The 1,100,375-nt window shown below is 41.1% G+C and overlaps 117 protein-coding genes, 10 long non-coding RNA genes and 1 pseudogene across 282 annotated transcripts; 57 read left to right on the plus strand and 71 right to left on the minus strand.

Annotated features, from left to right (window-relative positions):
• The first annotated feature begins 2,834 nt into the window (after nucleotides 1–2,834).
• On the plus strand, nucleotides 2,835–36,238 carry CAP (Cbl-associated protein). 21 transcript variants are annotated; one of them, XM_070212292.1, is made up of 19 exons: nucleotides 13,810–13,964; nucleotides 14,138–14,209; nucleotides 18,538–18,909; nucleotides 19,541–19,639; nucleotides 19,827–19,966; nucleotides 20,045–20,117; nucleotides 20,327–20,359; nucleotides 20,770–20,923; nucleotides 20,988–21,108; nucleotides 21,436–21,468; nucleotides 21,894–21,946; nucleotides 22,008–22,186; nucleotides 22,566–26,396; nucleotides 26,614–26,712; nucleotides 33,677–34,010; nucleotides 34,066–34,180; nucleotides 34,635–34,841; nucleotides 34,898–35,130; nucleotides 35,355–36,238. In XM_070212292.1, exons 1-19 carry the CDS (start codon nucleotides 13,955–13,957, stop codon nucleotides 35,521–35,523), a joined length of 6,327 nt encoding a protein of 2,108 aa, XP_070068393.1. In that variant the 5' UTR covers nucleotides 13,810–13,954; the 3' UTR covers nucleotides 35,524–36,238. The 21 variants fall into 21 exon arrangements, with proteins under 21 accessions (XP_017000197.2, XP_070068383.1, XP_070068384.1 ...); XM_070212295.1 differs by lacking the exon at nucleotides 22,566–26,396 and having other exon boundaries at nucleotides 13,821–13,964; nucleotides 33,704–34,010; XM_070212282.1 differs by lacking the exons at nucleotides 13,810–13,964; nucleotides 14,138–14,209; nucleotides 18,538–18,909; nucleotides 19,541–19,639 and adding exons at nucleotides 4,205–10,779; nucleotides 13,044–13,247.
• RNaseZ (ribonuclease Z) lies at nucleotides 36,164–39,009 on the minus strand. Its single transcript, XM_017144692.3, has 2 exons — nucleotides 37,652–39,009; nucleotides 36,164–37,588 (listed from the first exon to the last, which is right to left on the minus strand). Exons 1-2 carry the CDS (start codon nucleotides 38,874–38,876, stop codon nucleotides 36,513–36,515), a joined length of 2,301 nt encoding a protein of 766 aa, XP_017000181.2. The 5' UTR covers nucleotides 38,877–39,009; the 3' UTR covers nucleotides 36,164–36,512.
• A 723-nt stretch (nucleotides 39,010–39,732) lies between these two features.
• Nucleotides 39,733–40,759, plus strand: LOC108063468 (uncharacterized protein C16C10.8). The gene has a single exon (XM_017150582.3). The coding sequence runs from the start codon at nucleotides 39,862–39,864 to the stop codon at nucleotides 40,705–40,707; it is 846 nt and encodes a 281-aa protein (XP_017006071.2). The 5' UTR covers nucleotides 39,733–39,861; the 3' UTR covers nucleotides 40,708–40,759.
• Nucleotides 40,760–40,796: 37 nt separating this feature from the next.
• Nucleotides 40,797–42,027, minus strand: Obp46a (Odorant-binding protein 46a). 2 transcript variants are annotated; one of them, XM_070212299.1, is made up of 5 exons: nucleotides 41,716–42,027; nucleotides 41,480–41,599; nucleotides 41,279–41,392; nucleotides 41,071–41,227; nucleotides 40,797–41,008 (listed from the first exon to the last, which is right to left on the minus strand). In XM_070212299.1, the coding sequence occupies exons 2-5, from the start codon at nucleotides 41,594–41,596 to the stop codon at nucleotides 40,797–40,799; spliced, it is 600 nt and encodes a 199-aa protein (XP_070068400.1). In that variant the 5' UTR covers nucleotides 41,597–41,599; nucleotides 41,716–42,027. The 2 variants fall into 2 exon arrangements, with proteins under 2 accessions (XP_070068400.1, XP_017006072.2); XM_017150583.3 differs by having other exon boundaries at nucleotides 41,480–41,623; nucleotides 41,716–42,026.
• Nucleotides 42,028–44,125: 2,098 nt separating this feature from the next.
• On the plus strand, nucleotides 44,126–54,867 carry Ndg (Nidogen). The gene is made up of 12 exons (XM_017150552.3): nucleotides 44,126–44,735; nucleotides 48,276–48,755; nucleotides 48,840–49,601; nucleotides 50,013–50,678; nucleotides 51,226–51,496; nucleotides 51,562–51,707; nucleotides 51,779–52,188; nucleotides 52,795–52,952; nucleotides 53,507–53,761; nucleotides 53,818–53,992; nucleotides 54,061–54,345; nucleotides 54,406–54,867. The coding sequence occupies exons 1-12, from the start codon at nucleotides 44,505–44,507 to the stop codon at nucleotides 54,659–54,661; spliced, it is 4,095 nt and encodes a 1,364-aa protein (XP_017006041.2). The 5' UTR covers nucleotides 44,126–44,504; the 3' UTR covers nucleotides 54,662–54,867.
• On the minus strand, nucleotides 52,714–53,473 carry LOC108063452 (uncharacterized). The gene is made up of 2 exons (XM_017150559.3): nucleotides 53,365–53,473; nucleotides 52,714–53,305 (listed from the first exon to the last, which is right to left on the minus strand). The coding sequence occupies exon 2, from the start codon at nucleotides 53,301–53,303 to the stop codon at nucleotides 52,998–53,000; it is 306 nt and encodes a 101-aa protein (XP_017006048.2). The 5' UTR covers nucleotides 53,304–53,305; nucleotides 53,365–53,473; the 3' UTR covers nucleotides 52,714–52,997.
• Nucleotides 54,868–55,136: 269 nt separating the features above from the next.
• On the minus strand, nucleotides 55,137–173,669 carry SLO2 (slowpoke 2). Of its 19 annotated transcripts, none has more exons than XM_070213221.1 (28): nucleotides 173,162–173,669; nucleotides 167,734–168,422; nucleotides 73,083–73,162; nucleotides 72,595–72,694; nucleotides 72,340–72,538; nucleotides 72,188–72,262; nucleotides 72,048–72,131; nucleotides 71,895–71,989; nucleotides 71,647–71,830; nucleotides 69,965–70,228; nucleotides 69,712–69,890; nucleotides 69,420–69,560; nucleotides 68,285–68,434; nucleotides 67,955–68,220; nucleotides 66,647–66,985; nucleotides 65,000–65,314; nucleotides 64,643–64,793; nucleotides 62,865–62,970; nucleotides 62,581–62,796; nucleotides 62,360–62,523; nucleotides 62,182–62,293; nucleotides 61,926–62,111; nucleotides 61,665–61,871; nucleotides 59,289–59,465; nucleotides 58,619–58,824; nucleotides 58,092–58,455; nucleotides 57,034–57,222; nucleotides 55,137–56,980 (listed from the first exon to the last, which is right to left on the minus strand). In XM_070213221.1, exons 2-28 carry the CDS (start codon nucleotides 167,811–167,813, stop codon nucleotides 56,693–56,695), a joined length of 4,917 nt encoding a protein of 1,638 aa, XP_070069322.1. In that variant the 5' UTR covers nucleotides 167,814–168,422; nucleotides 173,162–173,669; the 3' UTR covers nucleotides 55,137–56,692. The 19 variants fall into 19 exon arrangements, with proteins under 19 accessions (XP_070069322.1, XP_017006039.3, XP_017006031.3 ...); XM_017150550.3 differs by lacking the exons at nucleotides 167,734–168,422; nucleotides 173,162–173,669 and adding exons at nucleotides 63,665–64,240; nucleotides 126,975–127,327; XM_017150542.3 differs by lacking the exons at nucleotides 167,734–168,422; nucleotides 173,162–173,669 and adding an exon at nucleotides 126,975–127,320 and having other exon boundaries at nucleotides 58,092–58,137; nucleotides 58,213–58,455.
• On the minus strand, nucleotides 86,759–88,955 carry LOC108063458 (uncharacterized). The gene is made up of 4 exons (XR_001770204.3): nucleotides 88,795–88,955; nucleotides 88,025–88,716; nucleotides 86,986–87,134; nucleotides 86,759–86,929 (listed from the first exon to the last, which is right to left on the minus strand). It is a non-coding gene; the product is annotated as an uncharacterized lncRNA (long non-coding RNA).
• On the plus strand, nucleotides 90,170–91,057 carry LOC108063451 (merozoite surface protein 9). Of its 2 annotated transcripts, none has more exons than XM_017150557.3 (2): nucleotides 90,170–90,735; nucleotides 90,801–91,057. In XM_017150557.3, the coding sequence occupies exon 1, from the start codon at nucleotides 90,316–90,318 to the stop codon at nucleotides 90,673–90,675; it is 360 nt and encodes a 119-aa protein (XP_017006046.1). In that variant the 5' UTR covers nucleotides 90,170–90,315; the 3' UTR covers nucleotides 90,676–90,735; nucleotides 90,801–91,057. The 2 variants fall into 2 exon arrangements, with proteins under 2 accessions (XP_017006046.1, XP_017006045.1); XM_017150556.3 differs by having other exon boundaries at nucleotides 90,173–90,755; nucleotides 90,822–91,057.
• Nucleotides 91,863–92,372, minus strand: LOC108063453 (uncharacterized). The gene has a single exon (XM_017150560.3). It carries the CDS (start codon nucleotides 92,370–92,372, stop codon nucleotides 92,178–92,180), a length of 195 nt encoding a protein of 64 aa, XP_017006049.1. The 3' UTR covers nucleotides 91,863–92,177.
• Nucleotides 92,483–92,964, minus strand: LOC108063454 (uncharacterized). 3 transcript variants are annotated; one of them, XM_070213277.1, is made up of 2 exons: nucleotides 92,641–92,964; nucleotides 92,483–92,597 (listed from the first exon to the last, which is right to left on the minus strand). In XM_070213277.1, exon 1 carries the CDS (start codon nucleotides 92,831–92,833, stop codon nucleotides 92,714–92,716), a length of 120 nt encoding a protein of 39 aa, XP_070069378.1. In that variant the 5' UTR covers nucleotides 92,834–92,964; the 3' UTR covers nucleotides 92,483–92,597; nucleotides 92,641–92,713. The 3 variants fall into 3 exon arrangements, with proteins under 3 accessions (XP_070069378.1, XP_017006051.1, XP_017006050.1); XM_017150562.3 differs by having other exon boundaries at nucleotides 92,483–92,577; nucleotides 92,641–92,961; XM_017150561.3 differs by having other exon boundaries at nucleotides 92,483–92,580; nucleotides 92,641–92,961.
• LOC108063457 (uncharacterized) lies at nucleotides 93,374–94,007 on the minus strand. Its single transcript, XM_070213276.1, has 2 exons — nucleotides 93,740–94,007; nucleotides 93,374–93,630 (listed from the first exon to the last, which is right to left on the minus strand). Exons 1-2 carry the CDS (start codon nucleotides 93,888–93,890, stop codon nucleotides 93,545–93,547), a joined length of 237 nt encoding a protein of 78 aa, XP_070069377.1. The 5' UTR covers nucleotides 93,891–94,007; the 3' UTR covers nucleotides 93,374–93,544.
• On the plus strand, nucleotides 97,118–97,743 carry LOC108063438 (uncharacterized). Its single transcript, XM_017150510.3, has 2 exons — nucleotides 97,118–97,239; nucleotides 97,291–97,743. Exons 1-2 carry the CDS (start codon nucleotides 97,167–97,169, stop codon nucleotides 97,653–97,655), a joined length of 438 nt encoding a protein of 145 aa, XP_017005999.1. The 5' UTR covers nucleotides 97,118–97,166; the 3' UTR covers nucleotides 97,656–97,743.
• On the plus strand, nucleotides 97,894–100,743 carry Gr47a (Gustatory receptor 47a). The gene is given in 2 exon segments (XM_017150509.3): nucleotides 97,894–100,028; nucleotides 100,223–100,743. Coding segments are annotated over 2 exon segments (1,080 nt in total). The 5' UTR covers nucleotides 97,894–99,107; the 3' UTR covers nucleotides 100,382–100,743.
• On the minus strand, nucleotides 114,720–116,513 carry Ir47a (Ionotropic receptor 47a). Its single transcript, XM_017150508.2, has one exon. It carries the CDS (start codon nucleotides 116,511–116,513, stop codon nucleotides 114,720–114,722), a length of 1,794 nt encoding a protein of 597 aa, XP_017005997.2.
• Nucleotides 143,315–143,992, minus strand: LOC138912670 (uncharacterized). Its single transcript, XR_011418231.1, has 3 exons — nucleotides 143,936–143,992; nucleotides 143,483–143,673; nucleotides 143,315–143,418 (listed from the first exon to the last, which is right to left on the minus strand). It is a non-coding gene; the product is annotated as an uncharacterized lncRNA (long non-coding RNA).
• LOC138912630 (uncharacterized) lies at nucleotides 148,870–150,073 on the plus strand. The gene is made up of 3 exons (XR_011418192.1): nucleotides 148,870–149,190; nucleotides 149,398–149,473; nucleotides 149,909–150,073. It is a non-coding gene; the product is annotated as an uncharacterized lncRNA (long non-coding RNA).
• Nucleotides 157,583–158,050, minus strand: LOC108063456 (uncharacterized). The gene has a single exon (XM_017150563.2). The coding sequence runs from the start codon at nucleotides 158,048–158,050 to the stop codon at nucleotides 157,583–157,585; it is 468 nt and encodes a 155-aa protein (XP_017006052.1).
• Nucleotides 158,356–158,959, minus strand: LOC108063434 (uncharacterized). Its single transcript, XM_070213517.1, has 2 exons — nucleotides 158,888–158,959; nucleotides 158,356–158,829 (listed from the first exon to the last, which is right to left on the minus strand). Exons 1-2 carry the CDS (start codon nucleotides 158,957–158,959, stop codon nucleotides 158,356–158,358), a joined length of 546 nt encoding a protein of 181 aa, XP_070069618.1.
• On the minus strand, nucleotides 159,175–159,778 carry LOC108063433 (uncharacterized). The gene is made up of 2 exons (XM_070213518.1): nucleotides 159,707–159,778; nucleotides 159,175–159,651 (listed from the first exon to the last, which is right to left on the minus strand). Exons 1-2 carry the CDS (start codon nucleotides 159,776–159,778, stop codon nucleotides 159,175–159,177), a joined length of 549 nt encoding a protein of 182 aa, XP_070069619.1.
• On the minus strand, nucleotides 160,203–160,806 carry LOC108063432 (uncharacterized; annotated as a pseudogene).
• On the minus strand, nucleotides 165,537–166,141 carry LOC108063431 (uncharacterized). Its single transcript, XM_017150503.1, has 2 exons — nucleotides 166,067–166,141; nucleotides 165,537–166,013 (listed from the first exon to the last, which is right to left on the minus strand). Exons 1-2 carry the CDS (start codon nucleotides 166,139–166,141, stop codon nucleotides 165,537–165,539), a joined length of 552 nt encoding a protein of 183 aa, XP_017005992.1.
• On the minus strand, nucleotides 166,367–166,935 carry LOC108063430 (uncharacterized). Its single transcript, XM_070213545.1, has 2 exons — nucleotides 166,871–166,935; nucleotides 166,367–166,819 (listed from the first exon to the last, which is right to left on the minus strand). The coding sequence occupies exons 1-2, from the start codon at nucleotides 166,892–166,894 to the stop codon at nucleotides 166,367–166,369; spliced, it is 477 nt and encodes a 158-aa protein (XP_070069646.1). The 5' UTR covers nucleotides 166,895–166,935.
• A 3,866-nt stretch (nucleotides 173,670–177,535) lies between the features above and the next one.
• LOC123002498 (peroxiredoxin-6-like) lies at nucleotides 177,536–178,606 on the plus strand. The gene is made up of 4 exons (XM_044392726.2): nucleotides 177,536–177,720; nucleotides 177,758–178,132; nucleotides 178,196–178,271; nucleotides 178,331–178,606. The coding sequence occupies exons 1-4, from the start codon at nucleotides 177,638–177,640 to the stop codon at nucleotides 178,457–178,459; spliced, it is 663 nt and encodes a 220-aa protein (XP_044248661.1). The 5' UTR covers nucleotides 177,536–177,637; the 3' UTR covers nucleotides 178,460–178,606.
• A 678-nt stretch (nucleotides 178,607–179,284) lies between these two features.
• LOC108063472 (HIG1 domain family member 1A, mitochondrial) lies at nucleotides 179,285–180,440 on the minus strand. Its single transcript, XM_017150585.3, has 2 exons — nucleotides 179,572–180,440; nucleotides 179,285–179,511 (listed from the first exon to the last, which is right to left on the minus strand). Exon 1 carries the CDS (start codon nucleotides 179,918–179,920, stop codon nucleotides 179,618–179,620), a length of 303 nt encoding a protein of 100 aa, XP_017006074.1. The 5' UTR covers nucleotides 179,921–180,440; the 3' UTR covers nucleotides 179,285–179,511; nucleotides 179,572–179,617.
• A 196-nt stretch (nucleotides 180,441–180,636) lies between these two features.
• LOC108063471 (peroxisomal membrane protein 11C) lies at nucleotides 180,637–182,095 on the plus strand. Its single transcript, XM_017150584.3, has one exon. The coding sequence runs from the start codon at nucleotides 181,284–181,286 to the stop codon at nucleotides 181,926–181,928; it is 645 nt and encodes a 214-aa protein (XP_017006073.1). The 5' UTR covers nucleotides 180,637–181,283; the 3' UTR covers nucleotides 181,929–182,095.
• A 1,625-nt stretch (nucleotides 182,096–183,720) lies between these two features.
• On the plus strand, nucleotides 183,721–184,774 carry LOC123002502 (peroxiredoxin-6). Its single transcript, XM_044392760.2, has 4 exons — nucleotides 183,721–183,905; nucleotides 183,979–184,353; nucleotides 184,417–184,492; nucleotides 184,552–184,774. The coding sequence occupies exons 1-4, from the start codon at nucleotides 183,823–183,825 to the stop codon at nucleotides 184,678–184,680; spliced, it is 663 nt and encodes a 220-aa protein (XP_044248695.1). The 5' UTR covers nucleotides 183,721–183,822; the 3' UTR covers nucleotides 184,681–184,774.
• A 2,905-nt stretch (nucleotides 184,775–187,679) lies between these two features.
• LOC108063450 (peroxiredoxin-6) lies at nucleotides 187,680–188,730 on the minus strand. The gene is made up of 4 exons (XM_017150555.3): nucleotides 188,549–188,730; nucleotides 188,101–188,475; nucleotides 187,962–188,037; nucleotides 187,680–187,902 (listed from the first exon to the last, which is right to left on the minus strand). Exons 1-4 carry the CDS (start codon nucleotides 188,629–188,631, stop codon nucleotides 187,774–187,776), a joined length of 663 nt encoding a protein of 220 aa, XP_017006044.1. The 5' UTR covers nucleotides 188,632–188,730; the 3' UTR covers nucleotides 187,680–187,773.
• A 3,225-nt stretch (nucleotides 188,731–191,955) lies between these two features.
• On the plus strand, nucleotides 191,956–198,214 carry RanBPM (Ran-binding protein M). Of its 5 annotated transcripts, none has more exons than XM_070212550.1 (11): nucleotides 192,783–194,094; nucleotides 195,502–195,666; nucleotides 195,734–195,927; nucleotides 195,992–196,173; nucleotides 196,238–196,350; nucleotides 196,413–196,564; nucleotides 196,624–196,829; nucleotides 196,890–197,053; nucleotides 197,115–197,248; nucleotides 197,766–197,877; nucleotides 197,941–198,214. In XM_070212550.1, the coding sequence occupies exons 1-11, from the start codon at nucleotides 192,798–192,800 to the stop codon at nucleotides 198,075–198,077; spliced, it is 2,856 nt and encodes a 951-aa protein (XP_070068651.1). In that variant the 5' UTR covers nucleotides 192,783–192,797; the 3' UTR covers nucleotides 198,078–198,214. The 5 variants fall into 5 exon arrangements, with proteins under 5 accessions (XP_070068652.1, XP_070068651.1, XP_070068650.1 ...); XM_070212549.1 differs by having other exon boundaries at nucleotides 197,109–197,248; nucleotides 197,941–198,213; XM_017150577.3 differs by having other exon boundaries at nucleotides 195,737–195,927; nucleotides 197,109–197,248; nucleotides 197,941–198,213.
• LOC108063465 (uncharacterized) lies at nucleotides 198,102–199,302 on the plus strand. The gene has a single exon (XM_017150579.2). It carries the CDS (start codon nucleotides 198,102–198,104, stop codon nucleotides 198,579–198,581), a length of 480 nt encoding a protein of 159 aa, XP_017006068.2. The 3' UTR covers nucleotides 198,582–199,302.
• A 183-nt stretch (nucleotides 199,303–199,485) lies between these two features.
• Nucleotides 199,486–200,330, minus strand: LOC108063466 (succinate dehydrogenase assembly factor 2-B, mitochondrial). The gene is made up of 3 exons (XM_017150580.3): nucleotides 200,221–200,330; nucleotides 199,984–200,165; nucleotides 199,486–199,918 (listed from the first exon to the last, which is right to left on the minus strand). Exons 1-3 carry the CDS (start codon nucleotides 200,236–200,238, stop codon nucleotides 199,648–199,650), a joined length of 471 nt encoding a protein of 156 aa, XP_017006069.1. The 5' UTR covers nucleotides 200,239–200,330; the 3' UTR covers nucleotides 199,486–199,647.
• A 1,506-nt stretch (nucleotides 200,331–201,836) lies between these two features.
• Nucleotides 201,837–234,764, plus strand: Galphao (G protein alpha o subunit). 4 transcript variants are annotated; one of them, XM_017150570.3, is made up of 8 exons: nucleotides 201,837–201,961; nucleotides 203,340–203,606; nucleotides 214,311–214,495; nucleotides 214,591–214,751; nucleotides 229,992–230,120; nucleotides 230,187–230,316; nucleotides 230,669–230,822; nucleotides 230,887–234,764. In XM_017150570.3, the coding sequence occupies exons 2-8, from the start codon at nucleotides 203,489–203,491 to the stop codon at nucleotides 231,072–231,074; spliced, it is 1,065 nt and encodes a 354-aa protein (XP_017006059.1). In that variant the 5' UTR covers nucleotides 201,837–201,961; nucleotides 203,340–203,488; the 3' UTR covers nucleotides 231,075–234,764. The 4 variants fall into 4 exon arrangements, with proteins under 4 accessions (XP_017006059.1, XP_017006057.1, XP_017006058.1 ...); XM_017150568.3 differs by having other exon boundaries at nucleotides 201,847–202,145; XM_017150569.3 differs by having other exon boundaries at nucleotides 201,847–202,115.
• On the minus strand, nucleotides 215,668–227,564 carry Cyp49a1 (Cytochrome P450 49a1). The gene is made up of 14 exons (XM_017150566.3): nucleotides 227,128–227,564; nucleotides 224,493–224,712; nucleotides 223,764–223,927; nucleotides 223,532–223,697; nucleotides 218,501–218,581; nucleotides 218,295–218,411; nucleotides 218,135–218,211; nucleotides 217,451–217,646; nucleotides 217,213–217,387; nucleotides 216,981–217,150; nucleotides 216,833–216,911; nucleotides 216,656–216,764; nucleotides 216,203–216,324; nucleotides 215,668–216,122 (listed from the first exon to the last, which is right to left on the minus strand). The coding sequence occupies exons 2-14, from the start codon at nucleotides 224,690–224,692 to the stop codon at nucleotides 216,009–216,011; spliced, it is 1,770 nt and encodes a 589-aa protein (XP_017006055.2). The 5' UTR covers nucleotides 224,693–224,712; nucleotides 227,128–227,564; the 3' UTR covers nucleotides 215,668–216,008.
• Nucleotides 234,765–235,236: 472 nt separating the features above from the next.
• On the minus strand, nucleotides 235,237–237,965 carry Caf1-105 (chromatin assembly factor 1, p105 subunit). The gene is made up of 2 exons (XM_017150587.3): nucleotides 237,123–237,965; nucleotides 235,237–237,061 (listed from the first exon to the last, which is right to left on the minus strand). The coding sequence occupies exons 1-2, from the start codon at nucleotides 237,710–237,712 to the stop codon at nucleotides 235,408–235,410; spliced, it is 2,244 nt and encodes a 747-aa protein (XP_017006076.2). The 5' UTR covers nucleotides 237,713–237,965; the 3' UTR covers nucleotides 235,237–235,407.
• On the plus strand, nucleotides 237,815–239,396 carry LOC108063463 (peptidyl-prolyl cis-trans isomerase-like 3). The gene is made up of 3 exons (XM_017150576.3): nucleotides 237,815–237,899; nucleotides 237,964–238,200; nucleotides 238,961–239,396. Exons 1-3 carry the CDS (start codon nucleotides 237,846–237,848, stop codon nucleotides 239,204–239,206), a joined length of 537 nt encoding a protein of 178 aa, XP_017006065.2. The 5' UTR covers nucleotides 237,815–237,845; the 3' UTR covers nucleotides 239,207–239,396.
• whd (carnitine O-palmitoyltransferase whd) lies at nucleotides 239,230–251,074 on the minus strand. 4 transcript variants are annotated; one of them, XM_017150573.3, is made up of 9 exons: nucleotides 250,874–251,074; nucleotides 242,942–243,122; nucleotides 242,138–242,875; nucleotides 241,727–241,926; nucleotides 241,326–241,664; nucleotides 241,162–241,227; nucleotides 240,119–240,500; nucleotides 239,694–240,053; nucleotides 239,230–239,639 (listed from the first exon to the last, which is right to left on the minus strand). In XM_017150573.3, exons 2-9 carry the CDS (start codon nucleotides 243,080–243,082, stop codon nucleotides 239,517–239,519), a joined length of 2,349 nt encoding a protein of 782 aa, XP_017006062.1. In that variant the 5' UTR covers nucleotides 243,083–243,122; nucleotides 250,874–251,074; the 3' UTR covers nucleotides 239,230–239,516. The 4 variants fall into 4 exon arrangements, with proteins under 4 accessions (XP_017006062.1, XP_017006061.1, XP_017006063.1 ...); XM_017150572.3 differs by lacking the exon at nucleotides 250,874–251,074 and adding an exon at nucleotides 244,973–245,196; XM_017150574.3 differs by lacking the exons at nucleotides 241,162–241,227; nucleotides 250,874–251,074 and adding exons at nucleotides 240,930–240,989; nucleotides 244,973–245,195.
• A 2,653-nt stretch (nucleotides 251,075–253,727) lies between these two features.
• Nucleotides 253,728–254,894, minus strand: trsn (translin). Its single transcript, XM_017150534.3, has 5 exons — nucleotides 254,737–254,894; nucleotides 254,594–254,681; nucleotides 254,430–254,526; nucleotides 254,249–254,364; nucleotides 253,728–254,187 (listed from the first exon to the last, which is right to left on the minus strand). The coding sequence occupies exons 1-5, from the start codon at nucleotides 254,809–254,811 to the stop codon at nucleotides 253,856–253,858; spliced, it is 708 nt and encodes a 235-aa protein (XP_017006023.2). The 5' UTR covers nucleotides 254,812–254,894; the 3' UTR covers nucleotides 253,728–253,855.
• Nucleotides 254,895–254,904: 10 nt separating this feature from the next.
• Pef (penta-EF-hand domain containing protein peflin) lies at nucleotides 254,905–256,813 on the plus strand. Its single transcript, XM_017150535.3, has 5 exons — nucleotides 254,905–255,040; nucleotides 255,099–255,318; nucleotides 255,614–255,693; nucleotides 255,755–255,818; nucleotides 256,292–256,813. The coding sequence occupies exons 1-5, from the start codon at nucleotides 255,032–255,034 to the stop codon at nucleotides 256,516–256,518; spliced, it is 600 nt and encodes a 199-aa protein (XP_017006024.1). The 5' UTR covers nucleotides 254,905–255,031; the 3' UTR covers nucleotides 256,519–256,813.
• On the minus strand, nucleotides 256,800–318,630 carry lola (longitudinals lacking). 23 transcript variants are annotated; one of them, XM_017150515.3, is made up of 7 exons: nucleotides 316,613–316,936; nucleotides 308,061–308,472; nucleotides 307,601–307,997; nucleotides 306,675–307,382; nucleotides 306,529–306,609; nucleotides 277,187–277,291; nucleotides 274,416–276,890 (listed from the first exon to the last, which is right to left on the minus strand). In XM_017150515.3, exons 2-7 carry the CDS (start codon nucleotides 308,232–308,234, stop codon nucleotides 275,476–275,478), a joined length of 2,880 nt encoding a protein of 959 aa, XP_017006004.2. In that variant the 5' UTR covers nucleotides 308,235–308,472; nucleotides 316,613–316,936; the 3' UTR covers nucleotides 274,416–275,475. The 23 variants fall into 23 exon arrangements, with proteins under 23 accessions (XP_017006005.2, XP_017006014.2, XP_017006017.1 ...); XM_017150533.3 differs by having other exon boundaries at nucleotides 276,787–277,064; nucleotides 316,613–316,930; XM_017150513.3 differs by lacking the exons at nucleotides 274,416–276,890; nucleotides 277,187–277,291; nucleotides 316,613–316,936 and adding exons at nucleotides 281,905–284,252; nucleotides 284,476–284,817; nucleotides 318,279–318,630.
• A 3,517-nt stretch (nucleotides 318,631–322,147) lies between these two features.
• On the plus strand, nucleotides 322,148–328,262 carry LOC138912522 (uncharacterized). Its single transcript, XR_011418072.1, has 3 exons — nucleotides 322,148–322,238; nucleotides 322,305–322,853; nucleotides 328,156–328,262. It is a non-coding gene; the product is annotated as an uncharacterized lncRNA (long non-coding RNA).
• Nucleotides 328,263–336,241: 7,979 nt separating this feature from the next.
• LOC108068342 (angiopoietin-related protein 1-like) lies at nucleotides 336,242–337,383 on the minus strand. Its single transcript, XM_017157841.3, has 3 exons — nucleotides 337,129–337,383; nucleotides 336,536–336,972; nucleotides 336,242–336,480 (listed from the first exon to the last, which is right to left on the minus strand). The coding sequence occupies exons 1-3, from the start codon at nucleotides 337,381–337,383 to the stop codon at nucleotides 336,324–336,326; spliced, it is 849 nt and encodes a 282-aa protein (XP_017013330.2). The 3' UTR covers nucleotides 336,242–336,323.
• Nucleotides 337,384–342,111: 4,728 nt separating this feature from the next.
• LOC108068349 (broad-complex core protein isoforms 1/2/3/4/5) lies at nucleotides 342,112–397,873 on the plus strand. 3 transcript variants are annotated; one of them, XM_044392784.2, is made up of 11 exons: nucleotides 342,112–342,740; nucleotides 347,352–347,617; nucleotides 347,685–347,849; nucleotides 390,878–391,846; nucleotides 391,998–392,136; nucleotides 392,230–392,778; nucleotides 393,213–393,407; nucleotides 393,462–393,851; nucleotides 394,943–395,045; nucleotides 395,118–395,301; nucleotides 397,583–397,873. In XM_044392784.2, the coding sequence occupies exons 2-11, from the start codon at nucleotides 347,468–347,470 to the stop codon at nucleotides 397,871–397,873; spliced, it is 3,135 nt and encodes a 1,044-aa protein (XP_044248719.1). In that variant the 5' UTR covers nucleotides 342,112–342,740; nucleotides 347,352–347,467. The 3 variants fall into 3 exon arrangements, with proteins under 3 accessions (XP_044248719.1, XP_017013335.2, XP_070069621.1); XM_017157846.3 differs by having other exon boundaries at nucleotides 393,213–393,851; XM_070213520.1 differs by having other exon boundaries at nucleotides 393,213–393,851; nucleotides 397,598–397,873.
• A 24-nt stretch (nucleotides 397,874–397,897) lies between these two features.
• LOC138912521 (dachshund homolog 1-like) lies at nucleotides 397,898–400,276 on the plus strand. Its single transcript, XM_070213526.1, has one exon. It carries the CDS (start codon nucleotides 397,898–397,900, stop codon nucleotides 398,114–398,116), a length of 219 nt encoding a protein of 72 aa, XP_070069627.1. The 3' UTR covers nucleotides 398,117–400,276.
• A 487-nt stretch (nucleotides 400,277–400,763) lies between these two features.
• On the plus strand, nucleotides 400,764–415,089 carry LOC108068357 (mannosylglucosyl-3-phosphoglycerate phosphatase). 5 transcript variants are annotated; one of them, XM_017157863.3, is made up of 11 exons: nucleotides 400,764–400,955; nucleotides 402,997–403,105; nucleotides 407,622–407,829; nucleotides 408,041–408,647; nucleotides 410,409–410,495; nucleotides 410,565–411,128; nucleotides 412,631–413,145; nucleotides 413,253–413,492; nucleotides 413,555–413,650; nucleotides 413,713–413,783; nucleotides 413,862–415,089. In XM_017157863.3, the coding sequence occupies exons 3-11, from the start codon at nucleotides 407,635–407,637 to the stop codon at nucleotides 413,920–413,922; spliced, it is 2,436 nt and encodes an 811-aa protein (XP_017013352.2). In that variant the 5' UTR covers nucleotides 400,764–400,955; nucleotides 402,997–403,105; nucleotides 407,622–407,634; the 3' UTR covers nucleotides 413,923–415,089. The 5 variants fall into 5 exon arrangements, with proteins under 5 accessions (XP_017013352.2, XP_070069625.1, XP_044248633.1 ...); XM_070213524.1 differs by having other exon boundaries at nucleotides 407,625–407,829; XM_044392698.2 differs by lacking the exon at nucleotides 407,622–407,829 and having other exon boundaries at nucleotides 400,766–400,955.
• Nucleotides 415,044–418,872, minus strand: Git (ARF GTPase-activating protein GIT1). Of its 2 annotated transcripts, none has more exons than XM_017157868.3 (8): nucleotides 418,734–418,872; nucleotides 417,601–418,503; nucleotides 416,997–417,153; nucleotides 416,848–416,933; nucleotides 416,514–416,786; nucleotides 415,960–416,150; nucleotides 415,493–415,889; nucleotides 415,044–415,410 (listed from the first exon to the last, which is right to left on the minus strand). In XM_017157868.3, the coding sequence occupies exons 2-8, from the start codon at nucleotides 418,474–418,476 to the stop codon at nucleotides 415,207–415,209; spliced, it is 2,184 nt and encodes a 727-aa protein (XP_017013357.2). In that variant the 5' UTR covers nucleotides 418,477–418,503; nucleotides 418,734–418,872; the 3' UTR covers nucleotides 415,044–415,206. The 2 variants fall into 2 exon arrangements, with proteins under 2 accessions (XP_017013357.2, XP_017013356.2); XM_017157867.3 differs by having other exon boundaries at nucleotides 418,681–418,796.
• A 210-nt stretch (nucleotides 418,873–419,082) lies between these two features.
• Elp2 (elongator complex protein 2) lies at nucleotides 419,083–421,981 on the plus strand. Its single transcript, XM_017157875.3, has 6 exons — nucleotides 419,083–419,329; nucleotides 419,394–420,177; nucleotides 420,234–420,791; nucleotides 420,850–421,153; nucleotides 421,290–421,787; nucleotides 421,846–421,981. The coding sequence occupies exons 1-6, from the start codon at nucleotides 419,207–419,209 to the stop codon at nucleotides 421,958–421,960; spliced, it is 2,382 nt and encodes a 793-aa protein (XP_017013364.2). The 5' UTR covers nucleotides 419,083–419,206; the 3' UTR covers nucleotides 421,961–421,981.
• A 280-nt stretch (nucleotides 421,982–422,261) lies between these two features.
• Nucleotides 422,262–423,091, plus strand: LOC108068361 (ataxin-2 homolog). The gene has a single exon (XM_017157876.3). The coding sequence runs from the start codon at nucleotides 422,267–422,269 to the stop codon at nucleotides 422,945–422,947; it is 681 nt and encodes a 226-aa protein (XP_017013365.2). The 5' UTR covers nucleotides 422,262–422,266; the 3' UTR covers nucleotides 422,948–423,091.
• Nucleotides 423,092–444,016: 20,925 nt separating this feature from the next.
• Nucleotides 444,017–478,140, plus strand: LOC138912268 (uncharacterized). The gene is made up of 3 exons (XR_011417786.1): nucleotides 444,017–444,601; nucleotides 462,768–462,796; nucleotides 478,033–478,140. It is a non-coding gene; the product is annotated as an uncharacterized lncRNA (long non-coding RNA).
• A 45-nt stretch (nucleotides 478,141–478,185) lies between these two features.
• On the plus strand, nucleotides 478,186–493,587 carry stan (Protocadherin-like wing polarity protein stan). 3 transcript variants are annotated; one of them, XR_011417785.1, is made up of 5 exons: nucleotides 478,186–479,710; nucleotides 480,527–487,844; nucleotides 488,005–489,870; nucleotides 490,494–490,807; nucleotides 492,230–493,587. XR_011417785.1 is itself a non-coding variant. In XM_070212373.1 (5 exons), exons 1-5 carry the CDS (start codon nucleotides 478,186–478,188, stop codon nucleotides 491,390–491,392), a joined length of 10,794 nt encoding a protein of 3,597 aa, XP_070068474.1. In that variant the 3' UTR covers nucleotides 491,393–492,212. The 3 variants fall into 3 exon arrangements, 2 of the variants coding, with proteins under 2 accessions (XP_070068474.1, XP_070068473.1); XM_070212373.1 differs by lacking the exon at nucleotides 492,230–493,587 and adding an exon at nucleotides 491,315–492,212 and having other exon boundaries at nucleotides 490,801–490,807; XM_070212372.1 differs by lacking the exon at nucleotides 490,494–490,807.
• Nucleotides 493,588–496,354: 2,767 nt separating this feature from the next.
• Nucleotides 496,355–505,384, minus strand: Rab3 (RAS oncogene family member Rab3). Its single transcript, XM_017157855.3, has 5 exons — nucleotides 504,754–505,384; nucleotides 499,860–500,104; nucleotides 499,168–499,286; nucleotides 498,931–499,102; nucleotides 496,355–498,867 (listed from the first exon to the last, which is right to left on the minus strand). The coding sequence occupies exons 2-5, from the start codon at nucleotides 500,082–500,084 to the stop codon at nucleotides 498,721–498,723; spliced, it is 663 nt and encodes a 220-aa protein (XP_017013344.1). The 5' UTR covers nucleotides 500,085–500,104; nucleotides 504,754–505,384; the 3' UTR covers nucleotides 496,355–498,720.
• Nucleotides 501,508–503,494, plus strand: CAH13 (Carbonic anhydrase 13). 2 transcript variants are annotated; one of them, XM_070213256.1, is made up of 2 exons: nucleotides 501,508–503,254; nucleotides 503,315–503,494. In XM_070213256.1, exons 1-2 carry the CDS (start codon nucleotides 501,713–501,715, stop codon nucleotides 503,450–503,452), a joined length of 1,680 nt encoding a protein of 559 aa, XP_070069357.1. In that variant the 5' UTR covers nucleotides 501,508–501,712; the 3' UTR covers nucleotides 503,453–503,494. The 2 variants fall into 2 exon arrangements, with proteins under 2 accessions (XP_070069357.1, XP_017013342.2); XM_017157853.3 differs by having other exon boundaries at nucleotides 501,508–503,494.
• Nucleotides 505,385–508,478: 3,094 nt separating the features above from the next.
• Daao1 (D-amino acid oxidase 1) lies at nucleotides 508,479–510,028 on the minus strand. Its single transcript, XM_017157854.3, has 4 exons — nucleotides 509,572–510,028; nucleotides 509,384–509,507; nucleotides 509,149–509,294; nucleotides 508,479–509,078 (listed from the first exon to the last, which is right to left on the minus strand). Exons 1-4 carry the CDS (start codon nucleotides 509,757–509,759, stop codon nucleotides 508,529–508,531), a joined length of 1,008 nt encoding a protein of 335 aa, XP_017013343.2. The 5' UTR covers nucleotides 509,760–510,028; the 3' UTR covers nucleotides 508,479–508,528.
• A 374-nt stretch (nucleotides 510,029–510,402) lies between these two features.
• On the plus strand, nucleotides 510,403–517,640 carry LOC108068355 (ubiquitin-conjugating enzyme E2 W). Of its 2 annotated transcripts, XM_017157857.3 has the most exons (6): nucleotides 510,403–510,566; nucleotides 510,655–510,824; nucleotides 515,974–516,065; nucleotides 516,236–516,338; nucleotides 516,402–516,633; nucleotides 516,699–517,640. In XM_017157857.3, exons 2-6 carry the CDS (start codon nucleotides 510,801–510,803, stop codon nucleotides 516,710–516,712), a joined length of 465 nt encoding a protein of 154 aa, XP_017013346.1. In that variant the 5' UTR covers nucleotides 510,403–510,566; nucleotides 510,655–510,800; the 3' UTR covers nucleotides 516,713–517,640. The 2 variants fall into 2 exon arrangements, with proteins under 2 accessions (XP_017013346.1, XP_017013345.1); XM_017157856.3 differs by lacking the exons at nucleotides 510,403–510,566; nucleotides 510,655–510,824 and adding an exon at nucleotides 515,160–515,392.
• Nucleotides 517,641–519,712: 2,072 nt separating this feature from the next.
• Mat1 (CDK-activating kinase assembly factor) lies at nucleotides 519,713–520,953 on the minus strand. Its single transcript, XM_017157843.3, has one exon. The coding sequence runs from the start codon at nucleotides 520,826–520,828 to the stop codon at nucleotides 519,866–519,868; it is 963 nt and encodes a 320-aa protein (XP_017013332.1). The 5' UTR covers nucleotides 520,829–520,953; the 3' UTR covers nucleotides 519,713–519,865.
• A 249-nt stretch (nucleotides 520,954–521,202) lies between these two features.
• LOC108068350 (uncharacterized) lies at nucleotides 521,203–588,887 on the minus strand. 4 transcript variants are annotated; one of them, XM_070213699.1, is made up of 9 exons: nucleotides 588,711–588,887; nucleotides 583,349–583,721; nucleotides 546,364–546,416; nucleotides 542,280–543,297; nucleotides 540,277–541,800; nucleotides 523,280–523,442; nucleotides 522,939–523,213; nucleotides 522,427–522,630; nucleotides 521,203–522,360 (listed from the first exon to the last, which is right to left on the minus strand). In XM_070213699.1, the coding sequence occupies exons 4-9, from the start codon at nucleotides 543,201–543,203 to the stop codon at nucleotides 522,103–522,105; spliced, it is 3,348 nt and encodes a 1,115-aa protein (XP_070069800.1). In that variant the 5' UTR covers nucleotides 543,204–543,297; nucleotides 546,364–546,416; nucleotides 583,349–583,721; nucleotides 588,711–588,887; the 3' UTR covers nucleotides 521,203–522,102. The 4 variants fall into 4 exon arrangements, with proteins under 4 accessions (XP_070069800.1, XP_070069801.1, XP_070069799.1 ...); XM_070213700.1 differs by lacking the exons at nucleotides 583,349–583,721; nucleotides 588,711–588,887 and adding an exon at nucleotides 569,998–570,685 and having other exon boundaries at nucleotides 542,280–542,813; nucleotides 542,886–543,297; XM_070213698.1 differs by lacking the exons at nucleotides 583,349–583,721; nucleotides 588,711–588,887 and adding an exon at nucleotides 569,998–570,679.
• A 4,452-nt stretch (nucleotides 588,888–593,339) lies between these two features.
• On the minus strand, nucleotides 593,340–602,421 carry wde (Fibronectin-III type domain-containing protein windei). 5 transcript variants are annotated; one of them, XM_017157874.3, is made up of 5 exons: nucleotides 602,238–602,421; nucleotides 598,848–599,002; nucleotides 595,492–598,786; nucleotides 594,217–594,665; nucleotides 593,340–594,153 (listed from the first exon to the last, which is right to left on the minus strand). In XM_017157874.3, exons 2-5 carry the CDS (start codon nucleotides 598,957–598,959, stop codon nucleotides 593,705–593,707), a joined length of 4,305 nt encoding a protein of 1,434 aa, XP_017013363.2. In that variant the 5' UTR covers nucleotides 598,960–599,002; nucleotides 602,238–602,421; the 3' UTR covers nucleotides 593,340–593,704. The 5 variants fall into 5 exon arrangements, with proteins under 5 accessions (XP_017013363.2, XP_017013361.2, XP_017013362.2 ...); XM_017157872.3 differs by having other exon boundaries at nucleotides 598,848–599,005; XM_017157873.3 differs by lacking the exon at nucleotides 602,238–602,421 and adding an exon at nucleotides 599,931–600,045.
• Nucleotides 602,422–603,187: 766 nt separating this feature from the next.
• On the plus strand, nucleotides 603,188–604,110 carry LOC108068345 (transmembrane protein 223). The gene is made up of 2 exons (XM_017157844.3): nucleotides 603,188–603,690; nucleotides 603,752–604,110. Exons 1-2 carry the CDS (start codon nucleotides 603,288–603,290, stop codon nucleotides 604,042–604,044), a joined length of 696 nt encoding a protein of 231 aa, XP_017013333.2. The 5' UTR covers nucleotides 603,188–603,287; the 3' UTR covers nucleotides 604,045–604,110.
• Nucleotides 604,053–711,904, minus strand: Nop10 (Nop10 ribonucleoprotein). 2 transcript variants are annotated; one of them, XM_070213702.1, is made up of 3 exons: nucleotides 711,895–711,904; nucleotides 604,319–604,389; nucleotides 604,053–604,258 (listed from the first exon to the last, which is right to left on the minus strand). In XM_070213702.1, the coding sequence occupies exons 2-3, from the start codon at nucleotides 604,370–604,372 to the stop codon at nucleotides 604,118–604,120; spliced, it is 195 nt and encodes a 64-aa protein (XP_070069803.1). In that variant the 5' UTR covers nucleotides 604,373–604,389; nucleotides 711,895–711,904; the 3' UTR covers nucleotides 604,053–604,117. The 2 variants fall into 2 exon arrangements, with proteins under 2 accessions (XP_070069803.1, XP_017013334.1); XM_017157845.3 differs by lacking the exon at nucleotides 711,895–711,904 and having other exon boundaries at nucleotides 604,319–604,456.
• On the plus strand, nucleotides 604,556–605,696 carry mms4 (Methyl methanesulfonate sensitivity 4). The gene has a single exon (XM_017157877.3). It carries the CDS (start codon nucleotides 604,620–604,622, stop codon nucleotides 605,538–605,540), a length of 921 nt encoding a protein of 306 aa, XP_017013366.2. The 5' UTR covers nucleotides 604,556–604,619; the 3' UTR covers nucleotides 605,541–605,696.
• LOC108068365 (transmembrane protein 170B) lies at nucleotides 605,619–606,767 on the minus strand. Its single transcript, XM_017157878.3, has 2 exons — nucleotides 606,386–606,767; nucleotides 605,619–606,328 (listed from the first exon to the last, which is right to left on the minus strand). The coding sequence occupies exon 2, from the start codon at nucleotides 606,194–606,196 to the stop codon at nucleotides 605,804–605,806; it is 393 nt and encodes a 130-aa protein (XP_017013367.1). The 5' UTR covers nucleotides 606,197–606,328; nucleotides 606,386–606,767; the 3' UTR covers nucleotides 605,619–605,803.
• LOC108068343 (deubiquitinase DESI2) lies at nucleotides 606,995–609,352 on the plus strand. The gene is made up of 5 exons (XM_017157842.3): nucleotides 606,995–607,173; nucleotides 607,449–607,632; nucleotides 607,690–607,998; nucleotides 608,377–608,465; nucleotides 608,532–609,352. The coding sequence occupies exons 2-5, from the start codon at nucleotides 607,495–607,497 to the stop codon at nucleotides 608,611–608,613; spliced, it is 618 nt and encodes a 205-aa protein (XP_017013331.1). The 5' UTR covers nucleotides 606,995–607,173; nucleotides 607,449–607,494; the 3' UTR covers nucleotides 608,614–609,352.
• dgo (ankyrin repeat domain containing protein 6 diego) lies at nucleotides 614,613–618,782 on the minus strand. Of its 2 annotated transcripts, none has more exons than XM_017150119.3 (4): nucleotides 618,511–618,782; nucleotides 617,610–617,672; nucleotides 617,113–617,550; nucleotides 614,613–617,057 (listed from the first exon to the last, which is right to left on the minus strand). In XM_017150119.3, exons 2-4 carry the CDS (start codon nucleotides 617,667–617,669, stop codon nucleotides 614,748–614,750), a joined length of 2,808 nt encoding a protein of 935 aa, XP_017005608.2. In that variant the 5' UTR covers nucleotides 617,670–617,672; nucleotides 618,511–618,782; the 3' UTR covers nucleotides 614,613–614,747. The 2 variants fall into 2 exon arrangements, with proteins under 2 accessions (XP_017005608.2, XP_070070242.1); XM_070214141.1 differs by lacking the exon at nucleotides 618,511–618,782 and adding an exon at nucleotides 618,349–618,473.
• Prosbeta5 (Proteasome beta5 subunit) lies at nucleotides 618,796–619,869 on the plus strand. Its single transcript, XM_017150120.3, has 2 exons — nucleotides 618,796–619,032; nucleotides 619,095–619,869. Exons 1-2 carry the CDS (start codon nucleotides 618,886–618,888, stop codon nucleotides 619,788–619,790), a joined length of 843 nt encoding a protein of 280 aa, XP_017005609.1. The 5' UTR covers nucleotides 618,796–618,885; the 3' UTR covers nucleotides 619,791–619,869.
• On the minus strand, nucleotides 619,866–620,458 carry Lsm10 (U7 small nuclear RNA associated Lsm10). Its single transcript, XM_017150121.3, has one exon. The coding sequence runs from the start codon at nucleotides 620,395–620,397 to the stop codon at nucleotides 619,969–619,971; it is 429 nt and encodes a 142-aa protein (XP_017005610.2). The 5' UTR covers nucleotides 620,398–620,458; the 3' UTR covers nucleotides 619,866–619,968.
• Nucleotides 620,685–621,629, minus strand: LOC108063100 (pre-mRNA-splicing factor Syf2). Its single transcript, XM_017150063.3, has one exon. It carries the CDS (start codon nucleotides 621,503–621,505, stop codon nucleotides 620,825–620,827), a length of 681 nt encoding a protein of 226 aa, XP_017005552.2. The 5' UTR covers nucleotides 621,506–621,629; the 3' UTR covers nucleotides 620,685–620,824.
• On the plus strand, nucleotides 621,946–625,814 carry LOC108063122 (periodic tryptophan protein 2 homolog). Its single transcript, XM_017150100.3, has 10 exons — nucleotides 621,946–622,080; nucleotides 622,134–622,246; nucleotides 622,303–623,568; nucleotides 623,627–623,966; nucleotides 624,029–624,174; nucleotides 624,232–624,379; nucleotides 624,441–624,675; nucleotides 624,737–624,898; nucleotides 625,251–625,467; nucleotides 625,526–625,814. Exons 1-10 carry the CDS (start codon nucleotides 622,063–622,065, stop codon nucleotides 625,725–625,727), a joined length of 2,847 nt encoding a protein of 948 aa, XP_017005589.2. The 5' UTR covers nucleotides 621,946–622,062; the 3' UTR covers nucleotides 625,728–625,814.
• alka (glycine receptor subunit alpha alkaliphile) lies at nucleotides 625,913–632,975 on the minus strand. Of its 4 annotated transcripts, XM_070214142.1 has the most exons (10): nucleotides 632,868–632,975; nucleotides 632,611–632,763; nucleotides 632,032–632,108; nucleotides 630,544–630,643; nucleotides 630,302–630,456; nucleotides 628,658–628,813; nucleotides 628,227–628,591; nucleotides 627,477–627,605; nucleotides 627,272–627,376; nucleotides 625,913–627,139 (listed from the first exon to the last, which is right to left on the minus strand). In XM_070214142.1, the coding sequence occupies exons 2-10, from the start codon at nucleotides 632,670–632,672 to the stop codon at nucleotides 626,939–626,941; spliced, it is 1,350 nt and encodes a 449-aa protein (XP_070070243.1). In that variant the 5' UTR covers nucleotides 632,673–632,763; nucleotides 632,868–632,975; the 3' UTR covers nucleotides 625,913–626,938. The 4 variants fall into 4 exon arrangements, with proteins under 4 accessions (XP_070070243.1, XP_070070244.1, XP_044248640.1 ...); XM_070214143.1 differs by lacking the exon at nucleotides 632,868–632,975 and having other exon boundaries at nucleotides 627,489–627,605; nucleotides 632,611–632,843; XM_044392705.2 differs by lacking the exon at nucleotides 632,868–632,975 and having other exon boundaries at nucleotides 632,611–632,843.
• On the minus strand, nucleotides 636,210–637,936 carry LTV1 (LTV1 ribosome biogenesis factor). The gene is made up of 2 exons (XM_017150115.3): nucleotides 637,864–637,936; nucleotides 636,210–637,804 (listed from the first exon to the last, which is right to left on the minus strand). Exons 1-2 carry the CDS (start codon nucleotides 637,864–637,866, stop codon nucleotides 636,311–636,313), a joined length of 1,497 nt encoding a protein of 498 aa, XP_017005604.2. The 5' UTR covers nucleotides 637,867–637,936; the 3' UTR covers nucleotides 636,210–636,310.
• LOC108063111 (serine-rich adhesin for platelets) lies at nucleotides 639,241–685,733 on the minus strand. Its single transcript, XM_044392894.2, has 8 exons — nucleotides 684,970–685,733; nucleotides 671,748–671,878; nucleotides 662,703–662,881; nucleotides 649,684–650,326; nucleotides 649,543–649,630; nucleotides 643,679–644,119; nucleotides 643,031–643,094; nucleotides 639,241–642,971 (listed from the first exon to the last, which is right to left on the minus strand). The coding sequence occupies exons 3-8, from the start codon at nucleotides 662,878–662,880 to the stop codon at nucleotides 640,021–640,023; spliced, it is 4,365 nt and encodes a 1,454-aa protein (XP_044248829.1). The 5' UTR covers nucleotide 662,881; nucleotides 671,748–671,878; nucleotides 684,970–685,733; the 3' UTR covers nucleotides 639,241–640,020.
• Nucleotides 686,740–687,323, minus strand: LOC108067383 (5-hydroxyisourate hydrolase). The gene is made up of 2 exons (XM_017156390.3): nucleotides 687,165–687,323; nucleotides 686,740–687,099 (listed from the first exon to the last, which is right to left on the minus strand). The coding sequence occupies exons 1-2, from the start codon at nucleotides 687,195–687,197 to the stop codon at nucleotides 686,791–686,793; spliced, it is 342 nt and encodes a 113-aa protein (XP_017011879.2). The 5' UTR covers nucleotides 687,198–687,323; the 3' UTR covers nucleotides 686,740–686,790.
• On the plus strand, nucleotides 687,462–688,980 carry nclb (no child left behind). The gene has a single exon (XM_017156429.3). It carries the CDS (start codon nucleotides 687,551–687,553, stop codon nucleotides 688,919–688,921), a length of 1,371 nt encoding a protein of 456 aa, XP_017011918.2. The 5' UTR covers nucleotides 687,462–687,550; the 3' UTR covers nucleotides 688,922–688,980.
• Nucleotides 689,374–691,770, minus strand: Taf5 (TATA-box binding protein associated factor 5). Its single transcript, XM_017156424.3, has one exon. It carries the CDS (start codon nucleotides 691,663–691,665, stop codon nucleotides 689,548–689,550), a length of 2,118 nt encoding a protein of 705 aa, XP_017011913.1. The 5' UTR covers nucleotides 691,666–691,770; the 3' UTR covers nucleotides 689,374–689,547.
• On the plus strand, nucleotides 692,460–696,575 carry Pex6 (peroxin 6). 3 transcript variants are annotated; one of them, XM_070212259.1, is made up of 5 exons: nucleotides 692,460–692,549; nucleotides 692,653–692,786; nucleotides 692,845–693,357; nucleotides 694,044–694,799; nucleotides 694,857–696,334. In XM_070212259.1, the coding sequence occupies exons 2-5, from the start codon at nucleotides 692,766–692,768 to the stop codon at nucleotides 696,258–696,260; spliced, it is 2,694 nt and encodes an 897-aa protein (XP_070068360.1). In that variant the 5' UTR covers nucleotides 692,460–692,549; nucleotides 692,653–692,765; the 3' UTR covers nucleotides 696,261–696,334. The 3 variants fall into 3 exon arrangements, with proteins under 3 accessions (XP_070068360.1, XP_070068359.1, XP_017011892.2); XM_070212258.1 differs by lacking the exon at nucleotides 692,653–692,786 and adding an exon at nucleotides 696,344–696,575 and having other exon boundaries at nucleotides 692,508–692,549; nucleotides 694,857–696,291; XM_017156403.3 differs by lacking the exon at nucleotides 692,653–692,786 and having other exon boundaries at nucleotides 692,508–692,549.
• Hao (Hydroxyacid oxidase) lies at nucleotides 696,704–701,650 on the plus strand. Its single transcript, XM_017157168.3, has 2 exons — nucleotides 696,704–697,189; nucleotides 700,633–701,650. Exons 1-2 carry the CDS (start codon nucleotides 696,786–696,788, stop codon nucleotides 701,327–701,329), a joined length of 1,101 nt encoding a protein of 366 aa, XP_017012657.2. The 5' UTR covers nucleotides 696,704–696,785; the 3' UTR covers nucleotides 701,330–701,650.
• Nucleotides 701,862–703,008, plus strand: LOC108067792 (uncharacterized). The gene is made up of 3 exons (XM_017156994.3): nucleotides 701,862–702,182; nucleotides 702,240–702,799; nucleotides 702,856–703,008. Exons 1-3 carry the CDS (start codon nucleotides 701,943–701,945, stop codon nucleotides 702,950–702,952), a joined length of 897 nt encoding a protein of 298 aa, XP_017012483.2. The 5' UTR covers nucleotides 701,862–701,942; the 3' UTR covers nucleotides 702,953–703,008.
• On the plus strand, nucleotides 703,757–710,888 carry LOC108067856 (zinc finger protein 236). 2 transcript variants are annotated; one of them, XM_070213697.1, is made up of 13 exons: nucleotides 703,757–704,338; nucleotides 704,394–704,502; nucleotides 704,566–704,982; nucleotides 705,044–705,199; nucleotides 705,260–705,373; nucleotides 705,439–705,807; nucleotides 706,526–707,224; nucleotides 707,297–707,476; nucleotides 707,538–707,633; nucleotides 708,592–708,627; nucleotides 708,920–709,195; nucleotides 709,347–710,268; nucleotides 710,325–710,888. In XM_070213697.1, exons 1-13 carry the CDS (start codon nucleotides 703,943–703,945, stop codon nucleotides 710,509–710,511), a joined length of 3,957 nt encoding a protein of 1,318 aa, XP_070069798.1. In that variant the 5' UTR covers nucleotides 703,757–703,942; the 3' UTR covers nucleotides 710,512–710,888. The 2 variants fall into 2 exon arrangements, with proteins under 2 accessions (XP_070069798.1, XP_017012600.2); XM_017157111.3 differs by having other exon boundaries at nucleotides 703,758–704,338; nucleotides 709,344–710,268.
• Nucleotides 711,002–712,002, minus strand: cag. Its single transcript, XM_017157113.3, has 2 exons — nucleotides 711,748–712,002; nucleotides 711,002–711,694 (listed from the first exon to the last, which is right to left on the minus strand). Exons 1-2 carry the CDS (start codon nucleotides 711,864–711,866, stop codon nucleotides 711,130–711,132), a joined length of 684 nt encoding a protein of 227 aa, XP_017012602.1. The 5' UTR covers nucleotides 711,867–712,002; the 3' UTR covers nucleotides 711,002–711,129.
• A 182-nt stretch (nucleotides 712,003–712,184) lies between these two features.
• LOC108067879 (zinc finger and BTB domain-containing protein 41) lies at nucleotides 712,185–715,027 on the plus strand. Its single transcript, XM_017157148.3, has 5 exons — nucleotides 712,185–713,317; nucleotides 713,371–713,562; nucleotides 713,622–713,723; nucleotides 713,778–714,456; nucleotides 714,511–715,027. Exons 1-5 carry the CDS (start codon nucleotides 712,486–712,488, stop codon nucleotides 714,764–714,766), a joined length of 2,061 nt encoding a protein of 686 aa, XP_017012637.2. The 5' UTR covers nucleotides 712,185–712,485; the 3' UTR covers nucleotides 714,767–715,027.
• Nucleotides 715,028–715,037: 10 nt separating this feature from the next.
• Nucleotides 715,038–715,663, minus strand: ND-B14 (NADH dehydrogenase (ubiquinone) B14 subunit). The gene is made up of 3 exons (XM_017157149.3): nucleotides 715,460–715,663; nucleotides 715,275–715,390; nucleotides 715,038–715,218 (listed from the first exon to the last, which is right to left on the minus strand). The coding sequence occupies exons 1-3, from the start codon at nucleotides 715,587–715,589 to the stop codon at nucleotides 715,090–715,092; spliced, it is 375 nt and encodes a 124-aa protein (XP_017012638.2). The 5' UTR covers nucleotides 715,590–715,663; the 3' UTR covers nucleotides 715,038–715,089.
• Nucleotides 715,664–716,237: 574 nt separating this feature from the next.
• On the plus strand, nucleotides 716,238–718,416 carry Kdm4A (Lysine demethylase 4A). Its single transcript, XM_017157025.3, has 4 exons — nucleotides 716,238–716,468; nucleotides 716,532–716,623; nucleotides 716,683–717,546; nucleotides 717,606–718,416. The coding sequence occupies exons 1-4, from the start codon at nucleotides 716,313–716,315 to the stop codon at nucleotides 717,979–717,981; spliced, it is 1,488 nt and encodes a 495-aa protein (XP_017012514.1). The 5' UTR covers nucleotides 716,238–716,312; the 3' UTR covers nucleotides 717,982–718,416.
• A 59-nt stretch (nucleotides 718,417–718,475) lies between these two features.
• On the plus strand, nucleotides 718,476–720,277 carry Or43b (Odorant receptor 43b). Its single transcript, XM_017157026.3, has 3 exons — nucleotides 718,476–719,252; nucleotides 719,606–719,963; nucleotides 720,016–720,277. The coding sequence occupies exons 1-3, from the start codon at nucleotides 718,477–718,479 to the stop codon at nucleotides 720,097–720,099; spliced, it is 1,218 nt and encodes a 405-aa protein (XP_017012515.2). The 5' UTR covers nucleotide 718,476; the 3' UTR covers nucleotides 720,100–720,277.
• Cul1 (cullin 1) lies at nucleotides 720,117–724,022 on the minus strand. 2 transcript variants are annotated; one of them, XM_017157024.3, is made up of 4 exons: nucleotides 723,867–724,022; nucleotides 722,145–723,249; nucleotides 721,033–722,079; nucleotides 720,117–720,976 (listed from the first exon to the last, which is right to left on the minus strand). In XM_017157024.3, the coding sequence occupies exons 2-4, from the start codon at nucleotides 723,018–723,020 to the stop codon at nucleotides 720,575–720,577; spliced, it is 2,325 nt and encodes a 774-aa protein (XP_017012513.1). In that variant the 5' UTR covers nucleotides 723,021–723,249; nucleotides 723,867–724,022; the 3' UTR covers nucleotides 720,117–720,574. The 2 variants fall into 2 exon arrangements, with proteins under 2 accessions (XP_017012513.1, XP_070070248.1); XM_070214147.1 differs by lacking the exon at nucleotides 723,867–724,022 and adding an exon at nucleotides 723,638–723,654.
• A 309-nt stretch (nucleotides 724,023–724,331) lies between these two features.
• On the plus strand, nucleotides 724,332–725,731 carry LOC108067815 (uncharacterized). 2 transcript variants are annotated; one of them, XM_070212864.1, is made up of 3 exons: nucleotides 724,332–724,472; nucleotides 724,530–724,978; nucleotides 725,203–725,731. In XM_070212864.1, the coding sequence occupies exons 2-3, from the start codon at nucleotides 724,536–724,538 to the stop codon at nucleotides 725,357–725,359; spliced, it is 600 nt and encodes a 199-aa protein (XP_070068965.1). In that variant the 5' UTR covers nucleotides 724,332–724,472; nucleotides 724,530–724,535; the 3' UTR covers nucleotides 725,360–725,731. The 2 variants fall into 2 exon arrangements, with proteins under 2 accessions (XP_070068965.1, XP_017012518.2); XM_017157029.3 differs by having other exon boundaries at nucleotides 724,376–724,978; nucleotides 725,203–725,329; nucleotides 725,542–725,731.
• LOC108067810 (uncharacterized) lies at nucleotides 725,718–757,856 on the minus strand. 2 transcript variants are annotated; one of them, XM_070212862.1, is made up of 4 exons: nucleotides 757,068–757,856; nucleotides 740,795–741,282; nucleotides 734,578–736,573; nucleotides 725,718–726,353 (listed from the first exon to the last, which is right to left on the minus strand). In XM_070212862.1, the coding sequence occupies exons 2-4, from the start codon at nucleotides 741,274–741,276 to the stop codon at nucleotides 726,150–726,152; spliced, it is 2,682 nt and encodes an 893-aa protein (XP_070068963.1). In that variant the 5' UTR covers nucleotides 741,277–741,282; nucleotides 757,068–757,856; the 3' UTR covers nucleotides 725,718–726,149. The 2 variants fall into 2 exon arrangements, with proteins under 2 accessions (XP_070068963.1, XP_070068964.1); XM_070212863.1 differs by lacking the exon at nucleotides 757,068–757,856 and adding an exon at nucleotides 742,197–742,216.
• A 5,661-nt stretch (nucleotides 757,857–763,517) lies between these two features.
• On the plus strand, nucleotides 763,518–812,111 carry Dgk (diacyl glycerol kinase 1). 7 transcript variants are annotated; one of them, XM_070212694.1, is made up of 21 exons: nucleotides 763,518–764,006; nucleotides 767,662–767,768; nucleotides 781,071–781,154; nucleotides 783,018–783,100; nucleotides 788,403–788,601; nucleotides 788,762–788,965; nucleotides 789,544–789,729; nucleotides 792,668–792,793; nucleotides 792,858–792,982; nucleotides 794,727–794,835; nucleotides 795,438–795,569; nucleotides 796,095–796,306; nucleotides 798,037–798,168; nucleotides 798,742–798,931; nucleotides 798,991–799,077; nucleotides 799,615–799,826; nucleotides 800,614–801,477; nucleotides 809,800–809,955; nucleotides 810,081–810,309; nucleotides 810,855–811,036; nucleotides 811,097–812,111. In XM_070212694.1, the coding sequence occupies exons 3-21, from the start codon at nucleotides 781,076–781,078 to the stop codon at nucleotides 811,184–811,186; spliced, it is 3,597 nt and encodes a 1,198-aa protein (XP_070068795.1). In that variant the 5' UTR covers nucleotides 763,518–764,006; nucleotides 767,662–767,768; nucleotides 781,071–781,075; the 3' UTR covers nucleotides 811,187–812,111. The 7 variants fall into 7 exon arrangements, with proteins under 7 accessions (XP_070068795.1, XP_017012531.2, XP_070068797.1 ...); XM_017157042.3 differs by having other exon boundaries at nucleotides 763,518–763,996; XM_070212696.1 differs by having other exon boundaries at nucleotides 763,518–763,996; nucleotides 798,766–798,931.
• On the minus strand, nucleotides 771,251–773,717 carry LOC138912315 (uncharacterized). 2 transcript variants are annotated; one of them, XR_011417839.1, is made up of 4 exons: nucleotides 773,630–773,717; nucleotides 772,929–773,574; nucleotides 771,603–771,781; nucleotides 771,251–771,530 (listed from the first exon to the last, which is right to left on the minus strand). It is a non-coding gene; the product is annotated as an uncharacterized lncRNA (long non-coding RNA). The 2 variants fall into 2 exon arrangements; XR_011417838.1 differs by having other exon boundaries at nucleotides 772,929–773,661.
• A 737-nt stretch (nucleotides 812,112–812,848) lies between the features above and the next one.
• On the minus strand, nucleotides 812,849–815,888 carry Atg10 (Autophagy-related 10). Its single transcript, XM_017157053.3, has 4 exons — nucleotides 815,823–815,888; nucleotides 814,032–814,131; nucleotides 813,811–813,967; nucleotides 812,849–813,756 (listed from the first exon to the last, which is right to left on the minus strand). The coding sequence occupies exons 2-4, from the start codon at nucleotides 814,125–814,127 to the stop codon at nucleotides 813,491–813,493; spliced, it is 519 nt and encodes a 172-aa protein (XP_017012542.2). The 5' UTR covers nucleotides 814,128–814,131; nucleotides 815,823–815,888; the 3' UTR covers nucleotides 812,849–813,490.
• On the minus strand, nucleotides 814,208–815,881 carry LOC108067822 (tRNA (adenine(37)-N6)-methyltransferase-like). Of its 2 annotated transcripts, XM_017157052.3 has the most exons (4): nucleotides 815,681–815,879; nucleotides 815,403–815,589; nucleotides 814,872–815,346; nucleotides 814,208–814,817 (listed from the first exon to the last, which is right to left on the minus strand). In XM_017157052.3, the coding sequence occupies exons 1-4, from the start codon at nucleotides 815,740–815,742 to the stop codon at nucleotides 814,357–814,359; spliced, it is 1,185 nt and encodes a 394-aa protein (XP_017012541.2). In that variant the 5' UTR covers nucleotides 815,743–815,879; the 3' UTR covers nucleotides 814,208–814,356. The 2 variants fall into 2 exon arrangements, with proteins under 2 accessions (XP_017012541.2, XP_070068800.1); XM_070212699.1 differs by having other exon boundaries at nucleotides 814,208–815,346; nucleotides 815,681–815,881.
• Nucleotides 815,889–816,249: 361 nt separating the features above from the next.
• Prosalpha1R (Proteasome alpha1 subunit-related) lies at nucleotides 816,250–818,107 on the plus strand. The gene is made up of 4 exons (XM_017157147.3): nucleotides 816,250–816,385; nucleotides 816,444–816,543; nucleotides 816,604–816,780; nucleotides 817,528–818,107. Exons 2-4 carry the CDS (start codon nucleotides 816,468–816,470, stop codon nucleotides 818,007–818,009), a joined length of 735 nt encoding a protein of 244 aa, XP_017012636.1. The 5' UTR covers nucleotides 816,250–816,385; nucleotides 816,444–816,467; the 3' UTR covers nucleotides 818,010–818,107.
• Nucleotides 818,092–821,726, minus strand: LOC108067876 (deoxyribodipyrimidine photo-lyase). Of its 3 annotated transcripts, none has more exons than XM_070212904.1 (4): nucleotides 821,708–821,726; nucleotides 819,874–819,945; nucleotides 818,542–819,819; nucleotides 818,092–818,480 (listed from the first exon to the last, which is right to left on the minus strand). In XM_070212904.1, exons 1-4 carry the CDS (start codon nucleotides 821,717–821,719, stop codon nucleotides 818,127–818,129), a joined length of 1,716 nt encoding a protein of 571 aa, XP_070069005.1. In that variant the 5' UTR covers nucleotides 821,720–821,726; the 3' UTR covers nucleotides 818,092–818,126. The 3 variants fall into 3 exon arrangements, with proteins under 3 accessions (XP_070069005.1, XP_070069006.1, XP_017012635.3); XM_070212905.1 differs by lacking the exon at nucleotides 821,708–821,726 and adding an exon at nucleotides 821,173–821,308; XM_017157146.3 differs by lacking the exon at nucleotides 821,708–821,726 and adding an exon at nucleotides 820,727–820,862.
• Nucleotides 820,430–821,607, plus strand: LOC108067782 (uncharacterized). Its single transcript, XM_017156983.3, has 2 exons — nucleotides 820,430–820,894; nucleotides 821,257–821,607. The coding sequence occupies exons 1-2, from the start codon at nucleotides 820,469–820,471 to the stop codon at nucleotides 821,605–821,607; spliced, it is 777 nt and encodes a 258-aa protein (XP_017012472.3). The 5' UTR covers nucleotides 820,430–820,468.
• Nucleotides 821,727–823,467: 1,741 nt separating the features above from the next.
• Nucleotides 823,468–824,910, plus strand: cathD (cathepsin D). Its single transcript, XM_017157110.3, has 2 exons — nucleotides 823,468–824,493; nucleotides 824,557–824,910. The coding sequence occupies exons 1-2, from the start codon at nucleotides 823,576–823,578 to the stop codon at nucleotides 824,815–824,817; spliced, it is 1,179 nt and encodes a 392-aa protein (XP_017012599.2). The 5' UTR covers nucleotides 823,468–823,575; the 3' UTR covers nucleotides 824,818–824,910.
• Nucleotides 824,911–826,419: 1,509 nt separating this feature from the next.
• puml (pummelig) lies at nucleotides 826,420–828,536 on the minus strand. Of its 3 annotated transcripts, none has more exons than XM_017157107.3 (2): nucleotides 828,088–828,536; nucleotides 826,420–827,831 (listed from the first exon to the last, which is right to left on the minus strand). In XM_017157107.3, exons 1-2 carry the CDS (start codon nucleotides 828,220–828,222, stop codon nucleotides 826,611–826,613), a joined length of 1,356 nt encoding a protein of 451 aa, XP_017012596.2. In that variant the 5' UTR covers nucleotides 828,223–828,536; the 3' UTR covers nucleotides 826,420–826,610. The 3 variants fall into 3 exon arrangements, with proteins under 3 accessions (XP_017012596.2, XP_017012597.2, XP_017012598.2); XM_017157108.3 differs by having other exon boundaries at nucleotides 828,409–828,532; XM_017157109.3 differs by lacking the exon at nucleotides 828,088–828,536 and adding an exon at nucleotides 827,901–828,052.
• Nucleotides 828,537–829,229: 693 nt separating this feature from the next.
• Nucleotides 829,230–831,265, plus strand: TTLL12 (Tubulin tyrosine ligase-like 12). Its single transcript, XM_017157020.3, has one exon. The coding sequence runs from the start codon at nucleotides 829,355–829,357 to the stop codon at nucleotides 831,236–831,238; it is 1,884 nt and encodes a 627-aa protein (XP_017012509.2). The 5' UTR covers nucleotides 829,230–829,354; the 3' UTR covers nucleotides 831,239–831,265.
• On the minus strand, nucleotides 830,925–836,098 carry sax (type I BMP receptor saxophone). Of its 3 annotated transcripts, none has more exons than XM_070212508.1 (8): nucleotides 835,966–836,098; nucleotides 835,397–835,520; nucleotides 833,973–834,048; nucleotides 833,255–833,910; nucleotides 832,363–832,773; nucleotides 832,077–832,302; nucleotides 831,845–832,016; nucleotides 830,925–831,234 (listed from the first exon to the last, which is right to left on the minus strand). In XM_070212508.1, the coding sequence occupies exons 1-7, from the start codon at nucleotides 836,024–836,026 to the stop codon at nucleotides 831,867–831,869; spliced, it is 1,704 nt and encodes a 567-aa protein (XP_070068609.1). In that variant the 5' UTR covers nucleotides 836,027–836,098; the 3' UTR covers nucleotides 830,925–831,234; nucleotides 831,845–831,866. The 3 variants fall into 3 exon arrangements, with proteins under 3 accessions (XP_070068609.1, XP_017012510.2, XP_017012511.2); XM_017157021.3 differs by lacking the exon at nucleotides 830,925–831,234 and adding an exon at nucleotides 835,243–835,278 and having other exon boundaries at nucleotides 831,251–832,016; XM_017157022.3 differs by lacking the exon at nucleotides 830,925–831,234 and having other exon boundaries at nucleotides 831,251–832,016.
• A 63-nt stretch (nucleotides 836,099–836,161) lies between these two features.
• Nucleotides 836,162–841,964, plus strand: Nop17l (Nop17 like). 3 transcript variants are annotated; one of them, XM_017157017.3, is made up of 5 exons: nucleotides 836,162–836,321; nucleotides 837,705–839,124; nucleotides 839,709–840,741; nucleotides 840,809–840,941; nucleotides 841,765–841,964. In XM_017157017.3, the coding sequence occupies exons 2-5, from the start codon at nucleotides 837,894–837,896 to the stop codon at nucleotides 841,915–841,917; spliced, it is 2,550 nt and encodes an 849-aa protein (XP_017012506.2). In that variant the 5' UTR covers nucleotides 836,162–836,321; nucleotides 837,705–837,893; the 3' UTR covers nucleotides 841,918–841,964. The 3 variants fall into 3 exon arrangements, with proteins under 3 accessions (XP_017012506.2, XP_070068607.1, XP_070068608.1); XM_070212506.1 differs by lacking the exon at nucleotides 836,162–836,321 and adding an exon at nucleotides 836,932–837,074; XM_070212507.1 differs by lacking the exon at nucleotides 836,162–836,321 and adding an exon at nucleotides 837,253–837,398.
• Nucleotides 841,965–842,427: 463 nt separating this feature from the next.
• PolZ1 (DNA polymerase zeta catalytic subunit) lies at nucleotides 842,428–853,211 on the minus strand. Of its 2 annotated transcripts, XM_017157015.3 has the most exons (12): nucleotides 853,036–853,211; nucleotides 852,736–852,965; nucleotides 852,433–852,677; nucleotides 852,128–852,375; nucleotides 851,626–852,070; nucleotides 851,442–851,558; nucleotides 850,480–850,902; nucleotides 850,338–850,425; nucleotides 850,183–850,275; nucleotides 847,415–850,123; nucleotides 845,857–846,951; nucleotides 842,428–843,190 (listed from the first exon to the last, which is right to left on the minus strand). In XM_017157015.3, exons 1-12 carry the CDS (start codon nucleotides 853,165–853,167, stop codon nucleotides 842,575–842,577), a joined length of 6,441 nt encoding a protein of 2,146 aa, XP_017012504.2. In that variant the 5' UTR covers nucleotides 853,168–853,211; the 3' UTR covers nucleotides 842,428–842,574. The 2 variants fall into 2 exon arrangements, with proteins under 2 accessions (XP_017012504.2, XP_070068606.1); XM_070212505.1 differs by lacking the exons at nucleotides 852,128–852,375; nucleotides 852,433–852,677; nucleotides 852,736–852,965; nucleotides 853,036–853,211 and having other exon boundaries at nucleotides 851,622–851,794.
• A 788-nt stretch (nucleotides 853,212–853,999) lies between these two features.
• On the plus strand, nucleotides 854,000–855,328 carry Gapdh1 (Glyceraldehyde 3 phosphate dehydrogenase 1). Its single transcript, XM_017157127.3, has one exon. It carries the CDS (start codon nucleotides 854,083–854,085, stop codon nucleotides 855,079–855,081), a length of 999 nt encoding a protein of 332 aa, XP_017012616.1. The 5' UTR covers nucleotides 854,000–854,082; the 3' UTR covers nucleotides 855,082–855,328.
• Nucleotides 855,329–856,338: 1,010 nt separating this feature from the next.
• On the minus strand, nucleotides 856,339–856,830 carry LOC108067866 (uncharacterized). Its single transcript, XM_017157128.3, has 3 exons — nucleotides 856,683–856,830; nucleotides 856,545–856,624; nucleotides 856,339–856,476 (listed from the first exon to the last, which is right to left on the minus strand). Exons 1-3 carry the CDS (start codon nucleotides 856,810–856,812, stop codon nucleotides 856,339–856,341), a joined length of 348 nt encoding a protein of 115 aa, XP_017012617.2. The 5' UTR covers nucleotides 856,813–856,830.
• A 1,086-nt stretch (nucleotides 856,831–857,916) lies between these two features.
• LOC108067799 (uncharacterized) lies at nucleotides 857,917–858,700 on the minus strand. The gene is made up of 4 exons (XM_017157001.3): nucleotides 858,541–858,700; nucleotides 858,396–858,475; nucleotides 858,194–858,329; nucleotides 857,917–858,133 (listed from the first exon to the last, which is right to left on the minus strand). The coding sequence occupies exons 1-4, from the start codon at nucleotides 858,641–858,643 to the stop codon at nucleotides 858,018–858,020; spliced, it is 435 nt and encodes a 144-aa protein (XP_017012490.2). The 5' UTR covers nucleotides 858,644–858,700; the 3' UTR covers nucleotides 857,917–858,017.
• A 929-nt stretch (nucleotides 858,701–859,629) lies between these two features.
• Nucleotides 859,630–862,033, minus strand: CanB2 (Calcineurin B2). The gene is made up of 4 exons (XM_017157157.3): nucleotides 861,780–862,033; nucleotides 861,516–861,555; nucleotides 860,293–860,591; nucleotides 859,630–860,236 (listed from the first exon to the last, which is right to left on the minus strand). The coding sequence occupies exons 1-4, from the start codon at nucleotides 861,780–861,782 to the stop codon at nucleotides 860,066–860,068; spliced, it is 513 nt and encodes a 170-aa protein (XP_017012646.1). The 5' UTR covers nucleotides 861,783–862,033; the 3' UTR covers nucleotides 859,630–860,065.
• Nucleotides 862,034–862,951: 918 nt separating this feature from the next.
• On the plus strand, nucleotides 862,952–864,918 carry cn (Kynurenine 3-monooxygenase cn). The gene is made up of 3 exons (XM_017156988.3): nucleotides 862,952–863,079; nucleotides 863,442–864,485; nucleotides 864,551–864,918. Exons 1-3 carry the CDS (start codon nucleotides 862,972–862,974, stop codon nucleotides 864,788–864,790), a joined length of 1,392 nt encoding a protein of 463 aa, XP_017012477.2. The 5' UTR covers nucleotides 862,952–862,971; the 3' UTR covers nucleotides 864,791–864,918.
• Nucleotides 864,919–867,021: 2,103 nt separating this feature from the next.
• LOC108067801 (terminal nucleotidyltransferase 5C) lies at nucleotides 867,022–920,070 on the plus strand. Of its 3 annotated transcripts, XM_017157003.3 has the most exons (3): nucleotides 867,022–867,870; nucleotides 869,750–871,223; nucleotides 917,143–920,070. In XM_017157003.3, exons 2-3 carry the CDS (start codon nucleotides 870,210–870,212, stop codon nucleotides 918,796–918,798), a joined length of 2,670 nt encoding a protein of 889 aa, XP_017012492.2. In that variant the 5' UTR covers nucleotides 867,022–867,870; nucleotides 869,750–870,209; the 3' UTR covers nucleotides 918,799–920,070. The 3 variants fall into 3 exon arrangements, with proteins under 3 accessions (XP_017012492.2, XP_017012495.2, XP_070069105.1); XM_017157006.3 differs by lacking the exons at nucleotides 867,022–867,870; nucleotides 869,750–871,223 and adding an exon at nucleotides 913,613–914,012; XM_070213004.1 differs by lacking the exons at nucleotides 867,022–867,870; nucleotides 869,750–871,223 and adding an exon at nucleotides 916,883–917,073.
• Nucleotides 920,071–923,247: 3,177 nt separating this feature from the next.
• Gdap2 (ganglioside induced differentiation associated protein 2) lies at nucleotides 923,248–959,033 on the plus strand. Of its 6 annotated transcripts, none has more exons than XM_017157007.3 (13): nucleotides 923,248–923,477; nucleotides 946,780–946,846; nucleotides 946,905–947,056; nucleotides 947,461–947,603; nucleotides 947,670–947,802; nucleotides 948,399–948,508; nucleotides 948,576–948,830; nucleotides 950,838–950,965; nucleotides 951,038–951,138; nucleotides 957,356–957,509; nucleotides 957,567–957,706; nucleotides 957,773–957,971; nucleotides 958,037–959,033. In XM_017157007.3, exons 2-13 carry the CDS (start codon nucleotides 946,784–946,786, stop codon nucleotides 958,079–958,081), a joined length of 1,623 nt encoding a protein of 540 aa, XP_017012496.3. In that variant the 5' UTR covers nucleotides 923,248–923,477; nucleotides 946,780–946,783; the 3' UTR covers nucleotides 958,082–959,033. The 6 variants fall into 6 exon arrangements, with proteins under 6 accessions (XP_017012496.3, XP_017012497.3, XP_070068974.1 ...); XM_017157008.3 differs by having other exon boundaries at nucleotides 923,248–923,423; XM_070212873.1 differs by lacking the exon at nucleotides 923,248–923,477 and adding an exon at nucleotides 923,702–923,719.
• On the minus strand, nucleotides 925,175–927,316 carry LOC138912366 (uncharacterized). Of its 2 annotated transcripts, XR_011417898.1 has the most exons (4): nucleotides 926,761–927,316; nucleotides 926,307–926,696; nucleotides 925,899–925,966; nucleotides 925,175–925,343 (listed from the first exon to the last, which is right to left on the minus strand). It is a non-coding gene; the product is annotated as an uncharacterized lncRNA (long non-coding RNA). The 2 variants fall into 2 exon arrangements; XR_011417897.1 differs by lacking the exon at nucleotides 925,175–925,343 and having other exon boundaries at nucleotides 925,771–925,966; nucleotides 926,761–927,314.
• Nucleotides 932,031–934,592, minus strand: LOC138912365 (uncharacterized). The gene is made up of 4 exons (XR_011417896.1): nucleotides 934,041–934,592; nucleotides 933,587–933,976; nucleotides 933,179–933,246; nucleotides 932,031–932,622 (listed from the first exon to the last, which is right to left on the minus strand). It is a non-coding gene; the product is annotated as an uncharacterized lncRNA (long non-coding RNA).
• Nucleotides 939,364–941,570, minus strand: LOC138912367 (uncharacterized). The gene is made up of 4 exons (XR_011417899.1): nucleotides 941,321–941,570; nucleotides 940,867–941,256; nucleotides 940,459–940,526; nucleotides 939,364–939,903 (listed from the first exon to the last, which is right to left on the minus strand). It is a non-coding gene; the product is annotated as an uncharacterized lncRNA (long non-coding RNA).
• A 1,321-nt stretch (nucleotides 959,034–960,354) lies between the features above and the next one.
• LOC108067804 (2-acylglycerol O-acyltransferase 2-A) lies at nucleotides 960,355–962,056 on the minus strand. Its single transcript, XM_017157012.3, has 6 exons — nucleotides 961,886–962,056; nucleotides 961,599–961,696; nucleotides 961,413–961,535; nucleotides 961,010–961,351; nucleotides 960,766–960,965; nucleotides 960,355–960,700 (listed from the first exon to the last, which is right to left on the minus strand). Exons 1-6 carry the CDS (start codon nucleotides 962,012–962,014, stop codon nucleotides 960,543–960,545), a joined length of 1,050 nt encoding a protein of 349 aa, XP_017012501.2. The 5' UTR covers nucleotides 962,015–962,056; the 3' UTR covers nucleotides 960,355–960,542.
• An 891-nt stretch (nucleotides 962,057–962,947) lies between these two features.
• Nucleotides 962,948–965,171, minus strand: Dgat2 (Diacylglycerol O-acyltransferase 2). Of its 2 annotated transcripts, none has more exons than XM_017157151.3 (6): nucleotides 964,632–965,171; nucleotides 964,089–964,186; nucleotides 963,895–964,026; nucleotides 963,487–963,828; nucleotides 963,229–963,428; nucleotides 962,948–963,158 (listed from the first exon to the last, which is right to left on the minus strand). In XM_017157151.3, the coding sequence occupies exons 2-6, from the start codon at nucleotides 964,154–964,156 to the stop codon at nucleotides 963,001–963,003; spliced, it is 900 nt and encodes a 299-aa protein (XP_017012640.2). In that variant the 5' UTR covers nucleotides 964,157–964,186; nucleotides 964,632–965,171; the 3' UTR covers nucleotides 962,948–963,000. The 2 variants fall into 2 exon arrangements, with proteins under 2 accessions (XP_017012640.2, XP_017012639.2); XM_017157150.3 differs by lacking the exon at nucleotides 964,632–965,171 and adding an exon at nucleotides 964,248–964,557.
• A 99-nt stretch (nucleotides 965,172–965,270) lies between these two features.
• On the minus strand, nucleotides 965,271–969,073 carry LOC108067882 (2-acylglycerol O-acyltransferase 2-A). Of its 2 annotated transcripts, none has more exons than XM_017157155.3 (7): nucleotides 968,981–969,073; nucleotides 966,613–966,820; nucleotides 966,464–966,561; nucleotides 966,268–966,399; nucleotides 965,831–966,172; nucleotides 965,571–965,770; nucleotides 965,271–965,503 (listed from the first exon to the last, which is right to left on the minus strand). In XM_017157155.3, exons 2-7 carry the CDS (start codon nucleotides 966,739–966,741, stop codon nucleotides 965,346–965,348), a joined length of 1,059 nt encoding a protein of 352 aa, XP_017012644.2. In that variant the 5' UTR covers nucleotides 966,742–966,820; nucleotides 968,981–969,073; the 3' UTR covers nucleotides 965,271–965,345. The 2 variants fall into 2 exon arrangements, with proteins under 2 accessions (XP_017012644.2, XP_070068976.1); XM_070212875.1 differs by having other exon boundaries at nucleotides 968,947–969,071.
• A 481-nt stretch (nucleotides 969,074–969,554) lies between these two features.
• On the plus strand, nucleotides 969,555–974,189 carry tor (tyrosine protein kinase receptor torso). Its single transcript, XM_017157088.3, has 14 exons — nucleotides 969,555–970,224; nucleotides 970,344–970,580; nucleotides 970,648–970,885; nucleotides 970,947–971,029; nucleotides 971,086–971,254; nucleotides 971,317–971,622; nucleotides 972,070–972,405; nucleotides 972,464–972,635; nucleotides 972,687–973,164; nucleotides 973,226–973,320; nucleotides 973,376–973,498; nucleotides 973,560–973,697; nucleotides 973,758–973,931; nucleotides 973,988–974,189. Exons 1-14 carry the CDS (start codon nucleotides 970,072–970,074, stop codon nucleotides 974,040–974,042), a joined length of 2,757 nt encoding a protein of 918 aa, XP_017012577.3. The 5' UTR covers nucleotides 969,555–970,071; the 3' UTR covers nucleotides 974,043–974,189.
• Nucleotides 974,190–974,274: 85 nt separating this feature from the next.
• Nucleotides 974,275–976,052, plus strand: LOC108067843 (uncharacterized). Its single transcript, XM_070212874.1, has one exon. It carries the CDS (start codon nucleotides 974,448–974,450, stop codon nucleotides 975,735–975,737), a length of 1,290 nt encoding a protein of 429 aa, XP_070068975.1. The 5' UTR covers nucleotides 974,275–974,447; the 3' UTR covers nucleotides 975,738–976,052.
• Coq9 (ubiquinone biosynthesis protein COQ9, mitochondrial) lies at nucleotides 976,047–981,287 on the minus strand. Of its 2 annotated transcripts, none has more exons than XM_017157091.3 (4): nucleotides 981,147–981,287; nucleotides 977,382–978,037; nucleotides 976,465–976,674; nucleotides 976,047–976,406 (listed from the first exon to the last, which is right to left on the minus strand). In XM_017157091.3, exons 1-4 carry the CDS (start codon nucleotides 981,205–981,207, stop codon nucleotides 976,368–976,370), a joined length of 966 nt encoding a protein of 321 aa, XP_017012580.2. In that variant the 5' UTR covers nucleotides 981,208–981,287; the 3' UTR covers nucleotides 976,047–976,367. The 2 variants fall into 2 exon arrangements, with proteins under 2 accessions (XP_017012580.2, XP_070068977.1); XM_070212876.1 differs by lacking the exon at nucleotides 981,147–981,287 and adding an exon at nucleotides 978,094–978,243.
• Nucleotides 978,901–981,151, minus strand: LOC108067841 (glomulin). Its single transcript, XM_017157089.3, has one exon. It carries the CDS (start codon nucleotides 980,888–980,890, stop codon nucleotides 978,983–978,985), a length of 1,908 nt encoding a protein of 635 aa, XP_017012578.2. The 5' UTR covers nucleotides 980,891–981,151; the 3' UTR covers nucleotides 978,901–978,982.
• Nucleotides 981,288–981,731: 444 nt separating the features above from the next.
• On the plus strand, nucleotides 981,732–1,005,828 carry LRR (Leucine-rich repeat). 9 transcript variants are annotated; one of them, XM_017157070.3, is made up of 21 exons: nucleotides 981,732–982,524; nucleotides 992,206–992,303; nucleotides 996,116–996,166; nucleotides 996,229–996,357; nucleotides 996,439–996,522; nucleotides 997,608–997,834; nucleotides 997,899–998,060; nucleotides 998,118–998,215; nucleotides 998,829–999,016; nucleotides 999,073–999,150; nucleotides 999,205–999,538; nucleotides 999,596–1,000,583; nucleotides 1,001,596–1,001,758; nucleotides 1,002,002–1,002,076; nucleotides 1,002,624–1,002,644; nucleotides 1,002,993–1,003,584; nucleotides 1,003,651–1,004,049; nucleotides 1,004,114–1,004,227; nucleotides 1,004,282–1,004,338; nucleotides 1,004,503–1,004,915; nucleotides 1,005,180–1,005,828. In XM_017157070.3, exons 1-21 carry the CDS (start codon nucleotides 982,488–982,490, stop codon nucleotides 1,005,270–1,005,272), a joined length of 4,401 nt encoding a protein of 1,466 aa, XP_017012559.2. In that variant the 5' UTR covers nucleotides 981,732–982,487; the 3' UTR covers nucleotides 1,005,273–1,005,828. The 9 variants fall into 9 exon arrangements, 7 of the variants coding, with proteins under 7 accessions (XP_017012559.2, XP_044248883.1, XP_017012555.2 ...); XR_011417736.1 differs by lacking the exon at nucleotides 981,732–982,524 and adding an exon at nucleotides 985,712–985,832 and having other exon boundaries at nucleotides 1,004,503–1,005,075; XR_011417737.1 differs by lacking the exon at nucleotides 981,732–982,524 and adding an exon at nucleotides 985,712–985,832 and having other exon boundaries at nucleotides 1,004,503–1,005,014.
• A 1,289-nt stretch (nucleotides 1,005,829–1,007,117) lies between these two features.
• On the plus strand, nucleotides 1,007,118–1,022,867 carry oys (lysophospholipid acyltransferase 6). 2 transcript variants are annotated; one of them, XM_070212361.1, is made up of 8 exons: nucleotides 1,007,118–1,007,499; nucleotides 1,018,576–1,018,799; nucleotides 1,018,853–1,019,021; nucleotides 1,019,081–1,019,251; nucleotides 1,019,446–1,019,793; nucleotides 1,019,877–1,020,209; nucleotides 1,020,600–1,020,846; nucleotides 1,020,957–1,021,164. In XM_070212361.1, exons 1-8 carry the CDS (start codon nucleotides 1,007,404–1,007,406, stop codon nucleotides 1,021,013–1,021,015), a joined length of 1,647 nt encoding a protein of 548 aa, XP_070068462.1. In that variant the 5' UTR covers nucleotides 1,007,118–1,007,403; the 3' UTR covers nucleotides 1,021,016–1,021,164. The 2 variants fall into 2 exon arrangements, with proteins under 2 accessions (XP_070068462.1, XP_017012563.2); XM_017157074.3 differs by having other exon boundaries at nucleotides 1,007,119–1,007,499; nucleotides 1,020,600–1,022,867.
• LOC138912265 (proteoglycan 4) lies at nucleotides 1,013,845–1,016,961 on the plus strand. Of its 2 annotated transcripts, none has more exons than XM_070212364.1 (3): nucleotides 1,013,845–1,014,368; nucleotides 1,014,426–1,014,964; nucleotides 1,015,754–1,016,961. In XM_070212364.1, the coding sequence occupies exons 1-3, from the start codon at nucleotides 1,014,359–1,014,361 to the stop codon at nucleotides 1,016,846–1,016,848; spliced, it is 1,644 nt and encodes a 547-aa protein (XP_070068465.1). In that variant the 5' UTR covers nucleotides 1,013,845–1,014,358; the 3' UTR covers nucleotides 1,016,849–1,016,961. The 2 variants fall into 2 exon arrangements, with proteins under 2 accessions (XP_070068465.1, XP_070068463.1); XM_070212362.1 differs by having other exon boundaries at nucleotides 1,013,847–1,014,368; nucleotides 1,014,426–1,015,024.
• A 1,336-nt stretch (nucleotides 1,022,868–1,024,203) lies between the features above and the next one.
• LOC108067800 (activating signal cointegrator 1 complex subunit 1-like) lies at nucleotides 1,024,204–1,025,669 on the minus strand. The gene is made up of 4 exons (XM_017157002.3): nucleotides 1,025,415–1,025,669; nucleotides 1,025,266–1,025,362; nucleotides 1,024,949–1,025,213; nucleotides 1,024,204–1,024,892 (listed from the first exon to the last, which is right to left on the minus strand). Exons 1-4 carry the CDS (start codon nucleotides 1,025,452–1,025,454, stop codon nucleotides 1,024,350–1,024,352), a joined length of 945 nt encoding a protein of 314 aa, XP_017012491.2. The 5' UTR covers nucleotides 1,025,455–1,025,669; the 3' UTR covers nucleotides 1,024,204–1,024,349.
• Nucleotides 1,025,670–1,025,870: 201 nt separating this feature from the next.
• On the minus strand, nucleotides 1,025,871–1,027,249 carry LOC108067796 (activating signal cointegrator 1 complex subunit 1). The gene is made up of 4 exons (XM_017156997.3): nucleotides 1,027,020–1,027,249; nucleotides 1,026,873–1,026,969; nucleotides 1,026,550–1,026,814; nucleotides 1,025,871–1,026,493 (listed from the first exon to the last, which is right to left on the minus strand). Exons 1-4 carry the CDS (start codon nucleotides 1,027,168–1,027,170, stop codon nucleotides 1,025,951–1,025,953), a joined length of 1,056 nt encoding a protein of 351 aa, XP_017012486.3. The 5' UTR covers nucleotides 1,027,171–1,027,249; the 3' UTR covers nucleotides 1,025,871–1,025,950.
• A 297-nt stretch (nucleotides 1,027,250–1,027,546) lies between these two features.
• Nucleotides 1,027,547–1,032,430, plus strand: LOC108067861 (palmitoyltransferase ZDHHC20-B). 8 transcript variants are annotated; one of them, XM_070212665.1, is made up of 8 exons: nucleotides 1,027,549–1,028,050; nucleotides 1,028,122–1,028,243; nucleotides 1,028,330–1,028,436; nucleotides 1,029,004–1,029,250; nucleotides 1,029,384–1,029,546; nucleotides 1,029,616–1,029,745; nucleotides 1,030,604–1,030,708; nucleotides 1,030,795–1,031,062. In XM_070212665.1, exons 1-8 carry the CDS (start codon nucleotides 1,027,915–1,027,917, stop codon nucleotides 1,030,931–1,030,933), a joined length of 1,149 nt encoding a protein of 382 aa, XP_070068766.1. In that variant the 5' UTR covers nucleotides 1,027,549–1,027,914; the 3' UTR covers nucleotides 1,030,934–1,031,062. The 8 variants fall into 8 exon arrangements, with proteins under 8 accessions (XP_017012610.2, XP_017012611.2, XP_070068768.1 ...); XM_017157121.3 differs by lacking the exons at nucleotides 1,030,604–1,030,708; nucleotides 1,030,795–1,031,062 and adding an exon at nucleotides 1,031,833–1,032,430 and having other exon boundaries at nucleotides 1,027,547–1,028,050; XM_017157122.3 differs by lacking the exons at nucleotides 1,030,604–1,030,708; nucleotides 1,030,795–1,031,062 and adding an exon at nucleotides 1,031,833–1,032,430 and having other exon boundaries at nucleotides 1,027,547–1,028,050; nucleotides 1,029,411–1,029,546.
• On the minus strand, nucleotides 1,029,172–1,030,338 carry LOC138912312 (uncharacterized). Its single transcript, XR_011417835.1, has 3 exons — nucleotides 1,030,171–1,030,338; nucleotides 1,029,375–1,029,979; nucleotides 1,029,172–1,029,311 (listed from the first exon to the last, which is right to left on the minus strand). It is a non-coding gene; the product is annotated as an uncharacterized lncRNA (long non-coding RNA).
• On the minus strand, nucleotides 1,032,372–1,034,015 carry LOC108067860 (putative methyltransferase C9orf114). Its single transcript, XM_017157115.3, has 2 exons — nucleotides 1,033,220–1,034,015; nucleotides 1,032,372–1,033,163 (listed from the first exon to the last, which is right to left on the minus strand). The coding sequence occupies exons 1-2, from the start codon at nucleotides 1,033,998–1,034,000 to the stop codon at nucleotides 1,032,427–1,032,429; spliced, it is 1,518 nt and encodes a 505-aa protein (XP_017012604.2). The 5' UTR covers nucleotides 1,034,001–1,034,015; the 3' UTR covers nucleotides 1,032,372–1,032,426.
• Nucleotides 1,034,016–1,034,225: 210 nt separating this feature from the next.
• Nucleotides 1,034,226–1,066,943, plus strand: Pka-R2 (cAMP-dependent protein kinase type II regulatory subunit). Of its 6 annotated transcripts, none has more exons than XM_070214196.1 (10): nucleotides 1,034,226–1,034,423; nucleotides 1,036,203–1,036,355; nucleotides 1,054,422–1,054,642; nucleotides 1,060,371–1,060,552; nucleotides 1,060,756–1,060,856; nucleotides 1,061,549–1,061,644; nucleotides 1,061,782–1,061,929; nucleotides 1,061,995–1,062,070; nucleotides 1,062,676–1,062,861; nucleotides 1,064,381–1,066,943. In XM_070214196.1, exons 3-10 carry the CDS (start codon nucleotides 1,054,429–1,054,431, stop codon nucleotides 1,064,509–1,064,511), a joined length of 1,134 nt encoding a protein of 377 aa, XP_070070297.1. In that variant the 5' UTR covers nucleotides 1,034,226–1,034,423; nucleotides 1,036,203–1,036,355; nucleotides 1,054,422–1,054,428; the 3' UTR covers nucleotides 1,064,512–1,066,943. The 6 variants fall into 6 exon arrangements, with proteins under 6 accessions (XP_070070297.1, XP_070070298.1, XP_070070296.1 ...); XM_070214197.1 differs by having other exon boundaries at nucleotides 1,034,226–1,034,402; XM_070214195.1 differs by lacking the exon at nucleotides 1,034,226–1,034,423 and adding an exon at nucleotides 1,035,984–1,036,118.
• Nucleotides 1,066,944–1,069,019: 2,076 nt separating this feature from the next.
• Nucleotides 1,069,020–1,071,246, plus strand: LOC108067783 (neprilysin-2-like). The gene is made up of 3 exons (XM_044392917.2): nucleotides 1,069,020–1,069,039; nucleotides 1,069,275–1,070,271; nucleotides 1,070,333–1,071,246. Exons 1-3 carry the CDS (start codon nucleotides 1,069,020–1,069,022, stop codon nucleotides 1,071,242–1,071,244), a joined length of 1,929 nt encoding a protein of 642 aa, XP_044248852.1. The 3' UTR covers nucleotides 1,071,245–1,071,246.
• Nucleotides 1,071,247–1,073,999: 2,753 nt separating this feature from the next.
• TER94 (Transitional endoplasmic reticulum ATPase TER94) lies at nucleotides 1,074,000–1,078,533 on the minus strand. 3 transcript variants are annotated; one of them, XM_017157131.3, is made up of 5 exons: nucleotides 1,078,373–1,078,533; nucleotides 1,077,004–1,077,106; nucleotides 1,074,878–1,076,914; nucleotides 1,074,661–1,074,815; nucleotides 1,074,000–1,074,594 (listed from the first exon to the last, which is right to left on the minus strand). In XM_017157131.3, exons 1-5 carry the CDS (start codon nucleotides 1,078,387–1,078,389, stop codon nucleotides 1,074,501–1,074,503), a joined length of 2,406 nt encoding a protein of 801 aa, XP_017012620.1. In that variant the 5' UTR covers nucleotides 1,078,390–1,078,533; the 3' UTR covers nucleotides 1,074,000–1,074,500. The 3 variants fall into 3 exon arrangements, with proteins under 3 accessions (XP_017012620.1, XP_070068379.1, XP_017012618.2); XM_070212278.1 differs by lacking the exon at nucleotides 1,078,373–1,078,533 and adding an exon at nucleotides 1,077,178–1,077,402 and having other exon boundaries at nucleotides 1,074,661–1,074,811; nucleotides 1,074,877–1,076,914; XM_017157129.3 differs by lacking the exon at nucleotides 1,078,373–1,078,533 and adding an exon at nucleotides 1,077,178–1,077,401.
• Nucleotides 1,078,534–1,086,842: 8,309 nt separating this feature from the next.
• On the minus strand, nucleotides 1,086,843–1,088,151 carry eve (even skipped). The gene is made up of 2 exons (XM_017156998.3): nucleotides 1,088,013–1,088,151; nucleotides 1,086,843–1,087,942 (listed from the first exon to the last, which is right to left on the minus strand). Exons 1-2 carry the CDS (start codon nucleotides 1,088,149–1,088,151, stop codon nucleotides 1,086,960–1,086,962), a joined length of 1,122 nt encoding a protein of 373 aa, XP_017012487.3. The 3' UTR covers nucleotides 1,086,843–1,086,959.
• A 7,156-nt stretch (nucleotides 1,088,152–1,095,307) lies between these two features.
• LOC108067788 (WD repeat-containing protein 89) lies at nucleotides 1,095,308–1,096,763 on the minus strand. The gene is made up of 3 exons (XM_017156990.3): nucleotides 1,096,681–1,096,763; nucleotides 1,095,658–1,096,624; nucleotides 1,095,308–1,095,601 (listed from the first exon to the last, which is right to left on the minus strand). Exons 1-3 carry the CDS (start codon nucleotides 1,096,706–1,096,708, stop codon nucleotides 1,095,361–1,095,363), a joined length of 1,236 nt encoding a protein of 411 aa, XP_017012479.2. The 5' UTR covers nucleotides 1,096,709–1,096,763; the 3' UTR covers nucleotides 1,095,308–1,095,360.
• A 1,294-nt stretch (nucleotides 1,096,764–1,098,057) lies between these two features.
• eIF3j (eukaryotic translation initiation factor 3 subunit j) lies at nucleotides 1,098,058–1,099,832 on the minus strand. The gene is made up of 6 exons (XM_017156991.3): nucleotides 1,099,673–1,099,832; nucleotides 1,099,381–1,099,472; nucleotides 1,099,091–1,099,204; nucleotides 1,098,748–1,099,036; nucleotides 1,098,547–1,098,683; nucleotides 1,098,058–1,098,477 (listed from the first exon to the last, which is right to left on the minus strand). Exons 1-6 carry the CDS (start codon nucleotides 1,099,686–1,099,688, stop codon nucleotides 1,098,415–1,098,417), a joined length of 711 nt encoding a protein of 236 aa, XP_017012480.2. The 5' UTR covers nucleotides 1,099,689–1,099,832; the 3' UTR covers nucleotides 1,098,058–1,098,414.
• Nucleotides 1,099,833–1,100,375: the final 543 nt, after the last annotated feature.

Here is a 1,100,375-nt window from a genome sequence, read left to right on the forward strand (position 1 = left end):
AGCAAAAATAAAAAGCAAAATAAATTTTCTTTGTATAAACCGCTCAAAAAAAAAAACAAAAAAAACTTTTTGTATAAAAAAAACTTTCTGTAGGAATCGAACTCGTGCTTACAGCTCGGTGGACCAACACACTAACACCCAGCCCACATGTCGGGTTGGATAATTTTTTTTTGGGTGTGGATATGCAACCATAAAGCTACTAAAAACCGCCTCTTCTGTTCCCATTTTCGGCTAATTTAGTCCAATGTTTACCTCCAAATGCTGGACTTAAAGCGGCCTGCTAATGGCGTCAGGTTTACTTTATTGGTAGCGCCCCCGCAGTTCGACCCCCACCGAACCTTTCCAAAATCGTTGACCATTGTGTCGCTTGGCCATTATTTCATTATGATAATTTTGCCAGCCAGTTTGTGGCTATCTATAAAGTCGTTTTGCCGCCGCTCAGCTGACGCAGCTGACTGGCTTTTTGGCAAAAAATTTGTGTGCAAATGGCAAAGCCAACAGAATTTCAGTATTGAATTGTGATTCAGTATCTGAGAAAGCAACACAAACGAAACTTTTGACAATGCAATCAGCGTGAATTGGTTGTTTTGCCAAGAGATGACTTCAGAATTTTGGTTTGCAAACGTTTCGGTTATATAATTCGTTGGTTGCTCTGCGGTTCAGGTTCTCAAATAAATCATAAAGCAAATGCTTGAATAAATATTGATAAACATTTTCGAGTTTACTGTGCAAAATTTCGTTCTTATCTTTCTTTGATTTGTGTCGGTCTATGTTGTACGATAAGTTAACATCGTGCCAAAACAAAGGCATTTCAGTGATTACAGCACAGTGGAAAATGTGATAATAATGACCGAATAAATCTTAAAAATTAGTGATTACAGACTAGTAAAAACAAATAATGAATAAATAGTGAAAATATTGGAAGAATGGATTTATTGAAAATCAGTGAAAATCACCAAAAAGTATGCCATATATTTCTAAAGTTAGACGTTTTCTTTATAAGTTTAAAATGTTTTACAAATCACTTTAAGTTTCCTACTTGCTTGTGTTTCTTTTTGTTTATATGACTTTGAAATTCCAAATATTTGTATTTAATAGTTGAACTGTGTTAAAAGAATTCCAGCACCGCAACACAATCAAGACATGTAAACAAATGTAAAAATTAAAGAACTGGCCGGAAACCTAGCACAAACAAAGAACCCCTTAGGTATTTAACAATTAACATTTAAGAATTTGCATTGCCTCGAAAGTGGCGGGTACCAAAAAGCGAGAGAACCCGTTTAACCTTAACTTTCCCATCTGATCAAGTTTATATTTGCTTATGATTTCACGGCAGCCAAGCAGAATAGCACTCCTAAGTGCTCCGCAAGTCGAGACCCCGCGACTCCTCGCTCCGCTCGGCTGTTTATTCCAGAAATCGAAAGCTGCTTCCAGCTGTCAGCAGATTGGCGCAGTGCCAAAACATTTCTAATGCCCGGTACCAAGCGCTCAGCGAATTAGGAGCTGTCGGAAACCGATTTGCAATCGATTCCAGTGCGAAAACGAGAGGGCTTGAGGAACGGAACCGAGAGCGAGATGGCCGACAATCAGCAAAAGTTGAAGGCTTCGTCAGAAAATTATCTGCCACCTTTTGTCGTGTTTCCAGGTGTTCGGGGGGAGCTTTCGGAGCTTCGGCTTCAGTTGTACACTAGAACTTCGACTTTGACGTTGTGTCGATCGAGCGACAGCTATATAGGCATAGCTATCGGAAATTACACTGCACTACACACTCGGTTCCGGAATTGTAGTGATTTTCACCCCAGTTGTGGTTTTCGAGTCGCCGATTGATTGCGCCCCTTAAAAATAGCCCAGTGCTTGTGTGTTTTGTTTTGTTTTTCCCTTCACTCTCTCTGTGTGTGCTAGCATCGGCCAAGGAAAACTCGGTAGGGGAAAAGCGGCTGGGAAAACCTGCGAAATCTGACGCAATAGGGCAGAAGTTAGTGTGTTTGTTTAATACAACTACTGTTATTGGCGAAAACGTTGGCAATTACGCGCCAACTTTGGCACTTGGATGCGAGGCACTGAGATCACTGTTCGATTTTAGAATGTGCCGCAAAGATAACAGAACGGGCCCACTGTGCGGAGGAGACAGTGGGGTCGGCCTTTTGGCGGCGGTCTCTTTGCCGCACTTGCAATTCAGTTGGCTCACGAACGCGGCCTTTGATGCAACGCCTTTTCGCCGATGCCGACGATTTGCAATTAATTGGGAATTAAATTGTAAGAACGTGACGTCAGAGCGGGTTCGATGTTCTTGTGGGGCGACTCATAAATTAATTTACTAAGCACATTGTTTGTGTTTATACTCTGTGTGTGTGCGTTGTGTAAAAGGCAAACAAACCATAAGTAGGGAGAGAGAGAAGCAGACATGTGCTCAGCTCGTTATGGGAGAACAGAACGCTCGGCGCTGCCCAAATAAATAAGCAAAGCACCAAGACTCTCAAAAATCTATGCTAATTAGCAGCCATCACAACAAAGGCGACGAGTGTATCTGTATCCGAGAGAGTGAGTGTATCTCGAACAGATACCCATACCCATGCCCGCACCCGTAAATACCCCAAACAACATAAGTGCAAAGCCAACAAATCGCCAGGCAGCCAAACACTCGGAATACCCTAGAAAACACATATGACAAATAGTGAATGTTGAGTGAATGAAGAGTGTGGCTAAAATCAAACATTGGTGAAAGGAAAATTTAGAGAGGAAAAACTTGTAGCTTCAACCATAATTGCTAATCGAAATGTAATTATTTATTCATTTATTTTATTTAGTAAGCACTTACTTATCGTCTGTTATTTAAAGAAATTCTAAAATATAAAATTTTTAGAAATCTTAAACTGTTATGACACGGTCTCTTTTAATTAAAAAAGTTGGGTCTGCTTCTTATTAAAATATTTTTATTACCGAAGTAAAAATAATAATCTTAAAGTAACTATTCCGTTATATATAAATCTTTACAATCAAACAAAATGATCATAGTATGCTTTATTCATCCCAAAGAATCTCCCAAGCGAAAATCATATCGTAGATCTTGTTCAATTAAATCGCAATGAAAGGCTTCTTTTGATGACCCCCTCTATGCTTTTTTTTAGCAATAAAAGCTCCCTCTATAATAAATTTCCAAGAAGCCAACCTCACCTCACTCATTGAGCTCCCCAACCTCGATTCCATTGAAAGCAAAAATATTCTTTATCAAAAATGCAAAATTTATCAGCGATAGCCCAGAAAAGATAACTAAAATGTGCGATGTTCAACAGCAAATAGAACGAGGCGGAGAAATCAATTTCGAATTTGTTGATATTACGGGGCAAGAAATACAGAAAATAGAAGCTACTACAATGGTTCCATAGATATAGATAGCGGCTACTTGGCTTCTTGGGTGTACGTCAGTGATTCGGACAACCCAACGAGGCCTAAACGAAATTCAAGCGAAAACCGAAACCAATTGAGAATACATAAGTTGTAAGTGTGGGTTCCGTCTGGGGGAAGTGATCGTTTAGTAGTTCCTAATTGGGATCCCACTCTCTGTCGCACAGTGCAGAAATTGCATAATCCCCGGGCTAAAACCTCGACATCACGTGTACCGATCGTCTGGCACCTGACAGACCCACTGAAATCACTTTAGTTCAGATCGGCTCTGGGCGGAGGAAGTTGATGGAGACGGAGATGGGCTGCAGGCCAGACAGAACAAGAGAAATTGAAAGCCATTAAGTACCTTTAAAAATAAAAGCAGAATACTACTAACCGCATGGCCCACTGGGATGATATATGCAAGAGCTATATATATACCTACAAACGCGTGGATATGTGCTTCTTCAATTATTCAAGAGTACACCGAAAGCAGAGACTTGTGACCACAGAAATCAAAGAAATTACGCACGAAAAATATCTTGAAAATGCCATAAGTTGTATATAGATACACCAGCCGGCGCAGACTCATCAGATACACTTACACACACACGTTAGCGGGAAGATATAGACAAACTCGAACTGTGGCAAACTATTTCCGTATTGAGTTCTCTTCTTCAATGCCCTGCATTAGATCTTTTTGGGCATATTGCACGGCAGCTTTTCCTCTAGTCAAACATCTAAAATATGAAATAATTAAAATTAAGATTCCCGAACTGCCAGATAATAGTTTTTCTGCATTTAGGCGACCTCTAAATAATTTATTTTCCCTTAATGTCTTACATCTTTCAATCTTGAGCATTTATCAAACGAAATTCTAGACAAAAATGTGTTTGTGACATTTTTAAAATTTTATTTTCGAAAGCATATATTCTTCAGCTGAAATTCCACAAACAAATTGCGTACGTGTTCCAAAAGAATATTCTAATATTTATGGATGCGCCAAATATATTTTCGAAACGTACGATTCGTTTCTCTTGATTTGAGTTTATGAGTTTGTTTGGCTTGTGGAAATTGCATTGACCTAGAAGTTATATTGTTGTTTTTTCGGTCTCTTGGGTATTTTTCGGTGTCTTTGGAATACCCTGCATTCTGTTTTGGTTTTGCACATTATTCCCGAAAGACTCTCTCTCTCTCTCTCTATCTTTCTGTTTGTATGCGTTGTATGTATTTTGTATTTTGAAAATGAAAATGAGCATCATTATGAATTCCCCGACTTGCTTTTCTGTGTGTATTTTTCAAATACTTGCCACTGTGCATCCGAATTGGGTTGTGTGTGCAGATGTGTGTGAGTGGGAGACTGGGGAGCTGGCTCCCGGCTGAGATCGTGGAAGGCCCATGGGCCATTCCTTGTCCGTCGGTCGCCAGCGCCACGAGGAGCGGGAAGCGCGATCTTTAACCGAATACGAAAAATGTTTCTAAAATCACCCCATATTCGCGGCTAAGAATCGAATATACCCCGAAACGAGAGCGAAAGTTCGGTGTTCAAAACGCAATTTAATTTGGCCAAAACAATTCGAGGCAATCGGAGACAAAGGCGCGATCTCGGCAGCGAAAAATAAACCTGAAAACATAACGACTTCGGACGCGTGCCAGGCGGTGGGCGGTGGTGTGCGGTGGGCGGGGCGGCAGAGACGCCGGCAGCGACTGCGACGTCGCTGTTTTATATGATTTTCCGCTCGTAGTGCTCTTTTTTATTCGTTCCTTCCTTTTTTTGTTGTTGTATTTTTGCCGGCTGTCGTCGTGAGCAGAAATGCCGCCGGTTGTCGGTTCTCCGTTCAGTTCTGGTTGAGTTTCTGGCGACGAGTGACACACACAGAGGGAACTAGAAATAAACGACATCGAGAAACGAAACAGAAACTTAGTTGTACTGTAGATTCTGGCCGATTAAGAGACACACACGAAACACGAAGCATTCACACATAAAGCCCACATATACCCACATAGGAAACTGCATTAGTTCAGATCGAGCGAAAGTTCCGTAGACGATGCCCAATAACCGCAATCGTAATCGCAATCGCAATCGCAACAAACGCAATCGAAACCAAAGCCAAAATCAAAATCAAAACCCAAACCAAAGCAATCAGCAGCAGGCAGAGGGGGCGGAGGAGCAGCGGGAGGAGCAGGAGCAGCAGGAGGATCAGGAACGTCAAGACTCACAGATCGCAGTAGCAACCTCTTCTTCCTCCGTAGATGATAATGGAAATTCTGGCAGCGTTTCAAATGGGCCAACGGAAAACAGCAAAAAGGTGACGAGCACTCTTGAGAAAAGCGAAGAGGAAAAAAAAGAAGAACTATCCGAGAAACCAGCAACAGTCATCCGAAAAGAAGAAGATTCGGACGCAGAAATGGGTGCCAAAAACTCAAAACACCGCAAGGAAAAGTCCGATAAGCAGGCGGCGACTAATGGAAAAGCCGAAGAGCAGGTGCGCCCACCACCCACTATTATAAGAAGGCCGCCGGGCAGTCCGCGTCAAGCCAAGGTCATAGTTCATCGGATAGTGAGGGAGGAGGACAAGGCAAACGGTGAAGATAAATCGCAGCAGCAACACAAGGTTGTGGAATCCAAGGAGGTTGTATCTACGGAGATTAAGGAATCAAAGAATCTGGAACAGCTACTTCCTGAAACTAGTCAGCTTATAGAAAACGTACAGCAGCAACAGGTTGAAAATCTACAAGTTCATGAAAGTAACGAAGCTCAAAAGCCAGATGAAGTGGATTATTCAAAGGAACCAGCACAGCCTGAGCCAAAAGAACCAGAGCAATATGTGTTGCAACTTCAAAAAGCCATGGAATTTGTGGAGAATGCACACCAGCAACATATTGCTGCGGTAGAAAGTCATAAAAAAGACGTGGAACTAAGTCCACAGGAGCAAGAGAAACTCGAAGCACAAGAAGAAGCACGGCAGCAACATGTTGCCGTTGCCCCAGAGCAGCAACAGGAGAAGGACCAACAGCAACATGTTGAAACTGCCCCAAAGTCAGTGAAGAAAATCGAGAAAAAAGACGACGTCCAAGTGAAAGTTTCTCCTCCCCAGCAATTGCCTCCCAAACAGACCCCCTCCAAGGTGATTATACACCAGATACACCTGGAAGCCCAAGATGAACCCACCATCGAGGAGATCAGCAGTACTTCCGGTGGCTCTCTGGCCGGAACCCTGTCTCCACCACCCCGCTATTTGGTGGAGTCCCCGAAAAACGTGTCAAGCAACGCTCAATTTTCCCGCTTCTCCCGCGATGTTCAAATCCAGGAACTGGAACTGAACAGCGACTGCAGCTCTGGGGAATTCAACTCCACCCTGCCGTCGCCTCTCGTCTGCGAAGCGGACTCGGAATCAGAGGGATCAATTGGCGTCCTGGGAGCTGAGCGATCTCCGTCGGATCCACAGGTGCCGTCCAGCAGTCGAGTGGAAATGCAGCAGCAGCAGGAGCAACTGCGCCAGAAGCGCGCACAGAAACGGAACGCTCTGGAGTCGCACTTCCTGCCGCAGTTGCTCAATCCCCGCTATCTGGACAGCATCCTGGAGGAGAACGGCGAGGCAACCAGCTTCCGCAACTCCTCTGGTTCCGCTGCAGGCAATCAGGCGGAGATCCGCACGCCCAAGCTAAACGAGACCTTCCCGAGGAGTCAGTTGGACTTTAGTCGCCGGCACAAACGCAGGGAGGAGGCACCGTCGCCGCTGAAACTGGAAACGAAGCTGTTGGAGGAATCATCCGACTTGGAGAGCTGTACCCGTCTCCAGAGCGCCCTGTCGCCCCAATCAGAGGATGCTGAGCTGGTTTACCTGAGTTCCTCCGCCTCGAGTAGTGTGTCCGACCTCATGGAACTGGAACTCGAGCAGGCGGCCGCCTTGGCGGAACGGGCCCTGGTGGATTTGGATACGGATGCCAGCCGTCTGATCCTCCGGCCGGACGATGAGATGAGCAGCACGAGCACCACCACGGCGGACAGGAGTGTGACGGAAGCGGAAACGGAAACGGAAATGGAACTAGAGACGGGCAGAGAGTCCGAGGTCGATGAGAGTCGCGAGAGCACACCTGTTAACAATGCCAATTCCTCGCTGTCTTCGCTGCTGAGCGCCGCAACGCCGACGCCGACGCCAACGCCAACGCCCACGGCAGCCGATGGCGAGCAATTAGCAAAAGATACAAAAGTATCTGGCGAATCGGCGGTCAGTTTCGGGGCAGCATCGCCGCTAGCGGCCACGCGCGAGGAGTTCGTTCGCAACATGGACAAAGTGCGCGAGTTGATCGAGATGACGCGGCGCGAAGAGGAGCAAAGAGGAGGTGAAGTGCCGCCGTGTTCGCCGTCGCCGCCGCCCGTTCCCCCACCCCCGGCCTCCAGCGACCTACCGCTTTACAGTCCCACCACCTCGTCCTCCCCCCCGTTCCACCTCACCACCCTGCAGCTGAAGCGGCAGGAGTCGAACGACTCCCACTGCTCCGACAGCACCACCCACAGCCAATGCACGGCCATCAACCTGGCCAGTCCCCCACTGGCGCCCCAGCCACCCACACCGCCACTCAGACAAAAGCCCGCACCACCACCAGCACCACTAGTACCACCCACTCCACCCCAATCAGAGCCAGAGCTTTCAGTTGCAGATTCGGATCCCGATACGGATGCCATCAAGAACCTGCGCCTGCTGTGCACCGAGCAGTTGGCCTCCATGCCCTATGGCGAACAGGTGCTCGAGGAGCTAGCCAGCGTGGCCCAGAACATAGCGGATCAGAACGAGAATAAGATGCCCTATCCCCTGCCCCAGTTGCCGCACATCAAGGAGCTGCAGTTGAACGCCAGCGAGGCCAAGTCCTCCTCCTTCTCCTCCTCCTCCGCCTGGCTGGGCCTGCCCACCCAGTCCGATCCCCAGCTGCTGGTGTGCCTCTCGCCAGGTCAGAGGGAGCTGCTGGACGCCCAGACCCAGCCGGACGACCTCCTGGACGCCCACCAGAAGTTCGTGGAGCGTCGGGGCTACCATGAGTTGTCCAAGGCGCAGGTGCGCGAGCAGGATCACCAGCAGCAGCAACTGGAGCAGCAGAGCGAGATGCTCAAGACGGCGGCCAAGATGCGCGAATTGCGCAAGAGCCTCTCGCCAGAGGCTCCCCCCCTGCCCCCGCCGCCTGTGCCGCTGAAGAGCGCCGAAACGGCGGCCAAGGCGACTGCTCATGAAAACGCCAAGAGAGATGACGCAAGCGAACAAAAGCAGAAGATCGCGGCCAGCGAATCGTCATCGCTTGAAAATAAACCAAGGCGAGCAGCTGATCTCCTCGAGCAGCAGTCGGCAGAGCAACGCCAGAGCAGCAGCACCACCAAGCACACCACCACCACCAAGAGCACAGAGACCATGTCCAAGTTTCCCACGCTGGACGGCATGGAGAGCGAGCTGGCCAGGATGTTCCCGCAGCACAAGGGCGACATTTTCGAAGAGCAGCGCAAGCGGTTCTCCAACATTGAGTTCCCCACATCCGGCCATCCTGCCCAGACTTCCACTCAAACGAAGCGTTACTCCAACATCGAGACGAGTAGCTACGAGTCCAAGAAGCGACTGGAGAACGGTCAGGTGATCTACGACGTCAGCAGCTCCAGTCACGAGAAGAAGGAGCAGGAAGAGCCTCCCGTGCCGCCCATCCCCCCACCGCCAATTATGTCAGCACCGAAATTAAACGGCAGCACTTTCATTGATGGAGACGTGGCGCCCAAAAATAGCCAGCCACCGAAAGAGAGCGGCGGCAACGGTACGTATGAGGAATTTCGGCAGCGTGCCAAGGCCGCTGCGGATGCTTTTGGAGATCAGAGGGATGGGGACCGGCTGGACCAAGACCGCGTGTTCAAGGACTTTGACAGGCTGTCCCAGCAAATGCACGCCGAGCTGCAGACGACCCGTGAGCGACGGGAGAAGTCTGCCTCGCTGTACGATCTCAGTGGCTTCACCCGATCATCTGCGACGGCGAAGGAGGAGCTGCAGCAGCGGCGGCATGCTCACATGCAGGAGCTGGAGAAGGAGATCGAACGGTCGGCAAGGTCGCGACAGGAGCGCATGTCCTCGGTGCCGCGACAAATGGAGGCCACTCCGCCGCAAACCCACGAGATTCCCATCGAGCTGGAGCCGCGTTCCCGACGTGCCGAGTCCATGTGCAATCTCAACGAACCCCCACCACGTCCGCACACCACAGTGGGTCACTACACTGGCCACCAGGACGACTGGTCGCGGTATGCCAACGATTTGGGTTACTCGGAGAACATAGCTCGACCCTTTGCCAGGGAGGTGGAGATCTGCTATCAGCGACAGAACCAGAATCAGAATCCTAATCCGAATCAGAGGATGCCAATCAGGGCTCCACGGCTTTCAGCCAGCACCAATGACCTGAGCAGCTCCAGCCAGTACAGCTATGATACCTTCAATGCCTACGGGGGGCGGAGAACCCATGCCCCTATGCTTAATCAGGCGCAACAGCAGCAGCGTCCCCATTACGGCAGCTGCTACTCCATGATCGAGCGGGATCCCAATCCGCGGTACATTAGCACCACCTCAAGAAGGGGCGTCAGTCCGGCACCAACACCAACATCACCACAAGCTGCTCCACAGGTGCCTCCACCGGCCTACGACCGTCAGCAGAGGAGGTCCTCGCTGCCCAGGGAGCTGCACGAGCAGCAGCTGAAGTACATACTCTCCAAGGAGGAGGAGCTCAAGTTCGAGGTGGAGCGACTGCAGCAGGAACGACGTCGCCTGATGGAGGAGATGCAGAGGGCGCCAGTGCTGCCGGCCCCCCAGAGGAGGGAGAGCTACAGGCCAGCCGCCAAGCTGCCCACGCTGAGCGAGGACGAGGTGTTCCGCCAGCAGATGGCCGAGGAGTGGATGAACAAGGTGGCCGAGCGAGAGGAGCGGCGGCAGCACAAGATCATACGCATATCCAAGATCGAGGACGAGCAGGATCACTCCACGGTGGACAGGGCGACCATCAGCGATGAGTTCCTTGACCGCGTGAAGGAGCGGCGCCACAAGTTGGCCATGCCGGCGGACAGTGACTGGGAGAGTGGGGCGGAATCGCAGCCCCAGCCAGCCGTTCAGTCGCAACCGGAATCGGATGTGGAGGCGCCACCCATCCGCATACTCGAGGGGCAGGCCGAGGCCAATCTCCGCCAGTTGCCACGTCACCTGCGGGAGTTCGCCAAGTTCTCCACCAGCGAACAGCTGCCGAATGGCGGCCAGATGGAGCGGCACGAGGAGCAGGAACGCCGGGAGGAGGCCACCGACAACTCGCACAGCAGTGCCACCAAGAAGACGAGCATCGTGAAGACGTACAAGGTTTCCCGGCTGCCGCCTTCCGTCCAGGGTGAGTTTCCCGGCCACTTTTCCGGGGGCAAGCGTGGCCGTCCTTACCGCGAACGCTCGCAAACGGCGCGGCTCGTGAGTCATAACATCCCCCTGGAACTAACCAGTAACCACAGCTCATCGCCTGACTCCGACTCCAATCCCAAAAGCCATCCCCACCCCAATCTCAATACCGGTTGTGGTTCCTCCACCCCATCCTCTATCCCATCCGTAGTACAATTCTCTGCACCACCACCACCCGTTGAACCATTGAATCCCTCATCCAGCACCGCAGGCGGCATCTTGGGCACCGCTTTGTTGGTGGGCTTATCCCTGCTGACCGCCTGGAACAAGTTCAGTTAGTTTTCCCTCATTTCCCTCACACACATACTCTATACAGTCACCTTTCCAACTTGATCTTAAAAGGTAACCGTATTAAGTCCCGCAGAATGTCATACCAAAATTCCATCTGTTAATATCAAGTTGAAAGTATCCTCTATCTGGTTTCTGGCCATCTCGCTCACACTCACCTGCATACAGTAGCTACTTGGTGTTGTCCCATCTCTCTCTTTTGTATATCTCTATCTCTCTCTCTTCTGATTGTTCATTGTGCGCGAATTCCTCCTACTTCCTCCACACAGACGAGGCCACAGAATCCGAATCCGAATCCAGGAGCACCATTAACCACCAGATAAATCGCTCCAGCGATCCCCAGCCGGGAAAAATCGGTGCTAATTTGAACGAGTTTTTCGCCGGCTCGCCCTTCCGATCGAAAATCTTTGAAGAGTTCGACAAGTACTGGCGAAACTTCGAGCACTCCGCCTCCAACACATTCTGAACCACAAACCGAATGCTTTGACCCCTGACCCCAGCAAAAGTCCCATTATCCCCCAATTTGTCCCCCGCAGCTGCATGCAGCATCCCCCACTCAGCTCATGTTGAATAATAAACTATATACTAGTTACAGATTTGTCCAAATTGCGTTTGTGAAACTTTGTTAAATGTTCAAAACATTGAAAATAATCTTAATACTATAGCAATAAAACGAAGCCGAAAATTATATTTAGTGTTGTTTGTTTACTGTTTAATAAAACGAAATTATTTGATTAACCAACAATTGTTTACTTGATTTGAGTATTTTCGTTGCATTCATTCGATATTTGTATATATTCCGCATGCGTTTCCTTCTAGTTGTGTGATGTGTCCCGAAAAAAAGAGAGAGTCGGTGTGCTTAAAAACAAAACTAATCCATATTCGTGTGTAGTGTACAGAGATTTGCAGACGGTGCGGTTGGGAAATAACAGACAGGCGTAAACAAAATGTTTGGGAAATATATGCAAGATCTATAAACGATCGACTCATCATTTCGGGGAATGTTTCGAATTTGTATACGCCAAACAAGCTTTTAATCGAGAATACCTTTACTTCTGTAGTGTTCCACTAATTAAATTATAATATTCATGAATACTTAATAATGAAGTAATCAATGCTTACCCATTAAAAATATTAACATTTAAAAGCTTTTCCTTAAATTAAACTGTCTGATGTTTCTCCAACTCACCAAATACTATTGTCTAGTCTTAAGCTTAAGTTAAGATAATAAATCATTTGGCTTTGTAATCCGCAAGCTTTCGCTTAAGACTCTCTGCTCAAATGCCCGAGGGCTAAAATCGGCTTAACCCTTTCGCGGCAACGCAAAACCACCCATTCCACCCCCTCCCTCACGACCAACTTATCTGGCCCCCAAGAATTGCAATCAAGCTCAAGAAACGAGAACAAAGTAAGGAAAAGACAAGCGAAATTGCGATTAAGCGGAAATTTTAAATTAATTCCATTCAATTGCATGGACACAAAGTGCAGTCCGACAGACGATCCGTTTGTTTAAAAAGAAGAATTACGGAATCGGGGGCAATTGAGCTAGAGCGTCTACACAGAGAAAAATGGGAATATGAAATTGGGTAATTCTAAATGATTCACCGCTTTTATAATTTATACATACTCTTGAATATCTTAAATAACGAGCTAATTGGATGAAATTTGGAAAGAGTTTCTAATAATTTCTTTTAAAACTGACACTTTTTAAAATTTCTACTGCATTAAACTATTTGTGCATTGACAGTCGATAACAGCAATAGAAGAGGGAAAAGTGTAGGCAAAATTGTGTGGCCAGGCCAACTACTTTTTCTCTGTGTACAAGCGAATATGCATGCTGAAATGGGAACAGGGACGGGGGCGTCGAACGCACTCCGCTAGATGGCGAAGATCTAACCGAATGCTATCGTTCAGACAGAGCCACCGCAACCGAGGAGGCGAACTCGACAGCGGGAATGGGTGTCCGGCTGCGACCACGCCCACCCAAGCAGACGCGCTTCCTCCTCAACGCCCAGCAGCTGCAGCAGCAGAGGCAGCGGCGCAGCTGGTCGGAAAGCGATCTTCTCAAGGAGATCGACAGCGAACTGCAGCTGGCCAAGGGCTTCCTCTACGCGAATGGTGTGTCAGAAAAACCCCCAGAACGCCCCCTTCCGATCCCCGCCCCTGCTGTCTAATTGTCTAACCCCTTCTCGCTGTATTTGTGTTAATTATGTTAAGTTTATTTTTAGCCAAATCCACTTTACACATGGTGAGTATCTATGGACTGCCCAAAAGTAGGCAGCACAGATCGCCTGTTTTGTTTCAGCACATTGCGTATACGACACGAAGGCTTCTCCTTGGTCACTTGCCACACTCGGCCATATATTTACACATGTCTATACATATATATCATTATCTCTGCACTGTGTCCATAATTTATGACCCACTTGAGTCGAAGATCTCTCGTTTTCACTCCCCGAAGATCGCTCTTTTCTTTTTTTGGGCCTCCTCTCCTGTCTCTGTTTACGAAAGCATAAAAAAACTGTTGTTTATACTGGGCGAAACAGAAAAAAAATACGAATTTTTCATCTGAGAACGAGAACGTTCAACAAATTTGTTGTCTTGCGCTCGCACACAAATTGAGATTTTTCGGCTGGGGTCTGGCGAACGGAAAGTCCAAGCAACCTGCCCGAAAATTCAACCGTTTCGTAGTCGTCGTCGTGTTAAAGTCGTGTGAGCAACGCGAAGACGCGTCAGAAAATAGAAAATATAGAAAAGTCCGAAGTCGGAAATCGAAAATTGATAATCGAGAAAGAAGTCGCTTCTATATTTCCACCGCAGCAGAAATGGGGCAGGGTTAGTTGAGTGTTTTGTAGTCGAGTTTGTTTGTGCCTGTTGCCACTTCCGCGGTGAAAGTCTCGAAAAGACTCCAGAGATGCAGCCGAGCTGCACCCGAAGTGAAGTGTATTCAGTGAATAGTATTCCCGACTAAATCGCCGTTTTGGCCATTTGCAATTTGATTTTTGCAGAGCACACACAAAGCACGGCGGGCACCGCGATGTTTGCACCCAAATTCAAGGCGCGCGCGCCACCAGGCTCAGGTAAATTTTATCTGGCGGATGCATATTGCATCCCGCGGATGCATCCACGACAAGTGTGACAAATGGCCAACATGACGTTTTCAGCGGGCTGTCTTTGATGATTCCGGTGGCGAGTCGAGACGAGTTGAGTGGCTCTTTCGCCGCGATTTCCCAGTCAACTTTCCACCTTTCGACTTATTCATTTCCAAATTTATTGCTCGTATTTATAGATCATTTTTTGTGTTAGCTCTTTCATTTCATTTTGTTTTCCTTTTTTCGCCGATGGACTGAACTTGATTTTGCCTTTGGCAGTTGCGATTGTTTATTTTAAATATTTCACATTAGTTCATGTTAATTGTGCACAGACCGAAAGTTTCCACATGATTTAGGCAAGCGTTTTGGAAAACCCAAACTGGAAACGAGGTGCGCCATTGCTAAATATACGAAATGACGTAAAATCCGAGGGAGAAAATGTGGAATATTTATTACAATATTTGCAATGTTCTCAATTGTTGTACGCTATTCGTGTTGGACGCCCACGCGGATGCCGCCTTTTACAGTCTCCAATAAAAATGCCTGCTAAATAAGATCAACACGGAGAGCAGAGTACTCGGCCATGTCGCCATGCCGACCCATTTGATGTTGTTTTAGCCAAGTCCGTTGGATTTTCCGTTTTCCATTCAGCACAATCCGCCGTGGGCCGTAAAACCCCTTTGAGGATTTACGGGGGCGTTCGGAAATCCATCAAAACTTTTATTCCTTGATTGGCGTCATCTGATGGCATTATCTATGCTTTGGAAATTTCGATCTCCTACACATTTATTTAAAGCATTAATTTGTATGTTGTTATTTTTAACATTTTCCCCTTTCGCATTTTTTTCGGCTCGGTCTGTTTTCTCTGGTCTGTTTTGCCCATGCCAAAGAATGGAAAATATAAATTTTAAGACTTTTAGTGAGTGAAAATAATTTATAGTTCGGTATAAATTCAGTTGAACTTGAACGAAACGATTCCTTTGCCTTAGCTTCTGGTCGGTAAATAGCGATTTAATTCTGTTTGATGACGTTGCCTTCGTTGGGATTATCAATCTGTTGAAAAGAGATCTTAATAATATGGAATGGAAAAGAATTCGTGAGTCAATAGGTGGGCAGATAAATAAACGGATTTTAATTAAGTGGTTGGGGTAAGGCTATCATTTTTATGAATATAATTATTTTTGTAATTATTTAAAGGGATACTTTCGAAAAGACAATTTGACCTTCTTATATAAACGAGATCCCACCATTAAATATGATCTCTGTTCTTTGCTAATGGCCCATTATTCGGTTTCCAACTAGAGCTTTTCCAATCAGTTCCGGCTGAACCGCAAATATGCACTCCATAAATAACCCTAAATGGAGGAGTTCCCGCCCTCTCCACAAGCCACACGCAGACGCACTCCCCCTGAATTCCACATAAATCAACTCAGGAAATGCTCTTAATTTGCCAGAGGCAGCCGCACCCATTTCCATTCTCATTCCCATTTCCAATTGACAGGTCGCACTCTGACTCGGAACTCCCGATCCCAACTCCCGTTTTCCAATCTGTGACAGGTTGGCCGGATCCCCCGGCCACTCCGCCCGAACTATTTTCTCCATCACCTTTTGTGTGACTTTTACAAGGCCGCAGCGAGCATATGGGTTCCGCTATTGGAAAAACATTTTACAAACTATCCAGAGTTAAAATTAAATGGTTCCCTCATTGCAGGTGCACTGTGGGAAAAGTTTGTGACTTCATTCAAGAAATCGTTTGTGTTCGTTTGGGCCTTGAAATTTTCTTCTGGTTGGGAATAATAGGATTTGTGTTATAAGCATTTGAATTAAATCCAAATTCGGAATTCTAAGGGTTTGAGTAAGTGAAAATGCCGAACTATTAGTCTGTTATTTGTAAGTGTCTTCTAATCGGCTAGCTAACAAAAATTAGCTAATTTTGAATCATTTAAAAAACTGTAGTTCTTAAATGTTTGAATATTTGATAAAATAGTTTAGCCGATTTTCTCTCTGTGGAGTCCCCATTTTAGTTGATATTCCAATTTTTTCTTGTTCGCAAATCGATAAATTTGAAATGAATTGCCTCGAACAACGAAAGCCAGCGAAATGCGGCTTCTGCTCGACTGCGGGCGCTCCTTGGCGGGTGTGTCGCGCTCTCAAGTGCCACTATTAACATTTTTCCAAGCGAATTTTCGAATTTTCCGTCTGATTTGTTCTAAAGCAGCGTTCGGCAGTAGCGTCAGTGGCCACCGGAAGTGCCAAGCCAAGTCAAGCCAAACCAATCGAGTTGGCTTTGTGTTTGGCTTTGTTTTCCTTATTGTTTTGAGTTTGCTTTTTGTCTGGCTTTGCCGAAGAGTTGTTTTGATGTTTTCCAGTTTTTGTTGCCAGTGACTTTTATACCTATAAACATAGCTGCTTCACTGTACTCCGCCGCACACACTTCCGTTCCATTTCGCATTGCACGCATAATTGGCGTTCGCCCCTCGAGGTTCCCCTGTCTCCGGTTGATCGAGCACCGAGCAGCGAGAATCGTAATTGATCTGCTATTTGGGGATTGTGTGACGATGGGGCGGAGGAGCAGCCGTCGCAGCCGAACTGGGTGTGTTTGGCTTTTGTTTTTCCCTGCCCATAGCCACAGCCATAGCCATTCCCAGTCCCATTCCGAATCTGAATCCGATTCCGAATCCGAATCCATCCCCATTCCCGGGCTTTTAGCTCTGCTCGACGCTGGCGAGTCACGCAAAATTCAGTTCGCCTCGAGCCGTGCGCGGAGTCAGCAACTCAATCAGCAAATCGCTCCCGAATACCCGTATCGTACCGGTGAATCTCCTTAGGTAAATCCCTCAGTAGTGCGAAATGCGACTAAGACTAATCCGCATCCGAGTGACTCAGAGGATCGCGGTGTGTGCGAGTTTGATTGACATTTGCAAGGAGAAATTTCCTTTTGATTCGATTGTATAATTCAATTAAGTGCTGATTGAATAAAGACGTCAGCGCGCCCACATACGAAACACCAGCATCAGCACCACCTTCACCACCGCCCCCTAACAGTCTTCACCCCACCGCCCCCGTGAAACCCACGAAAAGACCGCTAACGAATTTAGAGGCAGCACCACTGCTCCTCGGCCAAATACGTGTCAATGTCTCGAAGGCAATGCGCCTAGGGCATCTCTATCTCTAACTGTATCTGTATCTGAATCGGTAAATGTATCTGTGATCTCCTGGTGTTTGTTCGTGCTTTTTGTTTTTTTACAGGTGGCAAATAAATCTGTAGAATGAAAGATTTTGGCTAGACCCAATGCAAAGCTGCACAGACATCGCGGGGGTTATGCGACAAGTTATAAGATTGTGCTGGCAGAAGAGAGTCGCAATTGAGGGCAATTTATTCTCATTATGCAAAAGATTAGCAAACGTTTTTCTCCGATTTAAATTGGTTAAGCGCTGATCAAAATGGATGATTAGGTTCTAATTTTATCACCCATTAAAGGCTGTATAAATTGAATAAATTACCATATATCACATTTGTGATTGGAGAAAAAAGATATGTTGATGAAAAGGGTATTTATTCTAAAGGATTTGGTGTTTTAGTAAATATTTAAGCTTATTAAACTTTCTTATCTTTTTTGTTAATTAAAAAACAATAGACGTATTTTCTGGAATCAAGAGTTCTTAGCTTAAAGACAAATTCAATTTTCTTAAGTGGGTATTTTTGAAATAATTATCCTAAATTCTCGATAATAATTTTTTGGTCACAAAGATGGGAATTTATTTTACTCAGTATACTTTAAAGCCGGTTCCAAGCGTTAGGATACCTTCACTAAAAGGGAACCCTTGTAGCACACCTCGCCCAGTTCTTTAACGGTACGGGAATATAAATTTATACTATCTCTCTGCATGTGTGTGCTTTTTGTGAATGCTAAACATGCGCCAAATGCGATGACTCATCCCATCCGTGTGAGAGGAGCGTCAGTGTGCGTCCCTGTGTGTGTGTGCCTATGTGTGTTGGCCAAATTTTGAATGGCTGCCAAATGGCGGCTTCCTCGGTCGCCGTCGTATTAATTATGGCTGTTCCACGTCGCTGTGTTTGTTTGTCAATTTGTCTTCGCTCGGTTTGTTGACTGCCCAAGAAGCTATTTTCGAGGAGATCTGCGGTTTAAGCATAGCCAGCGAGCATAAATTTGTTGACAAGTGTAAATGTCGGGGCGGGAAACTCAATCTCTGAACTCGCCGGCGCCCCTGAAAATGTCATCAGGCACATGAAAGACCCAAAGTCCCCCAGTCCACCGCCCACACTCGCTCACCCTCTGAAAAACTTTCGACAGGCGTGTGGACACCTTACGGTTCCACTGGTGAACTAAATCAATCGGGCGCCACCTCGGCCACGCCCCCGCCCCCGCCGCCACCCTCGCTGCCCGTTTGGACGCCCCAACCGTCACCGGTGTTGAGCGGCCGCAAGGAGTTTCGCCCAGTGCGGTTCGAGTCGCCCACTCTGCCGCGGCGCTATACGGCCCCACAACAACAGAAGACGGCGACTACGATCCCGCCGTGGACACACGTGGATAACGGAGAGGAGAACGCCCACCTGCCAACCAACCCATCCCTCAACTCCGTGAACTCGGACTACACCGAAACCGACTGCTCGGGACACTTTGGTCCCGTGGCGCCCAGTGCCAGTGTCTTCGACAAGATCAGAAGTATTACATCCACACAAAGCTGACCTTGCCTCTTAGTCCTTCGCCGGGTTCCTCTGTATTTAATCCAATACTCAAAGATATCAAATCTTTGTTTTCTTTAAAGTAATTAGACAACATTGTTACAACACCATTTGCATTCAATTTAAAATCTTCTGAGAAAACTTTTACTACTTTTCATTATTATGGCACAACCCATTAATAGGTTTAAAAGGAAACGAAACGTTCTCAATTTATGGTTTTCTATTTTGGCATAACCAAATATCAATTACCTGCTGATATTTTGGTACACAATTTTGTTATGAACACTATATACTTATAGCTGACTTCACCGAGGCTAGCAAAAGTTGGGAACTATATCGTTTTTTTTTGTGGTTGAAAGCAAATTTCCAGTAGGTATAAACTCTCATTTATTAGAATATAGAAAATTAAATATTTTTTTTATTATGATTTAATTATTATAATTAAGTGTAGGCAAATTAATTATCTAATTATCTTTGAGTGTTGGATATTAAAAAGTCGGGTTGCCCGGCTACGTTTTACTGGTCCCCCTCCACTTTTGGCCCCTATTTTCTGTCCCAAATTTCTCATTGGATTTCGCTAACGATTAACTGTCGTCTATCGTCCCGAAAAGCATTCGAGCGCTCCTCTTCCAACTCGGAGTTGCGGAGGCCGTTTGTCCGGCGCCAACTGTCCGACGCCAGTCGTCCAGCCTACAGGCCCAATGAAGTCAGTAAGTATATCCCGCGTGGGTAGGGCAAGTGACCAGGCGAAGCGAGCTCATGTCGACGCACAACACTGAATGTAGCTGTGATGTTTGTGTCCTCCGTTCAACCCTAACTACCTAACTACCTAAACCCATGCCCCAAAGCCCCCAGAGAACCCCCAATAACTAACCAAACTCCATCTGCGGTTTCCAGTCTACAAAGTGAAGCACGAGTATATGAGCGAACCGGAGACGGGCAGCGATCGTCCGAGGAAAATGGCACAGTTAGGGCGAAGGCAGTACGACGGCATCGGTCCGGTGACCAACGATGGAATGCCCATCATCCTCAGATCGGTAAAGGAACCGGGGTTGTGGGTTCGAAGTGAGACGATTTGATACGAGTATTGTTCTGTTATCCCTATCCACATGCAGGAGGTCCAGGAGCCGCATCAGCATGAGTGGTACAAGCGTCTGTATCAGACGATTCACAAGCAGAAGAACGGCGGTAAATGTCTCTCTCATTCTCCCTTTGGTCTGAAGCATTACGAACCTCCCGAGAACACCATCTCCATTCCCATCCCAGCTCATTCCCAGACCCCAAAAATTTCCATTTCCCCATCCTCCTAATGCTTCAGTCTGATCTGATCTCCGACTTATCGTTTCTGTCTCTTCAACAACTGTCGTTTCTCATTTCCCATTCGCTTTCGCCTCAAGATGAATTCGTGATTCGCTACAAGTGTCCCAGAGGTGATTCTTTGATCTATAAACTATGCTATCCCCCAGTAGCCTCTCCCTTTAGTTACCCGCTTTTGCCTGTACATATGGAAGGGGTTTAAGACCCTCCAACCTCTAAACAATAGAGAGCTTCATTATATTTTGGTTTTTTTTGGTTTGCATGCATGCTGTATTATTTGGTTTACCTACATATGATTTTTCTCATACTCCCGTGTCTAGCTTATTGACAATTTGGCTTCACTAAACCCCAAGACTAACCTAATCTAAGGCCCAACTCACCCAACTCAAAACCTAACATCATGTCCGCCAGTACACCACCAAGACAAAGTAATGATTATTATGTAGTAGAGCTTGAGAAACCGCTTTATGCTTAGCCGTCTCGGTACTCACACCGACTAATAAGGTTTTTTACATCCCAATAGCCCGTCCGTCGTACAAGAGCAACGGCTACGTCTCAGAGCCAGAACCCAACTACGATTCCGATTACTCAACGGTGAGGTATCGCACCCAGAATCCGCACCGCGTGCAGTCCGTCTCCTCGGCTGTCAATGTGCGCAACCTCAACCAGGACGAAAAGTGAGTCGCCACTTGGATATACAATTAGGACCCTCTTACCTAGCCATTATCATTTAATCCGCAGGTTGTATGGTACTATGCCAAATCCCATAAAGTCAGCGCAGAATTCGTATAAAAATCAGCCAGGTCGCATCGAGAACTATACGACAGGTCATTCGTCTGTTTCCGAAAAGGAAAAGAAGGAGGTAAGTGCTGCCCTTACTCCGAAAACATTTGCATAATAGATTCATCAGTGTGTAACCGAAATGCACATCATTTTGGAACAATCCAACCATTCACAACCATCACTTTAAACGCAAGCGAATAAACCATTCGTTTGTTGAAACCACTTCACTGGCCTAACCCTCAGCACCGTCCAAGATAAGCTTATTGCCCCTGCTCCTTCACAACGCCATATTAAATACCCGACAAGGGTTCATTAGCATTCACATTCACTTTCACCACCCATAATCAGTCATTCAGATCGCCTCGAATATTCTAACTCACAGCAATTATTCTATTCACAATTCTAGTGGTGGGACGAAGTGATGGACATCTTTAACGGGGTATGATCTCTACTATATAATCTAGATTTAGTTTTAGTTTATTTACCTTCCGATTTGAGTTACTCGAGACCGTTATCCGTTTTCTAACGTGAACTAATCCGTTCCGAACTATCTGCTTACTATTATATCCTCCTTGCCTACCATTTACCGCCTGCCAAAATGCCAAAATGCCTGATTCATATCGTTCGCAAAGTGGCTTAGGGAGCATACACGCATCCCTCGAATTATCATAGAGTTCGTCGATGATTTCGACGGCATCGGAGTAAGTTTCCTTGGACAGAACATCCATCGGTCTGTCAGAATGAGAAAGCGAGGCAGGAATCATTGCAAAAGGCACCAGAACTACTAATAGCAGCCACTCGATCAAATGCAGTGCCTTATCCAAACGAATGCTAATCTCCGTATTTTCTCTTTTCCTTCGATAGAACCTAGAACAATCGAAACTATCACCGTTGTACACTGAAGGTAATTTGTCCAGGTAAGCAGAAACTAACAAACGTTAAGTTGTATAAAAATAACCACCATTCCTGTCTCCCCAGAGCTTTGGCCAAGGAATCCGGTTATACCAGCGACTCGAACCTGGTCTTCCGAAAGAAGGAGGTACCCGTGAGCAGTCCCCTCAGTCCCGTCGAGCAAAAGCAGGCCTACAAGAGTCTCCAGGCAGGCGGAGAACCTCCACTGCTAGGCTTCCGCAAACCAGCGCCCGAGAAGCCCCGTGGTGAGTGATACCTCTCGTTACCCTTGGGCTAGTTCTCCCCGTAAATCCAGTCTAACATCTAACTTAGTTGTAAGTCGCTGGGCTATTCTACTCACTAATTCTGCAAACGGTGTTGGTTCCAAGGTCTATCTATCGTACACCCAAACTATGTAAGACTGTAAACTCTTTGCCACCTGTTGCCCTGGTTCTATCCCTCTCACCCACTCTCACTGCTCACCTGAAGTTGTATTTGTCTGCCTGGAGAAGGGCGGGCACCACCGAAAAGAAACAAAATAAGCACCACCGTTTATGGCACCACCGTCACAGGCACCACCAAACAAAAAAACAATCATCAGAAGCCGCTGGCTAATTTCCAAACCGATTTATTGCCTTCCTCAAGAAATTGTGGAGGAGTTCGAATTCATACAGATCACTCCCACGCTCACAAAGATTCGTGTGAGCACCAAGGAGCTGGAAGAGGAAGAGCCCTTGAAAGTACCTCCCCCTCCGCCGCCACCACCGCCACCACCACCGCCCCCTCAATCTTTGAGCAAGGGAAGGGAAAAGAAGTCGGTGAAGATGTTCTCGCAGCTGTCGAAGACTCTGCCCTCGTTCATTCCCTTGAGCAAGAAGCAGCAAGTGTCGCAACCGGATGACCCACCTCCGAGGCCTCCCCACCGCAAGTCCAGCTGCACGAAGAGCACTGTGCGGGTCCTCAGTTCCGCCTCCAAGTCCCGGCACGAGCAGTGCTTTCAGCCGCCGAATGGAAATGCCCCGGGGGTGTCTACCATCACCCTAAGGAAGGTGGCCACCTCGAGCTGCTCCCGTCGTGAGCCCATTTGTCGATCGAAGTCCGCGGGAGCGGTGTCAACGCTCCTGCAAACCCTTACGGCCACCAAGGAGACCCGACTCACCCGTCGCGTTCAGCAACAGCAGCAGCAGTCCCGTTTGAGGTCCTCCAGTCCCAATAGACGTCCTGCCCGTCTCCTAGCACTTCGCCACTCCAGCCGCAGTCCCGTGGCCTTCGGCAGGAGCATCTCCAAGGAGCGGAGCTTCGCCGAGGAGAAGAAGCGACTGGAGAACACCCTACCAGCTAATCGCACCAACTTTGAGGCCAGTACCAATATACTGAGGGATCCCTCCCTCAAATCACCTCAGGAGGTGAGGGAGGCCGTGCGTTCCTATGCCACTTTGCGTAGCAAGTCCTTGCCGCGACTTCGTCAGACTACAGTGAGCACCACGACAAGGCAGACCATGTGCTTTCCGCAGGTGCGACCCCAGACGCTTTTGGACTGTGGTACTCGGTCGTTGAGAAAGTCGAAGGCTGGCAAGGGTCAGGCCAAGAACGGATCGAACGACAGCTTGCCCAGGAGTAACTCCACCTTCTCCATTGACTCGCTGGTGCGCCAGGAGTTTGTGCCCATTGCACCGCCCAAGACGTATGTGGGCAAGTCCAGGGGATCACTATCCAAGGCACTGGTTCCACTCCAGAACAGCCGTAGCGAAGGTCATGTTCCAAGGAAACGACAGACTGGCAAGGCGAACAGCAAACCGCCACCAGCACCTCCAATTACCGTCCACTCCTACAGCGAATCTGTGAGGGAGAAGACCAACTTCTGGAACGAGTACAATGCCAAGCAGGCCATGTCCTTGCCGCAGGAGTACAAGTTCGGCCCGGAGGATGTCTGCGACTATGCCAGTCAAACGGTGCAGCAGCCGTGCATCGAGGACCTCGTGTGGAAGTACGAGGGCAAGGAGCAGCGTCCCCCGAAACCGGTGACCGTGACGGACATTGCTCGTCCTCAGTCGCCTCAGCTGAGCCAGGAACGTCGCTTCTCGCCCACACGGGAGGTTAGGGTGCCCCAAATCAGCCGCGAAGTGCGCTCCCCCTCACGTCGTCGCATCGATAGCCTGCGCTCCAAGGACAAGGAGCAGTCATTGGCCAGGGCCAGCAGTCTGAGCAGCGCCGATGAACGGAAGCGGGCCACTCCTGTTCCCTCAAATGGACTCTACCAGTGCGGGGAACTGGCCCACAGTGCCACCTCTTTGACCCACCTGGAGCGGCACAGTCCCAGCTGTCGGTATCGCAACAACTGCGAGCGTTTCACCGAGCTGAATCGCTTTTACAGCACCTTGGAGCGAGTGGGTCAGCTGGAGAGGGCCACCTCCTCTAGCAGTTTCCATCCCTTGCGGAAGGATGCAGAGCTCCTGGACTTTGATGAGTGGCGCCGCGTACGACTCCATGAACGGGCTGAGAAGGAGCTGCACTACTTGGTGGGCAAGTTGCAGGACGACCAGAAGCAGAGAGATCTGCACTTCCGTTCCAAGGACGTTGACTCCATCAAGTGGCGTCATGAGGCGGACCAATCGCTGATTGCCAAGAAGAAGTCCGTGGAGGATCTGCGCGACAATTTCGAGCAGCTTAATCTCCTCAGGCAGCAGCAGCAGCTCCAAGCGGAGCCAGTCCATCGCCATTGGAGACGCAACACGGTGGCCGACTTGGCCAGCAGCCTGGAACAGCACCACGCAACCTCCACCGAACCCGAAATGGAGCGCCACCTGGACAACGATCTGGTAAGCACTCTGTCCAAGGATCAGATCAAGAAAATCACCCAGCAGTTGAACGAGATCTACTCGGGAAATCGTCAGGTTCCCGCCGTCGAGGAGCAGTATGTGGTCACCGTGGAGAAGGGTTCTCGTCCCAATGGCCTGAAGGTGCGCTGCAACTCGACCATCTCCAAGGATCAGTTACTGGGTCCAGTGCAGCGTAAGAAAGACGAACAGCAGGCCAATCAGACCTTGCCTCGTGCCACTCGTAGCCAATCACCGGTGGTGGTGGCCAGAGAAACACGTGGCGCCATCGCAGCCAAGAATGCGGAGTTGACCCTGTCGAAGCCACCACCAGATGTGCCACCCAGACCCAAGCCCACCCAGGGTCAGGAGGTCAAGAGCAAGGCAGAACCCAAGGTGGAGACTCGTGAACCGGCCGAGGACATCAGCCAGAAGATTCAGTACTTCGAGGATAGGCAGTTCGATGAGCCACCCAAGACCATTTACCACGCTCGCGAAGACTCCTCGCCGGACGAGGCGGAGGTGATGCGACTGATCAATCAGAACATGCAGGAACGTCAGCGGGCTAGACAACAGCATCAGCACCACCACCAGGAGCTCAGCAATTCGCTGACCGATTTGAGCGGCGTTTTTGGCGAACGACCTGCGGCCCGGGTAAATTTTCACTTGCACAGCCCACCCGACCGTCCGCCCGACGATACCGAGCTTATCAGCTTTGGGAACGGGTCACCGGATCACGGCGAAGGCAGTCTTGAGCTGTACTCCGACTCCTACTACCGTTCGCGCAGCCTGTCGCCCCAGAGCCAGGCCTCCGCCTGCTCCAGCTCCTATCTGCAGAGGGTCTACACCGGCGAGGTGCGCAAGATGCGTCAGCACTTTGAGAGCATCCAGCAGGACCCGGCAGGATCACGGGAGCCATCCAACGAGCGGCGTGATTTTTTTGGGCTTAGCTCGCTGCGGAGGGCGCGCAGCGATCCCGAGATGAATGCGGGATCCAAAGACGCCCCGGACACCGCTACGGAGGCGGTGTCGAAGGAGGAGGATGTGCCGCGTTTGACCCACAAGTTCGAGTCGAGGGCAGCCACGCCTTCGCCGGAGCGCGGAAGAAGGCGTCTGAGGAGCGCCCAGGACAGGCTAATGCCGCACATCGATATAATTAGCAAGACGGCGGCTTTGAAAAAGGAGTTAGCCACGCCCATTCGGACCAGGAGTCCCACGAGGAGTGTGAGCAGCAACAGCCACTGTTTCGAGCGACTGAGGATGCGCTACGAGTCACCGGAGCCACAGACCCAGAGCTATTTGTCCACATCGCATCCGGATATGCGGGATGTCCATGACATATCGCCGCACCTGAGTGCGGACTGGGTGGCTCACAGGCACCCGGAGCCCTCGAAGCCCAAGGAGCTGCCCAGGAAACCACAACGAGTCGGGCGGGCCAGTTCCACATCGCCACCGCGACCGGCCAGATCGCAGAAGCACCAGCAGAGCTCCCGGCTAACCAGCTGCATGAAGGACATATTCGCCGACCAGAAGTTCGATCCCAACAAGCATCGCCCCAAGGCTCGATATGTACCCGATGGAGCGGAGAATGGCAGCCAGAAGCCCAAGGAGAACGGCACCTTGGAGCGCCTCAAGAAGACGGCCATGGTGACTTTCAAAGGTGATTAATAGTAAACACTTTCGGGGGGCAGTGATTGGGGGACTAACCAGGAGCCAGGGCAACCCTGGTCATCATCCCTATAGACTATGCTTCGTTGGTCGCCTGATCTTGTAGATCTCGTAGAGCTAGCTGCTGTTGCTTTTGGGTACTTCCCCATTGGTCTTAACTTTTCGAAATTATCCCTTTACTCGTCTCTTATCTGTAATCGTTGGCGCAGATCTCGACCCGAACGCGCCCCCCATTCCCCCCCAGCCGCCGGTCAAGGGTCACACCCTCTACGATTTCCCGTACAACACCGACACCGTCGACGGATCAGGTGAGTGACGATGATGCAGGTGTTTCCTGGTCAATTCCCAGTGGCGCCAAAGTAACCGCTGCTTAAGAGCGAAACTAAAACAAGAAGGAAATCTAACTTTGGCAATCCGAAGTTTGTATACCCTGGCCGCCAAACCAATATCATGCAATCAAACCATCATAAGTTCATAATAGTTCCTATGACAACTATTTTATTTGTCATATTTTATTTAATTAAAAAATGTTTGTATAGCTAAATGAATATTTTTAAAAGAATGGGAAGCTCCATCTTTTTACCTCTTAACTTTCCGAGCATTCGTATGGCAGCTGGCTAATTTGTTTCTAGTAATGGTAATGGCATTAAGGACGCACGCGCAAAGGTCCAGCTTGCTCCTTGTCGGTTGTGTGGGGTGGTGATCTTGTCCTTTAATCTTCAGCCTTCATTTATTTCCACAAAAAATATATAGGCAGAATATAGGGAAAATAAATAGAGGGAGAATAATCCCATACAGACACGCAGACAGACAGAATAGATAGAAACTCCTAAAAGATCCCTAATAATCGCGCGATTTTTTAAAAAATATTTTTGCGACCATGGATGACCAACATATACATTTTTTAAATGAATCTTAAGAATTAACTATGAAGGTAAAGTAATAATAATTTTATAAGACACGCATATGTTGAATATAAGGAATCACTGTCATCCAGTGGCGGATCCAGGATTTTTTTGTGGGGGGTGATATCAGAACAATTTTTTTGTTGCATACTTTTTGAATACCAACATTTCATTCATTTTTCACCCGAGTGGGGGTGATATATCACCCATATCACTCCCCGTGGATCCGCGCATGCTGTCCACCGAGGATAGTTAATTGTTAAGATTCATTATAAAATGTATATGTTGGTCATCCATGGTCGCTAAAGCTCTTAAGAAATCACGGTCCATCGAGGATATTTAATTCACGGATGTGCGGTCTGGCTTGCTATAAAAACAATTTCACATTTTTGTCGAGTTTTTTTGAACGCCTATTATTTTGACAACAAACGGAAAGCCCATATATTTTTTATAGCAAAATGTCACAAAACAACAAAAAATCCAAGAAAATGCTACTTTGTTTTTATAGCAAAACACGCCACTTTGAAATGCAATCACAAGAGAACCATGCATTTCCGCCGATAATCTTCTGCACGTAAATTCCTTAGAAATCGCGGTCCATCGAGGGTAATTTTTTCGCGATTTTTGGGGCGCAGGCCTCTCTTCTATACTATAACAAATTCGACTGTGGATCGCCATGGGTACGCGCTGGCCAAAAAAAACTGCTCGCTCAGAATTCCACTCAAGTCCACCACACTCGAAGCTTGGTGAGTTGGGGGAGAGAGAGGAAATGGGATTGAGCGATTTTCCCGGCGAATTCAATCTCTGGTCGGAGTTGATTGAAGTTGCATCGAACTACTTTTTTGGAGACTTGGCGGCTCGATTCCCTCACAAAATGCACTTGATTTGCCTATGCCCCTGAGATAGAAGTTTAAAAAAATGCCTTTCTTTTGGTATCAAATAAAGTAGTTAAAATCCTCAATGTTCCCTTTTGCCAGGATGGGGGGTCGTCGTTTCGCTTTCAGCGGCTCGCTCCAGAGTGTTTAGCTTCGATTATGGGTCTTTAATAATTCTCCATAAGGCGCCAAACCTAAATAATTACAAGAATTATAGATGGCTGCTGCCAAAAATGGAAAGAACAATTGTGGCGCGCGGATCTAGGTTGGAGCTACCACCGCTCTCCCTGACTATGACTTCTTTGTCTCCGAAAACCTTTCCCCTCCAGAATTCTTCCTCTAGCCTAATGTTAGTACCACAGCCAAAAAGTAGATGGCGGCACCATCACCGTTTGACCCCTAGGTGGCTCTGCAAATCCCTTTATCTGCCACAAGCGTTACAGAACGAACTCTTAAAAAGTGGTAAACTTCAGAAAAGCATATTCTCTGTTATGTTACTTTTTCGATCATCCGCATAAGAAGTGAAGGATATTATTCTGCGATCTGGCTAGTTCCGACTTAGATACAACCTGCAATAAAAAGTAGACTTTAAGAAAGTTTCATACCGATAGCTTTAGAACTGGTGACAAGTTTGCGTGCAAACGTACAGACAGACGGACGGACAAAAAGGACTAGGTTAGGTTCTGAAAGGGTATAATAAACGATAAAAAGCGTATTACTAAAAAATGTAGGACGAAAGGATAAGCTTCTATTTTATGAAAGTGTTCCCATTTTAATAGGAAAAAAGACTACGATTTGTAATTTAAATAGTTTTTATACCCGTTACTCGTAGAGTAAAAGGGTATACCAGATTCGTGCAAAAGTATGTAACAGCTAGAAGGAAGCGTTTCCGACCCCATAAAGTATATATATTCTTGATCAGGGTCACTAGCCGAGTCGATCTAGCCATGTCCGTCTGTCCGTCTGTCCGTCTGTATGAACGCTGAGATCTCAGAAACTACAAAAGCTAGAAGGTTGAGATTTCCCACACATATTCTTTGGCTTTATTTTAGCCGAGCGCCACGCCCCCTCTAACGCCCACAATCGCCCACTAACGATTTTAAAATGGGTCCTGCGCCCACATCTTTAAAGATTTCCGAGAAGTATAAATGCAATTTTGTTGTGTATATTTATACCTATCGAAATGTAGAAGACATTTTTCAAATCGGACCATTCATTAAAAAGTTATACGCAATCAAAAATTATATATCTATCTCCCTCGCACTCCCTTTAGCTGAGTTACGATTATTAGTCGGGACACCAACCCGACACAGCGTTCGCACTCCCTTTAGCTGAGTGACGGGTATTAGATAGTCGGGACAACAACCCGACTATAGCGTTCTCTCTTGTTACACCATGAATTTCCCCGTTTTAGTTTTATCTTGTAAGTTTTATTAGGAAGTTTTATTGGTTTAATACTAAAACATGAACCACTGTGGTTTTTTTAAAGAATTTAACGAATTTTTTATGAAATGGTATCCTTATTCTCTTAACAAGTACTTATTCAACTCCTAAACCAATTTATTAGTCGAGTATTCGGATAACTTAAAATAAATATAATTAGGCCCATGTTACAGCTCAATGAAGCTAGTTAAAGGAGCAATTATAGTTGTCCTTCTATATATAAGCCAGGACCTTTGTGCCTCCTTTGTGCCCTGCTCCGAGCCACTGTCATTCGTTGACCTTTGTTAAAAGCATTTTTACTACCGCAACGACGGGCAATTTCCGCAATTGGTGCAATTTCGCTTTGAAGGCGCGCCGTGCCTCGGTTGACCAAATTAATCGATATCTCCAATGAGAATGCCGGCCACGCGGACGGGCCTGACCTGCTTAGCTCACCACCTGGGCCACCTGAACCACCCGAACCACCCACCTGTCCGTGGGTGGTGGCACTGCTGCTTTTTGTTGCTGCCTGGCTGGGGGTGGCTCACCTTGCCGGCCTGCAGTTCGTTCGCGTTGCCATGGCCAAGACGATGCCGTCAACAAAACAAACTCGGGAATACACATGGGTACCTGTCGCGGCCGTTAGTCAGTTTCACTTTTCCGTGCCAAAAAAACGTGTCTTTCGGGTTGCGCTCGGTGAAAATCGCAATTAAATGTCTTATGCAACTGCGGCAGTATGATCCATCAAACGCTGGCGCCGCACCGCAGCCAATCCTCCAGTTATTCCAAGAGCAAGGCGGTCCACTGGCGGCAGAAGCTGCATCGCAGCTGCAATGACCTGGAACTGGAGGATGAAAGATTTCCGGTGGCGGATCAAAGCTTGTGGCGCGGCCCGGAGATTAACGAAAATCCCTGGCAAAGGCCTCAGAGCAGTGGAGGTGACAGCAATATCCGTAATGCCAGCAACATCACCACCATGAGCAGCAGCAACAACAATGCTTGCGATATACCGAACTGCGGAAAAATCCTGTGGATACACCGTCGGGGATATGACTACGAGGGAACTCCGGCTCCCCTGAGACCGCCGTCCCCCTTAAACTATCAGGGTGTCCCGGGTGCTGGTGGCTACCACGTGGTGGGACTGCCCCACACGCCGCAGCCCCACCAAAGGCAGGCCTATCTTGCCAACCAACGGGCCATTGGGGCTTCCATGCCGCTGCTTCTCTGGCAGCAGCAACAGCAATTGCTGCAGCAGCAGCACCAGCATCAGCAGCATTTGCAACAGCGACAGCAGTTAAACTACCAAAAGCTGCAACATCAGTGGCCCAGCAGTTAGTATTTAGCTCGTAGTCGTCTAAAAATCATATTAAGATAGGATCTACGGACTTTGTGGCGGATCCATAATTTGGTTTAAAACAAATTTTTGTTTTTTGTTGCATGATTTTTGAATACTCAATTTCCTTTTATTTTCATTCGAGTGGTGGCATAATAGGTACTATATTTTACCAGGGGAATTTTAAGCAAATCTGTAAAGATAACATTTTTTTTATGTTGAGAAAAACTTATTTTTCAAAAATTGTATTAAAATGTTTGTATGTTGAGGGTGAGCTGCGATTTTTTTTCTTTCATCTGTTTTTAACTGTTACCCCAACCGCAGATAGGCCCCAGCGAGATAAAAGAAAGTCAAGCGATCGATTGAACCCCTTTCCAGCTCCCACCGCCTCGTTCGCTTTGCACTTTCTCATTTGACTAAGCGACCTTCCTGTTTTGCACTTTCTCACGGTTTTTCTTTTGCAAAAAAGGCAAAAACTCGTTATCACCTGGGCCGCCTGAGTTTGCTGAAGAGAGGTGGCTAAAAGAGAGTTCAGCTTTTGGCCACGCTCCTCACGTTCGAATCCCAAAGACTTTGATAAAAGCTTGAGGCTGTATCAGTAGATGCAAGGAAAAGCTTTTATTTTACTATGATCAACATGAAGCAGCAACAGTGGGAAGTATATTTCTGTATATTGGGTTTAATCTGAGAATATTGTACTGCATACCAGATCTATTTTTCTATTAAAAGAGCATTAACGATTTTGGTTGTTGGTCCTGGAAAATATTTAAGTTAATAACCATTTTATTTCTGACATCTGATAACAATTTATTTTTTAAATGGAAAAAAATTATTTTCAGGTACATAAAAGTTTTGTTTATTCCCAAGTTATTTCCTACAAAAAATAATTATTATCTGCACTTCTTTGGGTCGTGATAAATTGAGGTATTTGTAACCGTTTTGAGCCACTGTGCCGCCAACAAGCAATTCACACACCCCACAGCACCAACAACAACAGAGACAAAAACAACAATTAAACGTGAGGCGGCGCCGCCAGAAAACGGAACTTGTAGTAATACGAACGCCGCTATCTCTGGGAATTACTCACCCGGCAGAGAGTCGAAAAGTCTTTGACGTAGACGCGAAGCTTCGTCTTCTGGTCTTCCCTCTCTTTCTTCTCTGCTCTTTCTCCTTCCCCATCTGTCTCTATCTCTCCGTATAGCTTAGCTGCCTTGGGGCCCCCATTCAATTTCGATTTCGGTTTCAGTTGAGCGCTACGCGTGCTACGGTAAAGTCGGTTACTGGTCCCTCTCTCTCTTTCTGCACCCTTTCTCCCCGTCTCTTTCTCCGGCTCAAGTGAAGCGCGAAGCTTTGTTGTTGTCGCCGATTCTCCTCCGCATTATCAGAAAATTGGCTCAGCCTTCGATTCGGATTCTGATTCTGATTGATTGTTGTGACTAATGAGTGCTCACCCCAGAAAACAGTAAAGAAAATCGTTTAAAAACTTAATTGAGCGTGAAATGCTAGAAGAGCCTTGAAAGGCTTACGTGTGTCTGTGTTTATGTCTTATAGGGGAAATATTACCTCTATTATTCAAAGTGTTCTATCTAGATTTGAATCTTACTGATCAGAGTCATAAGTTTTCAGAAAACAGTTTCCGCGAATTACAATGAAGCCCTTATCAAATTTTAAATAAACATTTAACTCATAAGAATGTGCTACAAGTAGAATTACCTTGATAGTTAAAAATAAGGCTAAAACTCTTCATAAGAGCAGATAGCACTATCAAATTGATAGCACCACGATTTTTCTCTGTGCAAGCACTTTCAAACGCTGGCAAAAATATGCCGCAGCGAATCAGTGAAAGTGAAAATCCCAATCCCCCGAGTGTCAATTAAACCTCTCTTTTCATTTCTTCACTTGGCGTAAACAGCACGTACAAAGCTGTTGTTAATTGTTGTTGTTCGAAGACAAAGCTTTGCGGCTCATGGCTTATTTGCCGTAGAAATATTTGTGCAGCTGCCACACCACTACCCCTTCCACTTCCACCTACCCCCATTCCTCGTCCGAGGTTTTCCCCTTGAGATTTTCTCGAATCGGGTCAATAGATTCTGAAGTTATATTCCATCTTAATCAGTTGGCCGCCTGCTGCGCAATTCCATTATAGGCATCAATTGAACGGCATGGAATCGGGGCATTTAAGGCGATGAGTAACTCCGAGTGATTCGCATGCAAATAAGAAACAGTCTTATCGCGAGGTCAGCTGGCTTAGCGGAACTCTACTGCTGCCTTTATTTACTTCAGACCCCAATTATCAGATTGTTAGGCTAACGAGCATTAACTTCAATTGCAGCTCATTCTCCATTTGAGAGAGCTGCCTAATTCAATTTGAGATTGTGGAATGGGGGGTATCAGGTGGGTGGGGGCCATGTGGTGGCTGTTTATTTGCCTACCAATTGGCAGACAGATATGTGCGCCGCACCCGACTCCCAGATAAGCCAGTGTTTCGTAACAGAAGCGACTATTTGCGGTTAGATCGTCTTACGACTGGGAAAACTACGATGGCGACAGAAGTTAGCTATTTGTGGGGTAAACACCGAGTACACTCGACGAAAATGGATTCTTAATTCAAACTTATTATGGGGTTACTGTAGATTATAAGTCCAATTAGGGGGAACCAACACAGCCAAAGACTCATCGCATTGCTTGAGCCGCCTGAAAACCCCATCTTGCCGCCTTGTGCCTCTCATCTGAACAGAGTCTCCCAATCGTTACTATGCCACAGACGTGAACATCCACTTCAAGACCCCGATCAGGCATGAGCAGCGCCAGAACGTGCCGGAGGAGGAACTAGCCATTCGCCAAGCGGAGCACATGCAGAAGCTCTACCACGAGGAGCGCCGTCGCAAGTATCTACAGGAGCTGCAGGACATGAACTCGCGCCGCCACACGGACAACTTCACGCCGTCGCAGAAGTCGCCCATCGCCCTCAATCGCTACGATGACTTCCCCACGGACGTGACCCTCAAGTCGCTGGTGGGTCCCAAGACGGTGGCCCGGGCACTCTTCAACTTCCAGGGACAGAGCTCCAAGTGGGTACCCCCGAAATAAGTCCCTTGAGCAATATTAAATTCAGTGTCTTTCCAGGGAGCTTTCGTTCCGAAAGGGCGACACCATCTACATCAGGCGGCAGATCGATGCCAATTGGTACGAGGGCGAGCACAATGCCATGATTGGACTGCTCCCAGCCAGTTATGTTGAGGTGAGTGATCAGCTGGAGATGGTGATTGGAGGGTAAACTCTTCACTTGTATGTTGGTGAAATGTTAAATGTTTCATATTTAAACTTGTTTGTTCATATTTGCTTGCATTTTACGGAAATTTAGTTAATAAACTTACGAATTCCCGATCTCAAAGCTGAATACCATTTAAACATGATTGCTAGGGTTACAAAAGTACTAGATTTTACAATAATTAAGAGCATTCCCTAAAATAGAACATTCTAAAGATAAAACATGAGGTGTTCAAATTAGTGTACATAATGAAAAAGTCAGATGAATAAACATTGTTTTTTAGTTATGTTCAGCAATTTCAAAATAAAGTGACGCATAGGAAATAGGTTTTGTTCTAGAAACAAAATTAGTAATATAGCTATTAATCATTATAATTGTTAGCTTGAAGTATGCGTCAATTAATCCATCTATTTCTCAATTCCAGATTGTCAGTCGAGATGGCGCCCGTACCCCATCCAAGCGGCCATCGGAAGGCCAGGCCCGTGCCAAATACAACTTCCAGGCCCAATCGGGCATCGAACTCTCTTTGAACAAGGGCGAATTGGTAACATTGACACGCCGAGTGGACGGAAACTGGTTCGAGGGCAAGATTGCCAACAGGAAGGGCATCTTCCCGTGCTCCTATGTGGAAGTAAGTTTATTTACAAACATTTTCCATTAAATTGCTAATTGTGTTTAAAACGACAGGTACTCACGGATATTGGTGCTGAGGACATAGCGGCCCGGACTACGACCGTGATCACCACCCAAAGCACGACAAATCTGCGGCCCAATCTCGACGTGCTGCGCACAAACATCAACAATGAGTTCAACACGCTCACGCAAAATGGAGCCCAGCCACCGAATGGAATCCTCAAGGAAACGCGGACGCTCCACAAGACGGACGCCCTCCACGTGGACACCAGTTCCGAGCCATTGGCGTAAGTTATCCAGGGAATATTATATTATATGAGAAGATAAATTAAATTTATCTGTGAAATAACAATTAGCTTGAAATTCCTATAAATGTATCTAAAGGTTTAATATTTTACTGCTTATTTAGCTTTTAGACACCATTTTAAAGGAATTTAAAAACACAGATTCTTTTCAAAAATATCACTTATTTAGTGAGTTGCAGAAAAATCATTAATTTTGTACCTTTTAGGTATCGAGCCCTGTACAAGTACCGGCCCCAGAACTCCGACGAACTGGAACTGCTCGAGGGAGATGTGGTCCATGTGCTAGAGAAGTGCGACGACGGATGGTTCGTGGGCACCTCACAGAGGACCGGCTGCTTCGGCACATTCCCCGGCAACTACGTGGAACGGGCCTAGAGGAGATCGAAGTAAGATCCTGCCCCCGGATCGGCGTTCGTCTCTAATCTTAATGAATTTGTAGTCTAATATGAGGAGGAATCAGCGTGGCCGGGGCGAAGGCAGTTCTATCATTAATTCTGACTTGGTTTTACTGGATTATTTTATGTTGTTGTTGAATAATTCTTATCCCGCTAATTCTGCTGCTTTCGTTTTGCCGTAATTTAAAGCTATTTATTTATTTTTAAACAGAGCATTAATTATATCAATGTTGGAATTACGTTTATTTATGAGATGCAAATATTAACCAGAAGTTGTCCCCTCCACCTCCCCACTCCGACACCCCGTTCACCCAAACACACACACACCAAATATCGAAGGACCTAAATTAAGATCATACATATATATACTTTGTCGTTTACCTACTAATTTTAACTAGTCACAGCTAATTTCCAAAAAGAAAATCAATTACAAAAAAAGAAGTGAAGACCGTTGAACTAAAGTGCCTTAAAGTTGAAATTTAAATGACTAAAAGCAAAAAAAAATGCTAGGATTCAAGTGCCCCTTGTTGAGTCGGCAAAGTGGATAATTACTATTGATAATTATTAATATTATTTATGATGATATTGTCGAGTCCGAACCAACAGAAACCATTTTAAAATCATTACAAAAAGCGTTTATTACACAGACACTGTTGCAAGCGTATTTAGTAAATAAAGAAGAAACTAAAAAACAATTTGGATTGCATTATTTATTATTGGATTTCAGGGGGAACTGAAAATATAACTCGTAACACCAAAATCAATATACCGCTTAGATGCACGGCTGTATATAAATATTGTTTATATGAAGAGTTTTGTACTGTACTAAAACATATATAAAACCTATATATTCCAGGCGTTTGGGTACATTTCATGAGTTTAAGGCCTAGCTTCATAACTTAACATTTACAACTCGTCCCTAATATTAGTATAACAGTAGCTGATTGAATAAATTAACCTGCTCCTCGATCACGTTTCTGCCAACTTGCGCTTTCGCTCCTGTTTTAGCTCGCGCTTAACCGCCCGCTGCTCCAGTTCTTCCGTATATTCGGCGTACATGGCCAACAGGGCGGGGTAGAGCTTATGGTAATGCTGCAAATCCTCAAGGGTCACTTCCATATTGTCGAAGGCAATGGCCACTCGTTGCATATCTTCGTCACTCGGTAACCGCGGGCACTTCGCGTAACGCTGCGAAAAGTGGGTGAGAATCGTGTGGCGAGCGTCCATATTACGACCCTGCTGAATAGCCTGCGACACGGTGCTATGCGTCTTCAATCTCGCCTCCTCCTCCAGGTCGTCCTCCATGGTTGCCTCGTGGATGAGCACCGTGGAGTCGCGGCCCAGATCGATCAGATCCTGGCAGGGCATGGTGTCGCCGCTGTACGTAATCTTCACGGGTTCGTCTTTGTACTTAGCTGCCAGTGTGAGGCTTATTCCGAATGAGTTGGGGCAGTGCCTTACCAGGCAGGTGGATATGGATGAGATGCCCAGAGGATCAACTTTCTCCCCGATGAGGGGAGTAGCCAGGAGTTCGCCGTTGGCCACCAGCGTGTAGGCATCCTCTATCGTTTCAATCTGCCGGTTGTAAAATTCCAGCCAAGGATCGATTTGGCGAGGGGCCAGCAATATTAGCGGGCTAGCCTTCGGTTCCAGTTGCCTCCTTTCTCTTAGCAAACCAATTAGTCCGATGTGGTGATCGGCATGCAAATGCGAAACGTAAATCGCCTGCAGTTGACGGAGAATCTTCTGCCCCTGGTCGCGGCCGTAAAGACGCACAATCTGGCCGTAGGTGCCTTCTCCACAGTCCAACAGTACGTAGGCATCGATCGCAGTCTTTATCAGAATAGAGCTAACGTTGCGCGTCTTATTGGGAATGCAGGAGCCGGTGCCCAGGAAAATAATCTTTGGGTAGCTGTTGGCAGAGTTGTGGGGGAAACTATAGTCTTCTTTGTATTTGGCCAAGAGTTCGATGAAGCCGGGCACGGCGTGGGTCTCCTTGACGTACTCCTCGGGCGTCAGCTTGGACTCCAGGGTGCGATCCAGACCTTCGTGGAAGTAAACAAATATATAGAAGGATATATTGAGTGGTATTTTAAGTTAGTACCCACCCTTTCTCGGCCGCAGGTGAAAGCTGGTCATGGCCACCACGCCCTGTTCCTCTTGCTCGGCACCCTTAGCATTCGCCGCTTCGTCGGCATCGGCCTCATCCAGCTTAGTTTTCTTCAAGTTCAGGCTGAGGCACTGACTCTGGCACGGAAGCTGCTCGCCCAGCAGCGGGAATACCTGCGGGGCCAGCTGGTGCAACTGGTGTTGGATGCGATGGGCAGCCGCATAGCCAGAGAATTGGTTTAAGGGGGAACTTAAGTGGATGTGCTGGGTGCCGGGTGAGAAGTTATCCTCTAGGAAATCCCTATACTCCTGCCGAGAAGCCATTTGATAAGGCGTGAAGTGCACCACCAGGGCCACTTCGGTGAGCTTCTCTTCGCCCAACTTCTTGAGCCGTTTGCCGTGTGTCAGGAGTGCACGTAGATAATCCTCGGAAGGAACATCCAGAAACACGAAGGAGAGAGCAGTTTCACTGGCCTCGGTGACGTCGGCAGATCGCACGACAGTTCCGTCGGGCAGGGTGATATCCTTTCCGTTCTTGAGCTGTCCCAGCAGAGGTCCTGGCGGCACACCCTTCTCCACACACTTGACCAAATTCAGAGCGCCAGCACGGGGTTTCAGCTGGCAGACGTAGTTGATCACACTTTTCGCTGCATCTTCTGAGCTAATCAGCGGCAGGGAGTCCACCTTAAGGATCGAGTCCTCGAAGCAGGCGCCCTCGGAGCAATCGATGGGCCGCACCTGGAGGTTCTTCAGGACCACAAAGCGTCGCATTGACTGCAGCATAGAGCCGAGATGGGGTGGTCCATGGAGCCCCAGGTCGCGCACTCCGGCATCCTGGATGGTCAGTGTCAGACCGGGTAAGCCACCGGCGGATGCCCACGTGTTTTGGGTGAGGAAGATCTGTTCCAAGCGGGAGAGTCGGGTCTTGTGCTCGTGGGCCAATCGCTGGGTTCCCTCGCCGCAATTGAATAAGTACCGCGCCTGATCCGTAAACAAATAAACTGCGGCCGGCGCTCCATTGGCGCCGGAGCCCAGGACTTGGAGATTCACGGTTCCTGGCACCACGGAGGCCAGCTTCTTCTTCAGGACATTCGGCTCCCGCTCATAGCGAGGTCCTGTTAGCGGATCCTTGGCGGAGGCAATTGTGGCCGCCATCGATGTACTCGTCGTGAGTGTTCGCAGAGTTCTATAGATTGGCGACCCGGTGGACCTCGCTAAATACATGCGTACTTCGTCGGCGTCGTTGAACTTCCAGTAAACAGGGAGTAACCCGGGGATTTCACCAAAACTATTCGCATGGATTTCGTCAGCCGCGGCAACGTGTGTCTGCGAACAGCTGTTGCAATTAGTGATGACAGTACAGTTGCGATATATCGAACAAACTATGGCAAAGGTTCCAAATCATAAAAAAAACTTTTAATTAATTTTTAAGTTTATAACAATTTGTATTTAAATTGTATAAAGCATATTACTTTTTAAGAAATGGATAGGTCAATAACATGTTTGTTATTAAATTTCACAATTAAATATGCATGAAACTGCTGATTTCACCAAATTTTGAAACCAAAAATATGTATGTTTTACATGTGCAATATGTTTAATGGCAATTCCCTCAACTGTTGAGTTGGCCAACTGTGGAAAGTTCAACAGAACATATTAGCCAGAAGGGAAACGACCCTAATTGGTTTCTGTTGAACTTTAAAATTTAATAAATTTGTATTTTTTAGTGCTCGTTTTTGTCTAAAATTATACATAACTACTAATATGCACTTTAATTTAGTTTTTTAAAAGTATAATACTTGTTGTTGATATTTTTTTGAGGTAACAACTTTGGTTTTCTGCGATTTAAATTTCTAAAAATTAAAATTTTATAGAACAGCAACACGTTACTAAAAAACTATCTGTCGAATTTTTTAAAAATTCAGCTTTTTAACAGTTTCAGGAAAAGTAATATTAATTTTTTAATTAAAGAATTAATTATAACAATTAATTTAACTCAATTAATTAATTAATTTTTTTATTTTATAGTGTGCATCCCTGGTAGCGATGCTGACCAACACTAAATTTAAGGCGTTTCTGCCTTTTGGTGCACGGTCACATTTAGGTCCACGTGCGTTTTGTTTGGCCTCCGCCGGCTCCGATTTCAACCGAAATTCCCCTATAACTCCCAGGATTCCACATAAACCAAGAGATCTGCGACTAGGGAACCATGGTCTTCTTTACGTGCAACATCTGCGGCGAGTCGGTGAAGAAGCCGGCGGTGGAGAAGCACTACCAGATGCGCTGTCGCGGGAATAACAAAAACGTGTCTTGCATGGACTGCCTGAAGGACTTCTACGGCGAGGACTACGTGGCCCACACCAAGTGCATCTCCGAGGCCCAGAAGTACGCCAGCCAAAGTGGCGGATTCGCCGCCAAGGAGCCGCGCAACAAGAATGCTCAAAAGCAGGAGAGCTGGATGGACATCATCCGTGCGATCCTCGACAGCAGCGAGTACAACCTAACCCCGCCTGTGAGATCAGCCTTCCAGAAGCTGCAGAGCGTCGACAATGTGCCGCGCAAGAGGGCCAAGTTCGAGAACTTCGTGGCCAACTGCATCAGGATTCCCCGCCAGCAGGCCACCCAGGTGTGGGACATCCTCGAGAAGGAGATGAACAAAATGAAGGAGGCAAAGCAGGCGGAGCTGGCCATGGAGAAGGCGGAAAAGGCGGCGGCACTGCAGCAAAAGCAGAAGGAGAATGCCGAGGATGAGGCGCCACCCAAGAAGAAGTCCAAGCTGGAGCCCACCGAGGATGCGGCTGCCGGGGAGAACGCCAATGGCATCTCCAGCGACTTTGACTGGCCTGCCCAGCTGACCAAACTCGTCTCCAAGCAGGCTGATGGCATTTTTGTGGAAAAACTGCGCAAGAAGCTGCTCAAGAAGTACGCAAAGCATCTGTCCGTCGAGGATTTGACCGAAAAGCAGGCCAAGAAGTTCCAGAAACGCTTCGACAAGCAACTCAGGCTCGCCGACTCCCTGCAAGTAGATGGCGATTTGGTCAAGATCGCTAGCTAGCCAAGCATCCCGCCTTAGTCATAGTTAAGTTATATCGAAGGACAATAAACCTGTAAGCTGCTAGTGCTGTTTGTGTCTTTAATCCAACTTTAGGATTTGTACTTTAGATACTGCATACATTGCTTCAGATGATTGCGGGTCTCTTCGCACTGGGCTGTTCTACGGAATCGCTTCGTCGGGCAGTGGAGGATCATCTCGTTGGCCACGCACTCGAGGACCAAACCGGGATACGGGTGACAGCCGTGGCGGGCGAGGCGTCTGGCCAGCTGCTTAACTCCCTTGTGCGGCAAAAGCGAGAGCGCTGAAAGAGGCAGTCAGCTTAAGTTCATTGAGGCATTAATACCTCGTGCAACTCAAACGCACCATGCTTGTCGCACTTGACGTAGGTGTCATAGAGAAGCTCCACGTCCGCATCGTTGACCAGGTCGCTCTCCAAATGCTCCTTTACCTCGACCAGATTTAGCGATCGACGATCCGTGCCCAGGAACTCGGTATTGTTGAAACTACACTCTGCGGTGCACTGATTACACAATTAGTGGAATATTTGTTTATCCTCCTGCACTGAACTCACAAACATGTACGTCTGCTCCTCCTCGTCCGTCTCGTAGCGGATCTTGTCGTGCCATTTCGTCTGGCAGTCGCTAAACTGCGGACTTTCGTCGTGCAGGTCGCAGCAAAAGTCATGCTGCAATAAAAATTGTATTAAACCTTAAAGTTGTAAGATGATTTTCCTCTCTGTATAATATTTGCCTCTTGCGATGATTCCACTTACCATTGTATCGACAGCATTCAGCTCGCAATCCTCGTCCAAGTCCGGAGTAGTAGTTCTGCCGCCGACCCAAACGGTCAGGAGGAGGAGCAAAAATCCGGGCAGCTGGTGGGACCTCATTTTCTGCAATGCCAGGGTTAATTTAATCTGGAAGTCAGTGGCTTTTATAACTGAGCAGTCACTTTGGCAGTGTAATTTTGCGTAACATTTAATGGCTTTTAATTTGGGGCCCAATTTACCTTTTTAATTACTCCACCCGAAATTGGCCGAGCAGTCTGTCCGGGTGCAGCGTCATCATGACCATCGTCGTCATCGTTCCGCTCCAGTTCCTGGAACCCATTGCAGTTCCATTAGCCCGCTGCACTCGAAGATAAATGATGAAAAGGCCCAGGCATCCATCACCGATCAAGCGGAGCAATATCCAAATATAGCAAATATTATCCGGGCCCTAGCCACGCACTTTCTTTTGGTCTTCTGGTCGGCTGAAGATGACTGGGCTGATGTCTAGCAAATGCATGCGGAAGCATCCCCGATCCCAATTCCATTCCCACACCCATTCCGCTGCGTTCAGCTGCAACTAATTAACCGAGAAATACATCATAAATAGTCCAACTGCCGTCCCCCATCCTCCGTCATCGGTTCCAGTTGCGTCTTGGGTTCCAGCACCCGATCATCATCAGTCAAGGCGCAGACGTTGCGTCGCTGCCTCAGAAGTTTAACATTTGTTTATTTTCGACTCGCACACCCCTCCGAAAAAACGGGGAGTGGAGTGGAGCAGTGATGGTTGAAAAAGTACAAAATCAGCTCCCTATTCTGGGCGTAGATTTACAATTTTTTAATACAATTTAATTTAAATTTAATCTAAGATTCTAGAAATAATTATGAATTCTATAAATATAAATAGTAACATTTATTTATTTTAATTGCTTAATTGCCTTTCTGAAAAAACCATCATTATTTTCGATGGGAATCGATCCCCGGACTTCTGCGCGAGAGTCCAATAGGCTAGCCTCTGATCTATGGAACTATTTAAGATCTCTGCGGCTAAATCAAAGGCTGCTTCTAGGGGCACAAGCGAATTCTATTTTTAGAATAGTTCACTATTACTTTAAAAGTAGGAAAATAGTCCACGTTGCTATTGATTTTATATATTGAAACTTTTTCATCACTAGCTTTAAGCTAAGTCTAACAAGAGAGAACGCTATAGTCGGGTTGGTGTCCCGACTATCTAATAATCGTAATCAGCTAAAGGAAGTGCGAGAAAGATAGATATATAAACAATTTTGATTGCGTATAACTTTTTAATGAATGGTCCGATTAGACGTCCGATTAGATTGTACGGGTAGTGACGGGTATTAGATAGTCGGGGCACGAACCCGACTATAGTGTTCTCTCTTGTTTTGGTCATACGTTACCCAAAAAATAGTCCCACATTTCTCTGGGTGTAGATGTCACATTCTTACATAAAATCAGAAATCCAGAAAAATCCAACTAGGCACCACTGTTTAAAAAGTTTTGGAGTGGGGACCAGACTTGAGGAATGGGTGTGGATATGCGTGTGGACTCGGATGCGTCTGTATAGAAGGTATACGCTCCTCCCTTCGTTCACGGCGCTTCACGGTGGCAAGCGATGGGGAATTTTGGGGGGCAAGAGCAATAGAGCGGCACGTGCCGCCTCAAGTTTAGTTCTCTAGAATTGGAACGTCTGAAAGTAACTAGTTCCATCAATGTTTAAGGGAAGCCCAGACCACAAGCCCGCGTTTTGAAAACGGATTCTGACATCTAAAGGGACCATGTGGTCAGGAGAATCTATTCATTTGAACAATCAATGAAATATTACATTAATCACAGTTGTCATTGCAATTTATGGAGACTTCAACTTGAGAATCTCCCAAAAAATCAGGAGTGATTATACATAAATAAATTTTCTGAATATCTCGCTACAAAATGTATGGACATATGTAGGACTATTAACAAAATGTATTGTTGGTTCCAATTGATATATGGTTTGGGCATTATACATGTGTAGTATTTCTGCTTTAATTTATGTCTGTTTAGAGCCATAACTTAAGAATACAGAAAATACAATTTTAAATAGAACTTATTAAATGAAGGACAGGACGTTTTAAGTCAAACATTTAATTTTTAAAAATACGTAGGTAGAAATACAAACATTTTTCATGATTTCCACGAATTTCCTGCTTTTAAGAAAAATAATATTAGAGAAATGGCAATATAAATATTCAGAACGATTCCCACGAATTTTTGAGAAGAACTATATACAAAATAGATAAGCATGATTCTGAATAATACCAGTATGGTCGATAATTCTTCCGGATTAATCTGAACTATTGATAACTGATTATTTTATTTGGCTATAATTAGGCACTCCCTCCAAAAGCCACCGATGCTTTCGTTGTTAATGGTAAACATCAATAAAGAACTGTCATAATCGAACAGCATCTGGCTGGGACTGCAGATTGTGGATCCTATTCGGGGCATAGATGAGTGGTATCTGGGGCCTCCAGAGAAACTCTCGCTTTCCGCCGCTCACCAACACACACTGCCTCGCACTCCGGCCAGCAGCTCACACAGATACTCGAGTGTGACGGACGGATGAGCACCGAGTCGAGGAGAATCCACTGCGGAGGCGACGGCCAATCAGTCGAGAATCTGTTGGCAAGGCGTTTGGTTCGTTCGGTTTTCCTTGCTCGCGTGCTAAGGAAGCAAAAGAAAAGCAAAAGCAGAGGAGCTGGGCCGCCACTTGGAGCGACAGTTCCAAAAATCTGTCAAACTATACTCACGGTATTCACCTCTATATATGCTCGTCGAATAGATAGTGCCACATTTTATTTATAAACCGCCTATATTTTTGGATCAAACTTGAGGCGAAAGCAAAAGTGTTTCAGGAATTCGGTTTGTGTCTAGTGTGAAAATGCCTCTGGCGGAATTGTGAAATCCTCGCGTGTCAAAGTTAAAGAAGCATAAGATATATAAGCCAAAAAGGAACCACCTGTATCCCGCCATAATGCCGAGCTTCGGCAGTAAATTCCTGGCCTGCCTGCTGCTCAGCTCGGTGATCCTGGTCAGCGGCCAGTTCGAGCACTATCTGGACAGCCTGCGATCCTCGGAGCTGTACGAGTTCGAGGAGGGATCGCTGGGCAGCATCCAGTATTTGCCCAAGGGCGACAGCGAGACGATCGAGTTGCAACTGGAGCAGCCCATTCACTTCTACGGGGAGCAGTACGAGCAGCTGCATGTGAGTAGTGGTATACCCCCTTTTAATAAGACTTCAGGGTTCAGCGCTGCTACAAAGTAACGCGAAGATTGTGCACTGAATGAATTTGCAGCCTGCTCGAGTCGATAAGGGGCAATCAATATGCAAATATTTACAACGCGGTTTAATGGTTTCTAGACTACTATTTTTCTATTTCCGAGGGGGCAGCCTGCTTTGTTGTGGCCCGCGTATTTTTAGGCGACATTAATTTTCGGCAAAAACATGACATGACAGGTCGCACATCGATTTCCACACACCCCACTCGCATGGGTGTCCCAATCCCAATCCGCATGGCACACACTCGTGTCCGCAGCTACAATCCGCAGCCTCTTGAGGGTGGTCCAAGACCAAAAACCGAACCCATTGATGTCGCTTTGCCGCGTTGGCCAAGTGCCAGATGCCAGAGTTCTGAGCATCCGAGTGTCTGAGTGGTTTCGGCACTTGGCAGCCAAAGTTATGAGTTCTCCGAGTGGAGAGTGTCTTCTGCTAGTGTCGCCTATTTTTGAACGCCTTTTTATCTGCTCTGCATTTTGTTAGTTAATTAACTGAATTTATGTGTCTGACGTAGAGAAATAGCACGCGGCAAAGAATCGGAACGAGCCGGAACGGGCACAATGGCCATAGAAATCCATAAATTTCATTGAAATTCCTTGACGGAATGGTCGAAGAGATCACAGGAACCTATTGCTGTTCCAAAGCTCTTGGGTCAAATTGGTGTCGAAACCATAACGCCCGCGTATAAATAGACTCGGCACATATAATCTACTATAGCGTGTGAATAACCCCTAGATTTCTTCTGGGGTCCAGTCAAAAAACCTAAAATTTGTATACCTCTTCGATAAGGAAACATTGCTTATAATCATTAATAACAAATATGTTATTGGAAAATATCAAATTAACAAAATGTTAAAAAATTGAAAATAGTGTAGTTCTTTAATTTGTTTATTAATATGTTGTGAGAGGAGATGAAAACAAGAGAGAACGCTGTAGTCGGGTGGGTGTCCCGACTATCTAATACCCGTCAACTCACCTAAAGGGAGTGCGAGGGAGATGGATATATAACATTTTGTTTGCGCATAAATTTTTAATGAATGATCTGATTTAAAAAATGTCTTCTACATTTCGATTGCATATATGTAAGTATATTTTTTGGTGTGGGCGCCAAACACATTTTAAAACGTTAGTGGGCGATTTTGGGCTTTAGAGGGGCCGTGGCTCTCGGCTGAAATAAACATGCGCTGCATAGGAAGCCCAAGAACATGTGTTTGTAAACCCAACTTTCTAGCTTTTGTAGTTTTCGAGATCTCAGCGTTCATCCGGACGGACAGACAGACGGACAGACGGACATGGCAAGATCGACTCGTCTAGTGACCCTGATCAAGAATATATCATGGGTTCGGAAACGCCTCCTTCTAGGTGCTACATACTTTTGCACGAATATAATATACTCTTTTACTCTACGAGTAACGGGTATAATTATTCTAATGTGCAAAAATATCACTGTGAAAAAAGTCCACGTAGTGACGAATCACACACCAGAATGGAAAATCTGCTACACGTGAAATACCAATTGAATAGTTTTATTGACTTCTTCAAATGGTACTAAGACCATTTTGACCCTATAAAGTATATATATTCTACCCGAGTCGATCTAGCCATGTCCGACTGTCTGTCTGCATGAACGCTGATATCTCGGAAACTACAAATACTAGAAAGTTGTGATTAACCACACATATTCTTGGCCTTCCTGAGACTTCCATTTTGCTTTTAGTTTGCAATAACTTACCAAACAAGAAAGAAAGCTAGCTTGGGCCAGCCGAAGCTTATATACCCTTGCAGATCTTTTCTATTAATTTAGAAATCAAAAAAATGTTAAATTTCCAATTATTTTAACATTATTTTTTCTGTCCTTCCTAAGGCAGCTATATAACAAAGTCGTCCGATTTTTCTGAAATGTATTTCGAAATTCGGATATATTCAAAAAAAGTCATATCCTAGAGTAGAAGATAATACAATAATAACCAACGGAGCTATAATTTGTTTCCTATTATTTTCCCATTAATTTTCCGATCGTTCCTATGGCAGCTATATAATATAGACGTCCGATTTTTTTTAAATTTAATCGAAAATTCAGAAACATATAGAACAAGAAAGGAAGCTAGCTTCGGCCAGCCGAAGCTTATATACCCTTGCAGATAAAGCAAACACCTATAGTTTAATGATCACTCGGTGCAGTTCCAGGGATTCCAGATTCAGCGTGCCTGTTATTTAAATTTTGTTTTAAAGTTGTCAAAAATCAAAACGCCTACTTCCTACAAAGTTACAGTGAATTTTCTTATATTTGTTTGAATATTCCTATGGGAGCTCCGACATATGTACTACGTGCAATAGAAAGACGACTTTCGGGAACGATTCATCGCGATAGCTTTAAAACTGAGAGACTAGTTCGCATAGAAACGGACAGACGGACATGGCTAGATAGACTCGGCTATTGGTGCTGATCAAGAATATATATACTTTATGTGGTCGGAAACGTCTCCTTCACTGCGTTGCAAACATCTGACTGAAATTATAATACCCTCTGCAAGGGTATAAACATTATTCCTTCAAAACTGAGAGACTATTTTGCGTAGAAACGGACAGACGGACAAGGCTAGATCGACTCGTCTAGTGATGCTGATCCATAATATATATACATTGTAGGGTCGGAAACGTCTCCTTCACTGCGTTGCAAACTTCTGACTGAAATCCAAAGCTAGTCCAAATCTGGAGTATTTCAAGTGTGTAAAATAGGCCAAGCAAGAATGCAGCATTTGATGTTTGCTTTCCCAACCTCAATTTGGCATCTATTGCGGCCTGTCTATTATCCATGTGGAGTTCGAAGTCAGTACAAATCACCTGCCAATGTGCCGGAATTTCCAGACATGGCGCGTTCCCCTGCCGAGATGAATGGAACCCGTGGTGCCAGAGAAGAGACATGATTTATGCTGCAGCCCGTCGGCAGCCACAAGAAAGGCATTTCTCGAACACCTGTGCTCCATTTCCGGGCTTGTTTATTCAGATTGCCTGTTGCATCGCTGGAGATGCCGCTATTTTTAGACAAACTGTTAGGCGGATGTCGGCCGAGGACTCAATTAGGAGGCCCAGTAGCAGATCGCCTAAAATGTATCTCGAGAACACATCCCTTCGTCAGATCATTTGCCGCCTTGTTAATGGTTTGTTGTTGTTTTGTTTCCGCCAGGAGAAGGCCCATTAGGAGTTAAGTGGCCCGTTAGCACTTCACGGCACTCACTAATTGCCACGCCATATGGAGGCCAAGTATTTCCACTTCAAACGATCCCGAGTGAAACTTCCTTATTCCCATACACCAAAAGAAAATTGCCCAGCTATCTTGTTTCTTTATAATAAATTGACCACATTGATAGCTTACTTTTAAAACTCTTAATATGAAGAAACTAATTCATTAATTTGATAGATACCTGATTTGATTTTAGAATGACTGTTTATTTCTCAATCCCCCAGATCAACACCAATGGCATCCTCACTTTCAATTCAGAGTTCCCCGAGTACCTGAACCAGCCCTTCCCGCTGGAATACGCCTCGATAGCGGCCTTCTACTCGAACGTGGACACTTCGTTTAGCGACGAGGGAACTTCGATCTCTTTGCTGGAGACCAAGGACCAAGGAATCCTCGACAAAGCCACCAGTTTGGTGCGTTACGCCTTTACCAGCCAGCCCGATTTCGAGGCCCGCCAGGTTATCGTTGCCACGTGGCGCAATGTGGGTTACTTCGACTCCAAGACGGACCGTCTGAACACCTTCCAGGTGGCCCTCATCGCCGATGAGCAGAAGACCTTTGTGCAGTTCATCTATCCGGACGGCGGTCTTAACTGGCTGCAGGGCGAGACCGCTGGATTGGGTCTGCCCGATATTCGTGCCCAGGCAGGATTCGTGGCTGAGGATGGACGCTACTACTCCCTGAACGGTTCGGGATCGGAGAATGTAAGTTCATAATATTAAAGTAAAAATTAATTAGTAATTTTCTGCTAAATTTGAATAAACCTGATTGATTTCCCCCGTTCTTAGGCCCGTTTCTTGAGCGAGAGCACCAACCTGGGCGTTCCCGGAGTCTGGCTGTTCGATGTGGCCCCCATTGCGCCCGAGCTGAATGTGCGGACCCCCGACAACGCCGAGTCCCGCACGGAGTCACCCGCCTTGGCCCAGAGCTGCCAGGCCCACGGCCACCAGTGCCACGAGAGGGCGGAGTGCCACGACAAGGCCGAGGGATACTGCTGCGTCTGCGAATCGGGATTCTATGGCAACGGCAAGTCCTGCCTGGCCAACGACAAGCCCATCCGAGTGGCAGGAACTCTGACCGGAGAGCTGAACAAGCAGCCCGTCAGCGAGGAGGCCAAGCTGCAGTCGTATGTGGTGACCAGCGAGGGTCGCACCTACACCACCATCAATCCGCTAACCCCCGATCAGGGCGCCCAGCTCCGACTGGCCCTCCCACTGCTGACCACCGTGCCCTGGTTGTTCGCCAAGTCGGTGGGCGGGGTGCCCAATGGCTACCAGCTGACCGGCGGTGTCTACACACATGTTTCTCGATTGCAATTCGATTCTGGGGAGAGTCTCCATGTGAACCAGACATTCGAGGGCCTCAACTACTGGGACCAGCTGTCCGTGAAGATCGAGATTTACGGCGAAGTTCCTGCGGTGGCGGCGGATGAGATCCTAATTCTGCCTGACTACGTGGAAGAGTACACATTCGAGAGACCTGGAGAACTGAAATCTGTGCAGGTGCTCAGTCTGAATCTTACGGGAGAACAGCGCGTGCTGGGACTTCAGGTGAGACCAAGTCTTTACTGTATAGATTAAAACTTAGAACTATTTCGGAGGCCGAAAATTATATTTGGTATCTTTTTTAAGAGGGAATCAATTAGGCAGTCTCGATTCTTATCAAAAAGAGGATACTTTAACTTTTTGTCTGTATTAAAGTAAATAATAATAATTACTAAAGCAGTTTATTTATTATACGTTTTTAATATTGTTAGAGGACAAACAGGACAAATGAATTGTTGAGTTGTTTGTTTTGAAAAATGGAGAAATAGACAATGAAACTTATTGGTTGATTAAACAGCTAAAAAATAAATAATTCAACAACAATTTTTATTTATTTGTAAATCAGTTCTAGCCCTAAATAAATCCGAATAAAATTTTTAAACAGTTCCCAAATGATAATATATTAATGTACCACAGGTGGAGCAAAGGATTTTGTACCGCAGCTGCTTGCGGGATGACGAGGCTGACCCCAGTGCCACCAAGGTGCTGCAGAAGATCTCCAAGGTGGCTCTGGACTATGTGGACCGTGACCAGGCGCTGCGCATTGGCGCCATGAGCAAGGTGGGCGTGACCGCCGAGTCGAATGCCTGCAACGATGGCACCGCCGATTGCGTGGATAACTCGGTGTGCGTTCCCTATGAGGACACCTACCGGTGCGACTGCCACCATGGCTTCGCCGCCCAGCTGGACGAGGGCGGCTTGGAGGTTTGCCTGGACATCGACGAGTGCGCATCGGGTTCCCATGTCTGCGACGAGAACGCCATCTGCGACAACACGGAGGGCGGATTCAACTGCTACTGTACCGAGGGCTTCGAGGGCAACGGCTACCGTTGTCTGTCCAACAGCACCGCTGACAATATCGAGTATCCGCCAGCCACTGAGGATCAGAACCCCAATCCCAGCCCATATCCCCAAGAGACGGAGGACCGCAATCGGGAGCGTGAGCAGCGGATAAGGGAACACGAACAGGAACAAGAACGGGAACGCGAACGGCAAAGGGAAGAGGAGCGGGAGCAGTATCCCCAGCCGGATCCATATCCATACCCCGAGGAACAGGTGCCCCAACACCAAGACGAGTGCTACGTAAGTGGACCAAAAAAAAGACATACCAATTTAAAGGTTATTTCAAAGGCCTAGAAAAATCTTAGAGGCTCTTCCGATTCTCAATGTATATATCTTAGAGATATCAGTATTACTATATGATAGGGCTGCAAGACATAAGAACAAATCCTTAAAAATGTATAAATGTAAATGTTATTTTTTAAATGAATATCAGCACAGAACTATTTAAATATAGTGTAATTGGTTCGACACTTCGCAGTTGGTACATGATTGGAAAAAGTCGATAGAAGTACTATCGACTTCTGTTGACTTTTTGGCAGCTCAACTGAATAGCCATGACCCTCATTCTTTTTCTCCGTATAAAAATCTTTGTTTACTAAACGAATGGAAATCTGATAATTTTAACGTCCTTATAAGATAAATTTGAGGTTCATAATGAAGCAAATAAATGAATAGATTTAAGATCAATTTTTTAGGCAGTTGCAGTATGCTTTAAATACAATTTTCGCTTGGAAGTAGGCAACATATTAGGTTGCACTGCATTACTTATCTTTTTATCCTTACACAGCGCTGCGCGAAGGACGCCGACTGCTACGAAGGACGCTGCGCATGCCGCGAAGGATTTGAAGGCGATGGCTACTCCTGCACCAACATTTGTGGACACGAGGAAGTTTTTGAGAATGGCCGTTGCGAGCCCTTGCTGCTCGAAAGGATCGACGTGGACCCGTCTTGCGATGCCTTCGGCGCCTGCCAATGTCCCTATGGATACGAACTGACCCAGGATAGCCAGCGCTGCACCTACGCCCACGACGTTGATAGTGAAAGGAACTCCGATCTGAGTGAGATTCTAAAAATTTCAAGTAAAGACTTTAAGCTTACTAACCCCCTTCTACGCGACTTGCAGTCCCCTGCGACGTGGATGACAACTGCCACATCAATGCCACCTGCAATTGGTTTGGCCAAGAGCTTCGACACATTTGCACCTGCCAGCCGGGATTCAGAGGCGACGGATACACCTGCGAGTCAATCAGCGACGACTCTTGTGATATTGTTAGTTGGCTAAGTTCGCCGAAACCCGTATAAGAAACCGCTATGAAGCTATTTTTTTAACCCCGTTTTAGAGACCCGAGATCTGTGACGTTCATGCCAGCTGCGTTGCGAACGAGGAGCTGGGCAAGTCGGAGTGCCAGTGCCAGGCGGGCTACGAAGGCGACGGCTTCCGCTGCCAGTTGGCCCCCGAGTGCCAGTCCGCCGAGCATTGTGGCGAAAATGCCCTCTGCGACGACGGCGTCTGCCGCTGCCAAAAGGACTACGAGCGGGACGTCAGCGATCGCTGTGTGCCGGCCGGACGATGTGGCATCGTCTTCTGCGGTTCGAATTCCATCTGCAAGTGGGACCCGGAGCAGGGTGTCCAGTACTGCGACTGCCTCGAGGGCTATGAAGGCGACCCGCTCACAGGGTGCACCAGCAAGCCCCTGTCCTGCCACGTCGTGAACAACTGCGGCATCCACGCCACCTGCGAGCCCACCGAGTGAGTGTCCTGGGGCTTTTAGAATAGAATCTATACTAGTTTGATTTCACTTCATTCCACACTTTAATTCAATTCGTTTTGAACTTTTATTGAATTCGAATACCAACCAATTAATGTTGGTTTTTATGAAGGGATATGTTGCATTTTTACCCATTTCGTTAATATACGATTGATAAAAAGTGCAACACACTCTCCTTTTGTGTCAGCATGTAAAGCTTTTTTATACCCTTGCTGAGGGTATTATGTGCATTTTTCATAGGCATCCGTTTCAGAATTTTGAATTAAATATAACAATAATCGGACGACAATATTTTATAGCCGCATAAGAAGGAAAGAAAAGTTAATGTTTTGTAATTTAATAGTAATGATCTGCAAGGGTATTGCGGCTTTTTCTTTTGTCAAAAATATATTTAAATATTATCGCCAGAATATACAGAGAAATTAAACAGTACTTAAAGGTTTCCCGTAAAATGTTTACTGCAATAAATTTATAGGTCGTCATTGCAAAATTTAATAAATATTAAATTCCCCATAATATTTTGTATATTGACTCAACTCTTATGCAAAATAGAATTACATTTCATAATTCCGCTGCTTTATTCCCAGGGATCCGGCCAATTACGAGTGCCAGTGCATTGCAGGCTTCAACGGCGATGGATACGTGTGCATTGAGGAGCAGAACTGCCTGAATAACCCGACGTTGTGCGATATGAACGCGAAGTGCCACTCGACCAATTCCGGCCTGGTCTGTGTTTGCAATCAAGGTGAGTTCCAGCCAATTTTCACGCAACAGGGGCTTATCCTCGGATTCACTGTGGGCGGGTTGTGCGCTCCTCGAGGCCGCTCCTTTGCTGCTCGCACGGGGCGCACGAGTTGAAGAAGCAGAAGCCAAAAATGGACAGGGCCAGCACCACATTGAAGTAGCCGTTGTTGCGATCCCAGGTCAGCGGATGCATAAAGAATTCGCGCATGGACTGAAAGTGCGTTGGGCGCTTACCCGCCTCGTCGGGAATCTTTGGGCTGAAGTTTTGTTGGTTGAAGGAGCGGCCTTTCATTTTAAGTCCCCCGTCCAATGGACGCCACATCTTAGTCAGCAGCTTCTGGGTATGCCTCATCCCTTATTGGAATAAAGAGTTAGATTGAGTGGGTGTATGTTAGCCGTAGAGATAAACTTACTGACTGATTCAGCTGGAAAATAAAAATTTAGAAGAGAAATAGTGATGAGTCAAAACGAAAGGCCTAGAAAAGACTGAAAGAGCTGCGAGTACTGCGATTGCTATCAAAAATAAAGCACGTTTAACATACTTCACCATTTTAGGCTTCTACGGCAATGGATCTGTGTGCCAGGAGCGCCAGCAACAGGACTCCGACTTCCTGATCGTCAGCCAGGGCGTGATGATCGCTCGCGTTCCCCTAAATGGACGTAATGTGAGGCCTATTTCTGTGGCCCAAATGGCCATTGGTCTGGACAAGGACTGTGTGGAGGGACGAGTCTACTGGGGCGATATTTCAACTAAGAAGATCGTTAGCGCGAAATACGACGGCACAGATTCTCGTCCGTTTATCACCACAGGTAGGAGGAAGCTATAGCAGCCAGAGAGAAGCAGCCTAACCCTTTGTTATTCGCAGACATTGAATCTCCCGAGGGTATTGCCATCGATGTGATCTCGCGCCGCCTTTACTGGGCGGACTCAGCGAAGGACACAATTGAGGTGGCCAGCCTGGAGGATCCTTCGTTGCGGGCAGTGATCATCAATAAGCAGCTGGTGAACCCGCGTGGCATTGCCGTGGATGCCTACAGGGCGTAAGTGTCCTTCTTCCGCTTGTAATTAAGTTAAAATTCAAATTTAAAGTTTTACTTATTCCGATTAGAAAACTGTACTGGTCGGACTGGAACCGCGATTCGCCCAAGATCGAAATGTCCAACCTGGATGGCACTGGTCGCGAGCTTCTCCTGGGCAAGGATGCTGTTACCCTGCCCAACTCACTGGTGGTGCTCGAGAATTCCGGTGAGGTGTGCTACGCCGATGCGGGCACCAAGAAGGTGGAGTGCATCGATCCGCAGAACCGCCAGATTCGCACCGTCTCCAACGAGCTGTCCTATCCCTTCGGCATCACCTACACGAACGATCAGTTCTACTGGACGGACTGGACCACGTGAGTTTTTCAATTCTATCCGCCCAAGAGCCTCTGCTAATGGATGCATTTGTTGTTTAGCAAAAAAGTGGAGATCGTGGACAGTCTGGGAACGCGGCAGAAGCCCATCCAGCCGCCCTTCTTCGGCAGCCACAAGATGTACGGCATGACGGTCGTGGAGCAGCACTGTCCGCAGTACCAGAGTGCCTGCCAGATCAACAACGGCGGATGCACGGACTCCCGGATCTGCCTGGTGAACCGACAGGCTCCGTCCGGAAAGAGCTGCAAGTGCACCGGCGCCTCCACAGGCTGCTCCGTGCCTGCGCCCGGATTCTAAGTCTATCTTTAATGCAAACTGAAATTATTTTTCGATACGTATACAATCACCAAAGCAAAGCAAGTTAACCAAAGCGCGGAATGGTATCGAATTAAATTAAACTAAACTACATTTAATTAACTAACTAGGAGTGCCTGGGTGCCATTTCAAAGAAGAATAATTAATAACGAAGAATAATTAATAAAGAGAAACAAGCCTTGACAGAATTTATTTTCTGATGCTGGGGCTACAGAGTGTTGACAAAAAATTTTAAAACCTTCATAATTTCAATAGCTTAATTTATTAAGTAACTTAAAAAATCATTTAGAACCCAACTTTCGGAAATAAAACAAAACATTATGAAAAATCTCATTAAGCCCTTAATTTAAGGGCAATCTTAACTGCTTGCAGAACCAAAAAAGCATAAGTCAGTAAAAGCACGCCATGTGTTAGTAACCAACCTTTAATATTTACTATTTTATAATCAAAAATCCAATTTTTTTATTTCCAACTATAGTTTGAGTTTATTGTGAGTTCTGTTCGGCATGCCTTAAAGAGCATGGCGCCGATAAATATTACAGCGAGTTTATACCCTAGTCCGCACTAAATTTATCTCTAATGCTGCAGCCAATGCCTTATGCGGTTTAGTTAACTACTTTTGTACATTGAGACATTGATTTGATCTATGTGGTGTATGTGGTTGCAGACATGCGGATACAGAAGTATACAGATCTATATAAATAGGTTTCTGGGGTGCTAGGCATAAGCTTAACTAGGTATTCTCTCGAGACACTAGAATGCATTTCATCGTCGTCGTTGAATAAAATTTCCTTATAAAACTGCCGTAAGTGCTTTAACTAACATTATTAAGTGAGTGTGGATGTTTGTGGTATGTGGTTGTGTAGGTACTTTGTTTGCTTTAGCTACTTCCCGAAGAGCCTAAGCTGGGATCGAATTGAGTTAGAGGGACGTGGGTTGCGTTGCCTGACACTATGCTACAGGGTAGTGTTAGCTGCGAACGCCGTTTCATATAGCTCATAGAATTTGGTACAGTTGCCGATACTCGGTACTCGATCCTCGGTCCAAACTAGCCTTAAGTAGTTAACTCTAGCTCTATTTCTAGATTCTGTTGTTTTTCGAATTAAGTATTTTCATTAGGTCCTAATAGTTTGTTTTCATTTGGTTTTTCTTGAATGCAATTTTGGTTCTTACACTTATAGTTTATATACAAATTCTTTGATTTATTTTTATATATGTATACATATTTCTGTTGGTTTTTGTAAAGCATTAGAGTATACCAAAGCCCGTTCCAATTTATGTTATGAAAACCGTTTCACTTTCTTGGTTTGTTTTTCTCATTCTCCCTTCCTATAATTGTGTGTATAGTACAAGACATTGATAGCACCTTCATATATGTATCTATATGGGGTTTACGTGGGTCGGAGGAAGTTCCTCCCGAAGGAAGGGGAAGCTAAACCGAGCTGAAGCCCAACTAAATGCTCATACCTAAGGTATATACATGGATATAAGCGTTTAAGCCCGATCTATTTGATAGTTTGCTACGTCCGGCTTCTCGGATATGCTTACAACTAGGCATCAGATATATACAGTTATACAGGTTGCTAAATCATCGTCCCGCCTATCCAATAGTTTAACTACATTTGTTGTTCCCAAAACACAATTTGACGCTGCTTCCTTTGTGCAAAGCCGACATATTCTTAGCTTAAAACTAATTGCAAAACATGCAATATTCAATATATATAACTATACGTAATCCCTAGGAATGAACTGATAAGCACGCGCCACTCTCTAGTGATCTATTGAACATACGATACTAACTTAATGGGGCTCGAAATGGATTCGCCGGGAACACACACCACAGACAGCTTTTTTGGGGTGGGTGGGTTTATTTGGTTGGGTTCCTAATACTTTCGCTCTGAACTTCGCCTAGAACTTATCTCTACGGGTGTGTCTGTGTGTGCTGGCCGTGTTCTATATCCATTTGTTTTTCGACATGGAGGAGCGGAGTCGGCGCCCCCACATCAGGTTGTATCATACAATCGTTCCCTGCAAGTGCTGAGGCGACGATACTTGAGACGACTGCTGCCCCAGCGAGTCCTGTGGCTGCAGTGAACCACTGGCGCCCGAAGAGGTACTGGGTCCGGGTCCCAGGTCAGCGGTATTGATGGCCAGTGAGGAGCCGCCGCCCAGCATGCCGCCCGTGGAGGAGCCTGCTCCGGATGGGTTAATGCCGCCTCCACCGCCACCTCCCACCACACATGGCACACCCAACATGGGCGTGGGCTCCTCGGGCGGCGTCACCTGCAAGGAGATTTGATTCTGTGGGAAAGGTTAGTAAGCTGGTGGATTGAGGAGGGTATCATGTCACCCACCTCCATGCCGATGCTGCCGTTTAGGGATATCTTGATGGGATTACTGTGGTTCGTTGCCTGCATGAGGGTGGTGAAGTGACTTATGCCGATCTCCTCCAGCGACGACTTTCTCCGGCCGTGGCTGACGCCCACGCTGGGAAGGCCCTGTCGCAGGGACGAGGATCGACGGAGCAGGATATCGTTGTCGATCTGCAAGAGGAGCAAGCATGGGGAATATCCACCAAGGGTGGCGGTCATTAGTGGGGTTACTGGGCCCAAAACCGAGATATTATGATACCAACAAAACTCAATTACGTTTACACATACAAATTGGCTATTGTTGCAATTGCGGTTACAGTTACAGTTACTTAAAGAAACAAACAAACACATTAAGAAGAAACTTATGAACTTCAACTCGAAATGCGGCTCGATGATTTTTGTCTTTTGATTCGGACACTGGGATGAAACGTGTCTATTATTTCATGAGTTCCTTGCTTTAGTGATTATCCTCTGGGTGCGAGTTATGACTATGATTTATTGTAGTTGCTGATTGTTGCAGTTGTTCTTGCTGTTGCTGCTGTTGATTGATGCAGTTGCAGTGGCTGCCGTGCTGTTTGGTGGAGTGTTCTGCGGCTTTATTTTGAATCGTGTACCCAGAATTTTGATGCTTAGTGTGAGAGTGCAAGTGCTTGGTCCCACAACGGGAAAAAGCAACGGGGTGAACACATTCGTTTGTTCTAGCCAATTTGTTAAGAAATCAACAATAAAATCAAGCTAAGACTAGAGTGTGAAAGAAGTAGTAGTGTTTTCTAAAGCTCTGTGAGGAGCTTACGTAAGAGATCCGAAGATTGAGTTTATACTGCGATCGTGTAATTTAAAAATCGTGACAAATCTAAGACATAATTAATCGCAGCATAAATCTCCATTAAAGTGATTTCATTATGTGTTATCGGTGTATCTCAACAAAAATGGAACAAACCAACGTGGAAACGTGAATCGAATCAAATCAAACAAACATAGAGAAGGAAATCGGTGGTGTGTGTCTGGGTTGTGTGGGTGTAATAGGAATAATAGCCAACCCGCAATGAGTTACTCCGTCCTCGCTGATTGCCAACCACCGTCGGACTGTCGGGTAGAGAAAGAGAATTCGATTTAATTTGCTGCATCGGGGGGCTACAGCGCTGCGAGGATGATCCATACCCGGCCAAGGTCTGAACGCTCTGCATTTGCATGGGGTTCAAGCCAGCGATGCCGGATCCTCGACGCGATCCAGCCCCGACGGCGGTGTTGGCCATGTTCATGTTCATGTTCATCTGCGGCATCTGGGGGCCGCAGGTGGCGCCCAGGTTTATGTTCGAGCAGAACGAGATGTTCGACTTGCGGCGTGAGTTGTGTCGCTCGAAGGTCTTTTGGGCCGAGAACGGCGACGGCCTCACCAAGTATCTAAGGAAGGAAGGTACAAAAAATAGCAAAAGCATTTTCATTACAAAATTTCGATAAGTTGACCTAACACTTGGCGCCCGAGCAGGGACCTTAACTAGCTGTTAAGAGTACTACGTGCTCGCTTTGAAATAGAGAATTGGAATCGAAATGGCTCAAAACTCACATGAGGTCGCCCTCCTCCAGCTTGAGATCACAGCTCGGGTTGATTATCACATAGGACAGGTGGTTGCGCTTCTCGCTCACATCATCATAATCGATTGTGGGCAGGTTCAGGGACTCCATACGACTTCTGACCAGATTTGCAATCTCGGCACGCTCGATCTGCTGAGCGTGGTTGTCCCTCGCCTCGTCGGCCAGGTTGATGGAATACTAAAAGAGTGGGGTTCTTTGCTTACACAATATCTAAGGCTATATCGTACACATAAAGTTACGGGCCTGTTGGAGTTATTACTAGCTTTAATAAATGCTTAAATCAAAGTGTGTTATCAAACCTAAACCAATAAAAGCGTATGCAACACCCTAACAGGCCCGTGTTATACATCTATATGCTAGCTGATTCTGAGTGAGTGTTATTGTTGTGCTGAAATGCAGACGGATGGAGCTTTGGCTGACCGATGATAGGCTTCATCGTCGCTTGCCGGTTTAGTCGTTTTAGTTGCAGTGAATCATGCTACCATACAAAGAACATCATGCTGCAAAAGCCGGAATGGAATCAAGGCGGACCTACCTGAACACGAACTTATCTCCCTTAACCCTGAACCCCAACCCTAGACCCACGGAACCCTCAGTCGATTGGTGGCAAATGGGGAATGTTGTCGAGGGGCGTTACTTACGGATGATCCCTTGCGCTCCGAGCAACCGCCGAGGCAGTTTACCGACCGCTGGCGCTGCGGCTGAGGCCGGAAGCTGCTGGCGCCACCTGTTGCCGACCCCGGCGGACGGTAGGTGACCCCGCGCAGCATTTCCGTAGAGTCCTTCGTCGAGTCGGGCGTGCCGGTCTCCTCGTCGTACTGAGGCATGCCCATGATTTGTTTGGTGTATGCAAATTCGAGTTCGATGAATTCGGTTAAACACAAAATGATTTACATATTTAATTGGTTTTTAATTGAAATGGCAAATTGCTTTCAGTGTTCGAGTATGTGAGAGAGTATCTGTGTGTGTGTATGGTATGGTGATTGAGTTGTGGCCTTAGCAAAATTGTTAACATTTAGGTTGTTTAGGCATGCCGTGGAAAGGAAACACGCAAAGGTTCGTCTCCCCTTTCCGCTAACGGTTAAATTATAGAATTTAAAGGAAATTAAAACACGCGATTTATTGATTTAAGAAGCCAGAAAGCAAAAGTTTCTCAACCAAAAACGATAAGAACTCTAGAAAAGAAGGTGCTGGGCAAGCGTTAGGCGGTTGTTGTTCCAACTGGGAAATGGGAAAAACAAAGTTTCGACTGTTGGGGATACTTTTCGTCTACTTTCTGAGGTTGTTCTAGTCTAATTAAATTATTTTTTTTTCTTTTGCCAATTAACCCAAAAACGTTTGGCCCTGGTTCACGCGGCTGACTCCTATTGATTTTTAATTCAAGCAAGCATTTTTAATGAGCAATCAGCGTGCGCGTCCTGGCAGGGACAAAAACTTTGGGTAATTGAAAGAGCCCTCCAAAGCCAGAGAATGGGTTAGGGAAAGTCACAACTGCAAGGCCTGGCACGATAAGCAAATGCAATCAGCTAATTAAAAGGCGGCATGCAAACAGCAACGGAAACGGAAACAAAAACAAAACCGAAATGAAAGCCGGAAAAGCCAAACATGCAGCAGCCAACAGGTCACGCAAAAAGGACCAAAGGATAAAGGATTGGAGCTAACAATACCCACTCCCGAGGACAACTACAGCTACAACAACTACGACTAGACTACACACAGTTACACACACAACGAATTGGAGGCCAGGCTAATGGGGCAGGCATATGAGATTGTATGAAGTGTGTCTGGTATTTCGGTTTAGGTATTTCATGGGTATTTTGCTTTCGTTTTTTGTTTTTCATTTTGATTTTCGCTTCTTTTCGCTTCGGGGAACTCACTGCGTGCGTGTGCGTCAGGTCCAATACAAACGCAAATCAATTGTTCAATTGGTACAACGGGGCGTATGTGTAGTTTGTATGAGTAATTTCATTGACCTGATCTAATATGCTCACAGAATGCTGGCTAATGGTTAGTTTGTCTGATCTGATCTGTTTTCCTCTCGGATGATGAATGCTGTGGCGGCAAAAATGAATCCAAAAACGAAACGGGCGACTGGGGATTTGGGTGGTAATCTTGCAATCCGATTGCAGCAAGGTCAGAGCTACTGAAAAAGTAAACAAAAAGGGGAGGCCGAAACTGCAATGGGAGTGGGAGTCGTAATCGGAATCGGAATCAGCACGCTATGCTTTGTTTACATGTGTGGGTATATATTCTGGTATGTAGGACTTTACTTTAAAGGGAGCAAGTCTCTGCTAATGGCGTCAATCAAGCTTATGCATATGATGAATCTATATCTTTACCATTTCTGCCATTTTAGGATAAAAATTGAAAAGGATTATATATACTTGGATATATATATATGGAGAGAGAGAGAGCGAGAGAGGGATACAGGTAAACGTATGCACTTAACAATATTCGAGGTAAATATGCAAAACTTCGTATGATGAACAGACTCGAGACTCAATGCAGTTAGTAGTAAAGCGTAAGCGTGTGATTGAGAAAACAAAAGTCAACAGAATAGCACGAACTGAGGGATAGTCAAAACCAAAAGCCGAACAAAACCAAAAGAACTTCGATTAGGCCTCGTCTTCATCTGGGGAACTCAATTAGTTAATTGGCAACAGAAGTTAAAAAGTTATCGTTTTCGTTTTCTGGGTATTTTCGCTTTTCGCTGTGTTTCGGTGTGTGTACCTAATCGCAGCTCGAGATACGAGAATAAGTGAGCAAGAGACAAGTAAAAGGCTATAGTTAGAGTAGAGCTAGGAAGATAGAGTTAGACATAGAGAAACAGAGAGAGATATAGTCAGGCTAGGTGTGGGCGAGTGAGTGAGTGAGCGTGTTAGTTGGGTTAGAAATAGATGTCTCTTGAGTGTCCTGCAGAGCCGGCCCCATTTTGAGTTTGGGATCGGGTGCGCGATCTCGAAGCTCGATCCGAGGATCTCTGGATTTGCAACTGTTTGTTCTGCCTTTGGACTCACCGATGGACGCAAGCGCACACAATGTCTGCTGAAGGCCGAGAAGGGTCCCCATCTCTCGACCGGCGAGTTACTCACATGAGACGTGTCCGCATTCGAGGTGTCCTGCGTGCGGTAAATGCCAATGGGTATTTCGCAGGTGGTTGAGCACAGCTTCTGATACAGTCGCCCATAGGTGCGTATCCACATGTCGTCCTTGGTGATGCGCATCTGTAGAGTCACAAGGTTGAGACTAGCTTTCTTGATCTCCCGATGGGCACTCACCGAGGTCAGGAATCCACTGCCCGGTGCTTGGTCAATGCCCAGCAGCAGGCGCACAAAGGTGATCACGTAGTCCTTCACGAAGGCCTGGTACAACAGGGTGTCCAACATGGAGGCACTGAACACGGCTCCCGCGGCGAAGGGCAGACGGAACATGTAGGAGATGTGCGACCCGCGCTCCTTCTCGCGCTGCAATTAAGTGAGCGGCAAATTAACCAAATGTCAGCTGTAAGAATGGGGCGTGGCCACCGCTACCGACCTTCTCCATTTTGCTCAGGTGAAGGGCGTACTTGTCGTGGGCCCGGAACTGCATGAACCGCATATTGGAGCTCTGCGACAGCTCGGTGATGCTCTTGATGCTGGGAAAGAATCTGCAGAGGTGGGGGGATTGAGTAAAAGAGTCTACCCCAGTGTTTCTGGCAATCGTTTCAACTCACTTGAACATGTTCTGCACGGCCACAATGGTGTTGCAGTCCGAGAGCGAGTCCTCCTCGGCGGAATTGGACAGCTCCTTGTTGACCACCACCACGCTTTCGGCCAAAGTGATACCAGCCCTCAGCAGATCGTCCAGGCAGTCGATCGAGCCCAGCATCCAGTAGACCTAGAGTCCCAGGGAAATCAGCCACCTCTTACCAACCAACTAACTAAGTAAACCTACCAACGGAAAGTAGGAGAGGGCATCTAGGAAGGCCACATCTGGCCGTCTCTCCAGGAGCAGGATGATGGGGTTCAACGAGGTCTTCGATCGGAAGTGAGCTCGCAGCGGAATGATGAAGTTGTATATGCCATTGGAGGCATAGTCAGCTGCCAGGATGATCGTCTTGTTCTGCCACTGGTACTCCTTGGCATTTCGATAGCTGCAGTGTTCGCAGACCTGCGAAAGAGAGATGGGTTTCCTCCTAATAAAATGGCCCGGCCGTCAGGGCTGTCAAAGTGCCTCACCTGGGCCAGCTGCAGACAGCAGAGGGGCTTCTTCTCTTTGAGCAGGTAGCAGAGCGTGGGACTCACGCCGATGAAGGGTGACACGGGTGGGAAACCCTTGACGATGCTGGAATGGCAGACGATTCTGGGTTAGACGTGTACTCCCCGTGGACAAGCGGCGATGGGCTGCAGGTTATCAGGTGGGTGGCGGTTGGTGGTTGGGTGCTGATGGTGTGCGAGTGGGGAAACAAGCAGATTGTGCTGGGACTCAAACGATTTAGCTACGAGATACGAGGTGGGAAATTGTGTCGGGGTTATGGGAGCGGGGGAGTTGCAAACTACGAGCAGATCCAAAGCATTCACTACGAATTAACAAAATGGTAAAACTTAAAGTGTGATTTCCCGAGACCCTGCAGCTCTGCTTCTCCTACAATCACTGCGGATGGAGGCGAAACTTTGTCGCGCCCGGGGAGTCCTTTGGAAATGAATAGACAATTGAAGCTGGAAAAAACCAAACAAAACAAAGCCAAGGAACAAGCAGAAGCAAATGCAGATGCACCAGATGCACCGAGATCCAAGTGCCTCGACACACAGCCAAGCCAGAAGGCAGCGTCAGGGAATCTCGAGTTTTCAACTCAGCTCTTAGTTGGTCCAAGGTAAACGGCGGCGTCATTAAAAGATGTCCTGCGGCAGGCAAACAAAAGCAACAACAACGAACGAACAGCAACAACGAGACAAGAACTCTTCAACAAATGGCGTGTGTCCGCAGAATGTCCTTCCCCCAAAAACACCCACGCCCAATCAGTATCAGTCAGACTTACCAGGAGTAGTCGTAGACCCAAACCGGACGCACCGGTCGACGTGTCTCTACGGAACTGCTCGACGTGAATGCCGTTGCCCCACTTCCGGCCGCCATTGCCGTTGCTGCCGCCATCGCTGCCACCGGTGCGTTTGTTGTTGTTGTGGTGGCTGTGGTGGAGCAACTGCAGGAGCAGCATCTCTGCAACTGGCGCCTGCGAGCCGCCAGCCTGGCCAAGGCTCCTCCGCCCAGACCCAAACCCATGCCCATGCCCGTTCCCGTTCCCATTCCGGGCACCGAACGGCACTCACTGTCGCAGCTGTAGCTCTTTTTCATCACGCGCCTGCGCAACTGCGGCAGATACTCCTCGGATGGCAGGGCAGTGGCGAAATCAACCGAGTCAGCATTAGTAACGGATTCACCTGGAGAGTCGCCAGGATAACCTGGAGCAGCAGGAGCAGCAGGAGCAGCAGCAGCAGCGGCAACGGAAGCGGAAGCAGTGGCATTGCAGCAGCTGCAACCTCGCTGGTACGAATCCTCCGAGGAGCTCATGATGAGCGAATAGGTGCGCGATTGTGGAAAGTGCCCGCCCAAGCAGCTGAGGCGAAGTTTTCGATTCTCGTTAAGTTGGATGTGTTCAAAAGGATTGGGGTTACAAGTAGGGAAGGGTGGGTGTCTAGTGCTTAAATACAACATATAAAATTAACATTCAGTTGTCTCGCACAATCCTCAGCGATCGAGTTCGGTTGTGTGCAATAGCTAACTTCGATCGTTTCGGATTGCAGAGATTAGACTAGCATGGTCTATGTACACAGATTCAAGGTTAGTTTCTCATTGAAAGTAAGTAATTTGGAAGCTAAGAAGTATAGTTAGTGATACACATACGTGGTACAATCTGGTTGGGGGTTGAACTCTATGTAGATAGAGACACTACACTGGGAGGGGTGGATACGGTGCCTCGGAATAGTGACAAAAGTGGACTTCCAGGGGCGATACTTACGCAATCTTCTCGGAGGGCGAGCGCCAGGGCATCTCGTCGTCGATCTCATCATCACTCTCGTCACCCTCCTCGCCATCGTCATTGCCCGCGATGCTAAACGAGGAGGAGGTGAACATATCGGGCACGGGCAGGATCGAGGGACGTCTACTACCTAAAGAGGGAAACGATTATGAGATAGTTTAACTTATATTGGGATACTATTTAAGTGGAAATGGAGAAAAATATATACAAAATATACATTTGGTCATTAGTTACGATTGTTGCTTCGATTGAAGCTTGAAATTCCCCCCTTTGGGGTTTCTCTAGCTTATTTCAAAGCTTAGATTATTCCGGATAATCAGTTTAGATCCAACTTACCCCTCCGCTGGTTGAGCACATCCGGACTGAGCAGGTTCGGATTGTTGGCAAAGGGAACGTCCAGGTGATTGCCCGTGGTGGTCAGGGTGGCTGGGGTGATACTTAGCGAGGTGCCCATGCTGTGGGCACTGCCCAAACCCAGGCCTCCGCCCCCTCCACCGCCACCCGATCCACCGGCCATGCTCGGGGATCCCATTGTTTGGTGAGGAGGTGGCAGGGTCGTTGTGGTTATCGTTGCCGCCGTCTGGGTCACCGTCGTGTCCTTGAGGTTCTGCCTGGAGTCCGAGATTATCACAGCCGTCGGATTATCGCTGGCTGGATGGGGGAGAGCGTTAGGTGCAATTAGTACGGGCCAACTTGCCGATCAATATCCATTCTAATTACAGCTACTTTGGCGCTTGCTATACAGGATAAAATGTCCACTAATTTCAGCTGAGCGACAAAAATGTGACAGAGTAAACGGCAAAAAGAAGGCAAAGTGGCGGCATTGGGGGTAAATCTACAAGACAAACCTGGGGAAAACAACTCGTTAAAAGTCCTCGACAAGCTTGCACTGGCCGGAAAACTTTCGGCAAAGTGATTAAGGTGCAACTTTGCCAAAATGTTGTCTTTCCCTTTCTGCCAATAGTTTTTGGTTACTTAATTACAGGGCCGGCTTAAAAGGGAAAAGGGGTGAGCTACAGGAAGGGGGTCTTAATTCGAACGCATAACAAGCTAGACTAGTTCTATGCAGCTAATTTACACGAATTGTTGCGTGCGGTGGATAGATTATTTACAGGCATTTGTAGTCATCCAAAACTCATGCTCACACACACAGATACCAACACAAATACAAAGACAAAGACAAATAGAACGAAATGCAAAGACAAGCGGAAGAAGAAAATGATGGACGGAAGTTGAAAAAGTGATGTTTGAGCAAAGACAACTACGAAACGTGAAGAAGAAGCCAAGTAAAAAATGAAGCAAACAACAAAAATAGTTTTGCATAGTGGCAGAAGAAGAAAATTGGAGAAAAGGCAAGGCTAGGGTAGGTGTGGTCATTAGGGTGGACCTTGGTTAAACAAATGTCTTTGATATTTTTCTTAAAAAATTACAAATTACACAAATAGCTTTTGCGTAAGTTTTAATAGGTCCAAAAAATATTAGATAACTTATTTGGACAACAAAATCTAAATATGTTACGTTATTAGAACTAAGTTTATTTTGTGTCCCTTGAAAGTTAATTATAAAAAAGAAAAAAATGTTGTAAGACGTTTTATGTTTCAGGGTCCACCCTAGAGTTTATGTAGGGGTTTTTATTTTACTCGTGTATGTGAGAAAAAGGAATGCAGAAACGGGTTTTAATGGCGACGGAAATGTGTTTTGACATGGGTAGCGGAGAATGTGAGTTATACGGGTGGGGGTTGTAAAGGCAGCTATAGCTCCAAAATCGCGACAGCAAGAGAGAAACTGCAAAAGATATAGCTTGGATGGGGGGAAGCTGAATCGGATTTTGGTGAGTGATAGAGTTAGGCAAAGAACGTGAACGAAATATTTGTGATATTCATTTTTGTATGTTTTATTCCAAAGATGCGGGCTTTCTTGACTTGCGGGGATTGTTTCTTAAATTCTCAGTTGGGGTTTCGGTATTTCTGGTGTCACACTCACGCACAAATAGTGATGCAAACTCGCCACTGTCTGGTGTTTGCATTGATTGCGGATGCGATTGCGGATACGATTGCGGATACGTTTGCGGATACGGATACGGTTGCAAGTGGGTGGTGCCGGTATTAGTGGTGCCACCACCACTATCGTAACTGGGACTGTGGGGCACACGCACACAAACAGACGGCACTGGTGGTGGTGCGGCTGCGGCGGTTGAGGTTGCATTTATTGTTGCTGTTGTTGTTGATGCTGATAGTAATGTTGATGATGTGAAGGTTGTGCTAATTGTTGTTGTTGTTGTTGCTTGTACTGTTGTTGTTGTTATTGTTGTTGTTGGATTGGCTGTTGTCATAGTTGATTATGTATTTTTTTTTAAACATTATTGTTGTACTTAGGCGACATTCATACATAACATTAAAGGAACAAGCTAGTCTATGTTTATGGGGATTGTTTCTGGGGAGACTCTGTAGAGTTTCCTTCTAATTCTCTCTTATTTCCCATTTCGATCAAATTACGGTTTAGAAAATTTATGATATTGTAATTAAAAGTTCTGAATTAAACATCTAATTCTCTCATTGATCGAAAGCGGAACCGGAAACTGGGGCTATATTCTTTCTACTAACGGTACAGGAGTTCGAATACTGTGTATTGTATGTTTGTGTGTGTGTGTGGTGGAAGACATAATCTAACCTAATATTATCCAGTCCTAAGTGAGCTCTAGATAAAACTGAAACTAAATTTCATCTAAAGGACATTGCCTCTAGGACCTTAAAGCGTGTTTGGTTTGAACTCTCAAATGTTGTATTAGTTTTCATATGTTGTAAGGATAATAAAGCTGCTAAGTTACTCCCTCGTAGGAATATATTAATTAACAAAGTGGAACCCAAACAAAATGATTAAGGTAGAAAGTTTCACAATCACAAAAAAGAAAACAAAATCGGGCCAGGCGAATATAAAGATTAACGTTAATTCGAGGCAGACTCGCTCACAGAACACACACTTAAAGCGTTTTCGTTTCATTCAGACAAACCAAACGAACTGAAGAGTTGGGGGAAAACGACAAAAGAAAACTTTCAACTCAGCCTCAAAAATAAGGAGTATCGGATAAATGTCATAAGAAAGATAGAGAGAGAGACAGAGCAAGAACTTGTTGCTAAATAAGGAAAGCTTATAATTTATATATATCATATTTATGTTCGCATGTAAATGGATATATATAGTAGTTTGTTCATTCATTCGCTTGAATTTTAAATGGTTGGACCTCACACACACACACACACTTATGGAGGCTTATGGAGAGGGTCTACCCACCAGTTGCAGACGCGGGGTGCGGGGAGGCGGACGAGGAGGGACCGCCCCCGCCCCCGGCCACGCCCCCCTCCTTGCCAGCTGCCGTTGGGTCCGATGTTTGATTTTGATTAACGACAAATGCGGAATTCTCCTCCTTGGTGATGCTCATGTAATAGCACGTGTCATCCTTTTTCATAATGTGCCTGGGCCCGGGATTCAGCAGAATGGTTTCCTCGTAGAATTCCGGCAGCTCCGCCGGACGCACGCCCACCAGGGCCACTCCATATCTGGAAAGGGTGGGTTTACTGAATGCGGGGCCTTCGATTCCAAATCCACTGGGGGGACACTTACTTGCGATGCGAATGGAAGCTGGCGTAGGTGAAGCTCTTGCCCTCGTACTCGCCAAAGAATCGACTGTCGCCGAGCACAATGTGGTAGATCTCGTTTCCGGAGCACTTGCCGTACAGGCGGTGCCACTCCTCCGGACTCTGCTGGCCCTCCCTGCAGATAATTTGGAAATATATAAATATGTGTGTTTATAGAGAAGTGCCTTTGGTTAGGCTCGTGCGAAATGCATGAGTCACGGCTCAGTTGGTGCCCCAATTAGCATTCGCTGACATCTGATTAACCCGGCTCTTCATGCCACGCGACCACATGGCGCAGGGAACTACAAGTGAAAAGCCGCATTTAATTGAAGCTTTCCGCAAAACCACCTTAACCCGAACTCGACCCCCACGTTCTGCTAATTTTCACACTTGCCCACGGCATGTAAAGTTTTTCGTTTTCCTTGGCATGTCACAAAACGCTTTTAATTAAAACTGGAATTTTAAATTGAATTCCTGTCATGTAAGTGCAAGGATAAGAGAAGGCAAACTAATCCCTTTGTTTGCGCTGAACTCATTAAAATTAAATGAACTTTCTCTCTATTGAGAAGATGGTGATACTATGGTTATTTTGTCTAAATATTCATGGTTGATTTTTTGCCAACAATATTTAAAATCCATGATTTTGTTTTGTATGTATGATTTTCCCAGTAATATAAAAATGTACTTTACCATTAAAGTAATATTTATTAGAACTACAAATCTAAGCCCCTATGTCAGATTGTTGTATTAAAGTTACCTCGGAATTTTCTTAAATCATTTCCTGTATAGTTTCGTGGTTGATACAATTAACCTTCCCCTTTTAACCTCTTACCACTTTTACGATTTGTTTCAATAAGCAAAGGCTAAACTCAGAATCATGGCTTTTCCATCCAGCTAAGGGCGCCTTAGCCGCCCACCCCGACTTTAACTAAATTAGCTGCCCACAAAATAAAAAAATACACAAAAAGCCCGAGGAAAAACGTCTGAATGAGCAATCAAGCGGCTGTGACCAGACCACCGACTCCGCCGGTGACGTGACGCATCCAAGCGAGCCGATGACGCACGGCGGATAGAGAATTTTTTGCATGTCCTGCCACCGGGACCTCCATGCGTATACGTACTGTCCGCGGGATGTGTGGAGCAGCAGGGTGACCAGTGTGCTGGCGCCGGGGCAGGTGCAGTTGTTGGCCAAAAGGGCGTACTTGAACTCGTCCTCGCAGACCACGTGCTCCGCGAACTTCACATGCAGCTTGTGCTCAGGCCTGCGGAAAGCGGAAATGCGAGAAGCGAAATGGAATTTCCGCAGGATGTGCGATTGGTTGGCATTTGGAAATGAAAATGGAAATGTCAGCAGAGAAAGCGAAAAACGAATTATTCGGGAACGCCGAACAGGACACCCATCAGATGACTCACCTGAAAATCTGCACATACTGCGGTACATTCGGGGCGAAGTCCTTGACGGCCCAGGAGCGTAGGATGGTGTGTTCGTCGGCGGCCGTCTTGTCCGCATAGTTTCTGGCCGCCAGGATGAAGCACGCCTCCGCCTCGTTCATCCTAGCGCGTGCCAGGTCGCCATCCTTCAGGCAGGATCCCTGCAATTGCGTGGGTTTCCCCGCCCAGTCAGTTACTTGTGTTGGGACTAAGCCGGATTAAGGACGCCCCCTACCTGAATGTAGATGACGCGCTGCGCCCAAATGGGCACCTGCAGGATCATCCGCATCGTCGTGTCCAGCTCCATGGGGCTGAGCAGCACCACGTAGAAATCCTGCAGCAGCGGATGGGCGTAGAACTCGTTGAGGAAGTCCATGATGGTGTCCGCATGCAGGGTGGTGGAGCACACCACCACGTGCTTTTCGCTTTGGGCGCGATGTGAACTATAGCTGCCGCCCAACTTTTGGCGCTCCATCCACGTAAAGGCTAGTTGTTCGAACTGTGTATAGCATAGAAAGCGAGTAATTTATTAGCTAAATGAGTCATCAATCACATCGAGAATGCACCATCTTCAAAACGCTTAATGTTTCCCCTTTCCATTCTGCGTACTTAAGTTCGCTTTAAAGGCAAATTGCTATATCAACATTTCTCAAACATGTATTATCTTCCACCTTGCTTAAGTTTAATAACCCTCATACAACACTTGCATGTTTAACAGCCCCCTAAAAACTGAACTGGAGTGAACAAAAATATTTTTATGTGCAGTTCCTTTAAAGTTATGGCTGTGACCTTGCTTCTTGCGAGTTTAATGTTCTCATAAAACAGAAACATAGGTTGAAAGGTTAAAAGATTAAAATAAAACTGCACCTCTAACCTTTGACACCTTAAACCGGTAAACCCTTAAAAACTATGATCGTTTAAATGATTCTCTCCTATGGTAAAAATACATTGTTGCTTTCAGTAGAGTTTATTGAAAGCCTCTCTCGGGGAAATTCGATTCGCTCGAATTGAATAAGTTCAATTAAATTTAAGTGCTAGCACTTTCTCTCTGGATTTTTGCAACATTTTGTACAAAAACGCATTCAACTTGTTGTTTTTATTGGGGAGTGGGTCGCAGAAAGTCATAAATTCTGCAGCATATTGACATGCACTTGGAACTTTTAGTATTGGGAGAAACAAAAACCCATTCCACAAGAAAACTATGCCAGAAAAAAGGTAGAAAAACTGTTTTGATGGATGCTCTTGTTTTTTGCTGTTTGGCCAAGTGACCAATGGTCAGTCTTATTCTAATACCCTTTCTTGTTAAGATCTTCTTAAGTACTCGCACTTTATGTTTAAATTATTGGTATTGTTGATAGTTGCAAGCCCTATGCCTCATTTGTCCCCATTTTATTTTCTACAAAAAATACTTAGTAACTGATAACATTATTTTTAGTTATTTTACCATCCTCAATCAATCCTCAAAGGGTATGTAGGATTTGTTATTTCGAGTTTCAGATGCCATCCCAGCTCGTATTTCTCCCTCGAATCTCTACTCCTGCTGCTGCTGCTTGTTCAGCGTTTGTTTTTGTTGATAAAACAATTGTTTGCAAATTGTTGAACATGGCAGTCAGTCAGTCAGTCAGACAGTCGCCTTTGGGATGGGATGGGGTCAGGGACAGACAGCCAGCCGGGCAAATGGTGAACGATTTCCATCGACAGCATCCCCTCTATTTATTAATATCGATTGATTGGCCAAGTCGACTCCCCCCTCTTTGGATGCAGATGATGAATGGGGATAAGGTTCGTCCCGGCTTATGAAGCATAAATATTTGATGTGGCTTTTTTGCCCGGCCATAAGATAGCTTCTAAACGGAACTATTTGGCTTTGGGAAGGCGAGGCCCCACCCCCAGCCATTGGATACCCGATGAACTCACCTGCGTGGGCAGCACAATGAGGGCGACACAAATCATGATGACCATATAGAGCTGCGAGGGCCAAATGTCCGGCACAAAGTCACCGTACCCCACTGTGGAGAAGGTCACAACCACATAGTAGGTGCTCTGAAAGAGATTCAAATGTCGATGACCAGCGCGCTGAAAGTGCTGGATGCCACAAACGCTGCGAGTAGATAAAAGTTGCATAGATTAGGGGATAAGTTCATAAAGAGCGGGGATCCCAATACCTCGTGAAGACTAAGCACAGCAATGTTGCTGATAGAATGGTCAACTGCTGGGAGAGCGCCGACTGAGACTTTTGCATGGCACGATGGAGGTCATTCTGTGGGGTCCAGGATTAGATAAATCTGAAATCGGTTAGTAAAAACACCTCCACTCACAAACATATTCTCCAGCGATCGCTTGGCCAGCCAGCAGTTGAGGAAAATGGGAATGAAAAGGTTCCGCAGCGGAGGATGAACAATCTGAAAGGATAAACGCAGCTGATAAGTTTGCTTCGGGAACCTAGACTCAAACGTACCGTAAGTGCAAAGGGTATTGTCGTTACTAATTCTAGAATAAAGTGAAATGAGAGTATCTGTTGCCAGATGTTGCCCTGAAATTAGCAGACAGAAATTAGAGTCCCGTTAGGATCAGGTTTGAAGCCTCATATGTGGGGCAGGATAGGGCTACCTTATAGCCTAGATATGTGAGAACCAAGGATTGCGTTAGCGACACCATGGCTAGAAGTAGCTGCAGGACCCAGAGCACAGTTGGCCGGTTCACCCAGAGTATGGCGTCCCAGTTTATGATGGGGCTCTCCTGGAACTCCTCCTCCGTCAGTTTGGCCGAGATGATGAACTCCGTTTTGTTGCCCACTTCGCAGCCATAGCTATTTGGATGGATGTCGGTTATTTAATCATAAATCAACGGGCTCGGGGCACTCACCATGTTATAAATGTTGGATTTTTATCCAATATCACACGTATTATGTAGAGAACACACGACAGTAACTTAAGGAATAAATCGGCGATTCGTATGCGCAGGCCTTTTTTGGGTAGAAGGAAATAGCAAATGCGTTAGAATTTGGGTCAGTTGAGTGAATTACACTGTCTACGAATGTTTGTCCAGTGGGTTTTCCCTTTGCCCCCAGAGGAAAACCACCCCCTCGCCTCAATCGAGACCTGTTTACCTGTTCAATTATTTCCTTCCCAAATCAATATTTACCCAAGATTATCGAATTCGCCTTTGTAATGTCATTCGTTGGTCCGTCTGTCTGTGTGCGCTTGTCTGTGTGTTAGTGCTTGTATCCTGCCAGGATACACCGGTACATCCCGCCACTAATCAAATTCAATTAAATACTACCTTGATGATTGTTGTAATTAAGTCGAACATTTTGGTTAACTCAAAGACAACACTTGGCGGTGGGTACTTACTTGAACGCTGATTCTTAATGAAATAGAGTTGCAGTCTTTCTTTAAATGTGTTTTCGTTCACATAGTACTCCACACGAACTCTGCAAAGAAAGGCGAAGAGGGGGCACTGATGATTGAGTTTCTAAATTGAGTTGTCGAACAAAGCCTTTGCAAGGACCCCTGTTCTTCATCACGCCTTTATCCCCGACAATCGAATTCCCCCGTTTCCGTGGCACCACTCGCTGCACTTGACAATTGATGCGCTTACTTATCACATTAAGCGACGCAGCTGGCTGCACACTTTCCTGTACCTTATTACTTTACACTCAGAAAAGGGTGAAGCATTTACTCAAAGGGTAAATTTATAATTGCTGTAGTTATCGTTATAGCTATATAACTTACATCGGCCAGCCGAAGTTTATATACCCTTGCAGCACAAGTTACAACAAAGAAAGTTATAGTTGTTTATTATTTATTTATTGTATTATTTGGACAGATATTTTTCTGTCCTTTCTACTTCTTTAATCTATATAATATAGTCTTTCGACGTTTGTTAAATTAAATTCGAAATTCTTACATATTTAAAAATCAAATAAAAACACCTCTTAACGAGGTAAAAAACTAGTGACGACCGCACCTTCAACATACAAAAGTTCTGATATCAACATTTGTGACGAAAAATTATTACACTCGTCATTAAATAGACTTTCTAATATTTTCTCATTCGGCCCGCCCTAGCAAACTATTCCAGCCTTTTTCCCTTAACAGGCATTTTCTATTGCAGCGTGACGAAAAGTGGTAGAACAAAAGTTTTTCATATCGATGTGATGAACGTCATATCAAATTTTCAAAACTTAAAAAACATGTTTTGGACAAACTGACAAACAGAATTAAATTTTCATTTTGGGAAGAAGAAGAAAATCTTATTTTGGCTATAACTTTTGAACGGAGCGTCGGCTTTTGACAATTTCGACGGGTATTTTCAAAAGGAATACAACTAAAACATTTCGAGGGGGCATTTATCCCCACCGGCCCCAACAGCTCCAAATTTCAAATTTTCACTTTTTCACTTTCACCGCTCTCTCTCCCAAGCCAATTAATTTTCTTAGAGTCTTGGTATGCAATCCTGTTAGTTTTCGCAATACCTTTCGATAGGTGTATCATTCATTATTATTATTACCATCACAGTAGATTTTCATTTCTTCGTGTATATATAGTAGTCGCCTTCGCACACTCTCCTGGTGCGCTTCGTCACTACATGGACTGCCGTCCATAGTGATAAATTTATTTTAGAGTTGAACAGAATACAATCAAAATCAATGAAGATATAATTTTGTTCCTATTAATTTCCCTTTAATTTTCCGATCGTTCCAATGGCAACTATATGATAAATCGTCAGATTTTTTAATAAATTAATTCGAAATTTAGAAATATATCAAAAATGCTATTCCCAAGAGTAAAAAACGCATTAAAAACCAAAGAATGACGAGTATGAATATTTTTATGATAAGCTTAGATCTTATATTTACTTTTCCATTTTACAGAAATAATTAAATCAGTTATTTAGTTTTTCATTTTTCTAAGAAGTTTTTTGTTTTACTGTAAGTCTATACTAGTGCGTGCAGCTAAGTATCTGGGAACTACCGAAGGAATGGGGATGGAGGAATGGGGATACCAGGAAAGGCTGGAGCTGGGCACATGGCAGCCCTGCACACACGTGACTGTCTTGTCCGCCCTTTGCCCTCCTACTCGCTCAAGGACGAAAGGCGTCTGCGAAGGGCTTTTGCCTGGGAAGGTGCGCCTTGAATGGGCTTCCATCAATTACTATCTGTCTGTGCCTGGGGCCTATCCATTGAAGTTTATCTGAATTAGATCAAAGGAGAATCTCTTTCTGTGCACACAAAGGTACATTCTCAAAGCTAGTTATAGGGCATGCCCTATTCGATTCGCTGAGCTGCCTTTTGACAGTCCCTATATTCTTCATATTTGATAACCCTTGACTGCAGCTGCAACACTGCTGCCTTAAGTGCATAACGAGTTCTAACCACTCGGGCACACATGGCGTATGAGCAAGAAAATATGGGGCTTAAGCTTTTTTGCGCAATTGTGGGTGGCGCCATGTATACTTTTATGCGCTGCTCGAGTTTTGCATTTGGCGTCTCAGAGTCTGAATATTCAAGCCAGCCGCACCATAAGTGTTGGGCAAACATTTTTGCGGGATCTTTTCGCACTTGACTGCCCAGAGACATTGGCCATACAGTGGAAAATCCGCTTTGGGTTCAAGTAATTAAAGGAGTAGCCAGCTTCAAAATGGTGTACAAAGGAAACCTAGGCGAGATTCAATTAACTGGTTGGCCTTTGTTTCTGCAGCTCATTTGCGAAGATTTCGGTGAATATTCAGGGTTCAGGGTTAATGCACCGGAGCTAGGAGTTGCGAGCTGCGAGCTGGAAGAAACTGTGAGAATAGTTCAGGCCAAGTGGCTCCCGGCAGCAGTGTTGACTCAGAAATGGCACCTTGGGGGCCATTCGAGGACCAAGGACGATGACTGCAAGTGCGTGGCGAAATTAACGAGCATGGCCCACACCATTTAAGCCATCTCACACACAAGCAAGTGACCAATCAGTTATGACCCGGCCAGAAGCTCCAACGTGCCACTGCATACAATCAACTCTGACCTGCCCCCGAAGAATGTTTCGCACTTCTGTGCGGTTTGTGGCGGCGGGTTCATTCCTCCCTTGCCTCTTTCCGGCCATTGAACGCGGCACAATCGTTGGCCAGATGGCCATAAGTTCTGGCCAAGAAGAGGTCACCAATCACTTGTCACTTGTTAGCCATTCTCCATCGCTTTAAGTCTTTAGTGGCGTTCATATGTAGAGTTGCGCATTCTTCATATAAATTCCCGTTTTCATTTATGAAAGCTGAACTTTAATCAAAACTACAAAATATTTGCATTTCGTTTGATTGCCAACATTTCCATAAACAAAATAATTGTGAAAATTTAACTGTGAGCTGCAGGTGGCCAAAAAGGACTGTGGAAATTCCACTTTGCAAGTGAAAGCCACTGAATAGGAAAAATGCCAAGCTTTTGAGGTCGGAAAATAACGGATTATTTATATTGTTGTCCCGGATAAAATCCACGTTATTGCTACGAGCTTTATTTATCGTGTTGTTTATTTTTTGGCATTTAAATATAATGGTTTAAACTGAATAATTGTATGCTCTTTTCAAAATCGCATTTAATTGCTTTTTATGGTGACAAGTTAAAATAATGATATAGCAAACTATTTATTTAGATGGGAATTTTTTTTTTTTTTAATATTTTGTATTCAATTAGTACATGAACAAATTGACTAAGATGGGAGAGTGTTTTAATTATTTTTGTTTGGCTTGGCTAAAAACTAAAATCGTGTTTTTCTGTAAACTTCGTTTTCTAGCATTTTAACAGAAACGTTTTCCCCTGTACTAAAAACTTGGCAAGTTTTAATAAGACCATTTATTTGTTTGCATATCTTTCGGGTGAACTTTTTGGCCTCGAATAATAGGTTTTATACCCCCAGGATCTCACATTTTTCCTACGTGAAGTTTGTGTCTGAACCCGCAAAGTTCTGAACTTTAAAAGTATACCCCAAGTTTGGTTTAAATTGATTCCATTCTTCTGCTCATCCAGGATTTCATGGTCCTGGCTGGGAAGACCACCTTGGCCAAGAGGAGCTGGGGACAAATTGCACGTTAATGTGTTTTTGTTGTGCCATCATTTGATTATCCGCAGATATTGAGTTTAAAGCTGGCTGAAATGGGCAAATGGGTAAATGGGCAGCCCGCGGCGGAATGTGCTTAGATTGTTTTACCTTTATTGATTTTTGATTTGGCTTTCGCTTTTTAAAGAAAATTTGATTTAATTTCGTGTGCGTGGTGGGCTCGGGTTTCTGTGTTCGTGTCGAGATTTGATTACAACTCCTTGATGAAATTGCGCCGGGAAGAATGGAGGTCGAAGGCGAAACGGCGAAGCCAAGCAAATCAAAGGCCACAAAGAGGAGCTACGAGAATGCCTAACACAACAGCGACTTTATTCGGGCCTGTCCAACACAAAGGACTGGAGGACAAAGGACACCATTCAAGCCCCATGCGTGGTTTCAGGTAGCTACAAATTGCATCCTTGGGCGGGATCAAAAAAAGGAGAGTGCCCAGTTTTTGTTTGTTCTCGGCTCCTGCATGTTTATTGCTGCCCTGATGAGGTATCTCTATATTTCTGCTGAAGTGTCCATTAAGGAAGCGCTGCATTGATTGCTTCTCGTAAAAAGCTAAGAGCTTTTAGCCAGGGATATATATTTATTTATGTGCGTGAAGATGACAGCTCGGAGGCAAAAAGGGGGGTTGGAATTCAAGAAATTACTCAAGATGAGAATGCATTTTGTTTGACAAGCTTCCGGAACTTATTTGCCATTTGCAATGTTGTCATTTGTTTCTTAAAATATTTATAAGAAAATACTTCTGAGAATATGCCCAGAGAATTTCCGGCTTTGTTATGCGGGTACACTGACAGAAATAAAGTAACTGTATAAATTAAATGTACCTAACATCATTTGCTGAAATATAAACCAACTACTATATAACTATAGACCAGCGGTCGGCACACACATACGATGACATTTTGTTTTATATATGTGTGAGTAATTTGCACTGGGCAGCTCATAGATGTGTGTGTGCAGACTGCTGTTCTACAGTGTCCGTGAGAGGCAGCGGATGAGCAGAGCAATTCCCTATGCTCACTTAATAGGACGCTGCCGACCGCTGCTATAGACTTAAAGTGAGTCCTTACAAAATTATTAAAGTTAGCTTGATTCGTATCTAAAATATTTATGTGCTGAGTTTCAGGAGTTTTTATTCAATACTAAGTATTTCTGTGAGTGTAAGCTTTTAGTTGAGAACTGATTTGATTATAAATCGACGCCCTGCTACTGCTTTGACCTGCTAATGGCTCGAATCGAATTTCGAATTGAGTTACAACGCCGCGGCGTATACGCAATGTTGGCTTACCTGGGTATTCGATCATAGGAGTCCCACGAGGAGAGACAATTGTAGGACGAATTGCGACTGTTGCCCGCCATGTTGCATAATAGATGATCCATTGGCTCGAATGACCGCGGCTCAAAGCACTTTATTTAATTTCACGTTCCGATCACTCTGTGAAATTGCATTGCATTTTCGAACTCTGGATGGTTATACTGATATGTATGGGTGGTGGATTTGCGCCTGGACCCTTTAGGAATATCGCTCTTTAAGTCCAGCACTTCTGCAGAACTCCAACTTTAATCAAAATTGATTGCCCCGGCTCGGCAATTAATTTTGTTTGTTTGAACACGCAATTGAGGACAGAACGCATGTACACACACGCTGGCACACACTTATTTATAGCTTGTTTAACATGATTTTTTGTTGCTGCCCATGTGGGTGCTGTTGCGTCCTCCCATTGTGTGTTCTCTGGCCATTTAATAAATTTATTGCCCTAACGGCCGTAGCCTTGAAAAGCAATGGCACCGGCGGAAATGGATGCGGACGATAGAGCGAACATTGTGCCCTCATTTTGTCATTAAGCCCGCTTTTTACACTTTTTATTATTTGACATGGCATTACTACTTTCGCAACAGCCCCTCCCAAAGTCTCTGCTTACATTATTTTCAGCTTCCCCTTTCAATTTGCGCAATTAATTAAAATGCATGAATTGACTGGAATATTCCGCACCCAAAACCACAGCCCCCCGTTGTTAATCCCGGAATTCAATTGTAAATTCATACATTATTTAAGGTGCTCGGCTCAATTCAGCGCTTTTATTCATTTTGATTGCTTTTTAATTGCAAATTCATGTTCGCTGCGGCATAGGAAATCCGTTAAAGTGTCGTTACGGAAGTTACAGACTGTTGAATTCGCTGTACGTGAGCGATTTTGGAATCCCATAGACCAAAAGAGTCAATAAAATGGATCGCCTTTGACTTTCGCTGACAGACACAAAGCCAAATCATTAGACGTGACCTGAGGAGTGTCGCTAAGTGACACATTGACAAATGACAAGGCCAAGTACCAAGTCTGTCCTGAATCCAAAGGACATTTTCGCCTGACAAATCTCTCTTCCTTAAAGCGGGTTTCTCCCTTTCGCTATTTGTAATTTAAATTACCCGAGGTCTGGCCTTAAGCCATCTGTCGCCCTGCTTTATGGCCTTCGGTATGCCGGGACTTCAATTAAAAAATCTCAGAAAAATGTTAAGGGAAAAATCTCAGAGAAATCCTTATCCCGTTCCTTGACGTTTTCCATTGAACTTTGAACTTTCACCGCTTGCATTTTTTTCCCAGCATGGCGCTGATTGATTCACTGCTCCTGCTCCCGAATGCATTTATTCTTTTATTCATTCTGTCTCCAAATGCAATTTGCATGGCAATGGCTTGCTGTGAATTATTTAGGCGTTCGAAGTGATTAATCGAAGTGCTTTCTTTGGAAATCTTGTGCGTGCCGTGCCGACTGTCTGTCGCACATCAAGTATACGCCCTGTTCAGGCTAAGTATCTGCTGGTAATGCCTGTGTGATGTGGCGCTTTTTCGTGGTCGCCGCAATTACAGTAATTGGCCTGTCCCGCGGCTAACACCTTTTTAGGGGCTTCAGTTCAAGGCCCGAACGGAGTGGGTCTCAAGGGGACAAGTAACCCAATTTCTCGGCTAAAGGGTGCGAAACGTGGTACAACAACTATATAATTTGAAGTAACCCAAAAATAGTTTTCAGTTAAAAAACTTTGGGGTTGGAAAAACTAGGCTGTCCAGAACGAGTCATAGAAGTTTACTTTTCTTTCAAAATTATCCTACCTCTATTTTAACATGATTTATGGGGGTGTCCAAAAGTATGCAACAATATATTGTAAATCCGGAATCCCATATTTTTTTCACTGCCTTCTTTTAGACACCTTTTTTTTAAAGATCTCAAAGCCCAAGGGATTTCGGTTGCCCCATCCATATTAGAAAAATGCAAAAATCGAACAGGAGGAAATAATTTATTCATTTATGAGCCTTTATTTCGTTGTTCGACTGATTTTCTCCCCATCAAGGAAGTACTTTGAGTGTTCCTTCTCCGAGTTTATTTTTGGTTCCCGCATGAGGGTTAATTTTAAAACAAAGCCCGCGACGACGACACTCCGTCTGCCTGTCTGTCTCACAGCTCATTAGGTTTATCGATTGCTCAGAACGGAGCAGTCTGTCGTGCCCCAATATCCTTGACGGCAGACAGGAGGAGCAAAAAGTTTCTTTGGCAGTCGGAATCGTGTGTGTTGCCTAAATGTATGCAAACATTTGCATTAACACTCGGCACATGAATGGGATGCTAGTCCTTCGAGGAGCTAGCCAAAACCAGGAGCGTTGAACTGGCAGGCAGCTCACAAACAAATCAATTTGACTGCATAAAATTTAAATATTTTCGCAGAGCCACGCTTTTGTTTCATTGTCCAGACAGTTTGGCTTTGTTTCGCCGGAGCTGCTGGCATTTGCATACCGAAAATATCTTTATTCATTTTGGTGAGCCAAGCGAATAGAAATTGGTAATCCGGTGACCTTTGCTGGCTGCTGGCCCGCTGTTCCTACGGAAGTCCAAAGACGTCACAGTTCATGAACTCTTTTGGAGCTCCTTTAACCTCCCTTTCCCTTTTCCCCTTTCCATTCCCCTTTCCCCGCTCGTTGCTTTTTATGATTTCTGCTGGCAGTTTATGTCCTGGCTTTATGTGCAGCATAATAAACTTGATGTCTGAATCGCTTAAATTGAGTGAAGGTCGCCATTTAATGGGCTTGTATCTTGATTGCACACAAAACCCCCAAAAATATGATGGGATCAAATGGATCCCGCTCGCTTCTAATGCTGCACATTCCATCGGCTTGGAAATGGAAATAGCTTTGATGTGTTCTGAGCAGCTGCTCACCGGAGCAAACCTAAGTTGCACTCGCATTTGGCCAAATTAGCCTTACAAATGTTCTAAGGCATCCGCAACATATTGCCGTTTCCCACGCGATCGAGCCATTCAGGTGTTTACTCATCCCTTTGCAAGGGTTTATTCATGGGATATTCGCATATTAATAGTTATCTCATTTTAGAAATTTTGATGGTATAAAGGGATGGGTAAATAAGGTCTTGAAGGAAGAATACTGTGTACATTTGCATGCTTTTATCCGCAAAGAATTTTATACGGCTACGGAGTGCTTTTTGCTGAACTTAACATAAGGTATTACCATTAATAATACATTTTAGAAAGCAATATCAGCATAGCCAGTATTGTAATTAATGTTTCAATAAAATTTCGAACAGGCCAAGTATTTCTGTATGAGTACACGGTAACCCTGTTCGATATACGACATTATTTTCCGCTATATTTTCCACAACTTGTTGATCAATACTTTAGTTTTCGCCTTTGTTGTTCTCCCCATTGCGTGTGCTTTCCCGATTCGCGTGAAAGTTGGCACGCGCCATAAAAACACAGGAAAAGTGAAAGCGGGGGAAAGTGAAAGAGACATTGTGGCACAAAGAGGGGGACGGGAAGGACTTTGAGCAGCAGACAGCGGCACGCCTTGGCTGTTGGCCAACAAAAGTGCGCAACAGTTTAAAAAGTAGGCGTCAACCAGAAGGGCACGACATGTCGGAACAGAAAGGACAACAAATAGAAAAATAACACGGGGTGAGAGGAGGAAGTGGAGCTGTGAAGACGTGTAGACAAACTGTTGCTTCTTCCCCCTTTTGGCTTAGCATATTTAATCGTGCGGAAGCAATCGATTGCCGCTAAATGGGGGCAATTTGTTCCTAATGACGTCATTACATGCAACAAGCAAACAACCCCACGGCCGCAGGACATTCCTGGCCAAGAAGAAAGGCTAATGTCCGCACCAGCAGCCCGTTCATAAATCAATGCTCTAAACTTGGCAAAAACCGCACGCGACCTTTTCTCGAGCAGACCAGACCAGCAGCACTACACAGAGAGAAACCTTCGCTCGAACATTTTCATAAAGGCAAAACTTTACTGACATATAATTGCAATAAGTATAAATTTTATGTCATGAACTGCCCTATCCGATCCCTTACATATTTTTCGATTTGGCGAAATTTAGCTTAATTTGGCCTTTTATCTTCGTAATATCACTGTGGACGACAGTTCACGTAGTGACGAGGCACACCACACACTCTGTCTTTGTAATATCGAAGTTACAGATTGTTTAATGCTAAATATATTTCTTTAGCTCAAGCAAATATATGGAAAGCTATTTGTACGAGTAAAGAATCCAAAATCTAATGTTTTACATATTACTGCATAATAAGAAGTAGATGTATAAATTAAAAGGAATATTTTATACCAAGACGTTTAAAAATGAATACATTTTTTAGTTTCATTTCCATTTTAGTAAATTAAAAGTTAGGTGGGGACATTGAACCCAAATGCCAACGTTGTTTCTTTCTGTGCATCAGCAGCAGCGCAAAAAACTTGAGTAGGCAGAACGAATTTATCACTTGGCCAGCTTAATGGCTCTTGGGCCAAACAAAAGCGTATTACAAAGCGTTTACCATGTTGTTTTTTCCCTCCTCCATCTAACATTTCACTTGATCCGTCTTTTGTGGTCTCTGCGTGTGCTTGTGGGTGTGAGTGTGTTGATGGCCAGGTCAAAAGGGAAAAGAAAAGCGCATTAAAAGAAACGTTGGCCGAAGGTGAAGTCCTGCGGCTTAAGTGAGTCCAGATGAACTGCTGCGAAAATGAAGTCATAAGTGAGTGAGTAAGGGAGTGAATCAGTGAAGGAGACTAATTTGGCCATCAGTCAGACAGAAGTTAGGAAGAAAAATAGTATGTTATTTTAATGTTAAGCTACATATAAACTTTAATTTTGTTTTTACATTTATTATGTCACTTGGTATTAATTACAAGTAAAAAATTTGAATTACGCACAAAAAAAAAAAACACTACGCAATCAAATCGATATGATCATGTTTAATTTCTGTTATTGCATATCGTTTTTACCAAAACAACTCTCTCCGAGAGAAAGGTAGAAGCAATGTGGCGATTTAAATTACGTGAGTGTGAGCGAGAAGAACATAATCTAGCCTGTTCTGCTTAAATTTCGAGCTTATCGAATTGTCAAAATTGATACCACCAAATAACATCAAATCGATTATCGTTTCATATTAAGTTTTTTTTTTGGGAAGCTAATTGAATCATTTATTAAGATTGAAATACGTTTTCAATTAGTCGCCTTTTATTATGGAAAGCGACCTTTACCTTTGGCCTAAAGTGACTTTTGTTTACCAGCTTCGCCTCCCCCCGCTGCCTGTGTTTTCCTTCGCCATTCCTCCCGACCTTCCCCCAATTTCTTGGCCAAATGTATGCAAATAGAAATGTCGCACATATTTCATAATTTTCATATTCTTCGTGCCGAAAAGCAATTTGCATTTGCGTTTTTTGTTGTTCTTGCTGTTCGGAAACAAATTGGCTGCCATTGCTGTTTATCATACATGGAAATTCACAGAACGCGAAGAGCGAGCGTACGAAATGGGAATTATGGGCCAAATTAGCTTATTTGACATTTGAATGTGCAAATATTTGGAAAAGTGCGAGGCGGAAAGTCGCTACGCATTTTTCATGCCCGACTGCAATTGTTTTGGAATCGATGGAGCTTTAAGATTGTGCGGTTCGCGTTGGGTGGGTGTTTCGTTTATCTGCAGCTGTCAGTTAATTTCCGTTCAAGTGGCCATTAAAACAATCATGACGCCGCTTAGGCTTACATCCACCCACTCACAGATACACATCCACTCACACTCACACTCGCAGGGAAAGGGACAGACAGAAACGCCATTTTATGGACTGCCATTAACAGCCTGTTGTCGCAGCAGCCATTTAATAATAATAAAATGGCTAAAATGGCAGAAATCCATGCGAATAACTCAATTACACGGCCCTGCTGCAGGGGACCAGTCAACACTACGAAGTCGCTAATTAAAATCCTCTTCTCGGGCTTCTTGGCCCATTGACTGATGTGGCAGCCACAGCCTCACGCCTTGATTACTAATATCGAATCCAATTAATCTTCCCCATTTGACTAAGTCAAGCTCACAACATGTGGCGCGTGTCAAGTTATCATAAATGATTTCGACTTGTGGAAAATTTGTCAAAAACTTTCTCTTGCCAAGTCGATTTGTTGGAGAGACTGCTGGCTGAATTGCCGCAAATTTTCAGTGACACCCAAATAGCAGACTGCCAGGAGCAGGACCATAATCCATAATCCCCATCAGCCAGCGCCTGATTAGGTGGAGCATTAACTTGGCTAATTACAGAAGTGTCTGGCTTAAAGCTGCGTAATTTGCTTTGACTTTATGGAATTTTGAATTTATTTGAGCTAGTGTTTTTATTTTGTTTGATACATTTTTATTGTTTGTCTTCAATTTGTTTTGTTTTTATGTAATTTTTAATTATAGCTGGTATGTTTTTTTAATTATTTGATCTATTTTAGTAACAATATCAACAATTTGCACTTAACGGATTTAAAATTTAACAGCTTTTTGTTTGATTTTTTTGTATATTTTTTTACTTTTTAACGTTGTTTACCTTATTGTTTTTAAAATTTGATTTATTTTATGTTTTAATTTTTATTAATGCTCACTTATATTATTGCTTATATTATGAATTGTAATTTTAGATATTATAAGTTGGCCATCACTTATTTATGGTATTAAATGATATCACTAATTTAATTTCATTCAATCACTTAATTTTTTTAAGAGTATTTTGGTTTGGTTTTCTTTTCAAACTTTTTTTAAATTATATTAAAAAAAGTACCCTATTCAAAGAATGTGAAAAATGACACTGCGATTTTAGATCCACTTGCAGTTTTACTTTCTAATTCACATGTGTTTTGTAGCGAACAACTTCACAATAATTCTTCACATTGGATTCCTAAGTTTGAAATTCGATTTGAAATGCATTTTCGAGCGGTAGGTTTCGAAAGTATCTCGCGGTTGAAGCGTGAGGCGTTTGTCTTAGATACGCTCGCCTCGGCACTGGGATAAGGACTGAAGTCCTGCCGAGGACCTCGCTCGGCGAAAGGAAGTGGCGCAGGCTCGGAAAGCGAAACGGAAATGCGGGATCTCACCACAGTGGTGGGTTTTTGGGGGCGCCAAACAGCTGAGATGCCGGCAGCCGTTATTGTTTACGTTTACCCAAAAGAGACGCACCTTTAATCCGAGGAAAGAGAAAGGAAAAGCTTGGGGAGAACAGGAAAAGCGTTCGAGGGGCAGAATGTTAAACGAAAGCTCTCTATTAACAGCAGCTTTTGCAGTGTTCAATCGAATTTCTAATTTTCGCTGTTAGCCAGGAAACTGCATAAATTAACTGCCAACATGTGAACCAAAAATTCAATTAAAACTTTTTATTGACAAATTAGCATGAAGAATGCTGGAAAAACTCCTTGGGAAAGGGCATCAAATAGAGGGGCCAAGCAATCAGCCAAAGTGGAGAAGGGTGTCTCCGACCTTAAGGCCAGGTGAGTGGTAAGCCTGCCCCCACCTGTTGGGCTGGCTTATAAATCCAAGTCCCCGAACCGCACGGCCAAGCAATTTAACCTTTGGGCGGCGGGGGGAGTTCGAGCCCGTGCCTGAACCCACATCCTGGCAGGGGCATCAATCATTCTGGAAGGAAACCGTTTCATTTGGTAGGCGAGTCAATCTTGTGAGCGCCACCTTAACCAATTACCTAACCGCAGATGAAAACAGGGGGAAACGTGGGCTGTGGGGGCTCAACCTTTGTTTGCTCCGCAGATAAGACTTGCCACAAACACTCCGACCCTAAGTTATGCAGAGCGACGCACTCGAGCCTAACCCAACTGGAAATGGATCCGGAGAGCTGGTGCCGAGTTCATAAAATATTTATTTATGCGGATGCTGCGGCTCGATCTGGGGGCCCAAAGACTGATTGAAATGGCGAACGAGTTCATTTGTGTGTCAGGAGGTCGTCTGTCTTCTCATTTGTTAAACGTTTTGTGCGGCTGACGACGTCGAACACATATAAGGACGTGCATACATATATCCCTGGATTTCCGCAATAATCAATCATAATGAATGGCCAGGTGGAGGCGGTCAAAAGGGTACCGAAACTTTAACACATGAAACGGCAAATTGGTTGCCCTTAAAGTTTGACTTAACTCCCACACCTTCGAGGCCCCAATAGATAGGGGAAGTGAAAAGTTTTCGTAGTTCCTTAAGTTTGCCAACCTTTACCCAACTCAGGTCCTGACGTATGTATTTATTGCGGCTGCCTTTGTTTTTCCAACCATTAAAGAAATGGCGGCAAAAGTTTCGCCAAAGTCATAAATGCATTAAACTTGACTTTAATCCCTGGCGAAAAGTCATCGTGAAAACTGTTAAAAGTATTTTTCTACGAAAAAATATTTCTAATACAACTCTATAAGAGCTAGTCAATTTAAAAAAAAAAACCACATTTATTTGATATTATAAATATTTACCGTTTATGTCTGATGATTTCAAATTTAAATTCGTTAGCTTTTAAACAAAATGTATTATTTTTTGTTGGCGTTTACTTACAATTTACAATTCAATTTATACTGACAAATGTGCGATAAATTACCTGCAAAAAAGAAAGATTACGTAAATTAGATTTGAGAAATAACACAGAATGAATTTTGTTAAGAGTTGTTTATTCTAAATTCATTTTAGACAAGAATGAGATCTTGAATTTGGGCAGGTCTTTCAGTCGGTAAAGTCTTTTTAATCAGGGCTCGCAACGTCGGCATACGAACATTCCGAAAACCATGCCCATTCCGAAGCAGATAACATAGGCCATATTTCTTACTGCAGAAGGAATTTTTAATAGAACTAATAAAAAGGACAAATTTAGGTCAACTTACGCGGGTGTTCTTGGCAATGAGAAAACCCACAATTCCTCCAACAATGAAAGTAATAAATCGCTGCATATTTTCTATTAAAACTCCGATCTCTTTGGTTTTAAATGGAAATTTTGCTTTTTGTGCACGTAAGTGTACACACTACGAGTAGACTGCCGAATGAGAAATTTGTATTTGAGGTTGGGGTAAATGTTTAGAAAAGCAAATCAATGCCTACTACTTTTATATATTTTCAAAACACTTTACATATTTTTATACCCTTGCAGGTGGTATAATAATTTCAGTCAGAAGCTTGCAACGCAGTGAAGGAAACGTTTCCGACCCCATAAAGTATATATAATCTTGATCAGCATCACTAGACGAGTCGATCTAACCATGTCCGTCTGTCTGTCTGTCCTCTGTCCATCCGACTGTCCGTTCAACGCAAACTAGTCTCTCAGTTTCCAAACTTTTTGGATGAAACTTACCCAAAAGTCTTCTTTCTATTGCAGGGAGTATATAAGTCGGAACAGGCCGGATCGGATAATTATATCTTATAGCTCCCATAGGATAATCGGAAAAAAACGTAAAAAATTCTAGCTTAGGTGTTTTTTGGAATATTAGCTTCTATTCTTGGGAATATTAGTTTTTAATTGTTTCCGAATTTCGAATTACATTTTTAGAAATTGTATCACTGTATCATATAGCTGCCATTGGAACGATCGGAAAATTAAATGGAAATTAATAGGAAAAAACTTATTTGGTTATTTATTTTTATTACATTTTCTTCTCTGGAATATAGCATTCGTTTAACATTTTAAAATTTTGAATTAAATTTAACAAAATTCGGGCGGCTATATATAGCTATATAGCTGCAATAGGAAGGATCAAAATATTAACGCCAAAATAATACGAAAGCAGCTAAAATTTAGATTGTTGTAGCATATACGCAAGTAAATCTAAATTTAATTTTTTTGTAAGCTAATAGGAATGACCTGCAAGGGTATATAAGCTACGGCTGGCCGAAGTTAGCTTCGTTTCTTGTTTTTTATTAAAACCGCACCTATGTATTCTTTGATATTAGGAAACCCACAAGACAGCCTATGATAAAGACTAAAAGCCACTCCATATCCGCTTAATAGATAATTTTCAGCCAAATGTTAGACCAAGGTATATGTGAATTTAATTTAAAACGAACAAACTCAAAACCGACTTTCCTAGAAAAGCCAACTAATTGTATTTTAAATTATCTTCAAATTCATTGGTTTCTGTTGGGTGTACAAATTAAAAAATACATTAGTTTACTGCTGATTAGAATAACAGAATCGATTTTATTTATTGTTCAAATTTGTTCAGGCATTTTTCTTGATAAATTTAGATTAATTCCAGTTCAGTTGATAAGGGGGCTAGCACTTCCGGCAGCTCATCATTCCAATAATCACGCCCAAGGCAAATGAGATAACGTGCGTCATTTTGATATAGTGATTTGAATTCGGTGAATTTTCTATACTTGATACCAAAATCGGTGTGTTTTTCCTAGTCTAAATCCAGTCAAGATTTCAAAGTTCATACGGGCAGGAATAGTACATAGACTCCCAAGTGTACTGTGGTTGGTTCATATATAAAGTTAACCTCCTTGAGCACTTCATTTAATAGCCTTCCTAGGTATTCCTGGCCACCATGTATCCTACCAAACAGCCAACTAGAAATGTGATCACCCAATCTACATCCATTTTTAATGTGAAACTTGTAAAGCTGTAGGAGTTGTGAGCCAAAAAAAATACGGTGAAAGGTTTGCAAATGCCTACTAAAATATTTAATTGGAGTTCTTACCTTTTTCAATGGTTCTTGCCTATCAAATAACCCACAATACAGCCTACAATAAAGGTAAGAAACCAAGAGTTATCCATATTTCTTGACCCAGGAGTAACGGAAATATTCGTTAAGCCTATGGACAGGAAAAGTGCTTTGATCGTTTTAGATACAACAATTTTAAAATGACATTATAAGCAAGGAAGTTAGGAGGAGATGATTGCTACTTTTCGGTGAAAACTATTACCTATTAAATTGTATTATTTAATACGCTTTTGTATTATAAAAGGGTCCACCCATTTGTGGGCCGTTTTTTAATGGGTTTTTCAAAAAATTGTTGTGAGGAGCCATTAAAACCTAGAGCTTTAATTCTTTTACCATTTTATTCATATTCAACCAAAATAATTTTAGTAATTATAAACTGTTAAATCAAGTGAAGACTTTTTGTTGTGCACATCTTTAAAGTGACACAAAATAAAAAATGGTACATGCACAGTCTTTCCACAACAACAAAATACACACAATTAGCAAAGACACAAACCCAAAGCAAAAACAAAATACACGTAACTATTTTAATAGTTACGTAACTATCTTTGTTGGTAAATTTTACCAAGCAAAAAAAAATATCCTGCAAAAAAAAATATCGATTTTTTTTTTAATTTTCTTTCTTGTAGATTAACATCTTAAGATCATACAAAAAAAGTTTTAAGTCAATCGGACAAAAACTTTAGAAGTAATGCTAAATCTAGTGCATCTTTAAGTGCGTTTTTCTCGAAACCACGTTTCGAAAGTCTGTGCTCATCGACATTTCTAGACGGCTCAACCGATCGTTTTAAAATTTGTCGCATATTTTTCTGCATAAAAAAAATCCGCCCCCTGGGAAGCGTTTTTTTTTAATTAATCTAATGGAATTCCGATTATTTTTAGGGGAGGTACAGTGAACACCGCAAAACGCCTTTTTTTAATAGTGTTCCAGCAATCGCTTTGCCGCCGATATATTAGGCGATAGTATCGGCTATAAGAATTAGTGGATGTTACTTAAATTACACTTAATAATATACTTTTGTAATTAAATCCATCCAACCAGTTTTTATAGAAAAAATCTATTTTTTAGTGCCAAAGACCCTAAATACATACAGCAATCGCATGATCTTTATTTTTAAAATAAATAAATATTCTAAAATTCTAAAGATCTTTTTTTTTGTACACCACTATTCAATTAAATTATAAATTAAACATGCGAAAAGTTTCAAGTATCCAAAAAAGTTATTCTTCGTTTACCGGCCCATCAACAATGTAAAATGGTAATTTTTAGAATGGGTGAAATTATTTGCTTTGTACAAAGCTTCAAACGTGTTTTTAGAAAGTAGTGTATGAAATTAACGTCAATCACTCAACTCACATGTAAAAGCAGCACGGTCCTCACTGCTCTAAATTCTCGATTCGGCTCACATCATTTTTCTGTTTTTTTTTGGAGTAAAATTAAAACGTTTATAGAAGAACACTCCGGTTACCAGGGCATCTAACCAAAATCCGTTGAAGATGTGCGACAAGCCTGCCTGTCCCCCGCCCCCTCGGTGCTGTCCTCCGCCGCCGCCTCCGTGTCGTCCGCCCCCAACTTTGTGGCAGAAGTTGAACTGCGTGCCCTGCAACCGATTCTTTTTCTTCCTGATCGGGGCGGGAATCGGGTTATACTGGGATCAACTGAAGAAGGAGGCCCAAAAGGCGGCCGAGGAGGCCGCCAAGTCCCCCAAGGAGAAGGAGAAGGAGGCCAAGGAGCGTGAGAAAAAGCAGAAGGAGAAGGAGAAGGCCGACAAAGAGAAGGCGGAAAAGGAGAAGAAAGAGAAGGAGAAAAAGGATAAGGAGAACAAGAGCAAGGAGAAGGGCAAGGAGGGCAAGTAACGCTGAAGAACCCCAAGACAAAGATGTCCAGGAGCAGGATGATATGTCCCAAAATTTCAAGTACTTCAAAATTATTATTGGTCAGTCCCTTGCCACGTTGATGAAAGGCTTCTTTATTTATCTAGTGTTTACCCTCAAACTTCCAGATCAAGAATAAAATCGGAAAAGAATTTGAATTGGGATGAAGTGATGGATCCGGTTTAATAATGTACATAATCAACAAATCTCTTTTGTATTCGGGACCATGCCAACACGTATCATACGTATCAAAAATGAAAGCCGAACTAAACAAGGATACTAATACGTGATAATTGATAATGTTATTACCGATTGAGACTTATTAACATGTTGATTTACCGATTAAAACTGTATTACCATGACAGCTTTGAGACAAGTTCCTTTTGAGGAATGAGAACTTATTGTCTTTTTTTAGGCTGGGCGCACCGTGTTGCAACTTAAAAATGAATTAAAAATATAAAACATCTAAAACGTATATGGCCCCCACAAAATCTATAAAGAAATAAATTTGTCCGCTTACTAGGAGATTTGAGGTGACAATTTACTTCAGAGAGAGAGAGATAAGGTAATAATCTAAAAAAAATACGCTACCTTTTCTTGATACATTATACATGACTTCTGGCATGTATCGATAGTCGAAATATCGAATTTTATTAACAAAATAATTTTAAAAAAACATAAATTCGGTGGAATTCTTTATAATTGTTCGGCCATTTTTGATTTTTATGTATCCACGATCGCTGTGAGCAGTGCTGCAGTTGCGGGGGCGGGAAAAATATATATTTTCAAATTGCGCGCGCAATATTTGTTATATATTTTACTTTTACGTCGTCGAAAGATATCATGAGCGTTCAGCAGAACAAACTTGATTAGTGATTACTGATCCATCAGTGATCATGTTGTTCAGCTGAACGCAGCCAATGGCAAAATATTATTAAACATCGATCTATCGATTTTCACATCCATGTTTTCCCCATAAAAATTTAGTTATTTTAATTACAAAAACAATTTAACGCACTAAACGAGTAAACCATTTTTAATTTATCTCTCCGCTGATTTGTCTTACAAATATAAGTATTGACGCCAAACTATTTAAGCTATTGAAAGTTCGAAAATATCCCATTAAAAACTCTAATAAAACCAAATTGATAATACTAGACGGTGGAACATCCGTTGGAAATGTCTTGTACAGCACCAAATTTATAGTTTATTTTAACAGAGGAATAGAGAATAGATCAACCGAAGAAATCCGTATAAGATATGGTAGGTAGTTGTTCGATTGACAAATTGCTCTATTGATAAATTTATCGACTGAGAAATGTCCAACTCATTAATTCTTCGGCGGGTAAACTTATCGAATGGCATTTTGTCTTCGCTGGTCAACGCCCGACTGTAAGATTCTTCAGTACTTCATGGAGATGGTTCGAGGTGGCTCGATGTCGATTCACTGCTGCCAGGATTGGGGTCGATGGGCAACTCTTGGATCACTTCTTGCCCTTGCCATCGTCCTTCTTCTTCTTGTTGCCCTTGTCGTCCTTGTTACGCACGAAGAGCACGCCCAGTCCAACCCCGATCACAAAGAACAGGACCCGGTTGCACGGCGTACAGTTGAGCCTGGCAAGGAGCGACGGCATCGGCCGGCATACCCTCCGGACCTCGGTACGCTTACAACACGGCATGGCTCCGAAAGCTCGACAGGATTTGCCACAATTTGGACCGAAACTTTTGATTGCTGGTGCGGATGTTGGATGAAAACCAAACACGGTAAAAATTTTGTGCGCGTCGAAAGTCTGATATACTAGTTGAGCTGCCGAATAAATACTGAGCTGTGTCAGGGCGACCGGGTTGACAGGTCGTCGAACTGGCTTGAAGTTTCCGGCTCGACTACTAGATCGATGGAATAACTTAATGGCAATTAACGCCTATCATTTATTGGTTATTACCCACCTAAAGATCTTGAGTTGAATTCTGCAGGGTTTTGCGTATGCAGGGAGGGAAACTACGGTTCTTGGGACTTCACCTACTTCTTCTTTTCTTCTTTTGGCTTGGCCTTGGTGTCCTCGGGGAAGGTCTTGCCGTACCACAAACCCACCAAGACGCCCGCAAATATCGAAGACAATCGCTCGCACATCAAATGCATGGTGTAAGTGTATGTTAAGAAAATATATCCTAAAACCAACTAACGATTTTAAAATTTACACAATTTTGAAATTTTTCAGATTTATGAAAGTATACTGCTGCGGCCAAAACGGATAACTGATAAATTCCAGCCCGGAATTCCAAAGCACATTAACCCAAATCTCAACGCCTGCTTCGAAGAACTTTCTGTATAATTTAAATTATTGGGTTTGGCGCACACTTAATTAACCGAAAGATTACAAAGGCCAATTCAATTAGCTGGGATTACGAGTGTCCCTAGGCTGTGAAAATGCGAAATTAAAGTACCACTTTACCACCTCCGTTGGCAACTCTTATTGAAATTCGCGTGTATTTGAATCGCATGCCGCACAACAAAGGCTCCACGTGCCACAAAGGACATGATTTGGCGAAATGTAAACCAGTTGGAGGGGGAACAACAGGAGTGAGCACGAATACAGAAAAACATACGACTTCTGCACTTGAAATGGTTATTTTTTGGTCTCTTATTTATAAGCCAAATTGAAGAGCGAAAATCGGAGAGTTTTTTTATATAGTACGCATTTTTGCCTCTTTATTAAAATGCCAAAAATGTTAATAGCATCTAAGTACAGTAAGTCAGCTGCGTGGAATCGTAGTAAAGTTCTGAATCATAAGAAGCAAAAATAATTTTCCGGCAGCATTATCAGAGAGTTTTCCCGTATCCAGTCAGGGGTCATTTGGTTAAACTTTCTCTTTTCATGCCGATAGCGTCGTCGACATTCGAATTTTGCCTCTGCCTACTAGAATGTTTACGGGTAACTAGAAGAAAAATGTGGATAAGAGGACTTGCACATACGTATCGTGTCGGTTCGGGTAAGCGGAGCACTAGTTCCACCCAGATTAGCTATCCCTTTTCCCTAGTCCTTGCCTTTCTCCTTGCCCTTGTCCTTGCTTTTGTCCTTGGCCTTGCCGTGGTCTCCGCCACCCTGGGACTTTTCGCACGGGAAATTCTTTGCGTACCAAACACCGACCATGGCCCCGGCGGTCAGGGCGGAAAGTCTGTCGCAAAGCATCCGCATTTTAGGGAATAAAAATCAAGCTAATCCGGTAAAATAAAAAAAATATAGAACAATTTTGAAGACTTAAAATTTTTAACTATAGAAACGTACTGATAGATTGGGATAGATTATGAAGAATGACACAGCCTGCTTTGGGCCATTTGAATATAAATTCTTTTAGATTCAATTGCAAAGACCCATCTTAAATTCTGTATTTCAATTTGGAAATAAATAAATAAATATCATAAGTGGCTCTACAGAGTACGATTTCTCATGAAGTGCAGTTTTTAAGACTTTCTTGACATGACCACATTTTTACAAAGTCACTTGCAAAATCGTATTTGGCTTATTTGCACCGTAGCCAAACCACACAAGCGAAAGAGTCCCCAAGTTTGGAAAGGTGCTTCGATGTCACTCAGCAGCAGACAAAACCGAAAAGGTGAGGTTAGCCATAAAACCCCCATTGTTCTCCTTTTTGAAATACTTGTGTAACATGTAAAAAACCTGCAATAGATTCTTCCACACATATTTACTTCATTAAGTATTGTTTAGAGTGCTTTTTCTTAATATTATGTTATTAGAAGTGTGCAAATGTGCCGAGCGAAAATATGGAGCTGCCCATATCCCGTTATCATAAAAACCATACTTGGTTTAAACAAATATTTTTCGGAATAAGAAGCCAAGTAGTATAAATCGGTGGCTTTAAACAATACGGGTTTAATACCTTAAGTGAGTCGTTGAATGCCCAAAAACTGTTCTTAAATTAAAATCATCATTTTTGACTGACTGCAAAAATAATAAAATGCAAATTCGGGTGTCCTCCTGCCCACTCACCTGGGGATCTGCAGCGCGATCTCGTCCAGACTGTCCGACGGACTCATGGGCGTGCGCTCGAAGAGGCGCGAGGGGGCCAGGGTCAGGTGGCCGGTGGAGTCGCTGACACACTTGAAGACCTTGGCCCCCCTCCGCTGGCGTTGCTGCTGGCGCTGCTGCTCCACGCGCTTCTTGCGCTTATTCTCCTCGGCGCGCTGCAGGTTATGCAATCGAAAGAAGAACATTGACATTCTGCGGTGGGTGTTGTTGGGTTTGGTGGGTGGGTGGCGGATGTTATGACGAGTTGATTGCAGAAATAATTTCAATTGCAGTTCCAATGTTTGTTTTGTTTTTAGCGGGTTGATTTTCCGTTGAATTTCGCCACGTTATTGTGCACAGTTTTTTGATTATTGTTGTTGAGGGAGTTTTAATTGTTTGATTATTTTTTTCACAAACAGTTTTAATAATTTAGGTGAACATTTCATATTGGTTGTTGGTTGAATTCAGTTTTCATTGTCATCCAAGCCAAGAGTTATTATAAAGCATATGGTAAAAGCACAGTGAATTTACAGATAAAATTTATGGATTGTTTTTACTAATGTGTTTTGTGGATGTGTGTGAATTTTAGGGAGCTTTCTGTACTTATAAAGGACACAAACGACAGACAAAAGCATAAATAAACACATTCATGGTAAATTATTTATGGTTAGTTAAAAAATACCACCCAATGGGCTTAATAAATTGGTTTTTCTATCGAAACTTTCAACTTTTTAGTGGACCATCTATTTGCGATAGCCTTGGGAAAGAATAAAAAGAATAATCATAAAAATGACAAAATCAAAAAAAGCCCCAAGATGGCTAAACAAACAACAGAAACAATTAATAATTAAGTTTCACGCCACAGCATTTTAGTCCAACAGCTTAAGGAAAAAACCCACATTTAATCCAAGCAATCCCGAGATTACAAAAGCAAACTAATGGCAAAACTAAATCAAATAGAGAGCCATACGCTCGAGGGCGCAAACCAACTTCCGTGGTATCAATCAAATCTCAAGTGAAATGGAATTTTTGAACAAAAAATGTAGAAAACTTTGCAACTGACCGAAGGCAGCAACAAACTGGCAACTGTCCGCAAACGAAGGACTGAAAGCTAAAAAGCTGAAATGCTCCTTCCATTCCGGAAATTGAAATATGAACCGCATTCTGGGCGAGAATGTCCATTTGAAAACGCCGTACAATGTTGGTGGAAACGGCAGGAAATGGCGGAAGTTCTGTGGGTAAGCCCCGATTTCCAAGAGAGTTTAAAGCTGCAGCTCCCATTATTTTGATACTTCTTATGCCCGAGGCCAAAGGCAAATTCGGATGGCAAATTGATTGATTGATCGGCTGCAATCAGCCGGCTTGCAAATATTTTCACGACGAATCAACCGATTCTCTTGTCATCAGCTAGAGATTTCCGTTCAATTAGCTAGCGAATTCGCTCCTTAATGAGCCTGGCAGGATGGGAGCTGCCGCTTGTGTCAAAAATAAATTAATCGAAATTTGCATAAATTTGTTTTGGTCTGAAGACACTGTCGCGTCGTCTGCCCCAATACTCCAAACACTCTAAATGATTGCGTACCCGAAACTTAATTATAAAAGCCAACGGAAAATAAGATGGCGATGGAGGTTGCGATGAAGTGGAATAAAAAGGAGCACTCATTAGCTAGTCCTGCTAGACCGTTTGCTCTGGCTCATTTTAAAAGTGTGTATTTTAGATTGGGAAAGTATAATTTAATTTTGTTTACTGATTCTGGAACGAATCCTGAATAATTCAGCATTAATATTAAAACCAATAGTTCAAAGTTAAGCTAAATTAAATCAACTTAATATTAAAATAATGAAAATAATATTATAAAAATTGGTAAATTTTGTAACAAAATATCCCTACTATATTAGTCCCAAAACTGTAGGCTATTTGTACCCAATTATATATTCTCTTTAAAGAATCAACTAAAGTATTCAAATATTTCACTGCCAGACCAGCTGCACACGTAATCCTAAACATTTATTATAGCCCAGAATGACGAAGCTTTAAAGCAAATTTCATAAGGAGAGGGCAAAGTAAAAAAAGAAAAGCGAAAGCAAGTTCCCTTTCATTAATGGCTGTTCATAATCAGTGGTTTTTGTTTGAGAATACCCCTATTAGAATTAATGGCGTTTCACACTGCCCATTTACTCATCCACATGGCACTGCAAATTAAAATAAAATCCAACAATTAATAAACCCTTGGCCTTTGGAAAGAACCATGGAACTTCAGCTGCCTAAAACGCAGGAATAACAAAAACTTAGTGTTTCCCATGCCAAATCGCCTTTTATATTGAAGTTTTTAATAACAACATTTGTTCCACTTTAGATAACATGTCATTTAAAAGCTTCGCCAATTGCAATTTCATTGTTATAATAAAAGCAAATATAGTTGTATTCAGCCAGTCAACGTTACTATGGGGAACATTGCAGTGGTTATTTTGCTTTTAAGTTTTCTAGCTATTGTGCAGCCTCTAATAAAACGTCCAGGTAAGGGATACAGTTTGCCGAACCAAAGTCATAAAGCTCTCCTAATTTCAGGAGTAAACTACTGTACTCTGGGTGTGGTGGTTATAAGAAGACGAGTAATGTGCGAGCCATTGCGTTCACTCTGGGTCCTAAGAGACGGTAAATGCAAGGAGGCACTGCACTGCATGGACGGTTACTCAAGAAAGGAATGCCAGGAAAATTGCCTCAAACAGTTCACTACAAAAGCCAAGCCCAAACCTATGCCACAACCGAAACCAAAACCCCTAACAACTTGCGGGACAACAGAGGCTGAAATCAAAACGACAACCGTGCAGTATGAGACAACAGCAAGAGGAGATTTACCTTCGACCAGAGAAACCAGAAGACCCAAAAGAACACGAAGAACAAGGCGGTTTACCGTCAAAGAGCTATGCTAATTAGGGGTGTTGAGAGTCTACATAACTGCTGAAACTAGAAATAAGAGATGTCTAAAATATATTTTAATCTGACTGTGACCATCATAACGTAGCATACATAAGTTGTATCACCTTCTCGCTCACAACGTTTACATTACATACGAAGAGCTTTAGGCCCTCCTAATTAGGATTATTTATGAAGCGGTTTAGTGCGGAACACATAAGCTCTTCCAAATTAGCAAATCATTTAAATAACATAAAATCCCTATCAAGCCGAGGACAGGCTTCGGGTTTTCTCCCCCAAAGAGTATTTTCACGTCCATTGAAAATCGTCGTAAAAAAAAGCGAACGGCAAAGGCGAACAATATGCGATATTTTCGCAAGGGCGAACAATGCCGAGGCAGGAATCGAAAAAAGCGAAGGGAAAGCAATAATCATTAGGCCAACAAAGGACTCGCCCCTGCCGAGGGATTGAGGTGGCCCACGCTCTTCTATCGGGTTGAGTGCGTTGTCAAACGCTGACCAGGCAACAAAAAAAGGAAAAAAGAAAAAGCCCCAGCGAAATGCCAAAATAAACACTTGTCGCTGGTGAAATTTGGAACGGTGGTGGCTTTGGTGGTTTTCCCAACCACAAAAGAGAATATTTTCCAGCTCAGCACGCGTTTAGGCGCTGGTGCGTGCCTGTAGTCCTGCAGACCATTAGCCTGCTGAGTGGGAGATATGGATATATGTGTGTGGGTAAGGAACACCCAAGGAAGAACCAGGACCCACAGACGGATGGCAGACAGGATACAATCTTTTCACGGTCCTCGGCTTGGCCTGACTTGCCCCACCAGAAGATACGTAATAAAAATGTAGACAATTTTTACGACACTGTCCGAACAACACAAGTGGACATTCCGCTTTTATTTCTTCATTAAAAAGCAGTATTGATTGCCCCACCAGGAGCAGCTCGTGGAGGCGAAGCATCCGAGGAGTGCCCCCGAGGACCTTTATATATCCATACTTTTATTATAGTTTGGCACACAAAAGGGCTTTGTCAGTGGCGTTGTTGGGCTTTCGCGACCCCGCTGCCATTCCGTATTTGATTTATCCATATTGAAAATCATATCTGTCGCTGGCTTTTCATCTTGTGAATGCCTTTACGGAAGGCAATTTCATTTCAACTGAAGTTACAAGTATTTTTCTGTCACTTAAATCAAGTGTACACTCCAAAGCAAGTCACTTTTCATTTAAGCGAACAATGGTTTTTGAATAAGCCATGACTTTGATGTCCAGTAATTGATTACCCGTGTCCTGTAAAATGACCGATAATGTGAGAACAATTTTTCAACGCCGACTAACGACTCTCTAATGACCCATTTATCGGTCCCCATGTGATGGATGGCAAAACTATAAATACAGGCCTAATTGGCCTGACCTAGAAGCCTATAAAATGGGCCAGGGGACAAATGCAGTCAGCCAGTTCCCAAGATGGGTCCAACGCACTTGTATAGTTTGCTAACGAAATTTACGGCTATAAACGGACTAAATACCTACTATTTTAACACAAGGAAGAATGGCTTTAAGGGCACCTGGGAGCTGAAGATATACTGCCTTGTCCACCACGCACTCTGTGTTTTGGCCCTGACGTGGATGTTTTATAACACCGCCGGTAATATGCGATTATGTGTGACTGTCCTTACGATTGGTGGAACTGTGGCCTTCTCAATGCAGTTCTGTTGGCAAAGAACTCAAGGCATTCGGAAACTGGCCGATGGTCTAGTCAAAATGGAGCAGAAGTATTTTTGTGGAAGGCCAAGCGGTTCACTTTTGAAGTACCGATTTTGCATGAAAATAGTGTTTGTTTCGATAACCCTACTGCGGATTCACCTATTTTACCCCATTTATCTGAAGAGACTGCTGCCCTCTCAGTTTTATATGAACCTGGGATCTTATTGGCTTGTCTACAACATGCTTTTGGCAGCTGTACTTATGCTCTACTGTTTTCTCTGGCAAATTTGCCGAATTCAAAAGCTGATAAATGACAAGATGATACTGATCTTAACCAGATCTTGACAGAGGAATCGCTTGAAAAAAATGCAGCACTGCTTCAGACTCTATTCAAAGGTTCTGGTGCTGTGTGACCAATTGAACCACGAATTCGGATACATTTCCGTTTGCGTTCTGGCCTGCAAAAGCTGGTTCCAAATAACCTACGGCTACGAGATATACCAGATGGTGGCTGCCCCGAAGTCTATCGACTTGAGCCTGGCGATGAGAGTGTTTGTATTTCTCAGTTACATTTTGGACGCCATTAATCTTTTCGTTGGTACGGACATTGCCGAATTGTTTTACCGATTTAGAGCTGACTCACGGCGTATTTTACGCGAGACAAATCGGATGGATCGATTGGTGAGTAACTGCAATAGCTGAAAGCTATACAAGGATCGGCTAATAAATAATCCCAAAGTTGTTGATGTATTATTGAGCGTTTTTACTATGACGTTTTTTGCATTCTTAGAAATTAAATTTAAAATGTTTGTCCAGTCAAGTTAGCTCATTCTTTTTAGACTATTCTAAACATCCTTTTTGAACTCCGGTTTCAGCTCTCCATGTTCACCTTGAAGCTGGCCCTGTATCCCAAGCGGGTCGTCTTTCTCAACGTGTTTACTTTCGACCGAAAGCTGACTCTGGCGCTTATTGCCAAGTCGACGCTGTACACAATCTGCTGGCTGCAAGGCGACTACAACAAACTGAAGGTGTAGACCGTCGAAAGAACGTCTTTCAAAGCAAATCCCCCTTTTCTGAGGGTTTATTAGTCGAGGCACAAGAGTTTGTCTGGACGCCGAGCACAAAGCAAAAACCTAGGCACATGCACAACTTGAACCAATGCAAACATTTACACATATGTGTATTCAGTAAATATATAATGGAAAAATTCACGACAATGCAGCCAAATCCAAATCCATAGCCACAAACCAAGGAGCTGTGCACAATGACGATTGGTTTGATGATGATGATGACGAGGAAGGATTGCCTAAGCTTGCACAATGGTTTACTAAAAAGTAGAAATGATGAAATGAATTCGAATATAACACCACCCTGTGCATAGTCCATGCTTAAATAATTTTACTTATAAATTTATTTTACATAAAAATTTATTATAAAACACATTTAATTGCATGAATTAATTTGAAAATATTTGAATCAAGGTAGAAAATATCAGATAAAAAGTTAATCATATACAAACATAAATAAATAAATTTTAAATTATTAAGTTTACTATAATTGCTAATTTTATTAATTTCTTAAAGGAGCAATAGGTGAAACACAATTTGGAAAATTGTATTTTCTGGGTTTTTTCGGGAGTGTATGTAATAATTAAACTTTTTGTTATTTTAAGGGAGTTCTAGAAGCCGAATTTTCAACTTTTATTAAAATTAAAATATTTATTTGCCTGCAGCTAACCAAATTAAACTTACCAACAACTTTTTAAAACTCTTATACAAATTTAAAGTTGTTATGGCAAATATTGCATTTAATTAAAATTTGAATGTGGTTTTTAGTCAGCTTCCTGCTATTTAATTTACAATGTTTATACTTCGTGTGTCCTTTGTTTCGCTACCGGAACCTTTTAACTCATTCTAGGGTATTTTCCTCAAACATCCGGCGACAACAATGGACTCAGCTCCTTGCTTTTTGCAGGTGTATTGCTTCCCTGTCATTGTGTGCATGTTGCCAAAGAGTGAACATTTTAATTTGATTTGCCATGAGTGAAAGCCATCTGCAGGTGCGGTGTGAAAATTGTCGAGCAAATAGCAGTGAGAGGGGAGAACCGAGTGGACGGTCAGGTGAGCGAGAAATCAAAGGATAAACAAAACTTACTTGTGGAAACCAATTAGCCAACTTGCAGCCACGAATGCTAGCTAAACGGCTGCAGTTGTGGCTGTTATTATTGCTATCATTGTTGGTGGCGTTGTCGCTGCCACTGGGCTGGGTCAGGTCTAAGACGGCGTGGCTCATCTTGCAGAAGGACTCTCGCAGGATGGCTATATCGTGCTAGGAACTCACGGACACACTGGCAGGGACACAGACACAGACACATAAATGCATGGGAAACACTGAGGGACAGATCTACTACGGCACATCAAGGAAAGCTCCCAGAAAATATTGTTAGTGTGTTGCGGCCTGGCCTATGTAGTTATTAGTTACCTGAAAGCGGTCTTTGTTTTTTGCCCCGTCTAAATGCTTTTTCGGCAAAAGTACGTTATATTGTATACGGTTAGTTTACGTTTATAAATAGGTTGAATATGTTTATAGCACAGTCTACGGTTTACACGTTCAGTTACACTTTACACACGAGAATTGACAGCAAAATTCGAGTTGGTTTTGCCCTCTCCGTTCTTAGATGACTAGTTTAAAGCTTTTACCAAGTTTTTATTCCATTCTGGTCATATGTACACTTAAAAGTTAGGCTAACTATAGTGTTCCTAGATTAGATCCGTATAACCGAAACTGTTTGGTCTCCGTTTTGTTTACAAGCACAAGTCTCACATTGATTTTAGCAGCTTAGATGCGTTTTGGTCCGCTCAGTTGGATTAGGTATTCGTTTTATTATTAGTTATTGGTTAGTTTTTAGGTGTATTTGGTCAGTTGCTGGTTGATAATGTACATGTATATTTAAAGCTGCTTTCCTTGGACTCCTGTTGATATTTATTGTTTTCTCCGTTCGTGCTGGAAACGAGAAGTATAAATGGATGCTGGGGGCAGAAAAGAGCTAGGGAAAAACTATCGACTCAAGTGTGCCGTGCCGGGCAAGTGCCCCTCCCGGGAGCATTGAGACATTTGCTTGTCAAACGAAATTATGGCCATGATATTTTGCAAGTAATAAAAGGAGCAAAGGAGCCACGGAGCCAGAAGAGCAACCGCCAAGAAAGGACACCCGTTGAGAAAAGAAGAGTCCGATGTCGGCCATTTCTCAAGTTCAAATGCGTGCCAGCCAGCAATTTTGCCATCTTTTGTGCCACTTAGCCGGGCCCCTTGCCACTTGCCATTTGCTGCTTCCCATTGGCCACTTGTCTCAGTCCAGGCTGCAGCCGCAATAATTTAATTTAATAATTCTGCAAAACTCTGCGCTGATTAAATTTAACCATTTTATCAGCAAAACTGAGGGCCCAAATATGGAGTGGACGTGTATAATATGCTTAATTAATTCATTTTGACCAGAGTCAAGCGCCTAATCTCCTACAAACGAGCGGCTAAATATAGAAGCCGCCCCCAAACGAAAATCAATAAGGACTACACTGAAAATTGCTCATACGCCAGGTGTGCGCTGACATCGTAGACGTAACGAAATTTCTTCGATTATTAGTTTTGTTGCAGTTGCAAGTGACAAAAAACGCGACATCAAGTCACCTCGCACACACATGCAGCACGAGACTTTGCTTTGTCCCCGTTTTGGAAATTGAATTTATGGCCAAGACACACACGCACACAACAGCAGCTGCTGCCTCGACAGTTTACACATTTGGTATATGGCAAACTTTTCGACTTGGACCACTATCCCCTCCCCATCCCTTTACGACCCAGAAAACCCCACCAGAGCCAAGGAACTTTGCCCATCAGCCCTGAACGTACATACAAGTTTATCTCGGGGCTTCTGCTCCTCGCATCAGCTATCTGGCTACGATTTTTTATGCCAAAAGTTCAAAGCAATTTTTAAAGATCAAAATGCCAAACGGAGACGCAGGCAAAGGACATGGAGTAGGGAACTAAAGGACCAAAGGACCGGTTGAAAGCCGCCAAGGGACCGAGGACCAGCTCCGAAGGCGAAGCCACAGAGAAATCATTTCATTTCAATTTATTTTCCCATTTCCATTGTTTTCCCTGGCAGTTACCACTGTTGTTGCTCGGTCCTCAAATCGGAATTTGTTTTGCCGTGTTGGCATTTTCACACCGCACAGCCACATGGGGGTGGGCAATTTTCCAACAGAACTCAAAAATTACACAACATTATTCTAGCAAATTACTCGTATTTGTCCCTATGGATGTTTGCCTTGCTGTGAGTAATTACAGACTTGGCTTTTACTTTGAATATTTTCTTTTCAAACTCGATAAGAAATAAATACCTACAGTGGAAATGCCAATAAAGTGTGTCTAATTGGATTAAGTGAGTGCCCGAAAAGTTGAGGCTTGAAAGTTATTTAAATTCACAAGGATGCGAGCAATCAAGTCTTAGGAAATCCTGGCTTTGAACCAATTAACTTTGTATTTTATACAAAGACCCTCTGCATTTCAGTTATCATTCTGCCGCAGTTTATTGTTTAATTTTCGTTTACCCCAAGATTATCATGAGTGTTCCGCAAACGAATCCCTGGCTTTACTTAGCTTTTGGCCCACAAATTTTGACACTATTTCAGCGCTGCAAAATAGGTTGAGCTCATTAATCACAAGCCCTGCCGGCCCTTGACACACAAAATATGCCGGAAAAAGCTCACAACGAATTCAGATTTGCTCTTTGCTCGAAGCTATGTAATCGTACTTAAAGAAAGCGGCAATAAAAGGCTTTCGAGAAAAGCTCTTTAAAGTAAATACTTTAAAAAATGGCCTTTTTCTTTACTTTAAAAATATTTAATTAAACAAAAAAATAATTAATCTAAGTCGTTGTGATAATTATACAAGTCCTTGTGATCTTACAAAATTATGCTAAAGAAGCTGCAAAATAAATATGAAAAACTTGGCCTTTGAGCAGAAGGCAATTATGAAAAATCTCACCAAAGTGGAAACTATGCTGAGGGTGTTTGTCAGCGGAAATTAATGCTTGCGGGGAGGGGCGACCCGGCTGGAAAAACCACGAGCACTTCTCGGCCAAAAGAAATGGCCACGGCAGCGTGAAAGGAAAATGGCACCACTTACTTTAATTGCTGCCACGTTGGTCCGGAGTCCAAATACACAAAGGAGCCAGAGCCGGAGCGTCTCGAGTAATTAAAGGACCAAAGCGCACCGCATCCAGTGCAACAATGCGAACAGGTCCTGGCGTTAAGTTGGCCAGAATGCTTCTGCATTGTTGGCTGCCTGGCTGGCTGGCATTTAACGCTTTCGGTTACGAAATTTTCGGCACTCAATTGAGCACATTAACTGACTGAGCACGAAGATGAAGGCTTTATTGATCGCCAGCTGCCATCCATTCAGGCATTCTCCTCGCATTTTCGCCCTTTGACTTGAATTGGCTCATAATTGGCCTGGCACTAGCTAAGTGCCGACTGACCGTCTCGCAACAGGGCCATTTAGCTCCAGTTGCGTTTAGTTTAGTTACTTTTATACGAGTTGCCACCGCACTGGGGCCCAGAACCCATTCTCCCCAGCGGGGTGGGGCAAATGGAAAGCTTATGAATGTTTAAACAACTTTCAATTGCGAGAAAAGTTTTCAATTTTCGTTGTAACTTTTACTCGCTCGCCATGGCAATGCATTAACAAACTTTAATTAATATGTGCGAGGAGGGTGTAGGGATATCGATTCGATTTGAATGTTGCCAGCTTGCCTGAAAGTTTTCACTTAAAAGGCTCCCCCGAGCAACAAGTTTTTCGCTTTTCCCAAAGCAGAGACGTTGTGACGTTGTTAAATACTAAATGAAAAAGATAATAGGCTTTCGGTGTTGTTCATTAAATTCAGAAATGGATATTTTAAATAGGAAACAAATACTGAGTATAAAGCTGGGTAAAGCCCCTTTAAGTTTTCAAGAGCTATCCCAAGAAATCCTTTGTCGGCCACATACTTATAAATAAATAGAAATGTGTTTGAAAAGCTATCCAGCTCAGCATCTCATCTCTCTTACACTTTGGGTTTTTGCTACTTTGTCAAAGTGTACATTTTCCTATGTTTGATGTTTGATTTTCTTATTGACAAACTCCAGCACCCAACGCGATATACGATTACAGCTGAGTGTCTAACCCAAATACTTTGACGGCACTTTGCTGCTACATCTTGCCCACTTTGCATACGTTTGTCAAATCCAATCGAAACCCATTTCGCCCGACATTGCGGAGCTGCTGAAATTCGAGACTCCCCGGGAATTTCTAACGAAGCGAAGCGAAACAGGGCAGGAAACCCAGCTGCAGTTGGGCGATTAGCAAACAAGATGGTGTGAGCAGGAGCAGGGTGCGACTTATCCAGAGGATAAAAATGCAATGCGTTGCCTGGCAACGGTAAAAATGTGTCACCAAGGGATAGAGCAAGGGTCCTTTGCCTGCAAAATGGATGCAGGATAGCAGTACAGCAGTACAGCACAGGACAGGGAGCACTTGCCCGTTCGAACTCGTTCGCTGGGAAAACGCAAAATGACTTTAAATTGAGAAATCGCTTTGTGTGCGCTCTGTTCGGTTCGATTCCGCTGTGTTGTCGGTACGTGCTCCTTGAATGCCACTCGAAAAGGCAGGGGGACAAATGAAGTTATGCAGTATTTTCATTGATTTCCTCTGTACAGGCCAATGAAGACTGTCCTTCGTGGCGCCCAACGTGGGGCATGGACGGAGCTACTTTCTGGCGCCCAACGTGGGGCATTCCAGAGTGTACATACTCAAATTAAACGTGCGAAAAGAGGAAGACAGCAACACCTTTAACTGCAACACACTTAAGCGGCAAAAATGAAGCCAAATCCCTGACTGCCTGCCTGTCTGTCTACTGGAAATGCCTTCTGCACTCCCGTTGAGTGAGTTGATGCCCTCGACATGCAGCGCAAATGAGTTGGCTAATGTGACAGCGAGCGAGGATGGGAGCGCCGAAATTTGGACAAAAGCCAGACGAGAAACGTGGCCATGGCAGGTAAGAGCGGGTTTTATGGCTGATTTGGCCGCTGGCAAGTGCATTCGCCACACATCAGCTGGCAAATGCGTTGCGCACATTACTCATCCGCCCCATAAACAATTTAAAGGCATGCATTAAAGGCCGCACTCCATGCCACTGCCACTAGCACCGCACCGACACCGCTTCCTGTGAGCGCAAAAACATTCAGCTCATTAAATATTGAACACGAATTTATGACCAACTGGAAAATACACAGGAACAGAGATGTAGAGCTTCTGAGCGAGATGGAAAGAGGGACAGAAAGGGAAAGCGAATTGCAATTTGAATTTTGTCCTGCGAATTCGCTGAGTTTTCTACACCCCCAAGAGATGTGGGTCTCATTATTATTACGCAATTTGAATTTTCTGGAATGCATAAAAAATCATCCTCAAGAGCGCAACGCCTGTTTATTAATAAAATATACCCCGGCCGATCCTTTGCTATGTGAATTCCGAGAAAGTGCTAAATTCAATCAGCGGCAAATTAAATTTCCCTCCAGGTTAGAGCCCGACAATCCCTGTCCGTAATAAATTCAATTTGTTTTAGCCTGCCTTTTGTTTTGTCTGGCTGCGCGAAATGGAACACTTACAATTAATATTAATTTGCCCTTGGTCCGCAATATTTAATGCAAAAGTTTTGTGCACGTCAGTTCGCATCAGGCCAGAGCGGCCACATAATTGTCACTTAAAAGCTTTCACATGCTCTCTCTTTTTGACTTATTTATCTTGCTTTTCTGTCTCAATTATCCACCTGTCAGTTAGCATTACCACGTGAGATCTACAGTCAATAAGAGACCAGTAATCGGGGAAAAAGTTGAAAAATTCATTGCCTTTTCGGCACAAAGAGGCTTTTAATCCAAAAAAACATGCCAGTCGAGTGGCTTAGCTATTGATTTCAACGTTTCTCCACTAATAGCCATTTTAATTATATTAAAATGTTCTTTATTTGGCTTTTCTTCTTCTAATATTTATTCTATCCCTGTAATTTATTTTCAATAAATATCAAGTGCACCCAAAAAAAAAGTTTATATGAAACGATGTTCGATGTGGTATCAATTTTTATTTGAAATGCGGACACCTCAATTCGATATTCTCGAAATGTAAGCAACAGGCCAGTTCGAATTTCGAATGTATCTTTCTCCTTCTATTTGAATTCTTCTCGCTCCCAGTCACGTAATTCAAGTCGCCACATTGCATCTTTCACTCTTTTTTGAAGTCAGAGATCTCCGAGAGCGAGATATGAAATTTACCGTGCCCATATCGATTTGACCACCACTTGTTTTTGTTTGTGTGTACTCTGAACTCTGCTGAGGCCAGCTAAAGGTATTAAAATATTATTTAATCAGGATTTGCAGCCTTGATTCCAATTTAATATTCCCAGAATTTCGCGAAGGCATCCAAATTATTACTGGCTAATTAGATGAACCCTTAGCTGGGCCCTCTCTGTACCTGAGGGCAATTAACAAACCTTTCCAATTACAAATTACTACCTCCCCCTACTCTACTAGCAACGCAGCGTATGATTTACCGCCTGGCTGCAGTCTGAAGTGAAAACTCAAAGTTCCGAGGCAAAATTAATAATTAACTATTAGGGGTGTGGGGAAATTTACACTTTGCTCGTCACAGGACCAGCTGTGACCGCAGGAGCTGGCCGCAAAATGCCTTTTGCTTGTAAATTATAATTGTTATTAATTTTTGCCAATTTGCATGATGATGATGATCAATGAATTACATCGCCGGGGCCCCGGCTTGTGTTGATTAAAAACTTTCCGAGCGACAAAATCGATGATGAAATTAAGTAAACAATCAATTTGCGTCGGCCAGGAATGAATGAATGAATTCCGCCTTAGTCGCTAGGCAAACACTAGCCCCCTCCCGCAAAACCCCTCTGAGGGCCACCCCTGGATTTGGTATTTACGGGAATAATGAAAGTTGTTTCTATCCCCCATACAAGCAAAACACATTTGCCTTTGCTCGGGGGAAGGGCGACTGGAGAAAGGTAATTCATTTGGTCGGTTGTGCTGTCCTGCTGTTTCTGCTAATAAAACATGTCCTGCACTGCGAGAAGTATAATTATGGACTTTGCCCTAAGATTTTCCACTTTGGCGGGGCCCTTTCTTAGATCCCCTGGCGATTTCTTCAAGTGTACCTCCCCCGCCCCACTGTTTGGACAGCCTGTTGCTGTTAATACAATAAAACGGCAAACTCATCGCACTTAGCGAGGCCCAAAATATTGTTGGGTCCTTCGAGGTGGGGCCTTGGCCCCCCCCGTCTTCCTTTATTGGCAATTGTCAACAGTCATTATGTGGCCCAAAAGTTTGCCATCCAGTCTAAATATAAAATTTCACCGCTGCACGTGTCAAGCAAATAAAGAGGGAAATTTACAGGAAAAATAGTTGTGCAAAAGTTGGAATAAATTTCCTGCAAACTTTCCTTAAATAAATGATGAGCCAGGGGTAGTTTGTGTGTAAGTCAGGTGTTCACGCGCGCCACTTGTGGAGTATTTGTATTATTGCTTTCTGTTCAAGAACTTGAATTATTGAAGATGTATTTACTATTTACGAAAGATTGTTCAAAGTTCAAAAGCATAAAAGAATGCAAAGAAAAGTATTGGAATTAATTCACCAAACTGCGGGATATAAAATATATCGTTGCCTACTTTTAGACACTTTTTTAACAGATTTCGCCAAGGTTACTGTTTCCCAGAATTAAACCTCAAGTAAAATAACTATACACAGTTAGCTCCTGCGTTTCACTGCATAATGTGAACAAATTGGATTTGTACAACTAAAATCCTACCTTTCGGCTAAAGTCCGTGTGAATCGCAACAGGCTGAGACGGAGTCGCCTAATTATTCATGCATAAATTACAAAAATAAATTGTTGACACGAGCCAAATGCCTCGGGCGCGAACTCTCGGCCTATATCTTGGCTGTCAACATGTGGCTCGAAGCATTTAAGCCAAATTTAGGTGGCGCAAACAGCTAAGGCGGCTCAAGCATGTTTTGGGACTCGTGTAAATAAATTAAGCGGCTTAGGATTGCATGTGTAGAGCTACCATGGCTTCTTGTTAGCCGTTTGTCGCGCTTTTTGTAATTAAAACACTAGACGAGCATTTGAAAGGCGTTTGTGGGCACTTCTACGAAGCCATTTGTTGTGTCAACAAGGACTTTACGGAGAAGAGTTATGAAACTAGTACTGGTAATTATTTTAATGCGAGGTAAATCACTTTGCCTTGCTTTACAACAAGGCAAACATTACTGATGTTCCAGAAAATAAAATAAATCATTTAAAAAACATTTTACATGCCACTTTCCTTTCTGCGGCTTTATCCAAACTCAACAATATATGTGTATTTAAGGGCGTCGCTCTGAAAGATGAACAGAGCCCGGCGGATCCTGTGCATAAATTATGCCGTTGCGCATATCGATGGCATTTTAAATTGAACTACCACGCACCGAAAAAGACCGCAGCCCAATAAAAGGCCAAAGGAAAAAAAAGGAAAGCGGCCACTGAGTAGCTCGAGTTCGTAAAACGGTTGAAATTTAATTAAATCAATGTGTTGATTTAATTGAAATGCGGTGTCAGTGACAGTGGCCATCTTATAGCACGCCTCGCCGTGCAATGCAATTAACTTGCATGATAACGCACCTTGCCAACTGCCACAACTTGACCTGCGATCAATAATTCTCTGTATCCTTAGACGCATGAGCACATTTGTGAGTTTACGGCAGGATTCGCCTTCATATCCTGTCAAATATTTGGAGGGCTTGCCACTCGCCATTTGTCAAAGGGTCAGTACAAATGAGACATGTCCTTATTTCTCGATAGGCTACAAAATATCTATTATTTTAAACAACAGTTTTTCAACAACGCTTGCAGAGATGGACAGTTTTCAACAACATCAATAAAACAAAAAATCCAATTCTAGTTTTCGCTCGTACATTGTCTTTCGGTGTTTGGCGTAAAATCGAATTGTTGTAAACCATTAATCCGAAAGTCAGACTTCTATATGCAATAGTAAAATATGAACCGACTGCGCGTTGACAGGCTGTCCATCAAAATGTCTCTTGTTTCTCCGGCTGCAATATGTCGAACGGTTTGCTGGTCTGTTTGTTTGTTTGTTCGGTTTGTCCTTTGTTGCAACAACAACAACTACGAAACCGGGTCGAAAAAGGACATTTCTCAGTCCCCCCTGCCACCAACTATCTGTGATTGTCATGCACTTAGCCAGGCCTGACATAAGCCGACTCGTTCCCGTTCCTTCGGCTGGAAAAGCTGTCAGCTGTAAATTTACGATTGGCCAGCGGAGCGGGGGAAAATGGTGTTGGAGTATAAAGCATAATAAAAATCTTGATCCGCCCCAGTAGAAAATTTCAATTGCATTCTACGCTTGGATAATTGATGAAGACCGTACTGCTCGGCTTGACTCTTTAAGCTTTCCCTGAAAAGACGGCAAGTCATTCAGCTTTATTCTCCTCCCTCTCCATTTTCACCGATTATAAATTTTTTTATTTTTTATTGCATTTGCTTTGTCCTGTTGCCGTTTCTCGCTTAATATCCCTGGGCGAAGACGAAGCGGGGCGGAGCTGGTTGGCACAGGCCAATATTTGACTTAAACAGAACTTTTCCTAGCTCGGTGCGAAAAACAACGGCAGCCCTGCGGTTCTTTACTTTTCACACCCTTTACAACAAGCCCTTCTCTTCATATCCTTCCGAGTCTGTTGGGCTTTGCATTTTACACTAAACGAAAAAACCTGTTTAAATCTGCTTAAAGTGATTAGTCCTCAGAACTAAATGAATGAATACAATAATTTAAATATGCGGATAACCTCTAATATATACAAAAAAATACTTCTATAAATTAAAATTTTTGTGTTCAAAAATTGTTTCTTAAATTCTTTCCGAACCATTAAGACTTATTTGTTGCAAGCCTCCCGTTTTTCCATATTTACAAACCACTTTTATTGAATTAATTTAATTTTATTGTCATTTTGTATTCAGTCCGTTAAAATCTATCTTGACCATATTTTGTTTAGTGCTGTTAAAGTGCATTCCTACATAAAATGAATTTTTGGCCGACTGGCTGGCTGACGTTTTAATGCGGTTAAGTGACCTGACCCAGCCACTTCTGCTGGTCTGGCATATTTTGACAGCAAATTGACCGACAAACATGAATACTAATGGCATGCGAATGCAATTTGGCGTTGGCTTAATTATTTTTGCATTGCCAGTGAAATTAGCCATGTATTAAATTGAATGCGCTCCCCAGTGGAATTCTGTGTGTAAAAAGTTAATGTAAATATATGGATTTTCGTTCTAATGATTCCATAACCTCTAACTAGTGCCTTTCAACACTTTGTCGAATGAAGATTGACATGCGAGGCGTCCATTTCGCTGGCTTTCCCTCGGGAGAACGTAGTCCAATCAGGAACACACACCTTCACCTGCACACCATGTCAATCAGCAAATAACAATCTGATAAATGCAAATACCAGAAATTCAAATTGTATGCGATATAAATAATTCACATAGGGTGAGGAGGGCAGCAGCGAAAGTTCTTCCCATACGTATACTTATATGCGAGAAGTTTGGCTTCCGCATCCAGCTTTCCCCGATTTTTCCGCTAGCTGTTACAATTTAAATTTTAATTAAATGATAAAACGGCCAAAGAGCACAATCGTAACTTTAGCTGCGGGATTTCGTTTATTTTTCCGCGTTAAGTCGGGCATAAAGGCAGGGCGTAAGTTGAGAACTTAAACCCCTTCCCAGGCTTTCGACAGTTCACGTGACGCATACGCCCTGTGGCCTCATGTTTCCATGTGTGTATCCTTTTTGTGGGATTGTGTCACCTTACACACGGTTTTTCTTCTGCCCAATTTTCGTTCCCTCTGACGTCAATCGATTGATTTTTGAGAATGTTCTCCATTTCGATCCATTCTATCCCTAATTGCAGTTGGTCAACAGTCAGACACGCCCTACTCATCAATACCATCAATCGTATCATACGCATTTATTATGCAGTAATTAATTGTCGCACTCCGGGAATCGGAACAGTCTCCATTGCGGTCAAGGTTGGCTATTGGAACTCCAGTTCCCATATGCCGGCTTTATGCTTTGTTCCCACACTCAATCTGGCCAGCGGACATGTCGGCATTGGCTGTCATAACCTCTTGCCTGGTGGCCCTCTGCCATCATAAATGCCTGGCATATCGTCACATATGTCATTTGTGGCCCCTTTATGACTGAGTTTTTATTGTCATTGATGAGGGCCCAGATAGTCAAAGGCGGCGGAATGATGCAACCTACCTTGAACTCACGTTTAAATCATTTATTCAAGTCATTAGACAGGGCTATTATGAAGTGTACAAATGATGACCCAAGTATTAAGGATACTTCATTTCGTACTTTCAAATCTTTATATATAATAATAATGCAGCATACACATCCGTTTAGATTCTTGTCAACCAAATTTTTGGGCCAATGTTTAATTTTCTTTTGAAGAGTAGGGGAGAGTGGGGGAATTTCGTCAGCATTTTTTCAAAGCTATTTTTTGTCCATCTTGAGACACGTTATCATATTTCTATTTTTATTGTTGAATGCGGTTAGCACAAAGCTTTAAAATGTGACATTCCCCTATTTTTTTATTTAACTTGGTGATTTATAAAAAAATAAAATGTAAAACCAATATACTGGGGCAATCTCACCACACAGGGGGGTAAAATCACCACACAACTGGGGAAATTTCGTCACCTGAAAAATGTAGGGAGTTTAACGCCTGAAAATATGCTACACTGATCAAGCGTACCATTTTCGTTGACGTCCTATATTTGTTGCTGCTGCTGGTAGTCTGTTCGTTAGCCAGCTCGTCAAATATAAAAATATGTATTTAAAATAGGTGCACATTATAGCACTGTGTATTATATAAAAAATCGTGTATCTTATTCCTTTTGAATTGTGGCATACAGAAAAAATTTCGTCGAGAACTAAATGTAGCTTTTGAACTGTTAAAACACATATAATATTATAGCTTAATTATCTTGGCCTTCTGTGCAAAACAAATGCATTGGTTGTGTCTGGCCGTCTTGAAGGACTAAAACAAAAAAATTATATATTTTTACGACTTATGGATTCCGAGATATTGCATGTGACGAAATTGCCCCTGTGACGAAATTCCCCCACTCTCCCCTACTAAAAATAAATTATTGATTTCCGTAACTCAGCTAGCCTAAAAATACTTCTGCGAGAAAAACAAAAAAGCTAAGGAAGAACTCGCGATTTAAAAAGTATATTACAACGTTCCTTGTGCTCCTGGAGATGCAGGTCCTTAATGGCGGTCGCAAATGGCAACCTAAAAAGGGCCGGCATTCCTTTCTTGGAGGATCTAATAACTAGAAAGTCATTAAATCCAGACCCGAAATGAATGACAAAGATAACAACTAATTGGGATACTATTACCAAAAGGTCCTAGGGGAATCAATCATTTAGAATTATGGTCTGGGAAATGGATCAGTAGGAATACATTTTACAAAATTCACCACCCGGATCTCTTTTGTATGATTGACGTTTACAGACAGTGCTGAGAGTAACCAACCAAAAATTCCTTGTTGCAGGTATTAACCAAACTAAAATCTTCGAGCTTTGTCCATACGAATAATACGTCCTTTCTATGAACATCACTCCTTAAGTCTTCAAGCAAATCCTTGACAAAATGAAGATGTTGAGAGATGTTTGAGTGCATTTCTAATTAGTAACCAAAATAAAAATGTTGATGTTAACTTCCTTCATGCCTTGAGAATTTTTGTTACTCAACTGACATTACTGGTAAAAGTTAATTTCACTTTTAAATCCGTATCCCAGGATCACTGAACTAATGTTATTTAAATCTAGTACCCATCTAAAGTGCTCTGCAAGCCTGTAATCAGCTCCAGCACTTTAATCCGCGATATAAGCATTTATATAAAAACTGGTAGAAATAATAAATTGGCAGATATCTGCTGTGAACCTACTTCTAGCAAATTCACATATAAACTGCGATAAAATTGTGGTATATAGAGAACATATTTATTATTTAAGTTTCGTTTCGGGTTAATGATGATTAATACAACTTTGTAAGTATTTTATTGCATTTTAAAAGCTTTTACAGCTCAGTGTGGTAAATAAATACATTTTTTAGAGTGAACCTTTATATAATGTGTCTTGTGAAAATATATTTCAAATTTAACACATTTTTTCAAACCACAAAAGCTTGTATTATTTTTTCCTAGATAACCGTATTCCTCCTTCTCCCTTTTAGCCAAACTGCAAGTACTTCCGCGATGAAAACACAAAAAGCTAGAGTACAACCCAGTAAGAGTACTCGCCAGCTGCTTTTGTAATCCTCGAGCTTCAGAGCTTCGAAACCGATTGCAGTGGGTAGCTTGCCAAATCGGGTATGCCTCACTGAGGATGTAAGTTCCCAAACCGCTTCTTCGATCCAGTAGTTAACAAGCCCGGCGCCCCACACATGAAATAGGTAATCCTGCAAAGCCATTGCGTAAACCGAATTCTTCTGCAGAACCGAAGAGTAGGTGAGTCCGCTGACCAGATCCAGTTTGGGGGACCTACACAAAGCTTTTCGTACGGAGTGTCTTTGAAGCAGCGAAAAAGGATCGTTTTTGTACGAATATGTCTGATAGGCATAGCTGGTATTCAAATCACTGAGCATCTTCATTTGCTCACGGCTGCTCACAACCCAGACATTTGGCAGAAACTCTGACACAAACTCGGGGTCCATCTCCAGTTGGATCGTCTTGTAGTTCAGGTTGTTAAAGACCACTGTTATGTGACTATCGCGTAGCTCGTCAAAGTTCATAATGTGCCGGTACTGGGGATTCATGGTCAGCAGAGTGCTGCAACGAGCGGCATTAATGCAGCACAAAATCAGGCCCACAAAACTGGTCATCACCGTAAGCTGTCCCATGACGGATCGCAGTCGATTTCCCATTGGAATCGACATGGACAGAATGCAACGGATCACCTGCAGGTTAAGCACTACGTTCGCAAATTCAAAACGGCTGGGACCGCGATTGATCGTGAGTCTATCGTTCAGAGTCCGAAAAACAACCTCTATAATGCTCAGGAGAATGTATGATGCCAAAGAGATTACGCTTGGTGTATGTCCGTAGAGGACAAAGTACCGCTCGAACATTGACAGCTCTTTGCCGCAAGGCACTACAATAGTCAGTGATGTTATCCCTATAACAGTGTCAGTCCTGCATCCGTTCGGGTGTCTGAAGTTGGTCAACTGCCCGGTAATTGGCAGATCGATCTCGCCCCTCATTGTCTTCTGTATGATGTCAATTTGGTGCAAACTTTGATTTAAAGGCCTTAGCAATTTCAACGTGATGTTGTAATGGTTGGCAAAGGTCCTTATCAGATTGTAAACATAGCCACTGTGCTTTCTGCCTCCCGTTCGTGGATCTATCGAAAAGAAACTCCTTGGTGGCACCAGGTCGGGCATCGTCAGAGCTACCTTGCCCATAAAGTTGCGCCAAGGTACAGAGAAAATCTCACGAGGTTTCTCGATGACTTGCAATTTCGACTGATGAAATGGAAAAAACCGTTGCATTTTTAATGTATTCTCAATTACTAAGAGATTGAGGAACTTGTGCTTGACTGCCTCTCGTGTGATGTCTTCGAGTAGGACTGTAGAAGAGTTGCGCTGTAGCCAAATCACAATCCTGGTATCTCTGATGTGATTCAAGTCAACAGCCAGTGCTGAGAGTAACAATATATCCTCGGGAGACTCCATGTAGACCAGAGCCAGCAATTCCTTATTGTAATGGTCCACCAACTCGATTCTTTGAGTTTCATCCAAACGAATTATGGGCCAGGGTACGGGATAAAGTCCCCGGAGCAGATCGTTCCTATGAATTCCGCTTTGCATCAGAAGAAGACTTGAAAAGGATCGTTCTTTGTGCACTGCCTCAAGAAATTCCTTTGGGAAATGAAGATGACCCACCGCGGAAACCACTGCACTGACCAGTAGCCAGATTACAATTTTAATTTTTCTCATTTCTTATGGCCTTTTGGAACTCAACTGATGTCGACGGCGGATGTTCGCCTCGCTTTTAAATTCATATGAGCACACCTCAGCACTAATGCCATTTAAATCTAAGCCCCCATCTAAAGTGCTCCGCAAACCCGCAATCAAGCTAAGCATTACGTATACGCACTGTAATCCGCGAACTGCGTTTTCATATTTAAATTAGCATGAATATTAAATTCAAATTACTTTACGCCGCGGCAACCGCCAGGTTTGTACATATTTAATTAAAGGCTGAGCACAATGTGCCCCAACCCCGGAAACTTTCGAACACACATGTTTATGTCCTGCCATACGGTAGTGCTTTTATTCCGGGTTTTGGTTACTTTCCCCATAAAACCCACTCGAGCTGAAGCCGAAGCCCCTCAACGACATAATTTACAAAGCGCTTTGGCAGCTGTCTACCTCTGTCTCCAGTCTCCCGGCTCCTGTCTTCTGGCTCCTGGCTCTCGGCTCCTGGCTCTTCTGTCGCCTTACCGACACTTCCGGCACTCCTTCTCCTCCTCGACCTCTTATCGCTGTCAATGTCAGTTTCGTGTTTGTGGAAGGAAGGAGCAGTCGCAGCTGCCGGAGGAAGTGGAGCATTTCAAGCGCATTTAATGCGCATAATGTCAAATGCAACAAAGCAACAGAAACAACAACCTCAGTACAAAACCGCAAATGGAGGAGAAAGAGCAGGAATTCGAAGGGGTTGGCTCTGGTTTGGCCAAAAGGGCAAACACACAATATTTTTAAGCAAGCTTAACCAGTGGAGTTGAAATGAGTTCCTTTATCTAATTATAGCTTTTTAGTCCACTTTATATCTGGCCAATTAGGGACGATTATGTGCTACGGAAATTTAAAGACCAAAGTTTTTTCAGAAGTCCTTTTTTTGTGCATCTAATTTATGACATTTAAAAAAATACTAAATATATATTTTGTATATTTTTTTCCTTTTAATAAGTAAAAATTAAAGTTTTTCCAGCTAGCCCGATAAATAAGGCTTTAAATTGTGGAATTACTAAGTGCTTATTTTAATGTATTCTTTGCAACAACATGATTTTAAATTTTATTCGATTAGCAAATACCATCGGCACTGTCTAATTGATTTTATCAAATCAAAGGAATCTCACAAATTGTAATCGCAAATGTAGTTTTGTTTAACATTCCATCCCAACCGACTCCACTTCTCCTGACCCTAGCCAAAAACTACTTCACTTTTATTTCAACATTTTAAAAATTCCCCATCACTTTGAAGATTCTTGAGTGGGGGACCAAGCCCAGATAAATACTGGGGCCAAACTACTTTTGTGTGCGGTGAACGTTCAGATAAACTTTTATTGATATAAAAAATTACCCACGTTGAGCAAACAAACGGCAAAACTGGAATTGGTAAGGACAACAATTCCGCTTTATCCGAAGCGAAATGCGGATACGGATGCGGATGTGGATTCACTTTCGATTGCACACTTGAGTCGACAGCGGAAATACTTGAATGTTACACGGTGTTCCAACGTACCTTTGGCATTTTCCGGTCCCGATGAAGTGTGGGTTATACTACGGGTATGTACGGGGTTTATGATTTCGTATTTTGTCTGAGGATTTTTATTAAGGCCCTGCTGCTTTTCGCTGGCCGACAACGAGGCCCAAAGGACAACGGATTGCGCGAGCGCGGCATTGGCAATAAATTCACGGCGAAAACTTTCGGCAACTTGGGGTTGTCCTCAGGTGGATGCCCCGATAAATAACGGCTCACGGGTCAACTGGCTGGTCACAGCCTCATTTATTTATGCACATGGATTTGTAGACAGCGCACAAATTCGCACGGAAATTTTATTGCCACTTATATCATTCGGTGAAATTAAATATTTAACTAGAACTTGGTGATTTATTATATTTGTCCTATTGATTTATGTGGGCCATGTGGAAAATAACACAGCAGACTAGTTTGGCTAAGATTTATGGCAGAGTTTTTGTTTTTCCGATTTAATTAGTACTATTTACTAATCTCTATGACTAAGAATTTAACTGCCGACCAGGGCAGATGCAATTTTAATTAGCACTCCGGCGATTTCCGTTACTAAAAAATCTCGCTTAGGAAAATGTCATCGCCACGACACGACTCGACACGAACATTGAACGAAACTCACGAACGCACTCACGAAGACTCGCTCTCTCGCTCGCACTTGCGGCTGGGCAGCGAGGGGAAAACTCTAAAGAAAACTCTGGCTTCGGCGGCGAGCGTTCGAGGGAAATCACATGTTTCATGTGCAAAGTATAAAAACAAACTGAACGCCGAGCGCGGAAAGCCGACAAAGACGACCGACTAACATATATTTTGCCCAATCCCGATCTGCCTAACATGGCTGTTATTCCGGAGGATTTTCCGAGCGGGAGAAAGCTCAAAGCTTCTCTGTTAACGGGCTAACAGAGCGTCACAATTGGGCCATTTTCTGTTAGCCAGTTGGGTTTTTTTTGGGCCAGATTCCCACATAACTCGCACTTGTCGAGGGAAATGGAAGTAGAAATAAAGATAGACAGTCGTGCAACCTCAAAGTGCAATTAACGCTTGTTTATGACTGGCACAGCTTTAGTTCAGTTCACTGCGATTCGTCACCGAACTCAGTTAGAGATTCGAGTTCCAGCTTTGCGGCCCACCACAAATCACTTATGGAGCTATAATTAAATTTACGCCCAGCAGCAACAGGTGAGTGGCAACCGCAATGAGCTTGCGGCGCTACAAACTGAACATTAAACCACTAAAATGGGAGAAACAAACCGTAGGTTCCATGCTAGAATCAAATCCACAAAAATCAAGCGGATTTGTATTTACTTAATAAGTTAAGATGTTCAGATTACATAGAATATTAATATTTTTCTCGATCAATTATTCCTTATTATAAAGGTCTAATTACACAGGAACACAAAATTAAACTTTGTGAAATTTCCACGAACCATTTCAAGTTTTCCATGATATTTGGATGCTCCTGAATAAAAGTCCTATACAAATTTATTTTCCATCACCTACAGGTTCCGCGGTATAGCTAAGAATACAAAAAACCGATGCTTGCCGACATTTTGAACCTTTATTATTTTCGGTAGGACCTACTCTCAATACATCACGGCATTCCTAAAAAATGTGAACCATTGCCCATGTCTTTGGAATTCGACGCCAAAGTTGAAAATCCCAAAATTGTAGAGATTTTTCTGATGGAAAAACAATTCTGAGAATTAAATCTTGAATGGAACTAATTTTAACTATTCATTGTATCTATTGTTCATTGTATGGTTTAATTTCGGTTTAAAGCGTTTTCATGAGGATATTTTTTATTGGATTTTTATACTAATAAAACCGTTTTTTTATGTGATTATATACTCCTAAATGTTGTCAAATTTTGAAAAGTTCCCACCCATCAAAATGTAGAATAAAATTTTTCTAATCGATAAAAAGTTATGCGCGATCAAAGCTGAGTAACGGGTATCTGATAGTCGGGGCACGCGACTACAGCGTTCTCTCTTGTTTTATTTTACAAATACGCAAATCATATTTCTGATATTAATTTGTAATGTTTTAGAAATTTAATATCATTGGCATTCATCATCTATATCACCCTATCGGCACGGGCACAAAAAAATACGATTTGGAAAGATTCATGTCAATAACATTTACACAGCGCGAAAAATCTCCAGGTTTTATTATATCTGATTGTTTAAATGGGAGCTATAGGATATAGACATCCGATCGGGTCGATTGCCAAGCTTGATCACATGTTTTAGGATGACTGTGAAAGTTTTAAGTCGCTAGCTTTTAAACTGAGCTCGCAAACGGTATTGAAACAGACATACAGACGGACAGACGGACATGGCTATATCGACTGATCCTGATCAAGAATATATAAACTTTATGGGGTCGGAAACGTTTCCTTCACAGCGTTACAAACTTCTGACCAAAACTATAATACCCTCTGCAAGGGTATAAAAATAGCGTAAAATAACATTTTAAATCAATTAATATGTATAAATTTATGTACCTATTGAGTAATATTTGTTGTAGACTATTTTTCTGTGTTGCTTTGCTTAAATTTGAAATGATTTATTTTTCGTAAGCTTTTAGCGATCCTTTGTGATATTTACCTAAACTACTAACACTTATGTCACATCTTCTTTGTCACTAAATCATATTTAGATAAGTGATATTTAGGAATCCGGAAACAGAAAGCAAATAGATGTTTGGCCTTAGCCCACGCTGAGCCAATAAATCAATTCCAACCAAAGTCGGCTGGCACACAAGACGTTTAAGGTTGGCACAGGCATTCGTCCTCTGAATTTCATTACGAATGCCAGACACAGGGGCACGCAGCTGGATGGCCACTCAAGCCAAACAGTTTGCCAGGACGCAAGCATCCAAGGACCGAGGGACAGAAGGACCAAGGGACAGCGGGACCGCACTCAAGTAGCCAGGATGGGACAACAAAACAAGGCAGCTGCCTCCAGTCAAGTCAAGTGGAAAGTGGTTCTGGTGACAGGGGGCCAAAGTGTGTTAACATACTAATATTCACTTTGCATCTTAATCGTAGTTGTCCTGGCCAAAGGATGTTATTGCTTGGGAATGGGACGAATGGCATGGCTAGAGTCCGTACGGCGATTTCAATTGCTGTCTGCAGTTGATATAGTCAACACTAAGCGAACATATTTATGCATGTTTGGCAGATGTGGAAGTAATTTGAATTTGTCGATCATTTTGACAGCTATGAATAATAATAAGAAAGGAAGATAATTCCTCAATTGGTGAGTAGAAATGTAAAGAAAATGTTTAAAGAAAATAAGGTTATAACAGAGGCTTTGAATTTTATTTGTTATGGACTAATAGAGTGACAATTTATTATAATTGTCTTAACTAATTGCTTAATATTTCCTTAATCGTATACTTTAACATTATCACACAGCGCCATCTGTTGCTTTTTTGAAGAAAACAAAAGTCTCCAAAATAAGCTTTGCAGAACTAAATACATGAAAGCTATCAAAGAAGAACTCTGACAATGTCCTTTGAATATTACCCATCTGGCAACGCTGGAAGCTCCCCGTATCTCTCTTTCCCCACAGCTTTCTCTCACTCATTTCTTCTCCCTCTCTCCGCCCCTTTCTATACATTTTCCCTCTCTGTCCGTTGAGCTTGAACTGCGAATAACAAGGTGAATGCATAAGCAGCACGAACACGTGGTTGAATCCAAATTAAGAGCGACTTTGATGATTTGGTTCAAAAGAGAAAGGTGGGCCAGGGAAATTTGAAAGAGAGGAAATCGAAAGGGGGAAGCAGGGAAACAGTAGGAAAGCCCAGAGGAAAACATGTGCGACTCATTGGCAACTTCCAGGAGCGGGCATTCCTTACGCACAAATCGCATTCATGGCAACTGACATTTTCGTTGGCCTTTTCTTCGCTACGCGTAGCTTTTCCCAGCTTTTCCTGGCCAGCATGGCCCCAGTTGACCTCCGATGGCCTTCACTGGTGCTGCATTTGCAACTGCCCTCTTGCCTAATTGGCAATTTCAGTGAAAGCAAATTGTCGTGGCCGTTAATGTTGCCCCATTTCTGCTGGCTTCCTGTTGAATTCAGATTAATGAATTTAACACACGCACGCGCTAAATGTGGTAAATTAATTTAAAAATCTAGGCGATGCTTAAATTTCCCGTTCTTGGGACTTGTTGCATTAATTTTCTAATAAAACCTTATGACGCAACGAGGCGTATACGTAATGCGCGCAATGACGCCCGCCGGAAAGCATGCTGCAAAGCACTTTAACCATTTCTTCTGAATGGTTTTATCCTTGTGGCTATGAATAGCGAATCGCTTAACGGTCGCCGAGAAGGGTTTTCCGACGGAGTGTGCTTGGAAAATGTTATTAAGTTGTTGGGCAAGGCAACGCGCTCTCGATTTATTGAGTTTGCTTGCAGAGCCAACGCAATGCGAACTAGTTTTCTGAATTGCCAAGTCCATAAATCCGAAGCAATGGAATTTGTCTGCTTTATAATCATATGAACTGCGAAATTGGATGCATTATTCATATTTGTCGCAGAATTCATCAGCAATAAAGTCACACAGCTTAGTAAGTTTTACGATCTTTAAAAGTACACATGTAGTTATTCTTCAGGTTATTTCACTTTGTTTCTTGGGCAAAGAAACAACCCACTGACATAATTCAAATTTAGACTGAGTTGGTAAACATGAGTAGAAAATACGGTTTCGTATTGTCTTTCGACTTCCAAATACCTTATGTTATTCATTGTTTATTTATTAATATTTATTTATATTTAAATTAAAATAATCAACCCTTACAAATTGTTTTAAATCACTAGAGCTATCGCTATTATTTTGTGCATAAGGTTGACTGCTCCCAGTGTAATTATCTTTTACTGCGAACGATTAAAAATGTCAGTATCAATATTTTCATTTCTGCGGAAATCCCACACATATGCTGTGGAAAAATGAAATTGCAAAGGGACCGAGAAGATTAAACCCCGCGAACGTATCGTTATACATCAGCCAGGCCACGGATATCAATGCCTGTTACATACATCGGGACTGACACCATATATCCCAGAGCATCACAAGTGCTGGGTATCCAACTGGCAGGTAAAACACAATTAGAAGGCACGCACACGAGGCAAGGCATAAACATTACATAAACAATGCAAAAACATTAAACATAACACAGGACGCATGACAGACATAGCGAAATGCTCGCCAGGATGCCGGGGAATCAGGAGATATACACCTGCAGGACCCAAGGGGGCGGTTCGTCCTTCGACCGCGATGATTTGCGGCATTTTTTATGATTGTCTTATGAGTATGTGCGGGGAAAATGAAATGCGGCCGACAAAAGCAAAGACCACTTCGGAATGCGAGAAGTCATTTGCAAATTTCACAAATTCCTTTGAGGAATTTCCCGTGGAACAACAAACAACAGACAAAGGTGTTCTTTCCCAGATAAAACATTATTAATAGGACGCCTGTCAAGGAGCAACTTCTTGGGCTCCTCGCAGACAAGCAACCGAGTTTACACATGATAAAGTCTATTTTCCACCCACATATCTTATTACTTTTACTTACCGCAGTCAAGGAAAGGAGAAAATCTTACGTTAATTTAGACACTTTCACTCACCTGAAAGAGAGAAGAGAAAAATTTATGAAGGCACAATAAATTTAATACTGCAAGAAATAACAATATTATATCACATAGTTTTGAAATAATAATTCTTTAACATTTGGATTCATAAGGGAAACTGTTATTTAACTACATTTAATATTTGTATTCTTTTATAAAAGTATTTCCCCTTTCCAACCATATATTTTCCAATCATAAATGTTAACGACTTTTAAAGAAAGATGTAAATAACAAAAATAAAATAACTTAATAAAAATATTTTGTTATACATTTACTTCTGATCGAAATATTTTTTTCCGTGCAAACTACCGTTCTGTGGGTGTGGCTAGAAACTAAAGCTCTTAATGTTCTTCAATAGCTCTTGATATATGAGCTTGTGCTGGTGGCGTTTCTGTCTCGACTTTTATGGGCCATTGTTGAAGGATTTTTCTTTTTTGGAAGAGGTAAAGTGGTGTATGCTTATAGCAATAAAATGGCTTAAGCGATACAGAAGAGCCCTGGCTAGACGCTCCGCATAGTTAAGATCACAACCACGAAACACCGTTAAAATGCCGTTAACCTCTATCTAGCGTTCCACTCCCCCAGTTCTCTTTAGCCGGGCGATAATCATTCATTTCAATTACGCGCTCACACATTAAATAGGGTGGAATCCATTGTGAGAACGGTCCTAATTAATGGTTATATCTGGCGACTGGGGTGGCAGCGTGCAGAGGTCTGACAAGCCAATTGCCAGGATGGCTGACACCCATTGCTGTAATCACCAATCAAAGAGGTGTCGATATCCACACACCGACAAGAAGACGGTAGAACCGAGCATAATTGAGTTATTTACACTAATTGGCATACACCGGGGCTGATGACGTACCTCGGCTGAGCTGCAGGCGAAAGGAAAGCCGCAAAAGTTTGCACAGCTAACTCACGGCCACTCCGACTTGTTGACTTGAATGGCGGCTACCACTCCTTTCTCACCCAATCGTGCCACTCATATTTCATTCAAAAATTTCTGAGGCAAATTTCCGGCTGGCAGCTACGTGCCACATCCTGCTTATCAAACTGAAGCACATAAATTACAAATAAAGTCCGACCACAGAATTTAACAATTGTTGCATGGACTTGTAAGAATCATGGTTACTTTTCCCAGCCAATTCACAGTTGGAATTGAACATTACTTACACCCAGAAAAACTTGATATGAAAACTTGATATCAATTTTCACTTGATATGCAACATATCAATTCGACATGCTCGAATTGTAAGCAACATGTTCCAAGTAGGCCTTTTCTAATTATGAATGTGTCTTTCTCCTTCCCACTAATGTAAATTTAAGTGATATCCCGCTCTATTTCAAATTGAGAAAATAAATTCTTCTCGCTCACACTCTCGTCTAAATACCATAAATTTACCATCGTTTTAATCCAGGCGTGTTTTTTTGGTGTGCAGTACAAATCGGATCGGTTTTTGGTTGAGAGAGGAATCTATTTTCATTAGCTTCGAATTAGTATGATAAGTATAGTTAAGTCAGCAGAGTTCCCACACCCATATCTAAATCCCATTATAGCCGTTTTTGGGAAAGGATACAATAATCACAGATAGCACTGTATAACAGGATAATAAAAGTCAAAGTGCTAAAACTAAATTAAACTGACCCCGAGGCGGTCCTCTCAAGCATAAACGAATCTGAGTGGGTGTCAAAGTTGATTCAAGCTTTTCACAGATATTAAAGCGATGAATTTAATGGCAGCGGCACATGGTGCTCGAATTTAATTTGCGCATATTTGCGAGATTTATGGAAAACAATTATGCATAATTGTGTGCTTAGATGAAATGTGCTAATATAGAACAGCGCGATTTAATGAGCTTAAATCTGTGATAATAAAAAAACAATAAGCTCAAATAACTCTCAGGAGACATTAATACATAAATATTTATGATTTTAACAAAATTCTGTGTTTTAGATATATAAGATTTTCTTTAAGGAACATAACATAACATAAAAATAAAGATACAAATACCATTATGAGGGAACAATTTGATAAGCATCTCTTATAAAATCAATGCCTACTTTCAATCGATTTTGCGTCCTTGATGGATTAGCTGTAATCAGATGGGGCTTATAACACTTCTCTGTCACGTATCCACAAAGGAATCGCACAGGGAATATTCTCCTTTGTCAGGTCTTTAGCCGGATAGAAGCAAATATTTATGTAGATTTCAACGCACGCAATCAGCCTAAGAATACAGAAAACACATAAATTCGCCTGAAGGAAGGCCACACAAAAACAACTGGCGACCACACCACATGTCGCAAATTGCTTTGGAACCTCTGGTTCACACAGAGAAAATATTGTAGCAAAATAAGTTTCATTAAAAACGTACAAAACCCATTATATGTTAAAGTACAATTTTTTAATTGAATGGAAATTAGTAGAATAGAAAATACACTGCCAATAAGAATGTATTGGGGTCACAAGACCCACAATATGTCCTAAAGAAAAAAAGTACTAAAAAATAAAAATTGGTCGAAAACAGCTTAAATTGCTTCAATTTAACACTTTTGTAATGAAAACTTTGTAATGACTGAAATTATAATACCCTCTGCAAGGGTATAACAAGAACGGATGCTGTCTTCGGCAAGCCGAGGTTCTCATACCCTTGCAGATTTCTCGAATTTAAATGTGACTAGAAAAATACAATACAATTCAATATAAAAATACAAAACATGAAATAATATGCAACAAAATATATGCAAATATCTTGAAAAAAATAAAATGTTGATCTATTTCTCACTCGTCTAGTGAATCTGTTCAAGAATTCAAATCGGAAAAATCTCCTTCCCTGCAATACTAATACCGTCTTTAAACACCCTTTAATACAATTTAGAACGAGCTAATTTAATTTGTTTCCAAAACTTTTTAAAGCTAACTCAATATTAATACTTTATCAGTATCCACAAGAAAAACCGGTAAAACTCTAGATTAGCGGACTCATCCCCGAAATTCGCGAAAAAATTATCATGGAACGCGATTTCTTAAGAATTTACGTGCATAAAGAACTTAACTGTCGGCCATGATTCTCTTGTAATTGAATTTCAAAGCTCCCGGTTTTGCTATAAAAAACAAGGGTGCTTTTTTCATATTTTCAATCAAGGTAATTACATTTTAATGAGCTCTTATAAAATTAATGAATTGTTTAAGTGAGTTTTCATAAAATTATTTAACTATTGAAATGAGTTCCCGCAGTGTACAAACCCCAATCCCCGATACCCGAAGCCCAATTCGGGCCGTCACTCACCTTTCATCCAGGCGCATACTGCTGCGACTGATGTCACTCCAAACGGACATCGAGCGCGGTCGCTGGAAAATGGACTTGGAAAAGCGACGGACCGCCGGAGCGGGGGGGAGCTGCTGCGGGGGATAGCCGGCCAGGTCGTTGAGGTCCTCGTTGAAGTTGACATTGCGCTGCAGGCGGTGGTTGTGGGTGGGCGACGCCACCGAGGCCATCGAGTAGCTGCAGGTTTGATTATCGTCCGACATGCCCAAAGCGGTGTAGCTCACTTGGAGGTTCTGGCTCATTTCCTTCAACACGAGGGACGATTCGGGATATGTGTACGATACTGACCAGGTCTGCAATTCCGACCAGGCCTACATAATTTTGCTGGTTTTTCACTGGCACACTGGCGCACTGTCACTTTTTACTTTTCCCGAGCATTTCTTGTATCTCACAGATGCATCTGCACCGAACACGCTCTGCTGCGGACTGCGAAGGCTTGTTTATTGTCTGTGCTCATGACATATCCGACACTTCATTAAGCACATTCAGCCCAAACAATTGACTGTCTCTCTCGTTCTCTATCGTTCGATCCCGCTCGCGTCTTTAGCCACATCGCCGTTTTCTGGAACTAAGTGACAGTGATAAATGGATGACCCGCTGACCTCTCCGCTGCCTCACACTCGCTGGCTGCTTAATTGACTGCACCAGACATGCAGCACGCAAAAATTTGCAAAGTTTAAGGTTCAAATACCAAGACAATCAATCAGGCAGCGTTTCAATCAATCAAAATCCTTGAATATCTCTTACAAAAAGCTTGGACATTATGTAAATAACGAGATATTGAACCTTTCAAACAGAAAATGGTATTTTTAATATTTTTAATATGGAGTCCTCCTTATATACAACACTAAAAAATTTTTGTTTGCCTTGTTAGTAATGTTGTATATTTTCATTATTACCAAGTTGCACCCGAAAACACTTGATATGAAACGAACTTCAATTTTGATTTCCAGCTTCTCAATTTGAAATGCTTAAAATGTAAGCAACAAACCAGTTCGAATTTCGAATGTGTCTTTCTTCCTCCCACGCATGTAACTTTAGGGACTATTTCGATCTATTTTTATGAGAGAATTTGTAATTCTCTTTCTACCACTCACGTTAGTTATGTCGTCATTGCTTCTTATTCTCTTTTTCGGAGTCAGAGAATCTCCGAGAGGGAAAGTTCGGCTAAATGATATTATTTAATATCAATTTTATCAGTATGCGTTAAAAAGACCAGAATTTTACTATGCGCATATCGATAATCCCGGCGTGTTTTTTTTTTGTGTGGATTTGTAATATTTGTTTCAATGAAAAACAAAAACATCTAATGAAAGTAAAGAAATGAGCTTAATTTCTTGTTTTTAATAGTTCACTTGCTATCTGTAGTCAGTATAATTAATCACATTCCTTCATTATGTGTCCCGAAAATAAGTCAGTTTTCAGACCCTTTTCGAGCTGAAATGAGTTCGAGGCGTGGCGAACAGCGCTTCTCATCAGCATAATGAAAAATAAATTTCGCAAGGAGACACACCCACGCACACCCCGAAACAAAAAGCTGCAGTTTGGCCAGATGACACGAACGAGAAATGAACAAAATTAAATATTTTTTAGCCTTTTTCGGGGACACTCCCCTTTAAGGGTCCTCAGCTGTTTGCTTTTACTGCAAAATTATGTTTTCGCCCACTTTATGCTATATAAACAACCATTTTATTGTACTCTTTTCGGCTACTTGAGTTTTATGTTTTGTGCCCAACTGAAATTGAAAGAATTTCTTGGCCAAAGTGTGTTGAAAAGCTCCCCAAGGCCATTTGCATGCTACACAATAACTTGGCGAACTAAGTGCCACAATTAACAAATGTAAAGGGTGCTAAACTGGAGCCACGCCCACTTCCTCTTAACCAAAACCTAAGTTGTGCACGCGATTTCCAGCTAAAGTTGCATATAACTAAGACATTAAATGGCCTACAGTCAAGCAATATCGAGGAGACCGGATTTGACGGGGAGACATTTTTGTGCGACACTTGTCAAGGTCACGATAACAAATGTATTTTATATGGCATACTTTTTGGGTGCCAGCCAAGGCAAATAAGAATCTAAAAGTTGTTCACTAAAAAAAGGAAAAAAAGTTATATTCAAACTACCAAAAATAAATGAATCTATCCTGCATATTTTTTTTCTCAATCTTAATGATTTTAAATCGCTTATAATATTGCCACTCAAAATTGTTCTGGGTACATTAGCAAATAATTTTAAGTCACTAAGTCTTCAATATTATACAACAATGTCCAAGTAAAAAACATCACTCTTATTAGGACCCAATTAAACTTAAAGCTATCCTGTAGTAGTGAAAGTTCATATTCCTACGTACCACTATATATGCACATACATAATATATGTCTGAAAATAGGCTTTTGGCCTTTATTAACTGGAACTGACCCCAGAACAATTCCCTGGTCAGATATCCGACGCACATGAGCAAAGTTGCCGCCTTATCAATTAATGAACTTTCTCACCCCGAGTCCGGAAAACGGGAAAAGAGGCGGAAAAAATGAAAAAGTGAAACATGTGACAATAGTTCCTTCCTTTTTATATCACCACAGAGAACATTTATTGTTGGGGCCGAAAAGGAAATGTCTTTCAAAATGGCTGACAAACAGAAGTTCTGTAAACATGCGGGAATTGTTAGCAGGAGGCTGTTTGGGGAGCGGACACAATAAAAAATGTGTTGGCCTAGCATGTGTTGGCCATAAATTAAATGGGGGAAGAACAAAGCAAAGCCCAGACATGAGCCCATAATAAATGCCGACATCTGGGCAACCAGTTAAGGCACTCGTTATAAGAAAATTCCTTTAAAGCGTAGGTGAAACCTCTTTTCAAGAGCGGATTATCCTTGGCTGACATTTTTCTTAAGACTACCAAAAGGAGCGTGTGCGATCTACTCGTTTACATAGCCCCATCCAACCGATTTGCATGTGAAATGAATATTCCCCCTCATAGAGAACTGGCCAAAAGTTGTCAGCAGTATCTTACCCTCATCAGCAGCGCTTTGAACTCAATTTTAGCACAAAGCATGACCTTTTTTGGCATTTAAATGGTTTGGGAAGGAAGGTCAGAGGATGTAAAAAGGATTGCAACGATGTTTAGTAAGTATTTATACAACAATACTTTATTTTGTGAATAATATGGATGTCGGATAACTTCGTTGAGTTTTCAAAACTAAATATGAGGTGCTGGTTATAAACAGCTTATGCTGCAGTCAAGTTAAACACATATCTATAAAATGCTTAAATCCGATTTAAACATTTTTAGTGACTTTATTTAAATAATTACAGGAATAAATTTCACTTTAAATTTTAAAAGAGATAAAACAGATCTCAAAGCTTTTTCTCCAGCTTTTTATTCATTTTCTTTTGATTTCAATTTATTTCGCTTTTTGTCTTCACTATGGTATAACCCTTTTCTCTAATTTTTGGCCCACATCCATAAAAGAGTTTTGTTTTTCCTTTCCCCATTTTTTTTCTTTTTTGTCAGTTTCCTCGGCCAAGTTGAAAATTGATTTGTGGCTGCAGAACAAAGTTGAACTTTTTTGTGGTCGGGAAATTGAATTTTTATTCCGACTTTGCCTTGCCATCTCTTCTGTTTGCCTCTCGATATGAGAGGAAAAGTTATCCAAGAACCACACATTCGCGTCGTTTTCACACCTGTCTAAAAGGAGCTTTAAATTAGCAAGTCAAACAAGTTTGTTCTTCGATTCAAATAGGTATACCAAAGACTTAACGGGGTTTGCATCTACTCGCATATTGTTACTCGATATTCAAGGCAAAACTTTTGGCCAGCATAAGGAAAAAGTTGAGAGACAACTTTCACAACTGGATGAACATTTGAACACTAAAGTTGCTAAACGAAGCTGACTTTTGAGTAGAGATAATTCGATTTCTTTAATCTTAAAGCTGAATCAAATTTCCTAAAGCTGACAAACAAGATGGCGAAAGTCTTGTGACTCAACTGCTAAAAAATGCCGAGAAATGTGAAGTGGAGACTTCGAGAAAATATCTCCGCAATATAACAGACAAATAATGTACAAGCAAACGATGACCCCCGCTGAGTGGGCGTGTGTCCGACAACAAATCAGGAAAAAATACCAGAGAAATACAGTATGGGTTAATACAGCGTGATAAGTAGCCTGTGTAATGCGTTTAGCACAAACAAACAACCAGAAATCGAGTCAGTCTGTGAACTAGAGCCATTTTTTGTCTGCCGCTACCGTCATCACTTATCAGATAAAAATAAGCATTAAGATTTTCGGGGGACCCACAACAAATGTCAACCACAAATGCTTCGGGCAGAAGTTAAGGCGAAAGTTGAAATGTTTTCCCAGGAAGAGATTGGATTATGTGCTCCTTTTTTTTGGAAGCTGCTTGCCCCAGGAATAATAGAATGACCAAGAAAAATAATTTAAATAAGTGGTCTGAATTGGGTTTAATAAAAGGAAAGGAAATGTAAAGAATGTTACATAAAATAAAAATTGATTTGAGTCTCAGGATAAAATAAAAAACCTATTTTATATTTTAATTTATCTTTTACGATTTTAATATTCATCTTTAAAACACTCTGGCTTATCGAAAAGTTTAAACAAAACAATCAAGTTATAATATAAACAAAACTCAATAAAAATTAGGATTATAATTAGCAATAAAAGTACGCTTCAAAATCCTTTGTGACCTTTTTCAAATGTGTAATATGAATGGCAAATAAAATTAGCATGCTTATCGCTTGTGTCTATTTACCACAAACGAGCACAAAGCACAAGTTTTCATTAAATGGCCTAATGTCCACAAATGCCAAAATGTCATCTATAACATCTACTGGACCTTGAACTTTGCCTCATTAGTCAATTATACGAGGGGAGCCTGACGATGTCATCCACTGGGAATTGACAGAGTGCCAAGTGAATGAAAAAGCCATCAATCTGAATGTGGGCAAAGCAAAATCATCATCAGAACAACAAGTGGAAATTGGCCAACTTTAATTAATCTCAGAAGGCGCAAGAACAATAAATTGGTTAAACTGGAGGCGGTTTTTGGGGAGAATAAAGATACTTTGATAATATAAGTTGGGATACACTGTTTCAGTTTCAAAGTTATTCATTTGGAATGCATGACAATGGCTGCATGGAGGCGGTTGAATGATTCAAAGATATATATTTCATGCTAAAAGTATGTAAAAGTTCTATCCCAGATATCCAACCTATCCGGCCTTTTGTTTTTTTTCCTTGTGGGCCACAATTTGCAGTGTGGCATAACCGTAGATTAACTCGACCTTTTGCCAGCCCTTGGCCAAAGTCCCTCCTCTTTCCACTGGTGCTGGGGCGTTAGCCAGGGATTAGCCTAGCCTGTTACATCCCGTTTAAGCCCCGGCCCCTGGGAAGACTGCCAAAGGTCCCAGCCACGTAGCCACAAAAGTTTTCGCCGCATTCCCCCTCGTTGCTGGCCTTTTTGGTGGTTTTTCTCAATTTTGTTAAGCTTTCACTTTTAGCTTTTTAAGGTATTTTCCCAGCTTACCCAGTCACTGAACTGGGTACCCTTCGTCCCTCTATATCTTTCTGTTTTCCTGATCACTGCTGCAGCCCCTGGAAAATGAGTGAGGAATTAAATGCAAAGTATTACTCATACGCAATGTGTGCTGCCAGCCTTAAAGGGCTTTTACGACCCCTCCATTTATGGCCACTCTTGCCTTTGGTAAAGCCAATTTGAGTTTGTTTTTTATGTAATTTTTATGTTTATTATTATTTTAGGTTTTGTGGCTTTTCGATTTTGTTCCACTTTTGCTCTTTCCGTTTGCGTTTTATTTTATTCGCCAAACGAAAATTCCGGATTATTTATGGCTGAGGCTGATTTGGTTGTCAGCAACATAAATAAGTTTGAAAATGTATTATATTATAATTTGATTAAATTCTTTAGGCTGGATGAATTCAAAGGGAACATCTGTGTGCTTGTATTAAGATTGAAGGTTCAATAACTCAGAAAATAAATCCCAATAAATCGTAATTATTCTGATCGAAACCAGATTCCAACTAATGAAAACCACAATTAAGTTTGTTTAATTTAATTTAAGTTTCACCTTAATTTAATAAAATTGAAAATTGGAAAAATACTTTAATGCTTAAAAACCTAGCCGTAAACCAATTGAAAGCAAATAATTTCAATGAGAACAAAAAAAGTAAGTTAAATTATAAAAGTTTTCAAATAGTTTTGTTACTGCTGAGACCTTTGCCAACCTAATTAAACTTTGTTTCTATTTACTCCCATTAACCAAAACAAGCCACAAAAAGTGGGGCTGTGCATCGCCGAGTGGCTTAATGAAAGTTAAAGTAAATATATAATAAACTTAATTGGTATGCAAATTTGCGCTGCTTGGCCAATTTCGACTAAATGGGTGGCCCACGAACTACAAAAAGAGGCTGAGGGGGTTGGGGTGTGACTGCATCGACGAAATGTGTCATAAAACCTAATTGAAAATTTCAGCCACGAACTGACAACAATCTGTGTGTGCGGGTGGGTGTGGCAAGAAATATGGTCGGGGGAGAACAGATAAGCAAAATAAACTGCAGCATCCCATGAGCCGTGGCATGGAGCAATTTGCAATGGCCAAAACGAAATGTGTCAAGGCGAATCCGAGGCAGCAGCAACAAACAACGGAGAAATACCTGCAGGGCCTTTCACATAAGCAAACAAGACAGCGTAGTTCTGCCAGCATGCATGTAAAAATAAAAACGTTCACTTGAAAATAATTCGCTGGGCTTGGTAAACAAAGCCAAGGGACAACGGGGCGGATCGATTTTGGGCGAAAAAAGAAGTTCCTTCAAACGCTGCGCACAAAAGTGTGCTACAAAGTTCTCGTTTGCAGCCACGCACTCAGAAGAATTCCCGATTTCTCGTGCAGTATTTTCCTGCTTTTGTTTCGTTTTCGCACATTTTTAACAGCTTTTCTTGAAATTCATTTCGTTTTTTATTCCTCCATGTACTCATATATTATCATTACTCTCCCTTCGGCCCAAGGACACACAATAACTTTCACTCCTTGCAGCCCCGCTGTTGTTGTTTTATTTTTTATTTTGCTGCCCTGACATTTTTCGCTAATTAACACAACAAATCCGGCCGACACGTGGGCGGTGGCCTTGGTGGGCCCAGCGCAACCGCAAGCACGATAATGCCGTTTAAATACACTTTGATTAATTCGCGAAGGTGACACAGTCAGTCGCGCACACCATACCGCCTATGTATAATCAGCTCGATTCTACGGCTGTGGATATATCGCTCGGTCGTCGAAGCGTTCTGCATCCAACTGGCAGCACAAACGAACTGAGGCACTGCTACCAATCTTTTTGTAACTGGCTCCAGCAGGCGTCCAAAGTCACGCACCACCAGGAGCAGGACGACCCACCGAGTGTGCCTGTGTGCGTGCATCTGTGTCTTGGTCCTTCGAGCACGCTCTTCGGCGGCGCTCTTCTATATGGGGAGCTCTCTTAAGCAGCACCGAATGCTGGACGCAGTTAACTAGAGTTGTCAACCGGTCAAATCTGCATAAAGTTTAATGTTCTATCAAATGAATCACTCGAATCGTGCAACTAAAAGTTGTTCTTTAAATGTCCTTTTAATTACAAATAATACTTTTACTTTCTTACTAGAACAGAAATATTTCTTAGAAAATAATGGATAATAAATAAAATGTTTTATACCGACTCAAAAATCGTTAACATTTTTTAAAATATATACACGAAGAAATAAAAATCGAAAATAAAAAAGATATTGCTAAAACTTAACTGATTGGACTTTACCAACAATTGTTTTGGGAGAAAGTGCGCTGAAAGTGTAGGCGAATAGATTGATTATTTTTCTTAAGCGGGCCGAATGAGAATATTTTAGAAACATTTGATTTCAAAACTTTTGTAAGTTGAGGGTGCAATCGTCACTTTTATTTTTACCTTGCCAGAGGTGTTTTTTGTTTGATTAGAATCACTGTGGACGGCAGTCTACGTAGTGACAAAGTTAGTTATTATAGAAACTTTACAAATATTTACTAAAAAAAATATTTTTTAAGCATATTCCGTAGCCACAAACCCAATGAAGAATTTAATTTCAATATAACTCTTCTGCATAAAAAGTCTAAGTAACAATAAACGATTATTTTTATCAGTGCGTAGGCGGTTCGTTATGGGCCTCAACTGCTGGCCAAAACACGTGTTATATAAGAAATAAAGAATAGGAAGAGCAAACCGCTACTGCTCTCCTGCAAAGAGAGTTACGGGCTTTGTTCCCGTAACCCAGTAGAAGGACAGCAACAAAACAGAATGGCAAACAACAAATTTGGCGCCAAAGACACGTGCGGAAACGGAACACAGACATACTTACATACATATGTTTATGTATGTATTCCATTCCATTGCGTTGCGTGTAAACAATGAAGCTTTTCTGTGACGTCAGTTGCGGCCTTATGACGTAGATGGAAAGGCGAAAGAAAAGTCTACAAAAATTAGAGGAAAAACGCCCTCTGTGGGAAAAGTTGGGAAACATCTCGCGCTGTGCAAGTTCTGTTGAGTTAGGAACTGTTTGGGAATTCTATTCGATATGAATGGAAAACCCCTGAGACATTTTACACTTTTTGTATTTCAGGCACGTTTCAACTAACCACATATAGTGGCTGAGTAAACATAGAAATTGAGATATTTAAACACTTCCAATCATACTAAAAGAACCGAAAGCAAAAATTAGGTGCAGAAGCCACCGACCCCGTCATCAATTCATTTGGGAATTCAAAAACATGAAAATACAATAGGTTCCCACACTTAGGACTGCGTATAATGGAAAGCGTATTGATTTCCATAAGTGATTGATGAACCCGAATTCTATGCGGCCCGTCACTAATATATGTACAAACCAAGGTCTATGGACTAAAACAAAAGTGCAACTGACAGCGGTTGAGTGGATGGATGTGGGTGCTTCGGAATCCTTCATTCTATATGCAAATTCCCAAACTTCAGCTGCAGCCAGTTTAATATCGGAAATGCATTAGAATCCGCTTTAATATTCCATATAATCCAGCTTTAAAATTGAAAAGTTTGTATTGAACAATACAAAGTTTATAAAGGCTTAAATAAGGGTTAAGTTTGGCTTTATTAGATAACCTTTTTATTGAGAATTCATTTATTTTTGGTATTGAAAGGGTTTGGTAAACAGGCTGTAGCTGTAGTAAACATTTATTTAATTATTATTTCTATAATGATAAATAGACAAAACACAATTAACAATTAATTACAGGATTTGCTAATTTTACAAAATTATCCCTGGCCAAATAAAAAGGGATATTAAACTTGAATGCCTTTAAGCAAAAAGTGTAAATTATGCAAAATTTGATGGCTTTAGAGGAAAGCATATAACGGCACGTAAACCTTTTGAAGTAAATTGAATTTAAGCCCAATTCATATTTAAAATAGTTTGCATTATATGCTTCTGGGGGCTAACAAAAAACTTTCAAAGGGTTTAACAAGGTTCAAAGTTGTCCCCGACTCGATTACGCATTCCGGTCAATACTTGGAGCTCTCCCATTGATATGCCAAGGAGCAGGCCAAGAGAAACCTCAACAAACACTGGGCCCAAGAATTAGTAAATGGGCATCTTATGGGCCCATATAAGTGCGTGTGTACGCTGGAAATTTGTTGTCAATTTCCGGCAATTTGTCGTTGGCAGCAAAATCATTGTCATAAGGGCCAGAACGAAGGCAGCAGGAGTGGCAGGGGACAAACACATCCTGTAATGGATCCGCAGCCTGGCAACGCAATCAACACAACATAATATAAAAGTAAATTAGAATGTTAAGATAGGCCGAACGAACGAAAGATGGAACTTCGGTGGGTAACTTGTTTCGGCGCTAAATGAGAGTCAAGTGCGTGAAAGTGGTGGGAGAAAGTGAACCAGGCCATCCAGGCACTAGCTGATGGCCCAAATTGAGTGCTTTAGCTTCAAGCTGCTCCGATGGCAGCTCGCCTGTCGGGCTGCTCCAATTATGCCAAAGTTCAAGCGCTCTCTGATTGCTTAATCTTGCCGGAATGCATTAACGTGTCAGCCACGTTAACACGTACGCACTTACATAGGCCGGCTTTTGGTGCGAGCGTAATTAAAATGTCAAAACGAATTTACATGCCACATTCCCTCGTATTGCAGGATGTTCTAAGCAAAGGAAAAAAAATTAAGCAAAACCTAGGCCTATCATTTAGTTTGCGGTTCCTCCGACTGTCAGCTCCAAGCAATTGGCAAAACAAGAAAAACAGTCTAACAGGAAAATAGCTGACCGGACACACAGGAAGATAGGCAGACAATAATGCAAAAATATTTCAACAGCCTTCTGTGGACTGGAAAGCATTCAGAGATGGCCAGCACAGACAAGACATCGCTCACAAACAGGCCAACAGGAGCAAATGGAAAAAAAGAAAATCGCTCTTGACACGGGCATCCAAAAAATGTATTCAAACAACTAGATGATACCCATTATACATTTTTTGTATCGTTCTAAAAACTGGTACATACATACTTTGTTAAAAATTAATGTTATTATTATTTGTATTCTATAAGTTTGAAGTTAAAAGTAACGGTAATAGATAAGACAAGACTAGCTGCAATCATTTCAAAATAATAATAAGAAAAATAATAAAATTAATATATAGTATCTATATATACTATTTATATATACTATTCTCTAATATATCATTTCACATGCAAATTTCAAGTATCTATTACAGCCCACATTCAATTTGTCTTACCCTGCAAATCGCTTTATCAAAATTGAAAAGGAAAGCCAAAAAACCCACAAACAGATCATATCTTAGGCCAAAGACTGTCCCCCGCTGTGCTTACATCAGATGCGACCCTGTTGATATGGGCAACCGAAATCACTTGGGACATTAATATAAATAAATTGGTACGCAGTGCCAAAAAAATAAATAAAATATAAAAAATACATAAATGTCAACAAATAAATGTGTGCGATATTTATAGCCCCCAAAGAGTCATGTGAGACGAGAAACTGTGGACTGGTTGCAAAAATGAAATATTGGTACATGAAATGCAATAGAAAGGCTTTTACCTCTGGGGACTTCAGACTGAGATTGCATTTCAGGCGGATGACAGGTTGTGCTTCGCTCATACTGTCTATTTAAATTTTACAAAAATGCAGATTGGTATATTCTTGTTAGCAGATACATATTCGTATTCGTGTCTAACACACTATTCAAGGAGGGGCAAACACGCATATATTTGCCAAGGCTTTAGAAAACTACAAAACTTTGAGGGTAGGCAGTATTTTGACGGGGGTGTTTTCCTACTGTTCTTTTATTTATTAGCACGCAAAGTTTGGTGTAAATAAAAAATTAGTCAAACCGGCAACCCAATACAAAACGAAAAACTTATGCAAACAAGTAATACATTCGCTCTTTAATCCTTACAGTTTTCAGCAAAGTATTTAAAGCCAGAAATAAGAATACAGAATTAATAACGGCATACAGTCTCTTCCATTTCCTTGTTTATTTATTTATCTATTGACTAATAGAAATCGTAATTTGTTAAATGTTATACCTTGAATAAAATGTAGTAGGGCTAAAAACAATTTAAGTAATTTGATTTTCGATAAAAGGCCCTTTTTTCTAGTGGATATTAATTACATGAAAAAATTGAGGTATAAATAGCTGAGCAACCATAATCGACGATTAGAAATGTCATGACATTATACGCGAAAATTGGAAACGTATTTACTATACCGAGTAAAGGCCCCACTAATTATTTCACGAATTTTACTACTTTTACTTACTTTTTCTGCTTTTTGAAGCTAACATTTATGTATTTGGTAAGAGGAAAACCAACTACGCTTGGTGTTGAAAGCTTGAATTTTATCTCCAATCGCTTCGAACTCGCAGCACTCGACACGATTTGGCTTTTTTCATTAGTGTCAGGTTGCCAATGAATCGCAGGACGTGAAAATCGTGGAAAAGCGGAAAACGCAGCTGCTGCCGACCTGACTGGCTCATCAAAAGATTGAAAGGCAGCGCGCGGTGAAGGAAATATTCAAATGCCTAAACTAAATTGCATATTTATGCGAGTCCTGCGAGAGGCACTGTCTGCCACTGAAATACTGATACTGGGGATAAAAGAGTAGGGAATGGAGGTCCGCTCGCACTGCTGGCATAAATTATGTAACATTTCACGTATTTTCCTCTTTTATTATACTCGTGCTTTTTCATTTTTGCTTCTTTTTTTATTTTTTCTGACGAGCGATGGCAGTTTCTCGCGAGTCGCGACAATTGCCAAAACGTCAGCCCAAATTTTTTGTTGTTTGCCCGCTGTGACTGTCAATATTTGTTTTCGTTCATGTGTGTGTGCCCACCGACTTTGGGACTTTCAACGGAGGCGTATTTTTGGTTACAAATTTTGATTGACACGTCGAATTTAGTTTGAATTCAGTCCAGACCCACGAACATTGCGCATTTCTTGTCAGATCAATTAACTGAAGCTTCCTGCAATCCTAAGCCCCAGCCACAGGCCCATTCGCCTTCGTGATCTGCGAATCCAAGCCAGTTACAGAAACCGAAGCCAAAATAAAAAGGAATCGCAAAGTAGAGAAATGGGAAGGAGACCCAAGCCAGCTTGTTCAATTATGCAAGGACGAAACGTGCCTGGAACTTGGTTAAAAGATACACCGAGTAACAGCACAGGCCATTTATGGTGGACAGCCCTATATTTATTGTGGGTAAGCTTACGTGCTCCGAAAAAGGTGTTTCCGACATTGAGTGTGGTTTAATTATAGGGATGAAAACTTAGGGCTGGTTACAAAAAATATAATAAATAAACTGTCATTAAAAAATATTTAAATACCTAGTTTAGGATTTTTGATTTTGTTTTTATTAATATAAAACTTAGTTAATATTTATGTAAAGACCAAATAATTTGAATCTCAATAAGAAACCATTGCGCGTCTTCACTGTACCTACACTGAAGCCTGCCTTGTTGAATTTTGAATAAGACTCGACGCTGGGCCCCCAGATCCTTGGGATTGGGTGGGGAGAAAGTGGCAGGCCCGCTTGAGGGCTAATTGAACGCCATTTGGTTGGACAGTAATTGATGTATGAGTCAGCCATGGATATGCCCGGTCAGGCGTCTGGGGATACCTTCTGGGGGCGTGGCGTTTTCAAATGTCAACCAGCCGAGGAGGAGGAGGAGGTCCTTGGACTTGTTTCTTGTTTCCATTTCGAAATGTTTTGGGTTTCGCACTGTTCGACTGACAGTGCATTTTTGTGTCTTGTTGTTGAAACTTAAAACGTTGGGTCCATTAGAAAATTGCACAAGAGATGAGGGGGAAAGAACAAAAAGAGCGAAAAGTCAAGAGGTCACCGAAGGAGTAATGGACCAAAAGGATGTCCAATGCGTTCGTCTACCTGTCTGTATTGGCCCAAAACTGAAGGACAGTCGACAGAAGGTCCTCGAGTGGAAATCGCCCTGTTGTTTCTCCCTGTGTACACCACGGGCCACGCCCACTGCCAACGCCTCCCTCAAGAGGGGCCAAAGTGTAAATAGACCCGTTGTTCCGCAGTGCACTTTGTCACAAGTGTACGACAACAGCGAATATATCAAGGAAAATGAAGGAAAACTCTTTTTTATTTACTTTACTGCTTTTTTCCCTGTTTTTACCTTCTCTCCGATGTCGTCCAACACTTGTGCCGGCTGACCAAATGTTTGCTTTCACTTTCGATGGCTATTTTGGTAGCACTTTTATAGCTCCCGATGGTTGCTACATATTCATGTGGGTAAATGCAAACGAACTTAAAGTAAATGAACCTACATTTTGGACCAAAAACAAAATTATTTAGGCAATTGTTTCTATATTTATGCATACAAAACTATCGAACTTTAAAACGAAATCTTTTAAAAGGTAATTTAAAGTAAATTAATCAAATTAAGTCGGAATTTAAAGAAATCGTTCCCATTTTATTCTTTTTTATTTATTTTGTGCCCACACCCATTACTAAGCACTCGAGTTAAATGCAATTGCGTTCTCAGTTCGTCTTCCCTTCGAAACCCAAAACGATTCACTTAATTTTAATTGCTCAAGTGGAAGAAACTCGAAGACAATTGAAACTCTTTGAGGTTTGAACTGCCCAGCAATGCCTTCAATTTGCCGCAAATGAGCTGCGAACAGAACATTCGTTTTAGTTTTCCCATGTAATTAGAGCCTGATTTTCAAGATGGTGTGGAGGTTGCGACCAAGGAATGCTCCTTAAATGCCAAAAAATTTGATTTAAAAATTCTGGAAATTAAATTTATTACATTTACATTTAATTGGGCCAACAAAGGGCTTTTGAAGTACATTATGAAATATATTATGAAATATATTAATCATATAAATTCATATTGCATGTTTAAGGAAGTTTTTTTGAGTTTAGCTGTAAATAAAGTTTTTAGCTGTTCGGACACGTCCTAAATTTTGCTTGCATTGAGAGCATTTTATGACCTAGCTTAATACAAAGAGACATTTTTATTGTTTTAAGCTATTCCATGAAAAACGGCTAACGACATTCCTAATTGTTGGGCATTTTATCATCTAACAACTATGACAAAAAAAAACCGTTTTATTTTAGAAGATTTTAGTGATATATAAAATGCTCCCGTAAATCAACTTCCAACTGGTGACCGCCTTATATGAACAATTTAGAAATAAATAAATAATAAAACAATAAACTCTCCATTTTCTGCATTTGTATTCCAAATTTAAATCCAATTTATGAAATTAATAACGCTTTGGGTGTGCGAAATAATTAATGTATATCTGCAAATGCATTTATCTATTGTTATTGTTTACTCAATATTTATTATTCATTCCTATAGGAATGAATAATGCACATCCAAAAATTGTGCAATCACATTTCATACTCGTGGTGTCATTCAGTTTGGAAAAAAAAACATTTAACTCGTTGTACGTTTCATTGTTCGCCAAAATCCCATTCCGCAAATCCAGCAAATCGAGAAAATTAATAACGCATCAGGTGCGCTGAATATATATTTTTCCGTTTCGCTGGCGACCTATTGTTTTCCGGAGCCTGCCAGGGCAATTGCCGCAAAATGGCAGAGTTAGCCAGAAATCCCTTTAAAATTTGCATAAATTGGAAGCCTCTGAAATCGGTTTAAGGCCTTCAGGATTGTCCTGTCTGCTGGCCCGAATCCTGATTCAATCCGACAATCAGTCGGAGGATTCAGTCAGCCGGGCCGCAGTATCCTTCACTTCCACTCGGCTTGACTCGATTCGGTCCTGTTTCGTTTCGATTCCATCCAGAAGGGATATCCGCTTTTGCGTGTTTCGGATCGTGGTCTATCTGGTCTGCCCACCTTTGCATTGGTGTCTTTTCCCTTTTTTCATCCCACGTAATTGCTAAATTTAAAAACGTCCCAGTCGTCAGTCATCAGTCGCAGTCATGCATGGGCCGTTCGCTAATTAAATTCAAACAGTAGCAGAGGTCCTGCCGCCGTTCAATGAATATCTATACACACTTTTATTTATATCTCCCCACACAATGAATTATTTTGGCAGGAAATTGAAAAATTCTTTATTGTTCATTGTCACAGGTAAACAGCGTGGAAATCCGAAGAAGCGAGAATTTGCTCAAGCGAACGCTATTAAATGCATCATTGACCAACAGGCAAGCTAAAATATTTATTTCGTCAGGAAGAAAAGCTGAAAAAACTGGACGAGGTCCTGGACAAATCCCAAAAAGTCAAGCGTTGCTCATGTCTTACGCCACATTTGCCGGTACAAAAAAAGTTGTCAACACAACAAAAAACGCACACCTCCCGCTCACACACACACAAGGACCAGACACACCCACCGGGAAAATTCCTATGGAAAATAACATATTTTCAAGAGGTTTCTCCATAGAAGCGGAAGGGACTAAACCTCATTCACCCCTTACATTTCTTCCATCTCTGGTTTCAAAATACACGGGGGTGACACAAAAAGTAAGGGGGAAATGAGGTTTCTATCTGGATCTCTGGCAGAAGAATGCAGGACAAAATCCACTGGTTTTTCGACTTCCCGCATTATAGATTTTCCACACGTACCCAGTTATGGTTTTCCTCCACTTGCAATATCTGCTTTTCTACACCCTCCCAGTTTTGGTTTTTCCAGACCCTCGCAGTTTTGGTTTTGCACTGCTTTGCAGTATCTGATTTTCCACAATAAAAATCATGTTTTTTGTAATATTTGTTTGTGTATTTATTAATAATATTTACAATCGAAGCATTGGAACTACAAATTTTTAATGCCTGAAGCATTCCCGGGTTTTGCTTGGCCGAATGCAGTTCTTAGATATCCATTTCTTGTCTGTTTTCTGAAAATATCAAAAATAATTTAGATATGAATGTAAGACCATGAGTAATAATAAGAGTAATTACCATTATTAGGTCTCCGCACAAAATTAAAGGATCTCTCCAGAAATTATGCCTGGTTTGCCATGGCCGATCATTTACCCTCTGTTCAGTTGTTTTATGTCGGGTATCTATATCAAAAACTATGAGAAGAAAAAATAAAATATGACAAACGCAGGCGCAACACTTCTGGTCCCAAGAAGTCTCAGTCGGCCTGGCTGAAATAAATGTAATATTTTGATTAAGTTAAACAACTAAGTTAGTACTGAAGTACTATTTACACAACCATTTAATGAACACCTCACACCATTTACCACTGGTAAAGATTAAAAACATTTCAAGTGTCACTGAACTGCAGAATTTGTGTTGAAGATAGCATCCGGAGGCGTATATTTATTAATGGCGAAAATATCTGTGATACTAACCTTTGTAACGCTGAAATAAAGGTTATAAAAAAACAAAATTCATTTTATCACTCACCTTTTTATTGTTTTTTAGATTAAAATTAACTATTTTCACTTTTTTTTCACTTTTTCCAACAAATTTAAAAATGATGTGACCCTGCATCATATACTTGATAATACTAAAATGCAGATTTGATATAAATTTCGTTGTAAAGTCCGGTCACACTTTGGCGCCGAATAAGTATTTCGTTTAAAAAATACTTTTCAGGGACCGTAATCATTTAAGGTTACGTATATTATAGGTGTATTAGGCATTTTTCGTGTTATCAATACCACCAACACGAATTTTTATATTTTAACAACACTTAAAAATGGCTTAGGCCACGATCTGACGATCAAATTATTTTATTTCACAGAAAATGTTTAAAAATGTAAAAAACAACAATAGTTTTCTTTGTAATTTAATGTAATTCCTTGATAAATGTGATCAAATATTTTAATCGTCTTACCGTGGCTTTTCTCTATAATTTGGTTGAATCCCACATTCATCCTTATTATTATTTGAAAAATGTTGAGTAAAATAAATTAATATTATCATTATAGACATTATGATAATAATGTTATATAGTTTAATTTTTTTGATTAACAATTATTAATATTTTTTCTACGACTTTTAAAATTACTAAAAATTAAAACTAAATGTGAGAACAAGTCTTTTGGTTTTGGTGTAAATCATAGGATTTTTGAATATTATAAGTTGGTCTTTTTTTTGTTAAAAAATATTATAATCGTGGTGCCACAGAAATCACACAGCGCATAAGTGGCCTGATATTGATGCTTCTCAGAAACCCACCCTCATTTAGCGCTCAGAAATTATCTATCCCTACACCGCCGCCTGCAAAAAGGAACAGGATTTCAAGAACACAAAAACCAACTTCTCACATTCCCGCTGGGCAAGCACACTTACACACACACCAACACATCACACAGGAAGCAGCGAGGTAACTTTACTTTTAATAGAATTTTCAGGCATGACCATACCCTAAAAGACGGCGAGGCCATGTACGTTTTGGCAACTGGTATATTTCTACCCTAGCAGGGGTATTATATTTTCAGTCAGATGTTTGCAACGCAGTGAAGGATACATTTTCGACCACATAAAGTATATATTTTCTTGATCAGAACCGATAGCCGAGTCCTATCTTAAAAGTCTTTTTTCTATTCCTATTCTTCTTCCTATTCCTATATTCCATAAGCCGGAACGAACCTAATCGTACCACTAATTTTGCTTTTTTGAAAATTTAAAAACAACATTTTAAATAGGCAATAATATATTTGGAATTCCTGGGACAGCACCGATCGACTGAGCATTAAACTATAGGTATTTATTTTAACTGCAAGGGTATAATAATTCCTTTCTTGTTATACCCTTGCAGAGGGTATTATGATTTCAGTCAGAAGTTTGCAACGCAGTGAAGGAGTCGTTTCTGACCCCATAAAGTATATATACACTGGTAAAAAAAAAAATGGTAAATGTCACTATTTTACCATTGTTTCAATTATTTTTCCCAGCGAAATAGATCCTAACATGAAAATAGTAAAATCGTATATGGCGCATAGTTAATAATGTTTTAAATATTTTTATAGTAAATTCAAAGATTTTTTTATTTGATTTGACTATTTTTTTAATCCAGAATCTTGTAATAATAATTTACAAATTTGTTTTTTTTTTCGAGTGAGCGCCTAAAGTATTTACTTTAATTTTGAAATGCAGTTATTTATTGTCATTACAATCAAAAATATTACTGTGAACTTAAAAGAGCATTCTGCCTCGATAGGAAATAATATGGGCATGGCTCAGGGGTCAAGGGCTAGGTTCTGATACTATTTTGTGCTCGGGGGAACCAGGTTCAAGTCCCGCTGACACCACAACCAGGGACCGTAAATAACAGTTATTTGTGATTTTTATTTTAAAAGGCCTACTGAGATTTGTACAAGTTTTAATCAACAATTTAACTAGTTTTTATGCACTTTATATACTGTGTTTATACGATGCCGAATTCACGCTATCATTTCACGCTTTCGGCCGATTCGTGCTTGTATAAACGCCATTTCGTGAATTCGACAACACACGAAAGTTGACTATGATTTCAGCCCAAAAGCGTGATTTGGTGATAAGCAATATGGTAACTCTGTAAAAAAAGATCGACGTTGCCAGACCGCTAGAAATTGAAGGCCTTTTATAGGCTATTTCTCTAATCAGTGGTATTAAGAATTAGATATTTTTACCGGTCCGGCATCCCTATCAGCTGAGAGTGAATAAAAGCATGAATTCTCGGCTGTCGTATAAACAGGGGCAATTTCTATATCGCGCTTTCAAGAAATCGTGATTGCTATCGTATAAACATAGTAATAGACATGACCAAATAACAGTTAATTTGCTTTACAGATTTGTTGAAATGCATATACTTTGTGGACAAGAGTAAAAAGAACGTTATTTTTGACGTTTAAAACCAAATATCACAGTAGTCTTTTTAAAATAAAAATCACAAATAACTGTTATTTACGGTCCCTGACCACAACTTATTTTTTTTTTTTTGTAATTAGTAATTCTTACAACTTTTTTTATACAATATTGTTCTTATAAATGTTAAGGAAATGTTAAATACGCTTCTTAAAAACTTTTTACTTACTCTGCCTCAGACGGTTTCGAACCGGGGTCCTCTCGCGTCAGAGGTAGATGCCTTACCCATTGATCCATCGCACCATGTTACGCGCGAGTGGATAAGTTCAACTTAAATGTAAAGTTAACACGATCCATAACACATATAACTTTTTTAAAACTAAAAATGCTACTTTTCACTTATACATTTTATGGAAATTTAATTTAATATTATTTGAATCTTGACTTTCAAAATAATTGTGTCAAATAAACTTTTTATTCAAAATAAATTGCGAAAGTATTTAATCGGATCAGAAAAAACATTGATTATACTATGTATATGACTTACTATTTACAATACTAAAAACTACTATTGCGACTTTGGTTTTCAACATCAGTAATATCATTTCAAATATAATTCCCTTCGATTTTATTATTTTTATATTTGAATGAAGGTTTAAATATGCTTTTTATTAAAATCAATGATTTATTTATTTGATTTAACTATGAAAAGTAGTAAATGAAATCAACTAAAAAAATATTTGATTTTACTATGCGTTTTTTTTACCAGTGTATTCTTGATCAGCATCACTAAACGAGTCGATCAAGCCATGTCCGTCTGTCCGTCCGTCTGTCCGTTTCTACGCAAACTAGTCTCTCAGCTTTGAAGCTATCGGCTTGAAACTTTCCCAAAAGTCTTCTTTCTATTGCAGGTAGTATATAAGTCCCATTGGAAGGATCGGAAAAAAAAACGTTAAAAAATTCTAGCTCCGGTGTTTTTGAAATATTAAATTCAAACACTCTTGGGAATACTATTTTTTAAATATTTCTGAATTTCGAATTAAGTATTTAAAAAGTCGGAAAAATCTCGCCTACCCAAGGATACGACTCTTTTTTAATATTTCCGAATTTTAATTTTGTAAAAATCGGACGACTATATCATATAGCTGCCATAGAAACGATCGAAAAATTAATTGAAAACAAATTATAGCTCCGTTGGTTTTTATTGTATTCTCTTCTACCCTAGGATATGATTATTTTTTAATATTTCCGAATTTTGAATTAAATTTAACAAAACTTGGAAGACTAACATTTTACTGTAACTGAGGCAATTTTAAATACAAAAAAAAACATTTAAAAATATAATTTTTTTCATAAATAATTTATAGGGTATTTAAGAGGTCGCCCTGTTTAAATAAACTCTTTAAACTTGAGCCCCGTTTACTGGCTTCTGATGCTTTGCCTTTCAATGGTAGCCGCAAATTGCCTTTTTCGCACGTTGATTGATTTTGGAACTTTTTCTTTTGGTAGAACTCCTTGAGCCTCCCCCTTAAAACACCCAGACTCTCACAGACATTCGCACGCTCACTCGAGCTCTTTACTTTCAGCACAAAAGTGGTAATAAAACGGCTGCACTTCGGATGCCATCGCAATTGTTCAACTCGGTTTTGCCTTGGCTGACCTCCATCGATCCTGGGCCACCGCCTATAGTTGTGGAACACATAATTATTTATTTACGAGTGTTCATTCATTGATGAACACAAACGCTGTTTATATTGCTCTTTTGCCCTTCGGCCCGATGCGAAAATGTGAGGGTTCAGGTCGGCTCACCTCACCTGAAGTGCGGCCTTTCCCCCATTTTTTTGTTGCCAGGTGTAAAAATAGTCAGTGACGTTGCCAAAGTTGGAAAATAGAAAAGGAAGCATTCAGGATAGCTGCTTTGTATGGTTCTGTACGCTAAAATGGTATTTATAAACCTATTTTTATAGACGAGAATTATTGGGCAAAATGCAAAAAAAATTGCTTCAAAAGTTCCACGATTTTTTAAACGCTAAATAAATATAATTTATTTAAATTGTTCTTTGATACAATTGTTGTCATTTTATTTAAGATTGTACAAAAATAAGATATTAAAAAAAAAGGTTAATAGTTGCTTAAAGCGAAATATGAAACAAAACCTTAGAAGCGGATTAGACAGATCTCATTTAAAAGATAAAAACAAGTAAAAACATTATTCAGTTTAAAATTAATCGTGTTAAACTGTAAGCCCAACCGGTATTCCATATTTGTTGGGTTTTGCAGCGCATCGAAAATCATCAAGCAAGTGCGTATATTTACTCAACGGATTAAATCACAGAAGCCGTCAGGTTGAAACAAACCGCCAGTCTTAATAGCGGAACACCAAGGGACCTAAATATAGAACCGTATGCATACACTCATAAAAATTAATTTCTAAATTTTGGAAATCTCGCCATTGAATCGGCCTACCTTTGAAAATAGAAAAAAAATTTCTTGTTATTAGAAAATTTGCGTTTGAATACAGAAAACCTTTCCTGATGGAAAAAATTCAAGAAAGAATTTTTCTTAAAAATAGAAAAATGAAAATCTCATATGTCTGTTTTGCCGTCGCAGCCAAAACATTTTTGTACGTATTTTAGGACAAAATCACCTTTGAATATATGAATGAAATGACCCTAGAATATAGGAAAGTAGCCATTGACTTCCTTCGGCTGCCGAATGTTAACGACAAGAAAAACGAAGTGGGACGAAGGCCTACCCGGCTACCGACTTCTCTGATCCCCCGAGCGTCAGTTGTGAAAAAAATTCGTGAGTGATGGACGTGATTTTCAAGCGGATAAGAGGTGAAGCCTTTTTCCGAATATTCAAAGGTATGTAAATATGTATATAATTTTTTGTGTAGCGGGCGTACAATTGTATGTATATAAATTTCAAATCTCTTTACCAAGCGTATACCAATTCAGTTGAATTGTTTTTTAGCTAAGAGCTACGTACATACATACATTTGTATATAAATTTGTGGGTGTAGAGTTCTATAATAACTTTATCCTATTACTCGCATTTTATTTATTTTTCAGAGTGAAAATACCTGCAGTTGCATCAGCCAAATAATTTGTTTGTCGAAGCTGTAATTTTGTTTTAAAACCTTCTAAGGTAAGAAAAATATGTTGTATTTGTTTGACATACTTACGGCATACTTGCGGCTCACCCGATCTGAAACCCGATTTTCAACCCTTTCATATTCTGCTCCTCTCTCTCGCTCGCTTGACCTACGCGTCGCGAGTTCTCTCTGCTCCTTCTTAAAAATGACATGATCTGCCCTGCTTACATTCGGTCTCCCTTCGCGCAAAGGACTGTATGTAAATATATATGTATGTATGTACGTGTCTCATCCGTGCCTCTCTCTCTCTCTGAAATTCGATTTTCAACCCTTCATTTTCTACCTGTCTTGCTCCTCTCTCTCGGTCGTCTGACCAACGTGTTTGTATTTTGGCTATTATTAGCATTACATTATTTCAAAAAAGTTGTTTATCTAAAAACAAATCTATCAATGATTAATGATATATCCCAATAACTCTTTTTTTCTAGATGAGGAAAGGCGAAGAAAATGGATCACCTTAGGTCATATGAAGTTCAACAGACCTTGGGTAATAACAATGTTTTCTTGAGTCAAAAATGTGTTATTTAAAAATGTTTAAATGTTAAGTGTTAAATGTTTTAAATGTAAATAAATATAATATGCAAAAGAAAAAACCAAGTTACATTTTATTTTTAGGGTTTCAGTGTTAATATTAAACTTCCTTTCAAGAAATATTATTTCTTAAATCAAGAAATACAATTTCTTGAAAGGAAATTTAAACAAGAAAGAATTTTTCTTGTTTAAAAAGTGGCTTTCTAAAAAACCCTTTCTTGTTTTAAGAAATTTAATTTCTTGAAACAAGAAACAAACCACCTTTGAAACAAGAATCGCCTTTCTTGTTTTAAGAAATATTTTTTCTTGTTTTTATGGTGGCTTTCTAAAAAACCCTTTCTTGTTTTAAGAAATATAATTTCTTAAAACAAGAAATATTTTTTCTGGTTTTAATGGTGCTTTTCAAAAAAACCATTTCTTGAAACAACGGTGAGGTCGCCTTTGGCAAAAATTCAAGAAAGAATTTTCTAGATTTTAAGGAAATTCTTCGATTTTTTTTTATGAGTGTAATGCACACAATTTTGCAAGCATTAATGCGACTCGAGGACCTCGAAGGACCCTCGGCTGCGGCATGTTCCTGTGGCCCCAGACATATCCATTATTGAGAGCGCAATGGCAACAGACTGTGGGTGCGTTGTACACAATGCTATTATAATTATAGTCGTATGGATTAAGGCAGGCAGCTCCACCTCCCTCGCCAGCCCCAGGAGCTACTCGAGGATTAACGCCGGGACGGTTGGGACATGTGAGGAACCAGCACCTGTCCAACTTGTCATAAAGGAAGCCGCAAAATATGAATAAGGAATGTGCATAACTACTTCGACTACAGGTTACCCTTTACTTAAATAAAAATTTTAGCTAAGAAAAAATATAAATGTTTTGTAAAGAATATAAGAAAGATTTTGTATAAAACAATTTCAAAAGCAAAAATAGACAAAGGGTAAAAATAAGGATTTTAATATCTATGAATTCAGCTTCCCTAAAAAAATTAAATATTTGATACCAGATACTCATAGAGTAAAGTTGTATTTTGTTATTAATACCTATTTAAATGTAGAGAATTCGGACCATTCATTAAAAAGTTATAATCAAATAATGAAATTCAAGCAGTCGCTTTACATGCCGTCTCCATCTCTCTCTCTCACTTCCTTTGGCTGAGTAACGGTTATCTGATAATCGAGGTATTCGACTAAAACGTTCTCTTTTTAAACTGAAGACGAGAACTATACCCGTTACTATTAGAGTAAAAAGGTGTCTGGCGCCCACATCTTTAAAGATTTATCAATACCGATGTAGAATAAGTTTTTCAAATCGTATCATTCGTTAAAAAGTTATGCGCGATCAGAGTTTTATATTCCCATCTCCCTCGCACTCCCTTTAGCTGAGTAACGGGTATCTTATAGTCGGGCACCCGACTAATGCTTTCTCAGTTGATTTTAATTTTTGGTCTAATTAAATAATATTTTTATACCCTGCAGATACCTGCAGGTATTATGATTTCAGTCAGAAGTTTGCAACGCAGCGAAGGAGATGTTTCCCCATAAAGTATATATATTCTTGATCAGTATCTCTAGACGAGTCGATTTAGCCAGGTCCGTCGGTCCGTCTGTCCGTCTGTTTCTACGCAAACTAGTCTCTCAGTTATTAAGCTATGGGAATAAAACTTTCCCAAAAGTCTTAATTCTATTGCAGGTATTATATAAGTCGGAAGCAGTCTTACAGCTCCTATAGGAGAGATCGGAAAAAAATCGTTAAAAAAAAATCTAGCTTCAGTTTTTATACCCTTGCAGAGGGTATTATGATTTCAGTCAGAAGTTTGCAACGCAGTGAAGGAGACGTTTCCGACCCCATAACGTATATATATTCTTGATCAGCATCACTAGACGAGTCGATCTAGCCATGTCCGTCTGTCCGTCTGTCCGTCTGTCTGTCCGTCTGTCCGTCCGTTTCTACGCAAACTAGTCTCTCAGTTTTCAAGCTATCGGGATAAAACTTTCCCAAAAGTCTTCTTTCTATTGCAGGTAGTATATAAGTCGGAACGAGCCGGATCGGACAACTATATCATATAGCTCTCATAGGAACAATCGGGAAAAAAAATTAAGAACAAGAAAGGAAGCTAGCTTCGGCCAGCCCTTGCAGATCATTCCTATTAATTAACAAATCGCAAAAATGTTCAATTTTCTAATATTTCTCATTAATTTTCCGATCGTTCCTATGGCAGCTATATGATATAGTCGTCCGATTTTGATCAAATTAAAATTAAAATTCGGAAATATTTAAAAAGAGTCATATCCTAGAGTAGAAGATAATACAATAAAAACCAAAGAAGCTAGAATTTATTTCCTATTACTTTTCCATTTATTTTCCGATCGTTCCTATGGCAGCTATATGATATAGTCGTCCGATTTTTAAAAAAATAATTCGAAATTCAGAAATATTTAAAAAATAACATCCCCAAAAGTAGAAGGTAATATTTCAAAAAACACCGAAGCTAGAATTTTTTAAAGTTTTTTTTTTCCGATTGTTCCTATGGGAGCTATAAGATATAGTTGTCCGATCCGGTCGGCTCCGACATATATACTACCTGCAATAGAAAGAAGACTTTTGCGAAAGTTTTGTCCCGATAGCTCAAAAACTGAGAGACTAGTTTGCGTAGAAACAGACAGACGGACAGACGGACAGACGGACAGACGGACGGACGGACGGACAGACGGACAGACGGACAGACGGACATGGCTAGATCGACTCGTCTTGTGATGCTGATCAAGAATATATGTACTTTATGGGGTCGGAAACGTCTCCTTCACTGCGTTGCAAACTTCTGACTGAAATCATAATACCCTCTGCAAGGGTATAAAAATTGTATCTTCGGTGTTTTTGAACCTATAACATCCTACTTTTGGAAATGTCATTTTTTATCTAATTCTGAATTTCGAATAAAATTTTTTCAAAATCGGACGACTATATCATATAGCTGCCATAGGGGCGATCGGAAAATTAATGGGAATATAATAGGAAATAAATTATTGCTTCGTTGGTTTTTATTGTATTCTCTTCTACTCTAGGATGTAACTCTTTTCAAATATTTTCGTATTTCGATTTTAATTTTATCAAAATCGAACTACTATATCATACAGCTTCCATTGAAACGAACGCAAACTTAATGAGAAATAATAAGAAAATTAACATTTTTGCGTTTTGTAAATTAATAGGAATTATCTGCAAGGGTATATAAGCTTCGGCTGGCCGAAGCTAGCTTCCTTTCTTGTTTTTTTTTAATATTACCTTCTACTTTTGGGAATATTATTTTTATAATATCTCGGAATTTCGAATAAAATTTGTAAAAAATCGGATCACTCATCATATAGTTGCCATAGGAACAGTCGGAAAATTAAATGAAAATTAATTGGAATAAAATTGAATCTTTGTTGATTTTTATTACATTCTCTTCTTCTTAACATTCCTTAGCTTTTCCTTAACATTTAAAAATTTCGAATTAAATTTAACAAAATTCTGGCGTCTATATTATATAGCTCCAATAGAAAAGATCAAATAAATAATGCCAAAGTAATACGAAAGCAGCTAAAATTTCGATTGTTTTAACAATCAATAACAATTTTTAACAATTTTAATGTTTTTTAAAAAACTTTTTTTAAGTTAATAGAAATGATCTGCAAGGGCATATAAGCTTCAGCTGGCCGAAGCTAGCTTCCTTTCTTGTTATTTTTATAATGAGCGTAAAACAATATGCCCCTAAGTTTAAGAAGTACCAGGCAGAATAATAATAATTTGCAGGCAGCGCTGCAGTTGAATGTTAGTGGAAAATGGAAAAACGCCCTGAGAAGGACGCGATTTACATAAGTTATTATGGTAAACCACAAAGTGTGTCGGCTCACGAGAGGTATGTGTCCGAAAGATGTACGAATGTAAATGGAAAAAGTCAGAAATTGTATTTCACAAACAGGCCCTTAATATTTTTTTGTATCTTTTACCTTACATATTCCCGGCTGGTAAGCAGCATAATCAGCACTAATGGATACGCTGAAGTATTTTCACGAAGGCTAAAGCTGCACTTTAGTTTCGGAAAAATCAAATACAGTCAGGGCCCACCTATCAGGTGCATGGATTTTCTCTTTCTGGCGGGAAAATTGTGTTAAACGTGCGAAAACAAGTAATTTGCCATTACTCAACCGGAACAAAAAGCTTCTACCCTAAATTTTTCTCCTTTTTTCTTAGCCAAACGTGTTGAAGGAATTTCTTGTTGTGGCTTTCATGTTTTTGTTTTGGGCATTTCGCCACTTAGATATAATGCGAAAGTCTTCTGGCGGAAACCCTTTTCCAGAAAAGGTAAACAGAGCCCCAGTTGGCCTAATTGAACATTTTACTCGTGTTACGCAGTGAAAAATTGTGTGCGCATTTTCCAAATCATTTCAAGTGCGCACAGCCAAGAATGTTGTTCGGGAATTTGTTTGCTAATGAAGCCAAAGTGGATTGTGTATGGTAACTTCGGGTGGCTCGAACTTTGACCTTTATTAGCAGGTCGGAAATGTTATATTTGTCCCAGAATGCGGACAATTTCATCTGTTAACGAGGACCAACAAATTGCCAACTTGCTGCGCTCGAACGTGCGGCCATTAAAATCACGAATTCCACAGCCATTTGGAGGAGCAATTAAATATTCTTGGGTTGGACCCCGCCTTAAAGGAGGGATCAGGCCATAAAAGTGTTGTATTTAAGGACCCATAAATCATGATCTCGCAATGCTGTCGTCAACGTCCACAAAACAAAAGCGTAATTTCCGCGTACTTATCACTATGGACGGCAGTCCATGTAGTGACGAAGCGCACCAGGAGAGTGTGCGAAGGCGACTACTATATATACACGAAGAAATGAAAATCTGCTGTGATAGTCAGATCGTAATGAGTAATACACCAATCGAAAGGTATTGCAAAAACTTAAAGGATTGCATACCAAGACTTTAAGAAAATCAATTGGATTGGGAGAGAGAGCGGTGAAAGTGAAAAAGTAAAAATTTAGAAATTTGGAGCTGTTGGGGCCGGTGGGGATAAATGCCCCCTCGCAATGATTTACTTGTATTCCTTTTGAAAATACCCGTCGAATGAGGGGTCATTTGTCAAAATCCGACGCTCCGTTCAAAAGTTATAGCCAAAATAAGATTTTCTTCTTCTTCCCAAAATGAAAATTTAATTCTGTTTGTCCACTTGTCCACTTGTCCACTTGTCCAAAACATGTTTTTTAAGTTCTGAAAATTTGATATGACGTTCATCACATCGAAATAAAAAACTTTTGTTCTACCACTTTTGGAAAAACTCGCTAGTTTAGCGGGAAAACAGCTATAAATAGCTAAAATTCGGAAAGCCGTAACTTCTATACTACTAAAGCTACAGACTTGTGCTGCATCTCGTTTGAAAGGTATTTTGAAATGCTATAAACGCCTTCTATATGCAATTTGTGTAAATGTAATAGTTAAAAAAATATGAACAAAAGACAATTTTTTAAAACTTTTTTTTTAGCTTTTTTTTATTTTTTTCAAAAACGGCTCTAACGATTTTCTTTAAAACCTTAAACTGTATAGCCCTTGAGATTCCTTAAATTTTGGTATATAACACATTACTGTAAAAAGTCACGTTTAATAGTTATTTTTATACGAAAATAGCCACTGTTGCCAGCTCGAACAATTAACGCTCCCTGAGTATTGAATTTTGTGGGAGGGTATCCGAACTGTACTTTAGGGTCATGGAATCAGTAAATTTGCACTTAAGAGTTCCATATAGGAATCTTTTGTTCTACGACTTTTGGAAAAAGCCGCTACTTTAGCGGGAAAGAGCTAAAAATAGCTAAATTTCGTTAGTTTGTAAGTTCTACACTACTAAAGGTACAGACATGTGCTATACCTCGTTTAAAAGGTATTTTGAAATACTTCAACGCCTTTTTAACTCAATTTGTTAAAATACAATAGTTTAAAAATTATGATTGACCAATTTAAATTTAAATGTATATATTAGCTCCTATGAGAGCAAAAGTAAACAAACAAAAACTTCTGATATCAAATAAAAACACCTCTTAACGAGGTAAAAAACTAGTGACGACCGCACCTTCAACATACAAAAGTTCTGATATCAACATTTGTGACGAAAAATTATTACACTCGTCATTAAATAGACTTTCTAATATTTTCTCATTCGGCACGCTGCAATAGAAAATGCCTGTGAAGGGAAAAAGGTTGGAATAGTTTGCTAGGGCGGGCCGAATGAGAAAATATTAGAAAGTCTATTTAATGACGAGTGTAATAATTTTTCGTCACAAATGTTGATATCAGAACTTTTGTATGTTGAAGGTGCGGTCGTCACTAGTTTTTTACCTCGTTAAGAGGTGTTTTTATTTGATTAAATATTTCACATAAAAAAAGGGTTTCGGCGAAAAGGTATACACAGTGTGACAAAGCCTTTAAGCCGGGTCCAAAACGGATTCCTTTAAGAGGACTTTATGAATTTGGTATGGTAAAGAGACCAAATAAGAAATGCTCTCACTACATTATAAGTATTAAGATTATTTTATTAAAAGTGCTGAATACTTGATTATGCCAAAATACTTGGTTTATACGATCATTAAGGCTTAAAAAACAATTTAAAAGTATAAAAAAACAAGTGTTCCATACTGATTTATTTTAAAAAGCTATCATCGATTTATCAGTAATTCATAGGGATTTATATTCTTTTTTAAATATTTCAAATTAATAATAACACTAAATCAGTTTTACCTTAATAACTTACAATTAAATAATATTCTCACCTTATAAGTATACCCAAATTTTCTATTAAGTTATTAAAAGTTAATAAAATGCGAAACTGAATACATCATCTAGAACGAGTAAGTAAATTTGCACATATGGCAGCCCATCTGTGGATTTCGTGGCACAGAACCACAAGCTCTTGGGGGGGATCACGTCGTATGTGTGGCATACGCAATAACCCCTAGCATTGGGGAACAATCCAACAACCGCTGGAGCTTGCTAAACCGTTTATAACCGATTTCAGGTAGGGAATCCTGGCCAAGCAGGACGTGCAGGCATCCGTGACACAGTGAAACCCCCCGGCAGACTGGGCCATGGGCCATGTGCTATAGGCCGGGCCAAGTGGTTGGGTCTACGTGGCATTATAAAGGCAACAGCCACGGCCACTTGCGCACGTCGCAGTCAGCTGAGCAGGGAAGAGCCCGGCAAAATTGGCAGTGGAGGCGGCTGGGCTTATAAAAAATTAAAATGTTTACGCTACATTAAATGCAAAGAAGGCATTGCCAGCGAATTATGATTTTGCGAGTGCCAGAGCGCACACAGGCATCTCGCACTTTATGGCACCTTTGGGAGTGAGTGCGAACCACGCTGCGTATGAGCAACGAGTGCGAACTACGCGGCGTATGAGCAACTTACGACGCAATGTCTGTGACCCCTCGTCGTGTGCGGAACTTATGAAGTAATGACTGCTAACTACACGGCGTATGAGCAACTTAAGCAATTTGCACAACCCACGCCCGAAATGCAAATCTTTTTATTAGATGCGTACAATTTTATACTTCCACAACATTTCCATTACGAACGGCCGCCGACTTTCCGCCATTCTCACACGCATCGAAAGCTGAAAGCGCCCAGGTGGGTGAATGCTGGGAATTAGGGACACCGTGCCCTCGTTTTTCAGATAGTAAACCTTCGGCTTGATGGGACACTTAAAGTAACTGCCATTGACCACCAGGTGCTTGTAGGTTTCGCCAAACACTTTGAACAGCATAGGATTGTTCAGAAAGTCACAGCCCTTAATGTTTTCCATCTTGTAAAATATCCTCTGGGTTTTAAGCACTTTTACTGAAATATCGATGGTAAAAGCAGGGGCCAGTTTAACCACTCGAAAGGTGTATAAAAGTTTAGAGTTGGGGACTTTTCGGAAATACTCCACATAATCGTGATCACAACTTGTCTCCAGAGATTCTAAGATAAACTCTATGTTGCCCTTTTGGAAGATCATCGGCTGTCGAAGGTAAATATATTTAATGTATTTATATACGGTATTTTAAGAGAGCGTACCTCTTCTTTTGCTACTACATAAAGTAGGCAACACAGCCAGAAAGAAAGGAGACAACAACCTCTGAATGCCATGGAGCCACAACTGACCACATGATTTCGTTTTTCTCAACAACAATTCACTGATGAACTATTAATTGACCACGAATCCAATTATTGATGAAAGATTACTTTATAAAGCAATTGGGAATAACTAAATGTGTGTAAATTACTTTATATATTTTTACAGAGCAATAAATTAAAATTATTTTATTTAATGCGCATAATTCTATATTTCCACAACATTTCCATGGCAAACGGGTGGGAACTTTGTGCTATTTTCACACGCATCGACAGCTGAAAGCGTCCAGGTGGGTGAAGGGTAGGAATTATCGAAATCGTGGCATCGTTTTTTAGATAATAAATCTTTGGAGTAATGGGGCACTTAAAGTAACTCCCATTTACCACCAGCTTTTTGTAGGTTTCGCCAAACATTTTGAACAGCAGCGGATTCTTCAGAAAGTCGCAGCCTCTAATGTTTTCTGTCTTGTAAAAAACTCTTTGCGTTTTTACCACTTTCACTACGATATCGATGGTAAAAGCAGAGATCGCTTTCACCACTCTAAAAGTATATACCATAGTCGAGTTTGGGACTTTATGAAAGTACTCCACGTAATCTTGATCACAATTCGTCTCCAGGGACTCGAAAACGAAGTCAGTATTGCCCTTTTGAATCACAACTTGCTGCAAAAATGTAAAATTTTCAATTCAAACATATATTTTAATTGGAAATCGGAAATACCTCATCTCTTGCTACTACAGAGAGTATGCAAAACAGCCAGAAAGAAAAAAGAGAACACCCTCTGAACGCCATGGCACCACAACTGACCAAATGGTTAAATTTGTTGCAACCACAATTCGACTGATGAGCGATTAATTGACCACAGTCATTCAGTCGGAAAATTACTTAAAACTTTTACTTAATGGCATTTGCAAATGTCGTATTTCCAATTAAATATTGAATTGAAATATATATTTTAAAATAAAATAATTTTAAAATTGTTTACACATTGAAAATTGCAAATGTTTTTATTTAATGCGTACAATTTTATATTTCCACAACATTTCCATAACGAACGGCTGTCGACTTTCTCCCATTCTGATCCGCACCGATAGTTGAAAGCTTTCTGGTGGATGAATGCTAGGAACCATTGTCATCAAACCGTCATTTTTAATAAGGTAAACCTTCGGCTTGATGGGACACTTAAAGTAACTGCCATTGACCACCAGCCGTTTGTAGGTCTCGCCAAACATTTTAAATAGCACAGGATTATTCAAAAAGTCACAGCCCTTAATATTTTCCACACTGTAGAAAATCCTTTGAGTTTTTACCACTTTCATGGTAATATTAATGGTAAAAGCAGGGGCCAGTTTTACCACACGAAAACTGTATAGAAGTTTCGAGCCGGGCACCTTATGAAAATACTCCACATAGTCGTGATCACAATTCGTTTCCAGGGACTCGAGGACAAACTGAATGTTGCCCTTCTGGAAGACTATTGTATTCTAAAAGTGAAAAAATTATATAAAAATATATCAACTGTCTAACAAGTGAGAATACCTCATCTTTTGCTATCACAGATAGAGCGCAAAACAGCCCGAGAGAAAGCAGAGAACAGCCACTAAAAGCCATGGAAAGCAAACTGACCAGATGATTTTATTTCTCCACACTAAATTACAATGATGATCTCTAAGCATAATCATTTATATCGTATTATTTAAAACCCCAGTGGTCCCAGTGCTCATACGGACAGACAGACAGATGGACATGGCTAGATTAACTCGGTTACACAGAGAAAACACCTCTTAACGAGGTAAAAAAGAAGTGACGATCGCACCATCAACATACAAAAGTTCTGATATCACATTTTGTGACGAAAAATGATTGTCTATTCGACTAAATAAATATACTTTGTAAAATTTCCGCACGCTGCAATATTTCACAGAAGCTGACCGAATGAGAACATTTTACAAAGTATATTTATTTATTTTTAAGCTAGTAGTTAGCGACTACATAGCATAATAGAGGCAAAAAGTCTTTTAACAGTTAACAGCCTTTATTTAATGCGTACAATTTTATATTTCCACACCATTTCCATAACGAACGGCTGTCGACTTTCTGTCATTTTTATCCGCGTCGTTAGTTGAAAGCGTCCAGGTGGATGGATACTAGGTATCATTGACACCGTGCCCTCATTTTTAATATAGTAAACCTTCGGCTTGATGGGACACTTAAAGAAACTGCCATTGACCACCAGATGCTTGTAGGTTTCGCCAAACACTTTGAACAGGACAGGATTGTTCAGAAAGTCACAGCCCCTCACATTTTCCATCTTATACATAATTCTCTGGGTTTTTAGCACTTTAACATTCATATCGATGGTAAACGAAGGGGCCAATTTAACTACCCTAAAAGTATATAGAAGCTTAGTGTTGGGCACCTTATGGAAGTACTCCACATAATCGTGGTCACAATTCGTCTCCAGGGATTCTAGGATAAACTCTATGTTGCCCTTCTGGAAGACTATGGGCTGCGAAAAGTTTCAGTATTTTATTAAAATTTATCAGCTTTTCAATTACAGAGAATACCTCGTCCTTTGCTAGCACAGATAGTATGCAAAGCAGACTGAGAGAAAACAGAAAACAGCCATTGAATGCCATGGAAACAAAACTGACGGGATAACTTTATTTCCTCATCCCGAAATGACAATGATGAGCTATTAATTGATCTAATAAATAATCATTGATAACAGATTATAATCGGTACTAATAATAACACTTTGCAGCATTTTTAGTGCTTTTTAACTTTACCTCGATGGATGCTATATTTTTGGATTCGTTACGAATTCCCAAGTTAAACTGCGTTTTCCAAAAAGTTCCCCGACGCAAGGATTCTTAGCAAAAGGACCTCAAAGTTCGAAAAATGCTGAAATTGGCCAACTTTGCGGAGCTCTCAGAGGCAAATGGATGCATGGTTTGATTCGATGTTGTAGGTTTTTAAAAGATACACCCTTTATCTTTTTTACCCCATACTTAAAAAATTTTTAAGATTTTTTTTAAGGCAGAAACAAATTATAGAAAACATAGTCAAAAAACATAAAAGTATACAGCTGCGGTCAAAATGGTAGTAGTGTTGCCGCCCTGTGTATTTAAAAGTTTGTTGTTGTAATTGATCTTTTCCTGGTAATATTGTATTGATTATAATTTTACTATTAGACTAATTGGATAAGAAAAAATTACAACATGAAACTTTTAAAAACACAAGGCGGCAACACTGCTACTATTTTGACCGCAGCTGTATGTTTTTCAGTTGTTTTTTGGAATTTATTTCTGCCTTAAAAAAAATCCTAAAATTATTTTATGTATGGGGTTTGAAAGATAAAGGGTGTATCTTTTAAAAAACTTTAACTTCGAACCAAGCCATGCATCCATTTGTCTCTGAGAGCTCCGCAAAGTTGGTCAATTTCAGCATTTTTCAAACTTTGAGGTCCTTTTGCTAAGAATCCTTGCGTCGGGGAACTCTTTGGAAAACGCAGTTTAACTTGGGAACTCGTAACGAATCCAAAAATATAGCATTCATCGAGGTTTATTTTTGATCCTGCATAGTGTAATTAAAGGCCAATTGGAAAAAAATTTTGTGCGTTTAAAACAAAATCCCTCTGAGAAAAAGAAAATAAGGATAGATTGGTTATATTTCCGCTAAAAAAATCTTAGAATCCGATCGCCTGTAAAATAAGTTAAAAGTGGACCAAAAACAGAATTTTTCAAATTTTAGGTCCTTTTTCTTACAATCCTTGCTTCGGGGAAGTTTAAATTTGGAATTCGAGAAGAGTATGATTGTATGGCGACCATCGAATAAATAAAGCATTTATTTTGTAACGCAGTGTTTTAAAACAGTTAAAACTTAAAATGTCTTCATTCAATGAGCACATTTGTATATGAAGGGTTTGTAAATTTCTCTCGCTTCTGGCATAGACCCCTGAAATAATATGCCTTTCGAAAGAAATCTGTGTTGCAAATATGCAACAAATTTGCAATATGTAACAGGGAAAAAAAAGTAAGTCAATCGCTGAAAGCCATGGAACCACAAGTGGTTAAATGATTTTATTTTTCCAACCACGATTCGTCTGATGAGCTATTAATTGCCACCAATCCAATCATTCAGGTGAAAGATTACTTAATAACGCTGTCGGAAAAAACCAGTTGCGGCCAGACACACGTTGTTATACCCTTGCAGAGGGTATTATGATTTCAGTCAGAAGTTTGCAACGCAGTGAAGGAGACGTCTCCGACCCCATAAAGTATATATATTCTTGATCAGCATCACAAGACGAGTCGATCTAGCCATGTCCGTCTGTCCGTCTGTCCGTCTGTCTGTCTGTCCGTCTGTCCGTCTGTCCGTCTGTCCGTCTGTCTGTTTCTACGCAAACTAGTCTCTCAGTTTTTGAGCTATCGGGACGAAACTTTCGCAAAAGTCTTCTTTCTATTGCAGGTAGTATATATGTCGGAGCCGACCGGATCGGACAACTATATCTTATAGCTCCCATAGGAAGGATCGGAAAAAAAAACTTTAAAAAATTCTAGCTTCGGTGTTTTTGGAAATATTACCTTCTACTTTTGGGGATGTTATTTTTTAAATATTTCTGAATTTCGAATTAATTATTTTAAAAATCGGACGACTATATCATATAGCTGCCATAGGAACGATCGGAAAATTAATGAGAAATATTAGAAAATTGAACATTTTTGCGATTTGTTAATTAATAGGAATGATCTGCAAGGGTATATAAGCTTCGGCTGGCCGAAGCTAGCTTCCTTTCTTGTTTTACAATAACATATAACAAATGAAATATACATACTTTCGTTGTGTTTAAAATAGATTTATGTATTTAATTATTTTAACAATTCGTTTATTTATTTTGAATAACAACTTGCAGTTTTAATATTAAAATATAATAATATTATATTTATAATGATATTTATTAGCCATTGAAATACAAATAAATTTAAAACAATTTGAATATTAAGTTGAAAATTAAATTAATTTTCTATTTGTTTTTAATGTTTACAACAGGGACCGTAAATAATGATTACACAGGTCAACAAAATGGACTTTATTAAAAGGTGCAGGCTTATTGGCATTAAAACATGTTAATATAGACGTATATAAGCATATCTGCATACTTAGTTTTCGCGATTAACGGGTGGTATTTGGGCAATCGCGGTTTGAAAAAAATAGCAACATTTAATTTTTTGATTTAAGATATCTTCGAGGGTCTGTGCTCAGTTGTAATAATACCTATGCCAAAATCAATCGAAACTTTTTTTTTCGATAGAGGATTGAAATAAAAGGTTCGGTTTTTCGATCGGTCCCACAAAGTTGCATACCAAATATTAAAATAACTCAAACGAGTCTCAAGTGCTGCATAACTGAAAAATCGGAGCTAATTTACAAAAATATTTTTTTAAAATAAACGGTAAGAGTTAAAAAAATAAATAAAAAACGATCCTTATATTTCAATCCTCTAACGAAAAAAAAAGTTTCGATTGATTCTGAGATTTGACCCAAATTGGCCTGTCACGTTTCACGTGGAATGAGCCTTATCCTCTTCTTCTTAAGAATTCGCGGCTTTTGCAGAACTAATTTAAATATCAAACCATGTATAGAAAAGGGTTTTAGGTAAGTAGAAATCGGTTAACAAAGTCTGAAGTATGAGTTGTTCTTAAGAATTCGCGGTTCTTCAAAAGTCGATTTCAACATAGAACCTATTTAAGACATAGGTCTATAGCTTCTATACAACCCAAAGCCTATTGATGTGAGCACTGGCATCATGGAGTATTGGGAGCGCCAAAAGTTTGCTTATCCTTATTTATATAAGCTGGCCAAGTGCACGCGGTTCTAGCCACAGAAGATAGCGTCGAGAGGTCGTTCTCCGCTCTTAAACTTGTGCTAACGGACTTAAGGTGCAATCTAAGCTCAGAGTCCTTACAAAAGATTTTATTTGTAAAACTAAGGGCCGGTTTCTCGAGTCCCTGTCAAAGTCCCTGATAGCTATCTGTTCGAAAAACTTAAATACCAGATAAACTGTTCGTAAAAGCAAATCGGCTTTCTCGACTGCTTTAATTTATCTGAACGAGAAACAATTACAGAGTGCTGTTAACGCACAGAATTGTGCTGTGAAGGGTAAAAAATGGCGTGCTTCGATTATTTCATCAGCTGTTTGGGTATAATTTAAAGGAAAAGTCAGCTGTGATTTCGTTTCATCTTCATAGTTGGCTTTGGGAAATCAGCTGTCATTCTATCGAGTCGAAAACGCTTAACAGGGACTCCGAGTCCCTGTCAAAGTTAGCTCTCACATTTATGCTCGAGAAAGCCAAAATGCCTTAGCAGGGACTTTATCTGTTCGAGAAATGTTAGCCGGCACTCGAGAAACCGGCCCTAAATGAATAAAAGTGATTTTCTAGTTAGCAAAATATGTTACTGTGGGCTTATATTCTTTGTTTGATTTACTTTGTGGATTTACGATGTGGGATTCGAACTCGTGATCTTAGCATGGTGTACCCACCCACTAACACGCAGCCTACATACCGAATTAGATCGTGGTGGAATAGTTAAAAAGTATATCAGTTGCCTAGATATGTAGTACCAATAGTAATACAAATAAAAATTTAACTTTAAATAAAAGGGGAAAAAAATTAGGGTTTGAACTCGTGTTCACCGCACTGTGTACCAACACACTAACACCTAGCCTACTTATCGACTTAATTCTGGGTGGAATAGTTCATACTCTCTTGTTAAGCCATTTTAGTAACACATAAATGACATAAAAGTCTACTGCTGATAGAAAATGGGGTACGCAATTACCTCTTGTAAACTTAAAACCGCTTTTTTAATGGTTTATACAAAGAAAATCCATATTTTTTTTATCTGTATATATGCCCCGTGCTTCCACCTACAAGCACACATTTTAATCTTTGCAAAATTTAGCTTAGAACGGCTACAATCGCACTTTAAGTGATATTTTTAAGCGAAATAATATCGCTCACAAAATAATTTTTTGTGAGCGATATTTTTTTCTCTAAGGCCTAGTACTCACTTCAATCGAAAAGCCTACGAAATGAAAATCTCCATACAAAATTTTGAACACAAAATTTTCCGCCTGTCATTTTTGTATGGAAATTTTCGTTTCGTTGGCTTTTTGATTGAAGTGAGTACTAGGCCTTACATGTAATGATTATTCCTGATACATATTTATAAAACTCAAAAATAATGATTTTTCCTGATACATATTTATAAAACTCATAAATTATGATTATTTCTGAGTTTTTTGAATATCGCTTATAATGATTACGGTCCCTGGTTTAAAATCCATCGACTTATTTTACTGACTTTACTTTATTTTGACTACATTATATATCCATAGCATCTCCATCACAAAGGGTGCTCGACTTTCATGCATCCGAACGCGCATGGTGATCTGATATCTTCCCGGCGGGTGAAAAGAGGGCAACATGGCCACAGAACCCTCGTTCCTGAGGTAATAAACACCCGGCTTTATCGGGCAGCTAAAGAAAGTGCCATTCACGATTAGTCGCTTGTAAACAGACCCAAAAACGCGATTCATCAGGGGATTCATTAGAAATTGACAGCCGTCCAAGTTGTCCACTTTGTACATTACTCTCTTGGTTTTCAGGACCCTCACGGCTATGTCGATGGAAAAGGTTGAAGCCAGTTTCACCACGCGGAAGGTGTATATGTCCACCTTGTCGGGAACTTTTCGGAAATACTCCACAAAGTTGTGATCACAACTGGTCAGAAGAGATTCCATGATGAACTTCGAACCTCCCCTTCTGAACACCGGCGTTTGCTGTGGTATATCTAGCAATTATTATATTTTTGTTTACATAGTAATATATTTACCTCCTGATTAGCAGCTAAAGCAACTGCCCCAAGCCACAGGAAGGTCCACGCACAACCATCAAAACTAAAAATCATTTTCGAACTAATCGAACGAACCCGTTTTTCCCTTTTGCATTGGTCTTCAACCCATTAACGAGCTATTAATTGTGATATTTAATAGGTCAATTAGGGATGATTTTTTTTAGTTTTTCAAACGTTTTAAAAGAAAATTAAAGTGGTATTCTGATGTTTGGACTGCCTCATTTCAAACAAATTAGAAAGGAGATTTTATTGTCATTTGATATTTAGATCAAAACGAGTTTAAGTACGTATGACACGATATCGCCAGGTGATTTCCACAGTAAAAGAACCTTCCGCTTCTGTCTTTAATCGGACAATTAAACGAAACTTGCCAGGTGGATGAAATAGGGGCACAACGATTTCTCTTAGATTATTTCTCAAGTAGTACACACCCGGTTGAATTGGACACTTGAAAACTGTCGAGTTACCCACGAACTCTTCATAGAACACCGAGTAAATCTTAGAGAGCAGGCGATTATTTAAAAAGCTGCAGACGGCGAAGTTTTTGATATTATATACGGTCCTGTTTGTGCCCTCGTTTTCAATGCGATTATCCATGAACAGCTTTTTCACTAATTTGGTTGAATTTATCATCAGCATCTGAGATTCCCCAGGAACCAAACCAAAGTATTCCACAAATGTTTTATTATATTTTAGTTCCATGCCTAAGCCAACTGCTTTCGTTATGTGATCCTAAAAATATTATTATTTGAATAGAAGCTTTAAGGATATATACACAAGCACCTTTTCTTTTGCATTTATTCCCATTGGAGCCAAGCACAGACTCACAAAAATTATAGTAGATATGCTCTGGTCAATCATTGAACTAAAACTAAATTAACTGAGCTTTCGGGCATTGCTGACCGACAAAAACAAATTATTAAAAACTCATAACAATTTTCGCCACCACTTCGTGAAAGCGCTGAATGTGTAAAATAGCAATATGTTTTTGTTTTGCTTTTATGGTTAAAGCAAACAATACCTAAATCAAATTATTCGCGTCCCCTACCACTTTCGGTTTTGTAATTTTCGTGGCACTGAATTGGCACTCAAACAGAACAGCAAGAGCTGCGGATATTGATTGGTTTTAGGGGTTCTCCTTTTTCGACAGGTTTCCATGTGAGGTACTTGATTTTTACAAAACAATTGCTTTGGAGCGAAACGTAAAGGGTTCAAAAAAATACCACTGCTGTGAATACTTAATGGAAAAAAAAATATAAAAATTCCGAGAACTAGGTACCTCCTTAAAAAACCAAAACATTCGTATTCAAAAGTAAATCGATCCTTTTAAATACTTCCTCGTGTTCAGTGACAAGTGCTTGTCCTTTTTTCTTGAGCTTCGATTAGCTTAACGAACTTAAAACCTTCGCTTGAATAATTCAGAAGACAGGACGAACGTCAGTTTACCTCATCCTAAGGGAAAATCGATTAATCGATCGCCAGCTGAAGCACCATAAAGCATGGACAAAATCATTTTGCCAATTGCAGTTGGCGAGTGTAATTAGAAATCTATTTTTGGAGGCAGTCAGCAAAATGGTGACACGGTAACTGCTGCACAATCAATGGGGCGTATGCGCAATGCCAATGTAATGGACAAATTCACTTACCTTTCGCCGTCATCGTTGAATGAGAAATCGCCCAGTAGTAGATCTCGAAAACGATATCGTGGTTGTATAAGGCGCGACATGTTGCTATTGTTGTTGCTGCTGTTGCTATTACTGTTGATGTTGCTGTTGTTGCTGTTGCTGTTGATGTTGCTGCTATTGCTGTTGCTGTTGCTGTTGCTGATGTTTGTGGTCGTTATGGTCGGCACTCTCAACTCGGTGATGGTCTGGGCCACAACTGCCTCGCCAGCCCCGTCACTTATTCGAATATCACTAAAGTCTGTCACATTAATTAAACACTCATCGGCAGCTGCGTATCCCCGCCGTCCCAGCTGCTGCTGCTGCTCCTTATCCTTGCCCTGTTCCTGGAGATGCCTTCGTCCTGCGACGAACTCATCGTCACGCGGCGCACTTGTGCCCGTCAGCAGATAGCCGCCAGTGGCCCGGTTGGGCCGCGGCGAGCGTAGGCGCGTCCACAGATTGGCGAGTGTCCTTCTGGTCGAACAATGCCCTTACCTTTGCCGGCCCACCTCTTTAGCCCGGTCAGCCCAGTCAGCCTGGTCGAGGACCCTCCGCGGAGTCCGGCTCTGACGGTTCTTTAATTAAACCAATGGCACCCGAGAATTTATTAGCATTACAACGGTCCCGCGACAGGTGCGTGCAGGTGTATCGATCTCAGTTCGGACATGGCTCTGGAAATATGCACACAGAATGGAAATAAAGGAAATCAATAAAGACAAGTACAATAAAAATACTGAAGGTACTTGAATGCTTTATGTATATATTTGGGGGAGTCAAGAAGGCGCTCAACGTATGCAACAATATTTTTCAAAGCTGAAAGTACCTACGATTAATAGTTGCTTTATTTTTTTCTCGCATACTTTTATACACCTCCACCTTTTTTTGCTAAAAAATAAATTAATTTGAATAATATTTAGTAATATCGCTTGCTGACACCATTGAACCCCTTAAAAATAGCCAGTAATTTGTATTACACATTTGCGATTTGACCGCATTGATTTGCCATTTTGAAAGCCTTTTCAGCTTGGCCCATAAATCCCGTCTGTCAGCAATCCAATTCACGTCAAAGGGCAACAAATTCAATTCAAACAACACGCGCAAACAAGCGCCAGGGACGAGCAAACAAACAAACAGATAAGCAAACAGACAGTCGGACACATGAGTGAGAAAGGTACGGAGCTAGCCTCTAGCCGAAGTACAGTGCAGGGCATAGTGTATATATAGATGCTGATGCTTCAGAAATATATACGTAGGTACTGGCAGCCGAATCAAATCATCGCTCAGACAGACAAAACACACACAGGACGCAGATTGCCGGCACTTGAAGGCCCTTGAAGTGCCCCACTTTTTGTTGTCTGTTTGTGAAAAATGTACGCAATTATTGCCGCCAGGACGAAACGGAAATGAAGGGGGGACAATCAGGGCCAGGTGTCCTTTGCCTTCCGCAAAAGCGCTAAATAAATTTCCCGCCCGTTTGTTTCGCACTTTAATTAGATTTGCTCCGCCGTGCATCTCGGTCGCTGTGCGCTCTTCACAATTTGGCATATTTATGCGACTGGCAAATATTTCACTTAAAGTGTTTTTTAATTAGTTACAGCAAATTAGCGCTGGCGAAATTAACAAATTTGTCCACACCATCTGTAGCTGGCTCGGAAATTCCAATTCCCCCACCAGTCAGATGCTCGCTGGCAAATTAGTTTTTCAATTAGATTTATAGTGTTCTGCATGGCATTAAAGTTTCAGTCCGCACAAGCGTAAATTAATGGACAACCAGGCATCTTCTTCAGCGATTACTGCAAAGCATATTTTAATCAGGTCTCTCTAGTGCAAAATTAAATTATCTTCTATTCAGCGTATTCATCGAAATATAATGTTATAAAATAATGTTTCATGATTTAATAACTTTTAAATTAACATATTAAATTAAATAGGAATAATTAAATAAATAAGAATACGGAAATAATAAAATTAAATTAAATTATTGTGGTATCATATTTCTTTTGTGCCTTCCTGTCAGCCATTACAAATATTTATTCACTGTTGTGCTAAGCCACTGAACTTGTTAACCCAATGAAACAGAAAATCACATTATTAAATAAACGTATTCTACTGCTGCAAAAACAGCTTTTTTAATCATAAACAACAACAATTTATTTCATTTATTTCTCAAACAATTTCTAATTGAGGCAAACACATATTTTATTTAACTTTCCGGAGCAAATAATACGTACATATGGGCACTTCCAGCAAAAAGTCCACCAAGCCAAAAAACTTGAAACTTGAAAAAAACATATTTCCACATGATTTTTCCGCCATATTAGTTTCTAATAAGTTGGATCCTGAGATAAACTAAAAATTTGGAGTATAGTTTGATTATTTGTATTACAAACCCCAAAAATATACACAAAAGTAAGTTTTTGGCCATTTTTTTGTTATTTTTTGGACTTGTCTTCTGTTATAATATGTGACATTTTTCTGTACTGATTGCTTCATTTACATGTTAAACTATTAATTTAAAAGCAAAACATAAAGCAATTGAGGGATAGAGGTAAAGAAATCCACTTTACAAAACAGTCGGAAAAAATGTCCCGAGCGACATGTCCCGAGCGAATGTGCTTGAAACTGCATTAAAAAACAACGGAAAAAAATTTTTGAGTAAAACCAAAACCATTTCACAGCGACATGTTTGAACAACAATCTAAAAAAATTGGCGTTCATATATTCCTTCAGAATTCGCTCATTTCTGCTGTTGAATGAACTTCCCCGAAATCCACTTCTATTTTTGTCCCGAGCGAATACGGCAGTTTTTTAACGATATCTTAAAAACTAAAAGTGGTACAAAGTCAAGATTTTTACAAAAAATAGAGCTTGGGGAGAGTGAAAGGAAATGCCCATAATTAAAATTAAAATCAATTTTGTTACAATTTTTTTTCAACTTTAAAGGTGTGCAAATGTCCCGAGCGACATTTTGGAAGTGCCCATATATACCTATCTAATATTGATTTCCTCCCATTTGGCTCGTTAGTTTCATAATTTGCTTTGGTGGTAAATGGAGCTGCTTCCTGCGCCATGCAGAACCCATTTAATTTCTAATCATTATTTATGAAATGCCACCACATTAAGCGAGGCCTTCCCATTGTTATATGTGCTTGCCAAGATATGCCATAATGTCTTAATTATCTTTTTGCCGGCACACAAAACGATTTGCTAGCCCACGCATAGATGGATATTTTTTGGTTTTTTGTGATTTATAGACTGCTCTTAGGCCCAAAAGTGAGAGGATCTTTTCAGCGGACAGATAACAAATTATTGTTTCCCATGCACAGGAAGGAGGACGTTTTCCATTATTTTCCAAAAAAGAAAAGCTACACTTTGCGTGCCGAAAGGGGTTGGGGCTGGCAGCCCTATTTTATATTGGTCTGTGTGGGTGTATTCATCAACAATAATTGCCCAGACCTGTGCTCCTAAGCCTTTCGCTCTCGCGTGTCCCGTTCAGTTGGCCCCAACCTTTCTTTCCTGCACTCAAAAAATAGTTTTTTTATATTTCGTGACCAAGTTTTGTTTAAGTACTAACGTTTATTTAAATATATATACATATATAAAATATTTAAACATAGTAAAAAGATTTATTTAATAATTAAAGGTTAGCTAATAATTTAAAAAAAGGAAACACTATTGCAAGCCAATTATCTAAACAATTTATGAGTGTAAATTAAATATTTTAGTTTAATGGTAAAATGGTTAATTCCCAAAGTTTAAAATATACCTACATAATATAAGAGAATATTTGAAATATTGTTTCATCCTTAAGCTAATCCAGATACTAATTTTAGCTAGAAGAACCGATTCTTCTATGTATCCAATACGAATTGTTTGTAACACAATATCCAAAAAAGGTAAAAGTGAACTAAACTTAAAGTTTACAAATACCTATAGTTTCTTGACTATACATATGGATTCTTAAAGTGTACTTTCTGCTTTCTCATCATCAACACTGTAAGCGAAGAGGCTTTCCTTGCCGTCTTTGTTTTTCTAAGTCTTTATTATTCTTTGGCCCATACAATGTCCCGCAAGAAGTCGTCGCCAGTTGTCTTTGTTGTTGCTGTAACTTTTGTTGTTGTTGTTACTTTTATTGTTTTTTTTTTTCCCAAGTATTAACTAAAGGACCCCGGAGCTGCTAAACAAGCCGCATCCGCGGTCTGCCCGACCCCCTTTTTACATCCACTCGTTATTATTATTTTCGCTGGTTTATTTTTTTGTGACACTTGGAATATTTTATAACAAAAACTTGACCCGCTTTTCTCCAGCGAAGGAAATCCGCATTTCCCGCCTCTTACATCGCCACACACCTGCCCATCATCCACTGCTGACTTATTGTTTTATTTTTTGGTTGTGTTTTATCATTGGACCGCCCGTCACCCACACATACTCCTCGATTTTTTTCCGCACTTATCCCCATCGCTTTAATCCCGGTTTTCATTTTCCAACTTCTTTCTCAGCTGCGCAGCGACGCTTAATTAAAATTAACATTTCATGAAGTGCTGGTTCACAAAAACAAAAAAAAAGCAGGAGGGTGCAAATGGCGCTTTTCGAAAACTCAAAATAAAATAAAAAGTTTGCTTAATCGTTTTATAAATATTTAAGGCTTATGGCGGTCTGATCTGTCTAACGGCTTCGGGTCCCGACGCTGACTTTCAATTTAAATGCGATTTGGCTGTTTTTTTGTGTCACCTTTTGTGCCTCTAAATTACCTTGGCTAAGCTGTTAATTATATTTCAATGGCTTGTTTATTTCATACTTACGGGAAGGGGGTTACAACTGAAATCCCTTTAAATTATTATTCATTTATTGTTTGAGCTTTGTAATTTCAGTTTTCTATGTAATTGAATATATTATTCCTTTAATTTCTTTTTGAATTCATGACTATTATTAGATAAGGTTTTAACTAGGAAATTATTCTAAAGTTACGGTAGTTTTACTCCTGATTGTATTTTTTCTACAAATTATAATTTTATTTTAAAACCTTGTAAAGTTTCTGCTAAAAACCTATGTAGTACTTCCAAAAGGCAAAATTAAGTAAAACAAAAAAGTATATTCACGTATGTATATTCTTATAAACAAATTTTTTAATCAACCCTAATTATACTTTTATGGAACGCTCTTACGGTTAATTGCTCGCCTAACAATAAGCATTGCCTACATTTTTAACAACCCTTTAATTACTTTTAGTATTAATTATGAAAGAACCCCTCAAACATTAATTGGCTGTCCGAAGCAAACATCGTGAATGAATATTAACATTTGTACCTACACATACCGTGTGCATAAATTCTTGTTTGTTTTTATTTTTTGGTGACATTCGTAATTGAATGCATTATTCAATGGTCGCCGAGGGAGTATTTTTTCGTACCTTTTTTATAGCACTTTAACACTTTGATGGCCGGCGGGTGCTAGAGGGCTTAAAGCTGTTGGGTCTGGCGATGTAAATAGCTTGGCATATTTTATGAGGACAGTTGTTGGTTCGCAACTTTTCGCCCCCTTCGAAAAATAACTTTATCGTGGCAGCCGTTACTGCATTTACCATTACAACTGGTCAGAGAAAAAACTTTTTCGAAGGCGATCAGATCACTTGAGGGGTGTTTCTGTGGAGTGGGAATATGGTGTTGAAGATGATTTGTTCGCAGCCTCACATGCTGGGGTTAGTTGGCAAACACACACACGAACGAACCGCATGGGCAAACAAGTGGGGAAAGTTTTCGCGGAAAAAGTTTTCCCTCCCAAAAGGTGTGCACTTTGTCAGAATGCGAGAATACGCCGAATTGCGGTCCCTAGACCCAAAACACCGAGGCGATAAGACAAATAAATGGAACCCACGTTTGAAGACCGTTCACCGTTATTCCTTTCTACTGCTGAGCAACCGCACGCGCGCATCGCTAAATTTGAACTGAACCGGAGCGCCAAAAGTAAAGCAAAAGCAAAGCGGTAGAACGAAAGCAAAAGAGGAAAACACGCGGCGTGGGCGAAGGCGGTGCTTATCAAAATCAGCTGTTCGCAAGCTAACTTCAAACGTTAGCTTTCAGGAGCAAAAGCTCTAAAGACAGTCAAGGATGCAAAAATAAGGAAGCTTTCGAAAACAATTAATTATGAAGAGGGATTTAAATATTTTTATAGGAATTATTAACGGAAAAAAGCGATTGCCCCAAAGAATACGTTTGTACCCGCCCTAAAGTATACTCTACAAAAAACTCCTTAATATACACTTGTTTTAGTTCTTATACACGTGTGCTTGCTTGCTGCAGAGCATACTTCAAGGCGAAGCCTACTTATCCTTGTCCCTCTGTATCTGTTCGTTTATTTCATCCCAGCACTTAAAGTTACAAAATTACTTATAATATATGTATAAATCAGGATACAAATTTTCGAAAATATAAAACGTGTATGATACAATAAGTTTTCACTTTTCTATTGTTATTATTGGTGAAAAAACTTTAAAACATTTAAGAATAAATCTTTGAAAGCAAATCGTTAACTTGTCTACGTTTTTCAACAATTTATGCAAAATAACACCAGTTTACAAAAAAAAATTTATGAAATACGCCCTTCATAAACCTTTTTTTGTCTGTTAAGGTACATCTTAATAATTAAAAAAAGGGCACTTACAATTTTTTGTATGGTACCAATTTTTTTGAAAGTGCACACTGGGCCAGCCGATCAGATTTTTGGCCAAAAATACGTTTTTCTTTTTTAAGAAAATGACCAAATTGAGTTTGGGATCCTTTTTATAATACATTAAACTAATTTATGCCAAAGTTTTAAAGAATTCGGGCAAGTAGTTTTCTTTTACCATATTTTCAAAGTGAAAAATTCATAAAATATTGATGGAAATGAAAAAAAATTTAGAAGTCAAAGATGCTGATGTTGCTGTTCGACTTCTTTCCGAAACTTGCAGAAGGGATTATTTTCAACAAGTAAAAAATATAATATAGCTCGTATGTCTTACTTGTTTGCTAAAATAAATGTAATTGTTAATTTTTACGCTTTTTTTCAGCAAATGAGTACTTTGCTTTTCGAGTGCCTTCGAGTGCCATCCCCAAATTAGTTCATTCCTTCAAAAAAAAATTCGTTGATCAATTTACTAAAAGCGTAGCCCACCGACTCGATGCGGTTTTGCCTTAGTTTTCGGTAATTTAAGTTTTAATTGAAGGCTTAACTCGAAGTCGAGCTATTTTGAAGAGCTTAGCTAAGAGAGCCCAAGAGTATGCCATACTTTATTTCTTCAGGTTTTGGTGAACATTTTGGGCTCAAAAATTTGATTTTAGTGTGACTAACATCTAAAATCTACTTTTTACGTACACTAATCGATTATGGTATTTTCCAAACCTATATCTATCTATTTAATCAGGACTATGCAAATAAAAATGTAGCATACTTTTGTGATGACTTCAGAATATGTCAAATTAACATTAAACAAATCAAAAAACAATATTTTTAAACAATTTTTTTTACATAATTTGATTATATAAAACTTAAAAGGTAACAAGAACAAAAAAATAGAAATTTTTTTTAAATCGATTGTTTGATAAACATTGATGTGGGAGCCTCCGAAAGTTGCACTTTTTAACGGTTCATAAATCTTAAATGACATAATATTTTTTAGTGATTTTAATTTTTTTTAGTTTGTTTTATCTCATACTTTATTGTTTTCGAAAATGGAAGAAGTGCGTCTTCTAGTTATTTTTTTAAAAATAAAAAACCGAAAAGCACGTAAAATTTTCCGACTTTGGTCTGGATTATCTATATCATATAAAATTCCAAGAAATTTTACTTTTAGTTCGTTGGAAAGTTCAATCTTTTAAGAAAAAAACGCAAAAAACTGCATCCTTCTAACTGTCCTAGGAAAGAAATTACAGATTTTTGGCCAAAAAATTAACTTTCTGGCCCAGTGTGAAGTGTAAAGAACGATTTTGTCGCTTTTTAAAAAACCGAAACTTATAACTTATACTTAAAGATATTTCATTGAGCCAACTAATAAGACCATCAACTCAAATATCAATCCCCGGTTCGATTTTATATCGATTTTTTACGTTGGGAAAAACGGGCATTACAGCCCTGTTAGAGCCCTGTTGTGTCAGTAACAGCTGTAAAAGGCCAAAAAACGCAGCTTTAGCTGGTGTATTATAATGATCAATAGCTACAAAAAAAAAACTTGGTAAAATCAACTGTAATATTTGTCAAACAAAGTAAATAGTTATTCCACAACAACAAAATACACACAATTAGCAAAGACACAAACCAAAAGCAAAAACAAAATACACGTAACTATTTTAATAGTTACGTAACTAACTTTGTTGGTCCATTTTACCAAGCAAATTTTTTTGTGTGTATATTTTGAGTATTTGGTAATAACATTGCATTATCTTGAAATTCTACCTATTCCTCAAAAATAAGAGCGCCAGTAATTTGAATGATTCGATTACATTGCGATAATAGCAGTCTTTCGATGATCTAGAAGCTCAGGCTAAAACCCGGTTCGCTCTTTAATTTTTACAGTTTCTTTATCATTCTCTCTATCACTCTCCCAGTTCGTCATGGCTGCCATCCACTCCTCTCCACCCCGAATACATTCTATCTGGCGTCCCTTTTTAGCAGAAATCCCATTTTGTGAACAACGAACCTTAAAATGATAACCAACGACAAATGGAAAATTACCACAGAATGTTATTATACACATTACCACAGAATGTTATTATACACATTTTGTGGTAATTTTCCATTTCCCAAACGTTTTTCCGTCTTGAATTTCAACTTGTAACTGATTTTTCAACCAAAAGCAAGAACTGTACTTGTTACACACGAAAAACTAAAAAGAAACAGCCATTGTAACGAACAATAATGACAGGAATTCACTTTCAACCTTCTCATATTATTTATAAGGATCTGATCTTTTATATTATGCTGATCTTATTCCAAGTTGAGTTCCTTTTTTGTGAACTGTCGTTTGGCTTCTGGCTCTGCCTGTGCGACTACCCAAACCCACTTCACCCATTCGTGAAACCCACTGAGAGAATATTTGCACTAGTGTGCGAGTTTCCGTTAGACCCACGCACACAGTCTCATAAATTACCTCGCTCTTTTCTCCCAATTGGAGGCTCGTTTTGTGTACGTGAACGGGAGAGCACGGCGATCCATCGTAGTGTGCGTTTTCCACGGGCACTTACAAATACCAATTCACTGTTCATCGCTCTCTCGATCTCACTGTCCCGCTATCGGTGAACTCGAACTTTCGCTTGTGTTGGTGTTTCGCCACTGAACACCACCACTATTGCATATTCAAATGCTCTCTGACGCTCTGTTTATGTTTGGAGCCGGTAAATCCATCAGCTGGAGCGGATCAGCTGTTTGGGGGCCGATCCTGATGGAATTTGCATTATTTGGACAATTAGAACTGGTTAAAAAGAAGAAACACGAACAAGCCAAACTGTACTTTTGTACAAGTTACTTCTAGAAGCATTTCGTCACAAAGTCCAAAGTTGGGTGAGGCCATAATCAGGTTTGTAGAGGCCCCAGTCCAGTCTCAAACAAATATGGAAACCTTGCACGAGGTCCCCCCATTCCGCCTTCCATCCCCCTCCTCCTTCCCTCTGCTTTGAATTGTTTATTAATCTATACACTACACCACATACTATATATGAACATGCGCGATAAGGCAGCGCCCGTTCTCTGTCTCTATCGCTCCCACAGGTGGAACCGATCCAGCTGGGTATAAAAGGCAGCGGTCTCTCGCAGTCAGTATTCAGTAAGCAACAAGTGAGCGAGCCAGCAACAGCTACCAGCTGAGCAACTAAAGAGTTTTATCCAAGTGCTAAACTAGTAAAATCACATCAAGATGCGTTTGGGACAGACCGTACCTAACTTCCAGGCCGACACCACCAAGGGACCCATCAGCTTCCACGAGTGGCAGGGCAACTCGTAAGTGCCCTCCCTCCCTCCGATCCCCGGTCCTCAGGTGGGTGGTGCTCTTCTCCCACCCCGCCGACTTCACCCCCGTCTGCACCACCGAACTGGGCAGAATTGCGGTGCACCAGCCCGAGTTCGCCAAGCGGAACACCAAGTGCCTGGCGCACTCCGTGGACGCACTCAACTCGCATGTGGACTGGGTGAACGACATCAAGAGCTACTGCCTGGACATTCCCGGGGACTTCCCCTACCCGATCATCGCCGACCCCACTCGGGACCTGGCCGTCAGCCTGGGCATGCTCGACGAGGAGCAGAAGAAGGTCCCCGAGGTGGGCAAGACCATCCGCGCCCTGTTCATTATCAGCCCGGACCACAAGGTGCGCCTCTCCATGTTCTACCCCATGTCTACTGGCCGCAACGTCGAGTGAGTTTATCTTCCAGGAGTTTTTCAGATGGTTTCCTGACTAACGATCCTCCAATTTCGCAGTGAGATCCTGAGGACCATTGACTCTCTTCAGCTGACTGATCGCCTCAAGGTGGTGGCCACTCCAGCCAACTGGACTGTAAGTACTATCCCCGATGGAATTCAATTGAATCCCCACTAATCGTGCTTCTTCAATAGCCTGGCACCAAGGTCATGATCCTGCCCACTGTCACCGATGAGGAGGCCCACAAACTGTTCCCCAAGGGATTCGACAAGGTCTCCATGCCATCTGGAGTGAACTACGTGCGCACCACCGAGAACTACTAGAGCGCTGAAGATAGTAATTAACTTGAATTCCCGATTCCGCTTTGTGCCATAAATTAGTTCATAACAATTTGTATTAAAAATTTATTGTTACAAAATATCCAAATCCATTTTGTCACTGTTAATAAACAGCTTCAAAACACAAACCAACGTCACGGCTTTCGGATATTCGTGTCTATAATAGGGTTTTTTTTGTGGTTGCAATCATATATGCGGGTTGGTGTCCCGACTATCTAATACCCGTCACTTGGCTAAAGGGAGTGCGAGGGAAATGGAACATATACAATTTTTTTGATTGCGTATAACTTTTTAATGAATGGTCCGATTGGAAAAATGTATTCTACATTTCTATAGGTATAAAAATACACAAAAAAATTGCATTTAGACTTCTCGGAAATCTTTAAAGACAAACACATTTTAAAATCGTTAGTGGCTCAGCTGAAATATACTTGCGCTGCGTAGGAAGCCCAAGGATATGTATGGGAAATCTCAACCTTCTAGCTTTTGTATTTTCCGAGATATCAGCGTTAATACAGACAGATAGTCAGACTCGGCTAGTGATCCTGATCAAGAATATATATACTTTATGGGGTCGGAAACGCTTCCTTCTAGCTGTTACATATATTTGCAGGAATACAATATACCCTTTTACTCTACGAGTTACGGGTATAATAAATATTGATTGATGTTTAAAAAAACAGAAAAGGTTTGTAGATTCTGTGTAACTTTAGATAGTTCAGCAATATCATATTTTAAAAGGCTGTATTAAATATTTGTTAATAACTTTGTCTGAAATCTGAAAAACAAAAGTTTAGTAAATCAGTGAGGTAGGATTTTTAGTAAAAACTGTTTTTATTGTATTACTTAAGACTACGATTTTATGCGATTTTATACAAATATGATGAAATATGAAATGGAGGTAGAGTCAGATGGCTAATACTTCTCGGTGGTGCGCTTGTAGTTCACCCCCGAATGCCGAATTTATTATATCTTTAGGGTTTTTTGTTGTGACACTTTTCATCGGAGAGGGTGGGCAGGATCTTTTTTATGCTAGGCTGTTGGATAAACATAATTATTACCGACTCATTCCGAGTTTATTCAAAGGTATTACTCACAGAACAGTTGGTGATCTCGGGGTATCAGATGCTTTCGACTCTATCTTTACTTGACAGACTTTGTGTTGTTCTTGGGCTCTTCGTGGAGTAGATACTCCTTGGCCATGGTGTAGGCCAGTCCGGCGGTCAAACATCCGACTACGGTTCCCTGGGCGGCCACTCGCAACTGCATCAAAAAGACGCTGGTGCTCATGGATCCACGGTTGCGGTATTTGTAGGCTCCAACCAGACCGGCGGCCACGAATCCGGCAATGCCCACTAGCATAAAAGGAGATTCTTTGACCTTTTTGGACAATTTATTGGCCTGGGCGACATCTTCGTCGGTTTCGAACAGAGAATTGGAACTCATTGTGCCTTGTATTTGGATACAGCTTTCCTAACTTTTGCTGCTGATAGTTGGCTCACTTGCTGCTAACTGAATACCGAATGAGAGAGATCGCTGCCTTTTATACCCACATGGTCCGAGGTGATCAGTGAGAGCGATTGAGACAGTAACGCGTGCGGTCTTATCGACATTGTGTATACTCATTGGAACATCCATACATACGTAAGTATGTACAAATGTACATATGTATATATGGTATACCTGATCGGGCAAGGCCTCCGTGTTTTGTACGCCTCTATTTTTGTGTGTTGCTATGTAGCGAGCCTCGTGATATTTTGGACTTTGTCATGAAATTCTAGAAGTTTGTATTCATAAAAGTACAGTTCTACCTTATTTTTCTGACCTAATATATCCCCCTGGACACAAGTAAGAAAGGATTATCGGTTCATTTCCGGAACTGTCCCCCCAACAGCTGATTTAACAGCTGATCACTTTCCAAAGAGCACTAAACCTTTTAATAATAGCGAGAGAGCGGCAAACACTGTTGTGGTATTTGTGAGTGCCTGTAAAAAACGCACACTACGATAGATTGCAACGCTCTCATTTCACGTACACAAAACGAGCCTCCAATTGGGAGAGAAGAGCGAGTAAATTTATGAGACTGTGTGGGTGGGTCTGTCGAAAATTTGCACACAGTTACAGATTTTCTCTCAGTGGGTCACACGGATGGCTCAAATGGGTTTGGGAACTAGCATGGGTAGATCGCTAACTCAGAAGCAAAAAGACAGTCCCCAGAAAAGCAAAGCGACTTGGAATCAGATCAGCATTATTGTGTATAGTTGAAAATATTTAATATAGGGCAGTGATGTGCAATGTACCAGAAATGGGAAGGTCGTTTGAGGGAGTATTTCCTACATATTTCATCATCATTTTCTTCCTGAGTATTTTACAATTCTTAAAAGTACAGTCTAAGCATATGTTAAAATGCTGTGCGCTTATTACAACGCAAAAATATTTAACTTATTATAAACATGATGTGGTAATTTTCCACAGTTCTCTAGATTTGTTTGTCAATAACAATGTAGGTTTTGTCGTCGAGCGGGAAAGAACATTGAGTTGCTGTGAGGGAGAGCGAGATGGAGAGTACACGCGCAACAAGTTTGAAGAGAGAGAGAGAGAGAGAGAAGGGAAAACCAAAAGAGTGGAAGGCCAAGAGCGAACCGGGTTGGATCAGCGATATCGCTCCCAGATTTCAACACAATCGAATTTCAAGTGCCGCCTTCTGTAATCGAAATCGGTCGGAAGTTGGGCTATAAATTCCGATGGCATCGCTGCATTTCAGTTCAAGTTTCCACCTCACATTAGGCATTACAAAAATCAGGCAACTATGCCCACGTTTATGAACGAAGTCTGTGTTCTCATCGATTCCTATGGCGGACGAGATGTCCTGATGGAGGCGTTGTGCCAGAGTGCCAAGTTGGTGGCAGGATACCATGCCAAGCGGAACCCAGAACTGTCCCGCCGATGTGCCACCGTCAGCTCGAAGATTTCGGGGGCCAAGGCCACTCTGCGCCTGATCGACGATCTTCCCGTGTTCCAGTACACTCTGGAGTACGGATTGGGCGACTGTGAGCCGGATCGCATTACGGCCTTACTGGTGGTGATGTCCAACGCAGTGGACCTGCTCTTCTACCCCATCGAAATCATCTGCTGGCTGGCTGAGCACAAGGTTCTGGATGTGAGAAGTAGAGACTATTGGAGCTATGCAAACTCCATGTTCTGTGTGGTCTCCGTGTACCTGAGCCTCGCAAGGACACTAAGGACCTTTTCGCTGAATCGGAACACGCCGAACCGGCAGGATGTGGCTTCCTTTGCTCGCATATCCCTCGATCTGGTCCACGCCATCAGCACTCTGCCCAGCGGTTACCTATGGGGTGGAAAGATGTCAACATTCCAAATTGGAGCTATTGGAACCCTCTCAGCGGGCCTGGGAATCTACGAGATCTTGGTCAGGAGAAGACTGGCCAAGTAGAACTCTACCATTGTACTCGAATTTGTTGAATTAAATTTACTGATAGTCGTTATCGTACGTTTTGGTACGCTGATATGGATGGAGAATTTCTACACCGCCCTATATAGTTTTAGATTCTAAGATCTTAAGTAGTTAAAAGTATGCAAATAAAAACACATTTAATGTTATCCGACATTGTCTTAATATTTTGTTGTGTAAAATAATAATTATTTACAAAATTGAGTGCCTAAAAAATTTGTCAAAGGGGCTACAGGGGAAGTTACAGTCTTGGCCATCAGTTTCAAAAATCGTTGCATACTATGTTGCGACTGACTGTGGAGACATTTAATAGGGCTAATTAAAATCGTTCCTGTGAGGCTACATATTTTTCGGACTAATATTAAATGATAAATTCAGATGCAATTTATCGAAAAATCATTTAGCTATAATTATAAATAGGAGAATTATAAGAATCAGCAATTCGATAGATGGCGCTCGAACGTTAGGTTACGGTTAGGTTCGGTCTATCGATATTATAGCCTATAGATCAGACCCGGTTCGCTCTGTGCATTCTACTCTCTGGTTTCTCTCTCTACTTCTCCTTTCTCTCCCTCCCACTCGATCAACAACGTAGGTCATTTGCACAAGGCGTCTCCTCTCACTCTTTCCCGCACCAATACGATCTTGCATCCCGCTTAACTACATATTTGAATTTGTTGTTCAAAAACATCCGAGAAAACGATAAGCGACGAGGAATGGAAAATTACCACAAATGTGTATAGAATAACAAAATGGTTTTACGTTTAGGATTTCACATTGTAAAAGCATTGAACTGTACTCGTAACACTCAAAAACTACATTGAAATTCATCAAAGAACTATGTACATTTTCCTTCAAACGACCTCCTTACACACTTCACATAGTATTTTTCACATCACGAATATGTATCCATTATTATGATGTAATTTTCCATTATGCTGATCTAATTCCAAGTTGGGTTCCTTTCCTGTATACTGTCTTTTGGCTTCTGAGCTAGCGACCTGCCTATGCGACTACCCAAACCCACTTCACCCATTCGTGAAACCCACTGAGAGAATATCTGCACTAGTGTGCGAGTTTCCGTTGGACCCACGCACACAGTCTCATAAATTACCTCGCTCTTTTCTCCCAATTGGAGGCTCGTTTTGTGTACGTGAACGGGAGAGCACGGCGATCCATCGTAGTGTGCGTTTTCCACGGCCACTTACAAATACCAATTCACTGTTCATCGCTCTCTCGATCTCACTGTCCCGCTATCGGTGAACTCGAACTTTCGCTTGTGTTGGTGTTTCGCCACTGAACACCACCACTATTGCATATTCAAATGCTCTCTGACGCTCTGTTTATGTTTGGAGCCGGTAAATCCATCAGCTGGAGCGGATCAGCTGTTTGGGGGCCGATCCTGATGGAATTTGCATTATTTGGACAATTAGAACTGGTTAAAAAGAAGAAACACGAACAAGCCAAACTGTACTTTTGTACAAGTTACTTCTAGAAGCATTTCGTCACAAAGTCCAAAGTTGGGTGAGGCCATAATCAGGTTTGTAGAGGCCCCAGTCCAGTCTCAAACAAATATGGAAACCTTGCACGAGGTCCCCCCATTCCGCCTTCCATCCCCCTCCTCCTTCCCTCTGCTTTGAATTGTTTATTAATCTATACACTACACCACATACTATATATGAACATGCGCGATAAGGCAGCGCCCGTTCTCTGTCTCTATCGCTCCCACAGGTGGAACCGATCCAGCTGGGTATAAAAGGCAGCGGTCTCTCGCAGTCAGTATTCAGTAAGCAACAAGTGAGCGAGCCAGCAACAGCTACCAGCTGAGCAACTAAAGAGTTTTATCCAAGTGCTAAACTAGTAAAATCACATCAAGATGCGTTTGGGACAGACCGTACCTAACTTCCAGGCCGACACCACCAAGGGACCCATCAGCTTCCACGAGTGGCAGGGCAACTCGTAAGTGCCATCAGACCAGCTTCCCCAGTTTCCCAATGCTCATCCAGTTCTCCCTCCGATCCCCGGTCCTCAGGTGGGTGGTGCTCTTCTCCCACCCCGCCGACTTCACCCCCGTCTGCACCACCGAACTGGGCAGAATTGCGGTGCACCAGCCCGAGTTCGCCAAGCGGAACACCAAGTGCCTAGCGCACTCCGTGGACGCACTCAACTCGCATGTGGACTGGGTGAACGACATCAAGAGCTACTGCCTGGACATTCCCGGGGACTTCCCCTACCCGATCATCGCCGACCCCACTCGGGACCTGGCCGTCAGCCTGGGCATGCTCGATGAGGAGCAGAAGAAGGACCCCGAGGTGGGCAAGACCATCCGCGCCCTGTTCATTATCAGCCCGGACCACAAGGTGCGCCTCTCCATGTTCTACCCCATGTCTACTGGCCGCAACGTCGAGTGAGTTTCTCTTCCAGGAGGTTTTCAGATGGTTTCCTGACTAACGATTCTCCAATTTCGCAGTGAGATCCTGAGGACCATTGACTCTCTGCAGCTGACTGATCGCCTCAAGGTGGTGGCCACTCCAGCCAACTGGACTGTAAGTACTATCCCCGATGGAATTCAATTGAATCCCCACTAATCGTGCTTCTTCAATAGCCTGGCACCAAGGTCATGATCCTGCCCACTGTCACCGATGAGGAGGCCCACAAACTGTTCCCCAAGGGATTCGACAAGGTCTCCATGCCATCTGGAGTGAACTACGTGCGCACCACCGAGAACTACTAGAGCGCTGAAGATATTAATTAACTTGAATTCCCGATTCCGCTTTGTGCCATAAATTAGTTCATAACAATTTGTATTAAAGATTTTTTTTACAAAATATCCAAATCCATTTTGTCACTGTTAATTAACAGGTTCAAAACACAAACCAACGTCACGGCTTTCGGATATTCGTGTCTATAATAGGGGTTTTTTAGTGGTTGCAATTGTATATGCGCAAAAAGAACTAGTTAGTTTAAATGTAATTCTAAATATCATCATCTTCATACAGAATAATCTGTAATACATTATTCACTAAAGTATCCAATTCATATATTGATGACCAGCTCAAGGAAGGATATGTTTAGTACTGTTGGTAATTAGCTTGTCAAGTTCAACTTTTGAAACTATTTTATATCAAACAAAAACATGGTAGTAAACTATGTAGCGCTTGCTCGAAAAAAAGATACTTTTGTAGCTCCATCGGTCGTTCGGAAAGTGAGTACTGCGTTGCCACTAGAGCTAGGATGAGAGTGGGAGGTATAGATGAGATAGCGTGGGAGAGCAACAGGGGCAAGTGTCATCTATCTCCGCTTTCACCCTGACTTCGATCTGGGGTTACCGCCACCTTGGCGGCGTGGGGTTAGGTCTTTCTGTCTTTGGCAACTGCAGAATACAGTCCAAATTTCACCAGTGGCAAGAAATTCGTAAAGTACACGCGAGTGCTAGGATACAGTGCCAGCGAAAAAATATTCAATTTTAATTGGCAGCCAGCCGCAACTAAAAGGGCAACCGCTTGGGTTTGATGGCAACCAAGAAGAGAGAGAGAGGGCGAATTTAGCTAAGAAGACCCAGTGTTTAAGTTTAACGCCAGCGTTTCATCAAAGAGCAGCAGCAGCGCCCAAGGAAGGGCGTAAATGATTGCCTTATTTTTCGTCAGAGATAAGTTTTGCCCTTTATAACCCATGCCCCGATCCAAAGAGAATTGCACCCAGTGAATCTAGTGCAGAGTTTAGGCGACGAACTACCATCGAGCGATCATTTGAGGCGAAAGAAGAACCCAGGTTCAACCGAACCTAGTCGCCAGGTTCGCCGTACGCTAAAGGCTTACACAACGTCGCCGACACGATCTGCGGTTAAAAGTTATTTTCGGGAGTTTAAAAAGATATTCATTTCGGCCGAAAAAACTCGTCGTTCCGGTCAAATCCCGATCTAGGAGTCGTCCGGGAGCAGCCCACGTAAAGGCGGAGAGATTAGTTTTAAGTGTCGGTTTAAGGTTGTGTAACAATTTTTAGTTCGTCGAAAGAAAAAAAAAAATTATTTGGTTCTGTGTTAGTGTCGTTTGGGGATTTACTTCGATTTGAACCCCAATTCAAGTGCTGCGACTCAAAGGATGCTCCCAAAAGTCTCATATTCTCCTGGCCTATAAATCCTATTTCTTTTCTGTGTTGGTGTTCTTTTATTCATCCCTATTTAGCCTTCATCGTTACGACTAAAGCGCTTTCGTCGGAGGATGGAAAAAGTATGGTGAGTGTCTAAAAACATTTATTTATTTATTTATTTAGTCGAAATAAAATAAATCGTAATTAAATTGAATGAGGAAAAAATAAATTTAATAAATATTAAATACAAATTTTCCTAGTCGAACGATAAAAGTCCCCATGCTTCAACTAACCATTTTTATAGCTACAACAAGTTTTTTAAATCTTAATATGCACTTACAATTATTTATCATATTTTAACCTGTTTATATATTTATTGCCCATATTTATTTATTTATTTATTACATAATTCTTATTGTTAATTGTATTAAATGTTAGATATAAGTGCAAAACTCTAATATAAGTAGAGACCTACATATGTATTTGCATAATTCTTAATATTGTCTATGTGACTTGTGCACTAAATTATAAGGAAATCCTTGTAGCACTAGGAAATAAGTAAGAAATAAATTAAATTAAAAAATAAATAATTACATAACTGCTGCTCAAAACTTTCTATCAGTCAGGGGGTGGGATAATATTAGTAAGTGTTAACGTTTAGTCTTTTTCCCAAGATTGCCCCAGCTACTAGAAAAACATATGTTGGTTTTCACTCGGAGGAAAACGGAATAAAAGTTTAAAGAATTCACTCAGAAAAAAAATCGCCTAACCGGCAATTGCGGAAGACATATGCCCAGCATAAACAAAAGAATACCCTAAAAAAAAAAAAATCGACTGAAATCGCCCTTGGTTTTAGAAAATCGCCTATGAATTTGCTTTACTGGCGATTTTGTCTATATTAAAGAATGTAGGTTTTTAAAATCAAAACAACTACGAGTGAAAATGAAATCAAAAAAAAATAGACTGCAATTTAGAAATTTTTTGCTAGAAAGTAAAAAAATATTTCTTAGAATTTAGAAAAAAAAATATAAATACGTTTTTTTTTAAATATAGACAAATATTTTTTAATTCAGAAAATACAAAAATCTATTTTCGGTCTTCGGAATTATACCCGGTTGTTTCTGTGACGCCACGGCTATTATGTTTTTTTTTTCGTTCTTGTTTGTCACATTATTTAAAATTCCTTTAATTGAGCACATGGGTGGTTTCAATTTGGAACTGTAGTAATAACTGAAATGAGTATACAAATTACAAATTATAAATATAAAAACCCAATAACTTACTATTTTGAGAAAAACATCTTGGTCGCCGCACGCGGGAATCGAACCGCTAATCCCATTAAATTCACGATGGGCCCAAAGTGCATGTTTGTGACGAAATTACCCCTCTCTCCCCTACTAATCATATCCTTCCTTGAGCTGGTCATCAATATATGAATTGGATACTTTAGTGAATAATGTATTACAGATTATTCTGTATGAAGATGATGATATTTAGAATTACATTTAAACTAACTAGTTCTTTTTGCGCATATACAATTGCAACCACTAAAAAACCCCTATTATAGACACGAATATCCGAAAGCCGTGACGTTGGTTTGTGTTTTGAACCTGTTAATTAACAGTGACAAAATGGATTTGGATATTTTGTAAAAAAAATCTTTAATACAAATTGTTATGAACTAATTTATGGCACAAAGCGGAATCGGGAATTCAAGTTAATTAATATCTTCAGCGCTCTAGTAGTTCTCGGTGGTGCGCACGTAGTTCACTCCAGATGGCATGGAGACCTTGTCGAATCCCTTGGGGAACAGTTTGTGGGCCTCCTCATCGGTGACAGTGGGCAGGATCATGACCTTGGTGCCAGGCTATTGAAGAAGCACGATTAGTGGGGATTCAATTGAATTCCATCGGGGATAGTACTTACAGTCCAGTTGGCTGGAGTGGCCACCACCTTGAGGCGATCAGTCAGCTGCAGAGAGTCAATGGTCCTCAGGATCTCACTGCGAAATTGGAGAATCGTTAGTCAGGAAACCATCTGAAAACCTCCTGGAAGAGAAACTCACTCGACGTTGCGGCCAGTAGACATGGGGTAGAACATGGAGAGGCGCACCTTGTGGTCCGGGCTGATAATGAACAGGGCGCGGATGGTCTTGCCCACCTCGGGGTCCTTCTTCTGCTCCTCATCGAGCATGCCCAGGCTGACGGCCAGGTCCCGAGTGGGGTCGGCGATGATCGGGTAGGGGAAGTCCCCGGGAATGTCCAGGCAGTAGCTCTTGATGTCGTTCACCCAGTCCACATGCGAGTTGAGTGCGTCCACGGAGTGCGCCAGGCACTTGGTGTTCCGCTTGGCGAACTCGGGCTGGTGCACCGCAATTCTGCCCAGTTCGGTGGTGCAGACGGGGGTGAAGTCGGCGGGGTGGGAGAAGAGCACCACCCACCTGAGGACCGGGGATCGGAGGGAGAACTGGATGAGCATTGGGAAACTGGGGAAGCTGGTCTGATGGCACTTACGAGTTGCCCTGCCACTCGTGGAAGCTGATGGGTCCCTTGGTGGTGTCGGCCTGGAAGTTAGGTACGGTCTGTCCCAAACGCATCTTGATGTGATTTTACTAGTTTAGCACTTGGATAAAACTCTTTAGTTGCTCAGCTGGTAGCTGTTGCTGGCTCGCTCACTTGTTGCTTACTGAATACTGACTGCGAGAGACCGCTGCCTTTTATACCCAGCTGGATCGGTTCCACCTGTGGGAGCGATAGAGACAGAGAACGGGCGCTGCCTTATCGCGCATGTTCATATATAGTATATGGTGTAGTGTATAGATTAATAAACAATTCAAAGCAGAGGGATGGAGGAGGGGGATGGAAGGCGGAATGGGGGGACCTCGTGCAAGGAAACCTTGTTTTGTTTGAGACTTGACTGGGGCCTCTACAAACCTGATTATGGCCTCACCCAACTTTGGACTTTGTGGCGAAATGCTTCTAGAAGTAACTTGTAGAAAAGTACAGTTTGGCTTGTTCGTCTTTCTTCTTTTTAACCAGTTCTAATTGTCCAAATAATGCAAATTCCATCAGGATCGGCCCCCAAACAGCTGATCCGCTCCAGCTGATGGATTTACCGGCTCCAAACATAAACAGAGCGTCAGAGAGCATTTGAATATGCAATAGTGGTGGTGTTCAGTGGCGAAACACCAACACAAGCGAAGGTTCGAGTTCACCGATGGCGGGACAGTGAGATCGAGAGAGCGATGAATAGTGAATTGGTATTTGTAGGTGCCCGTGGAAAAGCACACTACGATGGATCGCCGTGCTCTCACGTACACAAAACGAGCCTCCAATTGGGAGAGAAGAGCGAGGTAATTTATGAGACTGTGTGCGTGGGTCCAACGGAAACTCGCACACTAGTGCAGATATTCTCTCAGTGGGTTACACGAATGGGTGAAGTGGGTTTGGGTAGTCGCACAGGCAGGTCGCTAGCTCAGAAGCCAAAAGACAGTATACAGGACAGGAACCCAACTTGGAATCCATAATGGAAAAGATCAGATCCTAATAGAGGATTAAAATATGCAATATGCAACGTATGAAAAGGTTAAAAGAGGTGTCCAGTTATTATTGTTGCTTACAATGGCAGTTTGTCTAAAGTACAGGCTTTTCTGTCATTTGAAAAATCTTGGTTAGTTTTAAGGTGAAATTTGAGGCGCAAAATCGTTTGGTTATATTATACACATTCTGTGGTTATTTTCCATTTGCGGTTGGTTATCATTTCCAAGGTTGTTTGTTGTTTACAAAACGCAATATCTGGTCAACAGGGAGCGGACGCAAGATTATATTGGTGCGGGGGAGAAAGAGAGAAAGAGTAAGATTAGAAGAGAAAGAGGCAAACTGTGGAGAAAAAGAAAAAAGAAACAGCAGAAATAATAGAGCGAACCGGGTTTCGCAAATGTGCGATAGACTTTCAGAAGAACAAAATGATATCGAGCATTCAAAATGTGGCGCCCTTTTAAAACAGCTTACATAATATAACTTTCATGCTTGAACTATAAAAATGATTGGTTTATTACTATTACATTACACAGGAACACAAAACTGAACTTTGTGAAATTTCCACGAACCATTTCTAGTTTTCCAAGATAATTGGGTGCTCCTGAATAATATATAGCGTTTATTATTTTCGCTGAAATCTACTCTCAATACATCACGGCATTCCTCAAAAATAGTCCCCATTGTCAACCATTGCCAGTTTCTTTGGAATTCGACGCCAAAGTTGAAAATCCAAAAATTTTCAAGTTTTCTCTGATGAAAAAAGAAATCTGAGAATTAAATCTTAAATGGAACTAATTTTAACTATTCTTTGAATCTATTGTTCATTGTGTGCTTTAATTTCGGTTTAAAGCGTTTCCATGAGGACATTTTATTGGATTTATTAATTGAATAAAACCGCTTTTTTGATGTTATTATCTGCTCCTAAATGCTGTCAAATCTTAAATAAGTATTAAAGATTGGCTTGCATCTCCGTTTGAATCCACGTGATTACGTGATTATGGACAGACCCTTACTCAAATCTCGAAAAAAAAACTTTATGTAAACATTTTTCTATGTAAAACTGTTTTTATAAAACACTTTCATTTTGTGAAAACTGATTAGCTTAATACTATGTTAATTAAAGTTTTCGCTATTTTGATTAAAAAAATTTTTTTAACCGCTAAGAGAGTCGGTAACTGAATTTTTAAACCAGTGTGCCTGCCAACAGAATTTGGAATGGAACATCTGAATATAGCGCCATCTGGAGTTACATTTATTTTTAAAATGGTTAACAAAGTATTGATTATTACAGTTGTATTTTTAATTACAGCTACAAAAAAATTTGAATAAAAAGTGGAACCCTCTAAACCCTCTAAACCCTAGTTGGCACCACTATTTCATTATCTTTAGATTCAATTTTCCGAATTGTTTGTAAAAACATAAAGAAATGATATACTAGTGTTTAACGATTAAACTTTACTTTACTTTTTGGTATATGGGCACTTCCAAAAAAAAGTCCACCAAGCCAAAAACCTTGAAACTTGAATTAAACATATTTCCACATGATTTTGCCCCTATATTAGTTTCTAATTAGTTGGATACTGAGCTTAACTACAAATTTGGAGTATAGTTTGATTATTTTTATGACAAACCCGACCAATATACGCAAAAATCAGTTTTTGGCTATTTTTTTGTTATTTTTTGGACTTGTCTTCTGTTGTTAATTTATCCTATAGGAATGCTAATATGTGACATTTTTCTGTACTGAATGCTTCATTCACATGCTAAACTATTAAGTTAAAAGCAAAACATCCAGCAATTGAGAGATAGAGGTAAAGAAATCCGCTTTACAAAACAGTCGGAAAAAATGTCCCGAGCGACATGTCCCGAGCGAATGTGGTTGAAACTGCATAAAAAAAAAAAACGGCAAAAAATTTTTGAGTAAAACCAAAAGCATTTCACAGCGACATGTTTGAACAACGTTCTAAAAAAAATCGCATTAAAATATTCCATCAGAATTCGCTAATTTCTGGTGTTGTATGAACTTCCCCGAAATCCACTTCTATTTTTGTCCCGAGCGAATACGGCAGTTTTTTACCGATATCTTAAAAACTAAAAGTGGTACAAAATCAAGATTTGTACCAAAAATAGAGCTTGGGAAGAGTGAAAAGAAAAGGCCATAATTAAAATTAAAATCCATTGTTTTACAATTTTTTTTCAACTTTAAAGGTGTGCAAATGTCCCGAGCGACATTTTGGAAGTGCCCATATGTAATTGCTTATCAGATTTTAAATTTGGCGCCTAGATGAAAAAATCGATAGGAAATAATCGACGACTACGGAGAACTGTAGTCAATTTTTCAAGCAACCCATCGATAGTATCGAATAAACATCGAACTGTGTTCCAGCACTATAGCATAAAGTCAAAACTCGTAGATTTAACAGCGCATTGCAACTGCTCGAAGGTAAATATAAGTACAAATCAACCGTAGATCCGTTCAACAGCACCGAATGCGAGCCAAATCGAATTCATCAGCTAAACTAAAACCCCAACAAAGATCATTTGCCCCAGCTAAAAAATAATTTTCTTCACTGTGCGTGTGGGGCCTGTAAGTGTGTGTGCCTGCTGCATGCATATGCGTGTGTGCGAGAGAGAGAGTGCTGGTCGAGTGTGAGTGTCGAGTGTGGACAGTGACTCGTTGGTTAGAGGGAAAACAAAGAAAACTTCAGAAAAGAACGACGTAAAAGGCATTTACAAATGTAAAAACTAAAAACTTATTTGCTAGCAATGTTGAAGAGTGCAAAGAGCATTGGCTAATTTCGTTTGGTTATTGATTTTTTGCATTTTCGTGCATGCAGTTTTGTAGCTGTAGTTGTTGTTGTTTTTCTTTGGTGCTGCAGCTGCGCGTCGCAACTGTAAACTGCTGTTGCTGTTGTTGTTGCTTGTATTTTGGGTCAGTGAGCAAACGAGAGTGCACGAACCAGAGGGAGCGAGAGAGAGAGAGGTGGACAGTGTAACGGACAAAGGACATTGCATTTTGGAGGTTGTTGTTTGTGTTTGCTAGTTAACACCGCCCCTCCCCTCCCCACCCTTCTCCATCACCTCATGTATACACACAGCATCTGCATATGCATTTCATCTGCTCTCTCTCGATGCTGCTGGCTCACTCTCTCTAATCCCTAGCTGACTGTCTCTCCTCTCAGCCAGCCTCCTTTGCAACCACAACAACAACAACAACCATAACATGGAGAACGTCGAAGAGGCCCCGCCACTCTCTTCGGAGAGCAACAGCAATAGCAACAACAGCAGCGCCAGCAGCAGCTCTCACCAGCTCTCTCAATCGGGTGCCATGGGAGCAGAGGCCGAGGCCGAGGCCGCCCCCACTTCGTCTCAGTCCCTCTCTCGCTCGCACTCTCACTCACCCACCCCCGCCCCCGGCCCCTCTCACCAGCCCACCCATCCCGATCACCCAACTCCCCCATCCGAATTGGAGGCTCGCGAGAATTCACCGCATGATCACTCACCCACTCCTACTTTCCACCAGACTGCACCGCCACCCACGACTCCATCGACGGCACCGCAGCGGGAAGAGCGGCAGGAGCAGCAGGATCAGCAACAACAAGAGCCAGAGAACCCGGCTTTGCAGGACCAAGAGCCATTGCAGGGACAGCAGCATCCACATCAGGATCAGCAGTTGCCTGATCAAAATCGGGAGTTGCAACATATTGAGGGTCTAATCCGGCATCCCCCACAACAGGCATCGCTGGAAGACCAACCGGGACAAGAAGACAACCGCGAGCCGGATGAGGCACAAGTTCGAGAGGACGAAATCGAACCGGAAGCCGAGCCACCGCCACCGCTGCTCCTCGAAGATCTGGACGATCAGGACTCGGAATCGCAGCAGGATCTTAGCGAACAGCAGCTTCAGCCGGCGGCAGTGATCATAGACGCCAACGCTATAGCCGAAACCATAGACGCCAACGCCGTGGAGCGCATCGACGACTACGAAGAGGACGACGAGGAGGTGGATGAGGAGCAGGAGGAGGTGGTAGAGGACCGGGTCGATAGAGCCGGCGAGGTCGCTTCCGTTTCCGGCGTCCAGCGGCTGCACTCGGTGGCCGTTTTGCCCCGCTACTCCTCAGCTTCACGTGCCCCGCGAGGTAGTGGCAGCAACAACAATAACAACAACAACAATAGCAACCATAATAACAACAACAATAATAACAGCAGCGGTCAATCGCGACGCACTCGCCATTTTTACAGCAACAACGGCAGTCACTTCAGCAACGACATGTTCCCCAGCCACGCCCCCCGCAACAGCGCCCAGTCATCGTCGTCATCGCCGAGAATCGGAGGTCGTCGCCAGCACTCGACCCCGGCAGCCACCTCCAATTCGCCACAGCACCAGGGCGTCGATCCCCTGAGGCTGCTCTATCCCAATGTCAACGAGGCCGAATCGCCGCTGCCCAGGTGCTGGAGTCCCCACGACAAGTGCTTGTCCATCGGATTGTCGCAGAACAACCTAAGGGTCACCTACAAGGGTGAGTCGTAACTGAAGTTTGAATTAACCTATAGTTGCTAACGGGCACCATTTCTACGATCAGACATCTAATACTAAGAAGTAATACAAGGGTGTCACGAAAAGCTAAAATCAGAGAAAATGTACAAACAAAACTCTTACAAATCTCTATGAATTCTGTGAAACCGACGGTTTTGGTTGGTTGCTTTCCAAACCAACCTTCCTCGGTTTCTGTGACACCCCCTAAATATTCCAAAACTTTGTGGAAAAATAGTTTGGCCAAAATTCTATAGCTCATACTCTTCTAAGTGGTATGAATTTTGGTATGTGCTTTAAAATTGGAAAAGTAAATGTTTTACCTTCGGATCAGTGTCCCTAGTATCGAAACTTTTTCAAAAATGAGAAATCGTTTCGTTTAATTTTAAAGAAACGTCAATTCCAATTCCAAAACAGTCTATGATTAAATATCAAAGGTGACATGCTTAATTTTAAAGTTTTTAAAGCTGCCGATATTAAATTAATGAAAGTGTTCATCTTATTAAAGCCTTTTTCACTATTTTCCTTTGCTAAGTATTCTAATTAATGCAGTGTAAAATATTTCCCGTGACCAAATCAATGAGTTTTTGGATTTATTTTGTACCTACATATATAAGCCAAATGTATATATCATCAAAGATGTAACACAAGATACCAGAAAGAAGAAGACGATTTAAAGTGCATCTGCAGTTTTCAAGCTCTCCCGCAGTCGCTCTTTCTCACTCACACAGGAACAGACAGGTGCTCTCAGCTGTGTGCTGGTGGTTTTTGTTTTTCACTATTCACTTCTCCCACGCTGATTCGCGTGGCTGTTAAGCCGTTAACAGCAACAGCTGGGATTAACAGTGTAGAATATCTTGTAAAATTAATGTAAATAGTGTAGAATTTTTAGTAAGGGTTCCATGAGGTTCAATATACAAATCATTTATGAATTTATATATAAAATTTTTATATATTTTAGGTATTTATGGAAAGTTAACTTAAGATTAAAATCTATAAGCAAACTAAGAAGTTAAAAGTGGTCGCTGATAACGAAAAATTCCAACTATCTTACTACTATAAAAAATATATAAAACACTACCTAAAATATTTAAAACATATTTACAATTGTGTAAAGATTAGTTTTACTTTTTCGAAGTAGTAATCTTATAAGTAATCTCAAACCAAATTTTATTCTTTTTTGAGTTAGATCCGAAGATTATTTGATTTAGAAACATTAATTTGAATTCAGTGCACTGATTACAAACTATATAATTTGGTTAAGTAAAAAGTGAGGATTCTATGAAAATGGAAAATGGAAGGTTGTATACCCCCTAGATTGATACAAAAGTACTGTGAATTTTGGGTACAATTAAGGATATATTGACACATATTGACACCTCCTGATTTTTAGGCGTGGGCAAGCAGCACAGCGATGCCGCCTCCGTGCGCACTGCCTACCCGATCCCGTCCTCCTGCGGACTCTACTACTTCGAGGTGCGAATAATCTCCAAGGGCCGCAACGGCTACATGGGCATCGGCCTGACCGCCCAGCAGTTCCGGATGAACCGCCTGCCAGGTTTGTGTTGCGATGCGCTGCTCGGCGAGATGCCCCCATGATTCCTAATGACCGCACCCCCTTCAAGTAGGTTGGGACAAGCAGTCATACGGCTACCACGGCGACGATGGCAACTCGTTCAGCTCATCCGGGAATGGCCAGACCTACGGGCCCACCTTCACCACCGGCGATGTGATCGGATGCTGCGTTAACTTCATAAACAACACGTGCTTCTACACCAAGAACGGAGTGGATCTGGGCATCGCATTTAGGGACTTGCCGGTGGGTTTTGACATGCTCCCTTATCCTCTTATCCTTCTAACTCCTTCTGTTGGCCACTCCCCAGACCAAGCTATATCCGACCGTGGGACTACAAACTCCTGGCGAGGAAGTGGATGCCAACTTTGGCCAGGAGCCATTCAAGTTCGACAAGATCGTCGACATGATGAAGGAGATGCGCTCAAATGTGCTGCGCAAGATCGACAGATATCCGCATCTGCTGGAGACCCCAGAGAACTTGATGAATCGGTGGGTATTGATGGTTAAATGCTGCTATACACATTGTTTAACTAACAAATTTTCTTTTTTCCAGCCTGGTTTCCACCTATTTAGTGCATAATGCCTTCAGCAAGACCGCCGAGGCCTTCAATGGCTATACAAATCAGTCCTTCGACGAGGACTTGGCCTCCATCAAGATACGTCAAAGTTCGTATATCTCTTTGCATCCTTTAAGTATATCTTTCAATCAACTATTCATATACCTTCAGAGATCATCAAGCTCATACTGACAGGCAAGATGAGCCAGGCCATAGAGCACACACTTCGCTCGTTTCCCGGGCTTTTGGAAAATAATAAGAACCTCTGGTTTGCCTTGAAGTGCCGCCAGTTTATCGAAATGATCAATGGAGCTGACATTGAGGTGGGTTGAATGATGAATTTTGAAAGAAGAAGGGAGTAACATCAAGGGTTTTTCAATAGAACGTCAACAACAAAGTCACCGCCACCACACAGACCATGCCCACGAACCAGACGTCCGTGATACAGTCCACGAAGGCGTTCAAGCACAGCAAGAGCGGCAATGGAAACGGCAACGTGAACATCAATCAGACTCAACAGCAACAGAACAACACTGCGATTCCAGCTGTGATAAAGCCACAAGGCGGCGATAAGCCAGATATGAAGAAGTAAGGAAAAAAATCTTAATATTTAGTTTAGATGCTTAACCACTGCACCTCTTTTTCCAGCATGTTGGTCGATGACAACTCCAACAAGTGCGTGGACCACGACAGCAACAGCATGGACGTGGAAATGGAGCCCTGCCAGAGTCACGCGAACGGCGGCGACTCCTGCTCCAATGGCAATGCCGGCGCAGTGCGCAACTCTCTAGATGCCATCGACGAGGAAATGGGTAGGTATCTATTGGTTGCGCTTCCGGGAAGATCCGTAATCCCCAGCACTTGCAGATGTAGACGTTTCCCCCTCATCGCGCAGCTGCGGCCGTGTGATCGAGAAGATCCTTGAGTTCGGCAAGGAGCTGTCCAGCATGGGTCAGCAGCTGGAGAAGGAGAACCTCATGACTGAAGAGCAGCGCCAAATGTTAGAGGTACAGTCTAAAGTAGAGCCTTGCGTGAATCATTCAATTTTTGTTTTATCATGGAATCCAATGAAATTTCTGATTTGTTTAATTCAATTCTAATAATAATATTGAATGTTTTTCCAATTCATTTCGAAGTGAATGAATGAATGAATAATTTTTATGAATTTTTTTAATTTGCCATATATTTTTGAGCTTTCTTTTGAGAACAAAAAGTTAAAAATTTTTAACAAATCCATGTTAACTGCATAGTAAAAAAAATTCAGGCAGATTTAATCACAGAATTATGTCCCTTTCTTCTTCTTCTAAAGAAATTGTCGTTTGAATTATTTCGGAATTCATGTCATTCTTTTGTTTAATTCTATTTAACTCAAAATTCAAATTCATTCAATAATATTAAACTAAAATTTCTAATTAATTTATTCTTATAAAACAAAAAATTCAAAATAATTCATTGAATCCATTCATCCAGGGCTTTAGTCTAAAGTCAAACTGGATTTCAGTATTAATTCAATATTCTTTCCAGGATGCATTTAGTTTGATTGCCTACTCAAATCCCTGGTCCAGTCCGCTGGGCTGGCTGCTGTGTCCCTCGCGACGCGAGATCGTTTCCACCACGCTCAATTCGGCCATATTGGGTGAGTCCCCGGGAAACCCTTCTCCGATTCTAAGAAATTAATTATTTAATTAATGAATTACAGAGTCACTCAACTGCGAGCGCCGTCCGCCGCTGGAGTATCTGGTGGCCCACGCCTCCGAGCTGATCAAGGTGATTGGACAGCACTCGCTGGGCGAGGACGCTTTCATTACCATCGACGACGTGTTCCCGCAAAATTGACCCAGCTCGCCGACGCTGCTGAAGATGTTCGAGACCACGCTGACCCTGCCGCGAACCAGTGTGCTCACGGAACCGCTGGGCAGCGCCGGAACCGGAACAGGGCCCTCCACGTCGACGGCCGCCGTGGCCGTCCAGACGTCCAGCAAACGCCGCCGGCGGCGACGCAACAAGCGTCGTCGCAAGTCCTCGCTGTCCAGCAGCACCGATGCCCCGTCGTCCCGAACCTACGATCCCGTGATGACGGGCAGTACGCTGCGGTCGGCAGCCGTGGCGTCGGTGGGCGGCGGGAGCGTTGGGACGGGACCAGTGCGTCGGGGTCGTCGCAGGAGCGGGGTCAGCTCATCTTCATCGGCGGCAGCGGCAGCGGCTGCAGCAGCGGAGGAGGAGGCGGAAGAAGCAGAGGCGGAGGCGGCTCGCCAGGAGGAGGCAGCGGAAATTTTGAGCGGAAACAGCAGCCCATCGATGTTCGTCGATCCGCAGGACTTTTTCGAGACCCTGGACTAAATCTAGATTATTTACAATTTGCAATAGGTTAAATTTTGTTGTTACTCTTCCGTTCTCTCACCTTTTTTACCAGCGCCCCCGGCTTCTGTGCGCCCATTTAAGAATAATAATTGCCGTTCTTTTAACTGTTCGATTATGCTAAAGATGCGAAGCTTTTGGCGGCCTTTGATTTAGCGTGATTTTTAATAACTTTTAACATATATTTTATGTAGCCTTTGTAAGCATTAAAGTGTGTAATATTATGATGTATAATTAAATTTGCGAACGTGCTGCGACACGACCCTTGAAGCTGATCGGATTCTTTGTTTTTCGCTTCCACCGCCCGAACACAAAACACACAGCACACACCACACCCACATATAATCTAGAACCGATATTGAAGCGGACTAGCCTAGTGCAAAAACTGTTCAATCATCTACTTAGCAAGTTAATAGAGAACCGAATCCCATAGTTAATTGGTGTACACCCACGTAGATTTTCCGCGTTCAAATTCTCCGTGTTTTCTGCGATTTTCGATGGATTCCGCGCCATCATGTGTATTGTGGCAAGACTAAGCAAAAGCAAATGAACATTTTAAGTGTAATATTTCGCTATAGTGGTTAAGCATATTAAAATTTAATCTATATATACAAGATTGGTCATACACACATACGGCAAAGCATGAATACAATTTAACTGGATAATCGTTTAAATATATTGTATGGATGTGTATTTCAGGAAAGGCGGAAATGTGTTTTAAATGGGGGAAAAGTGGGGATATCGTTAAGATGGATAATAAATCTGGAGACAGTGGTGGAATATGAAAATTGAATTATAAAAGCTATGATCAAAGCTACCATTATTTACTCTTTGCAAAGAGATAGTTCAAGAATCAACCAGAAAAACATACGTTGAAGGGAACACATTTTCAATAGCAAGTGATAAATGTCGTATATTTTAAATGCCAAATCGTGAAATCACCAAATTTGTATAATATTAAAACCCTTCGATTATACAATGGTTCAGTAATGCACCAGCTTATACGCTTTCTTATATGCTGGATATATAGTTGATAGGGTTCTGTGATCTACAGATCCGGTTGTCTGATCCTCTGCACCTTCTCGTGGTTTTTGACGTGTTCCTTCAGCAGTCGCATTATCTCAGTATCGAATTGCGGGGGCGTGGGCTTTGTTTCGGTGGCCCAGTAGAATATATCCCAATCGTTGCTCACTCCGTTGATTAACTGATCGTATTCTGCGGTCTGTTCGGCATTGAAATCCCTCAGATGTTTGGCCACAAAGGTGCTCAGCAAGAGATCGTTTTCCAGCATTCCACGTTTTCGGCTCTGGTACAAGAGGCTAGAAATTAAGAATAGATGATAACAAACAACTAAGGTTTAATGATATATTTAGTAATTTTATACCGCTGCTTGCGTGTTTCGAGGGGCTCATCCGGACGGACAGGATATTCCGGAACTGGCAAGTGGGGCGGATCATCGTAGTCCACAATTTCCCCGGGTGTTGTAAACTCCGTTTTGTCCAAATTGCTGGCAGACCGGTTTTGTGCGATCATAGGTAGCGCCAGGCGACGGCCCACTATAGAAGACTACATCAAGAAATATTATCAGTTATTTCTGATTCAATTGGGTCCTTAAACTCACCAGAAATTGGCGCAACATTTTAGGAACCAAACAAAAAACAATGATATAACGATACAATGTCTAGTAGCGATAGGAACTTGCTATAAAAATCGATAGTACTATAAAAAGTGCTGAAAAGTGTGTAGAAATTTAAAAATGCTATAAATAGTGATTGCTGTTAAATACACAGTGCAACATGAAAAATGTAACCGCAATTCTGATTTCATGGGCGGAAAGAACTCATCGAAATAAGCTTAAACCCATTTGGGTTTCGCTGGCTTAGTTCGCGTTTACCTTTTATAGCGAGTTAAAGTTTTACATACAAAATTTATTTGTAACGGCCATATCTTGTGAACCGATTAAAATTTCACTATCAAGTCTTCAGTGATTATGTAGCTAGTTAACCCAAGGAACTAAATTGACAAATGACTCTTGCGCACTTAGCACCTAGTATACCTAGCGCGTTAATAAACAAATTTGCTTAATTTTTCGATTTTTAACGCGCTAGGTGTACGTCTTCGCAAGAGCCATTAGTCAATTTAGTTCCTTGGGTTCATAGCTACATAATCACTGAAGACTTGATAGTGAAATTTTAAACGGTTCACAAGATATGGCCGTTACAAATAAATTTTGTATGTAAAACTTTAACTCGCTATAATAGGTAAACGCGAGCTAAGCCAGAGAAACCCAAATGGGTTTTAGCTTATTTCGATGAGTTCTTTTCGCCCATGAAATCAGAATTGCGGTTACATTTTATAACCCTAAAAATGTTGCACAGTGATATAAAACCCAAAACAGTAAGAGAATATTTGTTATCATTATGCTTATATATAAATAATTTTAATTGTTGTCTATTATTTTTTAAATTATTTAAAGACAAATATACTTTGACATACAGGTACAGACAAATATATATTGTTGCTCGGGACATATGCACACCTTCAAAGTTGAAAAAAAATTTAATATTAATAATGTGCTTTTCTTTTCACTCTTTCCAATCTCTATTTTGTGCAAAAATCTAGATTTTTTACCACTTTTAGTTTTTAAGATATCTTTAAAAAAATGCCGTTCAGTACATAAAATTCTCACATGTTAGCATTCCTATAGAATAAATTAACAGCAGAAAACAGGTCAAAAAAATTACAAAAATAGCCAAAAACTAATTTTTGCGTATAAGGATGGGGTACGTCATAAAATTAATCAAACTATACTCTACCACTCTACTCTATACTCATACCAACTAATTAGAAACTAATATGGCGGCAAAATCATGTGGAAATTTATTTTATTCAAGTTTAAAGGTTTTCGGCTTGGTGGACTTTTTGGTGAAAGTGCCCATATGCATTTTATTGACTTTCGATTTGATACTTGATAAAGTTTTCAAATCGAATTTCTTAACAATGACCATACACATTTTTTAAAATATTTATTTATAATTATGAAATTAAGAAACTTTTGGCAAGGGAAGAAAAAAATGCGGTAAAATAAAATTAAACAACAAATTAAAACAGTTTATTTTTAAGAATATCTAAATCAATATTTTTTAAGCTCCTTTTATAGCAGCTGTTGAGGCCAGTGTTGGTCAGGGCCCACCCCCGCCGCGACCAGTGCTGCGCACCGCCGCCGCCAACAGCTGTTCGCGTTGGTTTCTGAGCAGTTTGAAAGAGCGGACGAAGCGAGAGAGAGCAGCTAAATTTTCGCACACTAGAAAAGTGCAATTTACAATATCACTGCGGCCAAAAATACAAGTGCAAGTGCAACGGTAAACATCACGATCGGTGCATTAACAACCGCGTCGCGAAAAAGGAGCGCAAAACGAACGGAACCAATAAGAAAAGGCAGCGCAAAAGAGAGCCTCCTGCACACACACATTGAGCTGAAACAGAGGCACACTCACACGCACATACTTTTGAGCGGTGTGTATACGACTGGAAAACTAGGCGGTGGTAAATGTGAAGCTGAAAAAAAGAAGAAAAAAGGAAAACTCGGGGGGTGGTGGGTGGCGGCGGCCCAGTGGGCGGGGGGTGTGGCGTGTGCAGCGCGTGAGAGTGCGTAGTGCGTGCGTGTGAGTGAGTGCGCGTGCGAGTGTGTGAGTGGAAAAGCGACAAACTAAATGAAAATTTATTCATCCGAAATGGTTAACAGTTTGCATAAAAACGGCATTATTTTTTGCATAATTTAATATTCCAAGAGAATCGCTCGAAGGAAAACTCCAGAACAGCCCACCGCCTTTTTCCAAATAGCCGGCGCTTTTTTAGCGCCTACGCCCACGCTTAATACATACACACAGCAAATATAACAAAAAAGGAAGAAAAAAACCGAAAAAGCTGAAATAAAAAACGTAAAAAATAAACCCAAAAAGTGATGCCGAAATCAGTTAACTAATTAATTGTGTAAAAACTAAAACAAACAATAAAACCATTCCTAATCCAAAAACTAAGCTTAAGTATATGAATTTTTGGCCTCCAGACTAATTCACTTACATGATAAATTACCGTCCCTTATCGGGATCCAGCATTATCGGATGGATTTATCTTATCAGCACGATTGATGAATTTTGTATAGATATCACAAACATGCTCCATATGCAAATTAGCTGGCTATCAATGCTTTTATTTTTACTTTGCGTCTGCTGATAAAAACCAAAAACAACATAATTGAAACAGTGCGCGCCCTATTGGACATACAGTGGTGGCCACAAAATAAGGCCTAGTCCTTGCTTAACGCGTTACAGGGAAAGAACTTATTGTTATATGCTAGCAAAATCTCAAAAATACTTTTATTATGAACTCAGAATTAAATTATTTTCATATTTATTTGTTATTAATCTACAGCCGTGTACAAAATATTTGAAGTTCTTCGATTTAAACGATTTAAAACTACTTAAAAAAAGATAGCCAGAGATAGCTAACATTTTTTAAAAATGACTACATCATTTAAGCAATAGAGCTTTCCAGGGTTTTCCTTTAACGATATTTGGCTTCTTTTAATTCTATAAAAATCACCACATTTATTTTGAACACGGCTGTATAAAGTAAACAGCCTTGGTTTTCATTGGTTCCCTTTATCGATTGTTCCCTGTGAATCACTCGTTGACCCGTGCATTTGTTATTGTTGATGGGTTCAATATTCCATTTCAGTTGAAACCGTAAAACTGTACATAAGCAAATAAGATAAAAAGAAAAGAAGTCCAGGAAAATTGGAAAAGAAAAACCCATAAACCGCACAGAGCCCCCGTGTAAATCCAAATCCCAATTCGAAACCAAATCAGAATCCAAACCCAAACACAATGGGCTGCACAACATCCGCCGAAGAACGCGCCGCCATACAGCGATCCAAACAGATTGAGAAGAATCTGAAGGAGGACGGCATCCAGGCGGCCAAGGACATCAAGCTCCTGCTGCTAGGTAAGTGCACTTTTCCCCATGGTTTTTCCTCACCGGAAGTGGAAATTCTGCTCCACGTTTACCTTTCCACTCGATTTTATTGTTCTATTTCGGGGGAAATGGCTGGTTTATCGGCGGTCGGTTTCCAAAGCACTTGAGTGAATGCGCTGGAGAATTGTATTTTCGGTTGCGTCGATAGATAGGGAGATATTTATTGGGAAAAACGGCGGAAATACTGGATATGAGTAGTGTTTTCCATCACCTGATCTTTAGGTTTTTAGCAGGCCTAAATTGGTTTTCAATTTAGAGTTAAGATAACTCATCGAAATTTTAACCATATTGCAGGCTAAAAATGAATTTTGCTTTCTTAAAAACAGGTTGGATATGTTACCAATTGGAACTCAACACAACTTGAAATATATATAAAACAAAAAAAAATCGTTTACAAGGTAGATTGTTGTGGTTTTATTAAAAAATATCAAGCTATTAAGGGAGTTATATTAAAAAGCAAGAATTTGCATAATACATGTTATCACAGCTACAGTCCCTATATTATTAGATATACTTAGTCAACTTTACATTATTCCCATTGCTTTCCTTAAAATTTGTTGGTATTCCGAATATTCAATTTAGTTAAACTTTTATCAGTTGTTCTTCAACTTCCTCAACAAATAGTTATTTTTTGATAAGCTTTAAATGCTTTTCCAATGGTAGCTAACATGCTGTTAAAATTTCGCGGTATGACATGTTGGCTTACAAAAAACGCACTCAAGGTTATTCCATTTTATTTAACCAATGATGCATCGATTCCATGACAAAACTATTCTTAGTGTGTCTTTTTGGCCATGGCAACTTTGAAGTAATTTGGGTCAACTTTTCGGGTGTTGCTTATGGAATGGTTATCCCAAAATAAAATGGACTTCTAATCCACTGGGCAGCAAACTCAAGAACAATGGCAGCAGCAACAGTTGCATCTGCCTCCACGGCAGCCGAGTGTGAAAACTAAACACTTTCGAGGAGCCATGTGGTTCGTGAATCCCTCGCCTCAATTCAAGTGGCTCAGTTCCACTCGAAGCGGTAGTGATGGGATAGGTACCATAGGGTTTTGAAAAAAACAACAAATTTACCTGGAAATACACATGTTTTAAATATATACCTTGGTGAGAACAATTTTAAAGTTAATTGGGTCTTGAAATCGAACATTAGACATTTCTTATTGAGTAATCCAAAAAGTCCTATACGCTGGTTATTTCCATTGCTGATAAAAAAATGTGAAGAATTTCCTATTTCGATAATTAGAAAACTTGCGAAAATATTGTTTTGCGCTTATCAACAAAAATTAAAAAAAATCGTATATTTATTCAGATAATTTTAATATTTAGTTTAATTTATGTTGTTTAAAGATTGATAGGTTCTCTTAAGATTTGTTCAATCTTGGTGCACAAAATTTATTTAAAATATCCTAATAACACGGTTGAGAGTGGCGTTAAATACAGTGTCCCAAGATGTCTCTCATCTCTGTTCTCTGATGCAGCGCCAATCTCATTGTCAAGTGCATCTGCGACTGCAGCCGCAGCCTTAGCCTTAGCCTTAGATTTTGGCCAAGTGCGTCTGCATGCGCCAAGGAATGAAGGCAATCGACGCATGCAGACATTGAAACAATTGCACGTGTGTGACAGGCAGTGGGCGACAAGGGTGCTCCATGGTTTTTATGGTTTTGGGCGACAGAGTGTTTGTTAACCTGGTTGCGCCACTGACATTGAAATGTCAGTTAATCCTATTGACTTTTACTCGCCCCCAAAAAAGAGAAAAGGATGCAGGCGGCCAGGCGGGAAAAGGACAAAGCTGCAACATACCCGGGAATTTCTCTTTCACTTTAACATCCCAAACAAACATGGTGCTAAAACACGTACACAAAGAAGAATCTCTTACAGGGTTCGGAAAGCATCTCTGAAAAAGTCACATTTGGTTTGGAACTTTCCTTTACTATTTACAGCAAGAATTGATTAAATACCCTTGTATAGAGCTTCTAACCATGTCTACCATGCTTGATGGTATACAATAAATGTCCGGTTTCTCGTCCGCATGTTAAACTAAAAGTAGAGTTTAAGCCTAGAAAAACGAGTTCAAAGCTTAGTTTCTGTTTACCATGTGGACAAGAAAAAGGGTTATAAAGAATTATTCAAAACTGGAAAAACTTAAGCTTTAATAGGACGATAAAACCCGTCAGAAACAAATGGAAAACTTTATTTGTGGCTAATTTTATTTTAGTTTCTTCCGAATTCTCTTTGGGTGTCTAGCCCATAATCTCTGTGTAGGCGCATTACTTCGCCCACAGTTACTCGCTGTTGTTCTGTGCAATCAGGCAAAACTTTTAAACGCCCTAACAAGCAACAAGGAGCCGAGTCGAGTGGCGAGGAGTGGATTGCAGCCATGTTGCAACAAGGCCCATTGAATGGGGAGGAGGTTGCTGGGCAAAACTGGGTAGCAGGGTGTTCTCCACAGACGAATGGCAGGCGGAAGCATCGAATGGCGGCCAGGAAACACTAACGAAACAATGGACGGCACAGGACGGAAGGGAGTGAAAGGAAACGTGTACATGTCCTGGGTGTGGCTGCATACTTTGCAACAGCACTGTGCCTCTCGTGTGGCGCCCCCTGGCGGAAGTTTGAAGAAACTGCCACTTGAGGCATAATTTTCAAGCCAAAGGTTATTGAGGAAGCGTTCGATGCTCGTTTGTTTGCCACTTTGTGGGCCCTTGTGGTGAGTGATATGGCTACATAAGACAATGAAAAAACAATTGCAGTCTGAACCGAACTAAAGTTCTAAAGATAAAAATGACGATAAAATATATGTATATTTACATATCTTCTTCGCTTTAGGAAAGAACGGAAGCAGTTTCTAAGGTACTGTACTCGTTCTTGGAAAAATAAGAATTAAATTCCAACACTAATTAGGTTTCCTAATGACAGTTAGTTAAACTTAGAGATAAGGATACTGTCACCTTTTCTAAACTTTAACAGGAATTAGTTTTATCTCACCGATGATAAAATATTTTGTATGCTATCAGAAAGCGGGAGCGTCCAGGAATTAGTTATTGATAACAGCGGAGTTTCACTTAAGGGAATGAAAGAGTTGGAAGCATTGTGACCTTGCGAATTTCTTTGGCGCATTAAAAAAGTTATTGACATGAAAAAGTACAATAAATACATTTCAGATTAAAGACCAATGGAAAGACCGATCGGAAATGTTTAACAAAAAGCGGAAGTCATTCGATTTAAAACTTTGGGCAATACCATATGCTTAAATTCCTTAAAAGTATTAAGGCTGACTCATTACAAAAAACGTTTAGTTCAGTTAAACGGGGGCAGAGTATAATGTTCGGGTGCTTACCCTAAAAAAGTTATGGTGAACCATTATGTATTTCATTATTTTTTATTATCTTCTAATCGAATAAAATATACTCTAATATTCGAATGAATATTATTTAATGGCAAATCAACATAAGCTGTCGATGACCCGCGCAATCTGCAGCACCAAGCAAATGTAACAAAGCAATTAAGTTGAGACCCGTTTCTCCAAACTCTCGGAGCCAAACGGGCCACAAAATGCCAGTAAACAGGCTCGTTAAATAAACTATAAAAGACGCCAAATACAACACAAATCGAACCTAATTGAGCCGAGTCAAGTGTCGCCCGAGTGCCAAAAGGCCCCGCGACCTGCAACCCGTAAAAGGCCACAGAAAATGGAAAATGGCAATGGCTGGATGGATGGTTTGTTTGGGGGGTGGTGCAGATTGTTTCAGACAAGTGCACAAGTGCTCCACTTTGCCGCTGTCTGTCATTTATTCCAAAGAGCCGAAGAGTTCGCGTGATATAAAACAAAAAATAAAAAAGTTGTCAATTTGTTTGCCGTTTGTCGTTGGCTGCGGTTTGCGGTTCCTGTCCTCTCGCTGCCCCTCGCCCCATAAAGTATATGTAGTTCACCCTCTGCTGCTCGATCCCAATTCATTCAATAATTTCATTTGCCCATTCATTGTTTTTTTTCTGTACTTCCATCGTTTTGGTCCATATTCGCACAGTGATAATTTAATTAAGCTCGTTAGGGGCATCGAGGTGAAAACAGAGGTTCCCTTTTGAGTTCAAAACATTTTACACGAGGCAATATACATATGTTTTTAGTCGCATCAAAAATTTTGCAGATTCCCTATTAAGTCAAAGTATAAAGTTACAATATAGTTATTAATATTAAAAGATTTTAAGGACTACTCTTTGTGACATGAATATAATTGAGTGTATTGAAATGACAAAAATATATACCTTAAGTTTCACTCACACATTTTTAAAAGTTTTCCTGTTTCCGATTTTATTTCTCCGTGCACTTCGTGCACTTTCAATTTTCCCTTTTTTTGACATTTTGTTTTTGTCACGCCATTTGCTCGTCTAAAGTCACATTGCCCGTTTCCCTGAACTCTTTGACACGGGAACGTGGAGGTAATTATCGCCGCCTTTAACGAACATTGGACGGTCTGAAGGCGGTGGGGTAAGTATTTCTCGGAAAATCAGGCTTTACCCGGAATACATCCGGATGGCCCCTTGTCAATGGTTCAGAATCAGGATGTCAGCACTTAATTGGCTGGTTGATGAGTGTTCAAGGTAAAGTGATATCAGTTGGCCAAGAAACATTGCATATTCCAGAAATTCTCGGTAATTTGAGAGACAAATGCACCATTTCTTGGATAATATGCATTACCTTGTCAATTGATGTTTAAATTAATGGAAATTGGATTAGAGCGATAATTATAATAGCCATGCATTTACAAGATGCATTTTTGGACTGACGAATTCCAAGTAACGAAATTTGTATCAAAGTAGACGGGTTGTAATACGAAACGGAAACTAGTCGATCTAGCCATGTCCGTCTGTCCGTTTCTAACCGAACTAGTCTCTGAGTATTAAAGCTATCGTAACGTACATAAGTCGGAACGAGTCTTAATTTCGGTTTTAATTGAAGAAATATCGGACATCTATATCATGTACATGACGTCGCCACAGTAAAAGTTATGCTATTTTGATAGCTGAATGAAAAAAAAATTGTTTTATAACCTACACTTTCTTGTACACTACTTTTTTGCTTGTGATTTTTATAGTCTTCGGGTAAAACTATGTAACTATATTCTTGATCAGGATCACTAGGCGAATGAATATAGCCATGTCCGTCTGTCCGTCTGTCCGTCTGTCTGTTTGTCCGTCCGTATGAACGCTGAGATCTCGGAAACTACAAAGGCTAAAAAGTTGGGATTACCCACACATATTCTTGGGCTTCCTACGCAGCGCAAGTTTATTTCAGCCGAGCCTCCTCTAACGCACACAATCGCCCACACACGATTTGCAAATGTGTTCAGCGCCCACTTTTTTAAAGATTTCGGAGAAGTATAAATGCAATTTTGTTGCGTTTATTTTATACCTATCGAAATTCGGACCATTCGTGAAAAAGTTATCCCCAATCAAAGTTTTATATCTCCATCTCCCTCGTACTTCCTTTAGCTGAGTAACGGGTATCTGATAGTTGGGGCACCCGACTATAGCGTTCAATCTTGTCTTAAATTACAATAATATGTTACATGCTGATTAGGGCACTAAAAATTGGCTATGTTTCGTACGGAGTTCCCCATCCTAACTAAGCGTACAATCCATTAGCGTTGGCCATAAATTCATGGCAACCGGGCTCTACTGTACAATTAAGCATAAATAATTGCTTGCGTTTCGCCCGTTGATGGCCAAGTCAATTCCTTAATTGAGGCACAATGGCTTTTTTTTATGGGACCGTTAATTGATTTACTCATAATCTCGATTTTCAGATGCAGGTATTCGAACCATTGAACCATTCAATCAAAGTTCGCGTCGACAGAATCCCATCAATCGAATCAATGCGATTGTTTTATCTAATGGTGATTTCCCTCGATTTTCCGCTGTACCGTTGTGTAGGGAAAGGGGCGCAGAGTGAGAGGGCAATAAGGATCCTGCCGTTGGTGCTGGCCAACTGGTTTGTGCTAATGCGCTTTGGCTTGGCCCATAAACGTGGCAAAGTTCTAAAGCCGTCGACTTAATTGTGTGCGAGGAGGGTAGCAATGGCATTCTCCATTTAAACTGCAAAGCTACTTTAAGTTGCTCAAAAAAAAGGAAATTGAAAATGAAAAAAAACGAAAATCGCGTGGGCGCACTCGTTGTTTTGGGGGTTGTCCTTGTCTCGCGGCCACTCGTTGATTTCGTCCTGCGCAGACTCGTTATTTTGACTCTTCGATTTTCCAGTGGCGCAAGCGCCGGCGCTTTCTCTTCCACTCTCGTTCTTTCTCTGAGCTTTCGCGTATACTGAGAAAGCTCGCCTCTTTGGGCGGCACCAAAAAAAACGAAAGAGAGAGCGCACTTCCAGCGCATCCAGGCACACAGTTCCGTTAGTTCAGTTGAATTCGGCCAGCTCTCCAGAAAACTCGCACAAAAGAGAGCTAAAACCTTTAAATTAAAGTTCTTAACGCATTAAAAAAACGCTAAAATAAAGTGTGGAATATGTAAAAAAATATGTAATAATTAAAGTGTTAATTGAAAGTCTTAGCAACAATTCAGTTTGGCGCTTAAATATGGGACTTTGCAAAAGTTCTTTCCCCATTTTCTCCCCCTTTTTTTTTGGATAAACGCATGAATCATTTTGGCCTGCTGGAATACAAAAACAAATAGCTGCCAAGTGTACAAAAGAAAAGTTTTGTTTGTGCTTTTCTTATTTGGCTGAAACAACAAAAAATCGCCTCCTTGCGTCAGCATGTGCCCATTTTCCAGCTCTCTCTCACTCCCTCTCTCTTGTTTATGGCCACTTGTAAGACAGCGCGAAAAAAATAAGATTAAAAAATAAAGTTAGTTTTCAACAATAAAGGAGCTCCTAATTATGTGTATAAAAATCAAAACAAAATATTAAATATTAAAAAAAAAAAATAAGCTAGCCGCAAAAAGAAAAAAAAGTTCAATTTGTTAACGTAAATTATTGATTTTTGGCCATATTTGTACGCATTTCGAGTTTTGGTTAATGAAAAACACGCTCCTTAATTACACATTTTTCCTTGGCTCAGCAAAGCCCTCGCCTAGAGCTTTTCCATTCGCTGCTTTCGCTCTTCCTCTCTTGGTTTCTAGTTTTTCCTAGCCAAAGACAACAAAATTTCCCGCATTCGCCAGAAGCGAGTAACAAATTTCCTTGCTCTTGGACACGCGAATTTTTCAGTTTAGAATTGGACTTTACCGTTAGCGGTCAAATCGCGTATCCTTGAGAATCCTTTGCTGGGGATCAAAACAAAATGCGCAGATGAAAACAAAACTGAATTGTTGGGTGACATAATATTACATTATATTACAGTGTGAGCCAAAAACTTATAGAAAAACCCGGAAAACCGACAAAAGTGAACAGAAAGTGATTGAAAACAGCCAAAGGATAATTGAAAAATCAAACTGAAAGTTCAAGTAAAGTGACAAGGTCGAATACCTCGGATAGCAAAGTTAGTTAGATCTAGATCCCCAGCCTTCGAATACCCCCACGTTGTACACCTGGTTTTCTTCGCTGGCAACGTAGTCGGCCATTGAGTTGGCCGATACCAAACGACCTTCAAAACGTTTTGCGTCGAGGCAATACGCACCATGGGCTGCGCACAGTCTGCCGAGGAGCGAGCCGCAGCCGCCAGGAGTCGCCTCATCGAGCGCAATCTCAAGGAGGATGGCATACAGGCGGCAAAGGACATTAAACTCCTGCTGCTGGGTGAGTTTCTCCGCGTTTTCCGAGTTTTCCCAGGGAGCCAAGAGCACGTGAATATTTAATTCGCGGCCCGGCTAAAATTAGTATAGCATACTTAGCGGCTGCCCTGGCGGCTCATTACAGCCCCTGAAATGTCCTTAGAACGGCGCACGGCATTATGTTTCGTCAGCTGAGCAGCCTTGGCCTTTAACAGATGCTATTTCTGGTACAAACAGGACCCTCTAAGGTCCCCTTTTTCTTGTTCACTTAAAAGTTCTGCCTTTAAGACAAAAAATATAGAATTAGTAAATGAAATTAAGATTCACGGGTAGTCCTATGAAGGAACCTATTTTTACACACTTAATTAGAAAACATTTTAGAAAAAGCCTCGTGTAAATCTCTCCTTATCAAAAATATGAACAATAAACTTTAAATATATTTAAATCTCTAAACTTATCTAAATCTCTACTGATTCAAAGTTAGATCTATGGAGAAAACTATTTTTACTCACTAAAAAAAAAAACATTTTAGAAACAGCCTCATATAAATGTAACCTTAAAAAATATAAACAATAACATAAAAATGTGTAAATCTCTAGCATTTCCGGCTGATTTCTCTCAACCAGAATGAAGTTTGAAGTTTTATTACCCGTTTAATATTTATATTTGTTTTATTATCCGATCTAGGAATTCCGGAAGTAACGGAAAAACACCAAAGTTCCTTTATACATTTGGACTCAGCATGTAACAAACATTTCGATTCATTCTTTATTAAAGCAAGAAAACATAGCATAAACAAACATTCTTAAATGCGAAAGTCATCCTGATTTGTACTTATGCCAATCCATAAATAATTCCCAAGGAACTTGACTCTTTAGTTATTGTATCAATTATTTAACTACTCTATATCGATTGTTGGCATAGGAACTGCAAGTTGTGCTTCCATTTTCTTGGCACAGTTCCCTCTCGACTCTTTACTCTCTACGCTTGGTTGTTGCTTAGAGCGACAGTGAATTGCCATAAATTTAATAATCACAATAATATTTTTATGTATCAATTGGAAAGTTCAAGGTCAGTTGTTTGCGGGCGAATCGAATGCAGGGTGTGTGTGTAAGAGTCGGGGAAAATAGTGTGCGCATATGTGCAATAATATATTGCAGTTGATTGTAATTGCCATTGGATTCCGATTTGTGATAAGCGGGCATAATAAACAAGTCCGCTGGAAGGCATTCAGAGAAATGAAAAATAGACATTGCATCGGCATAAATAACCTCTGCGAATTTTCCTCGTGCCGAGCAAAAATATATAGAGCATTTACCAAATTTGGTCTGTTAATCAAGGCGGAAAATGTAGGAAAATAGCATTTCGCTTCTCGTTCTGCTGGGCAAATGAGTAATTTCCATATTTTCATACGCTTTTCAGTAGCTCTCATCTCCGGCTGCATATTCCACCTACAGCCCCATTTCGCTGTTTACATTTCGTGTATTTCATTTAATTTCCTCTTTTGCTCGGACTCGGCTGAAAATGTTTGGCAGGGGGAGAAGATTTCAATTTCTGACAGTTTTGCGTGTGTTTCAGAATAAAATGTTCACTTTCAGGCAACACCCACTGCGTGTGTGTGGTGCCCCAGAGTACTGGAAATGTTTATTTAAAAAGATTGTTCTGATTCTGCCGTGCGCATCCAAGAATTCATAATAATAATCAGAGCAACACGTACGCGCGATCTATGCCCCTCTCTGTTTCCCGAATCTTTTGTTTTCCTGCAATCCACGGAGGCATTAAATTTAAGCACTTTGCCTTCGATTTCCACACAAACAAAACATTAATCTCAGGTGCCTACTCAGTCCCCCGATTACCTCTATAAACAAAAGAGCGAAATTTCCCTGTTCGCTGCTCTTGAGTTTTCAAAATCTAAACAATTTCTAGCTTTTTTCTGGGTGGAGTTCTTTCCGCAGATTATTTTAAAATTTTTATAAAGATGTGTGAAACGCTTCAAGTGGTGGACAATGAACTCATTACTTCAATTCATGGTTTTAAAGAAAAAACCAAGAAATTAGAAAAACTTATTTATATTAAGCATTCATTGATAGGCAAAATACATAATACTTTCAGATCTTTGTATCATCTTAATAATATTAAATGCGAAAATCCAATAAAATTATTAAATTAATTTGAAGAATTTTACTTATTGGGGAATTTATTCAAATGTTGATAAATTATAATAGCATTATCACAAGATGTAAGAAGAAATGATAGACATAGTAATTTATTATAGCCACAAATGGCGTTTTATTTAAGTCTTAAAGATGATTGAACTTTAGTGGGCAGCAAAAAATAGCCAAATGAAATTACCATTTATCAAATTATGCCATTTGCCCAAGGACAGCTAGCCTAAGCAATTTTCCAGCCGAGCTCTCAGCTATCTCGATTATCTCGTTTATCACAAAACCCCCTTCAGCAGACACTCAATTAACAAATTGCATTCAATTGGATGGAAATTCTGCTAAAATTGCAGCTTGCAAATCCTTCAAAGCGGCCAGAGACGAGAAATAAGGAGTCTATATAGTCGCCAGATGACCAGGGCCAAACAATTAATCCTTTGTTTGCCATTTATAGTTCTGCCCCCATCCCAACCCCCCTTTTGCGTTTTTCTCATTTCTTTTTGCCGACGGCATCTCAAGATGATACATTGACGACGATGATGACGATGATAATGATAATGATAATCACGATGTGGGTGGGTGGCTCAAAGGCCATTAAGCCCTACTTGAGGAATACAAAGCACAGACATTTAGTGCTCGAGAACTAAACGCAGCATAAATATTTGCAACCCTCTAAGATCTTTTGTCGGCGCCGATAACCGCATAACCAGACGCATAAAGACCCCATGTACATTGCACACATATCTGTGTGTATGCTTATCTCTAACTCGATTCTTTTTCTCCATTTCTAGGTGCCGGTGAATCGGGCAAGAGCACAATAGTCAAACAGATGAAAATCATTCACGAGAGCGGCTTCACTGCGGAGGACTTTAAACAATATCGACCGGTTGTCTACAGCAACACAATACAATCATTAGTTGCAATATTGCGCGCGATGCCAAACCTAAGTATTCAGTACAGCAATAACGAGCGGGAGGTAAGTCCCCAATGAGTCTCCATTCAGTCGGTCCAAAGGCACTAACCCCGGTTTTCCATTTTCCGCACATTTCCCGGCCGCGCTCCACCCCGCAGAGCGATGCCAAGATGGTGTTCGACGTGTGCCAGCGGATGCACGACACCGAACCCTTCTCGGAGGAGCTGCTGGCCGCCATGAAACGCCTCTGGCAGGATGCCGGTGTCCAGGAGTGCTTCTCGCGCAGCAACGAATACCAACTGAACGATTCCGCTAAATAGTGAGTACACAGCCATCGTATCATTTGCGCAAATACATTCAGCCGCTTGAATGAATGGGGTGCGAAGTGATACGGGCAGATGGTGGGGCGAATTATTTTAAATGCTGTATTTTTAATCAGTTCGCAAACACGTGGGCGGGCAAAGCAAACGGGTGAATATTATTTTAAATAGTTTAGTTTATTTTAGAGCGGTAAACAAGCGTGCAGAATGAAACATAACACAGCTGCAAAATCAAATTCAAAGTAAAGAGGTTCTATGTTAATTACGAAAAATAGTTAGTGAGATCTAGAAAGTTTATCCAACCAAAATAATATAATATAATATTGAAGTAGAAGAATATCCGACAATATTTCGTAGCCCAAAATCGAATTTATTTGATAAATTAATAATACCTACAAATCAGTTCAAATTCCCTGAAGTCAAGTTTTAATAAATATTTTTATCCATTTGAAACTCAATACGCTTTAGCTTTCCTGGCTAAAATTAACTTTGGCATATCACGATTGGCCTCTTCATCAAATGTATTTTAAGCTACATCATTATGACTACGGAATACGTGATTTTCGCCCATTTAATTTGACTTGTAATTGAATATTTCTGGTTTTCGTTACAGTATTCTAAAAATAGTATTATTTGAGCAGATATGTATTATTTTAGAGTAACTGGCTCTTAAAAGTCAAGCCCAAAATAAAATCACTTTTGGGATTAACCGTACCAAACCATTCAACCAATAGAACTAATGACACACTTAATAAAAAGCAATTAATCATGCGCATAGATTGGCGTTTGCTTGACCTTAGCCATCACAGTTTGTCCTAAGCTGAGCCCACTCGCCTCCTTTTGATTAATGATAATGCCAGACGAGAAAAGCAAACAGAAACAGACATTTTATTGCATACTTTTCGACGCTTTATTAGGTACAATTATTCTTCGAGAAAAAAGACTAAAACTAAATATGGGGGAGTATAATGGTCTCTATATACACATGTATCAACATAACTACACAGCGTTTATTTAGTTACACGCACCCACAGAACTACGCTCGTGGCAATGGGGTGTATCGAAATGGTCGGGAACGTGTGTGTGCTATGTACATTTGCTTAATTAAAAAGAAACATCGCAGCAGCACCAGCAGCAGCTGGGCTTTGACTATAAATATCACACATCCGCCGTGTGTCACTGCAGCTTTGAGGCTGAGCTGAGCTGAGCCCGGTGCAGAGCTCCCAGGGCCTCCAGTTCCCTTCGCTGGAGACGACTCACTCGTCCCTCAGCGTTAGCTTGAAATTTAGAGGCGACTGTGGGATGTACGTCGAGTTCACACGGTACACAAACTCTCCGGAATTGTACGAGACCTTGTATTTGCGGAAGATCTGTTTCGAGAATTAAACATGGCAAATTAAAGGGTTCCCAGCAGCAGGTGCACATAAAAGTATGGTAAAAAGAAACTCACCTTGGCCAGCAGCGTGTGCAACTCGATTTCGGCGAAACGACGACCCACGCACATGCGACGCCCGAAGCCAAAGGGCAGACTCACAAACGGGTGAATTTTCTGGCTGGCATGGGGGCATCCAGCTGAAAAGTAAGGGCACTTTGGTTAGAACACTCGAAATTACATTTTAAAATCACAGGTTTATTAAATTTACCTTGTTAAGACTCGATTAAAAACTTTGTTCTGTTTGACTCTTAAATTCAAAGTTAGAATGAAAGTTAGTTTAATATTTACCAAAAACTACTTGCAAAAACTTAGTTTCTTTTATAAATGAAATTTTAATTTGAATACAATAATAATTCCTAGAAACTGCCAGGCACTTAGTTCGTAATCTTTTCATTTACACGAATAATATAGACCCCAACCGAAAATTGTCTGCATGTCTTAAAATCCTGTTTTTTGTGACCAACTCACCTGCATCTGCCGCCGACTGCTTCAGCCAGCGCTCCGGCAGAAAACGCTTGGGTTCTGGGAAATATGCGGGATCGTTTGAAACAACCAGATGGGGAAAGATAACGTGCGTCTGAAGGCAAAGGAAAATAAAGTGGTGAAGTGGCGCCACAAAAGGTCACTCTCTTTTCAGAAACTTACACCTTTGGGCACGTGGTAGCCATTAATGACAGCATCCGACTGCAGACTTCGGCCATTGGCAATCACCACGGGTCGCATTCTATACGGCGCAAAAAGGGTTATCCATTAAGAAGGAGACTTTAACGCAATCAAAGAGAGTGCCTTTTACCGTAGAGTTTCCTTCACGCAGGCTCGCAGGTAGGGCATCTGCTCCAGGACATTCTGGTTGATCTCCGCCTCGCGCTTGGGAAACACCTTCTGCAGCTCGTCGAAGAGACGCTGCTGTTTGTCTGGGTTTTTGGCCAGCTGATATATTGTGGATGAGGCTGCCACGGAGGTCTAAAAAATTATAAATTCCCCCCTTTTAATAAAATATTATTAAAACTTGTATTTCAACCTACCGTATCTACTCCCACTAAAAACAAATCCAGCGCCAAAATAGCAGCCAGCTTGCGATTGCCTGTCTTTCGCACTATCCTCTCCACAATGGATATATCCGCCTCCGATTTGGGCAATCCTCTAGCCTCATCGGCATCGGCCTTGTCCATCGTCTTGCCAATGTTCTTCATGCAAATTCTGGGGAAATATGATTTCATCAAGTGATTATTGACCAAATATTTGTGCATTTAATGGACTCACGCTGTGAACTGATCCAAAGCCTTCACGAAGCTTCTGTATGCCTTGGTGGGATATATGCGCCACAAGGGCATTCGCAGCTCCAATTCCGGAACAGCCCAGAAAAATGTGTTGATAGCCTCGATAATCTGCTGGGCTTCCTCGCTGCCTTCCGGCGATAAACAGCCCAATCTGGTGTCCAGGGAAACACGGCCCACAGCTGGAATAGGTTTAAATAAATATATTCAAATATTTACGGGGTATGTACATGATAAAATATGATAACTATAAAACCATAATTGCCGTACTGCGAAAACCTAGAAAAACTTGTTCCATGTGGCCAATTAAAAGTTTTGTGATTGGTTAAAATGTAGATTCTGCTACAGTTTGTACATGAAGCAAAGAGACAATTCGGACAACAAAGTTTAGATTTAATTACGAAAAATTTTAATGCGTTTTTGTTTTGCCCAAGGGAACGCACACCACAAAATATTTGCATTTCTATATGCCAAGCTAAAGTTTTCCTTAAAAAAAAACTAAAACTTCAGTGAATTACTCTAATTAGATTATAACTGTCAAAAGTGAGTTCTTGGGCAGACCCGTGATTTCCAAAGTCCTTATAAGCTAACTGCCATTGCCATATTTCAATAAATATTGCCAGCAAAGTGTCATAATCGCATAAGTAAAATGAAATTGGCAACAACTTACATTCCAAGGCCCATTTGTAGAGCTCGTGCAGGAAATTGGCTGGCAGCTCGTCCTTTTCGTCGCGCATCAGCTCAATACTGCAGATGGTATAGAGTGTATGTATGAAGATTGCATAACGGCTTGGCTGCTTGGTTGCCTGGATGCTTAGACTCCGACTTACCGGCCCATAAACTCGCTGGCAATGTCATTTAGCGGCGGAATGTACTTCTTGGCCGTCTGCGGCTGCAGCAGGATGTGCTGCACCTCCTGCCTGAAGGCCTCCCACTTGGGTCCGTGCCTGGAGAACGAACGGAAAGTACAAAAAATGGGGTGGATGTGCACTCCGGTTGCCCGCCATAATATCCGTTATGTAAGCACATTACTTACACGCCAATTAGGCCGGCCACATCGCCAAAGAAATCGCGTCGCAGGTCGCCCTTGTAGTGGCGCAGTGAGGGCATCGACGGTCTGGGTTCACAGCAAATAAAGAGTGGGTTGTTGCAAAAAAAAGAAGAAAAAACATTGCAAGTACACAGAGAAAAATTATTAGTAATTTAAAGTATTGTAGCATTTTTTGTTTAGAATTAAAAACAATCAGTTCCTTTTACTCTTAAAAAAGGAGATATGAAACGATGATTAATTTGATATTATATGGTATAAATTTTAACTTGATATGCGGCATCTCAATTTAATATTCTTGCTCTAGGTCGAATTGACAGGATTGATTATTTTCGTTCCCACTCACGTAATTTAAGTCGTCATGTTGTTTCTTCCTCTCTTTTTTAAAGTTAGAGAATCTCCGAGAGAGAGTAATAAGCAAAATAATCTTATTTAATGTTATTTATAACGGTATGGAAAATTAATTGTTTAGTTTGCATTCTAAAAACTGCATTAAAAAATATTGAATTGTTATTTAATTAGAAATCAAATTTTAAGCTTTATTAACTCAAAAACATAGCAAATCATCTCTTTTTTGATGTACAGTTGCGAAAAAAATAATAGCACCACTTCGTCACAGGTTCTTAATATTAAAGAAATATGTGGAAAACGGGGATTTTTATATAAGAAGTGTTTTTTATTATCTTGATTAGTATTCCACCTATTTGAAAAAATTGATACGGATATCGAAAATATTGTCTACATATAATTTTTTCAGATTTTAAGAAAAAAAGTCAAAAAAAGGCCGAAAAAAATAATAGCACCACTTCCGTTTTCTTTAAATAAAACGTTACGATGCGCTAATATTCTTGTGTATAAAGGATATATTTTATGAGATTTGACTAAAACTAACTTCTCCTGATATCCAGACATCAAATTGATTACCATTTGGCAATACAAGGACATCTGGAAAATTTTCCAAGTCGGAAAAGAAAAATATTCAAAAAAGAAACATATTGGATGGAAAACGGTCATGAAAACCGGTTGGATTGGTTAGGTTTTGGATCATATTCATTAAGAATGGCATAAACTTTGAAGGATAACACAGAAAAACCGAGTCCTGGCCCAGTTTTCCTTCAAAAATGTTATATCACAAAGCACAAAGAATCTTATCAGGGCCGATACTAAACTAAAACACGTGCTTAAAATAATAGAGAATATTTTAATAGTTGGATAATGTTTCAATAAACAAATTTATAAAACATGCACTTAAAAAAAAAATCCTATCCGAAATGCGAAACACATTTACAAGGGCATAGGGCTCGTCAAAAAAACTTACAAATGAATGCCCGCAAACTTATGAGAATGTGTGAAGGCAAAGTTAAATTGGGTAAGAAGAAATCCTTTTTATAAGTCATGTGTCTTCTAAACACCTAAAATGACCAAAAACATGGTACCAAAACATCCATTTATTGAGCATGGACCTAGTATTAACATAGGCTTGTTTTTCCTTCTTGGAGTAAGATCAATACGGATGAATACATCGTTCATGAATCATCCTATGATGTAATTAGTAATACGGTAGTAATTCGTAGCTTAAACTGAATACAAAATACTTCTTAAATGAATCTTTGACCAATAAAATCCGGCCAGGATCACGGTCAGGATAGCAAAGAAAGAGTTCGAAAGTACTCAGTCAGCAATATACAGTGACTTGTGTACTCGCTTGACCATAACACAACCAAAAATCTTCGAGTTTTTTTTTTAAAGACAGTTTATACAGTTAATCTAAAACGTCTTAAATCATTTCCGAACAAAATTTGAAAATATATCATGACTTTTGGGCCCCAATTCCTTTATAGGTAGGGTCCTGACTTGTTTAATCGATAGTAAGTCATTATATCCAAAAATCGCAAAAGATATTTACACTTTAAACTTAGATTTACTTGTTAGCTACCGCCAACTAAAGATTAAGTTACCCATTTGTCATTTTTCTACCTTTTATTCTATTTTTTGGAGAAGTGGTGCTATTTTTTTTTTCGTACGTTTTTCCAGGTTTGCATAGATTTTCTTAAATAAGTCCAGAAACCTTTTATAAAGCTAACATTTTTTTTCATATTCAAATTATGTTTAGTCTTACTATTTAAAACCCGTTTTGAAAAGTTAAAAATGTTAAAAAATGTGAGTAGGGTGACTAGTTAACATTTTTTTTGGGTTAGTGGTGCTATTATTTTTTTCACAGCTGTAGGTCCAGCTAAATATCCCATTTATTTTGGTACAAAAATATCCCGATATAATCCCCAATTTTCCTCTTTTTTCCCTGTATAAGAACTTCAGTCAGTGTATGAGCCACCCAGCCGCCCTCTTTGAGGTCGCTTGCCCTTGCGTGCAGACAGACCGGCGACGACAACATCAAACACAAATTCATACCAAAGCCCACACAAAATGAAGCGATTTCGCTGCTTCTCCTTGTTCCTAGACCCCTTGGTACAAGTGTACATATATACCAAACTCGTATTTGCATTATATTTGTCTACTCGCATGTCACAGAACAAATAAAAGAAGCGTATTTATTGGCTTTTGTTTTATGCACCACCCTGTCCCACAACTTAGCCAACAATTCGAAGCATTTGACTCGGCTTGACTGTTGTTTTTCAATTCCTACTGACATTGGGTTGCCCTAGGCAACAAAATGCTCAATTAAATGCGAGATTTAAGTGTAAATATGTAAAATTGCTGTGTTTTAAAACGTCAAGAAAGCCCAACCCTGAAGTCTCTATGAAATAAGTATATTCCCCCCGTCGCATTATGCAAATTTTGGTACTAGCAGACAGTTGTGAGGAACGTAATAGTTTAAGAATAGGCAAACAAGAATGAAGTCATGGCAGTTACATTCCGGTTTCTACTTTCCAATCTTTCACTCGAGTTCAATTTCAAATTTAAGAAAATTGTAAATGTATTATTCATGTCCCAAAATAAGAATATTAAAATAGGTTGATTATAATTTTAAAACAATTCTTTATTTCACATATGCTTTATAGCTCTTAAGTTTTCTAAAATCGTATGTTTATAGCATTTGTTGAAAAGAAAATAGCCTTTCTCTGTGTATTTAAACGCTAAAGATAAACAAGCTTGTTTGACTGAATATTTGAAGCCAGATCTGAAGTGACGTCTTTTGCATGTTAAACACTTTACCGGGAATCCCAAGAAGCTCTCTGTTTACAAGCTTGTAACCTAAAATTGACCCCAAGATTGTCACGATCCGAACTCTTGGCATAAAGCCCTCAAATACTTTTTTCCGAGTTAGATATTCCCACACACGAAACGGCGTTTCTCTCGGAATTTTATGGACCTCGTAAAAAAGTCAACAAAGCCGACGCCTCTGGTACATATCTTCATCAATCAGCCGGTCAGTCGGTCTGTCAGTCAGTCAGTCAGTCAGTTAGTAAATTCGTGAGTTAGTGAGCAGTAGTTAGGCTTCACACTTCTGCGCCGGCAGATGGTTCATTCATCAATCTGTCTGCCGGCCAACGAGCAAACGAGCCAACATTACGTTAATGTTGTCTCATGTCCAATCTATTAGCGATTCTTTTCAGTCGTTTTAATGATGACTTGCCAAATGTGCTAGCCAAATCCCAACAATGGAGTGTTTGGCTTTTTTGCAGCGTCTGCGATTCGCCATCGATCCGTGTTGTTGTCCATAAACTACACAAACTATTGAAAACATAAACGTAACTTGTTAAATTTGGTTCATGGCCACGGCTATGATCGCAGATATGTCCGAATGATAGGGAAAGGCGGAGAAAAGAAAGCTTATAAAAGTTATGGACACGCCAGCGATCTGTGTGACTTTCGTTTTGTTTGTTTTTTCCTTCATCATTTCGGTCAGTTTTATTTATTTCTATGATGCAAAAAAAAAAATCGCTTGTCGGTCTGTGTGAATAGTTTGGATTGTTTGGTTTGGTTTTATTTCGGTTGGATCTCGCGTTGCTAGGCCTACGGATCGGATAGCCGGTCGAATGAGAAGTGAAAGTCTCAACTAATTTCAATTTAATGGTTTCTTTTTATCACGCGCAAAAACTGTAATCTTGATGACATATTTTCGGGTGGCGAATTAATATTCCAAATTATTGAATTTTAAGTGGCAGTACCTATTATGCCTCCTAAGCATTGTATTTTTTATGGTAATACATATTTTTGGTTACAGAACCATATTTATCGGTAGAGTGAATATTATAAAATTTTTATTTCACCTCATATTTGTACAAAATCCCTGATAGCCTTGAATACAGGCGTTTATAATTTGATTTTTTAAGGTAGTTCTGATACAGGGAAAAGGGCAATACCAAGCAAATGTGTCGCATGGTGTAAAACTCATCACGGCACTATTTTCCGTATCTGTCCTTCCGATTCCAATCTGTCACAATATTTTCACACATACCCGTTTAATCCGCATTCCCAGGCGCAATCGCCATTTTCTGCCTTCGTTAGTTAATAATTTAATTACGGGCTGCATTCATTCAATATGCGCATAAATAAACAGGAATTGCATTTGCATTGGGGAGGCAAAAGGAGGAGGAAAAACATTGGGCCGGTTGGAATCGCCCATGCATGACTGACTTTGCTGTGGATATATGTATGTATGTAATGTACCTACATATATGCTATGCATATGTGCGTGGGCTTTAGCATGTGTAAGGGGGATTACTGGTAATTCAGACCAAGTGCAGCCATGCAGGACATAACCATAATCTTGGGTTAACAACATATTTAATGGACTTGTTTAAACCTTTTAGATGGTTAAAAAACCCCGGGTCATGTAAAGGTTATTTAAACTATATAACAAAAGTTTCGAGAAGCGAGAGAACCAACTCATAGTTTAATGCAAAATCAATAATATAATGTACAGTATGTAACTGGAATTATATAACCCAATCTCAGCCTCTTTCCCACGCCTTATAAACAATCATACTGAACTGACATGTCACACGCGTCGTATACGCAATGCATCATAGAAGCAATGGCTGATTAATCACTCACCGGTGCGGCATTGTCTCCTCCTTCTTGAATATGTTTCGAATCTCATCGCCATCGAAGACGAATAGCAGGTCTGGATGACCAATCAGCCCACCCACCTTGGCCATCTTCCCATAGTTTACGTGCAGTTCATTCATAACCTTGTCCAAGTCGCTGATCTTATACGTTCCTACCAGTGAGAAGCGTTCGTTAGTTTTCCTTGGCGGAATTCCCCGGAAGCCTGCTGAGGACTCACCAATTAGTGGGGCAAAGCGCCAGGAGTTGCCAATCAGCGGTAAGGGATATGGACCCGGCACTTCCGAGTAGGGACGCACTGCAGCCGAGGAGGAGGAAGTGGTGCTCTCTGCTGGTAATGCGGTTGTCGTAGCCTTAGTTGTTGCTGCTGTCAGGGATTGTTGGCTGTCAATTAGTGCAAATTGTATACAGTGAAATAAGTCTTCAAATGTAGGTTTTTATTTGAACTTTCTTTTGACTATTCTTTCTTTCTGAACTCAAATGTTTTAACATTTTTATTATTATTGTATTAAACTAAAAAAACTCACTTATTTTAATTCAAAATGTAGTCAAGTTATCACCATATTAACTGATTTTAAAAGTTCTTAAAAATGCGAAAACAGCTGCTATAAATATTAAATCAAATATTTAATACTTTCAAATTAATAAGTTACTTTTAAAATATATCAAAAGATGTTTAGCAAGCTATCCAATTATTTAATAGGCCCATTTCATGTCTCTTGCCTAAATTTAAAGTAGGCTTTAAAGCTTTTCATAAATTTAACAGGCGGACGAGAAAGTGGACCTTAATTCAATATGATCTTAGTGGAAATCAATTACAAATATAGTAAATAATCCAAATCCATGTAGTCCAACAGTTAAGACGTTAAGGTAAAGAAACGAGTAATGACAAAATCCGTTTTTTTTTCTGTGTAGAGAGTCAAGGAATTGGTGTGAGAAAATCACGAACCTGACATTTAATTTCTTCAGATTTGCCGACTCTCCCGCTCGCAGTCGCTGCATTGCAATTGATTTTTCAATTTCCGTCGCCACGCCCACTCCGCTGCTGGGTGGCGACACCGGCCCACCGCCCCCGGAATGCGGCAATATGGTGGTGCTGGAGGTGGAGCGCCTCATCAGCGCAATGGATGTTTTGCGTAAGCCCGACATCTTGGACGTCCTGTTCTGTTCTGTTGGGAAAAGTATTATGTAAAAAGTTGAGCAACTCTGGGCAATCTGCTGCCGCCGGCAAACTAAATTGCGTATTTATGCTGATTCTCGAAGTGTTTCTTCCCGGCGGCGAAACTTTTGATGCATTTCCAAGTAGACTGCCCGGGAAAATCAATCAATGTAAAATAAAGGCAACTCGCGTCTATTATTCTCATCGAGTTAACCCACAGAACTCGCAGACTGGGGAGCTGAAAGGTGTTTGGTTGGAGTGCAAATATTATGGCCCCACTCGCTTATAGCTTATAGCTTATAGCCATATTCATTTTAACTTTCAGCAATGACAGCACTTAGTTCGAGTTAGTTGCAAAACAAAACCAAGCAAACAATCGACGATTGTCCCTTGTCCTCGGAGCTCGCAACTCGGATCTCGGGGGAGCACTCATGTTAAATGGGGGGTCGGTTGGCAGGGGGACTCCCATTTGTCGGCAGACTTAGACTCGGTGCGTCCCATTTTATGGTCGCTGCCAATAATCAAGTCGGAGTTAGCTAGCGTTAAATTGAGCACAACTACAAGCACTCGTGAAATGTGAATTCAAACAAAGAAACACACAAATTGAAGAGTTATTGAAGTAGCGCTGAAGCAGCTGAGGGCCAAATCAACCCTGGCCAAAGTCTTGTTGGTTGTAAGTTGAGTGAAGCCGAAGCCTCGCATGAGCAAAGAATTGGAAGGGAGGCAATAGAAGTTCAACATTATTTGTTAAAGGTTTGAAAACTTTTCAATATGGGTAAACAGCTATTCTCTGTGCTCAAAAAACTTCTTAAGTTGCTTGCCATTTGTGTTAAATGCAAACTTAAAGTATGTTAGCTTTCATAATTCTAACGAAATCAAGTGTATTTAATTTTGTTAATTAACTAGACTTAGACTTCATAACTCAATGGCTTTGAAGGCTTCTGGTCTTTCTACACACAATAAAAACAAGCCAGTAAAGTTGATATTAGGCAAAGCCAATACCATTTTATTTTTATCAAATTCATGTTAAGGCCTTGCTCGAAAGGGTACTTCCTAAACGGGTCAGTAGTTCAAAAGACTTGTCAGCCATAAAAACATATTTCACAACTTCCAAATGCTCAAAAAGTCAAAGCTCGATGGTGGTAGCCTTTTTAGTTGACTATGGTTTGGCTTTAATTTTCCCCCATTTTTCCGGCTGTATACAAACAGTGTTCTCCACCCAAAAGGCATACACACGCATTTAATATAAAGAGCATTCCTACCCCGCAGGCAGAAAAACTGGCAGCCAGGCAAGATTGCTCATACGCCGCGTAAGCCATCGAACAATGGTGGCAGTGGCACTTTTGCTGCCTGACTTCTTGTGCGCCTGCTCCCCGAAGGCAATATAATTTAAATGCCGAAAATTTGATGGAACAGAAATCTGCTCACCCAAATCCAGAAAGTTAGCCGAGCTGCCACCCGTTTTTCTCATTCTCTTTTTCTTTCTCTTTTTATTTTTTCCTTTATTTCTTGTGTACACTCGTGTGGCACAATGGCAGCGGAGCGGCTTATCCTTGCCCTTGTCGCACAAGCGGCGACCTTGAGCTCTCGAGCGGTAGCAACAACAGGGACAACAACTATCTGGGAATGCCAGCGCGGTTTTATCACCCAGGCGGTTATAATGAACTTGAGTGATAATCCTAGCGCCTGCGAGTAATGTAGGAGAAATGTCAAGCAGCCACTTGTCGTTGACTTTTATGGCCATTGTTCCGAAATAGAGGTGGTGTGGGCAGGGGGAGGCCATCTGCTCTCCGGGCCGCATTTTCCTTACACTCGAATAATTGCGAAATTGAAAGGAATTCTATTAGCATTCAGCTGCTAAATGAGCAAAGGTGGTCGAAAAATCCCGGCCGATTATGTCACACACTGCGACTTGACTGCTTTGCAAATCACTGGCCTATTGGTTTTTGACTAGCCCTTCGAGGTGTGGCCAAAAACCATATTTAAATTTGCTTTCACGCTGCCAGTTGCTCAAGTCCCGAAGAGCAACTAGTTTAGCCAGCTTGCTTAATTTTTCTGGGAAAATGCCTCTCGGAAAACGCACTTCCAACACTTTAATTTGTATTTCATGCGAATAATTGACTTTTCTTGGGAAATTATTAATCTTTCTTGCATATTTTTATTTATTTCCCACATTTAAAATTATTATCTCGCTTTTACAGATTTTTTTATCCGTTCAATATTTTTGTGACGCCTTTCAAAGACTCCAATTAAATACTTTTTCCCCGTTTTCCTCTCAATATTTTTCCCGATATAATTAAATTGGCCTTTCACGCTAAACGTTGATTTCTTTGACAGCCAGCTTGACTGAATGCTTTTCAAAGTGCAACTAGTTTACGTGACACGCCCAAATTGCACTGGGAAAACACCTCTCGGGAAAACTCACTTGAACGTTTGCTTTTATTTATTCGCCAAATAGTTTTTCCCGGCCTGCCACGCCAGTTGGTTGGGTTTCGAGATTGGGTTTCAATCAACTTGTTGCCGATTTAGTTTTAGTTTTAATTTATTTGCGGTGTGTCTCGGTTTTAAAGAAAAACACTTTCAAGCCCCGTTTGTGCACAATTAAAAACAGCTTTGGATGCCTTTTGTTGTGTGGATTTCTATTGTTTCTTTGGCCAATTTCCCACTCGTTCACAAGCACTCGAAAAGTCGGGGAGATTTGCCAGGTCTTTTGTCACGCAACGCGAAGTTTATATGTGGTACACTGGAATCCCAGACTTGAAACAGAAACCAAAACCGAAACCGAAACCGAAACCGAGAGCTATGGATGGAGCTCCCGAGTCTTGAGTTGTTGCCTCGTAGACCAACCGCGACGCACTAAACGCGATCGCCGGGCTTCTTAGTCTACTTATACGCTATAGGCTATGGGCTATGGGCTACCTCCAACTGCTGATCGGCAAGCTCTCGATGTTTTTTTTTGCTTTTTGTCGACTTTTGGCGCGCTTTTGTTGGTTTTGTCACTTAAGATATTTGTGCTAATTGCTGCCCCTGCTGCTGCAGCTGACTTTATTACTCTTTCTAGCCCAGAAACTAGTCGGCTTCTGTTATTATAAATAACGCAATTTTCCAAATGAAACTGAAAGTGCCTAATAATCCTAATCAAAAAGCAAAAGTTTGTGCTAATATATAACGGTTTACTCCCTTGATTGACATTAATGAGGGGCCTGACGAGGTTCGGATGGGGTTTGAGCTTGCGTTTGCGTTTGAGGGTTATGTAAAATAAATAAATTATTATAAAACGCTGCCGAAACTAACGACCCATTTGCTTGGCTAAATTGCACGCAAATCGCTTAATTGAAAAGGCCATAAAAGCTGGTAAAACAATAGGCAGAGGAAGCCGGCAGATAAATTTCGCATGATGGCTTTTCTCATCTCGCTTAAGGTGGCCAATGGGTTAATAAGATATTGCATTTAGTTCAGGTATGGAAGGTAATTTATTTAATAGAAATAATCTATAATTCATATTCGGGTCCATACAATCGGTTTTATTCTTTGATAATGTTAAATACTGCTTGAATTAAAAAGATAATGCACGTTTTCAAAAAAAACGTTTTCACCCAAAACCAATGTTGACTTGATATGCTCGAAATGTAAGAAACATGTTTTAAGTAGGCAAGTTCGAATTTCTAATGTGGGTCCCTTCCACTCATGTAAGTTTAAGCGCTATCCGACTCAATTTCGAATTGAGAGAATTGGTTATTCACTCTCCCACTCACTTGATCTAAGTCGCCATATTGCTTATTGCCGTCTTTTTCGAAGTCAGAAAATCTCCGAGAGAGAGAAATGAGTATTGCATGGTAAAAACGATATGCACATAAATACCATACGTTTGACATGCGCATATCGATTTGATCCTGAAGTTTTTTTGTGTGTAAGGAATGTTCTAAGCCCCAGTAGTAGTTACCTATTAAAAGGCTTTCTCCAATTCTGGTATTTAATTAAAGCAAAGTTAATTTTTCTATCTTTAGCTCACTTTCCCTCGCACTCTGTTGATAACGTTTATGATCTACTTTCAAGAAACCACAACTTAGCCACTTGCCACACATTGCAACACATTTTCCGGGCTTACAAATTACAGCTGCATGTGTGTCTGCGGTTTTCGGATCGGTAAACAGAAAAGAAAACTTTTATGATGGACATGTTAAATAAGATCTCCGCCTGGGCCAAGTGCTAACCAAGCGGTTGCCCAATCGGATCCGTTGGCAGGCAGTCAATTAACGTTTGTCTAAGAAATTGTAACGAATATTGGGCATTAGCTTTGATTATGCAGTTTGCCCCAGCCGCCAAACTTTTCCGCATGAAAGGTGACGGTGGCGGTTGCGGTTATGCCAGGCGAGCATGACTGGGCCAATTTCCTTTTGGCCAACCTGCAGAAGGGGAGTCGCCAGATGGGTCCAGGCCCTCTCTTGGGGTAATGCCAACTTTGGCCAACTTGTTGGGCAATTGTGCGTGTAATTTGGGCGAAAACCAGTTGACCAATGCATCCGATTTCGGCAAGACCAAGAGCAAGTCAACCGGAGATTGATGCGATAACAAGCGCGCAGATTCCTCGGCCAGCCTCAAAAACTATTTACGACCTGTCCGAACCTGGGCAACAAATGAAATTAGCCGCCTCCCAGCCTCTCAGCCCTTTGTTTTTGAAGGCATTGCGTGCCTGACGTTAATTACGGCCCAAAAACACATATAACTGGCCACCGGGCCCCTCTGCGATGACCTACTTGTTGACGCTCTTACTCCCGACCACGCAGTCTCTGTATCTGTATCTGTGCATCTCCAGCTGTATCTGTATCTGACAGATGCTTTGGTTGGGTGACGGTTACATAACCGGCAAATAAAACTAATTACAAATATGGGTTGTATGCACGGAAATTAGAACCAGAACAAGTCACGGAAATGGGAATCGTTTTGTATGGCTAGTTCCTGCAGGGAGAAATCGTTTGCATAGCCAAGAAATGTGAGTGTGTGTGTGGGTATGTGGAAGCTTTTCCCCATTTCCCATTTTCCCTTTGGTCTCGACACGCGCGCAGGTTTTTTGTTTTTAATTGTTTGCTCAGCGCTTTGGTCTGCGCCTTAATTGTTTGCTCAAGACTTGGCAGATACGGGCGGAAAATTGAGAATGGTTGGGTTTTCCGGAATGGGGGGTGGGGTGGGCAAACATTTGTCTGGTCAAGCGATGTGTGATGGGATATGGATATGGAATTCTTTGGCTTCTGGACTGTAACACTGTGTTCTTGTCCTATTTCCTTGCAGTTTCCTGGACGATTTGGATCGGTTAGGCGCCAAGGACTACCAGCCAACTGAACAGGATATCTTGCGAACTCGCGTCAAGACCACTGGCATCGTTGAGGTCCACTTCTCCTTCAAAAACCTCAACTTTAAGTGAGTAACCACATATATGATATCCGAGGTACCTTCTTTTACTCATGTCATCGCCAAAACCCATAGATTGTTTGACGTGGGCGGCCAGCGTTCGGAGCGCAAGAAATGGATACACTGCTTCGAGGATGTTACTGCGATCATTTTCTGCGTGGCCATGTCTGAGTACGATCAGGTCTTGCATGAGGATGAAACCACGGTAGGATTGGGTTAAACCAACTGTTAATAAAAACATTTTGACTAGTTTGTCCTGATAATCGTAATATCAAGCTTATATTACCATTTGCTTACTTATATTAGTACATTTTAATTTATTTTAAAATGCTATTAGAACTAATCATTAATGAATGCTTAATAAATAGACTTACAATAACCATATTTCGAAATTATGCTTTATATATTTGTTTTAATAACCATTTTTAATTTAACCATATTTAACAAAAAATCCAAAAAAAATATTTGTGCACGAGGATTAACGCTTTTACACATATATTTTATGCTAGCTTTTGTATATATTTCTAAAACTTAAATTACTCTATTTCCTCTTAAAGAACCGCATGCAAGAGTCGCTGAAACTATTTGACTCGATCTGTAACAACAAATGGTTCACGGACACCTCGATCATCCTGTTCCTGAACAAGAAGGATCTGTTCGAGGAGAAGATTCGCAAGAGTCCCCTGACAATTTGCTTCCCCGAGTACACAGGTGAGTGATCTGTGCACTTCCTCATCCGGACTGGTTTATAATGCTATTTTTCGGACGTTCCTAGGTGGACAGGAGTACGGCGAGGCGGCTGCTTATATTCAGGCTCAATTTGAAGCGAAAAACAAATCAACCTCAAAAGAAATCTACTGCCACATGACGTGTGCCACAGATACCAACAACATTCAGTTTGTATTCGATGCTGTCACCGATGTCATCATAGCAAACAACCTGCGCGGCTGTGGACTGTACTAAGGAGGATTCCGGAGCCGGATCCCGATATGATGAAGATAACGACGATGACGATGATGTGGAGCAGAATGGGGGCGTTAGCAGGGAACACCGTAACGGTATTAAAGAGCAGCGCGGGAGCACAACAACCCACCAGCATTGATCAAAAACCAAACAATTTAAGAGCAGATGATAAAACCAACCAACCGCAACCACACAGAAAACATAGGACACTGAACACTGAACAAGCAAAGCCCAAAGAACTTTTATTTGTTTAACAAAAAACGACGGACAGCGGACGGACAAACGGACTAACGGACGGACGAAAGTCCCGGATGGATGATGTATGGGGAATAGGCGACGCGTACATTACATAATATCGATAATATTGATGCAGATACACACAATGCTAATGATGATCAGGGCGACCATGATAATGAGGCAGTAGGCAGCACGCGAGAGAAGTCACGTTTGAAAAAGGCAGTTGATTGAAAGGCATTTCCTATATACATACATATACAAACACATACATATGCATTATGCAAAGCCACATGTACGACATGACACTAACACACTCACACGACATAGACAAGCGCCAGCATTGCATATAGTTGTTGTTTGGTCTGAATAATTTTTATAGAATTTCATAATTTATGTGTAGTTTAGTTTCCTCATGTATTTATTAAACAAAAACCAAACGAGCGTATATCTACATATACCGCATATATATATACATACACTTCTATACATATATATATATATATATAAATATTATATATTAAATGTTTCCTGTTGCAATCTCTCTTTGAAATTATTCATGCCATCAACGCTCTGCATTTGTCATGCTTGTTTAGACTTAAGTTCGAAAGTTTCGACAAAATCCAGCGGCAAAGGAAATAATAATATGTATTAATTTGATAGCGTGTCAGCGTGTGGGCTAAAGTAAATATTATATAACAAACCAAAAAACCAAAACAAACGAGGAAAAGAAAACACAAAATATGGAAGGCAAATCTTTAACGTTTAAGTCTAATTTAAAGATAAATGAAACAAAAACGGATATAAAACTCTATCTATTGTATTTACAAGAACAAAAACGAAGCAAAACTAAACTAAAACTAAAATCCAGATAAGAGTCAAGTAAAGCAAAGCATATGTGGCCACTTACTAACTTATGTAAAGAGCAGCAGTAGCAGCAGCCATCAATGATTGATTGATTGATACATTTCAATGTAAATTGTAATTTGTTGAATTTACGTGTATAGAAGAAGTTTAGCTGGCAACACACAAACAGAAACACAAACACACACAAACTGGACACAAAGTAACTATTATTTACTTCACTTAACGAGCTGATTTGTTGTAATTTACAATGATTTGTGGCATTTATACGAGGAACAAGGCAAATCAGCGAAGATCAAAACAGAATTCAACTTTGGCGGCGCACAAAAGCATGCTATATATTTTTGCCATATCTACGCACAGACCCACACACAAAAAATATGAATCAAAATGAATGGAACGCAGAACTCAAATCTCCCACAATGAAACTAAGGATTGTATGTAATAATATAATAATTTATAAATTCTACTTTTAATGATAAACATCTTCATACATGTACCTATATGTATGTGACTGTATCTAGCGAATGGCATTTAACCCCGAGTATGTTGAAATGTTTGATTAGACTTATTATTATAATTATTATGTATATGCTTTGTATGTATGTATTTTGTGCATTTTGATTTTACACAACGATTTAGCTGCAATGAATTTATATTGTTATTTTTATAGTATTTCTTTTGTATCTGCCCAGCCTTCTCCTCTTCCTAGTCCTCCTCCTCTACGGAAATCTCCTCATTTGTGCTCTTGCTCTAGTTGGACGGAAATCCATTTATGTTTTATAGTTTTTAAGCCTAATTTATGTAAACGCACACAAACACACACAACTTAAACATCAACTAAGTAAGTTTATTAGCGAAATAAATATTATTTGACATTCAACAAAAAGTAAGGACAATTTGCAAGATGCTTTACGAAATCGTTTCGATTTTTTTGGCTACCCCAGCAGATCCAGTGAAACTTTTCAAAAGTTGTGTTGGCCACTAAATCCGTACAATTCCTAGATTTTAAACACCGATCAGCGAACATTCACTTCTAAGCATTTACTTAGGTCAGCCAACACTTTCCCATTTCCATGACCCCTCCACCCAACCCCCTCTACTATATCCTTGCCCAACCAAATACTGTAATATTTAATACGTATGTATTTTCCATTCAACTTGTAAAATTCTACCAAAAAGATAAAAAAAAACAAAAACGCAAAAACCATTTTCAAATAAAACTATTTATTCAAAAACAAAAACCAACAGCCATTTTGTTATTTTGTTATCGTTTCATGATTTTCTTACAGCCAGCGAAATGTATTGCATGAAATAGATTACGTTGTTGCTGCTGGCTTCGAGTTGGGGTAACAAACAGCAGATGATCAGATATATTGTCACTTGACCAGCAATGCAGAAGATCAAGAACAAAGAGTTCAATAATTGTATGTAACTATAAATAAATACCAAATCGATATATTTATTGACAATTTAATTAAGCCACAAACAAGAAAGTTATTCATTTACCTTCGAGACAAAGTAAACAAGGTCGGTCTATATATACATATAAATTTAAACAAATATATTTAGTAAAGGGAGATCAACAAATTGCTACAAACAACCATACATATGTACTATATTTTTCTCGTAAATAATTATTACTCGAAATACTCATACGGTAGCGACTATAATTTACCTCCTCAGCGTCGCTCGACTTTTGAATCAACCGAGATCGCAAAACTAAATAAATAAAGCAACCAGCATTCAAGTAATAGCAACATTCGTTCATATAGTACATCATAGTGTTAACCGCAGTATATCGACTAAACTTTTTGCATATTTTCAATACTAAACGGAATAGAGTCGAACGGAAAAGGAATCAAACATAATTCATATTTTTCTAAAGCTCATACACCTCTTTGCTCCACACACACCCGCATAAGTCATGAAAACGCAAGTCGCACCACTACTAAAATTACTTTAATAGCAGTTAAAACATTTATAAGTGAAATCCATAAAGAGCTAAAAAAATACAAAGTTAATGTTAATTAACTCGAATCAAATGTCAGAGGACATTCAGACACACGATTTTTTCTAAGTGGCGAAAACAAATCTTTGGGATTTTAAAAGGAACTGGAGGAAAGTAAAGGTGGCACGTGGAATCAAGATTATAGGTTAGACAAAGTTTAGACATTGTATCTAATCTAATTTGTAGCCTAATTCAAAATGCTTTGGTTGTCCCATGCAGCAGATCAGATTTGTTTAACTTGTATATGGCAAAACTATTTATATACTTATAATAACGTATGTGGAAATATAATTCTCCTCAATTCTTGAGCTCCTTTTCTCTCTCTAATGACCACGTGGATAATGTGTAGCTAATGGCCCATGGAACAGTTTTAAAACGAGATTAAATCGAGCCACAGAATCTAACTGAGCTCGAAAATGATGAATGAATTTGAATCGTTGAATTAAAAATTTAAAATAATATATAAAACATAAAAGTAATGATATAAAACTGAAATAACAAAACCAAAATGTTTGTATGTAAAAGAAACTCAAAACGTTAGAGATCATCTACAATTTAAATAAATATAAATAAATCCAATACATGTTTCCTGTTTTTTATTCACAGCAAAATCAGACTGGAGTATCAAAACATTTTTTGGCAAAGGTTTTAGAAACATCAATTATCATTTTTTCAAAATTCAGCCTAAATTTATAAAAAGGGATACCTTTTTGGGCGGACATTTTTTTCTCATTTGGACCTTTTTCATTGTCGATTTTTCCAAAATAAAGTCTCTGTGCGAAACCAAGGGACAATCAATGTGTGTATGTATGTCTAAACTTGATGTCAGGTAGAAACAACCCACTGCAAGCATGTCTAATCTAATGTTTCCTTCTTTGGGTAGACTCGACCACTTTTTTCATATCTCTTATAAAATGACTATTTTGACAGGTAGGCACCCAAACACCCATTCCATATGGCAGTAACTACCACTTATGACGCAGCTGTACATTTTCCGCGGTGATCCTTTTCAAACTCCTCCTTCTTTTAAACTTGAAATACGAACAGAAGCAATGAACATTTCTCTAAGCGTTGTCTTGCGTTTTATTTTGGAATTGTTAATAAAGGAATCCCAATATATATATTTTTGTATTTTTATGGGGTAACCTTAAAATGCCTTAACATCATAAGCAGTTTTAGGAATTCCTCTATTATAAATCGGTTACGACTAATCTATTGCATTGTTTACTCTAACAGTTTCTTTTTCGATTTGGGCGTGGAGATTGTTCGCAAGGACACCCGTCGCGGAGTTTTGTTATTGGGCGTTGATGGTGTTGATTCCGTCGCCTTGGCAGGGGTTTCCTCCTGCGTATCCTCGTAGACCAGGCGAATATCCTCCGTTCGCTCGCAGGTAACCTCGCTGGCTTCAATAACTGCAGGCTTCGTTTCCGTCTTCTTGGCCTCCGTCAAAAGATCTTGCGAATCCTTCTTTGTCGTTGGCAGAGGTGTGACGCCCTCCTCGAGGGGCCAGGCATCCATGGCCTCCTCCATTGGAACCACAGGCGAGTTGACGGGCATTTCGACGAGTACGCGGGGAGTTCGCCGCACGGCGATGGGAGTGGCTTGCTTGGCGGGTTGGCTTTTCGGCGTAAGGTTGAAGTTGCTGGAACTTCCGGGAGTTCGGGGCTGGCGGCGCACTTGAATGGGCGTAGCAGGGCGGGACTTTTTCTCGGGCGACTCGAACTTTTCATCTGAACTGATGATCTCCTTGTCGATAACCGGAATCACTCCAAGCGCCGGCTGTGACGTCTCTGTTGGAGGCACTGCCTCTGTACTGATCTTTCGCTTTACAGGTGATGCTTCTACTTTCGGTGCCTTTGAAGATGTGGCCTCAATGTCTTCTTTAGGCTTGGACAGTTCGACTCCCTCGCCATCTTCCGGCTTACGCGGAGCTCTGCGTATTGAAATCGGCGTGGGCGTTGTCGTAACTTTTCGCGGCGAACGACGGAAGGCAATGGGTGTGGGCTTAACCTCGCTCTTATTCTTCGTTTTGGGACTGTTGGAGTTGGACGAGCTCGCGCTGTGCATGGATGAATCATTTTCAGCATCCGGATCGGTTTCGCCCTCCTCTTTGATTCCCGATCCTGCAGCCTTCCTATTTGTATTCGGTTTGGTCTTCTCCTGCAGAGGTTTCCTTGTGGCTGCCACCTCATCCGACGATGCCTTGCGGAGCTTGTGCTTTTTCCTCTTCGGAAGCGGTACATTTTCTGAAGATTTCAGGGCAGCGCTCAGCACTGCATCCATCTCCTCGTAGCGCTCGCCCAGTTCATTCGGCTCGAAGGTCACCAGCGAGCAGAAACCATCGGTGCTGGACACGATTAGGACAGTTCCATCACTTGACCAGGTCAGATCCGTGAGCCTGGAGTAGTGAATTTTGGAGATAATGGCGAAGGGCACCGATTGCTGGGTGTCGTAGAAGAACACAGCGTTCTTTGTGGCCACGGCATAGATCATGCGGTAGGGCAGCGAAATGATAGGCGGATTCTTCTCCGCATTGTACGGTCTCAGACGGTACAGAACCGGAGAGCAGCGCACGGCCACCGCGTATTCGTTGGGGAAGGGCAGCACAAAGGCGGGTTTCGATAGATCGTAGCGACTGAATCCATAGGTGGTGTTTATGGGCTTCGCCACGCCGTCGTAGTCGGTGATCCCCGAAGGCGTAAGGAGCAGCTTTCCATCGGGGGTGAAGCACAGGCGGCGGAAGAAGGTCGGCAGGGTGCCGTCATGATACAGCCGTACGATCTTGCCGTGCAGCTCGTGGCCCTCTTTCACTGGGAATCCGCACTTGCTGACCCGGTGGAGCACCCGCTTGGTGTTGGCATCAAATATGCGCATTTGCCTGTAAGAAAAATACGTTTCTTTAGTTTTCACGGGACTCTTGTTCTGGCTGAACAGCCTACCTGTCGGTGCTCATGGTGGCAATGTACTGGTTGCAGGGATCCCAGGCCACGCCCTGCACGTAACCCTTGTGATCATCGAGAATGGCCAGTGACTTGCCCTTGTGGACGTCCCACAGCATCGCGGTGTTGTCCACCGACCCGGTGACCAGGAACTGGGAGTTGGGCGCCCAGCTGAGGTCGTAGATATCCTCGCGATGGCCGCGCAGCACCTTCAGCGTCATCCAGACCTCCTTGTCCTGCTCGCTGCATCCGTCGGCGTCCACAATGTTGACTACTTCGTGGTCGGCCTTCTGTTTCCAGATGAAGACCACACTCTCGTCGTCGCCAGAGGCCAGGAGTTCTCCGTTGGGGGACCAGCGCACCGTGTTGACGGCACGCTGATGCCGCGACAGATCGGCGGCCAGCTCCACATCCACGCCCTCGGCGTCATCACTGCGATTCACATACCAAATGAGGACATGGGCATCGGTGCCACCGGAGGCAAGGCGGCAGATCGTCGGGGAACGCAGTCCCTGGCCATTTTGCTGTATATCCACACTCAGGACGGGATCGCGGTTGTGCCACGAGATCTCGGGTATCTTGCACTTCATCCTGTTTACTTTATTGGCCTGTGTTGACTGCTTGAAGTGCGAAAAATTATTTTATGCGGCAGAATTCGCGCCTAAAAGTGTGACCATCGGTCATCGGAATACCACAGGAATATGTCATCGATTGGTGTTATCGATGGGAAGAGCGATAGGTTGGCGAAACCAGGGCTGCACTAGCACTTTGACAATGGTAAACAAAAGTTGGTGATTCTGATTTTACCCGGATTTAACTGAATTTATCGTGTAATTCACAGTCTGTAACGCTGCACACCGACGTTGGTGACCTCAAAATAGAGCTCTTCTGCGATGCCTGTCCCAAGGCCTGCGAAAATTTCCTCGCACTGTGCGCCAGCGATTATTACAGCGGATGCGTCTTCATCCGGAACATAAAGGGATTTATTGTGCAAACCGGCGATCCTACGAACACTGGAAAAAATGGGCAGTCCATTTGGGGTCAGAAGTTCGACGACGAGTTCAAGGAAACCGTCAAGGTGAGCGGCTTGTGAAGATTTCACAAGGAAACTATTTCTTACTCGGGCCACGCCGGTTGTCTGTAGTACCCTGTATTCTTCGACTCGAGGGAGGGAGGAATTTTATGTTATAGGATAATTTTCAAAGCAGAATTTTGAATATTAAAGAATTCCTATAAAATTTATAATATAAATAGATTTTCAATTCCTAAAAATAAATACTTTTTAAATTTTCTTTGATGGATTCGATAAATTTTAATTCGTTACGAATTCTCAAGTTAAACTGCGTTTTCTAAAAAGTTTCCCGACACAAGGTTTCTTAGCAGAAGGACTTAACTACTGCCGTTAAGTCCGCAGCTCTATATTTTTACGTTGTATGGCTATTTTTTTTTTGTACATTTTCGCCACTTTCAAGATATCTAATTTTTAATTTAAGGTAACCCCAATTATATTTCCAACGAGTACAATTCTTACATGTTTAAGCTAAGAATTTGCACAACTAATTACTTACTGATATTATGCACATATGTTAATCTTATAATTTTACCACCATCCCATCGTATAGCTGCCATACACCGCCACATTTAAAAACGTGTAAAGTTGTACTTTGTTCCTCCAGCCATAACTGGGATATACTAATTTGATGTTTGAGAAAATTTGTTTAATCCTTAAATTAAAAAAAAAATTAAAATTAATTCTTACCCAGCACCAAACCAACTGTTAGATTTATCATAGAGATAAGAAAACGGGCCAGAAATTATAAAAATTTTCATCTTTACAGCACACTGATCGAGGAATGGTTTCCATGGCCAACAACGGACCCAATGCCAATGCCAGCCAATTCTTCATCACGTATGCTGCCCAGCCAAATCTGGACCTGAAGTACACACTATTCGGCCGTGTCATCGATGGCTTTGATGCTCTAGACGAGCTGGAGAAGCTGCCCGTCAATCCCAAGAACTACCGCCCTCATGTGGACAAGAAGATCAACGGCGTGACCATACATGCCAACCCTCTCGCCACGTGATAGAGAACACAAATTTCCAATCATACGCTTAAAATGAAATATATTTATAGCACTTAAGTTTACACGATTTCTTCGATTACAAACTAATTGATTGAGAAACATCAAATATTGTGCAAAAGTACCTAACGACTAAATCTTAAAATCAGCCAAGTCACAATTGTTTATAAAAAATTGCATTGTTTATGTCTAACTCTCTCGACGACTTTTGCACTTAATTTGGAGCTTACACTAGACGGATGTTTAAGATGTGTTTAAAACGATCAACTAGAAGGGATAAAACAAATGCTAACAAGAATCTCGACTACATGGATTATGTGGAGGTGCCGTTTGTGAGTGATTTGGCGGGCTTCGGATGGTCCTTCATGTGCTGCTCGAACATGCTGCGAATGTCGGACAGAGCCTGCGAGATGTTCTCCGCGAAGCGATGCACATCCTGCAACGAAAATAATATTAGCCTAGCTGCATTTAGTGAAAGGATACTCCTTACCGTTTGCTGGCACGTAGTCTTCGCTGAGATATGGAAGAATATCAGGTTCTCTCCGGCAATGATGTACGACACACCATATCCATCATCGGCCACGGGTCCAAAGCCGCCGCCAGCGCTGATGCAGTTCGGATGCTTCTTCAAATCCATCTTCGGCGTCTGGCCGTGCGGAGTCTGACTAGTGGACAGGCGCCAGGGCTCGCTGAGCACCTCGTTGAGGAAGGGAGAGTCCACCTCCAGGTACTTGGAAACGACATAGAGGCAGAACAGATGCCTGTCAATCCCGCGGCCGCACATGGCATCCTGGTAGCCCAGCTGGTGGCGATCGCAGGCATCCTGAAGCATCTTCACGCGCTCATCGTTCTGTTCGGTAAAAAAAAAGTAAGGATTAGCCTTGATCCAAGCAAGAAAGTATTCAAAGATCTTACGGTTGTGTTGGGATTCTGCATGGCCTTAACCCAGGCGGATGACTCAATGGTGCAGGGACGGACCGTCTCTGTTCTTCCTTCCCGGAAAAGACGCGTCATGGAGGCCTCGTAGGTCAGCGAGAAGCGACCGGCATCCCGATAGTAGGCCAACTGCAGGGCCATTTGGATGTAGGCATCCGGTGAGATGCGGCACTTCTTCATAAAGCCCTTTCCGTACTCCTGGTGGACCAGGATGCGCAGGTTCACCTCGTTGATTAGCTTGGTCACGTCGATGGTGGCCTCTTCGATCTGCGGCAGGCAGGGCTTAAGATCCCAGGTGAGCCTGGTTGGTGTGGGTGGCTGGAACTCGGGGGTGCCCTTGGTGTTGCCAGATTCATCGTATCTACGGGGTTACCAAGTAATGGGTTAGCATTAAGGACGATCTTTTGCGGATATGTATGTCAAGCAACGTAAATCAAAGTCTGGTTAATTTTGTGTAATAGTTGTTAGTCACGAAAACCAAATAAATTAAATGTTTGCCTTTTGGGTTGATTAGCATTTGTAAATACAGTAAATAAACGTAAAAAGGGAGAAAGGTAAACCTATAAGCGAATATTGAATATAATTAAATGATCATTTTATCAGATGTAAATAAATAGGTGCGTAGTACTGACATACTGGACTTTGTTATATTTTTATGGCTCCTTGAAACTAATATTTACTGTATCGCCAGATCATTAAAGCTTTTAACGCCTGGAGACTCTCGCACTCAACCCAAAATGACTTAAATTGCTTTGCTTTGTGCTTGTGTGCTTTGGAATTAAGTGTTTACCCATAAATATCATCACCAAATATATACTCCCATAGATGTCCCAAAACCGGTGCATCGGCCCTAAAAAAAAGGGTAAATGGTGTAAATAAATTGTTAGGCCACAACCGGGGTTAATAAAAATAATAATTTAATTGGGACAATGGGTGATAACTGATAACTGAAAGGCAATAACTGAACGCAGCCAACCAAAACCGACAAATTGCAGGCGGGCATAGGAATCGAAAATCATTACCCCTCCGATACAAGATCATCGACGATCAGGTTCTCCCACATGTGTGAGGCGATGGCGGCGTCGGACCTTTTGGATTGTGATTTGGCAGATCGGTTCAGATAGTTAAGATTATGGAGTTCTTTTGGGGTCTGAAAGGACTGATTAGGAGTAAAATCTCCACTTACCAGGTGTGCTCGGCATTGAAGCCAACACGTCCATTGGTGCCCACACAGACGGTGAAGCACTTGTCGAACCAGCGGTTGTAGCCATTGCCGTGGAGCAGCTTCTTGCCAAAGTTGTCCAGGAGCTCCGGACGCGCCAGGTCGAACTCGAAGGGCTCATCGTCCAGGGAGAGCACGAAGGCAGCCGACTCGATGGTTCGCAGGGAGATGTGGTTGGCGCCCCTCGAGAAGAATGTGTTGCGGGCCTCCGCCCACTTGGAGCGATTCCAGGCGGTCAGGGCAGCCAAGTGCTCCTCGCCTTCCACGGGAGTGGCCTTTCCCTTAAGGATTTCCTCAATTTGCCTGCAACAGAATACCAATTTTTTAACAATAACCTAAGGCTTTCTACCTGGGGCACTACTTACACTTGCAGCTCGCAAGGACGCAGGATGCGACCCTTGTAGTAGATGGGCATCTTGTAATAGCATCCCTTGTGCAGCACGACAATGTGGTTGGAGTCCCTGTAGTGAATGATGCGATCGGTTTCCAGGCCGGGCACACGAGCCGTGTTGAAGGTACGTTCGTACTGCCAAGAGCACAGGGGAATCATGCCCTGAACCATGATCTGAAGGGAAATAGTAATCAATCAATCTGTGCTAATCTTAAAAGAGTTGGTTGGGAAAATGGTGACGATATTATTATTTCTATGCCTCATTATTAAAGGGTAAACAGATAATTTCACTTAAAGAAAGCAGACGGACATGACAAATGGTTCATAAATGTGTCTATTAAAGAGTTAACTTTAAGAAAGCCTTGCATATATCATTGGCACTTACAGGCTGTAGTTCCTGGTGCTCGATCAGGCGACGGAAGTTGAGCAGCAGGGAGATCACATTGGCCGCTCGCGCCGCCTGCTTATCGGTGAGGTTCATGAAGATCGCATCCGTGCCGTAGAAGTTGCTGTTCACGCACAGGGGGCTGCGACCACGCAGGTAGACGTACTCCTCCCACCAATCGGACACGTAGTTGGTGGACCACCAGCTCTTGAGGATGAGGTACCACTGCAGCTTCTTGCCGATGTTCTGCTCGAACTCCTTGGCCAGTCGCTCCATGCGCGTGTAGTTATCATCGTCCAGCAACGGACGAACACTCCGCAGGTACCTGGTCATCGTGTCACTGACGGAGGGCAGCGGCAGCCTGGGCAGGGATCCCTGGAAGCTGTACAGGCCCGGCTTGTTCCAACTGGAGAGTACCCGCACCACTGCCACCCACAGCATGGTGGGCAGGGAGACTCGACTGCCAGGCGCTCTGGACTCGTACATCCAGCCCTTGTACATGAGCAGCAACTTGAGGGTGTACCTCATCGTGAAGCAAATCGAGAGCCAGACCACCAGAGCGGCCAGAAAGCAGGCAGCCACCTGCCAGTTTATTGTGTTGGAGGGCAGGTGCACCAGTATCCGGTTGGTCAGGTTAAACGGAGCCTGGTAGCCCGCAAAGTGCAGACCCAGTGCAATAGCCGAGATCAGCCAGAGGCTCTGGATGTGGGCCGGATAGACGCCATTGCGTACGCCGTTCTAAATGAAAAAAGCATTTGATTAGTCTGGAATTTAATGTAAAGTAAATCTGCCACAAGAACGTACCCTGGCGCGTCCCAAACGCTTTTTCCAGGAGCGAATTCCTGAATTCCACACCAAGTTGAGCACCTCGTGGTCATAGTTGATGTCGAAGCCCTCGTGGGTGATGGCAAACGAGAATGCCACGGCGGCATGGGCTTCAGCCATACCTGCAGGCTACTAATGATATCCCACGTGCAAGAAAATGCTGCGGGGGATAGAAAATGGAAATATTAAGCATATATATATCATCATTTGGAAAGTTTCACTTTAAATCTTAAAACAGAGTCCCTTATTCCCTCGAACTAAACAAAACCAAAAGTTGTAATCTAAACAGCCCTATTCTATCTAAAATACGATTCCAGAACACATGCTAAACCAGTTAAACTGATTTTATTTGATTGTTTTGAAGGTGAACGCCTACAAAACCCCAGTTTGGGATCCTGATAACTTGCTCCTTTGTGGTCTAGATGGACTGTAATAAACGTTCGCTGATAAGATGGAATAATGGAAATTGCCAGACAACCGAATCATGTGATTCATTAAAAAATATCTTGCTCATTTCGCCACTCGCGATCAAGCTAAAATGCGTTTTAGATTGTAGATACTTCACATGTGCATATCTGTTCCATGGAGTGTTTTGTTTGGGGCAACAACGGTCCAAAGTTCATCAAAATGTTACACGCTTCAGATTCGCTTTATATAAATTAATTAGTATACACGCTTCGTATTCTGTACTCGGATGTCATAACATCTTACATGCAATTGACGATTGACGTCACTGAGCGCGGTTTTATTCAGCTGGGGTTATCATCATCACCGGTATAGAGTCCGTCTGATGATTCTAGGTCTAGGCAGCAACAGCTGGCGGTCACTTCTAGAATCGGCTTCGGTGGCAAAGAAAATAACACAGCGAAGACAAAGTTCATCGAAGGCCTTTTCCACTTCGCACTGGGAAGATAATTACTCTGATAAATAATTTGCGAACTTCCCCGAGCAGCTGGAATTCTATACCTTCGCTGGGATTGGATTCGCAATTAAATTGCACAACTATTTGATTGCTATTGTTATTCGTTCGAGCGCCTATTCAACGTTTATACTCAGCTTTGGAACTCTGCATACCAATGCATGCACATATATGTTTATTTATATTTATCTATTTATAAAAGTTCCTCAGATAGCATGCACAGTCTCACATCGAACACTCCGAGCTATAACGTTTCGCTCCAAACCAGATAAACCTTGGTTCGAAGTATACACCTTGGTGAAGGTCAGTGCATCCGATCGGATATCTATTGTCCAAACATATCAATAAACCAGAATGACCACCAGCTCCAACTCGAAATAGCCACAAAAAGATACGATTCGAATTCATTTTCGTTTGACCCACTTTGGGGCGACGACTATGCGGCGTATGCTTAATAATTTGAGCACCGACCACTACCGGCTTTTATTTGTTTGCGTATAAGCGAGAAAAACAACAACAGCCACTAGTATAACCTCAGCATAGGAAAAAAAAACAGAAATAAATATATGCGCGATTTGTTGTTTTTTTTATAAGATATTTTTTCTTGTTGCTGGGCACGAGGGAACAAAGTCCACAAATGATTTTTTCACAGTCTGCGCGGCCTGCGATCTCTTCCTATACGCGGTCTACGTCGTTAATTATATTGCATGAAATTTAAATTGTTGTTATTTTCTAGATCGAGTGGGCCCGACCTTGTGCCCAACCATATGCATATGTGTGTTTACCCGTGAGGGAGGCGGGTCCAATGCCGGGTTTTATGTAACCACTAAAAATTCCACACCCCCCGAGCTGATAACGTTTATAACAGACTTTTCAACTATCAAAAACATGTGCCAGAATTTGGGTCACAAAAGTGAGACCGAGATAAAGACAGGGGAAAGATCAGAACGTGAAAACAAAGGGGGCTACGTAAGCCGCAGAAATGCAACCTTTGCAGAAACAGAAACCATTGCTTTTCTTTTTAGCGTTGTTTACGCTTTTCCGCTGGCCTGAAGGTCGGGACAAGAAATACATAAGAAACACAAACAAACCTTCTCGGCGAATTAAAATAATTCGGTATAAACTGTTTCCTCTACCGCGTTGTATTAATTGCACTTCGACGTGTGACTGTGGTATTTATAAACGTTGCGGGGGGAAATGACAACTGCGAAATCCTAGGCAAGATGCACACACGAGAATTTCCACTGGGGATATTTCGGATCCCCTTTCAAAAGCAACTTGATCGGTTGGACGCGGAGCATTGACTGAATCGACTGCGAGCACAACGGGTTCGCTAGGGTCTTAAAAGCACTCGGAGCTCTGCGAGCGGAGCGCAGAGATATAGTATAGCCGATGTGCTTTTCTGGCGGCGATATGTGGATGTGGATGCGTCACAAGTCGAGGGGCTCGTTGCTCCGAGAGTGGAAGAGTGGAAAGGGTGCCTTTCGGAGTGTGTTGACCGCTGATACTCCGGTGACAGTGTCTCTTCAGATCGATAGGGCGGCTTATCTCATGCCGAAATGGATATCTGATTGGGCCCCATGAACACTGAACACCTACATTTATGGTGAGAGTACTCATCTTTTGAAGGGGTATACGCAGTTAGTCTTGTCAATAATATCTCTTGAGAACTTGTTTTCAACTTGGCTAGACTAATTTCTCGGAATCGAGTTGCACTAATCAGAGCACTGGAAGAACTAAAACAAGAAAGGAAGCTAGCTTCGGCCAGCCGAAGCTTAAATACCCTTGCAGATCATTCCTATTAATTAACAAATCGCAAAAATGTTCAATTAATTTCATAAATCTCATTAATTTTCCGATCGTTCCTATGGCAGCTATATGATATAGTAGTCCGATTTTTTAAATAATTAATTCGAAATTCAGAAATATTTAAAAAATAACATCCCCAAAAGTAGAAGGTAATATTTCAAAAAACACCGAAGCTAGAATTTTTTGAACGTTTTCTTTTCCGATCCTTCCTATGGGAGCTATAAGATATAGTTGTCCGATCCGGTCGGTTCCGACATATATACTACCTGCAATAAAAAGAAGACTTTTGGGAAAGTTTCATTCCGATAGCTCAAAAACTGAGAGACTAGTTTGCGTAGAAACAGACAGACGGACAGACGGTCAGACGGTCAGACGGTCAGACGGACAGACGGACAGACGGACAGACGGACATGGCTAGATCGACTCGTCTAGTGATGCTGATCAAGAATATATATACTTTATGGGGTCGGAAACGTCTCCTTCACTGCGTTGCAAACTTCTGACTGAAATCATAATACCCTCTGCAAGGGTATAAAAATTATATCTAAGAATTTCGTAAAGTCACTCATATTTGTTTGGTAACTGGAAAACACTTGGCAAACACAGTTTTTAAGTATCATATACATTTTTATACATTTATAAGCTTTAAAATTACCTTTACTTTTTACTTTTTTTAATGTAAATTATACAGATAGTAAAACATTAAATTTTAACTAGTTTCACTGGGCTCAACACATATTAAGAGGGTAACAAGCCAGATAATGTGGCAATTTATTTATTTGATAAGATATTTAAAAAGTCTAAAGGGCATGATAAAACCCACCTGGTGCTTATCCCATATATCTTTAGCTTAGCTATAAAAAAAGCATAAATAACTGATATTCGAGATTGCAGTCGGCACGATTTCGTAATATCAGAACTCGGTATCATAAAGATTAGGCTTTAAATTGGGCAGTGGGACTTTGACCTTTCCGCAGATGGCGCTGTGCCTGCATTTGGGTTAGGTAAGCAACTTCAGATCTGAAGATCGGCTCTCCACACCTGTTCTTATCGCTGTTACATGGCGAGTTAGCTTGTTTACTTGATAAACTAGCTGAAAAACAAGTCCTAAAGATGTGATTTTATAACCGAAAACTGACCAATGAACAGGCCCAGATAAGCAAAAGTTTAGAAGACCGATAAAACCTATCGCTCACTATTTATAGTTGAAAGTCCAATAATCACAGTGGCGGGGGGCCTGTGAGAACTTTAGTAGTACGCAATTTCGGCGGACTGATAAGGTTTGCCAGAGCACGCGGTTCCGATAAGAGGTAAGTGCTGTCAGAATAACCTAGTGCAATCGGTGACGCGTTGAAAGTGTCTACCTGGCATAAAAAACACTCGCTTATCGCTCGACGCTAATCAAGATCTTGGTACTCCCAAAGAAAGTCTGCCCAGATCGGAGAGTTTCAACTGAAATCCCCACCGCAAAGCAAAGCAAGTGAGATGGTGCACCAGTGGTTCTGGTGGTGGTGGTATCTGTATCTCGAATTTGGACTTTGAACCGTAGCAAACTTGAAATGTGCGACGGCTACCGCCGACAAAACAGCCAAGGCAGCGACGCATGTCTAACGAGAGCGGGACGAACGCGGTGGGCCTCGCGGAGGGTCTCGGGGTATCGAGGGGCGGTACAAAGGCGCTGGGAACCAGTTGTGCTTGGGACCCTCGCAAATCATTCACAGCTGCCGCTGCCACCGAAACGAAAATGAATAAAATCCAGCACAGTATCTTCTCGACTGCAAATTACCCGGTAGTATTACATTGGTTCAGGTTTCTGAATTAAGTGTTCTGCCTGTAGTCAAGGGATTTAGGTAACCATTTCGAAATATGAAAGTAGGTACTTCATATTAACCATTATAAAGTATGAACGTCCATTGAAGGTAATTGAGAATGTAACACACTTTGAGTTGAGGATGGTCGCTAAGGGCGTGCATAACATACAATACAAAGTATTTTGATTTTATAATCAATCTAGATCGTTTTCCTTTCAAATAATTAAAAAAAGAAAATGTAGGTACTCAAGTCTTTTAACCCTAATGCATTATTAATAAATTTAATTGATTTTTTTACATCTATATATTTAAATTTTTAAAAATATCTTCGTGTTTTTCCATGTTATAAAAATAAATAAATAAATTATATTACCAAAGCCCCTAAATACAGTGAGTCACATTAATATTCGGTTTTTTTTTTTTGTCAACTTCAAACGTGAATAAAAAGTTTGAAACTAATAAAACAAAAAATCAAATAATGCAGAAATAAAGCTTATTTTATTACCTTTTCATAGATATATATATGTTATTACTTTTTTTAAAATTTAACTGAGAAACATGCATAAACGAAAGAAATGCCGAATATTGGGGCCACATTAATATTCGGTTTTCCCTTTTTGTACTAAAAATCAAAAAAATTATTTAGGAAATAAACTAAATTTGACATTTGAAATGCTAGCCATTATTGTCTATGGTATCGTTTAAATATTTTGGCATACTTTAAAATTTTTTTTTTGCCTATTCTGGGCCAGTTTTTCCAACCTAAAAAAAGGATGTACGGGATAATGTCAAAAAAGTTTGCAAAGGTACAACAAATTCTGGATTTTTTTTTTTTAATTTATGGTTAAACCCCTAGCCTTTAACTAGAAATCAGTTTCAGCGCAATCCATTCATCACACCAAAAAAAATGGATGGGTACAAAAGCAGAGTCGCTCGAAAATTCATTTTTCCTTAAGTTTTGTATGGAATCAAGCAGCAAAACGCTTCTTCTGAGCGACTCTGTTTTGTACCCATCCACTTTTTTTGGTGTGATGAATGGATTGCGCTGAAACTGATTTCTAGTTAAAGGCTAGGGGTTTAACCATAAAAAAAAAAATCGAGAATTTGTTGTACCTTTGCAAACTTTTTTGACATTATCCCGTACATCCTTTTTTTAGGTTGGAAAAACTGGCCCAGAATAGGCAAAAAAAAAATTTTAAAGTATGCCAAAATATTTAAACGATACCATAGACAATAATGGCTAGCATTTCAAATGTCAAATTTAGTTTATTTCCTAAATAATTTTTTTGATTTTTAGTACAAAAAGGGAAAACCGAATATTAATGTGGCCCCAATATTCGGCATTTCTTTCGTTTATGCATGTTTCTCAGTTAAATTTTAAAAAAAGTAATAACATATATATATCTATGAAAAGGTAATAAAATAAGCTTTATTTCTGCATTATTTGATTTTTTGTTTTATTAGTTTCAAACTTTTTATTCACGTCTGAAGTTGACAAAAAAAAAAACCGAATATTAATGTGACTCACTGTACATCGAATTATTGACATACATTACACTATGCAGCATCAAAAATTAACCTCGATGAATGCTATATTTTTGGATTCGTTACGAATTCCCAAGTTAAACTGCGTTTTCCAAAGAGTTCCCCGACGCAAGGATTCTTAGCAAAAGGACCTCAAAGTTCGAAAAATGCTGAAATTGACCAACTTTGCGGAGCTCTCAGAGGCAAATGGATGCATGGCTTGGTTCGAAGTTAAAGTTTTTTAAAAGATACACCCTTTATCTTTCAAACCCCATACATAAAATAATTTTAGGATTTTTTTAAGGCAGAAATAAATTCCAAAAAACATAGTCAAAAAACTGAAAAACATACAGCTGCGGTCAAAATAGTAGCAGTGTTGCCGCCTTGTGTTTTTAAAAGTTTGATGTTGTAATTTTTTCTTATCCAATTAGTCTAATAGTAAAATTATAATCAATACAATATTACCAGTAAAAGATCAGTTACAACAACAAACTTTTAAATACACAGGGCGGCAACACTACTACCATTTTGACCGCAGCTGTATACTTTTATGTTTTTTGACTATGTTTTCTAGAATTTGTTTCTGCCTTAAAAAAAATCTTAAAAGTTTTTTAAGTATGGGGTTTAAAAGGTAAAGGGCGTATCTTTTAAAACACTTTAACATCGAATCAAACCATGCATCCATTTGCCACTGAGAGCTCCGCAAAGTTGGCCAATTTCAGCATTTTTCGAACTTTGAGGTCCTTTTGCTAAGAATGCTTGCGTCGGGGAACTTTTTGGAAAACGCAGTTTAACTTGGGAATTCGTAACGATTCCAAAAATATAGCATCCATCAAGGTAAATTTAAAAAGCACTAAAAATGCTGCACAGTGTTATTATAAAAATATTTCTGATTTTCAAAGAATTTTTGCTCTTGTAAATCAAGCGTATAAAGTAATTTGTATTTTTATGTATTTTTTTTAATAGAAAAATATTCTTTATTGATGGATGAATAAAATGTATAATCCATATTTCTGCAACTGTATTTTTTATATTTATAGATGAAAAGGTACAAGGTATCCACACATCAGAAAGTGCCAATGCAAAGCAATTATCTTAATAAAATACATATGTAGATATACCCTCTAACTCTACAATCACCGGGTATGAAAGCAAAACAATCAATGGAGGAGGTCAATAGCTAATGGTTTCGCTACTTTCCATGCTAGTTAACAGTTGGATTCTGGGCTTATTATATTAGCCAAGTATTTGTTGTTGGGTTCAGTCGGTTAAGCTTTTCCTTGGCATTTTCCTTTCGAAAAGAAAAGCAGGGGGTGGGGCAAAGGGGCGCAGAGAGCGTCACAAGTCCATACAGCTGCACCTGCCTGCTTTTGTGTGGGTGTCTGTTTTGTGTTTGATTTACAGATGTTTACCAGAAAAGCTCTCTCAGTTTTTCTCACTCTCCATCTCCTCCCACTCAAGACTAAGAAAAGAGAGAGAGCCACTAAGAGAGAGCGTGCCCCGTTAAGCCTCTCTAAAAACTTGTTTCGGACTTTGAACCGCTTCGATTAAAGCGTGTTTTGAAAAACACAAAACATCAACGCATACGTCGTAACAAAAAATTAAAACAAACAAACAACAACAAGGCAACTAGAGACTCGTCGAGGGTTTTGTAATAAATACATTACTATTTGTTTTTGGTGTCCATTTCGGGCAACAAGTTTTTATAAGATTTCTGACCTAATTATTTGCAAACAGGTTGAAGTTTTCCATTTGTAGCTTTTTGGGGGCGGACAGGGGGCGGGGCAGTGAGAGTAGGTGGGTTTCTGGGGCAACGGTAGTCGCCCAGGTAAATTTACCTAGACTTACTTTCTTGAAAACGCACTTAATCCTCGGCCAATAGCAGACTCCTCTTTTAAATGCAAAGCAGGCGAAACAATAAAGAGCGCACAGGGAAAACAACAAGAATTACACAAAATGAAGGACGACGGACGGCGGAACAGCGAAAAAGCCAAGACGCGCGCGCAATGTTGTAAGGTTGTAAGCGTTGCGGTGGCGAAAGAGAGACTGAAACTGCGCCTGAGAAGCAAAAGCGAAACGGAAGCAGCGGCCAAAGAAGAGCAGCAACAATTCCACCATATGATCGGGGCAACAACAGCAGCTGTCCAGTGGTGGTGGCTAAACAACTTTCAAAAGGGTTAAGCTTTCACAAACATAAGTATGCACATTTAGGGTGGACTTTTTATACCCGTTACTCGTAGAGTAAAAGGGTATATTGTATTCGTGCAAAAGTATGTAACAGGGAGAAGGAAGCGTTTCCGACCCTATAAAGTATATATATTCTTGATCAGGGTCACTAGCAGTGTCGATATAGCCATGTCCGTCTGTCTGTCTGTCCGTATGAACGCTGAGAACGCTGTGTCTAATAAATGTATGCGAAAACAAAAAAAAATTATTTGTACGTTTAGGCGGTGCGCAGCGGTCCCAAAGTTTCAGTAAAATAACGTGTACGAATGGTAACATTTTTTTTTCTTCCTTAACTTGTCAACTTTTTTGTTCCGCTTAAATAAAAGAGTCAAGTAGAAGTTTATTTAGCGCCTATTAACAGTTGGAAGTAGCCTAGCTTGTAGAGCTTCTGTCTCCTACTAAAAAGGACGGAGTTCGATCCCAGATCCATCAGGTTTTTTTTTGTGCGATTCACACTTAAAAGGGATTCCATATTATAATTTTGAAGACTAACTGTCACTTTTGCGTTCGCCAATAAAAGTTATAGTCAAGGAAAGTTACGCTGTACACAGGTTTTGTTTACGAAATATTTCCAAGATTTTGTGTGTGCGTATTACTAAATTGAAAAGACAGGTGTGTTTTGGTTTTTTTATACGTTTTTTTTTATTTTATATTCATTGCCAATTTGTTGCAGAAAATCCATTAGCGCCTCCAACCTGACCAATATTGTGACCATGCTGGTCACCAGCTGTATGGCCACTTAAGGATCCTCCACCTCGTCCTGGATGTTCTTGAACGCTTCCAAAAGAGAATGCTCCATTAGGCTCAACCATTTCCTTCCGATGACCTTAAAGAGGTCGGAGTTCACATGGTTAAGTGAAACCTTCCCGGGCAGTACATTGAAGAACCTCTGCAGCATGTTTTTAATGGGGGGCAGCTCATTTTGGTAGACGACCTGCGCTGAGTCGTGCATCACACCTGCCCCGACCGACCAATAGTTGTCCATGCGGACGGCGTAAGATTCTTCACAGAAAACTTCGCTTTGGTAAAGGTGCCGGAGCAGGGAGCAGGGCGTCGCAATACCCAGCACGGGCCAGTGTCCCGCACAGATGCCTGTGGTCGTACATCACAGGGCACCCAGATTTTTGCATTTCGATGCAGACCTAAAAATAACAAATAATAATCATATTCATAATAATTTTTTGATCGCACTTACCACTTGGATGTAGACGATCCTTATGAACGTCCCGTCCACGGTGACGATGGCTATTAACATGTAACGCCTAGTATCGGCAATCGTCGCGTCCAGGTGTGTTTCGATTTCTTATTGTGTTTTTTTTTATTATTTATTTTGTTTATTTTATTTTTTAGGGTTTGCGAATTAGCTTCTAAGTTTATCAACCATACGCACAGTTGCCTTTGATCAATAAGTTTTTTTTAATCTAGGTGGCATAGATTTTAACAATTCATTTGATGTTTTGCTTTCCCGTTTGTAATTCCAACGAAATTTATAATTTGACAAGACTAGAAATGGGACAACGATTTTTTTCGGCCAAATTCGAACTCTTATACGTATCTTATGTGTAATTTTCAGAGACCGTAATCATTATAAGTGATATAATAAAAATCAATATTTTATGATTATTTATTGATTTCTATAAATTTGACTCCATTTAATAATTACTTGTTGAGTTTTTTTCAATCGCTCAAAGAATAAGTATTATAATTGTGAACGAAAAAAATATCGATCAAAAAAATAATGACTAATTTTTGAGCGTTATTTTTTCGCTCAAAGTGTGTTAAAAACACAGTGTGTAAAAAACACGTCGTGTTATTAACACATTGTGTAAAAAACACAAGTGAGCTATGTGTGCTAACAAATATTTTTCACATTTTAACACTTATGTATTTGACACACATGTCAACAATTTTGCTCAAACTGTAAAATACAATTTTTCATATTTTACATGTGTGTCAAATACCGAACCCTGAATTCATCAAATAATTGTATTTTTAATTTAAAGAATTATTTGATTATAGAATTTTTCTTTGAGCCTATTATATTGATAGGTTAAGAAGTTTTTCATTAATTTCCTATGTGAGACACTTGGTTTCAAGTTTGAAAAAACTTTATATTTAAAGTACGTACATTAGAATAGATGAAATTTTAAAATTTTAAGGGAGAACAATTTTTAAACAAGAGAGAACGCTATAGTCGGGTGTACCGACTAGCCTAAGGTAGCCTAAGAATCTACGTTATTAATACGAACTTTCCAGCTTTTATATTTTCCGAGATCTCAGCGTTCATACGGACAGACAGACGGACATGGAATATATATACTTTATAGGGTCGGAAACGCTTTCTTCTACCTGTTACATACTTTTGCACGAATACAATATCGAGTAACGTTGCAACATTGATATTAATCAAGTATGAACAACTTTTCTGGTCTGAAAAGGAACAGAAATTGAATTTTTTTTAATCAAACACACATGGTTTTCTGTTCAATAAATGAGATATATATATTTATCAAATATAAAATGCTGCTCTAAATGGAACATTTGCTTCTTGCATCTTAACTAAGGTCTTATGTAATCTTTCAGTTAGCCTAAGTACGAAGACCACTATTCGGTTGCAGGAGTAGCCGGCTCCTCCTGCTGCTCCTTCTCCTTGTTGGACAGACCGCGTATGCTGACGTCGTAGACGACCTCCTCGATCTTCTTGACATCATACTTTAGGGCATCGAAGCGCTTCCTCAAGCCATCGTTCTTCAGGTTCAGCAGCCGAAAGCCTGTGTTGAGATCGCCAATAAAGTGGGAAATATTGAGCGGCCGTTCGTAGTCGCCCATGGTGACAGAATTGGTGGCAAATCGCGAGAGTTCCGAGGCCAACTGCAGGATGCCCAGTAGATAGTCCTCCACATCCAGGTGGAAGCCCTCAGACTGGCTGGTCTTCACTGTGGGTTAACCAGAGTTCAGTACTCCATTTGACTTGCTAAGTGATTAAATCCGACTTACATCCCAACATCTCAGCCACAGTTTCACGGGTAACCAAAAAACCCGCCTCCAGGTAAATAACCAAGGCAATGAGAAAGATCAATCGCTGCGTGATATAGGTCCAGTGATCGGAGTATCTGCAGAGGGCGTAGCATTAGACACCCACTATGGGAAAGTACGAACTTCCAACCAACTGACTCACCTGTAGTACTGACCAGCTGGCACCAAGCTGGCCAATTTCTGGTACTTTTCGGCGCAGGCTTCGATCTGTTTGCGAGCCAAGCCACAGGAGCCACTTACTGTATTCCAAGGAAAAAATATATATAATCCATATAATAAATCAAAAATCCAATCCAATATACTCACTCTGGCTCAAATCGCTGTGTATAATCTGCAATTTAATCTGAGCTTCCTTGGCCAAATGTTCGATTTCGCGCACCACAATGCGAATGTTCTGAAAAAGGCAGGGGTTTCAAAATTGCTCTTAAAGTAATTGAAGAGTTACCGACCTCCCTGAGCTCCTGCTCATTATCTATGTACTTTTGGTAATTCGAAAAGATGTCCAAATTCACAAAGTTCGACATTTTTGCTCAATAATTCACTTGCTTTTGTTGCTTGTTTATGCCGGCGATAGAGATGGTAGATAAATCAAGCAATAGTCTGGGCGATGCTATCGATAGTTGCGCGTGTTATCGCTTGCCCACGACAGTGTTGGCTAATGCCCGTTTGTGCCATCTGTAGTCTTATTAATTTTGTTTTGCGTCAATCAAGTTCCAATTAGAAGAGAAATAGGCTCGTGACAAAATGTCGTATGTGAGTGTTATTGGTCTTATAAAGTCGAATTAAACTATTAACCTTTGAGTATCCGCAGGGACAAGGCTATAACCCCTACGCTCAGCCCGGTGGAGGCTATGCCGCCCCGCCCGGAGCATTTCCGCCGCAAAATGCCCAGGTTTCTCCCCAGGCACAGCAATGGTTTCAGATGGTGGACCGGGATCGATCTGGAAAGATCAACGCATCCGAGTTGCAGGCGGCCCTTGTAAATGGGCGCGGCGATCACTTCTCGGATAACGCTTGCAAGCTGATGATAAGTAAGCAGGAGTCTCGAAAGAGTACCCCAAAATTCCCATGCATACCTCCCCCTCCAAGAGGAATTGTGACGTCAGTGACTTCCGTGTTGTATACCCATACAGTAGAACTTCCAGTGATGTACAGGTAAAATCAGTTCAGAATTGTTATTGCTATCAAATGCATATGTGTTATTGATTCTGGAAGTTCTACTGTACTTAAATCCCCATTTGTTTAGAACACCTGGAGCGCACTATCTAATTTGTTTACCCTAAGATTTATGTTGTATTTTATCGGATTTTTTAATTTACTCAACAGGCATGTTCGACAACGATGCCAGCGGAACCATTGATGTCTATGAGTTTGAGAAGCTCTACAACTATATCAACCAATGGCTGGTAAGTTATTTATAGTCTTGATACTACGTATTTTTTACCTATTTTTGGCTTACTGTTACAGCAAGTCTTCAAGACCTACGACCAGGACGCTTCTGGACATATTGAAGAGCATGAACTCACCCAAGGTTCGTCAAACTTTGAAAACGATAATAAGTACTTATTATTTGGACTTATGAGTCAATCCCCATTTTCTATACTCTCCATCTTTTACGGATAAACAAGAATTTTTTTATTTGACAAACGCTTTCAAATTATATTTTCTAAATTTTTTTTCCTTCAACAAAGTAAGTGACTCATTTTCAAAAAGAAAATACGTCGAAGTTCTGTTACGCCTTAAATGAGTCAACTCTTACTATAAATTTGTTGGTATCAGTGATAAAAAAACCAGGTCAAATTAGTCTATGATAAAATTGCAAAAAAAAAGAAAAAGATGTATCTTTAATGATACAAGGAACTAAGAACTACTCTAATAATTCAAAAAAAATACTTAATATGGCTTTATATGATGAATGATTTTTCTTTAGGATAAAGATAAAAAAAAACAGTATTGTTTTATGGTTTAACTGATAATCAAACTATTTATTTAATATCCTTACAGCGTTCACCCAGATGGGATTCCGCTTCACACCAGAATTTATCAACTTTCTCGTGAAGAAGAGTGACCCCCAGAGCCACAAAGAAGTATCAGTAGATCAGTTTATTGTACTCTGCGTCCAGGTGCAGAGGTTCACGGAAGCGTTCAGGCAGCGCGACACCCAGCAGAACGGAACCATCACCATTGGCTTCGAAGACTTCCTGACCGTGGCCATTGGCTGCTCGTACTGAAAGAATTAATCAAGGCAACCACTCCAAGGGAATCAATATCCACGCTCTTGCACATATACATTGCAGCCAACAGAGGAAGAACAATAATTCCGCTCCTGGTGCATTTTCTTTAAATTTCTTCGGTGTTTGATAGCTTTTTAATATGTAATCGCATTATTCACTCCATAGTCATATTGCAATCTCCTGGTATCAGAATCAAATTTCAAAAGTATTTGTTATCGCACTTCGACTCAATCATAGTACAAAGTCTCTTGCGCCTATTAATAAACTATACACATGTATTTTTAAAAAGTAATATATTATTGTGTTTTATTTAAAATGTAAACATTGTATATGAAAAGTTCATTATAAAATCATGTCTTATGTTAGCAGTCACACTGCCCCACAGTTCGTAATCGTGTCTTCGTGGATCGGTGAAGATCACGATGATATGCAGATAGGAATTATAATCTTATTTAATATACAATCATAAAATCTCGGGCGATTCAATGTGACGGCACAAAAGCTTAATCGTAAAATACAAACATTAATATCAGATAAAACATTTAGGCATAATAAGTGTTTGGTTTTTGGTTTGGGAATCGTATTATGTTCCAATTTTTTTGGTCATAGGTATATAATTTTTAAGATACAAAAAACTCAGTCTCAAGGTCCACAAATATATGAATTGAATGTCTTTAGGGCGAGGAATAGTTGTTTTCCAAAATGGGTAATGGATTGTTCAATAGTCAGATCCAAAGTAATCTCTTCTAAGCTAGTTCAGTCATGGAGTATCATTGTAAATGGCATCGATTGAGGTTATCGAGTAACTACCAAAGGTTTTGTCTTCGAGCTCGATCAAGACAAGTTAAGAGATCGTTGGATGGCAGAGGGTTTTTGGACAAGAAGCTGGAAACTTTTCGGAAATGCGCACTTGACGGGCCCTAATAGAATACTTTTTCTGGACAGCAGCGTTATGCGTTTAATATCTTAAACAGTAGAGTGGCCTTAAAAAAAATATTTGAGTGTTGCTTGAAATCCAAGATGGCATTTTGCTCACAAATTCGTAACTATAAAATTGATATTTTGCGATTGATCGATATTTTGTTTTTTTTTTTACAATTTTAAAGATAAGAACTAATGATTTAACGTACAAACGCATCGTTAAAAGAAAGGCCTTAAGACTACTTTGATTATTTGCTTGATTAGATTGGTTTTCATTTGCTTAGATTACATAAATTATTACAATTGTAAACATTAAATATTTGGGATGACACATGAATGACAAGAAATAATATTCGCAAATGGAAAAATCGAGACACCAGTCAAACAAAAAATGTATGATTCAATGGAAGCATCAGTTGGTCCGCACACAGTGTTATTTGGTATCAAGCTTGGAGCACTCTCCGTTCACATTGAAGTCGATGATCAGCTTGCCCTGCGAGTCGTCCGACATGGAGCCGCTCATTCCGTTATCGCATTTCATCGAGTACTTGGATCGCCTCTTGCTGGGCAGCTGGGGCAGATCGGTGTGGTGTTTACGCACATGGACGCCGAGGTTTCCGCGCTGCTTGGACTTGTAGGGGCAGTAGGGACACTGATGCGACGGCTCCTTGCCACCGCACTCGACATTTTCATGGCGACGCAGTGTCGACTTCCAGCGATACTTTTTGCCGCAGTGGCGACACTCGTACACCGGTTCGCCATCGAGACCGATTCCATTGGGACTGGTGGTACTCCCATTGCTGCTGCTGCCTCCATAATCGCTCAGGGTGAATTCCAAATTGCGGAAGGCCTGATGGGCCTCGAGGATGGAGTTTGAGGATCCGCCATGGGCATTGGCATTAAACATGCCCAGGCCAGAGCTATTCACGAACTTTCCGCCGTTTTGCTCCATCAGGTGAATGTCATCGAAGGCATGGTAGCGGCCCTCATCCTCGTCCTCGGTCGAATAGCCTGGTTCGTTCTCGCATTCCGAGTGACGGAGGTCACGCTCCTGCTGCTTGCGCAGAAGGTTCTCCAGAATTTTGGTTGGTGTAATATCGCTCGGAGCAACTCCAACATCGTTTTCTTCCTTGATGCGACGATGGGGAGTCTGTTGGCGCAGGATCTCCTGAGCGCGCAACTGCTGCTGGAAGCTGTGCAGGCCATTCCTCATCAGTGCCTCGGCAATCACCGCTGCCTGGGGCTTCGGAGCCAAGGCAACCGAACTATTGGCCACCAGCACCGACGTTGGTATGGCCTTCACACCGCCTAGATGTTCCGTGGACGACGCCGCTGTCTTCAGAGTGAATTTGGGCCGTGGATGAAATGAGGCGGCGGCGCCAGCGGCAGCACCCACCACATGTGTTGCTGTGGTGTTCTGAGCACGCATCATTTCATCAGCATTCAAGTTTTTTGAGGCCGTCTCGGAGGCCGATCCATAGACGGCAATGGCCGGAATGGCCGAGGGATCCAGGATCTCGCCGGATGTCGGCGAGACCTGACGATGCGGCTGCTCCTGCTTGGGCACCTTGGCCGACTTGGTCTTGTAGAACTCGAACAGCATGTCGGAGACCTCAGTGACGGACAGGCGTTTGCGGCGAGATCCTGGCAGCTGCACCTTCTGATCATCCCGCTGCTTTCCATTAAGGATGCTGCGCTGGAAGCTGCGCTGAATCTCGGCAGTACTAACCACATCGGGTGCGGTGTTCTCCTTCCGGCTCAAATCTGCAATCGGAAACATAGTTTGGATTAGTTATTTGTCTGTTTTTTATTCTTTCGATTCACTCCTTTTGAAGTTCCTTAGTTTTGATCTCTGTCAAACGTTTTGATGGAGCTGTGACAAATGAAAAAGCAAGTTGTAACTCTCGGTTTGCTGGGTTTAGGGCAAAAAATGGTGTTAGATGAAGGGCATGCAATAAATAGGCAAATAACACTACAAATAAATAAATTATATAAAGCAAAACACATAAAATTCGTTTTTTTTCTTTTCATTAAAAATAAGCAAACAAAAGTACACATAATTGTAAATTTTATTAATTTGGTAACACATTTTTTGGCATAAACAAATAAAGTTTAAAAGCTGCAGCAAATGATAACACTGTTTTTTTTTTGGGTGATGGATGATGATGTTGTGGCTGATGTGTTGGTGGTTTTATGTGGTGGGTGAGTTTTTGAACCGAAACCATTTTAAATGTAAACTCATTACCTGAGCAATCTAGAAAAACAGAGAAGAATAGGTTAGCTATATGTGATGAAATTATATAGATTCCGTGTTTTTGTCACAGGGAGAATTCCGAAGTTTAGCTGAACCTGAAAATAAATAACATTTTTAAATTAGTTGTATTGTTTCAAAACTTGGTTGAATGTGCTTTTTACTCTGCATTGTATGTTTGTGTTTATTGATTAGTATCAATGATACCTTATAATGACAAAAAAATATTATTTTACAAATCGTAGCCACTTTATGTCATTAATTAGTTAACACAATAAAACACAACACAGTTTAAAAAGCACATTTTTGTGCATGTTGCTCCTTCAGCTTTGTGCGTTGGCCTGGGCGGAACTTTGTTATTAGTATTATTAAAAGTTTCGAAATATTTAAATATTTAACTTTCGCTTTCCAAAGCTTTTCGCCTTTTTAGCTGGTTAATTTGCATTCCGCCTCGACCAACGCACCGAAAAGCGTCCACACGGCAACTCAATCAAAACTGCACTGGTTGGCTGGCTCTAGCTTACGGGTTTTCAATCCAAGTCCTAAATCCCGAAACGCAGCTGCATCTGAAAAATTCTCCTTTATCTGCATCTGTGTCTGTGAGTATCTGTGCGAGCGTGTGTATCTGTTGCACAGCAAGTGTAGCCTGCCTGCTTTTTGGGATCGGCTTCATTTCGAATCCTTGATTTATTTTCGGGTTTTCTACCTAAACTCAACAGTTGTTGTTGTGGGCTGTTTGTTGTCCCTTCCTCTCTTTTTATTTATGGAAAACTGCGATACGGAAAACTTTCTCTGAGAGGAAAATCGCTCTCTGCCTGGTGTAAGCGAGAGAGAGTTTTCAAAGCATTTTGAGCAGGCGCAGTGAAATACATATGAACCCAGCTTCCGGTGGTGTGTTCTATGTTTATTTTTCTATTCCAAATGCATCTGTTTAAAATACATGTTGAGTTTTCAAGGTCAGCAGTGGCAAAGTTAAAATAGATTTTATATTCGAAAAGATAGCTTGAAGACCTATTTACAAATACATACTTCTGAGAATACCTCAAATATTTATTATTTTTAAAATGTAAAAAGTAGAGCTTTTCTATTTTCTAAACATATTTATAGTAAAAAGTTATGCGAAAAACTCGGAAGTCGTCTAAAGAAAGGAATAATAGAAACCAATTTAACAAACTCCTAATGCAAATTGTTGTTATATGTTTAATCCTGTTTTAAACTTTTTAAGATGATATAGCTTTAATATAATATACATTAGCTTCCAATATTTTATGTATTGTACATAAGAAATATAAAATTATATATCTATAATATACAACTATTTTTTTTTGCAAAATGGTACTATTGTAAATACAAATTTGTTTGTATTCTAGAAGACCCCAGCTTCCCGAAGATATTTTTTCCAAAACTATGTATAATTTTAGATTCCTTAGCGCAGAAAAGTTAAGGACTGCTAGGTCATAAATAAATGCACATATGTTGGGTATTTCCAGAACTCCAGCTTCAAGGCGCTTCCCTTCTGGAAATATCTTTAAATGCACGCACACACAATTATCTTGTCGATCAAGGTTTACCGACTATTTTCCAGGAATATCCCACACAAATAGCTTGAAAACCAGCCCTTGAACTTGTGTGTCCTGTGTGTTTGAGTTGATATTTCGGATAGATCGGGCCAGGCTTTACGAAGGCAAAGCCCAAAGGAGAGACCGATAGGGCAGGCAGGCAAAATTGGGAAAATCGGGGAAAATCACGTGGGAAGCCCGACTGCAAAAGCCGCACCAGCGCAGATACATATACATAGATATAGATACAGAGCAGGCACGCAGGCAATCTTGGTTCAGGCAGTGGAAAATGGAAAACTTATTTTTAGAAAAATACACAAACGCACAACAAAACAGAGCCTGATTTATGTGTGCGCAAATGTTTTTCAAATGCATTTCGGGTTTTGTGTGGGCGAGAGCGTGAGATGCATGGGTATATCGTGTATCTCAGAGATACATCTCTTTTTCGAGGACAAAAGAGCCGGCAGTACAGTTAGATTGTGGTTGGCCGAATCTCGAGGGAATGGGTTTTCCTTTTCGCACTGCAATGCAGATTCAAGGGCACCATCCACATCCACCCAACTATTGTTACCAAAAACCTGTTTGGTTAAAGGATTATTATTATTTCTATCTGGCATTCTCCTATCTATGTACTTGTCTGGATACCCGAGTACGAATTCAGTTTTTACAGAGAAATTACAAAGGTTGAATGGGTCTGAAAAATAATCAGGTACTTGCCTGCTTTTGAGTCCTTTTGTTTAAAATACATTTGCCAATTAACAGATTAACTGAAAATAAAACAGAAGAAACCAAAAACAAGTTAGGAAAATAAGTAAAAGGTAAAATTACACATACCAACCTCTATTAAAATAAGCGCAAATAATTAATAGTCCGCAGAAAACTTTAAAGAAATGAAATAAATAAAAAGAGGCATTAAAAAAGAACATTAAAATGTGTAACAATAGTAAACGACAAAACAAAAGACTTAATGTGTATTTCATACCGTCTTTTAATATTTGGTTTTCTTTTTATTAGCAATAAGTATAAAAACTCTTAAATTGGACCTTGTTTACTATATGGACAATAACCTTCTCTTTATAATATCTAACTAATAATAATGCAATATATTTTAAAAGTAACTTGAAGGCAAAAATGTTTTACCAAAAATTTACGTTTAAGGACTTGACTTTATCTTAACTGTAGGTGTACTTATATTTTTGGTAATTTAAATTTGGTTGAATTTTTCTTTAAATTAGTCATATGTAAGTTCTAATAAATTTTGGGAATTTAACTCGATAAATAAAGATAATTGTCCTCGCATATTTAAGAGAACAAGCCTTTGATAATAATTATATTTAATAGTTTTATAGTAAATACAAATTTGTCAGTTCTGATGAAAATCGAAGTTTGTGAAAACGAATTTAAATACATTTATGTGGCTGTCAATTTTCTATAATGGAAAACATATTTTTTTAGAAAACATTTATGTTAAAGTCAATTTTACTGCAAACCTAATTTTTTCGCTTAAATAATCATTTTTAGTGCGTTTTTTCGGCTCACAATAACAACCAATATTTTTTGAGTGATTATCTCAAATAATAATTATCAAAATTGCTTATATCAGACGGACAATCTACGGTCCCTGGGTTAAACCGTGATTTAGTCGAACAAATGTTTGAAATTAAGTAAAGTAAAATGGATTTAGATTGGGCTGGTATAATAATATGTATTCCACGTTACCGCGTTAAATAAGTTAAACCATGCGGCCTATTGACATATAAAAGCAAAATTTGAAATCCTCAAAATCGAATCCCAATGTTGATAGAGTCAGGAAAGGTAAATGTTCTAAAACTCAAGGTGGAAGGTTAAGGTTTATCTAAATGAGCACAGAGTGCTCCTTGCGCATGTGCTCGTTCAGGAAGGCCTGGGATCGGCAGACACGTGAGCACAGTGGACATCGATTTGACTCGTATTTCGGTGACCTCTTGGTTGCGTGGCGAGGAAGCTTTCGTCCGGGAACCAGGGCACTGCTGTCTATATTACTCATATTTTGAACGAGATGCTGCAGCGATCTGGCAGTCGAAATGGAGGCCAGTTGCTGCAGGGCTATCATGGCATCTGAAGTGGCCATAGCTTTTTTAAGGCTCGCGGCGCTGTCCATATCCGACGGCTCCTCATTCTCGCTCTTCTGCTCCAAACTGACCGTTTCCGGAGATGGAGTAGCCGTCTTTCGATCCCGGACTGCTCCTACTTTCGGCCTCGAAGTGCTGGGATAATCCGGCGCACTAGTCAAAATTTCCTGGGTGCGCAGATTGTACTTCTTCTCCACAGAAAGCACTGCAACGAGATAACAAGTCCCAGGAAATCAAAATAAAAATACAAATCATAAGTACGAAAATAAATAGTCTAGAGGATAAATGAAATGGAACATAAAAGTAATTATGGCGCCGTGTGCATTCAATCAAGTCAGTCGCATTCATACATATTTACAATAAAATGGAAATTTATTAAAAACAGAGTCCCGAAATAGGGTAAACTAATATAAATGAGACTAGGAATTCGACAGAACAAGGTTCGGCTTGCTTTCCACTATTTATTTACAAAATCAGTATATCTTTTTTGGCATCAACGAGAACTGGTCTAGTAATAGGTATAATAATTTTTCGTGTAACAAAACTTAAATGAACTCCATAACGTCGTTCTCGATTTTGATTTCAGACGTGTAGGGATAATCGGTTTCATCATCGGTGGCTGCAGGAGTGTCCGCGGCCACCCCGTCATCTGCGGTAGTGTCCTTCAACAAATGGTTGGTGACCTTGGCCTTTGTCTTTTGCTTAGTTAGCGGCTCCAGAAAGAGTTCGGCATCGTGGAGTTTCTTGTGGCGATTGAGGTGGGACCGTCGTTTAAACCACTTCAAGCAGAAGTCGCACTGGAACCTCTTGAAGTCCTGGCACTCCTCGCGCTGATGGAGGCTGAGTCGGTTGAAGGTGTTGTAGTAGCGACCACATTGGCACAAGAGCTGGTTCTTCGAATGTCGACCAATACGAACCGAGTCTGCAAATAAACGGGAGAAACGGAAATAGGTATGCGATTGTTTAGGCCTTTCCATACAGCTAAGCTAGTCACATAGTTTACAGGGGTTTCGATTCAGACTAGTTTGTGGTGAACGTGATGATGAATACAACAAATTGGTTTTAGTTTGACATTTTTATTGGCTGATAAATGATTGGACTACTTAATTAATATACGAGTCAATTTAAATGTATAGACCTTTTTTGCTTGTGCAGTCATCCAGTTGCCTCCAGCCTCGTCATCTCCATCGATAATCCTAGAGAAAAGAGAATCATATTAGTGTTGGTTCTTAATCTGGGCACCGCAATTAATTCAATGACTGTCTACGATTCGATTGTAAACATTTATTTATTGGTACTTTCATATACATGGTAAATACGCAGTGATTGGGTTATGTTTTTAAAACGTTATCTAGGGTATATGTTCGAGTTTAAAATACTTAAACCTACACTTGACTTTGAGCTGAATCGAAATATGATTCTACAGATTGAGCAATTAAACTTGAACTTGACATGACGGCGCGTTTCAATACTCAGTCCAACTAGCTTAATGCATTTAAGATTACATTTTGAGATCATAACTTTGGCTATATTACAAACAGTTTACTGACTATCGGGGATCTTGAAATTTTTGGAGATTTAAAAATGAATATTTACTTGCTGGATCTATATCGCTATATACAAAGGAACAGTCCAATACTAACAGATATTCTTATAAAAATGTTTAACTAATGAACAAAAATGTTAGAAAAAAATTAAATTAATTTTATAAGTCTCCAAAAATCTCAGCCGCCCACGTAAATTCATAAATTTAGGGTAAGAATTCGTCACACATTATGGTAACTCACAACAACAAGTGCTAAACAGAGACTACAAAGTTAATGCATCCTAGTGTTAATCGACTTAGTGGCCAAGGATCGCTTCCCCGGAATCTGCATGTTTCTGGTTCATGTGCTTGCGCAAATCAGATCTGTACTTGCACTTGTGCGGACAGTGGGGACACTTGAGATTCGGCTCCACGCCGCATTCGTAGTTCTTGTGCCGCTTGAGGGATCCCTTGATCTTGTAGGTCTTTCCACACACATTACATGCATATTTGCAGTCATCCAGCGGGTAATCACTCGTCACCTGCTGCAACGTCATGGTGGTAGCCGTGTGAATGGTACTAGATATTCCATTCATATAAAGCTTTTCCGGCTGATGGTGGACAGCCTCCCCATCGCCGTGAATTTTCTCAACCACATAACCGTCGTCGTCAATTAGGTGCTCCTCGTCGTGCTGATCAACCTTCATGGCCTCGAGTTCTAGCTCACGTTCAGCCTCATCGGCATCTGCCAGCAGCAAACCGGTCTCGTGGGCGGACACCACCGTGGTAGCAGCACTCTGCGGTGCCATGGCAATGCTAGTGGCCCCATACTGCATCACATCGCGGAGTAGCATCTTGTCCTCCAGTCTGGAGGTGTCTATTTTAATGTACTCCTGTCGCGCATGCGCTTGCGGTTGCTGGATGGTCAAATGCTGCCGCTGTTGCTGATGTTGCTGCTGATGTGGCTGCTGATGTGGCTGCTGATGCTGCTGCTTCACAATCTGAATGGTGGTGGCCTGTGGTTTATGCAGCAAACTGGTCGTATTCGTATTCGTTGTGGCATTTTTGGTGAGTGCCGGAATCGTATACTGGATATTGCCCACCGGATTGCCAAGATCGTCAGGAGGCAGCTCCACAACCACAGTGGCTCCCGTCAACAAACTTGAGCCACCGTTGGTCAAAGTGTTGGCCGTGCTGAGAGTTTGATTCGGTGCAGAACTGGCAATCGAATACGGCACCGTCTCCAGAATAGTCCAGTAGCCATCTGCAAAAAGCCAGGGAAAAAGAAAGACACTTGTTAGTCATCCGCTGGATGATTAACTCAAGAATCGGTTCTATAATTACTTGTAAGCATTAACAAGTGTGTGAGCTGCAAGGCCGTCCAATTGGTTTTTTGGATTTATTTTGGATTTTGTTGGAGAGTGTGGGTTTGGTTGAGGCATTATAAACTTGGGCTTGTTTGGGTTTTGCTTTCACGCATATATGATTCGTATGCTTTATTCTTAATTGCTTGCATTTACAATATATTTTTTAAAAATGTACAAATTCTTGCTTTACGTTTGCTTTGCTTCATAGAACACCAAGAACTATAATTACAGGCGTTTTATATAGTAGGTATATCGAATTGTTAAATGTATAACTGAGGAATATATATATGTGTGTTTGAAAAAACGTGGCAAACTAATGGCGCTTTAAGTCTTTGATTGCTTCGCATGCGAAAGCCCTAATTGCTGGCAAGAATATTTGAGTTTTGAGAACACCAACCACAGTAGAACTAAACACTTAGGTTTTCCATATATAGTATCTGTATCATGTACGTATCGTATGTGTATATAAATAAAATGGTCTTTGACCGATTTGCGGCTAACTTAGGGATAACTCAAACACAAAGACAGTTAAAATGAAACGAAAAGTTAAAAAACGGAATGCGCTCAGAGAAATCGGTATAAAAAGTCAAAAGTTCATTAAGTAATTTGTGCAGGAATGTGGACCAGCGCTGCCACAACAATGGGGTTCGGTAGGTTGGTTATGGTTTTGGAGGTTGGAGGTAGCTACTACTTGGACAAGCAACTATTGTCATTATTCATTTGGTAAACATTTCACATTACGCCTCTCGAGCGGCTGCTCTCCGGATGTAAAGACTTCGCTGTTCTAGCCATCCTCGTCGTAGTCCTCGTCATCCTCCTCGCTTTCCTGCAACGCCGGTACCGCCGTGATGGTCAGATCCCTGCCGGCGAAATCGAAGTTAATCTCGCACAGGGCGGCCGCCACATCGCTGTCCATGCCACCGGCATCGCCATCCTCGGGATCGCCATCTTCACCTTCGCCTGCTTCCTCGTCGTTGCTTAGGTCATCCTCGTTGCGTATCACATACAGGCTCTCCTCGTTGTCCCTGGATTGCTCGTAGAGCATGCAGTGCTTGCGCTTTGCATGCCGGAGGACATGGTCCTTGCGCCGGGATCGATATTCGCAGGACATACACTTGTACTTCTTCTGCTTGAGGCAGTACTTGCGCACATGCTCCTGCAGCTTCTGGTGCGATTTGTAGTACCGATTGCAGTGCTTGCATTGCATAAAGGAATCCCGGGACAGGCCTCCTCCGCCACTGGAATTCGCACCACTGCCCGAGGTGGTCTTCGCATGGGTGATGGTGGTGCTGCTACTGGTGGCGGTCGTGTTATTGTTGTTGAGATGATAGCCATAGAACTCGTCACTGGCATTGGCACTGGAGCCCGGATTTGCACTCGTCGAGGTGTCCACACCCAGGAGACTGCCCAGGATCGGATAGATGTCTGCTGGCCAACACACACAGCATGAAGGGATCGAAACAAAATAAAAGGAGAACAAACCAAAGACAAATTAATAGTGGGCCAATAACTGAGCACACATCAACTTAAATTAGTTAAATTAATCAAATAATATTGAGAACTTAGTGTTTTGTTGGCTACTACCCAAGAGACGCAGGATGGTGAATGTTGTTGAATGGTGGACCTGGTTGTTGTTGAGTTTCGTTTGGTTTTTTGATGAAGTTTTAGCAGCTTTTGGAAGGCAATTGATGATGTTTTTATGATGAAGATGCGATGATGGATGGATGACACAATCCCCAGAAGAGTAACACGAATGCACCACATATACAAAGCCACTCAAGCATTTCTCTAAACAAAAGCTTGGGAACATATTTACAGAAACAATAAGGTAATGGACAAGAAATCACAAATCAAATTTCGGTGTTGGTGTGTAGTTGTTGGTATGGTTTTCAAAACTACAACAATACAGCAAATTAAATTACATATGTTTATCATATATTTGGTTTTGTCAGTATAACTAAGCTCTGTTCACTTTCAGTATAATAACATTGATTAGCATGTGTGGCCATTCAAGATGTCCTCGGTCTCCGTCTGAATTTTCCGCACCTCTGGATTTCCAGTAAACCTAGAAAAAGAGAAAAGGTACTATTAGTTCAAGGTTTTTTAGGTTGTTCAACTTTTACTGTATTCTGCTATACGGTTAGCTGTAAAGAGAGCGTTTTCAAACTGCATTTAAAGGTGGTTGTTGTTTTTCTATTTCTTTCAATATATATTTAAATTTAGTTTTTATTTCTTGTTTTGTTTTTGCCTGTTACTTATAACAATTAAATCGTTTACTCGTTTAACATTTAAAATAGTTTTACAAATTTTGTTTAAGGCGTTTTCTCGGCTTTATACACAATTACATAATTAAATTTACTCTGAATTCGTTTAAACATTTCTTAGTTACATTGAAATTGGTTTAAGCACACTTTTTCATATTCTAACTGGCATTTTGAATGTCATTTGTTTAGTTAGATTTCATTTTCATAAATATATTGATTTCTATTTTCAATTTGTTAATCTAAATTGCAGTGCAAAAAGCAATGTGATTTTTTGTCGTATTGTATAAATTTTTTTGTAAATTTATTTGTTGGCGCAACCTTAGCTATATAACAAATGTTCCAACTCGAATCGGTTTGTATTTCGTTTTGTAGACACATTTTCCTAAATTTTTTCGGCGCTTTGCATTCATTGTCAACATTTACTATTCGTGAAGCGTGCGTTAACAGCAATCAACATTCAATTCTCACTTCCTTTTTTTGGTTAACTTAAGGCTACGATTTACTTGATTTATTGTGTATGCGTGTGCTATGTATTTAATTCCCCATTTTGTATTATTAGTTTTATTTTTGGAAATAATATTAGAACAAAAATCAAACAGAAAATGTAGCTTAGTAAAAATAAACAAAATATCAGATTTTCTTAGAACATATTTTTTATCTATTATGTATGTGTGTTGTTTGTGTATTGTGTGTGTAAGTGTTTGAAAAGAAAGCCTTTCTCATGTCCGTAACTCAATCTATTGCCCACCCACTCTCCTCTTCTCCCATCTCATCAGATCCGATCTGATCCGTGCTTCATTTCATTTCAATCACAATTAATCACATCGATTCCTTTATATGTTTGTATGTTTGTTTGTATCTATATATAGATATATTTTGCTTTACATATAATTTTACATTCACAGCTCCTTGTTTACAACTTTTTTAAACGTGTATTTTGTGTTTTGGGGTGTGTTTTGGGTGTTTATAAATCTTTGATATTGTTTATTTAACAGAATTATTAAAGATACATATTAGTAGAAATAGAGTTATCTGGGTTAGTACAATTTCTCGAAAAATATTTTACTTTTTATGCTATTTGCCCACATACATATGCCTGGTAACGGCTATCTTAGCCCGTTCTCAACCCGAACAATTTCCTGGCGCCATTTGGACATATGCGAACTGTCTGCGTTTGTTTTAGGGATGTTGTGGGGATTTTGTGTTAGTAAATTGTTTGTTAATCAAATTATATTGAAATTTATCACATGCTTTTCTTTACTTTTTAACTATACGACTCGAAAGTTTTGCCATTTCGGACCAAAATTGCTTGCATGGTCTCATCTGTCTTGAATTTTCTTACAATCTTTTATATTTGGTTCATTTCGAGTCCATCACATGCGCTGTTGATAAATTATAAAATAGGCATAGTAGACGAATCCAAACTCTTCTCCTTGCTTTTGTTGTAACAAAAAAATTATATGTAATTAAAATTATTATGCTTTATAGATAAATAAGAACCACAACCTTAGAAAAAAGTTAAATAAATCGCATTTAGATTATTGATTATACAAAACGGATACAAATAGTGAATTTCGTGTAGTGCACATTATTATTCATAAATCTAACAAAATGATAAGCAAAACTGTCTGGAAACTGACTAGCGCAAGAAAGCGACTAAAAAGTATAGATAATCAAAGCAGATAACCAAATATATTTTTTAAATTTATAACGTATTAAATTTAGAATTTCCTCACCTAATTCGAATACTGACCGATAAGAATTTTGTTGTTTTTTTCGTTTTGTTTTAACAATTTAAACAATTTTGTTTAATATTCGTACATATTTTTGTGTTGACTTGTGCCAATTTGTTGTCTGTTGTTTAATTTACTTCTTTATCACATTTTTTGTGTGGCACAACTTTAAAACTGACAACAAATTATGGTATGCGCCCTCTATGTGTTTTTTTTTGTTTTATATTTTTTCGATTTTAATATTTTGTTATGAAGTACCTAAGCGAGTTTGTTATACATTTTAAGCTCTTTTTTTTGTATATCAACAATTATCAAAACGTTAATTAATGTTTTTGTGTATGCATGTGTGAAACAAACGCGCGTCAATATATCTATATTTTATCGTTTTATAACAAGACCGTACTGCAATATTTCAGGGTTCTCTTCAAATTTTGACAAAAGTAAATTATTTTTAACAAGGAAAAATATACAATTATTATTACTATTAATTACAATGAGGACTATATTCATTATATCACATACCAATTTATATTTCTGACTGTGACTCGATGCGAGTTCCCCCAACCCGTTTACATTGCCAATTTCTACCTCCTTTTTCACACTCGTACATGCTGCTTGTTTATGTTTATATTAATGATATTTAAAAATAATTAATAACTGTTTTAGTTTGCCTTTAAAAACGGTTTGCTTTGTGTAGAGGCGCCTAAACCCAAAGCCACGCTAATTTTGATTTGTTTTTCCTTTTTGGTCAAATTAAAATTCCCGCTATCACATATCGTGGTTCATAATTAAATCATAATTTAAAAAACGTTTATGGAATGAGCACAAGATAAATTAATAAATTGTTTGCTTTGTTTTTTAGAAAAAGAGTAGATAGAGATCGTTGCGTTTTAACTACTAGCTATAATTTGTTATATATATATGCGTAATATATTGTATCATGCATTCCTGTGGCCTTTGGGGTGCGTACGCGTACCTAAGCAAACTTCGAACATTTTTATCGATGTGAGTTTGTAAATATAAACAAACAAAAAATGTGAAAAGGTAAGAACGACGACTGCTTTAATTCATTGTGTTTTTGTTTTTTTTTTTGGTGCCTGTTTCGTATTGCACATGATCTAGTCGAATCAGATTTGGAAACGCCTTCTCTGGGGTCTAACTTAAGCTCTACATTTTGACTCTGTCTCTGACTGGTGTTTACGTGTAAACATGAAAGACGCGCGAGAGTGCCCTGCACTAGAAATTACACTATAATTAATGTGAATGTTTTTTTTTTGTTTGCGTTTGCTGTTGCTACAATAAAATGCATAATTTTCCCCATTTTCCGTATTTTTACCACAATCAAGAAAAAGTTCATTGAGATCATTGAGTTTTCCTAAGGATTTACACACATCATGCAACATGCGACGGCGCCTGCACTCTCGCGCGCCCCTCAAAAGAAATCGCCTGCTTCAGAACTCCTGCCAATTGAAAACCAAAGTAATTACAAAATAAAACACTTTCTGTTACTGACAAAACTATCAAAATTAAAAAGTGAACAAAAAAAAATCGTTAAAAATGGTCTAGAATTAGAATTTGTTAATATTCTTTCAGTATATACATAGTTACGAGTTAGTGTAGTTGTATATATATATTTATGTAGATAGATATATATTTTTATATGTATGTAAAAACGACTATATGTTTCAAGATCATTTGGAAAATTACATAAAACCGCGCTCTGGACTGGACTGAACTGTGTGTGATTAGGACTTGGGACTCTAGGACTTTGACTGAAGCTGACCCGGCACTAAGGACCCAAAACCTATGATAGAACCTGAACTGTGAATCCTCTAGATCCCCGATACCGACTCCGGATCCGGATCCGTCCCGACAACCACTAGTTGTTTGAGAGCCTGGCGTCATTGGATGCCGTTGCAGCATTTGTTGTATCATCGATGTTGGTGGGTGCGCATGTGCAGCACGAGATTGTGTTTGTGCTTCGACTTCTTGTGACAAATGGGGCACTCGAACTTGGGCTCCACGCCGCACTCGAATCTCACATGCCGGTTGAGACTGTGCGGTCGGGCGTAGGTGTTTCCACATCTATCGCAGGCATAGGCCCCGCCACCGCCTCCTCCGCCGCCACCACCTGCTCCTCCTCCAGTACCTCCGCTTCCAGAACCACTGCTCCAATTTCCTACCGTGGATCCGCCAGATGATGCTGCGGCTGCCGCCGCTGCAGCGGCCGCTGCTGCTGCCGCAGAAGTTGAAGCCCCTCCTCCGGCGACAGTTGAGGCACCTGTGTTGTTGGCGGCCAGCCCAGCGGCTGCTGCAGCGGCCACAAATTGAACAGCCACACTGCTCGCCCCATCCTGGCCAGGACCACTGCTACTGCTGAACCGGCGCGACGGCGTATCTGGACGTGGCATCTGAACCGCCACAGCCGGATAAATTAGCTGCGGCAGGGCTCGCCCATGAGGATGGTGGCCAGCGTGATGATGATGGCCAAGCGGCAGGGCGGCGGGCGCACCACTTTGGGCAGCAGCTAGCAGGGCTTTGGCCAGGTCCATGCGCAGATCGCAGGGCTCCATGCTGTCCTCGTCGTTACTGTCGTCGTTGTCGCCATTTCCATGACGCGGCTGGGACTTGGGCACCAGCAGGTTACCCGGGCAGTGGGTGGTGGGCGTGGCTCGGCCACTTCCGTGTTCATTGTGATCCTCCAGACCGCTGCCCGGTTCGAACTTAATGACTGGCGTGCCAATGGGACTGGTGTACGGACTCGTCTTGATGCCCAATAGGCTGTAGCTGCGACGGTTGGGCGACAATCGGCCAAAATCTGGGAAGAGTGGTTAAAATATGAAAATAGAAGAAATATCATTATAGATTGCCGCATTTATCATCTTGTTAAATAGATGGTTTATCAGATTTTTTTTTTGCCTTTGTTGGATAGAAATCATAAAAAGACCTATTACTAACTGGAAATAAATAAAAAATGAAGTTTTACCGTAGTTGTTTAGAGTCTTTTGTTTTTGAGTTAAATATGTTGCTTTAGTGAGACATGGTGCTATATGGAGTGGAGTGAACTGGATTGGTGTGTGTGTCTGTGTGGTGTGTAGATGTCAGTGTTTCTGTGTGTGTGTGTGAACTTGTGTAAGTAGGCTGCAAAAGTAAATTTTCATTAAATATTAAATTAAAACACAATGAGTACATCAAAAATGTTGAGTAAAACATTTTGAGAGAGCTAAGCAAAAATAAACAACAACTTTTTGGTCAAGTTACAAGTGATAAATGGCTTCAAAAACATAGTTTTTAAATAATTTTTTAGGAATATGTGTTGGGTGGTTAGTGACAAATAACACTTAATAGTACTAGGAGAGGGGAGGACGTATTACTCGCAGGACTTGGAAATCCCTTCCCGGTTTCCAGTTCGCAAAGTTTTGTCTGCTCGCTTTATCACTTTATAAATACGCATGCAATATTTAAATGTAAGGAAAATAATAATACAATAGTCAAGTAAAATTAAAAGTTCTCGGTAGAAGTAATGAATATTTGTAAAAAATAATTCTATACAAACTAAGTTTTTCTTTTGTTTCATTTTCATGTTTTAATTTTTAAATAAATGTAATGCTATATATAGGATACGCTTTACAATCGCTAGGAAGAAGACAGATAGATAGATAGGTAAAAGAAACTTAAAGTTAAACCTTCGGCAATACAAACAAATGTAGTATAACAAAAAATATCAAACTACAAATCTAATAGGTCTCATACATAGTTATGTAAATTATAGTTACTTCGTCTAACAAATACATATGTATAAAGTCTAAGTAGAAGGATACATAGTTATGCATATCTATAATGTATAATAGTTTTTATATAGGTTGTAGTAGTTAAGCATGCAAACAACAATAAGAGAGGGAAGAGGCAACACCATGAATCGCGTTGTTTGGCTGGCGTTCATCAGTCAAGACCACCATCATCATTCATCATCAACATCACATCAATCCATCCACCTGAAATATAGATCTGATTAGTATAGATTCTAAGCAAACGAATAAATTGCCTAAGAACTTTTGGATGGAGGGGAGGGAGAGGATGTGGAAGATATGGAGTGACGATTGAGCTGTACCTGTATGATGTGGAATGAGGAAATGTTTTCATAAAAATAAGTACAACATGGGTTTTTGGTATTTTGTTTTTGACATTTGCTTTTAATTGTATTTCGAATTTTCTTTTGGGGTTGTGTTGTTTGGTTTTTAATACATTTAGCCGGCAATAATTACGATTCATCAGTTTATGGGAAATACATAGTTATAATCGTACTCAATTAATATAATGGTTTCTCTCTTGCAACTTCATAGAGGTATTTGTCATTTTTTTGTTTACATTACAATTTGGTAAGGTAATTTGATGGTACAACTCGCGGGACTCAGTGCCGGATCTGATTCGTGATTCTGTTCATTAAATCTAACAATTTTTCAAAGCATACATGCGCTGATGATATTTCGAATTAAACTTTATAAACATTGTCATTATCAATTAGGTTTAATTTTTGTCTAAAATTGAAAATATTATATTTAATTATCGTTTCGTTTTGACTAGATAATCGTTTTCAGTTAATAATTATTATATAAGCATAACTTAATGACCAGAAATAAATTCTTTAAAAATGTTTCTAACAAATTAAAAAAAGTATTGCGTATGCAAACATAATACGAAATCAAAAAGGTAATTATTATTATTAAGTATCTTTGGAGGGGCATTTGCTTTATGTTCATGCCATGCATATATTTAGGGTTTCTTTTATTTAAATAATTATTACAAAAGTTTCCCTTTTTTTTTGGTTTGTTCTTGTGTTTTTGTAGCACACTTAAAACAAATTTAGTTGATGACTAGTTTATATAATTTTCTTTTTGGTTTTGTTTTTTTGTTTTTTTTCTGGGAAAAAATTTACACATATTTATATGAAGTTTAAGTTTAATTTTTTTTTTGAGAATTCGCTAAAGCAATACAATATATTTCTTGCATTGTTTTTTTGTTCAATGTATTGCAAACTACTCCTAGTTTCCACGGCATCACCGGCTTCGTTCAACGAAAATAAAAAATTTTTAAAGAGTCCCGATATCCTTGGGTCCCCTAAAAACAACTGGAAGGAGTAACCAAGATTTGCACTAGCAGAATATTCGTTCCCAAAGCCGTTCCTTAGCCGCTGCCTGCATTTTGTACAAGTCCAAGTCTCTCCTAAGCACTGTCGTTCTGAAACACCAAGGTATAGGTGCTACTGGTGCTGCTGCCGCCGTTGTTGTTAGTACTGTTGCTGACTGGAACAACGGTTCCATTGCCAACGCCCACGACCACCGGCATGTTGCCCCCGGGCAGCGGTTTCTTCTCCTCCTCGGCATCCTTCTCGCGATCCCGACACTTGGTGTTTAGGTGACGCTTCAGATTGCTGTGGACATTGGTGGCATAGCCGCACATCTTGCTGCAGAAGTAGCGGGGCGGCAAGCCGCACTCGTTCTTCAAATGACACTTGAGACTGTTCTTCCACTTGTAGGTGCGATTGCAGTTGCGGCACACCCACGGCTTCTCGATGTCTGCATTGTAGATCATGTCGGCGGAGTGCTCCAGTGACTCCTTGCGTGTGCGCTTGTTCTGGACGAGGACGCGATAGCGATTGTCGTCCGAGTGCGACCAGTGCAGGTCGAGATTCTGGCTCTTCATGGGCAGTCCTAACTTGTTGCTCATCAACGTGCAGTTGGCCGTGGAGAGAGAACCACTCGTTCCCGCACCCGACATCATTTGCTTGGGTGCCGAAATCGTCGTAATTGTGGCTGGTATGGCGGGCAACTTGATCTGCAAGGACTGACTGGTGGGCTGGAGTTGTAAGTGTTGCAGATGCTGCTGCTGCTCGAGCAATTGTTGCTGCTGCTGTGGACTCAAAACGATCTTTTTCACAGCACCCGCACTACCAGCTCCGGAGCCCAGGGATCCAGCAATTTGCTTGTCATTCGATTGCTTCGCATGCTTTTGCGTTGCCGCCGCCGTGGTCAACAGGTCATCATCGTCGTCATCGTTGTCCATTAAATAGCTATCCTCGAATTCTTCGTTCTCGATCTTAACCGCATCGTAGGTCCACGACAACGGGCTGCCCAGCTTTAGGTCATAGTCGAAGGTATTTTCGTCTTCGATGGCCTCGTTACAAACGGCCTCGTCGTCCTCCTCCTCATTGAGCGGCATACTCTCCGGATTCTCGATCTTCACAATCACCTCGGTCATGGTGTCATCAATGCTGTCCAGTTCCACGCCAGCGGCCGCCAGAGCTGCTGCCGACGCAGCATCCACATTGCAGTTGCTCGACGAGCTTTTGTTACCATTGTTTGCCGGCGTGATGCAGGCAATAGTTGTGCGTCCAATGCTCCCGATTCGGGTTACCGTCTGGGTCAGCGTCTGGGTCAAACTGCTGTTGTTGTTATTGATGTTGCTGCTGGCAATGGCCGCTGCCGCCTGCTTGGCTGCAACTGTTGCTGCTGCTGCTGCCGCTGCCGCCGTGGACGTGGACGTAGTCGTCGTCGGAACTCTTGGCCGGATCGGCGTCGATGACTTGTTAGTGGTTTTAGCATCGTTTATGAGTGACTTTTTGGACTGAGTTAGTTTGTCTGATGGTTAGTTTTATTGTCGATTTTTTTTGATTGGTTAGTCATGAAATAGAAATTCGGAATGGTTAAAGTTAGTTAATTTTGTCAATGAATGTTCGGAGTATAATCGTAACAAAATACGTAAAAAACTTATGATGTGGGTGTGTATGCTCAGCAACAAAACAAAATGTAAGACTGTAAAAAGAAAACAAAGTTATTGGAAAGTTCAAAAGTACGAATAAACCAAAATTCGTAAATAACAAAATTAATAAAATCATGTATGAAATAGGATTAATGCAGTCAGTGCAGCCAAATACCTGAGGGTTTATCTGAGGACTTGTCGATGATCGATTTGTCAGCCAACATAAGCCAGTTACGCACTCGAATCCTGGACTCGCCACCTTCGAGCTGGCCACTTTCATCTGTAAATGTTAAGACATTTTATGGTTTCCATTAGTAATCATATATTTATGAAAGGTAGTAATAAACTTTAAAATAGATTTTGATGTTTGCCTACACTTGAAGTGATGCCCTATCCATTTTTAAGTCTTTAATAATTTGTGTGTTTCGAAATAAAATGATTCAAAAAATGAAATAAAACTTTGTGTATTATTTAAAAGAAATAAATATAATCAATACTTACAAGCAGTAAACAAAACGCTACTAAATCTGTGTGTAAAAAATAAGACATATCAGCTTAGACTTAAGTAAATAATTTATCAACTCACTATTGCAAACAACTTTCGTTTCTTTTGCGTTTTATTACATGGAATTTGTATATTTTTCACATTGAATTTGGGTTTTTTTAATCAATTTACAAAAAAGTTTTACAAACAATTCATAGAAAAATTAAATATATATATTATATATATAAGGGTATGCTAATTCTGTTTGTTTAATGAGTATTTTTTGTCTTATTAAGTGTTTTATTTATTTAAAATTATTTTCTATTTATATAGTTTTGCGTTTTCCTATTGTTCAACAATATTGTTATTAGAAAATTTGAAATTTTCCACTTTTGCCATAATGTTTCGATTTTGGAATTTTATAAATTGTTTCGTTTATTCTTCATTGTATAAAGAGTCGCTAAACTTAGCCCAACACCGCAATTATATAACCAATGTTTTTTAAGAACTTTAGTTTCTTAAAGAAATATTTTATACGTAAGCATTCGAGATTTTTCGTCTTCTTCCTCTGGTTCTATGTCTTTAATAAAGTATTAAATTATCAGAGCTCTAAAAATAATTGTTTTTGTTGCACAGTTTTACTGGCCGCACATTTCTGTTTGGGTTTAGTTTGTCTGTTCTTGTGAATGTTTGTAGTTTTTCGTCGATTAATTAAAGCTTAATAAAATCTTCTATGGAATGTATTTCGTAGTAGTGGAAAGCAAAGAAAATAAAAATAAATTACACTTGACTACTTATAAATGTGCAGAATAAAAGTAAAAAATAAAAACACACACATTCATACCATATTCATAAGTTATCAAAAAATAATAAATAAAAGTGCATGTGACGTATTTTGTGGCGGTGTTCTGTTGGTTGTTTTTTGTTTTCTGTTACTTGTTTTGTGGTTGCTGTTGTGGTAGCTCAGCTACTGAAATTTTGTCTTTTGTTTTTTTTTTTATTTTTTTTTTTTTGGAATTTGGGTCATGCCCTCACTAAGTACCTGAGTTTAAATGTCCAATAAAAACCATTTAAATCCCGACCTCCTCCGGTTGGTTGACTTTTGACTTAAATTGCTGCCTTAACCTACTTCATATGGCTTTAAACAATTACGAATATTGGTTTATCATAGATTTTTAAATAAAATGTTTGCAAATTGCTTCGATTTTTCCATCAATTTTTCAAGGCACTTTCTCCGTTGACTATCAACCGTTTCGCCTCGCCTACATTAAATTCTATAAAAACTTGCTGAGCTTAGTGAATGTTTTCTCCTCTAGCCTAAGACATCGTTATAATAGCAAAATATTTCCACTTGAGGTAAAATGTTGTTTGAAGGGGCTGGTTAACTGACTGACTGGCTGTATGGAAACCTAAATTGAATCTGTTTGGCACTCTGTACTGAATATCTTCCATTGGGTTCTATCGCTTGCTACCAGAACATCGATTGATAAAAGTTCGGCTTTAGCTTATATTTTTAACGCTCTTTTCAATTCCCACTGGGAATTTGACTTTCAAGCCGAGGCTTCTCTTATTCGCTGGGTGTACTCGAAACGAACCGTTCTGGTTAAATTGAATTATTGTTTCTCTTAGGGAGTAATATCTTAATATGGTCTGAGTTTTCCTTTTTATCCACTGAGTTTGCTACTGCTACTGTTTCTACTTTATATATTAGTACATATATATATTTATATATATATATTTTTCTTGCTAAGCCTATGATATTATTGAATAATTTTTAACCGTTTCATTGTACAAGTTGTCTTTCATTTTTTTACGTTTTGTGGAATGTTGCAATATCTAAAATTGTTTTTGTGTAAAATCATTTTACTGATCACTTTGCTGTTTGCATGAAATAATAAAAATTATATGTTTTCAAATCGGTCTCGTGTAAACAATTAATAACAATAACAAAAAATTATTTTATGTGAAATGGCGTAAATTTTTGTGCTTTGCAACAAATTGTTTTCGGTCCATTCGAACACGTTTTTTTTCGAAACATCCAGGCATCTTACAAAACTATTTCATTGTGTTTTTACTCATTTGTTTTTTTTTGTTTTGTTTGTTTTAAGCTTAATTTGGCACACTGATTCCGTTTTCCCGAGAGCTTGGTGTGTGTGGTTATTTGATTTTCTTTTTTTATGTAATTTCCTTTCGTTCTTAATATCCCTGATTCTGTTTTTTTAGTTGGTCGCCTTTCTCAACATTAATAACTGATCAACGTTAACTTTTTGTACAAGACTCCTTCACTAGAGGGCTTCTCTACGAGAAGTGAGGATGCAACTCCACTCCGCTGGCCAAAGCAGCTGCCGCCGCTGCCACAGAAACCGCTGTCGCCGTTGCTCCACTGCTATCGCCATCCAAGCCGCCGGATCCGGCAAAATTTTTCACATCCTCCAGCTTGAACTTCTCCTTGTGCATGCGCTCCATGTGGCGGCCAATGTGCATCTTTTGCTTGGCACGGTAGACGCAGAACGGGCACTGAAACTGCGGCTCCTTGCCACACTCCCACTTCTGGTGGTTACGCAGCGAGGACTTTAGCTTGTAGACTCTCCCGCAGACGGGACAGGGGTGTCCAGCACCGTTGTCCGCACCGCCCAGCACGCTATTGCCGCCGCCACCGCTGTTGTTGTGGCCACTATTCGAGGACGATTGGCCCGATCCTGATCCAGTGGTCATGCCAACGCCCGCCGCCGTACTGCCGCTAATCAGATTATTCATGGCGCTGATGCTGTTTAGGATGTTGATGTGGCATAGTCCAGCTGGGCCGCCAACATCCGCAAAGGTAACGGCTCCACTCAGAGTGGCCGGGTAGTCGCTGCTATTTCCGTTCCCCGAACTGGCCTGATCCTCGCCAAAGCTCAGCTCGGTGCCGGCAGCTGCAGCTGCCTGTTTTTCGGCCACGGCTTTTAGCATCAGTGCCGTGGCTTCCTCCTCACTCAGGTGTTTCAATTTGCCGCCGCTACTGGTTTTTGTCGGTTTTCCACTGCCATTTCCATTACTGTGATTGCTACTGCTGTGAATTCTGGCTGGCGTGGATGCAGCGCGCGGTTCACTTTTGCATCCCACATCTGTGGGCGTCTTTCTTCCACTGGAGGTCGCATCCTTGGCGGTCAATCCTGCCGCTCCCTGCTGTTTGTCTACCGAGAGGTCGGTGGGAAAGACCAGGGGCTGGACTCCTTCGCGAAGGGTTACCAGGGGCATGGCCAGGCGGGCGTTCCACTCGTTCCAGGTAAGTCCGGCTATGCGCGTAATACTCAGATCTATGTTATCATTTCGTTTGTCACAAGTTCAAGCGTGGATTTCATGTGTTTTTGTGGAGTTTGTAGTTTGTTTAGTTTATGTTTTTTTTGGGGGTTTGCAGCGCACAACATATGAAAATAAAAACGAGAAAAGAAAAACAAAAGAAAAGAAGAACGAAAAATAAATAGAATTACTTTTGACTGGACACAGGACAACTTCAAAAGATACTCATGTATATCAAAATCATAATAAAACAAACTTAACACTTAGGGATTTAGCTGTTAGATCAAGCTGGGTGGGTAACCAACACAGAGAGACACACACAAATGAGAGTGGAGGATTTGTCTGGGATGATCTGGATGAGGCGGACACGCAAAGCAAAAATTAATAATTAGTCAAAGCGTTTAAGGGGTGAATATTTATATATATAAGTGAGGATAAAAAGCATTAGGATGTCGTGGCATGATTCAAAATTAGAGTACAAAATAATAAACATATATACAGTTAACAGATAAAGTAAAATAGAAAACTCTCTCTCAATAAAACGTTGAGCAAATTAAGGCCAATTAGTGCAGGGTGTAAACATATTTATTTTTAAAATAAATTTAAAAAACTAAAAAAGAAGATAACTATATTAATTGAATTGTAGCTGGAGAGTGCTGCTTGGGGTGGGTTTTTGTAGTTGCTGTTTTGATTTTGCTTGAACACATCGATAAACACGGCTGGGAATATGGATTCAGGTTGTGGTTCAGGTTCGATTCGGGTCTGGTTACTTTTTAGTGGCATACAGAAACGAACGTTTAGATTTCGGGCTCTTAGACATAATAGTATATAGCAATGGCAATTGTTTCCTTTTACAATTGTTTGGCATGTTTTTACTTAAGTTTAGCTCAATGCGGATAGTTGGCTGGATTCACAAGTCCCAATCGAAGTCCCGGTCCAAGGGTCAATCTAAAAGAAAAGAGAAATATATTAGTTATGCTCGGAAAAGATCCGATTGTAAAGTGGTGGCTAGCTAACACGGGCCAATCTCTTGTTGAAGTCTCATCGGTCACCTGGAAAGAGAAATATGTTAGTATGAACTTTTCGCAATGCTATTTTGTACCTATCACACACATAAAAGCTTTGAATTTGGTTTTTATATAATTTTATTTTGACCTTCTGGTTTATACAACTATTTTTCAAAATATAATTTCTATAGATAAGTATTCATAATAAATGTTTAATTTCAATCAATTATTTGATTTACACACAAAAAACTGCAAAAAGACATTATATATTTATATATATTGTTCTAATACATATGTTTAGAATTTGTTTGTATTTTGTATTTAACTTTATCTGTGAAAATACGCTTCAAAGTGTTCACGTTTTACTCAGATATTCAGATGTACATTCAATTTTACTAAGTTCGAGTAAAGTGTTTTAATTTTTTAATATACAGTAGAATAACTTTCTATCTTTTACATATTTTTGTGATTTTTTTCCATATATTTTATATATAAAGATTTGAAAACAAATTCCTACAGAGTTAATTTTGTAAGCCTCCAAATTAGACAACTTTACAATTCTCTCCAATTTTGTCAGTTAGTTTTCCTTAAATAGGTAACATTATCTATTTTCTGATTTTAAAAAATGAAATTTATGTGCACTTTTCTCCAAAAACGTTGAATTGCAGTAAAAATTAATTCCACGGTTTCAGTTATATTCTAGTAACTCATCTTGAAATCAATAATTTGTGTATCTTTTTTAAATTTTCTTTTTTTTTGAGAGCACGCACACATACATAAAGAATTAAGTTTTTAATTATACTTAGGGTAATTTTTTCATTTATATAGTTGCTTCTATATTCTTTGTGTTATTTCCATGAAAATACTTGCACATTGATTAAAGTTCTTGTTTCCATTTTGTCGACTGTTTTGGGCTTTGTTTTTAGTAATTTTGAAAATTACGATGAATTAAACGAAACATATAACCAATTATATTAAATGTGAAGACATAAATGTTAAAGCCTAGTGAAATTTAGTTGAGTGCACAAAGTACGGAGTTAATGCTTTTTCGAAATGTATAGCTTTTAAAAACCGAGGGCAAATCGACTTATAAACTTAATAAAAATAATCAACAAATAAGAACTTTAAGATTAATAGAGTGTACACGTTTATAAAATTATACAGAATAGTTTAAATAATAATTAAACTGGTCTAAACCTTAAAATTGGTTACTTGTTTACACTCAACAACTGTGTACTCACACTCCTGTGCCTTTACAAATTTCGCTTATATCTTGCGGCCTCGTTTGCTCTCCAGCTGCGGCTTCTCTGGGTGATGTTTGCGCACATGGACTCCGAGATTGCCACGCTGCTTGGCCTTGTAGCTGCAGTACGGGCACGGATGGCAAGGTTCCTTGCCGCCACACTCGACATTCTCGTGGCGGCGCAGCGTTGACTTCCAGCGATACTTCTTGCCGCAATGACGGCACACATACCGCGACTCGGGATCATCGCACGGCCCCAAGGATGAGTCGCTCAGCGACAGCTCATAGGTCATGCCCGACGGATCATGCTCCGACTCCTCCTTCATTGGCCGCGTGGTGAGAATGGTATAGCTCTTACTCGAATCGTGCATACCCAGCTCCTCAGGTATGATGGTCTCCACGCCATCATCGTCCTGCAGCTCAATGCTCTGGTGGTGATGATGCTGCTGGTCGTGCTGCTGCTGGCTGCTGCTGGACTGGACCACTGTTTGAATGTGGTGCGTCTGCAGTTGGCCGGTATGGATGTGATGCGTTTGCTGCGTCTGCTCGTGCTGGTGCACCGTCTGCAGCTCCTGCGGCTCATGCTCGATGGTGGTAATGTGCGTTTCTCCGCCGGAGGTCTGCATGTGCTCGGTGATCTCAGAGGGGGCAAAGCCAATGCCGATCTTTGTGCCGTCGGGCAGCTCTATATCATCGATCTCGGCATACTTGACCAGATCACTAATGATCGCAGCCGATGCATTCGGGTTGTTAAGATCAATTTCGCTAATCTCATACTTTGTTCCATCGGACAGCTCGTGATGCTGATGCTGGATGGCCTCGTGCGTCTCCACGATCTGGAGATTCTGCACCGTCGGTCCAATGATCTTGCCACGAGAATACCGTATCCGCGAGGCAATGGGCTTTGAATCAGCCAGCTGCACATTGCGCAGACCCACCAGGTTGATAGTCTGACCCGGATGGGTCGTGATTATGCTTTGTACTTGGGTGTGGGTCGGTTGGGCCGTTTGAAGCTGGTGATGTTGCTGTTGGTGGTGCTGCTGCGACGTCTGCGGCACCTCCTCAATGTGAATCGTCTGATGCTGCTGATGGTGTTCCTGATGGTGCGGCTCCTGGGACACATGTTGAATGATGTGGTGCGGATGTATGATTGTCGAGCTCGTGTGCGCATGATGTGTGGCAATTGTTGTGGTTGTTGGTATAATTTTTTTGATGTTGATAAGCTCTGGAATGGGAGCAGAACATTAAAAACAGCTTTATTAGTTTAGTTTATAAATTAATATAAAATTAAGATTCACGCCTTTAGTTAAAAAATTTTAATAATCTTTATAGGGAAAATTTATGTATTTTCAAATCATATTTGTAGTTCTAATATATCACTAATATTGTCGGGCTTAATAAACAGGCATTTCAACAATTATGGCTAACGAGTCACTTTGTGGACTTACCGCATTCCGATGAGGGCAACTTGATGGGCGTGCTCGTCAAAGTGGTAAGCGTGGGTTTGGGGTCCGAATGCGAAGCGGCGGCTGCGTTCAAGAGTTCCGTGATTGTCGGCGTAGGCTGACCAGCAGGTCCGGTGACGGTGACTGCCGCTTGGGCCTGTTGTTGTGAAGCTGCCTGATTCTCCTCCAACTTAGCAGCCGTTATGTTGCCCAACTTCTTCACATGCAGCACGAATCCATCCTTGTTCTGAGTTATCACTATGTCATTACTCTCCAGCAAACAGTCGTCCAGTTCGAATTCATCCTGCGTTCCCTCGGTCTGCTCTCCCTTGTCCTGCTTGGATGCTGCAGAAGCGAATTGATAGAGGTTAGTAAAAGTTTGAATTTTACAAATTTACCGCTTAGTGGAAGTAGTTAAGCTCAGCTCCTGTCACTAATAGTATCCTTTGAACTCTTTTTTATTTAAGTTGCATCTTAACTTGGTAAAAACAAGCAAACAATTTTCGGTTTTCCGTTTTAGTTCTTAAGCTATGTTCTTAAATATAAAGACTTATTATATAGGTGTTTGTTGGTGGGTTGTGTTCGCTGTACAGGACAATTAAATGAGAACCAAGGACAAACAAAATACCACAGCCAAAAAAAGGAATAAAAACCGTGCCCCTAATAAAGCTTAACTAACTTAAGGACTACAGAAGAATTCAATAATGACACGTTTCAATTTTGGTTACAAAAAGCCATTTTTTATTAACATTAGTAGGCGGGTCTTTTCGGGCCTCTTTCTCTCTCTTCCTCCTATACAACTTACCTGGCCGAGATCGGATTAAAAACTATTTATTAAGGTAATCAAGGAATTTTGCCCCCATGGGACGAATCAAAGAGACCGCGGGCTAGAGACCGTGTAGTCCTGGGACCCTCGCTCGAAACCGACGAACCCAATGACGTTTCACTGAACTGTTCTGGATGCTGCGTCTTTACGTGCATGTTGAGACTGTGCTTGTAGCGTGCCACATAGGAGCAATGGTGACACTTCTCCGTCGGCAGCTGACCACACTCATAGCGCAGGTGCCTCGAAAGATTCTTCTTGTACGTGTAGGCCTTCTCACATCGTGGGCAAATGTGAGAGTTGTTTGATGGTGAGGCATTGTTTAGCGAGGTGACCGATTTCACAGATAATGTCCAGGCATTTTCTAAAAGAGTTGCAAGAAAGAAACGAAATAGGTTAGAGAATTGGTAATTTAAGAAAATTATTTTTTTCATGGGTGCGAAATTAGAGTAAGACAAAAATCATATGGGGTCTGATATGAGTAATGCTATATGTATGATATATATATGGAACGCATGTTTTTGTATAACCAGCTACCAGTTCAATTGTACAGCGATAGATAGTTATTGTAGCAGAAAGTTACATCGGTAGCTAAAGAAGAGTTACAGTCTAAGACTAAACCAAAAAGAGGAAACATTTTGACAAAATCTTACCATTCCGAAAACTCTGTTTAATTTTTAATTTTTGTGCAACTTAAAAAATATAAACTGCTTTATTAGAGGCAATGATTTGGCCCACAGTTGCAGGTAGTACCGTCTACTATGGCGTAACGGTAGCAATGGTTTATGCTTGATAACAAACCATTGACCTGACTCTAGAGCCTTCGTCATAGTTGATCTGTAAGTAGGGAAACTAATTAATTCAGACAAACACAACATGGCGACCCCCAATCTGCCCGATAAAAATAATGAATGGCTTTATAATTTTTTTTGGGGTTTCAACATTTCAATATCAATCTTTATTATTCTTGTTGTTTGTTTGTTTTTTTTTTCTGTTACCACTTTCTTCAAACAATGTGTATATAAACGATTCCATATATAATGCCATTTGTTCAGTTTTCGCAAAAATAACAATTTTTGGGGTTAAATGGTTTCTCGAAAAATTAAAACATAATCCCAAATGGTCTTAGCTTGTTTTGGTTACATCAAATCTTGGTTTTTTTTTTGTTCATTTAAACCTACCGCTTGTTATTACAATTATTAATATTTATTAATTGGTTTTTATTTTATTTCATGTTTTTAAGGTACTAACAATATCAGCTTCGTCAATGAAAGTTTTTCTTGCTTTTTTCTGTTTATTTTTTATTTATTATTCTTGTTGTATAAATTTGTTTCATAATTTCGCCTTTTCCGTGGTTTCGTTAACAATAAATATATGTATATATCATTTATCAATTTACTCGGTTTCATTGTTGTTAAATATTACGCTACAAAAAATAAACAACTTTCGTTACAATTAAACTTTCCTTACGGTTGTTCTCGTTCTGGTAATTATTGTTTTTGGTTTGATTATATATATATGCATATATATAATATATATATCCGTTAATCCTTTTAGACTGTTATGGCAATTTCTTTGTTCCAAATACACTTTTACTAAAACGATTTCTTGTCTGGTTGCTGTTTTTTGTTTGTTCAGTTTTCGTCTAAAATATATATATATTGGTATATGTATATGTCCTTGTATATATGTGTATATATATATATATATTTTTGGTTGGTTTCTTTGGAGTATATTTTGTTCATTATGTTGTAACTTACTTAGTTAACTCTAATTTTTTTTCTTGTTTTTCGCAAACGGTTTTCTGATCTTAGTCGATAAATATTATTTAACAATATAACAAAGTTAAAACATAAAGAGTTCTCTGGTTAAATAAATGTGAAACGATATATATTTGTATGTGTAATAATATTAAAACAGTGTTACAACTAATTTAAAGAAAAACGATTTAACAAAAAAGTTATTTTGAAACATTTGATGTTTCATTCCCTTTATCTAAACTTTAACAGCAAAAAATAATAATAATAATTTAGCTACTCGCAACAAGGTCTTAGTAAATTAGTTTAACAAAAAACATAAATCATACAAGTAAAGCGAATAATTCTCAAATAAATTTCAACTAATTTAAAAGCAATTTATTCCCTATTTCTTCAAAGAGTCCCACAATTTGTCTTGTTCGCTTGGTAGTTTTTTGTTTGGGGGTTGCAAAATGGTTCTTTAGACTATTCATTTCAAAAATTGACTTTGGCAAATAGCCGCACAAGACAAATTGTAAACAAACTTTTGAAGTATTGCACTTGTGGCAGAATTTTGTAACCAAATTGAAGTAAATCAATCAAAAATTTGCCTTTGGTATTAGTTTTTTTAGCGGGGAGGAGGTGAACATGGGCCGTAATACCGATGGTTGACACTAAAATCAAATTCCTGCTGACTGAATAAAAAGGACAGTTGCCTAAACTAACGAATTTGTTTTTCAGATATCACTAACAAGTACAAGTAATAAGTTTCGTCAGCCAGATCAGTCCAGTCGGTTGGGAGTTTGGATTAGTGTCAATTCGGTGTTAAACCGCAGTTAGTACTTTACAATAATTGATTTTCATTTGTTTTTATCTTCCTTTATACTGTGTATAATTTGTCTAGTTCATTCGAGTTCATACAGTATTCTATTGCTGTTGGTTTTCTGTATTTTGTATTTATATAATATTTGTTTATTGTACTGTCATATACATGTATTTTGCATATATGCGTAGGTTTATTATCTGCAACCCAAAGATTAACAATCAACAAGCAACAAACAATATATATCCTGCGTCCCCTCTTCCTACTTACTGCATTCCTAACTAGAAATTATGTTTAGTTGCCTCCTGCTTAGGTTATGTATATATTCTCGTATAATTTCAATAATTTATCATTTATATATATTAAAAATTTGTTTGATAATGGCACTCTCATAGCATTTAGTTGTCACTTTTGCCGTCAAAAATTTCGCTAAAATCAATCTTTGAACTAACAACGAAAATGTACTATAAATTACACTTGTCAACAGAATCGCTTATCGTCTTAGAATGCAACAACAAATCATATTGGTTTACATATATATCTATATATGAGTATATTGTTCGATCTCTTCTATGGCTTCGTCTTCTCTAAAGCAGCATTGAATTTTATTTTCAGTTTTGGTGGAGAATTTCTAATGGCACAAAATGTTCTATTTTTTGATGTTTTTTTCTGGTAAAAAATCCTTCAACCGGTTGGCACACGCACAAGCACAAGGCTACTCACACACACCCACACACACTTCCACTCATACATATACAATTATATTTGGCGATGTGAGTACATTTTACCAACATCTTACCTTTTTACTGACTTTTTAACAATTTCCTTTTCCTTAATATCCTTTTGGTTCAACAGACAACATTTTTGCTAATATAGCATTATATATAGTTCTATATGTGTATATTTTTATGTAGATGTGGTTGTTTCCTCATATGTATATGTTTTGTATATATGTATATAAACTCTTTTTACTATTTTTGTTCTTGGAACCATGTAACAAATCTTCCTGCAATCCCTTTTATCCATCTGCCTCTGCTAAACATTCGTGATGCCTAACCAAAGTTGACTCTATGAGACTTAAGGTGTACTATTTACTGGATATATACAGTGAGAGCTCCATTTGGACACTACAACTTTCCAGTCCAGAAGTTTCACTGTGCATAACCAGCGTGTGTGTTGGTGTGTCTATGTACCTGGCATAATAACAACTTAAACAATAACATATAGTTCTTTTTTTGATGTTTTTCTTGCTCTGTTCTTATTGTTTTTGATGTCATCCACTCGCATTTCAGGTTTAGTTAATTTCGTGGTTGTGTGGCATAACAAGAATCGTATTAATTATATTATATATTAGAAATATATATAATAGATATATATTTGGCAACAAATAAACACAGTACGTTTTGTTATATGCATTTCTGTTTGTTTTTTCTGTTTCTGTTCTCTTTCTTTCTGTCGCTTGTTATATATGCATTTCTCTCATTTGTTAATTTCACTAAGTTTTGCTTGGTTTAGTTTCTATATTATTAATATATTTTAACTAAAATTACGTAGTTTTGGTTAGTTTGACTAAAATTGTTTTGCTCTTAGCTTCCTTGCGTGTATGTTCTGTTTTTGTTTTGTTTTATTTTTTATCTTTTGTTTCTTTAACGTTTGTTTGTTTTGCCTCTCTGTTCTATTCCTTAGTATAGTTTCTTTTTTTTTTTTTGTTGGTTTTCTTAGGTTTTTATCTGGTTTTACATTTTACTAAAATCCTATAAAATGTTCACTGACTGCATTTAATATATATGTATGTGTATATATTGTTGTTCTAGCTTGTTTAATTTTTCGTATTTTCACTTGCTCATTAACTAAGTATTCCGTTTGTTCCATTAATGCTCAGTTTCAACAATAATTCTCATCATATATACTACATATATATAGATTGGTTGTTTTTTTATCCATTTTCTTTATAAATGATGTGGCATCCAATAAATTCGTTTTGTTGTTTGTTATTTGTAATTGTTCTTGGTTTTATCTAATTGTTCTATATATCATTTGTTCTTCTTGTTTGTTGTTGTGTTGCTGTATTGTGTGTTTGTGTAATATACGTGTATATAATCATGTTCATGTTATTCACTTTGATCATCAATCAGTTGATCTTCTGCCTATTGGGATAACGCTTATTCTATTTGATTTTAAAGAAAACATTATCTCATAAGTAATATTTGACACAGACACCGCTCTCAAGGTGTCGCTTTAGGTGGGAGCTTTGTGAAAATGCTTTGCCGCACATCAGACAGCGAAATTTTTTTTGTCCACCACATTCATATCTGGGGGAGACATCGGATAGATAGATATAGAGAGAGAGGCAGAGATAGACAGGTATCAGTATCACAAAATAATCAGACAGACCGACCAGAGATCGATAATTAGTTATCGACTGTAAGTTCACTCACCTGATATGTCGTTGCAGCGAGCTGGCGTCTTTGTAGCTCTTCAGGCAATTGAATCTCGGGCATTGGTAACGTCCATCCGGATTGATGAACTTGAACAGATCGGAGAACTTTAGCTCGTACCAGTAATCGCGGATCAGGGATTGCGCCGAACTGGCCGATGTACCCCCAGTTGGTGGCGGAGTTTGGCTCGAGTTGGAGGCATAACTGCTTGGAGCTACGAATTAGATGTTTAGCATTTGTATAGAAGAAGAAGAAAGAGAGATATATGTCATGAGTCTCGTGGTGTTCCATTTGGTTAGCCAACATCTTACACATCTAGAGCAGATATTTCGTTTTGAAAAAAGTAACAAGATCTCGGTATAAAAAAACTTTCTTATGTTCGTAAACAATTTTTTGGATATAAAATTTTGTAAGTTAATTTTTGCACTGAGTATTATAAATTAAAATAGTAATAGTAAAAAATTGGTGATATTTACAGTTAGTGTGTGTTGCGGGGTGTTTTGCTTGATTTTAAATATTTGTTTTTTGTGTGGGCGTGGCATGGTGAAGCGTGAGCAGAGCTAGCAGCAGTAGTTGCAGATTGGCTTGGTTTTATTTATTTGCTGGGTTTGCTTTTTCTTTTTCATTTTTATTTGTTTTGAATGAACGCTGTGGGATGATGACTGAGCTTGACTGAAGATGATGCATATGATGATGATGATGCTTGATATGGGTCTGCAATGAAACATGTTTAGTAAACTGGACGGCAGATTGAGGCAAAGATTGAGGGCGACCCACTACTAGATATACAAACGTTTTCTTGATCAATACAATTTTATTTGAGTTACAAAAATATTCATATTTATATATATATGCATATAAAAAATACTTAGTTATGGCTCTGACATATAAAAATAGTTGCTTTTCGGTTATAAATATATACGTTCAAGTGTCTTAAATGGCTAGCTAAATATCATTTTCGCTTGTTATACTCGTTTCTTCACAAAATTCGTTTCACATTTTTCAACGGTTCACAAAATATATAGTAACTGCTTAAGACTTGGGATTTACGTTATTCTTTTCTTCTTTGGCTGCTCTGTAAATATATGCTTGATTTATATTTGAACTATGTATTTGCGGCTGTTTAGTTTTAGTTAATTGTTTGTTGTACTTGTACTGTTGGTTGCATTTCATTTGTATTCATTTGAGATCCTTGTCTATCAGTTAGTCATAATCCTAGCTAGCAAAGGAACTTAGATTTTATGAACTTAATCCACAAAAGTTTAGTGTTAGTTGTTATTTTTCGAATTTCGCTGGTTTGGCATGGCCTCTCTTAACTACAAACTAGACTATATCGAAAAATGTTTCACTTTTTTGTCTTTTGGTATTTTGGTTTTTTTCTTAGGAATGCAAAGTGTGTGGGTCACCGACCCCGAACTACTCTCAGTAGTTTAACCCCCTCCCTGACTTAGTTTCGTTCACGTTTTCTCTTTGGACTTTTTGGCTTACTGGACTATAAACTAAATTCTACCAATATTAAACTTAAATTAACTTAGGAAAAAGTCAGACTAGCTGAAGCATAAGTTATGATTGCGAAAATTTCTGCGCTAAACTTAAGTCTAAAATACGAATTTTAAATGAGAACCGAGAGACGTCGACTGCAATGATTGGAATTTTGAGCAGGCAGGTTTGGTTGTTGCTCGCGTTTGTATACCATCTACATGAATTAACCAAATTTATGCAAATGGCGTTTACCATACATAATACAAAGTGAAAGCTGAAATTTGTTTTTCTTTCGGTTTTCGATGGACAACAAGCTCCTGCGCTAGCTCAGTAGATCATTGCAGTCAGTCCTGGCTGGTTGTTGGCGTTTGTTAAGAACTGAATATATAAATATAAAACTTAAACTTCTTGGACTGGATTAGAGATAGATGTAAAATCGTTTTGGGGCCCCTCCCTATGCGGTGGCCTCCCATTTGGTGGGTATTCCCGTGGAGGCCTGCATCTGAAAGGCCAGCGGCAGGAAGTCCTTTTTCATTTTGGCAAAATGGGTCTTGATGTGCTTGGTGAGGTTATCGCTCCTTTTGGCCGCATAGTTGCAGCTGGGGCACTGGAAGATGGGTCTTTCGGTGGTGAAGCGGCACTCGAACCGTCTGTGGCGACTTAGACTCTTGCGGGTCTTGTAGGATTTGCCACACTGATCGCAGGCGTGCTGATACCAGGTTAGTACGAAATCTGCAATGTAGATGTGGGTGCGGGACGGAGAAAGGGGCACACGAAGACGGATGGGTAAGTGAGTGGGTGAAAGTGATCGAGTTGAATTGGTTGATTGTTGGTATACAATGAATCGTTTCCTGATCGTGTATGACTGACTGTAATATATATAATATCTGTCTTAATGCTTCTTTACACATTTCAGTTTCTGTATTATTTGAGCAAGTCAAATTTGCTAAGCTACAAAAAATCAAGAAAAAATTATATATAAATATTAACATAAAATTTATAAATATTAAACGACTTAAAAACATGTCAAGCATTCCAAAAACGAAAATAATTAAACTATTATGACGGGAAAATAAAAAAATATGTAAACATCGAGTCGAGATCACTTAGAATTATAAAATTGAAGCCCATTATAAATATTTGTAAAAAACCCAAGTGGAACCGCCTTAGTTACTAGAAAAAAGTCTGTGTAAGAAAAACATCAAGTGTTAAGTAATTTATTTTGGTTTTTGCAAATATTTCATAGAAAGAGACACAAATATATTATCAAATAGAGAAAAAGATTAAGACTATGGATTGGAAAAAGGCACACAAAAAGCTCAAAGGACACACACGCTCATACACTCGCCACAAAGCGAACACGCATTTGGGACACAAAAAGCAGACACATGAGAGAACCCAAGCAGGAAGGTGAAAAATAATCACGAATTATGTTTAGAACATGCTTATAATGCGATATAGTGCGCAAGAGAATTTAAAGGCAAAGCTTAAAGAAAAAAATGGCAGGTTAAAAATCAAAATTATTTGAACACAGAAGGATATTCTGGAATTTAAGGATCATATTTTACTTTAACGCTATCCCGAAGCACACTATATCGCACTGTATGAAAGTGTAGATCAAGTTGAAACCCAGACAAAAACAATTCGAGGCGAGAGTTTACACAGAACAAAGATATATATCATAGAATATATATAAAGAAATACGTATGGTATATAATACTGTAAGTGACAGACTTTTTTGCGGATCGTTGCGCTCCGGCAGACAGTTGAGTTTTCCAGGACAAGATACGGTCGGCTTCATAGATAGTAGTATGTGATAGTAGGTAGTAGATATTGGAGTAGTAGTGGTGGATGGAGTAGTGGGGTAGTACAACAGTTTGGTTTGTAGAGACATCTAAAAGAAATTTAGTAATAAAAATAGGTTAGTGAAAAATTCGCACAAATTCCGCAAAAAAAAATGACAAAACTGAACGAGGAGAAAAATGGAGAACAAAAAACCAACACGAATGGATCATAGGGGTATGAACAAATGATGATAATGATAGGACTGATGAAGATAACAAATTATAGGTTGGGAATGAGAAAAGGCTATAAATAATAAAACTTTCGATTGCTGCAATTGAATACATAAATATAGTATATTTCTTGTATTTGGTGTTTTTTGTAATTTATTCATTTAAAAATATAATTTTCTCATTTTTGTTTCGTTTTGACTTTGGATAAATTAGGTTTTAATATTAGTTATACATGCTAGAAATGTATAGTATAATAACTTAACTAAGTCGTACATTTTGGTGGCATATCATTTGGAATAAGTGCATTACAATTATAAATTACCTCCATGGCTTCCTCTATTTGCGAGAGGAAAGTTAGGTGGCTTAGTTGAGTATTTTGTATTTTTTGGATTAAATCAAATTGAAATTACTCAACTTGTAGTAAAAGATTTGATATTCTCTCTTGACTTTTTTTTTTGGTTTCATCTTAAATGACTAACAAATAGGTTAGGTCCTGGACACTTTATGGGTAAAGTAATCCGATTCCTGTCATGCTGAAAAGCTCTTAAAAGATTACAAATTCGTGACGGTTCAAGTTAGTTATCATTTGTTTTAGGAAAGTTTCGTGTTCTGATTCAACATTGTAATATTGACAAATTTTAAGACACATTTTGTCTAGGAGCGACTCACAAAAATACATAATTAAAATTATTTTTCAAAATGGAATGTCTACGTTTGAGATTCTCGTACGGGGAAATACATAGAGTAAAATGGGAGTTGGGGGGAAAACGTATGAATACAGTTAAGCAAATATGTAGAGCTTACGCTCTTGACAAATTAAAATTAGAGATTCTTCAAGTTTCAATAAATAAGCTTTATAAATATTTTTATATATATAACTAGAGTCGGGACAGCTTAGTTATTGTTATAAGCAAATGGCATCGTGTTCATCAATCGCTCCTTGAGCAATGAATTTGATATAATCTGTAGGCCCAGCTTCATGTTCCACTCCTCGTTCATCAGGTGCTGCACCTTGCTGGGCGTCACCGGTTCCGGCTTGATGCCAAGAGCTGCAGCAGCCTCGGCTTGTGCGGCCAATGCCTCTTCCTCGTCGGCGTCCAAGGGTCGTCCTCCTCCAGATTCGTTGTTGTTCTTGGCCTGGGCCTCTGCGGCTGCTGCTGCTGCAGCTGCTGCCTGCTCTTCGACCACGGCTGCTGCCGCAGAAATCGCCGTGATGGCACCAGTCAACCCGTATGTGGGTATCGGCATAATATGCGGCGGCAATGGCGAAGTGCATCGCGAGCCCGGCAGATTCTCGTTATCGTAGTTCTCCTTCCGCAACGACAGGTTCTCTGGTATGGGGCTCTCGCAGCCATTGTGAGATCCAGCGCTGCCCACGCTGGCCCCACAATCACCGCTGGAGCCGCCACCACCACCCATCTGAAGACCAGCCAGACCTCCGCCAGACTTGAGGTCCAGCGAACCGCCGATTGAGGTACGCGAGCCACTGCCCGTTGTCATCTGGGCAATCGCCGGCGGAATGCCGTGCTTAGAGACCAAGTGGCGCACCATGTGATACTTGCGACGGAATCGAGAGCTGCAAAACTCGCAATTAAAACGAGGCGGAATGCCAATACACTCATCGCGCATGTGGCGCTGCAGGTGGCGCTTGCGCAAGTAACTCTTGTTGCAGACGGCGCAGTGGAAACGTTCCTTGTACTGATCCGGATCCGCATCGTCGCTACCAAAAACGCTGTGCTTGTAGTCGTACTTCAGGTCTGGTGAGATCGAACCAAATCGAATTCCGGCGATCGGTGGTGAATGGTGTGGTGTGGTGATTGGTGTATATGGAGATTTATGTGTTGTTGGTGATTTGGATTTGATTGTTATTGGTGATTTGGGAGTATTAGATTCGATTCGATTTGATTTGATTTGGTTTTGATGTTTTTGTGGGGGTTGTGGTTGTATGAAATGAAAATGAAAAGAAAATAAAAAGAAACATGTGTGAAAAATCATAAACACAAGGTCCAGAATTAGGCTTAATGGGTAATTGGCATAAACAAGACTCAAATCTTTTCATTAAATGTTGTTTATGAACTTAATTTAAAACTAAATTTAATCGTCCGTTTTCATTGCTTTCGTTTTGAGAAGTTGAAGGAAAACTAATACAAATTATACATTTCAATGTCTAAATCAAGTTTACATAATGATACAAATTCACTTTCAACAAAAACTACTGAAGAGGCTACTCTAAACAATTGTCAAGGAAAACAATAATTTAAATAAATACATTTTTCATACGTTCTCTAAGAAAAATACAAAAAATAAGTTAAGAAACTATTGAATAACAAATAATTAATACCTAATAATTCAAATTGTTAGAAATTGTAAACAAAAAGTTTTAGTTTTAAGTAAAAACGACCATGTTGTTTTTAACTTTGTTTAAAATTATACATTGGGTTTTTGTCAAAAATTCGTTTTTATATGTTTTCACGTATTGGGTTAAACACTGTAAATATAGTTTTCAGAGGTTTTGTGTGGTTGGCCTCCGAAGGAAAATTCTGGCATCACTGACTCTAAAAATACATTATTTAAAATTTATATCGGTGATAAAAAATAAACTTTCATTTCAATAAATATTCGTACACATATATTTAACTTCAATTATTGACTTAGCAGACAGACACAGAACAATAGAGCGAGATTGAACAACGTTTCTTAACTATAAAAAGGGATGTTTTATGTAGATGAATAACAGCCAGTTTTGATCTCGATCTTGGAATCACATTCCGCCTAAACTCTAGACTTTCTTCAGCTGATGAATGCCGTGCTTCTGTCTCAGATGGAGTTTCAAGTCGTAGCGCCACGAGCAGCTAAAGTTGCAAAACTCGCAATGGAACTGTACGCTGGTCTTTTTGGCCGCCAAGGATGAGCTGATGTTATTGTTGCTGGTACTGTTGTTGCTGCTGCTCGTGTTGCCGCTGACAGAAATGTGATTGCGTTGCGGTTTGTTGGTCGATGGACGTATGCTGCTGTTGAGCAGGTTGGCCAACTGGAAGGAGGCTGCTGCCGCAGACATGTGACAACCACTGCAGTTGCTGGCGTTGCAATGGAGCTGCTGGTGCTGTTGACCGGTCGCTTGCAAGTGGTTAACAATGGCCTCCGCCTGGCCTGAGTTACCACATTTGTACATTCTGCGTATCGTTACTTCCGGCTCACAAATCTCAGCGGCAGCACCACTGTTGCTATTGTTGCTACTACTGTTGTGTTGGGTCAAATGCTGCTGGTTGAGGTTCTGATGGTTTGCTGCGGTGGCTGTGGTCTGATGCTCCGCCGGCTTCTTGCTGGCCGCACTGGCCGCTGCTATAACTGCCGTGGCATAATTACAGTAAAGCGTCCTTAAATCTGTAAGAATTGTGATTGGGGTTTTGTCTAAGATTTGCTGAGACTGTTTAACGATTTCTTACAGAGAGTACAGAGAAAGTCAAAGAAAGGAGTAAAGTGGAGAAATAGAGATGTGGCGGGTGGTGTTGTGTAGATATGTTCGTGTTGTGTCTTCGCTGGTTTTCTTTTTGATTTGGTTTCATTTTTTACAGTGTGTTGTTTGGCTTATAGCTATATCTTGTATTATGCAATATATAATGTGGATTAGGTTAACCGACGCCGCCATTACAAGGATATACATTTCGCCGCAGTTAAAACTTAAGTTAAACTTAAAGGTAAACACAAAAATAATCGACTTTGGCACCAACAAAATGTTCGAGAAAATGTTATTTACCAAAAATAATCAAGTAATTAAAATAATTTTGAAACTTTGTTTCAATTTTCTTTTTGTTTCATGCATCAATTGAAAAACGCATTTGTTGTGGTTTGGTTTATAAAAAACGTGGCATTTATTTTTAGTTTATAGATTTCTCCTTTTTTTTAATTTATACAAAATATATATATAGTTTTTTTTATATTATTAGATTAGTTCTCAACTTTTTGATTTAGCGCTGGAAAAAGAAATACTTATTTATTTTGGTTGTGTGACAACCAAATAAAATTATAAAATATATAAATGCAGGAAAAATAAAGGATGTTGCAAGCCAAAAGGTCAAAGTTCAACCGCTGCTCTTTGGTTAATTCGATTAGTAGTAGAGATATTACTCTGTGGGCGCGTCTTTTACTCGAAATGGAGGTAGAGAGGAAAGAAGAGAGGAGGACCCGCCCGCCCCTCAGTTCAAATTGCCATCCCTCTTACAATCCCTCCCCCTTAAGCAGTTCGGCGGAGGATGTGGAGGAGGAGCCGCTGGCCACCACAGCCGCTGCAGCTGCCACCTGCTGAAGAGCCTGCTGCAGCAGGGCCTGCTGCCTGAGTTGCTGGCGATAATAGCTACTGGTTGTTGTTTCCTCCACTATGTGCGAAGACGGCTGCTGCTGCTGATGCAGTTCATCCTCATCGTCATCTTCGACTAGATAGGCATGCTGATGATCCTCATCGACAGCGGCCACCGCTGCCTCGTCCAACATATCCACCAAATCAACTATCTCCGTCCCCGGCTTGTGCTCCTCGCCTTCGGCGGATGAGGCTGCCGCTGCTGCTGCCCTTTGCTGACGTTTAAACAGCGATCGCATGGCGATTTCCGGGTGCTTCTTGCGTACATGCTGGCGCAGGTGATCTGCTCGCTTCGTGCGATGCCCACAAACGGAGCACACCATGCTCTTGCCCTTGCCGCACTCCTGGCGCAAATGGCGTCGCAAGGTGCCATGCCTTCTATACGTTCTGTAACACTGCGGGCACGTAAAGCTCTCCTCCAGTCCTCCACCTCCTGCTCCTCCCAAGCCATTTCCACCGGCTAGCAATCCATGAAAGTGATCAAATTGTGGCGCCTGAAAGTGATGCAATGATCCCGTTCCCTGGTGAAAGTCATCGCTGCTGCCATCCATCAGTTCCAGCTTGCTGCCATTCAGATGATTCTGCTGACTGGATGAGGAGTCGTCTATCAGCTGCAGGCCTGAAATTTGTTTTTGTTTTTCGTTTGGTATTTTCATATTTGCTCAGTTTCGAATTCAGTTTTCAATAATTTTCCTTTGCGATTTTCTGTTGTCAAAACGTTAAACGTTAATCTTTGGTAAATCATGCTGTTTTAATTAATTATCGAATGTTAAATTGTTTTGTTTTTTTAGTTGTTTATTTGTCAAGGCAAAACAAGCAATTTGTTATTGGAGTTTTTCAAAATGCCAGATTAGTTTCGAAAGCATTATATTCTCTTTTTGGTAAATTAATAAATTAATTTCTGGTTTGCATTAAACAAAAACAAATTTCAAACAGGCATATATGTTTATAAAGGGGGAATTGCACAGCAGCATGGCAAAAACAGGGGAGGAGCGGGTGTTAGGTTAAAGGTTAATCGTAGGAGGGAAAAAAATAAAGAGGTGGGAAGAGTGACAGAGAAGAAGACAAAAGCCTCAATGCGAATAAGATATATCCTTTGTTTGTGTTGTTTTGGTCAGATGTATGATTTATGTATAGAGAGCGTTATGCAATGTGTGTGTTTGAAGGTATATCTGTTTTTCGGGCAGGCAAAAATATAACATATACAGATATCATATGGCTTTATATGATGGTTGATTTTGGGACACGCGAAACACAACTCGAAACAACATAGAAGAAAGTAGTTCCCAGGGTAGGTAATACATATATTGGCATCGTTATGTTAACGTTTTTAATGGCTCTTTCGGATCAGTCTAAAACAAATATTTGGTATTGTGCTTCTTGACCTTGCAATGTCGATTCAGCGAGTCCTTGCGCTTGAATCCAGCATCGCAAACCTGGCACCGGAAGTTCTCCAGCATCCCGCACTCGAACTCCAGGTGCCGCTTCAGCGCGGATAACCTTGTGTATGCGTTGGGACACTGCGGACATTGCAGCTTGCCATCGTCCCGCATATCCGCATTTCTCGCCAGATTCGCCGCCGAACTGCTCCGCACCGTCGGCGGTGGAATGCTCTTCTTGGTGCTGGTGCTGCTACTACTGTTCGCCGCCTTCCTCCTCCGCGATCGCAGCTTTCCACGCCGCAGCTGCACCACTGCACGTGGTGGCGATGCTGGCGGCGATTCAACCGCGACGGGCGGCGGTATCGGTGGCGGCGGCATTTCGCTGTCATAGTAAAACATTTGATTCAAGCTCAACTCGAGCAGACCTGCAATTAAATGTTTGAGCAAAGAGGAGATAGAGAAACGAAACACACAAAGAGAGTCAGAGAAACAGAGAATCGAAGAAAAAGCGAGCAATCGACACACAAAGCTTTATATTTCAAACACACAATTTCAAAAACTAGTCAGTGTTGCCAACTAAACTTTAACAAGATCTAAAAATTTAGTTCAACTGTCTGATCTGTCTATCCTTGAAACCTAAATTACTTTTTATTGAATTGGGATAGATCGATATATTTTGGAACAAATTAAAAAAATGTTTTGACAAATTGATATACCTAATTCTTTAAACAATTTTGAATCATACGAAGAGAACAGAACAATCCCTATTCTAGAAAATATATATATTAACCCTAAGAATTACAAGTGATACTCAAATTTAAAATACTCAAGGAAGTTAGATAACTAATAAACATTTAGTTGTCAATCCATATCTACAAGCCTTAGAGAAAGCATGCCTATTTGAAGAAGGTTAAATCAATTAAACTATGTATGTGGTGTCTCTAATTTAAAGTAAAATATATATAAAATGGGAAATAAATATTCCATTTGGACATATGATTTTACATCCTCTACTTGACTAGATTGTCTTGTTTGTTTGTTGGCAACACTAATTTCCATTCAATAACTCAATCCAATCCACTCTAAGCCACTCCACCTGGTCACCTCAACTTGCACTTTTACAACTGATCCGATAGAGAAGAGTCACAGGTTGAAATTTGAACCCAAGTTTATTGTAGTTATCATGTTGCTGGGTGTGTATTGTGATGTGATATGATAGGAGTGTAAAGTACGGGTGTTTTACATCGATTGCACTTATATCCTACTGACACTAATCCCTCTTTTGGACGCCCTTGTGCACATAGTAGTAGTGATCTTGCAGCTTGAAATTATAGTGAAAACGACGTCCGCACATGCGGCACGCGTACTTCTTTGGCTGGTTGCACTCTTTGCGCATGTGGCGCGTCAAAGTGCCCAGGACCTGGTAGCGACGTCCACACGTCTGGCACACGTAAGGAGCACTCGCCGCATCCGTAAATTTGGATTTGGATTTTGATGTGGATGCGACGGTGGCCGAGGCGGATGTAGAGGGACCATCTCCACAGCTGATGGCATTTCTAGATAAAAACGGAAAAGCGGAAGGGAGAACGGGGTTTCATCATCATCGGGTTTTGGGACAGTGAATCTAACCGCCAAGCACCAGAAAATTTACCTGCGCGATGAGGAAGTTGTCACCTTGCGCTTGCGTTTGGACATCGTGTGCGTTGCAGTGGCAGGCGAGGGAATCGCCGTGGCAATGGCTATGGTCGCCTTTCTTCTGGCCAGACGCTTGGAGCCACCGCGCACCGACGTGATTCTGGGCACGACCATTGCGCCTGCAACCAATGGACCAATAATTCAAATGTGGAAGAGGGGACGGAAAAAGAGTGTAAGATTGAGACACAAATAGAGAAGGCTCCAAAGGCAGAAACAAATGAAACAACAAACGGTACTAGCTAAAATCACTTGCTGACAGACGACGTTTGCTTTTAGAACAATATAACTTGGTAATTTATTTAAAAAAAAAAATATTCTTTGTTTTTACGTTACATCCTTACTCATATAAGTGCATTTTCGAATTTAGAGGCCAAAAATGTTTATACACAATTAACTAATCGATAGACTGACATCAAAAGTCAAATGCTTAAGCAACAACAAACAATGAACCAATCAAGAGTTATTAGTTTTCTTGGATTTAAACAAATGCCAATGCAGGATTGAGGAACGTATGCAATCAAAATATCAAGACTTAGCCCCTTAACTTAATATTTTTTAAATTATTGGCTTTGCTACCATATTTATAAGCGTTTGCTATTGAAAATAAAAACACTTTTGATGTTTCATCGCAAAATTCCGAAAGATACAATGAAATGCAAGTTGAAATTCAAAAAAGGGAAAAGAGAAAAAAGCACAAGAGGCAAAGTCCAGAAAAGACATACCAACTACAAATTACTTAAGGTGGAACAATAGTTTTGCATACAGACTACATAGAAAGCTGGAGTAAAGTTTACTCCAAATAATTGTAAATATTAAGTATTAAAATTTTTGCACAAACATTCACACACCACATAGATATACAAACAAATAAACAAGGACTCCAAGTACATAAATTGTTTTGAGCTTGCGACTGGCGTGATGTGATAAAAGCTCTGAACTTATTACAAGTTACACAAAAAAAATACCAAAACAAAATAATCTTGCGACTGTGCCTGTTTGTGTGTGTATGCGAATATGCCTGTGTGAATTGGGTCAAGGCCATGCAAACAGCTTTCAACTGGGCCAAAACCAGAAATAGGGAGGTGGTAGTCATAATTTGAAAAAGAAATCGAAATCTTATTTTCAAAAAAGCGCCACATGGTCCACATAGCAACTAGGCCCACAAAGCAATGACAAAACTTAAGTCTTTTTAAAAACCCCTAATCATTTTTCAAAGGACTTTTCTTGTTTTAAATTAAAATATAACTGAAATAATTAGCCTTGAAACGATAAATTGCAATTATTCAGCATTAAATCAAGTACTCAAATGGCTCTCTACCAACAACAACTTGGGTTACATAAGCTCAAGTCATGCTAGATTATGAAGTCCTCCTATAATGAAGCACTTTACCCGAAGTATGGCAAGTTAAAGTGCTTTTCCAAACCATTATCTCACACATCCAGTTAAGCAACTTTCAGCGCTTAAAGGAATTCCCATCAAAAAAATCCCCAAACTCGATTCTTTATGCAACCATTAGGTTTAATTGTCGCAGTGGAATAGCATCTTATCATTATTGACTTTACACGGATGCAGCACGAATTTTTAAAAATAGCAAACGAGGAGAAAACAGCGAAAAACAAACAAAAACGAGATACATTCACAGAGATATGAACATTAATATTATTGCTTCAGTCTTTAGCCCTCTTCGCCACCCCCGAACCCATGTGAACAATGCTGATTAAAGAGAAAAAGACTCACAATCTCACACATAGAAACACATTATAATTTAGCCGACCTTGAACTTGAACGAATGCCTCGAGCATTGTTGTAGCATTTGTTTTTGTTTTTGCTGATTAACAATTAACAGAACGGGCATAGAAAGCGAGAACCGAGAACAGAGGGCGGTTGGAAGAGAAGATGGAAGAGAACAACCAATGTTTCGCAGATATTAAAATAAGACATTTTGTTTTAGATACCTCACCTTGCTAACGAGCACAGCAAAGCCTTAATAAATTAATTGGGCAAACAAGATTGTCAAAGGAAAAAGAGGAGAACAAAAATAGAAAAACAAAGCAATGAAAACGAGCTTTGGAAGCTTTTAAAGAATTACTTGCGATAATACTCAAAAAGAGAAGGCAATTTGGGAAAGCCCATGTACTCTTTCAGTGAAAAAGTTAAATTTGTATTCGCTTGGCAGGTTTTGGAATAATGTAACAAAATAAATTACATATTTGGTATATTTCATTTGATAAAATATTAGTAATATAAAGAAACACATTTATTTGTAATGTCCGTACGCCTCTGTAATAATAAGCTATTTTATAAGACCATAAATATCCATCACTAAAATAATTGACTAGATAAAAGGCAAAACACGAACTAATTTTAAGGAGCCTTGCAGGGAATAACATCAATCGACTCCCAAAATTTTTATTTCGGTTTATCTATAAGATAAAATACCAACAAGAATGCATTTTTGTAATCTTTTGCGTTTTCAACAAAATAATCAAACAATCAATGGAAATCATTTTTTGGCTCTCTATGGTTTTATCTTAAATGTTTTCGTAGACTCTCTGCCAAGAAGTCAAATTTATGAACCCCACAACTTAGTGATGGAATTGAACACATGTATAAGTAGATCGGGATCGGTTGAGTTTTGTACGAGAATGTGTTTTCAGTGTTTGGTGTTTGTTTGGCAACGCTTCAAGCAATTTCGAGAAACAAACGCCAAACGCAAAAAGAAATTTTTAAGTAAAACATATATACAATGTAAATTTAAGGTGTACACTTAGAAATAAATCGGAAGAAAAGGAGAAATCGGGAGTTACACTATAGCTTACCCTTGTCCCATCGGCTCTTTTTCAGGAGAAAGAGAGAGCTTGTAGATTTTTTTTTCATTTTTACACATTACCTGGACCTGGAATCGCTGTAAAATCAATTTTCTTTTTTATGAGGAATGAATGTTGATTTGGGCAGGAGAATAATTCGTACTTTGGGGGAGGATTTAGGGATGGGGCTTTAGGATCGGGTATTTTCAGGGGTCAACCAAAAATGAACTTAAAATAAAAAATTTACTTCATTTTTGTATTGCACTCCGCCCAACCGATACCGTCGAGCGGAGCATACTCACCTGAACACGCACCTGAGATTTCCGTACTGAAGTTAGACGCTTCCTAAGATTACAGTTGGATCTCGTCGATTGGCCCAAAGCAGCGAATGTACCTCACCATCTAGGATGGCTACGAGCTTTGTTTTCGGCAACGACTTGAGACCTTCGGCAGCTGATCCTTTTCCAGACGCGACGATCCTTCGGTCGGGTTCCTCACCTCGGTCATTAGATTATCACTTTTCACTTGACTTTTTAAAGGTTTTCTGGTTTGCTTTTAACAACAACGTACATCTCTTTTGGTTAAAGGAAACAAGTTTTCCACAACCGAATAGACAAAATCGCGTAGAAGAGCGCGCGCGCGTTACTTGGTTCGAAAAAACTTACAATCTAGCTTTAAAACTAAAAACAAATTCATAAGGAAAATAAACAATAAAAAAAAGTCCCGTCAACCAAAATAAAGCAAAATATATATGTATATATAGAGATAGTACTAAAATACAATTTAAAACTGCATGCGTATTTTTGTAATATGTATAAAGTAAAAAAACTGTGTAAAAAACATTAGCACGCGCTGAGAGTTCTAAAGAAGAGGACAATCAAAATGGAGTGGCACAAAAGTATAGAATGACAAATGAAAGTTTGAGTGTGTTTTTGATTGCGAATATGATCGTGGGTGTGGTGTGTTATGCTTAAAATATGCAAACAAAGTTAAGGCGAACAAACATAATAAAATTGCTGGAAGTGTGGCCAAACTTTGCAAACTTTTGACGCGACTGTACTCAGAGAGCTTTCTTTGTGGGGGGAAATACATGTGGACAGAGCCCTGCACACTCACACACACGCACTATACACACAAAATGACACACGCTCACAAACAGCAGCTTAGAGAGGGGGAGAGAGCGAGCGAGCGAGAGATCAAAACGCACATATAGAACACTGTTGATACGTAAATTTAAACACTAACTTAAGTGATAAGGGAATTTCTTTGATTTTTCTGCCTATTTTAAAGCTGCAGTGTGGGTGAGTGTGTTTTTGTGGGTGAGTCAGTGTGACCATGAATTATGAATTATTATGGAATGCATTTTCTATTTTTGTTTGTTTTTGCTCTGCAGCTAACGGCTTAATGTTGGAAATAGAGAGAGAGGAGAACAGAGGGGGAGGAAAAAAGATAGTGAGAGGGCAGGCAACTAAAAAATGTTGGGGATGTCGAAGTATGCGATTTATATATACAGTAAATAAGGCAAAATTAATAGTTAATCAAACACCAATTGTAAAGAAACGTATTACGAAAATTCAACAACAAATGATCATACATATAATCATACATATATATATATAGATAATAATGGTATAATGAGCATGTTAGGGGTGGTTGGTGGTGGTAGGGTTTTGTGGTTTATAGCAATTATATATGTAGTGTGTGAGTGGTAAATGTTTCTCATTTTCTTTTCAAAAGTGTGTGTGTGTTAAAAATTAATCATAATAAATAGATATGTACAAAAAAAAAGATTACTAGTTATACAAATTATGTGTCATAATTAAAAAATTATTAGTTTTGTAAAAAATCATATTAAGTAAAGAGAGTTTTTAAGTAATACTTTCAACTTGCACAAATTATTCTTGTTTCGGGTTAATTTATCTGTGACGAAGTGAGCGGCGTAGGCAAAAATAAAAAAGTTATCAAAATCCAGCCATTAAAATTCTCTCATAAAATTCGCAAATCAGAGTCGTAAATTCTCGCTCTTCAACATTAATTTAGCTGTTTTAATATTTTTTTTTTTTCTCTGCGCCAAACTCTTGCTCACAAATCTTGTTATTTTTGGTATTGTTTGTATTTGTACTTTTTCTTGTTGCTTGCTTTTTTCGTCTGCTATCTTGTTGAAAATTATATTCAAAAAATTCTAAGTTTCTTATTATTTTTTCTTCTTTAACGTTTAAGAGCTTTTTTCGGAGCACGACTTTTGTAGGGTACTTTAAAATGGAAAAAAATAATTATGTATATTTAAATGTTTGTGTGATTAAAATGAAGCTATGACCTTGAAAAGTTGGATTTCAATCTTTAATCTGCATTTGCATTTGAATTTAAGCTTGTTGTTTGTCGTGCTCGCTGGTTCGAAAAAACATCTCGTCTAAAAACTTCTAGGCTAAGCTGTACTTTTTGCTTTTTCATTTGTTCGTAGCTCATATAATCGATTTTAGAGGCAACAAACACTCACCTTGAGGATCCCGTTGCTGTGCATCCTGTGCCAATAGTCCAAGTTCATCCTGAGATCTGTCGTGCTGCCATGTTGCATATGCTATTTAACAAGGAGAGATCTTATTAGTTTCAGGGAAACAAGGAAAAAGGCTTGCGGTAACTCACTTTGACTAGATCCTTCGCCACCCTGGCTGGTCCCGGCAGTCTGGTCCAGCTCCTCCATTGTCATGTCCTCCTCGTCCAGTGTCAAATCCTCAACGTTTTCATCGTGCGCATCGTCATCGTATTCGGCTTTGGGTTCAATAACCATTTCGGAGCCCACTGATGACACGCTGTTGTCTTTGATCTTCTGTTTGTGATTCGACGACGATTTGTCCACAACGCTGGCCAGCTGCTTTACCACAACTCCGGCATGGACGGCGGATGCAGAGGCGGAGGCGGGATTGGTTCCACTGGCGACGCTTGCTCCGCCAACGGCACTACCCTCATCCATGTCCTCGTCATCGCCTTGGACGCCTTGGGCGCCACCTTGGCTCTGGGCTTGTACATTCTCGGTGTTAATGGCATCGCTTGTGGTCTGCGCCTGTTGCTGCAGATGAGCCTGTTGTACGGAGGCCGCTGACGCAGATGCTCCGCTCGCTGGGGCGGCTGTCGAGGATGTTAGTTTAGCGCTTTCAGTCTTTTTGGTAACGTTGGTGCTGGTCAATGGCTGCTGTTGCTGGGTCGACGACGCTTGGCTTCCGGCGGCCGGTCCACTGGACAACTGGGTGCTGACCAAAGCGGAGACGGCCAGACCGGCGCCTGTTTGCTGGAGGATTGACTGATTCGAGGCGGCGGCTTGTAACACGGACGAGTTGGAGTTGTCGTGGGCATCTGCAAATATGAAGAGGGGAATTATTATTTAATTATGTGGTAAAATATTTTTATTTACTTAAGGAAATTATCTTTTTTTTTTTTATCAACACAAATTTAATTAAAAATTGCCAAAAATGACTTGAGTTAATATTAAAGTTTCATATATATCCAATGGTCTCGACTTTTTTTACTTGGCAGAATAAAAGATAAAAGACTTTAATCGCTTGACAACTCACCATTCTCCATGCTGCGACGTCTGACTTTTCGACGCCGACGCGACGGACTCGAGGAGCCTTCACGCGAACCGGACACATCGCCGGACGCGTCCATCGCTCCGCCGGTGGCCAGGCGGGCCCGCTTCGTTTGCTCCAGTGTGTAGGCACCGCTAAGCTTGCCACCGCGATGATGCTGTCCGGAGGATTCTGGCTTGGGGGCTGCTCCGCCGCCAGTGCGATTGTCCGACAGACCCTTGATCTGCAGCGATTCGGCGGCCTTGAGCAGGGCGGCCAGCTGATCCTGCGAAATATTGACCTCGCCGCGATACATGTAGTCCATCATGGCGCGCAGCTCTTGGTACTTTACATCCTTGAGTATGAAAATGGGATGCTTGTCGTACTGTTCTTGTAGTAAGGTCTGTGGGGAAGGGATTTAAATAGTAAAACATTGCAATATTTTCCCATTTTTGTTGTAACTTACAGCAAAGTAGGGACTGCATGCTGACAGCACCACCTTGTGGGCCTTGAGAAATTTGCCCTCGGCGGCTAGCGTGCAATCGACTAGAGTCTCGTTCTCCAGCAACGTGTCGAACACGCTGATCAGTGTGCTCTGGTGGTTGTTCCACCGCAAACAAAACTGCTGATCGTCATCCATTTTGTTTTCTTGGGTTTCGGATGATGTGGGGGAAATGAGGTCGGAAATGGATCCTGGGGGTTGGGCCCACGTCCTTGGGGCCGAACGTTGAGCTCTCTCTCTGATTCGCGGTTTTTTCGCCACTCGTTTGCTGATTTACAATGGGCAAAACTTAGGGGTACAGTGTGGGGGTTAACGAAAAAAACTGCTTTCGCCTTCGGTTCTTCTTGTAGTTTTGTTTTGTATATCAGCAGTTATGCTGCAAAGAGAGAGGGGAAAAAAAAAAACAAAATTAGTAACGCAAATAACTCGCAATAATGCGGCCCAAGGTCAAGTTCATGTTTAATTTCAGCGCAGCAATAACAATATCTTTCATCTCTTTTACACGCTTGAAATTTCAGCTAGATTATTATTGTTGTTTTGCATTCACACACAAACACACAGAGACATACTTGTATGCAAATTTTGCACAGCAAAATGCAGTTTTTTTATTATTTTCGAGCGAGTTCTGCTTCTTGTTAATTTTTCAACTTTGCTCTTTCCAACACACGCGCTCTCACCCAAAGAGAGAGCTAACGGATTTTGTGTTACAGTTGCTGCTGCTTCTGCTTCCCGACTGCTTGTGTGTTGGTGTTGGAGATCGATGGACACGATAAAAGCCGAAGAGACTTCGTGACGACCGAAAAATTAAGTAGGAAAAAACGAAGCATGAAACATAAAGAGGGGAAGTTTCGCAGTCAGCGTCGCTGCAGCGCAAACATATATATTTGTGTCTGGTTTTTTTTCCTTTTTCTCCGTTGTGGAAAATTTCACAAGTAGACACACACACTCAGACTCAGACGAATATTTATGATGATTTTCATTTTCCCCCATCGCCAAGACCAACACTGGCACACTCGTTGACTGATAATTTTTAAAGTTGAAGTGTGGAGCAATCGTTTCAGTTTTTTATGGTGTGCGCATTTAAAAATAGAACGTTTTCATTAGAAGCACGCACACACACAGGCAAACAAAGGCACCCATCATATAGATATGGGCGCTATTTCACAATCTCTCTCGCTCGCGATTATGCTCCACTTCCACACACAAGAACACTTACTGTTGTGTTGTAAATAATTAGCACTGCAAAGGTTGGTTTTTCTATTCTAGCTCCGCTTCAGCGCTGAATGTGTGTATGTAAGTAAAATTTAGCCAGCAAACCGCACGCGTTGCCTCGCGATCTGCCGCACAACGCAGAGAACCAAACAAAAGCTCCGAGCGCACAAAACCGAATGAAACGACGCAAATGTGACGGCAACTGAGCGACCCTCGGAACGACGCCTTGCTGCTCTGCTCCGCCGCTCGAGAGCGAGCGGGCGCTCTCCGGCGCTCTGTCTCCCTCCCTCGCCAATGGCCGCCCTGCGAACGAAGTTGCTGCCAGAGCGAGAGGGGCGAGTTGAGAGTTGAGCGTCGCTCTCTGTTGCTCCCTCTCCTTCTCCCGTTTGGGGGCACGTTACGAAATTGCCAAGTAGGCAAAAGGACAGAGAGCGAGAGAGAGGCAGGTAGGCTGCGGCGGCGACGTCGGCAGAGGAAAAGGAGCCCAAAGGAAAAGGAGAACTGCAGCGGCAATAATCGTGCCAAAGCGAAATAACGGGAAACACAAACACATACAGGTAGTGAAAATTGGCTGGAACAACGTTTATACTTTGATTTTCTGCGTTCTATGATAAAAGTTTGCTAGTTAGACATTGATTTTTCACGAGGACGCCTAGCACCACCATTTAAGCAGAGTTGTCTTTGAAAAACTAAAAATGAATGCCCCCGATTACCTAGAAAACTAACTGTTCTCCGCGGCAGGGAGTGAGTGAGGGCCGTCTCACTCAGAAATGTCTACGTGACTGAGGCTCCCTTTTTCACTTCCCTTTGTGTTTTTCCGTTTTCGCCAGATCCAGGCGCAAAAAATAGACAGGGAGAAAACAAGAGAGAAGGAGGGAGCAGGAGGGAGAGAATCACCCCCAGGGAGACCCAAGCGAAGTACCGTTAGGCGGAGGGATCAGTTTTTCGAGATTCTGTTATACACACAAACACATGGTCCGCCACATGGAAGGAAGGTGTAAGGCATGCGCACAAAATGCACAGAAAGAAAAACTAATGATAAATTAATGATCAACTTCAACTTGTCAATTAGTGTTAAATAGTAAATTTAAAAACTTGGGAAATACATTTATTGTTCAGCGACAAGACTCGAATTCGGGTTTTAATTTTAGTTTAGAAAACTAATGTCTTTTTGACCTGCGTTTTTCGTCTGCATAAATCACTAAAGAGAAGCGGCAAAAACAACAACAGAAAGTTTTACCCCAATGATGATGCATTGGAGGGGTTTTCCAGAAACGCACACCAGCCCACAAAGACGTACATACATAAGCCGACACAAAGAGGAGTAGGTAAAAACTGCAGGGAGGCGAAAAAGGATCTCTCTCGTGCTCTCTCCCTCTCTCCCCTTTTGCGAACGAATGACGCGCGCTCTTTGCACATTGCAAGGTTTTATTTTTGCGCAGATGGTGGAGGATTATGAATTGGGATCCTGTGACCGACAAGAGCGAGAGAGGGCTAACTATACGAGCTAGTGAGTTTGTATGCGTGTGCGGAAAAGTACAGTTGGGCCCAAAGGCTCGCACTTCTTTGGGGTTCGGTTTTCCCACGAGAACCCACAAAAGATGAACTACATAAACGGGGGTGGAGTAATGAGCAATCGGTAATTGGAGACTGAGAGAGAGAGACTGTGCTGAGGTCTACTATCAAACGATGTCCAAAATCGTACGTTTTACGGAGCATTGTTAGCGAAAATCTCAGCTGGGTTTTCATCTGGCAACTGCAATCGGAAATGTTTTGGCAAATATAAATCCAAGACACTATTTTAATAGCTGTTGCAAATAGGTTAATGAATGGTGAACAAATTGAATGCGACCTATTTTTTATGAGGATTGCTTTACATTTTTAAAAACCTTAAACCTAAACGCCTTAAATACAGATCATTTGACTGTATTACTATTTTTTAATTGCCAGATATTTTGTGTTGTGATCTACTATCAAACTACGCTCAAAATTTGTATTTAACGAGACGTTGTTAGCGAAAAACTCAACTGGTTTTTGTTTTTGCAGCCGCAGAGTTAATGTGGAAAATATGAATTGCTTTTTCCATATATAAAATATACAAACTGCTTGCATTATTTATGGTTAATTGAATGTGCTGAGGTCTACTATCAAACTACGTTCAAAATGTTATATTTTACGAAACGTTGTTAGCGAAAAACTCATCTTTATTTTGATTTAGCAACTGCAGGATTGCAAGGAAAATTGTACATTTCCATACTTTTTTAAGCTAGTTGCTTAGATTAATGAACAGCCACACTTGTTTAATATTATTTTGTGTTGAGATCTACTATCAAACTACGCTCAAAATTTTTTTAACGAGACGTTGTTAGCGAAAAACTCAACTGATTTTTGATATGGCAGCCGTAGGGTTAAGAGGAAAATATTAATTGAATTTTCCATATTTTTAATATACGATCTGCTTGCATTATTTATGGTAAATTAAATAACCTTAAATAAACATATAGCTTGTGCTGAGATCTACTATCAAACTACGTTCAAAATTTTATGTTTTACGAAACGTTGTTAGCGAAAAACTCATCTTTATTTTGATATAGCAACTGCAGCATTGTAAGATAAAATGTTCATTTCCATCCTTTTTTTAAGCTAGTTGCTGCGATCAATTAATGGACTTTCCTTACATTTGCCTAATATTATTTTGTGTTGAGATCTACTATCAAACTACGTTCAAATTATTCATTTTACGAAACGTTGTTAGCGAAAAACTCAACTTTTTTATTATTGCAACCGCTGTAGTACGAAAAACAGATGGGTTATCTTTCGCAATTTGATTGGGTTGCTATTTCTATCAACTATAAGTCTTCATGGATCAATGGCAGATGGAAATGGATTGGATTATGAAACTTTCCCTCATAAGCTTAGATCGGTTTATAACAAATTAAAATACGAGAATCGCTACATATTATCCCTATCCTTTTGTTATAAACTTGTTTTAGAAATCAGCTATTTAATTAATTCAGGGTTCAATGCCAACAGACTTTTCGAGTGCCAGATGGAAATGAAAATGGGATGCTATGGTGGGATGGGGAGCGGGATAATATAAAGGATGTCGACGGATGTCGGTCCCCGTTTTCTAAGCACGCGCCAGACGGTAAAAGGTAAAAACCTCGGGAGAACGGACCGGTTTACGGGAAAGTAGGAGGATGAGGGAGAGGGTCCTCGTCCTGTCGGCCGGCCGGGTTTTTTGGGGTTGCAAGCAACCCCTAAAATAAGCCGATCCCCCCTCTCCATGTTTCGAGTAGCATTATGTGTATATGTAGTATTCTCCCTCCATTTTCATCGTCCTGTCGGCAGATGTTGGATCACAACTGTCGTCCTTTTTGTTTACTACTTCTCTCTTTGCACACAGGAAGTGCCGCCAAAGTCTGGAGCCCCTTTTGGAGTAGTGAAAATTGTTGGTCAGCCAAAGAGAGAGAGGAGAGAGCTTTAAACTTCGGAATATTAATGGGGCTGGTTTTTCAAGAGTTCTGTTTGTTCTGTGCAAAAGTCAAAAGAAAAACCGGTTCCGCAGAACATACAAGAACTGTGCCATTTCGAAAAACGAAACGGAGGAGCGGGTGGTGGTCGCCGTTCTCGGTTGGCAAGTCGAGTTTTGTTTGTTGGTTTAGAGATCCGAGAGATCCGATCCGATCCGTTCCATTCCGATCCGATCGTTGGCAGAAAAACCAGTTTAAGAAACTCATTTCATTTCACATCGCAGCCAGAAAAATCGCCATGACACACACACCCATACACACACATGGCCAGAAAAACAAATTTAAAATGGAAATAACTTAAAATAAGAAAGAGGGAGAGAGAAAAGAAGAAGGAGTGTGTGTTGGAGGCCAAGAACGAAATATATAAAACTTCCCCCACAAGATTTGCATAAAGTGGAATCTTTTTCTGCTCGAACGCATACATGCTTATACGTACATATGTGCGTTTGCGAGACATAAAATTTGTATATTTACGACGTAAAAATAAACTCGACTCGGCGACTCTCGCACTGACTTTCAATAATTTAATTTCTGGCAGCTGAAAATGTTGCTGAATAGCAGCCACTCACACAAACACCAATGAAACTCGCTCGGTTCGAAGCCCAAAAAACAAAAACAAAAAACGGGAGGAAAAAACACCTCTGAAAACCCACGTAGGCGTCTGTCGCTCATTTATTTATTTTTACACCTTTTCTGCCCGTCGATTTTTTGCTTTGCACATGTAGCAGCAAACAGGCTACAAGATTGAAGATTGAGAAAAGCTGAATCAAGTGTGAATGGCGGGGATCAGGTGAAAATAAGCCAACAATCTGAGTCAACATGGGATCGTCCGGGTAAACCACCAAAAATATGATTAGTTACTGTAATTTCTCAGAAAAGAGCATGGGTTTTCCAAGCACCTTGCAAGAGTCGCGAGGAACTAGTTTTTAGTAATGAATTGGGAATCCAAATCAAGTAGTTTTCTTTATATTAATCGTCAATCATCTTAATAAATAGGTGTGTGTAATGAATAACACAAAAAAATTAAAAACATTGGCAAAAATGGATAAGATGAAAAGAAACAAGAGAGAACGCTATAGTCGGGTGCCCCGACTATCAGATACCCGTTACTCAGCTAAAGGGAGTGCGAAAGAGATGGAGAAAAACTTTGATCCGCCGTAACTTTTTAACGAATGGTCCGATTTAAAAAATTTCTTCTACATTTCGATAGGTATTGATAAACACAATAAAACTGCATTTTTACTTTTCCAAAATATTGAAATTTTTAAAACCGTATATAAGCGATTGTGGGCGTTAGAGGGGGCGTGGCACCCTTTTGAAACAAACTGGCGCTGCGTAGGAACTCCTAGAATCTGCATGGAAAATGTCAATCTTCTAGCTTTTATAGTTTCCGAGATCTCAGCGTTCATACAGACAGACAGACAGACAGACAGACGGACGGACAGACGGACATGGCTAGATCGACTCGGCTAGTGATCCCGATCAAGAATATATATAGTTTATAGGGTCGGAAACGCTTCCTTCTACCTGTTACATACTTTTGCACGAATCTAATATACCCTTTTACTCTACGAGTAACGGGTATAAAAATGTAAATATGTAGACTAAATAAGAATATTTTATATACCCTAGATAGCGACATCTATAACTTGAATTTCAGTTGCAAACTTAGAAATTATTCAAAGTGTATTGGAACATATCGTTTTCCATTTTCATGCTTCTTTTTCCTTCCTTTTCCGCTTCGCTCGGTTCTGTTCAGCCGCAGAAAATGTCGTTTTGCCATTAAAGCAGCGAAAAATGTATTAAAAAAACGTCAACCACAAAACTTGTTTTCTCGAAAAGCTATTTAAAGTGAATGTTAAGGGCTTGTTATGCGCGAATGTATCTGTATTTGTAAATGTATCTGCGACTGCGAATATTATTTATATTTGTGTGGGAGCGGAGGAAGTCTGTGCTTTGGGTTTTGGTGAGGTTATCTATATCTATCTCAATGGAGATTTGCCCTGATGATGGTGTTGTTGGTTCGTTTTGTTGTAAGCAATTTTTGAGGCTCACTTTATTGGTTTTCCGCTTGGCATGCCATTTATGGAACTTGACGATCAAAAAGTAGACCAATTTTTCAATGTTGGTAGGTCGATTATTTCAAGTCTATAATTAAATGTGTTTTAACTATGAAATTATGTAAATAAATACATTTTTGATGAAAACTACAATCTTTAACCAAAGCACGAGTTAAATTTGTTGTTTGGCTCAATACCATTTTGGTAACATTCGTCTAAAACTTATTAAGTCCCCAGGCCAATTCAAGTGAAAGTGAAAAAACTAAGCCACCGAAAATAATCAACAATAAACAGCGAAATAAAACGCACAACAGTTCAATGAACTTTTTTGCTAATGGCCAAAGCGAATAAGTATATAAAAACTAACAAAAATAAAAGTCGGCCAAAGAGCAGGCGGCGATAACGGCAACGGCCGCCGCTCATTATTTTTCTATATTAGTTGTTTACTGTAATAACAAGAACATCGGGAATAGTGGAGAATAGAGAAGAAAAGTGCGACATTTACTAATTTTTTTATATATTTTTTGGCACGTGCGTGTGTAGGTCAGAAATGTGCTGCAAGGTCATTCGTTTTAAAAAAAAAATCTGATGACTCGAAAGAAATATATATAAATGGTAAACAAAGAATTAAGGCAAGAAGCCGAGGAAAAAAATACAGTTTCTGATTTCCTACACTTGTTGCGCAAAAGCTTTTTTATATCTCATTTATTATTGTTATTATTCTGCACATGTGCGTAGAATGTAAACAAATGAAACTTTTGCAAAAGTCGCAGGTGAAATTTGGCAACGTCGCAGAAATCCTATAAAAGATTAGGCGACACGAAAATATGAAAAATGGAAATGTGTAAACGTGTCCGAAAGAAAACAACAAAAGCAGAAGTGTAGCACAAAGTGGAAACCAAAATATGTGTGCGACCGCTCTCTCTTTCCCTCTCCCACTATCTTTCCGACTCTCCCACTTTTCTAAGTGTGTGTGAAAAGTGCAGAGAGAAAATTTCACGGTTGTTTTTGTACTTTTTTTGTGAACAAACATAAAGCGAACGAGGGAGTAAGACGGAAAGAGCGGGAGAGAAAGAAAAGGGGAGCCAAAAGAGCGAGAGAGGGCCTAGCATTGAAAAAATATTTTATGTGTGGGGGAAAAACCAAGATGGCGGCCGTGGAGACTTTGGGAATCTATCGAAATAAAAAACGTGCTTTTTTCTAGGAGTTTCACAAATCAGCATTTCATTTTAATTGCTCTGCCAAGCGCCTTGTTTACTAATTACAGCTTTTCCCATCTCCCCAATTTGTAATAAAAAGCTTATATAACTTTGCAGCACACACGTACATAACATACGAGCATACATGTACGTGTAGAAGACATTTCCCACTGCAACACTTGACCTCATTTGCATGGAAAGTGAGCCACTGGCTGTGTGTGCGTGTGAAAATTAATGAAAATAGCCCGTCATTTACTTCAGCGTTGCATTTTGCGGGAAAGCTCTCCCTCTCTCGCTCTTTCTTTCCCTTCGCTGGGGAAAGCTTTCTCCCGTTGGGTGAGCATAGGGAAAAATCGATAGGAACAGCACTGGAAGTATCGATTCGATATGCAAAAACACAGACACACTCACATACACAATCAGATAATCCCAAGTACAGTTCAAATGCGAGTTCTTACTGTATATTGTTTAGCGATATTTAACTACATTATTTATCAGTTTTATATACACACCGAAATAGAATCACAGGCAGCACGTAGTCGTCAATAAACTTTGCACATATCAAATTTTGGTGTTGCTTTTCCAAGCCATACATATATATAAAATATATATATAATACACACACACGATAACGCGACGGGAAAAGCAATAAAGTTGAATTTATTTTTACTGTATGTGATGGGGCCCTGTATGCATGTGTATGTGTTTTCCTTTCCCGCTGCCGTGAAGAGCAGAAAGAAAAAGAGTAGGCAGCAGCAACAACGCACCACACACTGAAAATTGCGGACGCGCGAAGCCACTGAAGAAAAACTGACGACTGCGAGTGACGCCTGACGCGACTTTCCGCTGGCGCACGAAAAACCGAAAAGTGCCAAAGCAGATACGCCGAAGAGCGCCGAGAGAGAGTTAGAAACGAAACCGAAACCCGAAGAGTGCGAGTGCGAGTTCGAAAATTGAGTTGACGTCGTCTGTTGGTCGCCCTCCCTTCTGCCGCTTCGCCCACCGTTCCGTGTGCTTTTTTGTATGCTCGCCGCGCAGAGTTGCCAGCCCAGAGTTGCCAACTCACGGGGACAGATCAACAAAAGGCAGAAGGTCAAGTGACGTGCAAGCTTGTAATGTACTTTCATAGTATGTATTATATGGGCAAATGCCCATATGTCTAGTTAGAACTTAATCCTTAAACCAGAAATGCCACCAATTAACATGCGAAAGTAAAGAGAGTTCCCAGCCCGGATCGGCAAGAGATCAAGTAATAGTAGCATTCAAAAACAAAACTTATGTCTATCCGTTTCAATTATTGTCTTCCATATTCTTGTCTATTGATTTAATTCTTAATTAGTTAGTAATCTAAGGTAATGTGTGAAAATTTTGATCGTACCTAAAGAATATTTATGACAATAGCTTTTTTATTTAATTTTAGATACCAAAAATTAAATGAATTACAAGGTTATGCGATTTGAAGAATTTTTTTATTTAATAAACTCTATTAGGTTTAAGGAACCCCATTTTGGAAATACCTGACATGTCAACGTAAGAGGTTGGCAACTCTGGTTTTATGTGGCGGAGTTCGAAAATATCATTCGGAATTGTTATTGTTTTCCACACTAGAGGCGGCGAGATTTTGTTGTTGCTTTTGGCTTTTGTTTGCTCTGTTTTTTTTTTTGTTTTTTGCAGGCAAAGCGAAGCCATAATGTTCGAAATGGTACAAATTACCGTTGCCGAGCAAGCTCTCTCTCACTCTCCCCCTCTCTCTCTCGCTCGTTGCAATGGTTTAAGTGTGTGCGAGGGGGATGGGACACAGTTCTCTGCATGTGTGTGCAATGCATTTCCTACTAAAAAGCGCAAATTATATTTTGTGCACTCTCCAAACGTTTTTATGATCGGCGTTGATTTATTTTTGGCTTCCAGCATGACTTCATCGTCTCGCGTTTTCTCTCTAATTTTTGTGTAAAAATTATGTGTACCTAAATATGTACCTTAATTTTTAACGGTTTTTCGATTTTAGACTGGAAAATTAACATTCCCGTGCGAAATTCTACAACACACATGCCAAATGCTCTAACCAACACTAATTGATCCGAGGTGTGTCTCTGTGGCGAACATAAATTCTACAGATCATTTGGGGGCTATGGAAATGATAGTCCCCGCATAACATCACGTCGTTTGACAATCGCTCACCTGAATTTCCATTGGAGTTTTCATTGCAACTCGGTCACGTTCTCGCTCTCCCACTCCCTCTCTCTCATGAGAGGCGCCAAACACTCACAAACACCAATATGTATTATCTATTTCGCCTCTTCCTAATTGCAGTTGAACTTTAATTATAATAAATTATAATTATTCACTCGACACAAAAACGTATTTTACGTCACCATCACTCAGTTTATTTTTCCGATACTCCACTGAATTTATGTAATGCGCCTAGCTTTGTAAGTTACTAACTGAATTTTGTTCTGTGTGGGTGGGAAACGACGAAAATTTAACGAGCGGAGCGACGACGATTTTATTCCTGAGAGTTGCCGTTTGTAAATGAAAAATCGCTGCAAAAAAGTTCGAATAAAAGTCGAAAAAGAAATAGGCTTTGCGAGTGTGTGTGAGCACGAAGTTTCTGCTTTTGTTGTTCTTTCTGCTGCATTCGAAATACGAAGATCGTTCGTGCGCTAGAACAAGCGAGTGCGAGCGAGAGGGGACTGTTCGACGATACAGTTGATTGCTTTTTGCAACTGTCTGCTTGGAAAAAGTGATGGGGGAGGGGGAAAAATAATAAGAAGGGGTTTCGGCAAAGGAAGTCGCGCTAAATGAAAAGGCAAACAAAAGTTTTTTTTTCGGTTGGCTCATTGTACATAAGAAAATATGGTTTGTTTGTAAGGAGTTCTATGTTAAAAGCTTTGTACATAGATCGCAAAAATATGGTAAAATATAGTATTATTATTTAATAATATTTATTATTGATAATAATTTTTGTCAGGTTAATAATTTTAACAAGTCAGGTTTTAATATAGTTTTTCTCAAACAAAAAAATGTAATGAGTTAATTATGAAGTAGGGATGTCGAAATATTTAAAAATATCGTATCGATTATATTTTTTATTTAAACAAAAAATCAAAATGATATTTGATATATCAGAAAAAAAATATCTATATATCAGATATTTTTGATATTTTTGTTTTATTATTTTTTTTTAATTTTAAGCTGCATAAGCATTAACCACTAAACATTAACCCACATACGATCTTAAATTATATTTTTATAATTTTTAGTTTATATTTATTAATAAATGAAAGAAAACAATATTTATTTTTCTTTCTTTTGTTTTTATTTATAATATTCAAGTCAAGTATTTCCCGCGCATTTTTTTTAGCGCGTTTTCTTGAATTCTGAATGCTATGCTATGCATTTTCACTTGCCGAAAAATAAATTTTAGCGGCGCTCATCTTTCACATATGGGACGTTCCATATCAACCCGGCCACCCCCTTTTTTGATTTTTTTTGTATGTGGACAGTACCACATTGATTGCAAAGCCCCTTGCTTCCAATATTTTACCTCATACCCATTTTTTCAATGTTACCACTCTTTCGCCGTATATTCGCGCTGAAAGGAAAACACAAAATCATTTTTAACCTGCGAACGAAAGGCACAATCAGCATAGTTCAAAAGCAGAAAAATCTGTCTTTCGATGGCCGATTACGAGAAAAATAATAGATTTTTTAAGACCGTAGATGACCAAACGATAGCGTTTTTAAAGTCTAAAAGTAGGATTTCGTCTAAAGGGCCAGTCTGCAAAAATACCATTATATTTTTCTCAAAAGGCCCGAGTTTTAACGGATTTTATGCCACTGGTTTCAAAGTGGGATCTCTCTTGAGGAATTAGCAGACTGGCCCTTTGGACGAAATCCTACTTTTAGACTTTAAAAACGCTATCGCTTGGTCATCTACAGTCTAATAAAATCTATTATTTTTCTCGTAACCGGCTATGGAAAGACAGGTTTTTCTGATTTTGAACCATGCCAATTGTTTCTTTCGTTCGCAGGATAAAAATGATTTTGTGTTTTCTTTTTTACGCGATTATACGGCGAAAGAGTGGTAACATTGAAAAAATGGGTATGAGGTAAAATATTAGAAGCAAGGGGCTTTGCAATCAATGTGGTACTTTCCACATAGAAAATTTAAAAAAAAGGGGGGTGGCCGGGTTGATATGGAGCGTCCCATATGTATTTTTTCTTGTCCCGATGAAAAGTGAGACCACTTAAAATTATCAAAAAAAATGTGAAAAAAAATCGATGATATATGATAAATATTCAAAAAAAATATCACGATAAAAATATTTATTTTTTCGTAAAAAATATCGATATATTGATATTTTGATATATTTTCGACATCCCTATTATGAAGAGATTATTTTTCAAATGGTATTCAAAAGATTGAAGTACCCAAATAAAATGACCTCATCATGCTGGCAGAACTCCACAAAATTTAAATAAAGTAACAGTTGATGAAGTTAATATTAAAACAAATAAAATAAATGTAATTATCGCTGAAGAACATAATTCACCAGTCACCTGTCATTATTTTTAGCAAGGCAATTAAAATTCCCGGCTGGGGGAAGTAGAAAGGTGTCAAGAGAAGATTAAACTTTCAATTTATGGTTCCACTTTTTTTGTTTTTTTTTTTAGCATTTTGCCATTTTGCATATCTGTTTGTTTTTGCCAATTGCTACTTTCTAATAAAATCGTCATTGTACAAGCATACCTGTGAGCACACATTCATTTAAATCTTTGACCATTTTTTTCCTCATCTTGCATTAGCAATTGCCAAAACTTGATTTTGATGCTTAAAAATAAATGATTACTTGATTTGAGCAAATAAGTGTTTAAAAAAGTCAGCACAAGACCATAATTACACGAAAAACAAGAATAACAATAATGCTAATGCACGTTAAGAAATACGATCATTGTGGACTTGAGAGGAAATCTCTCTATTCCTAGAAAACTGATTTATTTTAAGATCAATACTAAAATTCCAAATTGGTCTTGTAAGCTCAATGGTAGTAATAGAGTATTTGTGGATTTTCTAGACTGTTTTTTTTTAACTTTTAAATTCTAAATAAAATTGGTTAAATAAAATTTATGTTTTAAAACAAATTAAATTTTTTGGTTTATTGACAATAAAGAATCGTTTTGTTGCAGTGTACCTTTCTGGTCGTCGTCGCCCGCGCAACAGCTTAAAAAAAAGCTGCGCTCAAAGAAATTAACAATAAAAGTTGGAAATTTTTTTCAACGCTTTTTGTTTATTTTTTCTTTTTTTTTTTGGCTTGCGAATGACGAAGAAAATATTCGCCGAGGGAAAGAGGAACCTGAGTTCCAAAACTCGTTTGGCATTCGAAATTCCAGAGTGTGTGTGTGCTTTTGTATTTTTGGCAACACTTCTACGCTGCTTTTTATTGTTGTTGTTATTTCACCTGGGCAAAGTGAAAATTTATGCCGCACCCCGCTCGAAAAAAAAACAACGAAAAAAAAAGTTGGAGTCCGTGATTTCACACAGCACAACACGAAAAATTCCAATCCATTTCAAAGCCGCCAACAAATAAACAAAAGTCAATATGTAATTGAATTTTTTCCGCCGTTTCTTTTGCTCAACAATTTTCGTTGAACACATTTTTGTGGCTTTTCTTTCCACATACTTCGTTGTCTGTCCATGTGTGTAAGTTTGGTTGCTATTTTTTATTTCCATTATGATTTCGCGCCGCTCTTTTCACAGCTCCCAATTCCAATTCCAAATCCGATTCGGGTTTTTGAGCTTCGCTTCGTTTTCATTTCGAACTCGAATTAGAATTAGCATTGCATCTCTTTTTCTACCGCTCTCGCTTACTCTCTTTCGAGCGACTTTCGTACAGAGGAAAACAATTTGAGATTATGTGTTCTAAATTTAGAATTGTCTTGATCAATTTAGACTTTGGTACAAACCAAATGGTTAAACTGGCTTTTCGTTGAAAGATCGTTTAAATCTGCAAGTATTCTTTTAGCTTTAAAAAAACGAAACCAAAGAAAAATGGGGGTACTTTTTAATGTCCGCAGAATAATACTACAGGAAATTTAAAAACTACGATTAATCCCTCTTTAAAGAAAATGTGTTTTAAGGTAAAAACTTTTGTATAAAAGTAAAATCCTATCTTTAATAACAAATCCATTTATTTTTCTTTTTAGGTTAAAACATGTAAATTAAAATACATTATCCGATCAAATTTGTTTCTCAGTGTATTGGTGATGGATGGCCTGTGCTTTTGAAAAAATGCTCGCTCGCAATCGGGAAAAAACCCCATAGGCCGACCCCCTTGGTCAGCTTCCCGCTCCCGAAAAAGCTGAAGAGAACGCCAAAATTGAGGCTGCCGAAAATATTTGTTGTTAATGGAACTTTCTGGTTTTCTTTCGCTTGCAAATTTAAATTCTTTTCTTCTTTTGCTCATTACTTTTTGGGTCACAGCAAAAGAAACAGAGAAAGATAGAAAGAGAGAGAGAGAGGGAATTAGTAACAATAGCGAGTTAATCCGAGTGAAAGGAAGCCAAACTCCCCCCACGGAAATATTCAACATCATCATCACCATTATCTGATTGCCAACTGCGCACATTTCCATTCCCGATCCGCCCAAGATTATCGATTTTCCAACCCTACACAAAAACCCATTAGAGAACCGGAGTGGAACGAAGCTTTCAATACCCCTGACAACTGATGCTTTTATGATATTTTGCAAATATGTATGTATGTATGTTTGTATATTTGTATGTTAAATGTAAACTGATGTTGCAGATGAATATAGGGGATTATGATGGGAAACATAAGACTATAGCTTTTGAAGCGATGTATTGAGTTTTCTTCAGAACAAGATACTTTCATAATTTTAGATACATATGTAGTTCCAACAAAGGAAGTACATTGATGTACGTAAGAAACATAACGGACTTCGGTTGGAAGTAGTTGGTTAAACTAAAGAACCAGAGAACTATTTCTTATAGTTCGATCACTTAATTCCAGAATAATATGACCTACAGATAAGGGTAAGGTGTTTCAGGGTTATCTTACATTTTCTGAAATACTCTAAATTTAGTAAAAACATAGATAATTTGTTTCTCCCTTTTCAGTGAATGTTAAACTTATGTACTAGAGTTTTCAAAAAGTTTTACACATTGGCATTAAGCAATTAATCGATCGTTGTAGTAAGGAAGGTAAATGTTATTATATTTATCTGAAGGATATACCCGTTACTCGTAGAGTAAAAGGGTATATTCGGGGGTGTCACAGAAATTATTTCCAACCGAAATCCGTTAAAGTTCTTACGTGCATCAATGCAAAATCCAATCGTCTTCGGTTGGAAGAGATTTTTGTGACACCCCTGATAGTATTCGTGCAAAAGTATGTAACAAAGTATGTTACCGACCCCATAAAGTACATATATTCTTGATCCGCAGGAAGATCTCGGAAACTACAAAAGCTAGAAGGTTAAGATTTCCCACACATATTCTTGGGCTTCCTACGCAGCGCAAGTTTATTTCAGCCGAGCGCCACGCCCCCACGCTCACAATCGCCCACTAACGATTTTGAAATGTATCGTGCGCACACACCTTTAAAATATTTATACCTATCGAAATGAAGAAGACGTTTTTCAAACCGGATTATTCATTAAAAAGTTATGCGCAATCAAAATTGTATATATTCATCTCCCTCGCACTCCCTTTAGCTGAGTGACGGGTATTAAATAGTCGGGACACCAACCCGACTATAGCGTTCTCTCTTGATTTTTTTTATAAGGCTCAACACATTAGAACTGCAAAACATTGCAAAAAATTCAATATACGCATAATAGGCCCGAAAATAGCCAAGTCCTGGGAAAGGCACTAATACCCCCTGAGTGCTCGCAACAAGGACGCATTTGAAGGGGTGGGTGGACGAGGATGCCCTGGGGTGGAGGAGTTGCCATGGGAGGGTGGTCCACTGGTCGGGTGTCTGGCAGCGACAGGCGTTATATAGCCCAGAAATCGAGCGGCAGCCAAGCATGATCCCCTCTGACCACAGTTGCAACCCTATAGTCCTCCATCCCTTCCAGCGGATGTTGCCGCTCCAGCCCCGTTCCTTTTTTCCCATTTCCTTTGGGGGGTTGCTCGGAGCAAAGAGCTTTTTTTCTGACGCTGTCAAGGACCAAAAACCAACCCCTAAAACCCCGAAAACGGGGGGAACGACAGCCAGATCACGAGCAGACGGTCGGCGGGTGGTCGGTCTCGAATTCGGGAGGGTGCGAGGGTGGGCAGCACTGTCCTCTTTTATGGGGTGGAAAACGCGTACACACTAAACAGATCCTGTCGTCAGGGGTTGTTGGCGGTCCCATTCCACATCGTCCCCCCTTTTTATTGCGTTATTGCAAAAACCCAAGCGAACCGAACGTCAGCTGCGATCTCACAGGGGACTTGGCACTGAACAAAAAAGAGTTGCCGTCATCCCCTACACACTGGGAATTAAATATGTCCTTGAAGTTGAGAAAAATCCTACAACTGCGTCTAATGCCTAGGATTAAAGGTTTATCCAACAATGTGGAGAAATAACAACAATAAACAGCGCCGTTTGCACTAAATAAATAATTTATGAAAATGGCCTTTGTACTTATAAAAGTTAAAAGGTCTAGATTTTATTTATTAGCTATTTCCTATTTCTTTAGATATCTTTTAAATCATAGTCAATAATAAATAAATGTTACAAGTGTCACACAATTTATATAGATTTGTTACACTAGTTTACAGCCGAAATGCTCCCCAGCAATTGATGGCAAATTCTGTTAGATTTGGACCCCTAGATCACGAAAATAGCACTAAATTTTTTTTCGATGGCACAGTTTTTTTTTTAAGATTTTTTAAAGTTCGAAATGTTAAATTTCTGACTTTTTTCGAATTTCTTCTTATATCTCGGCAGATATCCACTCGGTTGGGCCAGTTTTAGTTTTATTTTAAAGTCAATAGATCAGAGCTTAACTTTGCCATACAGATCAATACGATTGGATGAGTAATGGCAGCGCAGAAGCTCGATAAAGATGAAAAATGTGTTTTTTGGTCGTCTGTAAGTCGGCTGTATATATCGTAAAAACTCGAAATAAATCCGTTGAAAAATCATAATGGGTACAAACTTAAAGTTTACATCCTACCGAATAAAACAAGCCGGGTATGGCCCAAATCCATGGAAAACTGGATTTATGGTGGATTTTTAAAGTTCGGATTTTTCCACTTTTTTCGGTTGACAAAGTCCAAATTTAAGATTTATCATAGGCGGCGACATGTAAACAAAAATAATTGGTGTTGGCAGCCGGGTCACTAAATAGCTAAATCAGATATTTAAAAGCTAGAAAATATTAAAGTGAATTTAATTTTTTAATTAAGGTTACTTTTTTCATAAGAATGAACTATCCAAATGGATAGTACTTAATTAAAAATACTCACAGTCATAACGCAAGCAATTTTATATTTTTAAAGGAATTTTCAGATATTAAATTTTTTTTATAATTTTCTAGCTTTTAAATTTAGCTATTTTTTGACCCGGCTGCCGTCACCACTCATTTTTGTTTACATGTCGCCGCCTATGATAAATCTTAAATTTGGACTCTGTCAACCGAAAAAAGTGGAAAAATCCGAACTTTAAAAATCCACCATAAATCCAGTTTTCCATGGATTTGGGCCATATCCGGCTTGTTTTATTCGGTAGGATGTAAACTTTAAGTTTGTATCCATTATGATTTTTCAACGGATTTATTTCGAGTTTTTACGATATATACAGCCGACTTACAGACGACCAAAAAACACATTTTTCATCTTTGCCGAGCTTCTGCGCTGCCATTACTCATCCAATCGTATTGATCTGTATAGCAAAGTTAAGCTCTGATCTATTGACTTTAAAATAAAACTAAAACTGGCCCAACCGAGTGGATATCTGCCGAGATATAAGAAGAAATTCGAAAAAAGTCCGAAATTTAACATTTCGAACTTTAAAAAATCTTAAAAAAAAAACTGTGCCATCGAAAAAAAAATAAGTGCTATTTTTGGGATCTAGGGGTCCAGCGCTAACAGAATTTGCCATCAATTGCTGGGGAGCACACCAAGAATATTATTTTGTAAACTAGTGTTATCTGTTTAAAACTCCAAAAACACAAAAAAATTGTGTACTGATATAATTTAGTCTTTATGTTTTTTATGGATCTTTTCTTAACATTACTAAATTTACTTGGTACCTGAACCATTTATTAACCTTTTGATTTGTAAGTACTAAGTATTTTTAGAAACAAGAAATATTTTAAATATTATTTTTTAGTAAGCTTAAAATTAAAAAAAAATTGTTTTTATAATAAATCCTAAAGAATTATAAAAAATAAAATTATTTTTATATTTACTGTTTGCCTTTTTAAGCTTTACTTAAATGTTGCATATTTTTTAAAGATGTGTGACATATGGAAAATTATTTTTTTTTTAATTATCCACATGTTCATTTAAAGGTTTCCACATTTTATGTTTTTAGGAGAACAAAATGAAAACACATGCGGATAGGTATTAAAATAGGTTTTTGGTGTGGAAACCGGGTGTTTTGGATCCAGCTGTAGGATCCAGATCCCCCAAGGGTTGCACTCGGGGATTTTCCCGCCCTCCCCAACCAGCGAAGCACAAAACAAAAAACCCAACAGCTGCAGATCAGGATCGGGAAGAAACCACCCCTAAATATATACACATACATTATGCACACGATCGTTGCACGCTTCCCTGATCAACTTGATCGATCAATTCTATTCCACCCTTGGCCACACGAACCGCTCACAGATACTCACCCATACCAAGGCGATAGGGTCGCCACTCAACTCCATTAAATTCAATTGACAAAAGGAAATGAACATGAGCATGCAAAAAACAAAAAACGAAAAACAAATGCATGTGCCACATACTCTGCTCGTATATACACGAAAAACAGATTAATGGAGGAACAAAACACAATTGGTAGGGGCGCATAAAATGGGAAAATTCAAGGTACTTTCGGGGGGAGGTTGGTTGGATCGGTGTAGCGGGACCCAAAATGCCGCACATCTGCTCTTCTCGGCTATAAAAATGCTCTCGGCTTCTCGGTTTTCGATGGACGGATACGAATGGGTCTACTATATGGTCTTGTGGGTTCTACAACACAAATTGTGGCCATGTTGCCCCGCTGGCTTTGCCTTTGCATTTACAATTTGCATTCGCATGTGAATTTTATCAGGGGGGGAGAAACAGCAGCAAGCAGTCTGCGAAAAGCTAGAGGGAAACAAGGCGAATCTGATCCCAAAATTGATCGATTTCAAGATACCTTTAATAGCAGCCCCATATAAAGAAGGTTACTATCCAAATATTTCGCTCTCTTTTAAATAGATACATATTTGGAAACATTTGTTGTAGACTTCTTATAGTTTATTTTAAATGGTAGAAATCGGAATAATATAATTTTATGAGCTATTTATGTATATTTTAACTTCATAATTTTATTTGTATGGATTTAAAAGGTGAATAAACGGTAGATCATCAAAATATTCCTAAAAATATGATGTAATGCTCTAATTGAAACTAATTTATAACTTATGTATTCCTAAAATAAATGTGATAATAATGGATTAAATTTCAAACACAAAATATCTCATTCTCAATGGCAAAAATAAATTAAATATTTTATTTGGGTGATAAGGGATTTGGGGATTTGCCTCGAAGAAATTAGTTTCTCTGTAATATGGTTTTGTTCTATTAAGTGATACACCCTGTGATGACGTTATATGCTGGGGATCTTTCGAGCGCGACTCCTTCAAGGTTAACCCTAGCCATCTTTTTGTGCCCTAGGGTGTAGAGTTGGCGTCCCACGCATTTTGTTCGCTTCCTTTTGCATTTTCTTCGTCGGCTGGCTGGCTCTGTCAGTGTGTGTTTGTGTGTTTTTGCATGTAAATGAGTTTCGAGCACAACACGAAAATAAACATTTCTTGTTCTTGCACTTTTTGTTTTCCCCGTGCAATTTCAGTGGCTAAAATTAAACGCGAAAAAAGGAATTTTTATGGAACAGCTGTATTCGCCATTCTGTGGAAGCAATGAGAAGGCCCAAGAAAAAGAGAAGATGGAGGTGGGAAAACAAGGTAAAAACCCAACGGCAAAAGCTTTGAAACATACCCATGCACTCAATCAGTGACTCATACATGCATATGTGAATTTTAACTTGGTCAATTCGATAAAACCGTCCCAGAATTAAGCCCATCTTCCCGGAATTTTGATACTTTACATCTCTATTAAAAATTAAAAAAAGAAAGTTTTAAATAATTTTAATTAAACAAATATTATATGTTATACAAATTATGGCTTAAATTCATTGCGAGTTGCTATTTAAAACTAAATATCTGCCATCTAGGGTCAGAAAGTACGGGTAATGTCTGGAGATCTCCAGAGATTGCGGCCTATAAAAACGTTGACAGACTTCAGAAGGTTGAGGTGCGGCCCAAATTTTCACTTTACCACAGCTTCAGTAATGGAAAAAAAAATGTTGCCAAAAAAAGACTACAAAAAACGTAGTCCCAAACAAGTTTTCTGGTTCTTCGATCTGTAGCTGAGCACCGTCTTCATATTTCCATGATCTCAGCTCATTTTCTTCGTATTGTCTACAGGTAAAAAAGTTAATAAAAAAAATGTTTCACAAAATTATAACGTAAAAATTCCAACTTTCAAAATATTTAAAAATCATCGAAATGAAAATTTCAAAATACCTATTTATAATAAAAAAGGGATTTCAGTCAATAGAAAAAATTGCAAGGTTTACGAAATCGATTTTTGAAATTAATCAGGAACTATTTATAGTCTGTCATCCAATAATGAAAACATTTTTTATTGCGATTTTTGTGTCCATTAATTATAAAAAGTTTAATCTGCAGAACTTAAAGATGCGCAATTATGGTTTCCAAATTATGACTGTTGTGGCTGCGGTTTTTAGATGAAACACAGTTATCGTAAGCACTTATTTTCGTACACGCCGAAATTCAAGTTTTTGCAATTGTTATGGCAACAAAGAAACACCAATGGAAAAAAAAACAAAAGCCGCGAATAAAAGTTAATTACATATAAAAAAGATTTATACACACATAGAAAGTTGCATGCAAACACAAAAAAAAACAAAGACAATGTTTAAAAATCATTTTGATGTTGAGCTTTTGACGATCCCGTGATGGGGTACACATACAGTGCAGATCACATAACATGTACATTTGTAAGGCTTTATGAGACATACATATTTTGCCGGAAAGCAATTTGATTTTTAACATGTCAAAATAAAAAAAATCCGAAAAAAATAAATTTGGTTAAAAAAAAAATCATATAAAAATCTATCAATTTTCGTTGTCTATTTCCAAAGACTGGCGATTCCAAGGCGATATTTCTACATTTTTGAAATACATTTTTATGAAAGTTAATAAATCAAACTGTATTCTCCTGTTAAACAACAAGTCATAGTTTTTAATAATATTTTGATAAAAAAAACATTTTTATTATACCCTTGCAGAAGGTATTATGATTTCAGTCAGAAGTTTGCAACGCAGTGAAGGAGACGTTTCCGACCTCATAAAGTATATATATTCTTGATCAGCATCACAAGACGAGTCGATCTGGCCATGTCCGTCTGTCCGTCTGTCTGTCTGTCCGTCTGTCCGTCTTTCCGTCTGTCTGTTTCTACGCAAACTAGTCTCTCAGTTTTTGAGCTATCGGGACGAAACTTTTGCAAAAGTCTTCTTTCTATTGCAGGTAGTATATATGTCGGAGCCGACCGGATCGGACAACTATATCTTATAGCTCCCATAGGAAGGATCGGAAAAAAAACTTTAAAAAATTCTAGCTTCGGTGGTTTTTGAAATATTACCTTCTACTTTTGGGAATGTTATTTTTTAAATATTTCTGAATTTCGAATTAATTATTTAAAAAATCGGACTACTATATCATATAGCTGCCATAGGAACGGTCGGAAAATTAATGGAAAAGTAATAGAAAATAAATTCTAGCTTCATTGGTTTTTATTGTATTATCTTCTACTCTAGGATATGACTCTTTTTAAATATTTCCGAATTTCAATTTTAATTTGATCAAAATCGGACGACTATATCATATAGTTGCCATAGGAACGATCGGAAAATTAATGAGAAATATTAGAAAATTGAACATTTTTGCGATTTGTTAATTAATAGGAATGATCTGCAAGGGTATATAAGCTTCGGCTGGCCGAAGCTAGCTTCCTTTCTTTTTTTTTTTTTGTTTTTTTTTATTATCTTATTTTTTGTTATCTTTTTTCAGCATAGAAGATTGGAAAACTTCGAATTTTAGAATTTAAAAGATATTTCGATTACTTGAGTATGATTTATATCTATATTGATTTTTTTTTATGGGAATTTTTTGTTTTCTGATACGGATATTAATTATGAATTAACATTTGGAAGTTCGGCTTCGAGGGAGTAGTGGTTAGGGGAGTTCGACTGTCGTCTGGACATGTGAGTGTGTATTGGGTGTTTTTGTACATTTATGGAGATGGGTGTGGGCGCTTCACCGATTTTGCCCCGAGGGCGCATCAGCGAAAAAGTAATGCTTTGAAATGGAATACACGGACAGACAATAAAGTAAATTTCACGTTGTCATGTCGGCCCACAAACGCAGCAACATCAACAACAACAAGATATAGAAACAGCAAAATGGTGAAACCCTAAACAGAAAAAACTAAGTTTATTTCGGTTCGTTACAATGCGACGATGATGATGATCCCCGAAGCCGAAACAATTTCCACCCCAAAAAGTGGGCATTTTGCAGGGGGTGGGGGGATTTCGGAGGGTGGGAGGGTGTTAGGGAACATCGATTGAGGTAAATAGAGCTTCAGGGCCAAAGTGCAGAAAACTACCCTAAAAATAACGTTAAATGAGAGGCGTACGCAATCCCGTTATTCCACATTCCAGCCAAGAACAAAAAGTGAGCCCCAGATCGAAGGGTGCGAGCAAGCTCTCTCTGTCATGCTCCCTCCTCCACCTCTCTTCTTACCCCGAGGGGGAGTGAAAGAGAGCACGAGATCCACACGAGTCAAAATCGTGTCAGAGAGGGAAAGAAAGCACAAGAGGGGGTGAAAAAAGAGAGTAGCAGAGTGAGGAGAGCTAACGCAAAAAAGAGGGGGAGTCCACGCGAAAGCGCCACGAAGTATGCTTCGTTTTTTCCTCTCATTTTCACCTTTTGCTTTGTCTTGTCTTTACTCTCCACTTGTGTTGCCAAGCGAGCTTTTTCTTAAAGGAGGAGGAAGAAAACAATGAATGATGAAGGGAAGGGGGACGGATTAGCATTAGCTCATAACCTAGGTTTTAGTACTGGCTAATGAATAGTAGATTTAACAATAGCGAGGACCAAATTTGCCTTCACATTATTATAAGTATTAAATTCAATATTTGTAATATTTCGAGGATGTTAAATTTAAATTTATATTCTTTGTGAATCTACATAATTATACAATTTTTTATGTATCACGTATATTCCAAACAAATTTGGTTTTTGAAAAAAAATTAGGTGTTATATTGCATTTTTGAAAATTCATCAAATTAAATAGTAAACTTTAAAATTTAAAAACTTTAATGATATTACTCATTATAATAATAAATATAACTTATTAATATTTATGTCACAAAATAGTCGTGCAAGCTAAAAGCTTACTACTACTATTTTGATCATTACTGTTTGAAGCGCATACAGGTAAAACAAAGAAGACTTTCGTCTTCCTCATAAACTAACTTTTAAGCGCAGCTAATTTGTTGCCGCAATTAAATTGAACTGTCAATTAAATTTAAATTGCTAACTTTGGGCAGCTCTTAAACTAAGTCTAGGCATTATGTCATAGCCCAGGTAAAAAGAGTGACACCACCTGTGTGTAACCTTGGTTTTTAGTTTTGTTCTTATTCTTTTTAAACTCATATGTATTCCTAATAAAAACATATTTTCATACATATCTTTTATATTATTTTTGTATATTTTTTTTCTAATTTGAAATGATCCTAAAAATGTTTTACATTGAAATATTAAAATTTGCCTATTTCTGTCTAATATTTTAAAAATACATAGTGTTTCGTCCGCATTCCATATCAGTAACGATAACAAACAAAAATGGTATTATTCAATTTTTCAGCCCACACAGTACTGAATAAATAACTAATTGATTGCTTAATTATTTATAGAGCATTATATTTCCAAAAGCTTATAATTTCTGAACAATCTGCATTAAGTTTCAAGTACTTTACTTACTTGAATCGGTTGGGGATCATAGATATAAGCAGCTACTTTAGTTGAGCTGAATGTTAACGCATAGTATGACACGTTAAAAGGGCGGTGCAGTCTGTAAAAAATGGGAGAAAAAAGGCAACACCTGTCGATATAGCTAGGTACTTAGACCCACATACATATAGTATGCACATATGTACGCACGTGGATAATTCTAGAGGCTAGCTCTCTACATTTTGAGTTGATACCCAGGTGTGTGGTTGAGTGTGGGCATCCATTGAAGGGCTTCGTTGCGAAAATAAAACAAGTCAACAAAAACTGCAACCAGAATTGAGATAGCTAATACTAACAGCTGAGGTGACAATGATAGGACCGGATACAGCCCTTAAATATCCCAAAGCCCCAAAAGAATTTAGACTGATTTCTACCCTTCAAAACGTGCGAAAAAAGTTATTTTTATCAATAAGTTAAATTAAATCTAAGATTTATTTCTTTAGACGGAAGTTTTGCTAAAATTTGTTTGTGCGTAAGAACATATTTTAACAAAAAATAAAGTTATTAAATCGTCAAAATGTATTAATTTATAACAAAACAATTATAAATCAATTTATAAACCATCCTAAATATTTTAATTTATTTGAATCTTGGTAAACCAAATATTGAGGTATACGCATGGATTTCCCCTTTGCTTTTAACCCAACCGTCTCTGGGTCTTCAGAGTCTTCTAAAAAATGTAATTTCATCAATTAAAGTTATTAACTAAATTATTATGTGTTAGTCCAAACCTTTTATGGAATCTTTGCCTTGTCACTTTTCGGTCTTAGCATCATTTCAGTAAACGTTAGCGAGATCGTCCAGTTATTGTCTTGAAAGGTTCCCCAATGAATTCCATAGGTCTCCCCTGTGTTATTTCGTAGCCCATCCTCGTAGAATTTTCCATTGAGCATACTGTAATTTCATGAGGGTTAATAAATTGGCTGAAAGGGCTTATTGATCTAAAATATTTACCACTTAGTACAATGTTTGTACCACCATCCACCGCCATGTAGTTTAGCACAATTTACAGAACTACCATCATTATCCTTATTCTTTGTGCTGAACTTAAGGTGGAGTCCTGAATTTGAGAGTGAATCTCCGGCGTCACCAGAGAATTTTCCCAACGATTTTAGCTCATAAAACTCTTTTTCGCTTCAGCATAGCCCGTGCTTCCATTAATCATCTCAAGCTTTATCATAAGCTCGTATTGTCGTGACTTAGTCATGGCGTGAATTGACTCCAGACCATAAAAAAATTCTCCGTTTACGTCCCCGAATCCGTTCTTATAATCCGCCCAGTTTCGGTCGAAGTTTTCGGAGCCGTCAAAACGTTTTTGAATTGTAAGCCAAGTTCTTTCTTCATTATGTTTCTCCAATTCGGATATATTTCTTCTAAAAATTTGCATTTTTAAATTATCCTCCTGGATCAATTTTCGTTGTCTGTCGATTTCTTCATCTTTCATATTCATTTCCTTTTTAAAGATATCTATATATTGGGTTAGGTCATCAAAACTTGCGTTCCTGCTCTCTACCTCGCTTTCTAAATTCATAAGAGTTAATACTTTATCCCTGAACTCACTCATTCTAATATCATTGCTTTTAATTTCTCTTTGCAGCTCTGTAATATTTTGTGTCAAAGTGTCAATTTTAATATTTTGCTCCTGGACAACTGCACTTTGATTTTTATACCCGTTACTCGTAGAGTAAAAGGGTATATTGTATTCGTGCAAAAGTATGTAACAGGTAGAAGGAAGCGTTTCCGACCCCATAAAGTATATATATTCTTGATCAGGATCACTAGCCGAGTCGATCTAGCCATGTCCGTCTGTCCGTCTGTCCGTCTGTCTGTCTGTCCGTCTGTCCGTATGAACGCTGAGATCTCGGAAACTATAAAAGCTAGAAGATTGGCATTTTGCATGCAGATTCTGGGAGTTCCTACGCAGCGCAAGTTTATTTCAAAAAGGTGCCACGCCCCCTCTAACGCCCACTAGCCCTCTCTATCGCCCACAGTTTTGAAGCTATTATGAAAATAGTAACTGATATGTATTTGTTTCGTCAATACATATCGATTGGCCAAGTAAAAGTTTGCCACGCCCACTCTAACGCCCGCAAAACCCATTTAACGCTTAAACCTGTCTAGCGCCTACATTTCCGCCTTTCATGGCCAGTAGTACCAATATCTTGGGGTAGATGGCTCAATTCAATATACAATAGCTAGAGCTAGAGAGAGACGGAAGATGTGCTAGGCAGAATTGAAAGTTTTAGAAGGCCTCCACGTGGAGTTCCCTGGGTAAAAAACGGGAGCTAATTCCAGCTTCGAAAAACAAAAAAGGAGGCATATTTCTATTAAGTTGTTTAGCTGAGTAACGGGTATCTAATAGTCGAGGCACTCGATTATAGCGTTCTCTCTTGTTAATTTCTTCATTTTTGGCATCTATTATTGCTTCATTTACACAGATTTGGCCTTGCAAGTTATTTTCGGTCGTACTATAAACCTCGTGTTCTACATTCTTGGGAACTTCGCTTTCGTTCAACTTACATATGGTTTGGTTATTCAGCTGATTACTCTGGTCACTTATTATAACATCTTTGCTTTCAATTTCTCTTTGCAACTCTGTAATATTTTGTGTCAAAGTTTCTATTTTAATAGAGTGCTCCTGGACTTCTGCACTTTTATTTTTGATTTCTTCATTTTTGACATTTATTTCTTCCTTATTGGCATCGATCTGACGTTGTAGTTGATTAATATTATCTATCATTTTATTTACTTTATTTTCTCTTTTCTCCTTTTCCAGTTTGACATTACTTAGCATATCTTTACAGTAATTTTCAATAGTAGGGGAATCCTCATTCAAATTAAATGCACAAAGTTCACCATACTCAATACTAATAGTCTCCACCGAAGACTTATGCGGCAATTCTTTAACTGGATCTGCGCCGGCAAATAATATAAGCTTCAAAAAGCAAACCGACAGAAAAATCATGAAGTCCGACTTCATTATGCTAAACCAACGTTAACTTTGTTCTTAACTGAACTGAAATTTGCATAAGCAATTGCTAAGCATTTATATTAAAAATTCACTGAAGTTTTTTGGGTTTTATTCTCTGAAATCCGGACAAACACAAGAACTTCCAGGAATTCCAAGAATCATTATTTGAATGGAAACATTACTATGCAACGAACGAACACTAAACGAAAAAGTACGATCTAAATTTAAAATCAAAATCAAGATTTCAGAAAGATTTTTTTTGAGTTTTTGTCTTGAAGAAATTACTGTTTTGGTTTTTGTAAAGTTTTGAAATTTAAGAGCATTTTGGTAATGTCTCACCAATACTAGCCAATCAACTTTTAAGAAATCCATACTTAGTTACTTAAAATGCTTTGTTTTTTAATTTTAGATTGCTTTTTCTCTCTATGTACAATGTACATTGTACATAACTATTCCATGAAATTATCGAAATTCACAGAAACTCACAAAGGTCTGTTATCCAGAATTTTTATGATAAATAAATTTCGCGAAAACCCAGTATTAAGTAAGAAATTTAAGAAGGTATAATAACGATTACTGTTTGTTACTTATTTGCTATCAGTGGCATACACTAAAGGGGGCTTAGAAAATCATATTTTTATTCTTAAATGATGTTAAAAAGAGGAACTTCAATACAATTTTAGAAAAAGGAAGAAAATACTTTTTTTTGTAATTCTTATAAACTTTTTATTATCATTTTGATTAAATTTCAAACCAAAAACGATTAAAACGTTAAATAAATACAAAATCTGAGTGGTTAACTAAATTTTAGACGAACACATCTAAAATAACATTTTTTAGATAGTTTTAGATTAGTGAAAAATGTAAATCATTCTGAAAGTCCAAATCTGTTACACATTCTTATCCGAATCCCTTTTGGCTCTAATCATCATTTCAGCAAAGGTCAACGAGATCGACCAGTCATTGTTTTGAAAGGTTCCCCAATGAATACCGTAGGTATGGCTCAATTTTCGTCGGCCATCTTTTTTGTATTCTCCATTTAGCATACTGTAACAATATGTATTTATGTAAATGGAATTTAATTTTTATTTTAAATATTTACCTCTGTGAACAGTGTTTATACCACCAGCCACCACCGTGAGATTCAGCGCAATTTGAAGAGCTTAAGTCATTATCCCTATCTAGGGTGCTGAACTTAAGGTGAAGTCCTGTTTCTGAGAGTGAATCACCGGCTGTACCAGTGCATTTTCCCAGCGATTTTAGTTCGAAATACTCTTTTTCGTTCCCAATTTCGAAATGATCGTAGTGAGCATAGCCCGTGCTTCCATTAATCATCTCAAGCTTTATCATAAGCTCGTGTGGTCGTGAATGCGTCATGGCATGTATTATATCTAGACCGATAAAAAATTCTCCACTTGGGTCCCCGAATCCCTTCTTATAATCGGCCCACTTTCGGTTGAAGTTTTCAGAGCCGTCAAACCGTTTTTGAATAGTAATCCAAGTCTTTTCATCATCTTTGGTTTGGATTTGCCTCATTAACTGCGAAATATTTGTTTTAAAATTTTGCATTTTGATATTATCCTCCAGTATCAATGCTTTTTGTCTATCGATTTCTTCATTTTTATCATTAATTTCCATTTTGTAGTCATCGATAAAATGATTTAGGGCATCAATAGTTGCGTTCATGTTATTTACCTCGCTTTCTAAATTCATTAGAATTTGGCTTTGATCACTGATGGCGATTTTACTTTGCAACTCTGTAATATCTTCTGTCAAATTGCCAATTTTGTTAGCTTGTTCCTTGACTACTGCACTTTGTCTTCTAATTTCTCCGTTCTTGACATTTATTACCTCTTCATTGTTATCGATTTGATCACGTAAGCCCTTAACAGTTTTGTTCATATTATTTACCTCGCCTTCTATATTCTCTAGAATTTCATTTTGCGACATAATGTTTTTCAATTGATTTTTCAGCTGTTCCCTTTGATCACTGATTTGGGTCTCTTTGATTTTGATTTCACCTCGAGCCATTTCTAGCTGACTCTGCTTTTCCTTAACCTTTTCTGTCAAAATATTTATGGTATCTCCTTTACTCTTTTGTAATTCTTCCATGAGTTTAATATGATCTAGCAAAATATCAATTGCATTTGTTAAATTAAGAGATTCTTTCTTAAGAATTTCATAATCACTCAAGATAAATGAAATATGTCGATCTTTCTGATTACTGATCAAAGATTTCACTGGCACTTTTATAATTTCGTCTGCACCGGCTAGAAATATCAAGAGCCAAACTGGCAGGCAAATGATCAAGGACGACTTCATTATGCCAATCCAACCTCAAGTCTTATTTAAAATGCACTGAACATTAGGCATAAGTGTGCCCGAATTTATAGGAATAATCCGCGGTTACAAATAAATTATTTTGGCGCTTTATCCAAAAATAAATCAGAACACCAAATTTCTTACCCATTACTCATTATATTGACATTTTATATTTCTGTAATTTTTTTCTAATTTGCGATTAGAGACAGGAGTTAGTCAGCTTTTTGAAAAATGAAAAGCAAAATTAATTTAAAATTTCTTCCTTTTTCTTAGTTTTTGAAGCACCCAAAAGTATACATCTTTGTATAACCTCTAAAACAACACGTTCTTAAAACTCAAAAGTTCGATTTCGCACCATTCCCACTGAAAATATAGAATTACACAAAGCCAATTGAGACAGAAGTAAAGTAATTTAGAACCAAATAATTATTTCTGTGGAAAATATATTTTTGTTGTTTGATTAATGTAATTAATTACATGTAGGGGGGTCAAAAATCAAATAAAATTTGATTACGTAATATGTGGACAGTGCCATTATACGGGAGTGTCACAGAAATCTCTTTCAACCAAAGATGGTTGGTTTTGTGCATTGTTGTACGTAAGAAGAATTAAATTCTTGTAAATTCAGGTTGGATGCTTTACATCTAGTGATTAGATTCAAGTTAAAAGGTGCTACCAATTTGACCGCAGCTGTGCTTACATACGAACTTTAGATCTACGCGTGTGTGCATAAGTTGGTATGTAAAAAAAGTTCTAGGGCAGGTTATAGTTTTTACTCTTTTCCCGTTTTTTTTTTGCAAAAACCTCCAAAGTGAACATTAGATAATGAGCGGTGGAGAGCCCGAGAACGAGACAGCGATACCAGAGAGAGAGAAAGAAAGAGAGAGAGCGCGACTGATAAATCTAATGTTTGTCATGTGAAGCGAACCGCTTTTCAGGGCCTTGCAATTTTTATGCACTTATGACATGAAATTGCTTTGCACACACTCATAAAAGCTTTTCGACTCCCTCTCTCTCTCTCGCTTTGTTAGGGGGTGGAAAGGGGTTAGGGGGCGGAAAAGGGGGTGGCAAAGGGGTGAGTGCATGCGCACCATTCAAGAAATGCATTGCACTTGTCGCCCAACACGCGCACTAATACACACACAAAAACACATTTTCTGCCCACAGACTTACATAAACTTTTCCATAGAAAAAAAATATATATGTATATGTAAAAACCTTCCAAATGACGTCAATCGCTCTGTAAATTGTGGCTTTTGTTAACTGGTTGCTGTTGTTATTGTTATTTTTATTGTTGCTTTTGCCTTTCCATGCCAAAAACAGAAGTTTTTCGGCATTTCGAGTGGGCTGTGTGTATGCTCATTGGCATTTTTGGGCACCCAGTTTTTGGATCAGCGACTGTGAAATCAGCGCTATTTATGTTCGCTCCATCGATCTTTCCACAGCTCCAATTTTCCACAGTCAAATGTTGCCAAACTATAGAAATCAAGCTCTTCAAATCTAAATTTTGACTTTTAAAAAGTTCTTAAAATGTACATATTTCCTATTTATTCATTAGATTGATTTCGATAATTTTACTCTATGAATTAGTCTCTATAAAACCATGTTTAAAAATAATATTTATATTAGTCACATTTAGTAAATTCCATATTTATGTATTTCTCACTTCCAAAATAATAATACATCAACTTCAAGAACAAAATTATTAAATTATGTGTTTAATCATTATAAGTAAAAGTTGTAGACATTACCGTCCCGAATTTTGCAGAATTAAAGTATAAACTTAAATAATTATTTGTAATATATTTACATTGTTCATACAAATTTACAGTGTTTTAACTTTCAAAATAATTCAAACAACTATAATAGTTAAGAGAAGCTGTTAATATTTTATTTAAGTTAAAAAATAACTTCTTTAAATAAATTCTCCGGAATAAATTGACTTACATTTTATCTGTTGGTACTTTCCCGTTTTGACACACAGATTTCCCCCGTTTCATTTAGAACTGCTAGCGCCACCTGTGGGCCGCACTTGGCGGGTTTTCGAAAAGCAGAGCAGAAGGGCAGAAAAGCTGACCTTAATATGCATTAATTGTTGCAGCAGAGCGATTCTAATGCGCTCACTCTCATTTTCCTGGCTCGCTCTTGCCCCCTTTCTCTCTTTGCTCTTACTTGTTCTCTTCCCCCCACCCCCACCCCATTTTATTTTCCATTTACGTGCTTTATGCTTTTTTTGGAGCAACGCGCTGCTTCCATTTCCATTTCGATCCCAATTGTTTTTGTCGTTGTTATTGTTTCTTTTGGTGTGGGGGATCTTTTGTTTTGTTTGTTTGTCCTTCTCCACTTGTGGGTGTGTGTGTTTTAGAGATGGCACTGGAAGTCCAATGGAATTGGGGGAATGTTAAATCAATAACGATTAACTTGGGTTAGTTTTGTGATGAGGATTTTCACTTTAATAGGATGCACCGGTATTTTGGGCTCGATATTCAAGCAAACAAACTTTAAACCTAATTTTATATTTTCACAAGACCAGGCTTAAAAAAAACATGTGAAAATAAAAACTTTTTTTAATATTTATTTATTTTTTATTTCAAAGGAATTACAAATACCTAAAAAATATATAATAATATATCAAGATATATATTTTTCGTCAGTATATTGTTCATTTTAATATTCTTTAACTATTTTCCTTTGGAAGATTTCTATTCATCTAACCTAATATTTTCTTGTAAATATAACGGATATGGTTTGGTGTCACAGCACTTATTTAAATGATTTAACCTCGTGACACGATAAAGTTCCACCCGCCACTCAAAGCGTAGTGCATGTACCAAAATAAATACTTGTGCACGATATATGTTTATGTGGCTGACGTGTGGGGTTATTTGAATGGAGTAAGGGGGTTTTCCAGGGGCCGGTTTCGTAGGGGGACGCCTATGTGCGCCTATAATTATATGGTATATGGTATATATGGTATACATGTGCATAGCACAGCAATAGGTGTACATGGTTGTGTGGTTTTTGGTGGTTTCCCACTTCCAACCCCTTTTTTAACCCCACATTCGATCGATTTTTCCGCGCTGGAAAGTTGGAAAACCAGGGCAATTAATTTCCGACTCGATCATGCTACAATTATGATTGTTTTTTTTTTTGTCTTGTTTTCTATACTATTCTATTGCTTTGGAGCTAGAACATGCAATTATTTTAATGTATTCGACCTTGGGTACTCATGAATGTCAATTGGCACGTAAGTTCTCTATTAGCTATTAGCTTTTACCCGCAGCTCCACGCATCCAAATGCAAATCTCTATACACATAGATATATATAATTTTACGCTGCAAATCAGTCGTTTGGTATGCTAGCTTCGTTTTTATGGTTTTTTATGGGGGCTAGGCGACTCCCACCCACTCGCACATATTTATACAAATTAAGGCAGCGGGGGAAAAGTGCAACTCATTTGAATGGTTTCGCCTTCATTATGCAAATTTGCACGTTATTGCTGGCGAATATTTATTTGCTCATTATAAAAACATAAAGTTTTTTTGGCATTTTAGCAGTCATGACTTGCAAGCACACGAGCATTAAACGGGTTTCTAAATTTAATGTAATGATCAAGTTTTAACGGGCTAATGCATTTGAATTTCAAAATAAGAGGCGCCAAAATATCGATAGACGGGTAGAAGACTATCGGTAGTTTCATTGCATCTAGGTTTTGTTTATCTTGGGTAGCTATATAAAAGGGTGGCAGCTCTGAGAACTGTGTGTTTTTTATCAAAATAAAATATATTTAAATTCTTATAAAAACTGACTAATTTGAAGGCCAATTTATTTAATTAAATAAACTCGAATTTCTCCTATTCGTTTTTTAAGCCATTTTATATTTAAGGGCAACGTAAATAATTTCGATTGTAATAGTTGATGCCAAAATCTTAAATATACCAAACTTGTTTAACTCCAATGTAGTTGTTTAAAAATAAATATTTCAAACTTTGAATATAATTACCTCAAAAATGTAGGTTTATCTAATTAGTACTTTCAAACTTCAGGTGTTTGCGCGCCCAAAGCAAAGTCCATAGTGAAAAAAATCAATATATCAAGTGGCAGCTGTGCGAGCGGGACAACTAGCTGGCCCGAGCGGCGAGGCAAGGAACAGCCGATAAGGAGATGCCACCTAGTTGAGATATTTTGAGAAATTAACAGAATTTCGCGGATTTTTCTACTAAGGAAAATAAGTAAAGAAAAAAATAAAGTTTTAATTTAAATAAGGAATCAATTTTAAACATAGCACAAGTAGTTTTACCGTTTTTACCACCTTTTGCTACCTTTAAGCACCTTTGGACGGTCTGGCAGCGCCACACGAAAATGGCGAACACGAGCACTCCGATGAACGACGAGCTGAAAAAATAATTATTATTTTAAATTCCGTTTTGCCAGCGAATTTCGGTGCGTGCGCGAAAAAGAGTGCGGAAAAGCGCGGTTGGGAAAATTTCAATACAGCCCATTATGAAGCGGTCAAAGTGCGGCGCCAATGGTAATGGTTAGCCAAATGCAAAAAATATGTAGCGACAGCGTGCCAGAGCCCGAGAAAATCATCATAGAATAAAATTAAAGTTTCTGCTTTGCGAATTATGAAAAACCAATCGCAATGCGTGTGTGTGTGTACGTGCGGTGCGTGCGCGCTTGTGTGCGTGAGCGAGCGTAGAAGCAAAAGGCGCAGCGAAAAATAAATATAAAAGCGAACAAAATTTAATAAAAAACGAAGTGAACAAACCAAACGAAAGAGCAAAAAAACAAGAAAGGCAGCAGCAAAAACAACTCAAAACTGGCGGTAAATACGCATGCAGTACAAAAAAAGAAGCAGCTACAAAAACAACAACAAAACGCAACGTAACGGGAACTCTTTGACGTATTTCCTCTATTATTATGCAAAAAGGCAGGCGGCAAACTGCAGCAGCAGCGAAAATCAAATATAAATAGCGAAAAGGTAAAGAGACAGAGTCCCACAAAACCAAACTAAAAATAAGAGGCGAACATATTTGTTGTTTGCGGAGTGCATAAAAAAAGAGGGGCAGGGGAGAAAAAATAAAAATACTGCAAACCTTTCAATTGGTTTCAATTGGCAAATGCAATTGTTCAGCATTACATTTGCATTACATCGCTCTCCCCCTCTCCCACTCGCTCTCTCACTCTCCGCTCGACGGTCCCTTTCCCGCTCCTCGCCCCGTTCGCTTTGCAAAGATTTGCGACGAACAAGAACAATAATAATCAAAACAAAAATGTTTAAAATCCATTTTCTTTTCGCCTCTCCTTCACCCACTCACTCATTTCGCAGCGCGCTGTCATTTGTCTTGCGCCCTGCCTCCCCCTTCTTCTTGTTTTCCGTGGCTCCCTCCCCAACCCTCCTTCTCCCTTGCAAAAGAGCTATCTCGCTCGCTCGCATGCACACCATGCAAAGCCAAAGTAGAGACGCAACAAAAACGAAGTTGCCTCCCTGTGGACAGTGGGCCCGGGCCCGAATGAATTTAGTAATTTACAGTGGGCTACTTTATTTGTATGCGGCTTCGTAACAGACAACAAATCTAATTTCCAGAACTACACAACGGTTTAATGGAATTTGTAAGGGGTCAAGAAACGTTGAGGTCAATATCAAAACAATACAGCTATACTTAAAATGTCAATATGAAAATGGTATCGTGTGTTTTTAATATGTTTAAGTTTAATTAATTTAATCGCGGAAATCACGTGTCATAAGCATTTAGATAATTGACTAATTTTACAGTACATAGGGCGTTTTATATCAAAAGCGTTGTCATTGCTCCTATTACCTAATAGTTACATTTAGTTAGTAACATTTAGTTAGATGTGCATATATAGAGAGCCCCATGTTAATGAGTTCAATGATTTTGAAAATTGGTTATAATAATTATAAACTATTTTTTTATATTTCTAATAAACTAAATGTTTATAAATATTAGACCATGCTACATGCATTGCGGGTGAACTCTGAAAAATTCGGTCACACTACAAGGATTAATATTTTTCGACTAGTGAATTTTCTATCTGACATTTCTAACATTTCTCAAACAGATGAAGTCTCTGCTAAAGCATTTTGGCTTTGATTTTGCAGAAACGAAATCACAGCTGATATTTCCTTTGACTTATACCCAGCATAATAACAGCATAATTGATTCTCGTTCAGATAAATTAAATAAGTCAAGGAAACCGACCGCCACGACCACAAACCGAGAGCCCTCTTAATATACAGTAAAAATTTAATTATTTTTGATTTATAAATGGTCGCGTTCAGCAGAACAACTGATCGATTAGTGGGATGGCTTTTTTTAAATTTGTATGTTAATAAGTTTATATTTACCATCGATACGTGCCAGAAACAATCTATCATGGATCAAGAAAAGAGCTATTTTTTTGCTACTTGATTCCTGATGCAAAATTCTTGCGTCCTGATTAGTGATCATGTACATTCAGTAGAACTATCGTAAGAAATCCATTAGCGACCAACACCAACCATTTAATCGTCGCTAGGGGGCGCTTTGCAATCTCGAAAATTGTGTGCTTGCATATCTCCATCTCTCTTGCACTCCTAAATAACTTTGCTTTTAAGGATCGATTTGTAATTTTTTATTTTTTTCATAAATATGTAATCAATGTTATTGTTGAATTCCTTTACAAAAAATTTATTTTTACGAATTTGGCTCACTGTTTGTATGGTAAAAAAACATGAAGTGCATGAAAGAACTTTTAAGGAGCTAAGAAAAGTGAAAAAGCCGTAGAACGAACACACATTATCCATTTGCCAAATAAACATGCATAAAGTAAGAAGAAACGGGGGGAATGCAATGGGAGAGGCTCCAAAAGGCGGCAAATTCGCTGCATGTGTGTGCGAGAGCGGGATAGCAACCATGGGGCGAACAATAGCAGAAATAAAAACGTGGATTGGTCTAGTAAAGAAAGAAAAAGAATAGTAACAACGGGAACAAAACGGACTGCATAATGCGCGATTAATGATAAGCCTCTCTGGGCGCAAAAAAGAGAGGGAGAGAGGCCCCAGATTTTTGAGTGGGAGTGGGTGGCAACACCTATTCTTGCTCCCTCTCTTCACACTTATTTTCTTTCCGACAGTTTTGTTTTGATTGCGAATATTCTTGAAAAATAAGTGAACCTGCAGTGGAGTTTATTTATGCGAAAATATTTGGAAATGATAAACTGCAAGTTGCAGCTTCCTGCTCACATTGTTTTTATAAAAATCTTAACTTCAATTTCTAATTAAAGATATAGAAATAAAACAAAAAAAATTTTTGAACAAAAACATTAAAACAAGTTCCACTGTAGGATTTGACTTTGTAATAAAAAATTCCTTGAAATTCTCCCTTAGTGTTTGGCATAAAATTGTGGTTGCATTTTAACCTGCGCATTGAAAATTGCAAGCAAAAGTTGGTTTCACCTCCTGCTCCTCCTCTTCATCGTTCCATTGCCTCCCATTCTATTTGCTCGGCAAGTTGCCCCTTCGAGCATCCTTTCAGCATTCCTATTATTCTTTTTTTATATTCTTTTTATTTTGACAATGCCCCAACTAGCAAAAACAACTTGCAGGCACCCAATACGTGCCATTGAAAACGAGAAAGGAAGTTTAATTCTGAAAGGAGAATTTAAAATACCCTTTACATATGGGCACTTCCAAAAAAAAGTCCACCAAGCCGAAAACCTTGAAACTTGAATAAAACATATTTCCACATGATTTGGCCCCGATATTAGTTTCTAATTAGTTGGATACTGAGCTTAACTACAAATTTGGAGTATAGTTTGATCATTTTTATGACAAACCCCACCAATATACGCAAAAATCAGTTTATGGCTATTTTTTTGTTATTTTTTGGACCTGTCTTCTATTGTTAATTTATCCTATAGGAATGCTAATATGTGACATTTTTCTGTACTGAATGCTTCATTCACATACTAATCTATTAAGTTAAAAGCAAAACATCCAGCAATTGAGAGATAGAGGTAAAGAAATCCGCTTTACAAAACAGTCGGAAAAAATGTCCCGAGCGACATGTCCCGAGCGAATGTGGTTGAAACTGCATAAAAAAAACGGCAAAGAATTTTTGAGTGAAACCAAAAGCATTTCACAGCGACATGTTTGAACAACATTCTAAAAAAAATCGCATTAAAATATTCCATTAGAATTCGCTAATTTCTGGTGTTGTATGAACTTCCCCGAAATCCACTTCTATTTTTGTCCCGAGCGAATACGGCAGTTTTTTACCGATATCCTAAAAACTAAAAGTGGTACAAAATCAAGATTTTTACCAAAAATAGAGCTTGGGAAGAGTGAAAAGAAAAGCCCATAATTAAAATTAAAATCCATTGTTTTACAATTTTTTTTTCAACTTTAAAGGTGTGCAAATGTCCCGAGCGACATTTTGGAAGTGCCCATATGTTACAGGAGTAATTTTTACCAAAATTTAGGATAGATTTAGGATATTGTTCCTCGTTTTTAATGAAGCTTAAAAACATAAAGATGTTGACAGATCTCTGTAAAAATATATGCAAATTTGTTTTAAAAGAACGAATTTTTTAACCTCATTGTTCGAGTCTTATTCAACTATATTTATTTCAATTCTCATTAACAAGTTAATAGAAATGAATAAACATCAGAATAGATTTATTTTTTTCATTACAAACTGCTGAACATAATATTATACGTACTCTTTTACAGCAAGGGCATTAAAAATGAAGTTTCCCTACAAACTGGTTTCGGTTTCAGTTTTCTTCCTTTGGGCCTGGCCCAGCATTTTACATGAAAATGTGCAAAACAAAACCATTCCAGCAGTGCTAAAAACCACGCGACATGACCAGCGCTAAATAAAGTAAAAATAGTTGCTATTCGTTGGGATGACGCTGTTATCATTATTTAAAGATAAAGGATCTGGGGAACCAAATATCTTTGCAAATAATTCTGTTTCAATATTCGTGACTACGTATTTGCAATAGTAGAAAATATATGAAGGATGCATTGAAAATACCAGGTAATCAGGTTAAAATAGTAGTATATTAAAACTTTTACCGGATTAGACAGGACAAGGTATAAAAAAGATATGGTTTCAAGAGTTATATTTTGACTTTCAAATTTGTAATTATTGAATTTAATTAGGAATATCAAATTATTATAAACTTGGCAATCTGGAAGCTGTTTAATAAACCAATTACCCTACAGGATATCACCTGTTCGACAATAACTTATCTAGGATAGTTTCTTCTACCTGTCTTGGGCATAGTTTCTCCACCCCTTCAAGCCTGTCTGCGCCCCTTGCCGCATTCCACCTCATTCCCTGAAACTCGTTGTAAAGCTCTCAAACACAATGGACCGACTGACTGCGACTCCTTTTTATAGCATCTTCAACATGTGGTTGGTGGTGATTCAGTTGCATCGGGAACGGCAATTTGCCAAGAACTCAAAATCGGATGAGGATGCAGCCAGCCAGTCAGCCATCCTTACATTTTGTATTGATTGATTTCCCAAACCACCCATCTCCAAATAAACCGCATTAAAACGAAGCTTTTTTCGCATTTCCAGGAGGATACGGAATATATATGCACAACGTGTTGAGCACGCCAAACAAACCATAAACAAAAAAGCGAGCAACAGGAATTTAACAAGGAAGCTTGAAAGAAAAGAAGAAAAACATTAAAATGGCAGCGGTACGAGGACATCAGTATTTCAGCCTGCGCTGGAATAACTATCAGAATACGATGACGTCAGTGTTCCAGCAGCTGCGCGAGGATCTGTCCTTTGTGGACGTCACCCTGTCCTGCGAACACGGATCCCTAAAGGCGCACAAGGTGAGTATCCATAAAATATCTAACCATACCGCATATCAATCTAATAAACTTATTGCCTTTCTTTTAGGTTGTCTTGTCCGCCTGCTCGACGTATTTCCAAAAACTACTCCTAGAAAACCCATGCAAACATCCCACAATCATCCTGCCCGCCGACATTATATTCACTGACCTGAAAACCATCATTGATTTTGTTTACCGTGGGGAAATCGACGTCACCGAATCGGAATTACAGGTGAGTCGATAGAGGATGGTAATTTAGCAAGTAATTCTTAATTGTAAGATGTTAGAAATTGATCAGGATCAGCTCTTTACATACAGAAAAGGCTCTAAACATCATAATGGATTCACTGTTTATACAGTAAACTTTAAAAAGAAAATATTGTACTCAACAAATTTCATAAACCTTTGTATTAAATTAGATGGGTGAAAACAACTATTCGTTTGTTTATATTACAGAACATAAATTTAAGTTCGGAAAAGCACCCATGTCTATGTTTCCGTTTTGCGGTTAAGACATATTTCCGTATCGGATTGCTTTCCATAATTATCGACATTTATTAAAGTGTATAAATAGTTTTTTATTTACCATTGTGATAGTGATCTTCACAATTGAAAAGTACCACATGTGAATTTTTCCGTTTTATGGATAAGATAACTTGGTGGAAGACTATTTTTAGGATCTTTTTTTTATCTGATCACTCGTAAATCTCTATTTTTGTTCATTGACACTAAAATATTAGCAATAAAAATATAATGTTATCAAGCTTTCGGCTGATTGACATCTGATTTACCCATTATTGATTTCTGGTTTATATGTTTATTAGGACTAATAAAGTAATTATAAACAAAATTGATAAACAAGCTTTTTTTCGAAAATAAATAATTATATCTTAATTCCATGAGATATGATATTCCAAAAGTTTTTCTTTGTAGTAAATGAACACGTTATTGCTAAGATATAATAACGGTAGGTTAGTGAAATAAGATTACAGCTTAATTTGTAGACTAGAATAGACTGGATTCGAATGTCAAATCGTTCAAATTCCACTGCCCATCAGTTATGAAATACACTGCACCCACAATTACCACCTCCTAATCGGTTTGTCAAACAAACAAAGCATCTAGCTAGCCGAACCACAGAAGTGGTTCTTTTTTAAATTGAACGCACAAATATAGAGGCGGAGCGGTGTGAGTACAATTACTTTCAGGGTCGTTGTTATCTGGGCACAGCTCCCCCTCCCTCTGAAAACCCCTTTTCCCCATCGCCACCCTTTTCTCCCGTATTTATCTGAACGCCACCCACCGAAACCAGCCTGCTACACTACAAACAATACTTTTTAAATTATGCAAACAAACAGAAATTTCTCTCTTTTTTAAAATTTGAATCTAATATTATTGTCTAGTTCTTTTTTGTATTTACTAACCCTAAATAGTTTATTAAGTATACAGACTAAAAAGCAATAAAGAAAATAATTTTTGAACACAATGAAATTTAAGTTTGGTATCATGGAGAATATTATTGATATTCATGAAGTAAACTTTTTTCTCGGTGCACCAACGTGCCTCGCATTGTTGCTTTTGCATTTGACGACAACGCCCCATTGTAATTGTCATTTGTGTGCTTCATTAATTCTGGTTGCTGCCTATGTTGCTCCGTGGCATATAGTATACTCTCTTTTCTAGAGAAGTATTCCATCGAGCATTTATCGGGAAAGTGTAGTTGCGTTTACTATCGATATGGAATGCCCTCAGGTTGGTTGCCGCAACTGGTAATTAATATTGATTTGCATGCTCTGTGCACTGGAACTTTACAAATATATATTGATTTCTAGCCATAATAAGCCGGCAGGTCAAAGGGCTGTGGGAAAATTAAATTCGGCTAATCAATTCTGAAACTAATTGGATCGGTGAGCGACAGCATTTGATGTCCTTATAAGTTATTTATCCATTTAAAAGCCAATTAGTATTGATTGACCTGACCGATTTAAGAATGCAAATCGGCTTTAAAGTTAGGTAACTTAGCTTAACTTTGTTTAATGGTTTTCTAATTTCTAGAGAAAAAGCTAGTTTTACAAAATGCATTTCTAAAACATTTAAAGTTAAAGATACAATATTTCAAGAAATTGCCACATTATTAAGCTACGGATTTTTTATAAATTATGCTAGAGAATTTTGTATAAATGATATCACTAGTTTACAAAATAATATTGTTGGACCCCTAGATCACAAAAATAGCACTTATTTTCGTGATCTAGGGGTCTAAAACTAACAGAATTTGCCATCAATTGCTGGGGAGCATTTCGGCTGTAAACTAGTGTATTCTATACATTTTATATATATAGTTGGATGCCCCTACAATCATATACCCGTTACTCAGCTAAAGGGAGCGCGAAGGAGATGTAGATATAAAACATTGATCGCTCATAACTTTTTAACGAATGGTCCGATTTAAAAAATTTGTTCTACATTCGATAGGTATTGATAAACACAATAAAACTGAATGTTTACTTTTCCGAAATCTTTAAAGGTGTGGGCGCCAGACACCTTTTAAAATCGTTTACAGCGATGGTGGGCGTTAAAGAGGGCGTGGCCCTCAGCTGAAACAAAGCGCTGCGTAGGAAGCCAAAGAATATGTGTGGGTAATCTCAACTTTTTAGCTTTTCTAGTTTCCGAGATCTCAGCGTTCAAATGCTTCCTTCTAGCTAATACATACTTTTGCACGAATACAATGTACCCTTTTACTCTGCGAGTAACGGGTATATAAGCACTTTATACATCTGATTAATCATAAGTATTCTACTTTTTTTTCAAATCTTATAGACTTAGCCCATTTATATTATTTATTTTGATTAAAGTAAAGTAAATCCAAAATATGAAAAATGGGACAGTCTATTCTAATGTAATATTAATTAAATATTTTAAATTCTCAAAACAAAAAGTGTTCTGTTAATTGCAACAGCGGAAATCCGCTTCGCTGTTAAGTGTTAACATTAACTTATTTAAACAGCAACCACTTAAGCGGGGACAGAAACCGCATTACAGTGGCGGCCAATGTGACGAGTGCTGTTTGCTTGAGGAAATAAACGAGCGCTCAACTTGCTTCGCACTCAAGTCGCCGCCGCTGCTGAGAAATAAAAAATTACTCAAGCTAAAAAGGGGGGCAGCGAAAAAGAAAAAATGCTCAAACGGTGGTCCATTTCCACCCGCTCTCTCTCTCCCACTCACTCACAAACATACAAAGTCCTCCTTCCGCCGTTTCTTCTTCTTCTTGCGGCGACTGGCAGACGTCGACTTCCCATTCATGCTCTCTTTTCCCCGCTCCCCCTCCCCTTCTCAGCCACCTTTTTTTCCACTTTTGTTGTTTTTGTCACAGACGTGCGCTCCATTTTTATATTTTCGCTGCAAAAGTTTTGCCGGCCATCTGTACACACACCTCCACCCCCATTCCGCCCCCCTTAACCTCCACAAGTTGCTGAATTTTTTTGCTCCTCGATTTTCTTTTACCTTTTTTTGTGGGGACTTTTACAACTACAACTACAGCTTGTATCTCTTTCGTTTGTCGCCGTTGTTTCTGCACATGTTCTTGGAGTTTCCTCCATCTCCTTCCCCTACACTTTATGTATTACGTTTTTTTCGCCCATTTTTATTTTCGCCGCTTCTTGTTGTTATTGTATTTGCCCTTGTACTTTTGTATGCTTCAACCGCAACTTCTGCTTGTGTGTATGTGTATGGGTGTGTTGGAGCTTTCGTCTTGGTGCGTATTTTATATGTGTGTGCGTCTGTTTGGGGATATATTTTTTTGTTTTACTCTCGAGTTTCTTTGTGTGTGTACGGTGCCCCCTTTTTTTTGGCGCGTCCATTTCGCCTTGAAAAATTTTGTTGTACGGACTTCAGATTGGCAATGCTAAGGGAAAATCGCAGTGGAAATGGGGAGACCAAAACTTTTGGTACTTTTTGGACAATGTGCAGTGGAGTGTTCCCCAACGGAAAAAAAAAACAATTTTGTTTTGCCAAACTTACTCATTGTTGTTGCGACTGCCCAAGAATATGAGTTCTTGTGCAAACTTTTTTAACTACCCAAAGTCAGCTTAATTAGTTAAAATATTAATGTGACTTTCTTTCTGCATCTGGCAGAAAAAATTTAAAACGACCAAGAGATACATATTTCGATATTTTAACCATGTTTTCAAAGAAAAAAAGAAACTTGTTAAGACAAATATTAATTTAAAAAGCATTGGGATTCTTTCTTTGACCAAATTGCTTAATTATGTATCTGGAAGTCTGATGTAGTTCCTTACCTAAATATGTTTGTAAAGATACAAATGTATGTACATATGTTACATATTAATTATTTATATGTATTATATGTAATTGTATTAACTTAAGCAAAATAAATATATGTATGTACTTATGTATAAGTTTGGGTACTCACCAAAAATTACAGGAATGTCTAGATGTTTGTGGGTTTTGTAATTGCTTTTCAGCACATTTAAAAACCATTAGTTGTGCAACTCTTTTGATGTGAACAGGGTTCACCCCAAAAAAAAGCCGCACCAAGAAACGGTTTCTTACGATTGTATTCAGGCTTTCTCGCTCGCACCCACGCCGGTTGACCCCAGCGTTGCCACACTTCTTTCTTGGTTTTATTTTCTTGTCTTCTTTTTGGGGTTAAGCTCAGATTCGATTTTCGCTAAGCGTTAATTAATGCTGGCGCTGCTTTAATGCTTTTAGCAAACGTGGTCAGCCAACACACACAAACACATGCACAGATGATTTAGTGTTGCCAGTTGCCTTAGCCCCCCTTAACCTCGCACAACCCCCCTCAACACCCCTTACCACACCACTTTTAAATGCATGTGTCTGCCACGCCATGTGCTTTGGTTATATTTATTGCTATGTATTTTTTGTTTTGTTTTTTTTTCTGCATTTTTTTTTGCATGCCAACACTTGAGGGTCTTCCCAATGCGTCGTGCCTCTCACTCCCACCCACTCTTTGCCTCCCCCACTTTTGGCCTCATTGCATGTGTGTTACACAGAAAAAAAAGTTTAGTATGCATATACCTCAAATTACCGTACCGTGTTGTTAATTGGACATTTCTTTTAAGTGAATTTTTAAAATAATATGTATGTACTTACATACATATGTACATATGTTTAAAGCATAGAGGGCCAATTTTAGAATACAATGCTGCATTGGAATTTGTTCATGTAAATTCATGTAATTTTTTTTTATTATTAAAATAAAAAAAATTGCAGATAAATTATAGATTTTTTAAATGCGGCACGACAATCGGACGAATAAAGTCCTTCTCAAATTGAAAAGTGTATTTTTTTTTAAGTGTACCCCCTTTTCTCCCTTGCTCCTTCACCTTTATCTTTAGCCAACTATGTGAGCAGCTGAAACGGACACAAACACACGGACAACTACAAGACAGAGACGGGGAATAAGGTGGACATCAGTTAATGGGGTGGCCAACACCACCCGCACTCGCATTCGCTCGTCCTCTCTCTCTTTCCCTCTCCCTCCGTCTGAACCACTTGGCTTGCATTTTTTCCGATTTTTTCTTTCGTTCTTTCTTGCAAACAGAATTACGTTTTTTTTATGCTGAGTGAAAGAGCGAGAGCGCGCTTGCAACTTTGAACTTTTCGAAGGAAACGGACCAAAAGAAAAAAAATCGAAATTGAGTGAAGCGCAAAGAAAAAATTTTTTGCCCGCCTTTATTAGTGTGTGTGTGAGAGAGTGCCCCCAACAATGGCCGCTGCTCACACACACTCACGGAGACAGCCCCATACACTTTCATTCTCAGTCCAAGTCGTAGCGTCAACCCCCCACAACCCCGGCCACAGCCCACCCTCTTTTGAGGACGACGCTGCGTCTGTCCAGTTCCATCAGGATTTTTTTTTGCCCTGTTCAACTTTTCGTCCTGCTTCTTGTCTTTGGCGCTCTTCTTCTTACTCGCACTGCTCCCGCTTTTGGCGCTTGTTGTTTTTGTTGCTGCTTCGGCCAGAGAGCGCAATTTTTTCTGCGGCTCACGAAACGTGCATTGTTTTTGCCGCACAGTGGGATGGGATGGGGGATTTAGTAACTGATTTTTAAAGTAAGGGAAGAATAAAAATACTTCAAAATCGAATGATTCCAATTTCCTTCTTTAATTGTACGATTAGATTAAACGATTTAAAAATATGTATTTCGATATGTAGATCTTAGTTTCGTATGCAATCTAGAATAGCTAAAGGGAGTAAACTAAAAATCAATTTTCCGGCTTTGCGTTGGCTTTGGTTAACCGTGGTCCAGAAACAGCTTCCAATTAGGACGGCATTGGACCAGTTCGAATTTTCAATTCATCCGCGCAATGTCCACACCCATTTTTACATCCATGTTGCTTGTTCTCGCTTATAGCCATTCTGAAATACAGCAACAACAACCATGTTCGTTCTTCCATCAATTGCTGAACTATTCTATTTTTTTATTCGTTGCTCATCTGTTCCCATTGTTTTTGCTACTGGTTTGGTATTCTTGGGGGGAAATGGGGAGAAATGTCTACGCGACACCCAAACACAAATCATGGGGTCCTGAGAATGGGAATTCATCTCCAGTTAATGGGCGTCGCGAGTCGGAAGTCTGAGTTTGAGTCGGTTTCTGTGTTGGGGATTTTTTTTGAGAGGTGGGGTCTTCTGTAGATGGTCAGTGTGCTGGTCATTTTTCTAAGGGTGCTATGTACTGTGGGTCTCGCTATGTATTATTTGCACTCACTCGTATTTTTTTTCTTCCTTTTTTTTCTGTTTTGCCCAAACAAGTTGGTTAAGAAATGTGTTCTCCTCATCAATGATGCAAATTGTTTTCAGTGTTTTTTTTTGCTAGTGCAGCCACTGTCACTGCTTTTACATGTGGAAATATACGTGTGCAATTTAAATTTAAACCAAACATTCTATCCGTATAAAACACATCATAAAACAATTTTTGGGTCATTTTACTAAAAGAATTCATAATTTATTTAACCCTTTCTAAATTTAAACTCAACTTATGTTGGGGACTCAAATTTTTTTAAATTTAAATGGTATGAATGATTTTCTTTTCTACCATTTAGTAAATGTTCACTATACTAGAAAAATAAATAGTTTTGTAAAGTTCAAAACGTGATTTTGCCCACTGTGCGCGTGATGTTCCGCAATTTTTTTCCTCGGCTTTCTTGCCCGCAGTTCTTTTTGGTGTTGTTGTTGTTGTCAGTTGGCGCTCAGGCTCAAAGTTTCTTCTCATTTTTTTCCAGCCTGCTTGAGCACTTTTCTGAGCTTGTGTGTGTGTATGAGCTTGCTTATGCTTTTTTTCGTCTTCTCTTTATTTATTTTTTTTATGTGCAGAGCAGAGAGAGTTCTGCCGCCGTCGCCGCTGTCGCTGCCTTTGCATTTTTTTCCGATTGCGACCGATTTTTTTTTCGCCACCGCTATGTATGCTATATGTGTGTGTGTGGATGGGTGGGTGGGTGTGTGTGTGTGCGAGTGCTTTTGCTCCTTTGCTTTTGCTTTTGCTAATCGCTGGCGTTGTCGTCGTCTTTTGGCATCATTCTTTTTATTTGTAATTCGGTTCATCATCATCGTTCATCGTTCTGTCGCACATGTATGTAATGCAAACAGAGAGAGAGCGAGCGAGAGAGGAATAGATCTGAGTGAGATTTCTTATGTTGTTGTTGCTGCTGCCGCTGCTGATACTTTTTTCCGTTTTATTTTGCTTTTTTTTATATTCCTCCTTCTACTTTTCTTCTGCTTTTTTCTTCTCTGCAGCGGCGGCAGCGGCGACGACGGTCAATTCTGCCAAGCGCTGCGTCGCCAGCCATCAGACAACATTTGTATTTGTAGTCGGTGGGTCTCGCGCTTTCGATCTCTCGGACAGTCGGAATTAAAACGGTCTTGAAAACGCGATAATCAAAAAGAAAACAAGCTAAAAATATTCTTGAAAAACTCGAAAGAAAAGCCTACGAAAAACTGTAAAAACCCCATGAAAATCCCCTAAAAACATTTTATAACCGTGCCAAATTAAATGAAAAATTTTAAAAACTCACATGTGCTGAAAATAAAACTTGGGCTCTCTCCCACCTGATCCCGTTAGCTTGTGTAGCCTGCTCTCGCGCGCGCTCTTCCGCTCTCTCCCACTCTCTCTCTCTCTTTCAAAACTGCCGGCTGCATAAAAAATTCACAAAAAAAGAAGAAACGGAAAAAGCTTTACGTTTTGCATTACGTAGTAAAAAGGCATTCCGTCACACAAACAAACATACAATACATGTGCGAGTTTTCGCATTTATGATTATAATTTTAATACAGTATATTTTTTGTGCATTCGCCTTTGGTCGCGTTGTTCGCGAGTGTTTGCTCTCGCGGTCTATTTGTTTACTCCTCTCTGATTGATTTCAGTTTCCTTTTTAGCAAATAACAACAAATAAAACCACAAATAACAAAAAGCCACGTGTTGATAAACATTATCAAAAGGAGATTTAACACACATATATAATCTCTCTACTTATCGCAACGATTGCGTCCTACATCAAAAATATTCTTCATTTGGTTGTCATTAATTAATTAACACGATAATATCTATTATTTTCTCTAATTTGATTTTGGGTATAAATACCGTTTTTTGTATGAAATTGATTCCGTCACGTCGTCTACTACAATTTGTCAACTTTAAAACAAAAAACAGAAATCTACTAGGCTTGGTTCCCTGGAATAATTAACCAGTCGTCCCTCCGATCCAGGTAAAGAAAAATCCACCTTTTAAATTTCGTTGCTTACTTTTGGGCGCTTTTTGGGCCGCCTGTACTCGAATATTCGCATTTTTTAGGGCTAGGCCACATAAAATAATGCCATTAATTAGATATTCCTTACCCCCGCACACACTAATACAACAATAACAGAAAAACACACCCTCGCACGCACTCACTTACGCTCGCAATTAGCGACCATCAGAATAACGGCAAAACTGAGACATAACGAAACAAAAGCTTACGAAAAATAAAAGAAAAAAGAAAGGAAAAATAACTGTGGTAGAAATTTCGACGGCTTCCCTCTCTCGGGCGCACCCAAAATGGATTTCATTTCGAAGGGTCCTTATCGATAACCAATTAGGACTCAAAGCTACTAAACCGTCCAACGAATTTTTAGGAACTCCAATTACTAATCTGTTCATATAAATTCCATACACAGTGCTAAAAATGTTGAAAAAGTAAAAAAGTGGAATGAAGAAGTCTTTGAATTAATTTGTAAAACCTTTTAAAACCCAAAAGAAAGTTATATTGGTTTTTCTATTACGACTGATTAAAAAAAAATCTTGTTCGAATTTCTATTGAAAAAGTTTACTTATTGAGCAAGATACTTTTATACCGTTACTCGTAGAGGAAAAGTGTATATTGTATTCGTGCGAAAGTATGTAACAGGGAGAAGGAAGCGTTTCCGACCCTATAAAGCAGGGATTGGCAGCGTCCTATTAAGTGAGCATTGGGTTTTGTTCTGCTCAACCGCTGCTCGCTCACGTACACTGTAAAACAGCGGTCTGCACACACACATCGATGAGCTGCCCGGAGCAAAATACTCACACAAATATAAAACAAAACGTCAACGTGTGTGTGTGCCGACCGCTGCTATCAAGTATATATATTCTTGATCAGGATTACTAACCGAGTCGATCTAGCCATGTCCGTATGAACGCTGAGATCTCGGCAACTACAAAAACTAGAAGTTTGGGATTAATCACACATATTCTTGGGCTTCCTACGCAGCGCGAGATTGTTTCATCCGAGTGACACGCCCACTCGTACGCCCACAGTCGCCTTATAGGGCTTAAAAAAACCTGGCCTTGCACTCCATTTTGCTGAGTAATGGGTATCTGATAGTCGAAATACTCGACTATAGCGTTCTCTCTTGTTTTGTAATAAACTTAAACATGAAACTCATTCTATTCCTTTTATGAACAAAATGTGAAGTATACTTTAAACTCTAAATTTCCATACGTTTTTAAGGTTTAAACTTCAAGCCTACTTTAAATTTAACATGCGGACGAGAAATAATCCCTTAGTGCCATATAGTTGTAATAAGATCCCTTAGGTCAGTTTATCCTTTCCTGATGAATGCCTGTAGCAATTAAGCCTTCTCGTAGAAACGAAATCAAGGTTTTGCAGCAATGCTTTGCTTTGATGTTGTTTGATGAGCTTGGAGTACATATTTCCACTCGAATAAACTACTCGAAGTTTCCTCGATGAGCCCCAATTGATTGCAGTCCAGGAAAAAGAAAAGTTCACACATCAAGCAGCGCCAAAGTTCGTCAAGTTGTTCAAAACAAAACTATGCACCTTTTATATATACTACGAATACGTATACATAGAAGGCCAATCACTGGGGGGAACAGAAAAACCAGTGATTTTAATGATCGCAAAGAGTTTAACAACAAAAACTCGATGACCATGATGGGAATGATATAAGAACAAAAGCCTTTGAAATGATAAAGTCCAAGCAAGTGCAAGTTGTGACGACTCTGGGTGGAGTCGGATGAGCAGATGTGCACTCGGGAAAAGAGAAGAGGCAGCAGGCCTGGCAAACTATGACCCCAAAACCCCTACCCTCAATAACCCCCTACTATCCATCCCGAGACTTTCCGTGGAGAGGAGGAAGAAATCGGTTGAGGGCCAACCGTCGACGACGGCGACGATTATGCGCCGGCTTGGCCTCACTTGTATACAATAGCGGGTTATCAAGTCCAAACAGCGGCCCAACCATTGGACCCTTCTCCCCTTTCTGTGCACTGTAAATAAACTGAAACTACTATGGATATATAACTTCATTCATTAACTTACCATTGCCACTTTAAGAATTCAATATTTAAGATTTATTGTTTTCTAATACAATTTCGCTATAAAACTTCATAGCCCTTAGAACTAATTCAAATTTGCCACTACTTTCAATGAATACAGTTGAGCAACAAAATTTCTGAGAAATAGGGTATAAATACGTATAATAGTAATGAATTCAATGTACTGTAGTACATACATGAATAGTTAGTTAGTATAGTTGTAACTATACAATAAAATTGGATAACTAAAATAAATTTCAAATACCTCGACTATCAAGTAACCGTTACTGAAGTTATGCACGCAGTAAACTGGCTGCATGCATTGCATTATTTGTTCATTTTTATAGGTATTAATAACACAAAAACTGATATTTACACTTCAACAAAATCTTTAAGGCGATTGTGGGATTAAGAGAGAAACAAACTTGCACTGCATGGAAAGCCCTAAAACATGTATGCTTAATCCCAACTTTCTAGCTTTTGTACTCTGCGATATCTTTGCGTCCCTTTGAACAGACAGACGTGCAGACGGACATGGCTAGATCGACTCGGCTAGTGATCCTGAATATATATTATCTATATAGGGTCGGAAACATGTTAAATACTTTTCAACGAATGCACGAGTAACGGGTTTAAAATTGTGAATCATTGTTTTTATGAGAAAGACAATTATTAGGATAAGGCAAAACCCTTTAAGTATCCAGCATATTTTAATAAAGGATATATTCTTTATCATTTTATGACTAAATTTTGTTTTAACATTAAGGATACTTACTTAAGACATTTTGCTGCTATAGCTCTAAAAATATCCCATTGCTAGCTTATAGTTTTAACAATAAGTAAGCAATAGATAATAATAATAATCACCTAGATAGTATACTTATTTTTTCGAGTGTAAGTCGGGTCCGAGTCGTTGCTATGTGGGGTTTTGGGTGTGGGTGTATTTTTGAGGGAGAAGGGAGGAGGCTGAGATTCGCTCAAGCATCGCTTTTGCTTATCACAAGCCTATTGAGCGGCTCTGGTTGTTGTTCCTGTAGTTGTATGGTGATGGTGGGATAGGGAGCGGGAAGGGGAAGGGGGAGGATAGGGTTGGGGGTGGTGTAAGGCGGCTTATTGCCCCGCCCCTTCTCGTTGCGCCACACTCACACAGTTACAGATAGCGTAATCAGGGTATTTCCGTGCTGTGATTTTTATATTTTTCAATTTGTTTCCTTTTTTTTTATTCTTTTTGCCCCATTCCCTTTTTTCCATTTCTTGCTGGCAGTTTTTACATTTTTTCCCTGCATTCATTTGCTACTTCTTAATTTCTTTTTAGTGCTTAAATGAGTCGCTGCCAGGGTGGGTGTTAAAAAAAGGAAAGCGGGTGGTACGACGACCAACCCCCCGTTGGAAAAGGCGAAAATTTACTCAAGAAAATCACAAGAAAATGTAAAACAACTGGACATTTTCATTTCATTGCTTTCCTTTTATTTGTTGCGTTGTTGGTTGGCATTGCCTCTCCATTTTTTTAAGGGTGCTACTTTTGTCTCCCTTACTCTGGGTTCTTTTCTCTATGGCTTTTCTTTATTTTTCCCCCCCGTTTTTTAATCGATCGGATTGGCGAGCGGTGCGGCAGCAACAACATCAATCACAGTCAGCGGCAGGTCAGCGAAAAAATATCCAAAAAAGATTCGCCACGGGCAATCCTCCAGTCAAATCAGATAATAGAAATAAATAAACTTCTAAGCTGAAATTATGGCAAAGGCAAGCAGCTTAAAGTTTACCTCAATGCCTCCAGGTATGCTTTCATTTTTTTTCCTGTCTGTGGAAAATGTATATTTTTGCTAGGAAAAAGTGCGTGGAAAATGAAGAGAAAACTCTGGATTTATGTGCAGACTGAAAAGAATTTTCATTTGGCTTGTATAAAACGGCAACATTTTCAAATATTGAGAGGAAATGTTTAATCTGAAACTTAAGCGTACATTTTTATTAATAACTCCTTTTTTAAATATTTTGCATTGAATTTTAATAGTATCTTCTATTAATCGGTAATATATTATGTACAAACCAAGTTTAAACATACGTAAATAAAAATAAAAAAGGTTTTAATTTGTTGGAGATCTAAAGGATCCTTCTGACAATCGGATGCTGCAAATAACTTCATCTGATTTCTTTGTTGACCATTTTGTCCTTTCTTTCTCTGTCTCCCTACAAACACCACAATACTATAGCCCATGCATTACACAATTCCCACTTGGAATTCAAATTTCAAACGATTGCATTTATTTTTCAAATACAGTGGGAACCACCACCAATCACACCCCCACTTCTTAAATTTCCCCCTCACCTCTAGCATTCATTGAACAATGCTATATAATTACATAAAAGTCAGCAGCTTGCTTGGCAGAAGTGGAAAAAAACCCAGGAGAAGGAAACGGAAGAACTCTCCTTCCCATTGGTGCCAAATGGAAAAGTCCCTGGTTTTAATTTCTCTTTTTTACAAATTTTTTTCGAAGCACACCCAAAAAAAGAAGGAAAGAAACAAAACAACAGAAAAATCCGCAAGGAGAAAAATATTCGCCCAGTGCCGCCCACACAACTACTAAATAACCGATTTTTTTCGGGTACGTTTCCAACTCATCAGCAGTTTTTTTTTTTTTTTTTTGGCTTGGCTTCGGGTTTTTATTTCTCAACTAATCCCACACCTCGAGCACCGAACCACCGGGCACACCCAGTGATTTCGTGATGCCTTTCCCTCCCCAAAAGTGTATTTTTTTTTGACCGAACCTCTTCGTCTTCGTCCCTTTCTCGATAGAAGTATTTTTTTTCGCCACGTTTAAACTGGGTTTGTTGTTGTTATTATACTGCAAAGATATAGATTACAATTGTTGTTGTCTCGAAATGGTATATAGTTGTTTGTTTGTGTGGACGACGGTCTAGGGGGCCATATTATATAAAGAAAAGGTTTAAGTTTTGTTTTGCTTTTTTTTTGTAGACCGTCCCATTTTCGCCGTGCTTTATTGGACAAGCCTCCTTCCATTTCATTCCTTCCAGTTATACAGACGGCCACCCCTTAAAAAATTCGGTCCCTTTATCGTGCCGAGTCCTTGAATCGAACAAGAAAATCCTTAGCTTTGGGCATTCAATAAACTCCAAACCAATAACTGATAGTTGAGGACCGAGATCTAAATTAATGCGGAGAGTAATATATTTGTAAACACATTTTTATGTATATAAATTCATATACACATCTGACTAGTTTTTCATAGGTAAACTTTGTATATTAGGGCGGATCGATTTGTTAAGGCTCAGATAACACATTCAATTTTTAGCGTCAATTTATTGTGACAATTTTTCAGTTGTGTGAGTTTAAAGAAGTGCAAGCGAGTCAGGATTAATATAATATCGCGCCTTTATTATTTGTGTAAGTGGTAGAGTAGCCAAAAATATTTGATTCTTTCTCGCTTAAAGTCCCATTACAGAAAAATTGCTACAATAAATTGACGTTAAAAATTGAAGGTGTCATCTGAGCCTAAGGACCAAAAACATTGACGAAAAAACATACATATGGTCTAAAATTAAGTTTGACGTTTGAATTTTTGCAAATATAGTTTATCATGCGGATTAGAATGTTATAGTAAATACATTTATTTAAAAATAACTTTATAATCATGGCTAGAAAAACATATTTACAATTTTATTGCGAAAGACAGAAATAAATTAAGCCGTTTATTAGGTTTTTTGCGTTTTTTTTGTATTTTATTCCCGTTAGTCCATTAATCTCTTCATATTTTTCCGTCTGTGTGGGCGTGGTAGTTTTTTTCACAAAAGGGACAAATCATTTGCATTTTGAGCACGCCTAGTTGTAGAAAAAAGGGAGAAGGACTCGTTATTCTAAACGCCTAGAAGTGGGCAATAAAAATTTTTGGTGAAATAAAAATAAAAATTGTGAAAAACGAAAGCGTTTTGTTGGACCTGCGGCAATGTTTTCGAAGTAGTTGAATCAAAATAAAAGCAACGAAGAATAAAAGCGAGAAAATCAAAAACTCACACACATTCCGTCAGATAGAAATCACAAAGAGGAGCAAGGAGAAGAAACGAAGACGGAGAACTCCTCATGTGACCGAGTAATAAAATAGCGACGTTGCGCACAATGTAAATAAAAGTAAAGTGTGAAAGAGGCAAAAAGAAAAAACACAAAAAGTGGAAAAGCGAACCAAGGCCACATAACATAACATAAAATAATAATAAAAATGCCGGCCCGCTTCAAGCGGCTGATTTCTGTTTCCTTCTATCCACATCCCGCCATCTCTTCATCTTCCTTTCTTCCCCCTTTTTATTATCCTCCGCCCCCACAAAATGCACACACACACAAGCAACACGCGAATTTTCTATCGTCGCGTACTATTTTCGTCAGTCAGCTGCTGAGTCCCGTTACTTCTTTTACTCTCTCGCTTCTTTTGCCTGTTCCGCTGGTTCGTTTTCTTTACTTTTGCCTTTTGCTTTGAGCACCTCGTGCAAGCTCTCATATGTTTTTCCGCCGTCTGGTTTCCGCCGCCTTCCCCCCGCTTTTATTATGTATTTTGATAATGCTACCCCAAACACACCAACTCCTTGACAGCTGTTATTTTTTCTTTTCACCTATGCTAACTTTTCTTTGGTTTTCGCATTTTACTGCAGGTTAAGTGGGGGAAATTGCGGGAAACTCTTTAAGCTGGGATTCTCCTCACAGGAAAATGCGGATTTCGGTTTAAAATCTTTGATTTGTCTTTTTAAACTAATTCAGTTACATTTCAGTCTTAAAAATTAAATACATTTATCTTAAAATGTTTATATTTGTCCTCCAAGTATATTTACCTGAGCGAACGTTTTTCACTTACCGCGTTTTCTTTAAGTTAAAGTGGCGAAGAGGAGGATGTCCTTGTTAGCTTAAAATTTATTTTCCCGGAAATGATAAATTGAGGACAAATATACATATTTGCAATGTAGTATTATATTTAATTTCGCAGAACCTAACTCGTTGTTGTCACTATTATAATGTCAAAGGAAATATTCCAATATATTTAAAATAAATCAAAAAGGACTCTCTGCTCTTTAATTTAATTAAAATAATACTGTTTCGGGAAACCATGGAGGTTCTAACTGACTTTTTTGGATTTTGCCAGGTTTCTGGAGCTTCTGACCATTTGATATGTCCAGGTTTTTCGCTCCCACCGCAACATTTTTTCGTTTATCCTTGCTGCAGCAGTCAAATTAAAAATATGTGGTCTACTTTTGGGTGGCATGCAGCATCAGAAGCTCCGAAATGGCCAACAACAAGCGTATTATTATTGGTAGCAGCTAAAAAAAGAAATATTCGGACCCAAAGAGAAATGAAGCAGGAAGAAAATGGTTGGAGAAAGGGGATGGAAAATTCACGAAGCAAGCACAAAGCGAATTTTGAAGAATTTTTAATTAAAATGCAAGGCAGCTTTCTTGTTGTTGTTGCTGCCGTTGTAATTTTGTAAACTAAACAAGGGAAAACGGGGAAGGTGAGAGAAAATGCTGTGGTTTTTGGCCAAGAGCTGAGCGCGTAAAAGTAGTTAGTAAATTGCAAAAAATAGAGACGGGGGAAAAAAGAGAGAAGAAATATGGGCACTTCCAAAAAGAAGTCCACCAAGCGAAAAACCTTGAAACTTGAATAAAACATATTTCCACATGATTTTGCCCCGATATTAGTTTCTAATTAGTTGGATACTGAGCTTAACTACAAATTTGGAGTATAGTTTGATTATTTTTATGACAAACCCCACCAATATACGCAAAAATCAGTTTTTGGCTATTTTTTTGTTATTTTTTGGACCTGTGTTCTGTTGTTAATTTATCCTATAGGAATGCTAATATGTGACATTTTTCTGTACTAAATGCTTCATTCACATGCTAAACTATTAAGTTAAAAGCAAAACATCCAGCAATTGAGAGATAGAGGTAAAGAAATCCGCTTTACAAAACAGTCGGAAAAAATGTCCCGAGCGACATGTCCCGAGCGAATGTGGTTGAAACTGCATAAAAAAAAAACGGCTAAGAATTTTTGAGTAAAACCAAAAGCATTTCACAGCGACATGTTTGAACAACATTCTAAAAAAATCGCATTCAAATATTTCATCAGAACTCGCTAATTTCTGGTGTTGTATGAACTTCCCGGAAATCCACTTCTATTTTTGTCCCGAGCGAATACGGCAGTTTTTTACCGATATCTTAAAAACAAAAAGTGGTACAAAATCAAGATTTTTACAAAAAATATAGCTTGGGAAGAGTGAAAAGAAGAGCCCATAATTAAAATTAAAATCCATTGTTTTACAATTTTTTTTCAACTTTAAAGGTGTGCAAATGTCCCGAGCGACATTTTGGAAGTGCCCATATAGATGCACATATGGACACCTGAAATATGGAGCTGTATACATACGTATATATGTATGTGTCTGTGTGTAGAAAACCCAAGCACGTAGCCGGAAGTTCACGCAGGCAAAAGTCCACCACGGAAACGAAGCTCAACTAGAGAAAGAGACCAAAAAAAAAATCGGGGAACCCGGGGAAGAAAGAGGGAACAAGTCTAGGCTGGACCCTGGCATTTAAGCCAACATCATTCACAAACATCGGGCCCCATAAGGGACAATTCTCCAGGCTCTTCTTCCTTTTTTTTTTCGTACTCCCCTTTCTCCCTCCCTGTGACATTTCATTTCCGTAACTCAAATGCTGCCCTGTGTCCCTGTATATGGATGTTTCTTTGTATCTGTGTGTGGAGACAGTTTATAGCCCAAGCGAATCTTCATTTACTTCCGCGCGGCAGCATTCTCCGGCTGCTCCTTCGCCGTTTTTTGTTTTAGTTTTCCCCATTTTTTTCTTTGTATCCCGCAGCAGTGGCAGCATGCAAAGTGCAATTTTCCCGCTCCCCAAGCTAACTATTCTGGGCCTTAGTTGGGGAAATGCCATCATCATCATCAGCACAAGCGGCAGCTGGGCCAGCTTGCATTCTATTCCCCAGCACAGAGGAAAAATTTAAATGAAATTGGTCATCAATACAATGGATTTTGTACTCATTTTTCTGGTCTAGCATTAGAAAAACATGTATTATTTGCTTAAAATGCTTTTAAAGGATATCTATTCTTGATATGTTACTTAAATTATGTATTACCTTTTTTCCAATATAAAGAAGAGTTTAAATGTTTTCGAAATAAGATAAGTCATTATGACTTGGAATAAAATTTCGTAGCATACTTTGAGACACCTTTTTTTATTGGTATTAAACCTCTACATAAAGAGATCAATTTAAAAATTAATAAATTCGCTTTTCACAGTGCACTCGTTGTTCATTTTTACACTCACACACCCCATCGTTACACACACCAGCTGACAATCAATGTTTGGTTTAGCAGAAATTTTTCCTTTGCAATTTTTGTTGCAGCAAACTTGAGGGTAAAACAAAACATTGCCAAAGCAACAAGGACAAATACAAAAAGACAAAAAAAATGAAGAGCAATAGGAATGGAAAGAATGAAAGAAAGGCGAACTAAAGAGAGAGTGAGCGGGCGAAAAAAATGAAATTAATTTCTTTTGTGCTCCGACGTCGTCGTCGTCGTCGTAGTTGTAGAGTCCCAGTGAAACCACCCAGCTCCCAGATCCCCCTGATCCGAGCCAGAAAACGAAACAGAGTCGGGGCCCAACTCCAATGTTCATTTCCGGCAGTCAAACTGCGCGTCCTGCCTGGAACTCCCGAATCCAATCCTTCCCGTTCGGTGCTGTCCTGTCCCCATCAGAACTCCTCTTCTGTTCTGCTCCTGCAACGCCCAACTAACCACCGTAGCTCACGTCATTCCACCTGCACTAAAAAAATAGCCATAATTTTGTAGAGAAAAATATGTATTTCCTTTATATTAAAATCAAATATTGAATCATTTTCATAACATTTAAAAGGATTTTATTCTTATTTAGTTTAATTAAGTAAAAATATCTTATTTGTGTTATGATATATTAAGGTAAACCCCTACCAACAGGTCAAATAATGCAATTTGTATTTGAATAAAAATTTTTTAAATTATCCTAAATTCAGAAGGGCACACTACACTTTTAAAGTGACCAGGTGATCAAAGTACGCAGTGTCGTAAAACAATAATATTTAAGAATATTTCTCTGTGTATCTGCAAGTTGTTGCAGGTTGTTCAGGTGGCTTTTTTTTGGTACCTCGAGTTTTGAGTTTGAGTTAGTGGCATCTTGCGTCCCCCAGAGCATACTCTATGCTCCCACTCCCTCTGCCTTTTTCCGGCTTTTTTTTCTCTCAGTTCCACAATGTCCTTTTTTCCTGCACCATGCCAGCATCAGGAGTAGAAGGCAGCAGCAGGAGCGTGGGGAGCATTCTTCTTGGCGTTTGTTCATTTGCCGCAACTGTAGCCAGGCGGCAATTGGATGGAAGGAGTTTTTGGGGTCCTGGCGTGGCAAGGAGGCGTGGCAGGTTCAAGGCGGGAATGGGGTACATAAGCCGCACATCCAACGCTCTACTTCGACATTGCTTTGTTTTTTCTTCTATCCCCATACCCTGGCAATGTTGCAGTTGGCTGGAGTATGTATGACAAGTCAGGAAAAAATCAAAGTACTGAGAGTGGGCAAGCGACAATTTATCGATAAAACAATATGGTTGCAAACGATTAAAGTTCTTTTTTGACTGGCCAATATATTTTCACAAAAAGTTAATTTGGATCCCCTTTTTCTCTTTTTAAGTGTTCATTATTTTATAATTTTATTCCCCTCTGTTAACAGAATTCCTTTGCCCTAAAAATCAACATTAGTTAACTTGGGAACTTCACAAAACTTCGACGGTAACTTTCAGTCTAGAACTCGCATTTCCGCCTGGATATTTCCCCCGTCGCCTCCTTTCTTTTCGCACTCGGGCACTCTATCCTCTATGCTAATGAAGCCTCTTCTTTGCGTTTCCACTCCTTTTTTCTTTTTAGTATTTTAAAGGTTGTGTGTGCGGCAGTGCCATCATCATGGTTTCAATGGTCGTCCGAGAGCCTAAGCTCATGCCATTTGGCTCCGCTGTTAATCCCTGCCACTAAAGACCACTGCCCCAGACTAAGACCCAAAACCCCAGCCCAAGGACCAAGCAATTCCTGCGCAGGCTCAGCTGTATCCTTCCGCCGCCACCCACCGCCCATTTTTGGGGGCCCCCCTTGAATCGCCCACCCACTCCAGGCATTTCTTGTTCTTCCAGTGCAATCTGCACGCCTTGTTGCGGTATTAGTTTGCTTTACGTGATTTCGTTGCATTTTTTCTGCTACTCTCCTCTTCCCTCCTTGCCCCTTCCCCCATGCCCCACCCCAAACTCACATTTCCTTTGGCGTCCTGTGTTGAAAACCCCATAGATTTAATTACAGTTTTCCTCTCGCAGATAATCGAATTTTTTCTGCCTTTGCTTGGCTCTTCTCTACGCAATCTACAACCAACATCGCACCACCACGCCCTTTGGCCTGTCCATTCGGTTTGTGCAACTTCCTTTTAATCTGCATGTCGATTTCCTTTGCACAGATTTTTTCTTTTCCCCACACACAGAGAGAGAGAGCTCTCCTGCACACCCTGGGCATTCCTTTTCCTTCAATTTCCCAGCTTTCTTTTGCAGAGCTCAGAGTTCTCCCGGCTTTTTTCCTTGCCCCAAGTTCGCACATAAATTTTCAGTTCAGTTGTAATTAAAAATTGCTTTTGAGGCTTCAGGATTCTTACTCAAAATTAGTTTCTCTCTACGGTTTTTGTATTGCATCTTTTGTGGGGGTAAAAATATAGCTGTGGGGTTTATTTGATATTTTCTATTGACTGGCCATCGAAGGTTTTCCCTTTGAGTGCTGTGGAAATTAAATAAATTTACAACTCGCTCGGGTGTAAACTCATTTGAAATCTATAAACATTTGCACTAATTAGCCATAAGCAGTTCGTAAGCCCGAGACCTGAAAAACCTTTTACTAATGACCTCAATTTTCTCTCTATCTTTCTCTTTGCAGGTAAGCCAAGTCGTGACAATGTAATGCCCAGCAAATATTCGAAAAAAAAACCAAACCAAACCAAAAAATATAAAAGTAAAGCCAACAAATGAACTGTAAGTTTCACTCATCGATGGCCAGCAGCGGATACGACTAAAATTGAATCCAATATGAGCCAAGCTGCTGAGCCAGAGCAAATATTTTCGATAAATGCGCAAAAATGCAAGCTGAATCACAATGCAGCAAACGAGCAGAGATATTATTTTTCAATTGAGATCAGGTCGCTGCTGGAATACCCTTATTTAAGCCCCAAAAATAATTTGTGGGCAAGTTTTTCAATGGAGATAACCTCTAGACATTTCAAATCACTTAAAAATGCCTTGGGATAATAAGATATTCTAAAAATTCTTGAATTGTTTAAGAGAACAGAGGTATTTTAATTTAGATATTATTAAATTCGCTTAGCAACTTTGTAAGGAAATCTCGCTACTTTTTCAAATTTTTTTTATCCTTAAAGATATGAACCATGGAAATATGCACATAATGTTATTTCAATGTAAAGACCTTTACATTTATTTAGGAAGTGTATTTGCACAAACTTCATTGATAAAACCCGAAATTCGTGTCAGAAATAAAAATCGCAGACGTAAAAAATAAAAACGAAAGCAGCTGGACACTCGAACTCCGCTGAGGTCTGCGATACACTCCCAAAAAACCACAGATATACAAACCTATATGGGCGATATTGTGTATATATATATATTGTACATATGTATATATAGCTATATGCACAGTGGAGATTTACCTGTTGAACGCTGGACTACATCCGAGGCATTCACTTCATGGGCGTGTCATATCCCCCAACCCTTGCCCCAAAGTTGTTTTCGGTAGTCTGCGTGTGTGTGTGTGTCAGTGGTGACTTGATATTTGTTGTTTGCATGATCAGTTTGGCGTTTTCCTGAACCGGCGATTGCATTTTAGCTCCCGAACATGTGTACTTGGTTCTGTTTGTTTGTCAGCCGACAAACCAACCAAAGAAACCCGAAATCCCCAAACTGTGGCAAGGTCTCAAGAGCAGGCGCCTCTGGGAGACTTTTGGTTGGTTGTTCCCACATCACGTTTACACGATGTGCTAATTGAGTTAGTATCCATGATGCCAAAAAAACGACAGACAATAGCATGCACATAGATACATATTCAGGTGCTCGGGGGTTTCGAAACGATCCGCGGAGAGTTAAAATTGTGTCTAGTTAGCAACATTGGGTGGAATATAACACCGGCACAGAAAATGCAAAAATTAAGGGCCCATTACACACGGCTCGATTTCGGTTTCGATTCGTTGTTGTTGTCTTTTTTTCGCCCTGCCTCTGCCATATGGCATCGAAAACCGATAATTACCACAATACAAAAGTGTCTGTTGTATCTGTATGGCTTGGATTTGTATCTGTGTTTGGGTTTTTGCTTGGGAATGTGAGCGTGTGTGTGTGGGATACCTGCAGCAGAAGCCTCACAAGAGACAAAACTGGACAAATGCCACCATATAGCCACCCCCCACCTCCTCACATCTTTTCAAAACACCACATACAACACAACACTCATAGTCAACAAATTACTCACGCGCAAAAATCGCCATTCGTTATTGTTTGTTGTTGTTATTGCTGTCGCCGCGTATTTTTCCACATACAATTTCACTGTATGACGTATGCTTTCTTGCTGCTTATGTGTCTGCGTTCCATATGCATAAACGCCCGGCCGTTTTTATTTCCTCACTTTACCTGTATGCGGGCAGGGGCATTAGGGTGACCCAGGGTGAATAATTAGGGCTCCCTAATTAATGGTGACCCAAAAGAAAAAAGTTTTTTAATGCCGGTAGAGGCAATTCCCACAGATTGAAAATTAAAACTGTAACTTCATGATTTAAAAGTGCAGGTTAGTGTAACCGTATGTACTAATAAAAAAAATCGGGGTCACCACTATAGGCTTGGTTTTCGGATATTATTTTTTATATTCATTTCGAAATGTGATCGTAGTTTCAGGATCATTAAGAATGTTTTGACCCATCCGAGATCCTTAATCCTCTTCAGTTCTGAAAATAAGTTTTTGAATTCTCAGGGATTTCCTTTCGACTTCATTAACACGGATTGTAAACCCGGCTTATGGCTGACACACTTTCCATTGTTACTTTGAGTGGTATTATCCAGAAGTCAATTTATTTGGCATAAGGTGAGGCACCCTAATGCGATGACTTTTTGCTTGGCTGTGTGAGTAGTAGTATTCCGCTCGATGAGTGTGTTGATGTGTGCGCATTTAAGCCGCAAAAACGAAGTCGGCGACGCCGCTCGGTCGCTTCTGCCGCCGGCAAAATGAGCAGAGGCGTCAGCAACAAAAACAGTAACATGAGACAGGGCAGCAGCAACAGCAACAACTACAGGGAAAACAAGAACAGCTACTATGAAAAAAAAACACAATAACAGTAGCAACAGCATCAAATGTAGATAAAACAAAAGTAACAGAAATTTACATCTCTAGGAACTCTAAAATAAACATAAACTACTATAACAGCAATATTAGTCAGGATAACAGCAGCAATATAAGCAACAGCGATATTGTTAACAGCACCCAAATTGCATTGAACAACAGCAACATTTGCAACTTTGACAATAGCAACGTCTAAAAATCAGCAGCAACCATAGCAAATCTACCAATAACAAAAAGCAATATTATGTGCAGCGATACAAATATGCAACACTATAATCAAGATTAACAGTAGCAACATTAACAACAATATAGCAGCAGTCTAAATAGGAATATAAAGAGCTACAACAGCAACATTAGCTTCATTGACAGCAGCAACATCGCTAACAGAATCTCAAACAGAAGAGTCAACCATAACAGCAGCAATATCGGCCGCACTTAACAGCAGCAGCAGCGGCTACAGCAACAACAACCGGCATGTTATCGGCGGTCTACCTGTTCGCTGAAGTTGGACACATTTTCTTTTCTTACCTAAGGGACTCACACAGATACGGTTTACACTCTTACCTGTGCGCAAATCACACAAATACATGTGTTCAAATGAAAAGAGGATCGTCGGCGGTTCGTGTAGGCTATCCCGCTCGCACCTGTGCGCACCGGTGTCAAGCCAAGCTGAACGGGCCACGCTAAGCTGAGCCGCCGTTGTTGTTGTTGTTGTTGACGCTCCGCCGGCGGCGTTAACCACACGACGTCGACGTCGGCAGCGCAGAAAAGAAACCGAACGAACGGGGCGACGTTGAAAGTCTTCGGTGTTCGGTCGGTCTGTCGGTCTTCTCTGGATATTCATCAGAGCGGTCTACAGGTAAAGCGGGCCAGAAGCAACAACAACAACAACGACGGCAGCAGCGGCGGCGACAGCGACGGCAGCAGCGTCAAAACTTGGGTTTTGGAATTTTTTTCTTGCTCTTCTTTGGTTTCAGTTCAGTTCGATTTTTATGCACAGTCGCAACGTTACCTTACCTGTGCGCTGCTTCGCTTTTGTTTTCTCTTCGTTTTCTCGTCTCGTCTTCGCCGCCCCAAACATGTGGGTTCCGTTTTCGATTTTTAAATAAAATAAAAGAAAAAACGGAAGATTTCAAAACGTCGCGAAAATACGAGTAAATAGTGTGGCAATAGCAAAAATACAATATTTTGAAAAAATACCAACAGAAGAAAGTATGTAAACCAAGAGTCACAAAATACTATTGTATGAAAATAGTGTATTCCTTATTTAAAACACTATAAAAGCAAACACAAAGAATACTACCCAATAAAAGGAGTACAATTCTGTAAGAATATAAAAAAACATAAATACTATAATCAAAAACTACAAAACTCAAAGAAAAATACCAAAATAACAGTGCTAGAGAAAAGCAAAAGTTACAGCACCGAAAAAGAGAGCAAAGAAAGTAAGTTGATCGGTTTTATATTCGGCACTTTTATTGCGGATAACCAGACCTATGGATCTGATTGACTTTGGAGGCTTGAGAGGTTCTGGGTACTGGGGTATACATAAGTATGTAAGGTTAAATCTAGCCAATAGACTGACCCCTCCCTTCGAACACTTGCTCGATGGATGGTCACCGGATGTCTGTTTGTTCGGACTTAATGGGCTTATGTGTCGGCCATTTTGTATACCCTGTCATTAGTTGAACGTTTCTCTCACTCGACGTCTGGATTTGTCTTTTTGCCAGTGTATGCGTGCGTCTTTCTCAATGTGTGCATGAGTGTGTGCTTAAGTGCGAGTGTGTGTATTTGTGCCTGGGCTGCCTCAATTATTGATTGATTAATTATTGCTGACGCGTATGCGACTTCGCCGCGACGACGACCCTTTGAAAACCGGTTCGTTGACGCCTCTGTTATGTGCCTGCGTGTGGCACTCTCTCTTTTTGTGCCCCCACCACCCTCTTCTCGCCCCCAGCGCCCAATTGGGGTCCCCTCTGACCATCAATCCTCTATAATCCAATTGCCGATCATCGATTTATGGACAAGAGCTCCAGAACTATGCAAGACCCACCCCAGTAGTTTCCTCATTAACTGTGGAAAACTCAAGTGGCGCATGCGCTTAGGACCCTTGAAATCCCATATAGTGGTAAACAGATCCCTTGAGCGGACAAAACCCTTTGAGCGGACAGATCTCTTGAGCGGACAAACCCGATCGAGCGGACAGATCTCTTCAGCGGACAGATCTCTTCAGCGGACAAATAAGTCGCGGACAAGATTGCGAAATTATTCTAGGTTTTCTTGCCTTCTTTAAATAATTGTTAATTATGAGAATGATTAAATTCAATCTCCATATGACCAGTGATTATCCGTCCAAGGGATTGCTCACTGTATTTAGCGATATTCCAACATGTGCCACATACTCAATGTATTGGCACCTCGGCCACTTTACTGCAACGCGGCTTCAACCCCAACGTTACTTGTTGGTACATTTGCAATTAACACTTTTGTGTACGTGCTTGGTTTGATTTCGGTTTCGCTTTGCTGCCACTGTTGCTGCTGATGGCTAATCAGCATCCATCCACGGGTGCAGCAAGAGCTATGGATATAGATATACAGATATAGATGCAGCATCCAGCCGAAGTCGAGGCTCAAGACGGCGGTAGCCACAAAGCTAATCAGCGTGCAGCAGCAAAACCAGCAGCGACTTTCTCGTTATTTACTTCCCTCCGTCTCAATTCGGATTGTAATTATTATTTTATAATAAACTTATTAGCGCAAAGTCGCCAGCATCATCTCCCCTAATGCGTTTTTGTCTTGTTCGTTCGTGCTTCTGTTTTGGCTTAGTGCTTTAGACCAAATTCAATTAAGAAATCGAGTGCAGATATATGTGGCCGAGTGTGTGTGATATATGTTTAGCCCCGCACGCACTTGTTATGTGTTCACATTCTATTTCTCAATGGGGTCTGCAACTGCAACTGCAATTGCTGCTGCCACTTCTGCCACAGATGCTGCTCTCTTAGTGCCACTGGATCTTTCAGTTCAATATGCTGGCCACTTTGTTGTCTAGTTGAAGTGATTGATTCAGCCATTCGAAGTCTTTAGAAAGCTAATTACACACAGCAAAATGGGGCTGACCGAAGGGGATTCTTAAAAGTATAACCTTTTATCTCAAAGTTAAAACCATTTTGTTGTATAAATGTTTAACAGTTGAGTTGCAGTATCTTATTGGATAAAGAGGTTGAGACTTAGCTTATTCTTCTTTCCCCCACCAAATTTCAAAACCTTTTCCTCTTGGCCATCGACCATTAAGCAATTCAGTTCAAAGAACTTTGTAGCCCAAGAAAACTTAATGATGACACCCCAAGCGAAGTGCCCCTATATTATATTTCAATATTCATATTTTTTTCTGTCTTGCCTGAAAACAAAAATGAGCTCATCTCGCAGCCATAAACCAATGAAAGTATAAAATAAAACTCAAATAAAAACCGAAACGAAGCACAGTCTCAGTCAGTCCCAATTCATTCATATTAAAAGCTTATGTAATCGTTTTACAATTTGTGATTTTCGTTGATTTCGGTCGCCTCGGATGGGTAGATTGTATAAGTTTTTAAGCAAGCCTTACGAAACGATCGCCTGGGCGACATTGTAATTAACACTAATTAATCACAAAGAGCTTGCAAAAAAAACGAAAACCAGCAAATCAATCTCGACAGAAACTTGCCAAATACTAGAGCCGAGTTTCTTTGAAATTTTATCAAAGGCCTTGAACTTTACTTTGGCCGGATGGAAAACCCCCTTTCTTACCCTCCATATGTGTTAAAGATCGTGAAGAAGTTGATTGTTCCGAGCTATAGGCCTAAGCAGCGCCTACAATTATAATAATGAACCAAGAAAGATTAAGTTTACAGTGCGTCACAAAAGCAAAGCGCTTTAATAAAATGTTTGAATGGTAGGTTTCTAACTTTTTATTGAAACTGGTAAATAAGTTAGGATTTGTTGGGGACTTTATTCAAAAGCATATTTTTTGGACTACAACTCAAATTTTATAAAAGATTTCCTGATTACAAAATTAGATCGCTAATAATGGTTAGTTTTCTCAATTTACTCACTTCAAGAACCACATATTTCACATAATATTCATGAAACGCACTGTTGGCATAGCAATTTAATCATTTATTTCAATGATGATTATAATTTTTCTTCGGCCAGGCTCATTATAGCCAATGGCTTCTCGCTTGGTGCCAACAAACTCATTAGACCTTGAAAATCCAGTGCGTGGACTCGGCTGGAAATTATAGCGAACGCGGCGACATTGTTGCGCAAGTGCGTAGAATTAATTACCAAAAAAAAAATTCAAACCGAGCCGAAACCCCAAAAAGCGGGAAGTGAATTAGAAAGAGAACGTTTTGTGCTACGCTCCCATGATAATAAAGAATTATTTTTTTTGTGGTTTCTTAGAGAAGGGAGTTTTTTTGAAAATAAAGAAATTATTCATCCATATGTGGTTACCTATGTACGGAGAACCAGTTTTATATATAGTGTAGTATATGATAGAGTATTTCATTGAAAGGGAGGACTTTAGGTATAACCTCCAAAAAGTATCAATAAAAGCCAATCGAAAATTCCTGTAGGCAAATCCTTTTTTGTTTATTCTACACATTATTATCTATTCTTTTAGAGGTAATAAATATTTATTTTTGATTGAAATTTGAGTGCAACTCTCTCTTATTCTTAGTTTACAGGTGTAGGGGTTACCAATTATACCAATTTAATGGTTTCTTGAGATACTTTTATGGTTACATCACCTACTTATAGCTATAAATACCATGGGTGACTCAAAATAAATTGAGCTCATTGACTTTACAATCTTCTTATGTGCAGGTGTATATGAGGGTTGGGTTTTGGATAGTTATAGAGAGGGATGGCGGAGGGTCAGTCTTTTGTATTCCCCTTGAAGTGACTTTCGGTTTTTTGGTTGTTGGATTGCAACAGGTAGCAAAACAGGTAAAAAGGTAGATGAGCATAAAATTTTCCCTTTTGAGGCAACCTGAGACCATTAGATTTGGCCAAAGAAGAACCTGTTTAATGGAACACGTTTTCTTATTCGGCCCTCTGCTCCTTGTTATTTTTATTATTATTATTATCATCTCTTCTGGACAAGGTTTAACAAAAGGGAGCGAGCGAAATAGAGACCTTGACCTTGTCTTTGACTTTGTCAGTCTGCTTGGTTCTTCCTTTTTCCACTGGCTCTTCCTTTTTCTTCTCCTTTTCGCTGTCTGCTCCATTTCTTGCATAATTTATGTCCGTAAATCTAGGCTAGACGTTGCACACACACACACACACACATGAGGGGCTAGAAAGAGAGGGGGTCTAAATAGACCGTTATCAAACTGGCTTTTACTCCACATTACGCGCACGTCGTCTCCTTCTTCTCCTTTTACTCCTTCTTTGGCACATTTTCAAACGTTTGCCTTTTGATTAAATTTTATGTCCCCCTCCCTCCCCCACACACACTCCTTTTTACAAAAAAAAAAAAAAAAAAAAAAAAACGAAGCAGGCGAAGAAACGGACGATGGTATAAAACTTACCTACATTTTGTTACTCGAGTTATTCCTGATTGTTGGGGGGTTTTCCCCCTACCCTCTTCGTTTTGGAAACGAGTTTTTCCTACACTTGCTTTTCACATCTCCTTTTCTGTGTGTTTGTGTGTGTGTTGCCATCAAACAGGTCGCGTTTTCTTTTGCCGTCTTGCTTCTTCTACTTTTACTTATTTTTTGTTGTGCCTCGCTCTCCCCCGTCTTCTTCTTCTCCTTCTTTGGCTTACATATGTGTGTCTGTTTACCTTGGCATACGTCCTTGAAGATTTGTCTTATATTTTGTTGCTGCTTTTGTGTCGTTTCTTGGTCTTTATAGGTTTTTGTGTCGTCACTTTGGCGCTTTTCATCTCGTTTTTGACACTTGCTACTGCTTCTCCGGGTTTCCCTAACCCGGTTTTTTTTCATTTTCTTCTGCTTATTTTATTTTATTTTTGCATCTTCTTGGGGAAATCCTTTTAGCCACTTTGGCCCTCTTATGTGTTCATTCACTCCGACTTTACGCTTGATTACTCAATTGTGGCCCAAAGAATTAAACAACAAATGCTATAAGATGAGTTTACTGTGCCGGTTCGCCGCTTTCTGGGGAATACAAGTGCGGTTAAGATTATAAAACCAACTGAAATTGTGTTTAAACCATACGGCTTAAATTGCTTTATTTACTGGCTAATGAAACCAAAATTCTAGTTCTTATTTATTAAAATAATATAATTTGGTCAAGATGTCAGATAATATTTTGAGAGTCCCTGGAAACTGGTTTCCTTTTGGGCAAGTAATGGATTTTAAAGATGCGTTTATGATTCAAACAGAGCTTTTAAAAAGTTTTTTAAAATATGAAAGTTTTATTATTTTTAATTTAATCTTTAAAATAAAATATACCCTGCTATTTGGTTGCTTAAATTGGAATACAATATATATTAAATTAAAGCCAATTGATTTAATACAATTATGGATAGACTATTAGTTTTATAATTCGGGCGCCTCTATTGGGTTCCTTTTCCTTCCGTCAAGAAAACTTCGTGCAAGTCAATACCCAGCTGCGCTCTCTTTCGTTTCAGATCTACCCGTCTCTCTCATTCTCTGTTAGCCCCTTTGGAGAACCAGTATCGTTCTGCTCGTCTTGCTGCGTTTCTTTTTCATTCGGCTCGTCTTGGGTTTACTTGGCTGTCTATTATTAACTCGGCCGCTCGGCCTGCTCTTCTTTTATGGCCCGGTCCGACTTGGCCTGGCCATAACCATGACTTGTCCCGTCTTTGGCTTTGGCTTTAGCTTCAAGCTTTGGCTTTGGCTCTTTGAGGTCAACAAACAGCTGGGAAAACGGCGCGTCAAAGTATTTTTTTCTCGTATTTTTGTGGTTTGCTGCTGAAGTCATGCGTACCACCACCGCCCCTCACCTCCCCCTTTCGGCCTGGCTTCTTACCGGCAATTGGAAACCAGTTTCTTGTCTCACCAGTCGTCACTCAGCCAAAAATTAAGTTTCTCAGCTCATGTCCGACTTGAGCCGGCATTTTCTTGTTTGTAAGTTTGGTTCGCACGTTTTTATTTTTTTCTTCTGTATTTTACTTTTTGTAGCCTTTGTTTCTCACACAAAATGCTTCCGCTCAGCTTGTTAGAGCTTTATTGAAAAATCTTGCACAAGTGGGATATAATTTTTTGGTATCGACGAAGAACTTGAAAAATGGTTTTCGAAAACGGATGTCAGCTTGTTTTTGTTTTTTCGCTCTTTTATTTTAAATTTAAATCTTGTGGGCACTGAAAATGATTTGGTGAGCCAAATGGCCCAAGTGGATGATTTTGCTCCTGCTCTCTCCCGTCTTAACCCCTCTACGCCCCCCTGTGCGGCATTTCGCACACGAAATGAATTTCAATTTGTTTTATTTCGATCCGCATGTGCACACATACAGCTCGGTTCGGTACAGATAAAGATATATTTGTACTGTACATAACCTTATATTCGGGGTACCCACAAATAAACACGGATATTTGTATGTAAAAAAGACCGTACTCGATGATTCGTTTTCTTAATATTAAAAAATAAAAAAGATAAAAAATCCTGGAACTAAAATTACTATAAAACATTATAAAGAATATAAAAGGTAATCAAGTACAAAATAAAAACTTTTTAATTTGATGTGAAAAATTGACAATTCAAAAGGGTAAACCTAACTTTGCAAATTAATTGCTTTAGATTTCCTGTCTTAAGTGGGGTTCTTAACTTCCAAGGCAGTTAGATCTTACTGGATTAAATTGCAGTACTCCCCACAAGTGTATTCAAATTTCGGCTTGCCAATATTTTGGCTGATTTCATTGTTATTTCGCTTTGATACACGAATGTGTCTGCGATTGGGATTCGGAGTGGTGCTGGGACTGTTGGGCCTGAGTTTGCTGGCCTGCCTGGGTTGTTTGATACGGTGACAGTCAAAGAATACAATTAACATAATTTACTTACAAAGACATGCAAACACACACCAGTTCGCACACAGAAATTTGTACCGAAAATACAGAATACCCATCACGACATTGCCATCAGTTTGTAAGTTTAGCAAATTTGGCAAATCGTCTTTGGTCGGCTGCCATTTCAACGGTCTTGGTAGGTGGGGTGATGGCCCCTTTGTAGGTGTCGCTTCTCCTATATATATATATATATATTGTATACCTCATTGCGAAATCGATTTCGATTATAGGGTTCACTCGCCACTTTAGATTTATTTTTTTTTTTCGTTGCTTCGGGTTGGTTTGGTTTCGTTTAGTAGTTGGTTTGTTCTCATGCCGGCTACAAAGTTTCCTATTCAGTTTTTTCTAGGGTCTCAAATTGCAGAGGTCTGGTGAGAAACTCTGCGAAAGCGATAAGCGAATAAGTTGCCAGCAAAAGATATCGGGAGACCGAAAGAAAAGACCGCTGCGGCGGCCCCATATCTTCGGGTGTTTCCTCTCCATATTATATACATATATTCCGAATGTATGAAATGCATAAATATTTCATTGGCTGCCCTCTTATCGCTTTTTAAAATCAGTCAGAAAAAGTTCCAATCACTTTTATTTTTATTTTACTTTCAAAAAACACCATAGGAAGAAAGTTTCACTGAAAGAGGGCTTTAAATTGATATGTATGTCTGTGTTTGTTTATGTATTTATGCATGTGCTTTTGCTATAAAAAACACAAATTTGCATTGCAAAAAGCTTAAAAAAGGGCGGTTGGTTGAGGGGGTGAGAGCTCGGTTTCAAGTGGAACTTTTTTTCTGGCTCTGATAGCGTCCAGTTATTTATATTTTATTTTCACATTTTATGCATATCTATGTTGATACAGTGCGTTTGGAAAATGTAAAACTTAAAGTAATTTTTGATAAAATCGTTGAGAGTCCAACGTATAATATTGTAATACATTAAAGAAAAATGTAATAAGAGTGAAAATAGATAGTAAAACTCTAAGTAATAATAAGTAAATATTTCATTTAAATTTCTTTTCCCCAGTTATTGAAAACTATCCTAAACTTTTGATACGTACTGTATGGTACGGGCATACATATTCCCTTATACATATGTACGTATTTTGTAGTTGGGTTCCCCTTCATAAACATACCTACATAGATAGGAGACAAATCGCATGAATCCCCCCGCAAAGCCAAAAAAAGGCCGCACACACTCTGAAAAACTGTCGCTATCACTGCCTTGAAATCTGCATAAATGATGATGATTTTTGTGTGGTGTGCTGAATCTTCTTCTTTTGGCTTTCGTCATCCCAACATTTTTTTGGCCCAAGTTTTGCATACTGACTTACATATAGACATACACAGTCGTCCCTTGCTGCCCAAGGGAGAACTTGAGTTTGAGCTTGGGCTTTGGGTTTTGAAATTGAAATTTTTGTTTTTTTAATGTTTTTTTTTTTACTCCTGCGTCTGAAAAAGGCAAAGTTTCTGATTTGTGCACAAACAGCCGACCGACGGGATATATATGTTATATATCTTTCGATATAACAGTGTGTGTATGCATAATCTGTATTAAGTTTGCTTTATGAAATTTCATTGAGCTGAGTTGTGGGATTAAATATATATGTACAATGTACATACGTATGCTATGTAGTTCTGTTTCTGTTTAGACTGTCCAGGCCAAAGGCATGAAACCATAAAAATGGCAAATTAACCGTGTATTTTCGCAGCGAGTGTGTGGTGTGCCAGTGTGTGTTGAGTGTACGGTTGTGTGTGTAAGGGCTGGCGAAACCTTTGCCCGAGAGAAGCCACAAACAAAACTCTGGCCCGATGTAGCATACATATAAATGTATGTTTTGCCCTAGGGTGGACCGCTCAATATTTAGCAAATTAAAATTTAATTTTAGGTGTAATATCCGTTATAATTAATTTTTTGAATTATATTATTATTATTTATATTTTTTTAAATCCCTGGTTTATTTTTTATATTTAATATTTAATGGCAGCTTCATCTAGTGGTTTAAAAAAAAGCATATATTTTGACTGAGTTAAGATAGAGTTTCTTGAATATTACACTGAAAGGCGGACCACCCTAGGGTGCATATATCCAAGCTGGGAATCGGCACGTTTCGAGGTCCGTCCAAGTCCAATCAAGCAGACTCGCTGAGTGACTGACTGCCAGCGTCGTCGTCGTCGTCATCGTCATCGTCGTGTCTCCTCCGTCGTCTGAGGCCGCCCCAGTGGCATGTTGTGTTCAATAACGGACCCCCCTTTGAATCCCTACCGCCCAACAACCCACTGCTGTTCCTTCCCCGCCTTTTTTTCCAGAGTTCAGTTGAGCTGAGCTCTCGCCGACGACTGCCTTCAATCAGTAAAAGCAACGTTGGCGACGACTCGGGGCAGCCAGCAATTTATCCAGCCATGCATATTAAGCCTCACGATTTGTATTTGTATTTTGGCCTCACCAGTATATCGGTATGTGGGGTATACGTGTGTATGCAAGTATGTAGTCTGTGTGAGTCAGCCAGAAGGTGGAACCTATCTGACATCGCAATCCGGAATCCTCAGTCCCATCCCCCATTCAATCCCCATCCCGGATCGCTGCTTATTGCCCTTTCCCCCCAATGAGTACGAGTTCAATTTCAGTTTAGGTTCGCTCGGATTCGATTTTATAAGTTTTCAATTTCAGCTGCAAGCTTTATTTCCTTCCCTCTATCCAACCAATAAATATGCCCTTTTCTGACCAAATGACCGACACTTCCTGTTCAGTTCGCTTGTCTGCTTCTCTCATTATACTTAAGCTATTGTTTGCAGTTTGCCGATTTGTATCACGATAATTCTACATTTTGCAATTGGGTTCGAGTGGGTTCAATCGACATGGGAAAAAGTGTTGATAAATAATTTAAAACCCCAAATATATAAAATAAAATTTACTTAATTATCTCAAGATTTATCCAAAAAATAACTAGGATATTATAAATTAACCTTAACTCGTTTAATTGCCAGCTGTTTCTTGATCTGTCCTCGATTTTTCGCTTCCTGTCTGCCAATTTGACAGCCAACAAGCTTTGCTTCTGAACTTAAAAGATATTCCCAACGTATCCTTGTCGTTTACTTTGTGGTACACAAATATAACAACGATAAACGTTTATTTTTGGGGCTGCAGCCAAAAGTTGTTCCGTTATTCCACCTGATTTTTTAGCATCTCCCACACAACGGGCATACAAAAGTACAAGTGCATATGGTGGCAGCTGCTGGTGTCCGTTTAACAGCTGCTTAACATGCTTAGCGCTGTCTCTTTCGCTTGCCATACACCCCTCTCTTTCACTCCCCCCATGGCGGTCGCTTTCCTTTGATTCTTTAGTGCAGGATTGTGTGTGTTTGGTAAGCCCCCAGCACTTGTGCATCTTCTTGTAATACCCTTTCTAAAGGTAATTTACCTTTGTCAGTTTTTTGTTAGTAAATTAGACATTGTTAATCTTATAATTACACACTTTGAAATATTTAAATTGTAATTGAAATACTTGTTACTTATAAGAACTAATTCGTAAGACTTATTTCGAAAATGTATATTTAATTTATATTCTGAGCTTGTAATTGAAATACTTGTTACTTACAATAACTAATTCCCAAGTCTAATTTATAAATTAATCATTTAATTTTTAATCCGACTAATGAGTTTTAGAAATAAGAGTATTTGTCTGGCATTATTTAGGTATCCGTTTAGCCAGCTCACATGGTATTCAAGCTCGGGGAACCCCTCTTTTGGTCCTTTTCTTGATGGGTTTACTTCCTGCTCCCCACTTGGTTGCTTTTCCTGCTTTTTCCGTCTGAGACGACGGCGTCTTATTGTGCCACGTTTTTCTATATTTTCCAGCTCCTCGTTTTTTCTTTTTCTGTTTTTTTTTCGCGTAGACAGGGCTATAAAAATGTTGCTGCTGCTGCGTCTGTTTGTCTGCCGCGTACTTGCGTCACACCTTACCGCCCCATCCTACAGAGCCCCCGTACCATCGTCATATATATATTTTACTGACTCTACTCTCCCACACGTTATTTGTTTTGTGTCTGCCTTTGCGTCTCTCCTTTTCGCTTTGGTATTTTTATTATTATTATTTTTCGCGTAATTCTCTGTTTTGCTCTGCAGTTTCTTTGGAAAAATTCAACTTTTACTTTTTTTGTTTTTTATTTTTCGTTTTCCCTTATTTGCCTTCTTCATCTTTTTCTTCTATGCCCTCGACTGGTTGTGTGTATGTTAAGTATTTTTATGATTATTTTTTGTTACTTTGCTCCTTTGTTTTGCTCGTGAAATTTAGCATTTACTTTGCTTTTCCCCCTTTTTCGTTCTGAGTCTATCAATTTATTTTTTTTTTTGTTTATTCCATTTTTCCTCTTCTTTTCTGCTTTGTTCCTCCATTTCAATATCAAAAGTTAAGCACACACATTGGGCGTGAGTGAGATGGAGTGACGTGGGGGAAATGAGAGAGGGCTAGACGTTCATTCATACATTTTCACGCTTTTTATTACGCGGAGCGAGTGTGTGTGCGTGTGTGTGTTTGTGTACGAAAGAGGGGTTTAAACCTAAAATTGCATTTCCCCCTTTTCATTCAGTTTGTTCTCACTCGCATTTGTTTTATTTGATTTTTATGGCGGTTTCCAAGGTTTGTCTGCTTTTCTTTTTATGATTGAAGGTCGTTTAGTGACTTCAGCTTTGCTTTACTTTCCCACAAAAGCTACTTTCTTCTTGGTTTTCATTTTGATATTTTTTGGAACCTATATTTAACATTATCCTATCTTTTCTACTAGAGATTAAAAATGTATGTACGTAAAAAAGTATAGTTCCTTACTTACCAAAAGGTATTCCTTTTCAGAATGTGGTTCAAAGTTGAGCTTATGGATAGATCTTCAATCTGAATCAATTTTCAAGAGAATAGTTACAACATTCTTATAACAAACAATTAATAGAGATGCAAAAGAAGTACCATGGTAGAATGGTCTTTGAAAGTAATAATTCCATTTTTACCTTATTTCCACTGGGTATTATTTTCTTTCACCTTTGTTAATTGGCTATGAAAATACCTTCCGCACGCGCACACACACCATTGAGTGAAAACCAAAAGTCGCGTCGCATGCAAAACTCATTAATATGCGTCGGTTATTGTTGTTGTTTGCCGATTTTATAACTTTGGCGTACACCTTACCCAAGTCGGGCAACAACAATATAATGGAGCCATAATAAGAGCCAGCGAAACGTCGAAAAAAGTTCAATAAACTTTTGCAGCTAGCGAATATTTGATTTTGTTGCTTTTTCTTTTCTTTATATGTATATATATTTTTTTTTTTTGTCTTCCGTCTCTTTTGAACACCTTTGGATTTGTATGTGTATCTCAATCAGCAATTTTGTAATTTACTTGCTTACCAATTTGCTTTTATTTTCCCCTCATCTTTTGAATTTTCTCCGAATGAAGTTCTCCACAATCAAAGAAAAAATGTGAACTGAATTCTAGTTGAGTTTCATTTTAATGAGATTAAGCGATTTCTCGTCAAGAATTTTGAAACCTACCCACTAAATTTACTCAACAAATCGTTCTAGTTTCAGTGTTATTTTATTTATTCTGTATTTTAATAAATTTTCTGTAGATTGCGTACTGCTCGCAGTTTTCTTTACTGTGTTGTAAATAAATACATATATCTTTGTATCTATCGCTAACTGGGCAATTAGTTGGTGTTGTTAACGTTGCGATGGTCCGACTCCATTTTGTTTTCTTATTGATGATCAAGCAAAACTCAACCATCGGAGCAACTGGTTTGGTTCCGCTTTCGAAAAGTTTCCCCTTCCCTGTCTTCTCCAGCGGCTGAAATTTCCCCTCGATTCCCTGCCTTGGGGGGGGGGGGGGGGGGGGGCATTCTGAAAAACATTATTAATTTCTTCATTTTGCTACATCATCTGGTTTGGCTAAATAAAATCGTTAATATTTTTACGAAACCTAATTATGCATTTTAACTAATTTGCTAATTTTCTCTTTTCTTCTGTCTCGTTGCAGGTAAATATTGAACGGTGCACACTGGGCCAGAAAGTTAATTTTTTGGCCAAAAATCTGTAATTTCTTTCCTAGGACAGTTAGAAGGATGAATTTTTTTGCGTTTTTTTCTTAAAAGATTGAACTTTCCAACGAACTACAAGTAAAATTTCTTGGAATTTTATATGATATAGATAATCCAGACCAAAGTCGGAAAATTTTACGGACTTTTCGGTTTTTTATTTTTAAAAAAATAACTAGAAGACGCACTTCTTTCATTTTCGAAAACAATAAAGTATGAGATAAAACAAACTAAAAAAATTAACATCACTAAAAAATATTATGTCAATTAAGATTTATGAACCGTTAAAAAGTGCAACTTTCGGAGGCTCCCACATCAACGTTTATCAAACAATCGATTTAAAAAAAATTTCTATTTTTTTGTTCTTGTTACCTTTTAAGTTTTATATAATCAAATTATGTAAAAAAAATTGTTTAAAAATATTGTTTTTTGAGATGTTTAATGTTAATTTGACATATTCTGAAGTCATCACAAAAGTATGCTACATTTTTATTTGCATAGTCCTGATTAAATAGATAGATATAGGTTTGGAAAATACCATGATCGATTAGTGTACTTAAAAAGTAGATTTAAGATGTTAGTCACACTAAAATCACGCCAAATGTTCACTAAAACCTGAAGAAAAAAGTACGGCATACTTTTGGGCTCTCTAGCAAAGCTCTTCAAAATAGCTCGACTTTGAGTTAAGCCTTCAATTAAAACTAAAATTACCGGCAACTAAGGCAAAACCGCATCGAGTCGGTGGGCTACGCTTTTAGTAAATTGATCAACGAATTTTTTTTTGAAGGAATGAACTAATTTGGGAATGGCACTCGAAGGCACTCGAAAAGCAAAGTACTCATTTGCTGAAAAAAAGCGTAAAAATTAACAATTACATTTATTTTAGCAAACAAGTAAGACATACGAGCTATATTATATTTTTTACTTGTTGAAAATAATCCCTTCTGCAAGTTTCGGAAAGAAGTCGAACAGCAACATAAGCATCTTTGACTTCTAAATTTTATTTCATTTCCATCAATATTTTATGAATTTTTCACTTTGAAAATATGGTAAAAGAAAACTACTTGCCCGAATTCTTTGAAACTTTGGCATAAATTAGTTTAATGTATTATAAAAAGGATCGCAAACTCAATTTGGTCATTTTCTTAAAAAAGAAAAACGTATTTTTGGCCAAAAATCTGATCGGCTGGCCCAGTGTGCGGTGTAGAAATTGGCAACTTGGGGCCACGACTCTCAATCAGAAATTACTTGTTAGTGAGTGCCCACTGTTGATTTAATTTTTTGATTTTGGACTTGCTGCTGGGTTCAAATTAAAATGCCAAAAGAGTAATCAGTGGGGTCCCAAGATTGAAATTGATTTGTGGTTCACTGAATTTATTATGTTTTTTTTTTTATGAAAAGGGTTAATCCATAGGTTAGGAAAATGAACTAGGGGGAGCTTTTTTTTATGTCTTCTTACATACATTTTTCTATAACCCTGTGCTTAAAAAATATAATTTAAAGAGAAGAATCATCGACGCTAATGCCTAATAGGGAATAATTATTTGCTAAGGTTATATGAATACCTTGATAATTTGGCATAGAAACTTTCTCCATGTTCCGAATCTTAAACTTGTAATGAAACATATTTCTACCTTTAAGGACCTTATTTTATACATTATTGTGGGCTTTCATTGGAAACGTGTTAAAATTCGAATCCGTGAATGTTTTCTGTATGTAGTACCGCCATCTGTGGGATTATGTAGATTTTTTTGGCCGCACGTCAGTGGCTCATTTGCATGCAATTATTTTGATGCTCTCCGTTGGAAAAACTTCAACCCTTGGGTGGGCGGATATCGGCGATGTAGACAAATTGTGACATGTACTTCAGTTTCAGTTACAATATTGATGCCTTTTCGCCTTGTAATTTCTCATTCATCTTCAATGGGCATTTAATCAAGCTCTGAATTCGACTCCCCAAACTTCAATGACAAATGCATGCAACCATAAAGAAAATGTAGAAAAAATAATCAAGTCGAAGATAAGGATGATAGAAGCGGCATAAAAAAATGGTAAATGAAATGAAATTACTGAACAGCAAAATGCCATGGAAAGGGGCGTTGGGAATCGAGGGAAAAAAAATGCAAATGGTGAAATTTTAAACCCTTGAATGGGCCCGCCATTGTCTTTGATAGTCAGCGGAAAACCCGGGAAAGCGGACCAAGGGGTGTGGAAATAAAAGTAGGATGGGGCAGCATCCTGGGTTGCCCATTTGCCAACTGGGCTGTAAGTAAGCGCATTTTTCCCGATTTTTTCAGCTTCTGCTGCTGTTGTTGTTGCTGCTCTTCCTTCCGCTCATTTGTCTCTGCATGAAAATGCCCGCGATTTTCTCCTTTCTATGTGTATGTGTAATTTTTTTGGTTGTGCTTTTAATTGTATTTAGTTACATTAGTAATTATCGATTTTTCCAGGGCTTGAGCTTGTAGCTAGGATTATTGGTTGGTACTGTACTTGATTTCGAGCGACAGGAAGGGCTTAAGTCCGTCCAGATTTTTGATGAAATCTGGTGGTAAATAAGGAAAAATGGGAAAAAGGTACATTTTTTGATAGAAAGCAATATAAAAAACTTATTGGGAAATGACTTATAAGTATTTAGGTTTTTAAATGGAGTATCAGACACAGTTTGTTGAGAAAGCCCAGCGATATTTAAAGTACATCTTATGTTTTTTATTGTTTATCAAAAGTTTATTTGTATATTAAGTATTTCAATTCAAGCCAAAGTATAGCCGTCTTTTTGAACTTTTCAACAAAAAAAAAGGAAAGTCTTAATATCCTGCTATTAATTAACGTCCTGAAAATGTCTTCTCCTTTGCATTCATGGTCACATTGATGCCCCTCGAACCTGGTTCATTTATGGTTTAGACAGATTTGGCTTCTTTGATCAAGGTTTTTGCATTTCATTTCACCCCCCTTTCCGTGCGATTCTTGTTCACTAACCATTTGAAGCCATTTTTTTTCGCTTCACGTGCTTGTTACTCTGGTTGTCAGCCGGTCTCGCTTTTCAATTATGCCTGACTGGTCCTGGTCTCCGTTTTTTAGTCCAGAGAGCTGAAGCGAACCGAACTCAACTAGCCATTGTGCCATTTAAGCTATATATCACTCATACGCAGCATTGACGCTTTATTTTCATGCACTAATTGCGTTAGAATTTCAATAGGAATAGGAGAGATATGGCCAACCTCCCTTTCTGAGCTCTCTCTCTTTGATTTGACTTTAGCACATGAAGAGTTTTTAATTGGAATTTGCAGTGGGAGATTATCAAAACCAGGCGAGGGGCAGTGATTTTTCTTTGCTCTTCTCCTTTGATTTTTGTCCGGGTTCTTTTTTTTTGGGGTAGCAGCTCTTGGATACATACATATACCTGCCCAATGCCAATTTTTTCTTCAACTTCCTTGCCAAGACTTTGCCACGCAGCCTTTTTTTCAGAGTTTGTGTGTGTGTATTGCTTTACATAAGACCCGGACAGTCCGGAGAAGTCCGAGGTCCGAAGTCCGTAGTCCGTAGTCCAAAGTCCGGGTGTGCCCTCACGGCCATTAGAGCGCTCTGTGCTCTGTCGTTGTCGTAATTAAAAACAAGGAAAATTCTGCACAGAGAAAAAAATTGTGCCAAGGAGGCGGATTGGGATCGGGATTGGGTCGCCTTCGGTTTCTCGTCGTCGCTCACCTTCCAACCCTTTTGCCGCAATTTATTTAAATTTTCTGTGCCGAACTCTTTGGCTCCTTCTTAATTTCTTCAGCCTTTTTCTTTTGTACTTGTTGTTTTTAATAAAGTGCGCTGGACACAGCGCCAAGGAATAAAGAAAAAAGGGGAAAAGGGCCAAGGAAACGCTGGGAAAGAAGTTGCGTAAATTTGTTATGTACTTTTTTCTTTTTAAATAAATAAATACGGGGAAGGGGGGGGATTGAGGCTGAGGAAGAGTCTTCTTGGCGTTGATGAGCAGAGCGACCACAGCCGCCTCCACCCACTCATATATAGCCGAGCAATCATGCATCCTTTCCTGACGGTGCACCCCATCCTCTTGGCCTGTAGTTCCGTTTCCGGCGCCTGCCATTTGCATCTACAGCTGGAAAAAAATTCTTTCATTTATTCGAAGGATTCTTCATCTCCTCCCTCCCCATTCTTGGTGATTTTTTTTGCTGTCGAAGAAGAAAAGATTTTTTCCTCTTTTTTTTAAAACACACAAACTGGACGCCGACAACGACGACGACGAAAGCGAACCCAACGGGGTGGGCAGCATTTCTTTGCGGCTTGAGCGAACCGAAAGAACGGGTACACAAATTTCAACCTACTCAATTTTTGCCTTAATTTCTTTTCTGTTTCGCCAGGAGACCTCGGGCCACCGGAGCCTTACCCATATACCCATGCCATTCCCATCCCATCCCATCCCATCCCATCCCATCCCAAATCCTCCCCAGCTTCATCCTCCTCCTCGCAGAAAGGCGGTAATAAGAATTTTTTCTTCGCTGCCGGAGTGTGCGTGAGCCGTAGTGTTTTTTCCGTATTTTTAATTTAAAATGCGAAGCATGGAAAAAAATATATGTATAAAAATGGAAAGAAAGGGAGTGCGGGGGAGGAGGGGGGCTTTTGCGCACTGCTTAAAAGAAAAACTTCTGAAGTAAATATTTGTCTGTCCAATTGCTGCGGCGACTGCCAACTGCAGTGGATTGGGTTTGGAACGGGAGTGGAAGTGGGTGGTGGTATACGGTTTTGGGTATGTGGGCGTTGGCATTGGCGATGGCGATGGCGAAAGTGTTGTTGGACGGGTTGGGCAACGGACACTGCTGTGGACACTGGTGACCGACCATGCCAAGACAAGCGACGCCGTAATGACTGTCACAGCGCTCCATGGACAAACACGAGACACCACCCCACCCCACCCCCACCTCCGCCTCCATGCCAACATCCCAAAACGAAGAAAAAAAAATGGAAACAAATTTCCATCACCTAAGCTCTGTTATGTATTCCCCCGGGCGTCTCTCTGTCGGAATGGGTGCGGCACTTTGGAACTCTTTCAACTATCCGATATAGGCTATTTTTCAATCAAATCACCGCATTCCATATTCAATGTGTGTAAATTGCCAAGGGAAACTTGGAAACTCTGTGAGGCCTTGGGGGAAAAAGCTGAGGTGGTGCATACGATTATATCCTTGAAGCACGAGGCAACTAGCCATTTTATCTCATATCATATGAGTTGTGTAAAGCCCAAATTTGAATTGGTTATCAAACAAATGTTCTAATGCGAGTTTACTTAAATTCGGTTCGAAAAACGTGACTATTTCGATCTCAGATATGATTTTCAGGTGTGATCCCAATTACTTGGGGTTTTAAAAAAACTTAAAACAGGCTTCGAAAAAATAAAAAAAATGCATTGCTTGAGAAAATTGACCAATATAATCATCCTCAATCATCGAGTTGTAAATTGGACCCGTCCAGTAGTTACTCTCACAGAAAGAAAATACACAAAAAGTACTATTTTTCTGTGGGTATACTATTAAATAGTATATTACCATTTTGAAACTTTGAAACTTTTTTGTGATTACGTAACTATCTGAACCTTAAACGCATTAAATTTAGGTAGCTTAAAATTTGAATGGGTTTCTCTAGATTATCTAGCGCTTGCTTGGATATCATACACAATTAATATTCTAGAATTTAATGTTTTGTGTTTTTTTTATAATAATTTGTCGTTTAAAAACAATGGGGTATTCATGGGCAAGGACATCTAAACTGCCGATTTGTAAATTAATCCCTTAAAGAGAAAGTTTCCAAACAGAGAGTTGAACAAATGACTAAAATCCTTTTATTCTCCTTGTTTTTTGCAGGGCCTCTTGCGCACCGCCGAGCAGTTAAAGATCAAAGGCCTCTGCGAAACCGCCGAGAATGCGGATGACCTAAACGACGCGGCCACAGCAACGATCACAGTTTCAGAGAACATTCAGCAGGCGGTCGTTGGCAATATTGTTAACGCCACCATAGTTCCCGGAGCTCCCTCGCCCTCCTTGGAGCAGCAGCAGCAGCAGCAACACCACCAGCAGCAGCAGGCACAGGAGCAGCATCAGCAACAGCAGCAGTTGCATGCCCAGCAGCAACAGCAGCAGCAGCAAATCAACGCCGCCCTGTTGACGCAGCACGGAGTGCCCAGCGGAAGTGTTTCCCTATCCGGGCAATTGCTTAGCTCCTCGGCCAGCGGCAGCAGCGGAAGCTCAGCCGGCGGACAGCAGGCTCCACAGACGCCATCCGGTTTGCAGCCGACGCCCCGCAAGTCTCGACTAAAGCGCTCCAAGTCCCCGGACTTGCCGTCGGGCGGAGGAGCAGGAAGCTCTGGAGGCTCGAGTAGCGGCTCATCGCAGCAGCAACCGCAGCCGGCGCACCACCACCACCCGCAGACCATTCTCATCCAGGGCCAAAATCCGAACTCCATCGTGAGCCTTCAGCAGACGGCCGACGGCAATTATATACCAGTGTCGGGAACAGGCGACGATTCGGAAGCCGAGGACCACGATCACGACCACGAGCACGAACACGGACACGGAGGACATCCGCACGGACACGGTCACGGTCACAGCCACGATCACAGTCACAGTCACGATCACGAGCACGAGAACAAGCCGAACAAGATCTGCAAGACCGAGCAATCGGTGGCCTCGCCGGCGTCCAATTCATCCAGCGCCTCGAACAATGCAGCGGGCGTGAGCGGCGTGACCTCCACCGGCCAAGCCATCGTCACACAAATTGTAGTAGCGCGCGACGGAAAAGATTCAAAAAATATGACTAGTTTAGGCATGGGCATGGTAAGTTGGTTAGCTAGTTTTGGTTTAGTTAGCATTCTCGTCGATCGCAGATCGCAGATCGCAGATCGGATCTCCCCAGGTATAATGAACGTTGCTTTGCTAACCTGACATTCCTATCTCTCTCTCCACCCCGAATCTGGATTGCCTGCAGAACGGCGGCCTGTTGGGCGTGCCCATGGGATTCCTGGACTTCACACCCGAGCCACCAGCACCATCTGCCACCCCAGTCACCGTTACGGAGCACGTCGATCTGTCCTGCAACCCCAGCACGGACACGCGCGATCTATCAAGTGAGTTATCGGTAGTGTAGCCAGCGGGTAAACGCGGCCAGAGCCCTTGGAAGGCCCCAACTAACATGGTTTTCCCTTTGCTCTTCCAAACAGATCCCACCGAACCGCTCGACATTGACAATCATCTGGCTCAGCAGATCCATCGGCTCGATCAGTCCCCCATGCACTCGATATCGCATCACCATACAGGCGATGAAAGCAACTCGAATCTGGTGCAGCACATCAAAAGCGAGGTGATCGAGGCCAAGCACCTGGCCGCTGCCCAGCAGCATGCACTTAGCCAGGCCCAGCAGCAACATGCCCATCATCAGGCCCACCAGCAGCAGCAGCAACACCAACAGCAACAGCAGCAGCAACATCAGCAACAGCAGCAGCAGCAACATCTCCATGCACAGCAGCTGTTGGCCCAGAGTCAGTTGCAGCAGCAGCAGCAACAGCAGCAGCAACACCATCAGCAGCAACAACAGGCAGCACAGGCAGCAGCAGCAGCAGCTGGAGTGCATGGCCAGCATGGGGGACATGTGACGCATGCCGATATCGGCGGTGCCACCGTCATGGAGATCGATCCGAGCCAGATTAAACACGAGCCGGGCATGATAATAACGCCAGAGATTGTCAACATGATGTCCTCAGGACATATGGGTGAGTTGGGCGTCAGTAAAGTAGGAGTATCTGCCAGTAATTCACATCTAAAATGAAGAATATTTAATGTAATTTAATTGTTTTATTGTATCCTAGCGTTACAAGTTTTTAAATTTATGAATTAATACGCTAGTCACTACAATATCGAATATTCGATAATGTAACTTCGTTTCTTTATGTAACTTTCTTCATTTATTAAGACATTTAAATGTCAAAGAGGCAATGATTTAATTGCATAGTTATAAACATGTAAATCGAATTGTATTAATATTTTAAAATGTAGCACCTTCCATAAAGTGATTTAAAATCGTTCTGGAAATTTACTATGATTTTTAAAGTAAAGATCGTTTCTTTCCTACTCAAATAATAATAGCTGGCACCCCAAAATGTAAAATAAACAAATACTCATCACCGCTTTTCTTCCCCCTTTGCAGACATGTACAACTCGGACACGAGCGAGGATTCGATGATGATCGCCAACGGCTCGCCGCACGATCAGAAGGAGCCGCACTATACGAATTTGGATCAGCAGCACGGCATGGGTGGCAGCGTTTGCGGCCCGGGGCCCGGCGGTGCTGGTGGCGGTGGGGGCATGAGTGGTGGGGCTGGCTCTGGCTCTGGCGAGAAAGGTCAGTTTAATGGTCCCAAAGCTTGGACACAAGATGATATGAATTCAGCTTTAGATGCATTAAAGAACCAAAACATGAGCCTGACGAAAGCGTCCTCCATTTATGGCATCCCATCGACCACCCTGTGGCAACGTGCTCATCGCCTGGGCATCGAAACGCCCAAGAAGGAGGGCGGCACCAAGTCGTGGAACGAGGATGCCCTGCAGAATGCCTTGGAGGCGCTGCGTTCGGGTCAGATATCCGCGAACAAGGCATCAAAGGCCTTTGGCATCCCCTCCTCGACGCTCTACAAGATTGCCCGGCGCGAGGGCATCCGCCTTGCGGCGCCCTTCAATGCCGCCCCAACCACGTGGACGCCCGAGGATCTGGAGCGTGCCTTGGAGGCGATACGGGCGGGTAATACATCGGTGCAGAAGGCCAGCGCTGAGTTTGGCATACCCACAGGTGAGTTGTCCGCAAATCCAGTCAGAGATCGAGTTTTGGTTACCATTCGTTGGATAGCATGTCATTATAGAAGTTACTACTTATAGATAGGCGATGGGTAAAAATAGATGGGGGATATACATTGCTTATCATAAAAAGAATAATAAGAATTAAGTTTGAAAAGATCCAAAAGGGCATAGGTGAACAAGCCTGGGAAAACTGCCCCAGGCGATATTGCAAAATTTTAGATGAGGATTGGTAGATAGGAACCTAATGGATAAGAATTCCAATTTTCAAATATTTTGATCCGCTGGTTTACGAGTAATCTGCCGCAAATAAAGAACATATCCCTTGATGTATCTTCCCTTCGGTGGTTCTTGAGAAACCTTTTTTGATGACAATCATTTTTGTGTTAACCTTCAAGAATGTCAGCCAATCTTTGGATTTGTATTATTCTTATAAGCTAACATAAATCGCGATTAAAATTTTCAAAAAATTGGTTCAAGACTTTCCAAGTCTGACAACACCGCCAATTTTTTACAGTTTGTGTGTCCTATAACCATCTACTTCATATAAAATATTCATAATTTTTCGAGTGGTGCAACAGTGTTAAACAAACAAAAAACTAAAGAATTTATTTCTGGAAGGGTAGGAATAGAGTCAATAAAATATATTTGGTTTGTAAATAGTTAGTTCTAAGACCAGAATTATTATCAAAGAGAAAAGTTTTAAATATTATAGGTGAAAAGTGGTCCGAATTATAAAATGTTTGGCATGTATTTGCTTGTAATTGATTTAATAGGGAAAAACATTCCTTTATTTGGTCTTTCTATGGCGTGCACAAAAATGATTCAAAACGATTATCAAAAAATCTCTGTAGGCTTTCAAAATAAAGTGTATATTTTTACATGATCGATTAGTTTTTAATTAATTTACTTTAAGTACAACAAGCCCTTTACACCTGAAAAGCATTCTGAAAAAGCACTTTCGAAAATCCCCCAGCACTTTTGCTTCTAAAAGTGCTCTTGACTTTGTCCCTTCCTCTTTTCCGTCCTCTGATCTGATTTTGCTGTTACTAATCCCACTCTTCCACTTCATCGAACGCCTCAAAGGAACACTTTACGGACGCTGCAAACGGGAGGGCATTGAGCTGTCGCGTTCGAATCCAACGCCCTGGTCCGAGGATGCCATGAACGAGGCCCTGAACTCAGTGCGGTGAGTGTGTGTGACGAACTAGTGGCGTCAATTAAGTCGCTAATCACCATTTCCGACGTGTATCCCCCACAGCGTTGGCCAAATGTCCATCAACCAGGCGGCCATTCACTACAACCTGCCCTACAGCTCGCTCTACGGCCGCTTCAAGCGCGGCAAATACGACGTGGTGGCCAACACGAGTGGCGTTGCGCTGCTCAACACCTCGGGCAACACCACTGGCAGCATTGAGATTATCGAGCACAGTCAGGAGAATTCGGTACGTAGCCACGTGTCTGTGGAAAATCTAAAAGCCAATCGAAATGCAGTGCAACTCTTAGCTTAAAGTCTTTAAGCGCGCTGGGACTTAAAACAGTCGTACACACAAAAAAATTTGATTGGTAAAATTGACCAACAAAGATAGTTACGTAACTATTAAAATTGTTACGTGCATTTTGTTTTTGCTTTGGGTTTGAGTCTTTGCTAATTGTGTGTATTTTGTTGTTGTGAAATGACTATTTACTTAGTAGAATTGACAATTTTGCTGGTTGGGGCCTGTTTGACAGTTGATTTTACCAAGTTTTTTTTTTGTGTGTAGATCAAGACATTTCGCCTAATTTAACAACACTATCACTTTTTTTAATGCATAAAATGCATGCTACAAATTTTTCAATTTTTTTTTCTTATTTAATTTTGTTTTGTTACCTAAGTACCCACATTTTACTTGTTATTATGAGGCGTTAAACATATTTCTAGTGAAGGAAAAATGTGGACATAAAAATATCTGTTTATTTGGAATATGTAGGCTCGGAATAAATTTTTGTTAGCTATGGTGAACGTATCAAAATACCCGATACGTGACCTTACCAACATTAAAAGGCGCCGCCTAGCGGAAATCAGTTGTACCACCAGCCATCGGAACCGCTGACCATGCTAGGCAGAAATGTAGACGTTTAAGGTTAGGTTAGAGTGGGCGTGGAAAACTTTTTTTTTAATTGGTCGATCGTTATGTATTGAGTCAATACTATTGACGAAACAAATACATTTCAGCTTAAATTTTTATTTTTCCATCAAAAAATGTGAGCGCCAAAGTTTTTTACGGTTTGTGGGCGTTGGATAGGGCGGGGCACCTTAATGAAAGACCCCTAGCAACTGCATGCTTATTGCCAATCTGTGATAGACACGGGCGACTTTTGTAACTTATTAACCCAGATGTTACATGCCTATGCCACACTATAGCTCACCTACCCGCAGATTTCGGTATTATTTTTTCTTTACTATTTCATCGACAAACATGAAGACAAGAACCATTTCTTGTGAGGCGTGTTAATAAAGGATGTGCCATGTGCCTACTTCAGCTTATACCAATTGCCAATCTTCTAGAATTTCTAGTTTCCAAAATCTCAGCGCTCATACGGACTCGGCTAGTGGTCCCGATCAAAAATATATATAGTCTATAGGGTCGAAAAAACTTTCTTTTAACTACCAACGAGTACAATATACCGTTTTACTCTACAAGTAACGGGTAAAAAAGTTGCGAACTAAGCTAAGTGAATTCAAAGTCAAGTTAATTTTAAATGAGATGCTTGAATGAAATTACTGAAACGATTTTTTATTTTAAATGCTTTAAGATTTTTATACCCTTGCAGAGGGTATTATGATTTCAGTCAGAAGTTTGCAACGCAGTGAAGGAGACGTTTCCGACCCCATAAAGTATATATATTCTTGATCAGCATCACAAGACGAGTCGATCTAGCCATGTCCGTCTGTCCGTCTGTCCGTCTGTCCGTCTGTCCGTCCGTCTGTCCGTCTGTACGTCTGTCTGTTTCTACGCAAACTAGTCTCTCAGTTTTTGAGCTATCGGGACGAAACTTTCTCAAAAGTCTTCTTTCTATTGCAGGTAGTATATATGTCGGAGCCGACCGGACCGGACAACTATATCTTATAGCTCCCATAGGAGGGATAGGAAAAAAAAAACTTTAAAAAATTCTAGCTTCGGTGTTTTTTTGAAATATTACTTTCTACTTTTGGGGATGTTATTTTTTAAATATTTCTGAATTTCGAATTAAATATTTAAAAAATCGGACTACTATATCATATAGCTGCCATAGGAACGATCGGAAAATTAATGGAAAAGTAATAGGAAATAAATTCTAGCTTCCTTGGTTTTTATTGTAATATCTTCTACTCTAGGATATGACTCTTTTTAAATATTTCCGAATTTCAATTTTAATTTGATAAAAATCGGACGACTATATCATATAGCTGCCATAGGAACGATCGGAAAATTAATGAGAAATATTAGAAAATTGAACATTTTTGCGATTTGTTAATTAATAGGAATGATCTGCAAGGGTATATAAGCTTCGGCTGGCCGAAGCTAGCTTCCTTTCTTGTTATGCGTGACTTTAAGTTCTAAGAGCGAAGCTTACTTATGCCATAAACCACTGCATAATCGAATTTATTTCCCATCCAAACACTTTTATTTGCCCACCCTACGCAAACATTACACACAAATGCCAGCTTTGACTAACCGACATAACCAATTTATTTATGCAAAGTTGCATATGTTACAGCAACAGTTCCCGTACAGCCCGTCGCCGCATCCGCCAACGCCGCAGCACCACAGCACGCCGCAGCACCACAGTACGCCGCAGCAGGGACCGCCGACGCCCCAGCACATGCAGCAGCACGTAGTTCACATGCAACAGCAGCAGTCGCCCCATCCGGGCCATCATCCGCAGCACATGCAGCAGGATGTGGTTACATCGAGCAGTCAGGTGGTGCACAGCCAGCAGCAGCAGCAGCTTCAGCAGATCTATCAGCACCACGGGACGCCGGAGCGTAGTTGAGAATCACTGCATGCTGCGGCATTAATGGGCAGCACCGGCGGTGGAGGAGGCGGAGGAGTTGGAGGTGTTGGAGGAGCCGGCACTAGCGGCAGCACGGCGGCTAGTAGCACGCCCTTTGCCAGCATATCGGCGCTGGTCAGCGGACCGTCTAGTGCCCCACCGCCGCCAGTGGTTGCCAGTGGTTCGTCGGCCGTCAGTGGCGGCACCAGCAAGCGCAAGAAAGCCAACAAGCAAAAGCGTTGAGAGCAGGAGGATGATCAGCCGCCACAACAGGAGTTGGAAACAATTGCCGGAGTGGCCAGGGCCGAGGACATCAAGTTTAGATTTAATTGCAAGCACTGGAAGCGCAAGCTGCGGCAGTTTCATTTGCTATTGTCCAAACAGTAGTCAGTCAGTCAGTTAGAAAGATATACGTTTATAAATGACCCACAGACAAAAAATTCCCAAGGGTGGTAGGACAAAGCAATCACAAAAACACTTGAACTAGATGGACATTAATTACACAACCGAGATGTGTATAAAATGTAAATATATAACGAAATATGCTTTATCTACATTATACGGAACATAGTTATATAGGTATTAGGTTCGCAAAAGTCCTTTGTTCTAGACGACTAAGTTGAAGAAGAGAGAAGGATAAACACATACATAGATCGTAAGTGAATAATGAATTTTAGATTTGCCTAGACTCGAAAGATAATGGATTCGTTTGGGCTCGCAGTTTTAAGAGCACTTTGTTATAAATGGACAGGGACACGCGTACATACTTTGGACGCGTGACCATTCTGAGAACCTTTAACTAGGAGCTAAAAGTGGAAACCCTTCTCTTGCGTTTTGTTATAATTTCCGCTTAGTGTGAGACTGAAAGTGCGCCTAAAACTGTAGAAATCCAAGCCCAAACTATAGTGAACACGCATACAACACAACCCATACATGAATCAAATGCTTTATAACCATATTGTTTGAACGGAGAGAACGAAGGGGAGAATACCTTAATTTAGAATTAAACCAAAATATCAAGGTCTAGAAATTAAACTCATTAGCTTGTAATCACACCAGCAAACAGATCAGATAAGAGAGAAACATAAGAGTTATTTGAATTTAACTGGAGGCGCCCTGAATCAACCAATATTGATTTGATTTCAACTGAATTGAGAGTATAGCCAATACATTAATGTAGTAATGAAGTAATTGCAAGGAAAGAACACATGGATTGTATTTTTGATAGAACCAGAAGCATACGAAATTAGCGAATCCAACTTCAAATGTTGTTAATGTTAAGCTCTAAATAATGTCCTTTCGAAATTGCATTCAAAACAAAGATTTAAAGCAAGTTTGTAAGAGAAATCAACCAATAAATACACACGTATATATATGGATACAAAAAAAACCTCTTAGTGAACTGTAAAATGTCTTAGTGTAGCAGCGAACGAGAGTAGTAATTCCTTTTTAAAGAACACTTTATTCTAGCGACGTTTCGTTGCCCCTCAAATGGAAGTAGGCCTAACTGTATCTATATTGAAAATCGGAATTCAAATCTACAAGGAGAAAACAATTATATTCAAATTTTTGAATTATAAATTTAAAGAAAGAAAATTTGTATAGTAGCTTCCACTAGTATATCTAAATATTTAGGAGCCGAGAAACGGATACTGTAAACACCCATCTAAAGTAACTTCAAATATTTTTGGTTTCAACTTAACTATACATACGTGTGCGGAGAACACTTGGAAATCTTTGTAAATACATTTGAATAGTTTTTTAGTTGTTAGTTGACTTAGGGGAACAGGTATCTGAAAATTACAAAAATCAAATGTTGCAAATTAATTTATTTTAGCGTTATAGACCCGTAGAACTGAATGCAATATGCTTACCTTAAACTCAACATAATTTAATTCTATTCCTATTATCTTTAGTTGGATTCATTTAATTGTTTTATAGCAAAACTGTATATCATTGTAAATTAAATAAAGCATACGAAGTAGCATCTACAAGAGTTAAATCTACAATAAAACAAAAAATATCATTATAACATTGTTAAAATTGTCGCAAGAGCAATTAAAAAATGAACCCAGCAACTTGAAGAAGAATCGAAGTAAAAGCGAATCACAGAAGCGTAAAAAATAAAATATTACATTTAAAATTTTAAGATAACTAAATGTTTAAGAGTAACCCTTAACCACACAATATTATAGCACATTTTGGATTATCAAATATGCATATACAGAAAAATATCCATTATAAACGGTAAATGTAAACCCAAAAAGAATCACTGAAACAATCTATGTAACAGCCGAAATAGCGAAAACCCATGTAATAAACAAACAACATTTAATGTAATATTGGTATAACGTAATTTTTAAAGTGAGGTACTATAAATAAAAATTATAAAATAATATTAAACATGTTTCATTTCATCTGAAATGCTGTTTTATTTTCTTTTGGGACTGAGAAGAATAAAATGAATATAAATAATTAAAAATCAAATATAAGTGGGCCTACTAAAATGCAAGCATATCTAAATTTTTAAAATACATTTACAGTAATTTAAAATATGTGAGTTTGAAATTGATTATATCATCGTATCAGATTTAGTTCATTAATTTAAAAAAATCCTTTAAAAAATGTGTTTGAAAGTTAACAAGTTTCTGTGGAATTTGGGTGGGAGTTTTTTGGCGGTCATGATTTAAATTTCGGTTATCACGTTATCCGTGCTGTAAAGCTCCGTCTCTGTTAACCTGATCTTGGCTCAGGGGAATTGTTTTGGCCAGTAATGTTAGGGGAGCTTTTCTGTTAGGGGCCCATTATTGGCTCTCTCGGCTGGCGCATGCTCTCGCACATGTTCGGCTTATTTTTGACCGTGCTCACCTAGAAGCGGAAGATGCCAGTATGCCAGTCAAAGTTCTGCTTCCCATTTGAACGGTGGTGTTTTCTATATCCGCACTTCGATCGTCTGCACCGATTCCTTTCGCTACGCAGAAGATTTTTTACCAAGAAAGAAAAAAAGTAGCAGGCTTAGCATTTTTCTCTGGCTCTGGAAAAAGGGCGACAAAGGAATTGCTTAAATCTTGAAAAGTATTTTGTAAGTCTTGGTTATGAATTGCAAAAGCGATTCGCAATCGTGCTGAATGGGAAATCCATCTTATCAGTGTTGAATGAGCTAATTGATTAATCAGCATTAATTTGTTTATATTTGATTTAAATCAGCTCAATTGAATGTGTTGGCTTTATTAAATGAAAGTGAGAGTGATTTGATTTGCGTTCTAATTGAGTGAAATTTGCCAATTTACTTTTCCCCTCGCAATAAACCTGTATATTTTAAAATTGCGGAAATGTCAATTGAAAAATTCGCATGATTGCAAATAATAATTTTCGTAAGAAAAGTCCGCGTGTTGAATTATTAATGATAGAAGGAAATGTGTGGCTAAATCGGAGTAACGAAAGCACGGCCCAAAAGTTAACTGCATAAACAGTTTATTTTTATATGCCAGAGGACAGCTGCAAGTTCAAGTGTACAAAACTCGTAACCCCCATAAAATTACATTACGCATGATACACACAGACACACCGATATAAATATATGTATATAGGTACATGGGGAGTATGACGTGGTGTGCGAAAGCCCGTCGCTCAACACGTTCTAAAATATTAACTTAAAAGACAACAGCAAAAAAATACGCAACAATAATAACAGCTACCAAACAACGTGCTTATTAAGAGAGTCCAGAGAGGAATTATTCAAAAGCAGCCCCCATCAAAAAGCTTCCTCTCGAGAGAGAGTCCCACTCTCTCAAAAACACAGCTGATTTTATGAATTTTTGCCTCAAATACCCCCACATAACCCCCTTAAACACCTCACCCCCTTTGGTTTTTACAACAAGTGCCGCTCTTGGCGAAAAAATGTTTGCTGATGTTTGCCATGTTTTTGGCTGTTTGAACTTGGCAGCAGATAAGTGGGTCTCGGGTACTCACAAGGAGTGTGACCGCATTTGGGGGCCTTCTCTCGGTTGCCTGACCTTGAAGTCTACGAAATTTATTTCGATTCAAAAATAAACATTTCAAATGACATTTTGAAACTTCTTCTTTGGCTTGTTGTGTTGATAAAGTGGTCAATTATTACGTACTTAAAAACAAATTTAGCACCAAAATTATTTAAAAAGTTACTTCCAATGGGTCTCTTTTATTATTTATTGTATGGAATAAAAAAAAACAAAACGTTTATTGCGTAATTGATTTCACTTTTAAGCAATTTTCGAAAATCGTAATTTATTTTGATTGATGGATCATCAATTGAAAAGGTGACATTAAAAGCACAAGCCCTAAGGAGTAACTTTTGATAAATTGCTCAGTAATTAAAAACTTGAAGCTATCACGTTAAAAACTTTTATAGAGACATGCAAAATATTTGAAGACCTTCACTTAAAGAAACACAAAAATAACCCACAACAAGTGTGATCGAATTTTTGACTTTGAAATTTCAGTCATCAGGCTAAAGAGTGGAGCTAAAATAGCATGTAGTAAGTACTATAAAAAGGCAGTCAACTCAAGTGAAGGTGCGTGTGTGGCTGTCATACTATGTGTGCTGATGGGCGTCTTGTTTGCTGTTTTCCACAAGAAACCAGAACTAAGGGGAGGGTTGTAAAAACACACCATCAATGTTTGTTACAGCTTTTACCGCCAAAGTAGTGCAAGACAGTAAAAACTTTTAAGAGAAGTGCTAGAGGACTAACTACAGTGAGGCTTAATTAAATTGACATACTCTACTTACAAAATAAAATATCTTTCGTTTATTAGGTTTGATTTTGTACTTGATAGTTTTTTAGTTTTTAAACAATTATTCGAATTGGATCCTGTGTATTAGAAAAACAATCTTAATCTTAATGCTTAAAGTGGTTTACATGATATTTATGTATTATATTATATGTAAACCTATCTTATGACTTTATAGTATAAGCATCTATGACCTTTGGCTGGTAGTCTAAATTATAGAAGCATATTAGCTCCCAAGGTATTTTATTAATTTTATGAACCAGGAGTACTAGTTAGGTTTCAGTTCCATCAATGCAAGCTCGTCTGTATATCCCTCCTTCTGAATTATTCAGCAAGTTTCTTTACTTTTGCAGTTTGCTTGCATCCCACAAACGAACCCCCGAAAATCAGTTGCTGGGCAACCTCTACTCGACAGCGGGAAAAGGGGCAAAGGGAGGAGGACTCACTAAACCTTGCACGCAAGTGAGTAAATCACTGGCTGTAACTGGCAGCCGTTAGGTGAAATTATCAATTATGCAATTAAAAGGGGTGGAAATTGTGGCAGTTGAGTATCTCAGCTGAAAGTTATTAAAACTTTCGCCCTTATGCACTTATTGATCTAAATTAAATGCCAAGGCTAGAGCGGTATTAAAATAGTTGGGCAAGTGCTTTAAGAGCTAATTTTAACTTGTTCAAAAAACCTACATATGGATATATTTAAAAGTGAAATTATATTTATAGGGCTATAGCTTTGAGTCGTGTATGAGAACCATATGTGTTGCCTTCTGAAATAATCTGGAAATGCCCTTAATAATTTATTCCTGAGTTGCTGTTTGAGTTTCCGTTTTTCTCATTACACATTCCATTTCCGTTTCCCCCGGCCCAAAATGAAAATGTTACAGGGCAATCAGACGTATACGTAATATGCTAATGAACTTTTGTTGCCAACATGCTGGCGATAAACCAAGAACAAGACCCAACCTTTCGGCCCAACTGTTGCGAAAGTAACTTTTCGTACATATGTGTGGTGTCTGGTTAACTGGGCATGTCCTTAGGTTTGTCGAAAGGCAAGCCAAGCGAAATCCTGCTCACTTCACAGCCGAGACTCGACCTCCCTTTTGGGCCAGGCCCATCCTTCAGCCTTCAGCCAATTGACCCTTAACCCTTGCCTTAGAGTGCCTCTCACCTGCCTGAATTTACCTTGCCGAAGAGTCAAGGACGCAGACACACACTCATACGAATTGCATGCCTGATTTCACCGATTGATTGCATGCAATTGTTTTCCCCCCGACTTTCACTTGTCTGCTCATCCCAAACCAAATCCTTGGAAAGCGAAAACAGCGTAAACAGAGCGAGCGGCCATATTAAGTACGTGAAAATGCTTAAACATTATTCAGGAGCCTTTTTTCCAGCATGTTGGCTTGAAAGGGGTTAGCCCTTGAAAAGATTATTCCCATTTCAGATCCACTTCAACTGTTGCACATTCGTAAATAAGAGCTGTCATGTCCAAATGCATGTTTCATTTATTTCTGCTTTCATTTTTGAAATGAATACACTCATAGAAATTTTCCGGTAAAATCGCCCTAAAAACATGGAAAATCGCCCTAAAACGGGGGTCAATGGCGACTAGGCAACAAATCTAGGGCGAATCGCCATAAAAATAAAACCAAATAAAAGCAAAAAAATCTATTAATTTTTCAATGGTGGGGGGGTGGGGGGGTGTTGAAATTTCCTGGGAACTGGACTCAACACATATACACACACACACGAACATCGTTTCAGATAATTTATTTGTTGAATTGTTGCTATATCGGACGATGCCATTGGGGGCAGGAGGCAGCAGACTTGTATAACTGCCGGTTATAACTGAAAAATCATCTTTGTAATCGAATTAAGGAGATATATATGTATAAGGAGAAAAAACAACTTACTTGAGAAAAACATTTGGGGTCTCTACGAGGGTTCGAACCCACAGCCTCTCGAGTTGGAGTCTAACGCTCTAGCGCTGCACCACAGCCCGATCGCGCTAAGCAACGTACAAACACTGTACACATCTTACTTTCTTGCGGTCTAAATTATACATACAAAAACTTTGCTGGCTGGGATACTTAGGGCCGTTTCTTCGCATGATTAACATAAATTAGTCTTTAAACTCAGAATTTCCATATGTATTTAGGGTTTTACGACTACTTTAAATTTAGCATGCGGACGAAAAATCTTAATTAGTAATAAAAACTGTAATAAAAAAAAAAGTGTTGACTCACACAGGAATCGAACCCACGACCTGTATTTTCAAACAGCAAAGCTGAAAGTGCGAGTGCTTAGACCGCTGGGCTACCCATTCTAACTCACTTGTTTTGACCTGTCAACTACACACACATGTACATAACATGTCTTACATGTATGTATCCATTTATTGCGTCATAAAATTTCGCCCTAAAAAGTAGGGCAAATTGGCCTTTTTGAAAAAACTAACCCTAAAAAATATTTTCCATGGCGATTTTTCGTATATTTAGGGCTAGCCACCCGTATAATAAGAAAATTTTTCGTATTTTTAGGGCGACCTCGGTTTTAGGGCGACTTTTCTAGTATTTAGGTAAAAATTTCTATGAGTGTACCCTTTCGATGAGTACTTCCATTTCGGTTCTGATTTTCTTATTACAACAACAAACTAATCAAATTAAAGTTAATTATTACATCTGATCTAATTTAAATGTCATAAATACTTTAAAAACCCATAATCCGAGATGACATTTTATACTCCCAAAAAAACTGAAACGATGATCGATTTGATGTTATGTGGTATCAATTTTTGATTTAATAAGCGGCATATCAATTCGATATGGTCGAAATGTAAACCACATGTTCTATGTCACTTTAAGGGCTATTCCACTCTATTTTGAATTGAGAGAGAGTTATTCTCGCTTGCATATTGCTCTCTTTTTCGTCGTTAGAGAATCTCCGATAGGGAGAAACCGGCAAAATGATATTAGTTAATATCAATATTACCAGTATTTCACATTAAAAACTGCGTATAAATATCATATGTTTTTTTGTTTGTAGAAAACCTGCAATAATGATAGAGGCCTTATCAAGCTCAAAGTAATAAGACAAACATAAAATCTTAGGAAGTAAACCATAAAAAATGAATATCATTTTGTGAGGGTGTCTGCAACTTTGCTTACCGAAGTTCGACCAAATATTTATGGTTTTTGTTTGGTCTGCGCAAATTCCGAAATGAGATTTTGCGGTTGCCACTTTGTATTCCGCTGAATGTTTCTGAATGTTTCTGCATGAACGCTTGATGAGCATATTTAATGCAGTTTGAAATGTGGTTCCCGGGTAAACAGCACTTAGCTGAAATATGAAATTAATTATGTGCGGGTCAGTAGATTCAATTAAAGTGAAATTCTGGCAAACATAACATTGACATTGACATACGCGCTTTCACGCAGCTCGGGAAAACAAACCGTGTTCGTAACTCGATTCCGTGGGAATTAATTAAGGCAATAAATAAAACAAAGTGTGGTCGGTATAATTTGATAGTCTGCTAATTGGCTTCAATTGTTTGGTTACCAACTGCAGCCAGTTAGAGCTGGATACTTTCTGGTCACGTATTTGGCCAATGAAGGTTGTTGAAAATTGAAGTCATCCGGCTGTCAGATTGCCATTTCTGCGCATTTCCTGCCCGATTGCAATTCATTTCCCGTGTCCTGCCAAAATCCGCAGCTTAACTTTTGCCGTCGGCTTAATGTTCAACCTGAGGAAGATGATGTTGCCTAGCAGCCATCAAACACATTTGACCTTGTTTCGCACGGCCAACGTTGCGTATGAGTGTTGCTTAGATGACTTTGTTGATTTGCTTGTTGCTTTCATTATCAATGTCAATGCGCCCCAATGAGCTCTATAGAGGTTCAGTGTATCTGTGGGATACTTTGGCTCTCAATCTCAATCTCTCTCTATCGCTGATTGCTTTTGTTTCACCCTGAGTTAATGGGGCATTTCGCAAACAGAAAGGAATAAGAATAAGAGCAAATAATGAAGAGTCCCATCTGTAGGTCATGAGCAAATTCCACTTTGTTGCAAATTGATTTCCTTCTGCGCTATTTATTTACTTTCGTGTTGATGTCGCCACTTCTAGCCACCTCTCTGTGCATTTTATGCTCTCAGCCTTATCATTGTTTGTATTTTGTATATTTTTATATTTTTGCATCGAAGAAAATTGTATTCATTTTGCTTGAGCAATCGAATTTGTGTTTTGCAGTTCGAGTGGCGCGGGTCTTGTTTTGTTTTTATTTTTAGCGCGAAATTACGAAATTTTCTCAGCCATTTCTGATTGTTTTATTAATTTATTGAAAATGCGTCTAAGCCGCTTTCGATGTTTGCCAGGCGTTTTGTAAGTTCTCCCAAAGCTATGTATAAATATTTTCTCTATCTGATGGCTCAGCTAATTGTTCGCATTATTCTCTTTTGTTTCTGGGACTCAAGTGTAAAAATTCGCAGCTGAAAAAATAGTACAATACACGTTTACACGTCCGTGAAGTGAACTTTTTTTCCCGCTATATATAAAAACGCCCTTTTGCATATTAATTAGATAAACAATAACCTTTCAGATATTTTTTATCAATACAAAAGACGTGACTTACATTTTTGTTTATGTTGCTTTTATTATTTATTAATTGGTTATTGGTGTTCAATTTTATTCGGGGTGCTACAAAAATATTTAATCCCGGTATTAATATTTTTTTTAATAAATATATAAATATATGTATACAGGTTAAATATTATTTTGTTAAATACTTTTAAGCCTTTAACAACCTTCAACACAATTTATATTTTTCGATAATTATTACCTTTTGTAATTAGTAGGCGCTCTCTAATTGTTTTTGATTAGCTGAGCAATCAGATCCCGAAAAAAGACCCATTAAGCTTACCTCTCAAGTCGAGTCTATCACCAATCTCTTGTGTGCCATTTCCATTTCGATCTTCCCCAATCAAGCAGCGGCTGTAGGATGAGCAATGCGGGAATCGACGGCGGAGGAGGAGGAGGCGGCGGAGGATCGGGATCAGTATCCGGATCAGCGGTGCCGCCCACAACGCCACCACCCACTGGCCATGGATCCACTCGTCGCCTGAGCCACCTGACGGGCAGTAGCCGTTCGGGAGGAGCCGCCGCCATGGGCAATGTGGTGGGCTGGCTGAAGCAGGTTCTGTCCACACCCACAATCCGTATTGATGTGTACCACCCAGCACGATACACAGTGTATTACACCCAGAAAACAAACCACCTGCACCCCTTAGCTTTTGTGTTGCATCCGCCCGCCTGATTCTTCTTTTTGCCCCTGATGTCCTTTGATGTGGTCCAGGATTCCCCGAGAGCACATTGTGATTAATTAAATACTTTCCCATCCCTTGCAGGCATCCATCGAGGTGCGAGACGCCGGCACAAGGACGTTGTCGATGCTGCAGAGCAGCAATCCCAACTTTCGATCCTTGGACCTTTCACTGGGCACGCCCACACCCACGACGCCCACCTCTAGCGAAATCCCAGTTGCTCCGGCCAGTGCCACCGCCTCGCTCAGTGGATCCACATTGCAGTTCGGACCGGACGAACCCGACGAAGGATCCGCCGCCGGAGGAAGCCAGTCGCTGACGCCGCTGGATGCCAGGGAACTCCTGACGAGACCCACACGCGCCTACGCTTCCGTCAGCCAGCCCCAAAGCCCCAGGCATCGGGGATCGGGCTCGGGATCCGTTTCCGGCTCGCGAATAATCACACACGGCCTGACCGGCCGCTCCACATCGATATCCTCGCAGCTGGAGAAGACCAAGAAGCTGCTGAAAATGACCGAGGGCGAGGACAAGCCGCTGATCATTCTGCACTACAACGATGTCTACAATATCGAGTCCATGGCGGAAACGGAACCAGTGGGCGGGGCAGCCAGATTTGCCACGGCCATCAAGAGTTTTGCCCATCTTAATCCCCTGGTGCTCTTCAGTGGAGACGCCTTCTCGCCCAGCATGTGTAAGTAATGGGGAAACATGTTCAATCGGAAAGAAAGTTTTCTCAAGACGTAATTATACCCGTTACTCGTCGAGTAAAAGGGTATATTGTATTCGTGCAAAAGTATGTAACAGCTAGAAGGAAGCGTTTCCGACCATACAAAGTATATATATTCTTGATGAGGGTCACTAGCCGAGTCGATCTAGTCATGTCCAGTTGTACCTAGGTACAATTTAGTGGTACCTTTTACCTTACCTAGGTATACAAATAATTGAGTACCTTTTACCTTACCTAGGTATTTATTTTTATATACCTTTGGAATTATTAAGGTACTTACATAGGTATTAAACATTGCTCTGATTTAAAATAGCCAAATCTCGACTGCGACACTGTAGTATCGTTTCATTGTATCGTTTCGTTTCAGAATTGTAATAGTCGGAACGCAGCATTAATAATTCAGCCGTTCTATTGTTTGTTTTGTGAAGTTAAAACTAATCGCAGTTTTTTTTTATATAATTTTGTGCACGTATGTATGTTCCCATCACTACATCAATTTATTTATGAAACCAAAGTGTATTTGGCGCGCAAAAATGCCGTATGTACGTAAACAAACGGCATATACATGCATATGCACAATATATAGTCAATGTTTCTACATACGGAATTTTTGCGCGCCAAATATGTACATGAGGGTTTCATAAATACATTAATGAAGTGATACGTGCATAAAATTATTCATGCCGCGTGGTTTAAAAATATATGCACAAAATTAAAACATTTAAATTTAAATGAAATGAAAAGATATTGTTTGATTAAGACGACTAAAAACTGAAAACTAGTCTTATTTTAAGTTTAAATGATTACATTGAACAAAACAAAAAAATTATAAAAAATAAAAAATACCTTATAAATACCTTTTACCTTTACCTAGGTACTGGGAAATTTAAGTACCTTTACCTTACCTAGGTATTTATTTTTGACAATACCTTTTACCTTACCTAGGTAAAAAAACACAGTACCTTTCCCAACACTGGTCATGTCCGTCTGTCCGTCTGTATGAACGCTGAGATCTCGGAAACTACAAAAGCTAGAAGGTTGAGATTTTCCACACATATTCTTGGGCCTCCTACGCAGCGCAAGTTTATTTCAGCCGAGCGCCACGCCTCCTCTAACGCCAACAATCGCCCACTTACGATTTTAAAATGTGTCCTGCGCCCACATCTTTAAAGATTTCCGATAAGTATAAATGCAATTTTGTTGTGTATATTTATACCTATCGAAATGTAGAAGACATTTTTCAAATTGGACCATTCATTAAAAAGTTACACGCAATCAAAATTGTTTATATATCTATCTCCCTCGCACCCTTTAGCTGAGGTTCGATTATTTGATAGTCGGGACACCAACCCGAGTACAGCGTTCGCATTCCCTTTAGCTGAGTGACGGGTATTAGATAGTCGGGACACCAACCCGACTATAGCGTTCTCTCTTGTTTTAAATTAAATAAATCGAAAAACAGAATCAAGAATACTTTCATCTCTATCCCTAGCGCCCACATTTTTACAGATTTTTTAAAAGTTTAAATGCCATTTTCTTGTGTTTATTAATACCTATCAAAATGTAGAAGAAAATTTTAAAATTGGTCAATCCATTAAAAAGTTATAAGCAAACATTTAAACAGCTGCTAGATGGCGTCGGTAGCTTTGACGACTCCATATGGCCATCTCCCTTTTGTGAGTGTTCAAAGATTTAAATTATTCATTGAATATTTTTCAATTGCAGTGAGCACCTTCACCCAGGGCGAACAGATGATTCCTGTGCTCAACTCCGTGGGAACCCACTGTGCGGTCTTTGGAAATCACGATTTTGGTAGGAAACGCTGGCGTACATATACTTTCAGTCTGCCATTTCTAACAATATAATCAATATAATTTCCAGATCACGGTTTGGATGTGCTGGTGAAGCTGATCAAGCAGACGGACTTCCCTTGGCTCATGTCAAATGTGGTGGACAACGAAACCGGTCGTCCCTTGGGCGGCGGAAAGATCTCGCACTTTATACTGCACAACCAGATATCGATTGGATTGATTGGTCTGGTGGAGCGTGAGTGGTTGGAGACCCTGCCGACCATCGATCCCAATGAGGTGACCTACATCGACTACGTGGAGGCGGGCAACAAGCTGGCCCGCGAGCTGAGAAACGAGGGCTGTGACCTCATCATCGCCCTCACCCACATGCGCACCCCCAACGATATTAACCTGGCCGAGAAGTGCAACGGAATCGATATTATCCTCGGTGGCCACGATCACGTTCGCGAGGTCACCGAAATCAACGGCAAGATGATCGTCAAGTCGGGCACGGACTTCCAGCAGTTCTCGGTGATTACCATCGAGCGGGATGCCGCCAATCGGGACCACTTCACCACGGACGTCAAATGCTTCGATGTGACGGCCAAAATTCCGGAGGATCCGGAACTGAAGCAGGAGCTCTCCAAATATGCCAGTAAGTGTACTGAACAGAACTCATGTGTATATCCCTGAATATATTAGAAGATGTAAAGATGTTTAAAGATCTAGATATTTTGTGTTTTTCTAAATCATTTTTATACACGTTACTCGTAGAGTAAAAGGGTATATTATGTTCGTGCAAAAGTATGTAACAGCTAGAAGGAAGCGTTTCCGACCCCCTAAAGTATATATATTCTTGATCAGGGTCACTAGCCGAGTCGATATAGCCATGTCCGTCTGTCTGTCTGTCTGTATAAACGCTTAGATCTCGGAAACTACAAAAGCTAGAAGGTTGAGATTTCCCACACATATTCTTGATTTTAAAATTTGTCTGAGAAGTATAAATACAATTTTGTTGTGTATATTTATATATGGGACGTTCCATGTCAACCCCGCCACCCCTCTTTTTTATTTTTTTTTGTATGTGGACAGTACCACATTGATTGCAAAGCCACTTGCTTCCAATAGTTTACCTCATACCTATTTTGTCAATGTTACCACTCTTTCGCCGTATAATCGCGTTGAAAAGAAAACACAAATTCATTTTTATCCTGCGAACGGAAGAAACAATTGGCATGGTTCAAAAACAGAAAAATCTGTCATTCCATAGCCGATTACGAGAAAAAAATTGATTTTATTAGACCGTAGATGACCAAGCGATAGCGTTTTTAAAGTCAAAAAGTAGGATTTCGTCCAAAGGGCCAGTCTGCAAAAATACCATTATATTTTTCTCAGAAAGCCCCATATTTAACGGATTTTATGCCACTTGTTTCAAAGTGGGATCTCTCTTGAGGAATTAACTATGAATTCTTTTGTACGTTTTTGTAGTAGTTAACTGTCAGAAAAAACTAATAAGTAATATAAAATAATCATATATGCTTTGGAAAAAATTAACAAATCAATGAAAAAATTACCAAAAAATAGCCAAAAACTGATTTTTGCGTATATTGGTGGGGTTTGTCATAAAAATAATCAAACTATACTCCAAATTTGTAGTTAAGCTCAGTATCCAACTAATTAGAAACTAATATCGGGGCAAAATCATGTGGGAATGTGTTTTATTCAAGTTTCAAGGTTTTTGGCTTGGTGGACTTTTTTTGGAAGTGCCCATATCGAAATGTAGAAGACATTTTTCAAATCGGACCACTCATTAAAAAGTTATGCGCAATCAAAAAAATGTTATATATCTATCTCCTTGGCACCCCCTTTAGCTGAGTGACGGGAATTAGATAGTCGGGACACCAACCCGACTATAGCTTTCTCTCTTGTTTTTTCTAGTTCTTCTTAAGGCCTAGTACTCAACCCAACAAAAAGTCGTCCAAAACAAAAAACTTCATATGAAAAACAACGTCAAAAATTTTTGTTTCATATGAAGTTTTTGTTTTGGACGACTTTTTGTTGGGTTGAGTACTAGCCCTAACTCTAGGTAATGTAGCTTGAGTTAAGGAAGTTAGTATGGGTTTTACCAAAAAAGCTAATCTCCACCTTTTCTTGCAGAGTTCATCGAGAGCAAGCTGTCGGATGTGATGGGCGTGTTCAGCGTTGAGTTAGACGGCCGCTTTTCCCGAGTCCGAACCCAGGAGACGAATCTGGGCAACTGGGTGTGCGACGTGGTGCTGGCCGCCGTCGGTGCCGATGTGGTCATCCTGAATGGAGGCACTTTCCGCTCCGATCGCGTGCATCCGGTGGGTGCCTTCACCATGGGCGATCTGGTTAATGTTATACCCATGCGGGATCCACTGATCCTGCTCGAGGTCAAGGGTCAGGTGCTGTGGAAAGCACTGGAGAACGGTGTGTCGGCCTATCCAAAGCTGGAGGGCCGATTTCCCCAGGTGTCAGGGATCAGCTTTGCCTTCGATCCGCAGGCGGAGCCCGGCAAGCGCATCGATCCGCAGCTTATCCAGGTGGGCGATGAGTACCTTAACCTGGAGCAGACATACAAGCTGTGCGTCAAGAGCTACATCTTCATGGGCTGCGATGGCTATACGATGTTCAAGGACGCCACTGTGCTGGTGAGTCAATTTATATATTTAGTCGTTCTTGATTATCAGCCAAGTATTTTAAAAAGACTACATCTTGTAAAGGATCCTGTTTTAATTCTACTGTTCCTCCACTTCAGATGGATGACGATGCCTGTCCAGAATTGGGGATTACACTGCAGAACCACTTCAAGGCCATCAATTCCCGTAAGTGTGGGCAAAACACAAAGCACCGACAGTCACTGGTGACACTTTCGCGGAGGCACAGTTTGGTCCAGTGTCTGGATAGCATGGATCTCGATGGACCATCCCCCATCCGCAAGTTGTCCGTGGGCCATCACAACAAGTCGATGGATTTGACGCATGGCAATTCCCAGAAGGTATGAAAAACTTGAATATAAATTTACATATGAGTAAAATTCTAATGGATATTCTCAAAAAGATGCTGCGACGGGCTTCCTTGGATGACCTGGAGCAGTCCACCTGCGACTTGGCGCCCCAGTTGGAGCACCGCATCGTTATGATACAAAACGAAGAGGTGGGATATTGGCAATTATTGGATGGACCCGTTGATAATCCAAGTAATTCTTAATCCCACAGCATCACCGACAGCTACTGTTCAAAAAGGAGACGCACATCATGAATTCCACAATCGCCGAGGCCGAGGACGAGTAAAGAACTACCGAAAGCCATTTAATTCAAAATTTGCATTTAATTTTTGTATTTTTTATTTCTTTTTCGTTTTCTAGTTACAAAAAAATTAGACAACTTGATTTAAGGGCAGGTTCCGATGCGGAGAGAAATATTTGAATAGGGATTAGGCAAAAGCAAAGCGAAGATATACCCGTTAGCTAGTTAGTTAGTTGGCAGATCTGTGGGATCGTGTCCTATATTTATTACCGTTTATTGTTACCGCTCCTCTGTTTTCTTCGGCTAAGTTTCGTTGTGAACGTTTTTAAGACTTCCCCAGAGATGTATGAACTTGATATTGATATTGTATATGATGTATGTGGATGTAGTGAGTACGTGTACCTAAAGCTTACCGCTAGTTTAATTTACCTTTAATTAGATAAACTGATTTACACAACCAACTGATTATTATATTGTAATTACTGAGCAGCCCTTATGTTTTGTGATCTAGTTAAAAAAAGAAAAGAGTTTGAGCCGAGCTTTGAGATACTTCCTTAGATATTCCCAGTAGTTGATTTTAAAAATCCAGAGTCCACTAACGCAATCAAACACTATAGGTTGTATGCAAAAAACACTGGACGACGGCGCGGAGGACTAGCAAACTCAAGAGGCAAGCAGATGTAAAGTGAATGTAAAGCAATATTTTAGACAAAGCACCTAAATTTTGAATGTCAGAAAATCAAAAAATGGGATACGTATATTTTTATGGACATTTTTGGACCGCTTAAACACAGCAGAGCATATTATTTTTTAGAGAACGCGATCGCGAATGCAACACTCATGGATAAATGCTTTAATCTTAAATAGTTCCTTGAACTTGCACACCACCAGACACGAGATGCAACAAAAGCCAGAGTGTATTTTTGTCCATAGGAATAGCAATCTGATTGCGATGCTGGCGACCAACCGGAAATCAGAACAAAGCTAAAACAAGGCCAGCAGCTACCCACGCAATTACACAAAGTTAAACAATAAGTAGAGGAAGCCACATGCATATATGTACTCCATGCTTAACTGATTGTCCATGCTTAGAACGTACAGTTAACTAAAGTGAACAATATACAGGCTCAAAATGCACCTGATTATTACAATTATAAAGGACCCATATAAATATAGATATCGTACATCTTTCGACCCCTTCCCGCGCCCCTCGCGGGCCAACCTTCGACACTTTCAAACTATTTTGCAATGGGCCATTAGCCCGTAGAAGAACGCATTTTGTGTATATTGAACAGAGTACATTGATTTATGTAAACATTTATTAAATACATAAACTATATGTAAAGGGGACACTTTTAATTATTTGGCGGAAGCACGTTTGTTAGTCAGCGGGGCACTAAGGTGGTTGGTTAATACTTCAATGGGGGTAAGTTAAACTTCTAGGTCGATTGTATTTTGGCCGCCTCAATAGAACTGCAACACCAAGGTCTTTATGGCACTGGCGATGTGGAAGGCGCAGTCGCGCACCTCCAAGGTGTTTTTCTGTATGGCCTGCTTGTCATCGGCCTCGATGGCCTTTTGCAGATTCTCGCACTCGTGTTGGATGAGAATGTTCTGGCGGGTCAGCAGCTTAAGGGTCTCGCGGGTCGGGTCGCTGGCATTGGGTGGCTAAAACAATATAAATATTTATCAGCCATCCATAAAAATCTTTGGTAAAATGTAATCCCACGTAAATGCTTGTTAATCTTACCAAATTGGCATATAGAGCAATTAAATCAGTCACGGCGCTGCGGATGAGCTCTCCATGTGGGGCAATCGACTGCTTCTGATCCTCCGGCACGGGCTGCATTGCCCTTATGAGCTCCTTTAGACAGCGAGTGACCAGATCAGAGCGCACCTTGACCTCCTCACCAAAAGGCTTCCCATCGCCAGCCATTTGGTACATGCTGGTCGTATTCCGAATATCGGTGTGACCCTTGGCCACGTTGGGCACCAGACGGCGTTCGTACATGCTGGCTGGGCGCTTGATGGTCGACTGGTTTGAGGAGTCATTGGAGGAGCCGCTTTCCACATTGGCAGACCCACCTTCAGGCAGCGACAGAGGCTCGTGCTCCGTATCGGGACTGCTCAGGCTCAGATCAATGCGACTAGGCCAAGGAAAATCAAATGAAATCATAAACAAAAGTAAACAAAGTGAATTTAAACTAAAACTCTCACAGTGGCTCGTCGTAGACGCTGTTGTTGGAGGCGCTCGAGAACTTCGACTTGAGCTGCGAGTTCTCGCTGGACAGCATCTGCACCACGTTCTTCAGCTGATTGATCTCCGACTTGTAATCGCTGAGCTGTTTGCGCAGCGTTTCCATTTCGTTGTGCGAATTGGCATTGCGCGGTGGGGTATGCACAATGGCCTAGGCAAAAGAAATGAAAATAAACAATAAATAAGTCAATAAAATAAGGAAAACTAAATATATAAAAACTATAAAATATAAATGCAAATAAACTAACGAAAAGCAGACAAATCAGAGGACAACTACAAGTATTCAAACTACACTTTCACAATTATCAGCTAGTTTTATTGAGGCTTATGGTCTACATTTGGATCTCTACCACTGGGAATCGACGGGATTGCCTAAAATCAGGGAGCTATAATGCCCTGGACTACGGTTGAACACACATGGGTACAGCACGGGGTGTCTAATTGTCAGTCTTCGCTTACGCTTCTAGCCAAAGCTATTGTTCAGCTTGAGTATCTTTTGCCGCATTAGGTTTACCTGCTGGGCCATTGGTGGCACTGGCGCGTAGTCATCATCGCTGGCCACCGGATCGTAGATGGGCTCGTCGTCGGACAGATTCGGATCATGACCGCCCTGCTCAAACATTGAGTTGTTGGCATACGGCAGCGATTGCAGTGACTGATGCCCGGGCAAGGGTGCATCCAGTGGACGCAGGTTGGCCATGTTCTGCCGTCGCATAGCGTCGACGAGCACATCGGTCAACAGACCAGTGAACTCGGCGCGATTGAAGCGTGCCAATTTCTGTCGACCCTGTGGCGAAAGCATGTCAATGAATAAAGATTTGAATCATTCATGTTTCGCAAGGTCAAACCTGATTGCGCGTGGCGCTCAAAAATGGATTAGCCGGCAAAAATGGCACAGTTGCATGATCTGCATTCAGGGTGCTCGTCGACCAGACTGCAATTTTATGAATATATTTATTTTATTTGAAGAAATAATTTGTACTTAAATACTACTCACTAGCTTCGCACTCTCGTCTGTCTACCTCGTCGTAAAGGTCCATGACCAGTTCCTCGAACATCTTATTTGGCACGAGTTGTAGCTTTCCGCGGGCAATCTTCAGCTGCTCGCTTATGTCGGCGCCATTGGCATCCGGTATAATCATGTGGCGTCCACTCTGTGGGGAAGGAGTCAATTAATTCAGTTGTGGAATAGGATGGGTACATGGGTGGAGTTTCCCTTTGTTAACTATGATTAATAGCATAGAAATATAAAGCCCTAGTGACCCATAGATCAGAAGCAACACAATCACTAGCCGAATTATCTTAGGGTCAATGGAAATCCAGGTTTTTGACATCAATTTAAATATTGTTAAGGGTTATCTATTAAATTAAATGAACTATTCAGGATCTAAGAATTAATATTCAGTATGTATACTAAATTAGTACTAATGTATTTTTTTATAATTCAGTAAAATTACTTCGGTTTGAGCTTCTAGTTGAATTATGAGTTCTTGATGAGTTACATATGTATGCCTAATGAATCACAGTTAGATTTGAATTAAATTGGATTAAAAAAAAATATTTATAGACTGACAGATATGAACTGATTCCCAAGAACTCACCGCATGATCTGGCTTCTTGCCGCCCAAGAAGGTGATGATCCTGTCGGTGACATCGTACATGGCCTCCAGCAGTCGCTCAGCGATGGTATTATGATTGTTGGCCCTAGCCAGCTCCAGCGGAGTCATCCCATTGCCATCCAGCGCGTTCACATCGGCTCCATAGATGAGCAGCATCTCGATTTGCGATGCCTGGCCGAACTTGGCTGCCATGTGGAGGGGCGTGGAGAGCTTGTCCTCGTGATAGTAATTGGGGTCTGCTCCCTGAACCAGGAAGCGCAGCGAGGTCTCCAGATTGCTGGTCCTCACGCTGGCATGGAGTTGCCTGCTCAGCTCCTGTTCCAGACTGCCCACGGATCCACTGCCGTCGTCATCGTCCTGCAGACTTGGCTTGAGCACGAACGTTAGGTTCACGTGCTTGGCCTTGATGAAGTCGGATTTGGTAGGATGCAGGGCATCCTTGGGCGACGGCTTTCGCCAGCGGGGCAGGTGCTTTCCGCCCGCCGAGCCACTGCTGCCGTCCAGCAGATGGTGCTCCCAAACGCTGTTGGCCCCGTGGGCATTCAGGGAGTTGACGAAGTTGAGAACCGAGGGCTCCCAGTTTCCCTGGCGCAGCGACTTCACAATCGAGATGTGCCGGCCCAGGCTGCGGTGAACGGAGCAGCAGTCGGCGCAGAGGAGGATCCCGCGATTGATGCTCGCCCAGGAGGGATCACCGGCTCCACAATCGCCGCAGACTTCGGTCTGCAGGCGGGATTTGCCCCTCGGCATCTTGGTTCTGGTCGAAATCGTGGGCGTGGCTGGATCGGGATGATCCAAATCCGGCGGCGCTATAAATAACTTCCTGTGCGCTTCGATTATACTGCTGGCGAAACACATTCAGCATTCCAAAACGCTCACAGACGGCTGGGGAGATACAAAAAATAGAACAGCGAAGTTGAAAACTCGGGAAAACTCAAGTGGCTTCTGTTTGTGAGTCAGTCGCGAACTGGGCGCTCTCTGATTGGAAATCCGAAAGACTGGCGCCAAAGGTCAAATACCAGCGGCCGGGGCTCACCCCTGGTCATCAATTAGGAAAATTACTTTTAATTAAACGCGGAGAGCTGCAGTGGAAAACATTTGCGGATGCTTTTTACCAGTTGTTTTATTTTCTTCTGCCAGCCAGTGTGACCAAGTTGTTGTACTGGCAAAGCGCCAGATTCAAAGTAAAATGACTGTAAAGCGTTTTTATTGGTTTTTGTTATTTCCAAAAGTTTTCTTTTAACTTTCAAACATGAGATGTTTTGAAAAAGTTTAAAAATTCTCAAGTTCTCTCTTTTTAAATGGCTTACAAGTGAAATAAGTGCAATTATTCAAATACAGCCTTGCCAGATGTTCTAAAGTAATCTTCTGGTCCCACCAATTTCCCGCCATCTGGCAGCCCTGGAAGCAACATCTAGTTGTCTCGCTCGCACTCTGCCAAAAATAAACATATGTTTATCAACAGATGAGACAGTTTGAGAAGCACTGCAGTTTTTGGAGCACATGTGCCAAAACAAAACAAATTTGCCGACTTTTATTTGAGTTATTCTTGTTATTAAGGTTATAAAAAGCCATCAAGCTGAGTAGCATGCAAGTGGAGAATCTGTACACTTCGGTGGCCTGCAACCGCTGCACGGAATGCGCGGATTGGGGTCCAAACGGGTGGATTGCCTATGGAGCCTGCAATGCCATAGCCGTAATGGATCCAAAGGTGGGAAAAATTGTTTTAATCTAAAATAATACTATATAATAATACTATTTACTGCCTTTCCTAGTTCCAAGGCAACTCGGCCAAGATTTTGTTCACCCTGGTGGAGCACACAAAGCGAGTGAATACCGTAAAGTGGCTGGATCACGGGAAACTTCTCTCCGGTGGCGATGATGCAAATGCGCTTTTTTGGGAGCTAAGTGAAACGGGAGCCACCAAGAGCATCCCACTGAAAGGCCACACAAGCGGGGTAAACGCAGTGGATGGAGTGCGTCGGCAGGATGGATCCTGGCTTCTGGCCACCGCAGCAGCAGATAGCACCATCAAATTGTGGACTCTGCAGGAGGACACTTGTGTGTGCTTCCAAACTATATCATTAGCTGGTGGATTCTGTTTCTCCCTTCGCCTGAAATTGCTGCCCAAGAGCAATCACGTCCTCCTGGCCTTCAGTGGCGATGACGAAACTGTTTCCCTGTGGACGGAGCAAGTAGAGGCCACAGGTGGTGGCGATTCACTGGGTCTGCAGTTCCAACGCGTCCACAAACTCACTGGCCACGAGGATTGGGTTCGCGGCCTGGATTTCGTTGACGATGGAGAGGACTTGCTGCTGGCCAGCGGCTCGCAGGATAACTTCATCCGTCTCTGGAGGATTGCGCCCCGCAGCGAGGAGCAAATGCGGGAAAACCGGATGGATCTGCTGCAGCTCAGCGAGAACGACACCGAGATAAAGGTGGAGGAAAAGATACTGCAGCTGGGGAAGGAGGCCTGGTATGCAGTGAGCTTGGAATCGGTTCTATATGGCCACGAGGGCTGGATTTATGGGGTTCACTGGCACAAGACACAGGAACAGGGTAAGTCACCTTTTCAGAACTGTGCAAAAACCCTGTTAAACTTCTATACCTTTCAGAACTGCGCCTTCTATCCGCCTCCATTGACAAGACCCTCATAGTTTGGGCACCCACGGAGCAGGGCGTTTGGCTGGAGCAAGTGCGCGTCGGCGAAGTGGGCGGCAACTCGATGGGCTTCTTTGGTGGCAAGTTCTCCGGCGATGGACACTCAATCATGGCCCACAGCTACCAAGGAGGCTTTCATATCTGGAATCAGGATGCAAATCGCCCGCAACTCTGGACCTCCAACGTCATTGTCGGCGGTCATTACGGCGAGGTGAGGGATCTGGCCTGGGAACACGACGGCGCCTACTTGATGACCGTCTCAGCGGATCAAACAACGCGACTGCATGCTCCTTGGCTGCAGGGCAATGCTAATCCCACGTGGCACGAATTGGCCCGTCCACAAGTTCATGGTTACGACATGCAGGCGTTGGCTTTGCTTTCGCGCTATAAATTCGCCAGTGGAGCAGAGGAAAAGATTGTGCGTACATTTCAGGCGCCAGCGAACTTCATTGAAAACTTCCGTCACATCAGCGGGATAAAGAAGGATGATGCTGGAGATGCCCTACTGGATTGTGAGTCATCTGTTATTTTAAAGATTTTCTTTTAACTTGCATCTTTCTATTATATTAGCCCTTCCCAAAGGAGCTTCTGTGCCTTCTCTTGGCCTGTCAAACAAGGCTGTGTACAAAGTAGAAACCGACAATGATTCCTCCAGCAAGGGCAAAGATGAGTATCCGGACACTTATTTTGTTCCCATTACTTTGGAAACGCCACCGCAGGAGGAGACTTTAATGCAAAATACACTTTGGCCAGAGCTGCAAAAGCTTTATGGCCATGGTTACGAAATCTTTGCACTGGCTGCCACTGCAGACGGTTCCGTCTTGGCCTCCACCTGCAAAGCCAGCAATGCCGAGCATGCTCAGATAATACTATGGTGGGTGTTGACTTAAAGTATGGCAGTCTTCAGTTAAATTTAAATAGTATAGATATAATAGTATATTGCTTTAAGTTGTCCCTTATACCTTATTTAGATAAAATTGCCACTTAATTGAAGAACAAAATCGTTTCAGGAACCCTTTAAATTGGAAACAGTTGCAGAAGCTGAGTGGCCACCAACTGACAGTCACCCAGCTGAGTTTCTCCCCCGATGGGCGATATCTGCTATCCGTCTCCCGCGATCGTCGCTGGTGTCTCTACGAGAGGCTGGACTCCTCCGTGGGATACCAACTGGTGGCCAGCACGGATAAAACCAATGGAGTTCACACCCGCATCATTTGGTCTTGCGATTGGTCGCACGATGGAAAGTTCTTTGTGACCAGCTCGAGGGATGGAAAAGTAGTGGCTTGGAAGAAGGGAGAAGACAGCAAGGAATCTTCGCTCAATGGCTGGCAGGCGGCTGGAGTTCTGGACCTCAAAAATGAGTCAATCACAGCTGTGGCTTTTTCCAGTAATTATCTAAGCGAAACCGATGAGACATACATTCTCGCCTTGGGAACGGAAACCGGGCTGATAAAAATATATCAGTTGGCGCGGGGAGAATGGAAGTTACTCAGCGATTTGAATAAGAGGTAAGCTAAAGACTGAAGTATTCATATCATCTCTTATTAATATTTTGTTAACCGTCAGCCAAGCTCATCATCTCACCGTTCGGCGACTGCAGTTCCGACCTGGCAGTACACTCCAGCTGGCGAGTTGCGGAGAGGATCATTTGGTGCGCATCTACGACATAAAGCTCACATGAGTTTGACTACATGTGCATTAAAGTAGCCTCATTAACTCCAATCGCTGTGTTTAATTAGAAGTCATCTGCAGACAGAGTGGAAAGGTGATGGGTCTCGTCTCGCCTGGTTTATCTCAATGTCGCTATCTAATCTGTAGCAATTTGCCGCGTTCGGGGTTCTCCCTGGGCTTCTGGTTTACGTGCCATGATAACATGTTATTGACACCTAATTAGCTGCAAAATATTGGCGTTGCAAGCACTTTGATTGGGGTATTTAAGTAGAATGTTAAAGTAGCTGTGTTCACAGTTTGTTGTAAGCAATTCAAGATGAAGGCAGCTATAGTTTTGGCACTGATCGGCACGGTTTTGGCTGCTCCGCCACTAAGGTTGATGGCGAAGCCAGTTCAGGATCATGATCAATACGCCCATATATTTGCGGAGGTGCGACCAGCTGGCCAAAGGCCCCAGCAAACGGAGTTCCAGCCACAACACCACAATTATGTGTCGAACAACCAGGTTGAAGTGGATCAGCAATCCGTGGAGCAGAAGGAGCAGCACCCAAATTTCTATCCAAATCATCAGGTCGAGCTGGAAGTTAAGCCCGTGGATCAGAAGCCACCTCAGCGTTTGGAGGTTGAGATCAAACAGCAGCACCCGCAAAACTCTGCCCAGGGACACTTGGTTAATCTGCAAATGAACCGTCCTCAGCACTTGGAGGTTGAAATCAAGGATCACCATTCTTCTCCCAATCATCAGGTTGAGCTGGAAATCAAACCGGTGCAGCAGAGGCCACCTTTCCAGCACCAGCAAAACTCTGCCCAGGGACATTTGGTGGCTCTCGGACCAAAGCCAGTGGAACAGAAGCCCCAACACAGCGAGTCTGAGGTTCCTGCCGATCATCAGCCGAAGCATCCCCAGCAAATCGAGCTGGAAATTGCTGAAGAGGACAAGCCCATTTCCTCCTATCTCCAGAGCCTTCCCCACTTCAACCTCAATCTGCGCCAATAGAGCCCCAGACCGAAAAATGTATCCGTATTACAAAGTGCATTAAATATGTATAATTACAAAGACGGCGCTTTCACTGGCCAGTCTTCCCAAGGTGCTTGTAAATGCGAAATAAATAAAAATGGTCGAGAATGGTGAGCACAAGGAGCCGCAGTTTGCAATTTCCGTTTTTTTGGGCCAGAGACGCCGTGGCCACGTGTCCGGGATCAGGAGTCCGGAGTGAGGAGTCGCTGGGTGCTGAGTTATGGCCAGAGCGTGCCACCTTTTAGACCGCAGCTTGCAATTTCCGTGCTCCAACTGACTTTATGATTGCCATTGGCTTCTGGCTTCAGCTTCAGTTTCAGCTGCAGCACCATTGTTGTCCAAAGTTTTGCGATGGGGCAAGAAGGAGAGCGGGCTGGCAATGCGGTTAATTGGCTGGCGGCCATCTTTCGCTGGCACTTTAATTATGTTTTCGTGCAGTCCACAACTCCACTTCTATGTAGCCTCTATATCTATATAACTCCATCTCCTTCCCGGGGAGAATGTCGTTGAACCACCACATAGATAAGCGCATAAATCTGCATTGTTCCGGCTGCCACAATGGGGTAGAAAGTTAACTATTGAATTGCATTTAGGCCACGTCGGAGGTCGATTGTCCTCGCACCTATTCAGAGACGGGCAATATCCCGTGGGGAAGTGCCATTCCGGCCCCATGGCTGGCAGCCCGATGGATCCGGGGCTTCCTTCGACGCTCGTTCACACTGCACCGTGCTGATGGAAAAACCGCTAAAAAATTCGCCACCATGATTGCTTTATTTCGGGGATTACACCTAAACCAAATTTGCGTTGCTTTTAAAGTGCTTTTTGATCGAGTTGTTTTTATGGGTTGTTTCTTCTAACGATACTTTATGTCATTTGTAAAATGCGCTCAAAAATTATTTAATATTTATATTTTTTGGAGCCCCTTTTAAACGAAGAACTATATTAATATTCATATAAGTTTATCTCTCGATTCTAGAAAAATGTTAACGCTCTGGGTACTTCAAATGATATTATATTAAAATGTATTGAAACTTCAAGGTATTATTTTGTTGACTGAAAACTATCTTTAATTCAAACATTAAATGTTTTTGTAATTTATATGTGAATATGTATTTCGAATACCAATACATTTCAAGATGATAAGTACTTAAGAACTATAAATATATCAATAAATATATTTATTATTATTCCCAGTGTTGTGTTTTTCGCACGCGTTTTATTTTGAGTCAAATATTGGCAAACAAAGCGGCCATTGCAATGGCGCTACGCGCGTTTCCGTTTCCGCTGAAAGTTGCACACAAAAATCCATACATTCATGCATTCGCACCAAAACTTTTGTTCAACTTTCATTGTGCTGTGGCATGATTCCACTCTTTATTTATTTTCTTAGCTCCGCCATTTGTTATTGCTGCAACAATTTTGCATTCTGCGGAAAAAGTTTAAGTTTCAATTGCAGCGAACGTGCCCAAGAGTTGCTGACAGCCACTGGAGCAGTGGAAACTGAAGCCATTCTAGCCATAACATGTGTAAACATATATTCCCATTCCTTAAAAACACCACATCCAGAATCCAGCATCCAACATCCTGCTTCCTACATCCTGCTCCCTCCCCGAAGTCCGCAGACCCATTCTTTTGCATGTGTGTCAGTAGTGGATTTCGCTGGGGTTGCGCTTTCTGTTTGCCTGCCATAGTTTTTTGTTTGACTTGACGTCCAATCTTTCCTCTACTGCGAAAAACTGTTTCCATATCGAGGAAACAGTGCGGTTGCTAAGGGAAAGCTGAACTATCTAAGAATACGGTAGGAGGATTAGTACGAAAAGGTGCGATGCAGATGCTTCAAAATTTCCATCTTCCCTTTTCTGTAAACAACGAATAGGGATAAATTGAAACGTGCCACTTTTAAAAATACTTACAAGATAAAAACACTTACAAGAGTTTTCCAAACATTTTTTGAGTAGTAAAATCTAATACCCAAATTTATTTAAGAAATGATTATTTGTTTGACATTGAGTTTATACTATAATGTATTTTCTGAAAAATATTTTAAAAAGTGAAAGTTAATACAAATATTTAAAAAGTGTTTGTTCGTATAAGTTGGAATATCAAAAATGCTTAATTTCTTTAAAATCAGGGGAAATTTGAGTCATTTAAAGAAGACTAGCTGTAATTGTAATTGGGTCAAAGTAAGAAAAACAACTTATAACCAACTAAAATAACTAACTTGAGTCATTTAAAGAAGACTAGCTGTAATTGTAATTGGGTCAAAGTAAGAAAAACAACTTATAACCAACTAAAATAAATAAAAAAATTTTAAAAGCTTGACCATTTTTAGCAATGGTACCTGTCCTAATCTCCTTTAAAATATGAACTTGTTAAATATTTTAATGATTTCCTTTATTTATAGAAACAGTGTTGATAAAATCTAGAATCTTATAACTCCCAGTGCATGTTTATACACTTTTTCACTGCAATAACTCTGCAGAGATCTGAGACAATCTTGATGAGTTGCTGATGCTTCCCTTATGCTGGTCATCGTCTCCGAAAAGCCCGGGCAAATTAATTATTCCAGAGGGGCAGCGTATGCCAGGCATATCCATATTTCTGTCCCGCCTTTCGCTGTCACAATTGCGACCCCTTTGACATCCACAGACCCACCCACCCATCCACACATATGTTTCGTTCGTATTTCCGTTTTGACTGCGCCACAACAATGGTTCGCGCTCCATGATTTGTGCATTTCCGTTTTTTTCGGAGGCACGCGCGCGACATGCACAAACATGAATGCGGGGGGAGGCGGGCCGACCGGAAGCTGCCGAGCAGCCATTGCTGAAGCCAAAAACTGCGGCAAAGCCAATTGATGCGCATTGAGCAGAGCATTTGGCCTAGTTCGAAGTGGAGTGCTGGACTTGCTGGCCCAATTTAAATCGTCAATTGATTAAGCCACTGCTTTTTGGCGCATTCGACGTTGTAACAAGCGAAACTTCGAATCGAAAACTTTCGGCCTGCTAAGCCCAAAAGCCCAAGCGTTCAAAGTTTTTCAATTACCTGACCACGCTGTACTCCTGTTTCCAGGATCCTGCAGGATCCAGAAGCAAATTCCCATAGTTTTGTTTGCTCGGGAGAGGGGAAAGGGAAAAAGGGCAAGTTTAACAAGACAACAGGAAAAACTGGTAAAAGTAGCAAGTTAAAAGTTGGAACACAAAAAAAGCAAAAAACGCGATACTGTGGATTTTGAATATAAATATGGTAATGCAAACCTGTAGCCCAATCCTGCGCAATTTAGTGGGCTATTTCGCTTTCATTTGTCTACGGAGCCTTTGAAAGTTGGTAAACCTTAATTGTTTTCCAATTAGTTTTACTGTAAAAAGTTTGAAGTTCATTTAGCTCCTCCCACACGGCATGTTTTTGCCTTGCTTTATCTCCCGTTTTTTGTTCGTGTCGGTCGCAGTCAACGTGGCGTATGATGAATTTTTAATTACGTGTGCTGCAAGCAAACCAGACAGAAAAAGTGAGGCAAAAAACCAAAAAAATTGGTAACAACTGTTTGCCACTTGCAAATTGCAGCTACCCAAAAGAGTAATCAAAAAAGTAGGCGGCCAGAAGAAGAGCTCTAAAGCCAAAAACGAATAGTTTTTCCAAACTTTTTTTGGCGTTGCAACATGGAAGCATCATATATACGAGTGCACAGAGCGTAGTTGAGTTCATAGCTGCGAAAAGATAATTACACAGTCGGATTTGAGCGCTTAGGGTCCTGCTCTTGACAATGAAACCGAGCCTGAATGTGGATTAATCGTCTGATTTACGCCCTGATGTTTGGCCGCCACTTTGGTCCCCGTTTAAATGCAGTTGCTATTTGTGTTTGCCGAATGGAATCGAAAACAATTTCGATTGTTTTAAGAGCGAATCGCTTTCGGCCATTTTCAACACTCCCTGATTGCAGTTGTAAATTTGCAAAAAATTGGAGTGCAAACGGTTTTGTGTACTGTCAACAGAAAAACAGCGCCATCATCACCTCTCAACCTCATCATCACACCACCGAATCCCCCGAAGCCACCGAAGCCACCGCACCGCCGCAGGGAAATGGCCCGAATACAAGAGCCACCGGGCATTTTTCCAGCATTTACGATTTCCCTTATTGCCAGCGCTTTCATTTCGGTTTTCGGACACTTTTCCTGGCCGCTGGCAATTTCTGGTTTTTTATCAATATGCCTGGTGCGCCTGAAATGCCATTCGGAGGACATCTGTAATGCATTGCCGCCATAACTTTTATTTCGCCCTGGAAATATGCTATTGCAGGCTGAACTCATCCACTTTGACCGGACTGACCTCTGTAAATGGTGTTTTTAAGTATCCATTCTAAGGAAGATGTAAACTAGCATATAAAGCAATTTTTAATCCCCGAATTCTTCAGTTGAAATGCCTGGCACTATTTTAAATTGGTATTTATATTTAAGATTTTATTGAACCGATATTTAAAATGTTATACAATATTAGGAAAATCTTAAAAATAAGTTAGGCCTACAAATCTGATTAAAGTTCCCATTCTGATAACAAATTTAAAGCTTAAAATGCTTCAATCTTAAAAATGTTTGACAGGATACATTACTGCAGAAGTGTTAGGGTAATTTAATTATTGTGAAAGGTCCTGTAAAAAATGCAAGCATCAAATTCATACCTAAAGGCTATCTATCGTTTTATTAATTGTGATGAAATTTTAAAATCTTTTAAAAGTTATTTTAGTTCAATATATCCATGGGTATATATTAAATCCGAAGGGCATTCGCCGTATGGTTTTTTAAGTGGGTTGGTTACTCCATGAAAACGCTTCAGTTCATTCAGCTGTCATGTATTTTTTCTCCTTTTTTACGGCTGTTCAACGGTTGCAACTGCAGGGCGTTAAAGTTAATTTGTTTACGCTGATGTGTCAATATAAAAATACGTTTTTTGTGACTTTATCAAGGGCTGCGAATAGATTTGTCAGTAAAACAAATTTGCGCCATATCATGGGGGATTTATAAATTCAATATTCCGCTTATTTCGTTTAAGAGGAAAGCTGTGCAAAGTCGATTGATGTGGTTGGTACTGTTCACTTGAAAAAGGGGACAAAAGAGAACCGGGTTAAGCCGAGAAAATCAACTTTGACTTAACAACATTAAAAGCGCACTGCTTTAAAGGCCTTTAACTTAATTTTCGGAGCGAGGACAGCCCCTCGAATGTCTCCCTCCTGGCTGAAAAGATGATAAATTTTTATGCCGAACGACTCTGAAGGCAAGTTTATAAGTATGCTTGTGTGTGCTTGCAACACGAGGATGGGAAACTTCGAAGCAACACAGCCGCAACTTTAGCGGCGACATTTCCTCCGGGCATTGCCGCAAATTATGCGGTCGGGGACGTCTTGCCACCAGAAGGAGCAGTCTGAAACACTTAAAAAACAGTCCCGGATCGTCATTAAATGTGGGAAATTACCAATAATTTTCTTGGCTTAATTTCTTCTTAATTTGGGAAACATTATGAAAAGAGTTATGGCCATTTCATCACACCTTTTATGGCACAGTATTTTAAAACTATAGGTAAACATCATAGAAACCCTGATTAAAGGTAAATTTTTTAAGGTAATTTTATTACCATATTTTAAAATGTTATCTAAAAAATTTTGTAATGATTTTTTTTATGGGAAATGTTGTCTGTAATTTGTTTTTAAAAAATGTACTTTTTTTAATATTTTGACGGAACTCCAATAATTTCAAAATATGATAAAATGGTAGTTTTTTTGAGTAATTTTTGGGTAAAATAATAAGTTTTACATCTCTATAAATTACAGCTCTTCTGTAAGCTGCAAAATATTTACCTGCTTGTTTGAACTGTAATTCCTAATATTAAATTTATCGCGACAAATGTTTTTCTAAGTGAAGGACTAGAGGACGATAGACGAGTGGCAACTGCAAACTGGCAACTGGCAGCACCTGCTGCTGTCAGAACGGATGGGCTGCCTCGGCACTCATCTCATCTCGGCAGCCCTCCCCTCGGAGGAGGACCCCCCTCCCTTAGCCCCCAAAACCCTGTTGGAGTGAGCGATGGCTGTTTGAACGCTGTCGACTGTCATATTACACGCTGCGCGTAATTTGTATAGAGCGCTCCGCTCGTGCCGTCTAATTTATGCATCCATCAATCGCACGAGTGGCGCTAATTGATATTACTCCGTCGGGCGGAGGGTAAATGCAGCATTGAGTGGGCCGCATTGTTTACCGACAGCATTAACTTCGGCGGCCATTTATTTGCCCAACAAATTGCAATAACGCACAAATGTTTTTGAAAATGCGAATGCCATTTTGGCAGTTGTTTTTCGCCTAAAAAAGAATTAATGAGGAAACATACACTCTGGCAAAAACAAATATTTTTGCATCGCTGCAATATTGATTTTTACCCTCCATCTAGCTGGTCCTTTGCATGCGTCGCCGATGTCAGAGTTCAAATTATGAGTTCATCGCAAGTCGCGGACACAAAGCAACACTTGCCAACAAAGCTGGAATACACTCGACGTCAGACAAAGGCAACACCAACACTAACAGCCAGTGGCGGGTGTGGATGTTTGGGGGGTTAAATCATCTTCCTCTCAAAGATTTTTTTACACCTCAATTTCGGATTTCATAAATTTCTTCTAACTAAATTTAAAAGTTAAATTATTAAATTAAATATTATTTGTGTAGAAAATAGCAGAAAATAAATTGGGTCACATTAAAATTCCGTTTACTATTTTGTAATGTTTAATCAAATATACAAAAAATCTTGGCCAAAATACAGTCTTTCCCCTGACAAATTTCTGCGTACGCCACTGCTGGCAACTACAGACAACTCAAGTGCCATTGTCTGAATATGTGTTTGATGTGTGTGTTTAGTGAGTGGGTGGGAAAGGGTTACTGGTGACAGGGTGGGGATCATTTTTGCCTTGGACAAATGACTGTCAGTGCTGGGACAATGCAATAGAAGTAACTACTTCCAACTTCAAGTTCCAACAGCAGTCACGGCATTCGACAAAAATACAGGGAACATTTGGGAATGCAAGTATTTTAGTAGGATCCTTAAAACAATAAACTCTGAGTGGAAAAATTTAGAACGTTGATTACTGAATGAATTGCTAGCGCAATCAATGCCCAACAAAATAAAAAAACAAGAGAGAAGGCTATAGTCGGGTTGGTGTCCCGACAATCTAATACCCGTCACTCGGCTAAAGGGAGTGCGAGGGAGATGGATATATAACATTTTTTTGATTGTGTATAACTTTTTAATGAATGGTTCTAATTGAAAAATGTCTTCTACATTTTGATAGGTATAATTATACACAACAAAATTGCATTCATACTTCTCGGAAATCTTTAAAGGTGTGGGCGCCAGACACATTTTAAAATTGTTAGTGCGCGATTGTGGGCATTAGAGGGGGCGTGGCGCTCGGCAGAAATAAACTTGCGCTGCGTAGGAAGCCCAAGAATATGTGTGGGAAATCTATACTTTCTAGCTTTTGTAGTTTCCGAGATCTCAGCGTTCAGACAGACAGACAGACGGACAGACAGACGTCGGCTAGTGATCCTGATCAAGAATATATACTTTATAGGGTCGGAAACGCTTTCTTCTCTACGGGTAACGGGTATAAAAATCGATAAATTTGACGTTTTATTTAAAAAGCCAATTTGGAATTCAAAATACATTCACAATTACAACTACATATCGTTATACTTGCACCCTTTTCCCGCGGGAAAGACAGTGATTCCGCAATCACAGTCAGCTCCTCGGATGTCAACACTCCATTCTGGTCTGGGGATCAACTGGGACTTACTAACACGTGTTGGGTGAAGAGGTTTAGGCCCTGGACCTCCTGAGGGAACGGACTCGAGGGCCGGCTAGTTGACCATAAACTAGCTTTGGCTGCCTCGTTGGTGGAGTAGTGACCTCGCCCTCGGTTTGACTCCTGCTGTCAAATGTCAACGGAATGGGCTTGGGATTTCGGAATGGAGTAGGATGGAATGGAATGGACTGGATGGAAATGGAGGAGGTGTTGCCTCAACATCAGTCGGAGCATTTGCTTTTGTTGACTCACCTGCAGATGCATCCACCTTGTTGACTGTTTGCTGCTGATGGCACCAAACAATGCCGAAGGGTGGAGATCTGGGCTTAGTCGAGCTATTATGATGAGCGGGCCATGAGCTCGGGAGCTGTGTTAATGACAGCGGAAGTGCACTTTATTTAATTAATATGTTATAATTATAAAGTGCTTATGTCTGCTCATGTGTGAAGTGGGTGGAGGAGGCAGGGCTTCTCGGATCGGATTAATGGGTGAAAAAGTCACGAAGTACATCGCACTCGGGCAATTCTACAAGGCAAATACAAATACTGCGCGGGAATTAATTGGAAGGGCTTTGAATTACTCGGTAGCTGATAAAATTTCTCAGGTGGGACATTAATTTAAAGAGTTTAACATAGAGTTTATTGCAGAGCTTGCAAGTAACTGTCAACCGATTTTCCTGAGGCAGTTTAATCTCGACAAAACCGAAAAAAATGTTGCTCACAAACTCTCTCTCTGAGCGGAACCCTTTTTTAGTTTTGCTTGTCGGTTTCGGTCCGACCGTTCGGCTCAACCAAACAAAGCAATCGGTCTTTCAATAACCACTCGGTGAGACCCTTTTAAGTTAACAGTCACCTAAAAGGGTTTCTGAAAGACTACTGTAAAATAAAAGTCAAAAAAATGGGTTTTCTCTAGAAAGGAAAAAGTATAGGCCTGCTGTGATATGTGAATAAATTTTACATAGGAAATCAAGATAATTCTAAAATTGCATTGTACATATAAATGTATATAAAATTGTATTCTGAATATAGGTTAGCTGCTATTTTTTTGTTTGCTTAAATATATTTATTGACTATATAAGGAACTATCTTTAATAAGAAATGCCATAAAGAAACGAATTACCTTTCAAATGAGCTATACCATAAGAATAAATGAGAACTACCATAAGTCTTAAGATAAAAACTGGCTCAAAGTATTCCAACTAAGCCTATTCCTACAAAATGGATCGCGCGTTCCTTCAAATCTTTCGAAATATTTTGAATAAAACTGAATAATGTTGTGAAGATATTCTTAAATAGTTAGGAATTGATTTAAAGCTACATAAACAAAATTTGAAACTGCTAAAGGAGGTTTAACCTGTTAAAAAGCTCTAATTTTTCTTGCAGCTTAAAAGATTCGCTTCTTATTACTTGGATTTGGTTATTAATTACTACATAAGAAAGATATGCCAAAAGTGGAGTTTTGGAATCGTAAATTATTTAAAATATGTAGAATATTGGAATTTAATGGTAAATGAGCTAATCTTACAGATTAAGCTTTAGAAAATACACATTACGTATTTTCCCTTACCCTTTTGAATTTTAATAATCAAAAAGCAATGTTACGACTGAAGCATTACTGAACAGGTCACACATACACACTCATACATTCACAAAAGACCGTTTTCCTTAACAGACCGAGCAAAGTAGTCAGTAGAAACCGAAACCGAAATAACTCTGAAAAAAAGGGTTTTGCTCTGAGCGTAACATCTGTTAAGCAAAAACCCTTTTAAGGGGTTAGCTCACACCCAGTTGTCATAGGGTTTTTTGTGACAGGTTTTTTTCTAACACTTTGAAAAGGTTGACCGAACCTTGCAAGCTCTGGTTTATTGGCTTTTAATATTGTTCCCCAACTGACTTTAATCTCATTTGATAACATAACATAAAATTATATTTAGATCCTTTTATTTGGATCTAAATTCAGATGAACAATACAATAAAATATCTAAGCGAACAAATTAAATAATTTATTGCATTACTAGCCCATTTTCCATAGTTTTTAATAATTACCCATTAATATTGTTTTTGCGCACTCAACCTTTTTGGTAGAAAAAAAACTTTTGCCAGCACCAACTCTACTTGCAGTGGAATTTATTTCCTGCCCTGCAATGAACCATGTACTCAACTAAACTTTATTGGCGCCATAAATTGATTATGATTTTGTTATTAACTTGAAAGTGCCCCCGTCAATTGCGCAAATTGCTGGGTTTCAGATTGCCAGGGAGTTGACTTTTGTTTGAGAGAATAATCACATTAATTAGGTGGCATATCAAGCAAAGCTTGGCAACCAGCCGAGCAACCAGTTAACATTAGGAACTTTGCCACATGCGGCGTAAAATGTCAATTATTTCAATTAAACAGGCTTCTGCCGCGCCGAGGTTGCCAATGGCAATGGCAATCAGCATCAATTTCAATGCACTTAATTCAAATGTGCTCCATGGTTTTTTGTTGATGCCCTGTCAGGGCCATTAAAAGTTTGTCGGTTCCACTTATAATAACCAATTAAAGTGCAAAAATAAACATTAATTATGCGTTAGAGTGGCACAGCTCGAAATATGCTGCAACTTTCTCCTCGCTTGCGTGTGTGTTTGCCACACTTTACACACTTTGTTGGCTAAAAGCAGCGGGCGATGGCTGCCATTTTAAAGTTTGGCTAAATTTATGCACATTGTTGCATTTCCTTGGTTTATGTGTGTGCGAATATGCGGAGTGGCATAAGTAATCAAGCAGCCAGAAAAGTGGCAAATGTGAAGTATTTGCCAGGCAAATGTTTTGGCCAAGTTAGAACGAATTGCCAGGATGTCGCTACTGCGAAATTTATGTGCATGATTTGCATAAGCTGCCCCTTGAGTGTCTTAAATAACTGCATTTTAATATAGTGTAGACATCTGCATATGTACACACAAAACAAGTTTCCTTATTATGAGAGCCTTTTAGAAAAAGGATTTTTGGAAATGAAAATATTTGGTAGCTTAATAAAAACAAGAAGGGAAGCTAGCTTCGGAAAGCCAAAGCTCGCAGCTTTACCCTCGCAGCTTTAACAGATTTTATAAAAATGTAAATGAAATTTTTTAAGTTTCGTAATACTTAATCGGATACTGCCGGCACTCGACTATGGTTTACGATTATCAAAAATCAAACAAAAGTCATTCTGCATCATTTTTAAAAAATGTAGAAATTTAGGTACCGAGTTTTTACAATGAAGTTCCTAGAAATAATTGAATATTGTAAAAATTGTTAAAAAAAAAATAAAGTTCCACTAAACTAAGTTCCACTAAGCTCTATTTCCGATTTCTCGTACTCATGTTTCATCTAAAGTAGGGCCTAATACGTAAAAATGTATGTAAGCGGCTCTAAAAATATAACATTTGAAATTGAATTTCTCACAATTTAAGACTGAAAATTGGTTTGAAATAAATGCATTTAATCTTTTATTTTCACACTCAATTCATTTCCGAGTGTACGCATTAATACTCGTGTTTCCACGTGAACAGTCCTTCATATTTAAGTACAGCTTGCACTTTGCTCGACTTGCCGCCCGCCAGTTTAAGTGTCACTCGAAATTGAACTGGAGTCTTGATGGGGCATCTATTGGCCTCTTCACAACAACATGCAATTATTACATGGCCGGCAGCTGCTCCTTACCTTTGGCAAACTGCAATAAGTGCTTTTGAGCAGTAGTTTTTAGCAAAGTCCGAGCAGGGAAAACTTTTCGCAGCAAAGTTAAACAGCAGGAACTGAATAAATTGTCAAGACTGCGCCATCAAAGATACTGGAAAAAGGATGAAAAGGGGAGGCTAAGATGCCGAAAAAGTTACCTAACGATGACTTCCAAAGTTCAAATAAGCTGAGCTCAGCAAAAGCAGGCAAGTGAGGGTCGCGTTATTATTAACTTCGTTTGTAGTATATTCAATCGCTTATTGGGAATGAGTGTCGGAATGTTTTAAACAAGGAATGAGTGAATTTAATAATTGTGTTAAATAAAAGATATTTTTTATATTAATGTTCGTATCAGAGCTATATATATCTTTAAATGAAAATAAGACAAAATTGAGAACTGAATAGAAGTAAAATTGGATAGGATAGCGGATATCCTTTAAGCTATTAAAATTACACAGTGATACATTTCAACGTCTTTAAAGGTATCTGGTAAGTGTAACTACCCAAATAAATGCCATCAGTTAAATCCACCCTCGATCCGTCTGTCAGGTGTCAGCTTAATTGTTGACAACATCTGCCGGCGCTTGCGGTTAATTAGCCGGCCATATGATTAATCAATCAGCCGTAGTCGCAAATTCCCGTAGACCGGGAGTCCTGGAGCGACCCATCTCAATCCGATTGCCGATGCGAGGACCAAGTGCGTCTTGTTGCGCCGCACAATGAATACCAAAAATTCAATTAATTTGTGAATAAACGTTAAATTGAATTGCGTTTGCGGGCTGCCTGCTGCAGTCGGTGCATAATTGCCAGTGACATGGCAGCAGTTCGCAGCTCGCAGTTTGCAGTTTGCAGTTCTCTGTTCGCAATTCGCAGGCACCCAGAGATCGAGGGTTCCCGGGAGCTCGAGAGCGTGCCAGCGCCATCTTTGACGGCTTCTTAATTAAAAGACTGTCAATCTGTGTGTACGCTCTCGAATCCCCACTATATATGTATGCATTGCGTGAGGCGGCACAGGAAGCGACAACCCGACAAGTCGACAAACCAGGCAAACTGATGCCGTGATGTTCTGGCATTCTGGCACTATGGCACTCTGGGAACCAAATGCTCCAGCTGCAGGTCCAAAGGATCCAAGGCTTCGGGCTCCAATGCAACCCATTGCCGGAGTGCTATTGTTAGCATCAAGTCATGCGCGCGGCAGGCCGTATCGCCGGCAAAAAGCAACAGTAGGGGCATCGCCGGCGAAAAATGAAAAGAAAATGGGAAAGTGAGCACAAAACAAAAAAAATTGCACACAGCGACCAGGACTTCATCGAGTTGACGTGGTTTTATAGCCAAGTGCTAGAAGAGCTCCATCAGCTCCATTTCCATTCCTGTTCAAAGGTTCCAATTTGGAATTAACTCTATCTCAAAGCTTTCCTTTATTTAAATCTATAGAACGATAACTCATGTTTGGGTCTTTGAATTTTTATTGATGCTTTCATTAAAGTCAGCTCTAAAGTGATAGATACAAAATGCTTGTTTAAATGTAACACATGATTAAAATTAGTTTGAAGTTTGACTGGAAAGCTATCAAAACATTAAAACATTTCTGGGAAATTCTAACTTCAGTTTACTGGAACCAAAACTCTTAGTTGAATTGAATTTTTATTAAAAAACACCATATTTATTACTTCCCAGGATCAAATAGCCAAAGTTTGCATCTCTAGGTTCGTTTGCCACTCCACTTTCAAGCAGAAAGAAGCAACGGGAAAAAAAGCTGAGGAATACTCGTACAGGAAAAAATGCATAAAAATGACTTATAAAACATTTGAGAGCGTGCGAACGGGAAGTCGCTGGAGGAGAAGGTGCCGGGACATTGAGGGCCACCGCATCCCAGTGCTCCGATTCTCAGCTCGTCCGAGCCCGAACCCAAAACCCAAACCCAGCGCATCCGATCCCATTCGGGAACTGTATCCTTTGGCAGGCCTTACAAGTGCTGCTCATTGACAGCACGCTGACGTGATGTGTTTAAGCCTGCTGGGATGTCCTGGTGTGTGAAGCTATCTTTGTGCTGCCTGCTTTTAGGCTGCATGCTTCTGATGCACCTGAAAAAACGAGATTCAAGATTTGCAATAAAATAATATGGAATATTTTATTATTTAATTTTAAAATAGGTGATTCATCTTGTTAACAGTTATATCATTTTCCAAAGTGTGCTTTGCTAGCTATATATGGATTTTCAAATCTAACCTAACGAATTTGAATTGCTATGATATTGCTAAATTGTTAAAATGATAGATTGTAAAATATAATTGCCCTAATAGTGCTAGAACTTAACTATATTAGAGATCGTAAAAATATTTTATATTGCGTTGATTACAAGATACAACTAAAATTATCAGAAATAATTATATGGCGTTGTATTGTTTGTTTGTTGCAGTGCATAGGCTACAACCGTGAGATTGGGGCTTGACGATATCCGTGCAGTGAGAATGCGTTCCATTCGCCGCGACGTGATGACTCCGACTGTGACGTGCCACAAATATCAATACAGAACAGAGGCGGGCTCAAGGATGCAGGACTTCGTGGCTCAACTCCTCGTCTTGAACACGTTTCGCACGTCCTCAAGTGTTGTTAGTTTCATCGTCCCCTCTCCCTCTCCCCCGTCCCTCCACCCAATCCTACCACTTTACACCTACCAACTTTGGGGGGCTTCCCCTTGAAAGCACTCCTTCTGTCTCCACATTTTTCGAGCGTCAGCAACTTTGTTTTTCGCATGATTTACCGCGCAGATCCGTTCGTATATTTGTCGTTTCGACGTAATTTGCATATAATTTACAGCTTCTGCCAGCAGGCGGCATCGGCAACTTTTAAAGTATTCCCTTTCTCACACCTGGTCGCCGGCAACGGGACGACAAGCTCCTCGAACCGCCGGCAAACATCCTAAGAGGCGAGGCACTCGGAACAACAAACATTTTAGCGCCACGCCATGCCAGTGAATATTTTTAAAGTTTTTGACATAGTTTTCCACGTCGGCATGCAGCTGGGCACGCCCACTTGAGCACGCCTCCCCCGCACGCACTCACAAAATTTCCGCAGTTCGGAAGAGCAGACGTCTGGCTAATGAGCTGCAGGAAGCCCACCTGAGGAAAAAACGGGGAAGCGTAATGCACTCGGTATGCATTTTTTATATCAACTTATAAGTGGTTCCGCCAAAATAAAAAAAATAAACCGCCAAGAACTGCGGAGTTTCCCAGGTGGCAAAGGCGTGGCGCGGAGTGCGCTAATTTAGAGGATGCAGGTGCGAAGCTGAGGCAAATGGGTTAAAAAGTGGGTGGAAAGGTGAGGAATGCCGCAGGACCAAACCCTCAGTAGTTCAGGTGTTTAGTTAGTCGGATGTTCGCGTTGCCTTGTTTTGTGGGGGAAGCTTGATTGCGAAGAGATCTTTTATTTCAGGAAGCCACGGAAAATGGAACAAATAATTAGAGCTTCTGGAGGATAAAGCAACGCGTTAGGTTTCCAGGAAGCTAAGGATAATTGGGTAATATATGTAAAGATATTTGTGAGGTTTCTATTAAAAATTTTTTGTCTCCTTAAAAATTAAAAATGGATGGAATTTAGAAAGCGAAGATCTTAACTTCTTCCAAATTAATTTAAACATCAATGGTATATGTATATAAAGCAAGCGAAAACTTAACAAATGCTAGAATATTTTTTAACAAATTTCGTAGTATACTTTTATGGAGTTTTTTGTAGTATTCCATATATGACCATTAGGGTGGTTTTTTTTTGTATGAAAAATTCTAAGGTCCTACTCTCACCCCCTTATACTTTGCGCATTGGTGCATTTAAGACATACCAAAAAGGAAAAGTATAACAAAATGCGATTTAGTGCTTGCGCATTGACCTTTAAGTTGATCACTCATACGAACTGTTGCCCTTGATCAAATATTTTAGTTTCATATAGATGGCGTAGACTTGTCATTACTTATTGAGTCTAAACATAAAGGTAACCTTGTCACCTTTACAAACGGCGAAAGAAAAATAAAATCGCTATGGCAATATAAGTTCCAATATTTAAGGGAGTCGCACCACAAATCAAACAAATATTTTTATACCCGTTACTCGTAGAGTAAAAGGGTATACTAGATTCGTGCAAAAGTATGTAACAGCTAGAAGGAAGCGTTTCCGACCCCATAAAGTATATATATTCTTGATCAGGGTCACTAGCCGAGTCGATCTGTCCGTCTGTCTGTCCGTCTGTCTGTCTGTATGAACGCTGAGATCTCAGGAACTACAAAAGCTAGAAGGTTGAGATTTCCCACACATATTCTTTGGCTTCCTACGCAGCGCAAGTTTATTTTAGCCGAGCGCCACGCCCCCTCTAACGCCCACAATCGCCCACTAACGATTTTAAAATGGGTCCTGCGCCCACATCTTTAAAGATTTCCGAGAAGTATAAATGCAATTTTGTTGTATATATTTATACCTATCGAAATGTAGAAGACATTTTTCAAATCGGACCATTCATTAAAAAGTTATACGCAATCAAAAATTATATATCTATCTCCCTCGCACTCCCTTTAGCTGAGTTACGATTATTAGTCGGGACACCAACCCGACACAGCGTTCGCACTCCCTTTAGCTGAGTGACGGGTATTAGATAGTCGGGACAACAACCCGACTATAGCGTTCTCTCTTGTTTTTTTATTTATCGCCCCCAAACTATATGCAGAATATGTGGATAAAAAGCTATTTAGATATTTTTAAAAATCTTAATGTACGTATCGTGGCCAAAAAAACACTTGCTAGGGTTTTATAACAAGTTTAGATCCCAAGTCGAAACCTAAATTTTTACTTTAGTTTGTTTTCGTAGTCTAATGAATTACGTGGACTATTATTCAACAAAATCGTCTAGATATACATTTATTGAATCCTTCATACAAACAGACATTATAGGGTACAGGGTATTATAATTTCAGTTAAAAGTTTGCAACGCAATGAAGGAATGATTTCCGACTATATATTCTTGATCAGCATCACCAGGAGAGTCGATCCAGCCATGTCCGTCTGTCTTTTCTTGTTAAGTCGCGTTATTCGTCAAAGGACGTACTCGAATTTCCTTGCTCTCCCATACGCTAACTAGCATTTTTGCAACAAGCTGAGCACTTTCAGATAAGAAACTTTGTTTCAGAGGAACTGTCCTGTAGAGCAAAGTACGGTCCTCTTTGACGGCAAAGTTTCTTCTTCATCAAAATTGAAATTTAGCTTTCCAACCAAAAAAAGGTGCTCTCCATTTTGTTAACGATTATGAACGAAATCAAATATTTGACAAGTGTAGATATGGGAAAAGATTTACCTACCCAAAACTCATACTGGCTTACGTGCCGTATGAGTAATTTTTTTTGGAATCTTTGAGACCATTGCGCAAGCCCTTAGACTTACTTTAAAATTTTTTGGATTTTAGTTTAAGTTATTTTGCACAAATATCTTGTGTTTAAAAGGGTGAGATAAAAATTCCTTATAAAAAACCGCCCTAATGACCATGTAAAAGCTTTATAACTTTAGTAATATTTTTTGGGAGTTTGCAACTTGACTTTTGAACAATAGACACAAATTAAAGTGGTTCCCAATTTGGCTCAACTCATTTTTTTCAATGGTATGTATTGAATGTTTAATCGAGTTTGCTGAGCGTGGAGCAAATTACTTGTGACATTTGAATTTCAATGGCTTTATTTAACTTGTTCAGCATTTTTTCTACGGCCCACTCATATTTGTGCTTTTGGTTTTTTCCTCATTAGCTTTCTCTCCAATTTCGACAATTTATTTTCTATCCCCTTCTCTTTCTTGGTGGCTATCTCTCTTCCTCCTTTGCTATCTGCCTGTGAGTGCCATTACTTTTTTTTTGGTTTTTCTTCGCTCGTTTAGCTATTCTGTTGAGCAAAATTAACTGCCCTTGCCGTTGCATAAAATTTAAATTTTATTTGCTTTTATTGTCGCTGTTTTATTTTATTTCATTTCGTCGCGTCCTGCTCTGCTTTATTTTCGCAAGTTTGCTTGTTTTTCCTCGGGCAACATTCTATTTTTGGTGTGCGCATCATTTCCATATCAATAACAGCTGGACGGGGAATCCGCGGTACAGCTCCCAGGAAATCGTTTGACCCGGGTCTGAAAAACTGGGAAGCTGGGATGCTGGGAAAACTGGGAAACTGTGAAACCGGAGCTCTTGGCATCACTAAAATCGCATTTGCCTTCGGGGATTATTTGCTATAATTCATGCTGTCAATGCAAATTGAAATTGTGTCACGCAGTCAAGTCGGGCAGTCGGTAGTCGGCAGTCATCTAGTCATTCGCATTTTCCATTTTCCGCTCTCGCCAATTTCCCAGCATGCCTTTTCGTTTTTTCTAATTTTTGTTGTATTTTTTTGCGTACCCACCGCTCACCGCAATTGTTGGCCTGCTTCCATCTCCCAGGTCCCGCCGGCGAAATCTCAAAACACAAATGGATTTTTAAATTACCCTCGTGGCACTTTTCGACTCCTCCTCGTCGAAGGACGAGAACGACGTCGAGGATGAGGGCCATAAAACTGTGCTGTGTGTAGGTGCATTGAATTATCTGCGACATTCTGTGCAGTTGGTTTAATTCAGCAAAATGCATAGATATGAGGGGGGATCATAAACTATGCATGGGCAGCGTTTGTCGAGCGTAAGAACGCTCAAATTGCTCCTCTGAAGATGCAGCCTGTGGCTCCTCGGCTTGCGCTTTTTGCTCGCTGCCGTCGTCCTTAGCATTGTTGAGTTATGTTTCTTGGTTGGCAGCACCACCCACTCTGACCCCGGACCCCCTGACCGCCCACGCCCACTCCCACCCCCACTTTACCGCCCCTCCCCCCAGACGACCATTGAGGTTCAGTGAAGCGGCAGCAATACCCCTTCGTTTTCCTCCTCTTCCGGGGGTTTTTATATCGCTCGCAGGCGGCACTTGCATAAAGCAAATGCAGAGACAAGTGTCTTCGTCCTGCACAGCGAAAAACAAATTAGGAGTAGTAAATTAAATCAAAGAAAAATATTAAATTTAAAAAAAATCAATAAATTAAAATGGCAGTTTAAAATAAATTTAAAAGTATCCTAATTAGTTGAATTTAAAATCCTAAAAAAATAGTTTTAATTTTAATTTATTTACTTTTTACATCTTAAAGGCGAGTTTAAAGTTAATAAAGTTTCTGAATTTTTAGGATATGGTTTTTAGTGTTTAAGTTTTAAGAAAACCTTCTACCCTAACTATATTAACACAGAAAATCAAACTGTTTTTGGAAAAATATGAATTTTTTATTCCTGTTAAAGAAATTTATTGATTTTTTTCTAGTGCTTTCTCTGCTTGGCTGGAGTCGCTGGATCCTGCAGGATGGTTTTTTTTTCGTCCTGCTGTCCCATCTTCTAGATCGGAATCTCCGAAAAGGGCTGCCGGCTTTCGACGTGTGTCAAGTGTGCTGCATTTGTTTAATGCCAGCGCTCAGTAATTGGAAAGCATGTCGAACATGTCGAATTTATTGCCCCGCAAAAAGCACACAGATACAAATTGAAACGGTTACAGATTACTGATGCAGGTACACATGGCCACAAGGTTACATAGGATACAGATCAATGGGCGAAATTCGGAGCATTCCGAGTCAATGGCTTGGAAGAGCCCCAACCAAATGCAATTAATCAAACGCAAGGGGCCAATGTCAATTACATGCAAGAAGCCTTCCTATTCGGTCCGCTCTCCCCCTCAAATCCCACCGACTGGGTCCTGTTCGGCAGGAATCGGGCCACGTCATCTGGACCGAGTTAGAGATGTTGGCCGAGCGACGTTGTCTTGGCCAACACCTTCCTGTAACCTATAAATTCCGGCACACACACACGCCCCCTCGCATTACCATAACCAACGGCTTTGCCCTTGTGGGCCAAAAGCGTGTTCGGTTTCTGGCTCTTAGCATATGTTGGCCCATTCGGCCGGACCTTGCCAACTAAATTGCATTAAATATTTTGCATAATTTGATAAATGGAAATCTAATCGAACAGCAACCGAGGAACATGAAAATGTTTGGAATACCTACAGGACCTTAATACATTGTTCATTCTAATGGGTTCGTAATTGAAACTATTGACTATTGAATCTCATAACATAAACACGACCTGTTATTACACACTTCGTATTTATGCTAATTTTTGATTGATTTCACAGTCTGCTCTTGTAGTATTGAATTTAAACAATTATTTTATATTCAGCTTTACAAGTGGAAGTGAGAAAACATTTAATTTAATTAAATATTATTTTAATGTCTTGTTCTCTGTATGTTAATCAATTTTTGGGTATAAAATATTTAACGTGTGGGGTTTGAATTTCAACTAGTGCATGTATTTTTCCGGCCAAATTAGCTTTTTTTGTCAACGGCTAAAAAATATAATTGGAAATGACACTGTTTTACAAAACTAATTCTGAACTGAACTGTCTTCTCCAAAAAATTCCCTGACGCAAGGATTGTGAGATAAAGGACCTAAAAAATGAAAAAAAATGGGAACGATCGGCAAATGAATGAGAAAATAATAGGATTGATTTTTTTGTATTCCGTTTCATTCTGGCTGTCCAAGTTGTGACGAATCTTAACGGGACAGTGACGTAATTATTTTTAATTTTTTGGTCATCAGCAAAGTATTTAAGGAGCTTGTCTACTCGAACATTTTTATTGCTGAGAGCAGAATGAGAACATTTTAATCAAGAGTAAATGGTATAGTCGAGTGCCCTGACTATCAAATACACGTTACTCAGCTAAATAAGTGTGAAATAGATGGAGATATGCAGCAGCAAAGCAGGCAGTCGTTTAAAGTGGCGCCACCTAGCGAAAATGCATTTTTTGCTCATTACTTTTTAATGAATTGTCCGATTTAAAAAAGCAAAGAAAATTAAGTTATGCTTCTACAGTATCTGTACAGGTACAAAAATAGCAAATTTTGTTACTCGAATTTGTAATCATTTTTCGTCGCACAGGTTGGTATCAATTCTTTTGTATATATGAAATGTATGTTTTTTTCAACTCGTCAATAGTTGTATATGTACTTGAAAAATACCAATATTAATAGGTCCAGCAGTAAAAACTGTTATCAGTTGAGTCTAGTGCTGGAAAATTTACAACAAATAAACTTAAAAAATATATTCCGACAAGCAATTCTAATTGCTTTCATAATTTAAAATTGCAAAATAAAAATGCATATTTAAAGTTGAATCCTACAAAGTTAAATTTTTGGATAATTGTTATAAAAAACAATTAAAATTAATAGGGGTTCAAATTAATAAAGAGTTGTAATCAGTCAAAGGAAACTTCAATTTAATTCGAATATCAGTTTGCTTTGACCCAGCAACATGTTGCGAGTGCCTCGGCGATGTTGCAGCAAAAAAACCACCACCATCAGATGCACGAACTGGCTTCGGCTGAGTTTCAGTTTCGGCTAGGAACTCAGTTTCTGATTCTGGTTTTGCCAGTTAACGCTGCGACTCCGGACCGATTGGACGCGTTTGAGCGCTTGGGCAGCAAAATCGCCACTACTTTCCACTCGGGGCTACGCGTGCGCGTCTCTGCAAAGTAAAATTCAAAGACAAGCGAAAAGCCAAAAGCAAGAGGTAAACGCAAACACAAAGTAACAACTTCGAGGTTCGAAATTACCGGTTTTTCGCCAACAGTCCCCGCTCTCTGTGAATTTTTGCGCGCGGTCTTTTCCTCGCCTGCTCTTTTCCGAAAAGTGCGTTGGCTTTTCCCAGCAACCACCCCCTTTTGCCGCCCCTCCCGCCGTGAAAATACCTAGCTTACCGGTTGGGGTTATAGTTATAGCCTGCTACTATATCACACACGGAATTCCCCGGAATCAAAATAGTTAAATCAGTTTAAACAGTGCTAAAGTGAGGCCAGCCACACTGGCGAGTGCTAATTATAATATATTGTGTTAATAGTACAAACACAAGGTGCGCGAATTTAAATGCCATATTCCATATTATAAATATTTAACAATGCAGCCGTGCAGCTAAAGCGGATTATTGGCCACCGACGCGTGGAAATCCAGAGGCAGCGCAAACAAAGGCCTGTAAGTTCACACGTTCCAGCCAGGATATATCTAGGATATACGTACATATCTGTGTCTGTGGGCGCCATGCGGCTGCATTCTAATGGGGATTGTGCGTCGCATGACACCTGATGTATGACATATGACAGGTGTCGTTCCAACAGGATACTGCATGTCCTACAGGAGGACTTTAACTCTTTTAGATAAATTTCGGATTTAACGAGTTATTCCGAAAGGCGTACCTATTTCATGTTTACATAAAATGAATTTTACTTCAGACATGGCGGGTTTAACTGACCTCATAAATATTATACAACAATTTAAATTTCGCTAGAATTTCGGTATGATTTTGTAATACGGGCCAGTCCTAATCAGAGGATTAAACTCCCTCCGCTTTAAAATGAATTTATAATGTTTTTATTAATGCTATATAGGAAGTTTTTTGTAAATTACATTCCGGTGTTTCTTATCTCTTTAAATATTTCGTAATATTGATAAATTAGGATTAATTCTGAAACCGTATAGAGAGCTTTTAACTAGAATGTCGAGTTTAAAACATACTTCTGACTCCCTCCAAAATATTTTCGATTTAAGACGCTCTTAATTAACCGCTTTCAGCTCTAAGGCTTCGGCAATAAAATAGCGATCCAATTGGGCCCTTAAACCTAGGGCCTCTTTCTTGGCCATCTCCAATTAGCAGTTGGCCCAAACAGTTGGCCAATGAAGCCGAAGTCCGCCGTTCACACAGTGCAACTGTTAAAGTTCAGAGTCGCCACAAAAGATACAAACGCGAAGCTCTAAACAAACATAAAACTGAATACCAAATGAGACAACAAAAGGAGGAAGCACAATAAAAGTCACATTAAAACGTGGGGCGCAAAGACAGAGAGAGAGGAGAAAAAGGAGGAGAGTCGGGTCAAAACATAACCGAAATCGTGGAATGGAATCAAATGCCTGCACGAGATACAAATGTATCTGTATCTGAGCATTGCAAGTGCTTTGTTTTCCCTGCATTTCACACTTGTCCATGGGAGTTTGGCTTTGCGCTTGTATCTTTGTATCTGCGCCCTTTGTCTGGCGCATAAATATTTCAGCAGGCCGGGACAAACATATCTGCTGGATACATTATTCACTCGACGATTTTGTCGGATTGCCAATTTATTAAGATGGATTTAAGATTCGAGGCCATTAACAGCGCCATTGTTTCGTTTGAACGCCTGTTTCAACGGGAAGATACTCTCGCACATTTATGTTTTATGATTTTCTAGTTGGAATGCGGTGTGTTTGGTGCAATTGGAAGAGTCGAGTCAAGTCCATTTCGAGCCTGCCAGTGGCAAGTAGCTGAAAAATTGTTGTAAGACTGGTTTTCTGCTACTTGCTCCTCGCTCCCTACTTTTCTCTCTTTCTCTCGGCGTGTTACCAACCTTTTTTCGTTCTTCTTGCGGCTGGTGCAGAGAAAAAAATACAAATTACTTTGTATTCAGTCTTATGCGATCCATACATGATATCTGGTATTATTTTGATATTTGGATTATTGTGGATTTTATTTTGTATAATAATTTTTATAGTTTTTATGTTTTTCTGAACAATGAGGTTCCTTAAAAATGTACTTTTTGATATATGGTCCAGAATAAAATCAAAAATAAATAAACGATCTTTACGAAACACAAATAAAATATTTTTCCGTGCAAGAAATGAGTTAGTTAGCGCCCGGCTCTCTTGGCGGTTTTGCAGCTGTCTCGACCAGGTTAAGAGCAATCTACAACCGGCAGTCACTTCGGCTGCGGGCCATCATCCTGGCCAGAACGTCCTCTTCTTCTTCGGTAGCCGCAACCTGTTTCTCATTGGTTTCTGTTTTTTTATTTTTGTGAGCTCAAAAAGATCAGCTCTGACTTGGCCAAGGAGTAAACGAAAAAGGTGATTTTTTCCGGCTTCTGACGCCACATTCACCGCGAATTGTCAATCCATCCGGCGAACTAACCTCAGTCAATCCATTGGGAATCCAAGCCGGCGAAGGAAAACTCGTTATGGCTCTTGATTAATTAACATTTGAATGCTGTCTCGTGCCAGCTAATGTGGCTGATTTGTGGCCGGCTTGGGGTCCATCAAAATATCAACAGTCTATTGTGGAATTTATTACACAGGCTTTGGGCCCATTGCCAAATGGGATTTGCATGGCAAGGAGCTGGATTCGCTCGAGATTCATTGATGACGTTGACGGTCCACATATTTTTGTATCTTTTGTGGGCTTGTTGTGGCCTCTCTTGGCCACTATTCACAGCTATCCATGAGATACTGCGTAGGCTAGGGCCCTCTTGGCCGCACTCAAAACTGGTTTCGGCCACATTCAAAATTGTTATGTTAGAATAAAAGCTTAATTGATGCATATATGTGTGTACACACGTACGGTTTAGTTTCATACGGCAGCAGCAGCCCACGGATATAGCCGAAACCGAAACTCCAGATACATTTACAGATACAAATCCAGATACAGATGGAAGCAAGTCCAGACGCAGCTGGATAGGTTATGTCATGCGGCGTCTATCGCATGATTGATGGCATTCGGCTGGCTCAGAAACTCTGGACTTCTACGCCGAAATTAGATATTGATTTGGCTTCGTTGATAATTGTATTTCGGATGCCCAACAGGTGGAGAGGTCCAATAGGGCGAATGAATTATGAATTCTGGCTGTGAAAGCAGATACCATTTAAATATTTACTCAGCACCCAAAAGCTATCTATCAACTTATATGCTCTGCCTGGCTTAAACATTTAGTCTAATTATTTATATTTTAACAAAATAACCACAGTTTAAATTCCAAGAAAAAGATTAAATGGTTTATATAACTTGGTCCTATTTATCCGCTTACAAAAGACATCGGTGCGAAAAATACATTTTTCCCTAAAATATCTAATCAATACAAACTATTTAATGCGTGGGCTTAAAAATATTTGCAATTAAATGCAATATTTATTGAAATGCTTAGGGGCATAAAATTGAGTTTGGCCACTCAAAAGACCAATCAGTCCGCAAATACATGAAATAAATTGAATCAAGTTTCTATTCGATTAAATAACGCCTTTCAGAAAGTGTAATAAAGAAAACTAGTTGAATTTGCCACATTTTTGCATCAATTAGGATGCGACCGAGCAATTTAAGTGCAATTTAAGTGGCTCAATGAATTTACAGCTCGTTTCGGCTGCTGGCGAACTAAAATCTCTCATGTTCAAACCAACCGAAACGGTGCGGTGGCAACCCTGGCCACGGCTGAATGCCCAAATTGATTGATTGACAGCCCTGCACATAAAGCGCCCCCATTCGATGTTTTAGTTTTTGCTAAATTTACTATCGCGTCAAGGAACGAGGTTGCTGGCTGGGTGGTGGGGAATGCATGAATAATGTGGCAAAAAGGATGCTCTCCTTTCCAGATGGGGAGTTCACACCTCGCTGGGACACCGAGATCGGGTGATTCAGAGAGTCGCAGAGTGTGTGCGAGAGACCTCATTAGTGTTAATTCAATTAGAGGAGCCAAAGTTTGTGGCACTTTGGCTAATGAGGCATGTCCAAGCATCTAGCACATGCCCAAAAGCCAGAGCACTCGATGTGTGCCGTTCATTTGCATGCTAGAAATTCGTTTCAATTGCATTAATTAGACATATCAATTTGGGTGGCCGGATGGTCGAGCAGATGCCTCCGAGCGGATCAGACTGTCAAATTAAGTGAATGACGTTGTGTTTCCCATTAGTAAGAGTAAGTCACATTATATCGGGGTTCCTTGCGTTCAGTTCGAAAGATTCTGATTGCAATTAATCCACAGCCAGAGGATTAAATAACGAAAGGAGTCGGGGGAATCAACTGTTTGGCTTAGGTGCGTACAAATTCATCGAAAATGTGTATTACTTTACATACCTTTACTTACCAAGAACTCAAGTGTAATATATTAATATCAACATTTGAGGAAAGCTTTTTTAATGAGAGGATAAAATGATTGCATATCAACCACACTTCCATAGATAATCCCCCAATTAAAGGAATTTGTTTTGGAATTCATGTTAAATTTAATAAATGTTGCCAAATTATCATCCTAGCGGTTTATCAAAAACCGCCTAAAATGTGGACACTCAACCTATTATTCATTTTAAATACCTAATTATTTATTAATTTCATATTTATTCAACCACTGCTATTTGGTGAATTCTTTTAAACTGTCCAAATGATTTAGTATTTTGATAGGCAAAAACCTAAGTACCGCATAATTATGTGAGCTTAATATTTATTAATTCGTTTAAATTGAAACCATATTTTTAGCAATTTCTGGTAGAGAAACAAAAAAGTTTATGAGGAATTTTAACTAAAGGCATTTCGGAAAACCTCTTAATCTAACCACAAGTACAGTCAAAGCAGTTTTCTTGCAGATTAATTTTAAATGAACTTTTCGAAATTAATTTGTTTAGCAGAGACAGAAGACATGGCAACCAAAGGGTGGATCGAACACCTTGGGTGTGATTTATTCAATATTCCTTGGGCACTTTCCGCACTTGACTTTCCACCCGACAAATTTGTGTAATTGGCCAACAGCAAAAGCCGTGGCATTTCATTTGATTAAAACGACTCATCAGTGGACATCACATGTTTATAATGCAGAAACTTCATCAATTACGCTTCATTAGAGTTCAAAATGAATGCAAAAGCAGGAGGCAGCCACATTGAGTGCGGCGTGGAGCATATAATTCATTGGCTTAATTAAGCTGACCGACTTTCCCGCTCCCGCCCCGAAATGCATCCAGTAATAACTTTATCAAATTGCCAGGCGAGTGAAAGCCAAAGCAGCAGCAAAATCAGCAGAGTTCGAGTTCGCTATACTTCATCGCCAGCTCGATGTCAAGCAAGTTTGCTTATCAAAGTTGGCTCAGTTGGGGGTGTTCACAAAAAAAAAAGAAAAAAGGATCTAAAAAGGGGTGGCAAGTGTACACTGTACACCCTCTGCTCCAGTGTTTTCCCCTCTAATTTATCACAATTTGCATGTCAGTCACGCTTGTATATATAAATTGCATACAATTTATCAGCCCCTTCCCCCGGTTCCCAGAAAAACTTCTACTGGACGCCAGCTTCCGACTATTTCTTTCTTGACCCATATTTGTTAGACTTTTTCCGGGAGCGTAACACAATTATGCGGGCCTTTGTCATTAGTTTGTGCTATCTCCCCGAAATGTATGCTACTGATGGCTGCGAATCGATGTCAGTCCTCCCTGCTCTGTGCCCCACTGGAGCAGCATTATCATAATGATTCCACGACCGAACACAATCCCCACTCAGGGCTATCAAATGGTGAAATGCACATCCTTGATGGCACCAAAGGTGTCGTGATATTTCTGTTGCTGCGGGGCATATATTCCGTATTCCGGGCCACAAGCGACAGCGCCTTTTGTCTATCCGAGCAAATAGTTTCATATTGCAATTTATTTTGATTATTTTGATTATAGCAGGTCCTTGACTCATACGCACACATGTATTGCCATGGCTATATATGTATAGATGTTTTCGTGCGTGCCGGTACAAGAGAATTTGAATAAACTGACAGCGCTGACAACGTGCCAGAAAGTGGAATTAAATTTAAATGAAATTGCCAGCCCTTAGTCGGGAGACAAAATGCTGAGGACAATTCACCAGCATGTTCTCCGGGAAAAGGCGGGAAAAGGGGGGAAAAAGGGGGAGTGATGTGATGCTGTGGCTGTGTGCCATCCCCAAAAACAAATGAAAAGCCGCGACAAGCAAACAAGGAAAGCAAGCAAGCGAAGCGAAGCAACAAGAACCGGTCGCCATGACGATGGTGCGAAATGCGGGGTAGTTGGGGAGTTTTGGGGGAGTCGGGACGGGTTCTCTATAGCTAAGCATAAATAAGTTGTTAAGCCATCAGTGAACGTGCCCTCCACACGCAGTTGGCCACACTGGCCCCAGTGTGGCTGTATGCGTGGTGGCTGTGTGCGCGCGCGTTGGCGGCATCCTATCAATACGGAAGTGGAAGTTCGCACCACATTTTCAATTTGAGCAAATTGAATTTACGCTGCGCATAGCAGATATGTGCCAGAGTTGCCACCGCGCCTGTTTATCGCCTTCGATGCGATTAGCTTCGAGCTTAACTCGCTGCCAGATAAAACTTTTCATTCAATTTATTTGGGCCCCATCCCGGGATATTCCCCCTTTTCCATATTTGAATCCCGCATTTTATTGTCGGAGTGTGTGTCTGCTTTTGTGGATATATCTTCTGCACTGAGGGAAAATGCACAAACTATTTAAAATTAATTTTAGCTATTATATTTTATATTGGCTATTTTAATTTCGCCTGTAAGGTTATAATTTTAACAGTTTGTATAGTTATTTGATCAGTTGCAAAATAAGATTTCTGTTTACAGCGTCTTACCGAAAATACGCCTAGCTATGATTTTTTCTCAGTGTACCATTGCGAGCTTGTGGCAGAGATGAACTCTGTTATCCGCCTGGATACACGTGCGTACGTGTCTGTGTCTCGGAGTTAGAAAGTCTGTCTGTTTGCGTTAGTCCTTTATCTTTATCTGAAATTTATGGCTGCTAACAATTATGAGCAAGGGGTAGAAAATCGTAGGACGGGGTGCAATTCGCGCAGTCAATCCCCGGATCGTGAGCATCTCAGTTTGATGTTTATCCATTTGATGGCTATCCATAAAGTTGGCTAAGCTGCGGCTATGGAAACACTCGACGAGAGTGAATGGCCAAAACGATTTAATTGGGGAAATGGAACGGCAGCTCCAGCTTCAACTTTTCAAAGCTCATCAACATGCGATTCCGGGATCCAATCTTGTCTCGATTATATTTCCTTTTCAAATGTTCTCTTTGGACAATTATGCTGTCCTTTTGCGCAAACAATTTGCCATGTTAAGCACAGTGAAAGGATGGAATTGCAAAGGAGTTCAGTGCAGGCAAACGCACGACGACTTCTCCCCGCAACGGGCCAATAAAGAAGCCCTAAACAAGCGGCGCCACAAGGACGAGACATGGCCAGACAGAGACGGAGACAGCCGGGCCAGGAAGCGAGAGAGAGACAGGGAACTCTGATTTCCAGAGCCACATTTACATGACACAACTCGTTTTGTGGTCGATTTCAATCAGAGCTGCTCCGAGAAACGCCTGCCATATTGCGTTTTCGTCTGCCTAGGACTAATGAGCAGCCACAGGACTCGAGTCGAAGCAATTTTCACTCTCTTCTACGACGATTGAGTGATGCAATCAAAGGGCTCCTGCTGCTGCTCCTGCTGCTGCTGCATTTTATTCATTTTTAAAGAGCCCCCTGCATCATTCGAGCGGCAGAAATTGTGTTTGTTCATCGTATTTGCGGAAAGGTGGTTGCAGGTCCAGAACACCACTCGTCGTCGGTGGTTGATTTCCACTGCACTCTAGCACCCCCGGGGGTGGTTTTCCACTCTCTAGTCCTCCTGCTTTTCCTAGGCCGGCTTGCAGGCTGACTCACGTGCCGCCTGACTTTGCTCCGCAGTGTTCATTATATTAAACAAGTTTGCGCCATAAATGCCGCTGCCGGAGGCAAAGGCAGCAGACGGCCAAAAGGACTAGGGATTCGGGACTCGGGTCTCGAAGGGAAGCAAACCCACACAGGGAAAAATCATATTGTCAGGGTTTCTTTTTTTTTAATTTTTACCATCACCAATCTAAAAGTCGTTAGGGTGAGTTCCTGTAAGAGGCTTTACTCAATACATTTCAAACCATTCGTTGGCAATCCCTTAGGATTCACTTTCATCAAATTAAAAACATGTCGAACAATTTATTTCGAAAACAAGATTTAAATATTTCTCCAAAAATATTAAAAAATCATATTCTAATTGGTATAAGTTTATATTTACAAACTATAATACAAATGTTTAAAACTAATACAACTAAGAACTAATTTTTTTAGTAAATACTGTTTACATTTTTAAGGCGAGGAATCTTAACATCTTGTAATCGTTAAATAAGTAACTGAAAACAACTTTTCCCGGTGTGTAGCCAACAGGGTTGTTGGGTTGCCTGATGTCCTTGCTGCTGTTTGCCGTAATAAACTCTCGTGCAACATAAACAGAAATCCAAAATGCGATGGCTGGGGGCAGCATGACTCATGCAGGTGTGTTCAACGTGCAGCGGGGCGTGGCAGTTGGCAGTTGCCAGTTACCAGGCACCTGGTCGACCCACCTGGCCGTCCTGGCTGACTGAAAGGCATATCCCTACTTGGCAATGGGATTTTTATTTCGCTCGGCTTTGGCCGATTTTTCTCCTTATGCCCATTCATGTGTGCTCTCTCCGGCTTTCTCCGTTCCCCACCCACACACCCCTTCGTCCTTTGACGGTTTTCCCTTGGCTGTTCCCCGTAATTTGTCGAGTTTCCTTTGCATATAAAGCTCTGGGTCTTGAGCCATCCTCATCCTCATCCTTATTCCGGTTATCATCATCTCTCCGTAATGGGTTTGCATTTGTCTGGAGCAGAATCCTGGGCCGGCAACTCAAACACTTGTAGCCCGTCGCCAGTCCCTTGTTGGTGTTGGCTGTTATTGTTGTTTTTACCCTGTCTTCGATCCGGGCATTAACTTTTGGTCACGCATTTTGGCAGGATATTAAGGGGACAGGGTTATTTATGTGCCAAAAAAGGACCAATTGCCCGTGTCGGCTGTAAATGAAATTTGATGTAAATCAACTCTATTGAAATGTTATTAAAAATATTGCTCATAGATAGTTGATTAAATCATAGATTGGCTTCAGGCCAAAATGCCTTTAGCAAAGATAAATATTTGTTCATTATATTGAAAGATACAGCTACTCTAGAAATGTGTATTTCTGTTAAATATTTATATTATTTTTGCCGTGTCGGCTGTAAATGAAATTTGATGTAAATCAACTCTATTGAAATGTTATTAAAAATATTGCTCATAGATAGTTCATTAAATCATAGATTGGCTTCAGGCCAAAATGCCTTTAGCAAAGATAAATATTTGTTCATTATATTGAAAGATACAGCTACTCTAGAAATGTGTATTTCTGTTAAATATTTATATTATTTTTGAATTTTCTTTTTAAACATTTTTTGTTAATTACTCATATTTATTTTAATATATTAAATTTGGTCATTATAGCTTAGAAATAAAGTCTCAAATGAATTAATATATCAGGATTTATTCCTTTCTTAGTGAAATAGAGCTATTCGCCTATGCTAGCCAAAGAAAAATTTGGTAAAACAATTGCTGACAATACACGAAGGGCATTAATGCGTCACTTTTCACTCTCTCTCTCTCTTTGTCTCTCTGTATGTCCTTCGTCCTGTGGGCAATTGCTTCCTTCCTTCCCGAATTTCTGTCTGTTGTTATTCCTCTTACACTGCACGAAAATTCAGCGTTTATTGCGCTCGTCAAATATTTGCATATCATGAGGAGACTCAGCATCGCCTTCTCATCATCATCATCATCGTCCTTGTTGTCCTCGAAAGTGGAGAACAGCTGTTGGACAAGTTGTCCTGCTCCTTTATTGTTGTTGTCGTTGTTATTGTTGCTGATTGCACATCCATTTGTTGTTGCTGCTCTTGTTGTCCTTGTTTTCGTGAAAAACTAACGAAACCACCCCACGCATTCAGCGTTTTTCAGAGGGTTGCTCGATCGCCTCGCCAAAATTGGGGAGGATATAGCCGAGCACATATAGCCAGTTGTGTTTGTGTGTGCGTTTGTATCTGTGTGAGTGTGTGCTTCATTCAGGATGCGGCGGCGGCGGCAGCAGCAGGAACAAAAATCAATAAATTCGGCACGAGCAAGTCCTTTTTTCGGCAAAATGCCGGCTGTTGTTCTTGCTCCTTGTTGTGGCCGTTGGTTCATAGAATTTTCTATGCATTCGGTTTAAGGGAAGGTCCCTGCTAATGCAACCCCTCAATCCCCTGGGACATCCCCCCTCAGGATCTCTCACTCTTTTCGGTTTTTGTGTCTGTGGAAAAGGCTTTTGCCAGGCAGTCAGCCAGCCAGTCATCCCGCCGCCAAAGTTGCATTAAACTCTATTACAAAACGCAAAGGGTGGTGGTCGGGCCAAAAAAGAGGGAAAGTTAAAATAGGGAGAAGGGGCGGTGGAAAACCAAATAAAAAGGGGCCTCAAAGCGAGGGTGGCATTCAACGCCTCGACGAACTGCATCAAAGAGCCCCGCGGGCTGGGGACAAACGAATGTTTGACATTTAGTCCCTTGCATTTGAGACCAGCTTTATTTATGTTTCTAAAATATATAAATTTTCCACTTTTGAGGGCTTTCCTCCGCACCCCAACATGGCGTGTCTTTTGGGGCTTTCTCTTTCGCTTTATTTTATTCTATTTCTCTGTTTTTATTTGCCTATGCAAAGCTTGTAAATCCAATGATTCATTCAACGGCCCACACCCCCTTGAAAGCAGAGTGACAGAAACACTCCGGAAATTATTCCAATAAATAAGAATGGACTGTGACATTTCTTTCGTGTGGCCAAGCGAGAGACCCCGCCCCTTCTGAATATAGCCACCGCCACCGCCCCCTGGGAGTTTTGCCTCGGGGCGCTAATGAAAAAATAATCAACCGAAGGAGCTAAATAAGGAGCAGCGCAGCTCATTTCGTATGGATTTTGATTGTGTGCTAAAATGTGTTCGAAAGGGGGGTCGTCGAAGGTCCTGCGAAAGGGGATGATTCATCCGTCCATCATTTGTCAACTCAAAGTCTGTGGGAGCTCATCATCTATGCGGGGTCCACTCTCCATGATTAAAATTTACAATTACTGCAGCATTAATTGATATGCCATAAAAATGTTAGGTTTGGTATATTCAGCATTCAATGTGAAGCGATTCTGCACAGATAAATTTCATTGCTGGGTGGACATTCTCGGAGGTAAAGTTGCCAAAGAAAGATTGAGATTGTTTATGCTTTTGGGTTAAACTTGTCCAGGAAACACAAAAATAATTGTACAGAGAAAAAAATGTGTTTAAATATTATCTTAACTTTTTATTTACAATCGGCGTACATTTAATCATTTAATAACTTTGAAATATTTTTTGTATTGTTAATCAAATGTAACTAATTACAAGAAACCTTAGTTGATACTTATTAAATTTTTTTCTAAACATTGCTTTTCAATACAAATTTAATAATAAAAGTAACTTAATCGCTGTTCTAAAATAAAAAATAAAATATTCCCAAAATTAAATCCTTTTAAAAGTGCACTAAAAAATACCCAAAAATTGATGACAAATAATGGCCATATTTTATTTGTGTGTCTACCGCATATGTGACTCCTTCCGCCCCATTTTCCACCCAGTCTGCTTTTCCCAGGGGCAGACAGGCATGCAGTATTTATGGTATTGAAACACGCAAAAGTTCAGTTCGAGTCAAATCGAGAACTTCAAGTGGTAAGCGCACACACACACTCACACTACACAGTTGCACATGTGAGTGCGCCATTTTGCAAAAAGCTTTGCGCCTTCTTCGGGGGAAAATAAAGGGCTGGGGGGCTACGAGCTGGAAGGCCCACCCTTGCCAAGTCGTGTCCTTAACTCCAACTTCTGGCCAAGTCTCGCATCGAATCCCATTCACAAACACACAGACAGAGAGCCATGTGGAGCTAATGTATGCGTGTGTGTGCCTGTCTTTGTGTTTGTGTTGCGTGCCCTGCAGGGGTGATTAACCTCTGATTTCGCCCCTCATTCTCATATTGCCACTTTTCAACTTCCCTCTTGGCATTCGATGCTATCGCCGACTGATTTAACATATGCCCCAGACCATGGATATATAGCCATGCCGGGAGAATCGACTGTACAATATCCAGTACCTTCTGAAAAATAAACTAATTGATTAACAATTAAATTGTATAATATTAGGTTTAATTCGACAAAGATTTTCCCTTTTTTGCAAAATAATAGTAAGATAGATTATCCTTTGGAGGGCTCAAACCAACTATCTTTTCCTAAGACGACTTAAAACCATACAAAATCGGTTGTCTAAAACTGTAGAATAGAAATTAAACCCTGCTAATTGATTTTTATTGCTCCAGTACTACCTGCAGCATACACCTTCATCAGTAGACTGTAGAGGGTATTTTAGGGGACTTATACGAATCCTCCAGTGGCTTGCACTTTGCTTACCCAGATTTCCACTGATTGGCCATTTTCTTTCGCCTGCTTTTGTCGCTGTGGTCATGGCAACTATTCGAATATCCAGACAATAATGGGGCTGATTGATTTCCGTGTAAGTGGATTTGCCTAACGGATAATGCGATTATTGGCTTTTATCGAGTGAGTCTCTCCATTTGCTGATTTGTATGTGTGACTGAACGGCACGCACGACTGCGGTTATCGATAAGCGTTTATCTTTAAGGTGAAGGAAAAGGGTAAATTGGAGAAACCAAAAGAAATGATATTAGCAATTCTTGTTGAGGTGTGAATGTATTAGAGACTGTTGGTATGTAAGTGCCACAAGTTTCCCATAAAATGCTTGTAACTCTGAAAAAATCCTACCACAAAACTAAAGCACTCTTTCCAGCTTCGCCCTTCTCATTCCGCGTGTAATCCCTGAAAAAGTCGCACTGTCATCATCTAGCTTTCTTATAGTTGAGCAAACAATGTAAAATAGCAATTAATTCATGGCCAAATATTTATTCTGAACTATTTACTCTCCTTTTTTTCTGCTGGGTTCGAGGCAAGGGCTTATTTGCATATCGATTTAATTTCATGCAGAATCGATGGCAGAAAGTATCTATGAGCAGCAGGTTCTATGAGGGATTTTCTCATAATTGCAAATTAATTTGCATTTTAATTAATTTCTGGTCAAGTCCCAGGAGAATCAAATTGATTGCAAACAAGGGAAAAAAGAACGAGAGCCCTGAAAAGCGAATAAAAGCAATTATCAAGGAATATGAAAACTGGGAGAGATCAAAAGGAGGCAGATGCTGCAAAAATCAACAATAGCGTCGAGTACGAAATTTACAATTGAATGCGTTTCAGTGGGAAGAGGCAGTGCAGCTTTCCATGTATATACATTCTATATAGAATATATAGGGGGATGCCTAAGCAATTAATGTAATTCGTCTTTGTGCCCCTCGCCTTAATGGCATACAAATTACGCATACGCCGCGTGTGCAAATCACCCAAAAGGGCAGGGCGAGTGGAAGTGGAAGCTGGGGCAGATTGCTTTACGCTCCATTTAATTTTCGGTAAATATGCCAATAAAAATTGTGGAACACGAGGCGGCACCCAGATGAATATTTGCTTTTAGGTCCCGACAAACACACACCCCATCAGAAAAGGTCCTTTTGCCCTGTTTTCGAGCGTCTTTTTGCATTTTAAATTGCCCCAAAAATACACTGGGCAGCGATAACTGCTTGTGGACAGAACGAATATTTCGTTTAATTAAAGCTGACCTGGGGCCCATCAGGTGCAGGTAATTGGCCAGGACTAGGACCTCCACGGGGCACATTAGCTGGCAGGAGCTTGTCATGTCCTTGTCGAGAGATGTGCCGCATAAAAGTCGATTTTAATGTGAATTTCGTGTCGCACAAACGAAATAAATTTCAATAAATTTGCCGAAGCAAAAGTGGGCGGGAGTGTTCTAATAACTTTTAATTAGTTAACCATGTGGAAGTTTTTCGCAGCGAAACTAAAAGCAAATTTGCTGTCAGAGCAGTTTAGTTTTGCTCTTTGGCTTCTGCGGCAGGTCGACAAGTGAATTATTAACGCCTGACAGGTAAAACCCAGCTCCTTTTATACATATATACAAACCCCCTTGATTCCAGCCCGCAGGCAGGAATTTTTCGGCTGCCAGCTTAAGCGTTATAATTAACTGCGACACAAACATTTTCGGCACTCAGATTGCGCTTCCTTGCCGGCTGTGGGAATATATATTTTTGCGGCTCTGGCTAAACCAATTTGCCAGGACTTAAATTTTAAGCATTATTAATGGTTTTGCGGCGGGGCGGGTGTGCAGATAATGCGGATTTCGGCGGGGGAGGAAATGCGGAACCTTCGGTGGAGTAATCACAGGAAATCTTGGACTGCCGCGGAGCGTGGGTCAACAAAGCATAATTTCAGTGGTTGACTTCAGTCTTATTTATTTTTCAATCATCCCCTTGTGCAGGTTTTCGATGTATCTCCTGTTTTGGAACATCTTTTGCCATAACCAATGAATTAATATTGTGTTTAGGGTAGAAATTGGCTCATCATAGCTCTTTCTATTTCTTATGGATTCGGGGTCAAATCGATATGCGCATGGTAAATTTCCGGTATTGTGTACGCATATAGTTTTTACTAAAATTTTGTGTCTCCGAGATTTTTTGACTTCGAAAAAAAAGAAAAGAAGTTGCAATGTGGCGACTTAAATTATGTGAGTGGGAGCGAGAAGTACAAACTCTTTTAATTCCAAATAGAGCGAGATAGAGCCGGTTCTTTGTATTTCGAGCATATCAAATTGATATCAAATAACATAAAATCGATCATCATTATGTAAAAGAACTCACTACACTCAAAACTTATATTTTTTTTTCTAAAAATCTATTCTTTTTTTAAAAAACATTTTTAAATGTTTTGTGTTGAAGCATCAAGCTCTAACATCAGTTTACCATATTCTGCATTTTTGACTATTGTAGCCACTCTAACATGTTCATAGCTGTCGCAATTCGACGGACTCCAGTCGAGTGTGTCAGAGCCACTGAGCTCGTGACATGAGCAAACGATTAAGGGATATAAATAAAAACATCTGACATTTGCCAGTTGAACTGCATGGCACTCGAATGGCCATGCCCCCAACTTTCCCCACAGACCCTAAACTAATTGTTTGCTTTGGGCCAGAAGGCCTGGCAAACTTTTTCGATTACAAAATTGTTTCGGTGCTGAGGGCCGACTGGGCGATACAATTTTTAGAAATTTCCATTATCCTTTCGGCATCACGTCGGCGTATGCAAACATTTGCCATTTGCCAAGCTGGCCAAAAGGGGGAAAAAGGCAGGCGGAATGTCGGTCCGAACTATTCAACAGTCGGTCAGCGTTTTAGTTTCATTTGCAGCGGCTAAAGCAAAGCGAAAGCAATTTACACGCATTTCGGCGCAAAATGGAACGTGCCCCGCCACTAAAATGTTTATGAGCGCGGACTGCGAAATGTGAGCTGATGCTGGTAGAGGGAAGGACTCCGGATTTTGGGGTCAGTCGAAGGGAAGCTGGAAATGGTCGGAGCTCTAAGCCCGAGCTGATGAAATAGAACAGAGCCATAAACCCGGGAAGAGGAGGGATGGCTTTTCCTTTTTTTGTTCTGCTCAGCACGAGCACAAGTCGGTCAAGAGGAGTTGGAGGAGTCTTGGGGCCAGGGGCCCTTAAAATCCCTCACGCCCGAGGAAACTGAATGGGCTGTCTGTTTAGATAGTGTTGCAATTGTTCTGCTGCTGCAGCACTAACCCTTTACGATCCCCCGAATTGTTCATCTCACTCTCGAAGAGTGGTTGCCTACTTAACAGAGCTCTTTTTGCTCCTCGCACAGAGATTGCACAGCAATTTGAATTAGGTTTGTGATTCCCGGTCGAACAATTTCCCAGCTCGGCAGCTTAGTGCAAAATTCATGGGGAAATCAATGAAGCAGAAAGCCAGAAATATTCAGGGAACACAAAATTCCGGCTGCATTCGCCATGTCAAAATACAAAAGTGGGGCTTAGGGGTGCGATTAAATGGGCAAACAATATTTCTGGACCGGACAATTGCACATCTGGAATTGTTGCATATTTTGCAGCATATTCCAACAGATTTGCATCTCGCAAAAATCCAAATAGCTCAGTCTTGGCTTTGTGAAATTAACAAACTTCGAGCGGGGAAAGGAGATGCAGTCTGCTGTTCAATCGAGTCGACAACAATCGCCAATTCAACTTGGCTCAACTTCGGATCCAAGTTCTCCCTTCGTCCCCATTGTAAATTGAAATACTTTACCCGGCGAAAAGTTTGCCAGCTTACAAGTTTTACAGTTTCCGTTCAGTTTCACTTGGTATCTGCTCATAATATTTGCCATTAATGGTGAAAAATTTAATTTATGTCACGTCCCAGACGTCGAGGAAAATGCGCGTTTTATTTTGTTTTATTTTATGGCACCAGGCGACCTAGTGAAAATATTTTGAAAAGCATTTGGCTGGCTACGTGATGTTCGTCTTAAACTGCAGGATCAACTTGCAGTCACGTGGGCGTCGTTTAAATGGGTTCGAGGGTTCCGAATAATAAACACTGGTGGAGGGAGTAATGGTCGAGGGTTAAGGGTCAAGCTACACTAAGTTAATCAAAGCTGTCTATGCTTTATGGGTTTCCTTGCTTAATTTAAATATAATTAACCTTTCACAGCTCATGAAACCGTGAGTTGGTAAATAAAATAAAATAAAATTCTGCCCAATAAAAAGATTAATATTAATTTTCTTATCCAGTTCAACACGATATTAACTTTATTGATTTCTTATTATGTCTGTCAATCTTTTATGCTCGTATAAGATTTATTAATTTTTTCCCAGCAGCTTTATGCGTAAAGTGCTCATGATACTTATAATACAAATAAATACGTATTTTTTTCATTATTGTGCCGTATGCAAGATAAAGGCCTTAAAGCTGAGTTAATTCAAAGCAGTTTCACTTAATTTTGTCAATTGGTGGTCGATTTTATATCGCCACAATTTAATAGGCACTCGAAATAATCATTCATTTGAGCACTAATTAAATAAGTTTTAAACACTGTTGGCTGGCGTATTGGGTCATATGCACATCCCCCGCAAGAGTATAAATATTTGCCGTGCAGTGAAGGTAAAATGAAATGCGGAATATTTAATGATTTCCAGCGCTCTTCTGGCCAATAACAACAATGCCAGCGACCACGGCAGCCGCAGCACTCATTTATAATGTAAACATAAATAACTCTTACGGCGGAGATCCTTCAACTATGAGCTATGTGGCCTTGTGTGCGGATAAAGCATTGAATTGAAATTGTAAATGAAAATTTCCACGCACACTCGCTCCGGCAATTTATAAATACAAATATGCAAAGCCATAATACGGCAAAGGAGCTGAGGCAACATTCGCATTTCATGGAAAATTAAATTGCCAATGGTCAAGCCTCTCCGATTCCGGCAGGACAAAAAAGCCGAAAGGGTTTTTCGGTTTCGGTTTCGGCCTGAGCCTGGCATAGAAGCAATATTGATGGAAAATAAATTCAATTTTTTCCCGGAGCACTGCCGTACTGCTATCCCAGCCTCAGCTTGTTTGTGTAATCGATTCTCCTTGTTGTCAGAATCCCTGGAAAGGGACGGCGGGCGGTGGGTCCTTGCTGATAATTGATAAACGGTGCCAACAGGAGGAGCTGCCAGCCACCATCGACCGACTGCCATGGAAATTCTCCGATTTAATGTGATTTACACTTCAACCTGTGCCATGCGTGTGTTTCCCCGAGCTTAAGGCAATAAAAATTCCGGCATTCCCTGTCCGGCATCGTTTTCCACTTACCCCTCCGGGTTTTATTGAGATATTCCCCCGAGAGTTCAGGGGCTGTGAGTTGGCTAAACGAAGAGTTTTCCTCCCATCGCTTCGCATTAATTGTTGGAGGAGTATAACCTTGACACATGTCTGGCCCCGGGCTTTGGGAAAACTTGTACGCTTGGCTACCTCGGCTCCGACTCCTCTGAGATCCCTCAACCGTGTGGTTTCCTTGGTGGAAACCACTTTTTTAGGGGGAACATGGAAATGTTCTTATTGCTTTACGCTCCAAGACATTTTCCCACAGTAGTGCTTAATTTAATTTTGCCGCTGCTCTCGTTGCTCGTCTTCTCGCTTTTAGTTTAGTAAAAGTTTCTAGGGGGTCGAGCCGAGTCTTGCTTAATTAGCGCTTGATATACTATAGCGTATGTGGGCTGCAGATTCTGCACTCGCAGCTCGAATCTGGCCAAGAACAAGCGGCAGCCTTGAATGGAAAGCTTAAATTTTCACCGCAAAAGTCTTCTCTCTTCCCGATTTAATTAAAATCCATACTCAAATTTCAGTGCTGAAAAAGCGCATTATATGCGAGCTTCGGGCAGAATTGTTTCGAACGCCTCTGAGGATTACCTCCGATGCGTACGTTAATGTGCAATTAAATATTAATTCCCCCTTTTCGCCTTTTCTCTTTTCTTGCAGGCCTGGGCATCGCATCAACTTGAGGAAATGTAAGTAAATATAATATCATAATTTCCATGGGAGCCACCAGCAAAGCGGGCACTTCACACGGCCCTCTCTAAGTAAATATCTGAATAATTTACAGCCATTCTGGGATATTTGAATTAATTTCTGGTGCCGCACATTCGGGGATTCTTCTAATGGTGCGACGATCTGCAGAGAGTCCGAAACAAAAGACTCAAGCGACGAACTCGCTGATCGCGCTCCATGTTCGGCAGAAGATAATTGCGAGCCACGGCCAAGACTCTCAAATTATAGTTTATAGACTCCGCTGTGCGTTCCCCGGTTCTTCAGAGGTTTTATGGCATTCGGCACGCAAGGGGTTGTCCGCTTTCCCGAACTCCGACCCCTTCACCGAACCTTCACATCTCCTAACGAGCGCTCGTATTCATGTACTGACCGAAGTTAATGTGTTTCTTACTGCCGCCTTCCCCGCTCCCTCGTATGAAAGTGTAGCAGATCGCCGGGGCTCTCTTAATGTTTCTTTTTGCCTTAAAACATGTTTGTTTTGCCGGCTAGGCCCCGCCTCAGAAACCCCTTCCATCTCCAGCGAATGGGCTGGGTCACTGACCACAGACAAATTCGAACAACAGTTAACGCTGCCTATCGACGCCGTCGAACCTGGACCCAAACTCCCATCAAGTCGGGGCTCTCCATGCCATCCCATTACATCCCCCCATCCCATCCTATCCACATGTGGCACACGTTTTTCCAGCTCCAAACACCCGAGAAACTGTTTTTGTTTGCCCGATCAGTTAGCGCCGAACATTCCACCACGGCTGAATGAATGAGTCTGGCCTGAAAGTGTGGAGATGGCGAGTGTGTGTCAAGGAGTGGGTATCCATATAAACCAAGAAGCTGTTGGGGTTTTTCATAAAGCCAAAAGGGGCTTCTCTTCTTAGTACCGACTCAAATTTATACATATTATAAAGAGTGCAAGAAATTAAACTAACTTTAAGTATTTAGAAATAGGTAAGCATATTAATTTATGTGATCGCTTTGGTCTTTGGCTGATCATAATTTGGCTAAATAAAGTTATTTTTGTTTAATCACCAACATAATATATTAAATATTTTTATAATGGGCTTTATATCTTTAAAAGGGCATAAAATGGCATTTTTAAAGTCCATGGTCAATAGTTAATGTTATGAGATTATTATGTCATTCACTTAATTTTATTTTTCTAATAGTTTGGACTAGTCAAAGCTCAGTAGCACATCAAATAAGAATATTAATAAATGGCTTGGAATACAATTAATTTTATCGATAAAAGAACCGTAAAAATAATAGTTCAGCATTTACTTTCCCCCGTCCAAGAAATGTCCTAAAATCCATTAATATTTCTGAAATTTATTGTTGTTTTTATTCACCTACCGTATTATTACCTACATAACGCGATCCAATTAACAGCATCCGTTTGCTTTGTTGTCGCGTTGCCCCAATAATTACAGCAGATTCGCTTTTATTGTTTCGCCTAATCTCCCTGTTTTCGGTCGAAACAATTGATAAATTAAATGTGATTAATTGCTGGGCCAACTGACGGAAGCCAAACTGCCGGCAGAGGGATTTCCAGTTAAGTTATCAAACGGACCGCGGGTGGCAAATGGTAAATTGGTAAATCGCTCGGGCCCAGCGAAATGCATTAAACTGCTCCGGTTTTGTTGGCAAATGTTTTAATTTGCTTTTGTGGCCTAAACCCGCCGACTTCCCCTTCTCTGCGGCGGGGTTTCTGCGGCGGCAAATGCGAAAATGTTTGCAATTGCTCGGGTAAAACTGAAATTGAGACCGAATTTATTTTTTGAGCTTCCGAATGAACGGAATCTCTATCAAATTGTCTGCGGTGAAAGTGGACTGGGTCGGGATGGGGAAAAATGTGTTTTATATTCCAGCAATTTAGCAGAAATATTCGCAAGTGCTCGGCCAGAAGGGCCATCAACGGCTGAGCTGCGTTTTAAAGGGCTCAGACGTTTTAAACTTTATGTGCATCATCCAGGTCCTTTTCCCGCTGCTCCTCCGTTCCCTCACTACTTTGACTGATTGTACGTGCGAAAAGTCCGGAGTTTTGTACGTGCCCGAAGCCACGAAAAAGGCAACAAGTCGGACATTAAATAAACAATTTATTCGACCATTTCATGCAATTCTCAACTTGCAAAACTTCTAATCAAAATGGCAGAAAGTATTTTCATTTCATTTGTGGCCTCAGTTCGGTTTTTGGGCCAAACTTTCGTTGCCCGCAAACGAATCAACAAACCAGTAAAAAGTTGATTAAAGTTTTCTGTCAATACAACATATTAATAATGCGAAAATTAACAAAAGTTTTCGACTGCTCGGGGAAAACGAGTTTTCCGCTTTTCACAGCGGATTATATAAGCAGCAGATATTAGCAAATAGTTGGTATTCCATTTGGGCGTGAACGTCACGAAACCAGTGTCGATTGGACAGGATTTCGATTTGAATTTGAATTGGGATTGGGAGGCAGATAAAATTAGCTGACCGTCCATTCACCGCAGCTGCTGAGTGGCCTTCAAGTGCTACGGGGCCAGAACATTTTCGCTTAGACCGGGGAAATACAGTCGAGTGGCGATGGAAAACTGGGACCAGGGTTCAAGGCATAAATGGCGAAAATAGCGAATATTTTTGTATTTTTGTATAGCTGTAAACCCAAAGAGCCAAAGAGGAGCGAGCTCTTTCAATCAATTGCCGCTGCTGCTGCTGTTGCTGTTGCAGCTGGGAGAGCAATCAGCATTTGCAGTTTGCGGCTCAGTCCACGAGGAGCAGAGTGGAAACTAGTTTGACTGGTTGACACAGTTGGTGGCCAGTTGCCAAGATACCGGGAGTGGGGGCATCCAGGAGGGGCAGCCAGTTGGCCAGCCAGGCTAAAAAGTAGTTTATGGGCGCACAGTTTTGCATTCTGCTGCTGATGCTGCCGATGCTGCTGGAAAGCAAAGGAAAGGTGATGAAAAATCGCAAAACGAAAGTCAAAGACAAGAATGCAAATTTCCCCCAACAACACTCCGGCAAATGATGAGTTGCAGCGAACTGACGATGACGATGACGCTGGATGTTGCACTCTGACTTTTGCGACTGCAATTTGCCAACTTGCCGCTTGGCCGCTGACTTTGTTTCACCTTTCGGGCGGAGCTGGCTCATTAGGCATTCGTCCCCGGGTTTTGTGCCTGGTCACGGACACTGCTGCCCCGGTTGCCTAATTATAGCCACTTTCGCCAGCTAATTGCACGCCCTGTCATGGCGAAATTCATCAATGCCATCGCAGCGCTCTTTCGAAGGCGTTCTCTGCGACCTTCCGACCTGACCTGCTCCTGATTTACTATTTTCCGCGCCCGCTTGACATTTTCACGTTTGTTCTGGTCTGCTGCACTTTCAATATTTCACACAGAGAATTTTTATCTAATTTAAATTCAAAAATGAAATAATTAAATTGTTTGTTGATTTAACATATTGGAAACTCCCGTTGAAATTAAATTTTTTTGAAAACCTAAAATATAAATATATTTCTGGTATTTATGCGCATATAGTTTTTCCATGCAATACTGGTATAATTGATATTAAATAATATAATTTTGTCGATTTTTCTCCCTCGTAGATTCTCTGCCTTCAAACAAGAGAGCAAAAGCAATATGGCGACTTAAATTACGTGAGTGGAAGCGAGAAGAACAAATTCTCTCAATTCGAAATAGAGCGGAATAAATTTACATTTCAAGCATATCGAATTGAAATGCCGCATATCAAGTCAATGCTCTGGCTTTTTAATTGAAGTATTTAAGTTGGCATTGATTTATGCAGGATTGTATCTATATTAGGTTTTGCATTTTATACACTTGGAAAATTGTGAAAATTTATATGATTTATTTAGCACTTAGTGCATTTTTTGAACTGTGCAACATTTTGCTGTGCTCTCATTTCTCCTGGAGACGTTACTAATTGGTCAGCAAAGCAGCAGGCACTTTGCTCGCCTGGCGAACGTTTTTCTGGTTCATAATAAATTTAGTTCACTTAAAGTGTTGATTAGACGGAATTATATTTGAGTTTCTGAGGCAAAGTTGAAGGCCCCACGCTTGAGCAGAGTAATTGCAAAATAAATGCAAGCGCTTGGCGCACGTTCGCCACTCTGATTTTCCACGTAGATGCAGATGTAGATGCCACCACAGGAAAAGCTCGGGAATTGGAGGAGTCTCGTTTATGCACACATGCCCGTGCACTTGAAACTGCCAAAGGCAGTCAAATAACTGCACCTTTGCCAGGACCCACCCGCCCGTCCTTATTCGAGCTGCATCCTTGCATGGCTGCCATTAATACAAATGCAGACAGCGGCAGCCATTTTGTCCCGCAGCACTTTGACAGCTCTTCAACGGGTCCTCCTGCAGTCCCCAATCCTCGTACTCCCGCGGAGAGTACTCCCCACACCCTCATCCTGCTATTGCCTGGAGTTATGTCTGAAGTTGATTCTCGCAGCACAAAAGAGTTACCCCAGTGATGTCGGCAATGTTCGTGCATTAATTAAATGCGATTTTCGTATATTGTCGGCCATGTTTGCCGGAGTTATTTTTTGCAATTATCATCGTCATCAGGATGTCCTGAATGGGGCGCACAGGAAAAAATTTATGAATATAATCCACTTCAATTTGATGTATTTTTTGATAATCCTGTGTTTCTTTTGGATGCCAAAGGTCTATTCGGTCGCGTTTAACTTGCCGTTTAAATTCAAAAGAGCTTTTTTTGATCATCACCAATTTAAATGCTAAAGCTTTCTATTGACAAAGTTTATAAAATATTTAAATAAAAAAATATTGACACAAAAAACACAACTTTCTGTCACCTCGAGTTATTCATGGTTTTTCTACAGAAAAGTACAATATGAATTGTGTAGCAAATGAATACAAGAGTAGGCAAAAAAAATCAACAAATAAAAGGCAATCTTTATTCAGAATATTGAAGTCAAAACTAGGAAAATCAGATCACAGCTATTACTTTTGCCTCTGCGGATGTACGATCCTGTTTTCCCCGTGTGCCATTATGGCCAGCAACGTAACCATATGCCCAACTTCTGGCTTTGTTATCGCTCGTCTGTTTCGGTTCACGGTGCGGTGCCCCTGAAATCGGCTTAGACAAATGCAGGGCTTACTGGAGCGCATGAGGACATTTGCATGAGCCTTTAATTTCGGCCAGCTGGCTAAGCCAAATATTTGAGGGGGCCAGTGCGCTGAGCTGGAAGGGAATAGTTTAGTGCCCTCTGATGCTGATTCCGAATCCGACTCCCGACTCTATTGCCGCACACAGAATCTGCCAATCGAACATCATCATATTTTGCTTTCAATTTCCTCACTGTTTGCTTATGCAGAAGGTATGGAGATGGAGAAGCAGAAGGGTTGCAAAGAGAAGCGGAATATTTTCATATTCATGGGCTCCTCTCGCATGGCAAAGGCAAAATTCGCATACAAATTGTTTATTTCCCACACACCCACATTTCCCAGCACCCATCCACATTTGCATCTGCATCTGGGCGGAACTCGACTCACTCAACTCCCAACTCTATTTGCCCTTCGACGAAGGCAAGCCAAGTGCAGTGGTAGTAGTAGTTCGAGTAGTACGAGTAGAACGGCACCAAATTGAGACAATATTTGCACACGGTTACGTATACGCCCCGTTGCACGGACCAAAGCAGAGCAGAACGGAGCTCGGGCATCTATAAACGAGCATTTTCATGTTATTGGCTTTGCATCGCTGCGATGAACCAGAGGTACGGCGTCAGAGCAACCACTGTAATAAAACCACGTAACAAAATGATTGCATTTGCTAACAAATTCGTGAAAATTTTTGCCATCGTTGACAGTTTGCAGGAACAGATCGACAAAGTTTAGGAGCGAGGAGGGGAAGGGATGGGTAGGGGAGGGAGAGTGCCGGGCAGGAAGCTTAACTATCTATATGTGTGCACTGTACAGTGAACACTTGTGGGGGGAACCAATTTACCGGAATCCTCTGTCAGGCTATCAAAGTTTTTGCAGGGCAATGAATTCTTTTTGCCTCACAAAAAATCTAATGAAAAAGTTGTCGAATAAAATGCAAAACTCCACACAAGATTGTATATTGGCTTTGACTTTTGGTGAAAATAACAATGTGTAGAGGGGCTACAGAAGGTATTATATGATCGAAATCAGTTGAACTTTGGCATCATTCACTGTGACCTCCCTGTTTCAACGTGAGTGTGTACTCGCCTGTTAGGGAGTATTTGCCGATGACTCATTCGCTGCAACTGCGCGTAACGGTTTAATGAGTTTTTGGCCACTTTTAGCTTGCCGCCCACTTCCGCCCACCGCCCACTGGGATCACCCTCCGCCGTCCGTATGTTTGCCAATTGATTTAAGGCGCAGCTCTTCGCGCTTTTTCGGCCATGAGCGTAGTGGGGCGGAAATTGGGGGGCGGTGGACACGTGGATAAGGCCACCACTTCGAGGTTTAATTGCGCAGCCTGGATTGAGAGCATGCCCCATTGAAGCATTGAAAGTCATATTGACATTTCAATGAGTCTCATTTACATTAATGCCAGCTCGCAAAGATGGGGGATGGGCGCAGAGTGTGGCAACTGTGGCTGCTTTATGGAAAAACCATCCGCCCTGCGGTCCCATTGTCCTTGTTGTGCCAGTTGTTGTTGTTTGTCAGCATCGTTATTCGCGCCATTATTCCGCACCAAGTTATCTCGCACAGCGTGACTTAAAAGTTAAGCGTATTCATTATGTCCTTTGTGCCCGACGACAACACCTTCCATTCCAGCATCCTCATCGTGCCTCGTCCTTCGTCCTGCGTCCTGCGTCCCTTTGCCTGTTGCCCACAGCCTGCCTTTGTTTTATTTACTTTTCCAATTTGTTTGTCGACGCGGTGGAACAATAAAAATCCATTTCATTGTAGCTGCTCCACGAACATCCCGTAGGCAGGCTGCATCCTTTATCCCTACTTTATCCCCCAGGCCCACATCCCTTAGCTCGTGCCACTGCTGAGCTCCTTTAAAGCGGCGCAATTAAAGACACTGGGATTATCCCGCACCTCGTGGCATGCCCGCAGTTATCACTGGCAGCTCGAGACTTCTTGACAAACTTTTGGCCAACTGTCGATGCTGATTACCAGGCCAAACTTACCGCCCCGCCAGTCGACAGCCGGCTGGAAAAAGGATTCGAGGAGCAGCACTCCTCATGCCAAGGACTTCAAGTGGCAGGCACTCGCATTAATAATGCCTGAAGGGCCGCTCCTCCACATTCGCACAAAAGTGTGCACCACAAGTTGTAACTTCCAGTGCTCAGAGAGATACGGATGCGAGCCCTAGAAACTCTATGGACCGGGCTGCCTGCTCAAAGTTGGGATAATGTGGACTTTTGCTATCTTTGTTGCTCGGCAATTCATATGCCAACTGTGTGTTTATTTATGCTTACGACTTTTTGCGTAATCAAGTCTATCTCTTCAGACACCCTTTGAGCTCGCTCCCTCTGGGGTATGCCAGTTTCTGTGATTTTCCCAGCGTTATTTAAGTTTCAGAAAATGATTTTCTTAAGTTAATTTAAAATTTACTCAGGTGAATAACAAATTTCACTAGATTTAACCCATTTTAATATATTTATTTAATTTACAGGATCTTGGTTACTCGAAAATAAAAAAATAAAAATAGGTACAAAATTATAGTTTACAAAATTTGAAAATGAGAATATTAAAAAAACCTTAAGATAATGACTGTTATAGTTTACAAAATGTTAATATAAGAATATTAAACAAACCTTAAGTTATTCAGTTTCATATACTTGATTTATTTACCTTTAATTTCCTAATAAAATTTACATTCACATCAAGATTCAGATGAACTATATTTACCAACTGCAACTAAATAGCACGAAATAAATATGCAAATGTTTGCCTGGTGAAAATCTCATCAAGGCAGGGCCAAAGTATTCACTTACGCAAATCACACAAAAAGCGATTCAGGACAGAGTTCAAATCCCATTTAAAATGAGATAACATGCAAGACGTATGTGTATTTGATATTTGGCAAAGTAAACTTTTCCCAGATTTACTTGTGGTTGCCCCCCGATTGGAATGCCTTGCACAACATAATTTTCCGGTCTCGACTTTGGCATTGCCGCAGTAAAAACAACAAGAAGCCTCTTGGCCATGGATTTGTTTGCCCATGATGTGAGTTGCCAAATGTTGCATTCGCACAAGCACAAGTACAAACACAAACACCAACAGTTGGGAAGTTTGTTTGTTTTAATCGCAGTCAACAATCGAAATGGAAATGGAAATGATTTGAGCCTGGCCGTGGGCTAATTACTGGGCACTCTGTGTCCATGGCATCTGTTGTTGTTTGCTGGCCGGCAAATTATTTGTCATTGCTGCTAATTAGGCGTTGTCTCCAGCCCGCAATTGAATGGTAAAGGCACCCGTTTACCCCATCCCCATCCCCTTTCCCATTCAAAGAACTCCGACTCCAATTGCTGTAATTGCGATTGCCCTGGAAGGTGAGCAAACTGGATCTGGCACAGAGTCTTTGATTAATGGATTAGGTGCAGATTGCTCATACGCCCGGTGTGATGCTGGTAGATGGCGAAAGTCATTACATATTGATAATGCCCAGCCATTGTCTCGGCTCTGACCCACTTCTGCGCTGCGTACCGTATCGCAGCACCCCGTCCTGCTTCCTTTGTGCTTTGTCCTTCGCCTCCTGTCTCCTGACTCCTGTTGGCCATATCCTGTTACGGTAGCTGAAATCGCATTTAGTGCTCTGCCGCTCCTTGTTTGTCTTAGTCATTAGCAGAGCTGATAGCTGATGGCTGATGGGTGATGGCTGAGTCCTTTTCCTTCTCCTTCTCCTCCAGCGAAATCCCACCCACTGTGCATGTGCATCCGAATGATCCGACTCATTGACGGCACTCTTTGCCCACCCAACCCATTTGACAGGATTATCCATTATCCCCTGTCGGGCCCTTTTTCAATTTACTTAAATCGCCTCGCTCCGACGGCAGGATAAATCACTGGCAATATTTCATAGGCAGGACTGCATAAATTCCCCATAAAACTGCGACTCCAATGCGAATTAAATCGCATTAACATAATCAACTTTACAACAACTATAAAAATAAATTCAATGGGATTTGCGCTCGACTGCCGACGATTCGTTTCAGATCCCCCGGCCCCTTGTCACGAAAGACACATGGTATCCCGGGCTAGGGGCCTCCAGCTATTCTCCATTCTCCGTGCGAATGGATGGACTTGAGTGAATGTGCTAAAAGCTCGAGCAGCCAGGAACCTCGCATAGTGGCAGCACATTTCCGGAAGAAGTAGCGGCAATGGCAGCCATTGTTTTTCTGATTAAGCGCTGCCATATGTTGCCTTCCCCCAGTCCCACTTACTTCTCGGTGCACTTAAAGAAATGAGGGTGGGGTGCATAAAATTAGGAAGACTGCTTTGATTTTTAGTCCTTTTTGCAGTTACAAGCCGAAGATAAATAGTTTGGTTTTTACACCCAAGAAACAATTGATATGAAACGCGGATCAGTTTGATATTATTTGGTATGATATGCGGCTTATCAATTCGATATGGTCGAAATGTAAACATCATGTTCTAAGTAGTCCAGTTCATGTAATTTTAAGCGCATCCCTCTGGATTTTAAATGAGGTTTCTTAGGTCGAAAGCGGATTTGATCAAGGGATTATCTCTTAACATCCAGGTGATTGCCTTCTCGTTTTTCCCAGTGCAAACTCGGCTGTGGCTTCTCGCTGTGAGCGATATGTGTGAGCCACAACACACAAACTTAATTGCAAACAGTGCAGCACAGCAGCGGCGAAAGCAAAAGCAACGAGCACGATGACAATGCCACAAAGGAAAATCCGCAAAAGAGAGTGAAGTAAAAGCTTGTCAACCGACCCGCCCAGCCCCTCCCCTCCCCACCCAGCATTTCCCCCTTTATCATGAGATTTTCCCTAAGTGTTCGCTCTGCATTTGAATTAACTTGACGGCAAAAGTTAAACTGCTAACTGCAACGCACTTAGATCCGCATACCTCGACCCGTATGCGAAGGGCTGGGATATATGCGGTTGTGCAACTGAATCCGAGCTGGAGCGAAATCCCATTTTAGCCCGCTGCCTCTGGCTGCCTCACTTATTCATGCCCTCATTTCATTTACGCATTTCGTTTGTCATCCTTTGTTTCCTTTGGCGGATGCGGCTTGTCCTCGCTCCGCCGCTGTCCTCCGGATTGTGCAATTAATGCGAGGAAAGGATGTCGGGTCAGCCCGGACAGCCAACTGCCATCTACCAACTGCCTTTGCCGCGTTGACATCTACTTAAAACTTCCCTGCCGGCCAAGTGGGCAATCGATCCGGGAAGTGGAGTTCAACTGAATTATGGAGGGGCCTTAAAGCCTCCTGGAGGACAGTGTAACTACTCCTTTTTAAAAAATCGAGGGGCCTTCGAACGAACTTTGGCTCGAAACTTCCTCGAATTCCGAAATAGAACTCGAAGCTCGGCAGCCAGAACTTTTGCACTAATTCAGCGATTCTTCGCCCATTAATTAAGCAATTCGGGAAGGAAGGCAACTCGAGCGAGTCCGCCATTGATTTTGTGTCGAGCTAGGAAAACTTGGCTTAGCTCGGCTCCACAATTAAGTGGAAACGTGGAAATGTCAAGTGGCTGCTGTTCTGTTCTGCTGCCATTCGGACATAAATCTCCTCCCTGCGATACGCGCTAATGGAGCGCGAGCGGATCGCCGGTGGCAGGAGCTCTGATTTGCATTTAAATGCGGGTCCTACGGAACTCACAATGCCCCTTCGAAATCTAAATCCTTGCCAGCTTTCCCAGCAAGTCTCCGGTTTCGCAGGCTTCTCGGCTGCTCAGCTGCTGCACTTCCTGTACTACTTGTTTCGCCGCTGGCACACTTTTAATTTGTACGCCATGTTGCAAGTCAAGTTTCCTTTTCCCCTTTTACAAGGGTCTAGCACACTAGCCAAAAATGTTTGAACTAATAAATACTTTTTGAATTGGAATACAATTTATCTGGCTTTTCCTTTTTTATTAAATTTATTTTATGACTTTAAATATAGGATAATAATGGGAGATAATAAGGGAGATATATCATACCCTACAGAAGTGCTACTTATGTAACATTCAGGTGTTTGTTCTTTTTAGTTAGTTGTGGATACATAATAAAGCATTTTTATTTTAAATATAAGATAATAGTTTATCACCTATTTATAGAGGAGGTATATCAACCCTACCCTTCTTTAGTTAGTTGTACATACATAATTAGGCATATTTATTCATCATGATATCAGAAAGAAATTATTTACCTTATACTCCAGTTATAAAAATAATAAGAATGAGAATTTCCCGTCAAACGGCTAGGGATTTTCCGAGTGCAGTGACGCCACACATTATTCGTTGCTCCTTTTCCGCTGTTTTCCATATGCATTGCTTTGGACAATGTTATCGTTTAAGCTCAATTGCATTGCTTTGCTCTGTTCCCTGGTTTGTTTGTGTTGGGGGATGGTGAGAGCTTAGGGGGTGGCTTTTGGGTCAGAGGTTTGCTGGCAGTTTGCATTTGTTGCTGCTTGTTGCTTTTCCGCCTTCGGCGGAGAATGAGTGCAACAGCATCAGCAACAACAAAGGAAACTTTTCTTCTTTCAATTCTTTCGATTCTTTCGGCATTGCCTTCTCTGCTTTCCCCATTTCAATGAGTGTGTGTGTGTGTGTGTGTGTGCTGTTGTTCTGCTGTTGTGGAAACTTTTTGTCTTTTGTACCGCTTCCGCTGCAATGGCTGCTTCCTTTTGTCGTCCTCGATTGCATTTTGCATGCTTAACAAAGGCCATTTCAAATGGTTTTCCCTTGTGCAAATTTAATTGGTGCCCGGGCGAGTGGAAATTAATTTCCCGCCATCCGAAAAACACTTTCACTCGGGGCTGAGAGCTTCGTCTGGCATTTGGCATTTGGCATCTGAAACATGTATGTGGGTATGCTGCTCCCCCGAGGATTCCATTCCACAGACATCTGAAATTACGTATACGCCGTGTGGGGGCCAACTAATGTGGCCTTAATGCAGTTTGCTGCTCACACGTCTCGCCAGGTGTATTATTCTATATTATTTTCCTCTGTTTAGCTCGTTTTTCTCCCGTTTTCATTTAGTTTTCTCAACAAGCGGCGTCTAGACCGGAGACAAGCGCATTTCCGGCACGCTAGCTGCTGTCTCGTGTCCTGGCAGACAATGAATTTTATTGCACTTCGTGTCCTCGAATTGGCTAATGTCTGACTGGCACGCGACCGCCTTATCCTGGCCACGAATTTATGGTAATTTCGCAGTCAGCAGACAGCGAGTCCCTTGGATATTTGCCACTTCATTAAAACAAAACAAGCAATAATATTAATTCGCCCCAAAAGGGAAATCACTCAGCCAAGCCTCAGACGAAATTCAATTAAGGTCCTTCTGGCCGGGAAACAATATTTCCCCCCTCAAACATAATGTTGATCAATTTTCATTAGCCTTTAACGAAATTTTCTACGCTGCTGCTAGCGCAAAAAAGCGACAGAGAATCAGCAAAATCAGCTCTTGCCTGGAGACGCTCATTAGGAGACGCTGAGAAGACTGCCACGCCCCCCGGGAAAGCCGCAGGGGGCGGGCCGTGATAAATTTCCATCAAGCTTAAAGTTGACACGTTTCGTGTTCCCTTTATTCAACCCACTCCCCGTCTCTGTTTACATTTCCCCCTTTGTAAGCGGCCAAGACGGAGAAAGAAAAGGAATCCGGAGAATGCGAGAACTTTGGGGCTGGATAATATTTCAGGTACACCTTCCCAGGATTGTGCTACTTAAAAAGTTTCCAGCTGCCGGAGTTCTTTGGGGGGGCGGCTGGATGTCTCGTAAAACGCGAGTGTTTATGGCCAACCCTTTCTGGCCCTGGACAGTCGCATTTCCCATTTCCCAGTTCTCGTTTCGGCGGTATTCGTTACACGTGGGAAATATTTGCCAGGCTTCCTCTCGAGCCCACCCAAAATTGTGACAGCTCCCCCAGTCGAAGCCCCACATATGGCACCTATGGATATATATCGCGTCATAACTTTGAATTACGATTTGCTCTCAGGGGTGGCAATAAAACAAAATGGCAACTTGTAATTGCCATCCGACACAGTGACGCATTCTTAATTAGCTACCGAACTTTGGAACTGCAACTGCTGCAGTCCCCGAAAATAATAATTAGTTGGGGAAAAGTATGCAAAGCGCACCTGGTGTTTCGGTTTTGCCTCTCGTTTTCCAATTGTTGTGTGAGGCAACGTGTGAAAATTTAATAATTTCATGTTTGCTGGCAGCGCGCCTGTTTCAAGCTTGACGAACCATGAAAAGCGTCTGCCCCCGGTGCCCAGGTGGAAAATGTGGATGGGCGGAAAAGTGGAAAGCGGGTGTGCCGCAGTGTGTGCTCTCCTCTGCCGCCCGGCAAAACAATAACAATAATAAAGTCTGGGTCTGGCACACGTCTACGGTGAGCGCGGCCAAGCGGAAATTTTAATTAAACATTTTAACACTGCAATTAACACGGCGACAAGCGACTTCCAGCACACGCAACTGCAGTCTGGGGAATTTCTCCGAAAAAAAGCAAACAAAACTCACAGGAGCCCATACTAGACATAAGTTATGACTCCTTGGGAAGGGGAGTTCTCGCCCCTCAAGTCCTACGAACATTATAACCAGTCCTCCAGCCCAGACTTTTCTTGGGTGGAAAACACATTTTTATAATGGTCTTTTTGAGTACCAACGGATGGAGTTGAATGGCTTCTTAGGCTCACATAAAATGGGACAGCAGCAAGTAAAAATTTCAATACATGCCAATATTTATTAACTCTCAGATTTGTCGCCTTTATTTATTTTCTAGTCATCTATTTGTTTAACATGTTGTCATTAGCTGTTCAAGCTAATGAAAAAATCTATTTTTAAGCTACCCTAAACGCTTTTGTAATTAAATGTCTCAATTTTCGCAAATACAGATTGTCAGGGGCGATAATTTTAAAACTGTCCCTAAATCCAATTCGATTTGTGTCCCTAGATAGGAGTCGCACGTATGTCAGTCCACTTGATAGCCGTTCGCAGGACTCTCCGCCGTGCAATGCAGGTGCGCCGTGTGCCACACTGCGTATACGCAATGCGAGACAGGACCAGAAACCGGGATTTGGCACGACGTGTCCTTCATGGGTCGAACGTGCGAATTATCTGCATCGAAATGAGCAGCACAATGGACAAACAGTTTAGTTGCAACTTGAATTCGAAATGGAATTCGGCACGACCCCGCCCCCTGACCTTCGCCCGCCTTCCACCTGGACGCACTAAGCCCTTCGGCCAGGGCCAAATCGTAATTTTCGCATGGTGTGAGCCAGTCCGAACGTGTTCGACTGCCTTTAGTTAATTAACGAACCCAAAACGCTTGCCAAATGGCCATTAGAGGGACATCAAATCGAATTTCATTAAATTTTCAACTCCATCGACCGACTGGCCGGCGGGCAACGGTCATCCGATCTTTGGACAGTGTCACTTTGTGGCATTTTGTTGGCTGCACCACCTCGCTCCACAGCCGACCAAACCCCCAACGATGTCGCCGTTTTGCTCCTCGTTGCCTGATTAAGCTGTGTACTTCATTGCGCAGAAATGTCAAAGGGGGCTGAAAAAAGTTGTTCGCCAAACAAAGCGGCAAAGAATCCCAAAAAAGATTAAATTTCATTCTATCTAGCTTCATATTAGCTAGTCTCCGTGGCGCAGGAAAATGAAATTAAAAATGTTGCCCGCTGCTTTGTAGCTGCCAGTGAAATTATTTGAAAGCTTTCTGTGAAGAGTTTTTAATTAAGTCAAAGGCAGCCTTAAAAAATGGCCAAAACCGAAGCTACCTCACATACGTATTTCCCAGGGTTCACTTTGATAAGAATTATGAATAACAAGAGCTCCGGTCTTCCGGAATTAATTGGCTTTTAACAATTGTGCGTTAATGAATGAGAGGAATATATGAAAATAATAAAAGTCAAGTCATATTTATCTTGCCTTTAATATAGGTTAAAATCTTTACTTCAAAACTTCTCTTGTTCAACACATTCTAATGATATGTTTTTCCGAGCGAGCGTCACTCCCCAAAACATTGCCTATTTTTAAGAGCAAATTCACTGACCTCACTGACTCTCTGAATTTTCTTACCCTTTGCAGACAGATGGCCACGCCCGCAGCACCGCCCACCGATGATAATTGAATAGGAGCATTAATTGCACTGTGGTTTGTTGGTTCTCGCACCACACCCACACACACGCTGGGCACACATACAACCGTAATACACACACACCCATCGACCGTAATCGAGTCATGCAGACGGGGGAGTCCCCTCGAAGGCCCCTGGGCCTGCTCCTTGTGCTCCTCGTCGTCCTGCTGCAATCATGGCTCGCCGAGAGCTACCTGATTATCGTGCACGAGGACACGCCCCCCGGCACCGTAATCTTCAACGCCTCCGTCTATAAACTCGGCTCCGAGCGGCACTACAAGATCAATGCCCACAAGTCGGCCAACTTTGTGCACCACCTGGTCTCGGTGAGCCACAAGGACGGGCAGATCCAGCTGCGGAAGGCCCTCAAGTGCGACGGCATCTACTACCCGAATCTGTTCACCTTCTATGTGGACTCCACCTCGAACCGGCTGCGCAGCATCGACTACTACAGTCTGCCGGTGCGGATCTTCGTCTCGGGTCACAGTTGCAACGAGGACAGGCGGATAGAGCAGGAGCTGCACCACCACCACTACGAGGAGGAGGACAACACGGGCTACTCCAAGCGGCGGAGGAGGAGGCGGTCCACCCAGGAGATGGTCCAGCTGGATGGCAACCAGCTTGAGGAGGTCTTCCGCCTGAACAGCACGGAGTTCCGTGCCGGAGATCTGATCTTCGGCGACAGCTTCGACAACGAGATGAGGCACAGGATCCTGAGTCGAAAGCGGAGAGCTGTGGGTTCGCCGGATCCGCTGCACCTGCAGCCCGCCCTGCACCGCCGGATCTCGGATGCCAAGCAGTGGATCTCGGAGACGTATGCCTCGTATGCGATCCACACCACGGACAAGTGGAACCAGATCTGCCTGCGACGCTCGCAGTTCATCAACAGCCTGAATGCCTTCCTGCCGCGATCGGTTTGCCAGCACTGCAAGGTCAGTTTCCTGGACGTGAACGACGAGCGATTCGCCATCGAGCACCAGAGCCGGGATCTGGTGGCCAGCCGGGACGTCTGCATCGCTGAGTCCATGTGGAAGGTGAGCATTACGTTCAACATTCGGTGCGATCGTCGGGACATCGTGGACTCGGACCACCGCCTGAAGATCGTGTACCACCATCAGGAGTTCAACGACACGGATATCGCTCGCAGGGTGCGCAGGGAGTTGCGCAATCAGTCGCCCTACTTCGAACAGGCCCTCTATGTGGCTTCTGTCCTGGAGGAGCAGCCTGCGGGATCTGCGGTGACCACCGTGCGTGCCCGCGATCCCGAAGATTCGCCAGTGGTCTACTCCATGGTCTCTCTGCTGGACTCTCGCTCTCAGTCCCTATTCAAGGTTGACTCTCGCACTGGCGTGGTCACCACCTCGGCTAGTTTGGACCGGGAGCTCATGGATGTGCACTACTTTCGCGTGGTCGCTACCGACGACAGCTTTCCACCGCGTTCCGGTACGACGACGTTGCAGGTGAACGTCCTGGACTGCAACGACCACAGTCCCACCTTCGAGGCGGAACAGTTCGAGGCGAGTATCCGGGAAGGAGCCACCGTGGGATCCACGGTCATCACGCTGCGGGCCACCGACCAGGACATTGGCAAGAATGCGGAGATCGAGTACGGAATCGAGGCAGTGACGGGTGAGTTCCAAATAAAGAACATACTTGGGGTATTTAATTGCATTGCAAAAGTGTAAAATTTGTAAGTTTGCCAGGCAAAAATTGTGAACGACCTTTTTCAAAAATCTTAGCAAGATAGTGACGGCTAATTTTTTTTTTTGTATTGCTTGATGATTTTTGAGGAAAAAATAAATGCAAGGGAGGTTTTGCCTAAAATAAGATTGACATTTGTAAATACAAATTTCCCCCTCTTAACTTTGTATGAGAAGTCCGCTTCTTCTTAGGCGTTAAATGTCTGGAGGCGGACATTACAGATGATTACATGTGTTGTAGTCATTCTTATTTGGTTTTAAAACGCGTGTTCTTCAGCTGATTAGATGGCCAACTTCTTGGTCAAGAACGTCATTTCCTTACTGTCCTATCTAAGCCCTCTTTTAAATATCCAAAAAACCGAAAATAAAACCGCGAGTTCTTTGGCATATGGTTGCTATATATGCATGGTTTAACAATAGCATTTACCAAATAAAGAAACATTGATCGCCGCAAGAAGAGCAACAAAATCTATACCCGAATTCTTAAGCGTTAATCGGCTTTTAGGTTGACATATTCATAGACTCAAAGCCAACTTTTTAGTATTTTTGTACTAATTAAAACCTTAATTTTAAACCATTATTTCTACACAAGTACAACAGATTTGTATACATAGGCTGTTGTAGGCCTTGAAAACTATTTTGTATAAAAATTGTTGTTGGAACTGTTTTGCAACGCAATTGAATACCCTATATATTAAGTTTTATTTGATTCTATCAAATGCCTTTTTTTTTCCCCCTTAATTAGATGGCGCCGGATTAACGCAGGACCAGGAAATGCCCATCTTCCGGATAGACTCCCGTTCAGGTGTGATCTCGACGAGGAGCAGCCTGGACCGCGAGACTTCGGACAGCTACCACCTGTTGGTGACCGCTGCGGATATGGCATCGGCACAAAGCGAACGGCGGACGGCCACGGCCAGCGTCCAGGTGAAGGTCCTCGATGACAACGACAACTACCCGCAGTTCAGTGAGCGCACCTATACGGTCCAAGTGCCCGAGGACCAATGGGGTGGCTCTGAGGACAACACTGTGGCCCACATCCGGGCCACGGATGCCGATCAGGGCAACAATGCGGCCATCCGATATGCCATAATCGGCGGGAATACCCAGTCCCAGTTCTCCATCGACTCGATGTCGGGTGATGTTAGTCTTGTGAAGCCGCTGGACTACGAGAGTGTGCGCAGTTACCGGCTGGTGATCCGCGCCCAAGACGGAGGCAGTCCCTCCAGAAGCAACACCACCCAGCTCCTGGTGAACGTCATCGATGCGAACGACAATGCGCCGAGGTTCTACACCTCCCAGTTCCAGGAGAGCGTGCTCGAGAATGTCCCCGTGGGCTACAACATCATTCGGGTGCAGGCCTACGATTCGGATGAAGGAGCCAATGCAGAGATCACATATAGTATTTCGGAAAGGGACGACAACTTCCCGCTGGCCGTGGATCCCCGAACCGGCTGGGTGCAGACCATCAAGCCACTGGACCGCGAGGAGCAGGGTCGCTTTGCCTTCCAGGTGGTGGCGAAAGACGGCGGTGTGCCCCCCAAGTCGGCCAGCTCCTCGGTGGTGATCACGGTGCAGGATGTGAACGACAACGATCCGGCCTTCAACCCAAAGTACTACGAGGCGAACGTGGGAGAGGATCAGCCGCCAGGGACGCCGGTTACCACAGTCACGGCCACGGATCCCGACGAGGACTCCCGCCTGCACTACGAGATCACCACGGGCAACACGAGGGGACGCTTTGCGATCACTTCCCAGAATGGCCGTGGACTCATCACCATCGCCCAGTCGCTGGACTACAAGCAGGAGAAGCGCTTCCTGCTCACGGTGGCGGCCACCGACTCCGGAGGACGTTCCGACACGGCCACCGTGCACATAAACATCACGGATGCCAATAACTTTGCTCCCATCTTCGAGAATGCGCCCTACAGCGCTTCGGTGTTTGAAGATGCTCCTGTGGGCACCACTGTCCTCGTGGTATCCGCCACCGATAGCGATGTGGGGGTGAATGCCCAGATCACCTACTCCCTGAACGAGGAGAGCATCAACGGGTTGGGAGCTCAGGATCCCTTCTCGATCAACGCGCAAACGGGTGCCATTGTGACGAATGCCCCGCTGGATCGGGAGACCACCAGCGGCTACCTACTCACAGTGACTGCCAAGGACGGAGGTAATCCGTCGTTGAGTGACACTACCGATGTGGAGATCGGAGTGACCGATGTCAATGACAATGCACCGGCCTTCAAGAGCCCACTGTACCAGGCTTCCATTCTGGAAGATGCCCTCGTGGGAACTTCGGTGATCCAGGTGGCAGCCAGTGATCCCGACGTGGGGCTGAATGGACGCATAAAGTACCTGCTGAGCGATCGCGACATCGAGGACGGTTCCTTTGTAATCGATCCCACATCGGGTACTATTCGCACCAACAAGGGATTGGATAGGGAAAGTGTGGCTGTCTTTCACCTGACCGCCATTGCCGTGGACAAGGGATCACCGCCGCTATCGAGCACCGTTGAGGTGCAAATCCGTTTAGAGGACGTTAATGACTCACCACCGACCTTTGCATCCGACAAGATCACACTCTATGTGCCGGAGAATTCTCCTGTAGGCTCAGTGGTGGGCGAGATTCACGCCCACGATCCCGACGAAGGCGTCAACGCAGTGGTGCACTATTCGATTATCGGAGGCGATGACTCCAACGCGTTTTCCTTGGTGACTAGACCTGGTTCGGAGCGAGCCCAACTGCTGACCATGACGGAACTGGACTACGAGTCCACTCGAAAGCGATTCGAGTTGGTGGTCCGGGCAGCGAGTCCTCCATTGCGCAACGATGCCCACATCGAGATCCTGGTCACTGATGTGAATGACAATGCCCCAGTGCTGCGGGACTTCCAGGTGATATTCAACAACTTCCGCGATCACTTCCCCAGCGGCGAGATCGGAAGAATCCCAGCCTTCGATGCGGATGTGAGCGATAAGCTTCACTACAGGATACTTTCCGGAAACAATGCCAACCTGCTGCGTTTGAACAGTAGCTCGGGAGGATTAGTGCTGAGTCCCCAGCTGAACACCAATGTGCCCAAGTTCGCCACCATGGAGGTATCCGTATCCGATGGCATCAACGAGGCCAAGGCCATAATGCAGCTCTCGGTTCGCCTGATCACCGAGGACATGCTCTTCAACTCGGTGACAGTGCGACTGAATGAGATGACGGAGGAGGCTTTCCTGTCGCCCCTGCTGAACTTTTTCCTGGATGGCCTGGCTGCTATCATCCCATGCCCCAAGGAGCACATATTCGTGTTCAGCATCCAGGACGACACGGATGTCAGTTCGCGCATTCTTAACGTCAGCTTCTCGGCTCGCCGACCGGATGTCTCCCACGAGGAGTTCTACACACCGCAGTATCTTCAGGAGCGGGTCTACTTAAATAGAGCTATTTTGGCCCGCCTGGCCACCGTGGAGGTCCTGCCCTTCGACGACAACCTCTGCGTGCGGGAGCCGTGCCTGAATTTCGAGGAGTGCCTGACTGTTCTGAAGTTTGGCAACGCCTCCGAGTTCATCCACAGCGACACGGTGCTCTTCCGGCCCATCTATCCGGTCAACACGTTCGCCTGCTCCTGTCCGGAGGGCTTTACGGGCAGCAGGGAGCACTACTTGTGCGACACGGAGGTGGATCTCTGCTACTCGGATCCCTGCCAGAATGGAGGAACCTGCGTGAGACGCGAGGGTGGCTACACATGCGTCTGCCCGTCCACGCACACGGGCTTGAATTGTGAGACTGGAGTGGGTCAGCTGCGTCCGTGTCCTTCGGAGACGTGCGAGGGTGGCCTGTCCTGCCTGAGCAATTACCCAAGCTCCCAACCGCCGGCTTACACGGCCACCTGTGAGCTGCGGGCCCGTGCCTTCGGGCGCAACTCCTTCCTGACCTTCGAGAGCCTGAAGCAAAGACATCGCTTCAATCTAAAGCTCCGCTTTGCCACCGTCCAGGAGAACGGCTTGCTGCTCTACAACGGAAGGTACAACGAGCTGCACGACTTCATTGCCCTGGAGATCCACGAGGGCCATGTGAGCTTCTCCTTCTCATTGGGCGACCACAGCGAAAGGGTGTCGGTGATGCAGGAGGCCAAGGTCTCGGATGGCAAGTGGCACCAGGTGGAGGTGCTCTATCTGAACCGCAGTGTCACCCTGGTACTGGATAATTGCGACACCGCCATCGCTCTCTCGGGACAACTGGGTGACAGGTGGAGCTGCGCTAATCGCACCACCTTGAAGCTGGACAAGCGCTGCTCGCTGCTCACGGAGACCTGTCATCGCTTCCTGGATCTCACGGGACCCTTGCAGGTGGGCGGACTTCCCCGCATTCCGGCCCACTTTCCGGTGGCCAACCGTGACTTCGTGGGCTGCATCTCGGACCTCCGTATCGACGATCGATTCGTTGACCTCAACTCGTATGTGGCGGATAACGGAACTCTGGCCGGATGTCCGCAAAAGGCTCCACTGTGTCAATCGGAGCCCTGTTTCAATGGCGGCACATGTCACGAGGGCTGGGGCACCTACTCCTGCGAGTGTCCCGAGGGATATGCGGGCAACAGCTGCCAGGACAACATACCTGCTCCCTGGCGCTTCTCCGGCGACGGTAGTCTCAGCTTCAATCCCCTTCTGCGACCCATCCAGCTGCCCTGGACCACCTCCTTCTCCCTGCGAACACGTCAGAAGGAGGCTTTTCTCCTCCAAATTCAAATCGGACAGAACAGTTCGGCGGCGGTCTGTCTGAGGCAAGGAGTCCTCTACTACATCTTCGACGGAGAACCCATGTTCCTGGCAGGTGCTTTCCTCTCCGACGGGGAGTGGCACAGAGTGGAGATTCGCTGGCAGCAGGGCTCTGAAATCCACTTCTCCGTGGACTACGGACAGCGTTCGGGGTCAGTGCCCATGTCGCAAAAGGTTCAAGGCCTCTATGTGGGCAAGATAGTGATGGGCAGTCCGGATGGCAGCATTGGATCGGTTCCCGAGGCCTCGCCCTTCGAGGGCTGCATTCAGGACGTGCGCATTGGAGCGGGTCAATCGGTTCTTTCGCGACCAACTATTCGTGAGAATGTGGAAGACGGCTGCGAGTCGCGGGCACAGTGTCCGGATCACTGTCCCAACCACTCCTCCTGCCAGAGCACCTGGGACCTGTCCACGTGTGAGTGTGATCCGGGCTTTGTGGGTGCCGACTGTGCTCCCATCTGCACGGTCAGACCCTGTGCCTCTGGAGTGTGCAGGGCCAACTCCAGTTTGTCCCGCGGCTACGGATGCGAATGCAACAGCAGCTCCCGGCACGGCGACTATTGTGAGCGGGAACTGCAGCAGCCGTGTCCCGGAGGCTGGTGGGGCGAGAGGGTGTGTGGTCCGTGTAGGTGCGATCTGGCCCAGGGATACCACCCGGACTGCAACAAGACCACCGGACAGTGCTACTGCAAGACGAACCACTACCAACCGCCCAACGAGACCGCCTGCCTCTCCTGCGACTGCTACTCCATCGGAAGCTTCAGTGGAGCCTGCAACCCGCTGACGGGACAGTGTGAGTGTCGCGAGGGAGTCATCGGGCGCAGATGCGACTCCTGCTCGAATCCCTATGCCGAGGTAACCCTCAGTGGCTGCGAGGTGGTCTACGATGCCTGTCCGCGCTCCTTCGCCGGCGGCGTCTGGTGGCCACGAACTCCTCTCGGCGGAGTGGCCATCGAGGGATGTCCGGCGCCTGCTCGTGGAAAGGGTCAACGCACCTGCGATGCCCAGTCGGGAAGTTGGAACACACCGGACATGTACAACTGCACCTCGGAGCCTTTCGTGGAGCTGCGTCGTCAGCTGTCCCAGCTGGAGAAACTCGAGCTGGAGCTCAACTCCTTTGTGGCCATCAAAATGGCGGAGCAACTGAGGAAGGCCTGCGAGACGGTGGACAGAAGGGGAGCCAGCAAGGATCCGAAGGCACCTGGAATCGGACGCCCCAACAGGCGCTACAAAATGGAGTCCTCCTTCCTGCTCAGCAATGGCGGAAATGTCTGGTCGCACGAACTCGAGATGGACTACCTGTCCGATGAACTGAAGTTCAGCCATGACCGCCTGTACGGTGCCGATCTCCTCGTGACGGAGGGTCTTCTGCAGGAGCTCATCAACTACGAGCTCATGCAGAGCGGCCTCAACTTGTCGCACAGTCAGGACAAGTACTTTATCAAGAATCTGGTGGATGCGGCCAGCGTTATTTTGGACAGGAAGTACGAGGCGGAATGGCGAAGGGCCACGGAACTGATTCAGAGGGGACCAGACGACCTGGTCGATGCGTTCAACAAGTATCTGGTGGTCCTGGCTCGCTCCCAACACGACACCTACACCAGTCCCTTCGAGATTGTTCAGCCGAACATGGCACTCGGCCTGGACATCGTGACCACAGAGTCGCTTTTCGGCTATGAGCCGGAGCAGCTGAGTGAGTATCACCGGAGCAAGTACCTCAAACCGAATGCCTTTACCACCGAGAGTGTCGTGTTGCCCGATACCAGTGGCTTCCTGCAGCACTCGGCACGACAGCGACCGGTGATCAGCTTCCCCAAGTACAACAATTACATCTTGGACAGAAGGAAGTTCGATCAGCACACCAAGGTCCTTGTGCCCCTGGAGATGCTGGGCATCACGCCACCGGAGAGCGATGAGATCTCGCAGGGCGGACGAAGAGGAGGCAGCCACGACCATCGGGCCATTGTGGCGTATGCGCAATACAAGGATGTGGGTCAACTGCTGCCCGATCTCTACGATGAGACCATCACCCGTCGTTGGGGTGTGGATGTGGAGCTGGCCACTCCCATTCTCTCCCTGCAGATTCTGGTGCCTTCCATGGAAAGGGAACAGGAGACTCAGCGCCTGGAGATTCCCTCGAGAAAGATATCTTCATCCGTATCAACGTCTTCTTCGGGCAGCTCAGAGCAACAGTTTGTGGAGGTGTTCGACGTTCCCAAGGCCCCAAGCAGCAGTAGTGAACAGCAGATCGAGGACATCCGGATAACAGCCCATGAAATTCCACCACCAGCTTCATCCGGCGAACAGCAGGAGGCCTCAAGTAGTGAGGATGGCGAGGATCGGGACCCACACATACGCCTGAATCTCGACGACATTGAGTTTCATGGCAATTCCGGCGAGGAGATAGTGTCACCAGATTCCCCCGAGGTGCTCAATCCAAACTACGAGGGCGTCAGTTCCACGGGAAGCGATGAGCAACCAAAGGGTGAGAACGAGGCGGTTTACAGGGACCGTCGTTTGGTGAAGAGGCAGATAGAGATCACGTACCCCTCGGAGCAAATGCAGCAGTCGGAACAGGTGGTCTATCGGTCCCTGGGTTCACCCCATCTGGCGCAACCCATAAAGCTGCAGATGTGGCTGGATGTGGACTCCGCTCGCTTTGGACCCCGCTCTAACCCCCAGTGCGTCCGCTGGAACTCCTTTACCAATCAGTGGACCCGATTGGGCTGCCAGACGGAAATTCCCGACTTCGATGGCGACTTCAATCCGGCGGCACAGCCAGTGATTCTGGTCAACTGCAGTTGCACCCACATCTCCAGCTATGCAGTCATTGTGGATGTCATCGATCCGGAGGACATCCCGGAACCCTCGCTCCTGGTGCAAATCACCTCGTACTCGGCCTTCCTCGTCTCACTTCCTCTGCTGCTGGGAGTGCTCCTGGCCTTGGCCCTTCTGCGGGGTCAGCAAACCAACTCGAACACCATACACCAGAATATTGTGCTCTGCGTCTTCTGCGCGGAGCTCCTCTTCTTCGTGGGAATGCAGTCGCGCCGGCAGCTCTTGGAGAGCGAGTTCCCCTGCAAGCTGACGGCCATCTGCCTGCATTACTTCTGGCTGGCGGCCTTTGCCTGGACAACGGTGGACTGTGTGCATCTCTACAGGATGCTCACCGAGATGCGGGACATAAATCACGGGCCCATGGGCTTCTACTTCGCCATGGGCTACGGCGCTCCAGCCATCGTCGTCGGACTTTCTGTTGGCGTTCGGGCTCATGAGTACGGAAATAGCTTATTGTGAGTATTCCTTATGTGTGTGCCTCATTTTCCTAAAGTTTGTATGATTATAATTGTTGAGTTTATAGTTGCTTTGATCTATTAATATATAAATGTTGCACACATTTTTTCCATGTGCCAATTTTATTAAGCATACTAACTTAAATTCCCCTCCTTTCAGCTGCTGGCTGTCTGTCTACGAACCTGTGGTGTGGTGGCTAGTGGGTCCCATTGCTGGCATGTCTGTGGTCAACCTGCTCATCCTCTTCGTCTCCGTCAAGGCCGCATTTACGCTCAAGGATCACGTGCTCGGATTTGGCAATTTGCGAACCCTCCTCTGGCTGTCGGTCGTGTCGCTGCCCCTGATGGGTGTCATGTGGGTCCTGGCGGTGCTCGCCGCATCGGAGCACTCCCAGCTGCTGAGCCTGCTGCTCTCCGGCGTGGTGCTGCTGCACGCCCTCTTCTGCCTCATTGGCTACTGCATCATCAACAAGCGGGTGAGGGAGAACCTGCAGCGCACCTGCCTGCGCTGCATGGGTCGCAAGGTGCCGCTCCTGGACTCCTCCATGGTGGTCAGCAACAGCTCCCACAATGTGAACGGAGCGGCGAGGCCGAGTAACTTCCTGGCCGGAGGCTATGACACCACTACCCGGCGGAATATTGGCATCAGCGCCAGCAGCACCACCTCGAGGAGCACGGCCAAGACGAGCTCGAGCCCGTATAGCGATGGACAGCTGCGACAGACCTCCACATCCACCTCGAACTACAATTCGGCCAGCGATGCTCCCAGCTTCTTGAGGGGATTCGAGTCCTCCACAACCGGACGGAGTAGGGGTGGTGGTGAGGAGAAGCCTTCGCGACGCCAGAGAAAGGACTCGGACTCCGGTTCCGAGACGGACGGCAGATCCCTGGAGCTGGCCAGTAGTCACTCCAGCGACGACGACGAGTCCCGCACTGCTCGGTCCTCTGGAACCCATCGCAGCACGGCCGTTAGTTCGACGCCCGCCTATCTGCCCAACATCACGGAGCACGTGCAGGCCACCACTCCGCCGGAACTGAATGTGGTGCAGAGTCCCCAGCTCTTCCCGAGTGTCAGTAAGCCTGTGTATGCGCCCCGTTGGTCCAGCCAGCTGCCGGATGCCTATCTGCAGTCGCCCCCGAACATCGGACGATGGTCGCAGGACACGGGCTCCGACAACGAACACGTTCACGGTCAGGCCAAGATGACCATTTCGCCCAATCCGCTGCCCAATCCCGATCTCACGGACACCAGTTACCTGCAGCAGCACCACAACAAGATCAACATGCCCCCGTCGATCCTGGAGAATATTCGCGATGCCCGCGACGGCTACGAGGACAGTCTGTACGGCCGAAGGGGCGAGTATCCTGCGGACAAGTACGGCTCCTACAAGCCACCCAGCCACTATGGCAGCGAGAAGGACTATCCCGGCGGGGGAGGTGGCTCCCAGACCATCGGGCACATGAGGAGCTTCCACCCGGATGCGGCCTACTTGAGTGACAACATCTACGACAAGCAGCGAACGCTGGGCAGTGGCTACTTGGGCGCCAAGTCGGAGTCGCCCTACCTGTCCAAGGATCGGATCACCCCCGATATCTATGGCTCCCGGGATGGTCACTACAGCCTCAAGAGGCAGCCGGCCTATGCCACGGATTCCCTGCACTCGGTGCACTCGCTGCTGAAGAACGATTACCACCAGCAGCAGCAGCAGCAGCAACATCAGCCTCACCACTTGCAGGACAGACTGTCCGAGGGCTCGGATAAGAACGGCTACCACTTCCCCTACACCGCCGAGGAGGACCACCTGCCCGCCAGGAAGCTGAGCCACACCCAGCCGCCTTCTCTGCACGGATCTCAGCTGATGCAGCCACCACTGGGACTGGTCAACGATGTGAACAATCCGGGACTAATAGCTCGGCACACCATGAACGGAGGCTCCCGGCACAGTTCTAGGGCCTCCTCGCCGCCCTCTACGATGGTGGCTCCCATGCAGCCGCTGGGGCCACTGACCAGCATCACGGATACCGAGTGAGTTGACCAGACAGATGAAGACCACCTAGTGTGTCACAGAGGTCTCTGGAGATCGGTGCTTAGCTACCCGTTTCCCAAGGATTACTGCCCAAAGCCCAGGGATCATATTTAACAATCGGTTTTGGGAGATTTCTGTGACATGCCTGCTTTTGTTGCCTTCCGTTTCGGTTTCTGTTCTGGATTTAGACTTGGTTTTGGTTTCGGTACTGGTTTCAGTTTCAGTTTCGTTGTGGTTCTGGTGACCGGTTTATGCTTCTTGTGCTCCATGTGCAGCCCATCCTGTCTGTTGATTTCATTTTCCCATTTCCATTTCCGTTTCCGTTGGCCTAGATGATTAGTTTTGGTTCGAGAACTCCTGTTCGTTCTCCATTTTTGATTCCAGCAATTAATCTGTGGTCCTTTGTTTCTGATTCTCTTTTCTTTATGGCATTCGAATCAACAACTACAATGACATAAACCCTTTTGTACCATTCGGCTTTTCCCACAACAATGAAAACTGAAAACAATGCAAATGAATATGGTACAAACTATACACACACACACACTCACTGCACGCTTACACAAATATACCCACATTCATATACATTCTTCTATACGTGAACATGTCCATATCCTTTCAGCTGGTCCTGGGAACGTTTGAAGCAAATCTAATTTGACTATCTTTCACTTCTATTCTCTCCAATATCGTGCTTTCTCTCTGTCTCTTTTGCTCTTTGAAACTAAACCTAAATACACACACACACGCATACCGCAAAACACACATACTTATAACCGAAAACTAAAAAAAACCAACTGCAAAATGAAATTCGACGTAATGCAAAATACTATGGCGGCTCGTGTTCCATCCATCCAACCCCAAAAACCCAACCAAATCAAACAACATCAACAACAACCACACAACTACAACTACTACAACTACAACTACAGCTCAGAGGTAAACCACAAGTAAAATGCATTTTCAAATCGCACATCACATTTCCCATTTTCCCACTTTTCATCATCGTCTTCGTTTACTTTTTTGTTCGTTTTGCGTAGCTAAAGTGTGCATAAAAGTGATTCGATTCAATTCGATTCGATTCGATTTGACTCGAGCTCTTTAACTAATTCGAAAGTGCACCAGTTTTAATTTGATTTGACCAATTGAATGTAAATATGAAACATTGAATTTCCTTTTATTTGGCCCCCGTTGCCGTCCTGAATGTTTGTTTGTTCATTAGTTTGATTAATCGATTCTGCTGAATTTCTCACTTTCTAATTTGTAATCCGACTGTTCGAACTTCGTGCTGCATTTAATTGGAACGTGTAATATTGAATTTACGCATTTATGACATTTATTAATTCCCATCTAACAACTGTATACATCGATCCATCATGCCCACCATTCCCACACACTCACCCGCTACAAAAACAGACCTTATATTCAACCTGAACATCTCCACAGTTCGACATTATTTGGCTGCATCGCAGGCAACAGAGGCAACAATATCCCTGGTCGCTAACAATATGGTATAATGAGTAAACAGGACAAATCTTAGTTAGCCCTCAGTTAGTTCTAGTAACAATAAAGCTGCCCCACTAAAAGCTATTTAATAAATTCAATCAAAGTGACAAAGCGAACTAGCAAAAATAAAATCACTTAATTAATATTAAATATGGCCTTAAGCAGAGTCTCCAATAATTAGTTGATATCATTAGCTGACACTTGATATGAACATGAGGTAGAAGGTATTTCTATTTAATTTTGGTGAGCTGAGTCGGAATCTGGCTATACACATTTTGGTATTATATTTTCAAAAAAGTTTTAAAAAATAAAAATTATATTTGCTTTTGCTAGGCTTAATTTTTAAGACCAGATTCAGATTAGGCACATATAAATTAAGCAAGAATACCTAATGACATATCAATATAATCAAAAAGCTACAGACCCAGCCCAATAATGTTAATAATTTACCAACTCACTACTAGAATCCAATAACACTTTAATAACTTGGAATATAAACTGTTCCCTGGTCAAAAAACTTAACCACATTTAACACCTCACTAACTCAACCACAAAGTACCTCAAATACTAACGCACTGACACACAGTTATGCTTATTTTTTCACTTTGATAATTCAGTTGCATAAATTATGTTTTCGCTCGAACACAACTTTTCATTTAACACGTATCCGCATGAAATTTATGAGACTCTCTGGCATGCCACAAATTGAAACTTACCAAAGTGTTGCACGTCGTAGTGAAGCACGTAAATTAGTGTACAGTAGCGGGAAATATAGAAATATATATGCACATATGTGCATTCCTGCAGCATAAGCCGATTGCAGCCCCACTAATGGCGATTTTCTGTCGCAAACAGGCGGAATATTGATGATGACGAAACCACAGTGTGACGACTGACCCAGCAGCAACAATTGAAGCTGCAACAAAGGCAGCAGCAGCAGCAGCAACAGCACAAGCAGCAGCAGCACCTGCAACAATTGCAGCAGCAACGCACCAAACAGCAAAAGCAAAAGCAACAGCAAACGCAATACTTTGCCACCATTAGACGCAAGCCGCAGTACAGGATTCACACGAAGGATTGAGGCCCATCGTTGAAGTCCAAAGCTTACCTTGTGGAGCACCTGCCATAGGTCCCAAGTCCATCAATTCATTCAAACTTTGTACATACACGCACCCACTTAATTTTACGTAAATACAGCTTAGTATGCACACATATGCGCCAACGAACGAATATGGGCATAAATATTTATACGATCCCTTAGCATTTACATAATTTAAAGCGCCAGTTGCATTTCGTTTGGCATTGCATAATTTGTGTGCACACCCACAGACACACAAATACCCAGCTTTAGCCCTGTGTATGTATTATAAATTATAATATATAATTATGTATTAAAACAAGAGTCAGACTGATTTTATGCATTTTACGTTCCGCTTTTAACTTTAAGCCCCACTCGAAACATTCAGCCAGCAAGTTCATGCATTTAGGTCCAATTACCATGTGTCTAGGGTTTAGAGTCCGGACCCAGCCCCAAAGCCGATATTGGTTCGGAATGAGGGGCGTCTTGGGACTCGCACCGCGTCATTAGCTAGAGCAAACTGCAAGTAAACAAAGTCTAAGGTAGGAGAACGTTGTGTGCCTCGAGCTTATTATGCCAAATTAGTTGAAGTCGAAGGGAACTTGTAAATGAAAAATAATCTGCGAAAAGTTTGCAATTCATTTGCCTAGCATCCGCACACATTGCCATTTAGTTTGGAGTTAGTTTTAATTGATAGAATTTACCATCCGTACGAACGTTGCGAATGTACAATAAAAACCCGATAAAGTAAATTCAGGACACCCGCACGCATTTATGGGAAATCTAAAGCACACAAGCGCAGCATAGACATATCCAGCAATATATACTCGTATACATATATCTGTCTATAATATCGAAATCCTGGCTAGAAGCAGCTCGCTCAACAGTTTGATCCCCGACTCAGCAATAGCCACTCATGTCCCTGAAAACTGAGTACAATTTATAAATAATTCATAAGCGGAACTTACTGTATTTGAACTCCACTCAACTGCCACTCAGTGTGGCCTTTACGTAAGCTATGGATTGCGCTTGAATGTGGCGCACAATATATGATATTTATGTGAATTGACTTATTTAATTGTAAATTATACAAGTATATCAATATGAATAAAATGTGTAAAATATATAAAGAAAAGCCATACATGCATTTTAACTTTCTACGGTTCTGCTAACTTTCTGCTGGTTTGTATAAATATTTTCTAAGACACTTTCCACCAGAAGCATCATAATTTTTGTTTAAAACAAAATTTTTGTTTGTTTTGTTATACCCTTGCAGAGGATATTATGATTTCAGTCAGAAGTTAGCAACGCTGTGAAGGTGACGTTTCCGACCCCATAAAGTATATATATTCTTGATCAGCATCACTAGACGAGTCAATCTAGCCATGTCCGTCTGTCTGTCCGTCTGTCTGTCCGTTTCTACGCAAACTAGTCTCTCAGTTTTATCAGCTTGAAACTTTCCCAAAAGTCTTCTTTCCATTGCAGGAACTGTCCGGATCGGACAACTATATCTTATAGCTCCCATAGGAAGGAAACGTTAAAAAATTCTAGCTTCGGTGTTTTTTGAAATAAAACCATCTACTCCTGGAAATATTACTTTTCAAATATTTCCAAATTTCGAATAAAATATTTAGAAAATCGGACGACTATATCATATAGCTGCCATAGGAACGATCGGAAAATTAATGGGAGAGTAATAGGAAATAAATTTAAGCTTTTTTGGTTTTTATTGTATTCTCTTCTACTTTAGGACATGACTTTTTTTAAATATTTCCGAGTTTCAATTTTAGTTTTATCAAAATCGGACGACTATATCATATAGCTGCCATAGGGAAGGATAAAACAAGAGAGAACGCTATAGTCGGGTGCCCTGACTATCAGATACCCGTTACTCAGCTAAAGGGAGTGCGAAGGAGATGGAGATAAAAACTTTGATCCGCCGTAACTTTTTAACGAATGGTCCGATTTAAAAAATTTCTTCTACATTTCGATAGGTATTGATAAACACAATAAAACGGCATTTTTACTTTTCCCAAATATTGAAATTTTTAAAATCGTGTTTAATCGATTGTGGGCGTTAGAGAGGGCGTGGCACCCTTTTGAAACAAACTTGCGCTGCGTAGGAACTTCTAGAATCTGCATGCAAAATGTCAATCTTCTAGCTTTTATACTTTCCGAGATCTCAGCGTTCATGCGGACAGACAGACGGACAGACAGACGGGCAGACAGACGGACAGACAGACGGACAGACAGACAGACGGACAGACGGACAGACAGACGGACATGGCTATATCGACTCGGCTAGTGACCCTGATCAAGAATATATATACTTTATAGGGTCGGAAATGCTTCCTTCTAGCTGTTACATACTTGTGCACGAATACAATATACCCTTTTACTCTACGAGTAACGGGTATAAAAATAATGTTAAAATAATAAAAATGTAAATAATTAAAATGTTTGCGATTTGTAAATTAATAGGAACGATCTGCAAGGGTATATAAGCTTCGGCTGGCCGAAGCTAGCTTTCTTTCTTGTTTTTCATCTAGATTAAAGTGGCGTTTCCGTTTCGTACCGAAATAGGGACTACCGTGGGTGTTCCTTTTTATTGACTTATTCTGAAAAGGTTCCTATGAGAGCCATAAGATAAAGGGACCGTAATCATTATAAGTGATATAATAAAAATCAATATTTAATGTTTATTTATTGATTTTTATAAATTGTACTCCATTTTAATAATTACTTGTTGAGTTTTTTTCAATCGCTCAAAGAATAATTATTATTATTGTGAGCGAAAAAAATATCGATCAAAAAATAATGATTATTTTTTGAGCGTTATTTTTTCGCTCAAAACATCGATAAGTAAAAAATCATTGCGGATATGGATAGAGCACACAAATAATAGCCGATTGGTATATTTCGTTTGTTTATACGGCTTTTCCAAGTGGATGATTTTTTTGCTTGAAAAATACATCGATAATCATTATTTACGGTCCCTGATAAGATATATTGGTCCGATTCGTTTCGTTCCGACCTACATATGTACTAACTGCAGTAGAAATAAGACTTTTGGGAAAGTTTCATCTCGATAGCTGAGAGACTAGTTCGCATAGAAACGGACAGACGGACATGTCTATATGGATTCGGCTATTGGTGCTGATCAAGAATATATATACTTTATGCGGTCGGAAGCGTCTCCTTCACTGCGTTGCATACATTTGACTGAAATTACAATACCTTCTGCAAGGGTATACAAATCATTAGGAATGGGAAGGAGACGTGGATATTCCTCGTAAAGTCTGATTCAGGATTTCATTGAATTGAGAAACAAGTTCTAGAAAACATGGTCAAAAAACGTAAAAGCTTTTAAAAGCTTAGATGTGAAATTTTTCTAAACTGAATGCTTTTTTACAGGTTAACTGTTGACATAATTGCACAGCAATTAAAAAAAAATCGAAATAAAATATTCCATCAGAATTCGATAAAATCTGGTGATGAACGAACTTATACGGCAGTTTTTTAACGATATCTTAAAAACTAAAAGTGTTACAAAATCAAGATTTTACACAAAATGAGCTTGGGAAGAATGAAAGGTCAAGTCCATTATTAATATTAAAATCGACAATTTGGAAGTGCCCACATGTATTTTTCACAATATTCCCTTCGCTTATGTATTGATTTAAATTGAATATTTGTTTTATTGTTTTCCGCCATAGAAAGACACAAACATTCATTGTTTGTTTACCATACACCTTTTGCATATATTTTATTATGGGAATACAATAATTTCAATACCATTATGTGTATATTATGTATATATGTGTGTATCTGTATATCTATGTTATTATCATCATAAGTACGGGTATGCAGATGTGTGTTAGTGTTTAAAAACCATCATTGAATAATATATATTGAATTATTTTATTTTGACGTTCTTGTACACATTTCCTAGTTGGGTTATTCTTGTTGCAATTCAAATGGAATACAAATAATGCCACTGTGTTTGGAATTGGAATTGTTTTCATAGGGTTTACAAATATTTGGTTTAGCGAGTACACAATGCAATAATCAATATGCTAAGTATTGGTTTAAATGACAACAATGTAGCGCAAAAATGCTTGCGTTATGCCTATGCACGAATTCATCAACAATTGTTTCTCGTTTACATTTGTTTTATTTGCTTTGATTTTACTCCGTTCTAGTTTTGGTTTTACTTTTGTTATAGTTTAGTTTAGTTCGGTTTAGTTTAATTGGGTTGGATTATTTAATTGGGGCTTGACTAAAAGCGAATCCACACACGAATACAAAGACAAATACTTGAAGGAGTGGTTATGCAAGTTGTATGATTAATTATTTTACAAAACAGTTCGAATGCCAAAAAGACCAATCAGCGACCTGCGTCGCTGGCTTAAGGCATTTTCGTATAGAATCATTAACTTCATTATCTTTCTCAAATCCCATATCCCAAATCCCATAGCCCAGCCTCCTTCCCCTCTGTCCCACTCTGGCACTTAGCAACTCGTTGTGCATTTCCTGTGAATTTTCCTGGCATTTTCCTGGGTGCGGGTTCGGTCTTCCGTATCGTTTCGTTTTGTCTTCGTTTTGGGTATTTATAATACAGCGATATGCCTTTAATTTAATCGTAATTCAAGTGAAACTCTGCTTGTACACATATTTAACATTAACGAGCATTGGCAAATACATATAATATATTCAGTTACATATTTAGATTCAGCAGTTTTAGACCCCTAAGTCAAAGTCAAAGTCCTTGTCCCCGCCTAAAGTCCTCGTTCAAATTTAGTCTCGGCAGCGGTTTGTTGTGTCATCAAAGCGGTAACAAAGGAAAGCCTTGTATAGCGTACCATAAACACATAGTATACAGGTAGAAAAGTGGGTGGTGTGTGCATATAAAAGGGGGTGTTGGGATGTCTTGGGTTTTGGGTGTTGAGTGTTGGGAGGGTCTGGCAAATTAAATGCACCGATCTCTCAGCTGGCTCGGTGGGTTCAAGTAACTCGCAATCCGGATTCAGTTCGCAACAGTCTCGAGGGGAAGGAAAATCAAAAAGTGGTGGGGGAAATTTAACCTGCAGTTGCCTGACCTCGGGGGAGGGGATTCTGGATACCAGTGCTCCTGATCTCCTGCGGGTTATTGTCACTCTGGCCCGTTGGAAGGTGTTCGTAATGGGGTTTTCGGGCAACAGGAAACTGCGATTACCTCTCTGTAGCTATGTAGCTCTGGGTCTGGGTAGTACTCTATGCGATACATGTATATTTGATGTATATATTTCTTTTATCATTTGCAACACATTAAAATTTTCCATTTCACTACATAAATACATACGTACATAATAATAATAATCATAATATTTAATAATAACGGCCTACCACTCAGCCGATTTCTTTGTGTTTGCTAGAATGCTCCAAGCCGGGTATTCAGGGTATAACTATATCCGTTTCCGGTGTGTTCTTTGTGTTTTCAGTGCTCTTTGCTTATGTGTGTTTGCGTGTATCCATACATATACATGGGTGTGTGTGTGTGGAGGGGGTGTACTAAGTAGTTAGTATAGTTTCTGTTCGATTTCACCGATTCGCTAGCTTTGTGCGTTTCGTCAAGCATCTCAAACTGTACAGTTTAGCCAGCGTATATACATGTGGATGTGGAGAACGGTTCGAAATACTCGTGCTGACTGACCTCCTGACCTCTTGACCCCTTTGTGGCGGGGTCGCAAATCAAATGACTGTAATCAGCACTCGGGGTGCATGCTTAATTAGTGCCGAATCACCGTCAAATCGGGCTTTCGTTAAATTCTTTGCTCTTTTTCAATTTCTCGAACTATCAACTCGATCTCGATCTATCAATTTGAATAAATTCAACTCAATTCACACACTCAACAAATGTTTCAACGCCGCGGACAGCCAATTAAATTACAGTTTACAGTTTACGAATTACAAATTACCAATTACAAATTACAAATTACAGGTTACAATTCAAACATCGGATTAAATAACATTTGACATTTACACTGAGGCGAGCGAACGCAAAGGATATACATACACATATCGATACAAACATAGTGCTATATCATCATTATCTTTTCATCGGTATCCGAACCGTCATCGTCGGCTTACTGAAGGATTAGTTGCAATCCCCTGTTCAATGCTGACTAATTAGCTAGTTTTCAAATTCTGTTGTCTATGGTTGTTACGGATGTGGTTTGTTGTCGTGGTGCTGCAGGATCCCCCGTCCTCCCATCCTCCCATCGGGGCTCTAACAGTTGCAGTTGGCATTGGGCGTGCCCTGCGGCTGATCCGTCAGCCTCTGGCCCTTCTGGCCGCCGCCCACTAACGTCGGGTCCGCGTCCAGGCTCTCGGACATCTTGTCGCAGATGATGTCCACCAATCGCTCGAAAACAGCCTGAAAGCGAACATTTGGGAGTTTATCCGGAAATCTGGCTAGCCTTAATCGATTCCAACTCACCTTGACGTTCACGTTCTCCTTGGCGGACGTCTCGAAAAATTCCACACCCAGTTGATCGGCCAACTGGCGACCACGTTCGAAACTGATCACCCGCTGGTCCTCCATGTCGCACTTGTTGCCCACCAGAATCACCTGGGCGTTGTCCCACGAATAGGTTTTGATCTGTGTTACCCTTTGGTTAAAGAATCAGGAGAATGTTAGAAGAACCGATTACTTTTCGCATCTGTAAGCACTTACCAATCCTGGACCGAGTTGAAACTGTCCTCGTTGGTAACGTCGTACATCAGGATGAAGCCCATCGCTCCACGGTAATAGGCTGTGGTGATGGTGCGGTACCGCTCCTGTCCAGCCGTGTCCTGAAATATAGATAACCGAATTCAATGATGGAAGTTGCTAAGAAACAGTATTCTCTCTGCTAAAATGTTCTTAAAGAAGTTATTTTAAGTTCAGATCATCTACTCAACTCATATCGGTCAAAACCTTTCAATAGATCATTCATTAGGACTTGACTTTGGCTACTTTACTCGTTACTACAAGCGGTTAAACAACTCACATAGATTGAGAAATCAAAACTTCATTAGGCCTTAATGAATTCATCTCATCTCGACATTAACCACATAAACAATAAGCTGTAACGACAGTCCCCACTGAGTTCTCTTAATTGATTATATTCCCTTAATTGATGACTGAAAACAAGACTGGTATCGCACAACAAGGACTCTCGAGAGGGCGCTCACCTGCGCCTTCAGCCGTGGCGATGCCCAATCAATAAATCAATGTCTCAGCTTTCCGGTTTAATGCTCTCCTCCGGATGATTCATTCGCCCCCACAAAACTAATCGAGGTCAAACAAGTTCTACACATCCCAAGTACCCGTAAAAGTAGGCAGCGTTGTAACCCGAATATAAAACCGACAATATATATACTCACCCAGATCTGGAGCTTTACGCGCTTGTCGTGCCGAAAGACGGTCTTCACCTTGAAGTCAATGCCCACCGTGGAGACGAAGGCGGATGTGAAGCTATCGTCGGCGTAGCGGAAGAGGAAGCTGGTCTTGCCCACGCTGGAGTTGCCGATGATGAGCAGCTTGAACATGTAGTCGAAGTTCTGGTCGGCGGCATCCTTCTGCCACTTGGGGTCTCCGCCACTCGCCATTATGTCTGTTTAGAGCGGTGCTATAAAGATGAGATGGTTTTAAAATTTACAAAAAGGGATCAAAAACTAGATTGAAGTACCAGTTTTGTTTTGTAATTTAAAATATACCCATAAATACTTGTTTGCATATAATTCGGTGTCTAGTTATATAAAAGGAGGAACCGGTACTTATAAATAACACATACAAAGCTAAAACTAAAACAAATTAATTTTAAAATTTATATTCGACTACATAAATACACTTTCTAATATTAAGTTAAGGATCCTACAACCACGATTGATGCATTTGCACAAACAAAAAACACAGTTTCATTTTGGAAAGTCATCTAAAATCTTGTTATTGGAATAGCTTTCGAACGGAGCTTCGGGATGTAAAAATGAGGTGTCATTCAGCGCGAATTTTCAGTAAGACAACTTGTTGTAAGTAAGATTACAACTAATAACTTGGGGTATTAATCACCCTCAACTTTAACAGATAAAATTGTCATAATTTTTACTTTCAACATACAGTTTCACCGCTCTTTCTCCTAACGCAATTGAAATTTTTAAAGGCTTCGTATGCAATCCCTTTATTTTTTGCAACACCTTTCGATTTGTGTATCACTTGGATCGGACCATCCCATTAGATTTGAATGTCTTTTAATTTTTTTCTTCAATCGCCTTCGCACACTCTCCCGGTGAGATTGACCTAGCCACCTCGATTAAAAATAATAAAATAACAAGAGAGAACGCTATAGTCGGGTTGGTGTCCCGACTATTTAATACCCTTCACTCAGCTAAAGGGAGTGCGAACGCTGTACTCGGGTTGGTGTCCCGACTATAATCGTAACTCAGCTAAAGGGAGTGCGAGGGAGATAGACATAATGAATGGTCCGATTTGAAAAATGTCTTCTACATTTCGATAGGTATAAATATACACAACAAAATTGCATTTATACTTCTCGGAAATCTTTAAAGATGTGGGCGCAGGACACATTTTAAAATCGTTAGTGGGCGATTGTGGGCGTTAGAGGGGGCGTGGCGCTCGGCTGAAATAAACTTGCGCTGCGTAGGAGGCCCAAGAATATGTGTGGAAAATCTCAACATCATAGCTTTTGAAGTTTCCGAGATCTCAGCGTTCATACAGACGGACACACGGACAGACGGATATGGCTAGACCGACTCGGCTAGTGACCCTGATCAAGAATATTATACTTTATGGGGTCGGAAACGCTTCCTTCTAGCTGTTACATACTTACTGTTACTGCACGAATACAATATACCCTTTTACTCTACGAGTAACGGGTATAATAATATAGATTTTTAATATACTTAGTTTTTTCGGAATGAGCTTCTGTACTACAATATCGAACCGAAAATTAAATCATAAGATCTCTGGAACTGGTCACAGTAGCTGCCTAGACTTGTCTGTCACCTTGTCTGTAAGACACTAGTTCGTATCGGGACTCAGTCACATAAACACATTCTCATAAGGCACAGTAAGAAAGCAACGGATAAATTAATTGGAAATCTAAAGGGAGCTGAAAGTTTTGTTCTCGAGTTTCTTGTTTGGCTCGTTTCTGCACTTGCAGATTCTTTTTACCCAGCATTTATACACCCGATGCAAGACCGGATCTACTGGCCACAAAATGTTTGACACCTCATTGGGAACCGTCTTGGGTCTGATGGCGCAGCTGATTTGCCTGATAATTGGCCAGGTCCTGGTGCAAATAGTCGAGCATCCACTGATCACCACTGGACTCTGCCTGCTGGCGGGATTTGCCTACCACGCGGATCAGGAGTCACTAAGGGAGGCCTATCAGCGGGTTCTACTTTGGGCGAGGCTGCCCCTGCGATTTGGGAGCTCCTACATCTTTGGATCGTGCTCAAGCTATCCTGCTTCAGGATATGGTTACGATATGGACCACGGTCCGCACACCTGGTTGGCCAGGGAGGAGACCTGTTTCCAGAGTCCCGTCAACATCGATGAGAGCCAAATCCAGCGCCTGGCCATTCGAGAGTTGCTCAACTGGAACCACTACGATGACTTGCCCGCCAGCATCCAGCTGGAGAACACGGGCCACACGCTGATCCTGCGGGCCCAGTTCCACGGCAATGCACCCACCATCAGCGGGGCAGATCTGCTGGCCAGCTACACGTTCCTGGAGCTGCGCTTCCACTGGGGATGGTGCAACAGCGAGGGCTCCGAGCACACGATTAACCACCGCAAGTTTCCCCTGGAGATGCAGGTGATGCACCGCGCCGGGTCGGGGACTCCCAGGAGCTGCACCAGTAGCTACGACCTCCTGATGATCGGCTACGTCTTCGAGCTGTCCGCCCACAATCCGTTCCTGGATCCCCTGGTGCAGAACTTGCGCCAGGTGCAGCAGCCGGGAAAGCGGGTCCAGATCCCGCCCTTCCCGCTCTCCTACTTGATGTACCCGTTTCGCACCGGATTCTACTCCTACGGCGGCTCGCTGACCCATCCGCCCTGCTACCAGGGCACCGAGTGGTTCATCTTCCCCGAGTCCCTGGCCATCAGCGACTTCCAGCTGCGCCACTTCCGCTTGCTCCTCGGCCCGGACGGCATCTCGCCCATAACCCGCAACTGCCGACCAGTCCAGCACATGGGCAACCGGGTGGTCAGCCTCAACTGCTTCTGTCCCTACGATGCCGCCCAGCTGGCCAGGATGCACGTGGAGCTCTGCCAGCAGCAGGCTCAGGAGGAGCAGGAGGTGCAACAGGAGCAGGAGCAGGAGCAGCAAGCGGAACTCCAGCGCGAGTTGGAGCGGCAGCGGGAGCGGGATCTTGAAAGGCAGCGGCAATGCGAAGCGGCGGCCATCGCTGCCTCCGAGGATGAGGGTCAGCTGGTGGAGACCATCGATACCACTACCATAATCACCAGTAGCAGCAACACCAGCATCTGCATGACCACGCTGATGCGCAAGGATTCGCCGGGGGAAGAGGAGATCCCCACGGCGGTGCCTCCATCCACTCAGAATCCCAGTCAGAGTTCCCTTCGCAATCCTGGCGTTGTGATCTTCAGCAGTGGCAGCGAGTCCAAGCACAAGTGTGGCATTCAGCTGGATGCTCCGGAGGAGCTAATGATGGGAATGGGCATGGGAATGGGTGGCCAGAACGGCTGCAAGGCCGATGCCTTCAGTGGAGTGGGCGATGGCGTCAATATCGGGGTACGCATCGAGCTGGTCGACTAGGACACATCCGTTTTACAACCATTCTGTCATCCATAGACACTCCATTTGTGGTCCAAGCTGCACGAAGAACTGGCGGGGGAGGATGGAGTACGCGGAGTACATGGAACACCGGTCAAGGCCAACTGGGGGCCAACTGCTGCTCACTGTGTGCCGGGAACCAATGGAATCGCGTGAGCGTGGATTAAACAAGTTGCGTTTATATTTTCTGAAGCATAACCACCAGTCCCCTTGACTTTTAACCCCAGGGAGGGGGGACCCACTTGATTATCCCTGTCACGTCACTGGGAAAACTAAGCGGTGGAGTGGGCTGGCTGGTGCGGCCTTGAAAACTTTCAGCCTTGGCTTGGCCAAGTGACAACAGACTCGGCTTACAGTTTGCCATTCGGGATGGTTGGCTGCTCGCTTGCTTGCTTTTCATATGCAAGGCAGCGACATTGTGTCGATAATTTGTGTATATAGCCAACTCCTGTTTCCGTCTCCGCTCATCCTTATTTCCCCTCCCTGTCCTCTGCTCCCTCGCAGAATCAAAAGTTGCGCAGCGGCAAAATGCTGTCAGATTGCTGATGAACGACTTGCTTGGAAAAGGACCGAGTGCGCGCGTCATCGTCAAGGATTTTGCTGGCAAAAGGACGGGCTTCGCTCCTGTCAAGCCTCTTCAAGCCCAGAAATATCCTGGAGGGAGCCCCCAGCCCTAGGAGGGGGCAGAAACAAGAGGTCTCCAAACGGCAGACGACGGCTCTTATCAGAGGCGGTGTGTGGAAATGTTTTTATCTGCTCGGCTGCGTGTAATTATCGATTTTTTCTGTTGTTTTTCCCTCCGCATGGGGGTGGCTGCTGAACCCCCCATTTCCCACCCCCTCAACTGCTCTTTCATGTTTCAAATTTCCAATGATTAGGCAGCTGTTGAGCGGACAGCAGCTGCGGGCTAGTTTAATTATTGATAAGAAACCCAATATGGGCCCAAAATCGAGCTCAAGCCTGGTTTCAGTTGGGCAATTTCGATGGAAATGACCCAAGTTGGGTCTATCAATTGGCTATTCTGTGATTCTGATGGCAGTTCAAATAGTCAAGGATGATGGTTGGATTAAAATCTCCAAGTTGTTACGTGGTAAGTAAATAAAAAGGTGGCTGCTTTGAAATTTGCAAAGATAATTTTCCATTTCTAGTTTGGACTTTAAATTATATAAAACAATTTATAGTTTAAAGGAAACATAAGTTCTTCTACATAACAGAAATGAAACATATCTACTGGAAATTACAAATTTGAGGTCTTATTTACTTTGTAAGCTGAATTTCAGTAAATCAAAATAAAACAATATACTTCAACCGTTCAGGGCAGTTAGCATAGACAAGTTTAAACGGCATGTGTAAGCAATACGAAAGATGGCTGTGATTTCATCTGCGAGTGAGTGGCACCCGCAATCCCCCACCTTTGGTCACTCGTGTCGTATACTTAATGTGTCAAATGCACTCACTCTGTCTTGAGGTTGCTGCGGTTGCTGTTGTTGCTGCTGCAGATGTTGCAGTTGCTGCTTCAGTTGCTGCTGCTGGTGCAGATCCTGCTGCCACAAGAGTATCCCACTGCTGTCGACGTGTGGGTGAGGGGTCCGCTGTGTTGTTGCTCGCACATACACACAAATCGATAATGGCAGCTCCTTTCGCTGGGGGAGAAGGCGATGGAAGAGGACTCGACTCAGCCTTGGCACTGGACTGACATACGCCGCGATTCCGTGTCGACTGGTTCGTCGATTTGTTTACGGTTATCCAATCAATTATTCACACGCCCGCGACCCTATCGTGTGGCCCGGATTCCTCTGGCTTTGGCTGCACTGGCTCAGTTATTCAGAAAATGCAACGCACCAACTGCCTTTCTACCTTTTCGCTTCGACACGTCGACACCAAAGGACACACAATTTTTCCTTCGCTCTCAGGCGGCGAATTGACTTATGCGGCGAAAACGGGCCAGTTTTGTATACGTTTTCATAATTTAACTGTTTCACCTGGCTGACTGACTAACTGACTAGCTGGCTGGATGACTGGTTGACTGGCTGGCTGGCTACTGCTGCTGCCCACACAATTTCCCTGCTGCTTTTCCTGCTGCTGAAAATCGATGGGTCTCCGTGTGTGGGCGTAGCTTTCGCGGCGATTTCGGGGGAGCTTTCCATTCATGCGCCGGACATGCGCACACCCTTTCCCTGGAGTTCTTTGGAGCACTGGTGCAGCACTTTTTTTGAAATCCGACCTGGGCGCCAATCCCACTTTACCCACTTAATACTCGACATTCACCACTTGCTTTCTCAGCACCGTAGATAAACTTACTTCTTCGCAAAAAAAAAGTCAAGGCAGTCAACTTGCATAGCTAGGGGTACGTTAAAAACTATTTTTGGCACACTGATAGATATATACATTACCTAAAATTAAAAACCACTCGGTTGAAGAATACATTGACTTCATTATTACGTTCATTATTAGCCGTTAGAAAGCAAATGAAAGCAAGAGAGAACGTTATCAGATACCCGTTACTCAGATAAACGGAGTGCGAGGAAGATGGAGATATAAAACTTTGAACGGGTATAACTTTTTAACAAATGGTCCGATTTGAAAAAATTTGTCTACATTTCGATAGGTATTAAAAAATGAACAAGAAAGGAAGTTAACTTCGGCCAGCCGAAGTTTTTATACCCTTGCAGGTATGCCTAAAAAACGCCTACTTTCTACAAAGTTAAACTTTTTTGTTCCTATTATTTTGTTGATTATTCCAATGGGAGCCATAAGATATAGTGGTCCGATCCGGCTAGTTCCCAAAGACTTTTGGGAAAGTTTCATAGCGATAGCTTTTAAACTGAGAGACTAGTTCGCATAGAAACGGACAGACGGACAGAAGGACCGACGGACAGACGGACATGGCTAGATAGACTCGGCTATTGGTGCTGATCAAGAATATATATACTTTATGTGGTCGGAAGCGTCTCCATCACTGCGTTGCAAACTTTTGACTGAAATTACAATACCCTCTGCAAGGGTATAAAAAAACTGAATTTTTCTTTTTCCGAAATCTTTAAAGGTGTGGACACCAGACACCTTTTAAATTCGTTTAAGGCGATTGTGGGCCTTAGAGGAGGCGTGGCCCTCGGCTGAAACAAACTTGCGCTGCATAGGAAGCCCAAGAATATGTGTGAGTAATCCCAGTAATTCTAGCTTTTGTAGTTTCCGAGATCTCAACGTTCATACGGACAGACAGACAGACAGACATGGCTGGATCAACTCGGCTAGTGATCCTGATCAAGAATATACATATATACTTTATGGGGTCGGAAACGCTTCCTTCTAACTTTAATATACATACTTTTGCACGAATACAATATACCCGTTTACACAGAGTAGAGTAAACGGGTATAAAAAAACCGAGGGTTTCTGTGACATCCCTCATTCAGATGTGTCCCTATAACATTAGTGTTTTATCACAGAGTTACAATACAAAAGCCATTTTGGAGTTAATTATACATTTATTTCATAAATGTAAATTAATTTAATTAAATTTTGAATCCCTTCCAGTGCCTTGAGCAAAGTGACAATTTAAGAGGCCGCTTCTAAAATACTTTTATTTTAAGCACCGATAACCCGTAGTTCAGCTGCTGATTGAAGAATTCCCTGAACATTTGATGATTCGATATTCGGTTTAGTTCTTTATACATTTATACTGCTTGGGGAGTGTTGTCCAAAAGTTGACGAGAGTATTCAGTATTGATTTAAACTTGATACATTTTTTTTAAAAGCCCGTATCAACAAAAAAAAGTCTGATAAAATATTTACACTTGAAATCAGCTCAACGCAAAATTCAAGGAAGCCAATACTTGCAATTGGGTTGCTTTATGGATGTTAGATTTATCAGGGACACCTCTGATTATCACGACGTTATAAAATAAGCCTCTTGTTTTTATACCCTTGCAGAGATTATAATGATATCAGTATGAAGTTCGCCCGAACTTCGTTTCTAAGCAAACTAGTTTCCCAAGAGTCTGATACCTTTTGGGTCCCAGGGAATGATCGAAGAAATACTGGAAAACACAATTACAGTTTTTGTGTTTTATACATATTATATTGGAAATATCATTTTTTTTATTAATTCAGAATTTCTGAAAGGGTATAGAAACTTACGCTGGTACAGAAACTTACGTTGTACCTGTGTTTGCACACTACATAAAAATAGTCTACTGCAAACAAATCTAAAAATACTTCATTGCTAAATTAAACATAAACTGAAACTTTCCACAGCCATTTCCAGACTTGACAACTAAAGTCCCGTACGATGACTTAGATCAAGCACAGTTTCGCCAACAATGAGATATTTCCTATAAATACTCGTGATCCATCCATAGTCCGGTCAGTACTTTAGTACAGAGAGCGACAGACAGAACCAGAGATGTCATCCCACTTCGCCATCTCCTTTCGTATTGTGGCTTTCCTAGCGGCTGCTTATGCAATATCGTCCGCAGACCTCGTAGGCTTCCTTGGCTGAAGCCGCCAAAAATAAAAGGCTGGAAAACTAAATAAGGAGCGATTTCGGAAGCGATTGAACAAATAAAATAAAATGTTTACTAGAAAAATTAAGCTCCACCGACTATGTTGCATTTAATATTTGATCCTACGCTTGATCAGTGTAGCATATTTACAGGCATTAAATTCGATTCATTTTTACATGAGGCGAAATTGCCCCAGTGGTGTGTCGATTTTACCCCCCGAATTACCCCAGCATAATGGCTTTAGTTTTCAATTTCTTATACATCGCCAAGGTAATTAAAAAAAATATGGGTTGGCACATTAAAGCTTGGTGCTAAAGCTATTCAACAATAAATAAAAAACTATGGTAATATAGCACAAGATGGACAAAAAATAGCTTTGAAAAAATGCTTTCGAAATTGCAATGACGACTGTGGAATGTGTCCATCTAGAAGGGGTACTCTATTTAGTACATAATTAAAAGTAATTATAATTTGATATTTCTCAAGCTAAGCTGTTGTTAACCATAGTGCTTAAAAATATTTTATAATATTCTATAAGCATTTAATATTGCTAGCTAGTAATTACTTAGATTCTTAAATTATTTTTAAACTTTGTGACCTGACGCTAGTCGAAAACTTGAGGACTGGTATCAGTTTATGGACCAGTAAATAGGCCAAATCAAATCAGGGTTCAAAGATTCGGAGTATAAAGAGTTTAATGACCAACAATTAACAACGAGTTTACCACCTACAGTTTACTGTTTCCAGCCAGCAGATCGCGCACCAATCCCACGGCGTACTTGGCCGTTCCGGGAGCCGTAGTCACGCCGTAGCCGCCATGTCCGTAGTTGTGGACGATCTTCAGCCGCCTGCCCTCCGGATTTGAGATCAGTTCCGGTTCCACCCGAACCACCGAGCGGTGCGGACGCAGGCCCACACATTCCCGGACGATCTCCGCCTTCCGGAGACTGGGCAACAGGTCGTAGCACCGCTCCCGAATGGCCATGCTGTCGTACTTGCACCAGTCGGTGTTGTAACTGTCGAACTGGCGACATCCTCCCAGTGTTACCGTTTCGAATCCGGGCAGGACGTAGGTATCGTAGTCGCCGTAGAAGGCAGTCTTCACCCAGGGAGCCCGGACCTTGAGCACCTGCCCACGGATGGGAACCAGGTGCTGGTCGCCGCACAGCTCCTTGGCCCCCATTCCGGTGCAATTGAGCAGCACGTCGAAGTTCTGCGGAACCTCGAAAAAGTTCTTCACGTGCTGGCGCACCACCTCACCTCCGTTCTCCAGGAATCTACGAGGATTTCGTTAGATAGACGTATTTCTAATAAATACAAAATCCCAGACATATCCAAGGAACTCACTTTTTTGTGGCATATGGCAGGAAAAGACGACTCTCCGTGAGGCAGGTGGTGAAGAAAGATCCGTACTTCCAGCCGCCGTGGCACAGCTTCAGTTCCTCCTCCGTGGCCCTCCGGTAGACGGGCAGTAGCTTTTCAATAAAGTGGTTCTGAGGCAACAAACAGAAAGTTAATCGAATTAAGCATGAGAGATTAGAATCGCTGATAGGGGGGCCTGCCCGGCAACATTTGTTCGTACCCGTACGATGTTGGGCGAGGTGCGGGAGTAAATATAGCCGGACAACTGGCAAACGCCTGCCAAAGGAGCCTCCTTGGAGCGACGCAGCTCATCCCAGTAGTTGAAGGCATCTGTCATCCATTGTCTGAGAGGAAAATAAACCCTCTGTTCACTCTATAACAAGGGGTAAATCTCAGCCAGATACTCACTGCGTAATTTCCTGGGTGGGGCCCATGAAGCTGGTTCCCGGACGGAAGATCCCAGCCGCCACATAGCTTACCGTATCCTCGTTGAAACGATCAGCTATCACGGAAACCCGAGCCGTGGGAAACTCCCTCTGGAGTTCCAGGGCGGTCGTAAGACCGATGATACCGCTACCCAAGACTCCGAAATGCATTCTGGATCCACTTCGCGCTGATTACCCAATTCCGATGGAAGGCAGTTTGGCACTGAGAGCGGCGACCTGCAGCGCGTGCTTTTAAAGGTACTTGTGAAGATAGTAGCTGCACCTTATCAGCTTCCTATCAAATCCGCTCAACATCGCGCCTCCAGGGATGATAAACTTTACTGCTCCCTATCGTAGGTGCAATAAACGCTCTTTTCCATTGTTTTTATTATGGTTGAGTACAGTGATCAATGATAATAATGAAAACATACTGGGTTTTTCAATTTATGAAGCGATACTAGAAACGTGTAAAATTGACAAACAGTTAAGAAATGTAGCCTTTATAAATTGGGTTATTCAAAAGCAGGGATTCTCCATCTATTTTTAAAATGTTTTTCTCGTTAAAAGAGTATGCACAAAAATGATGTTCAAATAAATTAAATAATATAAATTAAGCACAAATGAAAACGATTGAGAATTCCTTATCTGTACACTAAAAGGTTTTTAAAATTGTTGTTCTTCAACCTTCTTAAATCTCTTCAGTCGGATTACCACTGTACTTCGAAAGTTCTCTGTTGAAACAGCTGTTTGTAAGCCCTCCGACAAGCTCCGTTTTCCGTGAAGTTCACAGCAATTTTCCAAAATTGCCATCAGAACTACTTGTCAAAAGGCACATCCGAGTGTAATATCTAGTTAAAATAATTGTATTTAGTGTAAAAATCAAATTCTTTGTCTACCGGCGCGCTCAGAGAGGTTCCACAAAAATACCAAAGGCGCGGAACAGCTGGGTGCGGTATTTTTTGCCTTCGTACACAGTTGGTACGTGCGATGCGCGGGCGCTTTGCAACACTGCCCGAGGGTCACACTGTCCGCTCAGATATTTATTTTTCTAATAACATTTGCCTAGCAAAACTACAAAAACCAGCCATTACCGACTATTTCGGCCACGCAGGAAACGGAAGCGATAGCCAGCGAGCGGAGGAGCCAGGACTTGGACTTGGAGCAGTCAGCGGCAGGAATATCAGGACGGATTTGCCCAGGACCAGTAGTAGGATGTCTTCGATGTCGCCCAGCGAGGTGAGTTATCGGGGGTCTTGCGACTTCCATTTCCAAAGTACGGGGGTTTTACCAAGCAGCTGGGCAAATGTTTACGATCCCAGCAACAGAAGGTTTCCCTTCCGCAGTCGCACTTCGAGTTTCCATTCCCCGCGAGAGGGTTCAACGTCATCTTATCGTTCCAACGACTCGGAGCTGAAAAAGTGACGCATCTACGATGATAGCACCCAGTCCAGCTTCCTTAGGAACCCCGCTCTTGTTATTATATAATTGAAATGGTTTCTGCAGGTCGAGGTCGTCCGACCCCTGTCGCTAATTACGAACCCGGCAATCGACCCGCTGTTTGCCGTCTGCGCCACCCACAGTCGGCAAACCCCAATGACATCCGCCTCCCACTGGCCAAATGTTTGCACGGCATCCAATGCACTTTCCCTCTGGCCGGAATGCTTGTTTATGCCACGTAAACAATGCACTTGCATTGTGGCTAAAGCCTTCGATCCTAGCCAGCTCATCGCTATCCGGGGTGCCCTTAACCTGAGATGGGGAGTGCCCGGGTACATTTCCGTCATATCATATGAATGTCTTATAGTTGAAGATATAACTTTAAATTTTGTGCTGCAGTTGGGAAAGCCATTTATATACGGGAAATCTAAGGGTATAGTAAATTGTACATACCCTTGTATATTTCCTTTTGTCACTGCATCATTGTTTCCAAGTTATATCATCAAAAATAAAAGCAATAAATTCCATTGTAACTTTTATCACTACTAGATATAGTAAGTTATTTTTCTATTATTTCAGTATCAAGAAATAATATATCTTGTATACAAAATCCTTACCTAGTTAGGTTCCTGGTGGATATTGTAGGTTTTTTTTAGCACCTTTCTCATCACTGCTCCCAAGCTTTGTCTCTTATATATATACGGCTCACTCGGATCGCTCGCCCGTCCGCCGAAAATAGAAGCTCATCGCCAGTGACAACGCGCGCATTCAGTTCTCGGTGCCACGCGAATTCGCACGCGCCGCTCTGCCAGATTCTCCGTGACGCGAAATTCACGAGCCGAAATACTCGAAATCAGATCCAAATTGTGCAGGTTCAGCATTAGCAAACAATCGATCAGCGGTGGCCAACAGCTTTTCCCATGGATCCTCGTTTCCGTCCCCTCGATTTAGAATTTTTTGGCACGCGCTCGGCATATTAATTGGGCGGCGCTCCCAGCCATTAGGACTCTATAAATAATCGGCAAGCAAAAGCTACCATTCCGCAGAACCAGTTTAAAATGCTATGGCAGGAATCTACAGGCGAAGCTCTACATATAACTCAAACAAACTATCAGATTTTAGCCAACTTGAGTAGTTGATCGAAAACAAACGTTTTCAAACTAGGCATATGCAAAAGACCAATTTAAATGTAAATCATCTAGTCAAAGAATGCTATTTAAGAGCGTTCGTGCTATAAAAGCCCCACTGTAGTTGAAAATCAAGATGTACCAGGCCTCCGAATTGATCTGGCATTATGAAATATGCATGGGCATATTTCGCGATTCGATCACAAAGAATATCAGGCATAACAAAGCATCGCCATAAGGAAGTGATTTGCCTTATTAGCACTCCCGCGAGCCCATAAGCGATTAATGGGGGAGTTTAAAAGGCAGTACCGTAAGCCAGTCATACATCTCACTGAAAAACTTGATAAGGTTGCTGAAAAAGGGCGGATTCTTGAAGTCGCTGACCTGCGAAACGTGATCGCTGATCGGCAGATTTAATCGCATAGAAATTTACCTGCGCAATTTAAGCGGGGTTAAGAGCAATCTTCCACTTTCCTCATCAGTTTTCCAATCGCCTTTCAATGTAGAGCGCCTTGAGCACAGAGGAGAGACACCTTTGTGTTCAAATCGTTTGCAAATTGCGATACATTTAATTTAATTTTAATTTAATTGCGGCTAGTGCCGTTGTCTTTTCCTCCCAGCAACATGTATCGCATATTGTAATTGCACACGCCTTTCACGTGTCCGCAACAATAACACGTCCTCGTTTCGATGGCTTACGTTTCGCAGATTTCGAAATAGCTATAAGCTTCTATCTCAGCGGCAATCGGCCGAAGGAGATGCTCTAGAAGCGGTCTGAAACTTGTTGCTCATCCGCCGCGAACGTGACACATGTCGATTGTCGCTCTCCTCAGCTTGATGATAAAGCCGAAACTGGCGCATCAGGTTCTCGTGTATTTATAACGCCCCACAGCTCGATCTCTGACGTCACAGGTGTGCGGTGATGACGTACTAGATGATTTATCGACCGCCGGCGAAGGGCGAAGGTGGCTCATTCGGCAAGTTTAAGGTTGCAGCGACTGTATAATCAACCCCACGCCCCCGGTTCTTCCGCTTTCACCTTTACCGTAATGCGCTTAGCATTTCTCCGGTTCAGGAAATCGCTTTATATGGCTTTTTGGGGCCGGGCCGGGTCTCTGGGCCTCCCAGTTGCATAATTTGGCCAGAGTGCTGGCTTGGGTTTGTTTATTTTCGCCTGGCGAGTGATTCACAGCCCAAGGTTGGCCAGCCAATGCGATTTCCAAAACATTTCGATGGGCCGCCCCCGTTTCAAATAAGTTCCCCACCCACATCTCATATGTTTATGCCTACGCTAATCGTCCTTCACCCTCTGGCTTACCTCCAAATTTTGCGGTTTTATCAGCTGCCAAAACGTTTATCAGCCACAAAGATTTCTGCCACGGCACGCTTTATTCATCAGCCATTATGTTTACCAGAGAAATATTCTCGGAAAATAAGAAATAAATAAAAAACAGAGACAGCCCCCTTTCGCCGCCCCCAAAGTCTGGCAGTCGCTGGTTTATTTGTTTACACTCTGCTTGGCTTTTATTGCCGAAGAATTTTTCGAGTCCATTGTTTAGCTGTTGTTCGGTTTTCCCCTCCCCGCCGGCCGACGAGCTTATAAAATTTCCCTGCCAGTGCTCTTTTCCTAGACTTTGGCATTCAATTGCATTTTTATTTATTTATTTCTGGGTGATTCAAGCAGCTTTTGTTTTGCTCTCTAGATTTGATTGAGTCTAAAATAAACGCAAGTAACCCCCGCAGAGCGAGGCGCGTGTTTATTGGTCTGGCCTACTTCAGTGCTCGGCATTTCGCATTTGGGGGCCTTTGGGGTCCAAGCACACTTACTATCTATCTGGCCGCGGAACTTAGTGCTTTTATGGGCCCACTTTAATTGGCTCCGCTAAGTGATTGTCGATCTGTCGCTTCATTTAGAACCAGTTTTGCTGCAAACCAGAGTCCGACTTATATAATCGATCGTCTTCTAGGGCGCAGCTTGATTGCTTTTAATCACGAGCAGACGCTCGTCTTCATTTCACTTGAAAGCGCCGAAGATCTCATTGTTCCATCAATTGAAATGCATGCCCCATTGACGTATTCTTTGAGTATTTGCACTGGGAAAAAATGTCAACAGCTTGAGGAATTTTAAAAAACAAGTGGGATTCTGGAAATCGAGAGCGAATAATTTTTTAAAAATTGTAGTTTAAAAACCAAACCAAACTTCAATAGCTCTATAAAGTCTACATAAGTAAAATTATTTAAATATTAAATAATAAGCGTGATTGTACTCCAACTTTTCCTTTCCTTGAGGCTTATCGTTCTGCTTTAATATTCTCCCTTTCATAACAAAATATGTACATATCGTTACATTGGCTCTCAAGAAATGAATCCTACAGTTTTTCCCTCACTGTATTTATGTATATACCTCTAGATGTCCTTATCGGCATGCCTATCGCCGTAATCTAATCGTGGGCTTATCAGGTAATGGCTGCGTGCCAGGGCAGTGGTCCGATAAGGGTTTTTGCCAATACCTTCTGCGGCCGAGGGGGCTACGGAAGCCACCATCTCGTGATCTGGGAGACACAATCCCAGCACGAATCAAACCAGCTGTGCGGTTAACTTGTTCGGGTTAACAAACTAGTTTGGGCCGTTTCGCTGCACTTGCGAATTCTCATTTTTGATAGTGCAAGCCATATATAGATCAGGTGAGAGCGGGAAGGTGGGTGGTTGTGGTGGTATGAGTTTCCGAATGCGACGACTACTCACTACATACTTAGTAAGCGATAGTACGCACACCGAAACACGTCGCAACGTCGGGCTTCGTCACTCGACTCGCCCTGCAGTCTCTCCCACAAATTTCTCGGCGCTTTCCTGCAGTCGTCCCACGAACGTTGCCGCAATTGGTCGACCAGAATCGGTTCGCGAATAAAATGTCTGCCGCGCCCCTCGCCCACTCTTGGCTCCTGGGAAAAGCACTGGCATATTGAAGTGTAGAAACCAGCTAACACATTAAATAAAATACTTAAAGGTCTAGCACTCGAGAAAAATCTGTGAAATATTGTTGACAAGTGATCGGTGACAGAACTAGCATTCAAATTAGTGAAAAACTGTGACAATTACGACTGCAAAATGCTGAAGTTGTTCAAGAAACCCAAAGACAAGATACCCAAGTCGGAGATCATAACCGAACCCAAAGAACCCAAAACGCCGCCGGTCTCGAAATGCGGCAAGCCACTGCAGTTGGACAACTCGCGATGGGAGGCAAGTATATCCGAGAGATAAAACCTGAACTTTGGCCAGATATCACGTTCGAACGGCTGGTCGAAAATAAATAGTGTGTCATTGCGTCATGGGTGCGTAGTATTTTGGGCTCTAAGAAATCTGTGTAATTTCTCTCTGCTTTTTTCAAGTGGGTTCTCAGATTTGTTTTCGTTTCCCTTGCCATCGCGAATTCCGGGCCTTATCGATCAAACCATTTACCAGCAAAAGAAGGGTATGTACTTGTTTATGGTCTCGAAAACGGCCCTGCAAGTGGCAATCACTCGATAAGGGAGAACCGAAAGACGGAAAAACAATCGACGGTTCTATAAATTTCAGTGACATTTGTTTTATCTTATCGGGCCTTTCGTTCTATATATGTGCGTATTATGTGCACGCCATATAGCGTATATTGGCGTTTGTAAGCCAATGGAGAAATGGCGCACAGATAAGGCGGGCGGAAAAAATAAGTCTTGAGAACTCTTAAGTAGAATGGCCCAGCTGTAGGTGTGTTCTGTGATAAGATATAGCCAAGAACTGTCCAAGTCATTAGCTAATTCACTTACTTTTGTTGCCCTCCACAGCGCCGCCTGCACAAAGAGCTGATGTCCCTGATCAAGGAGCCGCCGCCAGGCGTTACCGTTGACACCGAAAGCGTACAGCAAAATTTATCCGAGTAAGTATAGACTACGGAGCAGAGTGGGCCAAGTTCAGCGAAAACCGAAACTGGTTTAATTCAAGCACATAAAATAAAATGCAAAAAATAAGCTTAATTCAGCCACTTGCGTTGAAAACAGAGCCCGCCATTGTTGGAGGCTGACACTCAAAACTCTCTTTCGCTTACAGATGGAAAATAAACATTAAAGGTTTCGAGGGCACGCTTTACGAGGGCGAGGACTTCCAGCTGCTGTTCAAATTTAATAATAAATATCCCTTCGATTCGCCAGAGGTAATAATTCATTTGCACAAAGGCCAACTGAAGTTGATGTTAATTTTTTCTTTCGCCTGCCAGGTGACCTTCATCGGCAGCAATATACCCGTGCATCCACATGTCTACAGCAATGGACACATCTGCCTATCCATTCTGACCGAGGACTGGTCGCCGGCGCTGTCCGTGCAATCCGTGTGCCTTAGCATAGCCTCCATGTTGAGCAGTTGCCGCGAAAAGAAGCGTCCGCCGGACAACACGCTCTACGTAAAGACCTGCAATAAGAATCCCAAAAAGACTAAATGGTGGTACCACGGTGCGTATGCGTGATTTTCCACTTAAAGACCTCATGCTCATAACTCAACTAATTGTTTATTGCAGACGATTCTGTTTAGTTAGAAGTGCAATTTATGACTACTGCCTGCTGATGTTTGCTTTGCGCATCCAACCACAAAAACACCAATAGCAATACAGAAGTAGAACACGGCGGAGTGAGCCCCAGAAATCCAATAATTGTGGACGGCAACCAAACACTGCTCGCGTGTGGAGCAGACTAGAATCTGCTGACCAGACAACCCAAGTGCACTCGGATGCGAATGCAATGTGCAACAAAGCAAATCAAGTCAACGAGAAACCTATCAGTAGAGTTTGGCAAACAATCATAGCGCATGCAACCAATTCTAATTATAGCTATGTATAATCAACAAAAGGCGTGTGCGAAAAACTATTATTAAATGTTAACATTTTAATTAGATTGTTAAGACCAAAATTTATGTCTAAATTAAATGTTATGCTACCATCTAACTACTAGGCGTATGCAAACCGATCGAACGTTTGATAGTTCTGGCACTTATGGCCAGCCGCTGCTTCCACATTCCACGAGCATCGTTCGAGGCATCCGGCCCAAGGAGCGTGATCCCACCCACATATTATGCCTCCATCCCAGCTTATATTAATTGTGTATATTTTATCATCTTAGATGCGATGCGAAACTCATGAGATCATAGTTAAGTTTACGACATTTCAAATGTATTAGCAGCCATATCCCAGAATCGCACTCATTGTCACCAGTCCAGCACTCTGTAATCTTCCCCCATTTCCCATGCGTAGGTCTTTAAGTTAACCAGTTCGTGTACTTGGCTAGGATAGTCCATCTGTGGCCAAAAATGTCGCATGTGGCACGATCACAGAACACATTTACCTCTTACTGTGCAAGTAGATCTTAGGATGCGGCGAGCTACTCGTCCAACTAACATTCAATTTAAATGTAATCTGTGTACTGTATAAAGAGCCCAATTAAATCCAATGTATGTTTATCCAGCATATGTCTATAAATGCCTATAAATATTTACTGTTAAAAAGTATTTAAAATAAAATCAAGTCTGTAATCAAAAACGGAACAAACTTTGGTTTCTGGGGCCCACGTTTCTGTTATGCTCTTAAGCCAGCTTCTATTTTTCCACCCATGCTGCTACAAAACCTCTTTAACAGAGGTGTCACAAAAATGTATTTCAACCAAAATATATCAGAGCATCAAACCTAGGTGGTTGAAAACCTACCGAGGAGTAGGATTTATTCAATTTTAATGGGAGAACGATTTTGAAAATATTTAATAGAAAAAGTCGGTTAAATTTCGCTATGTTACAAAATGTTTGCGGCTTTGTTTTCTTTTATTTTATTGTCCCTTAAAAATCTTAAAATTTTTTGAGTATGGGGTTTTTAAGATAAAGAGTTGCACTTTTAAATTGCGTTTACACCACAACAAACGAAGAATCCGTTTGCCAGTAATACCCCCTGCCATTTTTACAATTTTTCAAAATTTGAGGTCCTGTTTCTAAAATTCCTTGCGTCGGGGAACTTTTTGAAAAACGCAGTTTAATTTGGGAATTCGTAAGGAATTCAAATTTATCGTATTCATCGAGATACATTTTAATAACATCACTGGAACGGCACCGATCAAGGGAGACCTAGAATCTCGTAAGAGTTGGAAAAATCATTAAGCTAAAAGAATTTATTTAAACTGAAACTGCATATAAACTTCGGCTTGGCGAAGGTCACTTCCTTTCTTGTTTTCAATTAATTGGATCGTCAGACACTTTACATATCAAATGTTGTTATCCAATTTTGTTTTCAGTTTTAATGGGGGTTCGGGTTTATGTTCCTTAGAAAACACAACTGTCGGCTCTGTTTGCTGATAGCTAATTATAATTATAGAATGGTTTGGAGCGTTTCTTTTAAACACAAGGCCCTTTATCGAGTTAAAAAGTCGTCATGACTTCGCCACGTGAACCACCAAAATTTCTGATATATGCAATATTTCGACGTAAGCTTAAAATATATTTATAAGAGAATTATATACGGTGTTTTTTCCTAATGTTTTTATTAAGATTAAAAGTATTTTGTGGTTACCGGGAATGTGTTTTCTCCGCAATAGGGTTCCGAAAATTGGTATATTGTATACTCAGTACAAATTTATTACACTAGTCCACAACATAACTTTTTTAAAGTACACCAAGGGGGATGATGGTAGTTCCTGGTAGATTTTAGATCCCTAGATAAAAAAAAAGTAAACAAATTTTTTAAAGATACATATTTTCAAAGACATAAAAACAATTTCTTTGGTGTCCGTGCTTATACCCGTAATTCTTAGAGAAAATGAGTATATTGTATTCGAGCAAAAGAGTGTAACAGCTAGAAGAAAGCATTTCTGACCCTATAAAGTATGTACATATATTCTTGCATCACTAGCCGAGTCGATCTACCCATGTCCGTCTGTGTGTCCGTTTGAACGCTGAGAACTCGGAAACTACAAAAGCTAGTTCTTGGGCTTCCTACTCAGCGCAAGTTTATTTCAGTCGAGCCCCTCTAACGCCCACAAACGATTTTAAGATGTGTCTGGCGCCCACACCTTTAGAGATATCGGAAAAGTAAAATATCAGTTTTATTGTTCTAATCAATACCTATTGAATTGTAGAAATCAAATTGGACCATTCGTTAAAAAGTTATGCGCGATCAAAGTTTTATATCTCCATCTCCATCTCCCTCGTACTCCCCTTAGCAAATAAAATCTTCAATTACTAAAAAATGGTTTTTTTAATATTTATAATATTGTAATAGGGGGTATCAATACAAGTTTCTCCCGAATTCCGCACAAAAAACTTTTTGTGTGACCCCTGAATATAAATGTATTAAATAAGTATATGTATATATTTTAGAAGGCCTTAGCCAAAGAATTTATCCTTTTAAATAGAAGTAAGTTTGGAAAAAACTTACATATTTATTCCTGTTTAGTGTACAGAAATGATCATCTGTGTGAACCTTTTTTATAAACAACGTATGCACAAAGTAAGGGACCGGTTGCCTTCTCACGATAATACTGGCTAGTCAAAAAGGCCTTCTATAACGTACGATATAGCATTTATTTCATTAAAATATATTAAGTAGATTACAAGTTAACTGAATGGATTCATATAGGACACATTTGTTCAACAAAAGTAAGCGTTCAGTGCTCTGGTTGTGCGACCATCAGAAGCTGCCATCTCCGGGAGCTAGGTGCCGGCGGCCACGCCCGTCGTGGCCGTGTAGTAGAGTCCCTGCAGCGCCTCCTGGAGCGCCCGTTCGCAGGCCAGGGTCGATGTGAATCCACCGGCGTTTTCCTGCGGGGTTTCGCTGCGTATGTGGGCAATATAGCCCCTGCCCACGATCTCACTGGTGGGCGGCATGGCGGGTCCTTCACTCAAAGCAACCAGTGGCTCGTAGACGAACAGCGGACCCTCCTCCGATTTGGGAACGGGCAGCAGGCTGGGGTCGGCTGTCTGGCCAAACTTAATGCCCGTGGAGAACTCGTTGGCGGGCTTCGGTGGCGGAAGTTGCTTCTCCTCCTCGCGCTGCTTCTCTGCCTTCTCGGCGAACTCGGTGACAATCTGGGCGGCATCCTTGCCGCTGTACATCAGCTCCTCGATCAGCGCCTGCTTGTCGCGAGCCTTCTTCTTCTTGTGCTCGTTCTCCAGCTCATCGAGCTCCTTACGGCGCGCCTCCTCCTGGACCTTCTCCAGCTCCAGCATCTCCTCCAGGGCGTACTCATCGCGCCCCACGCGCGTCTTGTTTCGCTGGATAACCTCGCGGTTGTCGCGCTTGTACGCCTCGATCCGCTTGTTCGTCTCGATGATCTCGATGTTGTTGCACAGGTTGTACACAATGTCCTCGATCTCCTCCAGGTAGTCATTGTACTCGGCCAGCGAGCCGAAGTCCTCCTCGCGTTTGTTGTAGTCCCGCAGGATTCGCCGCCGAATGTCGACCTCCTTCTCCACCATGGGATCCTCGAACAGCTGGACGCGGAAGTTGTTGCGGCGCAGGGGCACCATGCACTCGGGACAGGCGCCGGATCCTTTGAGGAACAGCAAATCCACGCAGGACTCGCACAACGTGTGGCCGCAAACGTTGACCATCAGCTTGAGCGAGGGATTCCGGTATTTGGTGGTCTTGCACCGCGGGCACGCCTGGTCGTCCATGGCGGCAGGGTGTATGGCTATCTATTCCCAGTCCCCGAAATGCTATGTTCACCAATAATCAATTAAAATCAGTAAATAACAACTATTTGCCGGCTGATGTTTTCGATAAATCGATAAGTGATTGCCAATGTGACCACATTAAAATGGGGCTCTAAGTTGGCTTATCGGTTTAGAACTTAAATACGAATATAGCAGATATTCAAACCACCATCATAGCGTTGCCAGACGCGAGGCCTAAGCAAAAATAGCCGCGGGAAATTTAAACATTTCAGTCAAAGTTAACCCGTTTGGATATATTTTATTTGGGGTCCCAGATTAGTCTCCCCATTAAGCTATTGTATTTTATGTTCCGAAAATGACCAAAAACAGCCCGCTTCTTTTAACATTTTTATTTCAAACAGCATACGCGGTAGTTGTTCACATTAAGAGTAGAGTTTAAATATGTTTTCTTTAAATATACACGCATTGTTATGTCATACGTATTTTGATATATGTGTTCTGAGTGTATATGCATTAAATAATTCAATAATTTACATTAACCAAACCCCGCCCATCCGGCGCACCGCCATTTCTTGGTCGAGTGGCCGTGGGCAGCGATCTGTTTTACATTTGTTTTAGCTGCATATTAACATTTACATTTAAATACATTCAATAAACAGTAGTAGTGACATCATATACGTACACCTCCTATATATGAAGTATACATAGATGCGTATGCGAAGATAAAAGCATTGCCAAGCAGTTGATCAAAATGCCCAAAGGATCTTGGGTCTGTTAGTTGCATGCGTAATACTTGAGAGAAGGATTGAGTGGGTGAGTGGGGTGTGGGGGTTTTTGTTTGGGTGGGTGCGATATAAAAGCACTGTCGAAATACGAAGCGTACTCCTAATATATTTAGACTAACTTATGCGATAAGAAGAGGACCTACTCGATTTATACAGATTGATTTAGGCGAATATAGGTATATATTCATGAGTGCAGTTAGGGGGCGGAAAGAATATATGTATGTAGAGACAGAACCTAAAAAGAATCGAAGGCTTCTTGTCTTTGTATAGGTTCTCAACAAATTTGTCGATTCAATTAGAAATCGAATCACTGTAAATATCACAATTTAGTTAACACATATACAAATTTAATTGTAATAACTAAAATAAATGTACGTAAGCTTGTCGTCATTAACAATAGAATCTACCAGTAATTGCAGCAGCTGGATTTACAGGCTGCAGCCTAATGTCGCGTATGGATGGGTATAGGAGGGAGGAGATCCTGACCATCTAGCCCTGCAAGGCGGTGACCTCCTCCTCCAGTTCGGCGTCCACCTCGTCGATTTTGGAGCCGCTGCAGCCTCGGCACTTGCAGCAGATGATGCAGGGAGCGGCCAGGAGCAGCAGCGGCGAGGCCACCAACAGAAGGATCCCAAAGCCGGCGAAGATCCCGATCACCTGGGCGCGATGCCAGACCACCGAGGCCCTGGAGTGGCCCAGCTTGTTCTTGCACGGTCCCTTGTCGTAGTGGCGCAGCAGGAAGTCGTCCTGGGGGAATGCAATTCAAATTTAGTAACCATTGCTTTTAAGATCTGTTTTCTTTAAGGGACTCACATCCAAACTGGCCAGGCAGTACCAGCAGAAGACGTGTTTGCAGCGCTTGCACATCATCTGGGCGCAGCCCTCGTCCTTCTCGATGGGCACCGCGCACATGGGGCAGCATTTGATCAGCTCGTTGTCGAACGGTATTCCAATGTCGTCCTGGCCATCGGCAATCAGACGGCGTCCGAACTCCTCGCAGCTTATGTTCGGATGGTACTGCAAAATGAGGGGATAAAACCATGAAAAAAATCCAGAAAATGTATATAAAAATAATCCAACATTACTTAAAGGAATTTATTTTTTTGGTTGCCCGTATTAGTTATTCTTATGTTTATGGCAATGATTTTTTATTTTAACTTTAAATTAATTTTGACTCGTTCTTAATAATAAAGAATATATATTCAGAAATCAAGTTTGAACCTTGCATTATAACAAAGGATACCGAGAACATAATAAAAAATTTTATATTTATTCCTTGTTCATGACAAAACCGCAGGAAATGCAAACGAAAGCCACACACTTACCGCTTTTTTGCAGAGGCCGCAGAACTCGTCCTTGCAGGAGGGACAGTGCACGGACACCGAGAGCACGGCTGCTCCGATTCTGATTCCGGTGGCGCCACCTGCGTTTCCGCTTCCGGCTGCCTCCTGTTGCGGACTGTAGCTCTGCGATGTCGACGGCGACTCGTCCATTTGGCAAATGGCACTGGACTGTCCAGGCTGCGCTGATCCGCCCACCGTGCAGATGGTCTCGCAGCCAGCCCGTGGACACCAGGTGCGCGTCTTGTCCAATTCGATTTCTAAATTAGTTAAAACAAGTACAAATGAAGGGTTTTTTTATGGCAAACAGCGCTAAGAAAACCAACCTCGATTCAGGCGATACCGATGGTGCTTCTTCAGCAGATTCGTTGTGGTCAGGTTCGCAATCTCGGGCAGCGAAATGGCGCCCTGGGCCGGACACTTGGCGTCCGGACAGGAGATCTCGTAGGCGCCCTCGGAAATCTCGAACTCCACGTAGGCTCGCATGCACTGCAAGTAAATAGAATAAGGCGTTGAATTAGCTAAACAATTTGCACGTCTTAGGGGTAATCCAACTAAAGCCGGGCATATAAATCTATATATATAAAGATATAGCTGTAGCTCACATCCACCCTCTTCTTTGTGGGGCAAAGCAAAAGTTTGTCAGGGCATTTAGCAAGTTTGGCTGGCATAGTTTTGGCCAGGGAAACCACACGGGCCACCGCAAAGCTGCGGCTGTCGGAATTATTTCATTTTCACTCGCACACAAAAGTTGCCGCCTGTGCGGAAGCTTTTATAAATAAAGATTTAAAAGTTTTCCCTTTCCTTCCTGCCACATTAAAGTAATGGAATTGCAAACGGAACCGAAGGAAACTCTCAAATGCTTCGACACCAACCATATTTTCCCTTCTTCCTCCCGCCAGCAAATGAAAACCAGGCAAACGGCGTTTGGCAAAAAGTTTCTGTGTCCGCAGCACAAAAAAGTGTCTCCTGCGGCCAACTCTCCTCCTTTCGGCCAACTTTCTGCTTAGCCGTAAATAATTAAAAGTGAATTTCTCCTTTCTCTGGGCGGCTTTTGGACGAATTTGGGCTACTGGCAACTTTCTGTTTGCTAACTGCAATAATGAAACTAGATATTTCGCTCAAATGAAAGTTTTCATTAAAGCAACTGCATAAAGCACTTTGCGAAATTTGTGTGCCCTATATATTATCATTCTGTGCATAAATATCACTTTAGAGCTTTAATAAATATCTACAAAGATTTATTAAATTAAAATCTAAATTACATTTATATCAGTTTTTTATTAAAACATGATTTTTAAGTCTGTATAAAATGAAATAAAATTATATAAATAATTTATTTAAAAAAACGTAGTTGAGAAACACTACTATTATTTTTATATAACAATGTTTTCTTCCTAAAAAAATCTTCAAAATTATTTTGAGTAAGGGACTCAAAAGAGAAAGAATAGCACTTTCAAAATGCTTTGACAACAAAACAAACCAATAACCCGTTTGCCTATAATACCCCCCAAAAGTTGGCAAATTACTGCATTGTTCAAACTTGTAGGTTTTATTTCTTTAAATCCTTGAGTCAGGGAATTTTTGGAAGAACGCATTTCACGTCGGGTATTCAAAGCGAATGCAATTTTATGGCATCCATATCAGGTAAAAAAAAATTCCATTCATTTTGTAATACAGTGTTATTGACTTTTAAAAATATTTCCAATAATATTAAAATGTTGCAGTGATACACTGGTAAAAAAAAAATGGTAAATGTCACTATTTTACCATTGTTTCAATTATTTTTCCCAGCGAAATAGATCCTAACATGAAAATAGTAAAATCGTATATGGCGCATAGTTAATAATGTTTTAAATATTTTTATAGTAAATTCAAAGATTTTTGTATTTGATTTGACTATTTTTTTTATCCAGAATCTTGTAATAATAATTTACAAATTTGTTTTTTTTTCGAGTGAGCGCCTAAAGTATTTACTTTAATTTTGAAATGCAGTTATTTATTGTCATTACAATCAAAAATATTACTGTGAACTTAAAAGAGCATTCTGCCTCGATAGGAAATAATATGGGCATGGCTCAGGGGTCAAGGGCTTGGTTCTGATACTATTTTGTGCTCGGGGGTACCAGGTTCAAGTCCCGCAGACACCACAACTTATTTTTTTTTTTTTTTGTGATTAGTAATTCTTACAACTTTTTTAATACAATAATGTTCTTATAAATGTTAAGGAAATGTTAAATACGCTTCTTAAAAACTTTTTACTTACTCTGCCTCAGACGGTTTCGAACCGGGGTCCTCTCGCGTCAGAGGTAGATGCCTTACCTATTGATCCATCGCACCATGTTACGCGCGAGTGGATAAGTTCAACTTAAATGTAAAGTTAACACGATCCATAACACATATAACTTTTTAAAACTAAAAATGCTACTTTTCACTCATACATTTTATGGAAATTTAATTTAATATTATTTGAATCTTGACTTTCAAAATAATTGTGTCAAATAAACTTTTTATTCAAAATAAATTGCGAAAGTATTTAATCGGATCAGAAAAAACATTGATTATACTATGTATATAACTTACTATTTACAATACTAAAAACTACTATTGCGACTTTGGTTTTCAACATCAGTAATATCATTTCAAATATAATTCCCTTCGATTTTATTATTTTTATATTTGAATGAAGGTTTAAATATGCTTTTTATTAAAATCAATGATTTATTTATTTGATTTAACTATGAAAAGTAGTAAATGAAATCAACTAAAAAAATATTTGATTTTACTATGCGTTTTTTTTACCAGTGTAAGAAATAACAATATACGTCTCTTCGAATTCATTTATTTTTGAAAAATGTGTGAAATAAAATTGTGTAAAACATACTACATTTTCTGTGTGTGCACACATAACCCGCCCATCTACGCTTAATCCGAGCGTTGAAGGCTTCACCTGGCCATCAGTCAGTCAGGCCACAGCAGCCACAGCCTCCGGATTTGCGATGCGCGGCAAAGGCTTTATAGCCGGGCTCTGGAAATGCAGTCAGCCCAGGAGGTTATGGCCGGGGGAGCTGGGAGCTGGAAACTGCGAACTGGGAGCGCAATGATACCTTCTGGCCAGATGGCCGTGTGCCAGCTCGTGCCACAATTTAGTGGCCTGCAGCCGGGATTGTGGTGCAGCTGAATGCTGCTGGCATTTCCTTCCTTTGTGGGGCCAACTCTGTATACTTTTCGATTTATCGGGGCTAAAATACGGGCATGGATTATGGTTTTGGCACACAAATTTATTGATAATACATCGGGGCGGCGAAAGGGTTTAATTAAATTCTCGAAAATCAATACCAGAAGAATTTCATTTCAAACGGCTTTGCACAGGCCCTGAGTGACAGATGGGAGAATTTTGTCGAGCGAATAAATGTCGCATATAACCACATAAAACATTTATGAGGCCAGCAGCACATGCACAATTGAAAAGACAAATTTTCCACATTGAGGCAGGCCCATGACAACCTTTGTGGGCCCCAACAATTGTGTAGGCCATTTAAAAAGCCAACTGCCAACTGCCGCAACAAGATTACAAGCACACCGAGATTCCCAGGCTTGTGTATAAATTAGTATTAATAATGTCAGTTGGCGAATGTTCAGGGACATAAAATATGTGCCAGGCAGAGGAGCGGAAAGTCTACATTTAATATGCGAATTTATTTTATTTTATCAGCTGCAGCCCTCGGAAAAAGACAGATGACTCGTTCGTTATAAACATTTCCATAGTTATTGCTGAATAATTCTGATATATGGCTGCTGTATACATCTTTCTTGAACTGCTCCTTCTTTCCCTTTGGCACTCTTTGCGAAATGGAATGTTAAAACGAAGAGTCTGATTTTTGTTTATTTTTGTCCAAGGATTTTCTCTTTTGAATGCAAAAGTTTCGTCAATTTAAATTATTTACGCTAGAAAGCAGCTCAATCAAAGAAAGAAAACAAGTCGAAAAAACATGTTATTTCTTTACACATTTGTCTGGAATGTACCTTACTTCATAATCTTGAAAGAAAGATTAAAGTTGGTCATTCAGTGAAACATTAATAAGAAAACTTGGTGCAAATCGACAAATACCTATATTTGTGCTTAAAATCATGATTTAAAGCTTTTAGAAATGTTTTTATTTTATTTGATTTATTTAAAAATTTATATTTGTAAAAAAAAACCAACTAATACCCAAAGATTTTTATTCTACAGCAATTCTCAATCAAGGTAATTGTAGCATACTTTACTGCGCCTAACCTGGTAATCGCAACAAATTGGGAACGTCGAGCATTAAAAGCTTAATGAATGTCCCAGACCCAAGACCCACATCCTTACGAGCACAAACACACACACACATTTTCCGGTGTAATCCTGGCCAGAAGATATTGCCAATTACACGCACGCTCGCCCGGAATGAAAGCGAGGAAGTGACGCCGGCAAACACGCGCATCTGCCCGCTTTAATCTAACTCATTAGCGGCGACACTTTAATTAATATGCCAGCTCGTCCTTCCCTACTTGTCCGCGTCCTGAGATGACAGGATCGCTGACCGGCAAATGAATTGCCACGACAACGTGCGCAAGACGCGTCATAAATGCAAATTTATGGCAAATGATTACATTAATGTTCTGGTGTCCTGGCCCACAGCCACCATAAACTTTTAATGCCGCATTCTGATTTAATTAGCCTGATTTACACGGCCAGCGGCATCAGCGGCAGGGGACGTGCTGAATGCCAATTGGTAATTGATGCACGGAGAATAAATATCTTAGAAACTAAGTCAATTGGAACACATAAGACAGGGTTCATCAAATGTGTATTTCTTATATGTATTTCAAAGTCGTTTTAAGCAATTTTAATTACTAGTAAAAATAATATTCCAAACATTTAGATAAAACACCTCGATTTATAGAAAGATAGTTGAAATAATAAATGAGATTACGTTAGTAAACTAATATTATTTTTTACCAGTGCTACGTAGCCCGGAGCTTCTTGAATCAACGGCAGATGTGTGGTCTGATCTATTTATAGTTGCCTGCCAAGTCGCCAAGTCGGCATTAAGTCAATCCCATCACAAAGGAGCAGGACAACATTGTCAGTGTCCAGGATATTGGACGCGGGCAGTAACCCAATCCGCTTAGCAGTATAGTTGCTGTTGTGACTTGTTTGCGACATAATATTGCGAGTCCTTGTGCGCCAGGAAACGGAGGAGGCGGAAGGATAGCACATATATACTATGTTTATGCGGTTTGTTTTTAGAATTCAGCACGCGGCGGTGGGGATAAACATTGGAAATTTAATGATGGTGCCGTCAATTGAAATGCAAGCGCAACAAGCGACAGAGGCAGCAAGAGATATAAAGATAGCAGGGGAGATAGAAACAGGACACCAGTGACAGCTAACCAAACACAGAGATAATGGGGAATTTTATATGCTCTATAAGAGTGCTCTACATAGAGATAATGGGGAATTTCAAATGCTCTATAAGAGCGCTCTAAGATACAACATTTTTACAAGAAAGGCATGTCGATCAAGGGGCATCCTTTAAATACTTTCAATATATATTAATCAATATGTTACTTTGTTAATGTATGCACAAAAAAACAAGAGATAACGCAAGTACCTCGACTATCAGATACCTGTTACTCAGCCAAAGAAAGTGCAAGAGAGATGGAGACATGTATGCAGTAAATCGAATGCTTGCACTGCTTGAATTTCATTATATGCTCATAACTTTTTAATGAAAGGTTTGATTAAAACACTTCTTCAACATTTCGATAGGTATTAATAAACACAACAACATTTGCCTTTATATTTTTCCGAAATCTTTTGTAGTTTCCAAAATCTCAGCGTTATATTGCAAGCATATCAAGTTAAAATTGATACCACATAATGTTAAATCGATCATCGTTTCATTTCAAGTATTTTTTTTTTGGGTGTAGGTGTATCCAAATTGTTCTTATTAACAAGGATTCCTTCTATTCAGTCGCTATAATCCCGATTTGTCAAATCAGATACTTGATACCCTATAATCCCGTGGAGTGCGGAGAATAACAGCCATTGTTAAACCTCCCCAACGAATCCCATAAATAATGGTAGTCTTTGCACCCCTGACCCGCAACTGTCCCCATGGCTGCGACACGTCCTGGCCAAATCGAATGAAACCCATTTGTGTTGGAAATCGTCATAAAAGCCGGCAGCAGCCAGCTCAGAACTGAGATCCACCATATCCACCTGCTCCTTTTTGGCACCCTCTCCTTGCTGTTTGTGTGTAAAATTGAATTTAAATTGCATGTCCAAAGTTCCACTTCCGTTTCCGCTCCCTTTTTGCGCTGGAGCATTGAATTTCAATTGATTGGAAATGCTTGGTCCATGACAGAGAGCCGAGAACCAGCTCTCTAATGCCAGTCCCTGATAATGCCAGCAACTATTTTGATAACAAAAAAAAAGAGAAGGGGAGAGTTTAAATTTAAGCGGATTTAGTCAAGTCCTTTTTCAGCTCCCTTTTGGGCTATTTTTGTGACTAAAAAAATTATTTAAATTATGCTAAGCACTTGGAAGGCCGGCACAGGGAATTTGGGCAAGTTTACATTTCATTTCCTATGAAATACATCTCGGGAATTATTGAAAAACTCATCCCAGGACTCAAACACCTGGTGTCAACGGTGGTAGAGGCAATAACGGTTTTCATTTCCGGTCTAGACACAAAAACACAAATTCTGCTGGCTTATTTAAATGCAATTTGGGATTGCTCTGCCAGGCAGTTGACTAAATAAAATGATGGCATATAATAGACTGATTTTCCAGCAGCAGGAAATATTATCCGCAGCTGTCAGGCAGGGCAAACATCAAGTTTTTGAATTCTTTCAAGCGCTTTTAGCACGCCACATTACTTGATTGTCGATTGCCAATGGTTCAGCATATTGGATGGCCATTTAATTTCGATTTTACGCAGTTGAATTAATTTACAGTCTCCAATACCGAATAAAAACCCCTTCATGTGGATGGAAATTCATTGCAACAAGAGCATGCAATTTTAGTTTTGCACATTTTGCATGAGTGAATAATACACTTGAATGTGCTAAAGTATAAATATAAAACATTTGTTGCAACTCACGCATGAGTTGCAGGAGAAAATGATTAAAAATGCATAAAATTCTTGCTTAAAATGGTACGAAAAACTGCAGTTAAACGTTCCTAAATAATGATATCTTTTGAAGGGAATTCGTTGAAAATTTTGTTGTCGGGAGAGTACAACATTTATTGAAGCATAAATATATGAACCTAAAAATAGCAAATGCAAATCCATAAAGTTCTGATGTATGCCTTTGTAATTATGAAATGGTATATTTTGTGGGGATTTATTAAATCCGATTTAATATAAGCTGAACAATTGCCTGCAGGAATTCCATGAAATGTTTCAAATAGTTGCAGTTTCTGACCTAATTGGAATTGAAGATGGAATTTACTACATATATTCACTTTATCCTGTTTAAGCAACGCACTACAACAGTAATGAAATATACAACAATTCCGTATTGCCTTGCAACCTGGGTGGGAACTACATATCCTGTGATCCTGCGAGTGCTGAAATACAGAAAATTTATATGGCGCACTCAACGGCTTTCGTGAATAATTCAAATTCACAGGTGAACGCGTTTTTTTGACACCTCGCGAAATGAGGAAAATATGCTACTGCAGCGGCAGCCACGTGTAACATGTGCAAATGCAATTTGGCAACGTTGACGGCGCTGATGACATCGCAAATTGAATCAAAATTCAATTTGACAGCGCGAATGCGTTCCTTCCTTTTTTTGTTTTTTTTTTTCATTTTCCCCAGCCCTTTTCACGGAGTTCGTCACCCTCCTTAGTCAAGTTAGTCAATTAAAAATAAAAGAAAAGACGTTGAAGAATGCAATCCACACTTGCACAACGCACCCGCACAGATGTAGGGAAAAGTTTTTCAATTTCGGCGAGCGCAGGGCGAAAGTCAAATATCTGAGTGGTGTAAATGATATATCCTACAGTCATGCAGTTACATTGTATCGCCTTTGGGGAAAGCTCTCTATTTGCTCATGTCCCGCCAGGAGGAGGGTGCACAATCCTTCCACATTTTTCAGTTAGATTCGACAAAGTCTAAACTTTTGTGTGCGGCCAACTTCGTTTGCCTGTCCCACTACAAAATACCGAAAAGCATCTCGGGCAACAAAAAGTATAAATATTAAAAGAAGTCGTAAAGAAAATAGCAAGTAGCGGTTTCTATTCGAGGAACAACTTTTGTGGCGTTTCCACAGCCGAGGGTCCAAAGTTTTGTGCTTGTTTGCAACTTGTTTCGCAAGAGCAGAAAGCAAACTGCGCTGCATGTCATCAAATATGAGAGCCAAGTATGAATATCCTTGTGAAAGTTTCGGGTATTGCAGTTCAGAATGCTGGAATTTAGCTGATAAGTAACCAATGGCATTTTGGGCCAGCAGAAGATTTGTGGCATGTTGTTGGTCCAAAGAGCGCTGGGCTACAATGCCAGCCACATCATCTACAGTTGCCACAAGCCATTCAGCTCGGCTACAATACCTTGCTTGTTACATTTTCCGTTTCAGCCCAGTCAGCGGAATTTGCCCTTCCAATCAGATCCTGCGGCATCGTCAGCATTTGGCTTAACTGGGCCACCACAGGTTAAGCTACCAGCATTTTCGCAAAACAAACAGCACAAGCGATTTCCTGACTTGGTGTTTCTTGACTGGCAACATTCTAAAACTTAATTAAAAAGTTGTGTTCTACAATGAGTTATCGCGGGAGTTTATTTATTTTAACCTGCAATAGATAAATAGAAAATCTAATACAAACATTTAAGCAATTAAATGCAGTTTCACACTATAAGAAAAAAGGGAGCACAAAAAAAAAAAAACGTGGTGGTCAAATCGATATGCGCATGGTAAATTATTGGTATTGCATACGCATATCATTTTTACCGAAATCTCTCTCTCGGAGATTCTCTGACTTCGAAAAAGGGCGGAAGAAGCAATATAGCGATTTAAATTACGTGAGTGGCGATTTAAATTCGAAATAGAGCGAGTTATCGCTTTAAGTTACACGAGTGGGAGGGAAAAAAACACGTTCGAAATTCAAACTGGACTGTCGTTTACATTTCGACCATATCAAAGTGAGATGCCCCATATCATTTCAAAATTGGTACCACATAACATCAAATCGATAACGGTTTCATATACATTTTTTTGAAGAATTGAATAGGTATAACACTCTTTTAACACTTGTTCGTATATTTTTAAGGCTATTTTAATAAAATATAACGCTTTAGTGATTTTCTGCATTTCCTCAAGAATTCGATTGGTAAACATTTTAGCAGAAAGCCATAATTAAGTTCAAACTTGATGAAATCGAAACGAGTTCCGATTTCACAAGGAGTTCAAGGCTAGCTGAAAGTTTCCTAAATGGAACTGGCTGTGATTTGGCCCTGTTTAAGCCAACTTTCAACAGAAAAACCCCTTGCAACGGCCTATGGGCAAACGCAAATGACTGCGAATGCCAGCGACCACATGCCACTCATTAAGTGGCCAAAGCATTTGGGCCTTCCATTCCGGATGGCTCTTAGCCAGAATGCCTGGCTGACCATTCGCAATTGAGCAATCTAAACTGGCTAAACCGACGATTACAGGACCGAGGACTGCATTGCCCAGCCAACTGACCAATGCAGTTGTCCACTTCCGTTGCGATAAGCCCAACACTTCCGGTCTGTCCAGACCAGATCAGACACACAAAACAGGGGCAAAAGGACACACACAACAGGCCACAAGTGAAGTGGCCTGGAGAGCAACCTTTGACCTCGGCTGGGCCGCAATTTCACTGCCAATTTGCTGCATTAATCGCTCCACAAACTGAACAAAGGGCAAGCAAACATTTGCCAGCCAATTTGCTACGAGCCCAAAATTCCAATTTCAATTTCTTTCCTCCCAACCCAGCGAAAAAGAGAAACAATTCATTATTGACGCACACATTTGCATACAAAATGAGCAGAAAATAAAACAAAAAGAAGGCGGAAAATAAGGCGCCAAATTTTCAAACGGATTTGGCCAATTTTCCACACGTTACCCTAATGCTCGTGGCCGAAATACACTTTAATTTTTGGCCGAGAAAAATGCGCTCACAAAGAAGCAACAACTGATGGAAACTGGGAAAGAGGAAGTGACGCGCAGACCAGGGAAAATGGCTGACCCGACCGGAAATTGCTTTCGCCTTCTCTTCGCCACTCCTTTGCGTCCCAAGAGTGCTTTTTGCATTGCCGAGAAGGGCGGAATCCAAACGTCAACAAGTTCATAACCAAAACTGAAAGAGGGGAACCGCTGCACTCAGCAATATTGCATGGAATAACTAAATCTAACTATAGTTTATTCTATTTATAATTTACTATTGTCCCTAAAGTTCTATGAAAGTAATCCCAATGGCTTATTAACCTGCACTAATAAATATCAAATAAAAACACCTCTTAACGAGGTAAAAAACTAGTGACGATCGAACCTTCAACATACAAAAGTTCTGATATCAACATTTGTGAAGAAAAATTATTACACTCGTCAATAAATACACTTTCTAAGACTTTCTTATTCGGCCCGCCCTAGCATACTATTTTAGCCTTTTTACCTTCATAGGCATTTTCTATTGCAGCGTGCCGAATGAGAAAATCTTAGAAAGTGTATTTAGTGTAGAAAGTGTATAGAAGTTACGGCTTTCCGAATGTTAGCTATTTATAGCTGTTTTCCCGCTAAACTAGCGGGTTTTTCCAAAAGTGGTAGAACACTTTTTTATATCGATGTGATGAACGTCATATCAAATTTTCAGAACTTAAAAAACATATTTTGGACAAACTGACAAACAGAATTTAATTTTCATTTTGGGAAGAAGAAGAAAATCTTATTTTGGCTTTAACTTTTGAACGGAACGTCGGATTTTATCATGTGACCCCTCATTCGACGGGTATTTTCAATAGGAACACAACTAAAACATTGCGAGGGGGCATTTACCCCCCAACAGCTCCAAATTTCGAAATTTGCACTTTTTCACTTTCACCGCTCTCTCTCCCAAGCCAATTGATTTTCTTAAAGTCTTGGTATGCAATCCTGTTAGTTTTCGCAATACCTTTCGATAGATGTATCATTCATTATGATCGGACCATCACAGTAGATTTTCATTTCTTCGTGTATATATAGTAGTCGCCTTCGCACACTCTCCTGGTGCGCTTCGTCACTACATGGACTGCCGTCCATAGTGATAAACTTCGAAATTTCAAGAAGGTCGGCTATCCAAAAAACGATAAAGACATTTTTCAGAAAATTGCCTACATAAATGCATACTTGTAACATAACAGCATATGTAATAAATTAATTTTTCCTATATTTATACTTTATTATTTTCAGTGCACTCATTCCAACCCATGGTACATCCGAATTCAAGAGCTCTTTTCTCGCGCCTCTCCAGCCATAAACATTTACATTTTACAAGTATTTTTTCTGACAGATACAGAGAGAGAAAATGGGGTGAGGGTGGGAGATGGGGGTTGGAGGTCTTCCTCCCAATGGCTTCTATGCCAGTCACGTGCTCCCCTTTGCTTTTTTATTTTTATTTGTTTTCTCGCTTTGCTTGAAAACGCTAAAATGTTGACTGCAATTACGAGCCGAGACCCCAGCGAGTCTTTGGCCCCACTTTCCCGCGGCGAATGTCTTCGTTTTGAGCCAGTCTTCGCTGGCAGTCATAAATTTTCAGTGGCTTTTCAGTGGGATACCCCAACATGGCCGGGGCTGTGGGTTATGGGAAAAGTCTGAACAATGGGGCGCCAATTTCTGTCGGGAGTAAATCTAAATGAAATCATTTCAGCCCTTGTCTCTCATAAATTCCTAAATCAAATACGAAATTAAGGGAGCCCAAGGACAATAAAGAGATTGTAAAGTCTGATCCTACTTCTGCGGTTTGTCCTTCGAAATATTTCCAATGAGCTCTTCTCATGATTTTATTGCCACTGGCATGGGCATGAGAAATTAAGTTTTCATAACAAGGAAATTGGGAATAATATTAAATAGAAGATATTTAAATAATTCGTAAACCCGCCTAGCTTTAATCAAGCTTCTCTGTAATTGCGGTAGCTTTATTTATTTGTTTACGTATGAATCCTGCCCCATTTCAAACTTGCCCATCTCGCTCACACTCGACGCTCCCTACCTTTCCTTCGCAGGGCTTCTGTCTCTTCTCTTTTGAATTTTGAGTACTTGATAGCAATTTGTTGCTGAGCATTTTAATTGCTCGCGTGTTGTTTCGCTTGGCTTTTCCCTTTGAATGACCCCCATCCCATGTAGAACCACCGCAGACGGCGGTTCCCCTTTCGCCTGCCACTCCACTGTAAATTCCATTCACACATGTGCGCTATATAGCGCATATTACGTATACGCAGTGTTTACGGTACGGTACAGTCGGGTGGACTGGCTGCTCCTGTTTCAGGCTCGCTTTTTCCGTGTTAATTTACTTTTCAGCTTGTGGCCATCGGAAAAGAGTCAGCAGGAACAGCAGCAGCAGCCGAGCAGCTCAATTAACACAAAAAGGAAACCGAAACGGAGAACGGGAGAATCCTACAGCATCCAGTAATGAAAGGAGCTGCAGCGCACAGCAACAAACAAATTGCTAAATGAGGCTCCTTCCCTGCAGAAACGAAATGTGAGCTAAACAAATAGAAAACGCCCTCAAACCCCAGGCAAAAGACTTTTCAATACGTCAGTATTTCACGTGCGGAAAAACGTATAATTTGAGGACAGATGTGGAAGAAAACTTTTTCCAAAACAAAAATATTTTTTATAAATAACAAATAGTAAAGAAAAATGGGTTGAAACTTGCCACTTTACATGCAATTTAATTCTCTAAGGTTGAGGCCTATGAATGTAAAAGAAATAGCCGTTTCAAAAAGATATGCTCTATAAAAATGTTCAGTTATGCCGTGTTCGATATCAATCATTTGATTTAAGCTGAATATGACATTCCCGAATAGAAAACCAGAAACTACCATACGTTCCTATAAGATTCATACTTTGAGGAGCCTGGGAATACTTAATCCTTGATCCCAGGTCCAAGTGGGCCTCCAAAGTCGCTGAAAGGGACAGAAAATTGGGGCCAGACGACGACTTTGTCTGGCGCTCTTTGTCCGACATCTCCTGACCCACTGCACTGTCGGAGGATCTCCTGTTATTCTAAATTTATTACACACACGCGCACACTAATGAGTGCTGGTAGTGGTGCAGTGGTGGTGCTCATAAAAATCCACACCACTCCCCAACCACTTTAACCCCACTGGTGGCACATCAAATGGCAGAGTTTAAACCTCATCGCTGGTGCATAAATTTCTACCAGTTTAGTGCTCTTCCAGCGCCACTCCCTCGTCATCAGGATGCGTTGCTGTCCATTCGAGCATGTTTAATAAGCGTCGCCATTTTTCATGCGCAGTCAGCGGAGGAGCAGCTCGTATCCACCACTTTGGCCCCCTTCTCCGTGATGTAACATGCAGATGGATGGGGCAACCATGAGAACTATGAGTGCCACGTGAAGAGTTTGCTTTCAGCAAGCCAGTTGCAAAATATTTGAACTGCACGTGGAGCGGGCGGCAAAAGGATGGCAAATCACACTCTACTGAAATTGTGGAAAACTTAAAACGAAGTATTATAAAAAGAGCAAACTATATATGAGTAAACACAACAAAATTACGGCGGGAACAAATCGATATGCGCACGGCAAGTTTCTGATATTTATCTCGTTTTTAAGATTGATTTCAAATAATATCATCTTGCCGAATTCTCCCTCTTAGAGATTCTGGGACTTCGAAAAAGAGAGTAAGAAGCAAAATGAGACTCTTTCTTCTAAGAAATGAAGCGAGATAGCGCTTAAACTTACATGAGGAAGGGAGAAAGACACCGCATATCAAATTGATCATGGTTTCATATCCAGTTTTTTTTGGTGTATGAATTAAATTAAGTGTATGACCTTTTTTAAAAAGTAGTCCATAAAATCAACAGTCTTTTAAGGGTCATAAATGAAAAATAAGATTTTTTTTAATTTTTTAAACGATTAATGGCATTTTAGATAAAACTGCCGGAAATAATTTTGTTTGTTTTCTATTTATTTTACTATAAATAAATACTATTTTCTTCAACCAACGAGTATCAGTTTCTCCACATCTGCGATAAGAATTAATGGGGAAGCGGCAAATACGAAACTCCAAGCAAAATACCATAAAGATATGAATCTCTGGCGAAACTTTCCCCGGGAACAGCGACTCAAACTCAATTTATATAGCATTTATCAACCATTTGCCTTGGGTGTGTGCGCCCCAGACTAAACGTGAATTATGATGATGCTGCATAAGAGTGACATACCGTTCCATAGTGGAATATCGTTTTTTTTCTTCGAGGATTGTGCTGTTCTGGCCATTTTGTTGATGTCTGACTAGTATTTTTCCCGTTGCTGCTTTTTTTCCCGGTACCAGGAACGGAAAATTTGTCAACTCAGTGAATCGTAAATGTTATATGGAGCGAGATGGGGACATCAAGGCGGAATGAGACAAGAGCACTGGGCAAACAAATGAAAATGTTGTTTGCATTGAAATTTCGTTCGTTTGGTTTTCAATTAGGCGAATGCGGCCACCGCTGCGTATGAGCAATGTTTGGCAATAATTTGCGGCTCAAACAAGGGAAAGCGATGGGAAAAGCGGAAAAACCACAAGAGCAAACAAAGTGGCAGTCCCACGGCTGGCAGCAGTTTAGTTTAAGGTTGACAAATGGTGCACGGCCAGGACACGAAGACATGGCAGTACATCTGTAGCCATTAGACACGTAGCCGGAAGTTCCTGGGAAAGGTTGAGCTGAGCTGAGCTGATCCGGGGGCGTGGTCCTCACGTCCTGCCGGCGGACATGTCTCAGCACCACCATCCAGGTGTTCGGGTGAGTGTGCGTGTAATAAATTTCACCTGCACACAAGTTGAGCAACAAGAGCAGCAAGCAAATCGAGAAAATGAAGCTCGCTTATTTAGTGCCTTCGTCTAGTGTTGTTGCCGAAAGTTTATTTTATTTTGCCCTTCGCTGCACTGAGGAAAGGTAAGCATCAGCAATGGAAGTATCATTTGCAAGAATGTTTGGTTCTTGAAATTTTAGTAATGGTTTATGGCTTATAGAATTTATGAATCCTTAAACAAGTAAGTTAATTTTTAGAATACATAGTCAATAAAATGTATGGTTTGGTTAAAGAATTTTTATTTAACTACATTTCTTTTGCCAGTACTAACAGGGAACTATTTTTTGTCTGTGTATCTTCTTTCTTTCCGTTTCTTTCTATGGAGTTCTTACGTGTGAATTTTGCCTAATTTATTTATGCTTAAGAAAGAATTACTCTCGACATTAGGTACACGAAATTAGATTCACAGGCAGCCGAATACACAGGAATACATTTGCCTTTGCAGCTTTCTGTTTTCTGCTGCACTTCCACAATCATTTACTTAATTATTTAAAATGCTTCATGCAATTTGTGCCAGGCCCTCCTTTCCTTTTCCCCTTCAAGACAAATGCAATTTGTTTATGGCAAAGTAGAGTGAAGGCAGCAGGAGTCCCAGAGTCCCGGAGCCTGGGGATTTGGCTTTTGTGAGTGCGAAAACGGGACGAAAACAGGACGCCCAGGATACGCAGCCCATTTTGCTGAAATTACTTTGCAGCGGCGAAAAATGTAAGGAAATGCTGAGCCAGCCAGCTCCGCAGATGAGTCACCTTGCAGCATTAACCCCTTGCTGACGACTTCCTTCCATATTTCCTCTCCTCGAGCAAATTGCTATGCAAATTGAGGGAATAAATGAGGCTGATGCTGATGCTGATGCAGATGCAGATGATGATGTGGATTAGCTTTGCAAATGCAACTTAATATTTTCTTTTAGCTGATGCAGAAAAACATCGTTAGCTGCAGGCCGAGAAGATGGTCAAAGAAACGCAAGGAATTTGAGCTCAACAAAAGTATAGTTTTCATTTTAATGGCCTTAGGGCATATCGTTATCAATTATGACATGCTTTTAGCCTGTGGATAAGGTAATAAAATAAATCAATACTTATATAATTCAGCCTTAAATCCAATTACGACTAAATCCTTAGTGTTTGTACTTTTAAATCCTTAATAGCTTTGCCTTTAATGAAAATGGCACACATTTAATTCCAACCTTTTACCAAAATCCCATGGTATTTAAAGTGATTACTAAACTGAATAAGTTTGCTAAGCCGGAATTAAGCTGCCGGGAAATGTTCCAGTTTCCCTGACCAAAAATAGTCTGAATTTAAACAACAATTTAAACAGAACACACCGCAACATGTGCAAACCTAATCTGTAAACGTAAAGTTATCAAATATCAGAAAATACATTTGGCTTTTCTGATTATTTATGCCCAACATTCAGCTTTGGGTTAAGCTGCCAGCCAGCAACTCGCTCCTAACACTTGCAAAATATTGCGTCTGCCTGTGCGTCATTTTTCAATTTTCCCCATTGGTGCACCTGGAAAAAAAGGAAGAGGAGAGGAAAGCTGGGCGGAAAGGGGGAGGCAGTAGATCCTAATAAGAAAGCTAAAATATGCAGCTGAACATATGTGTGTGTGTGCGGGGGCCCAATCAATAAGATGAGGAGCGGGGAAAGCCACAAGAAAATCTTTCTGCGGCTTAGAGGTATTTTCCCATCTCATTTTTATGTCTGGTGCGGGCGAATAAAATCACAATTTTATCTTAAGCCGCAAAGTCGAAAGGAAATTATTATCGAATAAAATCGTATCATTGGTAAAGCTAGAAATATTAGAATGGCCTAGCAAAACAGAAAAGTTTATCTCCTCTCATATTTATTGGTAATTGGTGTCAGTTAAAATTCTGATGCATGTTCCACAACTTGTATATCGTTCTTGCATTCACTTTAACAAAGTTGCTGTATAAAAACTTTATGCAAACAGCACTTTCAACACCAAAACCTTTTGTGTTTTCCATGTTTTTGAACAACTTTCGTTGAACCAAAAAATTTAACAAGACAGCTTTAATAATTTGGTTTTTGATCAGCGTTCAACCTCTGTTTGCCAACTTTTCCATTTGTTTAAATGCCAAATTTATATGTACCTAATGTTTGCTTAGGCGCTTTTTAAAGTTTTGTGGTTTAAAAGAGAGACAAATGTGTTTTGGCTAATACCATTCAAGTTTTAACAGACTTCTCTAGCGTTAATATCATTTTAAAAATAAGACTCACCTCAATGCAGAACTGGCAGCCGCACTGCTGAAGCGCCATGGCCTCGGCCACGTCCTCCACATCGATGAGGCACAGCTTGCAGGTGAAGGGCTGGAAAGTGGCGGTGGTGGGCGTGGCCGGAGTGCCCACCGAGGGCGTGACGTCGGCGGATGCGAGCATCTCACGCCGCTTCAGTGCAATGCCATCCCGAACGCAGCAGGCCTGTGCCGCTTGATTCGCACTGGCCATGCAGAGCAGGGAGCTCACGGTCAGCGGATAAGCGTGATTGGTGCCAAATGGTCCCAGTTCGCTGGTCCCAGCTCCATCGGCAGGCGTTGTCGCAGGCGTCGACGTGGCCTGCTGTTGCTCCTCCTGGTTCAGATTCAGATCATTGCCGGAGCTGGAGTGCAGAGTGGCCGTAGTGACATTGGACGGCGGACTGGGACTGGTCGAGTGGGCAGTTGCTCCACCGCTTAGTCTGATCTGGGCGTTTACATTGATGTGCGGCTCCTGCGTTCGTCGCTGCTGCTCCTCCTCGCCTCCAGCTTCCCGATGATTGAAGGCCGAGTCCGGCCGGGGCACAAAGCCATTGGCCAGGGAGTAACGCGATCCGGAGGCAGCCAGGGATAACAGGCTGGAGCAGCGTGAACAAGTACCCACGCCATTCATGCTGCTCACACTGTTGCGCAGTCGATTGAGCGGTCGAATTTGCTCCACTCCGCCGGAGCTGAAGATCCCACTGCCGCCATGGACGGCCAACGAGTGTCCCTGACTGCGACTCTGGCTCAAGCCGTGAACGTGGCCATGCGACTGCGATTGACGGGTGAGGGCCAGGACCGTTTCGCACTTGCGCAATCCCGTGTACTGGACAATCGACTGGGACTTCTCGTGGTGCAAGCTGCTGGCGCTGCCCTCGCGTCGCATGATGTGCCATATCTTCTGCTGGACCACATTCAAGGAGCTGCTCGAACCGCTGATGCTCAGGCTGCCACGCCCCTGGCCGTTGGCTAGCTGGCGGCCAGAAGGATTTCGGAGCACCACATCCTGCTCGGAGGGAGTGCGGGTGATTCGGATTTCCGGCGAGGCAGGGCGTTCCCGTTCGGGAATTCCTCCGCCTCCGCCTCCTCCACCGACACCTCCTCCTCCGCGACTGCTGCTGCTCGCCTTGAGACCCACCAGCGATTTGAGAAAGTTCTCGAAGCGACGTCGTCGAGGCAACTGCCCTCCGCCGGACAGTCCCAGTGAGCTCTCCAGATCTCCTCCTCCTCCTCCTCCATTCGCAGCCAGTGCTCCGATGTTTCCAGATCCTCCGCCGCCGCCGCCCCCAAATCCGCCTCCTGCCCCTGCTCCGCCAGCGTCGCCATTCGCCGAGGATATGATGATCTTGCCGCGCGCCTGCGTGTCCAGGAGCGCAACCGTCTCGGCGTCGGCGGAGTCGTGGGCGTGATCGTGGCGGGGCGAGGCATGCAGGGCGGTGGAGGCCTTTTGGCTGGCGGAGCGCTGGTGCTGCTTTGTGTTGGCCAGATTGTGGATTGGCGAGGAGTCCTGTGGGCGAAAATTATTATTGGGAATTAGTAAGTGGATCGGAATCTGGGATTAATATTAATATTTGGAACACAAATAACACATTTTAAAATCTATTATAAATATTTAACACAAGATTCTGAATAATATTATACTACACTTGCTTCTTTTTTAATTATATACAAAAATATTTGTGTTTCAGAAATGGTAAAATGTGTCTGCATTTATGTATCATCCTGTTTTTTTGCAAGATCGCCAAATTTAATTTTAGGAAAAATTATGGCGATCGGAATCTGGGTTTAACAATAATATTTTGAGCACATATTACACATTTTAAAATGTATTTTAAATATTTTAGACAAGAGTCTGAATAATATTATACTGAACTTGCTTCTTTTTTTAATTATATGCAAAAATATTTGTTTTTCAGAAATTGTAAATTGTGTCCGCATTTGTGTATCATCCTGTTTTTTTTGCAAGATCGCCAAATGGCTACCCACCCGCGAGTCCTGCTCCAGCTCCTCCTCGAGTGCACTGTAGACGGGCGCGTACCAGGAGTAGGAGAGCTGTTTGCGGGCGGACGGAGCCGCAGCTCCCGCTCCACCGGCAGCAACGACGTTCGCCGTGGGTGTTGCCGTGTGGCCCGCTCCGTGGTGCTGATGCTGCTGCTTGAGCGGTACAAGCTTGGCTGCTCCAGCGGCTACTCCGCCTCCTGCCGGAGCGGTGGTCACCAGGTTGTTGTTATAGCTGAGTGGCAGACTGCGCCTCTGGTGCTGACCTCTGGTGGGTGGCAGGTGCTTGGTGGGCTTCCTGCCCGCTCCGTATAAACTGCTGTGGTGCTGGCGCCTTTGCTGATGCTGCTGCTGCTGGTGATTGTGCTGATGATGGTGATGGTGGTTTCCCTGGGTCAGTTCCTTCTTGGTAAATATCAGCGAGGCACTATTCTTGTTCAGCCTTATGGAGCGCTGTTTGTCCACCACCGTGGCCTCGATGTGGGTGAGCAGCGGAACCGTTTCGGACAACGGCAGCAAAGGCTGCGAGGCGGCCGAGGATTCCGAGGGGAAATTGATCACAAAGTTCTCGGCGGCGTCATCGAAAATACTTGCCCTGGCAGCACTCACGCAATCCTCACTGGACGAGGGACTGCTCAGGGAGCTCCTCTTGGATCGGCTTTGATTGTGGCTCTGGTTATGGTTCTTGAGATCCTTCGCGTGCTGCTGGTAGCTGCTGTAGCTGATCTTGTTCTCCACCAGCAGTTCCAGTGGTGGCAGTTTGGCGTGATGGTTGTGGGGACTCCGATCCTGGTGAATATCCTGCGGATTGGAGGGCGTGGCATGCGCGTGCACCTGTTGCACCGGATGCACTTCAGTCGACTGCAATCCCGTCGACGCTGGCATCGATGGCATCGCCATTGGTGGCCGCATTCTGGACCAGATTGCACTCGATCAAGGGACTTATTGTGAAGGATCTGCTCAGCTTAACCGTGGCTGGCGACGGCAGCGTCATGTTGACGAAGGCCTGCGGGAAAAAATAAATCAGCAATCAGAATTGGTAACTTGGTAATCAAAGACTTTAATCGAAGTTATGCTTAAAATTATCTCAAAATGTTTAGAGAAGAAAACTGCAAGTTGGTTAGAACACAATTCTATAAGCAAGGATGACAAGTAAAACCAAAGCTATTGTATATTTATACATTTGTAAAGTTTCAGCACAGCTGTTACCCGAAAAATAGTTTTTTCCTAATTAAACCTCTCATTTTTTTCATAAAACCAATATAGCCTTTTCCCCAGCCACTATTCCCAATAAAAATGGTAGGTTCCTCTACGAATTTCATCCGATTGCTGGCAGCTGCATCCGAATTTGCATTTACGGCTTTATTGGATTTATGGCAATTGGCCGAATGGGAATAGGGGGCTCTGCATTTCGATTAGAATTTGGTATTTTGCAGGGCTTTCCCTTTGGAATTTAATCTGGCTAAACATAAGTTTTCCTTTGTGGCAGCTGGAGAAGACAAGAACGACTTAAGGAATTCAGGTAATCGATGGATCATAATTAAATCGATCCATGAATGAATATTGTTTGATTATGAGCATAACCACATTAAGTGGACTTCTATGTTATTCCCTCTCCAGTCGGGCATCCAATTTGATTGAGATTTCGCATCCATCATGGCGGGAAATCCTCCTGGGGGCTTTCGCTATTTGCCACGGTTGCAAACTGAATGGCTGCCGCCACTAATCCCTTAAATTTTCAGCAATACAAGGCCAATTTAATGGCAATTAATCGGACAAACTGCACAACTGAAATTTGCATTGCGATGCCAATGCAACAACAAGGAAACCAATTTCAATTTGCAAACTCCTCGCTGGGCAAACAGAATAAAACAGAAAAGAGGGAATAAGAGGGCGGGGAAAAAGTCTCTGGAGGATCTGCCGCCCCATTTGCATCCAGTCAATTAAGTTATTTCTCACTTTGAGCCTGGTCAGGTGCCATTGCCAGTGTGCCGGAAAATATTCCCCAAGGCCTGCAAATTGATAAATAATAAAGCGAACAACAAAATTTTTGGTAATTTAGATAAATGGAAATATACGAAAATCGTTTGCGCCTATTGGCATCGAATATGGGGGATGCATGTTAAATTGGATAAACTTTTAAACTGAGCCAAACAGTTTAAAAATAGAGCACTTTGGAAAAAACATTTGTCTAGAAAACATTTTATTCGCCATTTCGGTCACACTGTTCCTCTGCCTACACTCACTTACTGTGTTTATACGATGCCGAATTCACGCTATCATTTCACGCTTTCGGCCGATTCGTGCTTGTATAAACGCCATTTCGTGAATTCGGCAACACACGAAATTTGACTATGATTTGAGCCCAAAAGCGTGATTTGGTGATATGCAATCTGGTAACTCTGTAAAAAATGATCGACGTTGCCAGATCGCTAGAAATTGATGGCTTTTTATAGGCCATTTCTCTAATCAGTGGTATTAAAAATTAGATATTTTTACCGGTCCGGCATCCCTATCAGCTGAGAGTGAATAAAAGCATGAATTCTCGGCTGTCGTATAAACAGTTGCTATTTCTATATCGCGCTTTCAAGAAATCGTGATTGCTATCGTATAAACATAGTATCTGCCATCTTGGCCACACTGTTTCGCTGAACTCGGTGGTAACCTGCAGGAATTTTCCATTAATTTCAACTTAATTACGGTGGCAGCAGAAACAGAAGCCGCAGCTGGCTCAAGCTGCACATGCCAGTCCGCCATTCGAGGTATGTGGCTATATTAATTTTTGGCATGCCTTCGCCTAGCCACCCACGCCCCATCGCCAACTTTCTGGCCCACATCCTCCCGCATCAGCACAACGCACCGAAGTATGCAACGAAAAAATGCGAATTACGCATAATTGCCGAGCTCAACTGAGAAACTGAAAAAGATACACGGAGAAAAAGTGTTTTTAACGTGGGTATTGGTTTTTGTGAACATGAAATTAACCTTTAAATTAAATTTTTAATCTATAATGTGAAGTCCTTGAATTGTCCGACCCTGAAGAAGATTTCTAAAAACAAGATTTATAAGGTCATAATAAATGTATACCGTATTTAAGCGCTCAAATAAAATTTTCCGTGAATAGGTCGGGTTTTAGAATTAAAAATGCGCGCGGGACAATCAAATGATTCGAGTTGGTAGTTTGACTTACAAAGAATTGTATGAAAAAAGTTGCTAAAGGTAGGGAAATGAGAGTAATGGGAGTTAGTCTGGTATTAAAACCACCACATCAAAAAAGTATATATATTTATCAGTATAATAAATATAATTAACAAGCAGGTGGTATTAAACTCGTATGTTTTTCTCTAATGTATTTTTTCTCATGCAAGGAAAGTGGAGCGAAAAAGGGAAGCCACAAGCCGCAGCGCAGGAAAAAAAAGTGAAAGATAAATTGCTTGCCCACGCCCACGTAAGCGTTGCTACAAGGGCAAGTCAAAGGACGTGGGGGTGGAGCGGGGGCAGGGTGAGGGGGAGGTAGGGCGGACATCTACAAGACACATTTGCCGCCCGGCTGACACTGACTGCCTGAGTTCTGGGCTGCGGCAAGTGGCATGACTCCCGGCAAAATTAATCGCCTTTGGCGCACATTGTGAATTCCCGAAATTTGTCTTTTGTGCATTTACATTTAACGCCATTTAAGCGGCGGAGGAAGGAAGAAGTCAATGCCGAACGAAGATTGATGAAAGCCCCGAGTGCAAAGCAGACAATTGTTTTCCATACTAATTCTGCACCTCACTCACCCTGCATCCGCTGCTAATTATAAGTATCTACGAGAAACTGTCAAATCACCCAGTCATGACATGCAACGCGAACTTCATCTCCAACGCAAAAATCAGGCAATCAATTCGCAAATCCCGCACAACAAATGGGGTCTGGTTTCATCATCATCGACATCAGCAGGCCAACTAATTGACATACGTCAATTGGCCAAAACGGAATTAATAAAGAGCCCGACTGAGCGAGCGGCAAAAACACTGAATTATTTCAGTCAATTACCGCTGGCGATCAATAAATAAACCATGGCAAAACTTACCATAATTCAAATGGCCAGCAAATGCACTAGAAAGCCAGAATTCCTCGATGAATCTGTAAAAAAAAAGGGACGAAATTTAAATGCGTTATTAAAAACTCAAATATTTATTAATTGCTTGTATTCTAATTAAGACTTTAATAAAAGGTTTTAATATATTAAAAAGCTTAATACACGCATTTACATCAGTGAGGCAAGAAATCGAATTCAGAAATTTACACTCGAAATTAAAACAAGAGAGAACGCTACAGTCGAGTACTATCAGATACCCGTTATTCAGCCAAAGGAAGTTCAAGAGAGATGAAAACATTTCATTATTGCAAAGTTTTAATAAATGGTCCAAATTGAAAAACATTTTTAACATTTCAATAAGTATTAAAAATATAACATTGCATTTATACTTTTTCGAAATCTGCAAAAATGTGGTCTCCGTTCTACCTGTTACATACTTTCCGACCAATGCAATACCCTTTAACTCTACGAGTCACGGATATAATTATATGTTATCCACGAAATATTCTGAGAATGATAAACATAACTAACTAACATAACATAAACATAACTACCTTCCAGAAAGTTTTTTTCTCCGGTTTTTTCGCTACACAAAATTACAAATTAGTCTGCTTCAAAGCCTCAATTAATTGTTGTTAGACCGGGGCCCTAATTTAAGTTAACAACCTTTTGGCCATCATCAGTGTTTGGCTAAAAGGGAATTTTAATTGGCTGTCTGTCGTTGTGCACGAGTGCGTGTGTGTGTAGTCGGCTAATTAGACTCGCGACCCTCCAACAAAACCCGAGGCATACGGCCACTTAATACTCGGGGTTAAGCCTGGCCAAGTGGTCACACATGCAAGTGCACAAATGTTCGTTGTACACATATATATGCGCATATGAATTATATGAAGACACACGGGTTGCCCTCAAAATTGTGCTATGCTTTGTTGTTTGTAGCGGGCTCAACACCCACACACTTAGGGGAAAATAGTTAGTTAATTGTAATTGCAGTCTGCTCATGACATAACTACCAGTTGGCTGACAGGTTTTCCATCGATTACCGGCGAAGGGAGGAAGCCAAGAAAAGTCAGGGACACAAGTTGTCGATTCATTTATCAAGTTTCAACGATGATACGTTTTGGCCGATGACAGTAGAAAGTTGTGTAATCACAGCTAAAAGTATGAAGAGAGAATAAGCTGAGAAAATAACACGCATTTGCTGACGTCAGAAAGCAAGCACAAACAGCTCGAGGAAGATTTATCAAGTGCTGACTACTGGCGGCGACCATCGGAGCGTATGTGTGATATTTGTCATATTTATAAGAAGTGAGGGGTGAGCTGAGAGGGGAGCAACACCATTCTCTGTCTAATTAGCTTCGTTAAAGGGTTTACTTGGCATGAGGCAAGGGGGAAAGAGTGCCGGTACAGGCAGGACAATATCTCATGTCCAGCAGGATGGAGCCAGCAGGCAAGGAATTAACACACAGCCACACCGCATAAGCAGCTTAAGTCCTGGGTCCTTCGCCGTTCAAGGCTGCCTCCCTGGCATCCTGGCATCCTGACATCCCGGCTTCCTGGAAGCCAAGCCGAAGGACTCACACGAGTGACAAATTAATCAGTTTTGCGCCATAAGGTGGAATCTCAATTAAGTCGCTGCCAAGTCAAGCTTTAAGCCCAGCCTGCAGTCATTTCAGGCTTCCAAATCCAATTTAAGACTTTAACAATACCGAATGACTTCGTGGTTGGTTGGTAGTCTAACAAAAGCTGTAGTGCGACACTTGAATTTAATCCAACATCAAAACGGAAATTTCATTAGACGCCTGGCTTGCTCATAAAGATCTCAACGATTACACCTGAATAACAGTTTAGTATCAAAATCAGTAAACCACTCTGTTTAATCTCTGCATACCATGCCAGTATAAACTCATACGAATTATTTTATCATCTAAACAGAAAATATTTAAGTAACAAACGAAAGAGAACGCTATAGCCGAGTACTTCGACTATCAGATACCCATTACACTGCTAAATGGATCCCCTTTTATGTTTCAATTTGGAAATTTTAAAGGGAATAAATGGTTATAAAATGAAATCTCTTTAATTTGTAAACCCAATATGGGAAAAAAGAAAGATACCAAGAAGTTTCTTTCTACTCCCTAAATATATCAATGCTTTACAGCTGCTTCCCCATTAGATGCACTTTTATTTGCTTTGCCAAATCAAGTTTCATTTACCCCAGTTGCTTCTCGTTGAGAGCTGCTTTCAAAAACAGCAAACCTCGCCCGCACAGACTACGTTGCCAATCTTGGGAAACGCCCAGCCGGGAATCAAAGCTAAGGACCAGTGCATCAATAATCAATGTCGGGGCAATAGAATCGCAATCAAGTACGTGACATAAGGCAGTCAGTCTCACCTGGCACCTGAAAAGAATTGCAGCGAGTCAAGTTGCAATTCGAAAGGCAGTTCCCCGCTGGAATTGAGCCTCGAAAATGAGATTTTACATGGTAGATCCAGGAGATACCACGCGAATTCTCGAAAGCCTTTCAGCCAGGCCACGCCCCGTTTTGGGGGAGGTGGGCGGATAAACAAGAGGCACTCAAAAGTCTAGACCAGACAGAGGCGGAGAGGGTATAATATTAAATAAACAAGATACAAGCTACAAGCTACAAGACAAGTGTGTGGGAGGAGAAAGGGAGTTGCAAGTGCATCAAGTATACGCCCCATTTTCCCCCATAAGTCAGAACTTTTTAAGTTAACACCCAAGCTCCCGCTAAGGACGGCCTTTAAGGCCAAGTTTCGTGGAAATTGCACAAATTAAAGGCTCACGCAAGGCTTATTACGGCTCTGGCAATCAGCATTCGTTTCACAAAATCTCAATTCCGATTATTTAGCTTTTGCTGGGGGCTTTAGGAACTTGCTCTATTGCAGCTGACGCCATTTTCATGTCGCTGAGAAAAGCCACAAACAACACAAAAGCAACATCTTGCAACCGCACTTCCTTGCAACATCTGCTCCTTCTCGATGCCCCATCGCTCCACCCACTCAACCCACTCCTCGGCCAGCTCACTTCCTTTCATGTGGATCCATTAAAGTGCCAATAGCACAAGTTCTGGGTGCCTGATGAAAGAACTGCCATGCGGTGGCTGTGGAAATTCTGAAAATTATGCTTCCTGACAAGCTGAATAGAAAGCAGACTTTATTTGCTTATTTTTAAATAACTCAATATTCTTACAACGTGTTGAGAAGTGCACACTTTTTCTATTTAGCCGAAAATGAAAATAGAATGGAAGGAACGTTATACGCTTTATATAAAGCGATTTAATAAATGTCAGAGTTCTTGCATTTATTGGTTTAGTTTTATAAGTATTATAATTTATACAATATAATTTAAGTAATTATAATTTAAATTTAAACTCTGTCATAATTCTTTAAAAACCCTTTAAAATATTAATAAGACTTTTTTTGAATTTATAAATGATTTGTTAATCTGTCAGTAATTTTATTTCATCTAACAAGAACCTAGTTTTATATTAATAAATGGTTTACTGACATGAACATTTTATCTATACAGAGATAAAAACTTTTCATCATGACGAGCTAAAACCAGGCATATTTGCTATCTTTTATAGAATTTCGCAAAAGCAGAGAGCATAAAGGGGAAACTGTCATGGGGCGCTGTGGAAATTCTAAAAAGTATACTTACATATAAGCAAAATGTGAATAATTTAATATCTCAACATGGCTTAAATAGTCCCCAACTTTTAGCGATATATTTACTTGAATATATTTTTAAAGCTGCCAGCATGACGAGACAAAACCAGGCAGATAACAGGGAAATGCACAAAGGCAGAAGAGCTGAAGAAAAAGCATTTCGTTGTCGTTGTCATAGTCGGGCGCGCATGATTTCCGTGCTTAACATTTCCTGTTCGAAACTGCCATAAAATGGCAAAATGGCAGAATGGTAAAATGGCAGAAGGAAGGATGGAGTTCGGGCGGATGCACAGATCCTGGCTCCTCCTGCAGCCGAGAAATATGTAATGCAAAGGAGCAGACAGATGAAACAACAGCAGCTGAATGATAGACACAAGCGGAAGCGAAACTATTCTAACAAAAACAAACTTTTGCCAGAGGAAAATGAACAAGCAAAGTTGCCAGTGGCAACTTTAAGAGCGTTTTTCCTCTTTGTTGTCGAGTTTTTGAGGCTTGAATCAAAGTGGAATTAAGTCGTCCCTAACTGTTGGGCCAAAGTTTAAGCCACAAAGACTTAAGTTGTCTCGACAAAAATTTAATATTCATAAAGCTGAAATTCGGGTATTGTAAAATCAACAATTTAGAAAAATTCCATTGAATTCGTAAAATTTATTTGACAATTGCTCTCTTAGATATTTTCAAACCAAATTCACACACGTTTTCACAATGTTTACAGTTTACTTTTGCCAGCACTTCACTTGGCATATCACATCTTTTTTTCGCTTCAAGTAAATAAAAACCGGCACAAACAAAAAATATCATTTAAATTGTCACCGTTTTCTGCTGATTTATGGCTGGCCAAATTAATTGAGAATAAAAGCTGAAAGCACGGGCGAGCAAAAAGCTGAAATCGAGCTGTGCGAATCGCGAAATTAAAAAAAAAATAAAAAAAGAAGCAGAATGAAAAAACACACAGCCCGAAATTAATTGCACTTGTGAACTTTTGGCGCTGTTGTTGTTTGGTTTGGTTTTCGCCGCTGCCTTTGGCCTCTCATTTGTTACAGTAAATTCAATTAAACAATGCAATCGTATAAACAAATCTACAACCTCACGCCCCCGAAAAACGAAGGCACCCTTCTGCATAGTTTTTAATTGAAAAATGTGCAATTAAAACTCTCGAATGAAAAAGCGCAAAGAGAACCCCACACACAACGGGGCGTATGAGCAATGCTCGGTATGTATGAATTATAAGTCAGAGGCAAATTAATTAAAGCACTTAATTTTCCCATAGATTCAATTACATTACGTGGCATTCAATTAAGTGCATAAATGTTCTTTTATCTCGAAAACAGAATGAATTTCAAGAATGACGGCTGCCGCTGGGATAATCAAACAAATGGAAAGTAAATAAATAAGTGCGGGGTATGAGGTGTATGGCCATAGCTTCGGTATAATCGCAGATACCATAATTTGGCACATGACATTATAAAATATTGACAGCAGCACACACACACAACCACGCACAACGAGGACCTGCTGTTAAAAGTCGCAAAGCACATATTTGCCATTCCTGTTGGTGAGGGAGTGATGAGTATCCATGTATTTTTGTCACATGTGTGGTTAGCATTCTGTTTTATTCAGCTACTCCTCTACTTGGTCGTCGTTGGGACAGGACTCGCACACACAAATACACACGCACCTGACTCCTGACCACAACTCACAGCTCTTCATCAACATAAGTGAACGGATATTCTATTTTTAGAAGTTGCGGTTTAAAATAAAAGAACTCCAATCAAGTTAAATCTTATTAAAACATAAAATATTTGTAACATTTTTAAATTTTAGGATATATACCAAAACAATGCCACATAAAAATTGTAATTTAAAGGTATTAGAACTATGAATTTTCGAAAAGTTAATACAGTAAGAATATACATTTTAGTTAAAATTATATATTATAAATAAGATTAATTGATTTCTTTAATTTTTGGAATTATTTTATTAAATTATTAACTTTGTTTATGTTTCATATTATTTAATTTATTCTATAAAATGATTGATATTTTGTGAACTGTTTATTTCTATCATATATCCGAATTTAAGTGGTTCTAAAACACCGAAACGCGCTGTATCTATCTGCCTTTGGTCGGTTGAGTTGTTGTTTGCTTGGGTTTTGTTAGTTGACCAAACAGATTTTAGGCAAATTGAAACATTTCCACCTGTATACCTCGAAAATGTTTAAGCAACTTGAAAATTACCCGGACAACACTGTCTGGTTGTGGGCTTTGTCCTTGCCCAACATCGATTTACGGCTTATTTATACTTGAAGAAGTACGAATAATGGCAACCGAAATGTAAATTTTAAACTATTTGGCATATCAATTATAAACTATTTGCCATTGTTTCCATATGAATTAAAGCATTGTTTAACTCAATGTGGCTCAGTTTATCTGATGAATGGCCCCACGCTAATGATTGCTCAAAATGTTCGTGGGAAATGGCAAGTCGTAAATCAATTTCAAATTTTTCATGTGGAAAATTTTCAGCGGATATCGTTGGCAATTTGCATTACTTGCACTTGAGCGGGTCATTTAAACATCAGTTGACTTTAGAAAATTATTGAGCCAAGCCCCTTGATTTAATGGGGATTAAGTAAGGACGTCAAAGAGTAAATTTACCAAATATCAACTTGCAAATTTTGCGGAGATAACAAAATATTAATTAATTTAAATATAATGTTTTGTGAAGTTGACAACTTAATTTAATATTTTTTGTTAATTTCTCAAGTCTTTATTAATTAATCCAATGATTTGTAGGTAATCCATTTTTATTTCGTTTTTTAAACCTATTAGAGCACACTATATTTTTTACGAAGCTTTCTTTAAGTTTAAATAAGGCACGAGTAAAAAGTGCTCAAATTATTTAGAATGCGTGAAGTGATTGTTTATTTCGTGAAGTGAGCGTGACGTCAATGAAAATTGGTTACGAGCGCATCTCAACGCTATAATCAATATCTCAAATGGCTATTTATAGATAAAATAGTCTTACTCAAATACCAGCAATCAGTAGTTACATGAACTTGAACTGTCATTTGTCCAACGAACATCCATCACAAATTTGTTCGTCTTACCTGCAATAAACAAAGAGCAAATGTGCTTAAATTAGTAAACAGCTTAAAAGGAACAACACGACGAGTGTGGAATTGTAAGTAAATATGGAAAGGCAGACGGAATTATGTGTATAGGTACTTTGAAAATCTGTCAGTCACCTCCAGATGTCCATAACCATGGAAAGTGTGGGTGACAAGTCAAAGCAGCAAACTCTGATTGATGTTGATGCTGATGCAATTGCAATTGCAATCCAGTTGCAAATGGAAACACTTGAGCTGATCGCCTGAGTTGTGCAAGCTGCCGCACAAATTGTGACTGATTACGGTCTTTTGAGTAGTTCAGTTCAGTTTGGTTAAGTTTGGCACAGTCGAGACTTTTCGTTGGGGGACGTATAAGTGCCCCCGACAGCAATTTACGAAAATTATGAAAAACGCAATATTCCGATGGCAAATATTGAAAATGAATTGCTTTCGCCCAATCCCCATCGTCAGCACCCGCTCCTCCACGGCATCAATGAAAATATTGTTTCATAACATTTCCATAAAAATTAAAAGCTGCATAAAGTCACAAAAAAACGCAATAATAAACCGAAAAGTCAACTGAAGCGGAAACTTCAACATGTGCTGCACGAGTAAATAATTCTCATTTTACAATATTTGCGGTGGACCGAAAGCGTTGACATTAAATTTGAACCAGAATGAGAGTTTAAGAACGGATTAATAGAGAATTGTTTGCTGAAAGAATTAATAATTTAGTTGCGGCTTTGTTCAATATTGTTTACAGAAAGCAGGTATTGATTTAATATTTATTTGGCTCTAGCATTTGTAATTCATAGTTTGCATTACTACCATTTTTTAATGAATATTATTTTTAGACTCTTAGAGAAAAAAGATTACACAAATCTAAAAGAAATGCAATATACAAGAATTTACATTCATTTTAGTAGCAAGTTCGTGGTGACTGTGTAAATTCTCTTGAATGGTTCATCAAATTTAAATTAATGTTCCTCCATTTATTTAAATGACACAATGGTATTATTCTGTGCAACACTGCATTTCCTGGCGTTTTCCAATTAGGAGCAAACATTTTATTATTGAGACGTGTGCTTTTCCATAAATAATTCAGCGAATTACGTTTATTTTTGGTCTCTGAATTTTAGTGGATGCCGGGGCACACCGTTAATTGAAGCGTTCGGATCGGCAATAAATGTTTAAGAATTTCACTTCTGGCCGGTGGCCAAAGCGGAAAGACTTTGTTTGGCTTTTGATTACGCCGAAAACAAATATGCCGCCGCGAATGGGAAATTGTAAAATTCGCGCAGAAATAAACGAAAATTTGCAGCATTCCGGCGAAGTGATTTCGAGGTCTTCTCTGCTCAAACCGCAACCTTACCCTGGTTTTATTTCATTTTTTTTCTGATTTGCCAACCATTTTAGCTTTGACCAAGTTACGCAGCACGGCAAACTAAAAATATATTTGCAATTGCAATCGAAATTGCATTGCCCGATATGGCGGGCATATAAATACATATGTGTATAAATCGAAAACCAAATGCAATTTGAAAAGCCCAGCACCAGCGACAAGTTTCTACTCAGTTATTGTGCAATTGACGCCCCAATGGCCGTTCAATGCAATTCATTCCCCTGCAGTTTGCAAATTTTTTAAAAATTATTCTCCGTTCCTAATTGAGTTATTGTCTACTTGAGCTGAATTATTAATTGTCTGATGAGTTGCATAATTGATATGGTGATTGTGGCGCCGTTGCATTAAGCCCTTGGATAAAAAGAATTTTCAGCCATGGCAGTTGCAAATTCATCGGATCGTGAAACCGATTAAAAGACAAAGAAATACTGAATCATGCATTCAGTTTAATCCAGAACAAAAGACGTATGTTCGAATATAATCAGTTCATGAATCACTTGGTAGTCAATCAACGATAAAAAGCGGTCTCAAAACAGTTGGGAGAATACAGTGACGCCTTAAATATATTTTTATATATTGAGGTTATCAGTTCTGATTGGGTTTGCAGATAAAGCGCAGTTATCTGTTTTTGATCACAAAATCACCTTGTCATTTAAGAACGAGCGCAAAAGGGAAGAAGATACTTGACAAAATTCAATTGTACTCTGTATAACCTTGAGTTGTTGTCTGGGATCTAGACTTTATATCTGTATCTATCTTTTATAGATTTCTTTACTGATTTTCGCAAGAATTTTTTACGGTTTAAAACGTATTGGTTAGGTTGAAGTGGTAATAAAAACCCATTACATACGTTGTTTAATCATATGGCCAAATGATGCCTAACTTTAAATGTCATTTTAATGCCCAAACAATCTGGTTTTACCTCCAGTTTCATTAGTTTTCCTTTAAAGATAGGCCGATTTATGTTTACTTTCAAAAATGCTAAGTAAAATCGGATAATTTATAGACTCAAGTTAGTTTTATGCCATCTGCATATACTCAATAGCACGGCGATTGAATCTATCTAACTATCTGAAAATGACTCAGCTGAAATGTTTAATGTTCGTGTTTGCTATGCTGTTTGATGGCCTTCTCCCACTCCCTCGTAACCCCGAAATCCCCAGTAATCGCCTCCACCCTAGAGCTTTGTCTAGACTTACGCAATTCTACGATTCGCTCCGATGACTTCATTAGCGGTGGCTTGTAAAATAAATTTAAATTACATGCGAAAGGAGACAAAATCAAAAAAGCAAAAAAGAAACAATCGACAGCATTGTACCCCGAATATGTACGTAAGTACGAGTAGCATACAAATAAAAGTACATCAATTTATTCCAGCATTCAAGTTCAAAGTCAGGGACAGCCTCTCTCCCACGAATACAAAGATTTATTATAAATTGCAGCTGACTGTGACACTTTTATATTTTAAATATTTAATTACGACTCTTGAATTAATTGACTTCAAAAGGAAAGTTGAATTTCATTTTGTCATTGGCGGCCAAGTGAAAAGCTGAAAAACAAAAATGAAAACATAATTTGCAAAACAAAGCCAGAGAAGAGAAAATACAATGTAATGAACTGCCTTGATTGTCTCTTTGTTTGTTAATTAAAGAAGCTAGCCTTATAAAAGCTACTACTTTAAATAAATCAACAGCAACTTGGCCACAGAGTGTAAAATCTATCGTTTACATTCAGCCTTTTATGCCTTGTTCAACATCATATATCATTTGAAGGCCTGGGCTCCCCTTCTCCTTTCACTTACTGGTTTTTATAGGTGGCTCTCCTAATTAACCATTATTCGAAGCTTATCTTGAGCAACTTTCAGTGCATTCAACCCTCAAGAGCAAGTGTAAGTAGACAAAGCCCAAGGTTTATTCTTTTATACAAGAGGATTCTTATCAATTTCCGTGTCCAAGTGCGGATTGAAAATCTTAAGAGGCCAAATCAGGTTCAAATCGACTATGAACATTACCCAAAGAAGGCGTTCAATAATAATTTTCCATAATTTCTTCAAAACTAGTTTGTGGATTCGTCATTGTAATTTTATTAAAATGTAGTTGCCTTTCCATATATGAAAAGTTGTTAAGTTGTGTTTAATCTTAATATAACGAATGGAATATTTGTTTACAGCCTAAAAAATAAGGTAAATAACCGGTTTGGGTCTCTTGTAAAAAATTATATAAATTTAAATTCAAATCACGCACAAAAGTGGAAAATTACCCACAAGAAATAATTAATATGCAGTCGAAAATTTCCAAGCCATTTGCTTCTACTCAAAATTCGGAAGTTCTTTTACAATGCCTTTCCTGTTTACCTATATATTTGGCTTAATATTTGTAGCTGGCAAAAAACGCTGTTCGTTTTCTCGATCGTCTTTATTTTAGCTTTGCAATAAATGCGGTGAGGCATTGGTCAGAATTTTTCGACCAGCGCACCCCACGGCGTATGCGTGTTATTCATTGAAAATTCCAGACACGCGGCTTGCTTAACTCAAAGTACCTCCCACCGACAGCCAATATCACACCCCCTGTTGTGTGCCCACTATAGAAAAAACCGAAAAAATTAAATAAAATATAAATAAATCTTCTATTGACCCATTTTTTCACCTATGTTTTACATTTTTAAGCTTCAAGGAATTAAATATTGCATAATACTTAGCTACTTTTGAAGTTTATAAACATTTTTATTTATCGTGTACTGCGCACAAAGACTGCCTGGTTGAAATTTATATTTGCGCCTCGAAAACTGTCAACAAATTTGTGAGTATATTTTTTCTGTAATGGGTCTGGGGTGAGTGGGGTTGTCGAGTGAGTGGTTGGGGTCAGCAGCAACATCATTGCGTCGTTGCACTCGAGGCATTGAATTGTTTATGATCCGTGCCGCACCCCACGTCGCCCACCCACCTTAACCCCCCTCCGCTCGCCGGGCACAACCCCAAAATTTTTTGAATGCATTTACGGGCACAAAAATCGTTACAGTTCCGCCTGATTTGAGGCGCAGTTGTTGTGTGGCGCATCTTAACGATCGCCTCGGCTAACCGCGAAATTTGCGTTAAATGTTTTGCATTTCGCGAATTATTGCGCAAACAAAAACCGAAGGTCAGTTGGGGAAACGAGGTGAACGAAAGGGGGTAGCTGGCACACTGTGAGAAAGTAGTTAGCAAAACCCTAATTAACTGTATATAAATGGAATGTAAAACTGCCAAATGGAAAAATCATTCATTAAAGGCAGACGTTCTGAAACAATTCTTGTAATAATTTATTGAAATGTTAAAAAATGGCAATTCTTATATCTTATTTTTCTGATTTGTGAACTGGTTAAGAATTTTTTTAGAGTGTTTGCCCACACAAATTTGCAGTTTAATGAGCACGAGCCAGGCTGTCCAACATCCCGTGCCTTTGCTCATCCAGTCAGTCATTTAGTCATTTAGTCATTCCTTCAGTCAGTCAGTCAGGCAGTCATAAGTCAAAGTACTCGGGTAGTCGGGTTCAGCTGGGGAGCCCCTTTCCCTGAATGAAAAACACAACGAAAGGCGAGGCAACTGCAACAATAACGGACACCGCAAGTCCCATAAAGTGCATTCACCCAAGGAGAAACCTCCAGACTCGCGGGATAATGTGGAAATCGAGGGGGAAATGCGGAATATGGGATGCTGAACAACAGTCAGGAGCTATAAAAAACGCTCGCTCACGTGCGGAGACCAAAACAAAAGAGTTCAAAACACACACACACCAAGAAAATGCCGAGAAAAAAGCGTTTGTTTTCTGGTTTGCTTCACTTCATTGCATTCTCCTCAAGAAAACTCGAAAAAAAAAGAAAGGAAAAAGAAAGGGCGGCGAAAAAGAGTTTATGGCAGGCCATTGAAGTCACAGCCGGGGGGGGCATGTATAAATAAACTGAAGCCGAAAGGGGAATACCCTAATGCTTGTAATACCAAATTAATTTTAAATTTGCCTTTAAGTGTGTTTTTTTTACCTGCTTATTAAGATCTCTCTTAAGATTTCAAAATAAATATATATTTTTATTGCAGTCAAAGTCCCACTCATAGCAGTCCCAAATTTGGTTACAAAAAGTGCAACAAAGAAGCAAACTGGAATAAAAATTTCACCCAGACAAAGACTGAATTTGTGTGAGTGGGTGTGTGAATGGCAGGGACACAGGCGGCGAAAATGGGGGCGGAATCGGGTGGAAATGCCATGTGGCAGTTTGGCAAAACTTTATGGGCAAACTTGTTAAGCAAACAGAAAACCCCCTTTTTCCCCGATCTAAAATGGGAGGGAGCCTCAAGATAAGCGCGTTAAAATGTTCCCTGGGAAACGGGGAAACCAGAGGCGTGGAAGAAAGGGGAGCCAAAGGGGATTTGGAAGGAGGAGATGCTGGCTGCCAGCTGTTTAATTAGTTGCACTCCCCCAATCCCGCGCTGCACGCTCGAATGGTTTGTCTAATAAAGTTTGCCCACTGCCAGTAGCACACGTCCTTCTCCTCATCGCTCTCCCCTTGGAGGCCTTCACAAAAAACCCCATTTCCCTCAACGCCTTCCCAGCTCCTTCCCCTTTTCACTCGCTGCACTTTACGAGCGCATCCATGAAATATTTAAAAAGCTTTGTGTAACAAGATTTGTTTATGCCGGCCGCGATCTCAGCTTCGAAGCAGCAGGAACTGAAGGGAGACACAGCTTAAGAGCACACTGCCAAAAATATCACGAACCTACCCTTTAAATTGCTTTTCGAAAGGATTTTAGATAATCTTTTTTAACATCTATAGTTAAAGTGTAAATTTGAAACAGCTTCAAAAAAATAATAATGGAATGGAATCATCTACGAACTTAAATTTTAAGAACTATAATTTAAGGATTTTATTTTCCACAACAATAATTATATTTGAGAATTATAAATTTTTAAACCTTTTCATTCAGTTACCCAAAAGTATTTTTCTAAAATTATTGGGACATTAGACTGATAGTACAGAATATAATTTAAAGCATAAATTTGGAATACAATGGCTAGTTAAGAAACAATTTTTTCCAAGTGCCAGGTGCAAAGTGCGCGGTGTGGGATAAAATGACGATAGCTGGAAGGCAGCTAAAAGTTTCTTCTTTCGGGTATGTCGAGCACAATGTTGTTTGGGCCGAGCACATAATTGCATATTTATAACTCCCGACAAGGCGACGTCGAAGTCGTCGGCTCAGCAGGCAGCAAATTAAGCGCAGACCGGGGAACGCTTTCGTTGACTCTGCTCCTCCTCTGCCCATCCTCTGCAGCTCCTCTGCCCAACCTCTGCTGCTCCATTGTGTGCAGCAATTAATGAAGCATTTCTGTTGACTTCAGTCGCTTGGGAAGGGGGTGGAAGGAGTAGCGAAGGGGTGGCGAGGGCGCTGGAGGGCGCATGCAAGGGCATTGAGTATGACGTTGACTTTTGGCAAGGCAATTGAATAACCATGAGTGTCGGCTTGCTGGGAGACTTGGCCCTTTGAAACAGGTCTAAGTTGCAAATTGATTTAAAGTTCGCGAAGACGTGTGGTTTGCGGTTCTGGAGTTGCGCCAAAGGGAATTACCACAATTTAAAGCAAACGAATGCCATTCAACCAAAATAATAAAATTGTCAGATCACTTTGGAGTTTTTACAAATTAATTTAAATTTATATTGTTTGTTTTTATCATCTTAATTCTGCATTTGCATTTATTCATTTCAGAGATTTATTTGTTTGTTATAAAATGTTGCCTTTATATACACATTACATGTATTCCTTAATTCTATTTGGCGTTTCGCTTTTAATTTTCCCCTTCTCGCCACACAAATGCACAAGTAATACAATTAAATATTTTATAGCCGAGACCAAAATAAATTAACTTTTTTGTGTAATCGTGATTTGCATGTTCAATTGTGGCCATCAATTGTAAATGTTTCAATAATACTCTATTTAATGATTTTCAACCAAAATGTAAATAGAGGAAAAACAAAAGAAAAATCGGAAACAATGAAAAACGAGAACGAAATTACCAACAGACGTTTGTATAATATCGTGTATAAATTAAAAGGCTTTGCGAGCAATTATTGAATTTATTCAAAGTACATGACTAATAAATAAAATAAATAGCCATAATCCCATTTCGTTTGACTGAGTGGAGGAATGGAAAATTTATTGAAGGATTTTTTGCATGCCTATACATACTTCACGGATTGTAATCATTATGCAAATGACTCGATTCGATTTGAACAGTTCATTAGAGTGGCAAACCAGTTGCAGTAGAGAATTGAATAAATAAATAATTCAAGTGTGGGATTCAAGAAAATAATTCTCTATTAATGGGAAAATTTTGATTATATTTCAAACCGATAGTGAGCCGCTGGGGATTTTTTAAAGCATAAACCTTAATTGAACAAATTAATTAAAGCAAATTGAGCAAGCTGATAGCAAAAGTATTCGATTATTGAAAATATAAGCTTTTGACCCTGACGCCTTGGTGCTTAATGCATGTTTCGGTCAGTTCCTTTTGAGCTATCAGTTTTTATTTCTTATCAGCTTGGTTTTCAATGTCAAAGGCGAAGTGCACCCATACTTTGTGCTATTCGGGCAACTTAATAAACATATAAATATGTATTTACTAAAAAAAATTGAGGAAACAACTTGATTTTTGTTTTCAACGCTTTTCGGTATTGGTGGTCTTGACTTTGTTGCACGGAACACTTAAAGACAAGTGAACTTCAGGCTTCATTAATATTTTTAAACAAGCATCGCAGGTATTTCAATTAAAATATATATTTAATCAAGGAAGCTAGAGTGAAGAAGTAGAATGAGGTACTAAAATTCTTAATAATACTTAAACACTAGTGAAATAAAATGATTATATTAATAGAAACTTAAATTGTTCTTAGATTCTTTTTAAGGATTTTTAATAATCGTATCGTTTAATAATAAAGTATCATGTAGTATTTCCTTATTGAAATAAATAAGCTTGATAAATGATACAATCATTGTCTACGTCTTACTTCCTGGTTTGTGAATAATATACCCACGTATAGCACAACTTCAATAAATTGCACCCTTTTTCAAGTCGAGCCGGGCCCTTTTTAATGTAATGGATATAATCGGGGCCGAGAATGTTTATGGACCTGCACATCAGTAGTATAAGGCAGGGGAGCGAAGTGCGTGCTTATGAAAATATTTACAGCATCTGTGCAATGGCAGGCGAAGCAATAAAGCTGAAAATGAAGGAGGAGATCGAAAAGTGTGGATGGGGGATCAAAAAAAAATAAAAAAGGAAGGGGCTCTAAAAAGTGGGCGTTGGTGACCGGACCAAGTCGGTGTGCTTGGTTAGGCAGGAAAAACGTGATGCGAGTGAAAGCCAAGTAAGCCAAGGAAACGGCTTTCTTTTCGCCATCAGAAGACACAAGGCACATACACATTCACTTTCGGCCACAAACACAAAAACTTGGCCAAGTGCTTGCCGCAAAAATGCATTTGTTTGAATTTGCGCCAGGCAACGAAATGTGAAATGTAAAATGAGAAATGGGAAATGAGGAATGGCCAGCCAGGCTTCGAAAGTGGGTCACAATCCAATGCCAGTAACAGAAACAGTAACTGAAACTGAAACAGAAACAGACTCTTCCATTTTGGCCAGGCCAAAACGACACGTCCGAATGGTGAAATGTGTGCGGTAAACGCAAGAAATATGATGATAAATGAAAGGCAATTGGCAGACTCTTTTGTCCAACTTCTGTCCGAGCAGTTTTGCGGGGGAGGAGTTCGGTGCAGTGGAGTCGTTAGCAAAACAAGGTCGTTCAGAGCAATCTCCTAAATGGCCCTGCAGTCCCATTGATAAGATATGGTATCTCCCGACTGTCCAGATGGTAAAACCTGAGGATAAGGATGTGCATACGTCGAAGGAAAATGGCTATAAAAAACATTGAATAAAAAAATAATTCAAAATTAAAAATATTTCCAAATTTTAAAGTAGACAACAATAATTAATTTTGTACCTTATGTCTGTTATGTAACCCCTAACTAGAGTTCCTGTAATATTATATTTTAACACCCCTTAAGTATCAAAGGTTTGGAAACCATCATATATTTAGGAGTATCGGTATATGAATACTGACTGAACACCGATATGATAACATGTGTTTTTGCCTGCCATACTTTAGGACCAGGCAAAACCTGAACGATAAGAGGCAAATTACGACCCAAGTGAGCCCCATATCTTGATAGGATTTATTATCCCTTGTTGTTTAACTCGTGCATTGCAGTTCCATTCAAAAGGCAACGTTTCGCATTCGGATAAGATCATTAACCTTTGACTTGACTGCCTGAAGTTCGCATGCGAATTCCGCAAAGAGCTAATATTTCTGCGACACCTAAATTATGCTTTAAACTTGGCCAAGTTCGATGGTCAATAAGGAAGCAAGGCGAGAATGCAGGCGAAAAATACCGGAATAAAATGGAATGAGATATGGGAGAACAGGTTGGCATATGAAACCGCATAAAACCCCACAGACTTCATAATTGTGCTTGCTTAGTACCGGTGGATGAAGAGGAAACAAATAAGAACTCGCTGGATAATAAACACGATTGTGCAATAGGCCATTAAAGAGGTACCGAACGAGTTACACAATTTCCCGATTCCGTCGGAATGCAAAACGAAACAAAAAAGAGCTAACATTTTAGTTCTAGTTGATTTTACAGCCGCACTTTTTATACGACACACTTCCGTCAAGCGACCTTCGAGTGATAATCGAGAGCTCGAAAATATTACAACATTTTTGATTAGCGAGACAATAATCATTTTCCCCCATAATTGCCAAAGTCACACGTTGCCATTATCAGCGTGGCTTTCTGGACCCCAGTGTGTGTGGTTGGGTTGGGGTAAAATAATACGGAATCGACGTCTGAAAGTTGAAAACCCAACAGAAGTGCAATAAATTAAAACACACCCACACGGGTTAACGATCGCGGGGTCAAAGGGGGACGGCAAACAACAGGCGGTGCAATTATACAATTAGCGCACAGTGGGTGCGAGAGAGAGGGCCGCACTTTGCCGGCGAGAGACAAACAAATGTTGGAATATATTTGCAATAATGAAAATAATTAGAAATTCAAATTCAATAAACGTAAAAAGCAAAACAATAAATAAGAGGCAAAGCAGAAAAACCAAGAAATAAAAAACCTACGGTAAATAGAAAAACTCATAAATAAACCAGCAGAATATTTATATATTTGCATAGATTAAAACGTAACACTTGGTAGTGTGTGAAAAACACACTCATATATGGCGAAGAAAAAGAAACCATTTGACAAGCAGCTGCAAAAAAAAGAGGATTCCCGAGAAATAGATAGAGATTGGAGTGGATTTCACAAATGATTCAAGCATTTAAACCGCAGCAATTTCTGGTTTTCGCTGCACTACCCAATGCTTAGGTTTAATTTAACTTTACTTACGACAACTGTCTTATTATTTGTCTATATGTTCCGAAGTATTGCCGTTCCTTACTAATTTCTAAAATAAATTCAAGCCAGAGAAAGACCGTTAAGGCTCCTATGAAAACAACTTTTTTGTTAGACTTCTACGTCTATTCCAAATTCAACCTTGATTCCCGCAAATTTGAAAATATTAATAAAATAACAATAATTTACGTTGAGACTTCGAGACAGTTCGTTCCTTCTTTTTGTGTAGAAAGAAAAATATAACAAGAAAGAAAGCTAGCTTCGGCCAGCCGAAGCTTATATACCCTTGCAGATCATTCCTATTAACTTACAAATCGCAAAAATGTTAAATTTCGTATTATTTTAATATTATTTGTTCTATCAGCAATAGGGAAGTTGCAGCTATATAATATAGTCGTCCGATTTTTGTTAAATTTAATTCAAAACTCTGAAATATTAAAAAGAAATCATATCCTAGAGTATAAGAGAATACAATAAAAACCAACGGAGCTATTATCTGTTTCCAATTAATTTCCCATTAATTTTTCGATCGTTCTTATGGCAGCTATATGATATAGTCGTCCGATTTTGATAAAATTAAAATTGAAATTCGGAAACATTGAAAAAGAGTCATGTCTTAAAGTAGAAAAGAATACAATAAAAACCAAAAAAGCTACAATTTATTTCCTATTACTTTCCCATTAATTTTCCGATCGTTCCTATGGCAGCTTTATGATATAGTCGTCCGATTTTTGAAATATTTTATTCGAAATTCGGAAATATTTAACAAATAATATCCTCAAGAGTAGAAGGTAATATTTCAAAAAACACCAAAGCTAGAATTTTTTAACGTTTCCTTCCTATGGGAGCTATAAGATATAGTTGCCCGATCCGGTTGGTTCCGACTTATATACTACCTGCAATAGAAAGAAGACTTTTGGGAAAGTTTCATCGCGATAGCTTCAAAACTGAGAGACTAGTTTGCATAGAAACAGACGGCCAGTCTAGTGATGCTGATCAAGAATATATATACTTTATGGGGTCGGAAACGTCTCCTTCACTGCGTTGCAAACTTCTGACTGAAATCATAATACCCTCTGCAAGGGTATAAAAATAGAGCTTTGCTCGGCAACTGGGCAAACTCTAAAACTGCAAAACCAATTGGCAACTCAAAAGTGGCGACTTATTTATTTACGTATATTTTTTCTTTTATTTATTTTTTCTCTGTTTTTTGTTATTTTCTCGGCTTGGCTAAAAAATAAACCTGTTTTTCACTGGCTCACGCATTTCGGCAACAACACAGCCGTGTGTCTGACCATTAAACCGAAAAATAAGCAACGAAATAGACAACGCTCTGAGGTTACAAATTCTGCTGCTGCTGTTTCAGCAAAAATAAAGGCCCGACTACGAGCAACAAAAGCTAAAGAGCTCTCCATAAAGAGCTCAAGAGTCGACCGCTCAACTCAACTCGACTGAACTGAACCGGAGCTCTTATCTTTTGGGGCCCGCAAAAAAATATATATGGCCAACTGAGTGACTGGCTTTTTGACCAACTGTCGGCCTTTCAGCGCGATTTCTTTCTGTTTCTGTTTCGGCTTCTGTTTCTCCATATTTTGCTTTTGCCAGTCTGTTCTACCTGTTGACTTGGCCGTTTTATTACCAACTTGTCACACTGACTGAGTTTTCCCAACCCGTCTCAAAACTTTATGATGTGTCAAGTAGGTTTTTAAACTCCCTTGTACGTCAACAAGAATGGATAACCAATACTTTGTTTCAAATTTATAGCATCGCCTTCAATATAGATAAAGACTCGAATTTGGTTTTGTTTATTGTTTTAAAACTTTTCACTTTCCTTGGGAGTTAAAAAAATGCTAAAATTTACTAAAATGCATTATAACTATGCCTTGCTTTATGAACAAAACCTACTGAACTCAATGCATTTTTTTTTGGAAATTTCCACAAAATGTTTTCATAGGAAATTTTTGTTTTATTCGGAAGCATATCGAATTTGATTTTATAGCTTTAAATTGACCTTAATCAGAGACCTTATAGCCAAGATAATGATAAAACCAACAGAAACCCAAAATATACGAAACTGTTTTTATTTGGGTATAAGTATGTGCGCCTACTTAAGTGCATGCATACATATATATGCTAATGAACTGTGCACGTTTCATAACGAGATTCCGGATACAGAAGAAAAGAAAATATCAGAGAATGGGGATCTGAGTTCCAAGACCAGAGATCGCCCTAAACTACAAAAAACATTTCAATGTATTGGGGGCGTTTACCATGAAACATTTAAGTATTGCAGTCTGTTATCGCTGAAATAAAAAATGATTTGAGATAAATGATTTATTAATATAAAATCACAGACAAAGCGATATTGTATATATTGCACCAAAGACACCATAAAATAGTTGTGTTCATTTTTAAAAGGAATCTACATAATCTACATTGATCTTTTCAAAAAGTTGATTCACGATGATTTATATTTTTTTAAATTAGCTGCTAAACTGCTGAGATTAAATTTAACAAGCATTTAAGCATATCCCCACAAATTATATAACTAATTTTATTTGAATATTTTTATAATTAAGGCAATCTTATGGGTTTTTTTCAGATTAATTTTGAATAATAATTACGAATAAAACAACAATTTATACGAAGTTCCAAGTTTTAGGTGGAAGAACGAATTAGGTCATGGAACTCCATTTTTAATTTTAAGCGATTTATTAAAAAATTTAATAAATAAATAACGATGTTATGACATTTGACTGAGATATAAACGTAAAATAATAAACATTTTATTAAAACAATAGTTTCAAATAAAACATTTTGCGTAAAACCATTAAAACTTTTTCAAATTAAAAAGTTCTAAACAACTTTAAATGCTTGTTTGTTTGAATAAATTGTTTAAAATATATCAGGTTTTTCAACTCCAAACAACACTATTTTGACCACATATGGCGACGGCTGTTGTTCTGGTTGAGGTAAACAATTTTGTTAGCTGATTAATGGCCCTTCGCTGGGCACGTTTCAGTGCAAAAATCGAACGTTACGGGGGATCAAGTGGGGTTTAACCAATATTATGGCAGGTCGTGACTTTCAGTCACTTAGTTGGTAAGACAATATATAAAAACAAAAAACAATATACTCTTGTTTATGCAGTTGTTTAGAGTGCATTTGAAAGGTACGAGAGATACTAAACATGTGATTCACCACAAATTATATAGAGAGTTATTCGTGTTATAGCGTTGAGTTTAATCTTTAGAAACTTTACGACTTTGGGCTGGGCTAGTAAGTATGTATATATATATATGTTTTGCGGTTCTGGTTGCGTTGGGCTGTGTCGATTAGATAAGCAAATTTACAATGCCTTCGGGCGGCATCAAATGTAAATTCTGTCTGACAGCGATAATATTGTTAATTGCCAGTTTGCTGGTTTGGTTTTGGTTGTGCCTTGTTTTCCATTTGTATTGTGTCGCATGCGTGGAGGTGTGATCGCCAAATCCGTCTAGCCAATCAATCAATGAAAAGGTTTTATTTCATACCGAAGAGCTTAGGCATCGTTTTGAATACATAAAAATTCAATTGGCACGAGTTTGAAACGTTGGGCACACGGTACAAAAGTCAGACGTTTTATTCAGAATTTGTTTCGGAAAAATACTATTGTTGGTTACTATTTTTTCATATGAGTGGGGGGGTTGAACACCCTAATCCACAAGCATGGTTCTATACAATTGAATATATTTTATATCAACGTCTGTAATGTCAATGCTTATGTGTTAAGTGCTTCGAAAGCTTTGTAAAAAGTAAAAATAAATCTAAGTTTTAAGTGTTTTTCAAATATTTCACGATTTTGTTTCTTATAACTAAACTAGTATTAAAAACTGTGAGTTAGTTAGATCAATTAATATGATTTGATTTTTATTTACGATACCGTATTTAATGGTATACAATTTAAAATAATTATTTAAATTGCTTATAGTTTATTGTTACCAAGTTTTCTATTTTTAAAATGAATGTATCTAATTTAAGACTGAGTTAAAATGTATCTTAACTGTATATCATTAGTAGTACAACTTAAAACAACTTTAGTTCTGAAAAGATCCCACTTTACGTTTAAGCCTCGTACAATTACAAGTTCAATGACTATGATTAAACAGTCTCCGATTTCGATCAAGGTGTTCATATGGACGATCGGAAAATCGGACAGACAAGCAGACTAGACTCGCCAATTAATTATGATCGAGAACGCATGGTTCAGAAACCAGTTTTAATCAGAAATCCTCTCGAAAGCGCAAATGTGAACTTTTTCGACCAGTGTTTGTTCTAGTAATTGGAAATAATTCTCCGAAACGCAATCATAATCAAAATAAAATAACAATACAACAGATTTTGTAAAGGAATCCCCGCTCAAATTGCCCAAAACATCGGCTACATGGGGTTCTATGAAAATCCATTAAAACCGATGATTCAAGCGAACTACACACTTAACAGTTTAGAACAGCGCACGGCAAACATCAGAAACATTTATATTTATACTTAATTATAGCCTTATAGGCACCAATTGATTAACGAATTAAATATAGAAAACGCACACAGATCAAGTGGGGTGATGGCTTTTCTCGGGTGAGTTCAAGTGAATTTATTGCACTTTGTCAGCCCTGATAGAGTGCATAAATAAACAAACATTACAGGCAGTGTGTGTTTGACACACAAACCATTCAATGTCAACAGGCCAAGTCAGTGAAAATCGCCAAAGCGAGTTTATTATAAATTTTAAGTATACATTGAGTTAGAACATTATTGCGATTTGGTTAATTATAAATATTTTAAATAAATTAGAAGAATCGAGCTCTTTGTAACGACAATGTTAACCGAAATATTTACTGATATTTTATTAATATTTTATTTTTAAATGCAAAACTAAAAGTTGTCTAAAGAAATCAAAGCAAAATCATTTACAGCAAGCTTGGGATTTACATATATTAAATAAAAAAACTAAGACAATTTGTTTATTACATTTTGTAAAACTGGCATTTTTTTAGAAAGCGATTATAATCGCAAATAGTCGAAAAATATACTATGTTTGAGAAATATACTATAATTGAAAGAGGATGAAGGAAAAGCAGTATTTTTTCGTATACATATTACTTTGTTCTTTCGATCTGTAATTAAACTTACAAAATTTCACCAAAAAATTTTCTTAGTGTCTTATAGTTTTGAAACACACCTTTTATTTGCTTCGGTCGATATTTTTTATTATATCATTTTTTATTTTATTATTTTCAAACTTATCTTTAAAATGTTTCCTTATAAGGAAACAAAATTTATTTTTTTTACAAAATTATAAAATTAAGTTATATACGAAATTTTTTCACCTGGCAATGCCTCAAACGAGTGAATGACGGAGAGAGGGGCGGGGGCGTTAGAGAGCCGCAGTCGATTTGTTTGAAAACAGTGAATTGTTTACGACTTTTTGGCGAATATTCGAGTAGCTGAGAAACCTTTTCAGCTGCTAATGCTAACAAACTTGAAAGGCGGCGGGAATCAATTAGCAGCTTGCAAGGCCTTTAAAAACGTATTTCCAGCGATTTTGATTCCTTCTGTTTGTTTTTTAATTTTTGGAAGTAACGTGATAAATAAAACAACACAGCTGATGCGCTCTCTCTCCGCTCGCGCTCTCTCGCCCGCCTGTTCTCCCGTTCTCACCAACACAGCTGGAAATACAAATACTAGGCGGCCATTGAGAAAATAAAAGCAAATAAGAAGCAACAAAAACGAAGCAAAAAAGCAACAAATTTCGCAACGCCCTGAGATTTTTATTGCTGTCTCGTTTTACCACAAAAAAACAACAGAGAAATAATAATAAAACGTGAAAATACAAATAAAAATAAAGTTAACGATGACGACATTAACACGACTTTTGGTACTCTAATTTGGGGAAAAACTCACCTCTCTTTGCCTTTTCGTGGTTTTATTTATACGAACAGCATGGAACGACGGAGAGGGGATGAAGTGGGAGAAAGAGCACAAGACTTTCACAAAAATAAAAACTCAAATCGAGCGCAAAAAAACAACATTTATTTGCATTGGCTTTTCACTGGCTTTCGCTGCACTTTCACCGCACTTTTCACGTTTGGGAAATTGTCTTCCTGTGCCTGCAGTTGTTTTTCATCTGCTCATTCTCCTGGCTGTTTGATTTTCTTTGCCCAATTCATTCTTTTTTTTTGGGCCATTGAGCAATATTTTTTTCAAACACCAAACACACACACACCAACACGCGTTTGCGAGAGGCACTTACACAAACACACAAATCGATGTTTATCCAACAGCTTTATTCTGCATTCTGCAGTTTTCTGCTGCACTGCGAATTTCTGGCCAAAGTTGTACGTTTTCTTGGGTTGCTTTTCGTTGGCCAAGAAAAACAAGGCACAATGCGATGCGAATTCGATTTCCCTGCTGTTTACACGCGCTTCGCTGCTTTCCCGACTGCTTCGCCCGCTCTCCCAATTGGAAATGAGTGCAAGTGAGAGCGAGAGCGTCGGCGCAGTGTGGCCTTTGATCGGTGCTCTGGGGGATTATGGGCGCAAGTGACGTGCGGTCACACTACAGACCAAAACAGCTGTTCGGAAAATGAAAAAATAAATTCGAGAAAATCTATTTTTACGCGAATATTTCTAAATTTGTCTTGATCAGGGAACGTAACTGTTATAAGTTTTATTTTAAAAATCACACTTTAACAGTTATTTTCTGATTTGTAAAGTAAAACTCAAAGAATAACTGTTATTTTTTGAGTTTTATAATAAAAGTTGACAAATAACAGTTATTCGTCGTGATCAAAATAAAACTCAAACTTGATTTATGGCGATTTTGTGGGTAAACAAAATTTTAAAAAAATATAGGTATAAAATATGCGCGGTTGCCTTTTTTAACAAATTTTTAGTAAGTTATAAAAAGCACGGGTATTATGTTTTTTTTAATTATTTCATTTTTTCAAAAATGTCAAGGGAATAACTGTTATTCATAAAAATCAAACAATAAGAGTTATTTTTTGAGTTTTATTATAAAAATCAAAAAATAAAAATCATTACGGATTTGTAAACTACAATGGCTAATAAAAATTGTGGTGTATTTAAAAAATGTTTAGGACCCTTCTAAGTGCGTGATTTTTTTGTATGAAAAATTTACAATAACAGTTATTTTCGTTCCCTGGTCTTGATTTGTTGTATAAACAATTTTACTTTCTCTGCTTTGTTTTTATGAGTAACGGCGCGCAAAAATAAATTCCTTGTTAAAATTGATCGCTTGTTTTAGACAGTTCCTTCTAAAAGTTTTCTTCCAGTGCAATTTTTAAAATTCTTACCTTTTGTCAGATTTTTTGGAAACAATTTGTATATGTTTTACTTTGTTTGTATAGAAAGTTTTTTACAACGGATACAACGGATACAATGTACAACGGATGATTTCATAGGTACAGTGATAAACTCAATTCTTGGCGCACTTGGCATCTTGGACTTTAGGTTCAATTTTGTCCAACTAACATATGAATAAAAAAATTAAATAAAATTTGTATATATAAAGGCCACATTTTACTCTTAAAATAATTTGGTTTCATATTTATTTCTCTTAAGACTAATTTTTTAAAACTCAAAAACGAAAAAATGACCCTATACTGCCCGAACAAAATTCTTGGCACACTTATGTTGTATTTAACTATTTCGCTAAAACTTAACCGATTTGACTTATTTTTTTTGCTAAGTCCGCTTTGTCTCAGTTGTCTAGATGGCATGATGCTAAATTTGTATCCTTAAATCGTTAAAATAACTTAATTTTAACTAAAAACGGTTATATAAAAGTATGTTAAATGCCAACACCCATAATAATTTAAGGGGCAGGATCAGGGTCAATCATATGCTAATATTAAGAAAATATGTGCCCAGAAGTTGTTTTTACCATTAGGATCCTTTTACGGCGTTTTAAAGGACTCTCACTGTGCCAAAATGCAAGGCACACAGCCCGACCCATGGGTTTAATAGGCCAGGGAAGCGAAAGGATCAAGAAAAAGGATAATGTCAACCCTTAGATTTCATAAGCACAGATCGAAGTTTAGGAAAGGAAGGACTTTTACAAGGATATTCAACCAACGGACTTTTTAAAGGTCCTGCAATGTGCTAACTACATTTTTTTGCAGCTAGAAAAAATTCATTTATTTTGAAGGTCAACTTTCCGAGTCCGTAAGTCTATGGAAAGGATTGGTATAGCACCTGATAAAGTAAAAAGGTTAAAAAAGTCGATTGGGATACTTTAGTATCCTAAATTGGTGGCCTTTCAAATCACTTCATTTTTTCTACATACATATGTATACGAAATCCATAAAAAAATTTATTAAAAAGGCGAGAATAAATAAAATTGTAATTAAAGTTTTATAACGTGCGCAAGAAATTTATCGGTATGACTGGAAGTCGACGTTTGTTAAAATGATAATAATGCTAATATCCTAATTTATACAACAAATAAATTGATGTTACTAAATACCCGTGTGGTTAAAGGCTAAGATCATTTTAATTTCGTCACAAAAGTTGATATCTCACTTCAGTGAGAGGTGTTATTGTAAAATAACAATTTAAGCAGGAAGTGAAAAATATAGATACAAGATGTATCGTATTGTAATTGGAAAAGTAAAACAAGATTTGAAAAGTAAGAGATTAAATTCTCTTTTTTTCTCTCTCTATTTTCAAAATTGCCACCCTAAAAAGTTTTGGAATAAAATTAACTGAATAAAAATACTTAAAACATTTTATATGTGTTAAAAGTACTATCATTTTCCAAAAAAAAACCTGTACATTTTATATGGCTTCCTTGGTAAAGTACATCCAGATAAAAAGTCCTGGCAACAAGCTTAAGTTACGCTTATTAAAATTGCAAGACGCTTTTAAACGGCATGGCCAGAGTTTGGCTTTCAAGTACGCAGATCTTTCTGTGAAACTCATTAAGTGGTCATTAAGTGCACTCGACTGTGAATTCGGTTATGCCTTGAACAGTCCTTCGACTCCTTTATTTTGTCGGTGATTATTCAGGGTATTAACAAGCCTAGGAATTTAATTACTCAAAACAAGAAACCAGAAGCAGAAACCGAGTCAAAAAAGGCAAAACCCAAGACCGAGGCATAAATTGGACCCTTTTCATGTTGCGTTTGGCAAGTGAAAGATAACTGAAAGTTCAAAGTACACAGAAAAAAGCCCACCCACACTTCTATTATGAACTTACTAACATTTAAGTTAAAATATATTTATTTAAATGATTTATTTCTAAAACTATTTGTATATTATTTGTGTATAATATTTAATTATTTAATTTTTAAGGCTGATAAATATTTTTTTAATACGGATTTGTTGAATACATATATAAGAAAGGTACATCCTTTTATAATCTTTTAAAAACGTAGCTCTTTTAACTGAAATATCAGGATGTAAAATGTAAGGGCGAACCAACTTTAATGGCAACAAAAGTATAACACGTAAGTCAACGTCTTTATAATGTGAATTTATTTGATTTTTAAATGGTATGACAATAAATACTTTTGGCAGTTTTTCTCTCAGTGCATTAAAAATCACAGCCTGGGAATCGAAACAATGTCTTCATCCAGAGCGGTCCTCCCAGCAAATTGCTGCAATAAAATTGAAGAAATGTCCGATGGGACTGTGAAATACGGATGGGGAAATGGAAATGGCAGGAGGACGAGAACGAGGATGAGGAGTAACCCACTGCCGACTGTTTGTTCCTGTCAACTTTCATTCGCTACCGCCCGTTGATTACAGACCCCCATTTCAGCTGAATGTCCCCCTATATTTCCCCGCATTTCTCCCGCAGAAATTCGAAGTCAAGCGGAATAACAACAACATCAACACTTGCCGCAGGATTTTGGACGGGGGATGCGGGCGTGGAAAATGGGTGAAAAGTGGGTGGTGATGGGGGGTGCAACTGAGACCTCTTGTTTTTGATGATGATGACAGCAGAAGCGGCAAGGGCGAGATGCGATAATGATGTACCCCCTTCATTATTCGCAGGCAAACGAGTCGCCCGGTTCCATAATGAGCAGCAGAAATTCGCGGGGCGCTATAAGTGACAAACAGTTGGAAAATCGGGAAAAAGAGGGGGTAGCTTCGTTCAAAAAGGGAGGGATTCAGTGCATCAAAACTTCCGGAGGAGCATTGGGATCATATGGCGAAACGTCCGCAATTTCGCCACTTCTGCCAAAAGCCTTAGGACTCAAAATGAGTTGGTAATAGTTGAAAAAAGAAATAAATTTGTTGCCAAGAATGAGACAATAAAACTGGGTGGCTTTAATTTTCAACGAGGAGGTTGATTTAAATATTGTTGTACTAGTAAATTTTACGAGTCCAAACAATTGGCAAGAAATTCTTAAACATGTTGCTTTTATTAAATAATGTTTTTAATTAAAAGGATAGCAGAATGAATTCTGTAACAAATATAAAACCTGAATAATGTTTATAGTCTTTACCTAGTTATAAAGTAATTTTTAAATTAAAGCAGGTTATTTTACTGTTTTTTTGGTAATCGACCTATGGCCACTGTAATCCCGTTTCAGATTTTCCATAAACTTGGGACTTTAAGTCATCCTGGGTCCTTTCATCGGAGGCACCTGAGCAGGTTGTAAGCAGACTAAGCAATCAAAGGACATGGGACGACAAAGGAAAGGACCCGCTCCTGGACATCGGACTCTGGACAAGGGACTTCGGCCATCCCATCAACACAACTAATCCCCGGCATTCACCGAATGATGGACACATCTGATGGACACCCAATCCCCCGACACTCCGCACTTCATTTCCTCGGCAATCCCAGCCTCTCTGTTGTTTCACTTTTTCATTTCTGATTACAGCCCAAGGCGCACACTTCGAGAAACAGGATGTCAGAAAAATTTTAAACTTTTTTCAAGAAAATTTGAGATGATTAATTAGAAATTATTGAAGTAAAATACAAACTTGATTTTTTCAAAAACTAAGTCTTTAACAATGAACATTATAATCTTGAAATAAGTAAAAAGGCACAAACAGCTTAAAGATTTAATGTTCCATAATTACGTAAAATCGGTAGTATTTATCTATTTTGCCCCTTCCTCAATTGTACACACTTTTTCGATTTTCTCGATGTGCACTTCGTGTGGCCAGATTGTAGAGGACCCCATCCGATTTCATCCTTCTCCGCAAGGACTCTGTTTATCCCCGACAAAGAGAAGGACGCACTGCCTGCTGATTGCAGCCGTTGCCATTGAAAGATGCTGCGGCGCTTAGAACTCGGAGCTCTGGCCTCCGTGTTTATCTTCCGAGCGATTCCAGCTGCCTGCTCTTGGAGGGCTAAGCAAACAGGCTGTCGAGCAAGGGGTTCCGTCGTTTAAATACCATCTTGACCGCCCAATGAATCATTCATTTCGCCTGCGAATCCAATTATTGCGCATACGCCCTGCTGCACGGCCTTAAAACTTAAAGCCTGCTAGCACCAAAAAAAAAGACCACTGGACACATAAATAATTGTCCCCTGCAGCTGAACAAATGTATTTGATTCCTAAAGTTAAACGAGAATCTGGCATTGATTTATCATCAGGCGAACGTAATTCGACACGGATAATGACCTAAAAATGGGAAAATTAATGCCTTCCAAAGGGAATTATCGTTCATGAGTGCATGTGTGTCCTTAATTATCGAGTTCATATGTCTGCAGCGGTTTTCTATTCAGAGGCGATTAGTTTCAGGTCAGGAACATAATAAACTTTAGCTATATTAAGATTATCTATTTATTTGTTTATCTAAATATTAAATTAGCTTTTATACAAAGCTTTAATCATTATGTTTAATTGTTCTATTGTTTAATTCCATTTCAATTTTTCTTTATTTATTGGTCACAATATAAACTGTTTCAAATCGTTATTCATGTTTGTGGAAGAAAATAAATAATGAAAATTAAACCATCAAACCTAATAAATAAATTATAAAGGAGGTTCTCATATCATATTATAAATTTATTTATAGCTATGGCTACTTGTTAATTTTAATGTGATATAAAATTGTACGAAATTTTTTAAACATTTAAATTTAAATTACATCTTCATTTGAAAACTAAAAATGTAAATTAATACAAAATAATTTAAACATATAAAAAATAGTTAATTGGCATACCTAACTTTTAGCTCTATTAGGACTAATCCAATTTTACAAATGTTATATTTTTTATCAAATACAAAAAAAATACAAAGTTTCAATAGTTATATTAATTTAAAAAAAATTATCCAAAGGTACATACCTACCTATTAATCAATTAGGTAAAGACTAATGTGTAACTTATCTATTGATTAAATACAAATAATATGATATTTTATAATAAAGAATAAATTAAACTGCAAATAAACGTACGTTAGAATTTATTTGCCCCTCGCTTTGTGTTATCAGCATTATGATTATGGGCATTATTAATTTACATTTTTAATGTGGCCTAATTCAATTTTTCACATGGTAAAAAAATGCATAAACTAATACCACAGTTATTAAAGAACACACATTAGTCGCAACTATGTTTGTGTCAAAGGGTGTAAAAATAAAGTAATAGAGTGGGCGGTGGGTGGAGATCAATAACATGTAATAGCACGTAACAAAGTCTGCGCTCGTCACGCGCGCAACGTAAAATCAAACAAAAAATAAAGCAAAGACAAAAAAAACAATAAATCGATTCGCCTTCAAAATGCGAGCACAAACAAAAAAAAAGGCCAAGAAAGAAATATGGAGCGGGTTTTCCGGGGTCGACTGCCACGGCAATAAAGCCAGAAATCACGCTGGGAGCATGCAAATCCCAAAAAGATTTCCACACGCCCCGCAAAACTGCCGTGGAAATTTTCATTTTTCGCCCCGAGCAGGGACAAACAAAAGCCAAAAAATGTGCGCTCAGCTCGACAAGGGAAACAAGTTAACTAAGACAAGAAAAACCAGGGGAAAATATGCTGGAGTGGGCAGCGATAAATTCATATAAATCGCGTTAATTTAACCGCAAGCGCAGTTTAAATAACTCAAATGGCTGGGAAAGCTGTTTCCCTGCTTTTCCGACTGGACCCGCACCTAAGCTTGATAAAATGTCGCCGCAAAGCTCAAGACAAATAACAACCCCCCGCATTTTCCCCCAAAGAAAGGTTGCCAGGACTGCGGAAAAACGATTGGAATCTAGAGAAATTACGTTCTGAAATGTTTGCCACAATTTGTTTTGCTTTATAATGAGTTGTTTTGTATGCAAGGACAGACTCTCCACCGCCTGAGCTCGGGATGGATGGAAAAGTGGGTGGCAATCGCAGCCAAGAGGCCACTTAAAGCTATCCGCTCCGTCTCTCATTTTAACGCTTTTGCCTCAATAATCCGGTCAAGTGTTGGCTAGCGATTTTAATTGTTTGCAATTATTTCACCCATTAATTGCTCTTAATTGGGCCATCTATAAGTGCCTGCTAATGTTAGGCGATCATTAATAGATTTGTAACACTTTCAAGCGTTAACACCTCCACGATCAGTGGGCTGCACAAAATTAATTTAATAATGTCTCCAAACTAAATTGGTAATGACTTTTAAATGTATAATTACTTAGAAGTTAGTTAATTAGGAACGGTATGAAAAATCTTGAAAAAGTATTTTAGTTTTGTGGGAAAAATCTGTGAATATATAAATTCAGTACAATGAAAATAATGAATTTATGTACCTAATTTATAAAATTATAAATCCTTTAAAAACAAGGAATGTAACTTTGGCAAAGATTAAATTTTGTATCTGCAGTTCGTTAAGAGTGACATTATAAATATTCCCCTAATAATTATATAAAGTAATGTCTAATGTTTGTAGGGCATGGCATTGAAACCGCACTTGGTCTGTTGTTTTTGGAGGACAAACTGGCAATCGATGCCGAAAGGGCCGACTTGGCCTTAACTTTCCTTTGATGGCTCATTTGAAGCTGGGCGAGGCAGGGGATTATTGTGTCCTTGCTCATTTAAGTTTGCCTTTAAAACTTTTGCTTCATTTGCTGCTGAAAAAGTTGAATAAAAACTTTCCTAAGGCTTCGCTGGCTCCCAGTTTTTCTCTCATTTTCTCTCTTTCTCTGTGGAAGGTGCGACGCAACAACCCTGGAAAAAAGGGGAAAAATATAAAAAAGAAATACCCCTGGCGACATAAACGTTAATTGTTGTTGGTCATGACATAAGAGCCACCATGAAAATGGCCAACACAGCCAAATGACATTGCTACCAAAATACAATTTTCGTTATGCATAAAGTGGGTTGAAAAAGGAGGCGATACAGCCGGGACTCTGCTAATGAACTAGCAAGGATATGCGGCGAATGGAACGCCAACTGAAGTCAAGCCGAGCGCAAAGGATTGGGCCACGTTTTTGTGCAGAAGGCCTAATCAAAGCGACAGCTGAAATCCGCAACAGCATACACACTCAGAATCACGCACACACTGCCAAAAGCACCCATACGTTCATGCCTATAAATATATATGTACACGGGAACAAGGTCAAATGATAGAAATTCCACCCGAAATATTTACGGCTGAGCGATTGCCTCCTTTCGGTTGGCCAACAAATCGCATTGGACTCGAAATTCAACTCCAGTCAAGAGAAAATAATGTTCACTTTACTGAGCTGAAAAATGAAAATTCAGAATGCGCTTAAAGTATTTCTCAAATGAATAATTAAACTTTGGTCATAGCTTACTGTAGTTTACGGTCTGATGCTATTTTAATTGAATGCTTTCTAGGTCATGATATGTTCTCGTTTAAGGAATTTGTTTTAAAAATGCTTTTTATTTATTTTCCTTATTAAAATATTTTGAAGGACGATAGTTGTATTTGGTATTCATTTTATTATGTTTTCAAATATTGCTCTTTTATACCTTTCGGAGTATTCCTGTACTTCAAACGTGGTTAAGTTAAACCTTAGTTTCCACCTAAATTTAAATAAATTAAATACGTTAGGACCTTTATTTTTCTCATTTCTATGCTGCTGATTAAAATTATATATTTTTTTGCTGTCAAATATTTTTAAAATCAACATGAGCAAATGAAATGCCAACTGACATAGAAAAAACATAATCTTTAGCGTTTTATAATTTTGCATAATCGAAATGGCAGCTCAAAAAATGACTGAATTTCATTCTAAAACCGAGAAAAAAAGCGGACCAAGTGAAGCAAAAACTGAAACAAAAACCGAATCAATGACAAAAGTGAACAAATGAAAACGTAATGGAAACCTTACATGAAAACCCATTAATCTTGGCTCTGACGCAATTCGCACGCAGGTGAAAAGCAGGGGAGGTTGGGGATCAGGGGCCATAAGGAAGATTAGCCATGTTGTTGTGCAATGGCCAATCAAAATCTGACCAGGAACACATGAGATGATGGCAGTCAGACGTCAGTTTCCTTTCAGTCTTTGCGTTCACCTGTGGATCTTCCTTTACCACCCTCACAATAAATAGCACGATTTGATGGAGGAATTAGGAGGGTAACTGCAGTGTTTTATAACATCAGCGAGGGATGATATAGCTATTTATATTCCTTTGTTTAGAGCCTGTCATTCATTTCATATAATTCTAATTTTAGTCGATGTTGCTGTGTCATTTTAAATTAAACGAGTAATCTGTAATGTTAAAAAAGGAACAGCATAAAACATGTTAATGTTTTTCAATGTTTAACATTACTGTTGAGACAAGTATAAAAGTTATTTCCCACTTTTAAACTTGGTAGTTTTCGAGAGCCACGTGTCGTATGAGTTATATCTTTCTAGGAACAAGAAAAATGCATAAAAATTGGATTTTATCTTAAAACAATTAACTTTGATAAGATACATATTTAAACAATAAATAAATAAAGACAAATTATAACACAAAATTTATTGTTAAATTAATTTATTTCAATCTAAACGAGAAAGGAAGCTAGCTTCGGCAAGCCGAAGCTTATATACCCTTGCAGATCATTCTATTAATTTACAAATCGCAAAAATGTTAAATTTTTTATTATTTCACATTAATTTTTCGATCGTTTCTATCACAGCTATATGATATAGTAGTTGATCTTTTAAAAATTTAAATCGAAATTCGGAAATATTTCAAAATAGTCATATCCCAGAGCAGAAGGGAATGTAATAAAAACCAACAAAGATATAATTTTTTTCCCATTAATTTCCATTTAATTTTTCAACCGTTCCTATGGCAGCTATATGATATAGTGATCCGATTTAAAAAAAAAAAAAAATCGAAATTCAGAAATTTAAAAAGAAAAATACTCCCAAGAGTAGAAGGTAAAATTTCAAAAAACACCGGAGCTAGAATTTTTTTTCCGTTTTTTTCCGTTTTTTTTTCGATCCTTCCTATGGGAGCTATAAGATATAGTTGTCCGATCCGTTCGGTTCCGACATATATACTACCTGCAATAGAAATACGACTTTTACGAAAGTTTCATCGCGATAGCTTCAAAACTGAGAGACTAGTTTGCGTAGGAACGGACGGACAGACGGACAGACGGACAGACGGACGGACAGACGGACGGACAGACGGACAGACGGACGGACAGACGGACATGGCTAGATCGACTCGTCTAGTGATGCTGATCAAGAATATATATACTTTATGGGGTCGGAAACGTCTCCTTCACTGCGTTGCAAACTTCTGACTGAAATCATAATACCCTCTGCAAGGGTATAATAAATTCAATAAATATTTATCATATATTGCTTGGATGACAAACAGCCTCCATTAATACAGGCAGATAACGATTCCTCCTCGATTTCGCCTTCCCGACAGCGTCATTTGTATTGCTTTGTAGCAGTACCACCCCTCCCATCGTGCGACTTTTGTCCACCTCCTCAAATTATTTGCTTTTGCCTCTTTTTTTACGGTCGAAGGACGACTGACAAAACACTCCCATGTCGATGGGTGGAGCGCATGAAATTTAAAACCGAGACGCCTTTTTAATGCATGTGTACTGTGTGCACGTCTTCCTTAGTGGAATTAAATTAATGACAAACAATTTCTCATTGTCTTTTCGCTGTTGCGTACTTAGCACGCGCCGGAAATGTATCCATATCCGTTTGAAATTTTTCCATTGTTTTCCTGCAGCACACACAAAGTCGCTGGAGCGGCGATAAAGAGGTCCTTATGCACTCAGGAAACGGTATTCAATAAATATTTAAAATCCGCTTTTAACTTAAAGTAACTTTCATTGCACACTATTACACCATTAAACCTTTTAAAAAGGAATACATTTTTTTAAATGGCTTTATTTATATGTTTCGAAAAAAGTAGTAATAACAAATATTTAAAATTAAAATCATTTTTGTATACTCTCAGATCCCAATTAAAGTGTAATAATTTTCAACATCAGCTTATAGAAAAAGTCATATCAATTTTGTTTCAGTGTAGAAGCCGTATGAAAGGGTGGCAATGTAGAAACTACAAGGCCTGTGACCAACAACAAATCGCCTTTAAGTGACGGCAGTGAAGCTTCGCTAACTGCGAACGGCAAACTGTTGTGGAACCGCCATTAAGCCCAACACACCACTTGGCCAGAAACTGGGATCGCACATTAGCAGTCGTAAAACTTATAGACAGAGCCATCGCCAACTATTAGCCATCATTGGCAGCTGTGTCCCTGCAACGTGGCCATCATGTCCTTCGCATTTTCATTACTACCAGTTTTGCCTACATTCAAACAGAGTAAATCACTTATCAAATTGGACAAATTTAATTATATTTATAACGAATTTATAGAAATTTAAATTTGATTATAATCAAATAATTATTTACTTAAATAGTTTAATGATAAATTTGTATTATACCTCAGTTATTTAAATAAATAAAAAGAGTCTATTTTTTTTAGGGAGCTAATTACTGCGGTTGGTAAAACCATCTAAAGCACCATAGATACTATCGATGGTTTTAAAACTATTTTTAGCTAAATAATTTAAATTAAAACAAGGCTGAACTTCTGTTAATTTATTAGCGCTTAAATATAGATCGATTTTTTTGGCATACGTGTTATGAATTAAACATTCATTTTCAATTTAATTTTGTTTTTATTTTTCTTAAGTTTTTGTTCCGATAGTATCGATAATATCGAAAGTGGAAAAATAGCGTAATTTTATAAATTTAGCTGGGATTCCACGAGAGTATGGGCATGCTTAAAAATATATTATCCTATTATAATCCCTTTTTCTTTAGTCAAGGTGATTTCAATGATTGGCTGTATCCAAATTATCGCAGTTTATCCGTAGCTTATTTGTCATCTTTATGAGGGATTTTTTCTGGTTACTAGAAGATTTTTATTAATTGAACGACTTTTGTTCTGTAGCAGGTTAGATTAACTTGAACTTAATTTTTCACAGATCAGATCAAGTCTGGGAAAACAGTTCCTTATAAGAGGAACTTGATGCCCTTAGTTGGTTTAAGTGAATGCTCCGTTAAATGTTTCGTTGTGACATTTTTTATATCATTACTCGCATTTTTCATTAGGTCCTAAGTCAATAATTTATCCTTTTTATGGCCGTTTTTTGCATCCGTTTGTTAAAATTAAAGAATTTTAATTTTAAAATATTTCGATTGCGGTTTTGGTATACTCGTTTTTGTAGTGCTAACACACAGGCGGAGTACAATTGAACTGCTCACGAATAAGTAAGACCTCTGTAACTGATTTAGGTCTTTGAGTTTCCCTATTGTTTTTCAAACAGGATTCGTAATGGAAAGTAGTTCGAGTATCCCGACACTCAGAGAGAAAAAAGTACGATATTTTCTACAAAAATAACCATTTTGATTCAAATATATGAGCTGAAAATGTAGAACGAAGAAATTGTTGCAATAAATTGGTCTTAAAACTTGTTTTCCGCTTGAATTTGTGGATTGTTTGCTAATTGAAGGAGCGTGGGAAATTCTTTAAATAGTCTGTCATTAAATGGATTCTATATTAAGTTCTTAGGTTCCCCCACATTGAAATTCCCTAGCGGACAGCTGGGTATTTTCCCTCGACGGCTACATGTGCTCCAACAACGAAAAGCAATTGAAAGCAATTTCACTTTTATTATTTAAGGAAAAATCCCCCAGAAATGTCGGCCACCCCGCCGCACTGTCATTTGTTTCGGCTAACCAATGATAAATGCGAATTTCTTTTTTCGCTTTCGTTTGCATTGAACTGGAAATATATTTTGACAGGCGAATGAATGTATAAATTACCGGTAAAATACACTTTTGAGAAAGCCAAACTCGACTCACCTGGCCATGTTGTGTCCTTGAAAGCTTTCTCCTTCAATGTGAGTTTGTTTGTCCTTGGTTGCGGTCGCAATTTCAGCTGAAATCAACATGCAGGATGATGATGATGGGGGTGCTCCTGGCTCCTAGTGCTCCTGTTACTGTTACTGTTCCTTATCCCTATACTTTGTCCCAATATCCAGATGAAAGCCACTCGGATCGTTTGTCCTTGTCTGGCGGCTCTGTTCCCCTCCTTTTTCTCAGCCTCAAATGGTTGATTGAGTTTGAGATTTATGCCTTAAGTGCTGCTGGGGGATTTGTTATCTTGTCCTTTTTGGCCTGGCCTATACGCATATCGTTTGTTTGCCTTGCTTTCTTTTCTGTGCCTCTGATTCCGCTGGAAATGGTAGAATAAAAACAGTTTTATAGTTGATGATGATGCACGTGATGATGATGATAATGATGATGCTCTGCGGTCTCCTTTTTGCTTTCAATTTACATAAGCAGCAGCATCATTAATATTGCAAATGTATATGTAGATGCACTAATAAAAATATTGGGATAGTATTAAAAAATATTCATTAAAATAGATTAGAAATATTTTTATAAAAACTTTAAAAAGATATTTTGGACATAAAACTATTTTTCCAAAAACATGTATTTATACTTTCGGATAATACCACTTTAATACTATTTTTCAATATATTTCAGAGCTCCCCAAATATGTTCTCGTTTTACAGGATGTCTGAGAAAAATTAGATACCTTAGTTGCTTGCGTTACTATTTAATGATTGAGTCTCCTTTATTAAGTTCTGAGGATTTTTCTCTGTGTTTGTGCGTGCCTGTTTTTGTTTGCTTTTGTGTTCGCTTTGAGCACTTCTGTAATTTCATTTCCATCCTTAACAAATTTAGCTTGTTGCAGACATTTATCATACGCCCTGTGTGCCATGCGTTCTTCCCACCATAAATCACTCACTTCTCCCCGAATCCTTCTCCCTTTTCGGGCTCTGGTCCCCCTGCTCAAAATAAAAATGACCAAATGCAATTATAATTCGCCATTCAAACAACTTTTAATGCCAACTGACAGCTGCCTAGAGTCTGCCCATCGATATCCATCGATGAGATTTTGCTGCTTGTTTTACACCCAAAAAAAACTCGATATGAATCGTAGGTCAATTTGACCTTTTTTAAGATCATTTTTAACTTGATATGGGGCCAGGTAAATGTGATATGGTCGACCAAAACTTATACTAGTGCGAGCGAGAAAACATGCTTTCGAAGTACGTCAGTTCGAATTTCGAATACGACTTTCTCTCTTCCACTCAAGTCATTTTGCTCGCCATATTGATTCTTGCGCTCTTTTTCGAAGTTAGAGAATCTTCGAGAGAGAGAATTCGGCAAAATGATATTATTTAATGTAAATTTTATGAATATTTCAGGTAAAAACGATATGAGTAGGAATAACCAGAAAATTACCTGGACTTATCGATTTTACGGCGACGTGCTTTTTTTTGTGTGTATGTTTTAGTCGAATGTTATGGATTGTGGTAAGATTGATTGTTTAGGCCGTATTGCCCAGCAAGTGGGGGATAGCTATAACTTTGATTGTTCTGATTCAGAACATGTACCACATACAGGCATTAAATGGGACAAGGATTAGAGTGAAAAAGTATTTTTCTGAATAATATTGAAATGTTGCTCAAACAATGTAATAATTTTAATTGACAGCGTGTTTGTTGCTACTATTATTATTGTGATAATTTTAGTAAAATGTTAAGCAGGTCAATAAATAATCCAACTGTGAGAACATTTCCTAGGGATTTTAAATCATCATTAATGACGCATGAATTATAAAGTCTCTAATAACTGCCGACGTCAGCTTGAGTATTTCCATTTATTTTTGGTAAGTCAGGCGGAAATACGGATGTATTAAGCAGCATACCATGAGATAATTTAAAGGCAAATCAATGTTTCAGCACTCGGAACAAGAGCAGGCCTCATATAAACAGAAGATGTGCCACATAAAGCCCAAAAAAACACGCCCATTACCAGAACTCTTTTATAGCTGCCCCGCCCCCCTTTTGGTGTCCCTCGGGGAAGGACTCGATAAGGGAGCTGCGGGAGGGGCGTGTATTATCAGCTGTTTCCCATTATGACTTCAGCGGAAATACACAAGCAAGTGGAAAACAGTCGAGGAAAAGCGGAAGCAGACAAAAAAAAACAGCCGCCACTGGCAATGCAAACACAGTAACACACTAAGACTCAAGCACAACAATCGCTTACACACGCAAACCGATAAAAATAAAAACAAAACCCATGGAACGAGAGGCAAAAATTGGAACTAAATGCGTATACGTAATGTGATAGAACCCACATAGAACCCCGTCCTACAATTCCGTCCATGAAAAGGGAACTACGGAGTGATAAAGCAGAAGGAAAAACAATGGCGACGTTGACGACGACTTGGCACTTCTCAAACAAACTAAAAATAAAGTCCAAAAATTAGAGACGAAGCTGAAAATACCTTTTTTGAGCTATGATGTCTACGAATTACTTGGGATATTCGACTTAACCCAATTTTAAATTGATTAGAGCAAAGCAAAGTTAAGAAGTTCTTAAGATATATTAGGGATATGTAGAATACAATCCCTACTTGAGTGCTTTTAGAATAGAATTGAAATTTATACAACATTTTTCTGGGTATTTATAACTAAGAATTTCCCATCCTTCTAAAATTGTAATACCCACGGTTAGGGTAAAGAAAAAGGCCAGCAAAGAGCAGAAACGAAGGGAAAGACAACTTTTCGTGGAAAGGCCGTGATAAAAATCGAAAACCAAGAAAAGCGAAAAACAAAAATGCTAGGAACCACACACACAAAGCTACTTAAGCCCCGACACATCGCACACATGCAAAGGAGAAAGGGGGAACCCCCTTGGCAGCTGCCATGGCAAACGAGCGAAAGAGACGGAAAGCGGGAGCGACAGGGACGGAGAGAAACAAACAGTGGGACACAGAGCTTGTCACTTTATTGAGCTCGATTTCAATGCACTGCCAACCCGACTGGGGCATATTAGTATGCAAAACTGATAATCAATAGGCGACGGACGACTCAATGCCCGACGCTCAGTGGAGATTATGGCGCAATTTGCATACGGGCATGTGCCAGTCGAAGATGTCGCCATTCTTATCCCGACAAACCGCCTGAATTGGCCCTGCAAATACCCCCAACAAAGGACCAACTGCAGTCGGTGTCGTTTAATTGAGTCAGACCATCGCAATTGGCCCACTCATCCGCTAACTGACAACACACTAATGTTTAATGTTGTGTAGAGCTCGTTTTTTTGCCTTCCCTAATTGAAATACGCGGAACACTAAAAAGCTTTCAGTACAACTTTTTCTGTACCAATGGAATGTTAGATCAAAGTTTCGAAACTAGAGGGAAGTGTCTAATAAACTACAGGAACAGTTCTATTCGCTTTGTTTTTAAAGGTTTCAATTCTCTCTGTTAAATTAGCAAATTACATATTCTTTTAAAATACTAGAATGCAAAAAATACAAGTATAAAGTCAAATTATTAATTCAAATTAATTTTTCTTTTCAGAGGCAACATTTTCCCTGAACACGTTTCAAGAAGAGGAAATACACATTTATTTATCAACAGCTGCAGAAGAATTTCTATATCTATTGCTTTCTTAATATTTATGAAATGTGTGCAGGATATAACATAAATATGAAAGGCCATACCTTTTTTCATCGCTACCTTACGACCTTTTCCGTGAAATTTTCAATAACTCTCTGGGGGTTTTATGGCCGCAATTTGCAATTTATCATCAATTTGATGTGCAAGGGGCCGAACATAAAAGTTGTCCAAATGGTGAGTGTAACAAAGGCCAATAAAAGCGGCTATGGGTTAACCGGGCGACTGACTATCCCCCAACCATATCCATAAGCGTAACATTTGCTTTTGCGATGATTTCTGGTCAGAAGCTGCCTGCATTCACCTGAAATTCTGAGTCAAATGCACCTGCTGCTTCTACACTAAGAACAAAATCATCTTTGGCAAACCCATAAATATTTATATGTTTGTGTAGCAGAATGACTATTATTGACAGAAATGAATCATTTAAATTCTAAGCAGTTTGTTTGTGATAAAATGGTTTACTTGGCTAATGGTAAACATTGAAGTGATAAGTCAAAAGATAGATACTTAATATTTTTTCAAGACATATATTTCTATTTGTACTCAAATGATTTAATTGGATTGATTCTGAATAGTCTTAAAAAATATCTCACTTGATTGAGAAAGGATTAGAAATGGTTATTATTAATCCTTTTCTCCGAGTGTTTCTGGGATGTCTCCTTAGGGGGAATAACAAAAACTATACCATACTTATGGGCCGCTTTGAGAGTTGCCATAAGACGCTTAATAACTGTGAGTAGTGGCAAGCAGGGGCGCAGGGCGGGGGGCGTGGCAAGGACATGGACGGCGAACTGAGGGTCCTCCGTCCGATGTATGTACGTGCCAATGGCCGTAGTCGCAGTAATAAACACACGCACAGCCCAGTTAACACAGAAATATGCCCCAAGTGTCAGGGCGGGCAAAACATGCGATGATGAGTGGGGAAAAGCGGCGGGGAAAGCCCAAGGAAATGGGAAATGGATTTTCAGTGGCCTTTTGTTTTTGTTGTTTTGTGTTTCATTCTTGTTTTTCTTTTTATACCCTTGTAGAGGGTATTATAATTTCAGTCAGATGTTTGCAACGCAGTGAAGGAGACGTTTCCGACCACATAAAGTATATATATTCTTGATCAGCACCAATAGCCGAGTCTATCTAGCCATGTCCGTCTGTCCGTCTGTCCGTTTCTATGCGAACTAGTCTCTCAGTTTTAAAGCTATCGCGATGAAACTTTCCCGAAGGTCTTCTTTCTATTGCAGGTAGTACATATGTCGGAGCCAGCCGGATCGGACCACTATATCTTAAGGCTCCCAAACAAATATAAGAAAAGTCATTGTAACTTTGTAGGAAGTAGGCGTTTTGATTCTTGACTACTTAAAAACAAAATTGAAATAAATCGAAACGCTGAATTTGGAATCCCTGGAACTGCACCGAGTGAGTATTCTTTTATCTACAAGGGTATATAAGCTTCGGCTGGCCGAAGGTAGCTTCCTTTCTTGTTCTTTGTTTTTTTTTTGTGTTTTATAATTACTCTGATAGAGCTGGTTTTTCTGTGAATGTGTGTTTCTGTGTTATGGTAAGCACACATAACGGTAATTTAATTAACATACATAAACACACGCACACACAACAATATAAGAGAATGTGGCACACAAAGAAAGGTGAAAGGTCAGGGGGAGGGGTAGGGGGAAATTCTTTGGGGCACTTACAAATCGTTTTCACAAACTTTTCGTTATTTTTGTAATCGATATTTAACTGGGGGTTTAACGCGATTTAAGTTTAGACATTTATAACTTCCAAAAGCACTTGATATTTTTAATTATTTGGAATAATTTTGATTATTGATTTGATCAACAAGCGGACACAAACTTATGCTATATTTCTTGGATATATATTCTATATGATAATTTAACTATTTATTTTGGGAGCTGTGTTTACAGCTGTGTTTTTTATGGCTATTTTGTTGTGTTTATTCTGTTGTGGTTTGCCGCCGGATATTGCACGTTTTGCCACCACTTCCGTTTCCTGCTGTGCGAGCGAAGCCAACCGTCGAGAAACGCGTTCCGCAAGCGAATAAACAAAAGGACTTCCACCGCATTTTCCTCGCATTTCCACGGCCAGTGTTGCCGTGCTGCAAGTCCTGCGCAGTGCGAAATTGAGAGAGATTTCTGAAGGGAAAGTGGCTCTCTGTCTCTCTTTAAAATGCAACCTGCTGACGGAACATCTGTGTTTTTGTTATTATGCTTTCGTCAGCAGCAAAAGCAACAACTGCAGCCATTCAATTGCAATTGCAGTGACTGAACATACAGGTATTTCAATTACACTCGCTCCTACCTTGGGGTCACCGAAAATAACTGCCGACTAATTGATGGCCCACAAAGGGTTTACGAGCTTATTCTTGATTGATATTAAACGCATTTCAGAGCTACAGAGAAATGAAATAGGGGTAGTTCAAATTGCGAAATCGGTGTATTAATATTACATATAAAATCCACCTTTATAGATAGAAAACAGGAAACTTTTTAGTAATAGAAAACATTGATAAGTTATGTTTAAAAAAAAAATAAAAAACAAATTAAATTCTTACTAATAAGTAAGAAATATTTATCAATAATAAAATGTACACTGTACATTAAACATCTTTAAAACATTTTTTTTTTAATGTTGTCTAACCATTTGTTTACTTTATCGTTCTATTCGTGGTAAACATTTTGTTTGCTGTCGCCTATAAAATTAAATCCATAATCTATTCACAAGAGAAAACTTATATTTAAAAACTTATTATTTTTTTATAATTAACGATGACATCATAACAATTTACACCGAACGATAATTTTTTAAGAAATCCATACCACAGTTTTTGTTCCGAACATAAATGTATGGGTAGGACAGCTCAAGTACGAAGCCTTTTTTGCAGAACGATTTGCACACAAATGCAGGGAGGAGTATCTGTGTGGATTTTGTGCCTCGTCGACGGCTGCCTAATGTCAAGGTTTTTTGGCTGCTGTTTAAAGTCCAGCAGCAGCAGGAAAAGCGGAAAAGCAGGAAAGGCAGAAACAGCCGAAAGAGCACGGCACGTGGCCAACATACCAAAGGGGAGGGGGTCGAAATGGGGGTCGATTATGCCATTACCAGGCCAATCCTGCACTTGCCCCTCGGAACAAACCTCCCCCTACCCTGCCCCCTGCCGTTGCCCCGCATGAATGAGCAAAAATGTCGCGACAAACCCGATTCGAAAGCCAATGTCAAGTGCACGAGGCAGCAAGGATATGCAGGCAAAAGCACTTTACAAGCATGATACCCCACGTACCCCTTTTTAACTACACCTCTGCCCACAGTAGAGCTTCCATAAATCAAACCATGCACTTAAGTAGCTTTCTTAGCTTTTTTTATAGTACATTTTTTTTTTAATAGATCTTAACAATTTCAATTTTAAGAAAAATGCTTAAATAATAGATGAATTAAAACTAAAAGTGGCATGCTCCAAGTAAATTGAAGAATAATAAGCTTAATCGATTTACAAAATTGAAAATTATAAATTTCGCCCCTTCTTTTTTTGTCGACATGTAAAATACAAGGTTGAAATTCGATATAGACAAGTCCGACCGTAACTCCGCATTAGGACGGTCGCTCTTGTGACCCGCAAATTTGATGGCACACTCACGTAAATGTATATCTATATTTTATATGTCATCGATTGCCAGCCAATTTTCCCCCTTTTCCGCCTTATTTCCTCACACACGAAGAGGGTTTCATGCATGATGACCCCGGCAGGACATAAAGCAACAAATACCTCAGGCAAATTCCACTTAGGCACCAATTAGACTACCACCAATTATGCGTATAATATTTGCTATTATTAAACATCAAGTGCAATTTTAATTACCTTGTTAATTATGAACAATGTATATCACCAAGTTTACACTAGATTGGAGTTATCTAAAGACCTTAAAGCGCGTTAAATTGTTTACGTTCATCAATAAACTTTTAAAGGTATAACAACGGAGGGCACTATCGAACGCTACCTCGACTATTATATATACATATATATACTATACTCAGCTTAAGAAAGTGCGAAGGAGAATTGCCAGCTGTAGAGCGACACTGCTTGCAGGCTTGCCACATAACGGTCATTTCATTATTTGCTCAATGAATGATCCAATTTAAGAATATAATCCAAACAAATTTGACTTTAAGGTCGTTTAATGCGATTTTGTAGTACCGCCTAATGATACTGATCAAGAATATATATACTTTATACGGTCGGTTCCGACAGCAAGCACAGTAGGTTGGCCGACCCCAGTTGCAGCATCATGCCTAATGTTTTCCAATGGGAACAAGCAACATGGGGCCTAATCAGCAACAGCTCCCTCTACAGCAACAAAAAACACAATTGATCGACTAGAGCTTCCTAAGATCTGAAGAATAACTGTTAGTCCGTGTTGCCCGTGTCGTCAAGATATTCGAGATGATGATGTCATTGATATTCCTTATAACCAAGATATTACCCCAAATAGCGCCAGGATCTAATCAAGCAGTTTCTGGTTTCCTCTTTGCTCTTACAGTCCAACCGTGAGTCAAATTGGACCTGGAAATCCAGATTTATGCGTTCACGAGATCCTGCGGACAAAAAAGAATATCGTCGAGCTGTGGACGATCTTAAGAAGCTCCTGCAAAAAACGTAGAGTGAATACTCCACCGATTTGTTCCACAATGCTGACCCCACAAAACCTTACGGATTTAACCTTTGGAGGGCAACAAGAAATATAAAAAGACAGCCTCCCCGCCGAATCCCAATAAAGGGTTCTGACAACACAGGGTGCAGATCTAACTCCGAACCTCGAAGGCGTTTGCTAATGAATTAGATGGACGCTTTTGGCCATTTAATCTAGCAAGGTTTGAAGACGTCGAAGACACTATAGCATTTCATTCCTGAAAGCATCCTCCCCAGCTATCGAACCTATTCTTTAAGTGAGTCCGGAAGAGATTTGTCTTCAATTTCAAAAGCTGCATCGCAGCAAAGCTTCAGTATTCGCCGGAGTTATCTACGAAAGGAATTCTCCTTATAGTACTCCTCTTTAACTCCATCTTACGTATCCACCACTTTCCCACCTATCGGAAGTGTGATACCCAAACCAGGTAAGCTGTCCTATAGACCAATAAGTTTGCTCCCACATTCTCTGAAATATTGCAAAGAATTTTTTTTAGCAGCACGATGGCAGTAAGAAAAGAATAGATTGCTTTCCTCACCAGTTTGGCTTTAGAAGACACTGACCGGCCAAATCTTCGAGATCTGGATACTGTCTGGCGACGTATGTTGACAATACTGCCTTTATTTCTAATTCTGCATATCGAATCGAAGCGACCCGAATGTTCCAAAACTTCTTAATCCTGTATAGCGAATGGACGACCAGATGGATCATTTCTATTAGCGGAAAAAAGTCTTAGCACTGCAACTTCTCCCTCTAATAACTCAAATCCATCCCAGGGTTAAATTCCAGGACACTGTCAGCCCGCAATCCTTCCAGGCCCAGTATTTGAAATTGATTTTGGACAAACAACTTACGAGGAGGCAGCCCTGAACAAAGTCACTGGAACATGCCGTGCCAAACTAAAAAAGATTGCTGGATGATTAGAGAAAGAAGTACAATCTGCCTCAGCAATAGAGACCTGCACGATACGATGTCGATTCCACGAGTAAAAGTAATCAAGTTGGCCACTATACTCGGCATCGTAGAATCGTACGAGTAGCAACGCCAAAAAATTCCAAATTTGACATTTCAAAATAAATTTACTGAAATTTCCTCTTCTAAAATTTCTTTTTTAGAATACACAAATCCATACGTGTTATGGATATGGTCCTTTAATGGTTCTTCTTTTTCCAACGAATTTGCGGTCTCATTTTGGTCAAGATTTCGTGCATGTGGGGTTCCAAGACGGTGAAACATAAAAAAACCCTCTTGTTCTAAAGAATTCGCGGTTTCATATTGTTAAAGAGTTAATCTATGATCTTAGGTGGATAAGAATTACAATTGTGATATCTTGGTCTATATTGGTTCCTCTTGTTCTAACAAGAATTTTGGTTGATTTTGTTTAATAAAAAAACAATAGTAAAACGATGCCGATGCCTACGATGCCACGATGCTAGACTTGACAGTTGGAATCGGCGTCGCCTAGTAGTAATCAAGTATATTTTTACTTACTCGTGCAGGTCTCCAATATATATATTTTATAGGGTCGGAAATGCGGATTTAATATCCGATGTCCAGTAATCAATAGCAATGCAGAGGCAGGCAAATGTTCCACACGACCGAAAACGACAAGAACTAATGCAAAAGTACAATCAATATTTTCCGCATTTGATGTTTATTCAATGTTGTATATTGTTTCTTGTAAGTTTTAAACTTAATTAATAGTGAAAAACTAATGTGAAGAAAATACAATTGTGTTTTTTCGTTACTGACTGACTCTTAGCTGCAGAGGACTGGCTGCTTGACGTAATTATTTATTTCCTTTAAGAATTCCTTCGAAAATCTCTTTAAAACTTAAAACTAAACTCATAATTCAGGATAATTTCGAGAGACGAAGTACTGTCGCTATCGAAACTAATACGTTATAAAAGCATAAATAAATTACATGTGGGTCACTAAAGCTACAGTCTACACCTAAGGAAGAGGCCAGGCCAATGGGCACCGAAATCCATTTACGACCATGTCTTGGGAACACTGAACGGTCCGAATCGCTGGTGCTTGTCTACGCCCCTCACCGCGAAATAATACCGCTGGTTTTCCTGGAACTGATTTAGCGTTACGGCCATGGGCAGCAGCATTGCATTGACATCGCCCACGTGCCGCCAACTGTCCGTACTTGGCTCGTGGATCGTCTCTTGGTACGCATAGATCTGGTATGTTACACAGTCGGCGAACCGCGGGCTAGTATCTTCGAGCGTCCAGGAGATGACGATGCCGGTGTCCAGCAGATTGATCCGGATTACGGGGCGAGAAGGAGGCACTTTCCAGGCGGGATTGAATGGCTGGGCAGGAGACGAGGGCAACGGAGCAGGATGAGAGTATCTCAAACGAGAGGCAGCCGGCGGGGTATTCTCCGAGCGGATCTGCATGGTTACGTTTGAGCCTAGGGAACTTCGCTGACCTGTGGATCGAGTTTATTAATTAGTAGGGAATTTCTGATAGCAATACAGTGATTCGAACTAACCTCCTCCATTATTCTGGACAATTTGTCGGGCATTAACGCGTCCCAATTGCATTGGAGACGCTCGCACCACACTGGCGCCTCCACGACCTCCTCTCGTCGCCGCTGCAGCCTGAGCATTCCGCTTGACCGCCGCATTGGATGCCTGGCGCAGACGAGCGTTCGCCTCAATTTGTGCCTGCACAGCCTTCGCGGCGGCCGCCGCCGCTGCATCATCCTCGTCTGTCAGGTCGATGACCGCCTTATCCTTGGGCTTGGCCGGCGCCAAGCTGGGCTGCTGCTGCTGGCCATAGCCCACAGTTCCCGCTCCACTGCCGCCGGCAGATGACATTGGCACAGAGACCGTGGCCCCAGAAAGCGGCGGCTGCTGCTGGGCGCGCACTTTCGTTGTGCACTTGGGAGCCTGTTTGGTCGGAGTCGCACTTGGCGTGGAACCAGGACCAGGACGAGGTCTGCAATGGGATACAATTGTAGGTTAGTAAAATCAAAATAAAACAGGAGACAACGCTATAGTCGAGTAGCGGCCATTTCAATTTTTTATACCCTTGCAGAGATTATTATGATTTCAGTCAGAAGTTTGCAACGCAGTAAAGGAGACGTTTCCAACCCCATAAAGTATATATATTCTTGCTCAGCATCACTAGAAGAGTCGATCTAGCCATGTCCGTCTGTCCGTCTGTCTGTTTCTACGCAAACTAGTCTCTCAGTTTTTGTGCTATCTTAATGAAACTTTCCCAAAAGTCTTCTTTCTATTGCAGGTAGTATATAAGTCGGAACCGACCGGATCGGACAACTATATCTTATAGCTCCCATAGGAAGGATCGGAAAAAAACGTTAAAAAAAATTCTAGCTTCGGTGTTTTTTCAAATATTACCTTCTACTCTTGGGAAAATTATTTTTTATATATTTCTAAATTTCGAATTAAATATTTAAAAAATCGAATCACTATATCGTATAGCTGCCATAGGAACGGTCGAAAAATGAAATGGAAATTAATAGGAAAAAATGATATCTTTGTTGACTTTTATTACATTCTCTTCTACTTTGGGATATGACTATTTTTAAATATTTCCGAATTTCGATTTTAATTTTATAAAGATCAAACTACTATATCATATGGCTGCCATAGAAACGATCGAAGAATTAATGTGAAATAATAGGAAATTTAACCTGTTTGCGATTTGTAAATTAATAGAATGATCTGCAAGGGTATATAAGCTTCGGCTTGCCGAAGCTAGCTTTCTTTCTTGTTTGCACATAAGATTAAAATGTACTCACGTTTGGTACTGTTGCTGCTGCTGCTGCTGCTGTTGTTGCTGCTGCTGTTGCTGCTGTTTCTGGGACACGTAGGCGGGGGCAGAGTTCCGGTTCCGCATGGCGGCCTTGGCCACCGAAGCCGCCATGGAGGCAGTGGTTCCGGTGTGCTTGGAGGCGTGCATGGTCCTCTGGCCACTGGGCGGTGAGGTCTGCAGGCGGTGAACGTTGGCCTGATTGTTGATCTGTGGCACGGGCAGGATGTTACCGGGTCCCGGTCGCTGGGGCGTGACCTTCTGCAGGCAGCCCCTGCGAACAGGGGGCGTGGGCGTGGTCGCTGCTGCCGGGGATTGAGATGAGTTGGCGGTGGAACGCGCTGGCTGCTGCTGGGAATTGGGACTCGGAGTGACCGGACCCGCACCGGCTGAGCTTGAGGAGGGTCCGAAGGCAGGTGGTGGCGGCCTGGCTCGCATGGGCGAGCGCATCGGAGATGTGCTGGCCTTGGGAGGTGTTCCGCTGGGCGGCGCCAACATACTGCCTGCAGCATGCGGCTGATCCGGAGCAGCGACCGTGGGCTTCATGGCCTTGAACGGAATGCCCACCTGAAGGCCAACCGCTCGCGTTATTCGCACAGGAGCAGTGAAGTGCGAATTCTTGGCCTCCAGATCCTTGAGCACCCGCTTGTGCACCGTCTCCAAGTCGAGGAACTGCTTTGAAACCTCGGCAATCTTGCGACGGTACGTGGTCAGGGTGTTCTCGCATTTATCCAGCTGCATACGGATTTCGGCGAAGTCACTTTTGACCAGCATCGCCTCGACGACCTTCTGCAGCACCAGCTCCTCGAGATCATCGCGGGACATTGTGTCGATGCTGCGGCGGAATGCCTTGAAGAACTCCAAGCGCAGCGGCTTAACATCCTTTTTAATTTCCGGGGCAGGCTTGAGCGCTGGCTTGGGTTTCTCTTCGTCCTCTGCTTTCTTTATCTCCACCTTGTCATCCTGGCCACCCATATCGATTTGGAGCGTGCCATCGCTAGAGCTGTTCGATTCCAGGTCTTCAGTCTTAGGTTTCTTATTGGGAATCTCCCCCTCCCGGTCCGGAGTGTTATCCAGGTGATCATGGCTCCGCTTGGTAATGTCCTTCTTGTCTTCCTCCGCGCCGATGGGCTTTGGGGGTGTTTCTAGTTCAGTCTCCAGTTCTGGGTCCATTTTCTCATCGGTGCTGAGGCGCACCCGTTTCGCTGCCGACTCCTCGGAGTCCTCGGCGGGCCGCAACAGATTACTGGAATTACTGTTTCCATCCTCCATGGCAGTGGACTTAACCTTGTTGTGGGTCTTCAGTTTCTCAAACTGATCGCACGCATTGTCGGAATTGTCCATTTGCAGGTCCTTGTCTCCAATTGATTCTGCCGTGGAATCATTGGCAAGTCCTTTGGTAGACGCTTCCTTCGCGGAACTTTGAAGGACTTCCTTTTCAATTTCCTTTCCCTGCGGTTCTTCGTCCTCATCCTCGGAGACAAGGACAACTTCGTCGTCCTTCGCTTGAGGTTTTTCGGGCTCTTCATTCGTTGACTCTGCGGCACTCGTACCCTTTTCGGTCTTATCGAGGGGCTCAAAGAAAATTACTTCGTCATCGGACTCCGTCTCTTTGGCTTCCTTTTCAACAGCCTGTTTCTCAGTAGCCAAATCCTTTTTATGGTCATCGGATGGCTCTTCGCATGTGCCATTTACCTTGGGTTCCTTATCATTTTCTGATATAACCATGGGTTCATTATCTGGTACTTTATCTTTCTTGCTACCAACGGCTTCAGTGTCCGCCTCCATTAGCAAATCGTCTATCGTGGTGTCGTTCATTTCCTGGGTTTGAGTTCGAAACTCCACCTCCATTTGGCTCGCCTTTTTGGAATCCGTTTCTGATTCTTCGGGCTCGACTACCATGGGCTCTTCTGTTGGCTTGGCCTCTTCTAGCTCTTCTAGATCCTTTTCGTCTTCGGGTTTTTTTGCTTCCTTTTCTGGCAGCTCTTCCGACGTTTCTGTCACCTCGGCCTCTTCTGTTACTTTGGCTTCTTCCCCCTTCTCTGTTACCTTTCCAATGTCCTCCGTTTCCCCAACGTCCCCTGACTCTTCTGTTTCCTTGACCTCTTCCGGTTCTTCCGCTTCCTTGGCCTTTTTGGGCTCTTCTGTTTGCTTGTCCTCTGGCAGTTCTTCTGCTTTATTGGACTCTTCTTGCTCCTCGACTAACATGGGCTCATCGGCCTCGAATAGCAGTGAGTCTTCTGCCTCTTCGGTTACCTTCTGCTCCTCGTCTTCAATTGACGCCGACTCCGTGGGTCTATCAACTTCTGTCAACTTTTCTTCTCCTTCGTTAGTTTGAACAGGCTCATCTTCTGAGATATCCTCTTCAACAGTCTTTGTGTCCTGCGTTGAGCCTTTCTCAATAGTAACTCCGCTGGTATCTTCTCCTTCGGCAACCGACTCCTCGACCTCCGTTGGCGTTTCGCATACCACACACTCGTCCGACGAGTCTAAATCTATGATGTCCGCCTTGGGTTTCTCTGGTTTATCAACTTTCTCGTCCTTAAGGATATCATCATCATCGGACGAAATCTCTTCGAGATCGTTGGCAGCTTGTTTATCCTCGGTGTCGAGATCTTTGATTAGCTTGGCCTTCTTGGAGTCGTGGGAAGCGATGGCGTCAAACTCATCGGAACTGGAAATACTGTCTAGCGCATCCATAAACACATCATCCGTGGAGGTGTTTACTTTTGCCCGGACTCCTTCATCGTTATTCACAGCATGTGGTTTGGCCTCTTCTTTTTCTTCCGATTTCTCTTTGCCGTCTGTTACTTTTCCAATGCTTTCTTCGTCCAGCTCAGCCAAATCAGCGATTTGCTCTGTGGATTCTTTAGCTGGAGTGGATTCTTCGATGCTCTCCACTTTGGCTTTCTCCTCAGTCTCAAGCTCGGAATCCGGCTCCACGCGCACTTTACTTTCTATTGATTCCGATACCTCTCCTTCTTCTACCTCTTCTTCTTTTTGCTCAGCCTGCTTTTCATCCGTCTCAGCAGCTGGTTGTTTCTCCTTCGTTGACGCAGAGTCGCTTTCATCGTTCTTATCGAATGCCTCCAGATCATCGGAATTCCTGGGACTAGAGTCTACAATGGAGCTAATCTTGTCCAGCAGGGCATCCAAATCACTTCCCGCATTGCGTTCCTGTTCCGATCGACTTATCGATTTGCTATCGGAGTTATCGACTCCATTGGGCAACTCACATAGGTCATCTTCATCCCCGGACGTTCGGCTCGATTCGTTGACCATTGCTGTAATTTAAATATGGATATACCCAAATCGTAGTTATCCATTTAAACAATTCGCACTTACCAGGGGTGGAGAGGGGTTCTACTTCACTGGCGAGGTCTGATGACAGAGTTCGCATTAAAGCGCCCTCTGTGGAGAGTTCCTTCAGATCCATTTTCTGGCTTACTTCCATCATTTTTATATTTTTGTATTAATCAAACTATTCCGAAATCATTGAACTGCTGAAAGAAAGTAAAACCTAGTTTTAGTATTTGACGGTTTGTGACAACTCTGGCGATGACATGGCAACCCTGTTAAAATCAATGTTCGACGCGAGTACTAAACTCAATAAACCAATACCCCAAGACCCCCTCCTGTTTTTTAAGAGATTAACAGTCTGGTTTTAGGACTGATATAAATGAAAAAACATTAAGTACAATGGCATGGCACACCACATGCTCGCATTAAAAAAAAATTCTCCTAAAATATAGGGAGCTTTCAGAAGAAAGCTTTCCAAAAGCTTCAGTCATAGTTTTCGCTTCTTAAAATTAGAAAATAATAACTTGGGAATTATACTATTTAAGCGAGTCTTAGGCAGATGAATTTTTTTTTCCATTTCGGACTGCTACGAAACCCTTAAGCCCCTATCTCGAATTCATTCAAAACCATTTCCTAACACTGATATAAGCGGAACCCGTACACCGGGATTATCATCAGATATGTTATGATGTTAATGTTAGACAGTGGTCCGATCCGAAAACTCCAAAACCAGAAACATAACTCAATACCAACAGCTTTTTTTGTTTCTTTTTTCGGACTCGATTAGGTGTGTATCTACCTATAGTCTAACCATGTGTTGTTGTTTTGTTGTTGGTTGTCCCAAGCGGTCGTCGCTTTCCGAACGCAACAATAACAACAACACGACTGCAGCGAAAAGACTAAAGCAAAGCGACGATAAATATTCGTGCAAAGGGAAGAAATGCGTGACGAAAGGTGCAAAAAAGAGAGAAATTGACCTGCTACCTACAACAAAATATTCCAAGACGATTGTTATACATTTGCATATGACATTTCACTAACAAAAGTGAGGTTATGATGAGTTAGTTGGATTTTTAAGCGTTTATAGACGTGCAAATATATTTGTAATAGTATTTGGAGGTGACTTACAAGTTTAAACGTCCTAGTACACGGTTTCCTATTTATTTCGATTTAGCTACACTTGGAGAAATGAAAATTACTTGAGCTTCTTGCCGCGTTCCAAGCGAAAATGAACGAGGTGAACGCCAGACCAGCTGACGTTGAACGAAATGAGAGCGAGAGAGCAAACAGCTGAGAGCGGTAAAAGCGAGAGGGGCGTACGGGAAAGTGGCAGGGAGATAGCCGGCAGGAGGGCGTGTCTCGGGATGATATGATAAGATTCGGTAATGAAATTCTACCCGAAGTCCAAGGAAATCACTTTTCCCACCTCGAACTTTGCCTTTCCCAGCAAGTAGGGCAAAGTAATAGTCGTCAATACTCCAATTCTCTCTAGCAAGTTGGCAGTTCTCTTTGGTATGGCAGTAATTTATAACAATATATTTAAAAACAAAAGAGGGATGGTTTAGAAACCGAACTTAAGCAAGAGGGGATCTTCGTAAAATCAAAACAATGTTTGATAACAACGCAAAAAGCAAAACGTGTAATAATAGCGCAAATAGAACGCGTTTTGTTGCTCGCGAGCGGGAGGGTGAGACGCGAACATAGGCTGTTAGAGCGAGACGACTGTATGGTGATTACCTAAAGAGGGGGCATATTTTAAGTAAAGATAGTTAATGGTCCTATGAATTCCTCAGCCCAACTAAGGCCTTAACCAAGATTAATTAAAAGCATAATTTGATAGCGGGTGGGGGGAGGGGGGGGGGTTGAGTTGGGAAGTGGGGCACTTACATATATGCAGAAGGAAGTAGGTAAAGATTGGAACTAAACCAAACCTAAAAAGTCACCTTGCAGGATACAAATCTTTCCAAACTTTCAGAACTTAGAAGACAGAGTCCGTCCGTCTGGTCTTTCCGATATGCACTTAGGACCTTGGCAGGATACCGGTTTCGCATAGAGTTGCGGAGCGAGCGGGACGGAAAGAGAGAGCGGACGGAGAGCAATTGCGAGAGAGAGCAAGATGACATATATATATACACGTGGCTATATATATTTGTCTGTATGTAGAAATTGAATAAAGTTCGCGTAGCGCCGAATACCTCACGACAAAGATACAGCAGCATGGCAAAAAGCAACAACTATAACAGAAAGCAAACGACAATTGAGGCGATGTTACGCTATATCTGCTGGTCGAAAGCTATACCCGGGATATGAACTCTATTTTGGGAGTTGGTCCTACGAGCTAGGGTTACTGCTAATCAGGGGATTACGGGTTCCGATAATTTTTTTTATAGATTCCTTTCCCGTAAGCATGTATGCATGTACATATGTATGTATGCACATGCACATGCACAAAAATGTAAATGATGATAAATTCACCTTTTGTTTTTTGCACTCAAAAGTAACTGAAGTAACTGAAGTATCGCCTTAAAAGAACGATTTTGTTATTAAACCCGCAACGGGCGTTATGTCTATTATAGCCGTCTCATTCTCCCTCTCTCTCTCTCTCTCACACACTCACACTAGTGCGCCCGTTTTAGCAACGGTACATCCGTGTGAGTTTGTATGTATATCAGAATGTGTATGTGTGCGATTTTGCAACGCGTTCACATTCTTTTTAGGTTACGTATTGATTTTGATGCAAAGTGAGGTTAGGTCGAAAAACATCCAAGTTTTTGGATATTTTACGGAACCAAGGACATTTTTGAAATCCCCTCAGCGCCCTCTACAGTTTTCTGATATTCGATTTTCCATAGAGACAAATCCCCGAAAAAACTAAAACCAGCAAGCTACAAGCGAAAGCAAAAGCAAAACGGGGCAACGTTTTTATTCACCTATTGTACAATTTTATGTTTTCAGGGTTGTCAGGTTTGCAATATTATTGAGCTATATCTTTTATAAAACACAATATGTCCTAGTCAGCACAACTGAAATGCAATTAATTACATAATTGTGACCTTGCTGCCGAGTAGGGTTGCCACCGGCAGGTCATATGTTTTATGCCGCTATAGCATTGTAGCCAGTCGGCACGTGGATATAGCAATCGTTTAGTCTTCATTTCATCAAAGCCCTATATCCAGATATATATCAGATTTCATATAAGTTATGCGAATCGCAACCACCTGACAACCCTGAAAACACAAATGTCTTGAAAGAGACTCGAACCATATCTGACGTACATATGGTACCCAGCCCAAATCAAAAAAAGTTAAAAAACCCTTAAACTAAACCCAATTACCAAGTAAAACATTCGTTTAGATAAATAAAGAGCAAATATATTACACTCTGTTTTGTATAGAATATAAATAAAGCAGTTTAATGAAAAAAAATTGTACTTACCTTCCTACGACTCGATAAACTCGTTTATTAACTGATGTAGTCACGAAAAATATTGGAATATGACATAACCCACGTCTACAACTGTCAATTGTCAATGATTTGAATGAATTTAACAGTTTTTTTGTGATTTGTTTACAATTTGCAGGCAAATCCGCTTCCGATGCCCTTAAACGATGAAGAATGAAACACAGACTAAAATCGGACAACAACAAAAGGTGCCGAAAAGAACCAGTCCAGGCACAACTGGTTCCGAATAGTGGCGCCCGGATTGCCACCGAGGGGCATGTCGAATAGCGGTGAGTGCGTGAGCGGGATTTTAGATACAATTTAGAAATCTCGTGTTTTTAAGTGACATTGTAAGGGTTTTGAGTAGCGCTTTAGTGTCAGCTGGAAAATGTTAAGACTCAAGTCTTTGTAGATTTTTATTGGTGGGAGTAAAGATCCCGGATCTACGAATTTTTCCTGAACCATTTAAAATACGATATATAAATGTTCACTGTAATAGCCTAGCACTATATATATTACCGGAAAAATACAAAAATGATCTGGAAATCAAAAGTTTTAGCAAATTTTAAAAATTCTATACAAATTAAAGTTTTTAAGAAATCATTTTTATATTCATAAAAAAAAATTTCGTGCTCGTTGGACACGTGCCCATCTCTGATTTGGAACCAGAAAGCATCTAGGGGTGAAGACAATGAATTTTTATTACTGAGCGGAACTAGTAGCTATTAAATGGAACTAAGACCTGATCGCGCCTTTTAATTTTTACAGGCTTTAAGCACAATTTCTAGGCAAAGTGTATGGAATTTGTTTAAATAAAGAAGTTTGCCAACTAGATTGCTTTCTTTTCAGTATAGAAATCATACCGCGTTCATATATAGACAAAACTTGGCGAACTTGTTTGGTGAACCAGGAAGAGCCATCCCTGTGGAACCGGTTCCGACTCCGGAACTTGTGAACCCATGGCAAGTGGAACAAAATGTAAACATCTGTAGATTGTAGGTTAAATTGTTTTATAATAACAAATGCAGGAAGTTTTCAATTAAGATGAGCAACCTGCTAAACTTCGCCCTGCGCCAGGGCGCCAATTCCCTTAAGCGAATTAGTCTTCAGAGTTTCAGGCTGGCAGTTCCGGCTATTGTTAGCAAATCGCCGGTTAGTTCCACGATAAAGAAGTTTTCCTCCCAAACGGCGCCCTTCGATGTGAGCACCAGTGTCCCCAAGGATATAATACTCTTCAAATATGAGAACCCGCGATTCTACACGATGCTGAACTTTTTCGGGATCTGTCAGTTTATTTTCTGGACATATCTCTCACATTTCGCCTTTACGACGCTCAAAGATGCTCCGGTGGTGGAGAAACCCGGAGAGGATCTCAAGTGGTTCCAGCGAATAAATCTGGGCGACAATAAGTACAGAAACGGCATCACAGCCTGCAGCTTCCTGATAGGTGAGCCCGTAGGACTATTGATATCTTCAACTTCCCATCTAAAACTTAACGAACCTCCTAGGATATGGCATTCTGTTTGCTGTCTGGATGTTCACCCTTCGCTCGGTTCGCTTTCTCATCTTGAGGAAGGGCGGTCAAAGCGTTTCCTTTGTGACGTACGGACCATTCAACCGAAACCGTATTATGACTGTGCCTTTGAAGTGTGTCTCCGCCGAGGAATCCCGAAACTTGGCCAGGGTGCAACTGCCCATCAAGGTCAAGGGCAAGACACTGTACTATGTTTTGGATATGCGCGGCGAGTTCCGGAATCCCCAATTGTTCGATTATACAGCTGGCTTGAAGCGCCGCATTTAAACGCGTAGTTGTTGGATTTTGTAACTTATTATTTGTAAATAAAGATGTACACTAATTAAAATTAAACGCGGGCCTAGTAGATGGGCTCTGGTTTCTGGGTGAGGAGCAGTCCAAAGCGCTTCTTGATGGTGATCCTCTGGCGGGAGTACTTGTCCTCCGGCGAGAAGCGTGCTGGATGAGCAGACAAAGTGGGGCGACCATCCTCGGTGCGTTTCTGAAACAACAAAGCACGATGTTAAGTAGGTTCAAAATATCAACATTATTAGTTATTTACCTTCAAGGTGTAGACGCGGTCGCCGTTTTCGTTAATTGTGTACATCAGATACATTTTTAAAGGTTTTTTTTTGTTCTTCTGGTTCAAAAAAAGAGCAGTAAATAAAACACGTGTGGCGTGCGTTGCGGGGTGTTACCGTATTATCAAAAACAAACCCTAAAAATGCCAGATAAGTTGAAGCCCTGGATTCTTAGCGGTTGCCCAAACCTTGGTATAAAACTTTGCTAGAAACCAAAACTTATCGACCACTTTCCATCACTATAACTATTTTAAATAATTTTAAAATAAATAAAATAAAACGATGTCGAACAAAGTGGATAAGCTGCACAAACAGGCTTTGCGGGAGCAACAAAAGCGGATGAAGCCCGGAGAGTGCATGAAATACGTTCGCATGGTTATAGATGCAGGATTTCTGAGTGTTCCCGTGGGTCAGGAGATGCTGCAGCAACTAAACTCAACGGATTTGAAGTATGAAATAAAGAGCTTGCCGGTGAGCTACTGCATCCTGTGGGAGCGAAATGTGGGCCAGCAGACGATTGCCCTGGGAACGGGCCTGGACGAGGCCTGGAAACGGGAGGACCAAGTGGTCCAGTGGCTAAGCGAGTCCAGTTTCCAAAAGGCCGTCAAGGATCAAAGCCTGGCTTGCCTGGGGCCCAGGCTACAGGCCTCCTTTCCGGATGCCCACTACACGGTAGCCCTGCCAAAACTTCGGCATAGCCAACACGGTGGTTCAGCTAGTCAGGATGCCCTGATAGAGATGCAGTTGCTGCAGGAACTCCACGTAGAGCAGCTAAGCAAGCCCGAGGCCCAGGATCTGTGTGCCCTTCTCCAGAGATACACGAAGGCCATTGCCGAGGCTCCCTATAAGAAGCAACGCAACGAATCGCTGGGCTGCTTCAAAAAGTACCTGGCCAACGACAAGAAGCAGTGCGTCAAAGTGGATCAGGGCAATGGCTACGGACGTCTCTGGCAGCAGCACCTGAATCGACTGCCCATGGTCACGCTGGAGGTGGCCGAGTCCATTATAGGCCAGTATCCCTGCCCCAGGAAACTTATTGATCACTTTTCCAGCGATCCCACGGCTGTGCAGAGTCTGGCCGATTTGAAGATCAAGCGCTGCAACGGCCCCCAACCGCTGCACACCGAAAGACGGATCGGAAATGTGCTCAGCAATAAGCTGTACACTTTGTACAACTCCAAGGATCCAAACACTCTGCTATAGGCCATTCTTAGCTTTAGAGTCATATATTAGCCTTCTAAAGTATGTACAATTAGAGTTAAATGTTTAGGTAGAGCTAAATATTTTACATTATTCTTCCCACCGTAAAGGTATAATTTAAAAATCACAATGTTCCTATACACATAACTATGAATTCAATTAATTGTTGTTTGCACACCTGAAGAATTGATAATATGTCCGGTATGTCCGTGAACATTGGATTGGGCGACGATGATGAGAGTGCCATATAAACTTCAGTCCGTACTCTATAGCGTGGCCAGGATCCGGGTGAATCCCAGGCAGGCGGAGACTATGGTCTGTCCAAGGCCCCAGATCATGGCGTAAATGGGCGACATGGGCAGACTGGAGGCGCGGTGCACGAAGGCGATGACCGCACTGCTGATGATGCCGCTCGAGGCCGGCGACAGGAATCCCATGACCAGGATCAGGATCGAGAAGAATCGCCCGAACTTGTGCTTCCGCAGCGTGGCGAAGGCCACCACGGCGGCGCAGGTGTGGATGAAAATGGAGGAGAAGAGGGCCCACAGGAAGACGTGGTACCACATTTCGCGAAAGGTATTGAGACGCGCCTGCGACCGGAGGCCCATCACATCGGCGATGGTGTCCAGTTCATCGGTGTCGAAGCCCTCGGAAAACATTGTTGGAATCTTATGTGGGTCGCCTGATTACTAGTTGCTAGTTATTGCTTATCCGTTGGTCAGTTGAGTGTCCAGCCGCATGTCTGGCGGGGATTCCCTCCTTATAGCATATATCACCCGTGGTTCATGGATCTACAAAAGGGGGAACAGACCATCAGATTTGACCTCCTGGCATTTATCCATACTCACGCCCACACATGTGTGCCTAAAGGCCACACCCACGAAACATTGGTCGTACTTTGCTGTCGGAATCAAATTGGAGTCCTCCCCGGCAGCCTGATCGTATATAACATGGTTTCTAACTTGCGGTTAGCACTATATTTTCACAATTGTTTGGTTTATCTTTAATTCGGTCAACAATCGATTGGACTTTCGTCACGGCACTCAATTTGCCTCTTTCGGGCGGCAGTGAATCCTATATCTCGCTTAACTATCAAGTTATTGGTCTCAAGCAGCCATAACTGCACTTTTTGAGCAAAACAAAGCGCTTCTTGTTAATTTAATTAAATTTTTTAATGTTTTTGTCTGCGATTTCCTATAGCAACGGGAGTGGAACGATTTGGGAATGGGCCAGTTCTGATAAGCAGTCAGCTGTGACTCATTTCGGAACTAGTTCGGCGATTATAATATAACTAAATTGAATGGTTATTGAAAGAATATTTTAGTGTTGACTCTTGCTATAAGAAACCCACAAGTTTTTTAATTTATCAGCCACTAGAACCCATTTTTAAATTTTAACTTAATTCCAATAAGCTCACTTATCGTTATCGAGCCCTTTCTATCGCCGAACCAGTTCCACAAGAACCATCTTAGCACAAGTGACAACTCTGCAACCAATCCATAAACAAAAAAAATTTTGTGTAAACTAAAAACAAAAGCGGAAGTTGAAAAGCGACTTTTTAGAATATAATTTGGCTCTTTATGATTTGTTAGGTTTCTGTTTTGGAGAATGGGATGCTGAGGAGCACCTGAACAGTGTAAGTCGTCCTGCTGCTATGACACATTTCTTCCGAGCCTACACTCGTACATATGTAGCTGCAACAAGACATATATACATATATATGTATCCTACGCACTCTCGGCTATATATGTTCCGATATGTGTGTGCACCGCCAATCTGAGAATCGGTTAAACTTAAAGCCTCCAATTGGGGTTCACACACTGGCGTACATATATGTGTATGGATTGTATATTGTATTTTGACCCAGCATATGCTTGCGAACCGCGATTAATTGAAGGCCCCCCATTGCAGACTTCATATACTTCGAGCCCCACAAAACCAACGACGCATTTAATCAATGTTCTCCAACGGATTGCCGTGCAATCTGTCGTTTCCGAGCTGTCTCAGTGTTCCAAAAGACGAGATCGGTAATGAAGAGCTCCTGCCATCCAATATGGGGACTCGCGAGCCTGTTATACTCAACGTCTATGACATGGTATGCATATATTCCAACCCCTAGATGAATCTTAGTTGAATATATCCTCTTTTGCAGTACTGGATCAACGAGTACACCACCTCCATCGGCCTGGGCGTGTTCCACTCCGGCGTAGAAGCCTTTGGCACCGAGTTCGCCTACGGCGGCCATCCGTTCCCCTTCACGGGGGTCTTTGAGATCTCGCCGCGGGATCACGACGAACTGGGGGATCAGTTCCAGTTCCGGCAGAGCATCCAAATCGGCTGCACCGACTTCACGTACGAGGAGGTGCGTCGGATTGTCGAGGAGCTGGGCAATCAGTTCCGCGGCGACCGGTACCATCTCATGAATAACAACTGCAACCACTTCTCGGGCTCATTAACTCAGGTGAGAAATATGGTTAGCCTCAGCCTGTAAAGATCGGAAAACTTTCCATTGACACCTTAAAGTGCGTTTGGGTGGATCCGAAACCTTTAGAGATATGAAAACCACATTTGGGGGTGTGCTAATCAATGAATCACCGAATGTCAGATACCGTGAATTACAACCTTAATTTTGAACCGTGAATCACTTCAATTAGTAAGCAGACATCAGATTCTTTACTTGTTAGATTTTCATTGAATGGTTATCCCATATTTCTGAAAAATTACCTTTGAGTTTCATTCAATTTGCGAAGTAATAGACACAAGGCATACCAAAATGTGGACTTCAAACCTGATTAACATATTCAAAATTAAGCTTACAAAACTTACTTACCCATTCTAGATACTTTGCGGCCAAGAAATACCCAGCTGGGTCAATCGTTTAGCGCATTTCAGCTCCTGTGTGCCATTTCTACAAAGATGTTTGCCAAAGTAAGCCTTCTTAAGTTAAATAATATTGTGTTCACGATTATAAATACATTTCTATCGGTTTTTTAGAGAATGGCTGACACCCAATGCCTTGCAACAGAGCATTACCACAATCCAAGAACGCGAAGACTCCGACAACAGTCCCCTTTGAGACGTTACCTGACCGAGAATATGTCACTTGGCGACACACAAGCGATCATAGTTCACATCCAACAGCAGTCCTAAGACCAACATTGTTAAGTTACACAGAGCGAAATGCCGGGTTACTCACGTCACATCATTTTCCAAGCCAACAACGCCCCAAACAAAAAAGCAACAACTATTATTAATAGACTTAAATTAGGCGATATACATACTTACATAGAACATACCTACATAGAAACATACTTATACATACATGCGAAGTGACTAAATTATTGGCTATTGTAATTTGTATTTGTAATATGACTATTCAGAATTAAGATATTATTAAGTGGCCGGTAAATTTAAGTAGCAGGCGCCGTTCAGCAGCAGTGTCATTTATAGAATTTTAAATTAACTACGAAGACATCGAGAAATCATCATTAGGCACTTGCTAAAAATGTACTAACAATACTGCAGACATATTGGTGGACGATATCAAAATGTTGCCCAATTTACTTGTTTACTTTTGTCAGCGGTGGGAATTTGTTTTTTTTGAATTCCCACCAACCATCTGAGCTCGATTATTGAGATGATTTCCTGGTTGATTTCGTTTACACCATTATACAGAGTTCATAAGCCGCATGTCTATCAAAACACCAAAATGATCTGTTATCAATAAATATATGTACTTGACATTCTGATATTTACACATGCATAAATACTATTATTAAACATTTTTAAAGAAAAATATATTTTGATCGAAAACATTCGGTTGGGTTTCATTTACAAACGAGTGGTGTGAATTTACATTAATTAATCAAGATTTCATAGTTATGTATACTTTTTTTTGAAGAAAATGAAACATTTTATTTGTATACCCCTGCAGATCATTCTATTAATTTATTAATAACACTGTGCAGCATTTTTAGCGCTTTTTAAATTTACCTCGATGGATGCTATATTTTTGGATTCGTTACGAATTCCCAAGTTAACCTGCGTTTTTCAAAAAGTTCCCCGACGCAAGGATTTTTAGCAAAAGGACCTCCAAGTTCGAAAAATGCTGAAATTGGCAAACTTTCCGGAGCTCTCAGAGGCAAACGGATTCATGGATTGATTCGATGTTAAAGTTTTTTGAAAGATACACTCTTTATCTTTCAAGCCCCATACTTAGAATAATTTTAGGATTTTTTTTAAGACAGAAATAAATTCTAGAAAACATAGCTCCCACAGCTCCCATAGGAATAATCGGGAAAAAAAAATGTAAAAAAAATTATATCTTGGGTGTTTTTCAACATATGACCCCCTACTTTCAGAAATACAAAATAGTTTTCAAAAGTAGGCCTTTAAAACTTTTTTGTATAGAAATTGTTGTTGGAATTGATTTACACTTTTACACTTTACAAAGTTTGGCTATATCATATAGGTGCCATAGAAACGATCTGAACATTAATGGGAATATAATAGGAAATAAATTATCGGTTCGTTGGTTTTTATTGTATTCTCTTCTACTCAGGGATATGACTCTTTTTAAATATTTTCGAATTTCGATTTTAATTTTATCAATATCGAACTACTATGTCATATAGCTGCCATAGGAACGATCGGAAAATTAATGAGAAATAATATTTAAAAAGATTTAACATTTTTGAGATTTGTAAATTAATAGGAATTATGTGCAAGGGTATATAAGCTTCGGCTGGCCGAAGCTAGCTTCCTTTCTTGTTCTATGTTGATTTTACATGGTTATTTTTTTTTTGTGTGTATTTTGGGGTTTTTTCATCAAATGTGGATCTATATTTATTCATTATATCTGGTTTACTTAACTTCATAAGTGACTTCAAGAGCTTCTCCGGCTCATTAAGTCCAGTTGGTATTATGAAGGGACCAAACCATCTTTTTGCATCAACGGCTGTCTCTTGAAACATCGTGATGTCCCTAAGTAAGGGTAGACTTGCCAGATCCTGGACAATCGCCAGGATTTCGGTTAACGATACAAGACGGGTAAAATTCAAAGTAGCGTTTTCCAGGTTGATCAGGCATCCGATTGTTTTGCAAAGCACACTTAAATCTCCGATCCAATCCTCGTCAAATTTAAAGTACAGAGTTTTCGCTAGATCACCATTATCTTGCATAAGGAGCAACTCCTCCGAAGTTCCGGTGAGTTTCACTCTTCTATAGAGGGTCCTGGCATTCATCGTTATCACATTTCGAAACCGAGTGCAAACGTTGCCAAAGTGCAAGTGATCCTTGGTGGGCAAGTAGGTCAATATGACGGCCAAACAGTCATCGTTCAGATCCAACAGTGATGAAACCATTTCTTATTGTTGTATAAACACTATTTTCTATAGGTGATGATAAGATAATGACTAACCGCTTGTCAGACCGTTTTCTAGTCTGATCTTAATACATAATCCTGTGTACATTTTTTCTGGCTATTTTAAATTTTAGTTCAGGTGCTACAGAGATACCATTTAGCCGATTAAACTTAAATTTCCTACGAATTTGATCGAAAGAGATATCTGTAGCAAATCCAAAATTATTTTGTATTTCGTGTAGTATTTTTTAGTGCGGTTTTATGTGGGGCCAGGCGTTAGTGCATTCCCGTGTTGCCGGCTCGAGCTCTCATTTTAAGGCAGGAAGAGGAATCCCGCCATGAATGGGTCTTCGAAACTGGTTCTGCCCGTAGGCTTTGTGCTCTACTCGCTGCCACTGTTTCTTCGGGTTAACGGCACCTCGGACTATGTAAACGACGAGGAGTTCCACATCCCGCAGGGATTGGCCTTCTGCCGCAAGGAATTCGATGTGGTAAGCCGGAAAATGGAGCACTACATGGGGGTTGAGGCTTCTCAGCTTGACAGGTGCCGGGATCAACATCCTCCTGCTCTACGAGATCCGGCGCCGCATCCTGGCCGGCTCGGGAGGAAATTCGTATGCTGCCCATGAGGCCGTAACGATGTCCGTGCTCCCGCCACTCTACTTCTTCAGCCACCTCTACTACACAGACACAGACACCCTGTCGCTGAACATGGCGCTCCTGTTCTAAAACTATTGGCAGCAGAAAGCTCATCTGCCGGCGTCGGTCTTCGGGGCCGCCAGTGTACTGTGGGTTTGTATGGCCACCGGGACGACAGTGCTGGACACGTTAGTACACCAAAGCGTACGCACTCGAGCCGTTCCTACGGACAAAGTCCGATAAATGGGCAAAGAAGTGGGTTTCCTTAAACCTACACACAAAACAAATTTGGTTGGTGAAATTAACCAATGAAGATAGTTCAGTAACTATAAAAAATAGTACTTTAACAATAACAAGAAAGGAAGCTAGCTTCGGCCAGCCGAAGCTTATATACCCTTGCAGATAATGTAAATACCTATAGTTTAATGCTCACTCTATCGGTGCAGTTCCAGGGATTTAAATTTTGTTTTTGATCCTATGGGAGCCTTAAGATATAGTGGTCCGATTCGGCTCACTCCGACATAGAAAGAAGACTTTCGGGAAAGTTTCATCGCGGCAGCTTTAAAATTGAGGGACTAGTTCGCATAGAAACGGACAGACGGACAGACGGATAATGTCTAATGAAAATGTAATGAAAATAATATAAATACTTTATGTGGTCGGAAACGTCTCCTTCACTGCGTTGCAAACATCTGACTGAAATTATAATACCCTCTGCAAGGGTATAAAAATAGTCGACCATGTATTTGTCTTTGCTTTGCGTACTGTGTATGTGTGTATTTTGATTTTGTATCTTAAACCTATTTTAAATAGTTATTCTAGGTACTATTATGAAATAAATCAAAAACACCTCTTAACGAGGTAAAAAAGTTGTGATATCCCTTCATATAGCTTCCATACAAATCGATGGATTTTCTTATTGTTAAGCAGGTAGGCTATGAAAAAAATTTTTGTTTCAGATTGTAATTTTAATTTTTCAACGCCTACCTTCTTAACAATAAGAAAATCCATCAATTTGTATGGCAGCTATATGAAGGGACGGTGGTAAAACTATAATATTAATATATGTATACAATATCAGTGAGTAATTGAGTTGTGCAAACTTTCAGCTTAAACATGTAAGAATTGTACTCATTGGAAATATAAATAGGGGTTTTCTAAATTCGCATAAAAAATTATATATCTTGGAAATAATGAAAGGGAACAAAAATGGTTCTTCGGGTAAATTAAGTTTCTTATGAGATGGACAATCTTGGATAGTTAAGTTTCTTTTATAAGATGATGAATACTTTTAAAAGCGCGATAAAAAATTTCAAATAATTAAAATTCATACTTATTAAACAACAAAAAATGTAAGATAATTATTTTCTAACTCCCCCAGTACACATTTAAAAACGTGTAAAGTTGCACGTTGTTCTTCTAAGCCGTTTTCGAGATATACTAAATTGAAGTTTGAGAACATTTTTTAAGTTCTTTACTTCAAAAATTCATAGCGCCCCCAAATGGAAACCAAAAAATTAAAAAAAAATCACAGATGATAACCAAGCCAAACTCTACGAGGTACACGAGTTTGAAGAAAATCTAAAATTTTATATGCGCAGTTGAGAAATTCTTACCCAGGATAAGTTATTTTTACAAAGTGGTTAAAAAAATTTGCAAAAAATCGTGGATTTTGCTTTGATAAGCCTTTAGACGGCTGTGAAATCAGATTGGCGAAAAGTCTTACAGGAGGCCCGCGAGGCTGTTTTGAGTTTTATTTTGAGCAAAAAAAATAAAAATCATCAATAAACATTATATTTGAGTCCTATTTAAAAAAAAAATTTTTTTTGATCAAAAATAAAGATTACCATTGAACAAAAAGATAATAATCATGAATTTAAAAATCATGGCGGGTATGCATAGATTGGACAAAGATAATTATTTGGGTAATAATTTAAAAATTTGAAAAAATAAAAATAATGATTATTTTCGGTCCCTGATTTAAACTAATATACGTTGCTTATTTACAGGGGTAAACATAGGTCACCAGCGCAAGAAGCGGTAATGTCGACATTGCAAAAGGATTTACTCGGGGCAACCGCGTTCTTGTGACCACTGCTTAGGAGGACCTGGCCAGTGACCATAGACCACCGTGTAAAATCGCTTCTAACGATTATTTTTTGCATCCTAGCTTCTCGCAGTTTATGTCTTTGCAAGTACCTTGGAGCAAGATTTCGTGCAGATGGCATTTTGGTTTGCTTTTCAAATTCTTGCCAACTTACAAATGTAAGTAAACCAACGGAGCCGCTGCAAACAGCTGTTCATGTAGCCTAGCGGGTAATTCAAATTTTTAATTTTTTCTTTTATTGTGTACAATATGCGCTTTAAACAAGTATTCTTTTGGTAATTTTGCAAGAAAAATAAGTCAAATAAAATTAGATAATTATTGAATATTTTCCGAAAAAAGGAAATCTCTCGAATTTCTGTGACACCTACGGTTTTGATCGGTTGGTTTCTAAACCAACCGTCCCCAAATCCGTCCGCGGTTTCTGTGACACCACCGTTAGTTTTTTATCTCGAACTTAACACACTAAAATTTAGAACCTTTAGACCTTTAATCCGCGATTTGACACAACACACAAACAGAGGTTCACAAATTTTCATTTTAAAAAGGGCCCAAAAACTTGACTTTGGAATAACTTTTGAACGGAGTTTAGGATTTTATAATATGAATACCATTAGGCTAATACAAAAGGTCATTTATCCCCACCGCCCCCAACAGCTTGAATTTTTTTTCTACAGTTTTACTTTTACACTTTCACGCAATCCTCTTACTTTTTGCAATTCCTTTCGATTGAGGTATCACTCGCTAATATCGGACCATCACATATAGTATTTATAGTAATCGCCTTTGCACACTCCCCTGATGCGCTTCGTCACTACGTGGACTGCCGCCCACAGTGATACCAAACTTAAATATTTTACCAAAGTAATTTTTGAAATTCCCACATTAACTTAATTAAATGACTCTTAATTTTAAAACATTTTTTTGCATAACTTTGTATTGTATTTATGATTTTTATTTATTTATTTTAAAACGCTCTAGATTAGATTATCAATTGGAAATAAGTTAACTTTTGCTTTGTAGTTTAGAACTTCAATACGATTAAGATAAATAAGTATATTACGCTTAGCTATGTACAGTGGGAGCTTTTAGGGTATAACCAAACTCAAACTAGACTCGAGACATTATTGTAAAGGCCAACGCCTGACACCTCGTCAAGATCAATGTCGTTGGGTGCGAGACTGGGATGTGGCCAGTTCCTTGGCCGAGGATTTGGATGGGGCGGGACAATGGCCTGGAAGGTGGGGGACTGAATGGGCCTATAGGTGACCGCACCCACATAGTCGCCATGCCTTGCAGGAGCATTTGGCTGAGGAATCCTCTCCACATATAGGTCCTCGTTGCGGTAGAAATTCGCATTTGGTACGTAGCCGGAGTGGATCCTTCTCTGCGGGTTTTGCGGGATCGGTGGACGGTGGGGCAGTTCATGGAAATAGGCATCTTTGGGTATGTGTCTCTCGGGCAGGCCAAACTGGGCAGTGTGTCGGTGGGGAACACTGTAGGTGGGCGAGGGATTCGAGGAGGTGGCCTCTATGTGCTGGAAGTTGTTATTCAAGCGGGAGTGCGCTCTTGCCGCAATCACATTCGCTGTCTGCGAGTCCTGCCGATTGGAGTCTATGGTGTTTTGCAGTTGGGCCACCATATCCCGAACCTGACCGGCGGCATTCGGCCTCTTCAGGCACTTGATCTCGCTGTTCCGGATCTCCACCTTATTCACACTTTCATTGCCATTCTGCCGCACTTCCGTTTCCTCGGCGTACTCCATAATGGGATTGGAATAGAAGAGATTCGACATGGCGGGATAGTTGTCCTCCAAGCAGAGGGGCTGTCGCTTCATCAGATTGGAGATACCAGCTGCCTCGCTGGCCTGCTCCTTGTAGAGCAGCTTATCGCCCCCCATCCGCTCGGCACTTTCGTTGACAGCCACCTCTTCTTTCCCCAGGTCCGCGAAGGAGGCGTCTTTTCTTAGGGCTTTTATCACGGAGTTCAGCATGTTCTCCCCTCTTCCGATCCGCTGGTAGTACTTGTGGTAATCGGCCTGTGGATTGCTACCCGTGGGCGAGGCCTCCCAGTCCCAGCTGTTGGAGTTCTGGGAGGGATTCGAGGTCTCGCTGGAGTTCGGGTAGCGCCGCATTACATTGGTGTACTCGTCGTAGTTGGGGCTATTAACACTTTCCTTATCTTCCCGCAGTTGGGCAGATTCGGCTCTGGGATGGGGTTTGTAGGGTGGCGATAAGGAGGAAAGCTGGTGCTTCGTCTCTTGTTCACTGTCCCTTTCCATAATCAAGGTGGTTTTCTCCAAAAGAACTCCCAATCTTTCGGACACTTTGAGGAAGTCTAGTTTGAGTTCATCAAGCTTTGAGTGCTCTAGCTGTTGAACTTCCTCCTCTGGTTCTGCCTCCTCTTGAACCTGCTCCTGATCCTCCTCTTCTTCGTCCTCCTCCGCCCCAGCTTCAATGGAATCTTCATCGCTGTCGCTCTCCAGCTGAGCGTCCGCTGATCGGTGGACTACAGCCTCCACAGCCTGATCCTCGAGTATATCCACACTCCTGGAATTGGTGAGCCTGCCAACCTCGTGGTTATTTTCCAAGAGCTCCAGACTGCGACACCTGGAGAGCGTCCTTTCGATCCTTGAGCTCCTGTTCTGCTGATCGTAGGTGGATCGCATGGGGGCACCCCTTCGCAAGAACTCACTGAGGTGCTGCCTCTTGCTCTCGCATCTTAGCCTGTCCTCGATCATCGTCCTCGTCAGCTGCTCGATCTGATCGTTCGTTTTGATGGCCAGTGCCTGAACTTTGTGACCCAAACGTTCCTTTGTCTTGTGCACATACTTCTTTAGGCTCTTTCGATTGCAGTTCAGCTTGTTTTCAATGTGCCTGAAGAAGGGACCGCAGTAGCAGGTATTTCCCACGCTCACTGGACCCTTGTGGATGTGTCCAGCCAAGTCCAGAAAGTACTGTTCACCCGGTTTCAGCGGATCCTTGGGCAGGGTCTCCAGTTTCGGCGAGGGAAAGGCGCGCGGATCGGGAAAGTAATGACATCCGTAGGGTGACCAGTTGATTCCCTTGTCCACCACATCCCTTTCCCGATCTCTGTCCTTGTCCGATCTGCTACTCGGTTTCTCCTTGCGATTCCGGATCTTCTTCGGCGTGTTCAGGATCTCGATAATCTCGCGATAGTTCTTCCTTATCGCTATGTGCATGGGGCAGTCCCCCTGGGCGTTTTTAATGCCCAGACGAGCATCCGCCTCGAGCAGTATCCTCGTGAGCTTCCGGCGACCCATGGCACAGGTGATGTGCAGGGCGGTGTCGCCGTTTAGATTTGTTTTATTGGGATCGCAAAGGGCGGAGAGCAGGATCCGGGTAACTCCGGCATGTCCATATCTGCAGGCGGTGTGCAGCGGAGTGTCACCGTACTGGAAAAGGAGATTGTTGAATGCGGTTATAACCTGTGTTATTATTCCCACTCACATTATTCTGGACATCGGGATCGGCGCCGGCCAATAGTAGTTCCCTGGAGCTCTGATTGTGTCCGTTTTGGGCGGCCAAGTGCAGGGCGGACAACCCCTCGTTATTGGCGATGCTCAGGGCGCTATTATGTAGGGCTTCGATGGTCTGGTGCGCCACCTTTGCCCTGCCCTTGCTCTTCTCCTTGTCCTTCTCCTTGTCTTTGTCCTTCTGCCCCTTTGTTGATTTTCCAACCCCCGAGGAAGTGGGTGGTGTTGGGGGTGCGCAGATCAATTTCACGCAGCGACTGAACCCTCGGCTGGCGGCCTCGTGGAGCGGGGTATTCCCCTGCAGGGATTCCCTGGCCAAACGGTCCGCATTGCTGAACAGGAGACCCTCCACCCGACGATCATCCCCGGCGGCTACCGCCTCGTGCAGCGAAGTCCAGTTGCTGGAATCGGGCTAAATTGGGGAAATGGATATCAGTTTAAACGTTGTTATTTCTGAGTGCGCTAACTCACCCCGGTGATAGCATTTGGAAGAGCTTCCTGTTTTGGAATGCGGGAGGATCCATGCTGCATTGTCTGTTGTAATGTTTTGAAAGAAGTTGTTTATTAAAACAATTTAATACTTTAATTTTAATACCAAAAATAAATTCCAACCTTCTATTACTACGATTTTTAATAATTATTATTAGGAATAATTTATCTATATTTGCTATTTTATGACTAGTATTGTTATTTTCAATTATTATAATAAAATGGATCAAGTATCAACAGGTTTAAAAGAATCAAAGAGAAAATCATTAGAAACCAGTCAAATTCAAGACAAGCCACCTACTTTACACAGGAAACATTTTTTGAGATGAGGCCAAACATGTTCAATTTTGGAAAAAAGCACACATTAAACTTTGAAAAATAATGTTTTTTTTTATTTATCCAATTTATCAAAGTTTTAAAAGTTCTAAAAGTCAACAAAAATATCTTTCAATCTAGTGAGTAGTAACTATCAAGTTAATAATGTATGACTCTTGAAGACAAATCCTTAGTTTTGAGTTATAAAAGTCTTCATAGTGAATATGATTAAAGATAAACTTGACCTAGGATCATATGAACATGATCTTTAATCTTGTTTTTTTTTCTGTGTATGCGCATGTGTGTGTGCCTCACGTAATGGCGTACCACGTAGTAATTGCAATTGCAAACACAAGTGGGAGTTGACAAAACCGTTTCGAGAAAAGGTTTGAGATTTCAAAAACACCTTTTAGAAACTAGGTACACATATGTCTGCTTTCCACATCCACTATTTAACACGATAATAAAACATATATGGTTTCTTGTTTATTCAACACCTTTACGGCAAATTCCTAGGCCTAAAAACCAGGTTTGAAGTGCGACTCGGTTTTCTTTATCCCCAACTCACTTTTCACTAGTTTCAATTCCCGATTTCGCGCCGTTAGTTACACATTGCTATTCGCCACTCCCACGTATTTACACATGCTTTCTTCTAATCGTTTCCAATCCCAGATTCTGCGCTATTTTGCCAACGTTTGGTGGAACGCCCAGAGATAATTTGGCTTCAAGCCAGGCCTAAAAGAGACTAAAAGAAAGCCAATCACAGGCAAAATTGGCAACAGGTTTCAAGTAGGGTTGCCGTACTTTCAGCGGCTATCGACCACTGCCGATAGTTTGTCTTATTAGGTCTCAAGCAGTACGGTCACTCTACAAGTAGGCGAATTTTGTTTGTCATCGGCATTCTGCGTTCAACTTTTCTAATTGTTTTAAAGGAGATTTAAAAATGGCTTTGGCTGAAATCTGCAAGATATCCAATGCTCCGTACATGAAGCCCACCGCCTGGTCGTCCGAGGATGCGGAGGAGGACCTGAGGGGGCTAACCTGCAATCTGGCCAATCCCTACACACTGGCTGCTCCGCCATTCGAGAATGTAAGTTCTTTGATTTCCCGATTCGTAAAGGGATTTGACTATATAATCGCTACCCCATGCAGCCCCTGCACAACCTCAATCAGATCCAGGCCAATGCCGACAAGACCGGCATCAAAATCGACTTTGATCACGGCACCACAACGCTGGGCTTCAAGTTCAAGGGCGGCGTTCTGCTGGCGGTGGATTCCCGGGCCACTGGTGGCTCGTACATTGGCTCCCAGTCGATGAAGAAGATCGTGGAGATCAACCAGTTCATGCTGGGCACCTTGGCCGGCGGCGCCGCCGACTGTGTGTACTGGGACAGGGTCCTGTCGAAGGAGTGCCGCCTGCACGAGCTGCGCAACAAGGAGCGCATCTCGGTGGCCGCCGCCAGCAAGATCATGGCCAACATTGCCCACGAGTACAAGGGCATGGGCCTGAGCATGGGCATGATGCTGGCCGGGTACGACAAACGTGGTCCTGGCCTGTACTACGTGGACTCGGAGGGATCCCGCACGCCCGGCAATCTGTTCTCCGTTGGCAGTGGCTCGCTCTACGCCTACGGCGTCCTGGACTCCGGCTACCACTGGGACCTGGAGGACGAGGAGGCCCAGGAGCTGGGACGCCGAGCCATCTACCATGCCACCTTCCGGGATGCCTACTCCGGTGGAATCATTCGCGTCTATCACATCAAGGAAGACGGCTGGGTCAACATCTCCAACACCGACTGCATGGAGCTGCACTACAAGTACAAGGAGCAGCAGCAGGCCGCTAAGTAGAGTTTGGGTTAGGGGAATATACGATATTCTGGTAAACGAAGTTTGTAATTCTTGGAATGAATAAACATGATAGCGTCTAGGCTTTTTGGATTTCTCATTTTGAAGGATAATCTTCTTGGATTTAATATTAAACATATATCGAATAAATAAGCATGCTTAGGGGAATGTACATAATAGTTTAGGTTTCTTTCTGTTCCTTCTTCTGCTGGGAGATCATCTGTAGGGTTTCCTTGTGTCGCATCTCCGCTCGTTTTTGCTTGAAAGTGCGCTTTCCTCCCTTGGTTTCCACCCGCTTTCTTCGCAGCACACCCCGTTCCATGGCGTTTCGAAGTTCCTGCTCGGCATCCAAATGCGTGGGTATGTGTATCTGCCGGATCATGCGATTCCGCACCATGAAGTGGTCAAAGGGATGCTGACCTCCATTGCGATCGATGAAAACTGCATGGGAGAGTTCGCAGGTCATGTGCCCGTCCGCTATGTCGATGATCCCGGCCACGGAGGTCTCGTTGTGCAGGTCTATGAGCACGGACTGGCCCTGCAGCATCACGGGCCAGCAATTCAAGGTGTTGGACACTAAATACTTTTCTCGCGCACTGAACTGCTGCATTATCGCTACGGATTTAAAAAATTTTTTGGACAGGCAATCAGAGCTGCCAACTTGCTATTATGTAGATACCTATGTATATTTTACATACATTTATTTTGAAAACGAACATTTTTTTATTGTTTTATAATTTTTATATTATTTAAAAATCTCAAATTAAAACAAAAATTCCAATGATAAACTTATAAAATTTTTTATATTTTTACGAAATTTATACCTTTTGTATTTTACTGATAATTTACATAAATGGTTTTAAACAAATTAATTGCGTTTAAATAATGGATGATTCGTAGATTTTCAAAAGAAATTTTAATGAACATTTTGTATTATTGGCTTTGCTATTGTAATGTAATGTAATGTACATAGACAAAGTAAATTAGGTACTCGTCGGATTGGTATCTTATAGTTACGAAATAATGAATGACTAATCTTAGATGGCTGTTCCGCGCTCCAGATTCTGTTTGATCTCGGCCGTGTGCTCGCTGTAGAACCTGTCCAGTTTCTTGTTGAATTTGGAGTTCCGCTCGTTGATGAAGTCCACATCCGCATCGTCGTTGTAGATCCTTCTGCGCGAGTACTTCTTGCGGCGCTCGATCTGCTGCTCCAGATCCGTGACCATTTTGTTGATGGCACCTGGCGTGTCCTTTGTCCTCGAATGCAGAGTGGTGTGCGCACCGCCGTAGAAGGCATCGCCAAGCTCCTGTTTCTGTCGCTCGTACTTCTCCATGTCGCGGGCGGGCATGGTCTTGACCAGCCTGTTGTATTGCCTGGCTGTTTGCGCCTCGTAGGTGGAGAAACCCAGATCGGGATTGTCCTTGCGCCTCTGCTTCTTCTCAATGCGATCCGCATCCACGGCGGAGACCTCCAAGAGCTTCAGACGCTCGTAGTCCTTGCCCGCCGCCTGCGCCTCGGATCGCGCCTTGTCGTCCGCCAGGATCCACTCCGCCTGACGCTTGCGGGCCTCCCAGTTCTTGGGGAGCTTCTTGCGGGCGTCCTCCGCCACCACCTCCTGGTGGTTGTCCGTCCGCGCCTCCTGCCGCTTCTTGTGCAGTTCCAGTAGACGCGCCTTGCGCTCCGCCAGCTTCTCCGCTGCCGTTTTGGTCGTCTCCATTGTTTGTTTGTTTGGAAAACTAATTTATCTTTTGCAAATTGTGAATTTACGTTGTTTATCTGCCTTTGTGTTTTCGATCTGGCTTTGTGGTATTAAACGGCGTTGGCAGCTCCACGGATATCAGCTGTTTTTCAGGAGTGGCAACTCTGCTACAGTAAACAACGGCTAATTGAATCTAGTGACGAAAAAGGTAACAGTAAAGTGTGTACTTGAATATTAATATTGCTAGGAATATAAAAAAATTTTAAGTTATAATTAATTTTTATTTTTAAATAATATTTAATAAATGTTAACCTTAAAACCAAGTTTTGTTAACCCATATCGTTGGCTTTCAATTTAGTTTTCTTCTATAAGCTTTTACTTGCCCTTTTTTAATTGTTTTTGATGTTTTTCACCAGTCTGGCTTGCCATCCGTTGCGTTTATCTGGTAAATACTGTGCTGTGGCATTTTAAAACGCGCTAGGATATTTTCCACTTCATGTGCTGTTTACCTCAACACGTGCGGGAGTTTTTGTTTATATTTTAACTCGTGGTTTTCGCTTGAAAACAGCCGCAAAATGAAGTTTTCCTACAAAGTAAGCTATTTCAACGAACTATCCCTACAAATACTTAATGCTTTTTCTCACAGTTTTCCAATCTGTTGGGCACAATATATCGCAATGGAAACTTGGTCTTCACGCCGGATGGAAATTCGGTCATCAGTCCGGTTGGCAATAGGATAACGGTCTACGATTTGAAAAAGTGAGTTTCTGTCCATTTACCGAGGGATATCTTAAATGTAATCCATCCCCTTCTAGCAACAAATCGCGCACCTTGTCCCTGGAATCGCGATACAACTACACGAATCTTGCTCTCTCGCCAGACGGAAGCCTGCTGATTGCGGTCAACGAAAAAGGCGAGGCGCAGCTCATCAGCATGATGTCCTGTACAGTGATACACCGGCACAAGTTCCAGACGGGCGTCCAGTGCATCTGCTTCAGTCCAAACGGCGCATACTTCGCCGTTGCTGTCCAGAATCTAGTGCTAGTATTCTGTGCCCCGGGTGAGATCACCGGAGAGTACAATCCCTTCGTCCTGCGGAGGAGGATCCTCGGCGGATACGACGATATTACCTGGCTTGACTGGTCCTCGGACTCCCGGCTCCTGGCCATCGGCTGTCGCGATAGCTCCACCAAAATCTGTGCCATCAACTATACCACCAACTTCCGCACCTATAACCTCAGCGGACACACGGATGCTATTGTGGCGTGTTTCTTCGAGGCGAATAGTTTGCACTTGAACACCGTAAGTCGCAATGGACAGCTCTGTTTGTGGGAATGCAGCATGGCTCCCTCGGACTTGGAGGATGCAGAGAGGCCGGCGATTGCTCCGCCGCAAAGGAAGCGGGACAAAAAGGCCGAGTCCGACAATGAGTCTGAAGATGACGTTGAAAATGTCGTGGAAAAGGAGGCCTCCAAGGAGGAGTCTTCCAAGGGAGCCGAAGATGTCAACGACATTAAAGATGAGGTCGAGAAGAAGGGTCATCCCTTCTTCTACAAGAAAATTACCCGCCACTATTTGGCCGATGAGCCGCGCAAGGAGCAGCGGGATGTCCAACTGACCGCTGCCAACTACAACACTCGCACCAAGGTCCTGGTGGTGGCCTTCAGCTCCGGAGCCTTCTACCTGTACGAACTGCCCGACGTGAACATGATTCACTCGCTGAGCATCTCGGACTATCCCATTTCGGCGGCCCTGTTCAACTGCACGGGTGACTGGGTGGCACTGGCCTCCCGCGAGATCGGACAACTTCTGGTTTGGGAGTGGCAGAGCGAGCAGTACATCATGAAGCAGCAGGGACACAGCAGCGAGATGACCTGCATTGCCTACTCCTCGGATGGCCAGTTTATAGCCACCGGCGGCGAAGACTCTAAGGTGAAGCTGTGGAACACGCAGAGTAGCTTCTGTTTTGTCACGTTCAGCGAGCACACAAGCGGAGTGACCGGCATACAGTTCAGCAGGAACAAGAAGTTCCTGGTCAGCAGCTCTCTGGACGGCACAGTGCGTGCTTTTGATGTGAACAGGTGGGTTTTCCTTAGGCTTCTAAAAGTGAAGTCAACTAATATGCCCTTTTGATTTCAGATACCGCAACTTTAGAACTTTTACCTCACCGAATCCGGCGCAGTTTTCGTGCGTGGCTGTTGATTACTCAGGCGAGTTTGTTGTGGCTGGAGGGCAGGACGTATTCGACATATTCCTCTGGTCTGTTAAGACGGGCAAGCTGCTGGAGATCATCAGTGGTCACGAGGGACCTGTGGTTTCCCTGGCATTTTCGCCAGTGGCCACTTCCTCCACTTTGGTGTCTGGTTCTTGGGACAAAACCGTTAAGATTTGGAACTGTCTGGAGAGCAACAGCGAGCACGAAACTATTGACGCTGTTTCAGATGTAACTAATGTGACTTTTAGTCCCAGTGGTGAAGAGGTAGGGGTTTTTTAGTGTTAGGGTTTCTTGTTCACTTTATTAAATATGTGATTACTTTACAGATTGCCGTTGCAACTCTGAGTGGTAATATAACCATTTTCGACATCAAATCTGCCAGTCAAGTCACTACCATAGAAGGCCGTAATGATCTGAGCGGAGGACGCCTGGAAACCGATATAATAACAGCGAAAAAGAATGCACAGGCCAAGTGAGTTGTCTTTAAAATTAATAATACGTTTTATGTATTAATTGCATTCTCTGTTAGTTATTTCTCCACCATTGAGTACTCCGCGGATGGAGAGTGCATACTGGCTGCTGGAAAGTCGGCCAACATCTGTATATACCACGTAAGGGAGGCAATACTTCTGAAGAAATTCGAAATCACACAAAACCATAGCTTAGATGGTCTTAATGTAAGTATTTAAAGACATATAAGTAATATATTTATTATAAAGCTTTTTATTTGGTTGACAGGACTTTATCAGCCGTAAGCACTTGAGTGAGTTCGGCAACATGGCCTTGGTGGAAGACCGTGAGGAGCTGGAGGGCGGAAAGGTGGCCATTAGATTGCCAGGAGTGCGCAGCGGAGACATGTCCTCCAGACGGTTCCAGCAGGAGGTTAGAGTGTTCTCTGTGAAGTTCTCGCCCACGGGTCAGGCATTTGCGGCAGCTGGATCTGAAGGACTCTGCATTTATGCCTTGGACAAGGGTATGCTATAATTTTTTTAGCAATATTACGGTAATGTTACATCTACTATTATCCTGTTTAGGCGTTGTCTTCGATCCCTTTGACCTATCGCTGGAGGTCACGCCGAAAGCGGTCCACGAGTCGCTCAAAAAGCAGAACTACACCAAGGCGCTGGTCATGTCCCTGAAGCTAAACGAGCCCAATTTGATTGCCCTAGTGCTGGAGCGAGTGCCGTATAAGGACAGTGAGTAAAGTGCTAAATCGCCTGCTGCATTCAGAGGCCAGTCCTTGTCAGTTTTGGCAACCTTCAGCCCTGCCGCGACTAAAAATAGCGGCGACACACTCCGCTCGCCTTTTGCCCTGACTCCGTTCTCCATTCTCCGATCGAATGTGCAAATTTGCACTTTTGCTGTGTTAATAAACAGTTTCAAGGTCCTCGCCCCAGCGCTCACCTTGGTTAATAACCCCTTCCAATACCACCTGCATACTTTCATACGTATTATACACCACATGCAAATGGCTGGCCATAAACAGCTCTGCCAGCACGTGTCTGCATTGCATGCACACTAAGTCCTTGCTCCTCTCCCTCCCTTCAGTCGAACTGGTTTGTGCGGATCTGTCGCCGGAGTTTGCCCAGAGACTGCTGCAACAATTGGCCCGCCATCTGCAGTCCACGCCCCATATCGAGTTCTATCTGCAATGGAGCTGCTGTCTGCTGACCAAGCACGGAAACCAGGACGGAGTCTTTCAGCACACGGGACTGCTGGCCCTGCACGAAGTGCTTTCGAGAAAGTACGAAATGCTCAATAAGATGTGAGTATGACTTATTAATTGGGTAAAAACTTGTGACTAAATCCGTTTCCTTCTTCAGCTGCGACTATAACAAGTATACGTTAAGAGTGCTGCTGGACAGAGCAGATAAGTTGGAGAAGAAGAACGAGGGCAAATCCAGTGCCGTGGAAGAGGATAGTGACGAGGAAATGATACTTATCAGATCCAAGGACGACGAGAACGGACAGGCGCAATTCAGCGATGAGGAGGAAAGTGATAGCGGTTCCGAAGAAGATGTGTAGGAGACTCTGTTATAAAAACTATTAGTTTGTTTGATAGATGTACGCGCCTTGTCTTTTATTAAGAATAAATTTAAAGCTTTTCGATAACATTATTAGAGGGTTCACTGACCTACGAATAGCTGAGTGAACAACATAACTTAAAAGATGGAAAGAATATAGATATTTATATAAACTTAACTTGGTACAGCCGTTACCATCCTAGATAAATATATGCATGTAATATATAGTAGTGATGTAATTTATTTACATTGTGTAGGTATCCGTATTTTCATATCAAATATAAACTCGATTTAGCTTAACAAATATATATATATGTTTGTATTTTCAAAAATTCTGCCTGATGTGCGCTGTTTGAACTACAGGTCAATTTTAGTATTAGATGTAAAAGCCACAGCTCTAATGTTTGCATTAAAATGCGCTATAATGGATAAATAATTCTAAATATGTATGTAAAAATCTCTAAAAGCATTCACTGTTCGGTTTATTATTTACAATCCAAATATCCTTAGAGGCCATTGTGTTATTATTATCTTCGTAAAGCACCAATTCCGTGTCTTGGCTGATTTGCTTAAGCCTAATACAAAAGTTCAATTAAAATCGTTTGCCAGAAAATGTATGCGTGTAGCTCGCAGTTGTAGAGAGTGTATACTTTGAAAGTAGGGACAACCCTTTCGATTGTGGGTATTGTCACTAGCACAGTGATATACATCTGTTCAGAATCCGTTGTATATAAGGCAGAACTAAATAAAAAGTTGATTGATGCCTAAAGTAGCTGAAGCTATCAACCCCGTGGGTCTGTGCGCTGTGTTCGAAATAGATAATTCTTAGTTCGTGGCATAGATTTGAAATAATATGGGGGATCGGTATCGTTCAATACAAGGTCGGATTTGTACGAAGCAAATACTCAAATGAACAATACGTTCTCCGTGAGCAAATAGTCCACAACTAGCTATATACTCTAGGTCTAGTAATACCCATGCACGCACTTATGTAGGTAACAGTAGACTCTCCTTGTGGTTTCTTGTACTTCGATGACAGGGAGCGAGTTGTGAGGCAAGCTCCCTTCGCAGATATTAAGATCCAAAGACTTGGCGTCTCTGGCATTGCACTTGGGCTCTAAATCCAGTCCAGCTATAGTTCCATCATCAGGTTCGCGTTCGTTTCACTTTTTAACGGAGTCCAGACATGTGCAGTCTGGAGCTCCCCAAATCCTAGGACGACTTCATCAGCAGAATCGGCCAGTACAGGAGCACAAACACAAAGAACAGGATGGGGAAAACGGCGCGGGACACCTTGTCAATCTCCCGCCACATGATCTTCTCCACGCCAGTATCCGTATCCGTCCAGGCCACGGAAAGGAGACTCTGACGTCTTGCAGGCTTTGGCGGTCCCCCGTTTCCCTGCAGCGAGGTCTATGGAGTAGTCAAACCAAAACATTGTTTTGAATATTTTTTTTAGGCTGTACACCAATTCAATTGCAATTCTAATGTGTTGACGTGACAGGTGCACTGGTTCCCCCAGCCTATCAGTAGTTAATAGCTCACCTGTCCCGGTGTCGTGGGCGTCTGGGTGGCCTTCCGCGACCGCACCGCTCCTCCCTCCCAACTGGCCACCGTCGCACACTGACCCTTCTCCATGTTGCTGATGCGCTACGCGAATCGAATCGAAACGCATCGAATTCGAAACCGAAATAGGAACGACAAGAAGGTGGCATTACTTATTAAAGCGATTTCCCCTCAGCTGCCTTACCATGGGCAGTACCTTTGGTATGCGGTTCACCTGGTACTGGTATTGCACGTCCAGCACTTTCACCACCACGAACTCGGCCAGGGCGGCGAACACGGACAGCATGCAGCCGGCCATCCAGAGGTCCAGGGCCTGAAACGAGGGATAAGAGTTATTTAGATATTCGAAGATATTTCCACCTTTCAGATTTTAATTACAGTTTAAAACCCGTTTTAATTTTAAATTTATAATTTAATTTATAATTTTAAAAACTTTTTGGAGTTTAAAATGTTCTCTTAAATGCTCATAATTAACACTCCTAAAAGTCAGTCCTTATGGTAGAGTTTATAACCTCATTTTTGTTTAACGTCAGGAGGAGAAAACGGTTAAATAATCTACTTTATATTCTAACTGTTGAAAATTAAAGTTGAATTATGGGAAAGTAATCTCTAAATTAGGGTTATAAACCGTTTGTTAAACGTAGTTTTTTCGTCCGTTTGTTAAATTAAAAGTAGGGTTAAAACCTTGAAATCATATCGGAAATCAGAGTTTTAACCGTACTTTAATTTTAACTGGCGGACGAGAAAACGGCCCTAAGAGTCTATAAATCTGGATGTTTAAGTCGTATCAAAGATCTACCATCTCTTACAGTTTTTCTGCTCTCAAAAATTAATACATTTTCTAGTAATTGATAATTTGAAAGTAAATAAATGCTTGTAAAGACAATACTTCCCGTAACCCCCAAAGATTTTGTAATCTAAAGCTTGGACCCACCTTGACGTAGGCCACTGGCGGGATGTCGGCGCCTGTGAACATGGTCACCAGGGTCAGCATGCAGGTCACCAGAAGCGTGACCCGGCCCGGAATGGCGTCCAATCCCAGCCAGAAGCTGAACCAAGACAGCATCACCACCAGCGAGGAGGGGGCGAAGGTCTGGATGAGGTGGTGGCCAATCTGGCGCTCGAAGCGGAAGTACACGGTGAGCCGGGAGAAGTTGCCGACCTTCTCCGGCATGTAGCCGTCGCTCTCCTCCAGCTCCAGGGGCTGGCCCAGATTGTACTGCAGTAGCTTCAGTTCTGGATTGAGGGTTACGCCGGAGTCCGACCAGCGCAGCTTGACCTTCTGGTTGTTTGATGAGACTTCGGGAAGGGATAACGCATGAGGCAAATCTGTCTGCTGTTTGGGGGTGACTTGGGGGCACTTACAGCTCTCGATGTAGATGGGACACACCTGGATGTCCATGGGGTACAGCTGGAACTCCATCTGGCAGGCGATGATCGCGTGCATCCGGGCCGCATAGCGCACCGTCTTGTTCTTGTAGAGCGTCACCGACGTGAACTTGTGGGTCAGTGTCGCTATTTCTACAACGAAAAGACATCGAGAAGACGTTGCAGAGATGCGGAACAAATGGGTTTTGATTAGAACTATGGCATTGGCATCGATAGACTCATTTCTTTGCGCATTTCGGTGGTGGTTCAGTGGTTGGGTGGCTCAATTCGTATTGGTGGTGCCGTGATCGCCTTATAGACATAGCATAAGGCTTAAGCGCGACTTTCTACTGACGACGAATGAGTTTCGATTGAAATGGGTTTGGTAAACTATAGTTACATTAACGTCAATTGAGGTTAAAATGTTTCTACATTTTAACTTAACAAAATTATCAAGTGGGACAGTTAATTAAATGATTGGTGAATGAAATTTCAAATGAAGTGAGAATTATAAATAAAACTAGACAAATAAGACACAACAATTAAACGGTATGTATAGTATAACAATTTTTAATAATTATAGACATTCGTGTCAACGAAAAAAGAAATCTGCTTTTGTACCTACTCTTGATATTCTGACTTGTGATGTTAAAAAATCGTGACTACGAATATAAATAAAGCTTGCCCGATTCCAAATCGATTTTTGTTTTGTAAATGTTGACAGTGGCAACCAAAAATGGAAAAAACCAAATTGCCAACGGGGTGCACACGTGATTTCAAGGTGAGATCCTATCAGGATCCGGGTGCAACTGCAAATTTTCATTTTCGGATTGGGAGCGTGGGCGATGGTCATTGTGGTGGGCTATATGGGTGGCTCTACAGTGGATTGGAGTGTCCTGTTTGACCATGGCATTGGAACCGGATTGGATTTCGTGCGTATAATGAGGGCCCCGAGTGGGCGGGTCTGCTAAGGGGTGGGGAAAATATAAAAACTTAAATGTACACTGGGTCTTTCGCTAGGGATGGAATGTATGGATTTATATACACACAAATAACTATATGGCACGAGAGGATTCATTCAAATCAGCCCAGTACTTAGTCCGTATAGATAGATTTCGGAGAATGTTGAATATACAGGATACATTTAATGGAAGGTATGCGCTGATTCTGATACTGATACTGATATCGATTTCGATGGATTTTGGCAAAACACAAAAGTGGCAAACACAGATCTAGAGTCATTTTTGATATACTTATATCTTTGTCTAGATGAAAGTTTTTCGAATCTCTTTCACCCTTATTGCGTAGCATGGAAGTAGACGCAACATATGGACTTCCGTATCCTATGCAGAAGTATCGGTATTGTTAGTTCGGGAATTGTTAGTCGGTTGAGGTAACCGGTGGATTAGGAAAAAAACAGATAAACAAAGGAAAACAAAGTAATTCGTTACTATATACAAACGGTCCAGACTTAGAGAGTTTAATTAGACACATATGGTGATGAGCTCAGCTGGACAAAGTGCAATAATCCCGTTCCAAGATACATAAAATACACATCGACACACAGACTACTCGAACATGAAGCTTACAGACTACACAGATACAAATATCTAAAGGGTTTTGGGGCGGGAATGGACGTACCGGCAATCTTGGAATTGAGAAAGTACGGATCCGGCTGCCAAAAATTCTCAAAGACCTCTGGAAGCAGCGTCACGTAGTCGTCGCCCTCCTCGAAGATGTCGTCCGGGATCTCCAGACGCGATTCATGCCAGCGCTGATGTATAAACATGTCTACTCTGAAAATGTACACAGTATTGCTATATGCTCCATTACGATCTCCCGTTGCTGTTGAGGTTACGATCTCCAGATACGCCGGCACTTACCTAAAGTCCATATCCTCTACGTTAATTGAGTTAATATCTACAACGAATATGCTAAAGTCTACTATCACTGGGGAGCCCTTCTTCGAGGGCGGTCGTATCTCTGCAATAAATCAAGGCGACCTCCGGTTAGCCAACGGTTAGCAAATGGTGTGAACATTTTATTCGCGAAATAGCTTCACGAACTCTCCCCGTTCCCCCTTCGCCACCAAGAAATTGGCCAAAACTTTCGTGCGCAAATTCATTTTAAAGGGGGGCCTTCGTCTGGACTCCCAAAAAAAGAAAAAGAAAACGAAATCCCCGACTTCCCGCCAAGTTCAGGGGCAGCCTACGGTTTTAGTGCGTATTACACAACCGGCGAAAATCGATAGAAATAAAGGTGTTGATTAGCTCCAGCAATTGCCCCAAATGAAGAGTACACGCCTCAGGGTAATTTTGGTAAATTATTCATACCTTTGCAGGTGGCTTCTGCAATTGCATAAGTTAAAAGTTTACATTTCGATTTTATTGGGTTTGTGGTAGACCGGTTCAATTTCAAGCTATTCTGAATGAATTTTTGTTTAACCTTTTACCTTGATAAATTAATATAATTCAGATTGAACTTTAAGCACAAATATATTTTGTTATTCAAATAAATATTGCATTAAAAACAATTCGGAAATGATCCAAAACTTGTTCGCAGTAATTGGCTCAACAACCTTTTTAATTGGATAAACATCTGGCTGATTTCAATATATCTTAAAGATTTATTATTTAATTTTAATTGAAGCCGATTGTTTGTTATTGGGTAATTTATTATTAGGTCTGAGTTTAGTGAACCCTAGACACTATAGGTTAAATTAAACTTTTATAAATGAAAACTGGAACAAGGGGAGCTTACAAATGGTCAACTTACTAGTGTAAATTTTTGTTTAAAAAAGCTAGGGCAACCTATATAAGCTAATCTCAGTTAAGGGTTTCCGCTTAGCATGAAACTATTTACGGAATAATAGAACTTTAATGTCAGCTCTCCTTTAGATCTTCGGATTACACAAATTCTTCGGTAATTCTGGCAGGCAATTGACGCCGGTAAATGTTATTTTGATTTTAATCGATCGTAATGCCGGATGACGTCAAGAGCCTGAGACTGAGTCCGGGGAGACCCCGTAACCCTAACCCAGTATGCCATAGACGGAGGCCATGAAATTCGCCGCGTCACGAAATGAACAGAGAGAGAAAAAAAGGAAGAAACAGTGGAGGAAAAACCCGAACACGCATATCCATATCCATGGGCTGGCGGTTTCATGGTGCAAACAAATCAGAAATCACAAAAAAATAAAAGCGGGGGGCAATCCCTAGCAATTAAAAACAAAAGGAGACCGCATCGAAAAGGACACCTCCGAGGAGTACGATTTACAGACCGTAACAACTGTGGTGGTGGGGGCTATTAGGGGCTCTAGCCCATAGCTATTGGCATAGGTATAGGTATGGTATAGGTATAGTTCAACTTACCCTTGACATAATTAGGCGGAAGAACTACTCGCGGCTTGGCTGTGTAGTTCACGTGGGCTTCCGTGGCTTCGCTTAGCCTGCAAAATGAGCAGCAGAAAACAAAGGGGGAAATTCAAATGCAGTCCTTTTTAAGGGGGTATTGGATCGGAGGGAGGGCCCCCTTTCAGGGGCTGGGGGCCTCTCGCCCTGATGTCTGCCACATGCAACTGTAGCAAACTTTGTCAATTTAAGTCTGAATTTGAAATTAACTTCCTTCGTGCTGGCCGGGGCTTCGATTCGATTCTGTTCAGTTCTGTTTCGCTTTTTAACCTCCTGGCAGGCGAATAATAATATTAGTTTGCTCCTTTCCAATCGGCCGTATATGCCGTGCAGGATTCTCATTTGACTGTGATCCAATTGACCTTGCGATGGGTATTTCGAACCGAACCGAACTGAACCGATTATGCATTTGGCAGTACGAAGGTTCCCCTTGAACTGGAAACGATTCTGGGTCTGGGATAAGTGGGGGTTGCACTTGGCCACTCTTAGAGCTCCAGATGGTAATAAAAATGGGAATCGGAGTCAGTAACTCGAGCTTACCACATCAGTATGAATCCCAGTCCAAACGATATGAATGCGTTTGTGTTGAATTTGTCGAGCATGATGTTGGGGCGACGGCACGGGAAAGGATTTGTAACACAGACCTCAAATCATCTCACTTTACACCGACGTGGGAATTTCATAATTCGGTTTCTGTAACACAATATTTTCGATCATTTGCATTGGCTTTCCTTTGCGTACTTTTATTATTTATATTTTATGTTTCTTTGGACTGCAGTACTTTAGTCTGCTCTTACATTTTGTTTGAGCTTTGCTCTCTGGCTGTTTTTCTTTATTTTTCTTTAGGGGAATTTTTTTTTCACTTTGTACACGACACGAACACTGAACAAAAGAAATATCGAGAGAAAGGGTGATCAGAGATCGTATTTAGAAAGGGTCCTGGCTGGGTTGTCGATATCCGCAAGGTTCTGCCTCCGGCTCGGCTGCTGTTCGGAACTCGAATAAACAAGAGCCGGGTTCTAGCGGCGAAAGAGTGCTCATCTAGATACGAGTATCTGTATCCGCATCTGTGATATGTAGATTCCACGCCCGGTTGTGTGGGCGTGCGATTGCGGATTGCGGCCGTAAAATGATATCTACAGTTGTAACTCTCTAGCCGGAACTCACTTTGAATGTTTAAATTTATATTAAGATCATCCAATACTTGGGTTTTAAAATCTCGGTTAACCCTATAACCCCATCTTTGATCAATCCAAATCTTATCTTCTTATAAGATAGAAATATTAAATTAAAATTTGTATAGGTTTTGCTTTTGAGGAATCTTTTAATATTAATTATAAGTAGACCCCAACAATTCAAACAGAAATAACAATAGATCAAAATAGTATACTATAAATCTCTAATCATTCCTGAATCAAGATGCTAGAAAGTAGACTTTCAAACTGAAATGCTTGATATTAATGAGTATTTTTTTTTTTATAAAAAAAGTTAACAAATCGGAAGTGACATACTATTTTTGAGACTTCCAAAATATTTTAAATAGTTTTCAATCGACTACTGTACAATTTATAAACTGCAGTTAAGGCTCTAAATGTTGTGAATGGGACTTGATGGTGATGATCTTTTACAAAAGGTGGTTCCAGCTAGGCAGCTCCCACTGTAGACGTGGACGCGGAGGGCGTCGGAGGGAGCTGGAGCGGAGTAGCTCCGCCGGCGGTCAAGGCATGGCATAATACTGATGCACGGGTAATTGCCCCGGCACAGGCCACACAACACACAGCACACTTCTCGCCAAGATTCAATTGAATCGCGTGCCAATTTTACTTAAGTCGCTGAACAGACAGACAGCTTCTGCGGTGGCCGGTGTAACAGCTCAATCTATGCGACTATTTATGCGACCGATGCGATATTCGGCAGATACAGATACAGATACGATCCCAGAGGCGCGGGGAGATGGAATGGATGGATCGAGGGCTTCAATTGCAGGCTTCCTGGCCAGCAGCACACACATAATTGCCTGGACATCCACTTCCTATAAATTACTTTCTGCGGCTGACATTGGCAATGGCAATGGGTATTTTCGCGCAAATTAAAAATTCCACTTCCAGATCTGCCAGCGCTTCAGATACGTAGTATATAAGCACGGGTGTATGCAGATCGTGAGATGAACCGTATCCGGCTAGGCCCGGACTCAAGTGGTGTGGGCACACACAGATATGGATCTTGGGCAGGAATGCCTAAATCACTCACACCACATGTCATAACGTTAATCTCACAGATACTTTTCCTACACATTCGGCTGAATGATGGACTTCACTTTGATTGAAAACACGCACTAGCTCAGATGAGACAAAATGAAATCCATTAATATTCATGCGGAGGATCCTGCCGTGCGGCTAGGTTCAAAGATCCAGCACTTGGATTGATATTAATGGACATTTTTAAATGCCCAAGATTGCCGACGTATTGCGTTATATAAAACCAGGATTTTCGATCCCCAGCAATTACATTAATTATGTAGTTAGTGGCATTTATTAATGCTCCAGCGGGGGTTCCATTTCCGAAAAAAGCCTAAAATTACGCGACTTTGACGCCCGCCTCACGCGAACTCCACGGAACACCCATCATATCCCAGGGCATATTATTCAGATATTACTATATGGGGAATTACCGCGCTGCGGGAACGACGCGCGCCCGAATCCGTTCGCCTTCGCTCAGGAACTAAACTGAAACTGAACCGAACTGAACGGAACTGAGCTGTGAAAATACGCGAATTTCTTGGCCGCTCCGCTCGCCTTGCCAACTTTAATACGACATACGAAAAAATCCCCCAACGTTCTGCGGAGGCTCAGGCACGACAACCAACTGTAACGGGTTTCCACTTACAATGCAGGGAGTTGGGTTCGGTCTCGGTGTTAGGAATGGCTATGGGTAAGGGCTTTGGGGGTCTGGAAGGACGATTGCATGGGCACAAGCCTCGGTTCGCTTGCAAATTGGTGTTGGGTTCCCTGGAAGTGTGTTTGGGATTTTCTAATCCCCATGCCCCAGCCCCAAATGAGAAAAGAGCGATCAAATGAATGGTCTGTTTCCAATAACTGTCACGTATCCATCTGTGAGTTTGTGGATAGTTATGGAAAAATATCATAATATAATCAAGGAAATTCTGATTATTTTCAAAATTGAGTTTTGTAATTGATATAAATAGGGATTTCAAAGAATAAGGAATGGTTACAGTTTTGGTTTTTAATTTGTATCATTTAGGTGTTTGTGATCCTTGAGGTTTAGGCATCTTTCATATAAAATATCTAGTGTGTAGAGTCTAGATATATCCCTAACAGTTGGTGTTGACTGACATCGGTGGGGCTTTCCAACAAAGTGCATGCGAGTTGACTTGAAAATTCCACAAAATAACCAAAACACTAAACAACTGCCACGCCGAAGCGAAAGCCAGTCCCCACCTGCCAGTAACCAGTAGCCAGTTACCAGTGCCCAAGGGCTGGAAACGAGGCCTGAATGGCCCCCAGACCTCAGAACCCAGAACTCAGCCCTCGTGGGAAATTTCTATATGGCTGTGTAAATACAAATCGCGTTTGTAGGACCGACGACTATAATATATAGTAGCGCACTGACACAGTCGTGTCGTGCATATACTTGATGTAGGCGCTACTACAATGCTGTACATATGGACTCACGGCTTTACGAGGTAAAAAGCCACTTTGTTATAACATTCCCGTAGTTGCTGTTGCTGCTCGCCAACTGACAATGGAATGGAGTTTATTTTATTTTCGCTCGGATTGTCTTGCTGTTGATTCCGCTTTATGTCCGCCCGTCGAGCTAGTTAGCAGCTCGCGAGTCGCTAGACTAAACTTGTTGTCAGCCAGCCAGTCAGTCAGTCAGTTAGGGCTAATTGACGCCAGGCAGGACATTCGTTGCGTTCTCTTCCAGGGTATCGCGATGTGGCATAGTTGTTGCGGTTTATGGCCTCAGCGCGTGCGGCACAGTCAGCCACTTTGATTAATGGTCGGCTGCCAACTGACAAGCGACGATGACGCCAACAAAGGGCGACATCCCGGGCCGACTCCAACTCCCCCAGCTCTTGCGTATAATCGAATGAACTATTTCCGCAATAACGGCAACAGTTTGTCGGTTTATCCAATCCTTCGTTTATAGATATCACTTAACATATACGCCTGTGTATACATTTCACATTTAAGCCTAGAGAAAAGAGCGGAAACTTAAGCTAGACAATGGACGCTCCTTGCTGGTTGGTTCGCTGGTTGATCTTCACGTGCGTCTGCCGCTTCTTCTCCTCCTTGAAGGCCTCTGTGTTCGCCTTCTTTTCGATGCGGCGCTCGTTGCGATAGTCCTTAAGCAGGCGCTTCCGCTCCTTTTTCTCTTCGGCGGTTTCGTCCTTGGGCCTGATGGACAGGACGCTCAGTGTGGAGAGAATCGATTTGGCGCACAGTGATTTTGGCCCCGTTGCAGCGGGCGATTCATCGGCCAGATTGGCCAAAGCTTTGGCTGTCAGTTGACCATCAACTCCGCCACGAAGGACATTTGTGGGCAGCCCCGTCTTGGGATCAATGTGGATGGGAGCCGGATTTGTGCTGGCACTGGAGCGACGACTGCGCCGCGGCTCGTCGATCACCTTCGGGTGATTGTAGATATTCGAATAGGTGGACAGAATGGACTCACAGTCCCACTTCTTCTGCTTGGGGTCGTCCACCTCGTAGTCCACCAGCTCCTCCGTGGGATCCTGCTCGCCCTCGACCACATTGCGATACTTTTCGATGCGCTCGCGATCCCACTCCTTGTTGTACTCGATGCTCTTGTCCTTCTTCTTGAACTCCTGGAAGCACTGCATGACCACGGGATGTTTTTGGTGCCAGTTGCCCTCGATGTCCTCCAGGGCTAGGTCGCCCAGCTCGGGATCGTCGTAGGAGGCGTAGAACTTCTCGAAGCGATCGTCCAGCAGGGAGAGCTGCTCGTTGCGACGGATCACGCTGGAGGACATCGAGTACTCCGTGAAGCGAGACTTGAGCTCCTCGTCGTCGAAGCGACGTTCGCGCATGAGGGGCGCCAGGCGGTCCATAAGCTCGTCCTCGTCTTCCTCCTCGTTCAGGTCATCCGAGTCGAAGTCCATGTCGGAGTGCTCCTCCTCCTCCTCCCCTTCGCCATCCCACTCCTCGTCATCGGAGTCGCCCTCGGCCATGGCCTGCATCACGAAGTCATCGTCCAGGTCCTCGTTCTCGCAATCGCTGTCCAAGGCGGCCACCACATCGGGATCCCAGTCGAGACGCAATGTCTGCGGAGCCGCCTTGTTCAACATGCCCTCGGACTCCTCAAACTCGCTGGCAAAGACGGAGCTGGGCAGGACTAGCTTGGGTGCCGGGCCTGGCTTCTCGGAGCCCTCCGGGAGCTTGTGTTTCCTCGCCTGATTGGGATTCTCCATGAATTCCCACACCACATCGTTCTCGCGCTTCTTCAGATGCTGCATGTAATCGTAGTCGTCGTCGAAGTGGATGCCGAACTTCTTCAGCTCCTCCTGCCGCTTGGCGGGATCAGTGGTGGTGGCAGGGGCCTCCTCCTTCGGCTTCTGCTGACGGGCCGCCGCCTCGAGGAGCACCCTCTGCGGAGCATTCTCATCGGTCACCAAGGGGTCGTGCTGACTGCGATGAACCAAATGGAAGGTGACCGCCTTCTTGCGGTCAATGTACGGCTTCTTGCCCTTAACCTGCAGTGGGAGATTGTCTTTAGGAGTATTGCTAACCAGATTTTAATAGTTTTACCCACCATTATTGGATTGTTTTCGTGATTTCTTTTGTAAATACAGAGAAACACATGTGCCTGCGTAGATGCCACCCAAAAAGGGATTTTTCTAGTTTCGCGCATACGGTCACACGGTTTTTATGGCACACCCTGTGGATGTTTCGTTCGCAGTGATGGACAACGACATAATTAATTCAAAGACTAGGCGCCAAATAGTTAGCAAGGGTATAGCATTATTTATTTGTTTTAATTTAAATGGCCTTTACTTTGGGCAATATATTCTTGGTATTCCCAAAACTGTTATATAGCTGAAATGTTAAGAAGTTATCAGACAAATTAGATAATTCAGGGAACATGAATTTACTGAATTAGAATTTAGAATTAACGACCAAAATCGACTCAAACTAATTTTGTAGTGTGTCTGGGGCCCACATTTTTCGGTTTTTCGAAAAAGTGTAAATGCAATAACTTTCGAAATGTAGAAGAAATTTTTCAAATCGGACCATATATTAAAAAGTTATGAGTTATAACGGGTATCTCATAGTCGAGAGGTACATCCTCTATAAATAAGGCAGACATTCGAATAACCAGTTACCGATATAGCAGAATTCGGTAGAAAAGGAGTCAAGTCGGTCAAAAAAACACATAAACGGTATAAATAAAAGTATTTATATTTTTATATTTATTTATTTATGGGTAAATTGCATTCGTGCAACAGGGAGAAGGAAGCGTTTTCGACCCCATAAAGTATACATATCCCAGAGTAGAAGAGAAGAGAATACAATAAAAACCAACGAAGCAATAATTTATTTCCTATTATATTTCCATTAATTTTCCGATCATTCCTATTGCAGGTTTATGATATAGTCGTCCGATTTTAATAAAATTTAATTCAAAAATTCAGAATTAGATATATACTTCCTGCAAAAAAAAAGACTTTATTGGGTGTCCTTCACTGCGTTGCAAACTTCTGACTGAAATCATAATACCCTCTGCAAAAGTATAAAAATGCTACAATTATTTGGAGCTTGAAAGATGACGTTGCAGTCTTTAAATCTATCAGATAACAAACCAAGAATTTAACTTTTAGGTTTTTTTTCTCACAATCCTTTCGAGTGAACTGAAAAGAATACAAAGAAGACGAGGCGACATCAACCAACCTCATTTTGACACAGAGACAAAATAACTAATCCATTTTAGAAACGTAAGAGTATAGGGTAGCTATAGTCGAGGTACGTAATGTGCGAACGTCGGGAACCACTTTAAGCCATAGCTTTAAAACGATCATCAATCGATTTTTGAAAGCAGGTTGCACACACAATCTCTCTCCAATATCTGCAATATCTGTCAATATTGTTCCCAATAACGGTTACACTTCAACCCCCAACAAATGTTGCACAGTCTTATTTACTTGGATATTTATTAGTTCGATTGTATTTATTTTATGTACATTTACAAACTTGTCGCTATGACATCAATTATACACTTGGGTGTGAAATATGTTTAAATTTCCATTCCTTACATTCAGGGATCTTTAATCTCAGTATACATAAACAAGGTCATTGAAACAATGCGTGTACGATACTAAAAATTAATAATAGTTAGTCTAAATAGTAAAATCATTCTCTTCTACCGATTACAAGCTTGCAAAATATCAACTTAAAGTAAATCAAATGTTTCGAATATCAGGCTCCTTGCTACGCGTAATTATACTCACAGTCCTTAAAGTTTTCTTTTTCCTTTCGTCAGTTAAAGTTAATTGGATTTTTTTGTTTATTTCATAACATTTCTCGACATGCACAGAAGAAATTCGAAACGAAGCTTAGTTTTCAGTTTGTAAACGATACTCTGAATAGACTTAAAATAAGTATACGCTAGTCACTTTTTGAAGATCGATATATAGTTATTGCCTATAGTGTTTTTTGGGAGCCGGACCCGAGCAGGTCGCTATTGTCTTTGGATGACCTCGCGAAGGTCCGGCGCCCTCAACTTTGATTTCATTTGTAGTTGCGATTCTTTACAGGTTTTTAGCTAATGTTTATAATGATAATTTGATTATTCCCTTAGTAATTTTGTTGCCCCCCAGTTGGGGGCATCACTAGACAAAAGCACTTGGATTGCAGCTAGGCTAGGTACAGTCTGGTCTGCCGAGAGTTTCAGGTAATTCTCAACTAAAATCCCTCACTTCAGCGCCTCCTTGGCCCTTTGCTCCCACTCGGCGCGTCTCTGGTGGATTCCCTTGAATTCGCCCACGGTGGCTGATCTCTCGATGGGTTTACTGGGTGTGGTTGCTGCTGCTGGTGCTGCAGATGTTGCAGGTGTTGCTGCTGGCACTGCAACAGGTGTTGCTGCCGGAGACGTTGGAGTAGTTGCCGTCGGGTTGGCCTGCTTCAGTTGCAGGGAAAACCTTTCCCCCGCGGGCTTTGCACTCCCATTGTTATTGAGGCTATTGCGTCCTTGATTGTTGACCTTGATGGGGGGCAGATAGGTGACCACCTTGGGCGGCACCTTCTGCTGCTGATGGTTATTGTTATTGTTGTTGTTATGGTTGAGATTGCGGAAGTCGGCCACCGAATTGCGATTGCTGCTGGGATGATGGTTCACCTGGGACTCGCCCTTGGGCGCCAGTTTGTCCAGTTTCTCCTCGCTGTTCGACTGGTTCTCCTTGTCGCTGTCCACGCTCTGACCTCCACCTCCACTGGGCGGCAGCTTCTTACTTGTGGCCACCGGAGCTGGAGGCTGTGCCTGCGGCAGGGTCACCACCTCGTCATCCTTCACCTTCAGCGAGCGGCGGGCAAAGACCTTCATCAGCTCGGGCGTGGGATCGTCTTTGGAGGGACTGCTGGTGGTGGTGGGATTGCCATTGCAGCTGGCAAAGGATTTCTTGCGCAGAACCACGGGATTGGAGGTGGGTGAACTGTTGCCATTAATCTCGCCTATTTCGGGAGTGGTGGGCGTGGACTGCAGTGGGGTGACTGGAATGGCGGGCGTGGCTGGGATCACCGACGGAGTGGGTGGTGCCTCCGCCTTGGTAATGGACTTCCTGCGCTGCTCCCCCGGTTTTGATCGCTCCTCGCTGAGGAACAACCGCTTGCGATCCTCCATCGAGAGGCGACTGCCGCTCTTCGCCGGCTCTCTGGGACTGACCAACGGCTCCTTGGCCTCCTTTGCACTCCTGGTAGCAATGGGAACGCCCTTCGACAGGCCATTGCTTTTGGGTGTGCTCGGGGTGGTGGCAGGAGTAACCGGGGTGGCTAATCCTTCGCTGCTACTGCCATAGCTCGTCCTCACACTCGTGGCACTCACGGATCGCAATTGCCGGCCCAAACTGGGCTCCAGTGTCGTCGGCCTGACCACCGGACTTAGGGGCTTTATGGGCTGGCTGTGCTCCACAATCTCAATTCCCGCCAGACCCTCGCCGCTATTCCGCCTGAAGCTGAGGTCATCGCTGCTCTGACTCCTTTCCGTGGGCGACTTCAGGTTCTTGGCCAGCACCAAGTGATTGGTCTTGTTGTGCAGACGCGCTTGGTCCACACGGTTCAACTGGATCTTCATGAACTCCGGCTCGCCGGTGGCCTCCACATTGCTGGAGTTGCGACGACTGCTGGAGGAGCTCTGCGTCTTGGCCGGAGTTGTGGGCGGACTGCTGGAGAGCTTGGCACTCTTGGTCAGAGGACTGGCAGGACTGGGAGTGGGATGATTCGCCGGAGCCGTGATCTTTGCTCCCAGATCCAGCAGCTTGGGTCGCTGCTTGGCCGGAGTAGATGGCTCCTTCGGGGTCACCTTCTCGGTCACCTTCTCGGTCACATTTCCCGACTTCCTCAGAACGCTCACCATCGGTGACTTGACAATCAGGTCGATGTTCTGCTCGATCTGGGAGATGTTTGCCGAGCCCGGACTGCTCACAATCAGCTTGGTGGTGGCCAAGGCCTTCTGCGGTGAGCTCTTGGCCGCCGAAGAGGGCAGCTGACCGGTGGACTCGGCTCGCGACTGCAGCAACTTGTTGTCGTTGATCTCGAATCCCAGGGAAACACACTTGGCACTGGGCGAAATCGGGGATTGCGGCGACTGCTTGTAATAGGCGGGCACCCGGAAACTGAGCGACAGATCCGGCAGGCTCGGCATGTTGTTGTGCACCGCGCCGGAGTCCACCGCCTCGTCCTCGTAGTTCCGGAAGCTGCGCGATTTCTCCACCGTCTTGCGCTGCTTCTCCTCGTAGTACAGTGGCGAGGGCTCATCCGTGCTGGTCTCCAAGGAGTTGGAGGAGCTGGAGTGCTGGCCCACTGAGTCGCTGGATCGCGACAGCTTCTGCTGGAAGGCGCTCAGGCCGACGATCTTTGCCTTCCGCTCGAAGTGCGTGGAGGACGTCGAGGAGGACTCCACTTTGGTCTGCTGTTCGCGCACCAAAGTGGTGGACTGGAAGGTGTCGTTGCCCCGCGAGCTCTTCGACAGCAAGTTGGTCACATCGTTGGAGGAGGAGGGTGGAGGAACCGCACCCAGTTCCTTGGGCAGGTAACGCTGCCTGGCCGCTGGACCCGATTTGGGCTTCAATGCCGTGGGCGGATGCGGATGGACGCCGTAGTTGCTGACCATGGCGTTCAGTCCGTGCTTGCCCTCGTTGTGAATCTCCCGCTTGATCGTCTGCCGCGTCTCCTGGATGTGCTGCTCGTGGGAGGTGGCACTGCGCGACTTGTCCGGCACTTGGAGGGGCTCCCGGGCTGCGGCCTCCAGGCAGGAGGTCGAGATCTGCAGCTTCTTGGCCACACTCTGGCTGGAGTCCGTGTCCTCCACGCCGTCGTTGGCCCTGGCAATGGATCTCTTCGAGTTCCGGTGGATCAGGCGGCGCAGGAAGCCGCTCTCGTTCTCCCTTTCGTTGGCCAGGAAGTCGTCGCAATCCGTGGACGACTCTCCGCGATTCTCCAGCAGCGCGTTGGTCCTGCTTGTCAGACCTCTGAGTCCGAACGTCTGGGATGTGGAGGAGGACGAGGAGGAGCTCGTCACTGTGGTGACGGTGGAGCTCTGCTCGATTGTCTTGGTTCGCTTGGTGGTCACCTGGTTCACCTGAGTCGGTGGCGCAATGGCAGTCAGAGTCTTCGGTGGCAACGAGCGCGTTTTGCTCTTATGGTCGGCTTCTAAGCGGGATAATCAAGACATTATATATAGCGATTCTGGACTACTTCAAATCACTTACCATGGACAGCTCTTAATCCAGGGCTCATTTTCAGCACATCCTCATTTGCCTCCGGAATGGAAGTCTGAAAGAAATGATCAGGTTAGTGCATAGAAATGTAAATTATGCATTCTTTTTGATAGGGTTTTGGAATAGATACTAACGTATAACTTCGTTATAAGGGTACACTCAGAAAACAATTTAAGTCCATTGACTTTTATTTAGGGAATGATGACTTTGAAATTGCTAACAAGTCTATACATGGACTTAAAAATGTTCATCCCACATAAATTACAAGTCTAAATAGACTAAAAGTGGACTTAAGTCCATGTAACAGTCCATATAGGTCCATTTTTAGTCCATTTAGACTTCAAATGTATATGGGATGAAATCCATGTATAACCATCCATCGTTCCTTAATTTAAAGTCCGCGAACTTAAATCAAGGTAATTTTTTTTTGGGTGAAGATTTTATATTAAGGAATTCAATAGAAAATGAAAAAAACTGTTCCGAAAACCATTGCAAATTTACTCCGACTTCCGATGCCCAGAATTTCAATTCATGAAGTTTATTACATCTAATCGGAAAACATTATTATCAAAATCAAATAGTGTGCCTTAGATCTTTGTACTGTAAAGGGGGTTTGTAATGTGTTGCATAGCCACTCACCTCCAATGTCATGCGATGCTGCCTGGTAGGTCCCTTCTTTTTCACCGGCCTGATGGCCATTTTGTGCTTGGCCGCCGCATGGGAAAGGCGGTGGCGTTCCCCGCCCACGGCATCCACATCGTCCTCGTGATGGGATCGCAGTATATCCGAGCCCACCGAGATGGATGAACTGGTGGACACCCGCGAGTGGTGACGGTGGTGATGGGAGCTCTGGCTGTCCTCCGTCTCCGCCTCGTTACTGTTGACACTCAGCAGGCTGAGCGAGGAGACCTCGCTCTGGTGACCCCGAGACTGGTGACCCACAGCGGAGGTATTCCTGCTGCTGCTGTTTCCGCCAGCTGCCCTTCGTTGTGGCGAAGCTGGGCTACGGGGTAGTCCCAAGTCCTCGTCGGAGGCATCGGGTCTATTACGTCTCTTGCGCAAGACATCCGTGAGTTCCGCCTGGAAATGGAAATAGAAAGGTGTTATTCGGGTTTCATGGTTAAGAACTGTGTGTCTTTATTTTTTTTCGTTGGTTGAGTTACCCAGCTCTTCCAGCGGAAAACGAATCGAGCCCGCAGACAACTGCGTCCCAGGCGACTCTCGCCCATGGAGGAGCCGCCCAGCTTCATCTTGAAGGGATTCTGTTTAAAGTCGATCATTTTGGAGGGCCTCACAACGCAGACGAGGCTACAAATGACTGATAGAGAATCCCCATTTTAACTGGGCAACTGTGGCTTCCCCAGAGACCTGCGATTCCGTATGATATATAAAACCCCTATAAATTCTTACCGCGAACGAAAGCTGGAAGGGATTGGCCTGCGCCCTCAGAGAACCCGAACCTCTGGCTACCATTGTGGCGATAATATGGGTACTATGAAAATATCTCAGCCAAGGGGATCACGCGATCTCAAAGATTTCACTTTCAACTCGAGCAGCGGCAACTGACGACACCCAAGTGCGATGTGCAACTGAAGATTTCGATGCAGATGCATCGAGAGTGAAATGAAAATGGAAATGGGAATGGAAATGGCGTCGCATTTGCCTTTTACCTAGACGAACATAATTGGGTGCAGGGCAGGCACTGGAGATCTGTTTATTGTCAGCTCTAGACCGAATTTCAAGGGTAAGCAAACCGAGCGAACCGAAAACTCTGTCCCAAAGTAAACAAACGAGTCCGAAACCGAGGAATAATCCCTCCTCCAACTCCCGGAATTCCCCGTCTCTTTCGCATTTCAAGTCGTTCATCTATCAGTGTTTGCGGCGCGTGACGTCGCCATCTGTTTCTTGGACTCATTTCTAGTGGGGTTGCTATTTTTGGGAGCTCGTTGCCCGAGGATTAAGTGCCGGGTTGGTTCAGGTTAAAGACCTCGCCCATCAGTTCTAGTTAAACAATTGCAATTGGGGATTTAAGGGCGAGTTCAATGTTCTGCAAGTTGATTAATCTGGGCGCCTGCATCCCGATGCACTAATTAAGTCACGTTATTTTAAAGAATATTACATTTTAACGAATTGTTACGATAGATTCGCACAAAAAAAAAATATCAAGCATATTATCAACGTTTTAAAAGTAATTTCGATTCCAATTTTGAATCTATAAACTCTATAACTCTCAATAAAATGGTAAGCTAACTAAACGTTTGTATTTAATGTTAAAGAAATACTTTAAAAATCAAAAAAATTTATAATGAGAGGAAAACCCACAGAATAAACCATTTCTTTTCTAAATTGCTTCCACCTCGCACAGTACTTTCATACTAAATCGGAATATTTTACATAATCTTGGACATCTGCTCTTGCTTCGTGGAATTTTTCGCGGTGCCAGGAATACCAGGCAGGTAGTTCCTATCCTGCGACCCTTAACCCATTATCCACCGGACAGCCCAAGCTACCTGCAGCGGATAGCGACTTCTTAGCCAAGTTCCACTTCCCATTTGAGTAGGAAAACACGACCCGTCACGTTCACTGATTTATTGGCCCACTTGGCGAGTGGGCCAACTGACGGGGGAATGGAGACGGGGACTGCCGGGGGAAAAGGGGAACCAGTCGGCTAGTTGGATAGTCGGCTCCCAACATGGCCACACACACAACACAGCCGCCAACATTGATTACCGCAATCCGAAAGACGGCGGTTTTCGTCCAGAGAACGGGCACAACAGTTGGCCAAGTGGGAGGCAAGTGGGAGGCAAGTGGCAATCGCTTCGAATTAAATGCAATTGCATCATTGCGCCGTCCGCGTTGCATTTCAAATATGAGTTAAACAAATGGCCGCCATCTGCAAGTGGGATAAACGCTCTAAAGTGTGTGCATTTAGCCGGTAGCCTAGCCCCAATCGCATCGAATGGCCAACGTGAATTGACCCTGACTTCGACCGTAGTCTTTAATGGAATATGGATATTTATGTGGCTCGATTACGTAGCAGATCTGAATTCATTGATATACCCCTGCCAAGTGGGTTAGGATCAGATAAACGGTATCATTGCTTTGCAATAAGATCAAGAGCTTTTTATATATTATATAGCTTAGAATTGTATATTTTGGATATAGTTGAAAGTAGTGCAATTAAAATGTGCCCTCTTAAAGAACAGAGGTAACTAACAAAAGAAAAGCAATTTATAGTTTACCTTCTAACTTGTAAATTCCTAAGTTCTCCGACAATTTGTAAGTTCCTAAATGAAATAAACTTTTTAAAAACTTTCCCTTTAAATAGTTTCCAAATGGCACGGATATAGTTCGTTAGTTGCACATACTAGAAACATAAGCTTAGCTTTCTCCGAAGCAGCCAGACCATGTTGGGTACTCCAAGAACCCTTCTGCCGACTCTCACCCATTTCTCGAGTCGACTCCTCTGGCTGCCTCACATCCATCAAATCAAATACAATCGCCTCGAATCAATTTCTCCTCGGCAGTTGGCCGTTGGCTGTCTGCTGTTGGCTGTCAACCCAAGTGGCGAAAAGTGGCGGAAAGTGGGGCCGGGAAGTGGGCCAGAGTAGAAGTGGCCGGCCAATATGGACATGGGCCGCATTTCTGAGCCCCCGACTCCAGAATGCGCCCATCGGCGTGCGAAGAAACGCAATTAAAATCCCAACGCGGATGCACCGACGATGATTGGACATGGGTCCGAAAATGTGCTCCTAATGGATGCGGAAATCTGGGCGATAGGCAAATGCAGTCATGGCTGAGGCATTGCGCAATGTCTGGAATGGAGCCCACCAGACGGGAAGTGTCACAGATCTCATGTTGCTGTAAACGAATGTAGGCCGAAAATGAAATTTCGAGTGTCGGGAGCTAGGAAGTCGGAATGTCGGTACTACTGAGGATCCCTCCTTCCCCCCGATCCCCGCCAGAGTTGGTCAATTAGCGTGCAGCGTGTGAAATGTTGCCCCCCAATCCACATCCACATCCCCATCAAAATTAAAGTCCAAGTCCGATGACGGCCATGCTCGCTCCCAGGCGACTTTAATGCGTGTTACCGTGTTACCATATCGCTGTCATTCCAAGTCGTCCGGGCTAAATGCCCACCTCTTTCCACCAATCCCCCCAGATCTCTGGATAACCACATCCCCCGTCCACCGATCGCCGCCTGCAAATTGCCCGACTGCATTGTCATTTAGTTTTTCCATTATGGCCATCGTGTAGATGTTTTTCTCTTTCTATTTATCCGCAATTAATTCATCAAACTGGTTGGCCAAGAGCTCTGGCTCTGTCTCTGGGATCACATCTGCTGGCTGGTAAATATTTATAGACCTAAGCTCGTTTCCCGACCTGCTCTTCAGCTTTTCAAAAGAAAATCGCCAAGCCATCTCAACTGACTGGAGGATTAACAGGGAGCCCAGGACAGAATGGTCTTAGAAGATGTGTATACTGGAGGAGCAGAGTTTTTAGAACCTGAATCTTTTCCTGGGAATGCGTTCTGTGAACTCAAGTTTTATTCTTGAAAAAATCACCTTGATCGTTGTAGGAAACCTTACTAAAATACCTACAATATTTACCTAATGGATATGAATATATTATTTTATATGAAAAACTTTCGAGGGACTATAATATGATATATTTTATAAATCTCATATATTTAACGAGTTAAAACAATAAGCTCTCAAGAACTATCTATCTATTTATCACTATAATTCCTTCCAGCATTATGGACTTCCGTATATCTTTGCTTGCTATACCATCCGAAAACTAAGGAATCGCAGTTCTTCCAATCTCCACCACAGTTACCCAGTTGGACCGTTAAATCGCTGGTTCGGTAACTTCTTCACTTGGCTAGAGTCCAGGAATCCCGAGGATCGTGGACATAGCGCGGATCGGAGTTGGAATCGCAATCGGGAAACCGACGAGCACACAAGTTGTCTTCACTGGCTAAAGTCTCGATGCAAACTGATTTAGCGGAAAACTTGCAGGAGTTCAATAGCATAGAAACAGAAAGAAATGCGATTTATTTGCTAACCAGGTTGGCAAATAAGCTGGGAGCTCCGAGGAGTGCAAGGCGGGGGGCCGGGAGAAATGAGGAGGACTGGCCAAGTGGAAAAAAGTGGAATAACAAGAAGCGGCCAAGCGACCATCGGCTGGCAACTCGTTTGTCCAGAAACCGAAGAAGCAATAGAAGTAACAGCCGACTGCCAGGAGAAGAAGCCGCAAATTGCCACGCGCTGAAAGAGGTGGAAAATCGCCGGGAAAAGCGGGAGTTCCAAGGGGTGAAGTGTATGGCGGGCGGGACGAAGACTTACTGCATTGGCTACACAGAAAGAAAATATAGCATCACTTGTAGTTAGATTGAAACCGATTTTAGATTGATTTTAAAACTGACTCAAGCAATCATTTGATATGTAAAAAAGTAATTAAACAAGTTTAATTAAGCTTTAGGTATTCGAACAAAAATTTAAATCATTTATACAACATAACAACAAAAGGTTTCTGATTTTAAAATTATTTATTTGATTTTATTTAAACGAATCTAGGGCAAATAATTTTAAAGAAATCCTTCTAATTTAGCAATTAAAAAACACCACAATTGTTTTAAGTGTAATTCCTAACATTGGTTTCGGTTTCCAGTTGCAAAACGCGTGCGTCGGCTACAGTTTTTCTTTTTCACTCAAAAAAGAAGTGAAAAACGCTCAACCGACTTATGCAGTAAATGTGATAATGATGTACATTATGATGTTTGGGTTTATTAGATAACCATCTTATCCAGACTATTTCATTTTGGACTTTCTTTTGGCACAACTTTTAATTCGATTTAATTTAGTTGTGTGTAATTGTTTTAAAGGAGCTAAAAAGTTGTTTCCGTTGTACGCAGCTATTTAACTCATCGCAATAGGAAACCGCAGTTCTGTACCGAAGGTATGAATTATAATCAGCTCATAAATGTGTTGAAAAAGTTGTTTTCAATCTCAGACATTCCGAAAATCCGAAACAATCAAACAAAACCCCCAATCGAATATGAGTCAATGGACTCTGCGGGAGATTCGGTCAGCACAAATGCAGATATGCCAACAAAGGCACCAATTGAATTTGATTAAAATCAATTTAGATTGATTGCACCACAACAAGCCAGATAACAAAAACATCAAGCGGATTTCCCCAGTGACCCAGGGGCCTTGAACTTTTCTCTATGAAGAGATAAAGAATAGGTTTTCTCCGGTATAAAGAGTAAAGCTAAGATCGGAAAAAAGGCAGAACAATATATATTTTTTTGAAAGTAAAGTTTTAATTTAATCTAAAACATCTAAAACATCACGAAAAGCCATTAAATTCCAATATCCTCGAACCTACTATTTTCATAATTAAGAAAATATTGCTATTAAATTTTATTGGAATTTTCTTTAAAAGTTATTATCGATTATAATCGACTTTTCAATATACAAACATATACAAAAACTCACCTTGAGTACGATAGATAGACTGCTGGCTGTTGCTGATTCGGAAAAGACGCTGTCGTGGGACTGAGAGAGGGCATCTCGAGCGTAGTCCCTAAAATCCAAGATTAAAATACCACGGTCATAGCGAAGAGGAGGACAACTCACCCGTCCACGTCCAGGAGGCGACCCTCGCTGAGGCTGCGCTGGCTGTCGGAGATGTCGGCGGGGCCACTAGGACCTGATCCTGATCCTGATCCCGAGCCGGAACCAGATTCCAGTTCCTGCGAGGAGTCGCCCACACTGCGTAGATGTCGCTGTTGGATTCTCTGGTCGGCAAAGTAGCTACTCCGGTTCAAGCCAAGGGAATCCGGGAAGACGGCCACTCCCCCATGCTGTCGCTGGGCCTGGAACATGGCTTCCTGTTGGGATTGCGACTGCGATTGGGACTGGGACTGTGACTGGGAGTGATCCTGCTTGCTGGCCCGCTTTTTGCCAAGGAGCACGCTCAGCAGCTCATCGCGATGGGAGCCGTAGGATTTGGATTTGGGCAGCGATTGGGTTTGATAGTTCTCCTTCAATTGCTGCGAATTCAGAGGAGATCCCGGAGGCAAAGCTATCCCACTGCGCAGATTTTTCTCACTGCTGCTGCTGGCGGGCGGTGGCAAGGTGTTGCAGGATCCGGGTCCTGGCGACTGACAGGATGCAGGACTGTCCGCCGTGCTATTGAGAGTGCGTCGCCGGAAGATGCGCCGCAGGTTGCGGAGCGGATGGAAACGGCGACGCTTCTGCTGTTGCTGATGATGTTGCTCTGGAAGGACCAAAAAAGATGCTTAGCTACTGGACTTAATTTGAAAACATTTTTTTTAGGCTTTTATAATCTGAAATACAGAAGGCGGCAGATATCTGCACGCATGCTGGTGTCAGAAAAAAGTATCTGAATTTTTTATATATTCCGAGAAGAAACTCTGTTTTAATTCCTCATTCCGCGGGAATCATAAAAATTTAATTTAAATTAAAAATATTAAAAAAAAAACAAATTTAAAAAGATATTACAGATTTTTAACATCTTATACATTTAAATAAAAAAGCAATACAAAGCCAAAGATGTTCACGCATTTAAAAAATTATTATTTTTCTATAATTTAAAATTTATTTTGGATTGGATGCCAATAAATAAATCTTCATTTCTTTTTATGAAAACATGGAAATATATTTCAAATTTTAAATGTTCATCGGCACCCTTCCATGATAATTTGATTTGCCTGCCTTATGTGACGCAACAAGGTATAACAATGTCAACCATCTATTCGTAGCTTCCCCGTTGATTGACATTTGGGGCATAAATATTCTAGAGTGAGAGCAAAATCTCTTAGGGATTAGGTTTTCACACTCAGGCGTAGGGAATTCAATCATCAACGGTGGGAATTACGTTATCGCAGTAACAGCCACGGAATCTTACGTGCTCCATTCCTTTAGTAGATTCAATTTTAAAAATTGATTTCCATTAAAGTGCTGATGGAGAAATTCAATTCAAAAGGAAATACGATTCGTAATCGAAAAAAGTTGTAAATAAAACCATAAACAAAATATATTCATTGAAAAATAGTTGATAACTTCCGAGGAAGTGACAAGAAGTCAACTTCCTCAGTTACTCAGCTGCTAAACCAAGAATTGTTCTGTCATTCGTCAATAAGTGAAGACCACAATATACTAAGAACAAATTGAGCGATAAGAAGTAAACAATAAACGGGCGAAAACGAAACGAATGGGACCAAAAACATGACCATAATAGGCAAAAGCTGAAGACCTCTCAATGGAGGGAAGTTCCCAGCCGAATGAAAGGGAAATACGGACAGATTGCAAGAGTGAGAGAGATGGCTTATATGGGGGAAGCGTCGATAAGACCGATCGGACACCACGTGAAAAACCTGTACTTGGAATTACTGGACAAGGTCGAATCTTATCTTTAAAAACGGTTTACATATTTGCAATTTCGTGAACAAAGAACTTTTACCCAAGAAAACCCAAAATTTTACAGGATTCTTCCAGTGCAAACTCTAGAATATTAAAACCTCTAAAAGTCAAATTATAATGACTGCATTGGCTTTTATGGCTCTTTCATTTTACGGCCCTCTCCAATAATGTTTGTACACATTCAATAACCGATAAGGTAGAAGAAAGAACGACGGTTGGTAATTCCTTATCGATCACAGAGAATAAAGAAAGTTACACAAGCTAGTAAGTATACCTATGCATCAAAGTTAAGTGAAGTGTAAATATTACGACTTGGAGCTTATGTTACGTAGATGTTATGAAGAAAACTATTAAAGCTGTTTATAATCAATAATATGGAATCCAAACCCATTATGAACTCGCTTAACCCAAAACAAACTGATAAGCTTTTTAGTCATCTCCGAAATTCGGCATCTCTTAAGTGACTCACTCGTGGAAATTTGTGTGTCATTACCAGAAATGAAAGTTCCTCAAGCAAATACTCCCAATGGAAAGTCTGCATTCCAACCCAAGTAAGTCCATATATTAATTAGAGAAAAGAACCCAACTGAGCGGAAGTACAAGAATTTCTAAAAACCAATATCAAAGAACTCTGCCAAGAAAGCTTCGACCTCTAATCAAAAAAACAGTCACGTTTTGGGGCCGCGACACGCGAACAGCCAGAGATACTACATATATTTACGAATGTATATAAATTTGTTTATGGCCAAACACATGTGTTGTCATGGGTACGAATACTTCATTTATGTTTCTTTGTTGATGGCTTGATTTTAATGAATAATTTCACCTGCGTTGGGGCTGGTCATCGCTGGCTTAGTCATGGAAAAAGAAGTAATTCGCTATATAAATATTAACCGAGGGGTAGTGACACCCACCGGCACGTCATTCTATTTATTGCCCCTCGGGGTGTCTGGCTGTCTGCTCTCCGAAAATTGCTTGGGGACCTCGCTAATGGAATTTTAACCGCCCAAGAATGGGATACATGTACTACCACCCCCTCTGACAAGTGAAAATTGTTTATTTATGGAATGCCTAATTGGGTCAGCAGTCAGACTTTTTTCGTCACTTCTGCACTTGGCTAAAAAGTTCCTTAATTAATTTTTCAAAGATTCGCCTGTCTTTAATTGAAAAGTTTGACGACGAACTCAGTGATTCACTTTATGAGGCAATCCCGATTACATCAGCATTGTGGATAAATTATTTCTAATTTATCTAAAGACTATTGAGCAAGATTTCATATTACTTTAGGTCCCGTATTGTTCACTTCGCTTTGTGTGCTGTCATCAGTTTGGGTTTCGCTTTTTCCGCGAATGTGGGCGAAATCTTGGCGTCATTGTCATCTTTGGCTTGGTTTTGGTTTTGGGTTGGTAATTCATCAAAACTGATTTGGGGCTTTTCAATTTGGCAACCTGATGCCTTGGGATTAATGTTGGCTCTAATAGCTTTGTGTTTCGAGTGCCCACGTGGGCTTTCGGAGGTGTTCAAGTGACACCAATTGCCATTCGATTCTGAATTTGCAATTCCAAAAAGGTTCGGCTGCTGGCAAGTGGGCTCGTTATTTATTAATTAATCATTGGCAAAAAAAAAAACAAAGTTGTTGCCCCACACTCAACATGCAAATTGTGCAAATCAAATGGCGAACAACTTTTCAGCCAGTTGCAGTAATTGGAGACCTTTTTTTTTTGTTGCCAACGGATGTGAGCTCGACCAGCTCTTGGGATTGTTGTATTGGGTAAGGTCAAGTGGGCCACGCCCACATCCCACCCGACCGCCCCCCGGGGAACACCCCATGTGGGCAGCTTATCCGCTTAACAAGTGCTGAGTTCACTTGCGTGGAATAAAAATAGCGAACCACCGTGGAGAACGAGAAGAACCAGCACCCGAAGCCCCGAAGAGCTGGGCAAAAGCTCCAAGAATTGCACAACTCTCGCACAAAAAATAACAAACGGGTCTCTCGGGGCCTTCAAATGTTGGCTTTACTCGTGCATATAGTAAATTGCAATGCTGTAAGCCTCGAGAATTGAATTGAATGTTATATGCCGATGGATTAGCCAAGGTTCGTTGAGTTCGTTGGTCAAAGAGTCCAACAAGGCGTATGATTAATTACATCCACACTGCGAATAATCGGAGAATTGCCAGTCGACTGCTGCGTAATTCTTCCAAATAGAAACTGAGATACAGTATCAGTGCATTTGCGGCTATATAGATTAGACATAACGCCCAATAGCTATAAATAACTGGGTAGTGGAGCTATCAGAGAACTATCAAAGATTGTAGAGAAAAGGAAATTGTCACACAAAGTAATGCCCCTCTATATGTTTAGTTAGGTACTACTTGTAATTAGATCATTACTTGAATCGTAAGAAGTGAGGTAATGAAAGTAATAATAATAATATATTTCATATATTTATCAAAGGAGCCTCATTTTTTTCTTTTCGTTGCTTGGCTAGATTTTGTCAACGGAAACTTTCAAGTGCAATTAGTAAGTATATTGGCTAATCAAGATTTATTATAATGACAATGTTATAAAAACCAGGGACCGTAACAGTTATAAGTTTTACTTTAAAAGTCATCGATTAATCGTTATTCAGCACCTTTTATTTATAAGTCATGACGTAACTGTTATTTCAGACTTTTAAAATAAAAGTCAGAAAATAACAGTTATTTTTTGACCGAAAAAATAAAAGTCCTCCGTAACTTTTATTCATGACTTTTATAATAAAAGTCTAAAAATAACTGTTATTTTTAGACTGAAAAAATAAAAGTCAAGATAACTCTTACGAAAAGACTTATAGTAAAAAAATCATTAAATAACTTTTATTTGGTGATCGAAAATATATAAGTCTTAAATATCTGTTGCTCAATTGGAATTGGAATTTTAAAGGTTGCAATTTGTACTTATACACATGAATTCTTCAACATAATAAGACCGCGAATTCTTCAGACCTAGAGGAACCATTAATGACCATGGTAACAATTTTTAAAGTTCTAACCAATACAGCCATTCATGAATTCTTCAACATAATAAGACCGCGAATTCTTCAGACCTAGAGGAACCATTAATGACCATGGTAACAATTTTTAAAGTTCTGACCAATACAGCCATTCATAAAGTCATAAACATAATAAGACCGCGAATTCTTCAGACCTAGAGGAACCATTAATGACCATGGTAACAATTTTTAAAGTTCTGACCAATACAGCCATTCATAAAGTCATAAGCATAATAAGACCGCGAAATCTTCAGACCTAGAGAAACCATAGGCTCTTACATAGTAAAACTTTTTCACCAATCGAACCCCGCAGTGCTACCGAATATGTTCAATATTAAAAATGCATTTGACGTATTTTTATAATATAAAATTTATATTTCATTGAATTTGTTGTTGAGTTTTACAAATAATATTTTTTCAAGCGACTCAGGGCTTATGTTGCTTCTTAAGTCGCTTAAAACTAGTTTCAGTGCCGAAAACGAGCGCTCCACGCTCACTTGTGTGGCCGGCACTGAATGCACGACCCTAGCCAGTTGATATAAATATGGCAATTTAAATTTAACCTTCTCCCAATATTCCATTACGTCAATAGTGGTATCGATTGGCTTAGGGTAGTAGCTTTCAATTTCCCAATAAGCTTCTCTGAGTTTGGCTCCTACTTCGTCACTACTATCCTCTTCATTAGATTCGCTAGGTATTGAATTTAAAAATTCATTTAGCAATGATGATGATGATGATAATGATGATGATGATAATGATGATGATGATGACGATGATAATGATGATGATGATGATGATGAACTTTTGGTTGGTGAATTTACCTATAAAAGTTGTAAAATTTTGTTAACAACGTTTTGTAATCTTTTCATGTTTACATACAAAATTTTTAACAGCAAATATTTGCTGCATGAGGTCCTTTAAATGACGTACTGCGGATATTCGGTTAGCTTCATTCTGTCCTAGAACTCGCCGAAGTCTAGGGTCAAGGAATAGGCTACAGAGAACCACAGAATTGTTTAACAAAATTTCATCTCTTTTTTCGAGGCACTCGGCTAAGAGATCGCTGCAACTATTTTTCATAAGTTTAATATTGAGCTTGAGTTCAATCCACAGCTTGTTGAAGTCTGCCATGTATAGCTGGCTGCTTTGCAGTTTTTTTGTGGCTATGTAGGCGGGCTTAAGTGTTGCTACCAAGGTCTTCAAATAGTCCCAGTCCTCGTTCGCCAATGAGGTAGGTACATGCATCTCACAAAGCTCCCTTAGATTTAGAAGCTGTTTCAGCATCGAGTATGTGGAGTTCCACCTAGTTGACACGTCCATAGGAGGTTGCGTAAAGGATCCATTCATTAGCAGGTTCCTGTAATTATCAAATTTAAAAATTATCTTTAAATAATGTAAAGAATTTGATTTTTAGTTACCTGTAAGAAGGGGTTCTTAATTTTTTTACTAATGTCCTGGCATTATCAACTATTTGGCATGATTGTTGGTCCATGAAGTCCTTCACTGCTAACTGGAGAGTGTGTGCTGCACACTTTACGGACTTTACAGAGTCTATTGAAACTCCTTCAAGTATGTCCATTTCATCATCCCGGGAAGCAATGTCACCTTCATTATCTTCGCAAGTATTCAACAGCTCCACTGATTTAACCATGTTGCGTCCATTGTCAGTCGTAATTGAGAAAACTTGGCTTTTACGAATCGCAAACTGTTTTAAAATGTCGGACACTGTGGCACTAATATTCTCCGCTGTCATTAATGGTTCCTCTAGGTCTGAAGAATTCGCGGTCTTATTATGTTGAAGAATTCATGAATGGCTGTATTGGCCAGAACTTTAAAAATTGTTACAATGGTCATTAATGGTTCCTCTAGGTCTGAAGAATTCGCGGTCTTATTATGTTTATGACTTTATGAATGGCTGTATTGGTCAGAACTTTAAAAATTGTTACCATGGTCATTAATGGTTCCTCTAGGTCTGAAGAATTCGCGGTCTTATTATGTTGAAGAATTCATGAATGGCTGTATTGGTTAGAACTTTAAAAATTGTTACCATGGTCATTAATGGTTCCTCTAGGTCTGAAGAATTCGCGGTCTTATTATGTTGAAGAATTCATGTGTATAAGTACAAATTGCAACCTTTAAAATTCCAATTCCAATTGAGCAACAGATATTTAAGACTTATATATTTTCGATCACCAAATAAAAGTTATTTAATGATTTTTTTACTATAAGTCTTTTCGTAAGAGTTATCTTGACTTTTATTTTTTCAGTCTAAAAATAACAGTTATTTTTAGACTTTTATTATAAAAGTCATGAATAAAAGTTACGGAGGACTTTTATTTTTTCGGTCAAAAAATAACTGTTATTCTCTGACTTTTATTTTAAAAGTCTGAAATAACAGTTACTTCATGACCAATTTCAAAAAAGTTACAAAAATTTAGGTCATTGCGGATCTGAATAGACCGCATTAGATTGGTTATGTGACTTTTTTCTCTGATTTTTAGTGGGATCCGAAGTGCAAGATTTTTTTGATTAAAAATAATAAAATAACTGTTATTTTCGGTCCCTGATAAAAACTTTCAATATAGTTTCTAATAAATTAATATGGTTGAAGTATCAGGCATTATTGGAAAATGTAATTGATATTCGAAGTAAGGATATATGTAGTTATTTTTTAAGCCATTCAATTTTAGTAAGTACTTGTGAATGATAAACGTAAACTTGACCTCTTCTACAAATGTGTTAAAGTAAATAAAATATGTACACTAAAAAACCGTTTTGAACACTTTATATAAGATCGGAAACCCTATTCCAGAGAATATCTCTCGCCAATCTTTAGACCAAAAGACGTCGACTGCAATCAGTCGTCTGCGTGCCAATGGCCATGGGCTTATCAGACTTAGCCTGGCCAAAACGTAGTGACTTTATTTGAGTTGTTCGCACTCGAACGCGACAAATCACAACGACAAGCGGTACGCAGCAAATTGATTACACAACTCATATGGCACTTCAATTAGAGGCGTCTGGCCAATTGGCCCAATCTCTAGCTCTCCACCTCGTAACGAGGTTTCTTTGAGGCGCGAGCTGGGATTGAACCCAAACAACTCATCATCATCGCTTGATAAGCCCCAAACTCATGTCAACTTATATAATGGCCCATGATTTTATGAGGCGAATGTGGATAGGTTTAAACTCTGTGCTCATTTGCCCGTTTTAATTGGGCTTTACAATTCTAGACAAGCATTGTTAGTCAAAAATAATTTAAATACAAAGTCGAAACAAAAATGGGGTTAAATAGCCTACGAATTTTCCAAAAATTCCTCTTCGTTCTAGTCCAAACAAGAGAGAACGCTATAGTCGGGTGCCCCGACTATCAGATACCCGTTACTCAGCTAAAAAGAAAAAACTTTGATCCGCCGAAACTTTTTAACGAATGGTCCGATTTAAAAAATTTCTTCTACATTTCGATAGGTATTGATAAACACAATAAAACTGCATTTTTACTTTTCCAAAATATTGAAATTTTTAAAATCGTATATAAGCGATTGTGGGCGTTAGAGGGGGCGTGGCACCCTTTTGAAACAAACTTGCGCTGCGTAGGAACTTCTAGAATCTGCATGCAAAATGTCAATCTTCTAGCTTTTATAGTTTCCGAGATCTCAGCGTTCATACAGACAGACAGACGGACAGACGGACAGACAGACGGACAGACGGACAGACGGACATGGCTAGATCGACTCGGCTAGTGATCCTGATCAAGAATATATATAGTTTATAGTAGACATCTGCATGACTGGAATCAAACAGGCTTTGAAATGATTCCATTCGAATAGAATAGAGTTGAGTAAATGCTCAGCACACTATGACTAGAATGGATCTCATCTTGGTCCGTATAGAGTATGACAGAAAAGGCCTAGAGTTAAACGAGTGATAACGAAAAACAGAATGTCATATTTGAATAGGCTGAAATCATTCGAGTTATTCGAATCCATTCGATTTTCTTATATGACGTCATAAGGGCAAAATAGAAAATTAAATTTGTTTTGATATACATATATGTATGTCAATAAATAAGTATTTTTGTGATTTCTTATTTTCGAAATTACCAAGCTCCCCTTAGTTTAAACTCAAAACACATGCAAAAATCCACGAGAATTAAAAAAAAATATGGAAAATCAATTAGTTTTATGAACATATCCCAGAACCAAAAGATCCGCCTCTATCGCCACAGATAAAGAAAGGAATGGTCTTCCTTGGACCGCGACTTCTTAGTATTGTCATCCTGGAGTTTGTTAGATAAATTCTTAAGAAGTTGCGGTCCAAGGAAGACCATTCCATTCTGCCTCTTCACTACACTATTTTGTACTTCTCCTCCTTGGTCCGCGAATTCTTAGGATTTGCGGTAGAAGGAAGACCATTCCTTTCTGCCTCTTCACTACACTATTTTATACTTCTCCTCCTTGGTCCGCGAATTCTTAGGATTTAAATATGAAAATGGCATGGTTGGATTCAGTGGCGAGCTAAAACTAAAGGTAGATTTGTAATTTAAAACAAGAAAGGAAGCTAGCTTCGGCCAGCCGAAGCTTAAATACCCTTGCAGATCATTCCTATTAATTAACAAATCGCAAAAATGTTCAATTAATTTCATTAATCTCATTAATTTTCCGATCGTTCCTATGGCAGCTATATGATATAGTCGTCCGATTTTGATCAAATAAAAATTGAAATTCGGAAATATTTAAAAAGAGTCATATCCTAGAGTAGAAGATAATACAATAAAAACGAAACAAGCTAGAATTTATTTCCTATTACTTTTCCATTAATTTCCCGATCGTTCCTATGGCAGCTATATGATATAGTAGTCCGATTTTTTAAATAATTAATTCGAAATTCAGAAATATTTAAAAAATAACATCCCCAAAAGTAGAAGGTGATATTTCAAAAAACACCGAAGCTAGAATTTTTTTAACGTTTTCTTTTCCGATCCTTCCTATGGGAGCTATAAGATATAGTTGTCCGATCCGGTCGGTTCCGACATATATACTACCTGCAATAGAAAGAAGACTTTTGGGAAAGTTTCATCCCGATAGCTCAAAAACTGAGAGACTAGTTTGCGTAGAAACAGACAGACGGACAGACGGTCAGACGGACAGACGGACAGACGGACATGGCTAGATCGACTCGTCTAGTGATGCTGATCAAGAATATATATACTTTATGGGGTCGGAAACGTCTCCTTCACTGCGTTGCAAACTTCTGACTGAAATCATAATACCCTCTGCAAGGGTATAAAAAGACAAAAAACCAAATATTTATGTAAGTATTTCAAAACAAATTTAATTTTCCATTTTGCCCTTATGACGTCATGTAAGAAGTCGAATGGATTCGAATAAATTCGTCTGAGTTGTTCGTGTACTCATTTACTCGATTCGTTTTCCATCACCATTTCTGGTTCGACTGAGTTTTACGTCAGTACACTTATTTATTCAAGCCAGTTTCCCTACACATTCCAACTCATTCAACTCATTTTGAACATTGTCAATTCGAATATGTATTTTTTGTTATTCATGCAGATGTCTAGTTTATAGGGTCGGAAACGCTTCCTTCTACCTGTTACATACTTTTGCACGAATCTAATATACCCTTTTACTCTACGAGTAACGGGTATAAAAATACAATACATTTTATTACCTGTTTAAATATGTATCATAACGCCAAAAATAGCGGCAGATGTTTTATTCAACCGAATTGTTTACTTTACTGATTGTTGCGCGTTGTAAACAAGCGTGTTTCAGTTAGAAGACACAATGTGGCATATATGTATATCTGTAAGTACATGTATCTGCCTTACTTTAACTTCACCTCACTTCATAGCACACACAACTTTGCACTTAGTTCGATGACTCGAATGGGGTATGTTTTCCGATATTATTGATTAAACTTTGTTGACTTTTACTGCTTTGTATCTTATGGGATTCGGGTTGATCGCACACGGATTGCGAATTGCGAATCGGGATTACGGATTCGATTGAATATTGCAATTGCAATCAGCCACAGCGAAGACAATTCAATTAGTGCAATAACCGGCGCGTTCGACAGCGAAATTGCTCACCTGTTCAGGTGGAGCGGAGCGCACAGAATGAATTGAATCAATGGGACAACGCGAAAGACCGCCGTGGAAATCGAAAAAACAGACCCCCAGCGCAACACACACAAAAAAATACTCACTCTCGGGAACTGAAATTGAAATCTACGAAAACGAAACGAAGCGAAAAGGCCGAACAGACCCCACAAAACGGAAAAGACCGAACCAGCCGTACTCAACTGAACTCGGCTAAAATGAATCGAATCGAGTCATCGACAGCGGGATTGGGCTTATTGGCCAGGTTGTGTTGCCAATTCGGACTGATTAGCGTTTCTTGGCCCACTGCAGGTGTCTGCCAGGCGTCTGAGCAGCTAACAGAGCGCTGTTAACAACAGAGACAGTGGGCCATTAAGACTATTTGATGTACAAATAATTAACTAACCATATGTTTCTAGCAAACACTGAACGACTTAAGCTTTCCAAAAGTTCCTATCATAGTATTAACATTATCATAATAAGGACCTTATTAAATTAATTTGGTTTGCCAATACAATTTTAAAAGTAGGTAGAAGTGCATAATATAATCTTTGATCCATTCGAACCCAACTTTCCTTGTGATAAACTTTTAGTTCCTGTTCTTCAGCAATAGACAATTTTTATAGAAATCATAAGGAAGAATAAATTTAAGTTTTTTAAAAAAATAAATTAAATGATTAAAAAGTAGGCTAAGTTCTCAAAGATAATACTTTCCATGCGATTTCACCCACTGTCCACCGATCCGACACGAACCTGTTTATGTTACATTTATTCATGTTGAAACTTAGTTGTATGTACATGGTCCGTTATTGTTGATGGCATTTCTTTGTGGGTGTCGTCATAGCGACCACAGTTCGCGGCCCCGAAATGGATAAAGCTTCCTATTCCCATTACGAAGCCAAGCCAGAACCTTTGTGGTCGATTTTCGATGCGGATTTGCATTAACCGTAGAAAGTCGGGGGCGTTAATTAGCACGTGTAGCTACATGGTATTGCCCACAATTATATAAACATTATCCAGTTATTCAGTTGTTGTCGGTGGCCATATGAGGGCGAGCCCAACGAAAACAAATAGACAAAGGCCGGTTCTCATGTGAACTAAGCTATAATACATATGGTACAGCCATGTGGATGTGGCCCAATCTGAATATGTATTATGGCCACTTTTATCTCTCGCTCATTGTATGTGCATCTGTATTTGAATCTGGGGGAGGTGGCGTCAACAAACCGAAAGCCAAAACATCCCACTAATTATGCACATACGAAACAATCTAACGAACTCTTACATCTCTCTATTTACGTTTCCCCAACTATCTGCCTAAGTCGGATAAACCCTAACCCCATGTAGGGTGTGTACAATAGTGCGGCTTTGTTGGGTCTTTTGCACACTTTCCTAACTAACCATATCTGCGGAGGGTTCACAGCTCTGAACTCTGCAAGACCGCTGAAAAAACAAAGCTGGTTCACTTAGTTTAACGAGGAAGACCGGAGCGACTACCGCGTTCCATATGATCGATGGCATTACTCTGGCAAGTGATGTAATCCAATCTGCAGATATTTTTAGCCAAGGGTATCACTTTTTCTATAGTCATCACTCGTTATATCACTTTCGTTAAATTTATTTTAAGCAAAAATAAATATAAATTTATACCCCTTCAGGTAAATTCTATCCAAGCACGGATATTCAAAGTCCATAAAGCATTAGTAGAGCCAAGGTTAACTCCAGCCAAACTGCCGACAACCTTTGGGGATGGCAATCAAACCAAAGGCCAAGCCTTTGGCAATCAGCGAACCTTTTTCGCAACCCGTGTCCTGGGGGATTTCCTCGAAATGATGAACACGTGAAGGGAAAATCTTCAATATTGAAAGCGATTCCCGGAGAACGAGAGCCATGGGCCCAAGGCAATTTCATAATCCCGCATTCCGCACTTGAATGATTTAATATTGCAGCCTAACGAGAAATTCCTTGGCAGGAATACGGGATCTACACGTATTTGTTTGTTTGTTTGCTTAGTTCGTATGTGGGTATTATGGTATTATGAGAGCAATTAGGTAACTCACCGGCGGTCGGGGATTGGTGGGCATCGTTTCCTGGACTGGAGATTGGCGTGGAGGTGACGGCGTGGGCGTGGGCGTGGCCCTCCGGCAATGACAATGGTCCCCCGGCACAACTGGCATCCAACTCCGATTCCAGCGGCGGCGAGTTTTCCCTCACACACGACATCAGGCCGGAAGACATTCTGTTTGGGGGCGAAAAGAGGGGGAAAGCTATTTGTAATTGCCATCTGCAAATATGCGGTGTTAGTGCAATGGAAATATCTCTCCTCTGCGGTGGGAGTACGGACTTTTCCGCCATAGATTCTTCAGTTTCTACGAAGAGAACCCATCACTCACTTGCCCTGACATCCTGCGACACCGCGCTAATGGATCCCCATTATGGCGGTGTTCTGGGGGAAATTAAACGTCATATTGCATTCGCGATAAAAGCCATCGCAACCTGGCGGGAAAACTCGGTCTGCAAAATGACAGAGTGACAGGGCAATTGGGTTGAAGAGTCCTTAATTCGTGGCATTTAATTTTCTATGGACTATTAAAACCACTACTTATTTAAGGCTGCGTAATTTAATGTCTTGACTTTTTAATTATAGATAAACATATTTTTCGCAATTTAAGTAATTGGTTGTCAACGAAAGACGGCTACAAAAATGATAACCAATCCGGTTTGAAACTAATAAAAATAGGTTACACACTTTTTAGGAAGAAGCCAAGATACTTATTTTCAAAACAAACTGAATAATTATTTTTTCAAAAGCTACACAATTATTCAGTAATATACATTAGATACAAAACATTATTATTATTTTTCATGATCTTAAAATTGTAAATTCAAATATGTTTCAAGTATTAGGGAGTAATAGTGAATCACAGGAACATACATAAGTGCCAAAAATTACTGTTGTTTGGCCCATCCCACTGTCAGTTCAGTCAACCCACTCGATCACCCGAGTCATCCAATAAATAAATGTCATGGCCCGGCAAGAGCAGAATGCATTTTCCATTTGTTCAGTGGATTCTCTCGAATCGCTGGGATATCGAATACGCGGCTGGTCCAAAGGCATTTCAAGGAAAGCTATTTTCAACTAGGAATTTGCCCCTTTATCTGAACTCTGTGGCCCGCAGACGTTGTGGATGTGCATATGCCTTTGGCTCATGGTCTGCTGTTTGCTGTCTTTGGCTTTATTTCGTCTTTGTTTTGGCGCCGTAAGAATGGGCCGTGAGTAATGGGTTAGCAAACGGATGATTCATGCCAAGTTCGGGGATGCCGAACACTCACAGACATTGTGAGATTTATATTACATCAGGCAGGCCGAATTGAGTGGGCAAGGCAAAGTTCTTTAACCGGGAAGATGATTTACAAGTGATGTAAGTAAGAAGGAAATATTAAAAATACCTAACTGTCAAAGATTTTTGGATGAACAAGAAGAAATTTAATAGACTTGAATTTTACGACATCTTGAACTTTGATTTAAATATAAACATAAATAAAATTACTCACAAGAATCGATCTAGCCATGTTTTTTCCGTGGAATAATCAAAAAAAATTATACCTTCGATGTTTTTTGACTTACAATTTCCAACGCTTGATAATAATACTTTTTTTTAAATTCCTAATTACGAATTTAATTTTATCGAAATCGGAATACTCTCGTCTAGTCTGGAATATGCCCTTTAGTTTAATATTTCAGAATTTAAAAAGCTGTCATAGGAGAATAGAAAAATTAAAGTCAAAATAATACGTAGTTTAACATTTTAAAATTTTTAATTTAATAGGAATGATCTGCACGCTTATGCTGGCTAGCTTCCTTTCTTGTTTTTTTTTCAACTTGAAAAGAAGCTTATAGATGATCGCTACGAAGAGCATAAATTTGTTAGGAAATTAAATGACTTCTTGAACTGGGACTTACTGCACTTTTCAGCTGCATACTTTTAGGCAGTTTACTTTTATTTTATTGCGCGAGTAATATGTAATTAATGCGGCTGAGGGCGAGGATTAACGCTCCAAAGAGCCAGTGAGTTAACCCAGTTAGGTGGGCTGTCCAAATAACGCGTTCAGCTGACATTTGACCCCTTTAAGGCAACAAACCCCACCCACTAGGCAATGTGTACGTGTTTCGTGTGCACAGAGAATTTGATGTGCTAATTAGTGGGGAGAACACCCCCCTTTTGGTACTTTTCCCCCTCATTCCCCGCTTAGGAACGAGCGCAAATTGCAGTTTAAGCGTTTTTTGCGCATTGAAATGGAAACTGCAGCCACGGAGTCGAGTCGACACTCGTGGGTGCATGGGTGCAGTTGATGAAACGATGAAGAGCCCCGTAATGATGATAAAAACCGCGATGACGATGACGATGATGCTGATTGGAGCAGACAAATGAGCAGCACAGCCAACACAGCTGGAAAATGTTCATTTCGTTTTGAGCGTTGGTTAATTAAACGGAATGACTGCTCTGGGGGGTCTATAGATGATATACACATAAAATATAGGGGAGGAATGGTCAGGAGAACAGTCCACTAAGTTAGATTTTGGCATTGAACTTGGGGGAATGCCAAGGCGAAATTCATTTAAGCTGCCAATTGAGCTGGACATGTAGGGGGAATTAGTACGCTAAATACTATAGTTTATGAGTCAAGTTTTTTGTGCGATTGCTACACTCAAAGTTAATGCATTTTATAAAAATCAAACAGTTTACACAATTTTAAAAATTTGACCAAAATTTGTAGGTTTTATAAGTAAATTTCTATAAATTATCCCTTTTTCATAAAATCCAGCACTGACACATATTGAAAAAAATATTTTATTTTCATGATTGCGAATATAATATTTTGGTTCATCAATCTTGTTAACGGCTTTAATAAAATAATTTAAAATTCATTGGGCATTATTTTAAAAGATACTGCATTTTTCCTATAAAGATGATACAAATAATATGAAAGAAATGAAAATAATCTCCTAAGAGAACTTTAATTATTTTTTTGCTATATTATTTAAAACTTAGTTGAAGTTAGAAATTTCCCAGCAGTCTGAAGAGCAGACATTAGTTATCCAATTAAATTTCCACAGCCCGAAAGTATGCCGCATTTTCGAGGCATGCAAGCCGCAATGAAAATGCCACCTTTGATTTTGCGCCGTCGCACAGTGGCGCCTTTTGACTTTTTTTTGGTAATAAATCATAACTTTTGAACCAGTGAAGATAATTGAATTTTGTAAACGGCAAATGATAGATAATTGATCCACCTTTCAAATTATTGCTTGAGACAGGGAGTGGGCGTGGCAGAGGCGTACTTACAAATCGGCAAAGTCAGAATTTAAAAACAAATCTATTTTTTTCCGACAAAAAAAAACTTTTTTTAAAAAGTTTTTGTTTTTTTTAGTTTCTTTTTTCATGTTGTAATTTTTAAAACTTATTAAAAAAAAATAAATAAAAAATTGGAATTTTTAAAAAAAAATTTTTTTTTTTTTTAAAATTACGTTTTGTTTAGTTTATTTTTTTATGTTTTAATTTTTAAAAACTAAAAAAACAAAAAAAAAAAAATTAAAGTTTTTTTTTAAAAATAAAAATTTTTATATTTCATGTTTTTTGAAATAATGGTCACAATTTGGTAAACTTGGTAAATCCAATAGACTTAACATTTCTGGACTATAATTACTAGATTCTAACTCTGTGACAAGGTTGTGATTCCATGACCCTAGAATACAGTTTGGATTCGCACATACTAAATTCAATGCTTAGGCAGCGTAAGTTGTTTTGAGCTGGCAAAAGTGGCTATTTTCGTTTCTGAATAACATTTAAACGTGATTTTTTACAGTAACATGATATATACCAAAATTTAAGGAATCTCAAGGGCTATACAGTTTAAAGTTTTAAAGAAAATCGTTAGAGCTGTTTTCGAGAAAAATAAAAAAAACTAAACAAAAAAATTTTAAAAAAAATTGTTTTGTGCATATCTTTTTCAATATTACATTTACACAAACTACATTTAGGAGGCGCTTAAAGCTTTTTTAAAAACCTTTCAAACGAGATACAGCACAAGTCTGTTGCTTCTGTAGTTTAGAAGTTACGGCCTTCCGTATTTTAGCTATTTATAGCTGTTTTCCCGCTAAACTAGCGAGTTTTTCCGAAAGTGGTAGAACTAAAATTTCTTATATCGAGCTGTTGAACATCATATAAAATTTTCAGGACTTTAAAACCATGTTTTGGACAAATCTTTCACAAGGTTGCGCCATATGCAATTTCTGGGACCATGACTTTTTTCCCTTTTTTGGCTCTTAAAACCGCGGACGCAGGCGGACGCAGCTACAACTTTCGTAATATCAAGAAGAAAGTCCAAATAACGTTTTACGGAAGTATAAAAAAAATAGTATTAAATAGTTTTTTTTTATTTTCCATCAAAGTTGAAAAATATGGAAAAAATGGACGTTTCGCAAATAACTCATAACTAAGAGATGCGCATGGCAAACTGCAATATGTTTTACTTTTTTTACTCTTAACTAACACACCAATCCGTGGAAAAAAGAAGCAAAGCGATTCGATACCTAGTTTTTAAGAAAAACCCCCCGGAAGTGCGAAAAATTACCTAAAAACGGTGTGTTTTTTTTAAGTGAAAAATTGTTCAACTTTGAAAATTCATATCTTTTACAAAAATTTTTTGATTTGAAAAAGGGTTACATATTTGTAATAGTGGATCAATTACCTGTCGATTGGTATGGGTCACAACTTTCTAGGACAAAGTCGAAAAAGTGATTTATTGCACGTTTTTTGGCCCAAGGCGCCACTGTGCGTCGAGAGTTTTTCCAGCGTTTTTCCACCGCGACGAGACTCGACGCAGACGGAAAATTGAGACGTGGTCTGGCAGTTTTATCTTAATTTTTTTCCTAACCGTAGCCGCAAAAGTAACTCATCACCGTCACGCAGTTTTTGCCGGCGGACTCGCAGGCTTGTATCTCAACGTGAAAATCTAACAAATTAACTTTGACTTTCATTTGCATTTCGCAGATGAGCACACACTCACCACTCAGCTCACTTGGCAAAGTGGCCAAACACTGCAGGGAAAACGAAAATGAAAACGAAAAGCAAAGGAAAACAAAGCCAAAACCAAAACAGCCCAAAGTAAAAAAAAGCAGCGGCCACAAACTATAATTATGTGTGGCATTTGCATAGGCCCTAACACGGAGCAGCCTGTATAATTGCACTCGCTCATTACACAAATTTGCCAACTTAATTACGAAGAGGCACAGACAATGGGCCAGGAAGCCGACTTATGGCTCTAACTTTAGTGCAAACTCAACTCCAAACGAGCTGCGAGATTCTCGACTTTGTTTAAGGCATTAACTACACGTCAAAAAAGAAGAGGAGAGTAAATTAGCTTTTTTTCAAAAAATTTGATATGATATTGTAAATTATAAAAAATTACAGTAATTTAAACCTATTAAACTTTCAATTATATGCAACATTTACACTTGAAGTAATAATTTTATAAATATTATTTAGCTTAATAATAAATCCGCGTTGAAAAATTCGGAATTTCAAAATATTTTTTATGTAATATAAAATTTTACAATCCTTTCTTTAGATGGAAAAATATTTACAGATCAATTTTCAAAATTCGTATTTCATTAAAACTTAAAAAAAAAGTTTTTATAATTCGAAAAATATCAATTTTAAGTGTTTAAGAAAATATGAAAATAATATGTTAGGTAAATTAAGGATTTTTAAAAATATTATGGAACGAAAATGTATATTATAATTTTTAATGTGACAGAAAGAAATATAAATACTAATAAAATTTCATTGATGTTTTTGCCCTGTGCACCCACTTGTTACCGACACTTCAGCACAATTCCCAATGGCGGGCTGGTCAGCAAGCGTCATTGCAAAACGGCCAAGTGGCATAATGGCCAAGCTAAAGAGCTGGACAAATTGAAAAGGAAAGTGCCCCTGACCGGAAAGCTCACACAACCCGAGAAAGAAAAGCAAACAACTGAACAAAAGTGCATGCTCATCGCACACCACACGGTGCACAACCTCCGGAGTATTACCGCACTTTATTTGCCACCGACTGAATGGATCTGTCATCAAATTTAATGACCAGGCTGCTTCGGCTTTGGACAAAACGCGAATCGGGGGCGTTTCGGGCCACTTGAAGGTCGTCTCAAAGTGTGAAAATGCCAAAGTTTAGGCTTAAAAACTTAAATTGACATGAAAATGGAAAAGGATTTTAAAAAAATTTTTGCATGCAGATTTATTTCTTAATAAATTAAATTATTAACACACTCATTCCCCCTACAGCCGTATTGATTTAAATTTTATGTTTATGCTTCTAGCAATTTGATGTTGAATCTTAATTGAAAACGCGGGGAATTTATATATTTACTTGTTTATGGGGCAGCAGATGAATGTATCTTGTGTATAGAAGCTAAAGCTTAAGTATTTCAAATGGGAAAGGCGAACATAAATATTTCTGATAACATTTGGTTGAGGAAAATTTAATGAGCATTTTTTTACCCACTTCAATTTTTGCGAAATGATGGACAAGTATTGCGAGGCGGGCGTGAGGCTGATAAGAAAATAAATTAGCAAGTGTTGGCTATACTTGTATATATTTTCAAGAGCTCGTTCGGATGTGTGAAATATATTAAATTGATTACATAGACAAGACAAAAAAATAAAAAGGATTTAGGTCCTATGTAATTGATATGTCAAATCAATTTAAATTAATACCTTTTCTACCGACATCTTTCAATACCTTCAGAATGGGTTTAAGAGAACTGAAGACTAATTTGGTCTATAAACTACCTGAGTTATTATCCACTATTTGCGCTTAATATTTATTCATTAATTTGAAATTCAATCCCAAAGCTATTAAGTGAGGTTCCTAAATACCAATAAATTATCCACCGCCCCAGGGGAGTCTAGTTCCATCCCAGACCATTGTTTTTCCTAGGCCCATTTAATCTCATCTCCTTCTATTTGATTGGGCTCTTCAAACGGCACGCTTGTTTATACAGTCCCTATTTTCGCTCCATTTGACAAATGCGAACTTTGAACCCGAGGCCCATTCGAGGGGCTCATGAAAATGTCCCCACCTTCTTATCAATCAATCTGTGTATGATAGATGGAAATCGATGGAAATCAATAGGTGGGGGTCAGTAAAAGTTCCGATAAGAGCGTTGCCATAACGATGATGGTGACGCAGCAATTGCTGATTCAGAGATTCTGAGCCCAAGAAAGAGCAAAAAAAACTGACTTGTGCTGTTGTTGATTTATTTGCTGTTTACTTTTGCGTTCTTTTAATTGACAGCCAGATGGGATTGTAATTTTTTCATATTTTCTTTTTTGTATCCTTTTACATACTGCAGATCCAGATCCAAATCGGTGGGACTAGCTGACATTGCGGGGGATCTTCGCCGTTCACCATGAAAGCACTTTTCAATCCTCACTGTTTTCACTCAGTTTTTATTTCATCCGCGTGGCCACAACTTGTGGCTGCTGGAAGTGAGCGACTGAATCGGAATTTCTGGTCGGATTTCGCAGCGCCGAAGGGTAAAGCCGTTTTTAGGGGAGCGGATGAAATCGGGGGGTCTATGAGTGCGTTCGTGCCCAAGGTCAAGGAGCGCAACTGCGAGATGGTGCTCTCAGCTAGCCATCCCTTTCCCTCTTTTTTCCATCCTTCTTGCTCTTTTTGCGTGGGCGGTATCGGTATCGCAGCATCATTGCTCATAAAGTTTTACATCCACTGGATTTATGTTGCAAGGAAAACACCTTGCAACTCTAACTAGCAAACTGTTGGAATAAATCAAAGAAATTTTGAAAGAAATATTTTGAAACGAATTACAATTATTTTGAAAAATTACTACTATATTTTAAATCTCAAATTAACAATTTCAAAACTAAGGTTTTTATTGGAATTGATATAGAATGGTAGTTTTGAAAATCTATCTACGGAAATTTTTGAAAAAAAAACCATGTCAGAAAAATAGGTTATTACCTAGTTTTTAAGCGGCGAAAAATATTATATTTGTTAAAAAACTTTTTATCACAATTTTGTTTCTAAACAATTACAATAAAACTGTGATAAAACTTTGCCAACAAAATGTTGCCAGGACCTCAATAACTCTCTCAATCTCCCTCTCTCTTTGCGCAATCGCAATTCCGCCCACCGAAACCAAAAGTGAAGACAACACACATTCATTCCTATGCTAAAAGGGAGAGAGCCTGACCTAGTCAACGAAATTGTCAGAAGTCTGTCACCGAATAACCAAATAAGGCAAAAAGGAACCGACTTCCTTCCTCTCAGCAACAGAATCCGTGTACCCTTGTGCTTTTGGAGAGTGGCCAAGTTGGTGGAAATTTTCCGCAAGTGTTCAGCCTTTTCCACCTTCTTGAAATTAGTCAAGGAAATCCGCAAGGCACAACTGCCTACTTTATGGGTTTGGCCGAAAAATTAAGCCATCAAAAACTGAGGACATCACAAGGTTGTCCTGATTTTCTTTGCCTGAGTTATTGCTTCTCTCCGACGAGAAGGTGTTAAGCTCTTTGTTATTTGGCCTAATCAGTCTGATTATACGGTTTGAATTACACGCAGATTCAAGGTCACTCTGCCACCAAGGTCTTTGGATCTGCTGCAAACAATGAAGCAAAAATGTTATTGTAATGAGAATGAAGCCCCAAAACGAAGCTCACATTACCATAACAACAGCGCCGTCGCCCAGGTGCGAATAAGTATATATATTAACGTACATTTGCATACCTACTCGTAAATTTTACATTTTAATGCTGCACGTACAGTGACATTTGAAGGGTTCCTTCCGCGCATAAACATAAATTTAGCTAATCCCAACGAGAAAAGAAACTGGAGGGTTATCTCACCTCGGGGTGGCTTATTTTCCTGTTTAAGAGAAACATTGCCCAACGCAATTAAAGATTGCTCTATTAAAGAATTTAGACAGAAAATAAATCCAGATCAAAGCGAATTATGATTATGCTCCGCTATTTATCTCAGACCGTTTCCCAACCAATGAAGCAATTCCAAATCATTGCCCAACTCACCTGATTTCGCTGGAGTGCTTTTGAGGTCTGTTCAATTTTATTTTTGGGCAATACAATAATTTTACGCCTTTCGATTGTGTTTAGATCGTTTAAGTTGTCGTTACATTGTTCGAACTTCTTTTGTTGGTGGTCTGAAAAGAAGAACGAAAACAGATTGAGTAAATGGTTCACTCGAGGGCGCTGTGATGCAATCGAAATGTGTGAGTTCCAAGGTTGGATCAGCTGGATTCGAGGGACACATGTGTGGGGCATGTGTATCCCCAAGAACTGTAAGCTATTTATGAACTCATCAAGTTCATGTTCATCAAAAGCACACCATGATCTATTGCCACATGTCTATAGGAACTTGCTCGAAAACAGTACACAAAAAATTAATCAATATTTGTCAAATCAAATAGGTTAGTTATTATTATGTTATTTTATTATTATTTATATTTATCAATATCGTTTTTCACATTTCCTATAATCTTTTTATCAATTTAAAATGTAAATTAAACGACGTAACAATTTGATGTGTGTATGATATGATTAATTTATAAGTTCAGTTCGCATTAAATTAACTATATAACTTGACACTCAAGCTGATCTTTACGTATATTATTTACGTTTTTTCCTTCTGTGCAGTCCGAAAATCTCCTGCATTTGAATCAATCAACACATTGGGCGGTCAATGACCCAAAAAGGGAGCGTGAACTCCGGCACAATCTGCCATCCGTAGACGTCTCCTGGATTTCCCAGCCCCATTGGTCGATGATAACGGCGAAAGTCGACCGTAAATCTTGATTATCCTCGGGCACTACGAACACTACAATGGCTCAGAACTAAAGACCCAAACAGGCGCATTACGTAAGGCTTGAATACCGAAAACAGACTTCATTTTGTCACGTTCCTGCCAAGCCCGTGGCCAAAGGAATTCGCACATTGGGCTAGGCCTTCCCTTCAAAGTCCCTTGGCCCCCTTGGCCACCCTTACCCCTTTGAATTTGCATATCCATATCGCATATCATGCGGTGTATTGAAAGCCGGTGCCCCATTATAAGTATATGAGGCCATCCCGACCGCCACCTCCTGTTGGCCCCCAACCGAAGTGTGCGTGTTCTCAGCTGATTTGCATAGAAATGGCCCGGCGAAAATGTCGATGAGCGGCAAACTCGGTGAGGGGTGAGGTCAGAGCTTTGTGCGAAAGTAAGACTCGCCTGCAGTAAGTCTGCAATTAAATAACCTCCAAATAACAGAGTTAGCGAGGCAAAAATTATGTTGGGGACTTGATATGTTCTAAGTTTTTAGCCAGAAACTATTTAAAAACTGTAATACTTAAAAATTTGTTATACTCAAGACCAGGCAGTTAGGAAAAGCTTCTTAAATGATCAAATAGATGATATGATTATCCAAATCTAACGTTTTAGAGTCTCTGAACATAAACCTAATCAAGTTAAAAAAGACAGCAACGAAACAGTTTTCACTGGAGTCGTGATGCACTTTACCATTTCCGATTCAATCTTGAAAATAAAATCGTTCGTCGGTAGTGAAACTCTGCCCATACAAAGACGGCGAGCCCTATCATCATCATCAATCGCCGAAAAGGTACCTATGGCTATAAAAAACATGATCTGATTTCTACGCATTTCCACGTACGATGCGATACCATTTGAGATCGAGCACTCGACCGACTGCCCACTGCATAGGGCTTTTATTAGATGAGTGTTTTATGCAAATTGCGATCGTCTGAGGCTCCGTATTCCGGATTTCAGATTTCGGACTCCGGACTGGCCCAGTGGCTTAGAACGAGCCGTAAACTTTCACTGCCCCCACACGTGAGTAGGCCCGGGGTTATCTAATTGGATGGTTTGGGGCTGGCCAAGATTAATTGCAGGGGGAGATCTCTTCGAGGGTCTTCGTAGATGAGCACTCACAATGGGCCCGAAACAATGATGAAAAGTAAAAGTTTGTATTTGGTTTATCGAACAATGCATCGAATGATGAATCCATGAATAAATTATCCGAGCTTGAATTCTAAACTGGTTTTGGAACGCTTTAATCGCGGCCTGTTGCCATTAATTTTATGCACTCAAATTGGTTAGCTTTTCCGTCTGTTTCTATGAATCCTAATTGAAAATCGTTTGTCATTTGATTCGTTTTCCCTAAATTAGATTGGTTCACCGCATAAGAACATAGTTAAAATTCAAATATGCCAAATTGTGGGCTGGAATATATTCGAAAATTTCTAAAAATGGCAGAAAATAATAAAATTCACTCACTCATCAGGAGAAATAACATTTTGTCCGAACACCCCAAAAATAAACAAAAATGCTAATGTGAAAGAAAACTTTGCACTCCCATAAATGTATCCATACAATAATAAGTGAACGAAAGAAATAATTGTGTGCTTTGCGAAAGATACTTCTGTTTACGTTTTTTTTTTAAAGGGTAAATGGACTTTATTATTGACATTAGAAATATTTATTATTTTAAACTTAAATTATTTATTTATTATGTGATCGTATTATAAAATACTTTGTACTCTATAGGAATTTTTAATTATAAATCTATAAAAAACGATACATCCAGAAGAGCATTATAAATTCGATTTTCAAGGAAAACCATCAAGTCTTTTCCCAATTTGACTCCGCTTTCCGGGATGTTATGGCTCACTTTCTCGCTCACTTTTCCCGCTTGGCAATCGCCGCAAATAGGTCAGTTCAGATGGGGGGTTACTGAACTCTCTCGCCCGCCGGCCAAATGTATTTATGGAAAATTTGTCACATAACTTTGTAGGCCAAAAAAGTGACGCCAGCGATTGCGAATTTAGCGAAGACAGAATTTGCCTAAAGTCCGGGGTAATGCAACACTTCAATGCCATACAGCTCGTAAGTGGAATAGTAATAAAAGTAAAACCAAAACCCGAACAAGAAACTGAAAACTGGAAAACCACAACCACATCAAGCTAGAGGCGAAAAAGCCAGAAAAAAACGTATATAAAAGTCAACTCATAGCCACAATCATAGCAAACTTAACAATAACACATCAACTTGATGGTAACAACCTAAACTTGGGCTTGGATTACTTTACCAATTTTTTGACTCTACAGAATAGAAGATCCAAAAGCAAAAACAAGTTAGCCACTGTGTATTCCTCATGTGCTCACAAAGACTTTCAAGTTTCGTTTGGAAAATTGAAGTCATCATCGATGTGGCATACAAATTTACATTTTCTACTTCTACTTCTCCTCCACTCCATTTCTGTTGTTTTCAGACTATTTCAGTCGATTCCATCGCCTCGCTGGGTTTTCGATCCCCTTCTTTCAAAACAAATCCAAAAAGAACCGAACTTGCCACTTCAGCGGGGGTCCAGCATAAATACTTGAAGAACTGTGTTGTTCAATAAAGCTGCTTTGCCACTCCAATCAGTCCCCTTGCTTATTTCTCCCATTTTTCCCCCTTTTCCACCCAATAACTCATAACAATGCGAAAGATCATCCATGGCCAGATTCCTCACTTCATTCTGTTTTCTCCCCTTAACTCGAAAACTCGTTTCTGTTAATTGTGGCGTTAATTTACTATATATTCTCAAAGCAGAAGAAAAAAGTAACAAGAAGTACGTTCTCCCTCCTTGTCTCGCCCTCCACACCTCTCACTCACTCTTGCCACACTTAATATGCTCTAATTGTGCTGAAAATATGATCTTGGGTTGATTTGAAACTTGGTTAAGCGGCCAGATAAAACTATTAATAAATAAAACAAATTATAATATAATTATAAAGTCTTGTAAATTATAATGAAATCGGAGGATAAATAAATTGTTGTTTATAAACAATCTGGTTCGGTGACTCACATATCTCGAATTTGGTAGATTTTAAATTAACACTTCCAAATAAGTGACAGTGACCACAAAGTGTTACTGCGAAATCCCGTTTTCAAGATCAGAGGTACCAAATAAAATAATTTATTTTCCATATACGGTGTGGCTTAGATTCGACAAATTAGTTCAAATGAATATGCCATACCATTTCCCTTCTATAACACCTGAACTGTTCAAGCAAACCTCGACCTGAGACCAGTTAGTCATAGTTTAGCTGGCCGTTAGTCATTCACCTAAGCCGCACATTAAGATTGCAGCGGGCTGAGAACAAAGGAAAACTCGAGATCCCCTCCTGGGGGCATGATCCATAGGCGATCTATGCTCGAATACCCGATGAGCCGTTAAATAGAATATCGTAAACCTCAAACCCGAATGATCGGCAATGAAACGAGTACGGACAAGCTGTGGAAATCGGCCTCGCCCCTTGGCCATCATCATCGTCTTCCCCAATCCCCTTCATTTCGATCGATCGACTCGAGTGTAAGTCAATGGGGCATGAACATGAGTAGCGGAAACCAAACCAACTCAAAATTGTATTGTTTATACGACTTATAGATGGGTTCCTTCTGCTCAAGGAACCTGTTGTCAAACTAAAGACACAGGGCACTGACCTTAACGGCAGTTTGTAGGATTGTTGATTTATTATTTAGTGGGTTTTTTAATAGTCCATTAAGTTAAATATCCTGCTGAGATCATTAGTATTATATTTCGTACTTCTTCGATTCTCATTATCCGAGGAAACTTTCTATCGTATCTGCAATTTAAACACTATTTATTATAATTCTGAAGTCAGCTATTAGAATAAATCATGCAATTAGAAAAGCTATATCCACTAAAATTTCCCATGACCAATTTCAATACTTAAGCAAAATGCCGATAAACAAGGAAAGGCCAATAGATTGTATATTGGCTTTTAGTGGGCTAGTGAAAATCGGAAAACAGGAGGCGAAAGGGAAAAGTGAGAGGGAGACAAATACTTAGCCAAGTCTGAACGCTCGAGTAATTCGCAAGTATGCTGAAAATGAAATTCAATTGCGAAATTAAATTTCATTGAATTTAATTGTTGGCATGATCGGATCAAACAAACAAATCGAACGCCTCTAATCAGAACCAACGGAGCGTGAAATCCGCCAAATGACTTCTGAACATTCCTCCTCTGAATGGAGATTGGATCTGGTTTCATTTCAGTATTTTTCCAATGCGAGGGTGTGGTCCGGATGCTGTTCGCGATAGGGTCTCAGATCCAACGACAGTGCTTTAGATCGTATACGCATTCGTACCACCCATAAATTATCTGGCCCGAGCTTATCTGTCCTGGTTGTAATACTTCAGTGCATTCAAAGGTCGTCTCTCCCAGCACTTCCTTAAACTTCAAAGCTGATAAGGGAAAAGCGAAAGTTACACACAAACTAACGATTTGAATATTTATCATTGTCTGTTTTTAGTTTCAGCTCTCCGAGAAATCGGAAACAAATTAATATTTTATCTTCTGTAATTTATTAACCTTTTAGAGCTTAGCAGGTCATTAGCTGAGATCCAAACAAAGAGTTGAAAGTGATGGAAATCTTCGGTTGAGTCTATCAAAATCGTTAGAAAATAGTTACTCATGAATTTGTTTAAGTTTTAAATAAATAAAATGGTGTATCATTGTATTCTTGGCATTAACTTTCCAATTGACATATATTTCTTAAATGTCTGTATATTATTTTGCAAGTTTTAATTGTGTTTCGTTTCTAGTTGTATGTATAAATACATAAGTATATCTTGTAGTGTTTCCTGAACTTATCTAACATTCTTTTTAGCTTTACTTATTGCCATATAAAAAGTTTTCTCAGCACTTCAGTTAAATTTTCATATAAACTTTTCAAGGTTACTTACTTTTTGCACTTTTTTATTGACTTAAACAATGTTTTGCTAGTCGTAAGTCATTTTTCACGGTACATATGTACAACTTTTTTTTTACATAGCACCCAAATGCTACCTAAAAACTTAATAGCTGTGACCCAAAAATAAAAACCCACAAAGAAGTGCAAAAAATAGGTACGTTAATAGCGCGCAAATTATAAAAGAAAAGCATCAAAAAGATTGGCCAACATTAATGTCTAATCGTTTTAACCTTTTGTAAAATATAAAAAGTGAAATTACAGGCATGGGCAACCATCTCCCTCTGCCTTTTTCTCTTTTTAAATGTATAGTAGGTATATAAATATATATCTGCCCGGACTCTAAGCCGGACATGATCTTGGCAAAGAAGTCAGCGTTGGGAGTGCAAACGATTTTTTCTCCATTTTTTCCGCTCTTTGCCCTAATGAAAGTTGTCCGCCAGCTATGACAATTTTTCACCTAAATAAAAGTAAAGCAGCCGAAATAAAAATATAAGAAGTGGTGACCAAAACAAAGCGGGGAGAGAATAGAGGTCGAATGTGTGCCATTGTGTCGATTGAATATTTGATGCCCCCGAAGAGGCCTTGTAATTATGCAGAAAGAAAGAACCGCTAAAAGAGAAACAGAGCTACGCCCCCTCTGCTCGGTAGATCTTCCCACAAACTTAATTTTACAACACTGCACTGACCCGAATGCTTTTTTGAAAAAGATCGAAGAAAATATATTATTAGTTTATATGAAACGCTGATCAATTGATATTATGTGGTAAAAATTGATATGCGGCATGTCAATTTGATATGCCAGAAATATAAGCAACATTGTAGTTCGAATTTGCCTTTCTCCCTCTCAATCGAATTGGGAGAGTCGTATTTTTTTTCAAAATCAGAGAATCTTCGATAAATATCAATTGGTCAATATAAATTTCACCAGTATTGCATGGTAAAAATCATAAGATATGTCGTCTTCTGATTTCATAATTGCGATTTTTGCTCTTATAAAGACTTTTTGATAAATAGATTTTCTTTTCAGTGTGTAGATTTTATACACAATTTTTGACATAGCAACTTCATACCTAAATTTAGATATATTATAATTTTAAATCGACTTAAACTATGTTTAAACCAATAATTTAAATAAATTGCCTTTGCTTTGTTCTCAGTGTTACTGAAGCTAAGAAACCTGTTGCTTTGTAACTGAAAAGTACTTCTGCGTAGCTGTCGATTGTAAAGTGAGTTACAAGTTGTGTTCTCGTTATTTTGTAATTCGACATGCAAAGCACGTGCAATTGTCTTGATTCAGCCCCCTTTCCTTGGATGACGTAGAATATAGAATGCGCCTGGTATTATTGTTCTGTATATGTGTTCGTATAAGTACAGCTCTTGTTTGCCACCGTGAAGGTCTTCTTCACGGGACTGCCTCGTCATCGTTCTGGTTTGGGCATTAGACGATTGTCTGGGTCTGAAACACACACAGTCACTGCGAAAAGTACGAGTATCTGTGTCCGCAGCATAACAATTTGTATGTGTGTCATTGTGGCAATTGATTTGAATCGCGTGCATGCAACCTGATAAACCATCGTGAATGGTGTGAATATGGAATGGTTTATAGACATATAGACGTACTCGTGTATTTCGCCTTTTATGCCTTGTTACTGTTACGTGGCATGTGCCCAGAATGGCTAATGAGCTGCCCAAAACGGGCAATAAGTAGTCGCTAATAATAGCTGTTTACTGGAGACTTTCAAGGCAGGGCTTAACCGAAGTGTTCTTATTGAGTGTTGAATGCAAATGTGCTAGGGATATGGTAATATGTTCCATCAATCAAATTACATGTATCCTTAACTTTAAGGACTTTTACAAAAGAAATTTTATTATCGAGTTAGCGGGGAGAATTGAATACGATATGGTGCTGAATGTAAATGTGCTTGCTTGACCGGTCGCACTTTATAAACACTGCCTCAAACTTGGGATATGGTCATACAATTTATAAATACCCATTTAAATTAAATTATGACTTTAATGCTTAAACGACCAAATGCTTTCAATTATTTTATTATTTTAATAAGTTTCTTAACTGTGTCTTCCTGTAACATTAGCCCTCAAAATAAATATTTTTTCTTGGAAAATAGATCCAACCATATAAAAATTCAAAATTGGAAGAAAGATATAAGTATAATATCTAAGGTGTCACCACGTGTTTCTTATCATTTCCATATATGGACAGTAATTAATACAGTCGCTTATTCTCACCCCCACCGCATTTACTTCTACTTAATTAATTAGTTGCACATACTCACGAGCGTGTTACTCTCCCCTTTTTGCAAACATTTGTGTGTAAGAATGGCACATCCCTCCCCCAGTTGGATCCCATTAACATTGCTTTTAATTGCCCCATTACAGCCGTTCCCCAAACCAACGAAATTGGCAAAAGACAGAAGCTAACTGTTTTGCACAACGCAATTCGCATTAATTAATCTTTATAGAGTGGGTGACGAGTCTGCCAAACACAGCCCGAAATGTCGAAATGTCAGACAATAAAATCACTAGATGCTGTAGGGAAATTCCGTCGAAAGTGATCGCATTCTATGTGAGAATCGCCACTGACTCATATATCTTGTATGTTTTTATTTTTAGAATTTCAAGTACATAGCGCAAAACATAAAACTTATTAATTAACACTCGGTTGGAATCTTTAAGGAACATCTTTAAGCAATCGCAAGCAGTTTTCAAGTTGCTTTGTTTTGGGAACGAGTATTTCTGCGGCTTTTACCACTTTTTCGCCCGTCCAAGCATTTTTGTTTCTCTTTTGTGATTAATGGGTGCGTTACCATTGGGATTTAGTGCGCGACTGACTTCGGCTAATACCATCCCCCCGTCCAAACCCCCTCCGAAATCTCCACTATCCCCACCCATGAAGCTGAAGCATCTCTCATGCTTTTTCAATTACACTCCAATGTTTGAATTTTGCGCCACATTTTAATGCCGAAACCATAAAAGTGCTCATGTGTGTGCAGAAATAAAAATGTAAGAAATTGGCTAAAATAAAAGGCTTGGTTGGAAGACTGAAATAATGCTCGTTAGCAGCAGCAGCTACTGAACTATAAAGCGCATGGAGAGCCGCAACCAAAAAAAAGAAAAAAAAACAAAAAGCGGGGCTACAAAAAATCTGAAATTAGTTTCGAATTTCGAAAAACTCACTTTGCCATGGCGGAATGTCTTAGTCACGCCACCTGCTGCAATCCACTTGGATTTCAGGTAGGTAAGTAGGGAGGATGGTGAGGAAGGTACTAAGCGCACTCCAAATCTATTTGGTAAACATTGGACGAAGCGTGTGGAATTAAAGCCAAACTCGATAATTGTGCCGAGACTTTGGGGGCAGAGATTGTCAAGGTCGTCTGTCTTACACGAGTTAGTCAGGTAATTGTGATCAAAAGTAATTATTATTAATGAACCACTAATTACTCATTCTCAGAATTTGCTTATTTTTATTATAGGCAAAATATCGATTATCAATATACATAATTATGTGGAATTAATTTTGATTTAATATGCGGCATGTCAATTCGATATGTAAACATGTAACTTTAAGCGTTTTTAAGCTATCTATTTTAAATTGGGAGTATTATTTCTTCTTGCTCCCACTAACATAATTTAAGTCGACTTTTACAAAAATTAGCAATGTAAATGTATTATTTTGTTTAGTTTTCTTGATTTAAATTTATAAGTACAACGTGTCTTTTTTTTATTACCCAGCAAAATTAAAGAGACCCAGTATGGCTTCGGCCTCCAAGTATATATCATAATGCTGGCTTATCGGAAACTACACATTGAACACATTTAGAGTGGCCCCATGCATAGACGGGAAATGAGGCAAAGGGGCGATGAACAAAGCGAAGAAGGAAAATATACGGAGGGCAGGGGATACGACTCCATTCCCATTCCCTGCGAGTAATATGAGACATTGCTAAGGGCACACATGAAACAAAATAATCAAAACCTTCGGCGGATAAACGCTTGAGTGCAGGTCAAAAAAGGAAGAAGGACCCCGCAGCCCCTGATGTCCTCGGCAAACACTTTACGGAGTCTACTCGAGTTGTATCTCATGGATGCGAAACCCCAGTGCTGACTCATTTTCCTTGAGTGCCGAACAGGTTGGCCGACTCACACATCCGCACCCGCACCCCTGCAACCCCGCACTACAGCACAGATACAAATGCAAATGCCCACACAACTGCGCAAACATTGCGAAAAACATCTACTGGGGGTACGGAAACAAATACGCCCAAGCGGAATGAAATGCCCTGAAATTGCATGGAAATTAACAAAACAAAATGCAATAAAATAAAACTAAAAGGTAGGGCTAATGTCGGGGATTCGCTAAGGCGATACCTAGTTTAATTCAACAATTGAGAGCAGAAAACTGCTATTTCGGATCTGATACTTGGCTATAAATAAAACCAAAACGAATGGTAAAATACTTTTTGTGATTTATTTCACAAAATGGATACTTAAAGAACGTGAAAGGCTACAAAAAATATTTATTCATACTTTACAGTTATATTTTATGTTATACAAATATAAAGCTAAGTTTTATTCAAGACTAAATAAAACGAATGAACATGTTCTCAAAGCAATTGCCCAATGCAATTCAAGGTTGAAATTTAATTGATGAGAATTTGCATTCAATTGCTCGCACACTCAGCATTGTTGTCAAAACTCCAAGTTCGAACATACTCTTGTGGAACCCCTGAAAAAATGCTGGGTAATTGCACAACTTAAAGGCGAACTAAGAAACACAAGACGACAAAATTTACTTTAGACCAAGCTCAAGCTCAAGTCGGAGCTCCAACTGCGGTGCTCGAGTATACAACTCGATGCAATCGGCCAGCGAATTCGAACGAAAGGTACTTGAAAAAGTGCATGCGGGTTCATTTCCTGTTTGCTCTTGCCATTTCAGCTACACGGTTAAAAACTTAATATTTTTGAATAGTTTTTTAGTTACACTAAAGTATAAATTCAAATTTATAATGCAAGACTATATAAGAATTGTTGTAAGATATTTAAAAAGTATGTTTATTTAATTTTAGACTTTAGTTAAAATAATATGTATAAGATTCATATTCCTTAGGTGTTTCTATAATTTCCAGATGAAGGATGCTTCAAATATCCGTTCTAAAGAAGAAATATTCTTAGAGCCGTTTTCCAATCGTGATATTAAATTTAGAGTAAGTTTTAAACCTTGTAAAAGTATAGAAATTCAGTGTTTAAGGCGTACCCTAAATGTAAACATAAATTGAACATCAAAATATATGAAATAAATTAGTTTTTTTATTCAAAATTTTGGGGATTTAAATGGTAATACAATTTTGTTCATTTTTTGAAAATTGGCTTTATACTAGGCTCAAAATAATAATAATATTTTTCTGTGTATCTTAGAGAGGCTTCTTGCCATTTTGCGATGTCAGCTGAACTCGACGACAAACATGCTCAAGCAGAGGCGATTTCCCCCCATTTTTTACCCCCCAACTGTGCAGACTTAAAGGTTTTTATATTTTTGTTGTTGTTTTTCAATGCTTTTTCCTGGTGCTGCTGCTTTGTTTTTGCAACTAACTTTTGCCTTCTTTTCTGCACTTTGGCCGCTTGGTCGCTCTCTAATTTGCCTACAGCGTTTAACGATCATCGCATATTAGGTTTTTTGGCTTTACGTCAGTGCAAATTATATCCACGTAGGTTACGATTTTTGACACTTTTCCAGCGCCTCGTGTAACGGTATTCAAAGCCATAGTTTTATTTATCTTTTGACTACAGTTATTAATGATTGGTTTTGGCCAGAGCTGCGGGCCAGGAAAGTGTTTATCGTCGTATCGATTACACTATGCAGCATCAAAAATTAACCTCGATGAATGCTATATTTTTGGATTCGTTACGAATTCCCAAGTTAAACTGCGTTTTCCAAAAGTTTCCCCGACGCAAGGATTCTTAGCAAAAGGACCTCAAAGTTCGAAAAATGCTGAAATTGGCCAACTTTGCGGAGCTCTCAGAGGCAAATGGATGCATGGCTTGGTTCGAAGTTAAAGTTTTTTAAAAGATACACCCTTTATCTTTCAAACCCCATACATAAAATAATTTTAGGATTTTTTTTAAGGCAGAAATAAATTCCAAAAAACATAGTCAAAAAACTGAAAAACATACAGCTGCGGTCAAAATAGTAGCAGTGTCGCCGCCTTGTGTTTTTAAAAGTTTGATGTTGTAATTTTTTCTTATCCAATTAGTCTAATAGTAAAATTATAATCAATACAATATTACCAGGAAAAGATCAATTACAACAACAAACTTTTAAATACACAGGGCGGCAACACTACTACCATTTTGACCGCAGCTGTATACTTTTATGTTTTTTGACTATGTTTTCTAGAATTTGTTTCTGCCTTAAAAAAAATCTTAAAAATTTTTTAAGTATGGGGTTTAAAAGATAAAGGGTGTATCTTTTAAAAAACTTTAACATCGAATCAAACCATGCATCCATTTGCCTCTGAGAGCTCCGCAAAGTTGGCCAATTTCAGCATTTTTCGAACTTTGAGGTCCTTTTGCTAAGAATCCTTGCGTCGGGGAAACTTTTGGAAAACGCAGTTTAACTTGGGAATTCGTAACGAATCCAAAAATATAGCATCCATCGAGGTAAATTTAAAAAGCACTAAAAATGCTGCACAGTGTTATCAATTACATATACACAATTTTTCGGCTTTTTTGCAGTCGTTTTTGATTAATTGACCGTTAGCAAGTTGTCATTTTGATTGCGTTTTAATGCGGCGTTGAACTTTCAATTATTAGGTAAACCAAATTGCCCGAAATGTCGCAGAGGCGGTGAGGTAATAGTCCTCGGGCTAGACAACATTGGAAAACAATTTTTGAAATAAAGCCAACACTGAATTAAAATTATAAAATATTTCCCACGTTCCGAAGAACTTGTTTACAGAATGAATAATGAAAGTGTTAATTTCGCCTTTGTAGTCCAACTGGTTCTGGGGATATTTTTGCACAATCAATGAATTTGATTACTTTAATTGATTTTAGAACCACAACAAAATCCAGCTCAAACTGAATAACTATTTTTTAGGTCATAAATATTTATTACTGCAAACTTTGCAACTTATTGGATACGACAATACCTTTATTGATTTAAAAATTAAATTTAAAAGATGTTTTAAAATTTAAATTGTGACAAAAAAGGTTGGTTTTCGGAATAGAGTACCAATCTACATATATTTGTAAGATTTCCTTTTTGAAACCTTTAAAATACCTGGATTTAAAATCAAAACTATTTGGTTCGTACTTTAATAAATTGGATAAAACAAAATATTATTCATACGAGTCGTTTTAATTTATATATAGCAACAGGTTTTAGCCATTTGTATTAAGAGAAGAGATCCCTAATTTCCTCATGACCCACCCTATGAGATCACCAAGAACGTCCCAACTCACCTTTTGGAATTGCTCGTGCGATCTCTGCCGGAGTTTGGAGGTGCTTCGTACAGCATTCAAATTGGACCAATTGGGGCAGAGTTACCAACTGGCGTGCTGATCTCGTTAGAATCTAAGCTCGTTTCTTTCCGTGTTTTTCGGGTTTTCAGATGGGAGGCGGACTGAGACGCTGGCAGGCACTTGGTATCGGTATGGGTATGGGTACGGGTTCAGTTATAGATATAGGTACTAGGCAGGGGTACTTGTTGCTCGCTCGGACCCCAAGCCCGGCCAGAAAATGGAAACGCGATTAGAGGCGAGCGAAAAGGGTACGGGTACACAAAAAAGATGCAGAGCCAGCAGCACGAAATAAAAAACGAAAACAATGCCAGAAAAAATCAACATGCACACACTGACACCAAGAATATGTATCTTAAAACTGGTTTAAGATTTGTCGGGGATTTGTTGGCTCGGCCGCATCGAGTGTGTGTCTATGGGAGCGCTGTTTGTACTTTCCAATAGCAAATCCAACTTCTTGTCAAACTCTTTCAAAACACACACGGATATTGTTTCCACACAGAATCTTATTCGGAAACAACTGTTGCGCCTCTGCGGGAGGCGAGAGCCCGAAAAATGAAGCAGAGCACTGGCAACGTTATTACTTTTTTAATATTTTTATGTTGTACAAAACACCGGCACAGAACCCGCTCGCTGTTTCAAAAACATTCAATTCCAAACACCGACCACGCAGCGAACACACGAACCTCCCGCGACGACCTCCGTTTTGTTTTGTCGGACTCTCTGACGGAGAGCCTCTATTCAGTTTTGATTACACTACGTTACGTGTTACTACGTTACGTGTAGCGTGAAACGACCCCGAATGCTGTCTGGAGATGGTAGGATAGTAGCGAATAGGGATGAGATCGTGAGGGGACTTGGTGCGCGTAACGGTCATGCAGAACGCACGAGCTCTGTACTCGGGCGATATGGAGGGGTTAAAACCACTTTAACACAATCAGGGGATTCCCTAAACTGTTGAATTGTTGAAAATTCAACAAAAATTTTCGGCCATTAAGGGAACGACCCAAAATGGTTCCTGTTGAATTATCAAACAGCTGTTATTTGTTAAAAAGTTTCACGGAACTTAAAACAAGTAAAAAGAACCACAAATATGCTTACTAAGTTGATTTTAAAATATATAATGCGTACTGGTGATACAAAAATGTTACAGAAAAAGGTGACAACTCTGGCTTTTCAGCAATTCAACAAAATTTTCAACAGCCTCAAGGCTGTTGAATTGCTGAGATTTCTGAGAGTTGACTTTGTATGGAACAGCTGATTAACAGCTGACCAAAATGCAACAATTCAGCAATTCAACAGTTTAGGAAATACCCTGAAAGTGATTCTGTCCGTTTTTACTAAAATTTTCACTCAGTTTTAAAACTATCGAGATGAAACTTGCCAACATTTTTTTTTCTATTGCAGGCTTGTATACGTCGGAATTGGATCGGCGATAACCTAAGCTCCTAAAGGATCGATCGGAAAACTAATAGAAACAAAATTCTAGCTTCGCTGTCTCTCGACTTTTGGATTTGGCATATTTCATTTCAGAACTAAAAAAATATTTTTTAAAGAATCGGAACCTAAGAACAATCGGACAAAGAATACGTCAAAATAATAGGACAATTTTAACCATGTTCTCTTCTTCTTCTGGAAGGATATATAAAGTTCAGGTTGTCGAAGCTAGCTTCCTTTCTTGTTTTATAAAAACGTCCATATTTCATATTATGTATGTACTTTTATTTGAATTTCAATTTTTATATTCTTATAATTACAATACCGCTATGTTCCACGATAAGTAGAATAGCCAAAGGGATTAAGTAACAAAGGAATATGATAGTGCTGATTCTCACAGCAGTCCACAATTATGTCGATTGCTGGATAAAGAGTCCTCACATTGCGCTCTGCGAAATAGCCACCAACGTGAAAGGTCAGCTTGTAGATTCCGCTGGGAAATTGACCCGGCTCCAAAAGCAGGCAACGACCATCCGCATCAGTTTGGGCCGCCCGAAGTGATCTCCACTCCTGAATCTCGTCCAGTCTGGAAACTGTTACTCTGACATTGGCAGCAGCTTTCCCCTCTGAGGTGTCCTTTCAAAATAATAGCCAAATGTTATTTTAAATGATGAATTAATTATACACAAGGAATAATTTACCAGTATGTGCGTAGAAAATTTGCGTGCTTCCATTCTGATGGCAATTGTTAGTCTGAAGATCGTAGGAATCTTTGCAGATAAGTAAACCTCCAGTGAATATTACGCCTTATCTAAATCTCTGATTGCATTTTGCATTAAGGTGGGAATGATAAAGATAAGCGGGATAAAAAATGATAAGGGCGTAAATCAATGGAGCAACACAGCAAATCTTGCACAAATATATTTTTTTATTTTAAAATATAGTATTTTAGGCTCGTGAGTTTTGGTATATTTTTCCTGAACTACTAAATAAAAACCCACGGTCACACTATCTACCTCGTTTAAACTGAACTGCACGTGTTGACTATTTCGTTTGGTGGCCAAACTCTGTTTAACATTTTCCCATAATGGCTGAGGAAGGACCACCGGAGGCGAGCATCGACTTTGTTCCAGCCCTGTGCTTCGTGCCACGCGGCGTGGCCAAGGATCGCCCCGACAAGATCGTGCTGACGCAGGCGGAGCTGGCGAGGATTATCGGCGATACGCAGCAGGAGTTGGACGAGGAAAGCGACGACGGGGAGGAGGAGGGCGAAGAGGCGGCGGAGGATGGCGACGACATGGACGTGGACGATGCCAACAGTGAGAACCGCAATCCCCAGGACGAGTTCCAGTTCCAGGACTACGACAACGAGGAGAACGCCAATGTCACCAGTCTGGCCAACATTGTCCAGCCCGACGAGCAGATTCCCGACGAAGACGAGGACTCCGAGGCCGAGGACGAGGTGATCAAGCCCGGCGACAACCTGATCCTGGTGGGCCATGTCCAGGATGACGCCGCCTCCATGGAGGTGTGGGTGTTCAACCAGGAGGAGGAGGCCCTCTACACGCACCACGACTTCCTGCTGCCCAGCTTCCCGCTCTGCATCGAGTGGATGAACCACGACGCGGGCAGCGAGAAGGCGGGCAACATGTGCGCCATCGGCTGCATGGATCCGATCATCACCATCTGGGACCTGGACATCCAGGACTCCATAGAGCCCACCTTCAAGCTGGGCTCCAAGGGCAGCCGCAAGCAGAACAAGGAGCAGTACGGGCACAAGGACGCCGTGCTGGATCTTTCGTGGAACACCAACTTCGAGCACATTCTGGCCAGCGGCTCTGTGGACCAAACGGTGATTCTGTGGGACATGGACGAGGGTCAACCGCATACCACCATCACCGCCTTTGGCGAGAAGGTTCAGTCGCTGGAGTTCCACCCCCAGGAGGCCCAGAGCATTCTGACCGGCTGTGCCGATGGCTACGTTCGACTCTTCGATTGCCGGGACGCCGATGCTGTGAACTCGTCGAGCGTCGAGTGGAAGGTTGCCGGCGAGGTGGAGAAGGTCCTGTGGCATCCCACCCAGAGCGACTACTTCATTGTCGGCACCAACGATGGTAGCCTGCACTACGCCGACAAGCGATCGCCAGGCCAGGTGCTTTGGTCGGTGAAGGCCCACAACGAGGAAATCTCCGGGGTGTGCTTCAACAGCCAGATGCCCAACCTGCTGACCTCCACGTCCACGGAGGGCACCCTGAAGGTGTGGAACTTCAACGGCACCGAGGCCAAGCACGTCTACGAGCACGAGTTCAACATGGGTCGTCTGCAGTGCATGCGCCAGTGTCCCGAGGATCCCTACACCCTGGCCTTTGGCGGCGAGAAGCCTCCGCGCTGCGCGATCTTCAACATCAAGAACTCGATAGCCGTGCGCCGGACGTTCGGCATCGCCGATGCCGAGTAGTTAATGTATATGCATTGTATGACTATTAAATAAATATGAATTATATATAAGGACCCTAACTGCCGCCTTTTTACTAGTGTTGGGTTGCTCATGAGTGAATGAACAAAAAAGAGTTGCTCACTCAACTGAGCGAGTGAACATGTTCCTTCGAACTTGTTCTTTATTGTTCACTTGTTCATTTGTGCTCACTTGCTCCTTTTTGTTCACTTGTTCAGTTTTGCTCAGTTGCTCTCTTGCTGTTTTTGGCACAAAAAGTATTTTTTTTACTTTTAGGATGCATTTTGCATACGGTTTTACAGACAATGAGCTGTTTTCTCAGAAACAGTGAAAAAGTTAAGGCCAGAACAAGTGAGAAAGTGAATAAGTGAGCAAACTGAGTGAGTTGACTCATTGGGGAAAAAAAGAAAAAATGAACATGTTCACCCAAATGAGAAGTTTTTACCCAACACTACTTTTTGCTTGATTAAAATTTATTGATAATTTGTGCATATCTGCACTTTACACTTTTATGCTTACAAAAAACTAAAAGACATTTCAGGGAAGGGCACACAAGGGGATTACAAAACTTTAAGCCTAAGCATTCCTTAAGACTACTTTACGTATACCGAATAATCTAAGCTGCGATCCTAGCTCTTGAACAGGCCCACGCACATGAGGAGATTGCGACGCGTGAAGTGCAGGGTGACAAACGGCGAGTTCTTGCTGGGAAAGGTGCGCATCAGATAAACATCCTCGTCGTTCTCGTCCTGGTGGTGCGACACGGTAATGTGATTGCTGATGTAGTCCTCGGTGACCTTGTGGAAGTCCCAGAGGGTCAGGTTGTTGTCCAAACCGGCTGCCGCCAGGACGGTGCCATCGCGACTGAACGTAATCGTGGTCACGGTACTCGTGTGCCGCAGCAGGGTGGTGACCAGCGCTCCGCTCGAAAGGTCCCAGATGATGATGTTGTGGTCCACCGATCCGGAGGCCAGGTACCGTCCGCAGGCGGAGAAGGCGAGCGAACTCACCGAGCCCTTGTGGCCCGTCATCAGGCGCACCGACTGGCCCGTCATGTTGTCCCACAGGCGCACCGTGCGATCGCTGGAGCCCGTGGCCACGTAGTTGGAATTGGGGTGAAACTGCACGCAGTCCACGTCCGACAGGTGGCCCACGAAGACGCGCAGCGCTTGATTCGAGTCCGTGGCCCACAGCCGAGCGGTTTTGTCGTAGGAGCACGAGACAAAGTAGTAGCCGTGCGGCGCAAAGCGCACATCCCACACGGGATAGACGTGCCCGCGGTAGGTGACCACACAGGACCAGGTCAGCAGGGACCACAGTCTTATGGTACTGTCCTCGGAGCACGAGAGCAGCAGGTTCATCTCGGGAGCAAAGGCACAGCGGTAGACGGGTCCGGTGTGGCCCAGAAAGCTTCTGGTCACCTCCCCGCTCCGGTCGTCCAGCATGCGCACATTGATGTCCGCCGACTCCTTGTCCAGTTCCCGCAGGGCATCCGCATCCTTGAGCGCACGCAGCTTGGCCGGCGTCAGGGACCAAATCCGCACGCTGGAGTCGCCGAATCCGCAGGCCAGCATCGTGGAGTCGTCTGAGATCTCGGCGCAGGTGACGCCCTGGTGAGAGTTGAGCACCGTATAGAAGACGGCGGAGGGCAGTTGATCCTTGCTCAGCGCCAGACGCTTGCTGGCCTCTCTGAGCGCCTTGAGCTTGAGCAACTTGTCCGAATCCTTCAGCTCGGGCAGGGGAATCCTATCGATGGAGGGGGCATTCGGATCCGACTTGGACTTCTTCGACAGCAGCGGATCCTTTTTGGGCTTTTTCTTCTTGGGCCGATCAGGGGCATCCGGATCGTCGTCCTCCTCCTCCGGCGCCGGCGCAGGCGTGGTCAGGGTCTGGAAGTCCACCTCCTTGAGCAGTCCGTAGTACACCCGCATCTTGTTGTCCTGCCGCTTGGCCTCGCCGATGTGCGAGCCCGCGGTCGCGACGCACTGCAGCTTGTTGCGCGCCATGCCCTCGTAGGTGTCGAAGTGCAGGTACTTGGACACAATGTCCGCCACCACCTCCTGGCGGCGATCCTGGATGTGCCGCTTGAACAGCGAGTGCGAGTCCCTGGACATGCGGATCACGAACTTGTCCTGCTCCATGGCGGCCACCAGGTCGTTCTCGAGCAGCTCCTCCGGCTTGGACAGCAGCAGCAGGTTGAACAGGCCCTCTATGTAGTAGCCGTCGAGATCGCACTTGTACTTCTCAATGAAGTCCTTGGCCCTTTCCCGCAGTCCACTGGCCAGGATCTTGAAGTAGATCTGCACCAGAATGGGATAGAGCACCATGGAGAGCTCGTGCTTGTATATGTCCAGGGAGTCCTCCACGAAGGTGCGCAGCTCCTTGTAGGCCTGTTCGTAGTGCTGGGCATCGAAGCTGTCGTCGCCGATGAACTTGGCCAGCGCCTCCGCCGCATTGGCCTCCGTCACCGCGGATGGCTTGTGATCCTGGCTGGCCGTCGAGGGGACATGCTTCCGCTCCCGGCTGTCATCGCCGAGGCCCAGAGCCGCACCCAGCACCTGCTGGACATCACTTTCGCTAATCTCCGACAAATCGGCACTGCTCACATTCGCCTCCTGGCAGAGCAGCTCCTCCGTGCTCTTCAGCTGGTACTTCTTGATCAGCTTCAGCAGGCACAGCAACTCGCGCTTGTCGTGGGACGCTTTGGTGCCGTTTCCGCCGTTGATATTGCTCATTTCCATGCTCATTTTCGCGGAAAATTAATCTAAACTTATGGAATCTGTACTAAAAAATATTTTGTTTTGCGTGGGAGTGTGGCCAGGTGTGCATGGTCGAAAAATACCGCGGTATATACTGAAAAGTGTAAAGTATACCAGATCTGTACAGTGAATACTAATGTTGGGAGCAAGGGATTTTAAAATGAAAAATTCTGAGAATGCTTTTGTTATTCGTTGAAATATGTTTGCGATACATTCTAAAACAACACAAACTATGATAAAATATCACCTTTTATTAGGGGGATTCCCTAAACTGTTGAATTGCTGAATTGTTGAATTTTGGTCAGCTGTTAATCAGCTGTTCCATACAAAGTCAACTTTCAGAAATTTCTGCAATTCATCAGCCTCGGGGCTGCTGAAAATTTTGTTGAATTGCTGAAAAGCCAGAGTTGTCACCTTTTTTCAAAAGTCGTGGCAACTCTGTAACATTTTAGTATCACCAGTTCGCATTATTTAGTTTATAATCAACTTAGAAAGCATATTTGTGGTTCTTTTTACCTTGGTAACACTTTTAGACAGTAACTAGCAATAATAAATCAAATTTTACATGCTTTAAGTTCCGTGAAACCTTTCAACAAATAACAGCTGTTTGAAAATTCAACAGGAACCATTTTGGGTCGTTCCCTTAATTGCTGAAAATTTTTGTTGAATTTTCAACAATTCAGCAATTCAACAGTTTAGGGAATCCCCCTATTGTATTTAATTAGTTTACAATTCGTTTACTTAGCATACTAATTATTGGGAGTTTACTGTAGCCGGTGCAGTGGTGTCTCAACATTTTTGGTATTTTTCCGAGTATTTTTGTTACCTGAACCAAAACATTCGTAATGAAGAGGAGAGTGATTATAAAAAAGGTAAAAACCAACGTAACTGGCCAAAAAAATTGGCCAATTTATATTGCAGAGGGTAATAACTTGCTGTGCGATAACTTGATTAACTTGCCATTGCTTATTTCAGTGTATTTGTCTGGCGCCCACCTCCCAAACTCCTTGAACTTTGACTCCGCTTCTCGAAATTAACCCTTGTACTCGTGCTTTCTGTTGTGTTTTTGTCCATAGTTTTTGTGAAAAATGAATGAAACCGATGCTGCGGTAGGTGGACAACTGATTTAATAACCAGATTAGCTAATTTCCTGTTCGATTCCCGCAGAAAAAGGTCGTGGGAAAGCGGAATTCGGTGTCGTTCGACCAACAGGATCCCGGCCAGCCGAGATTCAGCTTCTCCGGCCGAGTTCAGGAGCTAATCGAGGGCTACAATTCCGCCGTACAGCTGCTGGCGCCCAAGTGGCCCTGGTTCCTCTACCCCGGATATCTGACATACGCCGTATACTGGCGCTACGCCAAATATTACAAGGGCAAGTTGCAGCTGACCCCCATTCCGAATCGCCTCTACGATCTGCTGATCAAGAACGAGCTCATCAAGTCGGAGCACCTGGTGTTCGCCAGTCAAGATGTGTACGAGGCATATGCGGAGTCGCCGGACGTCAACTTTGTTAACTTGGTCATCCGCGGGGGCAGTGCAAGGATCGGCAAGGAGCCGGCCGGAGATGCGGGATCCACACCGCGAACGGTCATCAAGCAAATGCTCCAGGAGGCTCCGCACACCATTGTGGCCCAGATTCTGCCGGTGGCCCAGTGCCAACCCAACTGTCTGTATGTCCAGGTGGGTAAATCTTATAACTAGACCTCGGATTTCGCATATTTGCCCATTTTTGGTCCGATTTTTACCAAAATTTCTAGGTAGGTGTCATATTTTTCGAATGTAATAAATTCGAATGCATATCGAAAACATGCAAAAAAATATATAAATGCATAAAATATGCAAAATATATGCAAGCAACTGGAGGCTCAAACTTTTAATGCAGCGCTCTGGTATTCTAAGGAACCTTCAGTAAACACGGCGAGCAATTTAAATAAGCAGTTTGGCCGATAGGGCCAAAAACTATTTTGCCCCTTTTACTATTTTTGCCCCCTTCTCGCCTACTCGTTGGAAATATAAATAGGGCTTTCCTAAATTTGGAAAAAGAATATCTCAGAAATGACGAAAAGGAACAACATTAGGTTGCTATGAAATGGACAATCTTGAATAATTAAGTTTATTTTATATTTTGCATATTTTATGCATATGCATTTTATGCAAATATGCAAAAAAATTAAAATATGCCATTAATTTTAAACTATATTTTTATTGAAACGTACTTTGCTGTTTTCGGAATTGATCTATCCTTATCCTACAAAAAGTATGCAAATATGCAAAATCCGGGCTCTACTTATAACCAGTAAAAGATTGCTTAAAGTTTGCTAAAAAAAAACCAATATAATAAAATCCTAATTGTTACACCATTTCAGGAAAACTTCTATGGCAACATTCTGGATCGCTTTCGCGTCCGCTCCAACTGTTGGGTGCAACTGGAGCACTTCGCCGACGAGCAGACCATACCCGGGATAGCCACCAAAGCGCATGTCTACCTGCTGGCGGATCCCCACGAACTGCCCGCCGAACTGACGGAGCTCATCCTGAGCAACTACTTTAACACCCCGCGCCTTCTGCATCGAGGACACACCTACCGCATCGAGGTGAACGCCGAGTTGGTGGGCACTGCCACGTATGCCCACTACTATTTGATATTCGCCAACCTGCGGCAAGTCCACCTCAAGTGCATCCACCTGGAGACGAAGGGCAGCGAGTTCGAGCTGCAGGCTGTGGTGGCAAAGAACTTCAGCAACCTGGTTCAAGTGCCGCCAGCGCACAGTTTCCTACCTCGCCAAGTGCTGGACGGCGTGGCCCTCGTGGAAAACTACCCGAGTGGCCTGCGCAGGCCCTACAAACTGTTGCGCTCCTCGGTGGACGCCTTCCTGCCCAAGAAGTCAGCCTGCCTGTCCTCGAAGCACATCTTTCCTGTGTTCCTGCTGCAGGGCGAGCGAGGATCTGGCAAATCCAAGCTGGTAAATGCCGTAGCCCAGGAGCTGGGGATGCATATTTACGGGGCGGATTGCGCGGAGATCGTTTCGCAGGTTCCCTCGCACACGGAGATGAAGCTGAAGGCGGTCTTTGCCAAGAGCCAAGTCAGCGAACCGCTCTTGATTTGCTTCCATAACTTTGAGGTATGAATCGCTCATTTAATTTGTAAAGCCAAACTAAGAAACTGTATTTATTTTCAGATATTTGGCATAGACAACGAGGGCAACGAGGATCTGCGCCTGCTTTCCGCCTTCCACGTGCAGGTCCAGGAGCTCTTCAATCGGGATCGCAAGCACCCGATTGTGGTGGTGGCCCTGACCAGTGACAGGCACCTCAAGCCCATGATCCAGGGCCTCTTTTTGGAGATCATAAACATCGAGATGCCCAGCAAGGAGGAGCGCTTCGAAATCCTTCGCTGGATGCACGTGCGCGAGACCTTCAACGATGTGATTTATAACCAGAAGGCAATAGCTCAGCTGCCCTTGTTCTCGCGCGAAAACCAGGCTCAGTTTATGTCACGCGTGTCGCCCAGTTGGAGGCAAACGCTCAACGTGCTGCAGGACGTGGCTGCCAAGTCGCAGGGCTTTCTGCTGGGCGACCTGCAGCTGCTGTACGACAGTGCGGTTCGCATGAAGATGCGCAATCGGCTGGGCAGGACCACCTTGGAAATTTCCCACTTCGCCAAGAACCTGACCGACATGCAGAGCTCCTTCGCGGACAGCTTGGGCGCGCCCAAGGTGCCGAAGGTCTACTGGTCGGATATCGGTGGTCTGGCCAAGCTGAAGGACGAGATCCAAAGCAGCATTGGCCTGCCGCTCAAGCATGTCCATCTGATGGGCAAGAACCTCCGGCGATCGGGCATTCTGCTCTACGGACCCCCGGGAACGGGCAAAACCCTGGTGGCCAAGGCCGTGGCCACCGAGTGCAACCTGAGCTTCCTTTCCGTGCAGGGCCCCGAGCTGCTCAACATGTACGTGGGCCAGAGCGAGCAGAATGTGCGCGAGGTGTTTTCCCGTGCTCGGTCGGCGGCTCCCTGCGTGCTCTTCCTGGACGAACTGGACTCCCTGGCGCCCAATCGCGGTGTGGCCGGTGATTCGGGAGGCGTTATGGACAGGGTGGTGTCGCAGCTTCTGGCCGAGATGGACGGCATGAGCGATGGCGACACGAGCAAGCCCATCTTCATACTGGCCGCCACCAATCGACCGGATCTCATCGACCCCGCCCTCCTGCGGCCCGGTCGCTTCGACAAGCTCTTCTACGTGGGACCCTGCTCGACGGCCGACGACAAGGCAGCCGTTCTGCGCGCTCAGACCCAGCGATTCGCCCTGGAAGAAGGCGTGGACATGGACCAGATTGCCGAGCGTCTGAAGAGCGAAATGAGTGGAGCCGATCTGTACTCCATCTGCTCGAATGCTTGGCTCTCGGCCGTGAGACGCACCATAGACAGGCACTTGAGTGGGGCCATCACGGAAAAGGAACTGCTGCCGGAGAACGTGATTGTGGAGGCGGATGATTTCACCAGGTCATTCAACAAGTTCGTGCCCTCGATCAGCGCCAAGGATCTGGAGTACTTCAACAACCTCAAGGCGTCGTACAGCGTTTAAGGTTTCGGAAGATGGTTAACTAGTTCTAAGCGTGAGTTTTTTACAGACATTTTATCGTTGTTTTTCAATAAACCCGTTGATAGTTCAAAATTATTTCGTTTAAGTCATTAGAAGGTAGAACAACTAGCATGTAGGAATTGGACATTGAACGGTTTTGGAATTCTGCAGGAGGTACTTACGTGTTGCCAATTAACCTAGACCTTCCAAAAATGAAAATGGGCTCCTATCATATTGAAAAGCAGCTAAAGATACCCCCCATGCAGAGTAGGGAAACTACGTATTGGGATGATCTCTGCAGTGATCTGTGCTCAACAATCTTGGAATGAGGAGGGGTCTCTTATCAGGTGCACGGCTGCTTTGCCGGCAGACAGCGCGCTTATCGCGATTCCTCGGTTTATGGACCCTGCCAGGCAAAAGCTGTTGATGCTGGCCCCTAATCTCAGTGGGTTTAGTTCGAGTCTGGAAGGTGCTGCGAGAGGTGTTCCCAAACATTGTTCATTTTCACTTCCCTGTTACGTAACCGAAATGGCGTTGGTCTGCGTGGAGGACTTTGAGAAGAAGGCCGCTGGGCAGCTGGAAAAGAATGCCCTGGATTACTACCGCAGCGGAGCGGGTGAGCAGTTCACTTTGGGACTGAATCGCGAGGCTTTTCGACGGCTGCGTCTGCGTCCGCGTTGCCTGAGGGATGTCTCCCGCCTGGACATTGGTTGCCGGATCTTCGGGGAGCAGATGAAATGGCCACTGGGCATTGCGCCCACTGCCATGCAGAAGATGGCCCATCCCGATGGAGAGGTGGGCAATGCCAGGGCGGCCGGTAAAGCTGGCTCCATCTTTATACTCAGCACGCTGTCCACCACCTCGCTGGAGGATTTGGCAGCCGGTGCTCCAGACACAATCAAGTGGTTCCAGCTGTACATCTACAAGGATCGGTGAGATTTCAAACCTTTTCTATTCTAACTAGAGCCCTGCATGAATGGATTCAATTAATTATTTTGAATTTTTTGTTTTATATGAATGGATTAATTAGAATTTTGAGTTTAATATAATTGAATGAATTTGAATTTTGAGTTTAATAGAATTGAATGAACTTGAATTTTGACTTTAATGGAATTGAATGAATGAATGGCATGAATTCCGAAATAATTCAAACGACAAAACAAATTACTACACTATTTGAGTTTAATAGAATTAAATGAATTACAATTTTGAGTTTAATAGAATTGAATGAACGGATGGCATGAATTCCGAAATAATTCAAACGACTATTTCTTTTGAAGAAGGGAGGGCCATAATTTTGTGATTAAATCAGGGACCAAAAATAACTGTTATTGTAAATTTTTCTTACATAAAAAATCACGCACTTAGAAGGGTCCTAAAATTTTTTTAAATACACTACTATTTATATTAGCCATTGTAGTTTACAAATCCGTAATGATTTTTATTTTTTTATTTTTATAATAAAACTTAAACAATAACTGCTATTTGTTGATTTGTATATATAAACGTTATTCCCTTGACATTTTTAAAAAATGAAATAATTAAAAAACATGCTAACCGTGTTTTATATAACTTAATACTATATTTTTAAAAAATTTATTTTACCAACAAAACCGCCATAAATCAAGTTTGAGTTTTATTTATGATCACGACGAAAAAGTGTTATTTGTCAACTTTTATTATACAACTCAAAAAACAACAGTTATTTTTTTAGTTTTACTTTACAAATCAGAAAATAACTTTTAAAGTGTGATTTTTAAAATACAACTTATAACAGTTACGGTCCCTGGATTAAATCTGTATGAATTTTATTTTCTAAGCAGTTAATATTGATTTGTTAAAAATGTTCCACTTTTTGTTCTCAAAAAAAAAGCGCAAAAATCACTATGGACGGCAGTCCATGTAGTGACGAAGCGCACCAGGAGAGTGTGCGAAGGCGACTACTATTATATAGCCGCAAAATTGAAAATCTGCTGTGATAGTCCGATCGTAATGAGTAATACACCAATCGAAAGGTATTGCAAAAACTTAAAGGATTGCATACCAAGACTTTAAGAAAATCAATTGGCTTGGGAGAGAGAGCGGTGAAAGTGAAAAAGTGAAAATTTCGAGATTTGGAGCTGTTGGGGCCGGTGGGGGTAAATGCCCCCTCGCAATGTTTTAGTTATATTCCTTTTGAAAATACCCGTCGAATGAGGGGTCATTTGTCAAAATCCGACTCTCCGTTCAAAAGTTATAGCCAAAATAAGATTTTCTTCTTCTTCCCAAAATGAAAATTTAATTCTGTTTGTCAGTTTGTCAGTTTGTCAGTTTGTCCAAAATATGTTTTTTAAGTTCTGAAAATTTGATATGACGTTCGTCACATCGATATAAAAAACTTTTGTTCTACCACTTTTGGAAAAACCCGCTAGTTTAGCGGGAAAACAGCTATAAATAGCTAAAATTCGGAAAGCCGTAACTTCTATACTACTAAAGACTACTAAAGACAGACTTGTGCTGCATCTCGTTTGAAAGGTATTTTTAAATGCTATAAACGCCTTCTTTATGCAATTTGTGTAAATGTAATAGTTAAAAAGATATGAACAAAAGAAAATTTGTTTAAACTTTTTTGTTAGCTTTTTTTTAATTTTCTCAAAAACGGCTCTAACGATTTTCCTTACAACTGTAAACTGTATAGCCCTTGAGATTCCTTAAATTTTGGTATATATCATGTTTATGTAAAAAATCGCGTTTAAAAGTTATTCAGAAACGAAAATAGCCACTTTTGCCAGCTCAGAACAACTAACGCTCCCTGAGTATTGAATTTTGTGGGAGGGTATCCGAACTGTATTTTAGGGTCATGGAATCAGTAAATTTGCACTTAAGAGTTCCATATAGGAATCTTTTGTTCTACGACTTTTGGAAAAACCCGCTCCTTTAGCGGGAAAAAGCTAAAAATAGCTACATTTCGTTAGTTTGTAAGTTTTACACTACTAAAGGTACAGACATGTATCTCGTTTAAAAGGTATTTTAAAATACTTTAACGCCTTTTTATCTTAATTCGTTAAAATACAATAGTTTAAAAATAATGATTGACCAATTTAAATTTAAATGTTTATATCACTGTGGACGGCAGTCCATGTAGTGACGAAGCGCACCAGGAGAGTGTGCGAAGGCGTTTGTCAGTTTGTCCAAAATATGTTTTTTAAGTTCTGAAAATTTGATATGACGTTCGTCACATCGATATAAAAAACTTTTGTTCTACCACTTTTGAAAAAACCCGCTAGTTTAGCGGGAAACAGCTATAAATAGCTAAAATTCGGAAAGCCGTAACTTCTATACTACTAAAGCTACAGACTTGTGCTGCATCTCGTTTGAAAGGTATTTTTAAATGCTATAAACGCCTTCTATATGCAATTTGTGTAAATGTAATAGTTAAAAAGATTTGAACAAAAGAAAATTTGTTTAAACTTTTTTGTTAGCTTTTTTTTAATTTTCTCAAAAACGGCTCTAACGATTTTCCTTACAACTTTAAACTGTATAGCCCTTGAGATTCCTTAAATTTTGGTATATATCATGTTTATGTAAAAAATCGCGTTTAAAAGTTATTCAGAAACGAAAATAGCCACTTTTGCCAGCTCAGAACAACTAACGCTCCCTGAGTATTGAATTTTGTGGGAGGGTATCCGAACTGTATTTTAGGGTCATGGAATCAGTAAATTTGCACTTAAGAGTTCCATATAGGAATCTTTTGTTCTACGACTTTTGAAAAAAGCCGCTACTTTAGCGGGAAAAAGCTAAAAATAGCTACATTTCGTTAGTTTGTAAGTTTTACACTACTAAAGGTACACCCATGTACCTCGTTTAAAAGGTATTTTAAAATACTTTAACGCCTTTTTATCTTAATTCGTTAAAATACAATAGTTTAAAAATTATGATTGACCAATTTAAATTTAAATGTTTATATTAGCATCTATGAGAGCAAAAGTAAACAAACAAAAACTTCTGATATCAAATAAAAACACCTCTTAACGAGGTAAAAAACTAGTGACGATCGCACCTTCAACGTACAAAAGTTCTGATATCAAATTTTGTGACGAAAAATGATTTTAGATGCGACTAAATAAGTACGCTACCTAAAATTTATTCATTCGGCACGCTACAAACAGAAAACTTTCGTGTAGATATTAAATATTTGCTAAAGCGGGCCGAACGAGTAAATTTTAGGTAGCGTACTTATTTAGTCGCATCTAAAATCATTTTTCGTCACAAAATTTGATATCAGAACTTTTGTACGTTGAAGGTGCGATCGTCACTAGTTTTTTACCTCGTTAAGAGGTGTTTTTATTTGATAATAAATTACTATTCTAACCCACTCTCACTATTACGATTTTAGCACCATAACAGAGAAGCTGGTGCGTCGTGCCGAGAAGGCCAACTTCAAGGCCCTCGTCCTCACCATCGATGCCCCCATCTTTGGCCACCGCCGTGCCGATGTGCGCAACAACTTCAGCCTGCCATCGCACCTAACCTTGGCCAATTTCCAGGGCGTGAAGGCCACCGGAGTGGGCAACGCCACCATGGGCGCCTCGGGCATCAACGAGTACGTGTCCAGCCAGTTTGATCCCACCATCACCTGGAAGGACATTGCCTGGCTGAAGGGCATCACCCATCTGCCCATTGTGGTCAAGGGCGTTCTGACTGCCGAGGATGCCGTGTTGGCCCGGGAGTTCGGATGCGCCGGACTCATCGTTTCCAACCACGGAGCCCGCCAGATCGACACGGTTCCGGCCTCGATTGAGGCTCTGCCGGAGATCGTGAGAGCCGTGGGCGAGGATCTGGTGGTTATGCTGGACGGGGGCATCATGCAGGGCAACGATATCTTCAAGGCTCTGGCCCTCGGAGCGAAGACCGTGTTCGTGGGTCGTCCGGCTGTCTGGGGACTGGCCTACAACGGGCAAAAGGGCGTGGAGGAGATGCTGAGTGTGCTGCGCAAGGACTTTGAGATCACCATGGCGCTGATCGGTTGCCAAGCTCTGAAGGATATCACCCCGTCGATGGTGGTGCATGAGAAACAATATGCCAAGCTGTAGACCCGGAACCCTTTATTATACCCTTCTGTTATAACTCCAATGAAATCGTCAATAAAGATAAACTGAAAAAATAAAATTAGGGTCAATTCAGATTCATTTTATATTGCCTGAGACTTGGTAGATACAAGTACGACGTATCAATAAATAAAAACTAAACAGCAAAAATGATTTCGTAAGATTTCTCTCCAAATTTCATTCAACCAAGTTTACATTTTAAAACTACGGAAACTCCACTCAAATAAATTGAACTTGAAAGCTAATTTTCTTTGAGCCGGATTAACCAGTATTAACGATTGTAAAATAAAACATATTTAAAGAACATATCACATTCTAAATATTTAAATTTTTACACTTATTACTAAAGGCCGTTTCCGCTTGGTAAATTTAAAGTCGGGTTTTAGCCCTACTTTAAATTTAACAAACGGACGTGAAAACAGCCCTAACGGTTTTTTAATTAAAGATAACGGCAAATTTATATTCGATTACCAGCTAATCGATAATTTGAATAGTCCCCAAACTCCCATCACTGCATGGCATGTATACAAGAAAAAGTTGATCTGGCAGCACTGGCCCGTCTGCAGAGAAAACACAACGCAAAATTAACGAAAAGACAATGCTAGACGGCTGGTACTGCAGATCCCTGGCCAACCAGGAGGAGGGCGCCATCAAGGACGAGCCGCCGAGCGACGATGAGCCCGCCCCGCCAGCCAGAGACCGTGTGCCGGCGCTTTCCCGCGGCCCAGCCCCCGCCAGCGCGTCTTCCGTCTCTGCGGGATTGGGACTGGGAGCCCAGGACACGGACTTCAAGGAGCGCTACAAGAGCCTCAAGAAGAAACTGAAGTTCCTAATCTACGTAAATACCCTAAGTTGAACTTGGCCAACGGCAAGTCACAGCTCTTCGTGTTTACAGGAGAACGAGTACTTCCAGGATCTGTTGCACACCAACCAGCGGCGCCTGCTGAAGGTCTCCCGGGATCGCACCTTCCTGCTGGACCGCCTGCTGCTGTACGAGAAGCCGGCGAAGGACTCCAGCGACACGGATGCCACCGACAGCTCCGATTCGGAGCCAGCATCGACGTCGGGAGCTGCCGGAGGATCGCAGACCTCCAAGGACGCCATTCGCCGGAAGCACAAGGACAAGGGAGCACCTGGAATGCCGGGTGTGGCCCCGCACATGCCCACTGTGGGCGCCACAAGGGGAAGAAGACGCAAGATCCTCACCGGAATGATGCCCGCGAACCTGGGAATGCAGGCAGCTGCCGCCAAAAGACAACTCACCGCCACAGTTTCTCCCTCGCAGCAGCAGCAACTCCTGCTGCAGACTGCCCCCAAGGAGGTTGTGTCGCCTGGCCTGAGCCAAGCGGAGATCGCCCGCCAGCTGCAGGAGCGACGGCCCGCGCCCCTGGAGCTCATGAGTCCCGAGGCCACAGTGCCCACCACGATGCTAAGCGATGAAAGCCCCTCCAAGTGGTAACTACTTGTGCATTTCCCATGTTGGATTGCTAACGTTATAATTATTTTCCCAGCTATCCAAATGAGAGCCTTCATCATCTTATGGAGGACGACTCGCATTCGCACGAAGTGGCCGCCGAGGAGTGCGTGCCCATGGAGTACACCAGTTAATATTTACCCAAAGCTAAATTCTACTTTGCCTTAGCTAATAAACTATCTAGAACGAACTTTTGTTTATTTCTTTATGTTTATATTTATACATGCGCGGTGTTCTAATGGTGTTCTGCGGTCTGTTAATTCAATTAACACTTAGATTAAAAATAAAATCTTTATTATTCCTGTTTAATGTAGGCCTTAAGCTGATATTTAGGCGGTCAAAAGATGACTACATTATTTCCTTCTTTGGCAAATTTAAAGGTAGAATTTTTTTTGTTTACCGATACAAATTTTCTAGTTTTTAATAAAAAATTTATCAATTTTTAAAAATGAAACTAACACAAGTTCTATTTTAAAGATCAAACAATAAATATTATTTTTGCTAAAAAAATAATCCTCAAAAAATATACATTTTGTTATTATTATTATCTAGTCACTAGATTCTAGTGCAAAAAAAAATAATTATTTTTTAGTTTTAAAATAAAAATAGAGCAACTCAAGCCTTCAGTATTAACGAAATTAATTGAGTAGTTAGGAAACACAATCAGTACAAAAATAAATTTAAGAAACTGCAAGTACTCTGTAATAAGTAATTTGTTTTTTTTCAGGACAGGATTTATTTACAAATAAAATAATATAGTATATTTTATTTGTAAATAAATAAATTTCAGTGCTCGATCTAGTAATAAAAATAAATTTAAGCCATGTATTTAAAAAAAAATCAGCTGAGTAAATTTAACTTCTTATCTCAAATTGCGATGGCGCGAAACAGCCGCGTTATCGATAGACTCTGATATCGGTATAACTGGGAATGCCAGCCCTGGCGAATGAATCGCGATGCGATACAACCCTGTCTCGTAGATTTTATTTCGACGCGACGCGAGTGGAGAAAAACAATTGAGTTTTTTTTGCTAATTCGTGATAAATCGCATCCATTTATCCGGTCAATTGCTTCGCGAGGAGACCTGGCGAAACGGGCGCCACCAGATGTGCAACTCGTGAACGATGGCGCTGAACAAGAGGAACAGCACCCACTCGGACGCAATTTCGGGCGCCGAGGTGGTGGACTACAAGTTTTCGTGTCGCTGCTGCCTGAAGACGGACGTGGAGTACCTCAAGCTGGACTCGGTGGCGGTGGCCCGCAGCCTGGATCCGGCGGACGCCGGGGACAAGATTCCGCTCCTCCGCTGCCTGCTCTTCTGCGTGAGCGCCGAGAACGCCCCCGAGCTGCCGCAGTACATCTGCATCGAGTGCAGCAAGAGCCTGCAAGTGGCCTACTACTTCCTCAAGAATGCACTGCGTGCCCACGAGATCCTGTGCCGCAAACTGTGTCCCAAGCGGTCGGCGAGGAGACTTAATGGCTCCTTGGTCCAGGAGCCGCCAAAGCAGGAGCGAGATGAGGTATGGTTTGCTTTAAATTCAATTAAATAGCAATTCCATTTCTCTTCCTTTTCAGGACCCGCAGCGGACGAAGCCCCTGAAACCCATGCGGCACGAGTGCCAGGTCTGCGGAGTGGTGGTCTACAATCGCCTGGAGCTCAAGCAGCACATACGACAACATGCAGGTACAGCTTACATACCAAATCCAAAGCTTTTCCACCCAATCACAGTCGAAATTCCTTTTCCAGAGGGCCTTTCGTACAACTGCAAGTTCTGCAACTTCACCACGCTGAAACAGCGCATCTTGCTGGAGCACTACGTAGCCGTTCATGACCTGTCCACTGGCCAGGCGGAGGAGCACCTCAAGTCGAAGGACCTGCCAGCGCACGAGGAAGAGGAAACCAAGGCGGTGTGCACGCTGGAGGACATGGAGCTGCTAATACCCACTGTTCTGACGCCCGAGGACTACGCGCAGCCCCAGCCGCACATTGATTCCGACCAGCTGCGCGACATCGAGCGGCAGCTGGCCGTCAGCATGGGCGAGACGGCGCCGGCGGTGGACACTCTCACCTCCACCCTGCCGCCCATGGACACGCCCAACGTGAGCATCGGCACCGAGTATCTCGTCATGCCCGATGGCTCGCTGCAGCAGGTCAACGGAAGCGGTGGGTTCAGCCAGCTAGGAGTATCTAATTATCAAATTACACTCACACCAATCCTTTGCAGGCGTGGTCATAGAGTATATCGATGATAGCAAGCCGAACAATCCCTCCAATGTCAACATCGGCCTACACAATCTCCTGGCCGCCAATGAGCAAGGCGAACCGATGGATATCGATGTCAGCGAGCTGATTGTGGAGGAAACGATGCCGCAGATAAGGGGTAAGATGCGAATCGCAGGGCCAACCACCGTATGCAATACAATCTCTTGTACGCTTCCAGTCAAGCCGAAGCCAACAGCTGGCGGATCGCCCAATTACAAGCACAAGTGCAAAGTGTGTCCCAAGACATTTGCCACTGTGGCGCGGCTCAAATCTCACCAGTTGACCCACAGCAGTGAGTTGATCCCATGTTCTCAGATAATCAATGATGACTAATCGCTGTGCCTTTGCTCCGAACAGATTTGCCCAAGTTCTTCTGCGACCAGTGCGACTTTTACTCGCTGCGCAGCGCCGATCTCATCCAGCACTACAAGATGGTCCATCGGTCCGATGAGAACGGCAGGAGCGACAAGGAGCCAGCGCAGGCGGAGGAGTCGCGCGTCTTCTCGTGCGACATGTGCCTCTTCGAGACGCGCACCGCCAGTCAGTTGCGGACGCACTACACGGAGGGCCACACGATCCAGCCCACGGAGGTGCAGTTGCGTCCAAGTTGGACTGCCGAGGAGGGGGCGAGCTTTCCCCAAAAACCAGCATCGATTGGCGTTTCTCCTAGGAAACTGACGCCCGCCAAGAAATCAAATCACACCGACATCCCAGTGGGCATTAAATGTGAGTCTTGAGATCCTTTTAACCAGGGGATTCCAACTGGTGTCGTCCTTCAGCGGTATTTCAGAGTGTTATGAAATGATTCGCAAATGAAAGTTTTGATTACACTTTTCATTTGTTGATCGTATTATTTTTTTTATATTTGTTGATTAGTTTTTTTTTTTACCAACTTTTATGTTGAGATCACAATTATTTTTTTTTCCATTGTCGGTTATTTCTTTTTAATTAATTCATTTGTCGGTGATTTTCTGGCTTTCCTTATACCAACTTTCTACAAAGAATTACAATTTAATGTATGCATTAGAAAATATAGAACATTGCAAATGAATTTCAAATCTTTTGTATACCTCGAATAATACAATGTATCAAGGCTAGTTAATTGGAGCTCAAATCATGATGGTATTTAGTCTTTGGTCGTCATTAGTGGGTAGGATTGGGGATTCTCAACAAGTTTCAAATTAATTCCATATTAATAAGATCAAAAACAGCAGCAAATGGTAGGAATGTGATCACAATTGTTGACTTTCGGTAAGGAATCAAAATGATAAATTCATCTAATTTTTGTAGATTTATTTGTGTGAGTTATTAGTTTTGGTTTTTCCAGCTTACAACCCCATTTTTATTTAAGTACAACAGTAGCTTTAATTTTTTTAACCTAAGCCCCTGATTTTCCGTTTCATGTTATTCCTTCCTGGCATGTTTGTGACGTAACATCTTGCAGATCCGCCAGTTGTTGTGGAAGCACAGGTACCAGTGCACCAGCCAGCGCCAATGGCCACCACATCGACGACCATCACGGAAACAGGCGACATCAACGTGGTGGTGGATGCTACCCCGCTGTTCTATGCAGCAACCTCCACGGTGGCAACGAATCCAGTCCCAGTGACAACGGCGGTGGAACCATCAACCGGGGAGGCCGACAGCAATGCATTCGGAATCTTTCCCGAAATCCCAGAGAGCAATCTGCCCGTGAACGAGGCCGTTCCGCAAGTGGCAGCCAACACTTCCAACATTTCGATATTTGGCGACATGCAGGATTTCATCGACAACACAGACGTGGCCGCCATTTGCACCATACCCGCGGATGATATGCCCGTGGTGGATGGTGATGACATTGTGATCGATAATAACAACATCAGTCTGGACTTTGACGCCGAGAATTTGTTTGAGGACTTCGAGGAGGAGGAGGATGCGGTGGGCGAGGAGGAGGAGGAGGAAGAGGACGAGGCGGACAACGATGACGAGAATGACAACAATGATGCTGCCACGGACCAGAATCTGCTTCTAACCAGCGACGACGACGATGTGGACGACTTTGATGACGAGCAATCGAAGCATCTGCAGAAGCCCTACTGCATTTACTGCAACAAGAAGTTCACCAGCCAGTATAAATTCGAGAACCACATGTTTGTCCATCGGGGTGAGTCGGCTGGGTCACGTAACGCACATAGTTCATGTAACCTAATACTCAATTATCTGTTTTTCACTTCAGGCCTGGCCCCCTATCGCTGTGAGCTGTGCACCAACCTATACAACATGAAGCGATTGCTGATCAGGCACTATAAAACTGTGCACAAGCGAATGCCCACGAGGGACATGGTCCAGGCCAAGGGCGATAAGGTTTCCGTGGCCCGCACCAACATCGAGAAAATCTATCTTGGCAAAGTGAAGAGTAAGCTAAAATGCAACTATTAAGAAGGCACACAAACAGATTTCTATCTATCTATCCTCAGAACCAATGCTCATGTGCGCTAAATGTCCGTTCGAGTGCGACTCAGATGCGGATATGCGGAAACATCTGAACGCCCACCACGGCATTAATGACGGAGGTAAGTAGAAACAAGTCGTCTATAGATTTTAAGTAGTTGTAAACTCTTATTCAGTTACATATAATTATAAATATTTAAAAGTTATTATGTCAATCTCTTAACGGGAAATATTGGCTTAAAATGTCCTGAGTTCCATGCCCATATTGGTTATAGGTCCCCCCACTTGGGTGAAAAATGAAAGGAATTTTGGTATTCAAAAAGCGTGCAACAAACAAAAATTTTCTGATATCACCCCCCACCAAAATTCATAAATTTATTACACGTATTATTTTTATACCCTTGTGATTTCAGTCAGAAGTATAAAGTATATATATTCTTGATCAGTATCACAAGACGAGTCGATCTAGCCATGTCCGTCTGCCCGTCCGTCTGTCTGTTTCTACGCAAACTAGTCTCATAGTTTTTGAGCTATCGGGATGAAACTTTCCCAAAAGTCTTCTTTCTATTGCGGGTAGTATATATGTCGGAACCGACCGGATTGGACAACTATATCTTATAGCTCCCATAGGAACGATCAGAAAAAAACCTTCAAAAAAATTATAGCTTCGGTGTTTTTTGAAATATTACCTTCTACTTTTGGGAATTTTATTTTTAAAATATTTCTGAATTTCGAATTAAATATTTAAAAAATCGGATCACTATATCATAAAGCTGCCATAGAAACGATTGGAAAATTAAATGGAATTTAATAGGAAAAAATTATTTCTTTGTTGATTTTTATTGCATTCTCTCCTACTCTGGGATATGACTATTTTTAAATATTTCCAAATTTCGATTTTAATTTAAAAAGATCGAACTACTATATCATATAGATGCCATAGAAACGATCGAAAAATAAATGAGATATAATAGGAAATTTAACATTTTTGCGATTTGTAAAATAATAGAATGATCTGCAAGGGTATATAAGTTTCCTTTCTTGTTATGAATAATTATTAATATTCTAAATTTCTTTCAGTGTCTGTCCACGCCAATGAAGTGTTTATTATACGCAGTAAGTAACTTTGATGAGAGCTTTACTGATCTTACGTTGTGTCAGTTATGACTAGACATTGGATTATATATAAAATGTATTCTAAACATTCGATTCCTAGCGATGTTTGGTTAGAGATAAATTGTTTTCCAAAATTCATATTTAGATTTAAGCTCAAACATGATATTTGAAAAATAATTTTATCCAAACTAAGTTCGCTTGAATTCAAATGTTAATGCTACTCTATTACATATAATTATAATCCGATGAATAGTTATGACATATGTACTTACATTTCGCAATATATTCACAGAATTACCCTTCGAATGCCCGCGCTGCATTCGATCTTTTGCGGCCAAAAGCACCCTCAGTCGCCACCTGCAGCGCAGCCACTTGGTGGACACGATTATAGAGATGCAAACGCCGCAGTCGGCGGAAAGCACCACAGTAACCCTGGGCACATCATCGTCAACAGGCCCCGGGCCAGAGAACCCAGTCTTGGAGGCAAACAAACATAATGAGATGATGCAGACGGACGGTGGGGCTGAGAGGATGACAACGGCGGCTTCAGGCAATGGCGGTGGCAATGGTAAGAGCCTCAATAGCCTTGCAAGAAAGAACTCAAATTCCCATTCCAACTATGCCCAACACACGCCAACAAACCATTCGATTGATAAACTAAAAACGCTGTTGTTCGACGATGAACAATGATCGTTGATTGTTGTTGTTCTCACCAGAAGCAGCAGGCAAAGATGATGGATCAGGAAAGAGTGGAAAAATGGATGCGGCAGTGCCAGAGGAAGAACTTGATCCAGTGACACTGGACGCAGCCACAGCGGTGACTACAACAGCAATAGCGGCAGCAATAACGGCGGCAGCAGCAGCGGCTACAGCAGCTACATCGTCCGAATCGCCCATCACAACCACAGCCTCGTCGACAAACTCCACCCTCTTCCCCACACCCACACCGTTTGATTACGAATATGACTTTATGGGCGATGCAGCCCAGCGATCCACGCCCAATCCCCACGCCATTCCCAAAGCCCCCAGCACGGATGCCCCACCCAGCAGTTTGCTCAACGGCAGCGACAAGCTGCTGACCACCGCCGCCCTGGCTGCGTCGCCAGTGAAGGGTCTGCGCTCCAACTCCCGGCTGCTTCGCACTTCCACCTACATGTGCAAGCTGTGCAACAAGACCTTCGACGAGCTGGGCAAGCTGGTCAAACACGAAATGGACCAGCACTCCAATACTGAGCCTTCGCGGTGGGGCTACCAGCACAAGTGTGCCATCTGCAATACAACGTACCGAACGCTCACGCTGCTAAAGTTCCACATGAAGCGGCACGGCGGCCGGAAATCACAGTGCAAGCTGTGCCCCAAAACCTTTGTGACCACCACCGAGCTGGAGCGGCACACGAAGTCCAAGCACGGCAAGGAGAAGACGCTGCGATGCACGCTGGATGGCTGCCGCAAGACGTTCGCCTTCAAGCATCATTTGGTGAGACATCAGAACGCCACGCACTTGAACACGCGGCACATATGCCCCGTTTGCAAGGAGGAGATGCAGTCCAGCCTGCATCTCAGGAACCATATGAGCGTGCATAAGGGCCCGCTGACCTACAAGTGTCCCAAGTGCGACCGCTCCTATTTGCGGCGTGGAAGGTAAGTCTAGTAAGATTAACTAGTTTTTTTTAGATCTAACTAATGCATATTTGTAGACTCCAGAGCCATGCTCTCTTGATCCACAAGATCCGGCTGACCACAGAGGACTTAGCTGACATCTCTTCACAGTCTGGGGGGCTTACCAATCCGCATGATCTGAAGGAATCATATTGCAATAAGGATGTCGATGGCGAAATGGAAATAAAGGACGAGCCGGCAGCTGCAGCCGATAATTCCAAATAGGTCCAACTCATGCTCACACAATCAAGCAAAGTTATCGCACAATGTACAAAGTTTGATATAGAATAAGTACTGTTCCTCTCCATCGTTTTAGCACATATAATGTCTTAAAGTTTACATGTTAGGTTGTAGACTAAACGCATTAAACTTAATCTCTCATATAACATAAGCTGCACACAGCGATGGATTTCAGTTACATTTTCAATGTATTATTATCGCCTGAATGGCAAAATGTAACCAATAGAACCGCCTTAAATGTAATAATCCGCAACGGGCCTCAGGGTATCCGGAACTCATCAACTTGATTCCCAACCACGATCGAGGCAATCTCCACCAGCTGGCTCTGCTTTGGCCAAAGAGAAGAGCTTCAGAGTTAGTGTTTAAAAGCATCCAATATTATGTATTTTTTTTTTATTGCAAATCGCCTCTTATGGGTAATGTATTTTATATATTTGCGAGCAATAAATGTCTTTAGTAGAATGACATAAATTGGTTTAGTATATTTTTATTTTTATTTATACAGAACGGAAGATTAGTAATCTCTGTCATTGCAAACAAACCATGTTATTAAACTACTTCTTATTCTAGATTCGAAATATTTATTCAGTCCGCTCATTTAGGTCAGGGAATCTCCTTCTTGAAATTGTTCCACTTCCAGCTCCACTGATTTTCCAGGCTAAGCAGCTGCTGGTAGGATACATAGTCATCCCTGGCGAACTCCTTCAAGCGGGCCAACTGCATCATGGCCTCTTCCTTGGAGTAGATAGGTCCGATTAAACTCACCGGCGAAGGCTCCTCATCGTCGTCCCGGTTCGAGATGGGTTCGCTCTTGACCAGGACGGCCTCGAACTCCTGAACTTCCAGACTGTCACCGGAGGCATTGTATGCGATGTTGTTTCGCTTCCGCCATTTCTGCAGCCATCCGGTGGAGGCCGAGAAACTGGGGAAGCCCGCCTCGTCCGCAATCTGCTTGGCCTTTTCCCGCACCATTTCACCGGATATCGGAACATTCTCGCTCCTGGCGCGGGAAAACCATTCAAAGCATAGCTCATCGATATGGGATCCCTGCTCACTGAGCGGATTTCTTCGCATCTGCCTCATTTTCAGTTGTCCGGTCGACAATCCCCTTTTGATCGCCTCTTTGTGCTTTAAAATTTCAGCTGCTTGAGTTTTACCAATGTTAAATCTGGAGAAATTCGGCATGGACATAAATTTGTTCAAATGCAGCAGAGACGTTACCTTTTCGCGAGATCGCGCACCGTTAGTTTATTCTGCTCCTGTGTCCGGATTACTTCCAGTTTCTCCTCCAAACTAAGCAGTTGTCGAGGTTTTCTCGGTCGACGCTGCGGCATATCCATTGACGAACAGGAACATTAGATTGGGATAAGTTTCTTCACAAGTCAAAAGCAGAAAAACTCGTTGACAGCTGAAGTAATTTTCATGTCCGCTCAAAGGAGTGTCCGTCCGTATATATATTTTCGGTGCAGTGTGACCATGTTGTTAAACTAAACTAGCCAGTGGCGTAAGAGAATTTTATCTAGGGGGAACTTTTGACGTATTTATTTTTTTGTTAATATTTTATAAATAGTAATTCGGTTTTTAAATTTCAATTTCTTTGAAACACACTTTTGGGTAACTCAAATGTAACTCAAGTCACAACACAAAAATGGAAGAAACGCGGCTCTGTAAGGTTAAAACTATAGTTTCCTTATTTCTTTACTAAATATTTTTCTGTGTGCGCAATACACCCCCCACAAACCTCTTAGCGTACGCCCCTGCAATTATAGAAACGTCACAGAACCAAAAAAGGACAGCCGGCATGAGAACTTTTGGCAATCTTCTGAACGGTCACATTAATCTGGTCACAAAAGAGCGGTATAAAACACAATACACATTGTTTAACGAATAACTTTTTGAAACACCCAACAACAAACGTAATATCCGGCAAAGAGCAGCATCCCAAGCCACTGTAGCTCCATGGACGCCGCCACATCCCTAGCGGATCCCGCGCTGGCGGCCATGAACAAGCTGAACAAGGGCTCCAAGTGCCGAGCATGTCTTTCGGTGGACCGGAAAACCGTGCAGCTCAGCGCCGAGATCCCCAATCTGCAGAAGTCGCGCACCTACGCGCAGTGCCTGAAGCAGTGCACCCACCTGGACCTGCGGGTCATCAGTCCCGGCGGCTACCTGTGGCCCATGCAGATTTGCGTGCGCTGCTGTCGCGCCTTGGAGGTGGCCATGCACTTCGTGGAGATGGCCCTGGAATCGAATCTCAAGCTCTATGCGGAGGCCAAGAGCGTCAAGCTGCCCAGTCCCGCGAGCGAACTCAAGAGGAAGGCCAGCACCGAGACGCTGCACTGGAATCAGTTCAGCCAGGAATTCGAGCAGTTCGTCGAGGGCTACGAGGGAGTCCCGGGGCCCATTGAGGAGAATGTGCTCTACATGCGGGGCGCCAAGGTGCCTCGACTGGATGCCGACGCTTCGAGCAGCAAGAAGGTGCCCAAGGAAGACGAGGTGATCCTTTTCGATGTCAAGTACGACACCAACGATCTGGAGGAGGAGGACGAGAACGACGGCTCGGATGCCAAGAACAACGAGACCTTCTTCGAGAGCAGTATTACATCTGGAGATGCGCCTGCTGCCACATCGGTGGGCGGAGGAAGTGGCGAGAATAATAACAATTATAATTTCAATAACAAGAACGGCGACATGTCGGATGTGGAGTGCGATCTTATACAACGTGCTCTATATATGACGCTGAACGACGAGGGGAGCACCGAAAGTCCAAAGGAGGAAAGTCATCTTAAAGGTAAGCATTTAAGGAAAAAACACTATGTATTTTAATCATTTGCCGAATTGCAGCCAATGGGGTAGAGGAGCCTTCTTCACTTTCACTACAAGAAAACACCGCCAGCAGCTCGATGGCCAATATACCCACTTTGAAATGCAATATTTGCCAATTTACGCATGACGACGCGAAGCAGCTAAGACGTCATTACAAAAGTATTCACAAAATATCCATGGCCGAAGACGACATAATTGGCCTAAGCAAAAGTGGGTTGCTTTTTCCTAATATATATTCCCTTTATATATATTCAAGCGTTATGTTTCAGATCAAAACTTCAAGTGCCGACCGTGCAATAGTTATGAGACGAAAGACAGAAGCGAAATGCAGAAGCATCTCATCGACCACCATAAAATAGACGGTGACTTTGGTAGGCTCTGGATACAACTCAAAAGATCCACAACTCACTACGTTTATCCCCCAGAAATGTACTGCTACATGCAGGCCAACTGTCCGGCTTGCGACAGGATCTTCAAGGATCAGCGTTCGGCCAGAAAGCACTACACCAGAGTGCACACTCCTGTGCCGGTGGTGGTGCCGCCGACGGAGACGTTTGCCTGCAAGGAGTGCGACAAGGTGTTCAACCAGAAGGCCGGTCTGCACAGCCACCAGCGCTTTTGCCTGTTCAAGAATGTCGTGCACTGCACCTTCTGCGACCAGGAGTTCAGCAGCATGCGGAAGTACGAGCTGCATCTGCAGCAGCTGCACGCAGTGGAAACGTTGCACGAGTGCGAGATCTGTCGCAGGAGCTTCAAGAGCGCCGACACCCTGACCACGCATCGCAAGCGGCACTCGGAGCGGCACTTCCAGTGCGACAAGTGCTCCCTGAACTATGTAAACTCGGCGGAGCTGCGGGTGCACTACGAACGGGCCCACGTGAGCGAGGAGCCGGTGAGCTGCCTCACCTGTGGCAGCCAGTTCCAAAACGCGGCCCTGATGCGCGAGCACGAGCAGAGGAGTCACCAGAAGCCGAAGGTCTGGCGCTGCGAGGTGTGCAACTTTGAGGCGAAGAGCAGGTGGCACAGGCGGCAGCATCAGTACGAGCACATGGAGTGCCCGTACAAGTGTCAGAGCTGCGCCAGCGAGTTTGCCGATCGCACCAAGTACGTATAAGTTACTAAGGTATAGACTAGTCATTATCCACGTATCCATTATAGATTTCGGCAACATTCCAAAAAGGTGCATGGCACCGAGCTGAGCGACGAGCAGCTGGCCGAGATGTTCCGCGAGAAGAAGGGCTACACCAATCGGCACGATGCATTCAACAGGTCGAACAACTCGCTGGAGATACCGGGCTTCACGGAGGACTGCTTCACCGAGCTGACCAGCCTGGGCGTAGACTATGACGACATAACCACTGACCTTTTTGCCGGCTCCACAGCGCTGGACAACCTGCTCAATTTGATACCCTAAGAACCCACCGCCGATCCATCTACCTGCATAGAATTTACAAAATCGAACGGCACGATGAGAGCTGGAAGACTGGACTGCACTTTACAAATCACCCCAACCGACATAGCATTTTACCCACATATTTTAGCTTCAGTTTGAACAACTTTTTTGCTCACCGGACTGAGTTGAAAACGTACATATTTACATGTATATCCACATGATTTTTTTGAAGTCACAATCTCAATAAACAGAATGGAAAAACGCGCTCTGAAGCGCACAAAATTCGATTGAGTTCGCTTCGCACTCGGAAGGAGTTTGTATTTAAACTATTTCAATTTCAATAACTAATTAACACCCTGGATGAATTTGGATAGGAAGTCGGTGGGCTTCGGGTCCTGCGACTCCTTCCAGTAGCGCATGATGTGGCCCTTCTGCTTCCAGATCTCCACGGATTCCTTCAGCTCCATTTGGCCCTGATTAATGGGATAGTATTACAATCTATAGGTTTGTTTTTCGTCGAGGGCTTTACCTTGATGACCAGCATGTCAATCACCCGGATGTCGGTCACGCTGCGATTCCTGACGAACTCCTCGCGCAACTTGTCCCGGCACTGCTCCACGGTCATGGGGATGTCGTAGTCCATGACTGCAAGAATCGGACGGGATTATATGGCGTCGGGATGCGGATTTTGATGACATAACGGGGAGCACTCACCGATGTAGGGAATCTGGCGGTACCAGGCCTTGTACAGGTTGAGGGCCCTCTTCCGGGCCTCCTCCCGGTCCACGGACAGGATGGGTCGCACCTGCTGCACGGCTCGCTTCACGGCTTCACGTCCGGCCATTTGATTTGTTTTTATTTCGCCTGTTTTTCCAACGACAAACGATTGCTCGCAGCAGAGCAGTGTGACCGGAGCTTGAAATACCAAAAAAAAAAATACCGCAAGCATAATACAAAAGGGGGATTCCCTAAACTGTTGAATTGCTGAATTGTTGAATTTTGGTCAGCTGTTAATCAGCTGTTCCATACAAAGTCAACTTTCAGAAATTTCAGCAATTCAACAGCCTCGGGGCTGCTGAAAATTTTGTTGAATTGCTGAAAAGCCAGAGTTGTCACCTTTTTTTAAAAGTCGTGGCAACTCTGTAACATTTTAGTACCACCAGTACGCATTATTTATTTTAAAATCAACTTAGAAAGCATATTTGTGGTTCTTTTTACCTTGGTAACACTTTTAGACAGTTACTAGCAATAATAAATCAAATTTTACATGCTTTAAGTTCCGTGAAACTTTTCAACAAATAACAGCTGTTTGAAAATTCAACAGGAACCATTTTGGGTCGTTCCCTTAATTGCTGAAATTTTTTGTTGAATTTTCAACAATTCAGCAATTCAACAGTTTAGGGAATCCCCCTATTGTTATTTTTACAAGTTTCAGATTGAAATAAAAACTTTATAACGGAATATTGGTATTTTCTCTTCATCAGAGCATCCGGGCTTCATTCGTGCGGTCACACTAGACAAAGGGGGATTATTTTCACTCGCTTGATTTTTTTGTTTGTTGCTGAAAATGTCCACGAGATCCTCTTTCGGCGATGAGGAGCAAACAAAAGTGCCCCGCATCATGACCTTCCGGCCCAGCTACGAGGAGTTCAAGGACTTCTCCGGCTACATAGAGTATATAGAATCCCGCGGAGCTCACCTAGCCGGCTTGGCCAAAATCCAGGTAAGCTGGCCAACCCCTGGGACTAATTGGACCAAGCGCTAATCCCGCACTGACTCTCCACAGCCACCGGCGGAATGGGTGCCCCGCAAGTCGGGCTACGACATAGAGAACATCAATATGACAATTCCGGCGCCGATCAGTCAGGTGGTCACGGGGTAAGTGCCTCCCAATCCAGGGCCATTACACTCAGCAAGGATCCCCTTTCGAAAAGCAGGGCCCACGGAGTTTACCAGCAGATCAACATCCAGCAGCGCCGCCAGATGACCCTGCGCCAGTTCATGGAGAAGGCCAACTCCGAGCTGCACCAGACGCCGCGCCACTTCGACTACGAGGACCTGGAGCGCAAGTACTGGAAGAACATCACCTACATATCGCCCCTGTACGCGGCCGATGTCAAGGGATCGCTGAGCGACGAGGAGCTGGACGTGTGGAACATCGGGCGACTGGACACCATCCTGAACCTGGTCAACACGGACTACAACATCATCATCGACGGCGTGAACACGGCCTACCTCTACTTTGGCATGTGGAAGAGCTCCTTTGCCTGGCACACCGAGGACATGGATCTGTACTCGATCAACTATCTGCATTTCGGAGCTCCCAAGACCTGGTACGCCATCCCGCCGGCCTATGGCAGACGGCTGGAGAAGCTGGCCAACGACACCTTCGCCGAGAACTACCAGGAGTGCAATGCCTATCTGCGCCACAAGATGACCATGATCAGTCCGAAGGTGCTGCGCCAGCACAACATACCCTACAACAAGATTACCCAGGAGGCGGGCGAGATCATGATCACGTTTCCCTTCGGCTACCATGCTGGGTTTAATCATGGCTTTAATGGCGCCGAGTCCACCAACTTCGCGTCGAAGCGTTGGATCGAGTACGGCAAGCGGGCGAGCATCTGCAAGTGCCGCAGCGACATGGTCAAGATCTCGATGGAGACCTTCGTGCGCCGCTTCCAGCCAGAGCGCTACGACAATTGGTTGAGGGGCGAGGATATTGGCTGCCACCCCGAAGAGCCGGGGAAAGTATGCGCTGCGGCGCCGCCAACCTTAAATGAGTATGAAAAACAGGCCAGGTATTTTATTAGCTCACAAATAAGTTGACTTTTTCACTAAGATAACCCCAATACTTCAGTTTACGTGTGGCCAAACCCAAGGAAGAGTCGCCACAAAAGCGCGGCTGCTCGCTGGCCGCCAATGGATGTGAATCGAGTGCGGAGCCCACCGAGGATGCCGACGACAGGGCCAGTGTGAGCAGCTACAACAGCTGTCGCCAGCTGCAGCCCGTTGTTAAGCTGCGTAAGCTCCCATCCTATCCTTCCGTACCTGAACCAGCTGCCGCAGCAAAGAGATACGACTTCAATTCCGAGGCCGTTGTGCGCGTGAAGCGTTTGTGGAACGAACTGCCGTGTCCACAGGCCGGTGTCAATCTGCTCACCAACGGCGTGGTGAAGAACACCAAGCGCATGCGGTTCCAGACAAAAGTACTCACACTTGACGACGAGGACTGAGGATTCCACTGATAACACTGCTGCGAGGCAGTCTTTCGATCTCCTTGTTGTATTTTTGAGCGGCTGCAATCAAAGATCCACTAGTGATAGGCAATTTGTATTTTTTAATAGTTTCTAAGCAGACTTGACGCCATTACCAAGAAGATATGTGTATAGAGTTTAGGAGACAAGCAAATTCGTATTTAAAAACTGTGCAAAATTTATAAATTTTTAAGATGTAATTGGAGCGAGGCAAATATTTTGTAACAAGTGTCCGTTCCCACCGAAAAGAAATTGCACTACACTTCAATTTGGACTAAGCCGAAATCCTTTTACAAAGTAACGCCCAAAGGGGTCAATGCCTGTAATCACTTTGATTTGTTATGACATGTGTGAAATTCTTTTGCAACAAATGGCGGAACGCCTCTTTAATTGCTACGATTCGCGGGCTATAAAAGCATTCAGAGTCTTTCCTCGTCACAGTTACTTCTTAGCCTTAATCGTTTGAAACTAAACATGTTCGGATACTTTAAGCTCATGTACCCTGCTCCCATATCGGAGCCCATCAGCTCCAGGGACTCGAATGCCTATCTGCTTGAAACGCTTCGATTCTCTGGCCTAAACCTACGAAACGACTTTGGCGTTGGCCGCAAGATCTGGCGGGTGTTCTCCTTCACCTACAATATGCTGATATTACCAATCAGTTTTCCGATCAACTACACCATCCACCTGGCGGAGTTTCCGCCGGACCTGCTGCTGCAATCGCTGCAGCTGTGCCTCAACACCTGGTGCTTCGCCCTGAAGTTCTTCACCCTGGTCATCTACATGCCCCGTTTGGAGCTGGCCAACAAGCACTTCGACGAGATGGACGCCTACTGCGTAAAGCCGGAGGAGAAGCGCAAAGTACGCGACATGGTGGCCGCCATCACCAGGTTGTACCTGATCTTCGTGGTGGTCTACGTTCTGTATGCCACATCCACGCTGCTGGACGGACTGTTTCACGACCGTGTGCCCTACAACACATACTATCCAATGGTAAACTGGAGAGTCGATCGCACTCAGTTGTACATACAGAGTTTTCTGGAGTACTTCACCGTGGGCTATGCCATTTTCGTGGCCACAGCCACCGATTCCTACCCGGTAATTTACGTGGCCGCCTTGCGCTCCCACATCCTGCTGCTCAAAGACCGAATCGTCAATTTGGGCGAAGCCAGCAACGATTCTGCCACCGATCCGCAGTCCACATTTAAGTCTTTGGTGGATTGCATCAAGGCTCACAGAACCATGCTGAAGTAAGTGAATTCGGTTATCTAAGGAAAAATATTTTTTTGAACAGAGGTTATCTGTATGATGATAAAATTGTTTAATTTTGTATAGAATTTAGAATATTTGTAACAAATTACCAAGAAGTATTCCTTCTGTCCTTTGATCTGAATTGATTCAGTTTAAAAAATATTTCAAAAGATATTTTCTTAAGTATTTGATATGCAATTTTCACTATATTTTCCTATTTAACGTATTGTAATTATTTTATATATAACAAACAAATTGTTTATACCTATAAAATGATTTTAAACCTTAAAGTGTATGCTTTAAATAAAATTAAAATACACCTTAAATACAAATTCCAATACGTTTGCTTCAGTTTTTGTGATGCTATTCAACCCATCATCTCTGGCACTATTTTCGCCCAATTTATCATATGCGGATCCATTTTGGGGATCGTTATGATTAATATGGTGCTGTTCGCCGACCAGTCGACCCGATTTGGCATAGTTACCTACGTTATGGCCGTCCTGCTGCAGACCTTCCCGCTCTGCTTCTATTGCAACGCCATTGTGGATGACTGCAACGAGCTGGCGGATGCACTTTTCCACAGTTCCTGGTGGATGCAGGACAAACGGTATCAGCGGACAGCCCTTCAGTTCCTGCAGAAGCTCCAGCAGCCCATGACATTTACGGCAATGAACATATTCAACATTAATCTGGCCACCAACATCAATGTAAGACCATCGATCTCCAAAAGATCACGACTCCCAACTTGAATTCTTGCAGGTGGCCAAATTCGCCTTTACCGTCTACGCCATCGCCAGCGGAATGAACCTGGATCAAAAGTTGCAGATTCAGGATACGCAATAAAATAACCGCACCAGAGGTAAACGTACATACATCGATTTATGAACTTAACACTTGTTTGCTTCGTAGTATTATAATAATTGTATATGCATACAGCGAATTATGAGTAACGTAAACTAGTTAAAACAAAACGTGACCGAACAATGGGTAATAAAGAAAATCGCTACATATTTATACCGAACAGCCCCTGCAAATTTTGAATCGGGTTCTGCAGAGGCCTTGTCTATGGGCTACATTGCTCCCTTCTGCTGGCCGTTTCTTTTGCATGATGTGTCGTCGGGTGACGGAAGATGAAGTTGGCGAGAATTGCACATATAAATGCCAAGCATGGAGTATTTTTAGCTCGCGAACAGTTCGAATGTTTCGGCGGCAGTTTATTTCGGGCTGGGGAGGAGGTGGAGCGGATCTCTAAGTATATTGATGATATTTTAATGGCTGGCATAGATGAAACAGCGAAGGTTGTACATTTAACATAAACTTAGGCGAGATAACTATATGTGTCTTTGTGTCCCTCCATACGCTCCAGATACTCCTTCTCGATCAGGATGTCTATGCACTTCTTGATCACGGGCACCTTGGGCTTGAAGCGCGTCGACAGCTGGTTAAGCACCTCCGAAATGAGATTGGTGTGGTTGAGTCGCTTGCGCATCTTCATAATGCGTACGATCGCCGCCTGGATCAGCAATTTTCGGTCCTCCTCTATGTGCTTATGTACAGTCTCCTGCTCCACCTTAAGTTCAGTCTTCAGCGGCTGGTTGATGTTGATGCGGCGCTTCTTGTTCTTGTAGTCCAGGAACAGCTCCACCGTCGACTCGGGCGTCAGCGAGTTCTCGTTGTCGCTGGAGGTCAGCACCTTCGCCTTGAGCAGTATTTGCAGTACCTAAAAGTTATCCCCGCATGAGTAAGTAGTTAGGGAATCAAAAAACCTAAACTCACCTGAATCAAGTTCTCCTGCTGGGTCTGCGTGTTGTCCAGCAGCTGTTGGACTGTGAAGCTGAGCTGATCGTTGAACTGCAGCAGCACCGACATCTGGAAGGTGCTGGCTTGCAGGGTATAGGTGGAGGAGTTGTTGCGGTTGACGTTCATGATCAGCTCGCCCTTGCACATCTGGTACAGCCAGTTGAGCTTGCGACCCGAGTGGCGGGCGGCGTAGAACTCGTTGAACTGTCGCACCGAACGCTCCAGCTCGGAGGGAAGCAGGAAGGTGTTGCTCAGCTGGAAGGGCCAGGAGCCCGAGGACAGAACCTCGATGCCGAAGTCAATTTCCATGGTCACGTTCTTGTCGGCCAGGTACTGCTTGAAGTTGGAGTTCAGGTCCTTCGAGACGCCGATGTCCTGGAACATGCGCTGCAGCTTGACGGTGTACTCGTAGCCACACGTCTGCTTCAGCTTGGAGATCATCATGGCCTCGGCGTCGTCCGAAGCCGATGTGTGGTTGACCAGGCGCTTGGCGAGCATCTTGGAGTAGTATTTTTGGAAGACGTCCTTATCCTCGATGTACTTGAAAACGACCATCACCTGGTTCAGATTGTCCTCGAGCTCCTTGTCCTCGGGATTCTTGGACGACTTCTTCAGCAGCAGGTCGCAGTACTTGGCCAGCAGCTCGGGCGATTTGCTGGCACTGTTGGCGATCGTAACCACGTTCGAGTTGATGAACTTGCCGCAGGCCTTGTCCAAGGCGGCCACGAAGCCGTTGTCATTGTTGAACGCCGTCAGGACGAGGGCGTTGTACTTCTTGTGCACGTCCAGGATGGTCTGGACGTACGTCTTGGGATCGTTGGCCGCGTCGGTGGTGCAGCACTTGGCAATGGCCTCGGTGCCCTGGTGGAGTATGTGGTTCTCAAGGATCGACTTGAGATCTGTCAGGTTTTTGGGCGAGAGGGCCACCAGCGAGTACATCCGCTTAAGATCGTCGTTTCGGTCTGCGTTCAGCAGATTCTGAAACTCGGTATGGAATATTTTCAGATGTTTTTCGATCAGAACCTGAAAGACATTGATTCGGTTAGAAGGTGAACTATTGAATGGGAATAGGGAATAGGCAATTCAACCTGTTCGCATGTGGACTTGAGCGCATCCGCCGTGGTCTCGTGCAGATAGGAGAGTCCGTTTTTCGAGTTGAAGCCGCGCACGCGCTGTGTCTCCTCCTCCAGCCTGTTCTCCACGTGCTTCAGATACTCCGTGACCGTGTTCGTGGACAGGAACGCGTCCGACTCCTTCTCGTAGAAGGCGTAGGTGTCGGCGATGAACTTGCTCTCGAAGTTGTCCTTGTAGACGGACAGCTTCTGCTGCTCGGCGTCGGCGTCCTCCTCGTTGAAGCTGAGCTCCACGTAGCACTCGATGACGTCGCGCACCAGCGACCGGTTGATGAGCTTGCCCTGGCGCTCCTCCTCGATGGACTTGAGCACCGCCTTGGTGACCGGCTCGTTGAGCACCTGGAACAGGTGTCCCTTCCAGGCGACCAGGGCCAGGCGGTAGATCTTGTAGATGCCCTTCTGGCCCTCCTCGCACTCGCGCTTCACCCAGTTGCGGTTCAGGTAGTTACAGATGCCGTCGAGGACGGTGCTGGAGAACTGGTAGGACTTCCACTGCTTGGTGTACCGCGAGAGGAGCACCTCCTCGCCGCTGATGGCCTTGAACTTGACCAGCAGCTCGCTCAGGTAGGACTTGAGGAACTGCTCCAGCCGGTCGTACAGCTTCTTGCCCACCAGCTGGGCTCCGCCGGTCTTCCCGCTGCTCCGTCCGCTGGGCGCCGCGTTCACGCTGGTGCAGTAGTCGTACACATGGGTGTAGAACCTCATGTACTGGCTGCGGGTGAGGGACTTCTCGTGCTCGAACACCTGCAGGATGCCCTCGACCAGCTCGCTCCAGATGTCGTCCAGGTTGACGAGCTTCTGTGTGGTCTGGGCATTGCTGGAGCGGTTCATGTTGGCGGTGGGTGGCGGCAACGGCCTTCTGCCTTCTCCCACTGGAGGATGCTGTGCCTGCAGTGGCGCTGGGCTGGAGGAGGCGGTGACCCTAGGTGGCGACGGGGGATGGCTGCTTCTGCTGCTGCTGCTGCTGTCCAGGTGACGTCGTTTGGCGGCTCTCGTCCTGGGAGCTGTGGCCGGAATCTTGGCGAATCAGAGTTCCAGTTTTGGAATTTAAAGTGTCAATCTGCGGAGGAGATACGAAACAGAAACGGTACAAAAACGGAATGGGAGTGGGAATGTGGTAGGCCTCGCCACGTAAAAAGCGACGACCCGAAGGTCGCCTATTATGATCCAATGTCACAGCAATAAAAGAGAGGCTTGCGGAATACACATATATATATACACACTCACACAGCTCAAGGTGTAATGCAATGCAACATGGTCGGACATGCCCTGTAATGTAGGGTATTGGCCAATCGGATGGCAAGTGGAACCCCGCCACCGCCCCCGCCTATCGATAGATCGTGTTCGAAAACCAAACTTCCTGGTTAAATAAACACACACACACGCACGCAGTCGCCCTCGCCTTCACACACACATAGGCACATTCAGATATAAAAAAAGTAGCGCACATAACCATTACACTGCAGTTAAATGCCTAAAATGTCCAAGATTTCATTGCTCCCACCAAACCGAATACAATTTCCTGGAAAGTAGCCTGTGTGCCTGAGTTTTCTTTCCGTGACGTAGTGATTTGATTTCCCCCTCGGAGCACACACACTTTTTCTCTTTTGTTCGCCATTTTCACAGCCCGAAATTTTCGTCTGGCGCTGCCCTCTCACCCATTATGCCTTCAATTACCTGTTGCCAGATCGATGTGGTTTAAAGCTAAACTAAATTAAAAGTGTGTTTCGCAATGGTGCTTATAATTAAATCAACTGCTTTTCTGTGAAAATCACTACTTTCGTTTATTACTAACTATTAAAATAGAGTGACCGCACGACACTGCAGCTGTAAAACCATAAACGATAGTATCGAAGGTGGTCACCACTGTGATTTTTACCTGCATATATCGCGCATCACTATTTTCGCGATAGTCAAGATTTAAAATCACTGCATTGATGATGAAAGGAGCATTGAATCATGATTAGCAAAAACAGGATCGTTTTTAATTTGAATAAGATTAGGGTATAAACATTAATTAAGTAAATACACCTTTAGTTTCATCTCTAAGAAATTATTAGTTTTTTTTATACTTGGGTGTTTAGGATTTTTCCTTTTATTTCTTGTAACAATGTAGCTTTTCTTTTACCTTAACTTTACTTTTCCACATCAACTATTATTTGATTTTAGGCGGCTGCCCAAGTGTGACCAGATAAAAAAAGCGGCATTTATTTTCAGCTCAGCTTTCCTGTGTGTGGCAACTCTGAAGCTAAGCAAAACAAAAACAGTAAAGAAATTTAAAAGGTCATTGTTTATCCCAAAAAGCGGCTAAATTTAGTAACGTTTTTTTACGTTGGATAGAAGACAATGTCCGGTCGCTGGTTCCTCTTAGTTGCTGCAGCAGTGCTGTTGCTACTATGCCACCAGCAAACGTGTGACGCAGCAGCCACCCAGGCGCCCCCAAAGGGGGAGGCAATTGCGGAGCAGAATGCGCCGGTTGCCCAGGCGGACCCTAAAAAGCCGTCCGTGAAGAAGGCGCAGCCCGAGGATCCTTCGGCGGGACCAAAGGATTCCATGGTGGTAGTGGACAAGGGTGCACCAGTTCCGGCTGCCCCGGCAGCACCACCAGTCGCCCCACAAGCAGAGGCCAAGGCACCGGAAGTGACCAAGTCTAGCGGAAGCTTTCCCGTGGACAATGTGGAGCAGACCCGTATGTCACCCGATATGGACTTCCCCGGCCAGGCCGTGGTCTATATTCTGGTGGGTATTACCAGTACGGCTATTCTACTGCTCGTGATGCGGGTTTATCGGTGAGTTAAAGGGAGTAATTTGTCTATGTTTTAAGGAAAATTATTTGTTTAATGGTTTTTATGAAGGGTTTGTAATGGTTATAATATTTCCATAGCTCAATAATTGAGTTATGAGCATTTCATCACACCTGCACATTTTGCATTTGTATTTTTAGTACTTGCTATTTTCTGTTTTACTGATTGATTGATGCTGATAAAAATAATAAAATCGCTGATCTTTACAGGCTGCGACTGTCGAGAGCGGAGCGCAAGTACGGCGTGCAGGGCGACCGGGCCAACCAGGAGCTGACACCGCTGCCGATGGCGATCGAGGATGTGAACAGCGACGAGGAGGACCACACCCTGTTCGAGGTCAATCGCCAGAACATACGCATATTATGAAATAGCAAACACGAGCACACGCCAAAGATCCGTTTGGCTGCACCGCCATTTCCGACACTTCTCAGCAGATCTTGCCTTACTTCGTAGCTATTTAACGCTTTGTAGATTTGCGCTGTAGCTGCCAGCCAGTAGCCCACTAAGCCCACTAATAACTAAGTTCTGTGCATTTCTCCCACTCGCAGTTGGTTCAGGTTTAACGAATCAAAGGAAAACAAAACCACTTGTGATAAAGATAACGATGATATATGTATGTCTATAAGTACGAAGATGCCGCTGAAGCCCCGAAGGCATTAAAAATCTCAAAAAAGTACCGATGCTTTCAACTCACCTCTGTGTGGATGTTCCATATTAATAAATGTTATATAAAATGTACTTGGTATTCTGTTTATTCTCCACACTTTCACAAGACTCTAGCTAAACTTAGTTATACATTTAGACTTAATACAGTTTGATGGGCTTAACGATACGTTGGACAAACAATAGGCTGGATACAGGCAGTATACGCGTACGCACAAAACAAATGCACTTACTCGGACTTAACAACTAGGATCACATAAATAATTTATTAACAATACTGCGACTGCGGCTGTGGCGGTCCTGCCCTGCCAAGAAAAAACCTCAGGGAGCTTACGACTACCTCTAACACTAAACTTGAGCTTCGCTAACGTTTTTCAATTGTGGTTGGCACTGTAGTTTGTAATATTCTGCCTTCTCTCGACTAAGCAGAGTCGGGTCCAGAGGCTAACTAGTGTGGCTATTGCCACCGGTTGTGGTCGGTGATCGGGAGTCCTCAAATCATGCTGCCGAACATCCGTTTGCCGCGGGTCAAAACCAGACTGACCACCATCACAGTCAGCAGGAAGAAGACCAGGCTGAGGAACGTGGTGATGAAGCGGCATCTTTGGCGGAACTTCTTCTCCTTCTCCATCTTCAAACGCAGCTGCTCGGCCCGCGGAAGGTCGAGCGTAAAGTCCGATTCGGGTCGTGAGGATGGCTGTAAAAAGCAAGATTATACGATAAGTTTTGGGTTTATAATGATACGTAAACGCTTTATTCTTCTGTATTTTCATGACATTTTTAAAAATTAAAATGTAATTGATTTTATTCAAATAGATTATACTTAGATTTATTTGAAAGCATATTATTCAACTGGTTAACCCGTAATTCACTAGATTAGTTTTTAAATAAGGTTGTAATAAAAACATTTAAAAAGAAGAAAATGTAAAACTAATAAAATTAATTTTAACTTTAATTTTATTAGTTTTACATTTTCTTCTTCCTTTTTATATGTTTTTATTACAACCTTATTTTAAAACTAATCTAGTGAATAAAAACATTTAAAAAGGAAGAGGAAAATGTAATGTAATTTTAACTTTAATTTTATTAGTTTTACATTTTCTTCTTCCTTTTTACATTTTAAAAATTTTCTTTTTTTCTCTACCTATTTTTTAAGCATCTATATAATCTTTTGTAAAATAAAATTTGTTTCTAAATGTCAAAATAATTATTGTTTCTTTAAATGATATTGTACCTCTAGTTCCTAAGTAATTTTGTAATTACCACAAATTGACCGATGTTAATCAAAAAGACATAGTCTTACATCATACGGGATAATAAATCAAATAAATAAATAAAATCCGTACCCTTTAGAGTAAACTTTAAATTTAAAAATATTATTTTCTACTGAATTTCTTATAATTTGACCTAGGGCTGTTCGAGACAGAAAAGTTCGACTGTAAATGCCACTTGGGCCTGCAATTAAGTTAATTAATATTTGATGATATAAGCGTTTCGGTTTTATGTAAATCGCTGACCATCAACGACCGCTGACGATCTTCTCTTGACATTGATTATGATCGTTTTAATAGCGCATAATCGCACCGATCCTATTTTGAGTCAAAATAAAGCTAAGGCTCGTTCGAGCATTTCGGGTCACAAAATGTTTAACCATAAATCACGGCCCAAACACCGTCTCGTGCCTGCCAATGTTTGCAGTTGAGCAGGGCGTGGTCATATGCTAAAAAATTCAGAAAATAAACCAACAAAAAGGGCTCCAACGCACAACAATTTGACCCACTAAGCTTTGTTTTCTTCGCTTTTGTTGTTTTGCCTGCGCTCATCTTCATTTTTTTCCCGATCGTCTCACTTTTAGCGACACAACCTTGAAATCTTTTTCAGTAACAGCGAAAAAAAGGCAAGAGGCAGACTTGAAACAAAACGTTAACAGTTTTTTGTTGATGATTATTTTTCGTATACTTTTTTTTACCGATTCTCGCTAAACATGTTAAAAGTTATGAAACACTTTTGGAAATTTCACTCAGTCAGGTGCAAGCTTATTAAAAAATGCATTAGTTTATATATCTCTATCCATATCTCAACACCAAAGGGCATTCAGCATTACAAAAAACTGCGACACATTCAGCAGCAACTTCCGGCGGAAGTGAAGTAATTTCCTCACTGAAAATTACATTTGAACCATGGAAGTTTCATCACATTCAGTTTCAATCAGAGAAGGAACAAGTTCTGTGGGCCAAAGTGCTAACCAATCTGCCTAACCACTCGCTTGTGTCAAATGCCAGATGGAATCGCTTATCGAATTTCAAGAGTGAAAGCGGCGTATACGCAATGCGGTCATTAAAAGGGCATTCAAGTGTAATTTTGTGTGTGTCTGGAGTGCTTGTGCTTTCAACACACACTCGCCTCGGCATGTGTGTAATTGAGCTGTGGCAAACAAGGCGAACACACAATTTTGCCTGCAAAAATTTGTGCACACCTATTTTTGCATCTTATTGTGATTGCGACGGGTTTTGGAATTTTTTTTGCGGTATGCCTTGGGCTGCATTGTTTTCGATCCGGGTGATCATTTCTTTTTCTGTTCGCCCAACTACAGGCAATATTGGTTGGTAGGCAACTTGGAGTATTCAAATAGAGATAGGATAAGATTAATTTTATTTAATTTTTTAGTTATTTGTGTTAAGGAGGTAAATATAACTATCGACTATCAAAACAAGATTAATTGTAACATTAATACTGATTTAAGCGGGGCCAAAATTATAAGTACAGTTTTTACACCCAACAAAAAATTGATATGAAACGATGATCAATTTGATATTATGTGGTATCAATTTTGACTTAATATGCGTCACATCAATACCTGAAATTTACCATGTGAATATTGATTTGATATGTTTTTATTTTTGTAAGACAACTTTAAATATTTAAGACAGAGCAAGAAACGTGTTGCTTAGCGAATGTAAACTGTGTTTGGAGTTCGACCAGACACACACACAATCAAAATGAGAAATTGAAATGAACACAACTTTGCGGTACATTTTTTGCCTTCCGGCTTCTTTTCTCTCCCTTTTTGATGATTCGCTTGTCTGAGGTTAGTGATGCCGTTCAAAGTCGGGGAATACATATATATAGATGTGTATTCATTATTACCGCTGCTGTTTATCAGTCAAAGTACTGTGAAAAGGCAAGACGTAATCGGCAAAAGATGACGGGGTCGGAGGCTGCGGGGAAATTACCGCATTCCGGCATTTGCAAGTGTATTGGCTGCAAGCGATACACACGAAAAAATATAATGATGATCGATTGGATATTAAATCGTTTAAAAGCCTTAAGTTTGTACGTTGCTGAGGATTTTTTTAATCTTTAAAGTTGACATACCAAGTAATTATTGTGCGAATTGAAATATAAGGGCAGAATTCGAGATATTAGGTTTATAAGAAGAAGCAATTCCTAAATGATTGATTGGCTTCTTATTCATGTTAAGCCAACTTAAACATTAAGCAGGTATTCTAATGTATTTTTTTAAAGATCAACTTTAGATTTTTCCTAGTAAGACGGTTTGGGAGTTCATTAGCCCCGATAAAATTATTAGAGACATAATAATTAACAGGCAAATGTGATTCCCCTCAATCAAAAAATCATATTTAGATACTTTTCAACATTAATACAAAAATATTTGTGCAAAATATTTAGCAGTTTAAGTAAAATTTTTCCTGTGTACTTTACTATGTATCCACCGTGTTTGTGGGAGTTGGAGTGTAACGGTTTTATTGGCTTGCCGTGCCAAATGAAGTGCAATTGTGGTGTAAAACGCCGTGGGTGGATATGAATTGAAACTTGGGCCCCCGGAGGTGCCGGAATATCTTGCCGATTTTAGCGCCCAGGGGAGACGCCTGCCCATAAGCTAATTTGCAAATGATGCCGCACACCAACACTCTGGCGCACACCAACACTCTGGCGCACACGCAACAAATAATAAATAAATAAATTATATAAAAAACGGCCATAAATTCGGCAAAGATATGCAAAATGATGAGAAACCGACTACTGGCTGTAAATTCCCGCTCAACCCGGCCTTGAAACACATTGTATATATCGGTGCCCCCCAAATACGGGTTCAGCTATTGGGTGTGTGCTAATTTTTGAAAGAAAATCCATCGATCGGCGGCGGCTCTTTAATTTGCCGCACACGTTTTCCTCCGCTGACATTGAAAGCGCTTCTGTTTCCCCGCTGTCGCTCTGGAAGTTGGCCAAGTTTAATGTATGTTCGCTGGTACCGACGAGCAAGTACATCAGGTTTGAAAAATCACTCCAAGAGAAAACAAAATTTTAACACGTCCGCGAACAACTGGCCGACCGTCGTAATCTCCGCCGGGCGGGGAATCCGTATTTTTGCTCACGTCGCGGCAATGGAAATTCACCTGACTGCAATTCGGATTGTCTACCTAGAAGAGATATCTTGTACTTTGCGTTATCTGCAGACACGAGAGTCTAGGTATTTTCCCCGGCACTTGCACATTTTTGTCTTGGTTTATTTTCAGCTCATTCCAGCACGATGGAATTCTATAAGTTAAAGTTTGGGTATACTTTTCCTATTACAAAAAAAGTTCAATTATTTGGGCAGAATTGATAACAAAACTTGTTAAATCTGACCTTGATCTATAGTATAGATTCTATATTGCCATTAATATGATGTTTTCAGGTTATAATAAGGTACAAATATTTGCCCACATCTAATTTCGATAGGAAATATTTAAAGTTCGTTTCGTGTGTACCATTTTTTCGGGGACTTTTCACTGATCCATTGTTTTCGGCACTAATCCCTGATCCATTTGCGCCGAGCTGAAGTCAACAACTGATCCGCCGTCTGGCCCAATACCAGGTGAATGTCTTCATGGGGGGCACTTCTACACATATTAGTTTTGTTTTGTCTTCGCCAATTAACGGGCATATGCTAACTCGAGTAAAGTGTGGCAATAAGTCCACGAGTCGCGAGCCTGAGTCGCGGATTTAATTCAATTTAAAAGTGTGTGCAAACATTTATGCAATTGCAAATGAATTTTCTTCTTTCGCCTGCTCCGCGTTTTTGCACCGCTTTGCAGTGGTGAAATTGCAATTGGAGGCTGGCTGGTTGAGTCACCACCACCACTACCACCAGCAACACCACCACCGGAGGGGGCGGCTGCGCCTCTGGGTGGGCGTGGCAGAATTGCGAAATTCAGGTGGCAGTGGCAGTCTAATTAGTCGCTGCCTTTCCCTCGGCGCACACGGCGTATGGGCAATAGGTGGAAATTTGATACCATAATTGCGGGCAGTGCCGCAGCTTCCGTGGAAGCAATACCCCTGGGCCACTAACGGCCACTAGTCATTTATATAAACCCGAAGAGACCCCCAAGGTGGTCAGTGCACAGAGAGAAAAGAGATCAGTGATCAATCCAGTGTTTTTGGAAGGTCAATTTGATCAGTTTGAAAGATAATCTGTATCTGCCTGTATCTTAATAATTATATTTTCTAAATTCTAAGGAGGTCATTTTTTGGTTATACTAAATGAACACTAAACACTTGGAATATTTAAAAAAAAATCACTTTTGATAATATAAGGAAAACTAACTATCCCTAAATAAAAATTATTGATTTATTAAAAAAATTAGATTCGATTAATAATAAATAAGTTCCGTTAAAAAAATCCCTATAAAAGAATTTTAAATTTTCTGACAATTACCAAGAAAATTAACTTTATTCTCAGAATATTAAAAATAGCTTTAAATTAGATTAGCCTTTCCCCTATTTTTTCCGAGTGAGAACCTCAATTTAAAGGCCCGAGTGACAGCCTCCCCATGCAAAATGGCAACCGAAGAAGGTTGACAACTCCATGACCAGCGACTGCTCTTGAGGCCTGCCCCCCAAATGGAATCCGCCATAACCCAGTTAACGATTGGGTGGTGGTGGTGCGGTGGCAACTGCCCACTGCAAACTGTCCACTGGTGGTAAGCGTGGTTGCGATTCCGATTGCAACACTTTGTGGCAGCTAAAACGCGTGCAGCTTTTGGACCAGATCGCCTTACATCTCTCTGCGTTTTCAGTTTCGTTTCATTTTCATTTTCAGTTTCGGTTTCGATTTCGTTTTGGCATTCATGACAGCAAACCCGTTTAGTTTTCGGTTTCGTTTCGTTTGCTGCCGGCCAATTGCCGTGGGACGAGTTTCGAGCGGGCTTTTGCTTTTGCTTTTGAGGAGGTCCCCACTTCAGGATGGGGCGGCTACTCTTTTTTGCGGAATTTCGCGAACGTCCTTAAAGGTCACCCGAGTTGTAGGGCAACTTCTTGCCACTTGTTGCATGCCCTGACGCCTTATTGGCTTTCGGCCGGTTATCGTGGCCACAATCGATGGCCAGTTGGCCAAGATGAGGCGGCCAAGCTGCCACTGCGGCCGCCGTCTTAACGGAATTTAAAGGTTAACTGGTACAGTATCGCTTAACCGTATTTTTCGCACGATTGCCCCACTCAGGCGCTCAAGTTCAAATCGCCCGCGATAGATCGACTATCTGCTATCTGCTCCGCAAAGGTGAATAAACCTGGCCGAAAGTGAAAACTCATTGGGATGCCGGGCGTGAGCTCGGCGATTGACGGCGTTTGAATGCTGGCCAGAATCGGTCGAAACGCGGCTGCGGATATTGCATAAGCCGCTGACCGAAAACGGAAGGCGTAGAACGGAAGCCAAAATTGGTAACGGAATTTTAAGAGTCTAAAGAATATAATTCTTGAGGGCATATTGAACAGTAAAATACTCTTTAAAATATAAAGTGTGTAGTTTACAATTCGGACTTGATATGCGGCATCTCAATTTGATATGGTCTAAATCTAAAAAATTTCAAATATTTCTCCCTCCCACTCATGTACCTTTGAGCGCTATTTCTCTCGCTCTATTTCGAACTGAGAGAGTTTTTTCTTCTCGAACTCCGAGAGAGAGATTTTCGAATTTACCAACATTTCATGGTAAAAACGATACGCATATTTATTTTACCATGCGCATATCGGTTTGATCCCGGAATGTTTTTTTTTCTGTGGCGTAATAATTTGATTCTCATTTTGTATGACAGCAGTCATGAACTTGCATTGGCTTTGTGATTAATTGAATTTGGAATGACAAATGTAATATCTAGTTTAGTTAAGAGTTCCGTTGATATGGTTATTTGTTTCCCAATGTAATTGCTCTCGAATTGCAGTCACTTATCGGCATTATGACTTAATCTGGCTCCTAAACTGAAGAGCCATTAGTAGGCTCTTGGGAGTCGGCGAGGCAAGGCAATGCAATCGATCTGACAGCTGTTTGGTTTGGAGGGGGACCAGCATTAGATGAAATTATCGAGATCTTTGGCTGAGAAAGGGGAACAGTAGCCGGGCAGATCCATTAATCAATCGGCCGCTTCGCAGGGGCCCTGACTCTGTGGCTAAATGGATGCTATCGACTTTATAGATGGCAGCGCCTGGCGCATAATAAACTCTGACGTGGGGAATGACGTGGCTCGAGTTCTGGCGAAAAGCGCGCGGGTGTTGGCATTACCGAGCTCACGATGCTACCAAAATGGCCAAGATGGCATTGCGGCCAAGGATGAGGCTGAGCAGCGACTATGGTTGCACGAACCAGCTTAGAATGCGAAGTGGCTGAGGAATTGGCCGAGGAATTGACCAGCTTAATGAGCTAAGGGCAAGAAGCCTCTGAAGCCATGCAAATCGCAGCATGAACTTGAGATGGTTTGCTCGATTGTTCAATTTTCATTGGGCTAGCCGACCTTGGGCTGCAACTTGGCTGGGTTGCAATTAGCTGGAGCATTAATCATACGCCTCGTTGGCCCGGCCGGATCATAATTATCTCTGCAAGCGGCAGCTGATCTAAATACGGCTATATTTCGAAACACACTTGACCCAAACTTTGCTAATGATATATAATTTATATTCGAGCCAAGGAAAACAAAAGTCTATCACTCATTCGGTGTTCATCTCCATTTTAAAGGATTACTCACTTAGTTGACTTAACACAAGGATTTGCTTTTCAACAGCATACTGAACGTTTTTTAACAAGACCGAAATGAATTTATTTTTTAAGTTTCAGTTTAATTAATTCAGTGAACGGAAGTGGATATTGTTGGCATAGAATCCCATTGAAATGCAAATCGAATTAAATTATCGTTAATTAATTCACTCGTTACGGAGTGAATTGAATCGTGGAATTATTATGCGATTGCATGAATCTCAGCCAAACTAAAGTGAATGCTCATCCACCGAATTATCTATCGAGATAAATATTTATTGTGCTTGACGCTAAGAATGTAATGATAAAGGGAAGATTGTTTTTATTGCACTTTTTTTTTATACGAACTTTGAGATAGATACAGTTCTCTCAATAAATTAAAATGTTTCTCAGAAATTTTAAATTCAAGACCCTAATTTCATTAATTATTTTCTATTTCATGTTAAATTATTTAAAAGTCTTAAAGTAACAGTTCTTTCATGACTTATGGCGATGAATAACGATTAAGGAATGATAAAGTAAATATTAAAAGTTATAACTGGCAAAGTTTTAACAGGTGACTGGCAAATATAAATTAAAATCAAATCATTGAAATTTAAAGGAGATATAATATTAATATTTAATTTAATATTACTATGTTCAAATTAATTTTGTATGCTTGTTTAGTACCCTTTACTTAAAAATGTTGCTGCATCTTTAAAAAGTGAGATTTTTGTGTTGCCTTATTACTGTTTTTAAAATATTTAAGCCCTCTGCCCAAACAGGGATGTAATTAAATGAATGTCTGAAAATATAAATATTTGCCAAGTAACTTTTTATGATCCTCCCAAATTGCAGTTGATGTTCACTTAACCACCATTTCCCGGGCCACCCCGATGCAATAAACAGTACTCACATAGGACAGAGTGGGCTGGGCACTGCTGATGACCAGTTCGCCTCCACTTCGCTGCTTTCCGAGGAGTGACTGATGGAGCCGGTTGGTGCCGTAGTACATCTCCCAAATGCTCGGCTTCTTGCGGTGCCACTCGGCAATGCTCTCCCGTTCCCGCTCCCGATCTGCCTTGTGCCCACCAGCTCCGTCGACCGCCATGGCTCCGCTGAATCCCTGACTGCTACTGGCCGCCGCCAGGATGGGCTTGTGGAAGGTGAGATTCCGCTGCATTTGCGTTACAACAGTGGTGGTTGCGTTGGCCATGCCCGGATGCAGGGCCTCGAGCTCCAGCTGCGGCGTGGAGGCGGGCGAGGGCGTGGCACTGCGCGACAGACTGGTGGTGGTCACCTCCGATTCCACATAGCACTCGGCGGCGGGGAAGATCTCCGCTATGGACTTGCGCTTCATCTTGAAGTTGGGATCGCTGGCACATCGAATGGTCATGATCTGTTCGCGGACGCTGAGCGGTCTGCCGCTGGCGGAGATTAGCACACCGTCGCGTACCGCTTCGTAGGCGTTCAGCTGGAGATCGGCGCAACTGCGTCTGCGTTCCAGGGCGTTCTGCAGGCGGACCACGTGCTGCTGGCGACCCAGGCCGCTGCACAGCTGGCGCAGCTCGAGCTCACTGTGCTGGTTCATGCGCTGCAGGTAGGACTCCAGCTCGTGCTTCAGCGTGTGGATCATGCCCTCCAGCTCCTTGGGCACATCCGAGGGCGGGGTGCTGGCGGGTGTGGGCGAGGGCGTGGCACGCGACAGGAGGCGGATCTTATCACGGACATCCTCCAGCAGCTCACGGGTGTTTTGGAAATGCAGCTGATCCTCATAGCGCTTGGCATACGTCTCCTCGGCCACGCCCACTCCAGGTCCGCCCCCCGTTCCGCCCCGCTCGCTCTCCAGGCGATAGGCATCCTCGGGACAGGAGTTGATGTACTTGGCGCACTTGTAGTTGTTCTCCGCCAGCTGTTCGTCGTTCAGAAAGCTGGGATTGTCGATGCCCCGATGCCCCACGTTGGGCGCCAAAAGGAAGGCGTCTAGATCAATGTCCAGCAATGAATCATCCACCAGTTGCTCTTGCTGCTGCTGCTGCTCCATGATGGTGGGCAGCTGGTTGTAGGCCCGCAGCTTCTCTCCAATATCCAGGGCATGGCTCGGTGGTTCCGTGGCTCTTCCCCCGGCTGCCTGCATAAAGCTCACTATATGCTCCTGGGCATACAGGCAGGGAAAGGTCTTCAGGTGGCGGTCCAGATTCTCGATGCTCGTCTCCAGGATGCGCAGCTTGCTGCTGTAGTGCTGCATCCCCTCGGCCGCCTGGGCATTTGATTGGGTTTGATGATGGTCATTCGATACGGCAGCAGCTCCAGCTGCATCTTGCATGTCCGAGCGCTGACTCTTCACTGCGGACAACTTTTCAGCGGAGCTTTCGGGTGGGTCCGTCGATGGCAGTGGCACCTCCTGGGGAGCCGCCACTTTCGTTGGCAGCTGGAGCGGCGGTCGCAATCGCTGCCTGGCGGCCACACTCTTGATCTTCTCCTGGACATCGATGACCGGTTCGCAGTAGATGTGCTCGTCCAGCGAGTAAGTGGAGCACACATTGGAGCTGTAATAACCGGACGATCCGCTTTTGTCCGTCGAATAGTGTGAGCCCCCCGTCTCAGCCGCCTGTGCCTGTGTTGCTGCTGCTGCAGCAGATGTTGCTGCCGCTGCAGATGTTGCTGCTGCTGTTGTCGATGTTGCTGCTGCTGCGAGTGGCAGCCCGGAATCCGCGGAATGCGTGCTGCTGACATTGGAGGCAATCGAGCACTTCTTGCTGCGCTCCCCCACTCCGTTGGTGGTGGTGGTCACCTCCAGCTGTTGGTCGTGACCAATTGCATTCCCCATTCCATTGCCCAGTCCATTCTTCAATGGCATTGGAGCTGCTGCCGTGGATGTGGACGATGGCGAGGCTGATGTTGTCGCTGAGCTGCAATGAGAGCGGGAAAAGCGAGAGAAAGAGCCATGAAAATCGGTGAAAAACACTCGGACGAAAGGGAAACCTGACGTTGGAAAGTGGTTTTTGTTGGTTTTTCGCAATCGCCGTTTTGTTTATGCGTCGCCAACTGGGAAATGGCAAAAGTACAATGGGCATAGAACGATTTTTGGACCAAAAAATTTGCAAACTTAAAAAAGTAGCTGACATTTGAAAGAAAACTGTTTGCGTCATTTCTCTTTGAAATCCTTCAAATGAAATGTTTCTTCGTTTAAGCTAAATCAACTTATTTTAAACACATGCCATCTTAATTTTGTCGATTTTTGTATTTTTTTTGTAACAAAAACTTTTTAGTGACTTATTTCCATTCCACGGTGTAAGCGCTTAAAAACTTTACAGCCGAAGGCGAAAACTGGTTAACTGGGTTAGTCGCTTTGTTTACGTTTTTCATTTTTTCTCGGCCAACTGAGATGCAAATATCGAAAGTGTACTGGACTGGGATTCCCCGCAGAATGTCTCCCGGATGTCCAAAAAATACTTATTCTGTGCAATCACATTTAGTTCTTACTACACATATAACCAAACATTTGAAAGCGTGTTTTATAAATTCAGCATCAACATACAAATTCGATTTCAATTCAAATAAACTCGTTCTAAACAGGATTTCGGCTTCAGTTACTGTTGCAATTCGGTTAGCTTTCGGTTTGTTTGATTTTTGTCTGTTTTTCGGCTTTATTTTGCTGCCTAACTGTAAAGTTAGGCATGCAAGTGAAGTCTACTGCTTTGAGTCACTTTTGGCTGAATTTATCGTTTTCGTTTTTCTCTGCCAGCATGTGTGTGTCTAAGTTTGGGCCAACTTTTTGGTGAACCATGAAATTCGCCGGTGCCTGATGACTTGGGCAAAGGATGGTGAGAGGTGGCTGGCTAAGTGCAGCGAAATGAAATGGAAACTTAATTGAATGGAACGGAAGCTTCCCACTGCGGAGGGCACTTCACCGAACTCTTCACAGATGGCTACCGAAATTTATGGGGGACTGGCTATTTTCCATCTTTTGCGGATATCTTAGAGTTCCATTGTAGCAGAGTCAAAAAAAATTGAATTTCTCCAACTTAAAGTAGTCTAATCTCTTATTTGAACTCTTTCTTTTAAGTTAGATTAGATTTTAGACCCTCTCAGGCTGTTTGCCAATAATATAATCTTTATAAAAATATAGAGTTATCTGTAAACCTTTAAATCTTCATGGTCGATCCACATTAGTAGCTTGACTCACTTATTAATCACAGCCTCAGATCCTTATCTCTTGTGGATTTTCGAATTAATTAATATTGAGTTATCTTTTCACTTTCAATTCACTATCATCAATCAATTGAGCAATTTCCACTAATCCTACATTTTTAAATATTTTGAAATATGTTAAACATTTAAACCATTGCCATTCGAATATATGGTCAATATTTATTTTACCAAATCTAAATCTGGTCCCGAGGGATTTTTTTTCTTAAAAGCCCCACTGATTGATTGCTCCTTCGCTCAAGTATTATTATTCGAAATTCTAATCGCACGGCATTTGCATTTTCTCTGGGGCAGATTTGCATTTTTGACCGCTTGGCGCCAGTGGCATTGCTTTAATAACTCACTTACGATCGGTAACAAGTCCCAGATTCGGTTCTCTATGCACTCGGCGTTTGGCACTAGGTCAGCGCTGGCTTTTGGCCAAACGGAATGAGTGCTGAAAGTTGCGTAATAACGGTTGTTGCTACCAGATATTGTTGCTGCAGCTTTTCGGCCTGTTCTTGTATGGTAAGTCGGTGCGTTACGCACCCAAAAATTTATAAGTTTCGGTCAGTGGCGACGTCGACTGGCGAGTGTTACTATGTATATTTTTTTGGATTTTGGTGGCGCGGCTACCGATGCGTAGTGGCAACAGGCCATAGATATCGCACCAACAGAAGCGGCAAGGTTACCTTTTGGCTCATGAAATATTTTGCAATCTTGGGCCACAGGTATATATGTTTATTTTGTTTGTTCGAACTGTGTTAATTAAAATGTTCAGCCTCGTTTGCATGCACGGAACACTGGTGGACCGGCGGACAAGCGAATTTGGCGGACAAGCGACCTAGCGGACATGCGGACATACGGACAAGTATTATAGACCGTTAGCAAACACTATCGTGTGGCCGCTAATTGTTGTTGACTGCTTGCCAAGACAAATTACAGGCGACTGGAAATTCGGCATCTAAGTCGCGATCTGGCCGTCTATCAATTGCAAATCAATCAATGGGCCAGCGCGTTTTTATTGCAGCGATTATATCGCCGATTTCGCACATGCTTAACGCTCAAGATGGATGTGGTCGGTTGGATTGGCTAAACGCCTAAGCGACCTTGGCATAAGCCAGAGATATAACGATGGCCTAGGCGGTCTCAAAAATTGAATACAAATTAGCGACGAGTATCAACAATTGATCGCCTAGCCGTCTAACTGCATTGATGGGGGCTAATGGGACAATGGAATCGCACTTGGCCAAGGTCGCGATGGAAGAGCTACTGTGCGAAATCCACTCCCCACCGGGTTTTATCATAGTTAGCATGCGTGAGAAGTTAACGCAAAATAAGTATAGTACCAACGCCGATTGAATCGCAAATCGATTTGGGTTCGCTAAAGGGCGGGCACTATATATACGCATGAGTGTGATATGACCTTGACGGGAAACTCACTCGCTCTTTCCTTGATCCGCTGCGAATCGTTTTGCTATTTTGACAGCATAGCCGCCGATTATCTTATCATGGCTATCGTGGCAGTGCCTGATTTCCATATTCTGCCCCATGCAATGACCAAAATAGCTGAAACAAGTTGGAAACCGAAACTATCTGCCAATTAATTGAAATTGCTGTCAATACACGGCACGACTTAATGCATATGCATACTCATATATATCTGTGCTCAAGTATTTATTTTGTATTTTTGATAAATATTTCAAACCAAAACGGGCTCTCAGCTCGTGACCTTCGGCGACTCGAAGATCATGTGGTGCTGGTGGCTTCTTTAATTTCAATTAATAAACGTAATTGTTGCAGCTGTCTGCAGTTGCTGCTGCTGCTGCTGCTTTTGCGGCGATGACCGCCGTCAAGTGTTTGCCAAGCTTCTCTAAAAACAACAAGATATATGCACTTATGTATGTGCATTGTACATATACGAGTATATGAGGAGAAAAAGAGGTGAAGGCTGACAACAGGCGCCAAAAACCGCATTGCTCGATGCAGCAGCCACGGCAGCAGCAACTTGAACTTCGCTGCCACTGCAGACATGATTTACATAGTCGCTGTGGCAGCAACAGGTTGCCTCTGCCCCTGCCCCCGCCCCTGCCCATCGACTCTGGGCATCCGATCTCAGAACCATCTCTGGCAATCATAATCCCCATTTGGGGCAACACTCCGCCGCTGATTGCTATCCGGCTTAATGCCGCGCTAATTGGCTCGCAACAACATAATTACAAAATATCGCTGGCTGCTGCTCAAGTGGCTGGAACCGTGAAGTGTTGCGTCCGTAATTGCATTAACAACAAATAGGGTTTCCGATCTGCGACGGTCGTGCCTTTTCTGGGGTTTTCTCTCTCCGTTCCGAGCCCCCCACCCCTTAAGTCAAGGTCGCTATGGAAGCGCTGAAGGTCGCTGCACGGCGATGGGTATCCATACCTGAACCTTTAATTTGGTGCACATTTTAAGGCCTTATACTTTGACTTTGGGTATTGGAGCTCTGCTAATAAATATTATATAATTTACTAAAGATTTCTAGGAGGCTGGATTTAAAAAGATTCTTAATGCGATATCGGGGTTAACAAATTCCACTTTCTGTGAGAATCCAAGTCAATTATTGTTTATTTAATAAGCAAAGAATTGAAAAATTAAATCAGGTGTTAGAAAAGTCAAAAACATTTGACTACCTCTTCATTTTAAAATTACTGCAAAAGAAGTAAACGAAAAATATATTTTAGAATATAAATTTTTCTTTCAGTTAATGGAAAAAATGTTTTAAAACAAGTTGAAGAAAAACAAAATAAAGAGTACCAAACATGTTCTTGTATTAAAAGGAGAAATTAAGTGAGTACTAAATATTAGTAGATAATTCTGACAAAGGACTAATATTGTGTATATAATCATAATCTTGGTACTCAAAATAAGAATCTAGTCATTTTTTATATTTTTCTGTGCATTACCTTTGATACTTAAGCATGGCTCGTGGAAGAAGAAAATTTTCGCTGCTGCTTTTCGTAGACGATTTGGTTGGATTTGGACCTCCTCCACTTGGAGCCGCTCCGCTTGCGGCTTCTTCTGCTGGCAAACCCACTCCAGCTCCTCCGTTTCGAGCAAAAAAGGCTCCCAGGCGTTGCAGATAGGCGAACTTATTAGCCCCACCAGGATCTTTGGCCGCGGAGTAGCTCCTGGTGCTGCTGCTCCGACTGCTGCTGCTCCCGTTTCCGCTTTGGCTCCTGCTCCTGCTCTGACTCGTATTCGTATCCCCCGTCTCGTCGTCCTCCTCCTCGTAGGGCAGCACCTCGATTGCATCGAAGTCGTAGGAGTTGAAGTAGGCTTGCTCCCGGGTCCGCTTCACCTGGGCCGCCTCTGTCACGTGATCGGCGGATATATCCGTGGCTGTTTTCTTGCTCGCCGTGCCCGGCGAACTTTTGCAAATGGGCATAGTAGTCTGTAGGTAGGAATAATTTAATTAAATAGAGATTTTTAGATAAATCAAACAATAAAACAGTAAACGGTAAGAATGTCTGATTAATAAGGGTTATTTTCTCAAGAAATTAGGAAATGTTAATGTTTGAATGAGTTTCAAAATGTATAACATTTTTTAATTCGTTTGTTTTTTTTGTCTATCTAGTATTAGAAAAAACTTGGTTTTAATAAGGTTTTAATTATTTAGAATTTCATAATATTTGCACCCAAAACCGATTAAACGACGATCAATTTAATATTATGTGGTATCAATTTTGACTTGATATGCGACATATCAATTCGATATGCTCGAAATGTAAGCGGCGTGTTCTAAGGAGATTTCAAATGTGTCATTCTCCCTATTACGATCTTTTTCGAATTGAGAGAATTAGTTCTTCAAGCCCCCCTTCACGTAATTAAATACTCTTTCTGGGAATTGCCTGTTAAAAACGATATGAGTATAACTACACCCAAAAAAAAATGATCATAGAAAGTAAACTATTTCTACATTAAAAGTAAACTATTGAGTGTCAAAAATTTCTCGATACTCTGAGTATTAAACTAATGGACTTCGAAAGTATAAAAATGAAACTTTCGAAGTTGTCAAGTTTAAACTAACGAGTATACAGTTTATACTCACTCAGTGTACTGAAATTTAGGCTGCTAGTTTATTTTGTATACTATTTAGTATAATGCCAGTATAAATATTATACCCCGTATTAAAGAGACAAAATTCAAAAAAAGTTATTATGTACTTTTCATATATTATTACAAATATTTTTTACATTTTTATAAATTACTGAAGGTAATTTTAAATTTAACAAATAAACATAAATACAATACATGTACAAAATATGTACGTATGTATGCATATTTGGGCAAATGCAGCCGTTTTACCGCTTATGTCGCTGATCATCTCCAGAGTGAACGCCGTCCAGATGAATACCGAAGCTTGGTCGAGGACGCTGATATTGAAGTTAACATTGCGCTGGCCGCGGTCAGAAAAAATGCAAGCCAATTGCAAGATCCTTAGTTTCCCGGCATCTGGAGCGCAATTCAAGGTGGTGTCAGTAAAAAGAAAAGAATTTACTCATTAGTTGTGCACTAAGGCGCAATTTTAATGTACTTACATTTCAAATAAGCCCAAAATAAGCAAATATTAAAATTTTCACAAGTAATTTTCACAAACAAACCTTAAACAGACCGCAGCGTCGTTTACAAAATACACTAATGTAAAACCCTTAAAATACTAACGCGTCCGAATAGCATTAAAAAGCGGTAACACTTTTTCTGTTCGAAATGTCCAGGTTCCAAACCAGAGCATCCTGGCCTCACACCAGGAACGAAAATAGAAACTTCGGTATAGAAATTAAACTCAGGGCATAAACTTAACACTATTTAGTCTTAACCTAACACTATTGAGTCTGCTCCCTACATTATTTAGTTTTGAATTAATACTGACAGTTTGATACTAGCTGTAGTATACTTTTAATACAACGCTCATTAAATGTAAACTTTCGGATTTTTTTTTGGGTGTACAGAAATTGTCCACGCGCATATCCATATGATCCCGCCGTTTTATTATTGTGCGGCCTAGAAGGTTGTATAATTTTGTGTTACTTCGGAATAGATTTAATAAAAACCGTACGAATAAGTTAACGCTAAGGTGGCGTTTTTAAATGTGTGCGTGTTTGTTTTAGAGAGCTTTATTTTCGTTCACAACAAAAGCAGGAGCTTGCACAACTTAACGCTCTGGCGTTTACGGCTCTCCACCAGCGGCGCCTCCAATGCATCCGCTTTGGCCAACTGGAGCTGCAACTGGAAGTGGAACTGGTTTGGCGCTCGCAAAGAATCCACTTCGTGGCCACGATGCAGTGGCAGTCTGTCGGGGTGATGTTGATGCAAGCGTTTTTGCCTCGCTCATGACTTTGCATTAATTAGCCAAAAAGGGTTTTGCGCAATTGCATAATTTTTCTGCAACGCGTGTTCACTCCCCCCTCTTGGTCATAATTTATGGTAACGTGGCTAAATGCCAACAGATAGCACACCCCCAAAACTGATGATGCACCCAAATGCATTTACCTGAAAGCAGTGTCTGGCTGAGATGGGCAGTTATGTGTGTGATCGATAGATAAGTGCAGCATGCTGACAGCTTCATCATCGCCGCCAAAGCAGCCAAAAGTGGCCGGTTGGCTCATCGTCGGCGAATAGGTTCCGCGTTATCGACAAAGAGCTGACGAGGCTGCGGTTTCAGTTTCAGTTGCCGGTGTGGCAATCAGCCATTTTTATGCCACACAGATTGCAGACCTCGCAGAAAGCATTAAATGATACGGCCCACCCGCCAATAGTGCAAATTATTGCCTACCTCTGCAAGCTGCCCAATTGACGATAATTCCGGGTGGGTGTAAAACCAAGTGCCACTTAAGCTTATGGCCTATTTCCCTAATTTCTGGTATGCACTCCCCGAAAATTACACATAACAGATGAGAAAAGGCAATGAGTTGTATTAAATACCTAACAAAAATATCTAAATATATACAAAAATAAATTACCTATTTTTATGTGAACATTTGTAGGATGTTATAAGGAAATTATTGTAGTTCTCTCTAAATATGTTTATACCCTTGTAGAGGGTATTATAATTTCAGTCAGATGTTTGCAACGCAGTGAAGGAGACGTTTCCGACCACATAAAGTATGTATATTCTTGATCAGCACCAATAGCCGAGTCTATCTAGCCATGTCCGTCTGTCCGTCTGTCCGTTTCTATGTGAACTAGTCTCTCAGTTTTAAAGCTATCGCGATGAAACTTTCCCGAAAGTCTTCTTTCTATTGCATGTAGTACATATGTCGGAGCGAGCCGGATCGGACCACTATATCTTAAGGCTCTAAAGGAATATTCAAACAAATATAAGAAAATTTATTGTAACTTTGTAGGAAGTAGGCGTTTTGATTCTTGACTACTTAAAAACAAAATTAAAAAAATAAATTGAAACGCTGAATCTGGAATCCCTGGAACTGCACCGAGTAAGCATTCTTTAATCTACAAGGGTATATAAGCTTCGGCTGGCCGAAGGTAGCTTCTCTTCTTGTTTACTTTTTTTTGTATTTAATAACATAATTTCTTCGAAAAACTGTAATCACTATTATTTAGAGTGGCACAGTTACAGGGAAAACAATTACAAGTCCATCGAATCTGATGGGTTTTCTCGACAACTTTGCGGTTGACTTGGCCGCCATCACTTCAAGGGGCTGATGAGGCGCCTCAATTGACGGATCTCTGTGCCAACAGCTGCCATAATCGCAGCGATAATAATGGTGGTGGATTAATCGCCGATCGCGTTACCATATGCCATACCGTTGATGTTGCTGATGACATGCCACATGCACAGGCCACATGCACATGTGTGCCATGGTCAAGACGCAGTGACAAACGTACGAGCACTGTTCTGCTGGTTAAGTGACAACTCAAAGTTACTTTGTCGTCTTCCAAAGCGCTGACAGCGAATAAAAATCTCGGATGGAAAAACATACTCGAACATAAATAACAGTTGGCAACTTCAAACGCTCAGCTGATTTCCGTTGCCTCCACTAATCATGGCATGTGTGCCACATCTTGGCGATAAACCCATCAAACTGGAGCAGCCCATCAAATTGGAGGAGTCTTTAGCCAGCCATTCACTTGATGTTGACTTAGTCGCAGCTAGTAAAATGCAAATGTTGCACAACCTTTGGGCATAGAACAGACATTCACCTCTTTGAGATGCTGGTCGGGAGTACAATCGGTTTTTGACGGGGTCTTCTTCTATTTGCCGGCCAAACAATCCAAGTGGCTGAAGTGACCGCCACTTGAGTTATGGAAATGCGAATAAAAATACTGGGCACGGAGACGTGAGGGTTTTATTTATAGTTTGCTCTTCAATCAGAATGCCTGCGGTGGCTTTTGATATTTTAATGAGTCAATTGCCCCGGCACGTCAATGTGCCAGTCTAAAAACGGATTGGCATCGGAATCGGAATTGGAATTGGAATCAGATTCGGCGACTAAATTTGAATGCGTTGCCAAGCGATGCCTCCGCCTTGACTTATTTGCCATGAATTCATCATCGCAAACGGCTAAACAAAAGACTTAAGCGACAAACCACGATTGCCCAAGAAGAGCCAGGCCAATCCAATCCGAAAAGAAATCTCCGCAAATGTTGCCGATGAAAAAACCGCAACACAAAATCTGCATTGTTTTCCAGCCGCATTGCAAAATTGAGTTTTTGTTGTTAATTTACACTGCCCTACAGGGCACAACATCGCAACAGCAACACGATGGCAGCAACTAGCAACTCGCAACATCAGCGGGCAACACCTCCATTTTGCATGCGGCAACATCAAACTGCATTTGGCCAAACTAAAAACAGATGACATGGCTTAAACGTGTTGCCTAAAATGCTTATCGAGTTTATTTGCAGCCTGAAGACGCAACAACTGGATTTCCCCTTTTAATTCCATTAAAATTAAACAGTTTCTTCTATAAATGGAAAATAAATAAACAAGTCAAAAGTTTTACAAGAATTAAAAGTGCCTTCTTTCATTGGATAAACAAACAATACATACTTTTAACCCGGAAGGTATTTTATTTATATTTCAAATTATACCCCTAAGATAATATTCAAAGTGACAAATTTGTTTTTAAGGAGTTCTCCTTTTAGTTAAGAATAAATATACTCTGATGTTAAAAAATAAATTAAGCTTTAAAATTAAATATATAAAATATAAAAAATGTTTATTTCTACACAAAAGGGGCAACATTAAGCAAGATATTTGGTTTTTTAAAGATGTTTTAAAACTTTAGTTAATTATAAAAGCTATTGAAATCCGAAGGCTTATATGTTGTGTTAACAAGATTTGTAGTCAAACTAAATTTTAAAAGTTTTTTCAGGGCCTTTGACTTAAATTAATGTTTGCTAAATTTAAAACCGACTCTTAAATGAGCTTCTGAAGAATAGCTACCTTTCCACCGAGCATTTGAAAGGCTAAAGGTCTTGTCTTGTTTTTATTTTTTTGCACTTGCAACATAATACGATTTATTTTCTTTGGGTCAACTTTAATACGTTTGTTTTGTTTGAAGGTAAAAGTACCAGCATATCAGCCTAATCTTTTGAAAGGGCAATAAAATTAAAGCAGCAAAGCGCTTGCAAATAAATTGAGCAAGCTTGCGTTCGACTTTTAGGGTGCCCCAGGCCCTTAGTTATATTATTTTAAAATACTTTACGCCCTCCTTCTCATTATGTCCGAGGCTGTTAACCATTCGCCTCTCTCTCTGGACAGGAGGTAGTGGCTTTTTGAACGTTTACGGCTCGTTGCACCACCGCCCACTACGCTGCACCACCCCGCCACTCCACCACCCCACCACCCACTGCCCCACCGCCAACTGTCGCCGTTTGTCATTGAGGCTGGTGCCGCCAACTGACGCAAAACCTCTAATTAGTTGGTCTCAAAGAGACATTTTGCAACGATGATTACGGCGAGTTGGTGGCAATTAATGCGCCTGCACTGGCCGCTGAACTGAACCCATAATTGCGTTTTTAGTGTGATAAAAACGCACTGGGTTAATGCTAATTGCAGACGCATTAGCCGCTTGTATATTTCGCCTTTTTTGCCGCTCTTGGAAGTCATCTAATTAGGGTCTTTGGTTCGGATGGGGGGATTTTAGAAAGCCTACGACTGGCATTCACCTAAAAGTCATAAAAACCAAACGGCCAATGTGGAGAATTATTACCCAGGTGATTTGTATTTTTATAGAGAAATATTTTTTAGATAAAAAAATTAAAAGTTAGTTGTAGAAGCCTTGCAAGAAGAGACTTGTTCTTGTTGAACTTTAGGCAATAGAAAAATATGTTTACTAACAAGTGATAGCATATTGAATCAGCGACTATTTTGCTTTAATACTAAAGCATACCCATTACTCGTAGAGTAAAAGGGTATTTCGTATTCGTGATAAAGTATGTTATAGATAGAAAGCGTTTCCGACCCTATAAATTATATATATTCTTGATCAAGGTCACTAGCCGAGTCGATCTAGCCATATCCGTTTGTCAGTCTGTCCGTCCGTATGAACGCTGATACCTCGGAAACTATAAAAGCTAGAAGGTTGGGTTTAACCATGCAAATTTTTAGACCATTCAAGAGTTATGAGAAAATTATGGAATTAAGTGCAGTCGCTTGGCTAGATGCATATCTCCATCTCCCTCGCACTTCCTTTAAATGAAGAATGGGTATCTAATAGTCGAGGTCCTCGACTATTCCGTTCTCCTATTTTTTGAATCTTAATAAGAATTTCTTATCATTCAATTAATTATTCATATATGCAGCTTCCATAATAGTTAGTAATTACCTTCGTAGCTTCTGCATCAAAAGTCATTTCAATTACTTCATATATTATTTAAAGTCTCTTACACAACGGCACGTGCTGATTGATTGTTAATTTCCCCCAATGATTCCCTTGGCTCGCCAGATCGCTATTATTAAATTGTGATTTATCCAAGTGTGAGCCATCAAATCAACGCGCATAAATTAGATAACCGCCACCATCTCCCGGGTCCAAGTAAATAAGTTATAAAATATAACGAGCATAATTAAGTGCAAGCTCTGGGAGTTGGCAGTGCCCGTTGGCCGGCTGGTCTTTTGGCCAATAAATCGCAACTGGCAGCCGACTGGTGGTGCTGGCCAAAGATTATGTAAATGGCCCAGAGCCACTTGGCCAGTTTCTGTGTGACTCTGTGCAGTTTCGGGTCGAAATCGAACGGGGGTCCATTAGAACGGTGGCTGCCTTGTTGACAATAGATAATGCCGAGGGTCGTAAATTTATGCTAAGCCGAACCTTGCCCTTGAGGCCTCAAAAATAATACTTGGCGTAGTTCCGTTCATCATCGGATGCTCAACGAAATCATCTTGCCAATGAATGCACAGAAAGAAAATGGAACTACTGAGGAAAAATATATATTTATTTGAAAGAGGTTAAGGCGTAATTTTGAATATTTCTGTGTTTATCCTTAAAGCAGCTATATCACTATGGACGGCAGTCCATGTAGTGACGAAGCGCACCAGGAGAGTGTGCGAAGGCGACTACTATTATATAGCCGCAAAATTGAAAATCTGCTGTGATAGTCCGATCGTAATGAGTAATACACCAATCGAAAGGTATTGCAATAACTTAAAGGATTGCATACCAAGACTTTAAGAAAATCAATTGGCTTGGGAGAGAGAGCGGTGAAAGTGAAAAAATGAAAATTTCGAAATTTGGAGCTGTTGGGGCCGGTGGGGATAAATGCCCCCTCGCAATGTTTTAGTTGTATTCCTTTTGAAAATACCCGTCGAATGAGAGGTCATTTGTCAAAATCCGACGCTCCGTTCAAAAGTTATAGCCAAAATAAGATTTCCTTCTTCTTCCCAAAATGAAAACTTAATTCTGTTTGTCAGTTTGTCAGTTTGTCAGTTTGTCAGTTTGTCAGTTTGTCCAAAACATGTTTCTTAAGTTTTGAAAATTTAATATGACGTTCATCCCATCGATATAAAAAACTTTTGTTCTACCACTTTTGGAAAAACTCGCTAGTTTAGCGGGAAAACAGCTATAAATAGCTAAAATTCGGAAAACCGTAACTTCTATACTACTAAAGCTACAGGCTTGTGCTGCATCTCGTTTGAAAGGTATTTTTAAATGCTATAAACGCCTTCTATATGCAATTTGTGTAAATGTAATACTTAAAAAAATATGAACAAAAGACAATTTTTTAAAACTTTTTTTTTAGCTTTTTTTTATTTTTCTCAAAAACGGCTCTAACGATTTTCTTGAAAACTTTAAACTGTATAGCCCTTGAGATTCCTTAAATTTTGGTATATAACACATTACTGTAAAAAGTCAAGTTTAAAAGTTATTTTTATACGAAAATAGCCACTTTTGCCAGCTCGAACAATTTAAGCTTCCTGAGTATTGAATTTTGTGTGAGGGTATCCGAACTGTATTTTAGGGTCATGGAATCAGTAAATTTGCACTTAAGAGTTCCATATAGGAATCTTTTGTTCTACGACTTTTGGAAAAAGCCGCTACTTTAGCGGGAAAAAAGCTAAAAATAGCTACATTTCGTTAGTTTGTAAGTTCTACACTTCTAAAGGTACAGACATGTGCTATACCTCGTTTAAAAGGTATTTTGAAATACTTCAACGCCTTTTAAACTGAATTCGTTAAAATACAATAATTAAAAAATTATGATTTACGACCAATTTAAATTTAAATGTTTATACTAGCACCTATGAGAGCAAAAGTAAACAAACAAAAACTTCTGATATCAAATAAAAACACCTCTTAACGAGGTAAAAAACTAGTGACGATCGCACCTTCAACATACAAAAGTTCTGATATCAACATTTGTGACGAAAAATTATTACACTCGTCATTAAATAGACTTTCTAATATTTTTTTATTCGGCACGCTGCAATAGAAAATGCCTGTGAAGGGAAAAAGGCTGGAATAGTTTGCTAGGGCGGGCCGAATGAGAAAATATTAGAAAGTCTATTTAATGACGAGTGTAATAATTTTTCGTCACAAATGTTGATATCAGAACTTTTGTATGTTGAAGGTGCGATCGTCACTAGTTTTTTACCTCGTTAAGAGGTGTTTTTATTTGATCTTTATAGAGTCATCTAAAATAATATTTAAGCTAATAGATAATTATTATTTAGTTTTGTTACATTTATGTATTATCTTTTTAAATTATTATTTAAGCAATTCTGCTCTGTGTAGTGTAACAAGCAAACTGTTTTTTCGACCACTCGATTGTTTTGTTGGAGAACGCTGGTTTTCAATTAACCTTGCCTGGTCGCATTGACCATCAACGACGCTCTAAAAAAATTCGTCTAAAGAGCAGAAGCTCCGGCCCGAAATAGAATGGCCAGACGTTGGACGAAAAACAAGAGCTACAGGCACATTTTTATTGAGTATAAACAAATGCGAGGCAGGGCTGCCGCGATGAACGGCCGCCAATTATGCATGCACACCAGGAGGAACAGCTGTTCCATTGAATTCCCCCTGCCCGCCAGTGGAGTTAATCCCACCGAGCGGTTCAGTCAAGCGGTAATCACCCACCCGCCAACACCTCCCACCATCCCTTCCCTTCAGCTATTTTTCCATTGCACTTGCCATTTGGCTTTTCTTTTTGTTTATTCAAAGGCGAGTTGCAGGCAATCTTGTTTTTGTTCCCGGTGTTCGGAGTTTATTTTTCCAGCTTTTCTCATTTCCCAACTTTCGCTCTCTGGCAGCGCCGCCAAAATATGTTCACTGGCTTTAATTAAAAATGAAAAAAAATGGTTTCAAAGAATGTTATTAAGCCAAAGAAGAAGGCAATGGCGTTAGGAATTTTCTTTCGCAGCCTGAAAGGGGTTAGGAAAGCAACTTCCCTCTTTAATTACAATTTCTTGATAACAGAAAAGATATTTCCATCGTAGTCGTTTTTTTATTTTGTTCCATTTATTAGTTTTTGATTTAATTAATCGGTCTATCGTAATAAGACCGAACAAGGAAATGACAATGAAGTAAAAACTAATTAAAGAAAACAATGTTTTTGAGGCTTTTTCAAGTTTAACCTTTTATTAAGTCATTGATATTATATTTCTTCGTACAAAGCAATAATTATATATACTTTGTTATTTACTATTATTACGACAAAGAGAGGTTAAGAAGCCTTTCAAAGAACCACTATTTTTTCCCCAGCAAGTGCTACAATTTTTCAACTTTAATTAAAAGCGAAAAAATCGAAATAAAATTGTTAAGCCGAGGAAGAGAGCAAAGGCATATAGACACAAGTTCCCTCATAAGTCTTTTTCCATGTTCCTTGGCCCATAAAAAACATTTACAGCTTAATCCAAATAAACACACAAGCTGGCAGCTTGGTTGGAAAATGAAATTTGAAAAAAATATTAGACAAGCAGCTGCATAAAGTGCGTTTGCATTCGTGGAGCTTAAACTAGTTTTGCCCTCTTGCATTTTTTGCCGGGCGTCCGAGAGCCATTGAAAAGGATGTTCAGGGGCTTAAATACTCGGAGGTTGCCCTGCGAAATGCGAGATGAACCGGCTTTGCGGCTTGTTGCAGGTTGTGGGTTGCCATGTGCCACTTGACGCACTGCCGTGCTGTGGGAGCGGTGGAGTGGGTGGGTTTTGGACTGCTGAGCACCGACAACTGTGCAAACATGGCGAATAGAACCAACTGGCAAACCATGTTGAGACTTCACTTTGCCACCCAAAAGGTTTATCATCAAGCCAGATATGTTAGCGGGCTCAAGGCTTTCCTACACTCAGAAGAACTTTTTTGCATTGTGAAGGTAAAGTTGACGCAACTAAAAATGTCGAGGCGAGTAAAGATTTTTAAAGCCCAATTTGATATTATGTGTATCAATTTTGACTTGATTTGCGGCATCTCAAGTCGATATGCTCGAAACGTACATAACATGTTCCTATTAGGCTTCTTCCTCTCTTTTTCAAAGAATTTAACATGGTGAAAATGATATTCGTACAATACCTAGAATCAACTTGATCCCGGCGTGTTTTTTCTGTGTATTATTATCATTTAAATATTTAATCTTAAAAGAAATAATAAATATTAAAAATAAATCAACAAACTGCTTTAAATAATTCAAAGCTACATGAATGTAATTTTTAATTTCTCGTTCATCTCGTTGTTTTACTTCGATTTTTAAATTTATTATTCGTATTTTTAGTTTTTATTACCTGCTTATACTTGCAGACTCAAATGGAATATGTAGCAGCTGAAAGCAAGTTGCCAATAAATTCAAAAGGGAATTTGCAGATTATGAGTGATTTGAAATTCGCCCTAATATCAATTTGGACTTGCTAAATGGCTGTGGAACCTGCAGAAGTAACCAAATTTATGATTTGCCGCCAAACACATTTGAATACACTCATATGCATAATCTCATTTGAGTTCAGCAAAGCAGAGCAGCACAGTCAAGGTCAATAGCAGTGGCCAAGTCAGCATTTGACATTTCGTTTTTGGTTAACACAATAAAGCGCTGTCATAATTGAATCGCAGCAGCAACAGCGGCAACATCAGCAGCCCAGCTGCAGCAGCAACACAGCAACAAGTGCGGCGGCAACAAGTGCAATTTATTGACCGCGCACTGAACTTGAAAAGTTGTGCAAGGCGATGGCAATCAAAGGGGCCGGATGTCCGTGTATTTGGGCCAAGCGAGAAATGGCCAATTAAGTGGCCAATAAACGGCAGAGGGAAACCCCGATGCCTGTAGCCCGCAGCCCGAAACCAGTAACCCAATCAATTTGGGGCCGGGCTGCCAATTAGGGGGCATTTGTTTTGGGATGCACTTGCACCGAATGCCCCGACATTTGCATGTTTGGTTAGCCCCAACATATTTGTGCATTCATACATGCATATATATGCATGGCAATGTGTGTACAAACGGGTTTATGGCACTTGGCCAGGCCGAGATCCATTATGATGGAAATTAGCCTCATAATCGTAATAGTGGGTTTCGGGTTCAAGTCTGCCCCAGCCGAGTGGTGGCCATTGTGTGGCTGTGAGCCAAATCGAAAACAATTAAGACTATTTAAATCAATTGAAAGCTGATGTATCGATGTCACCGGATGCCCTGAACTTGAAAAATTACCATTTAATTCGCCAGCTCAATGCGTTTTGTTTTTTCTTCGATGCCCATTATTAATACGCTTTTAATGGCTCCAGATTGCGAACCAATAACCGATCCAAACCCGATTATCCGAATGCTAATGGATGTGGATAGCACGGCGAGTGTTTGCTGGAACTTGTTTCCAATTGAATTTTAGCGTTATTTTTGCTTAATTAGTTGACACGCTCGGAACAAAACAGCCCAGCAAAACGGACAAAAAAAGAAAGGCTAAGCCAATATCAATAAATTATATATTAACTTCGATCTGCTTTGCTTGGATCAGATCTTCGTATCTTACAATCTCCCGCCGGAGGGACATTCTAATAAATGAATCAAACGAGCTGTAAGCGCGATCATTTGTCAACCAGTTGGGTTCGTTATCATCAGATAATGTTGATATATATTCGCCCGATCCGTTCGGAGTCGAGTCTCAGTTATTATTTGCCTTTGTTTATTTTTAAATATTTGTTTAATATTTTATTTTCGGCTGTGCTGTCCGTGCTAAACGTGTTTCTGGCCATGTTCTATGCACGAGCTTATCACTCTTGACTGGTTTATCGCCAACCGCGCCAAGTTCGCTCGAATAATGCCCGAATCTGGCCCGGAGCTAATTCCGGTTCGACGAACCTTTCACTTATTGGAGCTACGCGAGTTCCACAGTTCCACAAACTGTTAAATAATCGAGTTGACGTGCTTCAGATGATTTGATCTATTGTCGTCATTTATGGTTGTTTAAGAAAATGTTTTGCACCCAATAGTTGCACCCACATAAGGGGAAACTTTATATATAGGGTATTTATGGAGTATTCAATTTACAAGTTTTTTATATGATCGCTATTAAAAGTTATTTATAGCAAATTTCTTTAATTTGTTTTCGCCGAGTGTCCTATGCGATTTTAATTTATTTATGGTAGTTTAAGAAAATGTTTTTATAGTTACTTTATGCGTATACACCCAAAAAAAAATCCGAAAGTTTACATTTAATGAGCGTTGTATTAAAAGTATACTACAGCTAGTATCAAACTGTCAGTATTAATTCAAAACTAAATAATGTAGGGAGCAGACTCAATAGTGTTAGGTTAAGACTAAATAGTGTTAAGTTTATGCCCTGAGTTTAATTTCTATACCGAAGTTTCTATTTTCGTTCCTGGTGTGAGGCCAGGATGCTCTGGTTTGGAACCTGGACATTTCGAACAGAAAAAGTGTTACCGCTTTTTAATGCTATTCGGACGCGTTAGTATTTTAAGGGTTTTACATTAGTGTATTTTGTAAACGACGCTGCGGTCTGTTTAAGGTTTGTTTGTGAAAATTACTTGTGAAAATTTTAATATTTGCTTATTTTGGGCTTATTTGAAATGTAAGTACATTAAAATTGCGCCTTAGTGCACAACTAATGAGTAAATTCTTTTCTTTTTACTGACACCACCTTGAATTGCGCTCCAGATGCCGGGAAACTAAGGATCTTGCAATTGGCTTGCATTTTTTCTGACCGCGGCCAGCGCAATGTTAACTTCAATATCAGCGTCCTCGACCAAGCTTCGGTATTCATCTGGACGGCGTTCACTCTGGAGATGATCAGCGACATAAGCGGTAAAACGGCTGCATTTGCCCAAATATGCATACATACGTACATATTTTGTACATGTATTGTATTTATGTTTATTTGTTAAATTTAAAATTACCTTCAGTAATTTATAAAAATGTAAAAAATATTTGTAATAATATATGAAAAGTACATAATAACTTTTTTTGAATTTTGTCTCTTTAATACGGGGTATAATATTTATACTGGCATTATACTAAATAGTATACAAAATAAACTAGCAGCCTAAATTTCAGTACACTGAGTGAGTATAAACTGTATACTCGTTAGTTTAAACTTGACAACTTCGAAAGTTTCATTTTTATACTTTCGAAGTCCATTAGTTTAATACTCAGAGTATCGAGAAATTTTTGACACTCAATAGTTTACTTTTAATGTAGAAATAGTTTACTTTCTATGATCATTTTTTTTTGGGTGTATAGGATATCTATGGAGTATTCAATATTGAAAAGTTACTTAAAAATAATAATATTCAAAAATTAATTTATTTTCGACGAGTATCCTATGCAAGTTTAATTTGCATAAATTCGTATTAATCTTTCCACAAATGTGTACACAAGCCTTAACCCCTTGGTGGCCTGAAGCCATAGCCCCTGGCTGTTCATGAACATTTTGGCCAACCGCAATTAGTAATTGTGGCTAAGCTGGGGTCTCGACTTGCAATGAACAGCCCAAACCGCATAATGAAATTGGAATATTTATTTGCCTACTTTATTAATGTCTGCTCTTGGATTTCAATATTATATTTATTGAAAATGCTGTGAGTGTGTGTGAGTATGTGTGGTGTGTTTGTCAATGACCGCATTCATTCATTAATAATTTAAGTTGGTTGCCTCATTAATTTCGCCAAAGCTGAGCCCAAAGCAACACCCACAATTGTTGTAAGCCATTCGGTTTTTCTCCTCTATTTATAGACATCATAATTGTGAGAGATGCGCACACTGTGGCGCAATGGGCATACATATATGTATATGTAATATGATTAATTATCGTTTTTCGGAATGGAACATTTCAAACGCCACTTAACAGTTTCCATTGCAAACATCGGGGTGATAATTGAAATGTATGTGTTTTCGATGCATCTCCTTTGCATCCACGCCCATTGCAGACATGCCCACATGAAATTTAAACGAATATTCACAAAAGAGGAGAGGCGCTGATCATATTAAGTATTATCTAATTTCAGCTTCGTTTGAGGCATTTGTTTGGGGATTTTTTATGCATGATTTTATATGTGTTTTATCTGTGTTTTCTCATTCATTCAACTGGTTTGGCATCTCTAAATTTGGTGAAACAAACTCGTTATGAGCTTTCGATGACGCTTAGTCCGGCAATTAATGCACTAATCTTAGTGGGAGTCGCTGGGAAAAGAACTCTGCTCCGAACTAGAAGACCTGGCCAATGAATCAATTTACAGCCAATATGGGAATGGCTGCGGATATTTATAGGCCGACGGGGCTAATGAATTGCTTCCACCTGCCAAGTTTTGGACACACAACAGACCAAAAGACGGGCATTCGTTGTGACAGGAATTTCTATTTATGATTAGCCAAAAGCCAAAACCAAACCGAACCAAAAGCCAATTAAAGGCTTCTCGTGAAATTAAGTCATCCAGCGGATGATTCCCATGATTGGAGTGGCGGTGAAGTGCAGCTGCCCGAATTGGGAAATTTAATTAACATGGAAGTATGTAAATGTAATTTGTAAATAAGTGCAGCGCAATTTCAATTTATTTGCCATTGAAATTGCTGAATTAAGTGTTTGTTGAGCCGAATACTTTGCAATTAGGAGTGCAAAAAGATTTCAAGGGCTGATAACGAAACTATTCTTTAACCGAGAGAGGTACATGGACTTTTTAGAGTGTTTTGCTGGGTTTATTTAGATGTTTAAATCAAGCTTTAACCATAATGCAATATATAGGTTTATAATGATTATACGAAATTATTTATTGTAGTGTTTTTTTAAATGTTGTTATTATTTTTTATTAATAATTGCATTTTCTTTGTAGTTTTTAAGCACATTTTTAAGACTTAAGATCATTATTAAAAATATTAATTTTGTAAAATTAATAAAATTAATTTTGTAAAATTTAATAAGGACTAAATATATGTATATTTATATAACTATTACCAAAGAACTCTGCTTATTTAGATGATTTTTGTCCTGGTTGCAGAGTATTAAAGACCACCAATGACCCGCAGTTTATTTTGTAATGATTTTTTGCTGTTTTCTTTTTACGAGGGTCATTAAAGGCCAGGACAATGTGAAACGAAAAAAAAAATGCTATATCGGTTTTTAGCCAGGGCTCGGGGTTTCTGTTCTATTTGCTGTTAAAATCCTTATCTAATTTATGCAAATTCCATATCAGTTTAATGACACAACCAGCGACGATTCGCGCACGATTTGTGGCGACTAATTTGTTTAATTGTAATTAGCTGTAATTGGTTTATGTTAATTGCCTCACCTCACACAGACTTCAATTGCGGATAAAGTACGTCCCTTGGCCAGATGTTGTTGCTTTCGGCCGAGTTGCATAAATGTTTAACGGCTAAATGGCGCGCACACACATGAATATAGAAATTGGTTAGCAACAATTGCATTAATGGGCTTTAATTGCCGAAAACGCACACACGGAGAGGCGAAACTTGACTGCAAACTTGTTCGAAAAAAGTCAAATGGTCAAGCTGCCCAGCGGAGTTGATTAAAAATTTTGTAAAATGCCGCCAGTAGGTTTAAATCTTTCGATGCTCTGTCCCCGTGCTTTTTTTATTTTTATTTTTTCTCGCGTTTTCTCGCGGGATAAACAGAAGAAGCCACTCAAATATTGCAGCAGCGAGCCAGAAGATGAGCAAAGCGCACGCCAAAAATCCGACTTATGCAATTTCTTTTTGTTTATTTCCAATTTCTGCCTCGGCACCTTCTTTGGTTTCTTTCCTCACTTTTCTCCGCTATTGTTGTTGAATGCACATTTATTTTACACACACATTTTCGCTGTTTCTCGCTGTTTTTTTTCGTTATTTTTGCAAACTCTGCTGTTTCGTCGCGAAATTGTGTCAGAATAGCAAAACTGGAGTGTTTTTTCGGCGCTCCGTCACTTGTTAATTCGAGTGCCCCTTGCAGTCGCACGGAGTCTGCGTGCAGGGCGGAAAAAGCGCAGCGGCAACCTGCGACAACCCACCGACAACATGCAACATGCAGCGACAGCGGACAAGCAACAAGCAACAACCAACAACCGACAACCGACAACCGACGCGAACGACTGGCTGAAAGAAACTGATCGATGCGAAGACAAGGCGAAGAGTTTGGCTGAGTCGGTCAGTCGGTTGCTTCTTGTTTTTGTTGTTCGTCTATATGGCGCTATTGCTGCGATCGCGATAAACGGTATTCGGGCCTGACCCATAGCTAACATACTTTTGGGCCGAACATGATCTATTGGTTAAATCGCTTAACAACTCTTTCAAGATCTTACAAAGTATTAATATAGGTCATTTTAAAATTTATCGCTTTAACAATTATTATATTTTATTAAAAAAAATATTTTTGAAAATTAAAAGAACATTTGAATTTTAATAGTCATTTTAAAATAAATATATTTTCTTTTTATATTAATCAAAATATCAAAACAAACAATTTTATTATATTTACAAATGCTTAAGTATCTAATTAAGTTAAATAAGCGAATAATATGCTCTTAAAATGATCCTGCTTACATGGGTTCAGTGAAAAATAAAATAATATTTAAAAAGATTTGTTTTAGATAATATGTGATTGGCATTTACATTTATTAATTTAATGCAATTTCACAAATGCAAAGACATATAGGAGCGGTTAAAATGAAAGTAGTGCCACAGTCCTTCATCGTCAAAGGTTGGTTATTGTAATTTATACTATGCACTATACTTGAAGACGCGATTAAAGAAAATTTTGGCTTAAGGAAAATGAAAACAAAGGTCTGGAGTTTTCTGCACACTCATCAATCTTTTCATTCACATCAAGAATTTTTATCGAAATGGATACACTTTGACAACCTTATCCATCGCGCTTAGAAACATTCGTTCTTTAATAGGGGTTTATGTATTTTTAAAAGCTTTGGCCGCCTGTTCAGCTATTTAATGCCTGGCCGTTGACTTCCGTTCATAGCGAAATGGCTAGCCTTTAAGCCATCCGACTGTTAGCTGGAAATTTAAAGAGCGCCCGAAAGAATGCTTCGAGTTAATGGCGCAGCGTCTCGCCGCTTAACCGCACTCACAGGCGTGTCCATAAAAGTGGCAACAGCCCCACAGTCACCACCCTGCTATTTGGCCACTCAGTCATTTAGCCATTGACGTCACTGAATTAAGGGCACGAGGGGCGGTTGGGCGGAGGTTTAGTAGCGCAGCGAGTGCAGCATCCTTCTGGTCGGGTCCTTTATTAAAGTGGAAGTAATAGCGCATAAAACAATAACAAACCGAAATGGCCAAGCACTCGGGTGTGGTTAGGCGAAATTTGTTTCCTTTTGGCCATGATTGAAAAGTCGCCTAAGCCGGGAAATGTTGCACGTGCTCATGATTCAATTAGGCCAGCGAAATGTCATTGTCTTCCTTTGATGACCTTTGGTCAGCGGTCACCTGAAGAGCGCTGGCGCTTTAGCTTTTTTTCGGCTGACTTTTAGATATTAGAAAAAATTAGAAAAATTTTAAAAAGCTTAGCTCTACCTATCTTACTGAACAAAACGTTTATGAGTAATAAGTAATTATAATAATAATATATACACAGAGAAAATATACAACGTTTTAGGTGCCGTTTTCATATAAAAAGTTTTAAAAATAAAAAAGAAAATGTTTTAAAAATGCAAAGTAAAACAAAAACCCCTTATTTTGCATCTAAAACTTTTGATAATTTTCTCTGTGTATGGCAAAATTATAAAACTCCCAATCTCGATCAAAAATGACTCAAGATAAAAAAATTGAGAAAATATACTGTATTTAGAAAACAAACAAATGAAACACGTAAATTTGCATTTCAAATAAGAGTTAAGGAGATAACTAGATTTTATTCAATTTAAGTTCCTTCAAATTCCAGATGAATTATTTTTAATACTATCCACCTAAAACAAAGACAACACTGCAGCTGGCGGAGGAATTTTGTTTGGCTGCTTTGGTTCGGTCTTATGTCACCATCGTCTGCGCATGGCTTCCTTGCAGCGGGACGTTAAATTTCAAATCCTATTTATTTGCCAATTTTACATTCGAGTGCACAGGCAGCAGTGACGTCAGCGCTCCCATAGGCGCCACAGCAGAAGCCAAAAACTATTCACACCGACACAGCGCACAAACACACAGACACAGACTCACGGCCCAAGGCGGTGACAAAAAAAAAACGCATAATTTCATTACCAAAGCTCGGGGTTTGTTTTCAATGATGTCATATGGTCGCTGCGCTAGCCGGAAGTCCAAAAAGAGTCCTTGCTCCGCGCAGGCGCTTTGAAGCAACACTCTCTCTTTGCTCCTTCCTGTGCATCTCTTAGCAAAGGACTTGTGACGTCACGGTTCTCTTTGAGGAAAACCCATCGTCCTCGCGATGTCTATGTGTGTGTGTGGGGGGGTCAGCAGCTGTTGTTATGGACGTGTCTTTAGTGGTTCATTTGCCACGATTTAACGCCGCCCGATGCTTAGTGTTTATCCTCAAAGCCCCGTTACTGGTCGCCAGGACATCATCGGGATTGGGATCAACGACCCCGCCGAGCTGGGGATTGAAATATTAAATTACCAGCCAGCTTTTTGATAACATTTTGCAGTAATTTGTGGAGAATGTGTTTGTATTTGATTTGCCCCAAAGGCTTTTCCGTCCCCCCAGCACATGTAATGTAAGGCAAACAGTGTGCAAATTTTCTTTGTCAATACTCGTAGCCATTTGCCATTGCCATTTCCATTCCCATTTGCCAACCCCCATCGGCCATTAGTGCAGGGGCATAAGGAAAGCCAAGCAAACAAACAAATTCCGAGTTAAACAAGCAAGGATATCCCCCCTGAAGTCTGCAGATACGATTGACATTGACGCAGAAGTAAAATAAATCAAAACACACAGTAGTATTCCTGTAAAATGTCAGGCGGGTTGGAAAATATTCCATCGCCAGAGCCAGCATGAAAAGTTCTTGCCGTTCCTGTTATTTTTCTTTTTGTAAAGTCAAAGAAGAACAGAAAGCCAGGACATAACCGAACGGAATCGTTGCCTGCATAACAAATTTATCGCCGGAAGTGATTTTCACTGAAATCCAATCAATAAAAAATTATGCTACTGCTAAAAATAAAAGGAGAGGCGGCGCAGGAAGTGAGCGAGGGGTTTTTTGGGGCCGACGAGTTCCAATTTCTGGCACAGCTTGATGGCGGCTGCCTGGAAGTAGGCAACGATAAAATGGCAACGCTTTTGCATGCCCATCTCACTGATTGTGAGTGGGTGTGGGTGTGGGTAGACGTATGTGTGTGCGTCTGTGTGCGAAGCAGGACTCTGGACTCCCTACAGAAAAACGGAATTCGGAATGGGGGCCAGAAGTGGCAATCTGCTGTAAAGCGCAGAAAAATTGACGCGAATTTTTATGCGTAGATCCGGAGCAAAAGAAACGGAGGAAGTTCGTTTTCGGCAGTACATAAGCAATTTTCGTAGCGAATTCCAGCTTAATCTGTGCCTTATATGGTCCATAATACGCTTCGCAAGGATTTTTATGATCAAATCGGCAGGCCAAGCGCAGAATAATTGATTTTTCTTAGTAGAATACTTTGGCTCTTGACTGTAATTTAATACTGTTAGCCATATTTAAAGTAGCTTAAAGTGAAGATATAAATATTAATTTTAATAGTATAGTTAGTTTATTTTAAAAACTGCAAACTGTTGTTCCTATTTCCAAATACTTTAACTTTAATCATGATCTCCCAAAAAACAAATACCCCGAATACCCAAACATAGCTGCAAAATAATTAAACATAGCCGAGAATAAAGTTTTGTAATTTGAAAATGCCTAAACTTTTGCCAAAGTCTAGGGGCTGCTAATCGAGTCGAGTCGAGTAGAGCAGAAAAGGTACCCAAACGTATTCCCCGACCAAACTTTTCTCGTAAGCATTTATTTATATTAAATTCCCAGCGGAGGCAGGGAAACCTCGGCGGGAGTTTAAGTTATGCGCCATTCTGAGATAACATACACTCATAAAAATAATTTTCTACATTTTAGAAAATCGCCCTAAAAAAATTTTCGCCCTTGAACTGAGAAAAATTTTCTATTTTCACGACAAATTTGCCATAAATTTAAGGCAGGTGACCATAAAAAAATATTTTTAGGGTTAATTTTTTTATTTTTCTAATAATTAGGGCGATTTTTTCGATTTGCTTCGTTTTGACCTTTTCTAAATCCAACGGCGAATTGCCCTAATTTTTTTTCTAAAATTTGTCTAAATACAAGGGCGATTCGCCTTAAAAATCACTCCAAAAGTGTGAAATTCGGTAGCCCAGCGGTCTAATCACTTGCGCTTTCAACTTTGCTATATGAGGACTAAGGTCGTGGGGTTGTGGGTTCGAACCCTGTGTGATTCAACTTTATTTTTATGTTTTTTTTTTTTTGTAAACGTTATAATAGTAAGGACATTTTTTCGTACGAATTTTAAATTAAAGTAGTCTTTAAACCTTAAAAACGTATGGGAGTTCTGAGTTAAAAGCATACTTTGTGTTTTCTGGCAAGAAAACGGGACTAATTGTCACAGTCGTCAGGAAAAAAATATACGGTTTAGTTGCCTTTAGTCAAATTATAACGTAGACCTCAAGAAAATAAGATGTCTGCAGAGTTTGTTCGTTGTCTTGCGCGATGGGTCTCTGGTGCAGCGGTAGGACGTTAGACTCTGAACCGAGAGGTCGTGGGTTCGATTCTCGGAGTGACCAAAAAAGTAAGTTGTTTTTTCTCCTCATATTTATTTCCCTAATTCGTTTACAAACATGATTTTTCAGTTCTAACGGCTGTGTTGTATAGATCGGGCCCCCCTCTTAACGCAGCTCCCATATAAGCTACACACCAATACAATAATATGCAACGGTGTCCTCCGCCGGTGTTGTTTAATTAAAGCAGTCCCAGTTCCCAGAATATACACGACTAAAATTCATGCTTCCCAAATTCAGTTAAGCATGCTCAAACACGATTTTTTTTAATTTGCATAATTTTTTAGGGCATTTGTCTTTAAAAACAGAAAGTTCGCCCTTACTTTTAGAAAAACACGACTTAAACTTAGGGCAAATCACCCTAAAAATAGGAAAATATTTCTCAATTCAAGAAAAATCACCCTAAATTAAACCAAATTTCCATAGGGATTTTTAAGAAAATTTTTCTAAATACACGGGCGAATCGCCAGCGGATACGATTTATGGGCGATTTTCTAAATCCACGGGCGAAAAGTCAGTTTTTTAGGGCGATTTAGGGTAAAAATTTCTATGAGTGTATTTTCAGATAAATCAACAGAGAGAGCCCAGATGCAAAAGGCACAAAGCACAACAATAACAAAGCAAAATAACACTGAGGGCGGGCAGAAATCAGTGAAGGAGAGAAAAGTGTAAATAAACAAGAAGAGCAGCAAATGGCCAGCTAAAATCTGGCCAGGCACAAAGGTTATTTGCTAATTTATGGCCACAAGTCGCAAAAACACAAGACCATTATGTACTCCACTGTAAATATTTAACACGTGCAATTGGGCAATTCGGTTCACCGTGACGTCACAAGATTCGAGAGCTGCTGATAAGAAAATGCATTACTTGGCGCCCTCTCTGAAAAGCAGCTAAGAGAGCCGCTCAGCTGTTGAAGAGTGTGGCGCCACTGATAACAGGGAGAAAGCAGCCAGAGAGAGAGAGAGTGTAAGACAGAGCGGCAGCTATAAAAGAAAACGCCAGCGGCCGCAGCCCTCACTTCGTTAGTGGACGTGCCGGCGATCGCATCAAGCGAGAAAAGCTCCCCAATAATCAAGCGAACGCTCTTCAGTTCATAAGAAAAGCCCCCAAACAAACCATATATTTTTGTAGTAAACATAAAAACAAACAAAAAAATAATACAAACCATAACAAATCATTAAAAAAGAGAAAACAAAAATTGTTTTATCTTTGCATTTACGCAAGGATGTATAGATATTGCAGAAACAGCTAGTGAATGACATCAAAGTGAATGTAAACAGAAACTGTAAGACTTTTGCCAAGTGCCGTGAAGAAGCGTGAATAAATTACAATTACACGCGTCCAACTGCGCAGCTAAATATGCTAGTGAAAAGTGCCACAACAGCAGAAGGAGCCGCACTTCATCCCAGTTCCTGGGCTGCAGTATTAATTTAAGCCACGCCAAAGGAAAAGCAGGAAAGCCTGGAAAAGCCCAGCCAGCAGCAGCGGGAAAAGGTGAGCCGAGGTGTGTGTGTGCGCGTAACCCTGTAGCTACGTGCCCTTAAATTAACCAAAGGCGGGGAGCAGGAAAAGCGCAAACAAGTTTCTGGCCGGAATATGTAAATTCTCAGACACCTTTCGGGACGGTCGGAAAATTCATTCCATCAGTGAAAAGAGCAGCAGTCAGCGGGGAAAAGTAAACACTCGCCGAAAACGCCGATGGACAGGCGGGCCGCAGGAATGATGATGACATAAAGAACCGGGAGCGGAAAATGTAAATAAATAATGGCCAACGGCACACTTAATATTTTTCCCGGTGCCAGTGCATCATGTTAAGCATCCCGAGGTGCAATTACCAAATGTGCCCGCATCCCCCGCTTTGAGTACATCTATATGTGTATACATATACCCATGTTCGATTATGACCCCGTTGACAGGCAAATGTTTTCCCACATACTTCCGCAAAACTCGCTGAAGCCAGAGGGATTCCTTTGCAGACCAAAATTGCGTGCAGAGAGAAAAGCGAAAAGTACAAAGTCGTCAAAAAGTTTCTGAATTTTCATATTCAAATGTCAATACAACTCTTAGAATTTACAAAGTACATAAACTTCTTGGAAAAATGCTTTCAACTGAATTTCAAGCGAAAATCAAATTAAATTTATTTGGGAAAAAATGCTCTTTAAAAGTCGGATCACTCTCGAAAAATCCGACGGTGCAGTTATAAGTTGGTACTCGGCTACCAGCCATAAGTCTCATAAAGATTCTTTGATTTTCTCTCTCTGCACACAACAATTATCGAGCAGAGGCCATAATTCGCGTGGCGCTGAATATTCGATTTGATTTCCCTTTTCATTAGCTTTTCACTGTTAGGAGGAAAAACAGGTTTCCAATTAAACGCGCTTCTAGCGATTTCGCGGAAATTTAGATTGCGTATTTTTGGCATTGTCCAACGGGCAGATGCCCATTCCTGTTCGATTAATGATTGGTTCATGCCGAGTCCAAATTCAATTTATTTTGTTCCAAACAGCTTCGATTTATTTTAGTTAATGGGCCATATTAGCTATTTTCGTTTCCCATGGCAGAGCTGTTAATGTCTTTACATTTTTAATGGACGTTCCTGGGGGCGAAATTGACGGAATGGTGACGGCTTAACTTATGCTCCGCATTTCCATCATACCTGCGTATTTATATGTATTTTCCTCGCGACCCATCATAGCGTTAGTCAATTTCCATAATTAAAAGTGTCAAGCAATTTGCTCAACGTCCGGGAAAAGGCAGGAGGCAGAAGCGGACGGGAAAATCGGGTAACATCCGTGACATGAAGCAGGGATAAAGGAGCAGACAGTTGCCAGCAGGCTGGCGGGCGACATGTCCTGCAATTTGCTTCTGATTCAATTATTTTTGCCCATTCATTTTTCGCTCCCCTTTGCCGTTTGCCTTTTACCTCGCATCTCACCTGGCGCCCACGTGCATAATTTGATTTTGCAGCACAAAGTAAACAAATTGGGGGGCAAAAAGTGCAGCAGGCTTCCACAGGGATGCTCCGTTTTCAAAAGCTTGCGCTTTTTCATCTCGCTCACTACCTCACCCTACACTACACTTGGCTAAATCTTTAGACTACTCTTCCCACAGACAATTTGTCGCGTAGCTACTCTACGGGCTACTGCTATTTAGCTGATGTTTTTATCTGCACCCCTGTCCGTCGTCGGTCTAATTTGCGATAAACTGACACAAGATTGCAGCTACTTTATTCAAATTATGTGATAAGCCGCAGCGTCGCACAGCCAGCAAAGCAAACAAAATGGCAAAAATAGCACGCAAGCTCGGAACAGAAATGTGACACAGCACCCAAGTATCCCAAATATCCGAGTGCCCACACCCAGCCTTGGTTTTTCCTTTTTTTTTATTATTTATTTTTTGTTGTGTGTGCAGCACGCAAATCAGTGAGGCAAGCATTTTGCCCCAGGGGCGTGGCGTTCGCATTGAAGTCGCCAGCCCGCTCTGCCTCCGTTTCCCCCAAGTTTTCCTCGCCCGCGGTGAGATACGCGATATGCAGAGAAGATACGCGGCACAGCACATAACACTAGGCAACAAAGTTTACCATAACAATGGCGCTCCGCGGACAATGAGAGATTGCTTTTTAAATTTGTTGTTAAGCCAAGTTCAGGCTCACAAAATATTGGCGAAGCAATACAAAGAATGGCCTTGAATTTCCATTGAAAATAATATGCATGCAAATTGTTATATATTTTCTTACGCTTTCTACGAAAAGTCAAGGTCATTGCACGTATATTTTGTGAGCAATTTTATTTTAAAATGTTTGGCTCTTTCATAAGCAGCTTATGCTTTGCTAATGCATTTTATATTTGATTTTTGTATTAGAAAAGTATATAATAGATTATAAAGTTAGGCAATAAATATTTGTAATTTATCAATCAATAAGCTAAATGTATTTTGTACATTTTGTACAATTAACGAGTTGGCCAGTGTAATGGCAGCGAGGAAAAAGAGCCATTCGGTTCTCTGTAAATTTCATTCATGTCAGTTTTTTGTTTGCCCTGCGCTGATTAGAGGAGCTACGCAAACGAGGCGCTGGCTGATAATTTGCCAAATACTACAGATATGGATATGGCAATGACTACTAACGAGCATTTAATGGTAGCGACTTATCTGCCCGCCAAGTGCGGCAAATCGAAGTTTGACTTCACTATTAAATCGATCCAATCAGCGGCATTACGCATACGCCCCGTGCGCCTTGCTGAGCTGTGCTAATGAAATTCCTTCAAACTTTATTAAAATACCATTACGCATTTGACCGAGCTCTTTGGGGGTCTCGAGCCGAAATAATTTCAATTTCACACATTGAACAACACAGAAATTATTTCAGCAACAAACTTTGATGTCAAAGTTTTGCACTATTCACAATGTTTAACATGTGTTCCAAGTTTTCTCCACAGAGGACAGAAGGGGAGGCAAGTGTATATAGTTACAGTCGTGGTTAAAATAATATCTTCAGCTAAAGATATTTATTTGGGATTTATTATTATTATTTTTTGTTTACATTAAAAATCTAATAAATACATTTTTGTCAGAATCAACATACTAATCCTTAATCCTATAATTATGTAAAGACTAAACCGACGTGTTTTTTTTTAACCTCAACCGTACTTGCCTGTATCCGACCATATGTTTCCCATGTACATATATAATTTGGCATTGTTTGCGGTGGTGCAAAGGAGAAAAGTTTTCCTTGCATTGTGCAGACGACTCCATTAGAATGAAAAATGCGCTCAGACGACCGAAACTTCCACATCGCTTGGATATTAAGATAAATTTATTGCGGAGAAAATTCAGAGACTCTGGGCGAAACTTGAAAGACACAATCACCGGTTTAGGACTTGGCCAAGAAGGCATTGTATAAACAACGCAAGTTGCAGCACTATTTGTTGGCCAAGTTGGGTGCCTTGATTAAAAGTAAACTCGTTGAATTAATTATATAATTCGTTTGGGCCATGGCAATTAACACTTTGGGCGACTCAACCTGGAGTAAAAGCGATTGAGTACGAACAACAATATTTACGGCACAAACATGGAGTGTTTGCTCAGCCTTATCCGATGTTTGCCCAAAAGATTTCCTCACAACTTCCGCTGACTTTCTGTGTTTGCTAATTTCTTTGCAGCATGCACTAAGCCCAGGGAGGAGCTAACCCATCTCCCGTCTCTTTCCGGCTCGCTCCCCTGTCGCCGTCCCTTTCTATTGAAGCGCCACGGAAGAAGCAGCAGAAAGGTATGTAAACACGTATAAATAGTCAAATAATTCGCTTCTTTGGGGCTCATCAAAATGTAAGCAATCCCCCATCCTCGGGGAACATTACTCTCGTATCTTGTATCTGTACACAGAAAAAAACAACTTAAAGCCGTTCTTATATTAAACAAACTTGGAAAATACAAATGAGGATGGATTTCCTAACCCCTGATTTTACAGTCAGTCAAATCTTTCAAAAACAAACTCTTCAGGAACGAAAAGTTCTTGGATGAGCAGTTGTTTTTTCAGCGTATCTGTATATTAATATGTATCTGTATCTGTCTGGGACATGGCTGTTAACCCTTGTTCGCCCCTGTTTGCCGGCGGCCCCAAAGGTTATGCCAAACATAAATTATTTGAGCGCGTGTTCAACAGAATGTTGAATAAATAAGAGTGCGGCCTGTTTGCGCTGTCATAAAATGCAAAAGGCGCCCGCCGAGAGCCGTGTAAATAATTTAATTTCATTTTGTTGCCACTTCTATCAACTATCAGCATAATGATGAATGCGTGTTTTGTGGAGCTACTTTTACGGCGCATAAAACACTAATAGGAAAGCCATTACAAAGGAGGCGATAAAAGTTGCACAAATTATGGTCGTAAAACAATTTATCAAAATATGTGACATTAACTACCCCGCGCGCACACAGCCATCACATGTCAATCATCGAAGGACGTGCTCATTAGGCGTGGCCCGACCAATATACCATTTTTAGTGCAATAATTATCCGACCCTTGGCATATTGTAGAGCGAAAATATAAATAGAAATAGAAAAGGAAATGGCAGTGGAAATAGGAATAGCAGCGGAAATGACACGGCGGCCATTGTTGGAGACCCGATAGCTCCGGATGTTAATGAGATGCAAATAAGGCTCATGTGCGAAAACGATTTGACCGACTTGGCATTTGCCATTCACCATTTGCCATTTACCATTTGCATATGTCCCAGATGCGGATATGCGACTATGCGAATAAGGACTCGGACCAGGACCTTTGCTATACGAGTATTTGCGCATTACGGCCACAAATACAGGGGCATTGGCGAACACAAAGTGACGGCAATATGTGATAATGGCGTCTGACAGCCCCGACAACAGTGTGTGATTGTGTGAGTGAGTGAGTGTGTGTGAGTCTGGGACAGGAGCGGCTGCCTCGTCCTTTGTGAGAAAAGTGCTGTTGGGCGGCTCACAAGGACGCTTCTAATCCAAAGTCCGTTTCGGGATGTGCCATTCAGGGTTAACGTGCTGTAAAAAATCGTCCTGCAATCGCGAGTGTATGTACGAAAATGGGCACAAAACGTAATATCCTTACGAAATTGGGAACAAAACGCGTTAGCACAACATAGAGTTTCCACAATTTGTATGTATGTCAAAAAAAGGAACATTGTTTTCAAGTAAATTATAATGTTTACTTGATGCCGATTATCACTGCCAATGGGATTTTATTAACGGCTGCAATAATTTGCCAGGCGCAAAAAAGGATATATTAATTAATAGCAATTAGTTTGTTTTCATAAAAAATTTTAAGTGGATTCAATGAATAATTATATAATTATATTTCACAAAATGGTACTTTCATTAAAAAAAATTTTGCTAATTGTTCACTACTTACAAATGTATCAAAAAATTTAACTGAAAGCAAAATACTCCAACTTATGTGTTTAAATTTTTAAAATAGACTGGCTTATACCGAGTCTGAAACGTATGTTTAGCAAATAAAAAGGACTACAATACCTTTCCTTTTCGAAGGGTGTGCTTTTCCTGATACCCTGACAGATATCGGTTCTCCTCGGATTAGATGCTGTGGCATTCGCATTTAGCCTGTCAAATGTGCCAGTCAAAGCTGCCTCCGCCCTTGCATATTTTATTCGGTCGACTTGCCTTTGTCTTCGCCAACGCGTGGCACTCCAATTAAGCGACAAAATGCCTTCAATATTTTGTCATGTCTTTGAGTTATTCGAGTTTCGAGTGCTCGAAATTTGTAACATGTGTCAGGCATTCCATCTCAATATTGGCCAACTGTCGCCAGTGGCAACCCGAGAATCCACACCCAGCCTTCTTTTCGCACCCAAAACCGAGTGGAGTGGCTGATGACGATGATGATGACGTACGTACAGCGGGTGCAATCGTTGCAATCGCTGAGAACCCTTAATTGACACACATGAATGCCGAGTGCCGAGTACTGGACGTATTTTTTCAGCTTGCCAAATTGTTGAGGTGAAGCACAATCAATTTTTCATCTATCTCTGGCTCTGACCAAAACAAATACACACACTCGCCGTTGAATGTCAATAAACCGCACTCGCACACACCGGCGGGAGTATCGTATCTGTGAGTTAAACAATAATAGGGCAGAGACAAATCCGTTACTCGCAACGCCATCGACGTCAACATTTCAATGGCCATTTTCGCTGCGGTCGAAAGGGGCTCTGACGTCAGAGGCCGACCGGGTGGTGAGTGCTATATGCGGTACGCTGCACTGAGAAAATAAGCAGTCAAGTAGCGAAACATTATTTATATTCTCAGTTATAGCCCCTGGCTTAGTAAGTAAAATAAACAGCTTTTCTCGCTCCCACGCATGTAATTTATGCTTCCATACTGCTCTCTTTCTCAAAAGTCAAAGAATCCCCGAGAGAGAGAAATCGGCAAAATGACATTATTTAATATCAATTTTACCAGTATTGCGTGGTAAAAACGACCTGCGTATATCGATTTGATAAGGAATTTTTGTATAACATTGAGATGCATTTCTCTCTATGTACTCACTCGGTTACGAGATACCACACAGATTTATATTCCCTATCCATGTGCGTTTGTAATTTGGGGCAGCCGAAAAGCGTTTGCTATTTTAGGTTGTGTGTTGTAAGTGCGGGCATTGCTGCAGGCCAAAACGAATCCGAATCGATTTGGCCATTGCCCGTTGGCCCAGGAAATACTGCTATTTCTCATCTGTCACGCTGACCGGAGGGGCGTGGCCCGGCTTAAATATCTCTTGGAAGCGGCGAAAAAAGGAAATAAAGAAAAAAATCCTGCGAGATTCCGCTTTAAGGACTCCGGCACTCAGCCACTTGATTTCTCGGTCTTTCATGCACTTTGCCCCGCTTGTTTTGCTGGTACAAATTTTCCACTTTAGTTCATCAAATATTTAACCGCAGGGGAACGAAGCTGAGGCATCCGTGTAAACATCCACGAGTTCGGAAAGCGGCTAAAACCGCAACCAAAACAAACTCAAACAAGGCGAGCAAATCTGGAAATCTTTCTAATTGTGGCAATTCAATCAAATCGCCTTCCCCTTCCATCGCGAGGCCCTGTTTTTGCTTTCCGCCAGGATTTCCGTGTTTAGTGATGGTAATGATCAAATTAAAAAGTTTATTATTTAGACGAACTTGAAACATCTAAGATAAAAACGAAACCTATGTTTATTTTGTAACTTTCTCTATAGACACATTGCACATTAAATAATGAATATTATTGTTTTAATCATATTAATGCACTGTTTAATTTTAATTAACTGAAAAAGATCTATAAGAAGTGTCATATCTGTTGGCCAATATGCCTCCGGGCTGCCAGGTTGCACAGGTCGGTCGGCCAGGTGCTGCAAATGTGTAAGGTCAGCCATAAGATCATGGCGTATTTTTATATGTGCCGAAAGACGCGAGCGTCCCTCCATTCAGGCATCGATTTGTTTGTTTGCCTGTCTATTTTTATAGATCGCCGGCATGCACGGCCATTCTCCTCCAGCACGCTTCTGTTTATCGAAGACAAAACAGTTTTTATTGTTCAAGAAATTATATTCAGCGGCACATGGACATGAACACACCTCCCAATCTTACAGCGCCCCGAGGGAAAACGGGGCGGGCGAGGTGTGGCGTCATCAATTTCCATTGAAGGCTGTCCGGCCGTCGATCAAAGTGAAAAGTCAGAGGGCGCGCTCGCCGGAGGGAAATCTCTCCAGAAACACGGAATACGGACGGAAATGTATGTTGGCACATCCAAACACTGAAGAAAAAAATTGTTATTTGAACGCTGAATCCAATTAATTATGTGATGTTTCTAAATTAGCAAAAAATAAACATAGAATAAGTAATTCGGTGAAGGTTTTTTTTTTAATGTTCTTCGAAGTTTTATAATGTTTCTATTTTTCCAAATTAAATTCAAAAATAAATAAAATTTAAAGTCAAATGTAACTGTGAATATATACTCAAACTTTGAATACTTTTTATTTCTCGGAACTTTTTGTGCTCCATTACTTTTTTGCTCTGTTAAGGATGACATGGCGAAACAGTATGGGAATCGGGCCGTAAATGGGTTCAAGTTGGGGCAGCAGGATTGGGAGCGCAGTTATGGTGCCTACGTTTATGGTTATGGCCCGGGCTTGCTGGGAATTTTCGCCGGGCTTCCTTTTTGCCCGTGGCTGCTCTTTATAGGAGACTTTGTTGCCGGAGTTATTTTTGGCATAAAACATTTTCGAGCATTAATTACGCATTCACGGCACGTACTTGTCGGTCTTTTGGCGTAAATAAAATTAAAAGTTCGCCCCTCGCCCGAACACCCCGCTGCTCCTACTTTCGCTCCCATCACGCTGGCAATAAAACAAAGTAACATCAACTGTTTAGCTGGCCAATTAACAGCAATTAAATCGCGCAGAAATACAAAGAGCGAAATGTCTGCATCAGTCGGTTGGACCAGTTTAAAGTGAGATGGGAAAGCTGGCGGGGGAAAACGGAAAACCATTTTTCATGACCATGGTGCTGGAAAACTGAAAGCAAACAAAGGCCAATGGTGCGAAGCAATACCTTTTGAATCAGCGTCAATTGAAGGTTGTATCAGCTAAGGGCTAACACTTGGGCTTTAAAATTAAATTAGTTGTTAAATAAATATTTTTGGTCTCTATGGAAAGCCAATGATTCTTTATAGGTTTTAATTTAAACAGTTCAAGAGTTTTTTATATTGATTTAAATTAGCTATTTGGTGACAAGAATCCATAAATCCTCATTTGACATATTTTGAAACCTTTTGTTAAGTTTCCATCAAAGAGTGTACAATGTACATTCATCGATTACCAATTTATGTAGCTAGCTTTTTATTTATTTTTCTTTGCCAACCAATATTTCTATTTTCGATGGATGGTTTTAATGCTACTTGCCTGGGGCTATTGACATTTTATATCGCTCGAGTGTTGGTCCAAAGCTTAGAGCCAAATCCACGCGCGAATCTCATTTATATTTAATTTTTTCATTTCCAACCGCTTTGGCGTCATACTTTGTGCACTTGATCCTCGTAAAAACAGGACGTGACATTACATGCCACGCTGACAATGGGTTCGCGACGTTGAGTGGAAACTGCATGGCATCGGATGCAGACAATAAATTTGATTCAATTGCTGTCACAAAAGCGAAGAGCGCCGTTGCTTTAGCTCTGGCTGTGGCTATGTATTGGATCCCGGTCTCGTTCGCGTCCCCTCCAGAAACAGTTGTCATCTTCCTTTGTTGGCACCGCCTCCAGTCTCGCAGCTGATTGTGCATGACCAGCATTTGATAAAGGAGCATAGCTATAGCTGTGGAACTATGGAACTATAGAGCTCCGGCTGCAAATACAGCCGTTCAGTACCGAAGCGAAATAACAATGACAGCGAGCTTTTCGCTTTCTCCCTGGCAGTCCTTGTGATTCCCCTCCTCCCTTCCGGTCCCTTTGGTTGACAAGCGGAAGTGTGCAAAAAGGCAAAAAAGACGCGACCAGACGCCATGCTTAACGCGCGCTTCCTGCGGTCCGTGTGGCCAGTGTTGTCTGGTCTAGGGATTAGAAAAAGTTTCAAACTTGAAGCTCAAATGAAATTCACCTAAATACATTAGCTTGAAATACACATTTTAGATTAAATTGTACTGGGTAAACTAATTGATATGAACCGATGATCGATTTGATGTTATGTGGTATCGATACGATATGCTCGAAATGTAAGCAACAGGTCAGTTCGAATTTGAAGTGTGTCTCACTTCCACTCATGTATGTAACTTTAAGGGCAATATCGCTCTATATTGATTTGAGAGAAAATCAGAGAGAATCCGAGAGAGAAATTTCAGTAAAAACCTTATGCGTATGCATCGATTTATGCATATCGATTTGACCGCTAGAAATAATCTCTCTAAGGTTATTGTGGAAAATAATAAAGAGTTCTAAATGTTCTTACATATCATAAAAAGTTAAGACAACAACACTAGCCCTCGACCCTGTGCTTAATCTATATTTTTGCCTTCGACTGTATCTGTGACTGTGTCTGGCCAGCAGACATTCGCGGCCAGCTCTGTCAAAGTCAGCGGAAACACGATTGCATTTTATTCCGCAGCCGCGCCCTCCCATCTATCCATATCCATAGTTTTAATTGCTGCAGGGCTCCAGGGCTTCCGCCCCTCCCACTGTGGTATTTTTGCGTTTTTATCCCCGTATTTTATTTAGTGCAGCACATGTCCGGTTCCGTCTACATCTACCAAGTGCCGTTCGATTCCGCGGGGCCTGGTGTGTGACATTTGTTTCTAGGGTCAGGAAGTACACAGAAAAAAAAAGGATTCCCTTACAGGAATTTATAAAAACTGATATAAATAAATATTCAATATCTGTGTTTCAAAAACCAAACAGAAATGCGTATTTAGTTTGTAAGTGTTTTATTTTTGCGTGTACTATTTGAACTGACCATCGGAGCGGGCTCGCTAAACTGACGGTTTATGGCGGAGTTTAAGCGTTTAGCGGGTGGGCATACCGCACACCCACACACATGCGTCACCGTGCGCCACATGCAACACGGTTTTAAGCCCTGCAGCTCAGTTCACACATTCCCCAAAAAGTATGCTAACACTTTTGTTTAGAACGGCCAGAGAACACGGGGATTAAAAAGGGCTTTTCCCCCTCGCAGAAACTCAATGAAACCATATCTAATTTAATATTTTAGTTTACGCAGGAATTTTCTGATACAGATTTAACAGCTGAAACCCATAATAATTTTTACCGTATTTTTTGCTTGTACTTTAAACATGTAATATATTATTATTATATTAGTTATCTGTTGGTTTCTGGGGCTTTAATTAGTTTATGCTAAATATGCATTTCTTGTATTATTTAGTGGAAGACCGTAAGAACGATTTAACATACTCAACAAACGCAATAAATATTCCTTAGTCTGAGCATGTAACCATAAAAAACATGTGGAAACCTCTCCGTTATGAAAGGGAAATTAGTATTCTTTTTTAGTACATATCTCTTGCATAACTGTCGACCTTTTTCACCCCTACTTGCCCCAAAAATGTTCGGAATAAGTCCCAGAAATGCGAGGATTGTTGCCGACAGGACTCAGGATCCAGGACTCAGATTGCCGACGGCTGCTGTGCACTCAACTAAAATAAAATAGAAGCGAGTGAATTGTATGCACTGCTTATTGACAATCTTGCAGCGTGTTTTTTCGCTTTCCCTGACTGTTTGTGCTATTGTCAGCCGAAAACAATGGGGGAACTTACAGCGAGTGCACGGCCCACGCATCAGATAAACAATAATGTCAATTTCATAAAAGCAAACACTCGTTGCCATTCATATTCAGCGGAGGCAAACATTTTTCGCACTCAACGCTCTGAATGCCAAAGGGAAGAGCAATCGATTGAAAATATATTCGAATTAATATTCATGCATGGCTTGTGCTGTATTGATGGATTTATTTTTGCCGATCAAATCAGGAACGTTAATTAAAGAGCGATTCTTCTCAGACTTTTTTCCAAGCCCTTTTTGCAGGGACATATATCCTTTAGCATATATGCTCAGAATTTAAAAGGTAAATTAAGTTTGAGCATTGCCACTGAATGGTCCCTGCATTTCACTGCATTGCCGCTAAATAAATTATTTATACAATTTGATTTACAATTATTTATTTAAAACCCACTTGTATGGTCTATATCGACACAATGCCCTTTAATCCTTTAGGTCACTGTGGACGCCTCTACACGTAGTGACGATTCGCTTAAGGCGAATGTGCAAAAGCTGCTACTATATAGCCCATCTAATAGAGTTAGAAATCTATTTCTAAGTCCAAAACTAAAAGGATACCAAGACTTTTGAAAATCAAATAATTAATTACAAAGAGCGATGAAAAACGGGAAAGTAAAAAGATAGGAAATAAAAGCTAAATTGAAGAAAAATTGATCAAAATGTTAAAGTAGTTAGGCGTTATTAAATTTTTGATACGCGTTGCTACCTAGTTGTTGAAAGCTAATGCTCCGTTCAAGATTTATTATAAAACAAGATATTACCGGCTCTTTATAAAACGAAGATTTGTGTGCTTTTTTGAAAACTCTTAACCTTAACTCTAAACCTTATTATTTATATTAAAGAAATCTTAAAAATTTATATTTTTCAGCATTTCAAACGTCTTTCTATAATTGTAAGAGCGTCTGAAAAGGGTATACAAATTAATAAATTAATTTTAGGCTTATATTTATATTAGTTTAGTTAGGTGTTTTAATTGTAATTTGTAATGTATTTTTGTAATTCCTAATTATTGTTTCTTACCTGCTTATTTAGCAAAGGAACTTGCTTTTATGGCATATTTTCATATATGTTTTTAATCTTTGTTTATTTAAACCAATTTATTTAACATTTATGCATTATTTATCACTTTTGGAAATAAACACAAAAAAACATCCATTTCGCGCTTTTATTAAACGATTAATCGAATCTTTATTTGTTTTTCTTATTACATTAATAAATTCGTATTTATTTGCCAATAGCGTAATTTATATAAAAAAGAAACACCTTTTCGATACGAATAAAAAGCCGACATGATTGAGTGTTTCATAAATTCATAAATCTTGTTTAACTAATTACAATTCAAAGGCAAATTGGAGTGGGCGGGCTCACTTTTGAATAAATGAAATGGTTATTGATGTGATGGAAAAAAATGATTTTTTGTTCGCGATCAGAGTGCGGCGGCCATTAAACAGGGCCACAAAGCTAAAGGCCATAAAAAAACGCAATATGCTGCTGTTTTATTTGATTTACTTTTATTATTGTTCTGCCCAAAGATAGAAGGACTGTGGACCGTTGAAGTATAATGATTTGGCGGGCCAATTTAAAGCATAAAAAGAAGGGAAAATGGTTCTGTGTCGGACATTTATGTGCTAGATTTTATGGCAATTTTGTTTCGGCTAAAACAATAAGAGGATGTCGTGGTCCTCTCTTCACACACACATACATACACAAATATATACGAGGACAAGCTGAATCGGAATCTGATGCTTATTTTGTACGAGTGGAGCGAACGCATAATCTAATAATATTTTATGTGGACAGCATAAAAAGCAGAGCACTTGAGAGTCCGTTGAACCCTCCTTCTGTCTTTCTCTGTGCTTTTTCCCTACTCCAATGTCAAAGGGCGGCAGGATGAGCGTATCCATTGACCAACAAAGACAGAAAAATCCAAGCCAATTTATTGAAGTTTTTGCCGTTGGCCAAGGGCCATTACGAGCAGAAAGCGAGCGGATATCCAGATATCCAGCTTCTCAGAAATGCGAATTTTATGATGATGCTTAAAAAACACTCACAAACAAACAAATTCGCACACACCCCTCCATTAGCGGCGCAATTAACATTCGGATTGCGCATACGCCATGTATGCTGCACTATTTATTCCTGAGTTTCATTTGCATTTTCATTAGTTTATTATCCAAGCATTGTAGGAACTCTTAACGCGCTTCAGGCATTAAAGCCAAATGAGCTGTAAATAATGGCAGTACGAAGCTCTATTAAGATTTTACGAGCAAAAAGGGACAAACTACTCTTGCATTAAGCGGAAATCGCTCGTGAAATATCATTTTCCATTTTCCATTCCCACATTCAACTTGACAAGTGCTCGGCAGTGGATAAAATGATAAGTTAGTCAATCAGTTGATTATAGTCATCTAAATATAACATCAGCAAGACAAAAGCTTTAGAGAAAGATTTGTGAAATGAATAAATAAAAACGCTAAATGGCCAGAGAGTAAAAATAAACACCCAGCGAATTGAGAACGCAGAAAAGCCAAACCAACAAATATAAGCGTATATATCAAATACAATTCCCCCCTCTTTTCTATAATGTATATATGGAATTACATATATAGTATAACCCTGCCTGTCTGTCTCTGGCTGACACATACATACCTTTGCCTCTACATGTGAGTGCGTGGGCGTTCCCAGCGGGAATGTGAGAAGTTGGTTTTTGTGTTCTTGAAATCCTGTTCCTTTTTGCAGGCGGCGGTGTAGGGATAGATAATTTCTGAGCGCTAAATGAGGGTGGGTTTCTGAGAAGCATCAATATCAGGCCACTTATGCGCTGTGTGATTTCTGTGGCACCACGATTATAATATTTTTTAACAAAAAAAAGACCAACTTATAATATTCAAAAATCCTATGATTTACACGAAAACCAAAAGACTTGTTCTCACATTTAGTTTTAATTTTTAGTAATTTTAAAAGTCGTAGAAAAAATATTAATAATTGTTAATCAAAAAAATTAAACTATATAACATTATTATCATAATGTCTATAATGATAATATTAATTTATTTTACTCAACATTTTTCAAATAATAATAAGGATGAATGTGGGAGTCAACCAAATTATAGAGAAAAGCCACGGTAAGACGATTAAAATATTTGATCACATTTATCAAGGAATTACATTAAATTACAAAGAAAACTATTGTTGTTTTTTACATTTTTAAACATTTTCTGTGAAATAAAATAATTTGATCGTCAGATCGTGGCCTAAGCCATTTTTAAGTGTTGTTAAAATATAAAAATTCGTGTTGGTGGTATTGATAACACGAAAAATGCCTAATACACCTATAATATACGTAACCTTTAATGATTACGGTCCCTGAAAAGTATTTTTTAAACGAAATACTTATTCGGCGCCAAAGTGTGACCGGACTTTACAACGAAATTTATATCAAATCTGCATTTTAGTATTATCAAGTATATGATGCAGGGTCACATCATTTTTAAATTTGTTGGAAAAAGTGAAAAAAAAGTGAAAATAGTTAATTTTAATCTAAAAAACAATAAAAAGGTGAGTGATAAAATGAATTTTGTTTTTTTATGACCTTTATTTCAGCGTTACAAAGGTTAGTATCACAGATATTTTCGCCATTAATAAATATACGCCTCCGGATGCTATCTTCAACACAAATTCTGCATTTCAGTGACACTTGAAATGTTTTTAATCTTTACCAGTGGTAAATGGTGTGAGGTGTTCATTAAATGGTTGTGTAAATAGTACTTCAGTACTAACTTAGTTGTTTAACTTAATCAAAATATTACATTTATTTCAGCCAGGCCGACTGAGACTTCTTGGGACCAGAAGTGTTGCGCCTGCGTTTGTCATATTTTATTTTTTCTTCTCATAGTTTTTGATATATGTAGATACCCGACATAAAACAACTGAACAGAGGGTAAATGATCGGCCACGGCAAACCAGGCATAATTTCTGGAGAGATCCTTTAATTTTGTGCGGAGACCTAATAATGGTAATTACTCTTATTATTATTCCTGGTCTTACATTCATATCTAAATTATGTTTGATATTTTCAGAAGACAGACAAGAAATGGATATCTAAGTACTGCATTCGGCCAAGCAAAACCCGGGAATGCTTCAGGCATTAAAAATTTGTAGTTCCAATAAATACACAAACAAATATTACAAAAAACATGATTTTTATTGTGGAAAATCAGATACTGCAAAGCAGTGCAAAACCAAAACTGCGAGGGTCTGGAAAAACCAAAACTGGGAGGGTGTAGAAAAGCAGATATTGCAAGTGGAGGAAAACCATAACTGGGTACGTGTGGAAAATCTATAATGCGGGAAGTCGAAAAACCAGTGGATTTTGTCCTGCATTCTTCTGCCAGAGATCCAGATAGAAACCTCATTTCCCCCTTACTTTTTGTGTCACCCCCGTGTATTTTGAAACCAGAGATGGAAGAAATGTAAGGGGTGAATGAGGTTTAGTCCCTTCCGCTTCTATGGAGAAACCTCTTGAAAATATGTTATTTTCCATAGGAATTTTCCCGGTGGGACACCCCACACTCACACATACATACTGGCAAAACGGCAGACATATGGCGAAAACTAAAATTGGCTAATGGCCATTCGCACCCATTCCGTTAGCTAGTTCTCGCACTGTGACATTTTCCGGGCATTTCTCAGCCCCAGGAGAGTGGGAAAAGTTTCAGTTCAGTTCACAACAATTTGAGAATGTAAGCAGGTCCTTAGAAGGCCTAATTAGCATACGAAAATTACTTAACTCAACACATTTGAGAGCCAGGTTGGGTACATATGTTTTTTCTAAATATTTGAGTATCAACAAATATACAAGTAGGATATAAATTTATGTTAAATACACCAAAGATTACAGTGCCACCGTCTTCTTTTTGTGTTTTTGATTTTAATTTGTAAGACAGAAAGAAATTTTGTTGCTGCTTTGAAGTATAAAACTATTAAAATAAGAGGGTACAAGACAATTGGTCTGTTGTTTCAAATACAATGATTTCATAAATTTCTTAAATTCAAGGCTGAGTCATAAGCTGTGATGTTATTCTTTCTAATTTAAGCATGGCTTACAAGAATGAATATATTTATGGATGGACTATTAAGTGAGAATCCACAACCTAAATTTTAAAACTGTTTATAACTTTTTTAGACGCATTCTTAAGAGGATTTCTTTGTACATTTAACAATAATTATGGGTTTTTCTTTAAAATTCAAATTTATTCTTTTGCCGAATTATGACTTTAGCTATTTTATATAAGCCATTTTATAAAGCGTTGAAAGAGGACGTCTGTTTTTCCCAATTCGTTTTCTGCTGTTTTAGACAGCCATCACAGGACCTCTCTCCGAAGGCCACTTAGGATGGCTAAAAATATCATCCAGGATGTACAAAGTGCGAGTGTGTAAAAGGTCGAGAGTGTGTAGAAAGGGAGATAACATTTTAAAGCAATTTAGTTTTCATCGCACACATTCTGCAAAATATATTGATTGCCGATGCCACAATCACGTACGCAGAACCCACGTATTTTTGGGGCGATGTGTGGGTTTTCTGTCGATAGTTTGGCACTTACATTGCGAATTCGTAATGCAAATGCAAAATACGAATGCCATAAATTATGCGTCCGCACTCCCGACCCGCCCCGCCCCTCTGGCCCTTTGATTGCCCCGCATTATGATGGAAATGGAAATTACAATTTGTCACCAATTGTTATGTATTGCATATTTTCAGGCAAAATGAATATTGGCATCGCAGCACCAAAATGGGATAAATTGTCGCCGCGTGAATTTTTGCAGCTGCAGGAGTTGGCCTCATGTAAGTGAAAAGCAGTAAATCAAATTGCACTAATCAAAAACACACATTTGCCAGGGGGGGAAATGCAAATCATGGCCAATCAGACAGCCCTTTATTTTGCCATTTCGTTCTTTTCTGGAACTGACAGATAGGCAAATTAAAACCTTTTTGTTTCCTTTAATTTGCACATTGTAATCACATTAAGCAGAAATTGGTTTACATGAGAATTAAAGAATTTAATTTACCATAAATTTATTTATAAATATAAAGTACCGATTTGAATACAATTTTTTTTTAAGCCTTCTACTGCTGGTTTCTTTTTTCTTCCTATTTCTTTCAACATACACTTTTTGCATTAAAGCATAAATTCGCATTCACTACCTGCAGATACATTTACATTTTCGCATGGCTTGCACTTGCAATTTCAGCAGATTTCTCATGTCAGCTCAAGCTCAAGCAGCGCATCTTAAAGACCGATATTGAGGCAACATCCTTTCCACACATCTGGTCCGCATCCCCCCGAGTTATACTTATGTCTGACACTGTTTGCATTCTTTGCTGCAGCAGCAAAGCTGTTTGACATGGCAAAGTAGTTTACCTTTGGGTGAGCACTTCGCTTCACTTCATCTCGCCGGTTGCCTGGCAGAGGGAATTACACGGAACGGCAAATGGGAATGTTGAGCTTATAGATTATGGGATATTACACAGAACACACACCAAGTCTGAACGGTGAACTTGGTCCACTTTTAAGCTCCCCTTGGATGATGGAGGGCTGCGTTTCTGACAGTGCAGCTGGCAGCGCAATATTCCCTCGGATTGGAAGAAGCTCGACACGACCATCAACATGATTGCAAGTTAAATCTGCAGTGAAAAAGGCTTTACCTAAAATATGAAAGTATATCTCTTTAAAGCGCAAACTTGAGCTTACAATATTTTAGATAAAATAAAACTGGTAGAATTTGTTATACTAAAATTTATATTTTAATAAAAACAATATTAGAGACACAGAAAGTTCTTATATATGTGTATAAAAAGTTTTAAAATTTTAGCTTCTTTTTAAGAAAATAAATTAAGTTTCTTTTTGATTATAATTATTGTGCTGAATATTACATATTGTTTCAAGTTATAATATCACCAAAGGTCATTTTAATTGAGTGCTTGAAAATAGTTAGACCTTTTTTATTTGGTTCCGAAAGTTTAAATTGAATTAAACAAAGTGTAGGAACCTGCTTTTTGTAGCTCCGTTGGCGGCACCCGTATTGCAATTTGAGATTGTAGCCAATCAGGGCGGGGGCGTGGCACAGGATATATGGGTGCGGCTGCAGGTGCTTATTAGAGTGCGGTTAAACAGTTTTTAGTCTGCGGTGCAGCCCCGAACGAAAGCCATCAAAAGTGTCAGCCGCAGCTGGCGTTGCCATGAAGCAGAAACTGGGAGCTGAACACTGGAACTGCATTCAAGTGCAGACACTCTGCACAATTGCGGTTCTGCACTGGCGTACACACAACTCTCATTAGGTTAATAAAACTCTGGGCGCAACATTTCGGTCGGAAGACTCCCCGTGGAGTTTATTCCAGGCATTTGTAGTGGCCATGTCATCCGGCTTGATCCGCACCCACCCGCATTTACTTACACGAACCACTTGTTTTCCATTAGTTAATTATCCCTACGGCGCTGCAGTTCGCCTGGGGGAAAAACACCTGTCCACCTCGGCTGGCCTGGCCCACTTAAGACGTCGATTTAATTCACCTGGCGCCAGTCGAGCGATTGACGTGTGTCCTGCCACTCGCGCAGCCGGCTAACCTGAACTTTGCATAGTCCCTGTCTTACAGCACTCACCTGTGTCCTTTCACCTGTTTCACCGGCACTTGTCTCACTCCTTGCAGATTCCACCCGAAAGCTGCAGGATGTTCTGCGGGAGTTCAGCTCGCCGAGCGCCGCCACCACGCCCAAGTGCATTCCGGATGGGGTAAGTGTTGCCAAAATGTTTCTGCAATTAATTGAAAGCGGATGAGGATGGGGACGAGGATGGGGGTGAAGGTAAAGGTGAGTCGAAGCACGAGCAGCAGTGGAAAGGGAAACCCTACTCAAAGCACAAGTCAAGAGCTCCGTTTGCTTTGGCTCGGGTTGCGTCTTACACTCTAATCCTCAACCTGGCGACTTGGGAACACCGATGAAAGGCGATTCAGCTAAGCTTACGGAAACTCACATGAGTGCACTGAGAAAAAATATTGGTTTATAAGAGGGTTTCGATGGTTGGCTGAAAAATTAAATAATAACATAAAAACAAATAATAATAAATAATATAATAAAATTCTAATCCTGTCAAAATTAAAAAAATATATATTTGACGCATATTAAAAGTGTCAGTTCACCTTATTTGCCTTTTAGATCATACATTAAGAAGAACATAATTTTTTACAGGTAACTGCAAATTTTCTTCCAAAAAAAATAGACTCTTTAAAGGGTGGCAACATTGGTATGCAAAAATGCAGAATAATATTTTTAAATGCTATTAGTGCAACCTTTCCAAATATAAATGTTACAAAGAGAACAAAATCAAAACGCCAATTAACTTTTTAAAATCCCATAAAAAACAGTAGTTAAGAAAATGAGTTGCTAAAATATAATTTAACTTGATTTAATAAAAAATAAAAAAAATATATTTCTTCTAGTATGTTCGGACTGACAAGGAGCAGGAGCCCTCTGAATAGAGATTAGGGGAAGGGAAAGGGAAAGGGAGAGGGCAGCCAGGTAGGGCGAAAGATTGAAAGTAAATCTTCTTATACGTACAATAAATCACAGACTTTTCAAGTTTACGCCTGAATGCCAAATTGAAATTGAATCCCAGCAGAGACAGACTCTGAGCTGGCCACCCTTGTCCCTGAATGAATATCCTGACAAGTTTATACATACTAAATTAATTTGAAACTGCCTGCAACGCCATCAATTTGGTTAGAGCAGGAGATTGGAGCGAGAGCCATGGAGCTGCATAAATTGTTACTCTTTCACTGGGGACAAGCGAGTCCAAATACCCGGATCAGACTCGGGTTACCAAGGCGATGGACAGAGGGCATGCAGCTAGCATAGTAATATAAATTCTTAATTTCGGAATTTGAAATCATTCAAGCCAGAAGCAGCATATGCAAACGAAAAACTGTATGTATCAGTTTTCCTTTTGTTTGGCTGGTCATTCATTTGTTTTTCCAGCGTAACGAAATGGAAAAAGTATAATTAAGTTTCCGTCACTCGGGCTAACCTGCTGGTTGCCTTCCATCTTTCCACACGTTGGACTCGAACGTGAGAGTGAATGATTCCATTGGAATTCACTTTGATATCGAACACCCTGCCGGGGGGATGTTCGAGCACTTCTAGCACTCACTGTTTGTCATTGCACGGAATTTTCCGAACAAAAGTAATTCCGGTAAATATTTCAGTGGGTGAAATGAATTGAGATGCCACGAGATGTGCGCTGCCTGGCAACATTTTTCCTATTCCGAGTAAGCAGCTTACGTACATGTCCCGTCCTCCGGCAGCTTTAACTTTCACTCAAGGATTGGCTTTAAGCCCGGTAGCCCCAATTAGGTTAATTAAAAGCAGCTTGTCGTCAGGTGGCAATGAAAAGTTATATGTTTTCCGCTGTTTCCCGCTGTTTTGTTGGTCACTCGGTGTGAGAGCTTTAAAATCGGGCAGGACGAAAAGTGTGAAATGGAGCCCATATGGTCATAAATTACGGCCCGAACACTGCGATGCATAATGAATGCAGAGCGCAGATTATGTTCGCCGGAGTGGAGTGAAGACGAGTGCCAAATGGCCCGTATGCGCGACTCTTTGTGCGTGTGTGTGATTAGAGAGTGTAATGAATATCACGCATACGCACCGAACGCCCGAAATGTGCTTGAATATTTATTCATTAAGCCACGCGCCCACGCATAGCGTCACATAACGCATCCATGGGAATTACAGCGCAGATTGAAGCCAGAAGAACAGCGGAGGTCAGGATAATAGTACTATTTGCAAGACTAATTTTTAAATAATTTCGTTTTTTTTAAAGCAAAAAAAAATTTAAAATGTATAGAATTATTTAAACATTTTTATTGGAGTTCAACTTTTTAAAAAATCTCCTTTTTTTCAGACTTTAATTTTGAATTTGAAAAAAATCGATTACAAATGAAAATAGCTGAAACCCTAAAATTTTGAAAACAGAGCTAGTCTTTGTACCCCGAGTGTAAATATAGAGAGAGTTGAAGGAAGGCCCCCTCCCCTCCCTTGAGAAGGAGATAAAGAGGAGCAGAGGGAGCGTTCTTCGCACGCGTATCTCGTTGCTCCTTGCTGGCTAAATAAATTTTGCTAACGCAATTCGCGCCATTATTATAGTGCTTGTGTATGTGTGTGTGTGACTGGGCTCTAATTTATGTGTGTGGCCATGGGTGTGCGTATCTGTGTTTGGGTTTTACAATATGCCGATGTTTCTCCACTTAGGCGTGTCGCTGCCATTTGCGTTCACTGGCTTTAAGCAGTTTGCCTTGGCACTAGTAGCCTCGCAGCCATATAGCCATATACATAGCCATGGATATAGATGCTGTGTAGTGCCAGCCGACGAAACGAGTATAAACTTCCATTTGCCCGTATTCGGTTTCATTATGGCCAAGGACCCAGCAGCCAGCAAACATCCAGCAAGTGGTTGGGCACACTGAGGGAAAGTCAAATCAGTCTAAGTGGTGTTTTATTTATTACAATTATAAAAACTGTTATCCTTGTGATATGACATTAATCAAAAGAGTTTAACTAACCAAACTTAAAGAAAAGTTTGAAAATAATCAAAGAATTAGTTACTATCCCATAACTTTATATTTTTATATTTTGGTATCTTTACCTTAAGTAAAAGTATAATAAAATAAATAATTTTCCCCTTCTCTTTATTTCTTTCCTTAATTTTGTCTTCATGTAAAATTTTTTTACTTTTGATTTCTACTTTACTTTTTGCTCTAACAAATTTTTATACCCTTGTAGAGGGTATTATAATTTCAGTCAGATGTTTGCAACGCAGTGAAGGAGACGTTTCCGACCACATAAAGTATATATATTCTTGATCAGCACCAATAGCCGAGTCCATCTAGCCATGTCCGTCTGTCCGTCTGTCCGTCTGTCTGTTTCTATGCGAACTAGTCTCTCAGTTTTAAAGCTATCGCGATGAAACTTTCCCGAAAGTTCTTCTTTCTATTGCATGTAGTACATATGTCGGAGCGAGCCGGATCGGACCACTATATCTTAAGGCTTCCATAGGAATATTCAAACAAATATAAGAAAATTCATTGTAACTTTGTAGGAAGTAGGCGTTTTGATTCTTGACTACTTAAAAACAAAATTTAAATAATTAGAGACGCTGAATCTGGAATCCCTGGAACTGCACCGAGTAAGCAATCTTTAATCTACAAGGGTATATAAGCTTCGGCTGGCCGAAGGTAGCTTTCCTTCTTGTTTTTTGGTAATTTTATTATTATTGAGAATAAGTCCGTATTTATTTTATAAATTATTTTAATTTCTACAAATGTTGTCAAGATTTTTCCATGTGACCGAAACCTCAGCGTACTCTTTATGTAACTCTCGTTTACTTTGTTTTATGTTGAGAAATTTAAAACGATGCAAAATAGCAGCAGAATAACAGCAGCAGCTCGTGCTGAGTCTGATAATAAAGGCAGATATTTCCAGCAGAATAGATATATAGTCTCTGGGCCTGGCTTCCCCAGCCCCGTTGATTATTTCATTACTTGCGACACGACTCGCTGCCTCTTGCGCAATTAATCGCAGCCACCCTCTTGGGGTCCTGTTATCCCTGATTAGCTGTTATCCTCGAAAGGGAGTTTGAACTGAAAATGAAACTGACACTGAAGCTGAAGCTGGCAACTGTAAAATCCGCAAAGCTGCCGTGTGCAACCCGGGGGCCTTACGTCTATCAATGTCACCGAATGCCGGCGTTCATCAATGTCGCATTGTTGATTCAAGCATCGCGCCGCAGCTGTCAATGTATTGACATTACACGTGGTGTTGACATGTAATTTGCCCCGATCCCCATTCGGCCAGGTTCAGGTTCCGTTCTGAATCCATAAAAGCTGGGGCCGCACTCTCGGCGTACCGAACCCATTGCCAAATGGCAAATAAAGAGGCGCCAGATCCTTGAGGGACATTCCCCGGCACGTACGAGCCGAGTGGAACCTTTTCCAGACAGAGCTCGGATTTATGTGGGAATTTTGTGCACTGGACAAATGTAAATAAAATGGAGAATTATGTATTCCGTGCGCGTAAAATGGGAAATTTTAAAGCAGGAATCTCTGCTGAATGTTGCGGATTTACTTGGCAGCGATAACGGACCTTCAATTAGGCCACAAATTGTACCGCCGCCTCATACATCAGCACCATTATTTAGCCGGGAGATAATGTACTCGCGGTTCACTTGCCACGCAGAAAATCATCTCTGAATATGTCGCAATATGGCGAGCATTTATTAATCATACGCTCCGTTGTCAACGGTAATAAAGTCGATGACGGCGGTCGCTCCTCACGCTTCACTCCCCTTGGTAGTAGATGAGAAATGCGAGGCCCTCGTTGCGGCAACTGCAGAATGTTTTTCGCCATAATAACGTCAACATATTATGTTGCATAAGTAGCTCTGCGTCCCCCCCTCAACACCAATCGTCACTGTCACAACAAACCCGATACCACTCGTAAAACTTGGCTGAAAAAAGGCAGTGGGGAAAAGAAACTATGCAGCGGACTTGTGTTCTGCACACATTTTAACTTGTCACTTGGAAATGGCTTGCGGTAGATTTATTACATGTTCCTGCAGAGGGAAAAAATGTGGTGTAGCTGCAGGAATGTCGCTTTAAGAAAGTTAACTGAGTCTGTTTATCTTTCTTATTAACTTATGCAACGATTTATAATTTATTAAATACTTCTGCTAAAATAAAACAAAATAGAAAAAGTTGTTTATAAATATTCTTTTTGAATTGTGTTCTTATATAAATAAATAACAGCTAAAATTTATGGATAGCTATTATAGAACAATAATCAATTTAAATTTAATCAGAATCTGTTGGGTGTCTCAAAGCCTTTTTCTAGAGTTTAGATCGCCATTTTTCTTCAAATGTTTCGCTTCAAGAATTAATAAAAAAACGTGTGCCCTGACGGCTTATTAAAAACTGACAAGACAAAGGCCCCCATAAATTACTGCCTGGGCTCGTTGTATTTATACGTTCCAACTCTTTTCGCAGGACATTGATTTCGATGGGTTCCGGCGGTTTCTGGACGCCTTCCTCGACTGCGAGGCGCCGCTGGACCTGGCCAAGCATTTGTTTGTGTCCTTCCTCAAGCCGAATGTCACCCAGGCCCAGCTGCATGGCCGGGCACTCAATCAAATGGCCGCCATCAGCAGCACGGCCGCCTGTGCGCCGGTCACGTCGCACACGAAGGGTAAGAGATCGTCCTTGCCAGTTCACCACACCAACCACCACCCACATTTCACCTCCCGATGCCACCCACTCTCGTGTGTATGTGAATAATTGCTAAACATTTCTTTTGGCCTCCCCTGCACCCACATCGCCACACTCGCATCCTAACCGCCTGTAATTAGGCTCCATACCGAACATCAATAGCATTGCCGAGCTGATGCCGCAGTGCAGCGGAGGCGGAGGCGGCATCGGCGGACAAGGGGGCGTGGCCGGTGGCGAGGGACACGCACAGACCCGCAGCAGCTTTGTGGACAAAATCCATGGCATCACGGATAAATTACACCACTCACTGGGCGGACATCTCTCGCATGATCCCAGCAAGACGGGTGAGTTACACGGGGAACAAAAAGGGGGAGGCTACGAAGCTTTGAGACTTCGAAAGAAATAGCTGATTATTTTTGAGTCTTAAGAACTTTTCTAAATTTGTCTCAAATAATATAAATAGTTTTTTTAAATAGCAGTTCAAACCAAGGAACTATTCTTTTATTTAACAAATCTTCCCTTTAAAACTATTGTTTCTCATAAGAGTACAGCATGGCTACACAAAACTTCTAATTTGGAAACTCAATCAAAATTGTAGGTCAAAAAGTTAAATTTGTTAAACAAAAAACAAAACTTGTTTAAAGTATACATCAGCTGTTAAAACAGGAATGAACAAAGTTTCAATACTGAAAATATTTAGTAATTACGACATTTTTTATCTCAACTGACGTTTAGTGTAAAAATAATAATAATAATAAAAATATTATAAATCTTTTAAATAAAGTGTTTGCTAACTTAAAATGTGATTTTGCTTAAAATAAATTTCCCTACGAAAGAATTATTTTTCCAAGTACAGTAGAAATTAGTCTGTTTTCGGGCACGTGTCTGATATATCCACTTTTTTGGCCGGCCCATTTAACAGGCAGCGTCCATCCGATGCTCACCGTGACGCCGAGTCCCTTGGCCAGCGGACCCAGCATGTTCCAGGCCAGCAATCCGGCCCGCCGATCCGTGGACTCGAGTCCCTCGCACTCGGCGACCAACCACTCGCAGATGTCCCGCAACTCGTCCAAGAAGAGCAACAATTCGGTTAATTGCAAAATTGATGGTGAGTATTAATTAGGTTGGGCCACTCCTCCTCCTCCTCCACGTCCGCGTACCCCTTTCGACTCTGTGCTCCGCTGGAATTACAATGTGCATGCGACTTCCAATTAAGACGCTTATTGTGCAATCAGCATGTGATGAGTGCGGGGATTTGGACTGGGAAGTGGGTCGGCCATCTTGGCAGCTGGAAATGCACAGCCAACAGATTGGCCAGCCAACAAGCGGGGCGGGAGAACAATTCGAATGCGAAAATTAACCGTCTATGTGCAGACTGCTCCATTTGTTCGGGGAAAACAAACTTTTGTGATTGCTTTCTGAATAGAGAACAGCGTTTGTTATAATGGTTTTACATGTTCAAATGGGTGAAATGGCTGGGACTTTAGGTGCAATAGGAGCGATGCGGGGATACAGCGATACATATTTACATTGAAAATGGGTAACGGTGCTTTGTTTTTAGAAAGCTCGCATAAAACTAGTATAAGTATAAAATTGGTTTCCTTTAAAGTTGAATTTGTTCATGATAAAAATAAAACATATTAATTGTTGATTTTAAAATTGAATATTGCATATATAAAGATGCATATGTAAATGATAAAAATATTATTAAGCCCAAAAATACGGAAGCTATGAATGAAGATTATATATATTCATTTACCTGCCTTTAATTTGTATTTTATTTTATTTGATAAAGTAAGTTTTATAACTCTAAACAGAATTGGCGTAAATGCAGCCCATCTGGATTGCTTACTTAGCTGAAAATCCTTGGCTTATTTGCCATTTGCTTAGTTAACTTTCTCGCGAACTTGCTAATTAGTGGAGCGAGTACAAAAAGCAAATATCTGCACGGAAGGAAAACAAGGCAGACATTCGCTAATTCATGAGTTCATAAATTATGGACCAAGGACCCGGACCGCCGCCCAAGTTGCAATCCTTAGAAAAGACGAAACTTGGCACCGGAAGTCAGTCTTGCTTCCCGTCCCCTCGCCTCTTCCGCTTTCCCTGTCACAACAACAAAGAAACCCTAAGAAAAAAGCTGAGCGACTCTTGTCTCAGAGATCGTGTCGTAAATCAACGCCCAATTAGAAACATTTTTGCATTCACGAAGTCGCAACTCGTAAAATGCGAAGCCTGCGTTAAATTAACATTTATTGCTCACACACACATACAGAAGGCAGCCGCCAGGACACTCTTACGCACGACAAAGCGAGGCGCACTTGCGGCCTGAAAGTATGCAGCAGAATTTTTCGTTCTTTTTTTGCGCCCTCGTTTTGCTTTCCTTTTTGTTCATTCATTTCGCTTCGTTTGAAATGTGTACGAGAATGATTAATGAACGTAAAGTTCGCTTTTTTTCCCCCGTTTTTTTCGCCTTTTGTCGCTGGCCAACAGTTTCACGCATTTTGCCAGCAATTGGAAGGCATTGTCCTGAAAGTTGAGGGTGGAGTACACGGCAAAAAAAATATACCCATTTGGAAAAAGCATTTTGAAAATGCATAAATCGTAATATATCACTGTCAATACTATCGATGGTTTAAAATTTACTATCGTTCAGAAGAAGTATCAAGTTTTACATGTCATTATCGGTATATTTTAAGAAAATTATGAGGTTTAAGTTTTATGATACAAGTATAATTTTTTTTTCATAACTTTCCTTAATATTTTGTAATATTATTTGATTTTCTTTAATTTTCGATAGTATTGATAATATCGATCGTGACCATATCGTGACGATAGCTAAAAACATCTTAAATAAATGTTATTTCAAAGTAATGATTTTTTTGTGTGTAGTAAATTAAGCAAAAGGCAAAAGGACGAGGTCCAGCCAGAAATTTCCTATTAGCATTATATATGAAGTACAACAAGGACCCTGCTTTCTTCCTCCCAGTGCACGTATGTATGTATAAGTGAGTGTTTGAGCGCCTTAAGCGCTAATTGGATTAGTTTTGCTTTGCTTTTTGTATTCCGTCTGCCCATGTCTGTGTGTGAATTAAATTTATCAGTCCAAATGTAGGCCGGCAAATAAGTTGACATTGATCCTGCACACACAACACACACTCAGCCTGTTTGCACAACTTCCCTGCACTCATCGCGAAACCGACAGCCTCATTTAGTTATTAAGAAGAAGGGCAAATATTAGCATTGTTTGCGCAACATATATATTTTAATTTATTGCCAACAAAGGCTCCGACATTAGGCAAACATAATTAGCTAAAATACAATCATCTCCTTGTCTTTCTCGGGTGTTTGTCTAACTTGGCCGGAAAAGTCTCGCAGTGCCTGCATTAACATATAAATTACCACATCAACAGCACACACAAATGGCCTGTCAAAATAATAAAAGACGGAAATCATTCAAACTCTCGCACACACAAGCCAACCAAACGCGCAGAAAGTTCCTTTGAAAATTTCTAAACAATTTGCCGGGCCATTTGGAGCGCTTTGATTTCAATTCATTATGTAATTAGGCAGGATTTGACTGCAATTCAGTACAGGAGCATTGCAGGGAAGAAGCAAAATAAAAAAGGTGAATAAATTTGTAATTATGGAAAAACAAAGTTAAACGAGCCAAAGTATCTGGAGCATAAGATGAGAAAAGTTTTGGGTCGCAGGCTCAAAGCATTAAAGCCAAGTGCCCGTACCTTCCTGACTGCCTTCCACATTAAACGGGGAAATAAATTGAGGCAGAATTTTCCGAAGCTCGAGTTCATTAAGAGCCATAACGAAATCCTGGCTGCTTGCTGCTGGCTGCTGGCTTTTGGCCCGGTCAAATGTCGGCAATTAACATTAAGCATAATGGGAACGGGCTGTCAGCTGTCGATGGCATTAAGAATAATGAGGGGCGGCCACTCTGTCACTCGGAGAGCGGCGCAGAGTACTTAATGAATGCACTTGCACATGCAGTCCTCCACACAGCCCCACTCACTCGTTGCCTCTTTCACTTGCAGCTGACATTAAGCTCCTGGCGCGAAAACTTTCCCACTTTGATCCGCTGACACTCAAGGTCCCGCTGAAGGATGTCGTCTGCTATTTATCACTGCTCGAGGCTGGCCGACCGGAGGATAAGCTGGAATGTAAGACCGACCCGAAACCCCCTTCCGGAGCTTCCTGCCCACTTATTTATTCATTGCGTTGCAGTCATGTTCCGGCTGTACGACACCGATAGCAACGGAGTCCTGGACACGGCCGAAATGGACGCCATTGTCAATCAGATGATGGCCGTGGCCGAATATCTCGGCTGGGATGTCAGCGAACTGCGTCCGGTGAGTGCCGGTTAAGACCGGCTTACATTAAAAACTCATTACGCGATTGCAATTGCAATCGATGCACACCAAATCCACTTACACCACCCACTGTACGACGTATATAGTATAGTATCCGCCCCTGAATCGGTCGTCCTGCGCCCGTTTGGCGGTCACGATTCCCGAAAACCCGTTCAACTACTCATTGACCCAATCCAATCCAATAAAACTTTTTCAATTACTTACGAACATTTTCAGCAGCAAACACAACAAAGCACCAAACAAAACACAACGGAAAAAACACTCGAAATTAATTTCTCTTTATTGTTTGGACATTCAACTTCCACGATAGTCCCAGCTTAGCTACACAGCAAGGAAAATAAGACAATTAATTAACGAATTAATTAACGAAGAGCCATTGTTTAAATTATAAAATATTAAAATTTTCAAAAAGAAGGTATCTAAAAACATCCAGATTTCAGTGCATATATAAAGAGCTCATTAGATAACTTATTGATTCCTTTTTTTTATTAATCATCAATAAAAAAGAATGAAAACTAATTTAATATCTCATACTATCCTTCAAAACATTATTACCAAATTAGTTATTTCTATTAAAATTCTGAAAAAAAAGATTTGAAAAATAACCAACGGCAATGAACCTAATTAAAGTAAATTTTTTCGTTGTGTGTTCTGTGGGTTTCCGTTTCAACCGCAAATTTGTGGAGCTGCCGCAGATACCACATCGCATAGGCGACTTAATAGTTTCACCAGCAGCGAAAAGAACAAGCTTAAAGCGTTCCCCTGACAACCAGCCGACCCCTCGACGTTGACAGGCAAAGCAAAACAAAAATATATATATACAGTAGGGAAGGGGAAAACAAGAAAGAACTGCGACCGCAAATAAAGTCAAAGCGCCACAAAACTCAATTAACAAAATACCCCTGGCTATGGCGGAATGATTCCAGCCGCATTTCCCGCCTGTCCTGTCCTCGACCGACTTCCTTTTCCGCTGCTCGAGAACCGAGAGCTCCCCGTTCAGTTCCACTGCCATCATGACTTTATGACTGCCGCATACTTTAAATTCTAGGCAGACACAGAAAATATTTTAATCAAAATATTTTTAGCCAAGTCCTGCCAAGAAGCCAAGTTCGGGTCAGCCTTTCGGCCGCCATTATCCTTTTCGCTTTCCGGTTGCGCCACACAAATAATCAAAACACTTAATGAGTTGCATAATTCTGGCATTCATTTCCGGAGGAATATGAAATTTCTCAAGGAAAACAAAAAGGATTCGAAAGTTGAATAAATTTGGGAGTGGAATGTTCACTCCCTCCTGAATATTTCATTGAGATAAGGAACTTGCACCGCATCGATTTGATTTGGATTTCCTCAAAGCTTCAATTTAAAAATTTTTAAAGCTGTGCAATAAAATATATGAAACATAGTACAATTTAAAAACATAATATGAAGAAGTGCATGCCACATTTATTTACTTTGTACATATCTTGAGTCATTTTAAATCCCTAAAATAATTCGGTTGGCAGCTGTTGGTAGTTTTCCCAAAAAAATATTTGAACATTTGTGCAGGAAATGCATTTGCCCAACCAACCCAAGGTAATAAGTTTACATTGCCCTCGAGCGAGGAGAAGTGCATTCCAAACAGGAAGTTACCTTTCCGTTAAGTTTCATTCCATCTAAAAATTACCCTTTTTTTGGTTTCTCTACTCCACTCACTGCAATCCGCAATCGCTTTTTGTACTTACAGATACTGCAAGAGATGATGGTTGAAATTGACTACGATGCCGACGGCACAGTGTCCTTGGACGAGTGGCAGCGAGGCGGGATGACAACCATCCCACTGCTGGTGCTTCTAGGTGGGTAATTTCCCATTCTGCACAGAGAGAAAATATCACCATTGACAGAAATAGTCACTCAAAACATTGAAAAGTGTCAAAAAGGGGGTGTGTGGGTATGGAATCTAAATGAATTGTACCTTATATAAAAATACCTTATATAAAAATGATACAATCACGTAATTTACTTCGCCATATTACTTATTGCTCTCTTTTTCGAAGTCAGAGAATATCCGAAAGAGATAAATTGGTATTGCATGGTAAAAACGATATGCGTAGAAATACCAGAAATTTACCATGTTCATGTCGATTTGTGCAAGAACCAAAGTGTATTATGAAAAGGAAAAGGGAAGTAATGCCAAATTGATGGTGATGTTTTTTCTCTGTGTGGCTTCCCCTCGTTCCCCTGCTAAATGCGCCTTTGCCGGCTGAATGCCTTGATCTGTGACTGGTTGGCTGCTGCCGTAATAATCAAGTCATTTGCCCAGGTGGCACAGGAGGACGAGAGGTTGCTGCAGGCGCCCCTCTATACGCTTATGCAAAGTGACAGACAATCCTCCTCCTTCTCCTTGCCACCTACATCTCCACCTGCAATGCAATCCCTACACCTCAATCTTCCCCAGGTGTCGACAGCACCACGCTGAAGGAGGACGGCATCCACGTGTGGCGCTTAAAGCACTTCAGCAAGCCGGCGTACTGCAATCTCTGCCTCAACATGTTGGTGGGTCTCGGCAAGAAGGGTCTCTGCTGTGTGCGTGAGTATCTGTGAGGAGTACTGAGAGCTGGGGTTGACTAAAGACAGGAAATTGTCTATTTCAATGGCCAAAGTAACATTAAAGTCGTTTTATCAGCTCGAAGTCATAAAATCTCCAAGAAGTAAATGATATTAAAATATTTAAAGAATCTATTGGTTGATAATAAAATATGGCTACGCGTGGTAATATGATGTAATGAAATTACTTAAGCTTAACTTATTTTATATTACACAATAAAATGTTTTTTTTTTTGTTATTGTACAATATAATATTTTGTTGGGGCTATATTAGTGAAGCTATATAATTTGCAACTTGTCGTTGCTCAACCATTATTTGACTTAGTTTTAATATTGACAACATGTTAATGCCATGCTAAGCTTTTAATTTAATTAAATCCTTTAGAAGGTGTGTTTAGTTTAATTTAACATTAACATAACTAAAATAAATACAAATTATAATTATTTAGTTAAACTAAATTTATTTGCATAGACAACTAACATTGAATTGTATTTTTATCCTTGACAGTGTGCAAATACACGGTCCACGAGCGCTGTGTGCAGCATGCCCCCGCCTCTTGCATCACCACCTACGTGAAGTCGAAGAAGCCCAAGTGCGGCGGCGATCTGTTGCATCACTGGGTGGAGGGCAACTGCTATGGGCGGTGCTCCAAGTGCCGCAAGCGGATAAAGGCCTACCACGGCATCACCGGACTCACCTGCCGCTGGTGCCACATGATGGTGAGTGGACTGAGTTGATCCTAAGGGATTTCGGAATAGGAGAGGTGAAGGTGACTCGTTAAGAAAATGTTCTAAAAAAATGTTTTCTAAAGTTCAAGCGACTATTTTTTTGAATGCATGATTTTTTTATTTTGTCAAATGACTTTAAGAATATTAAATGCAATTAAATCGGTTCACATCGGTTGGCGCTTTCGGTTGTGCTTGAAATCCCTGCTTTTCAAAGGCAACCTAATCGAGCTAGAATCAATGCGTAACAAGACCAAATCAGATCTGTTTCGCAAGGGATTGCCAGCATTGTTTCGAAACAAAAATTCCAATTATTCTGGAAAAACAAGGCAGCCTTTGGCCCAGCACTCCGTCTGCAGTTTTGTTGGAGCCAGTGTGTCGGCAGCTGGGATTCGTAGCCTGGCAGGAACAGAAACACATCCAGTAGCAGTGCCAGAGCCGAATACCCTGCATTCCCGATACCCCATTCCCCCACCCGGATCAGATCCGGGCCACACATGAGCCGGCAACTTCGTTATGGCTGGCAAATTGTCACGTCCCGAGCAAATTGCGCTGCTGCCGTCGCCGTTGCATGCCACCAACTTTTGTGTCCTGTGTCTTTGACAAGTGCAGCGGAGATAATGCCGAATTTGTTGTTGCCGGAGCGCCGCCAGCGGGAGCGGAGGTCGCCCAACTTGGTCCTTCGATTCGGATGCTGCTGCATCGGCAAATACTTTGTAAGCCAAACGTTGCCAACGCTTTTGACAGTCAATAACTTTGCATTTTGAGTGGATGGTGGAGGTAGATGTGGATGATGTTGGTGTGTCTGTGTGTGCTTAAAGTTTTGCCCACGATAAGAAAGGAACGTGGCTGTCATGCTGTCCTCCGGCGTCGAATTCTTCACCGCAGGAATTCTTTACCTAATGGCATTTTTTAAGCAAAAGTATCAATATAAGTTTAAAGTGAATTCAAGAAATTTAAAACTGTAGGTACTTCCTTTAAAAAGTTTTCTTCCCTTTTTATTTTCAATATTACGTTGTTAATTTTTTATATAAAGACAAACTAAAGTTACCCTTGAAATTTCATTAATAAAAATATAATTACTATAATTACTTACTGCAAATAAAGTAGTTTTTTAAAAGCAGAAAGCAAAATGTTTATATTAAATATCAATAATGAAAAACGAACTTTAAAAAAAATGATAATGCATTTAAAATTCGGAGGAAAACTTAATTTATTTCCCTTGTCATAGCCAATATTTTTTTCTCGGACCTCCCATCCATTTATTTAATTAGAAACGAAAAGTTTAGAGCCTGGTCATCAGTGGATGACCAACTCCGAATCAATTTCAAAAGGCCGCAGCTGTGAAAAAACAATAATATGCAAAAAAGGAAGCCGCGTGTCCATTAGCTAAAAAAAAAGGCAAGAAAACGCTTCCCCAAATTGGTATTTAAATGAAAATCCGCGCCAAATCTCATTTAGGCCAAAATTAACCATTTTTCCTGCACCGCGGGTCGAGTAGTCGGCGCGAAAAAACTTTTAATCGGATTCATTAAGGCGAAATGAACGCTTGAGAGTCGCCTCCACCTCCTGTTCCGTCATAAGTGGCTTTGGGCCGGCAATGAAGTGGAAATTGAATTTAAGAGCGAAAATTTCTATTAGACCGCGTTATCCTGCGCTGTACTTTAAAGTGGCTCGCCACCCGGACTAATTTAATATGTATTCCTTGCTCGCCACCTCGATAGCTCCACAACCGCTGCGCCTCGTCGGTGAAGAAGGAATGCACTTTGGGGGAATATTCCGAGCTGATTGTCCCGCCCACGGCCATCTGTCCCGCTGTCCTGGATCGCCAACGTTCCGTCAACCAGGCACACAAGGTAATATTTTAATGTGTGAGCTTCACTTAAAAGTATTTGATATATTGCTAATCCAGTGAAAATCTTTGTGATGAATTAATTTATTTAGTAAAATAGCAAATTTGACTATACTAAAAATTACTACATTAAAGTTAGAGATATGAATCTCATTTTTATACTCAACTACAGCTCTTCAAAAAAATTTTAAAATGTGTTTACTACAGTAAAATAAAAATCACACTTTTATCACAATAATATGTTAGCATAATAAATTGTTAGCATAATAGATTCTCAATTATGTATATAATATTTATGGAATATATTTGACCTTGAAAAATTAAAATGCAATTCACAACAAAAACACCTATTTTTGTAAAAGTCATTTTATTTGTTTATTTATATTTACATTTGTTACGTCATTTATACCCTGCTGCTAATCCCCCAAAAAATTGGCTAACTAACCTAACTCCCTTTCAAAATTGACTCTCCGCAAAAAAAATTCTTTAAAAAAACCCACAAATATCAAACAAATTGGAACTGCTGCTGCTTTGTGCCCACCCATATTTCTATGACATTCGCTGAAATCGTAACCAGAAATCCCAAATGCATCACCACCAGGCCACGCACTTCCAAATCACGCCGCCGGACGAGCTGAGCTGCCCGCTGCTGGTGTTCGTCAATCCGAAGAGCGGCGGTCGCCAGGGGGATCGCATCCTGCGGAAGTTCCAGTACATGCTCAATCCGCGCCAGGTGTACGACCTGTCCAAGGGCGGGCCCAAGGAGGGTGTGTGTGTGAGTGATGGCCGTTCAAGCACGGTGATTGATTTCCGCTCTCGTTGTCAGGACTCACGCTCTTCAAGGACCTGCCCCGCTTCAGGGTCATCTGCTGTGGCGGCGACGGCACCGTTGGCTGGGTCTTGGAGGCCATGGGTAAGTGCAGCGACTGGACGAGATAGTACCGCGTCCTGGGTAATAATAATAAATTGTATTTTATTTTATTATTAAAATAGCTTTTAGATTTATTTTATATTTTTGTTAAAAAAAACCTAAGCATAGCCTTACTTTTAAAAAACTTAATGCCCTGTCATAATTGTAATAATTACCTAAATTTAAAGTATATATTTACTTAAATTATGAGCCTACCATACATTTATAATTAGGGAATAATTTGAATGCAAATAAGTCAAGGGAATATATGACCATAACTTGTTTTTCCCAAATTATATTTGGTAAAGTTATTATAATGGATTCTTTAAAAGAAAACCCTTACAATAACTGGAAAAGATTCCTTTAAATCACTTTCTGAAAATAGAGCAATATAAAAAGTTTCCATGATCAGTACTGACAATAATTCTATATTTTGAGCAATTTATTATTTTAGTTTATGTTTGGTAATAAAGTAATCAAATAAATTGAATAGAATTTTCCCATTACGTTTACACCAATGCTGTTTTCATTTTCCTCCAGATTCCATTGAATTAGCCAGCCAGCCAGCCATTGGAGTAATTCCGCTGGGAACGGGCAACGACCTGGCTCGATGTCTCCGATGGGGCGGTGGATACGAGGGCGAAAACATCCCGAAACTGATGGATAAGTTCCGAAGGGCCTCCACGGTAATGCTGGACCGCTGGAGCATCGAAGTGACCAACACACCGCATAGCGATGAGCTGCGGCCCAAGGTATTTTAAAGCTGTTATATCCGTAACTATTCTGCTTAAGTTTGAAAATTAAAAGCATATTTCAACAAGCAATTCCTAGCTAGGATATTTAGAGATATATGTTTCTTGCAATGACCGCCTATCAATTTCCTTCGTTAGCTTTAGAAAGCCCTTAAAGTATAATATTTATGGCAATTTGGGCTTTATTTATTACCTTATCTAGCCCATTGACTACACTCAAAAAAAAATTTTAGAAAATCGCCTATGGATTTGCTTTACTGGCGATTTTTTTCTATATTTCTGGAATATTTCTTGAATTTAATGAATTTTGATTAATTGGAAGAAAATTTTCTTTACCAGTAGAAAATTTTTTTATTTTAAAGAAAAAAATCGCCAGTGAAGCAAATCCATAGGCGATTTTCTAAAATTCAGGGCGATTCATTTTCTGAGTGTAGCCTAAGTATGTTTGTCTGCGAATCGAATCGAATTGGCATGCTTAACATTGGCCATAACCAGACCAGAGGAGGCGTCGGTGGGCGTGGCAGGCCCTGCCAGCTGGAAAATCCAATTATTGGCCACAAAGCGCTTACCACGCACACCATCCCATCCTCATCCCCAACCTGGTTTTCCCTCTGGGAGGCAAAACGATTACACAAACTAATTTTGCCGGTTAGAAGGCGTGATGCTGACGCTGCCAAACTGCCAGCCTGCAATCCGCAAAACTTCCACCTACAACATGTTTTGTGCTTTCCAACTGGCAATTGCTAAGCCGAGTTTTCCCTTCTTTTTTCGCCCGATTTCCGTGCAGGTGACGCTGCACTCGAACATGCAGAAGGTGATTGAGCTGTCGCAAAGTGTTGTGGTCGACAAATCGCTGATGGAACGCTTCGAGGAAGTTCAGCGGCAGAGCAAGCAGCAGGCAACCACGGCGGCCTCCAGCACCGCGATTATGATGGCCAGCGAAACGGAAACGGCGGTGGAAATGGAAACGGAAACGGCCACGATGGGGTACGGCCATAGCACCACCACGCGGACGACCACAACCAAGAGCATTTCGATGTCGACGTTCGAGACGCAGTGCCTGCAGAAGACCCTGCGGAGCGCCCTGAGCAGCAGCAGCAGCAACACGAGCAGCGGCAGTCCTTGCAATGGCAACCGGGATGCGGAAGCGGAAGCTGTTGCCATTGCCATTGGCGATGCCGAAGTTGGAGTCAGGGAAAAGTCCATGCTGGCCAGCAGATCGGGTGAAACGGAAAAGCAATCACTTGAGACGCTGCTGCTGCAGCACAAACAACAGCTGCAACAGCAGCAACAGCAACAACAAGGCGTTGAGGAAGCTGCACCGCCAGTTGGGAATAATCAAAGCGATAATAACAGCCAGCGCAATAAGCAAAACAACGTCCTTAAACAGCAAATTACATTGTCATTGGACTTGTCCGACCATGAAGACGAGGGCAGGGACGAGGGCGATGGCGATGGCAACAACAGCAACAGCATCCCGGCAACACCAATCACACCGACAACTCCAAATGCCTCGTCGAGTGTGCCGGCACAACAGCAACAGCAGCAACATCTCCAGTTCGAGCAGCAACAGAAGCCCATCAAAGTGCAATCTGACAAGGACTGCACGGTGCCCTACAACATTATCAACAATTATTTCTCCGTCGGCGTGGTGAGTACGCCCCACAGCAGGCACTAAAAAAAATTCTTCCAATTTGGAGGGGTTTTAATATTTCCCACTCTCATAGGCAGCATTGTATTTTAATTGATTTAGGCATTTTACAATTTTAAAACTGAGAATCAGTTCTTTTAATTTCATCTGATTTAGTACTACTACTTAAAATTACGTCTCTTAAATATTTTGTTAGGCCAAGAACAATTTCTTTAAACCAAAAACAATATAGATAAGAAAATTGTCTTTCGAGAATTGAAATATCAAGAAGATTATATTTATACCCTTGCAGAGGGTATTATGATTTCAGTCAGAAGTTTGCAACGCAGTGAAGGAGACGTTTCCGACCCCATAAAGTATATATATTCTTGATCAGCATCACAAGACGAGTCGATCTAGCCATGTCCGTCTGTCCGTCTGTCCGTCTGTCCGTCCGTCTGTCCGTCTGTCCGTCTGTCTGTTTCTACGCAAACTAGTCTCTCAGTTTTTGAGCTATCGGGACAAAACTTTCGCAAAAGTCTTCTTTCTATTGCAGGTAGTATATATGTCGGAGCCGACCGGATCGGACAACTATATCTTATAGCTCCCATAGAAACAATCGGAAGAAAAAAACTTTAAAAAATTCTAGCTTCGGTGTTTTTTGAAATATTACCTTCTACTTTTGGGGATGTTATTTTTTAAATATTTCTGAATTTCGAATTAATTATTTAAAAAATCGGACTACTATATCATATAGCTGCCATAGGAACGATCGGAAAATTAATGGAAAAGTAATAGGAAATAAATTCAAGCTTCTTTGGTTTTTCTTGTATTATCTTCTACTCTAGGATATGACTCTTTTTAAATATTTCCGAATTTCAATTTAAATTTAATCAAAATCGGACGACTATATCATATAGCTGCCATAGGAACGATCGGAAAATTAATGGAAAAGTAATAGGAAATAAATTCTAGCTTCTTTGGTTTTTATTGTATTATCTTCTACTCTAGGATATGACTCTTTTTAAATATTTCCGAATTTCAATTTTAATTTGATCAAAATCGGACGACTATATCATATAGCTGCCATAGGAACGGTCGGAAAATTAATGAGAAATATTAGAAAATTGAACATTTTTGCGTTTTGTTAATTAATAGGAATGATCTGCAAGGGTATATAAGCTTCGGCTGGCCGAAGCTAGCTTCCTTTCTTGTTTTAGATTTATTTTTTCAGTATCGATATCAAATTTATTTGCTGTTCAAATTATTCATTAATGTTAAATGATATTTAATGCAAAAAAATTTTATGAACTATAAAAATAATGTTGTACTTTTTTTAATTTTTTCACAAATTAATAACTAATAATGCTATATATTTTTTTCGATCACGAAGACTTTTTCTTTTCGTGTAAATAATGGAATCCTTAGAATGCCTTGTTTTGCTGGTCCTTGGTTTGTCAGTCCGATTCGTTGCATCGACTAATGCCAACGTGTCCGCATCCAGTTTCACTCCGTCACATGTCACGCGTTAAGCCGGCGATTGTCATGCCATTTCCATTCGGAGCCGCACGGCTGCTCGTGTTTTCCGTCCTGTTGGTGGTACATGCCCATGTCCATGTCATCAGCAGTGGCCGCATCCGCCCGGACGAACGGAACTATGAGCACAATTTCATAATTAGTGAGGACGAGCTGTCGTGGCTGTTGACATGGGATTTGCATTTGACAAGCCCGCTCGCCGGGCTTAATTTGATTATCTAAGGAAATCGCGTCACAAGTCTCTAGACTTTGTCTTGAAGTGATTGCTGGAAAACATGGCTTTGTGTAGGTGTACAAGTAATCAAAACAGAATTGCTAATTGAAATTTTGGGAAATTGTGCCAGGTTTCAGGGACTTTGCACAGCATGACAGTATATATACAGTATTGTTCTCTATTTACCTTTAATGGAACAAGGTGAATAGCAATTTAATAAATCATCTGATTAGTGGTGTAGATATTGTATTTTATTTATTTTACGGCTATGACGTGAGCTTGAAAATATATCGACAGTTTGCTAATTCTCGATTTTTAATTTCAAAACATCGATATTATCGAATCAATATTGTCAAAATATCGAAAATATCGATAATTTTAAAGCTGTATCCCCAAACCAAATCTACCAATTGTCCTTAAGGGCAAATAATACGAGTATTAAAGGCAAATGTCCCGCTGACTGTTTAGCCAAGCGATTTGGGGCTGCTCAATAATTCATTTAAATCGACTTAATAATTTATTCAGCGTTTTGGACAGCAGACCGCTTATTTCCGGCTTACCCGGCCAAAATCCACCCGAAAAACGACCCCAAATGAATAACCTTTGAGGCAGGCAGCGCACTTTCAGATGCAAATTTCCTAAGAACTCGCCTTCAGATGGATACATTCATAACGAAGGCGAGAGCCAAGTTCAAACAATGGCGCTGCCATAAAGAATATAGAACGGAGATGGCGGCAGGAAGCGTTTTCCGGATCCGTATCCCCTGGAACCAGAATCGTGTCTGGCGATTAGTCAAAGACTCTGCCGCGTTGCAACGCATTTTGCATGCAAAGTGGCTGATTGCCACAAAAGTCGAATGCCACACGCCCGAGGCTCAGATGCAGATACATATATAGGTGCAGGTGGGTGCCAGATACGGATGCAGATGCAGATGCAGATACAGATACTTTTGCAGTTTGAGCTGGGTCTCGGGAGTATGCAAACGAGGTGGCACGAGTTAAGCACACAATCATCAGCTGTGCATTTGCATCATTGATGCTGCATTGCATTCGATTGGCAGGTGAAAGGCAGCGGCAGGTGCAATTTGCACTGTTTGCCAGCACTTTTGCCGGCTTTCGAGACCAAATAGATGCCGACGCTTTGGCTGTGAAGAACCCAATCAAGCTGGCCCCGAAAGCTAGGCAACACTCTTTCTTCGCCGGCATTCCATTTCACTTATGTAGCTCTAGAATTTCCGGAAAATTCCCAAATAGCCAAAAACGTTTAGATTAATGAATGCCCAGGCTGTGGCCAGAACCAAACTTGTCTCATTATAATTTCCAGCAAGTGTTAAATTAGTAACTGCTCAAGGCGACGCCAAGCACCACAAAGTCAAGGAAAAGAAACAGATTGCGCCCCAGGGACCAACATACAGTATGCCCGCAACCCACACTCACTATGCGCAATAAATAGGAGGAAGGATAAAACTTTGCAAAGTTTCGTAGGAGCTTTTGAATAATTTAGTATGATGTGAGATATGAAAATGGCAGAGAAGCAAAGGAAACAGCAACAAAATCACAGATACTCGCACTTTTTTGCGGCCTGCACTCTGTTTATCAGGCCGGGATTTAAGAGAGCCATAAAGAAAAGTTAAGTGACAACTTTACAGCACCGCGCTGGCCGCAGAAAAGAAATAATATGAAATGAAATGAAGGCCAAATAAAAAGGCAATGTCGTACAAATCAGCCAGACGATATCCTGCCTCTTGTTTGTGTTTGGGGCAGAGTGTAAACACGCCCAATGTTTTGCAAAAGTACACAGAAAAATTAAAGATTCAATGGTCAAACTCATAAAAGTTAAATCCAATAATGTAGATATAATGTATGTCAAATTAATGGGTTTATCAATTTAATTTCAGAAAAATTCTCAGATTTCTTAGTTCAGATAGTGATTTGAAAATCCTAACCAACATCTTTGTCAAGGTCAAACTGAATTCTTGCACTTTTGGAATCAAGATTAATTGATTTAAGCCAATCACATAAAGGCTAACTTTGAAAAATATTAAACTGCACACCCAAAAAACAAATAGATATGAGACGATGATCGATTTGATGTTATGTAGTATCAATTTGACCATAAGTAGGCTAGTTTGATTTTGGAATGTGTCTTTCTCGCTCCCACTCTCTCTCTCTATTGCTCGGTTTTTCTAAGTCCAAAATACATTATTTAATATCAATTTTACCAGAATTGCATGGTAAAAGCTATATGCACATAAATTCCAGGAATTTACCATGCGCATATCGATTTGATCCCAGCGGGTTTATTTTGTGAGCAGTTAAATACAATAGGACTTAGCCGATTATTTTTCTGTGTATAAGCAGGGTGGACTGGGTGGATGGTTGGGTGGTTGGGTGGTTGGGTGGCTGAGTAGGTGTTGGCCCTGCGTAAGGTCACACCATTTGTCAAGTGGCGCCTAAAGCCGAAATCCTTTTTGTGCAAACATTTTGCGCTCCCCTGCGCCACTGAAATCAGCCTAATGCTCCTTCCACAGAGCCCCGGCAATTGCACACCAGATCCCACAAAATCCGCACCAAAGACCGAAATAAAAATGTGTGTGGATCCCAGTTCGGGTTTGGGTTTCTCTCTGCACATATATATGTGATTTCTGTGTGTGCGTTGCGTGTTAGTTTATTTATGACTTGATGTGCGTCTGTTTAAACAGTAGGCGTCTACAGGCGAACTGACGGCGATGATGTTATTGTCGCTCCTGCTGCTGGGATTTCACTTGTCGGACACATTTCACACGAAGAGCTCTTTGTGCTGGGCCCATCACGAAATCCATTTAACACTCATGTACATGAACATGTGTCTGGTCTATAAGGGAGTGCTCCTCCGGCTCAAGTGGCACAGCTCCTTGGGAGCCAGCATCCGCCTCCTTGGGGAAAACTTTGGTAGGAGGAGTTACCACCTCCTCCTCGAGTAATACAGCATGAAAAGTATTTCACGCTGACGCTTGGGTTTAACGTCAAACAATTGACGTTGAGCGGCAACTTGTGCGACGATGATAAAAGTGCGAGTTTCAGGCAGTTTTGGGAGTTGAGTTCGGCATTTAGCCGTTAAATCTGGCTTTTCGAAAAACTTTGTATGACAGAACAAGAGGGCGTTTTCCTCCCATTTTATAACTTTGTTGGTCTTTCCAAATTATTTACAGATTGCAAAAGAGCTGCGAAGTCATAGATGTTGGCAGTCATTCCGTAATTTAACAGGTTTTTAGTCTTTTTCAGTAATATTATAGATGATATGAAATAAATCAATACTAAAAGGTTGGATACAATTACACTAGTTTACAGCCGAAATGCTCCCCAGCAATTGATGGCAAATTCTGTTAGATTTGGACCCCTAGATCACGAAAATAGCACTAATTTTTTTTTCGATGGCACAGTTTTTTTTTAAAGATTTTTTAAAGTTTGAAATGTTAAATTTCGGACTTTTTTCGAATTTTTTCTTATATCTCGGCAGATATCCACTCGGTTGGGCCAGTTTTAGTTTTATTTTAAAGTCAATAGATCAGAGCTTAACTTTGCCATACAGATTAATACGATTGGATAAGTAATGGCAGCGCAGAAGCTCGACAAAGATGAAAAATGTGTTTTTTGGTCGTCTGTAAGTCGGCTGTATATATCGTAAAAACTCGAAATAAATCCGTTGAAAAATCATAATGCGTACAAACTTAAAGTTTACATCCTACCGAATAAAACAAGCCGGATATGGCCCAAATCCATGGAAAACTGGATTTATGGTGGATTTTTAAAGTTCGGATTTTTCCACTTTTTTCGGTTGACAGAGTCCAAATTTAAGATTTATCATAGGCGGCGACATGTAAACAAAAATGAGTGGTGACGGCAGCCGGGTCAAAAAATAGCTAAATTTAAAAGCTAGAAAATTATAAAATAAATCTAATTTCTGAAAATTCCTTTAAAAATATAAAATAGTTTGCGTTATAACTGTGAGTATTTTTAATTAAGTACTATCCATTTGGATAGTTCATTCTTATGAAAAAAGTAACCTTAATTAAAAAATTAAATTCACTTTAATAATTTTCTAGCTTTTAAATATCTGATTTAGCTATTTAGAGACCCGGCTGCCAACACCAATTGTTTTTGTTTACATGTCGCCACCTATGATAAATCTTAAATTTGGACTTTGTCAACCGAAAAAAGTGGAAAAATCCGAACTTTAAAAATCCACCATAAATCCAGTTTTCCATGGATTTGGGCCATATCCGGCTTGTTTTATTCGGTAGGATGTAAACTTTAAGTTTGTACCCATTATGATTTTTCAACGGATTTATTTCGAGTTTTTACGATATATACAGCCGACTTACAGACGACCAAAAAACCCATTTTTCATCTTTGTCGAGCTTCTGCGCTGCCATTACTCATCCAATCGTATTGATCTGTATGGCAAAGTTAAGCTCTGATCTATTGACTTTAAAATAAAACTAAAACTGGCCCAACCGAGTGGATATCTGCCGAGATATAAGAAGAAATTCGAAAAAAGTCCGAAATTTAACATTTCAAACTTTAAAAAATCTTTAAAAAAAAACTGTGCCATCGAAAAAAAAATAAGTGCTATTTTCGTGATCTAGGGGTCCAGCACTAACAGAATTTGCCATCAATTGCTGGGGAGCACACCAAGAATATTATTTTGTAAACTAGTGTTATACAAAAATTTGTATTTAAGATTTCAGGCTTTGGAAATCTTAAAAATACATAAACGAAATACATATGTGTTGTGGTAACAGTTTACCAAATTTTCGTATCACTCCTTGCGCGAAAATATGGTATTTCTTGTCATCACTGTTTGAGGAGGGGGAAGATTGCCAACTCGGAGCTGTTAAGGAGTTGATGTGTAATTGTCTGAGATTCGACTTTGGCTTTGGCTCAAGTTTTATGTACCGGGGCCAACGAGATAGCGGGCTGGATGCGCATTTTATGGCAGGGCTTTTGTGCCTGAGTTGCTCATACGCCCCGTGGCCTCAAAGAGATTGCGCACTATCTGGAGCAACTCGGGCTTTGCCTGGCACACACCGAGCTGCCGGATTGGGTATACAAATTATTTCATTAACCTCTCACCTCCCAGCCCTTTTTTAGAGCCATCCTTGCCAACGTGCCATGTTCCATTGCTGGCTTTCGGGCACCATCGGCAAACTTTCCCCAATGCAAACAAGCTGTCAGCTGGTTTCCCCACCTCCGTCGACTAATGAGTATCGTGCGGTCGAGGCATGCTAATAAGCTGGGCTGTCACTAAATTAGTTTACCGCACAGGCCGTGCATAAAGTGACATCGGGGATGGGGATGGGAATGGGGAAACGGGATGCGGCTGGAGCTAATTAAAAAGTTTTTCGTCGATTTTTCGATTTTAAGCTCTGGCAGGCGCTCGCTCATGTTGACAATTCAATTTGACGTCGAGCGGTAATAAATCTTATTTGCTCAGCAACCAACAGGCCGTAATTGAAAGTCCTGCCGCCACCACGTGCCCTGCATCCGGCGGACAAAGGACGAAAGGACGCGCGTGCCTGTGTGTGTTTGCCGAGCGACATGCATAACAAATGCGCTGGCAGTAAGTGCAACGTGTCGTATGAGCGATGTTGGCCCGCTGGCCCACGGGGCGGGTACGCAACCGAATATCCGCATAAGAAATTAAAGCTCAGCCCTACGCCCGATAAGGGACCTCCTCCGTAAGTTCCTCTTCCGTGGAATGGAGTTGCCAGGTGCCTGCAGCTCCGTAAAGCAAACACTTTTGCACAGGAAGAGAGCATTCGGCACGTGAGCTCACTAAGTACACATGCGGCTACGTAAATAGTACTACTTCGTAGCAGGTTACTAAAAATAACTAAAAATAAATTAAACATTTTATTTAACTGCGTTTACTCTATAAGCAGGAAGTTCAAGACTACATAGATACTTATTTCATAAGCAAGTGCTATTTGATCCCAATATTTCATTGACTAATTATTTTAATGGATAATAAGTCTAACTCTCTTTTTTGAAGTCAGAGAATTCGCAAAATTATATTATCTAATATCAATTTTACCAGAATGCATGGTAAAATCGATATATGCATAGCGATTTGATCCCGGCGTATTTTTTGTGTGTATATATATATTTAATTGAAAACTCGATTTGATTTTAGGCTTATTTTTTTGGCCACAGCTGTGCCTGTGGATTAACAAATTTCCCTCAACTGCACAGACTCAAACTTCTTGGTAAATCCTTCTCTCCTGGAAGTTTCTTTAGGTTTTCGATTACTGCAACCAACTGAAATAAGGAGCTTTGCTCTTACCAGCCGATTGTTAATAAAAATAAGGCGACTTGTCCAACGTTCGGCCCCAACATTAATTAGCATTGCTGCGGTTGGGTCCATTCGAACCGATAGCATTGCCATAGCAGCCGGGGTGTCAATCTAATTGAGATTTCTTGGATAGTCTGAATGGGAAATGGCAATCGCAGTCGAGTGCAATCCGAACGTGACCCTGAATGGCCTGTTTCCCAGCTGACCTTTTCACTGGCCTTGCACTCATCCCACACCGCTTCTTGATTCTATTTCCCCAGGACGCCGCCATCTGCGTCAAGTTTCACTTGGAGCGGGAGAAGAATCCTCACAAATTCAACAGCCGCATGAAGAACAAGCTCTGGTACTTCGAATATGCAACATCCGAGACATTTGCGGCATCCTGCAAGAATCTCCACGAGAGCATCGAGATTGTGGTAAGTGGTTGGGGGTCGGATTGGCTTGGAAAGTGGGCGGGAATGAGGTCACGCCTTATCGGTGATTTATTAGCGAGTGCTGGAACGGAGCAACGCAGCGTGTAACCTTCGCTCCGTATTCACAGTGCGATGGCGTGGCTCTGGACCTGGCCAACGGTCCCCACCTGCAGGGAGTGGCCCTGCTCAACATCCCGTACACCCACGGCGGCTCCAATCTGTGGGGCGAGCACCTGTCCCAGAAGCGGATCCGCAAGAGCGCCGGGCCCTTCGGCAAGAGCAAGAAGCTGCGGGCGGGCGACAAGGAGTTCTCCGCCACCAGCTTTAATTCCGTGGATCTATCGGTGGCCATACAAGGTGGGTACGATACTGCGAACATTTGTTAATCTTAAAAATAAGAAGAGAGAACGCTATAGTCGGGTTGGTGTTCCGACTATCTAATAAACGTAACTCAGCTAAAGGGAGTGCGAGGGAGATAGATATATAATCAATCTTGATTGCGTATAACTTTTAAATGAATGGTCCGATTTGAAAAATGTCTTCTACATTCCGATAGGTATATTTATACACAACAAAATTGCATTTATACTTCTCGGAAATCTTTTAAAATCGTTAGTGGGCGATTGTGGGCGTTAGAGGGGGCGTGGCGCTCGGCTGAAATAAACTTACGCTGCGTAGGAGGCCCAATAATATGAGTGGAAAATCTCAACCTTCTAGCTTTTGTAGTTTCCGAGATCTCAGCGTTCATACGGACGGACAGACAGACGGACAGACGGACAGGGCTAGATCGACTCGGCTAGTGACCCTGATCAAGAATATATATACTTTATGGGGTCGGAAACGCTTCCTTCAAGCTGTTACATACTTTTGCACGAATACAATATTCCCTATGTCTATTTCAGATTTTGGAGATCGACTGATCGAGGTGATTGGTCTGGAGAACTGCCTGCACATGGGGCAGGTAAGAACTGGGCTCCGAGCCTCTGGACGCCGCTTGGCCCAGTGCAGCGAGGTGATCATCAAGACGAAGAAAACGTTTCCCATGCAGATCGATGGCGAGCCCTGGATGCAGATGCCCTGCACGGTAAGTGAAGGATTTATTTAATATGAAAACTTTTATTTTTTATTACCAATGCGATTTCAGATCAAGGTGACCCACAAGAACCAGGTGCCCATGCTGATGGCGCCACGATCGGAGAAGGGACGCGGGTTCTTCAATTTGCTGTGCAGCTGATTCAGGCGCAGCGCATCGAGCGACTTCATGGGCCGAACCGCCCCCGAGTCCGCCGATGAGCTGGATGATGACTTTCGGATCGTCACTAGGAGCACCACCGTCCATAACATAGCCTAGCGTTAATAGCTTTAGCCCTAGTCCACCCGCGATCGCATCGAATTGGTTTATCCTAGGTTAAGGCTTTCCCTTATGATATGTATGTGTAGATGTGCTACATGTATCCTTGAGTGTATGTATGTCGAGTGAGTTACAGAGCTTTATATTTAGTGTTAGTGTAGCCAAATATACAACCGAGTCAAGTCCATTCCAATGGGATCCGAGTGCGGAAGCTGTATATTGCAATACCAGGGCTTTAGGTGTACATGTACAGTGCCAGAGGATATTTTAAGAACACTTTAAAAACGATAACGTAGCTAAAATTGTCCAATGATGCAACTGAAATGAGACCAACCAAACAACCAGAACAACAAACCAACCTAACAGCATTGTAGTGCGAATTTTATGCCTTAGGCTTAAGTAATTTATTCCGTCATCGCCAGTGGCGGGTGTTGCTGGGATCGAAGGGATATATATACGTATGTGTACGAAGATTTAAAAAAGAAACATATCATTGATTTCCGACTCGAGAGATTGCATTTGAGCAACACTCGCCACTGATTTACGAACTTTACTTTTTTTTAGTACTTTATATTGTATATAGAGAAAACAAATGTAACTTGATATGCAAATGTCAACTAAATGGTGCAGCTTTAAACGAAATTTTATATATGAATACATATAATGAGATGACAAGAACAGTATGTTAAATAATACAAAAAGTGTATATTTCATATAGTCATATATGTATGTTTAGTGCCAATAAGGTCTTTGGAAATACGATACTCTTAGAAAAAATACAAATACATTTTTATCATCAATACAAAAACTACCCAACAAATTTAATTTTCTAATTAAAACCTTCAAACATTCCATTGAAATTTTGCATAACTAGCCCGAGATTTTTTTTTTCGGTTTTCAAGAACTGTATTTGACTTTTATAGGCAAACATTTACGGAGACCGTATGTAAATTTTAAATAACGAAGCAGAAACAGTGCAAATCTCAAAGTAAAATATCTTCTTTGTTGTATAGAATAAACCCAGAAAGTGTTAAGGTAATAGAATAATAAAAAAAAAATATATGAGCACTTAGTTAAAAATATTTAAAGCCTTGAGATACACCTTTAATTAATTGGATATACTCGCAATATAATATGTGTCCTCTAAATTATCAATCATTAAGTAGATGAACAAAATTAATAACTCATCTGCACGACTAAACATAATTGGTAAAACAAAACTGCTTGGGAATAGAAAAATTCATATTATCTTAGCCACTTCTCGAGTCTTAATTGAGTTCTCCTCGTCCGTGCCATTCTAGTCACCCATGAACTTCCTCTAGAGGATGTTCATACTCCACACACCATCCGTCTTTTGGCACGATAGCCTGTCAATAGAAAAGATATTATATCAATGTACGTGAACGTGTATTCTGTCGGATTACAATTGCAAACTAACGTAATATACATAAAATCGATTTATTTTGCAAATAAACATTTTCAATGCGATTCCTCGAGCCCGCAATACCTCGGTTTCGCCAGGAACAGGGGAGTTTTGTGTCGGCGCCGGGGTGCCGCTAATGCCACACAGTAGCCAGTTAACATTAATTATAAATGAACCACTTAACATTAGTAAAATGCAAGGCAAAGCGGCTCAACTAAGGCCACGCTTGTGTACAGTACAATTAGGTCTAAGCATATACCTGTCTAAAAATAGCCCTATATTGAAACTATGAAATAATTGAACAAGTAACTACTAGTTGATATTACCAGTGAAATTAACAATGAAAGCGAGTGGAACTTGCAAAGTTATACTATGTTAGCCCTATAATATTTAAAGCATAAGTAGAAGAATATATCCCAAGCGGAGTTATAATATGTGTACAAAGTTTGGTTCCTTTCGTAGGTTTATTAAAGTACTTTGTTTCGTATTTAGATTGGCCAAGGTGAGACGTTTAGAGTGGTCGCTATATAACTATATCCCATAAAAGTTTGCCCGTATATATTGTACAATTTGGATCTTCACGTGTGCCAAGTACTAGAAGAAATGGGGACCCACAATGCCCTCAAATATAGTATATTCAATGCAAAGGTCAAACCAGTTTAAGATAGCGAATGAAATGTAAAACTGTAAATTACATATGCCATATTATCCACACATGTATACTCCTATAACCAATGTTTAAAACAACCACCAATAAATGTAAATTATGTGTAATCTTGGCTGAGACCGTAGGCATTTTGAAGGTGCAACTTCACATGGGGTCCGTAAAGGCTTATAAAGGTGAGAACTTGATTACTGCTGGGCTGTCCGAATTGTTTGAGCACCTCGGCGGTGCGACATGGATGCAGTGCCATGAAAGGTCTAAAAAGCACAGGATGGTCCATTTGAGTAAGAATCTGGTAGAGTTCAGTGGCTTTTGTTTCCGGCATAAACAGTTGCCAAGTAGCCTCCAAGTCCAGAAGGCTTCCATCTGCAAGAAAATGAGTTAAGTTGTGTTACTAAGTTCTTGGATCATTATAAATACCTGATCTGTGTGCCTGGAAAAACATCATAGGTACTTGATAGGATACACTAAAAACAACGTGGTACTCCACATTCAGCAACTCCTCTGAATTATCCTTGCCCCCCTTGCATTTAATCTTTTGACTAAACTTAAGGAAGGTGTTGGGCTCATCCGAGTTCTAAATTTAAAAAAATGTAGTTATTTCAAAAAATTAGATTACGAAATGCCTATTGGCTACATACTTTTTCCTCCAGCATCCAACTATCGCCCAATTGCTGGGAAATTCCAAGAAACTGCTTAGCCTGACTCAGAAAGTCTTTCCAGCTTAAATCGCCCATCACGCTGAAAATATACAAATTGAAATTAAATTACTAAAACCATTACGTTTAGCCGAGCATTAAACATGAAAGAAAACAACTTATTTGCGTGGGAAACAAGCCTCGTACATATATTTCAGAATGTCCTGAATCCTAGAGCAAAATTGAAACGCCAAAGGTCAAAGCTCCTCAACATGAAATACTTAAGCTAAACACAAATCGTCAATCAACGAATATCTATTGCAATAAATTAGGCGCTGCGCAGATCGCCATCCAAGGCGGTAACCTGCACATTTTCATTGCGCCGGACCTGAACAACAGTCACCGTGGCGGCCTTGTCGTCAAATTTGCACGTCACCGTGACCTCCCGCAGCTGGAAGGTGAATATTTGTGAGCCGTATTTTGTGCGCAGGTAAACAGAGCGCGGATCGGCCTCCAGGATGTCCACGATGCACTGCTTCTCCACCTGCAGCTCCTTCAGCTGGGCCTCGGCGTGCTCGTTGAAGCTCACGCTTAGCCGACTGCTGGCCACCACCCAGTTGGGCACTCGCACGGCGCTCGGTGGCGGCGGCATGGCATCCGCCCCGATGCTCGAGTTGCTGGTGTAACCAGCCGCTCCGTACAGCTCCAGGTCCGATTCCTCTCCGTCGGGCTCCTGCCGCGAGTCGTAGAAGTCCAGGCTGTTCTCATGCGGTCCAACCGAGGTGCCTCCTGTCCGAGGCAAGAACTTTAGTTGGCTTTCGGGGTTTTGGTCGCCCAACGTACCTGAGTCAACGCTCAAGGACGGCGCATCGTAGTGTGGAATGTAGGGCTTAATGTCCAGCACCGGAGTTCCGTCCACCATGTCCGTGCCGAAGAAGCTGATGGTGGCGTTCTCGATCTTCTCTATCTCCACCAGAGAGAGACCAATGGGACAGGGTCGGTGCGGAGACCTCGTGGAGAACACTCCCACCCGCTCGCCACCGAGACGGGGAGGCGCCACCTTGGCCTTGGGATGGGCATTGTTGCGGTGGAAATGGTAGATGAGCCACAGATGCGAAAAGTCGCCCAGTCCCTCCAGCGAGTGCTCCGGATTGGTAAAGACACCGTCGTTCAGCTGGACGATGCCGCGCAGGCGACTGCCCACAATCGATTGCCTGGGCACGGCTCGCTTCTCCGGGAAGGCCGTCCTAATCACTCCGATGGGCCGAAAGTGGGCGTAGTCCTCGCCGGAGCCGCTTCCTCCGTTGGTCTGATGGCTCTGGGGATGGGTTGGGAGGTGTGATTTGTGGGTGGGTGTGGGAGGGTCAAACGCACCTGACCTTGTCCCGGCTGCTGCTCCTGCGCCTGCTGCTGCTGGTGCTCCTGCTTCTCGCCGGCGACCTTGTCCTTGGCGCTCTTGTTGTTGCTCGCAGCGCAGCCCTCGCAGCGGAAGTCCTGCAGCAGGCGGGTTATCGTCTCGATGTCCTTGCGCTGCACATGCTGCAGGTTGCGCACTTGCTGCCTGCATCATGGTCAAGGCAAAATCGGTGTGAACTTGAACTTTACCAGTCGCAAAAGGACACTTTTAGGAATTGGTGTCTCCCAAAACGCACCTGAGATTGTTGATCTCGTTCCGCGCAATGGTCAACTGGCTTTTCAGATCGTCCTCGTGCATTTTCGCTGCCGGCGACCCGCACTTGGCTCCCAATCAATTTGCAATTGCAGCGTACTCCGCTGTTATTGATAAATATTTACCTCGAATTCGCCCAATTGGTTGTCCAGCTAGAGGTGGCCCATCATCTACGCACGGCACCGCGTCGCTATCGATTGTCGATAGGTCAGTCCAACGTGGTGTTGGCTATGCAGCTACTTTCAAGCTGAATTTAGCTACTTTCGCCTTGTAAGAATTAACTTTTTAAATTAAATTAAATTAAATTAAAATATTAAAAATAAAACGAAATTTGGTACATTACGTTTCATAATTTAATGTATATAATTTTGTTCTACTTATTCGGCTTATTTTAAATATTCGAAGGTGTCGAACTAATGATACAATACAATTTAAATTATTAGTAATCAAAAATATAAATATAGTGGTCTTTATTTTAGCTTTTTTATGTTTCCCTTCTATTATTGATGCTCTTCTCTATATATTCGATACCAACAAAAAGCGATAAATCGCAGCGCGCGTTGCTTTTCGGTATTTTTTAGGCCCATTGTTGGGTTGAGAATGACAATCTGAATTTGCACAGTAGGTTCGATTCGAAGCGAAATTTTCCCTGCTATATACAAATTTGTAAATTCCTGTTGTTCGAAAGGTGCGTTGTTTCCGAGTATCCCCTTAAATCTACTTTAACCGGCTTTACCCATTTGCAGCCACCGAATCAAGAAACACGCATCATGTCTCGCGGAAGTTCAGCCGGCTTTGACAGACACATCACGATCTTCTCGCCCGAGGGACGCCTCTACCAAGTGGGTGAGTAACCTGGCATTCCCAGCTCCTTCTCCCCGATCTAACATTCCCCATCTCCGCCAGAGTACGCCTTCAAGGCCATCGCCCAGGAGAACATCACCACGGTGGCTCTAAAAAGCGGCGACTGTGCCGTCCTGGCCACCCAGAAGAAGGTAACCGAGAAGAATATCGTTCCCGAAACTGTGACCCACCTGTTCCGCATCACCAAGGACATTGGATGCGCCATGACCGGACGCATGGGTATGACAATAGCAACCCTTGATTTCTTCCAAGTCCCCGAAACAATCGAGCTATGTTTTTGTTGAATGGAGTACCGCGTACTCATACATATTTGTTAGGATCGTTTGATTCATAAATCGGCATTTGTTGTCTCTAGGTCTAAAAACCCGCTCTAAAAATCCACTGTATTACCAGAATATTCCGCAATATTTAGCCTAGACTATGAGTAAAATTTTTTAAAGCTATACATTAGAGGGATACAATATAATATATACAATATACAATTCCCGCAAGAGTCGAGCTCTGTTTACTCATACATATTTGTTAGGATCGTTTGATTCATAAACCGGCATTATTTGTTGTCTCTGGGTCTAAAAACCCGCCCTAAAAATCCATCTTAATACCAGAATATTCCGCCATATTTAGCTTGGCATATTAGTAACATTTTTTAAAGCTTGTTTTTCCATTTAGAGGGATAAAATGATAATGATACTTTATCAGTTTATCTAGTTGTTCGCATATATTTTGCATATTTTAAGCATATATTTTTTGCATATATTTTGCATATTTCCAATATGCATCCGAATTTATTACATTTGAAAAATATGACACCTTCCTAGAAATTTTAGTAAAAATCTTACCAAAAATGGAAGTCCGATGTCTAATGTTAAATATTTGGTTCACCCTTCCTATTACTTCTAGTTTGACTCAAAAAATGCATTGATTTTACCTGATCTGATCTAACGATTCTACTCTTTTTCCCCCTAGCTGATTCCCGCTCGCAGGTGCAAAAGGCCAGGTACGAGGCCGCCAACTTCCGCTACAAGTACGGCTACGACATGCCCGTGGATGTGCTGTGCCGGCGGATCGCCGACATCAACCAGGTGTACACGCAGAACGCCGAGATGCGTCCGCTGGGCTGCAGCATGGTGCTAATCGCGTACGACAACGAGATCGGACCCAGCGTTTACAAGACAGATCCGGCCGGCTACTTCAGCGGCTTCAAGGCCTGCTCTGTTGGCGCCAAGACCCTGGAGGCCAACAGCTATCTGGAGAAGAAGTACAAGAACAACTTGTCCGAGGAGAAGGCCATCCAGCTGGCCATCACCTGTTTGTCCAGCGTGCTCGCCATTGACTTCAAGCCCAACGGCATCGAGATCGGCGTGGTCAGCAAGACCGATCCCACCTTCCGCATCCTGGACGAGCGGGAGGTCGAGGAGCACCTCACCAAGATCGCCGAAAAGGACTAAGTTCTAAGCCCAGCTAACTGTAATTTTGTCATATTTTATAAAGCCTCTTGGATCTATGGTTAAATAAAACAATGCTCTTGGCTTGCATTCAAAACTAAGGCAAAGAGAACAAACGTTTTATTTCTTCTTGTGCACCTTACCGCCGTATCGCATGACAAAGGCGTTCACATCGAACTTGCGCCGGCAGCCCTGATAGTTCATGTACCGAACCTTGCCGAATATCGCGCGCTCCTTCCAGCCCATGTCGTGGACACCGCCAATGGACCACATGCAGCCGACATAGCCGTTGGGATCGCGTCCGTCGAGGCTGTACTTGTCGTTCAACAGGATCGCGAACTCCAGTGCCTGTTCCGGGGTGGCGGTCCACTCGAGAATCTTCTTGGCCCAGTACATGCGCAGAAAGCCGTGCATCTTGCCCTCGCGCACCAGCTGCAGTTGCGCGGAGTTCCAAAGGTCGTCGTAGGTGAGGGACTAAAAATAGGAAACCATATTAATTTTTAAGTAAGGAAAGGAACGGTTTTATTCAGTATACCATCTCTAGTTCTTCTAGGCTGTAGCACGGATCCCTCTTGTCCTTGCGATGTGCATCTAGGGTTTGGTAGGCCCACGAACTGAGGCCTTTCAGGCTATCATAGTGCTCGTTGTAGAAGCAGAAGTTGTCCGCCAGCTCGCGACGCACAATGGCCTCTTCGCAAAAGGCATCCGCGGATGCCTTGTGTTGTCCCCGAAAGCGCTGCACCTCCAGAGCGCAGCGCTGGGCCGAAATCTGGCCAAAGTGGAGCCAAGGCGAGAGTCCGGACAAGGCGTCTGCCGTGGGATCGTTCCGTTTGTCGTTGAATTTGCGCAACCGGCGGGTGCAGAACTCGTAGAGCTGCTGGCAGGCCGCCCTGTAGCCCGGCTTGGCCCACTGCACCTCGTCCACGTCCATGTCGCACTGCAGCATGGCATAGGCAGCTTCCCAGTCCACGGGTTTCGCCTCCTGGCAGCCCGTTCCATGCGGATGCTGCACCACGGGCGGAAATTCGCTGAGAAACTCGCCCAGCTTCGAGTTGATCTTGTTGCGAATGGTGCGGGCAGCGTACTCCTGCTTATCCGAGGCCACCCACAGGGGAACCACATTGTGGGCATCGACCTGCACCAGCGGCACGCTCTTGGGCAGCGCCTTGCCCACATCCTCGACCCACTGGCGCGGCAAGCGCAGCGGGGCAAAGTCGCAGACTACGGCTCCTATGTTCCGGGATTTCACGAATTCCGGCAGCTTCTCCGCGGCGGGACCCATTAGCAGGTGGAAGGGAATGGCCAGGGAGCGACACTGCTGCTCCACCTCCTGCAGGCCGCCCATCATGAACTTGTAGTGCCGGATGGTGGCATTCAGGAATTTGGGAACCAGGCAAAAGACCACCGACAACGGCAGCTCCAACTTGAGCGCCAAACGCTGGGCGAAGAGCAGGGCCCAGTTGTCCTGGACGCGGCCGTCGCGGGACATCCAATAGACGACGCCTCCGTCGGAGGATTCCTTCACATCTTCTGTTTTGGACAGGACACGCACTCGCTTCTTCCGGAAGGAGAATTCCTGAATGCTGGGCGCCGTGCAGGATCGCTGGTGTTCCAGGTGGGTAAGGAACTGCTCGAAGTTCTGGTAATCCGGCTTGGAAGCCAGCAAAGCCTTCGAAGTGGATGGCTCCGCATCACTACTGTCCTGCTCACTTTGTTCCTCTTCCTTTGAGCTGTCCTCCTGCTTTTTGGCGGGCTTCTTGGAGGGACCTGCCTTCGTCGCCTTGGTCCGCTTCATCGTGTGTATGGGGGGAACCTGGATATAATAAAAACTACTTTATTGGCGTTCCAATAATTCTGGGTAACTCACGATCTTGAACGATTGGCGCCAATGGGCTGCAAGTGTAAACATTACTGCGTGGCGGGATGGCAACTCTTTCAGCTGTTGAAAGGAATGTAAGCAAAGAATATGGCCGCACTTTAAATACCCTTTATTATGGCTATTTTTCTTTCAATATTTTATTTTGCAAAAAAACAAGTAACGAAGTTAGCTTCGGCATGCCAAAGTTTGTATACCCTTGCAGTTCAAATATGTAGAAACTTATAGTTGAATTAGCCTTCTTTTACCCTTTTTTGGTATATCAGATGTATTAATGCACATTTTTAGATTTTTTCGTCAAAATCAAAATGCCTATTTCCTATGAGAGCCATATTATATAGTGGTCCGATCCGGCTCGTTCCAACACGGTAAATAAATGTCGAAAGGGCCTAATTGAGGGATATTCAAGTAGTCACTGAAATTACTTGTTGGGTAGAATAGCCTATATGAATTTTAAAATAGCCCTATTGATCACGATATCCCTAAATTATCGATTACCGAGAAAACACAACCTTGAAAGCGCAAACCGAAATCGACGAACTGACGCTGCTTTGCTTAATATTAAAATATATATTTGTGGATAAAAATGGAGAGGTCAGTGACCGAAGCGACATTTATTGCCAACATTGAAAGGACTGCACGATCCACACTGTTGCCAAGGTCCAACGTGCCGATTCACACGGAGATGATAGAGTACGCAGTGGCCTCGACCCGATTGTTTTTTATTCACCACCCTTCCGCCTGGCGTCAATGGACCTCAAAGAACGAGGCTTTCGAGGATCTTTCTGCCCAGGATGCCTGTGACATTTTCCAGACCGAAGTTCTGCCCCAGTTGGACACTTACAAGCTGCCGCAGCCGACTAAGAGACGCCTAAAGCTCTTAGACATGCATCCTTTCTTCAGTCGCGTCGAGAATGGCTATCAGTACACTCCAGATCCCAAACTAACATCTCAATTCGCACTGCAGCACCACCGCGATTTCCTCCTCACTGGAGATGTCCAGAAATACAAGGTAAGTACAATAAATCAATCAACTTAAATATGTTCGTACTTTAATAACGAACTATTAGACTTAAACTAAACTAGATCGTCCCCAAAAAATGAAGTATCTTAATAAAAACCAAATGTCCTGGAAAAACCTACCGTAATAATATTGTGAAATAATAATATTAGTTTTAATAATGTGGATTTATTTTTTTCATTTACCTGATGTATGTTATTTCTTTAATTTTTATAAGTATACATAATGTATACTATACATACGTATTACCTTATGAAAAAACAACTTACATGTCGGAACACCAAAATAATCTGCTATTATTCACACACATTGGATAAAACTCATATCTTATCAAATTTTCTTTCCCTTTATAGAAAATCGGGTTTGAAGGACGATCCCAAATCGTGGTTATAGACAAAGAAGAGGCAGAGCGGATGACTTGTGTTGGATACAACAGCAAAGTAAGTCACGAGACTTCTGTGTTGTTATCGGTAATGTTCTCCACTGATAAGGAGCTTTCTATTGGCCAAATGCAAGATCTCGGTGAGATTCACCAACGAATGCGTCGTGCCAAACAGGCCTTCGAGGATACTGCCAAACATTTTCCATTCCGTCTAAACATTGATGATCTGGTTTACAATATGGAGATCTTTGTTAAGGTGAAGTCTAAAATTTGCAAAGTGTTGAGTGATTTTAGAAACAAAGAACTGGTTGCTGTTTTATAACTTTTGTTAATAGTTTTGTAAAACTATGCGAAATCATCAGAAATACGAAACTAAGAAGGTGTACTAAAAATTTGAATGGAATACATTTTCAGTTGCTTACATTAATTTGCATCTATTAATTTGTGCACAATTTAAAAAATTTAATTATTTTAAAAGCTGTCAATTCTGACACGTGAAACGTCATAGTACACACTACTATCATTTTTTATGTTCATATCCGCTTATCATTATTATTATATTGACACTTTATACTTATTAGGCGGCACTCTCAGCCTATAAACAAAAATTGAAAAATTAAATTTGTCTTTTACTTTAAACACACATAAATATTAAACCATGTACTTCGTACTTGATTTCTCTTGAACTATTCGTATTAATAAAACACTAAGATTGTTAAAAAAGTTTTGACCAAACTGAGTTATTTAGTTGCAACAGCGTATTTATTTTGGTGTGTGGGTATTATTTAATTTTTTCCGGGCAATGAGAAGGATAATCGGGCTCTATCGATTGTTAATTATTTTGAAATCAATAACTTCTTACTACATTTATTGGGGCAATTCGTGATTTGGGTTCTAAATACATTTCGTTAAAAGTTATATGCCTTCGTTAAATGAGAGTCTAGGAACAAACTAAAAATTAGTACGTATCTATTAGAGCCCTGCACAAGTATACTCGTAGAGCCCTTTTAAATGAGAGTCTAGGAACAAACTATAAATTAGTACGTATCTATTAGAGCCCTGCACAAGTATACTCGTAGAGCCCTTTTTCTCCCATTTCAAAAAACAGCTCGAGTAAATCAGCTCACAAAAATGTTCAAATCGAATAGCTCAGCTCCTAAATTTTTACAATGAGTTACTCGACTCGTTCGAAAACAAAGGGCTCATGGAATCATAAGCTCATGGAATCATGGGCTCGAGTAGCTCAGTTTTTCGACCGGAGCTGAAAAAACCTTTTTTTTTTTATTTTGCAATAATTTGGATGAAGGATTTTTGTGGCTTTTTATGCAACCGCAATATCTTAAGATCAACTCGATTTAATATGTTGTCGTCTTCAACAATTATCTTTGTTAAAAATTAAAAAATAATAAAACCTTTCTCCGCCCAAGAATCGCTATAAATAAATAGCTACCCTCGATGGACCGCAATTTTTTTTAACAGTTTGCCAAAAAATTGCTTGTCGACCATAGTTTTCCTGTAACCGCCTCTTCTTTTTTTTGATTCTTAAGAAATCGCGGTCCACCGAAGATAATTATTTTGCTGCTTTTACTAGTGAATAATAAAACGTTTCTCCCCCCAAGAATCGCTAAAAAAAAATTACCCTCTACGGACCGCGATTTCTTAAGAGTTTGCTAAAAAAAAGTACTGGCGGTCGGCCATCATTCTCTTATAATCGTTTTCTCTTTTTGTAAATAAAATACTGTATATTTGTTTATTGTAAATGTTTGACATTAAGCCCTTGGAGCTATTTCTGTTCGTTTGTTTGGTTTGTTTTTTTTGACATGAGCTACTCGAGCCAAGCTGTTTGAAAGGGCTCTTGGAATCATAGGCTCATGGGAGGAGCTCTTACTCGATGATTCTATGATCCCATGACCTATGATTCCAAAGTCACAAACAAACAGCTCAAGCTCAAGCTCAGAGCTGATTTTAAACTCTACTCGTGCAGGGCTCTACTATCTAAGTATTAAGGTATTCCTAACACAGATTATCCTACCAGTCAAAACAAGTTGATTTAATAATTGTATCGTATCAATTGTAATTTTAAAAATACGTAGAGTTTACTAAAAAATAAAACAATTCCCAGACGTTCCAAGCGAACTATCGAGTCTCCAGAGTGCCAACCTCGCGCTAGGTATAATTTAGTGCCTTATCTGTGCTGAATCATTTTCGCTGTCCCGCAATATTTAATTAACTGCAGCGCGAGATCATTGCAGTTTTAGCCGTCAGTCAAGTGAAACATACAAAAACCAAAATGAAGAAGGCTGCCCTGCTGCTGGTCGCCTTCCTGGCTGTGGCCGTGGCCCAGTCGAATCAGCTCAAAAAGCCCGGATTCCTGCGTGTGCCGCTCAAGAAATTCCAGTCGGCTCGCCGCCACTTCGCCGATGTGGGCACAGAGCTGCAGCAATTGCGCATTAAGTACGGCGGAGGCGATGTTCCGGAGCCGCTGTCCAACTACATGGACGCCCAGTACTACGGACCCATTGCCATCGGCTCGCCGCCGCAGAACTTCCGGGTGGTGTTCGACACCGGGTCCTCCAATCTGTGGGTGCCCTCCAAGAAGTGCCACCTGACCAACATCGCCTGCCTGATGCACAACAAGTACGATGCCAGCAAGTCGAAGACGTACACCAAGAACGGCACCGAGTTTGCCATCCAGTACGGTTCGGGCAGCTTGTCCGGCTATTTGTCCACGGACACCGTGTCCATTGCCGGTCTGGACATCAAGGATCAGACATTCGCCGAGGCGCTCAGTGAGCCCGGTCTGGTCTTCGTGGCCGCCAAGTTCGACGGCATCCTGGGCCTGGGCTACAGCTCCATTTCGGTGGACAAGGTGAAGCCCCCGTTTTACGCCATGTACGAACAGGGCCTGATCTCGGCTCCCGTGTTCTCCTTCTACCTGAACCGCGATCCCGCCTCCCCCGAGGGCGGTGAGATCATCTTCGGTGGCTCCGACCCCAGCCACTACACGGGTGAGTTCACCTATCTGCCTGTCACCCGCAAGGCCTATTGGCAGATCAAGATGGATGCTGCCTCCATTGGCGATCTGCAGTTGTGCAAGGGCGGTTGCCAGGTGATTGCCGACACGGGAACCTCGCTGATTGCTGCTCCCCTGGAGGAGGCCACCTCCATTAACCAGAAGATCGGCGGCACTCCCATCATCGGCGGACAGGTGGGTATCTTGTGCTAGGGAATATCCTGCAAAGTCATTAATCCATTTGGTATCTCCTTTCAGTACGTTGTTTCCTGCGATCTTATTCCCAATCTCCCGGTCATTAAGTTCGTGCTAGGCGGCAAGACCTTCGAGCTGGAGGGCAAGGACTACATCCTCCGAGTGGCCCAGATGGGCAAGACCATCTGCCTGTCCGGCTTCATGGGCATGGACATCCCCCCGCCCAATGGACCCCTGTGGATCCTGGGCGACGTTTTCATTGGCAAATACTACACCGAGTTCGACATGGGCAACGATCGTGTGGGCTTCGCCGATGCCAAATAATCGAACAAAGAGAAATATACTTAACATTTAAATTGTAAACATTATCGATCTTTCTCCGAAGAACCTACGGAATATATATGTACTAGCTATAAAGTTTCTTTGTTTGATTGCGAGCTGTTTATGCCAATTTTTTGCTTACTTATCAGCCAAATGTATTTTGCTTGCTCTGCTCTTTGATAAGGTCCCAAGCATTATATTATGTGTGTGTATATATATATATATATATTGCATTTGTCATGATCAGTGGCGAGGCTAACTGAAAACGAATGTACATGACTGTCTGCGGTGCTTTTTCCACTCAATTAATTTGTATAATGTATTTTTCAAACAGAGTGAAGCTTGAACCAGCCAGTTGATAAGGAATCTCGGGGGATCAACGGCTTCCTCTGTTGTCATTTAATTAACACAACTCTACAAAGTGCAGAAAATTCTATTAACATTTATTTACTCATTCTGATCGTGGTGATCAGAGACTTTTCTGGTCGTCCATAAAGTTCCAAAAACCAAACAACAAAAATCATTTTTGGAACAACTTGTTAAATTGCCTTCTTTATTCCTAAGAAAAATTATGAACTTGTTCGATTAACAAATATACTGTTGATTTGGAAAATATGAATTTTTCAACGGTTTATTTGTATGTGATTTTGCAAGAAATGGACAAAAACTAAAATGTCCACATGGAATGCTAATTGGTTGTGAATTTAATTTGAACTTCTGTGTATTTTTGTTTTGGCAAAAATAGTATTTTACCTCACAAATTAAACTTAAAATTTATCCATTATCTATTCACATTTAAAAATTGTTATTTTTAAGTTTGCAGCTTTTTAAAAAAAACTTAGCTTAGAATTCAAACAACAAAAACCTAAGGAATTTTGAAAATAAAAAACCGGAACGGGCTTATTCAGATGAAAACGAAAGGTTTTGTCAACCCATTAAAGCCACCGTTCTAAGGGCCGTTTTCTCGTCCGCCTGTTAAATTTAAAGTAGGGTTAAAACTCTGATTTCCCATACGAGGTTTTAACCTTACTTTAAATTTAACAAACGGACGAGAAAACGGCCCTAAGAAAGCATAATTTCACAAGGATATATGTACATTTTGCATACAAGCCCTTCGTGACTCCAGTGAATCACTGCTACTGATAAAATCAGGCCCCCACAATAATGATCCGCTCCCGTTTCACCTATATAAATCTATTGTTTTTGCCGGGCCTATCAGCTGGCAGTCATTTGAGATAGCCTTAGACCCGAACCGAAAGAATTGAAAACAACTGGCGCGTGTGGGTTCTTCCGGATCGATGTCAAGTCTGACGTATGTTCGAGTCCACCGCATTTGTAGAGAACTTTTCGGCGGGCCAGCGAATGCCTCCATTGGCTGGCCGGGTTATCAATGGAACCCCATGCGCGGTGACAGTGCCCCTGAAGTGACCTTTGTACCGGGACTGAATCAGCACAAGTAGACGATAGCCGCTTAAAAGGTACTTGTGTAGTTGCGAGAACAATCCATGCAATCGAACCTGTTTATCTTATCTGTAATTTAAGTTTTAAAGGATTTGAAAGTGGAGCTGTTTTAACTTACTAAAAAGTTACTAAATTCGAGCTGAATTGCTTTGTAACAAATATATTTAGGCTAATTATTGAACAGTATTTGTATAACTCGAAAAATATAAGCTAGAAGGCCTAATTTCAGGTAGCCAAGTTTGACTATAGAGAGTAAAAATAGCGGCTGATTAAATAAGATGACCATTTAATACTATGCAAAGACACTTAGCTAATAGATACAGGCTGGCTCCTGCTCATTTCGGCTTGACATTGGCCGCCAGTTCGTCGGCGGTCGTCGTGGATGTGTCTGCGGCGGTGACGGTTTCCGGCTGGACCTCCACCTCCACCGTCTTCGCCGTGCTCAGGCTGGGCTCGCGCTCCTCGTCGGACTCCGTGGACTCGCGGATTAGCTGCAGGGGCGTCGTGATCAGCTTGCCACCCGGCAGCTTGTACATATCACAGGTCTCGTTCACATAGCGGTTGAAGACGTCCGGCTTGTCGGCGTACACATGATGGCCGGCTCCCGTCACGATCTTGATGTCCACCATGTTGCTGCCGCGCTGCGACTTGATCTTCTCGCCCGACGAGGAGTCTATCCACGAACGGGAGCCGTAGATGAATGTGATGGGTATGTCGCTGCGCACGTCCTTGATGCGGTGGATCATGGGGTGCTTGGCCCAGCCGAAGGACTGCATCATTGTGTGGAAGGCGGACTCGCCGCTGGGGCTCTGGGCATTGCACTGGTGGATGTACTGCGGCAGCAGGTTGATGTCCTCCTCGATTGTGCTCTGGAACTTGCGCATGATGTCCGGCCGCGTCTTCTGCACCACCCACTGACCGAAAGGTCCGGCGGCGCGCAGAGCCCACAGCGGATTGAGCGGGGTCAGAACCCTAGCTATGGCCCGCACCCAGAGCGGTATGGTCTTGCCGTTGGTCGAGTCCGAGGGCTTCTCGGGGAAGCCCCAGGGATCGGCCAGTATCAGGTGCTTGACCCGCTCCGGGTAGCTCAAAGCGTAGCTGGAGGCAATGAAGCCGCCCATCGAGTGGCCCAGCAGGATCATTTCGTTGAGGTTCATCTCGCGGCGCCACTCCTCCACCGACTTGACGAACTGCTTCTCGCACACCAGCGCATCCTTGGCGAACAGCGGCCGCGAGCTGCGTCCAAAGCCCAGGATGTCCATGGCGTAGACGGGGCGACCCTTGGCGAAGGCGTCCAGGTTCATCACCCACAGGGCGATGCCCGCTCCCAGGCCGTGGAGCAGCACGAGCGGCACCTCCTTGGACTCGGTGTTCATGCTGATCGTCCAGATCTTGTCCGCCTCGCCCACGGCCGGCCCGATGTCCACGAAGAAGCCCCGGTAGGGCAGCTTCACGTACGACAGTATCTTCTTCTCCACGGCGCGCAGCATGATCGGTGAGCTGGATGTCCAGTTACACAACCATTTCCAGAGAAAGAATCCTTTGTTTCGGGGATCCTGTAGAGAGAGAGGGGGTAAGTGAATTTGCAGTGGGGTAAGGGCTAGGTTTTAGGGTTCGCTGGGCACCTCTAGCCGCTGGCCATGCGATCCATGCCAGGTGTTCCGACCCGAAAATTACTTAACCAGCGGCCGTCGGTCAATTGCGCAGTTGTTTGCAAAATGGGAAGATATTTTTGAGGGAATCTCTCGTGATTCAGAGCCGACTGAGTTGGGATACTGGAGCTGGGACGTGGGACCTGGACCCGCTGCTTACCTCTAGGTCCATGCCCTGCTTGGATCCCGATCCCTGCTCGACTGCGGGCGGCGGCAGGTTGGCAATGGAGACGGAAGTGGAGGTGGGCGGCGGATCCACCACGTCGCCGCTCGCCAGTGCCAGCGGTGCGCTCATTTCGCTCGCGGTGATCTCGATCTCACTCGAGAACTGTGGAAGAGTAGAGTGTGCGGGGCGGGAGGTCTGGCTCTGTTTCTGGTGTCCTAACAACAATATTCCGCCACCATTTGCGCGCTACGTGCGTACCCGTCGAAAGGCGAGAGTTTCATGAAAATACGAGCGAAAGTAAATTCTAATTTGTACCCCTAGTACTGCCGAGTTGTGATGACTTTGAACTTCTGCTAATGCTCCGCGGCAAGTGCTTGGTTTGGTCTGATTCGTGCGTTGATTCGTGTCGCAATTACATGTTATCTATTCTAATGGTGAAATACTCATTGTTGTTGCTAATCTGCTGGTGGGGAGAGCCACTGACCAATACAGGCGCGCGGTCGCCGTGTAAACACAAACCGAGTGCGGTCACACCATCAGCTGGGCTGCTCAGCTGTTCGCCGGCAGTGTTGAGCAACAGTTGGGCAAAGGGCATGGACGTTGTTGTGGAGCGAAGCAAGGGGGGCTCTTATATTGATTTAAGCTCTGGTTAAATTTTGATTTCGAAATTCGAAAATGATGTTTATTTCTTCAATTTGAAAATTTAACGTTGCCTTCTGGGCAATAAATATACTTACGATGTCGGTAAATTCAAAATATTTATTTCTAGGACATTTAAACTAGTTTTGAGGGAACTTGATTTTGGGATTTTGTCTTTTTTTTTAGTTATTTGCTTAATTTAGTTTATATTCTCGTTCCTATAGCTAAATCATTGAAAAATAAAGGTAATTTTCTAGTAATTAAAGTTATGTTTTAAGACTTTGAAGAAGTAAATAATTTAATTTAAATCTTGTTATTGGGAACCAACGATAAAGTAAGTTTTCTTTAAACTAATTTTAATATTACTGAGATACAAAAAAATCATACGTTTAATTTTGGTATTGGTAGTATGCATAAAACCGTTTCCTCTCAAAAAGCTTTTTAAGAATAATTCTAAAAACCAAAGAACTAATAAGATACTGATCCTATAAATAGGGTCTTTCGCAGCTGGAGGCCCCGAAGAAGCAGAGATACGCATCACTGGACGCCCGGCACAAACGGTCACTTTATCAGGGACCTTGTGCTTTTCTGCTCCAAGAATATCGCAACTCGCACTCTGCACATGGACGGCATTAACAAGTACAACGAATTTGTGGCGCTGCACAAGCCGCAGCTGGAATCCTCTGCGATTCCGGTGCACTTTTGGCCAGCCCTCTACCGGAAACTGGCCACGGACACCTTCGACGCCGGCGAGGCACTGCAGCTGATGCTGATTGACTACGACGACGACGATGCGGAGCAGAATCCCGCCGAGGATGACGACAGTCCCAATCCGGTGTTCGCCTTGGGCGTGGCCCGGGAGCAGGGCGTGCAGGCGAAGGATCCGCAGGCCATCTACCTGGTCGATCACGCCTGGACATTCCGGCTAAACAGCGCCCGGCAGCAGTTGGAGCAGCACTCGCAACTGGCCGACCGACTGTCGGCCATCACTGGCGTGGATCTGGAGCTGGAGAACCGGGTGGATAAGATACTGCGCCGCCTGTGGAAGTACTGCCAGGCCTACTCCCTTGGCAGCGAGGGTCTGTCGGATGAGGATCGCCAGCCCATCTGGTATGTGATGGACGAGGTTGGCTCGGCGGTGAACCACTCGGATGAGCCGAACTTTCGGCTGGTTCCGCTGCTCTACCTGAACACCCAGACCACGTACAGTGTGCTCTTCCCGATCCGGGACTGCGAAGTGGGCGATCAGGTCACCCGCGATGCGGTGGAGTACGTGGCCAAGGAGGCGCCGCAGCGGGCTGCGCTGCTCCTGCCGTGGCGCGATGCGGATCTAACTGGCGAGAGCTTCTTGCAGGTGGAGCCCTCACCAGATTACTTCATAAGCGGTCACATCCCGGAGACGTATCCCAAGGACAATACCGATCCCCTGCCGGCCAGGTCACGATGCGATCCCCTGAAGGTCTACGCTGAATACGAGGTGGTGCGTCAGCATCTCACTTCGCCCGAGTTCATCCTGGTTGCCAACGAAGACGAGGCGGATGTCCTCTGGCTCACACATCACTTTAAGAACTTTGAGGAGTTGGCTGATCAATCGCCCGGCAAGTTTATCAACCAGTTTCCGTTCGAGTACGTCATCACCGTCAAGGATCTGCTCAGCATTGTCGGCCGAAGGGCGGCCAAGGAGCACCACAATGGCCTTACGCTGGAAACGTATCCCAGTTGGCTCCCCACCACCTATAATTTGGCCACGGAACTCCGTCAGTTCGCCGCCTATTACCAAACGAGGGCAGCCAAAGGCCTCGACAATCACTGGATCATCAAGCCCTGGAATTTGGCTCGCGGCCTGGACACCCACATCACGGACAACATCAAGCAGATTGTGCGTCTGCCGGCCACTGGACCTAAGATCGCCCAGAAGTACATAGAGCGACCGGTCCTCTTCAGTCGCGAGGAGTTGGAGGGGCGCGTCAAGTTCGACATTCGCTATGTAATCCTCCTGAAGTCCGTTAAACCCCTGAAGGCCTATGTGCACCGCAAGTTCTTCCTGCGCTTCGCCAATCATCCCTTCTCCCTGGACCACTTCGACGACTACGAGAAGCACTACACGGTGATGAACTACCAGGAGGAGGCGCAGCTGCATCACGTGAAGTGCGACGACTTCCTCGCCCTCTGGCAGGAACAGTATCCGGAGAACAGTTGGTCGGCGCTGGAGCAACAGATCTGTGAAATGCTCCACGAGGTGCTGCAGTGCGCCAGTCAAGCAGATCCACCCTGCGGACTGGCTCCTTGTGCCCAATCCCGAGCTCTGTACGCAGCCGACATCATGCTGCGGTGGAAGGACGGTGGGGAGAAGGTGATGGAGCCGCAGCTGCTGGAGATCAACTGGACACCCGACTGCAAACGCGCCTGCGACTACTATCCCGACTTCTTCAACGACATTTTCCGGCTGCTCTTCCTGGACGAGGACAACGACGACAGCTTTCGGCTGCTGACAGCAGACAACTAACAATAAACACGGTTTCGTAATGCTTAATGCTTATTCGTGTATTTCATTTAGACTATACAAAACTTAAATAGCTTGCCATTTGTACAATATACAAGTAGGTGTGTATGCTTCTATGCGTGGGGAACCAAGTGCTTAAGGCTTAACTAACTAGGACAGCGAGTCAGTTGGTGGTGTAGCTTATCTTTCTATCATAGCTTGGACAAGTTATAAAGTCATGTAGTGTAGAGTTCAAAGAGTGAGCTTACAGTTAACGCGTTTGCAATTCTCAATTGCAAATGGCACTTGATGAACGATGAACAATGGTAAATAGTGAAGTGACAATTATACAGGATGATATCCCAAGAGTTTATATTAACTTAAGGCAATTTTAAAGGCACCCCAGTCAAGCGAAGTTCACAGTGGAACGGAAACGATAAAGTCAATGTTATAGTCTTCTACATAAGCTGTCAAGGGTCTTGTACTTGGCTTAGTTCTTCATTCAACACGTGCGATCTTGGCCTAACTCTGAATAATACATGTACGAACTAATAGTGTGAAAATGCAAGTGAAAAATGTCAATGGATGAATCTTAAGCTAGCTAGGTGGTACACCTAAAATATCGCTTACAGCTAAGGCTTGACTACAACCACTAAACGCAGGCCTCGTCAAAGTCCAGGCGTATCTTCTCATCGGCGGAAGCTAGCTTATGTATAGTCTTTTTGATGCGCAGCGCTGGTAGGCGCACGTTGGGGTTTTGGTGCCAGCACTCCTTCATGAGCTTGGACATGCCAGCCAGTAACTAAAGATTGCAAACAATTAGATTTTAGGTTCGTACATCTGATTCGGAGATCTGACTTACCGAATCTGAGCTCCAGCGATTGGGAATGGAGGGCCTGTAGTTGTCGATGCAGACCACCTTGCGCATATCCTCAAAGCTGGGATCCATGGGCACCACATCGTAAAAGGGCACCTTGTACTCCTCGGCAATGCCGCACGAAATGGTGCGGCGACAAACCTCCCACAGGATCAGTCCAAAAGCATAAATATCTGTGCGTCGCAGTGCCTCAAAGCATTCCAAATCAATGCTGTGGGAAACAAAATTGTTATTCAAAAAATTTTTAAGCATACTGCTAATAAATACACACCTTTCATCCAGAACCTCTGGGGCCATGTAGCGCTTGGTGCCCACTTTTGGATTGTTGCCCAGATCCAGTTGTCCTGTAACATGCGAGTGGGTGACGGCCAGTCCAAAATCGGCTATCACGCAGGAACCATTCGAGTTGACCAATATATTCTTTGACTTCAGATCTCGATGAGCCATTGCCGGCTTTCCTTGCTTGCCGAATATCTCTGTGTGCAGGTGCACCAGGCCGTTGGCTATTGAAAGGCAAATCCATACCATGTCGTTGTGACTTAGAGCGTTGCGGTTCAGGTGATCGAAGAGCGAGCCCAGTGGGTAGTAGTGCGTCATCAGCCAGAGTTGGGTGCACGAGTTGCGCGACGTCATGTCGGAGCCGATGAAGCCGAGAATATTTTCATGGCGGAGCAAAATGGTGCTGAAACATAGGGGTTCGGTTATTAATGATGATTCATAACGCAACAGGTATTTAAAGCTATTTTACTAAGCAACTATTCTCATCTATTAATGTAGAAATGCCCTATGGAATTATTTTTTATTTATTTATATAAAGCAAACTTAAAGTTAAAACTATAAGCTAAGTAAGACTAGCAGCTAAGGCCTTCAGCTCGTCTGAAATGTCGAATTAGAAACATTTTTATTTTTATAATTGTGAATTTAGATTTTGAGCTTGATTTGGGCTTTTTCAAGGTGTCGAATTAGATACATTTTTATTTATTATTTGAATTTAGATTTTGAATTTATTTTGGGAGTTATATTTAAAAGAATTATCTGATGTGAAGAATTTACGAATGGGTTTATTCGTACACTTATACTAGAACTTATATCCGAAACTTAGAATGGATATTAAATTAACTTATGCCTTTATTCAGCAGTATAAGAAATCATTTTGTCCTCACCTGTAGATCTCTGTCTCCCGTTTCCAGGACTCCTCGTCGCGGCTGAAGAATATCTTGACGGCGATGCTCTCGCCGTGCCAGTGACCGCGCCACACCTCGCCGTACTTGCCCCGTCCGATGCACTCGATCAGCGTGACCTGTTTGGCCAGAGTGCGCTGCACCAGCAGGGGCAGTCCGCTGCCCGATCCCGAGGTCACCGAGTGCTGGAGGTACTCCCTGAGCGTACTGTCACCGGCGCTGGTGGCCCGCAGCAGCTCGTCGTTGACCAGATAGGCCTCCGGGTCCTGCTTGGTGCGCGAGGCCGCCAGGCGCTTGCGATGATTGCGGCGGATGAAGTAGATGGTCACGGCGCCCAGGAGGGCGATGATCAGAAATGGACCCAAAATGGCGGCGGACATCTTGCTTATGTTACTGGTGTCTGCCGTTATGACCGTCACATCATTGGCAAAGGGCAGCAGCTCGGGGTAATCTCCATCGTTGCAGTAGTCGCCGGCACAGCAGGCCACATTCACGTACTTGGCCGTGTTGCGCTTGCTGGGCGCATTGATCTTGAGCGAATTCTGGCTGCAGTACATGGGCAGTTGGTCCGGCGAGGTGATGCAGCCGCGGGACACTTGCTCCTGGCCATTGCCATCACGAGTGCGCGATTTCCAGCACTGTTGTTGGGGAAACATAAATTTAGTTCCGCATTCTGGCGGTTTCTAAAATCATAACTCACCTGAATGGCATTCTGGCAGGTGTGGGAAAGTTCATACGGATCCGTGCAGGGCGGCTCGCAAGAGTAGCATTTATATCTGTTGGAAGACAGGGATTTAATAATCAAATTGTAAACAAAATTGAAAAAGGACAGAACTAAATATAATATGAATCATACAGAATTGGTATTTTAATGATATACATTTTTAATATGAATATAAATATTTATATATAAGTTTGTTATTCGCGAACAATTTTTATACCCTTGCAGAGGGTATTATGATTTCAGTCAGAAGTTTGCAACGCAGTGAAGGAGACGTTTCCGACCCCATAAAGTATATATATTCTTGATCAGCATCACAAGACGAGTCGATCTAGCCATGTCCGTCTGTCCGTCTGTCCGTCTGTCTGTTTCTACGCAAACTAGTCTCTCAGTTTTTGAGCTATCGGGACGAAACTTTCGCAAAAGTCTTCTTTCTATTGCAGGTAGTATATATGTCGGAGCCGACCGGATCGGACAACTATATCTTATAGCTCCCATAGGAACAATCGGAAAAAAAAACTTTAAAAAATTCTAGCTTCGGTGTTTTTTGAAATATTACCTTCTACTTTTGGGGATGTTATTTTTTAAATATTTTTGAATTTCGAATAAATTATTTAAAAAATCGGACTACTATATCATATAGCTGCCATAGGAACGATCGGAAAATTAATGGAAAAGTAATAGGAAATAAATTCAAGCTTCTTTGCTTTTTATTGTATTATCTTCTACTCTAGGATATGACTCTTTTTAAATATTTCCGAATTTCAATTTTAATTTAATCAAAATCGGACGACTATATCATATAGCTGCCATAGGAACGATCGGAAAATTAATGAGAAATATTAGAAAATTGAACATTTTTGCGATTTGTTAATTAATAGGAATGATCTGCAAGGGTATATAAGCTTCGGCTGGCCGAAGCTAGCTTCCTTTCTTGTTTATAATGAATTGAATATATTAGTTTGTTAGTCTATTTAACGTTAACATTTAATATACTTTTAAATAAATATTATATTATAATATAAAAATCATCTAATACAAATTGTTTAAAAATAACTCTTTAAGCCATAAATTTAATCAAAAATGTTTTATAAATTTTTAAAAATTATCGGTGTTCTAATTTAACGGTTTCTTGGTTATTCTTAAATTTAAACATTTTAACTTCGTAGGAAATGTTTCGGTTCAATGACATTTCCTGGGATACCTCAAATTTATCAAATTCCCTTTTTTAGATTTCTGCAACTTTTACCTTCTTTTCATGCGGCGCTTACTCTTAATGTGTCTCCTAATCAAGGATTAGCAGCATGGTAATTGGGTGATAATAGAGGTTAGCGATACAGCAAATTTTCGACAAAAGCGGGGATTTATGCTGAAAGGTAGGGCCAAGCTCAAGATGCAATTACCTGGGATGCGTCTGCACAGAGTTCTGAGGAACGGCCGGGAACTCCTTGCCATTGATATGGGAGGAGGATGAGGGCTCCATGTCTATATCCGGTATGTCCTCACGTAAATGATCGCTGATTTCGGCTGAAAAACAACAAATGCACATTAAAACATACATACATCCATGCAAGGCCCCACCACTACCACAGGCACACAAACACACAGGGGCCCCAGCAAGTTCTGTATACACACACGGAACTGTGGTGTGCGTGGGCAAATCATTAAGAAAATGCACTTATGCTGCAAAACGCCCACGGCATCCATTTATATAATGCGTTCCATACGCTATTCCACCTTTCAGTTTTCACTAATGAGCATCCCGAGAACACCTTTACTCATCTAGCCTCGTCAAATACGCAGCACAATTGGCCAGAACAGCAGCATATGAAAACAAATCGGTCCCATCGAAAACATTCAGTCACTTTTCAAGCACTTTGTTTGGGCCTTTAAACCCTTCGCCACGAGCGTTTCTTATTTGCACCGCCTTCCTAAAACACTCCTTAATTTATTAACACTAACTAAAACCCACCTCTGGCATTATGGTATATTGAAAACGACAATAGAAAAACTAAAAATAAATTGGACTCCATTGCTCCATTCCGTTTTAGAGTGCGTACAGTGTGCCCAGAGCGCGTTGAAGGGGAGAACGTGAAAAATAAATATACCAAAAATACTAGGCCTTTGAATTCCCTAAATGGCCTGCGTAAATATACCAAAGCATTGCACACACACAAGCACGAGCAGCCGGTCCAGCGGAAAAGTTTCTAGAACGTCAAACTCGAACTCCATTACAGAAATCTATTAAAGAGCAGCTGAGTGATTATTTATTATTATAATTATTGCACTGCAGTTGACACAACAAAAGCAATAATATAAACATTACAGGTGAGTGGGGGGTGTGTGTTATTAAGAGTAAACCATAGTTCCAGGGGGTTATAGGACATGTAAGTTGTTGCCCTAGTTGAACCCACAATAGAGATGTCCAATAAATGCAAATACTCTTTAGAGTCTATCTAATAACTATAACTAGGTAATACTATAAAGGTTTTCACCACTACAGCGACCGGTTTGTCCAGAAAATCAATTAGTTTTAGGTCGTATCGATCAAACGAGAGTTTTCCCCCTCCTTTCCACCGCAAACATGTGTTCGGTCACGTAACTGTTATAATTTTCCTCGTTTTCCTCGGAGAGGAGATACACACGCAGTAGGGAATACTATATCTAGACAGTCCCCTATTTACCGCCCACCCAGTACTCAGATGTGTATATCGGTTGACCGTTGGTAAACATTACAATTATTATCACTGTGTATACACATATCTATGTATGTAAAGATATAGTCGTTTATTGTACAATTAGTTGGGTTGCGCCAGAAATCGCATAATGTGTGGGGGCGGAGGAAATGGTCGGGAGGCGGGGGAAGAATCTCGCTAAACAAAAACAATTGGGGGCAAGTGGTTTTTTTCGCGCTTATCAAGAGCCCCTCACTGCGCAGATACCGCTCTCTTGGGCTCTCGAAGCCCCTCCAATATTTGCCGGCGTTTCGGGCGTACCGCTCTCATTCTTATAAACACGCTCGTCGGGAAAGCATCGCTCCCAAAAACACAAACAAAATAAAATAGAATAAAAAACACGTATGTGAGTAAAACGCGTCTCCCTAGAATTTTAGAAACTACGCAGTTCGTTTATTTATTGGCCGACAAATAAAATAGCGCGTGGTCAGTTTATAGTCACTTACATAATGCCCATAATACGAACAATAATACGGCGGATAGCCGGCGATTTTTGGCAACGACCTTACTGCGTCATTGATTTAATATTTATTTGCTTATCGGCCGATTAGAATTTCGTGATATTGGTGTTTGGTTACGAGTTAGTCAGGACCTAGGACAACCGTCGATCTTAGTAGTGAGCTTATCGCTGATTGATTGGAAAGTTTCCACTGACTTTTCACCAGGTTTCGTAAGTGTCAATTAATAGCTTCAAGGGCTTTGTTTACAGGTCGTTTTAAACAAAACGCAAAAAGTATTTAATTTAAAAAAAAATGGTAAAAAATCGTAGGACGAAATGGGTTGATATTATGAGAACACGACACTTAAAAATAAATAAAGATAAAGATAGATTTAAAAAATTCCTTATAAAATTGTTCTAAAATTATTCCAGTCTAACCGTTGTAACTTACGGGTTGTCTAGATCTAATATCAGCTATAACATATATTATTTATGTATTATATCTTAAATCTCATGTGTATTTATTTCTACTTTCAGAATTTTCCAGAACCCAAACGCAATTCCCAAGGAAACGTTGTCAGAAACTAAACAACCCCTAGAAAACAAAAACCAAACAAAAAATTAAAACCTCAAAAGTGATAAGAAAATTGTTAATTGTGTAGTAAAAGTGCCGAGAAGAGACCCGAAGAGATCTCGCCGCGAGTGAAGTGTCCCTTTGAGAGAGCTATGTCCGCATCCGCTGCCGGTTCGCGTAATAAACACTCCAAGTGCCGTGACGATGAGCAGCTCGACATAACCAAGGACGAGTTCAACCGGCTCAAGGAGGCCCTAGGCCGCGAGGACTTCCGCAAGCTGTTCTTGGACTACGTCGAGGAGATCCAGGACCCCGAGAACCGCAAGATCTACGAGGAGGAGATCACCCAGCTGGAGAAGGAGCGCGGCGTGGAGGTGAGGTTCATCCACCCGCAGCCGGGATTCGTGATCAAGACAGCCCTGGATGGCGAGCTCAAGTGCTTCATCAACATCGCCGGCTCGCCGGAGATCGAGAGGCCCACGAACGAGGTGGCCACGGATCCGTCTAATGGCAGCCGTGGACTGAGCTGGTCCATTCCCATGGCCCAGACTTCGTCGCGGAGTGACTGCGATGCGAAGAACAACCACTGCAAGGTGTTCGATGTGGTCTTCCATCCGGATGCCCTGCACCTGGCCAAGCGGAACAAGCAGTTCCGGCAGTGCCTCATCGACACGGCACTGGACGCCATCGAGCGCGAGTACAAGGTCGCCCTGGACCGCGCCAATCTAAAGTTCCCCAAGCTGGATTACAAGGGCACCGCCCGTCCCACTGTGATACGCAAGATGTCCGATAATCCCTCGGCCGAGGAGCAGGAGCCGCATCCCCTGGCGCACATGTTCCCCACAAAGCTACCCTCCGCCGATCAAGCGGAGCCCCGCGTTCTGCCCATGAAGACGAAGCCGACTCCTGTGCCGGAGTTCACGGTGCCGCGGTATTCGATCAAGCACAGCCACGACGTGGACTTGTCCGAGTACACGGACGAGCTGGACGCCAAGCTGCATGTGACCGTTCCTCGCTCGCTTGTCGTCGAGATCGAGCTGCCCCTGCTCCGCTCCACAGCCGAGTGCCAGCTGGATGTCACCGCGAAGTCCGTTTATCTGTTCAGCGAGCGGCAGGGCGCCAAGTATCGTCTGAAACTCGACCTGCCCTTCACCGTGGACGACAAGGCGGGCCGGGCTCGCTTCGACACGGATCTGCGTCGCTTGAGCATCACATTGCCCGTCGTCCGGAAGAGCGGCCAGGAACAGGCCCAGATGCACGACACCCTGCGCCACTTCAGCCGCGAGGACAGCGGCGTGGAGCTGCATTCCAACAGCGAGTCGCCTGTGGAGGAGGACCCCGATGGCGAACTCAGCGATTCCAAGGCGGATATCTCCGAGACTGGTAAGTGGATGAAAGTGCAATGCAATTGATTTAATTATACCCGTTAGTCGTAGAGTCAAAGGTAGAAGGAAGCGTTTTCGACCCTATAAAGTATATATATTCTTGATTTAGCCATGTCTATCTGTCCGTATGAACGCTGAGATCTCGGAAACTACAAAAGCTAGAAGGTTGAGATTTCCCACACATATTCTTGGGCTTCCTACGCAGCGCAAGTTTATTTCAGCTGTGCGCCACGCCCCATCAAACGCCCACAATCGCCCACTAACGATTTTAAAATGTTTAAAGATTTCCAAGAAGTATAAATGCAATTTGGTTGTGCATATTTATACCTATCGAAATGTAGAAGACATTTTTCAAATAGAACCATTCATTAAGAAGTTATGCGCAATCAAAATTGTATATATCCATCTCCCTCGCACTCCCTTTAGCTGAGTGACTATTAGATAGTCGGGACACCCACCATTGTTATATATTTTAATTTATTCAGTATTAGCTTTTATGTTAGCTGTTTAATTTGAAGTACCATTGATTTGATTTTTCCTATAAATTTCTTTAATCTATATTCCATTTGTGTTCTCCCCCAGCCACGCCCACTGCCACGCCTGTGCGCAACGCAAACAGCCCGTTCCTTAAGAGCTCCGTTCACTACCAACTGCCCAACAAGTTTGACTGCAACGTGCTGGACAATGTGATGGCCTTTGTGCTCCACGTGCCCAACGTACAGCCGGACTCCATTGAGCAGCTGAGAGAGCAGCGGAGCCTGCATCTGCAGTTTGCCACCATCGGCAGTGGCTACTATCCCACCCACTATGCTTTTTATGTCGAGCTGCCGGCGGAGGACGAAGATTCCGCCATCGAGAGCGTGGAGGTAGAGGCCTGGGACAACAATGTGGTGCTCAAGCTGTGCCTGAGCTCGCAGAGCGAGACTCCGGCCAGCTATCTGGCCGGACTGGAGGCCACGGATCTCAAGGAGTATCCAGTCCATGGGCAGTACAATGTTCGGAGCAAGGTGAGAGCTGATACAAAGAAGGAGATTTCACCGCTGGACGTTAAGTTCGAGCACAACCAGGAAGGTCAGGCCTTGAAGGTTACTATACGCCCGGGGACAAAGGAAGAAGCGGAGGAGGAGGAGCAAGAGGATGAAGAGCACCAGGATCACGAGCAGCAGCAACAGCAGCAGGCTCAGAACAAGAAGCCTGGCAAAAAGCAACGCAAGCGGAACAAGAAGGAGCGCTCCTTCTCCGAGTCGGCTTGCGAGGATATGCTCGTCCAAGATTCCTTGGCTGGAAATCCCGAACCCCAGCCAAAGACGACATTTAAGCTGCCCGCGCAGCGTAAGCAACGCAGCTACTCGGAGTGCAACGACAGCACCGGTGGCTCCCATCGCGGCATCCTCAAGCGATTCAGCCGATATGGACCAAGACCCTCGATATCGGACAGCTGCTCCTCAATCGACGACTGCTCATCGTATTCGTGCTCTGTGGATGCTTCGGGAACTTCGCTGTTCTCGCACTCGTTTGGAGGTATTCCCGAGGAAGATCGGTCTGATGCCGGGCTCTCGGAGAGCTGCAAGAAGACTGTTAGGTTTAATGATCACATCATGAAGCAAGTGTTCCGGTGAGTGCCAGCTAGAACCCCTGCAAATTGCCAGCAATCTAATAATTTACCCAATCCAATCCCTCAGACTCGACTCGAGCATCCTGGGTCAGCGGAAGAAGAACCAGAAGCGACGCGATCTCAAGCTGCGGGCTCAGCAGCGTCGCCTCAGCGAAGGTGATTCCGTTGATTACGAGGAGACCCGTGGCACTGCCCTCAAGGTGAGATCTAGATCTCTAGATTGGACTGCTTTCGTTAATTGAGCGAATATCCCGGCTGGTTAGGAGGCTGTTAGGTTGTTAGCTTGTTAATTGAATTAGTTGCCATCAGCGAAATCGGGCAGTTTGGCTTGATTTGCCTCACTCCAGACATAAATATTGATCAGCTCTTTGTTTAAGGTATTGTATTACACGTGTGCGAAAGTTAAATAGAACTGGAGTGGGGCCCTATTTATAGCTGGAATGCTGCGAAAATTAATTGAAGTATGTTAATTGATATGCAGCTGAATAGAAGTCGCACGGGAATGGAAAATTTGTGCATTTGTAGACAGCAACTGTTTGAAGAAGGCTTAAATATAGGGGGTTTTGTTTAGCGCTATTATATTACATTGGTGCGAAATGGAAATGGTTTTTGTTGAGGTAATTGATATGCAGCCGGCATAAACGGTTCAGCTCATGTGCAAATAAATTATTTATAACAAAATGTAAATGTAAAATGGCATGTGCTTGGAATCTTTATATTTAATAAGGAAAAGCATTTTTTATTTGTTGTAAAGAGGGTTGAAGGGATAAGCCATTAAAATAATAATAATGTAAATTCAAATAATAAATAGAAATGTATCTAATTCGACACCTTGAAAAAGCCCAAATTAAGCTCAAAATGTAAATCCACAATTATAAAATAAAAATGTATCTAATTCGACACCTCAGACGAGCTGAAGGCCTTAGCTGCTAGTGCTCTTAATCTTAGTTAGCTTATAGTCTTAACTTTAAGTTTGCTTTATATAAATAAATAAATAAATAATAATGTCTTCTTTTTTTCCAGCAACAAGGAAACCCATCAAGAAATGCCAACAAGCCCAAGGGCGAGTCCTTACTGCACGACAGCGGGCTGGATCTCACTGGAGCAGCAGGTGCCCACAGGAGCAACAACGATTCGGATGCCAAGAACGCCATGATGTTTGAAATGGATGATTAGGATGATGTTATTTAAACCATAAATATATTCATATTTTTTGAGTGTTTTAGAGGCATGTTTTCAACAATTTTAAATGCTACTTATATACATTAACTAATGCTACGTTTTTTTAAAATATTTATACTGTAATTTGTTTTGTATCCAAGCAAATTGCTCAATTGGAAATATATACGAAAATTGTATTTAGGCAACAAGAATCAGGGCTAAATCAGAAATCAAAATATTCATTACATCATGTATTAAATGTTATCTAATTCGGTTAATCATTGAAACTGTTGAACGAAAAATGAAATCCTAAGCTGAACTGAAAAAACTATTATTATAAAATAAAAATATGCATGTTCATTCATTATGCGAAACCCAGTTGATGTCTTAGAAGTTTGCAAACTATAAGTTTTAAGTAAACATTACAACATTCATTTATTGGCTGCATGCTCATGGCTCACAAAACAATCACAACACGATAAACCTAAACAATATCAATAGTTAACAATTCCTCTAGTATTACACACTTAACTGAATCACCCAAATGCATAAGTAGTGTATAAGCTATATGTTTAGAAACACTGGCTGAAGCAATGAATGTAATTTTAACTTTTGTAAGCGAGCTGAAAGTTAAAATATACAAATATGAAAGAGAAATTCTGTGTACTGGCTTTAGAAGTGGTCTGCCAACAGCTTGTGAAAGTGTTCGATTTGCTGGAGCTCACGCCGCTTTCCCTCCAGGACATAGAGTACTGGGCAGTCGAGAGAATCGCACTGGAGGCTACCCAGTCGTCCGCAGCAGGCCTGGCAGATCTGCCGTGTTAGCTGGTAGCCCCTCTCCAAACGCGCTGTCTTGTCTGCGAGCACAACTACACATTTGGAGGCGTTCTTCAGGCAATCTTGGCAGATGCCTGCCTTGGTTTGGCGACCACAGTCAATCACACAGCTGGTCGTGGAAAAATACTGGGAGATGGTGGACTTGGCGCCTCGGGCACCGGCCAACTCGTTGGCGGTTCCCACGGCTGGCGTCATGAGCAACTTCCTTGGCAGGCTGGCAAACCAGTCGTGGACATTTGCTCCGATGAGCAGCAGGCAGCGATTTAGCGGCGGAATAATCGCCTTGGTGATGTAGTAGATGGCGTTGATCTTGTGACCCTCGTTGGCCAGGATGTCGTGTGGGCTGCGTACCAGGCGGATGAGCTGCATGCCCGGCGGCCCGTTGACTATGATAAAGGGCACGCGCTCACCGCGACGGGGCACATGACGTGGATCCTTCTGCATCCATTTTCTGAAATGTAAATGTTAAAATGACTCGAATCGATTAATGGGCGGGGTTCGGAAAATAACACGGGAAACTTGTGTTATTAACATGTTAATTGTCAAAGTGTTAGGTTGAAAAAAAATTATTAACATGTGCGTAAAAAATTGTAGCTTACATATGTTAGAAACATAAATAACACACACAGTTTATTTGTGTTATTTACACGACGTATTTTTTACACGTGGTTTTAACACAATGAGTTTTTGACATTAAAACGTCAGAAATATATGCTTTGAAACGGTGAAAAATTACAATTAAGATATCCTGGTCTTGTATTGATTCTTCATTTTCCCTTCGATTCGTTTATGTCCATAAAATGTAATTTTCATTTGTGTTAGAAACACAGTGTGTAAAAAACCCGTTGTGTTAATAACACATTGTGTAAAAAACACAAGTGTGCTGTGTGTGCTAACAATTACACTATGCAGCATCAAAAATTAACCTCGATGAATGCTATATTTTTGGATTCGTTAAGAATTCCCAAGTTAAACTGCGTTTTCCTAAAAGTTCCCCGACGCACACTGGGCCAGCCGATCAGATTTTTGGCCAAAAATACGTTTTTCTTTTTTAAGAAAATGACCAAATTGAGTTTGGGATCCTTTTTATAATACATTAAACTAATTTATGCCAAAGTTTCAAAGAATTCGGGCAAGTAGTTTTCTTTTACCATATTTTCAAAGTGAAAAATTCATAAAATATTGATGGAAATGAAAAAAAATTTAGAAGTCAAAGATGCTGATGTTGCTGTTCGACTTCTTTCCGAAACTTGCAAAAGGGATTATTTTTAACAAGTAAAAAATATAATATAGCTCGTATGTCTTACTTGTTTGCTAAAATAAATGTAATTGTTAATTTTTACGCTTTTTTTCAGCCAATGAGTACTTTGCTTTTCGAGTGCCTTCGAGTGCCATCCCCAAATTAGTTCATTCCTTCAAAAAAAAATTCGTTGATCAATTTACTAAAAGCGTAGCCCACCGACTCGATGCGGTTTTGCCTTAGTTTTCGGTAATTTAAGTTTTAGTTGAAGGCTTAACTCGAAGTCGAGCTATTTTGAAGAGCTTAGCTAAGAGAGCCCAAGAGTATGCCATACTTTATTTCTTCAGGTTTTGGTGAACATTTTGCGCTCAAAAATTTGATTTTAGTGTGACTAACATCTAAAATCTACTTTTTACGTACACTAATCGATTATGGTATTTTCCAAACCTATATCTATCTATTTAATCAGGACTATGCGTATAAAAATGTAGCATACTTTTGTGATGACTTCAGAATATGTCAAATTAACATTAAACAAATCAAAAAACAATATTTTTAAACAATTTTTTTTACATAATTTGATTATATAAAACTTAAAAGGTAACAAGAACAAAAAAATAGAAATTTTTTTTAAATCGATTGTTTGATAAACGTAGATGTGGGAGCCTCCGAAAGTTGCACTTTTTAACGGTTCATAAATCTTAAATGACATAATATTTTTTAGTGATGTTAATTTTTTTTAGTTTGTTTTATCTCATACTTTATTGTTTTCGAAAATGGAAGAAGTGCGTCTTCTAGTTATTTTTTTAAAAATAAAAAACCGAAAAGTACGTAAAATTTTCCGACTTTGGTCTGGATTATCTATATCATATAAAATTCCAAGAAATTTTACTTTTAGTTCGTTGGAAAGTTCAATCTTTTAAGAAAAAAACGCAAAAAACTGCATCCTTCTAACTGTCCTAGGAAAGAAATTACATATTTTTGGCCAAAAAATTAACTTTCTGGCCCAGTGTGCGACGCAAGGATTCTTAGCAAAAGGACCTCAAAGTTCGAAAAATGCTGAAATTGACCAACTTTGCGGAGTTCTCAGAGGCAAATGGATGCATGGCTTGATTCGAAGTTAAAGTTTTTTAAAAGATACACGCTTTATATTTCAAACCCCATACATAAAATAATTTTAGGATTTTTTTTAAGGCAGAAATAAATTCCAAAAAACATAGTCAAAAAACTGAAAAACATACAGCTGCGGTCAAAATAGTAGAAGTGTTGCCGCCTTGTGTTTTTAAAAGTTTGATGTTGTAATTTTTTTTTATCCAATTAGTCTAATAGTGAAAATATAATCAATACAATATTACCAGGAAAATATCAATTACAACAACAAACTTTTAAATACACAGGGCGGCAACGCTACTACCATTTTGACCGCAGCTGTATACTTTTATGTTTTTTGACTATGTTTTCTAGAATTTGTTTCTGCCTTAAAAAAAATCTTAAAATTTTTTTAATAATATAGGGTTTAAAAGATAAAGGGTGTATCTTTTAAAAAACTTTAACATCGAATCAAACCATGCATCCATTTGCCTCTAAGAGCTCCGCAAAGTTGGCCAATTTCAGCATTTTTCGAACTTTGAGGTCCTTTTGCTAAGAATCCTTGCGTCGGGGAACTTTTTGGAAAACGCAGTTTAACTTGGGAATTCGTAACGAATCCAAAAATATAGCATCCATCGAGGTAAATTTAAAAAGCACTAAAAATGCTGCACAGTGTTATTTTTCAAGTTTTTACACTTTTGTTTTTGACACACTGTAAAATAAAATTTTACTTGTTTTTAACATGTGTGTTAAATTCCGAACCCTGTTTATGGGTGACTTGAACTTGCCGTGTGAGTGCCAGTGCTGGCACACAGGCCGTGGGTTTGTAGCCGTTAAGACCCCTGAATTCTTTGGCGAAAATCAGGTCCTGCAAATTGGCCCTGCCCGACAGCAGCTTCGTGAACTGCCGACACACGTACTCCTTTATCTTGCTGACGTCTTGCGTCTCGAACAAGAGTCGCAGAACCTTTTCCAGCATCTTGGCCACCGCAGGACAGCCATCGCGCCGCACCGTCTCAATTCCCTTGGCCTCGTAAACGGGCTGCGCCTGATCGGCAGTCTCGTACATGTAGCCCACGTAGCGCTTCTTCGTCTGCAGCAGGCAGGGCTGGTAGACCTTCTCCAGCTTCAGCTTCACTGGCTGCGGATTCATCTCGGTGACGGCCTGAGCAATCTCCTCCCCGATCCGAAAGGCTTCAGCTCGGTTTCTGCCCGGGACGAGAACGAACATAGAGTCCGTATCGCCGTAGACGACACGCACCTTCCACTCGTCATTGGCCTCCACCAGCTTAATGGCCCGTTCCAGAGTTTCCCTGCCCTTGGACACAACCGAGTCACCCACTTCCACCGCCGGCATCCGGCCACTAAAGTTGGCCGCAGTGTAGCCGTAGGTGACGTTGGCCATCAGCTTGAGGCCCAACTGTCTGGAGTGAAGAATCCGTTGGAGGGCGGAGCTATCCTTGTGCAGCTTCATCGACTGCTTGACCATTTGGCGCGTATCCAGGATCTCGGTAAGCATGCGCGGCAGGATGCCCTCGCGCACCTCACGCTTCACAAAGACCACGCCGCAGGGCGAAACTGTGACCAGGTCGTGCTCCAGCAGCTTCTGCAGCATCTGGCGGGAGACGCGCAGCTGCGAGGCTCCGAACTCAAAGGTCGAACTACCTCCCAGGTGCTCCACTCTGCCCAGGCATGTGGAGAAGCAGTAGTTGTAGGCAATGATCATGCTGGGGTACAAGCTCTGAAAGTCGAGCACGATCAGGGGATCGGCATAGAAGCGCGACTGCGGCTCCATGATGAGCGCCAGGTACTCGGGCGCCCGCATATGAGCCCGAGCCTGGACGCTGGGCGAGAGGGGCACCAGGTTCTTTGGCTTGGCGATTCTGAACAGACGAAAGGATCAGAAAACAAGAGAAAACGCTATAGTCGGGTTGGTGTCCCGACTATCAAATACCCGTCACTCGGCTAAAGGGAGTGCGAGGGAGATGGATATATAAAAAATTTAGATTGCGCATAACTTTTTAATGAATGGTACAATTTGAAAAATGTCTTCTACATTTCGATGGGAATAAATATACACAACAAAATTGCATTTATACTTTTCGGAAATCTTTAAAGGTGTGGGCCCCAACACATTTTAAAGTCGGTAGTGGGCGATTGAGGGCGTTAGAGGGGGCGTGGCGATTGGCTGAAATAAATTTGCGCTGCGTTGGAAACCCATGAATATCTCAGCGTTCATACGGACAGACAGACGGACATGGCTATATCGACTCGACTAGTGATCACGAATACAACGAGTAACGGGTATTACAATACTATACGGTTTCACAAAAGGGGCTCACTTACCTCAGCATCATGCTCTCCACGCGAAACTGGGAGCCGCGCGACAACACTTCGTAGAACTGGATGCCAATGAGCTTGGCCATTTCGCTGGTCCGGCCCAGCAAGTCCAATTGATCCAGCAGGGCTAAGGTGCCGCGGACCCGCTCTAAGTAATACTCCATTACTATCCAGCGTGTGCAGGGCGAGGCAAACCATTCGCTGAGCGACTTGGCAGAGTGCCAAGGACATCTCTTATGCAGGATGTGGTACATCACGTTCTCGAAGGTGTACGACGTCAAGGCGATCTCAGAGCGCATGAGACGCCACACGTCGAGCAGAATTCGGCCGCACAGCTTCATTTCCACATCCAGGTCGGTGAACTGCTCCCGATCCTCGTCCACAAAGTCCCGCACTTTCTGCGTTGGCACTCGGGACAGCAGGGGAGCGATGTTAAAGCACAGGTGTTTAGCCCGATCGATAACGAAGCCCCAGGAGGACATCTCGATCTCATAGCCGGCATAAATGTCCGCATCCCAACGTCCACACAAGGCTAGCAATGCCTCAAACGCCTCCGCCTCACTCGCCACCACTTTCACTTCAATATCCCGATCTAGACCATGAATAAAGCCTTCACTTAGCAAATCCTGCGTGTTATTGACCATAATATAGCCGCAGGCTTTGCTAGGAAGATTTTCATCCGGCAAACTGTGCTCGATGGCGTAAAACAGACAGCGAATCTCGTCGTGCATCGGATCTGGCTGAAGGTCACCGCGTGTGGACACAAATACCTCTAAAGTTATAATGGTCAGGTGGTTGCAATCGATGTCCGCCTTGGCCTGCTGCAGGTTCTCCAAATTAACCTTAAACCCGAACGTATTGTCCAATGTGGCGTGACTGAGTCCGAAGCTGAGATCGTGCTGGTTCTGCTGGCTACTGGCTTCTAGTTGACGTAGAAAAGAACTCCGATCGAGCACGGCTTGGGCAGCGCTACTGGAGACGCTCTGTTCGCTGGATTGCGAGCTGGCTTGTTCCTCACCCTCGACATCCTTAAAGTTCAACTTGGTTCCCCGCTTAAGGAGGTTCCTTGCCGACTCTTTAGCTTTGCTACTAATTGGGGTTGCCTTGGCCTGTGACAAGGGTGTGAGGCTTAGGCTGCACTCCAAATCCTCACCGCCATCTTCATCGCCACTCGCACCGCCGCCTTCCTCAGCCTGCAGCATCATGGTGATCTTCTGGCGTTTGATCTTGATGGGGCTGTCTATGTCATCGCCAGATTTCATAGGTTCCTTGCGCTGGCGGAGCAGTTCCTTGGCCTTTAGCCAGATCTTGGCATCTTGCCAGGTAGGTGCAAGCTGTGCTGGTTCGATTGCTACCCTTTGCTTGCTGCTAAAGTACTCCCGCATGCCTTGTTCACCCCTATGTCGCTGCAACATGGCTGGGCCACCGATGGCCACCAGTCGCTGACGCCGCCAGGATGCCAACCCACGATCGTTGCCCAAGACGCTCTGGAAGGGCTCACAGTCATTGAGCTTGTTCCCCGGTATGTGAAGCACCAGGAAGCCCACCTCCGTGACCTTGCTCACATCTGAGGGATTGCTATAGAAAGGCTTCTGGAACTCGTATTCGGGTATGTCCATCTTGCGGCAACCGCGGACCACTTCATCGTAGGATGGAGGAAGTTCCAACGGAGTAATCACAAAGGAGTTGGGATTGGTACTGGCAGGAACAGGCTGAGGAGAATCCGGGGTGGTCAGGGGACTATCTAGCAGGTCACTAAAAACTGACGGACTGTTCACAATCAGCGAGTTATCGTAGAAACTTCTCATTAGCTCTGGTGTGCGGCTTTCATTGCTTTTGGGACTCAACTGGGGAGTGGTCTGAACCTCAGCTGGTGCTTTGCTAGAACTGGGAGTTAGCTGCTTAGTTAGTAACTCCGATCGAAAGCTTCTTCGCAAGCGCCTCAAGTTGGGTGTTTTACGCAGTTTGGTCACCATATTATCACTTTCGGTGTCTGAAACAATGGCCTCATCTTCGCTTGCAGCAAAATGGTTTCTTTCACTAGGACTTGCTGGGTTTCCCGGAGATATAGCAGCTGGTTCTTTCGGGATTAATTCATTTTGAAGATTTTCAGCATTCTTTTCTGGAGTTTCTGGCTTTGAAACGGAACACTCCGTTGAACTGGAATTATTAATATAATTTTCATTAATTTTAGATCCTGTTTTAGGATCTTTAGTTTTTGCCTTGGTAATCTTCTGCTCTTGTGTGGTTTCAACAGTTTTATTCGTATTTGTTTCTATACTTTTTACGGGACTTTCTGATGCAGGGTTACTTTCAAGTCTGGGTTTCTTCAGAATTTTACTCCGACTAGAAGTGCTGGCTCGGGGCTTTGCTATTTCTGTTTCACTAAATAACTCCTCGGGATTTTTAGAATTTTCCTGATGACGGGCACTTCGCGGTTTCAAGTTATCCAAAACACTGCTCTCTGACTTGCGTGGTTTTTCCTTGCTTGATTTTGCTTCTTTACATTCATCCATGCCTTGCGTATCCTTTTCTTGATGTCGAGTACTCCTTCGTGGCTTCTTTATCTCTTTCTCTAGCGGTATTTCCTCGCCATCTGCTGTTTCGAACATGTCGGAAAAGCTGGGATTCCTATCCCGCGGAGTCAGTGAGCAAATAACGTGTGTTTTGTCCAAATTGCGAGTTGATCGCCTGGTACTCCGTAGAGGAGTACAACTATCGAGAAAAAAGTCTATTAACTTTCAAGTACAATATAAGAGTGTCAGTAGTCTTACTCGTTTTTCAATTGAACGAAACTGTTTGATTCCTCAACACTCTTACGTCGTAATTCCGTCATAGCCAGTTTCTTTCGAAGCGAGATTTCTGGCCTACAAGCAAAATTCAGATAAAAAATCATAAAATACGATTTAATCATGATCCCTTAAATTACCGAGGTATTCCCGGAGTTCCTGTTTCTCGATCAAGCTGCAAACTGAGACGGGGATTTAGAGCTCTTCGTGTGCTTTCTTCATTGTTCTCTGGAATCGATTAAAATTATATAAAGTCCATCAGTTTTCCTTTTTTCTACCCACTATTTGATGAACCGCTTCCAATAGTCAACGCCAGTGGGGCATATTTCTTGGCCGCACTGGTTTTTGGAGTGCGGGGCGATTTTGTGAGGTTTGTCTGGCTTTTTGGAGTGGTGGGTGCCCTCGGAGGACTCGCCTTTGGCTTGGAGCTGGACACTTTTTTCGGAGTCAGCGGTAAGCCATCATCAGCGCCATCGACTTGCGGCAGTTTAGTTAATGCTTCCAATTTTTCGTATTTGGCGGGATCCGGCTGGCTTTGAGTTAGCTTAAGTAACAGCTCATCGACATCGTCAAGGACGGTGGAGTAGTCGTGGCGGGTTTCCTGGTCCGCATCCTCGTCGGAGTCACAATCCGCGTCGAAAAGAGCATGCGAGCCTACAGCAGCGGCTGCTGTCTCCTTGTCTAATAGCTCAGGCGTCAGATCATCTGAAAGAACACATGTTTATAATTTAATCTCAAAAACTTATGTTATTCAGAAGCAGGGTTTGGAATTTAACACACATGTTAAAAACAGGTAAAATTATATTTTACAGTGTGAACAAAGTTTTTGACATGTGTCAAAAACAAAAGTGTTAAAATGTGAAACATAATTGTTAACACACACAGCTCACTTGAGTTTTTACACAATGTGTTATTAGCACGACGTGTTTTTTACGCACTGTGTTTCTAACACAAATGAAAATTACATTTTATGGACATTAACGAATCGAAGGGAAAATAAGGAATCAATACAAGACCAGGATATCTTAATTGTTATTTTTAACCATTTCAAAGCATTTATTTCTGACTTTTTAATGTCAAAAACTCATTGTGTTAAAAATATGTTTCTAACATATGTAAGCTAAAATTTTTTACACAAATGTCAATAACTTTTTTTGAACTTAACAATTTGACATTTAACATGTTAAAAACACAAGTTTTTTACAGAGTGTGTTATTTTCCGAACCCCGTTCAGAAGCACTTACAGTTTTTGTGCTGCGACAAAGGAGCCAATGAGCTGTCCAGGTCCACATGAGATTCATTATCATTCTGCTCCTCCAGCTCCTGCAAAGCGTCCAAAAGTTCCAAGTCCTCCTCCCTCACTGCAGGAAAGGAAAAATAGTTACATGTGCAAAAATAAAGTTTTGTCTTTGGCAACCGTTTACCCACAGGTGGCATCGTGAGGCATCGCTCCATGTGGCTGGGTGAGACTCAGGATAAGCTCCTCGTCCACCAGTGTGTCGTCCATGTAATCAGACTCATTTTTTGGGGTTGATAGGCTGACATTGTTGCCATTACCGCAGGTTACATGGTTTTGTATGAAGGAAGCGTTAACCAGAAGCTGCTGCTGATCCTGTGAGCATTCCTCAGGATAAACGGCGTTGGCCAGAAGTTTTTGCAAGTTAAATGTGCGCCTCTGCTCCCTGCTGCCTGGAAGAGTGGTCTGCATGGTGGCATTGGCCAGGGTTGTCTGATCCGACAGCGTCTGCTCGGAGATTGTGGACTGCTCCAGTGTCATGAGCTTGCTTTCCAGAGCGGTGCGGTAGAAAACATCGCTCTCGGCGACTTCTACTTGGTGGCGCTCTTGCGTTGGCGGCAATTGCAAAACCGGCACCTAGGATTGAAACAAAGCTGTATGATTTATGAAAACAAACAAGGAGAGAGGGAGTACCGCTTGGACTTTCTCCTCATCGCCAGCGGCAGTGTGTTTTTCGACTAGTTTCTGGCGGCGCAGGTTCTCATCGTTCCAGATCGCCTCGATGCCCGGATTCGTGTGACTGCCTTTGCTCTTGGCCACCAGCTGGAAGCGATTCAATATGAAATTGGAGCTGACATCCACCTCCAAGGCACTGCAGGCCACCTTCTTCACGCTTATGGTGTCGAGCAGCTGGGCGGGCTTGACATTTGCATAGGGTATCACTAAATAATTTATTAAGTTAGATTGGAATTTTAAGGAGGATGTGCCAGCCAACTTGCCTTCATCCTCGTGGCTGCGCCGGAACTTGAGCACCTCCAGCGGCACATGCACGTAGCTCATCCCGTACAGATTGTAATCGATCATGAACTGCAGGATGTATGGCACATGCGACTCGTGCGGGCTGAAATTCTTGCTCAGAATGGCGCCGCTCTGGAGGAGATTGGCGGCGCGGCGTACGAAGCGGGGATTGAACATGTAGATCTTCAGGAACTGGTGCTCCACGCGATGGTAGCCATAGAAGGGTCTGCAAGGAAGACTTTGCTGGAGATTCACTTCGAGCAGGCGAACAGTGGAGAACTCACATGCCCTTGACCAGTTGGACTTTGAACACATGCTGGGCACTGGAGCTGCCCTGGCCCAGGGATATATTGATGGCCTTGTCCAGGTGCATCGCTATCTGCAGAATCCCGCGCTCCAGGGACTCAAAGTCCTTCTTGTCGTACGGAATGTAGAAGTAGGGGAACACGCCGTGCACATGCATGCAGGTCTTCTGGCCACTGGAGTTGCCACCGAAAACCCTAATCACTGGAACCTGTTTTGGTATGGATCGGAGTCAGATTTATCCCAGTTTACCAACGATGGTGAAATCAAATGGTGCTCACCCGCTTGATCTCCTTGCCGCGCAGCTCGGAGTAGCAGGGATCCAAGCCGAACTGCGGCTTCTCCATGTAGAAGTCCGCGATGACCAGGCGCACCGAGTAGACACCATCGATTCCCTCCGATGCAGCTGCCATTCCGCAGGCACATTTAAAAATTAAACTATTTCTTCGCGGAAACCGGCGTAAACAAACTAAACAGAGTGACCATACAGGTTACGCAGAACATCGATGACGAAAGCGATAAATCGATTAATAATTATCAAATTCAAACGACAAGTAATTGATTAGAATATTAAAATGAAATTATTTTTTTAGATTTTAAAAATAACACGTGTTGATATGAAATACAGAAAATCATTGTGAGTAGAGCCCAAAAAATTAAAATTTAAATAATTTGTACACAAAAATGGTAAAAAAAAAATTCACTTAATTACGTTTAGAAGAAACAAACAAATATGAAATAAATTCATATTGCAGTTGAAGTTTTCAAATGCTTTTGTATTTTCAAAGTAGTGTTAATGACTAATGAATTAAAAAGGTTCATTATTTTTTTGGAGGTACCATATCATTAGTTAGTTTTTTCCTATATTTATTGTAAATACTATTCAGAATATATATATCCTAAATCATGCCTATAATTATTATTTATAAAAAAGAAAGTCCTCAAACAAACTTTATTTTCACAACAAATTACCAAATTACTTTTAATTACTTTCCTACAATATCTTCCAAAAGACTTTAGTTATATTTGTTTTTTTTTCAAAATCCGATTTTAATCGATGTTTTTCAGACGAAATATAATTATTCTAGGAGTGTGACCTTCGCAGCGCTTTGGCAAAATACTTATACACCCCACCCCCACCACACACTCATACTTTGCGAAAAAAGCTCCAGAAAAAGTCGCAGTCGTAATAAAAACGTAACGAAACAACGTGAAGTGCAAAAACGTAACGAAAGAACGTGAACGAAATTTCCTCCGGCAAACACTCGTAATACCCGAGCTGAGCTGAACGAGAGGAAAAGTGAAAAGAAGGCAGATTTGATTTAACCATGTCGAAGATCGGAATTAACGGATTTGGCCGCATCGGCCGTCTGGTGCTGCGTGCCGCCATCGATAAGGGCGCCAATGTGGTGGCCGTCAACGATCCCTTCATCGATGTCAACTACATGGTCTATCTGTTCAAATTCGACTCGACTCACGGTCGTTTCAAGGGCACCGTGGTCGCCGAGGGCGGTTTCTTGGTGGTGAACGGCCAGAAGATTACCGTCTTCAGCGAACGCGACCCGGCCAACATCAACTGGGCCAGCGCCGGTGCTGAGTATGTGGTCGAGTCGACCGGAGTCTTCACCACCATCGACAAGGCGTCCACCCACTTGAAGGGCGGCGCCAAGAAGGTTATCATTTCGGCCCCCTCCGCCGATGCGCCCATGTTCGTGTGCGGCGTCAACCTGGACGCCTACAGCCCCGACATGAAGGTGGTCTCCAACGCCTCGTGCACCACCAACTGCCTGGCCCCCCTGGCCAAGGTCATCAATGACAACTTCGAGATCGTCGAGGGTCTGATGACCACGGTGCATGCCACCACTGCCACCCAGAAGACCGTCGACGGTCCCTCCGGCAAGCTGTGGCGCGACGGACGTGGCGCCGCCCAGAACATCATCCCGGCTGCCACCGGTGCCGCCAAGGCTGTGGGCAAGGTCATCCCGGCCCTCAACGGCAAGCTGACCGGCATGGCCTTCCGCGTGCCCACGCCCAATGTCTCCGTGGTGGATCTCACCGTCCGCCTGGGCAAGGGAGCCAGCTACGACGAGATCAAGGCCAAGGTCGAGGAGGCCTCCAAGGGTCCGCTGAAGGGAATCCTGGGCTACACCGACGAGGAGGTCGTTTCCACCGACTTCCTCAGCGACACCCACTCGTCGGTGTTCGACGCCAAGGCTGGCATTTCGCTGAACGACAAGTTCGTCAAGCTCATCTCGTGGTACGACAACGAGTTCGGCTACTCCAACCGCGTCATCGACCTGATCAAGTATATGCAGACCAAGGATTAAGTACAAACCACCCGGGGCATACTCAAGTTGGTCGGGCATCACTGTTGTATAACCCCTAATGGCGCCCCGGTAGTTCAGCCCTATGCACAATTAAATATGCTTTTTCGGTTGGCTCCCAAAAGTTACCACTCTAATACAAATATCCATAGCTACGCAAATATATTTATTGTTGTTGAATAAAGTATCGCTCTGTTACTGTATTTAAAAGCCAGCCATTTAAATAATAAATTCTTGTGCATAGATGAAATTGGCTTGTGTAAGCTCAAGGTCGTGGGAAGGTTGCATCAGGGCATCGCCGTGAGGACTTGCAAAGATACATTTACATAAATGAGTATGTATTTGTATGTATTTGTCGTTTGGGAGCCACAGCCACCCCAAAACTCAACCGGGTGATATAAGTATAGGCGTCGAAATTTCTATTTATGTTGCGAACTCTGGGAATCTGAAATTTCGAGATTATGCAAACAAATGTATGTGTATTTTCTTATCGCTGCACTTTGGAACCCGTGCGGATGCTGTTTGTTTTGTCTTCGATTTGCCGGCTAAAAAAACAATTTCAAGTCCAGTTGTACTTAAAATTTATTGCCGAAAACCTCAATATATATAAATATGCATATATATATATATAAACAATATTTTTTGGGGTGGGTTTGTTGTGATTTATCGACTTGCATTTAATAGATAAAGTTGTTTGTTATTGTACTCAAGGTCACGGAAGGTCATATGCTTTGGTTTGGTACACAATTTGCTTGGTACACAATTTTTCGACAACAAAAAATATATTCGATTAGTATCAGCCAGGGCTGCGATGAGCGCGATATTTGAAAAGATAAAGGCCGTTTTCTCAACCGCATATTAAACTAAAAGTAGGTTTTAAACTGAAAAAGCCCATTAAATGTACTAAAGCGTAGTTTTATTTGAAGATTAGTTTAAATTAAAGATTAAATCAACATAATAAAACTCGCTTTATGTATTTGCTGCAAAAATACACATAGTACGAAATATAATTATAGAATTTTTATCAACGACTTACTTTTCTCAGAAAGGGTCAATAAAATGTAATCTTATCACGGAAAAGATAAGTATCATTGGCGAAGGCGTTATAAGTTCAAATAACAAATTTGTAATTATACAGGATTAATAATAATATATAATAACAGGAAAATGGGAATAAATTGGTAGAGGTACATCCTTGCGCATCCTTTTAAAAGCTTTCTGTACCGCATACAGCGCAATACCAAGGTAAACTGAAAGTGGTCATAGGACAGATATTATGTGTTTAAATATGAACAAAAACCAATTGTCCGTGGCCAAAAGCACAATGCCTGTGTAACCCATCAAATAAAGGAACATAGAGTTGGTTATCATCCAGGGCACGAAATACTTGTACTTTTCCTAGATTAAGGCAAAAGGATTGTAGATCCGTTTGTAGAAGAGTCGATCAAAATACAAATTGTGCTTACTGCTGTGGCACCAAGGATGAGAACTATACTACTCAAAATCTGCAAGGCCGCAATGTGAACTCCGAAGTTGTAGGATATAACTAAGGGAGAACTTACATCAGAGAAGACGATTTTGAAGCACTAACCTTATTTTATTACACCATGACTCGTTGAAAATTGTTAAATAGATGATAGCAAAGCAGATCGATGTTGCCCCAGAGCAAATAATGCTATTTTTTGAGTCAAATTTCCACATTTTTCTTTTTGCGTCCGTATCGTTCGGCGTCATTTTTGCAAATATACACGAAATTAGTCTTTATCAATTAGTCTTTGTTTAATAACTTATCTTATCGGTTTGTGTTTCCCTTGTCTATCCCTGTGGACAGTCGTTTCTTTTCGCGGAGCGACCCGAAACAGAACATTTTAGGATGTATTTACTCGAATATATATTCGTTTTTTATTACCCTGTTAACATGTGTTTTTAACAAGAGAGAACGCTTTAGTCGGGTTCCCCGACTATCAGATACCCGTTACTCAGCAAAAGGGAGTGCGAAGGAAATGAAAACTTTGATCCGCCGTAACTTTTTAACGAATGGTCCGATTTAAAAAACTGCATTTTTACTTTTCCGAAATATTGAAATTTTTAAAATCGTTTATAACCGATTGTGGGCGTTAGAGGGGGCGTGGCACCCTTTTCCTAGAATCTGCATGAAAAATGTCAATCTTCTAGCTTTTATAGTTTCCGAGAACTCAGCGTTCATACGGACAGACAATTAGTTAACTCTTCTGTTGTGGGGCTGCCACCTAGTCTCAAATTAGTGCGCCTTTTTTTGGAGTTTTAAATGACGGACGAGAAAACGAAAACCGATTTGCCAGCTGGATAAATTTATCCTTCCATTAGCTAAATTTTACTTTGCAGGACGGACGAGAAAACGGCCTTTAGTATGGCCTAGGCCAGAAATATATATAGCAGCCAGTCAATCTTCAACATTTTGTCGACTCTGCGGGTATAATGATAATAAAATTCTTTTAAACATTTCTGCAGTAGAGGCACAATAAAGTGAAATATGTACAGCACTTTTACAGTTCATTGTATCATGCGATTGCCTTAAAAAAATAAAAAGAAATATTAGGCCCCGCTAAAATTAGGCTCTAAAAAATGTTTTTCGAGAAGTCAAAGTATGCCTTACTAAACGATTTTCAAAACGTTTTCAAGGTTTTTCCCCACTTTAAATTTAACATGCGGACACAGCCCTGTCTTTAATTATTTAACTGAGCCCTTAAATATTTAAGAAATATTGTTTAGACAACTGCCGCGAGAACATGTGTACATAGATAACTGAAATATCTAACGACTAAATGCAAGATCCGATGATTTCAGATTAGCAACAAATACTGATTAAAAAGCTTTTATTTTCGTCTTATCTTATCAGAAATTTGTATTTTGCAACTATTCTTTTTTTCGATTACAATATTATTTTGACAGCTATTTTCTTAAATATGATTAATGAACCCCTTTTTGTCGGACAAATTGGAATATGCTGGCGGCTCTTCCTTACGCATCCTGTCGAAGGCCTTTTGCACCGAGTACAAAGCACAGCCGAGGTAAACTGAAAAGTTGATTTATAGGTTGAACAAGAGAATTACCCTTTTTTTTCTAAGGTCATTACCTGCAATCGGCACAACCATTGCCGGGACGAAAATCCACTCCCCATTTGTGGTTAACAGTATAATACCCAAGTAAACCATCAGATAGATGAAGAATCCTGTGGTTATCATCCACGGCACAAAGAATTTGTACTTTTCCTGTGTTCCATTAAAAAATAATTCGATTTTAGAGTGCCACACATTAAGTCAAAGCATTTAACCCACCTTAATAACCCCTATTATAAGGCCCAAACTGCCCAATATTTGCAGAGAGGAAATGTGTATTCCCAAGTCGTAAAGTCCATCTAAAACAAATTAACGATATTTATTATTATTCTTTTTCGAGTTCTGGCAAATGTAATACTCGTACGTCTCCAGAAATAGTCGTCCATTAGGGCTAAATATGTTATAGCAAAGGCTATGGACAAAATGCCGGAGCAGATGATTCCTCCTTTGGTGTCCAACTTCAACATTTTGTCGACTCTGCGGAGAACCTTGCAGTTTGAGGATTATTTCACAACTGATTGGGAGTATACTCATCGCATGGGCGCAAGCTTTTGCTGCGGGCGTTATCTTATCTGTTTATCGCTCTCCCATCGCGAAATTAAAAAAAACCTTTGTTCGTTTGTGTATAATTATAATTTTATTGAAGGATTTGCTTTTTATTGCTTCGACTGGCCAGCAAACTGAGCCTTACCATGCGGGCTTATCGATGGGGCCCTTAGTTTGTTGGCTGTACCATTTTACAATGAGTTACGATCTCGAGTCGATTATTTTGAAAAATGCAATGAAATTGATTAGCTAACAAATTGAGTGGCGATTGTGCAAAAATTTGTTAATTGTAAAATTTGTAACATGCATTCTTATTGTTTGGTTTTCTTGCATCTTTAACTAGTATAATTAAGTATAAAAAAAATGTTACTGCAATAGCGCTTCGCATCGCATGGCATTGCTTCATATGTATTGATGTATAATTATTCGATTTTCAGTTAACTCGCTTGATAATCCGTAAAATGTAGCATATTTTAGATAATTTTCGAGGCGTAATTCTGCGTGAGAATCAGTTAATTTGAGTTAAGTGGCGTTAGATTGGTTAAGGTAGAGTTAAGAAACTTGGCAAACTTCGCCCTTCCTCTGGTGTTCTCAAGTTACTCAAGATATATAAAAATACGTAGATTATAACATTCGATTAGTACAAGTAGGTATGTATAAATATATAAAAAGTACACAACGTGTAAATTAGACTAAGTCAATAGAGGAGAGCTCCTTCGGGCAGGTTGCTTAGCCGCCCCTCGTGCTTCTTGTGTCCTTTTTCATCATTTTTCGATTTGTTGCTTTTCGTTTTGTTTTGTTTTTGGCAAAATCACAGGAGAATTAGAAATAATTAACGTAAGCTATGACACATATGTGATAGAGTGAAAGTGGAAAACTCTCAGTTACCGATTCGAAAGAGCATTGATTCAACTTGGTTTGCTTTATTTGCCTTCACTTGCATGGAGTTGGTTCCCGTTTTAGTTTAGTTTTGCTTTTGGGGTTTTTGAATTATTTAAATGTATATTTGTATAATAAATTATGACTATATATGCATGTATATATAAGTATATAGATGTATATATTTAAGAAGTAAGTAGGAGGCGCATTATTCCACTTTTCAACTTAGGATAACAACATTGTTTTTTTGCGATTTGCGATTTGCTCCCCAAGCGTTCGATGGCTTTACTGACTGACTGACTGAACTGGCTTGCTAACGGCTTATAACAATATTCAACTAGAGAATCGCTGATCAAAAATAATAACCATAATAATAGTGGTGATGGTGACAATCGAAGGATGCCGACGCATGTACAAAAGAATAAATAAAATCGCGTATAAAAAGGACCTGCGGTAAACCTATTTTAGACGTCGACAACCATCTTCTTGTGAATGTCCGTGTTGCCGACCACCGAGCAGAACTCATCGAACGAGATCTTTCCGTCCTCGTCCTTATCCGCGAAACCGATCGTCTTGTCCACAATTTGCTGCAATTGCGTTTCCTTCAGATTGTTGCCCACCATCATTTTTAACACCTGTGAAATTAAGTTGTTTATAGGGTACTTTTAATGTGACAAATCGTTGGTCTTGCCTGAAACAGTTCGCCGTTAGAAATGTAGCCATCATTGTCCATGTCGTAGATGCGGAAGGCGAAGCGCAGCTTCGACAGCTTGTCGCCCTTGACACTGAACTGTGAGACGCCCTGGATGAACTCCTTGAAGTCCACCTCGCCGTTGCCGTCCGCGTCGAAAATGTCGATCACGCGCTGCACCAGGGGATTCTGTTGCAGTTCCGGCAGTGACATGAACTCGTCCACGCTCAACGCTCCCGAGTTGTCCAGGTCCAGTTTCCGGAAACGTTTGCCCAACCGCCGGATCTCATCGGCGTCGACTAGTGGGGAAGGCAGGAATAGAAACGATAAACAATTCAAATTATGTTGATGTGCAGTGCCACAAGCACTCAGAAAAGGAATCCTTGAAATATGAATACAGGAGAGATTGCCTAACTCGAAGTATGTCTGATTTCTTTAAGTTTTGTTAAAACTCTAAGGAAACAGTGCTTTCATTATATTACATTATTAATTATATTTTTAAATCTTTTATTTTGATTGACGTGGACTCTGTGTATACGATTAATATCAGACTTGCTTTTCTGAAAATTAATTTTTCTTATGGTTTATACCCATATTTCTATGTGTAAATTAAAGAAACTACGTGATTTTTACATTTTTAATAAATTAAAGGTACAACAATAATTTTCTCAACATCTACAATTTAATATTTCTACGTAAATATAATTAAATAATGGTTAATGATTATAATAAATGTTATTAATTATTTTCAAATTCAAAATAACATGTATTGGTTACAATTTAGTTACTTAAATGCAGTTGTTTGGATAGACTTTAGCAAATGGCAAAAAGTTTTACGAAAAGGGTACAAAATCAGAATGCTAGATTCTAGTTAAGATTGTAGGACTGTAATTTATTTTTAGCGGCGTGTTGTCTGTCGATCATCAGAGATGAAACAAAGTGTGACAGAGACACATTCTAGAATGCCAATTTCGAAATAAGAAGTGAAGGTGTACAATCTTTTAATGATGCGGAATAAAGAGTTGGGAATTATAAATGGAATTTCGACGCCACGTTCACGTTTCGTTTGCATTTCACTTTTGTTGGCCATTCGCGTATTTACATACATATGTACATACATGCATACCGTATATAAATGTACGCTTGTATATGCCGATGTTTGCATATTCATAAACAGCTGCCATTCCGTTCAAATGACATTGACTGAAAAATTTCGTACTTACAATTGGAACACATTTCCATGGGCAGTGATGTTTCATTTCCCTGCAAGGCAAAAACGTATATATTAAATGGGAAATTCTTAAATTTATTGCAGCAGCAGGTGGAAGGGAAAGGGGGGAGGAGAGAGAGAGGAGTGAAAAATGGAAATTGACTTTATAACGGCACAAACTCTCACTCCCTTTTCCGTGCTCTCTCGTTCTCCCCCTGCTCTTCCTCCCACCCCCTTTTGCACTTGTTCTTCGCGTATTTTGGTGGCATTTTATTACCATTTTGGTTTCGCCTTTTGTGGTTCTCCTTGGATGCTATCTATAGAGTACAATTAAAGTTGCTTTTTTCCGTCGCTCTTTCTCACGTTTTCCTCTAGTTGCGTTTAGAATCCAATGACAATGGCTATCCTGCACATGCTACTGGGGTTTTCGGGGCGCTGAATTACGGTTTTGTTGTGGAAATCTTCGGTTTTCTATTTTCTATTGTGCATGAGTTTTTCCACAGCAGCTTTAAGTGTGACCGTTGGTCGAGCGTCAAAAAACAACAGGGCCGCAGGGAAATATACCAAAAAGCTTAGCGTTGGCAACGCGTTCAGAGGGCTGCCAACTTTTCTAAAATGAATATGTTCTGTAGATAGGCGCACTTTTTTAAATAGCGGGGAAAGGTAATTTATTTAAGTTTATATTCATTAAACAACTTATGTTTTAGAGAAGCCTATGGCCTTAAATGTAGCATATTTTTGTTGGACCTTTCATTATTTTTATAATATAATCTCATATAAAAAAATATTTTTAATTTAAATAATGTTCTTATTCAATTTATTATTTACCCAAAGAATAGGTTTACCCCAGGGACCGTCATTATTAATAATCCATATTTTTGAGTTTCAGATTATAAATCAAAAATAATTTTTGTTTTTCATTGAAATACAACATTATTACAGTTGGCTGTAATTTTATTCGCTCAAAACAAGACTCGGTTTCTTATGTACAATCTGCAGTTCTTATCTGTTAGATATGCTTCTTTGTCATCCTTTACAAAAGAGACTCCCTGGGACTAATAAATCTGTGTTGGTTCACTGTATGTTGATCTTGTATCTTGATCTTTCTAAGCAGAGGCTTATATTTTGTGTTACAATATAACGCAATGTTTGGTATTATGAGAACAATTTAATTTTCATATTTTAAAAATTCCTAATCTAGTCAAATATGATTAAAATAAGATACAGAATCATCTTCTTGTAATGGAAGGTTGTATAGTTAAACTAAACATAAGTATGCAACCCCCAGATAACGGTTTCTGGCTACGCCTCTGCATTTAGTTGGCTTCCCTCAGCAACATCAAACAACCACAGATAGCATTTACTGCCCATCTGACATAATCTTTGGGTTAAACATTTCCCCAGCCAGTTGACTGGCTTCCATCTCACTTCCATCTTCATTTCACTAGAGTCGCCCCATCAGAACGGTCATGAGGCAAGGAATCATCAGCCAGGAGGTAAACGGTCGCCAGGATTCGGCGGGAGCTGCGGGGGAGGATGGACGGCGGCGCAGGGTGGCAGTTGTCGGAGCGGGTTTGGTAAGTGAGATATCACTAGGAGTACAAATAGTCCAATAATTTGTTTGTAAGTGATTTCTTTCCAATTTATGTCCAATTTGTTTATGTATTTTAAAATATAATTATTTGATTTAAACTAATTAAACTTAAATTTTGCATATGTCTGTTCAGTGTTTACAACAATGTCCTTCTTAAAAAGTTCTTAAAAATACATTTGTTTAATGCTTCTGTAGAATCTGTAATTATTTTTAAAGAACGTAATTATCTTTATGCTACTCTATTTTTGTGTGTCCGCATAACTATGTGTTGCCTTATCTTTAGGCCTTCTTAATCCCTGGTTCCAGATAAATCTCTCTTATCAAGCTAAATCTATTTTTCAATAGGTGGGTTCTCTGGCGGCCTTAAACTTTGCCCGCATGGGCAACCACGTGGATTTGTACGAGTACCGGGAGGATATCCGGCAGGCTCTGGTTGTCCAGGGCAGGAGTATTAACCTGGCTCTTTCCCAGAGGGGTCGAAAGGCTCTGGCCGCCGTGGGTCTGGAGCAAAAGGTCCTGGCCACCGCCATACCCATGAGGGGTAGAATGCTGCACGATGTGAGGGGAAACACCAGCGTGGTCCTATACGATCCGTGCACCAATCAATGTCTGTATTCCGTGGGACGCCGTCAGCTCAACGAAGTCCTCTTGGATGCTTGTGATAAGTTGCCCAATATCCGCTGCCACTTTGAGCACAAATTAACGAGTGCCAAACTGAGAGAGGGATCCATGGAGTTCCGAAATCCCAGCGACGAAGTTGTAACTGCAAACGCAGATCTTATTGTGGGCTGTGATGGGGCCTTCAGTAGTGTTCGCCAGCAATTGGTCCGTTTGCCGGGATTTAATTACTCACAGGAGTATATAGAAACAGGTTACTTGGAGCTTTGTATTCCCTCGAAATCGGGTGATTTCCAGATGCCGGCTAATTACCTGCACATTTGGCCGCGTAATTCCTTTATGATGATTGCCCTGCCGAATCAGGATAAATCGTTTACGGTCACCCTCTCCATGCCTTTCGAGGTATTTGCTAAGATTCAAAATCAGGATGATCTACTGGATTTCTTTAGAACGAACTTCCGCGATGCACTGCCACTGATTGGGGAGCAACAGCTCATAAAGGACTTTTTTAAAACCCGACCACAGCATTTGGTGTCCATCAAGTGCAGACCCTATCACTATGCAGATAAGGCCCTGATCCTTGGCGATGCCGCCCATGCCATGGTTCCTTATTATGGCCAGGGAATGAATGCCGGAATGGAGGATGTTACGCTGTTGACCGGAATTTTGGGCGAGCAGCTGCCGCTGGATGAGGCGTTGGCCCTGTTTACCGAGAAACGCTGGCAGGATGCCTTCGCCATTTGCGATCTGGCCATGTACAACTATGTGGAGGTGGGTTTTTAAATTATAATTTATAATGTTATTCTCTTAAATGTTTCTATCTTTTCCACTGCCAGATGCGCGACCTGACCAAACGATGGACCTTCCGGCTCCGAAAATGGCTGGACACCCTGCTCTTCCGTTTGTTTCCCAGCTGGATTCCACTCTATAATAGCGTCTCCTTTTCCAGTATGCCCTATAGCCAGTGCATTGCCAATAGAAAGTGGCAGGATCGGCTGCTAAAACGGGTTTCTGGCGCCACTCTATTAGCTGCGATCCTGGCGGGAGGAGCTATATTCGCACACCGTTTTATATGAAATTATTTAGAATATCTTTAAGGAATTTACAAATTTTAAATGTTCAGAAACGGACTTTCAGTGAGAATTTGACTAAGAAGGCGTTTCTGTAACACACCGATTTAAGTAAAAACCGGTTTTAAATCTCAGAATTTGTATCTTCAATCAATAAATATTATACTATTTTTAAGCCAGTAAATTTTATTGGGTTGGGATTAGAAAGTTTTGTATAACAACTAGCAATACGCGAAGCGAAGCATTTATTGTAATAAATATAATCAGTCAAAAAATGTGTAGATACTAATGTTGCTAGTGAAAAATGTTGCTTATATTAAGCTTTTTGAAATTAGCCTTATGTTTATGTTTAAACTATAAAATAAAAGAAAGATTCCGAAAAATATAGAATTTAGGGAAAAGCTACTTGCTTGTTTAAAACTTTGTCCCACAGAAAAAGCTCGTGGGTGTCCCCGTGTGAATGAAAATTGTTTCAACGGAAAAATTCACCGGAAAGTCACCATGAGTCATAATACTCATATGAATGTGGATTTCAAATCACGTAATTAAAGAAGCTTACAAATAGACAACACAAATTAGTTGATGTAAATGGTTTTAATATTCCTTGATTCTTAACGTTAAATTATAAACCGAGTCTGTTTGTAGAAACTCCGGAAACAAAAATAAAACTAAAAGACTTTTGCTTACGGTGGATTTAGATAGCATTTTAAAAAGCTCACAAAGCATAACCAATTGTTGTATATAATTTGTTTTGAAATGGGCTACCATTACTTTAAAATGACTTAAAGGTAGTTCAGATTAGGAACGTCTAATTTGTTGTGTCGTATACAGATAGGCGCCACCTTCACTAAGAAATCAAATGGGCTAAGGTAAATTGGAAGCGCAAAAAAAACTGATAAACTATTGTTTACTGTGGATTCACGCAGGTCTTATAAATACGTACACATGCCCGATTTCGTTTGTTGGCAAAATAATTGAAATTTCTTGTTGGCCGCGTGGCTACTACGCATCGCATTTGGTCTACGGGACTATCATCAACCTGTGGATGTGATGTGTGGATATTTTTGGGTTTGTTTTGTCGCTTTAGCTATTGAGGCGGCGACAGCCAAAAATACCGCCCCGACAATGTGATTTTAGCTATTTCACCGTTTATTTCTAGTCGCAGTTTTGCAGCCTTGGTCACGTGATCGTGATCCCCGAACATCCGGCAGATGCATTTGTTTATTTTTTGTTTCGCCTTCTAAAGGATCAGTGGATCAGTGTTGTTTACCCCATAAGTACAAATGTATAGGGCCTATAATTCATATGCATAAATGGTAATAAACCGCTGATCGCTAAGCTTTTTAGGTGTAAAAGAGAAGGGGAGAAAGCTTTCAATTAATTAGCATTCGGTTGCCACCCCAACCCTCTCGCTCTTTCACACCCCATGCCCCATGCTCCCCCCTGGGGAACAGAGAGAGATAAAGAGAGCACAAGGTCGGCGCTTTCTCAATTTTTTTACCGGCCGGTATTTAGTTATTACAACAATGTGATCGCAAAAAAGCTTTTACTCTTCCCATCTATCACTCTCTTTTTCTCTGCCTCCCACACCTTTTGCCTCATCCTCTCTTTTCAGCGCAGATAAATCATTTAAAAACTAGGCTTAAAAAGTGAAAACCTTAAAAACAATAGCTTCAAGGCATTTCTTGACCTACTACGCAAAAGCTCTCAACCGTTTGGCAAAAGCTTTTGTCTAACGATGATAAAAAAGACATTGTGGTGACGAATTGGAGGGGGGCGGAAGATAGCGATAGAGAGAGAGAGTGAGTGAGACGGAGACAGTGCTCATTTCCGACTTAATTGTTGTTGCTAATTCCGTTTCGCGAACTTTTCTCTGGCGCTCTCTAGAATCGTCGGCGCCTCCGCTTTGCTCCCACTAACGACAGTGGGGCTTCGTCGAAAGACTTAGGGAAACCGTTATTAAGTGATGCGAATAGCTTTAGCCCTTTTCAAGTGTTATTAAAATAATAGTCATAAAATAATGGAAAAATCCGTCAGCAAAATAATGATACGCCCACTGTGCCTAAGGAAAACTCTGTAGAATTTGCGATATTTTAATTTCCTTTAACTTTGCCGATAGGTGAACGGTAAAACTTCAGTCTTAGGCAGGCCCTACTGTACCCGCTACCGCTTCCGCCGTCGCTCGTCTTCGCTTGGCCGGCGGACCAGCGGGCCAGCGCCATCAGTTGCTCGTCACATGTTCGCCACTCAAGTAGACCAAGAAGGAGCCGTACAGTGCCAACCGCAATCCGATCGGACGCAGAGCAACCGTTAGACAGACTATCGAATGCAGCAACTCACAAACAGTTAGACCAACGAAAAGACTACTCCCCCAACCGATCTTAGCACTATATAGCCAGGTGCGAGTGCTACTTTTATCAGCCCTTTTCGCTGTCAAATCAAACCGAAAACCACATTCTCGAAGCTTTTCGGCAAGCTTCCGCCAACTGATCGAAACGCGTGGTCCGAAAAACGAAGAAAATAAAGCAAAAGGCAAGCGAAAAAAAGTGAAATTGAAATTCAAAATCAAAAATCGAAAAGTTGGGAGTTAAGTGAGCAACGCGTGTGTTTGTGTGAGTGAGTGTTTCGCAGTGTGTGTGTGCAGTGCAACGGTATATTGAAAAACCAAGAGTAACGGTAGTCGAGCAACTAGCAATTAGGGTGTTACTTGTCAGAATTTGAGCAAAAAGAAAACCGAACGTTTTGGCTTGTTACTTTGCCGTAGTAATCCAAAATCAAAACCAAAAACCGAATATACCGATCGCCATCCTGGCCCGTCCGTTGTATTTAGTGTAAGGCGATCTGCCAGCGGTTCGCCGAAACGTTAAACTCCACCCACACCCTGCTGCCCGTCGTCGATAGCATACCGATATCGATAGCCGGCCACCCATAGCGATAGACCACGATAGCCGCTTGCTGTATAACTTTAGATCGAAACATCATCAATCCGTGCTCAAGAAAAAGAAGGATTCCACTGAGAAAAACAAGCCTTTCTGCGTGGATTTTGGATAATGAGTGACTAAGCACAAGCTGTCCGAATTGTTCAGGTAAATATATAGACGCGCACACAATCACCGTTATTGATCTCGCAATTAGTGGGACTACGTGACTGCAGCACAGATCGCAGATCGCATCGTGTCGCATGGTTTTGTGTTCTGCCTATAATGAAAAACAAACCAGAAATGCGGATAACGATCTAGGCACACACACCATCCCGCCCCCTGAACCCATCCCCCTTTTGCTTCTCGGGTTGTCTTGGCATCTGGCATTTCCGGTTTCGCTATTTTTTGGCGGTGTAGAGACATGCAGATGAAAGCACCTTCAGATATTATTCAACCTAAGATCCTCTTTAAGTGGTTTCGTTTATCAAGAATAAAGTGTTTTTAAATCTTGTTTTATTTTTTAAATACGGAAAAAATAGGGATTACAAACGCATAGTTGCGAAGTTATAGTTCCTTTTTATCACTTCAATATATTAGTTATAGATTTATTAGTCATAACAAAATCTTTAAGAATTTAAAATGAATAATGATGTAGTCTGTGAAATAACTGAACCTAAAGATATATTTTTAAGGGCACAAGTTCAATAAAAAAGCCATTTAACGCACGGGGGAATACCCAAATTATTTTAGTATTCATCCTACACATAAACTAATACGTTTGCTCGTTAGAAAAGAATAATTATCGTCGTTCTTACATTCATCCATCATTTTTGGGTTCAAGATCGGTTAGTGTTCGACAATTCTGGAAAAGCAATTAGCTTATTTGGAAGAGGGGATCAGTTTATAACTTTTTCTGTTCGTGCGATTGAGTCATAATTTGTCGTAAACAATAATACAATTCCCAGGGAAATTATTTAATTTCGTCAGGGGCTGTTTCATTTGCAGAGGTTTTGGTGACTTTATTAGGCATTTTATAATGCATCGTAACATTATTGTTAAATTGGATTAATATATTTTTAAAAACTTGTAATATAATTTGGTTTTATGAACTTTCATTACTTTGTTGAGGTCTACACTTTTTTAAAATAATATTTTTTTTTGATTTTCAATATGATTCAAATTGTGCATTTATATTAGTGTAACTGCGTGACTTTTGAAGTTACGCAGATTCAAAACTTTTTTATAAGTATAGATCAAGGGTGTATAAACTTCGGGTTGCAGAATCTAATAGGTTTTTTTTTGTTATTCGCTTTGACGTATATTAAATGCAGTGTTTGAGTGCAGTAATAAAGAGTTTTAATGAGGGAATTAACGGAGGCAGTTTTACGGGAGTCAAGAATATTGATCTTCTGGTCAGTTTACTGATCACACATTATTTCGACGGGGCGGTAGCGAAGAGAAGAGCAAGGGAAAATAAAATAAAGCATTCCGATACGAAAACTTACATCATCGTGCTGGGGGATAGAAAGAGATGGAAGGAGAGAAAGAGGGAGAACGCGCCCGCCAAATGGCAAGCATTTACATACCAATACACATATGTATGTGTATACACATACATTCGCGCGATATTTTTCGGCATTTTTGTTTTTGTTTTTTTTTCGATGGACGCAAAAAATAAGTAATACAAATTGCGCGTTTGAAAATGGGACTTTTTATACAGCTAGCTCCTTTACCGAACGCAGCAGTTAATCAAAGAAAAAAACAAGTGATAAAAACCAAGGAAGGAGCGAGTGCGAAAGCAAGGGGAAACACGCGTTCAAAAGCGATTTTTGGCTAGCTTTATAAAAATAAATCAACAGCATTTAGAACACATAAACAAAAAGCCCTAACGGAATGCCGAAAACAATTATTCGACAAAGCAACTAACCAATAACTAAAACGAATACTAATTTTGTTTTCTCTTTGCTCTCTTTACATGATGATGCGCCCGCGCCCTCTGTCTCTCTGTTTTATCTTGCGGTAAATATGAAATGCCATCCAAAAGGGGTAGCAAAAACGAAGAACAGCAATTTCGCCAAAAAGACGCAGTTGAGAAAAAGTGTTAGCAAGTGAGAAACAACATTAATGAATTTCGTGATTAAAAACATTTCAAAAGGTGTACAACAAAAGCTCATTTAATATAAAAATAAAAAGAACGCAAGCGAAATATACAAAATAAAAAATCGCGGCGCGCCAACAACAAAACGTGGCACAAACTAAAAACACAAAACAAAAGCTCAACGAAAACGAGAGCGAATGCGAATGCGCGCGCGCGAGTGAGATAGCAGTTAGCCGCAGAGAGAAACGAAGAGCGGTAAGCGAGAGCGACAACAACAAAACACCAGCGCAAGCAGAAGCCAAAAGCCAATTGCGCACGAAACGTAGAACGGAGAGAACTAACGGAACTCTACAAGCGCAGCACGGATAACGGTTAAAAAGGGCGAAACACAGAGAACACGGGGAAAATGGTAAACAAGGTGAATGGCAAGAAGGCGGACAAGGACAAGGAGAGGCAGCGAGAGGCAATGTCGCCGGCGGCGGGCAACAACAGCAGCAACATCGAGAACAGCAGCAACCTGAGCAACATAAACAACCAAAAACCTATTAACAAAACAGCAAACAACAACAACAAAGCTCAGAATGCCAAGGCAAACAGCAACAACAAAAAGAACGCAAATGCAGGCAAGGGACAACAGCAACAACAACAGCAGCCGCAGCAACAGCAACGCGGCAGCAAAAAAGCCAAGCCACAGCGGCAACAGATATTCCTGCAATCGCTGCCACGCGACAGCAGCAACTACAGAAGCAACAATTACAGGAGCAACATCACCATAAGCAGCAACAGTAGCGGCAACAGTAGCAGCAACACCAACAAAAGCAGCAACTTGGACACACCGGCAACAGTGAACAGTGGCGTGGGCAAAGTAAACCCCGCCGAACTGCTAACGGCCGCCTTGGCCGTGCCCTGTGCCAAATGCTCCAAGCCATCGATGATCTCCAGTTTGACCACCGCCGTTGCCACCGTTCCCACAGCCTCCGGCTCCACCTCCACCTCCTCCGTTTCCGCCTCCTCCTCCTCGTCGTCGTCGTCAACCAGCTCCGGATCGGAGACCGCCAGCAATCACAGCGATCTCAACTATCCGGAACCGGTTGTCTACTCCAGCAAGCAGTACCGCAAGTCCAAGTCCTACATGGGGGTATCCCAGTACAACAGTTCTTCAAATACCTATCGGGGGCCCAATGCCGCTGGCGGTGGGGGTGGTAATGGCAACCATGTGGCCTACAGACGCTCCCAAAGCGATCGACGCAACTCGTTCGATCGCACCTTCGCCGAAAGGAATCGCGACTTTGTGCCCATTGTGCCGCCATCGCGTCCGGTCCTGTCCTCTTCCAACATCGCCGGAGTCATGGCCAGTTCCACCAAGCTGACGATCATAGAGCGGTTCGGCAAAGGTCGTGTCGCGTATCCCATAATGCAGGTGAGTGGAGACGATATATCTGATATACAGGTAGGGGGTTCTATATGAGTGGGTACCTACATTGTTTTTTAATGATAGTGACATATAGGGACTTTACTAACCTAAAATCATAAATCGAATAATAAATAGGCTATTACATGGTTAAAACAATTCTCCAAACGTCTGACTCAAGGGGAAAAATAACAGCTGCCCCGGGAGAAACCAACATCTGTAATCAATGTTGCAACTCTTACTGTAAGATTACGGTACAGAGCACTTCTTTGAAATTATATTGATTATTTTTCAATATTTCCTTAACGGAAAAGGAAGAATTATGATTCAACAGGAAATACCACGATAAGAGCGTTGATTCAAACTTCTGATTCAATATAAATATATATTTTTTTAATATCCATCAAGAAGGTGACAATTGTATATGGACTAGATTTTTGTATACAATCTGAGGTCAAGACTTTTATTTCTGATTAAAAAAGTAATTAATGGAAACTAGGAATTTTATATTTCTCAGCTTGAATTTTTATTTGCTTATTTTTCACTTTGGAATAAGATTTATGTGCTGACCTAAACATTTTATTTAAATTTAGTAATTAAGAAACTAGTCCTAATGTAATAGATTTCCTAAAAAGTCTAGGAATTCCGCAATAATCAATTTACAAAAACTTCCAATCTCACCTTCAAAATAGTTTTGTAAATTGTGTAATTGAGAACCATTTAGATTATGTGATATGAAATCATTACCGACTTAGCGTAACACTACAACTGTATTCAAGATAATAGGATAGTTTTTATTATCACGGGTTTTTTAATGTTCTTAAGCTCTGCCTCCACTGTAATTAAAATTTACTAAACTGAGGAAATCATAAACGCAGTATTATAATGGCTCCCAAGGTGGGAAAACTTTCGTAACTTTCCATTAGTTGCCACCATTCGAGAAGTTTGCGTTCTAATCAGCTTCAGCAGCTACCGAAGGAAGCAGCTATAATTAATGGCACACAAACAAGAAGTGGTGATAAGGAAAAAAGAGCCCGAAAGGCGAGAAAGCGAGTGCTTACTCATCTATATATTTTTGATAAGCTGATTTCATTTCGGGAGTCGCGAAATGGAGCACAAACTATACACCACAACTCGAAACAAACAATCTAAGACTTTTCTCCGCACTGATTTGCTGGACTTTTTCGCATTTGTTTTGCAATTTGTTATCTCTTCCCTTTGTATAGTGCATATATATATATATTCTTTTTGTTTGTTATTTACGGTTATGCACTTGGGGCGAAATATTACGTATACGCCCTGGCTGACAGCGGGCAATTTGTCGCCACCGATTTTGTGCAATCGAGAGAGACAAATGCGATGCTAATATACGGAAATACTGATGTCTCGCCTTGAATCTCCGTCACTCTTAATAGCTGCTTATGTATATTTAAATATTCTGGCCCAACAACTCGAGATCCCAACAATATGTTAACCAAAGATCTGCCAGAAGTTCGAGTCTCAGGTATTTTATGCAAATTTCTCACTGACGTCTCTGACTTTTGAGTTTGATTTTATTGTGGAAAAATATCAACCGAAAGTGGTTTGATTAGCATGTGCTGCGGCACTTAGCTAGTTACCAAAACTAGTTCTAAACGAACCAAAACTCTAGAAAAAAATAAGACAAACTTATGCGAAAAGTGAAACTTGTTTGCCATATGTATTTTGCCAAAATAAAATGGTTGCCTAGGGATGATTTAGAAAGCTCAGTTTGAAATGGAGACAAAGGGACTCATTTACAAGACCTTAAAGATTTAAACCAGTCATAAAATTTCTCAATTACCGGCATTTCTGGGCCTTCTTGCCTTCGTTTTGGGCCGCTTTACCAACTGTTTCAACAATTTGCTTAGCCTTAGCATTGCCTTTGCTGGCCTTCAAATAGTAAAAACAAAAACTAGACGAAAACATTGAAAATTTTCAGAAAAACAATCCGAACACACATTTTCTAATGAATCATTAGAACTAGATCTCTCGCCTGCTTGTTGATGTTTACTCTTTTGGGCCCAGACATACATAAATTCGCCCCACGTGAATTTTGATTCGCGAGCACAGTGGGCCAAGTTGTGTCAACGGCTGGTGAAATTGTTTTGGCTTGGAAACAAATCTCTCCACACGTGGCCAACACTTCGGCAACGGAAGCGAGACCATTGATAAGATAGTGTGTGGAACTTGTCACAATGAAAGCTCTATATATTTGGCATATATGCAATCTTTCAACGAGGAGTACTCTGCTTTCCATACTTAAAGTTTTGATATAGTTATCCATTTATTTATAAATGCCATTTAACTTTTACCTTAAAAATAAGAAAATAATAAATAAATTTGAAATAATAAATATGATATGCTTCACTATCTTTCGTAAATTATTAAAAATAAAAGTCGTAACTCCTAGAAATTGCATTTAAAACCAGAAAACTGACCTTTAATTTAAATGCAAAGGTTATCCACCCTTGTATAAAAAGACAATTCAAACTCGTTTTATTAACAGTAGAGAGTAGAAAAACAGGTACATAATCAATTTTAAAACTAGAGATAAAGATGAAATCGCTAAAAACTTGACAGTACTATCTAGTTTAATCAAAAACTCTGATTTTAATTAAAGTAAAAGTGGTCAAGTTCATTTTCGGATGAAGTTCTCGTTCAAGTTAAGATGTCAATTTGATTATGTTATTACACAATAGCAATTATCGGCTAGAGATATCGCATAAGTCCAGTTATCACAGGAAGTTGGAAACTAAAGACAGTTGCCTATCAAATATTATGATAGAACAATAATAACAAATAAGTTTCCTAGGAAATATATGTATGCGTATTGTTTATCGATCAAGCAGAAATACAAAACGTCAACGGTAACAATGCCCTTACTCTTTTGCAACTCGAAACGGTTTTTAAACTGTTTTAGGATTTTTTTTATCTTACATATTTTACCTGAGCGTTGGCAGTCAAATTTTTCGCTTTACATTTTCGAAACGCATATAAAATACGTACTCTACTTAATATGTGTTCCCAGTATGCGGGGATTTCCAGACTTGATTTGAATCTCGTCAAAGATTTGCAAACATTCTGAAGCTTATCAGGCCGGGCGATTGTACAAGCACACATAGGTTTATATATTGAAATATATCAACTCTTCTGCTTACGTCAAGCTTCACTTGATTCGGTATGCGAATACGAGAGTGTGCTATATGGACAGGTGGAAATGTTTACAAAGAACCGTCTGAGTTACGAACTTTCTATTGGAGCAGGGGCAGCTGATATAACTCTCTTCCCATTTGCAGTTAGCTTTTCCAGTCGATTCTTTTTTTACGATTATCTTAATGGGTAAATATATTTAATAAATATGTATGCGCCGGTGTGTATCTGCGGATCTATAGCGTGCAAAGCTTTTTATATTTTTTTCTTAATTGTTATATTTATTTCTATTATTATTTGAGTCAGTAAATATTACGCTACCAAATTGCATATTGTTTTCGCGAATAGCCACAGCTGTGTGTGGCCAACTTTTGCTTCAGTTGGGTTCTACCAATTCAACTGCGTAGTAAAAATCATTTATAAATATGATTTTGTTGGCAAAAAACCTCGTTGGAGAACGAAAAAAGAAAAAAGATTGTGGTGCGGCCAAAACTGCAGTTGTGTGCGCGATTCTTTTGATTATGAAAATCAGTGGTAGAACAAATTAAATATAAAAAGAAATGGATTGTCAGCGGCTCCTATCACGTGTGCTTGAGATTCCACACGCTTATCGTGGCTGCCAAAAAGCGTGCAAAATATAATAAATTCAATGGGCACTGGCCACACAGAAAAGAGCCCCTCACCGAGGCTAGAAAGTTTCATGACAATTCAAATTTTCAGATTTATCACACTCCATACCTCCGAAACCTCAGGCGATATAGCGATTCTTTTTTGAGCTCAGCTAACTTTCCGCCTAGGTAAAAAAAAAGAAAGCGAATTTAAGCCCAGCCTGAAAATAGGCAACATGAACTAGGTTCTTGTTAAAAATATTCATTACATGACAGTAAAATCCATGTAGAGACTACTCTTGTGCAGATTGTTGCATATTGAACTATTTAACGAACTTATAAATATTTTATTAACACATGCAAGTAATCTATTTTTTATTTAATGTAAATTAATAGTTTACGTTTAACTTTTGTTTATAAGATCACAGAGGATGCTTATGTCTGTTGTGAAACAGTTAGGAATATCTGTATTAAATATCTACGATTTTATTCTAATTACACCAGTTCACAAAAAAAAAGAAATAACGCTATAGTCGACTATCAGGTACCCCGTTACACAGCGAGGGAGATGAATATATAAAACTTTGATCGCGCATAACTTTTTAACAAATGGTCCGATTAGAAAAAAATAGGTATTGATAAACACAATAAAACTGCATTTGTGCTTTTCTGAAATCTGTGGGGCGCCAGACACCTTTTTAAAATCGTTTAAGGAGATTGTGGGAGTTAGAGGGGCGTGGCCCTCGGCTGAAAAAAACCTTGCGCTGCGTAGGAAGCCCAAGAACATGTATGGGGAATCCCAACATTCTAGCTTTTGTTCGTTTTTTTCCGAGAACTCAGCGTTCATACGGACAGACAGACGGACATGGCTAGATCGACTCGGATAGTGACCCTGATCAAGAATATATATACTATATAGGGTCGGAAATGCTTCCCTCTAGCTGTTACATACTTTTGCACGAATACAATATACCCTTTTACGAAGGAAACCTTTGTTTTCCGGTAAGGTACGTCTGATTAAGAAAAGGACACCTAAAATTTTTTTTTTTGGAAAAAAGACCCTGTAAAAAATACTACTTTAATGTTTCTGCCTCACATATAAAATTTGTTAAGTAAATGTAGGTATGTAAATGTGAAAATCTGTTCGGGATTAATAAACCTCATCAAGAGGCGAATGACAGCAGGCGAGGGAGATGAAAGGTAGACCTATTTCCACTCCACGAGAGTTCTTTGTGGCTATGTCCGCTAATTAGGGAAGACAATGGCCCTGCAATTAGGGGAGACACCCGATAATGCCGCGGGAATAATGCCTGGCGCCTGCGAAATCAGAGGCGACGGCAATCGCTGGGCAGAGGCAAAGTCTGTTGGGATGACGATGACCCCCAACCTGACATCATATAACAACATATCTATGAGGAATTTGTGTGTATACTCGGATTCATTTCTGTGGCAGCATAATAATAGGTTGTTGAATAAAAGTAAAAACAAGACCATCAAAACGCTCAGACCACCGATAAGAAGTGAAGAAATGCAGAGGAACTTGAAATGTTTGCGGTCGCCACACAAACAAATGCATATTCCCATTTATTTCTATATTTATTTATTTTTGCTTTTGAGGTGCCTGTTGCCGTCGCGATAAGAAAGCGAGAAAAACAGAGAGAAAAACGCGAGCGGAGCGTAGAAAATACAGGTTCAATTCGTGTTGATAAGGCAGAGACAATCTGTCGGGGGGCAGTGGGATTGGGTGCTTGAGAGGCATTCCAATCAACGAAATTGTATTTATTTTAAGGCACTCTTATAGATTTCAGATTGCATTGATTCCTGATACCGCAGAGAGCCCACTTGACTTGTCGTAAAAGCAAATGCGAATACAATGTTTGGGCTTAGAGGTTGTAACTGATAACCATGGCTCAAAAGTAGACATCGCCTGTCAGCGTTACGATCATCAATGAATCTTTGGAATAAGCAATATAGTGAGTGTACTTGATTTGACCGAAAGTTGGTTGAACCCTCGGGATGTCTAACCGATCGTTTTAAGCTCATGGGATTTCGTAACAATATGCTTATATAAATTAAACAAAGTGCCACATGAAATGGCTGCTTTTGATTATTTTGTGCTCGTTTTCCCTTTTATTATTTTGGTAGAAAGTTCGCCAAGCCGTGAAAAATAACACTGCAGATCGGAGAATATATTCTGTCCACATAAAGCATTAAAAAATTAATTAAAACGTAATAAATAATAAGTTTATAAAAGAACTTTATAAATCTCAGAACTAACACGTAATAAATAATATGCTTTTAAAACAACTTTATAAATCTTAGAACTCTACATAATTATTACTCGTTTTATGGTATATCAAAAAAAATATCATTGATAATTTAGAACACAATTTAAACATTACCAAATAAATATTTAAAGGAATTAAAAAATAAGTTAAATAAATTTTGTCATTTTCCTTTATTAAAGCATTAAAAAATTAATTAAAACGTAATAAATAATAAGTTTATAAAAGAAATTTATAAATCTCAGAACTAAAAGGTAATATATAATATGCTTTTAAAACAAATTTATAAATCTTAAAACTCTACATAATTATTACTCGTCTTAAGGTATATAAAAGAAAATATCATTGATAATTTAGAACGCAATTTAAACATTACCAAATAAATATTTAAAGGAATTAAAAAATAAGTTAAATAGATTTTGTCATTTTCCTTTGTTTTTGCTAATTTATTTAGACTCAAAGATATAATAGCGCCTGTTAGGGTTCCCTTAAGGTCTTTAATGTTAATCTGCGGCCGTCTACTTGCAAGTCTGTTAGTTTTTGTGGACAAACAAGCGCCAGATATATACGAACATGTTAATGCGAGTGTGTGCTTTGGATTGTGTACGTAAATTACTTGTTAGTCGCTGCCACTTGCATTCCTTTGTTGCAAATGCAACAAAATGCCTTGCAATGCATTCGCGTGCACCTTTCAAATTTTTTCAGCTTCGCCTAATCTCTGAGTTTGACTTGCAATCGGCATTTTGCCTGCCACCGTTGTTGTTGCTGTTTTGGCTTCGTGTTATTGTTATTGTTATACACTGCCAAAAGGTATTATAAATTTCTGCTCAGAAGTTTAGAGTGCACATAAAAAAGCATTTACGACCCCATCAATCATTCCAGGTGCCTTAGAGCGATTATTTGCTTTTGCCATTTGCTGGGTAACATCGCACCATTGGCTGTCAAATAAACATTGGAATATTTTCAAAGAAAACCTTTTAAATAAATAATGCAAATGCATATTTCTTTTTGTCACAATGTCAGTCAATTGAAGGATTGCAGACAAACTGCGGTTAAGGGTTTATTCAAGACTGGAATAATTTATTTTATTATTTTGTAAATCTGCAAATTCTTTAAATATTATTATTGATTCGATGTCAAATGAGACATCATTTTATTTTTATTATTTGCAATACTGCTATTTTAGGTTCGATGAAAGAAAGTCTTTGGGCTACATATTTTTTCGATCTCAAAATAATGGGAATGTTGCAATTATATTTTTAATATTTAGAGTTGTTAAACACTTAATTGTCAAATATAATTACTTGGTGGAAAAACCCTTCATTTTTTAACATAATTGAAATTAAAAAAAATAATTTTTTCTTCAGAGCATTCGATTGTCTTACCTACTTTCGTAGGTGTATTCAAGTTATGTGTTTTTTTATTAGGGGCCTCCTCTATTTGGTATTTAAAAGACATTTAACATTTATGCTTGACTAGCGCTTTATAGCCGGCTTCTCTGACATTTAAATCAGCTTCTGTAAACCGGGTGAGCGAGGGCGATGGGGAAATTAAAATCCTTTACAGTATCGATTTCCATGGAACACTTTCGGATCATTTCTGGTGGACAATAAAATACTTCTTCAGCTGATAAGTATTGTGTAATTGTATTTCCTAGAAATAAAGCCTAGAAATAGGTTTCAATGTTGCCAAATTGCTTTCTGATAAAAAATATAATTTATCTATTGTCTGTGTGTGTTTTGTGTGTCTGTGCGTGACACAAGTTACTTCCGGTAATTATCAACATTTTTGGGCTGTCTTCGTTTTTTTGTTGTTCAAAATAATGAAAAGAACACACACACAGAAAATCTGTGGTAAGGTTAAATCAAATATTTCAACAATAATAAGTGGGTTGAATCGGATTTAATGTGATTTTCGTAAAATATTTTTGTTTACGCTTCACTGTGACTTGCCATAACAACAAAAAAAACGGCCGAACTGTAGAAAATAATTCATACCAATTTTCCTATAATTATGACGAGGCAAAAATAAATGGATTTGCCAAATTTGTACTACGAAATGATGAAACGAATTTTAAAATTGGGTCTAAAGGTGTCCCAATAAGTAAACAGAAAGCTATATTTATTTTTGTTTACTATTTAACGATAAAAACGAGTATAAATAAAATGGATTAAGTTAATTTAATGAGTTGGAGATGCACAAAGAAGTTATTAGTTTTCAATTGAACAAAATAAATTGTACAACGTAGATAAATTGTGAGTTTATATTTTTTGAAATTTAGCTCAGTGTTTATAAATGGTGGTAAATTATTGGGAATTAGCTAATTAAACTTTAATATTAAATTTTACCTGAGAATATCCGCATGATATACATATGTACATCATGCGAGTCAGTACCTGATTTTATACTTAGATCCTGATAACAAAAAGGAAAAACAAAATGTTTCGGCTACAGAGCCTCATTAATATAGTATTTAGGCTTATTTTAGGTAAGGCCTATTGCGATCATTACTGACTCTCCAGTTTGTAATAATTCGCAATTCATGTAACATCAGATTTATAATTACTCCGACACTCGCTTGTCAATTGCACGGAATCGATGTGAGTGAACAATTGAATATTCAGTTCTGTTCTTAACAGATCTTCGAGTGAGTCAGCCTCACGTGCTGCTCACTACTCATGAAAAAAATAATAAAATCAGACATTTCAGATTTTCTCTCTTCATATTAATTATCAAATTGTGAAGTTTTTTATGATGTGGAGCGGTTCTGAGAATGCGGATGTGTTGAAACGGACGTTATTCTATATAAATATCTATTTATGCGCCTAAAATCCACTTTACTCCAAATCGTTTACTGTTCCGCTATTGTTATTAAAGAAGAAGTGGAGGCAAATAACCAAAAAAAATACGCTGTGTTTTTTTTTCATTTTTTGTTTGTTTTCTGTTGCCAATTTTTCAGTTACGCTTGGGCATTAAGAGCCGCTAATTCTTTTATTGCCAAAGTTGTAGAGTCATTTTTTCCACTCCGTTTGAAGATTGCCTTTGGCAAGGTCGTTCGTTAATATATCCTCTATATGTATTTATTTTTAAGACTAGTGCAAGAAGCCGTTTATGCATTTGTGGCTTTGCTGATGATTTCTTGGAATTTTTAATGCGACTTCGCGTAAAACTAAAGTTAACAGGTGCTGGAATGTCCAAATATGTATATATTTTTGTGTTGTTATTGTTATTTATTTATTTTTCTTTTCTTTTGGTATTTTGCCTTACGGCCATTTGCCAACTTCGTTTCGCAGCTAATGCGCAAAAAAAAAAAATAATAAAAATAAATTAAAGAGGAGCCAAACACTTTGTATCAAGATTTCTTGAGTTATTTTGAAGGGTTTCAACACTCGAACGCGGTATGTGCTCGAACACATCGACATCCACATCCACAGGCAATAGACCTTATACCAATTACTTTGGCCGTAGCTGTTATTGCTGTTGTTGGTGTAGCTAGAGTAATTAATGCTCCACTTAATTACATATTTTAAATTGGCTTGAGGTTGGAATTTAAAGGCTTTTCATAATTGTGTTGTTATTTACGAATTGGGAAAATAATAAACAAATTTTGTTGTTTTACAATTGCAATTATATTGTAATAAGAGCTTTAAATAAAAAATAAACACGTTTCAGCAAAAGCAACTTCTAGATGAGAAAATTATTATTTAAAAATTATTAATTTTATTTTAAATACAACTACATATTGTTAAAAATTTGAAATAACATTTTTTCTCCCATACATTTTCAGATACAATAACTTTAAGTATAAGTAGCGTATGCCATTTCTGTGCTTAGTTCACGTAATAATTAAACGTTTTCCACTGGGTGTTTTAACTTCTAATCATGCCACTTATGGGGGTTTAAATTTATTTCAAAACTATAATCGGTTCAATTTGATTGCGGCCTGTCTGTTATGGACTGCTGGCATACTCACTCGCACACAACTATTCACATATAAATACTTATGAATATAAATCTCATTGTATAAGCTGATTTTGTTTTGCATGCATATTCATTGGGCCGTGTGTGGTTGTTGTTTTTTGTTGATGTGGTTAAACAGGCAAATTAAAACGCCAATTGCAAGAAATGAAAGGCAACGTGGAATGAACGCATTTACAGCAGCAACAAACATCGGTAGGTTTGGCCTGGTCTCTTGGTCTTTTGCCGCAAAACAACCAAGCACTATAGTTAACAACAACATTAACAACAACCACCTTCAATGTCAATTCAATGCAGGTGGCTACGGCTGCGCCCCAGCTTTATTTTACCCGACTTTACCCGAGTTCAGTTCACTTCAGTTGGCTTAACTCGATTCAGTTTCAGTTTCAGCCAGAGCCAGCTTCAGTTTCATTTTCATTTTCAGCCTTAAGCTTTTTGTTTTGGTCAAAACCATTGGGGCTTTTTTGATTTATCTGTAACGCTCGCAAACCAACTTGATCGCTGGGTGCTGTGTCTGCTTAATTGTTTTGTTCGGATCAAAATTGTTATGTAATCGCATTATAGCTCATTGTATGGCGAAGAATTAAATGAGAGGAAGATAAGGTTGGCTTGTTCGAACTCCAGTTCTATTAATGGTATTTCTGAAATATCACAAAAGAATATTAGTATTCCAATTTAATTATTTATTTAATTTTATTTGTAATATTTCTTATTTAAACTTTATTTCACAATAATTAACCTCACTACTTATTCAAAAACTTCTAGTCAGATTGCTCTGTACATCCGCTTCGTTTGCATGTCGCACTTCTTGGTTAATCATATATCAATTTTTGCATTCGACATATCAAATGGTTATTGTATTTTGATTTATATCAAAGAAAAAGAACCACACCCATTAGCAACCCAAATACTTCTTGGCCTTCTATCGCCCTCTCGTTCTCACCCTCTAGATCTGATCAGGTGAATGAAGGATTACCCAAACCCAAGCCCAAAGACCCAAAACCGACACCCCGTCCATGTTTCTGAGCCAAGTGGAGCTTGTCTACAGCTTCAAGCTGAAGACTGATGTGACGGCAGCAGTAGCAATACAGCTAGTAGAGCACTGAACGAAATTATGTTAGTTAATAATTTAAATATGTTCAATGAAGTAAACAATTACGATATATTTTTTCAGTCGATAAACATTAGGAAATAAAACTTTACATAGATGAAAATACTTGACCTAAAAAGATAAAATGAAGTAAAGAAATAAAAGTAGATAGTTACCACCAGTTGCCATGAACTCTTGGTGGTTTCTCTCAGTGTAGGATCTGCAGTTACCGCCACATAGCACCAGCTAAAGCAACAGTTCACTGTGTTTCTGTGCGCCAAACTGGAAAGATCGGTTTCAGGTTTCAAGGACTTTTCGGTGGACATTCACTTTTGCCTATACTTATATGCATGTATATGCATTTTCGTACAGAACCACTCGAAAAACCAAAGAAAAAGAAAAATCGAAAAAAAAACTCTTGAGCTGAACTGCATTTTTGCGACTTGCGATCAGATGCAAGTCACTGGAGTTTCTCACTGTATCTCAAATCCAATGAAATCCCGAAAAAAGAAACAAACAATTGGGCCTCGCCCCAAGCTTTCAATTTGACTTTCAATTATTTCGTCTGCTGGATCTGAAGCTGCTCAATAAAGCAACGGTATATTTGCTTATCTGTTTTGCATGCCAACTGCATTAAAGAGCGGGAGGGGAGATGCCGAGGGAACGAGACACAAACACTCACTTGTCTCGTTTCATTGGCCGTTGCGTTTGCCCTAAGCGAGCGAGAGGATCGATGGACTGGACTATAGCTCCCGACCAGTCTTGCAAATCATTAGCCCTATAACATGTTAAAATTATAAAGGGTTTCGGTTTGGTATATAATGTGACCTTTGTTTTTCAGTTTGTTTGATCATCTACAAACTTTGCTGTCAGTATATAGTCCTACGCAATATTTTTATTCCACAGACTCTACTTATAATATTAACTTGAATCAAAATTCTCAATTCTTGTGTAAAGATACTTCTTTAAGATGGAATATGTTACGGAGCAATATAGTTAGTTTGAATACAGAGCCAATTGGTTGAATATAACTAAGCTTAAAGATTATTTTTATGTATGCCAACTTAAAACCTCCTTATTATCTAAGAATGAGTTAAAGTTTTAGGTATTCCTAACAATTTTTTAGATCATACGATTGATTAAAATGTTATGGAAAAGTAATAAAATCGGTGTCAGTAAGTCGCTTCGTTACTAGCACACCCTTTAGCTAACTAATGGGTATCAGATAGTAGAATCACTCGACTATAGCATCTACCAAAGAATTTTTGGGTTTTAGGATCTTAAATAATGTTAGCACGCCATTGCTGTGTATTTCCCCCATCGACTTGATTCTTTCATCCGCTTCGAGCATTTGTTGCATTCATTACACAATAAATTATTATACGGGTTTGCAGTGGAATCCAAAAGGTTTCGCCTGCTTTGGCGCCCACTCGCCACCCACTGCCCCACCTGCTCCCGCATCGTCGTCATCATAATGCCGATCATTAGTATTATTTTGCTCCAATGCTCTTTGCGATTGGATTGGATAACTCGTTTCGATTCGCAGCCAAGTGCAAACTTGATTCGAAGACGTCGCATCTGCAATTTTGACATTTCGAATCAACCTTGAAATTGAATGAGCGAGTGAGATTTGCAAACGGTCACCCCACAGTACCCCTCTGTTTAAGCCATAAATCCATCAGTTTATGGCCATATGTTTTGAGGGTTTGGCCGAATGTAATACCGATTCTGGCCATATGCTAAGCCGGCTTGGTATTTTTTTTTTTAAGTTGGTATAGTGGCGAAAGGTCACTTGTTTTTTTTTTTTTTTTTTTGGATTTGTTCGCACTGAAGCTTTCACTCAAAGCTGCAAATTTCGCTCAAGGCCTGCGCACTGACGAAGGTCATCGAAGGACTTGCTCTTTCGCTCCCACTCGATGGGATTTTATGAATGAAATGCACAACGCCCGGTACACCTATGCCTCCCACACTACACCCCCTCTACCCCTGTTTGCCTCTCTTTCTGGCGTGCCCAACCTACGACAAAATTGTGGGTATCCATGAATGAATGACGCAGTTTGTGGCGTCTGCTAGAAGGTTCTACCGTCTCTTTCCCTCCCCCATATCCCTCACTCACCCGCCGAAGCTCTCCTTTTTGGCCATTCACGGTGACGTCAGCATGCGTAATTCCTAAACGCGTGGGCGTAAACATGTGGGCATGGTCCCAGCCTGCTGTAACCCGTATAACTTACGCAAAACAACAGCAAAGCAGGCATGATTTGTCATAACTCGCGTATGATGTTGTGACTGAGAACATCAGATAACATTCACCCGGGGGAGAGCGAGAAATAGTAGATATAGTGATATAGCAGGGTGGGCGGTTGGGTATCCGAGCGGATGTGAGCCCAAGATAAAACTCCGACGCACAAAAGATTTCATTTGCACTTCACTTGAGCGAGCTTATGTTGTTGATTTTCTAGAGAAAGGAGTTTTTCCCCAACCATGATCGATGGCAGATGGCTGTTTCCCTAGTGTAAGATCATAAATCTCTAAAAAAGGAAAATAAACACATTTAAAGTAAATATTTCCCCTGGGTAAAATTGCAAATTTTTTTAAAAACCCATTCGAATTCTCAAGGGTTTATAAACATTATTTTTCATTAAACAAAATTTGTGATTATATTTATTAAATGATATATTTTGTATAATAATAAAAATATATTTCCTAATTTCTTTCAATGAATTCTGGCCTATTTTATAATTTCAGATTCGTTTTTAATCTTTTAACATCTATCAAATAGTGAATGCTAACAAAATTCATTTAATAATTGATAGAGTAGTTTCCCCTAACTTTCAAACTTATTGTGTATAACATAAAACAAGAGAGAACGCTATAGTCGGGTGCCCCGACTATCAGATACCCGTTACTCAGCTAAAAGAAGTACGAAGGAGATAAAAACTTTGATCCGCCGTAACTTTTTAACGAATGGTCCGATTTAAAAAATTTCTTCTACATTTCGATAGGTATTGATAAACACCATAAAACTGCATTTTTACTTTTCCGAAATATTGAAATTTTTAAAATCGTATATAAGCGATTGTGGGCGTTAGAGGGGGCGTGGCACCCTTTTGCGTAGGAACTCCTAGAATCTGCATGCAAAATGTCTAGAAGATTGAAGCTTTTATAGTTTCCGAGATCTCAGCGTTCATACAGACAGACAGACGGACAGACAGACGCACATGGCTAGATCGACTCGGCTAGTGATCCTGATCAAGAATATATATAGTTTATAGGGTCGGAAACGCTTCCTTCTACCTGTTACATACTTTTGCACGAATCTAGTATACCCTTTTACTCTATGAGTAACGGGTATAACTAACTACTTATGGGGATATGGTGTATGTCGGTTATGCCTTGCATACAATTTGAAATCGCTACCCGACGAAAAAAGGCGCATTTATGATTACATCAGTATTCCTTAAGGCGAGAACGGAAAAATATAGCCTTAACGATAATTATATGTGTAACCCAGTCGGCCAATTCCATTGCCAGTCCTGCTCTGTTCCGTACAGGACTTACGTAATGCACTAGTTAAGCTTAAATTGCACTTAATTGAATGTTATATTGCTGGTCATGCGCACGCCCACGCCCACGCCCATGACGGTACTATGGCGCCATACACGGGCAAAGGACACGCCTTCCACCTCCCGCAGTCATGTGGTCCTTTTCCCCTCGGCCCTCGACTCGTAGCTCTTTTTCATGCTGGCAGCAGGCGCCAGCAGCCTTGCAAAGTCCGTCTGAGTTGCAGCTCCCTTTGGAGGAACAGTCGGAAATATTAGTTCCAAAAATATTATAATTAAAATAAAATTGCATCCAAAACTAAAAATATACTATTTTGTTATTTGGGAAAAACTTTTAGTTATGAAATTTTAGACAATACTAATTTAATATTATTTTTAAATTAGGAAAACATCGTAAAATATTTATTTAAGTGCCCGACAAACCACAAGGGACAACGAGGCGCCCGTCGGCTGCCAACCTCCTGTTGACTAAGGAAGTTTCTCCGCCTCCGACTCCGTTAAACCTCCCAACTCCCAAAGTTGTCCGTATGGAAGCCAGTTGCGAACCGGCTTATCGATTTTTCATTACTTACTCAATTTAACGCTGACGTCGTTTGGGGATCTGTGGCAGGTTGCTGTGAAGATGTGCGAATTGTTCTTTGCCGCCCTTGGATTTCCCTCCGCTTTTGGCAACTGACTTTTGCGTTGGCGTTTGTGCAATAAGGGCATATCCTTAGATGAGCTAAAAAGTTTGTCAAAGTCAACAATTAAATTGAAGGTGAAAGTTTTAGTTTGTGCTATGTATGATGGTAATGCATTTTGTGTGTAAATTTTCTTTTGCCTACAAATTAAATTAAGTTGGCTTTTCGCATAATTGGCATATTGTAATTTAATAGTATATTCTCAATACAAAGCTAAAGTATCAATGCTTAAAATGCCAGGGCAAAGCCAACAGGATTTTCAAACCAAAGATATTCAACAGGATATAGAAAGAGAGTATTTAAAATTCCTTATTTTTCCTGTGCAAAATATTCCCTTACGATTTCCACATTTTCTTCTTTTGTCCGTTTTTTTTTCTTTTCTTACTTTCCTTTATTTTTATTTTTTTTTCTTGTGTTTGCTGCTTTTTTTTGTTGCGCTGCCCACGCCAGCGTCAATGGGAATTCTATTTTTAGCTAACTAAATTGCAAATAAGGCGAGTCACTCAGTCGAGAATAATACCAGCGCACTCAGAAATCGGAATCGAATTTGAGGAAGCAGGATGGAGTAGCCAGCGGAAGTGTAAGAGTGAATCGGCAACAGCACCGGGATCCAGCTTCGGATATAACACGGGTTAATCTGTGGTCCGGAGCCTTTTGGCCCTGCTGTCGTGGGTTCGTGTGGGTCGTTGTGATAAAACGTGTAAATGCTTAGCACCAATTTACGAGCATATCACACTTGACTCCCACATGAAAACACGAGAAAAATTTGGTTGTTCGTCTGTTGGATTGCTTCCTTTTAATTTTACGTAAATCCTAGATATGTAATATAATTTTTTTTAATTTTTTAAAAAATTATAATTTTAATTGTAAATTCTAATAACAACCAAACATTTTTTTTATATTTATCAGCACTTTACAAATATTTTAAGTGTACTCTACTTTTAGAACACAATTATAATTTGGCGAGGGAAATAAGCCACCGAAAGCGATTGAGATTTCGCACGGGCTCCATCCAATCCCTGACCCTGCCTTGGGGGCCTGTCCTTATGTTGTCCTCGGCTTACCGCCGTCAGGCAGGCGACAGGATATTATCCTTGGGGTTAAGGTGTTGCCAGAGTGTCGCTGTTTTACGCTCCTCTCGCTGCTCCCTGCTCCCTGCGACGACCAGACAACTTTCAATTTCCAGCCAAAAATGGCTGAAAAAAGACAAACTAAAAATGGCAAACCGAATAATAATAATTGTTGTGCGTGTGTGTGAGTGCTTTAGTCGGGGCTTTGTATTATCAAATTGGTTCATGGCAATTCTTGTGCGTTGTTGTGCCTTAGTTGCAGTCGCAGTTGCAGTTGCGATTGGAGTTTAAATCGGAGACGGAGCTGCACGAGCTCGTTAGCGGAGGCTGTTGCCTCCATGGAGGCGTTGTTGGTTTCTTGTGACTTGGCGACTTGGGGACTCGGTTACTTGGTTACCTGGAGGCTGAAGAGTGTTAGGACACAGCTGCTGCAACCAGTTCCAGCCGCAAGCCATTCTAATGTGTCCGTGTCTGCAAAGTGAGCGTTGCCACAGTGGGCACTCGATGGGGAGCAACAGGGCGAAGATCCGATGCGAATTGATTTTCTATGACTCCTTAGTTAAACATCTTTTGCCCACAAACGATGACTATAAATTTAGTTTGAGTTTTTTATTAAATGATAAGCCTCTATCGCTCTCAACCAGGGTGGGATAGTTCAATTTAATATTTGGAAACATTGTATTAATGTATTGCTTTGTTTTTTTAATATATTGTATATATTCTTATTATTTCGATTTTGTTTAATTTCTGGTATTTATACGCACATTTTTTTTACCATGCAATACTGGTATAATGTATATTAAATAATATCATTTTGAACTGCCGCAGTCAAAATTAATACCACATAATATCGAATTAATCGTTGTTTTATATCAAGTTTTTTTAGGTGTTGATACAATGAAAGTTATGTATTTTTTCAGGAACAGTAGTTTAAATCGTTAAATTTAAAGTAGGGTTTAAGCACGGAATTCCCTTACATTTTTAAGGATTGAACCTTACTTTAAGTTTAACTTGCGGCCTTTGTGAGTAAACATTCCTATTTTGCTCTCTTTGCAATCTTTGAACATTTTGAAGCCTTAAATAAGATTTTCTTCTTGTATCTTCCACCGAATCTTGACTGTGTGCAATTTATGTGGAGTGCATGCGTTGCATTGCTGCTGCCACTGCTATTACTGCGACTGCCCTTGGAGTCGTTTCTTGACGTGCAAAAAATGTATTTTTTTTTAAGCAAGGCACACACTTTCAGAACTTCGACACGGACATAATTAAGGTTGTTTCTGCGTGGGCGTGTGGTGATGAGAGGAGATCGTAAATCTGTTTCTGCCGGCGGCGAGAACGTGTCTGGAATCCTGGATGCTACTTTCAGTCTCGTTCTGGCCAATCTTCTGCTTGGCCTGGGGCTCCCGGCGATCAACGCTGCGTATACGTAATATCCGAGATTGGATTTCTACTCGTAGCCAGTGACTTTCACTTTTTGTTTGACTGTGTTGCGCCTGCAATTTGAAATTCTTGCATAAAAAGCGAATGCAATAATCAACCGAAGTGCTGGTGAAATAGTTAGCCAACAGATAAGGTAAAAAGTGGCCCTGAAAGTGGGTGAACCAAGTCACTAGAGTTGATGGATAGATAAATAAATTGGTAGTGAGCGTACGTTTCTGCGACAGAGACTTTGGTCTTAATTCAATATTTCAACAATTCACTTTGCATTCTCTCGACCAGCCATAATCAAACGACATTTTTTCTAAAGCAACTAAAGAACAGCAACAACCACTAGCAACAGCTGCTGGCCAACACCCAATATGGCTAACACAGACACACAAAGGCCGATTTGATTGCATTAGAGCCGCTGCAGTTGGAGGGTTGGGGTTTGTTGGGGGGAAAGGCAACAGAAGCAGCGAACTGAGCTGGGCAAACTAAACCAGTCTTGAAAGGTGTCTTTTATATATCTATCTATATTAACCTGGCACTGGCACACAGATACACACGCACACAGCGAGCGGCACAAAGACCAAAAGTAAAGCAAAACACTTTTTGGCCAGCCGAGCAAAAGTGAAGTCGTCGTCAACAAGTTCCAGCCAGAACTTGTTGTTGGCTATCGGTTGTCTTGGGGTTTTTTCTTGCCTTTTCTTTTGCTGTTATTATTATTGTCTTTTTTCTGCGGTCTTACCAAAGGCACTCGAGCATGCCTTCGCTATCGCTATCAAAAAGTCAGACGACTTCGGCCAAAAGGCCATTAAAGGGGGTGGAATAGGGAGTAGGGAGTTGTTATGGAAGGAGGAAAATTATGGGTCCAAAAAAAGCGGTAGAGCGGTAATGGTAAAGCCCCAGCAGGTTGACTCTAAATGGGCGGATCTATCGATCAGATACAGTTTACAAATTATTTTGGCATTTTATTTGAATTTATCTCGTTCTACAGCTTACTACTGAATTGATAATAAACTTTGAATGCGCAAATATTTTTTCGAAAGAAAAAGTAATCTTGCTTTGAACAGTGTTTGTTGGCCTATTATTTTTTGTACCCCTTTATAAATGATTTTCAATTTTCAATTAGTATTAATGAGTAACTTATTTTCCTTCTTATAATTTAGATTGATTGTCTGGATTTATTTTAGTCATTTTTAAATCTTCGTGATTTGGCCAAAGTAATTTTCAAATAAATGTAATCAAATAAAAACACCTCTTAACGAGGTAAAAAACTAGTGACGACCGCACCTTCAACATACAAAAGTTCTGATATCAACATTTGTGACGAAAAATTATTACACTCGTCATTAAATAGACTTTCTAATATTTTCTCATTCGGCCCGCCCTAGCAAACTATTCCAGCCTTTTTCCCCTTACAGGCATTTTCTATTGCAGCGTGACGAATGAGAAAAGATTAGAAAGTCTATTTAATGACGAGTGTAATAATTTTTCGTCACAAATGTTGATATCAGAACTTTTGTATGTTGAAGGTGCGGTCGTCACTAGTTTTTTACCTCGTTAAGAGGTGTTTTTATTTGATATCAGAAGTTTTTGTTTGTTTACATTTGCTCTCATAGGAGCTAATATATACATTTAAATTTAAATTGGTCAATCATAATTTTTAAACTATTGTATTTTAACAAATTAAGTTAAAAAGGCGTTGAAGTATTTCAAAATACCTTTTAAACGAGGTATAGTACATGTCTGTACCTTTAGTAGTGTAGAACTTACAAACTAACGAAATTTAGCTATTTTTAGCTTTTTCCCGCTAAAGTAGCGGCTTTTTCCAAAAGTCGTAGAACAAAAGATTCCTATATGGAACTCTTAAGTGCAAATTTACTGATTCCATGACCCTAAAGTACAGTTCGGATACCCTCCCACAAAATTCAATACTCAGGGAGCGTTAATTGTTCGAGCTGGCAAAAGTGGCTATTTTCGAATAAAAATAACTTTTAAACGTGACTTTTTACAGTAATGTGTTATATACCAAAATTTAAGGAATCTCAAGGGCTATACAGTTTAAGGTTTTAAAGAAAATCGTTAGAGCCGTTTTTGAAAAAAATAAAAAAAAGCTAAAAAAAAAGTTTTAAAAAATTGTCTTTTGTTCATATTTTTTTAAGTATTACATTTACACAAATTGCATATAGAAGGCGTTTATAGCATTTAAAAATACCTTTCAAACGAGATGCAGCACAAGCCTGTAGCTTTAGTAGTATAGAAGTTACGGCTTTCCGAATTTTAGCTACTTATAGCTGTTTTCCCGCTAAACTAGCGGGTTTTTCCAAAAGTGGTAGAACAAAAGTTTTTTATATCGATGTGATGAACGTCATATCAAATTTTCAGAACTTAAAAAACATATTTTGGACAAGTGGACAAGTGGACAAGTGGACAAACAGAATTAAATTTTCATTTTGGGAAGAAGAAGAAAATCTTATTTTGGCTATAACTTTTGAACGGAGAGTCGGATTTTGACAAATGACCCCTCATTCGACGGGTATTTTCAAAAGGAATACAACTAAAACATTGCGAGGGGGCATTTATCCCCACCGGCCCCAACAGCTCCAAATTTCGAAATTTTCACTTTTTCACTTTCACCGCTCTCTCTCCCAAGCCAATTGATTTTCTTAAAGTCTTGGTATGCAATCCTGTTAGTTTTCGCAATACCTTTCGATAGGTGTATTATTCATTATGATCGGACCATCACAGTAGATTTTCATTTCTTCGTGTATATATAGTAGTCGCCTTCGCACACTCTCCTGGTGCGCTTCGTCACTACATGGACTGCCGTCCATAGTGATAAATGCTTTTCCATTTATTTATAATTTATGTTGGTTACTCCTTTTCCTTACTCAATTTGATTTGATTTTAAATTAATAGTAATTAATAATTATTTTTTGTCGTTCAGACATTATTATCCCAGTTTCTTTTTACTATAACAGACAGGTTATAAAATAAACTTTAAAGTTATGTTTAACTTTAAATCTTTTGTCAATTTGAATTTTTTACTACTTAAATCAAACGGACTTGTCTAAAGTGTTCTAAGATTTTTTTTATTCTTCATTTCATTCAATATTCATTTTTTATTTGTTTCTGTTTATTTTTACTTGCGCTTTTGGTATTCAGCGCCGCGAATTTCAGTGAATAAAATAGCAATTTGAACGTTTCTTGTTTTGCGTTGAGTCGGTGTGTGTTTGTGAGATCGGTTGAGAGTGTAGTAAACACATTTTGAAAATCGAAAGCAAGGTCTTTTCTGCAGACAACATGGCTGTTGTTGTTGCTCGCGTCGCTGGCGTACCTTTAAGCTCGGACTTTTAGTTTAGAACGTAATTTATAAATTAATTATTGGCCGTAGTCACATGTTTGGGCCACGAATTCGAGCGCCTTGCCATCTATCTAGCGTATTAACTATTTTTCGTTGTCGTTTTGCGTGTGTTTTTGTCTATTTTTTGTCGTGGTTTTAGTTTGTTTTGTAGGGCTTTAAACTATTTTTACACGAACAAACAAACAAAAGGCAGACAATGTGAAAATGACAAATGCATATGTTTGAGATAGCGAAAAAAACAGCGCCCTTTGGGGGTGGTTGCAGAAAAGGGTATCGGTGCTTTGGCACGTGTCTGTCAACCCCTCGACGTCATCGGCCACTAATTGCAATTAGCAAGGCCAAAAGCAACAGCAGCAGCAGCAGCGACATCAGCAACTGCTGCTGTTTTGTTTGACGTTGTCAAGAGCAGCAGCACGATAAGCCCATAAGTCCTGCTGCTCCCAGGCTTATATTTTTTACTCCCAATAATGCAGCTTTTGCTGATAGCAAAAGCAGAAGCAGAAGCAACATCAACAGCAGTCCGAAAAGAGATTGTGGTGCATTTTGGTTTGTTATAATCATTATCTGCATCAAAAATAATTTTATTATGTTAATAAATTCAAAATATTAAACATATCTGTGTAACTCTAACAAACGCTTCCAAAATATATTTAAATTTTTTTAACGGAATATGTAATTGTTTTTTATCTATAATAGTTTACATTTCCATGCGTATTTGTTTTCACAATGCGTATGCGTAATAATTTGGAATAAACGTAACATTTAAATTTGAAGTTATTACTATTTGAAATAAAACAAATATTTTTTGTTTTAAATTTTATTTAATTTGTAAATTAATAATTTGTAATTTAATAAATATATTTGGTTAAATACGTATTTGTACCACAATGCTTATGTAAATTGAAAGAACCACAAACTTTTACTTTTTGCAAAACTTTTCATCGAACTTAAATTGATTTTATGTTAATGCCAAGCCACATTTACATTTTTATATATTTATTATACTTGTTTTTTGTTCTTGCTCTCGACTAGTCTTCTGTTTTTAGAACTCATTCTGTTAATCACGTTTTGCCATTTGTTGATTCTTCAAACTTTGCCATCGTTGCCTCCAAATTTTCGTCCCACATGTCGTATACATGATCTGAAGTGATTGTACAAAAATAAACAACTCATTGAAGAGCAGAACAAATAGCAAGAGATCCGAATAAAAATAAGTTGTTTATTTCTAAAAATAAATTAAATCGAGCGAAATAGTTGACCAAACAAAGACAAAGGCAAAGGCAACAGAAAGCAATTAAGACAAGCTTTTTTTTTCAAGCATTTAAGCTTTTGATCGAATACAACTGCATTGATTAAGGCACAGTTTTCGTTAATTTTAAATTTAATTAATTAAATTATTTTGGGGCTGCCAGAAAACCGAAAAAGCTCACTTCTCTGACGTAATTGTGCCGTTAGCTAGCTAGCAGGCCGCAAACAAAGCACTCAAAGCTATGTGTGTTTATTGTTGTCTTCTGATCGAAGTTTGCTCGCTTTGCCGGCGGTTTCGAAAAAAGCGAAAAGCGAAATAAATAAAATAACAGCATAGCAACTAGTGTCGGTGGCGCAAAATATAATTAAACTTTCGAATGGGATCAGCGGCGCGGTGGGCCTGCAGTTTCGTTTCATTTGATTTTCACTCAATTGAGCGAGCTTTCCGCCGCAGCTCGGCGGCCACGGCGGAGCTTTTCCCACTCAATTGGAATGGTGGAATGGCCGCGTAGTCAAGTTTCATGCCAACGCCGATTGCCGTTGAAATCAGTCGTTCAACGAGAGTGACCGCGTGCGAAAGCCAGAATCAAGACAACGCACATCCTCCCCGCTCTACACTAAATACATATATTTAAATAAGAGTTTTGACCAAACAGCTAGAAGCCAGAAAATCCAATCAGCTGGGCATACAACATCAATACCATAGAGGTGTGCATCCAAAACCCATAATAGAAAACGCAAAAGATACCGAAGCAGAAGCAGAGCAGAAATATCTGAAAACCCAGAGTGGAAAATTCGAGAAAACATTCTGGCGACAGGACTGTTGCTTCAGCACAACCACCAGCACCACCACCCACTCTACTGCGCCCACATCGAGTGGCAGAGCCAACATATGTTCGCCTGGCTACACCCAAGCTAAACTACCTTTTGGACCATATGTTGCTAACGTTGTTTCGTGTGTGAACCAAATAACATATACATATATATTTATATCCAAACAAGAGAAATTTCCCGAGTGCGCGTGTGTCTAGTGTCTTAAACAAGAAAAGAAGAGCAAAAAAAAGTGCAATTGAAAACGAAAACGAGGGGAAAAAGCCAAATTAATTGCCAGCAGCAGCCAACTCTCGCAAAATCCAGAACCATCTGGAGTGCTGTTATATTTTCGCCCATATATCCTGTCGCTCGTCGCATCCAGCATTCTTATGAAACCGGAAAATCGCCATGAATCGTACAATGCAAAGGTAAATGTCAAGACCACGCCCACCCTACTCCCCTTTACTTCTTTCCAGTCCATTTTGCCACCCGCCCCATTCATGTTGCACGTAGCATATGGCGAAACCTAAATGCGCAAATATCCATCCTATCTGTATCTCTATTTCGTATCTGTATCGCGACTTTGCTGCTGACAAATCTCGTTAAGTGTTTTTTTCGTTTTTCGTTTTATGTATCTTTAAGTGCGTTTATGGCATTCGACTCTCTCAACTGTTTATTGCTGTAGTTCGGTTTTGGCTCATTAAGTTTGAAGAATTCGCAATGATTATCGTTGTTATTCTTGTATTGAATTTCATTGTATGAAAATAAGAGGCAGCAACAGATGTGTTTGAATAGGAATGGGAGAAGCCACAGATGTTGATCAGAATCAAAGTGAATTCGGAGTGCTGGAATTGTAAATAGGAGACTGATTGAGAAATTTGGTTGCGGGCAACAATGGATCGTGAATTGTCAAATTTATGGCATATTTAAAAGAGCATTATAAAAAAGACAGTTCCTTTAATAAGTATTTTCAAAAAAGGGAAAATTAAAGATTCTGTTGAGGTAAGCTGATTAACAGATTAGGTTTTTTTCTTTAACCGTATGTTGTTCAACTTGGAAAGGTATTTGTATGATGAACACATTTAAAAGGTAATATATTGGGAAAATGCTTTATTCTAAGCTTGAAAATAAATATATTCCTTCCAATATTTTTGGTCTGAAAAATAACATTTTTTAAAAATTACATTTTTAAACTTAGCTTATAAATAGTTTCTTACTAATCAGTAATTACTACTACCTCTTAAGTATTTTACCGTTCTATTTCAAATAAAAGTAGTAAATTGGAGCGATGTATTTTTTATGATCCCGAAAAGATGTCAAGGTTTTCTTTTATTTTCTACTCATTATTATAAAATTTAACCTAACAGCCAGGTTTTCTTGTGAATTTCGTTCAAAGTTCCGGAAAATTATTTCATCATTACCACGCATATTAAAAGATGATTTACAAAACTCCTTGAACGATAAACTGCGTAGTGCTCTAAAATGTTGTTGGCATAGTAAAAACTTAGGTTCGCGTACGACATTCAAATGAATGCAATGCATATGGCTGCCGTTGGCTTGGAATTTCAAATTGGAATCGGAATTCGAAATTGGTATTCAAATTCGATTTCCAATACATAACGTCTGCACACACAAGCGTGTTGTACCTAGATATATATAGTATACGGGAGGAGTAGATATCACCCAGGCACATATCCGGGTTCACTAGCTGCGTCAGTTTCGATTTCGGCCTTAGTTTTTCAGTGGCTGCAGTGAAACCTCAAGACGCGGTCTTGGTCTGTTTTTCGTGTTTTCTTTTACTGGTCTGGGCCAGCGATTCGTCTGGTCACGTGTAGGGTAGGCCAACAAACGCAAATTACATTTGACGTATGTGGCTATGGCTATAACGCCGAGCAACTGAAGCAACCCTCACTAATTACATTACATTATATATAACACTTGGCGCAATGTCTTGGTCTGTTTGCAGTTTGTTCACGTTGTGTCACCTGAATTGGAATTTAAATTTTTCGTCTTTGTCCACGGGGCTAAAGACGCATATGATACTAGCCCCGATGAAAGAAATTATGTAAACAATGTGGGCGGGGAAATGTTGTGGGGATAGGTAAATACGAGATACTTGAATATGAAGTTGACGCCAAACAACATGTAGAACTTCTGTTTTTGTTTTGTGTTTAAACAGTTTGGGGCTTATTTATTTGCCCGTCCCGTGTTTATTTGATAATAGCAACAATGGTTCCATCTAATTCCTCGCTGGCGATGATTCTCCACTGCACTTGTTGATCGGAAACAATCGAGTTTACTCGTACATATGCGCACATGCAAATATAATATCTGGCACATATTTGCTTAGTTGACCACGCGAGCTTCAGTTTTTAATTTTTTTTTTTTTTCGTTTTTGCGGAGGTTAATAACCTGACTTTAAATTAGCCAAGCTCAGCCGCAGTCTACCTGAGTTGCTGATGTATCTGTATCTCGACTCGGTTCTCCGTTACCAACTTTGCTGGCTTCTGACCCCATTCAGCTGCGGGCAGTTTCAATCCGAATCAAAATCCGAATACATAATAATACCCGCTCCAGGGCAAAGCCGTGAAGTGTGTTTATCTCGGAGATATTAATTACCAGGGCCAAGCCCAGAACGTGGCTCACAGATCACAGAACGTAAGCTGATTATGCCGCGCTTGTCTATTTACAATCAGATCCTCACAAATTTAATTATGCAACTTTTGAAAAGCTTGGCTTTTCTCCATTCTCAGTGAGGGGGCGTTTGATTTATCCCCCAGATACGTGATCTCTGTACTCTTCCAGAGAGGATCTCTAGCCATTTTTCCCACCTGAGCAGGTGAGCAGTTGAGCAGTTGAGCTGTTGAGCTGTTGCCACAGCCTAATTGCAGTTTGCGTGGCTCGACTTCGTGACTTGTAAATAACAGAAATCATGCCGAAAACAGCAAAAAGCGTTTTGGCCTAATGATGCAGATATGTACACAAGCGAACGTGTAATAAAACTGCGTGTTGAATAATTCTTTTGATTGCCGCGAAGTAGGGAAACTTATGGGGGTGTTGACTTCTATGACCGGGAGTACCACTTATATCGCAACATTTGAGTAGGGTTATCTTCAACTTTATTTATATTGAGTTATAATGAAACTCTCAAAGTACTTATCTTATTTTACATTTCTTTAATATCAGTCTTGGGGAAACTTGTACAAATTAAAAAAAAGTTAGTTATGATAGTTCGATGGCTACTGACTAAAGCATTTGAGGCCTTAGAAAGGTTCCTAAAATTATAGTAGTTTACCTTTAAATGATAAATTATATTGTTTAATTCAGTCGCAAACTCACTCTCATAGAGATCAGTCGTGCCTTTCTATCATCGTCTCAAATCCAAAGCTTATCTTACAAGCCACAACAACAATTCGTAAACCCAACGGTAACTGCAAGTGCAAGAAGTGCAAGTGCCAAACATAACCTACGCGCCATACGTAGCATGATGGGAGACCCACCCGACCGGGGTCCACCTCCTAGCCATAGCAATAACTTGGAACTCTTAGAAACTATCGGCCCTAAATACATGACCATAGCTAGATCAGATCAAAATCTCGATCTAAGCAACATCTCACCATTCTTGATCAAGAAGCAAATTGATTTTACCTGCAGTGGTGAAGTTGATGAATGTAAAAAACTCAGAAACGGAACCCTATTAATTAAAACAAAAACAAACATTCAAGCAAAGAGACTACTCCAACTCAAAGCTTTTGCCGATATAGCCGTAAACGTACAAATCCACAACTCTCTTAATTTTTCCAAGGGAGTCATATACAGTAATGACATTAGAGGTATCGACGTTGACATAATAAAAAGAGAACTAGCTTCTCAGCGAGTCCACGATGTTAAGAAAATACTTAGGAGACAAAACGGTATTCTCACAGAAACCGGCCTCGTAATTCTCACCTTTAACACTCTTACTCTCCCGGAATATATTATGATCGGTTACCAGAAAACAAATGTTAGGGAATACATTCCCTTACCCCTCAGATGCAATAAGTGCTTTAAGTATAACCACATCAGCAATGCATGCAGAAACAACAAACTTTGTTACAACTGCGGTGAAGAATATCACTTAGACCCAAACACTAACGACAAATGCACAAGACCAGCACATTGCGTAAACTGCAAAGAGGACCAAACCGCCGAACCACACAACTCTGTTAACCGTAGATGCCCCATATTTAGAACACAACAGGAACTCACAGCAATTAAAACTACAAAAAAATGCGACAATAAAACTGCTCTCTCTATCCTACGATCCCGTAACACCGCCACCACACCACACTCATACGCATCAATAACTAAAACTACCCAGCAACAACCAACTACGCTCACAAACCATACAACGCTCACAAACCATACAACACAACAAAACTCTGGACCTCAACATCTCAAAGGACCCGATCTTACTCAACAACGACTAACTAGATCCAGGACTACGCCAACATCTTATGCAGACCTCACAACCACACATAGTAACTTAGATAATCTAAAACCAACCCAACCCCCTAAACCAACCCCCAGCACTGTACAAATCCTACCGCTTACCACATCCAAACGCACGATCGCAAACCTCAAGGCAGCAGCCAAAGCCACCACAAAAAAAACCAAAAAAAACCCAACTACGCCTGAGAATGCTTCTAGCGACTCATGCGATATGGAAATTAATTAAACACCAATCACCCTTACTAATCTAGATTAATGCTAAAAATAATTCAATGGAACATAAAAGGATACAAGAATAACTACCAAGAACTTCAAATACTCCTCAAACAATTTAACCCACATATAATTGCCCTACAAGAAACCCATATATCTCTCACAGAATCTCTACCTACCCCTGTAAACTTTTCTCTTTTCTGCAGCCAAAACACTAATGCATTCGGTGGCACAGCGCTTCTGGTGCATAATTCTATCTCTCACACCCAACACCAACTGACCCCAGAGTTTGAAGCTATCGCCATTCAGATAGATTCCAAAACTAAATTTACACTAATTTCCACATACATCTCTCCCAACAAACAATTTCGCTCAAACAACTTACTAAACGTCTTTTCTCCTACAAACCTACCCACTATAGTCCTAGGTGACTTCAACAGCTGGCACCCATATTGGGGTTCCCCCAGAGCCAACTCTAGAGGCAACATTGTTGCCAAATTTATAGACCGTTCAGACTACATACTCCTTAACGACAAATCTCCAACACACTATTCCACACACAACACATTTACACACATAGACCTCTCTCTTGCCACTGCCGACATAGCGCCTGAAATAACGTGGAAAGTGATCGATGATCTTCACGGAAGCGATCATTTTCCCATCCTTATAACTATGTTCCCAAACACTTCCTCTCCATCCTTTGTCGCCAAACCATCCTTTAACCTGAACAAAGCAGACTGGACTCTATATGCAAACACCATTACGCAACTATGTTCCTCTACACAACCTTGCAACAGCAACGTTAATAAAGAAGCCGCACTTATTAAAAAAACACTTATACAATCTGCTCACATAGCTATTCCACAAAACACAACCTTTTCCCTCAAACACACTGTTCCCTGGTGGAATCAGGAACTTACAAAGCTAAAAAATACAAAAAACAATAAATTTAAACTTCTTAAAAGGAACATAAATACGATAAACATGCTAGAATTCAAAAAAGCAAACGCAAAATTTAGAAGAGCTATTAAAGAAGCTAAAAAAACATCATTATACAACTTCACTTCTGAAATTAACCCTAACTCTGACCCATCGAAAATGTGGGCCAACATTAAACGATTATGCGGCCTCTACCCTTCTAAACATATCCATGCCATACATAGCCCCCTAACGCAAACCACTTCTACATGTCCCTCAGAAATAGCCAACACCTTCGGCGACCTATGGTCAAAAGAAGCTGATGACTCAAACTTCTCCGACACATTTAGAACGAACAAAAACCTCACAAACAATTATATTTATCACGAACCTTGTGATTCAGCCACTCAAATAGAAGGCAACATTTCCTTTATAGAATTTCTATCCGCACTCAACTCCCTAAAAGGCTCCACACCTGGCATGGACCGGATATCCTATTCCATGATCCAGAATGCGCCTCCCTCCTTTAAAATCAGAATTCTTAACCATTTTAACTATATTCTAGATTCCCACATCCCTCAAGCCTACAAAGTCAGCCTCATACTTCCCATCCTCAAGCCACAAAAACCACAAATCGAACCAAATTCATATAGACCAATTTCCCTAAACCCATGTCTTGCTAAAGTCTTAGACAAAATCATTGCTAAAAGGTTGTGGTGGTTTGTTATCACTAACAAACTCATTCACAACAACCAGTTTGGGTTTAAAAGAGGAAAATCTGTTCTAGACAGTCTACTATACGTAGACCACCTAGCAACAAGATCCCTTTCCTTAAAACGCCACCTATCGATTGTTTCCCTGGACTTTTCCAAGGCGTTCGACAAAATTGGTATCCACACTATCATCCAACAACTTCAAGAATGGAAGCTAGGCCCCCGAATCATCAAATACGTAGCTAATTTCATGACAAACCGGAAAATTATTGTCAAAAACGGTCGAAATATGTCCAACAGTTTTCCTCTCAGCAACGGCATCCCACAAGGTTCTCCCATCTCAGTCATTCTATTTCTAATATCTTACAACTCCCTAACAAATATTATCGCCCGCCCGAGGCAAATCCAATTCACGGCTTACGCCGACGATTTCCACCTTATCATCCAACACAAAAGAACGAAAAATCCCACCGTAGTTCTCACTTCCCTCTTCCAGGCAATTAAAAACTGGTGCTCCTACTCAGGAGCCTCCTTATCGGTTGATAAATGTCAAAGTCTTCATATCTGCCGCAAACACAATTGCAAATCAAAAATTCGAACCGGCTCCATTAACATTCCGGATTCCAACAATACCACAATTCTTGGCCTCACTCTAAACAATAGATACAATTGGACAACCCACATAAATAAATTAAAAACCAAACTCAGCAAGCCCTTAAACATTATCAAACACCTTTCCAGTCCCAAACACAACACCAACACATCCACGCTTATCCAAATAACTAAATCCATCCTCATCTCCAAACTGGACTACTGCCTTCCCATATACGGGAACGCCCCTACCCACCTTATAAACAAATTAAAAACAACAATACACTGCGCAATCAGAGCAGCACTAGGTGCTTTCAGGACTACTCCAACGAGCAACTTGCTAGTAGAAGCCAATATAGGCTCTTTCGACCACCGTATAAATCTCCTAACAGGCAAACTATCGAAGAAACTCATACACTCATTTGACACCCCCCTTAAAACCCTGACTAAAACCTCAAAAAAGAAATTTAAATACCCTAGCACAATAGACCGAATAATTAACATATGTAAGGAACTTCACCTTCCCTTCAGTCCAATTAAAAACTATCATAACAAAAAGTACGACATGGAAATTATAAATAAAGCCACCAACACAACACTATCCAACTATAATAAAGCAAACACGCCCCCCTCAATCTATAAACAACTTTTCGAGTCCTTAAAAAACACCATCCCCTTTCACAACATATTCTACACCGACGGCTCTATGGCCAATGGTATAATTAGTTACAGTGTAACCAAAGAAACCTATCCCATCAAAGCTGGACTCCTTCCCCACTATTCATCCGTTCTCTCAAGTGAACTTATAGCCATCCACGAAGCCGTAAAACTTGCATTGAAAACCCCAGGCAAACATGCTATCTGTTCTGACTCCCTCTCTGCTCTAAAGTCAATCATTAACTCCAACAACCACTCCTATTATCCCTCATCTATAAGAAACCTTATCATAAACCACTTCCCAAAAATCATACTAATTTGGATCCCCAGCCACATCGGCATAGTAGGTAATGAGAATGCTGATAATACAGCTAAAGAGGCCCAACAATTTCCGCTCATCTACACCCCAAACAACAACTCCAACGACATCTCTCACTTCCTAAAAAACCACAACAAATCTAAACTATCGGACATACTAAACAACGTTTCCCCTTGGTACAAAAAAATTCTTCATTCTTCCCCTCAAACCATCGTTAACATATCCCCCAACCAATCTAGGAAAGCTCAAATCCTCATTAACCGACTCAGGTTAGGACACACCAAGCTCACAAATGCTCACTACATAGATAGGTCACTTTCAAATACGTGCCCGTTCTGCAACAACTCGACAATTAGCCTAAACCACATAATAATCAGCTGTCCCTCACTATCCCAACACAGAAGAGATATCTTTAACTCCGAAAACCCCATTCACTTCATTGCAAACCCTACTAACGTCAACATCAACAAAATCATCTCGTTCCTCCGTATAACTAATTTAGCACATACTATCTAAGAAAACTGTCCCTTAATAAAATATTCAGTCGAGCCGAAAGCCTTAGTTGCTAGCGCTCTAAAAATCCCCAGTTAGCTCATAGTTTTAACTGTAAGTTAGCTTTATATAAATAAATAAATAAATAAATATTGTTTAATTTTCATGGGTTCATAGAATATGTTTCTTGAAACCTTTTGATCACTATCAATGTTTTTTCAACAGTATATGTTGTGTTCGATCAGAACTCGAACGTAATCTTCGTGTGCATACGCGATGTGGTTGAGTAGATCTAATCTAAAATAGTTCGAATAAGGGAATGGAAAAACGAGTTAGTAAAATTGAAACGACAAGATATTATATTAAGTTGAACAAGATACATATAAAATTATGTTTAACATATTGTATTTCTTGGTAAGCTTTCTTTTATGGCGATCTCCTTGCTCCACATTTTGCTATACCATTTGGTAACCTATTTTCCCGATTGTAAATCCATTTGCATATCAACCCATTTCGTTGATTTTCAGGGGGCGATCTATCGCTTTTCGTTTGCATTTGGCACACGGGTCTTAACATATTTTCCATTATGCATGAGCCGTCTAATCAACGTTGCATTGGGCAACTCCAAGGGGGTAAGACAAAACCCTTTTTCAAAATGCAATCAACTTTGATAACTTGCTGTTTGTGGTCTAGTTATGGTTGTTGTTGCTCAGGCTGCAGTTGTTGCTGCTACTATTGTTATTGTTGCTGTTATTGCTATTGATTGTCAACCTTCAGCGAACAACGTTGTATGCCGCACACGGCGAAGGTCGGCCACTGCGTTCGTTGTCCGTCGCATTTGTTGATGTCGTTGTTGCTGTTGTGTTGTTGTTGTTGTTGCGGCCTATCGGCATTTATTTCATGCACAAAAAACTAAAACTGAACTGAACCGATCCGATCCGAACGAGCTTTGAGCTATATGCATTTACATACATTCGGATACTAGATGCACATATGAACGTATGTACAAATGCCTATATATCTTTGACTTTGATTATATATAGATTGGCCTGGCCCGAGTATGTTTGTGCAATTGCGAAATTTGCACCGTTCTAATTAAAAATGGATACGTTCAAGTTAAGGACAGACGCAGCTAATTGAATTAAGGCGAGAATGCTCGTGTATAGATATTTACGTACCTACGGGCTTTACACCTGCTGTTGGCTATTTCGGTCCCCGAAATTATTGAACGCAAACAGGGTAAAATGGCTGTAAACTATATATCCACGTTGCCATAGTTTACCATTTCGAGTGCTTCGCTTTGTTTGGCTTTAAACAAAGCCAAACAAGGTAAATACGGGCACTTTCAGCTGTTTAAATAGCATGTGAGAGCCTAAATTAAAAAAGAAATGGGGTATAATGTGGATACAAATATAGATATAGATCCAACTGGCCTGTTGGCCGTATGTAGAGCACAAATGCTGTCCTAGATTGGGCCAAGAATGCGACAATTTTGTTGTTTATCGTACAGTGAAGGGTCTATAAAAATGTCTGGCATCTTTATATTGAGTTGGGATACTCTTGGCCGAGAGTTCACTTTATCGGCCAAATTAATTGAACGAAATGGTGCGCCTTGGCAGAATCTCATTTGAATGTGGTGTCTTGTTCTTATTATTTTCTTTTTCGGTTGCCAAGCGCCGTCGAATTTCCCCTCTTTTGTATATTTTTAAATATATTTTTCTATTTTCTGAACCATTTTAGCGGCGACACGTTTATCGGTCGTATGCATAATAAATTTCTTCTTTTTATTAACCTTTCCACGTATTTCTTTTGCTTGCAGGTAAGCTTCATTATCGAAACTGTCATCGTTATCGGCATTGCTATCGCTATCGCTCTCTTTATTGTGTAAGTATCGATTGTTTTCCCAAAAAGTTCACTGACCAGAAGAAGATAACGAAAAACTTTTCTGTTTGACCACACAGAAATCAAAGAAAAGCGCGTTTGCACAAAATCCAAACAAAAAGTAAAAATGGTTAAAAAAAGATTTCACTTTCACGCTTTAAACGGCAAAACGCAGCCAGTCACAGATACTTTGTTGCACTCGCAATGCCAGTTGCTGTTGCAGTTGTTGCACTTGCTGTGGCAATGGCCATTGCAATTGCACATAGAAGTTCCACCAGCCGCAAAAGTGAAGATGAAATTTCTGTTTGCTGCGGCTTTTGGTTGCAGTTTCATCAGAGGCACTCTGTGGCTTTCACACAAAAAAAAGTCGACGGCAAATGAACAAGTTGAGGTCTAGTTTGGGAGAATTTTATTACATTTAATTTTATTGCATTTCCATAAGTGGCTTCTCTGCAATTTGTGCAGATTTTATCTAGGAGGGGTTAGCTAATTGGGTAATTGGTTGTTCCTAAAATCCTTAAAGCTGAATTGCTTACAAACGGAATTCTTAATTATTAGCAGGACATAATTAAGCACATGGTATTACGCATATGCTTATGTTTAAACGCATATCGTTTTTACCATTCATTACCGATTTCTTTCTCCCGGAGATTCTCTGACTTCGAAAATGCGAGCAATAAGCAATATGGCGACTTAAATTACGTGAGTGGGAGCGAGAGTAACTAATTCACTTAATTCGAAATAAAGCGGGTTAGCGCTTAAAGTTACAAGAGTGGAAGGGAGAACATGTTGCTTACATTTCGAGCTTAGCATATCAAAATTGATATTACATAACATCAAAACGATCATCATTTCATATCAATTTTTTTGGGTGTAGTTGGCTGTTAATTTGCTTTTAATAATCGTGAATTCATTAATTAAGACAAAAGAGGAACTCATCTTAGTTATCTCTTTTGGGTCTCCAAAAAGTGCATATTTTAAAGTTGGCCAAGAGATCTCGATCTCACAACTCACGCTGCATCTTTCGGCAGTTAGCTTCAGTTTCAGTTTCGTTTTCAGGTGCAGTTGCAGTTGCCTCAGCGACTGTCTCAGTTTTAGTCGCGTCTCTCGGCTCTCAGGTGCCTGTTTTTATTTCTGTCTCTATTTTGTCGGTGGTGCTGCGGCACTATATAGCCACATATCCATATGGCCACGGTGGTGGTGGTGCTGTTGTGGTGGCGCAACGCTTCGGCATGTGCATGTTCATGTGCATGACTCGAGTGCATTGTACAACACACAAAGGCAAACGCAGAGGCAAACACATGAACAATTGCCACAACATTAGCAGCAACAATTTGCGGCTTGTTTGGGCTTTGGGCTGGGCTTTTAATTTGCTTTGGTAGCCGCTGTTTGCTAAGTGAAAAGCCTTGTTTTGTTTTCCACTCATTTTCACCATTAGCCGGGGGATTTCCTTTGCAGTTCAAAGGGTCAGCCCTTTTTTTAATGTTGTGCATTGCCTTTTCCTCGTAAAATAAATGTCAAATTAAATTTCGTACTGAATAATAATAATAAAAAAAAATAATAATAAATATCCAAATGTTTGTAAACTCCTTTCACTTTTTCGAAAAGTTGAAACCAATCCGTCGTTGTTGCTGTTGTGTTGCTGTCGTGCAACGAAGCATTGCCTGCAGCAGCGGCAGCAACTGCAGCAGCAACATCGCAGAATGTTTGCCACATTGCCACAGATACTCGAGGCAAGGTGGCATTTCAGAGTTCCACTGACACAGAGACCAACTAAAGCGCAACGCAAAAACGCAACGCGAGGCGAAACGAATCGAATCGCGAATCGAGCCGAAGTACGAGTATATCTGCCATATACAGATACAGATACATTTACAATGCAACGTTGAACGAACTTTCAGTGGCTGCTACTAACCTTTCAGCCAAACACACGTACATCTCATATAGCCTACAACATACTAGACACATTCCCTGATCCAGCTGACTTAAGACGATTCTCGGCCGGCCAAGCGCATCAAATGTATCTCGTCGAGAGAGAACTATAATTGAAATCGGGTTTCTATTTTTATTGCTTTTTGATGATTTGATGATTTGACGACCGCCTGATGGCTGCGCACTCGAGTGGAGAGCTGAGCAAAAGCCGAAGGCATCGACTCATGTCTAATAAGCAGATTACGCAGCTCGCACTTGAATGCCCACACATCGGCGCAAATCAACAGCACACTCCAAGCTCAAGAATATGCCAAAATCGAAAAAAAAAAATATACCAAGATGCTCGGATGAAATTAAAGAGATTCAGAGCATGGTAATGACGTAATTTTTGGCGGATTTATAATTGAATCTACACATTTCTGTTAGCTTTTAGGGTGCTTCAAAGATTTCTAATATCATTTTTTAGTGCGGATATAATAAATACATAGATATATCATTTAGATAAATATGTTCTCTTGATTTTTTTTTGAATTCAGGAAGCAGTTGAATAAGGGTTTGCAAAAGTCAAAGAGATTTAGAGCACGCTTAATTTGTGGGACGTAACTTTGTTGAATTTATAATTGAATGCACAATTTTCTTTCAAACTATTTTTTTTTTCCTTTTTTATATCTTTTCCAGTTGCATAACGGCTTTTTTTATGGGTCTACTTGAAATGGCAGCCACGTAGCTGTCGAGAGTTGTTGTCACGTCAAAGAAAGTGAAATTACAAATTACAAAATTTGAAAAATCGAACCGAAAACCTAAAAGTTGAGCGACGCAAAGGGCAGACACTAGCCAGCGGGTCAACTACTCAGGCAGCAAATTCCAATAGTTCAGATTTAGTCCAGTCGGGGGTTGCACGCTCTGAATGAAAAAATCACAATGGGTGCAGTATTGATAGCGGATTGTAGATTTTTAGATTGTCGATTACAGTTGATTACAGTGTAGTGCGTTCGTGATTTGTTAGGGCCATTAAACGATTCGGCCTGCACGTGCTGGCCGCAGCAGAGGATCTCGGATCTCGGATCTCAATCATCTTGAACATCATCTGAGTGTTGATTGATGATAAGGCCAGCGACATATGTATATATTTCTGCCCGCCGGTGTACTATACATAAGATGTAATAAGCAATAATTTTCTGAATTTTTGTTTGTGCAAGCAATTTAATTTTATTTCATTTCATTTGTTGCCGAGTCTTCTTCTCTCCGCCATCTCGTTTTATTTTCATTGTACTTATATTTGCCTGCATACTATATAAATAAAGTAGGTATGTAAGCGTCTTCGGGGCAATAAACCCTCGTCGACTTTTGCACGCCGATGGGATGGGGAAAAAGTAAACTGAACAGAAACAGAAACAAACACGATTATTAAATTGTTATTTAAATGAATTTAAGCATGGCCCAGATCTTGAACACTTAAGGGACACTTAGCGGAGGCAACATAAATCAGCTGTTGGACTTGTTTGGCCCAGCGCTCGTGCGATCAGCAGTTAATTGCCTTGTTTTCGAGCCCAGTTAGCAGTGAATCAACACACGCCAGGCAAATCCCAAGTGACTTAGTCACCATCCAGTAGTCCCAGGCCATCGTCAATCCCAACCCACGTTGATGTAAATACTTTTGATCAATTTATTTGTGGGTCGAGAAATGCAATTTGCAATTAAAAAGCTTGCATCTTTATCGTTTCGAGCATGCCAAAAAACAGTGGGAGAGGCAGCGGGCGAAAAGATACTTTTTTATTCGTGCTAAACAACCCAACTAATCCGCACCTGAATCTGGCACAATCGCCGACTGTAGATACAACTGTTTTAACGTTTACCCTATTTATATATCACTCGCATGTATGTATATATAGATACAGATTGTTTCAGTTGACATTTATTCAGCTTACCTGGCATGTTCTACTTAGTTGCTAAGTTTTCTTTTCGCCGATATCGCACTTATCATTTTGCCAGCGGAAATGTTTCTTTTCGCGGCATTACTTCTTTGGTGTCGAGAGCGGAAGTAGTAAGGGTGGTTAGGAAGAAGAATTTAGTACTACAAAAATATAGAAAACTATAGGACTAAACGGATAATTATATTCGGGATTTCCTTAATTTAATGACCTTAGAAAATACCAACGGATTTCAAAATATGTGTGCTTACCTTTTTTATACCAAAAAAAACTTTATATGAAACGATGATCGTTTATACGTCATGTGGTATCAATTTTGAACTGATAATATCAATTAGATATGCTTGAAATGTAAACAACAGGTCAGTTCGAATTTTGAATGTCTTTCTCTCTTCTTCTCATATAATAAAGCGCTATCTCGGTTTATTTCGATAGAGTTTGTTCGTTGGTAAAAGCGATATGCCTGAAATTTACCATGCGCATATCGATTTGACCGCAATGTGTTTTTTTGTGTGTAGGACTTCTATAAAATATCCATTTATGATATGGCCTCTCAAGGCTTAGAAGATAAATGAGTTTAGAATGAACAATGCTGCTTTTGAGGAGATGCCATATCTTGACAGAAGTGCATCCCCCACGGGTTTTGTTTTAATTTTCACCTGGCTGTCAGTGCTTATACGGATACATATATTAACTTGATTCGAGCACAGCAGATGCGACTTGATTCGATTCCCAGGAAGCAATTGATAGTGGCTAAAGAACAGTTTAAGTGGCACGAAGTCATTTATCAATTTTAATTACAACCACTACGACAACGAAACTTCAAAAGTTAAAGCAAAGGGAGTGGAGGTCGGGGCGAAGTAGGGAGTATATCGGTTGGTAGGCTTCAAGGTCTGTCGAACGCACACATCGAAAGTATCTCGGAGTTTCGTTGTAAGCGATTTTAATTGATTCCGAGTCAAATTGCCATTAACTGATAGATGGAAGGCACGTCGACAGACAGGCAGAGGAAAAAACTGTAGAAATAAAAAGCAAGCGAGCACACACACCTTATAGGCCCCTCCAGACCCTCTGATACCCCCGATAGCCCCTGCTAAATCCGCATGCCGAAACTTCATTACTATTCTGCCTATTTGAGCGAGTATATTTGCTTGTGTATCCCATAGATACACAGATACTCATCGTCACATTGCTGTAATTATAAGTTGCATGATTCTGAAAAGTCACGCTAAAAAACAATGAGTATCCAAAACAACAACCGGAGAACAACACTCCAGACACTAAAGCAGCACATCAAAATGATATCAAAACTAGGCGAACAGCAATTCGCCATTTTCAAAGCCAATAAAAAAATCTATCTATATAAGAACTACGCAAAAAGCCACGAAGACGAGTAACGAAAACAAAAACAGCATTTGCAATTGAAAGTTTGTTTATCTGCTGGCTTTAATCGCTTAATTACAATCAGTTGATACGCAAAACAAAGTTACTCGTAACTCATTTAAATTTAAATAGTTAATTTTAAGTCCCAGCTTTATCAAGAGATTAGAGCCAAATGTTTAAATAAACGAGAATGGCAATAACAATTAAATTGTATACTATCACCGGAAAAACATTGAAGTTAATCAAACACTGTACGCAAAGAAGTCAGGTCAAAATAAATAAAGTTAATGTCTAGCATAATAATTAAAATCCCATAAAACAACGACCTAATTATTTGTTTTTTTTTTTGTTTTCTTTGCAGGTAAATATTTGCCCCTTTCGCGTTTCCATCGAGCGGTAAAGTAACAAATAATGATAAATATTATGGCATGCAAAACAAAAAGTACACAAAATTTACATAACATTTTTTGTTAAGGATAATATTTGCACAAATGTCATATGCTAAACAGTAATTTCTGTTTGATCAGAATCATTTGCGTTGACAAATTGAATTTGCCGGATATAGATTATATAGTAGGGCGACAGGTGCCCCCTAATTTCCTATCTATTAACTAATCACAAAAAAATGTTCGCCCTCCGTTTTTGTACTGGCGTAACTTTCTAATTTCAGTCCATTTTAATGATCTTCAATTAAATAGCTAAATCTAAATTTAGCTAATCTCAATTTGGATTGTAATTTACTTTTGTGTTAATAATTAAGTTCTGATTTTTTTCCAGCCAGTATTTATTTTTATTACTTTTTTAAGCACGAGTTGCAAATGGGCCTACTTGATTGCATAATCGGGGACCCAACAAAAAGTTGAGAAGAGAAAGACAGACCAGCCCACGAATGAATTATATTAACCGAGTGTCTATTGTCCAATAAAATAAAATCAAGTCAAATCCAAATCAAATTTAACTGATTCTCCCTCTCGATTCTCCACTTTTGTGTCACGTTTCGACTCGGTTCCCCAAATTAACTGACACAGAAAAGAAGTAAGGAAAATTAAACCCGACCAAAGTAGAGCCGCCAGACAAGCAAAACCGAAAGTTAGGAAGCAACGAAATGCTGAAAGGTGAAGCCAAATCCAATAAACGGTAGATGGGAAAGATACAAAAAAGGAAAGGAAGAAAATTTAAGTTTAAAGAAATTCTATTTCCGCCTTGTCATACACTGCAAAGGGCTTATATTACTTCCGATCAGCAGTTTGCAATGCAATTAACCGGGTGAAAATTATATTATTCATTAGTCAATAACGACATTTTTATAGAAATCAAAGTGATTTATCATTTCTAAATTACAGTATAGATTCCATTTGTTACTGGTCGGATAAAAAACAATAGTAAAAAAAAATAATTAATTTGTTTTACTGTAAAATTGTTTTAGATTAGTAATAATTTCGTCAATATAGATAGTTTCGATATCGATAACTGTAAAATGTAGTAACCTGTAAAATCTAGTAAAGCAGAATGTTTTAGAAAACTATTTCCAGGAAAAATTTTATAACAAGTTTTTGGTTATAAAAATATTTATAAAAATATATTTTAGACACAAAAAATATATTTAATATTTTTGAAAACTTGTAAGGGGCGTTTCCCACTTCGTTAGGGTATTATTTGCTAGTACTCCACGATTCTTGGGCGCTGAGTGTCGGCACTTTCATTTTCAGTCTGAATGGAAGTATGTGAAGCTATGCCAAAAACGCAAGTGTATCTGAATCTGATTTCTGATTTCGACCGCGTGTGCTCGAAGCTGAAATTGTTGGATCGAATTGAATGCGTATTTGAAATGTCGGTCGAACCGGTTTAGGGGTTTGGGGTCTGAGGTTTTTCGGGCGTTCATCGTCGCCCAGTGCGCCTGGCATAACAATTAGTTGCGACTTGCACTTGTGGATCGATGGCGGTGGGTGTGGATATGGGGGTGGTGGCTAGAATTTGGCCGCCACACTTTCGTTTCGGCCTTTCGGCCAAGCCCTGTTGAATGGAATGGCGGACCATCGGAATGGCGGAACTCGAGGTATCCGCAGCCAAAGCCAAGCGTGAGATACAGATACATTCGCAATGGACACGGCTTATTGGGTCAGGGTCGCCCTGAATGAGTCTGCGTCTTGCCAAACAAGCGAGTCGCGGCGCACCAAGACATCATCGGGCGCAGATACAGATACGGTATAAGGTATACTACGGTATACTACTAACAACTAACTGGCAACAACAATAGCATTAATAATGGCAACAAGCTTGGCCCGACTGCGACCTCAGCTCTCAGCGGTTTATATTATATTTCTCGTGTGTTGCCGCTGCTGCTGTAGTGCAAGATGGTTTTGTATCTGCAAGATACATTAACGCTTGCCTCAATGCTGCCGCTGTGCTTTTTCAGGCTTCCATCACGAGCGAATAGGCATTAATCAAGCAATATCCAAAAACAACCTTTCAAAAAAAACCAAAAACATCAAATCACAAAAAGCGTTGCAAAATGTTTCGTTCGAAACGTTGGTTAAATTATAACATTGAACCGGCCGACAGTTATTCTACTCGGAATAACGGTAAGGCTAATGAAGCTAAATTATAATTAACTGTGCTGCATATATTATGGCATTGAAATTTTTGTGTTCATCTCATTACTGATATTATAAAGGCCAGTGCGGAGCAGTCGAAACAGGAATAATATATATTTACATATATGTGTATTGAATATGCATCTGATAAATACCCCACATATAGCGAGATTATTGTTGCTAGGCTTCTTGTATCGGTACCAAATGATTATTCACATAATTCTGTGTTTATTTTTGGCTATCGTCGTCTCTCCAATTAACATACATAATACTAATCTCTCGGGACGCAGGAGAATTCCGCCTTATCGGTGTAGGACTGCTCTTGCCCGCTTATCATAAAATGTTTCTTGGTTTGTTGTTTTGTGCTATTATTTTTTGGGGTTTCGGTTTTATTTATTTATTTTTGTGGTTCAGTATTGCGGCTTCATTCGAAAGTACACAAATACAATTTTAGATTATTTTTTAAAATTGTACGAAACCATAGCACTCGGCAACAATATCCCAAACCCATGAGGAATACAAAATAATGAAATCGAAAAATGCATTACAAAAATGGTATAAGAGTGGCTAGCACGCACACACACATGTCTATATGTGTGTATAATCACCCAAAGACCTGCTTCTTATTCGATTCATCAGCTGAGCGAACAACACCCGCATATTGCAGTGCACCCAAAAGAGGTGGCGAGTGGGAGGGGGAGAGACAGAAGGAGAACGACAGCGTGAGAGGAGGAGAGAGATCGACCGACTAACCCAAAGTGGTAGTTGTAAATGTATATGTGTGTGCCCTTCTAAAAAAGCCCCCAGAAGCATTAAACTCACTCAAACGACATTCCACTCGAGCGGCTCGTGACGTCAGCTAAGAGAGAGCTTTCATTATACTTTTGCTCTCGCAGTCGCAGTCGCGTTCTCTATATAGTTTCTTGTTCGCGATTCAGATTGGAGTTATTTTTCAGAGCAGGCGGCGACGTCAACGCCATTTCATTTCGTTTTTGAACGCGCAACTTAACGGTCGTCTGTCTCTCTGCGACGAATTAAAAAATATAATAAAGGCAAATGAGAGTGTGAGAGCCGAAATTTAAATTAAAAATCATATGAAATAAAAAGTGTAGAGTGTTGAAGAAAAGAAATAACAAAGTGTGTGTGTGTAAATTGCAAATAGATATTTATTTCACATTCGAACACGCGAATTAAATTGAAATCGCAGCGAAAAAAGTCGGAGTCGCTTAGTCGCGTTTAGTAGGCGCCAATTGTGGGCACCACCCACCCCCCGTTATCCGCCACCCACCACCGCCTCCTCCTCTTGTTTTCCTTTTTCTTCGATGGTGATGCGGTGCTAAAACAAAATCCACACGGAATCCATATTTGTTTTTAGCCTCACTTCAAACTCGGTACGTTAAAAAAATGTAACACAAAAGTTAGCTCGTGAGTGAATAGAAATACAATGTAGATGTGTAATTTGGGACAGTTTAATCGTCCTATCTAATTAGGTTTAAAAAAGTTGGTTTCCCATAAAAAAAGTAAAAAAGTGGTATTTTAGCAGACAAAATAATTATTTATGTTTTAGCAGCATTTCAAAAAAGATGCGAAAAATTTAAACATATACATATATGACCTCCGCATTTTAGATTAAAATCGGGCAGATTTTTTCTGTGTGTGTAGGCTCGAATTTTCGTTTTTTTTTTCTTTAATAGACTTTCTGCCATTGTTGGGCTATTTGCTGCTTTCCTTAGCCGCGAAAGAGGAGAAAGAAAGAAGACAAAAAACAACGATTTTCACTTTTATTTGAGACCAGTCTAGGCCAACATACACACGAACACTGGCGTAGAAACTATTGCACCTGTTTGCATGTTTGGGTAAAGCAGCTGCACAGCCACTGAAACACAGTTACGATAATGATAAGCTAATGATAATGCACTTCAAAGTTTGAGGTTACTAATCGGAAACAAATCGATAAAAATTACATGGATAATGTATTCATAATTGTGAAATTACGTTCTGATTCATCGAGAAAAGTTAAATTTATAATAACTGATTTTATCAAGTGTATACTCCAAGCTCATAGCATATATTAATTGTGTGAATGAAATCGGATATTTAAGTTAAGGGTAATTAATTTATAAAAACTGTGATTTTATGAGGAATATAGTTATATGTTTTATATTGCCAAAGTTTTCTTTCGATTGCAAGAAACTTACTTAACAATCGCCAATATTTGTTTATTGTGACTCAAAAACCCGATCCAGTCGAAAACTATAGAAAGTAATTAACAGCAAAATTATCAAATTTGATTTGATTTCACTAACTAGCGTAAAGGTGTTAATTTAATTTAAAAGGAGAGAAACTACCAGAAGAGTTGAAGTTCCTGGCTGCAATTCTTCAAGGGCGAATTCTTCGCAATTTCGATTGCCGCCTCATGAAAATGCAGTTTAAACAATTACAATAAATACATGACAGCAGCAACAGCGGCAATTTGTGCTTGTGCCCGACGTCAATGGCAATTAATAAATAACTAATTGTTTGGCTGAGCAAAAACAAAAAAGAAGGCAAACTTAACTGGAACTGAGTGAATAACAATGCCCGTGTATCTCCGCCGCCCCCCGACTTCTCCATCCCCATCTTGAAAAGTGTGAACTCAGCCACGCGGCAGTTCTCAAGATGCAAAGATGCAAAGCGGGATTGCACCGACCCCGGACCCAGAAAAAATTTAGTTATATTACCCAATTCACACGAAAACTGAGCACAAATTAATACGCTCGTAGTCGCACTCTGGCAGTTTCTTTGAAGAAGTAATTAAATTGTAAATGATCTGATAATACTGAAACACTTTTAAATATTATAACATTAACAAGAATGGGTACACTCCTGAAATCGTTATCTATCTTTTATAAAAGCCATTTCTACAAGTTATTGCATCAGCCCAACTCTTGAAATGCTTAAAAACTGAAAGTAGATAATCTTTAGCTAAACAATTGCACTTTAAAGAGAGTATAGCTTTGAAAGTGATCAAGATCTGTGAGAAATCGAGCCAAATCGACAGCACTGCTCTGCGTTCTTTCTCGTTTCGCCGTGTGAATGATATAATTTGGTTGTAGAGAGGCCTTCGAATAGATTTGCATGCGGCAGACGGCTTTGCAAATCGGCAGGTCAGGTCGAAATCGGGGGTTAACTAAGTTGTTGTTTGGACTGTACGATCGCACTGTGAATCATTCGGCGCAAGAATCCATTTGAATTGTATTATGGCGATTCCTTAACTCGTTCATCACCCCACCTCGCTAGTCGGCGCTCCGTTCTATCCGTCCGTCTCTTATATTTTAGTACATAATATATATTTTCTGTGGTCGCCGGCCAGTTATGCCAGAAAATTAAATTTTTTTTGTGAACGCACAAACAAAATGATAAAAAGAGAACCCAAAACTCACACACACTCGCAGATAAAACTTATACAAGAGATAGAGCTAAACGATATAATAGCCATGCCATGTATAACAGTGGCACAAAACAGAAGGCAACAAATCGGGGGAATGGGATAACGAATAGGGAATTTTTGGGGAAACGAAACGCCAACGTCGCCTCGATAACAACGCGGAACTTTCGACTAGTCTAGATCCGATACGATCCGAATTCGATGCGATGCCAAAAACTCTTGTTGTCGCCTCTCGTTTGGGCGAGAACGCGAACAAAGTTAAATAAAATAAGCAATAAATAGCACAGCATTTAATGTTTAACGCGTAGGCTGCGCTCGTTCGCACACAGCAACAATCGTCGAGACAGTCGAATTTAGCGAATTTAAAGCAAATTAATTAATTAAAAGAAGCCCCCGGGCGGCATTTGGCATTGGCTAGATAAAATGGCAAAAATAAATAAATAAATAACAGTGACAATATCATGATGATGAAACGACATGAAAACAATCGCAGAAAGCAGGGTAGAATGGATGATAAAGTTAAAATAGAAGTAGGGGAATGCGTATAAGGTATACCGTTCTGAAGAGCAAACTAATTAAAATCAAGGGAGTTGGAAATTCAATTAGAGTAGACAAATAGACATTCAATTTCTATTAAAATGGTGCATCTCAGTTTACGTTTGAAATAATAGGTAGAATATTTAAAATATTTTTTTTATGCGAAATAATGACTAAATGGAGTTATTGGATGTAGTTTTCCGTAAGATTCTCCCTCGAAACTGTGTGTTTACCATTTCAGCTCGTTGACATCCAACAACGTGGCCATCGAAATGTAATCAAACAGTTGCTTTTCCAACCAGAATTCGTTCGTTTGACCTCGACATTTCCACCTCCACCCAAAATTCCTAATACAAAATTTGGTTTGGTAAAAACGCCTCGAGAGCGAGCCAACCACATACATCACAATACCAGTAACAATAACGATGGTAGTGTAGATTAGTGGATGAAACTAACAGCAGATTACTTACTATAGCAATTGCATATTGGTAGTACCTAAGATCCCTTCCAATCTGTGATTTTGTACTAACTTTGCTGTACCTTCATTCTAATTGCAGTGCGGGACACTAGACGTTGCCGAACCGTTGTATCATCAGCAGCGCAGCAACAGAATGGACGTCTACCAGATCGACGATGGATTCCACTCGGACGGCGGCACCGAGACACCGCCGCCGTCCCCCAGTTCCGGGTCATCGATCGCCTCGACATCGGACCACGGATCACTGGAGAGCGTCGACACCGGCGGGACGCAGCGGCTGGCCGTGCTTTCGTTCGAGCAGGTGAGCAAGCTGCACGACGTCATGGACGAAAAGGTGGCCATCCACGGGCGCGGCAACTTTCCCACGCTGGAGGTGACGCTCAAGGATCTGGTCAACCTGGTGCGGCGCAAGCTGGAGGCCGAGGTGAACGCCGGCGGCGCCGGGGTGTTAGTTAAGGACATCCGTCTCAATGGCGGGGCAGCTAGTCATGTTTTAGCCAGCGAGGATCAGCCGTACAATGACCTGGACCTGATATTCGCCATCGAGCTCAGTTCGCCGCGCGTCTTCGATCGCGTCAAGGTGGCGGTGCTCAATACCCTACTCGACCTGATGCCCGAGGGCGTCTGCAAGCGCCGCATCTACACGTGCTCCCTGAAGGAGGCCTATGTGGGCAAGATGGTCAAGGTGAACAACAACAACGACGGCGACCGCTGGTCGCTCATTTCGCTTGGCAACTCGCCGGGCCACAAGAACGTCGAGCTGAAGTTCGTCGACTCGATGCGGCGCCAGTTCGAGTTCTCGGTGGACTCGTTCCAGATTGTGCTCGACTCGCTGCTGCTCTTCTACGACTGCGCCGCTCTGCCCATCTCGGAGAACTTCTATCCGACGGTGGTCGGCGAGTCGGTCTACGGGGACTTCCAGGAGGCACTCTACCACTTGCAAAAGAAACTGATCTCAACGCGTCAGCCGGAGGAGATACGAGGCGGCGGCCTGCTCAAGTACTGCAATCTACTGGTGCGCAACTACAAGGCCGTCGACTCGCAGCTCATCAAGACCCTGGAGCGCTACATGTGCTCGCGCTTCTTCATCGATTTCCCGGACATCAATACGCAGACCACCAAGCTGGAGGCCTACTTGCGTAACCATTTCTGGGGCGTCGATGAGGAACCGCTGCAGTATCAGTACCTGATGCATTTACGCGAGGTGGTCGAGATGTCGACAGTCTGTCTGATGGGCCACGAGCGGCGCCAGACGCTCCACCTTATCCAGTCGCTGGCCGCCCAGGTGCTCTACAACAAGCAGGAGAAGCAGCAGCAGGAGCAGTACCAGCAGCAACAGCAGCAACATCAGCAGCAACAGCAGCAGCATCAGCAGCATCAGCAACACCAGCAACAGCAGCAACGTCAGCATCAGTTCCTGGACCCAGCGCAGCAGCAACAGCAACAGCAGCAGCAGCAGACACAGACGCAACAGCAGCAGCCGCAGCAGGCGGCCACCTTGACCCTGGTCTCACAGGCACCGCCGACGGGCCAGGCGCAGGCCATCTATGTGCAACAGGCCGCCCCAGCCGCCGTGTGCTGCACGAGCAGCGCGGATCAGACGGCGTCGGCAGCTCCACAGGCCATACAGATCCAGACCGGCCCGCCGGGACTCATCTACGCCAACGGCGTCTACTATGCACCTGTGATCCCCAGCACCATCTGCACGTGCAACTCCACCTGGCTGAGCACGTGATTGGGGCAGCAGCAGGAGCAGCATCAGCAGCAACAGTTCCAACAGCAACAGTGGTCAGAGAATGCATTGGGATCGACGCTCTTGGCTGAAACTGAAACTGAACCACCACTAGAAACAGCACCGATAGCACCACCATCTCAACCACCATCATCACCGTCACCAACAGCACCCGGAAACCAAGTCCAAAATCAGATTAGACCCACGACCATCAGCAGCAGCAGCAGCAAGAAAAAGAAGAACAAGGCCAAGACTCAAAGTAAGCAGACAGTAGCAGCAGCAGCAGAAACAGCAACCATGACAACAAAGAAGAGCAGCAGGACCAAACAAAAGGCAGCAGCGTCAACAGGAGCAGTCGCAGGAGTCACGGGCAGCTTGGTGCTGACACCTCAGCAGATCAACGGACTGCCCGTATACAGCCAGCTGGAAGACGGAGGACGATCGGCCGCGGGCACGTACAGCGGACAGTTTGCCTACTTCTATCCGCACGACGGCTCGGCACCCAGTTTGTTTCTGCTCGGCGAGGACTCCTACCTCAATGTTACCGAACAGCAACAGGAGCAGCAGCAGCAGCATAATCATCAGATTGTCTAGGATGTGGAGGAGAACCACTTGTTTGCTCGACTTTACTATTACCGTTGATTCATTATTAATTCGGTTGGCTTCTTTCTTAACGTTAACTGTACGATCAGAGGTCTATTCACTGTTCCTTTTCTATATCTCTAATTCAATGTGACCGGCGACTGTAAAGCCCTTCCACGACACTTGGCACACACAAGCACACGCGCTCCTACTTTAATAATATAACTATCCCGAGAGTTTGAACCGCAGACTGAACTTCAGCCGCTGTTAGATGTTGAACCGAGACACCGCCAAAATATCACTGACCCCCTGAAAAAGGACGAAAACGATTGCGAATAATCAATAATTTGGCTATATTAATCCTTTTGCACACAACTTGCAACATCCGCGTTGATTGTGTAACTTTCTTTGCCTACGATAACTAAATTTTAATTTGTAAAACTTAAAAAAAAGACAAAAAAATTATTAAAAAAAAAAAAATAATGTAAAGCCAAAATTTATTCTGTTTGCTAGGTCGAAAATCGTTTTCATCTTTTTCAACTTTCTTCATTTTTTTTTTGTAATAAACAAACCTAAAAACCTACCTGAAGCAGTAATGTCTTAATTTTGGATTTGCAAACCCACATGTCCCCCCACATCAACCATTGTATTTTTTAATAAACAAACAGACACACAAAACCTAAAAAACAAAAACCGTATGCATATGATATAGCCTGTTAATTACGGATTGACCTTTTTGTATGCCAAGTGCAGCAGACGAAGGCGGAGTGTTGGGTTCCAGTCTAGAAATTCCAAGCAACAATCTAATTGCAGGCTGAAATGATAAATTAAAGCGATGATATGTAAATATTAGTCAAATTAAACTGTGGATGAGGAAGATGAGGATTCGGACGTGTAAAGGATATATTTGTCTAGTTTATCAGAAGTTGCTCAATGAAATTCAATTCACAAAACAAAAAAAGAAATTAAATTTAAAGTAATGTGTAGAAAACTGAAAAACAAAATCTCTAAACGAAAAGAATGAGAAATGTCATATTTTGTAGAATATTTTCGGTGTGTCAGGCAACAGCAACATATGTGAATGATTGATTGATTGAATTGTTAAATCCAGCTGGGTGATAATTTATGAATGATTAAATGATATAAATTTAAAACATAAATATGCTCTAAACAACAAATATTTATAGTTCGAAACGAAAACATCCATCAAGAAATGTCTGCTTTATGTGTAAGTCTCTTGTTTGCAATTGCAGCAAAATACAAAAAGCGACTAAGGAATATATACTTATATGCAACCATAAATATATATTTATATCCACAACAAATGAAAGACAAATGGTCCACAATACAAAATGAATCGAAGATGTGTTGATGACGATGAATGATTAAGTCTACGATGTTTCCTCTCCGTGTGCATTCTTTGATAACTTTGAGAATTGTCTACCAATTACACACTTTTGTATAATGTTAACCTTGAACTTGTGTTTTGAATTTATGTATTAACTTTAGTTTAAACATTGTGACATAATGTACGATGTACGCTGTATGTATGTGTATATATCCAGATTATCTATATGCATATTCGACAAGGTCCAAAGCCAACGTATTCCAATTTGCAATCTGCAAAACATTTTACTTAGTGCAAACTTTAAAACGAGTTAACCTGATACTGAAACTGAAACCGAAACTCTAAAACTGAATCAAAATCTAAACCAAAAACACAAAATTAACAAGAAAAAGAATTGAAGTCCATCTGATCAGTCAGAATTCTTTGGTTTTACCAGCTGCATGAAAAAGGTTTATTTTTTATTTGGGTCCCATAGCTAATGCCTGGGCTGGGCGGATTGTGTTTTTACATAAAATACAATACAATACAATACAATAAAATATATAGATATATACACATATATATTATTTAGCTGTATGTTAGTTGGATAAGCCTGTAGAGAAGTGGACATTTTTTGAAATATCTCTAGCGTGTAATCTTAAATTTATACATCTACATATACAGATAAAGATACAAGATACAAGATACAGATACCAGATATAATTGTAAATTCAAGCAAATCAATCAACAATCCATTGAGATTTGTATATAATATATATACTTAATTACGTATATCTAATTATTATACCAACAAACACACACATACACCACAAGCAGACACCACACATACATACACCACACACCCACACACAACAATATATAAATATTACTTACATATTACATTATATATATAATTGATAATATTAATAATGTATCTATATCTATACCATATACAACAATTACCATACATATTACTTCTGTGCGCTTCTTGCGATCTAAGGAATTTCAATAAAAACAAACAAAAATACCTAAAAAGTATAAAACCAGCGAAAAATACAAAAAATATACAAAAACAAAAAATATAAATCCGCTCGAGCATTTATCACTCTCGGTTTTGGACATGGGGGTTTTGAGTTCGAGTTCGAGAAGTTCGTTGGCAGATTCGCCATCCATAGCCATAACCAGTTGGCCAATGGAATGGAATGGTCAACTGTTTCCTCCTTTCCAATTTTATGGCTAACATCTGCCGATTATGAGCGAGCGGAGTTGGGGATGGGAATGGGGACCTGCCGAAATGCATCTTGGGAGTGGGACGGGACGGGACTCCGACTTAAGACAGCCTCAACCTCGACTTCAGCTGGAGCTACAACTTCATCTTCATTTTCCTCTGCAGCCGGTTGGCTTTCGCTTCTTTTGCTGGTTTCACTTTTTGTACAATTTAATTCGCATGTGTTTTCGGGTAATTGTATAATTTTTTTACCAAATGCAGCCGTCTAGCGTCTCTAGCATTCGTGTTATATGACCCGGAGCAGGTCCATGAAGTTGTTGATAAGTGGGAAATATGACAAATACATACACTTTGGCCAGGTGAATGGATAGCCATGCGGCAGCGACTTTGTAGTCGGAATCTTGTATATTGGTGATTTATGCATTTTGATTAGCTCGTTAATGGCCCAAAGAGTTTTTCGCGTGCCTGAGAAGATACTAAGCGAGCCAAAAATAGATAACAAGTCTATGCAGATGAGCCAATACCAATAAGAGCCACTTGAACACTTGCTTGGACTAAAACAAATGGTTAGGAAATATTTTGCTAGCTAATTTGCTTGTGCTGTCAGCCAAAATACGCATTTCAGATCTATTTAGAAAGTAGAAAAACTTCTGCGGGAATATAGGGCACTAGGATTTTGAAGCTGCCTTTTCGGTTTTTAAAAATCAAGTATACGCGCCATGCCGTTTGCACAGCTTTTCGAAAGCTTTAAATTTTCAAGCTGTTAGCTTGTGTCAGATGTCGGTTAAACTACAGTAATTTTACATGTACAATGTACATAATTTGACATGACTAGAACTGTTATACGTGTCGTATGAGTAATTTTTAAGCAAACTTTTCGCAAGGTCTACATACCGAAACAAATTTTTTGTTTCAAAATGCATGTTTTGCTTATTTTAATATACCATGAGGAGGGGTGAAAATAAGATTTTATATATTTGACCGCCCTAATAAACATAGGTATTTTACATTTTTGGTATTTTTAACATAAACATTTTTTCCTTTCGCCTTTTATTTAAACAAAATAGAAATGTGTTTGTAAAATATCAATGTTTTTCTGTAGTTGAATTTATTCTTAGTTCTTTCGAATAGGGATCAGAATTAATTGGGATAAGTTTGAAATAGGGGTGAATTTACAAGTTAATTGCTTCTTAAGTTTTTCAAATATATTTTAAAAATATTTGTTGAAAAAGTAGCCCATTTTGTCTATATCGATTTAGCCACACTGCTCGGAAGTGGCCGAAAGTTTAAAGCTGAGCCGAAAGCTTTCTGCAACTTCAGTGTCGAACGCGGTTTTCAGACGAGCGGTGGCCGAGAAGAAGTGATTTGAGCCGAGAAATTGAAGCTTGCAACACACCAGAAACACACACACGGACACAGCACACACACCCGCACACTTACATCGGAGTTGAAATCGAGCGCAGAGAACACTGAGCGAAACGGGCGAGCAAGGTGATAAAAGCTGATACCTGGAGTTGGAGTTTTATTCATTGATCGACGAACCGAGTGCGTAAAGCCCGTGTAGTTTTGATTGCAAATATACACTCACACACACAGGCGCAGTCAGGCAATCACACTCACTCACACACACACCCACTCTGACAGAGAGTTTTACCTGAATAACCGCCGCGCCTACCACCGTCGACCAACTACCGCGTTTTCTTTTATCTCACTCCCACCGCCCTCCGCCCACCGCCCCCTCGCCCGCTTAACGGTGTACGGAGTATCTGTGTGTGTACGCAGTATCTGTGAGTGTTTGCCCACGCTGGCGTCTGTGTGTGTGTGTTGTCTTTTGGTGTTTTCATTTCGAAAAAGTTGTGTGTGCATTTTCAAAAAAACGAAGAATTATATAGAAAAGAAGCGAAGCGAAAAGAAGCAGACAAAACAAGGTCTTGATTATACAATAACCAGTATTTTGATTTTACTTGTGGCAAGCAAAAAGCGTTCTTTTATTACGAGAGGGTGAATATAAACACAAATACACAAGCAATTACAAAGAGACACGCGCACACACTCACAAAATAAAAAAAAAAACATAAAAAGAAAAGTGGAATAACCTTCAAGAGCCGAGCTTGTGCAACTTCCACTTCTCAGCTTTGTAGAGGGCGACCATATAGCCGTACCACTAATTATTTATGATTTCGGTTTAATAGCGAGCTTCGTAAAGTTCATTCAGTGACAGGTTTATTCTCTGACAACATTTACCTCGAGCCCCCCACCAAACGGCCCCATTTTCCAAACATTTTCCACCCATTTCTCCACAACTTTGTACGTGCTGCAACATCGGCTGCGAATGCATTAGAAATTTATGCGAAAATACATAAATAAACGAGTGGCGAAGCATTTGATTGAGCCCAGGAGCCGGACCCCCAAAACTGGCTTTTCCTTTTCTCCGGGTTTCTGTGCCCTGAATATCAAATATGACTGCAGTTTTCCCGCCGTCAGCCATCAATCCTTCGCCATCAGCTGCAAGGACCGCAAGGATTCCTTTGGGGCCAGCGCTTAATTGCCAGCACAATGTCCAGCGCAGCTCAATTATCAAGCGATATTGAAATTGCCCAGGAGAATCACGATGGGTCATATAATCGCTTCGTAGTTCGCCCTAAATCCCACAGTCTGGGGAAAGTCCTTGAAGTTGGGCCTTAAGTTTTAAATAGGCTGTTAAAAATTAACAGGCAGTTCTCAACGGCATTCCATATATTGACTTAACAATCTCTCGGTTAAGGAACCCTAAAAATGCTATTGAAATTTATTAAGTTCAGAAGTAAGATAGAGTACTTGAGTTATTGATACTTTAACTGATTCAACTTCAAGCGCAAGCACTGAAATTCGTTAACACATTCAAGAAATGTCATTATACCCGTTACTCGTAGAGTAAAAGGGTATACTAGATTCGTGCAAAAGTATGTAACAGGTAGAAGGAAGCGTTTCCGACCCTATAAACTATATATATTCTTGATCAGGATCACTAGCCGAGTCGATCTAGCCATGTCCGTCTGTCCGTCTGTCTGTCCGTCTGTCCGTCTGTCTGTCTGTATGAACGCTGAGATCTCGGAAACTATAAAAGCCCACAATCGCTTATATACGATTTTAAAAATTTCAATATTTCGGAAAAGTAAAAATGCAGTTTTATGGTGTTTATCAATACCTATCGAAAAGTAGAAGAAATTTTTTAAATCGGATGTAGTGTTCAGTTTAGGACAAGAAGCGATGCCAAAGTCTATAAGACTCTTTCTATCACATTGGCCACATGATGTTGGTTCTGACTCACTATTAAAAAGGAACTGGGATCGACGGTGCGCATTCTAGCGGTGCTCGGGTCCAGCTCGTCGGATTGGTCGGGGTCCTTTCTCTCCCAGTTACCTAAGTTTACTAACACAAATCAATGTTTAATGCGCTGATCACAAAAAAAAAAACAAAATAGAATAATTAATATTGAGTTTACGTTAATATCCTAGGCTGCGCCGACACGCATTTGAATGAATTGGTAGATTAGAGAAGATTTATATCCGGTGAAGGGATCAAAGATGTTAGTTGTTCCCTATCTCTACCCACCCAACCATGGCAACTTATTTAATTCAGGCGTTGCCCCAATACACAGATTATTGTTCTACTACTGAAGTTTGTGTGAGATAAGCATAAGTACTCGACCGACAGAGATATAAATAATTTAAGCCATCATGATCATTTTCACAATTAGGTACAGAGATTCCATTTTAATTTCAATAACAAATCACAAGAGTAACAATTATTTTACATTTAACATTAATCACCTATATACCTTTCTTCATTTGTTGTTTTCAATTACTAGATAATTACTTGGGGCTTGTGGTGGAATATATATAGTTTCAAATCAATATATATATATATATATAAAAATGGTGTATTACAAGAAGTAAGCATGCATTCTTGTATTGTAATACTCACAGATGTTTAAATCATATGCATCGATGTATCGTTGGGCCCAAGATGATTCCGATGTTTATGTATATGCTCTGTATAATCGTAGATATTTAAGAATTTAAGTTATATATATATAAAGAGAAATATTCCAAGCTTCCCAAATTCATATTGCTCACTGTACTTATAGATTTTAGTTATAGATAATTATGTAGTTAATCATAATCAAAACAAATTATATTAATACATGGCAATAAGCAAATATAAGCTACTTTAAGTAGGTTTTCTTTTATAATTTTAACAAATTTTAATCGCAACGAAGTTGATCAAACTGCGGCAGTGTGGAAACTTAACACAAGAGTTCCACGGAACGAGAATCAAGACAGATGTATGAATTTGAGCAGGTATTTGAATTCAGTTATGACGCTGCAATACGTTTTGGGGCACTTGTCAGCCTGCACCGGTTTTTTTCATTTGAGACCGGGACAGGGAAAGGGTTCCTTATAGGGGTGAATCCAGCTAATCGCTACAATTGCCTATAATCTCGTGTAGTCGTAGGCGTAGAAGGGTAGCTAGTTCTTGGCGACTGAAGCTGTAGCGGTTGCGTAATCCGTATTCCCACGTGTCTGCACTGACTATGCCCGGTGGGCGGCAGCTTCGCCGTAGACAAATTGAGGGTTTTCCAAGCTGGTTCACAAATTTTCTCGGATCGAATTAGCCACTTTGCTGGGGGGCTGGACGGTGGACGATTCCCGCGATCGCTCCGAATCGTTGATTTCGAAATTTACGCCTTCTGAATTTTTCACTCGAGTTTTTGGTAGTTCCCTGTTTTAATTTGGCGCACTATTAATTGGTGGTTTAATCTAAATTCACTTTTGTTAAAGCTTACGTGAACTCCACGTGGGTAACCTTGGTAATTTTCACTTGAAGTACAAACACTGCCGTTGACAAAAGAATATACGTGTGTATAGTTCAAGGCATATAAGTGGAATGATTGCACGTGAACATTTTCTGGAGTCTGTACTTCCAATAATCTATGCTGAACCAAAAAGCTTTATCATAGCGGTAGTATCGGATGATCTACGCGGTCTCTGTCATTCTACCAGCTACCGACAAACTGCATAGCGAGGGCAGACCGAAATGTTTGTAAATTTATGTACCTAAGTTGGACACTACAACCGCAGATAATGGAACAAGACCACTTCGAAGGAGCATTATCTGAATTGTTTGGAATCTACTTATTTTTGGTCTGAATATCTTTGAGGTGATAAACTCCAAGCTTCTTCCCGTCTACGTTAAGCAACTCATAATAAAATGGACTCCTCTTCTTTAGGACTTTAGCTGGTATAAAAACAGGGGCTAATTTGGAACTGAATTTCTTACTGGCGTTGCTTTGAGTAAAGTTGCGTGCGAAAACTTCATCGCCGGCTTTGAGATCTATGTTTCTACTACGAAGGTTATATTTTCTGGCATTAAATTCAAATGACTTATTTATGTTTTTCTTGGCCTCTTCTCTGGCGAGCTTTAACATATCTGGGTAGTCAAGGGTGACGTCATCGTTAAGTATATTCAGTTTGCGCAAAAGACCATAGTCATTTCCGTTCAGAATCATGTTTTGACCAAAAGCTAGGAAGTATGGGGAAAACCCAGTACTTCTATGTAACGCCGCTCGGAGTGCACCGCTGATCGCGTTTAAATTGGCATCCCAGTTGGAGTGGTCGTTACCAATATACGCGCGAATGGCTGCCAAAACTGACCTGTTTACTCTTTCACTAGCATTGGCTTGGGGAGAATATATGGCAGTACATCGATGGGTAATTCCAAAACTAGTTAGGAATGCTTCAAAAACACTAGACTTAAATTGCGATCCATTGTCTGTTAAAACAATTTCTGGCACTCCAAAGGTGAAAAATATAAAGTTCTGAAGATGGTCGATTATCTTAGGCGCAGTGAACTTCTTAAGTGGGCAAAGGAAGTGGAATTTCGTATTGTGATCTACAACTATTAGCAACCCAATATTCCCACACTTTGTACGAGGATATGGACCCAAGAGGTCCATATACAAACATTGAAATGGCCGGTCTGATGTTAATGGCCGGCCCATTTGGGGTTTTAAAATTTTATTCGGACTTTTAGTAGATCGACAAATATGACATTCAGAAATATATTCTCTAATTTGGCTAACCATTCGTGGCCAAAACAAATACCGCTTTATTTTTTCGACCGTTTTGCCCATTCCACAATGTGCCGAACTTTGTGAATCATGTGCTTGATGTAATATGTCTGGAATCAAAGCCGAAGGAACCCAAAGTTTCCACGACTCCCTTTTGTTGTCTCCTTCCTCAGCAAACTCGGTTCTTTTGTAAACGTATCCGTCTATCACTTTCAAGTCTCGAAGTCTTTCCTGATTATCTTTAATTCTATCAATTAAACTAAGATATTCTGTTGATTTAAATTGATCCGAACGCAAATCAATAATAGGCCCACTCGCAACCATTGACTCTATTTCAGGCTGAGCCTGACGGGACAATGCATCAGCTAAAATATTTTCCGAGGCTCTCCTATGCGTAATCGAAAAGTTAAAAGATTGTAATTTCATCGACCATCTTGCTAGACGTCCCGACAGGTCTTTTTGCCTCATCAGCCATTGTAGTGCGGCATGATCAGTAACAACCAGGAAGTTTTGACCTTCTATGTAAGGGCGAAACTTTTTAATCCCTTTAATAACGGCTAAGCATTCCAACTCACTAACTGTGTAGTTCCGTTGGCATTTTGACAATTTTTCCGACATGTAGGCGATAGGTAATTCCACACCCTCTTGCTCTTGAGCTAGCACGCAACCAATTCCATATGTGCTGGCATCACATAGTAGAATAAACTGTTTTGAGAAGTCAGGAGTAATCAAAATAGGCGCTGAGGTAAGGCAAGATTTTAAGAGGTCAAAAGCTTTTCCAGCTTCCTCATTCCAAGACAACGTTTTCTTTGTTTTTAATAGCTCGGTCAGTGGAAAGCTTATAGTGGCGTAATTTTCGACAAATCGCCGATACCAGCCAGATAAGCCTAAAAACCTACGCAGCTGTTTTAGAGAAATAGGAATAGGAAACTCATTAATCGCTTTTATCTTTTCAGGGTCTGTTAAAATCTGCCCTCCTCTGATTATAAAGCCCAAATATTTTATTTCTCGCATACAAAACTTTGATTTTTCGATATTAATCGTCAAATTAGCCTTTCTTAGACAACCAGCAATTTCCAGGAGTATAACCAAATGCGACTCGAAGTCTTCTGACAGGACTAGCAGGTCATCCAAATACACAAAAACTTTGGTTCTTAGATGCGCAGGTATAACCTGGTCCATTAGCCGACAAAGGGTTTGCGGCGCATTGCAAAGCCCGAAGGGCATCGTTTTGTATTGATATAGTGGTCTGTTTGGAATCGTGAAGGCCGTATATTGCCGTGATTTTTCGTCGAGTGGGATCTGCCAAAAGGCGTGTTTCATGTCTATTCCCGTTATGTATTTTGCAGGCGGTAGCCGACTTAAAATCCCGTCAATATGGGGTAGCGGATACGCGTCTTTAACAGTGACCTTATTGACCTCACGGGAATCCAAACAAAGCCTACTCTTTTCTCCCTTTCGCACCAAGACGCAATTACTGCTCCACGGACTAGAAGACTCTTCAATGACGTCCAGTGCCAGCATGTGATCAACTTCAGTAAACATCAGTTTCTCTATGGCTGGTGAAACTGGCCAGTGTCTCTGTTTAATGGGTCTGACTGGTTCAACTTCAATTTTATGCTGAATTAAGGTGGTTCTTCCCAAACCTTCTTTTGAAAATGATGGAAACACTTTAATGATGGAATTCAAACGACTCTGCTGATCTTCGGACAACTCATGCCACTTTGGCGGCTCTTGCTCATGACCTTCTCCACCTACATCGAGCTCTGGAACTTCCTGTTTGCACGCTATTTTCTCCGATAACCCGAATTTATGCCAGAAATCAATTCCAAGATATATTTCTTGTTTAAGCCCGGGAATAAGGAAAATATCTAACAATGCTGTTTTTCCTCTAAACGTTACATCCGTTACCAACTTCCCAACGACTTCACTCTGGGTTCCATTGGCAGCTCGAATGCTTCCAGAGCATCTTTTTGTTTTGCTTAGAGACAAGAGAAATTGCGCTACCTTACCGCCTGCACAGCTTATAGTAGCGCCAGAATCTAAGAGAGCTGTGTATTTGTTTCCTTCTATACACACTTCTGCGTAAAGTCTATCATCAGAATTATTAATAATTGCTGATACAATTTTCTTACGATCAGAGCGGATAGATTTCCAATAATGCCTAAGACGTTTCGTAGATCTATTTGGATTAAGATTTATCTTAGAAATTATAGATTCGGCAAATAATTGTTCTCGAAGCTTATTATAACTATCTAGCCTTATATGTAATGGAATGGTAGAAAAATGCGGTTTTGGATGTTCTTCAGGGACTACTTTTGTACATAATTCAGGGAACATAACGATTTTAGGTGTATCGGGCGTGTCTACTTTTTGTTGCGAAACACACCCGCCGGCCGGTTTCCCGTAGGGTTACACCTTAGACATCGTGGCTTAAAAACATCTCGGGCACCACACCCATAACAAAAAATAGTACGCGGTTCTAGACAATCATCAAACCTATGATCGGGTTTTTCACAATTCCAACAAATGACATTGGAAGGCTTTCGTTGAAACTCTAGCACTTCCTCTTCTGTTTCGTGCGACTCTTCTTGGTTTTGGTTTTCATATGAATCGGTTAGTTCATTTATATAAGAACGTAGAGTGCGTGGCTTAAAGGTTTTTATTTCGTTGTAGAACTGTTCATGCTTTCGAACTTCAACACGTAATTGGGATCTATTCGATATTCTTAAGTGGAGTAACTCATGATGTAAACTAGGTTTAGCATTCCTAATCAGCAAATCAACTAATTGACCTTCGGACATGCCTTGCTGAAGCCTATCAGCTAGATCTTCTATTGCGCATTGATAATCATCAAAAGCTTCGCTTTCGCCTTGTCGTCTTTTCCTTATCTTTTCCCATATATCTAGATCAGTCTCAGCTTCCTCAAACCTTTTACGAAACTCAACACAAAATATTTCCCAAGTAAAATTGGTATTGTTGCGGTGAAATTTCCAAAACCAATCACTAGCCTTATTGGAGAAGAGTAGATATAGATGATCACAAAGCAACTGATAGTCATTATTTAAGTTCTGTTCTGTCAAAGATCGAATTCGGTAAATAAAATCTTCCATTCTCATACATTGTTTGGAACCGTCAAACTTTATCCGCCAGTTTTGTATTATATTAGCAGCTTTCCCTGGTGATATTTGAGGATTCGACCTACTTCGAGATTCACTGTTATTCGAGTGGTTTCCTGAGGAGAACGCGCCCATCTCGGGTACCCTGTTTCGAGTATCGCGATTTTCCAATGCTGGATTTTCCCGGTTTAAATTCATTGCTGCTAGTTGTTTATGAATTGTTTCCTCTATGTTAGCGTTTAAGATCTCAACCATATCATCCATTATATTAGCCTGTTGTACACTTAAAGTTTCTTGTAGATATTTTATTAATTCGCCTTGGGTTTTTTTAGAAAATATATCATCCTCGTCAGCTCGAAAGTCTTCTAAGTGGCGTGTTTTGGATCTAGTAGACATGCCTGTCCTTAAACTAGAAGGCCTACCTCTATTTCGATTTTTAGTTTGGAACCTAGCACCTCTTTGATCATTTCTTTCCTGAACTTCTACTACCGCTTCTTCGTTTCTCGCTTCCTCCCTACCAGGAACATTTCCCATTTCCGCGGCCAAGTTATTATTATTATAGTTTAATTGTGAAAGAAGACAACACGCAGCACAGGTTGGACACGCCGGTGTGACTCGGATTGCTTCAACAATACATTTATCATGAAATCTGTGCTTACATGGAGTGCTTGCCGTTAGTTCCGTACTTAATATTACTTCGTTACAAATTGAGCAAAAGGGATCTACTCGCTGGATGACAGCATCGATGTTTTCATTACTATGTGATACTGCCATTTTTTTGTTTCTTTTTTTTTTTTTTTTTTTTCAACGCAAACAAAACCACAAAAATCTCAAAAAATTGAATTTGTTTATATCTCTCTGTCAGTCTTTCCTTAACTCATTCTCTCACAAAGTGCAGTGTGCCCGATAAAGTATTCTCTTCTACCTCTTCTTCTACTATTTCAGCTAATGAAGTTTTAGAACTACTCAAATTGATGGACAATGTCCGAAACGCTCCAGAACATTGTATTTCCGACTCATTTAGAGATAGCTTTCTTTTATAGATATCTCAATCACTTTGGTCAGCCTGAATCAAACGGGGTCGATCTATCCGGAACCGAAATGCAATCGCTAATTCCACCGCTGGAGTTCAGATGCATCCAAATCAGTCATCGAAATACTTTATAAAAAGTGGCCTTAAAAGTTGAAATTTCTATAACAAAGGATGGATTTTTAGAGCAAAATTGGGACGGAAAATATCCTTTTCGCCCCACGTTGGGCGCCAGATTGTGTAGTGTTCAGTTTAGGACAAGAAGCGATGCCAAAGTCTATAAGACTCTTTCTATCACATTGGCCACATGATGTTGGTTCTGACTCACTATTAAAAAGGAACTGGGATCGACGGTGCGCATTCTAGCGGTGCTCGGGTCCAGCTCGTCGGATTGGTCGGGGTCCTTTCTCTCCCAGTTACCTAAGTTTACTAACACAAATCAATGTTTAATGCGCTGATCACAAAAAAAAAAAACAAAATAGAATAATTAATATTGAGTTTACGTTAATATCCTAGGCTGCGCCGACACGCATTTGAATGAATTGGTAGATTAGAGAAGATTTATATCCGGTGAAGGGATCAAAGATGTTAGTTGTTCCCTATCTCTACCCACCCAACCATGGCAACTTATTTAATTCAGGCGTTGCCCCAATACACAGATTATTGTTCTACTACTGAAGTTTGTGTGAGATAAGCATAAGTACTCGACCGACAGAGATATAAATAATTTAAGCCATCATGATCATTTTCACAATTAGGTACAGAGATTCCATTTTAATTTCAATAACAAATCACAAGAGTAACAATTATTTTACATTTAACATTAATCACCTATATACCTTTCTTCATTTGTTGTTTTCAATTACTAGATAATTACTTGGGGCTTGTGGTGGAATATATATAGTTTCAAATCAATATATATATATATATATAAAAATGGTGTATTACAAGAAGTAAGCATGCATTCTTGTATTGTAATACTCACAGATGTTTAAATCATATGCATCGATGTATCGTTGGGCCCAAGATGATTCCGATGTTTATGTATATGCTCTGTATAATCGTAGATATTTAAGAATTTAAGTTATATATATATAAAGAGAAATATTCCAAGCTTCCCAAATTCATATTGCTCACTGTACTTATAGATTTTAGTTATAGATAATTATGTAGTTAATCATAATCAAAACAAATTATATTAATACATGGCAATAAGCAAATATAAGCTACTTTAAGTAGGTTTTCTTTTATAATTTTAACAAATTTTAATCGCAACGAAGTTGATCAAACTGCGGCAGTGTGGAAACTTAACACAAGAGTTCCACGGAACGAGAATCAAGACAGATGTATGAATTTGAGCAGGTATTTGAATTCAGTTATGACGCTGCAATACGTTTTGGGGCACTTGTCAGCCTGCACCGGTTTTTTTCATTTGAGACCGGGACAGGGAAAGGGTTCCTTATAGGGGTGAATCCAGCTAATCGCTACAATTGCCTATAATCTCGTGTAGTCGTAGGCGTAGAAGGGTAGCTAGTTCTTGGCGACTGAAGCTGTAGCGGTTGCGTAATCCGTATTCCCACGTGTCTGCACTGACTATGCCCGGTGGGCGGCAGCTTCGCCGTAGACAAATTGAGGGTTTTCCAAGCTGGTTCACAAATTTTCTCGGATCGAATTAGCCACTTTGCTGGGGGGCTGGACGGTGGACGATTCCCGCGATCGCTCCGAATCGTTGATTTCGAAATTTACGCCTTCTGAATTTTTCACTCGAGTTTTTGGTAGTTCCCTGTTTTAATTTGGCGCACTATTAATTGGTGGTTTAATCTAAATTCACTTTTGTTAAAGCTTACGTGAACTCCACGTGGGTAACCTTGGTAATTTTCACTTGAAGTACAAACACTGCCGTTGACAAAAGAATATACGTGTGTATAGTTCAAGGCATATAAGTGGAATGATTGCACGTGAACATTTTCTGGAGTCTGTACTTCCAATAATCTATGCTGAACCAAAAAGCTTTATCATAGCGGTAGTATCGGATGATCTACGCGGTCTCTGTCATTCTACCAGCTACCGACAAACTGCATAGCGAGGGCAGACCGAAATGTTTGTAAATTTATGTACCTAAGTTGGACACTACAACCGCAGATAATGGAACAAGACCACTTCGAAGGAGCATTATCTGAATTGTTTGGAATCTACTTATTTTTGGTCTGAATATCTTTGAGGTGATAAACTCCAAGCTTCTTCCCGTCTACGTTAAGCAACTCATAATAAAATGGACTCCTCTTCTTTAGGACTTTAGCTGGTATAAAAACAGGGGCTAATTTGGAACTGAATTTCTTACTGGCGTTGCTTTGAGTAAAGTTGCGTGCGAAAACTTCATCGCCGGCTTTGAGATCTATGTTTCTACTACGAAGGTTATATTTTCTGGCATTAAATTCAAATGACTTATTTATGTTTTTCTTGGCCTCTTCTCTGGCGAGCTTTAACATATCTGGGTAGTCAAGGGTGACGTCATCGTTAAGTATATTCAGTTTGCGCAAAAGACCATAGTCATTTCCGTTCAGAATCATGTTTTGACCAAAAGCTAGGAAGTATGGGGAAAACCCAGTACTTCTATGTAACGCCGCTCGGAGTGCACCGCTGATCGCGTTTAAATTGGCATCCCAGTTGGAGTGGTCGTTACCAATATACGCGCGAATGGCTGCCAAAACTGACCTGTTTACTCTTTCACTAGCATTGGCTTGGGGAGAATATATGGCAGTACATCGATGGGTAATTCCAAAACTAGTTAGGAATGCTTCAAAAACACTAGACTTAAATTGCGATCCATTGTCTGTTAAAACAATTTCTGGCACTCCAAAGGTGAAAAATATAAAGTTCTGAAGATGGTCGATTATCTTAGGCGCAGTGAACTTCTTAAGTGGGCAAAGGAAGTGGAATTTCGTATTGTGATCTACAACTATTAGCAACCCAATATTCCCACACTTTGTACGAGGATATGGACCCAAGAGGTCCATATACAAACATTGAAATGGCCGGTCTGATGTTAATGGCCGGCCCATTTGGGGTTTTAAAATTTTATTCGGACTTTTAGTAGATCGACAAATATGACATTCAGAAATATATTCTCTAATTTGGCTAACCATTCGTGGCCAAAACAAATACCGCTTTATTTTTTCGACCGTTTTGCCCATTCCACAATGTGCCGAACTTTGTGAATCATGTGCTTGATGTAATATGTCTGGAATCAAAGCCGAAGGAACCCAAAGTTTCCACGACTCCCTTTTGTTGTCTCCTTCCTCAGCAAACTCGGTTCTTTTGTAAACGTATCCGTCTATCACTTTCAAGTCTCGAAGTCTTTCCTGATTATCTTTAATTCTATCAATTAAACTAAGATATTCTGTTGATTTAAATTGATCCGAACGCAAATCAATAATAGGCCCACTCGCAACCATTGACTCTATTTCAGGCTGAGCCTGACGGGACAATGCATCAGCTAAAATATTTTCCGAGGCTCTCCTATGCGTAATCGAAAAGTTAAAAGATTGTAATTTCATCGACCATCTTGCTAGACGTCCCGACAGGTCTTTTTGCCTCATCAGCCATTGTAGTGCGGCATGATCAGTAACAACCAGGAAGTTTTGACCTTCTATGTAAGGGCGAAACTTTTTAATCCCTTTAATAACGGCTAAGCATTCCAACTCACTAACTGTGTAGTTCCGTTGGCATTTTGACAATTTTTCCGACATGTAGGCGATAGGTAATTCCACACCCTCTTGCTCTTGAGCTAGCACGCAACCAATTCCATATGTGCTGGCATCACATAGTAGAATAAACTGTTTTGAGAAGTCAGGAGTAATCAAAATAGGCGCTGAGGTAAGGCAAGATTTTAAGAGGTCAAAAGCTTTTCCAGCTTCCTCATTCCAAGACAACGTTTTCTTTGTTTTTAATAGCTCGGTCAGTGGAAAGCTTATAGTGGCGTAATTTTCGACAAATCGCCGATACCAGCCAGATAAGCCTAAAAACCTACGCAGCTGTTTTAGAGAAATAGGAATAGGAAACTCATTAATCGCTTTTATCTTTTCAGGGTCTGTTAAAATCTGCCCTCCTCTGATTATAAAGCCCAAATATTTTATTTCTCGCATACAAAACTTTGATTTTTCGATATTAATCGTCAAATTAGCCTTTCTTAGACAACCAGCAATTTCCAGGAGTATAACCAAATGCGACTCGAAGTCTTCTGACAGGACTAGCAGGTCATCCAAATACACAAAAACTTTGGTTCTTAGATGCGCAGGTATAACCTGGTCCATTAGCCGACAAAGGGTTTGCGGCGCATTGCAAAGCCCGAAGGGCATCGTTTTGTATTGATATAGTGGTCTGTTTGGAATCGTGAAGGCCGTATATTGCCGTGATTTTTCGTCGAGTGGGATCTGCCAAAAGGCGTGTTTCATGTCTATTCCCGTTATGTATTTTGCAGGCGGTAGCCGACTTAAAATCCCGTCAATATGGGGTAGCGGATACGCGTCTTTAACAGTGACCTTATTGACCTCACGGGAATCCAAACAAAGCCTACTCTTTTCTCCCTTTCGCACCAAGACGCAATTACTGCTCCACGGACTAGAAGACTCTTCAATGACGTCCAGTGCCAGCATGTGATCAACTTCAGTAAACATCAGTTTCTCTATGGCTGGTGAAACTGGCCAGTGTCTCTGTTTAATGGGTCTGACTGGTTCAACTTCAATTTTATGCTGAATTAAGGTGGTTCTTCCCAAACCTTCTTTTGAAAATGATGGAAACACTTTAATGATGGAATTCAAACGACTCTGCTGATCTTCGGACAACTCATGCCACTTTGGCGGCTCTTGCTCATGACCTTCTCCACCTACATCGAGCTCTGGAACTTCCTGTTTGCACGCTATTTTCTCCGATAACCCGAATTTATGCCAGAAATCAATTCCAAGATATATTTCTTGTTTAAGCCCGGGAATAAGGAAAATATCTAACAATGCTGTTTTTCCTCTAAACGTTACATCCGTTACCAACTTCCCAACGACTTCACTCTGGGTTCCATTGGCAGCTCGAATGCTTCCAGAGCATCTTTTTGTTTTGCTTAGAGACAAGAGAAATTGCGCTACCTTACCGCCTGCACAGCTTATAGTAGCGCCAGAATCTAAGAGAGCTGTGTATTTGTTTCCTTCTATACACACTTCTGCGTAAAGTCTATCATCAGAATTATTAATAATTGCTGATACAATTTTCTTACGATCAGAGCGGATAGATTTCCAATAATGCCTAAGACGTTTCGTAGATCTATTTGGATTAAGATTTATCTTAGAAATTATAGATTCGGCAAATAATTGTTCTCGAAGCTTATTATAACTATCTAGCCTTATATGTAATGGAATGGTAGAAAAATGCGGTTTTGGATGTTCTTCAGGGACTACTTTTGTACATAATTCAGGGAACATAACGATTTTAGGTGTATCGGGCGTGTCTACTTTTTGTTGCGAAACACACCCGCCGGCCGGTTTCCCGTAGGGTTACACCTTAGACATCGTGGCTTAAAAACATCTCGGGCACCACACCCATAACAAAAAATAGTACGCGGTTCTAGACAATCATCAAACCTATGATCGGGTTTTTCACAATTCCAACAAATGACATTGGAAGGCTTTCGTTGAAACTCTAGCACTTCCTCTTCTGTTTCGTGCGACTCTTCTTGGTTTTGGTTTTCATATGAATCGGTTAGTTCATTTATATAAGAACGTAGAGTGCGTGGCTTAAAGGTTTTTATTTCGTTGTAGAACTGTTCATGCTTTCGAACTTCAACACGTAATTGGGATCTATTCGATATTCTTAAGTGGAGTAACTCATGATGTAAACTAGGTTTAGCATTCCTAATCAGCAAATCAACTAATTGACCTTCGGACATGCCTTGCTGAAGCCTATCAGCTAGATCTTCTATTGCGCATTGATAATCATCAAAAGCTTCGCTTTCGCCTTGTCGTCTTTTCCTTATCTTTTCCCATATATCTAGATCAGTCTCAGCTTCCTCAAACCTTTTACGAAACTCAACACAAAATATTTCCCAAGTAAAATTGGTATTGTTGCGGTGAAATTTCCAAAACCAATCACTAGCCTTATTGGAGAAGAGTAGATATAGATGATCACAAAGCAACTGATAGTCATTATTTAAGTTCTGTTCTGTCAAAGATCGAATTCGGTAAATAAAATCTTCCATTCTCATACATTGTTTGGAACCGTCAAACTTTATCCGCCAGTTTTGTATTATATTAGCAGCTTTCCCTGGTGATATTTGAGGATTCGACCTACTTCGAGATTCACTGTTATTCGAGTGGTTTCCTGAGGAGAACGCGCCCATCTCGGGTACCCTGTTTCGAGTATCGCGATTTTCCAATGCTGGATTTTCCCGGTTTAAATTCATTGCTGCTAGTTGTTTATGAATTGTTTCCTCTATGTTAGCGTTTAAGATCTCAACCATATCATCCATTATATTAGCCTGTTGTACACTTAAAGTTTCTTGTAGATATTTTATTAATTCGCCTTGGGTTTTTTTAGAAAATATATCATCCTCGTCAGCTCGAAAGTCTTCTAAGTGGCGTGTTTTGGATCTAGTAGACATGCCTGTCCTTAAACTAGAAGGCCTACCTCTATTTCGATTTTTAGTTTGGAACCTAGCACCTCTTTGATCATTTCTTTCCTGAACTTCTACTACCGCTTCTTCGTTTCTCGCTTCCTCCCTACCAGGAACATTTCCCATTTCCGCGGCCAAGTTATTATTATTATAGTTTAATTGTGAAAGAAGACAACACGCAGCACAGGTTGGACACGCCGGTGTGACTCGGATTGCTTCAACAATACATTTATCATGAAATCTGTGCTTACATGGAGTGCTTGCCGTTAGTTCCGTACTTAATATTACTTCGTTACAAATTGAGCAAAAGGGATCTACTCGCTGGATGACAGCATCGATGTTTTCATTACTATGTGATACTGCCATTTTTTTGTTTTTTTTTTTTTTTTTTTTTTTTTCAACGCAAACAAAACCACAAAAATCTCAAAAAATTGAATTTGTTTATATCTCTCTGTCAGTCTTTCCTTAACTCATTCTCTCACAAAGTGCAGTGTGCCCGATAAAGTATTCTCTTCTACCTCTTCTTCTACTATTTCAGCTAATGAAGTTTTAGAACTACTCAAATTGATGGACAATGTCCGAAACGCTCCAGAACATTGTATTTCCGACTCATTTAGAGATAGCTTTCTTTTATAGATATCTCAATCACTTTGGTCAGCCTGAATCAAACGGGGTCGATCTATCCGGAACCGAAATGCAATCGCTAATTCCACCGCTGGAGTTCAGATGCATCCAAATCAGTCATCGAAATACTTTATAAAAAGTGGCCTTAAAAGTTGAAATTTCTATAACAAAGGATGGATTTTTAGAGCAAAATTGGGACGGAAAATATCCTTTTCGCCCCACGTTGGGCGCCAGATTGTGTAGTGTTCAGTTTAGGACAAGAAGCGATGCCAAAGTCTATAAGACTCTTTCTATCACATTGGCCACATGATGTTGGTTCTGACTCACTATTAAAAAGGAACTGGGATCGACGGTGCGCATTCTAGCGGTGCTCGGGTCCAGCTCGTCGGATTGGTCGGGGTCCTTTCTCTCCCAGTTACCTAAGTTTACTAACACAAATCAATGTTTAATGCGCTGATCACAAAAAAAAAAACAAAATAGAATAATTAATATTGAGTTTACGTTAATATCCTAGGCTGCGCCGACACGCATTTGAATGAATTGGTAGATTAGAGAAGATTTATATCCGGTGAAGGGATCAAAGATGTTAGTTGTTCCCTATCTCTACCCACCCAACCATGGCAACTTATTTAATTCAGGCGTTGCCCCAATACACAGATTATTGTTCTACTACTGAAGTTTGTGTGAGATAAGCATAAGTACTCGACCGACAGAGATATAAATAATTTAAGCCATCATGATCATTTTCACAATTAGGTACAGAGATTCCATTTTAATTTCAATAACAAATCACAAGAGTAACAATTATTTTACATTTAACATTAATCACCTATATACCTTTCTTCATTTGTTGTTTTCAATTACTAGATAATTACTTGGGGCTTGTGGTGGAATATATATAGTTTCAAATCAATATATATATATATATATAAAAATGGTGTATTACAAGAAGTAAGCATGCATTCTTGTATTGTAATACTCACAGATGTTTAAATCATATGCATCGATGTATCGTTGGGCCCAAGATGATTCCGATGTTTATGTATATGCTCTGTATAATCGTAGATATTTAAGAATTTAAGTTATATATATATAAAGAGAAATATTCCAAGCTTCCCAAATTCATATTGCTCACTGTACTTATAGATTTTAGTTATAGATAATTATGTAGTTAATCATAATCAAAACAAATTATATTAATACATGGCAATAAGCAAATATAAGCTACTTTAAGTAGGTTTTCTTTTATAATTTTAACAAATTTTAATCGCAACGAAGTTGATCAAACTGCGGCAGTGTGGAAACTTAACACAAGAGTTCCACGGAACGAGAATCAAGACAGATGTATGAATTTGAGCAGGTATTTGAATTCAGTTATGACGCTGCAATACGTTTTGGGGCACTTGTCAGCCTGCACCGGTTTTTTTCATTTGAGACCGGGACAGGGAAAGGGTTCCTTATAGGGGTGAATCCAGCTAATCGCTACAATTGCCTATAATCTCGTGTAGTCGTAGGCGTAGAAGGGTAGCTAGTTCTTGGCGACTGAAGCTGTAGCGGTTGCGTAATCCGTATTCCCACGTGTCTGCACTGACTATGCCCGGTGGGCGGCAGCTTCGCCGTAGACAAATTGAGGGTTTTCCAAGCTGGTTCACAAATTTTCTCGGATCGAATTAGCCACTTTGCTGGGGGGCTGGACGGTGGACGATTCCCGCGATCGCTCCGAATCGTTGATTTCGAAATTTACGCCTTCTGAATTTTTCACTCGAGTTTTTGGTAGTTCCCTGTTTTAATTTGGCGCACTATTAATTGGTGGTTTAATCTAAATTCACTTTTGTTAAAGCTTACGTGAACTCCACGTGGGTAACCTTGGTAATTTTCACTTGAAGTACAAACACTGCCGTTGACAAAAGAATATACGTGTGTATAGTTCAAGGCATATAAGTGGAATGATTGCACGTGAACATTTTCTGGAGTCTGTACTTCCAATAATCTATGCTGAACCAAAAAGCTTTATCATAGCGGTAGTATCGGATGATCTACGCGGTCTCTGTCATTCTACCAGCTACCGACAAACTGCATAGCGAGGGCAGACCGAAATGTTTGTAAATTTATGTACCTAAGTTGGACACTACACGGACCATTCGTTAAAAAGTTACGGCGGATCAAAGTTTTTATCTCCACCTCCTTCGCACTTCCTTTAGCTGAGTAACGGGTATCTGATAGTCGGGGCACCCGACTATAGCGTTCTCTCTTGTTTTCTTTTACTTCGAGAAACATTCCAAAAATGTTTAAAATAGTTTAAATCAGAATATGGCAGTTGGATCAGAAACAATTTCTTTCAATTCTGCAACTAGAAATGATGATAAGAATGTTGGTTTATTCCTTAGAATTTCTTTCCATTGCCGGATATATTCTGACCCACTGTGCACGCCCATTCCAGCACCAACTGACAATTATTAATAAGCGTTTTAGCATTTGCCGCCCTACAATATGTGTACACATAAACATACACTTGTTTGTGGAATTTCCCTAATAGAAATGTAATTTCCCCCCAGCCAGTCCGCATAATATTGGAGTTATTGTTCGGCCAGTCGGCCAGCTTATTGGGGTCATCGGAGCTGGCCAGGCACGACAACTGAATGGCGGCCATTGTCAGGGTATTTGACCATTCATTTAATGCCCCAGCAAACGCCATTATATAAATGCATTCACTTTGGATTAGAGGAGAAGAACAACGAGCTGACTACTGCAGATTATAATTAGTATTTTGGGGCCTGTGCGACAATTCGACACAATTTAGTCGCAGATAATGCCTGGAAAATTGCTGCAATTTGCCGTTAACAATGGGCCTGCGGGAAATTAATCTCGCTGACGTCAGGGGCGAACCAAGCCGAGAATCGGATTCGGAATCGGGCGGCTAATAGCCAATGATTGGAACGCTATGCGGCGACAGACTCGAGGTTAGGCCTCGCCTATGACGCATCCGAAGTAAATATAAATATAAATATAAACAGCAAATATTTGGCCGAAGCTGACTTGAAGATACACAAATCGCGGACCGCTTCCCGGCTGGCACTGTTTTCGGGGGATTTTTCGGCTTGTTTTTCTCGAGGGCCAGGGATCAGAAGGCAAAGGACAATGCCAACAACCTGCCCATACAGCGGGCACACACGGCGTATACTTAATGCATGGAATGGAATGTTCGGTTTTGGTTTCGGTCCGTGCCAAGCGCAACCCAGTTGGATTCGTTGGCACTCCGGCAATGTAATGCCAATGCTACTTCCAATGCTACTGGAGCTCCTGTAGTTTTACATGCCCCACGACGCCAACAAAAGCCAAGTATTTTGTGTATATTTTTTTGTTTTCCTTATATTAGTTTTTTTTTTGGAACCTGCCCAGCTCGGCAGAGGCCTTGGCATGTGGGCGACAATTTCGCATTTATTATGCAACAGTTTGGCGGATTGAGCGTGTAGCGTAAACAAACTTGCTGCCAGCATTTTCTGGCCCAAATGAGAACGGGTGGCGAAGGGAGTCAGTTGCGCCGAGAGCCCAACAAATCCCAAATATATGGCTATGCTTTCTATCAACGAATGGAAAATACCCTAAGTAAAATTTTAATTTATTACTTAATAATAACATCCAAGGAATTGCTTTTAATTTTTTTTAGTTTATGATCTGTAATTAAGTTTAACTCCCCAAAAGGGGATAAAACTTGCATAGTTAAATATATCTAAATAGTTTCCTTAATCCAATCAATACAGTCACATTTAACCTTTTACTGGGTTTCCTGTAATGGCAGTTAATCATATTGCATTCGGATAGTAATGTCAACTGTTTGAAATACAATTTGTACCAACTCACCAATTTCAGCAACCTCCTTTAAACAAATTATACCTCAGTAACCTTCACAGATTTTCGTATCATTGAACCAATATATGCATGACCCTTGCCCCTGCGATATTTCCATTTAAGTTGTTTGCCTCCTGCAACTTTTCACAATTTCCCAGTCGCCTCCCCCGCCTCCTTTTTCCTGCGGGAGGGAAATCAGGAGGAGAGGTGGAAATCATGTCATGCAGCACAGTTGAAATAATGTAATTGACTCGGGCACGCCAACTGGCAAGACAAATCAAGGCGAGGCGAAGGAAAAGCTGGGAATCACATGTGCGCCCATTGGACTTTAGCCAGTGGGTGGTGGGCGGTGGGTTGTGAGTGGTGCGGTGGTCTAGCAGTGATTGCTCAAGTTGAATGCAATCCGAGGAATAACTGCAAAGCCAGTTATCGGCCAGAACCCAGCCTGCCACTTGTCTGCCACACTTGCAACCACATGCTGCAGCTTAAACCGAATCTCTTGGCAGCAGACAGGAAAAATATTTCAAAACAGGGCAGTTTGGGTAGTCATTGGTTTGTTTGAAAGGAAATAAAACTAGGTCTACTCTAGCATATGTATGTGTTTATGTAGTACTACGTACCTAGTAGGTAGTACCTACCTATCATGTTAATCGTGTTAAGTTCCTTCATTCAATATTAAGTATAATTGAATAAAGAATTTCAAATTTATATAAAAGCTTTCAATGGGCGTAAATAACAACAGCATCCCTTCAAATGTTCTTATGAATCAAAAATAATTCCAAAAATATTTGTCAATAAATAAATTATTTATTTAAATATTTTTGGTTCCACCTAAATATTTTTTAAAGACTTTTTTAAACGGTTTTTAAAAATACAGAATTCTTTGAATAGCTAAAAACTTTTTTATCTCTTCATTATACTGGAAGACAAAATGTTTTAGAATTTTAAAATAGTTTTTTATGAACAGTGCCAACGAAATGAAAATACCGAGTTGATGACAAATTTCGGTGCTATTTTTTTTATCACTGTATGTCAACGACAGTAGCACTTTGTTTATTTGCTCTGTGGATAAACGAGAAGGGAAGTGGGTGGTTGGCCGGTGAAGCTAATCAAAAGGCCAACTCAGTCGAGACGTCATTTGCGTTTCTGTTAGCCACTATACCTTACAGTGAAAACAACAGGAACAACCATAGGTAAACAAGCTGTAAAATATTTGTCAATTCTGATTGCTGGTTAAACCAGTCGAACTTGTATACAGGGTGTACACCGTGAACAAAAAAGGGAAAGAAATCTTATGTAAGACCCACGATCAACAAACGATCACGTAAAGCTCAATCTGCCATCTCCTTCCCTCCCTCATCTTCTGGTGCCCATTAAAAACATTTGAATGTGTGGCTAATTGCTATTTGCTAGCTGATCTGGCAATTGAAATGACGCTATGGTGGCTCCATATACGGAATACCTTGAATGGAACTCATTAGCACAATGGAAGCTACGGCAATATCTCTTTTTTGTTTATAACATTCTTATCTAGTTTGAGAGTTTGTCTTCAGTGGTTGTGTGGGTTTAAGATGCCAATTAAGATTGGCCAAGTTCTTCACAATCTTTATGGAGAAAAGAAAGAAGAATCAGTGTAAATGACAACACACCTTTTTTTGGAAGAGAGTCGAAGAAATAGTAAAAATGTAGATCATCATCTTAAAATATCATTCTGATATGAACATATTTTTTTGATCTTTGTGAGATAGTTTCTTATTATTAAACAACCTGAATTTATTTGTTTTAAGAAATAGTCATTATCACAAAATCAAATTGGTTGTTATAGGGCATAAAATAGACAAAAAGTTAATATTTTCAATAGTCTCTTATTGCATTAAAACTACAAAACTTTTCTCATTTACTTATGTAAATTAAATATGTCAATAATTGTTTTAAGATTTGTTGATTTATAACATTTATTTAATCGCTATTAAAATAAAGATGTAATTTTATCGAAACATTTCGAAGTAACACAATAAATTTGATTTGAACTGAGAGGTGACAAAAGTCGTCTAACGATTGTCCCTTTCCGTGGAACGTTGAGATCAGCTTTTATTTCCGTACTAGCCTTCATTCAACACAGATAACGTATTTTCCCTTCAAATCCAAGCTGTTTATTCAAGTGCTGGTGCGCGGATAATGTGGCTGTGGAAAGTTTTGCATTGTGTGATAGCACCAGCACCACTCGACACACATCCATGACAATAGCCCTGATCTGTGCGGCACTATATATAGCCGCTCGATTCCCAAAGAGCCAATTTGGGTCAGAGCGCCCACCTTGGCCTGCGTTTTCGGTTTCGTTCTGTTCATTTCTGTTCTGTTCACCTGGAAGGAAAAGAGGTGGAATGGAAAGGGCAAAGGGCGTCGAGCGACGGGCTCAACTGGTGGGCGTGGGACCCGCCCCCTGGAGCGTTTGATATGCCAATTAAGAGCGCAGCTGCAGTTTGCACTTGCCAGCGTTTTTAGTTGCTGTTGTTTTCACCTTTCACTCGGCTCGTGACGCACATCCAGCAGGTGTGGAGCGCAGGGGGAGGCAGGGATGAGGGGTGTGTGGTTTCACTGCAGCAGCCCTTAACTTACGACACTCTGTAGCCAGAGAAACACCTACCTGAAATTCGCTATCGTAAAATATCCCTCAAAAGCCGCAGACGCTTTAATTAAAATATCATCAGATGCCAGTCATATTGCATGACTTTCCCACTAATGGATTAAATCGCTTTTTCCGTTCCTTTTCACTTAACTATTTTGATCTATCGGATTATATTGAAAGGCTTATTCCCACTAGCTATCTAAAGAATATTACCCGATTACCCATAAAAAATGTAAAACCTTTCTAACAAATTGGAATTTAACATACCGCTTTACCTCTGAAAAAGAATTGTAGAATTATATTATATTGTTGGAATTTTCTCACCCTTAGGCTCTATGGCACCACTGCAGTTTTATCTCACTCCGAACAGAATAGAATAATACTTTTTCAGCTTTTCCCCTCCACTTTTTTGTGTTTACCCGCGAATTAAGATCTTCCGTCTACGTGATGACAACTGACGATGACAATTAGAATGCAAATATTTATAGATTTCATTCAGTGCCTTGGCATTCAGACTGAACTAAATGGTTTTTGGAGAGTGCGAGGTGTCGCTTTGCCATCAGTCGTGATTCATCCGCGGAGTTCTGGGCACTGGCAGATAACTTTATAAACACCATACCCACGCACACGAGATTGTTCGGGCTGAAACTGGCTAAAGCCGGACAAAGAGTCGATTGTAAACAAATTTACCCACCGAAATGGGAACGACGGAGAACAGGTTATGTTGGGGGATAACTAAATTTAGCCAGCTACCAAGACTGATTGATTGTCGAATCGAGTGATGTGCATGCTACTTACCTAATTCGCCTTTGTTTTATTCCCACAGAGCAATGCGTCTCGACACGAACTCAAATGTGGACTTCAAAGCATTCGAATCCAGCTCTAGCTCATCTGTGAGTACTTAAAAGTAATGTCGTTGAGAAGTGTTTCTCATTATTCCCGGTCTTCTAGCTCATCAAATTGGACAATTTGGCCACCTGGGGTGGATCACAGAAAACAGACACACGGCTGCCGATCACGGATTATTCCAATCTGGGGGGACCCCGACACAACCGCAGTCCGTTCCCCCTGTGCAAAGATGTCAACAATCGCTTTGTAATCTGGTAAGAATCGAAGCCAAGCCTAAACCGCCGGGAGATCTCTGATGAATCCTTTAGTTGAAGTACAAATTATGATCCCATTATATGGCCCATATATCAAATTAGTAAAATATCAATAACTGTCTTTCGATGGTTTAAACTTATGTGACCAAATTCTGAAAATATTTATCAGATTGTTGTAGAATTGTAGGAACAGAAAGTTGATCAAATTTTAAAGTGTGGTTTATTAAAAATGTTCAAACTGGAATTATTATAAAGATGTTATATTTTTGAAGAGTCGAAAACAAAATAAAAATGTCTTTAGTTTTCACTATTATAGCTACATTTTTAGAAACATTCTTGAAGAAAAGATATTTTTAGTTTCTTTAAAATATATTTCTTTAATTTATACTTTCTTGATGCCTTAGGGATGGTGATATGACCACTCTGGATGTGGACGCCATCACAAACACCAGCGATGAGACTCTGACTGAAAGCAATAGCATATCGGAGCGCATCTTCGCCACGGCTGGCAACCAGCTGCGAGAGGAGCTTAGCACTACTGTTAAAGGTTGGTATCTGGCTTAAATGTAATTTTTATTCAACCCGCATAATAACTCAAATCTCTCTGCCTCAGAATGCCGCACTGGGGATGTGCGCATCACGCGTGGATACAATCTGCCCGCCAAGTATGTTCTCCATACGGTGGCACCTGCCTACAGGGAAAAGTTCAAGACGGCCGCCGAGAACACACTGCACTGCTGCTACAGGTGAGTCAGAAATACGAGCATGTGTTATTTTGATAATATATTACTTGGCAAAATGTCGAAGGAAAACCAAATTATAGGTATTTATTTTGTGCTGCTATAGAAATCTCTTCAAAGCTAGATTCAACACGTTTTAATTTGAATTCTGCAGCACCCCGGAATAAAACTTAATTGAATAAAGGAAATGATTCATAAGAGTGTCTGACAACTGTTCGAGACATGTTTTTGTAAAACTCTCTGACCATAAAGCCGTTCCCAGTTGATTAAATACATGCACGCTAAATCTTTTTTGTTCGGACTTGGAACATTCGCTTTAGATAGTTTAGTGAGTCAGGTTTTCAATACGTTAAAGTCAAAAACTAATGTTCCTTACCCGAAAACAAATATAATATCCATTAACATTGCACTCAAAATTACCTAAAGTTCAGCGAAAGATTTTAATAAGATTTATAAATATAAAAAAACTTTTAACTTAACTTAGTAGAAACCTGTTTTTAGGCAATTAGTTTATATATGAGTTGGGGTACGAACAGCTTGAAATTACGTTATTTTTTAATTCGAATTAAAATTGTAATGCCATCCCCTCCATTTCCCCACAGAAATGTCCTGTGCAAGGCGAAGGAACTGAACCTGCACACCATCGCCCTGTGCAACATCAGTGCCCACCAGAAGAGCTTTCCAGCGGATTTAGCAGCCCATATTGCCCTGCGTTAGTACTTCATAAATACCTTCATGACTCAGACCCCTAAACTGATCATAACTATCTTTTTGAACAGGTACCATCCGTCGCTATCTGGACAAGTGCACCCTGCAGGTTGTGATATTGTGCGTGGGCACCAGCGAGCGCGGCACCTATGAGGTCTTGGCCCCACTGTACTTCCCGAGGGATCAGCTGGAGGAGCGCAGTGCCCTGTGGCAGCTGCCCAAGGACATTGGCGGGGAGTTCGGAGAGCCCCAACATCCGGATCCCGACCGCCAGATACGCATTATCCGCAATCCCCAGCACAGTGTCCACATGCGTCATCGTCTGGGTGAGTAAACGGGCTGAAAATATGACGAATAATTGACTTTCGAGCGGGATACTTTGATAAAATTCAAGCAAAAATCGTAAACCCATCTTTCTTCCTATGAAATCAATTTCTTGCCTAAATATCAAAGGCTATTAAATTTGCAAACAGTATGTTACGCAAAGATTTCAAGCTATAACAAGCAACTTAAAGGATCTATGGTAGATATTCAAATTCAATATGATATTTGTTTTTTTCTGTACACATTTCTGATTGTTATTTTGCGATTGTGGCTTTCGTCACGGCTTTCGCAGCTTATCAATCGGCTGTCGATGATAAAGACGCCTATCATGGCAATGATTCTATATGAACTATATACAATTCCTTTGTTGCCTGTCGATAAGATAAGTAGGTACAACAAAAAAACAAGTGAATAACGTACGAAACAGAAGTGAAATATATGTGCGGGAAATTCGCTGGTCTGCTATGTTGACTGACTGTCCGACTTCTATGGCTTCAGTTACGCTGCAAAGTCGGTCGAGTGCGGGTCATTTGGCAGTAGTTGCATACGATTGGTCAGACGAAAGTCGCAATTTTTCGGTTTATTTGGGACAGACCAAGTTCTCGTGCTAAACCAGAACAATAATACAATCTAACGTTTATATTTGTAAGTGGTTGCAAGAGCTTTTACCTTAAATATCTGTCATATATCGATTTTAAAGTGAAAATCTAAATAAGTAGCTTTGAAGACCTTACTCCCCGATGTCGCAGTTAGTTAGTCTCAGCTGACAGAAGGCTGACTGCTTTGAAATCGGGACTGATTTCGTTGCATACTTTCGGGAAATATCTATAAAAAAAGTGTGTAGAGTTTCAATTCTACAGTAGATAGCACTGGTCGACAAATAACTTGAGTTGCTAAGATTGATGGGTACGGTTTCCAGATATTATATTTATTTTTAGAAACATTCAAATATTCTAGAGAAATGTGAGTTAATTTCATTTAAAATATCAGAAGCCGCTAAATCGGATTGGGTGTTACAGTATTTTATATAGACTTTGCTTTCAAAGCTATTACAAATCATAAACAATTATTTTCTAAATATTTGCCCTTTTTTTACGAACAGTGTACTAATACTTAATGTGTAACGTAGCATGTTATCGACTAATTCGTTTCCCTAAGAAAGGTAAAAGGGTCAGAACAATTTTAAAAAGTTTTGTTAAAAAATGTTGTTAAATTTTATTCGAATCTTTTAGTATAAAGTTTATACGGAAATTAAATTATTTTTTATCGGAACAGTTACTACACTACTACTTACTTAATAAATCTTGGGTAACTTACTTAAAATTTGATTAGTTAATCCAATCTTTAAATACAAAAGGTCTTCAGTTACATCTTAAAGCGAAAGCTGAAAACATTTTCGCATTTGTATTACGTTAGTTTACCAACAAAAGTTGGGTAGTTAATTTACTTTTTCAAGCGCTTATCACGAGGAGTGTCACTCATGATGTGTTTGGCTTGGCCAAGTTCCATTTCGGGCCTAAATCATGTCACCGCAGTCGAGTTATCAGCCTTATCAGTTATCTCCCGAGAGCAGTGCACAGCGAGAGCTTAAAGAGAGTGAAGGCGGAGGGCGGCTCGGGGGAGGGGCGTGGGCAGTATCCAGTTTTTGCTCAACGCTCGAGCGTTTATCCGCTCGCTTTATCGTCTCACTTGCCAAGAGCTGGCGTTCAGTTCAACTCACATTCCGCAGCGCTGAAGTTCGGACAAGATTACAGAAAGTGTTAGCTCTGCGCCGATAATCGAAATCCAGCGCAGAATGATTAACAACTCGTTCGAGTTCTCGTGTAAAGACCATTATCCCAAACGCCCCAAAAAATGAGCGTAATCCCATGTCTTTCATTATGTAGAACAATGTACCGTTATTTAAGCATCTCGGTGATTTCTAATAATATATTATTCCAATTTGGTATTTTATTAAATTACAATTTTGTTACCTACTAAACCATATATACCCAATTTTTCTTCCTCAGCTGACGACGATTCAGACGTTAGTCCACACGACATGGAGGGCAATAGCTCGGATCTTGAGTACGGAGCTCGGGATATGAACGGTCTCAGCCTCAATTCGTACAGCAGCGGATTGCAGGCTCAGCTTCAGGTGAGTTACTTTTAAGCACCTTTAATGCATCTTAGTTTGCTAATTTATGCAATTCTTTGACCCCTCAAACAGCGCGATTTGGACCGGCAGCACCTGCTCAGCGATCGTCCGCGAACCGGAGTTTATGAGAATGTCATATCCGAGGGCGTCGAGGGTATTGAGCACCAGGAAAGGTACGTTTTAGCAATAACCTTTTGTATTAATATATGTATCAATAATACAAGATGTATTTTATGATATAAAAACATCATAAGAAAGCCAGACAGTTTATCACAGCAAATATTTAATTTTTAATAACTATTTACTCAGCAAACAAGAGTACAGAAACTATTTAAGTTCGATAGCTTGTCAGTATGGCTTTAAAGTATTAGCATCGAAAATTCTAGCTTGAAATATTCCAATTAACATATAATCGAAAATGTAAGCACGCCCTTAAGCAAACAAAACTAAGAGCGATTCGTTTAATGAGTGAATCATATTAATTTTTAAAAAATGTATACAAATGGTATTTGCTAAACAAATTTTAAGAGCTATTAAGAAAAATACATTAGGATAATATAGATAGATGCGTAGCAATTTGACGACAAGAGTAAACATTACCTACATAGCTATTAATGCTTATTAATTGAAATTATTCTCGTAATCTGGCATCACTTGTTTGTCTAACTAACAACTAGTTTAGCCCTTTGATCATCTGCAATATTAGATTACACACTGCGTCAGTTAAATTTCTTGAGTGTGGGAACATCTGCAGCTAATAAAGCCAGAAAGACACGCAGTACTACTTGGCCCACAGATGCCCCTCCTCCACCTCTGCCCATAAACACCTCGTAAGCGAGCCTTTCGTTTCGACCAGCATATTTATTACAAGAGCATGCCGGAAATATCTTAACCGTCTAGCAAATGCCTTTCCTCTTCCATTCGCTCTATGTAAATTCCGGCGCTTGTCGAAATTTTAGAGACCCCTGACACGCAATCCGGGAGCTCAGGCTCAGTCTCAAATTGAATTGAAGCGGAGTAAAGTGGAGTGGTGTTGGAAAAGTGCTTGCCCATCGTCCTGCACAATGCTAATTGGACTGTCCAAGTGTTTTGTGGGCTTTTTCTTGTGACGCCACCTGTGACGTAGGAATATTAAACATTGTGGCGTCATAGTTTGCGTGAAATCTTCAAGCCCCAGCAAAGAAATATTTATAGCTTGGTTCGTCGCTTTAAGGGGCAAGTCTAAAAAAAGAGTTCATTACTTTTAACGGTCAGCAGGGGGCTTTTAAAACATTTGTCAGGCTGACATTTGCCAAAAAGGCGAAGAAGACTATTGTTACAATGGTATATTCTCAGGTATAAACTTATTACTATATTTATTTGTTTTGGTTTCCATATTTAACTAATAAAAATCTAAATAATTACATGACATATTTCTAAGCTCAATGCTTATCGCATATAACAAATATTTATCAAGCCTATTTAAGCTTTATGAATATTTAAGAATGCTTGTATAGGCAAAGACAATGTCTGTGACGAAAGCAAGTTAAAACAAGAGAGAACGCTATAGTCGGGTGCCCCGACTATCAGATACCCGTTACTCAGCTAAAGGGTGTGCGAAAGAGATGGAGAAAAACTTTGATCCGCCGTAACTTTTTAACGAATGGTCCGATTTAAAAAATTTCTTCTACATTTCGATAGGAATTAATAAACACAATAAAACTGCATTTTTACTTTTCCAAAATATTGAAATTTTTAAAATCGTATATTAGCGATTGTGGGCGTTAGAGGGGGCGTGGCACCCTTTCGAAACAAACTTGCGCTGCGTAGGAACTCCTAGAATCTGCATGCAAAATGTCAATCTTCTAGCTTTTATAGTTTCCGAGATCTCAGCGTTCATACAGACAGACAGACAGACAGACAGACGGACAGACAGACGGACAGACGGACATGGCTAGATCGACTCGGCTAGTGATCCCGATCAAGAATATATATAGTTTATAGGGTCGGAAACGCTTCCTTCTACCTGTTACATACTTTTGCACGAATCTAATATACCCTTTTACTCTACGAGTAACGGGTATAAAAAACTATCAGAACAGATCATTTTATCAAAATAAAGATTTAATTAAACTTCAATAGCTATAGAAATAATTAAACTCCACGATAACGTAATATACTCCAAAGTAATACTAAAAAATGTCTCATAAACATTTAAAATGTCATTACTATTGTGCCTCGCGTTTTTTATATTCATACTCCAAATATTGCCAATTCCGCTAATTAAAATAAATAAAATGACATCTCGGATCGCAGTGGGAATGTGGATCCGCTCGTAACCGGATCGGCCGGTGGCAATATAATCAGAATATCGAACCGTTGCAGTTCATTGAATGAAACCGCACAAATGCCTCGCACACATTTTGTAGACATTTAAATGTAACATCTCTCAGGCAACTTAATTTATTCAACCGATTTCAGGGAGACGGGGAGGTGTATTCAGTGGGGTGGTGACAAGTGGGCGCCGCTTCCTGGACCAGTTTTTTGTTGTCGTTGGCTTTTTTGTGTGTGCGTGCGGGGTAATGTACCCCACTGTGCAGGCGCTTCTTGTTCTGCGCATTCAATTAACTCCGATCTGAGGTCATCCATACACATGCAGATGAAGGTACAATTTTTTTTTCTGGGATACGGTTAGTTTCAACATTTTTACAATTTTTAAGTGCTATAAAAGTTTTAAGATTTTTATGGGAAGAAAAACAAAAAACAAGAAAATCTTCTCTGTTTACTGGTACAATAATATTAATTTGTTTACGATTTGGCTTTCGAATTATGTTTTTTTCTTTATTAATGATATCAACATTTTACTTAGTGCCTAATTGTACAAATATTCGTACATCTATGAGTCAACAGTAATGTTGTTTATGTTTACCGTATTGTTTTAACATTCCGTTTTGATGGAAATGTTGCACATTGCACGCATACGTACCCAGGTACTTCCCTATAAATGTATTTGTATGTGTGGGTGGGTGGAAGAACCAAAATAGAATTCGTGTGTTCGTTTTTTGCGCATTTAGCTGCCAACTGACAACGCAAACATTTGAACTGATTTCATTTTTTGGACAGTTTTGTTTTAGCCCCAACTGACATTAGTGCAAATAAAGCCGCTAGCATGATGTCCTTGGGTTGTTGTTGTTGTTGCTGCCTTTGGCACTAACTGCTCTTGCTCTTATTCTTGGCATTGGTGTTGTAACTGATTGCCATTGAAGAGGCGAAAGGGCGCACGCTCCAAAAGTGAGAGAGTGTACCCACTCTCCCGAGTACAAATCAAGTACACTAAAAGAAATATTACCCATAATCGAATTTTATATTGATGTTGCATTCGGCGGTATATATCTTTGAAAATTAAAAAAGTCTAATGACTTTTATATAAGAAAAATAATAATAATAGAAAAGTAAAAAGTGCCATAATAAATGTACAATCTTCATGTCAGATAAGTATTTCTCTCCGTGCAGCATCATCGCGTGGGAGAGAACAAAAGAAAGAGCGTGAGCGTGCGCTTTCTTTTGCGGCGACGTCGCTACAGCGCCACTCTCTCTCTCCTCCTCTCTCCTTCGCGGCTGCTGGGGCGGCGAAAAAGATTCAAGAGCAGACACTCGCCGTCAGCGTACTCATTCGAAAAGCTCCACTCGCGGCGAACAGACGTGCATCGAAGTATATAACCCGTGACGGGCGCCAATTCTATATAAATCGGTGATAAATCCATAAAATCGCATTCAACTGAAAGTTGAAAGCATAAAGGAAAAACTATTTTCGCATTTCCACGCGCGGCTTCCGTACAACGCAAAAGTCTGGCCACCAAGCTGCCCGCACATACTTATTATTTAACAGAAGAGAAAAACACCCTGAACTATTTATAAGTATTTAGCGAAAGGAAAAATACAAACCATTTTGCGTCAATTGAATACGAAATCGAGTTGAAAACAGCGGCGAGCAAATCAAATCGGACAGTTAGCTGTTTAAAAAACAACCCAAATTTCTATTTTGACTTAAAATCGATAAACCGTAATTGTGCGCGAGAGGCGAACGGCGAACTCAAAGGGAACAGAAAATAGTGCCACCCACAAACAAAACCAGTAACAACTACAACCCATCCGAAACTCAGTGTAAACTATGACAATGTTAGAAGGAATGACGTCGATTGACTTGGGCTCCAGTCCCATGCAAGAAACCACGGGCGACATGAACGACGTTCTCCCCGATGAGCTCATGGAGACGCCGGAGGAAAGGTAAGGACCTCGGAAGTCGGTGGGGAGTACGGTATTGAAATGTGTCAGTCACGGAGTCGGACAGGCTATCACCGCCCCTCATCCGCCTGGCAGTAAACAATTGCTCCTCTACAAGGGTTTAATGACGTCAGCGGAGGGGCGGAAGAGGAGTGCAGTATTGGTGTTCCAACTCGATCCGATAACTCCCAGATATACGTATAAAGTGTGGGGAAGAAATTAAAAAAAGTCGGTTAGGACTTTTTATTACAAAAACTAATTATGATCCAAAATAGGTTCCAATGTTTATTTTTAAAAATCAATAGGCAAATTTAATCAAATATTAAATTCTATTTTAATTCCTTTTATGCCATCCTAATTGGAAATTGCTTTTGCCTTTATTTAATAGTTATAAGAAGCACATTTTCCATGATTAAGATTTTTTTTGGCCATGAGCTTGAAGTTCTTTTAAGAAACTGAAATCCCTCAACATTTTAAATTTAAAAGTTTGCATATATATATTTCAACTATACTCCTCCTCCGACAACTGCTCCAAATTCTATTTTTGGGCTGTGCATCCTTTAGTTTGCCTTGCAGTTTGCCCCTGACTGATTATTGAACTAACCAAGCCAGCCTTCACCCGTTCACCCACTGAAAGTGAGCCCAAATAAAACCTTTCGGCCTTGTTTTTCCGTACGTGCCAGTGAACAATAACATGCAATGTGGGTATATGATGCCAGGAAATGTGATCTAATAATAATGTTATTACTTTTCTGTGGCTCTGACTTGTTAAAGTGTGAGATTTATTCTATGGATTAGCATTGCGCTTTAATATTCATTGTATATTTCGCACGGTAATCACATTCAGGGGGCACCACCCACGAAATCTACCTGCATCCGCATCTGTATCTTTTGCTAAGCAAACACTAATTTCGAGATTGTGATTGAGATTGAGATTGGCTAAGACTGCGTCACAATGCGTCATATTTGGGCATTATCTGGATCTTTATCTGAATTTCTCTCTGCAGTCACAAAAGGCTTATCGGTTGCTGCTACCGGAGTTTAATGCGGCACGAGGAGGCACACATCACATCAAATCTCGCAACCCAATTCACCCAGCTTAATCACAGTATTAAGTCACCAGAAATTGACTCATATTAGTCCGCGTTTAGCGAAGACTGAGGTGTTCAATTAGCCAGCTCGAAAGTTTGTATTTCGGCGTGTGGCGTCGAAAGTTGTTAATCACTTTAGCACAATTTATGCACAGTTTTACATCTATATGTAGATATGTATCGACCCTCTGTCCAATTTAAAAGTGACTCATGGGCAATATGCGCATTTATTCGCGGTTCATTTGAATTCAGTTTTCCTCATCTAATTGGGTTACCTATTCCCAGTCTAATTTCGTACTTTTATCTAGCAAATATTTGCTCGAATTTAGCACACTAAGTAAATAAAAGCAAGCCAGCTAAAACATTGGTTTAGCACGCCTTTCAAATTTATAATTCGCCAGGCGGATAAACATGATGTTCAGCGCCTTTGTTTTTTGCGAAATGAATTTCAAGCAGTCGGCCAAGGCGACTTTACAGCAGCTTCTGGTCGTGACAGACAGTGGCACAGAGTCAGCTGTCATTATATGCTTATATGGCCTGGAATTGCGTGACGCCACATAATAATCGATCGAACTGCCCGCACCCCCAAGCAACCCAATCAAAGTGGGCTACACATAATCGCCTAGTCAATAGTTATATGCGTAGTACTTGAAAAGTCAGAGGCCAGAGAGTAAACAAAATGAAAGGAATCTTAAATAGAACATGCGATGCGTGTAGCCCATTTTGCAATCGATCTTAGGTGGAACTGTATACTCGGGAAGTGTAGAAATTCTGAGAACTTCAAGACACTGCAAATATTTACTGCGCACTTGGGTAGTATGAACGTGTATTTGTAAAAAAAAAGGTCTCTATTACAAAAGCTTATAGCAGAAAAATTTACAATGTAAATATATTATTTAATACATTTTTATCAAACAGATAGCTATTACTATTATTTAGTTTTAAAAAATACTTGTAGTTGGCTTTCTTAATAACAAGGTAATATATAAGCACTATGAACTATTTGGGACTAACCTACGACTTGTTTCCCTTCCAGATACGAACGCCTTTTGCGTCGCGCCCAAGTCGAGGACTTAACGGAGGTCTCTGGAATCGGTTGTCTTTACCAGAGCGGCGTGGACCGCCTGGGTCGGCCTGTGATTGTGTTCTGCGGCAAGTGGTTCCCTGCCCAAAACATTGACCTTGAGAAGGTAATATTTAAATGCGATTTTTCCTATTGAAAAATACTAATTGTTCTTGCTCGGCAGGCCTTGCTATATCTTATTAAGCTACTGGATCCCATCGTTAAAGGAGACTACGTCATCTCGTACTTCCACACGCTGACATCCACAAACAATTATCCATCGCTGCACTGGCTGCGTGAGGTCTACAGTGTGTTGCCTTACAAGTGAGTTTCTCAGTTATAGACCTCCCAAAAGGGATATTTCACCAAGTCGCATCTTTGTTCTTATAGATACAAGAAGAACCTGAAGGCCTTCTACATAGTGCACCCGACTTTCTGGACTAAGATGATGACCTGGTGGTTCACCACGTTCATGGCGCCAGCCATTAAGGCCAAAGTGCATTCTCTGCCTGGTGTGGAGCACCTGTACTCGGCCATTACAAAGGATCAGCTGGAAATTCCCGCCTACATTACCGAGTACGACATGGCGGTAAGTCGAGTAAAACCATGGACTACTTCTTACATTTATTTATTCTATTTTTAATCCCTTTTCAGACCAATGGGCTGCATTACTTCAATCCTGTGCCGACTGCCTCGTAGATGGCAGCCATCGTTGCTGTCTAGGACAGCGGGCAGCCACCATAGCATATACATACATACATACTTATATATAGACGATACACACACACAATTGTGAAGTTTTTATAGATTTTATAGAACGTATTTTGTTTTCTTGATAAGTAATATTTGTTTACTTGCGCATAACTTTCGACGTTGTCGTTTATCGATTGACTTGCCGCAAGTTTTGTTGAACATTGTGTAGCATACTTTTATGGGAGTGGCCGAGTCGCCCGATCCCTCGAAACCAATTAGCTAAAAGATAAATCGGCAGCCCCAAAACCAGATAATTGTGTAAAACATTCTTATGAAGTGCATGGAAATTAGTTAATTAGTTGGCATCGGCAGAACAAAACCTTGTTAATTCGCTATAAATAGAAGTTGACCTATTGGTAGGAGACGGATAGGGTGGATGGAGGACTCGTTAACGAGATAAGATACCAAAAGAAACCAAAAATCGTTAGCAATGCTGAACAAAATGAAATTTGAAATGATTAGAGAACCTGCATATACGGATATACAAGATTATTCTAAATATTAAATTGATAAATTGTACTTGATTATGGAGGGGAAAATATATATGAATAAGTATACATATTGTTAGTTATCTTTGCAATTACAAATTGTATTATTAATGTATTAATACTAGAGCTACAGCGTATGCAGTTTGATCCCCCGATATATACACACACATACATACGTACTATAATTCAATTGTATTTATACATAACTATATATACTAAATATACACAACTAATAAATTAAAACCAAAACCAAAACCAAACACGGAGGAGAAGTCGACTCGCAGAAGAGCAGATGTACGAGACGTGCAGCGAAGAGCCTGCAGAACCTTTTGTAGATACTTACTAGAGCTCACCGTAAGGCCCTCCCAGCAATCGAAACACCAATAAAGAACCTAACGAATAACAAGTAATGAATACTGAATGTTAAATGTTCAACTTTGATATGAATATGTTTAGGCGCAGGAGATTTCCAACTCGAGACACGTCCCCTTTATCTTCCATGCACCGTTTGCGCTCAAAAAAGATTAAAATAAAAAAACCCAGAATCAAAGCCAATAGCACGCCACTGCTATACGTATATATTTGTAATCGTGAGATATATAGGTATTGTAATTAGTCGAATCAATTATGGCACTCGCTGGCAGTAATCAGAAATCACAAAAAGATCAGAGCCAGATTCAAACCACTGCGCACCACCAATTGAAGAGCCAAAAGACAGCCACAGCCAACACCAGCAGTTGATTTAGCAACTACGCAATTACATGCAAAGTAAAATGCACTCAGGGATTGATTTAAAACTAAAACCAAAAATCCAAAACAAAACAAAAAGAATAGAAAACCTAAAGCCTAATGCCTAATACCAAAAACGAAAAAGAAAAAACCAAAGGAAATTTAGATAAACGACAAATGCGCTTTCCTCGAACCACAATCGGCAGCCTGGCTAGTACCTTAAACGAGAAACCAAGTAGAGTTATAGCGAAACACCAAAGTGAGATAGTTTTTGGACATGTTCTTATAAGTACCTATGTATGTCGTAGGCAGTTCATCCGACAATTAAGCCAATTACATATTTTTTATTGCCTCACCAGCAAAATTTAGGAAAGTTAATCAGAGTGCTATGGGGAACCTATATTTCCACCTCTTACAGTAATCAGAATCACGGCAATTACTCAACTAGTCTACTCAAAAGTTATGCTTGTATGAGAACCACCTTACAGGAGTACAACAATCGGGATATGCATACGATTATGTGGTGTACCTATGGCTTACTCAACTGTTATAGAAAATTTAAAAAAGTAATATTACAAAACAGAATCCCAAATCGAGAATCCAAGTTATGCCAAGTGTTCCTTTCTAAAAAGTATATATTTAGACGAATACTTTTCGTAATATTTGAATATTTGTAGGTAAATCTTAAAGCCAACTACAAGTAACTAGTAATCTCATTGAATCTTAATATTTCCCCGAATTTTCCCTTCTAATATTGCTATTGCTTTAGCGTTAAAAATTCAAACGAAACAAAACTAAAAGAGAGCTAATAAAAATTTGATGAAAACGGATATGTTGCTAAAATAATGAAAATGTACCTTTGAATAGAATTCTGCGATCGATTCTTTTCTAGCGTAGCACAAATTCCTTATAGTTGGTAAAGCAGAAACAAAAACGAGATGAAGAATGATCGTCGTGGCACAAAATGCGAAATTAAGTTAAGTTTTTCCGAAAATTCGAGAATCCAGCTCCTTGTTCTTTTTGTATATATAAGTACATAAAAGGCAACAAATTTAATTGGTAACTAATAAAAGGAAAAAACAAAACATACGCTTTCTTTAAAAATAATCGAACAACTTTGTCCTGTGTTGCGTTTAAAGAAGATTCCTAAATTCTATTGAAAATCACATAGTCTGAGGTTTTTTTCACAGTTATTGAATAACCAGCCTGTTCTGCTTGGAGTTCGGAATGTACTCCTCTTTGTACTGCTCGAACATCTTCTCTAGTGCTTCAATCACCTGTGCATGGATTTTATCCACATAGTCGGCATCGGGAGTATCGCTTTTTACCACATCGATGGGGGATCCAACTGAAATTATAGGATCACTGATTGGAGACGAAGTAGGGGATATATTAAAAGTATTTTGAACTCACCAACTTGTACAATACGTTTGCGATAAGGCAATATGCCATAGTTGTAGTTGAAAATACCCCGACCCTTGGGAAGGAGCGGAGAAATACCTGTGACTTTCTTTACCCCATTTTGAAAGCGTCGGAGCAGGGAGTTCGGAGGATTGTCCACCTGATCGAATATATCCACCTCGCCAAAGGAAAACGAGGGCACAATCGACGAACTACAATCATTACTTGAGATTCTACATTATGTTCCATTACTTACCCGGTTCGAATGGCCATTTTGACGAAACCCTTACGATTTTTTAAGGTCAAAATATACTTTCCAGGATGCGAGTCCATGGCCTCCTGGGCTCCACCTACCAGTACAGCCACCGCATTCGATGTAAAACCATCTCGATTATCCCTATGCTTGGGATCATTCGATTTGCTTAGTAAATAAACCAGTGACTCCTTGGAAACCGACACCATGCCCCACCACCGCAATATATCACGTAAAAGAGGGGTCTTGAAATGATGATCCAGGGTTCCAATCTTTGGTCGAACTTGTGGGAAGAGCTCTAGCCAGTTTTCAATGTCCAAGCTCATGTTGATACAAGTTCCAGTCCTTGTAAAGGAATAAAGATTTGATAACATACAATCAGTTTATGGTCTAATAGTTCGCTTACCCAAGTATTCCGTGTGGAAAACTAGCTACAATATAATTTTTGTTTGCCGGCAGTTCAGCTGTCTTTACAAGCTCAACGGGAAAATAGTTCCGATATCTCCGAATAGTGCGGTAAAATAGCCAGCTAGAGAAAATTGATAGTGTTATTATCTCTGCAGTTGCAGTTTCACCCATTTCCATCACTTACCCATTGCCCTCCATAATACCGTAGTTTTTCTTGTAATCCAAATATATTTTTACAAAATAGATTAAAAGTAGACTGCGCAGGAACAGTCCACCGTAGTACTAAAAGAAAGAGCAAAAAGGAAGATCTCAAATTATTAATTTAATTTAGCTTACGTCTAAGAATTACATTTAACGGCATTTCAAACGTTACGCTTTAAACAAACTTAAAATTTCACTTTGTGGAACTTTTGGCCATTCCTTTTGTCTTTTTAATACTAATTGCAATTCCAAAATTTCTTTAAAAATTACCAGGAGCAAAGCAACTGTGAAGCAGGAAGATATGGGTAGCGTGAAGAAAGTATAGGTGAAGAACGCCGTGACAAGGGTCTGGAGACGCCGGTCCAGCGGAACTCGTAGAGGAATCCATTCGATTTTCATGTTGAAATCAACCGATCTTCTGCCCAAAGACGCGACTATTTCGACGAGTTTCCAGCGACTGAGCGATCGCTCAGAAGCGACAAACAATTTCCAGGGTGTAACAGCTGTACTTATCCTTATCAACGCAACGACCCGCCTCTTCGGGGCGACCCATAAGAGTCGTTAACAGTTTGAGAACCTCACTCGAGTGATAAGTCATTGATAATTTCTTAAGCCCAGACACTTGATATTACAAACTAAGTGAGTATGGTGTAAGATTACGTCACTGTGTGCAGATGCTCCGAAAATTAGTCCATTTCATACAGATTTATATGCTCAAATTAAAGTCAAATAAGCCTGATAAGGCTCAATTAACAGTTATTTTGAGTGGTTGTAAATTCTGATTACGATCTTAACAGGTTGCTTATAATCGGAGAATGCTGAATCATATCTTGGGTGCCGGTACTATTCCCATGTTTACAGTAGTACGCCGGCCACAGACATTACTATCGTGAACCATTCTTGACCTTTACCCGTAGAACTTTATGTTTAAGTCACACGTTTTCGCGGTGCTTCGCAACAGTCAAAATACTCATTGTTTTGTGCGTACCCCAACAATGAGTTCTTCGATAAGGGGTCTGGTTTGATTTTGTCGCAGTTCTACTAGAGATCTGTGTCGCCCTTATCAGGCGAGTGTCTCATTCACACAACTGCTGATTCATGCAGGCGCCTGTTACATTGAACTGGAAGTAATATGGTAAGTATTATGAGCACGCACTTTTCTTTATTTGATGTAAACTAAAGAATTGGGATTGGAGCTGCATATTGAATTTCACAAGAACTAGTCATGTTCCCATATTGAAAGCATTATCATAATTACGAATTTAGTTTTGCTTTATTAAAAACGTTTTGATATGCCAAAACTGCAGTTGGCATAGTAAACAATCAAAATAATAAAACCATTAAACAATAATCTTTTGTATTAACAATTCCTAAACATTTTTTAATTACTGTAAAACCAATTTGGCACTCGTAGAATTCTGTAAATATTTGTCTTTGTGCTGTTCAAATAGTTTTTCCAGGGCCTCAATGACCTGTCCATGCACTTTGTCCACATACTCTGGGTCGGGTTGATCGCTCTTTACAACATCAATGGGGGAACCAACTAGGAAATGCAAATAAATTATATACTTAGTAACTCATTTTCTGTAGAGAAAATGAAAGCTTTTACTTACCAACTTGGACAATGCGTCGTCGAAACGGCAGAAAGCCAAAGGTGTAGTTGAAGAAACCTCGACCCACTGGGATCAAAGGGGAAACACCGGTGAGTTTCTTAACTACATTCTGAACCCGACGGAGCAGGGAATCTGGGGGATTGGCCACCTGATCGAAAATGTCCACTTCGCCAAAGGAAAACGAAGGCACAATCGATGAACTAGAATCAGAGAGATGTTAGTAAGAATTTTTTTTTAATTTTACAACCCGGTACTCACCCCGTTCGAATTGCCATTTTAACAAAACCCTTCCTGTTCTTTAAGGTTAAAATATATTGTCCAGGATGCGAGTCCATTGCCTCCTGGGCACCACCAACCAGTATAGCCACCGCATTCGAGGTAAATCCATCGCGATTGTCCTTGTGTTTAGGATCATTTGATTTGCTGAGCATTCGGATTAGGGCCTCTTTGGATACGGAGACTAAGCCCCAGCATCGAAGGACTTCTCGCATGAAAGGCACATGGAAATGCTGATCCAGAGTGCCTAGTTTTGGTCGCACTTGGGGGAATAACTCCAGCCACTTGGAGATTTCCACACCCATGTTAATACCTATGCCCGTTCTACAATTCCAACCAGTGTCTATTTATATTTAAACGATTAGATTGGCTATCTGTCAATGTACTTACCCCAAAATTCCATGGGGAAAGCTGGCCAAGATGTAGTTCTTATTAGCCGGCAGGTCGGCGGTTTTGACCAACTCCACGGGAAAGTAATCGCGATAGCGGCGATGTAAGAGGTTAGTACGGGTTATCATCCAGCTAAGAAATGATGTAAGTAACGATATCATCGTCATGAAACTTTAATTTGATTTTTTACTTACCCATTGCCATCCACCACAGATTGGGTTTTCTTGTGATGCACATAGACATAAGCCAAGTAAATGACCATTAGGCTTCGCAGAAGAAGACCTCCATAGATCTGTAAGAAAGATAGGTAGGTATACTTATCTTATATTTATTTCAACAATTAGTTCTCCTACCAGTGAACCAGCTACCAAAAGAAAGGAAACAGATAAGAGGATCAACAGCATCGAGGTAAAGAAGGCCGTGACCAGTATCTGCAATCGACGTTCCAGAGGAACTCGGAGGGGCGCCCATTCGATTTTCATGTTTACTTCGCTCCAATAATGTCCGAACAAATCTACCAGCTGCTCTTTCGGCGGTTCTCCCACGACTGAACGATATGAAATCCAGCGACGGTCAATTTGCCCTGTATTAAACTTATACTTATCCTTATCGGTTTTAGGCTTGATGGGGTGCGCCCGCATTACCGGCTAATCGTAAACCAACTAAACAGTAGTTCTTTGTTTGGGGCTGATGGGAATGTGCGATTGGAGTGATAAAGATGATAAAGGTTGGCTTACAATCGGCGTCTGGGTGCAAAGGTATGCGGCGATTCCAAAATTATTACCCCTTTTGACTTTAAGAGCAGTATGATTCAATTAACGCTTTATGCTCTCCGGCTTGTATTTCTTCTGACTAATCAAAAATTTAGTCGTGTGATAAGAAAGTTATTTCTATACCAAAAATAACTATAGGTGATTATCGGCCTAAATCTTATACGGGACTAACAAAAGTGTACTTCACTATAGCTATGATGAAATAATGGCGTTCTCCATACATATACTTACAAAAAGTCTAGACTCTAGAGATTACATCTGTAAAACGGGTTATTCAAGTGCTATTATAAGGCGTGGAACAAGGCACCCTAACCAAAGTTCCGTCATAATGAAATTAAAATATTTCCTTTCAATCCGATAATTATCTGATAAACAATTATAATTGTTTCCAATGCCAATAAATCATAATTATAAACTCTTGGGAATTAAAATTTGACCGCCAATACGGATTGATCGTTGATCAACACTACAGGTACCCTATCGATATATAGCCTAATCAGAGCTTTCAATTGCTGCTAAGCGATATAAACTTATTCAAAAATTTAATCACTAGCCACAGTTACAAAGAGCTTTCAATACAGATCCATTAAAATACCCCATAAGATGAGTTAATTGGATTGTATTATTTGCTTATAAAGCATAAGTTTGATCACAATTTCTAGATACCAGCTTTTTCGACTAGTGAATAATGAGCTTGGTCTTTTTGGAGTTGGGTATGTACAGATCCTTATACTGAGCGAACATTTTCTCCAGATCCTTGATGACCTGCTTATGAATCTTATCCACATATTCTGCATCGGGGTTGTCGCTCTTTACCACATCGATGGGAGCACCAACTGCAAGGATTTTAATATAATTTGGATAATTGGAAATAGGACACTTTTTCATGACTTTAGGACTCACCAACTTGAACGATGCGTCGGCGGTTAGGCAGAATGCCGAAGGAGTAGTTGAAGATGCCGCGACCCACTGGAATTAGAGGGGAAATCCCCGTGATCCTCTTAACAAAATCTTGGAAGCGGCGAACCGGAGAGTTTGGTGGGTTGGCCACCTGATCCAAAATGTCCACCTCGCCAAAGGAAAACGTGGGTACAATCGATGACCTTAAATAATGATGGAAAATATATGACTATTTCTCTTAGCTTTAACAGATTTTCACTTACCCCGTTCGAATGGCCATTTTGACGAAACCCTTGCGATTCTTCAGGGTCAATATGTATTGACCAGGATGCGAATCTAGGGCCTCCTGGGCACCGCCCACCAGAATCGCCACCGCATTGGAGGTGAAGCCATCCCGATTATCCTTGTGCTGGGGATCGTTCGATTTGGTTAGCAAGTACACTAAAGCGTCCTTGGAAACCGAAACCAAGCCCCAAGACCGCAAGAGACCACGCACAAGGGGCGTCAGGAAGTTCTGATCCAAGGTGGCCACCTTGGGCCTCACTTGAGGGAACAGTTCCAGCCACTTGGAGATGTCTAGACCCATGTTGATGGAAATGCCGGTCCTATCGGGGTTTTCAATATTTACATAAGTATGTATACAAATGTTTCGTCACTTGAGCAGCCATCGATAAGATTGGCTATCAGTCATCGCGCTTACCCCAGAATTCCATGGGGAAAGCTGGCCAAAATGTAGTTTTTATTCGGGGGTAGCTCTGCGGTCTTCACCAGCTGCACGGGATAGTAGTCCCGATAGTGCCGAAACAGCCAATTATCGCGGTTAATCTTCCAGCTAAAAGAGGTTATTTTAAAACCAATTAAAAATGTACTTTGATGGAAACACGATTGAAGCATACCCGTTGCCATCCATAATGGAGTGGGTTCTCCGGTGATTCGCAAAGACGTAGATTAAATAGATGATGGTCACTGTGCGCCAAATAAGACCACCGTAGATCTAGAATAGAATGCTTAGTATATGGATTAAAGAATGACTTATTTTACTCACCAGCAGGGCAGCAACCAGAATATAAGAGCCAAAGGAAAGTATCATGAAGGAAAGGATGAAGAAGGCCATGGCGAACGTCTGACGACGTCGCTCCATGGGAACTTCAATGGGAGCCCACTCGATTTTCATGTTGAACTGCTCTTGAATTCAAAAACCCTTCACGGACCGAACTATTTAAGTAGCGACTCTTGGCAAGGTCCTCCAGCGACTGAAAAGTGTCCAATGTTTAGTAACCAATTCTTATCCTTATCAGTATCCGCCGATGGCGCGAGTTCGTGGCTATCGGTAACAGTTGTTAAAAAATACCACCGATTTAATAGCTATTTGCTTGGGGTGTTTAAAAATTCGAGCAATCAAGATAGTGACCTGCTTTATATAGACGTCTGGCGATATAGTTCAATCATTGCCAACAACAGCCGGCTTTTTCAAAAATTTGCTTTGCAACGCTTACACTTTTGACCACATTTATTTATAACGATTGTACTGTTGATTACAACTAGTTGGCCAATTATAATCACGTTTAAATATCATTAGAAATAGAACGAAACTTGATATGTGATAGCCTTCATATCACTATGGACGGCAGTCCATGTAGTGACGAAGCGCACCAGGAGAGTGTGCGAAGGCGACTACTATTATATAGCCGCAAAATTGAAAATCTGCTGTGATAGTCCGATCGTAATGAGTAATACACCAATCGAAAGGTATTGCAAAAACTTAAAGGATTGCATACCAAGACTTTAAGAAAATCAATTGGCTTGGGAGAGAGAGCGGTGAAAGTGAAAAATTGAAAATTTCGAAATTTGGAGCTGTTGGGGCCGGTGGGGATAAATGCCCCCTCGCAATGTTTTAGTTGTATTCCTCTTGAAAATACCCGTCGAATGAGGGATCATTTGTCAAAATCCGACTCTCCGTTCAAAAGTTATAGCCAAAATAAGATTTTCTTCTTCTTCCCAAAATGAAAATTTAATTCTGTTTGTCAGTTTGTCCACTTGTCCAAAACATGTTTTTTAAGTTCTGAAAATTTGATATGACGTTCATCACATCGATATAAAAAACTTTTGTTCTACCACTTTTGGAAAAACTCGCTAGTTTAGCGGGAAAACAGCTATAAATAGCTAAAATTCGGAAAGCCGTAACTTCTATACTACTAAAGCTACAGACTTGTGCTGCATCTCGTTTGAAAGGTATTTTGAAATGCTATAAACGCCTTCTATATGCAATTTGTGTAAATGTAATAGTTAAAAAAAATATGAACAAAAGACAATTTTTTAAAACTTTTTTTTTAGCTTTTTTTATTTTTCTCAAAAACGGCTCTAACGATTTTCTTTAAAACCTTAAACTGTATAGCCCTTAAGATTCCTTAAATTTTGGTATATAACACATTACTGTAAAAAGTCACGTTTAATAGTTATTTTTATACGAAAATAGCCACTGTTGCCACCTCGAACAATTAACGCTCCCTGAGTATTGAATTTTGTGGGAGGGTATCCGAACTGTATTTTAGGGTCATGGAATCAGTAAATTTGCACTTAAGAGTTCCATATAGGAATCTTTTGTTCTACGACTTTTGGAAAAAGCCGCTACTTTAGCGGGAAAAAAGCTAAAAATGGCTAAATTTCGTTAGTTTTTAAGTTCTACACTATTAAAGGTACAGACATGTGCTATACCTCGTTTAAAAGGTATTTTGAAATACTTCAACGCCTTTTTAACTTAATTCGTTAAAATACAATTGTTTAAAAATTATGATTGACCAATTTAAATTTAAATGTTTACATTAGCACCTATGAGAGCAAAAGTAAACAAACAAAAACTTCTGATATCAAATAAAAACACCTCTAAACGAGGTAAAAAACTAGTGACGATCGCACCTTCAACGTACAAAAGTTCTGATATCAACTTTTGTGACGAAAAATGATTTTAGATGCGACTAAATAAGTACGTTACCTAAAATTTATTCATTCGGCACGCTACAACAAAAAACTTTCGTGTAGATATTAAATATTTGCTAAAGCGGGCCGAATGAATACATTTTAGGTAACGTACTTATTTAGTCGCATCTAAAATCATTTTTCGTCACAAAAGTTGATATCAGAACTTTTGTACGTTGAAGGTGCGATCGTCACTAGTTTTTTACCTCGTTTAGAGGTGTTTTTATTTGATTATATTGAGGGTTTGGTGATAAAAATATAAGCTTTCTTAGCCAAGAAATACTTTGGTTTCTGTGTATATGAATTTTTATTTTTTAAAAGAAAATCGATAAGCTTTAAAAATTCACATTTATTTCTATTATTTGTCATTTACTATTTCCCATAAAATGTAAACTATAATGACCTCTGAAGACGCTCCCATAGATTTGTATTATTACTAATGTTTGTAAAAGCGCACGCAGTGTAAATGTTTACACACGTAATGGATCGTTATCGCATTTTAAGAGCAGAACCGACGACGCGAGCGTCCAATATTTAACTAAACAAGCGAAACTGAAAAGTCAGAGAGCAATGCACGAGATTCCCATATGAGTATTACGAGTACTCGAATGCGATGCAACAATTGAGTCACCGACGTAATTGCGGGTTCTATACGATATAAACTGAAACAGAGGCAGCTGAGGTCATGTGCATTTGCAAGTCTTTATCGAGGAATACCTGTTTAAGAGCTTGCTACTGATCTATTCTAATCGAAATGGAAGCAAGGAAAGCGGGTTTATGTAAAACCTACAATGTATGCGAAATTAGCAAAGTTTTTTTAAGCTTAAATTCAAATACTGGCGCCCCTTTCTGAAAGTTTTTAGGGATGGAATGTGTTTCAGCACTAGCCAACACTTTGTGCTTGGTTATCGGCTTGTTGCATTGAATGCACTTTTAGCGCCAAAAATATCGAAAACTTAAACGGCGAGTCAAGACTTTATGCCATATAGTTCCCAATAAATAAGAACTAATAATAATAAAAATGTTGTTCAATCAGATTACCAATACAAATTGTCAAAGGGAATGCCTACAAATTGCTCAATCCTCCTTGGGGCTACGATGACGAAGTACCGATTGGATTTTTGCATTTCAAATGACCCCTAGTCCAATCCGATACGATCCAATACAGTGCAATGAAGAAGTGGAAATCAAATCAAAACAAAATGCGCAAAATATATTCAGCGAGTCCACCGTTTTTCATCATTCCTTTTTCGTCGGTTTCCCCTGTCACATTTTGGGCCTCAGTTCGGCGAGATAATCCGTGAGCAGCGGTTTGGTTTTTATCTCCGAAAGTGGGATCCTAAAAATTAACTATTTTCAAGTCTAGTGGGCACTATTAAAATTACTGCAGTAGAAGTAAAGGAAGATCAAAGTGCATGGCAAAAGTGCATTAAACCCGAAAGAAGCTTTAAACAAATATATTTTTCATTCCAATACACGCACACAACGAAAAGCTAAAGAAGTTGATTTGGAAGCAAAACAAAGAAAAATGCTGATTTTCTATGCGAAATACGCATTTCTCTTTTGGTTTTTCGTGGGAAGCAATCAAGGTGAAGTGCTGATAATGGACCAAATCTTCCAAGATGAAAAGCTGCTCACTGTGACCGCGTGTACGCAGAACTGCCTGGAAAAGGGCCAGATGGTATGAGACTATATCTCCCTGAAAATTGCCATTTTTATTTTAATTAAATGGATAGAAATAATGCTTTGCTTTGGCCTTGAAAAACAAGAAATTCCTCAAGTTCTCTATAATCTCTTCAGGACTTTCGAAACTGCTTCAAGGACTGCAGGCATAATGGGACAGCTCCCGGAGCTCTACGCAAAGTGCAGGATAACTTCCAGATGAACATGCTGTGTCGCACAGAGTCCGAGATTGTTTTCCACATCGATTGGGTGCAGCACAGCAGGGGAAATGAGTCGGCCCCAAATGTCACTTACATAATCAAGGTGGATGTGGATGCCAGCAAGGAGGATATTCCAGAGACCAAACTTTACCTGGTATTATGTTTATCTTCACAATTATTTACTAGTGTTTATTTTAAATCCATTGATTTTGTGCCTCCAGTCTGATGATAACTTTCTGATCCTTCCGGGCCTGGAATCCAACTCGAGCTACAATGTCACCGCAATGGCGATGCACGGGGATGCCAGCTACTCGCTGATAGCCAAGGACCAGACCTTCGCCACCCTCATACGAGGCTACCAACCCAGCAAAATGGGAGAAGTGAATCTAATGCGATTTGTCCCCCAGTCGGGTGAACTGCATCACGTTGCTGCTGAGATCGAGTGGCAGCCATCGGCAGGTGAGTTCCCTCATCAGTAGAATGTACCCCCTAATCCTTCCTCAACTGAATTCCATTGCAGAACAAAACTGCTACTTTGACATGGTGTCCTATTCGACCAACAGCGTGAATATGGACGAGCCGCGGGTGGTGCAATTCCGAGATGTAAGTATACCATGGTACCCCTGTTAAGGTCAAGAGTACTCAACCTTTTCCTCCAGAGAAGAAGGCTATACAGGCACACGGTGGACAACCTGGAGTTCGACAAACACTATCGCGTGGGCGTGAGAACAGTCAACATAATGAACCGACTTGAGAGCGCTGTGCGATGGCTGCCGGTCGTGGCTCCAAGCTGCTTAGATTGGTATCCCTTCAACTACACCCTCTGCCGTAAGTTGCTTGCTTTTTCAAATATTTAGCTAACATTATTTTATTTTTAAACTGATCGATAGCTCCTCATAAGCCGGAGAATCTGAGTGTGACGCAGGAGCAGTATTTGCCGAATACCTTGGCTCTGAACATTTCCTGGTCGCGCCCCAGTCACCTGCCGGATAACTACACACTCCATATCTTCGATCTGTTTAAGGGAGGTAAGGATATAAACTTCACTCTGGACCAAAACAAGAGCCACTTCTTCGTGCCCAGGATCACGGTGCTGGGCTCCCATTTCGAAGTGCATTTGGTGGCGCAGTCGGCAGGCGGCAAGAATGTCTCCGGCTTGACTCTGGATAAGGTGCCGCGAGATGTCTGGCTGAGTGGTAAGTAAATGCTCTCCCAGCTAAGATATAAAAGATGGAAATTAATCCAAACTTATTGCAACGGTCCTCCAAAAAAGTCCTTTTAACCGTTATTATGGCCGATTTCTCAATGTCACTTTAACTTTTGTCGTTCTGTTATATTGATTGATCAGAAAATGATCATAACTGATCATAACTAATACCAAGTTAATGTTTAACTGACCAAAAACTCTTAACTAAAGACAATGTTCTAGTTAACTTGATCTGACAACCTTTCTCTTTTGGATTTCTCGCTGAAGATTTTTTCTCTGTAAATATTCTTCGTTCGTAATATAAACTTAAATTAGAAAACGAATTTGTCTTCCCGAACAATTTAACTTAGCAAACTAGGATCTTATCATAACATTGAGAAATCGCACTTGATGATAACCCATTCCAACTTTCTTTTGTATTTCTCCTATCGAACAGAGGGCAACCTGGTTAAGCTGATACTCTTTATTATCGTGCCCATTTTCTGCATTTTGATGCTGTGCTGCGTGACCTTCTGCAGACGGAATCGGTCGGATGTTCAGGCCTTGCAAATGGAGGCCAAGAATGCCAAGGCCAGTGACTTCCACATCTCGCTGATGGACAGCAGTGGCCTGCTGGTCAGCCTGTCGGCCAACGAGAGCCTGGATATAAAGGACGAGCTGGAGGTGGAGCCTCATTCGGTGCTCCTCCAAGATGTCCTGGGCGAGGGAGCCTTCGGCTTGGTGCGTCGCGGAGTTTACAAGAAACGCCAGGTGGCCGTAAAATTGTTGAAAGGTAGTACTAGAAGTACTAAAAGTTGAACTCAATTTATGGAGTATTTCTTTTTCTAAAGACGAACCGAATGACGAGGACGTGTATGCATTCAAGTGCGAGATCCAAATGCTCAAAGCCGTGGGCAAACACCCAAATATAGTCGGTATCGTAGGATACTCAACTCGTTTCAGCAATCAGATGATGTTGCTTATTGAATACTGCAGCCTTGGAAGCCTGCAGAATTTCCTACGGTATGTTGTTCCTCTTATAAGTTAATAAAAACTAATTGCCTCCTGTCGTAGGGAGGAGTGGAAGTTCCGGCAAGAGCAAAATGCCATTGGCCTGAAGAAGAACCTGGAGCAGAATGTGGACAACCGAAGGGGCCACCGTCGTAGTTCCATCCATGACCGCATAGAAGACATCAACAACTCGATGTTGTCCACCGTGGAGGAGGAGAGTGAAGCGGACCAGACACAAACCAGCAGTCGGGTGGAGACCTACACCCTCACTCGGATCACAAATGCAGCCGACAACAAGGGTTACGGACTGGAGGACATTGAAAACATCGGGGGTAGTGATATTCCGAGGGATCTGACTAAACAGAAGCTAGGACCAGAGCTCAGGAAAGAGCGTAGAAAGGAACTAAAAATCGAGGACAAGAAGCGAACCTTCGAGAACAAGGAATATTTTGATTGCCTCGACTCGTCAGATGCAAAACCGAGAATACCACTGAAATATGCAGATCTGCTGGACATTGCCCAACAAGTGGCGGTTGGAATGGTGTGATCATCTCACTGATTCTCCAAAATGTAGAACTTATAACATAATCTATTGATTTCAGGAATTCCTGGCCCAAAACAAAGTAGTGCACCGTGATCTGGCTGCCCGCAATGTTCTGATTTCCCTAGATCGCAGCATTAAGATTGCAGATTTTGGGTGGGTTATGTCTTGAATTTAGTGATGCCTTATAACATTCCCCATACCCTTTAAGGCTAAGTCGAGATGTGTATCATGAGAATGTGTACCGGAAGTCCGGAGGAAGTGGCAAACTGCCCATCAAGTGGCTGGCCCTGGAGTCCCTCACCCACCAGGTGTACACCAGCCAGAGCGACGTGTGAGGATTTGTTTGGTCCTTAATTCGAAGCGAACTCTTAGCTGATCTCCCACTTTTCCAGATGGTCGTTTGGAGTGCTGCTCTATGAGATCACCACGCTAGGCGGAATGCCGTACCCATCGGTGTCACCCAGTGATCTCCTCCAGCTTCTGCGCCACGGTCACCGGATGAAGCGACCCGAGGGATGCACAGAGGAAATGTAGGCGAAGAGATCATAAAGTTATTCAGAAGTGTTGAAAAATCTTCGTAACATTTGTAGGTTCTCTGTGATGGAAAGTTGCTGGAATTCAGTGCCATCACACAGACCCACATTTTCCGGCCTGAAGGAGAGACTAGGAGCCATGATATCGGCCACAAAGGATGTGCCAGAAAGGCTGAAGCAACTGCACGCTGCAACTGAATCAAAATTAAAGTCCTCTGACATTCTTCCAAGGTGAGCTGTCCTCATTTCAAAACTATTTTTTAACTAATCCAGTGGCCCAATTTCAGTAAGGTGGATCAACTGCCCTGCGAGGAGGAGCCATACTTAGAGCCCTTGAATTAGTCTCCATTAGTTTTAGAAGATGAATAATGAGTGCAATACCATATTGTTGGAGAACTTATTGTATCGTAGAATTCCAGTTCCGAATCAGACAACGCTGAAAGGCAGAAAACTCTAAATGGAAATAAAAAGTAAGATAGATTAAGAAAATACCGCTGACTTTACTTATTAAGTGGAAGGATTCTTAAATAGCTTTGCCATTTTTGTCATCGATTTTTGAAGAACTATTCATTGAGACCACAATTATTTGCCATTTCAACATGATTGTTCCCACCTGCGCCATAGATAGGGTCTGGTTGATATGGATTTTAGGACGTTCATTCGTCATCATCTATGAAAATTCCAAATTGAAAGTCGTTCCAAGCTGGCTTGTTCACAGTGTAATACTACTTCTGACCACCACAACCGATGTGCATCCACTGCTGCCGCCTGCGAAGGACACCATGTCCTCCGATTCCCTACAGCTGTCCGCACTGCCCGGTCCGCACCATCTCCAGCTGCTGTCCACTGGGCAGTCGTCCCTTTGCCGAGAATCCCTTCGTGAGGGGCCGGGATCGGGAGCCACCGCCCGATCCCTGTGTCAACCTGCCACCCCGCTGGCTGGAGGTCAACCGTCGGGTCATCTACGCCCTGGCAAATCATTTGGATCGATCGCCGGAAGCAGCTCATTATATTTTGCTACGCCTGCTGTATGCCAACTATGGAAAAGTGATGATGATATCCCGGAAACGCAGGAGCTTCAGAGTGCCTTTAACTGGATTTCCGGATCAGGACCTCTTCTCCACCAGCACCCTTTTCGATAATAACGGCTACCTCAGCGATCCCATGGCTCCGGAAACTCTAGGCAAGCTGCTCCACATGATGCAGGACTATATCTTTCGGTTAAGGGCGCTGAATCGGAAGTACAAGTGGTTCGGAAACGGTGAAGATCTTGGAGAAATTCTGCCCCTGTTGGGAGAACAAGATGAACTGGTAAGACTGTTGAGGGAACTCTTCGGGGACAGCGATGTGGTGTCCATTCCAAAACTTCTGCGATCCCTCAACGAACTGGAAATCAATAATTTATTCGGCAAGTGGAAGAAGAAAAGCGCACCTTGGCTCGTGAGAAGTATATCCGATCTCTATTCGGAGGTGACGGAACCCAAGAACCCAATAATGATATCATCCGCGGACATGGGATCACTTCAGAGTTCAGTTTTTAGAACTCCTACTAATATGAACTCAATCCCTACAACCAATTTGAGATCCAGTACAAAATCCATCCTATCAAATAATAGAAGGTCCATTCCAGCAACCAGTGTTGGGATAGATATACCAAGTCCCAAGCGCTATAAGCACGATTCAGTCCAAGGCAGGGAAAACCCCATCAAACCGAAGACCGCTTATTTGCACACCGAGATGCCGACGCTCTACCATGAGCCCTTTGATGAAAGGAAGAGCTCCACCTGGCTGTCCCGCCACCCAGACTCAACTCGCTTGATGCCGGATGGCCGGATTGCCAAGGGCCGAGTGCGCCACTATAGAAATTCAGAGCAGCAGAGGAGATTGGGCAGCTTGCGAAGGAGGTTGTCTGTGCACAGCGAAAAGTCCTTCGGCGATGCCGAGTTTGGCGATATGTTCGGCCATATGCCAAGAAAATCGCGAGGGTCCACCAGGCTGAGCATTAAATCCTTGCCACCCGAGAAAAGGAAATCTTAACCATTGAATATGGCATCTTATCCAAATCCCATTTGTTGGAGCAGCTGTCGAATTTAATGGTTGAAAAATAAACCTAAAAAAAATAAATAAATAACTTCGTTTACCCTTCCACTTATTAACTTGACTCTTAAATTTACCTCTAGCCATTCATTTTCCGTACAATTTATCTGTGAATAATCACTCAAGCGTTAAAACTGCAACCTTAAAAGCACTGAGGTCATGCGCGCAATTAGTCAGCGATCGGACAAAGCAAACCATTCAGAAAATTAGATACGATAATGTGATAAACAAATAAACAAGTTCAAACTCTAATAAGTTATTGGGTTTCCCGTTTCCCTTTTATTTGCAGTTTCAGACTGCGAATATTGGCAAAGTGAGGAAACAAAAGTTATTGTCTAACAAAGTATAGTTGGGTCTTCGACATTTCCTCCCCAGAAAATCCGCGAAAGCTAACAACTTCGATTGGGTTGTACAGGGGTGTACTTATATGCACATATATACATATGGATTTAAGGTAAACATAAGTGTAGATCTTCAAGTGGGAGCAGCACCTTTCCCACTAGAATTATTTATCTTTGGACTGCATGCGGCACTCGAGGCAACTGATCACGGGATCGGTATATTTCCGTGCTAATTACGATTATAGCCCAGACCGAGTATGTTACGCGCCTGCAGAATAGAAGGCCATTAGTTGAATAAAAGTAGGATAAGTTCAGCAGTAGCTCACCGTTATGAACGCCGAATTAAAGGAACGCTGGAACGTGTGCGTCATGCCCTCAGTCTGGGATAGCATCATTTGCAGCTGCACAGCCTCGTCCATTCGGTTCTTGAGAAAGTCCCATGTCTGAGCGTGTCCTGGAGAGGTGTCTTGCAGGAAGTACAGCTCGGTCATCTTCATGATGGTCGCTAGACCAACGCGTCTCGTGTACCAACCGAACTGAAATACGAGTAAATACTATTAAGGAAAGGGTAGGGTCTTGCAAAAAAAAATCGATTTATTTTTTAATTTTTTTTCTTGTAGATTAACATCCTATGATTATACAAAAAAAGTTTAAAGTCAATCGGAAAACAAATTTAGATGTTATGCATAAGTGCATCTTTAAGTGCGTTTTTCTCGAAACCACGTTTTGAAAGTCCGTGTTCATCGGCATTTCTAAATGGCTCAACTGATCGTTTTAAAATTAGTCGAATCTTTTTCTGCATAAAAAAAACCGCCCCCTGAGAAGCTTTTTTATTTATTTTTTAACTTTAAATATTTTTTTATGCCGAAATTCAAATTTATTAGCTGAAAAACTCATTTTTGACTTTGGACCTTAAAAAAGAATTGTAAAAAATAAAAATTAAAAAAAGAGCTTCCCAGGGGGCGGGCTTTTTTAATTCTTAAGCGAAATGTAAAAACAAAATGGAAATCCGATCATTTTTAGCGGAGGAGTTGCAGCAATCGCTTTGCCACCGATATATTAGCCGATAGTATCGTCTATAAAAATTGGTGGATGTTACCTAAATGTCACTTAATAATATACAAAAGGTTTGAATTAAATCCATCCAACCAGTTTTTATAGAAAAAATCGAAAGTTAGTCGATTTTATGGTGTCAAAGACCCTACCCCCCCTTAAGCACAAATAATGATTTTCAAATACGCACATCCACAGATCGATCCCCGGAGTAGTAGCAGATGTCATCCACCAGGGTGAGCACTTGGGCCAGGGCTGTGGGCGCATGCTGGGGCTGGGCTATCAAGGCCATCGCCTGGGGCCACTGACTCTTGTAGGGGGTGACCATTTCCAGGCGCTGACGCACCGCTTGCACAAGAAAGTCCAGCGGATCCTCCACCGCCTGCTTTCCGCCATCTGTCTTCTGCTGCAGGCTCTCCACCAGTTGTGCGTTGCACTTTCCGTTAAAGTGGGAGACCAGGGCGAAGCCACCCTCGGGGAACATGCCGTGCACCACGCTGGGATAGCCACTCTCCTCGGCGCCCAGAACGATGGCCTGTCGGGTCCAGCCCTGTTGTGGCACGTGCTGCAGGGCAGCGTCCAGTATCTTGGCCCGAATGGCATCCACCTTGGCCTGCTTGGCCTCGTCCTGCGGCCCGCTTGACTCCGATCCTGTAGATCCTCCTGCCTCTTTTTGGCTTGTCTTTGCAGCCGCCTCATCAGCCGCATCCCTCTCCTTTTCGCGCTGCTCCTCGCGGGCCCGGAAGTCGTCTAGGTTGGTGGTCTTCTCATCCCTGGCATAGCTCCTTGCCAATAGGAAAGTCATTGGCCTTGGCTGCAATGGAGCCAAGCGGGAGCTTTGCGCACCTGCAATAAATTGACACCTTTGTAATAATAATTTTTTAATTATTTGAGTTCAATACCTAGCCCAAATAAAATATTTATCTTCATTTATAGGTGTACGATAAGCTCAGAGAAGCTGGGTCGGGTAAAATTACAATTTTGAACCAATTTTTAAAAAATTTTTTACGGAATCGTTTGTCAACCGTTTGTTCGTGTTTGTCCACCCTTTGCAATTTTGAAAATTTGGACTTTTTCAAAATTCCAAAGGGTAGACAAACGTGGACGAACGATTCCATGAAAAAAATTGGAAAATTTCTACTTTTAAGTTTTTCGAAATTTACTGAAAACGTAAAAGTGTTGTATTTTCTAAAGTTTTGTCTTTTTTAAAATTCCAAAGGGTGGAGAAACGTAAACAAACGGTAGACAAACGATTCCATAAAAAAAAACCTTTTTTTTTATTTTTTAAAATTTTGTAAAAACGTAAAAGTGTTGTATTTTCTAAAGTTTTGCCTTTTTTAAATCCTTAAAGGTGGGCAATGGTAGGCAAACGGTAGACAAACGATTCCCAGCAAAAAAAAATTTTAAAAATTCAACCAATATTTTCGATACTGGAAGTGGACAAAAAAAACTAAAAGGTGGTTAAACGATTCCCATATTCAAAATTCAACATTTTTCTCTGAGCTTGTACGATATACCTTGCAAAATAACCTAGAGCACAGTTTCGACCTCTATTTACCCGGTTAAGGTGTTAAGTACGCATTCTAATGTGTAGATGCATCTAGAATTCAACAGCTAGAGTTCGCAGCTTATTAGCACCGCACAACTGGCTCAATTAGTCGGTTAATTATCGCCCCCAGCCAAGAACCCCCCAAACCACAAAGATCAGCTTAGGTTTCGATTTCGTTTTCGTTTCTGTTTACACACAAAGTTTACGCTATCATTTCGCTTTCATTATGGACAAACTACAAGCTAAGCATCCGCTGAAGCGGCGTTCCGTCGAAGGCGGGCAGACAGTTCCAGGACCTCGCTGGCGCGCAGATACAACGATTGCAGGTTTTCCAGACTGGTAATCGAGCTGGCCAGCACATCGAGCTTCTCCTGGCGTCCAATATCCGGCAAGCGGCTGTCCGCGTCGCCGCCGGCCATTCCGCTGTTGGTTATGTTCACGGCCAGCATGTTCAGCTGGCGCTGCATCAGCTCGTCGTCCGAGGCGCTCTGGCCCCTTTCCACGCGCTCCTTGTACGCCTTGTAGTGGGCCATCGAAAAGTTGAGCGCCTTGCCCAGGGGATCCAGCAATCTCCTCACAATATCCGGCAGAGCTTGCCAGAAGCCGGTCACATCCGTCTTGTCCCTCGCCGCAAAGTAACGCAGAATATTGAGGGCATGGCACAGGCGATCGGAGTGCAGGAGAAGATCGGACTTCACGTCATGGGGCAGCACGCACACGCACAGCAGCAACATCTCGCGGAACAGCTTTCCGCTGTAGACTTCTGGCAATGGTCCCGATTCCTTCAGCGCCTTATCCACCAGATCTTTGTACATTCCGCCCAGGTAGCCCATCAGACCGTCGTGCTGCAGCGTCTCCAGCAGATTCTTGAGGATGAGGTACTTTCCCTGGTCGTCGAAGCGCAGTATGTACTGCCGCAGTACGTGGAGTCCCAGCTGGCGAAGCGCCACTTGCGGCGAGTAGCCCACAATCTTGCAGAGGGCCTCGCAGAAGCGCTTGTGCACGTCCAGCTGGAGGGAACTGGCGGGCACTGGTTCAATAAGGGTGCCCAGAAGATGCTCCACCAGGCGGAGGCCGCAATACTGCAGTGGTGGCTCCGCCTGCCTGAGCAGCACTTCCGCCAGATAGGCAATCGTTTCGAAGAGGAACAGAGGTGCATATATCCTGGGCGCGTTGGCGGGCAGTTGGTTGCCCACGAAGAGCGAGTGATAGTACATGGCTACGGCGTGCAGCGGCAGCTTCTCCTCGATTAGGAACACATTGCGGCAGCTCATCTCGTAGACGCCCTTGGCGGCATCCAGTTTGCGCAGCCACCGGGCACGCTGCTCCACGAGGCTGAGCAGATAGAAGGGATCGCCCAGGCACTGGCTGGCATCCCGGCTCAGGCCATCCGTCACCTGCTGCACATAGGTGCGCGTGAGGTCCTCCTTGACGTGGCTCATCTCCAGCAGGGCCAGGGGGCGACCCAGCAGCTGGATGAAGAAGCAAGCGAAGACGTTGCGCCGGTTCAGACCGCAGTCCCTGAAGATTTGGCCGGCCGTTCGCACATCCTGCTGCACGATTTCCGCGCAGAGCGGCTGGCGAAAGAGGCCCACGGTGATGTAGTGGGCCAGCAGGTCCTCCACCTGCTCGTTCTGCTCGATGAGGCGCGCCTGGGCCTCGTCGTAGCCCTCGGAGAGGTACTGCGGCAGGGGCAGCTCGCGCAGCCGGGTGAAGACGCTCTGCAGGCTCCACTCCACGGCCTGCGGCTTGTCGCGTCCCTGGCGCTGCAGGACCACCTGGAGGGCCCGCAGGTGGGCGCCGAACACATTGATGCTGCTGCTCTCCTCCAGGCGCTCCATCAGCTCCAGCATGAGCTCCTGGACGGGGGCAAACTGGGCCAGGAGCTTGAGCAGCTCGTCGGAGCAGTCGAAGAGCCCCGGCTCCTGCGAGTGGACCTCGTCGGTGAGGTTCACCGAGCACACGTCGTGGTACAGATCCATGGCTATGTGGCCCAGCAGCCGGGTGTTCCGCGCCGCCTCCTGGGCGCTTTGGAACAGCGTTCGCACGCCGTCGTAGGCCTTCTCCAGCAGCAGCTGCTTGACGAGCTGCAGCAAGTTGGCCGCCTCCGCCAACTCCGTAGTGTCCACCTCCATCTCCTGCTCCTGCATTCTATTCAGCTCTCTGTTTGTATTTTCACTGGGATTTTGTAAATTCGTTGAAAAGTGTCGAGAATTCTAAGGCCGCCGGCATTCGGCAGTCAGCATTTTACACTTCCTCTCACTCACTCACTCTCGCCGCCTCTCTTTCGCACGCACGCACTACTCGATCGAACAGCTGTTCCTCGGGTTGCGGGCTCTCTTTCGTAATGAGCGCACGCGGCGAATTAGCGGTTAACAGGCGGAATGGGGGATTCACATTACTTACTGAGCGGCAGCAGGAGCTTCTGCAGGCGGACTAGCTTGTGTAAACAGCGCACGTTTGCCATTTTAGCGGCTTGAAATCGTTCCGTCAATTGAAATCGGTTTGTTTGGCATTCACCAGGAAGCCTCCTCGCACAGTGTTGGGAAGCGGCGCGAATTGTTTGCACTGTGGTATTTTTGGTATTTTCTTAAATGTACGGTGTAGGGTGTTTTAGTATTTTATTGCGCGTAATTAGTGTTGTCACCTCTAGCTAATATATAAATAGTAAAGGGTTTCATAAATATGATTCGCAATTTAAATCAAAATAAATACAGTTATTGTTTATTTAAGCGCCGTTAAGCGAGTAATTTCGTCTTTATTTAAGCAATGTCAGCATACTATTATTCGCTGTAAATCTTATTAAAGTGAAATAGAATAATTGCTCATTGAAATTTGGTTGCTCTCTTTGGTTACTTCTCTTAAATCTTTTGACCAATCTTTGACTTTGGCTAGAAAATAGCTAAGTCGGCACATACATGGCTGTTAACTGCGAATGCGGAATATTCCCACTGTTAACGCCACTTAAGCCACATTAAACCCGCCCCTTTAAAGATCTGGCCACACTGAGTCGAAACCGAAAATGAAACTGGCTGGTCGCGGATCGTGTGTTTATTAATTTTTAAGCAATATTCGCAGACTAACTTTGCCTCGCCGGAATTAGTTAGTCATAAATTAAAAGCGAGCCGGTCCGAACAGCACTTCTCTCAGAAATTGTTGTATTTGCCCACGAAAAGAAAAAAACACCCGATTTCTGGGGGAAAAGTGAAACGAAAAGCGAATATACACAAAAATGCTCGTGAATTCAGGGGAAAAGTGCTAAATTCACAAATAAAACAGCAAAAGTAAAGCCAAGGTGTCGCAGGAAAAACCAACTGCTGTCTGTGCGGCGTCTCAGTGAATTTTCCGTTTTTCGACCCCGCGACAAGGGTGGAAAAAGCGTGAAAACCCGAATCGAAAATCCTGCGTGTGTGTGCAAATAATGTGAAAAAATTGCCTGGAAAAGAAAAGAGTTTTGCCAAAAAAAGAGAATACAAAATCGGTCGAAACGAAAAAAGGCGAAATGTCCGATGGGCGATTTTTAGTGCGGGAGCAGCTCAAAAATCCAGTTTCGGGCTGTAAGGCGTGTCAGGATTGAAATCGAACCACCACCAACATAACCAGCAGCAGCAACAACAACCACAAAAACAACGAAAACAACAACAACAGCCGCTTTGAGCCAATTTCGTCGGCCCTTTTCCTGGTTATTCCTGTTTGACTTCATTTTCACTCAGCTTTCGCCGCAGAATTCGCATTTCGGAAGACAAAATGTCGACGCGCTCGCAATTAACCAAGGACCTAAACGGTGAGTAATGCTCGCTCTTTCCCCTTTCTCCCACTTTCTCTCTCTCGCCCCCTTTTCTCGCCCTGCCCCCACCCCCTCTTCCCAGCTCTTTGTTTTGAAAAACGCATGAACAAAAACAAATGCAAGATGCATCCCCTCCAAAACGTTGACGTTTTGTTTTCGCTCTTTACTTTTCTGTTTGGGCCGCCGGCTTCCGTTTTCTTTAATGCGACACCCCAAATACACAGACACACACACACCACCCCCACACAAACACTGCCACCCATCAACCCGCTGGGAAACTCCCACCCACTCACAGTTTTAGAAGCACTTCCTTTAAAAGGAGTATTTTTGACGTCTGATCTCCATATCCCCTGAGTTTCGATAAAGTTAAGCACTTCATTTAAAGCAAAACTAAGACTTTTTTACAACATAATTATAAAGCTATGAGCACTTACTCTTAAATATTTGAAAATAAAACAAGTTGTAAAAAAATTAACTTGCCACAAGCAGACTAAAAAGAAAGTAAAACGTTTTCAGATCTTAATGAGGAAAATTAAGATAAGTAGAAAGTATAGATTTTGAGTTTAAAAGTTTATTACCCAAAAGAAGTGTACAAAAAGTATCCTAATAATATTTGCAAATAGCTTGTAAATGTGGACTCGAGTAATGAAAGTTCGTCTGTAGATTCCGTGATATTTAATTGAGCTGAAAGGAAACGCAAAGTCAGAAAGTGTAAATCCCATCAGACCGCGAGCGATAAGCTAAAATAAAAATATAAGGCAGTACATATGTTCATTGTACATAAATAAGTAGATATATACAATCGGTAAACAAGAGTAAGTCAGCGAGGGTTTCCATATAAATGACATTCAAAGCCCGATATTGATATCACTGAATGGGGGAACAGTGAAAATAAACAAGCTCATTGTTCAATTGCAGCTAGTGAGCATTATTTCCCCATAAACAAGCCGCATGGTTACCAATTAAAGTTCTGGTTCCTACGGAAATCGGTTAACGCTTGGCCCGTTGGCATCTCCGCCGGGCGTGAAAACCAATCTGACAAGGGCCGAATCACTCAGCGGCGGCATGCAGACTGTAGACCGCGTAATGCCCCATGACAGGTGTCTGGTCGAATCCCAGTCATTTGTTCCGAATTCAGGGGAGGCTCGGAAACAGTTACTGCTCCACTTACTACGTTTCAAGCTCAATGTAGATATTTGAACGTTTTAAACTAAATTTCCGCAACGCAATTCAATAAAACCCTCGCTGATAAGCCTTGGATTTTATTCGCCATAAACATAAATGCCTGGGTTCACTGTATGATAATGTTGCCTTTGTTCATATACCTATTTAAGCGCCAAAGGAGACTCTTTAAGCCCATTTCGAAATGTTCGCTTCAGGGGTTTACAAGAAACCTGGCTCAAAGCGGGCATGTTTAAAACAAAAAGCTTTAAATATATCAAACAAAATATTTTATTCAAACAAATCAAAACAAGCGGAAGGTAACTATGTAGTTCTTGATAGTTGTAAAATTTCTCGTTCCGTTAAAGTAATAACTGACAGTTAATAACTGTTAAAAATTGTATATACAATTATTTTTTAAATTGGCTTTTATGGAATAAAAATGGTATAAAATAAATGATACTATTTTTAGGAAAGCTGACGCTGATTTTTTTGATTTATTTGCTTATAATTCACTGTGGCTTTCCCTAGGAATTTACCACCAACTCATCGCCAGGCTGAGTAATTTAATTTGAGTTCAGTGACAGCAGCTGCTCCACCAGTCCAGTCCAGTTTATGTTCCGTGCTCCATGCTCCGGGCTCCAAGGCATCCCGTTCGGGACTCCTGTTCCCAGGCGTGGGCGTTGACACCTTCCCTGTTTGTTTGCTTACTACCTGGCGTGTTTGTGTTGCCTGTCTGTTTGCTCTACCTGACATAGCCATCCATCTCCGCCTTGTTGTTCCGTCCCATTTCCACTGCAGAACGGAGTTTGCTTCCCGTCTGCCAATTAACGTACTCTGATTAAGTGGGCAGGGACTTGCACAATCACAGCCACCTCAATGCCCATCATTTGTAAAATATTTCAATTTCCACGGCAGCTGCAACTGCAGGGGAATCCGCCGGAATCTGGAGCACTCGCTCCAAATTGAGCATTGACAATTTTATTTATGATCTGCTCGCTGGTTGCCGCTGCTCCGGTTCCAGTTGGCTGTCCAAAATAAACTTGATTCCGCTCGGTGGCGGTGGCTGCACCCGAATCTGAATTGGGCATTATATAATGGGCGCGATCGGCAGTCTGATTTATGCAATTTGGTCCGGGTTCTGTTGTTATTATCGCCCTGCCGCTGTCTTCGCCTCGCTGGGCTTCATTTCTTGTTTATTTAATTTAATTTTTACTGTTTAGACACCTGTCGCCGGCCATGGTTCTCATAAATCAACGACCAAGTCGCTTGCCCTCTGTCCCACAGGGAGCAAAGACCAAAACGCTTCTGATACGACCGCGTTAGGCTAAAATATATAAAATCCTGCAAGAACGGTTTACAAAAAACGCAAGGCTATAAAAATTCCAATGCAGTCAAATTAAACAGCGAAATAACAATTGCTTTAATATTTAGACGAAAATATTTATTGTTTAAGTGATGTGGATATATTTCGACAAAGTGAACGCTGGTCATGAAATGAACAATTGGTATGCAATGTTGGTTCTTGTTTTTATTACTTTTTTATGCCTTATCGATTCAACTAATTGCTTTTTCTTTTTCTATAACATTTAATTTGAAATTAGAAATGGATTCAACTGTAGAGCTTCAATTGAATATTAATTTATTCTCAATAGATTTAAATGTCTTTTTACATGTTTGAACTATGATTTACGAACAGAAATAGTACAGAAAATATCACCCTGTAAATCTATTAGTACATTTTTAGGTTCTCCCACTTTTTGCTCAAGTTCCTTTACTCTCTCACTTACTGATACGTCTAAAGTTAACTGATAAGGCGATCGTGGTTATCAACGCTCAGTGCTGAAATCGCCGCGCTCGGTGCCTGGCCTGCCTTTTCAAAGTGGCAGCGTACTACCAAGGCTAATTGGCCTGGCTTGCAAATCCGTTAGAAACGCGCCTTCCGACTTCTAAGCTTATATACATAATATATCATCACATCGTTGCCCGATAAGTGTAATTACGATTGTCATTATTATTGTGAACCGTTAGTGCTCGAATGGGTGAAATGTACACGAACGAGATGATGAGTCACATTGACCAGTACCTGCGCCGCATCATCGAGCTGCAGATACGGGACGTGGTCAAGCAGAATCGCGACAAAGGTGAGCAATAGAAGATCACCTCGGGTCGGTTGGATGGGTGGTGCTATACTTCATTTGTTTACCCCACCGTATGAGTCATGCGTTGGCCCCACTCCCCAACTTCTTAATCGCAAACAGAGCTAACAGCTTGGCTACATCTAGCTTTTTTCTCGCTTTAGTGCAATTCCCTAAAAATTATTTTAAAACTTTATAACACTTAAAACTAAATAAAAAATAGAGAAGTAATTAAAGTAAAAAATATATTTAGCCCATCATAGGCCAAAGTCTGTAAAGGTTATTTCTATTTTTTATTTTTTTTATTGTTATTGCCCGACAGCACTGCTCCCCGCCGATCGATCTTTGGTTTTGATTTTCAGTCAGGTGTGATTGCTCAGACCATTTTGCACTTCATAAAGTCTGTTGGGTTCCCCCCTGGGCCCACGCCTCTGACCACACCTTACTCAACGGAAATTGACTTGTTGAAAGTTTATTGATGGTTTCTCGTCGCTGTTGTTGTTCTGCCTGTTGCGGCCAACTCTCTTTGTTTGTTTACTTATTTGTTTGGCCTGCCTTCAAAGGCTTATCTCGAGCGGTTCGACTGCATTTACTCATCCAGAATACAATTCCCCATACGCGTACATTGTAAAGCCCCCGAGGCCCCAATCGTTGTTTTGCAATCCTATATAAGTACGCACTATGTATGCAATAAGGCAAATAAACAAATGAAATGCAAAGTGTGCGTAGTCAGACTGCCTCGTGATCTACTGAAACCATAAATGGGGAAAATTTGATGACTTGAAGTTGTGGTTGCCCATTGAATTTACCAGCCCAAGCACATTCGATCATAAAAATGTTGGAATAAAAATTAATCATTAAATTATTTTTAATATTTGGTTAATGATATCTCTATGAATACAACTCTTTGCTCAGAAAACACAATCTTTGCTTCTAAACATATTTTTTCTAACTTTTGTATTTAATATTTGAATTAAATAAAAAAAACCTAATATTTAATTCTAAACATATTAATTTTTATGAGTTTATTGTAAAAAAGTTAAAAATTGATGGATAGAATGGTAATTTAAATATTTTTTAACATAAAATAAAATAATAAGATAGTAATAATTTATTTGTGAGAACAAAAAGCAATGGTTTTAGGTCACCGAAATATGTATTCTTGTATTTTATTCAATCGTATTAAACCCTTTTGTAACCCTGATGCCATCCTTCCATTAACCTGAATTTAAAATAGGGTTCATCGCAGCTGTGTTGCCTGTAGCTGCAAAATTGCAAATGCGGATTCAAATCGTTTGACCTTCGCAAAGTGGACGCAATCAAATTGATTGCCCCGCCGAGATTTGTGTGAGAAAACTCGCAGACCAATGTGAGAAATGCAAATCGGTTCGAATGTTATATAAAATCTCCAACATTTGAAACAAAAGCTGATGGACGTTGGCCCCATTTTAGGGATTTTGCAGAGCCAATGCCAAAGATGACCTCTGGATGACCCACTTATAGAGAGCATAGCCAGTGGATATCAATGAGCCGGTCGATAATTTATGCCAGCAATTAAGTGCTGGCCATTTGCCATGCAACTAAGTGGCAAATTGTCCGCAATTAGCGCGCATATTTAATCGTCGAACATACATATGCATGTACATATTTTATCCTCTCCAGCTTCTGTGTTTTATTTCCAGTGACCTATAAATGTTCTCTGCCATCATTTCACTCTCGCTTTTCGAGTTGCTCCAATTTCCTGTGATACCTGCGCTCCACATTTATCCTCGCTGCTCATTAGTGGCGCATATTTTTCACCTGATTTGGGGAAACTAGTTTGACAACATCTCCGAAAGCCATTAAAAAAATGATAATAAAAAAAGAAAGAAAGAACGAACAAACGCACGCAGAATTTACAAAAGCCGAAACACGCTCATGTGCTCCATTTTCCAATAGCCAAATGCGAATATCTCCCCTCTCTTTCGCTAGGTGCTTACCCCTCTCTTTCGCCAGCTGTATGCCCCTCTCTTTCTGCATCTCTGGTGTTTGGTGAAATTGTGTCACCCAAGAAGTGACGTTAATGACGCCGCTCGCATCCCTGACCTGGCTGAAAGGCCCCTCCCCCCCTCCTCATCCATATGTTTTGGCCAGCTGCTTTTGGCCCACTTCTTTTTCGGGCAGAGCGAGAGGAGAACGGCATGCTCGAAAGAGATAGAGAGAGCTCTCGAGTCGTAGGAGAACCTGAACCTGTCGCTTTCTATTACTCCGAACGAAAATTTCGCACAATAAATTGCGTTTTGAGGTCAAGCGAATTAAACTCGCCCCTGACCACGCCCACGATTGGTCGTCACAACTTGTTAAAAACAATTAGATCAACCATTGTGACTCACAGGCGTCGAATTGAGACTCATTTATTTGTTTACTTTATCGGACAGGAGGCCATACATTTTGATTGCAGCATTTTCTGGGGAAGTGACCTGGTTTTCGTTGGCTGGTATCTCTCGAAAGCAGAAAAGTTTTGAATTTGCATTTCTGTTATCGTCGAATAAATGCAGCCACCGTTCACCCTCCCACTTTTTATACCTTTTTGTGACTGCCTGCTCCATTGTGCAAATATAATTAACATAACGTAAAGTAATCGCAACTTTTGAGCAAAGAAAAACGAAAATAAAAATCTTCGTTTAACTTTCTTTTGTGCGGCGACAGCGACGCCAACGGCGGCAGAGGCCTTGCCATTGTTGTCTTTGATTTCTTCTTCAAAAAGAAAAAGGCATTAAAGCATTTGCCGTTAGCTGGAGGTTATTGTTGTACTCATATTTCGGGCAATTACTGCAGACCGACTTCCCAAAGTAGCAGTTCCGTAAGTTCCCAATTGACTGAAATTCATAGAACATTTTGTGCGACTAGACCTTATTAAAAGATATTTTTTGTTAAAAAATAACATTATTGAAAAAATTTCTATTTCAAATTGACTTGAAAAAGTTTTCGAGTACGAAAAGTAAAATATAAAAAATATATAAACACATATAACTATACAGAATCCTATCTTAATCTTAAATTATTAATGTTCTAAAAATCTTAATAATATTAAAATTTATAATTCATCCAAAATGTATCAAAACTTGACTTTCAAGAGAACTTTACTTTCCAGTGTTGGGACCTTTCCCACTCTCATAAATCTTCCCCGTAATCCCCCTTTCCCCGGTCAATTGCTGTCAAACTGCGAAATGGCTCTCTGTCCACTTCGGTGCTCCTATTTATTTGTTTGCCGACTAGTTTTGACAGCCTTTGTATTTGCACAGGCAACGATGACGTCCATTAGAATCTGCAGCGTATGGAAAGTGTACACTTTGCTGCAAACAATGCGAGCTACAGATTGAAAACACGAACTACAAACACGGTGTTAAACGAAAAGGCGCTGTGGACAGATGACACATGCACACCCGCACTCGCAGATACAGATACACATTGTATCTGGCAGTGGAGTATTTTGAACTCGTGTAATCTCTGGCATTGTGCTGAGCTTTGCAGCTGCAAAATGTAGAAAAAGTGGAAAAATGCGCTGAATTGGGTCACACTCGTTGGCTTTTATGCCAGCTTAGATTGTTGTCAATGCCTCCGCCTGCCGCCTGCAGGTTTTTGACTAACTTTTTGAGAATCAGTTCTTTGAACCCCGAGGCAAAAAGTACACAGGCAATCGGAAAATTGGATTTTTAACACATTCGAAATTTGGTTTATTTTGTATTTAAAGTAAATAAACCAGCTCCTTGGGTTATTTTTTTAAGTATATAAATATAAATAAGTATTGGTTTGTAAGTGCTGAAATTATTTAATGGATTCTATCATTTTGAAACGAAAAATATAAAGATCAAAAATACCTAAAGCTTAGAGGTTTTCCAACGTACTTCAATATAATGAGATGAGATTTAGCCATCTATGTATGCATGGGCCCTGAGCGAAATAACCACAAAAGCCAATTAAAAGTCAAATTCCCCTCAGTCGGAAATGGAGTCGCGACAGAAGCGGACTGACAATGTCCGGCGCAGACAGGTAATCATGGCCAAAGAAGTTGCAACCCGATGCAGCCCTCAAATGCCAGACAAAATGTTACCCAGCCAATGGCAAATATCAAGCGAATAGCCAAGCACAGGTGTATTGCTACACAGGTAAACTTCCACGCCCTCGGCAGAGTTCAATGTTTGAACTTTTCGCCATCTCTTTCGCCTCGATAACAGCTCTTCTTCTGCTGACTTCTAATAATTTGTAATTCAGACCTCATAACGCGGGGTATTTCTAAAGTGTGACTGGCTTGGTCATAGCAATCTGGAATTCAAATAAAAACTTAAACCTATTTCAATTACTCCCAGTTTTAATTGAGTCATTTCCCGAAATGTTATCATCAACAATTTATAGAAATCACAATCAATAGGGGTTTCAGTTCTTGGAATATAAATACATACATCTCAGAAAAAGAAATAAAGAAACAATACATGAAAGTAATAATCCAAGAATGTTTTTTTGGAAAAACTTAAATGAATTGGTTCTTTGTATAATAAGACTCTGACCTCATTTGTGAATTTGTGTGTGGATTGTGGGTTTATATCAGGAGGAAGAGTGGGATTGAGGGCTTATGCAGTGGACTTTGTAATCAGATAGCAAAGCAAATATAGTTGACACTTTGAGGAAGAGCATGGAAACTTCGGTAATTTCCGTTAGGGTGAATGGCTTTGTTAGGAGCTCTTCCGCTCGATATTGACACAGTGGCACCCAGAGTTCGTAGCCCACAAAAACCCATCTGCGGTGGCGTTTTCTCTGCCCAAGTTCGTTCACATTTCGACGCGCTTGAGATATATAATTAAGAGAGAATCAGTGAGCTGTTGTTGATTATGCTCGCTTGATTTTTATCACACAACTACTGGGTGTGCGTGTGTGTATCGTGCGTGCCGAAACGTCTTAACAATCTATTTTGGCCATAACGCGCAATTGGCACTCATTATCATAGTCACCCACTCCCCGAGCCCCACGGTCATAAAGACAAACTGTCACTTTATTTATTTTGGACCCGCTTGACATTTTCGTCGCTTGAGTGTGGTCAGGATCGAGAGAGCCCCGCAGCTCTGTTTATGGCCCACTTTATGTAAATCCATTGTCAAGTTAATGGGCGTATTTCCCCGTCTAGATTTTCACTCTCGGAGCAATTCGGTAATTGCTTGAGACATTCTATGTTCTGATTCATCAGCTTGTTCTTTTCGGGGGCATGACCATATTCATACCCAGTTTTTTAGATAACATTTATAATAAGTTATAGGGTTAAATTACAATTTTTACTTTTTATGAAAGTGAATACTTGTAATTACTCTATTGACCTTCAACAAAGGCGCATGATAATTATATAATAATTTAAGCAGATAAGGAACATGGACACCGAGTATACCCTCTTTCTAGGGTATAAACATGAGCTTTTTGTGAGGAACCTGGGGTGTGGTGGGCGTGGCAGTTATGCATGCTAACCTTGCCGGCATTCAGAATTTTCGACATTTCAATTCCGTTTCCCCTTTGGCACTTGCCTGTTATTTCTGGTGCTCCAGGTCCTTTCTCATTCCTTTATGGTGGCATGCCCAGACGGGGAGTCATAACTCTCGGCTTTATATCGGAGGTGCCTGGGAATCCGACATGCCTCTAGCATGACATAATAATGTCACCCCCATGGAGCCTTCACCCGGCTATCCTCCTCCATTTCCCCCATATAAACACATATCTCCCTCCAAATAATTCGTCATCGCTGGCGTGTTTGTGCAAAGAAAAGAGAGTACATTTCGTTGTTGGAGTATATGCTAAGTAGCTGTCGCTGCGAATCGGGGAATCGGGGCTTTATGCCGGTGGAGGGGCGAAGGGAAGGAAGCATCAAGGGTGTTATCGCCTGAAAATTGCCTCCTCTACGTGTGTCGTTTGACTACGTTTGAATCAATTCGTTTTACTGGCGGGCAGTGATATAATACTCGAGTTTGGCATGCACAACAAAGCCGCAAAGTTGGGTATATAATAATGTCATATAGATAATGTATGCAGCTGTGCACAGGGAGAAATATTACTCAACACTTTGCATATTAATGAAAATAAAATGTGTAAAGCACACTTATTTTAGTACTACAAACTTTATGACTAATCCAATTTTGAATTCTTTTGAAAACCTTTGTTTTTGAGTGGTTTTATGTTCCTTTATTATCGTAAGACGCAGTTTTCGAGAGCGTTTTATGCCGACCTCGAATGTGACTAATTCAACGAACGGCGAACGAAACTGCTACTGTGACTTTTAATTGCATTTCCGCTCTGTCTCCAAGCGATCTTCGTTCTCATTCCGATTCTCAAGCTCCTCCTCTCGATTATCTCTTTGCAGAAAGCGTCAAATCCATACTGGGTCGCCACACAAAGATACTGGTCAAGTATATGGTCAAATTGGAGACGAAAGGCGATAAGACGGAGAATCGTGTTCTGGTAAGTGAATCCCCCTCCCGAAGCTGTCTAATTGGCCTGGCTTTCGGCCTGCTGCCAGCTACTTCAGATCTGTCGGACTCCAGATCTGCTGACGGCCAGGAGACGCCGTCTGTCAGCGGCACAGATTCAAATTGCCCCATCTGCGGGCAGTCAGCGGTCCAATTTGTGCTTCGAAATTGCGTCCCCCAGCCTAATTGCCTCAAATTCGAAGGAGGCTACCGTTTCGCCTGAAGTGCCATTAAAGTAATGAATATCTTGGCTCGCGAATTCCGTTTATTTGTGTGTCAAGTTGGACTTTTGAGGTTTCTACTAAGAATCAACAGCTTAACATAAAATTCGGACAAAATAGAAGTAATATGAAAAATATTTGACTATTCCCCCGAAAACTATTTTTGAGCTTATCACTTTTGTTAATCATATCAAGCCAGAAAAAACGTATTTTTATTGAGAAAAACTTTCCGGAAGTTCTTACACATTTTAGCTTATCAAAATTTTTATACCCTTGCAGAGGGTATTATAATTTTGGTCAGAAGTTTGTAACGCAGTGAAGGAGACGTTTCCGACCCCATAAAGTATATATATTCTTGATCAGGATCAATAGGGGAGTCGATATAGCCATGTCCGTCTGTCCGTCTGTCCGTCTGTCCGTCTGTCCGTCTGTATGTCTGTTTCAATACCGTTTGCGAGCTCAGTTTAAAAGCTAGCGCCTTGAAACTTTCACAGTCGTCCTAAAACATGTGTACGCAGATCAAGTTTGAAAGCCGACCCGATCGGACGTCTATATCCTATAGCTCCCATAGGAACAATCGGATATAGCTTTCACAAAAATGAAGATATTTCGCTCAGTGTAAGAGCTATTGGCATGAATCTTTCCAAATCGTATTTTTTTGTGCGTACCTTGATCAGGGTAAAAGCGCGTGCCGATCGGACGTCTATATCTTATAGCTCCCATAGGAACAATAGGGTGAAATCGGTCAAAATTTGACGTTTTTCAGGATATTTCGCGCAAAATATTAGCTATTCCCATGAAACCTTCCAAATCGTATTTTTTTGTGCGTACCTTCATTAGGGTAAACGCGCGTGCCGATCGGGCGTCTATATCCTATAGCTCACATAGGAACAATAGGGTGAAAAATTTTAAAATTTTATTTTTTCAATTATAAAATATTTTGTTGTTTATTAATTCATGTTGCTAGTCTAGTCAAGTTTTAATTCGTAAAATCTGCAAGGGTATTAAAACTTCGGCTTGCCGAAGTTAGCTTCCGTCCTCGTTTTTGGTAAATTAAATATCTTAACAAGATGTGAACTTTAATAATATTAGTTTGCAACACGAATCAGTTAAATAGTTGCTAGTAAAAATTAAATTGTTTTTTTGCAAAGAAAAAGTAACTATAATCAGTTATTTTATTTTTAAAATTGTCCATATTAAATATGTTAAAAAGATGTGAACTTTAATAATATTAGCTTACAACCAGGGTCAGTTAAATAGTTGCTAGTAAAAATTACATTATTTTTTGCAAAAAAAAGTAACTTTAAACAGGTTTTTATACCCGTTACTCGTAGAGTAAAAGGGTATATTAGATTCGTGCAAAAGTATGTAACAGGTAGAAGGAAGCGTTTCCGACCCTATAAACTATATATATTCTTGATCGGGATCACTAGCCGAGTCGATCTAGCCATGTCCGTCTGTCCGTCTGTCTGTCCGTCTGTCTGTCTGTCTGTCTGTCTGTCTGTCTGTCTGTCTGTCTGTCTGTATGAACGCTGAGATCTCGGAAACTATAAAAGCTAGAAGATTGACATTTTGCATGCAGATTCTAGGAGTTCCTACGCAGCGCAAGTTTGTTTCAAAAGGGTGCCACGCCCCCTCTAACGCCCACAATCGCTTATATACGATTTTAAAAATTTCAATATTTTGGAAAAGTAAAAATGCAGTTTTATTGTGTTTATCAATACCTATCGAAATGTAGAAGAAATTTTTTTAATCGGACCATTCGTTAAAAAGTTACGAAGGATCAAAGTTTTTCTCCATCTCTTTCGCACTCCCTTTAGCTGAGTAACGGGTATCTGATAGTCGGGGCACCCGACTATAGCGTTCTCTCTTGTTTATTTTTAAAAATTGTCCATATTAAATATGTTAAAAAGATGTGAACTTTAATAATATTAGTTTACAACCCAAGTCAGTTAAATAAATAAATAAATAAATTTTTTGGAAAAAAGTAACTATAAACGGTTATTTTATCTCTAAAATTGTCAATTTTTATACCCTTGCAGAGGGTATTATAATTTTGGTCAGAAGTTTGTAACGCAGTGAAGGAGACGTTTCCGACCCCATAAAGTATATATATTCTTGATCAGGATCAATAGGGGAGTCGATATAGCCATGTCCGTCTGTCCGTCTGTCCGTCTGTCCGTCTGTATGTCTGTTTCAATACCGTTTGCGAGCTCAGTTTAAAAGCTAGCGCCTTGAAACTTTCACAGTCGTCCTAAAACATGTGTACGCAGATCAAGTTTGAAAGCCGACCCGATCGGACGTCTATATCCTATAGCTCCCATAGGAACAATCGGATATAGCTTTCACAAAAATGAAGATATTTCGCTCAGTGTAAGAGCTATTGGCATGAATCTTTCCAAATCGTATTTTTTTGTGCGTACCTTGATCAGGGTAAAAGCGCGTGCCGATCGGACGTCTATATCTTATAGCTCCCATAGGAACAATAGGGTGAAATCGGTCAAAATTTGACGTTTTTCAGGATATTTCGCGCAAAATATTAGCTATTCCCATGAAACCTTCCAAATCGTATTTTTTTGTGCGTACCTTCATTAGGGTAAACGCGCGTGCCGATCGGGCGTCTATATCCTATAGCTCACATAGGAACAATAGGGTGAAAAATTTTAAAATTTTATTTTTTCAATTATAAAATATTTTGTTGTTTATTAATTCATGTTGCTAGTCTAGTCAAGTTTTAATTCGTAAAATCTGCAAGGGTATTAAAACTTCGGCTTGCCGAAGTTAGCTTCCGTCCTCGTTAATCATAATAATATCCATAATTTATGGACTATAAATAAAAAGTATTAAAATAATCGGCTTAGTTTAAAACTTAAACTTTAAATACTTAGCTTGAAAGGTATACCTATGATCCGTACCGTATATCCGTGAGCTCTTAGTAATGCACTGTCTAACTGCACTATTAGGCTGCCAACTTAGCTAAACCTCCTGAACATTCCGATGGGGGCAACCGATTTGCACCTGCCCAGAGCCGTAATTGATATTTTATAGCATACTTAGCGGCGGCGGGGCACGACTTCTCCCCCTGCCCCTTCCCCCTCCTGGACATTCCCTGGAGGCCGGACTATGCTAATTTCATAGCTGGCCACTTGTACGGCCGCTTGGAGAGCGCACACAGCTGGAAAATTGATTTGAGCGAGCGGCTTACAAGGTGGCAGAGACAAAGTGTCCAATTACCAAAGTCGATGGGACCAACTCTTCCTCCTTTCAAGTCAACTTCAGCTGCTGTTGGCCCCTGCATTTGCGAAGTTAAACGAATTACTCGACGCACTTTGATTTGCCATTAAAAGCAGCGAACTTTTCTCAATCAATTCACGCTAGACAAAGGCCGGCCAAATTGAGTTTTGAGTCTCCGATTCTCGTGATAATGGAGTTACACTCCACTGACTGCCTGAAGAATGGTCTCCATGTGCCCCATCCCCTGAATTTTTAGCCAAGCATGTTGGCACGCATGTCTGGCCTGTGTTTTCTTTGCCAATTACAGCACTTTTCACTCATGTTTCGCACCTCCTCTCTTTTTTCGCAGGTTTTTACTCCCGTGAGGGTCTACTTGCTCAGTGCCAAAGTGCCCACCAAGGTGAGTGGGTGATCCATATTTGTGTTATTATCATAACTAATTACCCCTTTATGCTCCCCCAGATTGAATGCCATTTCCACTACCTGGACATCGTGGGGGTGGAGAGCAAGAAGTCCTCCCACTTCTCCATTGTCACCACCGATCGGCCATACTCGTTCGTCACCACCGGCGATGCGGGCAATTTCAGCTCGGTAAGGCAAAACCACTTACTGGTTATTATCTGTAATGTTCCATATGTAATTATCTCCATTTCGGCTGTGTTCATTCTGCAGAACGCTGATGTCATTCTGACCGATCTGGCCTCGGCCATCAAGCAGATATTCCCAACAGTTCCTCTGAAATACATCATCCGAAAGGTAAGGAAATGAATTTATAAATAAATAAATAAATATTACTATTGGTTACTAGCTAAAGGAAATGCAAGAGGGATGGAAATATGCGTGGTTAATCCCAATCTTCTAGCTTTTGTAGTTTTCGAGATCTTGGCGTTTATACGGACAGACGGACAGACAGACGGACATGGCACCCTTTTTTGATTTAAACCCACTACCATAAATTTTATTATTTATAAAAAATGGGTTTAAAATAAGACAAAATGGATTGCTAAATAAAATGTTTACTTTCGAAAGGGGTAAATGAAAATACGACCCATTATTTTAACCCACTGAGTGCTGTCGTTGAGTATCGACCGCTTCTCGCCCACTGACTCACGTCTGGCTTTAATTAATGTTTAATTAAATATTTAGTGAGCAATTGTGTGTATCTGCTGTGGGTACATGGGAACATGGAAACATGGGGACATTGTACACTGCACATACATATGTGGCATCTCACCCACTGTGTCAGCATGCCACCCCCCACCCTTGTCCAATTAGGCCGTAAGTGCATAAACGTCGTCATCTGCGCAAGTTGGGGTTAATAATTCAATGCATTTGTAATGCTTCTGGCCCGAGTTCGTCGTAAATTATGCTGGGTATGTTTATGCAAATCGCCGTAGAGCCGCCCACGAGGCACCCACGCCTGTAGTTCCCTAGATCCCCCAACCCATTGTTGTTGCCTTGCCACTTTTTATCTAGCAATTCGACTGGGAAGTGGCAGCCACAATTGAAGCTACATGGCTTGGATAATTGCCGCAGGGCACGCGACCCGGGCGTCATCAGGTTGACGCCTTGAAATGTAGCCATCAAAATTCGCATTTAGCAACAGTGTTAAATGCAAGATTAAGTTTAAGCAGATTGTAAGGGGGGAAAAAGGGGGCAAAGCGAAGCAGTTTGTTTTTAAGGAGTTTAGCAGGCAGTCCGAAAACTTTGCATTGTTCTTCGTCAAGTTGGTCAACTCGTAGCAACACAACAATGGCGGACTCTTGAGACCTTTGAGTGCCCTCGTAGAACTTTTTAAGCGCTTTTTTGGCATCAGGTCATTGAACTCCACCCTTTTCCAGATCGATATACAGCCGCCGGAGCGGGAGACCATATTCTCCGAGGAATTCCGACCCTCCGATCCCAGAAATGTGGGTCCTTGCGGGGGATTCAGTGCCCAGTACGCCTGCATGTGCGACTTCCATGGCGTTCCGTATCGCGAGGAGGTGGCCTGGGATGTGGACACCATCTACCTTTCCCACGACACGCGAGTGCTCAACCTGCGCGACTTTGACCACCTGGAACCAAAGTGAGTTTTGTCGTAAAAAACTATGGTTTGATTACTTTCTAATTTCCTTGACTATTTATTTCAGAGACTTGATGGCCATCGTTTCGGCGCTGGAGTACAACACGTTTTTTCGTGGCCTGAAGGCAGCCCACATGCGATTGTCGCACGAGACTTTGGAACGCATCCTGCACGTCCTCAAGCGTTCGATGTGGCTGGAGGAGCTGCATCTGGAGGCACTGGGCTTAAGGTAGTCATTATTCTCAGGCTGTGTGTTCTTTTTAATTAATCCCATTCCCTCTTGCAGATGGGATTTCCTCAACAAGTTATCGATATCTGTGATAACGAATAGCAATCCCGCCATTCGCACCATCGATCTAAGCCACAATATAATTGAGGATAAAGGTGCGTATCCCGTTCCCCGGATGCCAATCAACTGCCCCAATCCCTGCTGACAACGCTGCCCCAAAATGCCATCGAGTTGTAATCGAGACCCGCCTCGTGTAATCCAATTAATCCAATTCTTGTCTACCTCTCTGCTATCGTTTCTCTTCCCCATCGTTTCAATGTTTTGTCGTTTGTCGGTTGGCCATTTTGATTTGCGATTTGTGTAGGAGCAAGTTCATTGTGCGCCCTATTTGGAAAGATTGTACAAGGTTTGCAGCCACCAATAGACACCATAGCACCACAGCCATCTAAACGAAACATAGACATTGCATTGTTGTTGTGTTACTGCTATTGTTATTTTGTTTTCTAAGTTTGCAATTTAATCTGCCGACTTGTGTGGCCATGGTTTGCATGATTGCCACACAGGTCTGAACTAATTCGATAAGGTTTTCTTCATTCTCGTCTTCAAGCATTCTGCTCTATGTAAACAAAATTAAACTATTAGAAAATCAAATCTTTTTTCAAATTGGCTACAAAGATCATGCTTTTCATTCATCCTACAGTCGTTGTATTTGGGTTGCTTCACAGTTAACTAGTTGACTAATAATATATCGTATGTTTCGTGGACCAGGTGCCATTCATCTAGCCGGGCCCATAGCCAAGGTGTCCAAGGGCCTGTGCAAACTGGCCTTGGCCCACTGCGGACTGACTTCAAAGGGAGTCAACCAGATGTCGCACTCGTTGACGCTCAATCAAAGTATTTCCAACTCGCTCACGTATCTAGACCTAAGTGGTAATAGTCTCAAAGATGATATAACCGTAAGTGTATTTCAATAGATTCAAATGTTTTTTATAATATATTTCATTTTCTGTAGAATCTGCACAATTTTCTGGCTCAACCCAATGTGCTGGAGCACTTGGATCTGGCTTCGACTGACATCACGCTGGAAAATGTAAGATACTCTACGTTTTCAAAGGAAACAATGCCTCACCTTTGGTTTTTCCAGCTATTTGGAGCTCTGCTGCGCGGCTGTGCCACGCATTTGGCCCACCTAAACGTCTCGCACAACTCGTTCAGCACCAAGAAGGGCAAGGAGATCCCGCCCTCGTTCAAGCAGTTCTTCACCAGCACCTTCAGCTTGAAGCACCTCAACATCGCCGGCTGTAAGCTGCCCATGGAGGCCCTAAAGAACCTGCTGCTTGGCCTGGCCTGCAACGAGTCCACAGCGGGGCTTTACCTGGATCTCAGCAGCAACACGCTGGGCGCCCAAGGTGCCCATGTGCTGGAGTCCTGCATCCATGGAGTGCGAGTGCTGCAGAGCCTGGACATCAGTGATAATAGTTAGTGGAGCTATGAATGTTTGGTACCAATTACTAATTACTGAACTAACTTCCCAGATCTTGATGCTGAGCTGGCGCCCGTTCTGACGGCCATTTCGAAGAACCCCTCGATCCGGACGCTGCATCTGACCCGCAGCCTCACGGGCATGAAGCCAAAGCACATTCCGCCCGTCATGGACGCCCTGGTTAACCTCATCCAGAAGGACGACTTCCCGCTGGTCGAGCTGGTGCTGTCGGAGAACAAACTGAAGCACGACCTGCACGACTTCATCAACGCCCTAGGCAGCAACCAAAGCCTCCAGAAGCTGGACATCAGTGGCAACTTCATGGGCGACGTGGGCGCCCGTCTCCTGGCCAAAGCTCTGCAGATCAACAACCGGCTGCGCACCATTTACATGGACAAGAACGGGGTGACGCTGCAGGGCTATGCGGACATAGTCTACGCGCTGGAGCACAACCACAGCATGCGCACGATTCCCTTTCCCGTCTTCGACATTGCTCCGCATTTGAAGAGCCATCCGGACAAGACGGACGCGGTGATGCGGAAGATGCAGGAGCTCCTGCAGCGAAACTGCAACGGCCTGAAGCGGGCCACCGGCCAGGGATTCCGGCTGCAGCACGGCTTCCTGCTCTCCTCCACGCATCAGCTGGTGGACAAGTTGGTGGCCGAGACGCAGGACACCATTTCGCTGGCCAAGGGAGGCAGTGACTCCGCCTCGGCGGTGCAGCGACTGATCACCGACGCCGAGAACTGCAAGCAGCTGATGCCCAAGCTGCAGGAGGCCGTTCGCAACGACAGCCATCCGATCGAGATGAAGCTGACCCGAGTGGCCAGCGAACTGAGCTACACGATCAAGAGCTATCTGGAGGAGACGCTGGAGACCATGATGCGCACAGGGATCGAGCAGTGTCCCAAGACGCTGGGCAACCAGATCGTGGTGCAGGATCTCCGCAAGGGACTTGCCGAGCGGCTGGTGGTGCCCGAAGAATTTTTGCAGATCTGTCTGCTCAACAACGCCGGCAGCGAGATCATGAACAAAGTTGGGTGAGTTTTAACCGAGTTAATGCGCACATTTAAGAGAATACATAGATGAAAGAGCAAAAATATGGTGATTTAGAGAAAGGTAAAGGTAGAATTAAAATGAGCGTTATAGGTATACAAAGCTATCTATCAGTAAAAGGTAAAAAAAAATGAGAGGGGAGAAAGAAGAGAAAGTCACATTGAGAACCATTCCATGAGAACGTTAATAAAATGCAAAAAAAGTTTGTATGTATACCAAGCGTTGATAATGAAAACAAAGATTATGCATATTTATACTTATTAACTGAATTACGATAAAGAAGGTCTAGAGTTTAATGCCTAGAGATAAAGAAACGGATAGTAATTTTGGGTTACCGAATCGATGGAATGTTGTTAGAGTAAAACAAGTTAGATATGAGTAACATTCTAAGTAATTCTCAACACATTTCCATGTTAATTTTGCCAATTCTCAATGGAATTCGCAAACAAACAAACACTTGTTTACTGGGTTCTTCGATTTCGCACTCTCGACTTCCGAAGCGAGCTTTATACGCTCTCATTTCGCTCCCACGAACGTTAGGAGAGGTCTGTTTATTTAGGTATTCCCATATACACATGGGTGAGAGAGCCAGCGCTTAGATAAGATTAAAAACAACAGACCGAAAACCAGAAACAGCTGAATGCATTTCCACTGTGGCCGGGATTTCGGAGCCAAGCACTTCTCTTACGGGTTACGCCAAAAATAGGTCTATCTGTGCTTATTGGCCGGGGCCAGCTCACATCCCTCAGTTCGCTTCCAGCTGTTGGGAAAAAGCCTCTCGAAGAAATGGGTCTAATGCGCACTTTTTGCTGCTGCTTCGGTGGGCAAAACGCCAAGGCAGCTAGTTCGAGTCCAGCTTATAGAGAGTGTCCCGACGAGGAGCCGCTGGAGGAGTTGGTCATAGAACCGAAAACAGAGGGTCTTTCCAATGAAAAGTAGATTTTTCAGGTTTTCGGTTATTAGTTACTAATTATCTACCGTTTTTCTTCCCCTCAGTGAAATTGAACAGTCCCTGGCCGCCGCCATCTCCGATCGGGCCACAGATGAGGTGCTGGAGGCCCTGACCCGCTACCGTCGTGGCATGGGCATCGCGGAGTCGCCATCGGTGCTGCTGGACGAGCCGCAGACGCCGGACATCGTGCGCAGTCGCTCCAGTCATGTAAGTGGTGCTTCGATCGACCTATCGAGTGGGTGGCTCTTATCAGGCCCAGCTAAGCCCCCCAAACTGCGTTCACTTTCGCTTCGACCCAAAAAAGTGAGGCAGTTGTTATTTCGATCGGTGGTGGCGCTGTTCTGCTTATCAGCGCATTCGATTACAATTTTTGTCACCCAATTTGGGGGTTGCCGAATCGAAGAACTATTTAGAGTGGACCTGGACACTAACGACGTTCTTCTGTTTCAGGATGCGGATGGTCTGATCATTCGACCGGGTGGACGAGGCTCGATACTGCCCAAACTGGGCTTGGAATCGCCCACTGTAAGTGTTGAAAATCTCTCGCTACCCAAGTGGATGCAATAGACTCCTCCGAAATCAACCAAATAAATCGATTTAGTCCATAACCACATCATATATAAAAGAGTATATGCGAACAGTAGAGTGCCAAGTGTCGAACAGATATATCATTCATATATACCACACACAAACATATATGCTTAGTACATTCATGTGTAAGACTCAACACTCAAACTAGCTGGATGTAGTTGACACATGCAAATTAAAAGAAACCCCACATGCATCACATTATACTCCCCAACACACAAACATCGAATCTCATTAATAAATTACTTAAATGTGTACACCAAATGCTCATGCTCATTATTTTTCTCGTGTCTTCCTGCCCCGATCTGATCATCATCATCATTATCACCATCAACCAAAACCGAAAACGAAAACCAAACCAAAACCAATTGTACAAAATCGCAAATACTCGTACTCGTACTCGTTCTCTATACATACTATAATTAAACCTTGTCTCCAACTCATTTACATAATTGCATTTCAAAATCCAAACAAACACAAAAAGAAATTGGAATATCTCAACCTTGTAAGTAGTTTTTGTCTTGTTCTTAATTCTATCTATCAGTCTATTACTTCTTCTCTGAGGCATTGGTCTTAAAATTGGCATAGAGATTGCTTTCTTTGCTAATTTTGATCGTTGTTTTGGGGAAGTCAATTTGGAAATCCTCTCCTTACTCTTATCCCTCTGTAGACTGCCTGTTTCTGTAGACTATCTATATCTGTGACCGTTTTGATTTGTAGTCCTTGTTGTATCCCCCCAAAAAAAAATCAAAAACAATCTTCATTATTTCACACACACGATGAAGCCTCATCAGCATCACATACTGCATCCATACCAAGCCCATCCTAATCGAGTACTTACCCATCCCGACAGGCCACTCCGCATCTGCCCACCAAGCGGCGCAGCCTGGCCAAGAAGGTGCGTCCCCAGTCCGTGGTGGAGAATCTCAGCCTGGGCCACTTCCCCGACCTTTTGGAGTCGCCCTCCTCGCACCGCTCCAGCTCCCAGTTGTCCGCCCGGGCAGCTGCAGGTGCCGTCGCCTTGGCGGGAGCCTCCAACATGACCGACAGCATCGCGGTTATGGACGACGGGGGAGTGGACGAGTGCTGCGACTCGATCACCGAGCTGCCCAGCGCCTCGTTCCAGCTGCAGCACCTGGTCAAGGGTCGGCCCAAGCGGGCCAAGACGCGTGCTCCCACCCGGCCGTTGGTCAGTGCCGAGTGCGCCGGGGGCAGCAGGGAGATCGGAGAGGGTCTGGAGCACTTTTTCCGGCCCGGATCGGTGACGCCCACCACTCTGACTCCCTTGGTTTCGCCCACGTCGGAGGAATGCAGCTCGCTGTCCTTTGTGGACAGTCCCACGATGAGCCGCGATGGCAATGGACACATGACCTCCGAGGAGACCACGCCCATTCTCGAGGAGCGCCGACCAATCAAATTGGAGCGCCAGTCGCCACTGCTCAAGAGTAAGTAGAGAATATCGTTTCACCTCGATCACTTCTAAATGCTTCTTTCAATTTTACCAATCCCAGGTGCCTCATGGGCCACCCGTTCCCGCTCCACGGACAATCTGGAGAAGTATTCACCGCTGGTGGGACGCAAATCTCCTCTGGTCAAGATGCGAACAGAAGGCGGTACAGGAAACGCCGGTGGCGCTGAGGAGACAGCCCTACCCAGCTCAAATCTTTTAAAGGCCACCGGCCGGGAGGATAAAACACGTTCCCCCAGCAGCGATTCGATCAAGAGCCATGCCACCGGCGAGGGTAGCGTGATTGTGAAGACGGGCAATGGCATCCTGCGGACGCCCATAGTGCTGCAGAAGCCCCGACCATGGTCGGTGGTGGGCAGCGAGCCGAAGGCAAGCGGAGAGCTAATCACCGGAAACGGTAGTGCCGACTCCAGCAAGACAACGCCGGACAGACTGGAAGAAGGTATGTGGAGAAAGTAGAAAGTAATTGAATAGGTCAAGAAAAATAATTTATCCGTTCTCTTTAGATGACGTCGAGATTGTGACCTTTGGAACAAACTGCGGTGGCTCCATTGTGGGCATCACGCCGGGAATAGCCTTATCATCCGGTGGCGGTGGCAGCATAGTGGGCATTACTCCAGGTAAGCCACATCGAATGATGCAATGAATTGGTTATCCTAATACATTATTTTCAGGAGCCGCCCTAGAAAAGAAGTCTGTGCGAGAACTAGCAGCGGGTCTCAATAGAATGGGTAAGCTATCTACCAGTCATGAGCACGATTAGTTGCTTGAAAATGCCTGCTGAGCACTTAGATCCCTGATAGAAGTAGTTATGCAACCTCATTTGATTTCCTTTGTTTTGTATCTTATTTATTTTCATATTTTGATTGATTTGTTGTACTCGTTACTTGTAAAGAAATCCCCCTCAAGCCGCCGGTTATGCCCAGAACCCTGCTGAGCGCAGCCGGTGCCCGAACGAGCACTTCCTCCACGGGCTCCACCTCCAATGGTGGCTCAGTCACCTCATCCACCACCTCCACGAGCACATCGACGACAGTATTAAACCAGAGCCAGACGCGTTCGAAGATCGTGAGCTCGACGAGCAGCACTGGCAGCAGTGAGACGATCACAGAGCACAGCAGCAGCAGCAGCACCAGCACCACCTCCTCCAGCAGCCACGAGAAGCAGCATGCCAGGGCCTGTGCGAATCTGATCAGCAACGAGATCCTGAGCATGCGCAACGGGCAATTGGCGGCCAAGTCCGGAAGCTGCGCGGAAAGCGGCGGCGTGAAGCGGATCGCCGGCAAGGAGATCTCAACGCTATTCGAGGTTTGATCTCCGAAGCTGGAGCTGCATTGGGATAGCTTGCATTGATCACCGCTCAAAATTTGGTGGCCACGTTGCTTCGTTGATTTCGGTGCTCATCCTGTGCGTCTAACATCCGCATTTGTTACTTAGTGTGTAGTAGTTAAGTTGTGTCCACTAGCCAGTAAGCCGCATGTTGCCTGTACTCCATCTACTTTGTGTTTGCCTGTTGAGATGGCACATAAACGAACCGCCTAATAATAGAAACACTTTCCCGCTTTCCCACAGGAGACATTAGTTGAAGAACTGCAGCAGAGCATGGCGACCAGACGCGCGTTTAGAGACTCGCCCTACACCAAGGAGGATGTCGTTGATTTATAAGTGTTCTAGTTATATGCTCAACATTCCCTCAACACTCGGCCCCTAGTCCTCCACCCAACCTGCCACAGTTTCGCGTGATCGATCGTAGGGGTGATGATAAGATTAAGTGATGATGATGAGATGATGGAGACAGATGGATAGAAGGAAACGAGGTTGCAACTTATTCGTACTGAACCATTAATTTATGTGCAATGGCGCGTGTGTTGTTTTTATTTGGCAATTTAGAATGAACGTGATTTATTTATTGATATATATACCCTGATACTTTTATCCAAATTAACCTTTGCATATTTTTAAAGATGTTTTGTGTACTATATTTTATATTTTTATGTATTTTAAATGAGTTAAGTGCCAATTATATACAGAATTAATCTAAATCTACTTGTAGCTCGTGCTATACAGCAATTTCAATGAAACTAACGAAGAATACGCAATGAATATGATACACTATACATATTATGTAATTCGATTGCGTGCATAAGAACTATTTTAATGGCCTAAACCTAAAAAATCTAAATGAAATATAATATTTTTTATAACTGCTTCCAAATACAAATTTTATCGTTTATTATTTTCCCATTTTTATTTACCCAACTATACACTTACACTTATAGTATTCAAGCGACAATCCGTTTTCAACTTTTAAAGCGCATTATGCCGCCAGAAACGAATGCATTTATTTAAAAACAAAACGGAGACCGACGAGATCTTATTCATTATTTTCTAAAAAGTTAACAATTTACGCTAAGAATCTAGGCGAGAACGAAACCGATAAAGAATTACTAAAGCATTTAAACGACAGAAAACCGAGTACTACAGAAAACTAATTACTCTAATCGCGAATCGATCAATTTAAATTTTGATGATCTAATAGTTTGCACCAACGACACAGGAAATTTTAGGAGAAGCGTTTAAACAATTCCACCACCGACCACACACTTCGAGTTTTGAGTGTTACCCAACTCCCATTCAACTTCAAAAACCGAAAACGAATAACGAAAAAACTTAACGTGTTCATTAAAGTTAAGCAATTAAAAAAACTTCATTGTAATCTATTGAAATTCAAATTAAACGGAAAACGATAACGAAGATGAATGCGTTTTAATTTGAAGACTTCGATGGGCAGCATTGCACTTTTTCAAGGTACCGTTTCCACTTGGGATGTGTTACCGTTTGTTATCGATAACTGTTAGGTGCAAAGCATACCCATGTAAAAGAAGGTAAGTTTGCAGGGGAGGAAAAATAATTAGAGGATTCACTAAACTGTTGAATTGCTATGCTTCGGTCGGCTGTCCCACACAAAGTGTCTGTTGAATCAATGAAAACCAGACTTTTACTTTATTTTATAAAAGTCATGGCAATTTTCTAACATTTTAGTAACACCAGTACGCATTATGTACATTTGTGGTTAGTTTTAGACAATAACTAGCAATATAAAATACAATTTTAATTTTTAAAATTCATCAAAATATTGCAGTAATTCAGGGAACGGCGCCAAGTGGTTCCTGCTGGATTCTCAAACTGCTGTTTTTGTAGTCAAATTTTACGTATGTAAATTACTATTTCTAAATGTTACAAATTGTTCAAAATTATTAATCAGGTAAAAACAACAAGGCGTACTGTTACAACTAAAGTGTTACAGAGTTGGAGTTGCCTAGCATATTATTAAATGAGGTGAGAACGATTCATTGGCGACGAGGTAGTCGAAATATGGACAATTCAGCAATTTAATATTTTAGGGAATCCCCTAAATATATCACTCAGAGCGTTACGTTTTTGACACTACGTTTGCTAACAATACGTCCTGACTCTTACGTTTGCCCAAAAATTGCACATACGCGGTGGTCACACTGTCAGAACGTCGTTTTCGAATATTCCATTTTTACGCACGGGCACGGGAGATCCGAACCGAACAGCAAATATTTCCAAATTATTGCACAAAATTGTAAGTGAACGCGCCGCGCGCCCCTCCGCCCACTTTCGGGGACCTCGCTTTTTCGAAGGGGCCCAAAAATACCGGGAAGTGTCCGTGAATCGCGAAGTTTTCCCAATGAAGCGCTGAAATCGGAACGACCGACAGCAACAACAACGCAACAGAAAAGAAGAACGGAGACAGAAAACAGATAGCAAAATGCTAGAACCGCCGAAATTCATTGAGAATGATTGCTACAACGGCAGCCGGACCTTCACCTGGCTGGCGGATATGGTGGGGCTCTCGGTGGACTTGGTAAGTAATACTATTTACTGCGAAACTCCCTTTGTTCTTTAACGGCCATCCCCTCCCCTTCTTTTCGAAACGGGCGTGTGCACGTGTGCGTGTGTATACGCCTGTCTGTGTGCCAATCTTACGGGATAAAGCCGTACTTAAAATCTCTCCTTTGGAGAATAATGCATTTCTGCAGGAACAGAGTAGGGATTTCCTTTAGCAGGAAGGAAATATGTTAGGAAAAACAAACCACACTTACCTGACAACGGTTAGGTAAATAAATTCCATTGCCGGTTGCCCAAACAAAGATTTCGTGAACAGTAAACTATCTGTAAAGTGAACCAACTTTTATAGAAACTACGCATCTTTAGAGAGAATAACAATACAATCCAAGCTCATGCATTGATTAAAACAGTAATTTGATTGGCAATACTAAATTTCAAATATGGGTTTCGAAAAATAAAATATTAAAACAAGTATAATATTGTATTTTCAAGAAACCTCTTAATTCTACTTGTATTATTTTTAATCGTTACATTTTGTCAAACATTTTAGCGAGCGTGCACCGTACTTTTTAAACGTTACATATTTACGTTCGCCACATTTGGCAGCTAATCGCATTTGGCATGTGCCTTGAATTTTAGCCACTTTGTAGTTGTTGTTTATTTTCTAATTTAATTTGGACAACTTGAATTATGAGAAGAGCTTATCAGTTGGCAAGAATTATCTGTGGAATTTTCCATGCCCCACGCTGTCCGCTGTCTAGCGTAAAATTTTGAAATTACTATTGTTGTGACTGACGCACCGTTGATTTCGCTAAATTTAAAATGCTTTGCATCACTTAATAGTGGGGAGGGGTGAAGGGGGTGGCGTGGTGATTAATCTCTTCACTGAGAGTGTCACTTATTACCTCTCTCTCGTAACCCCGCTTTTTTTTTACCATTACCGTTACCCGCCATTTTACCCCATTCGTTTGCTGCAATGTAATATGCATAAGTGCAGCTGGCATATAGAAAAGTGATTCATACGGAGGCACTTTCTGGCCCAAATCAAGTGACATACACGTACGTAATCGTCATATTTTTCAATTCCGATGACCTAATGCCAACATCCGATGTAAGGAAAACACGCGCACACTGACAGAAAACCATTGATAATTCTCCTAACTGTCAATTGTCTTTATCAAGAGCTGCTCGAAATCCAATTTGACTGACTTGGCTGTAGTTACATACACACATGTATGTATGTATATCCCTGATTCCCGCTCTCCATACAAAATAATTGACTTTTTTGCGCTTCTTTTGTTTGCAAACAAATATCAACAGCTTGCCTGTGTATTGGTTAGCGGGTTTCTTGTGGTTTTGACTCAGCTGATGTAGACCGCATGAGTCAGTCGGACATAAAAGCAAAAAAAACAGTGAGTGCTCTATCAGTGAATCAAAAATTGAAAGGGTTTTATCATATGCAATGTAAATGGTGTCAAAATATACGCGAACTTGAAATACTTAGAAACCTATTTACATTTCCGGTCTTAGGCTCAAAAAAAAAAATGGGTAGGTCTTAAAAGTTCATTTTAACGAAATACACTGTACTTCGTAATGGGATTTTTCGGGTGGGCGACACTTTTTTGGAAATCGCTGTGTTTGATATTTTATATACGATTTTTTTTCGTTTTATTACGCTAATTTGAAGTGAAGGCCGCAGCACGCAACTGCGCAAATGCCGGTGAATTGGCCCATTGTTCCGTGGAATCGTCCCATATTTAAGGCGTACATATGATTATAGTACTTAAAAAGTGAAAAAAGTTCTCAATAACATCGCGAGAGGCGTTAATGGCCCAAGACGCAGTCCCGGCCGGTCAGTTGCGGTTTATTCTCAACAGTTTGAGCTTTTCTCTCGCAATCTTGATTTTTCCTCCCACGCCGCCACTTTCCTAATACACTTGGGGTCAGAAATATAGTAACTATAAAGCTACGGCCGGACGATCGAATTATTTTAACAAAAGAGTAAAGTGTTACGATGAGTTTTATATAGAAAATAATACTGTTTCTTAAATGTTATATTTTTTCCACAAAAACTCACAACCAAAAAAAAATTTTGAAACATTTCTTCAACTATTAAAACAAAATTAAATTATGTCACAAAAAAATAAATCAAATTGTAAAATATTTACACAACAACATACATATCAGTTTATAATTTGGTTGTATACCGTTTTTAATATGTTCTACTTAGCTGTATACGATTTCTATAGAAGTATTCCCACCGCTGTTGTACTATGTGGAACGATAATTTTATTAATAAACATCAATAAACAACTCATCGCTGTGGTGCTTGTTTTACTGGTGTGTACATATATTTAATGGTAATATGTACGTACATACATCCCAAGTTTTGCGTTGCCTTGGAAGTTTTTAACCGGTTCCGAACTAAAAACGGGAAAAGGCAAGTAAAGATGGTGTATTATGGCAAATAACAATTGAAATTGTAGTGCATGCCAAGCCAATAAAAATGGATTAATATACAGGGAGATAAGGGGATAGGCAAGCCAATTGTTGCGCCCCCTACTTTTCCCGCCGCCCCATTTGCATTATATGATATTATTATTATTATTTCTGTGACCTTGAGTTTGGGGTGCCGCAGTTGTTTGAACTCGTTGCTTTTGCTTTGCTCGTCTGTTTTGCGGTCTTCGTTATGTTTTCTGCTTTTGACAGCTGTTTGGCGCCTCTAACGGTTGTGGGCATACCCTTCACATTTTCTTGGACGGGTATATTGGGTGCACAATAAGTATCAAATGATTTATGATGCAGTAATCATCTGGAATTAATTACTTTCATTTTTGTTCGTTTGTTTTGTTTGGCTGCTTCTCAAACGATTTCCATATCTCTGCATTCTTAACTGATTTCGCAATTCCCCTTTGTTTTGACTTTTGCTTTTATCGTGCGTTCGCTTGTTTCTTGGGTATATCTGTTGGCGGTTCTTTTATTGTTTTATTTATAGTGATCACGCCACTTTTTTCGACTCGCGCGATTCCCCCTTTTTGGCCGCTTGCTTGCCCCTTTTCGCTATCCTATTTACAATTTTGGCAATGCAATGCGGCGTGTTAATCAATTGATTTATGATTTGTTTGTCATACGCAATGCATGTGGGTTTCTTCGTATGTTTGTTTTTGAAATTTCTGATTGAACCAGTCCACATCCCAGTTGATTGATTAGACTCATCGATATTGAAAATGTGTACATTACGTATTGGTCATATATCGATAGTGCAAACATTTTAAATCTTTGTTTTGCTTTTGTTTTATAGATTCGATGTATTTTATAACTATATATTTATATGTATTGTATACAAGTTTGTAACTAGTAAATTGAATCCTTTAAAGTAAAATCTTCTGCCCATCCTCTGCCTTTCACGTATACTGTAGAGCAGCACACACACTCTGATGATCTGATTACTCATACAAATATTAAATGAATATCACTATGGACGGCAGTCCATGTAGTGACGAAGCGCACCAGGAGAGTGTGCGAAGGCGACTACTATATATACACGAAGAAATGAAAATCTACTGTGATGGTCCGATCATAATGAATGATATACCTATCGAAAGGTATTGCGAAAACTAACAGGATTGCATACCAACCCTCTAAGAAAATTAATTGGCTTGGGAGAGAGAGCGGTGAAAGTGAAAAAGTGAAAATTTCGAAATTTGGAGCTGCTGGGGCCGGTGGGGATAAAAGCCCCCTCGAAATGTTTTAGTTGTATTCCTTTTGAAAATACCCGTCGAATGAGGGGTCATTTGTCAAAATCCGACGCTCCGTTCAAAAGTTATAGCCAAAATAAGATTTCCTTCGTCTTCCCAAAATGAAAATTTAATTCTGTTTGTCAGTTTGTCAGTTTGTCAGTTTGTCCAAAACATGTTTTTTAAGTTTTGAAAATTTGTCACATCGATATGAAAAACTTTTGTTCTACCACTTTTGGAAAAACTCGCTAGTTTAGCGGGAAAACAGCTATAAATAGCTAAAATTCGGAAATCCGTAACTTATATACTACTAAAGCTACAGACTTGTGCTGCATCTCGTTTAAAAGGTGTTTTTAAATGCTATAAACGCCTTCTATATGCAATTTGTGTAAATGTAATAATTAAAAAAATATGAACAAAAGACAATTTTTTAAAACTTTTTTTTAGCTTTTTTTTATTTTTCTCAAAAACGGCTCTAACGATTTTCTTTAAAACCTTAAACTGTATAGCCCTTGAGATTCCTTAAATTTTGGTATATAACACATTACTGTAAAAAGTCACGTTTAAAAGTTATTTTTATACGAAAATAGCCACTTTTGCCAGCTCGAACGATTAAAGCTCCCTGAGTATTGAATTTTGTGGGAGGGTATCCGAACTGTATTTTAGGGTCATGGAATCAGTAAATTTGCACTTAAGAGTTCCATATAGGAATCTTTTGTTCTACGACTTTTGGAAAAAGCCGCTACTTTAGCGGGAAAAAGCTAAAAATAGCTAAATTTCGTTAGTTTGTAAGTTCTACACTACTAAAGGTACAGACATGTGCTATACCTCGTTTAAAAGGTATTTTGAAATACTTCAACGCCTTTTTAACTTAATTTGTTAAAATACAATAGTTTAAAAATTATGATTGACCAATTTAAATTTAAATGTATATATTAGCTCCTATGAGAGCAAATGTAAACAAACAAAAACTTCTGATATCAAATAAAAACACCTCTTAACGAGGTAAAAAACTAGTGACGACCGCACCTTCAACATACAAAAGTTCTGATATCAACATTTGTGACGAAAAATTATTACACTCGTCATTAAATAGACTTTCTAATCTTTTCTCATTCGTCACGCTGCAATAGAAAATGCCTGTAAAGGGAAAAAGGCTGGAATAGTTTGCTAGGGCGGGCCGAATGAGAAAATATTAGAAAGTCTATTTAATGACGAGTGTAATAATTTTTCGTCACAAATGTTGATATCAGAACTTTTGTATGTTGAAGGTGCGGTCGTCACTAGTTTTTTACCTCGTTAAGAGGTGTTTTTATTTGATTAAATATAATATAAAAATGTCTTTAGAAAAATATTTAAATATGCATATAGTGGAATAGGTTTGTAAATATGTCCTTCAAGTCTAAAAGGTATTTTACAAATTCAACGGCTTTAATGAGACAATCTCCTGGGTGAAGAGGGGGCTAAGTCAAGGAACTTATACCCATCTTCGTCGCTAAGGAATACTAGTGAACAATGGCAGATGAGTACCCACAAATTGCTGGCGCTGCAACCATATTGCATTGTTACTGGCCGGAACCATGGCAACATCTTATCTTGACGTGCAAGCAGCTATCTCCTCATAGCAGCGCAAACAATGCGCCTGAACGGGAGATGAAGGGCTGGGTCCACATATTTGACTTTAAACTGTTTGCCCTTTCAATAGACAATATTTGCCGCGCAGTGAGCATTGCAGGATGTTCAAAGGGAAGCACTTTGAAATTAAAATTCTCATTGTGGCTTAAAACTGCGTGCCCTGAAATTCGATTGGTCGCCAGGCTGTGCACCTGAATTTCGATTGAATTGTTTTACCTCGGACGCAGAGACCTACCTGAGTATTGTATTCGAGGCCTCAACAGAAACCCTCAATGTCTACAATTACGAGTTGAACTTGGGCAACCAAGACCCCCTTGTCATTATCCAATCTGAAACAAAAGATGACTTCCCTCCATAAGCTTTCTTGCACTGTAAGAAAAATAGGGAATGAAATTATTAAACCCTTTTATATCTATTTCTATTTTGTATTATCATATTACCATAATCTTACCCAATACACAAAATGCGACGAACTGCAGGCTTTCCTTGCCAACAAGTTGCCTCCCACTTGTTGCCCTTGTTTTGTTAGATTCCCAGCTCTGCCTGAAACATAATTCTTGAGCAAGATTTTCCTTTCGTTTGGTCCGCTCTGCGTTTGTGTTTTTGCCATTAAGCTTTGGTTGAGGCAACAAAGAACCGGTTTTGGCCAGCAGCAATGGGAACCCACTTATTGCGCATGAGGTATTCGAATGATGATTACAACATGCGTCCGAATGGGAAAACTGCTGTTTCGATGGCTATTCTTCTTACCAGCCTGATCAGTTAGATAGCCCAAGTCTTTAATCTTAAGTTTGTGGTTACAGCCTTGTTATTGACGGACTTTATTCTTCTGTTCGACTTATCACTGGCTATCGGAAATCATTTCAGGGTCGCCTTTGTGTTTAACCTATGGCGTGAGGGTGGCTTGGGAGACGTGGCCCCTTTGTGGGCGCAATTTACCGATATACAAAGGCAGATAATGTACGAGTATATCTATATGCGAATACGTGTTATCGGTGAACGGCTGAAGTGTGCCTGCCTGTTCATTATGAACTTCGACAACGGAACTTCCGAGATGCTACAAATGTGTAGATTGTTGAAGAAAGAGAAATTAAAATACAGTGCGTTACAATGTCAATCATTGGTTGTACTGAAGTTCTTAAGTAAAGAAAATGTCAGGATTAAACCAACCTTTGCCCCATGTAATCTGTGTTTAAAAGTCGAGGAAAAATGGCAAGGTTACATAAAGCTATTATACAAGAGGAATGTTTTTTGGACCACGGTTAGATGATAAGAATGTATGATGTAACTAGAATATAACGTTTTTAGACTGCACTTTGCAAATTGGACAGAAGTTATCAGGAACATGTGTTACATGTAACCCGGTAGCCTAAACATTTTACACACTTTTCGGCACGGCTATAAAAAGAAGATGCAGCCTTGTCAGTTGTCAGAGCACCGAAGCGAAAGCGGTAAAGTAACCAACTGCAGTTAGTTATCCTTTTGCGCCGCCTGAAAATTTCGATGAATCTGTGTAAGTGTCCCGTTGATTAGTGTTTAGGGACTCCCTCGCTAACACGTCCCCTTGCAGCAAGCCTTTTCCTTCTAGCCCTCGTGGCATCCGTTGCTATCTCTGCCGGATCTGCCCGCAGAATACACAGGCCAAAACCAGAACCCCCAAAGGAGCCCTGCCAGGTCACCACCACCAGGCCTCCCTGCAAACGGACCACCCCTCCGCCATGTGAGAAAACCACTCCAAGTGCGGAGGACACCACGACAACCACCACCGGGGCACCAACGACAACCACTGATGCTCCAACAACAACAACAACTGAGGAGCCAACAACAACAACAAAGTGTTCCCCAACGACAACAACAACTGAAGAGCCAACAACAACCACTGAGGCTCCAACAACAACAACTGAGGAGCCAACAACAACCACTGAGGCTTCAACGACAACAACAACCGAGGTTCCAACAACTACTGAGGCTCCAACCACAACTGAGGAGCCAACAACAACCACTGAGGCACCAACAACAACAACCGAGGCTCCAACAACAACTACTGAGGCTACAACCACAACTACTGAGGCTCCAACCACAACTGAGGAGCCAACAACAACCACTGAGGCTCCAACAACAACCACTGAGGCTCCAACAACAACTGAGGAGCCAACAACAACCACTGAGGCTCCAACAACAACAACGACCACTGAAGCAACAACCGCTGAGATAACGACATCTTCTCAAGAGCCGCCCTGTGGGCCTAACGAGCCCCCCAGTGAGCCCTCAAGCACAGCTCCACCTCCCTCTGAGCCCTCAAGCACAGCTCCACCTCCCTCTGAGCCCTCAAGCACAGCTCCACCTCCATCTGAGCCCTCGTCCACAGCCCCACCACCGCCTTCAACCCCTGCCCCGCCTCCATGTGGGCCCAACGAGCCTCCCAGTGACGGCTCAAGTACAGCTCCACCTCCCTCTGAGCCCTCAAGCACAGCTCCACCTCCCTCTGAGCCCTCAAGCACAGCTCCACCTCCATCTGAGCCCTCGTCCACAGCCCCACCACCGCCTTCAACCCCTGCCCCGCCTCCATGTGGGCCCAACGAGCCTCCCAGTGACGGCTCAAGTACAGCTCCACCTCCCTCTGAGCCCTCAAGCACAGCTCCACCTCCCTCTGAGCCCTCAAGCACAGCTCCACCTCCATCTGAGCCCTCGTCTACAGCCCCACCACCGCCTTCAACCCCTGCCCCGCCTCCATGTGGGCCCAACGAGCCTCCCAGTGACGCCTCAACCACAGCACCACCTCCCTCTGAGTCCTCAACCACAGCTCCACCTCCCTCTGAGCCGTCAACCACAGCTCAACCACCTTGTGAGCCCTTATCTCCAACAACAACCACTGAGGCTCCTACAACAACCACTGAGGCTCCAACAACAACTGAGGAGCCAACAACAACCACTGAGGCTCCAACAACAACCACTGAGGCTCCAACAACAACCACTGAGGCTCCAACAACAACCACTGAGGCTCCAACAACAACTGAGGAGCCAACAACAACAACTGAGGAACCAACAACAACCACCGAGGCTCCAACAACAACTGAGGAGCCAACAACAACCACTGAGGCTCCAACAACAACCACTGAGGCCCCAACAACAACCACTGAGGCTCCAACAACAACCACTGAGGCTCCAACAACAACTGAGGAGCCAACAACAACCACTGAGGCTCCAACAACAACTGAGGAGCCAACAACAACCACTGAGGCTTCAACAACAACCACTGAGGCTCCAACAACAACCACTGAGGCTCCAACAACAACTAAGGAGCCAACAACAACCACTGAGGAGCCAACAACGACCACTGAGGCTACAACGACAACAACAGCTGAGGCTCCCACGACAACGACCACTGAAGCTACAACCCCTGAGCCAACAAAACCTTCTCAAAGGCCGCCCTGTGGTCCCAATGAGCCTTTAACTACGACACCACCTCCGAATGAGAATTCCCCACCACCACCTTGTGAGCCTTCAACTCCGGCACCACCTCCTCCAAAGCCCCAAACTCCTATACCCTGTGAGACTACAACAAGCACCACTACCACCACAAAGACAACCACACAAAGGCCACCCAGTAGGAAAACAACTCCCCCGCCCAAGCGTCCCTGCGATCGCACCACAACTTCTGCACCACCTTGCGAGGAGACAACCACACCGGCCTGTGACACCAAGCGTGATGAGAGTGCTCCCGCTCAGCTGATTCCCAAGCCAATCATGGATATCTTCGCTGGCCCGAGCAGCACAACCAAAGCAACCCTTCCGATCGGAACCAGTGCCATGTGCGTTAGTCGCGCGGATGGAGACATAATCCAGGACCCGAATCATTGCAGGCGGTACTATGAGTGCCGCGGAGGACGACGCCTTTTACGCAAGTGCAGTTCTGGTCTGTGGTACGATTCGGAGGCGGGAGAGTGCCTTCCACGCAGCCAGGTCCTGAACTGCCCGGCTCAGCGTAACTGAGACTCCCTTGTTAGCTTAAGTCAACTGGAATGAGGCCAGAGCTTGCATTGCAACTTATATCCGTAACCAACAGTAACCACCCACTCAATAAACAGCATATAAATCACAACCAAGACCGTGGATACAGTTTTCATTATAACTGATTTACAAGAAAATCCGAAAAAAGTACCTTCGTATCTTATTCTTATACTTAAATTACCCAATGTCCGAATTCAGTCGATTTTGATTGATAATTGGGAAGAAGTTATTTAAACAAAATATTTCTTTAAACGCAGCCGCTTAGAATTTTAATTGGCTTATAATGACAAACAAATTTAGAGTATAATGTATATTTTATTCGTTAGAAAATATTTAACAGGTAGATCTAAAGTTGAATAAAAATAATCAACTTGCAAAAGGTGTAACTGTCATTTAAATTGAAATTCTTAGAGCCGTTTGCTCGCCCGCCTGTTAAATTTAAAGTAGGGTTAAACCTCTGATTTCCCATACGATTTAAAGGTTTTAACCCTAGTTAAAGCTTAAATTGTTGAGCGAGAGGTGATTGTGAGCATTAATCTCGTGGGTTTGAGTACCACAAATAGGTAAACTGCGCAAAAGTATAAACTGTGTTAATATTACACTTGACTGGAAGTCATTGACTCCACACTCGTGGCAATCAAATTGTTAATTAATGAAAGTGATTACATATAGCCGATTAAGTATTTTATTTGTTTTCTGTGATACTGGCAGGCGCCGATTGCAGTTCGTAGATGTGTACGATTAGTCTTGTTTTAATAATAACAAAATTTACTGTGTGCGCCAAACAATTCGGATTTGTGTAGTCATCATATGTGATAAGAGTGATTCGTCGCATCCGCTTTTGGTTGTCCTACTTCATGTTGTCCACGAATAACCCCAGAATAGGTGTGGTCTGATCTCCCTCCAAGACCTTTCCTTATCGCACCTTATCGAGGACAGTTGAAAATGCGCTTCAGGGAATGGAAATAATCAATTTGAAAGCGTCGAGCAATTGATATCAATTAAATGGCACCCACTGGGGAACTGAACGGGTCTAATTTGTGGGTCCCTCATTGCATATTTATTGGCACGGGACTCGTACGAAACAGCAAACGAGCGAAAATACCACCAAAACCCTCGATCTTCAATGACAATAGAAGGCAAAGGCCATATTTTGCAGAGATCCGTTCGGGGCTCCCTAGTTTTTGAATAGGAAAAGAAGCCAAGGCCACTGGGAGGTCAGCAAAAGTGGAGGAGAACGAACATTGATCACAACGCGTGATCGTGATCGCCAATCGCGACGATCAAGTGCAATGGTTTACAGTTTACAAGCACTTGTGGCCGCAATTCTCTGCGGCTGGCTGATGGGTGACTTGGGGGGTAGCCAGTGGGGGATGTTGTTCTCGCATTACAATTGCAAATCTCGCCAGACACGTGCCAGCTGCATGTGCTCTGCTTTGGCGGATGGGTCCAAAGATCTCGTGTTACCTAAAGTATTACAATTTATAGGGGTATTTATTACCTAAATAAATATCCGGCAAGAAAATATTAACAATCTCTGCCTACTTTTGTTAAAAACATTAAAATAATGGATAATTAAGATTTATAAATTCGGGACATCAATGCATGATTCAAAGTCTGTATTTTTTTCTGGCATCAAATTCTTTAATTCCTATTTAGATCAAGAATGTCGTTCTAATCCCACACGAACTCTTCATCTCTACTTCCAGGTAAACTTTTTAATTTGCCAAATATCGGCTCTCTTCCTGGCCTCGCTCTTCCGGTCCGTGCTGCATCCTTCGAAGGTTTCCAGTAAACTGCGCCACACCTTCGCCCTTTCGGTTGGCCTGGCCTTTGGCTACTTTTGCTTTGGCCAGCAGGCAATCCACATCGCCGGACTTCCGGCAATATGCTACATTGTCATCCGCACTCAGGACCCGCGCATCGTCCAAAGGTAATTGAGAACCGGCGATGGCAGAGCTTTTCGCTAATTATTTTCAATTATAGAGCCGTCCTGCTGGTGGCCATGAGTTATCTGCTGTGCGTGCATCTGATGCGGCAGCTATACGACTATGGATCCTATGCCCTGGACATAACCGGGCCTCTAATGATCATCACCCAGAAGGTGACCAGTCTGGCCTTCAGCATTCACGACGGGTTCGTGCGTGGCGATGAGGTGAGTGCAAAAATTGGGAGTCGGAAAATTAAATTATAACAATCAATTTTGGCTGACAGGAACTCACCAAGGCCCAGCAGTACCACGCCATTCGAAAAATGCCCTCGGCTTTGGAGTACTTCTCCTACGTGTGGCACTTCCAGAGCATTCTGGCCGGCCCTCTGGTCTTCTACAAGGATTACATCGAGTTCGTCGAGGGATACAATTTACTGAGCAGTCCATCGGGCAACGTAAGTTAAATTATGTCACTATAAAAATCAAAATATGATACAAAAGAAATGTAAATACGAAAAATTACATAATTTATTTTTCAGTAACTAATAGTTATGGACGCAATCAATCGATATCTTTTAAAAAATTTTAAAATATATCCCACTTGCTCATTAAAATATTTCTATATTAACAATTAAATTTTTTTCCACAGGGAAATCTGGAGAACAACAAGAGGGAAGTTGTGCTGGAACCTTCACCTACCAAAGCGGTGATACGTAAAGTGGTTGGCAGTCTCGTGTGTGCGTTCATATTCATGAAGTTCGTAAAAATATATCCCGTGAAAGATATGAAGGAAGACGACTTCCTAAACAACACCAGCATGATCTACAAGTACTGGTATGCCATGATGGCTACCACCTGCATACGCTTTAAGTATTATCACGCCTGGCTCCTAGCGGATGCCATTTGCAACAACTCAGGCCTAGGTTTCACTGGCTACGATAAGGATGGCAATCCCAAGTGGGACCTGATATCCAATATCAATGTTCTGTCGTTCGAGGTTGGTACTTAAAAGCTTGAAATGAAGTTACATACTTCTATCCACTGACTGTTATTTAATATTGTGTTATTCTATTTTGGCAGTTCTCGACGAACATGCGCGATGCCATCAACAACTGGAACTGCGGCACCAACCGCTGGCTGCGAACGCTAGTCTACGAACGGGTTCCCAAGCAGTACGGCACGCTCCTCACCTTCGCCCTCAGCGCCGTCTGGCACGGCTTCTATCCGGGCTACTACCTGACCTTCGCCACCGGCGCCGTCGTCGTGACGGCTGCGCGCACCGGCCGGCGACTCTTCCGCCATCGCTTCCAGAGCACGCAGGTCACGCGAATGTTCTACGACATACTGACCTGCCTGATTACTCGCGTCGTACTGGGCTACGCCACATTCCCATTCGTTCTGCTTGAATTCATGGTGAGTCTGCCTTGCGACTTGGTATATATTGTTGATGATTATGGAAAAGAGTGGAATGTTTAATATTTAATAATATTTTTTTGATCTTATCCAATTCTATACATTGTTTCTGATTCTAAAGAATATAAATTCCAAAATTGCCGCCTTACTTTAAGTTTGGTTTTAAATTTCAAATTGAAAATCGATTGTTTTGTAGTAGATTATCCTTTGGAATACGGGCTGCATTCCTGAGCCTCGAGTTGTCAAGAAGTAATAACTAAACAATTTCCATTAATTACTTGCAGGATTTTTCTTCTATTTTTTTGCATAAACAAAAATCAACTCGCCTTACATTGAATTATATTTTCTCAGCGATCACTTATTAATCGAATTCACGTTTTCGCTTTACAGGGCAGCATCAAATTGTACCTGAGATTTTATTTGTGCCTTCACATCATTTCACTAGTGACCATATTTATTTTACCCAAGTTTATACGCGGCGAACGCCGCCTCCGCACGTCGAATGGCAACGGAAACGTCCAGCCGGCGGGCAGCGGCAATGTCAAGGATGCGGTGACCACCAACGGGGAATCTGCAGCAGCTTTGACCGCTGGCAATGATCTCAACGAGGATAGAGAGGAGGACAAGCACGCTCAACGTAAAGTCAACACAAGCACACATCTGCAGCCAGCTGCTACCCTACAAAACACAACTGAACAACAGCCAACCGAGCAATCAAACAATGTAAACCTTCGTCCACGCCCACAGCAGCTGCAGGCTCATCTGGAGAAAAAGCCGATGTCCAGGTGCGCCCGGGACGCGGTTAGCGTGCCCCATGACCAGTGCGAGATGGACCAACTGTCCAGCAAGCTGAAGGAGAAGATCGAGGCGGAGACCAAGAACATTGAGGAATTTATTGATAAGACTGTAACCGAGACCGTCAGCGGCATTGTGGAGTTCAAGAACGATCTGATGCGGGACATCGAGTTTCCCAAGCTAAAGCTGCCCGGTAGCAACGGCGGCATTTCATTGGACTCCTCCACTGGCGTCGGTCTGCGCAAACGCAACATATCCTCTATCCATGACAACGGCACAGATCCTGGCAATGCTCCCGCTGAGGCCGAGGAGAACGGCGCCGCCTTTCTGAAGAAGGAGATCGAGGTGATCAATGCGGTGGTGCAGCAGGCGGTGCCGGCAGTGCTCAGCAATGGTCATGCAAAATAGTAGCATCGACGAGCAAGTGTGAGGAGACCGAGCAAAACAACGATGACGACGGGGCCACGGCAGGGATTGGAGGCGGCCACGGATCAAAATGGGTGCTGCAAATCTGATTGATTGATTTATAGATACACTAAACTGAGATTTATCCAACACGCACACGATATACGCACACTACACACGCTCACTAACAAAAGAAGACACTTTTTGGTTTGATTTTAAATAGAGAGAGAGAGTTTTTCGTCGATATTCCTGAAGTACACAGATTGTTTACACTAAAGTTAGTGTCTAAGGTGGCGGATTAGCCAAATAATAAATAAGATACACTTGTATATTCGGTATATATTTATCAGCAGTCAAAATCTATGTTCGAATTAACTAAATGTGCACCAAAAGTCTAATTGTTGTTGAAAAGAAATCTATGTATGTTTGTAGATGTTTGTTTGTTAAGATCCCGCAGCCTGAGACTAACAATGTGTTTCAAAAGTAATCCACACACATATCCACAAGAATAATACAATCCGTAATCAATCCGTAAAGCATGCAAGGAACAAGCCGACTGAATGCAATACTATACTTTTAAAAGAATTGTTTTAAAAACACTACAACTACATTTGAAACGCATTGTTGTGACCCAGGCCCTTAAATCGAAAACTAATCCGTATATATGTATGTAATTCTGCATATGTTGAAATATTTACCATATAGTCTATGTGCGAGCAAGTAAACCAATTTTCCAACAACAGTACTATTGTAGTTCAAATCCCGCCCAAAGGAACGATAACAAATCGTCAGAGTAACGTGAACAGTAGAACCAATGATATCCTCTTTAAACAAAAAAACCAATCACGAAAAACAAAAGTCAACCAAATCTTAACTTTAGACTGAAGCTATTAACAAGTACTAAGGAACAACAAAAAGCAAAAAGCCAAGCAAATCGTGCGTAGTTAAAGTTAGTTAGTAAGCCGTCAAGTTGTTTTTGATATTAAATTTAAACCAATTTTTGTACAACTGCGCGAGTGTGTCTGGAAAGGAGTGTCCAGCTTGCTTCCACTATATATAACCTTCCCAGCCCGGCATTTTAGCTGGTCCACCTCTTTTTGTAAATGTTCGTGTCCTCCACTTGTGGCTTCCTACTCCGTAGCTCGTAAGCATGCTCTTTATATAACCTTTTTGTTTTACCCATTACTTTGTTAGTTCCAATAAACAATTTCGCCACAAATCCTCACATATAAGCGATATATTTTTATATTTATTGTAATACGAGAACAGAAACAAAACCACTGTAACCGTAAGCGAAATCTCGGCGCACATTTGTTTCGATTGTCGTAGTTTTCTGCTGAAGAAACTCAGGGGAAAATCTCGACCTGCACCAAGGTGTTATGCAGTCCAGTTGCAACAGATATACAAAACCAATATGAGCATTGATATTCGACAAATAAATCGTATATGTGTAGTTTATGTTGATTATTTTTATTTGAACTGGTGTTCTTCCTTTTATTTCGAGATTATAGGTTACTGGGAGGATTTTTAATGGACAACGTTACAAAGATATAATTCGCAAGATATATGCTACTATTCTTTATTAATATATATTTTTTGTCGTGTGCTAACCCTTAGAACTGCAGAATTCGGTATTTCTTGTAAAACTTGTCATCTCCGCGGGATCGGCTAGGGCACGACATGCCTCCACCTCACTTGAAACTCTGGTGTTCTTCGTCATCCAGGAATGCTCCGATATGAAAAGCCCCTCATCTTTTAAAAATTCTTTTCTGTGAAGACGGTTTCAGATCAGTAATCAGTAATTCTGTACCCTAAGCTTCACAAACCGCTTCTGGATTTCCCCGAAGTTCAGGGCCACGGTTAGTATGTGGGTGGCCTTTATCTTCTTGCGCCAATATGCGCTTACAATGCGAATTTTATGCAGAGCATCGCAAATTTGTTTGCGTTGTTTGGCCTTGATTATCACTTCGTTAGACTTCTCGTTCCGATGCGAAACCCTGATTTCTGATTGCGTCTCGTAGCACGGGACAAAAAGACACCTTTTTGTAGGATTTTACAAACTTGGGCACAAAAAGAGCACGCCATTTGGGGTACTCTCTATGTTGCTAACAGCCGGATCATTCTTATCATCGCCAGAAATATCTAAAAAGGGGTTTAGCAAAATAAAAAACAATAGGACTATTTTTTTAAGCATTTGTAAAGATCAAACATTTAAAAAAATGAAGTATGATAGAAAAATTTTAAAGTAAAGTTAAATATACAAAAGAATTAAGTTATAGAAGTTTAGTAAAACCAGCATTTTCTCCTTTAATACCCATTTGGTCTGGTTATATCAGGAAGCGATCACTTGAAGTCGCATGTATGGATACAAAAGATTCGCCAAAGCCATAAATGAAACATTCCCTAATGCGTTTTAGAGAGATCTGTGTGGCTTACTATCATAAGCACCACAACCACAAATAAGATGACCCACAAGTTTTTACTAAATACCTAAATATTTATAAAAATGGGTCTTTTTTAATGACCCTAAGGTTTCAGCTTATCTTTTTTGCGAGCATTATTGATTGCGAAATCTAAACCATTACACATAACTATTTACGTTTTAAATCAAGAGTTTCGACATTTTTGCAATTTTGTGAAATCAGATCAGAAAATCCTACGATCTACGATGGATTTGGTATAATGTTAAAACCGAAAACTCAGCGAACGTTTGTTGAGATTGCCTTGATTCTAGAAAAAACAGCATGGTAAAACTTTCAGTTCATTAGATTCTTTAAATGAAGCGTACACGTAATTTCATTTCAAAGAAATGTGATATAATCTTTATTTTAAATATTAAACAACTAAAAGTGACCTCGAGTTCGACAAAGTGCTCAATAGTAAACATAGGTCGAATAAATCACTAATACATATTTATTACGGTTAAAAAAATTATTGTTCTTAGAACTCCAGACTGCCGGATATCCTGTAGAACTTATCCTCCCCGCGCGATCCCAATACACATAGATGCACTGCCTTACACTGGGCTGCACCGAAATCGAAGTCTCCAAACCGTTTTAAAATTTCGCGTGCATCAAAGGTCTCTCCTGGCTTCATCGCCTCCTGGCGAAATCGGACGTTCATTATCCTCATGTGCATCTGGATGGTATCGCGGTTGAAACAATCCGAAGCGAACAGTCCGGTTTCTATAAAGTGGGCCAGACACTTATCTGCGAACTTTTTCAGCTCTGGAGACTCGATACGACCGTAAAGATGGCGAGTGGAGCTTGGGTCGTCAAATGTAACCTCCAAGCCCTTGACCTTAAGTTCGAAGGGAGTTTTTAGGTCAGCTAGTAGCGGACGACATGCCTCCAGCTCATTTAAAGCCCTTTGTTGTTCTACGTCATCCAGAAGCACATAAACCCCTAAAGTAAGGTGTAAGCAATTCTCCGATATGAATAGCCCCTCATCAATGCCTGGTAGCTGGGCCTCTAAAATGCTTTTCTGAAAATAGAGGTCGGGATAATTTTTTTTTGCATATTCAATTTATTAATTTTTACCTTGAATTCCACATAACGCTCCTGAACTTCCCCCGAGCTCAGGGTCACGGCCAAAAAGTGGGTGGGCCTCATCTTCTTTCGCACGGACAAAATTATTTGCCGGATTTGATGCAATGCAGCACACACCTGACTGCGTTGTTTGGCCCTGATAACCACGTCATTGGAATTATCTTTCAAACTGGGAATAGCGATCTTGGCTTTGGTCGTTTCCTCGATGCCGCGCTTCGTAGAGCCCTTAAGGCCAATTATTCTACCATAGAATATTCTGAAAGGACATTCTTTAGAAATAAGGACAGTATTTACTAAACTATACCCACTCGGGCACGTAAAAAGCAAGCTTAAAATCGCCATTTGGGCTCTCCTCAATTTTGCTGATAGCCGGATCATTCTCCTCAACGTAATCGCTATAGAGATCTGCAGGAAAATTGGGTTAGTCCAAATAAATATATACCATTAAGCAACTCACCTGCTCTCTGGTAGGCATTATTTTCTCCTTTAAAGCTCATTTTCTTTTGTTAAAAACAGGAAGCGATCACTTCACTTGAATTCACGGGGATATACAAAGTTCAAATGATCTTGCACGGAAAAGTAGTGCCAGTTGGAAAGAATAAAAAAATGCACTAATGCGTTTCAGTAAATATTAAAATAATACCGATGGAATAAGAATTTAGAGAGACTTACTTTCGTGCTCTTTCTATAGGTACCAAAAATTTATATTAAAAGTTCAAAATGTGAGTACAGTTAACATTCAAATCTGTCAAAATAATTATGCCGACTAGTGTAACTTTTAGGGAAGAAATTCAAAATTTTCAAGTCTATAATTGCAAAGTATTATTTTTGTGGCCAGATTTTTGTAACTGAGGAGAGGCAAAAATTCTCCAAAGGCACAATGCCCAAGATTTAATAAGGAAACTTTAAAATATAAAGTTTAAATAGATCTGTTATTTCATATTTGTACATATTTACATATCCTAATGAACACAAATCTATAACAAATTGTTCTTAAAACTGCAGACTGCCGGATATCTTGTAGAACTCGTCTTCTCCGCGGGATTTTAGTACGCACAGATGCACCGCCTGGCACTGTGCAGCTCCGAAGTCAAAGTCTCCAAAGCGCTTCAGGATCTCGCGGGCATCGAAACTGTTCCCAGACTTCATTGCCTCCTTGCGGTAGCGGTTGTTCATCAGGGTCATGTGGAGTTTGATAGATTCACGCTCGTTGTTATCCGTGGCGCACAGTCCGGTACCCTGGAAGTGGCTCAAGCACTGATCCGCGAACTTCTGGAGCTCCGGAGACTCGACGCGACCGTATAGAATGCGAGTGAAGCTGGGATCGTCGTTCATGATCTCCAGGCCCTTGACCTTCATTTCGAAGGGCGTTTTTAGGTCAGCCAAAAGGGGACGACAGGCTTCCAGCTCCTTGAGCGCCCTTTGGCGTTCATCATCATCCAAGAGCACATAGACACCTAAGGTAAGGTGGATACTGCGCTCCGGCATGAACAACTCCTCATCAATGCCTGGCAACTGAGCCTCTAAGATGCTTTTCTGGAAGGAGAGTTTGTGATGAGTATTTGTTGTACCCGATTTTAGCATATAATTACCTTTAGTTCTACAAAACGCTTCTGGACTTCCCCGGAGTTCATGGCCACGGCCAAAAAGTGGGTGGGCTTCATCTTCTTCCGCAGCGAGGTAATCAGATGGCGGATTTGACGCAGTGCAGCGCACAACTGACTGCGTTGTTTGCCTCTGATGACCACGTCGTTGGACTTCTCGTTCTGACGTGGAACGTAGATCTCTGTCCTGGTCTCCTCCTCGATGCGGCGCTTAGTAGAACCCTTGAGGCCAATTAATCCGCCGTAGAATGATCTGCAAGGAATGGCATGGGTATTAGAGAAAGCCAGCTTTGTGGTGATGCTTTACCCACTTTGGCACATGAAGAGCAAGCTTGAAGTCGCCATTTGGGGACTCCTCAATGTTACTGGCCGCCGGATCATCCTCGTCATCGTCTTCGCCATATAAATCTGGGGAGAGGGGATTTAACCAGGCACGATTAACCACAATATCCACCCACCTGGTTCCTCGTAGGCCTGGTTCTGCCTTTTAGACCCTTTATTTTGGCCATTCCACTTGTCGCCTCCGAAGTCTTCGTGAACAATGTTAACCCTATAGCGCCGGTTTTGGCTCATCGCTTGGACAGGAGGTGATAGAACTTCGCGACTCATTGTGATCAGAGAACTGCGGAATGCTTGTTAATTCACGGGGAAATCCCGAAATGAAAGGAGTTTCTTTGAAAAAACGACAGCCAGCCGGCAGTGGAAAGAAATGCACTAATGCGTTGGCAGGACATATTTAGGCTATACTGCAATAATACCAAATAACAAGAGTTATTAGTGATGGCAATTATAAATTTAAATATTAAAAAAAAAATTAAACGTAAATAAAAACTAATACTAGTTTTTGTAATTTTTTAAAAAATAAAAGATTTCAACTTTAATTTTTAAATTTTTAAGAAGAGGTAAAAAAATTTCCCTTTAATTCGCACAACCGATAGTATCGTGTCACGCAGCGCTGACTCTGCCACCCCCAACGCACAATGCACCCATCCCTAAACCAGTTCGAGTTTCCCCAATTTGACAGCCAAATTGTGTTAATTTCATCTGGAAAAGCAGAAAATCTGGGAAGTGATAACAAAAATGTCGCAGCGCTAAGGTGAAACCCAGCACCTGTCCGCCCAAAAGGGGAAGCCAGCAGCGGATAGCGCCGAAAAGTTTTCGAACACAGCCTGCGGAGCCTGTGAATCACTAGCAGATAAAGACATTGGATTGGCCCGAGGAGCGCCCGCTGGAGGAGCAGCCACCATAGCAGGCCCATCGATCGCCCCCCATCCGCTCCAGCTCCAGGTGGAGGTGACCCCGACGCCCCGCGACACGCGCGCCCTTGCGGAAGTGGTGGCCCACATAAATAGCATGGGAAACGACGACCATCGACGGCGGAAGACTCCTTGCGGATTTTGCATGGCGGTCTTCAAGTGGATCCCGGTGCTGTTCATCACCGCGGTGATAGCCTGGTCCTACTACGCCTACGTGGTGGAGCTGTGTATCCGTGAGTTGCATATAGAATATGCCATCTAATGGGAGGATGAATCTATCCATTTGTACCTACTCCCTCCACAGGCAACTCGCAGAACACCATTGGCATGATCTTCATGCTGCTCTTCTACCACCTCTTCCTCACCCTGTTCATGTGGTCCTACTGGCGCACCATAATGACCTCCGTGGGCCGAATACCGGATCAGGTGAGTGAATCACCCGCCTTATCGGCAGTTGCTATCGGAAGAAACTGGGAATATCTCACTAATAACTCTGTTTACCTCCTTTCCAGTGGCGGATACCGGACGAGGAAGTGACGCGACTATTCCGGGCCGACAGCCCGGACACCCAGAAACGCATTCTCAACAACTTTGCACGAGACTTGCCAGTCACTAATCGGTGAGAATTTACCATGTCATCCAGTTCAATAGCATTAAAACCTTTTGATTAATTATGAAATTTTGTAATTTTTTATCAAACGTTTGTTTGTACCCATTGTAAACGCAAGCTATTTACTTGTACTATTACGAAATATGTGAAAAAGCTTCTAGGATTTCGAAAAAACTTTATCACACAATCTAGTTATTTTTTAGGCCTAGTAATCACAAGTACTAGTACTAGCCTAGTACTAGCTTCAATCAAGAAGTCAACGAAAATTAAATCTCCATGTCGTTTTTAATTTAATTTTAATTTTATTGTTTTACTATCCTAGCATGATACTTATTTCTTACTGCACTAGTAACTTTGAACATAAAATCTTACATTAATGTCAATTAATTAATCAATATGTGTCTTCAATTTCGATCATGAAGTTTTACACCTGCAAATTATATAAATACAGTTTTGTTTTGTTGCCTTTTATGATTGAAGTCAGATTCTATGCTTAACATATATGATTTAAAGTATAAGTTATAGCTATAGTTATAGTTATAAGTTATAGTAAACCCTTAAACATTCGCTTTCCAGCACAATGAACGGCTCCGTGCGCTTCTGCGAAAAGTGCAAGATCATCAAGCCGGACCGGGCGCACCACTGCAGCGTGTGCAGCTGCTGCGTGCTGAAGATGGACCACCACTGCCCCTGGGTGAACAACTGCGTCAACTTCTACAACTACAAGTACTTCGTGCTGTTCCTGGGCTACGCACTCGTCTACTGCCTGTATGTGGCCTTCACCTCGCTGCACGACTTTGTCGACTTCTGGAAGGTAGGTGCCGTAAGTTTCAGACTTTTTTACACTCCTATTACCACCCTACTTGCCCGCTGCATGCGAAGACCTGTTGGTTAATGAATGTATTCTCTCGTTTCGCTGTAATGTTCTCTAAACTACTTGTACTTACTGATCCAAGTACGATAATAATGGTTACTCGGCACAGGGACAACTGAACGCCAGCGGAATGGGACGCTTTCACATCTTGTTCCTGTTCTTCATTGCCATCATGTTTGCCATTAGTTTGGTGAGTTTGTTTGGCTACCACATTTACCTGGTGCTCATGAATCGCACGACACTCGGTGAGTACTTGAGGTCTGACACACCAATTACTGGCCGACTGTAGCCGTCTCTGTTTATCTTCCACTTAGAGTCATTTAGGGCGCCCATCTTCAGAGTGGGCGGCCCGGATAAGAACGGCTACAACTTGGGTCGCTATGCCAACTTCTGCGAGGTCTTCGGCGACGACTGGCAGTACTGGCTCCTGCCCGTCTTCTCCAGGTATGTCTCGGTCCTCCTACCACACCATCTTGATCTTTGGCATTCTCACATCCCCATTCTTACTAATCCGTGCTGCACTTGAAGCTCTCTCACTCCTTAGTTGTTGTATTTGTGCGCTTTTGTTTTATTTGATTTTTTATACTTTACGATTGTGGTTTTTATGTTGAATTTGGCAAATTAAAGGCATGCTTCGTAGTTAAAACCTGTTACAATTCTCGATGTGTGTTCTGTGTGCTAAGTTAAAGAAAAACGAAGAAACCGTTGAAAATCACTAATTTTAGATAATTTAAAAGCCATTTTTAACCCTTATAATTTATGTAAGCCGAAAAATAACTGTGTATGCCCAAAAACTGAGAACGGAAAGCAATGAAACTATGTTGTCGTTCTTCATTTTGTAATTTAGCTCTAAGCCTAATCAAAATTACCACTTCATTTCACTTGCGTTTGTTGTTTCTGTTTGTAAATAAAATGAGAAGCCCCATGCCAGTGAGCTTTAGATATAGAAACCTAGATCTAACTAAAACCAGATAACTTTGCAATTGTTTGCGGGATTAAGTGACTAATTTTAAATGCCAAAGTTCTGCCAGAACCCGGGGAACTCCATAAGCTTACTAAAAACACTTGCCACACACGATCAGTCGATCCAAATCAATTTCAACATTCGTGTCCACACATTTGTGCAAAATTATATAACAAACAAACTGCAATCAATACCAACAACAGCTACAACTACAACAAGCTAAACTGTAAAAAACAACAATCAACTCGAAAACCTAACAAACAAACGATACCTATGTTTAAAACTCTCTGTTTAACGCAAAACCCCACCCTTCTGCTTATTCACAATCACGGAACTAGTCGCGGTGATGGCTACAGCTATCCGACCTCCAGTGACCAGAGCCGAGTGTCCAGCACCTCGCCCGTCCAGCGGTACGATGCCATGGGGGATACGGCCACCAGCAGGTTAGATGGCAATCCAACAGATAAGTTGATTGGCGCTAGTCCCCTCGACTCCACTAACCATCACCACCACCAATCGCCTCATCAAGTAAGAAGCACCAGCGCCCCGCCCACGCAGCAGTTGCAGTTGCAGCCACCATCTCGATTCCGGGACGAGCTGGACGAGCGGCCGGAGCATCTGGCAAACGGCCAGTCCTTAAACTCCAGCACGGCAGCAGTCAGGTCTAGTCAGGCGGCGGAGGGAGGAGGAGCGAATGGGGCAGCCGTGTACATCGATATGATCGGGGATCATCCGCTAGCAGCCGCTGGCGCCGATCCTGCCAAGGAATCCCCACGCCCGCCGAACGGCGATCTGCCAGTTTGAATTTCCCCCTTTACCATGTTTCTGTAGAATGTATTTGTGTTTGTACTATACCCTATAGCCTATATAGCCGAGTAAACTGCCAGATCTGTCAGCTTTGCAGTTTGTAGTAAGCCAATAAGTTACCTCTATGGTTTAGGATAGGCTATTTAAATGTTTAAATGGCTGGGACCACAATATAGTTCGTCGGGTATTTATATCCAATCATAGCCACATTCGACTAAGTTAACATTAAGCATTTATCGCCGTTATAATCGATCGAATTTTGTAATGGAAATTAGAAGATTTGTACCTTGCTAACACATTCATGGAACCAATCATCCTTGTAGATATGATATCAACCGATCTTCAAGACTTAAACCTAATGATAAGCAACGAGATTTCATCACACACTATTATCACACACGAAATTCAGGCATTTCTCTATGCTTTTAATTTATGTAGTTAGTTAGTTACTGTTTGCAAGTTGATTTTTATACTTTTGATTCTTTTGTACACCAATTATACCTAAATACATATTCTATTGAATGTCTACGAATGACGAACTTAAGATGGATTCTAAAATATATTTATGACAGCAACAAAGGTTCGTTTTTAATTTGCCAAAGAAAATCCAACAGATTTGCTTCCGTTGCCCAGCACCGAATCATCAATCAATCTCTCGAATATAAAATAGCGCCCTCATAACTAATCACTTTCCTATTATTATCTAAGATAAGTTGTACATCGCATAATGATCAAATATAACGCACCACACACCCTTTAGCTTCGGCGATGGCAAAACATTCCCCATCCGACATGTGGAGGAGGACACCGAATCCTTACTCGGATATCACAGCGACACGCGCATCGAGCTGGAGGAGGACTTTCTGCCGGAGCCGCGGTTCCAGGACTCGATTCCGTAGCTAATCATGACCAGCGACAATGTGGCGACATATTACATTTAGAGATTCAGATGCGGGGGCTTTAGACTCTCTTTTCGACTTTCATTTCCAGTGTGTAAATAACAGAAAGACAGTCCATCCTATAGGGACAACTAGGTCATTATGTTTAAGTTATCAAGGATGGACATTGTAAATTAGCAGAGATGCTGGGAGATCGGAATCTAAATTCTTGCTTTGACATTCGCGTTGGACATTTTAAAACGTATTAATTTAGTGTGTAAGTGCAAAGCTATTAGAAGTTTCGAACAAAAGTTGATGTCTATATCGGAATACAGCTAGTTATGCAGCAACAAAGTACGGAATATAGGTTAAATATAGTTAAACGCATAGTGGGAAAACAATAAAATCAAAAACGAAACTTTAAGCAACACATATGGATCTGTATATTTACAAAAATAAAATTCCAACTATTCCATTCAATCGAACCGACTCAAGTCCTCATTGCCACTCGATTGCCTTGTCCCCGAAACAGTTGTGGAGGAAACTACTTCGAAATCGTCATCAGCGTGGATGGTTTTCTCTGAGCTCTGGGAGGGATCGCCGAACGGATTGGCTGTCAGTCGAGCCACTTTGGGCAAGGGTTTCGGCGGAGTAGGTTCCTCAGCGACTGGTGCTTCTGGAGTGTCTTCCACCTGCTTCCGTTTCTTCTGCTTTTTGCTAACCAATACATCTCGGCGCACAGAAATGCCAGTATCCTCGCTTTGAGGCAACAGGTCGCTCAGATCGGTCTCCACATCAGCCACCTCCGGTTTCAGTTTGTCCTGCAGAGCTGCCAGCGCAATCAGCAAGGCTTCCTCCGTTCGAATCGTTCGAGATCCCTGGCGGGGCAAGACATTCACGTAGTGATCGAACAGCACCTCCGGGTCGTCCACCGTCAGCTTCTCGTCGTTGGCCAGCGCAGATTCCAGGCCCTGCAGTCCTCCGAATACGATGAGCATGTGCTTGAAGCCATACGACTGGCTGGGCACCTCGTGCACGTTGGTGCCGCGATCCGAGGTGCCCAGCGTGACATCGTAGCCGGAATCGTAGGGTGACTTTGTGAAGATCTCCGACAGCGAGTGGGCGATGCGCACCTGGTAGCCCCAATAGACGCCCGTCTCCCGACGCGGCTCATCCGGACTGACCAGGGTGCCGCGCTGCTTTCTGCTGGTCTCTGGAGGGGAGAACAATCGATTAGTTCTGGAGCTAAAAGACTGGAGTAAAGCCTACCATTTGGAGGCTCCATTTTCACCGTCACCCGGACGCCGGGCTCAATGGCCTTGTCCACCAGAACGTCGTTGAGCAGCCCCACATTCGCGTAGCTGTGCCCCTCCTTGGCCTTCTTGTCGCAGATGACGCCCTCGCGGTACCGGAACTTGCTCTGCTGCCGGAGGTGGTGCGGCGTGTCCAGCGGATTGAGCAGTCCCGAGTACTTGAGGTCCTTGTGCAGCGGGAAGAAGTACTTGCGCAGATACTGCGGGCACTCCAGGTACTGCAGGATGCGGGCCAGTTGCAGGGAGCTGCTGCGCACGGTGCCCGTGCCAGTGCCCTCCGCATCCGGCTCGTAGCTGCGCTTGGTTTCGCGGGCGGTGGCTATGCCCACGTCGTCGAAGACGATCACCTCGTTCACGCGGAAGATGCAGGCGGCCCGGGCTATTTGCCCGGCCACATAGGCCCGCAACTCGGCGGATTGGGCATTCTCTAGGATGGAGCCGGGCACAGCTATGCTCAGGGTGGATGGATTGGGCCGGTCCTTCGTCTGGGCGACCTGTGCCGCCTGGGATTCGGCGTCTTTGGCCTGCTGCAGCTCCCTGAGCAGCTTGTCCTGCTTGCGCTGTCGCTTCAGCGCCTTCCGCTCCTCGTTCACCTTCTTCCAGGACTTGTGCGGCTCCGTGGGCTTGCTGGCTGCGGGTGTGGCGGGCATGGTTTTGATTCGCAATCTATTAATTCGTTTAAATAGCTGAAAACAAACGAACGCACGTGCACAATAACAATGTTTAAATGTGACCATAGCGGAGTTGGTATTTATCGTTGAACGGTAACGCCACCTAGCGGGCCGAATTCAAACTCGACCTTTGTCGCCACCTGCAAAACTGACGTCACCATTGCCCCGTATTTGGTATTTTTTCACCCACACAAGAGAGTTCCCCCGAGAGAGAACTTTCGCCGAGAGCAAGCTTTTGCGGGAGCACAAAGTCTATTTAAGCAACCCGCAACCCAAAACTTTTTGTAATTTTTGCCTGACACGACACGGAATCGGAATACAGAGGTTGCGAAATATTTCACCGTTCGCACTTGTTTACGTTTGCCATTAAAAATTTTCAAAAAAAAGTCCACCAACTAACTGTGGTTAAATCGCCGGTGGGAAAGATAACAAACGTGTGCCGTGTGCGTCGGTGGATCGGTGAATTATGTGCGTTTGAAAATTGAAAAAGTAATTGCAGCGAAGAGAAAAGCCCCAAAAACCGAAAAGCGTGCTCGCCAATTAACTCCAGCTTCGCCCCGCCCCCCGCCTCCACCGCCTCACCTGCTCTCTCTACGCCTCTCTTCAATTGTGCAAGTGTATGTAAAAATATGAGAGAAGAGAGCAAAAAAAAACACACTACGTGCGCGTAATAAAAAACGAGGTGGGTGGTAGGCGGGGGGTGGTGTAGGTGGCCTACCGCCCCAGCCCCCTCCCCCCGAAAAACAATATACATACATACAGAAATCTACCTATCCGTTGCTGTTGTTGTTGTTACTTGAAGGTTTTTTTCGGTGGGGGACAATCAATAAACACGAGAGCTGCGTGTGAAAAAGAGAGACAGAGAGAGCGTGGAGTGCTGGTGGAGAAAGGGGATCTCGCGAGAGAGAGCGGGAAAGGAGATTTCAGAGAGAAAGGGGCTTGCGCATATGATTCAAATGCCGGTTTTGAGCGCACTTTTTTCCAGTCTCAATTGTTAAACAAGTGCAGCGATCACTTAACTAATTACCTGTCCTAATCAGCAGTCGTTTAATTAACAAGATCATATCTATCGTACCAAAATGAGAGTAATTGGCGACAAACTTTTCAAAAAGTAGAAATGCAACTGCAACTTGCGCTATCGACTCCTATCGATAATCGGTAATTGGGTCAGGGGCGACTGCTTTGCAAGATGCCAATCAGAATTTGCCCGTATATTATTACAAGGCAAAAAAAGACAGTGTAGGAGTTGCAAACAGCAAAAAAATCAAAATCAACCAAAAATACAGCATACAAATGTACAATGTGCATATGTATTATATTATACCTCAACGATTTAAGGTGGCAGCAAAAGTATACACAAACAACAATGTTTATTTGGGCCAAATAAATTGAACAATTACATGGGCGAGAAGCCAAGAAACCAGTTTCCTTTTAAAAGTTTAAACAAAGTGAAACATAAATCAATGATAAGCATGCGCTGTGCAGAAAGCCAATAATGTGTTTAGTTGGTTTTTTCAGGATGCAACATGAATTCGGGAATAAATTATTTAAATTTTAAAACCCTAAAATTAAATTTTGGAGCCCCACTGTAGCAGTTCAAAAATAAACAACTATTGCACTTAAGTACACAGAGAAAATTTTCCACAAAAACAAAAATGTTTTTTCAAGCGAAAAGTAAATTCGAGCGGCTAATTAGTAAATCTGTTACATAGCCAAAAAACACAAAACAATATTATTTCGACTTTAAACAAAACCTTCACAGATAGTCATATGTAAATCCTTGATAAACATGACTTTTGCAATATTTTTTATTTTCGGCTGAACTTTAATGGGAGCTAAAAAGTTGGAGTATTATAGTTGGAAAACCAATTTGAGTTCGACAAGATAAATATAGAAAAAAGAATTAGTTAATTTAAGAGAAAACTGAAGCAACTAGCTGGTAGAAAAGCTCGTTTTTACTTAAAGTTGAAACAAAACCGCAAAATAATAAAGTTGGTTAACATGCGCTGTGAACCATTCCAATTAGCGTAATTGCAGTAGTTCATCTTATTGGCTTTTCAAATGTGTATAGCATGAAAAATCAAAATTGTTAAAATCTCGGTAAATACGCTTTATCAATCAAAATGTAATAACAGATTTTTCGTAAAAACTTCAAAGTCCTCGCTTAAAGAAACAACAACAATAGTAAGAAAAACCCACCAACAGCCAAAAATAAAAGTAAAAAAATAAGAAAAATCAACGAAAGTAACAAATTACATTTGGTTTTAGCCATAAAGAGCGAAAGCGAAGCAAAGGAAAAGGCCGAGAAGAAATAATAAAGGAGAAAGGGGAGTAGCAGGTGAAACAGGTGGACGCAGGAGATTCACCACCCAAAAAAAAAACATCATCGCCAGCAGGTGACAGCCGAAAGCAGAAAGTCAGGTGAGTCTCGCTTCGTGTTCAAATCCATTCCATTTCCACGGTTTTATTCCGATTCTGCTGCCATTTCTGTTTGCCTCCCCGTGCGATTAAATATTTCACGCGCTTATCAATTGCTCAAGGGTTGGCATTGCTTGATAAACAAACACAACTAAAAAGCAAACAGAAATTAAATAAGCCAGCCAAGTCGCCTACTTAAGCAGGTGGGAGAACTCGGTTGGGTGGTATTGGTGAGGGTATAGGTGCGATGGGGGATCGGAGTGTTCAGGAATCCAAAGAGATATTCAGAAATATACGCAATAATATACCTATTGATAGCTGGACTGCCTTATTGGACTGCAAATCTTTAGAAAAGTATAATAGAAACGACTGTTATAGGAAAACAGTGCAGTACATCAAAACACACCAGAACTTGAGGAAATTCAGTAATATGATTGTGGACTTACAGAAAGTAATTCATACAAGTAGAGCAGGTAAATATTATTTTCAGGCATTTTTTATGACTGTGCTCAGGTATCCGAACTTGTACTGGTAAATTATTTAAATTGTTTTGGGAGTTTTTTATTATGCAATAAATAACTGACTGCAAATATTAGAAAAGGGTTTTCAACGTTTATAAAATTTATAATTGGTATAGTAAAAACTGGGTGGGAACCTATATTGTTATGTTTTCTTAACGATAACTGCATATTTTTATAATACCTGTTACTATTATACCTTTGTTACGATAGCAAAAGTAGCAAACGTGGTAAAGTTCGAACATTTCTGCTTTGAGTATTTAACAAAATTTATTTTGGAAACCTGTTACTTTTGAAACTAATGGAAAAAAGGACCACTGCTTTTTTAACTCATTTTCTCGGGAGATAGGATTTCCGATAAGTTGAGTTAAAATTGCTTAAGGCCTTTGAAAAACACCTAAAGCTCAAGTCCTTAGTTACAACTGACGACCATCTTTTCCGTAATCAAACTACTTTTCCTCTTTTCAAAATCCTCTTTTCTCCTTTTGCAAATAAAATCCCTATAACAAATTCTCGTGCCTGTCCCTGATGAGCTGTATTTGTAATTAATTCCATTTTGTATACTTGGCATTTTCGCAAAACGAGAAAAACCTGGCAATACAGTTGGACAACAGGCGAGAGACAACCATCCATCAGCGGCAAAACACACAATTTCCAAGCCAAATTCAATTCGAAGTTAAGAGGGCGAGATTGTGGGCCGAATATGTACATACAGACATATATAAATCGGCGGCAGGGCGACTTCAATGCGTATTCGATTCAATAGCCCGGGGCCACCACCCTCGAAAGGCCCTTATTCCGCTTACGGCTTCGGGCCCGTTCCCTTTTTTCATTGTCGTAGGACGAGAGCAGATTCCTGTCATGTCCTCACGTTTCCTGGACCCGTGGAGCTTATGGCCCGGCTTAGTTTCAGCTGGGATTCCTCGTTTATTGATTGATTTTCCCCGCATTTCGGCCAGGCCATAATGGGCCGTGCTCGAGAATAAAAAGTCATCGATAATATTTTCTCGGCACTGGGAAATGTTCTAAAAATACAAACGAATTTGTAGTTGAACTCCTCCCCCAAAAAGTAAAAAACTAATGAAAAAGTTGCCATTCGGCTTTAAGGAACTTTTATTGACAAGAGTCCACTGGCTTCCTTTCATGTTCCATATTTTTTTTGGGAAGGTATCCTGCAACTGGAATTGACAAGGGTGAACAGCGGCACGTGAAAAACTCATCATAAAACCGAAAGGACAAAGGCGTCGAAGAACGCTTTTTTATTGTCCTCGTTTTTGTTTTTATTCCCCGCGATATACATCTTTCATTTCAGTCTCCTTTATGCCAAACAATTGGCTGGGAAAATTGTTTTTCAATTCTGATTCGCAATTAATTTCGCAATCCAGAAATAGAACGCATCGCGTAAACAAAGCAACACGGCGAATGCGCAATATTTGCTGTGTATTCAATTTCCACCTGGCCGAAAAAAATGGAAATCAGCTTTGGAGCGCAGTCAAACTTAAGTTGATAATATTAATTAGTTGCACAAGTTGTTGTGTTGCGGTGATAATGCCTCGAAACTTTGACGGATGTTGATAAATTATGTGTAAATATGAAATTTCCATGCCCAAAGTGAGTCACACTCTTCAGAAAGTTATTGCGCATAATTTGCGTCTTCTTCAAAAAGTGGCCAGCAAATTTTTGGGGCTGCCTGAATAAATAATCATAATTTTCCCCGCTCCCCACGCCGCCAATCAAAGGAAAGAACACGAAATGAAAAGAAATATTCACACAGCAGAAATTTAATTGTTTGGCCAAAAGGAAAGAAGAAACGAACGGAACGAAAACGGCCAATAAAAGCCACGACCTTCGGCCAAGAAAAAGCGAACAAAAAATTAAATCAAACCACCCAACACGGCCCTCTTTCTTTATGTACGTACATATATAGTGGGTGCGAAGGGGATCCAGATTTCTTTTCAGATTCGGGAAGCTCTTCAATAATTTGCTTTTTTATGTCGGAGACGCAATTTTGTTCCACCAATTAGAATGGGCAAATCGATACGAGACTGCCGCAGAATTTAGACACATTATTAACAGATGATTTTGTGTTTTTCTATTTGAAGAGTAACATTGGGTTCTTTACTCCCATTAAAAATGTATTTCATTAGATGCAATCCAGATGGATTTAAGGCTATGTTTTTGTATCATTTTTAGATGTAAATGGAAAGCTCATTTTTCCGTTCCTTAAAATGCTTAAAATCTGCAATTCCAAACAAATTTGTTTGTCAACTTTTGGCGCTTTTGTGTGCCAAGTGGGATTTAGTTGTCGTGTTTGCGGGACGCCTTCTCCTACTGCAGCTTCATTTTCTTAGCTCATTTGATTATACGAACTTGGGAACTTTTCCCCAGTTTTCTTCTTGCTGCCGTCTAAGACCTTTTCGAACTAATTAGGAGGGCAACCGCATTCTGCTTTGATGGCGGCAGGGGCAAAGTTTCCATTGGCTTTCCTTCGCCTGATCCCAGTCATTTGGCCTTCTCGCTCCCGGGAAACTTATCTTGATTAAGTTTTATTTTTCCCATATATATAGGTACCACGTATATACGAGTATATTGAATAAACGATAAAGTTGCGGAGCCGAGATAAGCAGACGCGGCACGTGAGGCAGAAACTATTATTAGTTGACAGAGTTCAAAATAGATTAAGCGCACGCCGCCGTCAGCCAATTAACTGGCGATCTACAAGCTCATTGATCCCATTCGGCTGGGTTTCTCGATTTCGGTTTCAGTTTTCCCAGGTTGTCAATATGCCACAGATGTCACTTCTTTTGCGGCAACCGATGACAGGTCCCCTGAAATGTGTCATCGGCCAAAGCGAACTAAAAGCTGGCCGCATTTTCATTTCATTTCTGCCCGCTGCGGTTTATTAGTCGTAAATTTGGACTTTCTTTTGTGCGAGACTCATAAATTTCATTGTCTCTGTGTGGATTTTAATATGCACGGCATTTGTCTGCAGCTCAGCAGAAAATGCTGAATGCTGAAATGAAAAACCACCCACGCATAGGATCTCCAGATGTATTTGGGACATATATATGTCGACAGTCTGGTGAGAAGAGGAATGGCAATATACTGGCCAGATTGACCCACTGAGTTCGCGTCTCGAGTCTGTCTCAATCTCAAATCCCCGGCGACTGATAACTTATCTACCGCCCACTGACGCATTTGCTGTGGACTTACTTATATCTAAAGTCTTGGCTTATCACTTTGTATATATATATGTATAAATGTATCTGCTATGTGCATGCTAAATAGGTTTGATTCCATGACGCCGTGCTCCGTCAAACGATTCAAACTCTCAGTGCTTTTACTGGTCATATGTTCCTAGTTATATATTTGAAGATTGCAAAGAAGGGGTAATTCAAAATGGGCTACGCACGAAAAAAAAACCCGCCGGGATCAATTCGATATGTTCATGGTAAAAGTATGGTATTTTTTTATATTTTTACCATGCAATACAGGTATAATTGATATTAAATAGAGCGAGATAGCGCTTAACGTTACATGAGTGGGAGGGAGTAAGACCCATTCGAAATTCCAACTGGACTGTTGCTTACATTTGGGTCATATCAAATTGAGATGCCGCTTATCAAGTCAAAATTGATTCCATACCAAGTACAGTGTTTCTTTTAACATTTAATTAAAATAAATAAAAATATCAAAATATTCTTAAGTTATTTTTAATAACAGATTCAAAACCTACTTACATTTCTAAAAACTTTTTTTTTGTTTTGAATAAAATTAGTTCAGTTTTAAATATCTACTTTCCTATCTCCAAGGTCGGAGCTTATCATTATATCGTGTATCTGTGTATGTGCTGCCGAAATGAGTTTGATTTGATGACGCGTTTTGGCTGATGACACCTGCGGTTTCAAGTCCTCACTAATTAGAAAAACTTTTCTAGTAGGATGGTAACTTTTAACTTTTGTTGATTGGAAAACTTTGCTTTTTATAGTGGCCAGGTGGGGGGAGGGGGTTCTTACGGTTTTCGGAGGGTAGGTGGGTGGAAATGATTGACTGGCTGATGGGCAGCGGCATTATCTGGCTGCTGTTGCTATTTTATTTTACTTTAGGGCTGCCCCGCTCACGCACTTTAGCTGCTGCTGCTGGGTATCTGACAAAACTTTGACTTTAATCGATTTAACAATTTTTCCCTTAACCCCTGCTGTTCACCCCCCTCCCCAGCCCCCACTTACCATTCCCCTGCCCGAAGGCCAGCTGACGAGCTTGTTGTGTTGCCCACAGGCAAACATCAAAAGTCAAGCAGCTGCGTGACGTCAATTGGAGCCACGAAGCGAAGGCCGCCGGAGTGGGTGGCTGTTGTTTGCCCCCGTCTTATGGAGAGTGTGGTCAAAAGAACGACCCACACATCCCGGACGGGCCAAAACGGGCCGGCATTACTTCTATTTGCCCACGTACAGCGTGTAATCTTTGGCCGGTTGGCGAGTTGCTCCCCAGTTACATATACTTTATATAACTACATGTGGCTGTTCAAGAAATTGGATAATTGCTTTAGATTCGATTGTTCAATCGAAAGTTACTTATTTTCTGGCCAAGCATGTGAAGCCAAGGCAAACAATTTCCCCAGAGTTAAGTGACATGTTGTCTAGTTTGGACATGGATAAGTTTTAAGTATAAACAGGTATTGGTTATGCATAAAAAAGAATACATAATCTAACTGGAATCAGAAAAACATTCACAAAAAAACACGCCGGGATCAAGTCGATATGCGCATTTTAAATTTCTGGTATTTTTACGCATATCGTTTTTACTATGAAATACTGGTAAAATTGACATTAAATATTTTTCCCTCTCGACGATTCACTGACTTCGAAAAAGAGAGCACAAATGCACCGCTAAAAGCTATAATTTTTCTGCCAACTCAACTTTAACTTCGATACAACATACATATATTTAAGTTTGAAGGCCTGGCCCTGCCAATTAAGTTGCTAAGGTCCAAGGTTGATTAGAGGTCCCGCAAAACGGCTTTAAAGTCTCCGCCCTGAAAATGTTCAAAGAAGACTGCCACCCACCTTTACAAACAGAAACGCGCCCGGCATGAATGGTATTTATGAAATACTTAAGTGACCTTTTCTCTGAAATTTCCTTTGAATAACTGCCCACACATGGCAGACTTTGGGGCATCCTAATTGATAATTTAAGGGCTTTCTGTCTAGCCTCACACCCCAGTAACCCCCGGCATTCGAGTTGCAAATTAAGGCTGTGCTCGTCGACTTAATTTATTTCTCTCCGAATCGAGCTGTAGTGCCCCAAGGCACTGCAGGCAATTTAATTATGGAATATTTATTCAACTGAGATGTGAAATCTGTTCTATTATTTAATCCTGGGAGCATGTGTATCTTGGTCCAAAAATTATGTTTTCTTGCTGACATTATTTTGGCAAAGCGAAATGTTTTCATTATTTTCGAGAGTATATTCGTTTTCCTTTTGTTTGCTGTTTTTAAGATTATTTACTTAAGTTTTGAACCCATTGTTCTCTCCCATGTTTTTCCTATCTCTGGTTCTGTGAATTTCGTTTTTTATTTGCTTTTTGTCCCTTTTCACAAAAGGTCCTGGACCTTTGATTCATTGTCAAGCAGCTTAAAATGTTGAAACAATTTTAAAGCGTGTTTAAGTTCATCGAAAATTTGACTCTGCAGCTTCCTTCGTTCCTTCGTTCCTGCTTTCCTTTTTCTTTGGTATCTACCTTATGTTTGTCCATCCCCCAACTCTTGGGACCCACATTACTTTTTACCTTAAAAGTTTGGCAAATTCTGCCACGTGTAATGGCCATAAAGCACTGGCAAGGGCTGTTGGAAAAAAAAACAACGATGAGCTGAGTAAATTTAATTTTTCATGCCAAACCGTTGGGGGAGGCAAGTGAAAATATTTGCCAGGATAGAAGGACTTGGCGCATAAAAATCCAGGCTACATGTTGCGCTTTTGTGAGCTGACTCTTTAAACTATATATGTGCACATTGTACATATTTTGTGCATATATGCGGCTGTATGACTGCCACACCCACAGAAAAATATACACAAACTCGCAGAACATATGCAACCCATAAATAAACATAAGTTGTCGCTGGTGTTCCCATTTCGTTGCTCTTTTTCTTTATGGGCGCCAAGCAACAGTTTTTATTTTCCTTATTTTCTTTCTTTCATATGTACATTTTGTATATATTCATATTCGTATGTATTTACATAGATATGCATACGATTTTATCCCATTTCCATTGTTGTTGCGGTCGAAAGGGGAGTGCGAAAAAAGTGAGATAAAGTTTTGAGAGGGTCGAAAATCGAAGAAAGGGAGTGAATTGGGTTTGTTTTTCACAGACCCCAGACGGCTTCTGAATTTTAATAATTTCTGTTGGCTACATTCGAGTTCTATAATTTTTATCACATTTTAATGAGCTTGGCAGTTTATTACTCAGTTGATTTATTTGCATATTGTATTGTATAAACGAAATTATTGAGTTGGGCGGAAACCAATTTTATTGATTTTTTCAAAGAATTTATTTCATTAAATTGTAATATTTTCTGATAGCAAAATTTTATTTAGTTGGTTATTTTATACACTTGTTAAGTGTGCAATTTATTGCCTAATTTAATTTCCTTTCACAGACAAATATTTAATTAACTTGAACAACTTATTTATCAACCAATTTAATTAGTCGAACATTGGAATTTAAAATATTTTTTCTGGAATATGTAATGTTGTTTTGTTTTATTGTCGTATATTTTGTTTTCTTATTATACAATTGATTTATTAGCACATTATTTTGAGATAAAAGCTTTAATCCGCTAAGCGATTGTAATTATTTTAAGAAAATCGCTTCGTTTAGCGTTTATTTAAAAATCAATTTAAATATTTCCCTGTCACTTTTTTTTGGACATTTCACACACAGCTGAATGGCCATTTATTTCACCGTTTTTTGATGGTCCGATACGATGCTAATTATGCAATTAATTTGCGGCCTTTGTCAATGGCTTGTGTCTAATCACTGTCCCATTTGTCTGGGACGCACATATTTTGAGTTAAGTACACAAAACCCGAAACCGTAAATTTGTGGTACTCAGCGTAGAATGGCGAGAATTTCTGTGCGATTTGAATATTTAAATATGCATTCGGTGGAAGTTGGGCACGACGAGTGTCACTGTCGACTAAATGGCCTCAGTTTTATTTATCGCACGACAAATGTCACTCGAGCGTTTCAAATGCCTGTCATACTTGCTGTTTTTCATCAACTTTTTTTCCTCCACCATTATTTAGTCGTTTCTGGTGCAATGACAGGTAGTGTACACGTCATCGGCTTATGGAAAGGTTTTTGCTTGGAGCGCTGCAAATGTCCGATTGTTTTTTTGGCAAATGTGCTCGCTTGTGAATCGGGCTAATTTTAAGTGCCAATTTAGTATGGCCCAATGCAGGACAGGCACTCGATGTCACCGCCAGTTGCAGTTGCAGTTACTATTGCAGCCTGGTTCGCCTTGTAGACAGGTACAGGGAAGATTCTAAAAGTCAAACTCAATTAAAATAAAGTACAAATTACATTACAAACAAAATACAATTCATGTTCTTCCAGTTGCAAAAGTTTTTTGTAGCATGTTTAAACTAAAAATTCATCTTTTTCAGTTAGGTTCCTAAAATAATGTTTCCTTTGATCGGAGTCAAAAATTAATAAACATTATTAAAGTAAGTGACTATCCAAATATATGGTTTAAATAGTTCTTATTTAGACTATTTATTTTTAACTTCTTGAATTTTTGGAAAATATTACTAGTAAAAGTTTTAGTTTACTCAAGCTGGCCTGTAAGATTTTATATGCACATGACGTCATAGTCTCCTTGTTGGCTAAGTGATTTCCAATGCAGTCGGCAATACAGGCCAAGTGGGGGAAACGGGAAACTGATTTGCATAAATGTCGAGCGGACGGTGGATAATAAAGTGGCGAGTGGCTGAAGTTGCGGCCATGGGAACCTCATGCATATCGTCAAAATGGCACAAGCTGAAACACAAAATTTGCGTTCGCTTAGCACATTTCGCACATTAACCCACATGCAAAAAAATAGGGGGACGGCCAAGGAAAGCCTTGTTTTGTCTATTGTTTACGTTCTTTTTGCCATTTTCAAGGCAGAAACCTTTCTCAAACAGCTTTTTGCATAATTATCCAGAAGGTAGAAAACGAAAACATTAAACAAGGCGACCTGGTTTCAAAAGGCGCACATGCCAGGGCTTATATTTAGATATTTCTGGCAGGAATAATTATAGCCCGCTTGCAAAGTTTCCAGTTTATTTAACTCGCCTCCTTGTTTGAGGTCTAATTAATTGAGTCGGCTTAATTGCATTGCGTGGGTGTGCTTCTACATATATGTATGCATTGTAGGCATGTGGCACTCATTTCAGTTTACTCTTCAAATTTGCATTCTGTATTGCCACAATGTATGCTGCAGTAATTGCCAAATTGCAAGCAAATTTGCAAATGCCAAATGCTGCTTTTGTATCTCATGTTGCAGAACAATGGCCATGTCGTCTGCAATCAGGAGACTTGGCAGGTATCAAAGGATTCCTTTTCGCGCAGAGCTTTCAATAACTTTCAGAGTGTAATCAGACATTGGAATGAGAATTTTCTTTAATTAATTGGTAACAAAGATTCCAGTTAGAGAATAATCTTAAATTTCTGAAAAAATCATCCCATTGCAATGCATTTAATATTTTCGAGACTTCCGACAAGGAAAATTGAAATGGAAGACTGTTTTGAGATAATTTGGTTCTTCTCGCTCTTACTAATGTAATTTAAGTCGTCATATTGATTTTCAAAGTCAGTGAATCTCCTAGAGAGATTCATAAATTGTACCAGTATTGCATGGTAAAAACGATATGCGTATACATTTCGGCTAGGTAATAGCATATACTTAAGTAATAATTTTTATGTATATACCTATTTATAAACCAAATAGTGCAAGTGCTAATTATAATCTATATTAGCTATTGGACTTTACTATGTAGGTTTCTAGAAACCTGAAAATGAATTATAATCGTAGCCCCCAAAAACGTGGTTTTCAACGCTCTTACAAAGTTGTTAATTACGTTTTGGAACACTTTTAATTATCGGCAAACTCACACCCCGAAGCAAACACCCCAGCAGATAATATCCACACACAAATTGGCCTGTTTTGCGCTGCTTGCTCGGCTGTAATCCCCGTTTTGGGCCTTTTAGTTTATCGTCTTGAATTGGGCAACGGCAATCAATGCGCCAAGCGAACTGGAACAACAAACACTCAGCCACTGGGGTTTTGTTGCTATTTACCGTGTGTTTCTGTTTTTATCTATACTGCCATGTTGTTAATTGCCGAAAAACTCGGGTACAAGTTTTACTTTTCTTCATGTTTTGTTATTCGCTTTTCAGTATTTTTTCCCTGATGTTTTTGCCTTTTGCTTGGCTTGTTTGCTTTGAGCACGCGCCGTTAAAAACTGCCACGCGCAACAAATTTTCGGGAGATGTTGCGAGGGAAAGGAAGAATCGTGTTTAAAACAAGAGAGAACGCTATAGTCGGTTGTTGTCCCGACTATCTTATACCCGTCACTCAGCTAAAAGAAGTGCGAACGCGGGTTGGTGTCCCGACTAATAATCGTAACTCAGCTAAAGGGAGTGCGAGGGAGATAGATATATAATTTTTGATTGCGTATAACTTTTTAATGAATGGTCCGATTTGAAAAATGTCTTCTACATTTCGATAGGTATAAATATACACAACAAAATTGCATTTATACTTGTCGGAAATCTTTAAAGATGTGGGCGCAGGACCCATTTTAAAATCGTTAGTGGGCGATTGTGGGCGTTAGAGGGGGCGTGGCGCTCGGCTAAAATAAACTTGCGCTGCGTAGGAAGCCAAAGAATATGTGTGGGAAATCTCAACCTTCTAGCTTTTGTAGTTTCTGAGATCTCAGCGTTCATACAGACGGACAGACAGACAGACGGACAGACGGACAGACGGACATGGCTAGATCGACTCGACCCTGATCAAGAATATATATACTTTATGGGGTCGGAAACGCTTCCTTCTAGCTGTTACATACTTTTGCACGAATCTAGTATACCCTTTTACTCTACGAGTAACGGGTATAATTAAACTGAGAAAACGACAGGCAACGGCGGCGAATAGGAACGTTTTTATGGGGTACGCGCGGTGGCAGCAACAAATGTAGATAAACGTTTTGTTACAACACATAATCGCTTTTCCTAGGGTGGAAGCATATACAGATACAAGCACATCCGTTTACTCACTTTTCGAAGGGTAGAGGGCACAGTAAGCACTCCAGATAATGAAAATTATCTTGTAATCTTTTGGAAATTTGTAGAGAATTTTAATTCGGAATTAAGCAACAATATGATGAAACGTACATTTAATGATTCTATTATTTCTAGTCTTTTTTTAAGCAATACCACAAACACAAAATACCACAATCTTCGAAATAATTTTAATTTAAAATTAAATCATCTTTTGCTAGTCTCTGGCAAATTTAGTTATATTTTTTTAAGAAACAAATTTTATTTAAACTGGAATCCAAATGGTTTTTTTTTTTTATTATAGCTCCACTGTAGTTGCACCCGCGTTTTATGTATTCGCGGGTGGATGCTGTTGCTCTTCCCGTTGCCACCTTTAAAGTATCTGAATCTCCATCTGCAGACGAGCATCTGTATCTGTTGCCCGCCTCAGCGAACAGGCAACATAATTGCTCACTAATTTAACGCTAATGGACATCAATTTAAGCATCCATCCTGCAGTTTATCATTCTGGCCATAATCGCAGGATGGCAACAAGGATCAGGGGCGATGGCTCGCTCGATTGCCGTCTTAAAATTGTGCGTAGGCAGCCTTGGGAATTTAACTATTTATAGCCACCAGATGAGATGTTCTAATGAACAGGAGACGGATGACAGGTCCTTGACAAGTTTAGAGAACTTGCTTGGGAGCTTAATTCGGAACTAAGATTCTTGTTAATCATTTGAGGAGAAGGATTTAATGTCTGGTCAAGACAGGACATCTTTGAAATGCCTTGGATGTTGACTTAGACCCTTGGACATTTCATTGAACTCGCATTAAATTTGCCAGACATATTTCTGAATATTGTAAAGTGATTTGTGCATCCTTGCAGGGCGGCTTCAAATCCAATATATTAAAAAATAATTGAATCGACTCCAGACCGAAGCGAAAACAGAGCGAAGAACAGAGAACAATTGAGGGGGATCAGGACAGAGAAAAACCCAGAGATGGCAAAGGTTAACTGACAAGTCGTTGTCTCACTGCCACCATAACCCCTCTCATTCCGGTTTAAAATTGAATGCGAAGGGCGTCGTGTATATATAGGCATGCGATTCACTTCGATATGAAATCGTGTGTATGCCCTGGTGAATTTTCTTTTTCGCTTCGCGTGGGCTGTGAAATTCCTTTTGACAGCTTTAAGCGTTCCATTCCCGTTGTGAAAATCCATATGTACATTGTACATTGCACTGATAAAAACCCATTATGCCAAACAACATGTTTATTATATTTTGTTTATTATTATTTATTTAGTACAACCTGATTAAAAAGTGTAAGAAATTTAAAATTAAACTTTAATTTGTTTTGAAATATAATACATTTCAAGGCCTAGTGCACAAAAATAAAATCTGTACAAAATTGGCTGGTGAAATTGAGAAATTGAAATTTATTAGAACCGAGAAGTTTTCTCTCTGTGAATCAGTTCGTATAACGCGCGTAACAAAAGGCATTTAAAATGTGTGAGTCAGCAGACCGCATCCTCCCGCTCCCTCCCCGGATTTTCCACCAATTTTCCCCACATTTCCCAGCCGTTTAGAGGGCCTCTCATTACGCATACGACATGTGTTCTGTTGAGCGTTAATAAATCAATACCCAGGCGTCGTATTTTGACAAACATTTTCAAGCTGATAACCTCTTACTTTAACGTCAAAGAAGGAGACGGCACGTCCGACACCCTGGGATGTGTGGGAAAGAGAGAGGGCGAGTCGGAGGGAGGGAGAAAGGTAGAAGGGCAGCGGCAGTAGCAGAAACAAATAAGAAATTCGCCATTAAAGTTGCGTGACGAAGTGAAATTTGCGTCAAATACTCGCGGGACTCTTTCTTCTTCTTGCCCAAGATATATATACGTATGTGCATGTGAAGTCCTGACATTTAGAGCGAACGACCCAAAAGCCTGAACCTCTCTCCTCATGTGGCGCATTTTGAGCTCAAGTGCCGGCGGCGCCCTGAAGTATGCCCCGAAATTGCTTTGATGTGGATGCGATATTTTGTTGTCAAAATACTAACATATAAATATATATAACTTGTATTCATATGGGCATATTCCAACCCCCGCTAGGGCCACAAAAGTCGACGAGAATTAAGTGCTCGCCGACTTATTTTTTCCATCTTGAGCTGCCACTTTGACGCATTGACCGGAAGAGAAAACATTTCCCTCAAACTTGAAAATGGCAGAAAATTGGTGTGGAGGGTTGAAAGATAAACATCGTTGGCAGAGCCACTGGAAAATATTAAAGTAAAACAGAACAGGTAGCAGTGAGAAAATGCTTTCTGCAAGAGAAGTTATATTCATCTTGTAAATGCTTTTTGGAAAAAAAAATGTTTAAAATTCAAACTCAAGCTCAACCTTTTCCGAACGATGAAGTAAAATTTTGATGTAGTGAAACCCAAAAACATACATTTTTTAATTAAGAGCAGATAAAACCTGAACATCAAATTATGATGAGCCAAAACAATTGGAAAACAAAAAATAAATACATATACAAAAATTAAATTAAAATGCAAATCCGAAAGAACAACACTGAATTGTTCGCATAAATTAATTTATTTATTTATATTTCCTTTAGTGACACAACATGCAATCGCAGTATTTCACAATATGCTAACAAAATTGTAAACTTATAATCACATAAAAATTATAAATAATGTACTTGTTTTTACCTTTTTTCTCCGTAGAAGTCTAAAATCGCACCAAAATTACATTTCCTAATGAACAGTAAAATTGCAATAAAAAAGCAATTTCGGGACACAGCAAAGCCAGAGAACATTAAAACTGTTACCAGAAAATCAATTAAAATTCAATTTCTCAGAAAATGTGCCATAAAGGTGATTTTACATGAACATTTTGGCAAACTTTTTAGCAAGTTTATTCTCTGGTAATTGTATTGCAACTTAAAGCCTTTTCCCATATTGAATATCAATTTCATTCGATTTTCTAATTGCATACTGTTCAAAGCCATGAAATCATAATTGAGGCTATTGTTGGCTCGTTTTTGGCAAATCCTTTGCCTATGAATATGTGGCATAAAACAATAGAGAATGACACTGCACTTGAGCTGTGGCCTCGCTGGAAATGCTTTTTCTTGGAAAACCGAATTTTCTCCTGCCGTTCTGCCATTAAAACACTTAACCCAATTCGAATTCAATAGAGTGGGGAGGTCAAGTGGGGTTGGGCTGGCTGGGTCTGGGTGAAGCACTGCCAATGACACGGGCAGACCTCGATATATGGTCATGGGACATGCATAATAATTAGGCCGCCTCGAGGGCTTCTTTGTTTTGAGGTCTTCCAACTGTTGAACTGCTGAATACACGAACTGACCATCAAATTCGAGATGTGTCCATGTAGTTCGGCTAATTAGGCACACACATTTATAGTTTGCCGTTCCTTAATGAAGTCATTTGGAGCACGGCTTCTGATTGCCGTCGCTCTTGAACCCAAAAAACCCAAAACCCACGCACAGGTGTCCCATTTCTGAATTGTTGACGTAATTGGATAGGCCAACTGACACAGAATTCCGACGAAGGATCCTGCAAACAGGTTGGTTGAGCAACAAAAACAACGCCAGTTGGCCACTTATATTCAGGGTTTTTGTGTCATCTGGTATTTTCGGTCCAGGAAATCCTCAAGGTTGTTCTGTTTCATCTTTTTGAAGGATTATGTGAGCTGTTTTGTTATTTGATATCAATGGGATATGGCTGATGAGTACATAACGTTGATTAATATTAAGTAATATTTGGTAATTAAACTGATTATTTAAAATTTACAAGATAACTTGAGTTCTGCTCAGCACATTACTCACACAATTTAAAAATGGGATTTAAATGGAACATTACGAGTTATCCTTTTTTAAAAAACCCTTTCATTACATACCTACTTATGTAGATATACAATTTTTATCGAGTATTAATTTTTACGTTAATATATTTTGTTAAGAGTCTCTAGCACCTCTCAAAAGTTCATTAAATTCAGCGTAAAACACCATGAATAATTCCACAAATTAATCATGGATGGAGAGCAAAAACCTGATTCCAAATGTAAATGCAATTTTAAAGTTGGATTCAATTTTGTTGCAAGCGCAAAACTCAATTCCGCAATTTTGTAAAAGCGCAAACATGCGGGGAGGAGGGGGAGGTGAAAGGTCAGGCATCCAGAGGATACTTTCCACCCACAGTGGGCTGTGCGCGGCGGTGGGTGGTGGAGGGCGTGTGTGGTTAGGTGCTTTCACATTTCACCACCACCTGCAGCTGCAGTAAAAATGACATTAAAATGGAAGTCATATGCACATGGTTAACTTGCCACGCATAACCAAGCCGTAATCATTTTGATGGCACTCTGGAGGGAGGATTGGATCGGCTTCGGGTTGGGGTCCTCTGTGGGTGCAACAGTTTACCACGAGGGGGGTGGGGGCTGGTGGCGAAATTAGTTTGCCTTAATCCCATAAAAGCGCTGCATGCTGCCACCGTTGAGGATGACGATAATGATAATGATAACGACGACAATAATGATGCTGGCCAGCGGATAGAGACATGAGCCGAAACCCGGGAAATTTCATTAGGGGGATGGGAATCCGAATGCAAAGCGCGAATATAAATGAAAATGTTAATGGAAATGGAAATGACAACATAAAACAGATGCAGCCAAAGCAAGATAGAAGCATAGATACAGCGGCAAATGTCCATCAACTGTTTTGAGCAGATATAAAAAAGTTAAGATCCCTTCCCATTTAAATAGCATAGAACGGATGAAAAAGTTTTGCACTTTTAATAAAACGTAATCCACAAAAGAAAATGTTAGATATACGGGAATATGACTAATAGAAATTAAATTATAAATTTCGTTTCAAAATTATCGATTTCGTAACACAAGAATTATAAGGATGGTGATGTAGGGTATATAGTGGCCTTGCATTCTTAAAGATGCCGTATAATTTAATTTAAAGGTAAAAGCTTCTCGTTCTTGTTTTCTCTCAGTGCGGAAAAGCACAATCCTATCAAACGTGATTATTCGAAGAAAAAATGTGAATAAAGTCCCCAGCCAATGATGAAGTTTTCAACTTTTTATAAAATGTAATCACCTTTATTCAACCTAACTCGGCTACCTGTAGTCGTAGAAATTAGCTTACCGTTTCGTCGAGTACAGATATTAAAGTCTGAGTCAGCTGACTTTACCCATTTCACGACTGTGTAGATGTATAGATATATATTCACCGTCTATAACTGTCGGCGAAATGGTTGTGCATTTTTACTTTCGTTCGCCGGCAGCTGCGGAAATTGTGAGGAAATGAAAATGGTTTAACTTTTCTTTCTTGTGTGCTCTCCGTTACTTTTTCTACTTGTTTCTGCGGCCAGCCCGCACCTAAATCCTTGACTGATGGGTGGAAAATGGGAAAAGCGAGGAGGGGGCGAGGGCGGGGTGGACATTCATTCAGCCCCTTATTACTTGAGCCCGGGTATTTATAGTTTTCTCAGATGTTTGTGCAATTGCCATTCGTGCGGTTGCAGTGCGTTGAGTGAACCACCTTGACCCACTCTAATTGCAACTGCGCCGCCTAATGTCTCATGTTCTCAGCCAGACGAAAGCAACTGAAAAACAGTCGGCAGTCGGCTTTTGGCCGGGCCAATCAGCGGAGGCACTTAAACGCCCAATTGGTTATTGAGTCGAGAGACTTTCCGATTAAATTTTCATCGCAATCGGGACTTTTCTCGTGGGCGGGGCGGGGCAAACCTTTATTAGTTTTAAATATTTATTTGTTCCGACAGGCCGCAGGGCAAGTTGAATATTAATGAGCGTAATTGAAAAAGTTTGGCTGAAACAACAGCGAACAAGAACAATATTCCGAAGTATGTACTTTGCTCTGGCAAGAATTAATTTTCAAATTAGGGAAAATAAAATGATGCGGGCGGAAGAAGTTGAACCAATCCCCCGCCAAAATATTCTACCCCCACAAACCGATTCTCAATAGGTAATTTACATAATTACGCACATTTGACGGAAACTTATAAATATTTATGCTGATGTTCTGAAATTAATTTCTTTGTTGGTTTTCTAGGCGAAGTAGGAGTTTTTAAGATAATACCGGAGGGTTTAAAATATAAGGTTTACAAGTTATTCAGAGGCAGGAAAATGATTTCGTCTGTAGTAAAGCTCTTCCATTATTTAGTTGTTTAGCAAGCTGTGGAATATTTCTGGACGTAATATATAAGTAGATATGTATAATATATCCATGAAGAAAAGTGTATTTATCTTTATTAGCACGATTTGAATTTGATTTGGCCGGAAATGTTCTTTAAACATTCTTATCTCTAACGCTTTTTGTTTACAACCATTTCTGCATAACACATTAATCATATTAGGGCCCTGCCCATCCAAACAATAGCCATTCGTTATCTGTTCCGACTGAAAGTGTTTTATAAGCACGTTTTTAAATGCATCAGCAGTTGTGACCTCATGTAGCCTTTTTACTGCGAATCGAAAAGACAATGCCATCGAAATCAATTTCTATAAAAATAAAGTAACCCAAGTGAAAAGTGAATTACTCGTAAATTATATTTGTCGCAGCTCGTTTTTGGGTAGAGCAGAAATTTAACATGAATCTCACGTCTGTCGTTTTCGCCAAACGACCGAACCAGACCAAAATCTCAAATTGTGCAATGTTGAATCATGAGCCGAGTTGGGTTTGGTTTTGGTTGACTGATGGGTGGTGGCGACAACAAAAACAGCGCTGATGGATCAGATATATCGGGGGCGGCGGGTGGGTAATTGCCATCTAAATGACCGACAGCCAGCAGGTGACCGTTGGCCGCAGGTTAAACTCGGAATTCCATCCAATGCCGCATCTCCCCCTGAAACCCTGATGGATGAACAACTTTTGGGTGTCCCATTGCAGTTCATGTGGTGCAGTGAATTAAACGGGGGGTAAAACGGGCAGGTCGGGCATCATTTTCAGTATTTTTCCATTAAAATCAGTTGTAGATAAACTTTTTTGTGATATCTTTTCGGATAAACGGATGATTAAAGCTGTTTATTATTACATGGGTTTACTGCTCGTTTTCGGTGCTTTTGTTTTTACAAAAAATACATACATTTTGTAATTGAGATAAGTAGGGAATACTATAATGATTTTTAAAAATTCAAATTACGTTTTCTTCAATTGAAATCATACTCAATCTAACTGTCCTGTTTATCTTGCCCACAGCACAAATATGTCAAGCGATTCGAGTCGAAGGATCCAGGTACCCGAGGAGCTGAAGGAGGTGCTGCTGCAGTTCTCGATCTCGTTCCTGGTGGAACAGCCCCCGGATGTGATCGATTATGCCGTGGAATACTTCACCAAACTCCAGGCCGAACGTCCAAGCGTCTCTCACACGGATCAAAGTACCGATGACCAACTGAGCGTCAACTCACAAGATGCCGATGGTAAGTGGAGTTTTATTTTATTTGAACTGCTTCATAAAGCTTCCGGAATCCAATGGGTTTTTTTCCAAAGATATTCGATTGCGTGTCCTGTCAACTTTTCCTTGGCACAACTGCAAGTCGTTTTTTTTTTACCTAAAATCTCCTTAGCATTGCATTTGCTTCTGCTGCGTGTTGAAAAATTCTTGCCTGGGATTCTGTGTACTTTTTTCACGTACTTTTTCCTAGTTTCCTCCCCAGTTTGTGTTTTATTTCCGTCATGCTGCGAACTGCTGCGTAGTGGCTGCAAATCTCTGACGTCAGCAATGTCAGATTGGTTCGACATATAGACAATCTGCTGGTGTAATTCCCCCGACGATTCTGGCCAGTTCTTTCCTTTTTTTTTTGGTTATGAGTAGGGCGGTTGAAATCAAGATTTATTTTGCTGCCAGAAATTGAAAAGTTTTCTCGTGGAGCAGATGATTTCCCATTCCTTGGTGCTTTCCCTCCGACACGTGTTCGGATAATTAGCAGGGGCCACGCATATGGCCATAAATCTTGGGCTCCCACTACGGGCATACAAAATACGAAATTAAATAATGATGGTGATGAAGCTTTAGCCGAGTTCAATTTGCTCCTGCTCCTCCTGCCCCCTTAGTTGGCCGTCTCTGTCTGCGGGCTTTTGTTCACAGCTTCCTTTTGCGTGTTTATCTTCCGGTTAATCAAACACGCAGCCCTCGAGGGAGGAGGTGGATGCCATGTCAAGTGGGTGGACGGGGGGAGGTGGGCGGATGAAATGGGGCACACTGCTCCTGTCATTAAAAATCTATTAATTGTGCACACAGCAGACCGAAGAGCTGAGCCAACTTGCAGCTGCCAATCCTTTCGCTGCTTGAATATTCGATCCACTTACAGTCAGACTTTGAAAGCTCCAACTAGCTTGTGTCATTTAAAGGGGCTTTTGGGTTGGTTGAAAAAGCCATTTTTACGGAGAGTTTATGGAAGGCATAAGATCAAGCAAAATACAAGTCGAAAATTATGAAACTTGGCTTAGAAGTTACGCAACGATTACTTGCTTGAACTACAAGTCAAATAACTTGAGCTCAAATGTCAAAAAGATTATGGATCTGTTGATAAAAGTTAGTCCCTGGGAGCAGCTTCTTCGCCGAGCTGTTTTTAGTCGTGAAACGCAACTTTGGATCGCATTGGTTTTAATTTTCCTTATCAAAAAAGAGACTATATAAGGCTTAAAATATTATGCATAGTTCTCGACCTTTGTCTCACTATTAACGTCTGGCTGTCATGAACACTTTGGCCGCATTGGCTGCCCACTGAAGCCAGCGAAATCGCTTCAAGCTCCAAACTCAACTGGAGCGAAAATGGCACGCAAATAGCTACTGGCCACGCCCACCGCCTGCCACGCTTTTCCGCCCCCCCGGGTTTTTCCTTCGATCGAAGTCTGTATTTTTACGCTTTGATGTCTATTTGTGGCCCGAAACCTTGCTGCAAAAGTTTTTGCTTAACTTTGGGCTTTAAAGTTGGTGTGACATTAATATCGCCCATACGCCGCGTAGGCCCAATAAGGGGTGTGTGTGTGTTTGTGTTTGAGTTGCGCTTGGCGAGGTGGTCAAAGGTATGCGCTTACCCTGGTACATTTTATTAACACTCCCGTTGGCCACAGCGTCAAACCGAGGGAAAAAACCGGAGGAACGGGTAGCTGGATAAATGGTCAAGAGGTGGGTTATGTTTTGCAGGACCTGCAGGACTACTGAAGCATATACTGATGAACAGCTCAGCAGCCGCACACGCTTCATCGGGCACACAGGGCGCATGACACGCCCCGGGGGGCGGTGGTGAACGGTCCAAGGGGGGCGTGGCACGGGTGGTGGTGTGAGAAGCATTTCAACATTATTGACATGCCAGCAGCGTTTGCGGCAGGACTCCAGGCTGCTTCGGTGGCAAAGCCTGAACGGAAATGCCGTCTCTGTCGCTTCTCATCCAACCCTCTTCCCTGCAACAGCGTCCTCCTGTTGCGCTTAATAATAATGTGTATATGAATGCTTATATGAAAAAGCTGAGGGAATGCTCATGTTAATCAAGACAAAGCAGAGTGTGGCTGCTATTTATAAAGCGGCACGGAAAAAAATTAAGAGTAAGTCTCTAAAAATGTTTCTACATTTTTAATGATATCAGCTTTATCAAATCCTTATCATATTTGTAAGAAGTTTTGATTGGAAGAAAGAGGTAAAATAACGCATATCGTGTTTACAATGCAATACTGGTAAAATGTATATTAAATAATATCATTTGATTGATTTCTCTTTATTGGATATTCTTTTGAATTCGAAAAAGAGAGAAAGAAGCAAATGGCAATATAAATTTTGTGAGTGGGTGCGAGAAAGACTCATTCGAGATTCGAACTGGCTTACTTAGAACATGCAGTTTACATTTCAAGCATATTAAATTGAGATGTCGCATATTCAGTCAAAATTGACACCACTTAGTATCAAACTAATCATCATCATCATTTTATATCAAGTTTTACTTGGTGTAGTTTAACTTATATTATTCAAAACACTAACCAAACCATGTACCGTAAAATTAAAGTGAAATCTGTCTATCTGTTGTCCCATTTGGGTGACATTTTTCCCAGTGTTTAGCCAACAAAGCGACAGACAGCTGGCACACACATATAGGGAGCTGTATAAATAGACGGCCGACAACCACTGGACCGCTTGAGTGGCGTGTTGTGCTGCCTACTTACAGGCACTATTTCCGCCTTGGTTTGACGTTTGCCTGTGCCTGTCATCAGCGACTCCAGCGGACGAGGATGGCGATGTGGTCGGTGATGTGGCGATGCGGCGATGCTGTGCCTCTTGTGGCACCAATGGCACTTTCAGTCGTTCGGAGGACGTCACAAGGATAGCACGCACATCCAAAACCGTCTTTCAGTCGGTTTGTCATTCAGTTTTTTAGCTCGTTCGCCTGTTGGCCAGCCATTCATTCATTCAATCATCGTCGGAAGTTGTCGTCCTATATTTAAATATATATACATCTCTATCTCGTCGCCGTCACTCGCAGTCGTCCTCGTTGCCGTTGTCTCATTCTGCTAATGAAATTAATGCAGACAACTTTTTATTTGCCATCCTTAATTGAATTCCCCAGCTTATTTGTGTGTGCAGAGTGCATGCGTGTGTTTGTGGAGCAAGCAACTTACTTAATTGAAATACTTTCAGTGCATCAATTACCAAATGATATTTAAAGTTTGGCTGGTTAAATCTTAGATCTTTCCGAGTTTAAATCATTTTATCGATGCGAGCAAATCTTTGCGACTGACATCAATTATTAAATTAGTTTTCACTTTTGACCGAGGACAGTTTTTGTTAAAAATATAATCGAATTCAAATTTGATAGCCTTAATTTTAAATTTAATTTTGGGCTTAAGCTTAGAAAATAAACTGTAAGCAAGCAAGTCAAATGCAAAATCAAAAATATTCAAATGCAAATAATAATTTTAAAAGATCAAGAAATATTTAAATCACTGTAAAATTCTTTTAAATTATAATTAGTTTAGAAAAAAATAAAATCTCGATTTTATAGATACCCGAAATTATTTAACAGATATCTAAATAGATATTCTTAAAAGCGAAAAACAACTTACTGTACCTACGCAATAATTAGACTGACGGAATTTCAAATCAAAAACCTCTAAAACCGCAAAATCAAGAACGCAATATATCATTGACTAAATAATTTGATAGAAATCCATCCGCGTTGAAAAATTAAAAATCCCATAAATTTCGAAATGGAATTTTCCTGATTGATAGACAAATGAAATCTTTTGCTAATTACCAGATTGTAAATCAAAAATCACAGACCTCAACAGACCTTGCACATTAGGCTGTAATAAAAACCAGAGCAGAGCACGGAGGCAATTGCTGTCCAAGATTTTGGACGTGGGCGTCAGTGCTGTTGCTCACACAATGCAAACAGTCGACGGGTGTACAAGTATATTCAGGGCTTGGATAAATACTTGTCTGGAGGGGAAAATAGACGTGCACTTGGCCCGTCTTGGTTTACAATTTTTGTGGCCTTTGTCGAGGAGGGAGACTCGGGGGATTTCCAGAATGCGTGCCTGTGTAGCTGGTGGGTAATTGCATCATTAGGTTGACACTCTAACTGGCAACTTGACACGACTGCGAGTGGAAAACTGCGGGCTGCAGTGCAAACATTCTCTGCCAATCCAAATCCGAAACCGATTCACCGACTGAGTGCGGTGATTTCGCTGTGGAAGAACAGATACACAAACATTTTCGACTGACTTGCTGAAGGCTTCGCCAAACATTCGAGTGCATAAATATTTATTACGCATACGCAGCGTGTGACGGGAAAGCCAAGCGCTTGGTGTTTGCGCTGGATTTGTTTTGTTTTTTTATTTTGTGTCTCTACATCACTCACCTTGGGTTACATATACACCAATCAAAAAATATACACACACTTTTTCTACTTATTTTTAAACGTGTTCATGCCTAACTGGTTTTTATTTTCGCGCTCGTTGCAACCGATTTGAAATCGTAACTAAATTCGGAAACACGCACAGAAAGCCGCAGTGCAATTGAAAATGTCCACTCAGGTGTCTGGTAATTTATTGGCTGGTGAGTAGAGGAGCTTTGCTAAACCCGAATTTCGTTGACCAAAAATAAAACATATAGACAAAACATGCTCACTTAAGGTGTTGTGCTTGGTTTGAATGTATAAATTTAGCAATTGATTTTGCGGTCATGTGAACCCGAACAAACATTTGAATATCTGTAGCAGAGAAGGAAAAGAAACGATGAGCCTTGATTGTATCGCATATTTGACAAATATTCTGGCATGTCTCAGCTGGACAATGCCTTATATTTATGCAATTTTAATTGTCGGAAACGCAATCTACGATCTGGGTTTGAGATTGTCTCACATAAAGAAAAAAATCTGAAAGAGAACTTATCTCGGTTAATTTTAATTTATGGGTGTTGACCATTTTTCATTTTCAATTTTTTTTACCGACTAATTATTATTTTATAATTTAAGTTTATACATTTTTCTACGTTAAAAAAGGCTTCTTATTCTGCTTTAAAGTAATTCCAAAAAGATGACTTCAATTTAAATTCAAAAGGAAAAAAGCACAATTTCATCTAATGTTGTTTCCAAGTAAACTACAACAAGTTAAAAATAAAAGTAAAAGAGCCTAGATAAAATGAATGCAAAAAATCTATTTGAGACATAAAAATGTACTTTAATATTTAATAAGGTAATTTAGCAAAATAATTATTTTTTCAAACTTGAAATTCCGAGTTTAAAGTGTACTTTAACTTTAACATGCGGGCGAGAAAACGGCCCTTAGAAGTTCAATAAAGAAGATGAATACATTTAAATATTACCATTGAAAACATAAATAGACTTTTCCGGTGTAAAACTGCGAGACAGAGTGCACATGCTCTCAGAGTTTTCCGTACGTGGTACCAAATTCCATTGGATTATGCTGCCCGTCGTTGATATGCGAGCTCCTCTGCAGTTTCATTTGAATTGCAATTGTGGCCCAGCAGGAGATGTGCCAGAGCAGCAGATTCCAGGCTGATGGCAGCGTTCAGATAACGGGCTATTTTGTAGGTCATTAAATAAAGACATTGCTGTTCGTGGGATTCATTTTCAGACTCTTTCCGAGACTTTGCTTATGCCTAGAATCTGATTTGTATTTGTAATATTTCAGCAGAACCACCAATGATGGCCAGCTCGCGCCGCAAATCAGTTTTCGCCGAGGCCTACGATCCGGAGGCGGATGACGACGATGATGGTGCCACTGCCGTGTTCCCCAAGACAGATGAGCAGCGGGCTCGGCTGGTGGAGTCGGTGAAGAACGTCCTCCTCTTCCGATCCCTCGAAAAAGAGCAGGTTCGCATCCACTACATAAATCATAAGTCTCGGGGGAGCTCAGAAAGGGGAAGGGGCAGGCACACACGCATCCGCGTTTAACCCGAATAAGTGTCTGCCTGCGGTTTCCCTTTTACGGGGGATTATCCCCCATCAGGCAGGCTTCTGCTTGCTCCCCCCACTCCCTGGGAAATCAGCCCCTTGTAACTGATTTGTTTTCGCAGATGAACCAAGTCCTGGATGCGATGTTTGAGCGGAAGGTTCAGCCGGGCGACTATATCATCCGCCAGGGTGACGACGGCGATAACTTTTATGTTATTGAATCGTAAGTAAAACAAAACACATTTCAAGTTTCCAATCAAACTCGATGAATAATGCACATTTTATGTTGGCCAAAAGTTAGCTTGAAGTTGGGGTAACTTTTCGTGACTTTGTTGGGGCTATCTAAAGTTAGCATGAATATATAATATCTTTTTTGAAAGTATTACAAATCTGTTCAGATAATTTAAATACCATATACTTGTAAATAAATGAATTGCTGTTTAAATAAACCGTTACCACTTAAGAAAACGAATTAAAAAATAATGGTATAAAAATTTATTTTATATTTAAACTGAAAAATAACTTTAACTATATAATATCAATTTATTAACGAATTTTCTAAAGATTTATAAATTTTTTTTAATTAATAGTAGGTTATTTCTTACCTAATCCAACTTAAAGCACAGTCCCATAAATTTGTTCGCATTTGTTAAAGGCAAATTAAACGTTTTAGAATGAACTCAAAGAAGTATAACCGCATAATAACTCATGCAGAACAGCGAACCTCATTCATTTATGTGCGGCTTAATTAATTTGTGTTTGAATGGGAATTAGTATTTGATATGGCAATTAATGAGTACTTACATATTGATGAGCACACACGCACCGCATCAATTATAAATTGCAGTCAATTAAAGCGAATTTTTCGTACTTCTCTGGTCTCTTAACACCCCTTCTTTTTCCCTATTCCCGCAGAGGCGTCTACAAAGTCTTTATTAATGACAAGCACATTAACACCTACAATCACACTGGACTCTTCGGTGAATTAGCGCTGCTCTACAATATGCCCAGGTATGCGACTCTCTCGTATTTGATCGATTCATTATGCCAAATTTTCCGCGCTGTCTGAACCACAATTACAATGTGCTAATGGCTATATACACCATACATATATAGACGTGTCTCTAATGTTGAATTTAAATATCTAGAGCGGCCACCGTGCAGGCGGAAACGAGTGGTCTACTTTGGGCCATGGATCGCCAGACCTTCCGCCGCATCCTGTTGAAGTCGGCCTTCAGGAAGCGGAAAATGTACGAGGAGCTGTTGAACAGCGTGCCCATGCTGAAGGCCTTGCAGGTGGGTACTCCCAAACTCCCACTTCTCCCCCAATCGATATTGTATATCTAACTCTTGTGCTGCAGAACTACGAACGCATGAATCTGGCGGATGCTTTGGTTTCAAAGAGCTACGACAATGGCGAACGCATCATCAAGCAGGGTAAATGATTGACAAAGTTAAAGAGAAACTTACCTGAGGCGAAATAAAATGCTATCTTGTGTAGAGCAAGAAAAGAATTGAGCTTTGGCAAGCCGAAGTTTATAAACTGGCAGAGCCTTTCCATGGTAGCTTTAGATTTAGTTTAAAAAAATTGAAATTCGGTTATTATTCCCAACATCTTTCAATTTCTATCGCAATTGTATAAAATAGTCGTTACATTAAATAAAAATTAAATTCGCTATTCTGAAATATTAATTCAATTTATATCCCAGAGAGGATTAAATAATTATTTAATCGTATTAATGATAAACCCCAGAGAAGAAAATAATATGTCTAAGAAACAACAAAGCTATAATTTTAATTCTATTAGTTTTCCCAGTATTTCTATTGAAACTATTAAAAAGTTAAAAAAAAACAGATTTTTACTAAAAGTAATTTTTTAAATATTAGTACTTATATATTTTACACTAATGTAATTTAATTCCTGGAATTACACTCCAATTCTGCAATTTTACGAAGGCGTATGTTGGTCTTGGTTAAATAAATTGCCCTGTTTGCCCTTTTGCGAATTGTCTAATGGCAAAGATTTTTCGTCCAATCCCCAGGTGACGCCGCCGACGGCATGTACTTCATCGAGGAGGGCACCGTGTCCGTGCGCATGGACCAGGATGACGCCGAGGTGGAGATCTCGCAGCTGGGCAAGGGCCAGTACTTCGGCGAGCTGGCGCTGGTGACACATCGACCCCGGGCTGCCTCCGTCTACGCCACGGGCGGCGTCGTCAAGCTAGCATGTAAGTGTCCCGGCCGGCTGTGGAATAGCTACACGGAAAGCGTTTCAGTCGATCCCCCGCTTGACCTAATCCCTAATGCTTTTGTTTATTTGTTCTTTGTCCTGTCCCCCGCCCTGGCTTCCCTGGCCCAATCCCCCGTATATTTTGTGTGCTGTGTGTAGTCTTGGATGTTATTTGCTTCGAACGTCTCATGGGAAAGTGTAGTGGGGGCATTCAGCGCAGCATTAGTGGGTATCGCTATCTGGAGCAGGACCTGCGCGAATATTTTGGCAATTTGCAAGACAATTAGCAATAGTAGTAGTATTAGTAGTAGAAACAGTAGTTATACTTTCCATTTGTATGACCTCATTTAGCTAGGTTTAAGTAAGCCTTATACTAGAACTTAATCAACAAATGGCCTTTTGAACTTTTTGAATAAATCATAAACAATAAAAAAGAACGGTACAATTTTAACGTAATTCTTGCTTCTTAAAACGGGCTTGTTTAAGAGGCTTGAATAAAATTGTCATAATTATACATTTCTAAACTCGCCATAAATACCGTTAAATAAAACACCCCTAATGTTAGATCGCGTTAAGAAAATCACTAAACGCTACAAAAACTAAAAATATTTCACCTGTCGATTACAATCTTAAACCTTAAACCAACCTTAAAGCAATATGCAGTCAATGTACCAAATTGTTGATTGTTCTATCTTTAAGTTAAAAGATACGGGTAACATTTCCGGGAAATTCTACAAGGGGTTTAATTGTTATCAAGCCTTAAAATTTGCCCAACAAAAATCCTTTCTTTTTTTTAACGAAGAAAGGTCCTATCTTATTCATTAGAGAGGCCCTCGGCTCTTACAAAATAGCATTGCTAAACAATGAGGTCATCAAATTGGCCCCTTACATTTTATAGATACTTGACTAAAACTATATACTCCGTCCAGTCCTAGACACAGAGGCCTTTGAACGGATAATGGGCTTCCTGACCGATGTACTCAAGCGCAATATAGTGATCTATGAGCAAATGTTCACCGACATGGCGCGGCGAAATACGAATTTGTGAAGGAAACCGTTTGAAATGTTTTTATTTTTGTAGGTTGTTTTAAGTCAAAATTCTCAAATGCAAGAAACAGTTTTTCGAATTTACTAAAGACCGATTCAAAATTCAGTCGTTCAAGAAATAATAAAATTGAGTTTGTTTTGAAACACACACACACATGAGTATATGTTAAGTGCCACTCCCTCACATCCCCAAAATTAAGCCCACAGCACTATGAAATTTGAATGTCTGAAGCTGACACAGGCAACTAAAGGTTAACGGATTGGTAAGAGATGGATATGTAGATGATATTGGGGCCTGTGGTTATCAAGGAATGAGATCAGGATTGGTTTGGTGTGTGCTAAAATGTTCTTAAATAAGTTATACTAAAACCCCCTTCCCAGAAATACCGATTGCCCAGCATGTATTAAGTGTTTTCAATGCATTTTATATTTAGTGCCTTAACTAATCTTATGACTCTTTTTTGATTTAGTCCTCGATGTCAAGGCATTTGAGCGATTGCTGGGCCCCTGCATGGATATTATGAAGCGCAACATTGACGACTACGAGTCACAGTTGGTGAAGATATTTGGGAGCAAAAACAATATCACCGATACACGATAAAAAGTCTGAACAACAAACCAACAAAACCACCATCAACAGCTACAACAAACAGCAACTGAAACTGAAGAAAGGTCACTTGCAGGCTTCTTAGGATTTTATTTTGTAAACATGTTTCTTTCAAATTGAGCAATTCGGCAGACAGCAAAATAACAGCCAATCACAATCCACAACAAAGCACAAATACCAAACAAAAACACAAGGACACAAAAATCATCTAAACTTAATCATGAATATTTGATAAATGAAATTAATCTATAATAGTACGATAATAATAATGATGATGATGATAATGTTGATCATTTTGGGGAGAAGCTAAGCAATGTTTCTAATCTAAAACATAAAAGCAAACAAGCGAGTTAAGAATTGTATTGTATGTATTTAGCAATTGTAATTTGTAATGTATTTAATTGGGCAAAAATGAATTCAAATGCAATCAGCAAGGAGAAACAACAAACGATTGGCTCAACGGGAATGTTAAAAATACTAATTTAAGTTTTGTTTATTCATAACTTTTTGTTATCCATTGATTTATTCATAATTTAGAATATAACGCAAACACTTGTTTAATTGGCTGCTAATTAACTGATAAGCGAAAAGTAAGCAAAAATATATTAAATAAGAGCAAATTGAACACACACACATCAGCAAAGAGTTTCCCCACAAATGAATAACGAGAAATCCAGAGATACTTATCCGAAAATCGAAAAGTATTCGCCTAGGGAACTCCCTTAACTAACAACCATTAATGAATGTACTAGTCTATATTTGAAGCAGCTGGACAGGCGTTTCGGCCATCGGAGAGTAGGCAAAGATATCAGAGATGCAAGTCCCCGAACTGTAGGCTTTCCACTTCCTAAAGCGATCTCACTATAGGCACACGAGAATGTTGTTGTTTTTCAGTTCTCGGAACGAAAAGAAAAAAACAAAAAGGTACTGCTAAAGGCACAATCAATATGTTGCATGGGATCAACTTAGAAAACTTTGAGAAAAACTAGCGAAAAATACGAAATTTAGCAGAGAGAGCGGGTTGAGAACGGGGAATAGTTGTGTGCACCGGGGTGACATCTGCTTAAACCGCTTTAAATATACACATATATATATCTTTTACTTTCGGGCCGTAGAGAATACGAATCAAAGCAATATCGAAGGCCTGGATAATCTGTACTTAGTATACCCCTGTTTTTGTTGCTGTTCAATACCTGTACTACCCTATACCTATACCTGTATCTCTATTTATATAACTGAATGAGCTTAAACTTGGTAAAGCCTAAACCTAAACCTAAACGACTCCAACTACTTTATATGAGTGTAACCGTATTGTTTTGAACAAACAGCGTAACTAAACAAATCTTAGAGGGATAATCAATGAACTTGCATATGTAGGTATAATATTAAATTAAATCAATTCAACTGGCATACCAACAGTCGACAGGTGTTCAAAGCTAAAAGAAACTACATATAAAGAAACCGAAAATATCATATATATAAAATTGCTACAAGTCGTTCAAATTGTCAGCAAGAAATAATAAAAGTAAAATATATAAAAGTATGTTTTTAATCTTAATTGGTGTCTAGTCTATGTTCAAGACTTTAAAGCAACAAATTCTTGGAAATTTTCGAAACAAAATGAACGTGAGGAAAGAGTTCAAGAAAAACAAAAATAAAAACTATTGTATCAAGCGAGTAAAATTATAGAAATTAATTAAGATGCAGAAAGTGCTGGCCATTTTCTTCCACATACCAACTACAACAACCACAACAAGCACACACACTCGAGCCAATACACCCACACACACAACTTAAACACACGCACACACAAGCCATATTGAAACTTTTCATCAAGCAAAGCTCAAAAGGAATATTTAAAAAATCGTTGAAATCACCAATGAAAACTCTTAACGCGCAAATTTGAAATTAAAGTCACTGAGAAGAGAATACATTAAATAAAAATAGTAAAGCCTATTCGTATTTTAATTGTTGTGTTGTAATTATGCATAAAACGTATTTAATTATGTATGTGTAACAAAAATAAAAAATAAAAACAAATACAAACGAAAAGAAAAACAAAAAGAGAACGTATTAATAAAAGAAACAAGAAATATTTGCAAAAAATATTATAAAAAGGTGTAGACACTGAAAAAAAAGGAAACACGAATTTGATTTAAACTAAGCGCCGAAGAAGCTGCAATAAAACATTAAAAAGCCAATCAAATTTAAAGTTTCCTGCTTTTGCCATTAACAAAATTATTATGATTTTCTTTATCTTGATTTACCGATGCCAAAACATTGATTTAAATAACCAGCACCTAATAATGGCATAGCAAGTTTATTAATAAGACCGAAGCGATAATGATTATTAAAATATGAAAGAATTCAACTAACTTCATATTAAGATGTCCTTGTTATGTCGCAAAGAAATCATAAAAATAAAAGTGAAAAAATAAATAAAAACCACAAAAGGCAAACATGACGAATGAATACAAGTTTAATAAATGCGATAAAACAAAAAAAAAATGTTACTTTATTTGGGGGACGGGGCTTGATTTATATTTTGAAAGAACGAAGATTGGAAATGTATAACACTTGATAAAAGGGCATGAGTTTCTGTGAGTAAAAAATAAACAAGAAAGGAAAATAACTTCTGAAGAGCAAAGTATTTTGTTTCCTTACAGATCATTCTTATGAAATTCGAAATTAGTATCAGTATCAGTATTACATTTAGATTAACATTAAAGTTGTCTTTTTATTATTTTGGCATAAACTTAATTTTTGAACTTTTTTGACATTTTTTAAAAAGTTATATCCTGAATCGGAATACGATTAAAACAAGGGAGAACGCTATGGCCGGGTGCCCCGGCTATCAACTAAAGGGAGTGCGAGGAATATGGAGATATAAAACTTTGATCGGTCTTAACTTTTTAACGAATGGTCCAATTTGAAAAATTTTGGGCGTGAGAGGGGGCGTGGCGAAAACACTTCCCTCTCCCTGTTGGATACTTTTGCAGGAATACAATATAACAAGAGAGAACTACAAAAGCTAGAAAGTTGGGATTACCCACACATGTTCTTGGGTTTCCTACGCAGCGCAAGTTTGTATCAGCCGAGGGCCAGTCCCCCTCTAACGCCCACAATCGCCTTAAATTTCAAATTGCTAGGCGCTAGGATAGTAAAACAATAAAATTTAAATAAAATTAAATTAAACTAAAAGTCGGGGACTATAGCGTTCTCTCTTTTTTTAAAGTTTAAGTTGAAACAAGAAAGGAAGCTAGCTTCGGCCAGCCGAAGCTTATATACCCTTGCAGATAATTCCTATTAATTTACAAATCGCAAAAATGTTAATTTTCCTATTATTTCTCATTAATTTTGCGTTCGTTTCAATGACAGCTATATGATATAGTAGTTCGATTTTGATAAAATTAAAATCGAAATTCGAAAATTTTTGAAAAGAGTTATATCCTAGAGTAGAAGAGAATACAATAAAAACCAACGAAGCAATAATTTATTTCCTATTATATTCCCATTAATTTTCCGATCGTTCCTATGGCAGCTATATGATATAGTCGTCCGATTTTGAAAAAATTTTATTCGAAATGCAGAATTAGATAAAAAATGACATTTCCAAAAGTAGGATGTTATAGGTTCAAAAACACCCAAGATATAATTTTTTTACATTTTTTTTCCCGATTGCTCCTATGAGAGCTATATGATATAGTTGTCCGATCCGGCTCGTTCCGACTTATATACTACCTGCAATAGAAAGAAGACTTTTGGGAAAGTTTTATCCCGATAGCTTGAAAACTGAGAGACTAGTTTGCGTAGAAACGGACGGACGGACAGACGGACGGACAGACGGACGGACAGACGGACATGGGTAGATCGACTCGTCTAGTGATGCTGATCAAGAATATATATACTTTATGGGGTCGGAAACGTCTCCTTCACTGCGTTGCAAACTTCTGACTGAAATCATAATACCCTCTGCAAGGGTATAAAAATGTCGCGTGCGTCACCCTGGAAGTGCCAATTTGTCATCTTATCCGTTTTCTCGTGCCGAACGTGGTTTTTAAAATATAGTTTCTTTTGCGATATTGCTTAGAATTCTTCCTACATGACGTTCCCCCCTACGTTCTCTTTTTTACGACATTTACCACAGCCTCCCTAGGGCTGTCCAAATTAATGTCATCGAAGGATTTATTACCAAGGAGGTAATTTATATATAACACAAGAAAGTATCAAATCTAAGCTATACCTATATTACTTACAATTTAGTGTTTATAAACCTAATTTTAAAGTAATTATTTCAATTTCTCTTCTAACAATCGGTAAAATCTTAACAGGAATTAATGAAACGCACAGAGTGCTTAAAGGAACAGCACAGTAACTATCTGATTCCGGAAATCGTTCGCCATATCAGCTCGATTTGTATGGGTCCGAAAAAAGTTACGTCATACGTGGTTGGATGACATGGAAGTTTGGTGTGTGGAGTGATTGTTTAGGATTCTGGAAAAATGAGATTAACAATTTTGGTGTTAGTCATAAGATATAAAAAAATAGTTCTTCGGAATAAGAATATACAACTATTTGTATATAAAGCGCTCAGTTTGAATTGGCGTTCTGAATCAAGAAGTCGTTACCCTTAAATATAAGGCACCATAATAAATGAGTAGAGTGTTAATAATGAAAAGAATACATGCTATTGTGTTGTTGTGTTCGATCGTCGTGCTTTTAATTATATGTTTTACATATATTTTTGGTTACGCCAGAAAAGATGCAATCGAGCAGGAAAATAAGAGGTGTATCTCAAATTCGACAGCTGCTAGTCTTCAGTCTTATTCGGATCTCATGAGGTCCTATATGAACCTCAGTGTAGATCCCTGTGACGACTTTTACGAGTATGCCTGCGGAAACTATCGAAATGTAAAGCAGGACCGGTACTCCTTGGGAAGCCGGGTCAATTTCGTCGATATAAAATACACATTGGCTGACATCACAGGTCAGCTGGTGGGCAGGACGGATCTGGCGAAGACTCTCAATGTGACCAGTGAGCTGGAGGTGGCCCAACGCTTCTACAACGCCTGCCTGAGCGCTGATCTCTATCCATTCCCTGCGAGCAATCCTGATTATCTAAGGCTCATCCGATCGATCGGAGGTTTCCCCGCCGTCGATGGGGCCGCTTGGAATGCCTCCAACTTTAGCTGGTTCAACATGAGCGCCCACCTGACTAATTACGGGGCAAAAGGGCTGATCCGAGAGGAGCTTGTACCGTTCTACCCCTTTAGTCCTCACTTAAATAAACTACCAGATCTGGGCTTTGACACCATCGTTCTTACGGACAACATCGCAAGTAATACTTCTCGCACCTACCAAGTCAACGAGGAGCGCATGCGCGGATACCTTAAATCCTTTGACCTGCCAGAGGCTAAGATTGCAGAAGTGATTGAAGGGATTTTTGCCTTCTGGCGAGAGGCCCTAGAGGTGGCCAAAAAAACTGATGACCGAAAGGGCATTAAATCTTTCGACGTTACCAATTATATGAAGGTAGCCTGGAATCAGCACGTCCATGTGGCTATTAATAATGAGTACTTTGTAGAAATAGAAAATGTGTGTGCACGGCATCCTGAAGCCGTAGCCAATTATCTGGCCATGCAGTTACTCTTTACATTTGACGCCAAACTTAAGGCGACTAAGTACCAGAAAGATTACTGCGAAAGAATGGTGCAGGCATCCATGTCGTTTCTCTTCAACAAGCTCTATATGACTGTGAGTACCTGCCAAAATTCACCTAGAATTTAAGTTTCATAAATATTTTCTTTGCTTTCAGGAGTATTTTACTGACGAAAAAAGGTTGGAAGTCTCTGAAATGGTAGAGGAACTGCGAAAAAGTATTAGATTAGATTCGGACACTTCAGAGAACGCACTTTCCATGGAATCCCACCTTCAGTCCAACATCGGCTCAACCGAGGACCAATTGCGTACCGACCGCCTAATCGGAGAGATTCGCCGCCTGGAAATAGTCAAAGATAGCTACGCGGCGACTAATATGAATATTCATCGCCTAATGGTCGAAATCAAGCGTTATACCACACGTCACGCTAATGAACTGACCGAGGATTCCAAATTTCAGAGGCAGCTGCTAGGGATGCAGGTGAACGCCTTTTACCTTTATACAGACAACTCTATTAACATCATGGCTGGCATCCTGCATCCACCCACTTACCACCCGTCTTGGCCACCCTCCCTGAAATTTGGCACCCTGGGCAACGTCATCGGCCACGAGCTCACCCACAGTTTTCCCAAGAATTACTCTTTGGAAACGTTAAGGTGTTTTGCGAAACACTATAATAACTATGTGATTCCGGAAATCGATCGTCACATCGATGGCGTAAGGACAGTGTTTGAGAACATCGCCGACTACGGTGGATTGCGATACGCAATGGCGGCCTATCGTAGGCACATGAAACAACTTCTAGAGGAGTGTGGGCAGGAAAAGATCAGCGATCAGATGCCAGGACTCGACCTGTTGCCGGAGCAGCTCTTCTTTCTGGGCTCCGCTCAGCTATATTGTTCCGATTACAAGGAGGAGCAATATTGGGAACAACTGCAGGACGGTCACACCGTCGAAAAGTACCGCGTTTTGGGCGCCTTGGCCAACAACGAGGACTTTTTCCAGGCCTTCAAATGCCCAGTGGGAAGTGGCATGCGTCCTGGGGACAAAACTTGCCACCTGAAGTAATCTTTTCAGCATTCGTCTCAAAAAAATTCAGTATAGTATATATATAGTAGGTATACCTACCAAACGGGAAGCGCATGCTGAGATCCATGCAAAACATATTTTTTTTTTGGCTATGCTTTAACGACGAATGTTGAAATTGATTGTTGGTCGCACGACTAGTGCATATGACCAGATACTTTGTCTTGATTGTCTGTTTCAAAAAACTTAACCTAAAAGTGACTGACGAATACTTTTGTGAGGCCTTATTTTTTTTTGTTTTAATCGTTTAATACAGCAGTGAAGCTACTTTTTGTTCATTTTTTTATTTTATATATTTTGAATATGTGTTGAAACTGATAAAATTAATAAAATAATTAATATGTTACGTTAATGTTAAAAAAAAAAACTCAATTTGATTGTGAAACACCTCGAAACGAATACTTTTGTGACAGACTGTATATCCGCATTCTTAAAAGAATATCAATTTAATAATTATAAATATTTCAATCATAAAAACAGATAAGTTTTGGTAAACTTTGATATCCAAATCATGTTTTTTAATGAACTCTTTAAGTTGTTCATCAACTGCACCGCAACCTTCCTCCATTTCCATAATTTTTATGCTTGCTGTAAAAATCAAAAGTAAAAGACTTAAAGTAACATGATTAATGTACAGTGAGTAACATTAATATTCGGTTTTTTTTGCAACTATAAACATAAATAAAAGGTATCAAACTAATAAAATAAAACAATTTTATGATGCAGGATTAAAGCAATATATTCAATGTATCCTTATTATAATAATACATAATTATTTATTCAGAAAGATTAACGAGTGACATTTCTAGTTGTAATTTAAAACAAACATCACCTAAATTGGTAAGGCGGAACTCGAGATATAAATACCAAACAAAATTTCTTTGTTCATCAACTGCACCGCAACCTTCCTTCATTTCCATAATTTTTATGCAAAGTTTCTAAACTAAAATCGTTGTCTTGCAAATACAAAAAATTTATTTTACCACTTCGTGAAGAATCTGAAAGATATTAAGCTATCCCACAAAGTTGCATACCAAATATTAAAAAACCTCAAACGAGTCTAAAGTGCTGCATAACTGAAAAATCGGAACTAATTTACAAAAAGATTTTTTAAAAATAAACGGTAAGAGTTACAAACAAAAAAAAATATAAACCGATCTATATATTTCAATCGTCTAATTAATTGATTCTATGATTTGGCCCAAATTGGCAAGTCATGAGAGCCATATATGTATGTTATTACTTTTTTTTAAATTTAACTGAAAAACATGCATAAACGAAAAAAAAAGTTTGTTTCACCACAGTGCACTGTGGCACTGCAGTGACCCGCCCACTATAAACCCCCCTTCATTTTTAAAGATTATATAATGCGATTTTGATTTGTTTATCAAAACCCATCCAAATAAAAACCATTTTAATTTTTTATATTCATGTTTAATGGTTTGGCGCGCTTTCGAAATTAGGTAGCGGTTTTTTGTGCAAATTGAATTTTAGTGACTGTTGCACGCGACATGTCGTACGCGACACTTTTTGCCATCTTCTTGTTCGGCGGTGTTCCTTAGCCTTAGTATAAAATGTATTAATCTTTTGCTTTTAATCAGATCGTTGAATATGAACATTAGGCATTGAGTAAACATATTGTCGGATATTATATTTCTTATAAGATTACACACTACACAGAGGAAATAATTCTCTAAAATTAAAAACTAAAATTAAGCGTTATAAAAGAATAATTAAAATAAAATAAACTTTTAATTTTTAAAATGTTTAAGTCTTTTTTATGCACATTTAAAAAAATCGTATTTTCTTTGTGTACAGAATAAACATAGGTATACAAAAAATATCAAACAAATATTTTTTACCCTTTGATTGTGTTTAGGGGCTAGTACTTAACCCAACAAAAACTTCATATGAAAAAAACGCCAAAAAAATTCTTTCATATGAATTTTGTTGTTTTGGGTTGAGTAGTAAGCTCTTAAAAAGAAATATCGGGGCAATATCATTTCGCAATTTTTCAATCAAATTTAAAGCTTTTTGTTCTGGTTGACACTCTGAAAGAAATGCCCATGTGTTGAATTTTGTATCTACAGTTCATATTTCCAAAACACCAATTTGAATAAATGACAAAATCGATTTTGCTGGGAAACTGAGGCGCTTTTTACATTATTTTTATTGTTAGCTTTTATTTGATAGCACTAGGTTACAAAATAATATTCATGTGTACTCTTTAAAGCAAATGAAAGAAAATTTTGTTAGTGCTAGACCCCAGAACGAATTTAAGAGACTTCTTCATTTTTAATGTTGGCCGACTTGTAGCTCACAATATATTCAATGTATCTTTATTATTTATACAGCAAAATTTTAGGTGGCATTTCTAGTTGTAATTTAAAACAAACATCACCAAAAATTGGTAAGGCGGGATTCGAGACATAAATACCAAACAAAATTTCTTTAGAAAAACTTTTTACAGAAATGTATTCATTAAACAATTTGTTGACTTCTTTTTTGTGATCTACGAGTCTAAACACGGCCTTTAAATAAATACATTCTTTGTCAGGATCACTAGCCGAGTAGGTCTATCCATGACCGAATAAACGTAAAATTATTTGGAAGCTGGGGAGCTAATACTTAACTGACTTTGGTTTCATGAGCAAGACTGTTGAACTCTTGGTATATGCTCAGTGGAACGGACGATCTCATTTTCTTTGGCATTTATATAATTTAAAAGACAAGATGATTTATTGAATTTATAATTTTTATTCACTTAAAAACGTAGCTCCAAATACACTTATAATTTTACGGTGTTTAATATATGTATTTATCTTTAAATGTATGTGTGTATGTGTATCGTTTATAATTATGTTTATAGAAACTCATATATCGGAGCCACTCTACCGACAATGCACGAATGATTAGTGTGAGGCGCGGATTGGATCGCCAATTGAAATGGTTCCGGATTAGGCATGCCCTAGTCCAAATTAGAATATTATCCAGTTCCACGGATTCGCGGCCAGGACCAAGGATGGTATCAAAAAAAGTTATCTGTGTTATTGTATCTGTATGTGATTTCTGATCTGATTTCGCTGTCGGCCGAATGTCTTAGCCAGTGGTTGCTGTAGTTAACCGCCTCCAGGATGCGAATGTGATTTGTTTGCTTGATCGGTTTTACGGGGAAAAATTCATTTAAAAAGTTTCATTTTGTGGTTTTGTTTTGCATTCGCAGTGTAAAACTAGAAATCTAACTGTAAAGATCATCGTCGCCGTTGTCGCCCGGCGAGTTCACTGGCAAGTTGTTGCCAGATCCTGAGGTGTTGCCGGTTTGACCGGGGAATCTAAAGGGCAAATAGGGGTTAATAAGAAATCATTCCCTTGTAAAATGAGCAATGAAATTATCTCACCTGAAGTTCTGTCCGAAACCACGCGACTGCTGCAAAGTCTGGGCAAACATCTCGTATTTCCTGATGTCATTATCGGACACCGAACGACGAGCAAACTTCATGGCCTCCTCGAAGTGGGCGCTGGTGATTTCCGGCACTGGATCGTCTTCGTCCATCTGGTATATGGGAGAATTTTCAAAAACATATATTCAATTGTGAGCTAACCCAGATGACTTACGTCCATCGCCGAATTCTGGTTCTCGGCGCGCTCCTTCTCGCGGCGGATCTCGGCCTCGATGGCCTGTCGGATGGCCAGCTTGCAGGCCCGCTGGCAGATCTCGGTCAGATCGGCGCCCGAGAAGCCCTGCGTCACCTTGGCGATGTAGGTGAGATCCACCTCCTTGGCCAGCGGCGACTTGCGTAGGTTGGCCTTCAGGATGGCCTCGCGCGACTTGTCGTCGGGCAGCGGAATATAGATCAACTGGTCCAGGCGGCCCGGACGCAGGATGGCCGGATCGATGATGTCCGGGCGATTGGTGGCTCCGATGATGAACACATTCTTCTTGGCCCCCATGCCGTCCATCTCGGTGAGGATCTGGTTGATGACACGGTCGGCGGCGCCGCCGGCATCGCCCACATTGCCGCCACGGGCCTTGGCGATCGAGTCCAGCTCGTCGAAGAAGAGCACGCAGGGAGCCGCCGAGCGAGCCTTGTCGAAGATGTCGCGCACATTGGCCTCGGACTCGCCGAACCACATGGTCAGCAGCTCGGGGCCCTTGACCGAGATGAAGTTGGCCTGGCACTCGTTGGCAATGGCCTTGGCCAGCAGCGTCTTGCCGCAGCCGGGGGGTCCGTAGAAGAGGACGCCGCGACTGGGCTGCATGCCGAACTTCAAGAACTTGTCCGGGTGCTCCACCGGGTACTGCACCAGCTCCTGCAGCTCCTTCTTCACGCTCTCCAGGCCACCGATGTCCGTCCAGGTGGTGTTGGGAACCTCCACCACCGTCTCGCGCAGCGCCGACGGACTGGACTTGGTCATGGCGTAGCGGAAGTTCTCCATCGTCACGGCCAGCGAGGCCAGCACCTCGGCGTCGATCTTGTCGTCCTCCAGGTCGATGAGGTCCATCTTCTCGCGGATCTGCTGCAGGGCAGCCTCCGAGCACAGCGAGGCCAGATCGGCGCCCACATGTCCGTGGGTCTCGGCGGCAATCTGCTCCAAGTCGACGTCGTCGTGCAGCTTCATGTTCTTGGTGTGAATGCGCAGCACCTCCAGGCGGCCGGTGGCATCCGGAATGCCAATGTCGATCTCGCGATCGAAGCGCCCGAAGCGACGCAGGGCCGGGTCAATGGAGTTGGGCCTGTTGGTGGCCGCCATGACGATCAGATGGGAGCTCTTCTTCATGCCGTCCATCAGGGTCAGCAGCTGCGACACAATGCGGCGCTCCACCTCGCCGTGGGTCTTGTCGCGCTTCGGGGCGATAGCGTCGATCTCGTCGATGAAGATGATGGCCGGCGAGTTCTTTTCGGCCTCCTCGAAGGCCTTGCGCAGATTGGACTCCGACTCTCCGGCCAGCTTGGACATGATCTCGGGTCCGTTGATCAGGAAGAAGAAGGCCCCGGTCTCGTTGGCCACCGCCCTGGCAATCAGGGTCTTGCCGGTGCCCGGCGGGCCGTACATGAGGATGCCGCGCGGCGGCTTCACGCCGATGGCCTTGAAGAGCGACGGGTGGCGCAGGGGCAGCTCCACCATCTCCTTAATCTGGGCCAGCTGCTTGCGGCAGCCGCCGATGTCGTCGTAGCCGACGGCATTGAGCGACTCCTCCTCCTCCTCGCGCTTGATCGGATCGCCGTCGCAGAAGATCACCGTCTCGGGGGCCACGATGCAGTAGGGCTCCGGGTCGGTCAGCACCACTTTGAACTCGATGGGACGCATGGCGGCGCGGACGATGAAGTTGTCGCCCATGTGGATGGGCCGGTAGGCCTCCAGGAAGTACGGCTTCAGATAGATCTCGAACAGGTTGCCGGTGACGCCCTCGGTGGTGTCGTCGATGGGCAGGATGCGCACCCGCTTGCCGTACTTGACGTCCGGGCAGGACTGCACCGAGACCACGTCGGAGAGATGCACGCACAGGTTGTTGCGCACCACGCGGTTCATGCGGATCTTCTCGTCGGGGCAGGTGTCGTCGGAGAGCACGATGCAGACCGTCTCCTTGCGGCGCTTGCCCTTGAGGATCACGGTGTCGCCGCGGAACAGCTGCAGCTCGTCCATCTTCGCCTGAGCGTGGTAGAAGTAGAAGACGAGAGGTCGATCGGTGTAAGTAAGCCATGCGATGACGTGGCCTTCGGGAGGGGGGCGAATCTTACCTGCGACAGCGACACCACAGAGTTGTCATCGTTCTGCGCCTCCTCCACAATCAAACGGTTGGGACGGTCCTTGCGCTTCAGGATCGCCGTTGCCAGATCTTCACTGTGGGAGAAAATCGCGTTAGACATATTTTTGGGGCCTATCTCGGGGAATTTTAATGTTCAGCCCCCAACCGTTTGTCGAACGAGGACTTTGGCTTCATCTTCTCGTCCTCCTCGCTGCGGTAGCCCCTCACAAAGTCCCTGGGATCCCCATCCTGATCCATCTTGTCGTTGTTGTTGCTGCCGGACATGCTGCGTGGTTTTTGTTTAGCTGGTATTCCCCTTTTTCCAAGTCTTGTTCAAATTTATGGAAACTGCTTTCCCAAGCAAAGCCGAACGGAACTAGGCTTTTGGTTGATTTGGCTTGCCGAATTAGTTTTCTTGGCCAATGTGATGGGAGTTTCGGTTTGCTTAGGTTGCTTGAATATTTGTTTTTACATAACTATTGCATTTCATCAAAGTGTTTCCTTCTTCCATTTAAAATATATTTAAATTTACATGCTACAGTTCCTCTAATACTACGACCCATTTTATAAGTCTAATTTCTGAATTTAATGTGATTAATGTCAATTCTTTTGGCGCCATTTGTTTTGATAAAACAGCTTTTCTAAAAATAGATTTCAATTCTTCTGTACAGTTAGTTTTTAAGATTCCTTTTCGTATACATAATGACGTGTTTTTGATTTTTACAAAAATGCTCACAGTTTAAATGGTTAAATTAACGGTAGATTTTTCTAGAACTACTGCAAATTTAGAGGGCAAACAAACAAACTGGCTAATCAAATTTGACGCTGCTTCCGGAAAATAGTTTTAGATATTACGGTACCCTTAATACCCAGTCAGTTATTATTTATCCACTTTATATATCCATACCGTAAGGTTATAAATAAGCATAAATTACTTCGTTTCTCTCCCCCGCCAAAAAAAAACTAGTCCTTCAGAAAAGGACAAATTATATTTTAGGACAAGACAACAAAGAAATATCGTAAGTTTTCATGCGGCAACAACAACTGCAAGGGCAGTAACACCACCAACAGCAGCAGCAGCAACAACAACAGACTGCAAATGGCGATTTTCGCTGGCGTTTTTTCTCTCTCGACTTTTGAGGTTTGCCCTAGTTTCGCAACATTTTGCAAACGAGCGGCGGAAAAGTCGCGCTAAACGGCCGAGTTTCGGGGAAATCAAAGAAAGCCCTCGACATTTTGAACAATAATTTGTCTGCGATGTGGCCCTTGCGTATTTTTTCAGCTCAATGACTGCGCGAAATTGGCCAATTTCGACTTGGAGCGCCCCGGTCGGCGTCTTTTTGGGCGCCCAGTTCACTTACCCCTTGGAATCTGCCATGGTAAGCTTGTTGAGGTTGAACTTTTTAACTTAATCGTAGAATTCGGCGCTACTCGGACAATTCGTTGAGCTGGAAATCGGCACTTTTAGTCAAATTCAAAGATGAGGCAGCAGAAACAGATTGGAGGTGGCAGTTCCTAGATATTCATCGATTTACTTTTGCAACCATCGATTGTTGGCTGTATTTATCGATACATACTAGTCTTTGCGAGGTTTGTAACTCTGCTTATTTCAAGGTGACATCTCTGTTTGGGTGGGGAACTTTGCTGTTTTCACTGACAGAGACTTTCTGACGTGAAACTTGGTCGGACTACGTAAGAGGCTTACGTTTTGTTGCAGAATGCGTTGCATACTTTTTGACACTGAATTGTATAAAATGTATAATATATGTAGAATTAAAGTGTAAACTGTCTTGAATTTTAGTAAGATATAGTGGCCCTTCTTAATTTAATTTTATAGTGCACAATACAATATTTACATCATGCAATTACGAATATCATACCCTAGAACAGGCGACGTCAACCTGTCCGAGTAATAACTGCTCAACTGCAGCTTAAGCTCGTAAAAACTTTTTAGTATTCATGGTTTTGGCATTAACGATGCCAATTATGGCAGCGTTTTATTTAGCTTTACTTTTATTTCTATTTTCAGCACTCGCGAGAGTGGCAGCGACGTCGGCAGAGCGGAGAGAGCAGAGACTCAGGGCGTGGCCGCTGCCCCCTGAAAAAATGGGAGCTGACTCCATGAAAACGCCAGAGGACGTCCACCAATCGGCTGCAAGACTCTTTCTTTCGAAGAGCGCATGCGCAGAGAGCAATAAAAAAAGAAAGTGGCGAGCGGAAACCAGTTTTTTGACGATGGAGAAGAAATGCGGTGGGGGGTGGCTGATAAAGATGGCCGTCGCGTCGCCTTCCGCGGCAGAGGTTGCAGCAGAGCTAACAAGAAGAAACAGAGCAGCAGAATCGCCTCAGACTCAAAGTCACAATTATGGGGCACTCATTCATTGCGGTGTATGATGCAAACAGCGCTCTTGCCGCGCCCCTTTCAAAAGAGTCTTTTGTACAGTACGACATCTTTAACTCGAATTTATACGCAACTAATATTTGCAACATACTTCACATAAGTAGTTTGTCTGATTCATTTGAAAACGCAACCAAAATGGCATGGACTCATATTTGTAAAACAAAATATTTGTGTAAATACAAGTTGTGGATGCGACTAATACTTTTACGGGTTCCTCCTAAAAATTAGGAACTTATAATAATAGTTTAACTATAGGAATATCATTGCATTACCTATAAGTATGATTTGGTTAGAATGGCATAAAAATCATTTAACTTAAATCTGGCTTAGTTGAAATATGTTTATACATTTTAAAACATTCAATTCTTCTTTATCTTCAACATTCTTTGTCTTTAACAAAGTAGATAAATCATAAAAAAATACGTTCGAAAATTATGGTACCTAAACTGTAGGTCTTATTTCCTTAGTTAAGTTGATCCTTAGAACTAAAATAAAGAAAAATATAAAGTTTGTATCATGTTTTTGTGACTTTGAATACCACACTTTTCGCCCAAAATGTGGTTTCTTACCTAAACTGTAGGTCTTATTTCCTTAGTTAAGTTGATCCTTAGAACTAAAATAAAGAAAAATATAAAGTTTGTATCATGTTTTTGTGACTTTGAATACCACACTTTTCGCCCAAAATGTGGTTCCTGACAATTTTTGCCTGTCACTTTTGTATAGAAATCTTCGTTCCCTAGTCATTCTGCTTAAGGTGACTGCAAGGATTTTAAATGAAATCAATTTTAGAAATTAGTATGAATATATAAATCGTTAACAAGGTTAAAAAAATCTTATTATCGGCATCACAAGAATTAATATTGTATGTAACTGAAGCGCACAGGTTGGTTGAAGCCACAGACACTCGACTGTATTTCTCGCAGCTCCAAAGCGTTTAATCAGGGTGCCAAAGCAGCAGAAAGGAAGCAGGGAGACAAGAAGCGAAGAAGGAGCGTTCTCCTAGTTGACGAGTTAACAGCAATTAGACGTCGACGCCTCACGCTGGATTCGCTTTATTGGGGGTTTATTGAGCGGAATCTGTATCCGTCCCTCTGCCGTTCCTCGCTGTTGTAATTGTTTTTCGGGGGTGGATGGCCAAGGGGAGAGGCAGGGGTGGGGGTTCGGGTGAGGGTGTCAGTTCACCCGCTGACATTAATTGGTTGTGTACGAGCCAATTTGGCGTAAAAGGCGCTAAATTGATTGCCCTGCGGTTTTAATCGATGCGCATTCATTCCAAATCACGCACATTTATCACCCGCTGAAAACCAGCCACCCACGCACACCCACCCCACCCCTCCCCCTTTTTTTGGCATGATATAGAAGATATAGAAGCTGCGTCACATCTGCGCCGTTTTATAATTGCCGGCAATTGCTGGTCGTTCGGGCAATTAACTGAAGTTGTCGAAATCAAAACAGAGGCTGCCTGTTTCTGCGGATTCTGGATATCCTGGGAGATCCTTTAGATGCTGGCCATATAAACCCGTTATATAACCGGACCTTACTTTGGCGGAATTCGCAATCCTACCTGGGAACCGTTGTCCCTTTGGCCGTTTTTTGCCATTTTTGCCAGCCAGTTACGCGGAAGTCGGAGCTGTTTTTTAGCCAACGGATTGGCAAGAGGTAAAAAGGATAAGGCCAGGATTTCCGCGGAAGTGCCGCTCCTCGTAGGGTTATGAAATTTTACGCAAGCTGCTGTAAGAGAACCGAAGTCGAGGGATCCGTCGTCAAGGACTCGGGACAAAGGGGTTCTGTGCGGGCCGATGAAAGGATTTAGCAGGAAGTTTCGCTATTCGCTGTCTTGCAGTTAAGGGCCTCGCAGGATGTCCATAATTGCACGCAATCAGCGCATAATCCCGCATCATCTCGGCAATTTGGCAGAAGAAAAACTTGGCTCAAACAAAGGCGGGAGTTATGGGTAAAAAACGCATCGGCGGACAAAGGGAAACTTCAATTCGCTGCCGACTTGTTGACTTTGCAGCCTTGGAGGATTTATAGTTTATAGCTATATCTTTAGAATAAGGATACAGAGGATACAGGTATGGCGAAAGGATTTGATGCACCCGCCCCCGCGCATCAAATCGGGCAACTTAATTGCCAGAAATTCTCAAAACAAACGAAAACGAAAACAAACAAATAAACAGAAGGGGTGGAGGCGAAAGGATTGGATTTAGTTGACTTCACTGGCAATTAGGCCCGAACCAGATTGACTTTCTTCGGATCATCCGGGGGTAATCGCAGTTAATCCGGTTACTGCTGCCCGGCCGAGGACCTCGGCGGCTGACTTACTCGCAGGAAGGATTAGGGGCGGACCCAGTGCAGAAGTCAGTTGCAAATGCGAAAGGATTACGGATTACGGATGGCAGTGCAGGTCGGTGCCGTGTCCTCGGCGGTTTCTGCTGCGGGTTCCGCCCAGCCAGCCCGCCCTAATCCGTCCACGCCTCCAAAATTAATGCAAACATTTAGAAGGATTATCGCCCTAAAGGGGTTGCCAGGATCCTGGTTCGCTTGAACTGAGCAAGAGTTGCCTGGCCATAAAAGCATGATAGGATTGCTAATTCGCCGCTACTTGTTGTCCATTCTCTGGGCATTGTCCGCCGGCGGATTTGCCAATCTCGACTGCCACTTGGCTGCGGTTCCCTCGGCATCCTTTCCCGGCATATCCCATATCCCTTTCGAACCGGAGCCGCCAGGAGCGTATCAAAAGCCGCGGCACAATTATGCATTTCAGGGAAGTGATTAGGCCACAGATTAGAGCCAAAGAGTTGACAATATTTGTGGATTTGTCGCGGACTTGCCGGGGATCAGGGAAATCGGAATCAGGTACGGAGTAGCTGACCCCGAGCTTCCTCCTGCTTATCATTACGGAGTTGTGACACTCTGATCCCGATTTAGATCCCCTCTCGATGCCTCAAGGACATCAGGAAGTCGGGCACTTCCGCATCGCTCCCATGAAAGGACATGTGCTGAAGTGGCGAGGTCCAAGTCGCTCACTCAATTAGCAGGCGCCATCGGTCCTCGAAGGGCCACCATCGCCGTCAGTCAGTCAGACATAAAAAAGGGAGCTATACTATATATGCAACATGCATATCTTAAGTGCCTGAGAACTGTGAAGTGAAGCAGCAATTATGCTGTCGTCGCTTTGATCTGCTGCCCGCCACTTGGAGATGTGGGGAGATACAAATGCATCTGTGGCCAAACCACTCCACTGCGCAAGCGATTTCCCTGTTTAAGCATTTTTTAATTGTATGCTAATTGATGGCATCCATGGGATATTTTTGTACTTCCCCCGATTCCGGATGCTCTTTTCCCGTTTTCCAGCTGCCAATGGGGATGGACAAATGGGAGCCATTTTGAGCAGCTCCCTTTGCTTATTAATATACTGTTTATTCATCGCAGCAAGAGATACATATCCAGAGATACATTATTCAGAAAGCGCTTAGTGTTTTATGGAGGATTAGGGGCGTGGGCCATAAACGACTAATCCCACTCGAATTCCGGCTAAGATCGCGGATAGCAGATTTTCGATCTCTTGATTTTTAGCATGCTAAAAAGGACACGCATGCTAAAAGGACACGAGGGACGGCAGGAGCGAACGCAAATGGCCTGTGAAAAAAGAAGAGAAAAAGAGAATAGAATTGAAGGTCGAAGGTCACTCGATCGGTGGTTGTGTGCTGCTGCCGTTGGCGGTTCCTTGCTGATAAAAGAGGGGAGGGGGAGGAGGGAGCAAGGTCAGGTCGCCGCCCTTAATGGGCGTGACTGCCAGTTACAATTAATCGGCCTAATTTGCATGTCACTTGCTTTTTGTGGCTGTTCGGCGGTTCATAGGACAATCCCCGCCAGTCGTGTGAATCTTCGGGGGAATCCTTCGGGCGGCTGGAGCTTTGAAGAGTCCCGAGAGAGTCCCGCTGCTTTCCCGGTAAGCTGCACATCCTTAACCAGGCCAACAACCTTGTGACTTACTTTTTTAGCCCCGTTTCAGCCCATTAACAGATCATTTGCCGTCGAAATGCCCGCTTTTTGTTCGGCTTTTTTACGATTCCGAAACCCAGATCAGGATCGTTGGAAAGTCAGTTCTAAAAAATATTCCGCGCACCGCAGCGAGTCAATTTTTTTACGGCCCCTGGCCAGAAGGCAAGGTCAGCCAGGATCCTGCGCATCCTGCCATTCTGTTCCGCTTCCGAATTCCGCGAAATGCGAATTTCTCCGGGCCGGCAGAAACCTGGAAACCTAAAAACCTGAAACTAGAACTAGAATTCCAATGCAGTTTTTTTATGCCGCCTAATTTTTATGTTTTATGGCCTAAAAAACGGAACTCCGAGCCCGAGCGAATATCATCTCCGCCATAAAACGCCGCGTAGGTAATGCCCGCTGGCCGAAAAAAAAACAGAGAGGGCAGCGCAAAAAAGGACGAGGCCCGTCCAGAACAAAGAGTCCTGCTCGAGACGCGGCGGGAAATTCGAGAAAAAATGATTTCATTTTTTAGAATCAGTGCGCGAAATGTGAGCATGTCCTGGTCCAGGATCCTCGTCCTCCTGTGGCTTTACGATGGCCATTAAAGCCCCTAAAAAAATAACGCGAAAAAAACGAGAACTGTAAATCATGGAAATCATGGAGGGTAGGAGTGTTTTTCGTTCGAGGGGCCGCGTCAAAGTCAAACCGCAATAAAGTTGACACGTCGTGCGCAGGATCTGAAAGTCTGAGGTCCTGAACTGCGGAATCGGTAATCGCCAGTCCTCCGCCACATAATGTAAAGTGCTCTATGTATCTGTATCTATCGCTATGTGTGTATCCAGGACATGCGCAGAGCACATCCTCTGCTGGCCACACCAGTGATTGCCGCAATCATTCTAGTTTCATTATCTGGCCTGCAGATTTATAGCCTCCCCTCTGCAACTCCGGACAGCCGCAGCATCCATCAGGGCAATTGATTCGGGCCTTTAACTGCCGCTTCCCATTTCGCAGGGCCATTTGCAGTGAACCCTGACCAATTGCACGGCCCAGCGGCCACCCCCATGGAAATGTATGAAAATGTATGGAAATGTTGGCAAAACATGAATTTGATTGTCGCGATTATCAGTGCGTTAATATCCATGAAACTGACGAGCACAATGAATGCGAATCCGATAAACGGCGCATGGTCCGTTAATGGACAGCGTGCAAATTGGCAAACAAGCCATGGATACATGGCTACAGATTGTGAATCTGAATGGGCATCCCAATCTCAATATCCGCAGACACATGACGCATTTATGCTGTGTGTGCGAGAAACGTGTGAAATTATTTCAGTGCTGGCATCATCATTTTACAAAGATGTTTATTCATCCGCTGGCTGATTGCAAAACCCCTCATCCTCACCTTTTGAGCCATCTATTTGGCAGGGCCATAAAGCATTTTCAACTTCGTTTAGCGCTCCCAGCTCTCGACGGCAATTACTCTGGGAATCCCTCTCCCTATCTCTGGGGGATTGGATAACATCCTCTGATCTCGCCGTTGCCAGTGGTGACCAGAAGATCTCCCTCTCTGATGATCACTTTATATTCATTGACAGTTAGTGTGAAATTCGTAGCTCATAAATCGATGGAGATGGCGATGGAGACTGAGAGCCCGAATTGCGGTCGTCTTGGCCACAAAAGCTGCCTTTTGTCGGCTCGGCAGCTGGAAAGCGGAGAGCAGGGCCATAAACGGCCAATTCCGAGGTGCTAATTCACTATTAAAAGAAATCTGAAACTGAAACTGAACCGAAACAGAAACCAATCCCTAGTTCCTCGCTCACTCACTCATCACGCCCCAATAAAACTTAATTTTGTTTGCACATCATATGGTAGATGGGTCTGTACATAGAGCCTTGGCTTAGCCGTGGCTGTTGAATAATGCATTGTATTTCCAACAATCGTGGGAGAACTTCGCATGAAGTGGCGGCCATTCATGGCTGAGTATCTGTATCTGCGCAGCCCTGTATCCATTGATTGCCCCCATAAACGTTGGAAATATCTCGGCTCTGCCGCGGAGACAATGCCGAATTAGAGGCGACGGCCTAATTGATAATAATATCGCATTTACTCCCTCCGACTGCGAATCAGTTAACTCTTTTATGCCGCCGGCTGAGCAGCTGCTTCCATCGAATCAAAGGCAGATTCAGATCCCATCTGCCCTTTGGACAACCTAATCCTCTCGTTGGCCATTTCGGCAGCTCGTCGCATAATTTCGCCATAAACAACTTGATGATTTCTGTATTTCAACAAGCCTAATCCGCAGTGCCTAATCCCCACATGATTAATTATCAACCTGCGCCGTGAAGTCAACCACCCATTCCCTCATCACAATCACTCCCAATCCTGCAGAGATTTCCCGTTTGTTTGGCTATTTTTTAATTTACTGTATCCGAATCCCTGGATGGGGAATTCCCCGGGGCCAAAGCGTGGCGCGTATCTTTATTATCAAATCATAAAATGCTGCCACTTGTGTGCTCGCATCCCCCGAAGTGAAAACACCAGCCGAAAACCCTGGAAAGAAAGGGGTGTGCCACTCCAAGGATAACACTTCATGGACCATTTTTTATGCCTCCGCCTCGGCTGGCAAGTGTCAAAACATGTTTTGATGCCCGGGCGCTCAATTAGATATTAGACAGGGATCGCAGGGGTGAATTTGTATCTGTATCTGATATCCTTGTAACTCGCATCGTTTACCCACTCCACTAACATTTGCTGACTCTGTTTTTTTAGCTGCGGGATTATGAGCAATTGACACCCCTTTCTGGAAATTGGCTGAGCAATTGAAACACATGTTTTGCCTGGCAATTAAATAGGGATTTTATTATGGAAAGGACTCGCTCCCCTCTGATGATTTCTCAATTATGACAATTGTTTGTCCCCGAAAAGAGAAAACAAACATAAGGCCAGGGAAAGGTAACTGGAATGAGCACAACGGGTGAGGTGACAATTAATTAGCCGAGCCCAATCGAATCCGAGGACACCGAAATTGATTCCGCCGGCAATGCAACATGACGCGTGGCAGGGAGTGGGCCCAATTGCACTCCAAGGTCGCCGCCCAGCGGGTGGCTTTTGGCCCACCCGCTTGGATCTCGGCATTAATATCGCATTGGCTTGTGCCAAACCCCCGTGGATGTCGTTTTCCTTCCCCCGCCGGGACATCTTCTCACCGGTCACTCTTCCGCTCTTCGATTTGCCACAGTTTCCCCTGCGAAGGTCAAATTTCGAACAGCGGAGACCAGCTGTCCCGCCAGGTTTCTCCACGGCTAATCCAAACACCCAGGTCCATAAAAGCAGCCCAGGTATATACTATATGGCATAGGTAACTCCCTCACCCAGGTAGTCGTACAAGAAAGTGTCGTATAGTTTTTCGTATAGTTTTTCGCATTTATTTTTGATTTTGTGCCTTAATTATGACTACGATTAGCTACTTAGATCTACAGTATGGTACAATCTTCGGGAATAAATAGGGTGACTAAGCCTAGTTTGTACAATCTTTGGGGGATCTGGATTCGAGTATTACGCCTCAGTCTTGTAGGGCTTGAAGAGCTTCGGCTTGGGCTCCGCAATCACGGTGGTCGCGGGCGGCGGCGACATGTCGGAGGCGGGCCGCTTTCCGCTGGGCATCAGCAGGCCGGGGGCGGGCAGGGGGCTGGTGGTGGTCAGGGGGGCGGCAACGGAGGAGGCAGCAGCCACTGGACTGCGGTCAAACACCTTGGCGTGATCGGATCCCACTGGCGAGAGCGACAGCGTGGAGGAGTGCGGCGATGAGGAGGACTGCAGGTCCAGCGGGGGCGTCTGTGTCTTGGGCAGACCCACACCGACGGCCAATCCAGGGTAGCAGGAGCCGGAGGGCAGGGCGCTTAAGAGACCAGCGGCGTTTCCAGCGGAGTACGAGGAGCCCGATGCGCTGGTTCCCATCATGTGCGGGTGCATATGAGGGCCAGCGGGATGGTGGGGCGGAGCTGGGCGGGCGGGGATGTGGTAGGGCGTGTAGCGGTACTGTCCGTAGGGAGCGGGGTGCGCCGAGTGTCCGGGCATCTGCATGGCCTGCATCTGGGGCATGGACATGGGCGGCATTCCCTGGGCCATCATCGGATTGGTGGCCACGGCGGCGGCGGCGGCAGCAGCAGCAGCGGCCGCTGGGGCGTAGGGCGGATAGGGCATGCCCACGCTGTTGGCCGCCGCCTGGAGGATGGAGGCGGCGAAGGCGGGGTCGGAGTAGACGGCGGCATAGGGCCAGGCGACGGCGATGCGCTGGCGCTTGTCCTTCATGCGGCGGTTCTGGAACCACACCTTGATGGTGCTCTCGGGCAGGTTCAGCTGGGCGGCCAGTTCGCAGCGGCGGGGGCGGGAGACGTAGTTCTCCTTGTAGAACTCCTTCTCCAGGCGGCCCAGCTGGTCACGGGTGAAGGCGGTGCGGTAGCGACGGACAGAGGGGTCAGCGGGAATCTCAGAGCCACGGCTGCCATTCAAAGAGTTGTCCGGACTGGATAGGCATTCTATTTGGAAGAGGGGAAAACTATGTGTTAATAACTAGCCACATTTAAAGAAGTTATTTAGTAAACCTACCATTTGGCGAGGGTGGAGGAGTCTGGGGCTTTCCATACTGGTTGGCCATGAGGTCCACGACCAGCGGCTTCTGGTCCACGCTCCTGTCGTCGTGGTGGGCATGGTGGCTCTCCATGTTGTAGGTTCGGTATCCGTGCATCTTTCAGAGTTCAACGTTCAGCGTTCAGAGAAGAGTGGCGCAAATGAGAGGCAGTTGTTGACTGTGCGGCGGTCACAGCTCGAGTGTGCTGCTCTCAGCCACCCCGCGCCCTTTTATACCGCCTCGCTCCGCAGGCAAATGGCCGCCATTGGGCGAGGACAGCCAATGGCAGGGCAGCAGGCAAGTGCGAGAGGGACGGCCGATGAGCGGTGCTAATCTTGCGGTACTGAGAGCCGCCGCTGGGATGCTGGGCTGCTGGGCTGCTGAGCGGCGATTACGAGGCGGGACAAAGCGGAGGAGCAGCGGGATGGAGCCAAAAACTTGGAGAGAGGAGAGAGAGCGCCGATTTGGTATTCATAGCGGATGAGCGAATCTTTTGTCTCGCCCGCCCGCAGGCGGCCGCCCTGCAGGAGCGAGCGGGACGGGCGGGCCCCCTTAATAATGGGATTTTATCGGCTTCATCAAGAATGATATGGCATTATGCCGCTCAGTCGGGTGGTGGTGTGTTATGTACCCAAGTATATGTATAGTATTTATCGATCGCCTGCCAGGCGAATTATTTGCGCTTTTATGAAGTCTTAATATAATGCCGCACGTTTAACAGCCCCACACTGCTGTGGGGTTTTACTAGTGAGCTTTTGTGAAAACCTCCTCCCCCAACGCCACCCATTACCATTTGGTATCTCTGTATCTTCCGAGATAATGGGGGAGCCCAGTTGCTGGGTTGCTGATTTGAAAAGTTTTCGGTTTCGCCTGGCAAAACATTTATTATGATGATATAATCATGCCCAGAGGCAACTGTACCGGTAAAGAGTGTCCTTTTTGGGGCAGCGAACTTGGGACTTGCGCAAAAAAAAAGTGTAGGCTACCTGCTGCGGCTCAAACGGGTTAAGCTCGAGGATCAGGGTTAAGTCGACGCAAAAAATAACCCACTTCGCTAGTCCGTTAATTGCGCTGCCTGGCCGGGACTTGCATATATGAAGCCCTAATCCCTTCGACATCATTATTATGTGTTTTTATGACTTTCTAATGAAAAGGGCAGAGAGCAGAGGCCTGGGTTCCAAGTCAAGCCCTCGGCTAATCCCAGCAAACAAACAAACAAGCGATAGGATAGGATATATCGGAATCCCCTGACTTCGTAAACCCCGTTTTCGGTGCGTAGTCAGGGTCCCTCGATCTCGCGGCCCTGCAGTTCCCCTTAATTCCGTTCAATTGAAGCCGAATTTGAGGAAAGTAGAGCACAGCGTGCTGGCAAACTGAACCGATTGTTCAAGATGCTGCAATAAAATCTAACTCGAAAGTGAAACGAAAGCGGGACGAAAGCGAAACTCTGAAATTGACTAATAATCTGGCTGATGGCAAACGGATTAACACGGCACACACAGCGAGGAACCCATGTATCTGCGATCTCGGGATCTCTGGTTCCATTGTTATGCAGTACCGGGTAACCAGGAAGGATATCTCCTCGCTGCTGCGAGTTAGTTAAAATTATTGGGTTATATTGCGCCGCAATTTGCATTGGCATTAACTCGCCGAGGCAGCGGAATCTCGGTCTACCTACTGCGTGACCTGGAAAAGGCCCATCCAAGCCTTCTTGGCCGGGAAAGGTTCGGGTTCGGAGTTCGAACCCTACCCACAACCTACAACCTTGCCTATTGTACACCATCCCGGGCCTTTGTCTTTGACTCCGTCCGGAGAATGGACCGCTTGGGTTAAGTCGTCAAGCGAGGCTGCGGCAGCGACAGTAAATACCCTTTATGGCGATCGGTTGGGTTAGGCGAAAGTGTAAGTACCTGCCTCCTGGCTTTACTCATTCCCATTCCCAATCGCTATCGCAATCCCTCGATTCCGATCCGCAAACACTTTCGCATTTCTCCAGCTTGCAGTACTCGGAATACCGGGAAGCGAATCCCTGGCCGTTTGTCTCCCGGTTTATTGCACATTCTGCACTCACAAAGCGCCGATCTCGCTGATTATGCCCGTCATCATGGCAAGTAAATGGCAAACACACTGGACGAATTGTCCGCGCAACAGAAATGCCGGCGAAAAATTGGCAAAACGATGCGGAAGGGCGGGGAAAAAGGCAAGACAGTGCAAAAATTGGCAATAAAACGACGAAAACGAGGGAATTATGCTTGATGATTGAGTAATTTCTGTAATAAAACAATTACAACAAAAAGGCCAGCAATTTATGGTGATTGCGGGGGAAGGAGGTGTTGAGTAAGTGATTCATCGCGGAATCCTTAATGGTTTGTTCTTGGGCATAATGCCAGCTTTTTTATATATAATGACCCTATTTATTTAAATATCTTGTTTGTTTCTCATTTGTACTCAATTAAGATAAACGATTAGCATTTAAAACTATTTGGCAGCCGTTAGGAAAAATGGGAGAAAAATATGTTTTTTAATGTTCGCATCATGACTTAATTTGCTATATAAGTAAACCATCTCTTCTGTTGTTTATTTTTAATTTATTTACACTTCATAAATTGTTCTAAATGATCTATAAAGCAATAAATAACCAAAATTGATTGATTTAAACAGTTTTATAAAAAAACGTTTGTCATAAAAAAGTTTCTTTAAAGAAATAGTTGCTTTCTTTAATTTGCTATATAAGTAGGCCATATTTTCCGTTTGTTACTATTTATTTATTTAGACTTCATATTTTTTAGCAATGATTTATACAGCAATAAATAACCAACATTGATTGATTAAAACAGTTTTATAATAAAACGTTTGTCATAAAAAGTTACTTTGAAGAACTTGGTGGTTTCTTTAAATATTTTTAAAATGTATACTGAAACACATACTTCACAGACTTCTTAACTCCGCCTCACTTCTCATAAATTGTGCTTTACTCTTTGTCCAGAAGAGACCCTCCCATTCGTTGTGGATTCATTAGGGCACATCATCCCCCGAGTGAATGTGGTGGTTTCCATCCTCCACTCAAGACGGAATTTTACTCCCCGCACTCAAATAACCATAAACTGTCTGAGGAGTGTATAACAACATAAGTAATTTAATTTTCTTACAAACATCATAAAAAGTGTTTCAGCTAACAGAACATTTCTGAGACAATCGACGAATTAGCAGCGTTTATGTGAGAAATATAAAAAAGCGCTTGATAAAACTTGGAGCAAACTATTGCCTCATGTTTTTAATGGTCAGACAAAACAACTTCACTGCTCTCGAAGCGCAGAGATTTTTATGGCACAACCTATTCATTTCCCCCGAGGGAAAGCAACGGGCCAATCGAAGCTGAAAATTCCAATAATTGCCAGAGACAAAACAAACTGGCATATTTTATGCTGAGCTCGACCCGATGGAACGACCTCATAAAAATATGAATGCCATCCGCGAACAAATGGATCTTAAAAACCAGAGCAGAGCTGGCTGAGTTATGGCCACAATTACAGGTAAGTAGAGCGCTCTAACCTTGTCCACGTTTTTCCAGGAGCCCAATAAAAACCCGTGAAGAATTAAAAAATTAGAGCAGTTCGCTGGGTTCGGGGAAAAAAACTAGCGCAGCGAAAAAAGCGGACAATGGGAACAAAAAACGTGATCTACTTTCCTAATACGGCCGACGAGGATCGCCGCCGAGGTCCTCGCGGCAGGACACTCCCGTTCCGCGAACCAGATCGCCGGACCCATAAAAATCTGCATATACCATAATTCCATCCAGCATTTCTTTGCCCCGGAACAAAGGAGCGGGAAATGAAAATGGAAATGGAAACGGCCATAAACCGTAAAGAGAGCAGGGCACAACAAAAAACTGATCTAGTTTTCTAATGCAGCGAGGTCGCTCTCGATTTCCCTGCCGCGATCGAGGATCCTTCGTTGTCCTGTTCCTGCGGTTCCGCCGAAGGTGCACCAATAAAAAGGCGCGTCCTAGTCCTACCTAGTTTTTTTCGGCCCAATTTTTAGTGGAAATTCGAGCGTGCAATAAAACGGACGCATGTCCTTCCGAATGTCCGCATGTCCGTTCGCCCGGACAACGACTAACTGCCGTAATTAGGAGGTTTGTAGGTTTGTAGGGCAGGCATCTCGGGTATGTGGGATCGAGGACCGCGGGACAGGCCGTGTAAAACAATGACAATGGAAAAAACTCATAAAAAGAGCAACAAAGTGGCCCAGAAAGAAAAAAATTGGCTCGCTTTTTGTCGAACAAAAAGAGGCCACAAAAAGCGTCCACGAGCCGAGAGGCCCGTCCTCACAATCGGGCCAAATAATTAGGTGAGCGATTGTCCGCTCTTTGTGCGGCCCAATGATTAGCGGTTTCTTTTTTAGGACCGTGTTTTTGGATGGTATTTTAGGGGAACTAACATCCTGGGAAGATGTCAATGAGGACAGACATCAGAAAGAGAGAACATCATGTTTGAATGAGTGAATCCATAATTACACAGTTGCAGAAATTATATTAAATTAATTATATTATATTAAAAAAGTTATTAAGTGCTAACATTAACATTGTAAAGTCATAAAAAAACATACATGCCGAAACATACGAAATGATCGTTATTCTTATGATTTACATATGGGCATTTCCAGAAAAAAGTCAACCAAACCCCAAAAACTAAAACTAAAACTGTGATTTTTAAAGTTTAAGTTGAAAAAATGTCGCGTCCGTCACCCTGAAAATGCCCATATGTAGAATATTTATTAAAATATTTGCAAAGTTTTCATATATGCATATAAGCACAACTAGGCACAATGCACAGGTTTTATAACAATAAATAATAATTATAATCAGTACACTTCAAGCTTTATGTGAAGTACATTTTTATTGGTTATTTAAAAAAAACAAATTAGGTTATGTATAAATCTAATTATGATTGAAATAACAAAAATTTTAACTATTTAAATGTTTCGTAATATCCTAAAAAAAACAGTTTCTTATAAAATCCGACGCCTAAAATATTTCATATAAAAACTGATTTTTGTAGGACTTATATTAAAGTACTTAAATACCCAAAAAAAAAAGTGTCTTAAAATTGATAGCTAGTCGAGGGATATGTTTTAAAGCGAAGTAAACCATTCAATAGATGTACATTGAGGCAACTCTGATAGACTCCCCAGGGCGGCCAAATCAATCGGACACGTTTACTATAAATACAGCGCATTGCGGTCTCCGAGGCAATTCAATTGGGCCTGTGACCAATTCCGATACGGGCGGAGGAGCCAGCAGGAGCTCGGGGTCAGATTCGCCAACAAACGCTGCTGGAAAGCCGCAGAAAGCAGGGTCACAGGTCGCGGAGGGAGGGGGCAGGGGCAGGGAATTCGAGTCCTGGAAGAGAGTAGCAGTAGCAGTTGTCCACCGCACTGACGAATCACATCAAAGTGGAACACTTTGCTCAGGGAATCGGACTCTCAGGGTCAGGCATCCTGCTAACAGACATGTCAAATCACAGGAAAACAACGACGACAGGACACAGTAAGAAACACCGCCAAAGGAGCAAACAGCCGAAGAGGAGAAAGAAGGTCCTGCAAAACAGCATCGACTCACCGCAGCAAATTCGCGCTGACTGTGCGAGAACAGCGGGGCACACCATAATATTTTGGTTGCTCGACGAATTCTTCGGCCGAGCGAACGGAAGACTCTGCGTTTCGGAGGAATTCCTCCTCGCAGCCAGAGCCTTTATTGATGGGCAATTAGCCACGGTGAGTGGCGGTTTCGAGTGAGCTGCAGGACTCTGGCTACTCCGACCCCGTCTTCGAATGGGACCCTACTCGCTTTGGATTCGCTCGGCAGGAGCAAACCCACAGCTTCAGTGGCGGCGTCGAGATATCTTCCTCTGTTTCCATTCCCATTCGCATTCCCACTCCCATTTACATTTACATTTCGTCGTATGTTTCTGTAAATTTGAGTAAATTAAGTCGTTCCGGTTGTGCCCGTTTTTAGGTGGTACTTCTGTAGCAATTTTATTTGTATCGTAGGTGTTGTATTTGTCAACATTTAGACTCCGGTCTCGGAAATCTCCGGGCCCTGAACAGGCAGTTCGCTCGGGCAGTGGCAGCGGATTAGCCGATTTGTGGGCACGGATTTGAAATGCCTACTGCAGCACTAATTGGGCCGCTCTCTGTGCGAAGGGATGCGGGATATGGATGCATAGGGATAGAGACATGGATAGGGATATGGATATGGATGGTATGATGTGATGGTGGGAGGGGCAGGGGTCGTTCTAAGGATGCGTTTATCTGCGCTGAAGATGTGCTAATTTTTTACTCAGCAGAGCTGCCTGAAAGTGAGCAATGAGTGCCCAGGTTAGAGGGTGAATTGAATCATAAAGGAACCGGCTTTGGTTTCCCTTAAGGGAATCACAAAAGAAACCTTTCCCCGCAACTTTTTATCGATTTACACAAGAACAAAGCACCATTTGAAGCCGTTATTAGAAACTTAAGTTAAATAGTTTGATGTAATAAAGTTGAAATATATAAACTATACTTTGCTAAGCACAAACAAAATAAAGTTATGCAAACAAAGTAAAACAAAACAATTTTTCCAATTTTTTACCTTAATTTTTGTTACCCAAAGTTTCACCGTGTTAAGGTAATTTTTCTTTTTTTGATATTAATAGCATTTGTAAAAAATAATAACATAAATTTCTATTAATGCTAAAAATAGTTATAATTTAATTATTTTTATACAAATATTAGATATTCCCTTTTCGTTAAGGCTGAATAATTAAAGTTATTTTAAAATGTAATATTGTTTTGGTATATCAGAGTTGTACGCATAATCAACCATAAATTTTAGGAACGAGGTAGTTTCACTATTTAGAGAATAACATTATAAGGAATTTGGGTTTCCTTTAAGAAGGGGGCACTTGGTAAAATTTAAAATCCATGTAGATAATATAAGTAATGTTTTTATGTAGATAATATGTAATCGTAACGTAGCAAAGTTCCCTCAAAAGTATGCTACACCTTCTCTATCAAAACGTAAGCCTCTTACGTACTCTGACCTGGTTACATATCAGCCAGTCTCTGTTAGCTGGCAAACAAGCCCGTCGCAGGGATTTTTCGGTATTTAATTTATATACCACCAAAGCAAACCGAATACCAAAATACCGAATTCAAATAATTTATTTTAAATAAAATGATCGCCGGCAAGGTGTTCCTTTTTTCGAATTAATTAAACAATTAATACAATTTAAAATACTTAATTTAGAAAATTTTTAATATAAATTGTATATTATAAAACGAAAACATTTAATATGGCGCCTGCTTGCGCGACTTCTTATCCTTCTTGACCTTCAGCTTGTCACTGCTGCCGGCTGCTCCGCTGGAGTCCTGTGTCCAAACCGTAACAATGCCGGACTCGCCGCCTGTTATCAGTAGTCCATTCTTGGCATCAAACAGACTGTCCCTCACGATCTGCTTGTTCCCCTGAAAATTGGCCAATGGCTGGAGGTTGTTTTTGCTGGTAACGCTCACGGAGCGCAGGATCTCCCTGAAAGTAGAGTAATTAGTTGGAGGAGTGGACAAAGAGTGCAGTTAAAAACTCACCCCTTGTTGAAATTCGTGCCCGCCAGGAGGAAGACTCCTCCGTCCTCCTGGTTGTGGGCGCCAACCAGGTTGAAATTTCCAGCCCTTTTTCGCCTGATGGCGGCTGTCACATCCGGGCGCTCGAAGGAGGCCACCTCGTCGCCCTCCTCGCTCTCGTAGCTCTTGAAATCGCCGGTGGTCGTGATGCAGGACACGATGTCCTTGTCGTAGACGTTTCTATGCCACTCCAGCCGGGCCACACTGCTCTCCGTGTTGCAGGTGGTGAGCAGGGCCTCGTCCTCGTCCGCCTCCTTCACATCGAACACGTTAATCAGGCCGTCCACACTGCCGGTGGCCAGAAGATCCGGATTCTGGGTATGGAACCGCACCGAGGTGATGTCGTCCTCGTGGCTCTCGCAATAGACGCCCATCTGCCGTCGCTCCCGAACGTCGTAGAAGAGCAGAAACGCGTTGCTGTGGAATTGATCGGTGCCGCAGCAGATGATCCGCCCGTTGGCGTTCCGGTCGAAGCAGGCTATCGACTTGGGCACCGGGCTCACCTCGGGATGCTGGGTGTACTTGAACCGCGCCTGCTCGCCCTTTAGCCGCAGATCGTAGAGGCGCACATAGCCATCGGTGGTGCCCACGAGGATGTTGTGCGGTCCCTCGTCCAGGAAGCGGATGCCGCAAATGCTCACCGGCTGCGGAGACTCTGTGGGCGGCAGGAAGCTGAAGTTGGCCAGTTTCCCGGCTCCCGCATCCAGATTGTAGATGTGCACCGCTGAACTGGACAGTCCGGCGGCTATCCGCGTGAATCCCTGATCGGCAGCCAAACTGAGCACATACTCCCGCTGCAAGGACACGCTGGCCTCGTCCTGCGGCTTGTATTTCAGCTGGAATTCGGCGGCAAGCTCCTTGGCGCTACAGGTGTCCTCGTCGCCGATGTCTTCCTCGTCCTCCGAGTCGGGCAGCTCCTCCTGGGCCGCTTCTGCAAGGAGCAAGGTTTTAGTAGGCTGTTTTCGGACGCTAGGAACTTGGTTAAACCTTGGCAATATTTGTTGAAATCACTCATTCTTGTTGGTTGTTGATTCCTCTCATCGCACGTGTGGCGATTCACGTTAGCGATGGCCATCTAGCTAGTTTAGAGCTAACTAAAAGCTAGATGCTTTCAGATAAATTGTTTAAGGGTCCTTTGTAATGTCCAAATGAGTTTTTTTTCCATTTTTAAAAGAAATCAGAGAGTCGGAAAGAATATTTGTTTACAATTATTATAGCGGCATGCCTAATAGTAAGCTTTAAATTATCTAAATTATCTAGCCTTTTTATCTAGCCAAATCTAACAACATTGTAGGCAATGCTTCTTCTTGCCCTTACAAACAAAACCATTCACAGGGAAACGTCAGTTAAAATCTCAGAAAACTATCCGAAAATAATGAAATTAAATTGTTTAAGTAATTATAATCACTGTAATTAAAATTAAATTTTTGGTACTTATAAAATCCTTAAGAAATCCAATTCAAAAATAGAGATCGATTGATTTATAAATACTCAAACCTTAAACCTGAAAAACTTTCAGAAAAAATAAATTAAATTGTTATACCCTTGCAGAGGGTATTATGATTTCAGTCAGAAGTTTGCAACGCAGTGAAGGAGACGTTTCCGACCCCATAAAGTATATATATTCTTGATCAGCATCACAAGACGAGTCGATCTAGCCATGTCCGTCTGTCTGTTTCTACGCAAACTAGTCTCTCAGTTTTTGAGCTATCGGGACGAAACTTTCGCAAAAGTCTTCTTTATATTGCAGGTAGTATATATGTCGGAGCCGACTGGATCGGACAACTATATCTTATAGCTCCCATAGGAAGGATCGAAAAAAAAAAACTTTAAAAAATTCTAGCTTCGGTGTTTTTTTAAATATTACCTTCTACTTTTGGGGATGTTTTTTTTTTAAATATTTCCGAATTTCAATTTTAATTTGATCAAAATCGGACGACTATATCATATAGCTGCCATAGGAACGATCGGAAAATTAATGAAAAATATTAGAAAATTGAACATTTTTGCGATTTGTTAATTAATAGGAATGATCTGCAAGGGTATATAAGCTTCGGCTGGCCGAAGCTAGCTTCCTTTCTTGTTTAAGTAGTTATAATCTACTTTAACTAAATTTTAATTTCTGGTACTTATATAATCCCTTAGAAATTCAATTCAAAATAAGAAATTGAATAATTTATGAAAACTAAACTAGTTATAATGTACTTTAATTCTGGTAAATCCCTTCGAAATTGGAAATTTATTAATTTATAAATACTAAACTAGTTTATTAAATATTTATAAAAGAATTGAAGGCTTAATCTTATAGTTGTCAGTAAATTAAAAACATTAAATTCTCTAGATACCCACTAATTAAGAACTCGGTTATCTTTTAATATCGATCTGTAGTTTTATTCTTTATACAAAAGTGAATTTCACAAGAAGCCATTCCGAATACGACATTTGCAGTTGTCATACATAAGTCAGTTGCCTAAATATTCTCTCGGTTTGGAGTTTGATTTGCGTGTTGTGTTCGTTGAGGTTTCTTGATTGCCGACTTGACTGTGTTTTGTGTTCTGTATGGTCATACAAATATATATGTACACATTTATATAGGTTCTGCTATTTTATATTCAACAAAGGACTCAATTTCCTGCGCAGCATCTCTAACAAGAAGAACTCTTCAACAAGCAACTATGTATTCAATAATTAGATATATGCGGGTTACAATATAGATCCTATTCACATGAAGTCGTCATAGTCTTCGGTGAAGTCATTGCCGTACTTTTGGTAACCATCAATGTCCTGTGGATGAGTGGGTTTAGTTAGTAAATTGATTGATCTTTGGGATTTTTGATCCTAGGAAGCACTTACGTCGTTTTCGGTGCGCAGCGTGACCTTGCCCTTGCCCTTGCCAGCGGGCTTCTTGGCATTGGCCTTCTCCAACTTGAGCTTTTCCGAGTGCAATACCTCCACGTTCATTTTGACCTTTTTGATGTCAGCGGCGCTCACTTGATAGGGAGGAAATTCAGATCAGATAAGGTTTATTCGGGTGTAGGCCAGCTAATCACTTACGATTCACGCACAGGCTGCGCACCAGGTCTTCGACGAACTGGGGGAAGTGCTCCGATTCGCGGTACTGGGCCACCTTCCAGCTGAGCGTGGCGCCAAACTCCTTGAACTCCTCTTTGCTCTCCGGATTGAATGCGTCCAGACCGCCGTCAATACTCGTCACGCCGAAGGCGTCTTGGGCGTGCTTCAGGTCTGAGGCCTCCTGGATCTTTTGCAGGCGCAGCTTCTCGGCCAGCTTTTCCGCGGGCGAGAGGTTGGCCAGTCGTTCCGCCTCCGCCTCCTCCTCCAGGCGCTGTGGGAATCACAAATTGTTAGTGTGATTTCAGGGATTCCGGGATTATCCTACCGCTTGCTGCTCCAATTTGGCCTTTAGTGCCTTGTTAGGCTTGGGTTTGGCCGGGGCTTCTGTTTTCGTGGGCTTCTCCTCGTCCTTCTTCTCCTCCTCGTCCTCCCAGCTGTCCTGTGGACGGGGAAGGGGCAAAAGATTGGGTCAGTCTGCTGCGAAAGTGCACACGTGTACAGCGAAACGAAAGTGAAACCGAGTGCACGAAAACAAGTTTGTGTTGCTGTGCGCTTGGCCTAATCTGCATATAGCAATGCCTTCGGTTTCGTCTGGATTTGGCAAGTCCCGCTCACCTTGATGTCCTCATCCTCGTCCTCGCCCTCCCACTTGTTTACGCTGGCGGTGGCATTCGGCAGGATGACCACTTCGCTATCTGCTGCGGATTCTGCCAGGTCAATGGAGGAATCGAAAAATAACAAGGGTTTCGAATACGGTTAGTTGGCAGGCAATGGGCTAAAAATACCCATCAAGGCTGGTTGCATGGCACTCCAACAACAACAACAACGATGGCCACGGCGACCACGTTTATTGTCCGCCCCAAATGACGCACCGCCCCCGCAGCCGCCCACGCCCTCGGAAACTCACCCCAGTCGTCGGCCATTGTTGCGGATCTCTATATATTTGCGGGGTTTGTGCTTGTGGATTGGGTTTGTGCTAGGATCGCCTTGGTTCCAGCCTCGCAGCAATTTCGGGAATTTTCCAAAACTACAAGAAATCTACAGTAGAGGTGGAGAAACAGCGATGGAATCATCGATGCATCGATGTTTTTATCATTTTGCAAACATCGATGTTTGCCTTTATCATCGATGTTTTTCGTTTTAAATATGTCTTGTTAATTTTTTATTATTATGCTGACATTTATTGTTTGGTGGTTCTTGATGTCGTCGACGACATGAATAGTAAGAATACTCGGACCAATATTTATTTATGTAAAATGTGCATTGTATGTATTTGTCCCGAACATCGTTTCTCCACCTCTACATCATCATTTGTCCAACCTATCGACTTCTCTCTTCTTATTTGATTAATTAAATTATCGAATTAGCGCGACTGCGTTTAAAAGTGATCAGTAAATAAATTAAATTGCACGCTTTGATTTGAAAATATTTTAATCAAATTCGAACATTTTAGAAACTATTTTATGTAATTAGGAAAAACATTTTCGATTTAAAATTTAAGCATAACATCTTTTAATTTAAAAGTAACTAGAATTGTTATTTTACAAAATTTCCATATTTAAAATGATCAAAAACCGCAAATTAAAAAAACTTCTCTATAACAAAAAAAG

The sequence above is a fragment of the Drosophila takahashii genome, chromosome 2R, assembly GCF_030179915.1.
Source record: "Drosophila takahashii strain IR98-3 E-12201 chromosome 2R, DtakHiC1v2, whole genome shotgun sequence".
In the NCBI taxonomy this organism is placed as follows: Eukaryota; Metazoa; Arthropoda; class Insecta; order Diptera; family Drosophilidae; genus Drosophila; species Drosophila takahashii.

Bases quoted from the DNA above. Each gene is read 5' to 3' on its own strand.
- nclb (XM_017156429.3), top strand. From the start codon at position 687,551: ATGGCTGAGGAAGGACCACCGGAGGCGAGCATCGACTTTGTTCCAGCC.
- LOC108067860 (XM_017157115.3), bottom strand. From the start codon at position 1,034,000: ATGGTCACATTTAAACATTGTTATTGTGCACGTGCGTTCGTTTGTTTT. The intron at 1,033,164-1,033,219 runs GTAGGCTTTACT...TCTCCCCTCCAG, and splicing joins GAAAATGGAGCCTCCAAATG to AGACCAGCAGAAAGCAGCGC.
- TER94 (XM_017157129.3), bottom strand. From the start codon at position 1,077,296: ATGTCCGGCAGCAACAACAACGACAAGATGGATCAGGATGGGGATCCC. The intron at 1,077,107-1,077,177 runs GTTGGGGGCTGA...TTTCTCCCACAG, and splicing joins AAGTCCTCGTTCGACAAACG to TGAAGATCTGGCAACGGCGA. The intron at 1,074,595-1,074,660 runs GTGAGATAATTT...TTTGCCCTTTAG, and splicing joins GGTTTCGGACAGAACTTCAG to ATTCCCCGGTCAAACCGGCA.
- LOC108063438 (XM_017150510.3), top strand. From the start codon at position 97,167: ATGGGGAACATTGCAGTGGTTATTTTGCTTTTAAGTTTTCTAGCTATT. The intron at 97,240-97,290 runs GTAAGGGATACA...TCCTAATTTCAG, and splicing joins GCCTCTAATAAAACGTCCAG to GAGTAAACTACTGTACTCTG.
- LOC108063100 (XM_017150063.3), bottom strand. From the start codon at position 621,505: ATGGAGACGACCAAAACGGCAGCGGAGAAGCTGGCGGAGCGCAAGGCG.
- Prosbeta5 (XM_017150120.3), top strand. From the start codon at position 618,886: ATGGCTTTGGCTGAAATCTGCAAGATATCCAATGCTCCGTACATGAAG. The intron at 619,033-619,094 runs GTAAGTTCTTTG...TACCCCATGCAG, and splicing joins CTGCTCCGCCATTCGAGAAT to CCCCTGCACAACCTCAATCA.
- RNaseZ (XM_017144692.3), bottom strand. From the start codon at position 38,876: ATGTATTTAGCGAGGTCCACCGGGTCGCCAATCTATAGAACTCTGCGA. The intron at 37,589-37,651 runs GTGGGTACTAAC...ACTTCCACGAAG, and splicing joins TCACCTGCGGCCGAGAAAGG to GTCTGGATCGCACCCTGGAG.
- LOC108063122 (XM_017150100.3), top strand. The intron at 622,247-622,302 runs GTGAGTTTCTGT...ATCCCCTTCTAG, and splicing joins ACGGTCTACGATTTGAAAAA to CAACAAATCGCGCACCTTGT. The intron at 625,468-625,525 runs GTGAGTATGACT...TTCCTTCTTCAG, and splicing joins TACGAAATGCTCAATAAGAT to CTGCGACTATAACAAGTATA.
- LOC108067822 (XM_070212699.1), bottom strand. From the start codon at position 815,742: ATGCACGAGGACGATCTGAAAAGCCAGTTGACCATTGCGCGGAACGAG. The intron at 815,590-815,680 runs GTGCGTTTTGGG...ACCATGATGCAG, and splicing joins AACGAGATCAACAATCTCAG to GCAGCAAGTGCGCAACCTGC. The intron at 815,347-815,402 runs GTGCGTTTGACC...ACCCATCCCCAG, and splicing joins AGCAGCCGGGACAAGGTCAG to AGCCATCAGACCAACGGAGG.
- LOC108067783 (XM_044392917.2), top strand. From the start codon at position 1,069,020: ATGAGATTAACAATTTTGGT. The intron at 1,069,040-1,069,274 runs GTTAGTCATAAG...TGGTTACGCCAG, and splicing joins ATGAGATTAACAATTTTGGT to AAAAGATGCAATCGAGCAGG. The intron at 1,070,272-1,070,332 runs GTGAGTACCTGC...CTTTGCTTTCAG, and splicing joins TCAACAAGCTCTATATGACT to GAGTATTTTACTGACGAAAA.
- LOC108068345 (XM_017157844.3), top strand. From the start codon at position 603,288: ATGAGCAACCTGCTAAACTTCGCCCTGCGCCAGGGCGCCAATTCCCTT. The intron at 603,691-603,751 runs GTGAGCCCGTAG...CGAACCTCCTAG, and splicing joins AGCCTGCAGCTTCCTGATAG to GATATGGCATTCTGTTTGCT.
- LOC108063466 (XM_017150580.3), bottom strand. The intron at 199,919-199,983 runs GTATAAAATTAC...CTTAATTTCTAG, and splicing joins CTCGAAACACGCAAGCAGCG to CCTCTTGTACCAGAGCCGAA.
- LOC108067856 (XM_017157111.3), top strand. From the start codon at position 703,943: ATGGCGCTGAACAAGAGGAACAGCACCCACTCGGACGCAATTTCGGGC. The intron at 704,503-704,565 runs GTACAGCTTACA...TTCCTTTTCCAG, and splicing joins GCACATACGACAACATGCAG to AGGGCCTTTCGTACAACTGC. The intron at 707,477-707,537 runs GTAAGCTAAAAT...ATCTATCCTCAG, and splicing joins CTATCTTGGCAAAGTGAAGA to AACCAATGCTCATGTGCGCT.
- Ndg (XM_017150552.3), top strand. From the start codon at position 44,505: ATGCCGAGCTTCGGCAGTAAATTCCTGGCCTGCCTGCTGCTCAGCTCG. The intron at 44,736-48,275 runs GTGAGTAGTGGT...TCAATCCCCCAG, and splicing joins AGCAGTACGAGCAGCTGCAT to ATCAACACCAATGGCATCCT. The intron at 53,993-54,060 runs GTAAGTGTCCTT...TATTCCGATTAG, and splicing joins GCCGTGGATGCCTACAGGGC to AAAACTGTACTGGTCGGACT.
- TTLL12 (XM_017157020.3), top strand. From the start codon at position 829,355: ATGGACGGCATTAACAAGTACAACGAATTTGTGGCGCTGCACAAGCCG.
- Nop10 (XM_070213702.1), bottom strand. From the start codon at position 604,372: ATGTATCTGATGTACACAATTAACGAAAACGGCGACCGCGTCTACACC. The intron at 604,259-604,318 runs GTAAATAACTAA...TTGTTGTTTCAG, and splicing joins ACCGCGTCTACACCTTGAAG to AAACGCACCGAGGATGGTCG.
- CAP (XM_070212282.1), top strand. From the start codon at position 5,433: ATGCCCAATAACCGCAATCGTAATCGCAATCGCAATCGCAACAAACGC. The intron at 34,181-34,634 runs GTGAGTGATCAG...TCTCAATTCCAG, and splicing joins TCCCAGCCAGTTATGTTGAG to ATTGTCAGTCGAGATGGCGC. The intron at 34,842-34,897 runs GTAAGTTTATTT...TTAAAACGACAG, and splicing joins TCCCGTGCTCCTATGTGGAA to GTACTCACGGATATTGGTGC.
- LOC108067861 (XM_017157116.3), top strand. From the start codon at position 1,027,915: ATGGGAAACGACGACCATCGACGGCGGAAGACTCCTTGCGGATTTTGC. The intron at 1,028,437-1,029,003 runs GTGAGAATTTAC...TTCGCTTTCCAG, and splicing joins GACTTGCCAGTCACTAATCG to CACAATGAACGGCTCCGTGC. The intron at 1,029,251-1,029,383 runs GTAAGTTTCAGA...TACTGATCCAAG, and splicing joins ACTTCTGGAAGGTAGGTGCC to TACGATAATAATGGTTACTC.
- mms4 (XM_017157877.3), top strand. From the start codon at position 604,620: ATGTCGAACAAAGTGGATAAGCTGCACAAACAGGCTTTGCGGGAGCAA.
- LOC108063454 (XM_070213277.1), bottom strand. From the start codon at position 92,833: ATGCATTTGATGTGCGAGCGATTGTCTTCGATATTTGCGGGCGTCTTG.
- Obp46a (XM_070212299.1), bottom strand. From the start codon at position 41,596: ATGAGGTCCCACCAGCTGCCCGGATTTTTGCTCCTCCTCCTGACCGTT. The intron at 41,228-41,278 runs GTGAGTTCAGTG...TTGTGTAATCAG, and splicing joins AGGAGCAGACGTACATGTTT to TGCACCGCAGAGTGTAGTTT. The intron at 41,009-41,070 runs GTGCGTTTGAGT...TGCCTCTTTCAG, and splicing joins CGTCAAGTGCGACAAGCATG to CGCTCTCGCTTTTGCCGCAC.
- LOC108063430 (XM_070213545.1), bottom strand. From the start codon at position 166,894: ATGGGAATAAATGCAAAAGAAAAG. The intron at 166,820-166,870 runs GTGCTTGTGTAT...TAATATTTTTAG, and splicing joins GAATAAATGCAAAAGAAAAG to GATCACATAACGAAAGCAGT.
- Gdap2 (XM_017157007.3), top strand. From the start codon at position 946,784: ATGCGTCTCGACACGAACTCAAATGTGGACTTCAAAGCATTCGAATCC. The intron at 947,057-947,460 runs GTAAGAATCGAA...TTGATGCCTTAG, and splicing joins AACAATCGCTTTGTAATCTG to GGATGGTGATATGACCACTC. The intron at 957,510-957,566 runs GTAATATTTAAA...CTTGCTCGGCAG, and splicing joins AAAACATTGACCTTGAGAAG to GCCTTGCTATATCTTATTAA.
- LOC108063465 (XM_017150579.2), top strand. From the start codon at position 198,102: ATGTTCGAGACCACGCTGACCCTGCCGCGAACCAGTGTGCTCACGGAA.
- LOC108067804 (XM_017157012.3), bottom strand. From the start codon at position 962,014: ATGAAAATCGAATGGATTCCTCTACGAGTTCCGCTGGACCGGCGTCTC. The intron at 961,536-961,598 runs GTAAGTGATGGA...AATTTTCTCTAG, and splicing joins GGTATTATGGAGGGCAATGG to CTGGCTATTTTACCGCACTA. The intron at 960,701-960,765 runs GTGAGTTCAAAA...CTATAATTTCAG, and splicing joins CAAACGTATTGTACAAGTTG to TTGGATCCCCCATCGATGTG.
- Nop17l (XM_017157017.3), top strand. From the start codon at position 837,894: ATGTCCGCATCCGCTGCCGGTTCGCGTAATAAACACTCCAAGTGCCGT. The intron at 840,742-840,808 runs GTGAGTGCCAGC...CCAATCCCTCAG, and splicing joins ATCATGAAGCAAGTGTTCCG to ACTCGACTCGAGCATCCTGG. The intron at 840,942-841,764 runs GTGAGATCTAGA...CTTTTTTTCCAG, and splicing joins CCCGTGGCACTGCCCTCAAG to CAACAAGGAAACCCATCAAG.
- stan (XM_070212373.1), top strand. From the start codon at position 478,186: ATGCAGACGGGGGAGTCCCCTCGAAGGCCCCTGGGCCTGCTCCTTGTG. The intron at 479,711-480,526 runs GTGAGTTCCAAA...CCCCTTAATTAG, and splicing joins CGGAATCGAGGCAGTGACGG to ATGGCGCCGGATTAACGCAG. The intron at 487,845-488,004 runs GTGAGTATTCCT...CCCTCCTTTCAG, and splicing joins GAGTACGGAAATAGCTTATT to CTGCTGGCTGTCTGTCTACG.
- LOC108067801 (XM_017157003.3), top strand. From the start codon at position 870,210: ATGGTAAACAAGGTGAATGGCAAGAAGGCGGACAAGGACAAGGAGAGG. The intron at 871,224-917,142 runs GTGAGTGGAGAC...TTCTAATTGCAG, and splicing joins TCGCGTATCCCATAATGCAG to TGCGGGACACTAGACGTTGC.
- ND-B14 (XM_017157149.3), bottom strand. From the start codon at position 715,589: ATGGCCGGACGTGAAGCCGTGAAGCGAGCCGTGCAGCAGGTGCGACCC. The intron at 715,391-715,459 runs GTGAGTGCTCCC...CGATTCTTGCAG, and splicing joins CCGCCAGATTCCCTACATCG to TCATGGACTACGACATCCCC. The intron at 715,219-715,274 runs GTAAAGCCCTCG...CCCATTAATCAG, and splicing joins TTGACATGCTGGTCATCAAG to GGCCAAATGGAGCTGAAGGA.
- LOC108068342 (XM_017157841.3), bottom strand. From the start codon at position 337,383: ATGTCGCAAAATGAAATTCTAGAGAATATAGAAGGCGAGGTAAATAAT. The intron at 336,973-337,128 runs GTAAATAACATG...AATATTTCGCAG, and splicing joins TAATGAATTTAGAAAGCGAG to TTAATGAGGCAAATCCAAAC. The intron at 336,481-336,535 runs GTAAATATTTAA...ATATTGTTACAG, and splicing joins TATAAACACTGTTCACAGAG to TATGCTAAATGGAGAATACA.
- LOC108067879 (XM_017157148.3), top strand. From the start codon at position 712,486: ATGGACGCCGCCACATCCCTAGCGGATCCCGCGCTGGCGGCCATGAAC. The intron at 713,318-713,370 runs GTAAGCATTTAA...GCCGAATTGCAG, and splicing joins GGAGGAAAGTCATCTTAAAG to CCAATGGGGTAGAGGAGCCT. The intron at 713,724-713,777 runs GTAGGCTCTGGA...TTTATCCCCCAG, and splicing joins TAAAATAGACGGTGACTTTG to AAATGTACTGCTACATGCAG.
- tor (XM_017157088.3), top strand. From the start codon at position 970,072: ATGCTGATTTTCTATGCGAAATACGCATTTCTCTTTTGGTTTTTCGTG. The intron at 970,581-970,647 runs GTATTATGTTTA...TTGTGCCTCCAG, and splicing joins CAGAGACCAAACTTTACCTG to TCTGATGATAACTTTCTGAT. The intron at 972,636-972,686 runs GTATGTTGTTCC...CTCCTGTCGTAG, and splicing joins AGCCTGCAGAATTTCCTACG to GGAGGAGTGGAAGTTCCGGC.
- Pef (XM_017150535.3), top strand. The intron at 255,319-255,613 runs GTAAGCAGGAGT...TTTACTCAACAG, and splicing joins CGCTTGCAAGCTGATGATAA to GCATGTTCGACAACGATGCC. The intron at 255,694-255,754 runs GTAAGTTATTTA...TTACTGTTACAG, and splicing joins ACTATATCAACCAATGGCTG to CAAGTCTTCAAGACCTACGA.
- oys (XM_017157074.3), top strand. From the start codon at position 1,007,404: ATGCTAGAACCGCCGAAATTCATTGAGAATGATTGCTACAACGGCAGC. The intron at 1,019,022-1,019,080 runs GTGAGTGCAAAA...TTTGGCTGACAG, and splicing joins GGTTCGTGCGTGGCGATGAG to GAACTCACCAAGGCCCAGCA. The intron at 1,020,210-1,020,599 runs GTGAGTCTGCCT...TTCGCTTTACAG, and splicing joins TCGTTCTGCTTGAATTCATG to GGCAGCATCAAATTGTACCT.
- Dgk (XM_070212694.1), top strand. From the start codon at position 781,076: ATGAATATTGGCATCGCAGCACCAAAATGGGATAAATTGTCGCCGCGT. The intron at 788,602-788,761 runs GTAAGAGATCGT...GCCTGTAATTAG, and splicing joins GGTCACGTCGCACACGAAGG to GCTCCATACCGAACATCAAT. The intron at 798,932-798,990 runs GTGTGTGTGTGA...TCTCGTTGTCAG, and splicing joins CAAGGGCGGGCCCAAGGAGG to GACTCACGCTCTTCAAGGAC.
- LOC108063451 (XM_017150557.3), top strand. From the start codon at position 90,316: ATGTGCGACAAGCCTGCCTGTCCCCCGCCCCCTCGGTGCTGTCCTCCG.
- LOC108067383 (XM_017156390.3), bottom strand. From the start codon at position 687,197: ATGGAAGCACGCAAATTTTCTACGCACATACTG. The intron at 687,100-687,164 runs GTAAATTATTCC...TTATTTTGAAAG, and splicing joins AATTTTCTACGCACATACTG to GACACCTCAGAGGGGAAAGC.
- LOC108068365 (XM_017157878.3), bottom strand. From the start codon at position 606,196: ATGTTTTCCGAGGGCTTCGACACCGATGAACTGGACACCATCGCCGAT.
- puml (XM_017157107.3), bottom strand. From the start codon at position 828,222: ATGAGCGCACCGCTGGCACTGGCGAGCGGCGACGTGGTGGATCCGCCG. The intron at 827,832-828,087 runs GTAAGCAGCGGG...CTCTCTCTACAG, and splicing joins AGCAGGGCATGGACCTAGAG to GATCCCCGAAACAAAGGATT.
- eve (XM_017156998.3), bottom strand. From the start codon at position 1,088,151: ATGCACGGATACCGAACCTACAACATGGAGAGCCACCATGCCCACCAC. The intron at 1,087,943-1,088,012 runs GTAGGTTTACTA...TCTTCCAAATAG, and splicing joins TCCTCCACCCTCGCCAAATG to AATGCCTATCCAGTCCGGAC.
- LOC108063434 (XM_070213517.1), bottom strand. From the start codon at position 158,959: ATGGCGTTCAGAGGGTGTTCTCTTTTTTCTTTCTGGCTGTTTTGCATA. The intron at 158,830-158,887 runs GTATTTCCGATT...ACATTTTTGCAG, and splicing joins CTGTAGTAGCAAGAGATGAG to CAAGTTGTGATTCAAAAGGG.
- LOC138912521 (XM_070213526.1), top strand. From the start codon at position 397,898: ATGGGCAGCACCGGCGGTGGAGGAGGCGGAGGAGTTGGAGGTGTTGGA.
- alka (XM_070214142.1), bottom strand. From the start codon at position 632,672: ATGCTCGACAAATTCAACACAAACGCATTCATATCGTTTGGACTGGGA. The intron at 630,644-632,031 runs GTAAGTTGAACT...GATTTATTGCAG, and splicing joins TCCGCCTAATTATGTCAAGG to AGATACGACCGCCCTCGAAG. The intron at 628,592-628,657 runs GTAAGTGCCCCC...CCCTTCCCGAAG, and splicing joins TCCCATCTACATCGAGAGCT to TCTCATCAAACAACCAGAAG.
- LOC108067800 (XM_017157002.3), bottom strand. From the start codon at position 1,025,454: ATGAGCTTTAAAGGAGAAAATAATGCCTACCAGAGAGCAG. The intron at 1,025,214-1,025,265 runs GTGGGTATAGTT...ATGTCCTTTCAG, and splicing joins CTTGCTTTTTACGTGCCCGA to AATATTCTATGGTAGAATAA. The intron at 1,024,893-1,024,948 runs GTAAAAATTAAT...CTCTATTTTCAG, and splicing joins AGCGTTATGTGGAATTCAAG to AAAAGCATTTTAGAGGCCCA.
- LOC108063456 (XM_017150563.2), bottom strand. From the start codon at position 158,050: ATGATCTTCCAAAAGGGCAACATAGAGTTTATCTTAGAATCTCTGGAG.
- Prosalpha1R (XM_017157147.3), top strand. From the start codon at position 816,468: ATGTCTCGCGGAAGTTCAGCCGGCTTTGACAGACACATCACGATCTTC. The intron at 816,544-816,603 runs GTGAGTAACCTG...CATCTCCGCCAG, and splicing joins GGGACGCCTCTACCAAGTGG to AGTACGCCTTCAAGGCCATC. The intron at 816,781-817,527 runs GTATGACAATAG...TTTTCCCCCTAG, and splicing joins CGCCATGACCGGACGCATGG to CTGATTCCCGCTCGCAGGTG.
- Cul1 (XM_017157024.3), bottom strand. From the start codon at position 723,020: ATGAACCGCTCCAGCAATGCCCAGACCACACAGAAGCTCGTCAACCTG. The intron at 722,080-722,144 runs GTTGAATTGCCT...AATGTCTTTCAG, and splicing joins TCAAGTCCACATGCGAACAG to GTTCTGATCGAAAAACATCT. The intron at 720,977-721,032 runs GTGAGTTTAGGT...GATAACTTTTAG, and splicing joins AGCAGGAGAACTTGATTCAG to GTACTGCAAATACTGCTCAA.
- Caf1-105 (XM_017150587.3), bottom strand. From the start codon at position 237,712: ATGAAGTGCAAGATACCCGAGATCTCGTGGCACAACCGCGATCCCGTC. The intron at 237,062-237,122 runs GTAGGCTGTTCA...TTTTTCTTACAG, and splicing joins GCCACCATGAGCACCGACAG to GCAAATGCGCATATTTGATG.
- Kdm4A (XM_017157025.3), top strand. From the start codon at position 716,313: ATGTCCACGAGATCCTCTTTCGGCGATGAGGAGCAAACAAAAGTGCCC. The intron at 716,624-716,682 runs GTAAGTGCCTCC...TTCGAAAAGCAG, and splicing joins ATCAGTCAGGTGGTCACGGG to GGCCCACGGAGTTTACCAGC. The intron at 717,547-717,605 runs GTATTTTATTAG...CCAATACTTCAG, and splicing joins GAGTATGAAAAACAGGCCAG to TTTACGTGTGGCCAAACCCA.
- LRR (XM_017157066.3), top strand. From the start codon at position 985,727: ATGGGTGAAATGTACACGAACGAGATGATGAGTCACATTGACCAGTAC. The intron at 1,001,759-1,002,001 runs GTAAGTGGTGCT...CTTCTGTTTCAG, and splicing joins TGCGCAGTCGCTCCAGTCAT to GATGCGGATGGTCTGATCAT. The intron at 1,002,645-1,002,992 runs GTAAGTAGTTTT...CCATCCCGACAG, and splicing joins AATTGGAATATCTCAACCTT to GCCACTCCGCATCTGCCCAC.
- LOC108067788 (XM_017156990.3), bottom strand. From the start codon at position 1,096,708: ATGAGTGATTTCAACAAATATTGCCAAG. The intron at 1,096,625-1,096,680 runs GTTTAACCAAGT...TGCTCCTTGCAG, and splicing joins TTTCAACAAATATTGCCAAG to AAGCGGCCCAGGAGGAGCTG. The intron at 1,095,602-1,095,657 runs GTGAGTTTTTAA...CTCTACTTTCAG, and splicing joins GGCACGAATTTCAACAAGGG to GGAGATCCTGCGCTCCGTGA.
- Mat1 (XM_017157843.3), bottom strand. From the start codon at position 520,828: ATGGACGACCAGGCGTGCCCGCGGTGCAAGACCACCAAATACCGGAAT.
- RanBPM (XM_070212549.1), top strand. From the start codon at position 192,798: ATGGAGAACGTCGAAGAGGCCCCGCCACTCTCTTCGGAGAGCAACAGC. The intron at 195,928-195,991 runs GTGGGTTTTGAC...GCCACTCCCCAG, and splicing joins TCGCATTTAGGGACTTGCCG to ACCAAGCTATATCCGACCGT. The intron at 197,878-197,940 runs GTGAGTCCCCGG...AATGAATTACAG, and splicing joins GCTCAATTCGGCCATATTGG to AGTCACTCAACTGCGAGCGC.
- LOC108068357 (XM_017157863.3), top strand. From the start codon at position 407,635: ATGAGCAATGCGGGAATCGACGGCGGAGGAGGAGGAGGCGGCGGAGGA. The intron at 410,496-410,564 runs GTAGGAAACGCT...TATAATTTCCAG, and splicing joins CTTTGGAAATCACGATTTTG to ATCACGGTTTGGATGTGCTG. The intron at 413,784-413,861 runs GTAAAGAACTAC...TTCGTTTTCTAG, and splicing joins ATCGCCGAGGCCGAGGACGA to TTACAAAAAAATTAGACAAC.
- LOC108068349 (XM_017157846.3), top strand. From the start codon at position 347,468: ATGGCAGCGGTACGAGGACATCAGTATTTCAGCCTGCGCTGGAATAAC. The intron at 392,137-392,229 runs GTGAGTTATCGG...TCTTCCAAACAG, and splicing joins GGACACGCGCGATCTATCAA to ATCCCACCGAACCGCTCGAC. The intron at 392,779-393,212 runs GTGAGTTGGGCG...CCCCCTTTGCAG, and splicing joins GATGTCCTCAGGACATATGG to ACATGTACAACTCGGACACG.
- CAH13 (XM_070213256.1), top strand. From the start codon at position 501,713: ATGTTTGACACCTCATTGGGAACCGTCTTGGGTCTGATGGCGCAGCTG. The intron at 503,255-503,314 runs GTACGCATCGAG...TGTCATCCATAG, and splicing joins GCGATGGCGTCAATATCGGG to ACACTCCATTTGTGGTCCAA.
- LOC108067876 (XM_070212904.1), bottom strand. The intron at 819,820-819,873 runs GTGAGTTACCCA...TATTATATCCAG, and splicing joins GGCGCCAATCGTTCAAGATC to GTTCCCCCCATACACACGAT. The intron at 818,481-818,541 runs GTATACTGAATA...TCCTATTTTTAG, and splicing joins GCCTAGAAGAACTAGAGATG to TCCCTCACCTACGACGACCT.
- LOC108068350 (XM_070213699.1), bottom strand. From the start codon at position 543,203: ATGCGGCCACCAATGGCGATGCCATCGATGCCAGCGTCGACGGGATTG. The intron at 541,801-542,279 runs GTGGGTAGCCAT...TTTCGCCCACAG, and splicing joins AGCTGGAGCAGGACTCGCGG to GACTCCTCGCCAATCCACAA. The intron at 522,631-522,938 runs GTAAGTGTGTGG...CTCATTTTGCAG, and splicing joins GCGGCCTCTGCAAAAAAGCG to TACCATCCGAACATAAGCTG.
- Or43b (XM_017157026.3), top strand. From the start codon at position 718,477: ATGTTCGGATACTTTAAGCTCATGTACCCTGCTCCCATATCGGAGCCC. The intron at 719,253-719,605 runs GTAAGTGAATTC...CGTTTGCTTCAG, and splicing joins GCTCACAGAACCATGCTGAA to TTTTTGTGATGCTATTCAAC. The intron at 719,964-720,015 runs GTAAGACCATCG...GAATTCTTGCAG, and splicing joins ATCTGGCCACCAACATCAAT to GTGGCCAAATTCGCCTTTAC.
- eIF3j (XM_017156991.3), bottom strand. The intron at 1,099,205-1,099,380 runs GTGAGCGGGACT...CCCCGTCCACAG, and splicing joins ACGAGGATGAGGACATCAAG to GACAGCTGGGAGGACGAGGA. The intron at 1,098,478-1,098,546 runs GTAAGTGCTTCC...ACTCATCCACAG, and splicing joins CGCTGCGCACCGAAAACGAC to GACATTGATGGTTACCAAAA.
- Gapdh1 (XM_017157127.3), top strand. From the start codon at position 854,083: ATGTCGAAGATCGGAATTAACGGATTTGGCCGCATCGGCCGTCTGGTG.
- LOC123002498 (XM_044392726.2), top strand. From the start codon at position 177,638: ATGCGTTTGGGACAGACCGTACCTAACTTCCAGGCCGACACCACCAAG. The intron at 177,721-177,757 runs GTAAGTGCCCTC...CCCGGTCCTCAG, and splicing joins CACGAGTGGCAGGGCAACTC to GTGGGTGGTGCTCTTCTCCC. The intron at 178,272-178,330 runs GTAAGTACTATC...CTTCTTCAATAG, and splicing joins CCACTCCAGCCAACTGGACT to CCTGGCACCAAGGTCATGAT.
- LOC108063450 (XM_017150555.3), bottom strand. From the start codon at position 188,631: ATGCGTTTGGGACAGACCGTACCTAACTTCCAGGCCGACACCACCAAG. The intron at 188,038-188,100 runs GTGAGTTTCTCT...CCAATTTCGCAG, and splicing joins TCTACTGGCCGCAACGTCGA to TGAGATCCTGAGGACCATTG. The intron at 187,903-187,961 runs GTAAGTACTATC...CTTCTTCAATAG, and splicing joins CCACTCCAGCCAACTGGACT to CCTGGCACCAAGGTCATGAT.
- dgo (XM_017150119.3), bottom strand. From the start codon at position 617,669: ATGCAGCATGGATCCTCCCGCATTCCAAAACAGGAAGCTCTTCCAAAT. The intron at 617,551-617,609 runs GTGAGTTAGCGC...TCCCCAATTTAG, and splicing joins TTCCAAATGCTATCACCGGG to CCCGATTCCAGCAACTGGAC. The intron at 617,058-617,112 runs GTGAGTGGGAAT...CTCCTTTTCCAG, and splicing joins ATCCCGATGTCCAGAATAAT to TACGGTGACACTCCGCTGCA.
- LOC123002502 (XM_044392760.2), top strand. From the start codon at position 183,823: ATGCGTTTGGGACAGACCGTACCTAACTTCCAGGCCGACACCACCAAG. The intron at 184,354-184,416 runs GTGAGTTTCTCT...CCAATTTCGCAG, and splicing joins TCTACTGGCCGCAACGTCGA to TGAGATCCTGAGGACCATTG. The intron at 184,493-184,551 runs GTAAGTACTATC...CTTCTTCAATAG, and splicing joins CCACTCCAGCCAACTGGACT to CCTGGCACCAAGGTCATGAT.
- LOC108063111 (XM_044392894.2), bottom strand. From the start codon at position 662,880: ATGTCTTCCGGCCTGATGTCGTGTGTGAGGGAAAACTCGCCGCCGCTG. The intron at 644,120-649,542 runs GTGAGTTTTTGT...TTCCATTTCCAG, and splicing joins GTCTATCTATCGTACTCAAG to GCGGAACTCACGGATGTCTT. The intron at 642,972-643,030 runs GTAAGTGATTTG...TATCCCGCTTAG, and splicing joins TGGATTAAGAGCTGTCCATG to AAGCCGACCATAAGAGCAAA.
- LOC108067782 (XM_017156983.3), top strand. From the start codon at position 820,469: ATGGAGAGGTCAGTGACCGAAGCGACATTTATTGCCAACATTGAAAGG. The intron at 820,895-821,256 runs GTAAGTACAATA...TTCCCTTTATAG, and splicing joins GAGATGTCCAGAAATACAAG to AAAATCGGGTTTGAAGGACG.
- LOC108067843 (XM_070212874.1), top strand. From the start codon at position 974,448: ATGTGCATCCACTGCTGCCGCCTGCGAAGGACACCATGTCCTCCGATT.
- Daao1 (XM_017157854.3), bottom strand. From the start codon at position 509,759: ATGCATTTCGGAGTCTTGGGTAGCGGTATCATCGGTCTTACGACCGCC. The intron at 509,508-509,571 runs GTGAGTATCTGG...TTTTCCTCTCAG, and splicing joins CCCACCCAGGAAATTACGCA to ACAATGGATGACAGATGCCT. The intron at 509,295-509,383 runs GTACGAACAAAT...TTGTTGCCTCAG, and splicing joins CCTCGCCCAACATCGTACGG to AACCACTTTATTGAAAAGCT.
- LOC108063431 (XM_017150503.1), bottom strand. From the start codon at position 166,141: ATGATTTTTAGTTTTGATGGTTGTGCGTGGACCTTCCTGTGGCTTGGG. The intron at 166,014-166,066 runs GTAAATATATTA...GATATACCACAG, and splicing joins CTTTAGCTGCTAATCAGGAG to CAAACGCCGGTGTTCAGAAG.
- trsn (XM_017150534.3), bottom strand. From the start codon at position 254,811: ATGTCGAACTTTGTGAATTTGGACATCTTTTCGAATTACCAAAAGTAC. The intron at 254,682-254,736 runs GTCGGTAACTCT...TGCCTTTTTCAG, and splicing joins ATGAGCAGGAGCTCAGGGAG to AACATTCGCATTGTGGTGCG. The intron at 254,527-254,593 runs GTGAGTATATTG...CTTGGAATACAG, and splicing joins ACACAGCGATTTGAGCCAGA to TAAGTGGCTCCTGTGGCTTG.
- whd (XM_017150573.3), bottom strand. From the start codon at position 243,082: ATGGCTGAAGCCCATGCCGCCGTGGCATTCTCGTTTGCCATCACCCAC. The intron at 241,665-241,726 runs GTAAGTAGTGCC...ATTCTGTTGCAG, and splicing joins CGTCCTTGCGAGCTGCAAGT to GCAAATTGAGGAAATCCTTA. The intron at 240,501-241,161 runs GTAATGATTTTC...GTAACCCCGTAG, and splicing joins GATGATCTTGTATCGGAGGG to ATACGATGAATCTGGCAACA.
- LOC108068355 (XM_017157856.3), top strand. From the start codon at position 515,261: ATGCTGAAGTTGTTCAAGAAACCCAAAGACAAGATACCCAAGTCGGAG. The intron at 516,066-516,235 runs GTAAGTATAGAC...TTTCGCTTACAG, and splicing joins GTACAGCAAAATTTATCCGA to ATGGAAAATAAACATTAAAG. The intron at 516,339-516,401 runs GTAATAATTCAT...TTCGCCTGCCAG, and splicing joins ATCCCTTCGATTCGCCAGAG to GTGACCTTCATCGGCAGCAA.
- LOC108067796 (XM_017156997.3), bottom strand. From the start codon at position 1,027,170: ATGAGTCGCGAAGTTCTATCACCTCCTGTCCAAGCGATGAGCCAAAAC. The intron at 1,026,970-1,027,019 runs GTGGGTGGATAT...CCCTCTCCCCAG, and splicing joins CCAGGCCTACGAGGAACCAG to ATTTATATGGCGAAGACGAT. The intron at 1,026,815-1,026,872 runs GTGGGTAAAGCA...CATTCCTTGCAG, and splicing joins CTTGCTCTTCATGTGCCAAA to ATCATTCTACGGCGGATTAA.
- LOC108067799 (XM_017157001.3), bottom strand. From the start codon at position 858,643: ATGTTGAAGTTGGACACCAAAGGAGGAATCATCTGCTCCGGCATTTTG. The intron at 858,476-858,540 runs GTACGAGTATTA...AATTTGTTTTAG, and splicing joins GGACGACTATTTCTGGAGAC to ATGGACTTTACGACTTGGGA. The intron at 858,134-858,193 runs GTAATGACCTTA...TCAACTTTTCAG, and splicing joins AATGGTTGTGCCGATTGCAG to TTTACCTCGGCTGTGCTTTG.
- Atg10 (XM_017157053.3), bottom strand. From the start codon at position 814,127: ATGGGCGATTTAAGCTGGAAAGACTTTCTGAGTCAGGCTAAGCAGTTT. The intron at 813,968-814,031 runs GTATGTAGCCAA...TTTTAAATTTAG, and splicing joins GTTGGATGCTGGAGGAAAAA to AACTCGGATGAGCCCAACAC. The intron at 813,757-813,810 runs GTATTTATAATG...ATTTTCTTGCAG, and splicing joins TTTCCAGGCACACAGATCAG to ATGGAAGCCTTCTGGACTTG.
- LOC108063433 (XM_070213518.1), bottom strand. From the start codon at position 159,778: ATGGCTTTTAGTGGCTGTTCTCTGCTTTCTCTCGGGCTGTTTTGCGCT. The intron at 159,652-159,706 runs GTATTCTCACTT...TTTCACTTTTAG, and splicing joins CTGTGATAGCAAAAGATGAG to AATACAATAGTCTTCCAGAA.
- cathD (XM_017157110.3), top strand. From the start codon at position 823,576: ATGAAGAAGGCTGCCCTGCTGCTGGTCGCCTTCCTGGCTGTGGCCGTG. The intron at 824,494-824,556 runs GTGGGTATCTTG...ATCTCCTTTCAG, and splicing joins CTCCCATCATCGGCGGACAG to TACGTTGTTTCCTGCGATCT.
- LOC108068343 (XM_017157842.3), top strand. From the start codon at position 607,495: ATGTTCTCCAACGGATTGCCGTGCAATCTGTCGTTTCCGAGCTGTCTC. The intron at 607,633-607,689 runs GTATGCATATAT...CCTCTTTTGCAG, and splicing joins TACTCAACGTCTATGACATG to TACTGGATCAACGAGTACAC. The intron at 608,466-608,531 runs GTAAGCCTTCTT...TCGGTTTTTTAG, and splicing joins CTACAAAGATGTTTGCCAAA to AGAATGGCTGACACCCAATG.
- LOC108063452 (XM_017150559.3), bottom strand. From the start codon at position 53,303: ATGAGGCATACCCAGAAGCTGCTGACTAAGATGTGGCGTCCATTGGAC.
- Pex6 (XM_070212258.1), top strand. From the start codon at position 692,523: ATGAAGAGGAGAGTGATTATAAAAAAG. The intron at 692,550-692,844 runs GTAAAAACCAAC...CGATTCCCGCAG, and splicing joins GGAGAGTGATTATAAAAAAG to AAAAAGGTCGTGGGAAAGCG. The intron at 693,358-694,043 runs GTGGGTAAATCT...ACACCATTTCAG, and splicing joins CCAACTGTCTGTATGTCCAG to GAAAACTTCTATGGCAACAT.
- Elp2 (XM_017157875.3), top strand. From the start codon at position 419,207: ATGCAAGTGGAGAATCTGTACACTTCGGTGGCCTGCAACCGCTGCACG. The intron at 420,792-420,849 runs GTGAGTCATCTG...CTATTATATTAG, and splicing joins TGGAGATGCCCTACTGGATT to CCCTTCCCAAAGGAGCTTCT. The intron at 421,788-421,845 runs GTAAGCTAAAGA...GTTAACCGTCAG, and splicing joins CTCAGCGATTTGAATAAGAG to CCAAGCTCATCATCTCACCG.
- Rab3 (XM_017157855.3), bottom strand. From the start codon at position 500,084: ATGGCGAGTGGCGGAGACCCCAAGTGGCAGAAGGATGCCGCCGACCAG. The intron at 499,287-499,859 runs GTGAGTATATAT...TCTATATTTCAG, and splicing joins GCGTAAAGCTCCAGATCTGG to GACACGGCTGGACAGGAGCG. The intron at 499,103-499,167 runs GTAAGTGCTTAC...CTTTAACCAAAG, and splicing joins TTCAACTCGGTCCAGGATTG to GGTAACACAGATCAAAACCT.
- Pka-R2 (XM_070214196.1), top strand. From the start codon at position 1,054,429: ATGTCAAGCGATTCGAGTCGAAGGATCCAGGTACCCGAGGAGCTGAAG. The intron at 1,060,553-1,060,755 runs GTTCGCATCCAC...TTGTTTTCGCAG, and splicing joins GATCCCTCGAAAAAGAGCAG to ATGAACCAAGTCCTGGATGC. The intron at 1,062,862-1,064,380 runs GTAAGTGTCCCG...TTTTTGATTTAG, and splicing joins CGGCGTCGTCAAGCTAGCAT to TCCTCGATGTCAAGGCATTT.
- LOC138912265 (XM_070212362.1), top strand. The intron at 1,015,025-1,015,753 runs GCTCCAACAACA...ACAACCACTGAG, and splicing joins AGCCAACAACAACCACTGAG to GCTCCAACAACAACTGAGGA.
- Hao (XM_017157168.3), top strand. From the start codon at position 696,786: ATGGCGTTGGTCTGCGTGGAGGACTTTGAGAAGAAGGCCGCTGGGCAG. The intron at 697,190-700,632 runs GTGAGATTTCAA...TTACGATTTTAG, and splicing joins CTGTACATCTACAAGGATCG to CACCATAACAGAGAAGCTGG.
- PolZ1 (XM_017157015.3), bottom strand. From the start codon at position 853,167: ATGGCAGCTGCATCGGAGGGAATCGATGGTGTCTACTCGGTGCGCCTG. The intron at 852,376-852,432 runs GCAAGTTGGCTG...TAAATTATTTAG, and splicing joins GCGCAGCCACGAGGATGAAG to TGATACCCTATGCAAATGTC. The intron at 846,952-847,414 runs GTAAGTGAGCCC...TCGTCTGTTCAG, and splicing joins GTGGAGAGCATGATGCTGAG to AATCGCCAAGCCAAAGAACC.
- Cyp49a1 (XM_017150566.3), bottom strand. From the start codon at position 224,692: ATGTCGGGCTTACGCAAAACATCCATTGCGCTGATGAGGCGCTCCACC. The intron at 218,412-218,500 runs GTAAGTAATGTG...TTCGTTCTCCAG, and splicing joins GTGGCCGGCCTAATTGGCGT to GCACGGACCCAAGTGGGAGG. The intron at 217,647-218,134 runs GTAAGTTGTTGC...AACCTATTCCAG, and splicing joins CTACAAATGGGCCTTGGAAT to CTGTGGGCCGTGTTTCCCTG.
- SLO2 (XM_017150550.3), bottom strand. From the start codon at position 127,255: ATGAGCCAGAACCTCCAAGTGAGCTACACCGCTTTGGGCATGTCGGAC. The intron at 72,539-72,594 runs GTGAGTGCCCCG...CCATCCAAATAG, and splicing joins AATCCAACATTTATAACATG to CTATGGCTGCGAAGTGGGCA. The intron at 62,112-62,181 runs GTCGGTAGCGGT...ACTTAATTGCAG, and splicing joins ACCTGAGCAAAATGGAGAAG to CGCGAGAAGGAGCGCGGGTC.
- LOC108067792 (XM_017156994.3), top strand. From the start codon at position 701,943: ATGCTAGACGGCTGGTACTGCAGATCCCTGGCCAACCAGGAGGAGGGC. The intron at 702,183-702,239 runs GTAAATACCCTA...TCGTGTTTACAG, and splicing joins AACTGAAGTTCCTAATCTAC to GAGAACGAGTACTTCCAGGA. The intron at 702,800-702,855 runs GTAACTACTTGT...TTATTTTCCCAG, and splicing joins GATGAAAGCCCCTCCAAGTG to CTATCCAAATGAGAGCCTTC.
- lola (XM_017150513.3), bottom strand. From the start codon at position 308,234: ATGGATGACGATCAGCAGTTTTGTTTGCGGTGGAACAACCACCAGAGC. The intron at 307,383-307,600 runs GTGAGTTGTCAA...TCATATTTGCAG, and splicing joins ACGTCGCAGCATGGAGAATG to ATGCCCACGACAACTCCAAC. The intron at 306,610-306,674 runs GTGAGTTACCGC...CTTGTTAAATAG, and splicing joins TGGCGAAGGATCTAGTCAAA to CATATGCAACATGGCAGCAC.
- LOC108068361 (XM_017157876.3), top strand. From the start codon at position 422,267: ATGAAGGCAGCTATAGTTTTGGCACTGATCGGCACGGTTTTGGCTGCT.
- LOC108067810 (XM_070212862.1), bottom strand. From the start codon at position 741,276: ATGCCCATTTGCAAAAGTTCGCCGGGCACGGCGAGCAAGAAAACAGCC. The intron at 736,574-740,794 runs GTAATGCACAGA...CTCTCATTGCAG, and splicing joins GCCATGCTTAAGTATCAAAG to CTCAGCGACAACATCAGCCT. The intron at 726,354-734,577 runs GTGAGTACTGTT...TGCTTTTTACAG, and splicing joins CCCAGCCCACTCTGTCCTAT to CCATCCTCACGACCCGAATC.
- LOC108063463 (XM_017150576.3), top strand. From the start codon at position 237,846: ATGGGAAGAGCGATAGGTTGGCGAAACCAGGGCTGCACTAGCACTTTG. The intron at 237,900-237,963 runs GTAAACAAAAGT...TGTAATTCACAG, and splicing joins GCACTAGCACTTTGACAATG to TCTGTAACGCTGCACACCGA. The intron at 238,201-238,960 runs GTGAGCGGCTTG...TCATCTTTACAG, and splicing joins AGTTCAAGGAAACCGTCAAG to CACACTGATCGAGGAATGGT.
- cag (XM_017157113.3), bottom strand. From the start codon at position 711,866: ATGGATATGCCGCAGCGTCGACCGAGAAAACCTCGACAACTGCTTAGT. The intron at 711,695-711,747 runs GTAACGTCTCTG...GAATTTCTCCAG, and splicing joins GTGCGCGATCTCGCGAAAAG to ATTTAACATTGGTAAAACTC.
- LOC108067866 (XM_017157128.3), bottom strand. From the start codon at position 856,812: ATGACGCCGAACGATACGGACGCAAAAAGAAAAATGTGGAAATTTGAC. The intron at 856,625-856,682 runs GTAATAAAATAA...GTTCTCCCTTAG, and splicing joins AATTTTCAACGAGTCATGGT to TTATATCCTACAACTTCGGA. The intron at 856,477-856,544 runs GTAAGCACAATT...GCCTTAATCTAG, and splicing joins TCATCCTTGGTGCCACAGCA to GAAAAGTACAAGTATTTCGT.
- LOC108067882 (XM_017157155.3), bottom strand. From the start codon at position 966,741: ATGAAAATCGAGTGGGCTCCCATTGAAGTTCCCATGGAGCGACGTCGT. The intron at 966,562-966,612 runs GTGAGTAAAATA...ATTCTATTCTAG, and splicing joins TTCTGGTTGCTGCCCTGCTG to ATCTACGGTGGTCTTATTTG. The intron at 966,173-966,267 runs GTAAGCGCGATG...AAACCCCGATAG, and splicing joins TTTCCCCATGGAATTCTGGG to GACCGGCATTTCCATCAACA.
- LOC108063468 (XM_017150582.3), top strand. From the start codon at position 39,862: ATGGTCTTCTTTACGTGCAACATCTGCGGCGAGTCGGTGAAGAAGCCG.
- CanB2 (XM_017157157.3), bottom strand. The intron at 860,592-861,515 runs GTAAGTACGAAA...CTTCCCCACTAG, and splicing joins CATGGAAATGTGTTCCAATT to TCGACGCCGATGAGATCCGG. The intron at 860,237-860,292 runs GCAAGACCAACG...TTAATTTCACAG, and splicing joins CTAACGGCGAACTGTTTCAG to GTGTTAAAAATGATGGTGGG.
- wde (XM_017157874.3), bottom strand. From the start codon at position 598,959: ATGATGGAAGTAAGCCAGAAAATGGATCTGAAGGAACTCTCCACAGAG. The intron at 598,787-598,847 runs GTAAGTGCGAAT...TTTAAATTACAG, and splicing joins AGAACCCCTCTCCACCCCTG to CAATGGTCAACGAATCGAGC. The intron at 594,666-595,491 runs GTGAGTACATTT...ATCCCATTGCAG, and splicing joins CAGCAGCAACAGTACCAAAC to ACCTCGTCCTGGTCCTGGTT.
- Taf5 (XM_017156424.3), bottom strand. From the start codon at position 691,665: ATGAGCATGGAAATGAGCAATATCAACGGCGGAAACGGCACCAAAGCG.
- LOC108063457 (XM_070213276.1), bottom strand. From the start codon at position 93,890: ATGCGGATGCTTTGCGACAGACTTTCCGCCCTGACCGCCGGGGCCATG. The intron at 93,631-93,739 runs GCAAGGACTAGG...TTTTTCTTCTAG, and splicing joins GGACAAGGGCAAGGAGAAAG to TTACCCGTAAACATTCTAGT.
- LOC108063453 (XM_017150560.3), bottom strand. From the start codon at position 92,372: ATGCCGTGTTGTAAGCGTACCGAGGTCCGGAGGGTATGCCGGCCGATG.
- LOC108063471 (XM_017150584.3), top strand. From the start codon at position 181,284: ATGCCCACGTTTATGAACGAAGTCTGTGTTCTCATCGATTCCTATGGC.
- Dgat2 (XM_017157150.3), bottom strand. From the start codon at position 964,535: ATGCGGGCGCACCCCATCAAGCCTAAAACCGATAAGGATAAGTATAAG. The intron at 963,829-963,894 runs GTAAGTACATTG...TTGGAATTGTAG, and splicing joins TTTCCCCATGGAATTTTGGG to AACGGGCATAGGTATTAACA. The intron at 963,159-963,228 runs GTAAGTAAAAGC...TGCATTTCCTAG, and splicing joins ACGACGCATTGTCCAAGTTG to TTGGTTCCCCCATTGATGTT.
- sax (XM_017157021.3), bottom strand. From the start codon at position 836,026: ATGGAGTCCAATTTATTTTTAGTTTTTCTATTGTCGTTTTCAATATAC. The intron at 834,049-835,242 runs GTAAAAGTTGCA...GTCTTCCAACAG, and splicing joins AAGCGCCGCATGAAAAGAAG to ATATAAATGCTACTCTTGCG. The intron at 832,774-833,254 runs GTGAGGACAAAA...CCTATGTTTCAG, and splicing joins CGGGAGACAGAGATCTACAG to CACCATTTTGCTCCGCCATG.
- Lsm10 (XM_017150121.3), bottom strand. From the start codon at position 620,397: ATGCAGCAGTTCAGTGCGCGAGAAAAGTATTTAGTGTCCAACACCTTG.
- Galphao (XM_017150570.3), top strand. From the start codon at position 203,489: ATGGGCTGCACAACATCCGCCGAAGAACGCGCCGCCATACAGCGATCC. The intron at 214,496-214,590 runs GTAAGTCCCCAA...TCCACCCCGCAG, and splicing joins ACAGCAATAACGAGCGGGAG to AGCGATGCCAAGATGGTGTT. The intron at 230,823-230,886 runs GTGAGTGATCTG...GGACGTTCCTAG, and splicing joins TTGCTTCCCCGAGTACACAG to GTGGACAGGAGTACGGCGAG.
- Coq9 (XM_017157091.3), bottom strand. From the start codon at position 981,207: ATGGCAAACGTGCGCTGTTTACACAAGCTAGTCCGCCTGCAGAAGCTC. The intron at 976,675-977,381 runs GTGCGTATTTGA...CTCGTATTTCAG, and splicing joins CCGGGGATCGATCTGTGGAT to TTCGGTTGGTACACGAGACG. The intron at 976,407-976,464 runs GTGAGCTACTGC...TCTATTCTGCAG, and splicing joins TTAATTCGGCGTTCATAACG to GCGCGTAACATACTCGGTCT.
- LOC108063472 (XM_017150585.3), bottom strand. From the start codon at position 179,920: ATGAGTTCCAATTCTCTGTTCGAAACCGACGAAGATGTCGCCCAGGCC.
- LOC108067841 (XM_017157089.3), bottom strand. From the start codon at position 980,890: ATGCAGGAGCAGGAGATGGAGGTGGACACTACGGAGTTGGCGGAGGCG.
- cn (XM_017156988.3), top strand. From the start codon at position 862,972: ATGAGGCAAGGAATCATCAGCCAGGAGGTAAACGGTCGCCAGGATTCG. The intron at 863,080-863,441 runs GTAAGTGAGATA...ATTTTTCAATAG, and splicing joins CAGTTGTCGGAGCGGGTTTG to GTGGGTTCTCTGGCGGCCTT. The intron at 864,486-864,550 runs GTGGGTTTTTAA...TTCCACTGCCAG, and splicing joins CCATGTACAACTATGTGGAG to ATGCGCGACCTGACCAAACG.
- LOC108067815 (XM_070212864.1), top strand. From the start codon at position 724,536: ATGTCCGGTCGCTGGTTCCTCTTAGTTGCTGCAGCAGTGCTGTTGCTA. The intron at 724,979-725,202 runs GTGAGTTAAAGG...TGATCTTTACAG, and splicing joins CTCGTGATGCGGGTTTATCG to GCTGCGACTGTCGAGAGCGG.
- Ir47a (XM_017150508.2), bottom strand. From the start codon at position 116,513: ATGAGAAAAATTAAAATTGTAATCTGGCTACTGGTCAGTGCAGTGGTT.
- Git (XM_017157868.3), bottom strand. From the start codon at position 418,476: ATGTGTTTCGCCAGCAGTATAATCGAAGCGCACAGGAAGTTATTTATA. The intron at 416,934-416,996 runs GTGAGTAGTATT...ATAAAATTGCAG, and splicing joins CAGACGAGAGTGCGAAGCTA to TCTGGTCGACGAGCACCCTG. The intron at 415,890-415,959 runs GTGAGAGTTTTA...TCCTTGGCCTAG, and splicing joins AGCGTCTACGACGAGCCACT to TCGCATTGATCTGAGCCTGA.